The sequence below is a fragment of the Meles meles genome, chromosome 13 (genome assembly GCF_922984935.1).
Source record: "Meles meles chromosome 13, mMelMel3.1 paternal haplotype, whole genome shotgun sequence".
Taxonomy (NCBI): Eukaryota; Metazoa; Chordata; class Mammalia; order Carnivora; family Mustelidae; genus Meles; species Meles meles.
This window is the reverse complement of record NC_060078.1, coordinates 82,163,942-83,317,374: the sequence shown is the minus strand read 5'-3', so window position 1 is coordinate 83,317,374 and position 1,153,433 is coordinate 82,163,942. Positions and strand designations below refer to the sequence as shown.

The 1,153,433-nt window shown below is 46.8% G+C and overlaps 5 protein-coding genes and 1 non-coding gene across 12 annotated transcripts; 2 read left to right on the top strand and 4 right to left on the bottom strand.

Annotated features, from left to right (window-relative positions):
- Positions 1-39,912: 39,912 nt before the first annotated feature.
- FOXI2 (forkhead box I2) lies at positions 39,913-41,598 on the bottom strand. The gene is made up of 2 exons (XM_046026438.1): positions 41,088-41,598; positions 39,913-40,355 (listed from the first exon to the last, which is right to left on the bottom strand). The coding sequence occupies exons 1-2, from the start codon at positions 41,596-41,598 to the stop codon at positions 39,913-39,915; spliced, it is 954 nt and encodes a 317-aa protein (XP_045882394.1).
- Positions 41,599-177,326: 135,728 nt separating this feature from the next.
- On the bottom strand, positions 177,327-185,184 carry NPS (neuropeptide S). Its single transcript, XM_046026613.1, has 4 exons — positions 185,130-185,184; positions 180,825-180,915; positions 180,633-180,714; positions 177,327-177,506 (listed from the first exon to the last, which is right to left on the bottom strand). The coding sequence occupies exons 1-4, from the start codon at positions 185,182-185,184 to the stop codon at positions 177,327-177,329; spliced, it is 408 nt and encodes a 135-aa protein (XP_045882569.1).
- An 83,320-nt stretch (positions 185,185-268,504) lies between these two features.
- Positions 268,505-758,207, bottom strand: DOCK1 (dedicator of cytokinesis 1). 3 transcript variants are annotated; one of them, XM_046026751.1, is made up of 52 exons: positions 758,047-758,207; positions 701,912-701,995; positions 695,164-695,204; positions 692,354-692,409; positions 688,691-688,787; positions 686,162-686,310; positions 682,564-682,699; positions 681,507-681,664; positions 679,929-680,010; positions 679,401-679,536; positions 675,984-676,056; positions 672,675-672,817; positions 665,927-666,052; positions 661,277-661,401; positions 660,036-660,134; positions 659,008-659,080; positions 653,912-654,015; positions 653,368-653,551; positions 648,912-649,009; positions 644,367-644,456; positions 643,963-644,063; positions 639,330-639,464; positions 630,224-630,332; positions 589,990-590,060; positions 585,976-586,082; positions 567,748-567,875; positions 565,947-566,042; positions 449,288-449,389; positions 443,206-443,300; positions 365,360-365,438; positions 360,328-360,428; positions 351,176-351,234; positions 340,526-340,674; positions 330,161-330,246; positions 329,818-329,974; positions 322,638-322,678; positions 321,350-321,440; positions 318,339-318,458; positions 305,612-305,701; positions 304,732-304,836; positions 300,369-300,510; positions 300,157-300,235; positions 298,185-298,269; positions 295,183-295,269; positions 292,105-292,281; positions 291,084-291,167; positions 286,460-286,597; positions 280,266-280,411; positions 277,481-277,679; positions 275,480-275,633; positions 272,692-272,852; positions 268,505-269,635 (listed from the first exon to the last, which is right to left on the bottom strand). In XM_046026751.1, the coding sequence occupies exons 1-52, from the start codon at positions 758,090-758,092 to the stop codon at positions 269,540-269,542; spliced, it is 5,670 nt and encodes a 1,889-aa protein (XP_045882707.1). In that variant the 5' UTR covers positions 758,093-758,207; the 3' UTR covers positions 268,505-269,539. The 3 variants fall into 3 exon arrangements, 2 of the variants coding, with proteins under 2 accessions (XP_045882707.1, XP_045882708.1); XM_046026752.1 differs by having other exon boundaries at positions 672,675-672,754; XR_006821218.1 differs by lacking the exons at positions 268,505-269,635; positions 272,692-272,852; positions 275,480-275,633; ... (6 more) ...; positions 298,185-298,269; positions 300,157-300,235 and having other exon boundaries at positions 300,375-300,510; positions 305,608-305,701.
- INSYN2A (inhibitory synaptic factor 2A) lies at positions 501,102-559,183 on the top strand. Its single transcript, XM_046026754.1, has 4 exons — positions 501,102-501,181; positions 519,613-520,804; positions 541,135-541,206; positions 556,666-559,183. Exons 2-4 carry the CDS (start codon positions 519,618-519,620, stop codon positions 556,847-556,849), a joined length of 1,443 nt encoding a protein of 480 aa, XP_045882710.1. The 5' UTR covers positions 501,102-501,181; positions 519,613-519,617; the 3' UTR covers positions 556,850-559,183.
- Positions 758,208-777,154: 18,947 nt separating the features above from the next.
- LOC123955864 lies at positions 777,155-777,260 on the bottom strand. The gene has a single exon (XR_006821408.1). It is a non-coding gene; the product is annotated as a U6 spliceosomal RNA (small nuclear RNA).
- Positions 777,261-942,320: 165,060 nt separating this feature from the next.
- C13H10orf90 (chromosome 13 C10orf90 homolog) lies at positions 942,321-1,153,233 on the top strand. 5 transcript variants are annotated; one of them, XM_046027351.1, is made up of 10 exons: positions 942,321-943,016; positions 962,594-962,666; positions 1,081,985-1,082,076; positions 1,089,362-1,090,490; positions 1,130,445-1,130,735; positions 1,133,775-1,133,989; positions 1,136,083-1,136,260; positions 1,149,144-1,149,207; positions 1,152,076-1,152,175; positions 1,152,265-1,153,233. In XM_046027351.1, the coding sequence occupies exons 1-10, from the start codon at positions 942,777-942,779 to the stop codon at positions 1,152,301-1,152,303; spliced, it is 2,421 nt and encodes an 806-aa protein (XP_045883307.1). In that variant the 5' UTR covers positions 942,321-942,776; the 3' UTR covers positions 1,152,304-1,153,233. The 5 variants fall into 5 exon arrangements, with proteins under 5 accessions (XP_045883307.1, XP_045883310.1, XP_045883311.1 ...); XM_046027352.1 differs by lacking the exon at positions 942,321-943,016 and adding an exon at positions 1,075,101-1,075,165 and having other exon boundaries at positions 962,600-962,666; XM_046027353.1 differs by lacking the exons at positions 942,321-943,016; positions 962,594-962,666 and adding exons at positions 1,005,712-1,005,740; positions 1,075,101-1,075,165.
- The last annotated feature ends 200 nt before the right edge of the window (positions 1,153,234-1,153,433 follow it).

The window sequence follows — 1,153,433 nt, the reverse complement described above, 5'->3', positions numbered from 1 at the left end:
AGCGTGGGGTGGTTTTCATCTTCTCTGCAAAACAACGGAGCCCTTTGAATTTGTCTTGGGCAGGAGCAGAGGGTGTGCAAAGAAGCTGCCGTAAATGTGACAGGCAGACCTCCCTGTGGAGGCCTTCGTGTGCTCCTGGCTGCTTCCTGGACAGGGACGGTTAGGGATAGAAACACGTTCTCTCTTTCCCTCTACTCCTGCCTCCCTTTGTGATTGCACCATCCCCTGAAGCAAGGCACTCAGTTAGACACAGCAGGGAAGCACCCCAGCGCCCCTGGGCTCATCTCTTTCTAGAGAAACCAAAGGTAGCTTTACAGTCCCTTAGCACAAACCTAACTGCAAGTAACTAACCTGGCTGGGGGGATGTGGGGGAGGAGGCTTGTTTACACTATTTGGAGAGTACAGGTTTCATGGCTGTACTTTTTAAAAAAGGAATCTTTGTAAAAGCTTAGAGTGTTGGGGCATCTGGGTGGCACAGTCCGTTAAGTGTCTGACTCTTGGTTTCAGCTCAGGTCATGATCTCAGGGTTGTGAGATCGAGGACCAAGTTGGGCACCATGCTCTCTGTGGAGTCTGCTTAAGATTCTCTCTCTACCTCTCCCTCTGCACCTTCCCCTTCTTCTAAAATAAATAAATAAATAAATAAAATATACATCGATCTTTAAAAAAAAAAAAAACCTGAGAGTTTATTAAAAAGCACACGGAGGATTAACAAGTCCACAAACACTGGCTCAAAAAGACGGGGCTGCTTAGCAGGGAGCGTGTGTGAAAGGCGGAGGCGGCATTTTTAACCTGTGCATGGAGAATTGCCAATGCGGGCAGTGGTGCAGATGTCCCCAATCAGCCAATCATCTCTAGACCATTTACTGAGGGCACAACATGGCATCATTGCTTAGGATTAAAATGAAAAGAAAGGAAGTATCCCTACTCAGTACCAGTAGGAAAATAAGCCTTTCTACAGCAGCATGCTCAAGTCCAAACAATTAATGCAATTAATACTAAGCAAACAATGGAGTGCAGTGTGGGTCATGCAGTCGGCAGTGACCGGGAGCTGGCCGCTGGAGACCCAGGACTCTCTGGTTACTGGGAGACAAGTAGACCCTGCAGGTAAGAAAGGCTGAGTCTGGGGAGTAAGGTTCCACGTCCTGCTGAAGAGTTTGCTGGGGGCAAGAGGAGTCTGGCCAAGCAGAGGCCATGTGGCCGGGGATGAGCAGAACTCGTCACAGAGAGATGGCAAGAAGTCCTCAGGCCTCACATCGAACCCGGGCTCTGCCAAGGCTGTCCATTCTTGCATGTTCTTCGTATCAGCTGGAATCTAGAATAATGGATTCCCAGCTCTCCTCTCTCTCAAACAACCACAAGACAGCAACAGTTACGATCTCATCTCATTAACTGTGGTCCCCTGGCTGCTCCCTGCCTCAGTCTACTTCTGCATTTGGTCCCCTAGTATCTGGGAAGGAAGCCATCGGGGTTTCTACAATGAAAATCTCTTTCTGACTCATTGACCAACCCAGTGTTCCGGGCTCAACCTCTCGAAAATGAGGTCCTACCTATGCCCACCTGCGGTGACCTTGGGAAGCACCCTCTTGTTTTTGTCCTACAGTGTTGACAGTCAACAGTGAGAAGAGTTGTCCCAGCTGTTTAGAATGTCAGTGAAGGCAGGTGTCTCGGTGTTATTTTGGCCAGTGTAAAAATAATATTTACTGTAAATCATTTGGGTAGCTTCATATCTTCTAAACCCATTTGAGAAGGAAATCGGGATCTCTGCCGGATTGCAAGAATCATGTCCCGGAGAAGCGACTGTGTGGGTCCAACTCTTCTTTGTCCAAGAGCTCCTGGCATACAGTTGGAAGAAAAGTAAGTCTGTAGAGATCCCGACTCCAATGTCTTACAGGGAATCCCAGGGGCTGCGTAGCCCCACACTCCAGTTTCCAGAGAAACACTCCAATGAAGAAGGGAAAGCACATGGACCTGCCTCTTTATCATATTAGAGTTCCCACCCAGGGAGCGGGTCGGACTTCAGAAGCGCTGTTTTGTTTCTGCACTGGCAATGAGACAATGCATTGGTGTTTACCAGGCTGCAGGCTGTGTCCGAAACCAAGCGGTGTTACCATGGCAACCAGAGGCGCAGGCGTCTCTCTGCGGCACCACCTTGGCTTTGCCGGAACCATTTCCCAAAGTGTCTGGAGAGTCCTTTCCCAGCGGACATTCCAACCCGACATTGAACTCACAGAGCACCTACCAGAGAACTCATGCAGAGTATGCATCTGAGATTCAAGAAGGCTCAGACTGGGGAATTTTGCCAAAACGAACCTCCCCAACTTCCCACCCCCCACACACAAAAAAGCACCCACACACGTGCACACACACACGAAATAATGATCAGTCAAAACCCCATGGAAGTCTAACTTAGCAGCCGGCAAGGAAAAAAGTCAGGGAGTTCTCCACTGAGAAGCCATGAGTTTGGCCCAAGAAAACAAGGAGTCATTTGTCATATATCCTAAGACGAAGTCAATTTTTTAGAAGATTTTATTTATTTGAGAGAGAGAGAATGAGAGAGAGAGAGCACAGGCATGGTAGGGAGAGAGGGAGAAGCTGAGCAGGGAGCCTGACGTGGGGCTTGCTTCCCAAGACCCCGAGATCATGACCTGAGCCGAAGAAGACGCTTAACCGACTGAGCCACCCAGGCGCCCCTAGATGAAGTCAGTCTTAAGAAAAACCCAAGACCGAGCACAACCCCTGAAGCCTCTGCCACAGTAAGCCGAAAACCCCGAGGAAAAACAGGAGCAGCTAGAAGACGAAAGAGAGAGTTTCTAGGCAAATAGTGCACAGATGATGGGTTATTTCTTCATGGAAGTGTTCATCTTTAAGAAGACAGGGCGTAAAGAAACAACACATGTTGGAGAGGTTGTGGAGCAAGGGAACCCTCTCAAACTGTTGGTGGGAATGCAAGGTGATACAACCACTTTTGGATCTTCCTCCAAAAGTTAAAACTAGAGCTTCCCTATGACCCCGCAATTGTACTAGTGGGTATTTACCCCAAAGATACAGATGTAGTGCAAAGAAGAAGAACATGCACCCCAATGTTCATGTCAGCAACGGCCACAACCGCCAAACCATGGAAAAAGCCCGGATGTCCCTCAACAGAAGAATGGATAAAGGAGATGTGGTCCATATACACAATGGAATATTATGCAGCCATCAGAAAGGATGAATACCCAACTTTTGCATCAACATGGATGGAAGTGGAGATTATGCTGAGTGAAATAAGTCAAGTAGAGAAAGACATCATATGGTTTCACTTATCATAAGAAATAGCACAGAGGGCATTAGGAGAAGGAAAGGAAAAATGAAGGGGAGGATTAGAGGGAGAGATGAACCATGAGAGACTATGGACTCTGGGAAACAAACTGAGGGTTTCAGAGGGGAGGGGGCGGGGGATGGAATGGCCCAGTGATGGGTATTAAGGAGGCCATAGATCGCAAGGTGCACTGGGTGTTGTACGCAGACAATGAGTCATGGACACTGCATCAAAATCTAATGATGTACTGTGTGGTGATTAACATAAAAAAAAGGAAGACATGGTCTAGGCTACATATAGCTTGTGTGAAGTATTAATTCTGTGACTTCGAAGAAGTTACATGACCTCTCTGAGCCTTGGGTATTTTATTGGAAAAGTGTGGTTTATAATTTTAACTCCTGCAGACGTCAGGGAGGATTGAGTACCGTGGCAGGTGTGAGCACTGCGTTCCTGGCCCCGACACAGGCTAAGTGCTCAGTGACCTCCCCGGCTTTCTCTCCACTGCTTACCGGGCATTGCTGAGTGATGTGGACACTCCGCTGCACGTGCTTCAAATCGTACCTCAGGGAGGTGGGAGCCCAGTGGGGAAGGGTGGTGAAGAGGTATTCATCTGGCGGGGATGTGGTGTGACCAGTGTGAGAGCAGAGAATAGACAAGAACAGACAAGAGACAGAGAATAGACAAGCTGGCCAAGCCTGCCGGAAGAGCTGGGTGAGGCTCCAGAGAAGGTAGCCCCCCGCACGATGTCCTGCAAAGCGTACAGGGGTTTACCGGAAGGAGGCACAGCTGGAAGGACCTCCCTGGCCAGAACGGCGCCGGAGCAGAGGGCGGGGCTTCTCGGTGCACGGGGGAGCTGCAGGTGGCTGGACGGGCTGCTGCCCGGGGCAGTCACCCAAAGCTTCCTGGACAGCTCCCTCATCACTGTGTGGGTTGCGGGTAGGGAGGGATGGAGGGTGGTCAGGGACCACAGACTGTCCTGAGACTATGAGTGCGGTTTGTCCAAAAAAAAAAAAAAAAAAAAAATCAACGTATACCAACCACTTGCTTCTTTTTAAAATAATAGTTTGGGTAAGATAGAATTCACGTACCATACAATACACTCATTTAAAGCATGCAGTTCGATGGCTTGTTGAAGCCTCACAGAGTTGTCCAAGCATCACCATAGTCAAGTTTAGGACCTCTGGCCTCCTCAAAAGGAACCTCCTGTTCTCATGGGCAGTGATTCCCTGTGACCTTCCAACCCCCAGCCATAGGCAGCCACTAACCTACTTTCCTTCTCCATGAACCTGCCTTGTCTAGATAGTTCCCGTACGTGGAATCATACCATAGGTGGTCTCTTGTGCCTGGCTTTTGTCACTCCCTCCATGTAACTGTTGGAGCGCGTATCACTATGTTATTCCTGTGTATGCCTGGGTTACATTCTATCATATGGATATACCACATTTATGCATCCGTTAGTCAGCGGGTGAATACTGGGTTGTTTCGACCTTTTGGTTATTACAAATAATGCTGTTGTAGGTATTCATGTACACGTTTTTATGTGAACACATGTTTTCATGTCTGTTGGATGTGGAACTAGGATAGAATTTCTGGGTCATATAGTGACTCTGTGTTTCACCATTTTAGGAACTGTCATGCTGTTTTCCAAATTGGATGTTCCATGTTACGTTCCCACTCCCGGTACGCAAGATTCTGGTTTTACCCCATCCTTCCCCATCCTTACTAGGCTTCTTTTTATATTTTAGCTAGCCTAGGGGGAGCTCATTGTGGTTCTGATTTACTTTTCCCTGATAGCTAATGATTCCAAGCATCTTTTCATGTGTTTACTGGACATTTGTACATCTTCCATGAAGACATGTTTATTCAGATCCTTTGCCCATTTTTCACTGGGCTGTCTTTTTAGCGTTGAGCCTCAAGTGTTCTTTATATAATCCAGACACAAGTTCCTTATCAGATACATGGTTTGCAAAACTCTTCTCCCGTTCTGCAGGTTCCTTTCATCCTTTAATGGTGTCCTTTGAAGCACAAAAGTCTTTTGTTTGGATGACGTCTAACTTATCTCTTTGTTCTTTCGTTGCTTGCTTATGTTTTTGAAACCTAATTAAAAATGGCTTTGAAATTTCAGATAATTCAGCCCTCTGCATACTTCTGATGTACATGGGTAACTGACCATATTGTCTGGGAGAGAAAAAAGTGCTCAGAGAATGTTAGCTATAATAACGGACATGATAGTGGTGCCTGGGTGGCTCAATGGGTGAATAAGCCTCTGCCTTCAGCTCAGGTCATGATCTCAGGGTCCTGGGATCGAGTCCTGCATCGGGCTCTCTGCTCAGCAGGGAGCCTGCTTCCTCCTCCCTCTCTGCCTGCTGCTCTGCCTACTTGTGATCTCTGTCTGTCAAATAAATAAATAAAATCTTAAAAAAATAATGGACATGATAATAATATAATAATGGAGCTAACAATATTCATTAATGACAATTATAATTACTACACAGTATTAGACAAATTACTCAACTTTCAGGACTGTGGTTTTTCTATCTAGAAACAAATAAGTAAAGAGAAAGGACCTTCCAGTTTGAGTGTGGGTTATATGTTTGGCACTGTCCTAGGTACTTAAAAAGATAGATGAGAATCCTGAGGCTCAGAGACATTAAGTAACCTGCTCAAGGTCACACAGCAAATTGTGGAACTGAAATAAATTTGAATCCAAAAGGATTGGCTCCAATATCTGTGCTTTTCCTGCCATTAGTGTGATGCATCATCATACAGCAAAAAAATGACTTGAGGACAATTTCATTATAATAATATAAATTATTCTACCAACAACACAGAGGATCCAGTGGTTCGGTTAAAAACTGAGAACAAGGGGTGCCTGGGTGGCTCAGTGGGTTAAGCCTCTGCCTTCAGCTCAGGTCATGATCTCAGGGTCCTGGGATTGAGTCCCGCATTGGGCTCTCTGCTCAGCAGGGAGCCTGCTTCCTCCTCTCTCTGCCTGCCTCTCTGCCTACTTGTGATCTCTGTCTGTCAAATAAATAAATAAATTCTTAAAAAAAACTGAGAACAAAACAATCAAACATAGAGCCTGAAAATGGGAGGTTATGGAGTTTTCTTCTTGTTCTTTGCAAGCTGAGACTTGATGGGATGCTATTTGATTAATGATATGAAATTTACTTATGAATTTAAATTCCAGAAAGGGCAGTCTAGAGGCGCAGCCAGCCAAGTTGGTAGGGAGGATGCAGGGAGGTTCAGATGTGAATTGCATGACATCAGGGGCGGAAATACCCCCAAAGTGTCCAAATCTGCTGGTACCCCATTTTGCAGAAGACCTGGCTGGGGGGGCAGGCTGGGGGTCTCTCCCGCACCCCTTTGTCTCTGACATCAACTTGGCAATCTCTCCACAAGGAATTCATTCTGAGAAGCCATCGCAGTAGTCCCCAGAATAAAAAAAAAAAAATACATTATTTTGAAGCACTGATTGAAATTGCATATTGGCAGGAATCGAGTGCTGGAGGACCATGTGTTTGATTGATTACGAGAGATGGTCTCTTTTTGAGATGACGCAATCACCATGTACATTTATTTTGCCGCCGATGCCTCTCTGTCAGCAGGGTTTGAAAGTGTGGAGCACTCGCCCAGCTTGAACCGTAAGAACATTCATATGAAGTGATTGATTCCCTCTCCCTCTTGGGGCACTTTCTGTTCTGAGTGATAAGGAAATATTGAAGGCCCCACAGCCTCCTCAAAAGGCTCTTTGTCAGGGCGACACAGGCAATCCCTCCATGGCCTTGAGTTCCGGCCTTGCCGCTCTGTCACTGTCCAGGGTGCCTGCCTGTCCTTCCCCCCAAGCCAGAGGGGCAACAAGAGTGTGGACTCCTGGGGCTGCCAGACAGATAACGCCACCAAAGGCTGGCGTTCCTGTACCTAGAGGGGGGAGGGCTGTTGGGCTGGGCTGGGGCAACCTTCCCAAGTGAACCCCATGGAGGGATGAACCAAGTTCCCTGAACCTCCTGCACCATCTCCCCGCTTCCCTGAGGCGTGAGCCAACAGCAGAGTTTTGCTTTTCACGTTTCATTTCTTGTCAAGTTCATAAACTTCCCTGTGCTTCTGGGGAAGCTGCCAACTTCTCTAGCGGAACAACCTGCCTCAGCAATTTTGAGTGTGATTTTAGCCTTTGGACAGAATCCCCAAGAAGAAAAAGTTCCCAGGGCTACCTTTTCCTTCTGAGAAACAGCAGCAGTTTCTCTGCAAAATCCACTTCAGGTAAAACAAAATGAAACAAAACAAAACAAAAATAACCACAGAAGTCTGAAAACTATCACTTTAGACCAATGAATGCCTGTCCCAAGTCCCCAGCTTTCCAGAGGCCACATCCAGGGCATTTACTGACGGGCACTGGGTGGTTTCCTGATGTGCTCAAACAGCCTTGGGCCTAGAGGTCCAACATGGGTGGGTGGAAGGCCTAGCCTCCTGCCCACTTGCAGGCAAGGATGTCTTACTAACACAAGCCCTCCTTCCACCGGGCAAAGGGAACAGCAGGAGCGTGTCATCCTTGGGCACTTTCCCGTAGGGTGGCTCTGCACTGCCCCCTGGATGACAGGGTCCCCCAGTCCCTATTGGGGGTCCACTGTGCCCCACTCCTTCCATTTCTTCATATTTCTTCACTATGTTTAAAGCAGACGTATCTGGTGCCATAATTCAAGACACTTCTTAACCATTGATTATTTTATCAACCAGTTGTCATCCTTCAGAGAGGAAGGAAACTCATAAATAATACTGTCTAGTTCTCTCTGTTTTAGTTTAAGACTCAGAGAAGTCGACTTTGGGTCCGGCTACACAGCTGGTGGGTGGCAGCTATCTCCCGACCCCCACGCAGGGCACAGCGCTTGCTAAACCAAGACAGACTGTCTCTGTGTTGGATTTTAGTGACTGGTGGGAGTGTGGTTGGGGAGTGGAAAGACACATGGTTTGGACAGAGTGGAGTGCTATCAAAGAGGTCAAAATTCAGTGCCAGAAGAGAGAAAGTGCTTTAATAACGAGTCTTCTAGAAACTTCTTCACCCCCAGACCTAGAGGTAGAGCAGCTACAGCTTCAGTCATGATTAAAGGAAGATGCAAGCAAGGAAGAGTTAGCTTACGTTAAAGAGACGCATGGCTTAGCTGACCTTATCCCCAGGTGTGTTTCCCCCTTCCTCATGACCTTGATTCACACGATCGCTCAAATGATCAAAGACTCTTCCTGGGTGGGATTTGCAAATCTTAAATCATAAAACGAGCGTGTGGCTTTAAGGTCTGAGGAATTGCCACTGCTTTGGCCTTTTTTACGGGCACACGAGTCATAGTTTGTGTCTAATTCTCCTCATGTTCTGACATTTTCTAGAACGAGGATGTAGATGAGGAGTGTCCCTCACCTTATGTCACCTTTTTGCACTGTGGATTCGGTATGAAAGTTTAAGAAAGAGCAGATATCCACAGCAAAGTATGGAAATGTTCTCGGGAGGAAGGATGTCCAATATCTTTGACTTACAGAGAACATTGGCTGTGACAGCAAGAGACTTTACCTCTTTGTCCTGCAGGTGCCCTAAAACAGGCTCAGCCAGAGGAGAAAGCCAATAAATGCCATCCAAAAGTGAAAGCTTGAAGTCCTTCAAAGACAAAAGTACTCCTCATTCTTGGCATAAGTGCCTATGGGCATCAAGTTTCAGTTGAAAAGTATCAGTAAATAGCATTTGCTTTGTAGGTAAATACTGGCTCAGAAGGTTGGGTAACAACAGCTGGTTTGCTCTAGTTGTATGCAAATTGTTAATGGAAGAGCAAGCCAAGGGCTCTGAGTGGTCAAACAGGACTAGCATCCCTAGGCAGAGCTAGCCCAGAGGGCACTCGTGCTGTGTGTGTGTGTGTGTGTGTGTGTGTGTGTGTGTGTGTGTGTGTGTGTGTGTTTAGTTGGGAAGGGGAAGTAGAGTTCAAGTTATTGTTTCCCTGACAGAAGAGGAGGGCCTTCCTCCCCTGCCCCTTTCTATGTCTCTCCTTTCTTCCTTCCCATATCCTTTCATCAAGCACTATGCAGTATCTCTCCAGGCCAGACATAAAATGATAACTGCACCATCTTCTCTTTGCCAATACAAGTTGGATCCAAGCCTGAGGGGTATAACAGCAGGATTTGCATGTCACTGCTTGTCACCAAAGCTCTAGACACCAAGCAGGGTGCTTCATGGGTTAGATACTCACCAAACATTTGGGGAAGGAAGTGAATTGTTGAGCCCATCATTTGCTTGAAGATACAATGGAGGGTAGAATGGGCACTTGAGCTGTGACCCCACATCACAGAGTAAGTAAAGCAGAGTTTGGGTATAAATGGACAGTGTCTTCATCACTCCTCTCCCGTCTCTGCTTCCCAGGCAGAAAAAAGAGGAGGAAGACAAGGAACAAAAGCAAAAAGATAACACACAATCCGAATGGATGCCTTTTACCTCTATTTTAAGATTTTCCAGATCTTTACCAAACTACTTCTGATCATATTTCATTGATGGGAACTTAGTTATAGCGCTACCACGTTTCCAGGGGATGATGGGAAATTTAGGTTTCTTTCTTCTCTTTTTAACCGGGTATATTGCCAGTACCCTCTCACAGAATAATATTAAGACCTTGTAGATAAAGAAAGAAGAGAGACTATTTATTATGAAGGCAATTAACTATCTCCATTTTAAAATAAAACATTTAATTGATGAACATTGGAGAGTGAAACTCTATCACCAGTATACTCAAAGTATATAACCCACTGAATTAAAAAAAATATATGAAAATAAAATTTGGGGATTTTTGTTGTGATTCAAATATATATGCAAACAAAGTTTCCACCAGTTGAGCAGTATTGCTGGCATTTTTAAAAGGAGATGTTGGGGCGCCTGGGTGGCTCAGTGGGTTAAAGCCTCTGCCTTCGGCTCAGGTCATGATCCCAGGGTTCTGGGATCGAGCCCCACATCGGGCTCTCTGCTCAGTGGGGAGCCTGCTTCCTCCTCCTCTCTCTGCCTGCTTCTCTGCCTACTTGTGATTTCTGTCTGTCAAATAAATAAATAAAGTCTTAAAAAAAAAAAAAGGAGATGTTGACTTTAAAAACAAGTTAGAATTTTAGAAGTTCTTCAAATGCATGATGCACGCGCTTTAGGTCTAAGATTTATTACATTCCATGTGACCTCTTGTTAGAAAATTATTAAAGAAAAGAAATCTGTAGCAGAATACTGCCGGTTAAAATAGTCCCTAAAACTTTAAATCCAAAACTTCAGCCCAAAGGTGGAGAGATGTGGCAACGAGTGTATGTAACTATTGGAAGAGGAGTTCTCTTCCTGTTTGTGTCTTGGCTGCATCGTTTTTATTTTAAAAGTTGTGCTTACTGGGATTCGTACGTATCATATAAAAGCCCATTTAGCCATCAGCTACTATTTGGACTTGGAAATTACAAAATAGCATAAAAGACTATAATACGATGTTTTAAACAACTCATATTTGCTTTTCTTTCGGCTCTCCTGAGTAATTGGTTTTCTTGTGCAGAAAACTCATTCTGATGACACGCTGTGTTTAAAACTCAACTAGCATGCACCGGGTGCCTGTTCTGGGATGGATGCATGCTGGGTTCTGCGCATATGAAGGTGACCAAAGGAAGACCCTGCCTTGGAAGAGCCGGTCGTGAGGTAGGCAGTCATGCAATGAACAGAAAGGCTCTGATGATGGGCAGTGTGGCATTGTACAGGAAGGCTCTGTAGTATTCCAGGAGCGTCCAGAAAGACACTAGCAACTCTGCCTTCTTCCCAGGAAGATTGTCCCCAGTGATCCTTCACAGCCTCTCCTGCTATGCTTAACCACCACGTGTGGATTCTTTCCTGGTACTTTGGCCAAAGCTAATCACACCAGAAATTGGCGCATGAGCAGGAGGAAACCATCCATGGAGGTGTCCTACCAGAACACTACAGTGCTCAAAGCTTCCCTCTGAGAAGTCGCATGAGAGGGAGGAGGGTAGATGGTGGTTAAGATAGAGGTAGATAGAGGAGTAAGGTAGTCTGAAGTTGAAAGTCTTATCCATCTGGCTGTGACCCTTATGAATGCATGCATGGCCTAACTGGCAAATAACCTTGAAAATGCCTGTACCCTTGGGCAAGTCAATCTCTAACTCTCAATATCTTCATCTGTAATGCTTTTCTCAGAGAGTTTTTGCAAGGACTCAGTAATGTTGTAGCATTATAGTGTGTATCACAGCTTCTGGCTTGTAGAAAGGATAATCTGCCTTCAACAGGGATGCTCATGGGATAGGAGAAGATGGGCCACATGCGCTCCTGTGATGTCCAGTGATGCCAGGTGACTCACTGCTTGGGATATGTGCTGAGTCTGATGTACATTTTTGTCCTGGATACGAGAGAATTTGGAAGGGATGAATAGCTGAAAAGGACATAGAATATTTTCCACCTTGCCAATGTTCCTATAATATATTACAGCAAAATTCTACTTAGTGTTATTTTTGGATCAGGAGAGGAATGCACAGATTAGTTTTAAACAACTAAAATCATGTCAAATGGGAAGAATATGTAACACAATAAAAAATTTATGATTGAAAAGAATTACTTAGAAGTCTTTTACAACAATAAATGTACATTGTATAATAAGGCTATAGCTACCATAATTCTTTATATACCAAATAATATTATTAGCATCAGTGTGCATAAAATATATAATAATAAGAGCACCACTATGCATAAAATGTAAACTCCAAGAAATAAAAGAAAAAAGTGGACAGAAACATAATAGCAGTGGGAGTTTTCTCTAATTTCTAACAGCCTAACACAGACCTAGAAGACAAAAAAACAATAGGTGATATGGACAACATTAAAAACATAATGGATACCATTACCTAATACATATATCAAACTTTACTCCACTCTACCCATGAATACATCTGTTTTGTTCAGGGCTTATGGTGCCCCATAAACAAATATTTGACTATATCTTAAGCCACAAATAACATCTCAATAAACTCCTTCCAAAATGTAGAATGGATTTAGACTCTCTGAGATAATGAAATAAACCTGTAATCTTTTAACAGAAAGCTTTAAAACTCTAGGAAGCAATAATAAATAATAATAAAATAACTAAAACTTCAGGAAAATTTCTCAATTTCCATTACTGGCAGAGAAATAAAGTGGTCATGTGAATCTCTGCAGATAACAACATAAAAATGGGTGAAATAAAATAACCAACTATTTAAAGATGCTGGAAAGCATCCAAAAGCAAACTGAAGCTAGAGAAGTTTAATTTCAAAAGACTGCAAATAGAAGAGATAAAAATTGTTTGTAGCTCACTGGAACAAGGATGCTGCTCCACCTCAAGGCTATGGCTATAAGAAATGGTGATTAGACAAAATATGATCTTACTTCCAGGGATCAGAGTTCAGAGCTGGCTGGGAAAGCAGCTGAAAATTGAAAGTGGAAATTATGGCAATAGGAGAACTCCGATAGTATAGACCCGAAGTCAGAGAATAGACTCTGCAACTCTGGCTCATAGTTGAACACACAGATGTAGGGCAAAGGTCCTTGGAGGGCAATAAGGGGACAAAGGAAAACAGATTTTTGAGAGATTTGCTATTCAAAACAGATAAGTGAGTTTGATGCTTTTTTTTTTTTAACAGCGTGCATTCTCCAACCATGAGAATATTAAATGGCAGAAAACTGGAGCTCAAAGAGCTTAAGGTGTCAAATCCAGGAGAGCAGCTGAAAATTATAGAATTTCTAGAAGCAAAGAAAACACAGAGAGGTTGGCCCTCCCAGATTCTTGGCTGACCATATTTCAGAGGCACGAGGGAGAACTACAGGGAACCAACCTGTGAAAGGAGCAGAGAGCACCATAAGAACAGATACCAGAAGTCTCCTGATAGTAGGAGATAAGATTTGCAGCTTGAATCCAGACAAAAGGCCAATCAATAATCCTCAGGAGAATATGACAGAATTCAGAGCCATTACCACTCATCATTTACGTGGTCCAGTTTTTAAACAAAAATTACAAGATGTGCAAAGAAACAGGAAAGTGTGACCTGTACTCTGGAAGAAAAACAGTCAATACAAATAAGCCATAAGCAGAATCATTTGTTAGATTTAGCAGAAAAGATTTCAAAGCAGCTATTATAAGTATGCTCAAAGAATTAAAAGAAAAATATTCAAATCCTAGGAAAAATATGTTACCCATGAATGAATCTAGAATGTCAATACAGAAAAGAAAACAACAGAAAAGATAGGAGGGGCACCTGGGTAGTTCAGTCGGTTAAGTGTCCAGTCTTCAGCCCAAGTCTTGATCCCAGGATCCTGGCATTGCATTCCAAGATGGTCTTCAGAGCAGGGAACCTGCTTCTCTCTCTCCTTCTTCCTTTCTTCTCTGTTCATGCTCTTTCTCTCTCTCTCTTGCTCTCTTTGTCTCTCTCAAATAAATAAATAAAATCTTTTTAAAAAGAGAAAATATTTGATCTAAAAAGTTTGATACTGAAATAAAACTATCCTAGCTGACTGCATTATCCCTTTGGAGATAGCAGAAGAATTAGTAAACTGGACAATGAATCAATAAAAATGATGTAATCTGACCAGAAGAGAAAATAATAAGTAGAGATATTGACAGAGCCACAGAGACCTGTGGGAAATATGTAGGGACCCAACATATGTGTAATTGGAATCACGGGAAAGGAGAGAGAGAAAGGGGGCAGGAAAAAGAAAACCTTACTGAAGAAAGAATGGTCTGATCTTGGAGTGAAATAATATTTTACAAATTCAAGGGTCTCAATAGACCCCAGGAAGGATAAACCCAAAGAAATTGCTCTTAACCATGGCATGGACAAATTGCTGAAAGACAAAGATAGAGGGACAATCTCAAAAACATCCAGAGGGGCGCCTGGGTGGCTCAGTGGATTAAGCTGCTGCCTTCGGCTCAGGTCATGATCTCAGGGTCCTGGGATCGAGCCCCGCATCGGGCAGGGAGCCTGCTTCCTCCTCTCTCTCTGCCTGCCTCTCTGCCTACTTGTGATCTCTCTCTCTCACTGTCAAATAAATAAAATAAAATCTTAAAAAAAAAAATCCAGAAATGAAGAAACACATCATGTACAGAAGGACAATGGCTGACTTCTCATTCAAAGTCAGGGAAACTAAAGATCAGAATAGCCTAGTCAAAGAATTAATAATAATAATAATAATAATAATAATAATAATAAACCCTGTCAATTAAGAATTTCATATCCATTGAAGTTATCCTTCAAAAAAGAAGGCAAGATAAAAGAATTTTCAGTTACACAAAACAGCAAATCCATCAAAAATAGACATGTTAACAATAACAACAACAACAAAAAAAAAATGCCAAAGAATGTTTTTCAGGGTGAAGGGAAAGAGCACAAAAAACTTGGATTTACTAGAGGAATAGAGAGTACCAGAAGTGTTAAAAATATGGGCACACATAAATATTATTCATGTGCTTTTTTTCTTAACCTACTTAACAGATATGTGACTTCTTAAAGTAAATGTGATAATACTGTATTGATGGGTTTATCACATGTTTACATGGAATCTGTAACAGTTTCACTGAGAATGTATGCGGGGATGAACAGAAATACACAGTTTTAAGTTTCCTATATTTTACCTGAACTAAATCAATATTAATTCTAAATAGTTTGATATAAGTTTAAGATGTATGTGGTAGGCGGTTCTAAGGGGGAAATACATAGCCATCCAAGCCTCCCTCAAAAACATTGAAAAATCCAGAATACACCAGCTGTCTCTACACCTTAAAGAACTGGAGAATCAACAACAAATCAAACCAACTCCACGTGCAAGAAGGGAAATAATCAAGATTAGAGCAGAGATCAATGAGGTAGAAACGAGAGATACAGTAGAACGTATCAATGAAACTAGAAGCTGGTTTTTTGAAAGAATCAATAAGATCGATAAACCATTGGCCACACTAATCCAAAAGAAAAGAGAGAAAGCCCAAATTAATAAAATTATGAATGAAAAGGGAGAGATCACAACTAACACCAAGGAAATAGAAACAATCATCAGAAATTATTACCAACAGTTATATGCCAATAAGCTAAGCAACCTAGATGAAATGGATGCATTCCTGGAAAGCTACAAACTCCCAAAATTGAACCAGGAAGAAATTGACAACCTGAATAGACCGATATCTAGTAATGAGATTAAAGCAGTGATCAAAAACCTCCCAAAAAACAAGAGCCCAGGACCTGACGGATTCCCTGGGGAATTCTACCAAACTTTCAAAGAAGAAATAACACCAATTCTCCTGAAGCTGTTCCAAAAAATTGAAGCAGAAGGAAAACTTCCAGACTCTTTTTATGAAGCAGCATTACCCTGATCCCCAAACCAGGCAAAGACCCTACCAAAAAGGAGAATTTCAGACCAATATCACTGATGAATATGGATGCAAAGATTCTCAACAAGATCCTAGCAAACAGGATCCAGCAGCACATTAAAAAGATTATCCACCATGACCAGGTGGGATTCATCCCTGGGTTGCAAGGTTGGTTCAACATTCGCAAATCAATCAGTGTGATAGAACACATCAATAAGAGAAGAGAGAAGAACCACATGGTCCTCTCAATTGATGCAGAAAAAGCATTTGACAAAATCCAGCATCTGTTCCTGATGAAAACGCTTCAAAGTATAGGGATAGAGGGAACATTCCTGAACTCCATAAAATCTATCTATGAAAGACCCACAGCAAATATCATCCTCAATGGGAAAAAGCTTGCAGCCTTCCCGTTGAGATCAGGAACACGACAAGGATGCCCACTCTCACCACTCTTGTTCAACATAGTATTAGAAGTTCTAGCAACGGCAATCAGACAACAAAGAGAAATAAAAGGTATCCAAATTGGCAAGGAAGAAGTCAAACTCTCTCTCTTCGCAGATGACATGATTCTTTATATGGAAAACCCCAAAGACTCCACCCCCAAACTACTAGAACTCATACAGCAATTCAGTAATGTGGCAGGATACAAAGTCAATGTACAGAAATCAGTGGCTTTCTTATACACTAACAATGAAAATACAGAAAGGGAAATTAGAGAATCTATTCCATTTACTATAGCACCAAAAACCATAAGATACCTGGGCATAAACCTAACCAAAGAAGTAAAGGACCTGTACTCGAGGAACTACAGAACACTCATGAAAGAAATTGAAGAAGACACAAAAAGATGGAAGACTGTTCCATGCTCTTGGATTGGAAGAATAAACATTGTTAAAATGTCTATACTGCCTAGAGCAATCTATACTTTTAATGCCATTCCGATCAAAATTCCACCGATATTTTTCAAAGAGCTGGAGCAAATAATCCTAAAATTTGTATGGAGTCAGAAGAGACCCCGAATTGCTAAGGAAATGTTGAAAAACAAAAACAAAACTGGCGGCATCACGTTACCCGATTTCAAGCTTTACTACAAAGCTGTGATCACCAAGACAGCGTGGTGCTGGCATAAAAACAGACACAGAGACCAGTGGAACAGAGTGGAGAGCCCAGATATGGACCCTCAACTCTATGGTCAAATAATCTTCGACAAAACAGGAAAAAATATTCAATGGAAAAAAGACAGTCTCTTCAATAAATGGTGCTGGGAAAACTGGACAGCGATATGTAGAAGAATGAAACTCGACCATTCTCTTACACCGTTCACAAAGATAAACTCAAAATGGATAAAAGACCTCAACGTGAGACAGGAATCTATCAGAATCCTAGAGGAGAACATAGGCAATAACCTCTTCGATATCAGCCACAGCAACTTCTTTCAAGATAAGTCTCCAAAGGCCAAGGAAACAAAAGCAAAAATGAACTTTTGGGACTTCATCAAGATCAAAAGCTTCTGCACAGCAAAGGAAACAGTCAACAAAACAAAGAGGCAACCCACGGAATGGGAGAAGATATTTGTAAATGACAGTACAGACAAAAGGTTGATATCCAGGATCTACAAAGAACTTCTCAAACTCAACACACACAAAACAGATAATCATATCAAAAAATGGGCAGAAGATATGAACAGACACTTCTCCAACGAAGACATACAAATGGCTATCAGACACATGAAAAAATGTTCATCATCACTAGCCATCAGGGAGATTCAAATTAAAACAACATTGAGATACCACCTAACACCAGTTAGAATGGCCAAAATTAGCAGGACAGGAAACAACGTGTGCTGGAGAGGATGTGGAGAAAGGGGAACCCTCTTACACTGTTGGTGGGAATGCAAGTTAGTGCAGCCACTTTGGAGAACAGTCTGGAGATTCCTGAAGAAATTAAAAATAGAGCTTCCCTATGACCCTGCAATTGCACTGCTGGGTATTTACCCCAAAGATACAGATGTAGTGAAAAGAAGGGCCATTTGTACCCCAATGTTTATTGCAGCAATGCCTACGGTCGCCAAACTGTGGAAAGAACCATGATGCCCTTCAACAGATGAATGGATAGGGAAGATGTGGTCCATATACACAATGGAGTATTATGCCTCCATCAGAAAGGACGAATACCCAACTTTTGTAGCAACATGGACAGGACTGGAAGAAATTATGCTGAGTGAAATAAGTCAAGCAGAGAGAGTCAAGTATCATATGGTCTCACTTATTTGTGGAGCATAACAAATAACATGGAGGACATGGGGAGATGGAGAGGAGAGGGAGTTGAGGGAAACTGGAAGGGGAGATGAACCATGAGAGACTATGGACTCTGAAAAACAACCAGAGGGTTATGAAGGGGCGGCGGGAGGGGGGGGTGGGGGGGGGTGGGAGGTTGAGGAACCAGGTGGTGGGTAATAGGGAGGGCACGTACTGCATGGAGCACTGGGTGTGATGCCAAAACAATGAACACTGTTATGCTGTAAATAAGCAAATAAAAATAAATAAAAAAAATAACAACAACAACAACAACAAAAAAAAGATGTATGTGGTAATTCTTAGAGCAACCAATAAAACATAATGCAAAGAGAATGCTATAAAGCCACAAGATGAATAACAACAGAATATTAAAATATCTGATTAACATACATACACACGCATACTCACACACACACACACACACACATTGGAGAGGGGGAATGAAAAAGAGATGGAAAATCAACAGAGGAGACAAAAAAATAAATCACAAAATGGAGATCTTAAAATATTATCAGTAATTAAATTCAAATGGATTAAACACTTATTAAAATGCAGGTTAAAAATTCAAGAACCAACTGTATAACATACGTATTACAAGATATATACTATGAGAAAAATCATGAGAGACTCTTAACTCTAGGAAACAAACTGAGGGCGGCCGGAGGGGAGGTTGGGGGTAGTGGATAGGGTAATTGGGTGATGGACATCAAGGAGGGCATGTGCTATGATGAGCACTGAGTGTTAAAAGCAACTGATAAATTATTGAACACCACATCTGAAACTAATGATGTGCTATTATTAGTTTGTTGGCTAACTGAATTTAAATAACTTTTTTTTAAGATTTATTTATTTATTTATTTGACAGATAGAGAGGGAGATCACAAGTAGGCAAAGAAACGGGCAGCAGGGAGGGGGGGAAGCAGGCTCCCTGCCGAGCAGAGAGCCTGATGCGGGGCTCAATCCCAGGACCCTGAGATCATGACCTGAGCCAAAAGCAGAGGCTTAACCCACTGAGCCACCCGGGCACCCCTTAAATAACTTTTTAAAAAAGGTATATTCTTTGAGTACATTCAGTACATACTAAGAATTAAACACTAAATAGACATGTTCTACGAAAACTTTCAGCAGAAATGTCTACATCAATATCATACAAAATAGATTTAAAGACAAAGAATAGTACTATGAAGGAGGATATTTTGTTACATCAAGACAATATAAGCTGCTTTTTTTTTTTTTGGTCTTGCAAAAACTTTCCTTTGAGACATTAAACATATCAATCTTTTTCCTTACAGACTCTGGATTTTGAGTTTTTCCCACTCAACCTGTATCAAACTGTGTAGATGAAATCACTCATTTATTTTGTCTCATACATATAAGGTCTCATTTTTTACATTTACATCTCTTATTCATTTTCACAAACATTTAAATACATCCAGTACTCGTGAGATATTTTTGCCTCAGAATGTACCAAAGGTCTTAGATCTGTGTAACTGAAGCAAACTGATACTTGACAGTTAAGAATGACTATATATTCAGTTGACTCTCTTGTGTATTTAATTGGTCAATAATCAGCATGAAATTTTGAGGGCATAAAAGGAAAATTCTGCAAATACGTTCTCTTTTCACCATCAAAAGGGTGGGAAATTTCACAAGCATGAAATACCTCGGGCCCCTCACAGCTTTCTGCTTGGGTTACTTTAAAGTCAGCGGGAAGCCGCTGGGGCATGGTTTGGACATGGATCACTTCTGGAAAAGACAGAGCTGTGATTTTGGTTCCCAGCATGATCATGGTCATTGTGCCCCTCCTTGTTATTAGGAGCTCTTAGAGGGTCTCTGGTAACTATCCCGCCAGGGTGATGAGTGGCTCTGTGCTAAGCCCAGCCCGAAAGCATGAAGACGGGTCAGGTTGTAGGCTGGTAATGAGCCAGGCAGACACACCAGTAGGGGGTGAGGAATCTCTGCAGAGCCTCGTTTGATTCCAAGGGCTTCCCATGCCTGCCTTTGTGCTGCTATAATTTATTGATGGCATTAGCTGGATCCTGGTTAAGTTTCTCATTTTCTCGAGTTCATATTGTCTTTTCAGAGAACACTTTTTTCAGGATTAGAATACTGGCCCATATGCGACACATACCTATTTTATCTGTCTTCGGCCTTTCTCGGTTTGCAAGTCAAGATTGACGGCTGTGTTGTGTCTTTTGAAAACTAGGATGAATTCGATATTTGCTGCTATTGTCAAGCACTATGTATAAGTAGTACGTATAAGCCTGTTTGTAATGCACATGTAAATACTAATACATGTGTAATCGTGTGTATGAGCCACAGCTCCTGGGATTTGCAAGCGTCGGGGCATGGGAGGAGCTTGAGGTGTGGCTGGTGCGGGGCTAAGAGAAAGCATATCCTCCCGTTACTACAGTGCTTTAGCAGACCAGCACACAGACGTCTGTTCTAGTGATTAAACTGGAAGCTGCCGGTGGTTCCTCTTTGGGAAGTGGACCTCCCAAGCGGTGAGAAGGGCCCAGGAGTTGTCCTCCGGCTTCGATCAAAGACCTTGTGTGGTCTCATCACTGCTAAAGTGTCGGGTAGGAACCAGCCACTGAGACCGTCAGCCTCGACTTCCCCATATGAAAAGTTGTGGTAAAAGTAATCTGTCTCCCTTAGAGGTTTGTGGGGCTCTGAAGGATCATCGATGAGCCATAGGCAGCAGCCTGGTGTAGTGCTCCTGGGAAGACTCAAGCCAGACTATTTGGGGTTAGATCCCAGCTCTACACTTAGGGCTTGTGTTATTTTGGGCAAGTTACTTAACCCTTTTTGTGCCTCAATATCATCATCTATAAAGCATCAATAACCCTTGCTGCATAGGGTGTGAGGGCCCCACAGATTAGTAAAAAGAAGAAAGAAAGAAAGACAGATAGACAGACAGAGAGACAGATAGACAGACAGATATGGAGAACAAGGTATGGCACCTAGTATGATAGTTACAAAAATTACAAATGGAGGGATTTTCAGAGATGGTCTGGAACCACAGGATAATGTCCCTACACTGTGTCTCTGCCAGGTGCCACGCACTTTCTAGGCCCTTTGTAGATAGTTTCCCATTCAGTCCCCACAGAAAGCCTGCCAGGTAGCAGGTCCTTTACCATGGGGGAGCAAGAAGCCTGGGAGCTCATGAACTGAACAACTGCCCAAAGTCATCCTGATGGCAAACATAGAGCCAATGTGAGAAGTGTCCACTCTACCGTAATTGTCTCCAAAAACAAGGAAGCACCTGCTTCCACACCGTCCCCTCCTCACCACGTCAGTCCCTCTCATTACCGTAAGCAACCACGCCTTTGCTAGTTAGCCCTCCGGTCAGGTCCCAGCTCTGCTGAGGACGTGGCCCCTGCCTACCCTTCCCGCCTCTCCATGCTGCCCCCAAGCTAGGTGCTGTGTCAAACAGGCCTTCCACTTCCCTGAAACAGGCCAACTTCTTTCCTGCCTCCAAGCCTTTGTTTGCCCCCACTGCCTGAACTACTCTTACATTCTTGCTCAAATTTCAGCTGTTTGTTTGTTTGTTTGTTTGTTTGTTTGTTTGTTTGAAGTAGGCTCCACACCCAATGTGGAGCCCAACACGGGGCTTGAACTCATGACCCCAAGATCAAGACCTGAGCTGGGATCACGAGTCGGATGTGTAAGGGACTGAGCCACCCAGGTGCCCCTCCGCTTTTTATTTAAACAAAATGACGAGTCATGATGAAACACAGTCAAAAGGCCTGGAAAACCACCTCAAGGACCAAAATTGATTCTGTTTGTTAGAGGGCTGTGCTGAAAAGTATCCCTCTTTCTGCAAGAGAAAACTAGAAAAGGAGACAGAATAGTCATCACTCAGCGGGCTGAACTCGAAAAGTGTTTATCTGACTAATCAGGTTGGAGCAATAGACATGAGGATAAAATTGGCTGTTCTTTGTTCGTTATCATTAATTAGAGTTCCTCTTCTGTGTTTCTTGACATTCAGCGTATGGCAGAAATGGGTCCCTGAAATGTCAAATTATTTTACGGCAGAGTCTGTTTTAATTTCTCAGGAATAGAACCTTCCAAGCAATGGCTTATATTAACTCTAAAACTGAAAACTCTAAAGTAGAAAAACCACGTGAAGTCCGGAAAGTGTTGATTACAGGATCTCGGGATGTACAAGGGTCTTTCACAAAGATGCCTGTGATGGTGGGGTCGAATTAGAAATAAAAGCACCAGACTCTTCCCTTTTCCTCTTTTCCTGTGAAATTGTGACCCTGCTCTGGGCAGCCCCTAGAGACAGGAGAATGCAACCACCCCAGCACCTTGCTTCTAATGTCTCTGGCGGTTCTGAATGCGCACTTACAAGATGGGTGTCTCTCTTCCATCCCCTACTCTCATCCCTTCCTGAACCTCCCATCCGTCCCTCCCAGAATCTGAGGCTGAGTCAGTGCTTATCTGCTAACGAGGGTGCCCCCCCAACAGCACCCCACATGCATTCAACCATAGTCATGTGCTGAGCGGATTCTGGATGAGCAGACAGTGTCCTTGGCCAAGATTGGCACACTTTTCCTAAAAAGAGCCAGGTAGCCAATATTTGAGGCTTTTCCAGCCAGAGTCTCTGCCCCACATTCTTCTTCATTTTTGTTCGCTTGCTTGTTTGTTTGCTAGGATTTGTGTCCAACCCCCTAGAAACTTGAACGTCCCTCTTAGCTCAGGGCTATACCGAAGAAGGCCACAGCCCCAGTTGGGCTCCTGTGGTATCCCCAGGTGATACTCTGATGGAAAATGCAAGCATGTCCCCACCTTCAAAGAGCAGTGGGGACTCTGTTGAGTCATCTGCAAGAGGAAGTCAGGGCTGTGGAGATAAAGAACAGGTTAAACCCAGGAGGTCTTCCTGGAGAATGTGAATGCTTATGGACTGAGTGGAGTTGTGAGGATGACCACAGCAGGTACACCAGCGAAAGAGTTCAGGCAGAAAAAGCTGTGTGTGCGAAGGGGGTAAGGCAGGAGAGAAATCGACAGAGCAGGCCCAGCACGGCTGCATGGCTGGACCCTATATGCTGAGGCATGTGTGTGTGGCCCGAGGAAAGGTAGAGACCTGTAGGAGATATCAGCAAACTGAGTTTAAAAGGAAGAAGCTACTGAAAGGTGTCCAGCCAGGTGCCAGGAGTCTTGAGCCTGGGACTGGGCACATGGGCGGCTGGAGGGAGGCAGGGGAAGGATACAGGAGACAGAGGGTGAGCCTTGCACTTTCTACTGACCTTGAAGCTTGCCAGCCCCTCTTAGGCAAATTAGAAACCAGTCAGGATGTCTGGGAGGTGGTCCCGTCCCAAGCCCTCTCCTTGTAAGAGGACTCTTTGGGCAGGAGGGATATTCCAGAGAGGAATCAGAAACCCTCTCTTCCCTATCAACTTACATATGGAAAGCAAGTTTCTGGTAATACAAAGGGAGTGTCCAGGGTCTCCTCTGGGGTCCAGGTGCTCTTAGCAGGAACACTACACAGTGAGAAACTCTCCACGAGAGTGCTCCCTTGTTATGTATTTAAGATTCCACCAACCTGCACCATACCTGGGTCGTGGGAATGAGAAGATGAATCGGCCAACTTTGTCTCCAGGGGTTGACAATCCCATTCAGGAGACCTGTAGGCAACACACAAGAAAAAATAAAATAAGGTTAAGAGCTGGGATAAGGCAGAAAGCCCTTGGGAAGAAGGGAAAGATGGATTGATGGGAAAGCAGCTTCCCAAAGGCCTTGGCACTTGAAGCCAGAAGGGTTTTATTGCTTACTCTAGTGGAACTTGAGTTCTAGACAGTTTCTGTTTTCTGGTGCCCCGAGGGTATTTCCAGAGGTGGATGAGGTGACCTCTGATTTGGGAACCCAAAATTGGCCGCGACGTGCATCACGAGTCGGGAAGAAAAGTGGCTGCTGGGGCAGAGAATCCACCAAACTTGAGTCGGTATCTTAGTCGCCTTGATTCATTCGGTTTCCTGCCATCTGCTTGCACCTGAAATGCAAGGTGGCTGAGGGACTGAGTCTTCCCTTTCTTGCTCCATTCCATGCCACACAGCCTCTGTCCTGAGTGCTGCAGTCATTAGCCAGGCCCGGGCTGGAGAGACGAGAGCAGTTCAATGATAATGACTCACATTCATTACTGAGAGATAGTAATGATTCAAGGGAAAATAATGACAAATTTCGCTTTCCCTCGAACAAGGAACTTTGTGCCAAACTGGTGTTTGATGGTGCTTGAAAGAAAGCAGGAGGTCATTAAAAATCTTCTCCCAGTTTTGTATCCTTAGTATAAAACTTTTAAAGGATCCGTTAGATTTATAATGAATAAGAATGTACAGCTTCTGGGTCTTACATGAAATGTGCAGGAATGGGCATGATTCAGCTGAACCTTCCTCTGATTATGCTTGTCGGAAACGTATCCTCTCCAAAATTATAGGGTTTTCAGTAGGATGCCGAAGGACCGGGATGCAGGAGAAGGACACAGTTGATTGCTTCACAGTCTGTACTCACCAGAGGGCTATTGGCACCCTTTCTGGGAGAACAAAGACCCCGGAGAGCGGCAAATTTTATGGATGACTCTATGACTGGATAAACTGGGACCTTCTTGTCACTTCACCCAATAGTCCCTATAGGTGGTGGGCCCGGGCTCTTATAGGAAACACTGTTTTCAGTCCCATTGTTAGAAAGAAATAGTCCTATTTGTGAACTCCAGTGAGGTTGGAAACAGTGCAGCCTTGAACCACAGAGCATTCAGCTGGAAAGGGAAAAGAAATAAAACCTTCTGACACCAACTTCCTGGGGCCTCGCCTGGTGGAGGGAAATGGGCTGGAGGGAACAGAGAAGTAACCTTCCACCTGAGCATGACCCCAGTCATACCCTGTCACCAGCAGGCGGCATCCCCATCAGACCGCTCCTCTGCGTATGTGTCATCACTGTTTGGACAGACAAGGGATGCGGAAGGCTGATTTTCAGTCAGTGCAGCAGGAGAACGCTATCCTAAGTATTTCATATAAATTCAGCTTAAAAGAAGTTTTTGTAATTACCGGCTCTTTATTTCCACTGTTTATCAGACTATCTCTAAGTAAGAGCTAAGGCCATTCTTCAGAGAGATGACATTGGGAGAGATAGTTTCTGAAAGTATTTTCATTTTTACTACTTTTTATCCCTTCCAATTTCAAGAGAACAATAAAGCTTGATCATATAGGTAATCCGGTCAGGACTTTCACTTTAAATCTGTATGAGCCTGAAGTTTAACATTATGATGATTTTCAGAAAATATCTGGAACCAGTAGGGTGCATTTAGGAAAGGGATTTTGCCTAGGAAATATCCCTTCAGAAGCTGTGTTGCCTGTCAGCTCCGAATTACTTCTGCTAATATTCAGTGCTTTAAGGGGGGTTCAGTCTGGGTCATCGTGATGCCACCGAAGGTCCAAGTGCAGAGATGTAAAAAAAAAGCAAACAAAAAACCACAACGGAACAGTATTTACCCAGCATCTGACTGTTGGCTCATTATTCATACACCACCACGAACAGAACAAACACACCTGTGAAAATTGTCTAGGCCCAGTTGAAATTGAAGTAAAATTTTTAAAAAAATGAGCGACATCGGAATGAAAATATTAATTCTCCAGAAAGGTTGTCATGTTGCCAGCAGCAAGTTTCTTTGGTGAAGAAAGAATTCTAGCTCTGGGCCTGGAATGAAAAGATCCAAGCCGTTTGGCAGGGACAGAGAAAATACGGTGATGAGTCAGAAACATCTCAGCTTAAGAATAAAAAGTGGGGAGGGATGGCAGGTGAGGTAAATACAAAATTAACCCTTCTAGCATCTTCTGGATGCCAGGGACAAAGCCGCATGCTGGGTGGCAGAGAAACACAAGTTCTAGGATTTTTTTTTTTTTCCAAGAAGGAGAAGACCAACTGGGGAAACAAATTTGCAAACAATTAAGTCTCAGTATGGTGAGACAGGCACATGGGGACAAAGGGGGTCACCAGGAAGAGAGTGACTGTGTCCCATTGATGGCAGAAGGGGGCCCAGAGAAGGTGACCTGTGATGTGAACATACTGCCACCATATGACTTTGGGGGATATTCATTACCTTTTGTGCATGTCACATATCACAGAGATGCTGTTCAGCCAGATTCACATGCCTCAGGCTTCTGGTTGTCTTCCCAGAGACCACAGTGTAGACATTAGAGAGCTTTCCGTTCGATAAATATTTTCATGGAAGGGGTGTTTTGTTTTGTTTTGTTTTGTTTTGTTTTGTTTGGAAGCCACAGAAAGTGTCTGTGTGAAAATGTAGAAAAACAGAACCACTGATTGAAATCTGAACTGAGTGACTGCTTCCCCAGGGGACCTCGAATAAGTAGGATTCTTGTCATCTCGGCTAAAAAGACCAGGCACAGCATATTTCCAGAGACTGCAACCGGAGCTTGGACCCCAGAGTGGTCTCCTTAGGGTCACAGCAAAGACATGAGAGCCAAGTTTCACATAGAATAAAATTCTAGGGGCATCTGGGTGGCTCAGTGGTTAAGCCTCTGCCTTCGGCTCAGGTCAAGATCTCAGGGTCCTGGGATCAAGCCCCGCAATGGGCTCTCCACTCAGCAGGGAGCCTGCTTGCCCCTCTCTCTCTGCCTTCCTCTCTGCCTACTTGTGATCTCTGTTTGCCTAATAAATAAAATCTTTTTTAAAAGAAGAATAAAATTCTAACTGCATTAAGCCCTTTGCCTGAGAAGATCTCCAGAATGGTTAACCTGGCTCCTTCCCCACTGGGCCTAGGATCAGTGCCGTCGTAAACTTGATTTCTGGTTATTATTATTTTTTTTAATCAAAACTATGACGAAAGCCACGTCCTATTTCAGTCCTCTGCTACACTCCTCGGTTCACCTAACGGACCCTCAGTGACAGAGGTCATACCTTCATTCCGCACTCCCCACATCTGTTTGCTGTTTCCATACTCCCAGGTCTTTGCTCACCCAGTTTCTGCCACCAGAGGTGCTTCCCACTCAGCTCACGGGGAGACTCTGCGTTCAACCTTCCAGCACCCATGAGTAGAGGGTCCTCATAATGAAGCTTCCTTGGGCCATGCTTAGCCATGGAGTTGGATATAACCCCATCTCCCAAGTCAGGGCCCTCCTTGATTGACTGACTCCCTTTCCCAACTCGCCTACAAGCTGCCTTCATAGCATCCCAAGTATATGCTGAGCACCCAGTCACTGTTTGCCGAGAGAAGAAACACACAGACCTGTTCACAATTTTGATAAACTTTGTTCAAGCTCCTCCAGTTATTGTACTGTGACTTCAGTCAAAAAGTAATTCATCTGCCTGGTCCCCCCACAACTACTTAAAAAATAACGTGACTCCGGCTTAATTAACCAGAAGCTGCTGTCTATTGTTTTATGAGGCGTGTCTGACTCAATCTGAAAACACATTAATGGAGAGTTTGTTTATCCCACTATTTTCTTCCTCAGCGAATACTCAGGGTTCCTTCAAGTTGAATCTTAAACATTTAAGTCAAATAATTTACTCAAGAAATGAAAACAAGCAAAATGAGCCAAGCAAACATTGAAAGATGCATGGGATTCTGTTTACTTCTCCTAAGCTATATTATAGGTTAACACAACATTTGACTGTTTACCTAGTGTGTGTCCAATGAGGCTATGATGAGAATGACAAGTGAGCGGGGACAGACCTGGAAATCGGCCAGGACACCTCCAGGCCTGCATGAAGAAAAAGTCTGTGAGAAGGGCAGATTCTTCCATTCTATAATAGCAGCATCTGTTCAATAAAAATCTTAAATCAAACCTTCCAATCTTTATAGAGGTGCTTGGTGCAGAAACTACTATTCATTCCTTGTTGTGCATTGCAAGCTAGTAAGACAGTAAGAGGTAGATGAGGGATAAATTCTCTCTCCAAAAAAAAAAGCCACATCCTTTCCAGTGGAAGAGAGAAAAATATTCGAAAATATGAATAACCACTCCTTAGGGTGGGTAGGCTACCTTTTCCACACTACCGTAGTGTAACAAAATGGCGGACTGAGTTGAGAAACCGGGCATCTAGGCATAACACTGCCACGAACAACAACGCCCACTTTGAACAAACCATTTGGCTGTTTTCAGTTTTCGTTTATGTTATCATGGCTGGAAGTACACTGAACTCCATGGGTGAAGGCTGGAAGACAGATAACAGCTTCTGTAAGGACAACGGTGAGAAAGATTCTGAAGATGAGTCAAGATGGAGGGGATAAGAGTCCCCTGATTACTGATGTCTGCCGTGGAAGGAAGGAATGGAGCAACAGGGGCAAGGTATTAGCCATCCCTGGGAGAATGATCTCAAGGGTCTTTCAGGCTCTAAAATGCTGGCATTTGTAACACTACTTTAAACCAATGTCACTTTACGTTTTTCATTGGAAAAAATTGGTTGAAGATCCTTGACATAGGTTTTTAGGTTTTAGGTGGGGCCTCAAAGTTTCTGCCCACTGCTTGATGCCAGGATTCAGATCTGAGTAAGGAATCTGTTTCTGCCTTCATCTGGAATCCTGTTGATAGTCCTCAAAACTTTTAGGGACACTTACTCATCTCCTTTTGTTATTTGCCCCTATAGTCTCTAGCACCTTCCCTTTTAAGACCATTTCCTCCTTAACTCCTTCACTCCCTCTTTACTTCTACCTCTCAACAGGTTGACTTCCCCTTTTGCTTCTCAGAGAAAATAGAGACTCTCATGGGAACTGTGCCCTCTTCCCCATCCCCCAGCTCCTTCCCTGGGGTCTCAAAGGAGAATGTGGCCTTTGTCCCCTCTGGTTCAACCCTTCCCCACTTGTAAGCAGCCTCCTGCTTCCTCTCTCTGCTCTCCCCTCTCTGGCCTCTATTTTTCCCTTTGCCCTGCCTATTGACCCTTTATCTTCTGCATCTGAATAGGCTCCCACTAAACCAAGCAAAATTAAAACCAATTTGACCTCCTCCTCCCTCTCCTCTTTGGGATCAGTATTTAAAGTAGCTGTCCACACCCTCTGACCTCTCACTGCTGCCTTGCCTTCCAGTCCTCCCAAAGTGTCTGGTTCCTGTCTCAGTGCTAAAACTCTTGTCTCTAGGGGCACCTGGGTGGCTCAGTGGATTAAGCCGCTGCCTTCGGCTCAGGTCATGATCTCGGGATCCTGGGATCGAGCCCCGCATCGGGCTCTCTGCTCCGCGGGGGGCCTGCTTCCTCCTCTCTCTCTGTCTGCCTCTCTGCCTACTTGTGATCTTCTCTCTGTCAAATAAATAAATAAAAAATCTTTAAAAAAAAAAAAAAAAAACCTTTAAAACTCTTGTCTCTAAAATGACTTCTGCTTGGAACACCCTGGACTTGAGGTGCGTGGAGGTCATCTACATGCAGATGTCCGTGAGGCAGATGGATATACATGCTTGCAGTTCAGGAATGATGTCAAGTGTGAAGAAGCAGACTCAGGCACCACGTGACCTGTCAGGAGGCGGTGATGCGATAGTCATCGGCGAGGGAGGTCTCAGGGAGCAGCTGGAGTGAAGGCCTGTAGGACCAGTCCTCCCAGTGCAATCAGCACTTCCCGGTAATGTGGTGGAAGGGCCTGGAGCACCCATCCTTCCCGGACCACTTAGTGAGCTACCTCTTCTTCCTTTTCTTCTTGATCTGCCTTGCTAATATTTTGCCCAACTTATTTATTTTTTTAAAGAACCCACCTGTGGGACACCTGGGTGGCTCAGTCAATTAAAGTGTTTGCCTTCGGCTCAGGGAGTCCTGGGATAGAGCCCCGGCATCAGCCGCCCTGCTCAGCGGGGAGCCTGCTTCTCCCTCTGCCTGCCACTTTCCCTGTTTATGCTTTCTCCTTGGGTCAAATAAATAAATAAATAAAATCTTTAATAAATAAATAAATACATAAATACATAAAATAACCTAAGAATAAAGAACCCACACTTGGGTTTGTTGATTGTTTCTACTGTCCTGTTATCCTTTTCATTAATCCATGCTTACCATTTTGAGTTCCTTCCTTCTTGTTTCTTTAACATACTTTCTCTTTGCTAGTTACTTTCTTTTACTGGACATGTAACTCAATCATTTTTTTGGATATTTTATTTATTTATTTGACAGGGAGAGAGTGAGAGTGCACGAGCAGGGGGAGTGGCAGAGGGAGAGGGAGAAGCAGGCTCCCCACTGAGCAGGAGCTCTGGATCCCAGGATCCCAGGATCGTGAGCTAAGCTGAAGGCAAATACTTAACTTACTGAGCAACCCAGGCACCCCATAACGTAATTATTTTTATAGCCCTTGTTTTTCTAAATAAATTTATCAAAAATATATAATGCCAAATATTTATCTTAACAACCATCTCTCAAGCATTTTTATAATCGTTCATTTCAATTTCCTTTTTAACCCATGAACATTTTTAAGATTTTTAAGAATTTATTTTGATATCCAGACATTTTCTTAATGATCTTTTATTGTTAGCTTCTAATTTAATTGCCTCGTGGTCAGAGAACATGGTCTATGTCACAAAGTTCTTCCATCATTGTTCAAATTCCCCCGAGATCTAGCCTGTGGTGAATTTACAAAGTAACACTTGCGTAAAATGCCTACCATCGTTTTTAGCATATGGTTCTAATTATCTCTGTTATAGCAGGTTGAGTAATTTCAATGTCCAGTCCACAATGTTTTTAACCTGTGTATGTGTGTGTGTGTGTGTGTGTGTGTGTCTGCTTGAGCTAAGTAGAAGTGGGTTCAGATCACTTACTCTGAATTTGTCAAATGTGTCTTTTTCTGTCAGTTTTTCTTTACTAAATTATGAGAAAATATTGTAGGTTGTTTATATTCCTTGTAGATTCTTGATGTGAATTTATCACTATTTAGACTTATTCTTTACCCATATCAATATGTTTTCACCTAAATTCTATTTTGTATTAATATTACTATTCCAGTTTTTTCTTGGTTAGAATGGGACTGCTGTGTCTCTTTCTTCACTTTTAATTTTCCTTGAGGTTTATTCTAGATATATTACTAATTAGCAGCAGTAAAAATAAATTCAGTCCTCTGTCCTTATTAGAGTAGATTAGCCATTTACATTTATTATAATTGATCATGTATTTGGGCTTATTTCTACATCTTATTTTGTGCTCACACTTAACGATTCTTTTCTAGTCTCCTTTCCTATTATCTAATAAATTAGGTGTCAACAACTCTTCTTCTGGAAAGGATATATTTTTGATACTTCTATAACAGGAGAGAAAACCAATTTCTACAAATTTTTGATGACATTCAAATTATAAAACATAATTACAACAGAACAAAATTGAAGACGTATGCTAATAGTCTTAAGTGAGTTTATTTTTTTTTTTCTGGACATTTCCTGGGCATATTTTTCAGCAGTTGCACCAGATACAGTTTAATTATTTTATCATGAATTAATGGCTTTTCTTACCTATCTGACAAATGAGACACTCAGAAACTTACCAAGACAGCAGCTTCGTGTTCATCTTATTTTTGTGAAGAAACTTTGCCGTGCCAATATGCCTGTTAGCAATTGTCTGATTCTTCTGAGCATTGCTGTCCTGAATAAGGAAGTGCTTAGTCTGGTCATTCTGATGCAGCGTTGTGTGTCTTTAGCACGGGTATGTTGTTACTGTGTAAGACACACAATGCCTCGCCATGGAACTCAATACTAAATAATCCACACTACCATGCCTTCAAATTACAACACTTTTTTTATTACAACACAAATCACAACACTCTTTTCTTCTTTTGATATAATGGGTATGCCACGGGTGATGGGAAAAAAAAGTCTTGGAATGTCAACATGTGCTTCTCCAGAGGCAGCACGGGGGCTGTCACCGGGATTGACCGTGTGTGGCTGTGTTGGTGGCGATCACGTCCAGTGCAGCTGGGCTGTGATGAGTGTCAGTGCAGCGCCCACGCCGCGTGGGTAGCACACACACAACCGGGCGTGTTGTGTTCAGTACATCTGTATTTATGGGCACTGACATTTTAATTTCATGTAATTTTCACACGTCGTGAAATAGCCTTCCTTTGTGTTTTTCTTTACCCAATGGGAAAAAAAAAATGCTCTTCACCTCTGGGCCACACAAAAACAGGAGGTAGGTCATATATGATAAATAATTTGGAATTTCTTACTGTAATTCTTTTGTCCTTTCCATCCTCTCTGGAAGTGACAGATCATCTCTCTATTCAGTTAGTGATTTCCCTTAATTTTAAAAACCACATCTAATAAATTATATTTTATCATACAGAAGAGTAAGTCATACTTAATTTTTTAAAAGCGCATGCCTACTGAGTTGTGTTTCAAGTTTTGACTTGAAAGTCAAAAGTTGGTCACGTTTCTGTTTTTTAAAATCATTTTTACTAAATTTTATGTATCTACATATTAATTAATTAATTTATTTATTTATTTATAATAAAGTCCAAAGTTGGTCATATTTCTGTCCTGTGCCTGATCCCTCATAGGAATGGGACACAATGGATTCAGTTCTCAAGAGCTGAGCTTGAAAACCAAAGACACTGAGTTTCTCTGCCCCGTCTCTGTTATAGGAAAAGCCATGTAGGTGACGGGAAGGTGGACTAGGGGCCACATGCCTGTGGCCTTCAACTTTGGTCTCTGGCCTTCAACTTTGGTCTCTGGCCCTGCCACTTTAGACAAATCGCTGAACCTCTCCAACCCTAAGTTCTCTCATTTGTAAAGCTTAGTTAACAATAACTCCCCCGCGTTTGAGCTTTTAGTAGACATGGTGTCTGTGAAGCCGCTGCTCACGAAGGCCCATTCGCAGGTCACCACCATGCCCTTCACTGGTGCCCCAGCCGGTGCATCTCACCTGGGTTCATTTCAACCGCAGGACTCTGCACTTCTACGTTCAAAAGCCCATCCCTGGGCTTTTACTCTCTTATGGAGAGTTCACTCAGTCTCTAAGTGTGGTATCATTTATAAAGCATTTGATTTGGTCACCTCTAGACTTAATGTGTCCATTTCACAATGGCCACCGCACCGTGTCTGCTTTGGTGAAAGCCTGGTCCAGCAGGTGGGGAGCTAGACGATCTGTCTCAGCAGAGGCTCATCTTTCTACACTCGCTTATGCTGACAGTCCTTTCGAGTAAGAATGCCCCATTAAGCCATCAAGGGAGCTTTGAGGTTGCTGTATGAATGAGCCCATGCGAAATCCGAGCTGAAGAGTGGGGTCCCTCCTGAGAGGTCAGAAGAATGTGGTAACATCCATCTTCCTAGCTGCTTGAAAATGGATGGCCTTTTCCTGTTATAAATCTCATTTTAATTTTGTGCCTGCGATAAATGCATCAATATGGTTATGTGTATCAGCAGACTCACACACTCAAACCCTGGAAATAAGTATTCCTGACAATGATGAAAAAGAAACCTTGTTAATAAAAAAAGTGTTATTGATGTGGATTCTTACATTTTGTAGGTCTCTTATACATCTTTCATTCATTATAGATACCAACCAGGGTGCAGCAGAAAAAAATGAAAGGAATAGTAAATGACCGCCCCAAAAAATGTCGGGGGATAATATATCTCTGAAGAATCGCATAAAGGTGTTAAAAAGTACAAACTTCTGGCTCATAAAATACGCTGTGGGGATGTAGCATACACCATAGTGACTGTAGTTAATAATACTGTACTGTGTATTAGAAAGTTGCTGAGAGAGTAGATCCTTAAAGTCTCATCACAAGAGAAAAGTGTTAACCACGTGAGTTGATGGATGGAACCAGACTTACGGTGTTGATCATTTCATAAGATACACAAATATTGAATTATCACGTTGTACACCTGAAACTAATATAATTATATGTCAGTTATATCTCAAGAAAAGAATTTAATAATAAATGATCATTTAAAGTTTTTCCTTCCTTCCTTCCTTTTTGTACAATCTCTTTCTTATGCTGTTCTGTTGAATGTGACCAACTGTTTGGAATAGTCCCCAATTAAAATATAGGATGGGATTTATTATTTTTAGCAGGAATTTAAAAATTTAAAAAAAATCAAAGGAAAGGATGTAAATAGAGCAATGAAGCAGTCGTGTTCCACTCAGGATTCCAAAAACAGCATAGAGAATCCAGCACCGTACATTTCAAGAATCCTGAAACAGAAACCTTTCATTAAAGTATTAAGTCTACTCACTCCTGAAGTCCATCTCCCCCTACACCGACCTGCCCTCAGGCTTCCTGGAGTAAAGTGGGCCCAGCAAAGCAAAGTCCAGTCAAAGGAGCAGGTGGTTTGGTTCAGGTGCAGAAGTTAATGTGTGCCTTAGGCAGAGCAAAACCACTGGTGCGTACACGTGTGCGGGCCAGCCACAGTGACGGATTGTTGCAGTGGATTGGCGGGGGTGGGGGGTGGGGGAGGAGACAGGCAGACCTCTGAACACTTGCAGAAGCAGACAGTGAAAATGATCTATTCTTTTCCTTGCCCTGTCTTTCACTCTTGTTAAGCCCAGACCCTGGCAAAAGAACCCAAAAATATGACACAATTCCTGTACCCAGATTCTTCCTGCCACCTTGAGGGCTAAGCCTAGTTCTGGACAAGGGGACTTCACTCTGGGGAGAGCAGAGGTGGAAGGGAAGAGTGGCCTGGAAAATGCCCGGCATCGCTGGCATTTACGGAATCAACCTTCTGGTAAAGGACTAGGTGGTTAACCTCTCCTCAAGGTGTGGCCACAGAGTGTCGGCTTCGTGGCCTGGAACATCACTGGGGTTGTTCTGATGGCTTTTGTGATCCAAGTGTGACGCTCACGTGGGCTCACCAAATCTTACTGGTGTCTGAATTTCCCTACCCACTGTCCCCCTGTTCCACGCCTCCAGTGTAGGTCATTCTGCATAAGGACAGTTATCCCCAGGGGTCTGTGCCAGTCATTTGTGTATCTGGAGGGTCCAGAAAAAGACCTGACCTTATGTATGGCAGCATCTGGCCCATCATAGTGGACAGTGATGGTGGGGATGGGGGTTCCTCTGTTGAGACGGAGTGCATGGAAAGCTTAAGGTACAACTACACTCACTCACATACTTATTCACTCATTCCTTCCTTCATTTATTCATTTAATTGCTACCACCTGGATGTCTACTCTGGGGATATTACTGTAGATTAAAGCAGGAAGGATGCTCCCCCACATGGCCTACAGTCAGGAGCAAGGACTGGTGGAGACGCAGACCATCCAGCAGCTGCAAAACCAGAAGAGAGGGACACCTAACTTTGACTTCGGATGCCAGGGAAAGACTCTTGAAAAGTGAGATCATTCTGGAACCTGAAGGATGGAGTGGGAAGCAAAGAAGTCAGGGGCAGCAGGCAGGCAGTTTCCTAATGACACTGCTTGGTATTATCTGTAGCCTCTGGGAAATAAATCACTTACTAGGTTAATTTCCATATCAGTAAAATGGGGATAAGAGTACTTGCCTCACTGGGTAGTTGTGGGGCTTCATGAGAAAATGTCTGCAAACAGTTAACAGAGTCCTCACCACCTTAATGATAACCAGTGTCTGATGGATGGATGTTTGATTCTTGGGGGTAGGAATCTACCCATCAGTTCTATTTGCTCTATGTTAAAGCAGGGATACAGTTCTGAATTTTTAAATGAAAATCAAATTTAAAATAATTTTCATTTACCCTCTCTGAGCTTAGTGAAACTAAAAATATTTCAAGTTCTTTGTGTTCAGCCACCGATGATCAAAGAAATAAGCAAATTTATTGCAGGTGCCAGGCAATTTGCCTTGAATAATGTTGTTTATCAAATTTTATATTAGATTAAAAGAGGAAGAGTTCCCAAAATTTCAACTAATGAATGCCAAGACACACAAAAGGAATTCATACCCAGGAGCCCCGAGGAAGGACCAGCTCTGGTCAGAACTATCGCTGCCTCCTGTGACTATCAGACTCTAGATCTTCTAGGAAGAGGACAGGTTTCACTTTAAGGTTCCTGAATGAATGATGCTGCGGAGAAGAGAGCAGAATGGACTGGGTCCAGCCTGGGGCGGGCCTCAACTCTTGGCCTCAATCACAATGAAGTTATAAAACTGAGAAATCAATCAGACATATCCTGAGTTAGCAGAGTGTGGAAAACACAGCGAGGTGTATTTGAAGACAAAATGCCCTCATTGTGTGTTCGCAGACGGAACAGCTTATTGACTTGATCACAAAATCATCATTTGGGAGCCAAATAACCAAGATGCAGGCTGGAATCGTTCTCTCTTCTCTGTCTCACCCACGGGAAAGGGGTCCTGGGAAAGCAGCTTTGGGCCCAGGCGATTCGCTGCAGGGATTGAACACAAAGCCCAGTGCATATCTGACACCTGAAACAATTTATTCAAAACCCTGCATTTCATCGGTTGTGTGCGACTTGACCCCTATGCAGTCTGTGATATCCACACGTGTTTCTCTCCATCTGAAGTCAAATCCTGAATGTGAATGTGATGTTCGCACAGTATTAGTTGGAAATACTATGCTTTGCACAGGCATAGTGCAAAGGCTTGGCTTTTCTCTTGAGGATCCTACCCACAGCGTGGCACTATGGTGTGCGTGTGTGAGTGTGTGTGTGCACGTGCGCACACGCACACCGATCTTTGGGTATGAAGACGCACTTCTGAGTACGGGCCATAGGAAGACTGCGTGTCCATCCAGAGTCCTTTCTAGCTCTCATTACATGAGCTTCTGGAGAACACTCAGCCCACTGGCTCAGCTTTTCTATCAGCACTTCAGTTTCCCGCTTCACTGAAGAGTTATAATAATTACTGTAATGTTATTTCCTCGAATGAAAAACGCTGCTTGGATTGCACTGGAAACACTGAGGAAATTAAAACTGAAAGTTGAACATTTATATCCCAGGGCGACCTGACTAAAATACAAAACTTCTGTCCATCATAAAGAAACGTACTCAGTGTTTAATCAGTGTGTGAAACTTAACCCCGTCTCTTGAAATGCAGGGCTCACCTTTTACAACACTAGTGACTCCTCTTGGAAAAAATACTTTTAACATATTTCGGAGTTTTCGTCACGGATTGTTCTTTGCCTGGGGATTCTTCTTTACCCATAACTAACATGTTTCTGGGGGAGATTGCAATTTATTTTATTATTATGTTCTTGGGTTTTCAATGACCTGAAAATTTCCACTACTGTTCAGCGATGGAAAGAATGCTAATAAGCTGCTATCCTGGCAATGTCAGTTGTCTTTCCCTTCTGAAATTAAAGACACATTGTTTCTATATTTGCAACTACTTAGCACCAAAATGTTTACTCAGACGAAGAGCAGAATATTCCAATGGCATATCTTCGTTTTCCTATCACATCACACAGAAACACTTCTTTCGTCAAGGCTTACAGTTTTGGAATTTTCCATGGGCTTGCTTAAAGGCTGAAGGGGCAGAGAGAGGCAGAGAAGATGGGGCCGGAGAGCTGTGATACGACTCCAAGTCCCCAGGAGAGGGGGGTTCTCCTGGCCTCCTGGCAGCAGCTCCCCATCTGAGGAAGAGGAGTTGGCCCTTCTGTGGCTCATGGACAGTTTGCTTTAGAACCATGGTCAAGTTCATTGACTCCTGACCAAAGAAAGGATTTAATTATAAACCGACTACAAGCAGCTTTGTTTGGTTTATTTATTGTGATTTCAGCACACACTTTCCTTTTTCTGAGAAAACATCTCTTTGGGGATTAAATACGTAGCTCCCAAGCTGGCGGGCCAGGCAGGGCCCAGAAAGGGCATTCAGGCCGCCCCGCTCACCCCCCACTCTTGCTGTGAAAAGACATCCAGACGCCCGGATTGTCACCAAGGAGAGGAGAGACGGATTCTGATTTCTGAATGCCCCACAGGACTAGAATTATTTGTAATGATGCATTTTTCATGAAGTTTCCATCGATTTGGTTCTGACCTATTAATCTTATAAAGCTTAATACAGATGAACACTTTCAAACACCAAAAACTGATTTCAAGTCAAAAAAACCAAAAACTGGAAAATATTTTTGAAAAGTTTTTTTTTTCTCATTTTTAACAGAAAACCATTGTTGGAAGGAAAAAGAGCAGCTCTGCACCGATGTCTAGCAGTCACGCCGCTAGGTAAGATACACAATGCTTGCCTACGGATTTGTCAGCCAACTTTCTGGAAGCTCCATTGATTGTCAAATCGCACATTGTATTTTCCCACAACTGTCAAACGTTTTTTTCCTTTTTAATTCTCTCTAAGTTTCCAGCAGACTCAGAGTCTCTGGTGGGGAGGTGGGGACTATGGCCGGGACTCTTCTCGCATATAAAATAACACGCACAGTCCCGTTCCATATACTGCTGTTTCTTCTCAGCATTATAGCTTATTAAAATAGGCTCGAGATAAAATTCTTTTACTTATAGGGTAAGGATTTTCTTTCTCTTTTCTGGCCTTCTTTAATCATATTACATTGGGGGAGTGTTTCTCCAAAAAAGATTTGCCCTTGGCGGCCAGTCGGCCTGGGCAGCAAGGTAAGCGCCGACAGAACCAGCAGGCTGCTTACCTCCTTCCAGCAGGCCAGCGGCAGCCAGATGTCCTGAGATGCTGAGAAGTGAGCAGGATTGTGGCTGCTGCCAGGAAGGCTCAGTGACATAAGCCCCAGGATCCAAACTGGTTTGTCCTATTCTTGGACAGCTCTTGGTTGTCCTATTCATGTCCCCAGTCTCTGACCTCTTCTTTCCCTTTCTCTCGCTCTCTCACACACACACATACACACACACACACACACACACACACACACACACACACACACACCACTGTTCATCAGGACCCCTGGGGGTCAGCTCTGAGGACCAGGCAAGGGCAGCCCTCCTTTCCAGCACAGCAGCAACAGCTGGTGTTCTGAATTAGGCACGGAAAACTGCTGTGGGTGGAGGCAGGGGTGCTTGCTAATCCGCTCACTGCTCTACTCCAGGTTAACCCTTTTCGCCCTGGGCTGCTCCAGGGAAGGCGCCTCTCCGGAGTCCTTGGGTGTAGGGAAAAAGGGTGATCCCGCCAAGCACCCCGAAATGACTGGTACCTCTAAGCCACCAGAGACTCGAGAGGGCCTAAGTTTTGTGCCAGGGCCAAACTTCCTCTTCCTAGTGGCTGTGGGTGCCAAAGAGAACCTTCTGGGTAAACACAAATTAGGAGAGTGCGCTTCACTGGTGCAGGAGGCTGCAGCTCCCTGCAGGGGGCAGCCCAGGCCCAAACTGGGGGATGAGGAGCAAGAGCACTGGGTATGAGTGTGAGTAGGGTGGGAAGCCAACAGGAACCCATCCTGTGACTCCGGGCCAGGCAGTGCTCCTGTGGTCCTGGGTCCAGGCACCCGGTCCTAGGGCAAGGTCAGTAAGAGTCAGGCACCAGTAGGGAAAGGAGCTGCTATCCCCTGGCCTCTGACAGCCCTCCCCAGCAGGTGCAGCCACAAGAAAGTCCCTCCTTCACCATCCCAGTCCCAGGAGTCCCAGATCCCCCTGGAAGCTACACTGCCCATGAGGGTGAAGAGAAGCTACCTGGCCCAGGAGGGGGGGCTGTGGCTGACCCCCCCCCGGACTTCCCCAGAGCACTAAGGGAAGACCCCGAAACCTCCAAGTGAACCAGGCTGGGCTGGAAGAGGAAATGGACCCCTGACAGCACCCAGGCGGCGCTCCCACAGCACCTAGAAGTCTCTTTACAGTGGCCCAGACTCCTCTCCAAAAAGCAGGAGCTGGGTGCCAGCCTGTTGCCCCTCGAAGGTGGATCCGGCCAGAGCACAGTCGAGGCCCAGAGGAACTAGAAGAAGCCTTGGCACGGAGAGCAGCCACAGGCTCCATCTGAATGGTCGCTGGGGTGAGGCATGACAGGTGGGCCACTGGGAGGCTGAGATGCGCTCAACTGTCTGCGCTCCCTCTGGGACACTGACTCTGCGGCGGCGGGAATCCGGGCTTGAGCTCAGTACCACCACACAGCACTTGGGAAAATCCCCGCCTCCCCCTTAGACTTCGGTCCCCTCCCGACTGTAGACGAAGTGGCCCGCGCGGAAGCCCGTGGCCGCTGTCTGACGGCTGGTGCTGAAGCCGGGTGCGGGGCCTGGGGCCTGCGGCCCGCGGGCGGCGACCGACGTCGGTCTCCCGAAAGGAAAGTCTCCCGCCAGGCCCGCGGGGAAGGTACCGAGGCCGCCAGCCAGGGCCCCCATGGCGGAGGCGAAACTGGAGAAGCAGACGGCAGCGTCGGGCGCGGGCGGGGACGGCGGGGCCTGCAGGTCCGGGGAGGCCGCGCGGAGGGGCTCCAGCTCCGGTGCCTCCGCTCCTCCCGGGCTCCCGGCTCGCGAGGGAGCAGCGGCGCTCACCGCTCCTCTCCGCCTCCTCTTCCGTCGGAAGTTCCCGTTGTCGAACATCTTCTCGCAGTTTGGGTCCAGGGTCCAGTAATTGCCTTTACCTGGGCAGGAAGAGAGGGCTCAGTTCAGAAAATCTGAGGTTTGGCCGACCATGGTGGGAACGAGAGGAACGCAGGTCGACTTCAAGATTTCCCCACCAGTCCCACGAGTCCTCACCCCCACCCTGAACCTGGAGCTTTGTACTCAAAGGGCCTCCACAGCTAGAGTGGGAAGAATGTGGACATCCCAGAAAGGCCGGGGAAGGGCGACAACCAAGAATACCGAGCCCCTCGAAGTCCAAGGCCAGGGAGAAAGTTAGGGGGTGCACGGCCCCCTGGACTGTGGCAGTCCCTCTGCGGATGGAGCAGGACGGACCAGCCTTGGCCTCTGTGTTGTCTCCCGCGCTTCAGGAAGTGGCCTCTCACTGGCTTTACCAGTTCTTGGCTAGGCACTGTCCTCCCTGTTTTACAGCAAAAGACACTGAAGCTCAGAGAAGGAACCCCAAAGTCGCCCAGTTGACCAACTCTCCTGGTTCTTCCTCCGCAGGAGCGCACATTTGGAGACTCAGAGAGCCCCAGACTTGAAGTCAGAGTCTGCGGGTCCCGGGGTCTTCTTTGGCCCCGGCCGCTGCCAAGCTCGTCTCTCCTCCTCCCTCTCCTCCCGCCTCAGTACCCCTAGCTGTGCAGTGCCTGAGGGACTGGGTTGTCCCAGTCCGCCCAGTCCTAGAGAGCCAGCTGCCAGGCTGCGGGCATAAGCGGAGCCCTGGACGGGGCAGCCGCGCGCGCCCTTTTCACCTGGGTCGTCCTCCTCGCGGGGCACCTTCTTGAAGCAGTCATTGAGCGACAGGTTGTGGCGGATGGAGTTCTGCCAGCCGGCTTTACTGCGCTTGTAGAAGGGGAAGTTGCCGGCCACGTACTGGTAGATCTGGCTGAGCGTCAGCTTCCGCAGCGGCGCGCTCTGGATGGCCATGGCGATGAGCGCCGAGTACGAGTAGGGCGGCCGCACCAGCCGCAGCAGCTCCTGCTGGCCCGAGAGGCTCAGCCACGCCAGGTCGGCGCCCGCCAGGCTGCCCGGGGCGCCGAGGAGGGGGCCGGGGGCCGCGTAGCCCTGGGCCGTGTAGGGCGGCGCGGACCCGGGGCAGGGCGCGTAGGGCGCGGGGCTGAGAGTCGGCGCGTTCAGCCACAGGCGCTGGCCGGCGCCCGCGGCGCCCAGATCCCCGCGCCCGTAGCCCACCGGGTGCGCGGCTGCCCGGGCCTGGCTGTGCGGGGCCGGGCAGACACCCGAGCCGTCGCAGTACGAGGCCATGTTCGGTCGTTCCCGGGCCTGGCCGGGAGGCTGGGCGCCGAAGCTCATGGGCGCCCCATCAAGCGTGGCCGCCGGCAGCTCCCGGGTGCCGCCCGCCGGGCCCCGCCCTCCGCCCTTTAAAGGCCGTCGGAACCCTAGCCCCGGGTGAGTGTGGGTTACCAGCCCCCTCCCCCGACAGCGTTGTTAGAGTGCTGTCTGGGTCCCCGCCCCGAGGTCAGCTTTCCGCCCCGCCCTGGTCCGGACTAGATCCAGACACACAGCGCCGGTGACTCCCCCACTCTGTGCCGCCTGTGCCCCAGACCAGAATCCCCGGGGATCTCACCGATCCCGACCTCATCTGGCCTCTAGGGCCCCGAAGTACCGGGCTGTCATGGACCCTCGCGCAGGTGCCACGTCTCCCGCAGGCCCCCAGTCGAAGGCACGGCACCCATGTTCCCTCATGGGGGACCCTGCCCTTGCCGAATCTCTCATCACCCCGGGCTGCTGTGTGGTTGGGGCCACCGGCAGGCGAGCATAATTAGGGCCGCTGCGCTGGGCAAGGAGTCTCGATGACGCCCACGGATGTCGATGGGCTGAGGCCACCAGGAGAGGCACCTCGGTGAAGCACGCGAGTGCCCGATGCCAGGCCTGACTGGGACAAGACAGCGGCGCTGGAGTCCTACGGGGTCCCCGCGCGGTTAATGCGCTAAGGTGGACCAGACCCCTGAGAAAGCCGAGATGCTGGAAGCTCAGGACACCCCAGCTGTCCAAGGAAGCCTCTTTTTTCCCCAAACCCTGTCTGGCATGTTCCCGCAGTGACCTCCTACACGGAGTGCAGGGATTAGCAAAACCCTCCACTAGCTTTTGGAACTCCCAGAACACTGGGCTTCTGTGTGCGCCTGATTCCCTGCTCTGGAGCCATTTTCCCGGCTCGCACAAGTTCGCGGGTCTCCCTGCTGCGTCTCCCCCTACCTCCAGGTCCCCCTGGCTCCCCATGTCTCCCGGCTTCCGGCCACCCTAATCCCCACCAGCTCTACCGGGGCTCCCCGCATCCAGCGCCCAGACCCTGTGCGCCTGGCTCCCCAAGGCTAGGTGTCTGGGAAGAACGCCAGCCCCCAGGACTCCGGGTTCTTGCCACCTGCCGGCACACTCGGAGAAGTGAAAATTCTCTGGTGATCAAGGCAGTAGAACGGATCCATCACTCTGAAATGCTGCGCCTGCTGAAATAGAGCCAGTCTCATTGGAATTGGTTTCTGGCCCTGGGTCTGTGGACCCTCAAAGCAAATACATTTAAATTCATTTAACAAACCAAAGTTTCAACCCCACTGCCCGCCTCTTTCTCCACTTAAGGAGGAGGGCGGTGGACCTGGGCTAAGGATGGGATGGAGGGAAAGATTTGGACTTTGGATTTAAGGGTCCCAGCTTGTGTCAGCCGTTTACTGTCGGGATGGGCTTAGGCCTCTCAAATTGTAATTTCAAATTTTCTGTAAAACAACCGATTTGTGGAACAATTTAACAAAGAGTAGAAGGTAGAGTCCCTCCATTGCAACACAAGTTTCCCCTTAAAAGTAACTGCCTTTAAGAAGTAGGGGGTGGGGGCGCCTGGGTGGCTCAGTGGGTTAAAGCCTCTGCTTTTGGCTTGGGTCATGATCCCAGGGTCCTGGGATCAAGCCCCGCATAGGGCTCTCTGCTCCGCAGGGAGCCTGCTTCCTCCTCTCTCTCTGTCTGCCTCTCTGCCTAGCTGTGATTTCTCTCTGTCAAATAAATAAAATATTAAAACAAAAACAAAAAGACAAACAAAAAGAAAACTACTTAAAAAAAATAAAGAAGTACGGGGTGATCTCAAGGTGACTCTGGGTGTTCCAGACTTCTAGAGGTAGAAGCCAGACCCTCAGCTGGTCTGTACACACCTGTCCTCTCCCGCTCCCCCAGAGATTTCTTATTGTTGTCAGAGGAATACAGGTAGTGAGGGTCTCAGGTACCTTCCAGAAGCTCCCCAGGCTCATTGCTGCAGGGACAGCTTCGGGGCGGAGGGATGGGTGTTCTCAGTGTGGAAAACACTACCTGCTTCCTCTTGCTCCCATCACAAACAGCAGCCAGACCCATCTGCCCACTGAGCGATTCTCAGTGCTTCCTCACAATTTTAAACACTTGCACTCTCTGTAGGTGCGACAAGCTTTTTGGTAACAGCATCTTTAAAGAAAACGTCTTCCCATCCATGAATATGGTTGCGAGCATGACTCAGATGTGTTCCTGATGAAGCAAACTGTCCTGGCTCATGTCCACTGCCTCTTCCCCTACGTAACAATACTTAGTTTGGTGAGAGTCTAAGCAGGTTTCCACATGGACATTTTGAAAAGACTGCTGGTTAGGAGGCAGCGTTCCAGAAACCAGGCTTTGCAAGGCTGGGACAGTGCAGAAGCCACCCAGCTTGGTCTTGACCCGAACCATAGGAGTCATGGAGAAAAAAGCATCAGACTCCGAAGCACAGCCCTGTGGGTGGGGCGGGGGGGGGGGGGGTGGTTCCCAGCACAGCCTGCATCCATGGGACCTATAACCCTTCTTCCCTTTGTTCTAGCAGTAGGTGTGGGTGTGGAATTTCTGCAGAGTCCAGAAGCTTCTGCTCCTCCCTGGGGAGGGGTGTAGGGAGGGGGTTAGATTGCCCAAGACACTGAGTGTAGGAGACACTGGTCTTGGTGAAGTAACACTGTGATTAAGGAGGAAGCATTAAGGTTATCACAGTGAACTGCGGTGACTGTGATAATAAAATCAGAGACACTGAATTTTAAAGAACATCTTGGCTCATCTGTTACGATGAAAAGGAATAAAAAAAGATGATCATTCTTTCCAAATCCCCTTTAATTTTAATAGACTTTCTTTCTGTTAATATTGTAATTCTTTAGCACTTGTGAATTTCAGGACTTCTAAGAAAATCAGATGAAGCTTCATGTAATTTCTCTCAATTTTGCTTTTATAAAAAGCATTACGTTCTGCGCAGGAAGGCCCATATTTTAATCATTGTTCCTGGCTTTCTGAGCCCAAGGTCCGTCTTCCCTCTCTACGGTAATAGACCGGACCCACAAAATGAGTATCTAGTGGACGGAGTACAGTTGTTTGCGGGAAGAAATGCTTTAACATTTGAGTCAGAGTTGGATGGAACTCTGATGAGAATTTTTCGAAAAGGGGGAAAAAAACCCAAAAACCTCATGGGGATGAAATAACGTGGAAAAAGACTCCATCTTCAGAGTACTGGGCTCCCCCTGCGCCCTCAGCCCTTCCCAGGTTCCCAACAGAACCCCGCCCCTTCCTCAAACCCTTGCCCCCGCCTTTATTCTCAAAAATGACCCCACTGCCTGCTTTGAGGATGAGTCTCCCCAACTTTTTCCACCAAACTTCTGAGCTTCCCTACAGCTGCACCCACACCTTGTTTTCCTTCCTTCTGGTCATCACGGGAAAGGAGTCCCTCTTTGTCACACCGGTCTCTGTGTGAGGGAGGTAGGACTGGGACCAGGTGGGGCACAAGGGCCATCCAATGTGCACCATTTAAGGAGGCACCACCCCCCCACCCCCGCCGGCAGGGCCCTGAGTGAGAGGTGCAGTGTTCCCAGTTCTTATGTCCACGCTTCTCCCAGGGTCCGCCTTCTGTGCCTCCCCCTACCCCGCCGCCCAGCTGCATTACAGATCTTGGTGTCTCCACCCGGGGTCCTTCTCCAGATGCTGCTCCCTCTCTTTGCTTCTCTCCTGCCTCTGCTGGCGCTTGCTCTGTCCTCCCCTCTGGAAAACACAGTCAACCCAAAGAGACAGCTGCTCAGGCATGTCTCTGTTGTCCTCTGTCTCCAGGACATCACTGGATAGTGATGACTCTCTCTCCTCCTTGCCTGACCCTCAGCAGCCCTTGATGCCTTCCAGATCTACACCCCTTCCTTTCCCTGCTTTTCAGCTCTGTTCTCTGATTTATCTCCCCTTTCCTGGGTTCTTCTCAAGCTCTAGGTTGGCCTGCCCCCCTCCTAGGGCTCTGTTTTAGGACCCCTTTCTCCATGCCCTGGGGGTTTAAGTACCAGCCAGTAACTCATGGTTTCTTAGACTCAGCATGATTGACACTGGGCTGGATAAGTCTTTGTCGCCCTGTGTCTTGTAGGATGATTAGCGGTGTCCCTGAGGTCTGGCTCCTAGATGCTGGCCGTACCCCTCTGGTGTGACAACTAAATGCCTCCTAAGCATTGCCAGCTGTTCCCTGTCAGGCCAAACCACTTCCAGTGGAGAACTCCTGAATTCCCTAAAGATTCTGTCATTTAGAATGTCATTTAGAGAAGAGATGTCCTCTTCTCTAACTCAACATGCCCCAACTGAATTCATCATCTTTCACGCAAGAATAATGACAGCAACCTCTAGCAGCTGAGAGTGGCCCCAGCCTGACAGCCATCAAGGAAGCAGGAACTCCAGTCCTCTAACCATCAGGAACTGAGTCCTGTCGGTAACAGCAATGACCTTAGAAGAGGGCAGGGCGCCAGAGACAGTAGCCAACACTTTGATTTAACCCTCAGCAGAATACCCAGCTATGCTTTCCAGACACCTGACCTATAGAATCATGAGCCAGTGAATGGGCATTGCTTTAAGCTGCTAAGGTATGGTAATTTGTCACACAGCAATAGCAGACTTAAAACAAAGGCAAACAGGACCATGTCATTCCAGTTCAGTGACCCCACTCTTCGCAGTGAGAAGGAGGTTCTTACGTCTCACTGAGTCTGGCCCTGCCCCTGTGCCCTTACTTCTCATTATCTCTTGTGTGGGACTCCAAAAAAGACACATCCACTGATTTCCAAGGCTGATTGGCAGGACCACCCAGGGTGGAAATGTCTACCTAACTTTTTAAAAACATTTGAAATTGGAGAGAACTCAAGATTTTGGTCCTTGAATGGATCATTTACAGCATCCACAAAAACTGTCCTTGACTTTTGCAGTTCTCGCCTTCCAAAGAAGGTCCCAAGTTCTAGAATGATATATGGATTTCCAGTTTCTCACTCTAGAAAAGGTCGGGCCAGGGGCCACGGTGGCCAAGAGCTCTGGCGGCACTGAACCCAACCTTGGCCTCACGCCGCAGACCTTAGGTCAGTGATTCCACTGACTTCCATGTTCTCCCCACCTGTGAGGTGCTGTGACATGTTAGGTCTCTCGATTAATACCAGAACTGAAATTTGCTTCAAACTCTTGTCACTGAGAAAAGAGACTAGAACATCATCAGGGTTCTGCAGATGCCAAAACATTTCTTGGAGAACCTAGAGGGTGAGAGATTACCTACAGATACACCTGGATCCAGATGTGGGCTCTAGTCCCAAACACACCTGATAGCCTCCTCCAAGCCTCAGTTTCTCCGTCTGCAAAATGGAACCAATCATGCCCATCTCATAGTTATTATGAAGACTACCTGAGTTGATGCATGTAGAATATGCATGAGTGAGTGATTACTATCGAACCTCTGTTGGCATCTCTCTCTCAATTAATCAATCACCCACTGGTCAACAGAATGAATCTTACATGTGGCATTCATCTCCCACTATAAGTTAAACATACTCACATCTGTGAGTATATATCTTTCTATTCTTGACAGATAACTGAGGAAAGTCTTTATTTATGAGATTTTTTTCTCTTCCTTTTTCCTTTTATTAAGGAAAAACCTGACCATACTTAAATATAATATTTAAATAGATGACATCTCGCTGATGTTTTAACTCTTAAATTTTGTATATTTTAACTCTCATTCTCACCAAGATCACATGTTGAGTTCCAGTCTGTAAGTTCTGGCTGCATTTGCTTCATCTCTGTGCACATGGGTATTTGGTCGTTGAAGCCTTTAAGTATAAATTATAAACCTTTTGATTCTCTGCTCTTAAACATGTCAGCATCCATCTTTTAAAAAAAAGACATCGTCTTATACACCATCTTATTTTTTTTCTTTTTTTTTTCATTTTATTTATTTTTTCAGTGTAACAGTATTCATTCTTTTTGCACAACACCCAGTGCTCCATGCAAAACGTGCCCTCCCCATTACCCACCACCTGTTCCCCCAACCTCCCACCCCTGACCCTTCAAAACCCTCAGGTTGCCCCAACCTCCCACCCCTGACCCTTCAAAACCCTCAGGTTGTTTTTCAGAGTCCATAGTCTCTTATGGTTCGCCTCCCCTCCCCAATGTCCATAGCCCGCTCCCCCTCTCCCAATCCCACCTCCCCCCAGTTTCTTTTGTGAGATTAAGAGTCATTTATGGTTTGTCTCCCTCCCAATCCCATCTTGTTTCATTTACTCTTCTCCTATCCCCCTACCCCCCCCATGTTGCTTCTCCATGTCCTCATATCAGGGAGATCATATGATAGTTGTCTTTCTCCGATTGACTTATTTCACTAAGCATGATACGCTCTAGTTCCATCCACGTCGTCGCAAATGGCATGATTTCATTTCTTTTGATGGCTGCATAGTATTCCATTGTATACACCATCTTATAATCACAAGTAACAAATTGGTAGTAATTTTATAATGTTATCTAATATAAACCTCATATCAAAATTTCTCCAATTTTTCCCAAGTAACTTTTTAGCCTTTTTCTTTCCAAATCAGAATCCAATGTACCTATGAGAGCTCTCCTGTATTGGTCATGTCCCTTCAGTTTCTTTTATTCTAGAACATTCCTTACCTTCTGCCCCCTGCCCCAAAGTTTTTATTTAAGGTCCTGACTTGTGGGAGGTTCCACAATCTGGATTTGTCTGATTGTCTCCTCTGGCACTGGTAACCTTGTTAATGTATCTCCTGCACTTCTTTTACGCTGGAAGCTAGGTTTCAAGATTGATATGGATTCTGGTTAAGTTGTTTTACCCCATCGTATTGGCAGGCACACGACGCCAGGTTGGTCCCCTCACTGAGTGTGGTCATTTGGGTTAAGGGAATGAGAGCTAGATCTCTCCATTGTAAAGGCAATTAGGAACTAATCTGTGGTACGACGCTTGAATACGATTAAAAAAAGAAAAACACCCACGCAGCAATTGTGCTAATAGGTATCTATCCAAAGGATACAAGCATAGTGATTCAAAGGGGCACTTGTACGCCGATAGTCATAGTAGCAATGTCCACTATAGCCCAAATATGGACAGAGTCCAGATGGCTGTTGACTGATGAATGGATAAAGAAGATGTGGTGTGTATATACATGGGAATATCACTCAGCCATCAAAAAGAATGAAATCTTGCCATTTGCAGTGATGTGGATGGAACTGGGGGTATTATGCTAAATGAAATAAGTCAGAGAAAGACAATACCTTTTGATTTCACTCATATGTGACATTTAAAAAACAAAACAGAGGAACACAGGGGAAGGGAAGGAAAAATAAAATAAGATAAAAACAGAGAGAGAGACAGACCATAAGAGACTCATAACTATGGGAAATAAACTGAGGGTTGCTGGAGGGTAGGTGGATGGGAGGGGATAATTGGGTGAGGAATATTAAGAAGGGCACGTGACGTAATGAGGTCTGGCTCTTACAGGCGACTGATGAGCCACTAAATTCTACCCCTGAAACGAATAATGCAGTATATGTTAACTAAATTGAGTTTAAGTAAAAAATTAAAAACAAAAACAAAAATCCATTTCCCCAAGTAAAAGGATTTTCTGTTGGTGGTGTCTGCCTGAATCAGTCTACTGAGGGTTGCAACCTGGAAATTTCCTAATTCCATCACTCCATTAACATTCATTTATAACTGCCATCTTTCTGTAAAATAGAGCTTTCTGTCATCAGTTGAACTGTAATTCCTATTAAAAAGACAACTCCCCCCCATGATTCTTTCCCCTTATTGATCCATTTTAAGAGTAAGGTGTTGGTAAAACAGCCATCCTCATTGGAAACAATAAATTTAATAAGAGAAGTTTTTTTTTTAATATCACTATGGAGTCAGGAATTTTTCATGTACTTACTGTTTTAATAAATTCTCATTATTTTTGTGATGTCTTACCTTGCACATCTCCTGGCACAAAACATGTCTGTCTGTGTAGTTAGGGAGTAAACAACGGTGCTTTTTTTTTTGTCTTCACTAGTCTGGATTTTTTTCCTAATAACTTTTTTTTAAATAATGAGTGTGCCTTGTCTTCATTGTCACCAATAAACAGAACACAAACTCCAGGAAGCTGAGTTAAGACACTGAAGTCACCCTCTTCTTTTTTTTATTATTATTATTATTTTTTTATTTTCAGTGTAACAGTACTCATTGTTTTTGCACCACACCCAGTGCTCCATGCAATACGTGCCCTCCCTATTATCCACCACCTGGTTCCTCAATCTCCCACCACCTCCCCACCCCCCCCCCCCCCGCCCCTTCAAAATCCTCTGGTTGTTTTTCAGAGTCCATAGTCTCTCATGGTTCATCTCCCCTTCCAGTTTCCCTCAACTCCCTTCTCCTCTCCATCTCCCCATGTCCTCCGTGTTCTTTGTTATGCTCCACAAATAAGTGAGACCATATGATTCTTGACTCTCTCTGCTTGAAGTCACCCTCTTCATAACCACATGGTGGCTTTGCGTGTTGATCATCCCTCTTGGGAGTGTCTCCGTCCCTAATTATGTGACTGTAATGCCATCTAGTGGGAGGTTAGAGTCTATTTCCTCAAGCCGACCTGTTTGATGAGAAAAATCCCACGTGTGTCACATACCAGGTAGCTTCAGTTCTATTACTTCCAAGGAACTTAAGCTTAAGTAGTGAAACTTAAGTAGCGAAACAGATAAGAGAAAAATAATATTCATAATTTTTTGAGGATATAATCTTTCTTCAAGAAAGATACTGTGCAAAGTGGACAAGTTGTTCTAATTGTAAAGTTTTCTTTTACATGTAAATTTTTTAGAAATCAACTCATTTGACCTTTTTTTTTATTAGTTTCAGAGGTAGAACTTAATGGTACATCAGTTGCCTATAACACCCAATGCTCAGTCCATCTCCTCTCCTCCTCAGTCCCCTCAGGGTCCCTCCCTGCCCTTCACCCAGATGCCCCATCCCCCTACCTCCCCTCCAGCAACCCTCAGTTTATTTCCTTAGAGTCCAGCCTTTCTTATGGTTTGACTCCCTTTCAATTTTCGTCTTATGTTTCCTTCCTTGTATTTTTAAAATTTGAATTAAAAATTGTAATGCCAATTTTCATGATAATTCTATTGAATTTTTTTTAACAAAATGCTATTAAATACACAGGACTTTGTAATAGGTGTAGAAATTTTATTTCAGAGAAGGATCTGCTGAAGTTAAACACCGTGAATATCCCCTTGATTTAGAAAGAAAAGAAGAAGAAGAAGAATGTATTTGAAATGAATTTAAAGTTTCACTGATTATTCGACAAAGTGCACCCCGTTCCGGGTTGGAGGCAGGAAGTGTTTGGAGGCCAGTAGACCGAGTTCCCACCCATGACAGGTGACCTCAGCTGGGCAGAGCCTCCACCCAAGCTTCGCATGTGAATGACCAGGTCTGTAAAAGCGAGACCTGCTTTTTACAGCTCTTAACTCGCCAACTGTAAATCCCATTTTTGTTAGGAAATGTGTACGGTAACATGCATGTAATAGACCAGGACAGAGGTTAGGATGCTCTTGACCCCTTGCTTGCTGCTGCCCAGATGCGATTCTGGCTACATCCTATAATGACAAAACTTCCAAAATCATTTTATTTTTCAATTTCTTATCATTTGTTTTCCTCAAGTTTAACTGATGTCCCCTGATTCCTGAGCGCTTTGGTTCAGTCTTGAATTGGGCCAGCACAGGCAGGCAGACAGAAGGGGTCGGGCTCCTGGCTCCTCCTCACCAGGGAAGCAGGTGGAGATGATATGGAACACGCAGGGGATGGGCAGCCTATCTCCAGCCGTGTCTGGTCTGCGTAGGTAGGTGCCACAGAGAGAAGGTTGCTGCCGCTCCAGAAATGGAAAAGGTGGTTTTCCAAATCTTGCTATGGCCCAGACTGCCTCTAACTGTTCTGTCCTGACACAGAGCATGAGCCAGGAATGCTCATGCCAGCAGCCAGATGGCCACAGGAGCCCACACCTTGCCTAAGTGGCAAGGAAATTAGCACTTAGGAGCATGGACCCTGGAGGAAGGCAGTCCTGGCTTACAATCCACTTCTTTGCTCTGTCCCTTTGCCTAAGTCAGCAAACCTCTCTGAGTCTCATTATCCCAGTGGATAACCTATGTAGTAATAGGATCTGCTTCACTGGGTCATGGAGGGTAAGTGAGGTAATGCATGCAAAACGCCTGTTTATTGCTCAATACGTCATTATTAAAGAGTAACCGTTATAAATATCAAAATAAGTGTATATTAGCATATCAATAATGTAGCAATCACATTTTATGTTTTATCATATATGTTGTTACATGTTATAGGACACAATTATTATATTAATATTTTATATAACATAAAATATATATTACTTATATATTTAATAATATATTAAATAAGATTAAAATAGTGAATTAAAAGTTCAATATATGGTTTAATACTAACCTGTTAAATTTTATGTATTGGTTTACTTATTTACTTAATTGGTTTTCTGGGAAAGCTGGCCGAAGGAAATGATGTTCCTATTTCTACATGATGATTGCCTCTAAATTGGTTCTTAGCTTTTGCCAACCCCACATGTCAGTTAGATGAGTCTGACTTCTTCCTCTTGCTGCGTTTTCCAGGGATCTTTCAGGGGTCACCCCCCTTGGAGTTTGTTTGTTTATAATATTTTTTAAAAAATTTTGGATTGTGGACAGCACTGAACACGGGCACATCTATTAAAACGGTCTGGTCCTTTGACCCACAAAGCCTACAGATTCCAGAACGCCTATGAGGAGAAAACTTGTCTTAAGGAAATTAAGATACTGCTTGGTCTTTTCTACTATTCTCAAGTAAACTCTGTTTTCTAACTACATAGTTGAATGGAGAACAGAAGCCTACCAGATCCTAAGTGTGTCTTATTAAAGATCTAGGTCTGTTTCTAATGTATCTATGAATTATAATAAAGATGACTGCATGTTAAAAAAACTTTTGGATTTCTGCAATTTTGTCAATTTTGTATGTTTGGGGGATGCTGTCTGGAGCAGATCAGGATCCTCAGGTCAGGGGCGCCTGGGTGGCTCAGTGGATTAAGCCGCTGCCTTCGGCTCAGGTCATGATCTCAGGATCCTGGGATCGAACCCCGCATCGGGCTCTCTGCTCCGCAGGGAGTCTGCTTCCTCCTCTCTCTCTGCCTGCCTCTCTGCCTACTTGTGATCTCTCTCTCTCTGTCAAATAAATAAATAAATAATCTAAAAAAAAAGAAAAAAAGGATCCTCAGGTCACACCCTCCGATCTCCATGGACTTCACCTGAAGGTTCCCTTTGTGCCCACATTGGCTCAAGCATTGTCTATGATGGTCTGAAATTGATGGAAAGGGCACTGCGTTCAAAGGAAATGAACCCTTTGCCATGCCAGGCACTGTCTTCTTCCCAGCCGATGGCTAAGCATTTGCTCAGTTTCTGTCAGATTCTCCCAGGGCCTGATGGAAAAGAAGTAATTTTCTCAGCATTTGATGACTCTCCCCTGTGTCTTTAGTTACCTTTGAAAGCTACTCACGGAACAGCAGCTCTGCAGACATGGAGGAAACACCCAACATCTGTTTAGTTTGGTTACACATCTGTAGAGAATTGCATTAAGGAAAAATGAAACCCATCTAATTACAAGATGATAATTAGCTGTGGGTCTCTGCAGGCCCAGTGGAGCAGGGCACCAGTTCAAGGTTGGCCCGTGAACCTTGAGGCATCACTGGGTTGGTGGGCTCCATGCACCTCCGTAGTTTGCAAAGGATGGGTCGAGGAGTTGGGCCTCTTCGCCCGCCCAGCCTAGCTGCTTCTGTCTACTTCAGAGGCGTTTCTGAGGGAAGACCCTGGGCCAGGGAAGCAGACGGATCCCCAGCCCTACGCCCTGGACCTGCTCCTCAAACTTACCCAAACCTCAGATTGCTCTATCCATAAAACATGCCATACCGGGGGGCGTCTGGGTGGTTCAGTGGGTTAAAGCCTCTGCCTTCGGTGCAGGTCATGATTCCAGGATCCTGGGATCGAGCCCCGCATCGGGCTCTCTGCTCCACAGGGAGCCTGCTTCCTCCTCTCTCTCTCTTTCTGCCTGCCTCTCTGCCTACTTGTCATCTCTGTCTGTCAAATAAAAAAAAAAAATGCCTACCTCAGATAGGTTTTACGAGGGATTAAAAAAAAATGTTGTAGAAGTATTTGCAATGTGCTATGCAAGATTACAGTGGGTATTTTTTTTCTCTGCAGAAAATACTTTGTTGAGAACCAAATAGATACACTTTTTAAGAAGAAGTTATGCTCAATGAAGACTTTACAAACCAGAAATATCTTCTTACCACTTATTTTTAAAAGAATTATTTTTAAAATGAATTCTAACCCGTTGGTCTGGTTCTCCTTACATATCAGTGTGGTTATAATGATTGGGGCTGGACTTAAGAATAACATGTATTGAACACAGTGCGGGATGTCGAGATATCGTCGGCTGCAGCTCCTCATGCTTCTGTCCTTCCAGACGTCTCTGTGCCCTTCTCTTCTGCTAGGATAGACGCCTTCAGAAGCAGCGCTCCCAGCGGACACAGGCTTCCCGTGGACTTCTGGCAACGCAAGCTTGTATCTGGCAGGTGCACACAGGAGCCGCTCTGTTCCAGGCGGTGCCTCCAGCCGAGACGCAGCCGTAGGTCAAGGGTGGGAATGGGAAACTATGGGAAGCCACCAGCTTTGGCAGGTGAGCTGATTTCATTCCACAGAGGTGACCGCCCACAGACGGTGGCTCCTGGAGTCCTGCTCAGGAGGGCAGAGATGGTGGACTGCGGGCTGAAGAGTATTGGCTCCAGCAGGAAGTGGCAGCTTTCTGTGTCCCTGTCATAATACCTTTATCCAATGGTTTCATCACCAGATTCCCTGCGTGAAATCTTTCCTGCTTGTAATACCCAAAGTAATGTCTGTTTTCTTAATTGGGAGCTGATACGCCGCAGGTGAATTTGGAGCTATTTATTGGATTATTGCGATCCTTTTAATGGTATGATTCAGAATCTGTGCTATCAGCAAAAAAATTATAACTTGTCATATCTACATATGCTTTGGATCATGCAAAACATCCTTACAGAGGTGGTGTCCTTTGAGATTTTCCCGGGATCCACGAGGTAGGAAAAGCAGATCACCGTTATGCGGGTGAGAGCACGGAAATCAGGCAGGGGTGGTTCAGGAAAGAATGACCGCAAATCTCCGGACTGAAGGTCGACTCCACCTGTCAGAGGCAGGTGTGCAAACACCCAGCACGGGTACAGAAATCGCTCTGGAGAAAGCTCTCCTGGAAGGAGAAAGTGACTTCCCCAGGTTCAACTTTACCTCTCTCCTCCTCCCTTGATTGCACAATACTCTTCTGGGTCATTTCTTCTTCCTCAAGGCATGTCCACGATTATCCTTTCAACAAGGCGTCATCCGCATGAACATGTGTGGGGCAAGGTGATGCCAGTTCCTGTGATTTTTTTCCCCTTGGCCCCACTTCATAGTTCTCATAAATTCCCAGAAGAACGTGTGTTAATGCTTCGTCAACCAGGATTTAATCAACACCTAAACTGTATGCCAGGATCTGTGTTAATTTGCGCAGGCAAGACACTGTCTAGAAGGATGAACACCAGTAAGGAAGGACTGAGGCAAGCATCTAAGTGCAGAGCAGGATTCAGAAGGAGAGAATGATGCAAAGACACCATATTGGTTCCCTGTGGAGACATGATTTTGGCAGGGTTGGGAAGGCAAGAAAGTGTGTGCTAGGAAGGAGGCATGGAAGGAGCAAAGGCTCAAAGACAGAGCAAGCTGGAACAAAAATTCAGAGCAGGTAAGGACAGCTAAGCTTTTATAATGATATGTGTATGCAGTATTTTCTCCTCTAAACCAGGAATTTTTTTAAATTTTTTAAAATTTACTTTTATTTTTTCAGTGTTCCAAGATTCATTGTTTATGCACCACACCCAGTGCTCCATGCAATATGTGCCCTCCTGAATACCCACCACCAGGCTCATACGTTCCCCCATCCCCCTCCCTTCCAAAACCCTCAGTTTGTTTCTCAGAGTCCATAGTGTCTCATGGCTCATCTCCCCCTCCAATTTCCCCCAATTCACTTTTCCTTTCCTTCTCCTAATACCCTCCTTGTTATTCCTTATGCTCCACGAGTAAGTGAAGCCATATGATAATTGACTTTCTTTGCTTGACTTATTTCACTCAGCATAATGTCTTCCAGTCCTATCCATGTTGATTCAAATGTTTGGTATTCATCATTTCCGATGGCTCAGTAGTATTCCATTGTACAAATGGACCACAGCTTCATTATCCATCTGTCTGTTGAAGGGCATCTTGGCTCTTTCCACAGTTTGGGGACTGTGGCCATTGCTGCTATGAACATTGGGATACAGATGGCCCTTCTTTTCACTACATCCGTATTTTCTGGGTAAATACTCAGTAGTGCAGTTGCAGGGTCATGGAGTAGCTCTATTTTAAATTTCTTAAGGAATCTCCACACTGTTTTCCAAAATGGCCAGGAATTTTAGAATGTACCCAAATTTAACAGAGGGTACACATGCCTCAGAATGGATCAAATGTATCAAGACTTCTTCCCTAGTTCAATTTTGTGTGTGTGTGTGTGTGTGTGTGTGTGTGAATGTTATTGATTATTTCTACAGAAAAGTCCCTGAGCCAAGTGTGCAAATTGACAAATTTTCATAGTGAATTCATCCATCCATCTGTACCTGGAAGGTTACAGCCCATTAGAGAACTCCAGGCGGCCTCAGTCCTCCTAACCATGGGAGGATTTCTATGCTGATTTCTGTGGTGGTTTCTAACATGGATGAGTTGTGCCTGGTTTTGAACTTTATATGAATACAATGATTACTATGTGCTGTTTTTGGTCTAGATCTTTCATTCAACATTTCTTTTGGTGAAATTCAGCTATATTGTTGCAAGTACTCATAGCACCCTTTTTTTTCCTATAATACATTCTGTTGTGTGGCCATTTTATCCATCCCTCCTATAGGCGGATATTTGTACTGTCTCTAGTATTTTGGTTATTAGATATAGTGCTGCTATGAATATCCCACACAAATCTTTTGGTGGGATACCAAGATACATATGACTTTCTGGGAGTAGAAATACCCACTCATAGGGTATGTATCTGTTTAGATTTATTACACACAGATAATTTTCTAAAGAGGTTACACCATTCTCCATACCACACCTGCATAATTGTTCTGCTCTGGTCCTCACTAACCTTTTAGGCGTCCAACTTATTCATCGTATTGACTCAGTACACTTTGACTGGGCGGTAAGTGTAAGGTTTTTGTCTTCTGGATTTGTAATAGGTCCATAAACAAAGTATCTTGCCCTGAGCCCTAAGAGGATTGGCGGTGGGCTTTGTTTTGTGAGATGCCACTGAATTTTCAAATCGCTGACATTTTCTTCCCTGAGAGCTCATATTTCTGAAACCAGAGCTTCTTTTTATAGCCTAACACAGCTCTATACTCTGACACAGACCCAAAATCCAAGTTCTAGGGGGGAAAATGTTTCAACATAAATGAAAGATGTGAACAAGAACTTTAGCAAAAGTGAAATGTAAGACTTGAAAATCTAGCCGTAAATGTCTTCCAAACATTACTCACTGCTGATGCCATTTTGACATGAAGAAAAGAAAGGTTGTGAGCACATTTTGGAGACTTCAGATTGCACAGGGATAATGCAAGATGGTGGTTAAAAACCAGACTGTTTGAGTTTGGAATTCGTTAGTCTAGAATCTTTTTCCACTATGGTTTGTAAGTAATCAAGTTACTTAGCCCTGCTAAGCATTAACTTTTTCAGGCATTAAATTTCGGTTAAGTTGACTGTGACTACCTCATAGCACTTTAAACACCAAACATGTTAACTCATATAAAAGCATTTAACTCAGTAAACGGGCACTCAGTAAGCTTTCAGTGTTTGTTAGCTTAAGGACATTTTCCTTTTGGTGGATTACTAAGAAATTTTGATATCTGTTTTTAAAATTATGATAATGTACTTTAAACATGTCACTTTTTATCCTGTATTTTGTTTTTGCTATTAAAGCAATGGTCATGATGCTAAATGGGTGCAAGCAAAACATAAAGACCTCCTTTCCCCTCTCCTTTCCTGCTCCACAGAGGTGACCACTTTGGGTGGGCATTCTGAAGTCTCCTCCATAATTCTAAAGTACACGCTAGTACTCATTTTCTTTTTTTAATTAATATTTTAATCAAAGTAATTCAAAGAACTTATAGCAAGAACTTATTTGCTTTCCTATCCCACTACCTGTTCTGCTCCATAGAAGTAATAATTTTTAAACTCTATTGCCTGGTTTTTAAATTTTTACAAGCACATTTAAATAACATGCAGATATTGTTATTGCCCAACTCATCAATTTTTAGCTTTACCTATTGGCTTCATTTGAAAAGAGATGAGATTTTGGTTCACTTATACCTAATCCTCCCATACAGTCTCTGAGTTTAGCATCTTAATTTTTATTTAAATTCATTCTCAGTATTTTATCTATTTTACTTCTGTAACTATCATTCACTGCTGACCAAGCAGAATGGTGTGATTACGTTTTCTTTTACATAAAATGTTATTTTTCCAGGAGTTAATGATTGCCTCAGTTTCTAAAATTTGCACTGTTTTCCTTACACTTCAAAGTCTTTCCTTAACTTTAATATGTTCTACAAGGCATATAAGTACAATTCTTTACAAAGTCTAACTTGTCTGATGATAAATTACCTAGTTTTGTATACATGTCTGAGAAATCATCTTTCTGAAGTTCTTCTTTTATTTTTTTTTCATTTTTAAAAAAAAAGTTTTATTGAGGTATAATCAACATGCAAGAAGCTGCCCAGAAAACCAAATTATTTGACATACAAATGTCTAAAGTTTGCATTTTGACTTACATGTACACTTGTGAATTCATCACTGCCATCAAGATAATGAACGTAACTCTTACCCCTTCTCCGGAGTGAAGTTCTTCTTTTAATTAATTTCTCTAGACCAGACTTCCTGCTCTCTGATTTCCTGTGGACTTTCCTTTGCAATTACCCAGGGAATTTCTTTTCCCTCTTTCTTTCCTTCTTGGGCCTCCTGCTTTCTGGGTCTCATATATATCTTTTTCTTGGGCTACATACTTCTTTTAAGGTAGAGCACTTCTTGTTGCTTCACAAGAAAGGGTGATTGGGAAGTGCATGTTTTTGAGAATTTTGTACATTGAAATTTCTACCTTCACTTTGGTTAGTGTCTATCAGGGTATAGATACATAGGTTGGAAAATTTTTTTACACAGAATTTTGAATATATTTTTCCATTATACCCCAACTTCAAAAGCTGCTGAGAAGTACAAAGTTATTTAAAATTCTTGATTCCTGGGTTATGGTCTATTTTTTTCCTCCTTGGAAGTGTTTCAGGTCTTCCCCTGCACATCCTATCTTCTCTGTCTTATTAATCCTCTCTTCTTATTGTTCTACTTTCTGGGATAAATCCTTGGCTTTATGTTCCAATTGTTCTGTTTTTGTTTTGTTTTAGTTTTCATGGATATTTTCAACAATTCTTTTAACCAGCATACTTCCTTATTTTTTGCCTGTTCCTTGTTACAGCTTCTTCTTGTTTCATGGTTGCAAAATTCTCTCTTACATCTTTTAGGATGTTAGCTATAATTATTTTGAAAATTATCTGTTGTCTCTCTTTCCTTTGAGCTCATTTACACTTTTTTATGTTTTAATCATTTTGAGCTTTATCTTTCATGTTGGAGCCCATCACTAAAGGTCTAGTGACTCTTGGCTGACCCTTCATATTTAGAAGTGAGGCAATAAAACAGTTTGTAGCTTGTGTGTGTGCGTACAGATGCACACACGTGCAAAACCAAGGCAACTTTGAAGTTGACTGCTGAATACCAAGTCAGAAAATAACATGGAGACAAATTTCTTAGAGGGATGCCCCAGCGCTCTGCCTGGGTACAGAGCTTGTTTGTGGTATTGTGGGCCTGGGAGACGGAAGGACTCCTGCCTCACTGTTCCTCGTGTAGAATTTCACTCAATCTCCCTGTTTGGGTAAGACATTTTACTCCCATCTCCCTCTGTGCTCGATGCTCTGGAGTCTGAGACCCTCTGGTTTAGCTGTTTGAGAAATCAAATGTTCTTTCTTTTATGGGCATAGGGTCTCAGAAAAACTGGATAGGACCAGAAGGTGCAATTACTCTTTTATATGGATTTTCAAGCCATTCCTCTATCTTTAGTCGTCTGCGTCATCCCTGCCTTTCTCAGTAATTGGTACTTTCAATTCTCTGGATGTATTGGTTTGCTCCTGATAACATGATGAGTCTAATATTTTGTAAGGATCGGCGAAGTTCGCTAATGACCATAAAACCAAAAGTCCTTAATGCATTTGGGGACTCCATTCTCAGCAGTTACTCTACTCCATCCTTGCCTTAATGACCTGCCCCTCCATCCCTGCCTATCTAAGCTTTAAACCTTGTGAGAAGTTACAGTATTGACCAAACAACTGCTGAAACCAGATCTTCTGACCCGTTCCTGTAAAATCATGGATTTAACATTAGATCAAGACCCACCTGAGTTAGGATCCAAAGATCAGTTTACCATATAATGATTTTGTGTATAGACCTGAGTGTCTGTAACCTTCTGTAGGGTGGTGGTATAATTTCCAGACACTTGGTGTCACAGAGGAGGAAGTGGGTGGGAAAAGAATCCCTCTTGTGCTTTAAAGAAAGAGTCTCTGTCTAATTCTACGGCAGGATACAGCAGGGTGTAGGTACCAGAACACGTCCTTATTTCAAATAAGCAACTGACACAGCCTTGCCAGCACTTAATAGCCCAGTCGGACACTTTTGTAGAGTTATTACAGCATTTGTCCCTCATGGGGAGCCCTATCCCCCACCCCCCCAGCACAGGCGAGTCAGCCTCAGGTAACTTAATCTGCAAGACACCTTAATTGACGATACAGAAGACGGGAGAACGGAAGGCTTGAACACAGACACCGTTAAATCACTCACACTAAGAATCTCTCTTTGTTGGTGAGCTGACGTCCCAGATGGCAGGACTCTTCAACAATTAATCACACAAGGGGGAAAAATCATTAGGACCTTATTAAGGCAAAGCAAGATGGATACAAAAATTCTTTCAAGAAGTTACCTGGGGTCCAGAATCTGCCTTGAAGGAATCATGGTTTTATTTTCCAAGTCCCTTCCTATAAAAGCAGAAGGACTCAAGTTACTAAGCACGAAAGACAGCCCCAGCCCGGAATGAACAACCCAAACCACCTTTGGACTTCGGCAGTATTAACTTCCTACCACGTGCATGGCTAATGCTGCCAGTAGCTTCAGCAGCCGGAACCTCCCCAACAGACCTCCATCCTCTGAAGAAGGCAGCGACAATGGTTTAGTTGACAACAGCGTCATTTCTCAGACAAAGGTCACGGGCTTAGTCTTTGCCGAAGCAAGGTGAGTGTACCTTATTTGGCTCTTTACAAAATAGGGGCTTCCTGGAAAAAGCGAACAGCCGTATCATGTGTCCTATCCAGCGACTGATTAAAGAGCTGTCAAAAACCAGACTGAATCCTTCTGGTTCTGATTTTATCTGAAGCATGATTGAAAAGCGTATATGTTGCCAGACGGAGGGTAGCAGCCCTGAAGTTCTGGGCAGTATCCCATCCCTTGAAGAGTGGGACAGATCCTACCTGTCCCCCACTGCCTTGTGGATGTGGAAAACCAAGGCATTTTTTTTTAAACCAACGAGCTCTTTATTTATTTACGGAGTGTTGTTTCTGCACACTGTGTTTCAAAGAAGGGTCCATAAATATTGTATAATTCTTTTAAATAACGAGTTACATTTTTAAGCAGAAAGAAAGATATAAAAAATTGTCTCATAGTAATTTTCCTGGGGACTAAATGTATGGGGAATTACAGTGAATGATGATGTAATCAGAATGCATTTTGTGGGTTTAAAGACAAGTGTTAAAATATGTTTGTTCGTGGACTAGTCACATTGGATAAAATGATTTTTAAAGACACCTGTAATAATTCTCAGTGTAAGAGGTTATTGCTATTTCTTCTTGGATAAATCACCGGAGAACAATTTAAATCCAGTTGGTAGAAATTTACTCTTTCCCAAAACTGTGGTTCTAAAAATGTCCTGTATGTGTTTCTAAAGTGGAATGGCTTTTCATTGTTGATTGATTTACATGCCATTAGTGGCTCCTTTGGAAAAGAAATAAAATGTCTCAAACTGTTGGCGCTCTTCAGCCTCCTCCATGGAAGATTCAGAGAAAAACAGGAAGTAGAGACATCTATATTGATGTGTACATTCAAAATGAACAGACAAGTCTAATTTTAGGCCTATCAACCTTGATAGCTCCTTTTAATCATTTGGATTTGAACAGATATGCAAATACGGGAATCAGAAGTAAAGAACTCACAATTTAGAAGTCACATCAGTGCTAAAATTGCTTGAGAGGTACATAGATTTGTAATTCGTTCATTACACTCTGATGCCAGAAATCTGTGGTTCTATTAAGAACGGAAGCCAGAAATCATCTATAATGTGCAAATCCATATGAATAGCATGCTTATAGGTAATTGTCACATCTGAGAAGCCACAGATGTCCCCTACAAAGCTTCTTAGACTCACCTGTGAATAGAGTGTCGCCCACTTTTGGGAACAGGGAGAATGAGGGCTGATCAATGCATGAAGTCATGTAGCATCCTTCTACAAAATTATTTGGTACATGAATTGGGTCTTTTAAAAACCTCAGTAACACAGATCTTGAAGTTTGAATTTCTATCTATCATTTCTCTCATTTCCGGGTCAGAATCAGTCCTATGGTTTATACCAATTCAGGAGACAACAAAGCAGGGAGTTGGGTGAGCCCGACTTTATTTTCTGGTTGAAGCAGGACACTGTGTGGCTGGCTATAGTCCAGAGGCATTTTCTTAAATCACAGCCTCTCTCGGAGCTCCTAATGCCCAGGATATGGCGTCCCACAACTCATCTGTCTTCCTGACTGGTGAGCCACTGTACGATCAATTTCTCTGCAAAGGATGCTCGTAAAATTTTTCAGAGGTAACTGCAGAACTCTCATTCCATGAAACATCATGTGGTGGTGCGTTATGATCAATGTTCAATCGAAGGCAGGAATTAAAATATACAGCCAAAGCCTGTCATGGTGGGAGAGAGGCTTCTGGAATGCTGGTGCAAGGCAGACACAAAGCAGGTCCAGCTGGGTTGCTAATGGTCCTGGCCATCCTCATCCTTCGGCTTCTATGAAATGACTTCAGGCTTCATTTGATACATCCTCCCCCTCACTCCTCCCACCCCACTCCACCCAGCTGGCCCTCGTGCTGTGAACACTCCCCATTAGTGCAAATTCTAGCTGGGCTGGAATTCTCCAGCAACCAGGCTTGAACTCACAGGGCAAGAAGGCTCAACCACCACACAGGAGCGGAGCAGAACGGCTGCCCGTGAGCATGTTCTGTGTTGGCCCCAAGTTCCAGGACAAAGAGGTGCTTCCCACCCCACAGGACCTTTAAATGTAGGAGAACTGGGGGCACCTGGGTGGCTCAGTGGGTTAAAGCCTCTGCCTTCAGCTTGGGTCATGGTCTCAGGGTCCTGGGATCAAGCCCCACATGGGGATTTCTGCTCAGCAGGGAGCCTGCTTCCCTTCCTCTCTCTCTGCCTGCCTCTCTGCCTACTTGTGATCTCTCTCTGTCAAATAAATAAATAAAAACCTTAAAAAAAAAAAAAAGTAGGAGAGCTGTAGGAGGGGCTGGCGGGCACTTGGAACATGCCTTCAGATTCCAGGGAGGTCTCCCCAGTCAGTCCTCTGCCTAGTCACAGAGAACCCTGGGCAGACTTCGAATGTTTCAGTACTTGCCCTGGCCTGCCACAGGGGCACGCGTATCTGTTTGGGGTCCGTTTTTCCTCGTGTTTTATGAATAATGCTGTAATATGGGGCAAGATGGAAACAGGAGAGCAGCAAAGCACTCTGACTTTGAAGGGAATTCAGAGGGACAGAGGTCTTGCTTTAAAAGCCAGAACCTGAAAGTACCCAGGGGACAGATCAACACTGTCTATTTTAGAATTTCTCCGGCGTCCCCTGCATGATTTCCCAGTAAGGCCTGGATGCGGGCTCTTGCTGCCCCTCCAAGTGGCCACGGTGGGAGCGTTCCTATGGTGTGGACCGGCTTTCTCTGCCCCCGGTTTACAACATTCGCCCGTGGAAGTTATAATGGGGTCATTTCTGGCCAGTCCTCTCATTCACGGCCGCTGACACTTGCTTTCTCTTTTCCTTTTCCTCACTTTCCTGTTCCCTCCTGGGGCGCACGCACGCGGAGTTGTGCTTTTGATGGTGGGCGTCTGGTGCTGCGTATTCGTTTCCGCGTACAGTCCAACAGTCCAATCTAATATGTCCTCGACAGGTGACTCTCAGGTCTTGGCTTCACCGTTCAGATGGGTGGGCAGGCTGCCCTGTACCCAGTGGACACCCTTCAGACTGTTGAATACTTTCTGTGACGTGCAGGTGAGTACGTGTATGGACGGTTGCCTAAACCATCATTTATGGGACTCTTGTAGTCTACCGTTTTAGGAAATAATGAAAAGTATTCTCTCTATATATTAGTATTTCAAATTTGATGGGTCAATAATCTGTACTCCATTTTGTAGGTAAACTTTTTTTCTTTTTAAAGATAAGGAGATCTTTGTGTAAGTACTAGCCTCCTCCGTCACTTGTCTCCTGAGCCTTTACCTTGTACTTCAGTAATATTGGCATGTTGGTAAGTTAGGGCTCAGTTGTATTTTTAAAAAGCTAAGTAACATACTTCTTAGTGAAAAAATCAAATGAAATTACAAAGTGCCATTTTTAAAAGCAGTAGTAAGATAAAACTAAAAATATGTGCACATCTAGTTATAAATACACATAATGTGCATAGACATACATTTGCACAGACATAAATATGTTTGTGCACATATAGCTTTTCTTTATTTTTTTAAAGATTTTATTTATTTATTTGACAGACAGAGATCACAAGTAGGCAGAGAGGCAGGCAGAGAGAGAGGGGGAAGCAGGCTCCTTGCTGAGCAGAGAGCCTGATGTGGGGCTCGATCCCAGGACCCTCAGATCATGACCCAAGCCGAAGGCAGAGGCTTAACCCACTGAGCCACCCAGGCACCCCTGAGCACATATAGTTTTTTTTTTCATTTCTAATTATTTTCTTTTTCTTTTTTTTTTAATTTCTTTTCAGCAGTATTCATTGTTTTTGCGCTACACCCAGTGCTCCATGAATACGTGCCCTCCCTATTAACATATATAGTTTTTAACAAAATATTTCTATTACTTGACATTTCAGTTTCCTGATTTCATAGGGTTTCAGTCATCAGTCGCCTTTGCAAGGGTGGATTGGTTTCTTACTATACTCCTATGGGTTTATTACATTTTATTTACTGTTACTGAAACCCTGACTTATCTTTCTGTTGGGGCCGAGTTTGAATATAAACTGAAAATATTAACTATCGACAGGAAAAATGGTGCTCAACCCCCTCAGATTTCGTATATACTTTTATTTATTTTGTTTGATCTCGAATTCCTTTTGACTCCCATGTTTTCACTCATCCTATCAAGAAGTAGATTTCACTTAAAAATAAAATTTCTCTGAATGTTTCTAGCTAATTTAGCTGTGTCTTTCCCAGCCTCCAGGTTATGCTGTCTAGTGGGAATGCTTCTGCATCTGACTAAATGTCAGCAAACAAACTAACATCTGATTTTGGAATGAAATACAGCCTCCTAAAATGCGTACAAAACTCAATATTATCTTTACGTCTGTAATCTCTTAAAAATGCTTTTACTCTATGTTTCTAATTTCTAGCACATTTTCATTTGATTTATAAGTTTTAGAGCCTTTGTCATATTCATTTACTTAACGAATGAATTTATTATGGTTACATTGAATTGTTTTCAATTGAACTTTGATAATGATCATTTATATTATGACTGAAATATACTCAGATCTGTACTTTTATAATATTAGAATTATTTTTGTTACACTTAAAAAAATAGGCTTGAGAAACTTAATCAATGTTATTTACGAGGGAAGGCAATTGGCTGGGGACTCCAAAATAGTGCTCTTCCCTCCAAAAGGGTCATCATCATCTTTCCCTGGCAGAAAGCTCTGAGAGGAGTATCTGTAGCCCACGGGTGTGAGGGGTGGGGTAGGGGGGAGAGGATGGGGATGTGCGTTGCCCCATGAGCATTGTCAGCAGAACGCAGTCACGTGATGCAACCAGACTACCTTAGTGGCCATAATTAAACTGAAGAAGTGGAGGAAAATGTTCAGAGAAGTGCACTACAAAGGATAATAGATTTAAAGTAATTACTCCTCAAGAGTAGTCGTAATCGAGGTTAACGTGTTAAGTGAGGTCCCGATAATGAACATACTCTGATGATGAAAAGGAGAAGAATGCACAAGGGAGCAGTAGACTAACAAAAGGATGGCACTCAAAAGGTAACTCATGATTCAAAAGTCCCCGCTCATAATGGCTCTGCTTTCCCACGTTTCAGATATCCGGGGTCAGCGACGGTTTGGAACCAGATGACCCTCCTTCTGAATAACAGCAGAAGGTCAGTAGTACCCTCACCCTGTCCCACAGCGCCAGGGTCATTCACCTCCTTCATCTCATCATGTAGACATTTTATGTCTCATATCATCACAAGAAAAAGGGTAAGTAGAGTATAATAAGATATTCTGGAAGATAGACCACATTCACATCACTTATTATATATATTGCTATAATTGTTTTTTGTAAACATCTTACTTCCCTTAAATAATAAGTTAAATTTGATCATAGGTATGTATGCATAGGAAAGAACATAGCATATATAGGGCTTGGTACCACACAGTTTCAAATATCCACTGGGGATCTTGGAACACCTTCCCAGTGGATAAGGGAGGACTACTGTATAATATAGGTAAACACTTCAAATAAACAAGGAAAAGGCGGGGTGCCTGGGTGGCTCAGTGGATTAAGCCTCTGCCTTCGGCTCGGGTCATGATCCCAGGGTCCAGGGATCAAGCTCCACATCAGGCTCTCTGCTCCACGGGGAGCCTGCTTCCTCCTTTCTCTCTGCCTGCCTCTCTGCCTACTTGTGAGCTCTGTCTGTCAAATAAATAAATAAAATCTTTAGAAAAAAACAAGGAAAAGGAAGAATATTTACTAAAAAGTGTAACTAAACTATAGACTGGAATTTAGAAAGAAAACAAAATAAGGAATTAAGAGAGAGGGGGAGAGAGATTTCTGTTTACTTCTTACATCATGATCACCTCTAAACAGATTGAAGAGTAAGCTAAATAAAATAAAATAAAGCCATAAAAGACAAAAAAACTTACACATGTATTTATTTATAATCTCATAATGCAGAAATCCTTTTTAAACAGGGCACAGAACTCAAAAGCCATAAAAGAAAATTGAGAGATTTTATTACTTATAAAATTAAAATTTCAGTATGGATAAAATATCTTAAGCAAACTCAAAAGACAAATGACAAACTAGGAAGAAACATTTGTGACCCATGTGGCAAATTATAGGCTAATTTCCTTAATTTACAAAAGGTCATAAAACCAATGAAAGAAAGACAGAAAACCCAACAGAAAATCAAGCAAAGGGAATAAACATGGAGTTCATGGCAAAGAAAGTCTACCGACTAATTAACTTAAGAATATCTTATGCATAACTAAAGAAATGTAAGTAAAATTAATGATACAATATTTTAAAATCTCTGTGTTAAAAATTTGACAGTATCCAGTGCTAGTCTTGTGAAACCTAAAACCCCCGTTACTAATGGTCAGAATATAAAATACAAAAACATCAATACTCTTCAAAGAAAACAGGATAATTTTTAGAGGACTCTGCTTGAATATTTTGAAATTTTAAAATTTAAAAATATGAACCACAATTTCTGCTTGGGGTAAGAAATTCTGGTAGGATAGCTGGTTTTAGACCCAATCCACATATAATAATTATAAAATATTTTATTAGAAAGTGTTCAAAAGAAGTCAGAAAATGGAGGGGGTTGATGTTAAAATGAAAGAAATGCATTGAGTGAGATTTACTTTTATGCAGCCTTTTGCTTGAGGGCACTCATCTTCTTCACCAGGTGAGGTAGCTAGAAGAGAAGCAAAAATCCACAGATTCACTGCCTGAATATTCAAAAGAGTTTAGGCTTACAAGGGTAGCTGAAAAGGTAAGTGAGGTATCGATAAATAGAGAGGGGTACAGAGGGAAGACTCAAAATCTGAACATAAAATCTACTCAAATGCTTGAACGATTCCTGAACTACACATACTTGGGGGAAGACACCAAGAGACCTGACAGCAACAAATAAAAGATTGAAAGAAATGAGTGGGAATTTTAGCTTCTGTCCACCCCAGGACAGGGTCTGGAGTTTAATCTATCCAAGTTTATTGCATGCTGGGAAAACCGTCAACAATCTTCAAAGAAACATAACAAAATCCAAGGTTTCCACATTGTTCAACATAAAATAAAGAATTACTGTAAAGAGGAAGGAGCAGGAAAATGCTACAATCAAGAGGAAAGAAAGGCAATAGAAATTGATCCCCTTATGTGATTTAAGTGTTGAAATTAGTTTGTAGGGATCTAAAAGCAGTTATTATAGATATGTTCAAGGACTTAAAGGAAAATGAAGCATTGTGACTATACTGATAGGGAATCTTGGGAGAGAGACGGCAACTTAAAAAAGGACAAAGTTGTAATTTTGGAACTGAAAATAATACTACCCGAAATATAAAATTCACAGAAAAGGCTTCACAGCAAATTAGAGACAACAGAAAAAGAATCACTAAACCCGAAGATAAATGAAGAGAAATTATCAAAGCTGAAGAATAAAAAGAAAAAAAAAGATTAGAAAAACAACTGACCCAGGGGACACAGTTGGTTGAACATCTGACTCTTGGTTTTAGCTCAAGTTGTGATGTCAGGGTCATGAGACTTAGCCCCAAGTCAGGCTCTACACTCAGCATGGAGTCTGCTTGAGATTTTCTCTCCCTCTCCTTCTGTCCCTCCCATTCATGCACTCTCTCTCTAAAATACATAAATAAATCTTAAAAAAGAAAAAGAGAGAAATTTAAAAAGTTAACAGACCCTAAATGACCTTTGGGACAATATCAAATAATCTAATCAACCTGTAATTGAAGTTCCAAAGAGGAGAGAAAATGGAGCAAAAAGTATTTGAAGAAATAAGGGCTAGTATTTCTTAAATTGGTGAAATCTTAAGCCTATATATCCAAGAAGATCAACAAATGCCCAGAAGGATACATACAAAGAAAAAAATCATCTAAGTACATCATAGTTAAATTGAAGAAAACCAATATAAAGGGAAAATATTGAAAGCAGTCAAAGGGAAAAAAACATATTTTTGCAAGAGAACAATAATATAAAAACCAGCTAACTTTTCATCAGTATCAATAGAGACAAAGAGATAATTGGATATTTTTAAGCATCAAAAATTGTCAGTCCAGAAATTCTTCAAGAGGAAAACAAAATAAATATGTATTTAGATACATGAAAATTGGGAGAATTTTTCACCATCAAAACAGCAATATAAGAAATACTAAGAGAAATTCTTCAGGTTGAAGGAAATGTGAAAAGGAATGAAGAGTACCGGAAATGGTGAATATGGGGGTAAATTTTTTTTAAGATTATTTATTTGAGAGATAGAGAAAGATAACAAGAGAGCACAAGCATGGAGGAGAGGGAGAACCAGGCTCTCTGCTGAGCATGGAGTGCCATGTGGGGCTCCATGCCAAGACCCCAAGTTGACGACCCGAGCACACAACCATCTGAGCTATCCAGGTGTCCCTCTTCTTAACTTCTTTAAAACACATGATGGAGGGGCACCTGGGTGGCTCAGTGGGTTAAGCCGCTGCCTACGGCTCAGGACATGATCTCTGGGTCCTGGGATCGAGTCCCACGTCAGGCTCTCTGCTCGGCAGGGAGCCTGCTTCCCTCTCTCTCTCTCTCTCTCTCTCTGTCTGCCTCTCTGTCTACTTGTGATCTCTCTCTGTCAAATAAATAAAATCTTTAAAAAAAAACACATGATAGATTAAAATATTAATTGCAACACTGTGTTGTGTGGTTTCTAGTAGAGTTGGATGTGATATATATATGACGAAACAGCACAAGGGATGAGAGATTCTGGGCAGGCTGTCTCTGAATACACATTACAAATAATAGGGCTTAAAGGAAAGAAGAAGCCCCCTTCTCATGCCAGGCCATCAAAACTTGGTAAGCAGGGTTTGGGAAGAAACCTAGCCTCCATTGGGCCCCTTCTTCAGACAAAATTGTCCCCTGTACAAACTGCCCAACAGTACACAGAGATCCTGGAGGAAGTTATAGAAGCCTAGAAGATGGATGTGACTCTGATCAAGAATTTTTTTATTTTGGGGAGTTTATTTTTTAATTTTTAAATTATTTTTATTTATTTATTTATTTATTAGCTCTGATTTTTACCTGCCCCCCTCAGTCACTTGGTAGCTATGGGGTTTGAAGCAAAATATTTAAAAGCTCCTTCTTAACTAAAAGAAGAAAAAGTCTAAATATGACTTGTGTGGAGTTAGGATCACTGGGTTTCCTGTTGCTTTTCTCTTCTGGTGAAAATGCCTATAAGCATTTACCCCTTCACGTCTTTCTTTTTTTTTTTTAAGTAACAGCTTTATTGAGATATTATTCATGTATAATTCACCCATTTTAAGTGTACGAGGAATGCACAACATTGCCATAATCGATTTGAGAACATCCTCATCACCCCCAAAAGAAACCCTGTACCCTTTAGCAATCACTTCACAAGCTCTCAGCCCCACTCCTAGCCCTGAATAACCACTAGTTGACTCTAGATCTCTATTTGCTTATTCTGGACGATGCCTGATATAAAGAAAATCATAAAATATGTGGCCTTTTCTGGCTGGCTTCTTACACTTAGCATACCATTTTCAAGGTTGGTCCCTGTTGTGACATGAATCAGTACTTCATTCCTTTTTATTGTCAGATAATAGTCCTTTGAATGGATATACCACATTTATTTATCCATCCATAAGTTGATGGACATTTGGTTTCTTTCCACATTTTGCACTGTTTAAATAACGTGGCTATAAATATTCATGTACAAGGACTTTGTGTGGACATGCTTTATTTCTCTTGTTTAACTATCGGGGGATCTCTAGGCTGTTCTTCAAAAAGGCTGCACCATTTTACGCCCCCAGTCCAGTGTACACGGGTTCCAATTTCTCCATATCCTTACCAACACTTGTCATATCTGTGATTTTTATTCTAGCCATCCTAGGGGGTAAGTGGTTTTGATTTGTATCTCCCAAATGACAAATGATGTGGACCATAGTCTTACGTGCTGATTGGTCATCTATCTTCTTCGGAGAAAAATCTATTCTGATCCTTTGGCCATTTTTTTAAGAATTTATTTATTTATTTGACAGACAGAGATCACAAGTAGGCAGAGAAGCAGGCAGAGAGAGAGGAGGAAGCAGGCTCCCTGCTGAGCAGAGAGCCTGATGCGGGGCTCGATCCCAGGACCTGGGATCATGACCTGAGCCAAAGGCAGAGGCTTTATCCCACTGAGCCACACAGGCGCCCCTACACAAATATTTTTTAAAAAATCACTCCTCAGAGCAGTCTTTGCTGATCCCCTTCAGAAAATAGTCCCCCTGCTATCCTCATAACACCTGTCCTTTTTCTTGATAAACTTTATTATAATTTATAACCAGGTATTTATCTGTATGATCATCATTAGTGTAGTTTCAGTCTCCCAAAGGAGGTCTATCCTCCTGTGGTGGGAGGCATGGTAGATATTGAATGAGTGAATGAACAAATGAATGTACAGATGAACGGATGAATGCATGAAGTAGATTTAGACCCCTTGGAAAAATCTAGAAGTGGCCCATCTGCCCAGCACTGCCAAGTTTTAAGAACTGACCAGGTCTCCATGGTTTGAGTGTGAACAGAAGTGGGTTTGTAGGTTTCACTCTCCCTGTGGCTCTGAACGTTCAGCCCTATTGTCAGTCTGGTGGCTTCTGGTGCTGGATTTCTCCAAACAAGGTAATGAATTCATGTCATGGCCTTGATGTGTCCTTTCTGAGAAAACTAGCAATCAGTTTGTTTCCTGATTACCTTTATCCCCCATGAATAATTATCAATGCTATTATTAGATCTAAAATGCGACTAATAAACAACTCTCTTGAAAGGCCTCTCATGTTACATAGAAAGGTCCTCAAGGTGCTGTTGACATTAGGTTGACAAGCCTAGGAGCACTTCATAGATTTTCTTTCAGGATTGGAGAAGGAACTGGGTCTTTAAAAGGGGTTTCTAAGACATTGATCCTACAAGGTTGGTTAGTGATATATTATGATATCTGAAATAGGGGGTGTTGGACACATGCTGGGCCAACACTTTGCAGGTGATTCCTCATTTAATCTGTATAATAACCTAACAGGATGTCAATGACACCATCATCGCCTCTTTGTAGGTGAGGACCTAAACTGAGTGAGGCTGGATAATTTGCTGTAGGGTGTGCAGAAAATAAAAGGTTGAGCTGGCCATGTCAAGCATAATCCAGACCACCCTCTCAAAAGCAATCTTACTTGTTGGCCTTGAGATAGAATTCCATTCCCTGACACTATGGAAACCCATAAAAAATCCAGACATAATCTTAAGGCTCAATAAGGTGATGTCCGTGACCTCCCTTCGATCACATTTCAAAATGTGGGCTGTTGAAGAAGAGTCCAGACCACACCTGCATCTCCTGCAGTAAAGACCCCCACATGTTCTCATGAGGTGTGCACACAAGACCCTCACTTTTGACTCAATAGGGGAGACAATCATTTTCATCAGCATTACTCCTTACAAAGTGCTTAAATGACATAACATTAAAAACACAATTCTTTTCCTAGATTTTTGTGATCTATTGCTACAGGAGACCATGAAACCTTAATCAAATTAGGTCACTGCTTAAAAAGGGGGGAAATGTGAAAATCAAGTAGACTTCTGTATTTAGAGAGGCATGAATTTTGGTGATGGTACAATTAATGAAATGCTCTGGAAACTAATTTCAGTATCAGGGAAGGCAGATTAATTCTTTTCAGCATTGTGAGGACATTAGGGAGTCAAGGAACCTCAGAGCTTAAAGCGACATTAGAGATAATGTCGCCCAATATGCTCATTTTACTGATGAAAAACCAGGCGGGGTGATTCACACTCGCACACCTGATTGTCTCTTTGACACATAGCTCGTCTGCAGATGACCAATTCTAATTTTTATCAAGTAACAATGGAATAAAAATGGCTGAACTGGAGAAAATTGTCTTGGATTCAATTTCACTTAGCTCATGGCCTGTGTTCAATACAGCTTTCCCTTAAAGCAAAAGGATCCTGGGTTAGTGCTTTTATTATGACTAAAGCATCTGGCAAGATTTTTATACTGTTTTTGGAAGCATTTTTTTCAGAAGCAACCATGTACCCCTTATCCCGACCATCCAGCAATGTGTTGAAGGCAGATATATATCAGAGAAGCCAAAGCAAGCAGATCTGAAAAGGCACAAGAGAAATAAATCATTTTTTGCCCAAATGCTACTGATAACTTCAGTAGATAAAATTTATACAACAAGCATTTTTATTTGCAAGGGAGCCACAAAGTCGTTTATATGTTTTTTTCAAGAAAAAAAATCTTCAGAAAAAAGTTGATTGAATATATTACATACATTGAAGTTAAAATTTAGAAACATGATATTTTCTGCTTTTAAAAATAATCGCTTCCCCTACCATCGTTTAGAATGACTCATGGGCACAGATAAATACATTAAGTTGTGGGGGTGTGGGGGGTTTTGTTTATTTGTTTTTCTGTATATCATACTGATCAGCACTCTAAATGCAAAACTAGGTATATAGAAGTTCCAAAGCTAAATTCCACTCCTCTCATTAGAGTTTTTAGTGCTGAAAAAAAAAAATGTTCTCATTTGATGTCACATTTAATTTGAAGCATTTTTCGGCTTCATTTTCAATTCCTTGTCAGAGCTATGCATTACAGAGTCATTTAAAACAGACCTGAGCTGGGCAGTGACCAAATAAATTCGTTCCAAGGAAAGAAGATCTATTGTGCTGTGTATTTTGGAATTATACCTTTTAGCTCATATTTTACCACACGCTGCCTAACTAGTAACAAGCCTCAAGATGTATTGTACTCTTGGGCATTTTTTGAAGGGAAAAAAGTCAAGGACATTACTTGCCAGAAAAATGTTTTTACATGAAGCAGAATACATTGGTGCGGTTCCATGGAACCTTCCTTTTCATTAACAGCCTCCCCTAAAAGCACTTGGCAAGAGTGGTGCCCTCTACCTTCTTGCTGCCTCTCTCAGCGCCCGGGATGAATGCCAGGGCTGTGGGTTGTACGTAATAGCTCCGGGGACACAGGCCACCTTCATGAAGAACTGAAATGCTGGATATAGGAGCTCGTACAGAAGGGCTTTCAGGCTCCATTTCTCCCATATCAAGCTGCCTCAAACCTGCATACAGCAAATGAATTCTAGGAAAGAAAAAACTCAATTTTCAGGCCCGTTGAATCTCTGGCCTCTTTGTGAGACCCAATGGTCCTGCAGGAGAGCTTCTCAACAGGCTGGGGGAGTTTTGGTGCATATGGTGGCCTCTTGTCCAGTGGATGGTGATTAGGTTCAGGAAGGGTTCCTGGTTGTCTGCACGAGCAGTATTCTGTCACTGACAACTTGGAGACCTTTCAAGTTATTAAGACATCTCAACAAATGCCAAACAGAGAAAGGAAGAGAAATCCAATTTTGATATATTTGAATTTTAGCAGGCTGATGGCTAAGAACAAGTGGAACTGGGCAGTGGCTTAGGCCATAGAGTGCTGGGTCAGGAAGAGCTTTGGAAAGTACCTAGGGCTTCTACCCCATTTCATGAAAGAGCAAATGGGTTCCTGCATAGGGAAATGATGAAGGTTACATAGCAAGCTTGCCTTTTTTATTATATACTAACTTTGTTCAACACTAAGTATAAAGGCTTGGACCTTTTCCAAGTGGTAGGGACACGATATATTACATCCAGTCCTGGAGGCCCAAGGATAGGAGTCACACACTTTAATGCCTGACAGAGTCTGGCACAGAAAGTGAAGGGATGAGTTTGGCCAATAGAGGTATACCTCAGAGATACTGCGGGTTAAGTTCCAGAAGACCATGATACCACAATAAAGCAAGCTGAATGACTTTTTTGGTTTCCTGGTGAATATAAGTTATATTTATAATTGACTATAGTCTACTCTCTGCCATAGGGTTATATCTAAAAAAATATATACATCCTGAATTTGAAACTATCTTATTATTTAAAAATGTTAACTACTGGGGCATCTGGGTGGCTCAGTGGGTTAAGAATCTGACTCTTGCTTTTAGCTCAGGTCATGATCTCACTGTCCCGGGATCTGGCCAGGGTTCGGCCCCCATGCTTGATGGGGAGTCGACTTTCATGCTCAGCGGGGAGTCGGCCTCCATGCCCCGCGGGGAGTCGGCTTGGGATTCTCTTGTTCTTCCTCTCCCTCTGCCTCTCCCTACAACTCTCATGCTCTCGCTCTCGCTCTCAAATAAATATATAAATCTTTGAAAAATATTCACCATCATCTGAGCTTTCAATCATAATCACTGACCAATCACATTTCACCGTAACAAAATAATCATGAAATACATTATATGTTTATAAAAAAAATTGGAAGGGGAGGCGAACCATAAGAGACTGTGGACTCTGAAAAACAACCTGAGGTTGGGGGAACCAGGTGGTGGGTAATAGGGAGGGCACGTACTGCATGGAGCACTGGGTGTGGTGCAAAAACAATGAACACTGTTACGCTGAAAAAAATAAATAAATTAAATCTATCAAACAAAAAAAAAGTTTCAAAATGAAAAAATTTTGAAAATTACTGAAATGCGACACCCACGTGAAGTGAGCAAATGCGGTGAGAAAAATGGCGCCGATAGACTTGCCCAGCGCGGGGTTGCCACACGCCTTCAACTGATAAACCATGCAGTACCTGTGAAGGGCTGCGAGGCCTGGCGACTCCTGATCTTGTGCCACCAAGGAACAGAGAGGGTGGTGAGGGCTTGAGCAAAAGAAGGTGCTCACACTTTCTCCGAAAAGGGCAGCTGCTGCCAGCCCCGGGCAGTCAGGGCCCTGTCGGAGAGCAGGGCCGGCGTGGGAGCTCTTCCTCCTGCACCGAAGAAGCCAGAAGACCAGATGCGTGTGTCAGAGTCTAAATGTTAAAGATGTCAGTAACAAATTTGATTTTGGAATTTGGTGAAAGTCCACCAAAATGCATCCACACGCTAAGTTCCGCTCATGAGCTAGAGCTTAAGACTCTGGTGGAGAGGCTGATCTGGCCTTCAGTTCCAGAGGCAGCCGGCCTGTGGACCGAGGAACTTCTCAGGCACGGAGATCTTCACCTTCTTGGTTTACCAGCTGCTGCGAGTCAAGTGTCGAGACGTGAGTCACAGTTTCTTGGCACCGAGAAGAGCTTTGCTCTGCTGTTCCTCTTGAGGCCGAGGGAGTCTGAGCTATGGCTCCGGCCTCTAAGGACACGTCCCTACCACTCGGGCATCGCTTATCCCAGAGGGGTCTCCATTCACCCATGCTGGGTGATCTGGGCGGACCTCCATCCCCAGGGCTGGGTGCAGAACTGGGGTCTTGTGGGGACCAGCGCTCCGGGCTAGTGCTCTGTCGGTTGCCTCCACGCTTCCGGTGTCCCTGGGGATCCTTATGCTTTCACATTAAAACGTTTCTGTATTCTATTGAGGAAAAACATAGTGGGTTAGCCTGCTTCCAAGAAGAAAAGGAATGTTCTGTCTGGTTTCTTTGACTCCCAAATAAGGAGATGCCACAGGGTTTTTAAATTATCAAAGATACTTTCACATTGTACAGATTCGCAATTATTTTCCCACCCTCCAGACAAAAATAAACAAAGCAATAAATGCTAAATTAGTTACATCCAGTTATCAAGGCATGGACTCCACTGGTTTTCATTTTTGCCTGCTTCTCCTGTGCTTTTCCCTTTCTCTCCCCTACGTGTGTTTTTCCTTGTAAGCCGTTTCATCCTCCAGTCATTCTGCCCTGCATGACTTGAAATGACGTTCAATGGCCCTTGCCATTGGGAACTTTCCTCGGTTTCGAACCCGAGAGCGCTCTTCAACGGTGTCATAAGCCCTTGCTCACTTCTGCAGAGGGGCGGAAGCTGTGCTGAGAGCCCCAGGATTTCATTCCCTGTGTGCGCATGCCTCTAGGAAACTCCTCAGCCTCTCTGGGACCCATCTGCTCTGCAGAAGAGGTGGGTAGGAACGTGTCTGGTGGTGAGCTGATCCCAGCCAGGGGGCAGTAAATACAACTGCAAGAGCGAACAGTACGAGGCCCTCGGGTTAGTGCGTTGAACAGATATTTTCTCATGAATCGACGCTGGAAAAGCAAGTCAGGAGACACGTATGGAGAACCAAGAAGCACAATTTAATATATGAGATGCGGAATATGATATTAAATGTTTTATAAATACGACTTTTAAACTCAATTCCAGCCTGACTCCTCTGGTTAATTTTCCAGGTCCCTTCATCATCGGTACGACTTTCATGTGGAGCCTGCCGCACAGTCATTTCTTGTGTTACTTTCACCAGGACAATTTACGTCATCTTTTAAAGGAAACTTCAAATGGGTAAAAATTTCCCCAATCCAAGGAACATACCACAACTCCAAAGCAATTATCTTATTTCTCTCTTTACTAAGAAGATTTATCCATGTATAAAACTTAATGTAGAGAGGTGACGTCATGATTAAAATATTATGTTTGATTGATTGGGTCACCACTCAGCAAACAAAATACCTTTTATTCTTTCTCTACATTTTTATGAATTTTCATGTCTGCAAAATATCTGCTCAGTTATTTCCTTAGAGTTAATACGCCGTAACTCCTGAGACCTTCCCCCACGGGTGTGCCCATGCCTGGCTACAAACTCTGAGAGAGTGAAACCAAGTCCGATTGACCGTTTGCAACTCGGGGCTCAGTGCAGGAGACAAAAGCACTAGAGACAGTCTAAGCGGAGGGAGATCTAGTACAGGGAAGCAGGTGTTTCCACACCCGGAGCAAAGGCTCACAGAGGAGGAATTAGAGAATGTCACAGGAACTCCTGTTTTCAAGACACTGAGCTCAGACAGGACGGCCACCCCCACGTCTTAAGCTCCATGTCTCCACAGCCCGGCATAACTAGGGGAACAGCCCCAAAGCAGAATCAAGCATGGCTTCGGCCCATCTTCTGTTTTCCAAGTCTCATGTGAGTGCATCGCGCATTGAACTGCTGGGTCCTCGTCTGCATCCCCATCCCTGGCTGCCAGGCAGTCTGGGAGAGGAGAGCTCCTGCCCCCACAGGGTCTGCAGTGAAGAGAGGCATGCTGGGAAGAAGTGAGCCCAGCTTCACCCCAGACCCCGTTGCACCCCAGCCGTCACATTCCCAGTACCAAGACTCGTGCCTGGCATGGGCAAGGGCTCAGTTACTCAGTTCTGAATGGATGTATTAGTAGCTAGACCTCCTCTGGGAAGGTGCTTGTGGCTTTCCTAGGAGACAGGTGTGAAACAATCTACAATAGAAATAAAAAGCCAAACGAAATAATCTCTCAAGGCTGTATAGCAGAAGTAGCAATTCTCCCACCAGAAAGGCTGAGAAGGACTTAATTAATCATTTATTATTAATCAACTATTATTAATCATACAGAATAGGAAAAGATACTTAGAAGTGACCTCAGATAGACGTATTTATTGGTGGGACTGCTTTCCCCTCCCCGAAGTGGCATAAAAGCAAAATGCTACCAGCAGACCAGACAGTTGCTGGTATGTTTTATTCTCTCTTGCCCCCACGGACGTCTTCTGGGAAACCACCGTGCATTCGAGTTCCTTCTGGGGGGATTCAGTCCCACCGATGTGAACCACGAAGTGACTTAGGATGACCAAAGCATTGCCTAGGCTTTGCTGTTGTGACACGCATGGGACACAAGACTATTAGGCAATCTTGGGCCAGGAAACTTCCCTTCTGTTCCTTTGTTATGAGGGGACTGCCGAGGTGAAGGAGAGTGCTGGATTTAGGGAAAGCTGAGAGAAATGTCTTAACATCCCAGCTTACGGAATCTTTGGGAATGCACATCTCTCTAACATTGACCTCAGGTGGGACATTGCTGGGGAGATACCAATGTAAGGGACCAATTCTAGCAGTCTTCCAGTGAAATGCTGTGATGGGTTACTCCAGTCAGTCATCAGTGGAGGAAGCAATATTTGTCAGGGACTTGGCACACCCAGCAGGACTGAGCAGCTGGAGCAACAGAAGAAAATATCTCGTGGCAAGAAAGCTCAGTTTATCTGCGGAGGTACTTGGTTCAATAGGGTTTTATTTTTTTTTTTAATTGGGCTAAAAAGAACACTGTGTAAAATTCACCACTTTAACAATTTTTAAGTGTACTTACAGCGGTGTTAACCATGTGTGCATTGGTAAGCCACAAGTCTCTAGAACTTCATCTTGTAAAACAAACTCTACAACCATTGAAGACCAACTCCTTACTTCTCCCTCAACCCAGCTCCTGGGAACCGTATTCTAGTTTCCGCTTCCTGGAGTTTGACCTCTCCTAACATGAGTGGCTAAATTGCTTTCCAAAAAGACCATACCAGTTTATAACGCCACGAGCTAGCATTGCACGGGTAGATCTCTTCCTCTTTGGTTTTTACAATCTATTTGTGTTCCAGGCTTTGAACCATCCTTGATTTCCTGGGATAAATCTTGCTTCATCAAGAAGAATTATTCTTTGAATGCGTGCTTTAATGTCCTTAATCCGAACTACACAGTGGCTCACTTCCTCTGTCATTATTTTTGCCATGATTGCGTCGAGCATCCGCAACCATCAACACTCTATTGTGTTAGCGGAAGAGCGGGAGTTCTCCGAGTCTTCTGGGTCGTGTTGCCCAGGAGGGTCCGAATCCATGGATCCTTGTGTATCTGTTCCCTGATTTTCTCAGTCTCTGCTTTATGCAGAGACTAGATGTGACCAGCAGCCTGGAGCAGGACCAGCCATGGGAAAAACTGGAGTGAGATCGGTTGAGAGCTGAGAAGAGAGGGACAGGAGGCTGAGGCTGCTGGGGTTAGAGGGGTAGTAAGGAGGCTGGAAAGGAAGCAGTAGGTTCTACCAATGATCCCGGAGCACCATCTCAGTCTGTAGAATTAGAGTGTCTCTGTCAGATAAACCAAAGCATCAAAGGGTAGCTCCATGTTTATCCTGAGTAAACCCATGTAGAGCATTCTCTATGATCACTAACACAAAGCACCCTCCGAGAGGTCAGCCATTCTGGCCTCTTTTCCTTCGAATCCTTAACAACTTGATCCTCTGAGCTCAAGTGCAGGAAGGGGTCTCTTTCATGTGCGCTTGGAAGTAGAGATGGAGGCGGAGAGAAACCACACAGACCAGCTCCACCCACAGAAGCACTCAGAACTGTTAGACCATATGCTTCCTCCTTTACTACTGAACCTTATGTGCAAAGCTTCCTTCATGGCCATTATATGCCTAATTCAGGGCCAAATGGAGATGAATGTCTCTACCCTCATAGATGTCACCTAAAGAACTCACCTCCACCACCAGAGCCATTATGTCCGTGAAGAACAATTTGTAGAGTGGACTTTTCACTTACCTGATGTGATGCTTCTACTGTTCTCCCACTAACTGCACTGAGGATGAAACGTTCTGTTTTAATCAGTTCTTATATATACGTTAATCCAATTAGCAACATTTCCGCATGAGCACGATGCGCGGATTTCTGCTAATGAGGTGCACACGCACACACAGAGCGAGTCAAGATGATCGATGGCCCCGCCCATGTGGCAAATACAGCATTTGACAAGCAGTCTTCTGTTTTTAATAACATGAAACATTTTGAGGGAAGAGAAACAGGGAGGAGGATAAATCTCTTTTTATAGAGCGGGAGAAGCAATGAAGTACGCTGTGAGAAGGCCAAGTATGTGTTCAATAAGATCATCATTATAGGTGATTTCAATTATTCCGGAGTAATTAGAAAATCTCTAAGGTATCCTGCACCACAGCTTTCCTAAGACAGACATGCAGAACAGAGCTTGGCCATGGTGTGATTCAGAAACTCCCCGGAGCAAAATTCCACATTCCTCACCACCAACCAAGATGGTGCCTACAAATTAGAATTAGCCAAGACACCAAGGTCAAAGAGGGCGGCAGATTTGTTACAAAGATGACAGGAGGTTTAATTTAAAACTGGTATTTCTCTCTGCTCCTAGGAAAGTGCCTTGCTGGCTGATTTTAGACTTGGTGGAAGCCTTCCAATCGCCTTCCAGGTTATCCAGGCTCTTCCTGGAGCCTGGCTTGCATAAGTGAGGCCATCTTGAGTAATACATCATTGGCGTGTCCTGTGCAGGTTATTACCCTAATATATCATTAAAGCAACAATTTGCTTTCGTGATGGATGGCATAATAGACCCTGGGAGGCACAATTCACTCAATGATGAACTGCCCTCTTTCTGATATATACTCACAATACTGTTCACTGGGTCCTTTCTGAAGGCGAAAGGACAGATTCAGAGTGGGTTTTGTTTAAAGAAGGGCGACTGACGCGCTCTTTACAGTGGAGTGGTCCTTGTAGATCAACCCAGAAGGCGATTTGTGCTCTAATTGTCAGGTGGATAAAAGGACACAAGCCCATAAATCTAGCATGTCGCTAGATCCTAAAAAGCCAGGGTCTTGGGGAAGCTGAAGTTTTAAAGGGAGTGACCTCTTTAGGACATGTATGTCTCAATCATCGGGGCAGCAATGGATTATCTTTGATTGTCAATGAATGCATTGCTCTTGGTGTCCTGTATGTTGTTCTGAGAGCTCTAGCTGCCCTGTTTTCTAATAGATTAGGTCCACTCTTGGGTAAGTAGGATATCCCTAAAAGTGAGACTCTCCCAATCCTAAGTAGGATTTGATTTCTGCCTTGCGATCTGCGGATTACAGGCAGATCCAGCTGAGAGCAGGAAGAGGGGCCCCGTATGCCTACATGAGCATCATTGGCATCTGGTAAATCTTTGCTCTTCATTAACAAATGAACTAGTAGGATTTAATGTATCAGCTAATGAGATTTCCTCAAATCTACGCATGATTTTTTTTTAAGCTAGTAGTGTAAGACCAACCCTGGGGGCATCTTTTTAACTGCCTTTGAATATTGCTCTAGTTTAATAGTATTTCAGGGAATAGCTATAATGAAATGTATTAATATGTTGACCTGTACATTTCGAATCATCACTAAAATGATTAAGAACAGTGAGGCCTCGTATTATTAGAGTGTTTTAGATTCTGAAAAATATTCACATCACTGTCCAATCCTTCAGGAACTCCTCACATCGACTTGTCACATAGGTGGGCAAGTGTTAGGATTCCCCCTTTACAAAAAAGGGAACATATATGTGAGGGGTTAAGGACTTCGTCCTTAAGGTCAGAGCCAAGGTTGGACCCATGCCTGTGAGGCACCACGTCCTACCTCTATCCCGTGTCTGTGCCTTCATCCCATGAATCACTTCCATGTCCCTGCAACCCAGAACATCGCTCTGAAGGGCCATTCCTGGGAAACCAGGAGAGCACATTTCTGAAGTGAAGTAACTGGTAACCTCAATGGACCTAAAGAACCTCCACGTTGCCAAAAGCACCGTCAGAGCGAAACACCTGTCGATCTAAGATTGATGTTGAATCTAACTGGAACAATACTCTTTTTCACTTAGAAATATCCTTGATATTCCGGGAACCTGGGTGACTTAGTTGGTTCAGCGTCTGCCTTCGGCTCAGGTCATGATGTCAGGGTCCTGGGATCGAGCCCTGAGTCGGGCTCCCGGCTCATTCTCCCACTCCCTCTGCGGCTCCCCCTGCTTGTGTTCTCTCACTCTCTCTCTCTGTGTCAAATAAACAAAATCTTAAAAAAAAATCGTTTTTAAAGAAATATTCTTGAAACTCGACAGGCTAACACAGTCTCATTCTCAGCCCCTCATGGAGAAATAAGGCCCAACTCTCAGCCTGCAGTCCTGCTTCTGTTTAATGAAGGGTGTGTTCCAGGTGGACTGTCCTCCCGTTGCTGTGGGCCCTTGCTGGGCATCGCTGCCCCGGTAAGCTGCTCCTGCTGGCCACCGCTCCAGCATCTCAGCACATCTGGGAATCTACCAACTGGAGGTGAGACAGTGCCCCACAACATGACAGTCCAATGTCACCCCAGCTACCCCCCGAGTCCCACGTTGACCAGCATGAGCCGACTGGCAGGCCCCTCCTCTGCTTTTGCCTCCTTGTCTCCTGTCTCGGGCACACTGGCTCTTTGAAATAGTTTAGACTTTGGAGGGTTCAACGTCAAGGCCCACGAAGGCAGCCCCACAGCCTGGAACATGTGACTTTCTCAGGAATGACTGTGGACACCAAAGTTTGGTGCAGGTGGTCATTTAACTGACGGCCCAACTCTAGTCCCTTAACATGCCATATCAAAGTATCACATGTTCATAGCCCAAAGGTACAGAATGTTAATGAACTGGAAGGGGCAAGACCCTGCCTCTCCACCTCCTCCAGCCCAGTGCCATTTCCCAGGGATGAGCTCTTGTAATGGTTTCTGTTCTGGTTCTTGCCAGAGTTACCCTCCTCACCCTAGATAACACTGTATACCTCTGCTTCCTGATAACTGACTTCCAATATTTTGTCTATTAGATGTCACCTGTAAGTTCTTTGGTTATGCTGTAATGGTTATACCAGAGATCCTACATCAATTATTCGTTCGTTACAACCCGCCCACGTTTGGTGCTTTTAACACTTTGTGGACAGTGCCGTAGCCCTGGGGCTTTTGAGCTCGCTCCTTCTTATCCCACCCTCTGTGTTTGTTGTCATCTGCTCTCCTTCTACGTATCTGCTAAATGCCATGGGATCTCGAAAGCTGCGTTACGCAGGCAATATTAATTTAATTTGGCACCTGGGTGGCTCAGTGGATTAAGCCGCTGCCTTCAGCTCAGGTCATGATCTCAGGGTCCTGGGATCGAGCCCCGCATCGGGCTCTCTGCTCTGCAGGGAGCCTGCTTCCTCCTCTCTCTCTCTGCCTGCCTCTCTGCCTACTTGTGATCTCTCTCTGTCAAATAAGTAAATTAAAAATATATATATATTAATTTAATTTACCCCGTGCTTACCATTCCAAAGCTCCCCCTACATTCCCCGGTTCTTTGGCTCCAACCAACGTCATTTTCCCTCAGCCTGGAGAACTGTCTAGTGTTACTGGTAGTATAGTTCTGCGAGCGATGGTTTTTATTTGTCCAAAAATGTCTTTATTTTGCCCCCATTTCCCCTTTAATTCATAAAGCTTCTTCTTTTGTCTTTTAAAAAATTAATTGTTACTTATATACACTTATATGCATACATCTTAAGGGTATAGCTTGGCATATTTTTTAATATGTGGGCCTGATCCAAAATAAAATATAGAATATTTATGGTACCCCAAATTGTTTCCTCAAGGGTCCTCCTGGTAGCTAGTTCACCAAAGGACACGAAGACAAGTTTTGTTTGGTTTTGATCCTCCTGGAAAGGAATCCCATGTCCTTTTATGTCTGACTTTTCCTCTCATAATTATCAACGTGTATTCTCTCCCCATTGTTGCCTGGAACTATAGGTCCTTCTTTTTCATGACTATGTGGAATTCCATTGTATGGATATTTATTTATCTATTTACTCTTCTTTCTTTTTTTCAGCATAACAGAATTCATTGTTTATGCACCACACTCAGTGCTCCATGCAATACGTGCCCTCCATAATACCCACCACCTGGCTCCCCCAACCTCCCACCCCCCGCCCCTTCAAAACCCTCAGGTTGTTTTTCAGAGTCCATAGTCTCTCGTGGTTATCTATTTACTCTTGATGAACATTTAGCTGATTTCCAGTTATTAGCTATTATGAATATTGTGACTGTACACGTTTCTTTAAGTCTTTTCCCCATTTTTTAAGTTGGGATTTTTTTGTTTGCTTGTTTGTTTGTAGGAGCTCTTTGTATATTCAGAATGAAAATTTGGTGTCAAAGATCTGAACTGAAAATATCTTCTTCCAGGGTACGCATTCTACTCTTCTAACAGCATCCTTTGATGAATAATATTTCTTAATTTTAATGTTAGTGCTTTTGCATTCTGTTTAAGAAATCTTTACAATATTCCTCTATGTGTTCTTCTAGAAACTTAATTGCTTTACCTCTCATATTAATTTTATGATACATCTTGCAGTGATTTTACATATGACTCATTCCTTTCTCCATGGCTATCCAACGGGCATTTTTTCCCGTTGAACTACAGTGGTGCCTTTCCATAACAGATGCATGTGGATTTGGATATGGACACAAATCTGTTTCTGGACTCTCTTATGTCCCATCATATGGGACAAAATCTTTGTCTGCCTTGCACTGATACTGCACTTGTAATGTTTGTTAGGTTTTGTATCTGTGCTATACTAGAAAAGTTTAAGTAAAGTTAATATTTTCTCTTCTATAAATGCTTGGAGTCGTTCACCAGTAAAGCCATCTAGACCTGGAGTTTTCTTTTCAGAAAGGTTTTTAATTAGGAATCCAATGTACTTGTTATATGTAAGATTGTTTGGTTTTCTGTGTTTTCTTTTGTGAGTTTTGGTAAATGTTGTTTCATGAAATCCATACACATCATCAAAGTTTTCAAACTTATTGGTATAATTTTTTTATATTTTAAACATCCATAGCATCCTTTATGACATCTTTTCTTTTTACCTCTGATACTGAAAACTTATGTTTTCTCTCTTTTTTCCTCAGATAAATCGCTTGAGATTTGCAAACTTGTTAAAAGAAACAGCTTTTGACTTTGTTGATGTTCTCTGTTGTGCATTTGATTTCTATTTTATTAATTTTCATGCTGATTTTTATTATTATTATTATTATTAAAGATTTTATTTATTTATTTGACAGAGAGAGAGATCACAAGTAGGCAGAGAGGCAGGCAGAGACAGAGGAGGAAGCAGGCTCCCTGAGGAGCAGAGAGTCCGATGCGGGGCTCGATCCCAGGACCCTGAGATCATGACCTGAGCTGAAGGCAGCGGCTTAATCCACTGAGCCACCCAGGCACCCCAATTTTTATTATTTTTCCCTCTATTTTCTTTGGGCATAATTTACTGTATTTCTAGATTCTTGAGAAGACAGTTTATGTTATTTATTATTACCCTCTTTCTTTTCTATAGTGCCTTTGTAGCTAAAACTTTTTCTCTGAACAGTTTTAACTATATTCTACACATTTTGATATATTGTATTTTCATTGCAATATCTTTGAAAGAATCAATAGGATTGATAAACCCCTGGCCAGACTCATCAAAAAGAAAAGAGAAAGGACCCAAATCAATAAAATCATGAATGAAAGAGGAGAGATCACAACTAACACCAAAGAAATACAGACAATTATAAGAACATACTATGAGCAACTCTACGCCAACAAATTGGACAATCTGGAAGAAATGGATGCATTCCTAGAGACATATAAACTACCACAACTGAACCAGGAAGAAATAGAAAACCTGAACAGGCCCATAACCAGTAAGGAGATTGAAACAGTCATCAAAAATCTCCAAACAAACAAAAGCCCAGGGCCAGACGGCTTCCCAGGGGAATTCTACCAAACATTTAAAGAAGAACTCATTCCTATTCTCCTGAAACTGTTCCAAAAAATAGAAATGGAAGGAAAACTTCCAAACTCATTCTATGAGGCCAGCATCACCTTGATCCCAAAACCAGACAAGGATCCCACCAAAAAAGAGAACTACAGACCAATATCCTTGATGAACACAGACGCAAAAATTCTCGCCAAAATACTAGCCAATAGGATTCAACAGTACATTAAAAGGATTATTCACCACGATCAAGTGGGATTTATTCCAGGGCTGCAGGGTTGGTTCAACATCCGCAAATCAATCAATGTGATAGAACACATTAATAAAAGAAAGAACAAGAACCATATGATACTCTCAATAGATGCTGAAAAAGCATTTGACAAAGTACAGCATCATTGCAATTTAGTTCAAAATATTTTCCAGTTTCCATCAGAACTTCTCTTGGACCAATGGACAACCCAGAATTTGAGTGCTTTGTTTTCAACTCTTTGGAGATTTTTGTAGTTATCTTTCAGTTACAAATTTGGTAATATCAGCCTAGGAGAGTTCTAGATCTTCCAGATTCTCGCCAACCTTTTGCATTCTTAGTCATTTTTATTTTTAGCTGCTCTAGTAGATGTGCAGATCTTATTTTTAGCTGCTCTAGTGGATGTAAGTTCTTATTGAGGCTTTTATTTTAATTTCTCTGCTGACTACGAATTTATGTGCTTACTGACCATTTGTATATCTTCCGTGAGACATGTTTATTTAAATGTTTTCCCCATATTGTAATTGAGTTGTTTTTTAATTATTAAATTGTAAGAGTCCTTTTTATATTATATAATATATATGCATATATATATTATACAGTCACTTTGCCAGATGTGTGTTTTGCAAATATTTTCTTATTCTGTGACTTGTCTTTTCATTTTCCTAATATCATATTTTGAAGAGCAGAATCTTTTCATTTTTTTAAAAGATTTTATTTATTTATTTGAGACAGAAAGAATGAGAGGGGGTGAGGCAGAGGGAGAAGCAGATTCCCCACTGAACAGGGAGCCAGATGTGGGGCCTGATCCCAGGACCCTGGGATCATGACCTGAACAGAAGGTAGACACTTAACTGACTGAGCCACCCACGTGCTCCTCCTTTCATTTTCATGACACCCAATTTACCTAAATTTTTTTAATGATTGTTACATTCTGATGTATTTACTCCCTCGTGACAAATTTTATAGCTGTAGCTGCTTATGTTTAGATCCGTGATGCAATTCAAGTTAATATTGTGAATGTGTGAAGTAAGAAGGGAGGTTCATTCTTTTGCATGTGGATATACCCAATTCTTTCAGTGCCATTTAAAAGAAATTATCCTTTTCACATTTCACATAAAAAATTATCCTTTTCTTGGGAACTTGTACCAAAAATCAATTGGATATATACCCGTGGGTCTATTTATAGACCCTACATTCTTCCATGCTGGTCTCACCCTGTAGTGATTTCAGTTTGTCTTGATTACTGTAGCTTTATAGTAAATCTTAGGATAAGATTTTCCAATTTTGTCCTTTTACAAAATTATCTTAGCTATTCTAGGTCCCCTACATTTTGATATAAATTCTAAAATCAGTTGGTCATGTGGCATTATATTTCATAGATTGTTGAATTCAAATTATGAATATTTTATATTCACTTACCAATCTCCACAGATGAGATATATTGATCTGATTTTTTTCTAAAATCAGGGTTTAGTATTAAAGTTATGCTGGCTTCATAATAAATGAATTAAGATGTGATTTTTCCTCTTTATTTATGATAGAACTTGTGTAATACTAGCATAATATTTTTATTAAATGTTGAATGTAATTCATCAGTAAATTCATCTCAGCTTAATATTCAACAAGACCAAAGCTTAAAAAGATCCTTCTACCTGGAAATTAAGAAGCCATCTATAAAGCAGTTATTGAGTGGAAATGCAAATACCATCAGAAAGTACAGAATGTGAAAAATAATGAAAACACTGTGTATCGGTTTATATGGAACACATCTGAAGTGTAAGTGAGGGACAGGCGAGGCTAGGTAGGGAGAGACAGGTAGGGGGTTATGTAACCAGGCTCACAGGAACCCCAGATGTGGACAAATATTATAGACAAGATATTAACCAGAGAGAAGGGAACATAACAAATCCACCCTGTTTGTTCTAGGTGAGATATTTTCCTAATATTTACAAATCCATTTTGTTTGTCTTAAACGTTATAGACAAGATATTAACAAGTTCCGTAGTCAGTTTTCTATAAAAGACCAATCATAAAATCCCTCAGTGACCACTCAATTGGGACCCATCTCACTCTAGCTCCCTGATTTTTTTCTTAACTTAAGAATTTCTTCTCCGGCTGTTGTTTTTTGTAGTATCATTTGCCTCTCACATAACACAGACATGATTCGAAATGAGCTTATTCTATTTTCTCCTTCCCCCTTCCCTTTGTCCTCACTTTTAGTTACATTACTTCATCCAAACATATAACATGTGGATATTATCTTCCCACCTTTGTTTTGGTCTCACGTCTATGGTTAAATGTTCACAATTAGTGCTCCTGCTGCTTCTCCCCGTCTTCTCTCGATAGGAGAAAACTCATTCTCTAGTACATTCCTCATGAAAGACCAATGGGTACAGAATTCCCTGCATTCTTGCATATTTAAAATTGGGATTTTCTTTTCTGTGCTTTTCTTTAGTATTTGAAGGACAGACTCAAATTCCTGGCTCATAATTTCTTTCCTCATGTTTCTTAAAAATGCTGCTCAATTTTGCTTGGCTTTGCACACTTTTTAGAAGACCTGTGCTACTTGAATTCTTTTGCCCTCATAAATAATTTGATCTTTCTGTTTGAAGAATCTGAATGTTTTTCTTTACCTTTAAAATCTAATCATTTCCCTTAGCTATGGATCAGAGTCCACCATTCTGGGTGAGTTCTCACAGGTGCCCATGGAGCTCTTTCATTATGTAGACTCAGGTTTTTTCTCCTTTCAGAGAGTTGAACTGAATTATAGCTTTAAATATTAGTTCTGGTTCCTTATCTGCTGTCTAACTCTAGGGGCGCCAATTATACATATATGAGATCTTTTTTGCCTAGCTTCCATTTGAACCACGTTTCCTCTGAACATTTCTCCTCCTCCTCTTCCTCTTTTATTCTCATTTTCTCCCTCTGTATTTTACACGTTAGTTTTCCTCTATGTTTGTCATCGCCTTTTTATTCAACTATTTTCTCTCTTGGGCACCACGGAATGGAGCTGTCATTTCTGACTGGTTTATCCGTGTCTTGCATTTCTTTTCTAAGTTTACTCCATTCTTGTTTTACATCCTTTTTAATTAAATTTTAAAAATTCTGTTTCATGGTTGTTTTCCATATTCCCCAAATGCTTATTTAATGACATTTAATTCAGTTTAGGGCCTTTTCTTACATTTTTTTTTCTCTGTTTTATGGTTGTTTGGGACAGAGAGGAAAATTATTACCCGCTGAAATGTTGTGATTTTTTTTTTCTTCTTGGGAGAGTTTTCAGATGTTTCAGTCCTTTTTACACACAGAAGTTTGGAAGGATTACAAGTTTGGAAGGCTTTTTTTTTTAATGTTCTATGGTGTCTTCAATGGCTGACTTCTTTTTGGAAGGAGGGTGCACACACTTGGATTTTATTTTTATTCTATTCCATCATGCAGAACCCCAAACTTCCTCGTTGTTCCCTGTCTTCCATCATCACCCAGTCCCCAGAGTCTCTTTCTTGTCATCTTTTTCCTTCAGAAACATTACTTTCAAACTGACCATACAAGTCTAGGCAGTGTTCTTATCTACAAGGATTCTTTTCCAGGATATTCACACTTACTGTGAACTTGCTATTTCTGAGGATAATTTATCTCAGCCCCTTTGTTCTTTCCTGTGCAGTTTTTTTTTTTTTTTTTGATTCCCCCAGAGCTTTTGCCTATTCTCTGGCAAAGGTTTGTAGTAAACGTTTGAAAATTCAGTCTGCTGGATCTTAATGTTTCTTTTTCTCACTAATTAGAAGTATTCAGTGTTCTGCATTTTTGTTTTTGTTTGTTTATTTGTTTTGTTTTTGGCAGGGGAGTTTCCAGAGAGCATGAGATTTATGTGATTTAATTTGGTTTTCTTGAGGACTGGTAATGTTTGTGGTGAATGTGTGGAGATCTCATATTTAAGTAGTCTCCTTGGCTACCTTGGTACCTTGGGTACCAGGAAATTCCTCAATGCAGTTTTAATTCATATTTGTCCCTTCTTCAGCTTTGTCTCTTCATGCAGGCTCATTAAATAAGGGAAAAATTAAGTAGAAAGACATTTCTTCAAAATTTGATGTGTGTTTTTGTTAAGACCTAATTAACATGTAGTATATGTTCAATTATTAATAAAATTGAAATAGCCATCAATATTGTGTATCCTTCTATTGAAAAACTCAAAATCACACATTTAGTTAAAATTTATTTCCTGACCTTTGAAATTATGGACGATGTATGAATCCTGTCTGAAATAGTTGAACCACATCTCAACACAGGATTCTTAAATATAGTATTCATCATGCTTTCTAGAGATAGGGAGCAGCAAGGGAACCAAAGAGGATTAAAGAGCTTTAAACTATACAATCTGCAGGATTTAACCTTGTTGAGATTTCTTTAGTGTTACATGTTCATAAATAATTTCATAAGAGTGATTAGAAGTTTGTTTATACAAAATAATTATATTGCATAATGAGTCTTCCTGTTAGGCAGATAATAAAGACAATGGGGATGTGTTTTGGAGAAAATACTGAAGTTTATTAAAGATATAAATTATGGATTCAACAATTGCAAAATAATAAGTTTGAACCATATTGTTTATGTACTCAAGTAATTATTCTCCTATTTTCTTCTAATATCCTGTTGTTATTAGAAATTTTACACCCTATTAATCTTCCTTGACTTTTTCTCAGCGTGTAATATTACTATTAAACACACACATATTTTTACATACACACAGACATTCACACACAAACAGGCACCTTATGAGAATAATTATGAGCATGGGTCATAATGGTAGTAAAGTTGAAACACTGTAGAGATAACAGGCATATCTTCCTAACAGTGTCTTAACCTATGTTCTAGCTTTACCATTAAAACACCGTGAATAAGGAAAATTTAAAGTTGAAGGAAGTCCTTGTCCACGTTAAATATATGACTAGAAGTTGGAGTGATAGGTTTTTGTGTGAGACTTTGAGCCTGGCATGAATTCATGGTAAAGAGATTTTGAACAACATCTGGCAACAGGAAGGTTTCTGTGGTATTTCATTCACAACCATGGAGAAATCTTGATTAAATGGATCTTCCTTATGGACCTTCGTAATTCCTTCTGACAGGTCTGATTCAAATTACTTTAATGTCACCCACGGAAGAAGGTTAAGCTTATTGACAAAAAGTCACTATCGGTGTGTGACATTTATTCTCTAACCATGAATAATCAGGTGTTGGCTACAGATCAGTTCACCTTCCATTAAATCACACTTTCTTCTGAAATATTGAGACTATGTGTGACAAAGGTGGATAGAAAGAGAATGTTTAATTGCAAAAACTTTCTGTGACACTTTAATGTCATAAAGATGCATTTATGTGCGGTCTAAACGAGCCATCTACGACCTGTTAATTACACAACACAAGTATTATCATCGCCCCTTTAATATACGGGGAACCTAAGCTAGCATGACTTGCTAAAATCAACTGGCTGGCAAAGATACTGGGACTAGAACAGAAGTCTTCTGTCTCTCCTCATTCAGTGCCCTCTCAATCACAGATGGTCTCCAACTTGCCATGGTTTGACTTAGGGGTTTTCCACGTTATGATGGTATGAAAGTGATGCACTTCAGTAGAAACTACAGTTCAAATTTCGAATCTGGATCTTTTCCCAGACTAGCGCAATGCAGACAATCCTCCCTACCGTGCTGGCCTGAGCAGCTACAGCCTTCAGTCCACCAGTGATCACGAGGGTCAACAACCTTTGAAAAGTGTTGTTTTCACTTTCCATACACCATTCAATAATTATTATTCAACACTTTAATATACATAGGCTTTGTGACGTGATTTTTCCCAACTGTAGGCAAGTGCACATGTTCTGAGTACCTTCAAAGTAGGCGAGGCTGAGCTATGACATTTGGCAGGTGAGGTGTATTCTATGCATTTTCAACTTAAAGTGGGTTTATCGGTTTGTGACCTTATCGTATAATGAGGAAGATCTGTATACTCTTCCACTTAATTGCTTGCAAATTGATCCAACATTCTCTATTAGATTGTATTTAGGAAGCTAGGATTAAAGCTTTACTCTCAACCAAGGCATCTTTATTGACTTAGACTTTAAATTGTTTCTACTTCATAGAAAGTTTTGGGAAATGGATGAAGGTAAGGAAAAAAAGAATGAAGGAATGAAATCAATTATTGATCACTCAGTTATGGATGAGACATTTAATACACAATCCCAGCATGGCTGTCTGGGTCTTCCCCAGCCTTTTCTGATGAAGCTGTTTCCATGCTTCATCAATAGAGCAGAAGTCCTTGTTACACTAGGTCTCTAAAACCATGCATGCCTAATCATTTTTCAGTCCACAGAGGGATGGCAATTTCCTATGAAGTCCTCAATGTCTGAAGTCATTGGGTGCATTTCTTTCCAAACTGTTTTTTGAGCCAAATTCCACCTCTGCTCATAAGTCTTAATCAGATCAATATGAACCCAATGCTCACACTTTCTGACACATTCATCTAAATCATCTTTTCCTTTTTTCTAGTATGGAAAATCCATCCTTAAGACAGGGGTAAAGTATATCTTCCCACGTCAAAATAGTGCACACAGCAAGTCATATTATTTTTTTTGTCATGTGTAATAGACACTTATTATTTTCACCCAGGGAAGAGTCAGATTTGATTCCCGTAAAGGAAGGGTCAGTAATAAGAACTTTATGAGGTTCAAATCCCTAGTCAGACTTCTATAAGCAAGGTCAATGCTTAAAGATCTGGTCTTGAGGGCTGAAACCCAGTGTGTGGGAGCACCTGTGTGTGCACACACCCACCCCGGACCTGAGTTAATGAGGACGAAAAGATTCTCACACCATTAGACAAATTCGGTGTTACTCAGCACTTCTGTACTTACTTACACAATAATTTGGACTGTAAAGTCACCATTTCAGAGAAATTATCCAGAGAGGTGAAGTTATAGGATGCTCTTCTTTTTTACACCCTACTGGGAACTGCGAAGTGGAAGTTAAGACCCAATTTTTGATTCATAGCTTACCCATAGGACTATATTCCAGACAGATATTTGACACATGGTATAACCTCTGATTTATTAGAATCCGCTTTATGCATTTTTCAAAGATAGTAATTTGGTATCTGAAAATCCTGGGCCAAATACTCTAGGTCACGTTATTGCTTGCTGTGTGATAATGACAGCCACAATTAATATTTTTAAAAATTGGTCTCTCGGGGATGTTTTTAAATAATATTTTTTTAATTAATTTATTTATTTTTATTTGCTTATTTACAGCATAACAGTGTTCATTGTTTTGGCATCACACCCAGTGCTCCATGCAGTACGTGCCCTCCCTATTACCCACCACCTGGTTCCTCAACCTCCCACCCCACCCCACCCCCTCCCGCCGCCCCTTCATAACCCTCTGGTTGTTTTGACCTAAGTTTGTAAATATAAAAATTCTGTTTTTTCTACTAGTCTGGCAATGAGAATAAATCAGGTGCAGAAACATTTTCTTGATGTTTGCTGCATGCTTGCCTTGCAAAAGATATATATGCTTCTTGATAAACATTAAGTTTACTTTTCTGGAATGACAGAACTTTCCATCTATTCTTAGATCATAAAATAGCTTTGCCAGCATTCTAAGTAGTTACCCAGGCTAAAATCGAATCACCAAAATTCCAGAATTCTGGCTGAAATTCTTCTAATCAGAGAAATTCATTTCCTGGGGGTTGGACATAGGTGTTATGATATATGTGAGAAGAGAAAACTGGTTACAAAACAGTTAAGTGGGTAGCCATAGACCTTTGTGCTCCAACAGGTTGGAAGATCTGGACAGTTCCTAGAACCCTTTGCTACCCTTTTCTCATTTTAATTTTAATCATCTTAATTTTCATAACCCTTTATTATCTTAATTCACTTTCTTGAATGTAAGGTCTAGCCATGCTTTTTTTCCTTCAGCCTGTCTTAAAGATGGTTATAAGTTTGGTTGGAATACTTCTGACCTCGACATCTTCCACTTGCCATCACTAGACTTCGATCATGCTCCTGAAGTTAGGGACTTCAAACCTTGGTTTTTCTGAGGTCAGTTTTCATATTTCCTGAATTCGGAGATCTGGCCTGCAGCGTAAGGACATCTCTCAAGCTGTGAAAACCTACCTTCAGGTGTCCTGAGGAAGCCTTACATCTCCCATTCCTGCTCCTGGCCCCCGCTCCTGGGGAATCATTGTTGTCCCAGCAGTCAGAGGCTGGGAGCTGTGGCCCTACTTTCTGAGGTGTTTGGCTCATTCTTTCTGAAATAAGAAAATTTGAAAACTAGCCAACCTCCTAAAATACCTTTAATTCAACATCTCTCGGCTTTCATCATATATGTGCCAGAAGCAAACCGGCGAAATTTCCAGAATTTTGTGTTACACTGAGAATCAAAGTAGTCTATCTTTCTGTGTAACACGTCTGACGGACTGTGAGGCTACAGTGATTCGATACCTACCATCATCTATTTACAAAATACACAACCTAACCTTTAGCAGTCAGAAATTTTACACTTTCTTTTTTTTCCTATTTGAACTTGCATTTCTATGACCCTTCTGATACCGAATTTTCTCTAGGCCTAATACATTCATTCTATGGTTGAAAGTCTGTTATTGATCAATTTAGTGCTTCTTAGTGAAAAACAAAAATATACATATACTTATATCTAAATTTTTAAAACACTTTTTGTGGTCCTAAAACTGTGTTTAAAAATTTATCCTGTCTGAAGCTACTGTTAAAAGTACTATTAATATGCCATTGATCAACACAGCATAAGGTGTAGTATGCCTTCTCGTACGTCAGAGTTAAACATGTAAAAGGTTATGGGAAACAGGTCTTTTGGTAAGACGGGCAGGGATTTTTACATAAATGAATATGGCTGAGGATGATGTTTCAGAAGGGAGGCAGAGCCCAGCATCTATTTAAAAATGGATGTAAATGCTGAGAGAGCTTGTTGACATAAGTAAACAGGCAAAGGGGGTCATGACGTAATGTATTGAAATGCTTGAGTTATATGCCAAACACCTTCGTGACCTGAAGTTTAAAAAAATCTCTTAGCTGCCAGATGTTAGTTTCTCCTTCAGTTTTGTTAAAAGCAAAAGTGTCAGAAACACCCAAATTGAACAAGGACTTTGTACCTACTCCTTAGACTCGTTCCCGTTCCCACAGCAACCTGGATATTTTCCGTTGCCCCTTTGTGTAGAGCTGAGTTTCAGCACCAGAGCAATATACCAGAGTAAGGGACATGCCTTTTTTTTTCTGTGAAAGAGAGAAGGTGCTTCCACAGGGCCTACTCCACACGGCCATTTTTAGGAAAGGGTAAGTATGACATCACTGTTGGCTGTTCAGTCCTTGAGGAGCCGTGAGCCCTAAGTCCCTGTCAGAAGATGGAGGAGCCAAAGCAATATGGCGGGTGTCAGGAGAAACCAGGGTGTCAGCAGAAGTCCTGGGTTTGGGGTGAGGACGGGCAAGTGACACAAACCTGTGGTCCGAACTTTGTGCTCTCACCCTACAAATACGGGAAGTTAACACTCACGGGGGACAGATGCTCCCACATTTGACCCCACCTGGGTGGTTGTGAAACACCTTCCTAGGGCTCCCCAGGAGAATGGAACATCGTCATTCACTGCAGTGGCCAACGCAATAAGGCACCCTTATTCCCTGGCCTCCCTCAGTCCTTTACTCTTGCTTCTTGGGATTGCTTTCCAAGTAAGCCGCCTGCATGAAAGACTTTGTCTCAGGCTCTGCTTTTGGGAAATTCTAGGCCAAGTTAGGATGCTGCTGGGAAGAGGGAACATTTGGATTTGACCATGAATAGCCCAACTTTATAGCCTGTGTGTTTCACCACAGCAAGAGTAAAGGTGAGAGTACCTGGCAGACCCCCATGAGGACCCACATCATGGGGATGGATGGAGGGTCCCAGAGGCAAGAGATAAGAGTGATACGTACTCACTAACTGTCCCTCCACCCGACATCTTAGTACACAGATGGTCTAGGTAGAAGACTTATCATTTTTAAAGCACCTTAGTGTTCTCTTTTTAAGAATAGTATTTGGTCCCATCTTGACTTTCAGTTCCCTGTGATAAATTTTCATTCTACTTCCTTCAATCAGAATCTGTCCTTAGAAGACAAAGAGGAGCTGCATGGGACCTAGATCCCCATCATACCACCAGCACTAAAAGGCTGACCATTTTTCTTCTTGCTCATCTTTTTGCTTTCTTTGTCATTCTAAAAGCTCTTAGTTGACCTTAATGTTGAGTAGGACCCAGGGTTGCCTTCAATTCTTTGCCATTCCTTCTATCTTAGCCTGTGTCACCTTCTCATTGAAACAACTCTGACCGCCCCATTTAAAATTACCACCCACACCCTCCCTCTGTTCCCAGTTCCTCTTTAGAAAATATATTTATAGCACTTAGCACCTTCTAACACACTAAAGCTTGTTTACGATGTCTATGACTTGTTTCAATTTCCACAGGACAAGGGACTTTCACTCTTGGTTCACTCGTGTATCTCCAGCAACCAGAACAGTGCCTGACATTTGGTAAGTGCTCAATAAACACTGACTGAACGAATAAGCTGTAAACAGCGCAGCATATTCCTTGGTAAATGAAAGAAGGTTTACCTTTCACCAAGCATGTCGAATTTTCTCTGGCCTGAAGTTCAGTCAAAGCACTCACTCCAATCAAGGCAAAAGGCCCCGGAAGAATTAATAACTTGCCTTCAGAATAAAAACTTGAAGAGATGCACAGTTCATATCATTTTATAACTGCTCACTATCAGGAAGTATGGGCTGTTGGCCCCCTTCCCAGTCCAAAATTAAAGGTGCCAAAAAAGAAAGAGGAAATTATATGGTTTCAGAGAAGAAAAATAAAGCCCATGAGGCCTCTTGGGGACTCAGATGGAGTTGGGACCTGGTTTGGGAGAAAATACTGGTGAAGCTGAGAGGAAGCAGATGGTGGGCTGGGCTGGGGGAGGAACCATGCTGCTCATTGCCTTGCATCCCTTTGCTGTATCACACTCCCCTTCACGAACAAATATATAATATATATAAAAGATATATATAATTATATATAATATATAATTATATATTATATAGCATATATAAAAGATGTCCCAGAAAAAAAAGTCAAGGAGAAAATATATGCAAAAATAATGAGTAAAAATGTCCTAGAAATAAACAAGTACTCATCTCAGATCACAAAGGCTCATCAAAAGCAAACTGTAAATAAGGAAAAACCCCACACGCATGTAATTTAAGACCATCTGAGAAAAACGTAAAATTCCAAAGGCTTTTAGGTAGGAAGTGCTGATCTCCCGCAGGATACTTTGACTCTAGATTCCCCAACAGTAGTCCTGGAAGCAGGAATATATTTCATATTCAGCTAAATTATAATTTCAGTGTGAGGGCATAGCAAATATATTCTTAGGCACATAAGGGTCAGAAAGCTTATTTCTCCAAGATTTTCTTTGATCTTCCTTGAAGGATGTACTCTAGTAAGAAGACAAGTAAATCCAGAAGCATGCCATGGTAAATAAGGGTGAATAAATAACCAGCTAAAAGAAAAAGAAATAACTGGATAAAAACGATTGGGGCTTAAAAATCAAGAGACAACTAGGAAGGAAGGAAGGACTGAAGGAAGGAAGGGAGGGAGGTAGAGAAGGAGGGAGGGAGGGGAGAAATCATATTCATAACCCTTCATAAACAAAAATCTAGAAGACATTAAATTTCAAAAATGCTTTCATTGAGTTGATTTCAGATATTAGAGATGATGAACTTCATTAAACTTTCTGATTTATTTAAAAGCATCTACAGAAGGCAGTTTCTTTGCACTCTTAGACCTAAGATTAATGTTTCAGCCTAAACACTCAGGCAGAGCTCTTGGGCATCAGTCAAGGACGTGGATACTCGCTGGTACCTGGTGAATGCTCACATCTTGGTTCCCGCTGAGGTGCTGGGCAGAAGAGTGTTAAACGGATTAGAGCAGGGGAAGGGTCTATCAAAATCTGAATGTGTGTTCATGGTGGTAAGTCAGGGCACGGCTGGCCGTGGACAGGCCGGACTAAGGGTGCAGCTTCCTCAACTCATTTCATTTCCACCACGTAGCACCATCTGCGAACTTGTGCATGGATTTGGTTCAAACACCTCTACGGAGAAAGGGTTCCTGTGGGTGCTCGGTGGAGGATGGTTTATGGGAGTAATTAACAGGCTCTTCGTCAAAGTGAATCAAGTCTCTTCAGTCGTAGAAAATGTGAACGGCACATTGGTCTAGCACTTGACAGGCTGGAACACCAGGCTGTCAACAATCTGGGGCTTAGTCTGGGCTGGCCGGGGGTGCACTGGGGGCAAAGCTGTTTGCCAGTCCAGGTCTAAGCTTACACACCTGCTAAATGAGGGCACTGAATGGTAGAACTCTCCGATCCCTTCTAGCCCAGATCTCCTGGGGCTCCTCAAATTGTGGATGAGATTTTGGGTTAGACTGCATTGAATAGTAACAAAAGGAACACATTGAATTTGGCTGAGGTGACAGAAATAAGATTTCCCACCTCTGATGGGCCCTAGGAACTCAACTAATAATAGCTATCGGTCATTAACCACCTGCTAAGGACTCCGTCTTGCCGTTCACCGTTCCATTTAATGTCAACCACAGCTTTGCAGAGCACATGGGCTGCCTTCCCACTTCTTGAAGGGGAATTCTAAGGTTTTGAATAGGTTTTGAACAGGTGCTGAGAGTCAGAAAAGGATGTCAACCAAAGGCAATGAAAAAGGCCTGGCTTTTCCTCTTCCAAGTAGCTTGCCTTTTCCCCTACCTGGCAGAGTCTACCTAGATAGACTCTTTAGTTTTAGGCAGAAAATCACCTAAAACCTCAGTAGCTTATTATCTTTCTGTAAAATTCAAGAGTAGGTCAGTGGATTGTTTTGGCTTGGGGTCCCTCATGTGATTCAGCTGGATGTTGGCCAGGCCTGCAGTCACCAAAAGGCTTGACTGGGCTGGGGGATCTGTGTCCAGGATTATTTTTGTGTCCAAGATGGTGCATCCCCATGACCAGCAAGATGGCGCTGGACTGGTAGGAGATCTCAGTCCCTCTGTACATGGGCCCCTCCAAGGGCTGCTGAGAGCTTTCGCTGCACCACCTTCCACTTCCCTCAAAATAAAAGAGAAGGCAGATGGTGAGCTGTTTTAATGACTAACCTTTGGAAAAGACATAGCACCACTCCCCACCATATTCTACTCCTTAGATGGGAAGTACTAGGTCTGGTCCACATTCAAGGGAAGAGAAATCAGACTCCAGCTTTTGAAGGGAGGAGTATCAAAGCTTCTGTACCTTTTAAAAATCATTCAATATGTTTTTCTAATATTTTTTAAACTGTGGTTTAAAAAACTGTATAATTTGCCAAGTTAGTCATTTTTAAGTGTGAACCTCAGTAAGTGTTAAATATATTCATATTATCAGGCAACAGATCTCCAGAACTGTTTCAACTTGCAAAACCAAAACTCTATACTGTGTACACATTTTGAAAGCAGCACGGGTGGACCAGGCTAACGAAAACTAAGAGGCAGAAGGCAGCCTAGATAGTTCACCTAGATAACTCCAGGACCACAACAGCCCACAGTCATGGGAAGAGCTCGGAAAACATTTGCTAAATGAATAATGAGAACCAGACAGAAGGGGTGAGAGGCATTGAAATTCACACAGCAGCTGTGTCCTGTGCGAAATTCACATTGTGCTCCCTGCTTCTCTGCCCCAGGGTCCGGCAAAGTGCCTGCATGGTACTTTGTAGACATTTGTAGCATTAAAATAGAGGACTATGACCGGGAGGGACTCCTGACCATTTGAATGGTTTGGTCTTGAATTTTTTTCAAAAAACAGTTAAGGGGCACCTGGATGACTGTCCATCAAGTATCTGCCTTTTACCCAGACCGTGATCCCAGGGTTCTGGGATGGAGTCTCCCATCAGGCTCCTTGCTCAGCAGGGAACCTACTTCTCCCTCCCCCTGCTTGTGTCTGTGCCCACCCGCTCTCTTTCTCGCTCAGACAGATAAATAAAATCTTAAAAGGACAGTTTTAAACAATATTTTTAAATGTCTGGGAAAAAAGGGCAAATCTTGCTTCGAACATAAGATGTTACAGTTTCCGACTTGACTTCTAGGGCTATAGGACACATGATAATGTTTGTTTGTTTGTTTTCTTTTTCTTTTTTTTTTTTTTTGCCACATTCTATATGTCTGGTCTAAACCAAATTTAGATTCAAAGCTGCAGTTTTAGACAATAGCTATATTTTTCAGATAATCAAAACAGGAACCTGAGATCAGTGTATGTAACTGGCATAAAATGGATATCCTCTCATATGTGAATATTTCACAGAAATATTTTGTATATATTCTGTCTTTGTGATTCAGATTTATTTCTGTGTCTTATTCAATCTGGAAGGGGAGATGAACCATGAGAGACTATGGACTCTGAAAAACAACCAGAGGGTTTTGAAGGGGCGGGGGGGGTGGGAGGTTGAGGGACCAGGTGGTGGGTAATAGGGAGGGCACGTACTGCATGGAGCACTGGGTGTGATGCCAAAACAATGAACACTGTTATGCTGTAAATAAACAAATAAAAAAAAAATTAAAAAAAGAAAAAAACGATAAAAAATGGATATCCTCTCATATGTGAATATTTCACAGAAATATTTTGTATATATTCTGTCTTTGTGATTCAGATTTATTTCTGTGTACTAATCACATTTGGAGGGTAATCTTTCTATCTACTGTAAGGTGGATTTATATCTGAAGAAGCAGAACATTTTTTCACAAGGTCCACTTACTAGATTGTAATTTCTCTCTATGTATAGAAAGAAAATCTTCAAAAGAATTTTCTTTAAAGAGTTTATTTATATATTTAGCAGAAAGAGGGAGAGAGGGAACACAACCAGGGGGAGTGGCAGGTGGAGGGAGAGGGATAAGCAAGATCTCCGTGGACCAAGGAGCCTGACACAGGGATTGATCCCAGGACCCTGAGATCATGACCTGAGCTGCAGGTAGGTGTTAACAAACTGAGCCACCCAAGCACCTCCCTGAAGAAATTTGTTAGTTGTTTTCAAGTACTTACCAAAACCTCTCTCTCTCTCTCATTTATCCATCTATTTATATATTGAAAATACTTTGAGTTTATAGGTATAACTTCATAATCTAGGTATTTTTTTTTAAATCCAGTTTATCAAGCTTTAAATTTGTGGTTGACTGTTGGGTCTGTAATCAAAGGAATGAGACTGATACAAAGCGAAGGTCAAGCAAAGCTTTATTTCATGCCAAGCATCGAGAATCAAACCGACCGTCAAACCGTCAAACCGACTGGTCAGGGCCGCCTCTTACAGACAGGGCGACCCCTCCCTGCCTTACTGACTAACTTTTATAGAGCAAAGGCCGTGTGGTGGGGCCTGGCCATACACAGGTGACCAATGAGATTGTAACACACAGAGAAAGCTGCACAGTCATGCTAGGTCACGCACGGGTGGCCAACTGAATTACAATTTACCCTAGTAGACATTTGAACGAGCCTATCACCTTGGTCAGAACTGGCACCCAAAAGGCGGGACCCACACTCCTTGGTCACTAGGGAGACAGTATGCACCCCCACTGATTGGATGTCTCCACCTGGTCTGACCTGCCCTTGTATTTGGGCTTTGTTACCTGGGACTGGTTTCCTGGACTTGCTTTTAAGTAAGTCCCCTGAGGGGTGTGGGGGCGGGGTCAGTTTAAGTTGCATAAACAACAAAATCACTGTTTAACCGGATGGAATCGCTCTGGCTAAATGGGCCCTTACACTGACCATAAATTAAATTTTACTTAATGGAATTTCAAACCTGCTTATTTCATATACCTGTAATTGGTAAGTCTTATCAGTGAGAATCACTGTCTTTAACAAAAATAAGTGGACCAAACATTCTTTACAAGCACATTTGAGTAAACTCTCAGCATCAGCTCCACAATATTCATCAGTAGTCACATGCACGAACATTCACGTCACAAAAGATAAAGCACGGCCTCCAGATCTTAAAGCTCCTGATGAGTTGAGCATTTCAGAGCATCTCTCAACAGCGGTGCCCAGTACGTTAACAATTCCAGGGAAATGACAGGTTCTGGGTTTAGGAATACCAGCAGAATGCTGAGGCCTGCTTCTGCCCTGGAATACGTGGTATCGTAATTATTTCTCATGCACCAAGTCCCCAACCTCGTATTTCAAAACATGTTCCTAAAGAGCATTCAACAAGAAAAACAAATAAACTAGGGGATTACTTAAAACTCTGTAAGTGGTACTAAAATAGAGTCCCGTAAGCATTCAACACAGTAAGCCGGTCATTGTGTAATAAATAGAAAATCCCGAACAAGAAGTGGGGTGTTTTTGACAGGGCGAGCATGCTGATGCCCCAAAGAACAGTTACATAAAAGAAAAGCTTCTAAAAATGTGATGTACCAGCAATTCACCAGGGCTATACTTCCTCTTGACATTGTCCTTAAGTTTTTAAAAAATTAGAGAAGTTGAAAATAGAGAAAACCATCCAAGGTCCTAGGATTCTAACAAAATAATCTAATCCCACTTCGATATATTTTTATCACTTCTCTTTGTTGCCGAGACTGAAACACACACACACACGCACGCACACAGGCACACTCACACACATAGAGTTAACTATAAATTTTCAAGGCTGCGTGTTTATCCACTCTTCCCACATTGTCCAACACTCAAGTTATTTTTAGTTCTCTTAAATCCTAAGTAATGCTGTGCTTTATATATCCTTGTGAATACATCCGCCCGTATTTAAAATTCCTACCTTCAAAAAGCAGAATTATTGGATTAAAGATTTGAAACCTATTACCAAACTGCTTCCAAAGGAGTTGTACCGTTTTTGCACTGCCACCTACAAAGTGTGAGTCTTCCTGTGTGGCCTTGCCCTTGCCGGCCGAGTCATATTAAGATTTCCCCTTATTCTAATGAATTGAAATGGAGCCCATTCATCTAGCCAACTTTTTAATTACCTGCTGCGGAGAGTGATGCCAGAGACGCAGTCCCTGTCCTGAAGGGACTTCTTATCTAGTGGCAAGATGGCTGCAGGGGAATTCAGATGCAAGGCTCCCTTCACGCCAAGGGCAGTCTTCCCGAGCCTTTGGGGCTAGGCACGATGCTCTGGCTTGTTGTCTCCCTCAAGGCTGCCTTTCTGCTGTAAGGTCAATCAGCTTGTAGGATTTTTCCACTGTTCCCAAATCTCTGGAGGAGGAAGGGAGAAGGAGCACCAAGCCCTGCGGTTAAGCGTGGACATGGATTTTCCTGCTCTTGTTCTTTGGCAAAGTTCTGATCAGTGCAGCTTCCTAGGGATGCTGGGTCCTTAGGGAAGACCAGACAATGAGCATGCCTGGCCCTCTCCAAACTATGCATTCACTTTTTGAGAATAATAATTGATGAGGTGCCTGCTTGTTTTTCCAGGTGCCATTTTTCTACAGAGTGTTTCTTTCCTGCTTCTCTGGGATTCTTCCTGATCAAAGAAGGTGAAGGGCAGTGTTGCATAAGCATTAAGATCATGGCCTTGGGTTTCTCATCTGTAATGTGGATGTAGCGATCCTGTCCACCTGACAGGTGTGTGATGAGGGATACAGGTAAGACACATATGACTTGTAGCCCAGCATTGTCTCTTCCTTCCACCCACTCCCCTCAGAGAATTTTGATTTATTTGAGCTCAGCAACGTTGAGGATGGCAGTCTTGGAGTGGCATGGCGGCAGTGGGTCTCTCCTGCAGTATTGGCTGAGACCAGGTCCCCAAGCTTGGACAACTAATTAGCAGTTCTCTAAGCTGGTGGTTTCCACTGAGAAACTTCACATCATGAGCAGGAGCAAGCAACCCTAAGAACTGGCAGTGGATCAAAGAAACCAGAAGACTTGGTGAAGAATTTGATCAAAGAGAAGCAAAACTAAAGAACCATGTCCTCAATTAAGAAAATCTAATTATATGCAGGTTGACAATAGCCACCATGTTCTAGACAAAATTAATTAGAAAATTATCACATTTTTGAAGAAGATAATCAAAAGCAACATCCTAGAAGCACCTTGGATAGATAAGGCATGTTGCTCCTAGGGACAGAAAACTCAGTTGGTCTGAGACTTCTCTGAAAAACCACAGTCCAGAAAACAAAGGATCACTGTCCATAGGGGGCAAGTATTGTTAAGGTCAAATTTTATACCCAGCCAAATTTTGACTCTGTGCAGAAATAATACAGGGATGTCCTCACCTGGGCAGGGTCTGAGATATGGTCTTTAAAAAACTCATGTTGACATACACAGTCCTGTTAATGAAGAGATGTGTCCTCATTAAATGTTCCGGGTTGGGTATGTCGTTAGAAAGCAGACAGCAAGAGGTAAGCCAATTAAACAGACAGCTACATGTGATACCTGAGACCATGGTTCTAAAAAGACCACAAATATAAATAAATATTCTGAAACCAGAGAGCTATACTGTACATTAATGCATACACTAATAATAATTATGGTCTGAAACCAAGAATATGCATAATTCTTTCTTTTACCTGGGGAAAGGAGAAATGAAAAGAAATCTATTAATTCTTTACTTTGTACCTAGAGAAATGCAGGTTTAAATATTTTGGGGAATGCATAAAGGTACATGTTATTTAGTTTAAAGCAACAACAACAAATGGAGAAAAATTAACCAAATATAGTTGGCCCAGGCTGAAAAATAAAATGAAGTAAAAAAATCATAAAATGAAACCATGTATAAAACAGGGTAAGAGAAGCAAAGTGGAAATGCTCGGTTGTGGCAAGAGGCAGAACTCTTTAATTCATGATTACTGAACAATGTTCTGTTGATTGGCTGTTTCAGAAACTGATATTCACTGCTAAAATGCAGACTCCTGGGCCCCACACGGTCTGTGCTGAAGTAGGGTCTGCAGCAGAGAGAATAAGATTTTGTAGTTGAGTGAATTCCTCATGAATTTCCACGAGTTGGGATTGGATTTAAGTAAATCCAGCAGCACACTGGCTAAAGACACACCTGAGGTAACAATACAGTGGAATGTTAGAAATGAATAGATGAGTAAAAAATTAGAGAAGTATAATCATAGAAAGGAACAGCCACATCAATCTCAAACACAGCAGAATTTTCTCTATTAAAGTATAATTAACATGCAGTGTTCTATTGGTTTCAGGTATAGACCATATTGATTCAACATTTCCATATATTACTCAGTGCTCACCACGATAAACGTAGTCACCCTCTGTCACCATACTACATTATTACATTATTGACTATACTCCCTCCCTATGCTACAAACACAGTAGAGTTTAAGGCCAAAACGATTAAGTAGGAAAAGAGTAATTTGATATTGATAATATCAATTTTTCTCTTTTTCTCTCCTTCTTTCCAGCATTCTTCCTATCCTTAAATTAGTAAGCAATCACAAAAATTAGGAGCATATAATATATAATAAAAATGAACAAATCATCAGTTCAGTAATACCCAGAAAGCAAAAATTATTATTACTTTTAAAGATTTATTTACTTATTTTAGAGAGAGAGAACGTGTGGGTGTGAATGGGGGTGGGGACACATCCGGAGAGGGAGAGAGAATCTCAAGCAGACTCCTCTCTGAGCAAGAAGCCCCAAGCAGGACTCAGTCCCACGACCCTGAGATCACGACCTAGGGTGGACCAGGAATCGGATGCTTAACATATTGAGCCACCCAGGGGCCCCAAAGCAAAAATTATTGTCCACAGCATCTAACCATGTTATAACTAAAAGGAAAAATACTAGAAGATGATTTTAGCTAGCATCTCTACATTTTTCATTTTAATTTTTTCAGTCTAGTTGACACAGTGTCACCTTAGTTTCAGGTATACAAGTTAGCGATGCAACATTTCTACGCATTAGTCTATGCTCACCTCAAGTGTCACTACCGTCTGTCACTGTACAATACAATTACAATGTCATTGACTATATGCTCTGTGCTGTACTTTTTTTTTTTTTTTTTGCTGGATCAAATGGTATTTCAATTTTTTTCTTTTATTTATTTTTTTTTAGCATAACAGTGTTCATTGTTTTTGCACAACACCTAGTGCTCCATGCAAAATGTGCCCTCCCTATTACCCACCACCTGTTCCCCCAACCTCCCACCCCCGACCCTTCAAAACCCTCAGGTTGTTTTTCAGAGTCCATAGTCTCTTATGGTTCGCCTCCCCTTCCAATTTTTTTTTTATAAACATATAATGTATTTTTATCCCCAGGGGTACAGGTCTGTGAATCGCCAGGTTTACACACTTCACAGCACTCACCATAGCACATACCCTCCCCAATGTCCATAACCCCCTCCCCCTCTCCCAACCTGTGAATTATTCACTCCATAACTGGAAACTTGGATCTCCCACCACCCCCTTCACCAATTTTTCCATCTCCCCTCCCCTCTCCCTTCTGACAACCACCAGTTTGTTCTCTGTATTTCCGGGTCTGATTCTTTAACTAGTATCTGTTAAATTTCTGTAATATAACCAGGTAGTAGGTTATCTATATCATTCTTCTTATTTCCATCCTTTCTCTAAGTTTTCCAGGAAACAAATATTATATTTACTGAATAGATTAAGAAACTGTCAATCAGAAATCTTACAGAATGTGTCCAAGATCCCTAAGAATAAGAGTGAGAACTTAAAGCTGGGTTGGCCTGAGTTCTTTTCTCTCATCATACAGCTCATCCATCCATTATTCAACACATATTTCTTGAGCAACTACAGTGTGCCAGCCATACCTCTCTACGCTGGAGTCTAGGTAAACAAAACTCATGTGAACTTGCCTCATGGCTTTTACAAAATAGTAAGGAAGACAAATAAAAATATATATATAATTAAAATTTCTGATACAGGCAAAGAGCAAAAATAACTAGAGGAATGCATTTTTAGACCCAGTGAGCAAGGAAGACCTCTCTGTTGAGGTGGTTTCAAAAGGGAAACTGGAAGGACAAGAAGTCAGCTCTGCAGACAGCTGGGCAAAGAGCATTCTTCCATGGGGAACAGCATATGGAAGTGCTCTGGAACTGAGAGGGAGTTTGCTGTTGCAGCTGAAAGACCAGCGCTGAGTTGTGAGCAAGAATGAGAGGGATGGTCACTGAGCTTTGAGAGTGGACAGGATCTCAGTCTGCAGGTGTTGGATTTCATTCCAAGAAATTGGGAAGACTTGTGGGGATCTTAAGCAGAGGTATAACATCCATTTGTGGCCCTAGCTGCCAACTGGAGAATTGTTAGGAAGAGAGGTGGGGATAATAATTAGAAATATATTAAAGTAGTCCAGGTGGGAGGGAATGGTTCTGTGGATGGGGTAATAGGAGTAGAAATGGAGGAAAAATCAATGCAGCCAAGATATATGTTGGGGGTAGAATTCAAAAAAATTGATGTTACATTGAATGTGAAGAGGGATGAAGAGGTGCCAAATGGCTCTCAGTTTTCCTGCCTGAGCAATCAGATGAATGGTGGTAACATATTTTGAAATAAGAAGGTACTATTGTTTTCTAGATATATGTGTATGTGTCTGTTCCAGTCCAGGGAAACTTGGGCTTTTAAAAATAGTACAGATACCAGTAGTGCGATTGCTGGGTCATAGGGTATCTCCATTTTTATCTTTTTCCAGAAACTCCACACTGTTTCCAAAGTAGCTGTACCACCTTGCTTTCCCATCAACACTGTAGAAGGGTTCCCCTTTCTCCACAACCTCTCCAGCATTCACTGTTTCTTGTCTTGTCAATTTTTGCCATTCTAACTGGTGTAAAGTGGTATCTCAATGTGGTTTTGATTTGTATTTCCCTGATGGCTAATGATGCTGAACAGTTTTTCATGTGTCTGTTGGTCATTAGTGTGTATTCTTTGGAGAAGTGTCTGTTCATGTCTTCTGCCCCTTTTTTGACATGGTTGTTGTTTTTTCGGTGTTGAGTTTGAGAAGTTCTTTATAGATCTTGGATACCAGCCCTTTATCTGTAGTGTCATTTCCAAATACCTTCTTCCATTCCGTGGATTTTCTCCTTGTTTTGTTGACTGTTTCCTTTACTATGCAGAAGATTTTTATCTTGATAAAGTCCTAGAAGTTCATTTTTGCTTTTGTTTCCCTTATCTTTGGAGATGCATTTTGAAAGAAGTTGCTGTGCCTGATGTTGAAGATGTTACTGCCTATGTTGTCCTCTAAGATTTTGATGGACTTCTGGCTCACGTTGAGGTCTTTCATCCTTTTAGAGTTTATCTTTGTGTATGGTATAAGAGAAGAGTTTCATTCTTCTATATATAGCAGTCCAATTTCCCCAGCGCCATTTATTAAAGAGACTGTCTTTTTTTCCATTGGATATTTTTTCTTGCTTTGTTGAAGATTAGTTGACCGTAGAGTTTAGGGTCCATATCTCAGCTCTCTATTCTGTTCCATTGATCCATGTGTCTGTTTATGTGCCAGTACCATGCTCTCTTGGTGATCACAGCTTTGTAATATAGCTTGAAATCAGGCAACATGACCCCAAAGATATAAATGTAGTGAAAAGAAGGGGCACATGCATCCCAATATTCATAGCAGCAATGTCCACAATAACCAAAGTATGGAAGAAGCCAAGAAACCCTTCAACAGATGAGTGGATAAAGAAGATATGGTCCATATATACAGTGGAATATTACTCAGCCATCAGAAAGGATGAATACCAAACATTTGTATCAACATGGATGGAACTGGAGGAGATTATGCTAAGTGAAATAAATCAGAGAAAGACAATAAACATATAGTTTCACTTATTTGTGGAACATAAGGAATAGCATGGAGGTCATTAGGAGAAGAAGGGGGAAATGAAGAGGGAGAAATCAGAGGGGGAGGCGAACCATAAGAGAATATGGACTCCAGGAATCAAACTGAAGGTTTTGGTGGGGAGGGAGTGGGGGGATGGGTGAGCCTGGTGATGGGTATTGAGGAGGGCACAGATTGCACGGAGCGTTGGGTGTTATACACAAACAATGAATCATGGAACACTGCATCAAAAACTAATGACACATGGTATGGTGACAAACATAATTAAAAATGACTAAAAAGTGATGGCAAATAATATGCTATATGTATTTTACCACAATAAAAACTTTAATAAAATAAAAAATAGTACAGAGCAATAAGAAGAAATAATAAGCCACAAAAAGGTATGAATGAATCCTAAGTGCATTTTGCTTAATGAAGGAAGTTAGTCTGAAAAAGCTACACACTATATCATACCAATTATATGACATTCCAGAAAAGGCAAAACTGGAACATAGTACTGAGATCAGGAATTGCTAGGAGTTTGGGGGGGGGGGGGGAAGGATGGGTGGGTGAAGCACCACAGGGTGGTGAAATGATTCTGCACGATACCATAAAGCATTTGTCATGTTATTATATATTTGTCAAAACCCCTAGAACTTTATAGAATATGAATGCCAAATTTTCATTTAAAAAAAAAAACCACTTAGGATATCAGAGCATCCCAGGATGGAATGTAGAACGTGATAAATGAATCGAATTATACACAAATGTATGAAACAATCTCACTGAAGGGGACCAAAGTTGGAAATATTACTGTAAGAGTAAAAGGCAAAAGAAATTGTACACAAGTCTTGCATGCTGGTTGATTAGGTTGCTAGCCAGGAAAGTATATGTTAACAATGCTAATTGCAGACAGTGGGAGCAGGTTTCTCACTGTTGCTTTCAAGTTCAGTGATCTTTTCTTCTCTAGTCTAACCCCTTGACAATCTCTTCCAGTGCATTTCTCATTTCAGGTAATGTTTTCTATCTCTGAGGTTTGATCTGGGTCTTTTGATATTTTCCACCTCCTTGTTGTGTTCATCTTTCCTCTACCTTCTGGAACCAATAGGGAATGTTTACAACAGCTGTTTTAACATCAGTGTTTACTAATTCTATCATCTTTGTCATTTTGTGTCTGTTACTGCTCATCAATTTTTGTTCTGGTTATGACTGCATTTTCTTGCTTCTTTGCATGCATGGTGATTTTTAGCTGGATGCCCGTCATGAATTTTATGTTGTTAGGTGCTGATTTTTGTTTTATTTCTATATGCATATTTTGGCTTTGTTTTGGGATATAGTTAAGTGACATGAAATCAATCTGATACTCTCGAGACTTGCTTTAAAAAGAAGCATGTCATAATGATAAAGGTTAACTCATCAAGAAGACATAATGGGAGCAACATACCATGTTCATGGGCCAAAAGATTCAATATTAAGATGTGAGTTTTTTTCAAACTTATCTCTAATGCAAGGCAGTACTAATTTTTTTAAAGAAATGGACAAGCTAATACCAAAATTAACCAAAAAAATATTATAAAGCAAAACCAAGTTGAAGAACATACTACACCTGATATCAAAACTTGCTCTAAAGTTATAGTAAGTAAGACAGTGTGGCATTAGCAAAAGACAGACATTTAGATCAGTGGAACAGAACAGAGAGTTCAGAAAATAAACACATAAAAATTTGCCAAGGCAATTCAACAATGGAAAAGAGAATCTTTTTGATATATAATACCAGAACAATTAGATTGCCATAAGCAAAGAGAAAAAGTTCTTTTATATCATATAATAAAAAGAAACAAAAATAGATATAATTGTACCTTAAGTAATAAAACTTCTGCAATAAAAAATTTTAAAGAATTCTCAGTGATCTTTGCTTAGGAAATATTTCTTCACTAGGACACAAAAACCACTGACTTTTAAAAGATGTGTGGTTTAGATTTTACTGGAATTTAAAATGTTTGGTCTTGAAAAGACTCTTAAGAAAACGAAAACAGAAGTTTTAGATTGAGAGAAACTATTTGCAAAACATGTATCAGAATGTATAAAGAATTCTTTTTTTTTATATTCTATTTATTTATTTGACTGACAAAAATCACAAGTAGGCAGAGAAGCCTGCAAAGAGAGGTGGGGAAGCAGGCTCCCCACTAAGCAGAGAGTCCCATGTGGGGCTTGATCCCAGGACCCTGAGATCATGACCTGAGCCGAAGGCAGAGGCTTAACCACTGAATCACCCAGGCACCCCATGTATAAAGAATTCTTATGATACAGTGATTAGAAAATAAACAATCCAAATAAAAAGGAAAAAAATTTGGACATTTCACCAAAGAAGATATTTGAAAGGCTTATTAGTACATAAAGGATGCTCAATCACATTAGTATTAGGGAACTGCAAATTAAAACTATGATGAAATATGACTACTACCTACAAGAATAGATAAAATGTAAAAAGCCTGAAGTTACAGTGTTTGTGAGGATGTGGAGAAATGTAACTCTAGCATATTGCTGGTAGAAATGCAAAATGGTACAAACACTTTTGGAAGGGGTTGGACAATTTTTTATATGATAAACATATACATAGTGTCTGACCCTGCCATTCTTTCACTCTTAGATACTTATTTACCTAAAAGAAATGAAAACATATGCCCACACGAATACATATACTTGGATATTTATAACAGCTTTATGCATAATAGCCAAGAACTATGGAAAACCCAAATGTCCATCAACTGTTGAATAAAACTGACCTAAAAACAAGAACAAAAGCATGTCTATGCAAAATGTCTAAAAAAAAATAAATGAAAACAGTAAAGAGGAAATATTATGGGTGATTTGCGTTTCTATCCTAAACACCAAACTTCATGGCTTTACACCAAAATCACTATTTTAAGAAACATAAAATTAACTTATTTTCAAGTAAATTTACTTCATCAGGCTAATGTACAGTAGGTGACTTCATTAATTAGAACACATTTTAATTAGCCTATCAAGTTGGTATGTAAATGAATTCATGAAAACACAGTTCTCTTGAGTGGTTTAAATGATGCCTCTAATCTTATTTATATTCTTAGTTTGCCTTGCAAACTCTTCATTACAGAGGTAAAATTCAAGTGATCACACATTGAGAATGGAAACATCTGAGTTAATGAGGTGTTCTTAGATCTCACTTTTAGATTGTGTTCTTCATGGCTTCTTAAAAGAGGAATTTGTTGCAAAGTTGCCCCTGGAGCCTGGCAGATTCACTGGGCCCCATTCTTAGTTCTGGAATCACATGCTTTTTTCTGTTTCAAGTAAAACCATTTTTTAAATGTAAAAACAATTAATTAACATTAGTCTATTCTTAGTTTCAGGGGTAGAGTTCAGTGATTCATCAGTTGTATACAACACCCAGTGCTCATTCCATCTCATGCCCTCCTTCACGCCCATCTCCCAGTTACCCCATCTCCCACCCCCCCAATAATTCTGTTTGTTTCCTAGAGTTTGTCTCCCTCTCTGATTTCATCTTACTTTATTCTTCCTTCCCTTTCCCTACGTTCATCTGTTTTGTTTCTTAAATTTCACATATGAGTGAAATCATATGACATTTGTCTTTATTTGACTGCCTTATTTCACTTAGCATAATATCCTTTATCCCATCTACATCATTGCAAATGGCAAGACTTCATTCTTTTTGATGGCCGAGTAATAGTCCACGGTGTATACCTACAACCACATCTCCTTTATCCACTCATCAGTCAGTGGTCATCTGGACTCTTCCCACAGTTTGGCTGTGGTAGACATTGCTGATATAAACATTGGGGTGCATGTGCCCCTTCGAATCACTGTTTGTGTCCTTTGGATAAATACCTAGTAGTGCAATTGCTGCATCATAGGGTAGCTCGACTTTTAACTTTCTGAGGAACCTCCATACTATTTCCCAGAGTGGCCACTCCAGTTTGCATTCCCACCAACAGTGTGAGAAGACTGCCCTTTCTCATGTTCCTTTGCCAGGTATATGATCAAGGCTTCACCTGCAGAAAACATTGATTTGCTTGTTTTCTTTTTAGAGCTAAAATTGTATGGTATAAAGAATAAAACATAAAACCATATTTGGGTAATTTTTCACCACTAAAGTAGGCTAAGTCATTTGCCTATGGTTAGACCACTAGTCAGTGGAGCAGCCAGAATTGAAACCACTATGATCAGCCTCCTGTACTGAGAGGCCCAGTCACTGGTCTTCTCTGTCCTGCAACTCTGTCCCCAACCTGTGCTCTCTGGCCCACTGAGAACAGAAAAGGGAAGGCAGAGATGCAACTTCCTTTCTTTTCAGGAGAAGAAGAATGTCATTTGTGGATAGACATGGACGTTGCCCAGAATTCACTGGATTACCTTTTCACTCTGCCTCCTAGGATGCTCACACCAGGGATGGGGAGGGCAGACATGTGCTGATACCATGCTCTGTGTCAAGGGTCTGTATACTTCTAGAGCTAGGAGGCAGCTACAGGACCCTCTTGGTCTAGACCCACTCTCCCCCCACCCTCCAGCAGCTGGTCTCCCAACACACACCTTCCTCTGCCCTTTGATCCCTCCCACCAGACCACCAGCTCAACCCTTTCAACGCTGGGCACAAGTGAGTGACCCTGGCTCCACTAGCCATCCTGTGGACTTAGGGGCAGAAGGCAGCTGTGAACTCTGAGTCTGGGAAGACAGATGTAAGTCCTGGACATTCTCATCCCCTTGGGGTCCCCAGGGGTCTCACTGCACATTTGATGGCTGTGTCTGCATACTCCCTCCCTGTTCAACTGCTGATTTCCTTCTGTGCTGCAAGCTGGGCAATCCATGACCCTCCAGGCCCTTCTTTTTCATCCCTGGTAGGCTGAAAGATGACCCCCCCAAAGATAACCACATCATATCCCCACAATCTATGACTGTCCCTTAAAAGGCAAAAGATGTGATTAAATTAAAAATGGCAAGATGAGGAATTGATCCTGGGTTATCTGCAGCGAGCTCCAAACACCGCCATAGGTATCCCTGTGAGGCAGAGAGAGTTTCCACACACTAGGAAGGGGGGAAGAGCAGTGCAATCACAGAAGCAGAATTTGGAATGTTGCAGACACCATCTGAGGAGGACAAGAAACTGGAAGAGGCAAGGAATGGATTCTCCCCTAGAACTTTGGGAGGGAGCACAGTCTTGCTAACATCTTGATTCTGGACTTCTGGTTTCCAGGACCACGACGTAGCAAGTTTCTGTTGTTTTCAGTCACCCACATCATAGTCCTCGTTACTGCTGCCCCAAAACCCAAATTCAAGGCCCGATGAGTTTTGGTTATGACAATCCCTCTGATTGAACCGGGAGCATCTCTGCTTCTCAGACTAGTGCGGGGCCTGATGGTTCTGGGCTCCTCAGACATGCACGATCACCATAATCAAAGGCTCAAGACCTCCGGGCTGCTCTTCTGGGAATAAGTCTTCCCAGTCTCAGTCCTGGCTGAAGGGCCCTGCACCTGCACTGCGGACAGCCCAGCTCCCTATCGGGAGCAAGAGAGGCGAGCAGGAGTGCTGTGGGTGGCTTCCCCTTTGTAGCAATCTTAACTCACAGCTTAGGTCCAAAACACGCAATGTGAGCCCTAGGCGTGCCATACCCCCAGCTCTCCTTTGTGGTTAGTTGCTCTCCCAAAGGCGGTGAGCACCTGCACTGTGTGTAAGAAATGTCCTAGAAGCTGCGAAAAACCTTGAGTACAGCAAAGTCCCTGATTTTGAGGAACTCCTACCCTAGAAGAGGGCACAGAATGGTAGCAAGTCATTAAACAACAGAAGCCCAGTTCGATCACACTGAAGCTACAAATTATTTGAGTCAGGTCCTTGGAAAATCCAAGGGCTAAACCCTCTTTAGGCGTAGGAAAACAATGTCATGGAGCTTCGCCTTTTTCTTTTTCATGCAGCCTGGCCTGCTTGGCTCCTTTCCAGCTGTCCCCCGGCTCTGGAGCCACCTGCTTCTGGCCAAGCCTACCTGCCCCTTCAGCCTTTCCCCGCACAGGACAGAACGGGCCTCTCCAGCAGGGCTCTGATTGGCCTGCTCTGGTCTTGTGCCCATCTCCCGACCAATCTCCGTGGCTCAGAGGGCTCTGGGCGCCAGTTTGGGTCAGGGTCTCAGTCCTGGGACCAAGGAGGGGAGCCCAGCCTGTCGCCAGGCAAAGGCGTTGATCTGACTTCAAAGAACCCCGGGGACGGGGGTGGGGAGAGGCCCCAAGGAGGGGACGCTGAGCAGAACCACCTGTCCACCACGTGGGGCTTCCTGGCGCTACCCTGCGTCGTTGTCCCGGTGTTCGAGCGCTGGGGTCGTCCCACGGGCCTCCTCCAATGCGGGGCAACGCAGGAGGGAACCAAGGACAACAGGCCTGGCCGCACGTGCCACTCAGGGCGGTTCACCGTCCCTTTGGGGAGGGTCACGTGTCTGGGCGTGAGGAGAGGGTGCCATCGCGTGCTCCGAAGTCATTCCACGCGGACTCTTGTGTGTGTCCCGGTCCGGGGAGGGATGGCGGCTCCCGGGGCTTCCCCCCACCCCGCCCCAGGCCCTGATCCTCGGCCCCACTGGAGGATGAATGCGAAGGACCTAACGACCCGGGCAACAGCAAGGTGCTGGGTCTTTCAGGTCGCCTATGCGGTTGCTCAAGGCCCTTGGGACCGGCCCTAGTTGAGGGGGAACAGACGGTGAACGCGTTTCAGGAACAGAAGCGCGGCCGCCCAGCCATGCAGCACGGGTCATCTGGGCGGGCGGGCTCCGCGGGGCCTGGGCAGCGCCCGCAGCTCGTCCGCGAAGACGCCGCGGTCCGCGCGCCCTGACCTGAAATCCCCAGGCGGCAGCTGCTCGGTGCACCGCTGGAGGCGCCCGCGCTGCGGAGCCGGAGCGGCCTTGACGCACTCACCAGCGGCCTCTGCCAGGGCTCCGGAGAGCAGATTGGACCCCGCGAAGGGGGGCAGACTCCAAAGCTATAATTTGAGCCAGGATCTCGTTACACTTACATGCAGCTGTTGCATTCAGAAATACAATGTATTTTTCCCCCTTCTAAACAGGCTCTGTTCATCTCAACTGCTTCATTTACTGCCTTTTTCTGCAAAACTTTGGCAGTGGGGTATAATAATGTCACTGTTGAACTCTCTGCGGTTAACAAGCTCCTTTTTGCACAGTCTTTTGAGGCTCCACGCACTTTTGAAGAAAACCATGTTTCCCCTTTCTGTGGTTTTGTCAATCACAATTTCCTTTCTAATAGCATTTCATCTTTCCGCGTGTGTCGTTAAGATGCCCGGTGTACACAGGACAGAACGACCTGCTGCGTAGTCGCGGGATGACTCTGTAAGGGGGCCAGCTCTGCTCATTAGCATGGCGTTGAGAAGAAGCGAAAGCACTTCCAAGCTTAAGTGCTGCCATCTGAGAGCGGGAGACCACTCTAGTTTTGCTCTGGGTTTTCTTGTGTTGCTTACTGTGAATTAATTCAAATAATTATCTCTTGTAAGAAAAAAGGAACATTTCTAGTGTCTGACCTCTGACGTGGTTGCAATGTGCTGTTTTTCTTCAGCAAGTGGTTCCATCCTATTCCGTGAGTGCTTATCCAGCACCTACCCTGCACAAGTCTCCATGCCCCACTGTTGGGGGATTCGAAGATGAATTGTTCCCCCTCTGCTTGCAAGGAGCTTGCTACCCAGTGAGAAAGTCAGGCAGGAAGACAGCTAACCCAAAGCAAAGCAGAACACTCAAAGGGTTATCAACTACAGACAGCTGCCACTGCCCCACAGACTGGGGCATTAGGAGACGTGCCATGGGGAGGGATGGTGTTATCTGGGCCTTAAAGAGGGAGCAGGATTTAGATGGGCAGAGAATGGAATGTTGGGCACAGGTTCAACAGCATCAAGTTGCGGGTGTTTTCGAGCAAAGGGAAGTGGTCAGCTGCACATAGCGAATAGTGGTAGCACAGGGATGTGATTACTCAAGCTGGGTTGGGAGAACATGACACAGCAGCTCGGGAGACCAGACATTTTCAAAAGACGGTGGGATGCCGCCATGCTCCTTTCGGCTTCATTATCCCTTTTGGAAGAATTGATCCACTGTGTCCTTTACAGGAGGTCCTCATTTTTAGGAGATGGTGTTGAGAAATTTTGGAGCGAAGTCTGATGATGTCTGAAATTTATTCCTAAGTAGTCCAGCAAAAACTGTTACACACAGAGAGAGAGAGAGGCACAACGAGACAAAGCATCAACAAATGTCGAATCCAGGGGCAAACCCAGGGGAAGGGTATGTGGGTGTTCATTTTACTGTTTTCGCTTTTCTGGAAGTTTGCAAGTTCTAGAGACTAGTTGGTAGTACCTGCCCAGCTCTGCAGCTGTCCTGGGTCTTGGGATTTAGCTGTCTTAGCAAACACTCTGCTCTAACTAATGATCCCCACTCTACTACCTACAAGCCAAGGGGCCCCAGCAAGACACTGAAGCCACCTGCCCACGGGTTTCAGCATCTTTGCAACAAATGCAATGGGAGGGCCTGCTGGCCCACATGGTGCTGGGAAGATTAAGGAGAGAACCGGCCATCTGAGGCATTTGATGTGGGGTCTGACCCATGAAATGGCTTAGAAAATGACTTGATTGTTATAACCACTGATACTGTTAAGCTTTCTGCTTAAACCTTGCCGAGTCCGATTTCTGCCCAGCACGCATGATCACTCCTACAGGCTCAGGGGGCCTGCTGACAGCTCTGCTGATGCCCTGTCCTCCCAGAGGGCTGAACGGTCACACAGCATCCCGCGGTAGAAAATAACAGCACTATCAACAGTAGCCAAACTATCGAGAGAGCCCAGCTGTCCATCCACAGATGATGTGGTATATTATACCATGGGGTATTACTCTGCCATCAAAAAGAATGAAATCTTGCCTTTTGCAACAACATGGATGGAGCGAGAGAGTATATGCTAAATGAAATAAGTCGGAGCAAGACAAATACCATATGATCTGGCTTATATGTGGGATTTAAGAAAGAAAACAGTTGAACATATGGGAAAAGGAAAAAGAAAAAAGGAGAGATGGAAAGAAGCCATGGGAGACTCTTCATGATGGAGAACAAACTGAGGGCTGCTGGAGAGAGGTGGACGGGGGAGGGCCTGGATGGGTGATGGGCGTGAAGGAAGGCACTTGTTACGATGAGCACCGGGTGTTGTGTGTGAGTGATGAGTCACTGGATTCTACTCCAGAAACCAAACCTGCACTGTATGTCAACTACCTAAAATGTAAATTGAAAGAAAAAAAAAATACGCCCTGTGGGTCCAAACTTGTATATTATAAGGACCTCTCAAATTATACTGGGAGCAGAGTTTGAATATTCAGATTAAATGTCACTATCTTCAATGGGATAATCATTTGGTTAAAAAATTTTTTAATTCAAGAAAGGGATGGAACAGTACTGTTCTCTCGGCTGTACCAACAACACTACTGTCCTTTTCAGATTTTATTCTCTAAACAAATGAAAACATTTCAGTGTGACAATAAATTGTCACCAACAGGACATAAGTGAGTTGAAGACAGCGAGAAAAGCTTAAACATCACTTTTCCCTGGAGTATTCTGGTCTTCTCTCTGCACTGTAAAAATGGCTTTACACAGAAACAAGAGGCCTCCTGCACTTTACAGAGCACATTGAAGAGCACTCGCTCAACTAATTACGAGCAAACTTAAAAATTCGGCAAATGTGAATAATTGAACTTGAATGTTGGCGACGGTGAATGCCCATACATGTGTACATATGCCTGAAGGACTAAGCAGAATAAAATGAGAGTGACTTGGTGCCTATGTTAGCATTTGCCTGGCTGCACTGCCCGATGAGAACGGAGCTCGCGCTCTGCGGGTACTAAGTGATGGGAGTAGCCAACCAACACGCTTCGGTGCAGCTGCACATCGGGTCTGGACCTCCACAGGCTCTTACTCATTTTCTCTATGTCAAATAGATTTTAGTCTTCGGACAGTTTTAGATTTATAGAAAAACTGGGGAGACGGGACAGGCAGTTACCATATACCTCGTATCCGTGTCCCTGATGAGTAACATCTCACAGGATTCTGGTCCATTTGTTATGGTTAACCAACCAATATTGATATATTACTACTAACTTATTTCCCTACCTTATTCAGATTTCCTTTGGTTTCACCTAATGTCTTTTTTCCATTCCAGGATCCCACAGGGTGTTTAATTGTCTTGTCTCCTCAGGCTTGTCTTGAGTGCGGCAGCTCCCTCAGATGTCCCTTGTTTTTTATGACCTTGACAATTTTGTGGACTCCACGTCTTGTTATGGCTTCAATCTTCAGGCTTCCTATAAGCAGTAGCCTCCAACATTGCTAAACATTGTTACAAGTGCTTTAATAGCCTTTGCAAGGGACATGTAATATCATGTCAAAGCAACTGCGATAGTTACACTTTGAAAATGTGCTTGTGGTTAATAATAGATTAGAATGTTTTGTGAAAACTGCTTCTTGGTAATTAGATATTTGAGATGTTTTGTAGAACTCCAATTTTTATTTTATTTAAAATTACAATTTACTCCAATTATAAACATAATCCAGTTATATAGGATCGGTTGGGTAGCTATTATACATTGTGGGCATAATTACAACTACCCTGTATGTATGCCCCCCTCACTCTGTAAAAATATAACAATTTCCAGAAAGCCATAGTTGGAGGGAAATTCTTCGAGGCAAGAGCTGATCTGTCTCTTTGCTTCCAGGTCACAAAACCCCAAACCCCAAATGCCTATGTCAAGGGCTTTTTGCCTTAAACCCAACTCTTAGGTCTTTGGCAATCCACAGGTCTGATTCTTCCAATTATTTAAAAATATATTCTGAGCAGTTTCCTGGACCAAGCACTTGGCATGGGTAGGACAAATACCTGTCCCTGCCCTCACAAGACAGTCTGGCCAAGGAAGTGGACTTGCAGCAGATAAATCACTCAGGACTTGGCCCTATGTGTTGGGAGAGTCTCCAGTTTTTCTTTTTCCCTCTCTGGTATTTCTGATGCTAACCTGTCACTCGTGGGTTGGTCTGTCTGTGTGCAGGCTGCATTGCCCAGATCCCTGCCTGTGGCTCTCCTCAGCCCACCTGGTCATGGATCAGCCCCATTCATGTCCATCTTGCTGCTCAGTTTTGCAAGCAGATTTCCCAGCTGCCCACCTTGTTGACCAAGCCCCACTGCCTGGCCTGTGATGGGCCACCAGACTGCATCAGTGGCAGATTAGACACCGCAGAAGAAAAGAGTGGGGGAAGACATGGTGATCAAAACTACCCAAAATAAAACAGAGCAAAGAAGTCTGCAAAATTCAATAATCAGTGAGCTACCAGAAATTCTCAAGTGCCCTGTTATATATGTGTAATTGGAGTCTGCAAAGAAGAATAGAAAGAGGGAGAAACAGGCTAAAAGCATTTGAGGAAATAATGGCCAATGTTTAAAAAGTTTCCAACAAAGTAGACTGCAGAGCAAAGAACATTATTAGAAATAAAGTTATTTCATAATGATATAGGGATTAATTCATCAAAAGTATATAACAATCTTAAACATTTATGTACCTAATAAGAGAGTTTCAAAATATATGAAGCAAAAACTGACAGAACTAGGAAGAGAAATAGACAAAATCAAACTTGTCAAAGATTTCAACTTTCCTTTCCAATCACTACAAGAACAAAGAGACAGAAAATCAGTAAGGAAATCTAAAATTAATTTTGATATTAATATAGCCAATTCAGCTTTCTTTTGATCAGTATAAATAAATATACCCTTTACTATCCCAAGCCTTTTAACCTATTCCTGTCTTTATATTTAAAGTAGATTGTTAACATGCAGCAGAGTTGAAGAAAGTATATTATCATAGAGTCAGTTATCAACCAAATTGACATAACCAAAAATTTAAGAATACTGCATGCAACATTAACAGAACACACATCCTTTACAAGGACACACAGAGAGTTTACCAACATTAAGCAAATTGTGAGATATAAAAAAAAGTCTTAATACATTTTAAGGGATTCAGTTTATGCAAACTATATTATTTTATGACAGTGGTATTAAATATACTCTATAAATATTTGGAAACTAAATAACATTTCCTCAAATAACCAATGGGTTCAAGAAGAAATTTAAAAATTAGAAAGTATTTTAAAATAGTATTTTAAAAATAAAAACATAGTATTTTGAAACTATCTGGAAATACAACATGTGAAGATTTGTGGAATGCAGCCAATGCCACAATTTGAGGGAAATTTGTAGTCCTGAATGTCTACGTTAGAAAAGAAGAAAAAGCACAATACATGACTGCAGGTTCTACCTTCATAAAATTTTAAAAATAGAGCAACTCAAACCCAAAGAGAGCAGAAGAAAATAAATAATGTAGATCAGAGTGGAAGCCAATGAAATATAAAATAGGAAATCAAAAGAGGAAATCAATGGACCCAAAAGCTGGTTATTCAAGAAAATTAATAAAATTGATAAATGCTTAGCCAGGCTGATCAAGAAAAAAAAACAGCAGACAAAAATTACCAATAGCAGGCTTGAAATAAATGGGACCACAACATATTTTACAGATATTAAAAGAAAAAAAGGAAACAGTATAAACAACTTTATGCCAGTACATTTAACAACTGAGATGAAATGGATAAATTTCTTGAAAGGCATAAAAATTATCAAAGCCCACTAAGAAAGAAGTCATACTTGTAGTTATTTATAGTTAAAAACCTGCCAGAGAAATACCATATGTTTCACTTACATATGGACTCTAAACAACCAAAACAAATAAACAAACATATTTAAAAAGGAGAAATAGACACCATAAATACAGAGTATAAACTGGTTGCCAGAGGGAAAATGGGTGGAGGTTGGAAAAAATGGGTGAAGGAGGGTGAGGGATACAAGCTTTCAGTTATGGAGTAAGTCAAGGGAATTAGGATTAGTGTCAATGGAATTGCAATGGTGTTGTACGGAGATGGTTGATAGTGATCACTGTGGAGAGCGTAGTATAACTTAGAGAGTGGCGGGTCACTTTGTTGTACACCCAAAACTAATGCAACATTATGTGTCGACTATGCTTCAAAGATTTTTTTTTAAAAGTAAAGAAAAAAGAAAAACCCTAGGCCCAAATGACATCAATGATGATCAACCAATCATTTCTGGAAAATATAATACGAATTTTATAAAAACTCTTTCAGAAAATTATATAGGAAAGACTAATCCCTAATTTGTTCTATGAATTTAGCTTTTCCATGCAGCCAAAACTATACCAAGACATTACATGAAAAGAAAATGATACACTAATACCTCTAATGAACACATATGCAAAAAAAATAAAATATTATGAGAAGGTGGAGTTTTTAATCCCAGAAATGCAATATTGATTTAACAATGGAAAATCAATGAATGTAATTCAATACATTATCATACTATAAAAAACCACCATATGATTGTTTCAATAGATGCAGAAACAGTATGTAACAAAATCTAACACCTATTCCTTTTTAAAAAAATTCTCAATAGTCTAGGAAAAGAAGGAACTTCCTCAATCTGATAGACCATACTTAATAGTGGAAGAAAGAACTCACCACTTTTATTCAACATTATTCTGGAAGTTCTAGTACATGCGAGAATAAATGGAAGTGATCTAAATTGGAAACAAAGATGTAAAAATTATCCTTAATCATGAACAGCATGATCATCTAAGTACATAATGCTATAGAATACTGTAATTGACAAGTAAGCTTTGCAGGATTACAGGATACAATTAGTATACAAAATATACATTGTATAAAATGTAAATGAAATAATATATGAGGTACAGATTAATATTAAAATTGATTGTAATGTTAATAAGAAATCATGATAAGTAGAAATTTTAAAATAGCATTTTAAAAACAGAAACATCGTATTTTGAAACCATCTGGAAATACAACATGCTAAGATTTGTGGAATGCAATGTTTCCCCCTCTTTGTAGTCTTCTCTGCAGACTGCATTTACACATATACAATAGGGCACTTGAAAATTTCCATGATAGGTAACCAACAATAGCATCAAAGGCATGAAATACTGAGGAATAAATCTGACACAGGAGTTCAAGACCCTCACACTGAAAACCGTAAAAGTGGAGGACCTTAGAGACCCACATAGCAGAGAGATGCACCTCACTCACGGGTGGAGAATTCAGTATCATCAAGTTGTAATTCCTCCAAACCAAGCTGTAGATTCAATACAATCGCAGCTAAAATTCCAGCAGGCATTTTTTGGGGGGTAGAAATTGAAAAGTTTATTCTAAAATTATATGGAGATTGCAAAGACCCTAGCGCAGACAAAACAACAATTGGATGATTAGCATTCACAGCTGCTTTATTTGTAACATCCCCAAAGCTGAACTCAGTGTTCAGCAGATGAATGGGGAGACAAAGGACAGCTTAACCACACAATGGAATACTACTGAGCAATATAGAGGAATGATCTACGGGCACATACAGCAAAATGCATGAATCTCAAAGTAATTACGTTGAGTGAGAGAAGCCACATAAGAGTGGATACTGTATGATGCCATTCGTGTAAAATTCTAGAAAATGAAAACAATTTGTTGTGATGGGAAATAGATCAGAGGTTGTCTGAGGACAGGAGAGAGGCACTAAAGACAAAAAGGGTGTCTTTTTACACAAAAACACAAGGAAACTTTGGGGGGTCATGACATGTTCTACTTTGATTGTGTTGATGGTCTCATGGGTGTGTAGTAAGATCGAGCTGTATCAAGTTGTATACTTTAAGTAGGTGCAATTGACGGTATATAAGTTATATTCCACCAAAGACACAAAAAATGCCACCTGCGCTTATGATGTGCCCAGTAGTCCCTATGCTTTAAAAATTACATCACCTCTAGGTACAAATCATGTAAAGGGATGTTTTTGCAATGTTTATCCTGGTGCTTATTAGTAAATGGGCAATTAAATAAGTTCTGGTCCATATTTGCCTTGAAATATTATGAGCTTTTTAAAAAGATTGAACTGAATCTCCAGCAGCTGGTAGCTAATGTACCAAGTGTGTTGCTAAGTGAGAAAACCAAGATGCAGATATGTGCATGCAAATTTGTTCTCCTTTTGTGAAATAATGACCAAGCTCATGTCACATGACTCTGTGTGTGGCGGGGGGAGGGGGGGGTGGCGGATATTGTTAATATCGGTTTCAAGTTCCAGAAAGAGGGAGAGGAGGGAAAAGTAGAGATAAACAAAAATAAAGTCTACAATTTTTAAAAAGAGGCTCAACTTAGTTTGGATACTAACCCACACACATTTTAAAATATGAAGTAATCAGAAAAATTTGCATGACAATACTTGATGCTATTAGGGCACGATGAGCGGGGGGTTTTTTAGCTGTGGAAATGGTCTCGTAGATTTTTTTCAATATTCCTCATAGCTTAGAGACACATACTGACATGTACATTTCTGAAATGGTGCAATCCTAGAATATAATTCAAGGATTTGGACAGGGGTTGGGAGAGACAAAGCAGGCTTGGGAACACATTGATAATTACTGAAGCTGGGTGATGGGGTTAGGGAGTTTCTGGAATACTATATTGGTTCATTTGTTTCACAATAAAATGATTAAAAACTGCAGTTTCTGGTCTGACACATAAGGAGGCTGGAAGTTGTTATGCTGCCCCTGAAACTAGAGAGAAAGACAGGCGGACATGAGAATCACAGCTTCTTGGGACTGATGCTCAGGAAGGGACACACGGCTGGAACCAGGCGGAGTAAGAAAACCTATATCGTGATGGTCAAATCACAGGCCACAGAGGCTCTAGGGACACAGACTTCAAAATTAAAAATTCCGGGGGTACCCAATTATAGGGGGGTCCTGTAGGTGGATGAAGGCTAGGAGCCTTCTAGGAGCCCTAGGAGCCCTAGCATGTTCTCGGGGTGAACCTCTAGGAGCCCTACCATGTTCTCAGGGTGAACATCAGAGAAAAACAAAAAACCCACTGCTGGCCAGGGTAAGGGAAAAACAATCATCCTGAAAATGAACTTCCAGCGCATTCTACTGCCCTGAAGCAGGGCCTGAAGACCTTGGGGTTCACCCCAGCTTCGCTGGCTTGGGGGAAGGGAAATACCCAACTCTGGCTCCTTGTAGTCTTCCTGCTCCCGCTGAAGAGGGGAGAGCAGAACAAAACTGAGCAGCACTTGTGGGGACGGGGTGCACAAAAGACCGAGACCCGGGCTCCTCCTAAGCACGGGGCCTTCCAGCGGGAAGAACCGCACATCCCAGCCCTCACCGGAGAAGAGATCTCTAGAGAACCCCAAAGACCAAAGGGGACAAGAACAAACACCAAAGGGAAGTGGCCAGTGACACCTGCCGCAAAGGCCGGCTGTGAGCTCGGCCCAACACCTGACAAGATCCGCAGGGGCCTCATGCCAGAGGGCGCCTGCCTCGCCTGCTCTTCCCCAGGACGGTCTGTCTGCCTTTCAACAAAAACACTGACAGTGAAGTGAACCGCGCACAGAAGCGGAAGGAAACACACTAAAACCGCACACGGGCACAGACTCCGACCCCATGTGTCTCCCCGTTCCTGCAGCCCCCACCCTGGTCCCGGCCTCCTTCCCGTCCTGACGCCTGCCCGTCTCTGGTGCAAACTCAGCATCAGCTTCTCGTCTTTCCTCCCCTGACCCCGTAGGTCCGGAAATCCAAGCATGACTCCATCCCCGGACACCCTCCCCTAAACCTGGCTGTACTCGCCAGCCGCAAAGGCTCGGCGCGCACGCCTTCATCTTGGGGGGGGGGGTCCCCTCTTCATCCACCTCAGCCCGCCCGACCCAGCCCGGAAGGGTCAGCTCCAGCTGAGACCCTCACGTCCTTTCCCGCCTCTCCCGCCCGCATCCCGCTCTCCAAGTGTGGTTCAGCGCGGGGTGCCTGAGGGAGGGCCACGCTCTCACCTGAGGTCACCTGAGGTGACCTTGGACGCACCACTTATTTGCCTTGAGTCCCACTCACTTCAGAATGGAAAAAAAAAAAATCTCTCCCAGTTATCATTACCTCAGGATGGCTGGGTCAGGTCCTCCGTGAAGAACGTACCAACCCGTACGCAGATGTACTCGCACCCAGTGTGCTCGCGGAGACATCTCGAATCTTTACTTCCTTTTCCAAGCATTTGTCTTCGTCCTCAAGCTCTTTGCAGGCAGGGTCCCGCCATTGTGTCTCTGTGGGCACCGAGCAACGTGCCCTGTAGCGTGGGCTTCACCAGGGCGCAGTGAATGCTTCGCAGGACCAAGCACTGGTACCCCTTCTGCAGCGGGGGACCACGGGCGTGCGATCCCGTCCCTGTCTGAGCAGCGACGTTTGTCCTCGCGCACTATGGTGGAAGTCTCTGCAAACAAAATCCGTCTCGCTCACTGACGGACCATCTCACTGTTGCCTCCAGTGTTGCCTGTTGCTCTCCAAGCAACGCAGCATGAAGGGGCTTTTGAATTTTTTAAATGCACATATGAAGTGAAAATCTCTCGTCGGTAATTGCACCACATTTTGCTGATTTATCAGGGTCTTCCAGGCCGGTTGCTGGTGGCGCGCATGGGGCGGATCCTGAGTATGAACAGAGCAGCCCCAGCTCTCCACGCCTCAGAATTTCAACAGGCACTGCTATCCGCGGACGCCTAATGGAATTTCCTAAATTTTCTGTTTGAGCAAGGTAAGCGGTACGTTTCCTATTCGCCTGCTTCAAAGTGTGAGAAAGAGCTGATTTTTCTTTTTAATCTTTACCTTTGTAACCTGAGTGCCGTTGGCCTCGTCAGCCCGAATTTTGCTTCCAGCCCCTCAGCTTGTCGGCACTGAATAGCCCTTTAAGACAAACTTTAAAAGGGATGGATCAGCTGTGGCGTATTTCGCTAACAAACCGCTACTCCGCAGTAAAAAGGAATGAGCTTTTGACACGGGGAGCAGCATGGGTGCATCTCGGAGCTGCTGTGTGGCAGAAAAGAAGCCACCGGCAATGATGTCTGATTCCATTTATGTGAATTTTTAAAAGGGGCAAGACTAATCTATAGGGGTAAAGTCCCGACTAACGGCTGGCTAGGAGGTGATGGTTCCTCACTGTGAGGGGCACAAGAGAACTTTCTGGAGTGATGGATTGGGAATTAGTGGTGGTCACGATGGGGCGTATACACATTTGAAATGTTAACCGGCTACACGCTTAAAATCTAAGAATTTGTCTGTGTGCAAACTAGACCGTAACCAAGTGCTACTAAGCAAGCTCTGTGGGATGACCTCTGCTTCTCGAAAGATGAGGTAGACGTACATTCTCTCCTGCCCCTACTACGTACAACTGGACGTCCCATGTATAAAGCAAACCTAAGGAAATTCTAAAACATGGGATGAGGAAAGCAAACTCGTCAGGGATCTTGGGACTGTGAAACAACAGAGCGGACGCTTCCTTGGGTGTAGGTCTGAGGGTGTCCTAGGCCTGGAGCCGAAGAAAGGGACAACTTGGACCTCGCATTCGTCGCTGGCAGGAACGCAAAATGCTACGGTTGTTCTAGAAAACAGCTTGACAGCTTCTTTAAAAAAAATAAATATTCAAATGCCACGCGGCCCAGCGAGGTACTCCGGTGCGTTAATGTCAGAGAAATGAGGATGATGGTTCACACAGATCCACATGTTTATAGCAGCTCCATTCACAGTAACCAAAATGGGAACCCGTCCGCGCCTTCTTCAACAGGTGAATGGTTGAATAATCTGTGGCCCGTGCACGGACCCACAGACCCACGCACCCCCGTGGCCCCAGACCAGTACTCAGTACTCAGCAGTACTAAGAGCCTAATTATTGGCATATGCAGCAATCTGGTTAACATCCAGAGAAATATGCTGTGGGAGGTGAAAAGCCCATCCAAACGCTTACGTTCTTTATGATTTCATTTATAGAACAGTCTTGAGATGACGAAATTCTAGAAATGGAGACAAGGTAAGTGGTTGCCAGGGGTTAGGGAGGCCATGGCTATAAAAAGAAGGCAAGTGAGGAGAACGGTCCTTGCCAATACGGACGCATTCTTTACCTGGTTCCATCAATGTCAACGTCCTGGTTATGACTTTGGATCTCACGATACTGTTTGAAAAGATTCCACCACGGGGGGACCCGCGTAAAAGATCTGGAGCATCTTTCTGTGTTATTTCTCAAAACCACATGCGGCCACACCTGGGTGGCTCAGTGCATTAAAGCCTCTACCTTCGGCTCAGATCATGATCTCAGGATCCTGGGATCGAGACCCGCATCGGGTTCTCTGCTCAGCAGGGAGACTGCTTCCCTTCCTCTCTCTCTCTCTCTCTGCCTGTTTCCCTGCCTACTTGTGATCTGTCAAATAAATAAATAAAAATCTTTAAAAAAACACACATGTGAACCCATAGTTATCTCAAGATAAAGATTTTAGTAAATGTTCAAAACTCACGAGCAGGGTTTGATTGGGAAAGGGCCCGAGGGAGCTCCGTGGGGTGGTGGCCCAGGGAAATGCATCATTGGTAGGGATTATGTTTATGCACGTTCAAGACACAGCAAATGGTCACTTAGGATCTCTGCGTGTCATTGTATGTCAATTTCACATTAAAAAAGGAATTAAGTGGAAGTGCCTAACCTTCCCTCCCTGCAGGCTGCAGATGGGCGGGAAAGCCAGCATCCTTTCCAGTCCTCTGGAGAAACCTATAGAAGGGCAGGGGCTCCGCTGGTCTTGGCTGCAATGTAGCCGCTGCATTCTCAGTCCTCAGTGCTAACTCCTTCTCTCACATCTTCGTCTGGCTGGCTCCCTCCCCACACCGCAGTGCTTGGCTCAAACCTCTCCCCTTCCACTCAGCTCTGCGTGTGACTGACTTCCAACCAATCAACTGAAAGTTGGATGCTAGGTTTTCCTAGCCTTCAAAGTCTCTGAACCACGTCTGACCCTTCCCACCCCCCAACCTCCACTGGTGGCTTCTCTTCTGGCTCCTGGGGGCTGCCAAGGCAACACTGGGAGGACCTCCATCCCTCCCCTCCCCCTGCCACCTCAGGCCTGCCTAGAACCTCGGACCAGGAGGTGCAGGCGCCCTGGGGAGACCACCCTGATGAGCTCTTTCTGGAGCCTCGGGCCTCCAGCCACTTGTGGTTGGAGGACAATGCAGCTCGCAAGGGCATAGGTTATCTTTAAAACAAAACAGAACAAAACAAAGAAACAAAGGAGCGCAATCTCCTCCAGTTCCATCCAAGCAGACAAAGTCAATTATCATATAGTTTCACTTATTGGTGGAGCATAAGGAATAGCGTGGAGGACATTAGGAGAAGGAAGGGGAAAATGAAGGGGGGGAATCAGAGGAGGAAACAACCATGAGAGACTGTGGATTCCGAGAAACAAACTGAGGGTTTTAGAGGGGAGGGGCGTGGGGGGATGAGTGAGCCCGGTGATGGGTATTAAGGAGGGCAGGGATTGCTTGGAGCACCGGGTGTTATGTGCAAACAATGAATCATAGGACACTGCATCAAAAACTAATGATGTACTGTATGGTGATGAATGTAACAATAATAAAATAAAATAAATAAAAATAAATTTTAAAAAACACAAAATTCACTTTCTGCAAAATTGTGTGGTCCCCAGTGATGACCGCACCTCAGTCCCCCAGAACCTAAGGAATAGTAGTTACTCAAAGTGACCATGAGGGATTAAGGCTGCAGGTGGAATTAAGGTTCCTAATCAGCTGACCTGGAAATGGAGAAATTTCCCTGAATTATCCAGGAAGGCCTGGATAATTAGTATTATCCAGTATTTTATCCAGGTTTATGGATATTATGGATATCCATAATATCCAGTATTATCCAGTATATTAGTATTATAATTAGTATTCTGTAATCAGAAGGCTTCTTACTTGTGGCAGAAGGAGACAGAAAACGGTAGTAAGGGTCATGGGGTAGTAAGAAAGCAGGAGCTGGGACAGACACTGGGGGCCGGCTTTGAAGATGGAAGAAGGAGCCCCAAGCCATGGAACATGGATGTCTCTAGAAGCCAGAAAAGCAAGGGAATGGGTTTCCGCTAGAATTTCCCGGAGGAACACAGCCGGGCAGACCCTTCCTGTTCGCCTAGTGAGATGTTGTCAGAGATCTATCCTACGGCAGACAGGCGGGAAGTTGCATGACTGCCTACAGCAGCTGGGCAGGAGGCACACAGGGTTGACGACCGTTTGCGTGAGGCCTGAGCAGGAGGGAGCACAGAGAAGAAAGTATGTCCGAGCTTTGCAATAGAGTGGTTTGCTTTAACATTCTTGCCATAACATTTCACAGTCATGTCTGGGCTATCGGTGAAACAGATCAGCCTCGACAGGGCCTTAAGGACCTTTTTCTTAAGAGACTTACTATAGTGCAGCAGGGTCCGTTTAACTCTGACCAGCCATTTCTCTTTTGAGAGAGAGAGAAAGAATGAGGGGCAGAGGGAAAAAAATGCTGAAACTTTATAGCTCATGTCTTTCGGCTATATTGGGTTAAATGAAACATACAGTTAAAATTACCCTCATTTCCTCCGTTTTTACCTTTTTAAATGTGACCATTAGAAAACTGAAAATTATAAATGTGCCTCCCCTTTAGATTTCCATTGGACATCATTGCTTTACAGAAATGATTGCTAAGTTGTTTTTGTATGAAAGGTAATCAGAGTATGCGGCCAGATATGCAGGAGAATATATTGTCTTCTGTGGATTTTGTAATGTTTGCAGATTTTCAGCTTCTTAAAATTTGTAATTTGTTGCAATATATATCATTTTAAATAAACATTTACTTGCATACCTACTTATGTATTTATGAGACTGCATTCTTCTCGAAGAAGTACCCCAAATTGTATACATTTCTTGTGCCATCAAACCTGGATCTGCCCCGGAAATCAGGCACCATTCTTCACAGAAGGCGTGGGGAGCATTCGCGAGCCCAGGGCTCAGTTCTGGAAGTGAAAAGATCTTTCAGGGTCTTGTTTTCAGTTTGCTCTTGGAGGTTCAAAGTAAGTGGAGGGTGGGAGCACTGAGAGGGGTGGAGGGATGTTGGCGAGGGGCAGCCTGGGAAGGAGGGGGGGGAGCGCCCAGTTCCTGAGGCAAACAGAGATCCACACCTGCCCTTCCTTCGCAGGTCATCTCTGCAGTCTCCAGTCCTTCCTTTTCATCAGCGGTGAGGTTAAAGTATAGGAAAGAATGGGTTAAGAAAATTCAGTTTATGCAAATGGAGTGAGAACTGAGCACTTCTGGAAAGAAAGGAAAATGTTATTATAGAAAGGGCTGAGCAAATCCGTGGGCAGGAGTCGTGAGGAGGGAAGTCAGACACACCTCATTTGTGAATCTAAGTTTATTCTACAGGACGCACTTGGAAATCTTCCAGTAACTGAATTTAAGGATCATGCAGAGCTAAAATTAAGAGAGCCAGGAGACACCAAATCAGAGCTTTTCTCAGACTTGAAGCTGAAACACCCCAGTGTTGGGGCTGTGCTTTGGCCCACAGCCGTGTAGGAAGTGAGAAACTAGCAAACACTGACATGAAAAGGGAGCTCAGGCATTCCCGGCCTGTTAGTTCATCCAGCGGCAGAGTGTAGAGTACACTACTGTGTGTCCTAAGTGTGGGGACACAGCGTGCCGTATGTGTACAGAATACGCGGTGGTGTAAGCGTATTCATTATATGTATGGAGCACAGTGTGTAGCATGTATAGCTGGCCCGGCGCGTCATGTGTGCGTGCGCCGTGTGTGGTGTGGGCGTGGGGCACAGTACATAGTAAGTGTGTACAGCGCAGGGTGTAGTCGTGTGTACAGCGCAGGGTGTAGTAAGTGTGTACAGCGCAGGGTGTAGTAAGTGTGTACACCGCAGGGTGTAGTAAGTGTATGTACAGAGCAGGGTGTAGTCGTGTGTACAGCGCAGGGTGTAGTCGTGTGTACAGCGCAGGGTGTACTAAGTGTGTACAGAGCAGGGTGTAGTCATGTGTACAGCGCAGGGTGTAGTCGTGTGTACAGCGCAGGGTGTACTAAGTGTGTACAGAGCAGGGTGTAGTCATGTGTACAGCGCAGGGTGTAGTCGTGTGTACAGCGCAGGGTGTACTAAGTGTGTACAGAGCAGGGTGTAGTCGTGTGTACAGCGCAGGGTGTAGTAAGTGTGTACAGCGCAGGGTGTAGTAAGTGTGTACAGCGCAGGGTGTAGTAAGTGTATGTACAGCGCAGGGTGTAGTAAGTGTGTACAGAGCAGGGTGTAGTCGTGTGTACAGCGCAGGGTGTAGTCGTGTGTACAGCACAGGGTGTACTAAGTGTGTACAGAGCAGGGTGTAGTCGTGTGTACAGCGCAGGGTGTAGTAAGTGTGTACACCGCAGGGTGTAGTAAGTGTGTACAGCGCAGGGTGTAGTCGTGTGTACAGCGCAGGGTGTAGTAAGTGTGTACACCGCAGGGTGTAGTAAGTGTGTACAGCGCAGGGTGTAGTAAGTGTGTACAGAGCAGGGTGTAGTCGTGTGTACAGCGCAGGGTGTAGTAAGTGTGTACAGAGCAGGGTGTAGTAAGTGTGTACAGCGCAGGGTGTACTAAGTGTGTACAGCACAGGGTGTAGTAAGTGTGTACAGCGCAGGGTGTAGTAAGTGTGTACAGAGCAGTGTGTAGTCGTGTGTACAGCGCAGGGTGTAGTAAGTGTGTACAGAGCAGGGTGTAGTAAGTGTGTACAGCGCAGGGTGTACTAAGTGTGTACAGCACAGGGTGTAGTAAGTGTATGTACAGCGCAGGGTGTAGTAAGTGTGTACAGCGCAGGGTGTAGTAGTGTATATAGTACAGCGTGCAGCAGGCGTATATACAGCCCAGTGCATGGCATGCATACACAGCGCAGCATGTAGGAAGTGGATAGCATAACGCACTGTACATGTGTACGCACAGCGGGTAGTAAGTGTGTGCGTGGCACCGTGTGTAGTGTGTGTGTGGAGCATAGCACATCGTACGCATGTATGGCACCGTGTGTAGTGTGGGCATGTAGCACACTGCGTAGTACATGCATACAACACGGTGCATACTCTGCGTAGGCGGCGCAGCAGGGGCTGAGAGTAGAAGACTTAGTCCACAGCAGCGTATACGCCATAGCGCACAGTATTCTTTCCAAAGCCTGAGGAACGGAAGGAGAAGGGATGGACAACTCTATGGCAGGTCAGTGATGTCTCCAGTTTGTGGGGAGAGGGCTCGGAACACTCGGTCGCCAGCTTTGATACAGGGCTCAGTCCACAGGAGCGTCCAGCTAGTGACACGTCATCAGCACCCAACTGCCGTCATCGCCCTTGACCCTGGTAGTGACCTCTCAGTCACTGAATGCTACCTGGCTCCAAACGCGGGTGTGTCTTAAAAGTGGTTAGTGACGGGGGCGCCTGGGTGGCTCAGTGGGTTAAGCCTCTGCCCTTTGGCTCAGGTCATGATCTCAGGGTCCCGGGATCAAGCATCGGGCTCTCTGCTTAGCGGAGAGCCTGCTTCCTCCTCTCTCTCTGCCTGCCTCTCTGCCTACTTGTGATCTGTCTGCCAAATAAATAAATAAAATCTTTTTTAAAGAATGGTTAATGACGAGTGACAAACAGAAGCACAGATGAAGTTATCCGGCGGTCGTGTATAAACAGGGCTTTACTGACTTTGAGGTGACGAGAGCGTAACAAATGAACACTGGGCTCACGAGTTACCGTGGAGAAGAGCCGACGTTCGAGACAGTTTCCTAACAGGGAATTCGCCCACAATCTGCAGTGACACACAGCAGTGGTGGGTAGTTTTACTGACCCACGGTCCTGAGGCGTTCGAGCGGGCACGCCGTACCATTATATCTGGTATAACAGAAAGAAGATTCAGGATCCAGAGGGGCTCATTACAGGATATACAAAGAGAAGTAAGTTCACTCTACTTGACGTGAGTCAGGAGATTGATAAGCAATATGCATTTGGGGGTTAGGCTGAATGATAGATTTTATCTTTCCCAAAGTCATGTTTTTAGAGAACATCTGCATTGGAAATGTCCTTGGTTGCAGTGTTTAATAACTCCAATAAAGAAATGGCACACCTGGGCTTGGGTGATCAGGCTGGGAGGGATGAGGGTGTGAAGCATAGAGAGAGCAGGATGGAATCAAGGTGCAGACCCGAGAGGACTGCAGAAACCCCTCCACCTCGGGGTGCCTCTGGGCTGTTGCTTCCCCTCTGATCCGCCCTCATGAATCCCATTCTCAAGAACAGGGAGTCTTTTGAAACCCCAAGGACTTGTAATCATTTGAGTTTTTTGGTAAGTATATTACTTTTAAAATGTATTATACATGTAGAACATTTCGCTTTTGATCATATTATTGACTTTACCCAGATTAATTGTAATACAATTGAATGTTATTTATAACACGTCTGACTTTTTTCCATTTAGCACGAAGTGAACACTCTTTAGTTTACTTTCAATTAATTTTATAAGAGAAAGCATGATGTGGTAAAGATAAATTTTGAGAAATTGCATATAGTGTCATGTTTGGATTTGGGACCAAAAAATGCCCTTGGAAATATGGGCTCACTGTTAACTCCGTGTGATGAATGAGCTGTTCTGACCTTCCCACCTGGACATGGGGTGGAGAGATTGGGAGCCCCACCCCCCATCTGTGGCAGTGGAAATTCTGGCAACCCAGTCCTGGTCTTCAATCCTACCAAATCCTTTATTTATTTATTTATTCATTTTAAAGATTTTATTTATTTATTTGAGAGAGAGAGAGAGCACAAGCTGGGGGGAGAGGCAGAGAAGCAATTCCCCGCTGAGCAGGGAGTCCAATATGGGGCTTGATCCCAGCACCTGGAGCCCATGACTTGAGCTGAAGGCAGATGCTTAATCATCTGAGCCACCCAGAAGCCCCCACCAAATCCTTTATACCAGGCTTTGTCAATCCTGCAGTACTGAAATTCTGGCTTGATTACTTCTTTATTGTGTGGAGCTAACCCGTGCATTACAGAATGTTTGAGAGTCTCTCTGGTCTCCACCCACAAGGGGCCAATAACGCTTCCCACACCTAGGCTGCTACCACTGGAAATGTCTCCAGGCATTGCCAATACTCCATGGGGGCCAAATCTCCCTGGTTGAAGACTGTTTTATGTCATCACCATGAGTACTCTCCAGTTGTCCCCCAAATTGTGACCCATTGACATCCCTAATGTGGGAGAGAAGTCATTTCCAGAAGTTATTTAAGCACAAACATGTGAAAATTTTTAAAATCATTCGTTTGAAAGTTTCCCCCCAAATATTTTCAAATCTAATGAATAGGTGTTTACTTAACACTTACCTTTTGCAAGGCATTCACTGAGCTGGTCCAGTTTCCTCTTCCGACAGAGTTTTCAAGCTCTCCCCATGTTCCTTAATCAAACAAGCAATTTCTGAGGCCACAGACAGCCTTTGAGAAGAATATCTCATTTTGTCTTCAGTACCTCAAGTCTTACTTTGTAAAATGATTCTTTCTACGAGGAGGGAAGGAGTCGGAGCTACCAAGACGGTCTAACTCCACTTTGTAGTCAAACCGACATTATAGACATCAGATTTTGCAAAGTTTGGAGAGATTTTGCCCCACAAATTTCCAATGAAGTTGCATGGCTATAAATCTCAGAGAAGGGTGACATATACAGGAATCGCTCACACATCCTTCATGTGTGCCTGTGAGTATCACCCTGACAGTGAGTAAAGGGCACGTGGCTAACGATGCAGTAAGCATTCTCAAACAGCCCTTAGACTGAATTTGTCACACACAGATAGGACACTAGAGGCATCATCTAACTAATAAGACCAAGAAAGAAAATGTCATTTGCTTTAAAATAACCGACAAATTTAGTTTGCCTTCCTTTATGAAATCATGAGTATTAAAATAAAAGCCTTTGTTAACAATTTTTTCTGAAAACAAGTTGGGAATTTTGGAAGTTATAACTTCCGGGATGCCTAGGTAGCTCAGTCCATTAAGCGTCTGACTCTTGGTTTTTGGCTCAGGTCATGGTCTCATGGGTTGTGAGATCAAGCCCCGCATCAGGCTCCACGCTCAATGGGGAGTCTGCTCGAAGATGCTCTCCCTCTGCCCTTCCTCCGACTTTCTCTCTTGCTCTCTCTCTCTCTCCCTCCCTCTCTAAAATAAATACATAATTCTTTAAAAATTCTAAAAAATAGGAAAGCATATGTTCATAATTAAATCTGCAGAATCAGGAATGGACCAGTTCATAGAAACGCTTAGTGCATGAATACCTTCAAACTTGAGCTTTCCCCACAAGCAAATAATTCTGGAAATGTCTTCTTTTAATTGGTTGCTTAGCTGGGTCTTTTTTTCTGACCGTGTTTTCCAAGGCTGCTTCAGAGCGAGGTTTTCCTTGGGCTATTTAGAACCAACTTAGCCATGCCATGAAGACTAATTTTGTTTCTTGTCCCTTCTGCCTAACCTTCCAACCACCCATCACCCACCTACCCACCTTATCCATCCACTCATTGATCAAACTAGTTACTCATGAGAAATTAGTTGAGTGGCTTCTCTGTGCCTTTGTGTGATTTCTCTATGCCAGGCACCATCTATTTCCCTAGAGATTCAGGGATGAGATAGATCTAGTCCTATGCTCACAGACCTTGCAGACTTAGTGAGGGACTGGGTGTGCCTACACTGACTTCTTAAGACCACTAGCGCTGTCTCTTCTAGTAGAATTAGATAAATGCATCCAGTGAATGTGGTTTCTGTGGAACTGGGTAATTTAGAATCTCTTCTGATGTTACATCTGGAAGGGGCTCTCTACACTCAACCATAATTAGACCCCCACCATCCTCTTAGCTTAAGTTAGCAGCAGTGGTAATAATAGGAAGTGATTTCTTCTAGCCTCAACCCCTAAACCTCATTTGTTTCTGGGCCCACTTGCCATGTCCTCTTGACCCATTGAGTGTGGTTCAAGAATCTGTCATTTCAGGATTGGGATGAATGATATCCACCTGCCACTTTATTTCTCTGAGCTCCAATGGCTTACTCAGAGGAATCAAATTTGGCAAAGGAAAGAAAGTATTAGTGTTTATTTTCAAAATCCAATTTAACTTTCTAGTCTAGAAGTAGCTCAAATCAAATAATGCAACCAATTAAAAGAAGATCTTTATTCTCAAAAAGCTCATCAGAGTTTAGTATGACTTGAAAACCTAAATCAATGTGAAGACGATTTATCTCAGGCAATTTAGTGATCTAACTAGTTTCCAAAGCATTTTCTGACTTTCTAGTAATTAGTATCTCCTTAAACAGTCAGTGAAGTTGCCCAGGTAACCACATCCTTACCAGGACTTGATTATTATTATTATTATTATTACGATGATTATTACTATTTTGTAACTTGGAAAATCAGATTGGAAAAGAAATACATGCTCATTAATGTTTTATATACATTTTTAAATTATAAGACGTCTTTTTTTCCCATTGGTTTATTGCCTATCTATATTTCTTTATCAATTAGTTGCCTATTAGAGTTCTTTTCCTATTTTTATTTTGGGCTGTTTGATATTTCTTGTAACGTGGAGTTTTGTTGTTGTGGTTGTCGCTGTTATACACTTTCGAGACTTTCCCCCACTGAATTCCCGTCCTCCTGGCTCTGGCCCCCGAGCTCCCCTCACCCACACTCTTCCGCACCCCAGGGAGGACAGCCCCATCTTTCCAATTGCTCAGTGAAAGTAACACAGTGTTTTGTCATCTGTAATGTTCCCAATACCTTTCGAAGTTTATCTTAATGAAAACTCTTACTTATTATAAATAAATTAAAAAAGACACACACTGCAGACCATCCTTCACCCACCTGAGAGGATACTCCAGCCTCATCCTCTGTCTTTCTCCTCATCATCAGATCTCTGAGCCGTTCAGGAAACACAGACACCAAATACACCAGACTTTCTCTCAGAAAACAAAGAAACAGGGGCACCTGGGTGGCTCAGTCCATTAAACGTCTAACTCTTGGTTTAGGTTTAGGTTATGACCTCCGGGTCCTGAGATGGAGCCCCAGGTTGAGCTCCCCACTTGGCATGGACCCTGCTTGGGATTCTCTATCCCTCTGCCCCTCCTCCCTTTGCGCTCCCTGCGTCCTCTGCCCCATGCACTTTCTCTCTTTCTCTCAATAACTAAATACATAAAAATTGTAAAAATTTAAAAAAGAAAACAAAACAACCCGAGCAGCAAAAAGAACAACAATAATAACAAGCCTTTCTCTTCTCTCACACTATCTGATGCATTCCCTGGGCTTTTGGGAACGCTGCCAGTCTTTAGGATGCTGAGATCCCTGAAGGATAAGGACAAGCCACCGGCCATCTCGAGACCAACCTCAGTAAGAGAGGCTAAGGCACAAGGAATGTTTTTGTTTTTATATTTTTCACAGTTTCAGCAACAGGAATTTTAAGTCTCCTTCACACAAAAAGATGGCGCTGAAAAGGCATGGCTGTTTTTCATCTGTGTCTGCCCGGAGATACCCAAACTCCTCTCAGGGGCCCCCAGGAATCAAGGGGACTAGAAGTTGAGTCTCAGTGGGTGGGGAATGCACTGGCCACCCCCACAAGGCTCTCAGGGAGCATCTCAGAGCATCCAGAGCATCAGCGTGCGGCCAATTCCTAATGTAAAAAATCAATCAAAGGGGCTTCTAAAGGTATAATTAATCGTAAGTTCTTGGTTAATCATTATTCATGTCATGGGATGATTTCAGTTGCCTCAAAACAGATGGGCAGAGCACAAACTTCTGTTTTGACTCAGTTTTCTAAAGTGAGTTGAGCTTTCTGAACTCTTTGCTGATTGGCGTGAACCAGTCACCCTTTGCTACATACAAATCTGGACAGAGAACTTCTTGGCGCATTGACAGTCGTTAAAAAGGTACCCGACAGATGGCCCGATTGGTTCACGTTAGAAATAGCTGGTGTTTGGAAAGGTTCTCACTGTGCGTCAGTGACTTACCAATCTGAACTCCAGGAGGGGAGGAGGAGGCTTCTCGATGCTGAATCTGCTTTGCCTGCTCTGCAGGGAGCATAGGAAGGAGGAGCCCAGCAGTCAGCTCGTCCCACCTGCTGGGGCTTAACACATGCCTGACACACCGTAGATGCTGTATACCTGTTTAAAACTGGGCTTCTCCCCAGCTGGTGATTGCTTTGTTAAGGTGGGGAGTCTTAGTCTTGTACTTGCACTTGAATGCGTGACGCAGCTCACAGGGAAGTGGGATCAACCTCGTGCCCAGAGAATCCTAAACTGCCCTTGGCTCCAGATCCTTCCACCGCTGACCTCGATGCTGTCTACTGGACAACGCGCTGCTCCTTGATTCCAGCTCCCTCACTGCGTGCTCTATAGTGGCTTGGGTCATTCTGAAGTTCACTGACGTCTTTGACCCACTATTTCTTAGGAGCGTGTCCCTGCTTGTTCCCCCTCCCATCGGCTCAGTGTGTTTCCCACCGGCAAAGGTAAATGTGTGGCTCAGGGACCATCTCGAACTGTCGAACTGAAAGCTGAGGTGTAGGAGCAGTGAGATCCCTGGTGAGCTGAAGACGAGCTACCCGTTTGCCTCCTTGTAAATATTGTTTACAAAACAAAACAAAAATCAACCACCAGCCAAAAAAGTCACTTAAGTAAGGGTCAGCCACAGAGTTTCCCTGATGACATAAACGCACTTAAAAAGTGGTGGATTTTATGAGCTCCTGTCATTCCTCATTTGACATTTTAAGATGTAATAATTTTTTTTTACAAATTTCTTCCCTTTTATAGGTTTTTTTTTTCTTTTACTGTCACTGGAGGTTTGTTCTGGGGAAGTAAAGACATGTCCTTGGTGCAAAATCTTGAACTGAAAAAGCCATTTTTCAAGCGAATGTGTCACTTCCTGAACCAGTGTTTGATTGCAGAAAATAAAATCGGCCCACACAAGCCACTTTCACTTCCTGCCATTGTTGTGTTGGTTCAGGCGTTTTGTTGATCAAAATGCAACTTTGCCTGGTTCCAGCTGCAGTGAATTCTCTGACAACAAGGACTGCAAACTGGCTTTTGCTGCAGTCGTGCCACTCTTCATTTGCTTGCTTAAAACACGATAGTTTAAAAATTATATTTTCAATCGGGAACTTGAAACATTTTGTTTTCAAAATGGGAGGTCCGAAGCCTTAGCTTGAAATGAGTGAAGACATGCCAGATAATGAAGACATTCACGGCCCTCTGGAGTCACTGAAGATTGAGACAAACATCCCTTGGTCTCTTGTCGATTCCGACCTTGAACTTGGCGTGGCAGAAGCTGCTCCTAGCCCAGCCAGCGCATCAGAAGTCAGCAGCACCGGCTGACATAGAAGGCATTGTGTTCTTAGAAAGTTATTCCAGAAATGAATTTTATGATTGTGGCAAACAAGCATATGCTTAAATCTAATTGTCTCCTGTTCGGGAGAACAGAACAATTAATTACTTGAGGTCAAGATCATGACAGGGTATTTGACAACAAACCTGCAAACACTGAGGAAAATCTAAGGTTATTTTGCATCTAGAAAGAGCTTGACCAGAAACAATGAATGCTAAGTACAAGTACCTAAAACTTGCAAAAAAAAGTTGCTTGGCTCTTCCACCAAGCTTGGTCTCAAAAACCCCTGGAATGGAGACATTCACATACCAGGAGAAAAGTCCGTGAAGCCCTCAGGATGAGTCTGATGAATTCTAGTCTGGACCCAATACAAGCAGTTTTGTTGGAAAACCTGCCCTTTTCAAATGGCATGACAAGAATGTATTTTATTCCCATGAAAAGTCACCCTTTGCTCAAATAAATGGTTAAGAGGCTGAGCTTCCCTCAATTTGCTACCTTGCTGTTGGTTGATCTCCGGATACCTACCTGGATTTCCTATGCTTGTGATGGCGATAACTGTTAACAAGAGCCAGGTCCCGCAAAGCAGCTGATGGTGGGCTTTCGTACAGAAATTTTCAATGTGTGAATATCTTTTTAGTAACTGCTGGATAGACTAAGGAAAAAAATTGTACCTTTGGATGCACCAGTAGGGCCAAAACGAAGATGGTTGATATTATAGTTTGGGTTCCCGAAGCCCCCACCGAGTTGCAGATATCTGGGAAAGGGGTTTATTAAGAAGGATTCCCAGAAAATCTGACAAAGGAGGAGGAGGAGGTGGGACCAGGAAGGCAAGGAGTCACGTGAGGCTGGGCGGCAGGTGCATTTTCCGGAAGTGCACCTTTGTCCCGCTTCCCGCCCCAGGGGGAGCAGGGGAAACAAGTAGGTCACATCTGTTCGTGCAAAGAGAGCTGAGCTCTAACGTGCAAGGATGCAGATCCCCACGCCCTGCTCTTCTCTTCCTGTGCATGAGCCAATTCCAGCTCCAGCCGCCGGAGACAGCCGTCCAACAAAGAGATGTAGGTGCTGAGAGTGAAGAGTGGGAACAAGCGCGCAGGAAAACAGTAGAGGATCGGGGTGTGCCCATTGTGGGTGCACCCCTGTAGTGCATCAAGCATATGTCCCTTCCCTTTTGCATGTTTAAGGCAGGCTCCAAGTTGCCCAGCCAGTACCTACAGCCCCATTTTCCCCACTGATGGAACTCTTTGAGTTCCAGCACAAGGCGTCAGACTCAATGCACACATTTCTAGACTCCTTGCAGCTGCAAGTGGCTGATGTGACGCTCCTTCGATGCTTCCCCTGTCTTCTTCCTTCTGCTTGATGCTGGGCTGCAGGGACCATCTTGGGACCAGAGATGGCAAGTGTGATGAGGAGGAGGCCGTGAGTGCAGTGGAGCGCAAGCATGGAGATGGCAATGGCCCGCACCCCGGGGGCGCCTGAGCCGGCCCTTGGCGGCCACCTCCTAACTTCCTGTGCTGAGGCTGAACTATAGCCCAAGCTAAGTCTTCCTGGTCAGAGGGTTCTTTGCAGCTGACACTGTTCCTAGTGAACGAAGCATTAAACGCAGGGTAAAGATACACCAAATGAAGCAGACCGTGATTTACTGTTTGTTTCTAGTCAAATTTTAATAAAAATAGGAAGTGCCTCTGCATGTTTGTCCTTCAGCCCCACGGGCACAGCTGAGTCAGACGGAAGCAGGCCCTGGTCAGGGTTTCCAACTCAAGGTCAAACTGGTATTTTCCTTCCACGGAGGAGGAACAATAGACATCACTTGCATAAGGGGAATGAATTCATTGTTCATCCAAACGATAAAAAGTGGCTCACAGATCTGGATTATTTCAGCAGATGTTTAACATTCTTGATCAACAATTGCAAGGCAAAATGGAATATGTTTATTGCACATGACAAGATTGTTGAAATGAAGAGAAGCTCAGGGACTGGATGAAGACAATTGATCATGAAGATGATTAATCATTGGGAACTGCTGGCTCATTTACATGTGAGGAGATTTACTGCATTTGCAGCAAAATAAAGTACATCATTAACCATCTTTCCTCACCGAGAAATAGTCGTGGTGACCATGCAAAGGACCGACCAGGGTGCATTCCGTGTGTTCAGTCCCCAGAGCTCCCCCACCTCGTGATGGCAGCAGGCACGATCGCCAGCTTTTTCCATCAAGTTCTGAGCTCCAGGAGGGGAGGAGACATCTCTGTTTTTTGTTTTTTGTCTTATCCCTTTCCTTGGCCACATGATGGACTTACAAATATCATGGATGCGTAATCCCAGAGAGGGCCAGAGACTCCTTGAGTCTGCCACCTGCACAAACAGTTAGCCTCCCAATCGGCGTTCACGGAGAGTCCCACCAATGAGAGCCCGGCTCTGCCCATGAAAACTTCCTGCATGGCGTTGAGAGCATCTCTCATCAGAATTATTCTCCCAGTGGGGGTGGAAAATGATAAACACTGATACCATTCGTATTCATGCATTAGGTCAGCCTGGATTCTTGAAATATTGCCCTAATGAGTCAGGAGATAAAAGATATTGGATACAGAACCTGATAGGCAGGGACAGCTTTTTGCAACTCAGTCCAGTTTGGGGACATTGGCAGACACACAGCACCAGCATTTCATCTGCTAAAGAACAAAGCAGGAAGGAAATCTTTTGTTCCTTCATGGTATATTTAAACTATTATTTTTCATGTTAAATAAACACTGAATCAGAATATAGAATTAACTTGTGATTGAATGGAAACAAGAAATTTCTAGGGGTGGGGAACAACTGGGAAGGACAGAAAAATCAAAAGGAGTTTATGTTTTTTCCCATCTATAACCCCTATGATAGAGAGAATTAACTAGTATCCCCAGGGGTGTATGGTGAAGTGCAAAGATGTCTTACAGGTATAAAATTGTCCTTCAAGTCTAATAGTTCTGAAAAACTCGCATTTTCAAACAAAATCACATTTTCTATTTATTAACTTTCTTTTAGTCTCTAAAAAAGAAAATATTAATGTAAAGTTTCTGAAGAAACAAGGGTTAGATAAAGGCTCATTAAAATTTGTTATATGACATTAAATTCTAGTACTGAGGAGTGGCAATTAAATGCCCTATTTATCCAAAAATCTCCTCAAACCAATGAACCCCTAGAAGAATGGACCCTTGACTCTTCATCTTAAATCCGTAGACTTCATCCAAGCGCTTGGTCGTTTCCCATGTGTATACCACGGAGTCTAACATTTCTGAGTAGAATCTACTCTTCACATAATCCTTACTCTGGTGTACTTTTGTTTATAAAGCAGAGAAACTCAGTGCACAAATAAAACTCTTCAGAAGACTGTGCTGAGTAACTGGACATCTACCTCCTGAGCAGTAAACACTGATTCATACCTCGTACTATACACAAAAATTAACTATGTGAGTAGTTCTAATTGTAAAAATCTAAAATTTTAAAACTGTTAGAAGGGGGTGCCTTGGTGGCTCAGTGGGTTCGGCATCTGCCTTTGGCTCAGGTCATGATCCCAGGGTCCTGGGACAGAGCCCCATGTCAGGCTCCCTGCTCAGTAGGGAGTAGGCTTCTCCCTCTCCCTCTGCCCCAACCCCTGCTTATGTTTGCTCTCTCTCTCTCTCAAATAAATAAATAAAATCCTTTAAAAATAAACCAAAAAATAAAAACTGTCAGAAGAAAACACAGCAGAGAATCTTTGTGACCTTGATCACATTTTATTTCATCATCTCATGTCATCACAAGAGGAGAGGTGAGTAGGAGAATGAGGGATTTGGGGAGAGAGATACCACATTCATATCACTTTCGTTACAGTATACTTGGTCATTCTATTAGCTATTGTTGCTTCATTTATAAATTAAATTGTATCAAGTGTGCATGTATAAGAAAACATCACATGTTTCAGGTTTGGTACTATCTGCAGGAAATGCATCCCCTGAGGATGAGAGGGGCTATAGTACTAAAAAAAAAAAGAAGAAGAAGAAGAAGGCAAGACACACACTGGGAAGACATGTTTGCAAAACACATACTGGATGAAGTACCTGTACCCAGACTATATAAAGAACACTCAACATTCAATATTAAGAAAACAACCCAACGGACAAAAGTTTTGAAGAGACACTCAGGCACTTAACCAAAGAAGATGGATGATAGAAAGTAAGAATTTGAAAAGATGGCCAGCACCATCAGTGATTAAGAAAATGCCAATTAAAATTATAGGATCCATATCATACCTGTTAGGACAGCCTTAAAAAAAGGACAGAACCAAACACTGACTAGAGTATATAGCAATGGAAACTCTCACACAACTCAGGGGAATACGCGATGGTGCAGACACTTGGACAAGCAGTTTGATAGCTTTTCATAAAGTTAAACACACTCTTACTATGACCCAGCAATCCCAATTCTGTATATCTACCTAAAAGAAATTAAGTGCACAAAAACCTACATCCAACTCTTTATAACAGCTTAATTCACCATTGTCCCAAACCGGAAACAGCTCAAACATCCATCAGCTGGTAAATGGATGAAAAAAACTGTTCATCCACATGATGGAAAGCTGCTCGGTGACCCACAGGAGCACACCGCTGACCCTCGCAAGGGGAAGCATCACTCCCAGGAGCATAATGTTAATTGAAAAAAGTCAAACTCAACAGGCGATGAACCATGTGAGTCCATCTATATGACATTCTTGAAAAGGCAAATCCTTGGGAATAGAAATTAGATCAGTGGTTTCCAGGGAGAAGGGGACCGAAGTCATGATGGAAATCCTCTGTATCTTGAAACTACCACCAAAGTAGCTTCCTTACTATATAAGTTTGCCTCAATCTATAGAACTACACACCTAGAGAGAGTGAATTTTACTCAATGTCAATTCTGCCACAGTAACTCTGTGGGGTGAGGGAAGAATAAGACATGATAACCAAGTGTGATGTGTGATCTCAACGGGAAGCTGACCCAAAGTATAAACGAACAAATAAGCCCACCACATTTTCAAGACCCATGGCATTATTGGAAGAGTTGGGGGGAAATCAGTGAACAGCATATCGGTTAATGTTATTGAATAAGTGGTAAATTTCTTGGACATGGCAAAGGCAGCATGACTGTGTAAGAGAAAGTCCTCTCTATGGAGATGCAGGCTGAAGTGTTTACGAGTGAGTGAAATATCGTGATTTCTGCAAGTCAATTTCCAAAGCTTCAGACTATTCAGAGGAAAGCTTCTGTGGGGGGAGGGGAGGTGGTGAGAGCGAGAAAATGAACAAAATGTTCACAACTGGTGAATCTAAGCGAAATGGCGGTTTTATCATTCTATTTTTCTGTAGATTTGCAATTTTTCAAACAAAAAGTTGGCCCAAAGAGTGTTAATTCTTTTTTTATACAATGGTGAGCTTTGAAGAAATTTATTCAAATAAAATAATTGAAACTATACACAAAGTTGTAAGGAAAATATACTCCACACTCTAATGTTCATAAAACTGAAACATTACAAAGTGTGGAGATGTCCAACACAACAGGACCCCTGACTCAGACCGACACTCAGTACATTTTATTTTCAAAAATGATCATTGGTATCAAAGGTCAATGGGTAAATAAGTTACAGGATAACGTAATGCAATGTTATGCAAACATTAAATGTGTTTTCTAAATATATAATGAAATGGAAAATGCTTATGATATGTTAAATAAAAATCAAGTTACAAAACCTATATATATGAAGCTATTTTCTAAAAACATATTTTTAAAAAAACATAGAGAGAAATCCCTGGAAGGAAATAAACTAAAAAGTTAAAGGAGGTTGTCTTTGGCAATGGGATTTATTTTTGTTTATATTATGTCCTTTTTTCCAATTTTCTACACCGAGCATATTCTTTTTTTTTTTTTTTTTCCTCTGGAACATCTGAAAATGTGTTTGAGTTTAGCACTGCAGTGCCTTGGAAAGGAAACAAAGTGTATCCAGGAAAATCTCTCAAAACAAGTATCCATAGATTATTTGACAATAGCAGTGAGACAACAGTAACACTGAATGAGTTCAGTAAATGCTTGATGGACTGATTGATTCACAGTCATTTACCTAATCATGGCAAATTCTCTGGATTTAAAGTGAGTTGTTCACTAAGAAATCATTTTTAAATACACTTTAATAACATTATAGTAATTTCTAATTGTGCATTACTCTTACAACATTAAAACAGAATGAAATAAAACCTGCATCAGATGAAGTAGGAAAAATCCAGTTGTTCTGTCTTCCAGAGTTTTCATGTCAACTCCCTTGACCCCCAACCATCAATTCAACTCTAAGGGGCATCCAAGAAGAGCCCCTTTCCAATTTACTTCCACCACTAGATTCTTCTTTGCCAGTTGAGTAACGGTCAAATAGTGATGAGAACTTTCTTCTTGAAATCATATGGTTTGGGGCACCTGGGTGGCTCAGTTGTTAAGCATCTGCCTTCGGCTCAAGTCATGATCCCAGGGTCCTGGGATTGAGCCCCACATTGGGCTCCTTGCTCAATGGGAAGCCTGCTTCTCCCTCTCCCACTCCCCCTGCTTGTGTTCTCTCTCTCACTGTCTCTCTCGCTGTCAAATAAATAAACAAAATCTTAAAAAAAAAAAAAGAAATCATATGGCTTGAGGGAGTGAGCACAAAACAGGAGAAAAACTGTGAGAAAGCCAGGTGGAAAAATGTGTGAGAATGTAGAGCTGTTTGTCAAAATCTTCTAGCCAGAGGCAGCCCTGGCACCAGGATCCTGTCCCTCCTGATCAAGTCTGAGTCATCAGGTAGAAGACCGTAGGCCTTGGATTTCTGGAAAAAGTCCCATTTGTGCAGCTGAGGCTAGCACACCTCCTGGAGGGGAGCTTGGCAGAAGGACCCAAGGCAGTGGAGGCGAGGAAGCCTGGTAAGATGCCGCTTTTGATTTCCTCAACCTCTGAGGTTGTGTGAAGAGGGTAATGAAGTGGAGGCCGAGAGCACCCATTTGGGGGAAATTGCTCTTTGGGGAATTAGTGAGGATAGGTATGCTTTGGAGGTTCCTCTTAGTGAAGGAGTTGATTCCTGGACTGGAAAAAGAGCCCCAGCAGCCCAGACTCAGCCCCAGCAGAGTCAGGAACGTCAAGTGCGTCCTTCTGCACATGGGAGAGTGTGCGAGGAGAGCCTAGTCTTGGGGCAGAAAGGACCCAGGATACATGTGGGTCTGGGACATTTCATAACTGATCACAATTTCTTGCTCAAATCAGCACCATGAATTCCTTTGGGCCTTGATATCATTAAAGCATCAGGTTGATTGGGTATTAAAAGATAAGGTAGACTGTAGTTTAGCAAGAATTTTTCAAACATAGAGATTTTTTTTTAATTTTCTCCTAAAACTCCAAAGCCCCATTTTCTGAATAAAAATTTTCAAATAAACATTTTTTAATAAAAATTATTTTTCTCTGCCTTATTTCTGGGGACCACTAGGAGGGCCGGAGGGAACTGGAAGTATTTGCCTTGCACCTTATTTTACATTAACTCTACCACGGAATGCACGTGCTGTCAGGCATTTATAACATCCTGAAATGGGCACTTGTCCCTCTATTACATAAGAGTGTTGCATAAATACTTTCATGCCTGTGAACTCAATTGAGTTAAGTATTAAGTATAAAGAGTTCTACAAAACCACGCAGTTAATAAATGATGTTGCAGCTTAATGCCAGTGCTTCGGAACCTTTGAGAGCTTTTATCTTCATATTTTAAATTCTTAATGATTCCTCCCCCTTTCTTATTAAAGCCTGTTGGAGAAATGAATCTTTTTGTTCTGGAAATCCTTAACATTTTCCTCATTAGCTGGAAGGAAAGGGACCCCAGTGAATTCCACGTCCTCTCTCTTCTATCTGACTATTTAGTGGAAAAAACTGGGATTGAATGTCAGTGTGAAAATTCAGTTGATATGATCATGGTGTAAAGGTGGGACATCTACATGTTCTCCCCTACTTAGCTCTTCCCATAGGGAGCACACACACACACACACATGTGCACACACACACACACACACACACACACAATCGTGGTTATGGAAAACCTCAGAACTTAAGAAAATCTAAAGTCCCCTAGAGATCATTCTGTCCAACAACTTCATTCTACATGTCAGAAAACTGAAGTCCAAAGAGGGCAAGTAAACCATTCAAGGTTACCGTCAGGTTCTAGGTAGCCTTGAGGTCACTGCCCAGTCTTCTTGTCCTCTGTCCCGACACGGGGTATGCAGGAAGCAGGAACTCATGAGTTTGAATATCAGCCTGCTGCTTGCCTACTGTGTAAACATTCACAGATCACTCTCCTTCTTTTTCAAGCCCATTTCCTGTCCCCAAAGCAGGGCTGATATCACCCACCCCACCAGTGGGGAGGTGTTAGAAGGGGTGATGTGCTTTCAAGCTCTTATGGCGCCCCATTGGAAGCAGATCCAAGAAATATTAGAGTTATTCCCCAGCTCTTGTCTTTTGGGTCCCATGATGGAGATGCCACCCTGAGTGTGGAGGCCATGCAGCCAACACTGCCAGGTGTCCAGTGTGTCTTCCTCGGGCACATTTCCTGCTCCACACTTAGTAAAAGGGGATTTTGTAATGCAACGAGTTTGGGTAACACTACACATGATGCAACTCCAGTTAATTCAGCAGATCCTGAAATGAATGGACTTCATCCACCGCCATCTTGGTGAACGAGGGCAGTTAGGAAAACCCCAGATGTCGTTAAATCAAACCAAACCCAAGAAACAGAGCAAAAACCACTTCCATGGCTGACATTCTCCAACATGGGCACTTCAGACCACCCCCACCCCATTCTATAGTCACTGTGGCTGAGGAGTTCCTACCTCCTCTTCACACACTCCCTCTATTCCCAGCCCCCGTGGGTGAGTCCTATCACCCTCCAGTGATCCTGGCTAAAATGGGAGCGCTACATCAGAGAGGGCTCCCAATGTGATGTTCTTCACTCCCTTTCCTGGAGCACTTCCTGCCCTTGAAAATCTAACTCTACCCTCTATGAAGAAGAGCCTGAAACGGGCCTGGCACATGGAACATGTCCATTATGTGCTCTATGAACTGGGTCAAAGGCCCCCAGCCCTCCTTGGTAAAGGATGTTTTCAAACAAAGTAACGGGCACAGCCCCTGATCCTGGTGCCACATTTGACTTCAACAAATGCATGTAAGTATTGAAGGGATCCCTCTGATTTTACAAAATTCGATCAGGTCTTGAGTTCTGTTTCAGGCTTACCAGATATAGCTGTTCTGGATTTTCCCCTTATCTTCCTGTTTTGTGTCCTAACATTTGAAGAAATCTTAGGTCACTAAAAGATGTCCTACTGTCCAAATAAGTTCTTCAGAGCATATCGTGCACAAATGCAGAGATAAAGCTGGACTACTGTTCCTGGAGAATGAAAGACCACCCACCGAGGGTTGAGGTGTTTTGAGGCTATTGGAGGACATTAGCTGTGATGGTCAGGACCCTAACCCAGGTTCTCCCTACTTCTGTGGAAGTGAGGACAACTGTCCCGTGAACTAGATGAAATGCATTGTGTGACCCACCCTCCAGAAATCATGAGATGCAACAATCCTGTCTGCAAACTGTCAGTGCCCTATAGAACGATTTCCACTGTTGCTGGGGGAACAGGCCTTTTTCTGAGAAGTTTACCCTGGAATTGATTGAAGAATGACAGGCATTATGAGATGCTATTAATTTTTATGAAAAGAAGAAAAATTACCTTTACTAGAAATTGTGATCCTGTTTTAAATGAAGGGAACATGACTTGCTTATTTCACTCAATAAAAAGAGTAGACTAAACCATTTATTAACCAGATGGTGGCAGTGTTTTCATTAAGAAAAGATGAAGTGTTATTATGCACACTTCTGATCCATTTTATCAAATGATTACGAGGATAGATCTTTGGGTCCTTCTTATCAAAATGCTTAATATTCCAACCAAACAATAGGAAGCAGAGTCTCGGGGGGTTCTTGATAATTATTGGTAGTTTCTACTACTAGGAAATTACATAGATTATAAAGGGCAAAATTAAAATGTTTGACACTTTTTCTATTGCTACCCCTTTGTTAAGGTTTATAGAAATGGACTACAGTACTGCTTGGCTGACTCACTGGTTTACCAGTTGACTTGACTTATATGGCTAAGATGCATTTTTGACAACTTAAACATTTCTCTTTTTCATGTTCTATCAAAGAGGAGGAGAGAGTTGTGTTCTGCTTTCTTCTCTAAAATTACCCAATGAATGCTTTGCTCATCCACTCCCTGCAGACAGCACCACTGAGTCATACGTCACAGACAAGCAGAGCACCCGAGTTTTATTTCTGTAACACAACCAGGTGACAAACAAGCCAGCATCCTTGCCAACATTTAAATTCCATTATGCCAAAAAGGATTGCCAATCAGGTCTGGGAATAACGTTATCCTCCTACTGAAAGGCACCAAAAATATCCACAACCTTGACCTCTCCATCTGGGAATATGATGTTACTCCTCCAAGGGACTAAATCCTCCCACCCGTGTGTGCTGCCGGCACCATCTGCACCATCTCCATCTGGGAATCAGATCCTAAACCCACACAGATGTACTCAAAGCCAGTGCCTATACCCAGCAGACTCCCTGACCCCTGGGCCCGGTAGGAAATATTGAGCAGCAGAGAGCAATTTGTCAATCTCTATTGTGCTTCCTAATCTAAGATCCTTGCTCCTGTGCTTTCTTACTCTCCCTGGGACCAGAATTGAGTTATTTTGTGTTGAGAGTTTTATTTCCAAAGGTATATTTTTCTAATTGGCATTGTATTTAGGATGATCTTTGCTAATTGGTATTATAAAGCTCCCATGCCCTCCCCTGTTGCCAAAAAATGCAAAGGCCTCCATACTGATGGAGGACGGGGTCACCTGCCAAGTTGCAGAGCAGATTATAGGACGATGAACTTGGCAGTCTTGGATTTACAGTTTTCAGTCCGTGAAAAAGATTGTGTGTGAGCGAAACACACTTTGCTGATTTAAATAAAAAGGAGTGCGGAGCCCACTCCAATAATAAAGATGCCATGGCCAAGAGCAAATGGGCCTTGAACAACTTTCTCTCGGGTGGTTACTCCAATCTTCGCACTGTTCAATCTGGCATAAGCTTGCAAAGATGACTAAATAAGTCTAATGTTTATAACAAAGGCTGTCACAAAGAGCTTTGGGGTAAGACCATCTGAGACTCTGAGAACCCAGTATCTTGCAGGATTTACAAAATGGTCGCCAGGGAGGAGAAAATTTCCAAATGCCCTTGAAGGTGACCTTGGTTTTTCCCCACTGAGAATGATATTTGCTGTGGGCTTTTTGTAGATGGCTTTTATGTTATTGAGGTATGTTCCTTCTATCGTTACATTGTGGAGAGTTTTAATCAAGAAGGGACACTGTATTTTGTCAAATGCTTTTTCTGCACTAATTGAAAGGATCATATGGTTCTTGTCCTTCCTTTTATCAATGTGATGTATTACATTGATTGACTTGCAAATATTGAGCCACCCTTGCAGCCCCAGAATAAATCCCACTTGGTTGTGGTGAATAATCCTTTTAATGTACTGTTAGATCCTATTGGCTAGTATCTTGGTGAGAATTTTGGCATCCATATTCATCAAAGATATCAGTCTGTAATTCTTCTTTTTGATGGGGTCTTTGAGCTTTTCTTCTAAGGTCAGGAACATGACAGGGATGCCCACTCTCACCACTGTTGTTCAACATAGTACTAGAAGTCCTAGACTCAGCAATCAGATAACAAAAAGAAATGAAAGGCATTCAAATTGGCAGAGAAGAAGTCAAACTCTCACTCTTCACATATGACATGATACTTTATGTGCAAAACCCAAAAGATTCCACCCCAAAATTGCTAGAACTCATACAGCAATTCAGCAACATGACAGGATACAAAATCAATTCACAGAAATCAATTGCATCTCTATACACTAACAACAAAACAGAAGAAAGAAAAGTTAAGAAATCAATCCCATCTACAATTGTACCCCAAACTTTAAGATACCTAGGAATAAACCTAACCCAACAGGTAAAGGATCTGTACTCTAAAAACTACAGAACACGTATGAAAGAAACTGAGGAAGACACAAAGAAATGGAAAAACAGTCCATGCTTATGGATTGGAAGAATAAATATTGTTAAAATATATAAGCTACCTAGAGCAATCTATACATTCAAAGCAATCTCTACCAAAATACCATTGACATTTTCACAGAGCTGGAACAAATAATCCTAAAATTTTTATGGAACCAGGAAAGACCCCAAACAGCCAGAAAAAGAAAACCAAAGTTGGTGGCATCACAACGCCAGACTTCAAGCTCTATTACAAAGCTGTAATCATCAAGGCAGTATGGAACTGGCACACAAAAAAGACACATAGATCAAAGGAACAGAATAAAGAGTGCAGAAATGGACCCTCAACTCTATGGTCAACTGGCACACAAAAAAAGACACATAGATCAAAGGAACAGAATAAAGAGTGCAGAAATTGACCCTCAACTCTATGGTCAACTAATCTTTGACAAAGCAGAAAAGAATATCCAATGGAAAAAAGACAGTCTCTTCAATAAATGGTGCTGGGAAAATTGGACAGCCACATGTAAAAGAATGAAACTGGGCCATTTTCTTACACCATACAAAGAGATAAATTAAAATGGATGAAAGACCCAAATGTGAGACAGGAATCCATCAAACTCCTAGAGGAAAACAGAGGCAGCAACTTCTTTGACCACAGCCGCAGCAACTTCTTGATAGACACGTCTCCAAAGGCATGGGAAACAAAAGCAAACATGAACTATTGGGACTTCATCAAGATAAAAATCTTCTGCACAGCAAAGGAAACAGTGAACAAAACTAAAAGGCAACCTAGGAAATGGGAGAATATATTTGCAAATGACATATCAGATAAAGGGCTAGTATCCAAGATCTATAAAAAAAACTTCTCAAACTCAACACCCATCCCTCAAAAAAATCCAGTCAAAAAATTGGCAGAAGACGCAAACAGACATTTCTCCAAAGAAGACAAACAAATGGCAAACAGACACATGAAAAAATGCTCCATGTAACTTGGCATCAGGGAAATACAAATGAAAATCATAATGAGATACCACCTCACACCAGTCAGAATGGCTAAAATGAACAAGACAGGAAACAACAAATGTTGGCAAGGATGTGGACAAAGTGGAGCCTTCTTACACTGTTGGTGAGAATGCAAGCTGGTGCAGCCACTCTGGAAAACAATATGGGGGTTTGCTAAGAAGTTAAAAATAGAGCTGCCCTATGACCCAGCAACTGCACTACTTGGTATTTACCCCAAAGATACAAATGTAGTGATCCAAAGGGGCACCTGCACCCCAATGTTCATAGCAGCAAAGTCCACAATAGCCAGGCTGTGGAAAGAGCTGAGATGTTCATTGACAGATGAATGGATAAAGAAGATGTGAGATATATATATATATAGATATAGATATAGATATAGATATAGATATAGATATAGATATAGATATAGATATAGATATCATCCATCAGAAAAGATGAATACTTATCATTTAAATCGACACAAATGCAACTGGCAGGTATTATGCTGAGCAAAATAAGTCAACCAGAGAAAGACAACTATCATATGGTTTCACTCATATGTGGAATATAAGAAATAGTGCAGAGGGGGAAAAAAAGAAACAGCACAGAGAATCATAGAGGAGGGGAGGGAAAACTAAATGGGAGGTCATCAGAAAGGGAGAAAAACCATGAGAGACTCTTAATTATAGGAAAGAAGCTGAGGGTTGCTGGAGGGGAGGTGGGTGGGGTGTGGCAAGTAGCTGGTGGGCATTAAGGAGGGCATGTGAAGTGATGAACACCGGGTGTTAAACGCAATTGATAAATTATTGAGCACTACATCTGAAACTAATGATCTACTCTATGTTGGTTAATTGAATTACATGACAAAAAAAGAAAAAAAAAGGAAGTGACCTTGGCCAAGGTTCTCATGTCCTCGTGGGTGTTGGTGCCTGAAGGACATTTAGCATCTTACCTAGAAATGGTGGTAATTGAGTCTTAGCTTCCAACCATTGACTGGGAGGTCTGGAAGCCTGAAGAGCAGAGTAACTATTTTTAAATGCTGTAAGGGTCATCAGATCAAAAAAAGGAGCTGACTTCAAAGGATGGTTGATTCTACCTCAGTGCAAGGAAGAGTTGTCTAATAATTCACACTGCTCCCCAGAAATTACACTGGTGAGAACATTCCTACATGTGGAGTTCAAATGATTCAGAGTCCTGGATTCAACTCAGCTTACCTACTTACCAGTTGGATGACTAGTTGGAGGTTTTTTAACTCCTCTGGTCCTGCCTCCTCCTCCTCCTCCTTCTTCTTCTCTTCTCTCCTTTTCTCCTCCTCCTCCTCTTCTTCTTCTTCTTCTTCTCCTTCTTCTTCTTCTTCTTCAGCATTATTTATTTATTTGACAAAGAGAGAAGGGGAGCACAAGCAAGGGGGAGCAAGAGAGGGAGAATTGCCAGACACAGGGCTCAATCTCAGGACCTTGAGATCTTGGCCCAAAGCCAAAGGTGGACACTTAACTAACTAAGCCTCCCAGGTGCCCCTGTTCATCCTACTTCTTAGAGTTGTTCTTCTGGCCACGTAAAAGAATGCGTGTGTTGGGTCTCCAGTGGAACTGTAGATGATACTGCTTGAAGGGGTCATCTTTTTTCAGATGAAGTGGAGCCAGTGGCTACCAAGATTGAAGATGAAGCAATTCTTAGGGTAATAAAAGTTTCATTTGTTGAACACCTGGTACACCAGATCTGCACTGCTTGTTTACAGGACCTCAGATAATCCTTTAGGAACCTTTGAAAGAACATTGTAATCCTTATCTCATAGGTAAGGAAATTGTGGCTTGGAGATGCGATGTAAATTGCCCAAATGAATGACAGGGCTGAAATTTGAAACCAAGTCCAAGGGGCCTTTTCACTGCCTTCCCACTTAGCTGCCCCTAGTCTCTCAAATGCCCCTTTCAGTCAGGCAAGAGGGTTGATATCCAGTTATTCTGACAGCATGTCTTACAATGCAAAACAGGAGGCTGGTACAAAGTGTGCCTTGTTACAAATCTCCTCCCACTGAGGTCAAATGACATCCAGGAGGTCAGCATCAGTTTCAAGGTTGTTTGCCTCTTGGTATTCCACAGAAGTGCCCTGCTCCTCTGTTCCACACAGTAGCCAAACCTGCAAGTGCATAAAGCGGGAGAAGATCAAAGGGTTATCTTCACAGATCTGTTCTAAATAGCTGTAAAGTTCTCCTTCAGTCTGGATTGTAAATTCAACCAACATAGCTGTGATCTCCCGAGTGTACCATGAATGTGTGAACAGCTGGGCAAAGGCAACATTGGTGTTAATTGACTCACCTCAGACATGTCTGTCTTAGCCCAGCTTAAATTGGGAGAATTTTCCTGTGATATTCATTTGGTTTGTTAATGAGTGATTATAGTCAGTTCAAGAGTGAGCTAAAACCTACAATTAATGTTGTGAAGAAAGGAGGGGAAATGTGCCAACACACGGTAGACCAATTTTTGCATTCTGAAAATTCTGCTGCCTGAGGTCCAGAGCCCTGTACACCAACAAGTTCATATATTAACCAAAGTGTCATCTGTCCAGAGAAAAGAATCCACAAGGCTCTTTTCCTTTCATTCCTTGCCCTTTTTTTTCATTCTTTCTTCCTTCCCTCCCTCCCTCCCTTCCTTCCTTCCATCTCTCCTTCCTTCTTTCTCTTCTTCCTCTTCTTCCTTCCTCTCTCTCTCTCTTCCTTTCTTTTTTTTCCATTAGTGTTTAGTTTTGCCAAACTCAAACATGTGTATACACAAAAGAGTCAATCAGTCATACACATTTCCTTATAAAAACAGTAATTTTCCCCCTTTCCAGAGGCAACCCCTTTCAACACCTTCAGCTTATTATTTTGATGTTCATCTCCATATCTCCAAATACAACCTTGTATTCTTCATTTCTCAGTTTTAGGCATTATAAAGTTAAATCACAATTTTGGTGAGATCAATCTTTGTTGCTTTCATCTTATGACTTTGGAGCACTGTTTCCAGGTAAGTCATATAGTAAGGCAAGTTTGCATTTGCTTTCTTGCACAATTTTTGTTTTCCCTGAGTTCACACTTCATCTCCCTAATTTGCCTGATTTTCTACACACATTTCATTAATCCTACCAAGAAAGCTTCAGTAGTGACATAATCTCTCAAGACATTCAGACACATCGGGATTGTTATCAGTTTAAACTTCTAGATGAAGCCTCTCCCAGAGACTTCTGACTTATTCCAATCTGGAGGAGCTGCCCTTTATGCCTGCACACAGCTGTCTCCTGGCTCTCCCTTCCCTGTCCCTATCAGGACTCCCTTCATTTATCTTCTCTCTTTATCACCTCGTCTTTTACCCTGTTTTCTACTTCCTTGGTCTATACTCTCTTCCAGTGAGAAGTACATCTTACTCTAGTGTCCTGAGACAGAACATATAAGAAGCACATTTCTGAGACCTACTTCTTTCAAAATATCTTTCTTTTCCTCTCATAATTTTTTGCTATATTAGTTAAGTATAGAATTCTCTGTAGGAAACCATTTTTTTAGAATTATAAAAATCGTACTTCTTTGGCTTTTAGCCATTGGCTGGTGTCCTTGAGTAGCCTGAAGCCTTTCTGATTCTGGATCCTTCACAGTGACCTTTCTTTCTCTCTCTCGTTCATTGAATCATAGGATCTTTTTTGTCCTGAATGTTCCGAAATGTCATAATGTGTGCTTTGGTGAGGTTTATTTATAACTCTTGTACTGCGTGCTTGCTGTGTTTTTTTCAAGCCTTGAACTTGAGTGCTTCCATTATGGGAAATTTTCTTGAATTATTTCATTGATCATTTCTTTCTCTTTGTTCTCTCTTTTGGGGACTATCAGTATTTAGCATTGACTCTACTGAAGTGCTCCTCTAATTCTTTTCTCTTATGTTACATTTCCTCATCATTTGGTTCTGCTTTCTCAAATTCTTTCTCAACTTCTTTTCAAACCTTTCCATTGACTTGTGATCTCTATGGCTGTGGTATTTGCTCCTGATAATTTTTTCTTCTACTGTTGTTCCTTGAATGTTTCCTTTCTATACCATCCTGTTCTTGTTTTGTGGTTTCATTATACCCCCTTATCTATGTAATAATATTACTGACAGTTTGGTTGTTGTTTTGGTTTGCTTTGGTTTTTGATATTATTGTTTTATCTTCCTGTATAGTTTTAACTTCCTTTTTTTCAATCTAGAAACCCTCTTTTTTATCTTTGTCAAAGAATAAATTTCCCATCTTGGACCATGCAGGATGTGGATAAGAAGTGGCCACCTAAATTGGGAGAGAAAATCTTGATCTGGAGGTCTGATTGTTTCTTCAACAGACTTCTAAAAATCCTCTTATTTTAGTCACCTTACTTTAACTTACTTGCAGAGATATCCAGTGCTACTGATCATTAGGCCTTTTGAGGTTTATATAGTATAAGTCAGCTTAATTCTAAATTTTTCCCACTGCCATACTAAAATTAAGTTTTCTAGGGTCTACCAGGTTATTTTTCCATTTCTGTATTCTTTCTATCTTCCCAAATTTGGTTGTTATTGTTTTTTTCTCATTCTCCTTAGTCTTGTGGGTTTATGCCTATTTTTAAAACCCCTTTGTTGTGATTTCAGTGCAGTTGCTGGAGGATATAAACATAGACATATGTGTTCCATCTTCCATGTTTAACTGGAATGCCAACGAACATTTCTCTGCTAAAGATTTTGAAAATCAATGACCAGAAATCACTTTCTTATGTCTACCTCAAATATCACATACTAATGTCTAGCTCATTTTCTCTTGTCTGATTTTCCATGAAGATAAAAGACAGCTAATCAATGTCTTCCTTGCTTACACTGTCAAGTACTCTATTAAGCAACTATCAAACATAAATGGAAGAGACTCTTCCTTTTCATTAAGAATCATCTTAGGGGCACCTGGGTGGCTTAGTTGGTTGGACATCTGACTTTTGATTTCAGCTCAGGTGATAGTCTTGGGGTTGTGAGATGGAGCCCTATGTCAGGGTCCATGCTGGACATGGAGCCTGCTTAGGATTCTCTCTCTCCCTCCACCTCTCCCCTGTACCCCCACCAAATAAAAAAGAGTCATCTTCATTTTTAATTTGCACTTAAGTGCACTTTATGATTCAGTGTGATTCCTCGGGTCTTTTTTTTTTTTTTTAGCTCTATTTATTCTAACTAGTCATTTCTTAAAATAAAGCAAGGTGTAGGTAAGTAAATAACTTATTCATTAAGTCAACAAGTAGAGTAATTGTGATTTTCCAGTCACTGTAATAAGTGCAAGGATTGCAACAGGAAATAAGAAAAATATACCTTGTCCCAAGGGTGTCACATTCCATTGCATAAATCCTGGTGGTCATTTTCTAAACTGATAATTGAAATTTGACATCCTAATGTTCTCCTGACGGGCTATTTCTCAAATGTGTTCATGGTAACTTTGAATTCTTTTCTGGGGTTTTCTTCTTCAGTGTGACAATCCCAGTAATATCTCAAAAAAAAAAAAATCAAACACACACACACACAAAACTAAATAATCATTTTAGATGACATTTTGCCCAGGAGATGGGATTAAATTTCAGTTCCCTTCAACTCATAATGGGAACATCGCTGGTCTCCTGGGCAAGATGGTTATCTGTTATATGTGACACAGAAATGCCACTTAACTAATCTTTTTTCCCAGATCCTAATGGGGACATCATGGAAAAGTAATGACTCCATTTCCTTCTATTCTTTTATGATATGCAATTTTTTAACTTGAACATTTTACATTTCAGTATATTTAGATTTGCCTGTCATTAAACATTATGCTAAAATGTTTATGTATTTATAAGAACCATGTTTGGGACATGGTTATTAAAAAGGACATAAAATAAAATTTGAGAATATGGTGTATGAAACAAATCAGCTGCAACTGGGCGTTTTGGTATCAGGCTGGAAAACTGGCACAAAACTTGCACCTCACCAGATATAAGAGAACCATACCAAAACTTAGAAATAAATGTGCACCTCTGCTGGCTTTGTGGGCATTTTTAGTTAAAAAAAAATTACCTGGGCATTTCCTAATCACTCCCACAGAAGTGGCTACCCATGCCAAATGGGCTTATTGTTGTACATGGCCAGGAATCCAGGAAAAACCATATTCTCTGAGGCAAGCAACACCGAGTGCTTCCTCTTCTGCCTGAAACACTCTGAGTTCTCCAGAAAAACAGAACCAATAAGATATATGTATGGAAATTTATTATAGGAATTGGATCACACAGTTATGGAAGCTGAAAAGTTCCACAATCTGCCATATGCAAACTGGGGACCCAGGAAAGCCAGTGGTATAATGCAGTCTGATTCAAAAAGCCTGAGAACCAGGAGCTCTGATGTCTGAAGCTAGGAAACATGGGCATCCTAGTTCAAGGATAGAGAGGGAATTCACCTTTCCATCACTTTTTTTTTTCCCTATTTGGACCCTCAGCAGATTGGATGATCCCTGCCCGTATTGATGAGGACAGACTGCTCTACTGGGGCTACTGATTCAAATGCTAATTTCTTCCAAAAATACCCCTACAGACACACCCAGAAATAATGTTTTACCAGCTATCTGTGCATGGCTGAGCTTGTCAAGATACCATAACATTAACTGTCACACTTCCTTTTTCCAGGGAAGGATAGAATGTCTGTGTCCAAGGAAGAGCTACGAAAGCCAGCTGGTCCAAGGGGATGGTGGGGGTGCCAATGTCATGTCTTATCACTCAGGTCACCTGTCCTATTCCAAAAAGCTGAGGGGAGGTGCTTCCACATCAAGAATGACCAATCCTGATGACCAAGTTTAGTCTACATAATATCAAAGCAACTGGTTGATTTAATTTTTTTCCTACTGATTTGTCCTGACATTTTGATGTTTTGTAGACCTTGTGGAAGACTCAGAGAAATGCTGTCTTGGAATGAAAAGCCAATAGACAGTCTATCTTCTGGTGCACGCCCTTGGGATTGTCTTCCCTGAATGGCTCCCTTCTAAGAAGGACACTCCACATCATTGTTTCACGGTTGTTACTCATAAATGAGGTTCATACATACACACAAACATGTGGTTCACACCTGATTCAACATGATATCACATACCACAGTCATAAAAAGGGGGTTTAACTCTTGGTTGTAGTCAGTGGGTCCAGGAGGGGACCTCTCACTGAAGGGCTGAAGCTGTTAGATGAGCGCAAGGTGGCCCCACATCCAATTCTGTGAGGAAAGCATTTCCACAGAGTGAGAGAAGATTGAAGCCAAGATGGAGAATGAGGAAAGCTGCCCAGACAGGAACCCTCACTGAGGCTCCAGCCACATTCCTGACTCGTATCCTCCTGACACACTCCTTTATTCCTGAAGCTCATTTGGGTTGGGTTCTTGTTCAAAAAGGGCTCTCAACCAACCCTCCCACTGCAGCCCAGCAAATGCCATTTTGTGCTCCTCAGAAGCAAGGGTTACTGATTTCCTGTGGTTCTTCCTGCCTCCAGTGCATGAAGCCAAAACTCCCGAGAGGCCCGTGTGCCTCTGCCATTGGTGTTGCTCTTTCCAAACACTCACTTAACGCAGTGTTTCAACTTAGAGTGAAAAATGGGAGAAGAAAAGGAAAAAGGGAGTCTGCTGGGATCAAAGTTGCTTTGAAATGCACAGAACACATCTCTCTGAGCCAGCCACAATGAAGAAATCCAACTGCCATGAGGGGTCACTCCACCCTCAGAGGGGAAACCTCTTCCTCTGTTTGCAAGAAAATTTCTTTTTGAAGCCTGGATCCAACTGAGGCTGATTTGCCACATTTCTTTCTCCACTGGTTTACTTGCTTACTTACTTGGCTACTGTAATATTTCAGGAAGCCTCCTACTTAATGGCAGCTGCTTGGAGACAGGGAATGCCTCTTCTTCTCCTGCCCTCCCTCCTTCTTTGACTCCTATGTAGTGGAAGAGGTACTCCACAGACCCTTGAATATTAATAGATTACCAAGTGCCTTCCTTCACCAAGGATCTGATTGCCATGCGATAAGCCAAATGTTTTTCCTGGTGCCCAGTAATAATGAAAATGATTGTGTCTATATCCCAAGACACCAGAATTATTATGTTTCAGTGTTTTGTAGTAGTAGCTTTTCCTGTGCCTCAAACCAATTAAGTTACAGCCAAAACAAACAAACAAACAAACAAACAAAAATACCTAACACACAGCTCAGAGGGCTGGGCCTACAGTTTCACAAGGGCTAGAATCTTGGATTTGATACTGACAAAGAAATGCTGTGTCAGCAGGACTGGGGTTAATAATAGTACAATATAAGCTTAGTTTTCTTTGTGTAAATATTTTCCCAAACTTGAGTGCCATCCTAAAATTAAATGTGGAAAGCAAAACTTATGCACATAACTTAAGCAAAGAAAATTTAGTTGAAAGTAAATAGACATCCCACACAGCCACTCTACCATAAGAATTCAAAACCCTTATGATTTTTTACAATATGCAGTCTAAATGTTATAATTACTTTTCTTTTCAGAAACTGGATACCTTACTATGGAGGACAGGAGAGAGAGGGGAACAAAATTAACTTTTCAAACCTGTTTTTCTTAATTCTTGGTGTATTCTGTTCCATCTGTCCCAGATTCGTTCACCAAGCAGGAGATTTTCTTTTCTTTCATTACATCAAATTATACCCTGGAGACTCAAGAGCTTTTAGCAACATTTTTCAGCATAGTAAACATACCCAGATGAAGGGGTTTTCTAACAGTAAATGATTCTCCAAACCGTAGATTTAAAATATATATACTATTTATTATATTATTATTTATAAGTATATGTTATAATTGTTAGTATATTCTATAATTATAATTAATGTATTGATATAATTATATATTATTTATTATTTATTTTAAACCATATTTATATATCTATAGCTTTATATAAATAAATACAGTTCATATATAGATATGTATATAGTTATTACAAGGTGACATTAATCAGCAAATGAAGTCTTATGACTAAGACCTAGAAGGAGCTCCAGGTAAAATGTGCCCCTTACCATGCAGGGGCCTAATGTGGATCCCTGAGTTTCCTCTTGGGCTGTGCTTCCGTGGGAAGGAGAGGGAAGGAAATGCAGAGTAGTGACTACAGACAGCAAGGGAGGGCGGTTACAAGACACTTAGCGTCACAGCTGTGCAATAGACACACATGACCCTCTAATTTGTTGGTGCAGTGTTTGTAGAGTGACTGAGCCATTTGGCTTGAATGACATAAAACACAATGTGTGTGTAAAAATTGCCTGTCTTGTCATAGTTTATCCTGACCCTTGGGTGTGATGCTTAACGTGTGCTAGGCAGAACACATCTCTCCATCAAGGGCAGACAGGCAAGGTCATGGACCCTGGTGTCGGGGGGATAAACTGCAGTATATCACAAGAAGATGGAGAGCTAGGTCCCCCGAAAGAAAGACCTGAGTTTGATGTCAATGATGACAGCAATGGTGGCGTTCATGGCAGTGTGCCATGTTGAGTATGATGCTGGGACTCAAGGTGTTTTCTGAGTACTTACTGAGCATCAGGTATGGTACTGGGCATTTATAGGCATCACCTCATTTAATCTTCATAAAACCCTGTACAATTGTTATCAAGGGTGTTTTGCAGATTAGGGAACTAAATCATAGAGAAATAAGTAATGTGGTAGGCTACCAGTGAGTCAATGCCCAGGCGGGATTGCCAACTGGGGTCTTGATGCAGAGCCTACGACCCTGACAGGGAGTGGATGGAATCCAGTACATTCCAGTCCCACCCAATGATGCCTATTGATCTGAGGCCAGGAGCCCGGGAGATCTGCCTGTCCACACTCCACTTGCAATGATATGGCTGTTTCTATTCCATAATTGAGGTACAGTGTGCTTTAACTGTCATCTTGCAAATGTCTGTCCCTCCTACCAGATACCACGTTCTGCTCCTGAAATGGTCACCTTCGAGACTTTACAAATGAAATAATGATTTAGCCTTTGAAAGTTCTTCTAAAATATGGGATGTACCTTTAAAATTAATTAGTTTTACAGTTACTAATGGAAGTATAACATCAGCTGGAATGCTGGCCCATTGCAAAGTCCTTCTGTGAACCAGAAACTTCCAGGGCATCTGACCAACCCATTCCATGTGCTCAGTGGTAAGCTCCTGTATCCTCCCCTCAAAAATCTAACATGCTAATATCCTCTGTAAATCGGAAAACAAGACAGTGCTAATCATGAGAACTCCCAGAGTTAGATTACTCAAAAAGTACAGATTGGTAATTAGCTGTTTGTCCTTGGCTTATTCCTATGGGTCTCAGTTTCATCAACCATAAAATGGAAATTCCAGTATCTTTCCTACTATGTCAATTCAAATATTGATGTGAACTCTCTCTGTGGAAAAAAAGAAAAAAAGCAAAGCAAAACAAAACAAAAAAACCTCATCCAAAAGGAAGTCATTGGATTTTATGGTTCCTCCACATGAAATCAAAGAAATTTTAAAATCTCTACCTTCTCTTCCCACTCCTCCTTTATTTCACCCTTTCTCGTGCTCATTGGCAGGAATTTATAACAGAAGATGCCCCTGCCTTTATTGTTTCTCACCACTCCCAATTTGCCCCCGGCAGACAGTTAGTGCACACTCGAGACGGAGCATCATTCAGAGCTTTCTCATACCCACTCTGGCCCTGGGAGTGTTTTAGCAGTCACTCTGAAGCTGAGGGAAGGGAGTCTCCCACCTAAGAAGAAGATAACTTTATATTAATTTTGCTTGTTGAAAGCTTTATGTAATACTTCTTGTGAAACGGCACCCTGAGGCAGGTTCCTTGGGCAAATGAAATGCTGTGACCAAGTTATTAGAGAACATCAAAGTTTTTTAGTAGAAACCAAGACCTGGGAGGAAGAGCTGACATCTGGCTTTGGCAGAAACCAAGAACAATGGCCTTCTCAGTGGCGTCCAAGCCACAGAGGCGTACAATGTGGTGCAGAAGTGTTTGTTGGCAAGCTGCAGAAAACTCAGCTCAAAGCTGTTTAAATAAAAGGGGATTTTGTTGGTTCGCATTGAGGGAAGGGTTAGGGTGGATATGTCTTCAGGCTTAATAGACTCCAGGACCCCAGCCCTTGCCTTCAGAGCCAGGCCTCTCCCCACATCCCCATATCACTTAGCATCATGTAAAGTCTTCCATAATCATGGAAAGATGGCTGCCAACAGCACAACTCTAAGGCCATGGAGGAAAGAGAACTGTCCCTCCAGGCAGGTTCAACAAAGTTTTATGCTTCATCTGCTGATTCCTGCAGTCATTCCTGGAGGGGAGCTAAGTGGCCTGACTTGTCACCCCACTGGGACCACAGGGTCCAGCATAAGTGAGTGTGAGTCCCCAAAGCACAACCTTCCATTACCGATATCAGAAGGGGAAATGGATACTCAGGTGGCAACCAACCAGTGTCCATACACGCACCTGGAGAAAGGTTAAGGACCTCAAGACCATGTCACTGCATGACACCTCCTTGACTTTGGAAGTGAAGTCCAAATGCTGCACTTTGTGGCTAAAAATCAGGCATTCTCCCGTCCCTATGGAAAAGTCCATTTTACCTGCTCTGTCGCTACCCATATTCCCAGCATTCTCAAAAGTCATCTCCTGAAAACCGAAGGAAGTTACCAATAGAGAGAAGTTCATTTTTTTCTTTTTTCTCTGCAGAGATGTATACTGCCTCCACAGGACAGCATTTATGTTATCATGACCCTGGTCTGAAGAGTTTGGATGGGGATTCGCATTAAGCCAGGGCCTGGAGCTGTGCTGAGTAACCATTTAACTGCCTGTGGTGGTCAAGGGGGCATCCTGGAACAACCTTTCCGAGCACAAAGAAAAGATCTACCCCAAAGATGTTTTCCAACTTTTGAGCTGTGAGAAGCAAAATTCTAGTTCTTTTCTTGTTTCCAGTAATCAACGATCCATTGCACCCTGCTACCCAATCAAGAAAATGTTGCGGGGAGAATGCCTGGCATTTGTGTCTGGTTTTTTTTTTGGTTTTTTTTTTTTGTTTTTTTGTTTTTTTGACAGAGAGAGAGGTCACAAGGAGGCAGAGAGGCAGGCAGAGAGAGAGGGAGAAACAGGCTCCCCACTGAGCAGAGAGCCCGATGTGGGGCTTGATCCCAGGACCCTGAGATCATGACCTGAGCCGAAGGCAGAGGCTTAAACCACTGAGCCACCCAGGCGCCCCTGTGTCTGGTTTTTATAACTTCTTTTTAGCAGACGAGGAGCTAAGATTGAAGCCTCACTGCTTCCATCTTGGACAAATAGCAGCCCATGTTGAAAATCTGGGTTAGGTCTCCAAAAACCAATGCAGTGCAAAGTACAGAGAAAATAGAGCCAAGACGCTCAGAGCCAGAAAGAACACAATTTAAACTGTGTCACAGATGAGGAAACTGAGCATATGTGGTGCAATTGCCTGGTCAAGGATCTGCAGCTAATTTGATGAATAAACAAGGTTAAAAAGGCAATCCACGGCCTATCTGGGAGGGCACTGTGAGCACTCACACGTAGAAAGCATTCAGTCAATAGAAACAGGGCTTGGAGTCAGGGACAGCTGGCTGAAGCCTTGGCTCCTCTGTGCTCTCGCTGGTGACCTTGGGGAATTCAATTAATCACTCTATGCCTCATTGAGATAATACTACTGATGTCATCTTCTGTTGTGAGGATTAACAGATAATGTAGGCTTCATACCTAACAGATATTTGCCATCATAAGCCCTCAAAATGCATGTTTATTCTGAAATTTTATTTTTTTTAAAAAAAGGAAAAAGAAAAAGAGAGTGGAAATAAATACCCCAAAGCAGTCATTTTTGGAAATCAAATAAACCAGGGAATTTTCTTCACATTCTTAGAGGGTAGGAAGGACAAAAGATAAAAAGTGGAGAAAGATAGCAGAATGAGATTAAAATAGATCGGGTCGGCCTAAATAAAAATAGAGGAAGAAACAGTATTATTGCAGAAATTGAAAATGTTTTAGGAGCTTCCATGATCAGAATCAATCCTTCAGAAACCTGCTTAACATTCGGGACAGAATCTACCCTCCGCCGTGGCTCCCAATGCCGCCGGGTGCGCATCGGCATGCAGCCCACCAGGATGAGACACTCCCGCTCCTCCCACAATTTCCAGGCTCAGAGGAAGCCTCACATGATGGGACAGGGAATCCAGTCTCCTTGGCAGCTGCCTGGGGCCCCAGGGCAACACGGAGTAGAAGGACTGAGGAGCGAGCACCCTGCTGGACGAACTTCAGTGAAAAGGAGCAAGCAGACAAATTTGACCGAAGCCTGGGTAGACCCATGATTTGTACCTCCACCTCCTCTGCAATGACCTGTTCCCAGACCCAATGGCTCCTGTCACTGCAGATACCAGCTGTGTTTTCTGATGCATTATGAGTAGATCATAGTGCGCAACTCTGTGTTTGCTTTTCCTCCTTCTTTGCCTCACCTCCGCTTGGCTTTCACCCTTGCTGTCCCGGGCTTGCTCTCCAAACAAGGGGTTGCCATGAAGTTTTGCCCATTTTCTGTGTCCTGGGGAATTCAGACTAAAACAGTGATCAAAATGTGATTGGCATTGGAGACGATGTGGGTACTGGGTTCTATGAGCTGCAGAGTAAACAAATGGAATTAAACAATATAAAAATGTAAGAAAAGAGAGCTTTCAAAGAAACACCATAACCCAGAAAGTTAATAGAGAATATAAATATGGAGATTTCTCCTGGTAACACTTCTGAACTTTAAAGAAACTGGAAGACTTATAAATATTCAATAAGAAATGGGTAATTTACCAGCAAAAAAATTAAAGACTGGCTAGCACTTACCAACAACATAGGACTCCAGGAGAAAATGGAGCTATCAAATGTTTACAAAATCTTGACAGAAAAAAAAAATGCTAACCTCAAAACGCTATACCCAAAACACTGTTCCTTGTACAAGAAGTCAGCAGAAGGACATTCTTGATATGCAAAGAGGATTGAAATACCTTTATGAAAATACACCTGAGTATATAATCTGACTCAGCAAGAGATGAGGTCCTGGATCAAAGATTTAAATAAAACCTTAAAACCTTTTATTGTCTTGGAATGAGAACATTTTCTTTCCTGTGACCCAATAGCCAGAAACTGTGAAGGAGAAAAATGAAAGATATTTGGAAGCTAAAAAAAATAAAAAATAAAAATAAAACAAAAATGTAATTATGAAATATGACAAAATGCTTAATATCCTATTACATAAGGAAGTTTTAACATCAGTAAGAAAAGAAATCCAACTGAAAATGGACCAAGTACCTGATAAGGCAATTCGTAAAAGAATTCCACAAAGCATGTGTGTAGAAATGCAGACAGACAGACAGATACATAAATGTTTATCCTTACCAGTAATGGAAAAATGAGCAGTGCAAGATTAAATAGCGTAACATTGCTCTTTACCTATCATGCCAGCAAAATTAAAGAAGAAAATGTCCAGTGTTCCCACAATGATATAAGTGTTCTGGAGGGCAATTTATCCATATATGTGTATATTTCAAATGTGTATATCTCTTGAATGGCTTTCCCGCTTCTAGCAATTTGTCATTATAAAGCAATTGGCCAATTGTATAGAAGCATAAATTGTAGCATTTTTCCCCATTAGCACAATATTGAATGATCTAAATGTCCATTAATAAGAAATGAGATGGTTTATCTAATTGTGATATATGCACACAATTGAATATTATAGAGACATTAAACACAATGGTATATTTTATCATTCACAGACATGGAAAACCATTCATGCATACTCTGGATTTGGAAAAACAGATTTCGGTCCTGGAATTGTGTGATCACATTTATGTAAAAATGTGTGTGCACATTTCTATCCACATCACTTAAGCATCTGAAAACGCTGAGGGGTTACCTATGGTCGTGAGATTAGATTAGATTTTTAGCTTCTTTGTCCTTTTTTCTTACATTTTCTGAATGCCCAATTTTTTTAGTTTATAATAAGATAAATTAAAATGTCTTTACTCAAAAGAAATATTTAAGGGGTACCTGGGTGGCTCCGTGGGTTAAGGATCCAAGTCTTAGTTTCGGCTCAGGCCATGATCTCAGGGTCCTGAGATTGAGCCCTGCATCAGGCTCTAGGCTCAGCGTGGAATCTACTTGTCCCTCTCCCTCTGCTCCTCCCTACCCCCCAACAAATAAGTCAGAAATCTTAAAAAAAAAAAGTTCATGCCAATAGATTTTTACTTCTGATCAATAATGTGGAATTCCTGTGAAGTTTCCACCTTGGTTGCATCGGTGTTGTAGAAATGAATAGAGCACCCAAATTAGAACAAACAGGCTACTGGTTCAGAGCTTGCTATAGAAAGGGAGTCAGCCACCATCGTTTGCATTTGGCAGAGACTCACAAGGAGGCAGAGGAGGAGGAAAGCTTTAGAGTGGGGAAAGGGATGGCTTTGCTGTGCCCTAGCTGGAGGCTGGGGAAGCTGGAGGCACACTAACCAGAAATGGGGCATCCTATGTAATTGGTTTGGGAGTATATTTGCCTTTCTCTGCTGGCTTTGAGTTGGAAGTTGGGGGAGGGGGAATAGAGAAACTGGAGGTTGTTGATCAAGTCCTGAGTATTTTGGGGCAACTGCTACAAGATTGGCTTTCTAGGCTGGTTGCTGCTAAGGTTGCATTGTTATATATGGTCTGGCCATTGCTGTCTATATTTGTTCTCTCAATGTACTTCCATAAATATACATTATTTCGCCACACTATTTCTAAAGAATATAGGAAATTTTCCCTGGACTCAGTCATACAAACATCTGTATTAACTTAGCAGTATATTTGGAATCATAGCCGATCTATTATTCCATCACTGACAAACAATAGCTGCTTCCAATTCTTTGTAAAGTGAGTTTTACACCCACTTTTTAAAAAAGACTTATTTATTTGCAGGGCAGAGGCAGAGGGAGAGAGTCTTAAACAGACTCTGTGCACTGAGTGCGGAGCCAGATGCAAGGCTTGATCTCACAAGCCTGAGATCATAACCTGAGCTGAAACCAAGAGTTGGACACTCGACCGACTGAGCCACCCAAGCACCCCCACACTCAATTTTCTAAGCACTGTTAAACTGGAGTGTTCATCCTTCTGCTGCAGCTGGCTACCATTTATGGACTATTCACAAGGTTGAGCACTGTGTTAGGTCACCACATATATTGTTTCACTTATCTTTTACCACCACTCTACTGTGATACCACTATGAGTTCCATTTTACAGATAAGGAACCTGAGGTTTGGGGGAGTCCAGGATCCTGGCCACAGTCACAGCTTCTTAAGTGGCATGCCTTGGGGCTCACATGTGTCTAAATCCAAAGCCTGTTCTTATACATCTCAAGCATCATGAGACCCCTGGAACTGACTGACTTGGCCACACGCCTGGGTCATCAAAGCCCTGAGGAACCCGGAGACAGGATGCAGTGCACCAATATTGGGTTGCAGCTCTTGTTCCTTAAAGGTTATATAAAAAAAACTTAACTCATAATTCTTTTATGTACCTGGAGGATTTCCATCATGGTGGCAGGAAGCAGGATTCTAACCAACGTCACCATTTGGCAGTGACTATAATTCAGTTTGATAATTACTAACCTGCTTGCTCAAGGATGCGAGAAGTCCCTTCATGGATAGGAGGACAAGAGTTACAAACCTCCTTTAAGCTGTCTTCTCCAGTAAAACCTTTAACACTTTTGCTGTTGCAGATGGAAAAACATGGTCTCTCCATCATTTACAGCTAGGTTCCTGTACAATGTTCTGTCCGTGTTTACCAAGTGCATAGGCAGCACCTTTGTAATTTAAAAATTTTCTACTTGAACTGGATCCAGTCATTTTCTAATTGCTTCTTGGTTCTCTCCTTTGGGACAACATTTCTCCATGGCAAACATGTCTTGGAAATTTCAGATATATCTTCATTTTCATTCACTGAGTCTTTTTTCTTTGTTTGTTTATTTACTCAATGTAATGTCCCTCCCATAGTCCAGCTGCAGCCAGGTTTTCCTGACCCAGTTGTGCCATACAAAATGCCTGAAATCCCCCAGGAAATGGCATCTTTCTTAAGTCTAATTGGTCAGATTCTGAAGTGGGCAGGTGCTCCATCTCGGGAGGAAGGCCACCCAGGTTTGTATCTTGGCTCTATTGCTCACAAGTCAAGTGACCTTGGGCAGGTTACTTAACCTCTCTGCACCTAATGCCTTATCTGGAAAATGGAATTAAGAAGAACACCGACATCAGAGGTATTTTACTGTATTTCTAAAGTTATAGGAATCAAATGAGATCATACATGCGAACTCTTTCGCCAATGTCCGGCATAGAGTAGGACACCAATACTGTAATCTTCACTGTGTGTTTAAGCCTTAAAATGAATCCAAGTTATCCAAATTATTCCAAGATTGTTTCACTGGACATGAATGTGCAGGTCAATCACATGGTGAGAGAAGAAGCTTAGCTGAGGTGCACAAACTTGAGGATGTAGTACCTCACAGACATTTCCTTCCAGATGTTGCCCACATAAAGTGAGTCACATTTGATATGGTTCCTCCTCCTTCTTAGGGCTCTAATCTAGAAATAGATGCTTATCTCCCATAGCCAGGTTAGTCACCCATAACTTCTGTGGTGGACATACTCTGAAGTAGCCCCATGATTCCCACTTCCTGGTGTTCACACTCCTGTGTCAACCCATCCCCATGAGTGTAGACAGGACATATGGTTTACTTTAGGCCAATGGAATACAACAAAGGCGATGGGATGTCAATTTCATGATTATGTTACACGAACTCCAGTGTGAATTTTCTGGAAGATTCTCCCCATGGCCAGCTTTGATGAAACTAGAAGCCATGGTGGGGAACCCACCTGGCAAAGAATTGTTAGCAGTCTCTGTGAACTGAGGGTGGTCTCCCTCCAGCAACCAGCAAGAATTTGAGGTACTCAGGCCTTCAGCCACAAAGACCAGAATTCTGCCACAAATTGTATGAACATGGAAGTAGATCCTTCCCTGTCTGAGCCTTGAGACTTGGCCACAGCCCCAGGTGATACATGAATTGTAGTCTTGTAAGACCCTGAATTAGGGGACTCAGTTAAGTTATATCTGCACTCCTGTCTCTCAGAACATAACAAATGTGTGTTGTTTTCAGTCACTACATTTCTGATAATTTGTTATGTAGCAATAAAAAACAAATACACTGTATTACTCAGTGTTCTTCGAGAAACGGAGCCAATAGGGTATATATGGAGAAGGAGGGAAAGAAAGAGAGAGACAGAGAATAATTATGATAGATTATTATAAGCAACTGGCTCATGCAATTATGAAGGCTGCAAAGTCAGGATTCAGGAAAGCCAGTAATACAGTCCCAGCCTGAGTCTGAATACCTGAGAAGCAGGAAAGCCCATGGTGCAAATTCCAGTCTGATCTGAGTCTGAGAGCAGAAGACTCAGATGTCCCAGCTCAAAGACAGGGAGGCAGACAGAGAGAGAGAGAATTCTTTTCTTACTCTGTTTTATATCCTAATCAGGGTTTCGACAGATTAGATGAAGTCCATCTACTGTGGGGAGAGCAACCTGCTTTACTTAGTGTGAGGATTCAAATGCTAATCTCATCCAGAAACACGCTCACAGACACTCCCAGAAGTGATGTTTAGCCAAGTGTCTAGACACCCCACCACCCAGTGAAGTTGGCTCATAAAATTAGCAATTACATATGCCTTCTCTGATTTCTCTTTTCCTTTTCTCGCATTCTCAGTGCCTGACATTACTCTCTGGGCAATGCAAACCTACTATTTAGCAGGTATTTGACCTTGATCCTCCATAAGGATCAAGTCTAAGTCCATAACAATCAGTCTAAGCTTTATTTTCCTTGTCTGTATATGGGGATAACATCACCGTGTCTTCCCATAGGGCTATGGAGGGTGTAAATGGGACAGTATAGGGAAATTTTTTGGCACAAAGCCCCAAACCTGGTTAGTGGGAGTTGATTTATTACTGCAGAGGAGTCTGTGTGTAACCACACATTGAGTCCCACTTAGTAAAGATCTTGTTTGATGTGATTTTTTGTGAGTTTGTTTGAACTAGAGCTTTCACAGTTGATAGGAAGAGGTCCGCCAGGAAGGTATCAGCCAAAAGGTCCAGGCTCAATGTCAACAGCACACCATGGGAGGCAGAGCTCAGGAACAGAAGGCTCAGCAGCTGGGCAATGCCTGCAGGAGCCGGTGTGGGTCTCTGTCATCCCATGGAGAGGCGTCCTGCACCTGCACGGCTGCATCCACCACGGTTTGTGCTCCGGGAGAGAGATCCTGCCAGCTGTCTCACTTTTTGTAGGGCAAGCAGGAGAATGGATTTGTTAGCCAGGGAGAAACAGACTGAACTGGAGTGTCAGCTGCTCAGGAAAGCTTCACACCCTGGAAGGGGGGGTCGCTGAAAGGGGGGCCAGCACTCATAAAAAGGAGGAGGTATGGGCCACACAGTTAATCGCAGGCAGCTCAGAAGAGCTGTCAGGCCACCCAGAAAACCATCTTTCCTCCACAGAGAGGAAGCAAAGCAATAATTTTCCATTGACAGTGAAACTGACCTCTACCTTAACACATGAGTCCACATGAATATTAGCAGAGAGAAATGAGTCCAGAGGGGAGGGGCAGAGAGCAGCCACTTGGATATTTGTTTTTTGCTGTTATTGTCTGACAGGCAAAAAATAGTTGAGAGTATTGACTGTAGAAATGGGACTTTAAGTCAAGATGCTGTATTCTGGGTCTTCCTCTATGTGGGAAATGAAATCTAATCGTTTTCAGATTTTCCTTCCCTAAAATATTGCTCCTTCCTGGGAATGCTCAAAAATGAATGAGTGTTCGGAGTGGAAATTTTGTAACAAACATCCTTGTTTGGTTTTTAATGCTTCTGCATTAGAAATAAATTGCCAGGGGAAAGAAAATGAGATGAGCATCCCAAAATTCATGTGTGTGAGTTGAAATCTCTATTCTTGTATTTCTTTGCTTGGGTTTTCTGCCCACAGATTCACACACCCATGCATCACTCCCTCAAAATTTGGGATGCTTCAGTCAGTATTTGTATGAACAATATATTCCTCACTCGTAAATAGGGACTCCCGTGGAATTTCTCCTTCAAGCCAAAGTTTTGGTTGATGGGATGAGAGTCAGATCTCTCATCAAGATTCTCTCAGTACCTTGGAGAGTGACAACTCTCCCTTCCCAGGGTCCTTACCCAGCCACAGGCTCCAGTTCACAGTGTACTTATTTCCCAGGGTAGAGTTGTGGAACAGGCAGGGAAGGAAGGGAATCTGAGTTTCTGGGTGTCAATCACAGAAGGAATTACTGCTGCTGTACTGAGACTTACTAGGTATGCATTTTATTTCTCGTGATTACAAATTAATGATGGCTAAAGGATATATTTGATAATGTCATTCCTCTGCTCAAAACTCTTGAGTGGCTTCCCACACCATTCAGAGGAAAGCAAAAATTCGGATAAGACTCTGCATAAATCCCCTACCCATCTGGTTCCATCCTTTCCACCCTCTCCCTGATCACTCCACTGTAGAAATTTTGGAATTCTAACAAAACTATCATCTTTTCTCCAACTCCCCTCCCACTTCAATAAAAGATCAAAAAGAGCAGGAATTTGGTTTGTTTCCTTAATGATTGCATTCCTATTGCCTACAGCACTCTCCCTGGACTATACAAGGTGCTCAATAAATATTGGACAAGTGACTAAATCAACAAATGATTAAGCAAATAGACAATCCTATAAGGGCAGGGGTACTAGCCCTATTTCATAGGTGCTGAAACTTGGGCTTAGAAAGATTCTAGAAGCTCAGGCAAGGTCATGCAACTGAGTAAATACTGTTCTGGAATCCAAACAGGTCCATGTGGCCCAGGGGTCTGTGGCACCATGCCTGCTCAGTCCTGCTTTGTATGCACCTTCTCCATACCAGCCTCTTCCCCTCAGGTGCCCATGGACCTCTTGAGTTCTTTTCTTTCCCCTTCAAAAAAAATATCTCCAGATAAGAAATGAAACTTCAACGGGTTAAGGTACAGTTGACTGAAACTAACTCACACCGTTCCTTGTCCCTGGAGATGTGTGCATTCTGAGGGCTTCCGAAGCCTTGCCAGAGGCAGTTGGCTCCAAAGGTGAAATTCAGCCCTCCATCAACAGCCCCTGGGGACAAGGGCAGTCAGTCATTAACATCTGGTGACCAGCTCATCTCCACCTCCCGTCATTCAAGGTCGTTCTCATGCAAACTTGGGAGCAGGTGGACTCAGGTCCCTGCTGAGTGCCAGGTGTCACGGAATCAGGGATTGAATGGTTGATGGGATTCATGACTGAACTGGTGTCGAGGATTGAATACAGCCCCCTGGCTCCTTCATTTCTACACTGGCTTAGGGTTCACTTTCCCCAGCTTGACATGGTTAGCCTTTGGTCACCTCTCTAATGACACTACCCAAACACGACTTGTAAGTACTTTTCACCTTAAACACTTTATTCCTAAAATCTTAGCAAGAGGTACAATTTCTCATCAGAAAGTAAATTTCCCTACTGCCAGCTTTTCCTCTGATACAGTTTTTAGAGTGCTACTACTTTTTCATGGGCCTTTTTCCCCCTGAGGTTAGAATGGTATTTTAGATCCAGAAGTAGGAAAAGAATTTTTCTAATTATGTTTTTAGTGTTTTATTACTCCAACCAATCCATATAAATGCAAATAGAAAATCAGGAAGACTCTTTTGCAACAATAATCTCTTCCCTACACAAGATGCACGATCGACATCGCACTTACCATGAGCATATCAATGCAGTAACTATTTTTCAACTTTGCAGGATTAAATAACACCTATTGGGCTAGCTAATTAGCCTCCCTGCCAGTAATGCCAGGCAGATTAATAAAAAAAAAAAAAGACACTAGATTTCTTGACAGTCTGCTGTCAGACTTTCCACTTTATTGGAAGTCCTTTGCATCTCACCCATTAGGCCTCATGGTGCCGCAGAGCCTGTGAGCAGACAGGACATAACTAACAGATAAACCCCTTTGCCACATTTCCAGATGCTCCTAAATAATTTTGGTCATCGAGGCTAGGGCGTGTGGAGCTGCGGCTGGCCTCCTGGTTAGACTTCTAAAGCTGTCCCCATAGGAACAAAGGCTGAGACCACAGGGAGAGAAAGAGAAAGGACATGAGGGTCCCTAGTCCATTTTAAAGTGCATGAGGACTTTTTCACCCCATCTGCATCTACACACATAGAGCGAAGTGGAAAACATAATGATTTTCTCGGCCAGAATGCCCTTAGTGTGTTGCAGAATCAGACATGCACATACACATTTATCGAAGTTAGGCCTTCGAAGAAAGAACCCATCAACCAGGGTTGCATCCTACTCTTGATCTCAGCTCTGGTCTTGATCTTGGGGTCACAGGTTCAAGCCTCATGTAGGGTTCCATGTTGGGCTCCATGCTGGGCATGGAGCTTACTTTAAAAAAGAAAAAAGGAATGCCAGGGGTTTCAGTGGAAGGAAAGTCCAGGTCTTTTGTGGAGAGGAAAGGAGTGGGGCATTAGTCAGCACAATTTGGGGAAACTGACTCCGAAAGCTCTCCCCCACACCACAGGGCAACCAGCAGTCCCTTTGTTGTCATTTTTGTTACTGGCCGTGTTTTGGTGTTTTAAGATAAAAGGAATCAACAAACTTCCAAGACAAAACAAAAATCCATGTGCAAGTATATTTGTTGGAAAGAACAAGAGTTACTCCCAGAGGGCACAGGTGATGTTTGTTTCTCTATCAATCAACTGGTGGAGGAAAATACAGTGGTGGTATGAATCTTAATTTTAGCTAATCTCACAAGACTCTCTTAGAAACTGAAATAGCACATCCCAAAAGAATTGGCCCTGCTGAGTCATTTCAGAACACTGTACTTAAAAGAAAGAGAAATCAGTATTATGACAGTATGTATTACAGGCAAGAAAGAAATCATACCATTGTCATTACAGTAAAAAATGTTCATACTTTCTGGCCAATTTAAGATCAAAGCAAATGTGTCCATCCTTAGCCAGGGAAGTTGCTAACCGATCACATAAATAGTTTATTCTTTTGCAGGGGAAGTTTGAGGCAGGTTTACATTTTTTTAAAAACTCAATTTACTCTGTACCAGCTCAGAGAGCAATGATATTTAAGCATTGAGAGCATACCAATACTTAATGATAAAGATATAACTGACTTTTAGCACGTTAGTCACACTCTACAAAGTTTGAGATCAATTCCCAGCGTCCTTTGCACACTTATTCATGATTTTGCTCTTTGAAAGGAAGTTTTTTTCATCCCTGTGCCAACTCCATTGCGAAAGGACCTTTTCATAAACATCTTCTCGAAAATGGGCTTTAGAAAATCTAGTCCCTCGCTCCTGTCCATCCTGGTTGGGCAGCTGTTCAACAGGATGAGAAAGTAATCAGATTTTCCAGACACCTAGCAATTCAGATGGGGATGGAGGGAGAAAAAACAGGTTTAAGGTGAAAAGTTATTTCGGTTGTAACAATTTTCAAAATCTTAACGGCTATAAATCCAATGTCTTCAAACTTTGTGAGGGAGAAATTACGCTAGAACACAACATATACTTTATCTAAATATGAAGTGTTATTCAGAGCTATCTACTCTCTTGTCTAATTTTTATACCACTTATGTAATTGTTGTCCTTTGGGATTTGCATCATACACCATACGTAGTTCTCTTGTTGCTTTTACTTTATAAAGAATCTTTCAAGTGGCACTAATTAGTCCTGAGAGGTCTTCAAAAATTCACTAAGAAAAACAACCCATGATAACCAAATTTTAGGTTCCGGTTGGAAACACTTTCCCTCTGAGATCTGTCTTCAGCCATTTACCACGTTTCTCCACTAGGCTATCTTGCTACTTGAACAATATCATCTTCATCCTTTGACTTCGATTCAGTTCCTTATCAGTGATGTGAAGGTCTGGATGGTATAGGGGTACTTAGTCTTGAAAGAAGAGCATGTCTGGAATCAAGAGCTCAAAATGACCATCAAGTATATTTTCCATATGAAGGAACCAAGTAAGAAGCAAAGGGTCTTGTCCCAAGAAACTGGGTTGGCTGTTCCAAGGAGTGGGCCCGACCCAGAGATCAAGTAAGAATTTTCAACACCTGTCCTATGTCCCCGCCTTTGTGGTTTCAGAGGAAGTACATGCTGATGAGTTACAACTGCAAGTTCCATCGATAAATAGAACAAAGATTTATCAGTGATCTTCTTTGTGTAAATCCTTTATGGGCATCATCTCATTTTATCCCCCCAGAAAGTTCTCTGTATGAAGTGGTATTTTCATTTCCTCAGTTTTAAGAGAGGAAATTAAATGGCTTGTAGGTGGGGCACCTGGGTGGCTCAGTTGGTCATAATTTCAGGGTCCTGGGATGGAGCACTCCCCCCCCTCCCCGCCCCCGCCCAGGCTCCCTGCTCAGCAGGGAGTCTGGTTGTCCCTTGTCCTCTGCCCCTCCCCCTGCCTGTGCTCTGTCTCTTGCTTTCGCGCTCTCTCTCTCTCTCTTTCAAATGAATAAATAAAATCTTTTTAAAAAAATGGCTTGTAGGTGAAGCATGGATTTGAGTGGAGTCACATGACTCCAAGCCCATTTCTCAACCACATGAGAGCAATAAAAGAAAAGGGGGCTGAATAATTTTGTTATAAGGAAAGAAACATACTCCAGAGTAAAAATTACACATTTTCCTTTCCTGGTGCAGGGACACAAGTGTGGTTTCAGGTTACTTTGGAAGTTGAAATACGGACAGAGTGAAAAAAAAAAAAATGTTCTCTGAGATGCTTCACCCCATGTCTGGAAAGGTTACTGAAGGTTCCAGCAGTCAGAGCGCCCAGGCAAATCATTCTCACTGGCCTCTGGAAAAAAAAAAGATGGGCAACTTTTTTCTTTTTTTGGACCTGGAAACAGTCAGAGTTTCAGAAATATTGGTCATGAGAAACCAATCAAAAACTCTTATTTGAACGCCCACTATGTGTTTTTCCCTGTGTTAATAGAGGAAATCTAAGCATGAAATAATGCCATCTATTTTAAATCCCCAACAAGGAGGACTCTATGAGTCACTCAGGAAGAGAAGCATTCCAGTTCTTTCCAGAAATACTCATGATACCACCTTTGTATTGCAAAAGAAATGCATCATTTCTGGTTATAAGATGCTGAAAACATCCCTAAAAAGATTCTGATATATTTCGCTGATCATTGGAGGGAGTCCTTGCCAGAGCTGAGTTGTTAACAGAATAATATGGTATACGTGCCTCCTTGATGTACTTTATGAAGTTCACAACAAATATTACAAGAACCAATACATCTTTTGTTTGTAATTACTCACCTGAAACAGTCAAACTGATACCATTGCTACATGATGGAATTGTAATGAGAATGAAATTATCACATGCTAAAATAGAAATAAGGGAAATGCATAGAAAGAAGAAACATTTCATTTATGGACAAGCAGATTTGTAAGTACATTTGAAAGTACATTCTTAATTTAAAAAAAAAAAGCTGCACACAAATGCCTCTTGTTCAACAGAAATGTCATGAACAAACCTTCGGGAAAAGAATAGAAAGTAATTAGGAAGACACTGAGAAAATATACCAACTTATGGGTTGTGACTCATCGACTTGATCAATATGGTTTGTGTCTTATAGAATCAATGACTCAATTAGTGTTGAATGTTCATAGGACTAAATCAGGAAAAAAAGAAACTAACTTAAGTAAACAAAAATAGAAAGATGACAGATGCAAAGATTAGTAAGAAGACCAATTATATAAACAACTAGATCATTCTGTTTGGACATATATCTGTTATTTAGGATATATGTAACATCTCATTATCCTAAAAGTAGTTCCATGAATTACATTGATTCAGTAATTACAGTATGTCAGGTTAAGTTTCAGTGAATACAAAACATTATCAGTGACAAAGAAAATTTTTAATTTTAAACAAAGTATTGACATTAAATCAACTGAAATAACATGTAGAAATAATATTAAAAATTCCAGAGAAAGACGCTCATTTTCTGAATGTTTTGAACAGTTCAGTGATTGACGTTAGACAATCAATATTTTTGAATAAACATACGAATTAGTATTGTATGTGGTATTTCACTGAGATATGACATTTTATCTATATTCTGTATCTGAAAAAGTTACCATTTTTATAAAATTGGTAAACTCATTATTTTAAAAAAACTGATCCATTGTATTTGTAATATAGTTCCAATGGTTAAATGTTCACTCTGATCATGAGTGGACACATGGAATAAATAAATTGTCATGGACAAAACTACATTTTACATTGAAATGAAGGCTTTTTCGTGTAGGCGCCAACTCCCAAATAATTCAAAACAAATTTTAATAAGTCTGGCATTATTTTTGTCACACAAATGCTTCTTTTTACTAATTTCATGACTCTACTTATTTTCTTCATTGCAAGCTCTAATAATAAGAGAAATTACTGTTCTGTCACATATTCCTTGCAATTGCTTTGAACTTAAACACTTATAAGCCATTGAGTCAAACAAGAAAAATAGAAGCAAAACTCTTACCTTAGGAGGTGTAACAGGATAACACCAGAACATATGCATTGTAGAAATCAATAGAAGCAGAATAAAGCTGAATTTTAATGAGCTGTAGGGTAGGGAGAGAAAAAACCCTAAGATCAGTTTCATTTAGGCAAGTATAAGCAAAAAAGCATATATGAGTTCAACAGTTTTCTTTGTGGAAAAAGGCAGTCTTACCTAATCATTTTGGATTTTCCAAAATTTCTGCAGGCCCGTGGTTTTATTGCCAAATTCCTCACACTTACTGTCAGATCCTCCGTGGGTGACCCTTTTATACCAGAAAAGTTCAGGAGTAAAAATGTCATCACGTCTCATCATATGTGACTAATTGGTTCTTTTTTTGTTCTCGTTAAGTTGGAAAAGGACAATAACGCACAGGCATTGTCACTGAACTGCCAAGGATTGACTTCATTTAAAGTTTGCCATTTAAAATGTCCTTCAAAAGCATTGTCTTCTAAACTGTGTCATTGTGACGCACATAGCTAGAGGTCTCAAAAGAAACCGCAAGTTTGTTTTGCTTAGAGTTTAAAACTTGAGAGGGACGACTTTATTTCTTTGAATGTCCCAGCATCATGTTCCAGAGACTAACACAAAATACTTACAAGAATAAAGAATATCTACCCTCACAATGCACAGAGATTATTTAAGTTTTCCACCATGGATTTCCCTCCTTTAGGACTTCTGAGGCGAAAGAAGGGAAAAAAGTATCCCGTCCCTTTGTCACTGGTCACTCAGATAAAGGAAGGGTAATGCATCTACCCCTTTCTATGTGCATACCCAGAGTTCCAGCCCCAGCGTTCTGAAAAAGCTCCCTGCCATGGCCTCCTTTTTCTCTCAGGGCATAGAGTTTCTCTAGGAAGCCTTTGCTGTCCTTGCAAATGGGCATCCACATTAATAAATTGATTCAGGAGCACTAAGTGTGAACAGATGTTGCTGAAGCTTACAATGGAGGAAAACATCAAGGGAGGTGCCTTCTGCTTGGATAACCAGTGTTTCTGAGATGGAGCCAGCATTTTTTGAATACAAAGCAACCAAGGGAAATCCTTGCTTCCTCAAGATCAGCACCTTTTGGAGGACAAAGCCGCCCTGTGTCTGGGACATTTGTCGCCTATTTGTCAGTGCTACATCCCTTTCTTTAGGGAACTGCTTCTCGGTATGATTCTCATGTAGTTGTCAATCAGATAGTCACCCTTTGTCTACCACGAGGAAAAGCAGGTGACCAAGATTCTCAAGAGAATAAAGATCACAGGGATAAATGCCGCGCTGGGAGCCGGGGTATGTGATCCAACATATATATCATAGTCTTGTGGGATATCACATGGAGGTTGGAAGATTAAAAGTTTTAAGAACACCAAAAACTGAACAGACAATTTTCCTTTTGGTGTCTCTTTAAACCCAGCTAAAATAAACACATAAGAACAAAAAGAAGGGAAGAGAAGATGACAACAAGTGTTATTTTGAGTGATGAGCAATTGACCAAGTAGATCCTGAGAATGGTTCCTATTAAAATAGCTTAGTAACAGACCACCAACAGTCTTAAGTCTTCATGGGACCAGTTGCTTTTGGATGTGGTGAAGGTGGCACTAAAAAGAAGAGGATCAGCTGTAAGTTTAAGACACACTCAAATCAATCCCACATCCCCTCTCTACTTCCCATGTCCAAACAAATTCTGCTCCAGCAGAGTACTATAGGTCTATGCTACGAAAACACTTAAGCAGAATATCCCTGACCCAGGGAACCAGGTGTAGTGCTAGTAAGGGGTTACATTTCTGAAAACAAAGGTTGAACAAGTGTTATAGTCAGTGCTGAGACTGATGGGTCTCTTCCTTGGAACAGCTCCCACACACTGCTAGACGGGTCTTTATCCTCAAGACAAGTGAATGTAACATCTTCTCTGAGGAATCTACGCAGCCCAAGGTGATAAACCTAGAGATACAGACATTCTCTCATAAAAGCAGACCAGGCAAGTAAAACCCACTAAAGTTCAGGGCTGATAGTACCCACTAAAACACACACAAAATTTATGGATATTTTAGTTGAGTTATTTTGTATTCTTAATGTAAACAGACAACTCAGAGATGCAACTGAAAGGAGTACAGGATATTTATAAAGGCAGAATTGGTTAGAGCAAAGAAAATGGGAGGGAAGTCCATAGCAGCAGTGTTTCATCCTGAAAGACAGAAACCAACCAAAAGGAAGTGAAAGTAACTTGAAAGAGAGGGGAGAGAATGCAAGAGAAGAAAATTTTAAAAAGGAAAAAAAAGGGCGCCTGGGTGGCTCAGTGGATTAAGCTGCTGCCTTCGGCTCAGGTCATGATCTCAGGGTCCTGGGATCGAGCCCCGCATCGGGCTCTCTGCTCCGCGGGGAGCCTGCTTCCTCCTCTCTCTCTGCCTGCCTCTCTACCTACTTGTGATCTCTCTCTCTGTCAAATAAATAAATAAAATCTTAAAAAAAAAAAAAGAAAAGAAAAAAAAAACTAATATTCTCCCAGAGAGAAGAGAAGATATTGTGTCTATAAAATAAGAAAAGAAAGCTATGTAAGGCAAATCATTTAGGGACAAATAGGAGTTCATGAAAATTAAAACTATTAAAAAAACTCAGTGGAAGTATAGAAGGATAGGGTTGCATAAATCTCCCAGACATTACAGAAAAATGTTAAGGAGAAAATTTAAGATAATTAAAGAATAATATCCATCCAGTAGTTCCAACATATAAATAGTAGGGATTCTAGAAAAGAAATGAAAAAAAATGAGAGGAGAGGGAATCATCAATAAAGAAATTCAAGACCATTTTCTGTAACAGAAGGTACTGACTTTGGGGAAGGAAAGGACTCATCAAGTGTCTGGCGCTAAAGATAAAGTTGACACATACTAAGCTACATCGTCATACAATTTCAGCAAATTGCATCCTGCAAACTTCCAAATTACCTACAAAGACTCGAACACCAGAAATATTTTGGAATTCTCAAAAATAACATTGAGAGCTTGGAGGAGAATAGAGCAATGCCTTCAAAATTCTGAAGTAGGGGAACCTGGGGGGCTCAGTGGGTTAAAGCCTCTGCCTTTGGCTCGGGTCATGATCTCAGGGTCCTGGGATCGAGCCCCGCATCGGGCTCTCTGCTCAGCAGGGATCCTGCTTCCCTTCCTCTCTCTGCCTGCCTCTCTGCCTACTTGTGATCTCTGTCTGTCAAATAAATAAATAAAAAATCTTTAGAAAAAAATTCTGAAGTAAAATGATACCCGATCTACAATTTATTCCCAACCAAACTATCCCTTCAGTGAAAGGCTATAATAAACATTTTCAGATATATAAGATCTCCAAATTATACTTCCCCCACATCCTTTGTCAGGAAGCATTTCAGAATGTGCTCCACCAAAAATAAGCATATAAACCTATAAAGAAGAGAATGTGAGAGATACATGTAACAGGACATCAACACAGAAAACAAAGCAAGAAAATTCACAGGATGACAGTAAGAAGAGATCCCAGTGAGATCTGCACACCAGGCCTGAAGGGCAAAAAGTCCAGATTGGTGTGTTCTAAATGATTCTGGGAGAGATTTATGTAAGAGAATGAAAGCAATCAAATATCTGCATATCTTGAGAGGAGAATTAGACAACCGGAGAATTGGGGGTTGACTTAGTGACAAATCTACATAAAAGTAAAGAAGAAGAAAAAGAAAAGCAAAAGGACAGAAAAAGCCATTTGTTCCAATTAAACAGAGTTGTGTAAGAAACAAAAGTCATCACAGCTAACTACTTGACTCAGCAGAGAGAATCATTTGCATAGTTATAGTAATGTAATTATCGAACAATGATCTAACCAAGGGGCAATTTAACTAAATTGGGAGCTAGATGTTGGAAAGGTGTATTTCTGTAGTGCAGTGAATTGTCCATTTTGTACAGACAAAATTCATACTTTACTACTGGAAAATAAAAAATCAAAACAGATCATGTTATTGAGAGATAAATAGAAAGACAATCAGCCAAAAAGTTTGAAAGTGATGACTCTGAGATCGGGAATGGAACAGGAGGCAGAAAGTGTTGTTTTCACACAAGTGTCCCCTTAGAGCTAGTTGATCTTTTAAATCAGGGGCATGTGATAAAACGGGGATAAAGGTAAGTTTAAAAAATTATGTGGTTATGGGCCAGATATATCTGGAGATGCCAGAGAACATCTTTACTGTGATGTACAAAAAGCTTGGTTGATAAGGAGACCTATGCCAGAAGTCAGAGAAAACAAAGAGGGAGAAAGCAAAAATGCAGCGAGGGGCAGACATTGAGAGAGAGACAGAGGTAGAGGGAGGAAAAAACAGAGATAGAGACCTGTTGATACTGTTAAACTTCCAAATCCATGCTTGAAACTAATTTCTCTCCTCTGACATCCCATTTATATAAGCCAAACCCCCATTTTCCACACACTAGTTATTTCACAAAAAAGTTTAACCACACCTGAAGATGTGTTCGCTTACTAAGCACTGACTGTGCGCCGAGGAATACACCACCTCTTCCTCTGGGTCGGTCCGGGAAGTCTCCATCACTATTCTAAGAAAGCACTGTTACTGGTTCGAGCCTCAGTTGAAGAGACTGAGTCTCGTGGTGGTTAAACATCACCCTGTTTGTGAAGGAACAGCCTGGCTTTCATCCCAGTCCTGTGTGACTTTAGAGACCACACTTCAAACAGTATGCCACAGTCCCCTCTCATGGACCTAGAACATAGTTCATCTACTCAGATCTGTAGGAGACAGCATTTACAACATTCAAAACCCCCTCCCTCACCAACACACACACACACACACACACACACACACACACACACACACACACGCATGCACATGACCTTGAAGTTTAATCCTCTGTCTTTGAAGCAAGATGTTAATGGGACTGTCTTGGAACTACTTCCGCATCCCATCACTTGACAATTCTTAATGCCTTCATGCCCGTCTCCAACCCCAGCTCATGATCTGGTTCTTCCTCTAGACATGGCAGTTGTTAGCTAGTGTCTCTTGTTACCCTACTTTTCCAGGGCAGAGCAGCCCTCCATAATTTTAAGGGCCACATTCCCCTTTGCATCCTCAGAGATCTTTGAAGACCACTGTCTGAGACATATTTTGCACTCACCTCAATGGCATCATTTGGATGCTTAACCATATACTGCCTTAAATGGCTTTAAAATGTTTCTTTTCTTTTCCAGCGTTTGCTTGGTCTCCTGGGAACTCCTTGGGAACTTCACATTTCTGAAGATATTGCTGAGTATATTGCTGGTATCTTTTTCTTTGTTGAAATAATTCCATATTACTTGAAATTAGTTCAGTATAGGAGATCCAGGGACATTATCAAATCTGAAAATCCTGGAGTCCCTCAAGGTCTAGTTCTCAGATAGAACAGACTCCCCAGGGAGTTTGATATCAACATGCTCTCCAGAAGTCCTTCCTGATAACTCAGGCCTATCCCAACTTCTCCGGGCCTTCCAGGTAGAAGCTTTTAGACCCATTGCTCTTGGCTAGACATCCATGAAATCCCAAGGAGACCCACAGTTGGACTTGGAGCCCTTAACTCCTCTAAAATTATATGTTGATAACTGTGCTTCTGTGATCATCGACATTCATCTGGGAAGAGGAAGCAATGTTTTCATCACATTCTCAGGTTTCCTGAGATCCACAACCTCTGCCCCTTCTCTACAGATAAGAACGACTGACTTAGACATAAATCTATAATAAGTCCCAATTATCTCACCACACAGCCAAATTGATTGTGGCTCTTCCTCCCTCTGCCATCTATCCTCATGACACTCATTCCCTCATGTGTTTGGAAAGCTGGACCTGGAAGAGTACAAAGACTTACTAGTGAATGAGGCTGATGGGGTATTCCTGGCACATGTTGGACACGGTAGATTAGATCCTTGTTCAGATAGATCTACTCCCTCGTTTCTCTCCTCTCCATGGACAGTGTATCTTCCTAGTCCATGACGTCCTAGTCCAAGACGTAGTGCAACAAAAGCAGGAAAGCCCTTCGTGGTTGGGCTTGCCCTCCTCCATTTCTGTCCTGGCCCTGAGAAGAGCACACCTGTGTTGGCCTGCGGTCCTGGGAGGAAGATGTGAGATCCGTGTGGCAGACCTGCCCAGACACACTCAGCCTACAGCCTCTGGCCGACAGTCAGCTGTGGACAAGCGGCAAGGCCTAGCTAAGGTCAGCAGAGGTGTCCAGCACCATGAGCCTAGATCAGCCCTCCAGTCTGCAGACATGTAAGCAATACTAAATAATGATTGTTTTAAGTCAGTGCGTGTCGGGGTGTTTTGTGATACCAAAAGCAAACCAGCGCAGTAGCAGTTCTGTAAACATTCATTACAGGGAATAAATCACAAAAAGCCTTGAACGCTGTGAGAAGGAATCAGGATTCTTTCTCGGATCCAGCCCAGTGATTGTCCCTGGCAAAGTGGCCTTCCCTCCCCAGCTCAAAAGATCACCCGGCAATACCGCCTGGCACCATGATCAGAGGAAGGGAACTCTCTTCCCACACTGGCAGCCAGCCAAAGAACAGTCACCTCTCATACATGGTAGCCAAAATTATAGAGCAGGGAGCTTTTAAATCAGTGTTCAACCCAGGCCTATATCCCCAGGAAAGACTTCTGCCTTCAAAAGTAACTTGCACAACAGGAACCCATCCCAGCAAACAGTATTTCACTGGAGAACTGTTCCATCCACCGTTTCCTCACTGGATATCTATATTTTGGTCACCTGCTCTGTTCTAGGCCCAGGAGACACAGAGTGAAGAAGTCAGCTCCAGCTCTTGTCTTCATCGAATTGTCAGCTAAAGCTCCATCAGCAGGATTCACATTTGCATTTCGGGCTTATTAAAAATAAGATCCAGGCGGCAAGCTGGTGGACAAAACCTAGGACAGGACACGGCTGAGGCTCAGACCATGTAAACAGCTCTGACTTCTTTGTTTTTAAAAAAAAGATTGTATTTATTTATTTGAGAGAGAGAGAGTATGAGCGGAGGTGGGAGGAGGGAGGAGAGAGAAAATCTCAAGCAGACTCCACGCCAAACATGGAGCCGGATGTGGGGCTCGATCTCACCACCCTGAGATCATGACACGTAACCGACTGAGCCACCCAGGCACCCGAGAATGGCTCTGACTTCTGAGGCAGGGCCAAAGCTCTACCTTCTCAGTTTCCTTTCCAAACTGTTGGTCAAGGCCTGACTCCCTGTGAGCCAGAAGTGGAGCCTTCTGCGCTTAATTAGAGTTTGGGATCAAAATGTTAGAACCCACAGCAGTATCACCAATGTCTGTGAATGCCCAGTGCAAGACTGTTATTTCAACTGGGTTCTGATGGTAAAGAGCAGGTAGAATGCCAAGTACAGGCGATCTGAGTATGTTTGGTGGCTTCTGGGCACGGAATGGAGTGAGAAATGGGGCGGGAGTCAGAGCTCTGCCTGTCACTGGCTCACAAGTTTTGCCTGGGACCGCACCGTCTCTCTTCGTGACCAGGCCTGTAGTCAGATGTCTATGACGAATACTCCTGGTGCAGTTAGAACATTCGAAGACCTATTGTCAATCCCTAAAGGGCGGCTGAGCACTCGACTCAGCCTTGGAATTTAATGGACTTCTCAGTGAAAGTTTACCTCTCATTTGTCACAAGGTAACTGTCTTAGAGACTCCCATGCCCTTCTCACAAACGTCCTCTTGACATCAGCATGAAAGCCAGAGAGAGAAGGAACAAATTCTTTTTGACTTTTGCTTCTCCTTGGTCACCCCTAAAGTTGGGTGACACTTTCTGAATCATGCTTCAGAAGTTCAAGCACGTCAAGTCAGACAGATCTTGGACTGAAAAGACCAAAGAAGGCCTCTTCTCTTATAATTTCCAGAGCTTCCTGTTATAACGCAGGGAAACTTCCCACAAACACCAACTTTTTTGCTATTGGGTTTAGCTCCTTGCTAAGCCTGTGATGTGGAACTGTGTTCAAATGATGTTAAGGAGACACGTCACCAGTTGGAAACGACTGTTAGATCAGTGTAATCTAAGATTTTGGTGTCCTTAAAAAAATCTACAATTGATTCCATTGCTCGCGCATTACAACACACATTCAGGCCTCCATCTTTCAGAGTATGTGAAAAAATTAGCTTACGTTTACTGCTTCTTAATTCATAGAACAGTTATACCCTCTGAAAGCATAATTATACTCTGAAGGTAGAATGTGGCTGAGTGAATTTTCTGATATTATATTAGAGTAGGAGAAATAAAGGTTTGTGAAGGGCTTAGGTTAACTTATTGAAATAAATCATTGCTGTCATTCATGGTTCCTCCTAAAATGCTTCTATAGTTTCCATATGTGCATTTACAGTGGGCCTAGTGCTTAAATACTTTTTTTTTTTTTTCATTTATTTGACAGACAGAGATCACAAGCAGGCAGAGAGGCAGGCAGAGAGAGTGAGGAAGCAGGCTTCCTGCTGAGCAGAGAGCCCGATGCGGGGCTCGATCCCAGGACCCCGGGATCATGATCTGAGCTGAAGGCAGAGGCTTCACCCAGTTGCCCCTAGAGTGAGCCTACTTCTTAAGATCCAGGTTCTACAGAAATAAAAGGCAAAGAAAATCCAGAAGGTGATGGCGGGATGTAAAAAAGCACAAGCAACTCGCCTTGACTGTTTAGAGCCTGGTTTTGGAGCACTGGCAATATTGACATTCGGGGCTGACGATCCTTGGTTGTTGGAAGCTGCCCTGGATGGTTGTTGGATTGCAGGGTGGTTAGCAGGATCCCTGGCCTGTACTCAGCAAATAACAGTAATACCACCACCCTACCTGTGACCACCAAAAATGTCTATGGATACGACCAAATGTCCTGGGGTAGGGAAACGAAATCACTCCCAGTTGAGAACCACTGTTAAGAAATAAAGAAGCTCTAAGCTCTTTCTTTGTTCTGCTGGCAGCAGACATTTGGGGCAGGAATAGGCTTTGCCATAAAGGTATCACAGATAATTGGTGGCATATTTTTCTTTCTTGGTGATGCATAAAATAGCAGTGTGTCTTTTAACTGACAGGGTCTTCAACGTAATGAGATAGAGCTATTTTTAGAAACCATCAAAAACAGTATTTGAGGTAAATGACATATTTTACATGTTGATTTAGATAATTAGTAATAAAATATGCTACTAGTTTTTTTCACTAACATATGTTCTTAATCACAAACTTCTGCACACAGTTCTATTTTTCTTACACCTTGTTTTCATTTTAATGATTCTGTGAATTTTTTAAGAAGACAGCTGTTATGTTAGACATAGCTTCCCTTTATCATGAATGGCATTTTATTTAGCAAGGCCATGAATCACTGATGTGCTCTTTACAGGACACTACATAGGTACCCAATGAGTAGCAGTTGGAAATAGCATCTCTAAGGAACGACCATGAGAGGGGGAAATCCTGTTATAAAGCACTGAGCTCTGCCAGAGGCTGGGCAGCCTCCTGAAAGCATTTTCGGGAATGTTCTTTGCAGCTGGTCAATGTTTCATAGATGGATTCATCAGAGAATCCGTAGCGTGCACTCTATGCCGGGGACCGTGTGAGGCTCTGGGGTGCAGTGATAAGAAAAAGTCACAAAGGAGTCAGCGGAGAGAGAAATGGGAGCTCCAAAGTCGGGATGGGGGTAGTAAAAGCATGCAGAGCTCCGTCTTGATGGCGAGGAAGGGACAGAACGGCAGGTGTCCCGGTAGGACAGAGAAGGAGCCACAGCCACAGGAGGACCTACCAGTGACTCAGTCCAGGTGCCGCAGAGACCCCTTTCCGAACATAGAGCGGGATCCCTGCTGCATAGGGCGTGCCCTGGACTCGATCCGTAGATGCCAGTAGAGGCCTCGAAGCAGGAGTGATGGCCCAATCGTATCTGTGTTTGAGAAGAATGGCCTGGCTGCCGGAAGCAAGCAGACAAGGAGAGTCAGCCCCCTCCATGGGCTGTGGCTGGAGTCCAGAAGAGAAGACGGGCCCATGCCCCGGGGGGGGGGCATCGGAGGCGGAGCCGACCCGGCTCCCAGCTGGACAGGAGGAGTGGGGAGACGTCACCAGCTTTCTCGCCAGCTCAAATCCACGCAGAAATACAGCACCTCCAGAAAGCCCCCCCCCGAGCCCGGCCGCTGCCTCCCGCCTGCCCGCTCCAGAGAACCCCCCAACCGTGTGAGGTTTCCAGTCTGTGTTCTTGCCACATCCTCCACCCACTTGGGGTCCTCCTCCCCACCGATCAGCTCAGGGTCCACCGTCCATCGTCAGAATCACACCCCTAACGGGCTTCTCTCTCCCTCCAACAAACACAACTGGCCAAACTGCGACCTTGAGCAAACCTATCTGTGAGCCTCCTCCAGGTTAAAGGAAAAACCGGACCATCGTGTGTCCTGGTCTCGTGCAAAAACTCATGAGCACAAATCCCGAGTGATTTCCGCTTTCCCCAGGAAGCATATAGTCCCTCCTAAGTACGCCCGTCCTCTCAGGAGATGAAGGGGGGGTTTCGTACCCCCTCGTCTACCCTCCTATGGTCCCCTTGTGCTCCAGCCCCCACTCCCCACCAACCCTGACACGCAGATCTGAGCCCATAGCTTTGCTTCTCACACTGTCGAGAAAAGCTGAAGCCCTGAGTCATATGCTTTGTTATCTTCTCACCACGAAACCCATCAACCCACTCATGGCTGCTCCCCGTACAGCCTCTGCCCGCTTGTTGTGGACGAGAGTCCCTGCCCCCAGGAGGGGCCAAGCCCCCCAGTTCCCCAAGGACTTTGGGACCATGGTTATCTCCCCACCCCTTGTGTTCTCTTTCTCTCTCTCTCTCTCAATCTCTCAGAGATTACTACTATCAGCTTACAAACACGTCGTTAGAATTTTATAATTAAACATCTGGATGTTTATTTTTAAAGAGCCCCCAGGCTGACAGTTGGTTAAGCGGCTGCCTTCGGCTCAGGTCATGATCCCAGCATCCTGGGATGGAGTCCCACATGGGGCTCCTTGCTCAGCGGGGAGCCTGCTTCTCCCTGACTCTGCCTGCCACTCTGTCTGCCTGTGGTCCCTCTCTCCCTCTCTCCCTCTGACAAATAAATAAATAAAATCTTTAAAAAAAAAAAAAAGAGCCCCCAGGCTGATAATTCCACATGACTTTTTCTATTAAGATCACCAAAGATCTTGTCAAATGTGTGGTCACCTCTCTGTCCCTATGTCCCCTGTTCTCTCTCAGCAGCACTGGACACAGATTATTAGCCTCTTCCCCTCTTGAAGCACTTTCTCCTCTCACCATCCATGATGTCACACTCCCCTGGTTTTTCCCTCCCTCGCTGGTAATTCCTTTGCCACCGGCTCCCAGCTCTCCCTCCTCTCATCAGACTGTGACTGTTCCAAGTGCCCAGGCTCCATCCTGGACTCCCTTCTCATCTCTCCCTCAACACCCTTGTAGAGTCCCGGCATTTGCCCCCGATCCCCAGTTTGTGTCTCCTTCTCTTACACTCCCTCGGGTGCCCTATGGACGAAACCAACGTTTGACGCAGCTGCGATGAGCCTGCAGCCTGCCTTCACCATTGCCACTATTTACTCCCCAAATCTTTGCCATACAATTGCCAGAGTGGCCAGTAACAACCTCTAATGATGTAAATTGGACACTGCACTGTCTTCCATTGCACGGAGAATGAGTCCACACTCTTATCCCTCACCTAAGAGCCCTACTCAGCAGGTGCTGGCCTCCCGGAGGGCTGGAGATGAAAGGTGTCGACTTCCGGGTGTCCCAATGACTTGCAAGTGTTATCTGCGTTTAGTGCTCAAAACCCGGATGCAGGCCCGCACAGTGAGGGTCCGACCTGGCCGAAGTGTCAGCGTGTCTCACCCTGAGAAGCGATGCACACCATCTGGACGCAGCCCACCTCCCAGATTCCTTCGCCCTCTGCTCCTATCTGCTCCCAGCCGTACCGGCCTGCTCTCTCCCCCTTGAACCTGGAACGCCGTTGTCTACCTGGGATGTAATCCCCTCTGAGTCGCGTGCTTGGCTCCTCCTGCATTAGACTTGGTCTAAATGTCCCTTCTGCAGTGACACTTCCCTGAGCCCCCACCAAAGCACCAGGGAAGCCTCCACTTTGTTCCTTTTGTTTGCTTTTGGTACCCTGTCCCAGTCCCCCAGCAACAGGATGTATACTACTGTGTTTACTGCTCCATCATCCCCACAAAGAACAGGAAGGACTCAATAATTATCTGTGGAATGCATGAGCAAGTGAATGAATGAAGAAATAAAGAAAATGAGCCACTAAGCTGCAAAAGGACTATGGCAAGAAAGGAGCCTGTTTGACTCAAACGGTAGAGAATCTGACTCTTGATCCCAAGGCCTTGAGTTCAAATCCCACATTGGGTGTGGAACCACTTTAAAAAAAAAAAAGTAGTGAGGATTATGGCAACATCTTATTTTACAAAGAAAATAACCTGTTCAGTTTTATTCTGGAAAAAGGATGTGTTTATTCAACAAAGACTTTATAACCTCCTCCCCGGGCCACATCCTGTTCTCATCAATCACAGGGTGGGCTGTGGGGGAAACGAACTATATGTGTACCAAGGGTTGTCTTCTTCCTGCTTTTCCTGTCTGATGTCCCACCAGTCCCCCACGCCCACACGCCCTCCCAGACTGGGGTGGGCGGGGTGGCCGGCAAACGCAAGATCGACGGCACTGCCTGTCAGTGGGGAAAGCCTGGGGGATAACAGTGTGCGCTAAGGTGTGGCAGACCCCGTCCCCTCATCGCCTGTGCAGGAGAAAGGACAGACACTGGGAGCTGCACCAAGGAGGCCAAGAGTGCCTGACTTCCTAACTTGGGAATTAGCAATGGCTGCCTAAGCGTCTTGAGAGATGTCCGAGGATGCCCATGAGGACGGTCCTGGCCTGGCTGACCGGACGTCACAGTGCAGGGTGTCATGGCCAAGTGGAGCCAGGAGAGGCTGATTGATTGAGTGTAGCTCTGGGTTTGATGAAGAGGAAGATAGAAAGAATTGGAAACGCAGAAGTGAGGAGGAGGCAGAGGAGGAAGGACAGGCGAAAGGTCAGAGGAGGAAACTGGGGTCCCCTTGTCCAGGGGTGGTGGCAACTGCAGAGAAGCCAACTGGAGAGGAAACTCTGGAAGCTGAGACGACACTGCCAGGATAATAAATGACCATCTCTCTTCTTTCCAACTCTCTCTCTTTCCCACCCCGTCCCGAAGGAAAACAGACTAAGGTGATCTCTGGGAAAGAGAACAAGGTGTCCCATGTGCATTCACACTGCCACCCTCTGCACCATCCGCATTAGTAGATGGGGACCCAGAGACACTGTATGGGCTCTGCTGTGGTCATCTCGGGTCCCTCTCATGATGCTCCAACAGGGTGTGACACCCGCACAATGGTGCCCAGAGGAGACTAGAGTCTTCGAAGAGCTGACCACCAGCTCTGGGACCCAGCCCTGCCTCTTCTTCCCACTCCCCTCCTTCACCTGGCAGAGGTCACTTCCCAGACCGTCTCACCAAGTATCATCAAGAGGAAAGCAAATTCGAAGAAAAAGAACAGCCTTTGCCCAGCTGCTGAGGTCCCACCAGCTCCCATCGTGGGATTGGAGCAAGGACTCACACCCCCCATAGAACTTCGGCGGGGCTCCCCAATAAAGTCTTAAAGGGGAAAAAATCCTCAGACCCTCCAGGCTCTGAGGGGAGAACTTGCTAGATTTGCCTAGTGCAGGCTTTTCCCTGTAGGCAGCCCTCCAGGACCCAGACATTCCCATAAACCTTACCTCTCCGATGAACCCGCTGAATATGTTCTTAATCTTGACCTCTCCCTGCATCTGCTCCCCCAGAAGGACCTCTCATCCATGGGTTCTACCATCTAGCTTTTATGAGCACCATAGTTATTGACCAACTAGGTACCCATTTAAACTTTACAGTCTTTTATTAGGGTTGTATTTGTTGGCAAATAAATACTAGGCCCTTGAAAGTTTATCTACTGGAAGCTTCCACCTTGGCCTACAAAATGATCCTGATCTCCCAGCTCAACGGATTTCACATCATTATCTCTAAAAGAGGGAGCCTTTTGAGCCACAGATGCCTAAAAAGGGTGAAGATAAATTTCTGCCTAACCAAAATGCTTGTTGTTTCTGGCATTATTTTTTTTTTTTACCATTTAAAAAATCATTTTATTTAGGGGCGCCTGGGTGGCTCAGTCTCTGCCTTTGGTTCAGGTCATGATCCCAGGGTCCTGGGATCGAGCCCCACATCAGGCTCTCTGCTCAGCAGGGAGCCTGCTTCCTCCTCTCTCTGCCTGCCTCTCTGCCTACTTGTGATCCCTGTCTGTCTGTCAAATAAATAAATAAAATCTTTTAAAAAAATCATTTTATTTAGAAATCGGAAGCTATCTGAATATTAAGTATGCTTTGATCTTCTGCAAAAAGGAAGGCTAACCTGGTAATAAATCTGAAATCCACACTGCACACAGTGCGAGTGCGGGATGGGGGGCTTCCCGCCCACTGGCCCTGCTGCTGTGGCGTCGCTACCTCGCCTGTCCAGGCTAATTATTTAACTACGGTTGCCTGTGAACCTTTCGAAGGCATCCAACTCATAGTCTTGCCATACAATTAGTCACAGATAGTACAATTCCCTCCTGAACTAATGAAAGGTTCTGAGCCCACTGAAAGCATCTCACCTACTCTATGTGTCATTTCTCCTTCTCTTGTCAGAAGTTTAGTGGAGAAACATTTGCAATTGGGGTCAGATGCTGGCCAGAAGGAAAAATGTAACACCTGAGTGGTGTGGGTGTGTGGGAGGAAGGACGGGAGATGAGGAAGGTTCAGGCAAGGAGCTACTTCATCAGAAAAGTCTAATGGAGCTGGACAGCCAAGCCGGAGCACATGACCTCCCACGTGAGGCCAGAAGTGCCTCTGCTCCCGGGGCACCGGGGAAAGGCGTACGTGGCTGGCACGGGGGGTGGGGGTGGCTACTCATCTTTATCCCCTGCCCCTTCCTTCTGGGGGCTGAGGAGCTGTCACTGTGATCTGCACGTTCACTTTTTCAGTACCATTCCATCCTTAGGACATTTGTAGATACAGATGGGGCAGGCGAGCCACAGAGTGGCGGGTGAGCGATAACCCCAGCCTCCGACTTTCTCTGTCTGGGGGTTTCTGTCCCTCCAGGAGCCATCCCCAGATTTGTAAGGTAGGAGGAGGGTCTGGAAATGTGTTAAACTTGCCATTTAAACATACACCGGCTCCACAAAGATCTCCTTCTGTTTAAAGGGCCACCTTCAGGTCGGCTGTTGGGCTGAGGACTCCGTGTCTGGGATTTCTCCCGCGGCCTCCTGCCCCGTCACAGTGGCACCTGGGTCAGGTGAGAACCGCCTGGTGGCAGCTGGGAGGGAGGGTCTCGTAGGCAACTGAGACTACAAGGGCTGACTGCTCTCCGGGTCCTCCCCTGGAGCAGCAGAAACTTCTAGATCTCTCCGTCTCCACCCGATAACTTGGGGGAATTCTCTCAGGCTCTCTTTCTGGCTTGGAAGACAGAGCGGCACTTCCTGTGCTCCCATCGTCACCCCCAACAAAGTCCTTCCCGAAGCTAAGCAGAGAGGTCGGACTTCTCTGCCTGTTTTCCACTCTATCTACCAGAGCTCTTGTGACTGACCTGCCTACACCCAGTTCGCATTGGGGAGAGGGCGAGGGAAGGGCTGACATCTTCCTCTCGCCTCCTTCCTTTCCTGGAGGAACAGAAAATGTTTCCTTTTACCTCTGCTTTCTGAATTGCAAGCAACGCCCCCAAACGCGACCACGTTCCTTCTCCAGCGGGCGTAGGGCTCCCCTGCCCAGCGGAAGGGCACAAAGGAAGCAGATCTGATAGCTGGCACAGGGCGTCCTTTGGTTTCCTTTATTTAACATTCATGAAATAAATACCAGTGGCTCTAGGTTGGAAAGATGAGGGAAAGCCCTCTAACTGGGGAGCCTGCTGCCCTTCCTGTGCACGGAAGGAGTCGATGAGCGGAGCAAGGGGCCCTGAAATGGGGTCACATCGCCAAAGTCCTTCAGAGCTTGCTTCCGTGGCCAGTGAGTCGTTTACGTGCAAAGGACACATGAGGAAGTTTTAAGGCTCTTTGCTGTTGGCAAGGACAGATTTTGGCCTTCATCTTGATCAAGTTGGCCTCAAAAGATGGGAAGATTAAAAGAAAGCTCCTGGTGGTCACAGAGGGTTTGATGTAGAATTGCTGGGCCTTGAAGGACATAAAGTCATCAGACCCAAAGTCGTTTTAGTATCTGCCATTGCGTCTTCTTGTAAATGTCTGGGTGAATCGGGGCACCTGGGTGGCTCAGCGGGTTAAAGCCGCTGCCTTTGGCTCAGGTCATGATCTCAGGGTCCTGAGATCGAGCCCCGCATCTGGCTGTCTGCTCAGCAAGGAGCCTGCTTCCCCCCCTCTCTCTGCCTGCCTCTCTGCCTACTTGTGATCTTGCTCTCTGTCAAATAAATAAATAAAATCTTTAAAAAAAAATTTAAAAAAATGTCTGGGTGGATCGTCCAGAACCGGCAGAGGCAGGAAGGGCAGACTACATTCTGGGGATTTCTAAGTGGGACCCTGAGTGCCAGAAGCAAGCCTGGTCGACTCTGCTGCCGTCCCTGGCCCCCGGGGCTGGCCCCCACTGGGCAGCGGGAGCTGGGAGGACCTTCCTGCTGTCGACTTCAACCCCGGGTTTGAATAGCACAAAAAAATCTGGTCTTGAAAGCATTATGAGGACTTACGCATTCTACTTCTTTGGGCATTAATTTACTTATTTTCAGCAAGAGTCTATTAAAGATTTGCCCGATTCAGCCTAGAGTATCACCATGTCTCCACGGCAGACCACTCATTTCCTTTGCATTCATACATGATGCTCTGAAGGCGGGTTGGGGTTGCAGGCAGAAAACAGGACAAGGTGCAGCGTTTTGAATGTGACATACGAGACCTGCTCTCGGCAGCCGCCGGAGAAGCGGAAGGGCCGTCTCTGCCAGCGCGGATCACCACCCACAAGCTGCTCGCCAAGATTCTAAAGGAAGCTGCTCCTTGAGAAAGATGTCAGCGTTACGAAAAAGACACCTGTCAAAGATGAAACCTCGTTTCACTTTAGAATAAAGAGCTCCTTTGGATTCTCAGCTGAGCGTATGATAAACATGTAATTTCTCCTCGCCGCCGCAAGAACGAATTCCCAGTAATACTGTGAAAACGCGAAGTCGCAAGAACGGGAGGAACGTGTTTCTTAACTTCCAGCTCGAACGGCTACGACCACCTTTCTCGGGTACCTACTGTGTGTCAGGTCTGTGCCAGGCAGGAAGCAGACGTCATTGCCATCATAGCCCGGGGAGGCAGGCGTGGCCACCGTGCCGCAAGGGAGCACCTGAGGTCCTGCCCCGTTGGGGATCTATGGTTGGAAGACACTGACGGGGGCTCAGGATATTTCAGAGCCCGAGGAGGTGCATGGAATTCAAGGAGGAGCTGAACAGGGGTGCCTGGGGCAGGGACCAGGGACCAGGCAGACCCAGCGTCCAGCTATCGGAACTCGTGGTCTGCTATGGGATGTGGGAGACTGCTTGATGACGTTGCCCGGGGGCAAGACTCCCACAAGAGGATGTTGGAATAAGCCGGCTGGGTCAGAAGACCTCCCTCTACTGGGTTCAGGGTATGGGAGAATTTGTGCACCAGAACCATCTGGAAAGCAAGCAGGGCCCTTCCCCAGAAGTGGAGCCCTGGAATGTCTGGCCCCCAGAGACACAGAGACAGACTCAGGGGAGGCTGGGCAGCCCCCCGATGTAGGGCCCTGAGAACAGACTGGATGGATCCCTGTCCTCCCACATCCTAGCTCCGTGACCTTACACAAGTGGCCTAACCTCTCTGCGCCTCCGTTCTCTCCCCCGCAGCAGGGAGCTAACAATAAACCCCAGTAACTGCCTCACAGACTCGGGGCGAGATGTGTCCATGCACACGAGCTTAGAACAGGGCCTGGCGCTGCCATGGAGTTTGCTCGTGCTCTCATGACCTCGCCCGAGATCCAGGACCCAGCACATAGCCGCAGAGCTCAGAGCAAGGTGAAATTTGGGGATCCTTTTTCAAAAAGCAGTAGGCGTCCCTAGGCAGCAGCAGGGCCGCAGGGCAGCCAGCACGGGCGCTCCTGAGCCCTGGGCCCCGCGGGACTGAGCAGATGCCCTGCGTGGACCACACAGCGGGCCCCCCGGCACTCCGAGGCTGCACCGTCCCCCCAGCTCACTCCTCCAGATGCTCTACCTTCTCATGCTTAAGATCTGTCTCGGGAAATAGCTGGGTTCTCTTAGGAGCTCAGGATTAGCAAACATCGGAGAGGCCGAGCAGGAAGCTGAGATCTTCCCACTCGTTGGAAGGAGGTGAGCAGGCTGATCTGAACCACCGAGAACAGACGGCAGCGACGGTCTGGGAACTGGAATCAGCCGCCTCGAAATCTCCGAGGGTCTGTGGCTCTGGGGAGAAAGCTACGGTGGCAGAGTCAGACCTCGATGATGGAAAGAAGGCAGGTGCGAAGAAGAAGGGCCAGAAGGAGCTCAGCAGCATGCCATCCCCGGTGACATGGTTTATTAAGAAGCGACTGGCCGGGGAGAGCTGCCGGTGACAGTGTGAATGCCAGCGGGCCTCTGGGAGCCCGGGAGCCGATGCCCAGCGTCCTATCACCGTCCACAGAGCCTCCTCCCAGAGAAAGCAGCTGCCCGTGTTGAGGAGCCTTGTCTGGGTCTGAGCCCCTGGCCCGTGTGCACTCTTGTTGGATGCTGTTAGACACTCGGTGGGGGGGGGGGGGGTTCACATCTCAGCCTCCTTTGACTCTGCTTTGCCAGCATCTTCCTCTTGACCCTGGATAGCCACATTTTGTCTGCCTTCGTGATTTGGAACAACACGTTGGAAGGCAGGGGAGAACCCATGCATGTCTTTCCCTCTCCCACAGCCCGAATCCACCGTTTTCCAAGAAAGAAAAATCAAAGCAGCTCCCTTCTGATGCTCAGTTCTGGTTCTCATCGGCTAAGCTCCCTGGTGACCAAGCACCCCCTTTTCCCTGCTGTCTTCCCTGATCCCCACCCGACATGTGGGGGCTTCGCAAACAAAGAGTCAGTTCTCGGCTCAACAGCTCTCCTGTCCCACTTTGCTGATTCTGCCCCCAAAGCTTCCAACAAGCTTTCGAAGGCCAGCACCGCGGGAGCGAAGGGTGACGTGCCAGGGCCTGACACAGCAGACTTCAACCAGGAGCTGTCCCTGCACAAGCGTGCAAACCTGGCTGTGCCGCCCCGTTTGGGCAACACCGAGACATCACTTAAGAGAATCAGTCTGAAGCAGGACCCCATGATGCCTTTCTGGGGCCTGAGGCACTTTTGCCTTCATGGACCCCTTCATCCAAAAAGAAATGTAATGATTCCTTTTAAAGAAATATGAAAAGTTATATTTTATGACTGCTTTTGTATATAGACAAATAGAATCCAGACTGGCTAACATCCTTCTGATTTTTAAAAGAAATTAAAACATTTTTCTGAGCCCTGAAGTTACAGTGGGCCCCAGCCACTGGCCTTGCTGGGCCTCTTGGATGAAGTGTCCGGTCGTAGCTGGTTCCACGGGGAGGTTGGCTAGTGCTCACCCCCTTGCTGGTCTTCCTTTTTCCCCTGGAGACTTTTTTTCCCACAGCCGCTGGTCTCTGTGGGAGCCGTCCCAGGCACACTCGCTGCCCCTGACCGAGATGTCCCAAGAGCATGTCCCACATTGCTTGTCCACATGTGGGTCCGTCTGAGACCAACAGCCACTGCTTATCCAGTGACCCGTCCCAATACCTACCTGGACCCGTAATAAAGGAGAATGCTTGTCAATTTCATCCATTCATTCATTCACAAATAACCCATCATGATCGTTGAAGTCTGCAGGCATGTTTTTAACCCCAAAGCAATTACTTGGGGAAAAAAACCTATACCTTACTTCCAAATTTGGGAGGATAACAAAAATGATTCCTTTGCACTTCCTTGCTGTTCTCACCCATTTCGCCTTGGATGGTGATGGCTTTCAAAAAGAGGAAAAGTCATTCAGAACCAGGGCTGTGAATTCAGTAGGGGATAAAAACAAGCACTACTATTAGGGTAAAAAAAATGAAGCATGTCTGGGAAGCCACAGAATGATTTTCTGGAGTTTCAATACTGTGGCTCTAAGCACCAAATCAAACAATTGCTTGAGCAATCACAGAAGCCCTGGAAGACATGAGCAGACTCGCAAAGCGATGATTTTGAGAAAGGGTGGCATGCTCTTGAACGCATCCGTTTGAGGTTATGTTAAAAACCACACTCTCATCCTATTGTAATCATGCCTCGTTACAGCTCTGAAATGTGGCACGTGCAGATGATCGGCTAGCTCTTTAAAAGTGGGACGTGCTTCTCAGAGTTAACTAAATCAACAAAATTGCAGTTTATGCAAACACAGCGGCAATCACCAATAAGGACCTGAGACCTCTCTGACTTCTTATTTCTGTAGTAAAGTGGGAATCTGATCACTCGCACACACACAAACGCACACGCACTTCACAAGGCTTCGGTATCACAAGCACCGATGCCTGGCGGGCAGGAGGTCTTCCCAGGGACACGGCAGGCCGGCCGTTTTTGATCCCGCCATGACTGATGACTGTGTCTTTATTCCAGTTCAGCAAATGGCTGTAACTAAGACTTTCTGCTCTTTCCTCCGTGATAGCTATTTGATATGCTAAAGTCTTATTTCCATGTTGGAGTGCTAATTCGTGACTTCACAGAACTGCCGTATTACTTTCTTCTGTGGGTGACCACATTTTCCAAGGACCGTCCTGAGGTGTGAGCTCCATGCAATCGGGCTACCTGAAAGCCACCCTGGGCTCCCGTCTCCAGAAAGCCCGGCTGCCTGGGAATACCGTGGCTCCTACCAACCCCCTCTCCCCCAAACGCTGGCAGCTTGCAACAGGAAGCAACACCCCCCGAAAGATGCAAGGAACCTTCTTGGGCATTTCACTCGGCTTCTTCCTGACGGGGCTGATTCTCCTGCTGTCATTTCATCTGCCCCGGGCGAACAGTGGGAAAATACTGAGAGCGCTTGTCTTCTCAGGGGGACCCTGTGCCTGATGGGGAAACCAGCCGCCCGCTGCCCCTCCAGTGAGCCTCCTCTGTTCTACCCAGAGGACCTGCGAGCCTTGGCGCTCTGCTGCTTGCTTGGCGGGACAACATCACTCACTCCTCGATTCCGGTTTATGCGTTCAGTCTCTTTCCTCTCCCTGAGGAACGTTCTGCACCGCCAACTGGTGTTTTAGGTGTTTGCGTTGCGCTGCAGAGTAGGAAAGCTGTGAGATAGGGACAGGGAGAGGTTGTGGAGAAGCGTGTGCAGGGAGAGATGCCAGGGCCTGGAGCGTGTGAGGCAAGAGGTTGGACGAAGGAGGCCCTGGAGAAATGTCTCCACGCGCCGTCCATCAACATTCACAGGAGTGGAAAGTACAAGCAAGGAATCTGGGTGATCTCGAAATCACTTTCTGAGCTGCTGCTTGATCCTCTGCAATCAGGCTCTGGGGATTATGGCTTCAAGAGTGCACCCTATTTCCATGCTCAGGTGTCTTTGTCTCCTTGGGTCTTAACCCCAAGCCTCGCTGAACCCAGGTTCTGCTGAATGTCCGCACCTGTCTTAGCCTCATTGTCTTCCTTTGACACAGCCGCCCTTCACATGCCCATGACCTTCCATCTGGGCCGTGAGATCTGCTGCTACCCTCGCCCTTCCTTGATGTAGGTGATCTGTCAGGGTGTTCTTCCAAAGCCATGGTGTGAGCCACTCACGCCCATGTCTTAAGACTACTGGCTCCTCTACTAAGACTACTGGCTCGAGGGTCGTGTGAAAAATCCTTCCCGTGGCCAACAGGAGCCTCCACCCTGGGCTCACCCGCTTTCCAGCCTCATCCTAGGACCCTCCTGCATACCCTCCTCATCCCCTTCCCTGCCACCCTTTCTCTGGGTGTCCTGCTGCCATCCTCTCCTGTCCTGAGAGGGGAACAAGTTGTCCTTTACTGGAAATCGCAGCTTTGTCTTGGTTGAAAATTTGTTGTGCAGATTTGTTGTGCAAATTGCACTCTGTTTCTCCGTCACCTCTGCGGACTCCACACCTACGTGTCCTCAGGGTGTTTGCTCCTCTGGCTCGCCCTGGCCTTTCCTGGTCCCAGCTGTAGCTTCCCACCAGGGGACCGTGCGCCTTCCCAAAGCTGGACCTGGGACCCACACACTGATGGCCTCAGAAGTGCATCCAAAGCCCACGCTCCCTTCGGAGTCACAGGCTTGTCTTTCAAATTATGTGTTTGGCATTTTTACAAGAATATCTCCAGGACACCTTAATTTACTGTGTTCAAAACTGAACTTTGGCTTTCTTCCCGCTCTGTGGTCTCTCTCTCATTGTAAACAAACCACCTGATTGTTCATGCTTAAAATCTGAAAGTTATTCTCTTCCCTCCCAACTCAATTCACCAACAAGTCCTGGTCACTGAACTCCAGGATAAAACGGATGCTTGTCTCTGACCAAGGCTCTGCGGGATCCCTGTAATGTGCTCTGACCTGGAATGTCTGTAGCGCTCAGCATCGTCCTGTCCCTGCCTCTGTGTCCTCCTCGCAAACCCTCCGTCCTTTCCACCCCTGAGCCTTTACACATACAATTCTCTCCCCCAGAAACACTTTCCCTTCCCTCTCCATAAGTCTGGTTTCCCCCATCTTTTAGAGAAGCATAAGTACGATTTCTTTGAACATGCCTTCCCTGAATTTCCCCTCTGAAGTGCTCTCAGACCGCCCCCCACCCGATTCCTTTATAGATCTTACAGCACTTTCTAATGTTTTTTTCATCGACCTGAGTTTCACCTGACTGGCCCCACATAACTCACAAGTCCACAGTGACAGAAATCATATCCTCTTTATATGCCTGGGTATCCCCAGAACAAACAAAATAGCATTCAACAAACATCTATTAAACAAATGCATTTGGGTACCACTCACGTCTATAAAATGATGGGTGTATTCATCAGCTCGGACCAGGCTGCGGCAACGAATAGACCCAAATACGGGCCTCAGATCAGACACAACAGATCTTGCTCACGCCATCCGCCACGGGGGCTTCCTGGTCAGTGGGTAGCTCTTCTCCATGGGGTGGTGACAGGGACAAGTCTCCTTCCATCCCAGAACTCCAAAGTCTTCTAGAGCCTCGTCATAGTATTCAGTGGACAGAAGAGGAAAAGTGACCAGAGGAGCCGTTCGCCCGCCACCTGGACGTCGGGGTCCTGAACTGGATTCATCGTGCACTCCTCGAAGGCAGGCAGGAGGCTGCCGGTGGGCTGGGAGAGGAAGTGGGTTTGCACGAAGAACAGCCATCTCTGCCCCAGGGTGAGTTGTAGGTTTTTACTCCGAGAGATGATGTCTAGGCTCGAAGGAACCGAGACCAATGTTGGGCACAACTCAGAACCACCAGAAGGGCTGGGGGTCGTGCTTCTTTAACGTTGGCCTTTTGACTCTTGTCCTGAAATCCCTCTCTCTGGTTGTATCTTTAAAAAAAGAAAAATCTGTGGTTGAACAGTTAATGAGTAGCATTAGTTTTTAAGTTCTTCTCTGCCCCTAGAAACTCCAGCTCCACTTGCTTTCTGCTTCCCCTGATTTTTATACTCATATAACCACTCCCAATCGGAATTTTTTTTAAAGATTTTATTTATTTATTTGAAAGACAGAAATTACAAGTAGGCAGAGAGGCAGGCAGAGAGAGAGGGGAGGAAGCAGGCTCCCTGCCGAGCAGAGAGCCCGATGCGGGGCTCGATCCCAGGACCCTGGGATCACGACCTGAGCCAAAGGCAGAGGCTTTAACCCACTGAGCCACCCAGGTGCCCCATAATTGGAATTTTAAATACAGGTAATTGAAACTATATCTTGTAGCTGGGAAATACATGGAAGGTGTCCATCTGTTGGCAAAGAAGGTAGGTACCATTTGCCTCTCCATTGAATCTGCCTCCTATAATTTGGGTTGCAGATGGCACCATCTGTTCCCAAAGTCCACGTATCTACAGCAGCTGACCAAGACGGTAATAACCTTCCCGGGCTGGACTCCATCCACCCCACACTCTGCCCAGCCGCCATCCTCTCCGTCCCATCTGCAAGAAAGATGGAGGAGAGACGGCTGGGATCCCAGGCCAGCTCTGCCAGGACAGCCTCTAGTTCTCTCCGCAAAGAGGATGGGTCCTGCCCCTGACCAAAATCCACAAGTCTGGGACGGAAGAGGCTGAGAGATCGCCCTGAACCTGGTGAGCTTGGAGATATTTCTGTTGCCCAGGAAACAGCTCCCTTTGTGTCCTGTGATGGGCAAAGACGTGTTCTATACACTCTCCTCTCAATGATATTCTCAGCTTGCCGACGTGCAGCATATTGAGAAAACCCTGACATTTGATAAAACTTGGATGGCAACCCGCTAAATCTGATTAACCCTTTTTAGAGTTAACTGTCACTTCCTGGCACCCACGGCAGTGCTAAAAAGCTTTAGGCACGAGCACAACTCATTTCAAGAGCTAACACAACATCTTGGTTATGGACCCGCCTCCCTCACTCTCCGACTTGAATTGGGTGGGGGGTGGGGTGGCGGGAATAGGGTTTTAAACCATCTGGTGTATCCTCAGTAGACCAGAAAGAACCTATGAGATAAGACAGCTGGTTAGTAGTCACTCCAAAGAAAGGTTGGGGGGAATTAAACTCCATCGATTCATTTAGCTGAGTCATCTGTGAATGATGGTTAAATATGGAAGGATCATTAAGAAGAGAATTTCCTCATTGAAATTTGTATGATAGTCGATTCATTCTTAACCACAACATGGTTAAGAAGTTGGGATCATTATTTCAGCTAAATCCAGAATCACAATTGCCATTTTATCAGCATCCCGTTCCACATACTCAATTCAAAAGTATGTAATAAAAAACTCTATTAGTATGTACATAAATTTTCAGCAGTTGTTTCCCCAAATTACTAACTGCTAGTGCCTCTGCCTAATTTAGAGATATTAGCCTAGAAAATTAACCTGTTCACAACTACTTCAATGCCAGACTTAGAGAACAGCTATTTGCGCATGTCTTAAACCCTGAGAGGAGAGGCTTCTAACTTGTGGAGGGCAGAATAAAAGGAACCCAAGTAGGATGGGGAAGAATCAGCAGGAGGACACAAGCAACAGTGATCAAGGTGGGTTCACTTATGTGCCTGGGGCGTTCTCCAGGGAAGGGAAAAGAGACAGCAGACAAGTCTGTTCTCATAGGGGCTTAATAACATAGAGTAAGAAATTCTGGCTCCATTTAAGTGAGTATTTCAATATTCTGAGAGCAATAAAAAAACACTTGTCTACAAAAGCCCCACTATATGCCAAGCACTACTGCATGGTGCTAGGGACTCAAAGAAGTCTGTGTCCTAATTTCTGTCCTCAAAAGCTTTCTAATACAGCTGGAGGGAGGCACACACAAAGAAAATGGGTGGTTCGAGTTGCATAGACATGCTAGCAGGATGGCATAGGAATGGGAAATGGACAATGCCACTACTCCCATCCTTGGTGTCCCTGGCAGGCATCACTAATCGATCACAGTACTCCTTTTGTCCGAACTGAGATGGAGCCTCAGAATTTTTCCCAGCATGGACCTCTAGGCAACCAGTGATCAGTTGCAGGGGCCATGTACAAGGACACCCATATGCCCTCCCTGGAACAGATGGTCTATGCTGGGGAGGAGAAGGAGGTGCCTCCAGGGATGGGTTCATATCTGCTGACATTGCAAATGCCAGTCTGCCCACCTTCTCAGAGATGAGCCAGAAATTACAGACAACAGTTGAAGTCCTTGGGAATATAATATTTGAGTATGGAAGAGTTACCATGACTGTTCTGAATAAGCTCAGATTCTCTGGCATTAAGCTGGGGAGGTCTCAGGTGGGTTTCCCTCTTGGTAAGAGAGGAGGTCACCTGTTCTAAGCCATTTAGCGGAGGCTAGAATGTGGGGGTCCTACCTGAGTTCCCATAAATAATTCCCAAGATGGGCAGAAAGTATAGTCTTGCCTGCAAGGGCCATTTTCATTGCCGTGTCAAGCATCCCAGTCTTACCACTTGGCCGAGATAAAGCATGTTTGGGACCGAAACAAAACCTGCAAGGTAAGACTGACATGGGGGTGCTTGACCCTGAAAACGGATGACATAGCAGAAGTAACTCGCTGTTACTCTTATGACGCAGAGACCAGAGCCCAAGATTTGCTGGAGTGAAAAGATAATGGGTCCTTGAGATGGACAGATAGTTGTCTTCAGAGCAAAGTTTTGAAGAAAGGAAATAATTTATTCATTCATTTGTTCAACAAATATCTCCTGTGTATCTGCCACAGACAGACCACAATCGCAAGAAAATAGATTGGGGTTCACTCGTGGGGTTTATGGCACACTCGAAAGAGACGGCATTCTTCATCCTACCCCACCAACGCTGACAGACTGGGTAATATCTTGACACATTACTGTACTGGATTCTTATTTCTGCTGTAACAAATCAACACAAAAGTAGTGGTTTAAGACAAATCAAATTTATTAACTTTAAGTTCTGGAGGCCACAGATCCAAAATGAGTCTTACTGGGCTAAAATTAAGGCATCAGCAGAATGAGAAAGAAGGGAATGCTGCCATTTGCCACAATATGGGCGGACCTTGACGGTGTTATGCCAAGTGCTGTAAGTCAGAGAAAGACAAATACTGCATGGTATCGCTTCTATGTAGAATCTAAAAAAGCCCAACTCAGAAAGACAGAGTAAAACAGTACCAAGGCAGGGGTTGGGGGGGAGTGTTGTTTAAGGTACAAATTTGTGAGGTACCTGGGTGGTTCAGTCAGTAAGCATCTGCCTTCCGCTCAGGTCATAATTCCTGGGTCCTGGGACTCAAGCCCCGTGTTGGGCTCCCTGCTCAGCGGGAAGCCTGCTTCTCCCTCTCTCCTCCCGGTGTTTATGTTCCTTTTTTTGCTATGTATCTCTCTGTCAAATAAATAAATAAGTAATAAATTCTTTTTTTTTAAAAAAAGGATACATATTTATCACTAGTAGATAAGTAAGTGCTAGACAGCAAGCCCACAGCACAATGATGATAGTCAACACTGCTGTAGTCTAAACCTGAGAGTTCTTAATTGCTGTCTCTACGAAAAAGAAATGATATTTATGGGATGTGATAGAGGTGTTAGCAGACACTATAGTGGTAATTACATTGCAGTAAATAAACAGCTCAGATCAACACATCGTGTATCTTAAACTTATACAATGTTTTATGTCACTTGTATCTCAATAAACACAAATACATAAAGAGTAAATTAAAGCACACTTCATTTTCTTTTAAAGGGTTGTGCTCCTTCTGGAGATCAGAGAGGATCTATTTCCCTGCCTTGTCCACTTCCAAAGCCACCTGAATTCCTTAGATCCTGGCCCTTTCTTCCACCGGCAAGGCTCATCACTCCCAACTACTGTTTCTTTTGTCACATCTTTTCCTGATTCTGACCCTCCTGTCTCTCCTTTACAAGGACCCTGTGATTACATTGGGCCCACCCAGATAGACCAAGATAATCTCCCCATCTCAAGATACCTAGCTTCATCACATCTGCCCTGTCCCTTTTGCCCTCCAGGGTGACATCCATGTCTCAGCAAGAAGGTTGTGCTCATCTTTGGTGGCCATTATTCAGCCTAAATAATAGTCACCTGTTTTTCCTCTGAATTCCTTTTACTCCTTCCCTCCCCTCCAACATTCCAGCAGCAAGAAGGGCTTTCTCCGGGAACTCCCTTCCCCCACCCAGAGCAGCCCTGAGATGATGACCTCAAAAGCTATGGTGTTCCTTGCAAGGGCCAGGCTCCTGGGAGAGAAAAGCTGATTTGAATTCTAAAAACCTCCATTTGGAAAGTCAAAGCTGAAGTCTGAAGGATGAGGGCAAAAATTAATCCATATAAAATAGATTAGAAAGAAGACTCACTGGTTTCTGTCCAGAAGGTGGAGAAAGCTTTGCCTGATCGCAAGAGAGAGACCAGAGGCAACTGGTGTGAATTTAGGAACCATGGGTCCCTAAGTGGTCTGCAGCCCTGACTTGAAGGGGGAGCGGTGTGACCATTAGGTCTCCAGGGCACCGGGGGGCGGCCCTCAGGCTCCTGCAGGCTCAGGGCAGCTAGCTGTGCCCATGGGCTCTCCCAGCTCTCCTGTTCTCCAGGGTTCTGCAGTTCTGTGCACCCTTCAGTGGGGCAGAAAGGCAACTGAGACATCCTTGTTTCCTTCCAGATGGGAGCAGAAGGCCCTGAAAAGGAACTAATGGGTCCCAAGTTTAGGGGCAAGAGGATGGTGAGCCTTTAAGAGCAGCCATTGATACCAAGGACTGGACAGGAGCAAAGATGAAGGCAGCCCAGGACCCAGGTGCCACCTCTGGTTCCAAGTGACACAGGAGCTCCTCCATCCCCACGGCATCTGGGTTGCAAGCCGAGTGAGTGGGGCATGGAGAAGGAAGGAGACAACCCTGAGTTGCTTAGGCATCAGCCCCGTTTTGACCATATCTCAAGCAAGAGGCAACCTTTACTGGGGCTAAGGGGAAGTGAGGGAGGCAGGTGGTTGGGTTACAGAAAACACCTAAACCACAGGTGGTAAAACCACAATTCTTATAAATTGCACTGAGTGTTCAGGAGAGATCCTGGTCTACACAGGTCCACAGAGGGCCCCCGAGAGGAGGGATGTGGGATCCGAGACCTGGGATCTTCCATGTGGTTTTGTAATCACAGTTCTTTACATAGTTCTGGAGAGAACAGTTGGCCAGCACGTTGGGGAGCCCGGAAAGAGGGGGATGGACCCAGAGTTGGGGATTCAGGTTTAATTTCCCTCTGTTCTGGTGATGGGAAGCCCCACCTAGACCTCAACAATCAGCCATCTATTCCCTGCTTCTGACATCACTGCACCAGCCTTGGGGCGAGGGGCTGGTTCCGAAAGTTTCCGGATAAACCCTGTACATCTTCCTCAGCACCAATCTGCCTCCAAGATGTGCTGGAGAACAATTAAGTATTTAATTAGAAAATAATTTCAGTGTTTTCTTAAGAATAAAATCAAACATACAACAAGTTTGAGCAAAAGCAAGAAATGGAAAAGTGAAATGTCCAAATGAATAACCACCATCTAACGCAACAACTGCCTATAGTTACTTGTCCAGAAAGGAGTTTGTTGAACCATGAAAAATTATGTCTTGGGACACCTTGGTGGCTTAGTCAGTTAAGCGCCTGACTCTTGATTTTGGCTCAGGTCATGATCTCAGGCGTGGAGTCCCATATCCAGCCCGGCATCCAGCTTCCTTCTCAGTGGGGAGCCTGCTTCTCTCTCTTCCTCTCCCTCTGCCCCTCCCCCCCAAACTCACTCACTCTCTCAAATGAATAAATAAAATATTTAAAAATAAATAAATAAAAACTATGTCACACACTTCCTGACATTTTATTATTAAATAGTTCAACTTGTATCTCTTAAAATTATGAATTATCACAGATGAGAGTATGACTGATAGTTTCCTGACCTTGTCCAATGTCCAGTTCATGTTCATATTTAATCCATGGTCTCCAAATACCTTTTATAGCCAGTCTGTTTTCTAACTTAATCCCACCAAGTTGCATGTACTGCATGTAGCTGTTATGTCTCTAAATTCAGAGTCTTGTTTCTAATGACGTTGACTCTTTGAAAAGACAAGCCCAATTGTCTTGACGAATGCCCCATGTTCTGGATTTGTTTGATTGTTTTCTTGAAGTGTGGCTTAATTTGTTCCTTATCTATGGTTTACCAAGCCTTCATAATTCACATTTTTTAAATGTGCATATTTTTAAAAATCTACAGGATTGTGATAGGAAGGATAAGAAGTTACACTGAGCCAGAGAACCATGTCAAGTGCGTTGTCTTATGGAATCCTTGAGGCAACTTAGAATGAAGACATCCTGAGACTTTCATTATATCCATTTTGCAAACGAGGACACTGGCTTTTGAAGAGGTTCGTCATTTTCTCAAGGCTGCAGATAGTGGTTGCACCCAAATTTTTACTCTTTCTATCTCCAAAGTCCAAGGAGCTCTCAAGCCAGTGTGCCCCACCAGAACCCAGGCTCTTGCAGGCTGAGGTCATGTTTCAGCCTCTCTAGACTCCCAGCTCATGGAACGGTACTTTTGCCCCAGCACAAACCCAGAAACGTGAATACTGAGTGGAGCAAGCCCTCTGTCATAGTCTGTAATGATGACTGGCGCATGGGACACATATGTCTTGAATAAATGAATGAATGAATGACCGACCATCTTTGCGGCATTAACTCGGCCTTTGTGCTTCATGAAAACACCAGATTTAGGACCAGTTTTAACACCTGGTCATCCCAGCTTGTCCTTCAGGAGGACTTGTCTATCCCATGTGCTGCAACTTGGAGCTAGCTCTAATCTGATCCTTTTGCAAACATCACAAGACTTTCAAACAATGTATCACAAAGAGAGAGTAGCTTTGATGCTTAAACCTGTCACAGATTCCCACTTACTAAAACATTTTCTCTAAAGTAAGATTTGCCTCCCACTGTCCCTTACAATCTTGGCACTTTAGAAGCTGACTAGGAAGAACGAGGACAAGTCGATCCTCCTGCAGCTGGAGCATTTGTAAAAGGAGTGTTGACAAGAAAATAATTCTCCCCTAAGTCTCAGAGGACAGAGGTAGAGGGCACCCACGCAGCAATCATGAACCTCTCTCTGCCTTCCTGATCGGATGACAGGAAGTGGGTGCTTTGGAATTCAGCACTCTTGGACACTATAAGCTCATGGTGACTTACAGCAATGAGTCCACGCTGCTCATAATTAGAGATGTACGTAAACATCAAACAGTGTGTATTTTCAGGACACAGTAAAACATTTTATCTACTTTTTTTTCTCCTGAAGATACCAGAAAGGAAAGAAATGCACAGATACTCTTAAGGTTCTTGGATCACTATTTCTTCACCAGGATGCTATAAGGAGAGTTTATGTCTGATTTATCGTTGCTTCCCAGTAAAGACCCACAAGTTGTCTGCATGGCGTGGGTGTTCAGGTGCTTGATAAAGGTTCTTGGGAGAAATCGAGGTATAAAGACTGATTTAGCAAGGACTCACATAGACCACTCGATTTCATCCATCTTGTTTGGTTTTTCAAAGGAGAAATCTAGATCCATGCTCATTTTTTTTATCCTGAAGGCAGTCTCTCCATGGGTAACAAAGCAAGCCCTGTTAGCATTCAGATAACATTTAGAGTTGTGGAACTTATAAAAAAAGCTCTCCTGCCTGGTGTTCTCTCCTAGACATTCTGATTCAGCAAATCTGGAACTTTGCTCAGAAATCCCCACTTTCGTTTTATTTTTTTAAAAGATGATTTATTATTTATTTATTTATTTACTTATTTGAGAGAGAGCGAGCGAGCAGGGGGGAGAGGCAGAGGGAGAGAGAGAAACACACTCCCTGTTGAGCAGGGAGCCCAACTTGTGGCTCAATCCTAGGACCCTGAGATTATGACCTGAGCCAAAAGCAGATGCTAACCAGCTGAGCCACCCAGGTGCCCCATAGAAATCTCCACCTTTAAATACCTTTTGGGATGGTTCTGAGCAAGCCCATTCTGGGAACCCCAAATTTATGACTATTCAAAGCCAGCAGCAAAGCCTACTTTGAAGAAGGAGCAATTCGTTGCAAGATAATAGATCATCTCAGAAGGGGAGTCAAGCAGTTAAAGCCTTTTGGTCTTGGCTGCACAGTCCAGTCCTTTGGGAGAGTTTTTTAAAAACATGATGCTTTGCCTTTTTTCCAGACCACTTAAGTCAGAATCCCTGAGGTGGGACCTAGGCATCATTATTTTTTGAGGGCTTCCACAGAAGATTCTAGAGCAGCCCAGGTTGAGGATGATTGAGTTAAATAAAACCCTGTTCAAATTCATGTCAGTTGCTTGTCAGTTACCTTAACAACAGTCTATACTTTTGTTAACACTCTGAATTAGGCAGGGCTGATCTTAGGAACTCCATCTTTCAGGTGAAGAGAGCGATGCTCAGAAAGGGGGTGCACGAGTTAGCATAGCTGCACGTTATGGGACCAGCCTATGGACTGACAGCCCCAAGTCCATGGTCTTTCCATTGCACCACGTGGTCTGCACATGTTTAAAACTTCACTGCTGAGTTTGACCTCTTGCAGGTTAGAGGTTATTTGATGAAGGTCTTTTAAAGACGATGTGAGTCTCTCAGCTTGACTTTGAGTGGCAGATAATTGTCCAGGGACAGGGGGGAGAAGATCAACATAACCACACACCCTCCTAGAAGACAGCCAGCCAAGGATGGACTGATTCTCTGCGAGGCTCAAAATTTACATCTTATTAAAATATGATATAAAAAGAAAAAAAAACTTCAAAGACAAGCAGTTAAGGGAATCAAAAGTTTTCAGGGAAAAGACTAAATGACTCAGGGAAAGAGAGAACGAAAACAAGATAATATATATATTTAGGATCAGGCTTTCTAATTTACTGCAATCTGTAGTACTCTGAATCTGACTACATTGGGTATAATTATTTCTGTCTAAATAATTTTGCAGACTTGCAGCATAATAACTCAGGATCACAAATAAGAATCAACTGTGCTGTGCTCACCACACAGCAATAATTATGTTCTTGAGTTGGTACAGCTCCTTACAGCTTGGTGCAAAGTAATTATGTTTTTTCTTGGTGCAAAGCATATTAACCTGTGGAAATTACAAACCATGAAGTCTAAGAAAGGTCTGTGTTTCTAGTGGGAAAATACCAAATTTGGCCTACTAAATATTCCAATCTAAGTGAATTAGCTGGTGCTGTGAAGCCTCCCTGAAGGAAAGTACTGGTCAGTTCATCAGCGTCCCACATGGCTGGAGAGCACTGTCATTGGAGGAAATATGAAAACAGCTGCTCCCATGCCCAACAAAGATAGAAAAGTGAATTTATTGTGGAAATAGCACCAGATTACTTGAGACCTATCTTGGGTGATGCAATGGTCCAGGCAATCATTTGCATGGCTGTATATTCTAATTTATGAATGTAGGCTAATTTATCAGTTGGTGGCTACCTCTGGGGAGTGGTGAACACTGCTGTGGGTTTGTGCCATGTGTTTGAAGGGGAATACCCAGTGGGCTTCTACTGTGTTTGTGATACTTTACTTCTTAACCTGGATGGTGACTATATGATGATATGTGTTATATCATTTTCCATATTTTTGTTCATCTGAAATAATTTATAATTGCTGTGATGGCTAATTTTATGTGTCAATCTGACTGGGCTAAGGGATGCCCAGATAGCTGGTAAAACACTATTTCTGGGGTGTTTGTAGAAGAGATTAGCATTTGAATTGGTGAACTGAGTAAAGCAGATGGCTCCCCCCAATGTGGGTGGACCCCGTCCAATCTGTTGAGGCCCCAAATAGAACAAAAAGGCGGAGGAAGGGTGAGTGTGCGCTCTCTCTGTTTGAGCTGAGATATCCATCTTCTCCTGCCCTTGATGCTTCTGGTTCTCAGGCTTTCAGGCTGACACTGAGACAACAGCAACCCCTTGTTCTCAGGCCTTTGGACCCAGATGGAATTCCACCACTGGCTTTCCCGGGTCCCCGGCTTGCAGATGGCAGATGGTGGGACTTCTCAGCTTCCATAACCATGTGAGCCAATTCCTACAATAAATCTCTTCATAGACATGTGTGTGCATATGTGTGTATGAATCTCCTAATGGTTTTGTTTCTCTGAAGAACCATAATACTATTTCTTTTATAAAAAGAAAAAACACAATTCAGGGGAGATGACAGGAGGTATATTTTTTAGATTTTCCAGAATCTGCATGGAGATACAAATAGAACAACTACATTGCAGGTCAAAACTCAAGGACAGAATTCATAATAAAACTAGACAGTAAGATATTCCTGCAAACCCCAAAGTGCAAGCAAGAAGAGAAGACTCTCCAGAAGGCACCAGACTTTTGGTTCCAGTGTAAAAGAAAGCAGAAGAACAAGAAGCCCTCAAAATAGTTAACATATTTACCGAGAAGCAACACATGTCCATCTAAGAACAGCAACTAGAAGATGGAGGGGTTTTGACTTTTCTAGTAATGAGTGAGACCCAGACTGAAGTGAAGAAGATTTGAAGGGTCTGACGATGTCCAGCCCCCATGAACTCTTGAAACTGACCCTTGGGGCTTCCACCTAGGACAAGGCTCCAAGTTAAGAAGATCCTATTAGAATTGTCATCAAAACTGAGGAGGAAAGGGGTCCCAGAACAGTAGAAATAGAAAGTAAGATAAAGTGTAGGTGAAGGGGACACCTGCTTAGTTGTTAAGTGGCTGCCTTTGGCTCAGGTCATGATCCCAGGGTCTTGGGATCGAGCCCCACATCAGGGTCCCTGCTCAGTAAGAAGCCTGCTTCTCCCCCTCCCACTCACCCTGCTTATGTTCCCCCTCTATGTGTCTCTCTTTGTCAAATAAATGAATAAAATCTTTTTTTTAAAAAAAAGTGTAGGTGGAGTAAACAGAGCCAGAAAAGTATTAGAAAGCGAGCAACCCTATTTTGAACATCATATCTAAACAGCAGTAGGAGTTCTGTGAAGCTCAAAAAGCTGCATTTGAACCAATCTTCTTTCTAAAAGTTCAGGAAAACTAATGTCATATGTGTATATAAAACCACAAATGGGGTGCCTGGGTGGCTCAGTGGGTTAAGCCTCTGCCTTTGGCTCAGGTCATGATTTCAGGGTCTTGGGATCAAGCCCCACATTGGGCTCTCTGCTTGGCAGAGAGTCTGCTTCCCCTCTCTCTCTGCCTGCTGCTCTGCCTGCTTGTGATCGCTCTCTCTCTCTGTCAAATAAATAAATAAAATCTTTAAAACACACACACACAAGACAATCATGATCAAACCCCATATGAAGTTACAATAAGGAAAAATAGATTATGGAGCAGAATAACATCCCAACCAACAATGAAAGTACTCCCAAAATTTGTATTAAGAACCAAGGAAAACTATTTCAAAAGTAAATAAAAGATATTTTTAAAAACAACACAAGACACAAAAGAACAACATAAATCGAAATTAGATAAACTCAGAATGAGGTTAACAGGACTTGAAAACAACTAAAAATAAGAATTTAAAAATATTGTTGGAGAGGAGGATTAAACTGGAAGGAATGCAAGCATAAATGAGCATAAGTAATGTCTTAATAAAAAAAAGTACGTGCAAATAAACAAGATATGAAAAAAAAAGAGATTTTTAAAAGATGCAAGATAGCACCAAAAGTATTGAAGATGGGCAAAGAAGGTCCAACATGCAGATCATGGCAGTATCGGAAGGAAAATGCTACACGAAGAATGAAAAATAAATAAGAAAAACTTGAATGCAAGGAAGCCTTCCTGAAATAAAAAAAAAGATATGAAACTACAGATTGAAGCAAGACAACATTAACATAGAACAACCAGTAAAAAGACACATTCTAGTAAATTACTGTATTTATTAAAAGAGAAAGTGTGAAAAAATACACTTTGGCAAAAAGAAAATGGATTTAATGGATTTATAAGGAAAATAAAATTAGGCTATTATCAGAAATTTTCCAGCACTGTTTTTGTGACAGAAAATGAAGCATATTTAAGACATTTAAGGAAATACTAATTCGAGCCAGGATTTTATAACCAGCAAAGCTTATCCTCAAGAAACAAAAGCATGGACAAATGATTATCAAGATAAAAGAACTCAGAGAATAATGTTCACATGAGATCTTCCTAAGGAGTCTAGTAGAAAACAAGCTTTAAAGAGTCAAAATGATCAGAGAATCATGAGCATGAGGACTGGCAGTGAGCATTACACATACAGTTACTTATAGAAATAAGAATAAGTAAGCAAAAAGGGAATGTAATTGATATATGACCTGAAGAAATGGCTAGACTAAAAGCACAATGAAAGATTTAAAATGTTTGCAATAATCATAGTTGGTGGTGGTAGCATTAGAACTGTCATCAAGAGATGCTAGTGTGTCTATGTGGGCTGAACAAATCAATAATTATGGAGTAGTCTACTTTTACCATCCCTTGTATTCTGTGGAACCAAGATTTTTAGTGCAAAAAAGAGAGAGAGATTCAGATATAATATATCTGAGACCAAATAAAACCTCCATAGCCTTGAATATAATTTGGAAATATCAGTATGAATTCATGTGTTGTTGCATCTTTATTTTGGGGGAGAAATACATAGATCTCCTAACTCTGTCCACTCTGACATCCAATAGCAATGATCATTCCAAGAACGCAGATTGTGGTCTTGAAATTTTTCTCAGTGAAAGAAACCATGGTTAGAGAAATGACTGGTTTCAGGCCTGGACTGGAATATGTATAAGATGAATCTAGGACATATTGTAATACCAGATAGCAAGGAAGCCCCTAAGACTACTTTCTACTACAGTCCACATATAAGACAATTAGAGTGAACTTCAATGAGAATAAGAATGGTAGTGTTTATAAACATGTTTAAATCCAGGAAATAATGACAGGGACTAATTCATTGTCTTGGATGGGAAAAACAGGTAAAAGAATCAAGCATTTCCTGTCCTTTTCCTGTAAGAATTATGCCACTGAATGATCAAATAGCAGGTAAAAGAAGTATATCCTTATAAAATTATTGCAGGGCTCCTGGGTGACTCAGTGGGTTAAAGCCTCTGCCTTCAGCTCAGGTCATGATCGCAGGGTCCTGGGATCGAGCCCCGCATCGGGCTCTCTTCTCAGCGGGGAGCCTGCTCCCTCCTCTCTCTCTCTGCCTACTTGTGATCTCTGTCTGTCAAGTAAATAAATAAAATCTTAAAAAAAATAAAATTATTCCAGAGAATACATGCAATGAAATGGTAGAGTCAGGACAACCTCCAGGGAATGAATGGATCCATGGATTGAGAATCGTGGTTGCTATCATCCAAAAAGAGCATAAACCAGACCCTCCTAATGAAAGAATAAAACCTGTGGTCTTGCAAAGATGTCCAACCTGAGTCTGAACCACCGCTGAGATCTGGGTGCCAAATTCCAGGAGATACAGAGGTTGACGATGTTAAAACCACATTGTCAAGAGGCACCCAGCAAAGCCCAACCTAGGAGAAATTATAGGACAAAGGATCACATAAATTAGAAGGAAAAAAAAAAAGATGTTGATGACTTAAAACTTTAAAAATAGATATTGTTTTGAAATATGGGCAAGATTAAACTATAATGTCAAAATAACACTTGAGTGATAAAAACATGGAGACCTTCAAGGATGTGGCTGTTCCAGAAGTAAGAGGGTCTATGATTGGACTGGGGCATGTGGGAGGATTTCTAAGGTAGCTGGCCAAGTTCTACTTCCTGACTGAGGCAATGGTTGCATTTTATTTGCATTAAAATAATACACTAAGCTAGTCAGTCAATCAATAAACGCTAAGAAAGAAAGAAAGATTGCCAGGTTCATGATTAAAACCCTCAGGATTGAAATCACACCCCCGGCCCTCATTAGCTATTTTGCTTGGGCAAGTCACTTAGCCTTGCTGAGACTTACTTTTTCTCATCATCAAAATGGAGTTGAACTTGCAGTGTAGCAGTAAAAAAAAAAAAAAAAACAAAAAAAAAACTGCTCCTACCTCCATATTTTTGTCAAGAGGGAATAAAATATGATAACATAAGTAAATTTCACTCAGCCTCGCTGACTAGCACGAAGATCTTGGGAAACGATCCTGAAATATGAATATGGATCTCAAACATCTAGAGGCCGCTTTACTTTGGAAATGGTTCTGGACTTGCCAGTCATCCCCTTCATAATCCAGAGGAGAAAAATCACTTGTAGGATGGGAATCATAATACCTGCATTCAGGTGATTGTGACATCTGGGAGAGAGGGTGGACGTGGACACCTGGTGAATGGTCATTTCCACCACAGAGCCAGCTGCTTGTCATCGAGGCGTGTCCTCAAGGCATGTGCTGCCGAATGGCAGGTGGGAGGAGCAGCTCCATCCCAAGGCCCTCTAGTCTATGCAACATTTATAAAGTCACACTTTTGTTTAACCTAATAGGAGCCTTCTTGAGTGATTGCTATGATTCAGGTAACATTTCTAGGCCATTTCCATGGATTATTACATAAGCAACAGCACAGTTATCCCTCCTGTAAACACAGAGAGGTTGGGTCACAAGCTGGAGATGGGGGAGGGGGTGGAAGCAGGACTCGCACCCAGGCTGGCTGGCCACACAACTCAGCGTTCCCTACTCCAAGGCCTCACTGAAGAGTGTAGATGAAAGAGAAAAGCATCAAAATCTTCATCCTGCCTGCCCTTCCCACTCTCTAGAGCCAGCATGGCCCTCAGCCCCGAACACAGCTGTCTCAGGCATACCTTGTCAGGAAACCCCCAGCCACAGAGTCTCCCCTGGGCCCCACAGCTCCCCACCATGGTACCACCGGAATGCTTTGGGACCACAGCATCTTGTTGACTCTTCCAGGCTTCTGCTCCCTTTTGAATCTCCATGTGGGTCCTCACCAACTCTTGTGGGCACCTTCCCTCATGGTGTTTCAACATCATGGGCTGCCATGTAAACCCAGACGGACTATTCACGACATTTTTATTGGAAAATGGCCACTCACATCTACTATTTCTCTTTAAAAGTAGAAGGAAATAGCCCAAGGGTAAAGGTTAGATTTGGGAGTTAATTAACTGGAGGTTAACATCCTGTCTCCATTGGCCCTCCTGGTGGCTCACTTGGTTAAGCATCCAGCTCTTGATTTCTGCTCAGGTCATGATCTCAGGATCATGGGATTGAGAACCCCCATCAGATTCCATGCCTGTGCTTGGAGTCTGCTCAAGATTATCTCTCTCCCTCTCTCTTCGCCCCTACTTCAGCTTGAATGTGCACGCTCTCTCTCTCTCTCTCTCTATCTCTCTCTCTATCTCTCTCAAATGAAATAAATAGGATGTGAGGGCGATCTGGCTGTGACACCTGTCATCCCATTGACCACCAGGGTTGATTCGGCTGATCTGGCTGGATAGGCGGGTGTCCCCTTCCTTGCTCGTGTCTCCATGTGCATCCATCTAGAATCTGTGGGCCTAGTGGAAGAGGACAATCTTCCCTGATAGAGGAGGACCATTCTTCAGTCAAGGGTATAGGAGCAGCTGTTGTCCTTCCTAGGACTTCCAGACAAGCTCCCAAATGAAATAAAGAAGATCTTTAAAATCCCATCTGCATCCAATGCTAGCTAGATGGCCTTGGGCATGTCCCCTAGCCTCTCTCCTTGTGCCTCAATCCCCCCACTAGCAATAAAGGAATAGCATGGACTACTTACAAAGTCTCTGGGAGGATGAAAATAAAGTGTTGAACACAGCCACAGGCTCATAGTCAGTGCTTAGTAATAAATGGTACTTACTAAGTTACCGTTTTGTTATTGGAATGAGGTCCAGGTTGGAAAGTATGACCTGCCTTGCCTTTCAAACCCCCGTCCAAAATGTTGCAAAGAGAGGTGTGTTCCTTAGCATGTAGGTTTCATATTTTATTTTATATTTAAAACTCATATGATTTTTTTTATTTATTTATTTTTCATATGATTTCTTAAAATCACCTTTATCCTGGTTTTATTGGAAAAGTTTCCAGGGTTCACACTAGCTGGATACTAGCTTTTGGCCTTATATTATAGACTGTGGATATATAGAAAAACAATCTAAGGGTTTTGGAGGGGCAGGGGGTGGGAGGTTGGGTGAGGCTGGTGGTGGGTATTATGGAGGACACTTATTGCATGGGGCACTGGGTGTGGTGCATAAACAATGAATTCTGGAACACTGAAATGAAATTTAAAAAATAAATAAAAATTTAAAAAAAGAAAGAAAGACCTGCTGTCAACTCTGGTTCAGTAAGATTTTTTGATCTTGACAAGACTTAATGTGGATTTTCTTAACATATATATTTTATCATCCAAATGATCATTTGATCATTCTTCTTTGATCAATGAGTATCGTGAGTTATTTTAACAGATGTCCTGATGCCAAACTATCCATGCATTCCTTGGGGAAACACATTTGGTAGTAGTAGATTTAGGTTTTTGTAATATGTTGCTGTGATCTATTGCTAATATTTGGTTTTAAATTTACTGTATCGGTATTCATACCTGAGATTTCCATGAGTCTTTGTGGTCATGTTCTATGTGTCAATTTCTATCTTCTATGTTATTCTGGTTTCAATAAATAATTGAGATTATGTGTACTTGGAATTTTGACAGAATTTGTCTCTGAAACTTATTGACAATCTTGTTTCTTTCATGGAAATCTGTCTTCTTTGATGTTTTGTATCTTTGTATGTGTTCCTTATTGCAGCATTGTGCTGAAATGAGCACCAATGTAGCATCTTAAAACAACATCCATCCACTATCTCACAGTTCTGTCGGCCAAAAGTCCACGCAGGCTCCACCTGGTCTTTTCTTAGGGCTGCACAAAGCTGCGATCAAGGTGTCACTGGCCTGGGCTCTTAACTGGAAACTCTAGGGAAGAATCTTCTTCCAAGAATATTCAGGTTGTCAGAAGAATTCAGCCCCTTGTGGTTGTAGGACTGTTGTCCACATTTCCTCACTGACTGTCAGTGGACGTCAGCTGCATTCCTTATCATGTGGCCCTTCCATCTCCAAACCAGCAACACTATGCTGTGTCCTTCTCATGCTTCAAATCTTTGTGACTTTCTCTCCCACCACCAGCTGGAGGAAGTTTTCTGTTTTAAGGGCTCAGGTGACCAGATAAAGTCCACCCACATAATCTCCTAGTGTAGGGTTAGCTATGGTGTAGAACAATCATGGCAGTGAGACTTCAACATAGTCACATATTCCAAGTATTAGAGTAGAATATCTTTGGGAGGCCATTTTAGATATTCTACCACAATCTCCTAGAGATTAATTATCGAGTTTGGTAATTAATGTTTTCCCATAACAAGTCATCCATTATTCCATCGAGGCATTTAACTATATTTATCTGCCCTAATTTTTTTCCATTTCTTTTTTTTTATATTTATGTCTTGTGTCCTTTTCTCTTAATTATGTTAGCTATAATCTCTCCCACTGCAAAGAACCATCTCTTGAAGTAATTTATTAGTTCTACACTCTTCTATTTATAATACATTAATTTCTACATTTATCTTTATTAACATTTTAATTTCCTTTTGTCTTACTGTTTGTTTTTACACTTCACTATTTAAATAATAATTTATTTTCAGCCTTTCCTGTTCATAACATGGGTATTTAAAGCTATAAATTTGTTCATCTTTCAACTACTTGTAAGTTTTGGTATATAATTCTTTACCTACTATAATGTCTCTGGTCATTTTGGTTATACTTGCCTCTTAGATTTGTGTTTAAGAGAGAGTTTTTAAATACCAAGGTGAGAAATGTTTCTCTATTAATACTTCGTTTTACTTAATTTGCATCAGCATTTGCATTGTGTATAATTTCTACTTTTTTGGAAATTTCTTTAGTTATATTACTTTTTAATTCTTTCAGAAGTTACCTATAACTTTAACATGTCTAAACCTTGACTTCCTTATCATGTTTGCTTGATTTATCATCTTTCCAAGCATCTATTGAACAATGAAGAATCCACACAATTTACACCTCTCCCACCTCCTCTACACCCTCGACCTTCTGATACTTGGATTGTTCTACATTTCAAGATTTGCAATATTTACTTTGTTTTCTACACATAATTATCACATTGACATAGATTCGATGCTCACCACAATTTTTTCATTTTGATGGATTTTGTTATGTCACATTTTAAATAAAGGCTCAAATATTCCCTATGTCCTTGTGAACTCGATTTTTATTCCTTTTTGTCTGATACTCACACAATTTATCATTAAATTTCTGGGCATCTGTCTCAAGTTTTCATTCTGTACCCATTCTGTACCTGTTCTCCTTCTTCTGCATCTGTTTCATTCTGTACCTGTTCTTTCCAGGTTCATATGCAGGAATCCCATCATCACAGGGAAGTTTTCTTCTGTTATATCTTTGGATGTGTTTTCAGTTCCATTTCATTTTTTCCCTTCTCAAAGGACACTGTTTTTATAGTGTGCATCTCCTCTCATCTCCTCTATCTTCCATTTGTTCTCTATGACTTTTAAACTCTGTTCTTTTCCATTTTATTGCCTCAATTTTCTCCTTCAAGCCAATCTCAATTTTCTCTATATTCATTCTAATTTGGCATTGATTTCTGCAATTGATTTTTCTTCTCCATTTCTTTCCCAAGCTTTTCCAGGTCAGTCTTCACCATCTTCTTTTGTTTTATCATCTGCTTTTGGGTTTTTGTAGCTCATTTCGGTGTGCTTGTTTCAGAGCGATTGTACCATCTTTTATTTGTTTGCTATCATAGAGAAGTGTTTGTCCACAAATATCTGCCATCCCATGGTATAATTCTTTGGTTGTGTATTCTGACCTGCTTTAATATGTTCTTTGTATCATTTTATTTTGCACTTTTACTTCTGAGATCCACGTCTATTCCTTTTTGGTTGCTATTCATCTCTAAGTGAGTCCATTCAAGGCCAGCCACTTGCTCAAATACAGCGGGGAGGGTGGGCCAGGAGAGTGAATTAGGACAGAAACTGAAGAACGCTGTCCTCTCCACTGGGTAATCTGCCCTCAAGACCTATGTTTTCCCAGATGAACAGGAGATTTGTCTGGCTCACAGAGAAGCCAGGATGGAGCAGGTCCTTCTGGTGGTGACTTAATGGTTATGTCTTTTCTGCCAACAAAATCAACAGCTGCAGAGCTGATCACCACCAACTGTCTTTCTTAATATCTTATACTTAACACAATCAATTTTCTTGCAGAGATGCTGTGTCTGCATGAGTCCTGCTTCAATACTTCCTTCCCTGGAATTGTATAATGTCACAACATTCTCAGGGATGCTCCGCCAGAACCCATGATTCCTCAGTTTGGCCACTTGGTCCTGCAGCACCTGGTTCACAGTGCAACATCTGCAGAGCCTCTGCACTTTCTTGGCACCTACACTGCATTCTCCTGCGGCTCAACTAGCAGGCACACAGGTGTGTGCTTCCAGAAGCAATGCTTGCATCCTGGCAAAAAGAAAGCCTTCTCACTGGAAATCCACTCATTTTACAAAGAACCAAGGCAACACTTCCAAAAACATTGTTTCAAAGCCCAGAATTAACAGGTGAGGCTCTAAGTACTGAAACACAAAATGACATCTGGACGTTTGCCGGTGTTTGTCATTGATGATAAACTGAGTAGGAGTATTAGCACTCTATGTTCTTCCTGAGCGTTTCCACTTCTATTATTTCCTGTGAGCCAAGGAAATTGGACCATACTATCTAATAAAAATTCTGCTGCCTGCATAGCTTCCCGTGCAGTTACACAGAAACAGGAGAGTCCTGATAAGACAACTCGGCTGTGATGACAATATGTCTGATTTCAACTTTCCCTGTGTTAATTGGGGAACTTTCCTGACACGTGGCATAATGAAGGTGGATGTGATGGATGCAGTCAATGATTACATGTCAGAGGCATTATCAGGAATGCTTAATGTCTAGATCTATTTCCAACTAATGACCAAGATGGTCTTAGGAAATTAGTGAGAGCTAGACACGGGGTCAGGCTACTGCACAGTGATGAAATTGATGTGGTGTGGAAATAAAAAAAAAAATCTATTGGCAAAAATTAAAAAGTGTGACTCCAGCAGACAGGAAGGATGCTGGCGGAACGCATGGGAGTCAGAAGAGTTCAGCTCCTGTGAACCACTTTCATCGACAGAAATAGAACAAACAGAGAAGCAAGAGCTTCTCAGAAAGGCTGTGATTTGTTTACCCAAATAGCAATACAAACACAGTCACGAAAACAAGGGCTCATTATAGAGAGGATTTTGCAAGAAATCAAATAAGTATGGAGCAACATTAAGAAATGGTCGCGTTCCCTCTGAAATGGGCTTCAGTTCTGGAATTTGATTGAGGAAGATTGGAGCATTGACCCCTCTCTTCTACTCTGTCATGGGATTATATGCAGACGCAGTCAGAGCCATTTCAGTCCCCTCTGGCTATCAGAACAATATTCTTCCCCTGTGCATTATTTCGGCCTTCGCCATGTGAGTTGGGCTGATGGAGCCGATGGACTGTCGGTTGGTTTGACATGAGTAGAAGCCACGACTGTGCAGCACAACTAGCCCTGGTCCCTTGTCCTCCTGCCATTTCCACGCAATGTCATGCCCCAGGTAGCTGCGGTTCAAGGACAAGCCCTCTAAGAAGACCTGAACCTGACCCATAGCCAGGAGCCATGGCCAGTCAACCCACCAGTGAGAGAGCTGGCCAGCCAGGCCTGCAGTAGATTCACCCCACTGCTCATTTCAAAGCTTGTTTTTTCAATTGGAACTAAATAAAACTTAAACCTCTGACACATAATCTAATGTGGTTTGCCTTTCCCAATGGCTTTATGTTTTGTAAAAATTCAAAATTCCAATTTTATAAAAAGGTTTAAAACTTTGAATGAGTTACATCTGTATTCATATCACTTCTTAAATTGTGATAAAATATACATCGCATAAAATTTACCATTTTAATCACTTCTCAGCGTGCACCTCGGGGGCAGGAAGTAGAGTCTCACTGTTGTGCACCCACCGCTAACCATCTCTAGAACTCTCCGTGTGGCAGAACTGGAACTCTGCGCCCATGAAACCACGCCCCCTTCTCCCCTCCCCCAGCTCCGAACGCCACCACTGCTGCTGTCTCTGTGAATCGACCAGTAGAAACACCTCATATCTGTAGAATCATGCAGTGTTTGATTTTGTGACGGGCTTATTTCCCTTCGTATCATGTCCTTGAGGTCCGCCCAGGCTGTAGCCGGCATCAGAACTTCCTTCCTTTCCAAGGCTGAGTAAGAGTCCAGGGTCGGGATCCACCATCTCGTTTGGATCCGTGTGTCTGGATGGACACTGGGGCTCCATCCGCCTCTTGGCTCTTGTGCGTGACGCCGCTGTGAACGTGGTCGTGCACAAATCCACGTATCTCCTCACACAACCCTTCTTTCGATTCCTGTGGGTATATACCAAGACGTGGAAAGCGGGGATCCTATGGTAATTCTCCTTGAATATTTTGAGGAACTACCATACTGTGTTCTGTTCTTCAAAGACTCTTGGAACGGTTGACTGTTGGAGGCAGAAATGCCCATGTGGAGCCAGGGCAGGCCCTGCTCCTTTTAAATGAGGAAACTGAGTCTTCAGAGGGTGGGACACGCGCAGACGCTCACCCAGCAAACATCTGTGTTACTGGAAGGTAGCCCTGTTAATGCCAGGTTTGCTAGAAATCTGGAACATTCGGCTCAGCAGGTGCTCCTCTCATTCCCCAGAGGGAGCTGCCTTCCTCCGTGCCGTGGCCGCCCTGTCCCCTGTGGGCTGGTCGCTGTCTGATGTCTGTCTCTTTGGAAGTGACAAGGGCCACCGCGCATTTATCATCTCCTTTGAATTTACAGTGATTTACGTAATTCCTGAGTGCTGGCCTGACACTCACTGGAGATTCACGCAAAATGTCACCTCTGAATCCCAGTCCCCCATCCCCAGCCCTCGGTCGACCAGCATTCGGACCCCGACACAGGCCGTAACAGTGCTCTCCGGAGCCCCTCGTGTGCCTGACTTCCTGACCCACAAACAGGACATGCCTGAGCCTTCCCTCTTCCGAACCCCCCTGCCTAGACTCTCCTCTGACTCTGTCCCTGCCTTCTGGTCATTGTTCCCCCTTCCTGGAGACCTTCAGTTCCTTTGTGTCCTTGTCCATCCGCTTTGCCTGTTTCTCTACAATCACTGATGGTCCCACGCCCATCCCCCCAGTTTCAACCGTGACCTCCATTCCTCTCTCTGATACCCACAGGCCCTGCCCCTGACATGTCTTCTGAGCTCCAGGACCACCTACCTGGTGGCCTCCCCGGATTCCCACGGGGAAAGCCTTTGCTCCTTCGCCCTCACTATCTTCTGTCCTATCCCTCCCCTCATCCTGAGCTCCGAATTTTGGGAATGGCCTTGCCATCTTCCTCATCAGATCACCGTCTCCACAACACCTGCGAGGGCACTAGGACTGTGGATCGGTGGCTCCCAAGGCGGTGCCTTCCCTCCCCCGATGCTGCCCTGCATTTGCTCAGGCATTTGCGGTCTGTCTTCCTGCCTCTGCCTCCTCCTGATACGCCCAGCCGGTGAAATCCCCAGAACACCGTGTAGAGTACGCCAACCCTCTGCTCAAATAAACCAGCTGCTGTTTGAGTCTTATGACCCAGGCAGACCCCTGAGGAAGGCCCCTACTCTCCCTCACCGGGTCAGCCCTCACCCAGCTGCTGGCAGGAAGGTGACGACTGGGAGCCCTGGTTTCAGCCGTCCCGTGGAACGCCCCGAAGGAAGAGCACACACGCCCCTGAGTCCTTTCCCTGTCATAAAAAATGTGTCGGTGTTTCCTGGTTTAAAACAGAGATCGTAGCGCGTCTTCCGCCTCGGCTCACACCTGCCCTCCTTGCCACCCCGCACAGTCCCGTGGAGAGCGCCTCTTGCCTCCCGCAGCTCCCTAACAAGCTGCTTCTGTCCCGCTTTTGACACGAAATTTCACCCGAGGAGGGAGGAGATGGCAAATGTCCCCACCCCTGAATTCCCTGTTTCCTTGCAGCAGACAGGCCTGCCGACCCCGGCAGCCCAGACAGCGGCCGGCACGGGGACCTTCGCTGTGCGTGTCCGTCCCCTTGACCGCTGAACCCGCTGCTCAGGCCCACGGGGTCTTCCGGCGGGGCCACGGGAAGAGGCTGCTGCAGCCGCCTCGCGGCTTAGCCGAGAGCCAGACGGTGTCCTCTCCGGAAATGTCGCATCGGGGCTCAGCGAGCCTGAAGGGGTGAAGTCCGGGCTCGGCCCGCGGCGCCGAGGGTCCCACCAGCCCAAGCTCACAGAGGACAGAAGGAGCCTCTCCTCAAAGCCGCCGCGACCCTGCTGTGCGCCCGGGGACCGGAGCCGCTGGCCGAGCTTCTGCAGCCCGCAGGCGCCGCAGGTCTGGGCAGCCAACGAGCCTCTCCAAGCAGACAAGACTAATCTCCGCGAGGGGAAGCCCGCTCGGGAGAGAAGGACGTATTCCGAGGCCGCGGGTGATCACAGGACACTGGGCCGTGTCTGTGCCGAGCCCAGCTCCGGACCCCCAGGCCCCGGGGCCGCAGCAGAACGGTCAGACCCCGACAGCTGGGACTCGGCGGCAGATGGGGGGGGGGGACACCTCCGGCCACGGCCCCCGTGTGTGCTTCTGGGACACGTGCAGGCCGGCCCCTGACTTGCCCGCGTCATGAAAGAACAAGTGAACTCCCGGGTCTGCGGCAGAGAGCAGGCGGGGGCGCAGGATGTCCGCCTGCCGGGAAGGGCGCAGGCCGCTCGGGTCGCCCGGCTGATGTCCCGGGGCTCCGGAGTGCGCTCGGAGCAGGGCCGTACCCTGCATCTGGAAGCAGCTACTGACAGATGAGCCGCAGGACCGACGAGACCGATCCTCGGGGCAGGCTCCCGCAGGAGGAGAGGAGCCCGCGAGGCACAAGCCGGGACAGCAGAGTCGAGGAAGTGCCGGTTCCCTCCATGGAGCCGATGTCACCCCCTCACGGGGGAGCCAAACGGAGCTTGGCCTGGACAGGAATCGGGGCCAGCAGGCTGCCGGGGCCACCGCGAGCGCAAGCCGCCTGGAGGACACGGGCCGGGTAGGGCAGAGCGGCCCGGCGGGGGCCCGAGTAGTCAAGGTCGAGCCAGGGAAGGAGAGCAAGCCTCTGGGTAATGTGGGGGGCTGCTCCAAACCACAGAGCGACGCGCAAGGACGGAAGAATGGGGACGGAAGCAGCAGCAGTGGGGTCCTGACGGGTCAGAGGCCCTAGATGGACAATCGCCACCAGACGAAGACAAAACAAGTAGGGACGCTTGCCCCTGGGACCCTAAAGAGGGCACCCCCCACAGAGGATCTTTAGGGCAGTGAAGGTATCCACAGGGACCCTGTAAGGGCAGATATGTGACGAATGCATCTGTCGAAACCCACAGGGCGCAGCGCACACAGAACGACCCAAAGCCAAGGACAGCTGTGAGCTGCTGAGAACGGGCCGGCGCCGCACCCGCGCAAGGTGGCAGTTACAGGGACGACTTCGGGGAGGGGAGGAATTCTCTATACTGTTTGCTTCAATTTAAAGTAAACCCCAAACTGCTCCAAGGAATAAAGTCTAGGTCGCCAGGGTGGCTCAGTTCCTCGTGTCTGCCTGCAGCTCAGTTCATGATCTCAGGGTCCTGGTATCGGGGTTCCCCGCTCAGCGGGGAGTCTGCTTCTCCCTCTGCCCCTCCCCGCCATGTTCTCTCTCTCTCTCTCAAATAAATAAATAAAATCTTTTTTTTTTAAAGGAAGAAAGTCTATTAATTAAGGAAGAGGACCTAATTGAGCTCCCGCACACAGCTGTTAAATGTGACAGGCGATGAGGACATAGAAGCCATGTCCCCACCCAGTGACCCCGAGTCACCCCACAGTTCCCGGGGAGCCTCACTCACCACATCTCACTAGGAAACCTGCCCCACGTTTGACACGAGCTTACCTCGGCTTCCTCCTTTGCGGTTTCTGCAACACCTGTGAGGAGATTTCGCGTTTGCACGTCCCTGCTTGGTGAAGGCCCCCGTTCACCTGGCGTTCATGTTGTTGTGGGTTAGACGACACACAAACAAGGGGGACTTTCTCAAAATGGTAGCGCCAGCTTTTCCATCTGCTGCAACTCTTCCCCCAAATCACGCCAATTCCTCCCGCCGAGTGTCTTGTGCAAACAGGACCTTACCGTGGAACTTTTCGTTTGGAACCGTGAACAAGACTAAATAGCAATGTAGCAACATTCTAGAACTTTCATGATGTTAGATCTGTAGTCAGCTCAGAAGCGCATGCAGAGAAGACATGGCATGCTCCGAATTTGCTACAAACCACGGAGGAGAATGAAAAGCCTGTCTTCCGTCACTGACGACTTCTTTTCAGTGACTGTCTCCAAGAAGCAGTTTTATTTCTGGTAACCCACGGGTGTGGTTAAATTCACGGCTTTGGTTTTGTGCGTCTGAGCTTCGACTGCTCTGCGGTTTTCCGTTGTCCTTCACCTTGGACCCGCGGGGGGTCGCGGTGCTGATGAGACACGGCTGTGGCGGAGGGAACATGGTCGGAGCCTGACAGTAAGATGCTCCACTTCCCTCAGAGCCCTGGGGAGGAGACAAAGCTCTTCGGTGATGTGCTAAGATACACCCGGAGCTGCCCAGGACCCTGCCAGGAAGCACTGAAGCACCCCCCCACCACACCGGGAAATCAGAGAACCACAGCCCCTGCACACAGGTTCACGGCTGGAAGGAACACAACTAGGACATTAGTATCCGCGCACACTTGCCCACCACCCACAGAGGGCGTCAGCGGTCACGCTGGGTCTTGGACCCTCCCGTTGGCTTCCTCTTGAGTGGGATGGGTTAAGGGCTCTGGGTGGAGGACTGTCAAAACAGCTTTAACTTCCCAGTGCTGGATCAGCACAAAAGAAATCAGAGCCTAAGCAAAACTGAGACTTGCAATGAGTATGGTTATGACGGAAATCATGGTAGAGATGATTTCCGAGGGAACAGTGGTGAGAACAGGGCGTGTTTGCGTGTGCCGTGATGAACACATATACATGACCTTTGTATGGCCGGACGTGGCCCTGGGGTCCTGGTGACAGTCGTTAGAATGGGCATCTGTGTATATGTATTTACATCTGTTGACTCTTGGGAATGGCAAGAATTTTGATTCAAATATATAAGAACCATGAGACACTCCTGAGGGGCTTGGGGGACAAGAGAAGAGGGCATCGGAGTCGGGGATGAAGACAGCGTCGCTGAGCGGAATGCAAGGAAGTGGCATCTGTCTCTTGAAAACTTGCTAAAGAAAACAGCTGCTCCCGAAGGCCATGGGGTGGGCACAGGGACCAGGCCCTCTGGCAAAGAGGGCGGAGAGGACAGGAGACCCTGGAGGCCAGAGTCCAGCTTTTCAGGGAATAGTGTCAGAAAGGTTACGCATATTTGGATAAAGATGAGAAGCAAAAAACAAATCTAGCAAAAGAAAAGAGCAAGAAAGTACACGCAGCCCATCAAAACGGCAAAGCGTGAGGCCCCCAAACGTTAAAGTGAGCAAAGGACGCTAAGTAAATACACGAGCGAACTTTCATTCATTTAACACGTAAGAACGAATCCGTACAAAATACTTAGCAAGTGCCAGACGCTAAAGTCCTGAGAGCTTTCCATGCGATCCTTGTGACGGGAGCTGTGAGTCACCCCATTCTGCAAATTGGGAAACGGAGGCATAAAGGGAGTCAATAAGTCATTCGAACTGGACAGCGGGTGACTGTGGGAGCTGGGGTTCCAGCCCCGGGTCCCTGCCCGCCCCTGCACCCTCATGCTCGGCCGTCACAGGGTGAATCATAGCCCTGTGCCAGGAGCTCAGTGCAATGTCATTCTTACCATATTTATTATGCCCTTTTTAATTTTGTTTGAGCAATTATAGAAATAGTGATACAGTACGGAGATAAAGAAGAATGCCTGCCGCCAATGTCTCCTGTCCTGGTCTGTGGGGCCTGTGACTATGTTGGGTTACATGACAGGGTATGCAGGGTGCAGGGGGAATTAGGATTGCTCATCAGCTGACCTTAAAATAGGGAAATTAGGGGCACCCGGGTGGCTCAGTTGGGTAAGGGACAGCCTTCAGCTCAGGTCATGATCCTGGAATCCCAGGATCGAGTCGCACGTCATGATCCCTGCTCAGCCGGGGGTCTGCTTCTCCCTCTGACTCTCCCCCATCTCATGCTCGTTCTCTCTCTCTCAAATAAATAAATAAAATCTTTTTAAAAAATCGAGAAATCAGTTTGGATTATTTGAGAGTGCTGGATGTGATCCCAACGGTCCTTAAAAGGGGAGACAGCATCAGAAAAACCTCCACTTCTTCTCCCGTTGTTCCCGTCAATGTCCCACACCTACCACACTCAACCCTTCCGACATCGGACAGGGGCGGGGAGTCTCCCCTCACCAAGCAAGTCTCTGCAACACCACTTGGGGGCCTGCAATTCAACTCAATTCTGACGCACGCAACTGGAGTGAGCCCAGACCGCACAGGTGACGGGCTCGGTCCCCCAGGCGGCCCCACCCAAGACATCAACGGCAAGTCGCAGGTCCTCTGGTTACCCACAGCTGCTGGCAGACGTCCTCATGACCCGCCCTCACGTTCAATTAATTTGCTAAATCGGCTCACAGAACTCAAAGAACGGTTACTAACTGCTGGTTTATTATAAAAAGGATATGACTCAGGAACAGCCGGATGGAGGAGTTGCAGAGAGTGTGGTCTGGGGGGAGGGCATGGGGCAGGGGGAGGGCGTGGAGCCCCCAGACCCCCTCTGGGCCTCTCCCAGCGCCTCCGTGTGTGCATTGATCCAGAAACTCTCTGCATCCTGCACTCGGATGAGTTTTGTTTTGTTTTGTTTTTTTAATGAAGGCTTCCTCTCCTAAGCACGGTCGGTCATTAACTCACTCTCTGCTTCTTCCCTTCCTGGAGGATGGGGGCGGGGCTGAAAGCTCCGAGCTTCTCATCAAGGTGTGGTCTTTCTGGTCTCCAGCCCCAAACCTGAGGCTGTCCACCAAGAGTCACTGGGATAGAACAAAAGACACTCCCGTCATCCAGAAAATTCCAAGGGACTTAGGAGCTCCACATCAGGAACCCGGTCAAAGACCAAATGCTAGAACAAAAGATGCTCCTCATGCTCTTAGCACTAGGAAATCATGAAGATGCCCAGCGAGCTCTGCCAGAAATGGGGGGGGGGGGGCAGAGAACAATACATGTATTTTCTATTCTTTCATAGAAGCAGCAGGGGAGATCAGAGAAATTCTTTGAGAAAAACTTGGCCTGTGTTTCTGGCTTTGAAGACGGAGGAAAGGGCCCAAGGAATGCAGGAAATCTCTGTGAGTCCGAGCAAACAAGGACTCAGATTCTCCTCTGGATCTTCCAGAAGGGATGCACCCCTGCTGACACCTTGATTTTGGCCTGGTGGGGCTTCTAGCCTACAGGACTGTCAGATAATAAATGTGTTTGATTGAATTTTTTGTTCTTATGCTACTATGTTGGTGGCGCCTTGTTACTGCCTCAGTAAAAAACGAGTAGACGAGACATGACATTGACCCAACACACATTCACTGAGCACCCGGCATGTGGCAGGCGTGCACGGGCGTTCTTATTCCAGCCCTACGACAACCCTAGAAGGGGAGCATCTTTCCTCACCCCACCTTCAAGGTGCAGAAATTGAGTCATAAGCAGGTTATCGTTTAAAGTAAAGAGGTCCATATCTGGGCTCTCTGCTCTGTTCCGCTGGTCTATGTGTCTGTTTTTATGCCAGTACTATGCTCTCTTGGTGATCACAGCTTTGTAGTAAAGCTTGAAATCGGGTAACGTGATGCCGCCAGTTTGTTTTTCTTTTTCAACATTTCCTTAGCAATTCGGGGTCTCTTCTGATTCCATACAAATTTTAGGATTATTTGCTCCAGCTCTTTGAAAAATATCGGTGGAATTTTGATCGGAATGGCATTAAAAGTATAGATTGCTCTAGGCAGTATAGACATTTTAACAATGTTTATTCTTCCGATCCAAGGGCATGGAATGGTCTTCCATCTTTTTGTGTCTTTTTCAATTTCTTTCATGAGTGTTCTGTAGTTCCTCGAGTACAGGTCCTTTACCTCTTTGGTTAGGTTTATTACCAGGTATCTTATGGTTCTTGGTGCTATAGTAAATGGAATCGATTCTCTAATTTCCCTTTCTGTATTTTCATTGTTAGTGTATAAGAAATTATTTCTTAGAAATATTTCTTAGAAATTATTTCTTAGAAAATGATTTCTCTACATTGACTTTGTATCCTGCCACGTTACTGAATTGCTGTATGAGTTCTAGTAGTTTGGGGGTGGAGTCTTTTGGGTTTTCCATATAAAGAATCATGTCATCTGCAAAGAGAGAGAGTTTGACTTCTTCATTGCCAATTTGAATACCTTTTATTTCTCTTTGTTGTCTGATGCTGTTGCTAGGACTTCTAATACTATGTTGAACAAGAGTAGTGAGAGTGGGCATCCTTGTCGTGTTCCTGATCTCAATGGCAAGCTTTTTCCCATTGAGGGTGATATTTGCTGTGGGTCTTTCACAGATAGATTTTATGGAGTTCAGGAATGTTCCCTCTATCCCTATACTTTGAAGCGTTTAATCAGGAACTGATGCTGGATCTTGTCAAATGCTTTTTCTGCATCAATTGAGAGGACCATGTGGTCAAATAATCTTCGACAAAACAGGAAAAAATATACAGTGGAGAAAAGACAGTCTTTTCAATAAATGGTGCTGGGAAAACTGGACAGCTATATGTAGAAGAATGAAACTCGACCATTCTCTTACACCATACACAAAGATAAACTCGAAATGGATAAAAGACCTCAACGTGAGACAGGAATCCATCAGAATCCTAGAGGAGAACATAGGCAGTAACCTCTTCGATATCTGCCACAGCAACTTCTTTCAAGATATGTCTCCAAAGGCAAAGGAAACAAAAGCGAAAATGAACTTTTGGGACTTCATCAAGATCAAAAGCTTCTGCACAGCAAAGGAAACAGTCAACAAAACAAAGAGGCAACCCACGGAATGGGAGAAGATATTTGCAAATGACAGTACAGACAAAAGGTTGATATCCAGGATCTATAAAGAACTCCTCCAACTCAACACACACAAAACAGATAATCATATCAAAAAATGGGCAGAAGATATGAACAGACACTTCTCCAATGAAGACATACAAATGGCTATCAGACACATGAAAAAATGTTCATCATCACTAGCCATCAGGGAGATTCAAATTAAAACCACATTGAGATACCACCTGACACCAGTTAGAATGGCCAAAATTAGCAAGACAGGAAACAACATGTGTTGGAGAGGATGTAGAGAAAGGGGAACCCTCTTACACTGTTGGTGGGAATGCAAGTTGGTGCAGCCACTTTGGAGAACAATGTGAAGATTCCTCAAGAAATTAAAATTAGAGCTTCCCTATGACCCTGCAATTGCACTACTGGGCATTTACCCCAAAGATACAGTGAAAAGAAGGGCCATCTGTACCCCAGTGTTTATAACAGCAATGGCCACGGTAGCCAAACTGTGGAAAGAACCAAGATGCCCTTCAATGGACGAATGGATAAGGAAGATGTGGTCCATATACACGATGGAGTATTATGCCTCCATCAGACAGGATGAATACCCAACTTTTGTAGCAACATGGACAGGACTGGAAGAGATTATGCTGAGTGAAATAAGTCAAGCAGAGAGAGTCAATCATCATATGGTTTCACTTACTTGTGGAGCATAACAAATAACATGGAGGACATGGGGAGATGGAGAGGAGAAGGAAGTTGTGGGGAATTGGAAGGGGAGGCGAACCATGAGAGACTATGGACTCTGAAAAACAACCTGAGAGTTTTGAAGGGGTGCGGGGTGGGAGGTTGGGGGAGCCAGGTGGTGAGTAAGAGAGAGGGCACGTATTGCATGGAGCACTGGGTGTGGTGCTCACCCACCCATAACAATGAATACTGTTATGCTGAAAAGAAATAAAATAATAATAATAATAAAGTAAAGAGGTGCCAGGACCAGAATCTGAAGGTGGCTTTAGAGAGCCTACCTGTTTCCCACCAAGAGTTTGCAGTTAGAGAGTAAGAAGAAGCTGGGAAGGCCTACAGCCATCTCAGAGGCTCTGGCATTTCCTGGCAATGAGACTTGTGAACAAGAGGAAGACAGTGTGCAGAATAAGCCCAGCACCCCAGCAGGGGAGCCCTGGGCCCTGGCTCCTGGTTCCCAAGGCACCTCTCTTACCTGGCATCTTGTCTTGCTGCCTGATATTTGTGGAGGCCCACAGGCTCACAGCACATTGTCCTTCCTCCAAATCAGTCTTTGACCTGCATCTCTTAGCTCAACAGGGTTTCACCAGGTCCCGTCCAATGGCGTGCTGCTGTGGAATCAGGATACTGGGGTTCCAGTCCTTGCTCTGTGCATGTGGCCATGGTGAACGTGCACACCCCTTCCTGGGCCTCAGCTGTTATTCCAGGTCCGGGACTGGTTTGTGCAGCCCGCTGAGCTGCAGGAAGCCTGAGGTCTGCATCTTTCCAGAAAGCTTTGCCTCTGCTGTTGTAGTGACTCATGAGGATGAATTAATATTCTCTTCTAGTGAAGTCACAACAGTGATTCCACTGTGAGAGAGAGTTTGAAATTGGATTATTTTGCCCCAATTCCTTTCCTGTGAAAATTTTGAAAATAGTGAAATCATAAGCGCACAATTCAAACATGGGAACCGAATTCCCGTTAGAATCCACCTAGAGGCTCCTTCTTTGTGAATGTGGCACTACTCGAGAGAATGACTTGTTATCCGAAACTAGTAGGGGAAAATCATGCACCTGCAGGGGAGAGAGAGCAGCCATTGTACAAATAAGTCATCTGCTTTCTCGTTGGGGTAGACACCACAGTCACTGGATCATGATGAAGAAGCATAGTTCTGAGTGGGCAGGACAGTGGAGTACTGCACTGGGAAGGGGGACTGGGCAGTGGGGTGGGAGATGAAGGAAGAATTGCAGCAGCCCCTACGACGCTCACGAGATGTCCAGGACCTGCCGTGTGAACGATGGGGAAGGAAATGCCATCTCCAGCACCCCTGTTTGATCTAACGAATAGAACGTGCCTTGAATTTAGATGATTATCAATAGCACCTACTTCAACAGACATTAATTGTGAGTCTACTGTGTGCCAGAACGTAGATAGAGAGAGTCCATGCCCTCGAAGAGCTCACTTCTCAGTGGAGAGATAAAATAAACTGTGTACAGACAAGAGCAGCACATTAGGAATCCCATCACTGCCATTTCTTTTATTAAGAGGTCAAATGGGAAAACCATATGGTCATCTATGGGATGCCAAGAAGACATTTAATAAAATAGCACATCTGCTTCTAATAAAAATTCTAAGTAACTGGAGAGCAGACATAATTTTTTTTAATTAAGAGTATCTACTAGAAACATGGAGCAGGATACCATACTAATAAGAAATCATTAGACATTCCCATTGAAGTCGGAGCAGTAGATGGTTGTGATGGCCGCACATTTGCCCCGCCCCTGTGTGCACACTCCTTTGTGGTTGCTTTGCCTCTTGTCCCATAAGTGGTGGAGTCTCTGGTCCAACATCTTGATATGGGCTGGCCTTGTGATGTGTTTTGACAAAGGAACTTGCTGGAAGTGACTTGATGTGAGTCCAAACCTAGGACCTTGGAGACCTTGCAGTTCCATGCCCATGCGTTCATTTTATTATGTTTAAACTATTTAAATATAATAATTATTATTGTATTATAATTATTACAAAATTCTAATTCTATTTTATTTATTATTATATTATTTATTATAATTATAATATATTATAATTAATACAAAATTAAATTTAAATTTAAATTACTTAAATAAAATCACTTAAAAATCCTAATTTTATTCAAGGGCCAGCTCTGAGAACACCATGTGAAGAAAGCCAGTCTCACCTACAGGAGGTTGTGAGGCCACATGGAGCGGAGTTGAGCTGTCTCAGTCGAGGGCTAGCACAACCATTCGATATGTGAATGGGCTGTCTTAAGCCACTCTGTCTTGGTAGAGCTACAAATGACCACAGCCCCATCAAGGATCCTAGGTGAGACTAGCAAGGGGCTGTCCAGTTAAGCCAGACCAACTGACTGACCCACAAGACAGTGAACGAATAAAAACAGGAACTAGTCTCAGTCAGCAGGTGTTGGGACAATTTGCTCTGTGTATGACTTTGTTAGAGCTGCCATTAAAAAAAAAAAAAAGGACCCATACTTTGGCTTAAACATAAACATCTGAAGTATATTGTCTCACAGTTCTGGAAACCAGAAGTCTGAAGTCAAAGTGTCTGTAGGGTTGATTCCTACTGAGGACTGGGAGGGAAGGGTCTATCTCGGGCTTTTCTGCTTGGCTTGTGGTGGCCGTCTTCATGTTCACATCCCTTTCTCCATGTATGTCTACTTCTAAATTTCCCCTTTTCATAAAGACATTAGTCATATTGGATTAGTGTTCACTCTAATGACCTCATTTTAATTCGATGATCTCTGTAAAGACCCTATTTCCAGTGAAGGCCACATTCTCAAGGACTGGGAGTTAGGACATCAGCCTATCAATTTGGGGGACACACTGTTCAACCTGTAACATTACACAGCAATAAATGACTTCTACAATTGGGGGCTATCATTCAGCTTTTGTTCTGAAGGTTCTAACAATGTCTAAGTCAAGACAAAGGAGCAAAATCTTTAAATATTGGAAAGTAAAAGACAAGATTATTCTCTGAAATAAAAATTAAAAAGACAAGAATATTGTCACTGGAACATTATCTCATTTTCTACATAGAAAATCAAAGAGCATTAACTGAAATACCATCAAAACCAAGAAGAGCATTCCTTCAGATTCCTGCATACACATTAAAATATTTTCCAAAAGAGCTTTCCTTGATATCAGTAATAACCAATTTGAATATATAATTTTAAAGACTACATACACAGAAAGACTCACATATGCTTTATTAACAATAGTCTCTAAATAGAAACAACTCAATTGTCCATCAACTATTGAATGTCTAAAGAGTGGCACTGTGATACAATGGTGGACATTGTGGCAAACCTATTTATATATGAAAATACATTCAGTAAGAACATAAAATGCAGAAACCTACACTTAATACAGATGCGTTCATTTTATTATATTTAAACATTTAAATACAATAATTATTATTATAATTATTACAAAATTCTAATTCTATTTTATTTATCATTATATTATTTATTATAATTATAATATATTATAATTAATACAAAATTAAATTTAAATTTAAATTCCTTAAATAAAATCACTTAAAAATCCTAATTTTATTCAAGGGCCAAAACTAAAATAAAAAAGGACATTAAAATGTCAAAAGAAAATTTAGGAGAATATTCTTATAACCTTATGGTAAAAAATAATTTAAGTTTCATGACAGTTAAGCAAAGGCATAATTAAGAGATTAAAAGTTTATGTTCTATAAAACATTTCAAGCAATTTTTATATCCAAAGGTGTCGTCAAAGAGAGTTTAAAAATAAGCAACAAACCTGGAAAGATTGCAACATCGTCGGGTGGTGACCTGGCTTATCAGTGAATGTGATGTGATCCGTGGTCTATGAGATTACTGTCTTCCCTTCCTCAGATAAGTCTGCGCCAGGAGGAGAATGATGTATATGCTATCCGTTCTCAAACCTTTTAGTCTCAGAAGCTCTTTACACTCTAAAAACCTATTGAGGAACAAATAGCTTTTTTAAAGAATGAGTTATATCTACCCGTATTTACTATATTGGAAATCAAAACTAAGAATGCTTCTAAGTGTTTATAATACATTTTAAAAGAAGAATAATAAAGCCATTATATGTTAACATAAACAAATTACTTTATAAGAACTAGCCATGTTTTTCAAAACAAGAGGGTAATGAGAAGAGTACATTTCCCTGGATGTCTTTACTGTCTGACTTCCCAGAAGACAGCTGGATGGCTTCTACATGAGATGTGTGGTCATACATTGGTTGACCTCCTGAAGACGTGTAATCGAAGGGAGGAACAGTAGCGACCAGTGTGTTCCCAGAATCGTGGATATTCTTGCACGTGACACTAAAACTCAAAAGAGTTATAGATTCTTAAAGTTAGTAACGATGTAGAAACAGAAACCCATCAACGCATCAATGACCTTTTTCTACCCCACTAAATTAAACACTTTGGTTCATTTGTTACTTTCAATGGGTTTTTTAAAACCCACATGTGATTTTGTATCATCAAGCGTTGATCATCTGGGAAAATGTTGGTTCTCTGAGTTATGCAGATCTTCCAAACGTTGGAACATTTAAACAATATTAAAAAATTATATTTGTCAAAAATCACCACCAGTCTCATCAGTGAAGTCCTTAAGTCCTGGGAAGCTGTCAAGCCCATGGTGGCTGATGTGAGTGTTCCAAAATTCTGATTTTCACTTGAAAGTTTGAATTTTATCACTGCCAAAAAAAGAAAAAAGAAAAAAACCCCGTCAGTTGCTTTCGTCAAAATGACAGGCTCACTTTGTTCATTTTTGAGAAAATGTCTAGCAAATACCCCAGTCTGAATTGCCGCAGCGTGTCTGTCCGTCATCCTTTGAAGTCAAATGGTGTTCCAAGGAAGAAGCCGCTCATTCGGCTCAAAACAGAAAGCATCGCAGACGTGCTGTTCTTCCAGTCGGAGCAGGTACCGGGGAGGGAGCCGAAGTGTTTGTGCTCGTTCCCCAGAATATGAAAGAGACACACATCGGGTCGAGCTGTAATCAAATTAATAGTTTTTGTTGTTTCATCAAGGGCATTCTTCGGTGAATCCGGCTTTTTTTCTTTGAACTGGGAGTACACAGAATGACCGTGAGTGAGGGCCCCTCGCTGCCCCTTGCTTGCATTCGGGCCGAGGCTCGAGCCGCTTACCCACCGCTAGCTCCAGCACCATTCGGCCGCGCCAGCACGGTGAAAGAGAGAAAGGAAATCTTCCCACAATTCTGAAAACAGTTCTGACCTCACGGATCTCCCGTAGGAGTGTCAGGGACCCTGGAGTTCTACACTACACTCTAAGAGCCTGTGCCGGGCTACTCCACGGAAATAAGCAGAAGTTTCTTCCAGACGGATGGTCAGGGATGTCAATGTCAACATCTTTGGGACAGTGGAAAATTGAAATCATCTGGACGTTCCTAAGGGGGACGCAGCTTACATGTTGGTGCACCTGTGGAATGAAACAGAACAGGTCGGGCGTCGGGGGAACCAGACAAGAGACAGAGATCTGCCCCCCGGAGGGTTGCTGGGAAGTGCGTTCTGGAACATCTGTAAGAACATGGAGGAAGCAGGACTGAGCAGATGCTCTTGCAGAAGAGGTATCCGTTCATCTCACCTTCCAAGGCGCCGCAGGGCCCGGGCAGCAGGTCTGCCCACCCTCTCATCGCGGGGCTCAGTCTCCGGAGTGGGCGGGACCAGGACAGCAGAGTCCCTCATGCCACGCCAGGGCTTGGTGAGGCCCTGCGGGGCTGGGAGCCGAGGGCCGCAGCTCTCCCGGCAGCTGGGGAATGAGCGGCCTGTTTCTGAAGGAGGTTTTGGGCCGCGCAGCTCGGCAGGACCTGCAGGCTCTCACAAGAGACAAGGCCTTCCCGTAAGGTCTAACATGAAAAGCTGGTTTTGATGGAAGGAAAAGTTCTAACCTAAACCCATTTTTTTTTTGTGCTAAAAAATAAAAAGAGAGTTTCGGGGCACCCGGGTGGCTCAGTCAGTTAAGCATCTGCCTTCAGCTCAGGTCATGATCCCAGAGCCCGTGGCTGGAGCCCCACATGGGTTCCCTGCTCAGGGGGACGTCTGTTCTCCCTCTGCCTCTTACCCTGCTCTTGTGCTCGCTCTCTCTCTCTCTCTCTCTCTCAAATAAATAAGTAAAATATTTTTAAAAAATAAAAATAAATCAAAGGAGAGTTTATATAAAAAGCCCTAGGAACTGTTTCCAGTAATTACCTGCGGTGCTGGCATTTAAGGGGAATTTCTTCTTTAGAAACTCCTGGAATTTTCTAATGTTTAAATGAATATACACTATTTTTAGAACCACACGAAACAAGAAAACCTAACGAGAGGAGGGCTCCATCGGCCACAGTCTCTCGAACCAGAGGGAGCGCTGCACGTGTACGGCCCAGCCACGCCTTCATATAGATGAAAACCTCACCCCATGAGGCTGAGGGACTCATCCAAGTCGCGCAGAAGGGTTCTGAGTCCCCCAGGTCTGGAACGCTGTCCTCCTGATTCCCTAATCCTGAAAGCGATACAACCAAGAGCGGAAGCTTGCCCCGGGAAGGAGCCTGGGAACAACAGGAGGCGGCCTAGGGAGGACACGTGGTTCAGTGATGGGGATGCAGACAGAGATATGGGCAGGACCTTCGAAGCGGGGGAAGAGCCCAGGCAGAGGCTCAGAGGTCAGCGCTGGGGGGGAGGGGTTCCAGGGAACGAGCCGTGGATCCACTGGGCAGGAGAAATGAGGAAGGAGCAGGTGGTCTAAGGCTGGCGTGGTGGTCCGGGCAAGACCGCGCCGCCTCAAGGATTTGTGCCCCAGAGCAGGACAGCAGGGCAGCCGCCGGGAGCTTGAGTGAGCAATCCTATCCTTCTGGGATGGAAGGTGCACTCCAGGAAAATGAATCCGGCAGCTCAGTCATCCAAGGAGACAGACGAGAAGCACAAATGTGGGGACAGGAAATAAGTGAAAATATTCATTAATGGATTTCAGGAACAAAAATACATCCTTAAAATGAAGGGTCCCAGAACCGCTTAGTGAGATGGATGTGTCCCACGCAGCTGGGGACGCTCAACCCTGGGTGCCATCATGGCGGTGGCGTTCCGGACCCTCCACGGAAAGTATCTGGTCATGAACGGATTCCCTCACTCACCGCATCCTATTTCCCGAGGACTGACTCGGTACAGGCCGGTATTAGGTGGTACACAAGATCTGATTAAACCTCACACTTGAAGCACGTCTACGCTGCCCGCAGAGGCAATCTGAGAAAATTCGGGCAGCATGGGACAACGCTGAAAGTGCTGTCGTGAATTTTGAGAAGCCTCCGGAGCTGTGTGACGGCAATCCTGGGAACACAAAGAAGTCACCTTCACGAAATGAGTTTGCCAAGAGATTCGTGCCAGAAAGTTTCGGACCTAAATCGTATGCATGGTTCAGGGTGGGAGTGACAGAGCCGTGTGGAGCCACAGGCTCGGGTGATGTACCCGGCGTGGCTCAGCACCCAGGCCAGCCGGGGGGAGTCTGGACAGGCCAGGAGGCCCGAACACAAGGACACAAGCGCTGGGCACGGGGCATTGCCCGCTGCTCCAAGGAGGAGACACGGGGCAGACTCCCAGGCAGCCCTTGGTTGGTGGCACCAACCATAAGCCCATCTGCCCATTGATGCATCTTCTCCCTTTCTAGAAAACCCACTCAAGTCCATCGCTATGCACAGACCCCTACCCTGGGCTGGGCCAGGCACCGGGGACTCAAAGAGAACAGTCCCCATTCTCCGGGAGCTCAGACCAACATGTCCAGAAGCCCCACATCTAACAGGCTCCTGCCCAAGCCCGGAGCTGACAGGCGTGTGACAGGGCTAAGACAGAGAAGGACGATGAGTCCGATGGTGACCGCGGGCCTCGAGAGACTCCGGAAATTCCAGCTGAGCCCTTGGCCGCTGAGGGTGATTGCAAGTGAAGGGAGGTGTTGAGGGAGACTTTCTGAAATATGAGGTGACTTTCCCTTTTCTCGAGCGTGAAACTGTTTTAATGCCGCTCCCTAAGAACGTGCGACCGTGCACGTCGATGGCCCGCCTGCCTCTCTCTGCGGCAAGCCGTGCCTCTCCAGTGCCTGGGCCGCCGGAAGGAGTTTTCCGAAAACAGTTTTCATCATGTCACTCCTAGTTCCAAATCCTGCAGTGACTCTGCGTCTACATTTTTGTCAAATCCATGGAACAGAGAGACATTCTCAGTAAAATGTGGGGGAGTCCTGCTTTCGGAGGAGCCCCCCAAGAGAGTTCTGGGAATTACAGAGACGGACGCCGTTAGAACTGGGAGGCGCCCCTGGGGGAGCTCCGGCAAGGAGCTCGTCCGCTGGAGAGAGGCAGGACCGGCTCCGGGGTTGGGTGCGGTCTAGGCCAGGCGTGCCCAGAATCTGGAGGGGCCGTTGATGAGAGAGAGAGAGTGAGTTTCACTTAAGGGGGGCTTTGTCAAAGGGGGGGCCCGGAGGTGCAGAGAGGGTGAAGGAGAGTCTGGCCACCGTGGAGATGGAGACCAACGGCAGCAGGAGGGGGTCTCCCATCAGAGACTTGGCACTTCCTAAGAGCCGGGGGAGGACGGATTGGAAGAGTCCCATGGAGTCCCATGGGCCTGGGCTCAGGAAAGGGGGGCTCTCCTGGGGGACAATGGCTGAGCAGGGAAACCGGCTTCCCCGGCAATCACAAACACCTGGCTCTTCCTCATTCCTTGTCCCACCGCAGGCGTCATCGTGGAGGCAGCAGCAAAGTACCATCACGTGTGGCTCTCCCTGCCGGGGACACGGTGGGGCAAGTTCAGACACAGTCCCTGTCTTCACAGGTTGTATCGTCTCGAGCGAGGCTCAGCAAACAGCCGCCCACCCACCTCCTGTCCTTGTAAACAGTGTTCTGGGCACACGGCCATGCGCCTTTATTTCTGCAGGTGGCAGGCGGCAGAACCTGCGACAGAGGCCACATGGCGCACAGGGCCTGGGGCGCGCACGTTCGGGGACGTTTCCCAATCCAGCCCCTGTCTGAGCAAATGTCTGGTACAATACGGCCTCCAGGTGCCCCCGCGCCTCTCGGGGAGTCTGTCCGTGTTCGAGGAGGGAGGCGACACGGTTCTTGTCATGGAGTCAGAGTCCGGGAAACCGCGCTGTTGATGATGACGACGAGGAGGAAGGAAGCAAGGTGTGCAGGATCTGAAGGAGCACTGGAATGGCGGCTATGGGCGACATCTGGGAAGGCTTCCTGGAAGAAGAGGCGTCTAAGATGTTACCCGACCAGTCAGCTGGTATTGCCAGGCGGGGTGCGGCCCCCGGGCAGTCACACGCATCCCCGGTATGTGTGAAACCAACGCAGCACGGCTGGAGAGGTGCACGTGAGAGACGATGCTGGGAGGGTCCGCCAGACCTGGGAGACCTGTGACTTGTGTGGGGCCATTCCGAGACCCTTGGGAGTTCAACCAGGGTTTCCTGGAGCAGGTGCCATAAGCAGGCTTGTGTTTAAGAAATAATTGCTCTGGTTGCAGCATAAAGAATGCGTCAAAAAGAGGAGTGTGGGAGTGGGCGACCAGGCAGCAGGGCCTTGGGGTCTCCAGCTGCGAGGGGGGGGGGGGGGTCCGGACAGGGCCAGCAGCAGCGGGGGCAGAGCGCCGAGGGGTGCGGGGTCCAGAGGAGCTTGGATGGAGTGGATGCGGGTATGAAGGAGAGGGAGACGTCAAGGAGGAGCCCCGGGGTCCTGGCCAGGCTTCTGGGTGGTGTTTTGCCATTAAGGTTGCTGGGCCAGAGGCCAGGCAGGCACGGAAACGCAGAGCCAACGGGGAGGGCTGTGTTGGCAGCCAGGGAGCAGGAGACACACGCACGGGAGCGGAGGCGCCAGCGAGGAAGGAGCAGGCAGGCTTTAAGGGGCACGGAGCGAGGTGAAGGTGCAGGAAATGGGGGCGGGAGGCCAGCCCCCCTTCAATGCCAGAAGGTAAAGAGGAACATCAGTCACTGAGTCGGAGAGATTGGCTGCGTGGAAGGGGGCACAGGGTCAATCTCTTGCCCCTGAGGAAGGGGACTGGCGAGAAAACCCCCACCTCAACCTCCGGCAACCTGACAGCCTCCTACACACGTGTGAGGAGCCAAGAGCGTGGACCTGAGACGGGCAGAGGAAGACCCCACAAAGGACCCCAAGAGGGGCCATCAGGGAGGTGGGGAGACAGTCAGGAGACCAAGGAGAAGAAGATGCTTCTCAGAGGGAAAAGTACTGTGCAGCGCGGTGGCAAGAGGAGAAACCAGCAGAGACTCACCACAGCCCCCCAGCGTGGCAGAGCACCCCTGGGGACCTCAGCCCTGGCAATTTCCCAGGCAGCGCTCAGTGGCGGGGGAGGTCAGGGAGAGCAGGTGTCAGGGCGGTTTGGTCTCTAAGGGGGAAGAAGGCAGAACCGCATGGCAGTGGGAGGAGCTTTCTGGTGCCGGATTGTGGGGCTCCCAGGGCGGGTGCAGAGTCAGGAACAAGGCTCCCGGATTCGCCGTGGAACCGGGCAAGTCAGGGAAGCCCTACCAGACCCCCATTTCCCTGGCCCAGCGAACTCTGTGGGTTTCGGGCCGAATAAAGCCCTGGAACCTCACATAAAGGATATTTGAACATGTTTCCTGTCCAGTTCCTTTTTTCTGTACGGAGGGGAGCTGGGGTAACAAGGGGCTGCCTGCATGCGCCACAGAGGAAGCGAAGCGGGAGCTGGTGCGCACAGCCTCGTGGAGAACGGGAGGACATGGGCTATGAAACATGTGACTTCCCAGGGATGCCGGTCGCTTATACATAATACGACCTCGAGAAAATTCCTTGGCCCCTTCAGGTTCTGACCTGACTTCATTCACTCACTGAAGATCGTCATATCCGTCCATAATGTCATGGTGACGGTTCCATGGGATGGTGAAGGTCAAATGCCAAGAAACGACTGGCACATAGTAGGTGTACAATACATTGTTGCTCCTCCCCACTCCCGTATGTTTCTGGACATGTTTATCTTTCTCTCCCATCAACACAGAAGACTCGAAACCTGTAAGTTCAAAGGGAATGACCTGAGTATCGTGGTGGGGGACAAATGCAGAGAAGAGTTCACCTTCCTCCTAATGCCACAGGGCGCCCAAGTGTCCCCAAGGAGGGCTGTCCTAACCCGCAGCCAGCCGGTGGGTGGAAATCTTTAATGATGTAGAGGAACTAAAGAAAAGTGCTTTACCAGAGAGCGTTTCAGCTGGTATTAAGAATAAAAACAGAATAAACCTTTTTGGCAGGTCATTCAACCCTTATTTAATGTTGGTTTTAATTAGTTCGGGCTCTAGCTCCCTTAATTTCCAGAGGAAAACGTAAACCATGCCAGCTAAGAAAAAACATTTAGCTACGAGCAAGCAGTTGAAGAGGGCAGGGGAGAGGACATTCTTTTTTTTTTTTTTTCAGCATCTCTTAACTGTTCTTTTTCCACAGGAATTATGTAATTGTCAACAGATTTGTTACAGATTCATGAACCGTTTTAACCTCTTTCTGTTGCATGGGGAGCACTTCCAGGTGGAAGAATTTGAAGACATTGTTCAAAGCAGATTCTCACGGAGCCGCCCCCCAACCCGGCCTCCCTGCAGGGACTTCGCAGAACTTCGAAAGAACCATCATTCGTGTCTGTAGGTGGGAGCGTAGTATGTAGGACGTTTGGAAGTCATCTTCCTAATACAATAAGTAGAATGAAGCACCGTGAGATTAGTCATAGCTATTGACCCATGAAAGTGAAAGAAATGATGTGACCACGGTAGGAGAAAAAAGGAGAGTAAATAAAGTTCTCTTGATAGATACATTTTTTTTAAACCCTTCACAGTCTATCATTGGTCAAAACACCCCCAAATTATTATTGGTTCATCTCCTGTTCTTAACCACAATTCACCTCTGCGTTCAGTAGAGGGCATCGCTACAACCATTATGAACTACTAGAAGACAGAATGCGTGTCCAAGAAGCCGAAGACACTGTCCCCTTCGGACAGTGATCCCCGGGAGAGCGCTCGAACACAGAAGACGAGGTTTATACACCCCATGATGGCTTTATTACACAATGAGGTAAATTGAAACATTTCCTTTCCCTCATACGTGTCATCATCTCTCATAGGAGCATCGAGGATGGGAATTAGAATATGATCATTTAGCCAAAGCGTTGCCCTTTTTCTTCTGCAGGACGAAAGCTCTCAGGTCAAGTTCGGAAAGCAATGGTCAGCTGCTTTCCGAGTACAGCGCCCCTAATTTGCTTTCAGTCCCTGGCAGAGTTGATCCCCTGAGCGTTCAGGGAGTCAACAGGGTATCTGCAGCCTTTCAGCACTTTGGTCATGGGCCGTTTTGCAAATTAAAGCTATCTCAAGAGCCACCTGGGTGGCTCGTGGGTTAAGTGTCCGACTCTTGATTTTGGTGTCTGTCCACCTCTCAGGGTTGTGAAGATCGAGCCCCATGTCGAGCTCCACACTTAACGGGAGTCTGCTTGAGATTCTCTCTCTCCCTCTCCCTCTGCCCCCCCTTCTCTAAATTAATTAATTAACTGATTAAATAAATCTTTAAAAAATAATCTCAGAAGGAAATTCTGAATTTAAAAATCCTAAATGATGAGTGTAAAGAAGGCAAATTACAACCTCAACTGTTCCTAATAAAATTAAAATATAATATAAAAAGAATTACCCTCGTGTAACATTTGGGAAGACGGTAAATATTCTTTCTTAGAAAATGTCTTGCACATGCCATTTGGTCCCTGCATATAACACAGGCAACGATAGTGCAGTAGGTGAGCACTGGGTAGAGAGTTGCAGACGGAATGCTCTGAGGATTTTAAATCTCCCGTGTTCCCTAGACCTTCTCGGGGACAGCCGCTCACCCGCCCTGCCACCTGTAGGAGCCGGGTACTTTGCACGGGGCCGTGGGTGTCTTCTTAACCCCCAACTGTCAGACCGGATTGAGAATAATGAAGCTTGACAAGACTGAAGTTGAAAAAGGGTTCATAACAACGGATCTGGGACAAGGGCTGAATTTTAACACAAAAGGTAATACTGTGCATTGATTGAAAAGGTAGCTGATCTGTGTTCTTCTAGAAAACACGACACTGCGCGGAGAAAATATGTACCCGACTGCCATTGGAGTGGCTGGCTTTGGAGATGTATCATTCAATAAACACTTACTGATGTATGTAGGAGGATAATACGTTGTTCAAAAGATGTTTACCTCTCTGTGCCGAGCACAGTGCTAACGCCTGGGAGGGCAGAGAGACCCGCCTGCATGGTGACAGTGACGGGGTCGACAGGTGATCTCGGGGAGCCGCCTCTGGGCCGGCGCGCCAGGAAAAGCTTTGTAGAGGAGATTCCTATGCTTCTGTCTCTGGAAAAACTGAGAGTATGATTAAATATATAAATTGTATATATAATATACACTGTATCACATAATATATATGCATATGTGTGTAATACATACATAGATGTGTACATTATTAACTTTGTTACTAGTTTTATAGACTTACGTTTATATACATGTAGGCATATCTACATATATAAGACAATATGCAAATATATAAAACTTGGTACTCGCTAGATAATACACACTATCTCAAAATATCCATGGGGCAGCTCCGTGAAAAGTGCTGATGGTATTTTGATCGGGATGGCATTGAATGTGTCGACTGCTCTGGGTGGCATCGACATGTTACCTCCTGGAATTTAAGAAGCAAAACAGATGAACATAGCAGAAAGGAAGGAAAAATAAAGTAAGAGGAAAATTGAGAGGGACATAAACCCCAAGAGATGCTGAGCTCCAGGAAACAAACAAACTGTGGGCTGCTGGATGGGAGAGGGGTGTGGGGCTGGGGAAGCTGGGTGACGGGCAAGGAGGGCAATGCTGGGCACGGGCTGTTACGCACAACAGAAGAAGCACTGACCTCTACCTCCGAAACAAGTTAAAAAAAAAAAATCTGTGGGTCAGGTACAAAAATGAAAAATATTCTAAGAAGTAAAGAATGCTTAGGTCACCTTCTCAGACCACAGTGTAATACAATTACAAGTGTGTAATAAAAATATCAATCATTTGAAAGCAAAACCTATCAGTCCTTTAGCTAATACTTGAGACAACAGGGTATCAGAATTGCTGTGACTGGATGTTTATGTAATAATGACAATGGGAACTCTAAAGGTAAGAACCTTAGTCATATGTTCATTAGCTTATTATTACTAAGTCACAAAAACTTTAAATACACTTAGCATTCCACTAAAGAACTGAAGGGGGGGTGCTGAGGAAAACATAGTGGAGAAATGGAATAAGATAAAAGACAAAGACCAGAGCTGGAATATAAAAATTAAAAAAAAAAAAAAAAGACATTGATGGGTCCAAGCAATGTTTCTCTAAAAAACAGTAAAACAGGCAAACCTCTAAAAAAATCTAGCCAGGGGAAATGACTGACAACAGAAACACATCATTCTGAATGAGAAAGGGACACACAGGTGAGTCTAATAGGTTTTAAGGTATAATATAACTCTAAGATAAGACATTTTAAAACTTAAATGAAATGGTTGATGTTTTAGGAAAACACGAATAAACACAAACCACTTTTAAAAGAAGTGGAAATAATTTTTAAATCTATCAAGGAACCACTAAAAAGTCAAAACCCCAAATAAACCGAAGGGGACGTCTAAAAATCTATCAAGGATCTCCTTACAAAATTTAAAAAACAGAGCAATAAAGCCTCTTGCAACAAATGGATTTGTGAGTGACTTCTACTGAATTCCCAAGAAACAGATAATTTTGATGTGCTTTTCACCATCCAGAGGGCTGGCAAGGGTTCCCATTTAATTTTCCAGCATAACAGAACGACATTAATCACCCACTACTGCTTCATCAGTTAGCCCAAGACTTAGGGGCTTTACACAACAAACCCTTCTTATCTCACAGTTTCTGCAAGTCAGGAATTCAAAAGCAACTTGGGTGCGTGGTTCTGGGGCTTGGTCCCTCGGAGGCTGCAGCCAAGACCTTGGCGGGAGCTCCAGCCTCTGAAGCCTTCCCTGGCACCCGGAGCAGCCCCCCCCCCGACCCCAACCCCGTTCACGGGGGTTTTCGCTTTTCTGCCTCTTTGTTGGTGGCCGCAGCGCCCCACGTAGGACTATCCAGAGAGCTTCATGAGTGTGTTCATGACAGGGCCGATGGCTTCCAGAAAGAGCGATGTCAGAGAATAAGGAGGTGGTCGCAGTGACTTGTCTGGTGTAGCTCAGAAGCCACAACCCGTCCTTTCTGCCTCACCATATTCCTTCAACGGGAGTCCCTGCCCACATCCATGGGGAGGGGAGCGAAGTCTTACCTCTCGAAGGAAGGTGCATCAAAGGGTTCGTGGACGTATTGTAAAACCGACATAGTCTGTCTTCCAGCCCCAAGTCATTTACATTTCTCCCACGTGCAAATACCCTTGCCCTGTCCCTAAGTGCTTCCCCGAAGCCCATTTCCCTAGGGCATTAGCTCTCAATCCAGACTGTTGTCCTCTGAGTCGGGTTCAGACCCGATAAGTCTCCTCCCATGCAGCTCCTCAAGGACACTTCCTGTTCTTGGAGACCTGTGAACTTGGCGCCTGGACAGAGAAGAGCTGTCTGGCCTTCACACACCCAACATCTAGAAATGGGATGGAAACACCGCTATGGACACTTGTTCAAAAGGGGGAAAGGGAAGGCACGGAGAAGTCAGCATACCAATTCTGAAATCCAGCCAGGAAAATGCTGGGAGTTTTTTAAATTAGGACTCAGTCCCACTACTGTCTGGACTCTTGGCTCTGCTTTCTGAGTCCTCCTTTCTTTTCTATAAAAGGCAACCATGTTTGCAGTCACAAAATTTTCTCAGCTTGCTTTGTGCCCCTGGAACTTTGGGGGTCCCACTGCCTCTTTGCCTTTTGTATTGTCTCTATCCCTTCCAGTCCAAGTTGGTATTATTCTTGCAAATATCCACCCCCCCTTTTTTCCTTAAAGTTTGTATTTCTCTTACAAATCTTATTGGAGATTTAGTCCATTAAACAAAAGCTGTCGTCATAAATACCTTTGAGATAAATCTGGCTCTCCTTGAGCTTCTGCTAAGGGAAACTCCCTTAAGATTCTTGTTTATTAAGATTCTGTTTATTAATTGACTAAATAATTCTCTGAGCCACGACATTCCAGCCTTCTGAGGTCTACCCAAGGACGCTCGGTAATACCCTCGACTTCATCTTGAGGCCATGCTTTCCTACAAGTGCTCTGAATTTGACCTTTACTTGGCAACCATTTCTTAATTCCAGCATCATTTGCCATCTGGAGAGACTAAGAAGTTTTGAAAACATGAAATCCTAGCTCCTTTCACGTTTATGATCTTTCTTGAGGTTATTTCTCCTCGGGCTCCTATTTGAGTATAAACAGCAGGAAGAAACCAGACTGTGTCTTTCACCCCTTGGCCTGGAATTTCCTTAGCTCGATCACCCAGTTCAGTATTCTACTTTCGACGTGACCTCCGGCGGCAGGGCTCCTGCACAGCGCTCTCTATGCGCTCACAGCTCTGTGATTTTCTACTGCTCCGTAACAGGGATCTCCGTTCCTCCGGCATCCCTGACATTGTCCTCACTTTCTGTGAGGCACTCCCCCATCGGCGGCCACCATGCTTCCACGGGCAGCCCCTTCCAGGCTTTCGAAGCCCTCACTAAACTCTCCTCAGAATCTTTCAGCTTCTGCCCACTGTCCAGTTCCAAAGCCACGCTGACCTTCTAGCTTTTGTTATGACAGTCCTCTACCCTTGGTACCAAATTCTGTATCAACAATGGTTCAGTCAGAGAAGGGGCCACTAGAACGTACATAAAGAGACTTGACCCTACCGGTTGGGAAAGCAGGTCCAACAGTCCCAATAAGACCCCGCTTCCCCCGCTGCTGGTGGTGCCTGAGGTCCGCCGTGGGGGCGGTTGGGAAGAGCAAATGGGTATAAGGTGGAGAACAGCAAAGGTGAACTTGAGTCCATGGCAGACTAGCGCCCTCGTCAGGCTTCCTGCCTTGTCTCTTCCTTTGGGAGAAGCTGGGACCCTGCATCGCAAACGTAACCCACCACACAGCTGGCCCTGGAGTCACAGGAGCTAAGGAGGGTTCCGGGGACCGTAGAGAAGCCGTGGGTCTGGCCGCTGCCCCGTGCCAAGGAGGTGAGTCAGCAGATACGTGACAATGTGTGTGTGAGCTGCGGAAGCTCCTGCCTGACCTTCCAAGTGCGTGCGCGCGCACACACACACACACACACTCGGGTGCTGCTTCATTTCTACCTTCCAAATCTTATACAAAAATATCTCGTGGCTTATCTTAGCTCAAAGCATACAAGGAAAAGACTTTTGGAAAGTCTAGTTCAACCTAGCGAACTTGTGCTCTAAAGCCACCAAGTCCTAACGCCAACGAAGTGTGAAACCAACAGGACTCGGTTCCCCAGCACAGACCTCACTTATAAAGACAAAATTAAAAATTCCCGCTACAATATTGCCACGTGGAGTCTGCAAGGGCCTTAAATGAATATTAGTGCTACTCCATGACCGAGGAAGGTGTGCATGCAGGGGTGAAACGGTGATTCAATATTAGAAAACTAATGCACATCTTTTTCCCCCAACAAATTGACTCCATTATCTCAAAATTGATTTTGAAAAATAAATGAGTGAAAATACATTCGGAAGGCTAAGTCAGCAGTAAGAGCCAAGACAAGAGGTTAAGAGAGGAGCGATGAGAGGGACCCCCACTGTGAGATCTCTAAAAAGATGGATTTTTTTTTCTTCATTCAGCAGCCATCAGGCACGCCTTGGTCAACACTAAAACTGAGCTATAACCATCGTTCTGGAATTGACGTGGGGAGAGTAGTGTGACGTTTGATGCTTTCTGGAACCCAAGGTAGAGACTTGGAAGCCATCAAGCTCTGGCGCTATGGAACAGGGCTGTCCATCGTGTGTGATTCCATCCGTGTCTACCACAAACAATGGTTCCCGCAGACGCAGCTGCTCCACCTCTCGCCCCTCCCCTCTCCCTCCCTTCCTCCTCCTCCCCCTGCTTCCCCCTCCTCCCCCTGCTTCCCCCTCCCCCTTCTCCTGTCTTCCGCATCCTTCTGCATCCCAGCATCACCGCCGTCCTTCCCAGAGCCCTTCCCGCAGGCAGGCTCCCTCACAGCCCTGCGGGTCCAGCCCCACACACCTCAACAAGTGAGTGACGTGTGTGCGTCTTCATTTCTTATCTTACAGAAATTAGTCTATATTCTTCTTTTTCAGAATTACGTTCTTGGCTCATTTTACAAGGAACGAATCACTATATCGGTATGAGCCAGGGAGCCACGTGCAGCCACGCCACGGGCACGAGGGCGTCCCCACGGCGCTGCACTCGCCGGCCCTGCCACGACCACACTTGCTTTGCTTTACCCAGACTCACGGCTTGTGCGGATGTCCAGGAGTGCTTCGGCAGCCCGAATCTGCTTCCCTTTAAAACCAGTTGATGAGCTCAGAAGGATGCCCGGAATTGTCAAATAACATATTGTACCCTAAAATGAACACGACACTGTAGATTACTTATTCCTGAATTTTCAAAGGGGAAGAAAACCCCCTGGTTCTGTAAGTGCCCGCTATCCTCAAAGGGAGCCCTGTGCTCGGGTGTCGGGGGAGGGGGCTAGAAAGAAGCACCACTCGGCATCTCGTGGGCTGCAGACCAGAGAATGGGGTCCCTGCAACAGGGCGTCCCCTGGGTCGTTTGTCTGTGGGGACCGAGGAGGACAGTTTTGAGTCCCGGTTGTATTAATGTCCAGAGCAGAGATGAGAGCAGGAAGTTCCCCCCAAGCGGCCATCCATGTGGTCCTTTGACTCAAGCCTGCATTTCTGCTCTGCTCATGATTTCTGTTTCTGGGGCAGGAGTCCTCCTCTGACATCTTCCACTTTGAAGGATGCTACTCGAAGCGTGGATCCACTCGGCCACCTGTCCATCATTCGGACCAGGTACCCATTCTGGGCAGGCCGCCAAGCGCCGGGGAGCTGTAAGGACAGACCAGCCCCTGGCCCACCCTGAGAAGTGGAGCCCACCCTTGGAAGCCAAAACCAGGCAACTTTGTGCCCTCCATGCCCTAATCACAGAGCGATACTCACTCTGGAGCAACCAAACCTTTTTTCACTGACAAATGCTACCCAGGGCTTAGGACCCTACCCAGCATCCCTGGAGATTAGGTCTAGTAATGCCATCTGAGGACACACTTGCAGACTTCCTAAGATCCCTGCTTCGTGTTGGGCAGACGGTGCCCTGAATGATCAGGCAAGTCTCGGGGGGCTATGAGGGAAGGCTGGTTTGGGATTGGAGACCATGGGAGGCTGAGAAGACTTTGCCACTTTGTGGGGCTGGGCTGGTGCCTCCGTGCCAGGATCTCCGGGCTGTGGGGGGCGTTCTTTGGGCTGAGTCCTCCTGGGGGTGGCTTTCCCTGCAGGTTTCCAAACCACTGCTGAGGAGCTTTCTGACTCAGGGCTGAAGGACTGCTCTATGCCCAGACTACGATGGATCTGCCCGGGGCCCCGCAGGAGACCTTCGAAGGGAAACAAGGGTCAGTGCACACAAACCCAAAAATGGGGATGTGATGGCGCCTGGCTGGCAATGGCCGGGATGGCTGTCATCGGGACAGTCAGGGACACTGAGGGAGTCAGGGACTCCCCCAGCGGCTCTATCCTGCCTGCTCTGGGCTTCCAGCTCTCATTTCGTTTGCTCAGGCCTGAAGCAAGACGTTCTAGCTCCAGCCAGCATGTTCTAGGATGGGCAGAGAAAGAACCAGAGCTAGACCTTAACTCCATTTGTTACATGAAAAGGCTCGAGACCATGAAGGCCAGAGTATTTCCCTGGACACGTGGAGTGGACCATGAATTTCTGCAAGACCCAAAACAGGAGAGTGGACTCTCTGGCCAGTCTGTCCCTCCTGCTTGGTAAGACTCCCATAAACTGTTACAGCAGGGCAGGTCTCCATACATATTTTAGGTTCTAGAATTCATTACTAAGGAACTTAACAGTTTATTATAAGAAGTTCAGCAAGATAGGCTTGCTGGAGGTTTCCAAAGTCGATATGCTCAGGAGAGAGGTATATATTAAAGATTATGTATTTTAGAAGGTTTTTTTTTTCTTGTTATTACTCCTGACTCAGGTTTCTGCTGGCTTCTTTTTTTTTTTTTATTCTAGAAACCTAGTGCAGTGGTTTAACTCATTCAGCGGCTACTAGCTGTGTACTTGCTATATAAAGGACTAGGAACGACGAGCTAAGGGGAGCCCAAGAAAGTTAAAGGAATCGAAAGCCAAGCCAGAGGAAGCTCAAGCAGACTTTAAACAAGAGTGGAGCAGGGACGAGACGCGCATCCAGGTGGGCCGGGGACCAGGCTCAGTCTGAACCGCATTTGAAAGGAAGTCAGGGGCATGGAGTGACGGGCACAAGAGGGGAAGTCATGCTGGGTAAGGGAGGGATGGCATGAGCCAGGGTGTGGAGGAGGGCTGTGCAGACATGCAGGAGGTGGGGGGACCCGGACGAGCCCAAGCCCTGAGCCAGGATCCCCATCTTCCATCCCGAACACAACGGCCGTGCCACTTGGGGCCCTGCTGTGTGCTCTGGGGTTATCCTGCTCTATGAGCAGAAGGTAGGCTGACTCAGTCCCCTGTGAAAACTGAAGGCCTGACAGCTAGCTGGCCCCCCAGACAGGTGCAGGAGCTCCAAAGCTGCTTCAGGTTGCCACCTGGCGCGCAGTTCTGTGCTGGTCGCAGGCCCCACCTGCCCCTAGTCTGGCTTGGCTGGCCTCCATTCTCTATACTTTCCCTGTCTCGGTGGGTCGGGACCCTAGCCAGTGACTGTCCTCTACGTTTACTCTCTAATTCATCGGGTACACGGCCTATGTTTTAATCCAGGCTTTCACCCCTGCCCCCAGAAGCAGAGCCTGAGATAGTTTATTCCGGGAAGTGGTCTGTGCCCACATGGGACATGATGGCGCCAACCCTCACCTGCCCAGCCTCGGCTGCAAGTGTGCGGAAGCTGGCGGGTCACCCAGCCGCATCGGGCACTGCGAGCAGCCTGCTCCCTCCCCTCGGAACTGCTGATGATACAAGGTCTCCTGTCATGCCACAGGGAGGGGGCCAGCCCTGGAAGCAGGGAGGGTGGCTGAACTCCCTCCGCACTGGGTCCTAGTTGGGTTTAGAACATCCTTATCGCCTCCTGAAGACAACGTGGGGTGGAGGGTATGTTGGGGGGTGGGCAGAGTGGAGGGTCCAGAGTGAAGCTGGTGAGATCTGGATCCCAATGCCAGGCCTGCACCTCGCTTCCTCTCCCGTGAAATGGATACAATCTTGTCTGATAATGTAGAGAAAGTATCTAATGTGCCGAGAAATGTACAGTAGGTGCCCCACGGACGGCCTTTCTACCCTAATAACTATCTGTGGTCAGGGATTCCTAAAGCATCCTGCGCACATGCGGGAACACACACACGCACGCACACACACGCGCACGCACGCACAATATCACACACACAATCACACGCACACACACAATCACACACACACACACACTCCCAAATGCCCCAGGTCGCAGTACAGGAGCTGACACAGCGTTTCCCAGGATTGAAGCCGGGAGAGCCGTGATCTATTGGGTCTTCAGCTCTTACCCAAAGCCCCTGCGTCTTCCCGTCGTCTTCATTTACAAAGGAAGTGGAGTGGAGATGGTGGAACATTCCAGAAACATTCTGTCTACTCTGTGCAGGGGGCACAAGCCCCCACCGGCCACACCCCTGGGCAGAGGTGTACCGGGAGCGGCTGGGGCAGGTGTCGCTCTGGAGTCCAGGGACACTAACTCGAGGCAAACTTCTGGTCTCTTGATGCATCGTGGGGGACGTGTGTGCCCCGAGCTGAACACTGCCAGCACGCTGGCACGTAAACGGGAACCGTGGCCACATCCCAGTGAAAAATAGGGTTAAATGAGAGGGAAGCCCCCGGCGGTTTCCCACTATTTTGTGAGCGTGCAGACGCCAACGATGCCGTGCTGGAGTTATCACGATGATTTGGGGAAAATCACGGACACGAGACTCAGGGCCTTCAGGACGAGGGGTCTGGGCTGCCCCAGACCCACAGACACCTTGTCTACCAGCCTGCGTCAGGTGTGGGCCGGCGGCGTCCCCGTGAGAGCCTTGCCCCATCTTGGAGGACAGAAGACCTGCAGCCGAGCCCCCTTCCTGCGAAGGCAGGTGCGCCCCTGCCTCCCCGCAGCTGAGAACGGACCCCCGGCCGCACAGCTGTGTGGTGACCAGTCACTTTCAATTATGCAGCCCCGTCACTTAACGCTCTTTGTCAGGCAGAAATCAGGGCAGTGGAGGCAAGGCAGTTCTAAGAGGAAAATTGTTTCTTTAGTGCGACTGTGACCTGAAGAACAAGCAGGGGAGACACACGATGACGGGCTGGTGAGCACTGCGGGATGCTCAGCGGCACGAGGCTTCACCCGTTAGAGACGCTGCCCTCCCGCCGGCCGCCCGTCAGCGCCCATCCACAGGGGAGGCTGTCGCGGGCTCAGGGACACTCCCACTGACAAAGGCGAGTGAGGCGTGGGGCACGGTGCCTCACCAGCTCACGGGCCTGGAGAGTCTAACTGAGGAATTCGACCCGGCTTTGAATCCCAGCTTTTCCCCAGTGAGCTCTAGGATCTTGGCGCATAACCTTCCCAAACACAGCTGCCTCCGCTGTAAAGTGGGGTTAATTGATGTGCCGCTCCCTGGGTGTTGATCTTCAAAGGTAGATAATCACCACGACGGCTGCCGCTCATTGTGCCCGGCGCGGATGGGGCACGCCGTGCGCCCGTGTCACTCCGAGTTCTCAACCACCACCAGGAGGGAGGTGACCCGGAGACACCTCACCACTGTAAGTAACAGACGCCCGAGAGAAGAGCAAACTAACCCAGAAGCAAACAGAAGGAAGGAGGGAAGGAACATAGGGAACGGAGGGAAGGAAAGGGAGGGAGGAAGGGAGGAGGATGAGAACAGAAATAAATGAAATAGGGAGTAGAAAGACAATAGAGAAAATCATCAAAAAGGAGTTTGCTCCTTGGGAAGAACGACAAAATGACAAGACTTCAGCTAGAATGGAGGAATAATGGGAAGGAGAAGGCTCAAACTATTGAAATTGGGAAGGAAAGAAAGGACATTACTAACCTGTAGAAACGAACACTTAGCTCAAAGAATAAGCAAAAGTGTTATTTTATGGAACTGTTGGCCCAGAGGTAGGTCAGGTGCAGGAAGGAGCGGGTGCTGAGCAACGCTGCCAGGGCCCCGGCTGCTCTCTGCTTCTCCCCTCCGTGTTCCCCCAGCATTTCTCTTCCCTCCGCCTTCCCAGCACGTGGGCGGATCACCCTGCCCCCTCCTCGTGACTTGCTTTGGTTGGTAAAATGTAAGCATGTGTCATTCTCTGGGGTTGTGTTAAGAACCACAGCCTACACTGGGGCGCCTGGGTGGCTTAGTGGGTTAAGGCTCTGCCTTTGGCTCAGGGTCCTGGGATCGAGCCCCGAATCAGGCTCTCTGCTCGGCAGGGAGCCTGCTTCCTCCTCTCTCTCTGCCTGCCTCTCTGCCTACTTGTGATCTCTCTCTCTCTGTCAAATAAATAAATAAAATCTTTTTTAAAAAGTTACTGATCTCCAAAGTGGCTGCACTAACTTGCATTCCCACCAACAGTGTAAGAGGGTTCCCCTTTCTCCACATCCTCTCCAACACACGTTGTTTCCTATCTTGCTAATTTTGGCCATTCTAACTGGTGTCAGGTGGTATCAATGTGGTTTTAATTTGAATCTCCCTGATGGCTAGTGATGATGAGCATTTTTTCATGTGTCCCATAGCCATTTTATGTCTTCGTTGGAGAAGTGTCTGTTCATATCTTCTGCCCATTTTTTGATATGATTATCTGTTTTGTGTGTGTTGAGTTGGAGGAGTTCTTTATAGATCCTGGATATCAACCTTTTGTCTGTACTGTCATTTGCAAATATCTTCTCCCATTCCGTGGGTTGCCTCTTTGTTTTGTTGACTGTTTCCTTTGCTGTGCAGAAGCTTTTGATCTTGATGAAGTCTCAAAAGTTCATTTTCGCTTTTGCTTCCTTTGCCTTTAGAGACATATCTTGAAAGAAGTTGCTGTGGTTGATATCGAAGAGGTTACTGCCTATGTTCTCCTCTAGGATTCTGATGGATTCCTGTCTCACGTTGAGGTCTTTTATCCATTTCGAGTGTATCTTTGTGTACGGTGTAAGAGAATGGTCGAGTTTCATTCTTCTACATATCGCTGTCCAGTTTTCCCAGCACCATTTATTGAAGAGACTGTCTTTTTTCCATTGTATATTTTTTCCTGTTTTGTTGAAGATTATTTGACCATAGAGTTGAGGGTCCATATCTGGGCTCTCTACTCTGTTCCACTGGTCTATGTGTCTGTTTTTATGCCAGTACCACACTGTCTTGGTGTTCACAGCTTTGTAGTAAAGCTTGAAATCGTGTGGAGATTCCTGAAGAAATTAAGAATAGAGCTTCCCTATGACCCTGCAATTGCACTGCTGGGTATTTACCCCAAAGATACAGATGTAGTGAAAAGAAGGGCCATCTGTACCCCAATGTTTATTGCAGCAATGGCCACGGTCGCCAAACTGTGGAAAGAACCAAGATGCCCTTCAAAGGATGAATGGATAAGGAAGATGTGGTCCATATACACGATGGAGTATTATGCCTCCATCAGAAAGGATGAATACCCAACTTTTGTAGCAACATGGATGGGACTGGAAGAGATTATGCTGAGCGAAATAAGTCAAGCAGAGAGAGTCAAGTATCATATGGTCTCACTTACTTGTGGAGCATAACAAATAACATAGAGGACATGGGGAGATGGAGAGGAGAGGGAGTTGAGGGAAACTGGAAGGGGAGATGAACCATGAGAGACTATGGACTCTGAAAAACAACCAGAGGGTTTTGAAGGGGCGGGGGGGGGGGGGGTTGAGAAACCAGGTGGTGGGTAATAGGGAGGGCACGTACTGCATGGAGCACTGGGTGTGAAGCCAAAACAATGAACACTGTTATGCTGTAAATAAATAAAAAAAATTAAAAAAATATCAACCCTTTTAATACTAAAAAAAAAAAAGTTACTGAACTATAAATTAAGTCCTCTACTTTAAAAAAAGAAAAAAAAAAAAGAACCAGAGTCTACTCTTCTCATGCTCTTTTCTTCTGCTCTGACAATTGTGGACAACCTGGTGTTGAAATGGGGCCTCCACCTGCCTGGGCTGGTGGCCGAGTGACTGCCATGAGCAAGTCCCCCTCTGGCTCTGGGTGGGTGGGTCACACAGCCTGAGGGAGAATGACCTGTGTGTGGTTTTAAGCTCCACAGGTTGCAAGGTGACAGGTGCATGTAACTCACGCATTATCCCAGGGTAGCTTCACCTGCTCAAGGTCAAGTATCTGCACAAATTTGGTAAGTGTCAGAGCTAGAAGTCGCAGGAGGCTGCTGGGTTCTAGGGCCCGTGAGGATGGAAGGCAGAAGCTCTCTACTGGGTCGTTGCTTTGTCCCCAGCACCTGTGAAACACAGACAGGTGTTGAACGAGTGAATACACCAAGCTCATCCATGGGGGTGCTGAGAGCATCAGACAAGACACTGGGGACCCCAGCTTCCTCAGACACCTGGCCGGGTGCCACCCCCTTCATGTGGGAGGACCCGGGCTGCTGCTGACCCAGCTGCATGTGCTCAACTTCTTCAGGTTGCAGTTCTGCCTCCATAAAATGGGAGGGGAAACATGCTGCTCCTCTTATTCTAGTACAAGGCAATTTGAAGGTCTGATGCGATAATAAATATGAAAGTATTCTGGAAAGTAAAAATATTAAAGATAAAAATAAATTACCATTGTATTTTATTTATAACAATAATTCTCTGGCATTATCATTTTCTTAGCCCACTACTAAGTATTTCCGAGAAGCAGGGATTAAAATTGGGATCAGATTTTTCTCCTTCTTCACAGAATTGAGAAGGCATTTCTGGTCCCAACAAAGAAATCTCTGGGAGAGGGAGCAGGGCTTGGGAGCACTTGGAGATTAGCCTGTGGGAAGGGCTCAGCTGCACTCACCGTGGACACAGCCCAGGGCTTGCTGTTTACTTCTTGTCTCTCTGGCTGCTCATTCTCTGCATCTGTGGAGTCAATAGAATTTCCCCAGCATTGCCAAATTCAGTGGAGCTGCCGTCCGGCCTTTGGGCAAGATGTTCCTTTTCTCTCCTCCTGTTCTGTCCTTCCTCTCCTCCCCTGCTCCCTTCTCCCCTCTTAGGTTTCTGCCGATGTCCCTCTGAGGACCGGTTTATGGGACTGGGACTCTATAAAGGAAACCTGTGCCCTGCACTGCTGTCTTGGAAACCCGCTGTGCCCACATGCACGCACCTGCACGTGAGGCCCTCCTGCCACCTGTCCGCCCTCCTTAACCCAACGCTGGACTCTCGCTGGTTCCCCTGTGGCCTTCTTGAATGGAATCCGCTTCCCCTCATCTCAGGGCAGGGGCTGGTTGCGAGTGGACCGGGCACTTGTCCTCTGTGCTCCTGGTGGCCACTTCTGGAACATTCCTCCCTTCTGAAGCCTCCCCCAGCTGCAGTCCCTTAGTTCTCAGTCATCTGCTAACCTCCTGATCTCATTCCGCATTCAGCAGGTCTGGCCACGCTGTGCTGAGTCTCTTAGCACCTTACTCTCGGGGCAGCTGATGCCCTGTTCCTCCCTCTGCTTGCTCCTAGCCCGTCATGGCGCCTCATCCCCACTGCCAAGTTTGGGTGCTCTCAGCCCACCTTGCTGCCCCGTCATGGCCTCTGGGCTCCCTGCCCCCCCACCGTCTGAAGTAAGGAGAGTGAAAGCCATAACGCAGGGACAAGCAAATGGAACAGCAAGGCACAGGCATTCCCAGGGGTTGTGGAGGGAACCGGGAACGGGGAGAAAGTGTTGGGGGGCACAGCTGAGTTGGGTTGGGTTGAGGAGAGAGAGTGACAGGGCTGGGGACAGGGTATTCTCAAACTGTGCTGTGGGGGCTTTCAAAAAACTTACCTGTTGCTCCCCCTTCCCTTAAATTCAGTGGTTTTCTGCAGGTCTGCTGGTTTCGATTCTGTTTTTCTATCCAAATCTTATCTCTTTGAATCCACTTTCCCCAAAGACTGGCTCACCTAGGCCCTTGGCCACAGATGAAGACCAGTCCAGGATGTGCCCCCTTCCGCCCACAAAGGGAAGCCACGTGGGCAAGACCTACACCTGCATTCAAGTCTTCTGAGTGTCAACAGGGTTATCCATGAGAGGTGATGTGAAACGATTGCTTTCCAAATTATGAGCAGGGTAATACTTCGAGTAATTAATATGCACACAGTTTGCTAAGGTACCGTAGCATGAACAATCCTGTGATGCCGGTCCCTGATGGCACCATTGCGGGAAAAGCCCCCGCAGCCCTGCGGGCCATTTCGTCACACTCGTGCAGAGAAAACTACCGCGGCCCAGGAAAGCAGCATGACTGGCTCCCGAGTCTGGGGACTGAGCTCTGCTCAGCATCTGTTTGGGAAGGTTTGGAGCATTAAGAAGAATGTAAGAAATGCCTCCTACACTGTCCATTTCTAATCCAAAGTGAGTTTTTTTAAATGTCCCCAGACAGCAAGCCAGCTGTGTGATGTCGGTCCACCGCATGGCCATTCTGTGCTCCAGCCCAGTGCTCTGCACCGGCCAGGCTCGCAGAAATTGTTCCAGCAAGTGACGAATCTCAAAACTAAGGTTTTGAGTCCTAGGAGCTCTAAGGGTCCTTACTGAGCCCGAATTCTAGAGTTCATTTTCTACTTTTGTGAAGTGTGAGTCTGTGGGGCCACTTGTGGGGCCCCCAGTTCCTTTTCTCCTGACTGTTGTGCTCCCCAGGCGTGGGGGCAGGACCAAAAGCAGCGTCCTCCCGGGCACTGCAGGTTCGAAGGTTTCAGGCTGCCTTGCTACAGAAGCAGGCTCTGGATGTCCCATTTCAGCTCTGCTGGCCCGTCTCTAACCCTGAGCTGCTGGGCGCTGGCCTGGGATGGTCCCCAGACCACTCCACGTCCTCCATCGTTCCAGGCAAGCTGTGTCTTGTCCCAGAGAGGAGGCGAGAACGGTCCACGCCTCCCGTGTCCACGGTTTCTCCTGGGACATCCTCCCCTGAGGTGGCGTTATCCACGGGGTGTCAGAGGAGGAAAAGCTGCAGCCAGCAGCCTCTTCTACCCACGGAGCCTTGTCTGGGGCTTGTGAAACCACATTCAGGAGAATGTGGTTTTCCTTTGTACAGGAGAACTTTCATTTCCCTACCAATTCTGCAAAGCTGAGGGAAGGTTCCGATGCTGCTTTTCCATTATAATTGCTTCACTTTCCCAAATTCACTTTTCATGTGAAAGAGCTTTCAGAGGCAGTGAAAGCCCATGGAGGTCGTCTGTGCTCCCTGCGGAGAAACCCCAAATATGCAGGAGCTTAAAAATAACTGTGCCTTCTGCAGGTAGCTCCTTTTTCGATAGTGCCCTCCGCTCCAACGCAAGTGTTCCTAATGCTAAATTAACTGTTAACAAGGATTTTAAAATAGGTATAATTTATGCTAATTCAGAAATACTCCTTTCCCAAACTGCTTATTTTTACCCCCAATTGCTGCGCTTCTGCATTAGGAGCCGAGGACTCGGGCTTCCAGAGCGGCTTCTAGACGCCGGGTCACTTCCACGTGTGGCTTCCGCACAGCCTGCCACAGTGTCCTGCAGATATGCCCCGTCACAGTCTTGGTGGGACGAGGGATGCCACCAACCCTGGCCGACTAAGTGTCATCTCTCAAGGTCAGGGCAGCTCAGGAGAAAGCCGTCTGCTCCTGCCTGATCTGGCTTCACCGGGAGGGAGTGGCTCAGGTTTGCATGTGGACACCCCTCCTAGGAGCATCTCTCTCTCCCTGTTCACCCCCAAAGCATCACGGACTCTGCTGGTGCCCCAAAGCCAAAGCCCACCGCCACGGTGAGGTGTGGCCATCTGCTCCATCTCATGGTGTACGTCTCGGGAGACCCCGCAACCGCACCTTCCAGCTGCCTTGAGTCCTTCAGGGGACGGCGCCCCTCCTCGGCCCTCACCCTGGGGAAAGCAGGTCACGTGTCCCTCCTGCTGCATTTGGCTCCAGGACTCGCCAGCCCCTTCCCCAGCTCTTGCCCCAGCATGGATGCCTGCCTTAGGGCTGAAGTGCTCCGGAAGGAAGGGAAGGGGAAAGAGAGAAAGGAGCGGAGCTTTGCTTTTGGAGCCACGGGATTTATGGAAGATCCGAAGAAGGACCCCGTGCCCCCACATAGTCTGTGACGAGGAGTGAGTCTCCTTGGTAAGACAAGATGACAGGAGCGGTGCCAGGACGCGAGATGGTCCTGCTGCTTCTTGTGGCTTGTGACACCACCTGAAGCCAACAAGGGCAAGCGGGGCCACGGCCCAAAGACCCTTTGCTGGACGAGCAGCTGAAGGCTGTTCGGACACCACCGACCAGGCGAGGTCTGCTGAGGGGCCCCTTCACAGGCAGGTCCCCTGGGGACATGGGATCCATGTGTCCTGGAGCACTCACAGTCCCTGCCACGCCCAGGCCACCGTAGTCCAGGATGTGCCCTGGAGTGGCTGGCAAGTCCACGCAAACACACCGCAGCCCTGCTCACACCATCCGCATCAGCTCCCGTCAGCCATGCTCTGCCCTGCTCCCCCTGCCCCTCCACGCTCCCCGTGCCCCTCCACGCTCCCCGTGCCCCTCCACGCCCCCCGTGCCCCTCCACGCTCCCCCTGCCTCTCCAAGCTCCCCGTGCCCCTCCACGCTCCCCGTGCCCCCCTCCACGCTCCCCGTGCCCCTCCACGCTCCCCGTGCCCCCGTGCTCCATCATACTCCCTATGCTGTCATGCACCCCATGTTCTTCATGCTCCATCACTAGGCGCCACTAGGGCCCGTCGCTGTGAACACCATCCAAATGGATACAAAGTGGCACGCCCAGTTAAGAGAAGGGATAACAGTACAGAAAATCCAGCACTTTCCAATACTGAAAATAAACATGAATAGCAACAGCTAGAGGGGCGGCCATAGGTGGATAAAACTACAGGACACCAGGGAGATGCAGAAACGCTGCCCCGGGGCCGGAAAGAGGGCTGGGATTCCTTCCCCGGGCAGGAAGCGCAGCGAGGCGGCCGGAGGACGACAGGACACGCCGTGGAGAAGTCAGACGCTGCGACGGTGGTGAAGAGAACGTGCAGCGCAAGCAGGGCTGCGGTGGGAGGCCGTTTCCAGCACCAGCCAGCTCCGAAGCCGACCTGCAAAGGGGTGGGCAGCGCTGGCCCCCCGGGGGCCCAGAAGAGGCTGGGACTCACTGGGACAGACTGCGACTCGGAGGGAGAACGCAGAACCCGACTGCGTGGGCCTAGAGGGCGGGCACCCAGCATTGCTGCTGTGCCACAGGGAAGGTCACGCCACGGTCTCACCGTGGCTTCACAGGGAAGGTGCGTTCTGTGCAGAGTTCAAACAGGGAGAAACTGGGCCTTCCAAAGTCACCTCCTACAGATAAAATGGCCCTAGAGGATGACAGACAGCGGGGTGGAGGTGGGGAGGGGACACAGAGAGACAGACACAGAGAGTTAGAGGGCCCTCAGGCAGCCCCAGGGCCAGACCCGTGGAGGAAGCCACTGGGACACTCCAGCCCCAGGACACAACGGACAATGCGGGCAGTCGTTGTCGTCATCGTCGGACTGGTGAACTGGAGAGGCCGAGTGGCTCTCAGCGATCTCTGCTCCGGGTATCTGTCTGGGTATTTCCACTCTACGGCCACCTCTGTCTGTCAAAACCCCACTTCTCTAGAGGACGTTTGCTGCGCTCCACCTCTTGTCTCTTGTGCGACCATTTTTGCTCTGAATGGGTCCTGATACCCTTGAATCACCGCTCCTCTTAGAAACTGAGTCAACAGGAGATACGGATACACAAAGACTGAAAGATTCAGTTAAAGGAATTGGTTTGTGTGATTCTAGAGACTGGCAAATCCAACGTTCCTAGCCCAGGCTGCAAACTTAGGCCAGGTTTCCACACTGCAGTCTGAAGGCTGAATTTCTTCTCCAGGAAACCTCAGTTCTTGCCCTTAAGGACTTCAACTGATTGGACGAGGCCCACCCACATTCCTGAGAGTGATTTCCTTTACTTCAAGTCAACTGTAGATGTGAACCACATCTACCAAGTATCTCCAACACAACAGCTAGTGTAGCGTCTGACTCACCAGATGCTATAGCTCGGTCAAGTTGACATGTAATAGTAATGGTCACAAGTCTTTTGCTGGGGGTGAAATGAACCCACCAGTATTAGCAAAAAGAGCTTTGCGGTGCATCACACACCGCACAGTCCCTGCTCCCCTCTCAGGCCCAGGCTGCTGGGTTTAGGCCGTCACAGGACGTGGGTGGAGCATGGGTTTGTCTGTACTGGTGGAAGACAAAAGCCTCATTTGACTTTATTTGAATGCAAAGGGTTACTGACCTATCAGGTTCCCTGCTGGGTTTTTCAGAGGCATCACCAACTAAACATTAGAAGTTTAATTCAGAGAGGGCAGATTAAAAAAAAGTAACAAAACGTAAAGTCCTGAAAAAGACCTTAAAAAAATACGCAAAATGCTAAAAAGTCATCGGAGATAGAACGACAACACAAGAGCCAAAGTGCATGACATTAGCCAAGACTTCGGGGACGTGGACCAGAGCGCCCGACTGCGCAAAAGAATCGGAGTGAAGAAATCTGCGAGGATGTGAAATGATCAAATCTTTGCCAGAAAGAATGATCTTAACATTGATTAAAAATGAATTTCCTTAAATACTAGTGAGCACTCTTCAAGCACCAAGGGTGGCTTTTAAAAGAGAAGGACTTGTATCCTTGTTAAAAAGAGAAGGACTTGTATACTTGTAAAATCCAGCTCATGCGCTATCTTCTTTTAATAAAGATTTGAGAAGAATATGTATTAAACCGGGTAGTTAAAAATAAAATAAAGTTAAGTAAGGTGAAATCAAGATGGATTTGTAATAGACTAGAGAGCATTTGGGAAGGCAGGAGAGTAAAACCAAAGTGTAGCTCGATGCGTGAGAGCTAAATTTGGCTTTGAGCTTCCTGGCCCACAAAGCAAAAATAGAACCTAAGATCCCCACCATCCCTGTGTTAGAGCATGCATTCTCAATGAGGCAGTATTACCTCTAAGGGGGTGGAAATCAGTGCTTAGGGGACAAAAAAACTCAGTTGGCTCATGTAAAAAGCCGAGATACACATAAAATACATAAGTACACACACAGCACATCTGTATGGTCAAAATTGCTTAATGAGGAAATGATTAGGAGGAAGATGTCTAAGAATGCGCCTTGGAAGTTAATGAGGAAAGAAAGGTTGAGAAGCATTATCCAGGAAGACTTTCAGGAGGAGGCCGCATGAAGAGACAACTGGAACCAGAGGCCATTCTCGAAGAAAAATAACTATTTTTTTTGTAGGGCCAGGAACTACTTCTGCAATTCGGGGCAACAGCTTCTGCAGTGTGCGACGCAGGCTACCGCACAAGGACCCCCGCCAGGGGCTGGACTCGTTCTCTCCTCTCCCAGGTCAGGATGCCCAACGCACTTCTTTTAGGCTCTCCGATGGTGTGCAGTTTCCAATGCACTCAATGGAGGAGGAACATTTATCTCAGTTGAAGAGGAAGAACTCACAAAGGAAAAAATTCTATATTCACTTGAGTCTCACACTTCCTCAGGGTGGATGGGGTATTTACAGCAAGGACGAATAAACTGGGTCGGGCGAGGGGAGCGATCGAGTAGGAGAGAAGGATCCTGAGTCTCCAGGGTTCTGCGGCAGGTTTCCTGGCGGTCTGGTTAACGGAGCCGTGGAGCACATCCTTGCCGTGGCAACAGGGACACATCCGGAAGGAACAGGCAAGTGAGCTTTACATGGAAAAGAGGGCCCCGTCGCCTTCTTTGTTTCTCGCCACTGAAGATCCAGAGAGCTCTGGAGTCTGATGCCAAATGACGCATCGCATCAAACAAAACCCTCTCTCAAGTCAGCCGCCGAAAGGCTGTAAGGGGCAGAAATGACGCACAGCCGGAGCCGGGTCAGGCTGAGGGGGGAGGCGTCAGCAGCTGGGCTCCGCTCTGCTCCCTCTGTAGGGACACACAGACACACGAGGGACAGACACAGGGGCTGTCGATCTGGGCGGGGCCACAAGTGAGAGACAACAGAGGCGGTTAAGAAACATGCCCACATATGTAAACGCAAGTCCCAAAGCTCTTTAAGAAAGAAAAAGCACAACAATGGCATTTGGAGATACATTGTGTCACACCAAGGGATAAAAACATCTTGTTCAGACACTCCGTCTTTTTAAATGGCTTTTTATTTTTTGTTGTCAATGAATAACTTCTGAGTCTACTAGGAGAGTAGCACGATTATAGTGGATAAAAAAATATAGATGACAGAATAAAAATATTAGGTCATACGAAGTTAGTTGTTTTGTTTTTTTAAATCGTCGTCCACCAACACTGTCAGGACTTCAGCGCTTAGGGGGAAAAATCAACAAAACTTAACTGGTGTTTTTTTACACTTCCAGCAGTTAAAAATTAAGAACACATATCGAGAATCATGTGTAGACGGAACTAAGACCCACCATATATACAAACTTCTGTACAGACTGAGAACAGGAAGAACTCACCAATTAAAGCCATCTGTGTGCTATGGGCCTTTTCTTTTTAAAAAGAAAGAAAATGGACTTCCTATACTTGTATTCCCTCTCCCTCTTGATCCGGTATTTCTACTGGTGTTTCCACTCCATAAATTAGTAACTGTTCAGTAGCTGAGAAATAATCCTATTTTAAATTATACCAAAGGAAATCAGGAAACTGCCCCCCTCCTCCAAAGGGCTGACCTTAAACGCCCCATACAGGTTGAAGATACACTTGACCACAAAGTCACCCACGCAGGACCACGGCTGAGCAAACACCCTTCGGGGGCCAGCTGGGGAGAAATGAGCGCTCGCTCACTACATGGTCTCCCAGGTGACGGCCTCACCCCTCGTACTGCGCCAAACCCGGGTCAACCGTGTTCCCTGCTCGTGTCATTTGGCACAGACAGGGGGCTTCTGGGCAAGCCTTGGGCTCTCTCCAGACAGACACAGTCAGAAGCCACCAGTTTTGATAAGCACAACAAGACGTTCCAGACCCACATCCACGTCGCTCCCCGATGCGGAAGGCCACTCACGCCACGGCTGGAAAGAGACTCCTCTGCAGGAGCGACCCCATCACATGTCCGACACCACGGGCCCCATGAGGTAAAGAGCAGACACGAGAAGACGCAGAGGGAGAGGAGGGCGGGCCCGAGGCCTTCACTGCACGATGCCCGAGTCCACCGACGTCTGCTTGCGTGTCGTCTTTGGAGGGGGCGGCGGTGGGGTTTTGCTGGGCAGCGGAGGGGGGAGGTGCTGGAAGAGACAGAAGGCAGGTGTCGGCGTTAGTGATGCGCTCTGGGTGGGGCCCAGCGGCCAGCACAGGGCGGCCACGGAATGTTACTCTGCACCCTCGGGGGGATGAGGGGGCGGCCCTCTCCATGGGACCTGGGGCCAGGCAGATGGTGGTGACAGGCCTTTCTGGCATCTCCAATCAGCTGCTTTTCGCAAAGTGCATCAGCCGTCTGTCTGCACGGACCTGAGAAGGGACACCGCTGCTCTTTGCCTGGTGGCTTTCATTACAGGGGCTTTTGGTCCCCAGGGCCCCTGGAAATGGACTGGTTTCAGAACTGGACAGTTTAAATGGTGAAGAGCCAGGGGATCCCAGGGGCAGAGCTGACCTAGGGCCACCCCGGTGGCCTGGCACTGTCCCAGCCAAGTGCCCTTTGATGAGGATCCATGGGCCTTGGCTCATGTCCCCTGACGATGTCCCTCAACTGTGCAGGGACAAAGCGGTCCTGGGACAGACTCTCCAGGGGTGGGTGAGAAGCCCTCCCTTTGCTCTTGGACCTGGAAAAGCTGCACAAGAGAGGGTCAGCTGGGCACCTGTGGCCAATAGCCAAGAGACTCCTTTAAAGGCAGTTTTCCATCCAGTCTCTTCCAAAGCTGCAAACTGGGGGAATGAGCAGCAGTAGGGGGGTAGCTGAATTACTCATGGGGGAAACACGCCCTCCGCAGAGTGGACACAGCTGGGTCTCCATGGAACTATTTGCAAAAAAAAAGGTAGCTGGTCAGGACACCTGGTGGCTCAGTTGGCTGGGGGGTCTGACTCTTGATTTCAGCTCAGATCATGAACTCAGGGTCGTGAGATCGAGCCCCGTGTCAGGCTCTGTGCTCCGTGGGGAGTCTGCCTGGGATTCTCCCTCTCCCTCTGCCCTGCCCCCCCACACTCTCTGTCTCTCTGGAAAAGAAAAATTTAAAAAAAGGCAGTGGCTGTGCTTGGTGCATGAGCCATCGTTTGCCCTTGGAGTCCTGCAAAGGATTCGATAATTGCCAAGGTGATGGCAAGACCTCCCACTTCATGGGCCTGTCCGGGTGTGAGTGACTGAGGGCAGCCGGCGGCACCCTCCCAACAGTCAGACTCCTGCCCCGTGGGAGCTGCCCTGTAAATACACGTGGGCCGAACACGTAAGCGAATGAGGGAGTCAACGTGGGGAGAAAATGAAGCCTCGACTGAGCGGATGGAAGAAAACACGAGCAGACAGGCCACAGGCAGAGTGAACCGGAGGGAGATCGCAGAACACCGTCACCTAAGCGAGGGGGGTCTTGTGGCAGCCTTTCTCACAGAGGCTCATGGGTAATGCAATGTGAGGGAAGAAGTTTCAAGGACAGAACGGCAACGCCGCAGTTTCTCTGCTAGTGAACAAATTTCCTCCCAATTCCCAGACAGGGAACTACTCAGGTGACCCCGCGCCTAACACACAGAAGAGAATAAATAGGGACGTGCGCCACCGAGGCACGGACACTGAGACGTGATAAAAAATGAAGTAGCAAACAGACTCCTGAATTTTCTCAAGGTCGGTCAGAACAGTTAAAAACAGAAGCAAACACCTATTTTGAGATGTGATGAAATGGTCACTTCCGCACGCGTGCGAGCCACCACGGGGGATCGGAGTGAGTCAGGTGAACCCAGCCAGATGCGGGCACAATGCTGGCGGTGCCCCTGTGCCAGGTAGGAGGACAGCGGGTTTATTGCAATGAAGCAAAGTGACAGGTCGGATTATTGCTTGTGAGAGCCACTGGGAAAGAAATGACAGCTTAAAGTGGCGACAACCAGAGACAGGGTTGACCACAAGCCCGAGGCCGATCAATGACAGCGACAGGAGGTATCGACCATCCCCCGAAGGCAGATGAGCGATCGTTCCCTACAACAGCCCGCAAGGCCTGCACAGAGGGGGACGCCCCAGAAACACCACCGCCCCCAACGGATTATGACACACGAATCCACAGGCGTGTCACTGGAACTCGCTCTCGTGCTGCAGGGGAATCAACAAGACACACACAGCAACGAGACTTGGGTAATTAATCTAATTGAAATCACAACCCGTTTCTAATGGGAGCCAAGGCTCGCACGTGTTCCTTCCTGACCCAACAGCACGTGGCATCAGTCACTTCAGATGATGGAGCGATGGCCCTGGAGATGAGAAAACGTTGCCCCTGCATTGATCTGTAAGAAAATAGATTTGGTCATATTTCCAAGTTCAGAATTTTCAGTTCAGTGGTGTAGAGAGACCCAGGAGACAGTCCTGCTTTTCCAATCAAATAAAGGTATGAAAGCAAAGGTGTGATCGGTAACTAAGCTGTTAGGAAAACAACACCCCAAACAATCAATGTTCTCACTAGACTCCCTGGGCCTCTCTCCTTCTAACTTAGAGTTAAAAGTCAGCAGGAAAGGTCAGACTCCTGTTTTCTGTGGTTGAACAAACCATCCCAGCCTCCTGCAGAGCCATCAAGGAGGAAAGTGGCCCCATCTCCAGGGCCAGTCCCCCATCGTGGCATCTCTGGAGACAGAGGGCCGATCTGAAAGGTCTCAGAACATCAGTATCCATTCAGCATCCAAGATGAAGCCCCACTGCTGGTGTGTGTTTTTATATAAGAGGAAGAATGAAATATGTGTACTGTAAGTAAATCCCCTCTCTCTCCTGCCCTGCTCATGAGCAGATAATAAACTTGCAGAACACCCCATAAAAAGTACCCATAGGAAGAAAGAAAGAAAGAGTACGTAGGACTTAACATTGGTTTTTAGGGGGGAAAGCGTGCACGCTAACCTCGGCCTGCAGCCACCTGAGAACAAAAACCCTTGAGAACCAGGAGAGGAACGGGCTGGATCTCTAAGGAGTGTTTCCAGAGCGGGTTAGATGCCACAGAACCAAGATCCATAGACAGAGTTCTTCTCACTTTGACCTCTTTTGTCAAAATCAAACGTGGGCCGGCCCAACGCAAGCACGCTAACATCAGGAAGGAGGGATTCCTATTTGGTGGAGGAGGGAACAGTTTTAAAAACCCACATTTCGGGTTCCCGGCTGACTTACCCTCTGGTGAGGAGGAGGGGGTGGGGGTGTGGGTGAGCCGACCAAATCCTGGTTTTCCACCAAGTTCCCATAATCTGCCATGCTGCCTTTGAGAGGAAGGGGCGGTGGGACCTCGGCCGTGTCCATCCCGGTCATGCTGCTCATGCCGTTCAACTCCAAACCTGGAAAACCGGATGGATTTAGAATCAAACTGAGCCACTAGGCCCAAGTGCCCACATGGCTGCTTCACCTTCTCTCCAGGAGAGGCAGGGGAGGCTGATGGAGAAGAAAGGTGAGCTGAGAGGGGTAGAGCAGGTGAAGGGTCGGATCCTTTCCTAAAGGAATGTTCTAGAACGAGAACACCAAGCACCCTGAAGACATGTAAAACCCGAGTTTAAAGGAGGCATCAATCCATTGTAAACACAGCCATGTCAAGCCGGGGCCCCTCCTGACCCCTCCTCAGGGCTCTGTGCCATGGTGGCATCTAAACAGCAGGGGGTCACAAGGACTGTCTACACCGGTGGTTTCAGAGCCCAAACCAGTGTCCTGTGGCTGTTACTGGGAGGGCTGCAGGAAGGGAAAGCTAACGACGCAGCAGCCAGCCAGTCATCCAGCCTTCAAGTCTCACCCAACACGGAAACCCACAACAGTCCGGAATACCGTTATTAGCGGTTACGGGCACTGCGGCTGTTACTTTTCAAGAAGCTGAGGGGGAAGTACAATTGATTTTTAAAGCCAACTGAAAAAAACAGCCAGTTTCAAATGGAAGTAAAATCATTAAGATAGGATACTCTCAACCCTTGCGGAGACTTAGGAAAAAAATGTGTTTTTCTTTTATATTAGAGGTAAATGAAGATTTAAATGATGGGTCTCTTGAAGGTTTCCCCCCCACTCACTGGATGAAAAATCCTTCTTTAGGGGAAAGAATTCCTGGGGGGAGTTGTGAGTTTCTGAGGGAGGCTTGCCAGTGAATCCAAGGCAGCGAGTGAGAACACATCCGATGGGACGACCGCCCTCACGACTTCTCGCTTGCATATTTGTGAAACTTCACAGAACATACAATTTGCTATTTTAACCGTAATTCATTGCATAAATCGGAGGCATTGATTACATTCAGTGTTGGGCAACCATTACCCATTTCTAAACTCTCTTATCACCCCGAATGCACTGTCTGTCCCCAGAGAGCAAAAACCTCCGCACCCCCTCCCCAGCCTGATACCTCCAATCTACCGTCTCTACGAATTTGCCTGATTTAGATACTTCACGTCAGTGGAATCCTAGCAAACTTGTCCTTTTGCTTCTGGTGTATTTCACTGAGTGGCATGTGTTTGAGGCTCGCTTGTGATGGAGTTCTGTTCCTTTTTATGCCTGAGTACTACTCCACCATGCGGCTATGTCTTTGGATGCACGTCTCGTTTATCCATCCATCGGGTGATGAACACTCGGGATGTTTCCACCTTCTGTTACTGTGAAGAACGCAGCTGTGAATGTTCATCTACGAGTCCTTGTTTTTAATTCTTTGGGGTATAGACTCGGAGCGGCTTTGCTGGGGCCTGTGGTGATCCCAGGTCTAATGTCAAAACCACCAAGTGTTTTCCAGCTGCAGTCCTGCTTGTTTTTTAATTATTAAAGGAAATAATAAAATATTTTCAGAAGCAGCTTCTGGGGCAAGAGTGTAAGGATGTGAGGATAGAACACACAGAGCCTGTCTGCTTCCCAGCGGCCGGGAAGCTGCTCCCTCAGTTGGGCTTGTCCGCGGCTACAGTGCTGGCCCTCCACCTGATGGTCCCCAGAACGGCCACTGCTCCCCTTTCAGCAAGAAGCAAACCAGATGCAAAGGACAATGGTCCGTGCCTTCCAGCCCCTCTGCACAGGGCAGAGGAAGGAAGGCGGGTTCTCCCAAGGAGGAAGGTGGGATGCACTTCCGGACACCTTCCCCTTGCCAAGACCTCTCCTCTCCGGCGGGCCTGGATTTAGCAGTGAAAAGCTAATTACCAATGGTAGTGGGTTGAATCGTGTCCCTCCAAAATTCATGTCCACCCAGAACCCCAGAATGTGACCTGATTTGAATACAGGCTCTTTGCAGATGAAATGAATTCAAGATCCCAAGATGAAATCATCCTTGATTTATGGAGGGTCCTAAAGCCAAGGTCTGGTGTCCTTGTAAGAAGAGGAGAGGACCCGGGAGAGTAGGCCACCTAAAGAGAGAGCCAGAGACTGGAGGGTATATATCTGTAAGCTAAGGAACGCCGAGGACTGTCAGAAGGTACCAAAAGCAAGAAAGGCATGAAACAGAGTCTTTCTTTGAGCCTCTGGAAGCAACCCTATTATCTTGATTTCTGATTTCTGGCCTCCACAAGGGTGAGGGAATAAATCTCTATTGCTTTAACCAAGAAGTTTATGGTACTACGTCATGGCAACCCTAGAAATTGGGAGAAACTAGAAAAATTAGGTATGTGCTTAGCTCTTCAGAACAGCCTGGAAATGCTTTTTCACTTTATGTTCCACCTCAACACAGGAATGCGCAAGACCCTCGTGTGGCTCGTGCCCTACGATACAAAGAGGGAGGCTGTCCCTGTGCCTCTCGCGCCCACAGCGGAGGTTCTGAGGAAATGTGAGGCTCACATTTCCGCCCAGGGAACTTGGGAAGAATGATCCACCGAAGCCCGAGGGGACTCCCTGGGCCCAGGTGCTTGTGGAAACTCTATCCGTATCAAGGGGAGGAGTCGAGCCTAACTTTAGGCCTCTGGGCAAGGAGGGAGTCCCAGAGCGAAGTCACGAAGTCCAATGTGGAGAATGTTCCACTCACTCGACTGCAAACTGAAGCTGAGCTTGGCCCTTGGCGTGACCGGAGGGGGTCCTGGCTGGGAGGACGGTGATGACGGGGACACTGAGAAACGTCGTTCACTTCCAGTGACGTTGATCACCTGGCTCTTCGGTCTCTGGGGCCGCAGGGGGCTTATCTACGTTGGAGGAAAGAGCACAGTCAGGGTCTGCCATGGCCGAGTTGTGTCCCCCCACGACTCACGGGCTGAAGTCCTCACCCTCAGCAGTTGTGGCTGTGACCTGACCTGGAAATAGGTCCTCTGCAGCTGAGGCCATTAGGGTGGGCCCCTAACCCAACAGGACTGGTGTCCTTATAAAAAGGGGGAATTTGGACACAGACACATGCACTCAGGGAGAACACCAGGTGAATGTGAAGGCAGTGATAGGGCGATGCCTCCATGAGCCAAGGTACGCCGGATATTGCTAGACTGGCAGGGCAGGGAGGCCTGGACAGGACGAATGTGCACGGGGACTGGCGACAGACCTATCCCCCGAGGCACATTCGGATGACTCAGGACATCAAAGGATGCTTTCTTGGTGTGAAGCAAACTGCCCCGGAGGCCCCCCCATCCCACTCCAGGCTCTGAGTCTGAGCAGAAGGTCACGAGACTGGTGATGAGGCCAATCAAGCAGGAAACTGAGCCCAGTCCCCCAGAGTGACAGAGGTATAGCTTCGGGGGCCAGTGCGGGGCAGAAAGCCAAGGCCACCCTGGCGGGCCCAGGGAGCGCTAGGGGGTGCTGGCCTTGCCCCTGGGAATGGGGCTGCTGCTTCCACTCCAGCAAATCTGCCTCCGACCTGCCCACCTGCTCTGTCCTGCGGCCCCTGGCTGGTCCCAGGCACGAGGAGGCTGGCCTAGGAAACTCCAGGTGCCCCCAGGTCCTACAGACCTCGCTGACCCCTGTTCTCCAGAGGACAAGTCCCTCTGGAGAGAGACAGGTAGCTGGGCTGGACCGAGCACAGTGAGTCTGCCCCAGCCAGAGGTTGGGCTTCTTGTCCCCGGGGCCACCACGGCTGTGGTTATTCTGAGAGTCATGAGAGGCTGACGGGGGACCGGGCTCAGTGGTCTGACCCTGGGCCGTTCCTGTGCACTTGCCGAGGGCACGGTAGGCCTACTTTGGCTGAACTTACCCCATTTCTGCTAGTGTCCCTGCAAGCCAACAGGGCCAAAGCAGGGAGGGACAGACCCTGTGTGGAATGGCCAAGTGCCTGGTGTGACCTTTGACCCCTTTTCACACCATTTAACTGTGACCAGCTCTCGCATGAGGCTCAACTTCTCTCGGGCCCTTGGTCTTGACAGCTTAAAAGGCAGCTTAACTGAAGATACATGAAAGGACATGTGGACATCATGAGCTTCGGTTAACTCCCCCACCCAAGTTCTGATGTTCTAGACTTGAGATCTCTATCCTGAGCTCGAGAGATGGCGACCTTGGCTAGTGTCAGCAAGGTCACCGGCACCCCAGCTTTCCAGACTAGTGGACAGAGAACACTGGGAACCGTCCAGCTCTCCGTCCAGCTGCTGGAGGCCCAGCACCTGGGCAGGAACACCGGCCTCTGGCCAGTCCCCTCTGACGCCCACGGCCACACTCACGCAGTAGTCAGAGCTGTGTCTGAAGGCCTCAGAAGGGCATTTGCCTTCTTGAAGGCCATGTTGTGGCACCCGAATTGGCCTTCTGCCTTCAGACAGCCAAGCAGCATGTGCCCGCCAGTCTGACTGGCACGCAGCGTAGAGAGCCTAGAACCAGCGGAGCCCCTTTGGGACGGGGATGATTGCTAAGACAGGAACCTTCCAGAGAAGCTCAGCTCCACTCTGAGCTTCTGGGGCCCCACAGCGTTGTGTGATACAAGGGGAGAGTTGAGGGAGACCTCAGATTTGCAAAGTGACTGGCTGACAGAAAATTCAGTGAAATCCAATCGACAGCCCCATTGGCTAAATGTGGAGCAGAGGTAGGTCCCAGAAGCTACTGCGGAGTGGGGACAAATTACCGTCTCAGAAAGAATCACAGCCTCAGACTGCTGCACGGCAACGTCGGTGGGTTTAAATTCCTTATCGAACATCTCCTGATGTTTGCTGTTCCTCTTCTCCTTCTTCTTGTCCTTCTTCTCCTTCTCTGGGTCGTCCTTGTCCAGCTTGTCCTGGGACCTGCAGTGCATTTTCTTTGGCAGGAGAGGCTCCAGAGCAAACCTAGAAGAAACGGTTCCTTAAATCACTCAGGACTGGGGAGGAGAACGGAGAGGAATGCGAGCACGCTCCCGCGGACTCGAAGTGCTGACTGGGAATGTCGCAGGCTTACAGGAAAAGGAATGATTTATAAAGAGAGGCCAAGGGGGAATTAAGATACATATTAACCAGCTGTAACAGAGAGACTGTGCAACTCCACAAGATCGAACTGGAAAGAAACAGAGACAAAGTGGAAAGAAGCAGAACGCGTCCAGGAAGACCGGGGAGATGTGAAGTCTGAGTAGCAGACAGGACACGATGACATAAAGAGATTATCGCAGATGTCTGCTGGGAGGATGGCATTTGGAGTGTGTTTCAAAAGGGGCGCCCTCGCCATATAGAGATTCATACGAAAATATCCCAACTGCTGTAAGAATAGGCAGATGCCCATACAAAGAAATTTCTGGTATCTCGATTCTGACCAAGTTCCTACAGCCAGCTCAAGATTACAGATACACCAGCTGCTCCCATTTGAAAGCCTTTTGGATGACTCAGGGAGAAGCTAGCGGATTCCTGCGCGCAGGTACTGAGAGGCCCTCAGTTTCTCAGCTGAGCACCAGGCTAGGAGACCTGGGTTTTCGCTCTGCCACCTACTGGGGAGTCTCGCCGTGCCCTAAGCCCTGTGGGCTGGACGTCCCCAGTCTCAAGACAAAGAGAGGACACCACTGCCCTTGGGCCTACCAATGCCAACCGGCTGGTATAAAACCATGTTAATGGTTCTACTGAGTAGGTGGACCTTGAACTAGCTTCTAGGGCACGTGTCAAAGCTGACCACGCACACACTTCCACGTGCAATTGTGGTTTGCTATTTTAACACAAGACTGGGGCAGCCGGGGGTGAGGGGAGGTCCCTCCTGTTTCTGCCCTAGTCAGCCACCAGGAGAGAGAAGAAATGACTCAGTCGGAGGTTGAAGTCACAGCCTCTGCTGTAGGAAGGAGTTAGGAGGGAGGGCCAACATGGGTAATGGTGTGAAAATATCTCAGAAACTTCATAAATTTCCAGTTATACAATAAACAAGGCACAGGAAGGAGGAGTAGAGCATAGAGAATATAGTCAATAAAAACAGGATAATCCTCAAGATTTTATTCTAGGTTTCATATAACTTGAGACAATTAACATGGTGGGGGATAAGCTCGGTGAACATCGTTCAGCTCAGGGGGAACAGCTGTAAACATCCTGATGGGTGCGCAAAGAGCCAAGAGAAAGGCAGGTTATATTTAAAATTTTTCACACTACGAGAAGCACCTATGGACGGGATGAACCTTTATTCTGCAGGTAACCTGTGCCATTTGGGACTGAAGTCTCATTTTCTCCACATTAATTACACAGCTAAGGGCGGTAACCCTAGAATGAACAAAAATCTGGAGTCTGATAAAGATGCCGTCCAGTTCAAGGTTAAACAACGCCTCCTGGGAGAAGGAGGCACACGTTCAGTTCACACGTGTGATGCACCACATCTCTATCTACAACTGCTAGATCAATTTCCACCTTCGCCCTACGTTCCTAGAAATGTAAAAACCTTTTCATAACTAGCTTGGGGATTTTCTTAGGGAAAAGTTGAATTAAATTTCTTTAGCAATCTTGCTCTAAGTGACAAGCACACATGATTTAAATACCTCTAAATTGAGAATTTCCATATGGATTTGGCTTTATAAGTAGCAGACACTGATAAAAATTACTATTCAGAAAAAAAAAGTGGGTTTAGTTTTCAATCCTCCGTTGGGCACACCGGTCATCGGCAACAAAGGGCACTTAGATTTGAGCTGTTCTTGGGGCGCTCTGGAAGTGTGTGTCTGCGTGTGGCAAAGGCCGGGAGCCTGCAGGCTTGATAAGGCGATGGACGGAAAACCAAATGGGGTGGTACACACACACCGCTGTGCAGACTCACCAGTAAAATAATACGCAGCTGTTCTCTGGGGGTTAAACGGCAGGACACATTTTTCCTTTTTATTTAATAAAAACAAACTTTACATGTTTGTTTCTCAAAACCACAAAAAGATTACTGATGTTTTTTAACACTCAAAGTTAATACAAGAGACACAGTGGGAGCTTAACCAAGATTAACTAGTCTATTAGCTTCTTGTTTCGCTCTGAGGTCACTTTGTGCTGTTGGGCGCTCTGCAGCAAAAGTGGGGTCTCCAGAGAAGTCCTGTAGAAGGAAGGCGGCCTTGCCAGCCCTCAAGGCTGACAGTGTGAGACAGTTCTGCGCTGCTGTGACACCAGGGAAATGAGCAGGAGAGGAAAGTACAAGCACACAGCCAGCAAGGAATGTACGACACTCCTCCTAGAACTTCCTGAACAAACTAAATCAACACTCACTGGGGTGTTTTAAAATCTGATGGAAACCTTACCCAAAGAATATTTTCTCAAAAACTCACAAGACCCTGAAAGTCATCGTGGGCACTAGAGTTGCCAAGTCTTGGAGGGTTTTAGTTTCAAAGACGGTTTCGATTTTAAGAAAAATCCTCTGCTGTGATCAGACAAACCCAGGGTCCCGGTGGCTGCTCACTGGACCCTCTATGCCCCCTCCCTGCTGCTGGGAGGACTCACCCATCAGAGCCTGGCCTGGAAGGGGTGCTGTCCGACGACAGGGAAGACACGGAGGCCACCGACAGAGGCCGGGATGAAGAAGGCATCGTGAAGGATCGGACCATGGACCGGGGACGGCTGCCTCTTCTGTCATCCAGACTTGAGGGCTGACAGTGAGTGAGAGAGAGAGAGAGAGAGAGAGAGAGGCTTGTTGGATGCTCTTTGCCAAAAGACTTCTGGCCCCTGTGGTCAGACCCTTGGGACCAAGTGGTCTTAGCAACCCAGCTTCTAGACCAAAACTGTCCACGCCTGGATGAGCAGTGCATACTCTCGTTCAGAGTGAAAGATGAAAATGACGATTATTTCAGGGTTTCTGAAATCTTACCTGATATTGTGAAAAATATAGTAACTTCCCTGTTTTTCTAAAATTTTAAATGCACTTTTTTTTACCAACACCACAATCCATCAACCCGTCCAAGAGCCACCGCAGAACATGCTGAATCTGGATCAAAGAACTCTGCGGAGTAGCGTCTAGATTAAAGAGACTGCTAGGACCCTTAGATGAACTCTACGCCGCTCTGCAGGATGACAAACCACAGAGATCCCCGAGTCATGCGTCTGACTCAATGTCTCTAGGACAAAGGAGGACACTCCCGCCGCCTATTTAAAGGCAGATTTGCTCCCCTGCCAGTACAGCGGGGCCGCGGAAGCCAGGCTGGACCCACTCGCGCTTCTCCTCCCAGCCCCGCCATGAACTAGAGATGCGTTCTGGAGAAAAATGGCCTCTGGATGGAATTTTCTGTCCTCTCTTTGAAATAGGATTTCTATCACCCAAACACGACCCACTGCACTATAGCTCATGTCACTAATTACCTAGAAAATGCTAGCGTCCCTGTGCCCCAAGGCCGGCTGCTGCAGAGGCTCGTTCCTTTGACCGAAGGATGGAGGGCACGTCCTCTCTCTGCGGCTTTGACCTCTCCACTGCCCTGCCCCACAGCTCCGAAGCCAGTACCTCGGGCCATCAGCGGTAGAAGATGGGCGTAGGACCGCGGCTGGTGATACACTGAACACAACTTCTGCATCTGAAAAGTGGGCCCGTTTCTTCAAGAGGTGTTTCACACGTGAACTACAACTTGATCTGTGGGCTCTCTTGTTAGGATGGAAGGGTCACCACCACAAAAGAACAGTTTAAAGCCGGAGCTGGTAAACTCGTTCTCTGAATGGCCAGACAGATTTCAGGCTCTCCCACCCCTGCCCCGCTCATCCATCAGAGCACGAAAGCAGCCAGAGACGACGCAGAGATGAGAGAGCAGGGCAGTGTTCTACTAAAACCCGAGCTACAAAAAGGGCAACGGGCCCCGGTTTGCCAACTGCCAGTTCAGAGCCACGTGTCGCTGGAGTCTGCCCGCACAGAGGGCAGGTCCGGGGTTTGGCACCAGGACGGCGCCATCACACACCTTCAAGGAGACGCCCATCGTCACTAACTGGCCTTTGTGAGGAAACCAAAAAGGAAACTAAGTACGAATTAGTCCAAAGCGGGGACATGTTTCTTGCACAGAATCTAGCAACTCAAAGTCTACACGATGCTCTTCTCAGGCTGAGACACATGATGAACCATGGAGAAGGCCTGGTTCTCTGCCACGTGGCTCCCCACCACCACCCCCGCACCGCGGGACAGTCCGTGTCCCACCGTTCCCAACACGGTCAGGACAGAGGCCTGCCTGCTGCTCGAGGCCCGCCTGACCGCCTCATCCCCCGGGGCCCCGCCCGGCCACCGCTCTTCTCTGCATCTCTGTGCGATTTGACCCTCTTCGTGGTTGGACTGAGACCCGCGGGCAGCCTCTGCCTCGAGAAGCCCACACTATCCCCTACGATCTCCTCCACAGCAGCAGCATCTCAGGGCAGCTCACGGGGACGGGGCGGAATCCGAGCAGCTGCCTGCCAACCCTGGGGGGCCACCTTCCCACCTCTCCCCTGCAACAGCCTCAGGTTTCATTTCCACGGAGCCCTTCTGGACCGGAGGTGGGGGGGGGGGGGCGCGGGCGGCAGGCAGGGAGTAAAAGGGCAGAAAATCAGCAGGGTGAGGCTCAGGTGATTTCTGCAGCCGGAGGATGCTGCCTCCATAGTCCGTCATCCACCGGGCACAGGGAGACTTGCATTCAAGGAAACACAGCTGAGCGTACAGAGAAGAAACATAACCTGTCCGCCATCCGGGTGCCGTGAGCCCTGCTCCTGGCCTGATGGTTTCTGTCTTTCTGGTGAAATGACGCTCCCAGCTATGTTAGGTGCGTAGGGCGGAGGAGGGAGCCAGCCATGGACCAGGAGGGGGCGGTGGATGGCTGATGGGGGCGATGGTGGTAAGAACCACCTCAGTCCAGGATGACCCTTGAACATCCTCCCTCTGACCACAAAGGGCTGGTGATGTCTCTGGAGAAGCAAACTGCATTTTGGCGCATCTACCAGTAGGACTGGAAAGAACAAAGAGGGGGGGGGGGGCAGGAGCAGGGCTCTGGCCAAGAAGGGACAGAAGCCACTGTTGGGTCCCACACTTACAGGGCGCCCACTGGGTCATTTGTCTCATAATTCCTTCTTGACTGAGCAGAGCCTCTAAAAATTGAAGAACTGGGACTTTTTTTCCCCTTTCTGAAGCAATCTGAGTTTCTCCCAGCCCTGACAGGTAGAGCCCCAACGTCAGGAGACATGAGTGATCTGGTGTCCCCGTGTCCTGGCACCAGGTCCGGCAGGGGTTGGGGTGGGGCAGTGACAACTAGGCTGGAATTGTACTCTGGGACCGACGATGTGACCTGGCATCACACATGGAAGGAACCCTCTGAGCCTCGGCTTTCTCCAGAGTGCCCAGGGATTAATCATGCCACCTCAAGAGGTCGGTGTGAGGACAAGATGGGAGGAGGCAGCTGGAGCCCCGGGGCCTTGGCACACTTTGCCGGTAGCTTGTCCTTACTCTTGTCATTACTACGATCTGAAGCAAACACTCATTCTGCTTTTTACCAGAAGCGAGCCCCACCCTGCCCAAAAGGCTCTGACGGGTTTTGTGTCCTTGTCTTCCAACTGAGCCCAAATGCCCCCGCCTTGACCCCCACGCCTGCCTACTGCCCAGAGATCGGGGGGAGGGGGGTGGGGGGGGTGGGCAGGGCTGAAATTCATTGAGGCGACCAGTGTTTTATGGGGTAGGGTGAGAAGCAGGCATGTTGCTTTTCTGAAAGACACAGGCGCTGGTGCTGAATGCAGCAGGTGCTCATGGCCTTTTCCTCGGGGACCTCGGGGTCTGCACTCCTCACTCCCTATGCATCTGGAGAAGCTGGGCTGTGAGCTTCTGTCCAGGGAGCCGTGGCCCCCCTAGAGCCCCAGCACAGGCAAGGTGAAGGCCAGCGGGGAGGGAGCTGGGGTCTGGTGGATCCAGCTAAGGATTAAGAAGTCAGAGGGTTTCCGAGTCTTCTGTTTCTATCTATGGCTTTGGCTGGATCAGAAAAATTGACAAAATGGTTTATGTCTTTTCTATGGGTTTTTTATTTTTAAATCCATTTTTTTTTTTTTAAACAGGATGGTACTATATTGCTTTTCCAAGTATTCTGAGATGCTTGCAAGTTTTCGGAGTAGATAAGACAGGAAAGGCTCATACCAGACTGCTTTTTATTTGCCGCATTTCTCAGAACCTGACAAGGGCATCTGTCTGTCTCTGTCTGCTCAAGGGACGCGGGCTCCCAGGACAAAGACCCAGGAAGGTAGCGCCAACAAAGAAAGCATCTAAGGGGAGGAAATACACCCTTAATTCCACTCCTCAATCCCAGTAAGCCTGACCAGCCCCTAGCTGGGCAGGGGTGAGGGGCTGCGCTGGCTGCCCCCATGGAGAGGCAGGCAGTTTGGCGGACATGACCGTGTCCCACGATGTGGCGGACACTGCTCACCTCCGGCCAAAGATGGCTGCATAGGAACAGGGGAAACCTGTCCACGAGGAGGGGGATACCCTCAAAGCCCTGCCTCCTGGCCTGACCTTCCGTCTCCCCTGGGCCCAGCAGCAAGCCCGCACAGACTAACGCATCCTGGCAGAGAACAGAACAGGAAGGACATGTGGTAAGCCAGACAGGTGTCTGTCATTTTGAAATATAAATTACGTGAGCGGTAAAAGGGGAAGACTTTCACTTAGGAGGCAAACTCTGAGATTTCACAAGTGTTTGTTTCTTAGAAGACTTAAGGGCGGTATTAGACTTGGGAAGAGATGCAGGACGAGGAGCTCCGAAATTCTGGCCCCTCGACTCCAACCACGATGAGTTGTAAGCGCCGAGGCCATAAAGCCCTCCTTAAGCATTCTGGCCGGCACGAGGACACCCCAGTTCCCAAGCCTGTTCCCCAGGCGCAGCTCCTGCTGGGCTGGCTGCCTTGGGTCCCCATGCACTGAGTTTTCAGACCAGAGCCCGGAGGTTGCACTCTCTTGGCTTTGCCAGGTCCACACTCTGCTGGGGACACGCCGGCGCGTGGGAGCCCGGCCGCAGCGGGCGAGGGCAGGTAGGCTGGGCCAGCATGGAGTGGACTCAGAGCCCCGTAGCCCCGCTCTGGGGGCCTCTCAGCCTCTTACCAGCCTCTGACCACATGAGCAAGAGAAAGAAAAACTCTGCCATGTCACCTGAGTGGTGGCTAGAAGAGAGACTCGGAGGCAGACCGGCAGGCTTCAAACTCCATCGGTGGCCGCAGTGGCCACTGCTACTGTGTGACCTCATGTCCCCTTCTCCCCATCTGTCAAATGACAATGACCACGGGGCCACGTTCGTAGTGTTAAGTGGATGAAGCCAGTTCGTATTTGTGAAGCACTTGGAAAGGCCCCTGGCATACGGTGAGCTCTGAACGAGTGTTTGCTGAGTGAGCCACGTGTGTGGAAAAAAGAAGTGAGTTCAACAGGAAGAGCACCAGAGAGCTGCAGAGAACAGCCAGCAGATGGAACTGGGCCGAGAAAGAACCCAAAGTGGTGCCCTACATTGGACACCCGGTCCTTTAGGAAGGAGAGAAGAGTGCCGTGCGATGTGAGAGGCAGAGTGCCTTCGACAGCACGCCTTTCACTGGCAGGAGGTGGAGACCGTGTGTGCCCTCACCCCCTTCATGCCAAGGGCTGGGATTCTAGATCGGAAGCCTTGCTGCCTCTTTGTGTCACCCTGTTGCTTCCCTCCGAAAATCACGGAAAGCAGGCCTTGCGTCATGCTGTGCCGGACATCTCCAGAGTCCAGGGATGGCCAAAGTTAGGACCCACCAAGGCTTCCAGAGATCACTGTGTGACGCTCTGGCTTCTGGTGCTTGGCCTCGCCCCCACGTGGCTTTGACCCGTGGCTTACAACAGCATCTCAAGCCTGCCGCAGGGCTCTCACTGCCAGCCAGTCTGCATACTGCATATCATAAGCCACTCTGATCATGAGCTTGAACCCAGCCACAAAAGTGAAACCTCTACAAACTCCTAGCATGAGCCCAGCTCTGCCCTTCATCCAGAGCAAAGCTTCCTGCCCCCACAGCGCCATTCCAGGCTCTTGGAGGCTGGGCACCTTTCCAGCTTCTCCTGTGAATTCTCTTCCATCCAAGGCTCGGCTATGTCTGCACGGCCTCTGGCCTGCCATTCGAATTCCAGTCTCCCAGCCTTTCTCCTCACCTCCTCCCCTGACTGTCTCCAGCTTACCTGTCTTGGCTCAGACCAGTAACCACTCCTTTAAGACCTAAGTCTTTGCTGACAATTTCAGACCTCAGTAACCCAAGCAACTCTCTCCAACGACTTTGACTTTGGACTGGACAGAGGCCCCAGCTCTGCCTCAGGACATCATGAGTACTGTTGTGTGTGTGTTACCTTCCCCTCTGTGTGTGGGGTATGGCTGTAGGAGCGGCCTCTGTGACGGGCCAAAGTTGAGGCCCATGGGCCTCCGGGCAGCTTTGCTATTGCCCCATCACACTGAGGATAGACTGTGTCCGAGGCAGGCGAGCAGGGCGCTTGGTGATCAAGCAAACTCATGAATGCTTACTCATCCTGACATTTCCAGTTCTTGAAAGGAGGTTGCTGGCTTACTGGCAGACAGACTTCCGAGAGGGCCGAGGTCCTTCAAATCCCACTTCCCCAGCAGGCATCACGTATACCTCTTACTCACCCTGCCTGTGAGCCCGACGCAGTTGGACAATGTGACGCAAAGACGCCCACCTGCCCTTCTGCAGGGCTACCCACTTACCATGGTCCGGACGCCATATTGCTTTTCCACTTTCTCCTTCAGCTGTTTGAAACAGGCTTCCATTCTCTCATGAAATGGCCTCAGTGCTTCAGTGACTTTGTCTCCATGAATCCTGATCCCTTCAGCCAAAAACGGAATCTGAAAAACATAGCAGTCAACACTCCTTATTTCCTGGTTAATGGCCTAGAGAGAGGCGTGCACACCAGGCAGAAAGCGGCGCTGTGTGCAAAATGCAACTGTTTTGTTTCCAAATCAAACCGTGAATCAAAGTCATCAGCAGGCACATTACCCCCAAAGACCAAAATGCTCAAATTAAAATCCTTTGTGTTTTAAATTGGACATGTTCGGTGCAGTGCTTGGCACACGATGGCCACTCGGTGACTTTGCTTGACTCCCATTGGCCGACCAACCCCAGAATAAACTCATCTGTGCCTTCCACGTGAATCTGGAAAGAACTGCAGCTTGAATCTGTTTAGCTGTAACTTGGTCTATTAGCAAAGGGTCATGTCACAGCACAAAGACTTTTTTAGTTCAGAATATTGCCTTTGTAGGCAATTGAGAACCCTATTCTAAAACTTAAAAAAAAAATCTAATTATATGTGATCTATAGTCCTGAAGGAGCTTCTTATTTGGAAAGGAAAACCAAATCTATTCTTCCTTAAAACTAAAAATAATCGCTTCCCTGCCAACACTGCTGTCAGAAATATCCGTGCCAACACTTCACTCCCCAGCGCGGAGACGTAGCTGACCTTTAAAAGCGTCGCAGGGAGACATTTTCATTCCCCAGCCCCGGAGGCCCTCTAGAATCACTGCTGTTGGGGGGTGGGGAGGGCTCTCAGGAGGGCTTCTCTCCCCAGGCTCTGCTTTCCCCCAATGCACGGACCAGGAGTTAGACATTCCTCAATGCAATCAAGCTAAGAGGCTTCCTCTTAATAATTTATAATTAAATCAAAATCCTGATTAAAAACAGATTTCCCTAATATGACAGAACACCAACCTAAATGAGCAGATTTATTAGGAAGCAGGATAATAAGTACACAATTGAATTTCATGTGAACAAATTTGAGAACTCTTATCAAGATGAATCAACGCACAAAATGTATTTGGTTGCCATTTGGAGCACGCGCTGTTGCCTGCTGTGGTCTCCAGGGAAAGGCAGACGTAGTCAGGGCTCCCATGTCACAGCCCGCCCTGCAGCCCACCCAGCCTGCCCTCGGGCTGCACGGGCACAACGCTTGTTTCGCTGACAGTTGGGCCTCCCCCCCAGGGTTTGGGCCAGGTGTCTCCTTCTGGCCGGTGACCACCAAGAGGACGGTGGGCGTACAGGTGGGCTTGCACGATGGAGAAGACGTTTCAACATTCCACATGAATTACTCCTACAGATGGCAGCTTCCCCGGAGCTAGCCGCAGCGTGGTCAGGTTCCACGCTAGAAAATGCTCACAGTAATCCTTGTGCTTCCCAAGTTCCGCCTCGGGACACGGCACAGGCAGGCTGGAGACGACTTCTGGTAGGATGGTAGCCGTGCTAGATCTGTCTGGGTGCGGAGTCGAGGATGAGGGTGCCGTCTCCAGGTTACATCCCAGCCACCTGAGTTCCTACAAGCATTTTTGTGTAGAATCGACCATTTTCAAATACACAAAATGCAGTCTAAATGTCTCGGCATTTTTTTGTTGTTGTTTTTCTTGTTGGTTTGATTAAAAGCCTTAATGGGCCAGATTTTTTGGCCTCAAAGAAGCCACCTGCTGGACTAAAGTGAAGACCATTTGGTTTAGGTCCCTGGGGCTGCATGAGCTGCACTTTGGCAGGTGACATCTAGAGGGTGCAAGAACCGACCACTTCAACACGTCCCTGACCCTGTCAGACACAACCTTCTCCTGGGATGGGATTTGGCCTCTGTTCTGTGTCCGACTGGGGCTAAGCCCCAGCTCTGCATTAAAAAAATGCTCTATGCAAACACTGTAACATACTGGGTGCTTAACATACGAACTCAGGGCATGGAATGAGGCCTGAAGAGATCTCTGGGGACCCTGTAATTCAGTGGGTTCCAACCTGGATGAGCATCAGCATCTCCCAGGCTGGTTCCCGAACCCCATCTCTGGAGTCCTGATTTGCTCTGGAGTAGATCCCAGGAATCTGCATTTCTTAAAAGTCTCCCAGGGCCCAGAGCAGGGAGAGGAGAGAGGATATCCCCAAAGTTACACCTTGGGTTGTTCAAAATGGGCACACAGCCAGCTCTCCCAAGACGCCTTCTGAACAGCGGTGCTGCATGTGAAGTTGGCCCTGTGTGTCCCCTGCACTAACTCTCAGCCCACCAGCGCACAGAATCAGGGAGCACAGCTCAATGCTCCAGGAGCACCGCCCCTACAGGGCAACGGCTGAGCCCCTTATCAGTTGGAGAAGCGGAGTGAGTCCCGTCTTGTGTCTTTGTCATTTCGAAAGAGATGTAGGTGCCCAACACAGCGGTGGTGTATGGGTCTGTATGGACTCATCTTTGGGCCTTGGCAGGGATGCTCAGTAAAACAGCTGCATCTGGGGAAGGGCAGAGCTGTGCCTTTGAGGAAGGGGCTGGAGCCCACTCTGACCTGGTGTCAGCTGTAAACTTAGAGGAAGGCCCCATGTGCCTGCAGCCACTGGCTCCCAGCTGGGAGAAGCAGGTCAGCATCGTCCCGGTTTGGGGATGGCAAGAGCAGAGCCAAGAGCTGCCTGGAATTTAACAACCTGCCTTCACGACCAATTTCAGCACTGAGATGTGCTCATTGCTTATCAGTGATGGAAACTCTGCCAATGAGCCTTTGGGATTCCCCAGAGAAAGCCTCACTCTGCCCTGATGGAGCTTCCAGAAAAAAACCAAACCAAACTAACTCACAAACGAAAACATTAACACAGCATCCTCATAACCTCAAACTTCTTATTTTTAATGACCGCACGACTCAATCAGTGATACTAAAATATGGGTTTCCAAACATTTGCAAATGAAAGCGAAATCACAGGTAATGTTTTGAATATGCATTTTCCATCACTCTTTGATTTAATGAAGTTGCTAGAAGACGGATTCTTTTTTTTTTTTTTTTGGCTTTCCTGTGAGCTGCTTTAAAATTCATCCTTTAATATAGTTATTAGGGGTGATGACATAGTGCTGACATAAAGTTCTCTCTGGGGAACAAATTATTTTCCTCTGTAGGACTTGAAACTCTTAAAATCCAATTTGCTGTAAAAGCTTACAAGAAAAAAAAAATCAATACAACTTTTGCAGACCAAACTAGTTTTTGTGTGGCAATGATGTTATAGCCTTCAATGCAGTTTGAATTTTGTACCCTTTTGTTTCTACATCTAAAATGGAATCACTCAGACTTTTAAACTCTCTTTTTGGAAACAGAGGGAAACCGTCCACATGAGGCTTATATTCCACACAGAGAACGGTCCTTGGCCAGTCAGGTCGCTGGAGCCAACCCTCCGGGTTCCTTATCACAGGGTAATTCTACTGCAAACAAATGTCTAGAGATTTGTGGCCAAGTCACACCCATGAGGACAGCCATTGTGAAAAACAAAAGGAAAAGAAACTAGAAACTGACAAGTGTTGACGACAGAGGGGGAGGAATGTGGCTCCTCAAAAGATTGAAAAGTGGAATCATGGTTTGATCCAGAAATGCCACTTCTGGGAATACACCCCAAAGAGCAGAAAGCGGAAAATGAACGGACACGTGTGTGGCCATGTTCACAGCCGAACAGCGGAAGGAGCCCAAGTGTCCACAGGCGGATGAATGGACGAACCGAATGTGGCCCGTCCACGCAAGGGAGTGTTATTCAGCCCCACAAGGAAGGAGATTGTGACTCGGGCTACAACACAGATGAGTCCGCAAACGTGAAGCACCTGGAACCATCAAGTTCATGGAGACACACAGTGGAAGAGTGGTTTGCAGGGGCGGAAAATGGAGAGTTAGTGCAGAGATTTTTGGCGAGGTGGGAAAGTTCGGGAGACGGACGCAGGGGATGGCCGCACAACAGTGTGAATGTGCTTAATGTCCCCGGACTGTACTGCGAATTGGTATAGGTGTTACCTTGCATGTTCTACTTATTACCGTGATGTCCTTCTAACAGCAGGTCTCTCTAAGGTGAGACTCAGCGGCCTCAGAAGCACAGAAGCACCATTATGTGCAGAACTACTGCTGGGAAAACACAACGTGGACGCCCCCAGCCCTGGCCAGCACCGGGGAGAACGTGAGCGGCGGGCGCTCTGCATTGGCCTGCTGGCCCCTCCCACACGGGCAGCACCGGCCCGAGTGCCCTTCACGGGACAGGCGGGAGCCAAGCTCTCGAACACATCACAGCTCTCACCTTCCCTCTGAAGTTCTGTCCATACCAGACAGAGATCTTCCCGCAGAGACAGACCAGGCTCACTGGTAAGTGAGGACACTCTGTGTGTTCAACCTCATGACCGCAGCCGAGGAGCCTAGTTAATACAGCAGTGGGGGGGTGGGTTTATCTGGGGACACATGGGGCTCTGTGCCCTGTGGCGCATGTCCCAGGCCTCTGTGCTGGCTGGCGTGTGTGCTGAGGTGGCCCAGGAGGATGTGGGCCTGGCCTCCCTGCTCCAGCCCCGCAGGGTGGCCATCCCACACTTACCTGCCAGGCGATGAGGTCCTTGAGCTTCTCGATCTTCTCATGGGCCTCTGGGTGCTCCTGCAGGTACCGCTCTGTAAAGAAGGCCTGGTGGAGACAGGAAGGGCCACTCGGTACACTGCTTCCCGGCCCCAATTCTGCACCCTGGCTGTGCACCAGATCCGGGGAGAGAGCCAGGCCCTCCCTGTGTGTGTAAAGCAGACGCACCCCCAGGGATGGACCCTCCCCAGCACTCCGGGCTAAAGGTCTGGTTGGGTCAAACACAACAGATGTTGAATGGGCAGCCAGGAGGGGCATTTTGGGTGGCAGCGCCCCAGCGCCCTGACTCCCATCCTGCTCCCCGCCCTGGGCCGGTCCTCCACCTCCGGGCTGCTTACGACCAAGAGCCATCTCTAGGTCCAGGGCAATGGCTCCTCGCGGCCTGCTCTCTGCCCCAGTTCTTACTCTGTCTGGACAAGGGCTCAGCAAACTTTTCTGAGAAGGGCCTCAATGCCGCCCTTTTCCATTAGGAAAACAGCCACGGACACTAAGTAGTGAATGGCCGCGGCCGAGTCCAAACTTGATGTCAAACACAGAGAGCAGACCGTAGTGCAGACCGCTGGTCTAGACCACACCCCACGTCCTTTGACTTCTGCCCATTCCCACTGAGAGGCTTTCCAGGGAGCCCGGCCGGCCTTCTGCCATGTACCCGCGGTGCCTACCTATCCCACACGTTCTAAGCCTTTGCCTCTCACTAAAACCCTGTCTCTTGGCCTTTCATGATCCTAGGACTCTCGAGAGCCACCAGAGGGCAGCCCCGCAGAGCTCCGTCAGCCCAGCCTGGGGGGACAACGCCCAGGGGAGCCATGCCTGGGGTCAGGCCTTGACCTTCTGCAGCTGGCAGGGGCCACCTCTAGGAGGTCCCCAGCCTTGGCTCAGTCACGACTAGAACGGCCAGAGAGACCAGCGCGCTTTCTGGGCTGGGAGGTATGTTTCTGAAGACATCTGTCCCAGGACAGGGTTGGACCGTAGGCGCGTCACATGCCTTCTCATAATTCGCGAAGCCTCCCATGACGGCGGGGTCCACGATGCCGTTGAGGAGCATGGAGAGGGGGTTGATGGGGAGGCTGGGGTCGTCAAGGTGCTGCTGCACCATGCTGTTCATCTTGTCGTTGGTCAGCTGCATGGTCTCGATGGCGTTCTCCAGGGGGCTGATCTCCACCTGCCGGGAAGGAAGAAGATGGGACCCCAGGCCGGCTGCTGCGTCCACCTCGCCAGGGCCTCCTGCTGCGTCTCTGGCCCGTGGGGTCCTGCCAGAGGACGAGCACTCCCAAGGAGGGCCCGGCTTCCTATTCCTCCATCGCACCTTTCTTCCCGGGGGGGCGGTTTCGGGGGTGTCTGTTATCACCCAACAAGAGCAGCTGGGTATCTCCGCATCACTGTGCGTTTCCAGTAGGCGTGGCCCTTGCACGCAAATTCCAAAGCGATAATACAATGCGTGCTTGCTCTGGGGGAGGGTGTGTGTGTGCACGAGTGTGTGTGTGTGTCTGTGTGCTGTGTGCCTATACACGCGTGCACATGTGTAAGTATGTGTGTATACACATGTGGTCTGCTCCTTTTAATATGGGTAAGATTTTGGGCAACTGGGTGGCTCAGCCAGTGAACCGTCTGCCTTCGGCTCGGGTCAGGATCCCAGGGTGCTGGGATCGAGTCCCGCGTCAGTCTCCCTGCTCAGTGGGGAGCCTGCTTCTCCCTCCCCCTCTGCCATTCCCCTCACCTCCACTCTGCTTGTGTTTGCTAGCTCTGTCAAATAAATAAACTCTTAAAAAAAAGGGAGGGGGGTAAGATTTTAAGGAATTCTGAGCACTCTATCACTGTCCCTGAGGCAGGAGGCCTCGGCACTTTGTAAGCCCCCAGTACTTGTTTGGTCAGGGAAGGCGGGAGGACCCTGCCCTGATCTCCAGAGTAGACCATGTACTCTCTTAGGAAGGAAGAGCTCTGCTGCCCCAAGGGAAGCACGTCGCCACTTCCAATGGTACCTCACAGGCCTCATCGGAACACCTGCCACCGGTCAGCGGGACACTCCGAGCGGGAGGCAGGGGACCGCTGCCCACCCTACAACTGCCCTCCTCTGTCTGGGGGCCCAACAGCTCCCTGCAAGGTCCAGCAGAGCATGCCTCTCTGGCTCAGCCCTAATGTGCCACGAAAACATGGCTGGGGTTAAAACACCAGCAGCCCCAGCCCCCCAGGCCTCCTCTAAGAGATGCTCAGCAGGCCACAGAGCCACATCCAGGGGCCACCTCAACACAGGAGCATTTCGGTCCTCCTGAAGTAGGTAGGAGGTATCCCTCCCTGTGCCTGGCTACCCAGGGTGTCTGTAGCAAGGTTCAAAGAGAGCAGGGGGAACAGGGACCCGAGAACAGACAGCTCTGCTCACGGCAGGTCCCACACTTGGGAGTCACGGTGGAGGAAAACACCCACTGCGCTCGTCCCGTGCGGCCTGGGAGCTGAGGGACAGGCCGCCCCATACAGGAAGGTGGCTCCCGTATAGAAACGTGGTCGGCCCCGCGTTCTCACGGCATGTAGTCCAAGCAGGACTTCGGCTCCCACGAGGACCCAGGCGGGCTTAGAGCCTAGAACGCAGCATCCCAGGCACACGCATTCGCCAATCGCACGCCCCAGGGCAGGACTCCATTCTGACTGACCGCTGACTCCCTGACGCTGACCCCACTTGCCTCAAGCAAGAATAGTTTCCTCTATTCATTCAGCAGGAGGGCTGGCTGCCACCCCCGGACATCCCCAGCGGACTGTCCCGGGGGGCATGCACCAGGCAAGGGCGGGCGGGAGGGGCGTCGAGAGCAGCTCTTCATTATGCGCTCTGGGATTACTCGGCTTCCGGTCTCTTAGTTGTTAAAAGTGGCAAACAGCGCCCGTGGCAGAACCACATCTTCACAGAAAGTCAGGACTCACCCCTCTCCACCTTGAGCTCTTAAGCTCCTTCCTCTCGAAATCTGGCTGCTCACAAAATCCCGGATTACTGAGGGCTTTGGGCAGAGGCTCATTAGGAAGCTTAGTGCCTGTTTATGCCAAGTGTCCCTACTCCGCCCTCTCCCGGGCTGCACCAGCAGCTCGAAATGGTGCCAGCAAAAACTTGCCGCCTGCCACACACCTTCTGAGGCCTCCAGGCATCGGGCCTGCCTGGGTGCTGGGGGCACAGAGTGGGCACTCCCAGAGCACAAAATGCAAGTGCCCAGGGCAGGGACAGGTAGATAGACTCAGGGCTTCAGAGAAGCAGGAGGGGGCACCTGGGATGGGGGGGGGGCGGATGTGGCCCTGAGCTCAGATGGGCATGGATGACAGAAAAAGAGAGGAAACAGGGCTGGGAAGAGAGGTTCCAGCCAGGTTGAACTGAACGGGGAGTTTTGAGGAGACTCACTGTAAACTACAGGGGGGGCACCAGCCCTCTGGATAAGACCCCACTGGCTGAACACAAAAGGCACTGAGACACGTGAATTAAAATACATATTTCAATCAGATCTCTTTATCCCACGCTGATACTTCTGTGTATTCAGTAAGAATCTGCCGCCTGACTCCGGTTCACCGAGATGGAACTGTCCCAGGGCTCACCACTGAGGCAAAGCAAAGTTTAGCTAATGAGATGCGAGTCATTATTTCTTTAAAAAAGTGCCAGTGAGGGGTATATTCTCAAGCTATTTTTACTTGAAATAAGCAATTGCTATTAATCAAGTCGTTTGTCATGTAAATGGCAATAAAACCATCAGGAAGAAAGATCTTAAAAAGTGTATGTAAATTGGAACTTGTCTTAAACTTTTCATTTAGTTAACAGAAAGAGCTGTCAAAACAGCACAGCAATGACTAGATTTAAATATTTTGTAAGAAGAAAGAAAATCTTAATGCTGGCTTTCTCATCAGCTAGCACCGGTCGTGATTACACAGCATTTCTATGACAATGTTCGTGGACCTGCACAGTCGATGGCCCAGGGGACACAGGGTGTTCCAGGGTGACGACGGGCTCAGCCTCGTCTGGCCTGGGGTCTCCATGTGCCCACCGCACCCTGTAACAGAGGGTAACGCACAATCCCTTCTGGGGGGGTATCCTTACCATGAAGACAGATTTGACCTCAAACCACCGTAAAATTCCAGGTAACTTGTACGCCGTGGTGTATATGGTTCTCTCGATCCACATGTTCTGCGAAGGAACACACACACGGTACTGGTCAGGAGAAGGACATCAGCAGGTGGACAGCGTCTGCCCTCATGGGGACTGACCACTCTCTGCGAGGCACGTCCTCGCGGGGGACGGGTCTCCCTGCAAGGAATCGCACGTGGCCCTTTTGCATGCCTTTTCGCCATGCTCTGCCTGTGAGTCAGACAGTCACACAAGACACAGCAATGTCCCCTGCTTTGGCTGGCCAGTGGTGCCAGCCTCCCTGGCATTTGGCAAGAAAACACAACAGGAGAGCCAGGGAGGATTCCGTACGTCAAAACAAGGGAAGTTCCCTCTGAGCAAGGGGATTTTTGAAGAGGCTCCCATGTTGGCCTGACTTTGGGGTCAACAGAAACCCACAGGTGGAAGGGCGCTAAGGAAAACCGGGTTTCATGTAAGTGACGGCTCACGCCAGGTACAGAGCAGTCAGTATGCAGGCTTCAGTGTGCTTCCTGCACAACTGATCTCTACTCACATCAGAAAATAAAGATGTGGACAAATGACCCACCCCCTGGAGACGGTAACTTCAACCTTTCAGTATCTGTTGTTCAAGACTTCTCACTAAGCACGAGAAACCCACGTAGATGCATATTTTCAACAAGATACCATTTTATAATCCAGAGTCTTCACAGAACAGTACATGTGTGGCAGGAAACTGCTGCAAGCCACGAGCTTCACCCCCCTGTGCCTCTTCTAGGCTGCGCGAAACCCACGGTGAGCTAACCAGCAGGGACCTTTGGCCCACCTGGTCCTGCCCACGGTCTGCTTCTGGCCACCCTCTCCCTGTCCTGGGTCATAACTGGGCCATGCAGGTGCGTCGGGAGGGGTCCAGCCACAGTGGGCTGACGTCAGCCAGTCCAGGGGGCTGCACTGGATCTTAGAGAAGCATCGATCCCCCCACCTGTGAGGCTCCGGAGGGGAGCAGGAAGGGGACCCAGGAGAAGGCTCCCCCAGGCGCTCGCCCGAGGCAACAGCAGTGTGACATTTCAGAGCACCGGCAGGGTCTCCCCAGAGGCTGACAAAAGTCCGGCTGGGGCCCTGGGCTCCACCAAGGGCTTTCTGGACAACTGGCACGGGCTAACCCAGAGCCATCTCTCTGTCTCCCACCTCCTGGGCCGCTCTTGGGGTCCAGGGCTTCACCCCCTGCCGCGCAGCCACGCAGAGTGCTCAGCCTGGCAGGGGGCCTCCCCAGCGTCCTGCCCGCAGAGCCAGGCCTCCTGCAACAGGGCCGAGCCCGGCTTCCCATTGCTGCAAAAAGGCCCACGCTTATCTGGAAGATTTAGGCTTTGTCAGGCATGTGAAGGACTAAATCCCATGGCTTCGGAAAGCCTCATCCAAGTGCGAGGGCCTAACGGGGCCATTAGGGGATTTCAGGCCATTTGGAAGAAGCACGAGGCTTAGTGAAGCCCCAAATGTCAGGGGTCTTGGTTATTCTTGGCTCTCCTCCAATTGGCTGCATCCCTGTCGGCAATTTGCCTGACCTCCGTGCGTCTCTTTCTCTACGGTACGACAGTATACGCAGCCGCTAGATGCGAGACATGTGAGGGAAATTCAAGAACTGCCTGTAAGTCCCACAGACCAGAGATGCTACATAAACGGTTACGTTGTGGCCACCAGAGATCGCTCAGAAAGCCGCCCCTTGGGGCTGATGTCTTGTCTCCTCCCTATTAGAGACAACACCGCAGTGACCAGTTACCAAGTACGGGATCCTGGGACGCTGGCATTAACCAAGAAATAGGGTCTTTGTTTTGAGATCAGCAGTGTGGGAAGCGGGAATGACTAAGATTCTCAGAATACGAGCTCGTCGTAGACACCCAGGCCATGGCTCGGGCAGGAAGGGCCTGTGACTGGAGATTCTCAGGCCTCACCCTGAGGAGGGGAAGACTGCAGGAAATGCAGGGCTTTAGGGGGAGGCTGGATAGAAGCATCGTGGCTGGAAGTGCCCCAAACTTCACTCTAGGTCAGGTCACCTTTGACCTTCTGCACCCCCAGACACCTCCAAATGACAGGCAAGGGGATGCAGTCCCCAGCAGAGCAGCTGGTCCTCCTTGGAAGTCCCTGCAGCAAATGGGTCATGGAAATAAGGGTCCACCTAGGGATTCCCGAGGATGTTTGCAGGGCAGGAGGAGGGGGAAATGTTAACATGTTAGAGAACTGCACTTTATTGCAAAGAATATTCTTTGCAAATGGAAATCATTAAACCAAGTGTATGCATATTTTTTTTAAAAGCTGCAAAAATTTCTGTTACTATTTCTATGACTAGTGCAGGGGACGAGGTATGATGACCTTTTTGGTTGGTTGTCACAGCTGGGGAGGTAGAACCAGTTATCTAATGGGCAGAGGGTCAGGGAAGCTGCTCAATGTCCTCCGAGGCACAGGGTGGCTCCGTCACAGAGAATGACCAGGCCCATGACTCTGTGGCGCCCAGGAGCCCCTGGGCCTCGAGCCTCAGGAAAACTCAGGCGCTGAACAGGAGTGTCTGTCCGGGTCTCTGCTCCGCTCACCTCCACCTGCCTGCCATCAGCAGAAAGCCAGAGTGCTCAGGCCCCTTCGCCTATCAGTATTAGAGATACCAGCAGGGTGCTTGGGGGTCCAGGGCCCAGAGGGAGACAACTCCGAGAAGCCGAGGACGGAAGCGAGGATGCCAGGAGCATCAGAAGCAGACTCCCAGCACTCGTCCCCTTCTGTTAGCATCGCAAGGCCTTAACGACATTGTCCGTGAGATGTTCATCCTTTCGCTACAGTTGAAGGGCTTAGGATTTGGAATTTGGATTTCTGCATGCAAGGCACAAAGGCATCTAATACTGCCCTGTGGGGGCCTCTGAGGCCATTTTCCACAGGCAGGGGCGGTGGTGATGGAAGGAGCCCTTTGGGGGTTTTTTGGTTGTTTTCTTTACCGCGAATTCAGTGTCTGGGTTTTTCTCTCCCTTGCGTATCGGCCGAGAATATTCAAACCGCTGGACTTCATTCACCCTGTAAAAGCTGTATGGAGACAGATAAAGCATTAGACATTTAACCCCCAAAGCAGCCGATATGCTTTTAAGACGTGGGGTCTGGCCTCCTTACAGGTCCCTGCATCCCTGAGAGCATCCCCAACCTTGACCCCGAGCGATCGCTGTGGCTTTCTCTCCCTACCAGCCTCGGAAGAGAGATGTTGGCAGGTGGAAAAATTACCTTGAGTTTTTGCCTCTTCCTGTCCCTGCAAACCCTCAGGGGAGAAGAGATGCTGAGTAAGAGTGAGGCAGGCACACGGAGAAAAGGTGAAGCAAAGGAGAGCGGCAACGGGCCTGTGTCCCCCACTCTTGTGTTTCCTCCTTCAAAATCCTGATTTACTCTTAGTTTAATTGAGTGGTTCAACGATTAATTTATTGAAATAATTTAGTAATTTTTATTAATTTTTTTAAAAAATTATGTTTCTAATTTTTTTCACTGTAAAGAATCCAGTTTTACTTATAATACTTTTACTAAGAATTACTTTTCATTCTATAACACTTCCCATGGATTAGATGAGCTACTAATTGATACATCTTTTTTAATTTCCTTTTTATTTCTTTTCAGTGTACCAGAACTCATTATTTATGCACCACACCCAGTGCTCCATGCAATACGTGCCCGCCATAATACCCACCACCAGACTCACCCAACCTCCCTCACCCCTCCCCTCCAAAACCCTCAGATTGTTTTTCAGAGTCCACAGTCTCTCATGGCTTGTCTCCCCCTCCAATTTCCCCCAACTCCCTTCTCCTCTCCATCTCCCCATGTCCTCTGTGTTATTTCTTATGCTCCACAAACGTGTTTCTTATTTTTAAAAAGACCTTATATACCTTAGTTTCAGCTCTACCAAAAGTAGAGTCTGCACCCAAAAGGACAGCACGCATGACAAGTGTGTCCTTTCTTTCCCTGGGGAAGGGCTGGGTGGCACGCGTGTACCAGAGGCAGACGTCCCTCGTCAGCACTGGAACATTGGCCGCCTCCCCACGTCCCAGCGAACAACCGAGCATCAGCTACGACTCGCTATTGGCTTTAATGCCTCTCTCCGAAATACACTGTTGCGAAACTTGTGGAAGCCATCGTTCATCGATAAACAGATAAACATCGGTAAACAGAGTCCTGGCTGACCTGCTGTCATGGCTGATACAAGGTTAAAGGAGAGGGAATGTGGAGGAAAAACACAGCCCCCCACACTTCAGCATATGGAATGAGCAGATTCTGAGCATTATCAGGCCACCAAAGAGGTTAATTTCTTAACCAGAGCATGGATTTCACAGAAAGAAAAGTCTGAACATCAACAGAACATCTCAAGCAGGGGGTCTCTACAGCACTGCTAGGTCCGGGGCAACTCAGCAGAGAGGCATAAACCCTCAAATTCGGACAGCCGGCCAGTGAGTCTAACAATCTGCCCCATCATCCCACATGACATAATCGTGGGGCTGCAGGGATCTGGGGCTTCTCCACCCAGAAAAGAAAACGCCCCAATCCCTTGTCCTGCCTTACAGCACACAAACACTCTGGCCCTCCCCAGGCGTGTGGACTCGGAAGTGCTGGGTTGGGACTGGGCTGCTAAGCTCTGCAGGGACCACCGTCCCCCGCCCCGTCCCCCTGGCAGGGCATAAGGAGACCAGAGTTTCTCTTCTGTCCTCCCAAGTTTTCCTCGTCTCAGGAAAGGAGTAGCTCTTGTACCCTCCGGCAACAAGGGTACCCTCACTGTTTGGATGCTAGAAAGAATTTGCTTCCCTTGCTCTTCTAAGTCAATAGAAAGAGCATCTGGAAAGCAAGTCAAAGGCTACAATCCAGTGTCTCGAGGGGTGAAATTCTTAGCGCCCAGCCCTTCTCCCGCCTCCCGGTGGATGGGAGAAACGAGGTGCTTACCTTACAATCTGCTCCGACACAGGCCTGTGAAACTTCGGGGGCAGATCGAGTTTGGGCTTTACGGTGAAGCACTGGATATCTGAGGGCAAAGGGGTTAAGGACCAGCCGGAGGGGTGCACGTTGGCCGTGATGGGGCCCCCAGGCTCATCCAGCCACCCAGGCACACGGCATGGTGGCCGTGTCCCATTCCGCAGGCTTGTCGGAAAGGATACACTGGCCAGGAGAGTTTTTAATGTCGTCGCCTGGTGGAGATGTTGTCTTCATTTTCTCGGCGTTGGGGAACTGGGTTAATAGCCGAGCTTCGAAATCTTCCCTGCGTTCATACTCCTTCCCTCGGTAAATGAAAACTTTCCCCTGGAAACAATGACATTCATTAAATACCAGCGGGGGAAAGGCCAGGACCCACGCATGCGCCAACGCACGGTCTTCAAAATATGTTTTTTTTTTTCTTTTCTTTCTTTTTTTCTTAAAGATTTTATTTATTTATTTGACAGACAGAGATCACCAGTACACAGACAGGCAGGCAGAGAGAGAGAGAGAGGAGGAAGCAGGCTCCCCGCGGAGCAGACAGCCAGATGCGGGGCTCGATCCGAGGACCCTGGGATCATGACCTGAGCCGAAGGCAGAGGCTTTAACCCACTGAGCCACCCAGGCGCCCCTTGTTTTTCTTTTTTTAAGTCGCTGATTGAAGAACAGCTTGGAGGTGCACTAGTCTTATCAATCAGCAGCGCGGGGACCGCACAGGAGTCACCAGTGTTGAAGAAGCACCGAACGCAACTCGCCCGACGGCCGCGGATGCGCTTCCGTCCCACAGCGGCGCTGGGCTAGAACCACCGGGGGGCGGAGTGGGCCATCGGGGCCCGCCTTCTGGGGGGCGTGAGGCAGCTAGAAAGGGTCAAGGCACGCGGGCAAGTGGGTCTTTTCGGGGAGGCCCCAATGAGCTAGCTTTCGTCTCCTGAGAGGAAGTTAAGAGACCGTGAGTCTGAGGGGGGCCTCACCGCTCGGAGCCCGAGCACGACCCTCTGAGGCGTCTCAGGCAGGACGCAGCCAAGGGCAGAGCCGAAGCAGGGAATGGGGCGGAGACCAGAGGGGACAGGCGTGAGGACCGCGGCCTCTGGTGGTGAGAAACCGGAGGGGGATGGCAGCACCTCCCTCACCGCAGGGCCGCCTCGTGTGAAGAATCACCCCCTGCTGAGAGGCGGGCAGGGTCAGAGTTCTCCTTCTAACAGCCGGCTTTTGTCCCTCTCCCATGCCACTCTGTCACCGCCATGAACTCCGAGTTGGAGAGCCCAACTGGGGGTGGTTTTCGAGGGCGAGGCGACCCTGGGGTGGGTGTTAGGCAGGCGAGCGTTCTTCCTCACACAGGCTGCCCTGTAGAGGCCATTTCTGTGTGGGTGTGACACGGTCCCTCAGGAGACGGAGCTCTAGGGAGTTTTCTGCTTCTGAGATGTAGCAGGTCCCTGTACCTTCACAGAGCCAACGGTGTGCCCTGAGCTGTCAGCTGAGTCACGGAAAGGTGGCGAGGGGTCGTGTGACGTCGGCCGAGCCTACACCCCCTGTCTCCCGACACCCTGCCCGCCCCGCCTGTCCGGTCCTGAAGGAAAACGGTAAGAACGAAAAGATGCCACAGGACCCGAGAAATGGGAGGCTGGGCTGATGCTTTCCCTCACGGGACCTGTTGTTTCAATCAGGGGACCCTGAGCCGGAGACCCTAGGCTGGCTGGCTGGGAGTCCGGCGCGGCCTTGTCATCTGTCATGGCCCCGGCCAGACGCCAGAGAGGAGAGACAGCCAGCCAGACAGGACAGCATTCTGCTGGATGTTCTTTCCCTCGTCTCCTGGAGAGTAAGTGTGAAGTCAAATTAGAGTCTGTCTAATTAATGAACTTTTAAAAGATAAAGAGAGATCCTATGGCACTCAGTTTATTTCCTTCCTTAGCCCTGACTTATCTGAGTCCCTATAAATCACTCCAGAAGGAACAGTTTAAGAATTGAATTTTTTTTTTTCACTTTGTGCTCAGGTATGTCTTAAAGTACCCATTATGGAAGAAAAATGTTCTTTCCCGAAAAAATAATGTCAAGCAGAAACCAAAGTAATACGTAGTCTTAATTAGAAATACAAACACAGTGTGGGCATCTTTTAAGGCTATATAAAGCCAAACATTTCAGAAATCCAGGAAGATTTAATGTATAACAGGCTACTACGAACTCACATGCATCTATTACTCTCTACACTGGAAGAAAGACACAATAATAAAATGTATATAAAGGCTTTAACAGAAAAATACTAGTGAGTACAGATGAAAACACCACTAACATTTTCTAGAAATGTCAATTATTGTGCATTCTGAAGCAGTCCCTTCAAACATGAAAATAAGGGAGAAATGTACATACACTCAGATATTTATTGCTTGTAAGAACCATAAATATTAACATGAAGGCAAAGAAAAAAAAACCCCAAAAACAAAACCAAAGAAACAACCTAATGAGACTAATTCTCAAAGAAAAACAAAGCAAAAGGGACAGCCAGTTCGCAGAGGCATTAAAGAGCCAAACATTTCACCTGCTTTTTTGCAACTGCTAATGTCATTGTCAGACTGACCCCTGACAGGTGATCTGTGAAGCGTCGTAAATATACTGCTATAGTCCCACGAAATTATTCAGGTGCGGCGGGGAACTGAGTAATCAGTTCAATATTAATCAAGCCCGTTAAACTCTTCATTCGCACTTTGCATTTTGTCCTTTGGATGGGGGAGGTGACCCAGTGCGGTCCCTGGAGCACACGTCGTGTGTGCCCTCCCAGCACACACCAGGCGTCTCCTCGCTCGGGGACTGCAAAGTGCCCGCCCCACCCCCAGCATGTCAGGAAGCCAGCGCAGAGCCAGTCAGTGGCCTTGAGCCACAGCACTACCCCGGGAGGGCCACTTACATGCTGGAACGCCTTGGCACGGCACAGGTCAGCCGTGGTTTAGTGTGGGTCTCTCTGTTTCTTCAGACACAAACGGGGATGCACCCACAGATTCATACACATTAATTAAAGCCTTTAACAACATCGACTCCAAGCTCCTACTATAGCTGGGTTTTTTATATAAAATAGAACTAATTTCAAAAATCTTCCCTGATTTAGGGGAACATTTATAACTTAATTTATAACGAAATGTCCTTTAGTCATTCTTTGGTAAGAAGACTGTCTCCAGAATCTGGGCTTCTGGTCTACCGCTGTCTTAGGTGTGTCCTGGCTCAGCCTCACAAGGAGAGTGGGCGGACCAGCAGTGACAGGGCGGGGCCGATGCCCCAGTCACACAGGACCCCGAGAGAGTGCATAAACCAACAGGTCCATTTTCGGAGCAGACCAGGCCTGCGAGGCTCACTGGTGGTTGTCGTATAAACAACATCAGGCCCTCAGCAAGGAAGTCCTTCCTGCTTATGGCACCAAGGAGTATCTTATCCTATTGGGGACTTCCATGTAATCAGAACCACCAGGGCCAAAGGGACACACTCTGGGACAAGAAAAACCTCCTGACCAGATCTTACTGCCCCAGACGGCTGTGTTCTAGGCAAGAGACCGCCTTCCCGGAATCCAGAGGCATCATGCATGGTCTCCTAGCATGAGAGAAAACCATGTGTCTTAAAAAAAATATCATAAGAAATGATAAGAAATCATGACCCACTGGTCAATGGCACCACGAGAAACTTCAAACAATTCTATTAGTAGGTCAAGAAGCATTTATTTACACAATTTCTTGGCCTCGTGAGCGCCAGGGAAGGGGCATCTGGCGGACAGTCACAGCGTGTCTTCAATCGTGTGTAAAACGACACACACCTGTCCAAGGGAGGGAGCGTGACCCGGAGTCCCCAGCCACGCAGCCATGGAAATCCACTTGCAATTGCTCATATAATTAAAATTATACATGTTCATGGCAATATTATTCACAGTAGCCAAAACAACCCAAACGTTCACTGAAGGACAGACGGATAAGTGAAATGTGGTAAAGCTGTGTGGTGGAATATTACTCAGCCGTAAAAAGGAGGGGAAGGCGACACGTGCTCCAACACGGATAACCTGAAGACACCGTGCCGAGGGAAACGGACCAGACGCCAAAGGACGAGCACCGTATGATTTCACTTTATGAGCTACTGATAGCAGGCAAATTCCTAGAGACATAAAGGAGCAGGGTGTTGCCAGGGGCTGGGAAGTGGGGTAATGCAGACTACTGTTTAACTGGCTATGGAATTTCAGTTTGGAGAGATGAAAAAGTTCGCAGATGGATGACTGCACAGCAGTGTACGGAACCATACACTTAAAACTGGTTAAGATGGTAAATTTTATGTTATCTGTACTTTATCACAATTAAAAAAAAACCACACATTTTAGGAAAATCAGATGGAAGGTTTATATGCAATCAAAGAAAATATTATCAGACCTTCTTTCACACCCTAAACTAAGCACAGAGCTGTTAAGAGCACAGATTCAGACTCTGACCCACAAATACAAACTCTAAATCATTCCTCAGAATGGGAAGAGGCTCTCTGGCCAGGGAGCAATCCTGGCTCTGATTTAACAGAATCAAAATTTACCCGAAGGAATGTGGGGAATCCTTGTCCATAGTAGCCAACAGCGAAATAGTCTGGTTTAGGTCTTATCACTTTGACGATGTTTTCATAAAACTGAGCCTGTTTTTTCTGAAAGGAAGAAAGAAAACGTCAGGTTTGAATAGCATTCAGTTTCTTCTAGAATCTTCCGGTGGGCTCTTCAAGCTTTGGCAATTCCAGTTGGGTGGGAGGGTGAGGATGTGGGAGGCTCAGCCCGGGACACAGGCATCTGGTCACCTTGCCATGCGGCTTTGACAGAATCTGTCACTCACCCCCAGTGTTTAGCAGAGAATCTGACCAGAAGAGCCGGAATCAGTAACCAGTAGGATTTATCCATGTTTCTGATAACCAAAGAGGTGCCACAGAAATGTTTTTTTCTTATAATTAAATGGCTAGTCTTCGGGATTTAAAAAACTGGTATCAATTAGATACTGGGATACATTAAAGAAGAATTTAAAGGGGCAGAATTCTGGTCTAAATTAATGGCAGGAGAAAGGTCTAGGCTCCTCTCCCACCACCCACCCGTCTCGTGGACGGGGTCAGTTTTAATCCAGCAGCGACTCTCAGAGACTCTCGGGCCGTCAAGAGCACTGTACGTGTGGAGCCAGCAGTTGCTGACACATAAAAGCTCAGAAAAATCGTAGAGCCTGGCTACCAAAGCCCCGCTGGGAATGTAAGTGAGTACTTGTGGGCCAGAATCAGCCAGCAAATATATCAAGACCGTCCTCCTGGGCAAAATGGAGGACCATGGCCACAGCCGCAGAGGACCTGAAGAGAATCTCCAAGTTAAAACGGAAAGAGAAATCCCGGAAAAACAAGCATAGATCACCTGTGTTCCTTTAACTATAAAGAAAAGTGGACTTACCAGCAACTCACTGAGCTGTTCGTAATCAAACATCTCGTTTTCATACTGTTCGGCAAGTTCCTTACCAAGAGCAATGGCCTCCTCCCACATCTGTGAGGAAAAAGAAAGAAAAAGGAGAAAAAGAAACCCAACGCGGCATCGTGCAGTCAAGGAATGAAAGAGTAAAATACAACTGTTCGTCACGAAACAATCTGGAAACACGCTTGCCGAATCTGAAAACGCTACAGGAATAATGTTACAAAAATACAAGCATTCTCTAGAGCCTACGGTCCTTTGGCTCATGACCAGACGTCAGTTGACTGAATGGGTCCACTACTGGCGGGTCAGTCATGCTGGCCCCTGCCCAGGGTCAGAGCAGTCTGCCCACCAGGTCTGGCCCGCTCTGTCCTCTCTCCGGCTGCCAGGTACAGCTGCTGAAGCCCAATGGTCGGAGCAACAGGGGAGCCAGCGGAAGGAGTCGCCGTGCAGGAGAGGGTACAAGGCCTGGTTTTGCTCCTTTCCCCAATCGTCCCATTAAACAAACACTGGACTGTCAGAAAGAACAGGATGTATTTCAACTCTAAATGAGAGCTCACAAGGAGTTGCTGTGTGTGTGGAAATACTGTGAGTCTATAAAGCCTGCCATCATTCTGAAAGAGGGAACTTTCTGGGGTATTAGTTTGAAAGAGGATTTCCAATTAGGTAACTGACGTATTAGAAAGCTGATAAATTTTGACATACAGAATACTTTTCTGATACATACGGTAAGACCTGAATTTCCCTTATTTTTCTTGGGGAAAATCAAGTGGTTTACTCAAGAAGAATAGGTCACATATGGAGGACCTCCAGGAAGGCTTTCTGGGTGCCAACTCTCATGCTCCTACGATGACCCAGCATCCCCTGACTTCCAACCTTCTGGTTATGGAGAGAAACTGGACTGCTTCTCTGTCATTCCTTCTCAGAGACCACAAGCCCCTTGAGGAACTGAGCGTTAGTGGAAACCACCGGACCACAGCCGAGGGTCTGCTCAAGAATGTTTATCAAAAGAACTGAAGCCTGCTGACTTCAAATCAGGAAAGCATGACACCATCCCACATATGTCCGCAGCCAGGAACCATCCATCTCCCGACTGCCACCATTCCCACAAGATGGTAGCGCTCAAGTCAGGACAAGTGACTCCAAACTTGCTCTCTGTCCAGCAAGTCCCCTGCCTTGTCAGGAAGGACTTCATTATACCCATTTTGCAGATAAGGAGGTTGGGGATCAGACAGATCAGTAAGTTGCCCAAGGGCACAGAGAGGTAACCTGGCCCAGCCTGAAATTCTTCCGAAGTTCTTGCTTTTGATGACAGTCATAGTTTGGGCTGCTATAATAAAGCACCGTAGATGGGGCGGCTTAAACAGCAGACATTTATTTCTCACAGTTCTGGAAGCTGGGACATCCAAGATCAAGGTGCAGGCAGATTCGGTTCTTGGCGTGGGCTCTCTTCTTGACTGTGGGCCAGCACCTTCTCACTGTGTGCTCCAAGGGCCTTGAGTGAGCTCTCTTCTTCTTCGTAGAAGAGCAGGAATCCCATCATGGCACCAACCCTACTCATGACCCAGGATGAACATAATTACGTCCCAAAGGTTCCATCTCCGAATACTATCAGGTGGTAGATCAACAGAAGAATTTGGTGGTTTGGGGGTGGGGAGGGAGGAACGCAAACATTCAGCCCGTAACAACGACGATGCCAGAGCATTTCTAGCTTCTCCCACCCCCTCCTACTGGGATGGGTTTGAGAGGATACTAGGCTAACCACGAACCCCAGGCTCCTGCTGAGAAACAAGCCGCTGGGCCCCTTCCTGGCACATCCTTGTTGCTGAGGACTCCTCTGCTGGTTGGTCTTTGCTTCTTAGTAGAATGACCATCGAGGGCCTTACCTATTACTAAATAGCCCAATAGATTTAAAATACTCTTTAGAGCCACTACTTAAATAAACCATCTGTTATTTTTTTAGGAGGAAAAAAGCTATTCTGGAAGAAGAGTTACACTTTAATACTCTGCAAGACAAAATAAAAATAAGCCCAGAGTAGAAAAAGATTTTTGAGATGGGACCAGTGCCCAGGGAAGAGAACGTGGCCAAGATGCCCTTCCTGGGTCCGCGTACCTGTTCCCCTCCCCAGAGCCCTCAAGTCTCCATCCTGCTGGAGCGTTCACAGCTGCCCTGCATTCTCTGTTTTAATCTGCGGCTCCAGATCCTCCTGGGTCCTCTACCGGGGCCCAAACTCACATTTCTAGGAAGGGGAAGCCTCTCACACTTTGTATTTCTTTAAAGCTCCAGTGACCAATTCCTCCCTTAGAGTCTTTCCATTTCAAAGAAAACATTACCTTTACTTGTGATTCTGTCAAGGGAATTTTGTTTAAGTTTTGTGCAAGCAAACACATACTCTATTAGCTGTCTAGAATGTTTGGGCGTCTAATTTATTACTGAGTAAAAGCTTAATCTGTTTTTATCCTAAATGACAGATGAGATGCTTTGGATACATACCAAAAGTAATTGTTTTTAAAAGAAATGTTAGTCTTGAATAAATATCTTATCCAACTCACCCTGAGGTGACATGGTTGTGTTTTCTATCAGATTCTCTATAAATACACCTTCTCCCCACTCCCTCCCCCGCCCAGGGCCTTACGGATTCTGCATCAGGAGATTTTCGTCTACTTTTAATTGGACAGGGATCGAAGGAGCAGGGGCAATTCCTATTTCCGATATGAACACACGGAAAGATGCTTCAGTACCAGGGAGAAGACAAATTCCATGTGATCAAGATCGAGATGACCTCCAGAAAAGAACTGCTTTGACCTGTGGGTTTGAATGTCCTGCCTCAGCTCCTGGGCTAGGCGATGAGGTTTATCATAGCCCTGAATGAAAAAGCACCAGATCCTCACACAACCTTGTTTTCTGATTAAAATCCTTAATCCACTTTATTGCATTCTTGACATCCCCGGTTACTTGCAGCAGAGCAGGGTCCCACCAGCTCTTGCCGGCAGAGGATCTTGGCTCCTTCATGCTCGAGAGGACCATCTTGTCCCCATCATTCTGAACCTCCCAGTTTCAGTAAGTCCCATTTCTTCACGTTTCATGAATACATTTTTTTTTCCTTTCTTCTTTTTAAAAAGATGTATTTATTTGAGAGAGAGCGAGCGAGAGAGAGTGCACGCACAAGTGGGAGGGGCAGGGAGAGAGAGAGAATCTCAAGCAGACACCATGCTCCATGCGGGGCTTGATCTCATGACCCTGAGATCGTGACCTGAGCCGAAACCAAGAGCTGGATGTTCAACAGACTGCGCCACCCAGGTGCCCGAAACTTTTTTTTTTCTTTTTCTGATGAAACTCTTCCCTTAATTCCCAGACAGCAGTGACTGTAGAGAAGAGAACAGCTATGGATTTCCTACCAAGAACTACTCAGTTGATGGTGAGCCACTCAGGCAGAACAACACTGACCTCCCTGGACAAAGAAGCCGTGGCAGACGAGAGAGAAGACGCCAGCCAGGACAACTGTCCCTTATTGATAATTCAGGCTGGTGATGACTCACTGGGACTGCGTGGACAACTCTGGTTTAATTCACTTACTTGTCTAAGTGACTCACCGGTGAAGATGCTTTTTGTTTTGTTTTAAGATTTTATTTGTTTATTTATTTATTTGAGAGAGAAACAGAAAAAGCACATGAGCAGGGGCAGAGTGAGGGAGAAGCAGACTCCTCGACGAGCTTGGAGGCCGATGTGGGCCTTGATTCCGGGACCGTGGGCGTGGGATCATGACCTGAGCCAAAGGCAGATGCTTAACCAACTGAGCCCCCCAGGAGTCCCCAGTGAAGACGTTTTATGGGATGCCAGGTTTCAGCCGTTCCTCTACAAGTCAGCTGATTCTCCAGGCAATTGCTGGGGGAAGACTCCTATTCAGCAAACTCTGAATTTCCCACCCCATGTAGGTCTCTCATGTCTGCATGGATGAAGGTGCTACGGCATGGAAGAATCCAGAACTCCAGCTGAGGCCCCGCAGCACAGAGAGAAGCGAGGCGGCCCAGAACCAGATTTAGGTCTTGTCCAGTGAGCGGGTCCAGGAGCCTGGGAGTCAGTCTCTTTCCAGTCCCTCCAGCCATCGCCAGGCAAATGTTATCTCCTTCCTCAGGAGCCAATCTACATGTCACCTCCTCCAGGAAGCCTTTCCTTTCTCCCTAAAAGAAGCAGTCACTCCCACACTTGTTAGACGGGCACACCCAGCACCCACCAGCATGACGGACCAGAGGAAGGTTTTACGGATCTGCTTGCACACAAGCCCGGGGGTGGACTGGCCGCCCTGGAGGCCTGGCCTCCGTCATTCCAGCCCTGGTCATGGAACACCTGTTAGGGACCCTGCAGACCATGGGGAGTAGTGTGGTTACAGACTCTAAGCACTGATTTTGCTCATGCTTTGATAAAAAGACAAACTTATTCCTTTTTTATGGGAGCAAATCAGTATCAGCGTGATCTCTGGGAACACGTTAGCAGGTCAGATCCTGCCTCACTGAACAGATGCTGGCAAATACCCAGATGCCCAAACATCTGGGGCTGCTGAGAGTGACCCAGGAAGACCGGTGTCTCTGCCTGTGCCTGAACTCCCCACGATCACCGCCGAACTCCCCACGATCACCGCCGCGCTTTAAAAGGGAAACTCATTGGACGAGAAAACTTCACCCCAAAGACTTAGGGAAGAAATGGAATCATTTCACCAAATGCAGACACTGACTTCCCAAATACCTATTTTTAGTTCACAGGAAGACGTGCGATGCCTCATTTTTGACTTGGGCACAAGGCAAAGTGCGAACTTTGTCGAGGCGAGGTTATTTTCAGGGAAAAGGAAACGGAGCTGGGGCAGGAAGCCGAGTGGGAGCCTCGCCCCGTACGCTGGCCAGCAGTCCCGCTCTCCCTCTCCAGGCGCCGCCGGGCTGCTTCCCAGTTTCAGAGGTGGCTTAACATGGCTTACTGCGGACTCCCGCACTCCGATGCTGCTCTCCCGATAGCACGGCTGCTATTTTTGACTCATCCTCCATAGAGAAGCCTGGTAATTTTCAGCGAAGCACTTGGATTAAGGGCTTTATTGAAAATTACTAGGCCTCAACTAAACACAATAAGGCAGACAATGCAGAGTGTGTTCGGGAAAGAACGCCCATCTGCCAGGATGAAACCCGACAGCAGGCTTTCAGGGGGACGCACAAACGGGTGGTAAGCAGAGAATGGAGAAGGAGCTAGGAGTGGTTATTAGCCCAGGAAGGAAGAACCGTAAAAGAATGAAAGGGGAAACTGAAGGAAATGACGTTTTATGGAGAGAGAGAAAAAGATGAAAAGCCCAAGAGCTTGGCTGAAAGACATTCAAAACTTTTTAAAAGGACAGAAAGGCAAAAATAGAAGAATGACTTCGTGTGGAAGAAACACGGAAAGATAACAGGACATAATTCAAAAGCCGGAGTGTCCAGTATTAAGCGGCAGAAAATCCATTCAGCGTCACAGCGTTCAGAGCACAAAGGCAGAGAAACTTTTAATATACTCCAAGCCTGGTCCCTTGTCCTTTGCCATCCCTGCAGCCCCTGGGACGCCTTCCACGGGCACCCGCTCCTTCACTGCCCGCCAAGGTGTTTGAGGGACGTCCCTGCCTTGGATTCTGTCCCTGTGTCTCTTGGGAAGATGAGTAAATTTAATAGTGCAAATGAGCTCTGGAATGTGTAAAGTTTCCATACATTAAGGACATAATGAAGACTTTCTTAATTATGCAAGGATCCAGCCACATGGTGACAGCCTGTATCGATGAAGCTTTAACTGAGTCATACTTTGCCAGACTGCGGCCCTGCTGAGTTTCCATTTTAGAATTTCGTGATCCCCAGCCTTTAAATGCAACCGTGCCGTGAGGTCCCCTTACCCGGATATACGTTTTTAAATCAGAGCTGTAATGTTTTCCCCTTAAGATGAAATAAATGTGAGATCACACCAAATTCTTGTGATTTAAATGATCCCGCATCACGCGATCGTGCAGATCACGGCACACAGATCGTGGCGTTGGGGATGGAACCTGGGTCAGCAATGAAATCAGAGATTGTGGCCCACCCCAGATGCCCTCCCAGCGTGGCGGTCCTGCTCACTCACCGATGAGCCCCCGCAGCCATCCCGACCGAGAACTGTCGTTTCTAGAAGATGCACAGAATCCAGGAAGGAAAAGCCGGCTCAGGTTTTGCAAGATCGTCTTTGTCTGATCTGTAGGCTCTGCAGTGAACGTGGCACTGAAGTAGAGCAAGCGTCAGGCTCGGGAAAGGAGCCTGGGGAACGCTTCCCCAGCCCCCCAAACCTCACACACTGCAGAAGTGAGCTGAGAGAGCTTAGATCTCTCAGGGACTCAGAGCCTGGGCCAGGAAGCAAGACCACACAGAGGAGACAAACATGCCTAACAGAAGGCGCATTGTGGCATGTCTGAGTGACAGTGCCCTTTCCAAGTCTTTTGCTCACGTGCCGGCCAGAAGGTGCTCCACAGCGAAAGACGAACCAGAATGGCAGCGCTGATGGTGCGGAAGCTGTGCCTGGGGGGGGACTCCCTGCACTTCCCATTCAATTCTGCTGTGAACCCGAAACTGCTCTCTAAAGTAAAGTTTACTAAAAACGTTTCTCACCCGAGTGTCCAGTTTCTATGCAGCACCGGTCTCCCTGAGAGGGACACAGAAGCTCAAGGAGCTTCAGCCAAAGCAGGGCCTGGTGACCGAGGTGGTCCCTGGACCCGCTCCCTTGTCATTACCAGGAGCTGCTTAGAAACACGCAGCCTCGGGCCCCACCTAAGACCTACTGAATCGCAGTCGGCATCTTACCAAGATCCCCGGGGTGCTCGGGGGCTGAAAAGGGTGAGATATTCAAAGCATGGAGAGACAGGAGACATATAAATAGTTCTAAGGCCCAGGGCAAAGGGTGCCTACGACAACATCTTCATGGACGGTGGGGTCAGGAAGGCTCCAAGATGGAGAGAGCGTGGGAACACGACAGCAGGCGACAAGGGGACTTTCCACACCCAGGGAAGACCATGGCAAGTCCAGGCGGCTGGGAATCAAAGAGCATCTGGCCTTTTCTCGACAAAGGCCAGATGTTGTGGGCAGAGAGAGGATTGAAGAGGAGGTGGGGGGATTGGGGGACCCCAGGGGCATGGGAATCTTTGAGGTGCTTCAAGCCATGCTAGGTACTGTGGCCACACACTTTACTGTATGTCTCATGAAGTGTGGTGGCCCCCGGGGAAGAGCGGCAGGGAGAGGGGGGCAGGCCCCTGGGACCAGACGCCGGGAAGAGAGAGCTCACGAGAAGAGGGCTGTGGATGAGCTGCCTCTAGACGCACCTTTCCTGTCCAAAGACTGGAACTGCTCAGCGGGGCCTCAGGGAGGATGCCGGCCCAGCCAGTGCAGGTATCAGAGCGCGTCTGTCAGGGGCTGTCACTCCCAAAGGCACTTAGATACGCAAATCACAGTGAGAGAACGTGACTCATCCTTCAGAGCTTGGGAACTGAGAATGAGATTGTAGCTGATTTTGGTCAAAGCAGGAAAGAGAACAACATACCTGAGGGGCATAATGCTACATTTTAATAATAAAATAAGATAAAATAAGCACCAGAAAGCTGCATCTTGCTCCAACAAAGCTATGTTGATTTTTCTTGGTTTCTCATGATTTATCTTCATTCACAGCTCTGTTTCTGCCTCTTTCCTTCCCTAACATTTGCCCCGTGTTTTCCCTTCCAAGAGTCCTCTGCCATAAAGGAGTCCCTGACTCACGCATCCCCTCAAATTTCCTGACGTGAATAACTCCCACACTCCTGACAGGTTTTTTCCCCCCAAATTTTAGAAAAGACATTGGATCACAAGAAAAAAAAATCTAATTTTGATGCTTGTTATCATGCTTTCCCTTTCCGTTCTGACAGAAGTTCTATTGTTTCCTGGCTTTGGTCCCCATGTTCTAATTCTCTTAGAGACTGTCTAGTTTTTCAAATATCCACTCAGCACGGTGCCAACAGGCACAGAAGCAGTCCCAGCTGCCTGAGACGGCCCCGGAGGGTGAAGGGCAAACCCTCCCTTCACACCAGCCCGTGGACAGACGTGCCAGCAGGACCAGGGTCTAGACACTCAGTAACAGTCTTTGGCTCAGATCAGCACCGTCCGATAGAAACATGATGCACGGCGAGTATGTCATTTCCAATGACTAGTAGCCACATTTTAAAAAGTGGAATTCATTTTAGTAAAATTTACCTACAACATTACCATTCTGGCACGAAATCAGAACACAGAAATTAGTGAGATACTTCATGCTGGCATGAGTCGCTCTAGCGGCCCTAAGTACGTACATGGACTGGGTACCAGCCCTTCACTTATCCCCTCAGAGTTCTGGAGGCCTCCGTCCTTGGTGTGGATGGTCTCTTTGGAGGCCTCCGTCCTTGGTGTGTACAGGCACCTCTTCTCACTCTGTCCTCACAGTGTCCTTACTGTGTGTCTGTGTCCTAATCTCTTCTCAGAAGTTCACAGGTCTGATTGGATCAGGGCCCATCCCAGTGACCTCGCTTTACTTTATCAACTCTTTCATGGACAGAGGTCGAAAAGCAGTCACATCCTGAGGTCCTAGAGATTAGGACTTGACCATGTGAATTTCTGGCAGAAACAACTCAGCTCTCAACAATGTTCTTTACTTTACACTAAGTCTTAAAAATCCCGCATGTATTATATGCTGACAGCCCGTCTTGGTTTGGACCGGCCACACTTCAGATGCCAATGACCATGTTCAGGTGCCAGTGACCACATGTCCCTTGTGACTCCAGGATCAGAATGCTCAGGTTACAGTCCCACCCACTGCCTGAGCACCAGCTTCCCCAGTGCACCTGCTCAGGGGTCCCCCGCATTAACTGAGCCCCTTCTCAAGTTCCCCTTGCCTAGAACACTCGCCCTCCATCACCCAAGAGCCACTGGGAGATAGGTTCCCCCAAGGTGACTGCAATCTGGGAATGGGGTATGGAAACGTGTACATCGAAGCTCTCCCAAAATCAGCTTTGGTGATCTGCAGCAATGACTATAGCCACTCGTCTTATTCCACTGAATTCCGAAAAGGCACAGAGGACGTTCTTTTTCTCAAGTCCTGCACAGACCTCCACCCGGCAGGGACACCCATGTCCAAATGAAAGTGATCTGGCACAAAGTGCCCAACTCTGATCCCTTCTGTGACCTCCTACCTCCCTCCCTCCCTGGCTGGGCAGTTTCCAGGGTCCTAGCCACAGGGAACAGGAGCCCACTTTCTCCTGCTGTGCACGCCATGCCCAGCCCCGCCTTGACGGAAGAAGGAAATTCAACTATGGAGAAATGGCAGTCAAAGCCCAACACCAGGTTCTGTGAGGTATCTCCATCTTCACATGTCCAGCTGCGGGGAGCTGTACTAGCTGGGGGACTTGTGTGTCTATCACCTTTTCTAGAACATACATCTACTGGGGTCATCTCCACGTGCCTCGAGAGCCCCCCCGTTAGAAGCCCGACTCACATGTCTGCTTCAATGCCCTCAGAGGGGGAGGTGCTGCACGTCTGCCTCTCCTTCTGGGCACTTCCACCCCCTGGGGCCCACTGTGGTCCCGTGGCTTGCTTTAGCCAATGGCATGAGCAGAAACACATGGGTCATTTCTGGACAAGGGCGTGCAAGGCCCGGGCTGGCGACTTGCCGTCCCTTCATGGCTGTGTTTCTTTGTAGTGGAACCCGTGCCCATCTGGGCTCTGGGACATCAGGACACACATGTGGCATGAGTGAAAACCACTCCTGGGTGGCCCAGAGCCACTGAGACTTCGGGCGGCTGAAACTCGAGCATATTCCTACCCATTGGGACTGATGGAGGCGATGAGTAATTGCTTCCTTCTGTTCTCTTCTTCCCAGGAAATGTCATGCTTGTTGATGTCAGACTGAGTTTTTGTGCCTCGAAGCTAATCACCCGGGTACTTCAGATCTCATCTGACGAATTTCTCCCTCACCTGTGCTCACTCTCCAAGTGAGCTTCCGACAGATGAGGGGGCTTTGGTTCTCTGACACTCTGGTGGAAAAGTAACAAATCCTCAGAAAGTGCTTTTCAATCTGTTTTGCCAAGACAAGTCTAAAAGCTACTGTGGAGACAACCCTCTTAAACTGTGATTAACAAGCACAGTCTTCTGGACTCCAGGTAAGCCAATAGGTCACTTTCCCGTAACCATCTCCGTGTCTCCCCCAAGACAGGACCGCGTGAGAGCGCTGCTCTGCCGGCTTCTCTTCTGCCTCTGATCTTTTGTCACTTGAGCCTTTTCAAAACCAGGATGCCTCAGCCTTGGTAATACTGACATTTTGGGCGGGAGAATTCTTTGCTGTACGACTGTCCATATGTTCCAGGATGTTCAGCAGTGCCCCTGACCTTCATCCACCAGGGCGAGGGCTGTCTGCTCCCCCAGTCAGGCCAACCTCAAACGTCTCCTGAGGGTCCTGGTTGAGAACCACTCTATTCTAAACTGAACACATTCTTTTCTTTCCCCTCTTCATACGAGGCTGCCTTTGCTAAAAATGAAAAGGACTCTGTTCTTTGATTTATTACTTATTGAAGGCCACTGACCTACGATAAATGAGCATTTCCCACTGTCAGAAGTCACTCTTAACCGCTGAGTATCCATTCACTCTTTCACTGGTTTCTCCAACAAATGCCCACCGGGTTACATGCCAATCATTTTGAGAATTAGACACACAGTGGGAAGAAAATGTGTGGCTACTACGTTCTTGGCGCTGACAGCCTATTGATAGAGCTGCTGACAACCTACATGCACAAACTTATCGCTGCAAACTGGAGAGTGCCGTGGACGAGGAGAGGACACTGTGGGGGTCAGAGGAGAGATGACATTCAAGCTGAGATGGGAAGAAACCAGCCAAGAGCAGGAGAAGCAGAAGCCACTGGGCAGAGGCAGGCAGGGCTGGTGTGTGTGTGAGGCCCCCCACATTTGGGTGACGTGGCCGGAATACAGGGTGTGAGGGAGGGAATAAGGGGTGCCAGGAGAAGTCTCAGGGCCGATGCTGTCAGAGGATGCATCGAAACTGTGAGAGCTCAAAATGGTCGTGAGCAAAGGCACACATGCCTTCAGCACCGATGACATTTGGCTCTCCCAGGTCCCCCTCCTGCTCTGCCCACTCCAAGGCCCAGAAGACAGCAAGCCAGGAAGTCATAAGGGTAAGGAATGGCTGAATCAGCCTCATTTCTTCTAGGACTTTGCTGAGAAACAGGGTTCCCCAGCTGAACTAATAAAATTTTAGTAATCAGCCTTAATTGTGAAAGCATCTCGTTGCTATGAAGAAATATATTCCGTTCCACTGCAGGACCAGTCATAACCCACAGAACATTTCCAAGTGGCCTCTGGGCGATCCCCAAGCTATTCTGAATAGTTTGATTTTTTTTGTCTATGTCAAGGACAGTAGGGAATGAATACAACACACATTATCTTTTCAATAGGGTTTGGTCGTTATAGACAGCCACGAAAAGAGGTGGCCATCATCCTTTTGTGCTCTAAGTGTTGTTGTGGGTAAAATTGTATGTGTCCTGCCTCCCCCAGCTCCCTCCCCTCCAAACATATGTTGAAGTCTTAATCCCTGGTTTCTGTGAATATGACTTTATTTGGAAATAGGGCCCTTGGATGTGATCAGTGAAGAGGAGGTCACACCGGATTGGGCGGTAAATCCAATGACCGGTGGGCCGGAAGAGGGCAATCTGGACACGGCGACACACACAGGGTGGGTGCCATGTGCTGTCGGAGGTGGAGCTTGGGACCCCAAGGGTGGCCAGCAGCCCCAGGAACTAAGAGGAAGGCACGGAACAGATTCTTCCTTACGTCATCCTCACACAGAGAGCATGGCCCTGCCAACATGTTTGCGTCAGACTGAGAGCTTCCAGGACGGTGACAGAACCCACTGCTGTCATTTAAGGCCACTCAGTTGTAGTGCTTTCCTACAGGAGCCGTAGGCGACGCACACAGTACCTCCATGGAGTCTCTGGTCACCTTCCCCCGAGTGAAGGAAAAAAAGCAGGTAACCAAGAGGAGTTCCGAATCCTGAGGAAGTCCCAGAATGAGCTCCAAAGTCCCTTTGGTGGCAGATTTTCAAAACTTCCAAAGTTCAAGTACCTCCCCCCCGCCTCCCCGAATAGTTACAGCTTATGTGAATCACAAACTATGCTACTGAGATCTGTTACTGGCTGGAAAAAATGATGGCAGGTTTCCTTTCCACAGAAGTCCAAGGAATAAATAATTTGTGGGAGCCACTTAATCTAGAATCCACCAAAATGGAGCACTACGGGTCTTACCACAGGATTCATTTTTCAGCAGTCACAGAAAAATGCAAACGGTTAAAGGAATCCATTCGTTCTACGTGCCCAGAAGCTTTTCCAAATCAAGGTCCCAGACACGGTTCTCTCTGGCAGGACCAGTAAAACACTTGTGCTTTTTAGTTCTTACTTGCAGAGCCCCTGCAAAGGGAAGAACTGCAGGGTTTGGGGGCAAGGATTTCTATGTAGACGTCCCAGTGGGTGGACCATGCATAAAACCTTCCAAAACGCAGTCTGTGACAAGTGTCCGGTTCCACAAACATCCTGTGCTACAAGACGACGTGTGCTATAGGAAGGTACACGTAAAAAGGAAAGCAGAGGGAAAAAAAGTCTTTTTTTTTTTTTTTTTTTACCTTGCCTTTGTCGAAGTAGTGGATGATTTCCTGGTAGAGCTGTTCCTTCAGCTGGCCCTGTGTCGTCGCCTGATACCCGTCCCGCTGGGTGAGGTGGGCCGCACACACGTCCTCCGACCACTGAGGCCAAAGCAAAGCACGAGACAGGTCAGGTGAGAGTGTGCCCAGTACCACCCCTGGCCCACCGTTGGTCAGAATGCACCACCGTGAGGCCCTGTGCCCTGCACGCACGCAGGCCGTGGTCCCAGGGACACTCAGGCTGCTGGGACCTGGAAATGAGGGCAGAACCTCTGGGAAGAAGCCCCACGAGGAAGGAAAGACAAGAGGGAGGCAAAGCTGGGCCTAGATTCATACAGAAGAGAAACCCAGCAGTTTCTGGAAATCACAGAACCGTCTGCTTGCTGATAGTGACTTGCAACTCCTGAGGTAAATTACGAGCCAGGCGATTTAGGGCTGTTTCAGGGAGGCTTCCCGGGGGGCTGTCCTCCATCTTGAGATGCTCAACATTTTAGTCAACAGCAGAGAAGACACACAGATCTCACACACCAGTCGTACCTTTAAGCTTCACCTTAAAATCAGACTTGTGTATCCTGACTACAACCAATCATTACAAAATCATTAATTATGGGGTTCTCGTGGCATAGCTAGATTCCTACCTTAATGGGGGATAAACGTAAAATTGTAGGTGATTCTAACGTGTAACTGCAATAAAAGTTCTGATCTCAAATAACTTTCTTGCATTTTAAAAATCACTTAAAAAAATATTGAGCAGGGAAGTAAAAATCCCTCTCCCCCTTCCACTTAAACACTCCCATGATTTCACTTGATTACTAGGGCTCGAGGCTAATGGTTTTACTGCTCTTGTTTTTGACAAAATAACCAAAAAAGATTATATTTGAGAATGTTTAGTTAATGAACAAGAATATATTTGTCACGTTGAAGAACACTTTTCACAGCAATACAAATAATGCCTTTCTTTCCCCACCTTTTTTTTTTTTTTCAAATAATACCTTTCGTAAGTTGATTAACCAGCATGAGTTCATACTGAATACAATTATCAAAACGTATTTAGGGAAAACTATGAAATGTCATGGTGTAAAAGATATGGAAAGAAATTACAGAGCATTCGCCACTTAACTGGAAAATCCAGAGTCCCAGCGGAAAAGATAATGCATCCGGGCCTGTGGTTTGGGATGTGAAACGCCCTCGTGTGATCTATGACGAACCCATCTGTGCTCAACAGACGTTTATGTACAATGAGAGAGGAGGCTGAGTGAGCATTTTGTCAACCCCATTTCAACCCTGGTAAAAAGAAATACCCTCATCTTTGCAAAAATGCCTTATTATTGAAATTTGGGCTCCTCACAAATGGAAACCATTAGAATTCCTAATGGTACGGCTGGTGTCAGGTATGCCAAGGGAAATCTCTATCGTCCTAATCACATTTCTTGGGAGAGCTTTATGTGGTGTGAAGCCAAAGAGGGTATATTGATGACTACTGATGAGGACCCCAGATGGAGCCTTCTCCTCTTTTCTTTGTCATGGACCCTTTTGTTTTCAAGCAAAGGTAAATGCCCACACTCCAGTGTCTCCATAGCAGCCTGTGTAGATTTGTAGCATCAAGAGATGCTGGAGATTTGGGGGTTGGTCCAAAGGCTGGAAGATTCTTGGGAGTTTCACTCCCAATACAGTGTCCTCCTAACTGCTTTTCATCATTCACAGACATTGCTTAATGCCCGTTTTAATGTAATCTTTCCTGGTTTTCTTTTGTTCAGTTTTTGGTGCTCAAAGGGCTGTCCTGATTTTGAAAACAGGATTCCTTGAATGAGTGGTCTTTCTGTTGGGTCACTCAACTAAATTCTAATTCTCCTAATTGTTCTTGTCTATCTACTTTTTAATTTTTCAATTTTTTTATAAGGATGTAATAAGAAGGATGATCTAATGATTACCTGAAGTTTTAAAATGTAAAACCAGAGGTTGTATAGCATTTCCTTCATCCATCCACTCATCCACCCATCTTCCCACCTTCCCACCTACCTACGTATTTGGATAAATCTATTTACCCATCCACTCATCTATCCATCGATGTGTCCATCCGTCCATCTACCCATCTATCCACCTACCCACCCACACTTCCATCCCTCCTTCCTTCCATCCATCTACCCACCCATACTTCCATCCGTCCATCCATCCACCTACACCCACATTTTCATTCTTCAATCCAGCCAACCAATCAACCATCCAACCAGTCATCCATCTATCCATCCAGTCACCCACCCACCCACACTTCCATTCTTCAGTCCAGACAACCAATCAACCATCCATCCATCCTCCATCCATCCATCCATCCATTTATCCATCCACCCATCCCATTATTTACTGAGGGTCTACTCTCTATGATTAGCTGGGCTAGAAGGATATGAGGGAAGAGCATGAATATATTATTGAAAACCAACCACCCAACCAATGTCAAAAGATATGTGCATAACAAAAGAATCACTGGAACTGAAAGTTGTCATGCCAGACCTGTGCTCAGGAGCAACACTCCAGGAGAATCAGGCGCGAGGTCTCACATGAACTGATGGACCAATACAGTATCTCAATGTGAACTCTTCTCTAAGGTAATCAGGGATACGAATCATCTTATCTCTTAACTGTCCACCTCAGAAATTCCTTCTTACTGACAGCACCCTCCTCTACTACTGAGTCCTGCTGGCATGAATAAGGACGCACAGAATCTCTAACTCATTGACAGCAAACACCCCAATGATGGGTGTTTATGATGCTTAGTGATAATTTGGTCTAACGTCTTGTTAAATCTGCATTCAGTAGGGCCAAGTCTGTCATCAAAGTGCCTTCTAAATATCTTTGTTTATGTCACGGCATTTAATCAAAATCCATAAGAACTTAAATTATAAGTTTATTAAAATTTATCATGGAAAAATAAACTTTTAAATCATCTTAGAATTTATAACAACAGAATCATGAAAGTATGTAGCAATTTCTGTTACCTTCAGAAGTTTTGCGTGGAGAAGCAAGGTGTAGGCCGCCTCCGTGTAGTTGTCACACTCTCTGTGTAGGTCACACAGCTTGTACAGGTATCTGAGATGACGAAACAGAGTGATCGTCTAAGACGTCAATAAATCATTTGTGTTGAAGATTGCAAGAGCTAATATCTACCTTCAACAGTAAATTGTATCTACATTTTCTCTTCACAAAGTTCACAATTCCCAATGCCTTGAACACTTTTGGTGCAGAAAGCACTAAGGAAAACTAACAAGAGTAATATACAATAGTATTTTGTAAAAAAATTTTAAAAGCTCCTTTTTCAGGTTGAAAATGAAGATGGCCCAAGAATGCAGAACTGTACTTCAAGGGTCTCTCATTCCTTTTCATCTTACATGTGAAATGAGATCACAAAGTTTGACTGTAATTTCTTACATTTCTGTTGAATACAAATGTACACCCTCCCAAAATCCATGAAAACACAAATCCATAAAAATAAAGAGCTCCAATGATCATAGTGAATGTGATCAAAAAATTTCTCTGCCATAAAGATATAAAATTGCTTTTTAATATAGAGTAAACTACATTTTAGATAAAAGAATCTGGCTGCTTTTGTAAAAGTTTATTAAGTTTATTTGGTATATTTTAATAAAGGAGAAACTAAAAACATTCTTAGAAATCAAGTCAGAAGAGCATGCTGATGTAGTAGACACATCATTAAACATTAAGCACATGAACATACTCTTCTTCTCTTCTAAGTTATCATCTTGCTAAGTATTGACACCGGCCCCTCGAAATGACCGAGAGAGGGTCCATCACAGCCAACCCCTCTAGAGAAAAAGACAAATGAAGGAGGAAAATCCAGCAGAAAACATAAAACATCAGAATATAGCATCAGTTAAAAGAATAGACTGAAAAAATATACTATTGTCTATTTCTGATATAATCAAAACTGATTTCTCATTTGATCATATGGTTTACTGTAAAATATGAAAATTATGCTCTTGTCTCTTTTTAAAAGGGCCACACGAGTCAGTCAAGAGATACCCAAACCCTGTGAAACGGGTTAGCTGTTACTGCGTTAGCTGTTAGCTGGCTACATATGACCCCCGAAATGTCAGCACTGGCACCTGCACGAGGAGTCAGGGTACACCAAATTCCACCTCTAGGATTCACGACTCCTACAAGATAAACCCCTGTGGTCATACAACAGTTGTTAGCATGCACTCGACAAACAGCAATTATCATAAACCTGCAGAGGATACGAACAAGCAGGATGCCTTATGTACATACCTTATGTACATTTCTTCTCTTTCAATTTCTTTGTAGAAATTCTGAAAAATCAAACCACAACACTGTTTTAAGAAACCTGTTCTACAAAAGGTGTCACATAAGCACTAAACACTCAGGGTTCTTCCACTGGTGTCAAGCACAGCCAAAGGGACCTAGCTCTTTGGTTCAGAACCATAAATTCACCTGAAGTACAAAGATGTCTTACACTGGTCTTCACTTTTTTTGGGGGGGGAGGGGGGCGATGCCTACACTGAAAGGACTGAAACCTACTTTTGTCATTTGAAAGTCACCAGTCTTTAGCTAAATAAAGGTATTACCCCAAAGATATGATGCCTTTGACATTAGAAAGTCATTAGAAAACGAAAAATACATGAAAGATCCCATATTTGGGAGTAAGCATCACTAACATGATTTAAACCACGCTGGGCCCAGCCTTGGCTAGAGCCGCAAGAAGGCAATGTGGTATTCTAGACCAGAGGTGGCCAATACAGTAGCTACACTACCTGCATGCGACGTAAAGTAAATTTAATTAAAATTAAATAAAGTTGGGGCTGGCTGGGTGGCTCAGTCGGTTAAGCATCTGACTCTTGATTTGGGCTCAGGTCATGATCTCAGGGTCAGGGGATAAGCCCCGAGTCAGGCTCCCTGCTTGGCAGGGCATCTACCTGGGATTCTCTGATTTTCTCTCTCCCTCTGCCCCTCCCCACTGCTCTCTTTCCTTCTCTCTCAAATAAATAAATAAATCTTTAAAAAAATTAAATAAAGTTAAACACTCACTTCCCCTGGGAAGCCCTCTGGCCCTGGACTCTTGTTTATTGGGAGATTTTTGATTACTCCTGCAATTTCTTTGCTGGTTATGGGTCTGTTTAGATTTTCTATTTCTTTCCGTTTCAGTCATGGTAGTTTATATATTTCTATGGAAGTTATCCGTTTTTTCCAGATGGCCTAATTTGTTGCCATACGACTGCTCATAGTACTCTCTCTTAATTGTTTGCATTTCTGCAGTGTTGGTTGGGATCTCTCCTCTTTCATTCATGATTTATTTACTCTGTCCTTTCTCTTTTCTTTTTGATAAGTCTGGCTAGGGCTTTATTAATTTGTTAATTCTTTCAAAGAACCAGCTCCCAGTTTCGCTGATCTGTTCTATTGGATTTTTTTTTTTTAATTTCTACATCATTGATTTCTGCTCTAATCTTTATTATTTCCCTTCTTCTGCTAGACTTGGGCTTTGTTTGCTGTTCTTTTTCCAGCCCTTTTAGCTATAAGGTTAGGCTGTGTATTTGAGACTTTTCTTCCTTCCTAAGGAAGGCCCATATTGCTATATACTTCTCTCTTAGGACTGCCCTTGCCGCATCCCAAAGGTTTTGGACTGTCGTGTTTTCATTTTAGTGTGCTTCCATGCTCCCTCTGTTATGTTTGCCATACCCTGAGGACTCAGTAACCCTGTGGGACTACTGTTACTGTACCAAACGGTACAGACAGAGAACATTTCCATCATCACAGAAATTTCTATTGGACAGTGCTGTTCCAGACAGACCAATCTTGCAAACCACAGTAAAGAAACCGGTTGGCCCTTGAAGGCACATTCTGTATTTCAGTGCTTACTGATGAAGAAACATTAATTAGCAGGTTATAAGCAATGGGCTATTTCCACATACTGTACAATATCTTCTGGGTGACCATGAAAATTTGTTTCAAAATTATATTTCTTGGGGCACCTGGGTGGCTCAGTCGGTTAAGCATATGCCTTCAGCTCAGGTCATGATCTCAGGGTCCTGGAATCCAGCCCCACATTGGGTTCCCTGCTCAGCGGGGAAGTTTGCTTCCCCCCCCCCCCCAGCCCCTCCTGCTAGTTGTGCTCCCTCTCTCAAATAAATAAATATTTTTTTTAAAAAAAGAAAAAAATCCTATCTCTTAATGTAAACATCTCTATAAACACTTTAAAATCTTTTTTAAGATTTAAATCTTTTTTAAGATTTAAGTCTTTTTTAAGATTTGGGGCCCCGAAAAGGTACGGAACACTCACCTAACCAGGCCCAAGGGAAGGCAGGCACCATCACAGCCACTTTCAGTGTGAAATTTAGCACCTGAATACGATGTGAGGACTCTAGGATTAGGCCCCAAGATCAGAGTCCATATCACCATTATAAAGGACTCTAATTATCACGTAAGATGGAATAAGTTGTTTAATTTCATGAGCAAAAAAAAGACCCTGCTTCTGAAATTGATCTCTCTGAAAAGAAGTGATAAATAAATATAGAAAGTAAGAGGGGGTACCTTTAGAAAAATGCTCCAAGATTTTCCTATTTTGCTGCATCTGAGATTTCAATGTCCTCTGGTTCATATGCTATGGCTCAGTAATGAGGATATTTTCAGCCAACAACTCGGAGGGACATAACAAAGAGAATCCGCATCAAAGGGAGAGGATGAGCCCTTCACTCCCAGCTCTAACTCACCAGTATTTACAAGCGACGATTTTATACTCTCCTATTTTGCACTGGTATTTTTAATCTTCCCCCAAGCTTTTGATCATTCTCCTTTACAATTTCACAATAGGTATATCAGGTGACCTTTATTCCTCTCTCACGGATATGGAAATGTCTTCTATTTCCTGCCTCTGCTTAGTTCTGTTCCCTTCCTAGGACTTCAAAACCTCTCTACAACTGAAGGACGCTCATCTCAAACCCTAGTTTCTATATAAAACTGTGGGTTTCTTACGTAAAAGGTCACATTGCTCAGGCGCTCCACTTCTGGGCCCTGCAGGCAGCACCCCTCCCCCCTCCCCCCTCCCCATCATTCCCTCTTCTCAGGTCCCTTCTGCGCTGGTGCTGGGTCTGGGCCAGGTTCCAGCTCTGTGGATCTCTGTGGATCTCCGCAACCCTTTCAGGACTAGACCCCCGGTGCTAATACACCATGACACACCCATCTTCCGGAACCTACACATTTGCTTTATACTCCAGTTCTGTGTTCCTTCATGATGACAATAAATACTGAGATTTTCAGAATTCTCATGAGAGCCACCTTAATTAGCTTTCTAAAGGGGCCATGAAAAAAGTAACTTACATCTAAAAAATAACAAGGAGTCTATCATGTCTGAGAGAGGGCTGTCCTGATGACTGTGTAGAATAGTGGTGACACACAACAAAACGACCAACCAGTCATGAAAGACTGCATGACTGCAAGGGGACAACAAAACTCTACTTCATTCCAAATGCACATTCTGTCCAGGGGCAACCCTGACCCAGTGTAATACAGATGTGCTTCAGGGATGGGTATGCGTAGAGGACTCCGGTCCCTGCACAGAGTGACTGCTCATCAATTATTTAAAAAAAAAAAATTTGGGGGGGGGCGCCTGGGTGGCTCAGTGGGTTAAAGCCTCTGCCTTTGGCTCAGGTCATGATCCCAGGGTCCTGGGATCCAGCCCTGCCTCAGGCTCTCTGCTCAGCAGGGAGCCTGCTTCCTCCTCTCTCTCTCTGCCTGCCTCTCCGCCTACTTGTAATTTCTGTCTTTCAAATAAATAAATAAAATCTTTAAAAAAATTTAAAATAAAAATAAAAAATTAAAAAAAAATTTTTTTTAATGCAAGGAACAGTAACACATTAATGAACCCACACAACTTAGAATGTTCCATTGATTCCATTAAAAAAAAAAAAAAACCCAAAACGAGAGCACTGGTTCTAAAGGAAATTTAGCAATGGGCTTAAAGGGCATCAATAAATCCTATGTTCTTGATTCTATTTATTATTTTTTTTATTCTTTTTTTTGACTTTAGGATTTCCAGGTTAGTAATAAACAGAGTGGATTTTATATATCACTAATGTATGCTTATACATCTATTTTCATCTAGAGATGGATATACATATTCATAATTTGCTTCATCAGGAAAATACCAAGAGAAAAGGTGAAAATGGACAAGAAGATAAAAATATAGTTATGTTTTTACTTACGTGACTAAACATGAGCTGGGTAGTGACTATTAAGAGACAGAACATTGGTCTGTAAAAACCCGGGAAGGCCTTGTGATAGGTTGGGACACGTCTTATGATCCCCAGGAAAAGCTAAAGAATGGAACACCTGACTCTTCCTGGGATGATTCAGGGTGTTCCAAGTTCAGAGAGGTTAATGATGTCAGGTGTGCTTCTTGGTTAGAGCCTGGCTAGTGCTGACTGCAGCAACAACAGGTAGGTGCCGTGTGAGGCTCCGTATGACAGAGGACACAGGTTAACATCAGAAACTGTGACTGCAGGTGGCATTTCGAGAGCTGATTTTCTGCCCCTGGGTTCTGATGATAAAAGGCCACATTCAGAGCACATCTCCACTAGTTTTCACATCCTGGTGAGCATGAGAGATCTTGCTTAAAATTTAAAAAAAAAATAGTATTCTCAATCATCAAAGTTGGAAAGTGAAGAAACGTATTAATAATTCTTCCCTCTGGTCACGAATCAGCTTCTTAGATCCCCTTAAAAATCTTAGGGAGCACTAGAAAAGTATGTCCATAGTAGGAAATTATTTTTAAAAGGTTTCCATTTCTCTCCAACAGGAAAATATTGATTTCTATTTCATGTTAATCATTTTGTCATCATAAAAGCAAATTTCTATGAACAGCTGTTAGAATGCAGGAAGACAATGAAGCAAGGGTCAGGGCATTCCTGAGCAAAAGACTGGGGTCCTCACCCAATTAGCCTCCAGATGACTATAAAAGCAAAGTTAGCAGTAGGCCAGATCTCAGGGACCGAAGCCAGAAGCAAGTGATACTCACAGTTGCCTAAGACCCTTATGACATCCACGCACTTATTTAGATCTTTCAAGCTCATGGATTCCTTCCTTGGCTCTGGCCAATCTACTAATGAGACCAAAGAAAGGGGTGCCTGGGTGGCTCAGTCATTAAGCATTTTGTCTTCAGCTCAGGTCATGATCTGAGGGTCCTGGGATCAAGCCCCGTTGTCAGGCTCCCTTCTCGGTGGGAGGCTTGTTTCTCCCTCTCCCACTCCCCCTGTTGGTATTCCTTCTCTCACTATCTCTCCCTCTCTATCAAATAAATAAATAAATAAGGTCTTTAAAAAAAAAAAAAAAAAAAGAGACCAAAGACATTCTTTATTCCATTACAGTGTTTTGGATTTCTAGCATTTCTTTTCAGTTCTTTCTTAGAGTTTCCATCTTTTTGCTTATATTACTTCAACATTTTTGCATAAGGTCCACTTTTTCCATTAGAGCTCTTCAGGTACTAATCATAGTTCTTTTAAATTACCAGGCTGAAAATTCCAAAACTTGGGCCATATCCAAGCCTAGCTCTGACGCTTGCTCTATCTTTTCAAACTGTGTTTTCTGCCTTTAGTATGCCTTGTAATTTCAGGTTGACAGCAGACATAATGCACCAGGTAAGAGGCATCTAAGCTAGTCCTGGCCTTGGGGTGGTTTCTGTTCCACTGAGCTGTCATTCACTGGATTCTCTTGCCTCTCCAGTCTGGGGGGCAGAAGTTTTCCCTGCAGATCTGAGAAGACGGATCTAAGAAGATTTGTTGATTTTGGTTTTTTCAGCTTTTTTCTTATGGTGAAGAGTCCAAGCTCCTTTTAAACCGGGAACCAGAAGTCCTCCACATTTGGATGTTTAGGGAAAAGAAAACTTGCTACAGAAGGTATTTATCATTAGTCAGAACGGGCTGCCTATCCACAGAAGGCAGGGGCTGAGGTGGCCCATGAGCCTTCAGTTTCCAGTTTCTCACGCAAAGTACAAGTTCAGTATTGACAATAAACTGGATGGAAGGTGAAAATGTTTTTAAACCTATCACATCTCTGGTGGTTTTCTAAAGAATGAAGGATGGGTCATATTCCTCTTGGCACAAAAGTCCATTTCCACAAGCTCAAAGTGCCTACAAGTCCATTCCGACAGATGGAGGCAGGTATGAAGTGAAGGCAGAACATCTACATGTCATCTAACGACCAGATGGTGATAGACAAACTCCTGAGAAGTGAAGTAGGCAACCCGAAGCAGAAATAGTGCTTTCTCACATTCTTGCCTTGGGACAGGTAGGAGCAATGGAAGCAAACCCTCTCAGGGCCAAGAGTCTGCTTTTCTGACTCCTTCTGGGAGTTACAGAGGAGGATGACGCAGAGAGAGGCAGAGAGAGGCAGAGAGCTCTGAAGGTAGATATAGGAGTCACGTGGTTCCTGACAGTGATGAGGCTGGACAACCACTCCCTGCAGCTGAGCTTGTCATCAAGCTTCCTGAAAGTGCACTGCCCCGAGCTCTGCACCACGGCTAAGCAGGGAAGGGGGTGTCCGTAGGACCCGGCCATGTCACAGTGATAGCAGGTATGCAAGAGACACGCCTGTGGATGGCAGCGGCCACATTTGCCCGTGACCCCGCTCTCCAAGAGGCCATGAGCTAGTTCCTCGAGGCTGCTGCAGCAAATCATCATAATCCTGGTGGCTTAAAACAATATATATTCTCTCACAGTTCTGGAGGCCAGAGTTGGAAATCCAGGCATCACCAGGACCACGCTCCCTCTAAAGGCTCCAGGCAAGAATCCCACCCAGCCACTCCTCGCTTTTGCCCAGCCACTCCTCGCTTTTGGGGACTCCAAGTGCCCCTTGGCTGGTGATTATATCCCTGCAGTCTCTGCCTGCACCTTCACGTGGCCTTCTGTGTGTCTCCTTTCCTGTCTCTTATAAGGATGCTCGTTATTGGATTTAGGGTCCCAACTGGGCAATAATTCAGGACAATCTCATCTTGTGACCCTTAACTAAATCACATGTGTAAAGAGGCTTTTGGCCCAAGTATGGTCACAGGTTCTGAGGATTGGGAGCTGGATCCCTCTCTTGGGGGCCACCACTCAACCCATGACAGGACATGTTTGCAATCTCCTAATGAAGCACTAGACACCTGTCATCAACGAGGGTGCTACCTGGCAACAAAACAGTTTGGCTGATCATTCTCAGCCCCAGGAAGAACCACCTGGAAACCCTCAGGGGGAGATGATTCTGCACGTTTGTTTACAGTGGAGATGCAGGACTCTTCTTCATTTGCCCTTCCCCGCAGCAGACGAGGAAATGAGCCAAGGAGGCTGCGTTCCCCCTCAAAAGGCTGCAAGGCCCGCTGCCATGAGGCCTTTGAACTTTCTGGTCCAGTTTCTGGCTCCCTGTGAAGACTGGAAATTTAATTAACTCGCATTTCACTCACCAGCACGTTGACAGTGCAGCTCATGCGATTTTCTTTGTTCTCATCGTGCATGATGGTTCTGTAATCCAGAAGTCTTTCCATCAGGCGCACAACGAGTTTGACGAAAGTTTCTCCTGTTTTGGCGAGGTATTTGTGCTTCCTGCAGTGTTCCAAGAGGCTGAAAAATAATTATGCACACCTTGTTAATCACGCTCAGAAAAAGAAAGTTGACTGAGGTGCAATTTAAAATATTTTCCATTATTAACACATTTTAATTATTTCTGGGCTACAAAGTTCATTGTAGTCTAATTACAGTCTCTCTGTCTCTATTCTGACATAAATCCTACTGTTAATCAACACTTACATTTTATCAAATAACACTTTGTACTGTTCATCTCCTCGGCCTCCTTCCACTTCATGATCCAGCTTGGTGATGATCTCATTTTCAAACTATAATTAAACACAGGAAGCATAAATAATCAGCATGGCGGATATTTCGTTTTAAAACTGAGCATCAGTAGTACGGAAATGGGTGAGAGACTGTCATCAGACAGTTAGTTACCCTAAGCCTTTGAAGCCTGACTTCACTGAAGAGTTGCCATGCTGGAGCCCTGGAGATGTCTGACGATCCCCTGCCACGGGGGACCCCTTTCATTTCCTCCCCTGGTTAACTGAGTTAATAAACATGTATATTCTGATAGCAGGAGCAAGAACTAGAGAAAGACAGACGAGGGAACCACAGGAAAAACAACCAAGGAGCAATAGGAAACAGTGTCTCAAACTTCATCTCCATGAACAAGCAACATCGAAAATAGCTCGGTGGCTCCTGGAAAGGAACAGATGGCATTTCACTTGCCAGCAAAGAGTTCTCTGCAATCGCAAAACATCCAAGAGGCCACTTCACTGCCATCCCTTGATGGATCTAGTCAAACAGCTCACTTTGGTTCAAAAACAAAAAATGTCACGAGGGGCGCCTGGGTGGCTCAGTGGGTTGGGTGGCTGCCTTTGGCTCAGGTCATGATCTCAGGGTTCTGGGATCGAGCCCACATCGGGTTTTCTGCTCAGCCGGGAGCCTGCTTCCTCCTCTCTCTCTGCCTGCTTCTCTGCCTGCTTGTGATCTCTGTCTGTGAAATTAATTAATTAATTAATTAATTAATTTAAAAAAAAGTCACAAAACACAGGAGGGACAATGTCTCTAAAAGACCAGCAGACGTCTCAAGAAGGTCCCTCTGAAGGCTTTCTCCTTGAATACCCCAAAGCTTCAGAATTCCAGAGCACAGCCGTGGGCAAGGATCCCCAGAACTGTCTCCTGGACCCAAACTCTGTCTCTTGGCGCTTTTGGGAAAACTCTAAATTCTGGAGAGGTACAAATCTCCAGGCTGTTTTCACAGGGGTCAGGAGCCTTGGGCTCACCAGGCCGGAAGTAACTGCCTCACTAATGACAGATCTGAGCCCATCCTTGCTGCCCAGTCCCCCATCCTTGGCAGAATTCAGGGCCCACTCCTATGGGATTCTCCACAGTTGATCTCCGTGTTGCACGTGCCCCAAAATTACCCACTGACTTAGGTCAGGGAGGAAGGAAGTCTGTGAGAAAGTTAGTTCCCACAGAGCGGGAAAATCCACACCAAACTGAAAGAAGGCAAATTAAGGAGGAATTGAGGGAAACAGCTAAATTCAGGATTCAGAAAGCAAGAACACTCTGTATGTAGGCAGGGGTCTCTAGAAGCCCCTTATATTATTTTTTAAAGATTTTAGGTGGGTATTGTGGAGGGCACGTATTACACAGAGCACTGGGTGTGGTGCATAAACAATGAATTCTGGAACACTGAAAAGAAATTTTAAAAAATGAATAAAAATTAAAAAAAAAAAGATTTTAGATGTTTATTTAAGAGAGAGCATGCACGAGCAGGGGGGAAGTGGGAAGAGCCAAGGAAAAGGGAAAAGCAGACTCACTGCCAAGCAGGGAGCCCAACACGGGGCTCAGTCCCAGGACCCTAGGATCATGACCTGAGCTGAAGGGCGACACTTAACACACCGAGCCACCTACATGCCCCTAGGATCCCCTTAAAATACATGCTCAAGCAATGCTTTCCCAGGGAAGACTCCCCAAGTCTCCCACGGTTACTAGGATCCTGTAGTTATTTAAGCTGTGCAACAGAAAGAACTTCCGTCTCTCTGGGTCCCTCCAAGAACAGTCTATGGTGTTGTTTTAAGGGCATGAAGGCGCTATGTGCACAAGGACCCTTGGGGGATCAGTGCTGCATTGGAGCTGGGGAGGGTTTCACAGGTCAGCAGGGGCACAGTCCAGCAGGTTGCTAAGACATAGCCTGGGCTCTTGGCCACGCAAGCCAAGGGCTGGACACACTCATCTGATGATGGCTGGCAACAGGGGCTGCAGGCATCTGGTCTGCACTGGGCACTCGGGGTGCTGCTGCCACTGTGGACGGCAGCTGACTGTGGCCCCTGTGAGGTAGAAGGCAAGGGGTCTGGGGACACCCAGGGAGGAGCCTCACATAGGCACAGAGCTGCCTGACCTTGATCGGGACTTGCTGCCTGCAGCCACAATTTTATCACAGTGTGATGAAGTGGAGGCTTAAACGGGACTCAAGAGGTGTATTGATTCCCGCTGGACATCAAGGACTCGGCCGCATCACGGAACCCAGACCTCGGCGTGTATCCTGCAGTTCTCTCCTTGATCTTTCCTGTTGTCTCCTCCCCAAATAAACACCCTCTGTTTGATTCTGTTTGGCCTGAAAGGTTCAGGGATTTTAGGAACAGAGATAAAAAGGCAGCCCCAGTGAAGAAGAAAAACAGCTTGTTTTATTGTTTTTACCTGAAGCCTCATGATAACGACTCTCCTGTAAAATAACAACCTTTTGATACTAACCCACTAGTACTTTGTTCTTTTCAGTCCAGAATTCTGCAAAAGGTGGGCCTTTTGGGAACCAACTATGAGGCAGATCAGCTGCCATTAGCCCAAACACTGATGCTTCAGGCCAGTCCCATTTCCCGGAGGGGACCGTGATGGGAGAGATTTTGGAGAATGCTGGTTCTTCAAAACAAATAATTGAGGTACAAAATAAGACTCAACTTCATTAAAACACACGACTGCATGCCACACATATTTAATGAGCATACAGTGAGGAAGGCACAGAGAATGCAGGAAAACGGGCTTTATCCTAACGTGGACTCACACATGCAGGCATTTCCACTGTTCATCCCTAGTTAAACGGGTGTGTTTGAACTTGGAGTCTACTTTATGGAAATGGCTTGTCTTCTCTGCTTCCACGTACACGTAGCTGTCACAAACAAGGGCAATAAGGAAACGCCAGCCCTTTAAGTGTGCTGCTTATCAAATTTTGACTGATGAATTTAATGTTTCCTGAAATGAGCGGATGAATGATAAGTAAATCAGAAGAACACAGCTGATTCTAATTTTACTAACCTCTAAACCAAGCAATTTGCACAAACACCTGGCAACCCTATTCTGTTTATCAGCAAGGATTCAATACCCCAGGATGTGCAGTCAGCCTCTCATTCCAGGGTCTGCATTGTTTTTTACAGAATATACCGGAATCAATTTGTTAGTGTGCTGCGAACCATGATCATCATCAGCTCAACGATCCTGCCCAAATAAACGAGAGCAACTCCATCTGCTGATTGAGCAGGGCTGGTTTTATTAAAAAGTTTGTTGATTAAAGGACTCATAAACGCACACTGTCTGCTAACGTGCAGCAGGGTTCTCGATGGTTAGGTCAGAATTAGCAAGGGTTGACTGCGTTGCTTAAAAAGGTGGCAGAGGCTCACTCATGTGATAAGCAAAATCATTACACTTCTTCTCTTTTCAGAATCACCAGTAGCACTACGAAAATGTCCACAGGTGTCCAACCTAAAATGCCGAGCAGAGCATCCCTAAGCATCTGATACAAGTGGCCTTCCAAGAACATGGAACAGAGTCCACGTATAAGTGGAGGGCTTTTTGGAAGGCTGCTGTAAAGCCAAATGTGGCAGAGGAGGGGGCTACACTCACAGGGGTATTGACAGCGTTGTTCATTCAATTAACTCTGAAAGTGATGACTGCTTTCGGCGCTCAATGGTATGGTTATCCACAGGTTATTGGCTCCGATTTGAGGGATCATAGGGTGAAAGAGCTCAGTAGTGGATAATCCAAATAGACTGCTCGCTTTGGCAGCACATATATTTGGTTTAGAATGTTTCATTTTTCTTGGGAGCCAGACTGACCATTCCCAGTCTAATGCACTTATAAATGTTTAGAACCAGGCCTGCATTTTCCAGGCATCCAGGAACACATTTATAAAAGAGATCTGAGCTGACGTCAGAGCAAGGAAGGGAGCTGGATGGACCCAGATGGAAGGGTCTGCACAAATGTTCACCACATCGATAAAGTGCTCGGAGGTTATCAAGAACGGGGTGCGATCTAAAATCTAGGCACAGGGTCTTCAACATGCATTCGCAGAAGTGCTTCTTGACTTTCATACAAACAAGCTTTAGTGAAAGTGCTCTTCATCCAACGCTGCTCTGCCTTCCCCTGTTGTTCAAGAAAACGTGCTCACAGGTGCCGCAGGGAGGGTTACGATTCGCGAGCACGCCCTGGTCTCAGAGAGCTCCAAGGAATCAGATTCTCGATTTCTGACCTTCCAGAAGGAACCGGGCCGATCCATTAGGACTGCAGAGCCACGTCCCTTCTCATTAGTGTGAGCAGGAGGGGCAGGCAGGAGAACGTAACTGAATTGTACCAGCGGGGAAAGAAGGACCGAGGGACAAAAGAGCGAGCATGGCTGGGCAGGGAGCAGCCTGGCACACCCACACTCTCAGGACTCTGTGCTCATGTGACATCCTAGAAGCCACTGAGTCCCCCCAGCCTGTTACAGCCTTTAATCCCTGTGCTCAGACACACGAATATTTTTATGTATATTGCATTCCTCTTGCTTAACCGCTCTGTAAACTTAATTACACAGTTAATCTCCCGCACTCCATATCTCACATTCTAAAATCCCCACATCCTTCCAAGTCCAACAAGAAGGCTATTCACTGACCTTGAAGCTTCTGCCTAGAGCCCAAGAGCCCCAAGGCTGGGGAACTGTCCATTGCCTTGTTGGCTGGGAACGGCTCAGACAGGTACAGCCGCTCCCCATGTCCACACCACACACACAATGACAACTGGCTTTTGGGCAGTATTCAACGACCCTGAACTCCAGGAACATGCTCTTAGAGTGCATCCTGTTTGATTTGGCTAAAAGACATACAGAAGTGTGGGCATCTCTCTGCTGGAGGGCTTGTGAGAACAGAATTCAAGGTAATCAGAACACTTAAACTCAAGGGCTTTCATTTCCACGATCTCTCAAAGACTCTTAGGTCTGCGATTCAATGAAATAAAATCCTAGTTCTTGTGCTGTACGTTCCCTTTCAGGGTCCAAAACAATAAAATCAAGTAGTATTTTGAAACTGAAAGCAAAAATAAACCAGCAAACAAAATCCCAAAGAATTAAAGAATAAGCAGGATAAAATCACCACCAAAATCACATCCACAGGCTAGTGCAAACTATCCTGCTCTCCCACCAAGTGGCAGAAGCTGCCAACATCCTCTTGGGTCACTCAAGAGTTCCCAGCATGGACCGGAGAAAGAGATATTGAAACAGCACCTCAAAAACATCGAAGATGCCAAGATTATTCATGTTCTAATAGTGTTACAATGAAACAGGAATTACCGGAAGTTGTGGAGCATTTTACGGACCCTCACAAAGATGACAGAAAACAGCTCCATGATTGAAAATATGATTTTGCTGTGGGGACTTTTCCATTCCTTTTTTATTAATTGTGTACAGTCCGGAGGGTCACTGGCCACAATTCTCAGCTGTTAGTTCTGTTTTTCCCAAAGACATAACAAATGGAATTCTTTAAAAAGGTGCCAGGAGGGAACTTAAAAGTCTGTTTTTTGTTGTTGTTGTTGTTTTTTATGAAGCAAAATCCAGTGAGGCTGAGACTTGGAGCATTACTGATCTGGGGGTGGGGGGTGTTGGTGACCCAGGGGAGAGGTCAGTTTCAGGCCCCGTGAAGGTTCGTCTCACAGTAATGTGGTCCAGCGGGTGCACAAGGATGATGTAAGGGGCCTGAAGATGCCGGTGCCTCCAGACCTCGACACGCTAGCGGAGCAGATCCTGAAGTTGTCCCACGTACGAGCTTTTCTTTGAAAAGAGTCAACTCCAGGACTCTGGTCAGCCCGGGGGGGGGGGGGGGCACTGGGGACAGGGAACTCACTGTCGGGATGACTTGAGAAGGGGGCAAGTGGCAAGGAGAGAGACCAGAAAATGCACCCTCCAGGACTAATAGGCAAAGGAGGAGCAGTAGAGGGGGATAACAGAGGAGAACGGATGTGGCATCCACAGCACAAGATTCTCAGGAAGGGCCGGAAGAGCCAGGAACTGTGTGAGAGGCCTTCGCAGGCCTTCTTCAACACCTGTGAGGATCTGCCCAGCACAAACAGTATCAAGGGGACAAAAGGCACTGCCCGAGGCCCTGGAAAGCATGTCCCAGACCAGCAGGAGGACAAAGCACCTGAAAGGTAACTCCATGCCTCCCCATCCCACAGCCAGGTGAACCCATCTGGTGGCTGGACCCAGGAGAGGCAGGGACAACGACAGGGACACGCCTCTTTTGGGTGAAGAGTCATGCTCTTTCTGGCAGAAGTAGAGGAAAGAAGCAGACTTTTGGGGAAATGTACGTGTAAGAACATTCTAATGCAAGTCCCTCCACTGCAGCAGCAGAACACAGGAGCTACAGCTCGGGGGAACTGGAGAAAAGTTCCTCTGGAATGCAGGCTTTGGAAATTCCAATAATGGCTTGATGCAGTCTCATCTTGAGTGAAACGGCAGGTCGTTCTGCAGCCAGAGGGTTCGCTGTCCACTCCAGCGGGAAGAGCACACTAACCCCCAGACAGAATGCACACCTCACCGAGGACAGCCCCACTCAGAAAGACACAGCACACTTTAAAAAAAAAAAAAAGCCACAAAATAGGGTCAAAAGACGTATGTTCTGTAAAAACGAAAAACCCGAATGTCTTCCCGCACTTCATTAGGTTTGCGCATCTGCTCTAAAAGTGAAGCCAATTTAAGCCCTTGTTGATGTGACTAATAAGGTTAGGTAATTGGATTGGTGGCGGATTAGTGACACAGCAGCCAGCCAGCCCCAACCGGGAAGCTCCAGGGATGGAGGCGGGGCTGCCTGTGCTCCGCTGTTCTGTGCCTGCACCCCCTCGCGGCAAGAGCCCGACACCCCGCCCCAAGGACAGAGGGCACGCCTCGTGCCTCAGGAAGAGGAGGAGCCCCTAGGAGATGAGGGCTGACCTGAGATTGGGGAAGAGTTAGACAAGATAGAAGTCAAGAGACAGGTGCTGGCGTCCAGAAGAGGCCTGCGCGAGGGCCCCAGAGAAGCTGCTGCCGTGCTGGAGAGGAGACAGAGAACGGACGGACGAGTCACCGCAACCCACCTCGGAGGCTGGAAGGCCAAAGACAAGACGACTGTAACCTGCACTCATCAAACCAAATGACGAGGAGCCTGGCAAAAATGGGGATGATAGGGGAGCAGCAGGTCTAGGAAGGACGACACTGTGTGCGACATTGGGCCTGGGAGGCTGAGAGAGATCGAGAGAACAAAATAAATGGCGGTATCGCGAGAGAAAAGGAGACTGGTCTTTTCCCCAATTCCTAAGATGGGATTAATAGAGCAGAGAGATTTTATTATTTCCTCTCACAAGTTTTAGTTTTTCTGCCTTGAAAAACCTTTGGCCTTGGGGCGCCTAGATGGCGCAGTGGGTTAAGCATCTGCCTTCGGCTCAGGTCATGAGTCCTGGGATCGAGCCCAGCATCCGGCTCTCTGCTCAGCAGGGAGTCGGCTTCTCCCTCTGCCTCTTCCTCTCTCTCTCTCTCTCTGTTGCTCATGAATAAAATAAATAAATAAAATCTTAAAACAAAAAACAATAAAACCGTTGGTGTGCCCTACCCTTTGTCTTTGAATGTACGAGTAGATGACAGATGAACAAACGGTCGATGATTACTGACCAAAATATCTAAGCAGCAGACCACCCTCACCCTGACGGCAGGTTTGGGGGACCTATGTCTTCAGGATGATGCTTTAATTCACATATATCCAAGCGGGACATGTTTTAGGGACATGAAACTGTGAAATAGAATTAAATGTGCCGAACTACTTCTTGGTATAACAGAGACAGTTGGGTTTTCTGGAAAGAGGTCTCCTGACATGAGACAGTTTTGAACCCACCACTGGGGGCAGCATTGAGAACGGAGGTAGAAACACCGAGACTCTCCCTCATCAACTTCCTGCCCTTGAGAGAGGAGCCAGAGACCCCGCGAGTTGGAGAAAATGAAGCGCTGCCACAGGCGACTGTGTAAGATGTTTTAAAGCTGCAGCAATAAGAACCACAGAATGGAAGGAAGAAGCTCAGAAGCCAAATTCTCATTCATGTCCTCGACCTTGTTCCAACTGCTCTTGACCTTAGTTTGACCCAAAGTTGGCTTCAAAGAATTACAAATGACAGTGTTTTAAAGGCCTTTGATCTTAGTTTTCTGGGCTCATAACACTTATCATATAAACACAGTTTTCTCCTTTATCTGATTCTTTTTTTAAAAAATTTATTTATTTGAGAGCGAGAGCACGAGAGAGCGTGGGCGTGCGAGCACAGGTAGGGGCTGGGGCAAGGGGGCAGAGGGACAGGGAGAGGGAGAGACTCCTTGGCAGACTCCTCACTCAGTGTGCAGCCCAGCGCAGGGCTCGGTTTCACAACCCTGACAGCATGACCTGAGTGGAAATCCAGAGTTGGATGCTTAACAGACTGAGCCGTCCGGGCGCTCCTACCTGATTGTTTAATAGCATTTTTTCATAAGGTCCTTCTTTGGGGCTTGATTCATACAAAATTCAAAAAGTCAGATGTATTTTCAGCCTAGGAAAAGGCATTTTAAACTCCAAATCCTAGTTCTGGTGGGTTGGCGATGAGCTGGACCATGACTTAGTGCCAGTGGCAGTGGAGATGGGTCAAATCTTACGGCAACAACACCCACAAAAAAATTGTTCTGAACTGGCAATTCCATTTCTGAGAATGCATACGAGGAAAACTTTCCCCCAAAAGTCAAGCTATATGCATGCATGTGTTCACTGCACATTTACTCACAGTAGTGAGAATGTGCAAGCCACCTAAATGCTCAGCGAAAGGGATGGGTACGAGAAAATTACCCATTTCATTTTATGAAATGTTATGCCATCATAAAAATCATGGTTACTACGCTGTAATCAAGAAAGATGTCTGTGATAGATTGCCAAACAAAGAGAACCCCCAAAATTTGGACAACGTTTACAACATTACATTACATGTGTACAAAGACTGATTGCAAACCAGAGGAATAAAAATAGCTGTTCTTTTAAAACAATCTCTTTAATTTTATAGATAAATAAGGGCAAGGAAGCCCTCTTCCCTTACGCAAATAGAGAGAGAAAGAAAGGGGGTGAGAAGCAAAGGGAGGGAGGGAGGGAAGAAGATGGGCGGGTGGGCAGGTGGTTTTCACAGGTCTGTTTTATTCCCTTTTTACGCAACATCCCTCTGGAGTTGGTTCCGTTCTGTACCGACATTACGGACTGAATCGAAGACTAAGGACGTTGGGTCATCTGCCGGAGATCCAAGCGGTCCCGGGAGTCATGGTCTCCCGACCTGGTGTGGGCAGACCCAACTGTTTCTCCCACGGCAGAGGTTCTTTTAGCCTTGCATCTGTTTCTGGCTCTAGAAAATACCAAAATTATTCTTCCTGGCTACCACCTTCGTGCCACAGTAACGAGGACCGGCCAGTGGAAATCTATAAGCAATGCACAATCGAAGAACTAAACAGTATAAAGGGGAGAAGAAACATCTACTCTTTAAATAAGAGATCCCACTATGATCATGCTTTTCTGGTACAGTTTTGCTTTCCTTCCAATATAGGAGTTTTTTCCTTAAAATTTCTCAAAAATCCATGTGAAATGGATACTCACATACTTGAATTATTATAATATTTAAGGAAAGGTTGCTTTCAGTATGGAGGACCCACTACCACTTGGCTCTTCTCGTGCATCTGAGTGTTACCCGACCGCGAATATGTAAACACATACTTCTCTTCATTGAATCCAGGGAAGATTTATCTAATCTTCCAACATAAACATTCAGATTTTGTCTTTCCTATGGATACCATACGTTCTGAGCACGTCACACAGACTTTCTTCCAAGAGCTCTTATCAGTTCCACTGCACAGGTGAAGACCAAGACCCAGGTGAAAGAGGAAAAGCAAAGACTTTTTTGACTTGAAAATAACACACGTTGGCAAGAAGCAGCCAGTCTGACAGAGTGTGGTAACCTCTGGTTAAACATTCAGAGGGTACGTACCAAGGGGGAAGAGACTTTTATCTAGGGTTGAATGTGTAGTAAATCTAGTTAAAATAAGCAAAAGCTAATAATAATTGGAAATATTTCTCCTAAAGATGAGGACAAAGGATGATAGGCTTCTTCAAAAAGGGAAGTCCTAGGGTTTTTCTCTTTTAAACTGTAGGGAATTAGGTTTTCATGTTCAACATCTTTACCTCCAGAGCGACTTAAAAAGCCTTTTTCAAGGTTTTCAGCCTCGTGTGACTTCTCCCCAGGCCACTTACCGCATACCTACTATGCCCTTACCATCTGGAAGCTTCGCGTCGAATGGAATTCACACTGCATCATATCGAAGAAGATAGGGATGGTGGCTTTGCGCAGCTCTGTCTCAGGAATTAGCGTCATTTCTAATATCGGGCCGACCATTTCTGGAATGAACTTTATCTTGTGTTGACCTTAAATACAGAAAGGCATTACTCAGAATTTTTTCTTTTTAAAGGATTTTAAATGAGCTTTGATGGACCAAACTGAACACAGACCAGTTTGACTTTGAAAGCTGAGATATTGGAACATGCAACCATTTCTCATCCGGAAGAATTTTCAATGTGTTCAGCTTTTAGCATATGAAGTGGATTGTAGGGGCTCCTTGGTGGCTCAGTCGGTTAAGTATCCGACTCTTGATTTCAGCTCAGGTCATGATCTCAGGGTCCTGGGATTGAGTCCCACATCAGTCTCTGTACTCAGCATGGAGTCTGCTTGTCCTTCTTCCCCTACTCCTCCCCCGCTCACTTTCTCTGTCTCTTTCTCTCTCTCAAATAAATAAAATCTTGAAACAGGAATAACAAGTGGACTGGATGTGAAATGTTGTAAGGGAAGCTATTAAAATATCCATCCATTGTAAGATCTGTAGTCATGACTTACATGTTATATAAGATAAATGCTATTTCACAATCAGACAACTTTATCACAAAAATCAAGGACATGAGCGGGGCTCTATAGCCCCACTGGGAGATAGCATACCTGGGATCTCAGTTGTGCCATTTTGTTACTAACACTCACAACTTATCCAGAGTTAATCTATCTTACTCATCTTTCTGCACAATCAGAAAAGAGAATGGATCCTCTAAAGAATTGTTTAGTTTTTTGTTTTTGTTTTTTTAGTTACTCAGCTAATAAGGATTTCTGTAAAGAGAGCCGTACAATATTTCGGGCTATTATAAATAGCCACACTTAACAAAGTTCATAACTCTAATAAACCTAAATTAATAGATTTCTAAAATTTACATTAACTGGACACATATGCAAAATGTAACCTCCAATAAGGAATCGGAATAAAATGAAAATCTTATTTTCAACTTTTACTAAATATGTGGTATTTTGACTAAGGCTATAAAAACGTGATTCTCATCACTTCCCTAAATGCTTACTGTCTCTGATAGGCATGTAACTGTGGTAAAGCGTTCTCTTAAAAATGCTATTATCCTCAGTCTCTCAGGTGACACTTGTCTTGTATTATGCCTAAAAGATGTCAGAGCCAATGTTTCAGAAAACAGATGATAGTGACACCAAGTTGTTCATCAATACAATTTGAGTGTCATGGAGTGCTCGGTCTGTCGCTGACAGCTTTTACTGTTCCAAGCTGGCAGCGACATTTAGAAATGGCAGGAACAAGTGGTCGTAGATGCAAGGATTGGAAAAATAGGTTATAAGAATGACAGTTTTCTAATCTTCAATTATTGACCCTCCTGCCCCTTAGTACGGGAACCCAGCCAGGGGCCAGTGCTGAGCTCTACCTATAGTGATAACCCCGGGGATTTAACCTCTGCGAACAAATGGTCCTCACGGTGAGCAAGGCTTGGGTGTTCTCCAGGAATCATCTTTACTTTCTTGTTTTCCTCCCCGCCCCCTTTTTTTTTGCATTTGCATTATGGATTTCCCCTGGAGCATATCTTGCTCAAATTTAATGATGAACTCAGGTTTGAAATCAATGAGGATCAAGGTGACTCTTGCAGTGTAGACTTCAAGAAAAAGAGGATTCACTTTTTTCCCCCTTTGAGACAAAGGCAGAACAAGGTAATTACCAGATCACTGTAAGAACGCTTTATCTCGGGTCACCTTGCCAATCCCCTAGTTACAACTCCCAGATTCTTTAAAACCCACTGAGAGTCTTTCTTCTAGTTACAAAACAGGGAGCCGTCCCATTCCGTCTGGACACCGGGCCATGCTCTCTCTGGGGAGGCAAGGTCTCACCCATCAGTAGCCTCTCCCTGGGTGAGAGATGATCTCTGCAATCATGAGGGTCCAAAAATCCAGGACATTAAACCCAGTCTTACCCCAGGAAAATCTCCAGGTACACACAAGTAGACTGAGCAAAAATGTCCACTATCCAGGCAAACTGAGGACTTCGATGTGGGCTTTAAGGAAAGCACATAATTTGTCCAGTCCCCAGCATTAACCGCAAAGGGGACCCCCCCCCCATTGAAAACTATCCCAGACAAACCCAGCCAATCAGGATCTAGCCGCGGGCGTGCTGGCTCTGGGGGCACCCGCCCCGCGGCTGGCCCGGCATGTGTAATAAACAAAACGGAAGTGGAGGCGGCGTGGGCGAGGTGAGAGCAGGTGCTCTTGGCGGCTGCTTCCCTGAGCAGCTTTGATAAATAACTGAAAAGCTCGGGAAAGAGGCACATCCCTCCCTCCCCGTCCTTTCTCTGGGAGAGAGTGTACTTTTGATTTCTCCTTTCAGACTCAAAATGTGACAGGTTTGGGAGGGGAGAAACACCCGCTCTGTCCCATGGGGCAACGCCGTGTTTGCAGTCCTTGCTCTGAAGCTCCGCTCGGAGGGGAGATCCGAGACGTTCATCTCAAATGTACCACACATATGATTGCAAGGACTCAGGGAAGAAACGGTCTCGTGGAGCATTCGGCTTGTTAAAATAAAAAACAAATGGAGACCAGCGTCGAACATTCTCTGGGCGGACAAAACCAGTTCAGTCCTACAAGCAAAGCTTCATTTAGCTGATTTTGCAAGGCTACCTTGACCTGAGGCATTTCGTGCTTCTGCCTCTGGAAATCGTAGGCATACACATACACAAACACAAACAAAAACAAAACATTTTCCAAAGACTGATATGAGTTAACCAGTAACCAATTCCCCCTCATTTGAGAGAATTCTAAAATTATAACCGATCACTAATATTATAACCAATAAACAGTCCCTGCTTTCTCACGACAGTAGCTGCTTCCTAACATATACCTCTGAGCCTCCCCCTACGTACTGGTTTGAGTGCTCTGGGCCTGCTAATTGTCTCCTTGGTGTGTGCACAATAAACCTTTACTGATACTACTTTAGTGACTCCCCCATTTTGCTTCTGTTATTGGTGACCTTTTGAAAGGCTCAAGGCCCCATCGAGCAATAGGTGACTAATTTTAAGATGATAAATATACCTGACTTCCATTTTTATTTTGTTGGCAGAGCTGGCTAGATCGAGCTGCCAATATGTTCCCAAACCTGAGCCCATTAGAAAAAAAAGGCTGTGTAGAAAATAGGTTGTGTACATTCTGGGGAACTGAGACGTGCTGTCATAAACTTCTAGAGTGGGGGCCTTGGCAGTGACACTTGGGGCAGGCTCCAACACCTGAGATTCGCAGTAGGAAAGAGCCAGGCAGCCTGACGTGACCCCATGGAACCATTCTTAGCTCTTCTGATGGGGTGCTCCGGGCAGATCCTTTGGGCAACTGATACTTTTTATTATGTTTTTAATTTTCCAAAAATAATGCAATTATTTTACAAGCAAGGAACCCAGTCATGTTTGTTGGTGGTCATTTCTTGCTGTTACCAGATTCCTACCCTTCACTGACCAAGGTCATGGGACATTTGACCTCTTGGTGGCTTCCCAGGCCAGAGTCAAGGTTCCTGGCTGAAAAGGGGCAGAACACAAATCTTCCGCATTCATCAGCTTATTCCAATCAGCCACTGCCAGGATGCAATGGGACATTTGCTCTCCTAACTGCATCCTTTACCTTGCAAATCAAAAGATCTCCTGCTTGACTCAGCCTATTTGGAGCATAATGACAGATAATGTCAAGGGAACCAACTGCTCCAAAACAGCTTTAAAGACCGGATTTCCACCTAAGGGAGGCATCCTCAGAAGGTCGAGCCTTTCCCAGAGCCTGAAAGTGGCATCACAAAGCAGCTCACACTACCCTGGGCCCTTTGTACCTTCCTTCACGACAACCATGGAGATGGGGCCAGATGCAAATGGTGGCCAGTCTCAGGGACTAGAGAGATAACTAGGAACTTAATTTTTATAGGAAGAAAGAAAAGCCAGAAAGGCAGGCGTGTCCATCAGTGAGGCCAGTCATGGCTTGAGCTAAGTTCTGGAGCCTTCCATGCCAGGCAGTGACCCTTCGGTGACCCTCACAGAGGGGAGGGTCCTGGGGAGCACTAAGGGGCCAGGATGGGTGGAGTTGGGGCAAAAACTATTTATCAAGCAAGAAAAAAGCAGTTTATTTTTTTCCTTTCTCTTTCTTTTTTTTTTTTTTTTTAAGATTTTTTGATTTATTTTTGTTTGAGAGAAAGAGAGAGAGAACGCATGTGTACGAGCTGGGGGAGGGGCAGAGGGAAAGCAGACTCTCCGCTGAGCAAGGACTCAATCCCAGGACCCTGGGATCATGACCTGAGCTGAAGGCAGATGCTTCACCTATCTGGGTGGATGTCTCTAGTTATCCTAAATGATGCACCAGGTATCAAGCCATTTCAGTTAAGCCCTGACATTGGAAATCATACCTAAAATCTTTTAGGGAGAAACACACAACTTACAGTGTGCACTTGGGAAATGAAACTGAACAATTCACAAGAGGGTGATGCCCCTCTCTTGGGAAGGACCAGTGTGTTGAGAGACGGCCTGGAGGCTCTCATGCAGGGGTGGGGAGGCAGGTAGAGCCCACAGCACCTGCCAGGTGGATGCTGGCAGCTAGGAGAGCCCTGGATTCCCTCTCGCCCAGCAGACAGCAATTCCCTCCATGCCACTCTCTAAACGTCCCTTGTTCTGTGCTCTCTGTTGGGGCTGCATTTGGTCCCTTGCTGGCATGAGTTCTGCAGGGTCTGGCCTCCCAGGGCAAATGACAAATGCATCTGTCAGAGCATGATCAATTAAAATGAATCATGGATGGCCCTCCTCCCTGTTCTAGAAGCCTTGGCATTTCATTACTGAGATCATCATACATATCGAAAGAATTATGGAGCGTCAGGATTGGAAGGCTCTTGAAAACTTCGGTCCAACCTCTCTATCTTACAGCCTGGAAAACGGACAGAAGCCCAGAAAGACTGGGTCATGGGGGAGGCCACACGGCCAGGCAGAGGCAAGGTAGGAAGAAATCTCCGGTAGGATTCAAGTCTTCACTTGGAGCCAGGGCTCCTCCTCTCTTCCCGGGGGGGGGGAGGGGGGGGTGATGGGGGGGGTTGGCAGGAAGATCAAGGACAGGACAAGGACTGGGAAGGCACAGTGTTGGAGTTGCAGGAAGCCCTGTGACAGCCTGGAGCTCTAACTCAGATTCTGGGCATTTAAGCTGCTGCAGGAAAGTTCCTTTCAATGACCCAGCAAAGAGTTTCCTTAAGGGGTGCTCAAGTGCCTGAGCCCTGAACAGCATGCCAGCTACAGGTTCCTCGTGGCGTGAGCAGATGGAGCCATTCCGACCAGCTCATCATCAGCTCTTGGGAGCTTTTGTGCTGGAACCTGATCCCTGAGAACCCAGCTGCTGCCTCACCTTAAACCAGACTTCTTAATTTCTATGTTATTAGCATTATCCATAGAATATCTTATAGCTTTTCCCCCAAGGCCTTTTGCATTTATTTTTCGTGTAACACCCATTTGAAAAAGACTCCATCCTTCATATAAACAGGTGGACAAAGGATATTTGGAAATTCTAACTTTTTCTACAGAAGTGATAGGACCTGCCTTTATACATGTTTGCTGACATCCGGGAACTCAAGAAGGATGAGCCAGCAACCCCCTGTGAGGAAATCTGGCTCAGGCTGAAAACAAGGGACCGTGAACTTGTTGACCGCAAAGCTGGATTACAGGCGAGGTCCCCAAACCTCGACCCCATCTGCTCGGAGAGACCTCGGGAGAGCGATGGAGTCCAGGTCCCCACCTTCAGGGAAAAAACCATGTTCCATGTTTATCATCCAGTTTCATTCTTCCCAAGGAACAGAGATACATCAGGGATCTTTCTGGCTAAGGTCTCTAGCCAGGACACAGACAGCACGAGTCTATTCAAGAATGGAGCAATGTGGGACACAACCGAGCTGCTCCGGTCTTGGGGGAACAAATTGAACCTGGGTGCTGTGGGGAAACTAGAGGGAGAGGTGGACAGACACCTGCCTCCTTGGAGAGGAGAACAGAGTCACTGGGGAGAGCGGGGAGGAGAGGTCCTCTGTAGCCATTTGGGCTTCATGGGCCAAAGTAAGCAAAATGAACATTTCACTTGGGAAATGCCACGGAAGTGACAGGACCCTCCGTGAGGCTGAAGAAAGGCACCTGGACGCCTCGGCACCAAGCGAGCTCACAGTGGAGAACAGGTGGCGGGAAGAGTTGCATCTCCCGGCAACTGGAAATAGAACTCCCGTATGATCCAAACTAGAACACTCCTAGAGTTTTCATCTAGGAGAGAGGCAGGTCCATCGAGGACCCATTCAAGATGGTGACAGGACGCCTAATTACCAGTTCTTTATTCCGTTAAGGAGCTTACCTAACAGGATTAAATGGCATAGTGACTAACATTTTAACAGCAAATCCCATGTTATTTTCATTAATAAAATTTTACTGGGGCTCCTCGGTGAGTCAGTTGGTTAAGCGTCTGCCTAATTTAGCTCAGGTCATGATCCTGGGGTCCTGGGATTGAGCCTTGCATCAGGCTCCCTGCTCAGCGGGGAGTCTCTTTCTCCCTCTCTCTCTGACACCCCCCACCCCACCTCGCTCACTCTTTCCCTCTCAAATGAGTAAATTTAAAAAGTCTTTTAAAAATGTTTTATTATATTCTTTTTTCTTTTTATTGTTTACCCTCATAAGAACACTTAAGATCTCAGTAGTAGTTCTCAGAACTACCCTCTTAACAAATTTTTAAATGCAGGACACAGTATTGTTAACTCCAGGTGTTATGTTGTATAGCAGATCTCTAGATCTTTTTCATCTTACATAACTGAAAGTTTGTACCTTTTGACCAATACCTCCCCATTCCCTCCTGCTCGCCTCAGCCCTGCCTCTGGCCACCGTCATTCTACTCACGGCTTCTGAGAGTATGACTCTTCAGAAACTCGTACAAGTGGAATGTTTTTGCATTTGGCAAGATTTCCTTTTTCCTAAAAAAATAAAGCTGAATAAAATTCCATTGAAGATGCACATGCCCCATCTTCTTTTTCCATCCAGCCATCGCTGGGCACTTAGGTTATTTCCATTTCTCGGCTATTGTGAATAATGCTGCCGTGAACACGGGTTCATGCACACGGGTGCAAATGCCTCATCGAGATCCCAATTTCAATCCATTTGGATGTACCCCCAGAAGGGAGACGGCTGGATCATATGGTAGTTCTATTTTTAACTGTTTGAGAAAGCTCCATGCTGTTTGCCACATTCCCACCAACCCTGTGCAAGTGTTCAAACTTCTGTAAATCCTGGCTGACACTTGTTATCGTCGGCTTTTTTCATAATAGCCATCCTAACAGGTGTGAGGGGACATCTCACTGGGGTTTTGATTTGCATTTCCTTGATGGTCAGTGATGTTGTGTACCTTTTCATAAACCTACTGGTCATTTGCATTTTTTCCTTGGAGAAATGTCAATTCAAGTCCTTGGTCCATTTTTAAATTGGTGGGGTTTTTTTGCTATTGAGTTGTAAGATTTCCCAATACATTTTGGAAACTAACCCTTTAGCAGATCTATGGTTTGCAACTGTTCTCTCTCATTCCACAGAGTGTGTTTCATTTTGCTGATTGCTACCTTTACTGTGCAGGAGCTTTTGAGTTTGACGTACTCCTACTTGTCTATTTTTGCTTTTGCTGTCATTTCTGAGAAATCATCGCCAAGACCAGTATCAAGAAGCTTTTCTCCTATGGTTTCTTTTAGAGTTTTAAGGTTTGGGGTCTTGTGTTTAAGTTTTTAGCCCACTATGAGTTGGTTTTGGGGTATGATGTTAGACAACGGCCCAGCTTCTTCCCTTTGCATGTGGACACCCAGTTTTCCCAACACCATTTATTAAAGTGGTGACCCTTTCCTCATTGTGTATTCTCGGGTCTCTTGTCTAAGGTCAGGGGGCTGCATACGTGCGGCTTTAGGTCTGGGCTCTCTTTCCCATCCCGTTGGTCTTTGTGTCTGCCTGGATGGCAGTGCTGTAGTGTTCTGACCCCTGCAGCTTGGTCACATATTTTGAAGTCAGGAGGTCTGATGCCTCCTCTTTTGTTCTTTGTCAGGACTGCTTTGGTGACTTAGGGTGTTTGTGGTTCCATATGAATTTAAGAATCTTATTTTTTAATGTCTGTGAAAAACACCATTGGAATTTTGATGGAGATAGCATTGAGCCTACAGACTGCTTTGGGTAACATGGACATTTTAACACTATCAAGTCTTCCAATCTACAAAGATGAGGTATCTTTATATTTATTTGTTTCTTCCTTCATTTCTGTCATTGACTTTTTGTACCTTTCACTGTTCAGGTCTTTCACCTCCTGGTTTTAAGTTTACTTTTAGTATTTTATTCATTTTGCTGCTCCCGGAAATGGGATTATTTTCTTAATTTCCTTTCCAGGTAGTTGTTAGTGCATAGAAATGCAACTGGTTTTCCTATGTTCAATTTGTATCCTGCAAGTTTTCTTAATCTATTAGTTCTAATAGCATTTTTGATGGAGTCTTTAGAGTTTTCTATATAAACGATTATGCCTTCTATAAACAGATAATTTCACTTCTTCCTTTGTGATCTCGATGGATTTTATTGCTTTTTCTTGCTTAATAGCTTGGGCTGGGACTTCCGGTACTATGCTGAATAGGAACAAGAGAGTGGGCCCCCTTATGTTCCAGATCTTACAGGAAAAGCTTTCAGTTCTTCACTCCTGAGTATCTTAGGTGTGGGGTTGTCCTTTGTGGCCTTTGTCATGTTAAGGTATGTTACTTCCACACCCAATTTGTTGAGTTTCTAACATGAAAGGGTATTACATTTCATCAAATGCTTTTTCTGTGTCTATTGAAATAATCATAAGACTTTTATACTTCAATCTGTAAATGCAGTGTATCACTTTTTTTAGCGTGTGTATGCGGAACCATCCTTGTATCCCAAGGAAAAATCCCACTTGATCATGGGGTATGATCCCGCTGATGTGCTGCGGAATTTAGTTTGCTAGTATTTTCTGGTGCATTTTTACATTATGTTCATGAGAGACGGTGGCCTATAGTTTTCTTTTCTTATAGTGTCTTTATCTGGCTTCAGTGTCAGAGTAAAGCTTGCCTCATAAAATGCGTTAGGAAGTGTTCCCTTCTCTTCGATGTTCTGAATCTGAGAAGGACCAGCATTAGTTCTTTAAATGTTGGGCAGAATTCATCACGGAAGCTATCTGGTCCTGGGCTTTTCTTTGTTGTTAAGTTTTCGATTGCTGATTGCCTGTCATCTGTCTGTTCAGATTTTCTGTCTCTTCATAATCCGGTCTTGGTAGGCCGCATGTTTCTAGGAATTTCTCCACTTCCTCAAGGCTGGCTGACGTGTAATCATTCATGGTAGCCTCTTTTGACCCTTTTTATCCTGTGGTATTAGTTGTACTGGTTCTGCTTCCATTTCTGATTTTATTTACCTACGTCTCCTCTGTTCTTAGTTAATCTAGCTAAAGGTCGGTCAATTTTATCTTTTCGAAAAACAAACTCTAGTTGTGTTGAATTTTCTATTCATTTTTTTCATTCTCAATTTCATTTATTTCTGCTCTAAACTTTATTATTTTCTTCCCTTTGCTGACTTTAGGCTTTTGTGCTTTTCTTAGTTCCTGGAGGGGTAAGGTGAGGTTGTTTGTATTTACTGATCCAGGCAACATTACAGACCAAATGGACCTAACGGACACCTAACGGACATTTCACTCAGAAGCAGAAGAATCACGGTTTTCTCAAGGGCACACACAGCGTCCCTCAGATATGTCACATCTTAGATGATAAAAAATTTCTTAACAAATTTAAGGAGACTGAAGTCATACCAACAACAAGGGAATGAAATCAGAAATCAAAAACAAAAGGAAAACTAGAAAATTCACGAACAGAGGAAATGAAAAAGCCTGTTCCTGAATAACCAATGGGTCAAAGACATCAAATATTGTCTCAGAAAATATCTTAAGACAAATGAAAATGAAAACAAAATCTACCAAAATGCCCGAGATGCAGCAAAAGCAGTAGTAAGAGGGAAGTTTGTAGTGACAAACACCTACATTAATTTCCCGTCTTAGCACACGCAGCCCCTAGTGTGTTTTCAGGGTGCGAGCGCGTTCTCCTGTCACCACCTGGTGGCAGTGTCCCTACACGCAGTGTCCGGTTTTGAGTAGGCCAAAAAAACCCCTTTGAGGGTAAAATATGATAAACTGAAAACAGTAAGCATTGGGCCTTGTGCGGTGGGATGAGCCACCCGGTCACCTGGTGGGATGCCTGGAAGCCGGGTGAATGTTAGGGATGCCCGGAAGCAAGAAATTTCAAGGCAGAGCAGTGTTCCCCTGACAGAGGGGCACTCTTACTGAGTTTTCCATTTGCCCCACGGATCAGAGTTTCTGCCTACCTGTTACTTACCGAAAACAACTACTGCAAAAGTAGCAATCGCTCTCTGAGACAGAGAAGCAGTCCAGACGTTCAAGACTCCCGCCCTGACAGCCAGGCCCGGCGTCACTGCCCACCACAGTTCCAGGAGTCACCGTGATTCCCCAGAAATCCCAGCTACTCACCGAGGTTGTACCACATGTCTCTGATTTCGAAGCCAATCTGTCTCCTCATATCTCCATACCTGGGAACCGAGGACAAGGGAAATGCTAAGTCACTCTTTTGAGCATTTGGAAACCAGACTTGGATTATTTTTAAGTGAAATGAAAGTCTCCCAGCACGGAAACAAACAAAGAGAGTATCAAAGCTTCTCTTGCCACCAAAGGGAAATGAAGGAGGAAGAATCCAGCCAAGGGAGTCTCACCTACCCATCACCCCAGCGCTGATTATGTAACCCCCCCCCCCACACACACACCCTGCGGGGAACTTGGGCGAAGTTGTGGAGGGTAAGGACGGCATTTTGGCATTTTCCTTCTTCAGTCTCTAATGGCAAGAGGAGGACAACCTGGGTCCCTGCCCTGAGGGGAAGCTTGTTTTCAGAGTCTGCTCTCAGCATCCAAACCCTGCAGACACCAAATGACATCCTCCAGCCCCGCTCACAAAAACAGCTTTCACATGTTAAAACTAAGCCCCAGAGTGGACAATCAGAGCAGGGAAGGCCTCGTTCAAATACCTCCCATCCTTCTTTAGCATTTTCAGTGTAAGGAAGGGCTCTGCACCAAAAGATGTCAACAAACATTCCTGTTTTTGTTTATCGGGGAAAATAAATGTTCATTTTCCTCCCACCGGGTCAGCAGAGGAGGTGTGCATTTCGTGAGTAAACAGAATTTGATGCTTCAGAAGATAAACGTTTATTAGTTTGTGAGCAATTTCACTTTTTCCTTTATTGCCTAAGGAAGGAACTGATTATATTAAAAATAATAATTTGCGCAATTATCGTACAGGATTACAGTTTAGCAGCTGGGTCATCAAGCTGCTCTGTTCGTCCTCACGTCAGCTCACATGGAAAGGGAAGCGGTGTTTACAGATGACCTGGTTGGGGCTCTTGAGGCAAACCGCCTCCTGGTCAGCCAACAGCCATCCAGGGCTGCCCCCGTAGAGAAGTCTCCAGGGCCCAGAGCACCCAGCTGTCGCTTTCGGCAGGAGAGGTCTGCAGACCTCCTGCTCCGCACGTCAGAGATGAGTCCTGCCGTGGGTGAGAGCGGGACGATCTGGGGATGCACATATCGCCAGTGCCACGGGGAGGAGATGCCTGTCCACTGCCAGCAGAGCAACTGGATCCGGCCAAGGGGTAACAGGAGAGCAGGTGCCAGTGTCTAACGGGCACCCCACATCGCCCACGGTCCATAGGATCGAAGCCCCCTTCAGTTGTACACCCTTCCTGGCCTTCCAGGTCCAGTTTCAGGATTCCCATCTGGCTCATGCATAAATGACAGAGGACCCCCAGCGGCCCCTGCAGCCCGGGCGGGGAGCGGATACAGCTGGCACGCCCCTGGCATCCACCGGGAAGAAGCACGGTGCAGCACAGAGCCACGATCAGACCCAGTGCTGGTGCCCGCCGTGCAGGTGGACGAGTCGCGTCTCGGCAGAGTGGGCATGCGGTGAGTTGGGGGAGCTCCCGGTCACAGGCCCGAGCAGCACACGTGCAGATCCCAGCCTACTGAGCTGGCCTGAGCACCGCCCCTCCCCCCCGCCCCGACCAATGGAGGTGGTGCGAGCTGGTCACGGCGGGGGGGCCTGCCACAGACTGACGCAAGCTTTAAATACTCTTCCAACAGCTAAGCAATTGCTTCTGGTTCTAGAATAATCTCTCTCACGAAAAAGAAGAATGGCTAAAATGCTGGCTGGTTTGGTCATTCCGGAGTGACCCAACGTCTGGTGTCCTGCAATGAAGTGCCATTTCCCCAGAGCTGGGGTGGACACCTGGAGACCAGGAGGCCCACGTGGAGAGGGAACCCTCACCACTCCTGCCTCTCCCCGGACGCCCTCTCTCCTTGTGGGGCTGGCAGACGATGACATGCTCATGGATGTCCGATGCCCATTTCCCAGTGACACTATTCTGTCCTGGATATGGAAAACGACATGTCCTCACAGTATCTGAGGGTGGGGGGTGGGGGATCAGCAAAGATCTGAGAGAAAAGCCCTCGCTAGAGCCAGGCCTGCCTTAGCAAGGGGCTAAAAATGCCATTTTCATACTCAAATAAGACAAAGGTGCTCAGAGCAGAACAAAGGTAACAAGGGGAACAAGGAGCTGGAAGGTGAGGGGCAGGGCTGACTCTGGCAGAGAGACAGATCTTTCCTTTAGTTTTTATAAGAAGGCAGCTTTGATGAATCTATCCGCATCTCAGCGTAATCCCCCAATCCGGTTACGGCTACCACCAGACCTCAAGAGGGACTCCTGAACCATTCATACCTTCCTCCTGGGGAGGAGAGAGCAGCAGTGATGGAGAGTGTGGGGACCACGCTCCTTACACAGCCACAGGCTCCCAGGGCTGGTGGCAGCCTGACAGAGCACAGCCAAGTTCAACTCTGACAACTGACACTTGAGGAGGGAACAGAAGTGGTCCTAGAGGGAGAAGCCAAAGGACTTGGCCGAATCACAGGCAAGGAGAAAAGAAAGAGAACCCGATCTCCAGACCCCAAGGTCCATGCTCAGCCCCATAGCAAGCATCTAGAGGCCTGGCAAGTCCAGACCTCCGTGACAGCACGGCACAGCACGGTGTCACATCTCTCAAAGGGCCCTGGTCTCATCTGACTCAGGTAACAAGACTACCAGGTGAGCAGAGAGAAGCTGCCACGGGCCTCTTTCCACTGAGGAAGCAGTGATTCCCGGGGCTGAACCACCGTACCTGACCCCACAAGGCTACAGCAGCAGGAAGCGGAGTCACCCGGCGCTTCCCATCATGCCCCACACACCGCACACACACAAGTCAGAGTGCACCTGAAGGCTGCCAAGGGGGCCGCTGAGGACGCAAGCTTCCCACAGTGGAAGCTGTGATCCACACCCAACCCCGAAACTCTGGGGTAAAATAGCACGAATCTGGTCTCTGGGGCCTTATCTCAGCTCCTGGTTTTATGAATCTTCATCCCAAAAAGGAGAAAACCCATGTCCACCACAGAGAGCCCAGGCCTGAGGATAAGGCTTGACCTGCGCCTAAATCTAAGCACTCTGGGTCAGTGACCTGGCCACTCTGACCCTCAGTCTCCTCATCTGTAGTACCGGAATAATGATGTATGATGTTCATCTCCCAGGAGTTTCTGAGAATGAGAGAGAGGACGTCCTTGTATGTCCTAGAGAGCACTCAAGCCAGGCTAGCTGCTTCCTTTAAAAGCCCAGATGACACCTCATCATAGGAACCCCTTCATGGTTACAATGGTCATTCACCTTGATTCATTCAGGGAACATGACTCACTGATGCACTGGCTACTGAATACTCACTAGAGGCCAGGCTCAGAGCTATTATGGGAAAATTAATATAACATGGAGAACAAAGTCCACAGACCTTTGGGGGCTAGTCGCAGGGTAGCAGAGACATTAAACAAATAATCACACTAGACCAACACACACATATGTACATACAGTAGTTCTTCAAAGTCTGTGATCATTGGCCCTTTAGGAAAAACAGGAGTGAGAGTGTAACAGTGCACCCAGACTGCCGTGGCAGTTCTCTGGGACAACTGACCCTCAGATATGCAGAAGGAAAGACATAATCCAGGCAGAAGGGAAGGAAGAGCATTCCGGGCAGAGGGACCAGCAGGTGCAAAGGCCCCTTGGCAGGGAGTGGGTAGGTAAGTATATGGACCAAAGAAGGATGTAAGGCTAGAAGACGGAGAGTCTGCCCTTCCCTTTAAGAGACCAAGGGGGATACAGTGTGACCAAAGGCCACAGAGGCAGCATTTTAAAGATTAATTTTCTAACTATTTTTGAAATAAGAAATAGGTTTTACTTTACTAAGCGGCATGTATATAAATATCTGTGTAGGACTGTTTTATGAAATAACACTTAACCATACTATCTTCAGTAAATTCTGATGCTTTCTTATATTTTATTTCACTGAAAGAAAAAAAAAAGTCCGTTGGGCATGACTGTTGTGGGTTGAACTATGTCCTTCACAATACTATGTTCAAGTCCGAAACCCCGGGACCTGTGAAGGGGACCTCATCTGGAAATAGGGACTTTGCAGGTATTGCCAGGTTAAGCTGACATCATACTGAACTGCAGATGTCAGAGGGGAGTTAAGTCCAAGGACTAGTGTCCTTACAAGGGAAGGGATGTTTGGAGACATGGGAGGAAGGCCACGAGAAGACAGAGGCCGAGCGTGGAGGGAAGCGGCTGGAGCCAAGGAGCGCCAAGGCTTGGGGACAACCACCAGCAGTGAGAGGCACAGAGCACGTTCTCCCTCTGAGCCTCCAGAAGGAACCAGCTCTGCCCACACCTTGATCTGAACTCCTGGCCCCCTGAACTGGGAGACAATAAATTTCCGTAGGTCTTAGCTGCCCAGGCTCTGTTAACTTTGAGGGCAGATGACTGTAGGGAACAAATACAAGCACCCATTAAGCTGCCATCATGGCCCAAGGAAGGGTCAAGATGCAGAGCTGAAACACGCCATCTAAAGGAGGGTGGATGGAATGAGAAGACCGAAGACCAAGGCGTGAGGGGCTCCCCCACTTAAAGGTCTGATGGAGGATTATGAGCCTGACAAGGGAACAGAGAGGCCAGAAAGGAGGAGGAAAATCTCCATGGGATTCTGCAGACAAGGAAAGAAGAAGACCGTGCGGGGAGTGGGTGGAGGCTGAGGAAGGCAGAAAGAGGCAGAGGTTGCTGGAGAGACATGATGGGTGAGGCGAGATGTGTTGGGTTTAATGGCAAGTCCCTGGGGGAAGTGAGAGGAGGTGGGACCCCATCTGTGACCCAGGGAATAAAGTTTAGTACACGCAGGGCTTGAATGTGCCATGGTGCTCTGTGCCGTCCAAGGTTTACCGGGTTGGACGGAGCACATGGGACACCTCCCTCAGCCAGGGACTCAGCACAGGTCCACTGTTCATTAAATCTGTCTCCCTGGGCCCCCTGCTAATTCTGGTTTAGAGTGGAGTTATTTTGAATAATTGGAGTCTCTTAACCAATGAGCATAAACACAAACTCTACTTTCTAAGCCATTCCTTATTATACTCTGGGGTCCCCAATCCCAGCTTCAGATCAGCTGAAGGTGGGACTTTTTTCAGCTTTGAGTTTCCCTAAAAGCAATGTCTTTAGTTTGACCTAATGCACAAACATCTCAGAACCCCGTGCTCAGAAAGATGGAGATCTTTGTGTATATGGAATTTCAACCTGGTCGCAAAACCTGTCCGGGAGGGTGTGACTCCTGCATGAGAAAACACATATAAATAAGCAAATAAAGATGTGATATAGCGTGGAGACCAACCGAGGAGAGGGTCTTCATGGAGGGTGGTCTCCGCACACAGGTTCAAATGCATGGACCTGGGGTTGGCCTTCAAACTTGACTCTCGGGCTGAAAATTTTAAGTGAGGCTTTTATGCTTAGATATGTCAGACGCCCGGTGCCTGAACCCGTTTCTCTTCCAGAACTAAGTCTGGTCCTGAACACAGAAGGCTGTTTGCAGTCATGGGTCACATTGTCCCACACGAGGACACACATGTCCTGCATACTAACGTGGTCAAGCTGGCTGCTGATGAAAAGCCAACTTTTTTCCATCTGAATCATATTTCCTAAGTCCCTGAAATGTCAAAGGCTGGGGGTGGGGGTGGGGGATGGGGCGAGGAGAAATAATGGTCAGTTTTCGCATGCCTGAGACACCTCTGTCCTTTGCTGGGAGTCACCAGCACCAAGGGTGTCTGAAGGCTGAGTCAGTTACATTTTCTTGTTATAGACTTTAATTCCTGGTGGTTATTTATTTTGTGGTTCATTGGAAAATCTTATACTCAGTTTGGGTTTGATATAATCAGTTCTCCGCATGGTCTGGCCCATTATTTTATGCTACTCCCATGCACATTGGGGAATGTCTCTGGAATGAATATCCTAATTATCTCCCCGAGCTAGGTCATCAGGAGGGCAGAGAGCGTCACATGAGGGAATGAACGGGCAGATCTTCTGACCCTGGGATTTCCTATTGTCTGGGGCCCCATGCCATCAGCCAGGCAGACAGGAGCAGACAGTAGGCTTGGCAGAGAGGAAGAGAAGGGCAGGCAGGAGTGTGAAGGGTGTGAGGGGAGGGGAGTTCCCCACTGAAGCCCTCACTCAGAGATGCATTTAGTTGACTTCAGGAACCCTAGAGCAGCAGACTGGCCCAAAGGGAGGCCGCCAGAGGCTCCTGAAGGGGTGTGGCATCCCTCCACCTTCAGAGCTCACGGGCTTTCCCTCTAGAAAGAGAGAGCCAGGTGAATTACCAGGTGTGCTCTGCGTCAGCACCGGACCCTTTGCTGAGACCCGTGAGGTCGATTCCCAGATCGCTGGGCCTCCCACTCTGCCCCAAGCCAGCAGGGTCTGGCCACTCACTTACACTTCAACAATCCAGAGCATCTCTCTGCTCATGAAGCAGGCCATGGCCTTGGGGACTTGATGTCCCCTTTGAGGACTGGCTGTGCGTGGACCAGTGGCTCAGCCAGCCAACCTGGTGACCTCCCTGCTCCTTCCCCACCCAGCCTGGAAGCCTCTCCCACCAGAGGCCTTGGGATACCCTCCGTCCACTCCTGAATGTCCATGTGCAGGCTGCCAAGGCGCCCGCTGGGCACTGACCCTCCATGTGATCACCCACCTGCCCGAGACTGTGAACTTCTCACCTTGGCGTCCCGAGCACCTCCAGGACCCTGAGCATGGGAAGGCACACGACCCCGTTTCACTAGAACCACTTGAAGTAGATTAAAACCTTTCTAGGTACTGGGGAAATTTAACCATGTGGGTAGGATGACTTCAAATATGTCTTATGTAGATTTTGGTATTTAGAACTAAAATGGCACATTGATTATAAAGTGTTAAAGGTAGAGACAGAGGCATGGTGAGTACAACAGGCACAGGAGAACCGGCCACGCGTCTGAGGCACATGGCCTCCCGGACCACAAGCGCTTGTCTCCGACAGAGAACACTTCTGCCTGGTGGCCCATCACGACCACACACCGAGCCTAGGTCCCTGGGAGAGGGCCCCCCAGGGTGCATAAGGGGCTGAGGCCGTTCCCGCCAGAGTCTTGCAAAGACAGTTTCTAAAATGCTTAGGTTCCCCACTCCCCCTTGGAGAATCCATGAGAAAATTTCAAAGGGAAAATCTGCAGTCTCTCCTTGCCACGGTTATGAGGAAGAGAAGACTCAAAGCTCCATTTGGAAGCCTGCATCTCTGGAAGGGAGACACCAGCTGGCCGTGTTTCGTTTCCCTTGGCTTTGAACCCTTTGAAGGCACACGGCTATGTGGGAAGCAAGTGTTTTCTTTGGCGGTCAAGGCCCTGCGTGGCCAAGGCATGTATGACATGGCTTTAGCTTAGGCTGTTAACATCCACACACCAAAAGGAGGCCTAGGACAGAGATACCCGGCCCTGGCCTGGAGAAAGCTCAGAATCAATGGTCTTACTCTAATAATCTCACAGGAGATGCCAGCTCTTTTAAGACAGATTTCTGGTTTCAATTCTCTTGTCCTACAGGCATCTTGAAGGGTTGGCCATGCTGTGCGCTTGGCAGAGAATGGGTTGTGCTGCCGGCTGGAGCTGGGTCTGGATTCCAACCTCACCGCACAGCGACCCCCACCCCCGCCACACGTAGGTACGAAATCCACCTGCCACGTCCTAGCTGTCCTTCTGCGGGACTGGATAACAAGGCATCCCAGGAGCCCGGGGCTGGCTGTGAGTAAGCTGTGCGGTGCTCAGAGTGTGCCAGTTATCTCTGCCTCTACTATGGAAATTTCCACCATGAGCACATTGAAACAAGCACAGAGACAGCCACCAGGCACCATCCCTAACGTCACATGAGCCCTGAGAAGATGTAAATTTGGCAAAGTGGAAGCTTCCCGACGGAGCCAGTCCCCAGAAGGTGCCACCTTGCGTCTGTCTCTGGAGCCAGGGCTGGCAGTCAGACCCCACATGGTCTGCGTGAAGGCAGAGCCTGCCTTCCCAGCAGTCACCGGCGGGTGAACATCTTGGTTCAGAACTACCTGGGTTAGAATGACTGGGTGTGTAGCACCGGCCCTGTGACTTGTTCAAAACATGTTTCACCTTCCTTTCTGGAAAGTTAAAGATGAGAAGGGAATCCAATGAACAACCTCCGTTCTGGATTTAATGATGATACATGAAAACTGTACTCGGAGCGCTTAGAAAGTCACTGGCATACAAGTTCGATAAATATTTGCTGACATAATTCTCACTTTGAAGGGATGACGTGCTATTGGTGAGGCCAGCAACTGAGAGACGAACTCAAAGAGCCTGAGGGGCACTGAGCCGTGCTTTTGTCATCTTCTGAGACTCCCTCTGGAGTCCCCAATGTCAGGGAGGGACAAAGTCTTAGAAAAGTCAATGTAAAGCGGAGGAGTTATGAAACGACACACAGGGTCCGGTGACAGGGAGACGTGGGAGCAGCAAGAGAACTCTTGTCAAGTATTTATGAAAGGGGTGCTCAGAAGAGAGAAGGCAGGGAAACTGAGGCAGAGAGGCAGCGAGACCCGCTGGGGCACCCAAGGGCAGAAAGAAAGCATGGCAGGATTCTTTTCTTTGTCCTGAGCCAGGAGCCAGGCAGGACTCAGAACAGAAGGACCAAGGCAGTGACGCAGGGCTCGAGAGGTTAGGATCACCCAAGAGCTAGTCTAGCCCTTCAGCTCTCCCACCTCGAGCAGGACCTGGGTAACCTTTCTTGAAGGAGGAGACCCTGGGCAGCTCTCACTCTAACGGAGCTCTTCAACAATCCCAACTGTGCCAACCGCTTGCACGGGATGCTTCCTTTCTCGAAGGAGCACTGCACAGCAGACGATAAAGAAAAGCACATGTGGGAAGACATCAGGACGGTGCAAAGCAGAAGCGACGATCTCCTGAAACTCCCATTCTGGGTGGTGCTAGCGGGGGTGAATGACAATGACTAGAACTCACCAGAATGAACCCTGCAGTTTTAGATCTTGATTCGCCGGCTAGAAAAGGCAGCACCAGAGGCGGGATTTGGAACCGACCTCTCATGACACCAGGATTACATCTCCAGTTGCACACCCAGCTGGTTTAGACACGACCCAGAAATGATGTTAACAGACTTGCAGGCTCCTGCCCGCGATTTCAGGGCTGGACACAGACTTACTTGTTAAGGATTTTGGCTCTCTTCGCGCTTGAGAAATTCTCCAGCTGCAAGGACTCCTGAGTGAGGAAAGCAACAGCCAGGTGGAAGTAGTTGTTCCAAAGCTGAAAACCGAAAAGGGGAGACGCTGAGTGTCGCACAGCTTACTAGCGGGTCTCGGAACACTCGGAGGCATTCCTCATCTTCCTGGACACGCTTCTGAAATGTTTAGAAATCCACACCCACTCTAGGCAGGCGGTGAGCCAGCCGGCCATGGTGTGGTTCACGGCCATGTGGGCACCGAGGTCACAGTGTGCGGGCTCAGTCCTAGCGCTGCCACCTCCTCGGGCAACGGATCCGATCTCCTGGGGCCTCGGTCTCCTGACAGGTAAAGGGGGTCTCACTGCGTCCGTCTCCTGGGGTTGCCGGAGGGTCACAGGTGTGAACAGGGCAGAGGCTTTGGGGGGGATGGGGGGCTGCGGAGCAAGCGGTAAGGACATGATAATGTCAGCTCCTGTTACTGGGGCATCATGGAGCCCCTTCCTTACTAGTATAAAGATTTTATTTATTTATTTGACAGACAGAGATCACAAGTAGGAAATCACAAGTAGGCAGAGAGGCAGGCAGAGACAGAAGAAGGGAAGCAGGCTCCCTGCTGAGCAGAGAGCCCAAAGTGGGGCTCTATCCCAGGACCCTGGGATCATGACCCGAGCCAAAGGCAGAGGCTTTAACCCACTGAGCCACCCAGGCGCCCCTGAAATAATTTTGTTATAAAGCTCTGCCCTGTGGAAGCTCGGTCTACTTGAACACGGTAACCTAGACTTACTGTCCTAACAGTGTCATTATGGGGGCGCCTGGTGGCTCAGTTGGCTGAGCATCCAACTCTTGGTTAGGGCTCAGGTCATGATCTCAGGGACCTGAGATCGAGCCCTGTGTCGGGCTCCCTGCTCGTAGGGAGTCTGCTTGAGATTCTCCCCTTAGCCCTCTGCCCCTCCCCGCTAAAATTAATTAATTAATTAATTAATTAATAGCATCATCATGCATAGATTCTTAAAGTCATGGAACTAATAGCCCTGGTTATGTCAGTGCTTAAGACCAGGTCAAGAACATCATGATGCAGGAAGACTTCTTGGATCACAAACAGGGATGATTTGGACACACTCCTGGGCTTTACACATAATTCCTACACCCACCGAGCTTGTTCCAGAGGACAGTGTGGTGGGGGGGTGAGGGGGTTCCACCTGCTCCCAGGAGGGAAAGAGCCTGGACAGAGCTCCCATCACACGTCCAAGCTCGAAAAGCTTCCACAATCTTTAGACAAAACCTGGGGGTATGGGTTTTCTCGTTTACCAAATAGGAAAAATATTTATTATATCAAATGAGACAGTCGCAAAAGGCTATGTAAAAATAAACAGTAGCGACTCTATTTTTGGTCACCTGTGAAGTAAGTGGGACTTTTAGAGCCTAGTTGTAAGAATGTGTGGTCTTCCATTTACCTAACACTTTTCAAGAATGGGGCACTTTCTTCAGTAGCACAGCAGCTCGTTTGACGGCTGCTGAATTATCCAAGTAAGTGCTGGGGCCCTGCTTCCTGGATGTGGTGCAGAGACTCGCACAAAGTCATGGGTTAAACGTGACAGACAGTCTCGAGTAGGGTGTCCCGGGATGGAGCCCATGTGGGCTTCCTGCTCAGCAGGGATTCTGCTTCTTTCTCTCTCTCCCTCTCCCCTTCCCCTGCTCATGCTGTCTTGTGCACTTTCTCTCTTAAAAAATTAAAAATCTTAAAAAAAAAAAGGTTGTAAAAAAAATCACATAAAAATACAAGCGAAAAAACAGCACACCCTGCGTGATCTGAGGTATGCCAAGCTGTGACTGGGGCGTCCGAACTTGAACAGGGTCTGAGCACTGGACGGTAGTACTAACGTAAGCTTGGTGTGGGTCGTTTTACAGTAGTTATGCAGGAGGAAGTTCCTGTTTGTAGGAAATACACATTAAAACCCTGGGGGGTGTTGGATGAGGGTCCTTTGTGCTGTGTTTCCGGGAACGGGAGGCAGGCTGGGCCGGAGCACGGGGACACCAAAGGGGAAGCAGCTGGCAGCCCTCGGGGTTGATGAGTTCAGGGAGAAGGAGGCGTCAGCAGACAGAACTGTGCGGTGACCATGACGATGTAAGAACACAGAAGCGTGCCCGTCGGAGCCCGTCAGAGCACAAGCTCCCCAGAGCTAACACCGAAGGCCGCTGCCGCCATATGACACCCAAGCCCTCCCGCCGAGGGTGGGCAGGTGCGGCTGCTGCTGGCTGGAAAGGCAGGCCCGATGCACTTCGCGCTCCCCAACGGCCAAGGCGGTATGCTGGCCCACAGAACACAGGGCCGCTGAGGTGTATGCGCGTGAGAGAAGCAGCCTCGGGACGTTCCTCAGGAAACCGTGCATGATAGCAGCGATAACAGACACGCTGGGGAAAAGGAGCCCAGACTCAGAGCAGCCACTCCTCCGATGCACGACAATCTACCCAGCGAGTATGGTGTGAGGCTCATAGGGATAAAAGGGAAAACCCTAATGAAGAACACAAAAAGACGACCTAAATACTCCTGTACGGGATGGGAAAAAAGAAATACTGCAAAGTACTCCCCGTCATCCTGTAACATTTCCCCTCCATTTATTTATAAACTCAACGGCTTCTCAATAAACAAATGCAGCATTTTGAAAAAGTAAGGCTAACAAGCTGAGCTTGCATTTCGTATGGAAAAACGAAATATAAAAGGGGTGTCCGGGTGGCTGAGTAGGTAAAGGGTTTGTCTTCAGCTCAGGTCAGGATCTCAGGGTCCTGGGATCGAGCCCGGGGAGTCTGCTTCTCCCTCTGCCTCTGCCAGCCACTCCCCCTGCTTGTGCTCTCTCTCTGTCAAGTAAACAAATAAAATCTTAAAAAAAAAAAAGGAAAGGAAAGGAAAAACGAAAGAGAAACCAATTTGGTTTTGCAATGGCACAGTAATGGGGAAGTTCTGGCTCCACTAGCAGGGTATAAAACCAGAAGGTAATAACGCAGGGAACTGAATGAATACACACACACGCACACACAAATATGCACACACACCTTTGCAATTGTGTTTTTTCCGGTGGCGTTTTAAATCACCATTTTTACGGTGGCGTTTTGAATCTGTTCATGAAATGATATGGGAAAAAGTGAAGTTTAAACTCTTAGCTCTAACACTAACCAAAAAATTCCAGGTATATTAATCATCAGGAAATTTTTTTAAAAAGGCAGAATTATAAAGGTATTAGTACATACTAACTATGTAAAAAAATAGTTACCTTTCTAACACTGAGGCAAAGAAGGTTTGCCAAGCAAAATAGAAAACCAAAGAGGCAGTAAAAGAAATGACAGATTCGACTGCAGAAAAATTAAAAATTTCTATATGGTAAGCCTAAACCCATGACTAGGCTATATTACGAATTTCAACTTAGAAAAAAGAATGACAAATAGCCCAATAGAAAAATGAGTATAGGGAATGATCAGTCAGTTCACAGCAGAAATCACACAGACAGTAAGTATTCTCAGCCTAAGTAGCAATCAGAGAATTTCCAACAAAAATAAGAAACAACAATTTTAAAGAAATTGGTCCTGGAGATGGTTTTAGAGAGTGGCTGTTCTCCAAGAAGGTTGATGGGATTGTAAATTGCTAGAGGATAATTTATCAGTGCCCATTCATGTACACTTTCTTACCACTCCGCCTGGCAGCTACCCTTCCAGGAGCCCGTTCACAGCAATGCAGCACAGAGAGGCATTGCCTGGAGCAGGGACAACCCGGAACAGCGTGGAGGTCCTCAGTGCAGAAGGGCCTGGGCAAATACTGGTACATATATATCGCTAAGTGTGACGGAACAGAGCAAAAAATACAGAATATAATCCGATTAGCATTAAAAGCCAAAAGAAAGCACGCACAGGTCTGGATGAACGCTTAACTAGGCATCAAGAAGTGCCCACAGTTAGTTAAAAGTCACTCCGCAGAGGGGACAAGGGTGAGGAGGGGTCCTTCATATTTCACCTGCTGTGCTGGTTTGCAGTGCATGAATAGTTTACAGTGAGCATATACCTGTGTTTTAGGATGTGGGAAAATAAGCATTAAGCAGAGAAAATGATACAATCCTAAATATTGTAAAAAAAAAAAAATAGTAACACTTTTAGATCTACAGTTCCTGATACATTAATATACACTTCTATTCCATAGTGTAGATAGAACAGACATTTACCATTTAAAAATTATTAAGGAAATACAGGCATAGGTTCTATCTCAGTGAAGAGTCCTGCCCGGGGAAATGAGTACCGTTTACATCTGGATTTTTTTTTTCTAATTAATAAACTTTAGTAAACTACGTAATAAAAAAAAATCATTAGCAGCAGATAGATCATTATTATACACCCAGAGTGTAATGAAACTGAAAGCCACAAACTCCAGATGTGTGGTAAATCATGCCAAGCAGCATCAATCCTTATCATTCATTCACACACACACACACACACACACACACACACACACAGCCTCCCTCTCCCTTCCGCCTCTCTCTGCACGCAATGAAGAAACAGGGCCCAAACCCATAGATGGGCTGATGCAACCCAGAGCCATGCAGGGGAGGGTTTGTGCCAGGAAAGGCCACTGCAGGGAGCACCCGCAGAGAACCCAGTTCTCAAAGCCAGCAGACCTCAGGGATGCAAACCCGCCTGGCCGGTCTGCAGAACCCTCCCTCCCGACGTGTGGACAGTGTGGGTCTGAGTCAGTCCCTGCTACAACCTATGTGGGTGGCCTGCCTGCTCACTCCCTACGTGTCACTCTGATTTCCTACTTTTGCTCCATCTCCCTCCTTGCTAATCGAGAAAATACTCCAAAGGCATAATTTTCAGTCCTCGGGTTCCAGTAGTACATCTTGTAAATTCCATTTCCATACCTTGCACGGGAAACCAATTAAGCTCGGGGATTAGAAATCCAAGACATTGGCTCTGACCAGCAATTTGTTTTAGCATATTTCCCAACAAAGGGCACGGCTACCTCTTCTCTTACCTGTAGCTCAAAGTTGGCTTGATCCAGAAATTTTTTGTTCAGCATATCTGCATACTGATTAATCGCTCGCAGGAAGACTCTGAAAAGATCAAGAGAAAATTACATAATTACACACTTCGGCTCGGGCACCTCTGTCAGCTTGGCATTTCAATGAGACATAGCCCGCGTCTGTCTGGAAAGTGAGCGCTCGAAGTCCTGTGAAAAGCTATGAGGTTGTGCCAATAAAAAGCCCAGAATTATTGCGTATGTGCTCCAAATTAATCAAGGAAATTAGCACACGCAGAATAAAAGAAACAGACCAAAATGCTAGCATCTGAAAGTAACATATGAAAAGTATCACTAAAAAAAAGGAAACGGTGATAATTAAAGCCTCCTGTCAAGTCACCATGTCTTCATGGAACATTATTAAACTGGTCTTTGCTTTGCAGGCTTTTTACAGGTAAGCATTTGAAAGTGCTGCGATACACCATCTATCAGGCGTGGCGGGGTCTGGTGACTACCTGGAGGTACGGCTTACTTTGGTGTTATTCATCCTCTGATCCGCATGTTGGTTTTGGTAACTAACGACTTGTTAAAAAAAAAAAAAAAAAAGCTATGATAGATGCGTAAGTGATTTGACAAGAAGGTTAGCAGGAATTTTAATGCATTGATCCATTGATAATGGACAATTTTAAGCACCCAGAGCAAACTATCACATCCTTTAATACCTCGACTTTTGCTTGTCTGTGTTGACAGGTTACAGATGACTCCAGAGGTCTAAGCCTTCCCCCAGCTTGTGCATCCTGCAGATTACTCTTATTGTCCCTGAGTGCTCACAATAATACAGCTCAGTCCAGATACTTCTTTTTAAAGGACGCTTCTCCCTTTGCACAAAGGCAGGATGCATGGAGAATTAGCATTAGGTCACAGATAATAAACTTAATTACACTTCCTCTGTTTAGGCAGCAGGAAGCAGCCAGAGAGTGTAAGAAAAATCTAGGTTACTTCCCAGGAACCAGCGCTCTCCGAAAGCATGTTTTCTTTAGCTGTGCATGCCTGGAGAAGCTCCCCATGCCAGAATGTCCCTGAGTCCCTGAAGGCCAGGCAGCCTGGGAGGAGGAAGAAAGGAGCTCTCTGCCTGGGGCTGTAAGGAGTTCTCTATCCCCCACCTCCTGCCCAGCACTGCAGTGTCTCACACACTCGGACAGCTCCAAGAAAGGGGGTTTGCAGACAGCATCTCATTAAGGGACCGATCGGCTGGATCCAGGGCCAAAACAGGTATGACAAAAGGGCTGGGATGGAGTTTGCCATGGCAGCTGCTGAAGAAAACGGTGGTTAGACTTATCTGAATTCTTCCCTGGGGACACTAAATAGAACCAAAAAGGAGGCCTCCCTGTTTTAAGTGACTGGAGGGGGGTGGGGATCCTGGCCTTGTTCATTAGTCAGGGGCAGAGAAGGGACAGCAGCATCCAGCAGCCAGAGGGTTGCCGGACAATACGGCTACAGGCTGCCCAGTTAAATTGAAAAGCAGCTCTTACAGCTGAAATTTGGGATTTATTGAGAAAAGCTGAACACAGGGCACTAAGGGTGTCTTGATGAATTAATACAGGACCAGGATAAAAATCACTCAAGTTAGGACGGGTCTTGTATCTAGAGTACACCTGGCAAGCCTCATCAGCCCTCCAGGCCTGGGCTGGGGTCTCCTGGGCCAGGGTTAGCCCTCAGGAGCACAAGATGCAAGCCTGAAGAGAAAATGGTCTGCCTTGCCCATCTGACCCGTGGCAATCGTGTTCTGAGAGCATCTGGGGACCAGCGCTGGCATTTACCGCAGCAGCCAGAGAAGTTCTCCCCAGTGTCAGTGGAGTGGGACCACTCCCTGTCATTAGAGGGGGGGCTCTCATGCAGCACAAAACCTTGGGCTACTGACCACCTTGTAATGTTTCTTTCAGTTTTAGAACTCAGCTGTAGACTAGGGTCCCGGGGTCCTTCCGAGCTTGAAGGAAGACCCTCCCGCCAGCCCTCTAGGACAATAAAGGCAAGTTTACTAGAACATGCGTTATTATTACACGGTAATGATTCTGCCTCGAGACAGCACCCAAACAGTTGCAATGTGCTCCTTCTACTTAAGCTCTGGAAAAATTTCAGTCAGTTAAATAAAGATATTTCTCAAAATGACTTTTTTTTTAAATGATGCCATGCTGAAATAATATGAAGGCCAAATAAAAACTTTGTAACAAACTGACAGCTGATAAAGTACGGGCTGAGAGATTCTGTAATTCAGATTCACTATGAATTTTTTAAAGGGCAAGGAGAAGAAGCAAATAACACAGAATGAGAGTTGTAGTAGGACAACTAAAGAGAAGATCAAATGAAAACTGTCATTAGCGCCATCAACAAGGGAGAGCTGCTCGAGCTCTGCCTCCAGGCCCATGCGCCTTCTACAGAACCAGCCGGGACCCATAAATTAGATACACCCCAGAGCCCACACCTGATGGGATTAAAAGCTGAGCCTTGCCAAGTCCTTCTAAGGATGAACCAATGACTCAACTAGGGAAAAAGAAACATGAACAGGGGTTAACTTTTACATAAGAACATCTATTATCTGCTATAATTCATAGGTTATTTCTAATAAATGTCAAACTAGAGAGAATAAATAAGAAAATCACATGAGAAGCTTTTGCATAAAAATCTGCTGTCAGTCACATAGAGGAATACGGAAAGGATTGCGAGCTAAGCTGAGCGACTGGACAGCAGGACACCTTCCCAGTCTGAAAAGAAGAGCTCAGGTGGGTTCCATATGGCTCAAAATCAAATCCTTTTAGTCCAGAGGCAATGAGAGGGGGCCAGTGTGAATGGGCTGGCTCTGTGGTCCTGGTGACTGCTGGAGCTGGGTTCAGGGACAGGGAGGCCCTCCAGACTGTTTCCAAATAGTCCTATCTGCTTATTCACTCCTGTGCCTATGATGCTAAGTCAGGATCCAGCATGGTTTCATATGCCCCCTAGGCATCCATTCCTGTCATAGGACAGATAGATGATGGACGGATGGATGGATGGATGGATGGATGGATGGATGATGGACGGATCGATAGATGGACAGATGAATGATGGGTGAATGGATGGATGGATGGATGGATAGATGGACAGAGGGATGATAGACAGACGGATGGAAGATCCGACTCTAACCCTAATCAGAGGGCACAGAGAGGCTAGAATAGTCAGTAGCCCCTGATATCCACGAGTAGATTGTCCACTGTGGGGTTCTGCTGTTTTGAGTTTCTTGTTAACCAAATTTCTCATTAGGCATTTGGCATTTATCAGTGGGCATTGCTCCCTCATTCTCCTCTCCACCTCCCAAGCTAGTCCCCTCATTTTCCTCTCCATCTCCAGAGCTAGTCCCACACTTTCCTTTCTACCTCCCAGAGCAGGTCCTGATTCTCTTCTCCACTTCTCAAACTCCTCTCCATCTCCAGAGCTAGTCCCACACTTTCCTTTCTACCTCCCAGAGCAGGTCCTGATTCTCTTCTCCACTTCTCAATTTTCCTCTCCACCTCCAGAGCTGGTGCCCTCATTCTCCTCGTTCACCTCCAGAGCTAGTCCTCTCATTCTTCTCTCCACCCCTAGAGCTGGTCCTCCATTCTCCTCTCCACCACTGGAACTTGTTCCTGATGACAGGAACCTTGTCATTTATATATCAGGATCCCCTAGAGCATTTTAAAGGACCCCTTCAGCACCATGAATATTCTGAAGTGTTCTGATCTAAGAAACCTTTGGTCTCTACCTACACTAACAGATCTCTCAGAGCCAGTGGTGTGTCCAGGACTGGCACCAGCCAAATACAACAAAACAAAAACAAATAAACCAACACACCCTGAGCCCGCCCTAGTGCAGAGAGAGAGTCCACCCTCCCCATTCAATATTATTGTACACAAGCGCAGGACACAATGAGGAGAGGTCATGCATAATGTGCCCCATGTCCTGGCTTCCAAGAGCATGACAGTGAGATGCTGCAGGGGGAAGAGACTGTGGGCAGTGGAGGTGGGAAACGGTACAGACTGGCATTGCTTCTACTCTGCCAGAAAAGTGAGGTACTCGGGGGGAAAAGATTCATAAGTCTGTGAGCCAAACAAGTTATGTCTATTCCCAGCCGGGAGGATTAAGTAATTTCTGAAAACAAAGCTAATGGCGTGAGAATGAAATGCTTCCGTGGACGCTGTCCCATGTGGTCAACTGATTAAGAAAAAGTGTGAGCCTGTATTTAATAGAGTTATTTTCAGTCATTTTTAATCTTTGAATGGCTTTATTTATAACCTAAAATCTTGGAAGATGAAACCAAATATACAAATAAATAATGTAGAGAGAACCACAGGCAAATGACGGCATCTCGAAAAGACTGAAAGAGCCATAATGTCTAGATGCACTTTTCTCTAAGACACGCAAATTACTCAAAGCCAATGACTGCAAATTTTATTTTTAATGGCCACAAGGAAAGGACTTGATCTCACGCTCCTTGGTAACTGATTCCCATCTCCCCAAAGTCAGAGTCATCCCCTTTACCGATCCTGTTACAATGTTCCCATTTTCAATCATTTAGGGGTCAGTGTGAGATGGAGTTCATTCCCAAACCTCTTACAACTAAAACAAACAGGAAGTTTTCCTGACTTCCTTCTCTTCTATGTGGACACTTAAACACGGTGAGCTCCCACTAGAAACAAAATGCCTACTGCAATTCCTAACGGTGTCAGACATGAGCTGGATTCTTGTCCACACACCCACACACACAACCAGTTATAGTCTGGATTCACTTCTTTCTATCCATTATCTACCATCTATCTGTTATCTCTCTCGCGCTTGCTCTCTCTTTTTCCCTCCCTATCAATCCACCCACCCATCTATTCACACCCGTGTAAACATTTAGCTCTCAGACGTTCAGGAAAGTCTTCCTAGCCATCTCTCATCTACCTGTCAATCATCTATCTATCTATTGATGTATCTTCTTCATGTCCATGTAAACATTTCGCTCCAGGACCTTCAGAAAGTGACTCACGTCCTTGAGATTCTCCTATTTTCAACCAGCAAAGGAAGTACTAACTGAGAAACCTCTGAACTGTGAGCTTTGAATGTAAGGGTTTTGTTTTTTTTTTAATGTAGAGATTAAAGGTTAACACAGAGCTATCACCACGTAGTCCAAAGTCATTTTAACACCATGACCTCCACCAACACTTTACAGAATGTTAAGTGGCATTTGGCAGACCAGAGAAGACATGCCGTAGAGTTCTACACTTTGATACACATCTTGGGAGACCGGCTGGGTGTGTGGAGCTCAGTGGCAGGAGGCACCTGCAAGGATCCAAGCCCCTCAAACATGAGCTTTTCACCAGAAAAGTCCTGCGGGCCTTGCCTCTGGGGCCACATCCTGCTCTGTCCTTGCACGGAAAGGGCCTGGGATGCCTCGTGGGCTCCAACCAGGGCCCTTCCCGATAAGCTGCCTATTGGAAAGCAGTGTGTGCAGAGCAATAAAAGTATCAGAGTCCTAAATAATTATGTGTTAATTGAGTGGAGGGGGCTTAGCAAGCGGAACATAATCAGGAACCAATTTAACTATTACAAGTTCCTGGCACAATTACAGTCGCTAAAATGACTTTATCATGATGGAGCCTCGGGCTTTTCTAGCATCGCTGTTACCCGGTGTTTGCTGCCAATAAAACTGGAAGATGAGGTGCCTCGTTACGACACCGGGAAAAACAACAAGAAAGCCAGTGAACTTCCAGTGGAACCCTAAACCCTGTTCTCAGGCGGTGAACCTGCGGGGTATTTCATTCCTTCCCTGAACTCACTTTAAGTTCCGTAATTAGATCGTACAGTTCACCATGAGGGCATTTAAATACCTCTGGCATTAAGACAAGAGATGCTCTGGGGCGCAAAAAAAAAAAAAAAGCATCTTTTAACAAAATGTTTTGCCCGAAACGAGTGGAAGAAAGGAAAAAAATTTTAAGTGACTAAATATGCCCTTAAATGATTTCCGCAGAATTCAGGAATGCTGGGAAGGAGGTAAGACTTGGGGGGACACTTCAGCCAGCCCGCACAGAGAGAGAAGGACGGGGTTATCACCACTGACCGGTCTGTGAGCACAGCCCACACCCAGCAGAGGCTTCGGTCAAGGCCACGACCAAATGGGATTAGCCGCTTCCTCTATCAGGAGCCCCGACAGGCGGTGAAAACCACACGTGCACGAAGCAGTGACGTCCTAGCAAGACCCTGGGATTGCATGTGTGGAGCGGAACATGGAAGGCAGCCTGGCTGGGACTTCGGCTCACATTTGTGATTTGGGAGATGGTGGGAAGACCAATGTCAAGAGAGCCTCCTAGGGAAAAGGCTGGAAGGGTCGGCGGGGACCAGACTGTGGGAGGCTGGAAATGCTGGGGTGCAGCCCACGGCCGTGACTTCAAGCAGGGAAGGAGCAATAAAGTCAAAAGAGGCAGGTGTCATGGTCTCCCCAACACACTAGAGGTGTTTCCTTTTTTCCAGATGGCTGGATTTCTTTTCCCTTTCAGGCTTTAGCATTGTCAAACTCTGAACTAAAATCCAAAGTGCTGTGAACCCTCATGCTGGCCAGCCCTGGTGGAAGCAGGCTCAGCCCGTGGGGGGGCAGGGGCTCCCAGGGAGTGGTCACTCAGGACTGAGGCCACATCACCCCTGCTGTGTGGGTTCCAGGGCAGACATCCGTGGCACAGGGCCCCCTGTCCCATCTCTCTGGGGATATACTCTGTCTCCAGGTCCCACCGAAATAGGACTATGGCTAAGGAGCTACCACAGTGAGCTAAGGTGAGAAGCCCTGATGGTGGCCGAGACCTACCCAGCTGGGCCATGCCCAGCCACCCCTCACCTCTGCGGCTTTGCTGGTGAGCACTTACCGAGTGCCTTGTATATTCCCAGTGACTTCTGTCACTTCATCAAAACTGTGCCAGTTAATGCACCCAAGTCCTGCGGGGTATGAATTACCTCGTATTTTACCCAAAAGGCTCCAAGAGGCAGAAGCAGCACATGGCCCTGGAAGGGCACAGCAAGCTCAGCCAAGCCCATGACTGGCCCCCACACTGCATAGGCTTCCTTAGGAAGTCCAGCCGGCGTGGTCAGCAGAATACAAATAAATCCCGGAAATTATTTTGCTTTTACAATATATTCCAGAAAATTCCAGGCACGTACAATAGTAGACCCCATAAGGAACTCACGTCCCCTTCCCTGGGCTTCAATGATCATCACCTTCTGCGCGTTTCGTCTTTCTCCCATCCCAAACCCTTTCACATTATTGTTATTATTAGTGTTTTCTTAAGGACCTTGAACTTGAGAGTGGTTGTAGGTTCACAGCAAAACGGAGTGTAGAGGACAGAGTTCCCAGATGTCCCCTGCCTTCCCCCGGTCAGCGTCCTGCACTGAGGCTACACAGCCTTCTCTGGACGAATGCACACAGTCACGGTTATGCCCCAAGTCCGTGGTCTGTGGGAGGGCACACTCCTGTGAATGTCCTGTGGGTTCGGAGACACGTGTGAAAACAGGAATGCAGGATCACGGAGCCCTGCTGAGTGGCTACACCAGCCTGGACACCCTCTGAGCTGCACTCTCCTTCCCTTCCTCCCGCTGAGCCCCTGACTACTGCTCGTCCTTCTGCTGTCTCCACCGCTCTGCCTTTTCCAGGATATTCTATAGTTGGCGTCATACAGTAAGTAGCCTTTTCAGATTGCTTATGTGATGATTATAATATTTCCAAGTCCCTTCTTGCCAGGTTTCAGACCTCTGATGCTTAAGGCATCATTTCCAGACATTTCCAGAAACTGCAGCAATGGGGACCATGACTTCTCTGTCTATAACTCACCATCAGTGTGATTCGGCTCCACGGTTTCACACACAAACACACACACACACACAAAGCATGCACACACACAAACACACACACATGGATACATATGTGTTTTTAGAAACAAGAAACTCTGGCCTCTGCTTCTCAAAGAATAAGATTGTTCAGATCTGTTCTGGGAGCAGATGGGCCATTAATAAATAAGCATAAACATAAGTAAACAGAAATAATAATGGCAACAACCATCCACCCAGAGCCCTTTATGGCCCCGTATGTCACTTCTCACTTGACGCCACACACGACAGTGGTCACAGGCATGGTGTGTCCCAGATCTACTGTGAGCCCACTGATGGCCCATCTGTGCTGAATCTTTATTCCCTGTAGCACCAAGCAATGTATCTTGTATAAAATAAAATACAGTATAACTGAATCCATCTAGCGAGCCCAGGGAAAAATTAAGTGGTCAGAGGCCTTGAGCCAACTGTAGGGTTCAAGGCAGAAATTCTAAAGAGAATCTAGGATAATTACAAAGGGGAATGCTTTCCAGTTACTTCATGCTTGGAATATCCCAGCCATGCCGAGGAATTTATTCTGGTTCGTTTTCAAGACTTGCTAAAGGGCACTGCCATCATTTAGTAAACGAATGTTATTTGCTTTAGGCTCATTTGTTATAGGCTAGAAATTGGGTCACATTTTTTGCCCTGTCGGGGGCCTAGGTACTCACGAATGTTCTGAAAGTGACTATCTGGCAGTGGGTGACGTTTTACACGTTTCCCCATCTTTGCTGGTGTTTGGCTACCTCTACTCACTCCTGGTTTAGTTTCCTTCTCAAGAGGCCAGCTGGGCCTCTCTCTGTGGTGTATCCCCATGGAGAAACACACAAGGAGGTGGGGCCGTGGAGAGAAGCAGGAGTCTTGAGATCTGTGCAACCCTGGGCAAGTAAATGAACAACTCTGAACTCACTTTTCCTGGTGGGTAGGGGAGACTAGAGGGACTCCGTGTTTGTAAAGGGCCTGGGCCATACTAGCTGTCCAGTGACTGGCAGCTACTTTGGGAGTATGAAAATGATACCAGAGATGAAGACCTCGACTTTTCCTCTCCTATTTGTTTCGGAAGAGGCATCCAAAGGAAGGTACAGGAAAAATTAGGAGACATGTTCATGAAAGCTCAGCTGTTGACAAGATGTTAGAAAAAGAGAAAATATTACAACTGAGATTTGATTTTATTGTGGCTCAGAATTCTCACTACTCGGCTGTTGAGTGTATGGTGATTTCTTCAACCATCTTTGTCCACGGAGAGTAGCTCTGAGACTTTGATGGAAGGGGTTAACTTCTCCAGGTGGATGGAGATGGGTGATCTGGTGAGGTCTGTGCTCAGATCCTGAGACCGTTTTCTAAACGGTACCAGAGACAGGTGTCACCGCTGGACTGTAGTTCACCCCCCATTCCCAAGGCGACAGGAGCCTCCTATGGGGAAGGCCACCATCTTGAAGGTTTTCTTCTGTGCGTAACAAATGACCACAAACCTGGTGGCTTAAAACAATGCCCAGTAATTATCTTACTGTTCTGTAGGTCAGAATTCCCTTGAGGGTCAGCGGGGTCTTCTGCTGAAGCTCACCGAGGGGCCAGGTGAAGGCGTGGACCAGGCTGTATTCTGATCCACGGCCCGTTTCCCCAGCTCACCCAGGTTGCAAGCAGAAGCCGTCCTTGTGGTCTGAGGTCCCTGTGCATGCGAGCTCCTTGTTTCCTCGCTGACTCTCAGCTGGGATCCACTCTCTGCTCTTAGCGGCTGCCTGCATTCCTTCTCCCACGGTCCCTCCATCTTCAGATCAGCAAGGGCATGTGCTACGCTTCTCCTGCTTCAAATCCCTTGCTTCCTTCTTTTACTGCAAGCCAGAGGAAACTCCTTCTCTCCAAAGAGCTCTCATGATTACACAAGGCCCTCCTGGATAACTCCTATCTAAGGCTAATTATTACTGTTAATGATATCTGCAGGACCCCTTTGTCCATAACGAAATCATAGGATGGATAAGGCGTGCTATTCAAGGTTCCACCCACACTGACATCCTTTAAGGAGGAGGGCCCTGGAGACCCTCACTCATCCGCTGGAACCACAAACCTCAGAATCAGACTGGTTTTTCTGGGCCGTACTCCCATTTTCTTGCAGCCTGAGACTAAGCCCAGAAGGACAGGCTGTCATCACGTAATTCTTGCCTTCGTTGGCCCCTGTGCTGTTCTGAGTATTTGTGACAAGGTGAAAGACTTATAGGGAAGGGGTGGGTAGAAGACAGAGCTAGAAATACAAACCCGAACCAGGTCTTGTGAGAATGGAGTGCTGTTGCAGGAGGTCACCTGTCTGCAATCCACTGAGTGACACTTTCTATTAACAGGTATTACCTTATTCGAAGCCCGTGATGTCATCTGATGTTCACCAGATTCAGTGTAGCAACCCAGACTGCGAAGGGCTCAAGAACCAAATAATGATTTTCTTCCCCATACAGTCCCTAATAAGCACCTAAATAGTCCTTCACATTTACATAATTCCTCTGATCCACACGAAAGAGACGAGGCTGTCTCTTTACCGAGAGGAGTGCGGTCCTGCACACTAAATAATGAAACCACATCTTCCATACCTGTGTTATAACCCCAAACAGGGACATACAAAATTGCACAGTATCCTACCCAACATTCAACAGCACTCAGAGATGGGCAAACTACAGCCTCTGGGCCAAGGACAGGGCCTAAAGCTGGAGCCTGTGTTCTAGTTCCTGTCACTGGTTTGAAGACCCCAGCTGCCGGATGATGACTACAAGCTTCAGTGAAGTTTGCCTCCAGAACACTTGCTCAGCACTGAAAATTACAGGGAACTGGGGCTTCATGATTGTACCAGCTGGTGAAGAAGTGTCTTTTAACTGTCTGTGTGGCTGCCTTTGGCCTGAGACTTGCCTTCATTATAAGCTGGTAGCAAAGAGAACAGGTAACGCTCCCGTTTTTAATGAGGAGCGACTAACAATAGCTAAAGAAAAAGAAAAAGTAAAAACCCAAAACGACACTAAGACTCGCCTTGGGTCAGTTCCCAACAGTGCGGCTCGGCCCCTCACAAAGGTGTGTCTTGGGGCTGGACTGGACTTGAGCTGCCGCATCTGTAAAATGGGCTATGCACAGGACAAGAGGTGCACACATCGCCTCAGCTGGGGGCCAGACAGGTGCATCCTCTCAAGCTGCCCCTTAGGAAATCAACCTGTGGGCACTTCTGAATTCTAATATTGGCATGCTGCTTAGTGAATGCCCAATTACGGGCAATACGAGATGGCGGGCAGATGACAGGGCCACCTCCCGTTTCCCAGGAGATGTGGCTGGTGCTAGCTTGTCAACTGAATCTGAGATGGGTTATTTCTGCTCAGCCCGTCCCTTTGTCATTTCAGAGTCATGGGCTGAAGGCATCAGAAGGCGATTTCCCTTCCCACAAGGGTCGACTCTCAGCATCTACATTACACTTCTTGATGGCCTTGAGGACCTTTGTTTTCGGCTGTTTCCAGATCCCGTGACAACACAGGATGAAGACAGGGAGAGCCAAGGACCCCTCCTGCCTCCTCAAGAACCAAGAAGCAGCGTCACGTGACCGGCTCCCTTCACCTCTGCTGCAACACCTCGCCTTGGAGGGACTGCTCGGGAGTCAGATGTGCAGTGGCTGACTTCACAGTTGACCTTGACACCACCCAGCAGCAAGGGAAACAGTGGACATGGGCTGAGTGCTGAAATGCACGGGAGGGGAAGAGGAGGCTCCTGCTCGCCAGGCACAAGGACAGGAGAGTGGACTCATCAAGCAACGCTGGCAGGGGCCTGGCAGATGAGGGGCTCCCACGTGCCCCCATTCGCTCTCTGCATCGGACAGGCGGCATTCGAAGGATGCAGGAGACTGGCTCTGGCTGCCCAGCTGGAAGGCACAGAACAGCAGGAAAAAACCAAGTTGCTGCCCGTCCTGGTCCCCGGGCAAGGCACGCCGGCCACAAGGTGTGAGGGTGGTGGCAGGTGTCCAGATCCAGGGACCCTCACCTGGAAGCCCCCCGAAATCTGACTGAGCTGCCTGGGGTCACCACGGGAGCACCTTCTATAGATCACAAAGTGGGTGAGGGAAGATACGTTAGGGAAACCAGTGCAAGCAGCTGCCTTCACGTGTGCACAATGGGCTGAAAGGAACTATGGGCACATCGCTCCAGGCCCAAGCATCCACGCATGAGACACCCCCACCGCAGGGGACCTTCTGGGGAGGCCAGGGAAGCAGGTGAGGAGCAAGAGCGCTCATGGCAGCGGACACCTCCGGGCATCGTCACACTCATTTGGGGGAGTGGCTGCAGACCAAGGTCAAGCCTCCAGCCTTCCCAGGACACAGGAGTGGCCCATCACACGAAGCAGCAGCACACAGCCTAGCCCTAGGTGCAGCCGCTGCTGTCCAGGTGAGCTGTGCGTGGGGTGCGCTGCCCAGCTCCAGAGGCTATCAGGAAAGCCTGCGTGGACACTGTATCTCTCCACCCCCAGCCCTTTACGCCCACAGGCTTGGAGCAAAGGGACTTGCAAAAGCGAGATCTTCTACCTATGGAAGAGCCTGCTGATCATGCTGTAAGTTAAGTGCTCCATTGGATTAGTCTTTGGGCTTCCTGGGGCTGTGACATGGGGTGACCCGATGACACGTGGAGCACCCAGAATTTGAAACGTGGGCTGTGAAGGGCACCAGGGAAGCTCTCATCAAGGGCTGGAGCACGGGCTCTAACAGACCCTTCCCTGGGGCCGTGGGCAGGATACTGCCAATGGGGACAGAGGGCCCAGGGGGCTAGGGAGCTCCACAGAGAGGAGCAGAGCCTTTTCCAGAACTGGGGGGACAGCAGAATAACACCAAGTGGTCCCACCTGCCCAAGGTGTTAAGAACCATTAGAACTGCAACAAGCCTAATGACTTTTTACGCTGAGGTAAAGAAAATCTTTAAAAACTGCCACTTAGAACAAAGTTCACCAATGTCAAGTTACAACAAGGGGACTCTGCAGCCCTCCAGCTTTGTGCTGATTTTCTTCTTGGGGCCACAGACAGCCAGCACCTGGAATCCCGGACCCCTGCCTGACCCAGCTTGGAAAGAGGCAAGGCCAAGGACAGGGAGAGCCAAGCCAAGGTGTGATCGACAGAAGGGAGACCAGAAGGAGTCCCGGCACTTCATTTGTTTTTAAGTAGGAAATTCAAATGTAATATTCCTGAGTGTACACGTTACTATAACTCAGTGGCTTAAAACAACCCAAATGCATGATCTTACAGCTCTATGGCCAGACATCCACAACGGGTCTCCCTGGGCTAAAGCTCAAGGGTGAGAAGAGCTGCACGCCTTCTGGAGGCTCTAGAGAAGGTTCCAGAGGCTTCCATCTTTTTGCCTTTCCTGGCTTCTCACATCCATCTGCATCTGTAATGAACAGCCCCTCGCCATGTAGCACGACACAGTCCCAGGATCCAAGGGGATCCCCGGACACCTCCGGGGAACTCACATTCTGCCTCCCGCACTGAGATAATCAAAGGACCTGGCAACGGCAACACCTGCATCGATCCAACGTATCAATACGGCGTATGGCTCCTGCCGCTGCCACCTGCATTACTTCCCAAGGCTGGTATTTTTCACTCTCCCTTCCATGGTAACAGTCCTATCTCCTGGAAGCCAGAATCCACATGGAAGCCACATTCTGAGTCCTTCATCCCACCTCCTACATAATAGGTCCCCGGTCAACATCAGAATTATTGATTATTGATTATTTTTTTAAAGATTAATCATTGCTGACAACACGTGAATAACCGTGTCCGTTATTGACACGGCATGTTACATGCTAAACGGTTCCGTCCAGGGATCAGCAACCTCGTTCAGTAGAGAGCAAACAGTAAATAAGTTAGGCTTTGCGGGCCATATGGTCTCGGCTGCAATTATCTGAGTCTGCTGTTTTAGCAAAAAGAACCAAAGGCAAAAATCAAATGAGCAGGGAAATGGCTAGGTGCCAATAAAACTTTATTTATGGACACTGAAATCTGACCTCCACAAAATGTGTGTGTGTCATGAAACAGCATTCTTCCTTTGACTTTTTGTTTTCAACCATTTAAAAATGTAACAACTAAGCTTGTGAGTCACAAACAACCACCGCCACCAGTGGCAGGACCACTCTGGCCCAGAGATGATGCTTTGCCAACCCACGGCTTAGAAAATTATGTTTGGGTCCACTTCCCACTGTCCCGCTCTCGCCCGCGCGTTCTTTATCAGGACCGAGCGCCCACACTGTGCCGGGGCCTGAGCGGGTCAGGAAGGGGAGATGGGCTGGATGTGGGGTCGAGGAGTACGACGACACAGGGCACCAAGACGAAGGTGGGCGCCATGTCTGCGGTGTTTAGGGAGGTGCGCACTGCGCTCAGAGGGCCCCTGCAGGAGTTAGACCCTGGCTTCAGGCTTTGGTCCCCCCGAAGGTCAGCAAGGTCTGGGATCAGAGAAAAGGTCAAAGGGGGGATGTATATTTGGATCAGGATCTGAGCCCACATATAAACAAATCCTGGAGGATGGATGAGAGTCCAAGGAAGAGAGATGTTAGAATAAGCAGAAAAAAAAAAAAAAAAAAAAGGAAAGAAAGAAAGAAAGGAAGGCCAAGCATAGAGACTTGGGGATCCCCAGCAGTTGATCTGGGCAGAAAAGGACGAACTTGTGTGGGAGGCGAATGTGTGAGGAAGACTGGGAGGAGAAAGAGGACAGAAGGGGTTGGGAGGGCATGGAGGAGAAGGGAGGGGAGGGCAGAAGAGGGCAGGGAAGGAAGGGGTGGGGTGGGGAGAGAGGAAGGGGAGGGAAGGGGAGGGATGAGGAGGGGTAGGAGGAAGAGAGGTGAGGAGAGAGGCTGGGAGACAGGTGACAAGGGGAAGGACTGGGAGGGAAAGGGAGTAGAGGGAGAGGCAAGAGGTGAGAGGAGCAGGGTTCCTAGGGCTGGGTCCGGGCTGACTCATTTCCACCCCAGCGGGGGCTGCTCCATGAACATCCCCAGAACAAACGAATGCCGAAAGGCAGGCAGGAGGCCAGAATTTGAACCTGGCACCTGACATCTTTGTCCTACTCCCTTTGGCTGAGCTTCCCATGTACGTCCTGATGTCGGACTCCTTACACCGGCTGCTCACACCCTCCACCTTGAGCCCATTCCTCATTTTGCCTCTGGTTCATACCCCCAGCCCCACTCAGTGGCTCTGACCTCGTTTCCCATCCTTCATCCCGCTCCATGGTGTCCGACGCAATGCTATCAAACCCGATGCGATGGCAGCCACGTGGCCGCGCAGGAGGGAGCCTTGGACATCTCGCGCCACTTACACAACTGTGCTCTGGCTGCACCAGCTCCCGTGTGTCCACAGCCCCAGCCTTCCCAGCCAGCCTTCTGGAAAGGCTCGAAATAGATTAAAAAAAAAAAAACAAAACAACCCACGAACTCCACATCTGCCTCTGCGCTTCCTGCCAGATTCCCTCTCTCTCTCTCTGTTTAAATGACCCCTTTATTTCTTCCCTGCACTTGTCCTAATCCTACGTATCTGTGCTAAAGAGGGGGAGGTGGTCCGTCAAAGTGCGGGTCTGCAGAGGCAGGCCCAGAACGCTCTGGCTCAGCAGACGGCTCCGGGAGGCAGAAGGAGATGGGAACTGATGAGGAACTGGGGGCACGGGCCAGGCACAGGAGGATGCTGGCCGCTGGCTCATCTACTCTTTTTTTTTTTTAATTTTTATTTGTTTATTTACAGCATAACAGTGTTCATTGTTTTGGCATCACACCCAGTGCTCCATGCAGTACGTGCCCTCCCTATTACCCACACTTATTTGTGGAGCATAACAAATAACATGGAGGACATGGGGAGATGGAGAGGAGAGGGAGTTGAGGGAAACTGGAAGGGGAGATGAACCATGAGAGACTATGGACTCTGAAAAACAACCAGAGGGTTATGAAGGGGCGGCAGGGGGGTGGGGGGGGTGGGAGGTTGAGGAACCTGGTGGTGGCTCATCTACTCTTGAACGAAAGGCCTGACCCCACCGCCTGTAAAACAGGAATGACTGTGGCTCCACCTTGTGGGTGTGACTTCAGATTAAATGAGACCCAAGACAAGGGGACAGGCTAGTACCCTCACTTCCCCTTCGCTGAGGAGCTCCCAGGGCTGGGAGGTGGGGAGCAACACCAAGGGCGGAGAGGAACCAAGCAAGCCATGGAGCCAAGATGAGAGTCGGTCTGCTCCCAAGTCCATGTTCCTTAGACATAATTAATAAAGCTGTGCAGACCCAGGGCCATGCTCTGCTCTGCTCTGCTCCGGAGAGCCTGGTGGTGATGATCTGAAGGCCGCCTGCCCACCCGACCAGGATTCTAGGGACCCAAGCATTGCTTGGGCTGAAGGGGACGGGAGGGAGGAGCCCTTTGTTCTGCCGAGCTCTGTCACACTCAGCAACACGACAGTTTCATTTTCCACGCTACTCCACTTTTTACCACCGAAATGTGGCCTGGCGATGGTACGCATTGACTTTGCTATTAGCGGAAGCAATTGGGTGATCATGGGCTAATGATTGTCTACCTTCTTAATGCTAAGCGACTTATTCCCCATAAACACACACATAAAGTGCTCCGGGAAGCGCCCGCCAGCCGAACACACACAAGTTGAGCTTCTTAATTGAAAATATAATCTGTATTGCGGAGATTAAAATATATTGGATTCATTTTGGCTCTATTCTTCCCTATTGTCCCACATACATTTTCTTTATGCTACACAATCAAATTAGTTCCCCTGCTATGGAAATTATTTCCACACAATAAATCAATTTTATGGTGAAGCTATGACTGAATGTCCTATTTAAAGGCAAAGCAAATCAGGGATGGAAACAATTTTCTTACTGATGTGATCAGTGTTCGTGCCGCATGATTTTGGCGATCTCTGTCGGTTTTATCCCTTTTCGTTTCTTAGTTCTCCTTTCCTCCCCTCCGTCGTCCTTCGGGAAACTTCAGTTTTGTGGGTGGAGAGGAGGTAGCTGGGAGCAAGCCTGAGAGGGGAACCCCTGGCAAGGCCGCGGCAGCACCCCAGTCCCTGGTGGAGGAGAGTCCATTCCCTTCCTCCCAGGAAGCTATCCCGACCTCCCTGCCAGGAGCGACACGGCCACCAAGCGCTCCCCGGCCCTGGCCATGTCTGTTTCCCTATCGTTGACACTGTGCGGTCTCGCCGTCCTCTTGCTGGGTGATTGTCTGAGCCCTTGCCCGAGCAGCAGGCCACCTCTGCGAAGGGAACATTCGCCATTAGATGCCCATGTCTACAAAGGGCCCAGCACAAACGTCGGTACATAGTCACACCTTCTCAACTGAGACGATGCCACCATCTTGAGTCCAAAGCACGGTAAGTTTCATTCCAGCTGGAAGGTGTAGGGAGGGAAGGTGTTTATTGAAGGCGGCCTCAGTGAACACAGCGCTAGGCCCCACCGACCTTTATTCAGTGCTTCCCATTTGCAGGGCCTTCGCAAATGCTGTTCCCTCTCCCTGCAGGGCTCCCGCTTCCTGCCTTGAAACTCCGGGCCAGCGTCTTCCACTGCTTCCGTCTGAGCCTTCGCAGACCCACTCGTCCCTCATGACGCGCTGTGCAGATCCATGTGCCTCCCGGTCAGAGTGCGAGGCTCGCGTCTGTCAGTCTAGGTTTTCTCCTCTGGCAGTCTGAGCAATGTCCCGCATCTCCCCTGGGATTCTCAGCTCCCTGACAGCGGACTCCATCTCTGCTTTTGCTCACGTTTACCCCCAGCAGCTAGCACGCCACATGGCCCTTAATAGGCATGCAACGAACCCTCGAGCGGAACAAGAATAAACACGCATTGCCGTGAAAATGATCCCTAAGCTCATTCACTTGAAATTTGGAAGTCGTTGCACGGAGCACGTCACTTTCCAGTTGTGTCCTTATGTACACTTCTACACTAAGGTGGGAAAGGGGAAGGCGAGTAACTGCTGAGCAGGGTCTGTGGCCCAGTCACGCGGCACACAAGACACTCTGCTGCCTTTAGTCTACCGGCTCGAAGTCCGCTTGAGCACAGCCGAGGCCGAGCGGAGGGGGGCTGGAACAGCAGCACGTTCCCCTCATAGTGACCGCTGAGTCCATCCCAGCAAGGTGGACACTTTGGGGTATCCACGGAAGAACTATCAGGGTCCTCCGGTAACACACAAAGCAGGAAAGGCGCTCCCAGCTGTGTGTGAGCCCAGAATATGCAGGCATGTTCCAAAGTTTGCAAGGCTTAGTGCAAGATTTCCAAGGCCTGCCAAATTCATTCCCTCCACCGACCGAACCCCATGAGATGGCTCCAGGAAGCCGCAGCACGAAGAGACGCTAGTGAATGACCTTCCTGAGAGGACCAGTGAGTGGATTAGATCTAGAACCCACAGCGCCTGCTCTGGCCACATGTGCTCTCAGTACAGCTCCGTCAATTCCTTAATCATTCGTCACGGCAGGTGATCAGAGGAGATGTGCCCTGTGTGCAGCAGGACACCTGGGTCTGGGGCTGGACGTTTGAGAACACCTCTGTGAACACGGCGGGTAACTCAAGAGTGGGAAGTGTGCATGACTTCAACAAATCAAAAGATGCCACGTTACATGAAATTTGAGAGAAAAAAAAAACAAACCACCGTTTTAATGCTTCCTTTTTTGTAAAAGGCTGTAGTGGACGAAGCCTTTCTCTCCCGGCCACAACGCAGACACACAGAGAGCTCACAGAAAGAGCAGGGTTGTTTTTAACTTGGGATTCTTGACCAAGAACTCGGTGCGCGTTACTGCACCCGTACCCACAGGCTTATACAAAAATACACATTTAATGAGGTCACAGAGTTAAGACTGAAATGGCTGAAACACATAGTGTGGGCCCAGAAAAACTGTCAGCAAAATCTCAAAATAGCTTTACTAAGGTCTGTCAAATGTTGGGAAATCATCCAGGAAAGGATACAAGAATGTACACAGAAGCATCGGCTCGTTTTAGCTAATTACAGCAGTGAACAAGACTGAAGTGCAACGTCCCTTATGTAAGGGGAATTTCTATGCTCCATGCTGATGTGTTTCTCGTGGCCTAGCTGGGGGTGGGCAGGGGTCTTTGCTCTTGGCCGGGGGGGCCGTGGGGGGGGGTAGCTATTTCCAAGTCCTTCCGCACGTGAGCCGCACAAGTGCATGGGAGCAGGGCTGGGGCAGTGGTGAGCTGCGGGCGGAGAGCGGCTCCCCACTTCTGTTTTGGCTTCTCTGGAGGATGATGCTATGTCCCAGGCTCACCCTCAGTTATCCTGTTACCATTGCCCTTTCAAGCTAAAAGTCATCCTTCTCGGCTCAAATCACCCACAGTCCAAAAAAAAGGCCCAAGGTGTCACAAAAATAATAACGCAGACATAGTACTTCCAAATATGAAAAAGAGAGAAGAAAGGAAGCAAAGCTTTTCGATTTTAATGCTCTATTCAAAATGAATCAAAAACCAAAATCAAACAGAACACAAATGGCTTTTCCTTTCTCTCAACATGACACGGAGTTCCAAAAACAAGAATCCCACAGTACCTCCTACCTTCTAACCAGTAACGTGGAGTTCTACCGTGGGATCAGGAGAGTCTGTCATTTGCCTTTCCCCCAAATTCTAAGTGAGAGGGTTCATTTGAATGATCTCGTTCTAACTTTAATTATCATTGTAAAGGCCTTATGTCCCAATACAGTCACATTCTGGAGGTACTGGGGATGAGGATTTCAACAAAGGAATTCGGGAGGAGAGCGCATAATTCATCCCATAACAGGTTCATTCCCGAGGACCCTTCCACATCTATTTTTAGGAGACTATGGACAGGTTTCCCCTGCTGTACCTATGTGTATGTGTATGTTATTTTTCCTTGCCAACATTCCATGCCAACTTACTCTATTCCTCTCATGGAGAGGAGGGCAGCTCTCCACTGTGCCATCCGGATAACCCCAAGAGAACAAAAGAGAGACATGAGCAAAAGAGAGACATGGAAAAGGAGCTGGCCCGGGACCAGCCAGGGGGGACCAAGGGACTTGTGTCTTGGCTGGCACTGCTTACATCCTATGTCATCACTGTTTCACAACCACAACTATCTACACGGTTTACCTGTGTTCATCTGCCTATCTGAACAGCAAGTGTTTTGAAGCTAGAGCCCAACTAGGCCATCCCTGAATCCCCAGCGCACAAAGCAGAGACACAACACATGCTTTGTAAACACCACACAGCCCTACAGTGTGTGTGCTCATAAATGCCGGTGCTGAGCCCGTCGGCCAGTCCTAGGAAGGGGAGCCGGGCTGGGGCTCACACATAAAGGAACTTCCACATGAGACAGACAGATAGACAGACAAGGTTCCTGCCCCCACAGCCATTTCTAAGAGGAACCTGGGGAGACTGTGAATACCAGCCTCTCTCATATGCTTCTGTGGCCCAGGTGGGCCCCTCTCAGCTTAAGAGCAAGGGGATTGATTTAGTCACATCGTGATTCCTAGTTTTCAACAGAAACCTAAAAGAGACCACACGTGGCTTTGACTACATACACACACGTATTCAAAATTCCTTACAGAGATGGCAGCTTTGGAGCCAGAGTACATTCAAAATAACTCACAACTGAATGAAACCCATTTATAACGGAAGTTGCTAAAGTAATTTTGGACTTTCCCCAAGACCAATGTGATACTCATCTCCCAAATTATCAGGTAACAGACGCCTGGGGGGCTCAGTTGGTTGAGCGACTGCCTTCGGCTCAGGTCATGATCCTGGAGTCCTGAGATCGGGTCCGGCATCGGGCTCCCTGCTCAGCAAGGAGTCTGCTTCTCCCTCTGGCCCTCCTCTATCTCATGCTCGTTCTCTCTCATTCTCTCCCTCAAATAAATAAATAAAATCTGAAAGAAAGAAAGAAAGAAAGAAAGGAAGGAAGAAAGAAAAATTAGCAGGTAGGGACACCTGAGAAGCTCAGTCAGTTGAACATCTGCCTTCAGCTCAGGTCATGATCCCAGAGTCCTGAGACCAAGCATTGGGCTCTCTGCTCGGCAGCGGGCCTGCTTCTCCTCCTGCCTGCCACTTCCCTTGCTTGTGCTCTCTCTCTCTGACAGATAAAGAAATAAAATAAAATTTAAAAAAAGAAAGAAATTAGCAGGTAAAGCTTACCCACAACTTGCCCAGAACCCACCCCAAGGAACCACCGTTCATTTCCAAGTGGCTGTTGGCTTTGGCCCTTTGTTATTCTTTTTTTCCTTTCTTTACCTCATCATGAGAAAAATGGTGTATCAAAGCAAACACACACATGTTCCACAATCTCACCAACTCTACACATTCCCACTCCAAAGGAAAGAATTTCTGTGGCCCGCCCAGTCTTGTTTTTAGGTTCCGCTAAAAATAGTCTTCAGTACAATAACCCAGGTCCCTGAAGGAATTTCGGGTCACGAGCAGACTCATCAGCCACAGAATAAAAACAGGTGCATGTAAGATGCTCCTAAGTCAAGAGAAATGTTTCCAGTTTCAGTATCTGTGGGCATGAAAAGTTGTTCCTTAAAGGGTGCAAGGCTCCAAAAGCTACCACATAAAATCTGTTGCACACAGAAAGTCTTCACAAAACAAATCAACTGTGTACATCACAGGGAGCCGCTATACACAAATCACACACACACACACACCCGGATCCAGTGTAAGCATGTGCAAAGTCAGAACCGCACAGTGGGAGCCCGTGGGAGCTGAGTCCCTGGAGTGGCCAGGCAGGCCATTCAGGTCTAGATCGGGCCCCTCCGCCCTCAGGCGAACAGTCTCAGAAGGAACGCGGCCGGCGTCTCAGAGGGAAGCTAGAGAGCAGCAGTGGGGCCCAGAGAGCTGGGTGAGGAGGGGGAAAGGAGGCGAGAGATGGAGCAGTGGAGGCTGGACAGGGCGGAGGAGGGGCGTGCATCGAGACCTCTGGAGGGGTATGACTAGGTCCTAAGCAAACTCACAACAACATCAGACAAGGAGAAATGAGCTCATTGACTCATACTCCATTTGACAAAGTCTCTGGAAACATCAGGGATTTCGGAAACATCGTTGGTCACTATCTCGACTCCAAAAAAATCAGACATGAGCAGTCAATAGATGACTGCCCTGTTCGGCCGTCTGAGGTGTGGTGGCCGCTGCACGGGGAGAAAGGGACCCCAGGTGCAGCTCCATCGCCACCCATCCCTGCTTCTGTCCCTTGGACACATTTCTTAGCGTCTCAGAGAGTCTTGATCTGTAAAATGAACACAGACTGAGGCATTGCGTGAGGATTATAATGGGAAGCAAATATATTAAAAAAAAAAAACAAAAAACACACCTCATGCCCTTAAGGATGTCTACTATAAAAACAGGGACGGGGATGGCGCCTGGGTGGCTCAATGGTTTAAGCCGCTGCCTTCGGCTCAGGTCATGATCTCAGGGTCCTGGGATCGAGTCCCGCATCGGGCTCTCTGCTCGGCGGGGAGCCTGCTTCCCTTTCACTCTCTCTGCCTGCCTCTCTGTCTACTTGTGATCTCTCTCTCTGTCAAATAAATAAATAAAAAATCTTTAAAAAAAAAAAAAAACAGGGACAGGGGAATAAAACAAGTGTTGGTGAGCACTTATAGAAAAATTGTATAATCTCTTTGCACCATTGGTGGGGATGTATAGAAAAATTGTATAATCTCTTTGCACCATTGGTGGGGATGTAAATGTCACAGGTGCTACGAAAAACACAGGAGCTGTTCCTCGAAAACTTAAAAATAGAATGACCGTTCTACTTTTCAGCAGCCTCACTTCTGGGGATATACCTTCTGCGGAAGGTGTATCTTATATACCTTATAAAGTGTATCTGGGGATATACTTCTGGGGATATACCTCTCAAAATTAAACAGCAGGGTCACAAACAGTATTGGCACACTCCTGTTCACAGCAGCATTATTCATGATAGACAAAATACGCAAGTAACCCAAGGGTCCATCCACGGCGGGATGGTTAGACAAAACAGGGTCTATCCGCACAATGGACTATGATTCAGTCTCCAAGAGGAAGGAAACGCTGACCCCTGCTCCAATATGCTTAAACCTGGGGACAGTCCACTCCGCGAAATAGGCCGGTCACAAAAGGACAGGTACGGCAGGATTCCACTTACATGAGATATCAAGAGTAGCTGAATTCATAGAAAAAGAAAGTAGGATGGTGGATACCAGGAACTAGGGAGAGAAGAAAATGGGGAATGTGTTTAATGGGGAAAAAGTTTCAGTTTTATAAAAAAAGCTTTGGCACGGCAATGCTAATACTCTTAACACGAGTGAACTGTGCACTTAAAAATGTTTCAGGGGAGCCTGCTTCCTCCTCTCTCTGCCTGCCACTCTGCCTGCTTGTGATCTCTGTCTGTCAAATAAATAAATAAATCTTTGAAAAAAAAAAGGGGGACGCCTGGGTGGTGTTTCAGATGGGGCATTTTATGTCCTAGGCACTGTGTCACAATTAACAATTTTTTTTTTAATTAAAAAATACACAGTTGGGGGCACTTAGGTGGCTCAGTCAGTTAAGCGTCCAACTCTTGATTTTGGCTCAGGTCATGATCTTGGGTTCGTGAGATCGAACCCTGGGTCGCTCCACGCTGGGCATGGAGCCTGCTTGGGATTTTCTCTCTCCCCCTCCCTCTGCCCCTCCTCGCCCCTCTCTCTCTTAAAAAGCAAAAACAAAAAAACACACAGAGTCAACGTGCTCATGATACAGGAAAGGCTCAGCACCCTCCTTTGTTCTTTTCAGCCACAGATTTTGGCGCAGAACCAAAAGGCCCATGACGGCCGATCTCCACTGGCTCCTTCTCTAGGCGAGTGAACAGCCGGTGAATTGGCGTTTTTTGCATTGTGAAATTAGGAAAGCCTTGTCTGCTGCAGGTACCAGAAGCACCGGGCAAGATTAAACAAGACTGCGTGCTCATCACAGATTGTAAACGGCAAGACCAGTCCAAATGTCCAGAGAAAACCAAGACCACCTCGTCCAGAGTGATTAAAACGAGGCCCGGGAGCCCCCGAGGACAGGAGCAAGGCTGACTCAGGCCTGAGGGAGATTGGAAGGCGATACTTTAAATCACTGAAGTAAATTCTGGGCTGCTCTGTGGTAGGCGAGGAACCCTCTTTCCCTTCACTGGGGAGGACACAGGAAGGGAACGGACCCCACTGAAGGGACGCGGGAAGCCTGTCTCCGGGAGGAAGGGCAAACCCGCTGGACAGTGTGCCGACCGCGGGAGGAGGGTGCTCCCTGCTCCCCGCGTGTGCACAGGGAGGGTGCCCTGAACAGGATGACAGCCAGCTGGCTTGCCATCAGCACAGGAAGGTTAGGGGCGCACCGCTCCCACTGTGGCCCCGAGCAGAGCTGCCTTCAAAGCACGTGGGAACCTGCTGGAAAGGCAGAGGGCAAGGCTCCTTCCCAGATCTTCTTGATTTGGATCCGCATTTTAGTAAGATCTTCAGGGGAGTCCTGTGCACAAGAGAGTCTGGGAAGCACGGGGGAGAGGGCTTCCTGGCCCACTCTTATGCCCATTCTGCCGTATTTGTGACCACAAGAAATAAAATGCACTCTAGGAGCACTACGTCCAAGCTTGACTCAAACAGGGGGTTGTTCTGAATCACGCTCGTTTCAGATTAATTTTCTGCCATTGGCTCTGCTTGTCCCTTTATTTCTCTTCGTCCGATTGCCTTCTAATAAGACAGAACACGAGATAAATCAGCCTCCTAGTTGGGGGCATTAAGAGATTGTAGTGATGTGTTCTAGCAGCCCACTGGAGTTTTTCTTCTACTTCATAACAACTGAGGCATTAAATAGTCTTAAATCATCACACTGTCCCTTGCCTGCTCTGTGACCACTCCTGCGGCTTTAGAAATCCAGTATGAGAAACCATTCTTTACAGCAGCACCCATAGCTGCGAGCAAAGCAATTTAGAGAACACTTTTATGAGAACAGTTTCTACATACTCTGCTTCTGCTACAAATTACTCCCTCGCTTTGACAACACTTACAAAATATGCAGCTTAAGTAATACAAATAGGTTATCAAATTTCCGGGATGTAAACAGTCGGAAAAGTTGCTCCCTACCAAACCAACCCAGAATTAGGCAGCAACAAGCTCAACTACTTACTTGACATCCAGTCATTCCAGCTAATTTAGCACTCGGTTACGGAGGACAGCGTTATACCCATTTCCTTCGCTTCCCAGGGTGCCTGCTTAATGCAGCGAGGGCTGCTCCAATCTTCTGGACGTTAGCGGGGGCATGTGGGATGCAAGGTGCAATGGGCTCCCATTCATAGAACATCCCAAAGCCTAGTCCCTGATTTCAATTATCATCAGGCATGTAATAAGAAATACAAAACACGGAATTCCTTTGACCTAGAATATAAGAAGTGAAAGGAGTTCTTCTACGCTGTGAGCTATCTCGGTGATTAAAAAGTGCTAACATGGAGAATTAAGCAATCTCCATGAGATTGGTCCCAACCAGCCTCAGAAATGCTCGGAGAACCAGAGGAACATGGTTGCAGCTGTGTGTCCTTCTTCAGATGATGCAGATAATCCCGAACCGAGATCAAAGAGAGAGTGGGCTCAGGATCCCAGGTCACCTCCACCGAGCCCGAAGAAGCAAGAGGCAGGATCCCAGGGCACAGAGGCGGCTGGCTAGCTGCCAAGCACACAGGCGGGTCCCAGTCTGAGACCAAAATACTCGCGAGGATTAACAAAAGTAAACGTAAGTTCACAGCGCTGCCAGGCCGCGACAGAGTCAAGTGCGATTTGAATTTCCACAAACCACAAAGCCAATGGGACTGGATCAAGAAACACGATCTGAGCCTCCTCCTGTGGGACAGCTAGAAACACAGCCATCTCATCTACCATGTCGACGTGACAACTCCAGCCACTTCCCCCACGGATTTCTTCCTGCTTCAAAAGGCAGTCCTAAATGGAACCAGCCCAGGAGGGTGTCCCGTCACCACACAGGGGCCATTACTGAGACGACCAGAGGGCCATCTGCCCAGCCCCCGGCCCCTCACCACAGAGCCTCACCTGGGCTGTGACAACTCTGGGGAGGACAGGTGGTGGCATAAGAGGAAAGAGCTCCTGGGAGGAGGAGCTCCTGGGAGGAGCAGCTCCCAAGCCAAGACAAAGGCGGCAGGAGACAAAGAGACAGAGAGGTCTGGACAGCAGGATGTCCAGGGGCGGTGGCATTTGTAGCATCGTGTGCTCAGATACTCAAGGGTGGGGAGGGCGTGCATCTACGTGGAAGCTGGTGACATCCGAGATGAGCCGGGAACTGGACAGTGGAAGTGATCCGAACAGCACCAGGCTCAGAGCACAGCTCTGCCCAGGAGAAGACGGCCCCCATCCCGAGGGCAGGACTCCCCCACCAGGGGCCTCAGAGTTGTCTGGCGTCCGCTTCTGTCCCAGGCCAGGGCTGGGGAAGGACCACCCCATGCCCACCACCCACCGAGGCTCTGGGAAAGGCGCGGCAGCCTGTGACAGCAAAGCACATCTGTCTCCCGACGGGACAACTGGTAGCCAGGACATTGCACGCTGAACACCAGAATATCCTTTGGGGACTTGGTTTCTAGTTTTAGAGACGAAATGAAGATCTAAGTCATCTCAGAGAGAGGAGGGTGGGAGGCGAGAGTGGACAGTCCCACAGAGGAAGAACAGACCCTGAAAAGGTACAATGGAGAGCGGCGACAATGCCATCTGTGCCAAGGACCTCGCTGCCCAAATGTGTGCGTCCAAGGAAGGAGCTTCGTCTGTCTTTCATCGAATGACGGAACGGTCAACACGAGGCTGAAATGTTCCGATAAAGTAAGGCAGGGCCAGAGGCACCTTCAAACCGATGAGCAAGGTGCCAGTGGGCCTTCTCACCTTCCTTACCCACTTTCAAAGCAATATACCGAACTTACCAAATTACCATTACAAAAACCAAATGAAAACCTTTTCTTATAAATGGATCCTACTTTTAATCCTAAAACAGTTCCAAATTATTGTCAGCATATTACATCTTTTCAATTATGGCTAATTTAACTGTTATACTTTGCATATAATACCTGTAAATATTTTTCTTAATTCTTATCCAGAGAGAGATTACGGCAAAATTCCTTCTAAGAAATCAAGACATTCAGATTCTGAAACTTCAATTTTAATGCCCCCCATTGCTTCACTTTTGGTTTAATTTCATAATAGCAAAAAATCTAGTACATAGAGATAAATTTAAAAGCCCCCCAAACAGTTATCCACGCTTCCCATAATAAAGTCAGTATAAACAAAACACATTTCCCTGATAAATTCCTAAGACCATAAAATGTCAAAGTCAGAGAAAGTAGGCCCTATACTGAATGTGGGGAAAATCTCTACGAGAAAGAAAAAAGTTCTCATTCCCATCAACACAAAATGTTTTCCAACACCCCAAAGAGCCCCTATGATACAAAATTTTGCTTCTACAGGCAATTATAAAGCAGGGTCCTAGTATTATTATTATTATTATTCATTATTCATTATGCAGCACAGCCGACATACGATGTTGGCTTAGTTTCCGGTGTACAGTACGCTGGTTCGACACTCCATACATTACTCAGTGCCCCCCCCCCCCCCCGGCAAGTGTAGTCACCGCCTGTCCTCAGACAACATTATTACAATATCACGGACTATGTTCCCTCTGCTGTGCTCTTCCTGTCCGTGACCTATTTATTTTACAATAAATCATCGATTTCGCCTACCCTGCACCCTCCTCCCCTCTGGCAACCACCAGTTTGTTCTCTGTATTTCAGAGACCGTTTGTTTCTCGTATGCTTGTTCACTTGTTCGTGAACCAGGTTTTAGATGAACATCTTCAGATGATTTGCCGCTCCTGAATGTGCGGACCAGAGGTGGTGCCGCAGAACCACGCATCAAGAGTCTGCTGAGATGAGTGAGTGAACACGGAGACATGTCCCTAAGAAGTTCCCGTGTTTCTCACAAGCACTTTTGGGGTTTTCAAGTTCATACACCAACTCGAAATCAAACAGATGTCTAAAATACACTTGAGCTAAACACAAAAATCATTTAACCTCCAATTACCTTGATTTCCATACACAGACCAGGGTTGAAGCCATCTGGTCAGCCGGGTCCTGTGAAGGTCACAGGCCTGGTCTAGGACGCACACAAACAGATGAAATGAACATGGGTCTGGGAAAACCCACCTCTGAAATTGACCAGCAGACACAGATCAGCAAACTTCCACCTTCGTCTAGAGATGCCACAGCGAACCCACATCTCAATTCCAGTCATAAACGTCCTCCCTCCAGATTCTTTTTGATGGCAAATGGACTGTCAATCTCATGGAAGACTGTGTTCCTGAGGACCGCTCCTGAGGCTTACACATGGTCACCGCTACTCCGTGTTTGTCCCCAGAAGCTCCCTGTCTTGTCTCCCTGAGGGCACATCTCATTCTCTGCACCGTGTTACCGGATGGCCATCCTGCATCCTAAACTATATGTCTCAAGGGCCCTGGTCATACAGATAGACTGTGGGTGCTCCTCTCAGGACCTCACACAAGGAAACACATGTATTGGACACTCAAGTCCAGTAGAAATCCTCCAGAATTATTTTCAGGGAAACAAGTTCCCAAGTTCACGGATACTTTGCGGAGCCTCAGTAAAATATGCTGACCAGTCTCCACGGCACACTAACCACTGAAGCCAGAGCCTCCTTTCTAGACATCTGGGCTCTTCTGCCTGCAAGCACCCACGAGGCGCACAGTCCCAAGGTGAGACGGGCAATTAAATACAATAGGAAACGATGCAGTAAGAGAGCCCAAAAGAAGAACCATTGTGGAAAACAAAACTGAATCTTTTAGAAAGATTATCAAGGTAAACAGCTTTACAAATTTGGCGAATTTAGGTGGGGGTGGGGAGGAGACAAGTAGAAAAACAAGAAAATGTGAAAATCTACTAACTCCACGTGAAAGGAATCTTCCATGAAAGTTAATCAGTGGAACCACATTAAAAGAAGGCATTAGCCCTATATAACAAAATTAGCCAAAAAAAAGAGAAAAGTGAAAAAGTTTAAGGTGTATGATAATCATAAAAAACCTTCCACTTTTTTCTAAGATGTGTTTAGTCATTTATTTGAGAGAGAGAGAACACAGGAGAGAAGGAACAGGGAACCCCAATGCAGGGCCTGATCCCAAAGATCCTGAGGTCATGGCCTGAGCTGAAGTCAGATGCTTAAGGGACTGAACCACTCAGGTGCCCGCAAAATCCCTCCACTTTCTCAATCACCTAACTTCTTGTTTAACCACACTGAGAAAGACCCCCTCTTAGTCTGGAAGGTTTTAAAATTTAACTGAAGGTCACGAGTGGGCATAAGAGACTTCACCAAAAGGCACAACAGTTTTCTCTCTGGTATAAATGCAAAAATAGGCTAGAATGTTCCTCATCACAAAAGAGGAAATTTATTTTCTGAAGTCCCACTGAGATGGTCTCAGGTCACCAGCCTATGAGAAACAAGTCGCTGGGGCAGAACCTCAAAGAACAGCACGGCAGGGATTCATTCACGAACGCGGAAAAATCTTCCCTCTGCCTAGTCTCCAGTCTCCACTCCTAACCCTCTAGGGCCCCTTGGGCCCATCTGGGCCTCTGCATCCAGAGAGGCTAGGAGACACCTGTGATCCTCACCACTTTGCAAATGCTATTCCTTTACCCTATGCCCTTCCCATTCTCAAATACTCCCAGCCCCAGCAAAGTGCTAAAAAATCTTACAAGGACAATCCCCAAAATAGCCTCCTTGTTGAACTTCTGGCAACAGCAGCCTGGGCCGGAGCGAACACTTCTAACGAGGAAGGCACACTGCGCTTTTCAATGCCTTGAGATGGTCTCACACTCTCTTTCTCATCCTCCATTAAAAATTGTTTAAACCCCAGCCAAACCCAGAAAAGGTCAATAACCGTTTGTTGAGTAATAAGACTTTAAATCAAGTGCCAACAGACAGACTCTCTCATTGACCAAACTTTAGGCAAGCTTTCCTGGGCCACCTTCTCAACGAGGCCTTGACTTTCATCCCCAGCCTTACTTACTGGGATTTCATAGGCTAGTTTCATCAAGAATCCTGGGGAGTCAGTGTAGAGAGACTCTCCCACGCTCGAGATCTGATCCTCCTCCCCAAGTAGGATGTAGGAGCACCTGGCTCCTTCAGCAGGATTCGTGTTAAGGTGCAAGAATACCCAACTCTTAGTAATTTTCCATCCACTGACCCCCACACCGGCTCCCTGACCACACCTCCCCAGCTTTTCTTGTCCTATTCAGAGCTGAGCCTGATCCCGCCGCCACCCATCACAACAGTCCTGAATAAAGTCAGTCATCCTCACCCTCTTAACAAGGGTCAGGATAATTTTTTTTTTTTTAACAATGTAGAATGTTTTTGATTTTTATTCCAAACTTAAACACGGGATTTAATCATGCTACATTTTGGTTAAAAAATTACAATGGTGTTCCAAGGAGCTAGAAATTTAAAGAACAATGCAGCTTTTCTAGTGACCTCGAACCCGCCTTTGCACCCGCACACAAAGCCGGCACCACAGGGACAGTATCATACTAAATCTCCCCTCCTCAAGTTAACTTGAACTATGGAGCGCAGGCACAGCCTTCCAGCGGGGGCAGAGAATGACAGGACAGGCCCACAGTTCCCTCAGAAAGGGGCTCCGGCCTTCTGGGAACCACCTCCTGGTGCCCACCCTTCAGCTCAGTGCCAGGTGTCTCTTCAGTGACACCTGAGCCCTGTCTCCACCCAGCTGCCGTCCCTCCTCCCTCGCAGGTGGGTGCAGAGAGCGCAGGTGCCCGGGGCCCCCGGTGAGTCAAGCAGAGGTCAAGGCTCATCTGAAATGAGGGCAGCCTAAGAGAAGGAAACACAGACAGTGGACAACAGCTGGGCAAGAAGGGGGTCTGGGTCGGCATTCGAGGCTCTGCCGTGCGGCAAAGGGACATGGATTCTGAAGCTGTCACTAAAAACAGCCCGCTGGGCCACCAGAAGGAAAGAGGCCCAGGAGACCATCACCAACAGAAACACAGAGGTCAGGTGGCGGCGGGCTCCTGGTCCTCAAGTCACTGATTCGGTATAAACCCCTGATCAGGGGGTTTATACACATTCAGGTTTTTTTGTTTTGGTTTTTTTGACAATACTGAAACCTGACATGCATATTCACGGGTGACCTCAAAGCCTTAAGAAATCATTATCCAGCACTGATGAAAATTATTATTCCAGACCGCGAAAGTGAGACTGTTTTGCAAACAGCCATCTTTCTCTTAGCCCTGCAAAAGAAAAAGCTGTTAATACTCATTAAAGTTAGTTTTACAAACTCTTATTTGTTAAATCAACCAAACATTTGGGTCATTTTGCTAGAATCAATACACGTGGCTAGAAGCTCAAACAAAGAAAGCAAAATTTACTTTTCAAAGCTTTTGTTGAATCACGCCATGTGTGAAACCACCTAGGAGAAACTCAGTCATTAACCCTCTGATCTAGAACAAAGCCTGCACACAGCAGAGCAGTAACCGAGGCCCTGGGCGAGCCCGCAAGTGGCCTTCAGCTTCTCACCATAAACGGAGAAAGAGTCAAGCCCCACCCTCCCCTCCTTGATCTTGGCTTCTTTTTACAGAGACTGCACGGCCCAGATGCGTGTTGTCGAGGCTAAGACAGAAACGTCACAGCTCCTCTTCCCGGGGGAGGTATGATTCCGACATCTCTCCGACAGTTCGAGGATTTGAACGAGGCTGGGAGATAAGGGGAAACTGGCATTTGCTGGGAGACTGCCATGAGTGGGTGCGCCCAGCTTGGCTTCGTGGGCAGGGGCCGAAAGCGGCTGTCAGGGCCTTCCACGGCGCCAGGAGGAAGGAATGGAACACATTTAAGCACAAACACTAAGTAAAGGAAGTCAGGTGGTGCCCAGGGAGGACAGGCAGGCCAGCCTGGAGAGGGAAGGAGTGAGAAAGTCCAGAGCAGTCATGACAGGTGTGCAGACCGAAGGCCCCCCAAAATGAGCATTCACAAAAATCTCCAAGCAGACAGATAAAGAATCGCAGGGCCTGTGAAGGAAAAGGGAAAACACGGGAATACCGCCCCTGGCCCCAGCGAGAGGGGTAAAATTCACAACATGAAGGCAGGGGGCATCTCTTCTCTGTTTTGTGGCCGAACGACCAGCCTCCCCACCACCCTCAGCATGCGGTCCCCGATGCTCTACATCTCCCTAGGTCCTGACCGCCTTGTCTGGGGCCCTCCATTCTAGAACATATTAATCTTTACTACTTGGGCTCAGGGGCTCATTTCCTATTTGGTTTTCTCCACGTAGTTCGGGAAAGAGTCAGAATTATCTGGAAAGCACAGGCCAGTGGGGACAGGCACGAGACCGAGGTGCAGAAAGGAGCAGGTGGAATGAGAAAGGCCTTCTGGTGTCATCTCTCAACGGGTCCACCCCCTGTGACCTCTATCTTGCCATTCCCAAAGCTGAGGTGGAGCAGGTGCCCCCCAGGTCTCCCCTACTGGTGGCTGCCACCAAAGGAGGGTACCAGCTCCCTCTAAGGGCTGCTGGTGGCCTGTGGGGTATTCCCTGGAGGAAAGCAGAGCTTACTGCGCTGCTGGAGGCCGCCAGCCACCCTTCCCTTCCCCGGTCCTCACAGTCTTCTCTGGGCACACGACTAACATGGGGGAATCAGAGTCAGCTCCCAAAGCCCAGGATGCTCCAAGAAAGGACACAGAGTTGGGGCGCCCGGGTGGCTCAGTGGGTTAAGCCTCTACCTTCCGCTCAGGTCATGATCTCAGGGCTCTGGGATCGAGCCCCGTGTCTGGCTCTCTGCTCAGCGGGGAGCCTGCTTCCCCCTCTCTCTCCTTGCCTCTCCGCCTACTTGTGATCTCTGTCTCTGTCAAATAAATAAATGAAATCTTTAAAAAGAAGAAAGGACACAGAGTCTGGGATACAGCACACCACAAAGACACTTTTCTTTTCTTAAAACCCCATCTCCAGAAAGGCAGGGGAATAGGGTCAGGAGGTAAGGCCTGAGGTGAGGATGGGGAGGGAGAGCCGAGCCGAACTGACCAATCCTCTCTTCCAGAGGGGCCAGAAGGGTTCGGTTAGGCGAGACCAGGACTCTACCAGACGTGCCAACAGTGATATTCTCGGGTCCCAGGACTGCAGCAGCAAAGGACCACCCATGGGTGACAAAAGACAACAGGAACTTTCCCCTTCACAAGGGCAAGAATTGAGGTGTCAGCTGGGACAGGCTCTCTATGTAGCCTGTGTGGGAGACTCTGTTCCTTGCCTTTCCCTTAGTTTCTCTCTGGTACAGTTCACATCCCTTGTGGATACGCCACTCGGACCTCTGTCCTCACTGTCATGATGAGTGACAATGTGTGTCTGTGTCTGGCCCTGGCTCTCTTCTTATAAGGACACCAGTCATCGGATCTGGGTTCACCCTACTTCAGCATGACCTCATCTTGATGTGACTATGCCTGCAAAGACTCTAGCTCCACATATTGTCATTTCCACGGGTACCCAGGCTTAGGAACTCTACCTGACTTCCGAGGGACATAATTCACCACAAAACAGGCACCCTGGCTGGCGGTTTCACACCTCCTCTGAACACCTCCGGATCACGTGAGGAGGGTAGATTTTCTCTCATCTCTCGCCAGTGGGGCCTTCGCGTCCCTTCCACAATCAAAATGCAGGAAAGGTCGGACAAATGTGCCCAGTGGACTTTCAAAAGCGATGCTCTCCTAACTGTAGGCTTGGGCCTCATGATATAAACCCAGATAAGTCTGCTAGGTGTTTCTCTTGAAATCAACCAATAGCCGTTTTTAGGCACCTTATTAGGTATAACAAGCAGCAGCTTGGAGCAGATCGTCAGCCTCCACACTCTGTGGAAGCAGACAGCAATCTCAGCCGTGAGACAATTTATGACCCAGTTGGGGAAGAGAGAATGCTGAGGGGAAATGCTTTCTGGTTGACAATGGTCAAAGCAATTGCATGGTTCACTCAAGGAGAACTGAAGGATACTCCAGTAAATTTGAAAAGAAAGGAAAACTCCCTATTAACTCAACCATGAGAGGTAATTTAATGAAAAGATTTCATTTCAGTTAATGAATGATTTATTGAAAATGCAAACAAATTCACCCTCTGCTACAATTATCACTCGAATTTGAAAACAGAGGATCACCATCTAATTAGTCACAGATTTAAATTAACCCTAAACAAAGGAATTCATCTGTGAAACATTTGATTGGCTTACCTGTGATTGTTGACACTAATCACCATATAGATATTATTTGTATGGGTATTAGGTTTTAGGGTCACAGAACATGGTATCACAAAGTATGCACGAGCAAACACGGAAATTATGGTGCTCAAACTAGGAACCAATCCGATCTTAATCACAGTTTTTAAATTCATATTGATTCACACTTAATGGATTATTTTCCCTACAGACGGATTATTACACGTGGTATGAATAATATTGTTTTTACAATCGTAGGTTTGGTGGGGTTAATTAAGTAGTGTCAGCTTTCCCTCCAGATAATATCAACCAAACCTTAAAAGGAGCCCTGTCCTGACCAGGCAGTGGAGAAGAAGGTACCTGATAGGCTATAGGTGGTGAACTCATGCCCTGACTTCAGCACGATACCCATGGCCGTCAACGCTTTCCTATAAGAACAAACTCCCTCATTTCCTTCCTCACAAAGAAGTCATTGCAAGGGCCTCCCAAGCCAAAGGCAGGAGAGAGTCTGGTTTAGGTTTTCAACATTCCAAGATTCTCAAATGTAACTGCAGAGTTACTAAATTTGTAACTGCAAATCAGGGAGGGACATGGAGTCAGAGGCACTCTGCCTTTCTGAGGAATATCATTCTGCTGCCTAATTGCAAAACCTGGATGGAGAACAATCCCATCAAATGCTTCCTTCCCTGGGGTACGCTGCACAATGCCAGGAGGGTCCTCCTTCCGTGTTCAATGCCCATCTGTCCTTGCTGTCCCATTCCGTGAAGATGGCCCCCACGACCGTGTCCTAAATCTCCTAACCCTCTGACCCTCAGCATGAGGTCTCATTGTTCTCGTGACCTTTCACCTCTCTACTGCCCACCGGGACAAGGTCCTCTGGACACCACTTGCTTCTGAGCCTCAGACCTGTGCTTCCGTGTCCTCCTGGCCAGCCCATCCTACCAGAGGCTTCTCAACCCAAGCACACCCCACATCCAACCCGTGATGGCCTTGTGCCCTTCGAGCCACTTAGCTCTGGTCGTAGCTCCAACCTTGCCTTCCACAGCTGGGCAGCTGCTGACACAACAGACTCCCAGCCCTTGTGTACACTCTCCAGCCACTGGTGTCCTGCGAGCTGTGACGGGCTGCCGCGTCCTCTCCACTGGTCTCCGTGTCCCCACGGCCACCCTCACCTGATGTCACAGCAAGGGTGCCTGAGGCCCTGCCCCAGTTCTCTGGGTGAAAAACAGGGACAACTCCACCTCAAGCCACTGATGGGACACAGCTCTTTCTCACACCACAAGGCGACACAGCCCTCTAGGACACTTTCCTGGAAGGTTCTCTCTCCCTCACCGTGCCCCCAAGAGTCAGGCATCGAGGGCCAGCTCCTCTCCACACATCAATCCCGACCCAGAGCGGTGTGCCTCCTCCTTTCCTTGTATGAGCGCCACACAAAGGCGAACTCGGCTGGCCTCACTCCTCTCGCCCTCAGCACTTTGTCCTGCAATGGGCTGTGCACAGGCCTGGGCCTTCCGAGGGCCCTGGGTTTTCAGGTGCTCAGCACTGAGGTAGAGCCACCGAGACTACTCGGTACAGCAACCACTTTGCTGAATCAAAGTGGAGTGCGAGTGTACACAGGACGAGGACATCCTCAGCTCCTGCAAATGGGACCTCAGACACAATGACACAGAGAACAGCAGGTTTCTCATCTGCCCGCTGTGACAGCCTGGTAAAGAGAAAAAATCACATTCAGGTGCTGGATCATGTGTTTTGCAAATCAGAGCACCCTTGACCTGGGTCGGGCCGAAGGGCACCGACGTACCCAGAACAGGTCTGTGCGCTCAGGCGCTGGGAGGAGCATGGGAACCTAACGGGAACCCACAGGTGGGGCCACCCAGCTCAGGGAAGGTTCTCGCTTTGGGCCCCACATCTCCCTCTTCTTCCGCTTCCCATTGTAAGTAACCCTTGCAAGCAAGAAACCTGCAAACGTTCCGCGGTTTGCAAAGGTCCGTGTGAAAAGTGGTTGGCTGGTCTGTTTCTCTAATGGAACGGGGGCTGCACGGCCATCAGCAGTCAGGGATAGGGAGGAAATCCACTTCTCTGAAGCAGAGTCGGGATTCTCGAGTGAGAAGGGCCCTCAGACATCGTACAGCAAGTACAACATCTGCTCATTTGAGAGATGAGGAAGAATCGTAGAGAGCTCAGGAAAGTTGCTCAGAGACGCACCTTCATGGCGGCAGGATCTGCCAGGTTTGGAGACTCCAAACGGGGTCCTACGCCAGAGACAGAGACACAGGCCGGGTGAGCTCGGAGCATGGCCGGAGGCCAGGGAGACAGGAGTGACTGATCGCTTTTCTCCAAGGGCACACTGAGGAGGAGGGCCAAGCTCTCGGCTACTCGAGGCAGAGACTGGGAGGCCGCCACCTTCATTCCCGTCCCCCAGAGCTCTACGGAAAACGCTCAGGGAACAAAAGCTCCAAGAACGAACCCTAGCAGATTGCTTAGCCCAGCCCCTGGCAAGGGCAGCGCAATTCTGCCTCAGGCAAAGACACTTAAGAATCACAACAACCAGGTGGTGGGTAATAGGGAGGGCACGTACTGCATGGAGCACTGGGTGTGATGCCAAAACAATGAACACTGTTATGCTGTAAATAAGCAAATAAAAATAAATAAATTAATTTAAAAAAAAAAACAAAAAAAACAAACAAAAAAAAGAATCACAACAACAGGGGCGCCTGGGTGGCTCAGTAGATTAAGCCACTGCCTTCGGCTCAGGTCATGATCTCAGGGTCCTAGGATCGAGCCCCCGCATCTGGCTCTCTGCTCCGCAGGGAGCCTGCTTCCTCCTCTCTCTCTGCCTGCCTCTCTGCCTACTTGTGATCTCTCTCTCTGTCAAATAAATAAAAAAAAATTAAAAAAAAAAAAAGAATCACAACAACAGTCCAGACGATCAGCAAGAACATCCAGCCAAGATCAAGCTCCCTGACCAAGAAGAGCAGAATTCAAGAGGAGGGGAAAGCAAAGCATGGAATTCATGGCTTTCTCCCCATGATTCCCTAGTCTTGCAGTTAATTAAATTTTTCTAATTTATTAAACTTTTCCTCTTTCTCATTTAACGTTTTTTAACTAGTTTATCATAACAATACCTTTCTTAAAGAAAAACATTTTTAAACCTTCAACATTATAGTCATATTTTATCCTTCATTGTACCTAACATTATTTTTTTGTATAAACATAGCGTTTTTTCTTCTAAAAAATTTTTGGGATGCAGTTTTTTTAATAGATCAAAATATACCATAAAGCTAGCACAAGGCTTTCTTCTAATCTCCAGCCTGAGCAAATTCTCTCCAATTTATTATTCTTTTTCCAACGAACTTTTCTTATTAAATCCTTTTTTAGAATTTTTAAAAATTTTTCATCTTTATACTCATATTCCATCGCTTCATCATGTTTACCCTTATTTTTGTATATATATTTAAGTTTTTCTTTCTTTAAAATTTAGGGAGGTAGTTTCTTTAAAGAGACCAAAATACACCCAAAATCAAGTGGGTGGCTCTGTTCTATTCAGCAATCAAATATATATATATATATATATATATATATATATATATTTTTTTTTTTTTTTTTTTTTTAATTTCCTTTTACCCCCTTTCTTCTTCCCCCAATTTGGGGTCTCTTCTGATTTGGTTAGCATACATTTTTCTGGGGTCTTTGCCACCATTTTAGTATTTTGTTCTCTCCTTCATATATTCTTATCTGGATAAAATGACAAGGATGGAAAAACTCAACACAAAAAAGAAGAAGAGGCAGTACTGAAGGCTAGGGACCTAATCAATACAGACATTGATAATATGTCAGATCTAGAGTTCAGAATAATGATTCTCAAGGTGTTAGCTGGCCTCAAAAAAGGCATGGAAGATATTAGGGAAACCCTATCTGGAGAAATAAAAGCCCTTTTTGGAGAAATAAAAGAACTAAAATCTAACCAAACTAAAATAAAAAAATATATTAATGAGGAGCAATCCAAAATGGAGGTTCTTACTGCCAGGATAAATAAGGCAGAAGAGAGAATTTGTGGTATAGAAGACCAAATGATGGAGAATACAAAAGCTGAGCAAAAGAGAGACAAGCAACCACTGGAACATGAAGGGAGAATTCGAGAGATAAGTGATACCATAAGACAAAACAATACTAGAATACTTGGGATTCCAGAAAGAGAAGAAAGAGAGAGGGGGGCAGAAAGTATATTAGAATGAATTATAGTAGAGGATTTCCCTAATATGGCAAAGGGAACAAGCATCAAAATCCAGGAGGCACAGAGAACCCGCATCAAAATAAAAAAAACTGGTCCACACCCCATCATCTAATACTAAAACTTACAAGTCCTAGTGACAAAGAGAAAATCCTGAAAGCAGCTGAGGACAAGGAGTCTGTAACATACAATGGTAAAAATATTAGATTGGCAGCAGATGTATCCACAGAGACCGCAGGCCAGAAAGAACAGGCATGATATATTCAGAGCATGAAATGAGAAAAACATGCAGCCAAGAATACTATATCCAGCTAGGCTACCATTGAAAATAGGAGGAGAGATAAAAAGCTTCCAGGACAAACAAAAACTAAAAGAATTTGTAAAAACCAAACCAGCCCTACAGGAAATACTGAAAGGGGTCCCCTAAGCAAAGAGAGAACCTCAAAGTAGTAGACCAGGAAGGAACAGAGACAATATACAGTTACAGTCACCTTACAGGCAATACAGGGCACTAAATTATTATCTTTCAATAGTTACCCTAAATGTAAATGGGCTAATTGCCCCAATCAAAAGACATTATCAGAATGGATAAAAATCCAAAACCTATCAATATGCCATCTACGAGAAACTCATTTTGGGCCAAAAGACACATCCATTTTTGAGGGGGTGGAAAACAACTTGACATACTAATGGACATCAAAAGAAAGCTGGGGTGGCAATCCTTATATCAGATAAATTAGATTTTAGGTCAAAAAATATAATAAGAGATGAGGAAGGAAACTATATCATAATCAAAGGGTCTATCCAACAAGAAAATCTAACCATTTTCAATATCTATGCCCCTAACATGGGAGCAGTAAACTATATGAACCAGTTAATAACAAAATCAAAGAAACATACCGATAATAATACAATAATAGTAGGGAACTTTAACACCCCTCTCACTGAAATGGACAGATCATCAAAGCAAAAGATCAACAGGGAAATAAAGGCCTTAAATGACACACTGGACCAGATGGACATCACAGATATATTCAGAACATTCCATCCCAAAGCAACAGAATATACATTCTTCTCTAGTGCACATGGAACATTCTCCAGAATAGATCACATCCTCGGCCACAAATCAGGTCTCAACCAGTACCAAAAGATTGGGGACATTCCCTGAATATTTTCAGACCATACTGCTCTGAAGCTAGAACTCAATCACAAGAGGAAAGTTGGAAAGAATCCAAATACATGGAGACTAAAGAGCATCCTACTAAAGAATGAATGGGTCAACCAGAATTAAAGAAGAGTTTAAAAAATTCATGGAAACAAATGATAATGAAAACACAACGGTTCAAAATCTGTGGGACATAGGAAAGGCAGTCCTGAGAGGAAACTATATAGTGATACAAGCCTTTCTCAAGAAACAAGAAAGGTCTCAAATACACAACCTAACCCTACACCTAAAGGAGCTGGAGAAAGAACAGCAAAGAAAGCCTAAACCCAGCAGGAGAAGAGAAATAATAAAGATCAGAGTAGAAATCAATGAAATAGAAACCAAAAAAAAAAAAAAAAAAAAAAAAAAAAAACCAGTAGAACAAATCAACGAAGCTAGGAGCTGGCTCTTTGAAAGTATTAATAAGATTGATAAAATCCTGGCCAGACTTATCAAAAAGAAAAGAGAAAGGACCCAAATAAATAAAATCATGAATAAAAGAGGAGAGATCATAACCAACACCAAAGAAATACAAACAACTACAAGAATATATTATGAGCAATTATACGCCAGCAAATTTGGCAATCTGGAAGAAATGGATGCATTCTTCGGGACTTATAAACTACCAAAACTGAACCGGGAAGAAACAGAAAACCTGAACAGACCCATAACCAGTAAGGAGATTGAAGCAATCTTCAAAAATCTCCCAACAAGAGTCCAGGGCCAGAGAGCTTCCCAGGGGAATTCTATCGAACATTTAAGGAAGAATTAATACCTATTCTGAAACTGTTCCAAAAATTAGAAATGGAAGGAAAACTTCCAAACTCATTTTATGAGGCCAGCATCACCTTGATCCCAAAACCAGACAAGGATCCCATCAAAAAAGAGAATTACAGACCAATATCCTTGATGAACACAGATGCAAAAATTCTCACCAAAATACAAGCCAATAGGATCCAAGAGTACATTAAAAGGATTATTCATCACGACCAAGAGGGATTTATTCCAGGGCTGCAAGTATGGTTAAAATCTGCAAATCAATCCATGTGATATAATACATTAATAAAAGAAAGAATAAGAACCATATGAGACTCTCAACAGATGCTAAAAAAGCATTTGACAAAGGACAGCATCCATTCCTGATCAAAACTCTTTAAAGTGTAGGGAGATAGAGGGTACATACACACCTCAATATCATCAAAGCCATCTATGAAAAACCCACAGTGAATATCATTCTCAATGGAGAAAAACTGAGAGCTTTTCCACTAAGGTCAGGAACATGACAGGGATGTCCATTATCACCATTGCTATTCAAGATAGTACTAAAACACCAAGCCTCAGGAATCAGACAACAAATTAAAGGCATCCAAATCGGCAAAGAAGAAGTCAAACTATCACTCTTCGCAGATGATATGATATTTTATGTGAAAAACCCAAAAGACTCCACTCCAAAAGTGTTAGAACTTGTACAGGAATTCAGTAAAGTGTCAGGATATAAAATCAGTGCACAGAAATCAGCCAGCTGCATTTCTATACAAGAAGAATAAAACAGAAGAAAGAGAAACTAAGGTGTCAATCCTATTTGCAATTGCACCTGAAACCCTAAGATACCTAGGAATAAACCTAACCAAAGAGGTAAAGAATCTGTACTCAGAAAACCATAAGGAACTCATGAAGAAAATTGAGAAGAAACAAGGAAATGGAAAAACGTTCCATGCACATGGACTGGAAGAACAAATATTGTGAAAATGTCTATGCTATCAAAAGCAATCTACAAGTTTAATGCAATCCCTATCAAAATACCATCTTTTTTTTTTTTTTTTCAAAGAAATGGAACAAATAATCCTAAAATTTATGTGGAACCAGAAAAGACCCCAAATAGTCAGAGGAATGTTAAAAAAGAAAGTCAAATTTGGTGGCATCAGAACTCCAGACTTCAAGGTCTATTACAAAGTTGTCATCATCAAGACAGTATGGTAATGGCACAAAGACAGACACAGAGATCAATGGAACAGAACAGAAGAGAGCCCAGAAACAGACCCTCAACTCTATGGTCAACTAATCTTTGACAAAGCAGGAAAGAATGTCCAGTGGAAAAAAGACAGTCTCTTCAACAAATGGCGTTGGGAAAATTGGACAGCCACATGCAGAAGAATGAAACTGGACCATTCCCTTACACCACACACAAAAATAGACTCAAAATGGATGAAAGACCTCAATGTGAGACAGAAATCCATCAAAATTATGGAAAACACAGGCAGCATCCTCTTTGACCTCAGCCGCAGCAACTTCTTCCTAGGAACATCGCCAAAGGCAAGGGAAGCAAGGGCAAAAATGAACTATTGGGATTTCATCAAGATCAAAAGCTTTTGCACAGCAAAAGAAACAGTCAACAAAACTAAAAGACAACTGACAGAATGGGAGAAGGTATTTGCAAACGACATATCAGATAAAGGGCTAGTGTCCAAACTCTATAAAGAGCTTATCAAACTCAACACCCAAAGAACAAATAATCCAATCAAGAAATGGGCAGAGGACATGAACAGACATGTCTGCAAAGAAGACATCCAGATGGCCAACAGACACATGAAAAAGTGTTCCACATCACTCAGCATCAGGGAAATACAAATCAAAACCACAATGAGATACCACCTCACACCAGTCAGAATGGCTAAAATTAACAATTTTAGATGCTGGCGAGGATGCGGAGAAAGGGGAACACTCCTACACTATTGGTGGGAATGCAAGTTGGTGCAGCCACTCCGGAAAACAGCATGGAGGTTCCCCAAAAAGTTGAAAATAGAGCTACCCTATGACCCAGCATTCGCACTACTGGGTATTTACCCTAAAGATACAAATGTAGTGATCCAAAGAGGTACGTGCACCTGAATGTTTATAGCAGGAATGTCCGCAATAGCCAAACTATGGAAAGAACCTAGATGTCCATCAACAGATGAATGGATGAAGAAGTGGTATATATATATATATACACACACAAACACACAATGGAATAGTATGCAGCCATCAAAAGAAATGAAATCTTGCCATTTGCAATGACGTGGATGGAACTAGAGGGCATTATGCTGAGCTAAATAAATCAATCAGAGAAAGACAATTATCATATGATCTCCCTGATATGAGGAATTTGAGAGGCAAAGTGGGGGGATTGGGGGTATGGAAGGAGAAAATGAAACAAGATGGAATCGGGAGGGAGACAAATCATAAGAGACTCTTAATCGCACAAAACAAATTGAGGGTTGCCAACGGGAGGGGGATAGGGAGATGGTGGTTGGGTTATGGACATTGGGGAGGGTATGTGTTATGGTAAATGCTGTGAATTGTGTAAGCCTGATGATTCACAGACCTGTGCCCCTGAGGTTAATAACATATTATATGTCAAAAAAAAAAAAAAAAAAATGGAAGAAAGTAAAAGAAATTTGCCCAGAACCACAGGGCATGCTGTAAGGAAGCCGGAACCTGTCCCTTCCAATGAGGACCCCTGTATTTAACTTAAAAGACCAATTATCAATATCCAATGGAGAAGGTGTAAGTATTGTTCACAAACCTGACTTAGGTTTCTTATATTGTCAAGACCTTAGTTACACCTATAACTGTTTTTAGGAACAAATAGAATATATTATAACCATCTGATTTTGGAATTAGGAACCCTGTGCTTCCATTAGCACACACCTGTGGGCTGCGTTTGTTAAAAAGGCTCCTCTCCCCAGCCTAGTCCCAAATTCCCCCTATCATTGTTCTGTCATCCTTATTCAAGAACAATACAATTCACATAGGATACAACCCTGGGAGGTGAAAGACCTATACCTGAAAACTGTAAAACACTGATGAAAGAAATTGAAGGTGACACGAACAAGTAGAAAGATATTCCATCCTCGTGGATCGGAAGAACCATTATTGTTCAAATAGCCATACCACCGAACGCAATGTACAGGTTTAATGCAGACCCTACCAAAGTACTGACACTTGTCAGAGAACTAGAACAAACACTTCTAAAATTTGCATGGAACCAAAGAAGACCCAGAATAGTCAAAACAGTCTTGAAAAAGAAAAACAAAGCTGGAGGCCTCACAATTCCAGGTTTCAAGTTATACTATAAAGTTGCAGTAATCAAATCAGTATGGTATTGGCACAAAACAGACACACAGATCAAGGGAACAGAAGAGACAACCCAGAAATAAACCCATGTTTATATGGTCAATTCATTTTCAACAAAGGAGGCAAGAATATGCAATGGGAAGAGGTCTCTGCGCGAAAAGGTGTTGGGAAAACTGGACAGCTATATGCGAAAGAAGAAGACTGGACTGTTGGCTTACACCACACAAAAAGATATATTCAAAATGGATTAAGGACCCATATGTGAGACTTAAAACTATAAAAATCCTAGACAACAGCACAGGCAGCAATTTCTCCAACATTGGCCATAGCAACTTTTTTCCCAAATATTTCTCCTGAGGCAGGGGAAACAAAAGCAAAATAAATTCTTGAGATTTCATCAAAATAAAAAGCTTCTGCACAGCAGAAGAAACAACAAAACTAAAAGACAACCTACGGAATAGGAGAAGAAACTTACAAATGATGCATCTGATAAAGGATTAATATCCAAAATATGTAAAGAACTTACACTACTCAACACCCAAAAAACAAATAATCTAATTAAAAGCGAGCAAAAGACATGAACAGACATTTCTCCAAAGAAGACACACTGATGGCCAAGAGACACATGAAAAGATGCTCAACATTGCCGATCCCCTGGGAAACACAAATCAAAACAATGAGATATCACTTCACACCCGTCAAAATGGCTAAAATCAGGATACAAGAAACAAGAGGTTTTGGTGAAGATGTAGAGACAAAGGCACCCTCGTGCACTGCTGGTGGGAATGGAAACTGGTGCGGCCACAGTAGACTCCCTGAGAACTGAGGCAGCTCGGCGCTTGAATGCTTGAGGTAGACCAGGTGACCACAAAGTTCTACGGGCAAGTCAGAGGTAAAGGGTCTGGCAGAGGAGGGGATCTGGGGATAGAGGGCTCCTAGATATTCTCACTGGTTTTTTTTAGTAAACGAAGAACCCTCCTATTTCTGCTGGTTTCCTTTTCTTCATATAGTCATTCCACAAATACAACCTGGGTGCCACCTCCGTGCTAGGTCTTATGCAGTATCTAAGGGCAATCTGGTCACAGAATCTGGTCAGGTTCAGAGGGCTAGCACCTGGCTCATTAGGCAGGCAAGTACCCTTCCCCTCTCCCACCCTCCAGCCCTGCACTCAACCCTCCCAGAGCTGTCAGCAGGTTAAAGAGGACAACCTGCCCATAATGAGGGTGGAGAGGGCGAGAAGTGTGCCTTGGTGAAGGACCCATGTCCTCATCAGCAACAAAGCCACTGCTCCACTCACTGAAACTGGCCCACACACTGGGTCTGGGCTGGGTGCACCGAAGGAGGAAGGGAGCGACACATGAAACTTGGCCCTGGCCCTTCAGTGTCCAGACACAGGACCCACGCCATAGGTCAGGGAGAGCCACAACGGCCAGCAGGCCACCAGTGTCCTCTCTTCAGAGGGAGGCATTCTTTCCCTCTCACCGATACTAATGTCTCCTTGCAAAGGCCCCTCCCACCAAGTCTACGCTTCCCTAGAGTCTCCTGACCCGGGCAGCCATCAGCCCTCCTGGTGGTGCTGTGGGGGAGGTCTCCGGGCATCCCACGGGGGTCTTTCTGGCACTCTCCTGCTGCACGCCCCCTCTCGTGGTCCTGCGGAGTTCCTGGTCAGCGTGTTTGGCGGGGCACTGCCGGGGACCTCGTTTGGTTTTTCCCCAGAGCCTTTCACAGTATAAACTGCACCTGTCAGGCTGGGACTTCCCACCCAGTGTTCGGTGTCCCCGACGACGAGGCGGCAAAGGAGCGGCCAAAACAGGCTCTGAGGTTTGTCCGCCAGCAACAGCGCTCGGCTGGTCGGCTGGTCGGCTGTCATCTCGCATCAGCAGCAGGTTTTCCTCGGGGAGGGCAAAACCTAATGCCCATTGCTGTGGGTGAGCAACGTGAGGAACAAGTTTCCGTCTCAAATCAAGGTGGCCAACAGCATCCCGATGGGCAGGAAGCGGAGGCACACGCACCTTTAATCCAGCAACAGGGGTGCAAGCGTGCAGGAAGCTGACCCGATAGAGCCTCCGAAAACAAGTAAGTCCCTAATGCCACCCCGGGATCATCCATTACCAACTTCCTTTTCTGGCCAGTGTTGTCCCACTATTACCTTGAAGGCCTGTGACACACGCTGGGGGCCCCTTTCTCTTGTGAAGACACTAAGAGACCAAAAGCACGGCTTCACACTCCCAGGTCCTATGAAGCAACGCTGAAGGGCTCTGCGGCAGAGGCAGCCCGTGACCCACCTGCAGCAGCCAAGGGTCTCCCCTCAACCCCCCGGAAAAGTCCCCTGAGTCCCTGAAGTCCCAGAGCCAGGGAGGATTCGTAGCTGCCTTCCTAGGGGCTGGCATTAGGGGTACACAGAGCACACAGTGTCTGGAAATATCCCATCTCGGGTGACACAGGTTCCCCAGCAAACATTTTATAGAGGCTTTAAAAAGAAAAAGAGAGAGAGAGAGAGAGAGAGACAGAGAGAGAGAGAGAGACGGACCTGGAATTGTCATATTGAAAATGCACGTAGTGAAAACTGTCCAAAATCAGAGTGGTCTATTAGAAATGCTGTCAGAGGCCAACCGTGACAGCTCAGGCAAATCGATGAAATGTATCTGAAGGCACTTGGGACACAAAGACTTTCCAAGGATCCGCTGGAGCTCATGTCCTTGTGAGACCGCAGATCCTTGCTCCGGAGCGGTACCCGGGGGCAGAGCCTGACAACACGGGTCCATGAGGACACTGAGGGGACAGAGGGAGCCCGCAGAGAGTCCAGGCCCACCAACTTCCTCACACAGACACTCCTGCTGCAAGCGACCCCTTGTTTCATTATTTATGGCCTGCATTTCACTCCACTTGGCTTGTGATTAGAAGTACCGTCTGTCCCCGTGTTCTACCGAACCAGGCTTCTCCTAAACAATATACACCCAGCACAACAGCAGAGCAGGGAGGCTGAGCTCTGCCTCTTGAAAATGGAGAAGAACTGATACCAGGCAACTGTGGCTCGGCTGCTGAGCCCTGTCTGACCTAGACCAAGCCTGCACCCCTCGGTTCTCCTAGGAATCAACCCGAGTCCTTCTGGCTTACAACAATCCCCCATTGCCAGCACCTGGCTGATAACTGGGCTGTGAAGAAGGCATCTGACCCTCCCAGGGGATTCGGAGTTTCACTCAGGATTTCTAGAACTGAAACAACAGTCACTTATGACCTCTGAGCACAGGAACTGTGGGGGCAGGGCTGAGCATGGCAAGTGGCCATATTGTCTGCCACGAGGATGACAGGACAAGGCAAGAAGGAACGCGGCTGACACACACTCAGGGAGAGAGAGACAACATTCAAACTCCTAGTTCTGATTATCCCCAGATGCCCATCTAAATACCGCTTACATCTGCCTCAACAATCCTTCCAGGAAATCCATGTCATACCTAAGCTACTCCGAGCCTGTGCCCTGATCCTTGTAACCAAGAGTCTTGAGTAGCACCAAACATTCCAAGGAGAAGACGCCTGTTAGCTTTGCAATCTCTTCCCTAAACCAGCAGTAGCCAGGTCCAGGGTATGTGCCCATGGTTGAAGCAGAAGGAGAGACAATGTCTCAGTTAGGCCCTCCATCCCCAAGGCTCAGCAACCTTAGAATCCTGACACCCAGGTTCTTACAAAACCAAGCATGCGATTACCATATGACTCAGCTACCCTTCAGGCACTGACCCTGCTACACAAATGACCAGAGCAGCTTTATCTTTATAGCCCCGAGGCTGGCCATGACCCAGATAGCCCTTGCAGGTTACAAGTGTTACAGCTATGCCGTGCAAGAGTGCTTAGCAGGCAAAGGAAAATCTAACAATACATCCAACAACCCAGATGGCTCTCAAGGGAATCAGGCCGAGTGAGAGTGTCCATTCTCGGAGGGTATGCACTGTATGAACCCATCTACAGAATACCGTCAGGTGGAAACCGTAGGGAGGAGGAAGAGACTGGAGTTTGCCGGGGGGGGGGGGGGGCAAGGAGGAGGGGCGTGACTGCGGCTCTCCCAAGCGGGCAGGAAGGGTCCTATGGTAGAAGCATTCACGTCTTGACTGTGTGTCAGCCCCGGGCACCTGTACATGGGATGGAACTGCAGAGAACTAAATACACACACATAGACACATAAACTGATGAGCTCAGGCAAAACTGTCAAAATCTCAACAAAGCCCATGAACTGCATCAACGTCCAGTTTCTTGGTTGTGACACAGCCTCATCCTGTAAGATGTTACCAATGGGAGAAATCGGGCAAAGGTGCGTGCATCTCTTTGCGGTATTTCTTAATGCTGCAGGGAAATCTGTAATTATCTGAGAATAACAAGCTAAAGAAATGCAGTAAAAAATCTTTCTACTCCAGAGTACTCTGACCCTCATCGTGTATATCACAGAAAAGGGGTTTGATCATACTCTCTAAATAAACACACTATGAAAACCACAGGAAATGACAAATAAAAGTAAGTCCTATCTGAAGTAACATCATTCAGATCCAATTAATTCTATATATTTTTCACATGTGATCTCTGGCATTAATTTAAAAAATCTAGGCATGCAAGAAATCAAGATGCAACCACAGACCAAGACCTCTTTCCCCACAAAAAAAGACGAGAGAAACAGACCCGCCAACAGTGTTTAAGTGATTAAAAGAATGGATGAATAATTTTGTTTATCGTTAGCAAAAATAACCAAATGAAAATTCCGTAACAGAAATTTGGGACATAATACATAAGTTTACCAGCATAACACAGGGCAGAAATGAAAGTAACCTAAACATGTCTTGTTAGCATATTTGATACACATAATTATAAAACACAATAAAGGGGTAACCAATAAAAAATAATCAAAAATAAAGTGAAATTATCCTAAATAGTATCAAAGTCATCAAACTGATGACTTTAGCCACGTAGGATAATCACTTCAAGTATGTGCAAAACAAACTAATTCGACTGTTTATTTCTTGTGGGATACATCCCCTCCAAGAAACTAATCACAATGTTAGCAATAATATTGACATTTCTATTCTGAAACTATTTTACAAACTTATATGTGTGTGTGATAAATAAATGTTATATGCTATTATTCTATATGATGTACTGTGTGTTGTAAATTGTATATTATTCACACATACACCTATAAATACAGATAGATATGGACAAAGGAAAAAGTAATTATGCTAGCGTAATTAGGAACAAAGCTTTTCAGTGGAAGAAAAAGAAATGTACAAATAAAAACACAAAAAGGAAAGCAGGAATTCCATAACCCTAAATGGAATAGGAAATATCAGTCGGAATTCATGGTGTTGCTTTTTCTATTATGCACTTCCCAGTCCTGCCGACTGAAAGGCTTGGAAGCAATGACAAACGCAGTCGCACTGAGTACCCTTGCGGCCCGTCTTCTGATCTCTAAACACCACGTCCTAGGAGAAGCACCTAAAGTCCGCTGGCTGATTCCAGATGTGGGGCAGGTAACATACCATATCAGCCGGGGAAATTCTATCCTATTAGAGAGCCAAGTCAGGATCTGGAAGGATAAACACAAGCTCAGTCATGGTTTGTGATGTTACAGTTGAGTGACGGGCTGTAACGGGGCGTCCCTATGCTATTCTAATTTTGCATACATGCTAAAGCTTCCATAATAAAAAGTTAAAAACAAACAAGCAAACACACTGGGACGAAAACCCCACTGGAGAAAGAGACACATCCCCTTCCGAGCAGCGACAAGACTCAACAGAAACAACAAAAGCCAAACGACCGCAGAATTATCTTCAAGTCGCTGAATAAAAGGAACAGGCAGTTGAACATTCTTTACCTAGAATAATCTTCAAAAATAAAGTCAAACCGAAGATATGTTTAGACAAATAATTAAGGAACGCAAAATCAATAGATTCAAGTGTTCTTTGAGCAAGGGGGAAAAAGTTCCAGAGGGGAAGTAAGGGGTGTGTAAAGGGACCATTTAATTACCAGGGCAAGGGAGTCGAGTGGAGCTCTCCACTAGAAGCTATCTGAAAGGAAGGCAGGAAAAGGAGAACTAGAGAAAGGCAGGTGGACAGCTGAGTCTAGGGAGGCACGCTGGCATCTGAGTGGACTGGGAAGCCCACCAGAAAAGGTACATGCCAGGACACCACACAGCGACCATCAGAGGACACCTGCCCTGGCACATGACAGACGACGTGAGAGGGAAGGGCCACCCTGAGGCTCCCCGGAGCCCCAGCCCATCAAATCAGCTCAGTGAATCATCTGCTCAGGCAGCTCCACTGAGGCCAGAGGAAGGACTTTCAGGTAACCTCTGGCTACAAAGCCACAATTTCCCCAGGCTGGAAAGCACTGTGGTGGGGTTGTGGAAGCGTGTGCAAGAGTATCCTCAGAGGTCCACACCCTCCAGCCTGTCCCAGCAGCAGTTTATAAAGACCAAGATCCCAAGGACAGCTTGACCTTGTAGTTTAACTGTACCATCACCAAGTGAGCATGCCTGCCTCACTCCCAGAAGCCAGCCCCCTGCAGATGGGACAGATGGCATCTGGGGTCCTCGCCATGGAGTCCCTGTCTGACCTCCACAGTGACAGGGCGCAGGGTGGGGAACCCCCACCACCAAAGCCAGTAAAGAGGAAACAAATGAATAAACCAGAAAGTTCTATGTAAAATAGTCAGCAAGGTCATTAGTGAGTGACAAGCCATTTTACTTTCTATCTTCGAAGACTTTCCATGATAAACATGGATCTCCTTGACAAAATAAACAAAATATATGAAGCAGGAAAATCAGTGCCATAAAATTTGCCTATTTCACACTCAGCTCGAATACAAATCCAAACAGAACTTGAAAATAGTTACTTTTGAGAGGAGATTAGACAATATCATTTTATTTTACTTTACCTGTTTTTAGACAATGTGACTTTAAATCTCATTTGGTAGAACAATAGCTAAGTATAATAAAGAAGAAACAGAGAAAGAAAGGTAAGAGAGCTTCTAGAGATGCAGGATATTAAAACATACCTTTACAGTAATAATCAAAACAATGTGGTCCTGAGCCAAGAATGAAAGACGGTATCGCTGAAGCAACAGATTGCCCAAAAATGACCGATAATGTTACTTAACGAATTTAATTGAGGGCGCCCGAGTGGCTCAGTTGGTTAAGTCATTGCCTTTGGCTCAGGTCATGATCCCAGAGTCCTGGGATCGAGTCCCGTATCGGGCTTCCCCTGTTCTGCAAGAAGTTTGCTTCTCCCTCTCCCTTGGCCTGCTGCTCCCCCTGCTTGTGTCCTCTCTCTCTCTGTGTCAAATAAATAAATAAAATCTTAAAAAAATTTTAATTGAAAGATCATTTTTAAACTATAAAAGATTATTTAATAAATGGCGTGGTAGTAACTATTTGCAACTTCAAAATCAATTCATATACATTTAGCAAAGAGCCAAATTCCAGATTAAACTAAAAATGTAAATATAAAATAATAAACCCTAGAATTGAATTCCACATTTGCGGACACAGGGTGCCAAAGTAGAGACATGATAAAGAGACAGATGGAAAGATGTGAAAAGTTAGTATTTGTATATATAGTCACATAAACATATTATGCATTAACACACACACACACACACACACACACACACACATAACCAAATGAGATGGCAAACAACAACACAGAATGCAGCATTCGTGAAAAATTAAATGGGTTCATATGAGCACGGTCTAAAAATGCTAATAAAATCCTTACATAAAATACACTAAAACCCGATACATAAATATGCAAAAGATGAACAGTTTATAGAACAGAAATTACAGTTAGAAAGAAAATGGATAGAAACTATTATCCTGCAAAAAAGGGAAAAATACACTTCTAAACAAAATGAGGCAACTGTATACCTGTTAAATCAACAAAACTTTCATTTTGAAGGTAATACTGAATTCTGGCAAGGGCACAAAAAAATGGTAAAAATCTACTTGGAAAGCAACTTGATAATATGCATCAGGCCCCAGTAATCCCCTTTCTGGGAATGCATCCTAGGAAATAATCCAAAATACAGAAACCATATGCATGGAGACACTCAGCACAATGTTCTCTGCAACAGATACAACTTGAGAGCAGCCTGAAGCACACAACACGAGAGACTGTGCTGGCAAGTCGCTGGCCTGATTTGCATGCAGCCAGTAAGAAAGTTGCTGACGACGGGTCTGTGGCGAGATGGGAAATCCTTGTGATAGACTCTGGTGCGTAACAAAATGCAGGGTACAGATGATATTTATACTACGACTGCAAGAGAGTAAAATAAACATGCATAAAGATCCGCAGGAATCCAAACCGGCAGGAGCTGCGGTGGTCATGGGAGTCTCACTCCTTTCCAGGTGGGAAGAGGATGGTTTTTTCCCTTCCATAATTGAACGAACACAATGATGGGAAAGGAGCACTCTTCCGTGCTCCTTGCCCTAGGAGACTGCCCTGGGAGACAGCATGCCTTCTGGAGCCTTCTGTGAAGTCCATGCTGAGAAATCAGGTCAAGGCTGCACAGCCGGACTCGGTGCATGCTAAGGGCGTTGTCCCCATCTCTCCAGCTTGCTTGGGTAAGAAGTCGACTTCCCTCCCTCGCCTGCCCTGGTACTCCCAGCGATTACCGCCTGTGGCCCAGGAGCCCAGCGGTTCCCTGCAGGAGTGAGGCCGCGAGAGCACAGCTGGCGGAGGCAAACTGCTGAGTCACTACTCCGTGCAGCCACGCTCCAGGGGCACAGCTCTGCAACTGGCCTTCGAGGTCCACTTCTGCAGCCAAGCAGAGGGCACCGCAGGCCAAGTGCAGACCCAGTGACACTCGGTCCCCCCAGATCCTCCACAATGCCCTGCTCACCGACTACACTTGGAGCTCAAGGGCCACATCGTCCTTGTTAGGAGAACTCCGCCCGTGTGTCTGATCTCATGTGGCAGGAGGAAAGAAAACAGAGAAGTCACAGACAACCCACAGGGTTCGTGGGTTTGCCACTTTCACAGGGACACAATATCCCTCTGCAGAGACCGCCTTTCCTTGCTGTTTCTTTTATAAAAGTTCGCTACGAAGAAATGACCACTGTATGTCACCAAAAGAGAGTCTGCTCTCAGGACTCCGCGTAAGTCCAGAACAAGCTGAGTAAAGACAGCACAGAGCCAGTCACAGACGTGCTGCTGCTGAAGGAGCCCAGGGAAAACAGCCAAGAGGAGAGAGGAGAGGGAAACCGTGGGTGGGAGAGTGTGGTACGGAAATCGAAAGGTGGGGGGCGACCGCCTTGTGGGCTTACACTGGCTTCTTTAAATTCATCTCGGCAACAGAATTCTGACCACTGTCCACTCTGGGCAGACCCCATCTGGTGGCCGAAGCCTCAGGCATTCTAGGCCCAACTCAGTCTGAGGCTGGCTGCTCACAGATCTCCTGCACAACACAAGGGGGCTGGCTCTGCTCTTGCAGCCACTCTCTGGGATGGAACCACCTGCCAGAAGTCCCCGCCTGTCCCTCAGCTGCACAGACACCACCAGCTCCGTGGAGGGACCGCAGAGCGCTGGGCAAGTCACATCAGTCTGCACCTTCGGCTTCTCTCCCGTAAAGAGGACACAACGAAGTAGGAAGAGGAAAGAGGCCCTGTGAGTTTCCACACTTAACACAAAGGCCCAGAAACTTTAAGCCTTCTGGAAGATTCTGTGACCCTGTACGCCTGAAGCCCCGAAAGATGAAACAACAGCTGTATTTTCAGGCATGTGTGATGTAGCTGATTCAAGGCATCAGAATCATGGCTAATAAAGGCCGTCCCAGGACCACAATCATGAACTACCAACCTTTCCACAAAGCTGTGCAAAAGGGTAGCAGCCATTCAACCTCATTTTCCCAACAGGATCTCGGAATCAGGTAGGTTTTGAAAAATAATCTCTACACTTAAAATGGGTGAACTGCCCTAAACGTAGACTAAAGCTCCATAACCCTGACGAAAGAAAGAAGTCAGTCAAAGAGAACCAGCTGTAATGATGCTGCAGTGAGCAGTGAGCGACGCTCTTCCCCTTCAGAAGTGGGGATACCTGCTTCTTCCCCCTAGGTTTTCCTCCCAGAAACGTGCAATTCACCTCCATAAAAAAGAAAGAAAGAAGATTAAAAACCACCAAATCATTAATTATCCTTTTTATGTACATAAAATTTCACATACTGTAACCAACTCTGAAGATAATACTGTCTTTCTGCTGGGTAAAAGTCTTACAATAGCCAAAGCCATTGAGTCTTTCCTAATTTGGGGGTGTTTTTTGGAGGGGGGATAGCTTTTTGTTTTTTGTGTGTGGTTTTTTTGTTTTGTTTTGTTTTGTTTTTTTGTCAATGTGATGATGTGATAAGATGTAACAGGTACGGAAAAGTCTACAGCTGATTAAAATTTAGTTGATTAGAAAGTGTGACTCAGCTCTTTCCCTGAGTGCATCACCCACTGAGGATCCAACTGTCCATGATTTCTACAAAAGGACAAAATTCAGCCTGTACCCCCATAAATCTTGTAGAGACCTTCCTGCAGCAAAAAAACATACATATCTCCCTAAGCACATTTTGTGGTGGGAAGGAGAAAAGAAAGAGGAAAGGAAACTGTGTGGTAAACCGACTGTGCTTTCCAGGATAATGCTGAGTACCTAGCAGGTGTCAAGCCCTATTCTAGGATTCACACATCAGGACAAACAAGACAAACCGTGCCCCTTTCGGCAAAATAATAGCTCCCACCCCGCAAGGTCTGCTATACTCCGCAGAAGCTGTGCACGCGGGTTATGTGCCCTGCGAGGGGATCGGGAGGTTGCAGGTGGAATTAAAGAGCTGTTCCTCTGATGCTGAGATGGGAGCTTAGCCTGGACGATCCAGGTGGGCCCAGTATAATCACAACAGTCTTCCCGAATGGGAGAGGGAGGCAGGGGGTCAATGTCAGACTTCCACAGCGTGAGCGGATCAACTGGCCATGGCTGTCCTTGAAGAGGCAAGGGGAACATGCACCACGAAAGATGAGCAGGCCCCCAAAACTGGAAAAGGCAAGAAAACAGACTCTCCCTAGGAGCTTCCAGAAAAGACCAGCCCTGCTGACAACCGGTTTTAGCACAGGAGACCATTTCAGACTCCTGAGCCCCAGAACTGTGAGATCGTGACTGTGCTGTGAGCCACTCTGCTTGTGGTCATTTGCTGCAGCAGCCACAGGGTACCAATACACAGGCCCTCCCACGTGAGAAACCCCTGAGTGGCTCCTGTGGAAACAGTTCATCCTGAGGTGGCCTTTCAGGAATCCTGTGATCTGGCCTGAGAGCCTCTCTCCATGGCCCTGGTCTGCTAAATCCCGTGGCCCCCTCCGCTCAGCCATCCTGGGTGACCAGGTGATCCCCTAACAAAGGCCCTGGCATAGTCCTCTGTCTGTGCACACTCTGTGCCCTCAAGGTACAGGAATCCCACGCACCACCCCCCACACACACCTTCTGCCAACCAAATCCTACTTTCCCTTTAAAATTGGCACCCAGCTCTTTGTGATGAGAATGTGTGAGGGCTGGACGAGGTTGGGGTGATGCTGCTGGACTCTGACTGCCACGGGCTCTCTGGTCCCCTCTCAGCGATGCCAGCGGAGCCAAGTCACGATGCAAGGAGGAACCAGGACCCAAATGTGTGCCTTCCAGTGGCACCACGAGCAAGATGAGCACGGGCTATACCGATTCCCAAGAACCAGCACGATTCCTGGCAAATGACGAAAGAAGACTCCTAATCCTTTCTGGAATGATGTGTCCTCATATGTTCCTCCAGGAGGGGTGAGAACCGTCCTATTACAAATTCTCCCAGCGAAGGTGGGCTTTATGTCAATGCCTGGATGCTTACGCACGCCAAACCATGTATCATTTTCTCAACAAGCAACAAAACTACTCGAAACCGTTACAATTTGTTACAATTTGTTATACCATGGCTCGATGAGCTGATCCCTCTCTCTTGCTAACTTTCTACCAATTATGACTTTGGCAAAGCATTTTAGGAATGCCGCAGCTTTATGAATTTGCTTCTTGAAGGAAATTAAACAAATCCACTTTTCAATTTAAAAATAAAACTGGATCAGTGTGGCAAAACCCTTGGGCCTCCCTTCCCAGCCACACTGGAAACAGAGAGACAAAGTCTCCAGTGCAAACCAAACAAGGAAGCCAGGGCAGTTATTGAAAACAAATACTCACTAAATGGAAATATATTAAATAAGGCTGCACTGTAAATTCCAGCAGAGTAACTTCCTAAACTAAATAGTGTCAGCGATTTGCTTACTCAAGGAATAAAATGAGGACCATGACCCTGATCTGATCTTTGTCTCCTCTGCATCATTTTGCAACTGGAAAAGTTACAAATAGTCTGGATTTTGCCCACCTAGGAGCGAAGAAACCAGGAAGGCAACCTTGATTTGACAGGAACAGGGTCACCTCTCAGCAGATGTTGGAGAAGCACGGCATCACGGCGTTCTGGATTCCGGCTGTAAGCCCCCAGCTTCCTTGCTCATCATGTGTCTTCGTAGTTACCGATCTACACCCTGAATGCCCTTGTGTCCGAGAGCTCGGGAGAATAGCGAACAAATTGCCAGCCTTGTCCCCGGCAGTTGTCAAGGCTGAGTGGGTCCCCTGCATTTTGGCCTTCCATTTCCCAAGTGCCCGAAAGCCGTCTCAATGGTAGGAGAGGATATGCTCAGTGAAATGTGTGGTGTTTTTGTCCATGTTTTCAAAATAAAGAGAGATGTTCACTATCAGGGCATTTTATTCAAATAATGAAGGGTTCTCCCTTTTTAAAAAATAAAACATAATACATGAAATTCATTTTGAAAGCCACCAAAATTTTTAAACCAATGAATGTGTTCTCCAAGCAGGACATCTGACCCCACTATGAGGTCACTTTTTTACAAGTGAAGGGCGGTATTCTGTGGGGAAAGCCCCTGCTGACAAATGACAAATGATGAGTCAAACAGACCCTCCCTAAGCCCCACCCCTCCCCCATGCTTCCCAAGCTCTACACAGGCCTGTGGAAAGATCCTCTCCTAGACCAGCTCAGGCTCTCCTGAACTCTCCCCTCCACAGACCCTGTCTTTCCCGCTTCTGTGTTCATCTCCACATAGATCTCCAGCAAGAACCGTGCTAAGTCGGTTTAGCCAGAATCACCCATCCTCAACATGGGATGGGGCGTCTCCCCCCACCATCCCCAACCTGAGGTCTGACCACGCTGGCCGCCCTCACTGGGAATCCCGTTAGGTCAGTTTAGCTAGGATCTCCCCTTACCCACGATGTTTCTCCAGTGGTCTTCCATCCATGGATCCCCACGCTCTGTAGCTATAAACCCCACTTGCCTGGGCGGCATTCAGAGTGGAGCCCCATCTCTCTCCTCCTCTGTAAAACCTGCTGGACCAATCTTTGATGAGTCTCACAAAGAATTTCTTTTCTTTAGGGTCCCAAACATGTGCTTATTAGCTGACAGAGGGCATTCGTGGAGTAGGTTCTCCATCTAAACGATAGGGGGAAGGCTTGTCCAACAATCCTGGACAATCGCATGCATTTACAACCCGGTTCACCCCAAATAAGAGAAAAGAAGGTATAAGAGAGGTGAAAAGTCACGAGACTAAAAAATTAAGACACAAGCTTTGGGGCCAAACCTGGGTCTGAATTTGGTCTTCTCTGACTGTTTAGCCCAGTGACCTCGTGTGAAACCCTAAATCAGTATCAACCTCCCTTGCAAAACAAGGACCACATGACCAGCCTTCTGCAACTGAGAGGATTAAACACAATAATGCATGTACAGCGTGTAGCTCAGACTAAGGCTTGATAAAGATTAGAGATAATGATTTTCGTCATCCTTGATAATAATTCCTGCGAAATACACCTGGAATTCTAAGAAACAATCTGGGCCCTTCCAAGCTGTTTCAAACATCACGAAAGCTACTTTATTGTGAATAAAGTACATACGTACAGATTTATACCCTTCTGCAGGAGACACTGCATGGGAAAATTATTAATTCAATATGACACAGGAACAACAGATTCATCAATTCATCAAAAACTTCCTGGGAACCCAGATGTTCCCTCCAGCAGGTGGCGGGCCCCATGCTGGGGTTTCTATTGGCTCATCCCTCAAGAGTCCATCTCGGAACTCATTTCTTAGTTAGGGACTTATTTCTGCCCCCATCATCTTAGAAACAGCAAACATTCTGTTTTCTTACAGAAGGAAACTTCCTCTTTTGGTAAAAAATGCCAAGAGCATTTCATGAGTTTGCTGAGATGAGTGATTCCCTTTTGACAAAGAAGAGCACAAGCCCTCTCCTCTCTCCACGTCCCCCCAGCCAGCCCCTCCCCTGCCATCTCACAGCCTGGGTGGTGCTTTCTCCACGCGACCCCAGTCACCCTGTTGTCAGGCACTGCGCGCTCCCACCCATGACCATGTGATCAGCTCGTGTTTCCCGGAATGCTGAGGTTCAATACTCGGGGCCGGGGAAGAACATAAACCGTTGAAGTTAAATCAACCTTCCTTTATAACTTTCCGAACTCAGTTTGCTGGAACTGCGTCGCCCTCATGTAATTCTCCCCAGGATGGGATGAGGGCTATTCAGGAGGAAAATGAGACCAAAACCCTCTGGTCCACTGACTTCTGGTTCTGCTTTCCTTTATTACTTTTCTCTCAGCTCTTCATAAAACTTGGTCTCGCTTTCTGAGGATCCAACCCGCCACGTCGGAGCTCAGGGAAGGGCTAGCTAGTGAGAGCGAACACCACCGGCCGTGTTGCCGGCAGGACTTCCAACTAATGCCGGTTCATGTCTGTTGTGTCTCGGCATGGGACGGTCCAACACGGTCTAGAGTGCAAGCCTCTGTTTTCATGTCCATGGGCTGCAGAGACATCTGTAAACAAAAATGCCCAACACCCGGCCCTCACCAAGGAGGATCTAACTTCTACTTTGACAGAGTTGTTGGGCTTTTTTTTTTTTTTAAATCCGTACCACCACACCACGGGTTCCATTCGCGAGCTCCCCAGGGATGGGACCATGCACGGTCGGCAGCTAAGAAGAAAGCACACGCATGTTCTCCACACGCTTGGATATGCTCTTCACCAGGTTTCTGCCCGTTAAACCCATCAGCATAACCGCCTGGTTTATGTTATATAAAATGATAAAATAGGGCTATGAAAGGAAAGTTGACTTTTATGTGAAAAAGAAGTTGAAGCTTTGAAAAGAGAAAAAAGATGAGTCATTATAAAAGTCGCCGTCCCATCAGGTGGGCACGAGACACCTGGAGAGCCCGGGCAATCCGAAAACAGCTCGGCTGCTGTACACGCTGGCTTCCGTCCTGCAGCCTGAAGGCAGGAGAACCTGTTACCGGGGTGCTCTCTGAGGAAAGACGACTCGAGAGGCTCATGAAGAGACCCTCCCTCCTTGACCGGAGTAAAGCCCCATGAGGAGCACAGCCGGTCACAGGAATGCGGGCTGACCACTGCTAAGTTGAGTGCAGGGGGCCATGCGTATTGTTTTCAATGCCTCACTGCCTGACCACATTTCTCCATCACCCACCAACTATGCTATGACCGAATTGGATGAGCTGTTTCTGCAGGACTGAAACCAACCAGGAGCCGAGTTAAGAGGCCGTCAGATCACTGGTGCCCACGAGTTATGTCTACGGTGCCATCTTTTCGACCACGGAAACGGACTGGGATCCCAGGGCGCTCACTCCCACCCGACATCACGGCAGCTGTGACAGGAATCCCTTCGTCATGGCTGCCCAGCTGGCATCAGGTTTCAGCTGGGCCAAGAGAGGAGACACCTCTGTAGGAACGTCCTTGGTGAAACACATCTAGGCCATCAGCCTTCCGAGCTCGGCATGTGCCGACCGGCTGCCTGCGGGCACTGCAGACCTTGGTCTCCTGTTGGGGAGGAACCAGGAAGGTGAAGGCAAAGCCAGGAAATGGCCCACGACGCTTACTGTGTGATTTCTAAAGTCCCTTCATGCCTTCTGCCGCGGAGACGCAGGGACAGTAGGGGCCTCGTGGAGACCAAAGCGTAACTGGGGTCATAGAGGAAGAATTTGCTTCTTAAAATGTTTGTGGCACCCAAGATTTCCGGGGCCTGATAAGGAAGCCCTGCACAGAGCTGTATACTCTGTACCTGTCAACAAAGGACTGAAGGACACCACGGCTGGGACCTGCAATGTCAGGCCAGAGTAGGTCCTGCTTTTGTTTGTCCTGACGGAGAGGAGGTGAGAAAGACGGGGGCCTGGGACGCAAGCAGAGGAACGAAGCAGCAGTAGAGGGAAGCAGTCACGGAAGGCACCTGACTGAGAATTGCAGAACTCACCGCCAGGGAGAGGAAGGCAGTGGGTGGGTCAAGGCACCTGCAAACACCGTTTTAAGGCTGCCCCATTCCCAGAGACTAAAGTCCTCAGCTGAGCCCAACAGGAGACACACACAGTCTCGGAGAGTCCACACTCCAGACGCCAGGAGGCCCCTGAGAATGGGGCCGCTACAGAATGGTGGTGGCCCCGCACCGCATCCCAGGGGCTCCGGTCCCTAGCGGCCCAGCCGGCATCCCACCCCAGCCTCGCAGGTGGCCACGCAGCCATGGTGCTGGTGTGTGGGGAGAAGCTGGAGGAGGGCTATTTTGAGAGACTGGACGGTTTGGATGGCTAATAGGGTCCGCTGAAGCTTAAAAGACAAGATCCATCTAGAAATGTTCACAGAAGGATGATTTCATAGGAGTTATTTAAAGCAGTGTATCCTTTTAGACTCGTCTGCTTATGAGGCCTCTCCCAGGCTTACATAAGAGGGCAGCCACGCACTACAGGGACCTCACTCACACTCAGTGCCCAGGAGTGTGCCCCAGCAAGACCAGGATGCGGATGTAGGATTCGCGCGGTCACCACACAGGGGCATTTAACCTTTGTTCCCTAAACCCCTTCTTGTTCATGCTTTAGGAAGAAAACAGGAAGCAACTACACAGAGTTTTTCTCATCCTCCATCCCCCACATCTAACCCCGTGCTGACATCTCTACCCACAGTGCCTTGTCTCCTGTCCCAGTGGCTCAGTTGTCCTTGTTCCCGTCAACGGCCAGCCCTTGCCTTTCCGGACCTTCCACTCTGGACCGCATGGCTCCCACCAGCTTCCTCGATGACCCCTGACTGTGTCTCTCCCAACATACCCAAATCAACAGCCACAAAAGAAATATCCCATCTCCCTTCAGGCACCACCTCTCTGAGCCGGGCATGTCAAAATCCTGGAAGAGGGACCGCTTCTTCACACTCCACTCTCAGTGTGATCCCTGCAGGCTGCTGTGCTCCTTGCCAGGCCACGGGCACTGCTCTGGTCCACACTGCCAGGGACCCGGGTGGCAGAAACCAGGGGCAGCTTAACTGTAACACCATTTCCCATTCCTGACATTTCTCCTGATACCAGCAACTGCTTCGCTGACTTATCTGCAACTGGTAGGCCCCTAAAAATGAGGGTGACCCCGGACTTCACCTGGTCCGCTTCTCTTCTCCAGTCTCTGTCACTCGCCAGGTGGCCTCACAGTCACCATCTAAATGCCAGTGACACCCCACACCGGACCTTCTAACATTACTTTTCTTCTCAACTTTGGGCTGACATTTCCACTTGCTCCCTAACTTCTCCCACCTGCCACCTCCCAGGGACCTCATAATTCATGGGGCCACACATTTTCCATGGGGGCGTCTCCACCAAAGGGGTGGAAATGGGTTCTCGGGGAAGGAGCAAAACATTGTAGGCATTATATTGGCCTGCACCCCTCCAAAGCATACCCTCCCCTACTAAAGCTTATTTCTTAGCATTTAATGTCCCTTAATTAAATGTAAATCTAACCTAATCCTTCTCCTTAGGAGAGTGATAATGAAAAACAGGCTGAGAACCACCGAGCTGCTGGGACAGAGCAAATGAGCCCCACCCCGAATCCCGAGTCTCTCACCGAAAGTTTCACCAAACCGTGGCTCCAGCCAAAAACCTGGGACTTTTCCCCGATTCTTCCTTTTTCTTCCCTCCCTGCATATAACCTGTAACAGTCCGCTTGACCCGCCTCCTAAATAGGCCCCAAATCTTCCATTTCTTTCTTTCCCCAAAGACCACCTGAGCCCTGGCCAAGCCTCTCCTGCTCGATTTATTCCACGGGCTCCTACCCGGCTCAACAGTTCAGTTTCCGCCTGCACTCTGTGCCTTCAACGGCAGACCGAATGGTTATGTGGAAACACACGTCAGTGAGGCCACTTTTCTGTTTTAAAGTGTCCATCACTGGGGCGCCTGGGTCGGGTGGTCAGTTAAATGTCAGACTCTTGATTTCAGCTCAGGCCATGATCTTGGGGTCCTGGGATGGAGCCCCATGTCAGGTTCCACACTCAGCAGGTAATCTGCTGGAGATCCTCTCTTCCTCTCCCTCTCCCCCAAACCCCACCCACCTCTCCCTCAAATAAATAAAAATAAAGTGTTCATCAACTTTCCACCTCAAAATAAACCCCTGTTATGACAGTAAACTGGCCTTCCTTCTGCTCCTTCAACCCAAGAGCTTTATGGTGCCTGCTCTCCCTGGAACATTCTGCCATCTACTTATCATTCAGAGCCCAGCTTGGCTGGCTCAGCATTCCCTGGGAGCCCTTCACTGAGGGCCAGATCTCAGGCTCCCCCCCAACCCCCGGTCAATCACAGCCGTGAAGTCCAATCCTCGAGCAATCCTCACCACCTGAGACTTGCCAACTTGGTGGTTTTCTTTTTTCTTTAATTTGAAATAAACGTCAGTCTAGAATAGCTGTAGTTTTACAGAAACGGTGTGCAGAGTTCCGGGATATGCTCCTCACTCGGTTTTTCTGTTTGCTGTGGTACGTTTGTCTCCATCAAGAAGCAGCATTGCCTCATTGCCTTTTTTTTTTTTTTAAGATTTATTTATTTATTTGAGAGAGCGAGCATCCATGTGTGGGGGGAGGGGCGGGGGGGAGAGAGAGAATCTCAAGCAGACTCCCTGCTGAGCACAGAGCCCAACTCAGGGCTCGATCTCAGGACCCTGAGATCATGACCTGAGCTGAAATCAAGGGTCAGATGCTTAACCAACTGAGCCACCCGGGCTCCCCTGCCTCACTAAGCTATTAGCCAAAACCTCGCGACTTACTCAGATTTCACAGGCTTCCTTCTAATATCCTTCTCCTGTCCCAGGATCTCACCTAGGACAGCATGTCATTTGCAGTCTTCATGTCTTCTCAGGCCCCTTTGGCTGTGACAGTTTCGTAGACTTTTGTCCATCTTTGATGACCTTGATAGTTTCGAGAAGCTGGTCAGGTACCTTGCAGAAGGTCCCTCAATCTGGGTTTGGCTTAAGTTTTTCTTGTGGTTGACTCAGGCTTACTAATTCGCTTGTCAGTTTCTTTCTGGTCCGTCCTTCCCAAATACCCTGAACTCTGAAATGCCCGGAGCTGTTGGAGGCTGGGTCTGCTCCGCCGTGTTCCTTCTATGTTCCCGGAGCCAGAACCATACCTTTCCCCCAATAAACTATCAATCAGTCGATAGGCATTGACCCAAGAGCAAGAATATACGCACCTGTCACAATCCATGCAGCGTGAAAGCGAAGTGAAATTGTCTCTCATTACGGAGCACTGCACAAAAGCGTACATCCTTCTGTGGCTGAGGACGTCACACTGCGTTAAAGATGTTCAAACGCAGTTAAGACAAAAGCTCCATCTCTTGTTTATTTGTAACATCTCTCTGTCTTCTCTTGCAGCGAAGACCCGTGTGCTTTCGGAGAAGTCTTTATTCTTACAGACATCAAATTCTTTGCTTTGTCTCTTAAGATACAGTGTGTCTGTTGCAGGCCAGTTTTCAGGTTTACAACATCTGAAATGCTCATTGCAAAACATTATTTTCTCCACTTCAGGAATAAGGAAGCTGAAACTCCAGAATTAATGGGAGTCACCTGAGACTCAATGTGCCTTCTAAGCGAGCCTACACCACAAGCCTGGGGCTGATTCCTCCACGTGTTCTGAGTCCACTCACTGCTTCTGGGCTTCCCCCATTCGAGCAGTCGTGCCGCTGAGAAGGTGCATTGTTCACTGAAACATGATATGTATCAAGTATCACAGATGGAGGAAAGGTGCACAAAACCCAAGGGAAAAATGCCAGGTGAGAGTCCAGGGAAGGTATGAAAACAATGAAGCCTGGTATGGAAAGGTTCCAGCAACTGGAGAGCATGAGCGACGGGAGGACAACAGGGAGGAGACGGAGGAAGAGCGGGAAGCCATGGCTGGACAGAGAGAACGCAGGGGAGGAGACAGCCATCCAATGGCCAATGTTCATGGAAAGAAAACAAAGGTCACCCCAAGCCATTTATGGAAAGTATAATTTCAAGAAACAGCTTGCAAATTATAAGGGCTGAGGATTGGCAAACTGGCAAGTTTCATGCTATTTTCATCCCTTATTTGTTCTGTCTGTGGAGGATTTCCAGAGACGCCTTTAGGTCCCCCTTTACCCCCTATACCCATTCAATGACAAGTGTGTGTACAGCCCTGTGTTAGGGAGAAGACCTGCCCTTGAATAGCTCAACGCAAAGCAGAAACTGCTTTCCAAGAAGATGAATCGAAAAATCCAGAGGGAATTACTTGAAAGAAACAAAGACCCAAGAAAAGTGAAAATCAGCAATGAGGCAGAGCAGGATCTGCCTGTGTGAGAGAGATGTTGTCAGGAATTCAACACCCTCACGACAGGACCTCAAGATGTTCTCTTGCTGCCTATGGGGCTCGATGCCCCCATCACCACAAGCTTCCTTCGGCACTCTCATACAATCAAAAGTTGAATAACTACATTTAGCAAATATTTTCTTTTTTATGAGCAGCAGAAATATCAAAACAATTAATAGAGAGAAAAGGAAGCAAATCCCTGAAATGGCCAGGCTGTGGGACAGTGTAACACCTGCTTTTCCATTTCCCCTTTGTCACTACAATACCATGTGACCAAGGGTACAGAGCTCTGTCCCAAACCTTCTGGCCTCAGACACACCCTCGCTCTGGGAGTCTATGACCCTGATTTGCCCCTCACAGAACAACAGGAACCCCCCCCCAAAAGGAGTTCCCCTTAAGTCTAAACTCCAGACTTGTGACTAGTCTCAAAGCAACCACTGCAAAATCTGCCTCGAACTCCACCATCGGGGATCCCACCTAGTGGTCCTACAGAGCTGGTCTCCCAAGTAGCTGAAGGAACCAGACCTTTCTTCTTCTTTGTCACACCCAGAACCCCGGAACGCTCCAGCCCTGGCGGCCTCACTGGGCTGTCTTGGGCACACTTGCCGCCGTGTGTTCAGAGGGCGTGTCACACAGCAGACCTTAGCACACCAGTGTGAAGACTGCAGCTCCCCACTACAGGAGTATTCCACAGCCACAGGGGACCCTATCCCGTGCCCTCCAGAAAAGGGTTTTGGCTCTGACTCCCCACAGCTCTGTAAATGCAACGGGAGCAGCTAGGAGGGACATTCTCTGGTCAAAGCTGCCCAGGCTGGGCAGGGAGACAGGTGCTGCCCCATGAGGACCACACAGCTTGAAGCACGGGAAACCAGCTCTCCCATGGGGACCCCGTCAGCAGGAGTCTGGCTTCCTTGGAACAGCATTGTCTAGGGAGGCAGAGAACTCAGGTTCAAGGCCACCAACACGGCTGGATCCTGCCCCCCCTGTGCCCACCACCAGGACCAGACTCAAGGCCAAAGCGAAGGCCGACACCCTCTCAGGTCAGCGGCACTGTCTGTGCACAGCACTTAAAATACAAAGTGGTTCCCGTCCCCACAGGCATGGTGGGGTCGGGCTCTGCTAGGGCCGGAACACACTGAACCACACAAGTTTACCACTTGCGGTTCCCACGTTGGGCTGATCTCCGTCCACTAACTAGGATCACCGGCTCTGTAGAGCTGGAGGCAGACCGCTCCGCATGCAGCCCCTCCTGCAAGGGCGGCTCAACTGACAATGGGAACAAAGAGCCCAGGGCCTCAGGAGACACTTGCTGTCCAGGCTCCCAAAGCTGGACCTCTGCACTCCCCGCATGAGGGAATAATACAGTAGTGAGAATCCTGGGCACGGGGAGGCCACTCCCTCCAGCACGTGGGGAGTGTTAGTCTTTGCTGGACACTTGGCATCCCCCAGCACGAATCTGCCATCTTCCCGACTATTCTTCACCCAAAGGCGTCCCCGGGAACTCTTTCCCGCGGCCATCCAACTCACAGGGTGTGCTGAGAACAACACGCACCTGCGCTAAGGCAGGCGCACTTCCCCATCTACAAAGTGAGCTCCTTGTATGACCTGAGCTCAGCAGCCTTGGAACAGTTGTCACAGGAGGAGCGTTCGCTTTTCGGTTGGTCCTGACTCTGACCAGGTGACCACAGGGAAGAACACACGAAGAAGGTCTGTACCACTTCTTCAATCTGCCGTGGAGGACGCCTTCTGTCATGTAAAACAAAACCAAACAACTCCTGCTCGGCCTCCTAGGATGGAATTAAGAAATTTCCTTAGCAAGCTGTGTCTGGGATTTGGCTCAGGTCATGATCTCGGAGTCCTGGGATCGAGCCCCACACTGGGCCCCCTGCTCAGTGGGGAGCCAGCTTCTCCCTATGCAACTGTCCCCCCCACCCAACTTGTGCTCTCTCTCTCTTTCTCGCAAAAGTAAATAAATAAAATCTTTTAAAGAAAAGAAATCAGTATCAGGGAAAAGTGGGAGAAAGTCTGAACCTTTCTGATCAGACCGCATGAGTGATGGAATCACACCATCCCTCACTGGGCTGGACTTGGCGAGGCCTGGGGGCAAAGCGGGCACCTCACAGCGTGCTGCATTCCCATGGGGTTTCCTCTGGGCCACTTTTCAGTGATGCCCATCTTACTACATAGTTCCTTTTAGGTGTCGTGTTATATGTATGGTTTCCTTAAACTGGAAAACCACCCCAAATTCATATGTATGGGCAGAATATAAATAACAAGTGGGGAACTCCCCTTCTCTCGCATTTTTCTCAGTATTAGAAACTCACTTCATAAGGCACCGCACATTGGAGACCTCAGGGTCCAATAGAGAACCCCCAACTGTCTGGACAAATGCCACTCGGAAAAGCCGGGCCCCCGTGAGTGACACGGAGACTGTGTTTACCTCCAGGGTGTCATAAAACGGAAACACTTCATTCTCTTTAAGTCAAGCTTAATTGTTAGGTTTAATATCAAAAATAAGGAAATCTGTCCAATATTCAGCTTGACTCCGATTTTCCATGTTTCAATCACCTGCAGGTAAACGGCTAATTGAAAATCCTGTCCCCACAGTAAGTTGTAACATCAGACGGGAACTGAGATGGTCATTTACTTTAGTCGAGCAATAATACTCTGTCTGAAGAATCAAATCAGATTTCTGACCACTTAATCCCTCGCGGCTGGGGGAAGTAGGGGGTCACTTCCACATGGCAGGGACCAGAGCTGGGTGGGGAGGACCCTCCCAGGCTGCCACCGGTCAAATGCCTCTGCTTCCGTAGCGCCGCAGGTACTGGAAGTGTAAGCAAACCAAACTGGGGACTATTTATAGTTTGGCCTTGGTCAAAGGAGCACAGCCTAACAAAACACTCACCCACCTTTCCGAAACACATCCCATCCCAGTCCATTACAGGGGAGGAACTCACTCTGACCATTCAGGGTTTTCTAGTTCTGGCAGGAAACCTCAGTGATTTTCCCCTAAACGCGATGCATCAGGAGAGAAGACAGGCTGTCAAGAATAATCACAGAAAAGGAGAGACAGAGGGGCTTCCTCTAACCGACTCTCCCCAACCTCTGCATCCCAAGCAGCCCCATGTTCCTGCTGCAAGGACAACGTATCAGACAGAATGGGGGAAATATCGTTCCTGCCATGAAAAATAGATTGCATGCTAAGAAAAGTGTCAAGTGCTAAAAAGCTGCCCAGACTGCCAGACAGCTAACGCACTCCTTCCCCTGCTGGCACGGTTAATATTTATATTCTCAAATAGTCACCCTTAGCACTGCCTGTCCCTTCCCCGGGTCCTCTGTATCCGTGACATGGAGTTGCGGGGCACTGGGTCTTGAGCGCAGAGAAAGAATCGGAGCATCTCTGATGTGGCAACGTGGGAAAAGGCTTTCAGTCCAGGCTTTTGTTTTTGAACCATTAGAATCCAGTGAACTGAAAAGACCAAGCTGTCAGCGTTCATTTTCTTCCTAAATCAACCAAACTGTAGAATAACACGAAATATTTCACTTTACAATATAATTTGTATCTTCAATTTACTTGCAGCTCTGGGAATTTGACAGGTACAGTGTTAAGAAAAAACCCTCCTGCAAAGTCTCGGTGGAAAGGGCAACAGGAAACAACAGACAACACCCTCCCTGCGGATACCAGATGCTGGCACGTCGGGACGAATGTGCGTCACCCGCCCGCGTCTGTGGTCAGTGTCAGACGACCTTCAATTAAGGCAATTCATCAAGAGATCGTCAAGATAGTAAGAAGCATTCTTTTGCTCACTGGATACCTCTACCTGGAATTATTTCTTTGTGGACCCGAATATAAAACAGGTAACTGCATTTTATTCCAGGGAAAGCACTGCTACAAAAATATGTCCCGTACTTTATCGGTTGACTTCGTAATTAAAAAACAAACAAACAGAACACATTTCCCACCGACATTCTTTCAGTCGGGTAGTTACTGTCTGTTGAGCACCTGCTCTGTGCCAGGCAGGGTCACTGGGCACAGACCAGCCACCAGAATGACAAGAAGGGATTTTCCCCCACACGGCATCAAAGACCATGAATTCCATGAAGACAGAGCAAGGGACATGGAAAACCATCTTCTCTGAGCAGACGTGTATAGAAGATGCCACAATCCTGCTGACATCGGTCACCATCAGGGGAACACACATCAGGTGACAGTGAAGCATCCCCTTCCACCGGTTAGGACGGTTATTATCAAAAATAGAAGAGAGAAAAGGACACTTGAGTACTATGGCTGGAGCAGCCATTGCGGAAAAGAGTAAGGAGGCTCCTCCAAAAAATTAAAAATGGAATCAGCATCCAATGCAGCCAGTCTCCTTCCAAGTGTATTTCCAAAGGAACCAAGAGCACTATCTTGAAATGCTATCTGCACCCCCACACCCGCTGCCATGTTATTTACAAGGACCAAGGCACAGAAGCAACCTAAGCACTCGTCCATCAGTGGGTAAACAAAGAGTATGTGACAGAGACCGAGAAAACGGAATACGATTCAGCCAGAAGGAAGAATGGTATCTTGCCGTTTGTGTCAACACGGAGGGACCTTGTGGGTGTTAGGCTGAGTGGGACAAGCCAGACAGAGAAAGACAAATAGTTAAGTGATCTCACAGATCTATGGGCTCTTATTTATTTATCTAGAATTTATATATGAATATATTTTATATATCATATATTAACAATTAATATAATTATGTATGATATATAATAATGTTTTCTAAAATGCACACACACAAACTCGCCCAGAAGAGATACTGGCTAATAGTTCGTGCACGTGTCCTCCGTACCAGGTATGAGTAGGGGCAGCCTGGGATCTGAATTCAGATCAGTGTGACTCTAATCCCCATACCCTCCTCGCTCCCACTGCCAGGTGAGCCCGGGCCACGCCCACAGGTTTTCACCATGAAGCCCGGGCACCTGACTGGTCATCTCAGGGAAAACTACCTCTGGTTCACAGGTGCATCCTTGGTAGGTGAAAGGTCAGTCCTGGCATCTTCAGGGAATGGCCTCTAGTGTTTACTGTAGGGGATACTGTCATTGCTGCGGTCATGAAACAGGGAGGGGGGGTGCTGAGAAATGTGGAAACAAAGAGAAGAAGATCACTGAAACAAATCACATATGTTTCCATTAATTACTTCAGGTCACTGAAATTCTGTTTCCTTCCATCCATAAAATAGGGTTATCACTGGCATTTCTGAGTCGAATATTCTTTGAAGGGGGCCGTCCTATACATGGAAGGATGTTTAGTGGCATGTCTGGGGTCCATGCACGAGATGCCAGCAGCCTGCCTTCCCCCAGCTGTGACAACAAAAACGTGCCTGGACATGGCCACGTTCCATGGCGGGGCTGGGGGAGAATGACAAAATCCCCCCTGGTTGAGAACCACGAGAAAAGTACCAAGACCACACTGGCAACCTAGTGGTAGGCATTCAACTCACCTCGGCTGTCTCCTCCTCCTCCCATCCTAGCCTGAAAATAAAAGCACCCCAGCCCAGGGTCTTACAGGGCACACGATTTCATCCAAGTCACAGGAGCACTGGAGGTAAACATTTAGGACGGAAGGATCTGGAGAATGACCTTAATAAAATGTACTTCCTCCTTTTTGATTTGTGCATGGAGGGAAGTTTCATGCATAAAACAGAGAGCTCACTTGGCTTCATTTCTCATAAACTGAAGTACGTCCTCGAGGATTAAGAGCCCGCAGACGGCCTCATCAACACCAGGAACGAGCTCACAGCAAGGTGTGCGTCCGCTCTGAGAATTCTTAAACAGACTTTGCCCTTTCAAAACTTTCCTCTGAAGCAAGTTTCCCTAAGTAAGAGTCCTGGCTGAGAGCTCTTCATCACTGCCATTCCCCTGAGAGTAGCATGAGTTCTCATCTCTGAATTAAATAAAGAGGCGATCTGAATAAAACCCAACTGGATGAAGGATCCAAGTTCCGTGCAATAAATTGGTTACACATACTGAAGAAGATCTGGAATTATTTGTTTTAATTTCAGGCCCAGCTTAATTATTAAGCACAGAGCAAAAGCACGCACGACACAGAATAAATACACGGAAAATATTAAGATAATTTAAGAAAAGGCCACAAAGGACAAAGGGAACTCCCACTGGTAGCCACGTACCATGCAGATGGGGTCCTTCTCCCACTGGGGGACCCGGGGTGCCATTACTAGATGTGATTCGGTATCTGTCTTGAAACCCCAGTGCTTAAAGTGGCCAACCCAGCCCCAGAGAAACACCTCGTGTGTTTCTCCAGGAGACTTGCCTCTAGCTGAGCTCTAGCCTGGCTTGGTCCAACCCGCAGGCGTGTGCCTCAGTGTCTGCAGACTGGTGTCTGAGCAGCAAAACATCTCAGGTTAAGCCAATTTCTTTGGAGAGCAAAAAGGTTCAAAGACGGATATTATTAAGTGTGTGAGCTGGGTAAAATGTGGGCATGCTGAGCTCTGGGGAAATTTTCATTCCAGAATGTTTTCATTATACTGACTTTGAATTCCTAGTTCTTCCCCCTGAGAAACAATATTTATTTTTTTTTCCTGTGGTCCTCAGCAAGTCATGTTGTGACAATGTTTGTGTCAACAGCCACCATATACAGTTTCAAAGGGAAAAATGATTCTTAGGTGTGCTTAAAATCTTCAAGCCACTGGATATGCAAAACCTCAGTAGGAAACCAGTAAGTTGAAAAAATAAATTAAATTAAAAGTAACAACATCAACTAAGACCCCAGGCTTCAAGGGAAAGACAAAAGATGTCGAGAAGAAATAATCCAAGAGTCTCTAGAGCCCAAAACGCTTTCTATCCGTGCTTTCAACTTGCACAAAGATTTTAGCTGCGTGCCCTTCAAAGGGAGAGGTGTTTCCTGACAAGGAGGTCCAACAGGAAAACATGGTCCCCCCAGACGCCACCATTGTCAGCTACCTGGTGGCAGAGCCCCTGAAGCAGATTCCCAGTGAGTGGGGACCCCCTACCTCTCTTTCTTTCGTCCCTAGGCAAATGGCACATTTTCTCTGCTCCGAGCCCAAGGCATGTGCTAGCAAGGACAAAAATCCTTCCACAACACTGGAACCAAATGGCGCTGTCCCTGCAAACAGCCTCACCAGCAAATTTGCTTTCTGACCATTATCACGATTTACCCTGAAGAAGCCTGGCATCTTAAAGGTAGAATACCTTTCTAAGGCTTAAGGCCCTTTCTTGTCCTGACTACACGCCAAATTAATCTTGGCTGAAACATCCAGGAGCTTGCCATCTTGGACTCTGATATATCTGATGGATACTGCTTCTGAGTGGGGGAAATGTGCTCTATTTAAAAGGAGAGAAATGGCTCCTTTGTAAAACTATGCATGGGAAATTTACTGCACACGAGGAGCCACAGGCGATTATGATCACGTGAATATGCACTGTGCACGTTAGGTTGGTGGAAACATAACGCGCTGTGTTAATGGACTGAGGCAAACACATCCTGGTCCTAAGATGCCTGACTCACGGGGGAGAGAAGGAGGAACGGAAGGGGACACATCCAAATGCACTAACACTATAGCCAAAAGAAAGGTGATCAAAAAGGCAGATGGAACAAACACCAGCCTGAACTGTCCTGGGACAGTCTCCACGTGGCCATGATCAAAAACCATGACCTAGACCCATGGACTAAATGGCAACGATGATCTCACAAATTCCGAATAGTGACACAATTTCAGGGTTTCTAAGGACAAAAATAAGATTAACTTGATTCTAGATCAATAAAACCAGACCATCATTTCTGACTGATGGTCTTCAATGTTTAAGTGGTCAATAATGAGACAAGACTATATTTGGCAAGTCAGCAAAATGCACTGTATTTGATAAGGCAGTGTTTCAGGCAGGTCCAATTATGACCGGACTCTGTCATGGCCAATATATGACACATGGCAAGATTCTAAGCATTTTAAAATTGAAATGATGATCTCTTCCATCTTCCACAGGCAGAATTCTGAGTTCTCGTCTGATTCCTTAACTGTGATGTCCTCTTGCTACATGTGTCACTGAAGGATCTACACCACCCACTGTCAGTCTCTGCTGATAAACTACAAGGAACTTTTTTATCATCCAGTGAGAATTCTGAAACCTGTTCTATTTTCCTTCTTACTTTGTCTTCCAGGCAGCTTCGAGTCTCTCGGTTTCTAGAGAGTTTCATGTTTTCTCTATGGTTTTCCATGTTCTATTTTATAGTTAGGATCTATGAATCATTTCTTATAAAACAGACCAAGCCCTATATGAAAGTGTGTAGGATATAAACCACAAATCATAAATGGGCCCCAGCTTAACATATACAAATGCAAGAAGTACCAGACACCAAATGTGTGTTAATACAGAGAGACCCTTGAAAATTATTGATGATCACCGCTACAAGCTTTGAGTGATCTGAGGAAGTAGAAATGGTGATTTCATTTATTTTTTTTAATCCTGAGAGAGGGACACAAGCAACAAAGCCTAGTGAGAATCTAATTCGGGGTAGCCGAATTTTTAAAAAAAATTCTGTTGCAAGACAAAATGGTTGACAAATGCAGGAAGGGTTTTGGTCCATGTTACACACACATCATGAGTTAGAAAGTCTAATGTTAAAAATCTGAAAATTAAACTCTGTATTGCCCTTTTCTTCACCCAATGTACACTGTAGAAGTGCCTTTCCAAGGTGAAATTATGGCAGTTAACAAGAAAAGCTTTCTTCAAGGTGAAAAAGGAATCAGTCAAACCACTGAGTAGACTCATTGCCTCCCAGATCACTCCTATGCCTCACAATTCTAGTCTGGGATTTTTAGTGTACAGATACACTACTGGGATGAATTCAAGTCCTAAGACTAAAAGAAAGACACAGAAACTCAACCAAGTGGCCACACTTCTACCAAGAACCAGAGAGAACTCCAGGAGATCCACATCACAAGTCTTCAATATTAGACTCCGTGCGCATGCCGTGAAGCATAAATCCGGGAAAGTTGGCTACTAGGAGTTCAAGGATGGGTATTAGCACTTACAGGCTAACATAGAAGGTCTCTGCTTCTAGTACAGCATCAGATCTTACAAGGAGACTTAGCCTTTGCTTCCCTCGGGAAAGATTATGAAGCACTTCTGGGAGATAACACGCAAGCACACTTCTACGAGACGTGAACTGTGCTCATCTTTTTTTTTTTTTTTTAAAGATTTTATTTATTTATTTGACAGATGGAGATCACAAGTAGGCAGAGAAGCAGGCAGAGAGATTGGAAGGGAAGCAGGCTCCCTGCTGAGCAGAGAGCCCGATGTGGGGCTCGATCCCAGGACCCTGGGATCATGACCTGAGCCGAAGGCAGAGGCTTTAACCCACTGAGCCACCCAGGCGCCCCAACTGTGCTCATCTTAAATGTCATCTTACCATCTGGCACCGCTGTATCCGAGAGCAGAGCTATGATGTCAGGCCATCACCACTCAGTCGCTATCCTGAACATAGCAACCAAGTAACCCCTGTCCTTGGGACAGTCACTGGATCCTCTAACTTTGGCTCCTGATTTACAAGTGACTGCTCCAGAACCGATGGGTGCCATCGTTAATGGCACTGGGAGAGCCCCCAGTTTTGAGGGGTGACGGTACATTTGCACACACAAAGCTGAACAAGCACGCAAGCATGTAAGAGACCACGGGGGCTGAGTCTGTCAATTTCTACGCTGTGGATGATAAAACTGCATGTCCAGCTGTGGACATGCAGTGGTATTTAAGTGGTATTTAAGTGGTATTTAAACTTAAATACAGGCTTGTGGAAGCTTCTGGGAATACTGCTTATCCTGCGGAAGCAAGGAGGTCTCTGACCCATGCCGGGAAGAGGAAGAGCATGGCAGTCTGGTGACATGGAAGGTAGCAAGCTATGAAGTTATAGATTTAAAAAAAAAATAGGTAATAGCACAGAGACAATGCCATATGGCATCTATATAATTTCTAGGAAATTACTTCATTACAATAGTAGTGAGCTTTTGGTCTTCTAGAAGTTTACAGCAGGACTCCATCCATTTCGGCAATCAGTGATATTCTCTTAACCAAGTACCCTTTCATAGCAAAGAAAGCCGAGTAAAGAACGTTTGACTTCTGTGCTTAACATTCACTCAAGTAAGCAAGAGTCTCCCAGGAAAGGTGCGTTCAAAGGACACCGGGGTTAAAATCAACACTCTCTCTGAAGCACGGGAGAAATATTCAAGGTAGCAAGGTGGTTCAGAGGGTGGACTCTGGATGTAAAGTCTGGCCCTACCACTTCCCAGCTGTGTATCTTCTGGCAAGTTACCAAACCTTCAGGCTCCAATCTCCCCATCTGTAAGATGGGCGTAAAACCCCAGCTGTCTCAGAGTGCTGCTGCGGGGACTGTGGGCATGATGCCTGGGCTATCCGCACGGCAGCGCCTGGCACACGGAAAGCCTGTCAAATGCTCACGGGCAGCCCTCGGATGCAAATACAGGACACATCGCAAAGAATGACGGCTCCCATAAAATATGAAATAAGCTCTTCATTCAGAAGCGAACATGTAAGCAAAAACGTTCAAGAGAACTGAAGGGTCACACACCCAGGTGTCTTCCAAAACCCAACCGATTCAGCTTCTAAAAACCAGTACTGTTCACTCAACAGAGCGGGCCGCAGTGGGATTCCCGAACGAAGCCTACATTCACTGCTGCACAAACACTGACCTACATGCGTCCTTTGTGGCTCACTCCTCTGCGACACATGTTGGCTTGGGAACCTGTTCCTATAGCATGTGTTGACTGTGATAGGAACCTGCATGGCTCAGAGCCTCGCAAGCCAGAATCTCTGCAAACCCAAGTCCTTTTGCTTGGTACCAGCACTCGCCCACGCACACGGACACAGGGACATGCGTACACACACATACACACACACACTCACAAACGTTGCTCAGCCTTAGAAAGTTCTACCAGAGGAAGCACTCTCAGCTGGATGACTTGGCCCCAGAGTGCTAGGATTTTAGATGAGACAGTTCTGTACCACATTTTATGTGTGACATAAACCACAGGGAGTTTAAATTCACAGTATGTCCGTCATCAAGATGTCTCTTGGTGCTGCAGCCTCTGGGCACCCCAAACAAGAGGAGAGGATGCACGCCCCACTCCAGACTTGAATTCTATTATCACCTACACCAGACTTCATCCTCAAAGTGGCTGTCACAGCCTTTGCAATGAGGACACAGCAGACATGGCTTCTCCTTCGTAGAGGTTCCCTGCCCCCAGACAAGAACTCTCCTCCCTGCAACGAGATGCAAAGGCTTGGCTCCCAGATGCCACCGCACACCGGGTGTCTCTGTCACGCAGCTGGGCCCTGCAGACGTGCGCCAGCATGCTGGGACACAGGGACAGGGCTGGCTTGACATGCAGGGAACACGTGATCCTGGAGACCACAGGTTAAGCCACCTTCTCACCACAGAAACAACAGAACACGTCGGGAGAAGCTGGACAGAATATCCAGAGAAGGAGGCTCTGAGCACAGTGCTCCACGCTTTGAACCAGAGGCCACGTGGCTTTCAGCCACACTGCGGTTCTGGGGTGATGGGAGGACGCTCAGACATGTCAGGGTTGGCAGCAGAAGGCTGACGAAGGACTAGAAGGGAGAGCAAATGAGGCGATCATCGTGGTAAAACTGAAAACAGACTCTCGCTCGTCACCAAATAGCACCAATCAATAGAGTGTGGCTGTACCATCCGGACATTTTACCCCGTGGGACCCTGGGATTGGAGGCGCCAAGTCAAACTTAGAGGTGTGAATCACATCTGACCTTTGAGGGAGCAGCGCCCCCTCAAGCCCCACCCCAGGGTGCGGAACGGGTGGGCTGGGCACCAGGCCGCGGTGGCCACTCTGCCTGAGAGATACAGGTCACACTCTCGTGCACGGTGACCAGGAAGAGAAGAGAGACCACACCCTGCACCAAGGCCTGCCTTGAGTTCTGGTCAGCACTAAGACCAAGTCAACGGTCTCTTGAATGATGCCATTGTTTGTCGCATCAGGGAAAATGCGAATCCAGACCACAATGAAACACACTGCACATCTCTCCCCAGGGCTAAAAGGAGAAACAGTGACCCTGGCAAAGGTTGGCGGGGATGCAGAAAAGCAGGCTCATTATCAACCTGCTAGCGACACCGTAACACGGTACAGCCGTAGTCGAGCAGTTTTTACAAACCTAAATGAGGAGCGGCCACAGAACCCTCCAGACCTACCCCAGGGGTCTATGCCAGGGAAATGAACTTATGCTCACACAAAACTCCCTACGCCAATGTTCGTGGCGGCTTTATTTGTAATAGCCTCAAACTGGAAAGAGCCCAGCTGTCCTTCGGCAGGTGAATGGTTAAACCATCCATACCACGGAACGCCGCCCAGCAATCCAAAGGAACAAACGACTGATGTGCCCAGCAACCTGAATGCATCACCAGGGGATGAAGGAGAATGAAAAAAGCCAATCCTGAAATGTTACATTTGGTATAATTCCATTTACACATCACAGTTGAGATGCCAACATTTTAGAAGTGGAGGAAAAATGAGTGGGTGTCCGGGTTTCGAGAGGGTAGAGCTGGAGGGGCGAGGAGGAGGTGTGCGACATGGACAGTGAGAAGGACCCACGTGTTGGCGGGTTCGAGAAAAGGCGCCACGGCCACACACAAGCACAGCAGGAAAAGCTGCGGGAGCCCATGAAACCTTTCACCGCTGAGCCCCTGGCTGCAGCAAGGAGCTCTAGTTTTGCAAAATGTTATCGCTAAGGGAACCTAGATAAAGTATACACAGATCTCTCTGTATTTCTTTTTATAACCACAATGCCTATGAATCTACAATTATCTCCATAAAAAATGCAATAAGGAAGGAGGGGGAAAAATGAGGTCAACGGTAATTTCTTCTAGGAATCACATGTGATTGAGAACCCAAGGATTGTTACTGGCGCTTACAGAAATTATAGAACACATGCACTGGAAAGTTAACCAACAGCCTTCACAGGGAAATGATAAACAAGGCACAAGATTAATATTTAATAAGTACAAAGAAAATGCTCACTTTTTAAAGCTGAAATAGGAGAAATGCAAACACCTTTCAAAAACCTAGACAGAGGAGAATCACTTGGGCTAATAAACACGTGGTTAAAATAAGATGGTAAACTGTACCCTTGCCAGAGGCTGCCGTAGACCAAGGCTAAGGCGGGGGCTAGGGCTCAGCTCTGTGTTTCCCCAGAAGGCAGAGCCCCGCGTTGGCATAAGGAAATCACCCACTCTCCAGGTCTGCTTCTCCAAACAACTGTTTGCATCACAGAATGGGGAGGATGTGTTCCTTGTAGGAGAGCCCCCATGGTATCCAGGCAACACCACTGTTCCCAGCAGACATGAATTGGACACCTTGTAAGAGGTGGGAGCTTTCCTCCCTATACTCACTTATTCTGCATCATGTTCATTATCACCCAGTCAAAAGGGTAGACGTTCTTCCCAATGAGGTTCTTAAACATGATGAATGTTTCCATCAGGAAATCCTGAAATAAAAAAAAAAAAAATAGAACATTGCAACAGCCCACCAAGAGAAAGGAGAAGACCAATCCCCTCTTGAATAATTACAGTATAAATGACCTCATTTTTTTTTTAGTGGAATGAAAACATTCTAAAAAGTAATGAAGATGTATTTCACAGGAGCTTTTTTCTTTCTGTTTGCCAGAGCACCTCCAGCCTGTAATAACTTTCTCAAGGATATTTTCAGAAACGGGACCTGGCCAGCTCTCTGTCATAGTCATAAGAGGAGCTCTCCAGGTTACAAATACTGCATTCTTTCTGCTTATAGGAAACATGCATTTTGCAAACATCATATGCAGGATTTACTCAAAACACATTTTTCATTATGAACAGGGCCCAGCAGGTTGAATACGGGGTGGTTATACCGTTCCTTTTTCTTACGTAATTTACAAACCAAAGGCTCAGGTGGAAACTCCTGACCATCTGCACCAGCTCGGTTCATCATAACCATGGGAGCACACGGTCACGTGGCCACTTTCAGATGGCAGCTGCGACCCCACAGCCTACTCAGTGACACTGATGCCAACCTTGGGCATGATCCTCTCTACCATACGGGTCATTCCCTGCCATGGCATCCCGAAGGGGTACCCGCGTCAGAAGGACTCCACCCTGGGCCTGTCAGAATCTGGAGGATTTCTTGAACCTGCAGGCTTGGCCCCTGTTCTGAGCTGACCAGAACAGAACTAGCGCGTATCCTGAAAAGCATACCTCTCCGGGAGTCTGCAAGCTCCCTCCAGTGTGGAGTGGATGCGGGGAAAGCCACAGAGAATTCATTTAGAAAAATGAGGCCATGGTCAGAGATTACCAAATGAGTGGCTATTTCTCATTTATTTAATCTATGGAATCATAATTAGGTGCACTGGCTGTGAAGCTCACGGAGATGTACAGAATTTAAGCAGCCAAGAAAGCAACTCTCAGCAAAGTCGTAAACAAGTGCTTCTCGAAAAAAGGCACCAGCTACATTTGATAGCATCGGTGAGCCGCTGGGCCAAGCCAAATCCTTTCTTTGCAACCGAAGTAGCCGTGCCGGGTTCTGGCAAGTCATGCCTACCGCGTGCGCCCTACCATGAATAAAAACTCAGGGAGCAACCATGATCCCCTTTTGACAGTAGAGGCCCCCAGTCAAGAAGATCAGCACCTGGGCCTCTTTGAGAGAGAAAAGTCACCCCACGTCTTCCAGACTCTGTTCTCACGAGCTCTGACTTCAAAGCCCTGATTTCACGCCGGGCAGGGTGCTCCGGGGGCCCTGGACACGACGAATGGGGCGTCTTTCCCCAGGCTAATAACACCAATTTATATTTCCCCACTTAAGTTTCCCCACTTTGTCAAGAGTTTCGCATTTTAATGACCAGGTTGCATATTTGGCGGGCTGAGTGCCATCATTTAGCCACATCTCTATTTGCATGAAATTGCTTTCTTGCTGATCACTCCTCAAAGCCTAATAATTGAGATACAGGGTCTGGGTTTTATTATTCTGGAAGAGAAGCACATTTTCCCCAACTCCCTTATTTTTTTTCCTAGGAAACACAGCCCGTACTTCATTAGTATGGCTCAGCTGTTAAATTTTGGTACTTTGCTGATCAGGCAAAATGCTGCATGTTGAGGAGGATGAGGTTTTACGAGGCGTCCTTGTCTGTCTGCAGAATTGACTAGCCGTGGCGATGGTCCACTCCATGGCCGATGAGGCTTAGCAGATGATTACACTGCTATCTCCAAGTCAACAAGGGGACACAGAGGACTAATAGAAGATCTTCGGTGAAAATTTCCTCTTTCGGTGCCAATCCATTCCCGCTGTCTTTTGCAGTTTGATTATTCACAGGATGCCCCATGTAATAATTGGGCAGCTCTAACAACAGCCATCAGTCCACAGCCACAATCTTCTTGTCATGAATCTATTTGCTTCTGTCCATCCTCATCCCCACCCACCTGAACAACACCCATCTCTCACCCAGACTGTTGAGGGGAATCCTGGCCTCCCTACCCGTGTCCACTCTTGTCCCTCATGATCCCTCCCCTTGACCCAGAGCGGCCTTTTCAAATTACAAATCTGGCAAAGGCTCCAACATTTCCCAACCTTCCATTTCACCCACATGCCCAGAGGCTTCCCAATGTTCTTAAAGACAAAGCTTCTTGACACCCGAAGGAAATCCTGCTATGCCAAAGGAGAAAGTGTTTCAGACAAGGACCCTCAGTAGATGATCATCAGATGAAGAACGGTCAGGAGACTGGACATTGGCCAACGCTGTGGGGATGCCGAAGCATAAGCTAAAGATCATGTGACAACTGTGAAGGGCTAGGTGTCCTCACAATGGGGAGGTCAGGCTGGTGCCTGCTCTCAACCAAGCGATCAAACTCATGGTCAGGTCACGGTGAGCTCAGCATCCCGACCCTCCCAACGCGCACAATGGGGAGCACTTCACCCCAGCTCTGAAGTTCTCCTGCCGAAAGGATGAATCTGAACTTTAGGCCACGCTTCTGGTTTGCAGGACGTATGGAGGGTAACGCAGCACGCCGAAAACCATACAAAGCAGCATGAAGAAAGACAAGACAGGGTGAGGGACCTGTTCTTGAAAAAAGAGATGAAGGAGGCACAACCAACTGCAATGAGGGAATCTGGCTGGATCCTGAATTGAGGAAGCCCCTCATGAAAGACAAGACAGACCGGGAAGAATGGAGAAAATCTGAGTATGCATGCTTCTGTGTGTGACGTTCTGGAACGGCAATGAGGCTGTTGGGGGAGGTCCTAGTTCTTGAGAGAGGTTTGCTGACCCACTAAGGCAGAGGCATGTTTCTCACACACTTACAGGACACAGAAGTGCTCACGACTGGTGCATTTGGGTGGCAAGAATCGTAATGTTCATTGTGCTATTCTTTCAGGCTCTCTGCACCGTTGAAGTTTTGCACGACAAACAGGGAAGAGAGTACAGGTAGAATTGGGGGAACGCTCCTGAGATCCGGGGACCACAGCAATGTCGCCCTTCGGTCTGGATCCCGGGCTATAGATCTGTAAGACGTCAGCACTGGGGAAAGCAGGTAGAATATTACTTTGTACAGCCACATGTGATGCCGCAATTATCTCAAAAAGTTTACTCAAAAAAACAAAGGCCTGGAAAAATAATTTTAAAACAAAGAGGAACAAACAAATGGTGTAGAAAGTTGAAAACAAGCAAAGAACACAGCGTTTCTCAGCATGGTGTACAGGGTCCCGTGTGGTCGGATGGCCCTGTCGAGGCTCACCTCATCCCTGGTCCTCTTACTGCCCCTTCTCCCCACCCCCACGCCCCACCCCCCGCACAGCCTCCTGAGCATGACATTTCCCCTCCAGGGCGGAAGCCAGAAGGCCATGGCCCTCGAGTTTTGCATTCACTCGACATTTATTTTTTTATTTTTATTTTATTTATTTATTTATTTGACAGAGAGAGACGGCAAGAGAGGGAGCACAAGCAGGGGGAGTGGAAGAGGGAGAAGCAGACTCTCCACTGAGCAGGGAGCCCGACGCAGGGCTCAATCCCAGGACCCTGAGTTCGTCACCTGAGCTGAAGGCAGATGCTTAACGACTGAGCCACCCAGGCACCCCTTCACTCGACATTTAACCAGCAAGTGTTACTTTTACCTGCACTGTCCTCGGTTAGGGCACTGTTCATTCGGTCACTCAACAGATATTTCTGAAGGGCCACCCAGTGGGAATCTGGGACATGTGGCAAGACAGCCGTCTTCCCTGGAAGGTCCAGGGTGCTCCTCATCACCTCTGATCTTACTACGGACACAGAGCAAGTTCTCTACTTGTATTCTAGATGGTGCAACTGGACAGGTAAGAGCCAGCCGCCCATCCTGCCTCTCAGCTTCTCCACTGCACAAGAACAGGACGGTCCTGCGAGGCGCACCACGCTGGAAATCACTCTGTCCCAAGAATCTGGAACCGTACATGTCCACTGTTTCTCTTTTCTGGATCATTCTGCCTCACGCGTGCTCCCTCCACTCCCTGGCCTAGGGTCCAAGGGCCATTTGAGAGACCGTAAAAGTAACAGCGCTGACCCCATGACTTTGGCACTGACGGTAACTGTAGTTTTCTATGGGAATCTCTCATCCAACCAAACAAGGGCTCAGTTTGAAAACCTGAAGCAGCACCTGTTACAAAGACATGGTCCCGAGAAAATGGTCGAGGCCGTTTTCAGATGGCAGTACTAACTAACTTTCAATTACTGAACACAAAATGATCTCTCATTTTTGTGGGTGGTTGTTGAAGTACAAAAACAAATACTTTCTATGTACAGTTAACAGATAAGAACATACTTCACAAAGGTTCTGACAGATTAACAACAATAAAAAGGTCTACAGTCCTTGCAATAGGAATTCGTGATATCCAAACCACAAATGCCATTTTATAGCGGAAATCAAATTGTCTGCAAATAATTGATTTTCTGAACTGCTATGTCTAAAGGAAAAAAAAATCCCTCGGGAAATCAGGACCACAACATGTAGTAAGTATCTGGTCGTGATCTCTGAGCAAGGAGAGAGGTCACCACTTGGAATTCAGCGAATTCTAGTCATTTTGCAAAACCACTCTGTGAACCACGTTTCTCGAGGCACTAGAGCTCCTCTACCAACGACACCTCTTAATGGTTCAGATGAAATATTTTTCACGGTTTGCATGTGTGGATTTGGATCATAGGACTGTTCTGATAAAGGACAAATGATTAATCACAGCCCTAAGTATCCAGGACGGGTAATGCTTCTCATTCTGAAAACTGTATTATTCAGCCCGGAATGCCATCTAGGAAACTGTCCATGTAGGTTTGGCTACAACTCCCTTCCACTGACCCAAACAGGGATGAAGGATACCGTTCAGATTCACTGATGGCACGGAACGTTCCCTGTATCACATGATTTCACTACGCCATGACAGCCGAGGAGGGACAGGACCAAATGTAATACAGATCACATGCCTGAGCAACCCCTCCTTTAAGCTAAAGAACTAAACACCAAGAGACACAAACACATACATATTCTCACTCCTTCACTTTCATTTAAGGAAAATTGCTATGATTTTAAGGTGCAGACCCATTTTTGTCTCCTTAGAAATTTAAATGCATGCACACACACTCAGAGTGGCAACAATTAATAAGGCTGTTTTTTATTAGAAATAATCCTTTGGAAAATAATCATCACATGCGTTCTTCCTCCCCTCCCTTAGGAAAGTAGATATAATAATGTAAAGTGTCAGCAACCTTGTTCTAGAAACCCTAGTAGCATTTGCTAGATCCACTAGGAATCTAGGGGTCTCAGAAATGAAATCTGTGTTACTAGACCCCAGAGTTCAGGTCACCATCTAGCCGAGAACTCGGCCAACGAGTGCGGGGGCAGCTTCATGGCAGACATCTACCATCCGGCCACGGGATTTCAGGTCGTTAGGGAGGTGCTTCTGAAGCACGAACTTCCCCTCTATTATGCTTGTCCTAATTAAGCCGTATCATAGTTGCATTGAGGAAGACTGAAGAATTATTTGGAGAAATGCTGATGAGCTCCCGTGATTAGAGCTAATTAATAGGAGAGTATGATTTGCAGCTGAAAAGACTCTCTGCCTTCTGCTACTGAGAAGCCAATCAATACGTGAACAGGAGTTACTAGAACACTCTCCATGGGCAGGGTCTCCACATCTCCAGTGACCCCAGAGCATAAGGAAGCCCTATCTGGGCTGACATGCTGAGTCACTCCCAAATTCAGCATTAGGAACAAGTCTGTGTGTTGGGACCCTTGTCTTCTTAGAGACACAGCTTCCTTTTCGCCAGGTGGCTTCTCAAACCAACTGGAGCCAAGTCCCCACGCAAACTCATACTTAAATCAGTCTCCATACACAAAATCATACTTAAAATGGAAACACCGACAACAGTGTCTTGCCTGTAACACTGGCCCCCAAACATACTCCTGTGAAAAGGGCCAAAGTCACACTCACCACAACGTCAGTCCTCATTTTTCCAAAAGTCTTGATCAAATGGGCATAATGATAATCTTCCATTTGTCGTAAAATCGCTGTCATACAAGCCACGAAGTTTCCCTGTAAAGGAATGAAAAGAATCAGTTGGACGTGGAGAGAACACCACTCCTAGGAAACGTCGGTATCAACTAAGATTCTGTCGTGGAAACGGTCAGGGGCATGGGCGGGGGGTCCCCAAGCTCCAGCCCCTGGCTGGATGGCTGGCATTAAGAGGACCAGGCCCTCCGACCTCACCATCTTGGACTTCGCTACACTTCCTTCTCTCGAACTGCATTAAATGCTTCCTGAGGCTGGAAAAACAAGCTCTGAATATGTTTTGCATTAAATATGCAAAAATTAGAGACAAGATTGAAAGCACTGCCGCTCCTGTTTGGTGCTCCACGGAAAGTCGCTGCTCTGTTACTGTGCGGACCGCGTGTGCAGCCCTTCCTCTTGGGCCGTGGCAAAGAGAGGACTTTTATTTCTCAAACTCTGCCTGTGTCCCCCTTGGCCAATTTGGAGGCAATCACCACCGATTCCACGATGAGTTATGGTCCAATTCTCATTCACAAGAAGAATGTGAAGAGGCAGGCAGGCTCATCAGAATGCAAAGTGGGCGAGAGAAGGGTTTCTCCTAGCAGAAAAGGAAGAGGAAGAGGGAACACAGAAACCAACCAACATTAAGACCAACAGCAAGGCCAAAGCAGCTAATGAAGAGGCAGCCGGTATGTGTGCAACTGTGCGTATGCATGGGTATGTGCACACAGGCAGGTGTATATGTGTGTGTGTGCGTGTGTGTGTGTGCGCACATGTGCATGTGTGTGCACTGAAGGGGACTGAGCTTGCGGGGTGGGTGGAGGGCCAAGTGGTCCTGTTGCCATCGTCCACCATCCACCCCTTCTGGGGGTCACGGCACAGGACATCTTAAAAGCCATCCTTGCTCTTCCATATTTTCCCCTAAATTAATGACATTTAAGACACACGGGACATATATTTTCTCCCACTAAACCAGTACAAGCACGGTTCAATTGTAGGATGAGACACACCTTCAGGCCTATCCCCAGTTTTGCCCTCTTTAATGAGTTTGCAGACCGCATTCCTTTAGGAACCCACTCCTATAAGCAGCACACTCGATACCCCCATGTCCTCTGCATGAGTCTAAACACACACTCGACAGTGAACGGGACAGTCCACTATTTGCCCCAATCCCCTGTATCCCTCTAATACACATGTATGCTTCCAAATCAGTCTCCGAAGGGTACATGACGCAAACTGAACAAATACAAGTATGAACTATGGGACATTCTGCTTGCACAGAAATGTAAATTATTTGTGAATGATGAGAATTGCCCAGGTTCAGATTCCAAGATAGAGTTCAAAAGAAGAGATGAAGAATGCTTCTCTTCTCCTGGAGGAATGATTTATAAAATGGCACAATGTCTTTGAAGATGAACTTTTGAAATATGTAAATATTTGGCATTCCCATGAGCTCAGGAGAACCTGCCTTTGTCTCTCTACTCTTAACGAGAGGCTAGCTAGCTCTTGGATAAGGGTCTTTGTGATATTACGTGTCAATCAACCACCATGTGTCGAGAGCTGTGCTGAGGCCTCGTTCAAACACACCAATGATTCTCTTCTTGACCCATTTTACAGGCAGTAAGACCGAGGCTGAGTGCCCCCCGCCCCACGAGTTAGCAGCGAAGCTGGGCATGGCCCTAGTGCTGCCGTTGGCAGGGAGGGAGCCTAGCAGCGGAGCTAACGTCTTTCCTCTTGTCCAGATATACATTTTAATTCTTTTTCTAAGAAATCTGAGGCCGCTGCTGATGGCCAACATGAGATGGAGACTCACGTTCCTGCAGGCATCACAGAAAGTTGTAGGAGGTTGAGAAGAGGGCGCCACAGGGCACCCCCAGTTTCCTCCCCGACACAGCCTTCTGTAGCCAGGCTCCTCCTCCGGAGTCCAGGAGCTTTTCTGGAGCAAGAAGAGGCCTGAATCGGCCAAGATGCACCTGGCAGGGGCTCAAGTTATCTCACTGCAGGTCAGAACAGTTGAAAAATGGGGGCTCCCACATTAGAATCACTAAATCCCAAAGCCAGCTTTGGGTCATTCGATGCAGAAGACCCCGGTACTTAATGTCAATATCAAGTCGAAAGAAAGAAAAGCGAGGCCCCAGAGCAGGTTTGAGAGTGCCAAGAGCAGGAGCGCGGAGCAGCACCAAGGAGAAAAAGCGGCGCGTCAGGAGCCTGGGCAGGTCCTCGAGCAGGTGGTACAGAGATACTCGATCGAGGGAGCAGATTGCCCCAGAATGCTGCGAACTTCATGCAAGGCCAAGGCTGGGCTAGTTGGCACGATGCATAAAACAAGTAAGTCAGGAGAATGCAGCAATTTCAAGCCAAGCCAATGGCCTCTTACTTTATAGTGATGAGGACTAATCGGGAATCCGGATGCCTAGGGAGGGAGACAGAGGTCTGGTGATACCATGAGTTAGAGGTCAAAAGGCCAGGGAGTACAAAGGTGCTATTTACTTCACCTACAGAAATATTCCAGAACATGTACTATTCAGACTTTCTTCCTTAGAGGAAGCAAATCTTGCTATTTTATTACTCTGTACTAAGCTGAAGCTTTGAACCCCAGCAGGAACGGGGTAACATGCCTGTTGAAATCCATAGCAATGCTCCCCCTTGCCTTTGGAATGGAGGCCCATGCATGGGGTGCCCATTATTTCCAGAGGGAAGGGATGTGGGGACCATGAGGCTTTACACCCTCGTGAACCTAGCAGAACTCTTCTGTACAGCGGACACGGGTGGGGCAGGAGGGTTTGGTTCTGGGGGCAGACCCAGTGGGTGGTTACTGAAGCTGTATTTGAACCCAGTCCATACCCAAGAAGCAGCAATGAAGGAGAACTGTGAAAAAACTTTCATGCTGCAGGCTCAAAAGAAAATTACTCTCCTATGCTTTTTAATTGATTTATTTGAAATGCATTTAGAAGTCTTAGGAAGTTTTTGCTTTTGAACAATGGGTGGGTTGGCAGGTAGGCTGGTGAGGACTGTGCAGAACTCATCCTGAAACCTGAGCCTGGGGACCAGGGTCCCGCCCCAGCGGCGGAGTAAACACAAGGAAATAAATAAGCATCAGACATATTCCTTACAGTTCAAAGCAATGCAAAGCAGGAGCAGAGAAGTCAGGATACGGCTGCAGAAAACTTAAAAATCAGGACACAGAATGCCTAATAAAAAAAAATGTGAACTTCATTAGTAATCACAGATGAAAATGATTTATCATTATTTGCCTGCCAAAAGAGCAAGGGAGTATTTAAGTGAGGATCCTGTTAGCAAGGGGGCAGGGCCCAAGCACTCTTACACACTGCTGGTGGGAGCATAAATTGCTATAACCTTTTTAAAAAGTGATTTGGCAACAGCTTTGAAAAGTCTTAGAAAAAAACACTCATCTCCTTGATAATTCTACTGCTAACAATCCACCTAAGGAAGTTAATTCAAAATATGAAATTTTATGCCTAAAGATGTCCGTCGCATTGCTGAAAATATGTGCATCGTGTTGAAAAATAAGCACCTGTGTTGAACAATACGATGTTTTGTAGGACTGCGGGATAAACTATAGGGTGCCCAGTTCATTCGGAATCTCAGATGGACTAGAAAAAAATAGGTATGTCCCAAATACTGCGCTGGAAAATACAGCATGGGGCACCATACACAAACACGGCGCTTTACCATTTAGCGGAAGCTCAGGTTGAACCCAGTCCCCTGTATTGCTGTTTGCTAAATCAGGCAACCCTCCCCCAGAGCGTGATCGTGGAACGTGATGCAACCACGAAAACATTAAACATTAACATGCAAATCTGAAATATTTTAATAAAATGAGAAAATGCTCGAACAAGCATGGAGATAATTACATAAGTCATATTTCAGCAGGATAAAGGATATAACACAAGAAAGAAAAAAGATAAAGAAGGAACAACAAGGAAGAGAAAAAAGGAAAAAATAGTCATTGGGGTTGGAGGGCAAAATTAAGTTATTTTTTTAAATTGGAAATATGTTAGTATTTTAGAAGATGGTCCTGAGAGAAAAAGATGTCATCTGGCAGCAGGAACCAACTGTCCCTGTCCCCAAGTTCCGTGTTTCCGGCTCCCCTAGCCTCAAAAATCTCAGCTGGGGGCCACCCTGTCCATGCATCAGTGCTCCGGTGGTAAAGCTGCTTGGGCTCCCAGGGCACCAGGCAGACAGACAGGCAGGACAGGGAACAGGAAAAACTACCAACAAGCAGAATCAAACACTTCGCTCGGAGGACGGGACATTTTGCAAATGAATCTAGGATGTCACCAAAGGATACAGAAGCAAAAGATTTTTGAAAAGGACACATTTGGGAGAATAGGGATCGAGGATCAGACCTACCCTGGGAACAGTATCTTTGTCTGCTTTGCCTCGTGTAAGGGCTAAGGGTGAGTGCGTGAATGGGAAGGAGAAACTCCAAGGATTTGAGCGCCTGGCCTGGAGCAGTCCTGAGGGTGTATGCCTCCTCTCTGTACTGAAACACAGGGCAGCCACGCGACTTGAAGGTGCCATAGGAAACTGCTCTTGGTGGTTCCGTCAACGAGACAAAAATGGTACTCGTGACCCTGGAGCTCACACTTGGCACACAGCCCGCCTCTTCTCTCTGGACACATGGTATAGGCAGAAATTTTAACTCTCTTCAAAGTGCTCCAAATGGCAAGGGATTTGGGGGCAGCTCCAAACCACAGCAGAGGGAGCTGGGAACACTGACCCAGCAGCCCCAAGTGTGGGGGGTGGGGGTGGGGGGGAATCCAGGTCTGAAGGACCGGAGAATCCCACTGAAGTCTGGGATTACACTTCTTGAGTTCCAGGGATGGCTCGTTAAAAGATTTTGAACACATTTTCACCGAGGTAAGCACTCTGAAGAGAAACTCTCGTTTAGATGTTGAAGTTTCAGGTATGGTGATGAAAACAGACCTCATGATCATCACTAAAGATGAAAGAAAAAGGAACCCTCAATAGGTGGGATACAGCACTCAGCGGCACCAGGCAAGGATCGTGGTACAGGTGTGAAGATGGAAGCCTTGGCAAATGGATTTTCATTTTGAGGGGCATTCAAACCAAAGAACCAATACTGTAAAGCTACATTATGAGCACGGAAAGTAGGAAAAGCGAAGGAACTGAGAGCAGGGTCTGCCTTTCCAAAGGCAGGAAAGACTTGGATGGATGAGTTCTTGTTACAGGGAAGGGGAAAGCTCTAGGGCTCCTGAAGGCTTTTTGTATTCAGAAAGGGAAAGCCACAAGGGAAATGTGTAAGGGTTCGATTTTCTACAAGGAAATTTAAAAAAGAATAGAGAGTCCAAAATGTTAACAACAAAACATCTTGAGGAATACCTCAAAATGTTCCCTGGCCCAAAGATTCCTCCAAAGTCTCTGTAGAGATGATGTTTGTGAAAATATACCTCGGGGCTTCTGCATGAAGAATTAAAAATAATCCAAACACACCTCACCTCTGTTTCCTCACATTGAGCAGACAACAGAGAATACCGTTTACTTCACAAACCCACAAGGACAAATAGACTGAGGAGAAACAGAGCTAAAGACAAGAGAATTCTGGAAGCTGATGAGAGAAGCATGAATGGTTACTGAGCACCATGGACGCAGGAAGCGGATGATCCTCTAAGAGGAAACTGCTGATTCCAGGCACAGAACCCTAGGAAGACTCAGAAAGCGAAGACTACATTGTGAGGCGGAAATCAACGGTGCCAATGTGCCCACGCCCAGCACGTCCACTGAGGGGATGCTTCCGCTCACCCCCAGGCGTGACCACATGTTGATTCCCAGCAAGGGGAGGGGTGCCTGACAAAGCCAGAGAGAAACGGGGGCAGAAGCCACCTGGCTGAAAGTATCTAGTGACAGGCAACCAAACACTGTATTCCCCACTCTCTGTTCTGCCCAGCTCCCAGCATAGCAGCAAGGACATTTAAACGAACCCCCTCCACCGGTCTCAGACCCACAGCAAACTGGAACAAGGGACCAGAAGAATCCTCCCTGGAGAAACTGACCAGCCCAAGGTAGCATATGCACTGTCTGCCCACAGAGGTTCACCCCACCCAGGCTCACTGCCCCGCCAACCTCCATGCACACGTGGGAAACAGAAAGTCTGATCCAGACCACGTGGCCTCATGAGTGAAGTTGATCAAGCATGACTAAGAGAAACCAAAATGAACAAGCAAAAACAGACCCAGAGGAAAGAAAAAAACTGGGGATATATAAGAGAATTCAAAGATCTATACTAATTACCATAAATAGATTAGATAGATTATATCCATAAAACAAGAACATAATGTTATAAAAATAGGAACAAAGACCAAGCAATAGCAGAAATACAATACTACAATACAATACAGTATTGTACTACAATAGCAGAAATAAACATGTTAACCAAACATGGGGAGGTAAAACAAAATCCTCCAGAGAGTGGAACAAAACGACGCACACAGACACACAGAGTAAGAACATCAGAGAATCCATTCAAGAGAGTCAGTATCTGGGGCACACAGGTGGCTTGATCGGTTGGGTGTCCAACTCTTGATCTGGGCTCTGCTCATGTGATCTTGGGGTCATGGGGTCGAGGCCTGCCTGGGGCTCCGAACTCAGCACACAGAGTCTGATGTCCCTCTCCCTGTTCCTCCCCCCTGGCTTTCGCTCTTTCTCTCAAATAAATAACATCTAAAAACAACAACAACAAATGCTCAATATCTGATAGGCAAGGATTGCAGGAAGAAAAAACACAGAAAATGGCGAGACAAAAGCTGTTTTTATAAAATGATAGGATATCCACATAAAAAACTGAGTAAATGAGTTCAGCTGATTGCAGGATATAGGATCAAAATATAAAAACACCTGCCTTTCTATACACTAGCAATGAACAACCCAAGAATGAAATTCAGAAAATAACTCTACTTATAAAAACAAAAAACAAATACGTAATGGAAGTATACCCCACGTTCATGGATTGAAAGACTTAATATTGCAATGACGGCGGCATCCCCCAAATTAGCGTACAGATTCCGTGCACTCCCTATCCAAATCCCAGCCAGCAGTGCTGTAGAAACTGACCAGCCAATCACGGATAACCCCAGACTGCATGATTCTATTGCTAGAAAAGATCCAGAAGAGGCAAACCTATAAAGGCAGAAAGGAATTAGTGATGGGCAAGAGCTCAAGGTTGGGGGTGAATGGGAAGTGACTGCTCATGGGTTCATGTTTCTTTTGGGGATGATGACAATAATCTAAAATTGATTATGGTAATAAACAACTCTGTGATTATACTGAACACCTAAACTGTTCACCTGAAATAGATGATTTTTAGAGTATGTGAATTATATCTCAATAAAGCTGTCAAAAACTTTTAAAGATAGAAAATAATTAAATGAGATAATTATTCTCAAATGGCACGCACTGAGCGTCAAGCATGACCAAGACCCTTCATTATGAGAGTTCACAATAATAGGGATAAAACAATGATTCTAAAACATTAAAGAGGAAAGGAAAGGGAAGAGTTGCCCTATCAACCAAGGAAATGTACTACTCAGATGTAAAATAATAGTAAATACTCGGAAAAGTATTTCCAAATTCTATGATCCTTGTGAAGTTGTTCTTTCTCCTTAGATTTTTTGAAATACACAGATGACAGTTCTTCCCTGTTGCTTTAAATTTTCTCACTTACTTTTTCCATGTCATATGAAACATCTTAACCCTTTCAGGATTGGAGGGGAACTATAGAGAAGAAATTAACATTGAAAATGCAGAGGTGGAACATGCTGCAAAATGAAAGGAAAAGCGTGCCATGAAAAATACATCAGAAGGCACAAGTCATTGCTGTACTTGTATAAAAGTATTTCATACATTGTTAATTAAATATTTGATGAAACATAAGATATAACTGAAAGACCGAATCAGGTTCTATTGTTAAAATGAAGGTCCTCAGAAAAATGAGTATTCATTCACAACATTTGAACTTAGTGCACTTTCCCAGAAAGACAATCCATGGTAAAACTGAGAACTGTGTTATGTGCCTTTTCTCATTTCAAGAGCAATTCAGTCCCACAAAGCCTTTATCCAATGTATGGGCATCTTTTTATTAATTCAGTTTCCAAAACATTGCAATTCCTTATTTTATGAAAGACCATAAAGTGAGGAATGTTGGTAAAAAGAAACACACGAAATTAAAAATGGAATGGTTGAGAGACTACACTAATGTCATCCATTAGCTTTCTTCAACTCCTAGTAACAAAATTACACCTGTATCTTAAATTTAAATTGAGTGTCTGGTTGAGTTCATAGAGTACCGGTATTTCATATTATCACAGACACTGTGAGGAAAGAAATCTAATTTTAAAAACAAAATCAATTTCAATTTTACAATCGCAGTAATTGTAGGAAGACATTTATAGGCCAAACATTCCAAAAGGAACTATCTGGATCTTAAGTTACCCATAACAATTATCTGCTCCTTATTCAATGCAATAAATTAAACACATATTCACATTTGTTACAGAGGACAAAAATAAATTACAATAAAATTCTACATACCCAATTACACTTTAGGATACAATGAGGAATATATACTTTGTATACAACTTCTTAATATAACCCATTTGTTGCTAACACAAGTCAGAGAGTGAAGCAGAAAATGCTGTATTTATTTTCATAAACTCCGCAATCAGATAATATTAAAGCCTTACAGAGCTTAGGATTTTCCAAATCTTCTCCCATGACATAGAGCATCTTTAAACACACTGTAGTAGAAACAAGGATAATTCAGTCACAATAAAATTTTACCATTGAAGGAAGGATCAATATGCCTACGTATTTCCTTTAATTGACTTCTGTCCATAAAGGAGACTATCATCATCCTACATACAGATTACAGTTGAAACTTCCTGGGATAAGACGAAATTCCTCTTCATGAATCATAAAGGATATTATCCTCAATATTATTTATATTGGTTGGATGTGTGGGTAAAGAGGAAACTATGTGCCATACCAAGTGTTACAAAAATTAAGTTCATGAATCATAATGAGATAAAATATATTCTGAGATATGAGATTATTATATAATAGAAAAATCTCAGTTATAACAATATTATTTCTAATACCTATTATGCATAAATGCACACACACACACATATATATATATACACACATATAATGAGCAGATATGTGCTCAAACACTATACGTCACAATACAGCACTCATAGTTTGTCTGCTTATGACTCTATGTCCCCAAAGGTATATATGGAAGCTAAATGCCCCTGATACTTATTTTAAAAGTCTCCTGCTGTGGGGAAGTGTGACTCAAGCCGGGTGTACCCAAGAGGACTTCTGCAGAGCAATGTACCTGTCTGGCAGGTGTGTAAAGGAAAACACATCCTACTACCCCATCCTGACCCGTCTCCACCTCACCACAGCCCTGAGGAAATCAAAGGTTCCTGAGATTCTCAGGAAATGGGGTCACTAGGGCCGCACCAGAAGAAACTGAGGGAATAAGGCCAAAATGATGAGAAGATTCAGAAAGGAGCAGGGTATTAGCAAGTGCGACACTCAATGACCGTTAAAGTGTGAGTGTGTGTTGGCAGATGGGGTTCCTGGGGGGAGGTCAGAGGGGACTAAAAAGAGTCCTGCCCAGACCAGCACACGTGGGGCCAGAGACACAACCTTCTTCCGCACCACGGGAACCAAGCCAAGAGGACACAGAAGGATGACTGACGAGGCTCCCTTGGCCACAGGTGGGGCAATCGGGACACTGAGTTTCAAAAAGAATAGTAGGAGAGAAGGGTTATAAACACTAAGTTTTGAAAATATGAATCAAAACTGATAGACTGAGAAATGAGTGAGGGGAGTGGAGAATGAGCAGTAGGGGCAAAGTTCTTCCTTAGAGAAGAAGAAAAAACACAGATGGATAAAAGATTTTAGACAGAAGAATAGAAGAATTTGAAGATTGCCACTTTCAGCCCCAAAAGGACTGGTTGATTCCAGCCAGGGTCTGCTCTGGGTACTGAAACCCACAGGTCGAGGGCACTGGAAAGGAAGATAGCTGCTCAATTTGTAAGCATCCTGCCCACACATTCTTCCGTGTCTCCTAGGATGTTGGCACACGGACACATTATCACCTGTGTAGCATTTGCTGCCAGAAATATCTGCTCATGAGGAAATGCAGGACAGATCAAGAAACGGGACATCTGGCAAGACAACTGACCGAGGCCTTCAAAAGAATCAATGAGGAAATTTCATTTGGGTCATGTATTACATTTTAATAAGGGATCGTGGTTAATTTTAATAGATGTCATATCTTAGACTATGTAGCAGAATCATTCTTAGGAGATACATGAAACAAGGATGACGAGTCATGACGTCTGTGTTGAACTCTTGGTCTAGTAAATAACAAGTTTACAGGACACACATACACAACTCCACCAAGGAGGAGGGGCAGAGCTAATGCATTTGGGCAAAATGTCCATAAAGGGTGGATTTGGTTGATGAGACTACTGGTTTATATTTATTATATTATCATTTTCCCCCCAATTTCTTTATCTAAGAAAAAAATTCAAAATAAAAAACTGAGGGAATAGAGAGTCTACCCACAGTCTAGTAGAGAAGACACACATGCCAACAATTAAGACACAATGTCACAAATGCGAGAAAAGGGAGTTATTACAGACTGACAAGGGAATTCTAAGGAGGAAGTGTTTCTTTTCCAATCCCCGGAACTATTACTCAATATAATAACAGGAACACAAGCAATGATTTAGCCATTTTAAGATATGCTTGGGGAGGGGAGACCGGAGAAGTGAAGAGCTTTAAGCACTCCAATTCCGGAATATTCACTCGGGAAAATGTTCGAGGAGCTGAAGTATAACCAAACGGGGGTGTTCGGCTTTTGCATATAAAGGGCCACCACACGCGTGCCCCCGAACGCCGGGATGCCTGCACGTGTGTGTTCTCGCCCTAACAAAAACGGCCTACGGCGAAAGCACAAAGGGAAGAGCAGAAACATCCTGTTTCCCGACCAAATAGGGATCTTCGTATCACTCAGACTCCTTCTGACCTGTCACAGTAGCGTTCTCTTTATGGTAGGAGTCACACAGCTGCGTCACAGAAGAGTAGTTCAGCAGTCAAATTTCCAGAGGCAGACATTCTGGAATCACCACCAGACCGAGACCAAGAATACTATGCAAAGCAGAACAGACTTTTTCGTGTCTCCGAGCCTCAGTTTACTCATCTGCACAATGGCAACGATGATTTTAAAATCCGGGCTTCCTGAAAAGTTTAACTTGATCACATACAAAAGGATATTAGCATAGTCGTTGGCTGCGCAACGAGTGATGGCTCTCAAGGTGGCCGAGACAGTGATGGCGAAGAATAAAATACAAAAACATACACAGAAGATTATTTTAAAGCCACTGAATTTATATATGAAAACTCACAACACATTCAAGACAGAACCAAAGAAGACCTTAGAAAAAAGGGAAGGGATATATTCGTGGTTTGGAAGAATCAGCCTAGTTGAGATGCCACCCGTGATCTACTGTTACAAAATACCAGCAGGTGTTTCCCGTAGAAATCAACGATCTAATTCCAAACTTTACACAGAAAAACCAGGGACATGAAACAGCCAAAGACACACTGAACCAAGTAGGACACTACCAGATTTTAAGATTTATTATAGAACTACCGGCATCAAAGGAGCAGGTGCGCTGGTGAAACAGGCCGTCCATAAAATGAACTGACCACACGCTGGGCTCACGGATTCTCAAAACAAGTGCCCAAAAAACTCCATGAGAAAGTAGAGCATTTTCAACAAGTGGTATTTCCAAAAGATACAGTGAGACAGGAAGGAAAGAGAGGGAAGGAGGGCTGATGCGTATCCTACACCACATACAAAAATCAACTCAAATAGATCATAATCTGAAATGCTAAAGTTAAAACAACAAAACCTCTATAGGAAAACACAGGAGAAAACCTTCATGAGCTTGGGTTAGGCGAATATTTCTCAGGATGCAAAAAAGCTTAAAACAAAAGGGGAAAAAAAGGATAAATTGTACTTCTTCAAATTAAAAACACTGGTTTTTTGGAAGGCAGCTATGCTCACCACTATACCACCAACGCCGACAAACACTGGTTTTTTGAAAGACTTTGCAAAGAGAGTAAAAAGGCAAGCAGTGGAATTGGATAGTTGCAAACTGCATATCCGACAGAAGGCTCCTACCCAGAGTATATAAAAACTCTGAAAACTCAATAATAAAAACAACCCATCAAAAACTTGGCAAAAAAGAAAACATTTACACAGACACTTACTTCACCAAAAAAGAGAAACAAATGGCAAAGCCACACAAGAAAACACAATGAGTGTCACTAGTAGTACAAATTAAAACCACAAGGAGATGCCAGGACATACCTATTAGAATGGCTAAAGTCTAAGGGAAAAAAAAAAAACAAAAGGCAGGAAGATGCAGGGGAAGTAAAATTCTCTTGAACTGCTGGTCTGAAGGCAAAATGATACAGCCTTTCTAGAAAACGCTGCAGCAGTTTCTACACAGTTAATCATATACTTACTTGATGCGAAGATAAATCCATCCTGCTTCTAGGTATTTACCTGAGAGAAATGAAAACACAGGTCCATGCAAAGACCTCTACACAAATTTTCTAGACAGTTCTATTCCTAACTCCCCCCGGGGAGACACCCAACACATCCCGTCAGTAGGGGTGAACAAATTGTGCTACGTCGAGAGGATAGAACAGCACTGAGCACGACAGTGACGGAAGGGGGAGAAGGGCTCCAGACAGGCACTAGGGACTGTTGGAGGTGAACGGAAATCCTCCAACCCGCGCACTTGGTCCTGGTGACGCCAAATGTAGATACTGTGAAAACGCAGAACTGAAAAGTAGGGATGTTACTGTATGACCTGAAGACGACATAAAGAAGAAAAATTGAGCATCATAAAATTCCCTGTAAAGGAAATGTAACTAATCCTGATATTATAAAGGATTCTTTCTTGCTCTTACACATAGAGAAACAGACTCGTTTTAATAAAAGCAGGACCACACTTTAGTTACTGTTGCTTTCAAATGGCTTTGTTATTCGGCGGTGCGAGCTGATCATGACTCGCGTCTTTCCTATTGTTCCGGAGTAACCATGCCGCTTTATTCTTGCCCATGAACTTTCCAGCCACGCGACTCGATCAGAAACGGGTCCCAGTGGGCTTTAACTTGAGATTCCACAGAATTTTTTAATTAATCGAGGAGGCTCAGGATATCAGCCTTCTCATTTCCACAAATACAATGCGTCTCCACTTGTTCGAGTCTATTTTTAGGCCATTCAAGAGTATTTTGCGGTTTCGTCACACGGATCGTCAACAGCTCTTGTCACTGTTGTTCCTACTGGGACAGGCGCCTTCTTCAAAACCTTTTGAATTTTCTATCTTTATTTGTATATTTGGGAAATGACTGAATTTAATGTGTGTAGTGTGTGATTGAACTTAATAGAATTTAGTTATTACTCCCAATAGTCTTGGCTATGGCGGGGTGGGGGAAGGTTGGGCTCTAAGGAAATACAATCTGTCAATAACTGTGTGCTACTGTGACTGCTGCGCTTCTGTTTCTCATTCCTGGTTCTAGATTCCTGACGCAGTCCAGCACCACCACGACAGCGACAGGTTGTCTCATGACTCCTGATGTCTTTGTTTTCTTAGAGATTTTAGCCGGCATGCTGAAAGGGTCTGATTCTTTATTTCTATGTTTCTACTGAGGGAGGTGTAACGGGCCATAACATGGTATATGCTGGGGCGCCTGGGTGGCTCAGTGGGTTAAGCCTCTGCCTTCGGCTCAGGTCATGATCCCAGGGTCCTGGGATCGAGTCCCGCATCAGGCTCTCTGCTCAGCAGGGAGCCTGCTTCCCTCTCACTCTTTCTGCCTGTCTCTCTGCCAACTTGTGATCTCTGTCTATCAAACAAATAAAGTCTTTAAAAACATGGTATAGCAGAAGGTGCACGATGAGTTGATGGGACACATTTTACACTCTTGCAGTACGATTATGACTGCACCATGAGGAGCACCTCAACCAGCCACAAAGTTACCACTTCTTGTGTGCGCTGGGGACATTTAAGATCTCATCTCTTGAATCTTAGCTGAGGACAGATCTTGTGTATCATATTAAGGAAGTATTCCTAATTTAGAGATCACTATAACAAAACATATGAGGCTAAACAAATGTGGTACGGGTATTACCACAAGAGGCTTATCACTGAGGAGCAAATGCATCAGTAACAAAATGGAGCACAGGGAAGGGAGGGAAAATCAAACAAAGTGGAATAAGAGAGGGACACAAACCATAAGAGACTCTTATCACAGGAAACAAACTGAGGGTTGCTGGACGGGAGTGGGTGGGAGCATGGGGTAACAGGTGATGGGCATTAAGGAGGGCACCGGATGTAATGAGCACCGGGTGTTACATAAGACTGATGAACCACTGGCTTCTACCTCTGAAACTAACAATACATTAAAGGTTAATTCATTGTATTTCAATTAAAAAATAAAAACAATTTTAAAAAATTAAGCATCCAAAAAAGCACCTAGGTATGCTTGTAAATTCTTACTAATGGGTAAAAATAGGACTTCCTAGGAAACATGAATATGTAAGACAAGCTATAATAAAACAAAACTTAGAACAGTAACACTTTTAACAACTCTCATTTCCTAGGAGGGGAACGGAGCCACATTACTCATTCATTCATTTAACAGCCACTCCCAGAGGCCTTCTGTAGGTGCCGCACATTCTGGAGCTCGCCGGAGCTCACCTTCTGCGGACAGAGTTCGTTGTCAGGGAGCCTCGAGCTCACCTTCTGCAGACAGAGTTCGTTGTCAGGGAGCCTACCAGCAGTGCAGCGCGAAGAGCAGCTTCACTGGCCAGAGCGGGGGTGAACTAGCACGTTAGCAACAGAGACCCTCCGGAACCCGGAGTGAGGTGATGTCACACACTGGACAAGCACACATTGCAGAGATCGTCATAGCAAATTTTGTAAAAACAAAACAAAAGAACCCTCTTGGAGGGCGCCTGGGTGGCTCAGTGGGTTAAGCCTCTGTCTTCAGCTCAGGTCATGATCTGAGGGTCCTGAGATTGAGCCCCGCATCGGGCTCTTTGCCCCCCCAAGGGAGCCTGCCACCCCCCCGCCTGCCTGTCTCTCTGCCTACTTGTGATCTCTCTCTGTTAAATAAATAAAATCTTTAAACAACAAAAAACAAAAAAAGTCTTTAAAAAAAAGAATCTTCTTGGATGTCTGCTCGGTGAAAACAGTCAAGGAAATATCAATTAAAATATGTAGCAATTACCCAGAGTTAAGTAAATGTTTTTCATATTTCCTATTTATTTCTACATAGACATAATGAGAATACTAGAAGAAACCACTGCATGAATCTGATTAAAATTTAGAGCCGCATTTTATAATGACTAAATTACTTAGCTTTGGTCATAACAGTGACCATCGTGATTTTAAATTAGAGAGTACAAAACATTGGTTTACCGAAATTAATCTCCTTAAACAAAATTCATGTATTTTTAAGATTAATTTTTTTTAAAGATTTCATTTATTTATTTAACACAGAGAGAGAAATCACAAGTAGGCAGAGAGGCAGGCAAAGAGAGAGGGGGAAGGAGGCTCCCCGCCGAGCAGAGCCCAATGCAGGGCTGGATCCCAGGATCCTGAGATCATGACCTGAGCCTAAGGCAGAGGCTTAACCCACTGAGCCACCCAGGCGCTCCCAGATTAATGTTTTACCTTATGACAATCATGGAACATAACAGTTATTCGCCAAGCACATAAAATTAAAAAAGAAACCATCACAAATCAAATTGGTTTCCCATTACCTGAACCCAAAACTTGAATCACAAGTCACATAGAGAAGATGCAAATTGGAAGTCACTTTCCAACAGATGCTCCAACAAGATTTCTTTATTTTTTTATTAATCTTGCGTAGGCAAGATCTTAACAACATGTAGTGGAAGGTAAATCCACAAAGTGGTACTATAGTGACTAATTTTAATTATTTTCCAGAATCATTACTTGTTTGCAAAATTCAGTATGTTTTTCACAAGCTAATTATCTGGCTACACAGTTAAAAGTTTGCAAAATGGAATGCTCCTAGTTCCTGTCTAAACAAAAAGGAGCCAGGATAATGAAGCCCACTTGTTTTGAATTTAAATCAACTGTTGAGGTGTCAGGAAGAGGTAAAAGGGAGGAATCTAGGTTGATCAATTAAAAAGAAGCACAGCCAACAGGAGGCATGTGTTGGAGAGAATCACAAACCTCAAGCATGACTACATGCAAATTCTGGTAAGGCAATCACCATTATTTGGGATAAAACCGTTACCAGACTTAAAAAGCAAAATGGCACTATTAATGCGGATGAAGGTTCAGGCCTCCCAGACCATCCCTGAGTTGCTCCGACCCTCCCCAACTCCAGCTCTATTGCAGGCTGACTTCTGGCCCCCCAAATTCATATGTCGAAGTCCCAATCCTCACCATCCTCGGAACACAACTATTTGGAAAGAGGGCCTTAAAAGAGGTAATGAAGGTCAAATGAGGTCATGGAGGTGGGCGGCTAATCCACTATGTCATTAGGAGAGGAGAAGACGCAGGCAAAACCATGCAGAGGGGAGATGTATAAAGAGGCCAGAAGGCAAGGAGGGAGTCCTTAGAAGAGGCACCCCCACCCAAAGCCTTGATCCAAGATTTCTGGATTTCCTCCAGAAAGGTGGGAAAAACGAGTTTCTGTAGGGTAGGCCACTCACTGGCTGGTGTTTGGATAGGGCAGCACTAGCAACCTCCCTCATTACTCAAGCCACACTTCCCTGGGGTCCTAGAACCTTCACCAGCTCCCTTCCCCTGCAGACACTGCCTGCCCCTGCCCTTGGAAAAAGGCTCCTCAGCTAGAAGACCACCTGACTCCTTCCCTCCCCTTCCTCCTGCTCAGCTTCAAGGCCTCCTTTTCTAAGAGCTAAACCTACAGCACCCCATTTCAAACTTTAGCCCAGCTGTGCACACCATCACACCTGACTCCCATACCCTGCCTATTTCAGGAACATTGTAAGATCCACCGGCTTATCATCATTGTCTAGAACTCTCCTCCTTAGAACGTAAACTCTGCAAGGACAGGGATTGTTGTCTGGCTGCCAACAGACCTCTCTCGTTTCTAGAAAAGAACAATGAATCCAAGTATGCATTCGGTTGTCATTTTTTAAAAAAATAATGTCTAAAGTCTGAGAAAAGAACAAGGCCTAATACAAACACTAGAAGGGAAAACTGTACCGTCTGGCAAAAGTTATGACTTGAAATAAGGAGAGACCAATTCTACCAGTGGATAGAGGAATGGACTTCTCATGAAGTTACCCACTGCTTTCCAATCCTTTTAAAGATCCCTAAACTGGGGCACTTGGGTGGCTCAGTAGGTTAAGTGTCTGCCTTCGGCTCCTGTCATGATCCCAGGGTCCTGGGATTGAGTCCCATGTAGTTAGGCTCCCTGCTCAGCGGGGAGTCTGCTTCTCCCTCTGCCTTCTGCTCCCCCTGCTTGTGCTCTCCCTCTCTGTCAAATAAATAAAGTCTAAAAAAAAAAAATTCCTAAACTGATAGCTAATAGGTATCATTCTAAAGAAATTCACGTACAAAAGCAATTTTTACAATAAACTCAAAATGCATATTCTGAGACAAGGGTGCTTCTAGAATTGCACTGAATGCATGTTTTCAACACATCTCCATGCTGGGGTTTGCCAAGAGGGCACCTGAATGCTAGAATCTACCTTTGAGCCACAGGTATTCCCAGGTGTTCGCCTTCCTCTCAAGTGTGCATTCTTGCCATTTTATCGTTTTCAAAGCAAATTAAAGCCTGCTCAGGAAAAAGGAATCACCGGATGAGTCTTAAAGAAAACTGCTTGCTCACTGAATGGAAATTGCATTAATAACGACAATCTGATATGCTGGAGAATTTGTGCAATTTTGTACGTAGGGCAAAAGCACAGGGCTCTGTTGTAAGACGAAAGTATGGTCTGCGAGTCTATTTACTAGACAGTAACGAGGTTCTGCTCCAGCATCCAAGTGAAGCCTGTGGCTTCTCTCCCAGGCAAAGCTTCCCCTCGGGGCTCAGCCACATCGGATCATGATAAGGCTCCATCAAAACACACGACAAAGGCTAAGACCAGAAGGCAGGTGCTGGGCCCCACCCAGCCATCACAATGCAGCCATGTAACCCAGGAAAAGCGAGGAAGCAGAAAGCCTCATTTTGCTAACGGGCTTCTCTTGCCTTTGAGAGAACCTCAAGCCCAGTGCAGTGTGCTGGTTGCTGCCCGGCAGATGAGAAACAAAGGGTGTCTTTCCTTGGCCCCCATGGGACTCGGACAGAGTGAACGGGACCCAGACACGACTTTCTGGAGGGTTTCCTCGGCACACTGCATCTGTATTGATCAGGACACAATGAGGTCGTGCAGCCAAATGACTCAATTCCCCTCACTCTACCACCTGAGAGCATCATCTTTGCATAAGGAAAGTAGGCAAGGGCAAATGTGGCTTGTTTCAAAATATCAAAATTATCTTCATATTGCTAACATTTTTGTGATTTTGCCAGATGGACAATCTACTTGATTACTAACATCAGTTATGGGTCAGGCCGTAAAATTTCAAGCTAAGGGTTATGAAGGTAATGGGGAAGAAACAGCCAGAGCTCAGAAAAATTTAATATGGCAGGTTTTAGAAAGGCTCAAAAAGTCCTCCCTAATCACATAGCCACGAGTGGGATCGCTGAGAATCCATTCTCAGACCAGCCTGAAAGTCACTCTGAGATGTGGCTTCCAGAGCTGTGTCTGAGCCACAGTGAAAACCCGGATCCATGCCCTAATATTAGGGGCCTAAGTCAAAGGCAGCCTCGTTCTGACTCCCGCCAGCCTTAGCGTGACCACGAGGTCCTTCCCACCTGGAGCTGAGAGGCCCCGTGGCAGAGCGGAACATCACTGTGGCTTCAGCCCTTTCTCCGCACTACGTTCCGCTTATAACTAGCATGGTCTCAGCCTTTTGCAAACAGAGGGCAACATTTCGGGTCCAGGAAGAACAGGGTCCTTTGCACAGAATCTGTGCAAAGTGTTCAGACCATCCCCTGCAGCCAGACATTTTGGTCAAGGGCTGCTAGCGGGTGGCTCAGAATGAAGACAGCAGAGGACCTGAGAGGCCAGCTCACATCCATTTCGTGTCCCTTTCCTGCAAGTCAGACGGGTGCTCAGGATACAGAGGATACAGAGCACAGGCATTAGGAGCACTGCTTACAAAACGTGTTGCCCAGGGGCGCCTGGGTGGCTCAGTGGGTTAAAGCCTCTGCCTTCAGCTCAGGTCATGATCCCAGAGTCCTGGGATGGAGCCCCACATCAGGCTCTCTGCTCTGCAGGGAGCCTGTTTCCTCCTCTCTCTCTGCCTGCCTCTCTGCCTAGTTGTGATTTCTCTCTGTCAAATAAATAAAAAATATTAAAAAAAAAAAAAACGTGTTGCCCAGAAATGGTGCCAACTATGCCCAAAGCTATGGAAGCCGCCGCTGCCAGAGGCTCGCAAGTACAGCCTCACCTTCCCCTGCCCCAGGCTCTCAATGATGGCCGGCTCTCTCCGTCTGTCTCACGCTGCCCTGTCCCTGACACAGGGTGTCCAGAGCAGAAGCTCTGGAGCAAAAGGATCAAGGACGAGGACAGGCAGAGCCAAAGAAGATGAAAGAAGAGGACTGGTGGGAGATCAATTCAGGCGTGTCCTTCAGGGCCTGCTGCTGAGTCTCAGAGTGGGTCGACGGAGCCGAGAATGGCCACCTGGGGAGCTTGCTGGAACCGGGTCCTTGGGATGGTCCGCTCACTGCTGCCAGAAATGCGTGTGTCGTCCCTTGCTGTAGGCCAGGCCCTGTGCTGGGGCTTGGATCATGAGGGACAATAAACCAATGACGTGTCTGCCCACGTCCAGTGAGAAAGGACCAGTAGAGGAACCTTGTCTGCAGGGTGACATGAGTGCTGCAGGGAACGGAACGGGTCACGTCACCGAGCCAGGAGGAGGCACAGATAGGGGCGGACAAATTCAGTCCGTGCAGAGGTGCTACTTAATTGCAGTGGGGAAGGCAGCAGGATCCCGAGAGCTGGGAGCCCAACAGGCCTCCTTATGGTAGGTGGTCAGAGAGGCAGAAAGAGGGGGGCGAAGAAAAGCCCGTGGGCACCAGGCACGCGATGCAGGGGGCTCTGCAGAGCCAGAAGGCCAATGCGCCTGGCTGGCAGCATTTACCAATCCTGTTCTTAAATGCAAGACTTCATTAGAAGCCAGGAAATAATGGGGGAGGAGCACTGCTTCTTTTTATTTGCCTTTCAAGCCTCCTATGTCCACAGAGTAGTGTCCAATGGACACTAGTCCAGCCCACAAGTACAACCAACATGATAGAGCAAGAAAGTTGCCTATTATAGAAACTTCGAAACACCAACAACTTGGATGTTCACTGGAAAATGAGCATATTCCATTAACTACTTCGTATCTGGCTTGGTGTTCACACGATCTTCCACACAAATGCCATTCCCCTTCTGACAAAGACAGAGTGAAAAGGGGGTTCTGGACTACGTATCAACAGTTAGAACTCATAAGGCCAATGCCATGGAAAGACACAAGCGATTAAGCCCTGCCTTTGGTGGTTGCAACGTGGAAGGACACGAGGCAGAGAAGACTGTCAACAAGAGAAGGCTTAGGGGCACTCTGTGGTCATTTCTTTTGATTCTAAAAGGAAAGAACAATGATCAGAGAAAATGTCAAGATGAGAAGGCAGAGGGCACACGAGATGTTTCCTGTGTCCCCTGGGGATGCACCTGTAGACGCCCTTCCTTGCCTACAGCTTGGATGGAGCAAGGGGGAGGGCTCTGTGCTTGACTGAGTACAACTTCTTCCTTTCCTGTCACTGCCAATAAAACATTCAATTATAAAAAAAAAAATGTCAGTTTAGTACTTAGAAAATTCAATTACAAGGGACCTGCTAACAAATCACAATCCATGTTCTCCTTCCCAGTAATTATTTTTTATATTTTGACGTATAATAACATATGGGTTCCAAATCTCTCTAATTCAGATTTTCTGGCAAAGAGAGAATGGTTATTGGTAGGAAATGTGAATTTCAGCATATATTTTGTAAACGTAATTTTACGTGTGTATTAACCTACTCAACATTCGACTGCCAAAGTAGATGGTGATTTTTCTGATACCTACTTCCAGTCTGATGGTTATGTACAGCTTTTTCCCTCTTTTTCCTGTTAACATATTTGGGCTCATTAAAACATATATAAACTATCTACTACTTTGAGTTTAAAAAAATTTTTATTATATACACTCCTCCCTGCCCTTCTTGAGACTCCTGCTTCAAATCTTCAATTTTATTTGAAATTATTTATTTCAAATAATATAAGCCAAGGTAAAAAATACATATATATGTCTTTAAATATATATATAATATATATAATAAAATACATAATAAATACATAAGAAAATAACATATACTAAATATATAATTATATATAATAAAATACATATCACATATAATAAAATATATATGTAATACATATAATATATATCCCCTCTTTCTGCCTCTCTGACCACCTACCATACATTAGTATTGCTTAATCGTCTTTCTCCTCCTGAAAAGCATGATCCAAAGTTATCTTTTTTGTAATAAAACAGGGCATCTCTTCTTAATAAATAATTGATAGCTTGTAGAAACAAAACAAAAAAGCGAACAAAAACCTGATTTTCCAGGGACAGAAAGTAAATATATGAATTTTTAAGAAGGAACACGTAAGCCCAAAGCCCAAACCATGGTTATAAACACATACGCCAAAAAACATCAATATCTTACTGTTGTTAGGAGTCGCCAACTCATTTTGATGAGCAAAGTAGGGGAAAACAACCCACAGCAAGGGCCCTCTCCACGGTCACACTAACTCATTCCCCCTTCTACAGCTGCTCCACACTGTCTCACTTCCCCTGCACCATTGGGGGGACCAAGAAGCAGAGCTCTCCTGACCTTCACCGTCCAGGAAGATGCCCAGGGCTCCCTTGCAACAAGGAGAGGGGGAGCGAACGAGGACGGACCGATGCTTTAGAGAGACAGACATCACTCCCAAAGGAGCGAAGCACTCATTAGCAGCTCGATTCGGATGTTCTATCTTCTCCATCGGTTCCTCGGTGGAGAATATTATTAGTATTCTACTCAAGAAGTAGGAATTGAAGGTATATTAGCAAAATAAAATAATTAGACTCAAAAAATTATGAGTTAAGTAACATTTTATTAAACTGAAGGGCATTCAAAGATCATGTTGCTAGGACTAATTGATTTTTTTAGCTTTCAAAACAATAAGTGCACAAAATTTTATAGTTCACTTGTTTCTGTACACATTTCTAAGCTATTTTTATTCAAAATATCCTCAAAAGATACTGATTTGTGTTGTTTATAAAACAAAACAATGAAACATCATCATAAACTCAGAGTGGGTGGGAGGGTTGACCGCTGAGTTGGGACATGGATCCCACAGTGACAGGAGACGCCAGCGCCAGGCAAGGGATACCAGTGAATGCTCTGTAGGATCTTGGCAACTCATCCATAAATCTAACTATTCCAAATTATAAAGCTATTAAAAAAAAACAAAAACAACAACAACAACAGGAGAAATACAATACCCCCAAAAGGGGGAATCTGTCTTTCTAGAAAAACTGTAAAATTCATCTAGTGAGGACAACTGTTTTTGATATAAAGATTTTTTTTTTGTACTTATGTAAAGCTGTCTAATCAAAGAGCCTGAACAAAAAGAACCCTGCATGAGTCAGCTACTGCCGCCCAGTGAGGTCCATCCTGCTCGTAATGTGACACGCTCTGATTTGAGCTTTTTTTAATACTTGGACACAACAAAGGAACTGAGGCTTCAAGAGAGGCGTCTGAATCTCACCAAGCCCGGATTTGTGGGTGTGCTCCATGCTTCTTGCTAGGAGCTGATCATAAAAGAAGGGAACCTACGTTGATGGATGGGGTGTCTAGAAGATGGGGTGTACTTTTCAGAGGTAGGGAGGCACTAATGACAAAAAGGTGATTTAGTAAGCTAATTATGCAGTTACTTCCCAGCCGGCTATTTGTAAGCACAAATCCTGATTAAAAATGAATGCTGGCAATCTCAGCACGTGGAGAGTTGGAGGTCTGGACCCTCTGTGTGGCTCCAGGAAGCTCAGACACAGCAAACACCCCCCTCCATGCCCGGGTCCAAGACTACAGAGACAAAACCAGCAGACGATGCTATTGGAACTGCAACCTGACGGAATGTCATGGAACTAAAGCGCCTCAGCCAGACGCTCACGTTTTAGGACCGCGCCCCCAGCAGGCCCGTCTACACCCGGCACAGCACTTCACTCTTCTCCGAGGGAGGACGATGCCTCTGCTGCGCTTCAGACTGGAAAATGCTGAATAAATGTCCAAAGATGCAGAATGTCCTCCCGAATGTTTAACTTCCATATTTTTTCATTAAAACAGCACTAAGCTCTATTTATTAAATTAAGGAAATGACTGAAGGAGACCCAGTAACGGAAAGATAAGACATAATGCGCATGTTCCACGCTCAAGATCACCATTTCAAGACACATTCTGACTCGAGGCACTGCCGAAGGTGCCACTTCCCTAAGCCAGACTGGAGAATGTGCCAGGAAGCCCTCTGGAAGCGACCATGTGCCACAGAGGCCACGTTCGCTCAGTCCTTCCATGTCACACTGGCTCCTCAAAGAAGGGGGCATGTGAGCTCGAGGGCGGACAGCCTTGCTGGGCATCCCCATTTTCAACCACGTCCATGGTGGGAGCACTGAAGCCACGAGTCCAAGAATGGGAACTGTCCTGCAGAGAAGCTAAGAGGGCGCTGGCTGGTCACGCAAGGCACACGGGAGAACCTCTACGCGGCTCTGATCTGACAACCACATGGCAGCTCAAAGCAGCGAGGAACCAAACACAATACAAATGTGCCTTTCACGGGAACTTACCTATGCGTTACCAGCATGTTCGCCTGGACCTGGCCACTAAGGGCTGCCATTACCAAATGCCACACGGTGGGAGCTGAGAGAGCAGAAATTTATTTTCTCAATTCAGAAGGCTGGATCCAAGATCAAGGGCTCAGCAGAGCTCTTCTCTCCGGAAGCCTCCGTCCTGGGCTGGCCAGGGTCACCCCTGCGGCCTCTTCACATGGCCCCTGGAACCCCTGCTCCCCATCTTCTCTGTCCTCCAGACACCAGTCAGATTAGATTAGAACCCAAATGAATGGCCTCGTTTTAACTTAATTACCTCTTTAAAGCCCTGCTCTCCTCCTCAGGTTGTCTCCTGAGGAGCTGGGATTTGACACTTCACATCTGCATTTCGGGGAAGACATGGACAGGCTTTTTTTTTTTTTTTAAAGATCATTATTTTGTTGGTTGTTTATCTCTGCCCATTCTATTCTTTTTTTTTATTTTTTTTTATTTTTTTTTTAAGATTTTATTTATTTATTTGACAGAGATCACAAGTAGGCAGAGAGGCAGGCAGAGAAAGAAGGGGAAGCAGGCTCCCTGCCGAGCAGAGAGCCCCATGCGGGGCTCGATCCCAGGACCCTGAGATCATGACCTGAGCTGAAGGCACAGGCTTAACCCACTGAGCCACCCAGGCGCCCCATGGACAGGCTTTTTTCCTGCATGTGGGTCCAGGGCATGAAACACCGGCTCATCTCTGTCTCTTAAATCCTAACCCCAATACATTTTCTACAGTTTTCAGTTCCATTACAAAACCTGATGACATATGAAAAACAACCTGAATATAAATTTTACTTGGTTCTTATAATTTTCCCCAACCTCTGACAGTGGTCTCACTGCACCCAATTCAACAACTGTTCAGCAACTGACTTTTCTTGGCCTTTCCGTAGCTTGTGGAAAAGAAAATATCTTCCGATGACAGGTAACAAAGCTAAGTAATTTTAACAGGGAAGGTGCTACCACAACAGGTTTGGAGACAAACACCAGCGACGCTTGACAAACGCATGTCGAAGCACGAAGCTCCGCTCACCTGACACTGCCTGCCCACCGGCTACTGCCCTGGGTACACAGGCAGCACCAAGGCACAGGGCACACTCACCACACCAAGGAGAGGGCATGTAAGAGAAGATGTTTGGGGACTGCGTTTACGAATATTCAAAAGAAAATAGCTCAAAACAGACATAAAGACAAAAGGGGGGAAAAAAGGCAAATTCCTAAAAGGTGGAGGATAGAGTTCCACATCCCCATCTCCCTTGTGCTCCTCGGAATCCCCACCCCCACAGGCCCCCTGTGGCTGGGCTGGCGGGGGGGGGGCTCCTCTGCTCAGCTGTCCCCACCCCCAGACTCCTCCCTCTGCTGCTAAGGCTGCCAAAGAAAATGAAGGACACCCTGTTGGATGTTAACTTCATATAAAGAGCAAATTACTTTTAATGTATATTTCATGCAATATGCGAGACATATTTATACTTTAAAACTTCATTGCTTATCTGAAATTCAAATTTAACAGGATGTCCTGTATTTTTATTTGCTGGATGTGGCAGCCGCACCTGTGACTTACTGTTGCCCAGTCGAGTCAAAGCTGCTTTGATGCACACATCCCTGACCCTCTCTGTTCTCGGACTGGTCTCCCCCTTACCTCCTCTTGTCTGCTCAGTCTGGGTGTTCCCCTTTCTGAATTTCTGCCCATTCTCTCTGGGCAAACTTTAAATTTTTGTACATTTAAATATCATGTCTAGGGAGAAAGACAATTGCTCATTACCCAGAAAGATATAAGGAAGGCCATTCGAGGACCCAAGAGAGGGAGGATCTTTAACCAGATGAAATCTTTGTTCTGTTTTTGCTGTAATTTATCCCTAAGACTCTTGGTATTTATTCTGTGTCCAAGGCTGAGCGAGAGGCTAAGGATCCTGAAACATGAGGGCACAGTCTCAGTATGTGGGAATCTCAATCCGTAAGGGAGAAGACAGCGCGACCACTGGACAGTGCTGCATGAGGGCAGGTCAGAATGCCTACACCTCCCATGGGTGCGGGCTGGGGTGCGGTGAGCATCACAGAGCATGTGAGCTGGGGACAGAGGTGTCCCAACCTGTAGGACTGGGCTCCGCAAACTGCGCTCGTCACTGAATGGGATTCCACGTCCAGAAATGCTGTCAAAATCAGCTTCATTATCCAGAGTGGTCAAATCCGCAGAGACAGAGGGAAGAATGGTGCCAGGAGGGGAGAGGGGAGACCTATTAATTAATGGGTAGTAGGAGTTTCAGTTTGGGAGGATAAAATGAAGTCTGCAGATGGACAGGAGTGAAGTTGCACAAAAATGTGCATGTATTCAATGCCATTGAACAGTGCACTTAAAAAAGGTTAAGGGGTGGGGCGCCTGGGTTGCTCAGTTAAGTAAGTGACCGACTCTGGATTTCAGCTCAGATCACGATCTCAGGGTCTGAGATCAAGCCTCACGCCACACCCCGCGAGGATGGACACGGAAGCTATTTAAGATTCTCTCAATCCCTCTCCTTCTGCCTTACCCACTCACCACCGCCATGCTCTTGCTCCAAAAAAAAAAAAAGGTGGTAAAATTTTGTTATGTATATTTGACCACAATTAATATTTTCTTAATTTTTAAAAAATCAGCCTTGGGGCGCCTGGGTGGCTCAGTGGGTTAAGCCTCTGCCTTCAGCTCAGGTCATGATCTCAGGGTCCTGGGATCCAGCCCCGCATCAGGCTCTCTGCTCAGTGGGGAGCCTGCTTCCCCCTTTCTCTCTGCCTGCCTCTCTGCCTACTTGTCATCTCTCTGTCAAATAAATAAATAAAATCTTTAAGGAAAAAAAAAAAATCAGCCTTGACACGATCGAGCACCCGTACATGGACCAAATGGCCCCGGAAGGGAACAAGTAACATGACGGAGGTAGAAGAAGTCCACAAAAAGCGAAGTAAGTGGCCGTGAAACCGCAGTCAGCTTCACCAAAATCTTAGCTTCCTTAGGGCTGGTCTGAACGGATAATGCACCTTCATGTTCAAGCTTGTTAGGGCCTGCGGGACGCAAGTCTAGTTCAACCACAGTGAATGAATGGTTTCTGCTTTACCCCTTGATCTGTTTTCACCTAAAACAACAACTCCAGAACAAATCCATAGGCCCAATTCTGAATTTGCAGAATTAAGCAAACAACATCCTATAAGTTGGACCATAATAACACAGTTGTTGTTCATTTGGAAAATAACAGCAGGACATCAGAAGGGGAATTTTAATGTGGCACGGACTACGCTTACCAGCGGTGCAGAGGACAGAAATGTGTGAACTTTGGAAAAACACAGCTTTATCTCAGCGCAAACTGCAGGAGGTCATTGCCAAGAGAGCACCGTTGGCTGGAGAATGGGGAGAAGCATGAGAAGCACAAGTCTGGGTAGGAGACTGAACCACAGAGGGCCCGTCTGTCCTAGTCACAGGCCGGCAAGCTACGCCAGGCACCTATTTTTCTCGTTTAAAGAAGATTCTCGTACCTTCTACCTCCAGCCAAAACACAAAAATTGAAACAAAAACAGACTCATAAATACTGAGAACTGGGGTGTGTGTGTGTGTGTGTGTGTGTGCGTGTGTGTGTGTAGGGGGCGTGAAACAGCTGAAGGGGATTAAGAAACTTGCAGTTATAAAATAAGTAAGTCCTGAGGATGAAAAGCACAGCATAGGGGATAGAGTCAGTAATATCATAATAACGCCGGATGGTGGCAGACGGCGGCTGGGCGTCTTGCGGTCAGTACTGCGCAACGCACAGACGTGTCATGGCACTGTGGATGCACCTAAAATTAAGGTAACATCGTACGTCAACGGGACTTCGATTAGACTAAAACAGGACAAATAAACAGAGTCCTCTAGCTCAAAATGTTAGGACTCGATGAGTCCACTGTGAACCGATGTGATGCGCGGGGCTCTACCATTAGCGATGCCCGAGAACAGAGCAGATTCTCCTTGGACACCACAAGACTGTCAGTCCTGCGGTCTGATGCACACAATGGCATAGGACGTCAAATGATGCTTCTTAAATTTCTCAAAAGGAAAACCCCAAGTATCCTGACGGCGACTCTTTCAGATTAATGAAAGTATTTCTATTCCATGGTTTTTAACTCTCATAAAAATCTTCCCCATAGGGCATTCTCTCCTCAGATCAAGGCCACCAGAGTGCAAGAGAACTTGACTCTTCAATATGCAAGAGCCTATCTGAGCTGCCCAGATTGCCTGTGTGTCGGCATTCCATGTCCAAAGCGTGACTTTGCCATTATTTCCTTGAAGATCTCCAAACAGACAAGAAACTATTAGGTGAACTTAAAATGTATTAAGTAGAAATATTTTTAAATTTAATTTTTTCAGTGTTCCAAGAGTCATTGTTTATGCACCACACCCAGTGTTCCGTGCAATATTTTAAAAATACATCTTTGCTTTTTCTTTTCTTTTTGAGAAGACGAGAACTCCGTCGGAGCTCAGAATCCCCCCGAGAAGGACAGTACATGCCACAGACGGTATACACACACAGTAGGCGTCTCATCATTTTGGCTTCTGGCAAATCAGCATATTATCACTTTATGAGAATTATAATCCACACATGGTGTAACTAATGAAATAAAACCCAGCAGGAAACGGCCTAGACCGCTTACACTATGCAGTTTCACAGAAGTAATGTGCAGAATCCAATTAAAAAACCAGTTTTCATCTCTTAAAGCTGGAAATCAAGGACAAAGTTGAGGCCCCGCAAAAGAAGGTGTTAGCAGGGATCCCATTAGCAGACGCTCATTCTAGGAACAGTGTCCCGAGATGCATGTCTCTGGAAGTTTTCTTGCTTTAACTGCCCACACCCCCTCCCCCCCTTCACTTTGTTATACCACGATGTCCACGAGGGTAGAAACGGGGTTACAGTGTGGGACTGAAGCTCAGAACTGAGAATGTGGGCACGTGGTAACACCTTATAAATATGGTGGACGAGCGGATGAACAAGGCTCACCTCTAACCATCCCCATCTCTACAGTCCTAGCCAGCTGACAGACGGAGCGAAGAGTAGAAACGATGGTCAGGGTCCACGTCTCCTTGGACCTCACCAGACCAGAGCTGTAGGACCAACCATGCCAGAACACCAAACCCTGCCCCTTGCACAGACTCAATGATGGGAAAGGCTACAGTGCCGCCGGCTAGGGGGCGCCCACTGCCCTGGGAGAATATGGTTTTCCCTCCCAATGACTACAAGGCATTTCTCCCTCCAAGAGCAGCTCAAATCCCCACCCGCCCCCCCACCCCCATTCCTGTGAGAGCTCTTCCAGCGGACAACAGCAGGCTTCTGGCCTCTGTCTGACTGTAGCTATGAAAACATTGCTCTGAAGGCCAGAACCCCTGCAGAGGCGGGGAAGAATTAATTTATGAAATTAACGAAACAGAATCCCACTACCAGTAAAACCCTGCTTTCGTGTAAGGCCCAATTTCGGTGCCCACGGTGGGATTTGGGATCTCGACGGTTGGCAGAATGGAATGTGGATGGTTACCACAAGGACAGGTGATGGAGTCAAACGTGTTTGTAGAAACGCCAGCCCCTGCCCGTTTACAGAGATCCGTAAGAAGCTTATAGCCAGCGCGACACACGGTTCATGAACATGATCAACAATAATATTTGATCTATAAATAAGCACTTAAATGCTTTCGATTTACAGATCCCATTTCATTGTTAGCTTTTAAGCTCTGCAGTCTCGATTTGTTTTCCTGTTTCACTCATCCAATCTCTCACATTGACATCTTTAAGTATTCCTTTCGACTGCTTTTGACTCAGCAAACTGCTTGTGGGAGCAGATCCTAGGGAAACAAACCTAAACAGAGAAATGTTTGAGGTAGAAAGATGGTCAAGGCAGCATTCCTTATCCCTGGTAATAACCGAAATCTTTCAGAGTTATAAAATAGTGAAGAAAAATAAGGAACTCTCTTTTAGGCTGATAAAATCTACAAAGCAACGTTGGGAAGGCAAAGCAATCACAGGGAGCCCAGAGCCAGCCGTAGGATGTTCAGTGTGAACACAGCGAGGTCCTCCAGCCGATGCGGTGAAGAAGGATGCGGAACGTGGCAGTATGCATGGAAGGCCAAGGTTCATGCAGTGGAGAGGGATAAGAAATGAGAGAAACTGAAAGAGAAGATATTACAGAGTGCCCGGGATGGAGGCAGGCAGACCGTGCAATGCCATACAAACACGGGGAGCAAAAGTGCTTGGAGAGGTGTAAGAACTAAGGACGTAAGGTCGTCAGTAAGGGACTGTGGTGTGTTTAACACACACGGGCACACATTTTGGTAGCATAATTCCAGTAACTGCATATATCACGTAACACAAGCAAATTACTTGATCTCTCTGAGTTATCAGCGTGTTCATGTATATACATTTAGGGTGACTGTACTACCCACTGGTGTCGTTTTGAAAATGTCTGATACCTAATGAATTGTCAAACGTGTGCATCGGCAACAAGGAAAAGGTAACCCAATGTCCACGAGAGACTCCGAGAAGGACAACTGTGCTCAGGGCAGCAGATGCGGTTGTAAGGATTCTGTCAGCGTCCCCAAGGCAGAATCGTTCCCCAAGCGAGAGGGGAGAAGGCTGGAGGTGTGGCTAGAAAAGGAGGCAGCAGCTGGACCTTCTCTAGGAGCCGCTGAATGCTGATGGGACAGGAAAGAACAGGCCATTCTGACCTGAGCTGAGGAGAGTTCACAGCTCAAGCAAGACAGGAGAGAGGATGCGAGAGGACGTGGGCATCAAGAACGCAGCAAGTGTCAAAAAGGTCAGGGAGTAAAAACAAGGATCAAGCGTGACTGGCTTTGAATGGGAGAGGACACTTTTTTCTCCAATTCAGGAGAGACCTGTAGACAGGACTGCAGTGACAGGCATGCCATTCTCAAATGACAAGAGAAGGGAAAGGAGCCCGGGGCCACTCACATCTGATGGCTCAGACGCAGTGTATGGAGGAAGGACAACCTCTGGGCGGGGGCTCGAGGTAGACAGCCATGCCATCTACAAGGCAGCTGGTGGGAGACACAGCCAGCTGCCAGAACAGCAAACAGAAACGACCGAAGTCCTATCCCACAAACCTCTGTACCCCGCAGTGCCACGAGCAAAGCAGAGCTAACGGACTGACGGGCGTGGGCCATCCTCCCAATCGCAAGGGCCGTGGGCCTGGTTCCCAAGGCAGGATCCTGAGGCTGTGCTCTTTTTTTTTTTTTTTTTAATTTATTTATTTATTTGACAGGCAGAGATCACAAGTAGACAGAGAGGCACGCAGAGAGAGCAGAGGAAGCAGGCTCCCCGTGGAGCAGAGAGCTTAATATGGGGCTCGATCCCAGGACCCTGGGATCATGACCTGAGCTGAAGGCCGAGGCTTTAAACCACCCAGGCGCCCCAGAGGCCGTGATCTTAACCGAAGAGAAAGCATGCCAGTTCCAAGAGGACGTCTCCATCACAGGAGACGTGCACCTGCTCCAGGAGGGAGCAAAGTCACAACCTCACACAAGCCTTTTGTTACGTTAGCAAGTTGACTTTTTTTCCCTTAATGTTTCAAAACTTCACTGATTTTGAAAAGTAAGGAGAAAAGACGAGCCTTCTGCCCCCAAAGAAGCGTACGTGGTGATTCGCCCCCGTTTCCCCAGCTGCAAAGCTCTGTGGCTGATAGGGGTGAGGCACGTTATTAGGAAGGCATTCAAGAAATTCTGAACGATCAATAGCAGCCGTTCGCTCAGGCACGAGCATGAATTTCAGCCTCTTCATTCTCCTAAAGATGGAACAGGGAGGTTGCCCAGCCCAGACACTGCCACACATGGTGGCTCCTGGGACACACTGACTTGGAAAAAACAACAGATTCCCACTAAGTTGCAAGTGATTTTCCCTTTAAAAGCTGTCAATGCTTCTGAAGACAACTGACCTCTCTTACGTTTGTCTCTGCACAGCGAGTGTCTATGCCATTGCAATGCCTTGTTTCTTTCCTTCTGGGCCAGATAGTCATTCCATGTGAAGTTTGAAAGAAAAACTCACAGAAGGTACTTCCAAACTTGGGGGCTTAAGAGACCACATAATGAATGACACCTTCACGTACAGGTTCTGATGAGTGACTCACCAGTGACTCCACAGGGAAGCTTTTGCTCCTAGTTTTCCCTCCAGCAGCCCAAGGACCTGGCAGATGACACACCTTCTAGAAAATTCTTCATTCCTGACTCTCACAACAAGTCCCTTCCCTGACTCCCAGGTACCAAGGATTCTGTGATGTCAATTCCTGTGAGTAAACCTTTCTGGGACAGTTCACATACACTGAGAAGCAACACCCCCCTAGAGCTTCCACGTCAGATGGAAAGGGGCGATCAGACAATTCAACGCGGAAACACGGCCGACTGCGCAGAGCCACAATGGGACAGACAGAGTGGTTCCTTCAGGCCAAAGGGACAGGGCAATACAGGGCAAGTCGGGCTCTCACTGTCCGTGGCATGTAGATGTTTCTAGGTATTTGTACGTTTGTTTGTTTGAATCTGCAACAGCAATAGCAAAAGAGTTGGTTTTGACAAGTTCGAAAATGTCTGTAAATTATCTCCTGTGTGGGTTGAGTTTTTCTGCCTTTTCTTCTTTAGCTCTGCATAATTTATCCCAAAACCAACCTTGTAGAAGCATATTTTAAGACCCTAACTGTGCCTGAGTTACAAAAAGTGCCCATCAGCCAAAGAGCATCACTGAACCCATCCCGTCTATTTCAGGGTCTAAAAAAACAAGGCAGAGTCATTTGTCCACAATCCATCATTGTTCATCCCTGCGAGCAGGAACTCAAGATCAACAGGGCACAGATGTGCACAGAGGCTTCTGCGCTACACGGTCTTTGTCAGGGGCCCTGAGCTTCTGGGGTGCCGGGAGCTGGAGACAGCAGGATGGTGCTCAGGTTCAGGCCATTAATATGTCCCCATGACACAGAACGGCACATGCCCACACTTAATAAATATAATTCTGGGTTGGAAAAAGAGAATGAGGAGTGGCAGAATCCCAGAGGCAGAGAGTAAATGCCACTGTTATGGCACAGATTAGATCTGGGAGCCCAAGAAACACTGAGACTCCTTGCCTACATATGCATTTACCTTAATGAGAAACTGAGCCCCCTTTCCACTCCGGGGTCTGTAACCTAGAGGAATGCTGGCACAGCAATGCCAGGACACGGTCAGAGGGATGGCCTTCCCAACACGGTTCCAAGGACACACACTGACACCACCCACGTGTCCGTGCAGGAGGAAGGATAACCCGGCCACGATGTCATCCTCCGCCTGGAATTGTAATTTGTAAAGAAAAGGAAGGACCCATGCACGTGGACAGATCACAAAACCATAACGTCATGGGAAAATGTGTGTTCTATGATGTCAATGGAAGGCTACTGCAGGCAAAACAGAAGAAAATGCTGGTAAGGACTATGTAAATATGTGATGTAGAAGAACACGGCGACAAGTAGCCCAGAAGCCTGACGAAAGACGACATCAGGAAAAGAGGAGGCATGTGGCTGAGGGACGAGAACATCTGAGGATCTTGAGCTCGAGGCGGTACACAGCCCGTTTTATTATGTTTTAACCTGTACACACTCGTATGGCAGTGCTGAACCACTCCGTAGTACACTGGAGTGAATATAACACTGTACGTTAACCAACAGAATCAAATAAACAAACTGTACACGCTTGTATTTATTCTCTCGTGTGCACAACAAATATCAATTTAGAAGGAAGGAAGGATGCTGTTGAGCACTGACAATGAGGCGGGGAAAGGCAGAGTGCTCTGCAGTAGGAAGGCTCCAGGATCCACATGCGGTGTGCAAAAATGGAGCGTCGTAATGAATACTGTTACACTGAAAAAATAAATAAAATGAAAAAAAAAAAATGGAGCGTCGTTTCCCAAAGTGTATCCCCTGGAACATGCCCTGGCATGCTTCACCAAAATACGTAAGAAAAGAGCTCCTGGGGAAGGAGAGTCAGGAAAACATAACGCTGAGCTCTAGCTCAGCCTTTACAAATTCACAACATACGTTCACCTATGAAAGGTTCTGCAAACGCTGCTGTCAGGAAACACTTTTATTTGGTTCAGCTTGGTATTACACAATCTTACGTGACCAATCCATTAAGTGGAACTGATCCCGATCGCGCAGAAAATGTTTGACAACACCCCCAAATAAGATTCCAAATCATATACGTTCTACCCTAGCCTAGAAGTAGACAAGAGTGCTTTAAGAAGCATATATCGGATCGTTCCTCGGAATGTTCTAGATATATCACCTTTTGAAGCACTAGAAAATACCATGTGAGTGTTTTGAATAAAAAGAAAAATTATATGTTGTTTTCTTTATCTAGGATCCTACTGCTCCTGAGGATGTTACCCCAAAACACTTATCCTGTAAGCAGTATGTTAAAATCACTACGTCCACCAGGAAGAACAAACATGAATGTATTTGCAGCAGAGATAATTAGTACTAATACATTTGTTCTGGAAAATTAGGGAAGGAATGATAGCCTTCAGTTCATTATGGATGAGAAATGTTTAAAGAATATTCTGGAGGAATAAAACAGAACACTTAGACCCCTATCTACAGACCGCAGGAACGTGCATGTTTATTGTCGAATGAAGAAAAGCAGCTTGACAAATCTTAAACACTCTTACCACTAGATCCAGCGATTATGGTCCTTGGTATTTACCCAAAGTGGATGAAAACTTATACCCAAACAGAAGCCTGTACATAGATGTTTACAAGAGTTTTACTCATTGTGGCAAAAACGTAGAAGCAACCAAGACGTCCTTCACCAGAAGGATGTATAACTAGTTATACCCAGACAATGGAGTGTTACTCAGCACGGAATAGAAATGAGCTATCACGCCAAGAAAAGAGAAGTAGAAGCTCTAAATTCATATTACTAAGTGAAAGAAGATAATCTGAAAAGGTCACGTACATGACATTTTGGAAAAGGCAAAACTCTGGAGACCGTGAAAAGATCAGTAGTTGCCAGGGACTGGAATGTTGGGGACAGATGAGCAGGAGAGGACACATAGGACTTTTAGGGCAATGACACTATTCTGTATGATTTTACAATGGTGGATATGCATATTATTCATTTGTTCAAACCCACAGAATTTCCAACACCAAGAGTGGACCCTCAACTGTGACCTTCGGGTGATGACGCCATGTCAGTGTGGGCTCATCGGCGTTAACAGATGGACTGTGGGGGATGCTGACTGTCGGGGAGGCTGGGCGTGTATGGGGACAGGGCGTACATGGAAATCTCTGTGCTTCCCCCAGTTTTGCTGTCAGCCTAAAACTGCTCTAAAAAAATCCCTCAAAAAATACACAGTAATGTGAATATGTTGATTCCACTTTATAAAACCAAAACAAAGAAAACACCACTCTCCCACTCTCGGTAATAATCTGATTATTATATATACGTAAATAAAAATGTTGTCTAAGTACTCATGAACAAGAAGACAGGTGTGGAAAGACAATACGCCAGGCTTCTGGATGGCTAACTACTTGAGCGAGGGGAGGATGGGGGACTGGGCGGAGGAGTGAGGAAATCTGAGTTCATGCATCCTTTCTTTGTGTGGTTATCACATATTATAAAATGCACATACTACAGCTAAAAGTAAATATATATATTTTAGAGAGAGAGAGATTTTTAAGTGAAAACACTTCTCCAAAGTTAAATTTAAGAAGTAGACATCAGGGGTGCCTGGGTGGCTCGGTGGGTTAAGCCTCTGCCTTAGGCTTGGGTCATGATCTTGGGGTCCTGGGATCGAGTCCCACGTCAGGCTCTCTGCTCAGCCGGAAGCCTGCTTCCACCTCTCCCTCTGCCTGCCTCTCTGCCTACTTGTGATTTCTCTCTCTCTGTTAAATAAATAAATGAAATCTTTAAAAAAGAAGAAGACGACGACGACGACATTGGGACACCCGGTGGCTCAGTCGGTTAAGGGGCTGACTTTGGCTCGGGTCATGATCCCTATGTGCTGGGATCCAGTCCCACATCGGGCTCCTTGCTCAGCGGGGAACCTGCTTCTTTCTCTGCCTCTGCCTGCCAGTACTCTCGCTCGCTCGCTCTCTCTCTGACAAATAAATAAATAAATAAAATCTTTATAAAGAAGTAGACATCATCATTTTGTTTCTTAAATTCCACATGTGAGTGAAATCATATGGTATTTCTCTTTCTCTAACTGAGTCATTTCACTTAGCCTAATATAAGAGACTATTAACTATAGGGAACAACCTGGGCGTTGCTGGAGGGGAGGTGGTGCGAGGATGGAGTAAGTGGGTATGGCATTAAGGAGAGCCCTTGATATAAGCAGCACTGGGTGTTATTTGCAACTGATGAATCACTATATTCTACCCCTGAAACTAACACTATACCAGAGGTGAAGTAACTTGAATTTAAATAAAATCTCGAAAGGAAAAAAGAAAAACAAAGAAGCAGAACATCATCATGGAACGGAGATGGCAGGGACTCAGCCTGGAAGTGAAGGTGAGCCTCTCCATCTTTTGGGGGACAGCATGGGGGGTGGGGAACGAAGAAGAGTTGACAGATTGGACAGCTAACCGACAAGGTCGTCCGTCCTTAACAGAGGAGCTGCCATTACGGTCAGGCACGTTACAGACTCGATAAACTCCTCCTTCGGCACGAAAAAAAAGTCTGCACAAATTCATACAGGACACGAGAGGTTCTGAGTGTGCTTCAGGGAAGCCCCACAGGGAAAGGCTTAACTCGGCCAGGTGACTGGAAAGCACAAAGGGGCGACCGGTCTAGGAAGTGAGGGTTCTTGGAAGCAAGGGGTCTGGTCATCCTTAGTCAGCGCGGGCCTGAATCGAAAGTTTATAACTGTCAAGTCTTTCTACCTTTTAACAGAAACTCATTTCCAGATTCCATCCGGATTCTAGCGCATGCTTCCATCGCCCCTCAAGCACACAAATGGAGAAAATGACTAGTAAAATTAAAGTCTCACTTTTCTTGAAAAGCAGCCAGGGTCATCACATAGCAGCCTTGTGTATGCCCGCTTGGAAAGAAATTGTTCGTGTGAGTTCAAAGACCAAACTGAGCGTTGGGGTGCTGGGTGGCTCAAGCATTAAGTGTCTGCCTTCAGCTCACGTCCTGATCCCAGGGTCCTGGGATCGAGCCCCATCAGGCTCCCTACTCCGTGGGTGGCCTGTTTCTCCTTTTCCTGCTCCCCTGCTGTGTTCCTGCTCTCGCGATCTCTCTATTAAATAAATAAATAAAACAAGAAAGGAAGGAAGGAAGAAAGGAAAGAAAGAAAGAAATTTTGTGCTTGATCCAAGCAGACGCACATGTGGAGGCCTGCGGGTGGACAACTGACGAAATCAGCGGAAAGATTACATGATGCGTCTTCCTTCAGGACATGAACCTCCAAGTCACTGAAGAACTGTTCACCATGAAAATCTTACACCCACTTGTGACAGGTATTTCTTAAAAGCTACATGCGATAAAACTGATTTTCAAACGGAGCCAAGACAAAAACTAGTTTTGAATAATTTGGTAATAAATGCTGACTTTCCAAAGCATTGACTTTTCCAAGGAGGAAAACACATTATATTTTCCAAAATAAATATACTTTTGTTTGCAGGTTTAAATCTGTCTAAGTGGCACTGTTTCCGAACTTGGGAATGACGGCGTGCCGGGTGGTTGGCGCAGACTGGAAATGAGCTGCAGGGTTCCTGCTCCATGGAAGAGGCGAAGGACCCGAGTGAGGAAAGGGTGAGTGCTCCCGGCCACTGTGTGCGTCTCAGGGCACATCCCAGGGAGGACTCAAGGCCCCACACAGGGGTGGCTGATAAGTAGAGATCCCCTCAACACCCTGTGATACCACTTTCCTGGGTCACCAGCAACCTGCATTACTTTTGAATATGTTGTAACAGAAATCATGGTGTTGGAACTTTTCTTATTTGACCAATATGTAATTCCCACTAGGAAACAACATCTACTAGGAAAAAAAAAAAAAATCAATGTACTAAAAATTCAATAATAAAATTTGTAAAGTGTCAGAAACAAATAAGATAATAATAAAAGCGTCCTCGAAGGAGGACCAGACGCTGGTCAGAGCGTATCTCGAGACCCCGAATTCACAAGGAAGGGGAGGCAGTCACACCGCATACCTGTGTAAAGACAGAAAATGGGAGAAGAGATGATGGTTTCATAAGGTCAGCGAGTGAGGCTTCGGAGCCCCCTGCCAGGAACATGTCTCCTCTTAAAGCAACCGATACCATCTGCCTGTAATCCTCGACTATTAACCCACTGAGTAAGTGAAGAGAAATGCCCCACCCCACAGAAGAGACATACAAACCCCTTCCATCCAGCAAGGTGCCCTTGGCCTTCCCCAGCTGCCATTCCTGCAAAGGGTGTGCAGGGCTCAGCAGCCTAGCCTTGCGGAGAGACGCCGAGAGGGGCCGACTGGCACGCATTAAGCCATACAGCCTCCTCACATTCAGAAATCAGCCACAAAAAAAAAAAAAAAAAAAAAAATAGTAATGCCTAGGACAATGTGGCAGAGGGAGAGAATTGGCATTAGCCTTTCAACTTCATGTACGCAGGAATCCTTGGGGAAGAAAACAAAGAGAGACCAGCAGAGGTCATCCTGCTTCCAAACTCAACCAGCCTCAGCTCCTGCGGGGACGGGCAGAGCCAAGAGCTCGCTGGGCCCCACAGATTCCAGATTCCGGGTCCTGTGCCATCAGCTTCTCGAGGTGCCCGGTGACAGACAGCAGAAAGAGGAGGAGGGAAAAAACAGCAGCCCAACTTGGCTCCTGGTAGGTTTGCTCGTCTGGATTCCCGAGCTCAACCTCAGAGTTATTTGGCGGTAATCACAGAAAGCCCCCTCCTGACTGTAGTATCATCCAGTTACACAGGGTCTCAGGCGCGGTCCCTTTACAGCGGCGCTAAGGCCTCCCATCACCTCCGTGGTGCTCCACGGCAACCGTGGGAGCCATTTGCAGAGCCGAGCAGGGGCCATTCTTCCCGCAACGAGCACTGGGGCCCCGTTCCGGGCACTGACGGGGCCCACAGCACGTGCTGATCGCAGCAGAACGGAGTCTTTATGCTCGTTTCTGTAGGTAATGGGACGGTAACCACCAAATTTAAGACTTCATAAAAAATTTCATTCTCACTGTGAGGAACCAAGAAACAGAGATAGAAATCTTCTCCCCCTCCCCCCCCCCGATTGAAAACATAACAATGAGACTGGCATAGCATGATGATGTGTCCAAGGGACACCAGGGAGGGACTGAGGACTGCCACCGGCCCATGCAGCAGCCAAGCTTGCAGTTCCCAAGCCAAGTCCTCTTGTCCTTGGAAAACAGCAGGGCAGATGTGGAAAGTACTAGGGCGAACTCCAATTAAAACGACATGTCTCAGGCGAAGTCAGGTGCTCAGGGGCTGTGCTGTCTGGGAGCACACGGGTACCCAAGGCGGCGGACACACCCACTCCCGAGTCTTGTTGTGACCCTGGGGTCTCCGCAAAGTTCTTTCGGGAAATTCTATGTGTAAGACTTAACCACCCAGTTGTGGGACATACTTGTTTTTACAACTTATCTGATGGAACACTCACTGGCAGGAATCACTTTCTTGCATTTATACTTTTCCCATTTTCCAGATCCATCATTTAAAAATACAAGGCAGCTCTGACCAAGAGAAGAAGGACGATGGGTCTGGTGAGCCCGCGAAGCCCTCCATCTCCACTGGGGCACTGTAGGACGTGCCTTGTCATGCTGTCAGTTCTGACAAGGGGATGACACCTGCCCTCAACCTCACGTCCAGCAAATCATGAAGCCACCAGGGAAACGAAGGCCATGCGGAAGCCACCCGATCCCCAGTTCCGCTCTCCTCCAAGCTTTAACCCTCCCTTGCTTTTTTTTCCAACCTACAGAAAATCCTAAATGAGATCTTCCCATGGAAAGTGACCTCTGATTTTTTTCTTTTATAAAATCCAAACCAAGCCCTAAAACACACGCATCTACACACACATACACGCCTATTGGTTCCCAACTCCAAAGGCAACTTCACCCTCCTACTACCTTCTGTGAGTTCAATATCCTGACACGTTGGTTCTCAAAGCCACTATGCAATCCAAAGTATAAAAACCAAAGATTTTTGGTTGCAAAGTATAAAACCAAAGATTGCCTCTGGATATTCAAGGGAATTTCAGTGCTTCCGAGAGTTATGCAGAGAGAAGATAAATTTTCAAATACTTCCTTCAGTTAAACACACTTGAGAGAAACGGAGGAAGGCCAGGCTTCTCCTTGCTAGGTAAGCACATGGCGCCACCAAAGAGAGATCGTACTAACGACCAGGAGGCAGATTCTAGCGCCGCGCACAAGGAACTAATTTTAATCAACACAGGAGCCCCACAGTCCCCATGACAGGCAACACAAAAACACTGTACGTGAAAGTCAGAAGTTAGATCTTATGTCTCTGGAGAATTTGCAAAATCCTAACAGGTATAGAACTGACAAAAATGAAAGTGGTGGGGGGGAGAACACACAACAAAGTTTATGGAATTAAACGATCACCATGTCCCATCTTTGGCAAGTTGAGAGAAGTATAGACCATGGGATCATTGCTCCCTAATGATACTCGAATCTGAACAATTAAATACAACATTAATAAATGATATCTGACTGGTTATTGATCCTTCCTTTGGTGAGAAAATTCACATTAAGCTAATAAGCATTCTTCAAATAGGTACCAAAGAACAATTACAGAAACGTAACTATTTATCTCAATTGCTTGGAAGCTATCAAAAAAAAAAAAAAAAATCAGTCACCATAAAAGCGCTAGTATGAAAAGCCTACAGCAAAGATATTTCATTTGGTCTCATGAAGCACTTAAATAAATCAGCCAGAGATGAAAATCCAATATTAACTGTCCAGCATTGTCTCGTCTTCACTTATACAGTGTTCTCTCAGGGGAAGTATGGGAAGGACAAAAGCCCCCAACATACATGGCTTTCCCATTGAAGAGACAACTGCATTTTAGTTCCAATAACTAGAGTCTTGTCCTACCCAGAAAAGCAAAATTCTTCTAGCACACAATGACAAAGATGTTGCCAGCCCCAGTTTTAGTTTTTCTCTGTTTTTCCAAAAAGGTGCATCGCAAATACACACAAATAGCTCCATCACCATACTCTTCGTCAGAAGTAATCCTTCATAGAATATACTGATCTAATTCTGCTCAGATCTCAAATAAGGCAGGTTTCTGAGAATCCAGCATATACAAGAAGCAAAAGGGGAAAAACAGTTTCCTGTGATGAATCAAATGCTTTATAAATTCATCCTTAAAAACTGGGGTCTATGCATGGAATCAAAATTCTTTAAAAAAGGACATATGCTATAAACCAGGGATCAGCAAACTACAGTATGGGGCAAATCTGGCCCATTCCCTGGTTTTACAAATAAAGTTTTATTGGAACTCACCCGTATTCACAGTTTACATATTTTCTATGGCTACTTCCTGCTTCAATAGCAGAGATGAGTTTTCACAAGAGAGAGTATGACCCACAAAGCTGAAAATACTTATTATGTAACTCTCCAAGAAAAAGTTGATAACCACTGCTATAAACGATTCCTCCCATCAACAATTAAGGTAGTAAAGTCAGTTGTCTATGAAGGCAATCCCAAAATGAGATACGCATCCACGTTCTCAACATGTACAAGAACGAATGCTATCCTGCTGTCCTGGGAAAAGGGAGACAGTAATTCCAGGTCTCCCAAAAGGGGCACTGGTTTATTCAGGTATAAGTTAAAAACAAACAAGGCCAAAATATGTCTGTTTTTTCCCTCAGGGGAAGTTGAATTGTTATCTGATACTTCTAGAGACTACTTCTAATCCTCCACAACTTCTGGTGATTTCTAAGGAAGATTCCTGGCTCACTTCATCACATTTGTTGACCTCCCTGTGCTTCTTTCTTCATCTGACAAATGGTGCTGATAACAGTACTTAGGTTTAACAGAGATTTTAGGATGATTAAGGTGCTGATTCATGTAAAGCTCTGCAATCATGACCAGCAGAGAGGAACCGATTGGCATAAACTCAAGTTAGCTCCATGAAGACTAGAGAATGAGGGTAGTAGTGTTTTTCTATTTCCGCATGAGGGTCCCGACTAGAACAACAGTTGTAGAGGAAAGACGGCGCCTAAAACCAGCCTGCATTTCATGAAGAACAGGACCTGAGAGGCCGAGGCTTTGCCTTTTACCCAGAAAAAAATTAGCATACATCCTGAAGAGAGTATTTAATAAGCAATGAGTCTGTAGTTGAACCTTGAACAATGTGGGGATGAGGGGCAGTGATGTCCAGGCAGAGGAAAGTCTGCATGTAACTTCTGACCTCCAAAAAACTCACCTACCAAGGACCTAACCATTGATTGGAAGGCCGACCAAAACCAGAAACATCCAATTAACACATATTTTATATGTTGTATGTATTAACTGATGTATTCTTACAGTAAAATAAACTAGAGGAAAGAAAGTGTTAAAAGAAATCAGAAAGAAAATTAGAGTACGGTATTTATATAAAAGACATTCGCATCTAAGTGGACCCATGCAGCTCAAACCCCGTGTTGTCCAAGGGTCTGCTATAGTTAGATTAGGGAGAGCAGAGAGTTGGCGATCATAAAAACAGGAAGAGACAGCATCAAACTGGACGAGCTCTGGAGAAGAACTAAGAAGAGCACGTCAGTAAGTTCCAATTTACTGCAACTTTGACAAGAAGTATCGGCAAGGAATCTTCCACGATTCCTTCACACAGCTCTGCGACCAGCCCTCTGGTCTACATAGCACATAAACAGATCATGTGTTAGAACTTCCTAACACTCCTGGGGCAACGAACACAGGAGAAAAATGTCTAAAGCCCCAAGCACAGAGCCTGGCCCTATGGCAGACACGTTAGCTTCTTTGTTGTTTGAGCTCTGGTTCTTACTGAGGAAATGCCGCCCAGACTTAGAAGGGGACTGTAGAGAACTTAGCCCACATCCTGCTTTGCCCTAGTCATGCCCAGACCATCCTCCTCATGGAACACATGCAGGAACCCAGCACAAACAATGTCAGAAACTGCCCAGCGTACACGGGCCTTCCTACGTGCGTACATGCAAGAAAACACCGGAGATCACACTTTCTGAAAGTGATGCAATGCTACACAGTCGCGAAGCAAATAATTTTCAAAAAGACAGAAACCTGTAAGTGCATACCAGGCACTGGGTCTTTGAAAGGAGGCTTACACAAAATGAGCATTTGTAAAAGGGCAACCTCACAGCGGACCTGTGGCCAAGCCCTTCTTTCATACCAGGGGTTTGTTTAAAGTGAGCTGCATCCATGAATGAATAACTTCAAAAATACTGAATCTTTCTGTATTCAAATGTAGAGATTACGCACGCTTGTCAAGAAATGAACAGGCAAGTCTACAGGAGATCCTTGCGTTTTACATGGTATAGAAATATTATTTCTGCTTTAGTGGGGATTTTTTAAATTTCACAGCGAAGACAAGCCACATTTCAACGCTCGTCATCTGCCTCACACCTTAAGCTGATTTCACTTCAGTAATGTTTTAAAATGTCCTTTCAGTACTAACAAAGTATGTACTCCCATCAAGAAAGCAAGAAGGCAAAAAAGAACTCTGTATGAGCCTAAAGTACGAGAGGAAACCATTTCTTTGGCAAGCCACATGCTCTAAGGTGTGGGCATCGGGCTCAGTTCACTTCCACAACCAGGAGGGGGTACCCTATTTTCTTATGAGAGGCTGTCCAAAATTTCAGATGGAATTCCTCCCCTTTGCCCACAGCAGTGGAGCCTGAACATGGAATTCCCGGGGCTGAGTCCCAGAGCCTGAACCGGAGAGCCAGAACCCTTATTCCTTGTCCTTGCAGAAGTCGGAAGCAGAGAAAGCTCCAGAAGTGAAATGTTCATTAACACCCAGGGACCAAAAAGGAAAGAGCCAGTAACTTATGAACCCGCAGGTGAAGCTGTTGGCTCTTTACTATTTTCATGGTGTGAATGAATCACAAGTCTTATTTAAGGGACTCGGAAGTATCATCAGCAAATTCATGTGACAATATTTACTCTGCTGGGAAGGGGGGGGCACCATTAAAATGAATTTCTTCATTTTCATACTTGGATTCAGTGAGCAAAATAAATCATCAATAAATTTTCCCTTCTACTGGAACTTGAGGGCACAAAGCTCACAGCCCAAGACATCCTAATAAAAGGGTAATTTTACGTTTGCTTATGCTGTTCAAATGGAAGAGGCAGAGAGATCTCACACGCAGGACGGGCCACGGCGGGACACATCACATGGAAGGCTGGCGTGCTGAACTGTGGCCAAAAGTGGCCTCTTTGGTCCTCACCTATCCCAGCTTCTGGAACCCTCACTTATGGCTTAACTGTCTAACCCCAGGTGAACTTTTCGATATTCACCGAATTCAGGTTCAGGCTCAGGCTGAGAACACACGTAAAGCGAATTAAATTCCCTTTAAATTTTACACTAACTGATTTTTCTGCTGATGCTCTTTCATCTCACTGGTGACAATCTCCAAATTCACATCTCAAACTTATTCTTTAAAGAAACACACTAATTTTCAAGTTTCTTCTTTTAATCCACCAAAACAACCAACCAATGAGCACACGTGGGAAAAAGCTTTCCATGATTTGCCTCCTTCACTTGAAAGCAACACGTGCTCTGGGATATCGAGATGTTTCCATCTTCCGACTCTGAGAGGCGCGGGGACTGCTCAGAGCTTCCCTTCCAGGGAAGGGAGAGAACCTGTCTTGGAGGGGTGATCGCTGGGACACCAGGATCAGGGAGAACCGTGACATCTTCACTTCTGACCACAATGCGCACTGGATTTGTGTTTAAGAAAGACTGCTAAGCAACATTTAAAACCAAAATGTCTTCCTTTTCTTGAAATCCCAGAGACAGTTATGACTGGGCAAGAACTGTGTTAAAATGTGGTTTTGATGCATGCTTTAACATTGGCTAAAGGGACACTAGGACTCGTGAATGGCAACCTAGAAGTGAGTGTGTAAGGCACCTTGCGCATTTAGAGCCCAAAAAAGTTCCAGAATGTGCCAAACCACAAATCAGGCAAATAGGAAACAGGAGACCTGCAACTCTTCAGTGCAGCGGAATTAAAGTAGCGACCTATTTAATTCGCCAAGGACCCAATGATACAGAGAAAAGAAAAGAACTGTTTTTTTAAAAACAAAAAAAAAAACAACATATGGAACTAAAAAATCCATATATGACCTTAGAGGTCATCAAACGTAACTGGAGATTTTTAAACAATCCTGTACTCTTCTCATTTGGAACGTGGCATTTAAAAGCAAAATGCCTGCCTTCCAATAGACGGTAGCTTGCTACCATGTCGTCCATGATCCACAGCCCTGAGCAGTACACCTGAAATCAGCTGATGAGACCACCAATGGGTTGTTTAGGATAAATCAAAGACCACTATAAGACTACGTCACCATCACTGGTGCCCAAAGAACCTGAAATGGTCTTTGTGGTAAACATGGAACAGACGTATACAGCGACGGACAGCTAGTGTTCCTCAATGAAGAAAATGCGTCACGATCCCGAGATTCTACCGGACGAGTGTACAGTGCTATCCAAACACGCCACGGCGACGGCACGCCGCTACTCCAGGGACAGTTTTGACTCTGAAGTGTAACTGATACAGGGATGAGAGGAGGTAGAGCTAGTAAAGGTAAAAGATGACCCGCTCCAAGACACTCTTTCGTCAGCCTGGGCGTGTCATCTGCTTGAGGAAGACAGTGGTCTTGGCAGTTAACGTTTCGAGCCAGAATCTGACCCATGAGAGAGCCCCGCTAATGCCACGAGAGCCCGGAAGGGAGGGAGCATGCGGCCCTTCAGTGTAAACTAAATGATAACCTGTGCTCTTGAACGCTGCTCAAGTTCGCATCAGAACAGTGAGCCTGAGCGGGCAGCTGCCTTGTGGCATCCAGCAGAATTGGACTGGAATCTAGGCTTCCTCACTTCCGAACTGTGTGACCTTGGAGAAATTACCTAACGTCTCTGGTCTTCATCTATGAAAACAATTTAACACTATCCAGTTCAGGGCGTTCCGGTGAGGAGAAAGGGAGATGCCGAGCAGAGTCCCCGGCACCTCACGTTCTGTAGGCAGGAAACCAAAGTGGCCCGTCCCCATCAGACAGGTTCTGTGGCAGGAGAGGAGTGGAACAAGGGGGTTTTGCTTTCTTTTCCCTCCCCCTCTCCCCATCCTGCCTTCAGGTCTAGGAGAGCTTGGGTGTGGATGGAGGGCATTCAGAAACACTCACAGTACACAGCCTGCAGCCCACAGCCCACAGGAGGCTCTGTGCAAAACCTCAGGCCTCCCCTCGGAGCCCCCCTCCACGTGGCAAGCACGGGGCAGAGGGCCGTGGAAGGGCTGTCCACGGTCGACACCAGCAAAGTAGATTAGCAGAGCAGACACTGAAATCTGAAAGCAACTTTTATCCCTTCTTGACCTAATTCTGGTGCAAGGTATGGTTCTCCGGCCTGGCACACGACCTGCTGTGCCGTGGGTTCAGAGAGATACCGGTGTTACCAGAAGGGACTCAGAACAGCCCCTTAGTCTTCTCCTCCTGCGGGGAAGGTCCGCTCCCCAACAGGTCAGACTTGGACAATGGAAAAGCCCCCACTCACAAGATGAAGGTCAGCAAAACAGTCTCCCTGCTTCTCTCTCAACGTAGCCACCTGAAGGCAAGGAGGGACAGTTACTGACTTAGTGGGGGGCCAAAGCCTTTGAAGCCTTTGGGTTTGATCAGAGCCCTACTCAAAAGGGGCTCTAGGGTGGAAGGGGGCCAACCAGAAGCACAGGGTCCCTCTTCACTGTCTCTTCATGCTGCTGTCCCTGTGGTAGGATGTGGTAAAGGAAACCTAGAGCCACCTTTGTTCTCTTGAAAAAGAAAACCATTCCACTGCCTACAGATACATTAGATTCACAATGATGCATAATAGAAAACGAGAGATTTCAACTAATCTGTGCAATGTTCAGTTTTTCCAAACCAAATTGTATTCCAGGCCAATAAACCATCTCTGGTCGCTCATCACAGAAGGAAAAGAAATTCGGGATGGGGAGAGTCCCAGAGGCACGGGCCAGCATTTCAGAAACACAGCTCTGCTTCCCACCAGGAGGAAACACAGCTTTGTTGCCAGGACAATGGAAAAGCCACAGGCATGGGGCTCCACACAGAGGGAGACTCTTTTGCTCAGAAAGTCAGTCCAGAAACGGGAGCATAAACGCTTGAGCAGAACAGGACAAAGGAAATGATTCAGAAGGGCTTCTCTCAAGTCTTCCAGGCAAAAGATGAGGTCTGGCTGGAGCCCCTTTGCAGGATGTCTTGTTCTTGGAAGAGAAAAGAGAAGCATTTGGGTGTTACTGATCTCTCCCTCCAGGTTCAGGCCAACTGAGTTCCCTCTCCTTTGTAGGGGTGGCGTACAGCTGATCTGTGACCACTGCTTCGGAGCTGGAGGATGGAACCTGCCATCACAGACACCGGCTCACCTGACAGTCACTCAGGACAGTAAAGGACAAGGTCAGAACATCCTTTCCAGAGGGAACCCCACCACGGCTGCATGCAACAATCAAGGAGATGTTCGCGGCAGCCTGTCAAAGAAGGAGGTCCCAGGACTTAACTAGACGAGAAGTCTTATTGACATCAGCAGGGCCTGTGCGGACAACCTCTTTTCTCTTACCTAGGGATGTGGAGAGAAAGCAGCTTTGACGATTCTATGAATTAGCAATATAGCAAGCCAACTTCATTGACCATAAGCCAGTCGCATTAAAGGGAAGATTACTAGGGGGCATGTGTGTCGATGCTGCGAAGACAGCACGTCTGCCCAGACAGAAAGGAAGCGTACTCGAAAGACGAGAACATCTCAATGAATTGACCTGTATGAATACGGTATGTGACCACATAGTTCAATATACAGACAATCCATACCACCAGAGGTAGTGTGGCCCGGGCCAAAGACAACCACCATTCTGACATTTGACTTTTTTGCATTCTTGCAACGTCACTGAAATGAAATCCTATGACTACGACGTGTACTCTGGTGCCTGGCTGCTTCTGCATAACGTTTGTGAAGTTATTCCCATTGACCTGGTCCTTTCCCCTGATGGGTGGGACCCTGCTGCAGGAATAAACCCAGAAAAACGGTATCCCTTCTACAATTGATAAATACTGGAGTTATTTCCATTTTGGAACTCAGGTGGTCAAAACTGTTATGAATATCCTTGTCTGTCTCTGATTGGTACATTCTCGTCTTTTTAAAGGTGGAAACTGGGACCTCATAACTTAACTCAGCAAGAGGGTGGGCATCCAGCAAATCTCTGCGAGATACCTGCACGCAGCCAAGAAGAAGGCAAGAGAGGAAAGCCTCGGCTATTTTCTTAGTCATCTCTCTCGTACTTTCAAATCTCTTTAATTTTTAGGGCCTTCTGCTTTCAGGAAATCCCACTTTAAAAGTAGCTATTTCTCCTTTTGGAAGTCCATCTTTTTCAGCAAAAATCTGAATCAAAACCAATTTTACCTAATTGACCCCTACAACGAATCAACTCTCTACCAACTGTAACTCTTTTTCTGCAGAAACTGAACATAATGATTCATCCTAGACCCTAAAAACATGCATGTGTCTCATCTGTAAAAAATACTAATTACAATGCAGGGGGGGTGTGCAGGCAGGAAGACGGCATTCACGAATCCCTGTCTCCCAGGCCAGCCCCTCGCAGTGTTTGCTTTCAAGGTGAGAACAGGATGGACAGAAGGACTCATCAGCCTCACGCAGGCGGAACATCCCTCCACAGGCAAAGTTACAGTGAAACGTGTTTTCAAAGGTATTTACCCTTGTGATGTGGAGATTTGCAAGGAAAACACGGTAGACAAAAGATGACTTATTTCAAAACAGAGGGAGGATACCAGTGACGGGGATAACTGAAAAACAACTAGGAGTCTAGGAGACAACCAGACACCTAAAGATAGTCTTGACGATACTAAGAAGTTCATTAAGTTCTCCTCTTCCTGTAAGTGGGTTTTCTAACCTGCCACTCACAGTTCTTCTTCCTACAATCACGCATCATGCAGATCCCAGTAACACTGTCCCTGGAGCCATTTTCCTGGCAGCTCACACTGCCCCCCGTGGCTCGGCTCCCTCCTGCGGTGCATGCATTTATGTTTATCTGTTTTTACTCAGGGCCCCTAGAAATGTGGCTGCCCATTACCACCAGCACAATTTCAGTATTTCCTGGCAGTTGTATTTACAGTGACATGTTTAAGGGATGGAAGGCAGATTTCAGTTTTATGGATTAGCAATAAAGTCAGATTTACAGAAAGCTGGAGAAATCCTGGGCCCGCAGTGGCAATGGCACCTCCCCAGGGGACTTATCTTGGAGCGATCCCTGACAATGATCCCTTCCACCTGGCATCAAATGTCCCCAAGTCCGACACATCCCCAACATCAGGTCCCTTCCAGGCAGAACAGAGGGTTGTAGGTCTTCAGGCTACTCACGCATCTGCTGCTACATATCTCCCGCCAGCTCTCACCAGCACCGTGGGCCAGCCAGAGAAGAAAACAGGCTAAAAATTAGACTCCGGGATCTGGAGTAAGAAAAGGAGTGAGTAGACAGAGTTTGGAGACCCAGGTTCAGGATTCCCTTCCTGGACATATCTGGATGCCAGAGGACTGCGGACTTGTATCCAGAAGGAGGCTAAGAGGTAAGAGGGGAAGGAGGAAGTTTTAGGATGCTGTTCTTTTGGAACATTTGGACACGGTGCCCCAAGTACCACATAAAGACAAATAAAGCATTATATATAAAGAAATTTATAAAGAACAGACACTGTATTACGCACCCTGCTAGGCTCAGTTGAGCCCAGTAAACAAGGAACTAGCAATGGCTGGGTCCTGGGCACAGGGCTGGTGCTGCCGCAGGGACTGGGGGGGGTGGGCGTGGAGATGGGTGCAGGCGTGTGCACCTGCCTCTCTGCCTGAAGATGTGGTAATGGTACTTTCCCTCTTGTCCTCCCATTTCATCCCCCAAAGCATGCCACTGCTCTCGGGTCCACCATTTCTCTGCCTTCCTTGGGAATTATTCACACTAACGAGTACAGTCACTTCCAAGCATCTTCAATTAGAATGAACTTCAAGCTCCAACCCTGAGAAAACTTGAGGAGCTGGGAGACCTGTGGCCAGCTGGCTGCTTGGTCCCAGGCCCAGGCACCAGGGTCTGCCAGGAATCAGGGAGGCCAGTGGCCCAGTCGCTTTGAGCTCAGAAGACCCACTACCCATTGGTGGACCGGGTGGATTTGCCGAGGGGGTGGGGAATAGCTCCTTGGGCTTCCTAGATCTGTTCCTCTCCAATTGAGCTCAACTCTGCTCTGACAAAAAGGGCACATACCCTGTGGCGTCTGCAGGTGGGTGGTATGTGTAACACGGAGGGAGGGGCGTCTTGATGAGGAGAAGTGGTGGCACCAGCTCTGGAGTGCTCCTAATGGCCTTGGGCCACAGACCCAGGGGGTGTGGGAGGGCACTCCCACCTCTGTCCTCGCTACTCACAGCCGGCCTGCCTGTCAGTCTCCACTTAGAAATGCTGACCCTGGGCTGGACTCCGCAGGGAAACCCGCCCCTGACCCTGGCCTCCCCTAGGCAGCCATCCCCAGGTGAGGGGGCAGATGCCTATGCCCCCCGCGCTCCAGGATTTCAAAGCTACGCCGGGCTGGGCCAACTGGCAAGCTGGCAGCCATCACTCGGCGACCCCAGCGACCCCTCCCTAGAGAAAAACGCCAGGTTCCCGGCCCTCCAGCTGCTCCAGAGGCGGCTGGAGGGCAGACTCAACAAGTTCCCGGGCCGCGCAGCGCCGCCTGCAGCCCAGAAACCCTGAGGACGCGCCGCGGTAGAGCCCCGCGCGCAGGCGGCAGCCGCCGGCGGCTCCTTCCATCTCCTCCTCCAGCTCGGGCTCGGACGTCGGCGGGCGGGGGCTCCCCACTCCCTCCCGCTCCACTCCCTCCAGATCGCCCACCCCGCGCACGCGGCCCGCGGGGCCCCGCGCCGCCCCCGCCCCCCGCCCCGCGGGGCCCGGGGCTCCGCCCGCCTCAGTGCCAAGCCGGGCGCACAGGCTGCGGGCGCGCGGCTCCGGCGCCCTCTCCTCCGGCCGCCCGGCTCCGCGGAGTAGCGGGGACCCGGGGGCGGCTGCAAGGACTTCCCTCCCGCTCCCTCCCCCACTCCGCCCCCGCCTCCCGGCCCCGGCTCCGAGATCTCGCCGAAGACAATTGCAGTAAATGAGGACATCGGAGGAGCACGGAGCCGGGTGGCTGTGGCTGGCTCCGCCGCGCCGCCAGCGAGCGAACGCGCGGGCGTCCCCGGAGCCGGCCGAGCCTCTGCCTCCCCGTGCGCGTCGCTGAGCCGGGCCGGACGCGAGCTGCGGCGCGGGGGCCGGCCGGGCCGGGCGGGCCGGGCCGGCGGCGGTGGAGGGGGCGGGCGGCGGGCGCGCAGCCAGCCAAGTCCCCGGAGCCGAGCCTTCCTCCGCGCGAGCCCGGCGAACCTCGCCACGGATGCCCTGCTCGGAGTGCTCCGTGCCGCGCCAGGCTTGCCCGGGTCCGCGGCGAGACATGCCCGAGCCAGGCGCTGCACCGACCTCGACTTGTCTGTAAGCAGCCGAAGGTAAGCGTAGCCCCGCGTGCCCTCCTCCCGCGTCCCGGCGCCCGCTGCACTTGGCCGCGGGCAGAGCACCGCTCGGACGGGCGCCGACCCCGGTCGGGCGCTCCCATTCGCCCCCAAACAGGCTTCGTCAGGGACTCGGCGGCTCCTGGGGCCAGGAGGCGCCGGTGCAGCCAGGAGCGGACCGGGCGGCGGGCGAGGTTATGCAACTGCATCTGGCGCGGCCGGGTCGCCGAGGGGCGTCTGGCAACTTTGGCGACGGCCTGGGAGCAGTGGGGCTGCATGTCTACGCTGTCGGTTCTAGACAAACGCCACAACCTCGTGAGCGCCCGAGAGCCCTAGCCAGGCAGAAGTGGGGGATCGCGGGCGGCCGCGTATCCGGAACGTTTCGAGGTGTTTGAGTATTTCCCAAACTAGAGCGAACTGGCAAGTGCGGCTGATTAACTTCGGGGGGGATAAGTCCGAGCAGAGGGGCCCTGCCGCCTGCCGCCAAGGAGAGGCGCGAGCAGGAGCGAAGGCAGATGCCCACGTGAAATACCCATTTCCTCCCGTGGCGCCAGGGCTCGCTCGGGTCTGCACTTTCCCGGGGCTGCGGGCGGGGGTCGGAGTCCGCGGGCTTCGGGACGCGTGGCGTCCGGTGTCAGCCCAGGACAGGAGTGGGAAACCAACCAGCGCTGCAGAGGGAGCAAGCGAGCTTGCTGGAGGGCGAGGGCAGGAGGGAGGAGGATGCCTGGGGTCTGCCTGGGGCTGGGGCCGGCGCCTGGAGCCCAAAATCAAGAGCGAGAGTCTGCGTCTTGCTGGTTCATGCTCAGGGTTCCCAGCATCGCTGGGAAAAAGAACCTGTCCCTGTGACCTCAGCATTCTACTACCCAGAAACAAGCCACAGGGAGATGGAGCTAGTGATAAGGGGATGCCAGGCGTGGGGGAGGAGAGGCACCTCTGGAGTCAACCAGGGGAGAGAATCAGTGCATTTGTCTCATCTACAGAGCAGGACTTCCACGCTGACCCCTTTCCCTCTGCAGGTCTGTGCCTGGGGGCTGCAAGCCCCATTGGGCCCCAGAGCCAGAGGCGGCAATGAGGCAGTTTCATTTGACCTTGTCTGCTTAGGTGCTTACGTTCTGCAGAAGCATGCCGAGGTGAACTGGCCAGCGTGGGAAGGAACTTCGGGGTGGCCCTGCCTTGGCTCGGAAGCCACGCTGTCATTCCCCAGGCTATAGCTCAGACTAGCAGAGGGTTGGGGTCCGTGCACTTGGATGTCTTCCCTTGGACGGACCTGCTAGGGGTTACCTTTCCATTTGCCAGTGGGGGCCTGTCAAGGTTACAGCGATGGGGACTTGATTGAAAAATACCACCCGAATCACCTGACCTGGGCCATTCCCAGCCAGCTGTACACGTGTGAAAACGCTCTTCCGTGATTAAGGTTATGCTAGAGATGAAGCAGAAAGTAGCCACCATTTCACTTTGCGGAGGCAGAAAGCGCGGTCTGTACTATTCACTGTGCTATTTATTGCACTCATATCCTGTTGAATGTTACTTTCCAAAGAAAAGTTCATATTTATCTTTGCCATTTTTTTTTACAAGAAGGATTAGCAAATGGGCACAAGCAGCTCAAAGGGAAAATGGAAGCCCTGCCATCTGCATGCCTCAACAGATATTAATAATTTACTCCCCATGTTTACTACTTACATTAGATGGCACTGCTCCTCGTGATGGGTTTATTAGAGGCGCATTTGGATAAAAAATGTCTAGCACAGCTATCTCTAATTGCATGATTTTGCATAAATTAGGTTAGCTACGGAGAGTTTGTGCTTTTCTTCACTAAATTCATCATTTCCTTAAAGAGAGAAGGATGCTGTTTAATTTCTTTAGCTAAAGGAAAGACCTCTACTTAAAGACAGGATGCCCTTGAAACTCAAATTATATGCCTTTCAACTTACGACAGTTCTCAGGACTTCATCTTTTTTCTGGTGATGGAGACCTGGGGCTTCTACTTACACCAGGCCCATTACCCTACCGAGAAGCACAACTGCTGGTTAAGAGACCGGCTGATAAGGGAAACGCTGGAAAGCTCCACGTTTGCACAAAGAGCTGTCAAGAAGCCCGATGGAAAGTTGGATATGCTCATTCCCCCTCCCCCCCCCCCCCCCCCCCCGCTTACTTGGGGGCTTCTCTGTTCCACCACAATTATTTTCCCCATGGCAGCATAGAGAATTTTTGTCATGTTTCTCCCTCTATAGAGAAAAAAAGGAAAAAAAACTTAAATAAGCACATAAGTGAAAGGCTTGTGCACGAAAGGCACCAGCCGAGCAGGAAGACTCCTACACACTGAAATAAGCAGTCAGAAAATACAAATGACTCTCAGAACTAACACAGCTGATCACAGCCGAGCAGCTGGACAGATGTGCTCACTTAGCTAGACATTTGTATTCTCCGGGCTGTCCTAACCCGTGGCTGTCTCACTTAGAGCAACAGCTACGAACTCTCTTGTATGAGGAGCAGATTAGTTACTGTTGGGGACAGGCTGCTTCTCGGGGACTAATGATAAAGCAATCACAGCTACACCGCAGAGCGAGTCTGCGGACCAGCATCCAGGTAGGAAGGCAGAGGCAGGGTCGGTGGGATGTTTTATTCTGAGTCTCTGGACCAGCCCATCAGACAGCCGGGCAGGTGGGCGTCAAGGCTGCTGCTTAACCAGTCAGGGCCTCACCAGAAACAGCTCTCCTGTTTGAGGTAAACCACAGCCATCTGGGGAAGGTGAGGGTATTAGGGCCTCCCCAGACAAAACCGGCAGCTGTATTTTAAACAATTCCTTCATAAATGTGAAGAACCCTTCCCCACCGTAATTCCACTGAGACCTTCGTTTCCAGCCCAAAATTAGCTGACATAATTTATGAGGCAGATCCTTTTCAGTCTCCTCACATATTTGATTTTAATATTTCATAACATTATGGAGTGACTTCAATATTTTAAAGGAAAATTTAATATGATTGATATTACATGACAACACTTTTATTACCATGAAATTCGCATACAAACATTTGGATAAGTCTTTCTCCAATATGTGAGCTAACCTATAACATGAAGGTAGCAAAACGTCATAATTTTTAAGCCACTTATGTTAGAAGTTAATATATCTTCTGTATGAAGGGCAGACTAGAGGACTGGTACCAAGCTGTGGGGCCCCTGCCGGGATTCCTACAATCAAGTTATGGAGAGAGCATCTCATGACAAACAGTAAGCCACACGAAGCATAGGTCCAGACCTCGGAACCATGTACAATAACGTAGCCGCCTCAGATCCAGAGGCACTGAGGTGTCTTCAAGCAACCAAGAACCCTACCTCTCTGAGTAAGAGAAACCATAACTTCAGAGACAGCTCCTGGTTGCAAATAAAAATCCTGATAGAAACTCCGTAGGAGCTTCCTCTACCTTAAGTCATCAGTGTGGGTGTGAGTCAGATGCACTTCAGCCATCATTCAGAACACAATGGATGAGTCAAGGGACTTGGGAAGTACACAAAGATATTATCAAGAGACGAACCACTGGTCTAAATAAAAACAAAACACATTAACCTGAAGGCTCCATGTCTCTCTGCTAAGTGCATACTTCCCTCTCTTGTTGGGACACCAAAAAAATTAACTTGAACACAGAAAAGCAGGTATTAGGGACAAGAAGGAATCATGTTTCCCAAGTATAAACCGTTTTTGCCGATACCATATTTCAGAGGGATTTGGAAATAACTATCTCCCAGGTCATTACTCGAGAATGTTGCTTTTATGGAGCATGGATCAGATTATCCAAAGTACATACATCCCCAGGACTCTATCCACCACGTCATCTTGCTGTTAGGGAAGTTTGAGCATGGAAAGATCAGAGAGGGATCACATGGACAGCATATGTTCCCCTGAGTTACGCTAATAGAGCCATAACAGGGGCAAGGAAATTTTTTAGAAATCGTCACACCATGGCAGAATGCTAATCAAAGTTTATGTTGCAGTTACTATGGAAAATTCCAATTCAATCCTTAATAATGTAGCCTTGGGCATAAGATGAAATGCAGTAAACCACAGCCTACGAGAGACAAGAGGAGGGGGCTGTGGGCTACCACGAATGAAAGTGGCTCTCTCCTCAGAAGTCCGGAGGGAAAGACGAGGGAGGGGAGGCTCATGGTCTGGGGCCTCCTGCCAGCTGCCCCGCTGAGGAATCACCATGGAGATATATCACAGTCACATTCAACCTTCATGGAACTGACCAGTCTTTGTTCATGTTTCTAGGTCATTCCAGTGGTGATGTGGGTCCCTTCACCCTGGTTGTTCCCAGGAAGTATCCTGTGTGGGACAATTTCTCACTTCTCTGTCTTTTGCATATGTCCTTTGTGGTTAGACTAAAGTCCTCAAATCATCTGTAATTCACTTTCATATTAAGCGACTTTCATGTCCTGGGAAGTGTAGAGGAACTATAAAATCTGGGTTCTGAACATGGGCAAACACAGGAAAGACAGCTGACAGGAAGATGGTCTTGTCGACAAAGGACTGCTGGTTCATGGAAATGTACTGAACACAAGCAGCAGCGGCCAAGGCAGCGTGTGAGTGTCCGAAACCAAGTGACAAGTCCTCAAGAAGCTCCAGGCTAGGAGGACGAGGTGGGAAGTAGAATCAGGAGAGGACAGACAGTACTCTTGGAGGTTCCCAAGAGAAAGCAATGCCCTGCCCGGGATGAAGGCTGAGACCGGACTCCTGAGCCCAGCACTGACAAATCCTAGAGCTGACGCCCAGGTGCCGGGTGCTGAGAGCAAGAGATTAGTATGGGGAGAATGAGAAGTGACACTGGGCAAAGGTGGAGGAAAAGGGATCAGAGAGTTGAAGAACCAGTTTGAGGAAGAACCAGCAGGACAAGAGGGGCCTCTGTTCCCTGGCCGTGGGTGACCACTGGGTACGTGGAACAATAACATACATGTCCAGAAGACCGAGTCTTGCTAGCTAGAGACGAACCAGAGACCTGGAACTGGAGACCAGTTGAGAGGGTTTAACAGGTGACGATTAATTGGTATCATGGGTGCCTGGTGGCACTAGAGATGGGACCAGCTGTGAGAGAAACAACCCGCGTGGCAAATCTCTGTAACACGGCAATATGAAGAAGGGATTAAAGATGGCGACACGGTGGTGGGTGATCCAGATGGAAACAGAGAAGTCAGGGAACCAGCAGGTTTTGGGGAAAAGATAGGCTTACCACGAGAAAAGTTGAGTTTGAGTTTCCAACGAGAAATACTACTTTAAAAAATACTATAGGGGCACCTGGGTGGCTCAGTGGGTTAAAGCCTCTGCCTTCCGCTCAGGTCATGATCTCAGGGTCCTGGGATCGAGCCACGCATCGGGCTCTCTGCTCAGCAGGGAGCCTGCTTCCTCCTCTCTCTCTGCCTGCCTCTCTGCTTACTCGTGATCTCTCTCTGTCAAATAAATAAATCTTTAAAAAAAAAATACTATAACAGTAAAAAGATTTAAAAATTTGTTTCATCATCTTTCACTTCTTAGAACATGAGGAATACTTTCAAAGAAGAGAACAATGGACCAAAGGATTCAATACGGAAAGACATTCTTACAGAACTAAGAATAGTAGTGTCTAATAACAGATTCTTAATAAATATTTAATGAGGCTATCAGAGAGTCAATTTTGTTGGAAATTTGGGGACTCCAGATTGGACAATAATTTTTCTCTTCCACTTCAACCTGTAACTTTCTTGTAGTAGTCATTAAGAGGAAACACCTAAGAAGGTGGTAAAAGGAAGCCTGCTTCTAGAAATGGACAGTCCTTAGGTGTGGCCGCACGGTGGTGATTAAAGAAAAAGGTATCAAAGATTTGGGTTTTTCTACCACCAAACTCAGCCTTAGAGTTTTCCTTGGTAAAAATTCACTTGGGTAGAAGTTGAGTCTCTAAGGAAAGAATGTGTTTAAGTTCAATGGCCTAGTATTAGAGTAAAAGAAACAAATGAAAAATGAGAGATTCTAACTTGCCTCAATCAGACAGATCCAATGCTCTTATACCCCAAATGCTGACATTTTTGATTGGAAGGAATTTTCACTAGAGCTTTTACCAAAATACTGGAGGGCTCAGTAGGTCAAGCCCAGATGGCCAGACGACGCCCGTCTGCTTCTCAGCGTCGACCTCCCAACTCGATCTGACATCATGACATCAACTTCATTGATCTCCGGGGCAGGCTCCTTGATTTATCACTTCTTGTTTATCAGAACCGCACTGGTGCATCAAGACTTGCTCTTTGTCTTGTTTCCTTGTGGGAATCACATGGCACCAACGACCAGTGTCCTGTTACTTGTGCTGATGAGACTCGCATGGCTCAGAGCAGCATGGACAAGAATCACTCCCAGAACAGGGCATGCCACATGCAACGGTAGAGAATTTGAAATTTTAAAAATGCTGAAAAGGACACGTTCCTCAAATTTCAAACCATATTTTTCACTTGACTTCTCTGGTCACTGAAGAGCCCAACGGTAACTGCATTTTTCTCCCTCCCTCGCTGGGTGTTTGCCTTAATGGTAGTTGTCAGCGCTATGGCTTCACAGAACTGGTTTCCAGCCTGAAGGTGCTTGGTTCTGGTTATTTGTCTGTGTCCATATATGACGTCCACTCTGCTTCAAGCGTACGGCCACATTATTTATCGTGTCTGTGAGATTTGCTAGTGTTCCAAAGATACCCAGGGAGAGGGTGAATGGTGGAATTGACTACGTGTTTGGAATGCTGGATCGGTGAAAAGACCACCGGGTCTTACTGGGTGGGGGGACGGTGGTGGTGCACAGGGCAGGCACGCGGCCCCATGGCGCAGGGTCAGCAGCTGATTAGTGCAGGACGGACTGTCATCCGGGGCTCCACACCTAACGATCATGCCCTCCATCCGCAGCAGCAGCAGCACCCGCAGGACCACACACGGAGGGTTTCAAGGCGGCCACCTACCGTGCCCTGGTCACAGACGGGAGCCGTGAGAGCAGCGTCCAAGCGAAGCTGCCTGCATGTGCACTCCCCGCTCAGCCAGGCGCGTCTGTGTGGCCCTGGGCACAGGCTCACCTATCGGTGCCTCGACTTCCCCTCCTTTATACAAAATGGCGCCGTCTCCTCGACAGGGTGTTTGGAAAATCCGACGCGAGAACGCGCATGGAGTAGGAGGTGGCGGCGAAGCGGAGCCGACACCACAGAAGGGTCGGCTCTGTACCTTCCCGCCCCCAGACTGTGTGACGAGCTCCGGGCTCTGGGCTAGGTCCAGGAACGGCCAGAACCCAAACTCAGGCAGTCGCTGTCTACACCGCCATTCCCAAGGATCATGAGCCTGCACAGGCGGGAACTGCTATGTTCCGAGAAGCCTACAGTGTGTGACTGTGCCCAACAGGTCATCTTGAGTGTCGACCCAGCCCCACTCACCATCTGATAAAATCCTACATGGAAAACCCAAAAGTAAATCATCTTCTGAAAAGACCGGCAACGTACTAGTAACTGGTCTCAAACCCCAAGTCCATGGTTCAGAAGAGCTGCCCCCAGCCACGGAATTCGTAGGAAGGGACAGAACTCTAGATACTTTCCATCCCGAAGCAGAAACATGCAAAGAACAAAGGTGTGACGACGCCTTACTGTTCCTGCTCGTCTTGCAGCTAACCTGCCAGGGGGTCATTCATTTGGACTCCGCCATCCAATCGGTCTACATGGCAAAAAACAAAAGAAAACAAAGCACCTGTATTTGGTACCCTGACAAGGTCACTAACTGCCCCTGTAGAATGTGAATCCATCCCCACTGCTGCCCCACTAGCAAGGTCATGGAAAAGGCACGCTGCGGGCCACGGCCCGGCCAGTGGGGGCGATCAGCCCAACACCTGGCTAAGCCACAGGTTCGCTGCAGACCACGTGGAAGGGGCGGTGCCCTTTGCTCCCCTGGGACATCACTGGTTCTTCCCTTCATTTGGTAAAGACTTGTGGGAACTTTCACATCCCACGTGTTGCTCTGTGCTCTAGCAACCTCAGAGCAGGAAAGAGAAGAGAATGAGGGGTGCCTAGTGGTTCTTCACGGATGAATTAACACATTGACCTCTGCCATCCTGTTTGCAGGGCTCCATCCCCAGAAGTTCTGACTGACCTGGACTGGGGTGGGGACTCATCTATGTTTTCTGGAAAGCCGGGCTCAGGGTTAGAGGCCTTCAGGAAGATCCTATCTCCCTGCTTCCTGTGGGAGCACAGTCTCCCTCCAGAGCCTCTTCTACATAACTGGAAATGCTTTGAAAGACAAAACAAAACAAAGGAGCCAGAACTTGTAAAAGGTTCCACTTCTTTAATGCCTGTGCTCCCGCCTACAGCTTCAAGGAAGCCAAAGCCTAGAGGGGTCACTTCAGGTTTGGAAAACTTAAGTTTTCCTTTTGAAAAGTACTCTGAGGGTGCTGATGTGCGCGGAGACTTGCTTCCTGATCAGCTGTCCTGCTCACTCGCCGCGCTGCTAACTTCTCTTATGAACCTGCACAGTCCATTCCTATCGGCCTTTCACTCCCTTTCCCACGTCCCTGGTGAAGGAAGAGGCCATCTGATCCAATGAGGTACTGGAGAGATGAAAAAGTAGAAGGAGAATACAGAACTATAAACTGAAGATGGGATTATTCATGAGATAACTTGCCCTTACCGAGTTGGGGGGTTCCTAGGGCAGGAGGCCGTGTGCTGTGCTGCCTCAGAGGCCTAGCCAAGCCTGAGGAGCTGTCCGGCTCCGATCTGGCTGGGATGAGAAGGGGCAGCTCCAAGACCTTTAGAGAATGCAAAAGCTGACAGCAGAGGCTTTCAGTAAACAGCAAGCAGATGTGATGCGATTTACTGCAACTAACTTTCCCGAGGACCACCCTTCCTCTCCCGTGTCTGTCTGCATGGTTATGACCCTCCCATTCCCCTCTTGCTCTCTAGCTCTTCCTAGTTCTCCATTCCCCTTCTTCTCGATGTTCATCGCAAACAAGACATAATGGAGAATTCTACATATTGATCTTATTTATTGGGTATAATTTTAGATAGCAGGTACTCAATTCAAAGTAAGGAGACATGAAAGTTATTGATTTTGTTCAAAAGCGCTGTGCCTAAAACCCCCTCTGAAGTAGCTGGACTCCCTGGGGTGCTCAGGACCCTCCGTGCACCCCCTGCCCCGCACTTCCCCCCCGCCCCCCGCCCATCAATGGTCCTTCTCTACAGCCAACACCAGAGTCTAATTAGAAGACGAGATGAGCGAAGACTCCAGACTTTAAACTATTTCTGTCGTCCCAGGCACTTAAGTTTTTCAGTTAAGTTCTTCATGAGTTTTGCCCCAGCTCATCCCGCTCTGGAGCACAGAGCTAGGTAACGTTGAGACCTGAAGGACTGTACTCCCCAGCAAGTCCTGTTTGCTACGACGCAGACATCGAAAGGGCCCTGCAGCACCGCATGATTAAACATACAGATGGTCTTGAACAACGTGGGTCTGAACTGTGCGAGTCCATTTATAGGCAAGTGGGTTTTTTCAGTCCAGTACTATAAATGTATTTTTTCTTCTTTATAATTTTCTTGATACCATTTTCTTTTCTCCAGCCTGCATTATTGTAAGAATATAGTATATAATGTATATAACATACAAAATGTGTTCATCGTTATCAGTAAGGCTTCTGGTCAACAGAAGGCAATGAGTAGTTAAGTTCTAAGGCAGTTAAAAGTTAAAAAGTTAAAAAAAAAAGCTAAAAGTCAAAAAGCACATTTTTGACTATGCTGGGTTTAGCGTCCCTGAGCCTCATGGTGTTCATGGGTCAATAGTATACACCATTTCTGAACCATACATTCATTTTTGTGAGTGTCTGGGTCATCTCTATCTCTTCCATGAGCACAGAAGGAAAGTTTAAGGTAATCCCGTATAATACTCAAACTCAAATAGTTATGCCAAGACTCATAAGATCAGAATCTCTGGACATGGTTTTACTTATTAACCTCAGAAAATCATAGCCTTCTCCCTTCCATTCATCTAATTCCTACCCAGATTTCACAAAACAGCCAAATTCCCCCTGATCTGAAGATCCAGCTTACACAGAAAGAATCCTTGGAAGCCACCAATACATCTCAAGCCTTCTAAAAAACAATGGGTAAGGCCCCACCTGTAAGGATACTGTGATGTAGATCATTATATTCTTACATCAGTTAGCAAGTTTCAAAGCTGACCCAGTTCAGGAGAAAGGAGGTGCGTCCAGGGGCCTCATCTACAATCACTTACATTTCTGTATGGAGAGAACCGACGTGCATCAAAGAAGACTGACTCATGCATTAGGCCTGCTCTTCAGAGTCCCCCGGGGAAGCACTGTGGGCTGTGCCATCCAGAGATGCATGTCTTTCCCCAGAACCTGATATGGTCCCGGGTCACCCCAGACATGCAGGTGCTCTTCATGTCAGTGAAGGCAGCAAGAGGACTGGAGCAGACAGAGAAGATAGGAATAGAACTGGACGATCACAGAGGCCATCCGGGGAGAGGAGGCTAGGGCCACAGTCCTAGAACATGAACCACGGGAATTGAAGACCCAAAGCAGGGACAGGCCATGGCATGTTCTAGAGACAGAGCAGGAACTGAAGCCTGGATGAGCAGGACCTGTAGGATGGGGGATGTAAGAATGCCAAGGTCAGGGTAGGAGCAGTGGGAACAGAAAGGAAGAAACCAAGAGGTAAAGCAATAGCAAAGAAAAACAAAAATCAGTAAGACCTACAGAAGACTGGCTTTGATGAGTTAAACTAGAGAGCAAATCAGACAGAGCACTGCCAGCACCCACTAGGGAGCCCTCACAACAGAAAGCGAGGGACTCTCCACCATCCTAAATTGGGGCATGGGTCTTTGGACCCCAGTGCAAGCCAAGTTCAGTCCTGCATGTAACACTGGGTGCCCTTGCTCCAGGCGTGGCCAACAGGAACATAGTAGCTATGTTTCTGGGTTGAGTATGGTCCACCTCAGGGTCGTAGGTCATGGCCCAAAGCCTCTTGTTAGGATTCTGTACCTAGACTCCTGGGGCCGTAATTCTACTACGTTTTGCTGTCTACTTAGAAATAGAAGCTGATTATAAGAAATGTTCATTTCTCCCCATCTGTAGAAAACTCCCCATCTTTACCGCTGTAGTAAACTCAAGACCTTGCAAACTCTATGGTTTATCTAGACCAAGGAAACACGGGAGATGCACTACAGTGAAAAGTACAAGGGGGGTCCATTCTGACTGTAGTGGATGGGCACTCACGTGGTCTTGCCAGAAAGACAGACCACATCTTCAACTCGAAGTCATTACAACGGCAGCGACTGGTTGATTCCACACAGAAATCCTGCCCTGGGTACCCCGAGATTCGACTTCGAGAAACAGCAGGGAAAACATATACTTTTTTGACATAGTTATTTTTTTGGAAAAATCAACGTTCTAAATTTAGCTCAAGGATATATCGTGAGTGAAAACATGCTGTTTATAACAAATCTATATGGTTTTTACTAATCAGTAAAGCAAAACAATCCCAAAGTTCCTTTTGCAATGTGCATGTTTTCACTCAAGATTCCCATAAATTCTAAGAAAGGGAGACCACCTCTTCCACATCCTGTCAACTCCGGTTTCCTAGCATCAGGCTCCAAACTACCAGCCGGTTGTTGCTTAATTACCTAGAACCATCCAGGCAGTAGAGCAGGAGGGACATTCGGCGACAGTAATCTCTACACATCTATGAGCTACATTCAAACAAGAGTTCTTACGTTGAACATCTTTTCGAGCTGTCCTGCCTCCTGGGGAGAAGAGAGGAGCAGGGAAATTAGTTCCTTTTACTAATCTTACATAGGATTTTGATGGGTTGTTGGAACCAGTTTTTCTGGACTCTCCGTGGACATTGTTAGTTAGCAGAGTTAACTGACGCAAATAAGTCGCTTCCTACGATGATGTAACATCTCACTCGGAGGAGGCATTTTTCCTGGTTGGTTTTCACCGACATCATAAAATTCTGCTAATTCATTTTTACTCAATTAGATTCCATTTGGACAAAGGATGAGCAAAGGTTACTATCAGTATAAGCCGAAGACCGAGGAACTAAGTAAATAGTGCAAAAATGAAGAAGGAGGTCTGGTTTGAGGCCATTTTCTGGTTTCTCTAACCCTCAGCGCCATACCCCAAGCATCCATGTACAGCATGGATGGTTCACGGCCCCTCATTAGATGGTTCCCCACTCATCGGAGACAGGCCAGTGTGAGTGTGGGACAACAGTGATTTACTCTGTGTGGCTGGAGTCATCGGCGACAGGTTTTCTGTCGGTGGCAGTGTGTTTTCTGAAATCGTGGGTATGCATGAACGGGGGACCTCCTGCCTAGGGTGGTTTTCCTTTGGCCTCAAGCCTGCATCGAAACTCCGAGAGTGCCCCTTTTCCCTCCTTCTGACTGGATGCCCATCCGTTCTTAATGACGGAGGCCTCTCTGCAATCTTCCACAAGGGACCGGGCTGCGACCTGGCCGTTTCCTCGCACAACAGCCTCCTTCCTCGGTGCCCTGTCTCGGAGGGATGTGTGTTTTCACTTTGTGACCCCATTCCAGCCCTCTTGAATCAGTGACCTTTGAAGAAGTGAACAAACGTCTGGAAAAATACCATTTCAGTATATTAAAGGAAATTAAACGGGATAATGAATCTAACTAAGGCACAGTCCAAAATCTATAGCAGTTAGCTCTGCCCCGAGGAAGGGAGGACTTCCACTTTGGAAGAATCAATCAGTGCCTATAAAATAGGACTAGAGTTAACTATTTCACAACACAGCTGAGTTCAGTTAATGGCCGAAATACTGTCTTCCCTTCCTTTCCCTCCGGGAAGCTGAGCGTTAAAAGAAGGGTAGGTTCGAGGTCCCCCTCCCCCGTCCTGACCAGCCTAATGCTCAGGCATTCCCTCAGCATATGGAATAAAATGCTGACCCAATTAATCTTGAATTCCAGCCAGCATCTGTGACTCCAAGGTGTCTCAACAGCGGGAAAGCCACTAGAGAAACCAATAGGATCTCACAGTCCCCTTCCAGACTCATGAGATTGCTTGGCCAGCTCTTTTGCTCTCTACCAGGAAGGATGGGACACCAGGGGGCGTCTTGGCGAGACCAGTGCACTCACCAGCCCTCACCATCAAGTCTGCTGCCCCGTGCCCAGTATCATCACCTCCCTGGGGCCAAACCAGAAACCTCAGTTTAGGAACGGAGCTCATCCAGTGGAGAGTCTCCTGTCAGCTCTGGGGATCCCAGTTTAGTTCAGGAACTAAATGCAGAGGATATGCCAAATCCATTTTCTATCTAATTAAAACAGAGGGCACATCTCCCAGCCACGAGTTTGCTCATGTACTGACCTATCTTCAGCGGAACACCCCTTCTCCTAGGCAGTCCGTGCACACATATGTACACACATGTACACGCAGACACCGTCTACATACATACCACATACGCAAACACCGTCAATGCTCTAAAATTCATCTTCTTTCTTTATTCAAAGCGTCCCCAAAACAATAAAAGATGACCTTTGGGAGATGGCATGTACCCAAATCTAATCATTTCTGGGTTTTTCTTCTTTTGATCCAAGTGTTTATGCTTTCGAGCGGCCTGATCCTGTCATCCTGCTTAAGGAGTGGCCTGACAATGCCCTGCTTTTTTTGTAATTGGCAAACAGTAATACCGCAGCTCCCCCAACCAAAACCGGAAAACAGAAGGGAAGATGGATCTCCCAAAACGCACGATCTTAATACCACAATGATGACCATGTTGGTTCATTTTCCTCCAGTACAATTTGGGAGAACACTTTCTTTCACTTAACATGAGTTCATAAGTGTTTTTCTACGATCCTAAATAATCTTTATAATTATCACTTTAATGGCCACACTGAGTGGATGTACGCCATCATTTACTTAACCGTTTACCTATTGTTAGGCTTTTAGTAGCTGCCGCTTTTCACTCCTTTAAGCTGGAAAGAACATTTTTATATAAGCTATTAATTTAAAGCAGCATGCAGAGAGAACTCTCCATCACTAATCTAAAAATACAGGGTTTATATATATACTTACAACTCACATTTGATTATGCACTTTAATTGGAGGGTAATTAAGACATCTGCATTCCGAACAGCTCCTCGACACCAGCTCTCCCCGAGCCAGACGGGCTCCACCGTGACTCGCCAGAGTCACCTCAAGACGGCACAGTCCAATGAATTCCAAAACACAATTCGCATATGAAAAATAAACTTTATGAACTCCTGCTGCTTCAGAGCCAAGAGATTAACTCCAAGAACCAGAGCCCATGGTCCTCGGAGGTGACAGGGCCAAGGCGAGCCATCACTGAAAATGCCACTGTGGCTTCCTGAGGGGTCCAGCACTCCCGACAGACCTCACCGCATCTGTGCCCAAGGCCAGGTGTGTTCCTGGGACCAACCTGGAGGGCTGTACACAACCTGCACCCAGACACCTCGAGAGAAACAGGCCAAGGAAATTGCTCAGATGATTCCCAGCCGTTGGATGCTTTGTGAAGTTCAATGCAGGGCACTGCATTCGGGCTACAGGTTTCCTTGGGCAGGGCAGGGGGGTCAGTGCCTGGGGTTTAGAGGGATGCAGGCAGTGGTCCTCCTCCAGCTGCGTGACTCGCAACAAATTACAAAAAAAAAAAAAAAAATGCAGCCTCAATTTCTCAATCTGCAGCTTGAGGGTGGTAAGAGCGTCTCCCCGTGAGGTTATCCTGAGGGTCAAGGAGGAAATCCAAGTGCAGTGCCAAGGATGCTGGCATTTGGGGAGGAAAAGAAGTACGTACAGACTGCACACCGACGTCACCCGGTGGCGTACGCACACTCATTTGCTGAATGAATGTTTGAAGGGATGAGGGAAGAACAGCCCCTCCCCACCCCAATAAACAGTAAATGAACACGCTGGACAGGTATAGCCCCTTAACATGACAGTAGTTCTTCGTGTCCAGGAAAACACCTCTAAAGCTTTAGAAAATGCCACCCAGCCAACAAAGGGGCACCGATGTCCATCTGAAGTCCAAGTAAACCAGGTATGAGGACCGTCTGACAACCTTCTGATCCATGGGATGAGGACATTTCCATTTCTACAACTTGAAAAACAAATACACCAGCAAACCACCCTGAGAAAAAAATTCCTCTAAGTATCACCATCATTTTTACTAATAAGAAAATGATTTTTATATACTTAGCAACTCCCTGTAAAACAGAGAAGAGTTAGAATTGCTTTATTATTATTATTTTGCCACTGGCAATTAATTTTTTTGATTTGTTTCATTCGTTTGATGGTTGGGTCCAAGATTCAGAATATCTTTCCAAACCAGCAGACTGATGTAAGAAAATTATTTCAGTGCAGTTCCTGGCAAATCGCAATGATGAATAGCATGGTAGGACAAACTTATTCAGACACACATTTTTCAGGAGTGGCAGGGAAAAGGCTGAAAAATTACTAGTAAATTGCTTTTTGTAAAAATGCTCTCCCTTTCAAATTTTCCCTGGTAGGAAGGTCTTCTGCAGAATGATGGCACAATACAGTCTGGCACAGCTGGCCAACAAAGGCGGCTCAAGAATGACTTTGAGAGAGGAGGGTTAGGATTCAATTCTCTCATTATACCCCCACGGCCCCCAGACCCATCCCACACCAGGTCCTTTTGTGTGCATCGTTTTAACCTGTCTTCAGCTCGGGTCATGATCTCGGGGTCCTGGGATCGAGCCCCACATCGGGCTCTCTGCTCTGCAGGGAGCCTGCTTCCTCCTCTCTCTCTGCCTGCCTCTCTGCCTACTTGTGATCTCTCTCTGTCAAATAAATAAATAAAAAAAAAAATCTTTAAATGTCTGTAAAAGATACGTACTATCTGTCCTTAGCAGGCGTGCTGTATCCCACCCACTCCAGAATCTCGTCCTCCCAGCACGGAGCCAGGAGATGATATGGCTCTGGTCTGTTCGTTTCCTTCTCCAGTCTCTCCAAAACTGCCCAGTATTTCCACTTCCAACTTAGAAAGGCCTGCAGCTATCCTCAGCACCCAGTCAAGCTCTAAAAGCCAAAGAAGACTTATTCTCTGTCTTCTCCGGACTACCTACAAGAGAGACCATTTTGGGTAATTCTTTCGTCAGACACACAGAGGCAACAGTGGCATGAGGACGTGGCTCCCTCCTGGCTCAGCACAGAGCTGGGGCGTCTCCAGATGAGCCCTTCATTGCAGCCACCTTCCAGACCACCCATGCATGCCCCCAGGTGCCCGGACAGGGCCATCTGTTCCCAGGCGCTCGCGCTGCTCTCTCAGGCCTTCCCTTTCAGGCACACGCTCCAGCCACCCAAGATGAAAGGTCTAGCGTGGTGGTTCTTCCCCGGGGATGGCTGTGCCCCTCCCACCCCCCATGGCCATCTGGCAATGTCTAGAGACATTTCTAGAAGCACACTGGGAGGGCGCTCCTTAGGTCTAATGGGTAGAAGCTGGGATGCTGCTAAACATTTCTACATGCACAGGAGGGCAAACCAGTCAACCAGCCTAAAATGCCAGAAGTGCCAAGGCTGAGGAGCCCAGGCCGTCTGACCTATGCCAAATTCCACAGAGCGGATTTCTGCGGTCCTCCAGCAGAATTGCCGGTTCATTGTCAGACATAAGTGACGAAATAATTCCATCTTCTCTAAGTCTTTTGTTCAAGAGCTCAGGTGGGGACCTGCAAAGTGCCAGCACCATGTTGGCCCATGATGAGAGACCAGGCTCATGGGGTCCCCAGACTGCACAGAGAGGAAGTTCTAGAACGCACTCTCACATGGGGACTTGGGGCTTCTCCCCACTTTTTTCCTTCATCGGACCACCATGCCCACTGGCCTGCAATTCTAACACGGTAAGAACTAAGGCCATGGGAAGGTGTCCTGCCTGTTAGACAACGGACACTGAAACAGCAGGAACTCTGGGACTGGGGACGGCAGGATGCTGCTCCTGCCGGTACGTCCTGCTTGCTGTACGATGTTAATAAGCACCACCACCTGTCTGAACCCACTTCACTCCTTCGGCTGGGCGGTATGGCACTGAAGGTGGCAGGCATCGCCTTCCCACAGCAGGAAGCTCCCGACGGCCTACACACTCACCGCCGTCTGGCGCGGCCGCCACCAGCCACCCCGTCCCTTGTGGCATTTCTGGAGAAGCGCTCCTGGGGGTTTCTGGACTGGGCCCACGGCTCTTCTCAGGACAACCTGAAGGGACTGGGCAGTGCAGCCTGGACCTGTTCTGTTCCACTGGCTCATGTCTGTGACCTTGCCTCTGGACACGGTGCTCCAACACCAGGTTCCTGCACACCCCAGTCCCTCCCATCGGGCTATTTTCTTCTCAAAACGCTAACTCACAAGCAACATAACTCTATTTTCTTCCTTTAAGTTCAGCCCGCAAGAAAATTCTTCCACGTGCAATGAGCAGCTGTGAATCTGCCTGATAAAGTAAAGGCATTTACCCCACTGGTATTCCCCAGAGGGATCATCGGCCACCTGCACCTTTTTAGATGCATTTAATAATTCAGCCTAAGATGAATTTGCATGATTAACATAAAGCCTTGTGATTTTATTTTCTTTCAGGATTTAAATACTCAAACCACCACCATTGTTTTCATTTTCAGAGGTTGTGATCAAGACACAAAACTTGATTCTAGAATGAATAGTTTCTTTTTTTTTTTTTTTTTTTTAAGTATTTTCAAATACCACTCCCCATAGAACGCAAAGAAAAGAGTTATAGATGCAGGGAAACCCATGTTCTCTCTAGGGCTAGCGTTAACCAAGTAGAAGTAAGCCACATCACAAAGATTAACCCCTTCAGGTCGTCCCGTGGAGCAGGAGACCCCGCTGTCCCATGACATCCATAGTGGCTGAGACAAATACATTTATGTCAGTCCTTCACGAAGGGCTCTCCACATTTATCGGACCAAGACCTAGAGTCTCCAATAAGAAAACAGCAGTTCTCTTGGATTCCAGTAATAGATTAATCACGTCACCCTCAAGAACTAGTAAAAACCCAAACCGAGTAAGATGCATTTGGAAAACCATCTGCCTCTGAAGTGGGGACGGGCATGTGAAATGATAATCTGCAAAGCGGAAGAGGCAGCATCGCTGGGCTTCTTGATGAAGATAGTGGAACAGGTTTGTCTAATGGGGAAACATGCAGCACTATCAAAAGAAACGAGTGTATCCCGCATGGAAAAGCAAGTAGGCTTTAATATCAGAGAAGCATTTCAAGCTATGCCTGCCAGCAATTCTCCGCCTGTCTGATTTTCCTTAACATAAAGGCCAACCTCACCTGTTTAAAAATAATTAGGAAGCAGGCAGTAATAGTGTTCGCTCAGTCTGTGCTGCCCGTGTGTTCATGTGTGTGTTTCTATTGCACTGACGCCTGTGTTGGTGTTTCCGAACGCAGGAATCATGGTCAGTAAGGAAAGCGGCAAATGCGTACTCACGACATCCGAGAGTGACGTGGAGCCTGCCGCCTGCCTGGCCCTGGAGATGAAGTACGCGCTAGACCCCAACCGGCAGATCAAGAAACGGAATAAAGCCCTCCAGGTGCGGTTTAAGGACATCTGCGAGGCGCAGAACGAGCAGAGGGACCCGCAGCTCTCGGTGGGACAGCAGGGCGAGAAGCGTGAGGCCAAGCCCGTGTCCTACAGGGCAGCCTACCGCAAATACATGACCGTGCCTGCCCGGAGGTCCATCCCCAACGTCACCAAGAGCACAGGGGTGCAGACCTCGCCAGACCTAAAGAAGTGTTACCAGACCTTCCCACTGGACCGCAAAAAAGGGAACCTCAAAAGCATTCCTGCTGCAGATGCTTTTAAGAGTCAAAACAATGGGTTTGTGTCGGACACGAAGGAGAAGCACGAGGAAGGACTGGGGGAGGAGGCCCGGCCGTGGGGTGCTGGCCGGGTACCCAAGACGGCAGCCCTGGTTTTCCACTCCAACGAACACATGAATGCGCTGGACCAGCCTGCCGGGGTCAACTGTGCAGAGCCGTGCAGAAACCCTGACGTGCACAGCTGCCGAGATGAGCCACTCCAAAACTCCGCCCGGCCTCCCTCCCAGGAGCCCGATTACCAGCTGCGTGGGAGAGCAAAGCACGACAGAGCGACACCGGACCCCGAGGCAGCCGAACTGTTGGCCCACGGGACCGTGTTTAAAACCGAGGTGGCCACCGTTTACGCACCTGCCCCCAGCGCGAAGGCCCCCGAAGCTGCCTTGTCAAACTCTGCCGCCACAAGCGAGCGGCCCCTCTGCCTGGCAGCTGACCAGGAGCGGAGGAGAGCCCCGCGTCTCAACGGGCTCCAGGGCCCCCAGGGCCCCGCAGCGGCCTGCTCGCCCCCGATGCAGTGCCTGTCCCCCGAATGTAGCGAGCAGCCCCCGCAGACTCGAGCCCCGCTGGGGGAGGAGAGCCAGCCTTGCCCCTCGGCCGCCGCGGCGGGCGACGAATGCCAACAGATCGTGCCCCGCACGGAAGTTGTCGATCTGAAAGCACAGCTGCAAGTGATGGAGGACCTGATCAGCTCCAGCCAGGAAACCATCAAAGTGCTCCTGGGGGTCATTCAGGAGCTGGAGAAAGGAGAGGCCCATCGGGAAGGGTATGTATGCCCACGTTTCTCATGAAGCTGTGCGGGCTCACCACCCCCAGGGTCCCTCTGTAGCCTGTAATGCCCCAGATCCCTCTCAAGACTAGTGCCAGCATTTCTGGGAGGTGACATTCTGAGGGCAGGACAAGTTCAAAGGGGTCCCGGTTGCTTTATGAGGGCTGGGTGTCACTGCATGCTCGCCATAAAGACTCATGTAATGCTTAGTGTTCATCTGTCCGGATTCAAACCCCATAACTCTGTTTTGAATGCATGAATTGACGGCTCTTAACTCTGTATGTCCTAGGACGAAAAGTTCATGCTAGGGAGGAAGTGTAACAGGTGCGCCAGCCCAAAATATCTAAGAAACTACTGGCCTCTTAGGAGTTGTATTAGGGAAGAGAAAAGAAAGAACTGAAATGGCATTGTGCAAAGCAGATGCTGACTTGGTTTTATTAAATCATTAGAATAACATTGATATTCAGGACTGTACAAGGCTTCACACAATAGAGGATATGTTTCTCAGTCCCGCTGTGGAGCTCCTAGAAGCAATGCCTACCCTCAGGCAAGGCCTCTCCATGTGTGATTAGGAGACATGCCTTTCCTCCTGAGTGTCTCATGTGTGCAGCTGGGCTACAGAAGGAATCATACCCAATCGGCAGCCAGAACCATCCAGCCTTGATAACAGAGCGCTAAACTTTGTTTCCCATCTTTTGAACTTGAAATTACGCAGTGGCAAATTTAAAAGCAAATGACCTAACGGAAGGATGCTAGCCTTGAGCCCCTCAGCTAGGAAGACTCGTGGGGGCCTGGCAGTGTGCTTCGCTGAAACCAAAGTGCCAGCACTGTTCTAGTTCCAAGCTTCTCAAAACAGTGTCCACAGCTGACTGGCCCTCGTCTCAACTGCCAGGCTGTTTCCCATTTCTCCTTGACACTGTCTGGATTCCCTGCCGCCCCGATCCAGAGGTGGGATCTGAGGGAGGGCCCTGCTGCCTCATGGGTTTAGTTCCCCATCCTGGGGGCTACCCCTGGTTAAGTGAGCTAGCAGCCAGTGTGAACAGAAGCCAAGAAATGCATCATCAGGGCAGCAAATCACCAGGAACCAGAAGTTTCCTCAAAAGGATTTTTGTGGTTCAGTTATATGGTGTTTGTGTATTGCAAACAAGGGAGAGGAGATGGTTTCTACTGCCCAAGGCAGCAGGTGAGGCTTACTTGGGCCATGGCTCCAGAGGCAAGGTGCCTGGTGCAGCCTCTGGACCTGGTTTGTGCTTCTCCCAGCACAGTGCAGGTGGCCCGTCTACAAGGGAGATGATCCCCAATGCCTCCCGCCCCCCAAACAGAGCACAGTTTCCAGTCGATAGTATTCAGCTGCGGGCCGATGAGTGGTAACCTAACATTACAGAATGTTTTCGAAAGGCCTCTTTCAGTCTTGGGTATACATTTCCATTTTCATCCCATTTCAGTCATTTACTAGACTTGAATATGTACACATCCCAAAGCAACACACTCAGGTGGGTGTACAAAGGATTGGCAGATCAGGAGACCACATCACTGAGAATTCAAAGCCCAAACAGTGACCCGATCGCTGACGTCAGTACAGTTCGTAGTGACTGAAATCAGACAGCAATGTAAGAAGATATCAACATTACCTGCTGGGGGAAAAAGTGACCAAATGGGATAAAGCCAAATGCATGTGCTAGAGAACTGTGTGTGCTCACCGGGCAGGTGCCAAACAAAAACCCTGCCGAGGCTGAACACCCACGGACACCCAGGAAGGGAGAACCACGGTGAGCTGTAGGCTCCTTACACATCTGAACGCGTGTATAGATCTGTTCTCAGTGGGAGCCTCTAGGTTCTCTGCAGCCCTGCCAGGTGACACACTGCTTCTGCACTTTGAGACACCTTTAGGTGGGAATTCTGACTCTGAGGACATAGGACAAGGGCTACACCCCTCTAAGTTGGAGATCATGACTCAGTCTTCAGATGGAGGGAGATGTTGATGTGGGGTGACCTATGCAGTGCCAGGTGCATCCGAATGGCTTAAGATCCATGGTGCATGAGTATTAATTAGTCGGGTTGGTCAAAGACGCTGGGGTTTGGGGAACACTTAGCAGCCCACATCTGAGTCCAGCGTGATGAATGTACCCTCCACACTCCCAGCACACAGGCTGCCATCAGTATTCTTCCTACAACCCCTGAGCTGCTCGGTCCAGTGCAGTACCCACCAGCCACAAATGGCTACTGAAATTCAAATTCAGATGAATTCCAATTGTAATTTCAGTTCTTCAGCCATACAGACATCTCAGGTGCCTGAGAGCCATATGTGATGGCCGGTTACTGCACAGAACACAGAGCACTGCCATCCTCACAAGAAGTCCTTCAGCCCGGTCTTCCCAAAACGGGACACAGTGCCTGGCTCCTGTGTGAGGACTGAGCAGCATAGATCAAGGCATGAGGTGACTTTAGAATCAATCTCTGGCTCAGCTGCTGCCTGCGCGGTACAAGCTCACGGCAGAAGGCAGGTCCATATTCCACAGCTGTTCCGGAGCCTTCCTTCCCACATGTCTCTGAGCCCTCTGGACTCAGATCACAGTGAGTCAAGCGGTTTCAAACCCCAAGGCCACCCTAAAGGTGGCCCATCTTGCCAATGCCTGAGGCCATTAATTTTGCCAAAACTCCTATTTCCACCACTCTTGTCTGTGTCAGAATATGGGGGGACAGCAGCGTCGCAGGTATGCACAGAAGGGGTACGCTCCTCCTCCATCCTTCTGGGTGTCCGACGCCATCACAGAGCAGAGGGTGGAAGACAGGTGTGCTGGTACCTCTTTATTAAGAGGGGTGGGGGTGAATAGCATTTGCTGATTTCCATGATGTAAATATTGCTACCATGGCCACTTTCAACCAGCTCACAAAACCCTGAAACTTCACCATTCTGCTCCTCTGAGCACCAGACCGTGCCCCGGATGGGCATGACCCAGGAGGGTCACTCTAGAAGACTTACTTCATGTACCTTATCTGAGCCAGGGAATAAGGTGTTCTCCTTGCATCTCACAGTAAAAGAGGAGGAAAACCCACTCTACCTTCACAGATTATTATACAGTCGTTATGTAACATGACAAAGAATTTCATGACCAAGTTAAAAAGATCAGTAGAGCTTTCCTTGGAAAATATTCTAGCGTTTAAAAAGTCATCAACAGTACAAAATGTACAGGCACTGGATAAAATTTCTGGCCTCACCTTCCACCCTCCATTAAGCATAGAGATCCTGCTCTATCGAGAATTCACCTGCACTGGGCGGGGGGGGGGGGGGTGGGGTTCCCGGTGAGGACAGGCATCTTATGTGCACTGTGGAGCCCACGACTCTGAATCTCAGTGACAGATGCTGCCTCTATGCCCACATCGCACAGTGAGGCCATGGGCCTGCTGTGGGGTAGGATGGGAGGACAGAGCCAGGGAAGGCAATACTCCTTGAACTTGGCGAGGCTCTTTGGGCCAACTTACGTTTCTTGAACTACACTGAATGTATAAACATTTTTGTGGGACTTCCCTTCACTAGTGAGTTTGTACAAAGTGCATATCCAGTCTGTCAGACGAGCCCACTGACGTCGCTCCTCTGTGCACGGGAATTCCTGGGTCGCCAACTCTAACCCTGTGCAGGAGCTTCCCAGTTATTTTTCATGTGATTCATTCATCTCGCTTATGTCAGTTTCCAAAAAGCCTCGGCAGAGTGTTTTCAGCGTAGGGAAGTTACTGGATCTCAGAGAGCCCCAATTTCATCTCGTACAAGACAAAGGCTACCAGAAGCTTAAAGACAATGTCTGCAAAACTAGTAGCAGAAAGCAGCACACAGCGGGCACCGAGGAAAGGCCATGTCCTAGTATGAGCATTTCAGAGGATGCATTCCGTAAGGAGGTAGCTGTGCAAAAAGTATTCAAAATCATGCCTTTCAGTCCCTTGTAAAATGTTCAGGCAGTTCACAAACATCGCTCGCTTTGTGCAGGGAGGGCAGCATTTGGTCACGGCTGGTATGAACACCAGGAATTATCCTGCTTATTTCAGAGCTCTCAGTATTAGGCTTGTCTCTTTCCGGGAAGCTCAGGGTCACACAGGCTGCCTCAATAGGCCACTAATGCAGTCGTTGAAGGCTGAGAATAATTCCCCAAAGCAGCCAGGGGTGGCCGGGCAGGAGACCCTCTGACGCACTGGCTGCAGGTTCAAACTGCTCCCAGTGCGCACTCGCCAGCAAGTGCGACGGGTGCTGCACGGGGAGATGGTTATTTACTTCTAGGACTGCACTCCAACACTCTGAGTGTCTTCATGCGTTCAGAGGTCAGTGACAGCCTAATGAGACTCAGCAATGCGGAGAAGACCCGAAAACTACATGAGCAGCTTTAGGCGAGCTATCGTGCATGACAGCAGGATCTGCTGTTGCCCAGAGTCAAGTAGCCTCTTCGGCCGGTCACATCTCTCCCCGTGTCAGAAGGGTGTTACCTGCCGGCGTGGCTGCTGGGAGAGGCGGAGAGAGAGCAGGACCCGGGCCATTCCGGGCTGTCAAATGTGATGGATGGGCAGAGATGAAATCTGGAAGCCAGAGGCTTTGCAGCTGTACTGAGTGAGAGCAAATGTGAGACCATCAGTTAAAAGCAGCGAAGCCTCAACGGCGAACCAGCCTGAGGACCCCAGCAGCTTGCAGACAGGGCTGTGAACCCGGTGACCCGGTCTCCCGCTCATCCCTGCTATGGCTCCCAGGGTCCCGTCGAGCCGGTTCAACCTCACCAAGAAAGAGTATTTCTCCGTGATGTGAGGTCCAGGGCACATGGGACTAGCAAAGAAAAATAAGCCAAGGGAATCCCCCCTCGATCAGGGGCCCTTTGAGGGCAGTGCTCAGAGTGGCTTTGAAGACAAAAGAGGTAGGAATAAAGAGCTGAGAGCAGCAACAAGTTCATGCAAACCCAGTGAGGAGCCCTGTGTTGTTGGCCCAGCTTTGCTTTCCTTGTAATCACTAAAGCAAGGGGGCTGGGCACGCAGCGGGTGAAGGTATGTGCAGACACTCACATCTAGGGGGAAAAATCAGGCTTTCGGGATCTATGGTTATTTGAAGACTTCAGCGTCACCTTTTGACCTGGCAGATGTTGGCACACTTTATCTATAAAAGGCCAGATAGTAAATATTTTTGGATATGAAGGCCACACCGTCTCTGTTCCAACAATTCAGCTCAGCCACTGTATCACGAAAGGAGCCATAGACGGTATGTGCACAGAGGAGAATGGCTCTGCTCTGTTCCCACGAAACTGCGCACAGCAACGGCCAAGGAGCCAGATCTGGGCCACAGGCAGAGTGTGCTGACTTGTGCCACACAGTCTTGTGAATGGGACATTTGCTCAACCGAAACCTGGGTCAGAGGATGGGTGCGGGCCATCCCAGGTGCGTGACCGCCAGACAGACGGACCATTCATGTGCCTGTTCAGAAGGCCTCTAATAAGAGTCTCCTGTGTGTTGAGCCCTGTGCCAGGCAAGGAGGGGCTCCAAGTCACATGAGCTCAGGTCCCCCTCTGAAGCGTCCCCAGGTCACTGACGATCAGTTTGTTCAAGCCTCCGCCTGACTGTTCATCCTCAGCCCACACAAACTTTGGCCTTCTGCCTGCAAACTCCACGTGTGTGACCCACATCTATGTAATTTGTACATGTTATACATATGTGACAGTGGCAGCATGTCTGGAGAACATGAGAAAGGTCTCACTTTCCCACCAGCACTAAGGAGAGGTCGTCACAGCACAGAATTGTGCGCTGTGACTTGCTCTCACCCAGATGCTCCACGGACAGAAACGATACCCATGCTTCATCTTCTATGGCCCTGTACTGACAGATCGCTTGGAATCGGACACCATTCAGAAGGACCCGTCGGAAGGAGAAATCTCTCCGAGGTTTCCTTCATCACCCATGCCCTCACAGCATAAATACTGCAACACAATTATAGAGGAAGCGTAAGGGGACAGTTGAAGTCCCAGAGCAGGACGACCCCCATGGAAATCCATGCCCTGCTGCGTCGGCAGCCAGGCCACGAACACGGGAATCACCACGGTCTCTGTGTGAGCTTCTGACTAGGAATTGCCCAGAGCCCCCCTCCTAGAGCCGAGAGAAAAGCTGGGCACAGGAAGGCAGGCCCATTTCAGTGTGACAGAGCACGCTCTGGAGGGATGCTGGGCTTGTTCTGGCCAGAACCCACCCACTGACTGAGATGGAAGTTTTCCACCTGCTTAGCTGGCAGGGCCCCGTTTCGAAGAGGGGAGGTGGGTTGTGTTAGCGGTTCTGCACACAGCGCTTGTGGGTCTCCTCTGGGATGAAGGCCGTGTGCTGACTTCCCAGGCGTCTGGCACGATAAACACAGAAACGCAGGGCACTGTGAGCAGCAAAGGGAAAGCAGCACCCAGCACGGAGATCAGGAGCGAAAAGGTCCTCGTTCCTTGCCAAGGCACCCCTGGCCCTCTCTGCGCTCCCAGTCTGAACAGGATGAAAATGTCAGCACTTCATTTCCTAATCTTCTTGATAAATCAGTTTCGGTGTCTCTGCACATTTGTCGTCACCCAAACGTTCCAGCCAGCCGGCCGAGGTCTGCCTCCTGCTCACTTCATTGTGCCATTTTCCGGGAGTGAGATCCAGGAGCACAGCCGAGTGGAGCGACCAGGGCTCTGCAGTCAGCCAGTTCTGAGTTAGCAACTTTGCTCGGGCACTAGCTGTGCTTGGGCACGGTGATTAACCTCTCTGAACTTCAGCTTCTGACTCTGTAAGAGAGCACTGAGCACACCAGCCTCGTGGGGTTCTCAAATGCAGAGGACAAGGCTGTCAGCCCAGGGCTGTGTTTGGTCTCAGCGACCCTCCTTCCAGGTGACTTTGTGGCTGAGAAGCAGCCTTCCAGGTTCTCAGTGTAGGGAGGTTAAGCAAGGGGCAGGCCTAAACCTTTCAAGTGATATTTTCCTGCTTTCTGATAAAGGCCGGTTTCGTTCCGAAGACTACAAGGCAGTCATTAGCTCCATGCTCGTTTTCAGAGACGCGCACAGGCCAAGCAGATCTGGTGTCATGGGCAAGGTGGGCTGCAGAGTCGGGAAACATGTTCCCCAGCTCCTCCTGGCTGGGCCTCTCCCAGCTGCCTGTTCCCCTAAGAAAGAAGGACAGTCCAGAGGAGACAGGGGACCTAGCAGCTCCCTTCTGCTCTAAGAACAAATCCTCCAGAGAGGCCTTACAACATGATGACTTCAGCCACTGCCTTATATAAAAGTTGAGAGAGAGAGAGACAGAATAAAGCAACAGAGCCCTGTCTGCGGGCGGCCTTCAGTAAATGCATCCAGGGATCCCGCCGCCTTGTCTACTGACTCTTTACTGATCCGTTCACCTGCGACACAGGCTTGAACTGGCTTCTGTCCTTTTCAGCTGCCATCCTTTGAATAGATTTCAGAAACACCTTTCCGTTTTCTTTTTCTGTTGCAACCAATGGCTTTTATATACTTGGGATCAAATATTCAAGTTTAAACCCTCAAGTGTAAGTTATGTTCTGTGATTCTGCAGTGGAAGCACAGATCACGTGCCATCCAGCATTCTCTTCACTTGACGCCCAAGACCACAGTGAGTCTTTTGTACAGCTTATATTTACAGAACTTGGTAAACACTTTTTTTTAAGTTCTTCAAAAATAATAAGCTTTCCATGCTTAATGTGAAAAAGGAAGCAAATATATTTCTAAGAATATAAAACACGTTCCAAATTCTTGCTTTGGGCTTCATGTAGGTATCACATACTTGAAAATGTAATTTAAATAATCTTCCTGTGCAGAATGACAAAACAGATTTCAAATACCTCCCTGGCCTTTTAAGTTGGTAGGTGAATGAATGCCTCACCACAGACTTCCCAGGCAATCCAGACACCGCGTTTGCAGATAAAATGAGCAGTTCAAGGCATGACATGAACATTTATGGATTTGTATCCCAGAATTCAGGGGTTTTTTTTTAAGAGATGAAATACAAGTTCTCATTTTCAATTTTTTTTTTTTAAATCCAATACAAATTCTCCTAGACTTTGCAAAAACGGCTTGAGCTCTGTTGCCCACTGGATCTGTGGAAGAGTTCAGGGAAGTGGGCACAACATCCACAATGTCCATCTATTCTGAGCACCTCCAATAGGCAAACATTCTGCACGGTTTCACAGAGTCCTCAAAATAACACTGAAGGTAGGAATTCTCTGCACCAGAAAAGTAAAGCCTGGCTCTGCGTGGTGACATCCCCAAGGTCAGAAGGCTCTGAGAAATGGCAAAGGCAGACTTCCCAGCTAGATCTCTGTTGGGCCCGAGTGCCCACCATCTCACCCTCGAAGAACGGCAAACCTGCTGTGTCCACACAGAATTAAAAAGCAGGCATGTTCATTGCTACTGCGCATCTGGATGTTTCCTCTAACTTGAAGGGACTAAGGGGTTCTTGTGTCCAGAGCTGGTGAGATCTTTGCAAACTTATTTTCTGGAGAAAGCAGAAAGCACCTTTTAAAGGGATCCCAGTCCTAAGGCATGTTTTTAAGGATTCATAATCAGTAAGAGGAATGTCCTCTGTGAGGTAATTTAGGAAAAAAAAAAAAAAAAAAATCAGAACCACTGATCTTGAAGTTCAGGGACCTGAGTGCCAAGCACAAAATCTATCCATAGGCAACGTCCCTGGAGAGAACTCTTCAAGGCCTTCAGGTGCCATCTGTCACATCAGCGGCTCAATGAGTGACTGCCGGGTGCCAGGTGCCCCGCTGGCTCTACTTTCCTCAAATGCATGGCTAAATTCACGTGAACTACAAGTTGGAGGAAAGTTTTCAACGCAACAAAAACAAGCATGCGTGTATTCTAAAGGTCACATCTGAAAGGACATTTATGAGAGTCGACGTCCTGGGCACCAAAAATGGAGTCAGTTTTTTCTCTCGACATCTCATTGGTTACGGCACTAGACTATCTGCCCAGATCAAAGTCTCATAATTGGACCTCAAGAATCTTATAAATGATGACACCAAAAGTTACAGATTTTATCTCCCAACTGCAAGAGCTCTGAGGCGATTGTTTAAAAAACAAGGCAGCACAAGGTCAGACTTTCAAGACAATGCAGACGCTTCACAAACAGTAAGTTCTGATTCAAAATTAACAACTGTTCTAAAAAAAACAGATCAAAAGAAACCGTACATCAAACATGAAGGGCTCCGTGGAAGTTTATGATCAGAAGTACCAGCAACTGCACACGAATGCTTTCAGATTAAAACCTCTGGAAGTCTGACTCTATAGAAGAGAAGTAGCAGGGCAGAAGCACGGCAAGCCAGAAGGAGTCCTGCTTTAGGAAACGTACCCGGGTCCCTACTCTCATTCTCGCTCGGTAGCCGCTGCCACCATAATTCATTTTCATCAATATTCAATCAATTATCGCTTAAGCTTTAGCTGTCTTCCAGGAAAACAATTTAATCAATTCAGCCTCAGCTCAGCCCTAAAAAGTTGTTTTCCTTACTAAAGCTACTCCTGGTGCCCTTTGGGGCGAGGGACTTGTTTGTCATCACGGTTACCATTTTGCAATTTAGGAATGTAAGAAGGCTTTGCCCTGTCTGTAACATAACCAGGCAGTCCACGCACAAAATAATAATTACTATCTTCCCCAGTTTCTACCTATGATGATTTTATATCACGGAAATACGATGATTAGACTAAAGAGAGAAGGCCTGCCCTAATAATAGTGTTTATCTCTGTGTCTGTCTGTCCAAGTCTGCGTGCATTTCTGACAGTAATAATAATGGATATGCAATAATAATAGTAATAGTAGTAACAATAATATATTCCTAGTTCTTTGTGATGCATGGCTCTGTGTAAAGGGAAGTGAGGAGGGAGATGAAGCAGAGCCTTAGGGAGAGGAGGGAGGCACTGCGGGAGATGCGGCAGAGGGCCAAGGGAGAAGCAAGGGACACCAGCTGGCCCCCAGGGTCTCCTGCGTGCTTAAAGCGTCATGCTGGCTGCCACGAGCCTCCACTGGCCACCATTTTGTTTCGCTTTAGAAGGAGAAAAAGCAGTGCAGGCTTCCCTAAAAGCCACAGCCTCCTGAGAATTATAGCGTCACCACACTGGGGGAGCTGCTTGGCCAGTAAACTTTAATTTGTCAACACCATGTAAAGAAAGCACCTGCATTCATTATTTTTTTTTTAAGATTTTATTTATTTACTTGGCAGACAGAGATCAGAAGTCGGCAGAGAGGCAGGCAGAGAGAGAGGAGGAAGCAGGCTCCCTGCTGAGCAAAGAGCCCCATGCAGGGCTCGAACCTAGGACCCTGGGATCATGACCTGAGCTGAAGGCAGAGGCTTAACCCACTGAGCCACCCAGGTGCCCCACCTGCATTCATTATTAACCAGGTGTTTGTTTCTCACTGAAATTCAGTCACTAGAACTGCTTCTGAGATAAAGAAAAGACATTTCCTGGGGATGAGGAGGGGGCTGGCTGAGCAGCAGGCTGAGCCATTTATTTTACTATTTGGGTGTGGGAAGCAGAAGATGACTGACCTTCTCCACTTGTTGGGGAAATTTAAGATGGGGTAATGTTAATACTTTGAGACAGATGTTCTCACCTGATCCAGCTGGAAACATCACAAAGCTGACCGTCCTATTCTCATTTTGGAAGCAGAGTATGCGGTCAGTTAACCCAATAGGAACTCATCCAGATTCTTCATTCATTCATGCCCTTATTCCCTCATTTTCTCATTCATTATCCAACGTGAGCCTTGAACGTTCATCAGGGACAAACAGACAAAAATCTCTGCCCCTGTGGTGCTGACATTATCGGGGGGGGGGGGGAGAGAAACTGAAAGCAAAATAATGATTAAAATGTATGGCACATTCCATCTGATAAATCTTGTGGAAAGGCTGAAAGCAGAGAAGAGAGGCACGGCACTCACTTTCTAAGAGTCACGCAAGAAACAGGTTATTTACGATGGACACCTCAAGCCCTCTGCTCCACGGAAAGTGCTTGTGAACTCAGAGCCAGGACTGGGCAGATAAATCTGGGGCCACCAAGATACTCTCAGTCATGTGGGACAGAATACCTCATCACATCATCAACATCCACCAAAAAACGGCTGCAAGAGAGCCACCAGCATGGTGCTGGGAACCTGCCAACAGCCTATGAGGGAACAGAGCATTTGGGCCAGAACAAGGACGTGGGTTTGAATGAGCACAGAAACTGTCCCCAGAAATAGATCTACATCTCTCCTAGGTCAGCAAAGAAGCAGCTCCTTCCTATTGGAAACATATGTCCTCTAGATGCTCGGTGTCTTGCGGGCAAGGACTGTTTTATTCACCCAAGCAACTTCTCCCTGCAACAGGCCCAGCACCAGGATGACGCCGAGGAAGAGCTCCATGAGCTGTGACCATGCAACCAGGCTGCAGGCCAGCTCGCTGTCCAGGCACATCTGTGGCCAAACCCGTTAAGGTCTCACAACCAGAAGATGAAGCAGAAATAAGCAGGATTCGGTCACTAGGATGTGTTTGCTAAGATGACACGGGGCTTGCATGGTCCTTCAAGGATCAACATCTCCACTCCTAGCTCTGGGAGAACAGGCTGTGAACAACGATGAGAACTTTACCCTGTGGAATCTGAGAAACAAGGCAGAGGATCATAGGAGAAGAAAAAAAGAAAAAAACAAAAAACAAGAAGACAAAATCGGATAGGAAGACAAACCATAAGAGACTCTTAACCATAGGAAACAAAGTGAGGGCTGCTGAAGGGGCAGGGGTAGGAGATGGGGTAACGGGCATTAAGGAGAGCACATGATGGAATGAGCACTGGGTGTGATACAGGAGATTCATGAAAATCACTGACCTCTACCTCTGAAACGAATAATACATTATATGTTAATTGAATTTGAAAAAATAAAGAGATCGACTTATACATATTTATTAACTTAAAAGTGTTTATACTTACTGCAATTTTGATTAAGGGAGAAAACATCAGTTGAAAGTACAGAAAGGCAATATTTGTATATAAATACATACCCCTATTTAAAAAGTAAAAGATATTTCAAAACAGCAAGAAGGAAGGAAGGAAGGAAGGAAGGAATGGAAGAAAAGAAAGACAGAGAAGGAGAGAAGAGGAAAGGAAAAGAAAGTAGGGAAGGAAGGAAGGGGGGAGGAAGAAAGAAATTAAGGTTGAGACAAATGGGAAGAAAGAACTACCCCAACCTATGTGCTGTGCTATAAAAACATCATTTCTTAGTAATCTGTTTGACCAAACACTCTTTCCAACAAGCCAAAATGGTGTTGGGGTTCCCAGGCTCCAGGGATTTTTTTTTTAGCTATACTGCCACTCAACTAGAGAGTGCTACATAATCTAACCATCAGCTTAGTAATAGGATATCGCTTCTCCATTCTAACGTGGAACTCCAAAAATAGATCTCCCTTAGGGGAGTCAGCAGGGACAACTCTATTTTTTACACAAGCGACGTTCGGAACATACACATTCGTATTTTGGAGGATCACATGAGTGCGTTTGGAAAAGAAGAGTTTGATGTAATTCAGTGTCAATGAGACCTCTTTTCTTTTCTCCAAAAAGAGCTCTAGATGAACAGAGAAAACCAGCAGTATAATGGAATTGGCCTTATTGCCTGAACTAGTATCTACAAGCAAAAGAGCAGAAGAAGAGAGAAACCAGGGTAGTGTAATAACTCATGACTGCTGGTTAAAATTCTCAAAATACAAATAATTTGGTGATTATGCCATATTCAAGATACTGAACAGAAAACACGGATATGAGTCTTCCTGAGTTTTCTTTAAACAGGTTAAGAGCTGCTAAATTTCACCAGATCTGAGATCAATCCAACCCTCATAGATCTGCTGATCCAAGTTACCTTCCCAATTAATTTTGTTACTGGTCTTCCATTCATTGTGGCATGTAGCCCCAGCTTTTATGGCCACCCCTCCTGTGACCGGCATGCCCCCCTCCTGCGACCCAGGTTGGCTAGGGAAACAGAGGAAACTACGATGCGTACCAAGACAATACCGAATGGCAGACACTGTGGCAGAGGAATGGAACTTGGAGCCGCCCGAAGGCACCCGGCGCACAGCTGACTGCTCCACTCCTATGGAACCAGGAAGGCTTCCAACCAGTGAGTCCTCTCAGACACCCGGAAGGCAAAACGGGTGCCACGAAGACCTGGGGCAACTGATTTCGCATTCTTTAAAACACCACTCACTTTCTAAAAGACACAAAATGCTTAGCTGGCGGGGCGCCCCAGGACGCTGATGAGCAGAAGACTGCTCACCCTAACGTAGCAAGCCGGCCACTGGCTAACAGACGGCTCCTCTCAGCTTCTGGGGAAGAGGCAACAGATCATACCATTGCTCATGGAAGCCAGCACTGCCTTTTGTTCATCAACGGATGACCCTGGGAGTTGGGTTAGGAAAATCAACTTCAAGTTCTTTTAACACGAAACTAAATTGGATGTTCCCCCAAATTCTGGCATTTAATAGCTTAGATGCAAAACAGAGATACAGTCAGTTTACATGGGTACACAGGGAAAGTCTAAATTCACTTTCACTATGGAACAGCTAATATGCGAAGTAACTGCACTTCCAGGGTATAATCTGGCAAATTCCTAGCGAGAACTCAGCCTTAGGAATAAGCCAAAACCACTGCTAGGGCTGGTCTTAAAACATAGTAGGGGTCACTGAAAACAGCTGCCTTTGACTACTTTTTGAAGTTGAGTTTCTCCCGACAATAGTTGTGGTATCACTTCATGCCTCTAATTAAAGTCCCTTTGAGACTATTAAATGAAAAGGCCCTTTAAGATGCTGACGTAAGCGATGGCTCACGCAGGGGACAGCTGGAGCGCAAACCTGGGCTAAAATGTGGTAGAAAAAACACTTTCTGGCACCCAGTGAGAAAGCCGAAAGAACAAGAAGGATCAAAACAAGAATAAATTAAACAAGTGCATGAAATCATCACTGAGAGTAGAGAGCATGCCATTTTCTTTTCTACAGCAACCACCATCTCTAGCTAAGGCCCTAATACATACCTTAGAGTTAACTCCATGTGACCAATCCAATACTCTAGGTGATGCACGTGTCTTGAAGACCGCAATTAAAGGACCATGCCCTGGGCTTAGCATCACCTAAGACACCATCTGTTTGCAAGACAGAAATTCCGAACTTGCTGAAAATCACCTGCCATCGAAAAGACCAGCCGTGCAGCACCACGGTCTCATGCACGGTGTGCCCATGCGGAACTCCAGGGGACAGGCCCATAGCATGCTGCACGCCAATGCACTTGTAACGTTAGTTGAGAGAATGCTTTTCGAAGTCAAAAACCATCTATAGTCACCCAGGAATGAAAGAAGGAAATTTTCAACTGGGAAATTAAGATCTTATGGAGAAAACTGGGTTGTGGGATGTGGCAGGAGGAACGGTATGGAGAGTCAATCCAATAACCCGGTGCTAGTAGTTATGGCTAAATAGCATAGGGTTAATTTCTACTTGCCAAACGTGCTTCTCCGAAATGCTTAGGACTTTGTTGGACTCTGCTTCTGATAACAGGCACAGTGAGAGGGTTGGTTTTTTTTTTCTCCCTTTCCTGACCTTTTAACCAAACAATTAATTTTGGGGGCAGGAGGTGTTGGGAGGGGGTCGGAGTTGTTTGTCCTGCCTCTCAGGCGTCATCTTCAAGGTCTCAGAGACACTGAGCAGCTTGGGTATGTGGCCAGGAAGAAAGCTTCCAGTGACCTTTCTATGACATTTCTCAGCACCTTTTCCTACCACCTGGGGCCTTGCTATCTTAGATCTCCCTGTGACGCATTCTCAAGAAAGCAGATGCTGTCTGTCTGAGACACCCCTGCTCTTCAGCCACTGCCCCCCAGGGCAGAGCTCAGGCTGACACGAGCAGCCGTCCTTCCTTCTGCATCCCCACATCTTTGTTATAAAAGCTCTGCCATGTGCCTTAATGTCTTTGTTGCCGTTGTTGTTAATTCTACTTCCCGTTACCTCTTGTTGTTGCTCTGCAACAGGAATGACCAAAGACTTGCAAAGCCCAGATTCATCACCATTCTTCTCCTTTTTATATAACCATACAAAAGTATACATTTGAAAAGGATAACTAAAAATGGGAGCAGATTACTGCAGAACCCTGGTGTAGCTGGAGAAACTGGTGAACTGCACCCAGAGTTAACCTTGAGAATTCCAGACCACTCCAGAAAGGAGGCCCCAGTGTTGTGTTTGGATCGGGGTGCCCCAACTAGCATTCCACACTGTCTTCTATAAAGGATGCTCATCTTGCTTTCTGTAGAGTAGAGCAAGGTCTTATAAAGAAATCCACAAACAGAGGTGGAAATGGCTCCACACCTGGACTCTACCAGAACCACATAAAATTCACTTGTCCACATCCCTCTGCCTGGACAAATCTGGAACAACCCTTCCCTCCTCCATTGTTTTCACAACGTCCACGCTCTTTACATCCCTATTCATCTCGTAACTCATGTCTAGTTTCCTTCAGCTTTCAGCGAAGCCCTCCATGATCATAAATGTCAAAAGGGCATCAAGCAAGGAGAGGTTGCACATTCTGGAGTCCATTCCTCAGTTAGAACTGTGCTCTGGAGGGATGGGAGCAAGAGAATCAAGGGAACAGAAGAGAAAAAGGTCTGAAGAGAACACAGTAGCTTGGTGCTGTTCTTGGTGCTGAATATTATGTTCTTTCCAAGTCTCAGACATTGCTAAGACCAGAGAATACTGGCCAACGGCAACTAACTGCAGTGGACAATAGTGACTGCGACAAAGATCAGTGTATTAAAAAAAAAAAAACAAAAAAAAAAACAGCCGTAGTTACAATGAGCATGCCTATCACAGGGTACAAAGGGGCTCCTACTGGGAAAAAAAGTGGGACCACAGCTCTTCACAATGTATACTTTTCACTTGCTTTTTGTACTTGGTTGGAATTTTTTCATCAGATTTGTCTATTACTGAACTTCAATATGAGAACCCAAAGAGTGACTGTATTAACTGGTCACATTACTGTTAACCAAATACTCCGTGTACTGGGCACTCTGACAGGCAGAGAATTATAAACCCATATAAGATTTAACTCCTCAAAACAAAAGGAAAGAGAGCTTTAAAAGATAGCAAGTAACTTGCAAGATGGGAAACTTACAATTTTTGATCAAGACATTCTTCCTCTGCAGCTTTTACATCAATAATCTTAGCTCTCTCTTCTCCAAACATAGAGTCACCGAAGATCTTTAGCCCTGCTGTCACTGGAGAAGCATCTGGTCCAGCAGTTCAAAGAGTTTGGACTGCTCCTCTCCATGGCAGTGGCGATCCAGAAAGATAATCATTCCAAGTATTGGTTTTATGACTTGGTTCCAAGTGAGAAGGAAAAATTAGGGAAATTCCATAACAGCACTTTGTGTTCCCTGTCCTATAGAAAGAATTTATCGGTTTCATCTATATTTAGAGGACACATTCATTCAGATGCTGTAACACAATTATTAATGTGACCATAAAATTATCAGTGAAGCCAAACCCTACAGCGTGAAAGCTCCAAGGACAATTGGATGGATTATCAAAGCAGTAAGCACAATGGCTTGCACAGCTTAAGCCCTCTACTGAAAACACCCTCATGCTTAATAAAATTTTTGCAAGCATACCTTGACTGACATTAGCTGCTGGAGGCAGTCCATGACTTAACCACATGATACAAGGGCAACACTTTAAATTTTATCCACAAATGAATTTGTCATTGACCTCTACTTCTATAAACTGCCTTTATGGACTCCAAACACTTAAATCCTTTAAACAAAAGAAAGGTCCTTAAAAAAAAAAAATCTCAGAAACATAAGGGTTTTTTTCTAAGAAAAGTTCATGGCAATGAGATCCTGAAAATACCTCGCAGACATGGTGGAAATAGGACTGACTGCCTGTTTCTCTTTAAATTAGCTAACAACCAGTGAGCACAAATATGTCTCCATACAAAGCAGGCGTGATGAGTCATTTGCTTCTTATCAACAGACATCAGCCAAACCATCCTACATCTCAGGACTGAGTAAATTGGGTTGTGTTGTAAATAAAAAGCAAGAGAAAGGAAATTGGATGAAAGTGATGTTGGAGGCATGGGTCAGAGAAAGTCAAAAAGGGTTTTCCATGTCCCTGTTTCATCCAAGTATAAGAAAAACTCTAGAGTGGCTTTCCCATTAAATTTAAAATAATATCCAAAGTGTTTCCTATTTTACATGATCTGATCTCATCTCCTCCCCAGCTCCTGTATGCAATGTCTGTTCTAGCCACACTGGCCATTTTTTCTGTCATGCAAACGTACCAGTATCATTCCCACTGCAGGATGTTCACAGATGACGGTCCCCTTGCTTGCACCATTCAACCCTGGGTCTTCAGATGACTCCTTCTTTACTATCATCAAGGTCCCACTTCAGAATCCATGTCCTCAGTGTGCTAGTGAGCTAAAGCCACCTCTTCACAGCCATTAACACGTTATCAAAACTCATGCATCCATACATCCATCCATGTGTTCACCTCCTGCCTGCCAGCCTCGGCCACTCTACCACAAGCTTTGTGAGGACAAGGACTTTGTCTTTTTCAAAAATACAAAATTATCTCCTTGGTAGCCAACTAATCTAACACCTAATAAGCACTTAATAACTATTTGCTTACCGACTATAACAATGTTTTTAAAAAATGTGTGTGCTTTTAAGAAGGGGCTAAGAGTAGAGTCTTTTCAGAAAATTCTTTAAGAAAGCAATTTCTAACCAAAAAATGCCAACGTCCTGGATGAGAGTCCTCAAGTGCATTTCTGGTACCTGAAGCCCCTGTCCTGTCATTGCTGGAGTCATTGACTATCCCAAGCTGCCAATTACTCGTAGTGCAGAATACCATTCCCAAGGTAGAGGGAAGGCATCACGGAGAATCAATCAGCAGCCTGGGGTCTAAGAATAATGAGATCCTGGATGTGAAATGTTACTCTATTTTCCTTTTTAAAACGAGGATACCATAATTAATTTGAGGGCCCAAGGCTCTAATGTGAGACACTTGGCAACTGTACAATATTGGGCAATTAAGGGGTGCTGGTGTTGATGAGGCTTGATCAAGATTTTTCCTGGGGTCTAAGACAGGAAGGTTCTACAAGCTTGGAATTCATATTTTCCTCAGAACCCAGAAAGACTGCCCCTCAGATGAGGGCTAAGAAATGTCCCTGATTCTGCCTGCTTCCTTTTAAAAGCCTCACCTCGGCAATGTGCCTAGCTCCTATAAACAGCCGCCCTGGCTGGTGGTTAGCATATGCTTGTGCAACACAAAAGCAGAACAGTACCTCAACTGCACCCCAGTCTAAGAGTATGACAACATGTTCCACATCATCTGTGTCACTGCTAGGACACGGCTCACCTGTTGCACAATATTGTACGGAATGACCTCGGTGAGACATGACCTTAGGGCAAGCTCTAGCAGAATATGGTGAACGGAGAAAGTCCCTTTATATACACATCAGGCATGGAAGAATGGAGAAGGTTGACATCATGACACAGGGGAACCCCGGAATGGGTCTGACCGATCTGGAGCCAGGTGGGAAGGTTCATGAGGAATGTACGGGTAGGGTCCGTCAAAAGGAAAAGCCTAAGTAAGAAAGTGGTCATATCCGGGGAGGAGGAAGGAGAGCTTGTGATGCACCCGGGCACCTGACTGCTCCTCTCTACAGAATAAGCCAAGGGGAGAGTAAAACACCAAACACACACAGCCAAGGAGTCCTACACAGAAAGTGAGGCTGGACAAAGGTCAGCACCCACGCAGCCGCACCATTCCAGGCCTTGCCCAAATGCACTGCAGTCACAGGCAATGATCAGCAGCACTTTGGGGCAGAATACGGCCACTTGATTAATAAGTAAAATACACAGAATTCAAAGGGCAAGTCCCAAGTTTACCAAAGCTCACTGAGACAACATGACATTGAGTGGGAAATCTTTTTGTCAAATGTTTATGTAAACAAAATACAGTGAGGAAAACAAAAGTTATTTTCAATTCAAAATCCACGATGCACACAAGAGCAGTTTACATAGCGAAAGTGATAAAAATATTGACTATCGATGTTGATGGAAAACCTTCTGTGCATACTCTTACCACGTTGAGTGATTTTATAAACGTAAACTTACCTCCTAAGTATACATAAGTCAATTTAGACCGAAGCTTTTCTTCTGCCACAAATTTAACAGGCTATGGTTATCATGTTTGCCCCCTGGGTACCGAGGAATATTCGGAAAAACTATACCTGGCTGTTAAAAATATCAGAGAAGAAGGGTCAGCTGAAGTCATTACAAGAAATGGCAGGAAGACACCCCTAATGCTAATTTCTTCAGGTGACCAGGCCAAGAAATAGTCAAGGCCTGGTCAAGAAAATCCTGCTTATCAACCTTTTAGTCAACCTTCCACAGTAGGCTCCAAAAGATACTCTAAATTTTTTTTTTTTTTTAAAGAGGAACAGAGTTACCAGTCTTGCCACACACCTCCCCCTACCCCCACCCCCCCCCCCCCGCCAAAAAAAAAAAACACAAAACTGTGTGGCCTCATTGGGCAGACAGATCTCCCAGATGATAGAGGCAGACAAGGGCAGTGGAAGGCAAGACAGCAGAACTGGATACTCTGCCACAAGACTGAGTAAACTGCTTTCTCTCTGAAGCCAGAGAATACATACTCTGGAATCTGGAAACCAAGAAGCAGAATGGAAGACGCCACATAGATACTTAGCAAAAAATGTTCACAATTTTTTTACTCTCAAAATCCTTATGGACGTCGTAATTTAAATCTCATTAATTTACACAGTTTCCAAATATTGTTAACCTTTCTTCTTTCTTTCCCAACCATTTAAAATGGAAATTCCATTCTTAGCTTGCTGGGCAAAATCAGACCGAGGACTGCAGACTTGTACTCCAGCAGGCCAAGAGGCTGTGGGGCAAAGTGAAGCCACGCAGTCCGCGTATCGGGCACTGGCTTTCCCTCCATGTTTCTTTCAAATACCGTAAACATAAAGCTGCATTGAAACACCCCCAATTCTCTTTTAGCAAAATCAGATTATCTCCTCATCCAGTAGCTTATGTTCACATTCTGGATTTATTTTAGCTATCATCTCAGCTGTAGACGTTGCGGTGGTTTTGTATGATAAATGCAGACAGGAGCCAAATGGGAAACACACAGGAATCAGTTTCCATTACCATGACGAGCAATGGCATTGGGAAAGCTCTGATGTGAGGTGTCTGCTCTGTAACAGCCAGCGACCACCAGCCACCACTTGTAATGCTCTCCTGTTCTTATCTTGTAGGCTTTCATATCGGACGGGGCAAGACACAGCTAATTGTGACACATGCAGGAACAGTGCATGTATTATCTATAGGTATGTTAACTCCTCCTCCCATTTTTCTATTATGAGTGACAAATGATGTTTACCAAGAATTCAAGAATCATCGGGGGCCATGCTGGGATGAGTTTATCAGACACAAAGTAAAGGGCCTTACTTGACCGTAATTCTCAGCTCCTTCTAAATAGTCATCCCCAGGTGTACGATCCCAGGATGAGGGAGAGCTTGAACTCACTTATCCTGCAAATGCATCTTGGTGGTTCCAAAAACTGGTGAGTTTGATGGCTTGCTCCCTCAGAATCGCCCGCCGTGAGCACTGTACTGTGTGTTCGCGCAAGACTAGAAAGCGGACCCCTGCAGATGGTACAGATCAAAGATCGCAAACCACACTGGATGTGCCAGGCATACCGTGGAAGAACCCAGGCTGCTTGCACCAATATGCAATTTATTTCCTTAGGAACTCACAAAGATCGTGGCTCTGGCATCCCTTGGGACATAATCCCGTCTAGAATCCGCACCACTGTTCATCATGTTTTTTTAATCTAAAGTTTGTTTAGGTTATTCACAGCAACAAGAATAGAGCAGAAACTTTCAACGGGGAAAAACTATGTTGGGCTTCTCAGAGAAATTTAGAATTTTTGGATGTTGTCACAACCTCCCGGGAGGTTATTATCTGTTTTCTTTTCGGAAATCTAATTTTTGCAAAGAAGATGGGAGAGTTGTAAGAGATGCTATGATTTAGTTCAGTGTTGAAGCTTAAGCCTACAGGACAATTTTAGTGGACTTACCAAATTATCCAAAACAATTCTCACTGCACAGTTATGTATCTAGATATATGTACAAGACCTCCCGTCTCCTCCTACACCACCCCCCAAAATGCACCTTCTAAAAAGTTCTTCAAAGTCACCATCCTTTCATCAAAAAGGTGGAGACAGGGAGATCGTGTAAATGTTTTCCATGTTGCAAAAAGCTTGAATGCACACTTTCCTGGGCCCATCACACATCTCCAGCCAAGGCAGAACATCCCACGTGGGACTCCGAATCTTTAAAAGCAGAGTTGAGTCACATGGTAACCTTCTCTGGGGCTAGGCAGGAGAACCCAAGAGCAGACACGAGCACGGTGTCAGCCTAGCACACTCTTTACTGCAGACATTAACAAAGAGCCATTTGGCCTGAAAGGGGACATCTGGCAAAGTCCGAAGGGAGACATTTTCAGCTGTCACAATGAGAGAGGTGCCCGGGCATTGAGTAGGTACAGCCCAGGGATGCCACTAACATCCCATAAAGCAGAGGACAGCCCTGCAACAAGAATTCATTGAATTCATCGACGTTGACAAAGCCGGCCCTGCCAGAACCATCCCCAGGGTAAGGTCTGTGAGAACAGGCCTAGCTGCCTAATTGTCCTCCCCCACTTCTAACAAAGAAGAGGTGGAAAGCAAGCCCCCTGGCAAATTTTGTTTGTCAGGAACTCCCACAAATTGCAAATTACCTCCTCAGAGACCATGCCTTCTCGTGCCTTCACGGGGAGGTTTGGTTAGAGGGAATATTTTCACTACATTCACGTGGTGGAAGAGAATTTTGAATCAACAGTGAAGGGATGTAACTCGGCCATAAAATAACCCTTCGTTAATATTAGTCATTAGGAAAAGAAGCGAGGAATGTCGAGAGCCCGGCATCTACCCTCACTGTTTGGCCTTTGTTAACGACGGGAGCTGGGGCTCACCCAATCCCTGAATGCAACAGAGCAGAAGTGAGCAAGATTTCCAGAGAAGGTTCAGAGTGAGCCTGATGAGCGCAAACCCATTTAACATTCTGTGCGTGATTGAAAAAAGAATTTATTAGGGCACTCTCCAGTGTAACTGAAGTAATTTAAGTAAATTTAGCTCTAAATCCAGAAGTAACTTACATTAAAAGTGATATTAAAAGTGATTTAACAAGCCCGTGAAGGACAGAAATTTGTCTTTTTCAGGAATTAGCTTGGAGGGCTTGCTATTTAGAACTGGCTCGACCAGCATTCTGCACAAATCCCCATACACCAGCTACTGGCCCACTTTCTGAAAGAACCGTGAGTGTCTCAGAATCACAGGAAATTGCCAAAACTAACCAAGACTCACCAGTGAGAGGGACTGGGCAACTGGGATCACTATGGTTACCTCCTACAAAATGGGGGAAATACCTTCCACTCACAGAGACCTTTATCATCAGGGATGTGACCCCAGGCATGGCTATGGGCTGGGGTGCTTCTTCGGGGGCACACGACAGGACCCTCCAGAGCCAGGTACACCCCCTCCGCCAGCCCTCCCTTTAAAAGAGCCAAGCATCCCTGGAGAGGTGCTGCTAGAAAAACCGGAACGGTAGCTCGCTTTTTGGGGAAAGTATCTTAAAATCTCTCCCTTCAGAGTTAGAGCAACACCAATTCCCCAGCCCCCGAAATTGTGCTGCAAACAGACGTTATTCTAGGACGTCTCAGGAGAACAGTTCAGCTGGACTCCCAGAGTGTCCGGACTGCCAGCTGCTAGTACGGAGCGCAGTGTCCCTACCTAGGTGAAAACACACAGCTCACCAGGCTCCCTTCCCAATCTTCCTATCATTTTACATTAGAAATCATGACAATTTAACTGTTGCTAACCTGCACAAGGTTACAGGTAAACAAAAGAAAAATGTGACACTGTGTGCCCTGGTTACTGAGGATCGACCAGAGTTCTCCAAGCTCCAGCTCCGTGGATGCTAAGACAAGTCAAGCTCACTGCTAGTCAATCAACCAAAACCCAGTCAAAAGGGAACTCATGCACTTAACCTGTTAACTGAATCTGAATCGTATAAATTGAGACCTTTTGCGTGGCTGATTTTAAAGGTATGCCAGGCTTTTGAGGGGGGCAGCCCAGATGCCTTCTGTGAACGTGGGCCCCGTGCTAGAGTTCCCAGTGTTACCCACGAACCACCATGTGAGGGATTGAGTTCACAGCACTTCTAGGTCCTGATCTGCCCCTCCCTTTTTCACACCTGCTATCTGGTCACACCCTACTCTGTCCAAAGCAGGTAACTCACAAAAGGAATTCTCTCTTGCCTAAGTGCTATTACACTGGTTTTTGCAACATTCAAAGAAATCACATCGTTCGGATGCGGGGTACAAATGGCATGAATACATCGCAATATCCTCTCGGTGAGCACACAGCTGCAGAGGATGACCAGAGGGCTGTGGGTCATTCACCAAGAGCGACAGCTTGTGTGGTCATCAGTAATGTCCCAGGGGGAAGCACATGGTGACTAACCCCAGACAGCCGTTCAGGGGGCTCCCATCATATTGTCTGAATACCAAAGACTAATAGAACAGGACAAAAGGTTACTGGTCTGGTTCCTGGGAGACTCGCATCTCTCTGGGTCTGCCACGATGGCTGGCCATTGTGGACACACCTAACTTCCCCATGGTAGGATTCCCTTTCGTCAAAAGAGAAAGGACAGCAAGGGGGGATTCGGCCAGGTGACCTCTCGGTTTTGGGTCAGCCCTAGGATTTAATCCTCAAAGGCCAAATGCTTCGTGAAGAATAGAGGTTTCTTTGGTAGAAAAGCACTCAGAACTCATTAGTCCTTTTGCAGGACAAATCACCCGTTTTGGGGCCTGTAGCAAGGCACGTGGGCAGCCCCTGCACCTTAGAAGTGAGCCAAAGAAATTGTCCACATTTCAGAGGCTTTATGACTTAGGTCCATGTCTTCTCACCGAGGAAACCTGCAAGCAAGTCCTCCTTAATTCCCGCATACAACTCTACAGAGGGAGGGTCCTATCACCAAGGGCAAGTTAGCTCAAGATCATGGTCCTTGCAGTTGGTTCCAAGCATGGCTCTGGCACCCAAGCTCTCGGATACCACAGCCCGCATCCTGGACTTTGGGACTATCCCTAGGAGTCCCCGTATCCCCATCTCAGCCACTGTTCTTGGTCTTTCCCGTGGGATGCCTCAAGTACCTCGGGACTGAACGGGTTAAAGGAGTTTCAAAATAAAGAAATTTTAAATCCCAAAACACTGTGTGTATCCCAGAAACTGGGAGCACACAAGGGGCCATCAGAGCTGCCATGCCAACATGCTGCAATTCGTCAACTTGTTCGCTGGCGGGCAGAGAGCCCTGGAGGTCAATGAATTTGACCCCGCCTGTCTTGCACGTATACAGTGCTTTTCACTCGAAACCCAATTACCCTCTCTGAGCAGCGAAAGAATCCACCATGTTTCCAGTAACGCCTGGCCCAGGGAGATGTAAAGGGTACCATGTTCAAGGCCAGGTTGCCTGTGGTTTTACCAACACAGTCCTGTAATAAATGTGTACCTTGGCCAGGGGCAGCGGTACCTATTTCTCGGTAAAAAATAGGTCTGTCGTGGAAATATACAGCACTTGGAAGAAACATTAAAAGGACAAAAGGTCTTGAAGCAATTTCAGGGAACAAGGCTGCCAGCACCAGAAGCCAGAGGTTGGCAACATCCGCCTGCCCAAGCCAGGCACCCCAGAGGTTTGGCCACACCCCCACTCTGGCTGTTTGGCAGGATGTCCCCGTGAGGCAGCACAGAGGATCAGACAGGGCCCTTTCAGCTCTCAAAGCTCGTTGACTCGGTGATTTACAAGTGATTTAGTGCAGGAGTGTGTCTGAGCTTCCACAGAAAGCAGACACAGTGGGAAAAGCGAGGAGAGGCACAAGGCATTCCTCAACCAAGGACCGTCATTCCTGCATCGGCAAATCGATTTATACAACCGTTCCTGGGCAGCAAACTGATTGCCTGCTCCCTCGTCCACTGAAACCTCAAACCTCAAAAGTAGTATTTCCCATAACCGGGAATTTGGAGGTACTTGACGGGATTCCATTTTTTCCCCAAGACGACATCCCTTGGATTGTGATGTGGACCAAATGTGAAATTCTAATGAAGACCATTTCAGCATGAAAAAAGATAAAAAGAGATCCAAGTTTCAGTTTTCTGTAGTACAACTTTCCTGGCTAATCATCCGTATTTCCTGTCACAATACTCTGTAATTATTTCAGACAATGTTTTATGGATAAATTACTAATGGAATGTTTGCTCATAAGCAGCTAAGATCCTTTGCGCCCAGCCCATCTGGGTTAATTCTCTTGTCAGACGAATCTGATGAGTCATGGTTCTGATGACTCACCTTTGTTCAGATTGTGTTTCAGAAAGGAACAAAGAAATATACCATTTCCCTCCTTTACTGAAGTGGTTAATTTGTAAAATAATACCACCACAAAATGGCTTGAATTCAGATTCGAGCATTTTTATGAAAAATAGCTGTGCCAACCTTGGTTCAAAGGCTTGGGGGAATGAAAGCAAGGTCTGAAAGGCAATAATGATGCTGATTCAGATTCACTAAATAGAATCTTCACCAGAATTTTAAATTCTCCTGTAAGTGTTCGGATGCCCACCGTGAGAGGACCTGAGGCTGCTGTGTCCCCAGAACAATACTGCTCACACCTGCTCCTTTTTGATACATCAAGGCCACCACACAGCTGGCCTCCGGGACACTAATTACGTGGTGGACCAGTAACGGGGCATTTTCTGGATGGATAGAAATGCGGAGGGCCTGCTTTGTTTTCAACACCACTGAGGGAGGGACCTTGCAGAAGACCATGTTGTCTGTGTCCTATTTTTGTCATTTGATGGGATCCACTGATGGTCAAGCACGGGCAGGATTTCAAACACCCACTCTGACGAAATACCCGAGCCCTTTCCATGTGGTGCTTATACACATTTCTGCAGCACACACTTTCAGCGGGACTCCTAGGAATGACAGGCTTTGCCCCAGTCACCGGGAGATGGGAAGGAGTGTGTAATGGGGCTGAAGAGAACTCTGCGTACACCCGCTACACGAAGACTGTACAACAACAGAGCTCTGACGCAAGGTGTGCCACAGACACAAGGACAAAAGACAGAGAAGGAGAAGCTGAAGGAAGCAGGGATGCTTGACCTGTGAGGGGGCCGACCCCAGGAGGCAGGACCGTCTTGGAAGGACAGCATGCTGGGGAGGGTTCAGATGTGTGCTCTAGAGCCCAGTCCCCACGCTAAACACTCGGAAACCACAGACAGGAACTAGGCAGAGAAACAGCCAGAGCTTGCCCAAGAGTAGATTGGGAGGCCTCCCTGCAGGTGTACACGCATCTTTATAGCAGCTGGGAACTTTCTAGTACTTGCGATCTCTGACTGCTCATCCAGTAGCAAGTTCCTTAATTCCACACCTTCGTTTCCAAAATGACTACAGGATTTCAGGGAAGATGAGTCAATGAACCATAGATGAGATGAAAGGAGGAATTCCCAGAATAAACGGGTGGCATCTTCTCAAACCGGCCTTGGTAATTCATAGCATCACCAAGAAAAGCACAAAATATAAGGATGCAAAGATGCCAGATAAAATCGTGCATGGAAACTATAGCGATTCCAGGGTACGGCGCTAGCTGCAGAGAGCTGTTGAGGGTGACGCGGAAGCAGCACAGCCACCAGGACCGAAAGCCTCCTGACTAATGAAGTCTTATTGTTAAGAGAGGTAATTGCATTTGTATGCAGAAATGGTGCCAAGTCTAGCCTGTCCAGAGCCCACTTGGAGCAGGATCTCTGCAGCCTTTGTCACTTAGTGATTATCTCTTAGTGGAAGTGCTCTTTCCGGTCCTGCTCTAATTACCGCCACTTGTGCGTATTAAGTTCTTTAACAACATGAACTGATGTGGAGGAAATTAGCCTTTTGTCTAATATTTAGTGCTCTGTTCTTAGTATTTACCATGAACGACGGGCTGCAAGGAAGATGACAGCAAGGAGTCACGGGACGACACCTTACGTGGTGGTTCTGGCATAAGGAAGCATTGTTTTAATAAAGTAAATTAAAAGCCAGAACAAAAGATTAAACAGACCTCACAATTCTCCTCGAAAACTCCCAAAGCCAACAACTTAAGTTTTTTGATTCCATTAGAACTTTAAAAACATATTTCTTTTTCCCTAATATGTAAGGATTTAGGCTTTTGTAACAGTAACACCTCAGTTCTAACAGAACTCTGGGTGCTGGAAAACTGAAACTGATTGCTCATCTCAACATACTGCTTGTAAAGCAATTAGTTAAAATACATTTAGCAGAGAAAGGTTGATTACACTGATGACCCTCCTCTTCACAACCCTCGCTTTGGGTTATGCCCAGAGTAGTATTTAAGGATGCATTCATCGATGTCCAAAACCATTGAGAGGAGGCTGCACTGTCACTATCATGAGAAAATGAATGTGATTTGTTACTACATGAACACAAATTTTGGTTTTTTAGGGGCCGGATGCAGGACTTGGTCCCTACCACAATGCCCTGAGTTAGATCATTTGAAATTCCACAGGAAATGTGGTGACTAGAGAAGATGGTGGTTGCTAGGGCCACCCAAAGGACTCTCCTCTCCACCATTTCGGAAAAAGTTCCTCTTTTTTTTTTTTTTTTTTAAGATTTCATTTATTTGAGAGAGAGAGAGAGAGCGTGCGCGCAGAGCAGAGGCTGAGGAAGAAGCAAACTCCCCACAGAGCAGGGAGCCCAATGTGAGACTCGATCCTAGGACCCTGCGATCATGACTTGAGCTAAAGGCAGACTCTTAACTGACTGAACCACCCAGACAATTTGAACAAACTCCTCTTTTACACATAGCATCCCTGGGGGTAGAGCGGGGAGCTTGGGGTCTGGAAAGTCACTGGTGACACCAGAAGACACATACAAGAAGTTAATGGTTTTCTGGTCTGTGCGATGAGACTCTCACTGCTTTCCATCAGTGCAGATGGCATTCCTCAGCTCCGATCGGAATAGGAGAGCTCCTTGGAGCATCTAGAACTTGAGTCCTGGGTTGGTGGCTCAGGGCATCAGCTGCTTTGCATACCACCCCCAGCACTATGACCCCAGGAAGTCATTGCCTCACTAGGCAGACAAGTGCCCATCCTCAAAGGGTAAGAACGAATGAAGTGATGGCCAAGGTGTTGGCCGACTCTCAGTAACCTTGCATGTTCTACCCTGGTACCTGGCAGGCTCACTACAATCAATTTTGGAGAATTGTGTGTTTTCTCCTTTTAACTGTTGTTACAATGTACTTTCTACCCAAAATTTAAAACAACAACAACAACAAATAAAAAGAAAAAAAAAAAAGAAAGAAACCTCATCCTCTTCAGTGAGGCCAAGGACAGCAGCATCAGGGTAGGCTACGTGTAGTAACTACGATGTCCTTGTGATTACAGTGTATGATCTCTGTGGCTTGCTAGGAATATGTCATAAGATATGCTTAATAGACAAGTGACAGTCTTGTCAGTGATCTGGTCCCTTTCCTACTTGAAAATTATTACGGGTGGAAGTTATAAATAGAGCTGGAGTCTTCTCTTTGACTTCTCTGTGGCACCATTTATGGGAAGCTAACATGTGGTTCCCTGATCCTGGTGCATGTGACCGGCCCATAAACTCAGGCACTTGGATGAGGCATGGGTGCCAGCCCAGTGTTTGTACTGTAGAGGAACTCAAGGCTAAGATATAGATTGAGGATGGAGTTCAGCCAAGCACCAAAGGAGGAGGACTGTTCTCCAGTATGGCCAGGATGAATATAACCGCTCAGGAAAGTCAGTAACAATAGCTTTGGCTACCAGAGTGTAATTATAGCTAGGATATAGGCTGATGTTTTGGTTTTTATAACTGTAATCATAATTTCCTTCGAAGAGAATACCAGGCAAGGGGGACAGATCTTATAGTTTGGGTATAATATTATTGAATACTCATCCATATCTGGTATTTTACATCTTATAGTTATTCTATGAATTTGAATTATGCACCTACTATGTGAAATAGTAGTGAGAGAAGGATCCAAAGTTATGATGAATCCATTCTACGTTCAAAGTGTTAAAAGCTGATAATACAAATTTTAGTATTTGAAACCACTGGAATGGGGTCCACAGATAATACAGGTATATTAACACATAGCCATATTTTACAACATACATTCATTTTGATGACAAATTGTAAATACAAGATAAAAAATAGACCAGCAGCATTCTGCAGAGATTAGAAGTGAGGAGATTTGGGTTCAGTTCATCCATTTATTTCAATTCAGTAATAAAGCATGTTCTGAGCCTGACATTGTACTAAATGCACTTTGAACATAAGATGAATTAAATAGGGTCCGTCCCTCAATGAGTTCACAGTCATGAGAAAAACAGCTACAATCCAATATGAGACAGACTTGCTCTAGTAAAGATGCAGAGACAAGCATGCCTGAGGGGCAACCTGTTCTGGGGGATTTCAGACAGGACAAAGAGTGGGCAGATGTGATTATTCTGGAAAGTCCACAGAAAGAAGAGGCGACATGTAGCTAGGCTGAAGGATAGCAGGACTTTACCAAGGAGTCTTGGGATTTCTGAAGGTGACCCTGGAAGATAACTGGGAAATGGGTTAGGGAGGGAAGAGAAGGAAAGGCAGAGAGAGCTGGAGAGAGGGAGAGAATGAAGAGGGAGGAGGGAGGGCTTAAACAGAGGGGAGACAGAAAGGAGGGAGAGAGGGAGGGGTCCAAAGGGGGGGGGAATAAATGGGTGTTGGGAGAGGGGAGACAGAGGAGGGAGAGAGGGAGAAGGCAAGTCCACTGTTGGTTGTTTCAGTGATCAGAGGGAAAACTTCTCAAAGTTTCAACAAGGGTAGTCTAAGGGGCCTAAGAGGAAGGATGCTGGAGCCTTCTGAGGGCAGATCCACTGAGCCAGACGGTGGGATCAAGCAGAAAGGACTAGAGCTTGAGGCCAAGGTGCACGGTGTGGCCTCTTGGATGAATGCTGGCCGTATACTGTTTGGAAGGACAGAGCAGCAGGCTGAAGGAAAGATCTGATTTAGGACAAGCTGGATGTATGGTGCCCCTCAGATATTCAAGTGGAGAGGCATTTGGGAGAGTATGATGGCTATTTTGGGTCCTGGTTCTTTAAATTTTTTTTTTTAATTTATTTGACAGACAGAAATCACAAGTAGGCAGAGAGGCAGGCAGAGAGAGAGGGGGAAGGCAGGCTCCCTGCTGAGCAGAGAGCCCGATGCGGGGCTCGATCCCAGGACCCTGAGATCATGACCTGAGCTGAAGGCAGAGGCTCTAACCCACTGAGCCACCCAGGTGTCCCGGGTCCTGGTTCTTTAATAACGGAGTCAGGGCCAGCAACATGTACATAAACCAAGGCCCAAGAGGAAGAGACTTGCCTAAATTCATCCAGCTTGCAAGGAAGACAGCAAGCCTGAAACTCAGAGCCTAACCTTGGGCCCCCTCTGGACAATGCTGGAGTTGTCCATGGTGCTGACGTGCACCCGGCCAGATTCAAGCCCTAGACAAAAAGCACTGCACTATGGGGAACACAATGTGTCCCATCCAGATCTATACAGCAAGCACCATCACATGCCCCAATGCGCTGCACTTCCCTGCACTCGAGGTTGTGCCACAGAACCCCCACGTGGGGTGAGAGCGCATCTCCACCACTGTTTCACGACCCAGCAAGCTCAGGTCCCCATAGGTGAGATGACTTATCCACAGTGGCAGAGCGTGAGTCAGTCAGAGCCGCAGACAGCACCGGGGGCACTCGGTGATCTAATTCAGGAGAATTAAAAACAGAGGCTACTGCTCTGCAGTCTACGGAGCCCGCCGACACTGCCGAGGCCGGAGAAATCCGAGATTTCAGGTTTTCCTCCACTCCAGAAAACACAAGCGCTTGGGAGCCAAACTCACTCGCTTTTAACTCCTAAAGGCTACACACAGAGGACTGAAGAAAGGAATGTTTTAACTACATTCCCCTTAAATTAACTTGAGGAGTTGGCGACAGTGTGCTAAAGAAACTGTGGCGAGGTCCAAGTATTTATAGGAGCTGCAGACGAGCAGAGCTCTGACTGAAGCTACGAGCACGCTCCTCTTTGCAAAAGCACAGGGAGTGGGGGGAAGAGGTGTTACTACAAAGCTGAGCAGAGTCTCTGGGAAGGGAACAAAGCTTGCGTTGCCAGCTGACGGAGCAGCCTGAGATTTAGGACAGATTCTTATTTCTTTGGAAATGTACAGAATAATAATTTTGCAAGAAAAGTCCCCATACTTAAAACGCCCATTTTTAAGAGGCAAAAGACTAACCAAAGAAATGGAATCTACAGCTTTAATCGTTTATCACAGTTGAGTCACATGGAGTACAGAAAATGGCTTTGCAGTAGCACCGTGGCCCGTCTTCAGGTCACATGACGGTCTCAATGCAAAGCTTTGGTCACATGGTTCAGTTGTCTTGACAGAGAAGGGGAGGCAGGCAGGGGAAGGAGAGATGTGGGGTAAATATAACAGGAGCTCCTGGGGACTTAGGTCTCGTCCACAGCCCCAGTACTTCTGGGCACCGAGTCTCACCCGGCACAAACTACAGGCTGTGTTTTGTTCAGAGAGCACCGAGCATGGGTAAGCCCGGCCTGGCTGCAGCCCCTTCACATTCATGCTTTGGAACTCAAGCATCAGGACTTTTTCCAGATTGCTTTCCTTCTAACAAACAGCATTCAGCATGATGGGAGTCTCCCCAGGACAGTGCATCACGAACACCAGACCCTGCCTGCAACACCAGCAGCCTCCCACCTTGTGTGGCTGCTGGGCACACAGGCCCCAGAGAGTCCAGGGAGCTGTTTAAAGCCCCACCAGAATCTGAAAGGACCATGAGGACTAAGCCCAGACTTGGAATACAAAACATTCGCATCTGCTCGTTCCATCAGGGGTAAGTCTCTGAGCTGGGACCGCTCTGGGGAAGCAGGCCCAAACCGCGTGGTAGAGGCGGGTCACCTTTAACAGAATGGAAGACACCACCAGGGCCTCCAACTCAGACCCAGGCCTTCCTCCAACACACAGGAAGGATAAAATGCTACTCCCGAGTTCCCACGACCAGAGCACGGGAACAGCTGGCCACTTGAGAGCCCCCCTACTGATCCTATCCTTACTGTAGACTCTTCCAGAAAAAGGGAAGTTGAAGTGCAGGGAACAAGTTCCAAAAAGATCCCTGTGTGTTCTGCAATGTTTCACCATCTTCTTGGATTAAGTTCTGATAGAATGGAGCTGGGCCAGATTCCACCTGGAGTGGGCCCACCAACTTCTTTCAAAAGAAGTCCCATTTGGGGCAAGGAGTGGGCTCTAAGGGTGGGAGGAAAGAGGGGGCACAAGCCACAGCGCTGATGCAAACCGACCAACCAGGGCAACTCGGACTAAAGCCAAGGGGAATCTGTCTTTTACGGCTCTGTGCTCATTTGTTTAATTCAGTAACTAGTACACAGTCAACCGTCAGGATCTGGGTCTCGCTGTAGGTCCTGGTAATGGGGGGACAGGACAGCACCCCCAGTGCTGGCTCCTGCATCTGGGGGATGGAGGCAAGATAATACAGAAACAAGTAAGCAGTTATCGGTGGTGCGGGCGGAGAAGGAAAAAAGAAAATGGTGGAGGGTGATCTGTCCCAGGATGGTAGAGAATGAGGAGGTCACGTGTACCTGGGGGACAAAGGAGTGGCCAGCCATGCCGGGAGCAAGGACAAGTGTTTCTTTCGGGCAGGGAGAAAGTAAGAGCCATAAAGACCGTAGCAATGGTGGCCACTCCCACACCACATCATCTGCCAGGCAGCACACAGGGCCCCGTCCCCACAGCTGGTATCACTCAGGTGTCCGTGCTAGAGCCCAGAGTGAGAGCGGTGGCTCTTGCCCAGGCATCCTCCCATAGGCACAATCTGGATGTCTCACAGGGACAGGGGTCTGTGTACAAAGTCTTAGTGCCCTATGTCCATTGGGGGTTTCTGTCCAGGACCTCTGCTCTAGCCAGGATAGCAGGTGCTGCTTTCTTCTGGCCATCTGGCTAAGACTCGATGGACCTTTGCTCTGTGTCAGTCAGAGCTGGCCAGACGACTAACCTTCAGACGCTGCCCTCTCCAGCGAGTTGTCTGCTTCAGATCAACCCGGTGACTTGGTGTGTTCCTTCCACAATAACAGAAGGCCCCCAGAGGACAACAGTGTACACAGTGATACGCATCATGTGTCTGCTAGCCAGGGCACACTGTTCCGCAGGCAGATGCCCCGACACTCATGAGTGACAGGAGGGGAGGGAGGGGCATGGCTCAAAGTCACTGCCAGCCCCACCAGGGGCATTTCCCAGAGGGCATCGGTGGCCATACACACTCCCTCTGTAACAAAGCCTGCTCCCGCTCCCCAGGGCAGCGTCTCAGTAATGGGGGAGGGCAAACAGGGATCAGCTCAACAGACAGAGTCGAGTCATTCTGTTAACAAGAACTCAGATTCGATTACTCTGTGATTACATGGTTCCGCGGTGTGATAAATTGGTTAATAACAGGGTTCCCAATGTAGCGGCTTAATGGGAATTCAGTAATTACAGGTACCCAGAATCGTACTGTTAGCCTAGGAAAGGCGAGCACCCGCCTGCCAATCTAATAACTCAAAACCTATCTGGGGCCATTGACATGGTTATGATCTGGAGAGCACGCTTCCAGTATTAACCACGCACCTGATAAAATTACCCCTTTGTACCTAACATACCAGGTTGGATACCACAGGATCTCCCACACTCAACTGCACAGCCCTCGTTTTCCTTGTGAAAGGTCCAAGCTGAAGACTTCTCCCATGGGTATCTTTGTCACTGCTAGCTCTGGTTCGCAGGATAAAATGAGGCATCATCAGATAATAAGGATTACATAAGATTTGAATTACAGCTTAAGAGTTTAGGACATGTTTTCACTGACTTTTCTTTGCGGGGGAGGGGAAGGTTGGAAATCCTCATCATAATTCAGGGAGACTGTCAGGCGGGCACTTGGGGAAGCCCACATGGCCCCCGCAGCAACAAGGGGAAAAGGCAGGATGCTGGTCCTTGTTCCTCCTACCGCAGCGCATCGCGGAGCTCTCGGTTCACAAGGGCAGCTGCACACCTGCCCTGAAGGGGAATTGTGCCTCCAGCATCACGTGTTCTAGATTAGCAAGGCACGAGCACATGAGGTTTCACTCTGCCTCCTATAAACTGCAGCATAACTCAAAAAGGCCATCTGAAATGAAGGGGAAAAAAAATTCTTGTTTTGGGAGCAGGGGTTAACTAGCCATAAACTTTTCTGACATTATTTTTAATTTTTCCAGTACTATTATAGTCTTCGACGGTACGAAAAATGGAACAGTGGATTTAAAACATAAAATGGTCCATTAGATGGGTCTTGAACTTGTTTTTAAAAGTCTGGATAATACAGCTTTGCTGTTTTGTCTTTCCAAAATGTCAAAATTTGGCTAGGATTAATGGTTCTCTAAATCAATAGGATTTCATGTTTATAAATGGTTTACGGCTCTACTGGGTATAAAATGTTATGAGCTCATGTATTGTCATCATTGCTGAGCCTTTACTGAAATCTACTGACATTTAGTCGGCCTCCAGACCAGATGTGGAAGGAGCCCAGGGTGGAATTCTCCAAAGGCCTGGAGCGATGCGATGCCCACGTTCAAATAGTCGGGGTACATGGGCAATGAGAAGGGAGGCAAGGCTCATCACCACCGGGGCCATCACAGAAAAGTGTCACTGGACCAGGGTGTCCGATCCCCAAGCCCAAGGGGAACCCTAGAAGTTAGTCAGTTAGTGGATCAACAATGGGCTTCCCAAAGCCATGAGGGGAAGGAAAGGCCCCAGGCAGGCCACAGTATTCTGTGGAGAAATTTCCTAAGAAAATAATTTCTTGAATCCTGCCATTGTTAACACAATCATCACTACTGCCAAAGGTCCTTCCTCATGGCTACATGTCTGCACACTTTGGCTTGAGCAATGTAATCGCAATTTTAGGTTATTTTCACTGCCAGAAAAACGTTCCTTGATCACCACTCAGTGACACTCTATGGCAATGACCCCATAAACACACCATTTCCCCTGAGGCTGGATATCGCGGTGCCTACACGTTGGTAGGCAATGAGATTTCATAAGGAGAACTGAAGCCAAGGTCATGTCATGCCACCATCTGAGGTGAGATCCACAGGTTTCTCTGATCTTGGGAATAGGTGCACGGGCCCAGGGCTCTCACACCGCTGCTCTGTATGAGCAGGGAAGGCCCCCCAACACTCACACTTCCGGTTCCCTGTTTATTCCATGAAGCACGTGGGTGCAGTCTACGGACAAGCCAGAATGGGTTATTTGGAAGACACCTTTCTCATTACAACACACACAGGCCATACTCTAACACCAACTGAGTACGTTCATAAAACTTCAAAGGCTCATCACAAAAGCAAGGAAGTGATTTTCGAAGAAAATGAACCTACTTGAGACAGCTCACAGTGACAGCTAAAACAGATCAGAACTGACTGCTCACTGCCATGAAATTACATAGTAAACATTAACATAATGCAAACCGGTCATCACCCTGGTTAGGATGTCACCACATTTTGTTGTCACTAAGGGGGATCCTTACATATGAAAGATCGAGCACTAAATTTTCCCCTCTCTCTTCTTCCCAGTGTGGAGCTGGACTTTAAGCAGCAAGAAGACAAGCTCCAGCCGGTTCTGAAGAAACTCCATTCTTTTGAGGAGACTCAGGTCGCACCTTCGCCTTACTCTCAGGAGCCCTACTCCGCGACTCCCAAGCAAAAATCCAAACCCGAATCTAAAAAGCACGGAAGATGGAAACTCTGGTTTCTTTAAAACTCATGGCGTGTGGAGTCTAAAGGCCGTCTTTAAAACCCGCTGGAGTGTGGTAAATCCTTTTCCAACACAAACAGGATCGAGTGAGCTGCGGTGGCGGCCTCTCGGGCGCCTCCCACTTCCCACCCTGCTTACCGAGAAGGCCTTCGCAGCGACAGGTAGTGACCAGAAGCAAGGTAGTAGACGTCACATCTTGCCGGCTGTTCTCTGCCCTTCACGGATGTGGGATGTAAACTCTGAAATGAAGCTTATGTAGTCAAAGAGGATAAGAAAAATACTATGCCCCCACCCCATCCCCAGATCGGCAAGTGTTACGTTATCAGCCTGCGAGACGGTGGGCTGTCACTCTGTACACAGCTAAAACTCATAATTATTTTCCAGCCTTTCTTTTTTTTTTTTTAAATGAGAAGAAAAAGCAAGCCTTATGTTTGCAAAAGACTTCATTTTTATGTTTAGTTTTGCAAATAAGCAGGGGGCGAGTGCCATTTTCAGCACATCAAAATCTGGAGAAAGCACAATTTTTTTTAAGTGGTCGGAGACCATTAAATAATCTCTAAAATGTGACTCTATGTATATTTGCCTTCATGTGCTGTAGCGCTAAGCCAAGTGACCCCATCTCAGTGTCACACTGACACCTCAGACTTAGCATTCTCTTCATCTCCGGACCTGCAACATGTTTACTGCTCATTCTCCAAATGGCCTGCAGCCGGAGTCCCCCAAAGTCTAGGACATGCCTTTACTCACTGAAGTCGACAGGGTCAGAGCTATTGGACACTAAGCTTTCTTAGATCTCATTTTTAATCTTTTGGTACCCAAAGGCCAAATGATAAATTCTGGCAAGAATTTGAAAACACACATAGAGATACACAATGGATAATGCCGTCACCAATAAATCATAGGTGTTCTCTGCCGCCGGGAAGTGTTTCTGTGGATCAGTCTTTGAGACCTTGTTCATGACCAAAAACACAGCCAGACGTTTTATACAATCCATTCTGCTCTGTCACCACTGTGGAAGACCGGACCATCTCAAAGAGAAGCCGCGTGTTTAGTTTAGCTGTCGCCAACAAACTTAATGTCACCTACATCCAACCTATTAGTCAGTTGTACTCAATGACATACCTAGGGGAAAGCTGTGAATCAAATGTTTTTAGGTATTTTTTAAATAAACAGTGACACTTAGGGTTCTCTTTTGATTACACATTGCAATATAAATCTTAGTTCCTTTATTTTTCCACTCATTCTTTTGCACCATTGCAATTATCTTTTTACAGAAATCAAAAGGCCCTCCCTCGTCTACGAATGACTTGGTCTGTCCATTTTCTGCTTTTCATGATAGGAAGTAGGGAATCTTATTTTGCCTTTTTTTTGTACAGTAAAATTTTGAATCGTTTGTGAACATACCAGAAAACCTAGTCTTCAAGTTTCTGTCCAAAAGTTTCACATCTAATCTCATGCTGACATGGACACCTCATGGATTAGATGCCAAAAGGATGTCTACCTGCATTTTTCCCATCGGAGTTATTTCTTGCCATGCGTCTTCCTCCTCACTCAATACCAAATCTATTTTAGTTAAGTGTTTTGATTCTACAAGGACCTAGTGATCAGCCATCAGACCCAGAAGTGATAAAATGAAGAGTGTATTCTGTAATCATTCTTTGGGGGTTACTCACACTATCCTGCAGATGTATCCTTTAATTAAAAAGAAAAACACACATCTTTTGTGGAAACATTATGTGAGCATAGAAATCCTTGAATTATCAGTCAACAGAATTGAGAAATATTTTTGTGCAAGGAAAAGGACACATTGATCCTGTACCATGAAGGAAGTGCAATTGTTTCATGTAGACAAAAATTTAAAAAAAAATGTGTTTCATGTATTTTATACTGTTTTTAACTAAAGTTATAAAAATGTTTGCAAGTTATATCCCTTGTGTTTTAAGAATCCCAACTATCTCGGTGAATTGAAATAAGGGTGTTAGCAGCTTTCTAATTAGTGCTATAAATCTGTCTCAACAAGAGGGCATCCTAGTAAACAGAATGACATCACTGTTTAAAAGCAGTCTAGATCAAAGAAAAAAAAATTCAAAGTCAAAAAGGAAACTGAAGATAAACTAATTCCTATTTAAAACTAAAACTATCTTCAGAATAGAAAAAAAAATTTTTCAAAATCATTTCACAGTTTAATTGCAATGTGTCATGAACAGACGCCTATTCTTCTCTTAGAAAGATTTAAGTAAAAACTTTGATACAAAACCAAGGTAAAAAGTACAGTGTTCCTTCATATGTACATGTACACATGGCATTACGTATAGAAGTTAAATTATGATACTTGTCACTAAGTTCTTTATTAATTTTTAAATAAAAAATCAAAGGTAATGTTTTGTGCGGCTCTTAAACTTATTTCGTTGTCTTGATGATTTGGGAAAATAGAAGTAATCTAAGAAAATAATTATAAAGGAAAGATACTGGGGCTAAAAAGAACTTCCTCCAGCGTTCAGGAGAGGAGATGATGGTCAGGCGGCTGCCGACTCACCTGGCCTGGCTGGAGAGCACAGGGCTGAAATGCAGCTCAGATTGTGCTTGCCAGACCCTGGCCCCTGGCGGGAGCATCAGCCACCAGGACAGGGCCCAGAGCACCACACAGGCTCACAGCAGGATATGGCTAACTCGTGTAATTTTTAAAGAACCTTAAAGAGACAAGTGAACTCATGAGTATTTCCAAGCCAAATCCTCTAACGGCCCCATGGAGACAGTGTCTCTCTAAATCAGCCAACAAGCAGGTCCCCAGTCCCAGGGGATTGGTCACCTCATTTTTCTTTGGGGGAAAAGGGAGGGTGAGTGAAAGATCCACACCCCAGCTGGGCTGAGCACCCTATCCCTCCAGCAGAGATCAACCCAATACTCGTGCCCTATCCCAAGGGAGAGATCTGCCTGGAAGCCGAGAGGTCTCACACCCTTCCCAGCTGTCTGCACTAGCAGAGTCCACCTGCCAAGATACTGGGACGACTGAGGCTGAGACAGAGGCTCTGCGGCCCTCACAAGCTCACCAGGGAAAAGAAGAGACGGGTACAACCCCGTGTGCAGGGTGGAGATGAAGACCCAGGGTGCCAGCCTGGGGCATCTGGGGAAAAAAGACTCTGGGTCTCATTCCCTACTCTGAGCCACCTACAGTGTTGGCTCTACAAACTAGATAGGCAAAGGGCATTCTGCCACGTGGGTACTTTCCAAGTGACTGGTGTGTGACTGCCTCCAAGGAGGGGTCTCAGGGTCTCTGCATCTGCTCCTTAGATCTCAGGCCCTCCCCCAACCACAGCGGAGTATACACGGGGAGGAAATCAAGGTGTGGGCAAACCTTTCTAATTTGCGAAGGGTACAGGAAGTGGGCAGGGCTGCTGAGGTGGCCGTTGCTGGGGAGACGGCGGTCACAGTCTATCCACCAGCACCAGCTGCCTCAGACAGTAACCACGAGCCTGGCCGATGAAGCAGGGGCTATGGTCGCCCGGCAGAGCTGAGGTACACAATCCTGGGTTACAACTCAGAAAAGAAATCAGAGTGCTGGCTTTGTGCCTCTGGAGAAGAGAGAACCAGGTCAGGAGCGTATCCACCCCACGCCACCTGGAACAGCACAGCGCCTTTACAAAAAGCCCACCATCACTGGACTGACCCTTCCAGAGCATTTTTATGGCAAGTAAAATCTGACTTAATTACTAAGCAAGGCCATTCTGTCAGCCCAGTGTCACCAAAAGATCACAGCATCTGCTTTCCCTACTGAAACACCTCCTTTCATCTAGAAACACTCTCTCCCTGACACATCTGGCACGAGATAAGTGTGCGACCGATTTATTCACTGCAGGAGCTCCAGGATTCTGAGAGCGCGTTCCATGTTGTGAATCGGCGTCAACGAATCGTGCGGTCACGTGCAGCGTCTGTTTTGGCCTATTGAGAAGGGCATGTGAGGGCAGCATATCGCCTTCTAAGTAGCTCGATAATTCACTGAAGACACCTTTGGGTTTACTATGAATATGCAAGAACTGCACGGAATATTTTACCCAGGCAGTGACATGAGTTTTCTCCCTCTGCGGTGAATCCACAGTCAGGGACCAACCCTGAAAAATCACTAAAAATGTGAGAAAAGCAGAAAGAATTGAGGTACTGATACCAAGTAAAATGAACATATAGAGAGCCATCGGAGCTCGCATGCGCGCACGTGTCAGGCTACGCTTTTCTAAAAGCCACGAGTCTTCAAGGTAGATTTATTGGCAAACATACATCCCATTTAAAGACAGGTCTTATGACACTCGTATAGAAGAAGAATTTTTAATAACGTCTTACTTTCTTTTGCAAATGAAAATTAAGAACAGAATTTTTTAAAAAGCACAGTCATATCTCAACTCCTTTAGAGCAAACATCACAAAAATGAACGTTCATGCATGGGGACAAAATACATCTTGGTGAAAATAGGGAGTCAGGAGTCTTGGTAAAAGGGCTCTCTTCACTGGGAGGCCAGTTCTAGAACACCCTTTTCCAAGTGAAGAAACATGTCAGGTCCTTAAAAGTTACCGAGGCCCAAAGAAAGCACTGGGTTCTCACCAACAGCGTCTCCCCCACCGGCGATGCCGATCTCACAATAAACCACACCCCGGGCCCCTCTGTGTCGCCCTCAGTTGGTGCTTGGGGCGGAGACAGAACGACTTCCATCACAGGAGTGTAGTGAACAGGTGTGCCAGTCACAAGACCAAGGAGACAACGCGGGCACCATTTCCCCCTTTCCTAAGGCCTCCTGGTGCATCCTGCAAGGGAATCGTTCCTTAGAAAAGGCCCACAGTTTCATTTTAGTGAATTAGCAATTGCCAGTCTTCTGGTGCGCATCCAGGCCATAGAAAAATCTTTAAAAGTCTTTCTCACTCGATTACATTTTTAAAGGACCATTAGCAGCATGTAAATCGGGTCGCTGGGAAGCAGCGGCAACGCCCTAATACCACAGGAGGAGGCACAGCCCGCGGAGGGCTCATTTGGTCTCCCTCAGGCCAGCCGTGTACAAGTGCTGCATTCCGGCCAAGACAGGCGCGTGGCGGGGAGGGGCAGGAGGGCTACCAGCTCACCCCGCCTGTCCACAAACAAGAACACCTAACCCGGCCCGGCTCAGAACCACAGGCCACGATGAGGAACACCACCTGACGCTGAGGGCCTCAGAAACTTCCAAAAGGAATAAAAACATAAAATCTGAAATCAGACGATACAAAACTAAGCATGTCACTCAATGATTCCACAGTTTCAGACCCCAGTGGAATAAAGATAAAACGGCATCTCGATTCTGTGGCAAGGTCATTACAAGGTTACTAGGTCAGGGCCTGTTTCAGGGGTCTATAAGATCTACAATTCTGTACTAGCCAGATGCAATTTTATTTGTTACAGAAGTATGATACTTAGGATTATGGCACATTTTTATCCTATGCATGAGATGCATTCCAACAGCTCACTCTCACACAGAATGCTGAAAGGTATAAAATGAACTAAAACAAACAATACACAATCAACTGTACAGTGTTTAGGGAACACCACAGACACAGAGGAAAGAAAAGGCTCGGGGCACCTGAGGGGCTCAGTCAGTTAAGTGTCTGCCTTTGGCTCGGGTCATGATCTCAGGGTCCTGGGATTGAGCCCCCACTGGATCCCTGCTCAGTGGAGAGTCTGAGTGTCCCTCTGCCCTTCCCCTGCACCTGCTCTCTCTCTCTCTAATAAGTAATTTTAAGAAAATTTAAAAAGACTCACACCATACATCACAGATTCTCCCGTGATGGAGCAGTCCCTCATTTCTCAAGTCCACACATAAACAGGTGGGGAAACCGTCAGCCCACAATAGCACTCCCAACTGACAACGTTCTGATGGAAACAGGGGCCAAACCGGCGATCAGTGTTGATAGCATCGTGGAATAAATCATTACATGAAGCATAACTATTCAACACTTTTTTAATCACTTTAATTTTTAAATCCATTTGTAGTGATTACTTAGAATCCTTAAGCTGACTCATAGTTACACCATTTCCATTCCATGTATGCAAAAATGAGTAGCAAACACATAGGGACAGAAATCCCCGTGTTACACTGGAATATTACAGCGTACCCACAACAGGTCTGGAAACCACTCTCTGCTCTTTTTCTACTCTAGAAGGTCCACTGATGGAGTTTTTGGTCCATTCTGTCATGGATATTTCTCTCTCCACGTCTTCCTCTAATCTAAACTCACAGAACAACAGTGACATTAAGAAGCTGACGCATAAATCTGCATCTGAGCAAATCGGAAATGGAAATGCAATGGAAAGCAAGGTCAGGCACACGGAGTAGGACAGCGCTTCTGTCTTCCCACTCTGTGGACATCACAAGGGCTCATGGTTCCTTGAGGACTTGAAGATCCTTCTGAAGAACTTATTTTCAAAGGTAATCATCCTTCATGAAAACATCTTGATGCCGCTGTCACTCATTGAATAATGATCACTTTTTCAGAATCTATTTTTTCTTTTGAGATTCTTTCCATGACGGCCTCATTTTACAAAAGGAATCTCTGGACTCCTTTTACAGATAGTGAAGATGTTGGAATTGGGAGGAGGCAGCTTAGGGCCTACATCCCCTTCCTGCTTCTAGAAATGTCTGTTGGAGAAAGTCAGGACGGTGGCGGAAGGGCCCGAACATGGGTGGTTGGCCCTGCACCCCTGTTCCCAGACGGGGCCTTGAACCCCTGCCAACTGGTCCACAGGAACAGGTCCCCAGCTGGGTAAAACTGAGTGTGGGTCCTCACTGTCATCCCTCCTTCTTCAAATGTGCATGGGCTCTTCAACAGGAACTTCTGAGGGGTCTTCTGAGCCCTTCGGGAAAGGGGCACCAAACCCTCCCTTGAACCTCCAGGAAATCCTAGTGTCCTAGTGTTTGGCCCATGGAAATGACTGAAAGGTGCTAAATGGAAAGACGCGCACTTGTTTCACTGGACAGCTGCCTCCTTACCTAGGATGAAGACCCAGGAGCGATTCCCCCTCGATACCTCCTGGACGCCACTGAGATGAGTGTCCCAAGTATCAATCTGACAGAAAAGACTAGGAGAATCAGCACCAGCACCAAGCCAGAGTGCCAAATCACAATTTCCATGCCAGCTATGACATCTAGACCTATTTCTTATGTCTCTGTAGGACATTTTCTGCAGTAACATAAGCACAGTAAAGTTGAGAGTTAAATGAGAATCCTCCCACTCAGTACATGGCAGCCAGCACAGAAATTACGTGTCAGTAACCTGCTGCTGCTATGATCACCACGATGGGCATCATGCCTGAGATGAGAACTTTCCCAATGCAACCAAGACCACATGGTCTGAGAGAAGACATCACACTCCACCTGCTCTGTTCAACCTTTGCTAGATCCATTGATTGAAATCACCTTGCAATCTATCCGTATTCTAAGCACCGCCCAAGCTTGTATGAGCTCCTTCTTGTCCTCCTCATCCCAGCTTAACTGCTTGCCAGCAGAGGATGGCCCAAGTGAACACCCTGCTAGGGTCAGGGCCCTAACCCCAGAACTATATCCTCAGCTCACTGGCCCCGAAATGGCCACCACCCCCATCTGCCCATCACTCACGCCCCGCACCCCCACAGTGCCACGTCGCCCCCACCTCTGTACTCCAATTCATTCCAACAGTTCCGCCAGATGAACTTGGTTCAACTTCAAACCACACACATCCATCCCACCACAGGGCCCCTCCAAGGTCCACAATGTGAGAGTGTTCCAAGGACACCCACGGCACAACCCCAGGAAGGCGTGAGGACCCGCCCCTGGGGGGTGACCCTGCAGTGACCTCACATCTTACTCCACGGGGCTCCGTCTCCAAGCACCTATTCATAGGTGTTACGATTGCAGAAAAGAACACGATAAGGCAGACGAATCTACTACTGCAGGATAATGGAAAAGTCCACTCACTGCAAATAATACGACTTACAGGGAAATATTTGATTTCCTTATTTATAAATGTGATCATCCAAACCTCAATGAAACATGCCTTAAAAAGGAAAATCTGAACACAACACATGTTGAAACTCTGAGGCATAAAGTAGGTCATTTCACGGGATGGACACAGACTAAGGCAGCCGTTGTCCCACTTCTGCGCTACCCATCTGTGATTTCACCAAACCGCATCCTTTACTCCTGCCAGCCACAGAAACCAGCCAGTCCAATGGTGCCTGTGTTCCTGCCTTGTTGCCGGAACAGTCCTATATGTCACCTTACTGAATCCCCTCCCAGGATGAGCAGAGAGAACTATGGTCACACAAGAAGACCAATGTATCTGGTCTGGTTTCCAGTGAAAACTCTATAACTGGATGTTTTGTTCCTGGATTTGAAAAAGAATAATTTTCTTTTTGAAATGCCATCAACCGAATTTAGTGAAATGGTAACAGGCACTAGAAATGAGGGGAAATAAAAGGACCTATGTGTGCTCTTTTGCCTAAGAAACCAAACTTAAAAGTAATGGTTGGGAAGGAGAATGCTAAATTCGGGGGGGGGGGGGGGGACCGTAATACAAAACTTGAAAAACTGGCTAAATGATTGGTAAAACTTTCTTGAAGAAAACTCACAGTTTTCATTGCATGCCACAGTCATCTGCTGAAGAGAAGCATCTACAATATCTGAGAGCAGACAATAAAACAGCTGGTTTGGAGCACCTCAATTACTTTTTAAGGTCCTTCATAAAATTTTATTAATGGCACCTTAAATGTACATACGTAGAAAGAAACAGAAGAATAAAAGACTTAAAGAAAATACATATCCTTCGCTAGAAGTAAATTACAAGTAAACTAGAATCAAATATTTCTGTCCCCAAAATGTTAGGTTGCTGACCCTTCAACTCTGACACTTGGTTCCAGAACCATGGAAAATCAGCCTATTTTATAGACCAGACTGTAAATAAATGTATGTCAGCTGCTTGCCACAGCGCAGTAAAATAAACTAACTGTCAAAAGGCAGCTGGAAGAGGGTCAGGTGGATGACAGTGACATGCTTGAGAAAGACGGCCTCGGCCACCATTGCACACCCAAGCACACGCCACTGAGCACTTACAATGAGCTCGGAATCCCGTCCCATGGAAATGACGGTTCGGTTCACTGTCCGGAGGAGCTTCTCCATGATGATCTGGACATGTCTCTGAGTTGGCCCCTAGAGGAAGACACACCAGTGAAAACCAACACCTAAGACAATCATTAGCATGCAAGCCCTGGCAATTGTCACTGAATTCATTTATCCTGGAAAAAGTAAATCAATTATGACCCTTAACAAGATGAAGAATGGCCCTTGTCAAAGGCAAAAGCCTTCACAAAGAAAACACAAGGCATCTTATTAATTATAGACCATTAATGGTAATTTGTTATATAATCATAGTAATTTAATTTAAGCAAACCTTAAAAATAAAACCAATTTGTGTAAATAATATAATGTTTATGATCCCTGATTAGCCCACCAATTAGTTTTCTAGAGACACTTGTCCATCTGTAAATGGAAACCAAGACTGAATAAGCTGGGGAACAACTGCTTGGAACACAGCGCCTGTATTCTAGCATAATATCTAAGACTCAGACGCCCCCGACTTTTTTCAATCAGGAAGAATTTGCCCTGTATTTTGTATGGGACGGGATTCTTGATTCTTCTTCTTGAACTTGGAACTTGTTTACATATGTCCTCCAGGTGCTCACACACAAGTCCGGGGCGGATACCACCTCCAGGATGAGGATGGGCCACACAGCTCCTGTACTCCCAACGTTTTCCCCTTGAAGAAAAGGGCAGACCCTGGAATGGGGCCACCGGAGGCTGGCTGTTGGACGGAGGTGTCTACAACCTTGCAAAGCAGCTTCCTGGAAGAGCTGGTGGGGCCACCGTCGCTGTGAAGTGATGTAATCTCACCTCTTCCTTCAACAGCACTAACCAGGCTCTGGAGCATGAGTCCATGCAGGAAGGAAGGGGGCAGGACAGGTACATGCGTGTGTTGACCGGGGAGGTATACAGAGGTCATGTGGGGGAGAGCAAAGATTAAGCCCTGCTGACCTTAAAAACCTGGCCCATCTGTCTCCTGCGGGAGGCACAGATGGATGGACAAGGACCTCTATGCCTTTGCAGACACACCCAGAGACTCAGTGAGTTCATGAGTGTGTGCACGGGTGCACAGGTGTGTACGGTGGAGGGGCCGGGGGGCATGTTGGGGACGGGAAGCCACAGGGTCCGATTTTCCACATGCACCTGCACCAACTTCCGATTAAGAAAAAAGCTCAGGGAACTAGGCATGTAATTTACAAATACAAAAGGAAACACCATCTAAAAAGAAAAAAAGTCTATCTAAAAAAGCATAGGAGGAAATTACTTGTTAGGAGAAGAACGTTGGACCAGAGGCAGAGAGCCATTCTCAAAACTCTCAGAAGCATCAATGACTTAAAAAACAAAAACAAAAAACAAAACAAAAAAACCCCAAATCTCAGTGCATGCATTATTCTAAACTAAGAAATGGCAAAAAGAATATAGATAACTAGCCTCCATTTGTTTATTTCTAATTTTTAATATCAAAGCCATTTTCTGACCTTAAAGATCAAAACATGTCTTGCGGAGGCATTCACCCAAGAAGTCACAGGAAAAACTTGAAAGATTTTTAACTTGAAAGAACACATATTTTCATGTTAGTATCACACTTTATACATAAATATACACCATTAAAGGATACCACTCAAGGAGAGAAAGGCTAACCCTTAAAAGGTCATTCCTTCTGAAATAAATTCAAAGCACCTTTGTGCAGCGAGGCAGGGGCTCATGTGGATGCTAAGGGACCCCTCCTGCCGGGTCCCCGGAGAGAGCCTGGGCAAATGCAGCCATTACTCACCACGTCCTTCCTGTACAGAACCTCCAGGATGGTGCTGAGCAGCTGGCAACAGGCCTCCAGGTCTTCCTGTCTCTCCAGATGGTACTTGAGCTGATCCGTCATCATGGGAAGCAGGATCTCTCTGCAGTCTGCAGGGGACACGGGGCTGCCAGTCAGCAGGAGACCCACCAAGACACAACTCTATTTGCTAGAAGCTTGTTTTTTCTAGCATGTTACATTGTTTCCAAGCATGTTACCTTTACTTTCTTCCAAATGTGAAACTGACATCTGGAGGGGGTCAGATGGCTGCATGGGAGGAAATAACTTATCTTGTTCTGTAAATACTTTACACACAAGCCCGTGTGCACACATCTATGTGTGGGTCCTTGTAATTATACAAGAATAATCCACAAACATATATAAACACATTGACACATGCATCCCCTAGAGTTCAGAGAGATAAACACAAAAGCACCTGTTGGAGTTCTGACTAGTTTTCTGTGCTGAGCAATAAATTCACTGATTTACAACTTTAAAAGAAATACTAGTTGCAACAAACATTATTTGAATGGCAGCTACTCTGGTTTTTTTCCCAAGAGGACCAAAGCATGGTTTCCTTCTGCTCCCATATGCCTCGTAAATACAGGTTTCTGAGCTCAGCGGGGTCATAACCAACTAAATTCTGCGCCTGATCTTTGCTCACTCAGGGACAGCTTTCCGCTAGGCCCCCACCTACAGACAGTTTGCAGAGGGCTGAGGACTCAGATTCTGAAGAGGCTGGCGGAGTTAAAGTTCTCCCTTCCGAAGAAAGACATCTTGAGCAGCTCACATGGCTGTCTGAGTCTGACATGGACACACGGCACGAGCTAGTCACAGGCTTGGAATACAATGTACTCCTCCAAGATTAAGTGTGAAGGCCCGGACCTAGTTAGATGCTTAGGACAAGGGACTGGCTCTTATGACATGAGAGATACAGGTGAGGAGCCACAGGCTCTCTCTGGCTTCCAGACTCCTGTGCTAACGTGCAGGCATGTGAAAGAAGGATCCCTGGGGGGCAAGCACTGAGTGTGGAGATGAGAATCAGGGAGGCTCCTTCAGAGGGGCAGTACCCTCACCTGCTGGCAAGAGGAATAGTAATTTCTCACTTGGGGCAGGCAACCAAAGAATGGGAAACCTGTACACAAAGTCAGGGAGGCAGGTGCACAGAACACATTCTAGAGGAGGGGAGAAGAGGGACAGGATAAAAGGCCAGACGGGCAGTTGGAAACCAGCATGAACATGACGGAAGAGGTGAAAGGAAGCTGAGAAATCAAACATGCTGATGGGGAAGAGAGATGAGCAGATTTAAGGGCTAGAGACCCTCTGGGACAGAGCATGAGAAGGACAGTGGGGACAGGAGGCAGAGAAACCTGTTAGCTCCTGGGATCATCCAGGCAAGAAAAAGCAGAGCCCTGACCTCCTGTGTGAGGGTGAGTTTGAAAGAGACTTTGAACAACAGACAACGGAGGGCAGGCTGGACAGTGCTTGGTGATGGAAGGTGGCAGATAAAGGAGTGTCCAACCCAGTGCCCAGCAACCTGGTCATACGTGTGTCATCCAGGAAGCCATGTGATGCCACCCAAGGAGAGGAAAGCGGGAAAACAAGTCTATTTTAAAAAGAGAAGGGTTCAGTTTGTGCAAGGTGAGTTTGAGTTGCCTGTTGGACACCCAGATTGCCTCTACAAGGCAAATGGAGACAGGGTTCTAGATGTTATTTCTGGCTTAGAAATGAAGAATCATCAGCTTCTAGGCAGTAATGAAATCCTAGGAGACTATCAAAGGGAATTGAAAAATGAGCAGGAAACCCTGACCAGCATCAGGAAGGAAGAACTAGAACAGGAGAGGCCCAGGACACGAAGGAGGAAAGGGCAGGGATGCGGAGGAGCCAGAGACAAGTGACGTCCCCAGACGAGGAGGAGAGTGGTCAACGTGGCCTAATACAGCAGCAAGAACAGGTGCATGTTCCAGAATAGGATGTGGTGGTTAGAGGCCCATGGGCCCCCTGAGGCAGCTTCCAGCAGTGGCTGAGCAGGGACGAAAAATGGGAATAAGGGGGGGAGGGGAGCACCTGGGTGGCTCAGTCGTTAAGCATCTGCCTTCAGCTCAGGTCATGATCTCAGGGTCCTGGGATCGAGCACCGCATCAGTCTCCCTGCTCAGTGAGGAGCCTGTTTGTCCCTCTCCCTCTCCCCCTGTTTGTGTTCCCTTTCTCGCTGTGTCTCTCTCTGTCAAATAAATAAAATCTTTATTTTAAAAAAAATGAGAATAAGGGATAACGACACAGCTCCCAGGAGAACAGCTGTGTAATGAAGGGACACTGGGATGTAAGGACCAAGGACATCCAGGTTCTCATTTGTTTTTTAGATAGAAGAAGAGAAACAAAAGTTCAGAAAATGAAAGAACAATAAGGAAACAAACACAAAGAGATTAAAGACAAAATGTAATTACTAATTGTCTCTTCCAGTTGGGAAATCCCATTTAAATCCAGTATCATCCTCCCTCCAACATGAGCAAGTATCTCCTTACCACACAAGCTCTGCTGGTGAAACCAGCCCAGCCACCGCTGTTCCCTTTAAAATGCAGAGCACGAGACAGAAGATGGCAGAGCTCCGAAACATTAGATATACTTAGCTTGTTTTTAGGATTTTACATTTTAGGGCTTACGTTAATGACACATAAAAATGTGTTTTGCACTATCGTTCCCTGAGTTTTTTTTAGTAAGAAAAAACGGAGCCTGCAACACTGAAATGACTCTTGCACGTACGTGAGACCCACTTAGCAAGAAGACTTCCACAAGCACCACACGGTAATGCAGGCCCAAGGGTGCAGGTGCGAGCCACGAGGAGGAAGACAGAACACACCCTTCTGTTCCACCGACTTCAGGGAACCGCATGTGGGAAGCTCAGGCTAAGGTTTTTCCAAATCCCATGCTAAGTCCCCTGAAAAGGACGAATAGCAGCTCCATTTTTCAGAAAGAGTTTCGTCCAATGATCATATGATTTCACTTGTTGACAATTAGAGTAGTCAATACTTCATGCACGAGGGGCTGACGTGCTCTGCATCTTCTGGACAGAGGCCCGGTTCACCCTGCTGGCTGTAATGTCGGGAAACACCGGAGGCCAGGGAGTGGGACACGGAGTACATGGAGAGACGCTATCCTCTGTGTTCACCGACGTCAGGGGCCCTCACAAGATTCCCTTACGTTCTAAGCCAACCCTCCCTGTGATGCCAACGGGGAAGTCAGACTCCCAGGGACAGCGTCTCCCCAAACACCACAGCCCTGTAAACTCACAAGGGAAGTGCTCCAAAGAGACAAGGCCTACAGTCAGTGCAGGAGCGTGAACAGGTGTCAGAGAGCGGCCCGAGACCAAGCCAGTCCAAGGGAAATGCCACAAGAAAATGACCCATGGCAGTGAAGCCAGCCTGAAAATGCATCAGTTCCAAATGCTGACCCACCGAACACATGAAATCGCATAAGCACCTCAAGCCCAGTCTTTCCTACAGAATCTCAGCGCTCATAAATGATATCTGCCCTCAGGAGCTCGTGACAAGCTGACCTGAACCACAAGACCACATCCAGTGTAACAACTACGCACCAACCTCCTCGAACCCAACAGGCTGGGAAGGTTTCCTGGCAAACCCGTCTGGGTCCAGCCCTGCTTGCATCCATCCTCATGGCCCTTGGAAAGACATCTCTAAGATGATGGTCCTCATTCTCTTTTGCCAAAACATACCACCTAGCTTGACCACCCCCACCAGGGGGCTAAGCTCCTTGGTCACCCGTCTGCTGGTTCATCCCGACCACTGCCCCCATCTTGGAGGTAAGTCAGATTTCCAAGACATCTCAGAGGGAGAAGTTGGAGCCACAAAGCCCTGGACCCTCACAGCATGATAAAGGAGAACGAATGACTGGCAGCTGGGCCAAACAAGCGTAGGAGGAAGCCAACAGAGGTGGAAGGCCAGCTGAGGTTGGGAGGAGGATTGTGGCCATGAGCAGTGGCAGAAAACCAGAGGAGCGCAGTTCTGGACTCGGAGATGGCAGCAGTGTCCCTGCAGGCCCGAGACCGAGATGCCCTGGCCGAAATCCATCTCCTACCAACCATTTATCTGTCATGCTGGACCGGCAGTTGTTGACGTCCCCGTTCTCGGAGGTAATTGAGTGTGTTAGTGTCATTTGTCAGAATTACTCCAGGGTGAAGAAGTGATGGCTGCCCCATCCATCCTCGGCAGGAGATGCTGTCAGACCTCTCCCGCTACCCGGTGGGAATGCCCACCTTCTCCCCAAGCCGGGGGTCTGCGAGAGAGCTGCACCTGTTCGTTATCGACTTCTCTTGATGAGAAATGACAAAACTTTTTAGAAACTTTGCTGCCGGGGCGCCTGGGTGGCTCAGTGGGTTAAGCCGCAACCTTCGGCTCAGGTCATGATCTCAGGGTCCTGGGATCGAGTCCCGCATCGGGCTCTCTGCTCGGCAGGGAGCCTGCTTCCCTCTCTCTCTCTCTCTCTGCCTGCCTCTCTGCCTACTTGTGATCTCTCTCTGTCAAATAAATAAATAAAATATTAAAAAAAAAAAAAAAGAAACTTTGCTGCCATTTTGTCACATGGAAAGATGTTTCATTCTCTTAGTCCCCTGAGAACATGAAAATCATGCTCCCAAGGGACCCAGAACCACAAGCTGGATGCTGTCAGTAGCCACGGGAGAATGTAGCTCATCTGTCCTTTGTCACCCTCCTCACCCACAGCTGGTCGCGGGAAAGCGGGAAAAGGGGAGCAGCACCCTTCCCTGGAAGGATGAGAGGAGCCAGTGTCGGCAGGACTTCATCAAACTGGCCTGACACCCCGGTGTCAAGGATCACCATCTCCCAGCCCAGAGTGGAGCTCTGGAGATGGGCAGCCAAGGTGTGCAGGCTTTCCTCAAACACCACGCTGACCTCACCAGGCATCTCATGCAGGTCTCCGAGGACAGAGGGTCACAGTGTAGCAGCACACCTCAGAAATACGTGCCAGGCCAGGAAGAAAGGCAATGCCCCAGAGACCTGGAGAGGCCTAGGGGACCAAAGCTGGAGACTGACCAATCAGCACATCTTGTTGGTGACCCGTGATCTGCAGGACCCAGCATGGCCCACGGACAGACTGGGGTGCAGGAGGGCCCCACGGACCCAGTGTGGGGAACACGGTAAATGACTACCGGTTCTACCACCCTTGCTGGGATGCAGTCTTAATGAGAGCAGAGGGCTTGTCCTCACCCAAGTGGATTCGCCCCCACACGCACACTAAAACCTGACTGTGCGTGTGTGTGCTCCCTCTTAGCAGGACAGCTGTCACACATGTCCCTCGTTCTTGGTCTGTAAACCACAAGGATTCAGGTCCTAATTGGTGGGAAGGAGGGACCTGCGGTCAGAGCCACCCTGTCCAGTCCTCGAAAGATATCAGAGGGAAGACGGCACCATGACAAGATCTCTCTCCTATTTCCAGTGACCGGTTTCACAGGATGGTGTCCAAGGCAGCCAGGACGGGAGGGCACAAGTGCACGTGCGCATGAGGACATACGTGCGAGAGCTGGCGTGGGGCCATTCAGGATGGTCTCATCGGATCAGGTGAGAGGCGTGTGGCAAAAAGCCGGTCTGCCTCCTGGTGCCATCCCAGCTTCTCCGCTGCCCCCACAGGGCCCAAGGGACAGAGGATCCCCAAGCTCATCTATCAAAGGCATCTCTTATTCCACATTTCAGTGACTTCCAGCTTCTTCCAGAAGTGGTGGGTACAAGGCCTAAGTAACTCACAAGTCTCAAATTTTACCATCAGGTCAAGACAAAAAATGCAGAGCACAAAGGAAAGTACACCACACACACTCAACACAAACACACACACATACATTTACCACACACACTCCTATCACACACCACACCACACACACTGCATACACTCCTACCACACACCACACCACACACACTTCCTTCAACCACACACACACATATAAACCAGTCATATAACACATATACACACCACACACACACACCACATTCACTCACACACACCACACAGTCCCACCACTCACTACACACACAGCACACACACAGACTACACGCTCACACAGCAAACACACGCTCACACGTGCCATGAAAAATTTCAAAGCATCAGATGCAGTCTCTCACAGCCAAGAAAGAAGAATCTCCTGTCATATCCTGAATGTCCCAACTCGGTGTCCTAAATACCCTGCCCCATGAACAGAGTGACATTTCTCAACCATGATTGATGCCAACAGTCCAATTAGGTTCAAGACAGATGGCCTGGGAAACTGACAACCTCCCTCAAAAGCAAACAAACAAACCTCTGAATTTTAACAGAGAACACATTTTAAAAACTGCCCACACATAACCATTGGAAAATAGCTATACTAAATATTTGACTGGAAGCCTAGGAACCTGGGTCACTCTTCAATTTGGGGAAAGCCTTTACTCTCATTAACATTCAGTTTACCCACACACATTAGAAAATGATAAAACGCACCCTGCTTACTCTTTGCTTTGGATCTTGGGCAACTTTCCTCTACTCTCAAAGCCTTAATTTTTTAATCTGCAAAATGGGGCTGCGTGCATTATCTCTGAGGCTCGCTGTGACAATCAGATGGTATACTGTGTGCATCTGGCAAACAGGAGCGTTCAATAAACGAGAGCTGGCAATAACAGTAACAAAACAGTATCTTTACACAAAGTCAGCCTTTTCAACAAAAAGTACACAAAGGCGAATGCCTCAGAGCAACACTACCCAACAGGGTGGCCAGCACTTGAAATACAGCTGGTGCCAAGAAGGAATGAAATTCAAGTTTAGTTAATTTTTAAGTAATTAAAATGTAAATGTAAAAAATGATACTTGCTTATCGGAAACATTAGTATGGAAGACTGGAACAACTTCAGGATGGGAATTTACTTTTCAGTAGTAAATTCTATGAAATGTTCAAAACACAGATTAAGTGGATGAAAATTAAGCATCCAAAGTGAGATGTGCAATTGGTGTCAAAAACACACTGGATTTCAGAGACGCAGTGTGGAAAAAAATGAATGGAAACCAGGTCATTAGTAATATTTAGATCGAAGTCATGTTGAGATGATATTTTAGATAAATCATTAAAATTAATTTCAGCAATTGCTTTGTCTTTTTTTTTTTTTTTTTTAGGATAGCCTCTAGAAAATTATAAATTGCATATGTGGCTCACACTGTATTTGTGTTGGACAGCCTGGTCTCCAAGGATGCTAGGAAGCAGATGTTAAAGACCTCCTGTGTGATTTCTCATTTTAATGAACCCGTGTTCATCACTGGAAGGAGAATGAAGGCCACCACAGATCTCTCCTATCAGATCTCTCTTCACATGGATGTGACCACAGGGCTTGGGAGCACCTGACAGTCTAAGTTAGGCAGAGATTGAACCCCCAGGGAAGCCAGAACTAGCTAACACAGTTCTCCTGATTTTCCCCGCCAGACAAGGGAAATGCAGGAAGCCCGGTGGACCCAGACTCCACACAAATCAGCTGTGGGGATCAGAGGTCCCAGCCACCCTTCCAGAACCCCTTCTCCCAGTGTGATCCACTATGATTACAGACAGCAATAATTCAACATCTGTTCATCCTCAGCTGTGCGGGCTGAAGCCATGATGACTAATGCTCTGGTAATGGGCACAAAGTAAAAAATATTAATCTTTATAAAAGGTATTCAACAGGCATCATCAGCTTATAAATGTCCAAGTAGAATATCCGTCTATAACCCTATTACGGCTCTACATTAAAGCAAGATGCAAACACGAGAATGAATTTGTCCATTTAAAACATTCATTTTATGAACACTGAGTAATGCGCTGCTTAATTTTTAGTTTGGTCACATTAAACAAATGATCCATAAAGTGCATTTAATAACCTTGAGCCTGTTACATTGAACTGAGATCCAGATTAACACTTTTAATGAGAATTAAACAGTAGGAGCTATATAAATGGGGGGGGGGTGCTTGTTACTCATTTGTTATAGACACTCATCTTATTTTTCAACTACCTAAGAACACTGTACCCACACGATTCAATTTATTCAAATCATTTTCTCCCTCAAGTCCTCAAACAACAGAAATGTAGGAAATGGAATCAGCAAGGGAAGGGATCACAGGAGCCATCTCCGTATGTCCAGATTGACAGATGGGGGTGCCAGGCGCCAGAGAGACGGGACATGCAGGGATTGTGCCACTAAGCAGCTGACTCAGAATTAGGTGCCTGATTCTGAAGCCATAGCTCCTTAGACTAAATGACACATGCATATAACCACATGTGGTTCTGGCTTCTTTACAAGTCAGGTGCAGATTACATTTTTCCAAGTATCGTCTTAACGTAACAAGTCATAATCATTGGTAGTACCAGGAGAATCAATGCAAATTGAGGAACCCCAGGTAAATCGTTTTTCCTTTTTGGATTTCCTCTTTCATTTTTCCTCTTTGTCTGTGAAATGAAGTAAATACAACTGTCCTGCACCATGTTTCTACTCCTATCATCTTAACACCTTCATAAATAGTTTGGTCAGAAGCTCCTTGGTGCCACTCAGCTGAGTGCTGAAATTGTCAGAAATAAGATAACCTGTATGTCAGCTTTGAGGTACCCAATGTGATGGAATTTTAATTGAGAGGATGACATTAAAATTAAAAGAATCCACGGGGTGCCTGGGTGGCACAGTCGACTGAGTGACCGACTCTTGGCATCTGCTCCGATCATGATCTCAGGATCGTGAGATCGAGCCCCATGTCGGGCTCCACGCTCATGGAGTCTGCTTGAGATTCTCTTCTACCTCTCCCTCTGCTGCTCAAGTTCTCTCTCTCACTTTGTCTGTCTCTCTCACTCAAATAAATAAAATCTTCAAAACACAAGACATTAAAAGAATCTTGGAAATTGGAAGGAGAATGTGGTAGCATACAGACTGTATAGCAATGGGAAAAAAAGCTGATCAAAGGTATCTTCTGGGTGAAGCCACTGGACCTAGCACAACACATGTCGTCTTTTTGGAGAAAAGAATGGGGAAGGAGATATTTCTTATCTGCTCGGTTTTGAGAAGTTTAATAATAGGAATTAGACATTCATTAGTATTATAGTAATAAATAATTTTTCAGAAGAAAGAAATGAATGAACAACCAATGGAGAAAAATCAGTAATGAGTCCCATTACAAGCAGATGAAAAGACTAAATGAAGAAATTAGAAACAGTCAGGTAAAGTCCTGGGGAATATTATGTGGGATGTTGCAGTCAGGCCAGGAAACTAGTTGCTAGGTGGATGGAAGTGCATTAAAGAGGTGGCTTAGGGGAGCGCCTGGGTGGCTCAGTGGATTAAGCCGCTGCCTTCGGCTCAGGTCATGATCTCGGGGTTCTGGGATCGAGTCCCACATCGGGCTCTCTGCTCTGCAGGGAGCCTGCTTCCTCCTCTCTCTCTGCCTGCCTCTCTGCCTACTTGTGATCTCTCTCTCTGTCAAATAAATACATAAAATCTTAAAAAAAAAAAAAAAAAAAAGAGGTGGCTTAGTAGGTTCAGAAAGAATTCTACAGGTCTGCAAGTCCTTGGGCAGAATCTCACCAAGTGCAGGATGAGAAAACAAAGAGACAATGTACAGGGCTGAGGTGTGGTATGCATCCTTTTAACCAGGAAAGTGAGGGAAGACAGGAATCTAAGTCTTGGCCACTGTACTCCAGCACACACACAGTGTTTTGTTACTGCGCATGTTTGTTCAGCCCCCTCAATGTACCTGCCATCTGTCACTCAATATATCCCTACAAACTCTATAGCTCAATCTGGTCTTGCTTGTTAAAAACGTACAGGCCATACTGAAATCTGAGGAGTGCTGCTTCAAGGACAAGTATCTCTGTCAAACGTCTATCTTAGTCACTCGATGGGAGAGACCAGAGACACTTAGCGTCACAGCCACATTTGTTGCAACAAGTAGAGTTTCTGAGCTTTGTACTGATTAACATTTTCATAAATGTTTTCTCGTGCTGACAGATTCTTTGTAAAGACACAGGCTTCAAAGACTGAGTCAACCAGTAAGATAAAAACAAAAAACCCACAAACAACAACAACAACAATAACAACAACAAGCCTATAAACTCCTATTTGCCCTGACAATGAAATGTATACATTAAAAACAGTGTCAAAACCCTATAGTCCAGTCCACTCCATCTTGAGAGATGGTCTGTGCACTCAGAAAAGGAGTTATACAACAGAAAAAGAATGGGGTCTTCGAGGAGAACCTGGGAGAAAGCAGACTGACCTGGGGCTCCTCCAACTGTCCCAGGCAAGGTACTGTAGATAACACATCACGGAGGTACAGAGCTAATCTCATACGGCTTGGAAGGAATCATGAACTGGGGCGACACACAGACTTGCTGTCCTGATCCCCTGTGTGAGCATGAACAGATACAGGACGAGAGAGGTAAGCTCTTCTAAGGCTGCTCTTCTTGCACCCAATATCAAGCAACAGGGATAGGAGGTCACCCAGAGGTGGGTAAAGAACAAGGGGTTAACAGACTGTAATAAAGGTGGACCAACCACATGCTGAGGAACTACCAATCCGATCACAGATAAGAGTCCCCCCGCCACACACACACACACACACACACACAAAGGAAAAAAGTATGAAAACTCCATAAGCACAACACTGCATTTTTGCTTATTTATTTTTGCATGGTTTGTTTACATTTATTTATATATTTGTTTATCCACATGTTTCTGTATTTTACCTTGTTCCATACGGCACTGGAAGTGAATTCAGTATTCGGAATGTATTACTCATACAGGAAATGTGAAACAGTTTAAGAACAGAGTGGGTGATGGGTTTCTAAGAAGACAACTCCTTAATCAGCAGCACAGTGGTGGACAGCTCCCTGCTTGGGATTTTGCTTACAAATTAGTAGGACCTGTTGCTTAACTCCTGGGCCCTTATCTGTAAATTAAGAGAATTACTCTTTTCCAATTATACATTTTTAAGCTGATGGCTCTGAAGCCTCTCAAAGGAATCAACTTGCTAACCAACGGTCCTGAGCACATGGTAGGTGCTCAACAAATTATAATGGAATGGAAATAGATTAAGAAACTGAAATTGAGTTCACCCTCCTAGACTCAATAAGCCCTTTCTAAAAGGCTGCACTGTTTTAACAGACAGTCTTTTCAAACACTCATATAATGAATGATATAGAGTGATATATACAATGAGGTATGAAAAAGGCACAGTACCTTACAGATAAAGATTAAAATTGTCTCAAAAACAGAAAAAGAGAAAATGATTTCACATTCCACCATTATTTTAAGAACCGGTCTTTGGGGTTCAAAGTAAGTAACATTCCTTAGAAGTCATCAGCAGGACTACCTAATTAAAGTATCCTGGAATGCTAGACGGATGGTACATTATGTGACTGTGTCACACGAAGGCCCAAACCTCAATTTTTCTTTCTGTACAATATCCCTCAAGTTAACAAAATTACTGTACAGTAGCTCTGGGCTTAAGATCCCTTCAAAAAAGAGAAATAGCTCTCCATTTTCCACAGAAGAAAAGCTCAAGAGATTTTTATTTTGATCTGTTTATGAATGGAAGCATTAAGAAGGTATATTGTATTATAAATCTGTATTAAATATATAGCTATTCTTTCAGCAATTTAAAGCAAAAGAAGTTGATTGAGTGATTTTAAGAAATATAAATTATATTTATATATTTTATGTTATATCTATAAATAAATATATTTGATGTACATATATTTATAATATTATATATTAATCACAACAAAAGTAGTCTGGAAATCTGACTTCAATATTTCCTAATAGCTAGTCTCATTGGTATCTGAGCCTTTGCCCTCAGATTTCAAAGGCTGCTGTAACTAATGTTTCTACCATTAAAAAGGAGTTTCACTCTGCTTGATAACTGGAAGAATCATTCACCTTGAAAATAAGAATGAGGAAAGTAATTCAAGCTCTCTAGGCCTACATCTTGAAGAAGCTCTGTACTGTTCAAAGATGGAACACAAATGAAGTTTTATGAGGCTGACGAACACTGTCTAAAAGGAGCTTGTTTGCTATACTGAAAGAAAGAGCCATGGGAATGGCCAGGAAATGAGGGAATGGCACACATCCCATTCCTACTCACCGCTAGATTCCAACCATCAGGGGAAAAGAAACCCAAAAATGAAAAACAAACCAAGGGGTGCCGATGAATAGTGAGCTTAGAACAACGTGATCCACCAAGAGTGTTAAACTACTGTCAAGACTATAAAGGGATTATCTTGCCACCAAGTCTTCAAATCTTCACTCTTCAAATCTTACACTACCTTCCAAAAACAAAAAAATTTAAGACACAACAGTAAGGACATAGTAAGCTCTAAAGAAAATCTGTCAGTTGGTTTGGTCATTTTCAATATGGGAATATGGAAAGGTCAGTTCCTGAAAGACAAAGAAATGATACAGTGTTAAATGGAATGAGCTTTCCCAAAGGTCTCCGGTTCAGACCCATGGTGAAAGGAGCCCATGTGGGTGAACACGTGTGTTCCAGAGGCTCTCTCATCTTAACTCAACGGGATCGTCCAAGTATGTCCAATGCTCTTGACTAATGTGAAAGTTACTGCTATTTCAGGTCGACTCCTCTTTACCCCAATTGCTGTAACACTAACGTAAAACATTTTTTGTGGGCATAAATCCTAAACCTTGGTGTCCCAGTGTTTATTTTAATTTAATTACATTGAAACTTTTCATTTCTATAATAGGATTTAAGCTTTAATTTTCAAAGCTTTTGTCAGATATGTGGGCAACAATATAATCACAGGGGAACAAAGCTACAAATGCACAAATTATAAAGCTCTGACCTTTCTGTCTCTTTGTATCTTGCTTTGAAAATCTGCTCACTCCACACCACAGATGATATGCAAGAGGCATCTTTTTGTGAAGCACATAATCTATTTAACCAGCTTTCAAGTAGTCAAGTCACATCCAGAGACAACGCTGGGAAGCCATTACCACCCATTCATTGGCTCTCGTGCACAGCTTGCTAAGGAGCCAGATGCCCTTGGCCTCCATGCGGGAGCAGGAGCAGGAACATCCAAGGGGGAGTGGAAACACCAGCCCAGGGACCAGCCCCTCTGCACATCTTCCTTTTCCTGAAACGAATCATTCACTCTTTGAATACCACTGTACTTGCAAAAAGCCATCCCAGTGACAATCTGGGGTGGCTGGGATTTGTTTCAAAATAGCTAGGGGAAGAGCACAGAGATTAAAAACAAGAACAACCAGGACTTGATACCTTTGGAAGCTCAGTGAGGAATCCGCACGCATGTTATTACACTCTTCTTCCCATTTTTCTGATTAAAACTTTTGATCATTTTAACAAAATCTACCATGAATCCAGAGGTAGAACTAAACTGTCCTCCTCCCCCAGCTCATATTTCCACAAACTAAGGAAGAACTAAATCAGGGGCAAAAAGATAAACTCGATCTTACAGAACTGCTCACAGATAACCCTTCACAGCTCAAGTCCCTCACTGAGTCTCCGGTTTCCATCTCTCCTTCCTCCTCAAAGACAACTCCTTCCTCCTCCATGATCAATCCATTCAGCGCCAAGGGTAAGAGTGACAGCCAGCCTCCACGGCCAAGCACACAACCTCTCCTCGCTCAACCAACTGAACCGCATATGTACGCAGCCGATCCTGCTTCCTTCTCTGTGCTGCACCCTGAGAGAAGTGCTGGACGTGGACATCCATGACCAATTTGTTCATGCAGACATTGTGGCCATGTTTGACACCAGGCACTGTCCTAGGAGCAGCGATCAAGCAGCAACAACGTGAACAAGAAAGCCATGCTCCGGGATCTCTCATTCAAGGGAGAGACCACAGATCATCAGCAAGGCAAAAGGAAAAACTATGCCACGATTTCACCTGGTGGGGAGTGGCAGGAGCACACCTGGGGCAGAGTGGCTGGGGGTGTTCTGAACCGCTGACCAGAGCACCTCTCAGAGGACGCTCCCTGGAACGCTTTTCTTGATTTGATCCAGGTCTACTGACTTTTAGCTCCTATTTCCAAAATGTAGGATGTGGGCAACAAGAACAGGGGAGGTGAGGAAGCTGAAGCCAGGAGGGTAACTTGTCGAAGGTCACTGAGTGAGTGGGGACTAGAAGCAGGATTTGAACCCAGGCAGTGTGATCATAAAGCCCAGGCACTCATCACAGAGAGGCTTTTGGAAATGCAGAGTTCTTGATTAACAAGGAAGTAAAATCATTTGTAGGAGAAATGATGCAAACAAGTCATTCCCTTTTTTTTTAAACAAATCAAAGTTAAAGGAGAGGGCCAGGCGCTCAGAGTCAAAGCTGACGGCGCTGACAGTCAGCAGCGCGCTGCGGTGCAGTCAGGTCTCCGGGGGCTGGCGCGCTGGCTTTATGGGCAGACTCTTGTAGCGAACACCGCCATGGCCACCGGGTCCACCCCAGCTGCAGAAAAACCTTCTTATACTTGGGAGATCTCTCTATTACAAGCTGTCCCTCCCCCACACAGAAGTCAGGATATGTCCACTGCCACTCCTGCGACAACTGTAAGGCAGGGTACGTCCCAGATGTTGCACAGAGCCCTGACGCAACTCGCAGCCAACCGTGGGCGGGACAGCCCCATAATGAGCTCCCACTCCCCTTCCACCGGGTGGTGGCTGCAGAAGCAGCAGGAGCCACAAGGCCCTGATCCACAAGGAGCACGGCAGCTGGGACACCTGTGCGTGGACAAGGACAGTGACAGCAGCTGTGGTGTCCACACCCACTGAGGCCAAACACCCCTCTCTGCCAAAACACACACCTCCTGCCCCAGCCTTGTGAGCTCTGCTCCGTTTCTGTGTCCTTCAGAGGCTGGGGAAGCCGCAGTCGGGAAAACAAGGCTGAAACCCCAGAGCACCTCAAGCCTCAGCCCCCTGGGGTCCGTGGCTGGCAAAAGAAGGCCTCTCTGCAGAGAAGCAATTCCAGTGTCCGTATTCACGGCCAGCCTTGCTGCACGCAGATCAGCCTGTCACTCACACTGAAGGGAGACCCTTCAAACGACGGACTGTATTCGATATTGCGGAGAAGGAAAACAATGTTTGAGAGCAAAGCAATTAAGTGAGTCCCTTCCATGAGTGAGGCAGCCCACATGCTGGTGACCAAAGACAGGGCCTGGAGCCCTCACTGGGGAACCTGGAGGAGCCACACGGCCATGCACCCAGACCACGACCCCAAGAAAATGTTTCCTTATGCAGCTAACTCTGGTTCTATCTGGTTCTAGAACTCTGGACACGTGAGGCTGTATGACTGGCTCCACTGGGATCAGGAAGAGCACACAAACCAGGACCATTGTTACAAATCAGCAAGAAGTGGAACAAAGCAGGAAAAACAGGGCCATCATATCTCATCCGAAAATACCGTGGCTTCAACGATCTATACCAAACATGGCAGAGAATATTTTGCAATAGTAATAACATCTTCGTGCGAACAAACCAACGGGAAGACTTCCACGGATTCGTCTTTCCTGACAAGGAGGGAAGACGGCTGCAGGCTGCCTTGAAGGAGCAGAGAGCCTGCAGATGAGAAAAATCAGGGTTGTCTTCATGATCCCTTCCCAGAAAGATTCCTAACACTCAAAACCTGGGATGGGGGGTGCCCTTTTCCACACCGGACATTGGACAATGTATTCGGAAGCACTTCCAGACCGCCCGTGAGCATCTGGAAGTGAGTCTAGACTGCCAGTGCTGGCCTGAGACAAGGCTACTGCCTGGGCAGCTGGGGGCTGCTTCCAAGACACTGAGGCATCTGGTGAAGTGTGGCTCTTGGGCCACACGTTCAGTCTCGATTCACATTATACCACACGACCTCCTTTTCCATGGTGGGTGCAGCTTGCTATGAAAACTAAGTCCCTAACTTTGTACTTAAAAAGATTCTAAATTAATAATTAACAGCATGCTGCAAAAACTTCCGGAAACAGGCCTTGAGGCGGTCTTTGATAAAAGACTTAAGAGAATAAGAGTGAACAGAAATGGGGTACAGTAAAGAAGAAGAAAAACTCAATCACCAAATACCCATGCTGACAAAATTACCAAAAATATATAGGAAGAGCCCCTTCCAGTTTTCTACTAGCAAAGGAAATGAAGTTTAGTTTCAATACAGGAAAAGATTCCCTTGAAATGCATTTTCTCGGGTGCCTGGGTGGCTCAGTGGGTTAAGCCGCTGCCTTCGGCTCAGGTCATGATCTCAGGGTCCTGGGATCGAGTCCCGCATCGGGCTCTCTGCTCAGCGGAGAGCCTGCTTCCCTTCCTCTCTCTCTGCCTGCCTCTCTTGTGATTTCTCTCTATCAAATAAATAAATAAAATCTTTAAAAAAAAAAAAAAAAAAAAAGAAAGAAATGCATTTTCTTAACATATGATATATTATTAGCCCCAGGGGAACAGGTCTGTGAACCATCAGGCTTACACACTTCACAGCACTCACCACAGCACAGACCCTCCCCAATGTCCATCACCCACCACCCTCTCCTGACCCCCCACCCCCTAGCAACCCTCAGTTTGTTGAAATGTATTCTCTGAAGAAGTTCTATTTTAAATATTTTAACTGAACCATTTATGTTTTAAGTCCTTAAATGATCGTGGCACAAAGTTCTGCAACAGTAATTATGCAATACAGGGAAGAAGGTCTCCCCGATGGCAAGAGTCAGTAAAAGTCAAGTACAAATAATCCACTGACAGTTGTTATTCATTGATAACTGTTCATTCAGGGAAGTGGTTTAAGTCAGTGGTGGTAGTCAGCCATGCGTGTGTCTCGGGGTTGGATGGTTAGAAGAAGGGACATCAACAACCTAACAAAATCCAAATAGAAAACTTCCAGGGTATTTTACTTGTTTTGGTATAAAATATCACCAATATGGAAAGAAACAATGAAGAAGTCCCCACCCAGCACCGCATCATCATGCCCTCTTGCACCCCATGTGTTTTCACCAAACTTTAGAAAACACCAGGAGAAAGAATAATTCAAGACCCAGCCCTCCACCAAGACCCTGAAGTTTGGACAATCCGATTGTTAGGTAAAGGAGATTCGTGCGCTTTGAATCTCACCCAATGGCAATGGAGTGGACTTCCACGTATGCAAGCGAACAATGGGCTTGCGGCCCAGAAAGAGGTCTGGAAGGGATGCAGAAACCCAGCTATTTCTTGGTCTGCTGGCTTCTCTCAAAAAGAAACACACCCACTCAAATGAAGTCTTAACATTTTCTCTTAACAGAAGCCTTAACTGTATGTGTTAGACTCCAGGGCAGTGACAAAGTTCAATCAAGAAATCAGGCTAAAACCAGCAGGAGAGCACAGGGTCCAGGAGCCCAGAAGGTACAAAGGACTAATGTGAACATAAAATGAGTTCTTGGTGCAGCCAGGAGCTCAGTAGGAAATCCCCAGCCAGGCTGCTCCGCCCTTGAAACACCACACATGGAGACAAAAGAAAACAATTCCAACAGCCAAATTTCTGGACACAAATGGAAGAGTAGAAACCCGTGCCTCTCCGTCAGAATGTCACTCAACGGTCCCCACATCTGCCTCCACTAAATGAGAAAGGTTGTGGAATTATGCAAAGGTTTTAAGCTTTCAATAAAACTGCTTGACAAGTGTAAAATATTACTTCAATCTGTCCAAATAGAAAGAAAATGATTAATAAAAAGGGTAGGGAGATAACGTGGGGAAATAGAAGGTGTTCCTTAGGATAAATGAGTTGAGGAATCATTAAAATTCTTATTACTTTGAGCAGGGCTTGAGGAAACCCTGTCAAAGAATGCAAAGTTCAGGAAGAGGCAGAACCATTATTTCTAAATTTAAAGAAAACTTGACATTTTTCTTTGCAATCACCTGAATGGAAGCAGGTGATTGCCTCCCCAGGATAGACAATCACACATCTTAAAGGCTACAATGTACGCTGATTATCGTAGGGCTTTGGTGTACACCGAAATTACCAACTACAAGGTTTTCCCCTTCATCTTTCAATGATCTATTACTCCACCATATGTCAATTACCATTCTCCTGTAAGGGCTAAATCTTCCTGTCTTGTAATAGAGCTGTTTTAATTGGCTACAACCTCCACTCCTGTTGGCATGGAGGAGAGAATTCAGAAGGGACAGGCCTATAGACAATGAGTAACGTGACATCCTCGCGATACTCGGGGTTCCACTTACCATGCTGTGTGAAGAGGTCACTGTGAATGATTTCAATCAAGCAATACAGCTTCTGAATGGTCAGCAAACCCATGGGAACATTTAGGATGAAATCAGTGAACATTTTGCTGTAATGAAAAACACAAGTGAAAAGAGTATAGGGATATACAGCAAAATGATCTACTGTGTTCAAGACCAGACCAAGATGTAAGGTCATTAAATGGTGATTAAGTTCTACCAGAACATTGGAGATGGCCCATTATCCAAAATGGGCCAAAATCTCATCCAACAAAATGATACTTTAAATGTTATTTTTCACTTCATACCCACTCAAATGGCTATAATCCAAAAAAAAGACCACAACAAGTGTTGCTAGCTAGGATACAAAGAAACTGAAACCCTCCTACCATGCTGGTGGGAATGTAAACTGGTACAGCCACTCTGGGAAACTGCTGGTTATTTCCTGAAAATGTTAAACCCAGTTACCATATGATCCAGCATTTCCACTTCCAGGTATATATACCCAAGAGAAACAAAAATACATCTCCACCACACAGTCTGGTACAGGAATCCCAGGAACATACTCTTCATATTCTGTGGGGGGAAGACCCAGGTATCTGTCGCCTGAGCAGTCGATAAACAAGATATACCATTTTTATAAAATTAATCCGTATCAAGGAATGAAGTTCTGAAGCATGCTAATAACACGGGTGAACCTTGAAAACATTATGCCAAGGAAGAGAAGTCAGACACGAAAGGCTACATATTGTATAATTTCATTCATATAACATGCCTGGAAAAGGCAGAGCTGTAGGTACAAAAAGAGCCGGGGAGGGGACAGAAAATGACTATTCAGAGCACCAGCATCTGACAGGGATCAAACTGCCCACAATTAGACCATGATGATGGGTACATGGCTCATTTAATGACACACTCTACAACTGGGGAACTTTATACATATGTGAATTATTCTCACTTGAATGTTTTTTTCAACTTTACTTTTACAAACAGTCAATAAAACTATAAAGGAGTCTCAGAAAAAGGGTTCTTGTTGGCAACGAAGAAACGCCTTTCACTGATCCTATCAGCAAGGCTCTGTAAAAGAGTAATTCCAAGTACCCACAAAGTTTGGGAAGACAGACACCAACATGCTTTGGCAAATGTTGCTTTGACGTTTAGAGCATATTTATGCTCTAACTGGATCATATTTATGACAAATCATTTGGGGCACCTGGGTGGCTCAGTCAGTTAAGGGTCTGCCTTTGGCTTAGGTCATGATCTTAGGGTCCTGGGATCGAGCCCCACCTCTGGCTCCCTGCTCAGCGGGGAGTCTGCATTTCCCTCTCCCTCTGCTCCTGCTCTCTCTCTCTCTAATCAATAAATAAAAATAAAATATTTTTTTAAATCTTTTAAGAAAATACAGGGGCACCTGGGTGGCTCAGTGGGTTAAAGCCTCTGCCTTCGGCTCAGGTCATGATCTCAGGGTCCTGGGATTAAGCCCTGCATCGGGCTCTCTGCTCAAGCGGGGAGCCTGCTTCCTCCTCTCTCTCTCTCTGCCTGCCTCTCTGCCTACTTGTGATCTCTGTCTGTCAAATAAAAAAAATTTAAAAAAATCTTTAAAATCTTTTAAGAAAATACAAAAGAAAAAAAAAAGAGAGAACATAAGACCTTGTAATCCCACATCACTGTTCAAGCTAATGATATAAACAAGGGCAAGATACTACAATTAAGCGACAAAAGAATTTATCCTAGCACACTGCATAAGAAAAACAGAACAAAGCCTACCACCCCTATCGCACGGAGGCCGGGAAGCAGGACCACTGAGCAGCTCAGTTCTCAGGGACAAGTTACTTAGCATAAAAGTGGGCTAAATGCCAGAACCCATGTCACACCGCTGTTGCAAAGATTAACTGAACAATACGTGGAAAGTGCTTCGTGTGGAGCCTCTTCTGTACGGAGAAAGCACAGGACCGATGTGAGTGCCTAGTAAATAAATGATGGGGCCAGCGTCCGATCGAACACCGTGGAAGTTACTAAAGACGACTCCACGATGTAGGAAAATAAGAGGTCTTATGTGCAGAAGCTGATTATAAAATAAAGAATATGACTGTGTTGAATTTTTTAGGGGAAATACATCGGCACACAAGCATGGGTATACATGTGTGCAAACCAGATCCTTCTAGTTGTTTTTAGTCAGTGGAATTAAGTTTGATTTATTCTCCTCTGTGATCTCGTTTTATCAAAACATCAATCAATTTTCTAAAAAGAAAAATTACGTACATGATTTACAAGGACATTTAAAAAAAAAATCAGTAGGTAAGGTGGCTCAGTGGGTTAAGCAATCGACTCTTGGATTCGGCTCAGGTCATGATCTCCAGGGTCGTGAGAGTGAGGTGTCAGGCTCTGTGCTCAGTGGGGAGTCTGGGAGATTTCCCTCTGTCCCTCCCCGCACTAGCCACATGCACACACTCAGTCTCTAACAAATACAGTAATCTTAAAAAAAAAAAAAAAGTTAGTGAAGACGAGGTGTTGAAACAGCATACAGGCATGCCTAAAGGGACAAGGGGCCAAGAGCCGACTGCACTGGCCCTGGAGAAAGGGGTCTTCCTTGGCTCTCCAAGCACAGGCACCAGAACCCACCGGGAACACTGACGCTGCCCCACTAACCGGTTAGTCTGAACCCTGGGCCCCGTAAGGACAGGCCCAGAGTATGGGCCATCCAACCACAGCTTCCCCAACTTGCTCTGTTCTCCAAACCTGAAGCTCTCAAACAAGAACCTTCACCAGAAGCTCCTGGATGGTTCATTAAAGCCAACCGGCTGGGCCCCATCCCCCATCCCTAACTCAGAAGATCTGAGAAGGGGCCTGAGATTCAGCATTTTCTAACAAGACCCCAGGGGCTGCTGATGGCTTCTGTGGCAGCCACACTGCAGGGGCAGGCCACTCCAAAGACCCAGGGCAGACTTGCTCCCGATGGGCCCATTCACATCTCCTTTTCTCACTTAGGGTGTGCTAAGCCAGCCCCCGCATTGTTAGTGCCCGTGAACAGAAAATAACTTGTCCATGCAGGACACTACATCCTCAGACACGTCAGAAACCTGGTGATTCATGGAGAACAGCACCACCGCCCCTTCTCCTCAAAAGCTCCTCCTTCCCCTCCCGGGCATGAGCAACCTACAGTGGACATAAAGAACAGGAGGGATGAGCATTTCTTATTCAGCTTAACCACTCAGGGGACACGTGGATCTTTACTACTATTAGATGGGCTTTCTGGCTGCTAAACATGGTGCCATCCCCTGAGGTAGTTTATGTGTCAAATGTTAAATCAAAGCCAAAATCAAAAGCAGACAAGGGCTGTGCTTCACATGTCTGGGGTTAAACAGGCTGCACATCCCCATGGCACTCAACCACCCTGTGAAACACAAGGCCCTACAGATTACACAAGTAGGACTGGACTCGCCAGCCAGGTGGGAAAAATAGGTGCAAAAGGAAGCATTTGGCCCCCAGCTTCTGTCCTTGGTCTGAAAGCCCAACAACCAGCTTCCCTGGCGTTTGTTGTGGTTTGGTTAATATTATCTTAGGTGACAACTCCTGACTGTTCTGCCTTAGGCTTGCAGTCCCTCAGCTGGGAGCACAGAAGAACAGCCATGCACGCTGGGGGGCGAGGGAGGGAGTGAATAGTCAGTCTCCAGTGTCCCATATTTTAGGTGTTGAAAACAAAACAAAAACCCAACCACCACATAGCGAAATTCAATCCTGAAAGAATACAAAATGCCAAATTTGTAAGATCTACCCATTGGGCTACAAGCAACCCTCTAAAGAAAATACTGTGTTGATAGATGATGTCTTTTCCAGATAAAGTCATAATTAGGAAAATGTCAGATACACCACAACCAGCATGAGTTTGTTCTAGAACGATCCAGGGCACTGATGTTTGCCAACATGAGACAGAGCCCGAGCCTCTCGTAACCTCCCTGCACGGGAAGGAGGCAGACCACGGGATGTGGGAAGCCCGCCCCCCTGGTGTTTCCTTACCTGAGCTCTTTGGGATCGAACACCAATTTCACATCGTTGACAATAGTCGGCAAGTACTTCAACGCCGCCCCCTGCAAACCAAGAGCAAAGAATGCTGACTGAGTCTCGTGCAGTCTGGCAAGTGTTAATACAAATCTGTAATTCCTAGGAAGCACCGCAGACATAGCTGGAAGAGAAAGATCACTTTTTAGATGAGACGATGGAGTCAGCAAACACAACAAAAACAGAGCAAAGAAAGAACCTCTGGGCCACAAACAATGGTGATTTCTTACTTGGTCACCTTGACACATAATGACTTCACAGAGGCCAACAGTTAGTGCCCGTCGACTGAACGCCTACACTGTGCTAAGCTTCTGTGTGATTTTCTCCTCAACCCTAATGAAGCGATGGCAGAGAAGATCTGTGTCCCTCGAAAGAATTCCCTTCTGGCCAAGTCACTGCAGCTCCCCCATCTTCAACATCTAAAATGATTATCTTTGTTCCACTCCCACACTGGTTTCTGTACACCCATGCATCCCTTCATTGGGAGTCTGTTTCTTCTTTAGTAACTTTCTCTCTTCTCTTCCTATTTTGTATCTTCCAGAAAACCCACGACATCAACAACAGGAGTGACGACGATCATGACAGCAACTGCCCCATGCCGTGTGCTGCGCCAGGACTCTGTGCGCTCTCTCTCTCATCCCACCAGACCCTGGCGGGGAGCCGGCTGCTGGACAGCAGGGAGATGACCGATGGAGACGGTAAGTACTCTACTCCTGGTCACACCACGAGCACTGAACAGGGACAGCATCAAAACTCAGTTCAGTGGGCAGCCTGAGTCCCACCCTTCAGCTACGCCCTAATGGGAGAAGTTCGTGGATTTTCCGTGTTCTGACAATGCTGGGCCCCCCTCTATCTGTGACTCTACACAACTCCTTGAACCAGGCTGGGCTCTACCTCCCAGAATGACGTGGGGGAAATAACGCTCATGCCAAGAACATCCAGAGGTTGCATTAAAGTTCAAAATCAAGCTGAAAAGATAACACTTTGAATGCTGGAAAATACTATACTTAGTGCATAAATAATTGTTATCATTATTTTCTGAATGCAAAAAGGTAGTGTTTAAAAAAAAAGAAAAATCAAAATGGAGTCATTTGTGCTTAACTATATGTCAGCAAACCCAGGCTTTAGACCTAAAGAAACTGCAGTTGCTGCCTCTCTCAGGAACAGAAGATCAAACTACTCAATCTGGAGCGGTGCCTGGGTGGCCCAGTCGGTTAGGCATCTGCCTTCATCTTAGGTCTTAATCCTAGGGTCCTGGGATCCAGCTCTGTGTCCGGCTCAAAAGGGAGCCTACTACAGACCTCCACCAGAGTTTCCTCTGGCTTCGCCCTGCCCAGGCATAGGGCGCCTGGGTGGCTCAGTGGGTTAGGCCTCTGCCCTCAGCTCAGGTCATGATCCCGGGGTCCTGGGATCGAGTCCCGCATCGGGCTCTCTGCTCAGCGGGGGGGCTGCTTCCCCTCTCTCTCTGCTCTGCCTCTCTGTCTGCTTGTGATCTCTCTCTCTGCCAAATAAATAAATAAAATCTTAAAAAAAAAAAAAGGGAGCCTGCTTCTCCCTCTCCCTCTGCCCCCTCCTCCCCCTCCCCCCCCCGTGCTTGTGTGCACTCTCTCTCTGTCAAATAAACAAATAATATTTAAAACAACAAAAAAACAAAAAAACTAGTCAATCTGGAACTCCCTGGTCAGCACTACTGAGGTAATTCACCTGACAACCCCTTCCATCCCTCCAAGAAAGAAGAGGTAGCCTGCTCTTTCCCTGTCCCTGCCCCCTTCTGCCTATAAAAGTCTCACTTTACCCAGCTCTTCAGAGCTCCTTTCTGCTTGCTGGACAGGATGCTGTCCTATTCACTTTGAATCATTTATAATCACTGAATCTTTCGAATTGAATCATTTTGAATCATTGAATAAGGCCAATTGGATCTTCAAATTTACTCAGTTGAATTTTGGTGCTTGACAGGAAAAGCCCACTTTAATATACAGAACATATGTGATTGGTCAACTGATTTGCAACAAAGGAATGAAATGGGTTCCATACCTCACATCCTATACAAAAATTAAGTGGGTCATAAATCTTAAACATAAAACTTAAAACTGCACAACTTCCAGAAGACATTTGTAATGGACTAAGCAACGATTTCTTAGGACACCAAAAGCACAATTTGTAAAAGAAAAAAAGAATCCATAAATTGTAGTTCATCAAAATAAAAACTGCTCTTTAAAACACACTGGTAATGTAATAAAAAATGAGTCTCCCACCCAGAAAGAGTAATTGCAAATCACTTATCTGATCAAGATTTGTATCCAGCATATCCCATGAACACTTAAAACACAATAATGAGAAAACAGTCTTCCTCCTGCAATAGGCCAAAGATTTGAAAAGACACTTTGCCAAAGAAGATACATGGATGGCAAATAAGCATTTGAAGAGTTGCTCAGCAGCTTTAGTCACCAGGGAAATGCAAATTAAAACCACAGTGAAGTATCACTAACACCTATTAGAATTGCAAAAAAAAAAAAAAAAAAAAAAAAGACTTGACCATATCAAGTGTGGCTGCTAGGCTGAATGCAAAACAAGGAAACAAGGTCAGCAACCACAGAAAAGCACAAGACAGCTTCTCAGGAAGTCAGACGTGCACTCCCCACACAGCCCAGTGACTGCACCCCAGAGTCCTGACCAGCTGAAACGCAAAGCTAATGCTCACAGAAAACCCTGCATGCAAGTCTTTCCGTAGCTTTATCTGTAATCAGCCGACACTAGAAACTGCTTGGAAGTCCCTCAAGAGGTGATTCCATACAATGTAACATACTCAGAATTAGAGGTGATTCCATACTATGTAGCATACTCAGAATTTAAAAACAAAAAACAAAAAACCAGGCTCCTGTTACACCCCCATGGATGAATCTCAGATGCCCTGTGAGAGCTAAAACAGGACAAACTCAAAAGGCTCCAGACCATGTGGGTCCATCTTTCAAACACTCTGGAAAAGGCATAGCAGTAGGGCTGCGCTGGGGAGGGCTTGTGTGCGCTGGGGTAAGGAAGAATGCCGGGGCCATAACTCAACTGTATGACTCTGTGCAAACCCGACGTTCATGGTCAAAATGAATAAAGCTCTACCACCTGGGGAGCCAGGCATGGAAAAGGCCCAAGAGAATGTTCTTGAATCTCAACACTGATGCCTAAAGGAAGAGCTAAGTGGTCGATTCCAGTCACTTCAAACGAGTTCAAGTTTCCTAATTTGTAGCTTGGGAATATTCTATCTACACCTGAGACTCTTCTGGATCCTCTACTCCATGGACACAACACATCCTCAGGAAAGCATGAAAAAGTTCTGCTATCCCCTTTCACAGATGACAAAGTAGAGGCACACAGGGAAGTTGTGTGTCCAGATTCATAGTGCTGGGATCTGGAGCAAGGCTGAGCACATCCATGGGGAGCATGAAGCCAGCACAGGACTCATCACCACCTCCTCTGTGCTGCATGGTCTCGAGGAGACGGGGCAGGAAAGCAGGGTTCTGCACTGCACAATCACCAAGGCTTCTTTTCTACGTCTTGACCCTGTCCTTCAATGCCAGCCAGATCAAGGGATCCCAACTCCATCCTTTAAGATTCAACTTTGGAACACATTGAGTTATCGCAGGTTACCCCCATTTCACAAGGGTGAAGCAGACAGGGACAAACAAGACAGGCATTATGGGCTGCCCTGGGGCGGCCAGGTGCCACATTAACCGGGCACACTGAGCTCCAGGGCAGGGTCGGGGCTCCCTAGGGCTTCTGCCCAACCAGAGGTCACAGCAATGTCCACTAAAAGGGGCCTGTGCCCATTGCAACTCCAAAATGCTATCTAACACAGAAGTCTGCCTAACAGACCGAGACCCTAGGGCCGGTACATCTTACAGTTCTGGGGTTTCAGAGAGAACAGAGATAACCACGCACCTGCCATCGAGCCCAGGTTAAATAACCAAGGAAGAAAAGAGGGCACGAAGAGAACAGGACCAGCAGGCTCGAACCTCTTGGACCTGGTGTCCATCCCTGTTCACGGTCCACCTTCTTCATGATTCTCCTCAAGCCTGGGACCCCACCATTCCCAGCCCATCTTACCTCCTTCTTCCCAGAAAAACAAAAGCCACCAGGAGAGAGCAGAGACTCCAGGAGTGCCCACACCTCCGTGCACCGCCCAGGCTGAGAGGTAGCACCCACCTCAAAGAGGGACCGAATCCTACCCCTGGGCGCAGCGCAGACCCTCCGCCCTCTGTCACCCACACACACCGCCCTCCCACCCCCCCCGCCCCGGCCCAGTTCCTCCAGGTGACTCAGTCCCCACACCAGCTGGTTCTTTCCCTCTGCAGGTGAGCCCGGTCTCTTGAAGAATGCCTGGGGGGCCCCAGGGACCTCCTCCCACCTGCAACGGCAGCGCCTGGGCTGTGGGCTGGCAGGGTGCCCACTGTCCAGCATGCTCCCCGCTCTGCCCTCTGTAGCCTCTCTTCGGCCCCACCGTCTCCACTCCTGCCAAGGCCACCAGCCTCTTCCTAGGCGACCCCCCCCTCACCTGCAAGGCCTGCCTCCCCACTCACTCCTCCCCAGCTTTCCATGCTGGGTCCTGTCACCACTGCCCCGTAAAGGTGGGTGTCCCTGGGGTCCCATGCCAGGCTTCTCTCCTTCCTCCACACACTCCTCAGGGACCCCACCTTCCTTCTGCACGTCACACCCACACACAATGGTCGCTGCGCCTCCGCGTACAACTGTCCCATCTGCCACAGGACGGCCACCCCCTTACCTTCCCGGGACACCTCCACTCAGGGCGCCACATGGCTGAGTCCCCAGGTCACAGTCTCCACGGATGCCCCCTCTGCTTCACGGCCACTCCGGACCAATCACAAAGCACAGTGGAGCCTCCCCACTACCTGCCCAGGGTTCTAGCCCCCTCTCCACTCCTACAGTCTCTACAACCTAGAGACTGGTCCTCTGTCTCTGTCCGGCACTCCCGCCGCAGCCTACCGACTGACCCCCCGCCCCCGCCTCCATGTGGAGCCCGTCAAGCTCACGCCTCAAGCTGCAGCCAGAGTAGCTTTCCTGAGACCAGACACACAGCTCATCTAGATACTTGGAGGGCACCACCCAACTCTTCCGACACCAGCCCAACTACTGAGCACCCTCGGAGGCTTGGGCCCCTCCTCCCCGGTGTCTCTGCTCAGCAACCTCCACCTGCCCCTGCAGGACCCTCTCCAACCCAAGGAGGAGCCTCTTCCCGCCAGCAGACCAGTATACAAGTGCTCCCTCTTCCTGGACCCCTGCTTCCCTGCCCATCACCCCCTCTGTTGCCCCAAAACACTCAAAGTTAACCCCTGATTACTCCTCAGTCCTTTTCTTCAAGACACACGGGTTCCCGGCTGGGCATCTAAAGTGACTCCTGCTCTGGGCTGGAAGAGAGGGTTGGTGTGTCTGTGTCCCCCAGCCCAGAGCCCCTGAGGTATGGCAGGGCTATTCCTCCTCTCTGGGCTCCCTCAAGCTGTGCCGAGGCTCTTAGACACAGCAGAAACCCCATGACAGCCAGACTCACAGAGCTCTATATAAAATCACCTCTTCATTCCCAAGAAACACTGCACCTGTTTGCTGCGGGCCCCCAGAACTCCCCCTCCTCAGCCAAGAGAAACAACCCTATCCGCTCCAGTCTGATGAGCTGGACAGAAGAGGCAGGGACGCCGATGTCCACGCCACCATGGGCTCAGACTCTGCCAACCGAAAAACTAGCTCTGCCCGTTCCTAATATTGGTTATTTGTCAAGAACTTCAAGTGTCTTGGTTTCCGCTCATGCTGGCAGCAAAAGGCTTCATTTTCTCTCTGGAGTCAGGGGCTGCTTCACTCAACTCAGGTCTCCTGCAAGGAGCAGCAGCTGCAGGAGCTTCCCCAGATGTGCAGCACAGGCCAGACAGAGCAGGGGCTTCCGCAGGGACGGGAGACGGAGCTGGCTGCAATCTCATGGGCAGAAAGACCCCTGGAGGACAGAAAGTCCCGGATGCAGGCAAGAGAACCCACGCCGGTGTGACGCAGGGGGGAAGTGCCGTACCTGGGACACGGACCCACGTCCCAGAGCCATGCTGTGGGCACACGAAGCTCTGGCCCGTCCTGGCAGTGGTTCTCATTGGTAAAACGTGCTGGTTACCCACACCAGCGTCCTGAGACCGCCAGCAGGATGGAAGGACTCTGCGTGGGTGCCACTCGGCATGTCCTCCCGAACATGGGTGTTCGACCCACAGCAGCCACCGCTGCCACCCGTCGTGCGGCAGGAGAGCCCATCAGGATGTGTGCAAACGCTGGCACAGAAACCCTCTTGAACAGGCACAACTCTCAAACGGGACTACGCCACCATGTTTGGTGGAAATTTTATAACGTCCTATACAAAGAGGTAAATAGGAAGGAGAAGAGTGATCTGCTGTATCACTGAATTCAGGGTAACAAGAATGGGAGGCGTTTGAGGTTTTCTTTTTTTTTTTTTTTTCTTTTCTAGTCTTATTTTTATTATCTTTTTAAAATTTGTTCATTATTTAAACAAAGTCTTGCTCAGAGTATGTGGGGCCAGCCCGCCAGCAGCCCCTGCCCACAGCACCTTGGCTAGGCTCCATATAGCAGGGTGACAATAACTAACCAGTCGCCTGGGATATGGCCTGGAGGCCAGGAGTGGGACAGGCGCAAGGCCTGCAGGACACATCAGGAGTCGGAGCTGAGGGGAGCCTCGGTGGCTCCTCAGTTCTGACTAAGGAGAGCTGAGCATCTGACTCTTGGTTTTGGCTCAGGTTATGATCTCAGGGTCGTGAGATCTCAGGTTATGATCTCAGGGTCGTGAGATCGAGCCCCGCGTCAGGCTCTATGCTCAGTGCTGTGTCCGCCTGAGCTTCTCTCTTCCTCTCCCTCTGCCCCACTGCCCACTCGCACGTGCGCTCTCTCTAAATAAACGGCCACATAACCTGTGAGAGCACCTCCTTTCTGACACGGCCTAGCCAGAAAGAGAACAGCACAACATAGGGATTTAGATGACTTCACCGTGTTTAGCTTTGTTTATTCATCTCCTCTTTTCTAAAACCTAACTGTCCTTATCAAATCAATGTTTGCTTTCTCAGAAAGTTGTTTCTTCAGGTTTGACTTTAAAACTAAGCAAATTAACGAAATCGCTCTTTAAATCCTAGCTTGCTTTTTCTCTTTGAACTTGGCAAAGCTTTCATCTGCCCACCTGAGGACAGACCAGTCCATTTCTATGCACTTGGTCTCCAGTCAATGGACACATTGTGCACTGACATGCTGGGGTCACACGCCTGAGTCCCCTGCACACCCCAGCACATGAAGCTTTAGGGAAAACTGAAATCAACCCCAAATACAACAGGGCTCCCGACCACTGAGCACTGACTGAAAGCCAGTGAGTGGTGGAAAGACACCAGAAACAAAATTAGAAAGAACCACCGCCGATGGTAAAGGTGTTTCTATTTCTACTAAAAGACAGGTGAGTTGCCGAGGGCCCCTCCTAAAAGTGAGTTCACTGCCTAATATCCCAGCAATCAAGAACCCAGGATATCCAGCCATAGCAGCTCCGGGTGGGGTAAAGTCAGACCTGAATCAAACAGACCTTCAGAAGTATCTTAAAACCACAGTTTTAGAAGGAAAAAAAATAATAATAATAAACACATAGAAAGGATTATGAAGTGGCAGGAAATGCTAAAAGTTTTCTAACCACTGAAATAGTTCAGGTTGAGGAAGTTAAATAAATTGTATACTTTCCTCTGAGCAAATTTAATCATCATGCAGCTCGTGAGAATGCCAACTTAATCCAAGCCGTAAAACAACACAGAAAGTGCACCTTCTACCCAGTATCGGTTTAATGTTGTAAGTGTCTCTCTGGCTAAAACTGTTACTACTGATGATGATTAATAGACGCTATTTTAGGGTAAAGTTCAGGCTACATTATTCAGTATAATTATTTTAATTAAATCCATTAGCATATCTTTATATAAGATTACAAGAGCTATCGGTGATACAAAATAAGTTTTCTTTGAATAATGTATGAAGCAATTATTAATTTACATATTTCTCAAGAAAACGCATATTAAAATGATTCCATTTGGAGGTTTTGAGCTCAAATATATATGGCCCACGAATTCTCCCTCCAGACTTCAGAGCTGCATCTTCGGATGATTTGGGGCATGGCCAAACAGCCTCTGAAGAACCAGGGCATTCTGATACAGGAAAGCGGGGCCAGACCAGATCGGCCAATGGGAGCCCCTACACCTGAGCTTGTGCCTTTCGGGGGAAATGGAAGAAATAGGGTAGATGGCTGGACAGAAACACAGAGCACTCTGGAGACAGTCAACTCTCCTGTAGGAATTGCTGGAATCCAGAACAACAAAAAAGATGATCGTGATTGCTTCCATTCCTTATACCCTATTATTAAAAAAGAATACCTACATCTAACGTATCCTAAATCTAAAAATAACTCTTCTGTTTTATAATCAAGCTTCCTTTAAGCAGACACTGGTCTTTAAAATAGCACTCCCCACCACTACTGCTAACGCTGGTTCATTCAACCGCACCTGATAACTTAGCGGTCAAAAGAAATCATTCCTAGGAGTAGTTTCATGTTTAATTATCACGAAGTCCAACCCAAAAAAAAAAAAAGAAAAAGAAAGAAACACACATTTACTAAAATTCTTCAATAAATCCAAGATAAGCTCTTACACTTAAAAATCCATTTATTGCCAACAATATATGGGAAGGTCCATGTTATGGCCAACAATTCTATCAGTAAATGCACTAATGATTAACGCAAATCAAAACCACAATGAGCTATCACCTTATATCCGTTAAGACAGCTGGCAGGAAAGAAGGGAGGAAGGGGCGTTGGCAAAGACACGAAGAAAGTGGAACCCTTGTCCACTGTTGATGGGAATCGAAACAGGTACAGCCACCATGGAAAACAGGATGGAGGATCCTCACAAATTAAAAGTAGAATTATCATATGATCCCGCAACCCCATGTCTGGGAATATAACCAAAAGCAACAGAAGCAGGATCGTGAAGAGAGAGATGCACACCCATGTTCACAGTTGCACTGCTCACAGCAGCCAACTGGAAACACCACCCAATGTCCATCGATGGGTGGACAGAGAAAGAAAAGGCGGTATATACACACAGTGGAGTAAGTCAGCCTTAAGAAAGAAAGACATTCTGACATATCCTGCAGCACAGATGACCCTTGAGGACATCACGCTCAGTGAAATAAGCCAGTCAGAAAAAGATACATTCTGCATGATTCCACTTATCCAAGATATCTAAGGTTGTCACGTTCACAGAGACAGAAAGCAGAAGAGTGGCTGCCAGGGGCTGGGGGCTTTGGGGAATGGGATGTTGTCGTCTAATGAGGACAGAGTTTAAGTTGTGCAAGAGAAAAAGTTCCAGAACGTTCCACAGCAGTATGAACACAGTTAACACTACTGAACTGTAAAAACTGTTTAAGGAACGTTCTATTATGCGGCTTTTACCCCAGTTAAAGACACACAGGTAACAGAAACAGCAATCCGTCATGCCCTCCTTGGAGAGTACCAACATCAGGTAGAGGGTCTCACCTGGGCGGGAGGGCTTTACTGTAGCAGAGCTGCACCACTGTCTCCCACACATTAAACGTCGGAAATGACCTCCGTGCACACAACACACACCGTCACTGCCACAAGCAAAAAAGGCCTGGATGTTCCCAAACGGGCCCTGGACAAGCACCTTCCCAGCCGTGCAGCTGTGTCACAAACAGGACCCAGTAGTCCGCAGACAGCCCCTGCGTCAACCTGGCCTGACCTGGGCCACAGGGTCTACTCTGGCCACAAGAAGCCACACTAACGCACAATGACGAGTATCTCTGGGCCCCGTTATGGAAACGCGGTTGGGGGGAGCCCCTGCTCTGCTACGGGCTACCTCCTCCCTCAGCGGTAAGGCACACTGTTCCAACGAGCGCCTGGGGCCCGCACCTCTTTCATCCCTCGTTCCCCACTGCTGGGCACACAGGACACCAGCGGGCATTTGGTCAAGAAAGGAATGACTTATAAAACAATAAAGGGGCAGGTTAGAGCCGCAGTGACTCAAGGAGTGAGGACAGAGCATGGGTGCCGCAGGTGCGGGGCTAAGCAGCCCAACCCCGCAACAGAAAGTGCAAGGCGAGAGAAGGAGAAAGGGACAGATTAAGGATCCACGACACACGCGAGGATAAACCCTCTTCTTTGGAGCCACGGTGCTCTCCTTAACGTCTGAAAATCCATTTGCCAGGAATTAAGTCATGCTAAAAAGGGGTATTAACCGAATCTAGGCAAGAACAAATCTGAACTAAATGCCTGAACTTTTATTTTGTCACATTTGACCAGCACAGACGTGTAGCCAAGGAGGCTCGGGGAGACAGGGAGAAGGGGAGCGATCCTCTGAACGCGCCTGCACAGCAACAAATTGGCGAAAATCGGCTACCGGTCTGGACAGCTTCCAAGAGCAAAGCGTAACTTACCAATAATGGCGATTTTCTAAAAGTCACCTGAAATTCAGAAGTCAACATATGGGAAAATGGTCCAGTTCAGAAGCATCTTAAGGGCCTGAACTGCAGTGGAGTGCTTTTGAAAACAGCAACTAGAGCACGCAACACCTCACGCTTGCATCTTCCTCATGGTCTGAACCACCTCACAGAACAGAGCCTGTGAGCCCTGGGTGGGAGAAGGGCCCCTGCAGGGCAGGGATCGCAAAGATGCAGGAGAAGGGCGGGGGCAGCACGGGCAGGCCAACCCCAGCCACTTCCCCTGCCCCCTCGCTCAGCCCACACCAACCCCGAGCCAAAGCCCTGGAGATGAAGATCAAGGGGGGCGACACCCAACAGGCAGAGGCAGCCGGCCAGGGTGAAGAGGGGTCCCTTGAGAGAGAAGCAGTGAAAGCAAAGGGCTGAGTCTCCAGGGAGGCCAAGGACCAGCCGTCCCACTCTGACTCCAACCCCAAGCCACGTGCACAGAAGCTGCCCAGCATCCCATACACAAACCCACCCATGGTGGCCAGAACTGTGTTTTCCTCCAAAATGTATTCACGTCCTAACCCCAGGTACCCATGAATACAAACTTAACTGGAAAGAAGGTCTTTGCAGATGAAGTTCAGAAGAGATCACACCAGACGGGGGCAGGCCTTGAGTCCCGTGCCGGTGGCTTTGTAATAAAGCAGGGGGTGGGAAGACAGGGCACAGAGGCACACACCTGTGAGGCAGAGGCAGGGTGCAAGCCGGGAACAAACACCGATTTTGCTGTATTAGGAATGTTGTATTTGACCTAAAATACTCCTGGAAAAGCCGCATATCTATAATGGTTTCTAAAAATCTCAAGATGGATTTGCCATCCCAGGACTCTGACCCTAAGTGTTCTTCTCTTTCTGCTCCACAGCCCTCCCTCCTGCTCAGGGAACACCACAGCATGAGCTCGGGTCCCTCGAGCCTTGACTCAGGGAAGACCCTCCGTATCTGAAGATATAATGCCCAGCCCCTCACCTGCCCTACAGAGAAAGGGCACAGAAACTTGAAGGTGCAACTCAGGAGTCCGTGCAAAGAAAGCAACAAAAAGGTTTATTCCTCAACCAATTAAAGGGAACAGTTACCAGACCCCGTGGTTCCACTCCTAGGTCTGTCTCCAAACAACAGAAAGCAGGTGTTCAGAGAAAAACTTGTACACAAACATTCACGGCGGCACTAGTGAAATCCTCAGAAAAGGGACACAACTCGATGTCCACCAACTGAGGAATGGACACAGAAACTGTACATATGGAATAGGGTGCCCAAATAATGGAACAGAGTTCCCATAAAACAAAAGGAAATACTGAGACACGTTGCAACACGGATGAACCCTGAGAACACGCAGGGAAGTCAGACAACAAGGCCATGTACTCTAGCCGTCACGTATACGACAAGACAGGCAAACTCACGGAAACGGCAGGCAGGGGACTGCCACTAGAGGCCATGGGAGGGAGTCCTGGGCAGCCAAAATAATAGGAACAGGGCCTCCTTTCGGGATGACAAAAATATTTTCAAACCAGAGGGGTGACGGTTGCATAATACTGTGAATGTACCAAATGGCCACTTTAAAATGGCTGAGACAGTGAATTCTATGGATGTACATGCCACCACCAAGTTTAATTAATTTAAAAAATAATGACCTGCCCTCAACTATAAAAGGGACCCTTTCATTAAAATAATCAGGACTGCTCTTAGCAACTCGGAATCACTGTCATCCATGCTGTGACACGTATGACTGCCCCACATGACGGTTTCTAGCGGTGACGGACCAACACCTTGGAAACAGCATGGGGCCTCCAGCTAGTTCTAAAATGACGCATGAAATTAGTCATCATAATAATGATCCCAATGTCATTGGTTCACTGGGACAGCTACGCCTCGCCTCAAGCAAGCCACTCGGTGCCAATGTTTTAATTAAGCAAGATGTAATACCATCTACCACAGTAGAAATCCAAGGAAACCAGAAAAAAAGAGCTATCCCAGTGTCCCCAATACCCATCATTGTCCCAAGTGTCACCCCTAAACACCCTTTCATATGGTTCTCTAGCTCTAGCTCTCATTTGTGCCTCAGCAAACAGTTACTATACAGGTCAGAGGATTTAAAATATGAACATCCCAATTCGTAACTTTTGGAAAAACGTACTCAGAGAATGGGTAATTTTTAAAAATGTTGCCAAAATAAAAGCCTTCAGTTAAGGTAATTAAAAATACTTCTGTGGGTCAGATCTTCTTCTCCAAAGGAAAAGCTGGTCAGGAAAACTAATTGTCAGGGAACCCAGACACCAGCACCTGGCAACATCTATCACACCCACCCCCCAGCGTGCCCCCGACTCCACAAATCCTACGCCTGCAAAGGCAGAAGCTGGCCTAGGGTCGAGACCCTGGGGCAGCTGCTCCTGAGTAGGGTTTCCTATCCTTTTGTCCTAGATGCCAGGGTCTGAAACCTCCATTATCCTGTGGTCCCCCAAAGAAGGATGCAGGAAGGCATGGGGCAGGCTGACAGAGCAAAAGAATGGAAGGAACACGGGGAACAGGTTCAGGGGGAGAAACCCACAGAGACTGGCACAGATAACCTAAGACAACAAAGAAAATGGCAGCAGGGATGAGTCTCCAAGGAGGCCAAGGACCAGGGACTCCATCAAGGTCTGGCCACTTGGACAAGGCCCCCTTCACTGGGCGGCAGCCAAATCAGGTGGTGAGAAGAGATTAAGGCCTTTGGGAAGTACAGGCAGGCAGCTCACTGGGTTTTGTTGTTACCGAGGCAGGAGTCTGCTGGGGAAGCCCCAATGCCCACAGACCAGGCAGCTTCTAGAAGCCCGAGGTCAAGGCGGCAGTGGGTTGCTTCCTTCTGAGTCTTCTTCTCTCGGCTTATAGATGGCCTCCTTCTCACTGGGTCCACAGATGGTCTCTCCTCTGTCTTAATCTCTTCTTACCAAGACACCAGTCAGACTGGATCACTGTCCTCTCTAATGACCTCACATAACCTTAATTACCTCTCTAAAAGCCTTATCTCCAAATACAATCACATTCTGGGGGATTCGGGTGAGGGCAATCTATGAACCTGGGGGATGAACTTCAAACCCTAACATAGCTGTCCCCTCTTCTCCCTCCTTCATGCAAGCGCATTTATTCATAAAGACGTCTGTCTTCTACTTGATGGCATTCTTATTGTTACAAATTACTGCAAAGTAGATAACTGAAAAGGGGTCCTTTGAAAGGCAATAAAAAGTAGGGAAAGTTCAAAATCTGCTAACAAAACCTCTTTCCAAAGTTCCTTCTCCAAACATCCCCATGCTCAGCCACAGAGAACATGGGCTCCCGTCAGGACAGCACACGGACACCTTACTGACCTTCCCCCTGGCAGGGACTCGTCCCCATGATGCTGAGCATCGGCACTGGGGGACCTAGACCCACAGTTTTGAGACGTTAGACTCCACGTCCTGAGGGCAGAGACCTCGCTTGTGTTCAGGACTGTACCCGCCACACCATGCCCAGCACCTGACAGGCAGGGAAGGTTCACAAACATTTGTAGAACGAATCGTAAATGGCGATCACATTAGGTGTTTTGTGCGGGTCTCGGTGGCTGCTGCAGAAGGACAGAATGAAGCCCAGAGCTTGCCAAGAGCAAGTTACAATTCAGGAGACCTACAGGTGTCCACGTACAAGCAGCAACTCAAGGTACTTGGGTGTGGGGCCAAATGGAATGGCTGTTGTTCTGCAACCTTGTTCTGCGGTGACACACGGAGCAGGCCCGCCATGGGTAAGGAGATCCGTGAGCAGGGAAGATGGCCTCTGTGCGTACCCCCGCTCAGCGCACTGTGCTCCCCTCATCGGCTTCCCCTCCGCCCTCCACACCAGCTCACAGAGCTCAGGAGCAGAGACTCACTTCCTTGACGCCCACCCCCTCTTACAGCCAGGCCACCTCCGCATACGGGAAGACACGGCTTCCAGGCAGGAGGTTCTTCCTTCCCGTTCCATAGTCCTCTGCCGTCCACACCTCCACGCCTCCTGGGCACAGAGGGGTGCTTTTCCTCCCGCGGGGCCCTCGAAGCCTCAAAGTGCTCCCCATGGGGATAGCTGCCACAACCCTACAGAGAAGTTCAGCTGGCCGATGAGGGCCTCCGGGGATCGCAACCCCAAGAGGCCCAAGTCCCGGCTTCTTTCCCTGACACATGTGACACATGGCCACACACAAGGGTTTTCTTTTTCTTTTTAATAAAAGTTCTGAGGAGCAGTGCGTGGCCCACGCGGCAGAGAGTGGATTCTCAGTCCCCTTCAGGCCTGAGTGCCTGGAGAGCGCGCCGCAGGCAAACGTGACGAGAGTCACCGAAGAGGCAACATAAATTCATTTAAATTGACTTCTCCCAAAACCTGGCTTCAAGTATGTTCTTCCAGTAATTCGAAAAGGAATAAAATGTACCTCTCGTGTTTCCTTTCCTCAATACAGCTCAAATAAACAGTGAGTTATTTAGAAAGTACTATCCTCATGTCACGTTCAGATGCAAGAAAGAAATGATAGATCAATTTCAATGAAAACAAGGATGAAGACAGAAAACCAGGGCAAATAAAAACACAACGTTGCGGTGTCTACTGCACACATAAATGGTCGTCAACTTAATAGCTTTTAATAATTTCTAGCGAGTCTGTTTAACACAGACATGAGAGTGAAGAAGACCCTGTTTGCAATCTGGGGGAAAGTGGTATTTTGCTCCAGAGAAGGAGAATGCTGCTCCCACAATTGACTGAAGGATAGAGCAAATGTCAGAGGAAATGACAGCAAACAGCACAATAATAAGCGAAAAGGACAAAAGCACCAACTTCCAATTTATAAAATGTTTGTTATTTGAAGACTCCACAAACGCGCCTAAACGTATGACAAAGAAAAATCTGAGGCACTTGATGGCAAAACTGGTTATCAAGTGAAATAAAACTTGGAATAAATTTCATAATTACACTTATAATTGCCACCATGCAACTAGAAAGCCGCCTAGTTTTCCTCTGCATTTGTAAAGGACGATTCAGAGTGAATCTAAGAAAACTGAAATTACGAAAGCCAACAGCAAGAAAATAATTCTACTTGTTGGGAAATAAATGATGTGATCATCCAAGAATATTCAATAATTTAGCTAAGGATCTGGGCAAGTCTAGAATTTGACTAACACAGCGGTGTATTAAAAAACAAAGCTATGGAGAAAGAGCTCAGATGAAACACTATTACACTGATGTTAACTAACTGAAATTCAAGTAAAAACAAACAAACAAACAAACAAGAAGAAAAAGCTCAGGACGAAGATTCTTCATTTATTTCCAACATTTATATCTGTAACTAAAGCATCATTTACCTCTTTAAAGATCAACATCATAATTATTCCAATTCTACTTTATTTATAAATGGCCCTAAAGGATGCAACTTCCTGGCATTCCATCAGAGTAAGCTCCAGAAGGATTACTGCAAACCAAAACCCCACAGAACACCTGAGAAAGAGGAGGGGACCCACAATGTTTCTTGAGAATGAAGTCTGTGAACCAACGTGTTTTCAACGCCCTCACACTTGAGAAGCTCCCATTCCCACCCAAGGGTAACCCGTGACTGCTTTCTGAAGAGTGACCAGATTCCTCAGGGACCCCCCCCCCCCGCCAGAGCACAAAGCATCCTAACAGCCCCAGGGATCAACCCCCCACTCAACAGTCTCCACAAGATGGTCCATGGAGCAGCCCCCACTCCCCCACCACATGACCACCACAGACACAGCCAAGCATCAACTTCTGGAACTTGGTCAACGCCAGGTTATACACCCGTGACCCATCTTTCTGACTCGTTGCTCTGAACACTGCAGAAATTCTCAGCATCCAATTGAAAAGTCCATGTGTCCTATGCTCTGCTTGGGAAATTACAAGCCCATATTCTGAAAACTCATATGACTTCAACAAGTGTGGTAGAAATGTACGCACAGCACAAACAAAAGCCCTCGTGTGAGGGATACTGTTCTAAGTACAAGCTGCAGGGTACCTTTCCTTCCACCCAAACCCCACCACACACCTTCACCTTCTGGAACCTTCTGGAACGTTCTGGAGCCCATCACAAATTTCTCTTGCCATATCTGCTTCCACTACCAGCTGTCTTATGTCCCTACAAATCAGGTGACCCTGGGCATAAACCAGTCCCTCATTTTCCCAATGAGAGAATTTTACATCTGTTCAATTCAAATGCATCTACTTGTACAGATACAGATAAAAGCAAAGAGCCCACCCAAAACACTTCTTTAATGTAACTATGCATTCCTATTTAACTTCACAGTATATGAATATTAATTTTTTTAAATTAATATTCATATTAATATTCATATAAATATTTTTGCCCATGCTCACATTCCATGCAACTGTTCTATGTTAACTTCTACTTTTTCCATTAACTTAATCACCACCCAACACCTACTTTTTTGGTCATCATTTTACAACAATAAGAAATGTTTATAAGATGGTATTTTTTATGGACCACAGTAAACTGTTTCCCAAATCAGAGGTCCACATGTATATAGTATCAGTAGGGCTTTACTTTATGTAGGTTCATACTCATGGTCCTTCATGATCTCCGCAATGTGACCAAGGAGTCTGCTTTAAATGACCTTGGGAAGCTTTATTATACTGATAACCAACCCCCTGTGTTCATGTAAGCAGGAAACTGCCAAAGGTATGTTAAATTTCTTTGGTCCTTTTTCATCACTTCTGTTAGGTAACCTCTAAAATCATGGCAAACTAACATCAAGTTTTCAAGCTTATGTGTTTTAACGGGGTTCTTAACAAAAAATACAAAGAAAGAAGATGTTATAGGGTTCTCAAAAAGAAGACTATTTAGCCTTGGAATCCTACTGTGGGAGGCAACCATGGGGTGTGCAGGAACTGGGCCACTGCCTCATGGAGACCAGGTTCTGTCTCCCTCCCTGCACATGGGGACTTCTCCCCACCTGGTTGGTAAGACTTGACAGCAATTTCCACCAACTTCCACAGACCCCAAGACTGAAGGGCCCCGTGCCCTTGACACTGGGGGTCCTCTTGTATCCCCCCGCTCGCTCAGGACCTCCCCCAAAACTGAGATGAATACTTTACCACACCCACAGCACCTTCCATAGTAACCTGGCCTTGACTTGGTGCTGGGAAATATTTGTGGAATGAATCATGAGTGAAGAAAATGACCAAAACGTTTTCAAAAAGAAGGAAAAAAAAAAAGGCATAGAACCCAGAGGTGAAATTTGGGGAAGACAGAGTCATGAGTCCTAACTACCTGTGTGCAACATGGGGTGCTCGATCACCGTTTCCCCACAGTTTTATCACTGGACTGTGATAAAATAAGAAAAATGCAGGAAAAAAAACAATTTTATAACAGCCAAAAGTTTTAAAAATTTAGACCTATTCCCTATCATGAGATTGGCTTCCTCTCCCTCTAAGAAGGTGAGGAGGTTCTTAAATAAAATCATAGTGATAATAAATGGCAGTTTTTATCATTATTTATCACCAAAGATGGATGACATCATTCTCCCCATGACAAGAACATAACCTCAGCTTACAGAACCCCCTCTGCACGCTCTGACCACTAACAGGTCTCCATGCCTAAAACAGTGCCTGGCAAGTACACAGGGGCTAAAAGGGCTAAAACGTTATCTCATGAATACAACTGGCCTGTCATCATCTGCTGAAGGCTATGCAAGTAGATCCAAGAAGCCCACACAGCACAAATGGCGAAAGGGTAGGAAGGGTTCTTAACCTCCCTTTCTTCCCCATCCCTTCCCAGACTCCAGGCCCAAGGCGTCTCTCCATGCTGCAGAGGCAGGGATTGAGGGTGTAAGAATTAGGTCAGGGCTAAAATCCAGAGACTGGAATAGAAGATGATGAACAAATCAGGAATCAAAAGGCAGTGGATTCTAGTCTTGCATCCCAGCTTGGGCTAAGGAGGTCTCTGCCTCTCTCATGGGTTGCCCCGGGTTCACTCATCTCCAGGACTACTGAGGGAGGATGCCCCGGACCAACCCTCTTTCTCAGAAGCAATTCCCTATCGAGCACTGCCCTACCCTCTGCCTGCCTTTTTAAGATTCTGTATCCCCAAGCTGAGGGTACCAGGGTGGACCGGGACCATCCCTGGGAGGACCAGGACCATCCCAGGGGCACATGTACTTGGCAAAGAATCTACTGCACTGTTTGAGCTCTATCCTCAAAAATGGAATTCCTTGTGGAAACTCACTGAACGACAGAGCAACGTAATGCTTTGCTGAGACAGTATCCTGTGTTCTGTTCTCACCGGCACGACCTAGGAAACAGTGGTATCTCCACGCACCCTTCCATGTCAGGAAGGCAGCCCTGAAACACTGCACCCGTGGGGGCCTCAGCAATACTTCTGCTTCCTTTCGGGCTCCCAGAAGTAGGTGCTGGATGCTGAGAGGACAGCCTCAACCCCATTACTGCTCAGAGGCCCATCTAGGGAGAGGGTCTTTTACACCACGATTCAACTTATGTCATGCCATGCTAGTGAGAGAAACACTGTCAACCAGATGTCTATGCTTAACTAAAATAAAACAGGAGAGAATTCTAATGAGGCAACCAGACGCCGCTGAAACCCAAGCGTGGTGGAGAACGTACACATACTTGGGTTACGACAGCTTCGCGTATCTTCCTATCGCAATGTGCAACAATCAATTGTCAACGAAGAACTAATTAACTGCAAGTCATGAAACATCCACAATATGGCCAGGAGATGGTTGGAGGAACGATTTAAGGATAAAGAAAGTGAAAAAAAGTAGCATCCTTTAGTCACCCAATGATGAGACAACATTAAGTAATAAAGTTTAGAAAGATTCAGTTTCAGAGTACTAGTATCTTAGGGGCAATACAGTAAAAGAGAAAAGTAAAAATATCAGTTAAATCTAAAATCTCATCATTCCTCCCATGTCAAGAGCCAGCAGGCCAATACTGTGATCAGAAGACACCTGCAATTTTGACCCCGAGATTAACAAAGCGCAACAAAATGGCTGCCGAGAATATATGTTCTCTCCTGTGTCAAGACATAGTTAAGGGACAGAAAAATTACTCCGTTCTAAAGCTTTGGAAAGCTTCTTAAAGATGTTAAGTAACTTTTAGAGGGTTTTTCTTTTTCTTCTATGTATCACAGGTATTTGTTTGGAAGATTAAGAAATCACCTTAGGAAAAACAGAAAACAGAACTCACTAATCATCTTCCATTTAGCCTTTTATATGAGTAAATAGGGAAATCATTTGTAATCACATCCATTATAAAGAATTCAAATTATTCCATTCTGTTTTATTATCTATCAACAGGAAGCAGCCTTCCTCACCAGGATGTTCAGTTAGTGAGTTTCCTGTATGATTAACTCCTATTTTAATAGCCAAAGCGTCTCTCCAATCCATGCAGTGAAGTCAGGAGTGCACGGGGAGATGAGAAGGCGCACAGCCGGCCCTGCAGGGAGGAAGGCCGTGCTGGGAGGTCGGGCGCTGCCCAGGCAGCTGGGAGGTGGCCCGGACAGGCAAGCACCAGGTGAGGTGCTTTACCTCTCCGTGAATGCCGGCGGTAGGTGCATTTTCAGAGTACTTTCCTCATCTCTCATTCACGTATTATTTGTTCCTAAGGTGCTGGCGCCCGTGGCACGCTAGGCCAAGCGCTCAACAGCCAAGAGACTAGATTTGCTGGTGAAGCCAACACACCTGCTCGCCGTGGTTCAGTAACATTAGAGAGGCCTTTGCAGAGGACTCTGGACACATGAGCAAGGCACAGGACGCCAGGGCAAGCTGGAACAAGCAGCTCGCACACTGAGTTTCAGAGCAGACTGGCAGGTCCCCCGGAGAGAGGAGGAGCACACGTTCCAGGAAGAGGCCTTTGCGTGCAAAGACAGGAAGACAGGAAAGCGCAGCAGGCAGGAAAGAGCAGAACTTTCTGGGGTCACATGTGGAAACAAGAGGGAGCAAAGGGAAAGCAAGGGAGGAGGGCAGCTGACAGGTGTTTGGGGCCAATCAGCAGGGGACACGCATGGGGCAAAGGGGACAGAAGCCCAGGGCACGTTCCGGCTCCTTGTCACTTCTTCTCCCACTTAAGCCTCTATTTGTCCCCTCCCCCGCTCAGGCAGACGCCAACCCCCACCCCTAGCCCCAGAAGGGCCAGGATGACTTATTGTGTCCACACCTGGAGAAGAAGAAAAGGAATGTGAGAAAGACAGCCTCTAGTGGCTGGGTGAGAACTGACACTTGGTGGGAAAGCTCCTCCTCCCGTTCCTACAATTACCCTCCACTGGCCTGAGGCGCCTGCAGCCCCTCCCAGTCATGGAGAGGAGAGGAACTAAACAGCAAATCCCATGGCTTAGAAGAAGCTCGCAGTAGAAGCCAAAGGGAAGAGAGATTGGGGCCCTCGTCACCCTCGCTGGAGTCAGGGACATTCCTGTGAAGAAGCGTCATGTGCATGAGCATCAGGGGCTGGCCGAAGGGCTCGTGGGGGTCATGAGATGCTCGGGCTCTGTGCTGTGGTGTGATGAGAGATCACGCACTCACAGGCTGCACTGGTAAATCTCAATAAACTTGATCTTAAAACAACCCACAGGGACCCTGATTCTGCTTGTCCACGGCAGGGCAGAGCTGAAGGGACTGCTGAAAATTCTGAATCAAGACCCAGGCATTTTTCCCCAGGCCTGGATTGTGGCTGCTGGGGTGGCTGTCGAGGGCAGGCGGCAACCACAGCTGGCTCCATGTCACAGCACAGAGACCTACCGAAAAAGAGATGAAAGGAGAAGACCGGGAGTGAAGTCAGGGAGAGACAAAAACCACGCTGACCCCTTGGGTTTGGTCTGATGCATGGAGAGCACCCAGGGGTACCCCCTTCAGACCTGGGGACCACGAAGCATCAAGCAGGACGAAAAGTCATTATCTACTCAAGGTAGAAGTCTCAAGTGAACAAAAACACCCTATAAATTAGGGTCCGCACAAGTGCAAACCAGTGACCAAGAACTGTCACACACACGCATCGGAAAAGCACCCAGAAGGTGAGTATCCACTATGGGTTCCATAGCTGGAAACCATGATATCTCCTAATAAAAGGAAATATAAATGGATGGGTTGGTTTTTCATTCTCTGAAAATAGTATTTATTTGCCAAAACATAACTCCATGGGTTCAGGAACATTTCAAAAAGAGATGAGATATTTAATTCATAGAGATAGCAAAACCTCATTTAACTACCTTGGGGGGGGGGGTCACAAAGGGTTGAGAGTGAGCTCACAGCAGACTCGGAGGAGGTTATAAAACAATTAGGAGCTAATGAGTAGATACTGGAAAGGAGAGGCAAAATTGCAGGCTGGCTAACTCTATCCTTGCTCGTGACAAGTAAAAAACTAAAGGTGTCATTTAAAAAATATTAAATTATGGGGTAGGAAACTCCAGATTCCAACACAGAATAAATAAAACCAATTTTTAATAGCCTGGCATTGACGACAGGCTGGTAGAGACAGACACTGTCGACTGTGATGCACAATTGTACGTACACACTTAGGGTTCCTTCCAGGAAGACGCCACATGCTCAGCTCTGAGACCCAGCAGCCAGAGATGCCAGCAAAAACTCAGAGGACTAAGAGAGCAACCACAGCATCTCCAGAAGACACCGCATCCACCAGGTCCAATGGAAAGAGGCTGCAGGGAAGAGACCCTCAGGATAGCTGGAGAGTAAGCATAACTATAATACAAAAGCAATCACCAATCAAACCCTGGAGTGGGGGTGGGGAGATTAGCAGAACGTCTCTGAAGTGAGAGCGATAAATTTTCAAAAGATGAAATGCTGTCACTTTCAAGTTTTCGAAGGAATTTAACAACCCGGCTTAGCATGGTTATTGACAAGAACTCGGAACTTCCGGGCTGGGAGTGGGAGAGGAGGGGACTGGGAATCCATCACCTCTAAACGCCTTGGAAGCAACCTAGTGGAAACAAGACTTGGGAACGGCTCCGAAGAGGTTATTCTCTCCTGAAGTGTAAGCGTGCCAGCAATGACTTAACCCAACTTACGCTGCGTATCTGCCTGGCAAAGCCTCATTTTCCTAACCAGAGAGGTGAATGGCAGCCCAGCCACTATAATAATTATCCCAAATTATAAATAAGTGGGGGTGTAAATGAGACTATGCTCCACTCAACTTAACACAGTGTCAAAAAAAAAAAAAATGAACTAGAGAAAAGATTTGAAATATCACACAGCTGGCGTGCTAATTTTGGGAGCTACGACTAGTTTAAAACACAAAGACACATCCCTCTCACAGGACGGACTACTGCATCACACACACAACGGATTTCTTTCAATCCGTCTCCGGCACACTTTGAAAAAATTACTTTTAGGAAGAATTGCAAGCAAATGATGGCATTTTGTCCTTTTCCGTCTATGCAAGGTTTGCGTTGCTGTTCATTGTTTTCAAGAAGGGACCGTTTCATTTCGGAAGAGCCAATCACAGAGCGTCAACACAGAGAGACCCTCAGGATACAGTCTAACCCTTTCCTTTCTTTTATAGGCGGGAACAAGCAGACTCAGTTGAAGTAGAAAAGTTTCTGTCTGGACGAACTGGGATTCAGAGACTCAGATTCCAGAGAGAACAGAAGAGGAGTCCCGGAGAAGCCAAAGCCCAGGCACCGGGGGCGGGCACATTTCACATCTTGATGGAGGGATATACACATGACATACGCATCTGACAATACAGAGGATACCATGCGCAGCACATTTGGGCATTTTGATGTCTATGAATTACCCTCAGTCTAAAATTCAGCTTTTTGATAAAGGGATCATAACAAAAATGTTTAAAGTAAGTATATTAAATACTTCAAATAAAGGAGGAAGGTTGTCAGTTCCGGAAAAAGGCACCAATATGCAGCTTACAACATGTGGCCCTCGAACAAAGGAATGATGACATGTTGAAAACAAAGGAAAGAGATGCTCCATGAGAACAAACATAAGCACACAGACATGGGTGACCTAAGCAATCTCAAGTCACCAAGCTCTTCACGCCCTGATAATACTGCTTTCACACATTTTCTAGATGAGACTGTGAGGAAGGGACTTGTCCAGGGTCTCCCATGCCCTGATCCAGTGCTCTTTCCACCCTGCAGAGGAGGCTTGGCGAAGAGGCAGGAGTGGGTGCAGGAGGAGAGTGGAAAACCCACAGGGCAGGCTAAGGAGTGACTAGAATCCCACAAGTGAAGGGAAGCCAAAGCAGGGGACGGAGCCCATCTTCATATCAGTGACTCTAGATGAATCATATCCTCCAGAGAAGAGAGATCACTTGGAAAGTGATCGCTCTTTTCTACAAATAACTTTCACAAACGCAGCACACCACTTCTAACATCTCACCAGCTGATCGGGGGAGTCCTGTACGGAAACAGGTGCTGGGCCCACACCCCCCCCCCCAAAGTGGCTTCACAAGGACAGACCATCAGGAGTCCCTGGCAGGGCCCTCACTGGCCAGGTACCCTGGGAAGGCTCCTAGCGACAGCCACAAGGCTCCAAAAGGGGACTTGTCTGATTCCAGGAAAACTTTTTTCAATTAAAAACATATTTTACTTAAAAATGTAAATGAAAATAGTTATCCCATGATAAAAATAAAAGAACTAATAAAGAACACCATAAGATAAAATTTCTAAGAACTCATGTAATTTTCATATTGAGGGATCCCTGGGGGAAAAGTCCATTTCCCTCACCCCCACCCCATTTCTTTCCTGGGAGATCCTGTCCTTTCCTAAAAAATGTAATTTTAGGGGCGCCTGGGTGGCTCAGTGGTTTAGGCCTCTGCCTTCAGCTCAGGTCATGGTCTCAGGGTCCTGGGATCGAGCCCCACATCGGGCTCTCTGCTCCGTGGGGAGCCTGCTTCCTCCTCTCTCTCTGCCTGCCTCTCTGCCTAGTTGTGACCTCTCTCTCTGTCAAATAAATAAATAAAAAATATTAAAAAAAAATGTAATTTTAGGTTCAGAAAATAAACCCATATGTCAGTTTTTAGTGAGTCAGTCCAGGATCTCAGATATTACATCTGATGATCAGAACACACTGTGCCCCCCTTCTCAGCTCTGAGGACACAGGCTAGGACCAAGAATGCCCCCACCCCATGCTTCCTGCTGCTGATGCAAATCTCCACGACAGCCCTTGGGTTCCTGTCTTCCAAAAAACCAATCAACTCCTGCGACCCCCACTCTCTCCTTTTCTTTCTCCCTGTCTCGCCCATCTCCCCCTCCTTCTGCCCCCTCCCTGGATCTCACCTCATCTCCACTCCCTCTCACCCCTCAGAGCTCAGAGCCAGTCCTCTCTGCTTCCAGAAACACTGCTCTAAGGATTTCGGGCCACCTGCAACTTTCTACAAGTCCTTGTCTTACCTGCAATCTCTCACTCAGATGCCCCAAGATGCCATGATGCACCACCTCATCTGTGACCTGTTTTGGGAACCAAACACCTGCTTTCCCCTCCTACAGACAGAAGGCCACACCTTTCTCTATACATTCCTGATGGCTTCAGGCCAGTATGACGCACGGCTGTACCAGACAAGCACATAAAACACTAGGAAGTCACAGAATCCAATCCACATTATCTTGTACACAATGTGAAAAGTACAGATATATAAAAATGCAAAACCTGACAATAACAGCCACAAAGATTTCACCATCTACAGAAGACCCGGACAATGGGGCCCCTGTGGGGCTCAACCAGTGAAGCATCGGCCTTCAGCTCAGATCATGATCCCAGGGTCCCGGGATTGAACCCTACATCAGGCTCCCTGCTCAGTGGGCAGTCTGCTTCTCCCTCTGCCCCCCGCCCCCCCCCCCCCCCCCCGCCGCCAACAGCTCATGCTCTCTCCCCTCTCTCTCTCAGATAAATAAAATCTCTAAAAATGAATAATACGAAGCAGAGCTGGGCAAGCACTTAAGGTTCCCTTCTTGGTAAGAACTTAATGAACATCAGCCAAACTAACTGCACAAATGTCTAAGTGACTACTTTCTTTTTCAAGAAGAGAGTCCTTCTGGCCACTCCCACAGAACCATCAGGTCCCTACCCACTGTGAACACACCGGCTTCAGGCACCTGCCTACCTCCAGAAGGCCAGGAGGAAAGTGCCAGAGGCATTGCAGAAGTTCCACGCACCAAGAGAAACAAGTAAGAGAAATCCCAACTTGGAAATGCCACCAGGAAGAACGAACAAAGGAGCAGACGCTGGAAGAAGGTGAGACAGGCGGCTAGTGGGCAGAGGGCAAAGGGGAACCAGAGGCCAGCCCAGAGACGAGCCCCGGTGTTACATGGAGCAGACCCAAGAAGCAGGTGTATCCCCAGGGCAGAAAGAGGATGAGGAAGAATGGAAGGCCTCTGGAGGACTGGAGCAGTGAAGAGAACCCGGGAGATTTCACAGTGGCAGTCTGCGCCCGTACAAACCTCCCCCGCCCCAGACCTGCAGAGTTCCATCAGGAGGGACTCTGCCTTTGGTCTTGAAGTCCAAGGTTTCTGCTGAGGTTGACACGAGGACCCCTGCTTTCTGGTTCCTTGCTTTGCTTTCCTGCATCTTTGCTGGCCATTCTGATTGAGCTTTCTGGTGTCACTGGGTGCCGGGTAGCTCTCAATGTACCATCATTTCATTGGATACTGAGGTGACCCAACACCAAGCTTCTGTGTCAATAAGGAGGTACTACCTATTCACATGAAATGGTGTTCATACACAAGCTGTGGGGACACAAAGTAGAGAACAACACTTGCCATGTATCTATCATCAGCTTATGTTAAAACATTATCTATAATCCATATAGGACTAGAAAGAATTCAGAAATGATCACGACCAAACAGCTGACAGTGAATGATCTGAGTGGTAGATTCATGTGTTATTTTACTGAACTTCATTCTTTTTTGTTCCCTGTCTTCGAGAAGCCATCAAAATAAAGAAATGAAAACTTCATTTAAAAATAGTCCTCCTACAGCTTTTGTTGGCTCAAGATGCTGTGATAGGAGAGGTTTTGATAATGAACCACTAAGAACACTCAACACCCACATCAGCTTGCTACCACGCACGGCTGCCCACTGCTCTGAGGGTGGCTCTGGCTGCAGCCAGAAGGTGGGACACTAAGTCCCTGACACTCTCATACTAGACACCCCCAAAGGGGAAATGTAATCGTATCACCTGGCACGAACCTATGTGCTGCTGAACTAGCAGTCTGTGGTCATGCCCACTATGAGGACTCGATAAAATGTGGCGGCAGAACGGAGAAGCGGCCGACTGGTCGACCTTGTAAAGCAACAAGGTCACTTCCAGGGATAACAGATCCACAAAGCTACTCCTCTGAAGAATGCACTGATGGGAATGTGTGAGCAGAGTTGGGACCTACCAAGGAACAATCACAAGAAGACTGGCCTGAACAACAGCAGTAGTAACAGGATTTTCTTCTATCTTCATGTAAAATGAATCATTTAAAAGGCAAACAATGAAAAGACTTGGCAAACACCTCATTTCTCAGACACAGCAACTCTTGAGTGGTGACCACACAAACGTGTAATATCACAATGATATGAAATGTTATAAAAATATCATTTCCAAAATTTAATTACACATTTGTTATGTTTCAGACGATGAGGACTGCTGTTCTTCCTTAATCATTAAGCTAGAGAGAAGAGAATTTATGCCAAAAAAAAAAAATAGTTTCTCTAGGAATCAATCACCATATCTAAAGGTTACACAGGCAAGAATAAAACCTGCTTTGTTTTAATAACATGCACCTTTTATGGCTTTTTCCCCCCTTTATCTCTTCCCTAATTCAATGTACCATATTGAATGCATAGGATTTCCCAAGGGAAAAATAATTCTGCTTGAATTATAAAAGTGTCACATTCACAGTTCATAGAGAATAATACTGCTCAGCTTCTCATCAAAATTATACTGCCTAGCACAGGATTCTAAATAAAGCCATTGTAATGTACAAACTTATTATCTGACTCAGGATGTCACGGGAAAAGCAGTGGATTGAGGAATGGACAACCCTCCCTCCCAGGACCCACCGGGCTCCTGCGTAAGTTACTCAAACAGCTCTGGATGTCACTGTCTCACCCCTCAGCTCACTGATCCCCCAGTGTTAACTACTTGAATGCTTTTGAAATTTGGCTTCACATAAAGTCCATGACTCCATCAATACACATACAAAAATAATTCATTCCACCATAAACTTCTGCACAACAGTTAGAAGGAAATTTCTAATTATTCACTATAATGCAGCTGCTGATTTTCTAAGCACACGTAAGACGTAGTCCTTTTTCACACTTGCTTATGCAACAGCTCCAGCCGACATGTTTCTCAATAAATTTCTTCCTGGGCATATTTAAGGTCTAGTCTCTTCTTGCGCCTCAGCTTGGGCTACTTGGCATGCCGACCGGAACACCAATTCTACATGAAGGCATTAAATACTTTTCCATCAGCCAGCGGACAGGGCCAGAGAAGGGCTGCGGGGCCCACTTCACAAAGTCACGAATTTGCACTGGCTTCAGCTACAGGTACAAACGTCTCGCGCACTCTCCTCCTTCCCCCTGGCCCTTCGAGCTCCCTCCCCATGATCTCTGCATCATGAAGCTGCTATTTCTCTTTTCAACTTCCTTGAGTCTATTCCTGCCAGAAATGTTTACTCCTTTACGTCCAGGAGGTTGATGAGGGTTTGTTCTGAAGGTCGTTATGGACCTAAAGAGACAGATGGACCCTCCATGTCCTCTCGGATTATAAACAGTAAGAAAATACAAGCCCCTGATTACTGGTGGCCATTCTCTCCACGAATAGATAACTGAGCCAAGGGAGGAGATCTTCTACCCCCAGGTCACAGTCGTGCCTGTCTAACACCCTGGATGCCCCAGTTCCAAGAATCAATTATTCTACTTCCTTCTGGACCTAATTTGAGTGGGGTGTCAGCGATCGGATTACTGCAGCTTTCCAGTAAGACCTGAAATCAAGTAGTCCAGAGTTGTGCTGCTGTTCTCATTCCACATCGGGCTGATTATTCTGGGTCCTCTGACTCTCCACACAAACTTCAGAATCAACGTGTCAATAGCGACAAAGGGATTTGCTGAGATCCTGACTCGGATGAGAACGCATGTACAGGTCAGGTGGGGAAGAGCGGACGTCCTAACAATGTTGAGTTCTTTTACCCATACACTGGAGTATCTCCCCGTTTATCTCTTGTTTGAGATTTATGCAATTTGCAATTAAAAGAAGCCTCACTGCACAGAAACTCAAAATATAAAAATCTATCCCCAAGACCTACAGCAAATGCATTTATAAATACCACTGCACCAGTGAGTTTCACGCCAGCACTTACAGATGCCCCATCTTCAGTTCCATTGTGAAGGTCTTGTTTTACACGGGTCGGGTGGTTTTCTAAACCATTTTAAGCGTCATCCTTCTTAGAAATAAATCTCTGGGAAGGGGCTTCATGGGGCAGCTGCTGCCGGAAGATCCCAGAGAAGAGCCAGTGAACATGGGGCACAAGTGTTTTTGTCAACAACTCAGCTTCTAAAATGCAGACTTTTTATATGATTATGCTTTCTGCCCATCCCTCGGGAGAGCTTTTCCGTTATTACTTCTAATGGACACCACGGTGGCATTGAGAGGATCAGAGAGATGGCACGCATCCAAAGGCTCTGACAAGGAAAAAACCACACAAATACAAGGGATGAGGATTATTTCACGCTCCACAATCCAGCTGGACAAAAGCAGCAGATAAATTCCCTCCAAACCATATGGGAGCCTGGGCTTGGTATCCCCTTGCACTGTGTTATATAACCAAGCATCCAGCAGCGACAGGCTCTGTATCTGCACAAATACCAACAGCCCATCGGCCTGCAGCACCACTGAGCAGACACCAACGACGGGTGGAAACGGGGATGCTGTCCAGCAAGAAAGGAAATGAGAAGCTGGTCCTAAAAGACCACAGTACACTCAGAAATGGCAGGTGGACATCCATGAAGATATCCAGAAGGTGCCTGGGAAGTAAATAAAGATTGGTCAGCACCCCACGGCTGCATGGAGCCAGGTTTCCTATGACAGTGAGAAGAGTAGCTCACACATCAACTCCCGGAAAGAAGTTTCCAGCGGGGTCTTGGAAGAAGCCCATGCTCAAAGTCCATACACTTTACAACCCTCCCCTGCTCCAAGAGACGTCTCCAGCATGCATGCTTAAGCCAAAGACTTCGTAGGTGATTATGACGCCTCCCTTGGTCTTCCTCGCCTCCTACATCAGATCAACCACCACGGCCAGCAAATTATACCGCAGGTCTCCATCTCCTCGAAACTCGTGACCAGTACCACAGCCAACGGATCTCGTCCAGGGACAATGCTGCTGTCCCTGCCCAGGAGGCACTGGCAGGACGCCCAGAGACATTGCTGGTTCTCCATGCTCCCATGTGCAGATGGCAGGGATGCTGTGACCCATCCCGTACTCCACAGGACAGCCCCAGGACCAAGAATTGTTGGCCCCAAAGGTCAACAGTGCTGAAGTGGAGAGCTCTGCTCTGGCCCCAGGACCACGGTCCCTCACTTGGATTCCATTAACAGCCTCTCACCCCACAGCTTCCTCTCTCGGATGCTCTAATCCATCCTGCAGACGGCAGCCAGATCTGATCTGACCAAACCCTCCCCAGGGGACCAGCTGAGTGGCTTCCGGGGATCCTCACCAGGCCCACAGCACTCTGCCCTGTACGCCCAGAGCTGCCTCTCTCCTCACAGTCCTGGCCTTCTCACTGTCACCCTATCCAGCCACAACCACTGATCACCTTGGGATTCCATGCCAGCAACAAATACCTTCTTGTCTGCTGCCCCTACTTAGGGCCTCCCCACTTCACACTTTAACCAGCTCCTCCATGGAACCTTCCTTGAACCCCCAAATTATTTCCAATCCCCACCTCCTGATATACCTTGTCATCCTCTCCCTTATTTGTCCTTAAGAGGACTTGTTATAATCTAAAGTGAGAAGCTCATGCCTACGATTTGCTTAAAATCATGTATTGCCATCTGCAACTCTATGCTTATGGGTGGGGCTACTTGGTTAATTTCTGGCTCATTCTTAAATGCAATCACCATGAGAACAAAAGCCCTGTCTCTGTTATTTGTGCCCAGTGCCCAGCACAGAGAATGAACATATTATTAAGTGCATTCTAAAAATGTACAACCAGGGTGCCTGCGTGGCTCAGTTGCTTAAGCGGCTGCGTTCAGCTCAGGGTCCTGGGATCAAATCCTACTGAGCAGGAAGCCTGCTTTTCTCGTTGCCTCTCCACTTGCTTGCACACGGTCTCTCTCTCTCTGACAAATAAATAAATTAAAATTTCTTTAAAATGTTTTTAAATGTAAAATAATAAAACACACACATACACACATATGACCAATATGTGAATGGATGAAGTGCTAGCCCTCAAGCGATCAGAGGCCTGCTCGCACTCACAGGGACACGGAATAGACTGGGACAGTGAGGGAGGAAGGTGGTCTGCATGACATCATGCCCAGGAGCGGAAGGTGCGGGAAGCAGGGGCAGAGAGCACAGATGTGGAAGGTATGGTGAGGGAGTGACCTCTAGAAGGCCAAGGTCAGGGGCAGAGAGCAGGAATCCACTGGAGCCACAAATTTAAAGGAGCACTTTTTCCCCAGTGAGCATCATGCCCGAGGCCAACACAGAGGGGATAGCAGGGAAATCCCTGGAATTCTGCAATCCCAAAGTAAAGGCTTGTCCTCTGATACAGGCAGGGACAGGGGGATGTCCAGCATGAAGGAAACCTGCCACAGAATTTTTTAAAAAGATAAATGCCAACAACTACTTATCAACGGAATGACTCATCACAGGATTAAAATGCTAAAAGCAAACTCCTGGTATCCAACAATGGAAAAATTAATACAATGAAAAATCACTTGATTGACTAACTGAATGCACATCAATTCAGGTGCATGCTCTGAATGGGCACTGAGCCACGACAATCGTAATTATGACTGCTCGTGAATACAGAAAGATGCTTGTGATATAATGGCAAAGAAGCAGGAAACCAAATGGCATGTATGTTGGAACCACCAAAACATGCATTCCCATGCACCACAACTGGTGCAAAACCAATACAGATGGTTTGATGGCTCAAGGACAGTGGCAGAAAGAAACCACTTTCATTTCTGCTACTGTTACAATGATCCTGTGCTACCAAGGGGGGTGAGGAGGGGCTCAAGTAGGCAAGCAGATCCATACAGACAGCTTCAGATGTCTTGCCCATGGGTGGTATTCCAAGCATCCCAGGGGACACCCAGGAAGTGTGTGCACTGGGGCCAGAAGAGATTCCAGAAATGCAAAGCTAGGCAAATGCTCCCCAACTATCAGTCTGGCAGAAGCCAGAAGCGTGGTGTCTGATGTGTTCAAATCCCTCGGCCAGACGGTGGAACTCTCTGCAGAGTCTGGAAGCCACAGATCAGAAAGCAGTAAGAGGACACTGGAAGCATTTTGAGCTGATGGTTTACTAAGAGACAGTCATAAAGTACTTTCTTCACCTTTCCTGCTTCTTTTTTGACTTGAGTCATGACTTGACCTCCAAGCGTCTCTTCATCTGTGTATAGGGAGAACTTGCACCATCAGAACAATCCAGAACACCAGATAGATGAGGGCTGGAAGCCCGGGTGAAGCCAGCCCTGAAGGGAAACCTGCCCAGGCTCGGACTCCCATGCTTCCCCTCCTGCCGGCGCTCACACAGCAGTCAGAATGTTCTGTATGCTAGGTCAGCCCTGGCCACTTCCAATTCTAAGTGTCACCCAGGGACCAACACCCGTAGAATTAACATGAAAACTCTTGGGCGCCCTTCTCCAGAACTACTGAGTAACAATCTCCATTTTGACAAGACCTCACACTGAGGTCTGGGCCCCGGGCCCCGGGCGCTGCCCCTCCAGCTCTTCCTGAACCACTGGTCTGGGTGCGGCTGGCATCCCTGTCGAGTCTACACTGACTTCCGCTGTAGGATGAACTGTGTCCCAGAAAAAGATCTGTTCAAAACCTAACCCCTAGTACCTGTGAGAGTGACCTCGTTTAGAAAGAGTCTCTGCAGACAGATTCAAGTTAACACAAGATCATATGAGAACAGGGTAGGCCTCAAATTCAATAGGACCACTGTCCCTAGACGAAGAGAGACACGAAAACTCAGACACACAGGGGAACCCAGTGTGAAGAGAGAGACAGAGACAGGAGTGAGGTGTCTATAGGCCAAGGACTCTCCGCCTCCACCAGAAGCCAGGAGAAAGGCAGGCATGCAACAGACCCCAGCGCACAGCTGCGTCTGCACGCTTTTATGCCCCCAACTTCCTGTCAAACCTGTACACCCCAGTGTGACGGAGTCAGGAGCGGAGACCGGCGGGGAGTGGCTAGGGTCAGATGCGGTCATGACGGGGGGCCCGTGAGAGGATAAGTGCCCTAATAAGGATCAAAAGAACCTGCTTCCTGCCTCTGCTCTCCACCATGTGAGGGAAAAGCAGTCTATGATATTCTGTGGTAATGGCTCAAGCAGATGAAGACAAGCACCCAGAAGCAACAGGAGAGAGTACATTTGTCTTAGGAGGCCCCATCTGAAATACTTTGGTCCAGCTGTCCCAAGAGATGGACTCTTCCTCCAGGCTTGGCTTGGCTTGTCCCCACAGCTGCTGAGTCCTGGCCCTCCCTCTCCTCTCTGTGTCAGTAGAAGAACTCTCCGGGAGGCCTGGCCTGGCTTCTCCCGAGCTACAGACCCTCAGCGGCTGGATGTTCTAATCGAACAGGACTTCCCCCACAGCAGACAGCATGACCGGGAAAGTCACCATCCAAACCACCCCACCCTCATCCTTGTGGGTGACGAGAGACAGACAAGCAACGTCCTGCCTCACATCTCTGCTACTCTTGGGTTACCACCGCAGTCCACAGCCATCCCCAACCTCAGAAAAAGAACAAAGAAACGTTTCATTGTTTGCTGGTAGTGCACCTTCCTGGCTCAGATGCTACCAATCTCTTTAAGCTGCCTCTGGTCCCTCCTCTCCCTGCCTGGTTCCCTCAGGACCCAGAATCATCTGGGTGGAAGGAGCTGGACGGCAGAGCTCTCATCTTCTCGCCCGGCAAGGCCACTGAGCCGGTACCGACAGAAGAAGGAGCTTCTGCGGACTGAATGGCTCTGCAGCCCCACGACCCTGCACCTGAGAGCCTGGGTCCCACGAGGCGGGCAGTGAAGTGCAAGCACAGGGAGAACCCGGGCTCCAGGGGAAACCAAGGCCAGGCGGTGGCACAGGACACAACAGTGCAGAGAGGGGCACACGAAGCCGTAATTTGGAGGCACATCAGAGCACTCGGAACTCTGGCTGCCTCCCAGGAAACCAGAAGGAACCAGCCAGGGCTGTGCCTCCAGAGAGCCAGCCAGTGAGGTTTCCTAAAGTTCTGTTTATCGAGATGAAAACCAGAAACAATCCAAGTTCCCAAACACAGAAAACTGGTTCAAGCAGTGAGGACATAAGCAGGAGAAACATGTTCTTGAAAAATACTAAAGGATACAGGGAAATACATTTGGAAATACACACACACACACACATACACATGTACATATATGTCAATATGCATGCATGTACATATCCTATACAGCACACAACCCCACAGACATCGGATGACATGAAGGAGAAAAAGCACGCCATTATAAAGACAAACAGGCTAACAGGGAATTAATTCATGGGAGATGAATGGTAAGTGAGTCTTCTTTTTCTTATCGATGTTGGGCATTTTCCACTTTTCTTTTTTTTTTTTTTAAAGATTTTATTTCTTTATTTGACAGAGAGAGATCACAAGTAGGCAGAGAGGCAGGCAGAGAGAGTGAGAGGGAAGCAGGCTCCCTGCAGAGCAGAGAGCCCGATGCAGGACTCGATCCCAGGACCCGGAGATCATGACCTGAGCCGAAGGCAGCGGCTTAATCCACTGAGCCACCCAGGAGCCCCATTTTCCACTTTTCTAACAAGATCACAATTACATTTGAAAATGAGGACAAGGACACAAGAAACGCCGCTTTGTTTAGGAGAAGCGGTAATTCACATCCTCACGAAATCTCGCATCTCGCACACAGCACTAGAACCGGAAACCGGGAGGGCTCAGAAGGCAGGGGCGGAGCAGGGAGCAGCCAGTTCTGTAACTGAGCCCTGGAAGGTCGGAGTTCCCTGTGAGCCTCATGTCCTCATCTCCAAGAAGAACCAATGATTTTGGATCCTTATTTGTCATCATCCCTAATACACTGAGACAGCTTTTCCTCAGGTCACAAAATTCTGAATTCTCAAATTTGTGACAGGCAGTGTGGACCCCTAGTGCTAGCTTAGAAATGAGAGAAAGCAACAAAATCTTCTGATAAAGAAGAATTTTAAACAAGCTGTATGGCAAGTGAGTGCTGTTCATTTCAAGTCAGGATACAGTTTTTAAGGAAATGAAACAGTGCTTCTCAGAGGACAGAACTCACCCAAAACGGCATTTACCACAATCACAGTACAATTTATTCCCAACACAGAGGCTTCCAGAGAAGTCCAGATGGACCAACACCACGAATGGTAAGAAGAAAGCCCACACCCGGAGGCAGCCCCGGGAAGGAAGGCAAGGCCTCCCACATCTGTGCGCCAACCTCAGCTTGGGGGCCTTGAATTCAATTACTCCTCACCCTGGCTAATCCATTCTCCGTGAGGGAAAGTCACCGAGCCACAGTGGTCCGAGTCTATAAGTCAATGGGAGACATACAGAAAATGAACCACATTCTCATACTAAACCGAAGGAGAAACAGTTAAAAAAAAAACCTGAAGAATGATAAAGAGCAAGGCTTTTAAATGTGGGGTGAGATACACTAGCCATTCAGGAAAAAATTTAGTGCCTGTCAAGCCGCAATTTGTTTTTTGTTTTTGTTTCTGTGAAATATGTTAGCTCCCAACAGACTGAAGGACATTATAATAGAAAATGCTGGAGGGTATCATACAGAATAAAGGTAAGAACCTTTTCATGAAACATCTTTCAGCTTTATACACACGCACACACACACCATCTATTCCTTACTGTGGATCATGGTCAAAGTTTCCCTCTACAGAAAGTTCTAGAATTCTCCCTAGACAAACCAGTAGACCATGCCTAGGAGGTCTTTTCTAGAATCATTCCATAGAGTTAATATTCCAATATTCTGGAATTGAGTAAAGCTGCAATGTGTGTGTTAACTCTGATCATAAAACACCAACCACCCCAAATCTAGCCCAGCAATCCACAACTGGTTAAGAAAGAGGAATACCAGGGCGCCTGGGCGGCTCAGTGGGTTAAAGCCTCTTCCTTCAGCTCAGGTCATGATCCCAGGGTCCTAGGATAGAGCCCCACATTGGGCTCTCCGCTCAGCAAGGGGTCTGCTTCTCCCTCTCTCTCTGCCTTGTCTTTCTGCCTACTAGTGATCTCTGTCAAATAAATAAATAAATCTTAAAAAAAAAAAAAGAGAGAGAGAGAGAGAAACCCACGGCCAACACAGTGGGACCATGACCAAGATCTATCTGGTCCTCCTAGAAGCCTCCGTGACCAGCCATCAGACTCCCTTTACTTCGTTCAAACACACCCAATTGTGAGGCATTTGGTTAAAGTTGTTGTTTTTGCTTGCTTGTTCAATCGTTTGGTATTTGGGGGGGGGGGGGGGTAGAGAGGGAAAGGAAGGAGAATTTAAAGCAGACTCCGCACCCAGCGTGGAGCCTGACACAGGGCTTGATCTCAGGACCCTGAGATCATGACCTGCATGGAAATCAAGAGTTGAACTCTCAACCAACTAAGCCGCCCAGGCACCCCTGGTCAAAGTATTTTTAATTGCTTTATGCATGAACATATACCACATGTTCACTTGACGGAAAAGTCCACCAGAAATGATATTTATGCCTTTACAGCCCCAAAGCATCAGACACAGAGCTGCTGTCCACCAGTGTGGACTACAGGTATGAGCCGTTTCTAAACACAATCAGATGGCTGGTACTTAACACTGTTCTCCAGGGGAGTTGAAGAGAAAAGAATGTGGCTCTGGAATTTAAGCTAGGCTTAAATCATCACTCCATTCCCATGCTAGTCATATGGCCTTCGGCAAGCTAGTTCCCATCTCTGGTTGTCTGCATGTGAAAGCAAGGAGAGTACCTAAGAGTTTTATCGTAAGGATCAAATAAACTGATACATGTAAAGCACTTGGGACAGAAAGTGATCAATGCATATCAGCTGTTGCTATTCTAGCACGCGGAGCTCATGATTCTATCAACCCCTGGAATTAATTCAGGGAGGCTTCCCAACATCCAGATGTTTTGTGTTCTCTAGGGAAGGCACTCTACTTACTTCAGTCTCTAAGGAATTAAAGGTTACGAGGGTTGGTTGGGCTGGCTATGAAGGTTTCTGAAATGCAGAAACTGGAATCTGACCCATCTCTCCAGGCAACTAGAAAACATCACAGCTTTCTGAGAAGGAGGCCACCAGCAGATATGAGTTTTACATCACATTTACACAGTTTAACATCACATTTACACAGACGTTGTGTATCACAGCCGAGGAGAACAAAGGTAAGAGAAGGCAGTGGAAGGAATGGCCACATCTGGCTTTGGAGAGGCCACATCTGAGTGCCACTGCATCAAACCTGGGGGAGAGATGGGCCACGATCACACAGGGGAGAGCAGAGGAGAGAACCAGGGGGCGTTGGCCACGGTACAAGGACCCCCTCGTAGGATGGGAAGGAGAGAGAGAAATGTGACAGCAGAGAAGGATCCCACAAGCACCTGCTGAGTGTTGAGAAAGTCTGGGCATGACTGCAGACAAACTGAAAGGGCAATCTGATATGCAGACAGAAGATTCTAGACTGAGAGGATAGGTAAGGGATCGATCAAAACCCCAGAGGCAGGAGTGGGTAGGGGAGACTCCGCACCGGTGGAAGGCTACTTTCAGTGTTCTGATGGGGACTGAGAAAGGAAAGGTGATGTCAGACAGATCCTAAAGGATCTTCTCGGCAAAGCAGACAGACTAGCATCATTTGCTAAAGGTGGTGGCGAGGGGCGGCGATAAGCCTCAGGCTTGAGAAGTTGCCAGAAATAGCTGGTAAGGTAAATTCACTAAGGAATCTAAAAATAAAAAAAGAAAGATAAATTTAAAGATTAAAAAAAATATCTTTTTGAGTAAAATGGTACAGTTGCTGTGGAAAATATGGTAATTCATCAAAAAATTAAACATGGTATTACCATATGACCCAGCATTTCCACATCTGATATATTCCCTACATACCGGTAACAAGTAAAAGCAGAGATGTGAACAATTATCTGCAAACTTCGGTTCACAGCATTATTCACAATAGCCAAAATGTGTCAACAGCCCCCAGGTTGGGGGCATTCACTAAGCGACAGTAAATCAGCACAAAGGTCAGTCTGTCTCCAGAAACACGTGGATTCCCCAGAGAAGGATCCAGAAGTGCTCCAGGCAGAGAAGGGAGAGACGCAACAGTGCACACAGCCTTGCAGTTTCCTGGCCCACGTCACAAAAACACACCCCCTTTGTGTGTGTGCTCCCGTCCACTCCGCGACTCAGGAACAATGTCTGGTACTGAGTCAAATGGAAGGCAGCACCGATGACAATGACGTTGACGCCATGTTCGTCCTGCAGCTAATTATTCCCCCCAACTCCTCTGGCCTCTTTTTCCCAGAAGGCATAACATGCCAGGGCTGACCCTCTGCGGCCAGGGCGATGGAAGGAGCGGCTGCAGCTCTGGGAAGGTGACCGCAGGATGCAGCCTCTGGGGACAGAGCAGGCACATGCCCCCACTCCCCATCCCGTCAGCTCACCCCACATCGTGCTGGGAAGACACGACAGTGTGCGGACTTCCCAGTCACAGATGAGGGCACACAGATCCTCTCAAAAATCAAAACGGCCACCAAGGGCCACCCTTTGGGGAACAACACGTAACCCTATGAAATGCCACGGTCTTTTTTGTATCTTCTCTCTAGAAAATGATTCATAACTGTCATTTCCATTTCCGCAGAGCAAAGCCTGGAGGATGAGAACAACGCTAGAACCAGGGACCTGGGATGGGAGCCTTTAAATCTCACCCGTACAGAGAGCACCTATTGTGTAAAAAACAAGGTACAAAATCAGCCGCAAGGGAGGCAACGTTTGAAACAACACTCTGCCGCCGGCCGGTCTCACAGACATAAAGTCTTCACCGTGCGTGAACGTCCCTGATTTCACTCCCATCTTACGAGAAAACACCCACTGAAGGAAGGTCTTGCAAGACTCCACTCACTGAATGATCTGACACAGAGGGAGGTGGGCAGGCAAGAGTCAAGCCCAGTCAAATTTAACAACGTAAGAGTATATTTAGAAATCTAAAATTACGTCTGGGCTCAAACTTCCTGTAATTTTTATCTATTCTTACACCTGCCGCCCTGTTTTTCTGAAATGCCACAGGATGTAGTGGTAAGTGTCCTGAACACATTACTAATTTTAACTCTGGGACAATAAGGAAGCTTGAGGGGTAGCAAGTCGCCAAAATGGTTAGCCTAAGATGTCAACGTGCGCACCATGTCCCTTTCCCTGTAGATCACCAGTTTTTCTACCAGAAGTTCATATCAAGTCCATGGAAGAATCCAGCAGCTCTGGGGACAGCGGCACCACCTTGATATGGAAGGCCCCGTGTGCTCCACCCAGGGCTGGTTGTGACAGTGGCCCTGGTCACAGCAACCGTGGGACACACCTGACACACATACACATCTTTGCTCCAGATGGAATGGTAATCACTTTCCAAAACATTTTCAAGACAACAGCCATAACCATGTTTTCTGAATTACACATTAAAAGAGCATTAAGGGAGGAGAGTAACAACAACAGCAGCTACAGTGAACAGTCGTGAAAGCTGCCAAGTTAGTCACTTAGATTCCTGTCCTCTGAGGGCACCAGCCTGGGCGGCAGCCTGCACACCACACCTCTGTCTGCACTCAGTCATCCCCATGGAAACAGTCAGAATGGGGGAAGCCGGAGAGCAGGCCGGCCGCCCCGTGCTCCCGCCTCCCAGCACCTCCACACCACAGACCTGACGACCTCTCGTGAGGTCCTTCCGCAGGGTGACAGGGTGAGAACAAGTCACCTGAGGTGGTAAAAACAGGGGGACGGGTGGGGAGTTGGATCCCTCGCTCTTCTGGGCAAGCGTGCGGGACCACGACATATCTGCGTTCCAGCAACGTGGCCTGAGGTCCAACTGATGCCCAGGGCGCCCACAGCCTCAGGATCCCCACCTCTGTCCAGCCCCTGAGACACTCTGACAAGGGACACGTGAACATTTTTTTATCAATATCCTCATGTTTATGTCAATTCAGAGCACGTCCTTGCCGCGGAGCAAAGAGACGGTGGGGGGTCTGAAGATACCGCCAGAGGAGGGAAAACAGCATCTCAGGACGGGGTGGGGGGGGGCGGGCAGGATGTGCTCGCCGCCAAAGCCGCCCCTGGGCCGCCACGTGAGCTCAGGCTTGGCGGGAGGAAGAGCCCCTGTTGTCGCATGCCCAGCGGGGGAGCCCGGCAGCTTCCAGCGGGCGTGAAGATGGCCGCTCCGCCGCACCCCAGGGCCTACCTTCACCCGGACGGTCTGGTCCGACACACTGCTCATCATGTCGCTGATGGATCTGAACAGCTGCAGCAGGGAGTCCATGAAGTCGGCCTCCCCTTTGTCTTCATACAGTCTGCAAAGGAGCACAGGACACTCTATGGGGCCTGGTGGACAGGGCCTCATGCCTGTTTGCCCCCACATCACAGCCTTGCAAGCTGCTGCTGGGGCGGCAATTGAGAACACGAGAGAAAATCCGCCACATCCATGGAACACAGGAGGCAGCTCAGAAACGGGGCTCATCTGGGCCACACGGCTAGGGGACTGGGGCCTCAGGCGGAAGAAGCTGATTTTTAACCAAACTGTTTATGTGCTTTTTTCATTGTAACATGATACATTTTCTAAACCCGCAAATCCGAAACATATAGAAAGGGAGGGAAGGCGAGAAAGAGGAAGGAAGACCAGAGGAGGGAGTAGCAGAGAAATTCAGCTTTAATTCTAGCCCATGGAGATTACGCCATCAATATTTTGCTGTATTTCCTGCCAGTGCTTTTTCAAACCCATAATGTCATATAATTAACATAAATTTAATTTCCTGAATTTAACACCATCTTGTAACCATTTGAAAATGATATTATAATAGTAAATTCAAAATTACTTTATTTCAGAGTAATGACACTATACAATTCATTCATCACAGAATTGCTGGTAATGGGAAAATTGTCACGAGGTGGAGCGTATTCAATAAATGGGTAATAAGGAAGTTGTACATTGGTTACACATGGACAAATATACGTTGCTAATTATAAATAAGTTTCACGTATAAATTATTTATTAGCAGTTACTTCAAGTTGCTGTGTTACTAAAAAGCAATGCATTTGCATTTTAAAATGCTGCAACGCAGATGTTTTCTTAATATAGACTAGCTTTCTGCCTAATTGAAGTATACCATACCTGAAAACTTGTGTACAATGGAAAATTTTGTAAACTAAGTGATAATTAATTACCCTAGAGGTCATCTTATATTTAAATGAGTTCCACTGTAAAGCAACAAATTCGGTCAAAAATGGGAAACTGTAACCTAGTATATCCATTTTATAAAGAATTTTATTCAATAGGAGTTTGTTTAAAAGGTGCATAGCCTACAATCATGAACTCCTGCTTGCAGGGAACACGAAGCAACAGAGCCATGTTTTACAGACCGGTCCAAACACTTGGGGAGACTTCAAGCACACAGTCACTCTCGTCCTCAGGACATCTACCAATCCGAGAGCCGCGTGGGGTAGGAGACTGAAAATCTCTGTAGAGTGGGCTTTCTATCAGTCTCCAAAGATAATGAATGGTAATGAATTAGAAAATGCCAGGGCGATGGGTTCCAAATGACAGAGCAGACTCTCCACTGAAAACCCTGGGGAACCAAGAGCCAACCAAATGCAGACTGAAGCTTATGAAGGCTACACACAGAGTTGTTAGAGTAAAAGGTCTGTCCCATTGTCCTGCCTAGAAGGGGAAAGGATGATCATCTCTGAAAGAAGAGACCATCATCTGGAGCTACATTTAAGTAAAAATTAACTAAAAATAGAACAGACCACATGAAAGAAAAAAAGACAACTGAAACAGAACGACAGGTAGTCAAGATACTGTAGCTAGCTAGCAAGAATGTCAACATAAATTACTATATTTTAAAGCAGGAAAAAAATGGAGAAAATAAAAAGATGGAAATACGAAAAAATTGATAGAGAAAACAGAAGATGGAAAGTTTAGTAGAGAAATAAATCTACAGAAAAAAATCAAATGAAAATTTTAAAACTAGAAACTATAATATCTAAAATTAAGAATTCATTATGTGGGTTAAATTGAGATCAGACCAAGTAAAAGGTAGAATCAGTGAAGTGGAAGATGATAAACATGAAAATAAGTAAGCAAAGAGGGAGAAAATAGACAAAAGAGTATTAGAGATATGTAGAGTATAACGAAGGGTCTAATACCTGAACCCTGAAGTTCCAGAAGAAAATGAGAGACACAGGTGACAAATATGATACCAGAATTGGTAATGACAATAAATTTGCCAAAATGAATAGAGAAAAATCAATCCAAAGTTCAAGGCACTCTGAAAATCCAAAGTAAGATAATAAAAAGTAAAAGCATTTCTATAAAATCCATAGTAAAACTGTTCATAACCACAGAAACAACATATTGTAAGCACAGCTAGAGGAAAAACAAACAAACAAAACACACTGTCACCTTCAAAGACATAAAAAGAAGTCTGAAAGCTGATTTCTCACAAGAAAAAATGGAAATGAAGAGAGAAGAGCACAGTATCTGAAAGAACTAACTGCCAAACTATAATTCTGTATTAAATAAAAATTTCCTTTAAAGATTTTATTTTTTTTTTATTTATTTATTTGACAGAGAGAGAGAGAGATCACAAGTAGACACAGAGGCAGGCAGAGAGACAGAGAGGGAAGCAGACTCCATGCTGAGCAGAGAGCCCGATGCGGGACTCGATCCCAGGACCCTGAGATCATTTTTTTTTATTTATTTATTTGACAGAGAGAGAGAGAGATCACAAGTAGACACAGAGGCAGGCAGAGAGACAGAGAGGGAAGCAGACTCCATGCTGAGCAGAGAGCCCGATGCGGGACTCGATCCCAGGACCCTGAGATCATGACCTGAGCCAAAGGCAGCGGCTCAACCCAATCAAAAAATGATAATAAATATAAAACATATTGAATTAATACTAACTATACAAAATAGTAACAGTTGTGCCTTTTTTTTTTTTAAGATTTTATTTATTTATTTGACACACAGAGAGAGATCATAAGTAGGCAGAGAGGCAGGCAGAGAGAGAGAGGAGGAAGCAGGCTTCCTGCTGAGCAGAGAGCCCCATGCGGGGCTCGATCCCAGGACCCTGAGATCATGACCTGAGCCGAAGGCAGCGGCCCAACCCACTGAGCCACCCAGGCGCCCCACAGTTATGTCTTATGAGGCATAAAATATAGGTATCTTGAAATGTGTAAGTTAATAATTTTAAAAAGGAGATTTCATGTGGAAACAGAGCGCTCTGTTCCAGCCATGTCTAGTGTTATCAGGGGAGTGGCAAGAGTAATGATTTTAATTATTCTGTAAGAATTCAAACACACATGTTGTCCCATGTAGGATAATCATTAAAATAATAGTAGAAGAACGTATCACTAACAGGTCAAAAGAGGAGAAAACGAGACCATAAAAAGAAAATGAGGCTTGGTACAAAAGAACACAAAGAAGGAGAAGGGAGAACGTAATATAGACGGATAAAAGAGACAATGAACAGAAAATAAGTCTAAACCCATCACATCCAAAGAAACTATATCCTCAGTTAAAAGGACTTTCAGACTGGATGAAATAAAGATACAGCTATGTGTTATGCACAAGAGAAAGAGCTTAAATATAAGGGCACAGAAAGGTTAAAAGCAAAAAAGAGAAGAGATATTGCATGCAAATATTAACCAAAAGATAAAGGGCAAGTTTTCATATTGATGAAAGTGTACAGGCATCCTTCAGAGTCACCGTAAGTTCAGTTTCCAGACAACTGCAATGAAATGAGTATGGCAATAAAGAGAGTCAAATTAATTTTCTGGTTTCCCAGTGCATATGAAAAATATGTTTACATTATAGTGCAGTCTATTAAATGTGTGACAGCATTTTGTCTTAAAAAAAAAAGTACATACTTTAATTTAAAAAAAATACTCTATTGCTAAGAAGTGTTAACATTCATCTGGGGTTTCAGCCATTGATAATCACTGATCACAGAGAACCATAACAAATACAGTAACAAGGGAAAGGTTTGAAATATTGCAAGAATTACCTAAACACGACACAGAAACATGAAGCGCACAAATGCTTTTGGAAAAATGGCACCAAAAGGCATGCTTGACGCAGGGTTGCCACAACTGTTGGATTTATAAAAACCACAGTATATGCAAAGAGCAATAAAGTGAGTTTGCCTATAAATCCACAAGTGAGAGATCACAATTCTAAATCCGTATGCCCCCAATAACAGTTTCAAAATCTATAAGGTGTAAGTAATGAGTACATGCTATCTAAACTTCTACCGAGAATCCCTCAAAGATTAAAACTTAGCAGTTTCTCTGCTGCCAATCAACATATTTATTTATTTATTTAAAGATTTTACTTATTTATTTGACAGAGAGAGATCACAAGTAGGCAGGGAGAGATAGAGAGAGGAGGAAGCAGGCTCCCTGCCAAGCAGAGAGCCCGATGCGGGGCTCGATTCCAGGACTCTGGGATAATGACCTGAGCCGAATGCAGAGGCTTAACCCACTGAGCCACCCAGGTGCCCCCAATCAACATATCTAAAAACACAGAAATGACTAGAATTGTACAGCATTCCCACTGACGCATCTTTCTGTAATGAAAGGGAGGCCTCTAGAGTCTCACCTCTTGGTTTTATCAAATAAACCAAGAACAGCCACTTGTTTGACCCACCTTCAGGTAGAAGAAGGGCTGAGGAAAGAACTCCGAGGCTATCAGTAGGTAACTAGATGAGTAAGAGCTAGTTATCATTCCTTGCTCTATTTACACATTATAAGTATTCATTATCAGGGAATGACAAGACTGTTGTCTATTAGCTACATTCTATTTCTGTGACCCAGGAAATGAGAGCAGAATGACAGATCTGCAACAAGTTATTCATGATCAATAACTAATTATGCACACCGGATGACAGGCAAAGCTTGCACAAAGCACCGGGAAGACAGAAGAACACAGCAATAACTAGCTTTAGTAATTTGCTTCAGAAGGTCTGAAGCAGGATGTGTCTGTTTTCTGGCTTTCCACTTAATGTGATCCACCCACACAGAAAACACAGACAAACAAAAACCAGTGGAGAAGTGCCCCTGGCTGCCAGGAATCTTTCTGTGGGTTCTGAACCAAATGTCTTTGGGCCAGAGTTTTGAAATTGCTGTTCTCACTTCAAAACAAAATGAGCCTTCTGAGCAAAACAAAAAGTTTGAATTTGCATAGTGAGAAAGATAGTGGGATAAGTGTCCATATCTTTATCTCCAATACTGTCAATTACTCGGGAATTTTACAAAGTACTACATTACCTGAAAACACAGCAGACCATTTTGAGAGAAGAAGAAAAATAAAGAACCTCTAACGTTTATTTCAACTGCAAAGAGGAAAATGCTCTTGTCAACTCCAGCTGTGAGCGCAATGGTCTTTCTCCGAAGCTAATAAATGTGGCGCAGGTAAGCAAACGGGAACCCTCGTCTGCTTCCTCCCCAGCTCTGCGAACACCACACAAGAGGTACTGCCTGGAACTTCTCATGGAGCAAACACATGGGATGCCTGTGTAGGACACAGGACTGCTTTCTCTTTCAGAAGCTGATACGAAAGAGGAATATTATTTCATCTAGAATTCATGCCTTTAATGATCACAGAAGAAAAGCTGCTGAAATATAGCTGGTGAGACCATGGCACGTGGGGGTGAGCAGAACGAGATCCTACTCAAGTCTTCAGCCCTGTGGTCCATGATTTGAAGGCCATGATTTTTTCCTCCCACAGAATCGGAGTTCTCAGTTTTAGAGTACAGATTTAAATGTAAGAAATAGTATCTTATCTACATAATGTGGCTGCAACTGTGTTCTAAGTTGTGAAGGGAACATATGTTCCTCTCTGCCCTCAGGAATCAAAGAAGGCAGCCAAGATACACATTTAGGAAGCAATTAGGAAAAAACTAAGCCAATAAACTATTAAAGTCGGGGATACAGTCAGGGCTCCCAAGCTCATTAAGTACTTACCTGGGAGAAGCAAGGGACAAGGGAGGAAGGGCGGGAGGGAAGGACCTGGTCATCAAAATCTCCATGTTCACTACAGTATTCGGGTGAGGTCGGGAATGCCCAGACAAGGACTTGGAAGTCTTAGGAAGTCTCACTGCCTTTTGGCAACTGCGGCTACTCCTCTCATGACCTCTTTCCACTTCTGTCCTGGACAGTGTCAGCTCTTGACAAACAAGTTATCCCAGCAAAGAGACCCCTTTCGTGATCAGGCCACGGCTCCCGCAAAGGCCACTCCAGAACAAAGGCAGGCAGCAAGATGAAGATCTGTACCAACATGCTACCCAGCACCAAAACAAAGGCATTCTTCAGGACATCAAACATAAAGCACCTCCCTGGGTCACAGGCAAGGATCTGCTGAGCTTCTGTGCAGCACAGAAGACTGAACCACATCTCTGGGTCACACAGGGCTCCAATGACTTAAAGCTAAGGAGATACCAGTGACAGGAGTCTCAGAGACTGACCCCAAACTAACAGCAAGAAAAGCTCTCAGGGGCCTAATTAAGTAGGACTTCAGAACCCAGAGTGAGCTAGGGGCATTATGAGCTGTCAGGCAAGAGAAATTCAGGTTAAAAGCATAAGGAAGAGAATGTTAATCACCTATCCAATATGTATTTCTCCCTGTCACCTTTAGTATAAGAACTCTTATTTTGTTGAAAGCATCAATAAGCCCATCTAAAAGTCCTTACCAATCTCCCTTGCATCTAGGGTGGTCATGTGACATAGTTCGGAGATGACACTTTGTAGGGATTGGGAAAGTTCTTTAAAAGGAGAGGAACTGGAAGGCTGTTTACGCCATACCTTCCCCTCTCTGCTGCTTGGAATGCAGTCCCTGATAAAGGAAGGGCAGGAACCAGCTTGGGACCGTAAAACAGAGACGGACCCTAAGGATGGTGGAGAAGAAGGGCAACAGGACCCAGGGACATGGGGAAACCAGGGACCAAGTGCATCAACTCTGGAATCTTCCTCTGGGCTCCATGTTATATATATGGTGAGGAGATGTGAAGCTCATCACATTAAGCCATGTTAAGTTGGGCTTTTCTGTAAGAGCAGCCAATCACATTCCTAACCTCTATAAGACTGATCAAATTCAACAATTTATGGACCATGGTTCTAAGATATCACACCATTTGTACTTAAAGATTGAAAGAGATTAAGAGAAAGAAATAACCGCCACTGGTCCACTTGGATGACCCCAATCTTTTCTAGCCACATTATTTCATAAAAGATTAAAGAATTTACCACAATAACAGAAACATAGATTATCAATGCACACTTCTTTTGAATCCTAATCCCCAAATGAGAAGGAAAGTCAGCAGTGTGCTCAAGAAAATGAGCATCATCGAACTCCTGACGCAATGTCATACTGACTATACATTGTACAAGATGAAGATTCTTTGAAACAAAACATGACAAAATCCATACATATTACCCAACTACACTGTTCTTTCAAGTTCATGCTCGCACCTTAGTGTACATTTTGGTTTAGAGCAAATAATGATTTAAATTAGTGGGGAAATCCACAAAAGGAACATAGAGGGTACCAAGAAGTTCATTTTCATAGAATTAACTTTATTAGAAAAAAAAAAAATCCAGGAAAACAAAACCTACATTACTTTGTCATCTTTCACAACTGACAGTGGGAAAATCATCAATGGCTTTGACCCTAAAGAAAAGAGAAAGCTTAGGGGCACCTGGGTGGCTCAGCCTTAGTCAGATCTGCCTTTGGCACAGGTCATGACCCCAGGGTCCTGGGATTGAGCCCTGCATCAGGCTCCCCATTCAGCAGGGAGTCTGTTCCCCCCTACCACTCATCCTAGCGCATTCTCTCTCTCTCTCTCTCTGTGAAATGAATAAATAAAATCTTAAAGAAAAAAAATAAAAAGAGTCTACAGCAAGATTCATGCCTACCCATAATCAGCAAAATGAAAGAGCATGGCTTCCATGCCTTCCTCAATGACAGCATGATGACCTCAAACTGCTGTCTTCATACAATCAAATGGCAGTGTAGAGACTGCTGTCTACATCATATCAGCTCCACAGAGAACACAAGCACAATGATCCTTAACCAGCAACACACGGGCTGTAACCGCTGATCACCACTGTCATCAGTGTGGGTCCTACCCTGTGTAGGACTTCTCCAGATCTACACACAGTCAATAACTTGTTCCTCTGGCTTTTTTTTTGCACCATCGTATGCACAAGATTGGATTCTGAATACCCTCCCTTTCTCCTGGGCCCTTCTGGAGAAGGCCACCTAGGCCAACAAAGAGAGAGTGCAGACAAAGAGCGAGGGACTGATTTGGGTCTACACTGGTTCAAGGACCAGTTTTCACTCACAAGTTTCAAGAGCACTGTGCTTTTAAAAGGCGATGTGTGTCCTCTAAGTGACAGGGATGTCATTTTGTGAAACTCCACCTCTGTGTGTAGAACTCACGACAAGAACATCAGCCTTGAATAATCAGCGTGAACCAACATCACTGATAGCAGCTGACCTCCCAAAGAAACACGCAGAGAGAGTCACTGCAACACTCAACACTCAGTCTATCCTGCTTCCACATCTCGCCGGGCAAACAGTTACGCACCGTGGGCCACCTGGAGCTCTGCTTTTCGCACAGTTATCTGGAAAAATATTAACGTCCTCCAGAAAATAACAAAGTCATCAGCACCCCAATCCACTTTAAAGTTCAAAAACAATGCATAAATTCAGCCAGAGAAGATGAGAAAGAAGTCGCTGAGCTAAACAGCTAAGTGTCCACTGCCCTGCCAACTCCACAGGGGACCCTATCGCTCCAGAACACAAGAGCATTCTGGCTGCAGGAAAGAAGGCGAGGAAGCCCCACAGTCTTCCCCAGGGAGGCAATTTAACTTGGTTTTGGCCTTTTGTTGTTATCGCTTGTTTCGACTGTTTGCTCTTTGGAGGCTTTTGTTCCGTTGGAAGATAAACTGAAAGGAACGTCAGAATCCTTGCGCATACCCTGCAAGACCTCTGACCAAAGTGGAATACTTTCCAGGGTCAGTGCACTACTCACATGCACAAACTCCAGACGTGAGAACAGGACTCACTGCTCCGGCTTGTGCCTGCCTTTCACAGACCGGGCAGCAGTCACCCAAAGAGAAGGAAGCCCCAGTGCAGGACGGCCATTTCCCATGGTCCTGTCACACTAGACAACAAAACCAGGAAGGAAAAAGGAGAGAAAGGAAGGGGGGAGGGAGGAAGACAGACAAGGGAAAGGAAGGAAGTAAAAGATCTCCCAAAATCCCCTAGGAGGGCTGACACAGACAACACTTACTGATTGAACAGGATCCTAGAGCGCACGATGAACTTGAAGATGTACTCCAAAGCCTTCATGGCTTTGTACAGCTGGTCGCTTACTCCTGGCTTCTCGGCATTGTCCACGTAGTTCCTTAACACTTTTGTCAGCTTCCTAATCACAGCGGAATCACAAATTAATTAGTAAGTTCAAAAGATTATAGTATCTCAATTCCTTTTTTTAAGATTTTATTTATTTATTTGACAGACAGATCACAAGTAGCCAGAGAGGCAGGCAGAGAGAGAGGGAAGCAGGCTCCCCCGCTGAGCAGAGAGCCCAATACAGAGCTCCATCCCAGGACCCTGGGATCATGACCCGAGCCGAAGGCAGAGGTTCAACCCACTAAGCCACCCAGGCGCCCCCAGTATCTCAGTTCTTAACTGGGACAGAAATACATAAGTGAGCTACTGTTATTTTGGTTCACCTTTGTCAGTAGACGTGTATTTATAAAATGTATTCGAAACAGATGAAAAGTGAGCCATAAAAAACACTCAGGAGTGAGAACTGAACATTGAAAAACTGCTTTTCTATGTTTTGGATGTTTTTCTAAGCATTTAGATGTATTATATAATTTAACTGTCACAATAACATAATAAGACAAGTACTATTTTGGAGTATAATAATAATAATTGGGCACAAGAACAGGTATATTATCCCTAATTTACAAGTCAAGAAGCCCAGGGTTGGGGAGATAAACTACCTTTCCCAACACTAAATAAACCTGAAGACATTTTCTCCATCGCCAAATATATTTTTGCAATGCTTTTTTCAACATCGAGCGTGCATTTTTTTCCCCAATGATAGAGGCAGCGGTGACAATAATCAATTTTTAATTCTGCCCAAACATCTACATTTTCTACTATTACTGGCCCATAAACTAATAATCGTTGTTCACTGTTCATGAGGCTGACCCCCAAGCTGTGCTTCTACATCATAAAAGAACAGCTAAATTAACTTCAGTGGAGTTTCAGGGTTTAATGTATCGGTCTGCACTCTAATTCTCCAAAAATTAGCCATATATGTGCAGCCTACAGGACAACCACCAACAAGATTAGCCCATTAACCAAACTTCTCTGACCCCCAACTGTTCATGTCATCAACAAGAACTCACTGTGGCTTTTTAAATATTCATCATACTCATAAAAACACCCTGCTCGGGCCCCGCTGGCACCTCCAGCTGGGCTGTGAGCCCGGCCGTAACAGAGTGTGAGTGGAGACTGTTACAAGATGCCCACAGGAGCTGCTCTAACGTGCATGGAGGAGGACCTCTGAACAGTCCTGAACATAACCCCTGTCTGGATAAATCACAACCAAGAGCTTCCGGGTGGCTAAGTGCGGTGGCTAAGTGCGTGTGAATTCATTTGTAACACTCATCAGGTTGCAGAACCCCAGCAAAGGAGGCTGACACTCTGAGAGGAGCAGCCCCCTGAAAGGTGTGGGGAAGAAGCAAGGTCAGAGAGGCCCTCTCCACACAGGCTCCCTAGGTTCCCATGCCGGGACAGGGAACTCATCACACATGTCTTCTGGTGGTTCTCAAGGCACAGGAGAACACCTAAACTCCTGCCGTAAAACCTGTTTCACCTGATTTAACTTATTTTCTCAAGCTTCTTGACCAGACACCTTTTCTTATTAAACCCATAGACGGCCCAAACATATACTCCATAGAACACGTCTTTGGAATTTTCCCAACAGACTAATCAAAAATAAATAAATAGATAGATGACAGATACATAGATAGATGGATAGATAGACAGACAGATGGATGGATGGAAGGGACGGAGGGAGGGATGGGTATGGATCTGGGAAGAGAATGACCAAGATCTGGAAAATAAATAAGGAAGTCCAACGACCCACATCCCTGTGAGCCAGACCATCTTCAATAGCAGAAAGATGAAGCATCGGCACTAGCTGAAAGGAGCAGACTGAACGGGGCATCAGGTAAGAGGAGGCAAGACCTGCACCACCTCCAGGAAAAGTAGTTCTGTGGACAAAAAGGAGCCTGCCCCTGCTGGTTTTCTGGAAGAACAGTCCCCGAAGCAGATGCCTCCCTCCCTTCTTGCCAGGACCAGCGCCTGCTAGGGCTCCAGCACCCAGACCACCCGTGCAGGGAGGTTCCCGGAGCACTGGCAGGTAAGGACTACAGCCCAGGCACCTTTCAGTTCTCTTAGAATCCTTTCTGGAGCAAGTCAGAAGATCTCAACATTACACAAGGAAAGACATAAGTAACTATCTCGGAGAGAGTCCAACCTACATCTGTGCCTGCCGAGGCTTCTGGAGGAGCAGTGGCGGGGAGACCCTCCGTGATGAACCTTACTACCAGGGCGTCCCCCGGCCCAGCGACCACCACGAGCACTCCATTAACGCAGAGCCAACCTTCCACGATTCGGTTAGAGCTGTGTGAATCAGTTATCTCCTTGGTATTTCGAAGCTTAAAAACTCAGATTCACACTGCCAAGGAGCCGCTTGGAGCTGCTACTTTATCAGAACATGATAAGGATATTTTCCAATGAATCTCCTTTTCTGCATATCACAGGGGCTGAATGGGAGGATACCGAGTCTCGGATCAGTGCCATCCTGTCTTAAAGACAGAGCGGGACTCTGTTTCTTCCATTCAGTAACTTGCCGGAGACTCCCTGACATTCACTTCGCCACCTATGACAAAGGCACAGAGAAAGCGGTGCCAACAGAAGGTCTGGAAGGCAGCATGGAAGGCTTAGTCACTGTGCTCACTCTCTGAAACTCTAATACGGAAGCTAATCTGAGAAGAGCCATGTGGCCACATTTCAGTAAAGACACAGATATGTGAACGTGACTCAGAGGGAGATCATGGCCCATGAGGAGTCCCTGCTTGGTCACCACAGCAAGATGGCGCCACCTGGTCTGCCCTCCCCAAGGTCTGAAAGGAACTGGCCAAAGTATGGTCACACTAGACATCTCCATGAAGAGAACAGATTGCTTGAAACAAACATTTATTAGCAAGCACAAAGGACCAGTGGCAGCTTGTTCTGTGTGCATGCGGACGTGGCAGCTCTCTGCCCACTCAGCCACTCAAGGCAGACATGAAAAAAGCCCAGGACAGGATGACCAATGTCCCGCAGACAGCTAGCATCAGACCTTCTGACCTTGAGTTCGTGGCTGCGTTCGGGCAAGGAAACAGATTCTGACTTAAATACAGTCAATGCACACGCAAGCTTTGACTTAAGCCACTGGCACTGAAAGACCGTTTCTAGTGATTCTCAGGGGAGGGATGTTCTTAAAGGAATTATTTACATCTTTTTTTCATTGCAACATACACACAATTCAAAGTTGGAATAAATGCCAATAAATCCCACCGTGAGAGAGGCAGAGGAACTCATCCTAACCATTCTAGTAATAATGAAACATAACAATGGCTTCGAGCTTTCTAAGTGCCAAGGATTACTCCAAATACTTAACGTGTAATAACTCATTAAAAGTCTCAAGAAACCGTAAGATCGTGCCCATTTTACTGAGGAGAAGGCTGAGGGCCAGAGAGATTCAGAAATTTAAACTTGTAAGCGACAGAGCTACAGGTGAAGCCGGGTTCCCGGACGGTGCTGGTCTACACCAGGCGAGCCGCCTCGTAGGCCTGGACATACAGCATTTGCTCTGGCTGCGGAGAGATGCCCGGTAGAAGGTATGGGGTTGTTGGGGCAGGTTCAGAGCAGGTGGGTGGGCAGTCAGAATATAAGTTAGTTACAGCTGAGGCATCTAGAATAAAAAGGAAGGCCCTCTTTAAAGAGAGAAAAAAAAAATATGGGGCGTCTCGGTGGCTCAGTCATTAAGCATCTGCCTTTGGCTCAGGTCATGATCCCAGGGTCCTGGGATGGAGCCCAGCATCGGGCTTCCTGCCCGGCGGGAAGTCTGTTTCTCCCTCTCTCTCTTCCCCTGTTTGTGTTCCCTCTCTCACTGTGTCTCTCTGTGTCAAATAAATAAATAAATAAAATCTTTAAAAAAAAAAATTTTTTAAAGAGGGGCGCCTGGGTGGCTCAGTGGGTTGGGCCTCTGCCTTCAGCTTGGGTCATGATCTCAGAGTCCTGGGATCAAGCCCCGCATCGGGCTCTCTGCTCAGCGGGGAAGCCTGCTTTCCCCTTCTCTCTCTGCCTGCTGCTCTGCCTACTTGTGATGTCTCTCTTTGTCAAATAAATAAATTAAATCTTTGAAAAAAAAAATTTTTTTTTAAACAAAAAGATACACTAAGAGGTACAAAACTGAATTTTATTCACACTAAACAACCAATAATCTCAAAGCAGGAACACATCCATTTATTCATTTGCCAAAAGCTGGTTGGGAGGCTGCCGTGAGGCACAGATCAGTCTCATCGAGCATAAACTGAAAATTTCAAAGACAAATGGAAGGTAGAGAGGAGAACAAGAATTTATTCCGGAATGGTGAGATAATTTCTCATGTATCTTCTTTCAACAAGATTTCTAAGTCTGTTACGAGGGGAACAACAATAAAAATTATCCCAGTAAATTCAGAGTTGGGGGCAGGGGGCACGTACACAGCCACAGACAAAAGTACATGAAAAAGGCACTTAGTAACAAACTCACAAAACAAAGCATTGGTTTTGAAACAACAAAAACGAACTTACGTGTAGGCCAGTGTTGCGCTGAAGTGTTTCTTAATGTAGGTTTCCAGAACAGGATTAAAATGCTGAAATTTTCTGTCAGCAATTAGTCCAATGATAAATACCTGTTGGGCGAATCAATACGTTCGTTAGTAAAATAACGCAGGCCGCATCTGAATCAGCGGCACTGCTGGGCGTCCGTGAACTAGAACATTTTCGGACAGTCCCTCTTTCTACCTCAGAAACGACCTTGGCCGAACTACACTGTCCCGCTGAAAGCGACTGCCTCACAGCCCAACTGCTTTGACTGGATTTACAACAGAAAACACTCCCAAGGTGACCGGGAGGGATCCCCTCCCCCAGCCTCACACACTGGAGCATGAAAAGCTCCTCCACACCTGAGCAGATGAAACGCAGAGGCCTCTTACCAGAGCATCAAACACTAGCGTGTCAAACGTCTCGCTCTCAGAGTTCTCCATCATGATGTTGAAGAGGGCGTCCAAGGTGTCCTGGAGGAACTAGAAACACACAAAATGTCAGCAGACAGAGTAAACTCACCTCGCTTTCCCCCAACCTAGAATAATTACCCTCTTTGGCCATTCTCCAAACACCCACCTTTCCCAAATGTCACCAATGAAGCCACACACTTCAGGGGCTCTTCCCAGCCATGCGATGCACAAGACAAAAATCGAGATGAATGAACTCAGAACAAAGGCATGGCACCCTGCGCCAAGCAGAGGAGGATGGGCAACAGGGAAACGCCCTATGGTCCCCTCCCCGTAAGACTTTCCCAACCCTTTTCTCGGTCTTCACCAGTCTGGGGACAAAGAGCTCAACAGCAGCTCTCAGAAGACTGGCTCTGCCTCATCCCAAACTCTTGCGTGTAGGACCTGAGCTAAGGAGTGGGCAGAAGCCGCACAGGGACAAACGTCCAGCCGAGTATCATGAAGGACCTTCCACAGACCCAGATGCCCACAGATGGAAGAGGCAAGGGACTGTGAAACTGGGGCACCCGGCAGAACACGAGGAAGCATGTTTTATTCAAGAGGAATTTACCAATTCCTTTTATAGCCCTACTGTAATTCATCAAACAAATATTAGAGCCCAAAACGACAAACCATCATGAATTAATGAAAGAATGAAATAAAATCAGGAGACACCAAAGTCACACTAGAAATTGGCTTCCGATCCTATCTCCATCTTCTCCTGGAAGAAGTGTAAGACAGACCAAGAAAGACTATCTTGGAGGTAATGAGTTCCCCATTAGTGAGGGAGTTCAAGAATAGGAAGAAGGCCACATGATGGAATACTGGACATAAAAGAGAATAAAGTATAGATATGTCACCATGAGTCATCAGGGACATGCAAACCCAAACCATGGTGAGATGTGACTTCACACCCACTGAACAAGCAATCATCAGGACTTGAGCAGTACAGTCAGTGTGGGCATGGATGCGGGGGAACTGGAGCCCTTGCACATTACCGGTGGAAATGTAAAATACTACGATGGTTTCGAACACAAGGTGACAGATCCTCCAAGGGTTAAATGTACCTTTGCCGCACGAGCAATCATTCGTAGGCATGTATCCAAATGAACAGAAAACAGATGTCACACAAAAACCTGTACACAAATATTCACGGCAGCTTGACTCATAAATGTCAAAATGTGGCAAACACCCAAATGCCCACCAGCTGAAACGGGAGAACGAATCCATACATCGGAATATTTGTTACACAGCCACAGAAAGGGATGACATTCTAACACGTGGCATGTTGCGCTCTGAAATATACTAACTGAAAGAAGCCAGTCACAAAAGGCTACAGATTGTATAATTCTCAATTTATATAAAATAATAAAAAGTCATCTGATAAGCCAAATCCATAGAGACAGAAAGCAGATATGATGGCAGAGACAGGAGGGAGTTACTGCCCACTGCCCACGGCTTACAGGGTTGCTTTCTCGTGATGGAAATGTTCTGGAACCAGACAGTGGAGACGGTGGCACCAACTCCTGAGCATACCGCCACCACGGAAATTAAGTGCACTTCGTGCTGTGTGAATTCTATCCCATGAAGCTGTTACGCAAAACAAAAGAACAGGCTAGAGGGTCCCACAGCAACAGTGTCAAAGAGATGCCTGAATGGGATGTCCAGTCCAGGTTCTTCCTGGAAGGCTCAGCCCATGCACACAACACAGAACCACAGAGACCCTTAGGTCCCCACAGTGGGTCTCCAATGGTTAGAGCACTCAGACTGAGGAACCAAATCACCAGGGCCTGCTCCCAAAATCAGCGCTTGCCCCACAGCTCCACCTCGGGCTGTGAAACTTTGTCTAACTCCAAACCCAATGCTAAGATCTCCCTCAGTAAGGGGAACGTACTCCCAAACCCAGTTAGAGATCTGAGATCCACCAGAGCATAAAAACCTCATTATGTTCTTTTTCTTTTTCAGTTTTAATTTAAGCCATCTGTACCCCCAACGTAGGGCTTGAACTCACAACCCCAAGATCGACAGGCACATGCTTTTCTGACCAGCCAGCTAGATGCCCCAAACCCTCATTCTACTCTGCTACCCACCCACCACCTATTTTATACCAGAAAGTACCACATACAAGCACCAGGAGAATGAAATTCACCCCGATATTCTGGTCTGGACATCAGGGCTTCCCCAGCCCACAGTTACTGGGGCCCACACCACCTCGTTACTTTTGTATTATCTCCTAGCATCTTCAGTCTGTAAAACCTTTACAAAGGTCAAACCTTTACACCATCTGCCCCGTGTTACCACCAATGGGCTCACCAGGTGCCAAGCTCTGGCTCGTCTTGGTTCACAGAGTCCCTGCAGTAAACTACCCCGCCCAGCCAGACAAATGACATAGTCAGTAGCCCAGAAACATGGCCACATAGAGCAGGAGCCGCACCAGGCTGTGCAGCCACAGACGCACAGGGATGCCAGGATCCCCAAGGAGGGCCCGCACACAGAGCCACGAACACACTCCTTTTGACACCTGCCCTCTCTCAAAGGCTAGGCACTGGAGGCCCAAAATAATCACCATTTTCATTTTACACCAAGATCGGCACCTGTATCTTTTACTAAATAAGCCCACACTGTTTTTACTGCATCAAGTCATCTCTCTCCTACCAGTTATAAATGGACGTAAGCGTCGGAGAGGGCCTTGGAGGAGCATAAGAAGCTCAGTCTGTGATGTCCTCAGAGGAAAAGGAACACCATGCACGCTGGGAACCCTGCCTCCCATTAACAATCTGTGTGGCCTTAGACAGGTCCTCTCACCTCTCTGGGCCAACAGGGTACAAAGGATGCCCCAGCAATGGATGGACAGGTCATCCAGACCTGCTGGTACCAGTGCACGCGGGAGGGAAGGGGTTGGTGAAAACCATCTCCAGAGCTGAACAACAGGGTTTGATAATAGATTAGGTCAGGGGAGTGCAGGACAACAGTAAGACAAGATGGTTCTAGATCTTCTCCTTACGTGTAACAATAGGCCAACAGAAATACAGCTAATTCCTTATGTGATACAGGGATTTAAAAATGAAAAAGGACAAAATCTCATTAACCGTGTATCTTCTAAAGTTACATTAACTTATTCACCCAGTTTCCATCTGAATCAGGGAAGTTACAGAACCCAGGAAGTTTAAAATGCAATTAACATTGTCCAAGCCAGAGGTAACAGACAAGAACCTAAAAAGATGATTAAAATTAGAAGATTAGCAAGGAGATGTTTGAATGGTTATACAATGAATCTCAGAAAGTGGTGCAACCAAATTAATTTATACTGAAGTTAACCACACTGCTGCTTAATTAAGGCCATTTTAAGTAATTAATTTTTACAGAGATAAGGCAGTCTCCTGCAATCATCTCTCACGGAGAGCGAAGGACTGAGCCAGGGAAGGAAAGACCTGGCTATAGACACCTCGTTAACAGAACACCGCAAGTGTGCACCAGCTTATCGTCTGCAGACCAAATGGGGCCTCCTAAAACAGGAAATGGGTTTCCTAATATAAAAGGAAAAGTCCGGACCTCTAGGTGGTACAGTTGGATGAGTGTCTGACTCTTGGTTGCAGCTCAGGTCATGATCTCAGGATCAGGGGATCAAGACACATGTCAGGCTCCACGCTCAAAACAGACTCTGCTTGAGATTTTTTTGTCCCTCTCTTTCTGCCCATCCCACTCATGCTCTCTCGCTCTCTTTCTCTCTCTCTCTCTCTCTAAAATAAATAAATAAGTCTTAAAAAGAAAAAAAAAAAAAAGGAGACATCATCAGAGCCACTGAGAGGCAAGAACAGCCTAGTATCAGAAGCAGCAATTCCCTAAAGAAGAATTAATTACAGAACTGGGGCTCTCCAAGGGATCTCGGGTCACCCCACTCTGACCTGACACTCTTCCAGAGCCTGCTCTGTGTAAGGTTAAGAAATGAGTCCAAGATCACAAGGGGAACAAAAACGGCTGTGATCCTCATGCCACACCACCCATCTCTCCAGGTCAATCACAGAAGTTCTAGGTGACTCATGAGCCAGGACTAATAATAATGCGGATGGTAATAATGCTGATAAGATGATAATAATAGGACTGAATGCTAGGGCCCCCATGTGCCAGATCCAGGATACAGGTTTCATGAACCTCTGAATAACCCTATGAGAAGGCATTATCACGGTCTCCTTTACATAGCAAGAGGAAGTAAGCCTGGAAGAGATTTTTCACCTTTGTCCGTCCTCCAGGGAGGACCCACTAGAAGAAGGGCCAGAACCCAAGACTGGGTTGACCCCAGAGCCCATCAGCGGGAAGCCAGATGGCTCCCCCAACCGGAATCCAAGCCGGAGCCTGTCCACTTCTAGGTCCGTGTCCACGTCCGATCAAGGGATTATAGCCAGGAGCCCATGCCACCGTGGGGGCGGTGCCTAGATCTGCTCCCACGGAGAAGAGAAACGGAGCAAGCCCCCCGGCCCCGTGTGTTACCTTCACCACCTCGCCGCCGTCCACCTTCATCAGCTGCCTCAGGTTCTGCTGCAGCAGGCTGGTGTTGGAACGCCACTTCAGCAGCCCCAGCAGGTCCACTGAAAGCACAGAACCAAGATCACTTCCTCAGCAGCTTTGTCTCCCTTCATCACAGAGCAGGTGCGGGTTGCGACAGAATGTTGAAAAAGAAAAATCCATCCTATTTGGAAACATTTGTCTGCTCCATACTTCATTTCTTTCTAGAACATACCTGACACCAAGTATGGCTGAATTCATTATTTCCAACGACATTTCGTGTGAAATGATTTCCACACTGAAGCTTAATAATGCATTTGGGGGGCACCTGGGTAGCTCAGGAGGTTGGGTGGCCAACTGCTGATTTCGGCTCCTGTCATGATCTCAAGGTCCTGCGATCGAGCCCCACAGCAGGCTCCATGCTCAATGGGGAGTCTACTTGAGATTTTTCTCTCTCTCTCTCTCCCTCCCCCTACCCTCCCCACACTCATAAGTCTCCTATCTCTCTCTCTCTCAGATAAATAGATGAATCTCTTTTTTTTTTTTAAGATTTTGTTTATTTATTTGACAGAGACACAGTGAGAGAAGGAACACAAGCAGGGGGACTGGGAGAGGGGGAAAGCAGGCTTCCCGCTGAGCAGACAGCCCAATGCGGGGCTCGATCCCAGAATCCCAGGATCATGACCCAAGCCAAAGGCAGACGCCCAATAACTGAGCCACCCAGGCACCCCAGATAAATCATTTTTAAAATGCATTCAGGAGCTTAAAGAAAAAGGACTCGCCTCTCCAATCTGCAAGGAGGTGGACTCAGCCCAGCAGAGAGGGTCTGGAAGAAGGCTGTTCACCCACAAAGCACGGCCTTGAAATCTTCCACCAAATGGATTTTTCCCGCTTGAGAACAAGGTTTTTTTTTTGTTGTTGTTGTTGTTTTTAATTAAATAACATAAAATAAGAAATGTACCTTCAGGTACAGAAACAGCAAGGTCACAGGGAGCCTGAACCACAGGGCAACTGCTGCCCTCAGCCTGGCCTGGCCTTCCAAGGCTGCTCGTTTCTTAGGGCTGAATGCGTGTTCTGTTTGTTTTCTAACAGAAAAACCATAGGCTGAATGGATGGATTTTTACAGGCTAAATGCGGAAGACAATGTCCAGAAATGACGCTGTTTAAGGCAGCAAGATGTTCTTGAAGGCATGAAGACAGAATGCACAGCATAGCTAGGAAAGAATATGGGCCTACACAATCTTCCCTGGAAGTTATACTTATATCCCATTATGTGAAAAAAACACAATTAACAAAGTGTATCCAATTTACCATTTATGCTCATTGGGCACAAACTTCAGCTGCACAAAGTACCTCCATTAAAAAAAAAAAAAACCCTAATTAATACTGGAAAGAAAAATACCATTTTGGCAATAGGTAGCATTTCAGGGAACACAACACACCTATTAAGGACGAAACCATGCAAAAGGCATTATTTATGTGATGAGCACCTAAACATTTGTTCTCATTTCTTTGTCCTTACCCCCAAGTGCATCTGGCAAGGGGACCCGTGGAAACAGAGAGGACAGGAGCTGAACCACCGTGTAAGAGACTCAAACACCCACCAGGCCACTCCGCCATCAGGGGACCCCAGACAAGGAACCCCACCTCAGCTTACCTATCTGCACAATGACTACAACAGTGTTGCCAGATTCAGGGCTGGTACCAGAACTAAATGGTGTGGCCTGATGAAAGTGCTAGGCAAGATGGCCAGCAAGAAGATGGACCACAGCAGGCGTCCATCAACAAGACGATCAGGAAACGAAAATTTTAACCATTCATGGTGAAAGTTAAGATGTTTTCATTTCTAAATGAAAATTCATCTGTTTTTTTCCTTCCTAAAAGAAAGTAATGACAAAGGCCACATCCTGCCTGGACCTGCTCTTGGCCCCAAGGTTATGGCAGATTTCCAGCCCATAAGAGCTGTTTGTTTATCTGGTTTTTAATGGCAACTAGCAAATAATCTGGATTCCATTCATGCAGTTAGTGGCACCTTAGGTATGAGGGAGGCTGAGGCTGACCTCTGTATGGCAAACCTGAGAAAATGAAAAGCTGGCAAATGAACAGTGGGAGATGGCCTCTGAGGAGGGGCAGTGTGTTTTAAGAAAACAGAACTCGACCAACCCTCCAGCTACCTGATCAGACCAGCGCTCCCCGACCCAGCCCTCATTCCAGGGAGCCACCATGGTTTGGCCCACGGTCATTCTTTGTTTTGTGACTTCTCTCTAATTACATAGGAAGCTAATTGAAGAGAGGAATCACATCCTATACGTCTCCTTTTATCCCCCATAGCATCCAGTAATGCTGACAACAGAGATGTTTAATACAAACCTCGATGAATAATTCAGCCACCGCTTTTCCCTAAGTAACGGAACTTTGCAGGAACATATCACGGACGCAGAAAAATGACTCCCAGAATGAGAATCTGAGACTCACTGCTCAGATGCCAAGTGGGGCAGCTCCATCTTGCAACATCACCTGCCATACCACCATCCCAAAAGGAGAATCATGGGCAGGTGTGCAATGAGAGCCAAAAGATGTCCCCTTGACTCTGTGTGAGCAGCATCACCCTGGAATTTCCTTGTTGCCTAGCAACAGCCGCTGCAGAGAGCAGGGCCCCCGCTCCCTCAGTTCCAGGGAGGGAATTACCCTGTGACTGATGACAGCCAAGGAGCTGAAAGGTATGAAGAGGGGCTGGCCTCACACCCCTGGGAGATTTCTGCTTCTTAATACCTTGGGGGATTTCCGGTTCACAGTCCCCTTCTCCAGCAATATGTAGGTTAAGAAGGATTCTGTGTGTGGGCCTCCCAACCTAACTGCTCTTTGGAACACTGTTTTGGTGGGGAAAACATGTTCAAGTTCCAAATAACAACTTCCAAAAGTACTTCTGGAGCGGTGACCCAAGCATAAGATGGGTGACTTCCTACGTAGTGAAAACGGCATAACGCGGCAGCTCTCATTCGTCTGGCATGTCATGAAAAGCCGAGTGCCACACATGTGGGGTAGTGACTCACCAGTGAGGCAGCGATTGCCCTGAGTTTAATGAGGCCCTGGACAGTGCAGCAGTCAGGCTAGGAAGGGAGTTAGCAGGACCATATCCAGAGAGAACATTTGACCCGTGAGGCACCCTTTCCATAATGCAGTCCCAAACCAGCACCTGCTTTGCTGACCACGTGCTCCCTGGGCACAAAAGCTGCACGCTCCCAGTGCATTCTGCAGCCCTCCCCACACTTGCACAGAGCATGATGCCCAGGTAAGGGATTGCATTTGCTTACGGAGATCACCGCACACCACCAGCTGGGAGAATTCATAACACTTCGGACAAACCGTGATGATGAAGGTAACATTAGAGAGACACGTCCAAATGGCCTTCTTGCATTTGAGTGACACGCTCCCCATCATGGCTGACTCACAAGACAAGTGATGAGGAGGCCCAGTCTGTAAAGCCACCGGAACAGCAGGGAGGCAGTAGGCACGGCTAGCAGGAAGGCCCAGCCCGCTCTCCACTCCGGTGCCAGGCTTCCTGATGATGGGTCCCTTTGCACTGCGCTTATCCGGTTACAGTCCAAACAATGTGCCTCTGACAAATCCGAGACTACTGTCAAGATTTACGGACAATCCCCAGGGACACAATTAAAGATACCAACCAACATTTATAATCAAAATCCATATTGGGTGGCGAAGAGAAAAAACTGGATTTTCAAGCTGAGTTTCAAAGAGGACACAGTCCGTCTGCATGCCCATGATACGGCCACACGTGGGGGACGCAATCTGTAAATGGAGGAAGTGTGCAGAGGCAGACTTGCCGCATCCACACGGCGCACAGGGAAAAAGGCGAGCCCTGGGCCGCCAAGCCAGCCTTTCAAAGTAAAGCTAGCTGGTGATTCTCTGGGCGAGTAACTGGGAGATGGAAGGCACACACACAGAGCGGGTAGCTCAGATCCTCTGGCATGTGTAACCCCCACACCCTCACGAAGCCCTCTGAGGCAGATATCACACCCGCATGTGTGCGGAGACGAGGGAAGTGAGGTTTAGTTTCACAGGCCCCCATTCAAGGTCACTTCCAGGGTGAGCACACGGCAAGCGCTCCACACCAGGTCTTTGATCTGACTCCAAATCCCGTGGGTTTTCCCTTACGTCATGCTACTTTCCTGTGGCCGAAAACCTTTTTTGAAAGCAAACCCAATAGTTTATCTCTCTATAAGGTTAATGCTTAGACCAAAACTGTAGTACATTTTCAGGTGCGGTGGGTGCCACGCCCCCTTCTAGTCCAAGGACACCGGTGCCAGCCAATATCAGCACATGGAGGACGCGTGGAGTGGAGAGTGGGCTGGAAGCCCGAAAAGGACGGGGTTGAGGGAGGAAAACTGCGGGGTGAACACGGGGCCATCCGCAGACTCACCGTTCTGGGTAAGTTTGGTGGAGCACACGAGAGTTGAGATCTGGAAGGAGTCTTTGCTGATCGTGCAGTTTCCAAGACTCTGCATGCTCCTGCCAGTGGCCGGGTGGGCCTTTTCCTCTAGCTCTGCTTTCGTGGATGGCAGGCTCAGGTACGTGGCGGCGTCCTCCAGCTTCTTCGCCTCCGCCTGGGGGTTTAATCACAATCACAAGTCACAATCGACGACCCCTACTTCTTGTCTATCCATCGCTATGCTTCATCTTTTTGACCATCATGTTTGCTCTTTATCACTTCCGAAACCGTTTATTTTAATGGCTACCCTTATTCGTGTAGATTCATTCACGTTAACATTCACTGCACATCCTGTTCTCTCATTAGGGACAGCGAAAGTGCTGGTCATCGGAGATGTGCATGCGGGTAAGTGAAACTAGAGAGTGGCTTTCTCACAAACACAGGAAACGTCAGCTCAGCCGAGGAGTCCCAGAGAGGAGTAGGGAGTAGGAGAGGGGCTCCACACCAGCAGTACGGCACCAAGCAAGCAGCATACCTTGTAGACGATGAGATCGTGCTCCCCGTCCCTCAGCGTGGTCCCGTCGTATCTCATCAGCTTTACAAAGGCTAGTGCGAATATTTTCTCAGATTTATCCTTGGCTGCAAGAGAAATCCATATCATTGTCAACCGCCGTCACGGCAATATCACATAAAAATCTACAAGGGCCACCCTTTACAAAAACATGACAAAACTGCACTGAATTAAAGGACATAGAAATGGAAAAATGGGAGTGTGTTCACTAGGAGGAAGACTCCTCCTAATGGGACCAGTAGTGCTCAAATTAACCTGTAAATTTCAAGTAACTCCAATCAGAACCTCAAGGAAGAGATTCCTCATAGAACATGCAAGCGGATTCCCACGGCCATGAGTGGAGGAAGCTCAAGAGCACGAAGAATGGGGAGGCAGGAGCTCTGCAAACCTAGAGACCAGCCGTGCCTGGGAAATGACCACAAAGACCACAGCAAGGCTTAACATTGGGGACACACAGAGGCAATGGGAGCGAAGGGGTCTGGAAACATAACGCAAAGGGCAGTGCAGTGGGGACTGGCCATTCCTGAGAAAACTGGCTATCAGTATGGAAAAACAGAACAGGTTCCTACCTCATGACATCCACTAGTATAAATTCAGGCAGAAGGAACGCATGAATGCAAAATTTTGTTCTCTGGCAAGAAAGCTCCTCCCCCGGATACCTGGATGTGGGTGAAACTCATTCCTTCCCTTCATTCAAGTTTTGGCTGACAGATGCCCTGCTCCGAGGTGACCAGACCATCCAACGCAGTAAATTATAACCCAGACACACTCTCTCCCCTCCCCCGACGTGTTCTTCTTCTTAACTGCTATGGACTGAGTTGTGTCCCTCCCCAGTCTGGCCTAGAACCCTAACCCCTGCCCATGTGACTACAGTGGAGATGCAGCCTGGAGGAAGGGGCTCAAGGTTAGTGAGGCCTTAAGCGGGGAAGCGCCAACCCCACAGAATTAGTGCCCTTCGAAAAAAGAGAGCAAGACTGCAGGGCTCTCCTCCTGTGAGTTCACGAGCTGGACGAGCATCCCCACCAGACCCCAGGGGGCTGGCGCGCTGCTCTCAGACTCAAGCCGCCAGAACCGTGAGGAGATACATCTCTGTTGTTCAAGCCACAACCCCCCTCATCCCCTCAGTCTACTCTGTGCCCGCTGCCGAGCAAACCCAGAGGACAGTCCCGATCCCCACCAGGTCACCACAGCTTATCATTCGTTAGCTTCGCTGCACACTTCTCACTGTTATTTCCCCAGTGCCCGCAACAGGGCCTGCCGTCTATGAGGTACTCAGTAAGCATTTGTTCTAGCTGGGGAGACGCCAACAAACCAGTCCTTTTACCTGGTGACAATGACGCATGAGAGGGGCATGGTGGAACAGGGATGAATGTCTAAATGGTTGGACAAGGTCTCTGAGAAGATGGACAACATGTGAGCTGGTGCATAAACCTTCCCAGAAGAGACACGGCCCTGAGCGGCCCTAGGCTTGGCCCTTGGGGACAGAGAGCCAGGTGGCTGGTAAGCAGCAGGGGGGTGAGTGGGCCAGGGCCAGAGCAGGAGGCAGACAAGGAGTCTCCACTGAAGAAGCAGATTCTGCACAGGTTCTGCGAGATGAAACGGAGTGTGGCACGGAAACACTGGGTTCCAGAGCTCTCATCTTTAAAATTATATATTCTACGTTCTCTTTCAGAGATGACAAGAGAGGGCACCTGGCGGGCTCAGTCAGCTGAGCCTCTGCCTTCCGCTCAGGTCATGATCCCAGGGTCCTGGGTTCGAGCTCCATGTCAGGCACCACTCTCAGTACAGAGTCTGCTCCTCCCTCTCTCTCTGCCCCTCGCCTCCCCTCCTCTCTCTCTCTCTCAAATAATAAAATCTTAAAAGAGAGAGACAGACAGACAGAGGTCAACAAAGGAGCACATCCACCCACCCTGAGTCAGGGGATCAAAATATCTACCCCGAGTCACAACCACTGCCAAAGATGACGCGTCTCGTTCATCTCTGCAGTCCTGGTGTCCATGAGTACCCGGCACACAGCAGGTGCTCAATAAATGCTGGCTAATTAGAAAGAGAAAGGAATGACTGACCTACCGAAACAAAGGCAGTACAAAAAAAATCTGTACTCTAGGAATAAAAATAGCAATAACAGCTTTGTAAAAGGGCACAGAAAACGTAAACTACCATAATGTTCAGGTAAGAAAGAAGAGATCTCCGTGCGAGCAGCCATGGTTCAGAAGGACAAGTGAGCACCCCCGTCAGCACACGGGTTCCCCAATCCTACTAGTAAGTAGGACAAAGTAACACTGTGCACCTTTGATTAATGTCCTATACCTTGACCTCGAGGCCACGGGCAGCACTGACTACGTGCTCATTGGCACCACTAGGAGGACACAACAATTTTGCAGGACACCAGGGGCACAGGAGGCAGGGCCGCCCCACCCAACCAGGCCCCCTGAGAGCCTGGGAAACTCAGCCCCTGCAGGCCGGACCCAGCACCGCACACGGGCTCAAGTTCGGGAGAAACAGGAGCGGACGCACGTGAAGTGCTCACGGGCTGCTGGAATGTCTGTCACATCAGCACCAGACTTCCCGCCCCCGGGATAGATCCCAGCCTGAGAAGCCCCATCACTGGTTCCCTGTGCTCGCCTCGTCTCCTCTAGGGAAAAAGCAGCTCACTGCAGGGGGTCAGGGGGCCTCACTCCCCCGTTTCTGACCCTTCTGACCCTGCGTGTGTGCGCTCAGGCAGGCTGAGGAGGCCCCAGGGGCTGCCGTCGCTCCCGCAGCGGCTGGCTCAGGACGGAGTCAGCCTCACACTGCCGGTGTTCCACACCGTTCCAAAACCCCACAAGCCACGGCCAGGGAGCCTCATTAATTATGCAAATGTGTGGTGGCGTGTCAGGTGACAGCATCTTGTCTGTAACAAGTACTTAAAACTGACTAGAAAAACAAGGATTTTGAAACTTAAAATGCTACAGAGGATATCCCTCTGCCCTAATGTAATTTATTAACCAGAGAGAACAAGCTCGTTGTAAAGGGCGAGCGTGCCTTTTAAGACAAGTTTCTGTGGATTCTAGAACTCTCTCCTTGCCCGCCAGTACTCCCACCTTCTGTGCTCACACCTTCTTCCGCCAGTGCTCCCACCTTCTTCCCTCCCGGCAGTTCCACCCGGCCCCCTACTCCCTGCTTTGGGCAAGGAATGACCTCCCCTGAGTGGCCCCCATGACGCACCCCGCTCCGTTCACCCGCACCCTTGTCTACTGCTCCGTGATCCTCCCAGGCTGACCTCACAACTCATCTCAAACTAAAATCTGGAAAGAGGATCTTCTCTGTGAGGTGTAGACAGCAGGAGCTAAACTAAGACCAGAGGACGTAAGTGGCCTCGCCACACCCCCGAGGTGCGGGAGTGGGACACTCAAGCACACAGATCAGGTTTGAACCCGAGCTCCCCCACTGACAAACTGGGTGACTTTGGGGACTGAGCTGGGGTCTGTGAATTGCAGGTTCCTCCACCGGAAGTGCAGAGCAATGACCACAGTGAGACAGTGAGGGCCCACGGGACTGTCATGGGTGAGGACAGATCCAAACGGCACAGTAAGAGCACACGAATGTTAGCTCACATGCTTAAGTCACTGTTCCTACCCCACGGTTCTGGGCACCCAGGAGGGCCATGCACAACCAGCAGACCCCGGCCCTCCACCTGGCGGGCTGGCTCTGGCCGTCAGGCAAGTCCACCGTGATTGGGGACTGCTTCCCACGCTGCCTAGCCCTCGCCACCTTGCTTTTCCCCGTCTCCCTGAACCCCAACCCCTCATTAGCTAGGGCCCTGCTCTGCTGAAGCCCTGGGAAGGGACAGAGGATGGGATGATGCTTCAGATCCACCTGCCCCGTCCCCCCCACAGCCCGTCTTCAGGCTGACATGTGCGCTCTGCACACAGCAGCCCTGCGGACCGCAGGAACACACCTCCCCAGAGCTTCTCAACAACAGCGGGGTCCTGGCTCCTTGCTGGCCGCACAGTGAGGCCCACCTTCCCCCCGCTTCATGCCACTGCGCACGCACTCACTCTCCTGCACCCCCTACCTGTGCGAGCCCTGTACCTGGGAAAGGGCCCAGGTCAGGCAGGCCCCCTTCCAGAAACAGCACGAAGGATGGACATATTACCACACACGAGTGGCTTCTGAAGGCCTCCCCCTCTCCCCTATGCCAAACATCGTGCCACGGGCTCCGTAGCCTCCATCCTGCTTGGTCAAGACCCGCAGGCACTTATCCTCCGGATGAAGCATCTCCAGAGAGCCAGGGCAGAGGACCCCCCACTCAAGTGGTCCCCACCCAAGTGATAAACATGGCCCCCAGACCACCCTGCCCTTCAAAGCAACAGCACACACAATGCAGTCCATCTTGCTGGGCATTACTGTCCCAAATGTTAGCTCACTGCCCTGGGGGTACAGCCCACAAAGGGCAAGGAGGGATGCAGCTGTCTGTCATGATGTCTTAGTGTGTAGCACAGGGCTATGTCCTTAGCAGACAAGAATGCACGTGAAAGGGGAACTCCAGTCATCGATAAAGAACTCTTCTGGAAGGGTAGGGGAAGGGTAGGAATCCGAACCCCAGTTCTTCCCTTCTTCTCAGCATCAGTCACAACTATACCAACATCTCCCACCAGAGAAGCGCAGTCTGAAGCCAGACATGGGGGCTACCCACAAACACAAAAAAGATCTCGAGGTTTTCCATTCTGACTCATGAAGAGCCGATTTCTGAAATCTACTTGTATCTCAGAGACTTTCTGATGAATGGACAGCGTTAGACAGTCACGCGGAAGAGAAGAACCAGAAGAAGAACAGGAGTTAGCAGCAGGGAAACGTCAGAAGAAAATTAAGATCTCATGTCAGCCTCACAGTGAAAAAGAGTCAATAACACCTTCCAGACACAGGTCAACATGGAAATGAGCTAAAGGATTAAAACCGCATCTGTTAGGATCACCTAGTTCTAGAACAATCCAGAACAAGTGACAAGTGCAGCCCATAGAGCTTTCCCCCAGTTTCCCCTTGCAAACAACTCAGGCTAAAATCAAAGGATTACTCACAGTCCTGGGACGACCTGTGGCGGAAGGTAAACCGAAGGTGACTGCGGTTGACGTCCTCAATGGGAATGGCCACCTGTGCAATTGAAAAAGGTTTCAGCACCTGTACCGTATCTTCTCACATTAATGGTTTTGTTCAACTGGAGATACTGTGCGACTGCGCACTTCCTCCCTGCAGGGACGAAAATACTGTATGCCTAATCCCCGACGGGACTTTCCCAGAGGCAAAATGCTTTTGGAAAATTTAAACAAGATAATGTTGCAAGGGACGCCAAAGCAATTCTGCAAGACAGCAGAAGATTTCATAAATGTTCACATCCTCACTGTTCAAGTCTATTTTTTACAAGTTGCCATGTTCCTAGTAGCCCTTATTGGAGGTGTCCACAGCCCCTCCACAGCTGCAGGGACCTGCCCTCGGGCAGCAGGAAGAAAGCCTTCCTGTTGTGCCGAGCAATCAAAGAAGACAGACCCCATGCATGCTGCCTTTAACTGAAGACTGTCCCCAATTCTCCTAGCTACTATCTGTCTTCTAAGGCCAACCCCAGGCTGGGTTTCCCAAGGTTCAAGCCCTTGGCACGCGGGCTGTGGTGTGCCACGGTGGGTTGCCGTGCTGATGTCAGAGAGCCGCGTCCGAAGAGCAGCGTCACCCAGGGACGGGGCCCCATCTCCCCGGCGACGCCCTCCATACACTGTCACCTCTCTTTTTTCCCATTTGGTGTAAGGATAGCATGCCACACACATAACAGACCCGGGAAGAGAAAGATAATAGCTATCTTTAAAGGACTTTGTCATTTGTCTCCATGAAAGTCCTATTTTTATGTCCAAAAGGAGGTGGGAGTAAATGTATTCCAAGAAATGCCGGCATGGTTCCTTAGCAACCTTGAACGACTTTGTGGGGAGAGCTCCTCGGCCTGCTCAGGGTGCCCGCTGGCGAGCAGCCCCGGGCTGGGTGGGAGCTGGGGACTTCCTTGGGATACAAATGAGCATTTCATAATCAACCCCATGGGATAAAATGACCATGTAAATGATACCTTAACGGTCTCAAACCAACGTGGCTGTTTTACTTGGTAGTAAATCACAGACTTGTACTCTGAAATCGCTTCATCACCAGCACCCGGGAAAATCACATGCTTTAAAAGAAGGCATAAAGAGTTCACATCAGACCTCATAGAGCTTGACACTGCATCCATCTCCCCACCTCCCGCCCCCATTAGATGAGCTAAGCAGAGCACTACAGGAATGCCAATAAACCCCATCACAAATGGAATATGCTCCCAGCAATGGAAGGACAGATCCATCTGGAGCCGCCGCGGCCAGCATACAGTCTCGCTCGCAGACATTCCAGCATCTTGATGGCTATCAGTATAGGAATGCCACTGTCCTCCGTCCTTCTGACCCTCACCCCTAACAGCCTTCACATTCAGATCTGCAGGAAGTTGCCGGATTCACTCGGTAGGTCCAGGATGAAGAGCTAGAGGCGAGAAAGAGATGGCAACGCTCCTTCCCGTTCTACCAGCCATAAACGGACCACTCGGTTCCAGCAGAAGCTATGCCAATAAAGCCCAAGTGGCAAGGGCAGCACCACCCGGCAGTGACCCTGGACATGGGCCACGCACACAAAAAGGATGCCGCCCTCACCTCCTGGCACAGCTGAGCCTCAGGTGCACACACAGGGCATTGCTCTCAGATACGTGAGCCCAGAGGAGCCCAGTCTGCTCCTCGGGGTCCAGAGGGGCAGCTGGCAGGGACACCTGCTCTGGAGTGGCCTCCAGTCATCAGAGGAGGTCACGATCCCTGAGATTCGCCCAGCACACCGAGTCCTGCAGGCCACCATGGTAACCACCACCACCCGGGAGAGCACAAGGTCAGAGGCCCAGATTCAAAATCCAGGTCCAACCCCCCCTTAACTCTCTGACCCTGGACGAGATCTCCCCAGGTCTCAGTTTCCCTATCTCTCAGATGGTGATAATAACGGTGTCTGAACTTCTAGTGTGACCACGAGACCTCTGAGACTTGGGTCTATGTTGGCAAGTGAGGCCCTGTGATAGGGGCTCAGGACCACAGGGGTCTCTCAAGGCAGGCGACAGCCAGGACCCCGAGGACGCCAGCCCTTTATGGCGAGCTGGAGAAAGAGGTAGAGAGTAAACTCTTATCCCCAGAAATGGGATCAAACAGCCTCAGCTATGTCTTTTCCTATTCTGCAGCAGAGCCAAGAAAACACTTGGAAAATAAAGTTTCAACACCACAGATATAGCTTTGCAACAATAAATACCTCCAGCCGTTTTCCGTCTTCATCGTAAACAGACACTGTAACCTCCACATTCTTTGCTGTGGTTTTGCTTCCTTTATCAAAATCTCCTTGAACTAATGTTACGTAGATATCATTTCGAACATCACCTGGGGGGAAAATTATACCTTTAAAACCAATCCATTATTGATAATATAACGGGGAATTCTGCAACACTTGAAATTGCTACCAATCCTAGCAAAGAACTATAAATACTGTATATGATTACAAAATATTTTCTACAAAACAGTCTCAGCATTTAAACACATGACAAAAACAGTTTTCAGCATCATCATCGTAAGATCACAAGTAGGAGGAGAAACTTCAAGGTCCTGAATTATCTGCACGGTCCTTCACCAGTGGGTAGCTCATGCCCAAAGCGACTCGAATGCCGCCGATGGGTTTGCAGTGACCATCCCCTCTCCAGTGTCCTTGGCCCAGCGTGACTCCCATCACCATCGCGTGGTGGACCACAGGCTGCGTTCTCAGTATACGGGTGACCCAAGATCATCACACCATCAGTGGCACACCTCAGATGACAAAGAGTAATGCTGGCTTCCTCTACATTATTCCAAGGACTTGAACAAGAAGCTGATCAAGAATTAGAGCCACACGCCAAGGTTCTGAGTTAATGTCTGGGATCAGGGACTAGGAGCTGGTTAAGAGAGAAGTTTCTCTCCTGGTGGGCAGCTGTCAGGATCAGAACAGACCTGTGTGTTTTAATATGAGATGGGCCATAAACTGTGAAAACAAAAACAAAACCCATACACAAGTAAACTCAAGATGCTGCTTCCTACTGAGAGCCTGTGAGGCCCCTGGTAATGGTCCGACTGGGAAAACTTAGCAAGCTTCATTAGCCGCATGATTTAGAGCAAGCATCACTACCCAGTGCTTCTCCCTCAGCTGTGTGTCTGGTCACATCCCCCGCGGACCCACCTGCCCTCCCACAGGAGATGTGAGGAACCGGTCCATCAAAAGAAGCAAATGGCCCAGTATGGGCCAAGAACAAGTCCCCTTGCATTCTTGTTTTCTTCCTTTCTTTTTTTCTGCTCTATTCGGGCTTTTAATGTCTCCAACTATTAAATTAAGCCTTCATTTAAAAGTCATTATTATAATAATCCCAGTGGGTTGTTTCTGCAGCCACTGTCACTGCTGGGAGAGGGAGCACGGCTGCAGTCAGTAATACTGACTGTGCGAGAAGCTAAGAGCGATGGAGCCCAGAGCTGGGGCAGGAGGCAAAGCTGCCAGGCCAACACCTGCCACCAAGCCCTGAGCGGCCGCAGACAAGTCACTGAACCTCCCACGCCACCCGACGTTGAACAGTCAGTAAGTCTGGGTAGATCTGCAGGACCCCTCAGCCTGCACATTCTACCAAAGCACAAAACCTATAATCAAAAAGGGCTGTCAGAGCTTCCTAAAGGCCTCATCAGCCAGACGGCCATGACACGCTGGGGCAGGGAGGTGGTGCACCCATGGTCTCACTCTCCTACTGGCCTAGACATCCAGATGCAGGGCCGGCCCAGAAGTGAGACCCTATTTATGGCAGATGAGGCCCACAGATGCACACTCACAAGACTGCCCTCGGTGGAGGCCTGCAGGGCCCCAGGTTCTCACTCTAGGGAGGAAGGAATTGCAAGCAGGCGTGGGTGGACTCACACTCCCTCTGCCTCATGCAGGCTTCCTGCCACCTTCTGGGCTCAGGGGAAAACTCTGTTCCCCACCAGGATCCTTCAGAAAACCTGCAGGATTTCCAGTGGCTCCTAGAAAGGCAGAAAAGCTGGCAGAAAAGCACAGGGGACACAGCAGGCTCTCCCACCTGCGAAGGAGATGCACATCTCTGTAAAACACATCTCCATGGGGAGCCTGGGAGGCTCACTCGTTCAGCGTCTGCCTCCGGCTCAGGTCATGATCCCAGGGTCCTGGATCGAGCCCTACGTCAGTGGGGAGCCTGCTTCTCCCTCTCCCACTCCCTCTGCTTGTGTTTCCTTTCTCACTGTGTCTCTATCAAATAAATAAATAAAATCTTAAAAAAAAAAAAAAGAAAGAGAGAGAGAAAGAAGGAAAGAAAAACATCTCCATAAGACAGGACAAGATGGGAACAATGCACAGGTCCTACCAAGCTAAAGGCTGGGGACCTGTGTGAGAACACCCCAGGCTGTCTCTCTCTCTCTCTTTTTCCCAAGGGTACCATGCGGTACCCACAGCCTGCCGATGATTCCCTGGCCATAGAGAACATGGTGGCTCCCTCTACCTAGAGTCCCACACTACAGGAACCCTAACTCCCAACTCAGTACACAGAACCCGCTGAACAACAGTCAGCTGCAAGGCTTCTGCAGGAATCCATGTGGAGATTATTTTAGAGATCTAGACTTACCTTTTAGGTTGGTCAGTTATAAAGGGAAATATGACCAGTACAAGCTAGAAGTTTCCTGGGCCTCCCTTTGAACATGAGGCCATCCCAGATCACCCAAGACGAATGCCAATGTCATCCTAATCTATAAATTTCATCTCAAGTCCACGTGCAAGCAATGCATCCACTAAGAGCTCCAAATTAATTTGCTGTGCACAGACTTGACTCCCACCCTCTGAAGGTATCCCTTGGTTTCACAGCGAGTTGGAGGTCATGCTTTCCTCCTGTATGAGTAAGCTGCTACGTACCAGCCTAACCAATCTGAGATGGCCTTTACCTCAACTCACCAGCCAGAGAACGCAATGACCCACAACAGCCCTGAGAGATAGAAGAAGCAGAAGGAACATGTCCCCACCTACCCTACGCTACACAAACCAGTAGCTCTGATAGGGAACGCAGTAAGCAGACAGCTCTTCCTGGAACGTGCAGCAGGGCCCTTAAAGGGACACCATGGGGAGTCCTTGAATGTGTGGTGGTGTGGCCCCATTTCTACTGCTCATTAGTTATGTAACTTTAGGCTACAGCTTAATTTCAATCGCAATTAGTTCAACACCAACGTGTAGACTTCCGTGAGCATTATCAGCAAACCAAAAAGTATCCCACAGATATAAAGGATAAATATTCACAGGCTTGCCCAGGATCTCGTGAGGATCAAATCAGATTATTAATATGAATGTTATTTGGAAACTGAAAAGTATTATGTAAATATGAGATTAATCTTTACATGGAATTCCATTATTGGTTTAAGAAGCTTAACATCCATTACCGAGCCTGAGCGGTACTAATAAGTAACAGGAACTGAGCAGGTTTCAGGTGTCAACGTTCACTTGCTGCCCCTCCTTCCTTGTTTTGATCAGATGTCTACTCAGACACGCGTCCGGTGTCCTTGTCTCCCTCCTACAACCCCTGCCACTGGGAGGTGCAGACATCTAGGTGGCTAATGTGCACACCCCACCGCCTAGCCCAGCGCTGTCCGGGGACCGTGGGGGCAAGGGCCTGAGCAGGCCAGGCTGCAGGACGCCCAGGCTCCCTGCTGGGCAACACTGGGTCCGAAGCACACTATCTCCTTTAGGACACTAGGGTCTGGGAAGAACATGGAAGCCAGCAGAGCCGTTACCCAGAGGACAATGTCAATACGCACAGGAGACAACGCAGCAGAGGCTGTGTCCGTCGCTCACCGACGTGCGCCAGTGATTATGCTTAGGGCTCAGCCATTTGAGCTGGCCTGGTGTCTTCTGTGACTTTACCCACTACAGCATCCCAACTCCAACCCGCCCTACGGGTAGGAATTATCATTACTCTCTTCAGAGCAGCAGAGCACAGCTGAGCAAGGTCGGGGAGGAGCCCTGGCACAGCTCCAAACAGAGGCCAGACTCCAGGTCCTGCATTCTCACCTCGGGGCTGAAGGTGAAGTTTGAGGCTGGGGACCACAGCGGTGAAGAGACTTTTAACCCACAACCGACCCTGAGAGTCTGGAACATAATAGGGTCCATTTACCTAAACTGTGCCCCTTAACTCTGAACACGTTCTGGATGATTCCAAAGCAGTTACAGGACCCTCACTGTGAACCTACGTTACCATCATCAAAGTGCTGCCTTCATCCTACAGTGAACCAACCACCACGACTGATCCATTGAGCGGAACCTAAAGTGAAGCCCACAGGGCCCTTGAAAGGGCCCCATGCTCCACTGCCCTTCGTTACACCTTGGGTTCCCCGACCCAGCTCCGGTAGCCTGGCAGCCAGGCTCGGGGGAATGTCTCACTCCCACTCTTCCTTTTCACCAGACGATATGGGGCAGAGATAACCTGAAAGGCTTCTAGATTAAGGGTAACACAGGGTTTGCTTACAGGAATGATGATGCTCATGCCATCTGGTGGTGGAAACCCACCTCAGGTTCTCAGGGCTGGGTTTCTAGAAACACCCATTCCCTCACTTGTCCTTATACAATGCCACCAAAAGTCAATCGCACCAGTAGGTTAAGACAACCAAGAGAAGCCACCTCCCCACAGCCCAAACCCAGGTGGTCAGCTCTCAGTCTGGCCTCAGCTCCTGCCTGCAGGGAAGAACTACAACCATTCTGGGGTTCATACATCACCTCCCTCTGCTTGCCAGAACTCCTCCAGGACACCGTCCCCACACTGCACCCTGCAGCCAGCTACACAAGCTCCCCAAACGCCATCCACGTCTACACCACACCCAGAGTGCAGAAGGAATCAGTTCTTACCAGGCATGATTATCTCCGGAAACCCTGTCTTCCGAGCCACTGCTGTAGTCCTGTCCACTAAGTGAGGAAACTCTTTTCTAATCTGATGGATATCTCCAGGAAGTAATTTCAGTGTTACCCACAAACCTAGAAAAACAATGGACACATGAGTCATGTTTTATCTTCTAAATTTTTGAAAGATTATTGCAGGAAACCTTTTCAGGAAAACCTCAGTGAATGAGCAACTGGTAATTCACGAGTCAACAAGTCAACATCTTTGGAGAAAACGTGGGCGCGTGAGAAAGAGAAAGAGAGGGGCTAGGGAAAGGTAGCTGGCACAGGGGAATCCCCTGCATCTGACTAGCAGGGGTAACAAACCCTACCCTGGAGGGGCCCCACGCCTTGGTGAAGGCACATGAGCAGCAGGGATGCATGGCACCTACCCAGAACCAATGACTCTTCTCACAGGCACTGAAGATAATCAGGAAGAAGCATTTTTCTAGGAGTGCTTGAGAAAACTCTCCTCTCCACTGTCCCCAGAAGGAGGACAGCACGGGAAGTGAAGTTCACGAGGTAAATGCACAGCTTCCCTAACCCACGGAGTTTCACAGACTCTCCAGAAGGTGGGCAGCACGGGGCTGGGCTGCGAGCCACCAGCAAGCCAGCTCCCGCACAGCCAAGGAAGCCTGGTCCCTCTGTGGCATGACATCACAGCGAAGGAGAACTAATGCTCTGCCCCCCACTTGGTTCTTCCCTCCAAGGAGGGCAAGTGAAGACTCCCGAGCTAGACGGGAGGGCTGCCACGCAGAGAACACGGTGAACTTGCTGCCAGCTGTGAGCTGAGGCTATCTGCCAACCTTTCCCTCTACCATGTGAAGCCAGAGTTGCATTTTGTGGAAAATACTGCTGTACAGCCAGCACACAGGAAGTAAAAAGAGGGAACACAGCAGGCACTTTTTAACAGAATCAAAGGTGGAAGACAAATCAGGTGCATGGCTCTCTCAGACATTCAAAAGACAGAGCCTCGCTTCCGGGTGGGAAGGGAGGTTGTCGCTGTCAGCTGACACATCCGGGTGTCTATCCCTGGGACCTTGGACGGCTGGCCTGCTTGCTCTCTGGTCACTCGGCCCTGCAGGACCCTAAGTGCCCATAAGAATACAAAGGCATTTGCTCTCATTAACACTACTAGTGTGTGTATGTTTATCTGTCTGTCTGTCCAGCCTATTCCTCCCCTAGGATGCATGTTTCCAGGGAGCAGGGACCATTCACCACCACTCAGCTCAACACACTGCCTTCAGTAGGAGGCCAACGGGAGAACTATACACTCTGTCCACCAACGTGCATTCCAAGTAGTACTGGGAGACACCTGATGGTCCCACATGAGTAGCATCACCTGAGGCTGCTGCTGCCCAGAGCCATTCTGCTTGATGAAACCCCAAACCTCACACCCTTTTTCTCGAGCTTCCTGTCTCTTATCAGACGGCCCAAAAAAATCCCTCCTCTGCTAAGACCTACATCACTTGTGGTTGAGAAAGCCCACAGTCACTGATGACATTTTTTTCTGTGCCAGGTGGTGAAGCCTTCTCCTGCTGCCATCTAGACAGTCCCTCTGATCTACTGAGAAGTGTCTGTAAGTACCTACTGGGCACGGCAGACACAGAGCAAACATTCACTGTATCCTCACCAGGGACTCAGCTTCTGTCCCACGAGTAAAATACTAAACCTGCAGGCTCAGTGAAATATGCAATGGCCAAGAGCTTTGTAAGGAAAAGTCCAGGGCACCTGGAGAGTATATCCCCAAGATGGGGATCCTGAGGGTCACTCAGGCTCTCCCAAAGGGACATCATAAGAGATCAGGAGATGAGTTGACCCTAAGCAAGGAGAGTGCAGGCCTGTGCCTACCCGGGTGCTGGATGACCTGAGCCGCAGCGGGAGACGCGTGAGAGGAGACTCGGAAGACAGCAGGGTCCCAACCCTGCGGGGCCCAATCAGCCATGGTGGGAACTGCCCCATCTGAAGGAATGGGGAGGCTGGAAAGAGAAGCAAGTACCAGGACCCCACTTGACAGTACTCTGGGGGTCGTGTGGGGGTCGTGAGCAGGTGTGAGCGGGGACAGTTCAGAGCCAAGTGAGGATCCCAGCAGAGAAGCCACTGCAGGAACCCAGGCAACACTATGGAGGCAGGGGTGGAGAGGCCTGTGTGGAGATCAAACCAGAACTTGACGAAGGAGGGGTGGCCACAGGGGAGGGCCGTGGGCACGGCCAATAGCAGGTGCCGGAGATACCCATCCCTGAGCCAGAAAACCCTGCACCCCGGCCATGTCCTGAACAGTGAGAGCACAAGCAAGGATAGAAATAAGAGGGCCCTGAACTACGCACCAAATTCCCAACAATAAAGCTCACACAAGACATCAGAGGCCGGAGAAAATGGAAAGCCCAGAGGGGTGGCACAGTGTGGCCACTGGCACAAAATGCAGCCCAGAGAACAGGGCAACAGGGCAGTGTCCTGGCACAGAGCAGCCGGGTGTTACCGCAGACCTCAGCGAGTGCACCCTGCTAATGCCAGGGGGTTGGGAGGGGCAATGCTGATGGGAGAAGGACAGAGGAGGAACAGAAAACGAAGGTCAGAGGGAGGAGGCATAAGCCTCTCTGTTAAGAAACTGGGAGAGAAAAGAGGCAAAAACAAAAACACATGTGTTACCTAAGGTAGACTGTTTCATGCGTGGTATTTTCCTTCCCTTTCATAGTTTTTCCTTTGTTTCTTTTCAGAATCTAAAACTCCAAATCATAAGAGGGAGGGTTTGAAGGAAGAGGAGAGAAGCATAACCAATAAAAAGAGGTCCCTAAGATGATGTCAGGTGTGACACCAGAACAGGGCCCATATCTCATGGCTCCTGCATGTACTGCAGGGGCACCTGGGGGGCTCAGTCGGTTGAGCATCTGCCTTAGGATCAGGTCATGATCTCAGGGATCCTGGGATTGAGCCCCACATCAGGCTCCCTGCTCAGTGGGAAGGCTGCCTTCTCCCTCTCCTTCCTACTCATGCTCTCTCTCACACTATCTCTGTAAGCCTCTCTCTGAAATAAATCTGTGAAAAAAAGAACGTGCCCTGCCACAAGGCTCCGGCAAAGAAAGCCGAGTGGGAGCTAAGCCCAACCACCACTCCTGCTCCCCAAGCTGCGTACCTAGGCACTGCCTGCAACTCCCCACCCATCCAGAGGAGGGGCACTCTTTTTCTAATTCCCAAAAAAGCGCCACAGGCTGGTGATACTCTGGACCTGCAGGCGAGGTCCCTTGAAGGGCCAGGCACTGAACCCATGGCTGCGTCCTCTGGCAGAGCAGAGCCATATGAAAGGGACACCCACAGAAACGCAAGGGGAGATTATCAGAGCAGGTGACACAGTCGCACGGGATCCCTACTGGGGACACCAGGGTGCTGCAGACAGGCTCTCAAATCTCACACAAGTCCCCCAAAACCTGCCAAAGCAATGCATGTCCCCAGAATGAATGGGACTCGAAGACATTTCACAAGGCCCTGTAGGACGTGGTGCGGTAGTCACCTACAGAGGTCAGAGGCAGAGCAATGTAATAACACCACGCAGAACTCCTGCCGCCTTTCCGACACCTCTTCTTTCCCACAAACACCAGCCTGCTCAACTGTCTTAGTTCATAAATGAAGTAACTTAATGACACAATTCAATTTGTTATAACACAATTGAAACACGGAGATTAAGCTCTCCTGATTACATTGGGTTTAAAACACTTTCCTCAAAGGAGAAAATAAGGCCAATTTCCAAAGAAAAAGTGCATTCTAGGTTGACTTTTGCTTAACCAGAGTAGCTACAAACCAAAGAGATTAGCATACATTCTATGGCAAACAATAGAAACGGAGGTCCAGGTCCGGGTGTGTCTGCAGTCTCACTGTCCACATTAAACACCCAGCACCTCTGGGGTCAGGGTTCAGGATAATTTGGGCTAAACATAAAAAATGTCAATTGTGACAAATAAACATGCGGACATCAACCTAAAATGGGCCAAAGCCTAGAGAGGAGCTCAGAACAGATGAGCATGGGAAGCTCCCCGGTTCTTTGTGAAGAGTGCCCGCCTCCCATCCCTTCCGCTGCCCGGGACTCCACTGCAGCCCGACCGGCAGGCAGACATCACCAGGGGCAGCGTGGGTCACCACTGGTGAAAACACGGAGCACCAGGGGGCAAACCCACACGCCTCACAGCGTTATCTCTCTCTCTCTCTCTCTCTCTCTCTCTCTCGGGTCTCCCTGCTACACACAGAAGCAGGCTTGCTAGTGGGCCCCAAGAGACACATTCACTTCAGCTTCAAGGACAATCTAAAAACCAGCCAGCAACATTGCCCAGGGGCATTTCAGTTCAGGAAGGCACCTGGGGTCCCCTTGAAAAAACAATGTTCTTGTCTCTTAGTTCTCACCGTGACCTGGAAACACCCCTCCTCCTGGACTTCAAGGAACTGAGGCCCCCCGCTCTCAGCTCTGGGGACACAGGTTTGCACCCCAACACCCATGAGCCTGGCTGTGGGTCCTCCTGCTGGCCTGACACCAAGCTCCACTTCTCCTGTGTAACTCTGGGACAGTGTTTCGAGAAATTCAATCCAGCGGAAGCCTGGGGTCTGGGGGCAGGTGCTCCCAGGCTGAGGCTGGCTCTAATCAAAACAGCTTTAATTGGATCTCCCTATGGTTTTCAATTAAGGTGCAAATCAGAGAGCTGGTAATTGATGAGAAGGTGGGTCCCAGGTCAGCTTAAACTACTCTGTCAACAGAGGCCACAGTTCATTAATGCTTTAGTTGGGGTTTTTGTTTTGTTGTTGTTTATCAGGGAGGGGGCTGGCTGGTTCATATCAGAGAAAGCCAAAGGCTTCTCCCTCCTCCAGAATGTTCTTCAAACTCAATTCATACTCTCCTTTATAACAATGGGAAATGAGGCAAGAGAATCATTTCTTAAAAAGCTAGTGACATAAGATAACTGTACAATGAAAGAGGTCGAGGTCTAGCCAGTTAAGCTCTACTGAGTTTCTCGTAAGTCTGCATCTAACCGAGGACCAAAGAATGGGTTCTCCACTGCAGCTGAGAGCAGCCTTAGGTAGGAGACGTTCTGAAGGTGACTTGCCCTAGAGCCAGAGGCCCTAGAGCCAGAGGCTAGGCCTCCGTAAACAGCTGTTTTCTGGCAGTGGTCCTGGCCAGCCTGAGTGCCAACTGTCACCAGCCCCCGGTGATTGATTCATTGCCTCTGTCAACAGAAGGTCAGCTGCTGGGAAACCTGTCAGCGTGGGATTAAAAACGATGAGTGCAAGACGGTGGAGTCAGGAGGAAAAATCCCTTCCATTACAAAACTGAAGAGAGATTCATCTCCAAAATAAAGCCACAGCTTTGGGGGGAGGAAGGAGAGGCCCAGGAAACCATGTGCTGGGACCAAGCATGTGACAAGGGCATGGAAGGGAGAGTCAGCGGTGCACGCAGAGCTGGGCTGTGTCCGGTGCCTCCATATTTCTCTGAGCAGCAAAGATGGAGTAACAACCAGTGGACAGTGACTGTATTCTCTTGTAAAATCCTTTATGTGCTTTCAAAAATGGCTGGGAGGAGAGGGGAGGGCTGGAGAAGACTCAGAAAGGCAAACAAATTACTTGCTTCCAAGTCTCATCAACTCTGGACTCTTTGCAAACATGTCATTGTGTCCCACTCAGCCTTCCCCCACTCATCCAGGGGTTGGCTCTCAGCCATGTTCATAAGAGGGACCAGCGAGAAAACCTCCATACACTGTACATCCATTGTCCATGTAGATCATGACCCAACACTGCCCATATCACCATCACCATCAGCAGCATCACCACCACCACCATCCTCGTTCTCATCATTAACATCATCATCATCACCATCCTCATCACCAACATCATCACCACCATGAGCACCATGACCAAAATCATCATTATCACCATCACTAACAATATCATGACCATCCTCGACACCAACATCACCACCATGAGCACCATCACCAACATCATCACTATCATCACCATCCTCATCACCAACATCACCAGAACCATGATCAACATCATCACTAACATCACCATCACCACCATCATCATCACCATCCTCATCACCAACATCATCACCACCAGGAGCACCATCACCACCATCATCACTAACATCACCATCACCATCATCATCATCACCATCCTCATCACCAACATCATCAGAACCACAAGCACCATCACCACCATCATCACTAACATCACCATCACCACCATCATCATCACCATCCTCATCACCACCATCATCAGAACCACAAGCACCATCACCACCATCATCACTAACATCACCATCACCACCATCATCATCACCATCCTCATCACCAACATCATCAGAACCACAAGCACCATCACCACCATCATCACTAACATCACCATCACCACCATCATCATCACCATCCTCATCACCACCATCATCAGAACCACAAGCACCATCACCACCATCATCATCACCATCCTCATCACCACCATCATCAGAACCACGAGCACCATCACCACCATCATCACTAACATCACCATCACCACCATCATCATCACCAATCTCATCACCAACATCATCACCACCAGGAGCACCATCACCACCATCAGCAGCAGCATCCTCATCATCATCACCACCATCACGATCATCAAACTAAAATGCAAACCATACAGCATTGTCCCAAGTTCATGTAATAAGTGAACATTTGTAGCAATAAAACAACAGAATACATACCCTGGCCCTTGTGGTTGACTTCTTTGGCAGCAATGACTTTGTTTATAACAGTCTGAAGGAAGTCATTCTCCCCTGCCACCCTGGGTGAAAAACGGGATGACATGTTCAGCGGCTTGTGTCGAATGGCGTCATCCAACGCGAGCCTGGAGGGCACGGGACGACCAAGACCACAGGAGACAAAGGGGCACAGAGACCCAGAGGTCACGGTAACAAGGGAACACAAGAGATCATCGTCACCGAATGCGAGAGAGTCATCATGAATCAACGCACGACAAAGGACAGGATAGGTGACAAGAGAGACAGGGAAGAGCATTGATCAGGAAAATGCTGAACCACACAAGAGAAGTAAAGCAAACGAGGTCGACCCTATCCCCAGACATAAACATGCACCAAGTCTCCACTCCGTTTCTACCAGATAATAAAAAAGGGCATTTATCTGAAAATAATGTGGTTGGACAGCATTTAATTGCAAGGAATGTTTAGATCTGTTTCTTCAATTTCAATAATTCCTGACCATGGCATAGGTCAAGGGGCAGGTGGTCCAAAGGGAAAAGCAAAATGAAGACCAAAATAAAAAGATCCCTACAACTTAATTGCTTGGGGAACTTGGGTGACGACCTACCACTCTGCTCCATCGACCTGTGTTACCCAACGTGTCCTCCGATAATTAAGTGTGAGAAGAATGGCACAGTCTTTGGAGAACATAAGTACCCTGTCTGAATGGTCAAACTGTGACCCAATTATGAATATAAACCATCAACATTTGCGGGTCCCGTGGACCATGAGTTGTTCATAGAAGCTACACTAAAACCAACAGGTAAGTACAAACAGGCACCACGTGCAAAGAGAAATACCACGTAGCACAGCAAAGCACAGCATGCAATGAGAGCAAGAAAATGGACATCAAGTGCCTAATGCTTAAAATCATTTCCTGAACCAAGGCCAAGTGTTATTTATCACGTGAGCCCACATCACTCAAGAGAGCTGAGGACTGCTTTCATTTACTTCACCAAGTTAAAAAAGACAGAAAGAAAAAGATGTACTCTGTGTTTCCTTCCCTAAAACTTATCCTGTGATATAATAAATCAGTTTTAATGGAGCAAAAAACGGTTTCATTAGCATGGCATTTCCCAAAGAACTGGTTTCATTGCTTATTTTGCTATTAAAATCATGCTGCTCTTTTGTTTCCAGCACTGGAAATATTAATCTGTGTATTAGTCTTCTTTTAATGGAGCAAGGAGTCACAAATTACAATAAGAGTTGAACATGTAACAGTATTTTTTAAAATAGGTGTTTTGCTATAAGACAGAAAAAGATGGTGGCAATATGCTATTTCAGATGACTCCTAACATGTCCCACTGAAATTTAGACTAGGGAATCTAAAACTAATAAATCCCCTAACTTTTCAAACAATAACCCACAGTTCCTTTTTTTTCCTTGACTTTTCCCAGAAGATACTAGCAGGCAACAGGTAATTTCAACTCAGTGGTACATCAGGGCATCAGGAAACTCTGAGGTCTAATAGATAAAACAGCATTCAAATCAGCACTGGGCTACATTATTTCTCAAGGGCAAAAGAAGCAACTTAATATTACCATTTTATAAGGGTATATTTTATTTATTACCTCAATATCTGCCCATGTTCAAAGATGATGTTTCCCTTGTTTACTGAGGAAACTTCCAGATCATGCAGAACTGGTAACTATCCTCGTAACTATATTCACTGGATGTGATTACAAGGAAGTACTATCCAACAGGATGTTCTGCAGTGATGGCAATGCTCTAGATCCGTAATGACAAATACGGTAGCCACCAGCTACCTGTGGTACTGAACACTTTAAATGGGACTAGTGTAAATGAAGAACAAAGTATTTACTTTTATTCAATCTTCACTAATTTAAATAGCCACATGTAGCTCGTGATTACCATACTGGACAGAAAGTTACCATATTGGGCAGAAGAGCAACTCTAACAGAATAAAGCCACAAAACACCTGTGTCTCCAGTTGTGTGTAGCCAGACACCCATTTCAAGCTGGTTAATGCAGCGTTTTCAGTTAGTCTCACGTTGGGAAGATCACAAAAATGTCCACTGAGCAGACTGTGGAATTTCCTAGACTAGACTTTCCTTCTGACTAGACCACCTGCCTGCGAAGAAAACCACTCTAATCCCATCCTAAACCGGTGGTTCTCCAGCCTGGGGCTGAGTGCAGGGATCCCTCATGCAAGAAGGGGTGGTACAAAGGGAAGCGTAGCTCACCGCTCCAGCCCACCTTACCCCCAGGGAGACTCGCTCAGCCACACGCTGGGTATCACCAGCCTCCAAGCCTCCTCAGCCAACACCTGAACACAAGGTACAGGTCCTAAAATAAAATTTGTTCTAAGCATGGAACCACTTAAGTAAAAGCAGAAGTGAGAAGAGGCAGAAGGCGGAGCACTCTGACAGGTCATACCAACGCGCCTTATGGTCTCCTCTTCTAAGACTTCCCACCCCCAGGAGGAAACTGTCTCTTCTGATTATCTTAAACCACTCTAAACCTCTTCCTCTCCACGGCTGTCTGAGATGGAGAAGTGCCCAGTGAAATGGCTGCAGACTGTTACGTAGGTACTCTCTCACCTTACTCTCCAAGGAAATAACCGATTCTTTCGACCATTTCCATGGGATCTAACTTCCAATTAGAGAATCAATTTAACAAATCTCCTCTAAATGTTTTCTAAGCTTCCCGCACCTCTTCACACACTCAGCTTCCAAACTAGATAAACCCTAGTTTAGGGTTTATGGAGACACAGGTGCTCGCCTAAGAGTGGCGAGCACAGACCCAGTCCACTCGAAGCAACCAGAGACAGAAAATCAGGAGCATGACTATTTGCTTCCAGCATTCTTTCTCGCCTTACAAAACAATTCATCACTATTTTATTCAGTTTTCTATTTTAAAAGGAGCCACCTCCCATGATGAATTTGAAAGTACTGTATTTTGAGTATGTGAATAGCTACTAGAAAACATCCATGATGCAGAGAAACACGCATGGTCACAGAAGGGTATTTCTGTGTGTCCCGTATGATATAAGGTGACTCCCCTGAAACACATGCAAAACTTCTCCATGCGAGACCATGAAGCAACTGTAACCCAAGATTCTTGGGGCTACAAAAATGCCATGCACGACGGCAGGGATTCCACAAATTCTTCATTATTAGAACAGAAGCAATCTCTATTGGTACTGAATTTATAAACTTAATTTCCAAGAGAATAACTACAAACACATGTTCTCCATGTTCTATCTCGTCGATGCTCTGACGGCTCCGTACTTACGGCTGAAAGGGAATGAAGTGCTGCTTGTCTTCGTCGTCTACTTTCCCATTTATGATATCTGTTACGTCCATCACTGGGGACAAGAAAAGAACATTGTTTTGTGTAAGTGCTATAATCAGAGAAAACAAACAGAGGAACAACAGATTGTCCTCTGACCAACAACAGCATCAACCTTGCGGCAGCAATGGTTCTGTTGTTGTTGTTTTAATATTTTATTTATTTGACAGAGAGAAATCACAACTAGGCAGAGAGGCAGGCAAACAGAGAGGAGGAAGCAGGCTCCCTGCGGAGCAGAGAGCCTGATGCGGCACTCGATCCCTCGATCCCATGACCCTGGGATCATGACCAGAGCCGGAGGCAGAGGCTTTAACCCACTGAGCCACCCAGGCGCCCCGATGTTTGTTTTTTTTTAAATAGCTGAGTTTACAGCACTTCCATGTTCAAAAGAAAAATGAAGTTATATGAAAATGCTGGCCCAATGGGGTTCAAATAGCAGAGTTCCACTTAGCACACTCCATTGCCTGGGGGCGCCTGGGTGGCTGAGTCAGTTAAGCGTCTGACTTTGGCTCAGGCCATGATACCAGGGCCATGGGATCAAGCCCCATGTCAGGTTCCCTGCTCAGCTGGGATCCTGCTTCCCCCTCCTCCTCCACCTGCCTCTCCTCCACTCCTCTCTGTCTCTCAGATAAATGAAATCTTTCATTTTAAAATAATTTTAAAAATAAATTCTTTCATTCACTCACTCATTCATTCATTCCTTTGCCTAGGACACAAGGGACACTTTAGATATGCACTGCCCAGCAGCACGTCCTGTGATGAGATGTTCTGGAACCACAAGCACCTGAAATGTGGTGGTAGGACCGAATTTTTCCTTTGATTTCATTCATCTATGTAACAACCGCCTGTGGCCAGGGCCGACCACACTGGCTGGCCCAGCTCTGGGGCATCTGAAAGTTCTCGCATTCCCCCGAGTGACATCACATAGTAAAGTCACTGCCATCCACCCACCCACTCCACGCCCCCATCTGTGGACACTCTTCCAAGTGGCACCAGACAAGTGATTCCTCACTATCACCTCCTGCACAACTGAGGAAATTCAGGCTCAAGGACACAATCAAATGACCTTGTCCCAAGTCAGAGAGCCAGAAAATCTCCACTGGTCAAGCTCTGACCGACACAGCCAGAGACCCCAAGAAGAACAGTCCTGGACAGTCGCCCTCTCTCTGCTCGATCACCACCCCTGGCCGCAGAGAGGTGGGCAGCAGGCCTGCTTCCCTCTTCGCGGTGCCTTCCTTGGTGTCCACAGCCATCGCCTTCAAATGCAGACAATTTCCATTTCTACCATCTGCCCCCCTGGCCCCCCAGAAATGGGGAGGGCTCTAGAGGACCAGAAGAGGGGCAATGCCAGCCCTGGTTGGTCCAGTGGAGCCCAGGGCGCCCCTGGGTGGGCTCCCAGGCAGAAGGCAGCCCCATGCCCTCCACTATACCAGTGTTCCTCACAGAGCACAGAGCCTATGCGTGTGCTGAGAGATGCAGGTCCAGAAGCACACACGAATTGGAACGTCCGGTTGCGGCTGCTCTGCAGTGTGTGGCCGAGACCGCAGTCTCCACCTCCCAGAAGACGCTCCCAGCTTGAAGCCTTCTTAGAGGCAAGCGATAGGCTCTAAGTGCACCTATCGGTGGATGCTCCCGTGCCCAAAACCACACTGCCAGCACCAGCCTGGAACTCTGGGCCACGACACGAGGAGTCTGAGCCTCGGACACCACCTGCTGCCCATAAGCCACGGTGGACCACCTGCCTATGTGTCTGCACACCTCTCTCCTTCATCGCAGAGCTGATCCTGCCAGCTGAGTGTGTCTGCCTAGTGTCTGCCCCGGGAACACATCAGAGCCCAGCCAAGTCTCGCAGGAAGGCAGCGACGAAGCAAGAATAGGGACTCGCATCCAGGCAGGAGAAGGCAGCCTTCATTCCCTATGTCCTGGAAGTGACCGCCCTCCCAGCTCCCAGGAACCCCTCCCAAGCCCGGAGGCGAAGGCCGTGACAATATGGACAGATTTCGTGGGGTGTCTCCCTAACGGCCACTTGCAGCACGCTGGTCCGTGCCACGGAAGTTCTTGCTCTGGCTGGGAGTCTGGCACGAGCCCGGCTACACGGAATTCTGAATGACATGTCTTAACAATGCTTTTTGCTTTTTCATAATTTTTATATCCCTGCTGTTGCACTATATTAAGAGAGAAATGTGACATGATATTTTCCATAGAAGGCTTCCAGAGAACTATGGGCTTAAAGTCCACGACACATGTTCATCTGGGCTCTGTCAACGTAAACACGCAGAAGTTATTCTGGATAAAACCTCAAAATTAAGTTCCTATGTGGAAATTGGAATTGCACCAGAATGGGCAGAAGCTGATTACCAAAAAGCTGACCCACCTTCTGAGGTGGGGAGAGAACAGCCAGTGGGAGGACATCCTGAGTAGACCACAGGTGCTCACAACTTCAGGACGGCCCCACAGGCAAGCTCAACGCCGCCCGTAACACAAGGAGGAAAGACAGTGTGATGGCAGCGGCCCGCTGTCTGTCTATCTCAAGATAACCGTGTCCTCCTCACGGCAGGGCGCAGAGTGGCTCACAGGTGATGCTGGTTAAAGCAACAATTCTAATTTAACTGGCAGGCTGTGGGGGCTGGGCAAGAATACATTTTTCAATAGTTCTCCAAACCGTTCTCAGGTACACTTAGCGTCAAGAATCACTGCATTAAAATATCTATCTTTCACACCAAAAACATATAGCTTCCTTCACCCTCCCCCAGCAGACTGGGGACACCCTCACCTTCCCCCAGCAGACTGGGGGGACACTTTTACCTTCCCTCAGCAGACTGGGGACACACTCACCTTCCCCCAGCAGCCCGGAGACACTCTCACCTTCCCCCAGGAGATGTGACTAATCTCTCCCTTTTCTTGAGCTGTCACCAAAATAACAGAACACAAACATGGAGGACAGACGACACCTATTTCAAGATAACCGTGTCCTCCTCACGGTCTGTTCTCCTCTACCTCTTCATCACTTTGACTATTCAGTGCAAATTCCCTCCTAAATCAATCGATCACCAAGTCCAGAAACCCTGAAAGCATCCAGTGGCTGGCTTTCCTCCAGGCTGAGAATGTGGGTCAGGGTCTCCCTCAGGAGATGGGATCTGCTTGAAAACCAAATATATGATTTACATGTGAAACTTGCAGACTGAAGCCTCCTGAGCTGCACGTCCACAGAAACCACAAAGAAAAGACGACTTTTTTTCTTCTGGCAGAAGAGTTTATAAATCAGAGCAGCCCGCTGTCCAGCATTCAGCTGCAGCAGCGCCTACCCACAGTGAAAGTGAGGATCCTGAAACTCTCGGGACAAGGAGAGGAATGCATTACCGGCCACTCCGAACGGCCGCCGCAAGCCTGAGGTCAGTTTCCTGGTGTTGTTGTCCCTCAGCTCCATACGACCCACTCGAACGATTTGACAAACAAAACTGATTTTGTCCCTTTTCAGGTCTTTGCTTCCGAGGTCCTAGAAATATTAATTTCCATAAATTATTTTAGAGAACCATTACTCAGTGCAGGTTCAATTGAAACAGACAGTAAAAAGATGGATTGAGATGCTCTTCTCCAACCACTTTTTAGCATCTTAATAAGTTATTCACATAACAAAAAGAACTGAGTAACAACAGTCAATTAATGTTAAGCAAACTTCAGATACAAGTTTAAGAGTGCTGGGGTAGATCTCAGCCATGGGAATTCACAGGGAAGCTCTGGGAAGGCGTTTTGTTATTACTGAATTCCCATAGATTGCAGGCATCCCAAGGATCCGTGCTCCAGCAGGGAGGAAAGATAGAGGGAGGTCATTAAAAATAATCATTAGGATGGTGGATGATTCAAATGAACTGCTTTGGGTGTACTTACAGTAAAGACAGCTCGCAAATTATGTAATCTGTCTATATCTTTAGGCAATCCTGAACTGGACCAGCGAACCAGGTAGTTTTCACTTGAAAACAAAAGAAATAAAAGCGAATTCATTTTCCAAATACAACAGGGCACTAAACAGACACCCACGCTGATTTATGATTACCATCACGGAGGTCCACGATGCAGGAAACTGTATGAGCTCAGAAATGTCAACCACGCCACACAGAGCGGCTCTTCCATTAACATGTAAGTCATCTCCCACACAAGGCAGCAGTCACGAAGGGTCAGTACAAAACCCTTGAGGGGTTGTCATTTGGGATGTCTAGGGTTACAACTGCGGTGTAACTATTTGCAAATGTCATTTCAAAGTTCATTATTTCAAGAGCATTACTGGTTTATTTATACTGATTATAATCCATAATTCACCATTCGTTCATTTACAGCATAAAAAAATTCTGCCCGACTAGTTCACAGCCTATAACAAACAACTATGCCAAATACACAAACTGAGTCCTAGTAAGAAATGGAAGTCCACATCAGAAATGAGGATGAAATCCATCCATTTGTTCTGTTTTCTGTCACATACTAACTCTTTAAGTTTTTAATAATACAGGGGTACCTGGGTGGCTCGATGGTTAAGCACCCGACTCTCAATTTTGGCTTAGGTCAAGATCTTAAGGTCATGAGCTCGAGCCCCGTATCAGGCTACACGCTAAGAGTGGAGTCTGCTTAAGATTCATTCTTTCTCTCTCTCTCTCTCTGCCCTTCCCCACCCTCACACGCATGTGCATGCTCTCTTTCTCTCTAAAAAAAAAAGTGAATAATATAAATGAAGAAGTTTCAGTTTTAAATGCATACACATATACAGGTCACACATAATCTAAACCATAATTTTTCCATATGGACAACGTGAAAGTTATACTGAGAGACAAAAGCAAGAACTAGGAAAAGAGACCATATTACAAATGACAGGAATGGCAGAGATGAGATTTATAATAGTTATAATTTTATATAAAATATATATGAAATTATATATTTATAATTTATACTATTCTGTTCAACAAATTGTTCAACAAGTATTAAGTGAGAGCACTGTAGCAGGCACTGGTCTAGATGCCACTTTCCAGCCAATCGTGTTGCAGAAATAACAACAGGCCAAAGGTCCAAAAATAAAACTGACAGAAAACTAAAAGCTTAAAAGATTAAAACAAGAATGATACTCTTTTGGGGGGGAGGAGGCAGTCTGGAAACAGAGAACCCTATAAAGACAACGCAGGAAGCAATCAATCAGTTCAATCTTCAGTTGCCAGGTCCCTGAAACATTACAAGACCAAACCCTACGTTCAAATACCCACGTGCGTGCAGGGAAGAAGAAAGCGGATGCTGGCCCAGAACCCAAGCCCTGCCATTCCACGGTCCCCAAACAGCACTGGCTTCATGTGCTGGGGGAAGCCCGGTCAGCGGACGACCCCACTGCATCCGTGAGAGCAACAAGTATGGTGGTCCCAGTGCCGCTCTCCTAACACTACCCCACTAACCAGAGAGGAAAGCCTGCAGCAGGGAGGCGTCACTGACCTGATGAATTTGGACTCCACAGGGTCATAAAGAGACATGAGCACCTCGGCATCTTCCCCGATTTTACAAACCACATTTTTGAGGTTGACAAACAAGGCCAGAGAAGGGGTGGCAGCAAACTTCGCTTGTCTGTTAATATCTATGTTCTGCTTTTGGGACTAAGTAGAAATAAAATAGAAAGTGGAAATTAGCAATACCCTCGCTTTCTTTATGCTCCCTCGTTTTCTTTACCATTAACTCTCACTTTCTTTATTTCGACAGAAGAAGAAACTATGTGCAACCAGTTGGCATAACACAGCAAAGCCACAAGTCACTTCCTTGCCCCACTTCAAGTTCTCAACACATGCACACATCCAAAGGAAAGTAATTACGCCCTCTGCAAAGGTCACAATCCCATCAGAGTTTGTCCTGAGTCCTGTCCTCAGGTACTCAAGGGTCTCCTCAATCAATCACAATGCGTTTGCAAGCATACTTGCTTAATTTTTGTTTCTGCATTCGGCTAAATCCTCCGAGGACATTTCTGCCTTATTCATTGTTATGTCCTCAGGAGGAGGCACACAGCAGGTGCTCAATGAAGACTCGCTGAACGAAGGGCTGACTCAATCAGCTGATTTCTGAATAGCTGCTGGAGAGAAGATCCCGTTACAGACCAGGAAGGATGAAGAAGATCAGAGAGACATGTGCTCCCTGACCTCATCGAGCTTAGAGTATGTCACTCCGTGGGCTCCTATCAAAGAGGAAATGCAGAATCAAGTCCTGTTCCCCATGATATGAGAACACGAAGTCAATGTCAGTAAGACCCTGCCTCCTAAGACAGAGCAAGTGCTGTACAACCCTCCCCCACCAAAGGATGAAACTCTTTGCAGTCGTCAGCCGTATGTTTTGACCTGGGCTCCTCTCCGTTCATCACTGCATGAAGTGTGCGGTTCAGTTGTGCCTTTGGGGGGTTTCCTAGTGCAAATTCTGGGCTTCGCTGGTGTTTTATTAGTGTTGAAAGCAGTTATGGAGGAAAGGTACTCCAAATGTAAATGGGCACATTCCAGAGAACAGAACTTACCTTTTCTTCCTGCAATCTTTCCTCCACTTGTTTAGAAGCTATTTCATGAGCTCTAAAGAGACTAATCGTGCTAGTTAGTTCTGGATCCAAAATGTTCCCGTCTTCATCTCTCACCACCAAGTCCAGGTCGAGAATTCTACAACAAGAAGAATTCAGAACTTCATGGGCACAAAGCAAAGGCTTTGAAGTGTGGGTTACTAAGTACTACATAAACAGCGTGGACAGTTTAAAGTATACACCTGCTTTGTACATTCGGGGGGGGGGGTATATAGCATGTAGAGACAGTGTCTATATGTACGTAGTCATTACTCATATATATGTATATATGCAATGACATACAAACCCACATGCCCAAATACTTAAAACTGGTGGTTGTGACTGTCCCATCATCACTAGGATGGGAGAAGAGAGAGGAAGAGCCGGAGCAGAGGCATATTCTATTCTGGTAAGTTTTATCACACAGCTTTCCTTGTACCTACAGTCGGTTCTAATCCCCAAATCATCCCATCAGAAGATCTTCCATAAAGACATTCTATTATGTTTCAACACCAAACATGTGGAAGTTACCCACAACAACATTAAGCAACTTTCTGGCCAGATGGCTAGACGTAGTAGCCAACTTAAAACACGAGCAGCATCTGTCTAATAAGTCTGTCCATCTATATGTGGAAATGTCTTTTGGGCAACATTCTGTTTCCAAGAAATCCAAGAAAACTGTTAGGTGATTTTTAGCACAGCTTTCATTTAAAGAATACACAAAGACCATGAAGGAAAGAAAGAAACCAGGAGCTGTGCTATGTGATGTGTTACGATTTTCTTTTTAATAAGATAAGAGGATCTTAACCACAGATGCCTTATACTTTGCCTTTGGGATTTTCTTCCTGTGATTAACAAGTCTATAGAAGCAGGAACTTTTGGGGTTTTTTTTTAAGCATACAGCAATGTAAAGAGTCTGCTGAAGGAAAGATGAATTTCAATTAAGTAACACCTTTAACAGTTACAGTTTTAAGAGGAAAGCTGACTTGGTAATAACGACTCCAACCAGACAAATTCATCTCTGACCTCTCTTCTCTGAAGGTCACACACCTTAACACTGGATAGGAGCCTGGTACCATGTCAGGCAGGATCATTCTGCTAGATATGCTGGGCCACTGCACCATTTGGAAGGCAGTCACAAAGACCTTGTTTTTCCCTGTAAATATCTACTGAGCAAATCCACTGATGGTGAAGCAGAACCAACTGGGCCTGTCAGCAACAGGAGGGTAAACAGGCTTTTAAACAAAGAGTCAGAGGCTTTTCGCTCTGCATGAAAACAGCCTCAGTAGTTGCAGTGATTGTGGGGTGCCTCAAGAGGAAGAGAAAAACATTTTAAAAAAAGAAAAAAATAAGGCTTTTGGGCTCTCATCAGTTGTCTCTGCAACATGTTCCACTAACGAAGAAAGCCCCTCTCCCGAATAGTACAGCTCATCCAAGCCATGACCCTGCCCCTGCGAGGAGTCAGCGATGGTATGGGTAGGGTCAATGCTAATGAGGTAGGGAGAGAATCCTTTCCTGCATGGGCGGAACCAGTGCTGGTGTGGGCAGGACCAATGCTGGTATGGGTGGAGTCAATGCTAATGAGATGGGGACAGAATCCTTTCCTGTATGGGCGGAGCCAGTGCTGGCCTAGGCCTATCTACAAAGCACCTGGCTTTAGGAGGAGGGGGCCAGAGATCCCGCTGGCCACAGAGAATCAGGCTCCCTAAGGAGCAGAGGCCCAGGCTATGTACCAGCCTGCTGCATACATCTTGCCATGTGCTCCTCCCCTCATTCCTGCCAGGACAGGTAGTCAGATCCATTTCACAGAAGCAGAAACCTAAGCTCAGGGAACCATCTAGAAGAACTTAGAACCTGGATTCTGAGCCAGAACCCTCTCATGGCAGCATCTAGGCTCTTTCCAGAATGCCACATGGAAAATGGTACAGGAAGTAGCCTGTCAGGGGTCTTCTTCGTGCCAACTATTCTGCATTTTTGCAGAAACCAGTGCTCACATGGCTCTGATTCACGGTGAGCTTCCACTATGAAAGTAGAACTTAAAAGAGTAAGAGGTCAAAAACTGTCTTAATAAGGGCTGTATTTCCGATCAAAGTAGTAAATTATGTTTTGAAACACTTCCTTTCTTAACTAGATTGTTCCATGACATGATGTACTTTGGTTCTTCCCACAGCCAAATTAAGCAGGTGGTTTCTGAACATAAGTTTAAAATACAATACTCCAACAGAAAACAGAATCAAAGCTCCAAAAGTTTGTTGTTGTTTTTCGTCATTTTCTTGTCTAAGCAGGTCCTCAGGAAATGGGTTTCCCTGCAACAATATCTAATATCCTCCACACAGATTTAGTGGGGCAAAGGGGGTAGGGGGAGACACCTTCTCCTGTAGGTCTTTTAATCCAAATGCTACATCTAAGTAATAATGTTTTTTAGAAACTTCTCACACTTGAAAGGATGAAGTACTAGAAAACAACATTATGTTATAATTCTGATTTTACAGAAAGGTTCTTTAGTTTACCCAGGGCACCTTTCAGCTAAACAGCTAGGGGAAAACCTCTCCCATTCTCTGAGCACACAGTCCTAATATGTAAAATGAGAGGTTCCGACTCTCCCAGAAGTCCCCCAATCTGCAATCCAGCATGGTCCGACCCTATTTTTAAAATCTGCGATTTCTAGCCAGCAATCCACATATTAGAAATCAGAATCTTCAGGAGTAGGTCCCACAATTTTGTATTTTGAAAGCTCTCCAAGTGATTCTGATACAGACCAGCATCTGGGAATCATGTGACCAGATCATTTTTAAACGCTTCTTGCAGCTCTGACATTATAGGAATAACCAGAGAGTTATCCCATGGGAAAGGGCAGGGCCTCACTCAGATCGCAGACTTGGCAGAATTGGAAGGAGGCAGCTCCATCCTGCTCTGCATCAGGAAGGCTTGCGAATGCTGGCACGCCCAGCGCTGCGCGGAAGGGAGTGCACCACTGCTGAAGGCATTCAAGCAGAGCCGAGTGGAGGCCCGCTGCAGACAGGAACTTTTGCAAAAGACATCCTTACACAAAGCACAATTAGTTGTTTATCTGAGATTCAGATTTCACTGGCTGTATCTGGGTTTGCCAAACCTGGAGCCCCTGGCCCGGTGTTGAGTTTCAAGGTAACCTCCCATGTCCCTTCAAACTCTTAGAACTTAGGGTTCCACAAAGCAACCCGGTGCTTGTTATTGCACAAAGTACCCCTAGGTCTGGATCCACGTCAAGAACTGCGAGCAGAAAACAAAAGTCCCTTGTCAGGGAGAATCACAGCAGTGCCACCTATGGGAGAGTGAAAATGACAGGCCACCAGGGCCCCAGCTTCTCGCAGATCACAACAGGTATCAACAATGTCTCTGAAAACTCCTGATTTTTAGAATCCAACAGAAAATAACCCATCCTTTCAAAAATGAAAACTACGCCCTTATTGTGATGTTAGAAATTTTTTTTACGATAAAATAGGATTTCAGCCTCCTCAAGGCTTACGGTAATGTTATTAGACTGGATAATTTAAGCATGAAATCATCTTTCAAATAAACAAACCTGTTTCCATAATCGATTTTGGCAGTGACCTTCTTCTTCAGTTCTTTGAGCTCATCCTGCGGCAGAGTTCCAGAAAGAATCTGCGACCGCCACTCCATGAGGTCGTAGATCATGTGCCGCACACTTCGGAACATCTCCCTGTTGTCTTGCTGCGGGGGGACAAAAGCCGTGCGTGAAGCTCTTGGTAGAAACGAGCACTGCGGATGGTTTTTCAAATGCACGTGCAGCACATGCTTTACGAGATGGGATTCAATCAATGTCAAAAGCGTGAAACAGGAACACGTGATATGGAGTCTGCTTCCCATCACAGATCAAAAGGATAAGAAGTTATACATAATCCTTGATATTCTAGCCAACGTTCTGAGTATGCACCCCTGAACAGAGAGGTTAACCAGAGCAAGATCTCGACATGGAGCTGCAAACTGAGCCTGTGAACTAGTCTAGAAGTCCGTGGCCCGAAGATCGGCTATCTGGGAACTCCGACATATTCAGTGTGAGCCTGAAGATCGTGCCATGGAGTCTTCAATATTTGAAGACTGTGCCCTGTGCCATGCTCAGCACACCAAGCAAATGACCACCTGGGCCTGGCATCAGCCAAGTTAGAGGGAACAGCATCACACGGAACCACACACGCCAGGGTTCACTCAGCGCACACAGAGTGGTTCTGCAAGGAATAAAACCTGAATCTCCAAGCTCTTGGTGCATTTACATCAAAAGGAAAACACAAATTCACATTTTTATCACTTTCTACTTATTTCGAAGGCGTTGATGGTACCAAAAAAAAAAAAAAGGCAACAGTTTTGCAACAGCCAAGAGCACAATTCATCAAGGAAATTAGGGGATTGCCCCTACTTCCTTAAAGAAGCCAGTGGCTCCTTCCACAAAAAGAAATCTAGGAAACACTTAATATGATAAAATTCTAAACAGGGCTCCCTATAAATATTAAAATGTGGTCACTGCTACTTTTGAAAATAACTTCTGCTCTACATCTCTGAACCTCTCATCCCACTATTTCTAGCACGTGACCTTCTTTTAGTGATGTCTACGCTCCCCACAAACTCCTCTTTCCAGCATTGTCCTAGTGTTCATTTCTTAAATAATAACTAAAGGGCCAAAAATAATGGTTTATTCCACAACTAAATTTATCTCCTCTTAATGATTCATTTTTCTAAAGCCTTATCAAATATCTAAACTCCATAATATTCTGCTAACTTGTCTACAACCACAGAGCACAGCAAAAAACCAATTCACAGAAAAGTACTGTAAGGAATTTCTTCTAGCTTTGGACAAATCCAACAATGTAAGTCCACAAGAGGCAAACCCGCATTTCTAAAAAGGAAACCAAGGTAATGGTGGGCATGCCTATCCCGGGTGGGAAGGCTAGAGCCGTGCCCACTAACGGATCACTCAGCATCAGCCCTGTTTGTTTTACTGCCATATTTTTGTTTAAAAATTGCTAAGTTGAACATGAAAGACCGACTACAAAATTGCTCAGATTTACACAAAACATTCATGGCTAACTTTACGCTTTTCGGTTTTTGAGAACATCTGATGACCAATTACTGCAACTGCTTATTACTGTGCATTTACAAGAAACCACTGTATAATCAAAAACAACAAGCCTGCCCAGAGAGCAGCTGTGGGACTTTTGCAAGTTTTCTGTGTTCCCAAGAAATCGATGCACTGACTTCTCTCCAGAGCCCTTGCTTTGTGCTGACAACATTAGCATATGAGAAATCAACACTCTGAATAGAAATACAGGCTTAACAAAAGGTAATCTTCTGCAAATATGAATTTATGTGCAAAGAAATGCCCTGAGGGAATAGGAAATGGAAGATGTCAGAGTCTCAACCTCCCTGCGTTAATAAGGCTTCTCCTGTGATTGGGAGAACCGGACAGTCGTACATGAAGCCAGAATGCAAACGACTTCCCCACCTCTGTAACAGGCACGCTTAGGTTTGGAAGACTATGTAGTCTTACTCAAATGGTAAGAGACAGACAATGGCAAAAAAAAATAAAATAAAATAAAATAAACAGCAAGTGTTCTCTACTGCATCCATAAATAAGCACCCATTACAGCTTAAAAGCAGATTTTAGTTTTCATGATCAAAATATAAACGTTGCGGGTCATCAATGCAGCCTGCCTACTCCTGTCTTCCAAAGTGCTCCAGCACCTTTGTCTCCCTCTGTCTCAGAAGTAAAATCCTTAAAAAAAAAAAAAAACACAAAGTGCTTGGGCAGCCGGTCTCCCGTTCTGCACAAGCAGGCGGAAATCCTCGGTCCTTCCCTGTACCAGTGCTTTGTCAAGTGAGCATGGCCACACCCCAACGCAAAGCAGGTCCAAGAGGACAAACAGCCCCCCAGGGTGGCCAGAATAATAGGCTCTCTTTGCCCTGAGCATGACTCAGTCCCAGAAGTTCTGCTTTTGAGGCTCCCAGAGAAAGGAAAAAAAAAATCCCATTGGTACAGCAAGGTCCAAAAAGCCCATTCTCTGTTTTTAAGCTTCGATTCAACATCCCGTTTTCTCACCACGTAGAGCTGTCTCCAGATGGTGGACCACTCTCGGAGTGTCGTGGTGACTTCCTGTATGAGCGGGAGGTCGCCCGGGATGACCGTTTCATGTTGCCTAAGGGAAAAGAGGAAAGGACAGCCACATTCATGGCTTCATTAGAGTCTGCAAGTTGTACTTGTAAATCCCAAATCTAGTCCACAGAATTCAATATTTAAGGAAACGGAGAGAAAATATACAAACAAGACTGTGTCCACACATATGAACACACATACCTCTAAGAACGACAGGGCTTATCTGTACACAGCCCAAGTGTGTTCACACATTACCTACGTGTAAAGGCATCCACCTCGCATGCCAAGGTAAGACGGAGTCGGCAAATAACATCCCATTAGAAGTCTTCAGAGCACCAGGGTCTGAGAGTGCATGCATAATACGTGTACCCATCTATCTTACAGACACCATTAATTATAGCCAGTCTGTGCCGCGTTAAGATGCAGGCTTGGGTTAAGATGATCTTTACATTTCCATAGTGCATAAAACTCATTATATGATAATACATGAAGCAGCTACCCTTGGTGAAACACAAATGAGGCCTTGGCTCTCTCCGATGTCCGGAGGTACTCCATCTGATCCCAGCACTCAATTACCTGCTCCCTTTTCCCTGCACCCCGAAATGGCAACCCTGGACTTCTTCTTAACTTGCTATCCCTTTGTGCCTTTTTTTTTAATCCTATCAGCCACTGTCTTCCAGTCACAGGCCCTGGAAGGGAGGGCTCAGAATACTTGGGACTGAGGGATAGACAAAAGGGAGGCTCAGGAAACTGGGCGTCCAGAACAGACCATACTCCAACCACATGGAATGTGCAGGGATTCTGAGCTAGCGCCGCCCCCCCCCCCCCCCCAATCCTGATCTGGCTGCAGCCCATCTCGGTGGGCGGGACCCTCACTTGGGCTCACTTTGGGGTTTAGGCCTGCAATGACCTGCTGATGGTGAGGACTCCCAAAGGCAGAGACAGTGAAGTCCCTGAGAAAAGGCCAGGCTCTGTGGACAGGTGTGGCCGCCTATGCCTCCTGGAGCAGGAGACAAGATGTCCGAGGTGTATGGGACCACCTCCCACAAAACTACTTTCAGGAATTCCCCTCTGATGGGACGTCGTCAGTGTCTATCACAGAAAGTGGCTGTTAGCACAGCCCTGCCAAGTCTGCCTCTGCGGTTCCCAGGAAGGATGCTGATGAAAATGTGGTTCATCACACTGCGACGCCATCCTGAGAAAGCCTCAGGGGGCAGATTTCTCTTCTCTCGCAGGATGAGCATGTGTGGCAATAACTGGGAGGCTTCTGTCCCCCAGATCCTGAACTTCGTGCTGAGTCCACTGGGCTCTTGCACTCACTCTCCAAAACTTGGAGCTCCATCAGACGACCCTGTTTCCACCACACAGAGAGGGCCTCACTGCTCACACTGTGTCCTGGTCTTGGCTCTGGATTCTTCTCACTTTCTCCCTCACTGTAGGTCTGATCTGTCCCTGGAACAAATATGCCAACTGGCTCTTATGTATCAGATCTGGCTTCACTGTATTACCATCTCGTAAGCACCTTATTACCTGCAAGGGGTCAGCAGTGTGCAAAGCCAACAGCAGCTGCCTTACAGCGTTGTTGGTAAGAGCCAGAGAAAGAATATCATGCAGGGTGTGGAAGAATGGGCAGGACACAGCAGACGCTCAGCCAACGGGGGTGGCTCCTTAGTCACTTGGCTCTAAATATCAAGCTAGGTATTAGGGGACAGTCAGGGCTAGAGGCCCCAATCTAAGCATCACCCACAGAGAGGAAACACAACAACATGGGCCATGTCAAACAGAGGGGCAAGACAGGGCTAGGAGAAGGACAAGGAGAGTCCCCTGGGAGTAGTGGGCAGCGGAGAAATAGGCTAGGAGGCAAGAGAAACGGTACAAAAGCATCAGAATAAACAATGGGCTTCAGTGAAGGTGCTAGCCACCAGTGTCCCACACTGCAGGAAAGCGCCAGAAGGGCAGCCCTGAGAAGATACTGGAAGCTCCGACATGAGGAGACATTGGTAAGCCACGGGAGCATGGGAGAGAGGACAAATGGGAACAGCCTTGGTTATGGGAGAAAAAGTAGAGAATCAGTGGCAGCCAGCACACAGCAAGGACGTGAGAGTCAAGGAGACACAGAAAGAAAAAACCCAGCAAGAGAGATGGGGTAATGACCTTGGAGAGCAAGCAGGCAGGTTGGGGGGTGGGATGACAGAGCACCCTGCCCCGGAAAGGAGGAAGGACCATAGGGAGGGGAGGTCGAGGTCCACAGACCTCTGGAGGAAAGGAGCAGCGCTGAGACCACCTGTCAAGTCTGAAGGCAGGAGGGTCTTTACAAGGAGGGAGGCAGAAGGCAGCTGAGCGAGGGTGGGAGTAGCTGCGGAGAGGCAGAACCAGAGAAGCAGCATGGCGAGCAAACACAGGGAGCCCCAAAGCATAGGCAGAGAAACCGTTTTTTAACTGCTTCTGTCCCCGGTGCACCGTTCAGTCGCTCCACCTGGGGCATCTTCCACGAGCCCCAGGAACGGGAGGCAATGTGTCTGTCTGTGTGGGTGTGACTCCACTCACTGAGAATCAAAATAATCTCTCATTCACGTTACTATTGTGCTTCATAATTACATTGTCTATGTGTTCTTTTGTAAACTCACAGTGCTCTCTTATAAAATTAATCACAGTCTCACTTCTATACTGATTGCGATAGAGACAGGTGTAAAATACGTTCAGTGCATACTTCGTTCCATTATTTCTACAATAAGAGTCCAAACTTTGCTTTTTTTTCCCTTTACCTTTAAAACTCTGCACACAAAACATTTTATCACTATAAAAAAAATACCGTATTACAGGTCATCCCCATCTATGCCTCTAAGTTATTTTCTTCATTTTAATCACGCATCACGCAACTACAGAACCCGAGCTAGTCCTTTTCATATGTTAAAAGTACAGTGCTTGGAAAGGCAATTTTGTAATCAGCCGAAGAGATGTCATTATGCAGTAATCATATGATTAGTAATTTTATAATTTACATATTTAACTGAGGGTGAAGATGCAGAAGAGACAAAAAAGGAAAACATTTTAATGCTCCTTCTTCCAAGTTCACACCTGGCTATTCATTTGCCATTCCTGTCTAATGGGTTCTCGTTCTATAAAAGTCCTTTTAATGATCTTATACATCAGTTTTATGACCTCCAAGAAACATACATCACAACTGCACAGAATGTAGATTCACACACACACACGTCCCAATTTACCAACTTCACCCTAAACTCCACTGGTGTCACAGCCTTCAAAGTTTTCCAGAAAAACGGACTCAGAGCTGGGGGGCTGGAGCCTCTACCCAGTGGGACTGCTCGCGGAGAAGCACAGAGCACCAGGCCAATGCTACCCAAAACCAACCTCAGGTCTGAGAAGCACGGCTGCAGGTCCACTGCTGACTTGAGACTTTTCAAAGGTCCAAAGCCATGTTGTCCATACATCTCTATCCCAAGCCCCATTTCTCTAGCCAGAACTCCTGGCCCATCATGGTCACTCACACCCACACCCAACCCGCTAACAGGCCCTGCCATGTGGACCAGCAGCAAAGTCAAATACAATCACCATGTTTCTTCATTTCAACATTAAAACCAGACTCACCCTTTTCCTTCAACTATGGCTTCTTTAAGATGAATATATGAAGCAGGAAATATACCCTTTGGGGGGGAAAAAAACAATAATTTCATTACCAACTTGAATATCAACCGAAAATCAAAAACCACCCTGACATGGTGAGGGTAGGGATGGCTGGATCGCTCTTAATTCTGCAAGGCGTACAGTAAGTCTTACATACAACACAGTGGGGCAAACAGGAAATATGAGCTCAGCCTGCTTGTGCTTCACGGAGACTACAGATGTCTCTGAAGAAAACAGAAGCGATCTGTGTGCCAGGGAAAAAGTACACAGGACTGGCCTGTGTCTTCCCCACTGGATGCACCTCGGGTCCACTAATGCCCTTGACTCAGGCAGCTCCAAAGACAGAGGATGCCTAAAAACAATTTCTGATGATGGCCTCTGACAGTTCCTTCTTTCCAGAAAAGCTAAAATGGCCATGGAAAGTTGATTTCCACCACTTATCATCACGTATGCATGGAGGACTATTTGCCTAACCCACAGATTCTTATCAACCTCCCAAAAGAGGCACCATGTGAGAAAATACAGAAAGTGGGCAAATTTCGCCCAATCCCCACAGCTACCAGACACCGGTTTCACAGCTCTCAGCATCCCCCAAGAGCAGCATGCATGGGGGCTGGGGGCTTAGCAGCAGTGTGCGAGGGAGTTTCTCAAGCGCAAGTTCAGTGTCGGGTGCGGACGGCAAAGTGCTAGGGGCTTTAACCAAGACTTGCTGTCCTGCTTCCTGAGCAAACAAGGAGCCCCCTCTCTGGAGTGAGGACCTGAAAGCGGGTAGTGGGGCAAGAGACACTGGGATCCAGGGCTGCCCAGCACAGCCGGAAGCTTTCCCATGTGAGATTTAGTGCATGCAGCGGAAATCTACTCAGCGGCACTGGTGGTTTCCAGGCACCTGTTGTGTGAAAGGAGCTTCTGACCGCGTTTCCCTGGCATCTGGCCCCAAAGGATTTACACAGGAGGACCAGAAACCACAGCTACTAATCTGTCTAGGAGAAGCATGGGCACCCCCAGATTCATGCTCCTCCTGCATACGCAGAAAGCCAGAATTTCACATAAAGAATTATCACAGAGACAGAAGTGGTCAGGCAGGAAGAAAAATGGCTGAGCAAGAAAGCGGACCAAAGGGCCCCGAGGCTGGGAGCTCCACAGGGTCCCAGCTGTTCTGGACACGCCCAAATCCCAGGATGCCTCCAGGAGCACAGGTAATGTCAAGGTGTGCACACAGGTGGAGGGGGAAGAGGACAAACAAGGCAGCCTCACCCGTGTCCACAAGCAAAGACAGCGCTCCATCTCAGTAAACCTGCTTCTGGGCACCGTGAAGCCACAGAAGGAGGAGTGGAAGGCAGAGGGGGCACACACGCAGAGGCGTGAAATGAGCAACCACTCCAGCCAGGGTCATTCAAACTAGTCCAGACAAACTCCTTCTGTGTGAATACCTAGACAAAAGATGGTTCCAGAACTCCTGGGAGTCTGCAGGACTGGGGGCCAAGTCCCTTCTCTACATTGCCTGCAAGAGCCAACTGCAAAACTATAGTAGCTTTAAAGGCTTCGCAAATGCCTGGTCTTCCAATGAGGATTTCAGAAGACAAAACGTGGCTCGAGCTGGGCCCTTTGCAAATAACAGCTACAAAGGACAAACGGCTCCCACCTGTCCAGCAGGGCCCGGCTGAAGGGTTTCTGGGGGAAGCTGGGCAGGCAGGTCCTGTGCTTCAGCCGCCAGACCTCGGAGGCCTTGGTCCTGAGCCTGAGCCTGTAACTTAAGGCCTCCGAGGCCCAGTAAGGAGATCATGAGAGGCAGAGTTAAGAAACAGAAGTAGGGGCGCCTGGGTGGCTCAGTGGGTTAAGCCGCTGCCTTCGGCTCAGGTCATGATCTCAGGGTCCTGGGATCGAGTCCCGCATCGGGCTCTCTGCTCAGCAGCGAGCCTGCTTCCCTCTCTCTCTCTCTGCCTGCCTCTCTGTCTGCTTGTGATCTCTCTCTGTCAAGTAAATAAATGAAATCTTTAAAAAAAAAATTTATTAAAAAAAAAGAAACAGAAGTAAAACGAACCCTCTGTCAAGCAAATGTAGATATTAAAGTGTGTGAGTTAACGTGGACAGAGCCTAATCACAGCTCAGAACGGACATTATTTCAAAATCACAGAATAAAACCAGAGGGCTGTAATTAGGTTTTGCAAAGCTAAGAACAGAAAAGCCACAACAGAACCGTGTCAGGGAGTGTCCGCCACAAGGATGGAGGCATAATTGCAGGTCTTGGCTTCAGAAGTTCAAAGAACCTCGCACGCAAAAGGCCCTGGAAAGCACAACCTTTCTTTTGCAAGCAAGTCAGGCAGTTTAAAATAGTTCCGCGCAAGAGGAAAACAAGCACGCATGAGCTTTGCAAATCTGTGGTCATCGAGGATAATGTAAGACTGAAAATCATAAGTGGTTTTTTTTTTTTTTTTTCTGAAGTCATTATCCCCAGGGTCCTTCTCTCCCACCTCCAAGCTTAAATAGGATGTGACATTATACCAGGAAAAGAGGACTGTGCCTTTCATGATGACAGGTCAGGACTGAGCCACTGCCAAGCAGTCCCACCACGGATGCAGAGCTGCTATTTCTGTGCCCACATACTGTTCAAAAGAAAACAAGTCAGGGTAGCCCACGTGTCAACCCACACATTTGTTAAGTTCAGAGAAAGAGATATATACAGAAAACTCGAAGACACAAATGGGATGGGATTGATTTCCTCTCTCAGAGTGATGAATGAATGGAAATGCAGAGGTTTAGAAAAAAGGACTTACCTTCTTGGACTTTTTTCTTAAGGTATAACCTCTGTACCACCCTAAACAAACACAAAGTTGCAATAGTTAGAAGGAGGAGACACCCCATGACCCTCATGATACCTTCCTGTCCTGGGGAATTCATCAGTTTGTCACCAGAATTCAATAATCCTAACACTGTGGAAATACACTAGAAGGTTCCAGAGAGTTGCATCTCAAATCGTCCTGGCTAGTGACCTTCCCGAACACCCTACCAGCCCGTTCATCTCTGTCTGCTGCTGGCGGACTTAAAGCCGCCACCTTGAAGTTAGGCCACACCGTCCCAGGAGGAAACGTCCTTTTGACCACTCACCCCGGAGAGGACTCCTTGGGTATCCATTTCCCTATCTGTCCCTCTAATTGACTTGGATCGGGGTCACTGCCAAGTGCACATACCCGCATTCCCAGATCATCAGGAACTGCCCCAAGACAGAGGACCCATTGAGCGCTAACTTCCTCCCTCCTCAATCCGGAGACGCCATACCCCAGAGCAGCCGTGATCTCACAAAGTGTGTCTGTTGCAAAGCCTCAGCCCGCACAGGAAGAGCCAGGCCCAGGAACATGGGCCCACCTCGCCCTGGGGGTGCGACTAGACTCAAGTTCCCAGCTGCCTCCATGAGGGGAGGAAGATGAAGACGGGCCCACTACAACCGCTGGCATGAAGGAAGTGCTACGTGGACCGGGCCAATGGAAGGCAGAGCAGCTCTGACCACACCCCTAGCACCTCCCCTCAAGCCCACAAGCTGAGGGCAGACACGTCCCTGCAGGTACCCTGTGGGTGCACAGCCGGTCACCAACCTCCTGACAGCCTCACGACAGCCCACGACCACTGTGGAGCTGTCCTCACCCCCAACGTCCTCAAGTCCCTCTGGCACCTTGCTCAGGGAAAATGGATCCAAAGCTCAAATTCTAACTCTGCCCACGAGAGAAAAGACGCGGTCAGAGAATTACAGAAGCGTGCAGAGTGCAGGTTGGGTAAATTCCTGGAGAATAACCAAATATTAGCCTCTCACACGGTATCAGAAAGTCAAAGCTCAGAAGTGAGTGATGTCTGAGTGAGCTCGGAATAGTGCCCCAAGGACAGCACCTTCTTAAACAGCAATCATGTTATCAACCAGAGGCGAGAATGGTCACAGACCAGAAAGGGATGGGGTGGAAATGAGCAAAGTCCTCAAGGGATTATTAACAGATGCTCTTCAAGCATTCAGAACAGGAGATGGACATTCCCAGGATCCCTGCAAAGGATTTGCTAAGACCGCATGGTGACCGTGGGGCTCTCTTGACAAAGGGGCCTGGCTGATGGACCGGGGGCACTGCAGACGCGAGTGTCTGGAGCTCAGTGGCACGTGTGGAGGATTATGTCCCTAGAGCCACACTGTCTGCTTCACCGGTTCCTGCACCTGGCCCAGAATCCGCGCCCATCCAGGGCAGCGTTCCCAGGCGGTTAAAGGGAGAAAGAGGGGAGGTCTATGTAGTCACCAGCTTACATCTAGAGCCAAATAAAGGCTGTATTTATTCAGTTCTAAGGACGGTCTTCCATGCTGTCATTATAACCTTCCCATGTCTTCATTATTAACATGCCCCTTCGTTCCTGAAACTGACAAGGGATCAATGTCCTAGAACATAAAAGGAAATACTGCCCGATGACAAGCCAGGACGATTTCAGATGCACTCACGTGAAAAAGAGCCATACTTACCAACAGTGTATAGAAGGAGCCCAAGGACTTACCCACATATGAAGAGATTGCTCAAACTTAAAGATAATCAGATACAATTTAACTGAACAGACTTCAGTGGTTAAAAACTGTAATGCCCCAGGATATAGGCAGCCCTGGGTGCTAGCGAGGACAGGAGCCTGCAGCAACTGAATGGGAGCAGCCATCCTGGCTTATCCCAAGTATCTGACCCCACGGCCTGCAACCAGCAACCCCCATCCTGGGAATGCATCCCTGGGAAAGACATGTGCGCATCTCCCTGTGCACAAGGGACGGCTGCAGGATCCCATGGCCATGTGATGTAAGGGTTAGGGTTGGAGGAGGATGGAGGAGAGCTAAGTGCCCGGAACTGGGAAGGCTGTCAGTAAAACACGGGGAGTGTGCATACAGCAGTGGGAACCATGAACTAAACATATACTAAAAATAAACAGAAGTGCCTCTTAGAGGACAGCACTGAATAAAATAGTAAGAAACAGAACAAGAGTGAGAGCTACACCCGCGTTCATATACATGAAAACCACATGCACACCAAACACTACAAGAACACAGGCAAACACAAAAATCCACTTCAGACACAGTAAAAGGGTTTTCAGTGGGAAGAGGGAGAAGAAAGGGGTGAGCCATGGGATAAAAGGTAGGGAGTCTTGTCTTTTTTTTTTTAATGTTATAATAATAGATGGAGTTTCTTTTCTTCCCTCCCCAAGATCATCTGCATACATTACTCCTTCAAGCACATACACTATGCCAGAGACTGCACCAGACAGAGCAAAATACAGAAAGAGATAAGACATCATTTCTGCCCTCCATGAGCTCACAAATGGGAAGACCCCCTAAGACAAGCAGGGGCCCAGCCATGTTACAGGACAGACTTAAACATGAAGGAGCGAGGATATCCCTGCACAGGTTTCTTACAGGGGAGGGAGGGGCTGTAAGGGAATGCAGGCCTGGATGCTCTGAGGGGAAGGAGCAAGACAGGGTGAAGCTAGGAGCAGGAAGGTCCATGGTCCATAGCAGCAATGGGCTGATTAACTTCTCCCAGGCAGGGCTCACGAGTAGTCTCCATGGAGTCAACCAACCTAAGAGACAGGCAGGTATGGGCACGACACAGCCCTGAAACTCAGGGAGCACACAGTCCAGCACAGGAAAATGGCAACCAACCAAGTCGACGAGTCCCATACAGCGTCCCTAGCAGAAGAACAGGGAGGAACACACATACACACTCAAGTCCAGGGACAGTGCCACGAGGGAACAGTATCAGGCAGAGCAAAGGAGGTGGGGGGAGTCAAGAGGGAGGAGGCAGAGCAGCAGACGCACTTACTGTGCCCGTGAAACCACCAGCAGCAAGGCCAAGACACGCATGAGGAAGAAGCTGGAGTTTCCTTCGGGATAGACAGGTGAAGACCACATCACCACAGTCCTGGGTCAGCCCAGTTTACAACGAGCTGCCTGAAGATGGACAGGACATTCCCTCCTGTCAGGAGGACAGTGGCCTATGCTCTGAATGGCAAGAGAGCCAAATTCCAGAAGCGGCCAGTCATGTCCTGATGGACAGCATCCACACGCACAACGGGCCTTCTGGAGAAAGAACCAGCAGGTGCTCTGTGCAACACGCTGCAGCAGCACGGGTGCAGACTCAGTCCCGCAGCCGGACGCTCCGGGAGCAGCATGTCCAGCACTCTCAGAAGACAGTACCCATAGCCACACCGGTTTTCCACAGGCCAGGACCGGGTGGCCGGTCACCTGCGACAAGGTACAAAGGATGCTTGCTGAGTGGAGGCTGGGCTGGGGGGCTCCCAGGTCTAAGAAATGAGAACCTCACCACTGTGACTGCCTTTTCCCATCTGTCACAGGTTCACCTGTGTCCCTCAAATTAGACAGTGAAGTCCTCACTCTACCTGTGAATGTGACCTTATTTGGAAATAAGGTCGTCTCTGCAGACAATCAGGTTAAAATGAGTTAGTTACAGTGGGCCAGAAACCAAAATGACTGGTGTCCTTATATAAGGGAAGTAGACAGAGACACACACAGGAAGGCTGCCACATGAAGACAGAGGCAGAAACCACAGTGTCCCATCTACAACCCAAACACCACCAATGACTATCAGCAAACACCAGAAGCCGGGGAGACCCAAGGAATGGCTTCTCCCCCACAGCCCAGCTGACACCTTGATCTCATATCCCAGCTCCCAGAACTGGGAGACAACACACCCCTGCCAGTCAAGCCACCCAGCGCGGGCGGTCCTTTGTTATAAATCGTGGTCCTTAGTTACAAAGGCCCCAGGAAACTCGCACTGTCTCACAAGACCTTCAGTTGTCAGATGCTGACAGCACAAGAGGGAAGTAAGGTATATTCTGGAAGAAAATACATTATTACCCTTTAAAAACTGGAATACATTCAGTTCCAGTGTAGTGGTTTAATCAAAAGAATAATCTCCTAATCTTTGCACCTTGCCTGCCTGCTCCATGATGTCCAGTGTCCAGCGCCCAGAGGGCAGCATGGAAATGAGCAGGCAGCAGGCCCAGCACATCCTCGACCACTCGACAATCACCCTGTAAACATGGGATCTTGGCTCACCTCTCCTGTGGCTGAGTCTGGACACTGCTTAAAACTGGGGATGTGCCCTCAATGACCTCTCCAAGCTCCTTCCACCCCCACAGCGACCTGTACCCTGCTTTTCCTGTGTCCTCTGCTCCAGGCCTTCACAAGCCGGAGAAAGAGAGAAATTAACCATAACTTAAAGTTAAATTTTTTCTTTGAACTTTACTATAAAGAGCGATCATCTAGAATTTATATTCTCTGCAGAAAGCCAAGTAATATCCTGAAAAGGATCACAAAGAAAAAGAAAATTAAATTTGACAAACAGAAATACATTTTCTTAGAGGAAACGTAGGAGGGGAGAGGAGGAAGGAAAAAAAAAATGCCAAACACGAATATGATCTGTGAAACTAAAATAGAACAAAAGGAAAGAGCAGAAAAACAATTATTCCATTCTTATTTGATGAACAAAGACACCAAGTTTCCCAAAGTCAAAACTACTTCCCCAAAAGCATTTCTCTGATCAGATTCTGATCAAAATCAAAATGATAGTTGTCAAAGAAAAGGAATTTGTTTTGTGTAAAGGGTCTTTATAAAGACTGGAATATTTTAATCAGAATCTCGAAGACTGACTAGCCCCAAAACAAAATGCCTTTACCATCATGCTCTCTACCCAATTTGTTTTTAAGTCAAACGTACAGCAAGGATTGCTGGCGATAAGATCCCACTGTTTAAAGAGAACATTTTTCTTGGGAAACAGAGAACAAGAGGTGGCGGTCCCCACAAACCCAGGCTGACCGGAAACTGCTATCTATTCAGGAATGACGTCATCGCCTAGTGTTTATTAACCAGGATTTCCACTTCAACAGAGCAGGGGCAAACATAAAGAAGATATAAGAGCCTTTTTCCCTTTAGATCAGTAAAGTGTCTGAGATGAGAGGTTTGATCCTTAACCTCTGCTTAATTTCTCCCTGTTTCCTCTCAAACACTGGCACTATATACTGAGAGCAGATAAGGCAATCCAACTGTCAGCTACAAAAACTGAAAACAAGCAGAAGGCACCCATCGCAACTACTCATTCACTTAAGGACAGGGTCTGTTCTCACAGAGCTACAGCTGCTTCCAGGCATACGCCGCTAATGCTGATTTTTCCCCCCAGTGGGAATATTTTAGGGTTAAAGAGGCAAAGGGACCAGAATTCTAAGTCCTCGTGCATCACAAGGGAACTACGGGACACAGCCATGGGTGTCTGATAGGTTCCTGCTTGTGGGTGCTTCTGGGAGGGGCACTGGGGCCAGCTGCAGCCCGCCCAGTGCCCGGAGGCTCACATCCACTCCATTCTTGTGCAAAGTCCACAGCCTGAGCCTGAGGGCCAGTTCACAGATCTCTGTGGGTTCACTGTGGGCCAGCTGCAGTCTCCGCTCCCACCCCCAGCTCCTACGGGAAGGGTTGAGCTAAACCCACTCTGAAAGCAATTCCTCTTTTGAAACGATCCATTTTAATCAGTTCTTTTCATTCATCTGCTATATGGGAGTCACCCCTTCAAGCAGGAAGTAGAGCCACCAACGCTAATTACACAATTCTACAAAATTTCCAAATCCAAGGAGTCTCAAAGAGCAAGCCCATCATGGCTTCCCTTCTGTGCCACAATAACCACGGAATAAAAGGAAGGGCGGGTCGCTCCAGTGATATCCAAAACACTAAATATAAAAACCAATTGTGTGGGGCATCTGGGTGGCTCAGTCGGTTAAGTGGCTGCCTTTAGCTGGGGTCACGATCTTGAGGTCCAGGGATCCAGTCCCGAGTTGGGCTCCCTGCTCAGCGAGAAAGAAGTCTGCTTCTCCCTCTCCTTCTGCCCCTCTCCCCTTGTGCTCTCTGTCTCTCTCTCTCTCTCTCTATTAATAACTAAATCTTTAAAAAGAAACCTGACTGTATGAAAATCAAAGGACAATGAGACACTACTATTATGATAGTATTTTCTGGGTTTCTAATCTATTGGATAATGTCTGTTTCAATGGCCCACTTCCCACAGCTGGGTCAAAGAAAGTTTTAGTTCCTTTCTTAATAAATCTAAGTGAAAACATAGGAAGTCTCACCATTCACGCCAAACACATCAAAACGATGACTTGAACATGGAAATATCTTAAATGTACTTTTTCTTTTTTCATAGTTTTTCAAGCAGTCAGTTATTCACAGTCAAGATTCACATACATTTGCAACAAAGGAACCAATGTGTTCTGTTGCTTTTAATGAAAATAGCGATTTCTACAGAAAACTGTAGAGGCGAAAAATTGGAAATTTTAGTTCTAATTTCATGTTAATCAAGTATTATTTAAATAATGAGAAGCCTCACGGCTGCCCTCACAGGAAAAGGCATCCACCACCTGCAGAAGATGTCCACACGGACATCCTTCTGAAACACTGAGCACGTGACCGAACTGCCCAAAACAGTAAGGGAAAGACACCGGCAATATACGCACCTTCGTATGTTTCCAAGATGTGCACAGTGTCTCCTATTTGTAAAGAAAGTTCATCCGCTCCTCTGGCATCGTAGTTATAAAATGCTGCAAAGGAGAGAGAGAGGTAAGGAGACATGAGTAGAGGTAAAGTGACTTTGCTGGCTTGTTTCTACTTGTTTTTAAGGGGACTAGAGGCAGTGTCTGCCTGGATCAGTCCCTCTGATATCCACAAAGTTAGCCTTCTCTTTCAAGAGACAAATACAAAGGGTCGTCGACTAGAAGAAACTCGGAGTTCCATGCAACGGCAATTTTATCTTTTTAGTGTTGTCCTGAAGAGCACTAGTGACCAACGCTGTGTGGGGCTGGCACAAAAGTAAACACACAGACCGAAAACATAAACCGGAAATAAACCCACGCTTACATGGTCAGCACAGATGCCGTGACGTCCCGCCTTTTAACCATCTGAAATGTCCAATGTGGGGGCAGCGACGTTCAGAATGTTGGGAAACCATCACTGTGATCACCTTCCACAATATTTTCACTCCTCTAAACAGCAACTCCGTACCCACAGACCAGTTACCCCCATTCCCTCCCTGCAGCCCCTGGAGACCTCGAGTCCACCTTCCGTCCCTATGGATGGGACTGCTCTACCTGCCTCACAGAAGCACACCAAACAATACTGCACTTTTCCTGCCTGGTTTCTTCAACATGATGCTTTAAGGTGCCATCCCATGTATCAGAACTTTATTCCTTTTTACGGCTGAATAATGTTTATAATGGGAAGAAAACTGATACTGTTAACAGTTTAATTATCACTTCATATACTGCCTTTTATTTCCATTAATAGATTTTTTAATTAAATAATTATTTTCTATAAATCCATTATACATGGGCTGAATATTTTTTTTAATTTGAAAAGATATACATACCCCTATGTTTACTGCAGCATTATTTATAATAGGCAAGTTATGGGACCAGCCCAAGTGTCCATCAACAGATGAGTAGACAAAAATCTGGTATATATACACTATGGAACACCACCCAACCATCAAAAGGAATGAGATACTGGTGGGCTAAATGTCTTTGGAAACCAACCTAATTTTTAAAATTCTTATATAACCAAAAAAGATAAAATTAATTAAAAAATAAAATCAAAATAATCATATAATTAAAGCTGATATTAAGCCAAAAAGCTACATTACAATCAAATGGCAAAATTATGTCCAACACTAAGAAGAAATTCTTAAAACTGGCATACTCAACACACCTCTGAAATCCCTAATGTTCTGACATAAAACAGTTCCTATTCCTTTCAGATAAGCACCTAAAAAACTCAAACCATTAAATGCCAAGCACATGTCTGCTCAAGCATGATGAGATGAAGGTAACAGTCACGGTGGGAAAAGGGCATTAGAAAATGTTTAATATGCAAAAAATATTCCTTTCACCTAGGTGGCTAAGTTGGTTAATCGGCTGCCTTCAGCTCAGGGTCCTGGGTTCGAGCCTCGCATTGGGCTCCCTGCTCAGCAGGGAGCCTGCTTCTCCCTCTCCCTCTGCCTGCCACTCCCCCTGCTTATACTTTCTCTCTGTCAAATAAATAAATAAAATCTTTTTTAAAAAATGGATTAAGAATCTACATGTGAGAGTTGAAACCATAAAACTCCTAGAAGGGAGCATAGGCAGTAAACTCTCTAGCACCGGTCATGATGCCAGGGTTCTGGGATGGAGCCCGCATCAGGCTCCCTGCTCAGCGGGAGCCTGCTTCTCCCCTGCCTGCTGTACCCCCTGCTTCTGCTTACTCTCTATCTCTCCCGCTCGCTGTGTCAAAAATAAAATAAAATATTTTTTTAAATATGCAAAAAACACTCAAGTAGCAAACTCTCATAAATAAATCCTTGAGAAAGAAAAGCAGAGCTGGCGGCATCACCATCCCCTATTTCAAACTACACTACGAAGCTGCAGTCATCAGGACAGTACGGTGCTGGCACACAGACGGAGGCCCAGGCGCACAGAACAGGACAGGGAGCCCAGAAACAAAGCCAGGCCTACACGGCCAATTAACCAACGACAAAGGAGACAAGAATATGCAATGAGAGGACAGTGTCTTCAAAAAATGGCACTGGGTGGGGAAACTGGACAGCTACATGAAAGAAGGAAACTGGACCACTTTCTGGCATCATACGCAAAAATAAACTCAAAATGGATTAAGGAGCAGGGTGCCTGGGTGGCTCAGGCAGTTAAGCGTCTATCTTCAGCTCAGGGTCCTGGGTTCGAGTTCCGCATTGGAGCCTGTTTCTCCCTCTCCCTCTGCATGCCACTCCCCCTGCTTATACTCTCTCTCTGTCAAGTAAGTCAATAAAATCTTTTAAAAAAATGGATTAAGAATCTACATGTGAGAGTTGAAACCATAAAACTCCTAGACAGGGGCATAGGCAGTAATTTCTCTAACATCAAACTCATTTCTAGATATGTCTCCTCAGGGATGAGAAATAGAAGCAAAAATGAACTACTGGTTGGGGCGCCTGGGTGGCTCAGTGGGTCAAGCCTCTGCCTTGGCTAAGATCATGATCCCAGGGTCCTGGGATCAAGCCCCGCATCGGGCTCTCTGCTGAGCAGGGAGCCTGCTTCCTCCTCTCTCTGCCTGCCTCTCTGCCTACTTGTGATCTCTGTCTGTCAAATAAATAAATTAAATCTTTAAAAAAAAGAAAAAATGGGGCGCCTGGGTGGCTCAGTGGTTTAAGCCGCTGCCTTCGGCTCAGGTCATGATCTCAGGGTCCTGGGATCGAGTCCCACATCGGGCTCCCTGCTCGGCAGGGAGCCTGCTTCCCTCTCACTCTCTCTGCCTGCCTCTCTGCCTACTTGTGATCTCTCTCTGTCAAATAAATAAATAAAATCTTTAAAAAAAAAAAAAAGAAAAGAAAAATGAACTACTGGGACTGTAGCAAAAACAGACACAGATGAAAAAAAAAAAAAGAAAAAGAAAAAACACCTTTTGGGGCACCTGGGTGGCTCAGGAGGTTAATAAGCCTCTGCCTTCAGCTCAGGTCATGATCTCAGGGTCCTGGGATCAAGCCCCACATCAGGCTCTCAGCTCAGCAGGGAGCCTGCTTCCCCCTCTCCCTCTGCCTGCCTCTCTACCTACTCGTGATCTCTCTCTCTTTCTGTCAAATAAATAAATCGTTTAAAAAAAACACCCCACCTTTTGTACAAGGAAAGAAATCATCAATAAAACAAAAAGACAAACTACTGATCAGGAGAAGATATTTGCAAATGATATCCTCTGGTAAGAGGATAGTATCCGAAACATACAATACACTTCTACAATTCAACACCCCAAAAAAAAAAAAAAAAAAAATTCCAATTAAAAAGTGGGCAGACAAGTTGAATAGATATTTTTTTCCAAAGAGGACACACAGATGGCCAACAAACAGATGAAAAGATGCTGAACATCACTCATCATCAGGGAAATGCAAAACAGAGCCACAATAAAACATCCCCTTACACCAGTCGGAATGGCTAGAATCAAAAACACAAGACATAACACATGCCGGCGAGGACGTAGAGAAAAGGGAACCTTTGCACACTCTTGGTGGCAATGTAAATTGCATCCACTGTGGAAAACAGTATGGAGGGTCCTCGAAAACTTTAAAGTATAAACATCATATGATTCAGCAATTCCACTAATGGGTAGAAAATGAAAATACTAATTCAAAAGAATATACGCACTCCTGTGCTCGTTGCAGCATTATCTACAAGAGCCCTGATACAGAAGCAGCCCAGTGTCCATCAGCAGATGGATGGATAAAGACGGGCTCTATGTACACAATGGGGTAGTGCCCATCCATAAAAAGAGTAAGATCCTGCCATTTGCAACAACACGGATGGACCTAGAGGGCACCATTATGCTAAGTGAAATAAGTCAGACAAAGACAAATAGCCTAAGATTCCACTTCTATGTGGAATCTAAAAAAACAAATGAACAAAGAAACAGACTAAAAAACTGACATAAAAACAGAACAAAGCGGTGGTTGCAGGGGAGGAGCTGAATGTGGGATGGCTGAAACAGGTGTAATTAGAAGGTACAAACTTCCAATCACTACAAAAGAAAAGAAGACAAAAATACAGTGATACAGTGATAACCCTCCTTTCCAAAGGATCCCACTTGAAAACATAGCAGACTAAATGCAAAACTCATCTTCAAAATCCTCATCAATGTCTCATCCATCCATCCCGAACATTCTGCCAGACCAGGCTAGTCACAAAGTGTCCTTCACTGTGTCCTTCTCTACAGTTCTCCTGGATCGCAGTGTGTGCAAACTCCTCGAGCAAGCATGGCGGGTCCTCCTCCACCTGACCACCTCACCTCGCCTTCCTCCAACCACACACAGTATGGGCTCCAGGAGGGTCCCTGTCCCTGCTTCTCCCTGAACAGCAGAAGCCAGCCTGTCCCATACCTGTGTGGACTAACCTACCCTCCCCACCATCGGCAGGGTCTTCCCAACAACTGCACCTCTTCAAAAAGCCAACCCCTCCTCCAACCCCTCCTCTCAACCCATCTCCAAACATCCCCACCACAGCACACCGGCTGCTGTCTGCTCCTTACCTGAGCTGCCGGGGCTGGGAAGGCGCTGTAGGCCCAAGCAGCCTCCCTGGTTTTCACGTCCATGGTCCCTACGGCCAAACGAAATACGCAGGGTCCCACCTCTACCCCTGAGGATCCGAGGGACCTCCAGCAAATGACGTGGCTTTTCCACATTCAGCTGTCCCCACACCACGTGTGCATCCTGTGTCTTGAAGACAATCATGCCACTGATGGCTCTGGGGATTTGAACAGTAGGTGTCCTGCACTGAACACTTAGTAAATGATAAAGCCTCTTACTGTGGTTGGGAGTATTTTGTTTTTACTGCAATAGATGTCCATCCCTACCAGAATCCTTTTTAAAAAACCAAAGCGAGCAAACAAACACATGTCCACAAAAATCCTGAAACGTCAAAAACCATACACAAGCAGGAAATTCCATTTTCGTGGTTATTTTCCCTCTATTTCCACCAAAATTCATAAAATTTCAATGTTCTCAAACTGACATAAATGGTTATTAGTAGTTATTAAGTTTATTTAGCATTTTATGATAGTGTTTAACAAGAAATAACTGCATTAGGCAAAGGAAGCCCAGAGCATATGCCAGCCTTTCCTGGTTCAGCATAACCATATTCCTAAGCCTTTAGGAGCCACAAATGTGTTTCTCACAGTTCTTAACAGCATCCTGCCAGCATGCCTATTCTGTTAGAGACGTGCAAAAAATAAACACATCAAAAATAATAAAATAAAAAAAATAAAAAATAAAATAATAAAATAAAATGAACACTCCACTATAAACACATTCAGGCCCATACGAATTTGTAAGGCACACATGCAAAAATCTCTAAGCACCAGCCCCCTCCCACGAAGGAGGCAGACAAAAGCAGTTGTGGGAAACGGAACTTCAAATTTAGCTATGAATGAGCCGTAAAGACCCCTGACTTTACAGATGAAGGGGGAAAGAGCCTCTGAGGGTTCATACCTGTGGTCCCAAGACTAGGAAGAGGGAGGACCACCAGAGTGGCTGTCCAGCCCCTGGCCCTCTGTTCATAATATCACAGCCTAAACAATCCCGTTCCCCTATTTAAAGGCAAACTGAAAGATTCAATTGTCTAAGATTATTGGCCAAAGGAATGGGAGGGAGGGGGAAGTGTGAAAGAACAACTGCCTCCCCCAAAGGCGTCCACATCCAAGCCCTGGGAGGCCCGAACCCTGGGAGGCGTTACCTTACCTGGCAAAGGAGGCCCCTGCAGGGGTATCACAGGTAAGGACCTCAAATGGGGATGCTAATTCTGGGTTGCCCAGGTTGGACCAGTGCAATCAGAAGGGTCCACAGGAGGGGAGCAGGAGGGCCCCAGTCAGATGTGACGCAGCCAGGCTGCAATGACTCAAGGAAGGAGCCACAGGTGGAAAACGGGTGGTCCCCAGGCAACGAAAAAAGGCGAGAAAGTGGAATCCCCCACCCACATCCCCCACCATGCCCTCCAGAAGGAACATAGCTCACATCTTGATTTTGGGAATTCGGACCCCAGAGCTGTAATATAAATACACATTGTTTTAAGCTCCTGAGTCTGTGGTGACACATTACAACAGCCACGGGAAACACGGGGGAGGTATGCAGAAGACAACACAAAAGCAGTGTTTTGTGGTTAATTTATTCACTGCTGAAGGCAGCTGGAGCAGAGGTCCCAACGGCCCATATCAGAACCTGACCAGTCCTCGGCTGAGGTTCCCCAATTCTTGGATGATAGAGAAATGAACACAATGCTATGAATTTTTCTTAAACTCAGAAGTATTCAAGATAAGAGACTATTCCGAATTCTGGTTACTTGACCTTTAAAGCTGTCCCTCTTTGGAGGGTGAGAAGAGGACGAGAAGAGCAGAAATGCCTTCTTTATTAAGAGGATGATGACAGATGACACCTGGGTTTTAAAATGTCTTCACTTGACAGAAGCACAAAGATGGCAGCCTCGTTGCGACCTGCCCATTTGTCTTCTTTATTTTTCTGATCTGCTAAGATCTGGGAATAAGTCCACAGAGGATATGGTCATCCTGTGTCCACTGACCTCTCTGGATTCACCTCCATCTGGCTGGTGGGCTGTTTGCTTCATACATTCCTCCTCCTCAAACCCATTTGCCTTTTTTAACAGCCCGGCTAAAGCCGGGGTCACTGCGTGTACACGCACATTCAGCTGACTTTCTCGGTCCTGGACTGTAGAGCCCAGTGGAGCAGCTCGCCACGCTGCTTGTGGGAAATAAGCAAGTGAAATGAGAAAGACGCAGAGATGAACTCAGCACGGACGTTCTTTCCCAGGAAGCTGGGTTTGTTTCGGTTTTTCTTTTTCTCTTCCTAGAAGAGTCGGCAGCACCCCAGGGTGAGTAAGCACATGGATCTTTTTTCCCCAAAATAAAAACGAACACGCTGGTCTGTGCCTCGCTTAGCTTCTATGCATCAGAGACGTGAAAAGGCGAAGTCACCCCCTCTGCTCAATCTCCTAGTCACCCTGCAAACGGCTGCCTGGGGATGTAAAGAAAGAAATGTGGCTTGAAAATGAGAGAAGAGGGCTTCCACTTTTACCCAAACCGTCCACCACACTGACAGCGATGATGCTGTGGATGAAGCTGCTACTGATGATGATGGGACAACTCTGGGCCACCTGAGATGGTGATCGTCATCATCATCAGGGCAACGGTGGTGGCGGTGCTGACGACAGTGCTGGTGCTGCTGCCGGCGATGACGGCGGTGACCGTGGCGGTGCTGACGACGGTGGCGCTGGCGGTGATGGTGACGACAGTGGTGAGGATGGGGATGGAGGTGGTGGTGGTGAGGATGGAGAGGGTGGGGATGGTGGTGCCCGTGGCAGTGTGACGACAGAACGGAGCGAGGACGGTGAGGGTGGTAATGCTAGTAACGACAGTGCCAATGATGGTGGTAACGGTGACGGTGGTGATCCTGGAGACAGTCGTGGGGACGGTGGTGGCAGGGATGGGAGCAGTGATGGTGGTGTTGGTGATGGCGGGGACGATGACCGTGCTGATGGCGCCCGTGGCAGTGACAGCGGTGACGGCGGTGATGACAGCAATGTCGGTGGTAGTGACGCTGATGCTGGTGACGACCGTGGTGATGACGGTGGGGCGGTGGCTGCAAGGCTAATGACGCCGGCTGCCACTGACCACGTTCTGGGCCAGGCAGCAGGCAAAGAACTTCACACGTTCACACTAATTTAACCCTCACAACGGTCCTGTGAGGTGGATACAGAATTTTTTCCATCTCCTTCAACAGACTTTACAGCAGCCTAGAGTCTGCCATGTCTGAGTCCCTGGAGGGTGGTACAGGGTCACGGCCAGCCTGCATGAAGGGTCTCAACGCCAACACCTTGCACAGACCCTTCCTCAATCCTCGGCCAGGGTCAACCACAGCCCTCCCCCGGCCTCAGATGGCTCTCCCGGTAGCTCCTCTGAAAAATCATAATATCCAGCCTGGAGATCCCTGACAGGCAAAGAGCCTGCACACTTCTGAAGTCCCCCAATATCTAAAGCATCCCGCGGACGGTTTCTCATTCCTTTTTTTTTTTTTTGTTTAAGATTTTATTTATTTATTTGACAGAGAGAGATCACAAGTAGGCAGAGAGGCAGACAGAGAGAGAGGAGGAAGCAGGCTCCCTGCTAAGCAGAGAGCCCAACACGGGGCTCCATCCCAGGACCCCGGGATCATGAACTGACTCGAAGGCAGAGGCTTTAATCCACTGAGCCACCCAGGCACGGCGGATTTGTCATTCCTTACAAAGAACTCAAGTTCAGGTTACTCCAGGAATGTAAGGCTGGTGTTAACTCCCAAAAACCGATCAAGGTAACTCACCACATTAACAGAGTAAAAGATGGGAAGTCATAGGATCATCCCAAATGGCACAGAAAGAGCATTTGAGGAAACATAATTCCTGGCTCAAAAAAACCCACCTGACGACTCTGACGTGAGGGAAAAAGCCACTAACACCATCCATCAGCTGATTTACCAGACGAAAACACGGAACCCAATACAGGAGTTCAGACCTGCTCAAGGGGACACAGGGGGTTGATGACAGCCCAGAGACCCCACAGGGTCCCTTCCAGACTGTCTCCATCACCCCACACTGCCTGGCCCAAGCCTTTCCCACCTCTCCCAGCAATGAAAAATAACATCTTTTTTATTTCTTTTCTCTTTTTTTTAAGATTTTATCTATTTATTCGACAGACAGAGATCACAAGTAGGCAGAGAGGCAGGCAGAGAGAGAGAGGAGGAAGCAGGCTCTCCACCAAGGAGAGAGCCCGACGTGGGGCTCGATCCCAGGACCCTGGGATCATGACCTGAACCGAAGGCAGAGGCTTTTAACCCTCTGAGCCACCCAGGTGCCCCGAAAAATAACATCTTAGATGATCTCCTTGTATAAGCTCTCTTTTCTTCCATGCCCAGTTACCCTCCAGAATTCTTGCTCCAAAACACTGCCCCATCTCCCTCGGCTATGTGAATAATGGGTCAAGTCTCCAGCAGAGCATCCAAAGCCCTGAGGGATGGGACTTGAACCCATCTTTCCAATCTCGTCTCCCCCCTCACACGCCTCCAGCTGCCCCACACACACCATAGGCCTTCCAAGAGCTGCTCTGCCTGTGGAAATGCTTTCTTTCCTCCCTCTACTCCTGAAGGCCCCTCGCCTACAAGGCCATTTCTCTTTTCACATCCTTCTCCAGAGCCTTCCTGAACTCTGACTTCCTCCACTGACCAAAAAAAGGTACGTGCATACCTAAATTAACTGCGTGCTCCAGAACTTTTTCCTATAAAGTCTCTGACATCCCAAGGCCTTGCAAAAGTGCTTATCTAAGAATCTGTCTCTCTCTCCAGACCAGATTTCCTTGAGGGAAGTAAACATTTATTAATCATTGGATTTCCCACAGTAGTTAATACCATGCCTCACAGGCAACTCAATAAAAATTCACAGAATTAAACCAGATCACCGAGTACTCCTTCCTGTGTGGTCTGCCACAGAGTGAGAGCAAAAAGGATATCATATGTTCCTCTTCTTCAAAATGACCCTGCCCCCTGCAGAAAGATCTAGGAGTCTGACACATATTCAATCAGTAAGAAAGAGAGACACCATTAGCTTTCCTATCTCTGCTTTGGATCTTTTCCATCTAATGAGATAATTCACCATCAGTGCTCAGATTCGAAGTCTCCTTAAAACATCGAAAGTCTGGGCTTGACCACACATTACTTCTAAAATCTGCTCAGCTCTTTCTATCCCACACAGTGCCCCTTGAAATATGACTTGAGGATTTCAAGTAGCAATTTAAAAGTTAATTAATTCTTTTAAAAAGTCAATTTGTGAAAATTAATTGCTCTGTTTTCTATCTCATTCCCTTTGTCTTGCCTTCAGTTGGAGAAAATGTTCAATAGCATACATCTTCTCAGGGCTGGGGGAAATGCAGACCATAACCTTAAGGGGACCTGGGCAAGGGCCCTGTCTGTGCCTGGTACAGGGCTTCATTCTATGGGGCCATCCATCTGCTGTCTAGTCCATGCCAGAAACATATACTTGGTATTTCCCAAGACACTAGTCTAGAGCTGAGCTGGTCCTGGGGTCTGAGAGATGTGCTGGGCCCAGTGCAGCCTCTGGGAGCAGTCACCCTACAGCCTGGTCCTCCAAGGATCAACCCTTTCACACACTGGACCCAATCAGAAAAACCAGTGCAGAAAGACCCAGAACATTTGAGATAGAGATAGAGACAGAGATATCCTTTGAACTTCACTCTGGACAGAGACCAGCCCTGCACTCCCAATCTGTATTGGAGCTGAGGGCTGGGTTTCCTAAATTCTGTCTTCGAAAAGAGACTGGCAGCCATGCCATTACTAGCTTCTATGGCCGGTAAGCCAGTCCTTCCCCCTCACCATTTTGCAGGCCTACCACTCAGGCAAGGTGAGAGTGTCCCAGAACCCTGAGCCATACTGAATCAGAGCACTGCTTTGCCAGTAGTCTCAATTCTCCCAAGCCGCTGAAGGTACGTGGCACACAACGGTACCTTTAAAATGGATGGGTGGATCGATGCATGGAAGGAAGGGAGGAAGGGGAGAAGGGATGGAGGAAGGAAAGATGAAAATAAATGAAAGACCTAAACACAAAAACTACAACTATAAAACTCTTAGGAGAAAACATAGGGGAGAAACTTCATAGCCTTGGACTTCACAATGATTTCTTGGATATGATGCCAAAAATCAAAGGCAACAAAACACAAAACAGACGTTGGACTGCATCAAAACTTTAAATGTTGGGGCACCAAAGGAAACACCAACAGAGTGAAAAGGCAGGCCCACAGAATGGGAGAAAATATGTGCAAATCATGTCTCCGATAAGGAACTGATCATCAAAATACTGAAGGAGTTCCCATAATTCAACAACCATAACAAAAATCAAACAAAAGAATTTTTTAAATGGGCAAAGGCCCTGAACAGACCTTTCTCCAAAGAAAATATGACAATGACCAAGAGGCACAGGGAAAGATGCTCCACATCACCGCGACACAGCCCTCACACTCGCTGGATGACCGGTGTTAGAAAACAAGAAAAACCACAAGTGTTGGCAGAGCCGCAGAGAAGCTGGAGCCTTGTACACTGCTGCTGGGCCGTGAATGGGGGCAGCCGTTGTCAAGAGTCTAGCTGCTCCCTGAAATCTGAAACTCAGAAGTACCCTAGGGCCCAGCAATTACACTTTTCCAGGACCCGAAAGCAGAAACTCAAAGAGAGAATACGTACAGCCATGTCCACGGCAGCACTATTCACAACACGTACAATGTGGAACCAACCCAAGTGTCCACGCAGGGAAGAATGGATAAGCAAAATGTGGTCTGTCCATATAATCGAGTATCATTCCATCTTAAAAAGGATGGAAGATCTGACACCTGTTGTCATGGGCAAGAAACTTGAGAACATGATACTAAGGACGTGATGAAACAAGCTGGATGCAATAGGACAGATGTGGCATCATGCCACCAACATGAGGTTCCTACGGTCGTCAAATTAACAGAAAGGAGAATGGTAGTTTCCAGGGGTTGGGGGGAGAAGAGGGATGGGACTTTAGTGTTGAATGGATAGAGCTTCAGTTGCGGAAGACGGGAAAGTTCTAGGGATGGATGGCGGTGGTGGAAGCTGCACAATAATGTGAACGTACTTAATCCCCCAGAACTGTAGACCAAAAAATGGTTAAACTGGTACATCCATGTCATGCGTATTTTACCATGATAATTTTAAAGGATGTAAGGAATAAAAGGAAAGGCTGCTAGAGAGAATGAGGAAGTTTCCTAGCAGATTTCGCATCTCCCATTCCTGGGAGCTGTGAAATACTCAGTAGCTCCACCTACAAGCTCCCTGGGGTGGGGCCTCTTCCCTCCCTTACCTCGGTCCACATGGGAGGTTCAAACCAGAAGGGGAAGCAAGAAGAAATTAGGGGTGATGGGCTCAAGATCAAAGAACACCTCCAGGTACGTATGACAGAGAGAGAAAGAGAGGAGACAAAACACCCACATTTCTAAAAAGGAGACCACTTTCAAAGTTTCAAAGTCACAGTGTTCTTTCTTTTGGGTTCCTATCTTGCTTTCTTAGGAACAGAGATGGTTTCACAGCCAATCAAATCCCCCATGGCAGGATTTCCTGCAATGTCTGAATATCAGAATCAAGGAACTCATCTAAGTAATTACAAGAAGGAGCAGGGGCACGGCAAGATAAAGGACCAATTGTTTGCTATTCAGGATTTCTTCTTGCCTTCTGGATGGAGACAGGTGGGAGGGATGGTGAAGATAAGGGTGCGAGAAGAATCATACAAAAGAGTCTTTGCTCAAATTCTAATACAACTGACAGACACAATTCAAAGATATTTTAATATCTTTCTCCAGAATGAAAAGTCACTGCGCACCTCACCCACAGCGAGCCGGGGACCGACCGCCTGGCTTCCATCCGGCCCCAAAGGTCACAGAGCCAACAGCACGTGGCTTTCTGAAGAAAGACACTGGCTTGTGGAGGGGTGTTGGCGTTCCTGCTTTTCTCTGACAGGAAAAATCAGAGTCCACTTTTCAACACTTTGTCTTTCATAAACGCGCTGCCAGGAGAGGAAACCACCAACTTAGTCTTTCTGGATCCGCCCACAAATAAGAAAAGACTTAGATGACCTGAAAATTATTTATTTTTGCGTTTCATTTTGCCCAGCAGCAAAGAAGGGTAGAGAAAAGATAGGGGGAAAGATTTCATCTCTTGAATCATCCATCTTTAAGGCAGAAAGGTTACTGCCGCTTAGGAAAATACATACTAGAGAAATAGTTCAGCTGTTATCCCCTGGCCGGGGGGACTTGACATGGGCCTGGGCAGACCCCACCACAGCCCACCCGGGGAGGCCCCCTGCAGATGGGCACAAGACAGACCCAATGGACTCCACAGCTGGGACTGGTCCCAGGAAGAGTCCCAGTGGAGACCTCGCACAGCCAGGACCCCCCCAATGTCTGACTGGATGCGGGGCTTAGTTCCTGTGCTGTCAACCCCTCCAGACCTGCACTTCTCCCCACACCAGTCCAGCAAATTCCACCCAAAGGGCACCCTCAAAATCCACCCAAGGACATCAGGACTTGAGGCGAAGTCCCCACCACAGCAGATGCCATGGGGGGAAAAAAAAAAAAGGAGCAGAAGAAATGGGCTAAGACCTATTTCTCTGTGATACTAAATGGTAAGGGTGCTTTGTTAAGTTCCCAAATTCCTCTTCCTGGGCTTTAGCAGAGAAGTCTCAGGTGCCTTCTTCCATTGAATGATGCCACTTCTCACGTTTTCACAACATTCAGTCTAATATTACTAGCGACAAATAAAGAAAGGGAAGGACATAGGGAACATTCCAGAATGCTAACTCTTTCTTCTTAAAAAAATGTATGTACATATGTGTGTAAATATATATTTCATGTGTATTTATAAACATATTAAGAATATATGTTTATATGTTACTTCACATTATGTATGAAAATCACAAATAAAGCTAGCAATTGCCCTGGAAGAAGCCTCTGTCATTATGCAAATGTAAGCAGAGGTGTTCCCAAGGAACTGAACCACAGGCACCCATATCCCCCCCAATTCCCACATCAGCTCTTTATCTAAAGGTTGACTTCTGTCTGGAACGCCCTTTTTCCCCTGCTCACAGGGCAAGGCCCTGCAGCTCACCCACACCTCGGGGAGAGGCTTTCCTGTCACTTCCATCTACGCAGGGGGTTAAGGGAGCGGGCACCGAGCTCCACAGCTCCCCCTTCCCACCCTGACAAAGCGCCAGCAGAGACCTGCCCATTCGCTACTCATGTTGGATGCACGCACCACATCACAGGTGCCCAACATCGCTCAAACAGAGTCGTGAAGCTTCCCATTCTGCAAACAGTCTTTCTAGAACACGGGAGGCCAGCTCTTCCCTTCAGCTCGCTGCTCCCAAGCCTCCTCGCACACCCACCCTGCCTCTTTTCCACCTTTGCCTCCAAGCTTAACAGCGCTGGGCACCCAGCATGACACAAATGTGGACGGAGTCACTTAACAAATCAACACAGGGACTTGAACCCGAAATCCCCGGGAAAATGCTGCACTTGTGTTTTCACTGATGTCACATTAGGAACTGAAGACCAGATCAGGGTCTCAGTTAGCGGAACCAACTTCCTATCCCTGCATTTCGACCGCCAAACCAGGGAGGCATGTCCTGGAGGTCCAACCGTGTGCCCAGAAATAAAACACAGTTTCACTTGGACAAATGGTGTGGAAGGTCCCATCCAGACAGCTGCACACGCTCCGCCTCGCCGGTGAACCCCACGACCACGACGGGCTCCAAGGGGCAGCAGATACTAAGCAGGTCACCCTGGGCTCTGAGCGGGGTTCTACCGGGAGAGATGCTGCCCGGCACCCCCTGGAGGGTCTCCCTTTCCCTGACCACTCCCTGGTGACCCTCCGCAAAGAGAGATCTCAGTGGACAGGAACCACAGGAGCTGAGCTGCACCTCCCCGAGAATGAGAACCCACTGAAATCAGGACGGAGTCACTGGTGTCACGCAGGATGTACTGCAGCGCGCTGACACTGGCCCAAATTTCTGGAGAAGAACCAACCGCCTGCTCTTCCTAACAGGGCCCTCGGCCTCCGACAGCGTCATCTCCATACTCCCCATCTTCCCGGCTTGCAAGTCAAGAAAGCCTCATCACCCACGACGGGCTTCTGCAGAGACATGGAAAAATGCACTGCGCCAAATGTCAAAAGACAAAGCCCCACCTGTGGTCTCCACAAGCGTTCCTACCCTTCAACCTACCCTCTGGAAGCCACAGGGGTTTAAAGCCTCAGGTAAAGGAAACAATAACCCTGTGTCTTTGCATGAACACAGAGGCATCCAGTATCTCTGCGTACAGAAAAAAATGAATGCAGTGACCACTTAGCAAAGGAGAATACGCTCACCTGCCTGCCCTCAGAGGCACCCACGTTTCAGCGAATGGGGTAAAATGCACCATCTTAGGTCATCACTTCAATGAGTGTAAGGTCGTTCTACACCCCTCATCAACCCAACGTAAGAGTTCCAGAAAGGGGGCGCCTGGGTGGCTCAGTGGGTTAAGCCGCTGCCTTCGGCTCAGGTCATGGTCTCAGGGTCCTGGGATCGAGCCCCACATCGGGCTCTCTGCTCCGCGGGGAGCCTGCTTCCCCCTCTCTCTCTGCCTGCTGCTCTACTTGTGATCTCTCTCTCTCTTTCTGTCAAATAAATAAATAAATAAAATATTAAAAAAAAAAAAAGAGTTCCAGAAAGTACTCTTGCACCCCTCTCCAGGCAATTTCCCTCCCACAACACCACTTTCTGATTTGTCTCACCATCGCTCAATTCCGTCCACTCTTGGATCTCATGGAATCCAAACGTACCAACGCATGCGGTCAGCTCTTGGCTATAAGAGCCATTCTATCACATGTATGTTTTTATCCCCGCCTTCTCTGGCTCAGCATTTCCAGAGGGACGCACAGGGCACCCTCGCAGTTCTGTTCTTTCTGGGGGTGTTCACCCTTCCGCTATATCAACACATCCCAACGCACCGTCTGACTCGAGGACAGACGTTTGTGCGATTATTAGAGGCTGCACTGAACCTTCTCCCATGAATGTTTCTACCAGGGGAAATTTCCCCTTGCTCTGAGAAACAGCACGTAGCAGAAGCACCTAGCAGCCGCGGAGCAGGCCGCAGGCCCAGCGGGTGCGGGCAGGCTCGGGGCGCGGGCACCCCTCCACGCCGGATCTCCCGGGGAAGCTGCGCTCCGCACCGGGGAAACATTTGGTTCCTCTGCAGCTTGTTGCAATTCCTCCTCCTGAGTGTTACATGACTTAGCTTTGATAAAATACAAAATTGAAGATTAAAAAACAATCAGTCGCTCTTGGAGGGAAAACAATAAAGCCGAGCCCACATGGGGTGTTCGGGAAGGAACCTCGGCAGGCACTGCTGGAGGGGAGCCCCCAGCAGCCCCAGGTTTCCAGACATGTGCTCCAGGGACAAGCCATCGCCCCCCGGCCGGTGGAGGGGTCTTTCAGAGGACAAGGCCCTCTGCCTGCGCTGGGCTCTGACCTGACCCTCCCACACCGCGGACCCTCCCACAGCCAGTCCGCACACGGCCCCCTTTCACAGATGAGAGCAGGGAGACATGTGTGTGATGTACCTGAGAAGGGGCCCCGGCAACACCTCCCAACCCAGGACCCCAGCCCCAGGGCATGCCCCCCCCCCCCCGCCCAGTTGCATAGGCCATCTCCAAGGCCTGCTGGCCCCTCGATGCAACAAGTCACGCTCTCTTGCCCTCTACAGACCAGTCAGCCATCCCCTCTGGGCAGGGCACTCACACTCCAGCGTGGAAATACAGGCCCAACGCCAAACCCCAGCTCAAGCCCTTGGGCAAGTAACACACATTCTATGAGGCTCCGTTTCTCTCTCTGTGAAAGGGGCTGATGGCAGACAAAGCAGCAGCCCTAGGTGCCCCTGACACCATGCATGGGAAAGCCACCCAGCCACGGCTAGCCCTGAGCACATGCACAGTAAATGTCAGCTCTGCGTTGGAAAGGGTTCAAGTGCAGAGTGAGAATCTGCTTTCCGCAGGCTGCCCTGCATGTGGAGAGTGAAAGAAGTGCTCTCTCGCCATCTTCCAGGAGGCATCTTCACCACCCTCTCCTCCCAGCTCCCTGCCCTCCTCCTCTGAGGCCCGCTCCTCTCACTGCCTGAGCTGGCCCGGGACAGGGTCCAGTCATTTCTGCAAGAGCAAACAGAGAGAAGATGCTTGCGGCCGCCAGGGCCTCAGCACAAGCTGCAATTGCAGGGAACCAAGTTCAGAATCAGCATGTGCTTCTCCTCCCAGGGCAGTTCCGGCCTTCCAGAAATCCCCATAAAGGGCTGCCCTCCGGAAGGAAGGGGAAAGCTGCTCCGATGTGTTTGTACCCTGCAGAGGCTAACTGCTAATGAGCAATGCCTCGGCCAGGCCGCCCAGACACAGCCCTCTTGTTCCAGGAGAACAGAAGCAACACTGGACAGCTGCAGCTTGGCCCGGTCGTGCCACTGGGGAGAAAGGGACACTTCCACACTTGCAGGGGGGAAACGGGGAGATGGGAAGGGAGCCCATCCCACCGTGGCCTTCAAAGAGGGAGCCACCATCCTGACATGGCCAGAACTGGGCCACCCGCCTATCATGTCTGTTTCACGAGGCGCGTGGACACGTGTGAACCTGAGGCCTCCTCCAGCGTCCTGTCTGAAGCACCTAGTGAGTCGCACAGGTTCCCAGAGGAGGCAAGACAAGTCTTTCCTCAGTTAAACACTGGATGAGCCTGCCCTCCGCGGGCAGTGCCCAAAGAGGGGAAGACCATGCGGTAAGAGGTAAGAGGGGTGTTCACAGCTGAGCTGCCCGTCGAGAGCAGGCCACAGGCTCTGCCCACCAACAGGGAGCATGGACACCCGGGCCTGAGCAGAGATCTAAGATGAGGCGTCGAAAGTCCAACAGAGGCTGGCAGCCTCACTCTGCCTGCCTGTCTGCTCCTCGAATGCCACTCTGCCCGGACTCAGGCCAGCCAGGAACGGCCCTCAGGCTTGAACAGCACAAGCCTCAGTCACCAACCCCCAACCCCCGTGCCCTGCTGATGGGAAGACGAAGGGTACAGCTGCTGTGGAAAGCAGTTTGGCGGTCCCATAAAAACAAATACAATTAATACACAGCCCAGCAATTCTTCCTCTGGGCCGATACCCAGAAGAACCAAAAGCAGGAACTTGACCGGTATCTGTAGTCATGTTCATTGCAGCAGGACTCACAGCAGCCAGAAGAGGAAGCACGTCAAGCTCCCATGGGCAGATGAAGGATCAACAAATGATGCATGCAATGGAGTAGTATTCAGCCTTGAAAAGGAAGAAATTTCCACTCAGGCTGCGATGTGGCTCAATCTTGAGGACCTTGTGTTAAGTGAGATAAGCCAATCACAAAAAGCAAATATTGGACGACCCCTCTTAGATGAGGTGCTGAGAGAGTCAACCTCATAGAGAATACCACAGAATGGGGGGTGCCGGGGGCCGGCGGAGGGCGCCAGGGGAGTTCAGGTTTCATTGGGGCAGTATCAGTTTTACAAGATGAAACAGTTCTAGAGATGGATGGTGGTGATGGCTGCAAAGCCACATGAATGTCCTTAATGCCACGAAATGGTACACTGAAAAATGACTAAAATGGCCAACTTTATGTTAAGTACACTTTGCCATAATAAAAAAAGGAAAGAAAGAAGGAAAAAGAAGTGCAGGGTCCTATGTGACCACGCAGGTCTCAGGCCCGTGACTCCGGCTCTGGCCTCCAGAACCCTCTCTTTCTAGGCCGTCGCTGCCCCATCTTGCAAGGGCAGTGTTTCTCCAGCAGAGCTACTGTGAGCCTGACGAGCTATGTTATATTTTAATAGTCATTTCAATTGACTATAAAAATACAGCATCACATAACAAAATTGCTTTTGCACCGTGGTAGAAATACTTAGCAAGAGATGAGAAATACTTAGCAAGAGGCTATAAAAACCTATTTGCTTGCTTATAGAGTTGCTGCTGAACAGGACAAAAGCAGACGAGGATAAAGGGAAGGCAGAAGAGACTCTGTCCCAGAAAATTCATCCAACATTGTATCCACCATGATACCCCATAGACAGGATCCACTCAGTATTTCTTCTAATGCACTAAGCAAACAACTGAATATTTCTCAACTATTTCTTTGTTCCATTTTTACCTTTTAAAAGCCTGACAGTGGAAAACACTGATTTCCCTACCATCCCCTGTTGTCCCATCTGAGTCGCACACAGCACACTCTAGATAATGCTGCGGCTGACCACCGAGAAGCCACAAGAGCCTCCAACCCCAACACACGTAGAAACTATTTCCTCTGCCAAACCAGTTTACTAGGAAAAATCCCAACCACAAAGGAGGGATAGTCTTCTCACACTGTTCCCATGAAGCCCTTGCCACAAAGGCACAGAGTGCGAACGACCGGGGGGCTCACCGTCCCCATCATCCCCGACACCACCAATGACAACACACCACCCCCACGATGGGCATCACCGCTACCACCACCGCTGCCAACACCAGCAACAGCACCATCGCCGCCACCACCACCCCCATCGCCACGGTAATAATCACAGCTGGCTCTCCTTCTGCACTTCCTAAGACCAGACACCCCGCTAAAGAACTCATGCATTGCCTCATTTTGCCCTATACCAGCCCCATGACGGGGGTCCTAAGGGCTTCCGTTTCTGCATAGAAGGCTCTGAGCCAGGAACAGGGAAGGAGGCTGGGTTGCCGGAGCAGCCTGGGGCATCATGTGACCTCTGTGGGGGCAGGGGGAAGCCCTCCCTGGATGCTCCAGGCCTCCCAAACAAAGACGCTATGCTGCTGCTTCTCACAAACAAGGGCTTCCGAGTGCCTCAGCCAGAAAAGCTCCCCTGCGCTTCGGAGGGGCTGTGACAATGGGGAACACCGTCAAAGGCCTCCAGTCCCTTACTCGAGAAAGCCCTTGAGACATCATGAAATAACAATTCCATTAATCCCATGAAGGGAACCCCAGGCTAGAGGAGAAACTGCCTCTCCAGATCGCCTTAGGCCGAGCTCAGAGCCTCTAGGACCATCAGCCAATCCAGCCCAGCCACCGAGCAACCTGGACCACCGAAGATCCCAGGTACACCCCGAGAGCAGGTGGAGATGAACAAGACATGATTCCTCCACCCAAGACAGCTCACAGTCTCAACCAACCTCCCTCAGTCCGGAAAGCAGAGAGAGGTCGGATACAGAGACACTGCCCTGGACTCCAACTGGAAGCCAGGTCCCCAAAGGACAGAGAGAGCTGTGATGCCCTTCACGTGGGATGGCCACAGCCAGGTGCTTCTCGAGGACGATCCAGTACAATCATCACAAAACCCACCCGGGGAAGTAGGACAAGACCCATCATACAGGTCAAGAAATGAGGCTTAGAGATTCAGGCTGCCTCCAAGTCCCAGGCCTTTGGAAGGCAGGGAAGTTCAGGCTTGGAAGCCAGGCATCCTAAGCGAACTGCTACAAAACACCCAGCCCGAATTCAAAAGGAGCGCTGGCCCCCCCTTACCCCCACCAGCAGCTGGACGGGCTCTTCCTCCCTGGCTCTTCTCCCTCTGGCGCTCCCTAAATAGCTCCCATAAAACTAGGCGGAAAGATGTCAAAACAAAAGTCACACAAAATATCATCTAATATCACACAAGGACTATCACAAGCAAACCTTGTCACCAAGTCCTTTTTAGGTGAAATATTCTCTACTAATACTTTCCCGCTGCAGATCTTTTCTGCATCCATCAAACTCCTACATTTTCCTGTCCGACACAAATTTATTGTTTCTGCAAGAAAAGGACATTCAATACCCCATGCTCCCCGAGCATGACCGTACAGAGAAATCCGTCCATGTCCCAGCTCTGCCCTGTTCCCCTGAAGTAAAGCAGGGGCTGTACCAGTGCCCTGGGAGAGAAGGAGTGTGCAAGGGTGGGTCCCATCATGGGACCATCTCCCACGCTCACGACCGTCTTCTGCATTTGGTAGGTTGCTGACTTCACAAAAACGCTCAGTGCCGAAGGGGCAAGTAGGAGCTGAAATCCAGCACCCCAACCCCTGCTTGCCAAGAAGCATGCCCACCCCAAGGGGGTGCCTTTCTATAATTTACAAAGGTACTGCGTGGCTTAGGGGCATCCTAAAGTTCCCCTGTCCTTGTCCAGGTCTATATGAGCATAGAAGTGAAGGGTTCTTAAGTCCATGGCCCCAGGGCCCAGCACACTGTGTACTTGTTACCTACATCTTCAAGGACTGGTCAGGAAACAAGACACAGAGAAAGACCCACTCAGGTGGAACCCCTGAGTTAGGAAAGCCCTCCGTCCCCGTCAGGACCTGCACTGCCGTCCGGTAAGGGTGGACAGGATCCCAATGGGTGCCCAGGGTCCCAGGGGCAAAGGCAAAAGGGTGGTGATAAAGGGAGAAAGATCCAAAGTAGGCATGTACAGGGAGGAAGGCCTGGGTAAGAAGTTAATCTGAGCCCAGCTCGCCAGCCTGCTGGCAAACATACCGGGCTGGCCAGCCCTCCTTCCTGTGCCAGCACCACCTTGGGTGGCTGGGAGGACAGGTGAGCTGACACACGCCAGGCCAGCATACATCCCCTGCCTTGAGAGGGCAGACAGGTGCAAGGGTCCCTTCTGAGGGACAGGATAGAAAATCACACCCAAAGGACCAGAGCTGCTCAGACACACCTGCAGGGATGGGAAGTTTGGGGTTAATTGTAGCTCAATAGCTGAATATACAAGTCATGGGTTTCTTAAGAGGCTAAGACGCAGGGGAAACATGGCCTCTGGGCCCCATAGTCCTCCTGCGCCACTGGCGGGAGGGCCACCCCCCACTGCTCCATCCCTAACCCCGCTGCAGAAAGGGAAGGTGCTAATATACAGATCTCACCGTAACCTTGAAGAGTTAATAATGTGCTAACCGAAACCGTTCCACTGCACTTCAAGTAAGTAAAGTGCATCATGTATGAATAATATCTCAATAAAGCCATTTAAAAACAAGAGTGTGTGCGTAGTGGTCCTGTCCAGCAGGGGGTCCAAGTCACTCAGTGAGACGTTACCAGCAGCTGTGAGATGTCCCATAACTGGCCACAGACCCCTGTGACCACGGCCACACCGGTACTGGGCCGCTTCCATCAGCAGACCACCAGAGCTTCCAAGAAACTGCCTCCACAGCCAAGAAAACACAAACCATGAGTGGCAGAGCCCCAGGCTGCACCCAGCAGGGCTGCACAAACACAGAATTCTCAGGACTAGAGAGGAAGATTAGGAACCCGGTGCACAGCCCAGCAAGGCGGGTTTAAAGAATGTTTCACTCACACCCACGTCTTCCTGGAGAACCCATGTAAATACCATAATCCAAATTCGACCTGTCCATTGCTATTTAAGAACAGAGCCAGGGGTGCCAGGGAGGCTCTGTCGGATGAGAGTCCGAGTCCTGGGTGCTTTCAGCTCAGGTCATGATCTCAGGGTTGTGAGATCGAGCCCCACATCAGGCTCCGAGCTGAGAGTGCAGTCCGCTTGAGATTCTCTCTCTCCCTCTGCCCCTCCCCCCACCGCTGTGCTCACACATTCTCTCTTAAATAAATAAAATTTTTAAATCTTACCCAAAAAATTACAGCCCCACCCCCACAAAAAACCTTGCTTTCAAAATTGAACATTTCTTTTCTTTTTATTCATCCCTTTGACCCATCCTGGGAAGAACATCCTTGGGGTTGGCCCAGATCTCTGCATGAAGGGAAAAAGGACTTCACAGCACCTGAGCTCCTACCTCGTCTCCTCACACCCTTGCCTCGCCTTCTCCCCGGCACCCTTCCCCCAGGCATGCTGGGGGATGCCAGGGATGACCCAGAGCATAACCCACAGCCAGTGACTCACTGATTGCAGAACACAGAGGCCAGGCTCCGTTCCTGAGGGGCATCAAATCCCCAACGCTCTACCGACTGCAGAGCTCCCGGTGCGGTCAGGCTGAGGTTTCTCCCCTATCCTGTACCTTGTCACTTCCCTACAGCTTTCTCCTAAGAGCCCTCTCGGTCAATTACTCGGACAAGGATCAGGTCTCAGACTTGGCTTCTTCAGCTATCAGTTTCAAAGTGGGAATATTCCCAACGAAGAGGGAAGTGCAACAAACTTCTCCAGACAAAATCTAACTTGTTCAGATGCCCAAGGCAAGAGAAAGTTAGAGAGAAGTGAGAGAGGGATGGGAAAGGGGGAGAGGGCAAGAAGAGGGAGGAGGGAGAGGGAGAGAGAGCGCGCTCGATTTTTTAAAATAAACCCTGATAGGTCATTTGTCTGAGGTCCCAGAGCTTAGAAGCAGCCCTTGTTAGGAAACCAAAGCCTCAACCACCACTCCCCCAGCACCTCTCCAAATTCGCCATCCCATCACCATGAGCCCAGCGCACACACTGTACGGGGGACAATTAACACACAACAAAAAATTGTAAATGTATATCAAGGACAGTTGGTGCAAAGCATCCAAGGCATTTTATTTGCTCATTCCATAGATCAGGAGTCAGCAACCACTGCCTACAGACCCATCTGGCCTGATGCCTGTTTTTTACAAATAAAGTTGTATTTATTTACAACGTAGCAGGACAGCTGAGTCATTGCCCCAAAGTCCTCAAACCGTGACTTTGGGAATATGCTCCAGGACTCCTAGAACAAGCACAGCTTACCAGCCCTGGAAAACACCCTACACTTCATCCCCGGGGGCCGAGGAGTCCAGGGAGCATCGCCATCACTCCCCCCACTGCCCCCGGGGTCCTGCCCACAGCTCGTGATGGACGCTGCACTCCTGAGCAAGGCTGACCTTCACTTATGCTCAGGAAGGGTGACCAACTCCCGCTCCCCGAATGTTAAACACTCGATGTAAGACAGTTTATAAAAAAGAGACTGAATTCCATGAAGACTCAATTCCATTTTCTTTTTCCACAGGTGCGTCTCTCAATCACAGCATCCGTGTGATTCAGGTGAGCGTTTGCCTGCTCCTTGTCAATAAAGGGACCTCAAGGGGGAACCAATACTTCCTGTCTAATCATCATGGTGTGGGGAGCGTTATGTGCTGGGCACCCATGACAGCCAGATGGGAGGAGGTCACCAGGACATCTCAAGGCTGAGAACCCCAAACTCAAAGACTGGATGGACAGACTTCCAAAATGGCTACTACGATCCGCGTCTCCCGGGGCTCGTGCCCTGGGTGCTCCCCTCCCTTTGAGTGTGGGCTCGACCTACTGATGCATTTCCAGCCAACAGAACCCAGCAGGTAATGGGACGTCACTTCCATGATGAGGTTCCATACAGGACCCTGGCTGGTCCGTATGTCTGCATCACTCTCAGAGCTTACTCATTTTGATAAAACCAACTGCCGTGCTGAGCCGTCCTAAGAAGGGACCCACGTGGCAGGGAACTACAGGTAAGAGCCACTGAGAGATCCTGCCAACAACTGTCCTGTGACCATGGAAGCGGACTCTGTCCGGGCTGAACCCCGCCATGAGCTCGCTGGAACGCAGCCTCCAGAGACACAGCGAGCTGGAAGATCCAGCAAGCCATATGTACATTCCTGACACACAGGAACTATGACATGACACTCTTTTAAGCCACCAAGCTGGGTGTCATTTGTTACACGGCAGCTGATAACTAACACGGACAAACTGGCAAAGCTGGGATTCGTCCTCTGCTTTCGTCAGTCCAGCAGGTGCCCAGCTCGAGTTCCAAAGCAGCCCTGCGTACACGCCTCCTACCTACTTGCTCAGAGCTCTCTCCTCCCACAGCTGGACCTCTGACCCCAACCCGCCCACTTGGGCTCCAACCCCTCGCCACTAAGACCCCCCCAAGGATCACAGACATCCCTGGCAACAGACAACTCAAGGTGCGGAGGCACACACATCACACTAGGTCCTTCCAAACAGGGCTCACTGCTCATCGTTTAAAGCAGCAAGGCCTCCCCGAACGTCTGCCACAAGCAAGTCCCCATGCCCTGGTGGAGTCCACGCTTCTTCAGGACTACCCACCCCCAAGAGCAGCAGCACAATCCATGCCGTCTGCATGCCCCTCTCACCGCTCCCCCCACAACAGTCACAACACTGCACCGCGGACCCCCCTCGTGCTTCTCAAATGCAGCAACTTCTCCAGCACCTCTTGCTACTGCTGTCACCCAGGCCACCACCATCTCTTAGCCGAGTAAACACCGGAGCCGCCTGACCTCCCACCCCATCTCCTTTCTCCTTCTTGATCTTCAAACCAGCCATGGGATCTTTCCAGAACAGAACCAGATGAGGTTACTCTCCAGCTTGAAACCCTTTAATAACTACTCACTGATCTGAAGATAAACGCGGATCCCTCAGTAAAGCGCAGGAACCACCTCAGCTCTCCTGCCCACCTCGCAGTTTGCTCCGTCCCCCACCCATCCTCAGAACGATCCAGACTGAACTTCAACGTCACCAGCATCTCGTGCCTCTGGGCTTTCAGATATGTCTACATGACTCCTACCTGCCTTTTTTCATGTCGTTAATTCATACCTATTCTTCAAATCACCTACGCAGATGTCACTTCTTCCAGGAAGCCTTCCGTGATAATCATTTCTCCCTCCTACCACCCACCACTCTGTGGTATGGTTGTCTAGTTACTTGCCATCCCTCCACATCTACCTCAGTCCACACTGTATCCCATGGCCTAGCCCAATGGCTGGCATTCTGGAGGCATTTGGTAATTATTTCCTGAATGCAGGCCTTTAGCCAAAATCCATTCATTGATTGCAAGCTTAAATAACATTTGGTAGATGCTTTCATATGCTAACTCATTTAACCATCACCTCAGCCCTGTGCCAAGACCACTATTAGCATCTCAGTTCTGCAGAGAAAGAAACGGAGGCACGCACACGCAGACCCTCCTGAGGTCACCCAGGTAGAAGTGACAGGGCTGGGATCAGATCCTAGGCAGTCTGACTCCAAGAGCGTGTGCTCCTGACCACAAAAATTAACCTTTCAAAGAAAGTAAGGCAGTAAGGTTCAAAGAAGGTCTTAAACTTTTGTTTGTTCATTTTAATGACCATTTCTAGATGAAAAGGGAAGGGAAATCAATATTTTTTAGGATAGTAATTAAAATCACAAGTGCTCATGAAAAGTAAAAGAGCCTATATTGAGGTTGTGAAACACGTAATTTAAGTATTTTCTGAAAAGAAATGCCTTGTAAATAAGTACCCAGCCAGAGGAATCATCAGCTATCCCGTCCTTTCCATTACAAGCTTCCCAAAAGGACAGAGCGTAGTTATCTCTTAATGAATTTGTGTAACGCTGAGCGTATTTACAGTAAAAACAAGCAGGATGATATTTCTCTGCTTCTTCATAGGTCCCAGGTTCCCAGTGACGGGCTGATCCCTGGAGGCCAGCTCATTCCATTTAAGGCAACTTCCTCCAAATCAGAAATAAGGAGCAGATTCATCTATTACCCTTTGATGCTACTGTCCAAAGGTCTTTCAAGACACTTCTACTGTAATACCAGGCAATCAGCTCCCCAACGAATCCAGTGCGCCGTTTCAACTGGAAATAGAAAGTGATCTCACTCCACTGAAAAACTACGGAGAAGACACAGGCTGAGCCCACCTCTTCCTGTGCCCATTACATAGCCTGCAGGAGAACTGGGACAATGAGCCAATATCACAGAGCACCAGCACACACCCAGAAACTCCTGGCCCTCAGCACCTCCCCCTGTGAGCTTACCATCCACATGCTAGAATACCCAAACAGAGCAGCTTCAAAGACATGCAGGCAAGAAAGAAAAGGTATTGGTGAGGTTGGGGAGAAAAAGGAACCCTTGTGAACCACAGAAAGGAATGTAAAATGTGCAGCTACTACGGAAAAGAGTACAGAGGTTCCTCAAAAAACTTAAAATAGAACCACCATATTTCCACTCAAGGGCATTTACCCAAAGAAAATGCAAACACTAACTCAAAAAGATACATGCAGGGGCTTCTGGGTGGCTCAGTGGGTTAAAGCCTCTGTCTTCCGCTCAGGTCGTGATCTCAGGGTCCTGGGATCGAGCCCTGCATCAGGCTCTCTGCTCAGCAGGGAGTCTGCTTCCCTTCCTCTCTCTGTCTGCCTCTCTGCCTACTTGTGATCTCTGTCAAATAAATAAATAAAATCTTAAAAAAAAAAAAGATACATGCACCCTATGTCCACTGCAGCATTATTTACAATAGCTAAGATACGGAAGCAGCACAAGTATCCATCGACCAATGAATGGATAAATTAAATGTGTAAATTATATATATTATATATATAATATGCATATATATCATCATATACACATAAACATACAGAATGGAATATTACTCAGTCATTTAAAAAGAATGAGATCGGGGTGCCTGGGTAGCTCAGTGGGTTAAGCCTCTGCCTTTGGCTCAGGTCATGATCTCAGGTTCCTGGGATCGAGTCCTGCATTGGGCTCTCTGCTCAGCAGGGAGCCTGCTTCCTCCTCTCTCTCTGGCCTACCTCTCTGCCTACCTGTGATCTCTGTCTGTCAAATAAATAAATAAAATCTTAGAAAAAAAAAAAAAGAATAAGATCTTGCCGTTTGCAACAACATGAGACAGACCTAGAGGGTATTACATTAAGTGAAATAAGTCAGAGAGACAAATACCATGTGAGCTCACTTCTATGTAGCATCTAAAAACAAAACAAGAGCACCTGGGTGCTCAGTCCATTGAGCCTCTGCCTTCGCCTTAGGTCCTAGGTAATCCTGAGGCCCTAGGATCAACCCCAGCGTCTCCCTCTCCCTCTGTCCTCTCTCACCCTGCTCGAGCCTTCTCTCTCTCTAATAAATAAATAAAATATTTTAAAAAACAAAAATAAAAACAAATGAACAACAAAACAGAAACAGATTCACAGATACACAGAACAATAGGGTGGTTGCCAGAGGGGAAAGGAGCCAGGAGATGGGCAAAATGGAAGAGGATTAAAAGATATAAAATTCCAGTTACGAAATAAATCACAGAAATACAATGTACAGCATAGGGAATGTAGTTAATATAGTTAATAATAGCTAACAACTTTATAAGGTGACAGGTGATTTACAGGGTGATCACTTCCTAACATATACAAATGTCGACTCGCTAGACTGTACACCTGATACTAATGCAATAGTGTATGTCAACTATAGGTCAATTTAGAAAAAAAAAAAAAAAAAGATGTACAAAGAACCACAGGCAACAATATCTTCAGTATCTTCACAAGGGATCTTGAACTCTTAGCACCCACCTGCAAAGGCTGGGCAAGAAAGGAGAAAGTTTCCAGGAGAGGCAATTAAACATTACTCAGGTAAAACCCACAAATTCTGTTTAACTATGACTTCACCAGATTTTTGTTGTTGGCTGATTGATTTGCTTTGTGTTTATGTTTTAAAGGATCCCTAGGGTCAAAACTGGCACCATGAAGTAGAAAAGTTTGTCAGGACTTAGGTATGTACAATATATCAGTACGATGTGATCTCTTTCATCTGTTTGTTCCAGGAGGCCTTCTTTTACAATACAGCATCTCCTTTCCTAACCACAGAACACATACCACCAAACTTTCTCTTCCTCTCTGTCCACGGTATCTCGGTTACAGTGTCTCCAAACAGTATCTGGGAGGTTAAACTGCTAACATGCCCTCTCATCAGATCTCAGGGCAGATCATCAGTCAAGCAATATTGTGACTATCCTTCCAGACAATGACCCGACAGATTCCTCCGGACCAGCCAGTCCCTGAAATATTGCGATGGAAAAATGTAAATGTACAACTGATAATTACTTTGGTTGTTTATCCATCTGTTTGCTTTCTCGTATATATGGCTTCACGATTACATTTAATCACCCTCAAAAGGATTATCTTGGTGAGTTCACAGAGCAACATAATAGAGTCACCATAATTCAATAGACACTTTTGATTTCCCCGATAAGATAAAGAGTCAGCAATTACTCTTTGTTATCACAACTCCAGTTCTTGTCAATAGGATTCAAATTTTACTTGATACCCTAATCAAACAAACCCTGGCCAACGACAAAAGTTGGCACTCTGAATTATTTGGAGTGACGAGTCTGTTTACTCAAATAAGTACTTGGAAAAATTATATCGAGTATGAAATGCCCCAGATTCCCTCTGTTATCTAATTTGGAAAATCACCCTGGTTTGAAAGAATAAGCAGAACGGTTGCATGGATCTCCTCCTCCTAGGACGGGTTTATTCCAAATCATTCTCAAGCAACTTCCAACAAATTAACCAAAATGATAAAGCAAAGCAAGTCACCGAGTCCTCAGGTGCCCCCTGGTCTGCCACCGCTCACACAAACCATGCTTAATTCACGGCGTCCGTTTCTTGGTGGTGACAGAAACTACAGAAATGTAGGCTACTGTTGCCTCTAATTCAGACAAGCAGACTTTTCAAAGCTTAGAAAGGCATTTGTGAGTAAACATAAATCGTTCCTTCTTTCTTCTCTCCTGCCCCTCCTCCAAAATCTGTCCTCACCTGGAAGACACCGCCACCCCAACCCTGAGCCTGTGCTAGCGCCAGCCAGGAGCTCCCTGACCCTAACCCCAACCGTAGCCTCTGGGCATGACCCCCAGGGGACACAGGGTCCAAATAGGGCCATCCCCGTTCCCCAGGAGCACGTACTTGTGGACACCAGGAGAGGGATCCAAATACAGAAAAGCCTAATACTATGAATTTTGGGTTTATCCGATACCAAACAAAACATTCAGGAAGAATGACAGCAGCTACACCAAAGCCAGGTCCCTGAGATAGGCTATCACAGAACATTAATCTGGTAGCTTAAGGGCAAATTATGACTCAATCAAGCCACAACCAATGAGAAAAAATTAAAAGATAAATACATTTAAAATACAACAAATAGGGACGCCTGGGTGGTTCAGGGGATTAAGCCTTTGCCTTCAGCTCAGGTCATGATCTCAGGGTCCTGGGATCGAGGCAGGGAGCCTGCTTCCCCCTCTCTCTCTGCTGCCTCTCTGCCTACTTGTGATCTCTGTCAAATAAATAAATAAAATCTTTAAAAAATAATAATAATAAAATAAATTATACCAAATAAAAATACTGATATCCTTTAAACTATCAGCATAGGAGACAAAGCTAAAGTAGTCAGATATGTGCAAAAATAGAAAAATTTATCCAAAAATTCATAAGGAATCTCAAGGGACCCACAACAGCCAAAACAATCCGGAAAAAGAACAAAGATACAGGACTCACATTTCCTGATTTCAAAACTTACTACAAAGCTACAATAATCAAAACAGTGTGTTTGAGGTGCCTGGCTGGCTTACTTGGTAAAGCTTACAACTCTTGATCACAGGGTCATGAGTTTGATCCCCATAATGGGCACAGAGATTACTAAAATAATAACAATAACAATCAGTTAATGATTTAAAAAAACACTGTGATTGGTAACCCCATAAAAACACATATACAAACCAAGGCAACAAGACAGAGAGTCCAGAAATAAACCCTCACGTCTATGGCCAAGTGGTATTCCTTAAAGGAGCCAAGCCATTCAATGGGTAAAAGACGGTCTTTTCAACAAATGCTGCTGAAACAAATGGATACACACACGCAAAACGATGAAGCTGGATCCTTACCTAACACCATACACAAAAACTAACTCAAAATGAATCAAAGTTCCACTTATTGGGGTAAAACACACCTAAGGAAAAGTAAGCAAGCTGGTATGCCAAGGAAAGGTTAAGGAATCCGCTTGACCTGGCAGATTTACTCATTTTTCTTTGATTTTACACTAACGTTTTATTAATTTTTTTTAAGTGGGAATCTTGCCCTTGTAGAAGAGAATTTGAACGCGATCCTAATCTCTGGTAACCACATGTACCAAAGGTCTGGAAAATACATCCCCCGATGACATCTGACCCACCACCAGTGTTTCCACTGCTATGACTCCAAAATAGTTTTTTACCATTTTTATTTATTTATTTTAGAGAGAAAGAGGGAGAAGGAGAGAGGGACAATCAGACTCCCCATGGAGCAACGAGCCCGACACGAGGCTCAATCCCAGGACCCTGGGATCATGACCTGAGCCAAAGGCAGACACTTAACCAACTAAGCCACCCGGGGAGCCCAGTTTTTACATTTTAAATAGTTGGGGAAAATCAAAATAAGACTATTTCATGACATGCAAAAATTATACAGAATTCAAATTTTGGTGTCCAGAAACAGTTTCGATGGAACACAGCACACTCATACACAGATGCCTCATCTGTGGCTGCTCTGGGGCTAAAACAGGAGAAATGAGAAGTAGCCTCAGAGCCAAAAATATGTACTTTCTGGCCTTTAGCAAAAAAAGTTCGTTAATTCTTTTCTCTAACAGCCCCAACTGCAAATGTTCTGTAACATTGCTCCCACAAATTATCAAAAGGTTTCCAGAACTTTAAACATTTCAACTTTGTTCATTCAACAAATATGAACCAAGCACCAGCCCCGTGCCAAGGACAGCAGCAGACACCAGGGATATAAAGAAGGGCTGGCTGACGCAACCCCTGACCTCATGGAATTTCTGGTGCCACAGCAGAAATGGCACAGTAACCAGATGGTCACAACACAGCCCGCCACCTTGGACACGAATGCAATGGGTGTGTGGATAGCACATGGGAGGGGCACCTCAACTAGATGGCAGGCAAGGTCCCCAACCCTTGAAAGAGGATCAGAGAGAAATCAGGCAGAGAGAGGAATGGAGAGGGCAGAAGGAAGGGGGAAGTGCTGGTGAAGTAAGGAGGTTGAGAGAACGGGACACCTTCGCTTAGTGACAGCTGCAAAGACATGGCTCAGCCTGGCTGGAGAGCGGTGGCGAGGCATACCAGGGTAGCCACAGAAGCCAGGGCAAGCTCAGGAAAGCTCTGTTGACCCTTTGAAGCATCTCCCAGCAGGTCCTTCATCTATAAGGCAGCCAAAATTCCTCTGGAGACCACCCCAGTCCCCATCCACCATAGAGCAATTACGAGCTCCAGCTTCCTGCCCTCCTCCAGTGGGCTGCACATGCCCAACTCACACTGAGCACTGTGGCTAAAACCACGGGATCACTCATCAGAAACCAATGAAATGGATCAGTATCACAACTGCTCTTCAGACTTCATGATGCTCTCAGTAGAAAGTTCTACATCAAAATCAGAAATACCCAACAGCTTTTTCTATAGCTATAATGTTACAGGTCCAAATTCCAAAGGAAAAGTTTCATACTCTTCATAATCCTTCTTGTCACCCTAATGCCTGTAAGGGCTCCAGCAAGTAAAGACAAAAAATAAAAACAAAAACCCAGGGGCGCCTTGGTGGCTCAGTGGGTTAGGCCTCTGCCTTCGGCTCAGGTCATGATCTCAGGGTCCTTCCCTCTCTCTCTCTCTCTCTCTGCCTGCCTCTCTGCCTACTTGTGATCTCTGTCTGTCAAGTAAATAAACAAAATCTTAAAAAAAAAAACAAAACCATAAATTCCAAATAGACCATGGCTAGCCATGGTATCGAGCCACCTACAAGTCAACCCCCAGCAGGTAGAGAAATAGATAAAGCTGACACCCATCTTTTAAGCAGAAATCAAAGTCCAAAAACCTGCAGAGTGGATTTAGAGAGGCTGCCCAGGCTTGCTCCAGTTCACTGCAACAGATCAGGTAATAGCGATTTTTTAAGATAAAATTAAAACTCATGTTCAAGTATTTGCAGAATTTATCAGATTTGGGTCCTAAGCACAAGGGTACAATTAGGAGAAAGTGAATCAAGTGCACGGCTTCTCTTCGGAGGTGGGGGTGGGCAATGAGCCACTGTGGTATGGCAGGCTTCAGTTTCAACGTGCCCATGATGCTCAAGGTCACCATTGAGAATCTGCACCCGTCACATGAAGGCACTACACTGACCCCCAGCGCGGATGCCCAAAGGCAAGTAGCAGGCTGTCTGCGCTGAGTTTGGGGTAGTGAAAAGCTAAACTGCACTAAGATGAAAACAATGTAAACGCTACTTAGGAAATAAATAATGCCCTAGTGTTAAGAGTAAACAAAGTAACTTCAAACTCCCATAGCTGAAGATTGCTGGAGAACTCCTGTCCTAGACACTCAATCTGCTCCACAGGAAACGTCTGGCACAAAACACAGTCATCTCAGAGGGAAGCATGATGAATAAGCACATCATCGTTTAGAGTTGGATAAAGTCACTACATGTCTCTGCATCTCAGCCTCCTGCTCCCCCACACCCACGCAGAGCATCCCAATGGCAAGGGGTGCCTTCTCCACCCCTCTGAGGCTCAACCCAGGCCAGCACACGGACATGGAAGCCCTAACAACAGCCACGTGTAAAACTCACCAGGCTCAACGATCTTCACAGACCACTGTATCTAAAGCAACCCTTGAGACACTGAACTGAAGAGGCAGGAGGCAACCCTGCTCCACGAGACCTTGAGACCCTCTTCTTTGTCCCTTGGACAAAGCACAAGAGAATTCCTTCCATGAGGACACAGTCGCTTCTGCGGCTCAGCCCTGCTGGTAGGAAGAGCTTCCCCGGACAGGGAAGGCCTCAGCCATGAGATGCTGCTGCTGCTGAGCTCTACCGTGTCACGGCACCAGTGAGGACCGTCTTCATCAGCTAGACTGGTTCCCCCAAAATCAAGTCATGCTTCTGCCCCTGCGAGAGCCACCAATCCCGACACCATGCCCACCCAGCATCCATCCCAACTGGGGGACATGGCTCCCAGCAGACAAGCACCTGGCATACAGGGCAGCCTCCCAGGGGTCCAGGCTGCCACCCATCAGCGCTATGTTAACAAGCTCCTGGACCCTGGCCATTCCACTACTGTCTGCCCGAAGGCAAAGCCCTCACTGTCCGCCTCCACCAGCCACAAATAGGCCTACAGGCTCCCTCAGTATCCACCCCAGTCAACCCACAGAAAAGACTACCGGACAGGATGTTAAAGCTGGAGAACAAATGGAGAAAGGAGGGGCCACTCTGATGATGCTACGCAGTGACCTCATTCCTAGGCACCCGCTGTTATAAAAAGCTCCCCCAAGACCAGCAGTAATTGAACTGCATCCCGGGAGAAAGAAACTTAGAGATCTGATTCCATCCCCATCCCACCCCTGGACTTTTGGAGTCACATCCGCTCCACACATCAAGGTATGCACATATTTATGGTGGGTTCATGGTACCCCAAGGGATAGTGTACCCCCTACCCACCAGAAGAGCTTCCCAGTACTCAGCAGGGGTCTGGCTCCTTCAACCTGCAACCCTGAGCCACAGACCAGGCCTGTCTGCTGCTTTTGGATAGACTTTGATGCCAGGAATGGGCCATGAAGCCTCAGATCTCTCCCCAAACCTTCCAGCTGCAGGTCGCCCATCTGCTTCTCTAGGACAAAATGCGATGCAGCGAATTTTGCTTTTCTAGCAATCTTGTCCAGCTGGTGGTTGAGTTCACAGAGGAGGAATCGCCAGTCTCCCTGGGAGGCCGGTTTTGAAGGCCCCACTCTGCCATCTTGCAGTTTGTCAGGGAACTTGGGCCCTAACTGTAAGACCCCACATTTGGCCCAGCAGGTGTCCATCCAATGTCTTCAGGCCTGTGGCCCTAGACGGTCCTGTCACTCAGCTCAGACTACCCTGGACCTTGTAGAACCCAACAGGCAGGATCTCCAGAGAATCACCATCTATTCATCAATACTCTAAAATTGGTCATTCCAGCCCTTAAGACTGTGCCCACACTTTTCCTCTATCTTGTTAACCAAGAACTTAATGCCATTTTAAGACCTGACCATCCTTGTTACCTTTCTAGTAACTTTCCGAAAAGGGGCACTGAGTCTGAGCTGCCTTCAGCAACAGGAATGCCGGTTACTATGCCCCAGGCACAGCACTGAGCACTTTCCATTCAGTCTCTCACTGAGTCCCCCACTGGCAAGGGAAGGCAGGCAGGGTCCGTGTCCATCACGAGCTGATAGATGAAAACACTTTGGATTCTGGAGATGAGAGGAGTGTCTTACTCCACAGCCTGAATGCATGAACTCTTTGCTGTAACCACCTCCCACTTTGGACTGGCTTCCACCAAAAACAGAAAAACAGGGCCAGAGAGAACCACAGAGAAGCCAACCATGCCATTCAACAGATGAGGAACCAGAAGCAGGAGTGACCCATCCCAGGCCAACTTACACGCTAGCTCTCCATGCTGGAGCCCATAAGAGGCTTCCCATGAAGACACACTGCTGTCCTTTGCCCCACTCCCCCCAGGTCATCTGGGAATACACTGCCTAGATCTTATTTCTGAGGCGCTCCAATCCCTCTGGGGGTCACTTGGCCTTTCAGGGATTTTATTATCAGTTCTTGCCTATCTCATCTTTGAAACTATTGATAACCCTTCCCAAAATCCCTGGTTGGCTTCTTTAGCTGGTATGACTTCTGGGATGAAGGGTAACGATCTCTCTGGGCCCAGTCCTGTCTACTTTCACTTCCTAGAACACAAGTAGCTGTTGCCTTCACTGGTCCCCCTAACATCTAGGAGCTACAACTGTCAGCCCAACAAGTCAAGAGTTAGGGAAGCTCCGCTCAGCAAAGGGTTCAGCTGGTATATCAGATAAAGGAACTCACTTGTCACTGTTCTTCGCTGCCCGGACCTGTTCCCTAGTGTGCATTGGGAAAGTGCTGTCACTCGGGACCACATTCCCCCAAGAAATCAGGGCTCATCCAGGTTTGCAGCCTTCCACACATTCTACAGCCCTTGGTCAGATGAGTTTGTTTTGAGATGTTCGTTATTAGAAGCTGTTGTAGGTGAAATTTTATACCCCAAAAGTTACATTCGACTATCTAACCCCTGGTACCTGTGAATGTGACCTTATTTGTAAAAAGGGTCTTTGCAGGGGGCACCTGGGTGGCTCAGTTGGTTGGGCAGACACCTTCAGCTAGGGTCGTGAACCCAGGTCCTGGGATCGAGTCCTGTATCAGGCTTCTCCTGCTCTGAGGGGAGCCTGCTTCTCCTTCTCTCCCTGCCTGTCACTCCCCCCTCTGCTTGCCCGCTCTAAGAAATAAATAAAATCTTTAAAAAAGGGGGGGGTCGTCTTTGCAGATGTAATCAAGTTAAGATTAGGGTGGTCCCTAATCTTATGACTGGTGTCCTTGTAAGAGGGAAGTCTGGACACAGAGACTCAGAGGCACAGAAAGCACAGCAAGCAAAACCACCAGAGACTGGAATATTGCTGCCAGGAGCCAAGGAAGCCCGAGGATTCCCAGAAGCCACCAGAAGCTAGAGAGAGAGGCAAAGAACAGATACTCCCTCTGAAGGAGGAACCAATCCCCAGCACCCTGATTTCAGACTTCCAGCTCCAGAACTGAGAAAATACACTTGGTTTGTTTGAAGCCACCTGGTTTGTGACTATGGCAGGAAGCTAAGACTAGAGCCACCACTAGTCAATCACGCTCACCATGTGGCAGGCAATGCCCATGTACTTTACACCCAGTAGCTCACATCGTCCCTACCATGACACTACAAGGCAGGCTCCTAATCACACCGCTTGGAGATGAGGACACCCAAGACTTGTAATTCACCCACGATTTCTTAGCTAGAGACTGGTGAGGGTGGGCCCGGACCCAAGTCCTCCTGCATCTCATCCTCCCTCTTGCAACCTGAGTGCTGGCATTCCAGGCTGTGTGACACCTGCCTCCTGTTGGAGGGCACGCTAACATCAGCAGACACTTCCACTCTAAGCAGTGGTATGGGACTCAGACCCACTATTCCCCTCATCCTTCTCCCACATCATTTTTCCCCTTGAACTACTGGAAGCCAGGACCACTCCACATCCCGGATGTCAGAGCCGCTGACTCCCAGGGCACCAGGCAGAGCAGGGTTCCTGGACTACCCGCACATCTGGGGCTCCAGGAAGACCCGGAGACCTCGTTCAGTGGCGGGTGTGTGGTCACTGGCCCAAGAGAACCCCAAACCCCAAAACTGACTTCTGGAGTCTGCTACTCTGTGATGTCAGCAGCGCATCCTAGCAGGGAGATCCATCTTTATCGCCCAGCACACATCCACTGTTCTGTCCAAGAACCGTGCAATGAAGCGAAACACGGAATCACCATATGGACCCACAATTTCACTTCTAGGCCTGTCCCCAAACGAACCGGAACAGGTGTTTGAACAAATACTTGTCCATGAATGCTCAAAGCAGCACCATTCACAATACCTAAAATGTGGAAACAGTCCAAGCATCCATCAACAGTCGAGCAGATTAACTGTGTATGTGTCCAGACAATGGAATATTATTCAGCCATAAAGAGGAGCGGAGAACTGACACAGGCTACATCGTGGAAGGGCCTCGAAAGAATTATACTAAGTGAAAGGAGCCAGACGACAAAGGCCGCACACTGTCTGACTCCATCTAAATGACAGATCAGAAGGTAAACCCACAGCGAGCACAGGTTGGCGTTCACCAGGGCCTCCTCCAAGGGAGTGGGGACAGAGTGCTCAGCGGGCTGGGCATTTACTTCGCAGTGATGTCAGTGCTCTGCAACCACATGGAGGGGATGGTTGCACAAGGCTGTGAATGTACTAAATGCCACTGAACTATCCACGTATCATGCCTGATTGCACATTACGTGAATGTCCCCTCAAGGCTTCAGTTTAGTAAACCCTTCAGCTGGTTCGTAAACTTACAACCGTGCCAGCAAATGCCCCCCTGCCCCACAAGCCTGCAACTGTCACCCCAAGAGGTACGTTTCTCCACCAGACTCTTGAAAGCGAGGCCAATAAGGAGCAACACACCCCGGGTGTCGACTTATAATCCACGGCAACACAAGGGGCAGCTACAAGTACTATCCATGGTTTACAGATGAGCGAACCATGGCCTGGAAGGCGAGGCTAATTCTAAACATGTCACAACCTGCGGGGGTACCAACAGGCCTCACCCCCTCCTCAGTGCAACCACAAACCATCCCTGACCCCTCCGGGATCCAGGCCAGGGACTCTCCAGCCCATAACAGGACCTGACAAGGAGTTGCAGAACCAATTCTGACATATAAACTTGCATGGATTTTCATCTGCACCTAACAGATCTATCCGTGGCTGTAAACCCCGCTCCTTCCGCCTCCCCAGACAATGGCAGCTTTCACGGTTAGCACCGTTTCTTCCCTGCGGTCCTCCTGGACAGAGATGCCATTCTCAAACAAGACATATGAAAATGCCTCAAGAGATTAAATGCCCTCGGCCAAGGTTCTGAAAGTGACCTGATTAAATACTTAACCGTAATTTCAGTCTAGACTCAATCCATCAGCCCTTCTGGCTCCGGGCAACACTGCCTGTGCAGCGATTGTGCAAAATAACGCGTATAAATGGAAGCAAGAAAGCCCATTTCTCCTTTGTTTCTGCTAAATTGGAAGTTGGAGACTTAATAATGCCGGCCAAGTTTACAAGTCAGGCTACAGGCTCTGCTGAGGCCCCCAGGGGACAGGGCCCAGCCGTCAGGCCAGGACACAGCTCTCCAGAATTAATCAGGGCGGAGAGCCAGGTGAAGCCTGCCACAGAGCAGCACACACCAGAGAAATGGGTCTGCTGCTCCCTCGCTCTTTCTCCACCCGACTCCCCTGAAACCCAGAGGGCTCTGAATCCTTCACCTCTCTCAGGTTTTATATGCTGAATCCAGGGAATCTGTGCTCAGCTCATGTTTTATTCTTTTAGGTTCTCCAACAAGCCACTCATCTGAGCTCCAATCCTCAGGCACACAGCTCCCTCCACCAAAAGCACTGCACGCCGCCCCCCCTGGGTATTTTCTGGAGGCCCTGCAGGTGTCTACAAGGGATCCTTGCTCCGAGTAGTTCCCAGACCGTCTGGTCCCCGGGCACGTAGCCCTCACCTGCAAGTCGGAGCACTCACTCCGGGCCGGTCCCAAGGCTGCTTTCCCACCAGACTGTGGGCAACTCAAGGGCGCACACCAAAGTCTGCCCTGTTCTTCATGGGGTCCCCAACACCGGGGAGGTGTCAGCCACAGAGGCCTCTGTGACTCCGTACCCGCTGCAGGGAGGAGTGGAAGGAGTAACCCCCCGGCAGAGAGTCTCTCGGAGGGAAAGAAGCCGTCTACTCATACACAAACCCCCAAGTTAACCGCACCGGAACTATCCCCAACGTACACTTCAGGGCCTGACTCCTCAAGGGACGGCAATTAATAAAGCATCTCCTATTCACCTCAAGCTCTGGTCCATGAACTTCACACCAAATCCAAACTGAAAGAAAGAACCAGACCCAAGAAAGACCAGCATCACGTAACATAAACACGTACCTGGCACACGGTTACCCACCTCAGTCTCCAGACAGTTCTCAAAAACGGTAACTCAAAAGTCACTGGCCATGACCTCTCTGCAGGACAGGACACCACGCCTCCCGCACGGAGACAGAGCACAGGAGCGGGGTCTGAAGGGGGCCCCTGCAAGCTCACCATCTTCTCTCTCCCCGGCCCTCTGCACCTGCTCCCCAAGTGCATCTCTGCCCTAATCCTCGGTCTTCGGGCTGCCGTCACCAGTGACTGCAAACGTGGGGACTTAGGGCAACAGAAATGGATTTCCTCACAGTGCTGAAGGCTAGAAAGCCAAAACCAGGGTATGGGCAAGGCCATGCTCCCCCTAGAGCCTCTAGGAGAGGATCCCTTCCCCACGTCCTCCAGCTCCCGGCAGCCACAGGTGCCCCTGGGCCTTGCGGCAGCCTCACTTCCACCTGCTGCCTCCGTCCTCGCAGGGCCTCCTTCCCGTGTGCCTCCTCCCTTCTTGTAAGGACAACAGTCATACTGACTTAAAGGCCTGCTCTGCTCCAGTATGACCCCGTCGTATCTAACTGTATCTGCAATGTCCCTAACTTTCTAATAAGGTCACATTCTGAAGCACAGGGGTGACGACCAACTTTGGCGGGAGGGCGGAGGGATTAACCCAAAACATCTCCGTTTCCATCATAAAGTGTTTATTAAGTGATCCAGTCAAGTCATTGCTTGTAATCATAAGGAAGGGCGCTTTCCTTGGCGTTAATATGTAAATGTATGCAAATACTCACGTGAAAAGGTTGTTTTTCACTGCTTAGTTTTTTCTTTTGCCTGCTTTTCCTGGGTATCTAAATTCAGATTAAAGCTTATGTGTAATTTTGAACTTTGAGAACAAACATCAAGTAATTTATGTGGAAATCTAATGCGTCTACTTAACAGTGTTCTAACCTTTTTTAAACTCCTTCAGCGGAAGACGGAAGCACACTAAACTTGGGTCGTTCTGTCACCAGGGGCAGACTTTCGGGCTGACGCCAGTGTTGCTGTTCCAAGTACCAAGTGGTGACGAGGTGCCAGGCATCACACGGAACACTGCACACGCGCCGCGCTGTTACTCGCAATCGAACACCACAGTCACAACCACCCCGGCCTGCCACACTGCAGTCTCCACCCCACACCTCCCTGACACAAGCAGTCACCACACCGCCACCGGCCTGCCACGCTGCAGTCACCACACGGGCCCCTCCCCGACACAAGCAGTCACCACAGCACACCTGACACACTGCGGTCTCCACACCACAACCAGCCAGGCTAATTCCTCAGCTGCCCCTCCCGCGCCCCCAGACATCAGGGGTCACTGATGACTTTCCAACCTTTGACTTAAAATCGCCACAGCCTTGTATTCCAGGCACAGAGCTGCGCACGGAGCCGGAGGCCTCCCCGCGGCACAGTCCACACCGCGGAGGCTTCCGGCCGAGCCGTCAGCAGCAAGCGCCCCGGGCTGTCCGCGCGCCGGGCTGCAGACGCCGGGCTCCTCACCAACCAGCAGCAGGGAGGGCAGGTTCTTTCACGGTGAAGCGTCATGTCTACTTGCCGTTCTGTGTATCCCCTCACTATCTTCTCAGAAGACAGAAACCAGAAGCTTCCATGATCTAGATGTGCCCGGGAAAGGCTAAGAACATGACTCCATCCGGGTCTCGGCTGTGCCCCGCGCTCCGGGAGTCCGTCCGCGCAGGCGCACCCACGCGCGCTCCGCAACGCGCACTTCCGGCCCCGGCGCGTGAGCCCGGAGTGGCAGAAGACACGAGGGGCGCCGCGCAGAGAGGGAGCAGGCCTCGGCGGTGCCAGCACCTCGCGCGTGTAGACACGGACTCACGGACAGAAGCAGAAGCAGCGGAAGGCCAGCCCGGCCGGCCGCCCCGCAAGGCGGGCTGCGTGGAGCAAGTGCTCCCTCGACTGCCGGCAGGACCCACGCGCCGCGCCGCGTCGCGTCTGCGGGCTGGCGGCGCCCTCCCGGCCACCACAGGGATCACCGCCGGGTCAGTGCGGAAGCGGCAAGCGCGGTGCACGTCACGTAAGCGCGTGAAAAGAAGGAAAGGAGAAACGTTGCAGGCGGCCACATTTCAAGAAAATCTGCAGAGCGGCCGCACACGCCTGCGGGTAAGCAGCGGACTTGGGCGGGTAAATAGAACACGGGCTTTAAAACAGAAGTACTAATGCAATACTGTTTATGGCGCGATTATTAAACCTCTGTCCTCGGGAAACACTTCCATCCAGCCCTCCACGTCCAGGGACTTGGATTCTCCGCCCTGAAGGCTCCTTCCACGTTACTCCCACTTTTGAGCGCCTGCCTCTCCCTCACGGAGATGGAGCTGGGGAACGGCGCAGGCAGACCTTTCGGAGCCCTTGACCACATCTGGTCCCCACCGGTAACTGCTGGTCAGAGAAAGTGCAAAACGGAGATTTTATTTTCTCTTCAGCTGGAAGCAACACGGTTGAAGAGGCAGGAACCCGAAAGAATTGGATTTCTGTTAAACCTTCTTTTTTTTTCTTTTACCTTTCGCTCAACTTTCACTGCCCCTCCCCCACTCTGAGCATCTGAAGGGCCCCGGTGTTCGCTAAAGCTCTGGACTGGGTGCCGGCGGCGGTCCCAGTTCTGCTCCCACCACCCCCAGCTCCTCAGTCCGAAAAAGCAGGTGACTAAGTGCCCTTTAAACCGGAAAAGCCTATGGACCTTCCATTTCTCTATCCACACTCAGCACAGGAATACAGATACACTTGAAGGGCGGACATTTCTGAACGGTGCATTATTTAGAGCGTGCCTATGAGATTCTGACCTCTTTCTACCTTTCGTACAGCTTGCCTCCTTTTCTAATTAGTACATAATACTATGACAAAACAGCCATTATTCTAAAGTATCATGAAGGATCATGAAGACTAAGCCAGGGGCTGGCAAACCACGGCCCGCAGACCAAATCGGGCCACAGCCTGGCTTTGTACTGCCCATCCACAAAGAATGCTTTCCACCATTTTTTTTTAATGAGGCAAAACTCACGCAATTTAAAATTAAATTAACCACTTTAAAGCGTATGATTTGGTTAAAGTGATTAGTTAAAGAAAATTCGGTGCCTTAGTCTCCTCTGTAAACTAGAGATCAAACATAGCACTCCCTTCGCAGGAATGTTGTAGGAGTCAAGTAAATGACAGTATAAATAAAGAAGTGTGCAGTTCGGTAGCATTTAGTACGTTCACAACGTTGTGCAACCTCCAACTCTTCGTTGTTCTAGGTCTAAAATACTTTAGTCTCTGGCCAAAGAAACCCCACCCATTATACCCCATTATAGTAGTCACTTCCATTCCCTCTTCCCCCAGACCCCCGCAGCCAGTAATCTGCTTTCTGGGTCTATGGATTTGCCTGTTCTGGACGTTTCCTATACTGAGAGAATCCTGAGATTTATGTCCTTTAGTGACCGTCTTCTCTCACTCTGCCCAGTTTTCTAGATTCATCCATGTTGTAATGTGTATCTGTGCTTCACTTATTTTTATGGCTCAAGAATCAGCCATTGCACGGCTGCGCCGTATTTCATTCACGCACTCATCTGCCGATGGACACGTGGACAGTTCCCATGTCCTGAGTATTATAAAAACCACCACTCTGGACGTTTACCACAAGTATTTGTTGGAACGTCTGTTTGCAGTTCTTCAGGGAACCAACACAGGAGTGGAATCTCTGAGGGATACGGTAGTTGCGTGCTTAAAACTTTTCAAGGAATTGCCAAACTATCTTCTGATTTTTACACTTCCGAGTGGTTCGTGGTTCCGTTGTTTATTTGTCCTTAAGTAGGCTCCACGCCCAATGTGGAGCCCAACCACGGGCTTGACCTTACGATCCTGAGATGAAGACCTGAGCTGAGAGCAAGAGTCGGGGGCTTAACCAACCGAGTGATCCAAGGACCCCGAGGGGGTTCATGTTTTTAATGATTATATACATACCCACTCAGTCCCCTCTGTTCTGCCTCCTGGCCAGCAAAACCTAAGGTATTTATCATCTGGACCTTGACAGAAAAAAGGCTACAGATCTGTTCTCAAGAAAAATTTCTGGCTGTTCCTTTCAGCTGCTCACGACTCTGCAGGTACAAAGCACTTCAGTGGGTACGATCTACTTTGACTTCACTGGCGTCTCATCCCCATGGTACAGGGCACGAGAGACCAGGGCAAGGGCCTTGCTTTACAGATGATCACAGGCCCCGAAAGCTGCTCAGAGCCTCCCTCGGGTTCCGCAGCCACCCGGAGCTGGGACTCACCCTGCCATCTTCCTTCACAAACTTGGGTTTTCCTTCTCCACTCCTCCTGCTCATCCAGTCCCTGCACTTGACCCCAACAGCTAGACTGAGAAGGCATGTTATTGGAGCTATACATGCAGAAGGACTTGAGAAGCAGTCTGAGAGGACGGGAAACTTGGGAAGGTGGGGGAGGCAAGTTCTAGGAACAGCCAAGTCACGAAGGTGCTGGCGATGCCCGAAGGTGTGGTTGCGCTGCCTGGTCACCAAGTTTGTATGCGGCATGGCACCAGGCGTCTCCTTTCCTTCAGGACAGAGCCTCTTCTTAGGGAGCCACCCTGAGTCCCTGGTGGGGGAGCTGTAAGTCTCTTTAACCCAATCACACAATGAATTCCTGAGCAATTCTGTCACACATCCCGGAAGGAGCCACACACCCAGAGATGTGACTCTCCACCAACAGGAGATCTGCAGCTTTCAAGTTAGTTCCCAGTGCTTGGCTGAGATAAAATCCCTCTGTCCCTCTGCCTTCATCCAACAGGTGTGTCAGGGACCATGCCAGGTGCAGGGAACAAAGAAGGGAACACAACTCAGCCCTTGTCCTCAAGGGCCCTCTGTCCAGCAGCAGCCAAGGGTAAGATGGGAAGGAAGTATGTGAAAAAACTGCAGAGAGCAGCAAGGGGGCAGGCCCGCATTCAGCCTGGGGGGGGTGAGAAAGGTTTGTAAGTTGAGCGCTGAGCCTGGAGGTGGAAGGCAAATAAAGACTGTGTACAGGCAGAGGGAAGAACATATGCAAAGGCCCAGTGGCACTGCCAGAACTGCAGCATTCACTGTATCAGAGTTTGGGTAAAGAAATAGCCCCCGACGTCACTGAGGTCAGCCGGACTGAGTGCCATCCATCCCTTTATTCTGTGGGATCCCCAGTATCGGCTCCCATCCTCACCTCTCCCTCCCCTTGGCCTCTCCAAGCTGATCCTCAAAGCAACACTCCCCAAGAACCAGCTGAAGAAACTTGGCAGCCTGGCCACAGTGCCTGGAGGACCAAGACGCATTCCTGCCTTTGAAAAATAGGCAGTAGAACACACATCACGTTAGAAGGACTTGAAAATAAATCTTGTGAAGTTAATAGAAGCACAGCAATTTGGAAGAAAAATAATCACATTTCCCTCCTGCTAAATCATTATTTGCCCCTGGAAAAGTCAATTATGTTAAATAAGTTACTATTTTCGGGGGGAAAAAAGGAGTCTTGATAAGTGCCTTTATTCCAGCAAATACAACTCCAATGGCGAATGCCTGGGCTCCTGTATTTCTGGGGGGCTCAGGGCAGCTGGAAAGGTGTTGCCAAGGAAGAATGTGGGGAGGGTCCAGAATTCTCCTGGTAAACTGCACATCTGTCCTAGAACCTGAACTCAAAACTGCCATTTGTGTTTCTCAGAAAGGAGAAGAAACAACAGCTGGCTCCTGACCACCTTCCCACAGCCAGCAAGCCCGGCCAGAGGCCCCCACCTCCTCCCCTTCCTCCACGCTTCCTCCCCTCCGGCCTCTCCCCAACACACAGCCTTCAGGAAGCAGTCCTGCAGGGCTCCAGCCTGCCTTCCCGTGCATCAGGAGAGCCTCTGCTTCCAGCGATGCTATCAGGATGCCACAGTAGACAGCCAGGGGGTGTTGCCTCAGAGTCCAGCTTCACGCCTGCAGGCTTCACCCCTGCACTGCATATCAGCGGTTCCGGCAGGGGAGCCATCTTGCCCACAGGGGACATGTGGCAAGAGTGACAAGTATGTAGGCTGTCACACTGAGGGAAGGGGAGCGCTACTAAGATCTAGTGAGAGACCAGGGATGCTGCTGAGCCCCCAACAAGGCACAGGAAAGCCCCCCCACAACCAAAAATTACCCAACCCAGAATGTCAAGAGTACACAGGTCCCGAAACCCAAGTTTACAGGAATTAGCTCGTTTAACCGTCAAGCAATTCTGCAAGGCAGCAACTACTGTTATCCACGGTCGACAAGGGAGCCGACTGGGGCGCCAGGCGGTGCACAGTCCCCCATGCACACATGCCAACCTGGACACTAGCCCTGGCTTTGACGGGGCAGCCTCCACAGGCACTGATGCTCCTGAGAATTCAGAGGAAGGAGGCGCTGAGCCTCAAACAGGTCACTTCCCGGGTTGACCACCAGCACCACTGGGTGGAGGGGAGCCTCTCAGCCAGATCCAGGACCAGCTGCTCCAGGCCCCTGGCGGCGCCCCTCGCCAAGAGTTCAACCTCCAAGCCACACAGCTACACCATCCACACGTCGGCATCAGGAGAGTGTGGCTAAGGAGATCAGGAAGAGAAAACCACAATGCTGTGAGCTCTGGGGGAAGACAGGCTTCTCCTCAACCCTGACTCTGCCGCCGCCTCTGGCTCTCTCTACCACCCCCCATCTCTCCTTCTGCCCCAAGACTCCCAGGCCCTGGGGACTCAAGGCCATTCCTGCTGGGCCCTCAGCCCTCACACACACTTGTCCCCACAGCCCGGGCTGGGAACAGAGGGGCAATCTTCCAGAAGGGGTCAGGAAGCAGAAAGAATAAGGCCTGCAATGCTGGGGCCCCAGGCACAGGTCCTAAGAGCTAAGACAAGAATGGGCCGATTACAGACGGGGACCCGGGACCAGCCCGGCACCTGGTTGGAAATGAGGCCAGAGGGCTATGAAGGACATTTTTTTAAAAGGTTTCCAAGCAGGCAGCAGCCCCCACAGTCTGAAAACTGATCTAAGAACCTGAAAGCCCAGGACTGACAAGCACTGAATGTGTTGGTTTTGCCATGAAAAACACCAAACCCATCCCTGTCCCTGCAATCTCCCAAAGCTCAAAAAAAAAAAAAAAGTTTTTGGTAATTCACTGAATGGCAAAAACTAAGCCTGCTCGGAAAGCAGGTTGAGCACGGGTCACCTTCCTCTCTCACATCGCAGGTGACCATACAGCACCCCCGCGGCCTCATCAACGTGTCTGACTGCGGGGACGTCCCCAGACCTGCGGGGCTGTGTGGCACACTTCTGCACAGGTACCATCTTCCTCTCCACGCCGAGTCCAGCCTGAATGTGGACACCCCACTAACCCCGAGGAGTCCACAGAAGGCACTGCTGACCCAGGCCGTGATCTACATTCCCAGAGGGCGACTCTGGATCCCCCACATCTGAGAACGACGCTGGCAAGCAAACCAGAAGGAAGGTGGGAAGGCACAGTCTTATTTGGCCAGTAATTCCTCTGTGGCTTATATCGCTGTGTTCCTCAAGGAAGCGGGGATGCACTCACCTTCATCGCTACCCATCACGCATGCCGGCTCGACCGCTCAGCTTAGGGCTTACTCACAGGGCTCTGTGGCTCACACTGTTAGTCAATGACTAGATAACTGGTCTAGCAATAAAACAAAAGTTACAAAACCTTAGGAAAAGTAATGCTTACTCTGCCTCACTGCCCCTTTCCAATGAGAAAGTGTTTAAAACCATCACCAGAAACCACGTCTCCAGAACAGGCTGACAACAGTACTACAAAGCAGTACTTTCTCCTTCTGAAAGAGGAAATACTGGAAAGTTGTACTTCTCCTTCCGCAAGCTCCACCACATGCACTGTCTTGCTAGCTCCTCTCCGCACTGGTGGCAAAGAGGTAAATGGAGGCCACTACTGCCCCATCTCCAAGGGCCTGAGGCCGGGGAGGGTAGATAAGGCAGAAGAGTGGCGCCCTGGCCTGGATTCCAGGCATTTTGACTCCCAGTACAAGTGCTCGTTACCCTATACCTTATTAGCCCCCTAACCTAGCTTTAAGTTACAATAGCTGTGACTGATTTACCTTCATGGCCTTTTTTCAGCACATGCTTAGTCATAAAGTGTTATTTCAGAACAGTAAGATTCCATTCTAATACACAAACACGGACACTCAGAAACAAAGCCACAGTTCTAATGAGCAGGCTTTAGTTCACCACCTCCTGAGGCCAAAAGGATTCCAAAGCCGCAGGAATGGGATCTGGGGGTGCTGCGTGTGTCTCAGGATGGTGAGACTAGAAAGCGCCGGACAAACGTGAAGGTGACTCATTTAGGAGGCAGTCTCGCTTAGGCTCACGGGTCCACCCCAAACCCCTAGGGTACTCGCTGGGCCAGGTCTACAGTGAAGCACATCCTGGAATCTATAGGACAGAAGGAGCAGAAAACAGGCCAAGGAAAAAGGCAGCACCTGTTCTGACTCGCATCTCTTCGTATCTTTGTCAGGGTCTGGACATCTGTTCTGCCAAGCGACTCTCACGACAAGATGGTGTGACAACTTACAATCTCTCTGTTCGATGCCAATAACGCTGAAGAGCCTAACTCCTCCTGATTAATAGAAAGCAGGTGTCGACGACAGGGACCTATTAGAGGACAGCCCCAGTACACACATCCTCTTCTTGCAGAGCGCACAGCTAGACTCTATTTCCAAGCCCCTGGTGCTCTTAGGTTGGGCCAGACACTGCGCTCTGGGATGGGCACAGCCTGCAGCCCCGGCAGGGGAGAAAAGCTCCTGTGAAAGTTCCTCCGTGTCTTGCTTTCCCCATCATTAAGCTCAAAGACAAGGAGCCCAAGAGCCTAGTGGAGGGCAGGGCCACAGGAAGGAGCCTCATGCTCCCCTCCCTACCAGCCACTTGGACGGTGACATAAACAAATAACAAACTTTCGGGGCAGCTGGGTGTCTCAGTCGGTTAAGCGGCTGCCTTCAGCTTGGGTCATGACTCCAGGGTCCTGGAATCGAGCCCCATGTTGGGCTCCTTGCTCAGCAGGGATCCTGCTTCTCGCTCTCCCTCTGCTGATCCCCGTTCTCTCTTGCAAATAAATAAATAAAATCTTTAAAAGAAACGACAAACTTTCATTGTACGAAGCCTCGGAAATCTTGGGGCTCTTTGTCACAGGAGTCACCCAACCCTAATTCAGAAATCACAAGATTTAATTTACATATAAAAGTGGACCTAACAAATCTAAGTCTGTTAAACAAAATCACTCAAGATGGCACACAAAATTTGTACCGCGCTCCAAATGAAACCCGGCGGCAAACCCGTGAAGAGCAACACCAGCCGGACAAGGAGCCCAAGTGACACTTTGGGGAAGAGATTAATCCACATGAGCTTTACTGAGCTCCCTTCACCTGGTCCCTTCAGAAGCTCTGGGGATCGACCCAACAGGACCTCAGAGCAAATGCTGAAATTCTAGGGAAGCCATCAAACATCGCTCCCAGTCTTGGACCCTCCCTTACAACAAGCAGGGGCTGCAGAGACAATGGGGCCCACGTGGCTTCAGTCACACAGTCAGACTGAGGGGTTGAGGGGAGCATGAAAGAAACAGCACAGATCGGGGCCAGGTTTGTGCTGGCTTATCTCTCTCTTTATCCCTGGAAATGCCCAAAGAGGATGGTATTATCATCCATTTACAAAGGAGAAATGGCTTACAGTAAATAACTCACCCAAGGTCACCCGGCTGGCAAGAGATGAAGCAGAGATCCAAAGCTGCATCTCCAAGCCCCCCAATCTGCGTACCATCTTTTGGCACGTACCCCTCACAGAGAGAACACCTTTTTCTCAAGGCACCCAAATGAAAAGTTAACAGGCTGACAGACATCTGTCTCGGGTGAAACCACATGGTTTTTAGAAGCAGAGTGCCCGGGTATAGAAAGTTCAGCATCTCCCGAGCATGCGGGGCCGTGCCTGCCGGGTGGCCTGCTGCCACTGTGCTTCTGAGCCATCATCAGGAAGCATGGGGCCGTTTGTATGTCACATGCCAGCACCTGCCCTCGCCCTGTTAGCTCCCAAAACTAAAACACTCCCATGAGTGCCCAGGGCCTCTGCAGACTGTAGGAGGGTTGGAAGAGCCAGCTTCATGGCCTACAGAGTGGAGAGAAGCCCCCAGAGCTGTGCACTTGGCCCAACAGTGACTGTGCGATGTTGGTACCAAAGGCGGCCCTTGCCATCACTGGACAACTGGCATTCTGGAACCACAGGGAGCCTGGCCACCCTACCCACACGCCAATACAAGTGGAAGGAACTGGAAACACAGCCAAGCTAGAGGTCTCCGTCTCCTAATGCCACAGGCACGTGAGCACAGGCAGGCCAAGTGTGCCAGCGAAGAGCTGTTCCCAGGCTGTGCCTACCATGTGAATGGTCACACTTACGCTCAAATTCCTGTTCGGGTCTCAAACCCCCTGACTCTATCACCCTGTCATTAACTTGCATACAAGCAATCTCCAGGGCTGAATGCAGACACTAACCTGATTCTTTCTATTAGCTTCTGAGAGCCCTGGTCGGGGAGAGGGGGGCTGACACTGCCAGCTCCCACCGCCCTTTCTCCCTCCTTCCTCCTTCCAGGCATCCCCAAGGAACTGGGGACCCACGACCTTGCAAAAAAATAATCGTTCAGATGGTAGCCACCAAAAGCACACAAAAATGGAGAGAATCTTACTTGTGATAGTCATGTTATGGCTTATGTCCCCCAAAATTCAAACACTGAAGTTCTGCCCCCCCCCATAATTCACATAATTCAGAATGTATATGGAGTTTTGAAAGGGTTTTGAAAGAGAGGATGAAGGAAGTGACATCATGACGGTGGCCCAAATCCAATAAGAGGAGGTGAGGACACAAACACCACGGAGGAAGACCTTGTAAGGAGGTGAGAAGGCAGCCAGCCACACAGTAAGCAGAAGGCCTCAGAAGGACCAACCCTGCCAACACCTTGATCTTGGACTTCCAGCCTCCAGAACTGAGAAAATAAATTCCTGCACTTTAAGCCCCTCCGAGTGGACTTGTTAAGGCAGCAAACTCATGCATACACTTCACATGTTGACTTGAGGGAGGGTCCCAAAGCACTCCCCACCTGATTGATAAAAGCTAACTCAGGCCCTGCTGATTATATATGGCAGCTGCTATTGACAAAACAATGTTTCCAAAGCTTCCTTTAGCTCCTGTGAACCTCCCATCAGCTGATCTTGTACACAAGGCCAAGCGTTATTCTCCATTTTGAAAATGTGGAACCAGCCTGGAGAGACTCAAAGACTTGCTCCAGATCACATCAATGAAGAGGGGCCACACCAGGGCTAAAACTCAGTCTGATCCCTCCCTGGGTCCCCTCCTTAGGGCTTACCTCTCAGAAGACCTTATCAAGAACCTGGGGAGGAGTCTGAACATCGAGCCCGGCAGTCAGGCAGTGATATACGGCACTGCTTGCCTCCACACTGTTGGACAGCGCTACTGGCCTTCCTCGTCACCATCTCCTCTTCCAACTGCTCTCAGGACCCTAACACATTCAACACCTGCACAGCTCAGTGGCCTCAGTGCAGCCCCTGCTGCACCTGTCAGCTGCCTTCCCACGCACTGCAGCTCACACAGCAGCCCAGAGGCTCATCTCTCAAATGACACCAAGATATCCTTCATGGAGGGGCTGCAAAGAAGGAAATGCAAACCCAAAACCAAAACGACATAACACCACACTCCACGAGACTGGCTAAAATAGGCAAGAGGGACAAGAAAGGCTGGCAAGGGGAACCCAGATCACACATTTGTGGCTGGTGGGAATGCAATATGGTGCAGTTACTCTGGAGCAGTTTGGCAGTTTCTGAAAAAATCCAAACACACAACTACATACAACTCAGCAACGGCCCTGCTGGGCACGTATCCCAGACAACGGAGACTTGTGTTCATGCACAAACCTGTGCATAAATGTTCATAGTAGCTTTACTCACAACAGCCAAAACCCAGACATCCTTCGTCAGGTGAATGGTTGATCCCTCTGGGTATATCCAGGCCACAGAACACCACCCAGCAAAGAAAAGGAACCACCCCCCATACACACAAGGACCTGATGAATCTCCAGAGAATTATACCACCTGATAAAAATCAATCCAAAGAGGTCTCGTACTATATGGTTGCATTCATGGAACATTCTTGCAATGATAAAACTAGAGAAACGGAGATTACTAGTTGCCAGGGATTATGCGGGAAGGAGGAACGAGGTGGGTGTGGCTACAAAAGGACAAGAGGAGGAGTCTCGGGGGTGATGGCACTGTTCTGTGCCTGGACTGCGTCCCCGCCAGCATCCGAGCTCCGTGCGGTACTGTAGTCTGGCAGGATGTCACCTTGGGGGAAACCAGCAATGGGTATATGGAGTCTCTCTGAATTAGCTGTTACAAACATACGTGTTTATGACTATCTGAAAATACAAAGTTAAAGAAAAAATAAAAACGAGGAGGAAGGACAGAAGGATGGAAGGAAGGAAGGGAAAAAGAGTGGGAACTATTCACAACCCCTAAGACAATCCTGATAAGATGCAATATTCTAGGAAAACATTGGCACAACAATAAATTTAAAATTTTTATAATGTTTTCAAAGTAAAATAAGGTTTATAGAAATATAATATGCCCTAATTTGGTTTTTCTGCAACTCCACTGAATGAAAATGTCCGCATTTCTATTTACTTACAATCAAATCTAATTTTTCTTCCCCAAAGTAGCAGCTTGCTTGCTACTCTAGATAACAAAAGAGATCTTTCTGCAACTCCCACACTTCCAAATTTATTTGGATATTACACTATTCCTAGCAGTTATCATCACTCAGAACTAATCTAAATACACAAAAGTCATGCTCCCCTACACCAAGCAAATGAGACTTTCCCCCAACAGAGGGGCAAAACACACCATTAAGAAATCACGTTTTGGAGAAAAGTATTCCTGCAGCAACTGTGCCTGTCAAATGCAAACACAAAATCACTTGTCACTACACTTCAGAACCGCACTTTATTAAATAAATATTAATAAAAGCAACGCTCCATCGAGTGCTGGGCTGATCTCAAGCAAGACGCCCCCTGCTCTGCCAACATTATCTCAATGCATCGTTCTTGGTCTTTGTGGTAGCCAGGCTTAGCTCCACCTTCCGGAGGGGGAAACCGAGGCTCAGGAAGCTGAGTAATTTCCTTATGGCCCACGTAAGGAGTAAGAGCCGGGAGTTAAAAGTGTCCGCAGCACCAACACCCGCATCCCGTTTGAACTCTCCACAGAAAAAGCCAGAATAAAGCACCCCACTCGGATCCGCTGGTGTTCAACCTCCACCCTAACAAAGCTGAAGGCCAGCAAGAGCACCTTACTCTCCCAAACTGCTCTCAGCACCACCTGTTCCGTTTCTCTTGCCGCCTTAACAAATGGCCACATTCTGAGCAGCTTCAAACGGTCCACAGGGATAATCTCACAGTTCCCCAGGTTAGACACTCAGCGGCTGTGGGTCTCAAAGTCCAGCTGCTGGCTGGCTGGGCTCTCGTGGGGAGCCCAGGAAGGGATCTGTTTCCAGGCTCACTTGAAGTCCTGGCAGAATCCAGTTGTGCCTGTAGGACTAAGGTTCCTGTTCCCTAGCTGGGTGCAGCTGCCCTGAGCTCCCTGCGCTTTCTCAGGTCCTTGTAAGGGGGTTCCTACAACTCAGGGCCAGCAACTATGCCTGGGACCCTGCCCGGGCTCAGAACCTCTGACTCCACTCTTCTGTTAGCAGCCAGAGAAAGTTCTCTGCTTTGGGGGCCCATGGCAGATAATGCAAGATCATCTCTCCAACTCTACGTCCCATTACATGAACCACACCTGCAAAGCCCTTTCTACCATGTCGCATAACGTATTCACAGGTTCTGGGGATTAGGGCATATGGACATTTTGGGAAGGAGGCCACTACTCCACCTCTCACACCAATGAGAGAGGTGAGCACACCATCCTCAGGTGTGACTCCAGAACACACTGCATCTTTTCACCTCATCTTAGGAATTTTATCGGCATTGAGACCTCAGCCTCTGCCCAGCTGGGGGATGATGGAAAAGTTTACCCCGTCCGAGCCCTCGCTGAGCCAGGTAGGTCAAAATTCATCCCTGTGTTAAATAACCAAATCCATAAACACTGACTCACCCAATTCAACCCCAGGGGGAGACATTAACAGGCTGGTAAATTTCCTGGGGGGGCAACCCCAACCCCACTGGAATAAATGGGGCGGGGATGAGGGGATGAGCACTTCCTGCCTTGCTGAGGAAGCAACAGATCAGCTGTTTACTCCTTTCCCCAATTTACAAAATAAATAAATAAGTGAAGTGTCTCATTTACAAACAATGCTTCTAACAGATTCCAAGTACTTCCAAACAATGAGCTGTGATTCATGTTGCCAAATGAGATGGAGTTTTATCATTTTCTTTCCCCTCGTGATTCATTCATCCCGCCAAGTCAGTGGTCAGAGTGGAAGCAAGGCCCACCCACGACCCGCCACAGCCCTCCAGGGAAACACAGCCCTGTTGTTAGGCTCCCCCAAAAATCGCTGTGGTCGGTAAGGGGCATGGCCAGTAATTTTCCCTTGGGCGGAAACAGCCCATTAGCTAATGGGCAAAAATCCCTGCCCCCCAGCACTTCTGTTTTCCCTTAGGGAGACCCTCCAACTCCTAGAACAGCGGAGAAGCTTGGGCTGACCCGGATGTGAGCGTCCTCGCCTTCCCTTCTGCCCAGAATCAAAAGAGTTGCCTGATGGGCCTGCCCCTGGCGCTGAGCAAGCTGTGCTGTCCCCTCCCGTCTACGCCACTCTGTGGCCTCCGCTCCACCCTAGTGAAACCGAGCAGGGCAGAAACTCTCTCCTCCACCTGACAGCCATTCACGCTGTTCCTAGAACTGCCTGGCAAAACCATCGAGCACATGGTCCTTTGGAAACTTCCTAACAGACTTTTCTTAAAACCACAGCATTAGCCAAAGGTGTGAAGTTGGAAGTCACCATAGCGAGGGGTGTGTGTGTGACGTAACAGGGAGGGACACAGCCATGTTCTTGCCCCCAGTCACCTCCCCAGCAAGGAGACCCCCTCACTGTGTCATGAATGCTCCCTCTGGTCTTCTCTAGAGAGCAAGTCAACAAATGCCACACCTAGGGTCCTCACTGACACCATCAGGTCACAGGTCATGCTGGGAGCCCACAAGAGGCCTCAATGTACCTTAAAATGCCCTGCTCCGAAGAGAGCCCCCTCTGGCCTCCCGGCTGTCAGTGGGATGGTGTAAACTCCACAGCCAGGCTTCCGGTCCCAGATGTGGCACGTACTATGGTATGAACGATGTTATTTTCTCTCCACCTCTGTCTATGGACTGACAGGGCGCCCATCCCACAGGACTGGGAGAGGGGAGGCAACCCTCAGCCAGAGCTAGAGCTGCTCCCTGCCTCCTCTCCCCAGGGCTGTCTGTGCTCCGGCTCCTCTGCTTGCCTCAGGCCTCTCCCTCAGACCTCTCCAGAGTGCTCCAGGCCCTCCTCCATCTGCCCCTATTGCGTTCCAGTCCTCAGCTCCCTCCTCACACACACACCCCAGAAGGCTCTCCACAGCCGCGACCCTTACTGTCACAGCTGAATCAGTGCCAACTGAACGTGCACTCCCCACCCCCCCACCTGCTGCAGCTGCAGGCGACTTTTCTACCAGGACGGCCGGGTGAGACCGTATGGAGGCACCCAGGGTGCTGCTTGCACACTCAGGTCTCCCACCCTGTCACTGACCTCCATGCCCATGTCTGGGCCTCCCTTCCTCATCTCTAGAAATGGGGCGGGAAGAGAGCTCAGTCACAGCAGTCCTGGAGCAAGACGCGCCCCCACGCGTGGGCACGTGGAACCAGAGGCGCGGCGCCCAGAGGGCCTCCGACTGTCTCAGGACGGACTTTCCCAAGCAGCTCCATGTCACACCGCAGACACCTAGTGGAATCACAAACAAGGAAGAACCCTGAGGGCTAGGGCGCTCCCCGAAGCTTGCCCAAGTTCAGAGGGCCAGCTCTGGAGGAGACCTGCAGTGGGGACACAGGCAGGGCACCACAAAAGCCCAGGGACCCTGGGGGAGGGGGGCGGCTGCCCGCCGTGGGGGCTGAATCCCAGGAGGAGGAGCCCTGAGAGGGCACAACCTGGCGGCAGAGGGGAGGCCAAGGTCACAAAAGTCCTTACAAGTCAGGCAAAGCCTAGCCTGGGTGACGGAGGTGATAAAGGCGCAGGAGGAAAGTCAGACGGAAAACGGGCACCGTCCAGGATCCGGGATCCGGAGAGCAGCCACGGCCCCGACACCGGTGGACGAGAAAGGCCGGACCCCAGGCCCTGACAGGCAGGCTGCAAACCCCCGGTGAGGAGGAGAGCAGGGCAGGGCGCAGCGAGGGCTGGGGTCCGTTTGTTCTGCCATCAAGGAAAGCCTCGCTCTCTGGAATGCGGACTCGCTCGGTCCGAAATGTAAACTTGCAACCCGACTCCCCCCACTCCCCTCAGGAAACGACAAAGAGCGGCGGAGCCAAAACAGTCCCGCCCTCCGGAGCCCGGGGACGCGGGAGCCCGAGGACGCCGGAGCGCTCGACCCGCCGCTCCGCTCCCGGGGTCCCGCGCGGTCCCGGCCAGGGCCACCAAGGGGCGGGCAGGGCGCCCAGCCCGCCCAGGTCGCGCGCGCCGCTTCCCACCGGGAGAGAGCACAACTCTTCGCTCGGGTCCCCGCAACTTGCAACTGCCCGCCCGGGAAGCTCCGGCCCCTGCACGCAACTTCACCCGAAAAGCAGAAAGCCGCGGCCCAACAGTGACCGCGGGGCGGCCCGGCCAGTCCCCCCCACAACCCCACGACGACTTCGGCCGCGAGCGGGATGGGGTCTGAGCTCGGGCGGCCCGGGAGGCTGGAGGGCTCCGCCACCGGGTGCCCCGCCGGGAGTTGGGGGCGGGGGGTGGGGGGGAACCCCTCGGGAAGTGACACGGCCCGCCCCCGCCCCCGCGTGTCCCCGGCCCCGCTCGCGCGCGCTCCGGAGGGGGCGCCGGGCACTCGGGCCGGGCAGGCGGCAACAGGCTCCGGCGCCCCCGCCCGCCGCGCCCCGCCCGGCCCCGCCGCCCCTCCCGAGCGCGCGCCGCGGGGAGGTCGAGCGGGCCCGGCGCCGAGTGGGGCGCGCGGAGCTCACCCACGCCGTATTTCTCCTCTCTCTTGGTGGGCACCCAGCGCGTCATGGCGCCGCCGCGAGAACCGCCGCCGCCGCCGCCCGGGCAGGAAACTCCGCGCCTAGGCCGCCATTTTCCATTCCTTGCGAGCCGCGACAGGATGGGGAGGAAAAAGTTTGCGGCGGAGGCGGTGTCATGTGGGACGGGGCGGGCGGAGCGTCGCGGGCCGGATGGGAAAGGCCGGGAGCGCCGGCGAGAGGCGGGCCGGCCCGGGGCCTGTGAGCGCGGCCCCTGCGTCGGGCACCGCGCGCCGCAGCCTGTGACTCCCGCGCCCCGCCCGCGGGACGACCCCCCCGCCCCTCCCCCTGCGCGGGGTCCCCGCCCCGCCCCCGGTGTCCCACGACGAGAGGGGGGCGCCCTGGGCGGAGGGGGACGAGGGGGACTCTGAGATTTATGAAGCTTGGGGTTTGCCCAGCACGGGGCTCCGGCCGCGGACTCGGGTTCCGCCTCGATGCAGGGAGTCCCGGAGCGGAGCAGACCCGGAGGTTCCCTGGGAGGAGCCTGCCCGAGCACGTGGTCCCTTCCCCCAGGAGACGGACTTTAACTGAGCATCTATCCACGGCCTGGCCACGCCAGCCAGACTGGGGCCGCGGAGGTGCCGGGGAGAGTACCCACAGGTGGATGGGGGTTTGCTCCTCGTGCTTGGGCGGGGACGCCCGGGGCGGGGACGAGGGGATGGTGAAGTGCGGATCACGGAGTGCTTCCCGGGGAGGTGACCTCTCTCTTGAGTGTTGAATGAGGGCGGTTCCCCTGGGGAAGCCGGGAGGGAGAGGCAAGAAAAGCCCCGCCAACGCCCCGAGACTTCATCCTCCTTGGGCTCGCAGAAACTTCTGCTCCTTCGGTAGGACTCAGTGTGAAGGAGGCAAAGAGAGGAAGTGGGGAAAGGAGCCAGCTGGGAAAGGAAGGCTCAGGCCAGGGACTCTTTGGAACGTGGTCTTCACCCTCTAGGTGAGTTCTCAGACCCTCAGGGTTTCCACACCAGCAAACACGGGCACTTCAGAATTCTCCAAGGAAAAACTGAACACACACACATAGATGTATTCTTACCATCGTGAGTTTAAAACCAAGAAAAGGAGGAAGGAGAAATCTCAGAATGCTCTGTAAGTGGAGTTAGTTCAGAATAATATTAAGTGGCGGTCCTCTGTCTTGCCCCCAAAAACTGACAATGGCAGTAGGCCTGGGAGCCTTCAAGGACTGGAGGAAGGCAGGGGGGGGAAAAAAAAAAAAAAGATGAAAGGCTCCATTGGCTTGGAAGGGCACTGGGTGGCCGAGCTGGGAAGGGAGCTAGTAGGGCCCGGGGAACTCCAGGTGGGCTCCCATTCTGTATAGAGAATGCCCTTGCCTGCCATTGGGGCCACTCTAAGCCAGAGAAGTCTCAGCATCCCACCTAGAATGCAGATTAAATACACTTTAAAATGCCCTAAGAGCCTTTCAGCCTACGTGGGTGGGAGAACCTGCTAAGAGCAAGAGGATAAGGTGTGTGTGTGACTCCAGAGTTCATGGGTATCAACCACAGCTTCCTAGAAAGTTATAGGCCTTATTCTACCAATAAGGATCTTCAGTCCCGCAGAGGAAAGGGGCCTAGGCTCCAATCCCATATGGCCTCATGCACGCACTTAAACCCTTCTATGAAAATTAGAAACCTTAGGGGCTCAGACCATGAACCCATGGCCTGGTGACTCTGACCACTTGAAAGAGAAGCTACTGTGAAGGGGCTATGCAGGAGCGGGAGGGGGTCCTAAGACAGGTGACATGGTGGCCTGGCTCCTCCAGGTCAGGAAGGGCTTCCTGGAAAGCAACGTAAGCCTGATCTTTAAGGACAAGCAGAAACCAGCTAGGCGAACTGCTGAGGGAGCAGCATGTACAAAGGCCCCGGGGTGGAACATAACACATATCCCTCAAGGAACTGAAAGACCAAAGCATGGGGGAAAATGAGAAAGGGACACAAAATGAGCCTGCAGAAGAAGGGTCTTGCCAGGAATTCGGACTCTGCAAAGAAAATCTGGCAAACAAATTTTGGTGATACTTACCTTCTCTTTTATGCTCAATTTCAATTCTGCTGTGTGGCTACACATTGGGGAAGATGGGTGTTGTAGTGAAAGACCAGGGGCTTCAGAGTCACACAGACTCAGGAGGCCTGGACTAGCCCCTGCCACAGTGTGGCCATTCTTCTTCCGTTTCTGGTCATTACAATGTTCTGAGCCTTAGGGTTCTGGTCTTCCTACGTCTAAAGGAGGGGTCATGGTCCCAAGCTCACGAGGCTCTCCTGAAGATCACAGGAGAATGTGTAACTCTGCTTGGCTTCCTCCTGTGATGCTGCCCCCAGATTCTTCGTCTGATAGCCTCGCGGTTCACATTTTCTAGAACAGTGGCCACTTGCAGTCTGATAAAGGTGACCCACTGAATCTATCAATAAATACATATTTATGCATTTTTATAAGACTGTCACATAAGTGATTTTCTAAATCAGAACTTTAAAACTCCATATGGACCCCGGACCATGTGTTTGAGACAGAGGCTTTGGTCCCATTCTTGCAAAGTGTGCCCGAGCTTGGCCGAGATACTGTACATGTGGCCACAGTTCATGCAGCTCTGAGGTTTGTCAGCGTTCCGTGGCTGATTCCAGCAGTGGTCTCATCTTGTGGTTCTAAATCAAGTCCATGGCCCTGGCTCCTTGCCCTGTGGTTACATGAGCTTGGGACTGACTACATCTCCAGTTCCAGGAGCCCTGTTGGCATTTTTAACTCCTGAGTCTACATGCTGGGCCACGGGTCTCAGCCACACCCACCAGGCCTGGTGCAGGACTTAGGTCTGTGCTGTGCTTGTAGGTGTGATCACCCGTGAAGTTCATACCATGGAGTTCCTAGATGTCCCCTCCTAAGCATCTCGTCCTAGTGACCTCCTCAACATGTGGGAGAAGCGAGATGGAGCCATGAAATGTCATAATCTACATAACAGTTTTCAATTTCAAAAAGTAAATTAAAATGACTTTTAATTTGAAAAAAGTTTTCCATATTTACAATACAAATTCAGGAGGTATATTCTTGCCCAGTGGAGACGCCAGAAGCACGGTGATTAAGGGGAGATATTTATTTGCAGCAGGCAATACAGATGAAAACAGACCATAGATATGGGGGGTTGATTCTTCAACAAGGGGCTTGACCACAGGCTGCTTGTCACTTGAAAGGGGAGGATATGGTCTTGCATTGAGGCCGCTAGTTGCTGCCCCTTTGAGCCAGTGGCAGATTTCCACAGCATTTTAGATAACCAGGCTTGAGGTCACAGTGCACAAGGTGACATAGCACAGAAAAGGTATATCCAAGACTTTACATCTAAACTTCAGTTTATAGAGACAATCAAACAACAAGTTAGATGATGTGACATGAAATACAGACATAGACAGAAGGTGGGACCTTCTATAGGACGCTGGTCTGGTGTCATCAACAAGAAAGTATTACAGGGGGAACAAATGGGTAGATAAGAAAGAACCATTCTAGATTTTGAAAGACTTAAGAAATATGACATTCAGGGACACCTGGGTGGCTCAGTGAGTTAAGCCACTGCCTTCGGCTCAGGTCATGATCTCAGGGTCCTGAGATCGAGCCCCGCATCGGGCTCTCTGCTCAGCAGGGAACCTGCTTCCCTCTCTCTCTGCCAGCCTCTCTGCCTACTTGTGATCTCTGTCTGTCAAATAAATAAATAAAAATTAAAAAAAAAAAAAAGAAAGAAAGAAATATGACATTCAGGGCGCCTGGGTGGCTCAGTCGGTGAGGCATCTGGCTTCAGCTCAGGTCATAATCCCATTGTCCTGGGATCAGATCCTGCATAGGGCTCCCTGCTCAGCAGGGAGTCTGCTTCTCCTTCTGCCTCTGTCCGTCCCTCCCCCATGCTCGCTCGCTCTCTCTCTGTATCTCCCAAATAATAAATAACATCTTTTAAAAAAATAAAATACTGCAAAAAAAGATGCAATTGTTCAGTCTAGGTGATTGATGAGTGTTTCACCTCTACTTTTTTTTTATATGTTCGAAATTTTTTTAGAAAATAAAGTCGGTGGGGAAAAGGAAGCGCTTGAGATTTAAAACCGGACTTGAGAAACAGTAGCCTGGACTGGCCTCACTGGGAGAGCTCAGCCTCCGCCTGGCCTCCCAAATGTGCTGCTCAGCATTCTCTGTGAAGATGATGAAGACAGACCCTGGGTGTTAAACTCCAACCAGCTCCGCAAAGTCAATATGTTCAGCAGAGGATGCTGGCTGCCGCACCAGTGTGCCTTGTGGGCAAATGTAACTACGAGTATAAATGCACACCAAGCAGTCCTTCCCACACTGAATACACAAAGAAATGAGCTCTGGAGCTGGGGGCCAGGACACCTGCTGGAGACGGAGTGTCCTGACATCCAAGGAGCCCTGCATCTGGGTGGCAAGGCAGCTGAGGCCTTGCCCTTGGAGGCTGGATGCTCTCACGGTCCCCCCGACCGTGAACCTCAGAGGAACAAATGGTTTTCAGGCGCCATATGTTAGGCAGTGCCAGACTGTGATCCCCGACAGAAGGGAAATGAATCGAGTGTGTTGTCGCACAGTTGCCCGGCTGGCTTTCTAGAGGTGGTTTAGGGGTGGAAGCCCAGGTAGGGGACTCACCCAAGCCTGGAGTCTCCCTCATTGGAAACAGAAAATGGAGTTCACAGAAGCCACGACTGCTAAGACTTGAGGGTCAGAGTACCCAGGAGGATGGGGCTGTCCACACAGAGAGAGAGAGAGAATCCCAAAGATCTGCAAAAAGGGCTGCCTTGGGTCTCTGAATACTACACGTGTGGATTAAAGCTTCCTGAAGCTGTCTGTGAAAAGAAGACCAGAAAGTAGCAGGCCCCAGGTAATTCCCAGAGCTCACTGCGCAGTGAGTGCTCCCTCCGGGCAGTGTGCAAAGAGCTCATAGTACAGTGGGACAAGTACGGTCCTCCAAAGGATCACACACTCGTAGTGGCGCTCCGTTAGCCCTAAACTAAGGCTGCTCTGGGCCATAATGAAGCTGAAAAACAAGCTCAAGAGAATGAAGCTGAGCCCAAGTAACTTAATATCGCCAGCACCAAGTCCAATGCTGTCTAAAAGAATACAACAAAACCCAGCACCCAACCATGTAAAGGGTCATGATGTCTGGCATCCTACCAAAAGTGACCAGGCGTGCGAACATGCAGGAAAATATGACCACAAGCGGGGGAAATATCCATCCGTAGAAATGGATGCAGATACAAAAACCTTAAAGCAGTATTATCAGTATGCTCCATGTACCCCAAAGTGTAGAGGAAAACACAAAAAATACTGAGAAAAAAAAAAAACCCGAGACCATAAAGTCAAAGTAAATGCCCAGAAATGGGAGCTATTACAGTCATGGTGGGATTGGTGGTGGATATCGCTAAGGTACCGTATTCTATCTGGGAAATTCTGGGATTCTCTAAGTGTCTTCCTTTTAAACTCATTCAGATGAGATCCTTCCTGTCTCAGTTCTGCACATGCTCACTGCAGTGGGCATGGGACATGGGCATCTTGGCTTCAGGAGTTATAGTGGGCATTTGCTGGGTTTGTCTGCCCCCCTCTTCTTATGGACAGCAACATCCTGGTTATTCCTTGAGAACCCACTCTTATGCACTGAACTGTGCCCCTCAAAGTTCATATGTTGAAGCCCTAACCCCCAGTACTTCAGAAGGCGACTGTATTTGGATATAGGGCCTTTAAAAAGGTGACCGAGTCTTCAACAAATGAGGCCGGTAAAAACTGAACCACCGCATGCTAAAGAATGAAACTGGACCATTTTCTTCTACCATACACAAAAATAAACTCAAAATGGATTAAAGACCTAAATGTGAGACCTGAAACCACGAAACTCCTAGAAGAAAATGTAAGCAGTAATTTCTCTGACATCGCCTTTAGCAACGTTTTTCTAGATATGTCTCCCGAGGCAAGGGAAACAAAAGCAAAATTAAACTATTGGGACTACACTGAAATAAAAAGCCTTTGCACAGCAAAGGAAAACATCAGCAAAACAAAAAGGCAAGCTATGGAGTGGGAGAAGATATTTGCAAATGATTTATCCAATAAGGGGTTAATATCCAAAATATATAAAGAACTTGTACAATTCAACCACAAAAAAACAACAACAAATAATTCCATTACCTATGGGCAGAGGACCAGAATAGACTTTTTTTTGCAGAAAGACGTACAGATGAACAGCAAACACATGAAAAGATGCTCAACATCATTCACACTATGCAAATCAAATGCAAATCAAAACCACAACAAGATACCACCTCCCACCTGTCAGAAGGGCTAAAATCAAAAAGACAAGAAAAAACAAGTGACAGCGAGGATGTGGAGAAAAGGAATCCTCGTGCACAGTTGGTGGGAATGCAGACTGGTGCAGCCACTGTGGAAGACACGTGGAAGTTCCTCAGAAAGTTACAAATAGAATTACCTGGGTGCTGGGGGGCTCAGTGGGTTAAGCCTCTGCCTTCAGCTCAGGTCATGATCCCAGGGTCTTGGGACTGAGCCCCGCATTGGGCTCTCTGCTAGGCGGAGAGCCTGCTTCCCCCTCTCTCTATGCCTGCCTCTCTGCCTACTTGTGATTTCTCTCTCTCACACAAATAAATAAATAAATAAAATCTTTAAAAAAAAAAAAAGAATGAAATCTTGCCATTTGCAACAACATGGATGGGTCTGGAGAGTATAATGCTAACGAAAATAAGTCAGGGAAAGACAAGTACCATATGATTTCACTCATACATGGAATTTAAGAAACAAAAGAGGGTCATCTAGCTAGTGCAGTCAGTAGAGCATGTGACTCTTAATCTCGGATTTGTAAATTTGAGCCCGCATTGAGTGTAGAGATTACTTGAAAATAAAAAGCTTAAAAAAGAAAAAAAAAAAAAAAGAGAGAGAGACAAACAAAAGACAGACTCTCAACTACAGAGAACAAACTGGTGATTGCCAGAAGGCAAGTAGGTAGAGGGATGAGTACATCAAGGGGATCAAGGGCGCAGTGATTGAGAAGAGAACTGAGAAATGTATAGAATTGTTGAGTCATTATACTGTACCCCTGAAACGAATAGAACACTGTATGTTAACCATTCCTCCATCACTCGGTCAACTGATGACTGAGTTAAATGAGGCCATTAGGGATGGTCCCAACCCAGCCTGACTGTGTCTTTACGGGAGGAGGAGACCTGAACACACAGATGGACATCAGAGACGCATGCGCACAGAGGCAAGGCCATGAAAATGGCCATGGAGAGAGGCCTCAGGGAGAGCCCAACCTGCTGATAGCCTGACCTCAGATTTGGAGCTTCTAGGAATGTGTGAATAAATGTCCCATCCCTGGCTTGTCCCATCCCAGGCCCTGCGGGGACAGCCTGCTGGCTCTTTTTGGTCCCATTTGTGGCAGTCCCCTGCATGGCAGCTGCCAAGGCTTCCCACTGAACTGCTGGTCACACAGAGTCGCTGGGAAAGCCAGGGACAGGATGTGGGCCACAGCCCTGAAGGCCAGTCCTGCTCCACGGCCTTGATCTTGCCGTCTGAAGTTCAAACGGTAGAGGCAGCATCTTCCCATCTGAGAGCGTCACAGCCTGATCCCTTGACCCAGACGTACCTCCTCAGATGCCATGGGGAGTCTGGGTGAGTGCCAACCTACAGAAGGCTCGCTGTGGGGCCCCAGCGACGTGAGTCCAGGACTCAGACACACATGCACGTGCACACGCACACACACACACACACACTCCTGCCTCCAGAGACTTAGCAAGAGAAGGAAGAAAGGGAAATGTGTATTCCCTGGAAGAATCAGAGAGAGTGGACATAGAGGTGACGATCTGGGAAGAAGGGAGATAGAAAAGTAACACATCATTCCGGGCAGAAAGGAGCAGCATGAGAAGTAACGCAGGCGGGGAAGCAGCTCGGGTGGGGTATGGGGTCGGCGGGGAAGGGCTGCACCTGCCAAGCCAAGGGGCCAGCACGATCCAAATGTGTGCCCTAGGAAGCTCGCTCTGGGGCAGAGAAGCTCATGGACTGGGGAGAGGAGGAACTGGGTCTAGAGAACTAGTTAAAAGGAAAGGGGGGTGGTGATGAGTTCGGGAAATCTTTTAGAGTTTTGACATTCACAAATTAAACACATGCACACTAACAGCCAATTTACTGAGAATGTTCCCACCAGTGCGCCAAGAGCATCTAATCCTCATGATAGCCCATGCGTTATGTGCTATGGTTATTCCCATTTTATAGAAGAAGACAGTGAGGCTCCTAAAGGGTCTCGAGCACTTGCTCAGAGTTCACAGCTAGAAAGCAGTAGACTCAAGACTAAACCCAATCATTCCAACGCCACACCCCAGACTTCTAGCCAGCCATGTGACCCACTGTGGCAGCCAAGCTGCCTTTTCTTTCCTCAAGTGCAGAGGCAACTGCAGCAGGCCCTCAGACTTCTAGTCCTCAGGGGCCGGTGCTCCTGCTAGGTCCTAGCAGCCCGAAGGTGCACAATGAAGCCAATGGATGCCCACGGCCCGAACCACAGAAGGGCCGCCTGGACCGCTAGGCCAAGTGGACACCGCTGTCCTCTTGGAAAGGGCTAGACACAGTTGTATGTGTCTTCAGAGTGAAAGTCAAACTGCCTGAAGAGGCAGGGCCCAGTGTCCCAGTGCCACGACTGGATGGAGATCCAGGCCCTGCGGGGACAGCCTGCTGGCTCTTTTTGGTCCCATTTGGCCTGGGCCCAGGACAAACTTGCTGGGGCTGCCTCTGCACCCAGACCATATCTCCCAGCTCACCACCCACCCATGCGCTCACCGCAGCCCACCTGCCCCCCAGCCCCCACCCTCCGCCCTCCCCGCCATAAGCACAGTGCTAACCCGATGCTCTCAGGGTCCACACCACTCTCCACCTGGCCCCAACCACACCTGCTCTCTCCAGGTCCCCGGACACACACAGCCTGCTCCGCCCTTGAGCACGGATAGAGTTGCCCGAAATCAGCCTTCTTCAGCCAGTGTGGCATCTCTGCACCTTTGTCTTTCTGGAGGGGACTAATGCCATCCCAGCCCAGGGTCAGAGGTCAGGCAGGGGGGCTGAGGTCAGAGGCCCACCCTGCAGGCAGTTGGTCATTCCCGCAGGAGCACTCACAGAAGCCCTTCCCTCTCGCGTCCTGTAGTTATCTGTGTCTGCCCCGCGGGCTGGGAGGGAGCCTTCTGCGGTGAGGAGTGTCGCACCTGGGGCTAACAGCAGTCAGATGAGAGTAATCAGAACACGGACAGACAGCCAGACAGCCAGCCCTTACTGAGCTCACACAATTACAGCGTCTCATTGGCAGGTAACTATGGAAGCACTCGGAAGCATTCCGAGCACGGTGGGTGTGCAATACATGTTCGCTACCACTGGGCCAACCATCGTGCCTGGGGGGGCACAATTGGTCAAGCGGCTGGGTCTTGGTTTTGGCTCAGTCTGATCTCAGGGTCCTGAGCTCAGGTCCTGCCTTGGGCCGCACACTCAGCACAGAATCGGCTTCGGCTTCTCTCTCCCTCTCGCCTCCTGCTCACGGGCTGCACTCTATCTCTCTCTCAAATAAACAGATAAATCTGGAAAAAGAAATGTTAGCTACTGTTCTTAATAGATGTTTGCTGAATGAATGAGTGAGTGAATATGTGGGCAACTCGGGCTCCCTGCTGGGTGCAACAGGAGTCACAGTGCACACTGTCCGAGCGCTCCCAGCTCGTGCCCGGGGCCGGAGGGCCAGCTGATCTGGCTTCTGCAAGGGTGCAGTGGAGACCGGACCCATCCCAGTGAAACTTTTCTTGAACCTGCACAAGCCTGCTGAAGCTCAGTGTCATGGAGGGCCCGGTCGCAGACCTTCTGGGGAGAGGGCAAGCCTACGACCCGTGAACGCGTTCAGCAGCAAGTACTCTTGGCTCCTGGGCCTTGGGGCAAGCTCGGCAGAGCCCCCAGGGGAGGGGAATTCAGCAGCCCAGTGGGTAGGAACCTCTGAGGCACGGCCACAGCCAGAGGCAGGCAGGCACACAAACCCTGTCCCTTGGCCGTCATCCAAGCACCAGGACCACAGGCAATGAGGAAGTGGCCTCTGGGCCAAGCCAGCTGTGTCGTAGGCCCAGTGGGGGGATCTGGAACACATGGGGCTCAGTCCAGGGCAGGAAGTATGCATGGTGTACCCACTCCCTGCCAGGCACAGTGCATGTCCTGGGGACCCAGCCATGGCCAAGAGATGTCCCCACTCCCCAGGACCTCAGTCTGGAGGACACAGACCAAGAAACGGCTCCAGAGAAAGGTGTAAGTGGCAAGAGAGGACAGAAACTGGGGCCACAGGGTCTAAAAATCACAGCCATTCCTGCCACCCTGAGGAGTTTGGCCTCACCCAGCCCTGCTTGTGCTCTCATTTGCTTTTTTTTTTTTATGAGAGCAAGCGAGCAAGTGGGGGGTGGATGAGACCCAGCAGAACAAGCAGACTCACCAGTGAGCACAGAGACCGATGCGGGGTTCAATCTCACAACCCTGAAATCATGTCCTGAGCCAAAACCAAGAGTTGGACGCCCAACCAACTGAGCCACCCAAGCGCCCTGCTTAATTTCTTTTAATCAAGAAAATGTAACATTAAAAAATATACAAGGTTTTGGAAAAGGGGAACCAGTATTACTTACTGTAAGTAGAAAGTAACTAAAACTAAAGGCCTAACTACCTTAAGAAAGAAGGGTTCATTTCTGTGCCCACTTTGAATCCCCTCCCATCCCACACTCTGGGACACTCGGCACCCCCTGCAGCCCCCCTGCTCCTAGTCCCGCTGAGAGGAGGCAGGGCTGGGGGTACGGGGGACAGGGGAAGGGTTTCCAGGAGCAGGGGTTAACCCAAGAGTTCAGGAGAGTCATCTACTAGCAAGGGGAGCAGAGGGCACAGGGGCAGCAGCCGCTGGGGGCGAGTGCGTGCGTGCGAGTTCGCTACAAGTCCCCACCATCTAGAAGGCCCTGCCGGGAACTGTCCTAGCGTATTTGGCCTGCTGTGACAGAATCCCGCAGACAGAGTGACTTACAAAAAACAGACACTGTTCTCAAAGTTCTGGAGGCTGGAAGTCCAAGATCAAGGTGTTGACAGACATGGTGAAGGCCTGTGCCCTGGTTCGTAGCAGGGTCTCAGTGTGTCCTCAGAGAGCAGGAGAGGAGCAGGCGCTCTCGACCATCTCTCTGTAAGGACACTCGTCCCACTAAGCACCTCCTGAAGGCCCCATCTCCTAAAGCCATCCGGTTGGGCACTAAGATTTCACACGTGAATGGGGCGGGGGATGGTACAGAAATATTCAGACCCCAGCAGGAATGTTCACAGGGTGGGGGGCGTGGGGAATCGTGCTCCCTGAAGGTCTGGGTCAGGAGCAGGTGGGCGCACAGAGAGTTTTCAGCCGGGAGTGGTATGCGTGGTAAGAAGGCAGTTAAAAAGCCATTCTGCTGGCTTGGAGGCCAAGGCCAGAAAGCAGGGCAGCCTGCGTCTGGAGAAGCAGGGTTTGTCCAAGGCTGAGGCTGCAAACTGCCTGTTTGCTGTTCTTCTCGGTCAACAGACGATGCCCAAGACCATGCTGCACCCCAGGGCAAGCTTGCAACTCTGGATGTGGGGAGAAAAAGTCTTGCAGAGACAGTTGCTCCCCCTGGCCCTCCTGGTCCCTAGCTGCCCACCCCCAGCTGGCTGCGGGTTGTCCTGGAAAGAACCCAGACAGGACAGGAGGGAGCCCAGGTAAGATGTGCCCGTGGCAGGAGTTTGGTTTGAGTTCTTTCTGCACCTACCACACTAGCTTGTGATGCAGAACCAACCCCCCCCTCCCCCCACCGCCACTAACACCTCGGGACCACTGGTGGACACGTGCATATCTTCCAGGGTTGATCTGCCTGGTTTTTTTAATCAGGTTATAGAAAATTAAAGCTTCAGGCTATTTGAATTTAATTTAAGAAGCGATATGCATGGAATTCCTATTTTGGGTGAACGTAGTTTTCAAGGAGATCTTCGATTTCTGAAGTTCATTCCTTTTTATTTATTTATTTTGTTAATCAGCAGAATGAAACAGTTTTAAGAAACAGGTTCTCTTGGTGTATTTTAGGCATCCTTGATTTTCTCCTTTTCTTTCCTCAAGTGCAGAGAGTCGTGGAGAAATTCTGCTGGAACAGCACCACTCGAACGGGATCTCCTAGGGCTATAAAATCTGTAGCTCGGGGCTCCCCCACTGCTTGTGAAAGAAACTAAGGAAGGAGGTGATTCTGGCAGAGGAGCTGCAGGGGCAGGGGTGTGCCCCGGCCTGCTCTCTGTGCCACCCAGCCCACAGGGCCACGGAGTCCATGGGGGGCCCTTGGGAGGGCAGGAGGGCAGCTGGCGTGCCTGGGGCTGAGAGCTCACAGGTACTGAGCGCTCGGTGGCCCGACTGTTGTTTGAAACACGGACCTGGGTTGTTCCATGAGGGGTTCTTGCAGAATTCTCTGTTAGGGGCAGCCTGGGGGCCCTCCCTGAACATGCTGCCCCCAGGGGCTCTGAGGGCTGGAAGCAGGGGCTGCTGGCAGTCAAGAGCCAGGTGACCTTACCTGCAGCCCCTGGGGTGAACACCTGCCTTTCCCTCCACCCCGCCCTGGTGGGAGCCAGGAGACCCACCCCCACCCAGACTGGGGACAATGACTCACTGGCCCCGATGCGGAGGCCTAAGATGTTGACTTATCACCTCTGTGTAGATCAGGGAGAGGGGTGCGGTCCTCCAGGTTGAGAAGAGACCCGGGTTGAGAAGAGACCCAGCCCTAGGCTCCCTGCTCTCCGGCACTTGGGGCGCTGACCTCAACAGCCTGCTGGGCCCTGACACGGTGATGGTGACACCGAAGGCCAGGTGCCACCACTTACCTTCTGGTCCCCGGAACACTCTGGAAGTCGGGTGGTGTTCTACACGTTCAGATATGCAAGTGGCAAGGATTTCTGCTCTGATGAGGTTTACGGTTTAAGTCAAGGACCACAAATAATCCAGCAAGCAAATAAATGAGGTGGATGACGGGCTTCCAGGAAAGCCTCTGGAAAGGGATGACCATTGAGCTAAGAGCTGAATTCTTTTCTTTTTCCCCCAAAATCTGGAGGCAGAGTATATAGAATCGAGGGAACAGCAAGTACAAGAGTCCTGAGGCGGGAATGTGCCTGGTGGATGCTGGGATCCAAAAGACCATGGAGCGTGACTCTGCGGGGAGACGGTAGACGGTGCAGAGGGGCAGATGGTAGAGTTCAGCTTTCAGCTGCTTGTTATTTTATATGTTTTTGTCAGCGCAACATACACCCCCTGTCCAGGGCAGAAACCGTGCCCTAAAATTACTCAGTATTTCATAGGATCATTTATTTATATGAGTGTTGTAGTGTCCATTATATGCCTAATGTAGTACAAATATTTACTACCGTGTATTATCACTCGTGAGGACCTCTGCCGTGCCGGGCTTCTGCTGGAGGCTGAGGGCTGGGAATGAAGGAAACCTTTTCTGCTCGAGCTCTCTCGAGAACCCGGCACCCCAGGCTTTGTGAGGGCCATCGTAAAGGTATAGTCCCACTTTCTAGAAGCCTTTATAGATATCATATTTAACGTTCATGAACACACTGCTGGTAGCTAGGGAAGGACTGCACTGGCAGGCGAGGTTACGTGACTAGGTACCCCCCAGTTTCTACCTTGATGAGCTTAGGGGAATACAACTGCAGAAAGAGCTATGGACAAGGCGGACCATCATGCCTTCCTGCTGGTTCCCTGTCCGATGAGCAATGCACGGGGGAAGTTTTTACTTCAGCAGTGGGGTTATTGGGTCAAAGTTCAAGCCCGGTATCCCAAGAGCCCTCGGCGTACTTGTTAAGTGACTGATTCTGGAAGCTTATAAACAAGGTGCACATGGAAGTATCCAGCCTAAGGGCATGAGAGGGAGGCTTAGAGAGAGCCAAGGTGTCCCTGGGATGCAATCTATTCTTCTAGCTTCCTAAACCCATTCATTAGTTTGAGGGAGGGAGCCCTTGGCTAGCTCAAGCTCAAATGGGCAACCAGGCATGGATGAACCTTAAGTACCCAAACTGGGCCATACTTTTCTAAAATAATTACAGAATCTCAGTCTGTCCCTCATCCACTCTCAAGCAAATAGAGAAGTACGTTTTTGTTCTATTGAAGAAACGTGGCTTAATTCTACACTGAAAGTGAGAGTTGTGTGGGTGAATTTCTCTATTCTGCACACTAGAAAAGCCATTCTAAGCCTTGTGAAACCAAGCAAAAGGAAAAGTCTGTGTTCATTCAGATGCTAGGTATGAGTTCCTGGAGAGGTTTTAAACACTTCTTTGTTTAAGTTAAGTTTCTATTGTTCATAATGCATAGAGAAGAACACAAGACAAATCAGGATTCAGCTTTCGAAAAGGAAATCGTCCTCATGGGACACGCTTTTGTTTTGCTTTTTAAAATCCCTTTATTGTATAATAAATCACAAATATAGAAAACTTCACAAATCAAATCTTTGACTAAATCATGCGAATTATTTCGAGGCAAACCCATCAGGTTACGAAACAGAACGTCACCAGCCCACCCCAGAAGCCCCATCCAATTACAAGCGCCTGTCCCGACCACAACCCTTCCTGTGGCCCCATACACAGCCATTAGGGGGACTGTTACATAGTAACTTTCCTGTGCTTTTTAAAATGCATCTTCATCCCCCCAAACATGCATCACTATCCACAATTAAAGGAAAACTTCCTCTCACACAACACTTCTGACACCAAACGTGCAGATTTTCTACACGAAGCAATTCTCCAATTCTCCGATTCCACCTGGGAGCAGGGGGCTACAGTTTAACTCAGTTCTGACCCTAACTGCCCAGTGTCAGTACTAACCGCACAGGTTAAGGGCTCAGTCCCACTACAGCGACTGCTAACTTCCCATGCTCATTGCAAGGAGTGGGTCCCCAGGTCATCTACACTTCCATCTGATTTGGCTATAACTTAACTAATTTGCTCTATCGACTCACAGAGTTCAGGGACACACTTTATTTACTCTTACCTGTTTATTAAGAAGGGTTTAGTAGAAGATAGAAATGAGCAGCCAGATGAAGAGGTACAGAGAGCAAAACACAGGAGCTTCTGACCCCTTGGGATTTGGAATGTACCATCCTCCTGGCACGTGGTTGTCTTTACCAACCCAGAAGCTCTCCAGACCCCACCATTTAGGGGTTTTGTAGAGGTTCTCCTATGTAGGTCTGATGGATTAAATCATTGGCCACAGTGATTGACTCCATCTCTAACCCTCCTGTCCTTTCTGGAGACTTGGTGGGAGTGGGCAGGGTTGGGATGGAAGGGGGCTGGTGGGGGTTAAAATTTCAACACTAATCACAGGGCTGGTTCCCCTGGCAACCAGCCCCTACCAACTAACTAAAGACCCCCAAGCCTAATGTCACCTTATTAGCATACCAAAGACACACCTAGGACTCAGGAGATTCCAGAGGTCTTAGAACCTCTGTGCCCAGAATGGGCAGAGACCAGATCCATATTTCATGTTATGTCACAACTACTGTCTTACAATAAAAGAGTTTATCTTTGGGGAACCTGGCTGGCTCAGCCGATGGAGCATGCAACTCTTTTTGTTGTTGTTGTTGTTAAGATTTTTTTTTTAAGATTTTATTTATTTATTTGACAGAGAGAGATCACAAGTAGACAGAGAAGCAGGCAGAGAGAGAGAGAGAGGGAAGCAGGCTCCCCACTGAGCAGAGAGCCCGATGCGGGCTCGACCCCAGGACCCTGAGATCATGACCTGAGCTGAAGTCAGTGGCTTAACTCACTGAACCCCCAGGTGTCCCTTGTTAAGATTTTTTTTAAAAAATTATTTATTTGACACACAGAGAGAGATCACAAGTAGGCAGAGAGGCAGACAGAGAGAGGTGGAAGCAAGCTCCTTGCTGAACAGGGAGCCCGATGTGGGCCTCAATCCCAGGACCCTGAGATCATGACCTGAGCTGAAGGCAGAGGCTAAACCCACTGAGCCACCCAGGTGCCGCAGAGGAACACGCAACTCTTGATCTTGGAGTCATGAACTTGAGTCCCACATTGGGTGTAGAGCTTACTTAAAAAAATATTTCTCTTTCAAGTCTCTTTTAATCTCTTGGTTCCTTTTCCATCCTTTTGTTTTCTTATAGTTTAATCTGTTGGGGGACCTTTGACCTCTAAAATTTCCCACAGTCTGTCCTTTGCTGATTACACACTTAGGTATAGTTTAACACGTGCTTTTGTCCTTGCATTTCCTGAAAATTGGCAGCTGGCTTCAGAGACTGGATCAGATTCAGGTTAGGTCCCTTTGGCCCGATTATAGGAGGCACTTAATTCGCTGTCTCTTTTACTTTGTCCCTTAGCAGGCTTTGATACTTCATGTCTTTATCTGTTAAATTATTGGAGATTGCTAAATGGTGATGTTCTAATTCTACCATTTCAATTTTCATTTCTGAGCTGGAACACAATTTTAAAGAGACACTTCCCTTCATCAATGGGATGATTCATGTAAAAAAGGGAGAATAAGGCTTGACTCTTCACCTGTTTTCAAGATCGTGACTTCTCTCCCTGTCATCTTCCAAATGCAATCCTTTTTCAGTAGTAACTTTTGAAGCTGAAGACTTAAACATCTTGGGGGTGGGGGTGTTTCACCCAGTGGCCGTTGTCAGCATTATCGAAGCTCATTCCCACCTCTGGTCTGAGTGAGGCATTTCATGTTGCCTCCTGGGTCCTTTTGACATGGCCCTGCTTGACTGTGATGGCCTCCATCTGGTGTTAAAAGATATTTTAGGTCATCTCTATGTTTTCTGCTTCAGGCCTGGAACCAGTCATTTCTCTGAGAAGCACCAGTTTCTTTCAGTGAGAAACTATTTTAGATGACGATTTGAACTCAGTGATGCTCTCTCCTATCGAATTAGTTCTCATTTCTCAGCCTTTTCAGCAATGTATATTTCATATAGGAAGCAACAATTTTAATTTTTTTCTTTTTGTTTAAAATATTTTTCTGGTTTTATTGAGATATAATTGACACATATTACTGTATGAGTTTAAGGTGTACATAATAAAGGTGTGATTAACACATGTCACGATTGATTACCACAATACACATCATCTCATACGAACAAAATAAAAAGACATGAAAAAACAATCTCTTGTGATGAGAACCCTTAGGAGTGACTCCCTTAACACCTTCCCTACATATCATGCAGCAGTGGTAACTACAGTCACCGGAGTGTTCATCCCTGTACTTATAACTGGAAATTTATGGCTTCTGATCATACAAATGTCTGTTCATATGTAGATATGTATATGTGTATGTATTATACATGAAAAAATGTTCCCAAATTCACATTGATTTCCAACTCAAATAGAAGACTCCAGAGCTTTGATAGAACTTCTTCTATAGTTCTATTCTAATATATCTGTACCTTTTCTTCCATACCAAGATTCCTGGTTCTTAAGGACATGGGGATGATAGAATTAATATAGCTCATAACCACATATTGGTTCTCTGCCATACTGAGCACACAGCAGCCTCAGAATACAAGTACCAATACTATCACAGACACGTTTACAATATTTTTTAGGTCAATGTTCGCCATATTCGCTTTCCCCCCAGTTAGAAAACAAGTTGTCTCTATGTGTGTTGTCACAGCGCACCATCATGACTTATGCGGACCTCTGGCTCATCACTCTGGCTCAGCTCTACAGGTACCCATATATTCCATGCTCACCACCTAGCCTTCTGGCTGATGACTGAGCCTCCCTGGATTTCTTGCTTGTCCACAGTAATTTGTGTTTATATTTGAGAGTCAGTTTTGCTGGATATAAAATCCTTGACTTTCTTGAGTTTCTTAAATATGAGCTCCATTTTCTTCTGGCAGGAAGAATTCCAGTTAAAAAGTCTGAAGGTGATCTCATTTTCTTTTCCTTACCAGTCTCAGGTCCTTTTTTCTAAAAGCCCAAAGTGGGTTTTTTGGTTTTTATTTTTCAAACTCAGTAATTTTACTAAACAGTGTTTTGGTGTTGGTTATTCTAACTTAGTAGTCTCAGGTGTGCGTTATGCTTTTTCAATATGGACTCCCATATCCTTTTTTAATTTCTGGGAATTTTTCTTGATTTATGTTTTTAATATTTTTATTCCCTTGCCTCTGTTACCTTCTTAATCGACTCCTACTATCAACGTGTTTAATCTTCTTTGCCTATTTTCAATACTTGTTATTTTTTCCTCAAAACTTTTTAAAAATTTCTTTTTAAAAAATATTTATTTATTCATTATTCTAGAGAGAGAGTGAGAGCATGAGTGTGACCTGGGGAGGGGCAGAGGGAGAGGAAGAATTTCCAGCAGACTCCAGGCTAAGTGCGGAGCCCAAGGTGGGGTTCCATCTCACAACCCAGAGATCATGACCTGAACCAAAATCAAGAGTTGAACACCCAAACAACTCAGCTGCCGAGATGTCACTTTTTAGTTTCTTTCTGAGTTAAAGTTCTTCTTTTTTCAATCAGCTATTTCTTCTCAGGCATGATTTTTGTCTATTAACTACTGTGTTTCTTCTAATTTAGACTTCATTTAAAAAAAATACTTTATTTATTTATTTAACAGACAGAGATCACAAGTAGGCAGAGAGGCAGGCAGAGAGAGAGAGAGAGAGAGGGGAATGCAGGCTCCCGGCTAAGCAGAGAGCCAGACGTGGGGCTGGATCCCAGGACCCTGGGATCATGACCTAAGTCGAAGGCGGAGGCTTTAACCCACTGAGCCACCCAGGTGCCCCCCTAGACTTCATTTTGATACAAATTTCCTTTGACTTCGAATTGTTTTGAGTTCTGTTACCTCATTTCTGAGTTTTCCTAAATGTTGTTTACCCATATGTTGTATCATTTTAGCTTATTTTGAGATAATAGGTTAGTTCTGATCTGTTCTGTTGCCACATCTTTCTGGCATGCTTTGATGATCTGTACGGATGTTTATTCTGCTTCTTACTCTCTTATAGTCATTTCATATGGGATTTGACCTCGATATTTTTGGTTACGCTTTTTTTAAAATATGGAATGCCTCACAGATTTGCGTGTCTTCCTTGCACAGAGACCATATGCTAATCTTCATATTGTTCCAATTTCAGTATATGTGCTGCTAAGATGAGCACTCTGTCACTCGTTTTTATGTGGAATTAGTTCTTCTGAACTTTCCAATTAGAGCAGCATTCAGAAGAGCTTTTCTAACTCCTCAGAACTCCCCTCTCTGTTGTTTTTGTGTATTCTTCAAACCTACGGCACCTTGCTTTCTGGGAAAACTTTCCTGGGCTCGTTGCCTTCCCCACTGTGGTCTGGGTCTTCTCTTACCTATGTCTCTATTGCCTCTGCCCTGGACAATTTTGATTCATTTTCTGAGGTTTTTCCTCTGTGTGTGCCCTGTTCTAGAAGCCAATCTTGGCAGGGCCATTTGGAGCTCTCAGAGAGCCTGAGCCTCTATAACCCCTTCTGATGGTTCTTCCCCCCGGGACCCCTGCAGTCACTAGCTGTTGGGAGAGGCAAAACCTCTCCAGGTGTCAAATGCTGTTCTTGAAATTCCCCTGTCCCTTTGCTCTCTGATGGCTTTGAATCACGGTCCACTTCTTTCATCATCGTACTTCAGCTACAAGTGGAAGATCCCAGAAGTTGTGTCCCTGCCGTGTGCTTTCACAGTCAGAGGAAAAACAAAGATTATACGCTAGATGCTCAGGCAAAAGCCAAGAGTGTTTGGCAACTGAATTTTCTCTAACAATTAATGGTTTGTAATGTGGTTCAATAAACACTGTAGATAAATAGCAGGTTGACTGTCTCTGTAATTACATCATGAGCCGAGGGGACTGGGAAGTGTTTGAGTATTGCATCTTCATTTGGAAAATTTTGACTTGATTGTAATTTAGGCACAATTAATTTTTTTTTAGTTTTCCTTAATATCGATAGTAAATATTTAATTCTAAGATATTAATTGAGTAAAAAGACAACATCTTAAATCTTGAGTCGGTCTGTTGACCTCTATATTAAAATAGAAATGAATTGAAAGATGATTTTAAATATCACTACCTTTTTAAGGGCTGGTTTAGGTTGAAAAATTAATCTTTATTTTTTTTAAAGGTTTCCTATTATTTTATTTGACAGAGAGAGGGAGAGAGAGAGTGGGAGGGGCAGAGAGAGAGGTAGACTCCCCGCTGGGCGGGGAGCCTGATGCAAGCCTCGATCCCAGGACCCCGAGATCATAATTTGAGCCGAAGGCAGACACTTAACCAACTGAACCACCCAGGTGCCCCGAAAAATTAATCTCTAAAATGAAATGAAAATTCATATTCTGTGGCAAATGGGGAAAATCAGATTATGAATCATTTATAGTTTATGGTAAATGAAAACATTGGGGAAAAAAGAACAATCTTTTTCATGGAGTATCCTTCCTATTCTTGGGCTTGAATTCCTGGGCTGAATGTTCTGGGACCACAAGCCCAGGGCAGGGGCTTGAACAGAGGTCACTGGGAGACTGTTGCTCAAGGGGAATAAAAAAAGAATTGAGTATAGGACAATTAGTCATTTGTGGAGCAAGTTATCTGATTGTGACTGTGCGGCTAGAGGGCTCTGGGACTTCTCAGCTACAGCATAGTCCATGCGGACCCCTCCCGAGCTCATGGGCACCTGCAGACAATTCCCAGCGCCCTGGCATCTCCCCACCCTCGACTTTGTTTTCTCTCTCTTCCCCTCTGCTTGAAGGATTTCTTTGACACTTAAAGCATGCTTGGAGGTGTGCTGGACAGTAAATAAACACTGGAGAACGGAATTGGTGGGAATATGCTTTACTGAGCTTTCTTCCCACGGTATCTCAGACAGCCCCTCATGGAGAACGGAGCACTGACTTTTCTCCCTTCCTTGGTTCATTTTTCTCAGGTCCTCCCTTGTGCTTCCTGGGATCACCGTCCAAAAAATGATCTTCATTCAAGTCTTTGTCATGGTATCTGCTTTCGGGAGCTCCAAACTATGACATCAACTAATTTTGGTATTATTTCCAAAAGTCTTAAACCTGATCCCTTGTGTCCATTCTGAGGAAGAGGGGCCAGAAGATGTGCAGGCAGAAAGCAAAAATAAATAAATAAATAAAACGTCCATTCAAATGCAAGTTTCTTTTCTCCTTTCTTTTTTAGAGAGAGAGAGGGAGAGAGAGGATGCACAAGCAAGGAGGGAGAGGGAAGAAGGGAGAGGGAGAGAGCAAATTCCAAGCAGGTTACATGCTCGGCATAGAGCTCGAGGCAGGGCTCGATCTCACCACCCCTGAGATCATGACCTGAGCCAAAATCAAGAGTCGGAGATTTAACTGACTGAGCCACACAGGTGCCCCCAAATGCAGGTTTCTGATGAATGGAGACAACGGCATTGGCTGGCAGAGTCCCCTGGCTTTAGGCTTAGACTCACCAAACCAGCAGCCTTTGCTGGACTCTGTGTTCCCCAGTGCGCCTCACTTGGCGGTGTGACTTCCCTTGCAGGTCTCCCTTCACGGGGAGCATACACAGATCTGAGATGTGAGTGTTATGGGCAACTTAGCATTTTATTTCTTAGGTTGTTCTGATCTATACATTCACTTTTTGGAAATTTTGTTAACATGAATGTGTTCCTACGTCTCATCATCCCTGGAGTCAGTTTCTGGACCTGCGTCACTGATGTCCCGTACCCGGTGCATGGAGGGCTCTGCCAGAACACACCTGGCTTGTGCCGCTGCCACGTGTGGTGGGCACAGTTAGTGGCTTCGTAGGTGACATCTCTGGCTTATCTTTGCTATTGCAGCGGGAACTCTGAGATGTCGGGGATTTGCGGATCTCCAGGCAGATGGAGATTCCGCCTACCGCTCCTGCAGAGGGAAGCCCACGCCCTTCATGCTCCCAGCAGAGGATACCTGCTCCTGGAATCTGCGCTGAATTTTTACTTTGTTTTCTTAGAGAAGAAGGTTGTGGGGGGCAGAGAGAGCATCTTAAGCAGGCTCCACGCCCAGCACTAGCCGGACGTGGGGTTCGATCTCACAACCCTGAGATCATGACCTGAGCCAAAAGGAAGAGTAGGACACAACCGACTGTGCTACCCAGGTGCCCCTGTATTTGTACTTTATTATTTTTAAAAATTTTTCATTTATTTGATAGAGAGAGAGAGAGAGTAAGCATGGGCAGGATGTTGGGGGCAGAGGGAGAGGGAGAAGTAGACTCCCCGCTGAGAAAGGATCCGGGTGTGCGACTGGATCCCAGGACTCTGGGATCATGACATGAGCTAAAGGCAGACGCTTAACAACTGAGCCCCCCAGGTGCCCTGGATTTGTACTTTGGAACAGAGGTGGGGGCTACAGCGGGAAGGCTGGACTGAAGATGCCCGTCTGGAGACGAGGAGTCTGGGTGGTGAAGCTGGTGAGTCCGCCAGGTGAGAAGCGCGAGGGCCTGGCCCCAGGCAGGGAGGAAGGATAGGTGTTGGTAGAACAGATGGGAGATAAGATAAGAGACCACAAAAAAGCTAGATCTCTGGCTGTTGGATGGATCCTTAGGCATGATTCACAGGGCGGGTAAGTGGGGTGACTCCATTCAACCCGCATGTTTAAGTCACAGAACGAACATCTAGAACACAGTGATATTGAGAAGTTGCTTATTAGAACTCAATACTGCATGAATAATGCTATTTTCCTCAGGCTTTAAGATAACACATATTATAAAATGCACTAAGATTTTAAAATCAGGAGAGCCTGGGTGGCTCAGTTAGTTAAATGTCCAACTCTTGATCTCCACTCAGGTCTTGATCTCAGGTGCTGAGTTCGAGCCCCATGGTGGGCTCCATGCTGGACATGGAGCCTACTTAAAAAAAAAAAAAAGATTTTGGGGGAAGATTTTATATATTTATTTATTTGAGAGAGAGAGCGAGAGAGAGAGTATGAGCAGGGAGGAGGGCCGAGGCAGAGGGGGAAGCAGACTTCCCTTGGAGCAGGGCGCCCGGCCCTGAGATCGTGACCCGGGCTGAAGGCAAATGCTCAGCCAATGAACCACCCAGGTGCCATCCCTTCTCCCTACAAAGATTTTAAGATGAAATATGTCATATGGCATCCGAGAGTGTCACCTGTCCCAAAAGGCAAAACTTACTGCTGGCCAGGGCGGGGGGAGGGTGTGCAAATCCTTCATATTTTCACTTAATAAAGCCTAATCCTTCTTATTATGCGGCCTTCTTTTCACGCCCATGTGACCCAGACTGGGGCCACCATGGAAGAATCTGCCACGATGACCACTCTATGACCTGGAGCCTTCTGGAGCATGGACCCCTCCCCCTATTCTCTCCTTTGGTCTAACTGACTCCCCTTAAGGACTCCCTGGACCTAAGATTCTGATCTGCTCTGGAGATTGGACTAAGAGTGGGTGTTCACCATCCTTCACAGTGATAAATCAGGTTTTCCCCAAGGTGGGGGACACCGCAAGTTACTATCTCGAGGCAGCCCATGACACGCTTCTGCCATCCGTGTGTCCTCTTCGTAGAGCATTTCTTGTCAAGCTGGACTTCTTAGCCTTTTCCTTCAGTCATATGGCCCCTTCCGCCTTCAAGATCATTTTGCATATACCTCCCTTTCACAAACAACATCCAAAGACTTTGCCCATTTGAATAGTAATAGCATTAAGTTTTGACTTTGCCCAGCTGTGGGCCACTCTGGCTTCCAGCTTATCATCCAACAGAGGTCCACAAAGCCTTTCTTGTGCTGGTGCATTTTTTTTTTTTTAACATCTAAACTTAAGATCTATACTTTTGGCTTCAAAGAGGCTTTCTTCCTGAAATATAATCCTGACATGTAATTATAGAAAAATGACAGATCAGGATCCAAATCCCAGTGAAAGAAAACCGAGGCAGTTGGCCCACAGCACGATTATAAAGCTATTACTCACTGCACAGCACCGAGGGGCCAGCTCCAAGGGTCAAGGGTGAAAGGAGAAGTAACATTTCCTTGACGTTCTGAGACTGCGGACGGTACAATGGGCCCATGTCTTCTCTGTCATTTCTGGTGTCATTGATTTGCCATCAAGCTCAGGTTGAGCGTAATGTCAAATGTGCTCATTGCAATGATGAGATTGATTTTGAGGAGGAACTAGAAAGAGCTGTCCTTGTCTGGACTTGCGGGGATGACTTTCATTTATCTTTGGTCTTTGGCAATTAGAAGAACAGTGATAGTGATCTCATTGGTCTCGTAGGTGGTTTAATTCTCAGGGGACTCTTGGGGATGCCCATTTGTGAAAGAGACGGCACAGCCCGCTTCCCCTCCGTTTGGATCAATTCAAACATCCGTTCAATCTTAGCCACTCAGGTGCTTCTCACGACCACCCCGCTCAGTCACAGCCCCAAGCATGGGCCTGACTGTGTTGGGGGGCGGGGGACAGACAATAAACAAACACGTATAAACCAGAAAACAAGCAGATGGGTGAAGGGCTCTGTGGGGAGTTACAACAGGGGGAGGTGAGAGAGACCAGGAGGACCTTTAGATGCGCCAGCTGGGGGTGCCCGTTCCGAGGAGAGGGACTGGGGAGAGCCAAGCGCTAGCCGGAAGGGTAGGCTTGGTGAGTCTGAGGAGCAGGCAGAGTTGCGTGCCAGGCCAAGTGAGCACAGTGGACGACCGAGAAGATCCGGCCTGAGCGGGAGACGGCGATGGGTTTTACGCTGAATGTGGCAGCCAGCCTTGCACGTGTAGGCTGAGAGTAGGCAGATCTAATGTTTTTCTAAAAATCTGCCAGCTGCTCTACTGTGAGTACACTGAAGAACGACCGAGGGAGAAAGCCCCCTGGAAGGTGCTAGAGATCTCTGTGGATCAGGCTGTCCTGGTTCGCACTGGTAGCTGGGCTATGGCAGGACCCAGTCATGGGCTGCAAGTGGGGAGCGAGTAAGGAACAGAGGGGACCCCCGTGGGGATTCCCAGATGTTTGGCTTGAAAATCTGGGTGGGGTGGGGCGGGTTATGGAGACGGAGGGGATGCAGGAAGGTACCAGCTGTGGGTAAGGGAAGGAAATCAAGGATTCTTCTTGCCCTGTTAAGTCTGAGGTAATTCCTAGGCATCTGAGTGCCATGCCATTAGGCAGTTGGATCTGGGGATCTGGAATTCCTGGAGGAGGTGAGAGCAGGAGATATGGGGGGTAGAAGAGAGGGATGTCGAACACCCAGCACGGAGAGCCTGGAGACAGGATGGCATTACCTGGGAGAATGTTCAGAAAGAAAGAGGACGGCGGTCCAGCGCAGACCCAGATATGCTCTCAGGCTCGGGAGGAGGAGAAGGTAGCAAAGGGACCTGGGGAGGAGCACCCGAAAGATCAGGAGGGAACCTCAGAAACAGGGGGCTCCCAGAAGGCAGAGGAAGGTGGTGTTTCAGCAGGAAGGAGCAGCCGCGAGCGTCGCTGAGAAGCTGGCGAGCAAACAAAGGAGAGCCCATTTGTGTGGCGATGGATGTCCTGCCTGACCTCGATACCAGTACCACGACTGGAGTTGTGAGGTCTGTTTGCGGTGAGGCCAGGAATGGGAGAGAGAGCAGAGACATTTATTTCGAGGGCAGGTTTGCAGGATAAGAGGGAAGAAAGCGATGGAGCAGGGAAAGGGTGTGGGAGCCCAGTCCTTACCGTAACCTGGGGGCTGGGGGCCAGAGCGCTGGGACTCTCATTGAATTGGGAGGAGACCTGCACCCCTCCCCCCGCCTGTGGATGTGGCTTTTAGACACCAGGAGCAGAGTGGGGGCAGGAAGGAGGCGTGGCCGTGGGCTCAGTGGCGGGATTGGATGGTTGAAGGGAGACATTTCAAGCATCCTGGGAAGGTCACCTGTGATTCCAGTACAAGATCGCCCAGCCGGGGCACATGCTCTTTTGCAGGTTTCTGTCTGCAGGGTCCCCATGACTTGTTTCCATGTTATTTCTGGTGATCCAGCTCCTTCCAGAGCCACCAAGCTCCCAGTTCACGAGGGAACGGAAGGGGCTCAGTTGGGGAGTTCACCGTGGGTCACAAGAAGGAGGAAAATGTTGGTCTGCGTGCCTCCCAGAGAGCCCTGGTGTTCACCTGGAAGGTGTTCCTCGTAGGCAACATGGGGTGAAGTCTCTGCCCACTGCACACATCCTGGCGCCGGCCGCGCAGAAAAAATGATCCCCGGGAGCCGGATGACAGAATCCCCTCATAGTGCAGGGCTCCGAGTTGTTCAGGAATGCCAGGGTCCCTGAGTCTAAAGCTCCCTCCTGTCTTCCTATATCCATTTGCCTCTTGAAGCTGCTTCACTGTCTTCTAAGGAGCTCTGCCAATTCTGCCCCATCCCCTTCTCTAGTTTCTTGCTTCTCTTTCTTTCTTTTTGCTATCATGACTCATGCCACCCTTTGGTGGGGCCCAGTTTCTTGTTTATGTGCTCCAATTCTAGGCCATGAAGCTGGATGACCCAGCGGCATCTGGAGGGACTCAAAGAGTTAAGATGGGTTTTCTCTAGGAGCCCTGTGCTGTTGTGAATCATTTATGACTGCCTTCCCCGGGCTGTGGAGGGGAAGAGGCAAGGACTAGTTGCTGGGGCTTCGGAGCAGACCTGTGAGGGTTCATCGATGTCTGTTCCTCATAATGGGATGCTTGGCAAGTAGCTTAACCTTTCTCAGACGGGGCTCCTGAATGTGTTGCACAGGCTGCACACTGCACAACTCTAGATGGCTCCATTCATATAGAAGTCCGCATGAATAGCATCCCGTGGGTGTGTTGTGCACAACACCCACAGCCCGCAGGCAGCAGCCTGGACTGTCTCCTTCTCTGTAAAAGAGCTGATGACCACATAGCAGAGTCCCTGGGAGAATTACGAGTTCCACACTCCTGGTCTGTTGCAGGGCATAGGGCGTTGGCCAAGCATGTGGCAATATTGTGTAGGACTTTGTCTTTGTCTTTGTCTTTGGACAGGTTTATGTTTTAATTTGAGAGGCAAGATCAACCCCTTAAAAATAACCACTGGGAGGGGTGTGACCCTTGGATGGACACAGTGAGCATCCTGGCCATGTCCCCTCCCCCTTTTACTGCTCCAGGGCAGACTGGCTGGAGTCCCAGCACCAACAACCAGCACAAGCTCTTCCCCCACAGCTCCTGAGGGTTCTGCTTGCCTGAGCTGTCTGTCACCTGTGCGCAGGTCAGAAGGGCCAGAGAATTGAAGCCCTGGGGAGCAGGTTTAGTAGATGAATGCTGGGAGTTGACACATAAATGCCCCAGCTGCCTTGTCCTCACTGGGATGGCTCAGAGGCAGGCATTCCACACTGGCTCTCGGTTTCCCTGGCAGGATGAAGCACCTTCCAACCGCAGGGAAGCTGACTCAAGAAGGCAGGATCCCTGGTGCTTTCCTCCCTGTCTCATTCCCCACTCCCCTGCCAGCAGACTTGGCACTTCCCAAGCAGCTCCTGGTATTCCAGTTCTGGCCTCACGGTTGGCTGCCAGGTGCATCCAAACCAAAGGGCCCCTCTGCTGTGCTCCACAGGCGTCCCATCGCCTCCCAACACAGGGCTTCCTGCAATCTAGCAGCAGACAGACCTGTCGCGACCCCTGCAACCGTGCGCCCCTTGCAGGTCCTGAGCCCCAGGACCAGCATAGCGCGGCCTGTGGAAGCCCAACAACATACGTGCCGAGTGCGGTATGGGCTCCTCTCAAGTGGCCCATCTCCAGGGCGAAAATGATCGGAGTGAACGGCGTTCCCCCACTGCCTACTGGGGAATGTGCTCAGTCTTTCCCACGGCACGTTCTACCAAGGGATCATTAAAAATTAAGTCTGCAGTTTCAGGCGGATTTCATTACAGATTCTGAAGAAGGGACAGGTGGAGGACCCTTGCCAAGGAGCCGCCTCCTCCTTTTCTCTGAGGACATGGATGTCCACGAATCGCCAGATGGGGACACCCCCTGCATGCAGCCAAGGTCTTGCTGGAGTGTGTGCGGGCGAACCCCAGGGGTGGGAGCCTGCCTTCCCTGCTGGCACAGCTGCTCCGTGTCACTCGGGCATTCTCTGGGAGCCAGGTGGCCTCGTGGCCTGGAACTCACTGTCTCGGGGTAGGGGCCGTCTCTGTGGCCACTTTCTCTATAGCTCTATTATTGAAATACCAACCTACCCTCTGATTAATACGAACGCTGGGCACCTGGATGGCAGCTGAGTCCCAGCTTCTGACCATCTGCCTGCAATCACTGGCAGGTCTTCAACATGTGTTTTCACAGCGACCCTGCCCCGGGGTCTCAGCTCTTTATCTTGACGTATGATGGTGCTGACCGGCCTCCCCGTGCTTGTCCCTACCCAGGCATCACACAGGTCCTAGAGCAGGTTCCCTGACAGCTCAGTGCCTCCATTTCCTTCACAGGAGCGTGGAGATAATGGAATACACTGTAGGGAGTTACTGCAGGACCAAAGGAGAGAGTCCATGGAAAACTGCATCGCATGGGGCTCACCACCGAGCCAATGGACGTTATCACTGTTGTTGCTGCCGACAAAGCCATTCAGTCGTGTGCAGGCATTCTGTTTGCTTTCGGACCCTGTCACAGTCTCGCATGAATCGTTCCGGACCATCTGGGTGACCTTGGCTCTGAGACACATTTTCAATCAGCTCCCACCCCTTCACCCAGTTCCCACTGATGACCCCTCTCCTCCCAAATCTCAGGGTTTATTCTTCACCCTTCTGAGGGCACCTGCCTCAGCCAGCTGGTTCCTCTTTACCTCCCTAGCCAAGGCCAGGGCTGACTGTGGGGGGAGGGGGAGGCAGCATAAGGACAGGGGAACCATGAAAACCTGCGGACGTTGGTTGAGACCCAAGTACAGCTCCATATGGGGCCCAAAGCACACGCACTAAGAGCAGCAGACTTCTCAGGACGTGGAAGAACGACCCAGGGAGGGCCCTGGCCCAGCCCCCTCCTTCCTCCTGCCCTCCACAGCCGCCTTTGTGCCTGGATCCCCAACCCAGCCCCGTAATTAACATCAGCCATGTCCTGTCTCCAGTCCATCCTTCACCTAGATGCACCCTCGAGCTTCTTCAGCAGACACCTTTATCACCACGGCTGTCATCCCTGACACCCCCGGTCATATGCTCCTGCAAGATTTATAGGCTTGTGGATTGAAGATCCCGATAAGGGGAGGAGGGCTAGGGAGGTGCATTGGATGCCAACAATGCAAAGTTGAGCTGGGCAGGGCTCTGCTCTCGTTAATGTCTCTGTAAATCATCCAATTGCTTCAGGATGCTCAATATTTTCTTATTCATCTCCATTTTTCAAGGGGAAAGTGTTCAATCTGTCAAGCCAATTCTTCATAAATGACTTGTCAGTTGTACAGGCATCAGGTTGAATCTCTGTGGACCTGTGATCGTATCAAAGAGCTAGGCAGGCTTGACATGTCATGGTAACACCCTACTTAGGGTCCTAATTGATCAGCAAATACTGGATGAGCCCTGGTCACGGGCACGCGACTGCTTAGGGGCCGTGGCTACAGAGACCAAAGGAATCAGGCCATCCTTTTCTTAAAAGAAGGAAACACCTCAGTAAGTAAGTACGTGGTGACAGTTCCCCTGCATCAGCGGAAGTGTGTCCAGGAGACCTTAGATGGATCTGGGTGGGAGTGGATCACCCATGTGGGGGCTTAAGGAAGACTCTGCAAGAGGATGGGCTTTTTTTTTTTAATTGTGGTTAAAATACACATACCATGAAAATTACCATTTTAGGCATTTTCGAGTGTATGGGTCAGTATTGTTACATATATTCACATTGTTGTACACTCAAGCAGTCCACAGAGCCTGTGGATCTTCCTAAGCTGCACCCGTGAAAGACGAACTTGCCATTCTCCCCTGCCCCCAGTCCCTGGCAACCATTCCACCTTCTGTCTCTGTGAATGTGATGACCCTGGGGATCTCATATACGTGGAAACACATGCTATTGGCCTTTGCTGGCTTATTTCACTTAGTGTAACATCTGCACAGTTCATCCACACTGCAGCATAGGTCCGAGCTCCCTTCCTTTTAAAGGCAGAATAATACTCCATTGTAGGCATCGACCACATTTTGTTTATCCATTCACTTATGGATGGGCATGCGGATTGTTTCCTCCTCTTGGCTATAGTGAATATCACTGCTATAAACATAAGTGCCAAAACAATTTTTTTTCAAGATTTTATTATCCATTTGAGAGAGAGAGAGAGCGCGCAAGCATGAGTGGGGGATGGAGAGGCTGAGGGAGAGGGAGAAGCAGACTCTCCACTGAGCAGAGGGCCCGATGCAGGACTCGATTCCAGGACTGTGGGATCACCATCTGAGCTGAAGGCAGATGCTTTACCAACTGAGCCACCCAGTCTCCCCCAAAATGAGTCTTGAAGAAGGAAATCTTACTTCTTACTTCTTTCCCTGGTGTAGCGGGGGAAAGCGGAGACCAGGTCATGCTGAGCATACGCAAAGGCCCCAGATCATGACAACGTGGTGGCTCTGGGATGCTGTGGGGTGTGTGTGTTGCTGGGGTCCAGGCAGGTTGAATAGAATAAGGGGACCTAAGGCTGGAAGCTGAGTGAGCTGGGATCATGATGGGTCCACATGCTATAGAAAGGGCCCCTAGCCACAAGACGTCACATTGTGGAAGTTGTACTTTGATGTCATCTCACTCAGGAGTGGAATACATTAAGTTTTCTGGATCTCAGTGGAGCACAGAAAAGTAATAATTTCTAGAGTTCCTGCTCACCGGTCATAGGGACCTAGCCAGGTGTACTCTCTAGTGGGCTGCTTACAAAGCTGATCTGGAGCCAAAGGAGGATTCAACCCCAAGTCCCACTTTATTGTTGGCAAAATTTTCCATCGCCGCTCAGTCCTAAGGATTGCTGGGAATTGGGATCCAGCCTAATTCTAAGAGCTCTGTTGTCTTGGATGGGCTAGTTGACCCCCGGGATCTCACTGTTCTTGTTTGTTACATGAATGGTATGGAGGACTTTTAAGAACACTTAAAGCTGGGGCACTTGGGTGGCTCAGTGGGTTAAACCTCTGCTTTTGGCTCAGGTCATGGTCTCAGGGTCCTGGGATCGAGCCCTGCATCGGGCTCTCTGCTCGGCGGGGAGCCTGCTTCGTCTGCCTCTCTGCCTACTTGTGATCTCTGTCAAATAAATAAAATCTTAAAAAACAAAACAAAACAGTTAAAGCTTCCAGAAGTCTATGCATTAGAAAATTCTGTTAATGTTGGTGTTAAGTATGCTGCTAGGCTCCCCACAGCCCTGCAAGAACAGGATTCTACAAATCATTGACCTTAGACAAATTGCTTAATCTCTCTCTCTCTGTCTTTGTCTGAATCATCATCTGTAAAAAGAGGTGTTAGAAATAATACCTGCCATTTTTTTCCTGCAGGTCATTGGGAACAGATGAAAGAAAGCATTCAGAATCAGATGTTACTGTCCCTTTTACAGTTTATCTCATCGGGGAGTTTTCCCACCTCTCAGAGATCCATATTCCGTGCACGTAATTTCTCTGAGCTCTTTCCTCACAAGTTTCTGATGTTCCTCTGTGCGTGTGCTTTCTTTCTTCCTTTCTTTCTTTCTTTTTGTTTTTTTTGTGGGGGAGGGAGGAATAGACTCCCCCACTGAGCGGGGAGCCCAATGTGGGACTCTCCGTCCCAGGGCCCCGGGATCATGACCTGAGCTGAAGGCAGAGGCTTGATTGAATGAGCTACCCAGGCATGCCTTTTCCTCTGTTCTAACATCCTTCTTGACTTGTTTGTAGGATAAGGTCTTCATGATTCATCAGGGAGGGACCTCTGGGCCTGGACTGAGGTGAGGTCAGGAACAGGTCAGTGAGGCTCATCCTACTGCCGGCCACATACACTGGCGCGGCCACAGACACTGGCCGGGCCACAGCAGGCTCTCGCCATCTTCGGGACACACCCCACCTTCCCTGATTTCTCCTCTTCGCTCAAGTGTGTCCCTTCTGGTGAGATGCCTTTCCACCTGGGGCCACCAGAAGCCCTTTCCATCCCTCACATTTTTACATAAAATTTTCCTCCCCTTGCCACCCCTCCCACCCCCAACAAGAGCAACCTGACCATCCAGGAAGACATTTTTCTCTCTCCTTTTAGGGAGGATCATTGGTGTTTTGTCTTCTCCTTGTTTACCATCCTGTGTGGCGTCCGCTCTGTCTTAGGCGAGTTCTGAAAAACAGGTCCTATGAAGGAGATTTGTGTGCAGGAACTTTTGGGGCAGAAGCCTTCAGATCAGCCTCTTAGATGGTGGAGGGGGACACAGCAGAGGAAGCAGAATTTGGCAACGGATGGCGTAGACCGGTCCCACAGTGGCACGGGCCTCTGTCTACCACATGGAGCGCTGGAGCTGGGTGACCCCATCCACTTGACCTTCACACCCCATCACCCATCACAGACTGGCCATTGGATGCGGCTGTCCCCAGGTGGGATGCAGCATCTTTGCCTGGTGATGGCCTTTGTGATACCTGGAGACTCGGCTGAGAGCCACCATCTGCCAACTCCCAGCAGTTGGGAGAAAGAGGGACTCGGTTCTGAAGCGGGCCTGGAGGGCGGCGGTCCCTGGCACCCAGTCTCTGGCCTCAGCCACGAGCGGGGAGGGAGCAGGTCTGCGCATGCGCATTTGCCTATAGTAGCTCAAGCGGAGGCCGCCAGGTGGGGGGCCCTCGGTGAATAGTTGCTGCATGAGTGAATAAATCCACAAATGAGCAGCCCAGAGCAGCTGAGCTGCAGTCGTCATTTTGTATTTTTATTTGCAAATAATTTTTTTTTAGTCCCATTGTTTTTGTTCTCTTTTTAAAATTAATGTGGACAGTTAACTCGAGGTCTTTGCTAGTCTCTCCGCCTAGAACTTCCTGCGACAGTCCTGGGAGGAATCCCAATTTTCATTATGATGGTGAAGCATACACAACATAAAATCCTCCTTTCGATGTTTTACCTGTCCAGTTACGAGGCTCTAATCACGGTCACGTCGTTGTCCAGCCGTGCCCACCGCTCCTGGTCAGAACGTTCTTATCCCCAGGTAACACTCTGCACCCATTGAACAATTACTCCTCATTTTCTCTTTCTCCCAGCTCCTGGGAGCTCCTCCGTTCTACTTTTTGTCTCTGTACCTTTGCTTGTTTCCGGCACAGTGTATAAGTGGGATCATACGTTTATTCTCCCGTGCCTGGTTTATATGTTACTCAGCATAATGTTTTTAAGGTCCAACCTTGTTGTGGCCTGTGTCAGAATTTCATTCCTGTTTAAGGCCGAATAATATTCTGTTGTATGGATGGACCACATTTTGCTGATCTGTTCATCTGTCAAAGGACATTCAGTTGTCCCTTGTAAGCATTTGGCTATCGTGAATCGTGCTATGGACACTGGATGTGAGACTCTGAGTCCTTGCGTTCCATCGATTTGGGGATATGCCTAGATCCATTTTTAAACAAGAGATGTCTTTCCTTCTTTTCCAGACGTGAAATCTCCAGCCTGAGGGAATAAAAACCTTCCATTGTATATTTGAGGGTTTTTTTTTTTAAGATTTTTTTTTTTTAATCTTTTTGACAGAGAGAGATCACAAGTAGATAGAGAGGCAGGCAGAGAGAGAGAGAGAGGGAAGCAGGCTCCCTGCTGATCAGAGAGCCCGATGCGGGACTCGATCCCAGGACCCTGGGATCATGACCTGAGCCGAAGGCAGCGGCTTAACCCGCTGAGCCACCCAGGCACCCTGAGGGTTTGTTTTTTTTTTAATGTGGCATGTTAGTGGGGCAAGAAATCCTTTTGGAAATAAGGTCTCTGCTTCATGCCATCCGCCTGAAGAAACAGCAGTTGGCTTAACACCGCACCAGGTTCGTAATAGTCGCAAATTTTGACTCATATGTCTGTGTTCTTTGGAGGTGGGGCATCTAGGCCCCTCATCACATCTTCATGTTGGAAGCCAATGACCACTCTTTCCAGCATCACATCTTTCTGATACCGACCTTCTGCCTTCCTCTTCCACTTAAAAGATACTTATGACGACAGTGAGAACACCTGCATCATCCAGAATAATCTCCCTGTTTTATTTTTTTAAAATATTTTATTTATTTATTAGACAGATCACAAGTAGCAGAGAGGCAGGCAGAGAGAGAGAGTAGGAAGCAGGCTCCCTGCTGAGCAGAGAGCCTGATGCAGGGCTCGATCCTAGGACCCTGGGATCATGGCTTTAACCCACTGCGCCACCCAGGTGCCCCTAATCTCCCTATTTTAAAGTCAGCTGATTAGCAGCCTTAATTCCATTTGCAACCTTAATTCCCTCTTGCCATGAAACACAATGCATTTATAGGAGCTGGGCATTCAGACGTGGACATCCTTGGGGGGTCCTAGGGCTTCTATAAGGAAGTACCAAACACTAGGTGGCTTAAAACAACAGGAATTTATTCTCTCACAGTTCTAGAGACTAGAGGGTGTCCCTATGGCTATGCACCCTCTGAAGGTTCTAGGGAAGAATCCTCTCCTGCTTCTTCCAATTTTGGGTGGCTACACCAGTCTTTGGTGTTCCTTGCTTATAGTTCTATGACTTCAAGCTTGGCCAGCATCTTCACATGGCTACCCTCTCTCCTGGGTCCTTCCTTCTTATCTTAAAGACACCAGTCACCAGAGTTAAAGACCATTCTGAGCAGTACGAGCTTGTCTTGATTTCATCTGCCGAGAACCTATTGCCCAAGAGTCTCATTTTGAGTTTCAGGGTAGACATGGATTTTGGGGGAAACATCATTTAATTCATGACAGGGGGCCATTATTCTGCCTGCCACAGACGTGAGAGAGGCCCCCAAGTTCAGAGTGATCTTATTTAGATCATCCCACCCCTGGGGCTCAACACCACCCACAGATGAATTTGAGGGAAACCCTAAGAGGCTCCCATGCCCCTGATAAGACCACACTCCCAGCTACCACCACGAGCTGCCCATCTTATTGCAATAAAATGCCCAGGAGACTAGCTTAAGAAAGCACCTGTAATTAGAACAGGATATTTTTGCTCTGTAGCTGTGTGCAGGCTTCAGTATCCACATAAATAATCACCAGACAGCTTGGCCTTGTGGTTCTGTGTCTCCTCCTTCTCACCTTATCCACTCCCTCCCATATTCATACCCTTGAGCAGTGGTTCTCAGTTCTGACAGCAGAATTGCTTGGAGAGCTTTTAAAATGAACGGATGCCGGCGCCTCAACCCCAGGGGTTCTGATCAATAACCTGGGGAGGATCCGGGTGTTGATACTGTCAAAACTCTCTTGAGCGCTTCCGCTACACAACCAGGTTCCAGAGCCACTGCCTGGCCCCTCGCTGGAGCTCTTCGATACATAGATATAGATATAGATACAGATATAGATATAGATATAGATAGATATACAGATACATCTATCTATCTGTCTATCTATATACACACATATACATATATATTTTAAACATATTTAAAATATATTTATTTTTAAATGTCTCAATTTTGCCACTGGGTAGGATTTTTTCAGAAATGTTAAATTTTGATGCGTAGCTCTTCTGGATTGTGATCTCCCCCTTTCCCCACCGGTTTCTAGCTCACTTCTTGCTGCACCTCCAATACCCATCAGGATTGTCCAATGGTCACCAACAAAGTCCTCACTCCCTTTGTTACATGGCTGAGATCCATGGGCCACTGTTACCATCCCAGTCTTGTGTACACCCTTCTTGGAGGGTGTGAGCACAAGAATGACATGATGCGATGTAAAATTCTAAAGGTCATTCCAGTTTCTGCATGGGAAACTGAGGGAAGACCAGACCAGCAACAGGGAGACCTGTAACCCAGGTAACTTGCAGGTCCCTGCAGGAAAGTGGGGATAGCGTGAGGAGTGTTATAGGAAGGAAGGGGTCTTCTAGGGATATGTGGGAAAGTTAGCACCATCAGGACTGACTGGTGGACCAAATGTTTGTTTTGTGGGAAAGAATAGAACCAGGATGAAGATCTGCTTTTTGCCTGAGCCTTTGGGTTTACTGTGCCATTTGCTGGTATGAGAATAGCATGTTGGACAGGAAGAAGCAGAGGGACCTGGAGTGCAGTCTTGGACATGTCATGTTGGAGAAGCTTATTAGAATCCAAAGGGAATTTTCTGAGTCTGTAAGCTCAGAGGAGAGGTAGGACTGGGAATATGGATTTGGGCCTATCAGAGGACCAAATGAGGTCACCCCAGGAGTCAGTGCGGATAAATACTTGTGTCCTGAGCTACATGATGGTCAAGAAGAAGGGCAAGATTGAGTTGGAGAGATTGAGAAGGAGCCAAATAAAGGGAAATCTAGGGACAGCCAAAAAATCCTGGCATCCTAAAAGCTAAGGAAGAAGTTCCATGAAGGAGAGAATGATCAGTTGATCAAATGTCACAGAGACCTCAGGGCACAGAAGGACTGAGACTTGACCACTGGATGGGGAGCCAGGGAGATCACAGGTGAGCTGGCAGGAGCAGGACACTTGTGAGATAAAGGTCCAGCTGGAGTGGGTTCTGAGAGAAAGATGGAAGATGTTGGCAGGATACTGATCTCCCAGAGATGTCCATATATGACAGCTTGTGACCTTACATGGCAACAGGTGCCATTCCGGATATCATTAAGTAAAGGATTTTGAGATGAGGAAATTTTCCCAGATGATTTGGGTGGGCCCAGTGTAATTATAGGGTCCTTATAAGGGGGAGACAGAAGGGTCAGCCAGAGAGAGATTTGAACATGATTCATTGCTGGCTTTGAAGATGGAAGAAAGGACCAGGAGCCAAGGAATATGAGCAGCCTGTTGAAGCTGACAAAGGGAAGGAAATGGATTCTTCCCTGGAGCCTTCGTAGTAACGCAGCCTCTGACAACTTGGGTTTCACCCACTAAAACCCATTTTGGACTTCCGACCTACAGAACTGGATGATAATAAATTGGTGTTGCTTTAAGGCTCTGAGTCTGCAGGAATTTGCTAGAGCAGGCACAGAAAGGGGGTGTAGGACGTCCACCAGCCTGTTTGCATGGTGTTGGGGGTGACCCGGATTCAAGAGGGATTGGGGGATGCTGGAGAGGAAGGGGGCTCTAAGAGCACCTTCCTGGGGAGGAGGAAGGTCAGGCTCCAGTGTCCAGGCGGAAGGGCTGAACTTCGCCTGTTCCGGCACCTTCTGCTCGCTCAGTGGAGCACAGAGGGCAGGTCACTGGCTGAGATGAAGAGAAAGAAAAGGAAGAAGAAAGAAGAAATTAGGAAATGATAATTTACAGAACTTAAGACGTACTTCTCCTTCACAATGAGGTGCACAGCAGTTTACCTGTAAGAATGTGTCTGACAATATTGTGTAAAATAGTAAAAACCTGGCAACAGCCGTCATGGCTGACGGAAGGTTGTTCGTTGAAGAAATCTGTTATATCCATGATGGATTACGCTGCAGCCTTAATAAACCATGCTTTTGAAGACCACTTCATTCAATATGAAAATGAACTATCTTGTTCAGTGAGAGCGGTTACTGGAAAGTAAGCACAGAAGGGGACCGAGTGTGGAACTAGTGCATGTAAACATATGCGTTAACAAAGACTATAAGGAAAATACACGAACATTTAAATAATTATATCCGGGTCAGGGAATTACAGATATTTTAATTTACTCTTTGTATTTGTCTTCATTCTTATATTAAGTAAAAATTATTTTTAGAAGGCCCCTATGTGTGTGGGAAAGGGAAAGGGGAAAAGTCAGAAAGGTAACGTTGGTCAGTTAGCCACTAGGGATCTAGTATGTATATTGTCCACTGATGGAAACAACCCAAGAAGAAGGCATTACATTTACACATGACTGATGAGGAGATGAAGGCTCAAAAAGTCCAGGAACCCAATGCCACCTGTAATAAGAAGCATGTTTTAGAATCAGTTCCAGTTTTTCTGGTCTATGGCATCACATTTGCTCACATGCCCAGAGTTCAGCCAACCATCTCAAGGGCTACTGACCTAAGACAGGCCACCTCTATGCCTTGGGGCCCTGCCCTTTGATGAACGAAGGGAAGTTTCTCCTGAACGTTAAGGGCAGACACTGGCCTGCCCCACCCCCTTTGCCCCAAACTGGACACTCACATTATGGCAAAAACATTGCAATGGAAAACACACACACACCCACATGCAAATGAAATTAAAGATAGTCAGAGGTGAAACCATACCTGGTCTGGAATGTTCCACTCTGGGAAAGGGATTCTGTCCCAATGATAGTTGGGATCTCCTGTGCGTTCCGTTGTGTCCCCCCCTGCCCCGCCAAAAAAAAGATACACTGAAGTCCTGTTACCTGGGAATATGACTTATTTTGGAAAAAGGATCTTTACAGATGTCATTAAGTTGAGCTGAGAGTATACGAATTAGGGTAGAATCAAAACAAACTTCTAGTGTCCTTAGAAGAAAAGAGAAATTTGGGGGCACCTGGGTGGCTCAGTGGGTTAAAGCCTCTGCCTTTGGCTCAGGTAATCATCCCGGAGTCCTGGGATTGAGCCCTGCATCAGGCTCTCTGCTCGGTGGGGAGCCTTCTTCCCCCACTCTCTCTGCCTGCCTCTCTGCCTGTGATCTCTGTCTGTCAAATAAATAAATAAATAAAATCTTAAAAAAAAAAAAAAAAGAAGAAGAAAAGAGAAATTTGGACAGAGACTCAGAGAGAGCCCTAGCTGGGAGAATGCCATGTGAGGGTGGCCGGTGGAGGCAGAGACGGGATCGCTGCTGTCAGAAGTCAGGGACACGGAGGATGTCCAGAAGCCACCAGAAACTAGAAGGGAGGCATGGCGTAGTTTCTCCCTCTGACCACTCAAGAAGATGCTGACCTTGCTGATACCGTGATTTTAAACTGCTGGTCTCCAAAGAGAATCTGTTTCTCTTGTTTGAAGCCACCAGTCTGCAGTCCTGGGTCAGGGCAGCTCTTGGAAACAAATGCAAGGTCATATGGGAGAGAGCCAGGGCTGGGCCTGTCAGGGGCAGCAGGAGCCTGTGGGCTGGGATCACTTCAAGTAAGAAGGGTATTATTGCCAGGGGAGTCTACCCAGGCTCTCACTGTGTGTGCAAGGCCCTGTGCCTGTTCTCTGCCTACGGGGACTCCGCGGATGGTGCAAAGGCAGGAGCTCAGCCCCAAGCCTGGAGACTGGAACTTGGGACAATGGCAGTAGATTCATGGTGAGATTGCTTGGCCTGACTTTGTGGTAACCAAGGAAGGGTGGGGCCACTTGGCAGAGTTGGAGGGAAGGGGACAGGAGTCAGCATCCTGCCTTTAGCCTGATGCCTTTGTCAGTGAGGCAGGAATGCCCTTTATTATACTGATGGTTTGGGGAGCCCTTTCTAAGCCAATGAATCTGTTGATCAGGTAAGCTCAGGTACATCATAGCTGATGAACATGTAGACTTTTTTTAAAAAAGTATTTTACTTATTTATTTGACAGAGAGAGAGAGCACACAAGTAGGGGGAGCAGCAGGTAGAGGGAGAGGGAGAAGCAGATTCCCCGATGAGCAGGGATCCTGACGCAGGGCTCCATCCCAGGACCCTGGGATCATGTTCTGGGCCGAAGGCAGTACGTGTAGGCCTTTTTAAGTGCTAGACAAGAGCTGCACATCTGATTTGGTAGCCACTAACCACTGCAGCCAATTAAATCTTTGAAATTTTTATTCTCAATTCACATATAATAAATTCACTAAATGCAATACAGTATTTTTCATGTACTTTTCCTTTGCTTTGACAATTACATAAAGTCACATAACCAAGTCAAGACCCAGAAGAGGTCCTTCACTTTAAAATATCTGCTTGGGCTGCTCCTTTGGGGTCAACCTTCTCCCAGCTCCTAATCCCTGGTAACCACTGACCTATTTTATACTTCTATAATTTTTCCTTTTAGAATTTAAATTAATTAAAATGAAACAAAAGAAAAGATCAGTTGGTCAATTCACCAGCCACACTTCCATGTAACTTGATAACAACATGTGGCTATTGGCTACCATTTTGGACAGCCCACAAAGCGAATATTCCCCTCGTTCCAGAAGATTCTACTGGACAGTACCAGTAAAGGCCCATTTATTCAGTGGTTCTTATACATCTGGGGGTCATATTACTTCTATCAATCCTTTTCCTAGAAAAGGCACAGGATGCAGACATACAGAAAATAATCTGGTGCCAATTTTCAGGGCATCCATCGATTCCTCTAAGACCCTTCCTATGGGTTAAGACTCCCGAATTTCATGTATACTTGGAAGTCTAAAAGCATTTTCCTCAAGCCTAGTGTTGGCTTTGTGTCTTCAAGTTAGAAATCAGACCAAAGCATTGTCTCGTAAACTTGCTGTTTTCTCTTTAATATGCTAGGCTGACAGGCAATTATTCATGGAGATTACTCTGTGCACAGTGTTTTCCTGCTGTTCTGCCCGCTCTTGGTTGCAGGAATGAGCTTTTGGAAATCATCATTATTAGTAAATATGAATCGGGGGTGTTTGAAACAACTTAATGGAAGTTTAGCTTCTCTCACATGAAATCTTCTTTGTTAAAATGTAATGGTAAAATAATTTTGGAATAAGCTTAGATGTTGAAAAGGTAGGTTGTTCCTTAAAACAGTGTTCTTGGTAATTCTCTCCCAGATCAATTTCCTTCTGAAAGTCATTTCCTTCCATCTCACAACTTAGGGGGGGAAACGGTGTTAGATTTACTGATGCTGTCTTGTTCACAATTTCTGTCTGATGTTGGCTCCGGCTCAGCTCCCCAAAAGATTTGGGGAAGACTTTATTACTCTCCATCCATCCTATGCTTATAAAATGCCCCATGTAAATGGGACGGACCTGGGTTAATCGGTGCTCAAATACAGACGGATCCCGGACCACTGCAGCCATATCATCGGAGGAAAATGTTTTATTTCCTTCTGGGGCCTCTAGGTCCCATGCCATCTGGATGATAGTGACGCAAATATCCATTCTGTGCCTATCCTTAGATTTCTGCAAATGGTCCTTAGGTCACCTTCTTAGGAGGACGTCAGACCAGAATTCGTGCTTTCCCGCCTGAAAGAATTTTCCTTCCAGATTCTGCCTCTTGTGGTTGTTTTTTATTTCCACCTTATGGTGAGCCCAACTGTGACCCTACAGCCCTTCCTCTGGATTCACCACCCACCTTCCAACTACTACAAATATAGGCTGCTTCCCTGTTTTAGAATTTTCTCTGAAAGTTTATGGGTCACAGGGAGAATTTACTTTCCTGGGTCATGTCCCGCTGTTTTTGAGGACACGCTGGAGTCCTGCCTTCTGCCCTCTTCCTAACTCTTCTCTTCTCCATCCTCTTTCTGTCCTTTCCTCTCCTCTCTTCCTCAGAGGTGTGACTAGATGCTGCTAATGGGTATTTCTAATACAGAGCAGCTTGCGACTGTCTTTGGTGTCCTTGGTTCTTGCCAGCACCCATGTCCTGGGAACCTCGTTCCTACTCCATATTCGTCAGGACTTGGGGGTTGCAAACAACAGAAAGCCAATTCAAATTAGCTTTGGGGAGGGGAAAAGAGTATTCTTTTGATTCACAAAACCCAAGGGGAAATAACAGGGGAGGCTGACCTGGAGGCTTGGAGCATAGTTCTCTCCATATTCATCCTGTCAGCCTCCCAGCTCCTGGGATTCTTGTGAAACAGCTTTCTTCAGACATTGGAGACATAACTTCAGGCACCATGGAGCCCCACTAGTCTCTACAAAGAAACAGCACCCTCAGAACACTCTGGACAAAGCTCTGATGGGCCTGCCCCGGGTTACACCCCCAGCTCTAGACCAGTCACAGTGGACAGGGGCAGGGGACAGGAGATGGCGACCTGGACTGGGTGCCCTCCCCTGCAATTAGGGAAGCAGATTCCAGATCTGGGGGCAGGGTAGGGAATGTCAGAGGGATGAACATGGCAGCTGATGCATACAGCAGGCGGCTCACTGGGGGGCTCCCCCCTGCTAAGAACCCTGGACAAGCAACTGGGGCTTAGAGGTCTTGACGTGTCACAGGTCCCATGACTCACCCACAAGAGACGTGGGCCAGGGCCAGATAACCCCCCTTTCTGCCCCCCAGGAAGGGTCTGGGCAATCCAGGCAGCAAGAATGTTTTGGAAGCCTAGACATTGTGTATGCTCCGCGAGAGGCACTTTTAGTTCCACGAAGAGCTCTCTGGAAGGTATTTTAGAGAGATCACCTCCCCTGTCCCGCATCCTCCGCTCAGACTGCTCCTGAAACGGCCTGGGCTGACAGCCAGTCGTCGTCCCCTGAATCATCTCCAGGAGGTGAAGCTATAGCCTCTCCGCAGTTAGGATTTAATAACCTTAAGCATCTGGAAATCCTTCCTTATTTTCCAACCGAAATCCTTCCTGATGCAATTGCAAGTCATTTCCTCTCTGTGCTCAGGAAAGGGAAACCAGATGGTCACTTTCCCACATGAAATAACTTTTAATAAACTTGCCAGAATTAGTGACCCATCGTGTAGTCGGTTTCTTCCCCGAGTGAAATTGTCCCAATTCCATCAGCTGAATTCCTCTTTGGTCTTATTTTCTGACTCCTAAATTACCTGAGCTTCTTTTCTCCAGAAGAGACTCAAGTTCTTGCAGTTATTCAATGTACGTTGATGTGTGGGATAGTATTAAACACTAGTTAAACAGGAAAGAATCAGCAAAGAAATTTCCAGGGCTAAATAAACCCAATTCCAGAGCAGGGCGGGTGGTGGTCTTTGAGGCGATGTTCTGAATACTCCAAACGTTGGTAGCTACAGAGTCTCGCCATACCCAACTGGGTATTTTTTTTTTTAAAGATTTATTTATTTTTTCATGATAGAGAGGGAGAGAGAGGCAGAGGGAGAAGCAGGCTCCCCGCTGAGTCGAGAGCCTGATGCGGGACTCGATCCCAGGACCCTGGGATCATGACCTGAGCCGAAGGCAGATTCTTAACCATGACTGAACCACTGAGGCGCCCCTCAACTGGCCATCTTTGAAGGCCATGACGGATGTCTACTCTTTGCTTATTTGTTTCTATGTTATTTATGAAAGATTTTTTGGGTCAGCTCTAAATCATGTGTTGGAATGCAATGGTTTTTCTGGGCCTAAAGTGAGGGCACGTTTCATGGGGTGGTTCTAGGCTATTAGCATGAGCAGGGCTCGAGGAGCCATTTCATGTTCTGAGGGGTAGAGTTCGTGACCATCCCAGACGCAAAACCGAAATTGGCATAAATCACCTTCCTGGTTGTTAGAAGGCACCAGGTTCCAACTCAAAAACCCTGAGGACAAAGAAAGATGCACCCAGGGGCAGGAACATCGGATGAGACCCCTCTAGCTTGCTGGTGAGATCATATATCTCAGAGTGAGGGCAGACCGAGGAGTCATGCTCTCTGATAGATGCAGAAATCTACCTGCATCCCTGGTGTGTGTGTGTGTGTGTGTGTGTGTGTGTGTGTGTGTGTGTGTGTACACGCACGTATTTAAGAGCTGAATGAATGAACAAGTGAATGAGTGAATGAATGCATTGAAGGTGGTTCTGGTTGCTAAAGAGTCCTTTTCTTTTTTTTAAATAATTGTAAGTTTGTGTCTTGGGACTCTCATTTCATCCCCTAACCCCCACTCTGGCCATCATCAATCTGTTCTCTGTATCACCAAGCTTGGTACTTTTTTGGGTAAGATTCTACACCCAAGTGAGATCATATGGCATTTGTCTTTCTCTGTCTGACTTATTTTACGCAGCATAATGCCTCAAGCCTCCATGTTGTTGCGAAGAGTGAGATTTTATTCTTTTTCATAACCAAGTGATATCCCTTTATGTGTGGTATATGTATGTGTTTGTATACATACGATTTCTTTATCCATTCATCCACCTGTGGACACTTTAGGCTGTTTCCATGTCTTAGCATTACAAATAATGCTGCAGTGAGCACGGGACCCATACACCTGTTAAGAGTCTGTTTTTGTTTTCCTCAGATATATATCCAGAAATAGGATGTTGGATCATACGATAGTCTTATTTTTCGTTTTTTGAGGACCCTCCATACTGTTTTCTATAGAGACTGCGCCAATTTACATCCCTACCAGTGGTGCACAAGAGTTTAGGGATTTTTTCTTTTTTAATTAGAGTTCAAGTTTGCTTTTCTTCTTGGTTTTGTTCTTCTGGGGGCACATGGGTGGATTCTGCCTCTCCCTCAATGTGATTCAGGAACTCTACAGCTGTGTGGGCTGTGCACTATACAGCTCCAGAAGGGCCTTTTAAATCATTCCTTATGTCAAAGGGGGTCTCCTGCAGTTGTTCAGTATGCAACCTGCATGGCTGTCCATGACAGCCCCATCAGTCTCAAGCCCCATGGACCTCATCAAATCATTTTACCCATCTGTAAATGGGCTCATTGCCACCAACTACATGAATGGTGGATATATGCAGGGGAGTGTTTTTCTGAGTGTAATATACAAAACACAAATTTTGACACAGTTCTGTTAAGTTTCTGTTGTTATTTGTAGACATCTACTGCCTCATAAACTTTGTTTTCAATTATGTATGCTCACAAGCTGTTCCAGTTTTGATATATTTAGGAAAAGTTCAGTCACATTTTCAGAATTGTAATGATTTCCCATAAAACATCTGATTCCGAAAATTTGTATCTATACAGTACAAATAACAGAATGGTAAGCAAATCATGCTACATAGTACCTTCCTTTATGCTGTAGTTAAAGTTATTATAGCTTTCCAAACAGTTTGCTTTTCAAAATCATAAATAAAGATCCTTGGGTAATGGCTATTAAGAAAAAATGCATAACGTGGAGACTCGGGATCTACTCATCTTTCTAATACCCATTGTATTTCTTCTCAGTCCACTTTCTTCAGTAATATTTGTATGAAGTTAGAATTTAAAAAATGCTCTCGGTAGCACCTGGGGGGCTCAGTCAGTTAAGTATTTGATTCTTGATCTCAGCTCAGGTCTCAAGGTCTCAAATTCCATGTTGGGCTCCATGCTGGGCATGGAGCCTATGTTAACACAAACAAACAAACGAATGAACGAACGAGCAAAAAGCTTTCTTACCTAGGGGTCTAGTTCACCTGGAAAAGGTGGGCAGATCTGGGGCGGACTCACAGCACAAAGGCTTAGCTGGTAGATTTGTGCATCTCTGTGGACCCCGGTACGATCAGCCAAAGCGATATGGGCGTCTGTGTATCTAAAGCAGTATGGTTAAGGATGAGTGATTAAGGAAGGTTTGACATGACTAGGGCCTTGCGCTCTAATGATCGTCGCAAAAGTTAGCGTTAGAGAAGATCTCTATGCTTAGGAATAAGATGAGGAGGATGAAGAGAGTCACGAAGGAGAACAGTGGTGGGGAGAATGTCAGGAGGCTGGGTACATGAGGCTGGTCCACATGTGGGCAGGAGTCCCTGAGTCTCCCTCATCTCATCTGCTTCGCATGGCCAGCCGCGGTCCTGACGGGCTGCAGGAGCAGCGGAGGCCTCTGCGATGGTGAAAGCTGGCACTCCCTCACGCGTTCATTTGTGTCTTCGTTCGTCCATATATCCATACATTCATCTAATTGCTTTACCGCCAACAATTTGTCCAGAATCTCTTTCGAAATAAGACAGGTTTGAAATCAGGCAGAGAGGCGGGTAGCAGGGACGGTACCCAGTCCTGCCCCAGATGCTGTTGGGGAAGGTACGTCTGGCATAAAACCTGATGGCAAGATGCTGACAGACAGCGGGAAGGTGAGACACAGGAGGACAGAGATGCTGAGCCACAAGGCTGAAAGGAACCTTTCTAAACAGAGAACAGAAGACACGAGGAGGGTCTCAGCTGGGGCAATCTAACTCCCAGCTGGAGGGGTGGGGTGGTTTTTTCCAGCTCTAATCTTTTTTGCAAGACCTTCAAAAACCGCATCTCCAATCACCTCACTCCTGTGTTTGGAAACCATCAATGGCTCCCTATTACCCACAGAATGAAGGGTAAGAGCCTTCACAGTGCATTCAAGGGTGTTTAAAAGGGACCACCCTCTCCCTTTGTGGAGTGACTTCATACCCTCGCCCTCCCACCGTTTACTCCCCAACCTCACAATCTCACTATTTCCTCAACCTTAGTGCTCCCTTTCTCTTCTCTTTTTAGGAAGTGGCGTGGGGATGGCCCAGCTTTACAATCTCAGTGGAGGAATGGTGATGTGGCGGGTCGGCACTGGGAGTCTTGGGAGTCAGAGGGTCCGAGGAGAAAACAGAGAACATGTCATCCAGATGACATGGCCCCTGGTGTCCCGTGGGGCAGGAGAAGAGATGCCACCAGAACCGAGTGTACGGGAAGGTGGGGTTTGGAGAGAGAGAGTCAGTGACCTAGACCATGTAGGTGGCCACTGGTCAAAGCACGTTTGATTGCTGGATTTCAGAAATAGCAATGGATCAAAGGAAATGTGCCCTGGAAATTGGGGGTGAATGGATTCCAGTGCCTTTAGAAATTAAATGGTACTGTGATAAAATTTTTGTCATATCTTTGTGAATTCAAGTGACTAATGTTCAATAAGCGATTTAAAAAGGGATTTTATCCCCATGACAGCAATGCTTTAGGTGCTGTTAAATAAAATCTTAATGATTTTTATATAAAAATGAAACATTATAGGAAGTATGTGAATATATGCTGGTTTCCCCGGGCAGACAACACAGAGGACATGTCCACGTGGGGATCACATTAGCGGTAATCACCACGTGCCATCGACACTTCTAACAGGACTCCTGAAAAACCCTTCCTACACACACTTCTATGTACAATTATCATGGGTTACGAAATCCCTAAAGTGAAGTCACACAATGGCACAGTGAGAAATTTCCTAGTGGGAACTCAGGCGGTCCCTCCCCTGTGACTACAGTGGCTTTGCTATTGGGCCTAGCACTTGGGACTTCCTGCCCAGCCGCCTTCCCCTTCCCCAGCACCAGCACTGTCTAGAGACCCTCCTCATCCTCCAGCCCTGGCCATTCCCCCCCCGCCCCGCGCCGCTACCGGGATCCCCCACCCAGAGCCCAATCCAGCGCTCAGCATGCCTTAAGTGAAGGTGCATTCTAATGAGATGAAAAATAACAACTATTTCTTAGAAGACCGTGTATAAATTAGTTATTGATTTTAAAGCGCCTCGGCGACGTAATGTGGAAGGCAGCACAGCATACACGCCTGAATAATTAACGAGAGAAGCAGAGGTAAGATCTCGGGCCCCATTCCTCCACCGGCCCTGTTATCTGGAAACTCAGTCCTCAGCCCCTGGAAAGGGGGGTTGCCAGGGGGCTCAGGGCCTTGGACTGCCCTGCGGCACAGACCTGGCAGCCCCCCAGGGATGGGAAAGCCTCCTGGCCACACAGATGTCACCAGAACCCTCTTTACAGGAAAACCAAAATGATCATCTTTGTGCAGAAGCCAGCTGTGTGCATAGAGGTGACTAGAGATCCCCCTCTCTTAGAATGAAAGAGCCTTATGGTTTCTTTATACAATAAAAGTATTACATGCTTGCTGTAGAAAATCTGGTAAGTACGGAGAAGCAGGAAGGAGAATAAGCATCTTTTTTTTAAATAAATAAAATGAATGTATTTGTTCTTGTATTTTTAAAATTATGTATTTATTTTTTAAAATTTCTTTTCAGTGTTCCAGAATTCATTGTTTAGAATAAGCATTTTAAACGCATCATCCAAAGACAGCTTTCTTGCTGCTTTCTTCTGGTATCATATTAGAATTCTCTGATTTTTTAAAGAAATGCATTTGCCATAACAGTCTTTATATAACATGGCACAGACTATTTTGTTTCCTGCATAAACAATTTTTCATGTTATTATAAGTGCTGTATAAACATCACTTCAAATAGTAACTTAACACAGTACGGTTCTGTTCTTTCCGTAACCATCTCTCGGTTGTTGGACACGTAAGTTACAGGTCATTTGTTTTGGGCAATAACAAGCCAGGCAATGAGCAGAACCTGCAGGTGGTGTGCTGAAGAAATTGGCCGGTAACCCGCGGCAGGAAAGGCGCCTTCTCTTCTCGGCCTCCAGGGGGCGCGGGCCCAGAGCCGGGATGGTTTTCCAGGGGCCTGATGACAGATGACAACCTGGCTTCCGAGGTCAAATACTAATCCACGTGCCTTCCGATGCCATAGAGGAGAGCTCACAAGCATTTGCTAAAATGTCATTCATCCATCCATCCGTCCATCCGACCGTCCGACCGTCTGTTCATCCATCCATCCATTCCAGAATGATCATGCACATCGACGCACCAAGTCATGTAAAGCTCTGAGGGTGTGGGGCGGAGTGCAGGGAGGGAGGCTGGGCACCCAGAGCCACGCTGGCCTCCAGCCAGTCTCAGGAACGGGGTAGCTGGAGGCTCCTGGGGAGGGGCCTGACGTCCCTCCAGCAACAGGTAGTGCAGGGGGCAGGTGGTCAGAACATCCCCTCCCAGCCTTGTTTGGAGATTAGACCAACGGGGATGGTGGCAAATGGGCCCGTACGTGTGGCTGATGCATAATGCTGTCACTCCAAGGTGTAATTAAAGAGATGTATGCTAATTTTTAACTTGGTTAAGGGATATTAACTCAGACAAATGAACCTCTCCTTTCCCAATAATTAGATATCCAAACAAACACACACTTTTCTCCCCAATTAAATGAATGGAAACTTTAAACTATGGAGCCCCATTTCAATATGCCCTATTTGTTACTGGTTTCCACTCCACCGCTTTAACTTCACAAAAGCAAATGACACTATAAAGAAGCATAATAAAATCATAACAGCAAAAATATCCTTTTGATTTTTGCAGGACATAAAACGCTCATTCACAATTGGGGAAAAAAAGACACTATGTTCAGCTAAAATGCCATGTTGTTTCCAAGAGAATAAGTTTAAATGGCTTAAGAGATGGTAGCATCCAGGTGTCAGATTTCCAAATTATATTTAAACAGTAAAGCCTATCCTGTTTGTATACAAAGGATGGATCATATCAAGCAAAGCTGATTGCCATGAAGCCCTGGACTAGTGAATCTACTTAAGTAAAAACAAAATGAGGAGGTATTAAAAAAAAAAAGGTGTGTTTACTAGCCCTGCCTGTGGACTCCTGGTGGTGAGCATCCGTGTGGGGAGCCTACTTGGAGCTGTAGTGGGAATCCTGCTCTGAGTTAGAATGAGGGTTGCGACCTGCACTCTTGGAGGGAACCCTACTTGCAAGCAGAGCCCCTAAAGAACAAGCCCCATGGCCCTCTCTCCTGGGGTGCAGAGTCCACCTGTGGCTAGTGTCTGAATCCACACAGCAGAGGCCCTACCTGGTAAACACCATCGTGCCCTCTGGGAGGCTGGCTGTGGTGATGGGGGGCTGCGCGGGGTCCCAGGCATGCAAGCCTTCAGCAACAGTGACAGGGCGCGGAGAGAAGGACGCGGGGGCTGGGAGATGCTCACGCAGGAGCTGTTGTGTGGTCTCTCTGCCCTTTGGTTGCTGGTGTCCCTCTCCTCTCGACAGTGCTGGCGTTGACAATGGCACAACAGCATGACAAGAAACACAGCGTCACTCTCGAGGGAACCGGCCGGCAGACCTGGGAGGATTCCAGAATAGTCTGCAGCTGTGGGCGCACGGTCCACTAGTGCGCTCCTTGCTTGCCCTGTGGGAGTGAAGCCGCCACCCCCAGAGGGCCCTGGGGACCAAACGTTCTGGGCAGGCAGCAGCTGCCCGGGACAGCACCTCCTCGTGGGTAAATCCGCTTGTTCGATCCGTGAGGCCAGCAGGGAGAGTGTCCGTTTCCCCAGGGAGATGCCGTGAGGACTGGGTCAGGTTGTGCATTCCTCTGTTTAGCCCGGCTCAGGCCGATGCCACTCTGGCCTTGAGACTTAGGTGGGGCCCAATCTCCTAGGCCACATCCAGGCTATTTTTGCCATTTCCAAGGGGCTTCGGGGTTCCTGTCCTTGCTGGGCACCCCGCCCCCTTCTTGCCTCTCCTTCCGCAGCGCTCGTGAAACGCAGATCTACACAAGGTCTGCCAGGGACGATAGAGTTGACGGGAACAGCGCAGTGTGGACACGAGACCTCTTTGTCCTTCAGAGCCTGCTGACCACGGTGCCCTGGACACGGCCCATTAGCCTCCCTTCTCCGTCCTCCTGGCTCGTGCCCCCTCGGTCTCATCTCCGATCTGCTCTTCTGCAGCACGGCTTGGCAATTTCTCTGTTCTGCTGCCGCTTTCTAAATCCGAGATCACAAACTGGTGGCCTCCAGGCCAGATATGTTCAGCTCACAGGTGTGCTTTGCTTGGACCATAGCATTTAAAAATGTTCGATACAGAGACCAATATTTAACACTTGGTGCACTGCCAAAATTTTAGTATCTTTTAAAATTTGGACAATTGGGCAAAATGGGGACCTCTTTCTGTGTGAATCAGTCTGTCCCGGAAGGGGAGGTCCATGCTGTCCAGTTGGCCGGAGTCCTGCCACCCCTACCACAGCTAGAGAAGCCCGATGCAGGCTGACCCCTGCAGTCACCTGACCACAACCCAGCAGGTTCATCAAACTGGTCCCCTGAGCTGAGGCAAGTGCTGATGGCAGCTACATTAGTGTCTGCCTGCCACCCATCCACCCATCCACGCATCCACCCATCCATCCGTCCATCCATCCATCCGTCCATCCGTCCATCCACCCATCCACCCATCCATCCATCCACCCGTCCACCCGTCCACCCGTCCACCCGTCCATCCATCCTCTCATCCACCCATCCACCCATCCATCCACCCGTCCATCTGTCCATCCTTCCATCCATCCATCCATCCATCCACCCATCCATCCGTCCATCATCTATCTGTCCAACTATCATCTTTCTATCGATCCATCATCTCTCTCTCTCTCTCTCTCTCTCTCTTTTAATGTCTACTACATTTGTGTCTGTAGTCCTAAGAGGAGTCCTGGGATGGAGTGGGTATTCAAGAAATGTTTGTCAAACCAATTAGCAAATACAGGATAATGATGCAGGTAAGGTCCAGAGACGCTGAATTACCAGGTTGTCATTGGGCTCACAGTGGGGAGAGCCAGACCCATTCTTGGCCTCTTCAGGGGCTCCTTGGCACTCTCCCCTCTGGGTTAGGGCTTGTCCTGGCCACGGTAGCCCGTGTCTTCACCTGCCCTACTTTCTGACCTGTCCCAGGTAGCTGCTGGGTGCATTTGTGTGGCTTCCTGGTGACCACTGTGTTAGCATCTCAGCAGCCACAAGGCCCCTGCACTTGGGGCGCCATGGAGAGACCCCACTCCCCTCTGGAGAGTCTATATTCCCACCACGTTTAATAAATGGGGGCCTCTTTCCTGATTGAAGCATCCCGGTCTTCCCTCAACTTGGATTTCATTGGCTTAATTAACTAATTAAGTAGGCTCCACGCCTGACATGGGCTTGAATTCCCAACCCTGAGATCAAGAGTCGCATGCTCTGCCGACTGAGCCAGCCGGGTGCCCCTCCATTAGCTGTGACAGCAACAGTAACCACCGCTGTTTATTGGTCACTTACTAAGGCACAGACTTTGGGTCCTCTCATTGCCCCTTGGCAGCAGCCCTCTGAAGCAGGTGCTAGGAAGAGGCTAAGTGGGTGGGTTAATGCCACACACACACCCAGCTAGGACTTGACCTGAACCTTGTACTTGCCCTCTAGATGAGGTCAGACTGTGGCCCATGAGCCAAATCCAGCTTGCTGCCTGTTTCCTGTTTTTTTGTACGGCTCACAAGATAAGAACTTTTTACATTTTTAGATGGTTGGGGAAAAAAATCAAAAGAGGAATAATATTTTGTAATACATGAAAACTATACGAAATTCAAATTCAAACGCAGCGTCCAAAATATGTTTTATAAATTTGCTGGAATGTGGCCACGCGGGCGGAGTTAAGAAGTTGCACAGCCGAGGCTGTGGCTCCAAGAGTCTAAAATGTGACCATTTGGCCCTTTATAGAAAAAGCCGGGGTGGTTCAGTCCTTAAGCGTCTGCCTTCGGCTCAGGTCAGGATCTCAGGGTCCTGGGATGGAGCCCCTCATCGTGCTCCCTGCTCGGGGGAAAGCCTGCCTCTCCCTCTCCCACTCCCGCTGCTTGTGTCCCGCCCCCCACTGCCCCCCGTGTGTCAAATAAATGAATACAATCTTAAAAAAAAAAAAAAAAAAAAAGAAAAAAGAAAAAAGAAAGAAAGAAAAAAGCCCGTCATTCCTTCTCTACAGGGTGACCTCCATCCACATCCAGGGTCCAGGGGCTAGGCCCATCAGGACCAAGTCATTTCCAGAGAGGAAGCTGTGAATCCGGAGAGTCTGGGGAGAGTGGGCTGTGCTCAGTTTGGGCTTTGGGGGTGAGGGAATTTGGGTGTGAAGGTGGGGGGCAGGGCTGGGGAGGGCTTGGGGGTATCACAGCAGAAGCACGTGTTGTGTGTCTCATTACCTGTCCTTGACCAACAGCCCTTCTGTCAAGCCACCAGCATCCATTGGCCCAGACCAAGCTGTAAGTGGGACCACGGAGTCAGGACCACCGCCACCCCGCTCCCAGGACACGGGGTCAGGGTGCGGGTCAAGGAAGGGCAGCAGCCGTCAGTCAGCTCAGGGCGGGCGCAGCAGCTCCTTAGCTGGGAGCGAGCCACGCCCTCCCTTTCCCGCGGTAGACACCTGTGCCTGCGCACGCGCACATCACCGCGTCGGAACCGTCTGGCCACGGAATTAGTGGAGTCCCAGGGACCAAAAGTGCCTTCAGTATCACGCAGTCCGGTGCTTCTCGAACTTCCGCGTGCGCACGAGCCGCCTGGACCGTCTTGTTAAACCGCGGCCGGGAATCAATCGGCCTGGGGTGGGTCTGAGCGTCTGCGTTTCTACCAGGCCCCCAGGGGCTGCTGCGGCTGCGGACCACCCACCGAGCCGCGGGCTCTAGTGCTGGGTCCTCCGTGGGGCTTCGGGACCAGCAGCAGCAGCTGGGGACTCGTTAGGGCTGAGATCAGAATGGCCATCAGCGATGAGTGTGTCCCGCTGGTGCTTCGGCTGGGTCGGCTGTTCTAGCCCCTCTCTGCGGGCTTCTTCCGCTGCCCGGAGTCTCCTCCCGTCTGCGCAGAAGGCAGCTGGGCTTCCTGCCATTGCCCGAGAGCATCACCAACTATCCTCCGTACCTGAATCCCTGAAGCCCCTCACCGGGAGCAGGTGACCTGCGGGCGCCCTCGGGAGAAGCAGCCGGATAATAAGCCAATGTCTACAATCTGGACTCTGCCCCGGTAATTTTCCATTCGGGGGCTCATTTTTGAAACTGCTACTTGCTTTCTCTGTCTACATTACCTTAGTACGCAGGGCTTTGTGGGTCCCTGAGGAGGGGTCACGTGGGGCGCGCTGGGACACCAGCCAGACTCTTTGAGGTACACCCACTCGGGGCCCCTAGAAGCATTTCATAAGCAGGAGCTTTAGATTTTAAGTTACGCCATCCCAAACCTACTCTCCCAATTTCATGATAATCTCTTCAAGCATTTTTCTGTGATGCAGCAATAAGAGGGAAACATAATTTTATCTTTAATAAACCTCAAATTACATGTTTTGACGAGTAGAAAATTATTGCAGAGATAATGTGTTAGTTTTTCTAGGAACCTAGCTGAAAAGCCTTTTTCTATAGAGTGAGAAAGTTAACCTAAACCCACTGAAGTTTATAGGTATACTGCTGATTCTTATTAGAAGAAGAGCAAATTTTTATTTTCACATAGGTTTTAATTTGTAAAAATGCCCTTGCATTAGCAGGTGGAGCTCTGGGGTTCTGGAGCTCTTACTTTGACTTTTGGCTCATAAATAAATGAAGCTTTAAAAATGTTGAGAGTAATGCTCAAACAGAATGTAGTTAGATCTCATAGTGACTCTAATTGTGATTACAATTATATGACTGTAATGATACAAAAGACACATTATCTTCATAATTTATGATCCTCCTGGACCCAACGCATCTTCTTAAAAATGCAACATTTCAGTACCATCTGGGAGAATTGCCCAACAAAATTATGTATAAACAAAGTTCTTTATTGACTTGCTGAGATCCAAGTGGAATCAATTATACATTATTGTTGTCTTTGCCGGCACCGCAAAGTGTAAGATCGCTAAACACACACATTCCATAAATCACCCAAGTGTAATTTCCCAAGGGGCTACATTTTGTGTGGAAACAAAACATTGTTGGTGTTTTCTGCTCAGACTTTCTGATCGTATTCAGAGGGTGAGTCTATCCATTTTCCTTGAGATCCCCAGTGAGTTTTGGGAGGTTCACTAAACTTGGCGTTGAACCCGGCCCTGGAGGTTTCAGATCCCTGGAGCCGGTGGTGGGCATGTGGAGAAGGGGAGGTCCTTTCTGGTGATTGCAGGGAAAGCCACGACCATTCAATTCCATTATTTTCACTTACAGTGTAGAGTCAACTTCAAAATTCCGAGAAGTCCGTATTTTGCAGTATAAGTGAGAGATTGTACTAAGCTCTATGTCACTGAAGGGAAAAAAATCATTTGATTTCATAAATGTGGCAAAAAACCCCAAACAAACCCTCAAACTCTGGGGGCCTAGAATATGTACTGTATTATTCTGTGGATGGTTGTTTCAGAGCTCACAAGGGAGGATGCTCTGAAATACATGGGGTACCTACATTTAAGATAGGAGGGCGGTACTCCTCTCAAAGGAAGGAATGGTACCAGGGAGGAAGATGGACGTGCGTGTTGACTGATGTTTGTGTCGAGTAGAGGAACAACACTGTAGTGGACAGAAGGGGAACTCTGGCCTTTCACAGAAAGTGCCTGTGGTTGGTTTGTCGTCACAGAGTCAAGGAGCTGGTTGATCTAACGTGGCCCTTCCACCTGCTCTGGCTTGGTGGAGACTGGGACAGGAGCTGGCTTTGTAGGGGTTCTTCTGCCCCGCCTCTTTGATACGCTCATCCCATCAACATTCCCGAACCCCCACCCAGAGCTTGCCACTGGGCTCTTACTGTCAACATCAGCTGGACAGGCAGCTGGGCAACGGTCACCAGTGTGGTGGCCTCACCATGAGAGGAACACAGGGGCGGGGAGATGTTTCATGAACATGACCCAGAAGCTTGCGGAGTCAGCTGGGCAGGGTGGGGGGAGGGAAGTGGGTGAGAAGTGGATGAGGCTTGAGGCAGGCCCGCAGGTGAGGGTCCAGAAGGAAACCTTAGAGGACTGAGTGGGTCCGAGGCGGCAGGAGAACTGTGGGCAGCAGAGCCAACGGGGATTGGTGGGAACAGGTCAAGAAGGGCCTTCAGAGCCCTTGTGAGGAGTCTGCCCTTTTGCTGAGGATATGGGGGCCACTGCAGACTTATCTCCAGTGGGAGCAGTGACGAAGTCAGAACTGTCACCCAGAATGCTCATTCTGGTCACTGTACAGAGCACGGTGGGAGGGGACAGTTAGGAAATGGGCATGACTGTCCAAGTGGAGAGGATGATGGCTTGAACAGGGCAGGGGCAGGTCAGATAGAAGATTCCAGACGTGCAAGTACATGTTTGTGATGTTTGACTTCGGTGAAACCGTCACCTGCAGACTTGCTCTTTGTAGGGATTGGGTCAGTACTGGCGCCTTCCTCTGCCCCAGAGCAGCCGTCCTTCAGCCTTCCTTCTTGAACGGGCTTCCCTCACGTGCGGGGGTCTTTTACCCTGCAGACTGGGTCTCCCTGTTTTTTGCTATAAGATGTACTTTCACATCCTCAAGGTAACCTTTCGCCCTTCAGCACTCTCCTTGCTCCCTCTCCAGGGATGCAGACAAGGACCCCTGCTCTCTAGGTCCTGGGAGGGGCAGAGGAAAGGCCCGCCTTCGTTAAGGCCATGAATGTCCACAAATGTTCATTGGCTCCTAGAAAGCACTCAGTAACTGCTTGCGATTATGTTTATCACGTGCATTTATCAATAACAACACTGTTAGGCCTATAAGAGGTGTCCGATACGCATTTGCTGAACTTTGAGCATTACCTAAATGAAGGTGGTTGTTATACATTGTGGCTTAATTATTTACTGTGGGACCAGGAAGTGTTTCGGTTAAGGATTTTCCTCATAGCAAACTACTATGTCATAGTTAAAGACGTTCATCTCTTTCTAGCTTGTCAAATGAGACAATTATAGGAAATCATGGATCCTAGGTTCTCTGCCTTTTGAGTAGGTGAAGCTGACACCCGATGAAGGATGTTCTCTTTCTCTCTCTTCTTTGTGCCACGGGAAGGACCTATAGATAATGAAGCCATTCTCTGATATTGAGACATTCTCCAGCCTAAGAAAGGCTTTGCAAGGAGCAGGAAATTCGGCTGCCAGGAACTCCTTCGCTTAGTGACGAGCTGATCCTATGTTCTCAACTTTTCTCAAGTGTCACTGTGAGGAGTGCTCCCAAGAAGAAGGTCTCTGTTCTTTCCAAGATGGCCCCCAGCAGATCGTTCATTAGGAAACTGTGGTCTCCGGGGTGCGTCACCATGGCATAGTCCCCTGAGCATAAAGGTTCTTTCCTAAAGAAACTTTCAGCTTCCCCTTACTAAATATAAAAATTGTGGTTTTCCCTTGTGACCAGATATCCAGGAAGCTCAGAGCTATGTTTCGGGGCACCAACAGCAATAGTGCGGTAACAATCATTATTCCTAATGTTGTGTTCCTCTCATCGCAGCGAGCACTTTTGCATACACTTCCTGACTGGGTTCTCACAACATCGCTGCAAGGGTGAAACTCGCATTACCCCCACTTTACAGAGGAGAAATAGAGGCTGAGATGAATTTATTGAGCCATCGACCATCCCTCCGCTGGTGATGATAATGCTGACCGAGGATCCTGGAAGAATTCTCTCCTTTCTCTGCTTGTTTCTTTATGCTGGTAGCTCCAGACCCACCAGGGCAGGGTGACATGTCCTTAACGACGAAGAACAGAATATGAAAAATTAAATTTAGTCTATTCTGAGCAATAATAGGAACTCTGCCTGGAAGTATTGTTTACAATACACACTGAAATCCTTAAAACCAATATATATTTATGTAAACACAGCTCCTACTAAAGATTTATTTGTTCTTTGCAAAGACTGTTACTAAAAGTTAGTAACTCTGAATAATTCTTATTGCATTTAAACTGTGTATTAGGAGATCCAGGCTGAATAGACCGGGGCGGCATAAGGGTTTACTCCACACTGGGGGGGATGTGCATCAAGTTCAATTTGACTGGGAGTTGTAGAGGTCCTACTACGTACTGGGCTGAGGAGGAAACACGCGATGAATAATGCAGGGTCCATCGTATGCCTTGTACAACTTAACCAGGTAACGAGAGAAATCCCAGCTTGCCACCAGGGGAGGCAGCTAGGAGGGCTGCTCTTGGTGGGGAGGGAGAGGAAGTGAGGGCTTATCATGGGTCATCCCACCAAACCCTCGTGGGAACACTTCCAAGTGGGAGTTGATGCCTCTGTTTTACAGACGGGAGATCTAAGGAGCTTATCCAAGATCATACAGTGAATGGAAAGCAGAGCCGGGATTCAAAATCTGGTAGGAGACACAAGCACATTCCAGGACATCATGAACCTCCACATACCCTCTGGTTTCATTGAGAGAGGTACCAGATGCCACATGTGTGGAAAGGCAGGTAGGGGCAGAGCCTGGGAGGTAGGGGCTTGGGGGGGAGTGCAACGGTCTCTCTGGGGAGGGATACGTGGTCTGTGAGGGTTATTTGGAAGGAGGATTGGCTTTCAACAGACTGGGTGGGGTGGCATTTTTGCAGAAAGAACAAAAGAAGCAAAGACAGAGGGACAGGAAGGCGTGGGACACTGCTAGGGAGTGGTGTGTGATAAAAGGAAACGAGGCTCACCAGTGGCTCTGTACCTGGGGTAGAGGTGAGTGCGCCCATATTGGATCTGGATCCCGGCTCTGGCATTAGTAATCGCTGGGACTGGGTGGTAAAAGCCATTCAGAGAAGCACTGTGCCCAGTACCTACCTAGCACCCAGGGAGCCTCCAGTGAACAGCAACCATGTGGTGCTAGACATGTGCTAAGAAATGGGAAGCATTTTGGGGTATTGGAGGACAGGGAAGTACATGACCTGTGCTGTTGAGGTCCTCAGTTTCAGGAACCTGTTGGCTTTGACCATTGAGAAGCTAAACGTATTTTTCTAAACTATTAATCCATTTTATTTTTTCTTACAAGGCTTCCTTCTTGTCCACTGTGAGTGAGAGCTGGCCACTCACATAGCAACTCAGTAAAGAAATGGAAAATGATCTTTAATTCTTCATGATTGTTGCCTCAAAACTGGTACATTTCTCAACCTTTCAAAAAAAAAAGTGGGCAGAAATTGTGGGGTTTCCTTTTTTCATCGTTCTGTATGTTCACTGACATAAAGAGGTCACCTACTAGAATCACGATGGTCTTGGACTTGAACCAAACACTCGAGCTTCCCCGAGCTTCCGTTGGGACATCGCTGTTCTATGACGGTGTCAGGGAATGCTCATGCCTTCCAGGAGGCCCTGTCTCCACTTATAATGATTATAACCTGCCATTACAATGCCTTCCTTCCTCCCAGGTGTTTATTTAATTTTTTAAAATTAAGGGAAAGGGGAAGGAAAGGGCCATAACCCATTATTCTAAAACAGCTTTTTTCCTTTGCGTTTGGGTCTTTGTGCCTCTGCAGATCTGTTTAGGTACCATTGTGAATCCCAGCGAGAGCAGACCTTGGTTGATAACAACTGTACTCATTATGATTTATTGCATGTTTCCGGGGTTTCCTGAGCTCGAAGCCTTGTGCTGAGGGTTGTCCGTGCTGCAGGAAGTGTGACAAAGTTCCGAGCTCTGAGGCTGTGTGGCCTTTGTTCAAATCTCTGTCCCTCTGCACTCCATCCTGCACGAACCCTTACGTGGAGCCGTAAATGACACGCGTCGCCTGACAGCTAGCTTCCGCTGAGTGGTCCCCTGTGCCAGTCATGGGCTAAAGCCTCCCACACATTCTTTGTTTATTTTTTTTAGCACCTCTATCAAGTATGTGACATTATTATTCCCATTTTACAGAAGATACCGGGCTTACATGAGGTCACAGAGCTCAGTTAGCATTTGTCTTGTAGCATTTTGAATCAAGCTCTGGGGGACAGAGCACCGCTATTTGAGTTAATGAGTGAGTCAAGTTTCCTTCAGAAAAATCTATTTTTCTGATTCTTCAAAGAGAAACCCCGTAGACACATTTGAAAGTCATGAGATCAGCTGGATTTCAGAAAGCTCCAAAGCGGCCTCCCATTCTTTGTACTCGTTAGTGAAGAAGATATTTTCGAAACGGTGTTACCGTTCATGGAAAGATCACCACTTGATCGGTATTGAATGGGAAAGCAAATAATGGGACTCACAGAGGAGCAGGCCACCGCTTACGGAACACTGCTTGTCACGACGTGGATTCACGCGTGTCACCGGAAATCATGCCCCACACACCCCCGCCACGTGTTCTAGGTCTGACTTTGCCCTTCTCAAGAACTCAGGCTGCGCCCAAGGACTCATCACTGAGGAGCCACGGGAGGACGGTGCCTCGTCAGAATGGAGGGATGTGGTTGGGTCGGGGGAGGTGGACAAAGTGAAAGCTGGGAGCTAAAAAGAACCAGCTGGAAGAAACCCAGCATCAGCACAGGGCCGGGCCCGGGAGGCCACTCAGAAATCCTGGAAAGGCGATGAGCAAAGTGGTTGGGTTCTAGAGATTGTAGAAGGAGACTGCATTTCAGAAAAGGCAAGCCCATGCATCTGGAGGAGGAAAGTTCCAGAATGAATGTGGGGCTTTGTGGTCTACCTACCCCGTCCTCTGACAGAAGCACAAGCGGCTGGAGGCTCCCGTAGCTGGACGGTGTCTGTTTACCTTCTGACCTGGCCTCAGCCTTGTCTCCTGACTCCTGTGGCTGCATCAATGGCCTGGACCTAGGGGCTCCAGGGATCCGCCTTCCCAGCAGCTGGTAGGTCTCCTGGGGGCCTGTCTACACTGTTCCTCTCCTGCTCACTCCATTTCCCGTCCCCCAGGGCAGAAAGAAGGGCAGCTGGGGTTGCTCCCAAAAGCCTCAGGGCCTTGGTCTGAGCACTTCTAGTAGAACCCAAGACTTTTCTTTTAATAGCTCTACTGCAATTTAATTCACACGCCACACAGCTCGCGCGTTCAAAGCCCTTGTATAATTCGGGTGCCGTCAGCCTCTGCCCCTTGTGCTGCCCTTGCCAGAGCCCATTTAGATCACTCCCGTCACCCGACAAAGAAACCTCCATACCACTTGCTGTCACCCTCCCCTGCAATCCCCTCACCCCCCAGCCCCTGGCAACCATGAATATGTCTTCTGTCTCTTTGGATTTGCCTGTTCCGGAACTTTCTTATGAATGGGATCATATGGAATGTGATCTTCCGGGTCTGGTTTCTTTCGCTCAGCATGCTGTTTTCAAGGCTCCCCCATGTTGTAGCCTATCAGTGTTTTGTTCCATTTTTTGGCTAAATAATATTCCAACCCATGGATAGGTCACGTTTTGTGTGTGCATTTATCATTTGATGGTTATCCGCACCATTTCCACTTTTCGACGACTAGAAGGCTGCTAATTCATGGCCAAGTTTTTATGTGGACATATGTTTTCATTTCTCTATAGTGTAATCCTAGGAGTGGGCTTGCTGGATCATAGTAGGTGCATTTTAAGCCCATTTTCCGATGTATAGCTTTACTATTCTGGGTGCCTGGCTGGCTCGGTTGGAAGAGCATAGGACTCTTTTTGTTTGCTTGTTTTAGACAGACTGAGTGTGCGCGCATGCTCCGAGGCGGCGTGGACAGGGCTGGGGGAGGGGGAGAGAGAGACTCTAAAGCAGGCTCCACGTCCAGCACAGAGTGTGACGGGAGGCTCCAGCTCACAACCCTGAGGTCATGACCTGAGCTGAAGTCAAGAGTCAGACAGTTATTCACCTGAGCCAGCCAGGTGCCCCAGAGCCCGGGACTCTTGATCTTGGGGTCAAGAGTGGGAGCCCCACATTACATTACATTAGGTGTAGAGATTACTTCACTAAAAACTTAAAATCGCTGTACCATTTTCCATTCACACTGATATTTTGCTTGTTTAAAGAAATCCCCACAGGCACTGTCAATACTTAATGAACATTATCCTCAGAGTAGGGCCGCAGCGGGTCATGTAGATATTTGAAGGTTGAACCACAGGCCCACAGAGCAAGGTGTGGGTTCTCAGCCCAGCTCCGCTCTAACTGCCTCCGGGACTTGGGGCAGATTACTTAAATCCCTGAGTTCCTGTGGCCTTATTCATTATCCTTAATCAATGGGTTTGTTCTAGAATATTCTATAAAGTCTTTGAGCTAAACTCTTTATGACAAAATCCATTCCATTTTAAAAAATTATGAACATAGAACATAAATCAAGTACTAAAAAAACAATAAAAAGAAGTTTGTATTGATTCTAGCCCCCTACCACCAAAGTAACCATTCTGTTATGGATATACTTTCCTATCTGTCCTTCTGGAATATGTCCTATGTGTGACTATCTAGATATAGGAGGTCATTTTATATATTCCAGAATATGCAAACATGATATATTTTATATAATTTCATGTATACATATATATCTCTTAGTTATTTACATGTATATCTTTTTTACTGAAGGATGATTCTATTCTAAAAATGACGTCTGCTTCACTTTCCTTCAGTCAATAATGTATTTTGGCCATCTCTGCACCGCCTTCCATTTTATGTCGGTTTCATAATTTACTTTGCCATTCTCCTATTGATAAAGTGATGTCTAGTTTTGTTTTAATTACTTCCGTGCTTCAGTGACTATCCCTCTGCATTCATCCCTGCAGCTGTGGGTGTATCCGTGGGCTGGCTTCCGGAGCTGATTCTGCATGTGTAGGCTGTCCTCGCCGTCCTCCCCGTCCTCTCCCTGGAGGCTCAGCAGAGCTTTGAGACACACTGCTCAGTGCTTTGGGTTCCACAGAAGCTGTGCCTGGGCAGGGAGGGAGGGCGGAAGGCCACCTCAGGAAAGCCGTCCTCATCTGCTCGTGTCCCTTCTCCCCGCCTCGTCCACCGCGGGCGGCTGTCATCCAGTCCCCCCACCACCAAAGTCAGCCTGTCATCTACTGTGTTCCACTGTGGTCATTGCTGGTCAGGCCCAGTGGGTGATAATTTATAATCCAAAAGCTTCTGAGGCTTCTTCCTTAAATTGGATTGGAATTAGGTTATTCCCTAGAGGCTGATTGGTGGCTGTGATAGTCAATGACCACATATCCCCAAGGGGCTAATATGTGCCCAGTGGTGCATTCAACTCTATGATGGGTAAAAAGATGAATGATTTTAGGGGGGATAGGTCTTCAGCTTCAGAAATTTTGACTTGCGTGCTAGTAGGGGAAACATGAGAATCTACGTAAGTGAAAAGTTACATCATGACGGTCAATGCCTAGTGTTTAGCCCATAAGTGGGTGACCATATGGACTGAATTGGGTGATGTTATAAGGGCTGTGAGAAGGTTACTGCCCAACAAGCACCCTAGCAAAGAGGAGGAGGAGATGAGCAGAAGGCCCTCTGCACAAAGAAAGCTTTCAGTACCATTCCCAATTGCTTATTACAGGATGCAGTTAAAGTGATGGGCTGAGAAAGGCAAACGTTAAGGGTGGCTTTTTCCTGTCTCCATTTGAATCTGTCCATTTTGCTTCCTATGGTTTAAGCTTTGTTTCTAAGTGCATACATTTTCTAGGGTTGTTAAGGCTTTTGGATGAATGGCTCCTTTGTTATTTTTTTTTTTAAGATTTTTATTTGATGGAGGGAGGGAGATAGAGAGACAGAGACAGAGAGAGAGAGAGAGAGAGAGAACAAGCAAGCAGAGGGAGAGGGAGAAGCAGGCTCCCCACTGAGCAGAGAGCCAGAAATGGGGCTCGATCTCAGGACCCTGAGATCATGACCTGAGCCGAAGGCAGAGGCTTAACCAACTGAGCCACCCACGAGTCCCTGATTCCTTTGCTATTTTGAAATGTCTCTCTTTGTCTCTAGTTATTCTCCTGGATTTGACGTTTGCCATCAATAGAGCTCTCCCAGCTTTCTTTCTTTCTTTTTTTTTAATATTTTATTTATTTGTTTGACAGAGAGAGAGATCACAAGTAGGCAAAGAGGCAGGCAGAGAGAAAGGCGGAAGCAGGCTTCCTGAGCAGGGAGTCTGATGTGGGGCTCGATCCCAGGACCCTGAGATCATGGCCTGAGCCGAAGGCAGAGGCTTAACCCACTGAGCCACCCAGGTGCCCTTCTATCAGCTTTCTCATGTGTAAGGTTATGCCTGGAGGTCTTTCCCATCATTTTACTTTTAATCTGTGTGTTTTTATATTTAAAGTTGGTCTCTTGTAAAATATTGTGGAGTCTTGCTTTAAGATCCATTCTGACAATCTACCTTTTAATTAGAGCACCTAATTAATTTGTGTTTTAGGTGCTAATCGATATGATTGATTTAAATCTACAATAGCTATTTATCTTCTATTTATTGATTCTGTTCTTCACACTTTTGTTCCTCTTTTCCATCTATTTTTGGTGTGTGTGTTTATAGAGTGCTTGTTAATATTCTACCTCCTTTTTTTAAAGATTTTATTTATTTATTTGACAGAGAGATAGCACAAGCAGGCAGAGCAGCAGGCAGAGGGAGAGGGAGAAGCAGACTCCCTGCTGAGCAGGGAGCCCGATGTGGGGCTCGATCCTAGGACCCTGGGATCATGACCTGAGCCAAAGGCAGCCAGTTAACTGACTAACTGACCACCCAGGTGCCTCTATTCTACCTCCTTTTTATAAAAGATTTTATTTGAGGGGCACCTGGGTGGCTCAGTGGGTTAAGCCTCTGCCTCCGGCTCAGGTCATGGTCCCAGGGTCCTGGGATCGAGCCCTGCGTCGGGCTTTCTGCTCAGCGGGGAGCCTGCTTCCCTTCCTCTCTCTCTCTCTGCCTGCCTCTCTGCCTACTTGTGATGTCTCTGTCAAATGAATAAATAAAATCTTTAAAAAAAAAGATTTTATTTGAGAGAGAGAAGGAGACAGAGAGAGAGTGAGAGCTGGGGGGGGGGAGCAGGGGAGAGAGACAAGCAGACTCCATGTACTGAGCGCAGAGCCTGACTCAAGGCTCCATCTCAAGACCCTGAGATCATGACCTGAGCCTCAATCAAGAGTCAGAGACTTGGGTGTCTGGGTGGCTCTATGGATTAAGCCTCTGTCTTCTGCTCAGGTCATGATCTCACGGTCCTGGGATTGAGACCTGCATTGGGCTCTCTGCTCAACGGGGAGCCTGCTTCACCCCACCCCACCTGCCTCTCTGCCTAATTGTGATCTCTCTCTCTGTCAAATAAGTAAATAAAATCTTAAAAAAAAAAAAAGAGTCAGAGGCGTAACTGACTGAGCCACTCAGGCGCCCTATTCTACCTCCTTCTATTAGCTTTTTTTTTTTTTAAGATCTTATTTAATTTGACAGAGAGAGAGAGAGAGAGATAGATCACAAGCAGGCAGAGAGGCAAGCAGAGAGGGGGGGGGAAGAGGCTTCCCATCAAGCAGAGCCCAATGTGGGGCTCGATCCCAGGATCTCAGGATCCTGGGATCATGACCTGAGCTGAAGGCAGAGGCTTAACCCATGAAGCCACCCAGGTGCCTCCTTCCCTTGGCTTTTTAGCTTCTCCTTTGCCTAGAAGACTGTTGTGGGTTTTGTTGTGCTGGCGGTGGTAATAGGAAATATCATGTGCAATGTCAACTTACTACACGACTTCAGATGCAGTGGAAGAATCCCGACACAGTATCATTATATGACAGTGTCAGTCTTCACTGACTGTGATAATATGGTCATTTATTTCACCTCTACCTGTGTTAAAAATCCCACAATACATTATTTTAATTTTGCTATAAACAGCAACTTAACTCTTAAATAATTTAAGAAAAATCAGGGCACCTGGGTGGCTCAGTGGGTTAAAGCCTCTGCCTTCGGCTCAGGTCATGATCCCGGGGTCCTGGGATCGAGTCCCGCATCGGGCTCTCTGCTCCGCGGGGAGCCTGCTTCCTCCTCTCTCTGCCTGCCTCTATGCCTACTTGTGATCTCTGTCTGTCAAATAAATAATATGTTTTTAAAAAATTTAAGAAAAATAAAAAAGGAGTCTCTTATATTTACCCATGTAATTACTACCTCTAGTAGTCTGTATTCTCACCTGAAGTTCTGAATTTCTATCTGGCTTCATATCTCTTCAGGCTGATAAAATGTTCTTGAGTATTTCTTATCAGTATGGTATTGACAAGCTGTCTCAAGTTTTCTTTGTCTGAAAAAGTCTTTAAACTTTATTTTAGGAGGATCTTCCCACTGGACATAGAATTTTAGTTTGAGAGATTTTTTCTCCTTCTCAGATCTTTATTTTTATTTTATTAAATGATTTTATTTATTTATTTGATAGAGAGAGAGGATGTGGGGGTTAGGGAGAGGGACGAGTAGACTCCATGATGAACAAGGAGCCTGACTGGGGCTCGATTTCACGACTCTGAGATCATGACCAGAGCCGAAATCCAGAGCAGAGGCTGAAGGGACTGAGCCACCTGGACGCCCGGTTCCTCTCAGCTCTTTAAAGATGTTGTTCCAGTGTATTCTGGCCTCCGTTATTTCTGAAAAGGTTCATTGTTCTCATTATTCCCTTGCATATAATATATCTTCTCTTTGCCTTCTGTTCAGATTTAAAAAAAAATTCATTTATGGTTTTCAGTAGTTGGGGATTTTGTGTAAGCGTCGTTTTCTTTGTATTCACCGTGTTTGGGATTCACTGAATTTCCTGGATTGGCAAATTGCTGTTTTTGACCAAATCTGGAAAAATTTCAGTGACTATTTCTCCAGGTTTTTTTTTCTGCTTCCTTCTCTGCTTCTTCATCTTCAGGGACCCGAGCTACGGATACATCAGGCCCCACGGTAGTGACCCACAGCCCACTGACGTCCTCGTTGTTTCATGCAACTTTGCTCTCTGTGTGTTTTAGGTTTGATGATTTTATTCACCATGTTTGAATTTTACTGACATGTGTATGTATTATATATGTATAATATACACACAAGCACACTGTTATGTCCTGTTTATATATAAAAACCCTGTTTATATGTATATAAAATATAAATTATATGTAAACATTTATCACAGCTCTTGGGGGGCCCTTTTCTGCTAATTTCAAACTGAGTTCTTTTTTTGTTTGTTTTGTTTTTTTAAAGATTTTATTTATTTATCTGACAGAGAGAGACACAGTGAAAGAGAGAAGGCAAGCAGGGGAGTGGGAACGGGCGAAGCAGGCTCCCCACTGAGCAGAGAGCCCGATGGAGGGCTCAATCCCAAGACTCTGGGATCGTGACCTGAGCTGAAGACAGACACCCAATGACTGAGCTACCCAGGTGCCCCCCAGACTGAGTTTTTGTGCTGTTTCCATTCAGTGATTTTTTTTCTTTTGACCGTGAACCATATTTCTTGAATCTTCTCATGTCTACTACATTTCTTTTAAAGACTTCCTTCTTTGAGATAGCGTGTGCGCACACACACACACACACACACACACGCACTTGCACATGAACAGGGGGAGGGGCAGGGAGAGGCAGAGAGAGAATCTCAAGCAGGCTCCCGGCTGAGCACAGAGCACAGCGAGGGTCTTGATCTGAGACTCTGAGCTGATCTACAATCACTAGCTGGAGTTCGCTTCACCGACGGAGCTACCCAGGCACCCTACAAGGTTGACTGAATTTTTATTAACATTGGATACTGTGATTTACATGTTACAGAGAGGCTCAGAAGGGTGCTGGCTTGGGATGGCTGGGTGGCTCAGTCAGTTATGCGACACCTTCAGCTCAGGTCATGATCCCAGGGTCCTGGGATTGGGTCCCTCCTCAGGCTCCCTGCTCAGTCTGCTTCTCCCTCTGCCCCGCCTCCCACTCGTTTTCTCTCTTTCTCCCCTGCCTCAAATAATATATAAAAATCTGAAAAAAAAAAGAAGAAAAGAAAAGGAAAGAAGGGGGCTGACTTTTGTGACAGCAAGGGTTAGATTTCTGACAGACCATCTTGAACTTGTACAGGCTTGATTTTAGATTTTGTTAGGGCAGATTGTTCCAGTTTTGCCTTTAATCTTAGGGCAAGTCTCTTAGTCCTGGGATTAAGGGCTTTACTGTCAAGGGGTGGTCTTTCTGGGGCGACAGTGGGAAGCCAGGTGATTACAAAGTCCTCCTAACTTGGTAACTCGAATTCCAAACACTTTCCCTGTGGGATGTTGGCGGCTGAAATCTCTGCGCTGCTTGTTAGCCTCCTGTCATTGCTCTCAACTTGGCCTCTCATGGCCTGTGCAGTTCAGGGCCATTCAGTGATTTGGGGTGAGGGTGGGGGAGATTAGTCTCAGATGCCGGGGCTCCTTTTTTGTACCTCCCTCCTTTATTGGATTTTCTCCTTAATTTCTAGTCACCCTGGCAGCCCCCAATTTCTCCTCTGATTCCTTCTGCTGACAGGACCGCGCCTTCCCTTGAGATCTCCGTGACCCTCACCATGGAGCAGAGTGTTCTCGAAGGAAAAGCAATTAAGCAAGGATTACACCTAGTGATTCCTTTCTTCCAAGGGTTGAATTACCTCCCATTTCTGCTTGAATTTGGCTGTGCTCCAATGCCCTCAAACACTATTTTTTAAAGATTTTGTCCAGAGTTCATAATTCCTATAACCAGTACGAGACTTGGTTTGACACGAGCAGTTCTGTTCTACAGAAAGGCAGAACTCTTCTGAGTTCATGGCTTTGCTTTTCACATTTTGTTTTGCCCATACTATGCTTCTGAACAATGATTTTGGTTGTTTTCAATATGTTCGAATGATTCAGTGTTTCCATTGTCCTTAGGTCAATTTGCTTATCTTCTTCTGCTGCCGTGTAATATCTGGTTTGAATATTTGTACCTCTTTTTGGATCTTTCTCTTTATTTTTTAAAGATTTTATTTATTTATTTGACAAACAGAGATTACAAGTAGGGAGAGAAGCAGGCAGAGAGAGAGGAGGAAGCAGGCTCCCTGCTGAGCAGAAAGCCTGATGCGGGGTTCGATCCCAGGACCCTGAGATCATGACCTGAGCCGAAGGCAGAGGCTTTAACCAACTGGGGCACCCAGGCGCCCCTGGATCTCTTTTTATCAGAGAATTAGGTCAACTGTTGTCCTAGACCATGTGGACTGGCTTATACAACACACATGTATTTCTCACGGTCTGGAGGCTGAGAGTCCAAGATCGCGGCAGGCGGACTCAGTGAGGGTGAGCACGCACTTTCTGGATCGTTGCTGTCGCCCCCCCCCACCCCCCCCCCACCCCCGGGTCCTCACGTGGTGGAAGGAACACCCGGGAGCATTAATCCCCCTCGGGAGGGCTCCACCCTCTTGACTGGAGCATGTCACAAAGGCCCTACCTGCTAATAGCCTTATTTTAGGGATTCGATCTCAACATGGGAATTTGGGGGGAGACATAAATATGTGGTTCGCTGCAGCTGTGATATGTTTGAGATGAAGGAGAAGTAATGTCTAAATTGTCAGCAACCAGAAAGCCAGCGGAGTTTTATAGAATCCTTGGTGATAGCCTCTGTTTTCTGGCCTGGTTATGGCTCCTTCCCCTTCGTCTTTTCCTCCGGCAGTTGCCCTCCGTTTGGATGCGATGTCTCCAGTAATGAAAAGGGGTGACTCGTCATACTTTCCCCTTTACTGACCTCCTCTGACCATTGATCTGCTTGCTTCCTGCATGGGTCTGCCCTTCACAGATCTAATTGAAAGCCGATGACTAGAGTAACCTTTCATGGCCGTGACATTTTGACATTTATGGACATTTGTGAATAACTTAGGATCTAAGGACCTGTCTTCTCTCCTGGTGGTTTCTCTCTCCTAGACCACACTTCACATCGCTGACCAGGTGTGTGTACTCTCATACTTTGGGGTTCTCTTCCTGGCTCTTTGAGGATGATGTTTTCCTGCCATTTTCCTGTGATTTGGGGTGGCATTGGAAGGCATGAGACAAGTAGGTCTACTCATGTATCTTTAATCAGAAAGCGACCAGGACTCCTAATTCTAAGGAGTGGAAAATTACTCAGCAAGAACACAGACCTCCTGGATTTTCCATGGTCCCAGTGTGTGTGCATTCAGTCACACGGTGCCAAGCAAAGTGAGGACCGCCCGTTCTGGTAATGTTCCAGGATGTCTTAAGAAACGAACATGGTCATGTATTCAATATTTCCCCTTAAATATTATTATATCTTTTTTTAAAGATTTTTATTTATTTATTTGACAGAGAGAGATCACAAGTAGGCAGAGAGGCAGGCAGAGAGAGAGAGAGGGAAGCAGTCTCCCCACTGAGCAGAGAGCCCGATGCAGGGCTCGATCGCAGGATCCTGAGATCATGACCTGAGCCTAAGGCAGAGGTTTAACCCACTGAGCCACCCAGGTGCTGCTATTATATCTTTTTTTAAGACATGAAGGTATCACAACAAAAATGTTTCTGGGGTGGGGCGCCTGGGTGGCTCAGTGGGTTAAGCCGCTGCCTTCAACTCAGGTCATAATCCCCAGGGTCCTGGGATCGAGCCCCGCATCGGGCTCTCTGCTCAGTGGGGAGTCTGCTTCTCTCTCTCCATCTGCTTGTTTTTCCCCCCGCTTGTGAGCTCTTTCTCTCTGTGTCAAAAATAAAATAAATCTTAAAAAACATGTGGTGGTGCCTAGATGGGCTGAGTCAGCTGGATGTGTGATTTTGGTTTTGGCTCAGGTCATGGTCTCATGGGTCGTGAGAATGAGCTCCGAGTTGGACTCCGCACTCAGGGGGAGTCTGCTGGAGATTCTCTCCCTCTGCCTCTTCCCCCGCTGTGTTCTCTCTCTTTCTCTCTCTCTCAAATAAATCTTTAAGAAAGCTTTCTTTCCTTCTCTTGGTATTGGTTCTGTTGTGTCCAAAAAGTCAAGTATAGGCTGAAGACAATCCATGAGCTCAAAGGTTGCTCTCCAGGTGGGTTTGGGTAGTCTTGATGCATGAGTCAGTTTCGGAAGTTAGAGTGATCGGTGTGCTACAGTCCGATGTGGAGTGTTTTGTGTTATCAGAAGAGAAAGGGAGACTTCAAACTGTTTAACCAAAGCTTAGCTATCACAGAAAGCAGGAGGAGAAACTGGCCTGGAAGGCAAGAAGGACCAGACCTCGGAGACGTGTCCTGATTGTCTCTTGTCTGCTCCTCCACCCCCACAGCTGGCGAGGGGCCCTCCACCTGCTACTGGGCTGTGTCTGTTGTCGCTACAGCGTGGGGGCCACGGTGGGGGAGACGGCAGCTCCCCTTTGTGATGGGCGGGAGCTCTCTTTGCCTGAGGGTTTGCTTGCCCCCATGTGTTTGCCAAACCAGAATGCCAGCTTTGTCCCCGGAACGTGGATTCTCTGACAGTTTTTAAACTCTGTGTCCATTTTTTGAACTGTTACATTTAATGAAAGGAAGTTCACTTTCCTGGACAATCCATGCTGTCAGGTGAGTGCCCTGGGACATTCAGGGCAGTGGCTTCACAGGGTGAAGTAGGACCGGCGGGTGGAGGAGACCCCGGCGGGCAGGAGGATTGAGTTCGCGATGGCAGGGCTCGAGCCTGTGCAGAAGGAGGAGCGGAAGTTGGGGGAATGAAAGGAACAATCCTACCGAGGTTGCCAGGCACTGGGTGTGCGGAGAGAGTGGGAAGGTCTGGAGACCCACGGGGACAGTAAGAGAGCAGGTGGGTGCCACTGTCCATGGACGTGCCATCGGTGGGGCACCACCAACAGAGACAGTGCGGCCTGTGTGTGTGTGTGTGTGTGTGTGTGTGTGTGTGCGTGATGTATAAAAACCATCCATGAAAGACCACATATCCTGACCTAAACTTAAATTCTAACTTTCATGTCGCAAAATCTCGAATGGACACAGAGTAAACAGAACTGTACAGTGAACCACCCATGTGCCCGTCTCCAGTTCCGGCAATTATGAACATTTCTCCATGAAATGAGTGTTTTTCTCATTAGTGGTTCCGCTCACTCTCCTTCACTGCACTCTCCTCTTACTTATTTTTACAGTTTTCTTTCGAGGTAAAATTTACGAACTTTGCAGCATGCAAATCTTCACTGTGGGATTTACCTAAGGGATGTACCAATGATGCCAGCGTACCTAACACGATGGAGACTATTCCTGTCTGCCCAGAAAATTCCCTCCGGTCCCTTCCCCGTCGGTTCCTCCCCTGCCCCAGAGACGGCTGCGCTCTGATTTATTTTCCACTTTAAATTACTTTTGCCTGTTTTACAACTTCTTAAAAATGGACTCATGTATGCACTCTCTTGTACCTAGCCTCTCTGTCACCATAATTTAGGACAGATTCACCCACATTATTGCATGTCAGTAGTTTGTTCTTTTTTATTGACGAATAGTATCTCTTTATATGAATAAACCACCATAATACATAATTAATAATTTAATCAAGATACACACAATAATCTTGTTTATTAAATTATTACATTTATAATTGTTATATGATATATTAATTATTAATAACATTACTGTATTATATAACTATATATAACAACATAACATTATATTATCCACGAATTACAACATATTATATGTTATAATAGCCATATATTCTATATTTATACTTGTAATTACATATAATCATATTATATGCTATGTTGTATAGTAATATATAATGATACATATGTTTATTTTTGATTTGTTAATATTTTGTTAAGAATTCTTGCCCCTTTGTCTGTGAGGGAAATTATACTATAAATTTCTTTCCTTACAATGTTTTTGTTAAGGTTCAGAGTCAAAGTTATGCTCATCTTATTGAATTGGAAAGTGTACCTTATTTTTGTATTTTCTGAAAGAGCAGACATGCAATTGGTATTATTTCATCCTTAATGTTTGGTAGACTTCACCAGCGAGAACATCTGGGTTAGCATTTTCTTTTTGCTGCATTTCTTTTAAAGATATTTTATTTTATTTATTTGAGACAGACAGAATGAGTGGGGAGAAAGGAGCAGAGGGAAAGGAAGAGGGAGAAGCAGACTCCCCACTGAGCAGGGAGGCCAGTGTGGGGCTCGATCCCAGGGACCCTGGGATCACTGCCAAAGGCAGCCGCTTAAACAACTGAGCCGCCCAGGCGTCCCTGCTGAATTTTTTTTAGGAACAAATTTAATTTTCAGGACTAGATAAATGTGAATCACATTTTATATTTTATGTAATTTCAGTTTTAATCAATTGTGTTTTTCAAGGACTTTTCCATTTCTTTTAAGCTGTTAAGTTTATTGCCATAATCTGTTCACAACCGCTTGTCCTTTTGATGTTTGTAGGAGTCACAGACATCACTGCTCTTGTTCTTCCTGCTCAGGATTGGGTTTTTTCTCTTTTTTCTATCCTTATTCTTACTACGGACTTGCGAACCTGGTTTATCTATTCTAAGAATCACCTTTTATCATTTAAAATTTCCTCCACTGTTTTCTCTTTTATTGGATTTTACTTTTCACTTCGTTATGTCCTTGCTCTACTTCCTTTGGGTTTAGTCATCTTTTCTCTAATATGTGAGGGAAAACTTAACTATTGGCATAGGTGTTTTGATTTATTTGATTAATAGTTTATTTAGGAGTTTATTGTTTAATTTCCAACACTTGGGACTTTTCTGCATATCCTATTGATGTGTCGTTTATTTTAATTTTGGCGGGGACACATACTCTCTAAGATTTCCATCTTTTTTCTTAACACTCATTGAGACTTGTTTTATGCCCAGTGTATGGCCTATGTCATGAGCCTTCCACATACATCTAAAAAGAAGGCACGTATTGTATGGAGCACTGAGTGTGGTGCATAAACAGTGAATCTTGGAACACTGAAAAAAATAAAATTAAATTAAAAATAAAAAGAATGCATGTCTTGTAGCTATGAGCTGCAGTGTTCTGGAAATATCTACTGGCTTAGGGGTTTTACAGTGTCATTCATTTCTTCTTTTGTCATTGCTAATTTTTTCTAATTATTCTGTCCATTACTTAGAGAGAGGGGTATTACAATCTGCAGCTCTGCGGTTTTGTGCGTTCTACTTTGTTTCTATTAGTTTTTGCCTCACGTATTTTGAAGCTCTATTATTAAGGACACAGTTATAAATATGTTATGCCTCCCTGCTATGTTGACTTTTTTTTTTATGATTATAAAAGGCTCTGCTGTATCTTCAGTAATGCTTTTTGCCTTAAAATCTATTTTGCTGGATATTAATGTAGCCACTCTAGCTTTGTTATGATTAGTGTTTGCATGGTATATCCTTTTTCTTCTTTTCATTTTCAACCTATTTGTATCTTTTTGAAAATGTTAACTGTATCCTTTGTAGACAGCATATATTGGGTTCTCAATTTTTTTTAATCCAATCTGCAAATCTCTGTTTCTGAATTAGAGTTTGAAATCCACTTAATAATCAATTTGGTATCAATTTAATAATTACTGATAGAGTTGGATTTAGGTGTGAATTTTGCTATTGTTTTCTGTTTGTCTCGTTTGCCTTTTGTTTCTGTTTCTCCTTTCTTTTCTTTTTTTTTAAATTTCTTAATTTTTTTATTAACATATAATGTATTATTAGCCCCAGGGGTATGGGTCTGTGAGTCTCCAAGTTTACATACTTTACCACACCCACCATAACACATACCTTCCCCAACGTCCTTCACCCAGCCACCCTCTCTGTTTCCCCTTTCTTGCTTCTTGTGAGTCAGTACGATATTCCCTTTGGTTCTTTAGGCTTTTCCTGTTATCTCTACTTTATTTGATATATTTATTTTTAAATCATATCTCCTTTTTAAAAAATATTTATTTGAGAGAGAGAGCATGAGAGACAGAGAGAGAGACATGAGCAGGCAGGAGGGGGTAGAGGGAGAAGCAGGCTCCCCACTGAGCCAGGAACCCAATGTGGGGCTCCATCCCAGGACCCTGGGATCATGACCTGAGCTAAAGACAGACACTTAACTGACTGAGCCACCCAGGTGCCCCTGTTATCTCTATTTTAATTATTGTTTTTAGTGGTTCCTGTAAGGATTACATTATGTGTCTTTAACTTAACAACTTAGATTTACTATTTTACTGCTTTCTGTATAATAAAGGAACATTACAACAATATCTTAGTGGCATGAATCTACTCTGTATTGCTGGAAGCTGTAACTTACCTTTCCCTTTAAAAAGTCACGCAGTAGGGGTGCCTGGGTGGCTCAGTGGGTTAAAGCCTCTGCCTTCAGCTCAGGTCATGATCCCAGGGTCCTGGGATCGAGCCCCGCATCGGGCTCTCTGCTCCACAGGGAGCCTGCTTCCTCTTCTCTCTGCCTGCCTCTCTGCGTAGTTGTGATTTCTCTCTGTCAAGTAAATAAAATATTAAAAAAAAAAAAAAGCAGCAGAGCCCAAAAGGAAATTAAAAAAAAAAAAAGTCACGCAGTAAGGTACGTTATTTTTCTTTGGTATAGTTATGAGTTTTGACCCATGTGTGTCTTTCTGTAATCAGTATCACAATCGGGATTCAGAACAGTTCTGTTACCCCCCCAATGCCCTAATGCTATCCTTCCCCAGGGATACCTTCCCCTCCCTGTCTTTCCTGGCAACCACTGATCTGTTTTCCATAGCTATAGCTTTGTCTTTTTGAGAATGTCAGAGAAATGGAATTGTACGTTAGCCTTTGAAGCTAGCTCCTCTCACTCAGTATGTCTCTGCCATCCATCTAAGCTGTTCCACGTATCAATAATTTGTTCCTTTTTTTCCTTTTCATTGTGGAGTGATAGTACATTATATGGATATACCAAACATTATTTATTGGTTCACCTCTTGGACAGTATCTGAACTGTTTCCAGCTTTTGGTTGCCACAAAGAAAGCCATTATGAATATTTGTGTAGAGTTTTTCATGTAAACTCAAGTTTTCATTTTTTCTAGGACAAAAACCCAGGGATGGGATTGCTGGGTCATAGGGTAAATGCATATTTAACTTTGTAACAGATTGATTATCTGGTTTCCAAAGTGGCCATACCATTTTGTATTCCTATCGTCAATGTATGAGAATTTGAGTTGTTCTGCATCTTCGCCAGCATTTGGTATTATCAGCATTAAAAAAAAAATTCTGTTGTACTAACAGGCCTGTTGTGGTATTTTATCATGATTTTAATTTGCATTTCCCCAATGGCTAATGATGTTAGGCATCTGTTCATGTGCTTATTCGCCATCCTCATATAGTCTCTGGTGAAGTGTCTGTTCAAAAAATTTTCCCATTTGACTAATTGGGTTGTTTTCTTTCTTACTGTTGAGTTTCGAGAGTTCTTTATATGTTCTGGATTCAAGTCCTTTATCAAATATGTGATTTGTGACTATATTCTTCCAGTTTATAGCTTGTCTCTTTATTCTCTTGATAGTATCTTTGCATGACACCCGTCTTAAATTTTTAATGAAATCCAATTTGCTAACTATTTTTTAATTTTTCTTTGTGGATTCATGCCAAATTATTGTTGCTCAGGGTTGTAAGGGTGTGAGACCTCCAGTTCTACCATCTGCTCCCGTCCCATCTATTGGGTTTTAACAGATCATGATTTGGGTTATTTCTAGGAAATCTGTCTAATGCAGGCTTTGGTGGTTTTCCTCTAAAAAGTGTTACCATCTGTTTGTATTTTTATCTCTGACTATTTTGAGTTAATCTTTATGTAGGTCAAGTTCTATTTTTTTGCATATGGATGATAATTGTTCTAACAACATTTGTAGGAACATCCTTCTTTTAAAAAAATGTAAATCTCTCTCTCTCTCTAAATAGGATATCATAGCTCAGTAAAGATATAGGGAGTACACAGTAAAAAAGTACATCTCTTTCACTATACTATGCTAGTTACCTCCCTAGGGAAAATACCTGTTACGTATTTCTAACGGACTCTCCCTGTGAAATAGTGTGCATCTGTAAGTATAAGGATATACATCTCCTTTTAAAAAAAAAGCCCCCCCTCCCACTACAGCACACTTTACCTACCATGGTCTCGCATCTTTTTTTTTTTTAAAGATTTAATTAATTTATTTGACACAGAGAGAGAGAGAGAGAGCGCACAAGCGAGGGAACAGCAGGAAGAAGGAGAGGGAGAAGCAGCTCCCCACCGAGCAGGGAGCCTGGATGTGGGTTTGATCCCAGGACTCTGGATCATGACCTGAGCCAAAGGCAGATGCCTCACTGACTGAGCCCTCCAGGCGTCCCTGGTCTTGCATCTTTCACTAAATAATAGTTGTTCTGGAGAACATTCTGTATCAACACAGGAACGGCCTCTTTCTTTTAAGTAGCTTTATAATATTCCACTGTACTAATGCCTGCATTTATTCGGCCAGTTTGTGCTGATGCATTCTTCTGACATTTGGATTCATTGGCGGTTCAGCTGTCCTTCTAATTACCTTACTCTCCAGAGCGTCGGGTCCCCATGAAAGTCCAAAGCACTAGATGACACCCCTCCATTTAGAAAGAATGGCACGCCATGGCGGGGCAGCTCTTCTTTCAATGAAGAAGAAAGAAACTTTCTGCAAGTGCAAAAGAATTACCTTCAAATAAAACTTAGACAGAAATACATCAAGAGTGTCCCTCACAATGAGACTCCCCCCCAAGAACAGGGAGGCAGTAACTGTCACAGCACAGCCTAACAATGGGACTAAATGGTCTCATTTCTTTTCACAAAGTGCCCTGCCACAGAAGCTATTTCTGACAAGGGCTTCTGTTTCTATCTTCCGGCTGTAAGCGCTGCTCACATGTCAAGCAGACCTATAAACGTGGGCACAGAGACCTTCTTAAAGTCGCAGATTTACCTCTTCTGCCGAGGCTGATGGAGGGGGCGTGCAGGAAACAACAGGACCGTGGCAGTCTGAGCTCTCGGAGGCACCCAAACCACGCTTGGTCTGGCCGAGGCTGGCTATTTCGACGATTTGCCCAGATGTGGGAAATATATAATCACATTAAGAAAATAGGATGCAATTTGGGCACTCTGTCATCATACCCCAGGCCACAAGAACCTGGGACTAATATTTAAAATTAGAGGAAAGACACTGATGTCAAGAACAGAAGGCAAAATCCCTCTTCATCACCTGGGCATTGTAGTTCTAGGGCAGGAAAGGTTAATTAATAATGTCTCGTAATTATTATCACTCTGTGACTGAACTCTGAGGAGGCATTTTTTTCCTCCTGAATTCAGAGGACTTGGCTCAGTATATTTAAATCTTCTGAGCTAAGAGCTTCATAGAGATGAACAAGCATTGTCTTCTGTTTAAGCCGTGCCATACTTTTTATTTATTCATTCATATTTAATTTTTAATTTTTTAAAAGATTTTATTTATTTATTTGATAGACAGAGATCACAAGTAGGCAGAGAGGCAGGCAGAGAGAGAGGGGGAAGGCAGGCTCCCTGCTGAGCAGAGAGCCCGATGTGGGGCTCGATCCCAGGACACTGGGATCATGACCTGAGCCGAAGGCAGAGGCTTTAACCCACTGAGCCACCCAGGCACCCCTAATTTGTAATTTTTTTAGAGAGAGAGAGAGTGGAGAGAGAGGCAGAGAGAGAGAGAAAATCTTCAGCAGGCTCCACAACCAGCACGAGCCCAACATGTGGCTTGACCTCATGACCCTGAGATCATGACCTGAGCCAAAATCAGGACGTGGATACTTAACCACCTGAGCCACTCAGGAGCCCCCATGCTGTAGTTATTGGGTTTCGATCCTACAATGTGAGTGACAAAAGCTTCTAGAGGGAGGATTTCTTGCTTTGAGTAAGCTGGCTGGGTCACTGGGTCTCTGTTAGCTCCTGGAAGTCAGCTACGGTGAAACGCAAATCCTTGTGTTTATGACCTGGGAACTCTTTCTGCTAAATGGAAGTGATGATGTTAGTACAGTAACACAATTACCCTATTTGGTTCTGGGAGCACATACAGAATTGGTCCCTAACGTGTTTTAATTGCTCGTGTAACTTTATGGAATTTTTAAGAGTCTGCAGTAGTTACACACATTTCTTCCTGCACAGAAAAGCTTTTCTACGATTTTCTGCCATCACCATGCCCTGGTTATTTGACTACTGCTTGGGGCATACCGTTGGTCTCCTCCAAGTTCTTTGTTCTTTTGATAATGTGAAATGTTCTCTTCTGAAACGTGGTTAGAGGCAGCGACAAAGGTTCCAGACGCCATGGGTGTGGAAGGCAGTTACCATCTATTACGCACTTACTACATGCCAGGCTTTGTTCTGAGCACAATAATAAGAAATCAACATTTGCTAATACCTATTGAGCACTTGCTATGTGCTAAACACTCTTCTAAATGCTTTACATAACATTATCCTTTAATCCTCATGAAAACGCTGTGAAGTGTGGTTTATTTTTATCCTCATTTTCTAGACAGGGAAGGCAGAGAAGTTAAGTGCATGCCTGGATAGTTCAGCTCATTAGCAATGGAGAATGGAAGCGAAGCCAGGTTCTGAAGCCCAGGACCCCAGCCACTCCGGGGACCGACCCCCTAGATGGCGGAAGTATGTTGGCACACAGACGTTGCCTGGGCCCCTCCCTGGGCAGGCCCCTGGGCTGGCATGTGGACCTGCCAGGTGTGGGCTGCTGTGCCAGTCAATATGGAGCTTGGTGGACTCATTCATTCATTCGACAGGTAATTGTTAAGCTCTAGGCCCGTCTGGGAAGTTAAACACATACTCATTTGCTGTAAAAGCTAAGTCATAGACTTATTATGTACTACAGACTGGCTGTTGCGGGAGTTAGGAGATAACTGGCTTCAGTGGCTTTGAGGGTGCAAGAAACACCATGTGAGTTGAGAAGAGCCCTGCAGGATGTATTAGACGAGGACATTCAAGGAGGGGAAGGAGGGGATTTCTATGTAAAGGGAGTGATGATCATAAGCAAGCCACTTGAATACTCTGGGCCTTTGTTCCTTTTTATGAAAATCACAGGCAGAATGAGAAAGTTAAATTTGATGACCTCCAAGGTCACTTCCATCTTTGAAATTCTGTGATTCTCTTGACCTAAGCCTTATAGGCACTGATTAATGAACATGACAGTATACTCAGGAATTCAACGAGAAATATATTTAATTGTATCTTAGCTACTTTCACCCTGGAAAGTCATCTGCTAGCTCTTATTTGCTAGGAGAAGGCTCTCAAACTTTTCTTTCCATGGAGCGCCCCTACCCAAGGCTTTAACTCCTTTGCTCTCTCGCACACCCACAGAACTTTCCCTAAAATGTCATCCTTCTGCCTGGCAGATCAATTAATGTCTTCAAATCTCCATTAAATGATCCACATATTAGACTGTCATTGTGACTAATGTATTAATGGACATTTAAACATATTTAGTCCTCTTAAATAATCAATTACCAATAAGCCTTTGTTGCATATCTATTAGGTGTGGAGAACCATGCTAATAATAGGGAACACAACAGTGAGAAAATTGATCCCAGCTCCTGGTACCTTGGGGTTTCTACCCTAGTGTGTTACCGCATTATCATGGAATCAGAACTCACATGCCCACCCTGGCTCCACCACTGATGAGCCAGACACTTAGCCCCTCTGTGTATCCTTTTCCTCCCAGGTAAATGGAGGATAATAATAGTACTGACTTCATAGGATTGCTGAGAGGATTCAATAGTTATTAGTAAAGGCTTGGGATAGACTTGATGGAAGAGGGTATGAAGTAAATAAATTACTTAATGGATAGCTACGTGCTTTCTCTGCATGTCAGCACAGGACGTCTAAGTGTCCTTCCGAATATCACTGAAGTTGTACCTTTTGCTCAGTGCGTAACTTATGCAGGGATAGGACTGCTCGTTGAATGAACTCCTGAATTGCTTTTCCAGGCAGGCTGAGATCATGACAGGCATAGATACGAAGCTCTGCCGTTTTTGACATTTTGCTCTCTCATCCAGCCCAAACGTCCACTTTCTGACCGAGAACCATCATTTCTTAGATGTTTTACTTCCCTCACAAGTGCCAGTTTTCCTTCTGGTGTTATTTTCCTCAAAGAAACAATATTAAAAAAGGATGACTTTTGGAGAACTGCTCCTGAGAGATGGCCCGTGGGGAAGAAGAAAGCTTTGTGGGTGGAAGAATCCCAGGCTCAGGGCACAGGTGCTCAGTGTGTCTGAGCTCCAGGGGGATTAGCCAGGTGTTCTGGGCAGAGGAGATAGGGCGAGGGCCTGGAGCAGAAGAAACAGGCATGCGCACCTGCCACGCTGGGAGGACGGAAGTAGGCACGCAGCCAGATCTTAGAGAGGTCTGCAAAGGTGTGCTGTACCATCAGGGCAGTGGAGGGCCACTGAGGAAGTCCATAGGGGTTGTAGCACTTCACGCTGCCCCCAAAGAGGTCTGGCCTTGTTCTCAGCTTCCGGGAACAGCTTCTTTGTTTTCCTGGGGGCCTTGGGTGAACCAGGATCATAACAATTTGAGGTACGGTGTGGACTTAGGGTTACATGATATCAGTTGACCTCTGGAGGGGCTGGTGACCACTCAGCTCCAACAGCGATCAAGCATGTCTACATTATGGTGCCCCAGTAAAAACCTGGACACCGAGACTCCGGTGGGCTTCCCTCATTGGCAACATTCCAGGCCTGCTGTCACACATCGATGCTCGGAGAGCAATGCTGTCCCTGACTCCACAGGGGGAGGACATTGGATGCTCTGCATTTGGTATTTTCCTGGATTCTGCCCATTAACCTCTTCTCTTGGCTGATTTTAATTTGCATCCTTTCCTTATCATAAACCATAACCATAAGTAGAAGTTTTCAGGGAGTCCTGTGAGTCATTGTAGCAAGTTATCAGACCTGAAGCTGGTTTTGGGAACTCCCTCCACTGAACCTGCAGTCGGTGTCAGAAGTGAGCGTAGACTGTGCACCCTCCAACTTCGCAGCTGGCTCACCTTTGCAGGAGCGGTTACGATGTTTCCACGGGTGACACTCTCAAGAATTACATTTAATGATTATAAGTGTAATAATATTCATTATTAAAATTATAGAAAATTTAAAATATGTTAAAGTGAAAATCACCCATGAGCACTGTTCTCTCTCGCATGCATGCCTGTACGTGCACACATGCAGAGATTATTAGATTTTTTTTTCTGTTAGCCCAGGTACCAGGCTTATTTCCTAAGGCTTTTCTGGGACATGCCATCCCAGGACAGCAGCAGGGAGGAAGAGGGAAGGAAGCAGAGATGGAGAAAGCCCAAACATCAAGGAATGCATTATTGAGCTATCAGAAGCTTCATGAGATACCAGAGCAGCTTGTCTCCCACATCTCAGAACAGGCTGTTGGGTTTGGAAAGGAGAGCTGCTTATCTGAGGGCTCCTTCTCTTGCCCCTCACAGGGCAAATTTTGCCCCATGGGACATCACCTTCCTCGAATTTCTGTGCTTCGTGCTATCCGCATCTACCCGTAGAGGTAAAGGAGAGAGCCTGTCCCACCCTGGGGCTCAGGGCCAGCCCATGCCGGTTTTTGATGAGGACTTGGCTGCTAGACAAGGGGGCCTGAGCCCAAGCTCACACCCAAGCCCTGGCTGGGGAGACTGAGGCAGGCAGACTCAGGTCATGGTGGCAGCAAGCAAGGCCCCAGGTGTGTGTGCGTGATCAGGGGAGCAAGCAAACTGGGTCCATTACAGGATAATGTATTATTTTCTCATTAGACGATATGCCGTTGTTATTAAACAAATATTTGACTCGAGCATACACATAATTTTTAAATGGCTGTATAGTTTCTTACCGGCTATAAATTATGTATTCACGCTCGATTACGAGGCATTTATATTGTGGCCAAGTTTTTGGTGTTCAATCAGTGCTCTGATGAATATTATTATATGTATTTTCTTGGACCACATTTCCTTGGGATATGTTTCTAGAAATAGAAAAGTTAGGTCAGAGAGGAAAATTGTGCTTTCATAGTTACATAAATGAGGTTTCTGAGTCCTGGACTCTTGAATGTGTGTCTTGAGCACCTGACGGATTGCCTTGGCCTGGGAGGCAGACTTGGGGTCAAGACCCCTCCTGAGAAATGGCCGAAGTCCCCGGTTGGCCATCACCACCGCGTCACAGAGAAGACTCTGGTCAAGGAGGCAGGAGGCCTGGTTGAAGGCACAGAAGTGTCCACAGGCTCCTGCTGACGGCAGAGGGTATTGGGTAGGGATGAGTCAGTGGGTGGTGATCCTAAGGTAGACAAATGCAGTTGTGAACGGCGAGCACACGAAAGCTGAAAGCAAAACCAAACCAAGATTTGTGTGCCGGCCCAGAAAACCATGTGAGAGGGACATCTGAAAACCTGTGACTCTGCTTCTTGTGCCGTGAATGCACCCCCACACCCTCCCCCTACCATTCTCAGCCACAGGACATCTTCCAGAACTTTCCTCCCCCCCATCTCATTCTGGGAAAGACTGTGCATACAAAGCACATTTATCAAACAGCAGGTCAGTGCTACTGCAGTGACGTGCTCTGAAACCAACCAAAGCAATTTTAAAAATGAGTATTTTAATGAGCATCTGTAGCCTTAGCCAGAGAAGCACATAGGAAACAGAGACCAGAACCCTGTTGCTACCTTGTCAGACTCCATCCCAGTGGGAACCACTACATGGGAAGCAAGGGCACCCAAAAGTGTGTGGCTTTGCATCTGGTGGCATTACGGAGCCTGGCTTCTTGGAGCTGCCCTGGCTGATTTCCTTTCTTAACAGTAACTAGCATCTCACAGGCCGTTCTGCTCTGTCCACTGCTCAGCAGGGCAAGAGGGCTGGGCCCGGCCAGTGACATTTACCTTGGGTGCTAGAGCGACATCATGGCACACCTGGGTTGTGTTAGCTGGCCTAGCCTCCACGGGCTGAGTGCTACATGGTCACTGTGCTCCCAACCCTCTCTTTATTCCTCTTGGGAGGAAAACCAGCTTTTGTAGAATTGTAAACTCAGCTCTGAGAGGTGACGCAGGCTGCGTGGTCATTGCAGAAATACAAGGATCAGAAGCCAGGTTGGCAGATGCCATCCGATTTCCAGTGGGCTGAAATGTGGGCAGAGTCGGGGAGGGCTCCCTGGAGGAGGTGAGTGGAGGTGTGGGAGGCTGGTTAGACTTTCCCAGGTCATCAAGGAGCAAGCGGGAGACTGAGTGGGCATGAATGAAGCTGGAGTTGGCAGTGTTGGACAAACATGAGTCTGGACTTAGGTTTGGGGGGACTTTGCCTGCAAGGATCACTGAGATAAGGGGAGGGGACTACTGGGATAAGAACACTCCACGGGTAGGGGGAGAAATCAGAGCAGGACATGAGAGAGTGTGGATGCGGAGAAACAATCTGTGGGTTTAAGAGAGGAGGAGGGTGGGGGAGGAGGTAACAGGAGGTAACAGGAGGTAACAGGAGGAGGGCACCTGCTGTGATGAGCACTGGGTGTTATACTTAACTAATGAATCACTGAACACTACATCAAAAATGAATTATGTACTATACAGTGGCTAACTGAACATAAAAACAAGATACCTTGTTGCCAGAGGTCTGAAAAAAATAGGTAATATTTGATCATTCTTAATGTTACTGCAAACAAAATAAAAAGAAAAAGAGAAAAAAAGAGCACTTGACCCTGAGATGCACAATCTCCCAAAGTTCCCCCCTCCAGCAAAGATTTTCTTTTCAGAGGGAGCCGTAAACAGGCTGGAAGGAACAGGTGTGGGGGAGTGAGAGGAGAGGACGGCAGGATGGTGGATCAGGGAATGTTTTCCCTTGAGGTCGGCTGATTCTCAGGACGGTCCCCCCAGTAGCTGTTCCTTGTTCCAATGCCCCGGGACAAACCCAAGAGCCTGGGGAAAGGGAGAGCCTGATGGGAGTTTGGTTAAGTCCCATTAGCGGTGTTTCGTCCAGATTGGACCATGAGGACAAACAGTTCAGCCAATCACTTAGAAGACAAAGAATGGGAATGTGCTGGGAAGAGGTCAGCATTGGCTCTATTGTAGGTAACAGGAGGTCATCTGGGAATTGCGAATATTTATTTTTTAATTATTATTTTTTAAAAGATTCTACTTATTCATTAGAGAGCAAGCGAGCACACAAGCAGGGGGAGAGGCAGAGGGAGAGGGAGGAGACTGGCTGAGTGGGGAGCCCCGCTACATGGGGCTGGATCCCAGGACCTGGAGATCATGACCGGAGCCGAAGGCAGCGGCCCAACCAGCCACCCCGGTGCCCCATGAATTACTAATATTTTTAAGGGGAGCCCTCACTACAGGGGAGCGTGGGGCTGGCAGAGGGAGTGCTCACGCCCCTCCGCTGGTCCTCAGCTGCAAATCCAGCAGGAAGGGAGGGACCTTGCGGGTGGACACAAGCTGCTCTCCCTGCAGAAGAGGAAGGCTTCCTTCCCCTGCCCGGAAACAGCCCAGCCAATGAGAGAGGCTCGCAACGCAGCCAATGAGAAGCCGCCATCGGCGAACTCCCTCTTTCCGCCCGGACTTCCGGTTTCGGGACTGCCCTCCCGACGTGTCTTTGCCCGCTTAGTCCTAGGAGCTTACCTGCGTGTGGCTTGTTCTGGATTGCGGTTCTCCGCGCGTGCGGAGTAAATCCACTCTAGCTGCAGATAAGCTGCGGTCTCATTTTGAAGGTTAACGCAATCCTACCAAGCCCCATGGGGAAGGTTCTGTGCAGGAAGCCACGCCCCTAGTGCAAAAGGGTCGAAGGGGGCAGGACGTGGCCATCCCCGCCGCTGTGCAGAGCTGTGCCGAGCGCCGTGCTCGAGAACATTCCACGGTGAGCAGACGCAGCAGGAGCCGCGCAGGGCGGCTGCGGAAGGGCAGGCCGTGCACCGGGGCTGGAGGGCTTAGCTCACCCCGCCCCAGGCGAGCGGCGGAGCCTCGCTGGGTGCCGTGGTCTTGCGGTCCTTGTCACCTACGCACCTGCCTTCGATGGCTGCACCCCTGTCAGGAGCTCTTCTCTCCCAGCGGCGGGTCCCAGGCCCGGCATTCTCCAACAGCAGAGCGGGAAGGCACCGCCGGGAACCAGGGGCCGCCGGCAGGTGCTCCGTGACCCGGCCCCGGATTACTTGCCGGGCCTTGGGGTTGGCCGCTTCCCCAGAACCAGGCTCAAGGCTTGGAAGCCGCTTTGCTTGGAGGCACCGAGCAAAGTAAGGACTCGGAAGCTCAGGAGTTTGGTAGATGGGGCCGCCTTCTCGGCGATCACAGAGGCCTTCCACTAGCCGGTCACGGCATTGGACGGTGAAAATCAAATCCGCAGCCGCGGGCTTGGGCACAAATCAGGGGGAAGCACTCAGTGCGCTTGGTAAGTTGCAGCTTTCAATCAGAAGCATGTGCTTAACCATAATGTAGTCTCACCGACTGGTCTCTGCCTGGAAAGATCCATTTAATTATCTTTGCGTAAAACCTAGGGTGTAAATAGAAGCATCTGTGGAGGAAGACTGCTGAAAAAACCCCAAGTTGGGGGCAGAAAACGGGTTTCCTTTCTTTTTGGTTAACCAAGAACTATTTCAGGGGCGCTTTTGGGTGCAAGATGGCTGAGAACGTGGTTGTGAGTTTTCTAGAATACCTCGGGGTGCCTCTGGAGCGGAGTCTCGGGACACAGTGGCTGGCGGTGATGGTAGCTGGCACTGTGGGGTCCGCGGTTGCTGGAGATCCTGCTCCCAGCCTCTCTTGAACGGTCTTGCCTGTTCAGCCCTAGGGGACTTCCTGGGGCAGGGAGGGCCCAACCCCCTGTCCCTGATCTGTTGAGTTCCAACTCCAGAGATGCTGTGCCAAGCTCTGAAACTTTCCTTTCATCATCAGACAAGCCTTGCATGCAGTACAGGACCTTATTCTGACTTCCCCTAACTCTGTAGGGGAGGCCTGCGTGTTCCCCATAAACTGTGAGGGCAGGGATTTTCGTCTCTCATTCACGTGTGCATCCTTAGCAGCTGCAAATACCCGGCCTGGGTAGTTAACGCGCCTGAGAGCAGAGCCAGAGCTTAGGCCTGTCCCTCCCCTCTCTTTCCGTTCCTTCTGTGACTGTCACGAACATCTCCCCCTTTTGCGGGAGTGGCTGTGTGGCTGGGTTAGATGCGTTCCAAGCCCCGCCCCCCCACCCGGCAGATGCTGTGACTGCCCAGAACCGCACGTACAGAGTGGACCCCGCGGGAAGGCTTCTGCTCCGATTTTTGGACGGGCTCTCTTGCACAGTTGGCCCCGGAGGCTGGGGACGTTACTTCCTCACATTCCCGGTGGTGACCTGACTCTTGTGGCCCATTCTGACGACCCAGGTAATGCAGAAAGTCTGCTCCTGACCGGAGCCCACCTGGGTACCTGGCAAGGGTCCTGGATGAGCCTGGGGTGCACGGGTGCTCTGCCAGACCCGGCAGCTCCCGGCTTTTCTGATGCCCGTTTGGCCTGGACAGTGCCGGGCTGGCAGGTGGTGGAGGACGTAAGACTCCGGGGAAGGGTGAGCCATGTGTTTGGGGCAGAGCCCTGTCCTGCCTCAGGAATGTGTCCCGACTGGTGGAATCCCTGAGGCCTTGGCACTGCCCGCTCTCCGGAGCGGAGAGCAGCTGAGCCGTTGGGGGTTGGGTGTGCAGCGTTCACGGGGCTGTAAGCGTCCAGCTCACTACCTGACCGAATTCAGAGGAGAGGGAAAGACTTCACTGGGAGAGTCAGGTGAATGGAAATCCAAGTGTCTTGTTTCCTGATGATACTCTAAGAGGACTGGCTCAGGCGTGTGGCTACACGGAGCCCCCCACGTTGGCCGCATGGACAGCGTCTTGTCTTCTCCGCATCCCAGCGCTAGAGCTGCCCTGTCACCCTGACTTTACAGACAGCAGAGTGAGAGGGATCGGAAGGGTGCGCGTCCTCTCCTGTGTCCCCAACCCTTCGGGCTCCTGGAACACGCCGCCTGCAGCACGACTCGGGTCTTCAGACCCATCCACACGGGGCTATGTGTTTAGTGGGGCTCGCTTTGGAGCACTTACTCAACAAGGGGCAACCTCCTTGGGGGGGTCGGGAGCACACACTTGGGAGCCCGGCAGCTCTGGTTATCGTCCTACCTTTGCCATCAACTTCCCCGGGGGCCCCCTGTAAAGTATGGGGGCGTAATACCAATTCCTCCCTTAAGGGTCTTGTGAGGATAAAATGAGACCAGGCCTAAAAGATGCTTTGCTCCGTGGCTGCCTCGTAGTAGGCACTCAAGCAGTGCTGTCTGTTATTTTTATTTATTTATTTTTTGGGGAAAATAACGGTGTTAAGCGATGTCACCTACCAATGACCTCTGATGCTTCCAGTATCATGAGTCATGAAGTTTTCAGACGTTGGGTTTCATAAGATCTCTCCAACCCTTACACTCTGTGGTGCACTTGGAGTGTGCTCGGTTCTGAAAACCACCTTCGCATTTGTCAAGCACTTTAGGAGTGTGGAATTCCTTAGCTCCTTGCTCTTTGGGAGAAGCTAGCGCCACACCCATGCCTCCCCAGCTTCCTGGAAGCCCAGAGATGTTGCACTTACGCGGGGAGAGCTCCGCTGTCGCACCCGTGGACCCAGAAGAGGCACAGGCTGTTGCGTACCACGCCGTGTTCCTGTGGTGTACAGCGAATATTTAATCTGGCACCGCTTGATGTCTTTTGGCATTTTTAAGGATCTCATTCCTTGTGACTTTATCTGTGTTTGGGATTATTTTTCCCAGATGCCTTACCTGGCATTTATCCGGCTGGAATCTCATTTCCTTATTTTCTGACTCTGTTTATAATCTCCTTGGGGCCATGTTTCTTATTTGTCTTTCTTCCCTGGTGTTCTTCGAACTGCCCGATTTCGTTATAAGAATGCCACGCATTAGCAGCAGAGTATTTGTGCTTCCATTTGCCGGGCTCTGGGTGGGTTTAGCCCGCATGCAGGGCTGGATTTTCCTGCTCTGATTTTGTATTTTAAAAAATAAGCCACTCATTCTATTAAGATATTATCCCCAGCCCATCTGACTCTTGAATAGTTTCGTATGTATCTGAATCTTGCCTGTAATTGGATGCAGCCAGAACCAAGTTGTATCCATCAGTGATATTGTTATGATGGACATACTGGTACACTTTGAATGATTTTTTTTTTTTTTCAAATGGGTGCCTGGATTTCAGAATTCTGTGAGTTCTTTCAACTTTGACCTCTGCTTCCTATCCCTTTGATTTTTTTAAAATCAACTTTTGTAATAACAGTTTTAGATGACGGACATTTGGGGGGCACCTCGGTGGCTCAGTCATTTAACTGTCCGACTCTTGGTCTCAGCTCAGGGTCCTGAGTTCAAGCCCTGTGTGGAGCCTACTTAAAAAAAAACCAAACAAACAATAAATAAATAGATTTACAGAATTAGTACCAGAATAGTACAGACAGTTCCCAAATACCCATATCAGTACCCTCTGTTGTTGATATCTTAGATTAATACCGCATGTTTGTCACAATTCATGTACCAGCGTTGCTCTATTATTATTGGTAACAGTTCATTGTTTATTAGATTTCCTTAGTTTTTACCTGATGTCCTTCTTTCTGCTCCAGGATTCCATCTATGATCCCACATCACACTGATTTGTTTTCTTTCCTTAGGCTCCTCTTGGCTGTAACAGTTTCTCAGATATTCCTTGTTTCTTTTTTTTTTTTTTTAAGATTTTATTTATTTATTTGACAGAGAGAGATCACAAGTAGATAGAGAGGTAGGCAGAGAGAGAGAGAGAGAGAGGGAAGCAGGCTCCCTGCTGAGCAGAGAGCCCGATGCGGGACTCGATCCCAGGACCCTGAGATCATGACCTGAGCCGAAGGCAGCGGCTTAACCCACTGAGCCACCCAGGTGCCCCAGATTTTCCTTGTTTTTGATGACCTTGACGGTTTTAAGGAGTATTGGTCCTATATTTCTGAGAATGTCCTTTAATTGGGATTTGTCTATGTTTTTCTTATGATTTTAATGGGTTACGGGTTGAGGGGAAGAAGACAGCAGAGGTGAAGTGCTATTCCCTTCACGTACTATCAAGGGTACATACTATCAATAGGACTTGATGTTGACCTTGACCACCTGGCTGAGGTCATTCTGTGTGTCTCCATAATTTGCCTTTTCCAGAATATCATAGAATTGGAATCACATAGAATTCAGCCTTTTCAGATTGGCTTGTCTCACTTAGCAGTAGCATTTAGGATTAATTCATGTCTTTTCTTGATCTGATGGCTCTGAATAGTATTCCATTTATGGCTATCCCATAATGTGTTTATACATTCACCTATTGGTGGGCATTTTGGTTACTTCCAGTTTTTGGCCATTCTGAATGAAGCTGTCCTAAGTGTGTGTCCACAGTTTGTGTGTGTCTGTGTGTGTGTGTGAGAGAGAGAGAGAGAGAGAATATAGGTTTTCAGATTATTATTTTGTTATTTTTTTGGTTAGGATTTATTATTTTTTTTTCTTATTTTTTATAAACATATAATGTATTTTTATCCCCAGGAGTACAGGTCTGTGAATCGCCAGGTTTACACACTTCACAGCGCTCACCATAGCACATACCCTCCCCAATGTCCATAATCTCCCTCCCCCTCTCCCAACCCCACCTCCCCCCAGCAACCCCCAGTTTGTTTTGTGCGATTAAGAGTCCCTTATGGTTTGTCTCCCTCCCAATCCCATCTTGTTTCATTTATTCTTCTTCTATCCCCCTAACCCCACATGTTGCATCTCCACGTCCCCATATCAGGGAGATCATATGATAGTTGTCTTTCTCCGATTGACTTATTTCACTAAGCATGATCCCCTCTAGTTCCATCCACGTCATCGCAAATGGCAAGATTTCATTTCTTTTGATGGCTGCATAGTATTCCATTGTGTATATATACCACCTCTTCTTTATCCATTCATCTGTTGTTGGACATCTAGGTTCTTTCCATAGTTTGGCTATTGTAGACATTGCTGCTATAAACATTCGGGTGCACGTGCCTCTTCAGATTACTACGTTTTTATCTTTAGGGTAAATACCCAGTAGTGCAATTGCTGGGTCATAGGGTAGTTCTATTTTCAACATTTTGAGGAACCTCCATGCTGTTTTCCAGAGTGGTTGCACCAGCTTGCATTCCCACCAATAGTGTAGGAGGGTTCCCCTTTCTCCGCATCCTCGCCAGCATCTCTCATTTCCTGACTTGTTAATTTTAGCCATTCTGACTGTTGTGAGGTGATATCTCATTGTTGTTTAGATTTGTATTTCCCTGATGCCGAGTGACGTGGAGCACTTTTTCATGTGTCTGTTGGCCATCTGGATGTCTTCTTTGCAGAAATGTCTGTTCATATCCTCTGCCCATTTCTTGATTGGATTGTTTGTTCTTTGGGTGTTGAGTTTGGTAAGTTCTTTATAGATTTTGGACACTAGCCCTTTATCTGATATGTTGTTTGCAAATATCTTCTCCCATTCTGTCAGTTGTCTTTTGGTTTTGTTAACTGTTTCCTTTGCTGTGCAAAAGCTTTTGATCTTGATGAAATCCCAATAGTTCATTTTTGCCTTTGCTTCCCTTGCCTTTGCCGATGTTCCTAGGAAGATGTTGCTGCGGCTGAGGTCGAAGAGGTTGCTGCCTGCGTTCTCCTCAAGGATTTTGATGGATTTCTTTCTCACATTGAGGTCCTTCATCCATTTTGAGTCTATTTTCGTGTGTGGTGTAAGGAAGTGGTCCAGTTTCATTTTTCTGCATGTGGCTGTCCAATTTTCCCAGCACCATTTATTGAAGAGGCTGTCTTTTTTCCATTGGACATTCTTTCCTGCTTTGTCGAAGATTAGTTGACCATAGAGTTGAGGGTTGATTTCTGGGCTCTCTATTCTGTTTCATTGATCTATGTGTCTGTTTTTGTGCCAGTACCATGCTGTATTGATGATGACAGCTTTGTAATAGAGCTTGAAATCCGGAATTGTGATGCCACCCACTTCGGCTTTCTTTTTCAATATTCCTTTGGCTATTCGAGGTCTTTTCTGGTTCCATATAAATTTTAGGATTATTTGTCCCATTTCTTTGAAAAAAAATGGATGGTATTTTGATAGGGATTGCATTAAATGTGTAGATTGCTTTAGGTAGCATGGACATTTTCACAATATTTATTCTTCCAATCCAGGAGCATGGAACATTTTTCCATTTCTTTGTGTCTTCCTCAATTTCTTTCATGAGTACTTTATAGTTTTCTGCATGTAGATTCTTAGCCTCTTTGGTTAGGTTCATTCCTAGATATCTTATAGTTTTGGGTGCAATTATAAATGGGATTGCCTCCTTAATTTCTCTTTCTTCTGTCTTGTTGGTGTACAGAAATGCAACTGATTTATGTGCATTGATTTTATATCCTGACACTTTACTGAATTCCTGTACAAGTTCTAGTAGTTTTGGAGTGGATTCTTTTGGGTTTTCCACATATAGTATCATATCATCTGCGAAGAGTGACAGTTTGACTTCTTCTTTGCCGATTTGGATGCCTTTAATTTCCTTTTGTTGTCTGATTGCTGAGGCTAGGACTTCTAGTACTATGTTGAATAGCAGTGGTGATAATGGACATCCCTGCCGTGTTCCTGACCTTAACGGAAAAGCTTTCAGTTTTTCTCCATTGAGAATGATATTTGCAGTGGGTTTTTCATAGATGGCTTTGATAATATTGAGGTATGTGCCCTCTATCCCTACACTTTGAAGAGTTTTGATCAGGAAGGGATGCTGTACTTTGTCAAATGCTTTTTCAGCATCTATTGAGAGTATCATATGGTTCTTGTTCTTTCTTTTATTAATGTGTTGTATCACATTGATTGATTTGCGGATGTTGAACCAACCCTGCAGCCCTGGAATAAATCCCACTTGGTCGTGGTGAATAATCCTTTTAATGTACTGTTGAATCCTATTGGCTAGTATTTTGGTGAGAATTTTTGCATCTGTGTTCATCAAGGACATTGGTCTGTAGTTCCCTTTTTTGGTGGGATCTTTGTCTGGTTTTGGGATCAAGGTGATGCTGGCCTCATAAAATGAGTTTGGAAGTTTTCCTTCCATTTCTATTTTTTTGAACAGTTTCAGGAGAATAGGAATTAGTTCTTCTTTAAATGTTTGGTAGAATTCCCCTGGGAAGCCGTCAGGCCCTGGGTTTTTGTTTGTTTGGAGATTTTTGATGACTGTTTCAATCTCCTTACTGGTTATGGGCCTGTTCAGGTTTTCTATTTCTTCCTGGTTCAGTTGTGGTAGTTTATATGTCTCTAGGAATGCATCCATTTCTTCCAGATTGTCAAATTTGTTGGCATAGAGTTGCTCATAGTATGTTCTTATAATTGTCTGTATTTCTTTGGTGTTAGTTGTGATCTCTCCTCTTTCATTCATGATTTTATTTATTTGGGTCCTTTCTCTTTTCTTTTTGATGAGTCTAGCCAGGGGTTTATCAATCTTATTGATTCTTTCAAAGAACCATCTCCTAGTTTCATTGATTTTTTTCTTTTTTTTTTTTTTCTTTTGGTTTCTATTTCATTGATTTCTGCTCTGATCTTTATGATTTCTCTTCTCCTGCTGGGTTTAGGGTTTCTCTCTTGTTCTTTATCCAGCTCCTTTAGGTGTAGGGTTAGGTTGTGTACTTGAGACCTTTCTTGTTTCTTGAGAAAGGCTTGTACCGCTATATATTTTCCTCTCAGTACTGCCTTTGCTGCGTCCCACAGATTTTGAACCGTTGTGTTTTCATTATCATTTGTTTCCATGAATTTTTTCAATTCTTCTTTAATTTCCTGGTTGACCCATTCATTCTTTAGAAGGATGCTGTTTAGTCTCCATGTATTTGGGTTCTTTCCAGCTTTCCTCTTGTGATTGAATTCTAGCTTCAGAGCATTGTGGTCTGAAAATATGCAGGGAATGATCCTAATCTTTTGATACCGGTTGAGACCTGATTTGTGACCCAGGATGTGATCTATTCTGGAGAAGGTTCCATGTGCACTAGAGAAGAATGTGTATTCTGTTGCTTTGGGATGAAATGTTCTGAATATATCTGTGATGTCTGGTCCAGTGTGTCATTTAAGGTCTTTGTTTCCTTGTTGATCTTTTGCTTGGATGATCTGTCCATTTCAGTGAGGGGAGTGTTAACGTCCCCTATTATTGTATTATTGTTGATGTGTTTCGTTGATTTTGTTATTAATTGGTTTATATAGTTGGCTGCTCCCACGTTAGGGGCATAGATATTTAAAATTGTTAGATCTTCTTGTTGGACAGACCCTTTGAGTATGATATAGTGTCCTTTCTCATCTCTTATTATAGTCTTTGGCTTAAAATCTAATTGATCTGATATAAGGATTGCCACTCCAGCTTTCTTCTGATTCCTGATAGCATGGTAAATTGTTTTCCACCCCCTCACTTTAAATCTGGAGGTGTCTTCACGTCTAAAATGAGTTTCTTATAGGCAACATATAGATGGGTTTTGTTTTTTTATCCATTCTGATACCCTGTGTCTTTTGATTGGGGTATTTAGCCCATTAACATTCAGGGTTACTATTGAGAGATATGAATTTAGTGCCATTCTATTGCCTGTAAGGTGACTGTTACTGTATATTGTCTCTATACCTTTCTAATCTACTACTTTTAGGCTCTCTCTTTGCTTAGAGGACCCCTTTCAATATTTCCTGTAGAGCTGCTTTGGTGTTTGCAAATTCTTTCAGTTTTTGTCCTGGAAGGTTTTTATCTCTCCTTCTATTTTCAATGATAGCCTAGCTGGATATAGTATTCTTGGCTGCATGTTTTTTTCATTTAGTGCTCTGAATATATCATGCCAGCTCTTTCTGGCCTGACAGTTCTCTGTGGATAATCTGCTGCCAATCTAATTTTTACCATTGTATGTTACAGACTTCTTTTCCCGGGCTGCTTTCAGGATTTTCTTTGTCACTAAGACTTGTAAATTTTACTATTAGGTGACGGGGTGTGGGCTTATTCTTGTTGATTTTGAGGAGGGTTCTCTGCACCTCCTGGATTTTGATGCTTGTTCCCTTTGCCATATTAGAGAAATTCTCTCCAATAATTCTCTTCCATATACCGTCTGCTCCCCTCTCTCTTTCTTCTTCTTCTGGAATCCCAATTATTCTAATGTTTCGTCTTACGGTGTCACTTATCTCTCGAATTCTCCCCTCGTGGTCCAGTAGCTGTTTGTCCCTCTTTTGCTCAGCTTCTTTATTCTCTGTCATTTGGTCTTCTATATCACTAATTCTTTATTCTGCCTCATTTATCCTAGCAGTGAGAGCCTCCATTTTTGATTGCACCTCATTAATAGCTTTTTTGATTTCAACTTGGTTAGATTTTAGTTCTTTAATTTCTCCAGAAAGGGCTTTTATATCTCCAGAGAGGGTTTCTCTAATATCTTCCATGCCTTTTTTGAGCCCGGCTAGAACCTTCAGAATCATCATTCTGAACTCTAGATCTGACATATTACCAATGTCCATATTGATTAGGTCCCCAGCCTTCGGTACTGCCTCTTGTTCTTTTGTTTGTGGTGATTTTTTCCGCCTTGTCATTTTGTCCAGATAAGTGAATATGAAGGATCAAATAAAATACTAAAAGGGTGGCAAAGACCCCAGAAAAATGCGCTGTAACCAAATCAGAGGAGACCCCAAATTGTGGGGGGGGAGAAAGGGGATAAAAAGAGTTTCAGGAAAAAAAAAAAGAAAAAAATTTAAAAAATAAAACAAAGAAAAAATATAAAAAAGAAAGAAAAAAATATATTTTAGATAAAGTAGTCAAAAAAAGTTAAAAAGAAAAGGGTAAAAGTTTTAAAAAATTTGGTAGAAGAAAAAAAAAGAAAGAAAAAAAATTGAAAAAAAATAATTGAATTAACCACAAGACTAAAGAATCACGGGGAGAAAGCCATGAGTTCCGTGCTTTGCTTTCTCCTCCTCTGGAATTCTACTGCTGTCCTAGGTATTGAACCTGCTTTCCTTGATAGATGAACTTCGTCCTGGCTGTATATTTTGTTGATCTTCTGGGGGAGGGGCCTGTTGTAGTGACTCTCAAGTGTCTTTCCCCGAGGCAGAATTGCACCGCCCTTACGGGGGGCCGGACTAAGTAATGGGCTGGGGTTCGCTTTTGGGAGCTTCTGTTCCCTGAACGCTTTCCGTAGAGTTCTTTCCGAAAGTGGTTGATTTTCTGTTTCTAGAATTACTGTTCTTCTTCTCTTCGATCTCCCGTTGGATTTGTAGGTGTTTGCAATGTTTAGATAAGCTATCGAGCTGATCTCCTGCTACCTGATGTAGTCTCAGCCTGCTACTCCTCCGCCATCTTGACTCCTCCGGTTTTCACATTATTTTGGTAAATACTTATGAGTGCAATTGTTAGATCTTATGGCAAGACAGTGTTTAGTTTGTAAGAAACTGCCTTCTAAAGGAGCTGCATCATTTTGCATTTCCAACAGCAATGAGTAGGAGTTACTGTGTTCTGAATTCTTCCCAGCAGTTGGTATTGTCAGAATTTTTTGGCTGTTAGCCATTCAGATAGGTGTGCACTGGTACCCCGTTGTTGTTTTACCTTGCAATTCCCTAAGGAGAGATGACATTGAGCACTTTTTTATATGCTTATTTGCCATCTGTATATATAAGTTTTGTTGTGGTGTCTGTTCAAATCTTTGGCCCATTTTTTAATTGGCCTGTTTGTTTTCTTACGGCTGAGTCTCACAGTTCTTTGTATATTTGGATACAAATCCTTTATCATATATATATTTTGAAAATATTTCCTTCTACTCTGTGGCTTGACTTTTTTGCTCTTAACAGTGTCTTCTGCAGAGCATGTTTTAGTTTTAATAAAGGCCCACTTAGCAATTTTTTTCCTTCATGGATCATTCCCCTGGTGGTGTATTTAAAAACTCAGCACCAAACCCAAAGTCTTGTAGATTTTCTCCGATGTGTTCTTCAAGAAGTTGTATTAGTTTTGCATTTGGTGTTTAGGTCCATGATCCATTTTTAGTTAATGTTTGTGTAAAATGCAAGGTCTGTGTCTGGGTTACTATTTTTCTATATAGTACTGTTGTTGGAAAGGCTGTTTTTTTTTTTGTTTTACTGACTTGTCTTTGCTTCTTTGTCAAGGAGCAGTTGCTGTACTTGTGTGGGTCTCTTTCTGAGCTTTTAATTTTGTTCTACAGATCATAGTGCCTGTTCTGTCATTAATATCATGCTGTCTTGATTACTGCGGCCCTATAGAACTCTTGAACCCAGATAGTGTGAGCCTTTGAGCTGTGTGCTCCTTCAGTATTGTGTGCGCTACTCTAGGTCTTTTGCTTTATTTGCGTAAATGTTAGAATTATTGAGATCTGCAAAATAGCTTGCTAATATTTTAGTTGTGATTAAGTCAGATCTACACAACACATTGGAAAGAATTCACATTTTCACAGTATTGAGTCTTCCGTTCCACGAATGTGGAATCCCTCTCTATTTATACAGATCTTTGATTTTCGTCAATGTTCTGGATTTTCCATATGTAGCTCCTACATTTATTTGTTCAGATTTTTACCTGTGTCTTTCATTTTTTGCGTGAGATTATAAATTGCTTCCTTCTTCATCTCAAATTCTGATTGTTCTTGCTGTTATAAGGAGAGCAGTTGACTTTTGTATATGAACCTTGTAAAGTTATTATATTCTCTTACTAGTTCAAGAGTTATTTTCTGTTTTTTTTAATTGTTTTGCATTTTCTACTAAGAACAAAGAACTTTTCTTTCTTCCTTTCCAATCTGCATACCTTTTACTTCCCGTTCTTATTTCATTTTGTTAGTTTACATTTATAGTATGATGTTGAATAGGAATGGTGAAAGAGAATGACCTTGTTTGTGGTTTAGAGAGAAATTGTTCAGTTTCACACCATTCAGTATGATATTAACCATATAGGCTCTTTAAGATGTTCTTTACCAGATTAAGGAATTTCCTTCTATTCCTAGTTTGCTGAGGTTTTGTATTTTTTTTTTTTTTTAAATCATGAATGTGTGTTGGATTTTGTCAGATGCTTTTTTTGGTGTCAATTAATAAGACAGTGTGATTTTTCTTTAGTTTTTTAATGTGGTGAATTATATTGATTGAATTTCAAATGTGGAACCATCTTTCCATTCCTGGGATAAATCCCACTGGGTTGTGGAATTTATGCATTGTTGGATCTGGTTTTCTTGTATTTTTTGAGGATTTTTGAGTCTCTCTTTAAGAATGATGCTGGTCTGTCATATTCCTTCCTTGTAATGTCTTTATTTGATTTTGTTCTTAGGGTAATGGTCCTTGTAAAATGAATTAGGAAAGGTTTTCACTGCTTTTATTTTCTGGAAGATATTGTGGAGAAGTGGCATTATTTCTCACTTAAATGTTGGGCAAAGTTCACCCATGAAATTATGTGGATCTAGTGCTTCTTTTTTGAAAGGGCATTCATTCATTCCGTTAATTCAGTGAAGGTCATTAATTCATTCCGTTAATTCAGTGAAGGGCATTAATTCATTCAGTTAATTCAGTGAAGGGTATTATTAATTCAATTTTTAAAAAAGATACATGGCTATTCAGCTTGTCTGTATCTTCTTGTATGAGTTTGTTTTTTACAAGGGATTATCAAATTATCACATTTTATTTAAATTATCAAATTTTTTAAAAAAATATTTTATTTATTTGACAGAGAGAGATCACAAGTAGGCAGAGAGGCAGGCAGAGAGAGAGGAGGAAGCAGGCTTCCTGCGGAGCGGGGCTCGATCCCAGGACCCCGAGATCATGACCCGAGCAGAAGGCAGAGGCTTTAACCCACTGAGCCACCCAGGCGCCCCTAAATTATCAAATTTGTGGGCATAGAGTTGTTTATATCTTCCTTTGTTAATAATATTCATATGGATAATATAAAATATCCATGTAATAGAATGTCATGAGATATTCACGATATTGACAATTTGTGTTTTCTCTTTTTTCCTTGGTTATCTTGCCGAGAGTTTTATCAATTTTATTGAGCTTTGGCTTACAGATTTTTATCTTTTATTTTTCTGTTTTCAATTTTATTGATTTCTGCTCTCATTTTTATTATTTCTTTTCCTTTCCTCCTCTAGGATTAATTTTCTCTTCCTTCTCTAGTTTTTTTTTTTTTAATTTTATTTTTTTAATTTATTTGACAGATAGAGAGCACAAGTAGGCAGAGAGGCAGGCAGAGAGATAGGAAAGCAGACTCCCTGCTGAGCAGAGAGCCCGATGCTAAGCAGAGAGCCCAATGCAGGGCTCGATCCCAGGACCCTGAGATCATGACCCGAGCTGAAGGCGGAAACTCAACCCACTGAGCCACCCAGGTGCCCCCCCTTCTCTAGTTTTTTAAGATGAATGTTTAGATAGATCATTGAAATGATAGTTTTCTTCTTTTTTCACAAGTGCAGTTCAATGCTGTATATATTCCTCTAAGCATTGATTTCACTATTTCCCACAAATCTTGATAGGTTGTATTCTCAGTTTAGTTTAAAATATTTTTACATTTCTCTTGATACTTCCTCTGGGACCCATGTATTATTTAGAAGTGTATTGTTTAAATTTCAAAGTTTTGAGAATTTCTAGCTATATTCCAGCTAGTTTAATTCCTTTGTGGTCTGTGTTTTTTTATTCTTTAATTTATTAAAGAATTATTCTTAATTTATTAAAATGTGTTTGGTGACCCAGAAGGTGGTCCCCTATTATTTATTTATTTATATTTGTCTATTTGTTTATTTATTTATATTTATTTATTTATATTTGTTTATTTTTTGAGAGAGAAACATAGCGTGCATATTGGAGGGAAGGGAGAGGGAAAGAGAGAATCTTAAGCAGGCTCCCTGCTGAGCTCGTAGTCCAACTCAAGCCTTGATCTCATGATGCTGAGATGACCTGAGCAGAAATCAAGAGTTGGAGGCTTAACCAACTGAGCCACCCAGGGGTCCCTCCTCTGAATATTTTAATTACACATTTGTTACATCTTTTTAAATTGTGCTATCACTCTTAAGATATTCTGCTTTTCTTATTCTGCGTGTTTTAGTTTGGAAAGCTTCTATTGATCTATTATTAAGCTCACTGATTCTTTACTTGGCCATATCCATTCTGGAGATGAACCCATTGAAGACATTCTTTATTTCTGTTACAATTTTTGATTTCTTGCATTTCCTTTTACTTTTTCTTTTTTTTTAAATATTTTATTTATTTGACAGAGAGAAATCACAACTAGACAGAGAGGCAGGCAGAGAGAGAGGAGGAAGCAGGCTCCCTGCGGAGCAGAGAGCCGGACGTGGGGCTCGATCCCAGGACCCCGCGATCATGACCCGAGCCGAAGGCGGAGGCTTTAACCCACTGAGCCACCCCGGCGCCCCCTCCTTTTACTTTTTCTTAGAATTTCTATTTCTCTGCTTACATTTCCCATCTGCTGCTTGCATATTGTTCATTTTCTCCCCATTCGAACACTCAAACATTAATGATAATTATTTTACATTCTCTACCTGGTAACTCTAACAGCTGTGTTATACCGGAGTTTGGTTCTGATACTTACTTTTTGTCTTTCAGACTGTGTTTTGTTGTTGCTGTTGTTTTACCTTGATTTTTAAGATAAAAGTGAACCATTTTAAAGCGTACAGTTCACTGGCATTGCATGCATTCTCAGTGTCGTGCAGCCATCGCTGGGCATGAGCAGGGTGGGCGTGAGCAGGGTGCATGAAGAAGGTGACATAAACGAGGCAGGAATCTGCGGGGTGGGCTCGGCACCGCATCTCCAGGCCCAGCAGAGCCCTGCATAGAGCGGGAACCAACTGAGTCTTGAGTGAATAAATGGAAAGAAGCAACATCTCTTTGCTTTTTTTTTTTTTTTTTGCTGATATTTGGCTTTAACCTTTCTCAGGACTAGAGTGATGAACCTTGTGACTTAGCCTAAGGGTGTCTCAAACTTCATCAAGCATCAGAGTCCTTGGAATTGTTAAAACTGATTGCACATGTCTGGACTCGATTCCGAGATTTTCTTCTTTTTTTTTTTTTCATTCTTTCTCTTTTTTTAAATTAACATATAATGTATTACTTGGTTCAGGGGTACGGGTCTGTGATTCACCAGTCTTACACAATTCACAGCACTCCCCATAGCACATGCTCTCCCCAGTGTCCATCCCCCAGCCACCCTATCCCAGCCCCCCACTCCACTCCAGCAACCCTCACTTTGTTTCCTGACACTAAGGGTCTCTTACGGTTTGTCTCCCTCTCTGGTTTCATCCCGTTTGATTTTTTCCTCTCTTCCCCTATGATCCTCTGCCTTGTATCTCAAATTCCTTACATCAGTGAGATCATATGATAATTGCCTTTCTCTAATTGACTTACTTTGCTCAGCACAATACCCTCTAGTTCCATTCATGCCATTGCCAATGGCAAGATTTCATTTTTCGATGGCTGCCTAGTATTCCATTGTATATATAGACCACATCTTCTTTATCCGTTCATCTGTTGATGGATATCTAGGTTTTTTCATAGTTTGACTGTTGTGGACGTGGCTGCTGTGAACATTGGAGTGCTCTAACCACTGCCGAGGCACTACTCATGCCGCATACACTGGGACCACCTTTGGTGCGGCTCTCAGCCCATTCTCTGGCTTTGTATTGAATGCCCTTCCGAGTTGGGTGGTTTCCTGGGTACAGCAGCTGCCCCATGTCTAGTCACCAGGCTTTCCCAGGTGCACGTGCCCTGCAGTTGGAGTGGCAGCAGAATTAAGCATGTGTCCCCCCTTAGGCTGCAGTGGATTCCTTAGACCCTATGAGAGGTCATTAAAACCATAGATGTAAGTGGCTGGCGCCCCTGCTGGGGTGTACACTGTGCATCCGTGGTCTCCCCAAGATCAGGGCGGTGTAAAGCCAGAGGATGACATCCGTGAGGCTGTTACTCTCTCCGCGCCCCAAAAGGACCAGCAAAGGGAATTTCACTCCATGAACCTGGGAAGCCACATTGTTGTCAGAAGCAGCCTGGAGTCAGTGCGTCACGTGTTTACCCTCTTCTCCCCAAAATCTCCCTCAGCAGTAAACGTTCCGGAAGGCAGGTGTGTCTTTTAGATCGTCCGTCCCAGCGGTTTGGCATCAGCCTCTCCTGCTGACACAGACGGGGACCTGGACACAGCATCTCATCTCGAAGAGTCTTCTGGGTGAAAAGTTCCACTTCCCAGAAGTGATTATTCAAATCAGGTGCAGCTGCGATCATCAGACAGCCGAGAGCCGCAGATCTCGTAGAGCCGGGCGTGAGCCGGCCGCCGTGGCCTGAGCTCTCCATGGCTCTTTGCCCCCGGTGCATAGGCAGTCGGGGCTTGGAAGACTTAATATTCGAGAACAATGCTGGTAGTTCCATCAGGCTTCTTTTCTGGGTAAGAAGCTAAAATATCACATGTGTTGGCCAGAGGAATTCAGACTAGGAGCACAAGTCATTGGGACCGAAAATGCGTTCAGAAAATTAGACCAGCCTCCCCTCTGTCCGTGATGGCCATTCTGCCACATGTGGACGTGGGACTTTTGTTTCCGTTGTCACCGTGTGAAGGTTCCAACAGCCGCAATTCTTACCGTGTTCACGGTGGTCTTGTAAATCGTGAAAACCTTCACACCCTAAGATCTTATGCTCCAAAGAAGCAATTACAACTTCTAACGTATATTTTATTAACCTCAAAAATCAATATGTGACCTGTAGTCTCAGGGCATTTGTTTGACAGGTCAGTGAGTTTTTATGTACACGTACACTCGTGAACGAAACTTACTACCCGCTCCAGCTGGCTGCCGGCTTCCGCCCCCACCCTCCCCCTGGCGCGGCTGGCTAGACACGATTCCACAGGCTCTGCAGAGTGATCGGGGTTGGGGCTGACTGGGACCACTGGTTTTCTGTGATAAAGGACTTTCCGTGCAGCTCCAGGATATCTTCCATGTCTCAGACTCCCCTCCCCACCAGCAGCCTGGGGTCCCCTGAGTGTCTAGCGGTGGGTGAGAGTCACGTTTCTGTCTGGGAGGCTAGATCAGGCCCACAGTCATATAGGGTCTAAAAGTCACTTCATCTTTCTCAGGAGCCTGCGGGACTCTGGATTCCAAATGCTTTTGCCAAGGAAGATTGAGATTCACGTGAACCCCTCTTCCCAGGGCCTCAAATTTCAGTTCGCTCCAGAAGTTTTAAAACGCAACAGCTCTTCTCTGCAGGATAGAAGACCATTTTGTGTTTGAGTCAGGTGCAGAAGCTGGTCCTGTTTTAGAAAGTGGGTGACTCTTCTCGTCTCCAGCCCTGAGCTGTTAAATTTATTGCTTCTCTTTTCCTGTAGGTGTAAGGAATTAGCATACAGCTCTCTCCTAATTGCTTGATTCTAATTAATCGCCTTTGTGTGTCTGAGTGCTATCTTTTATGTTTGAAGGATGACAGTGGAAACAAATGGGGCGGCTGTTGGGATTAAAAAAAAAACCCACAAAACTTTCCTCGATGCTGGGAGGATCCATCAGCGCAGAGAGTCACTGACTGCCTGGGTTTCTATACTTAGAAAACTCCCTGCGACTGGCTGTCTCGTACCCAGTCGGGCTGCCCTATCCAAACTGGAACCCAGCAGCCCCGTGTGGCAGTGGGCGCTGGAAATGAGTCTGCTCCCAGTGGAGCTGGACTGTAAGTGTGAAATACACCCAGGACTTGAAAGACTTAGTAGGAAAAGAATATAAAATGAGGTCATTAAGATGGTTTATACGATTACGTGTGTAAGATAATATTTTGGATATGATGGGTGAAATACAGTATACTATTCAAATGAACTTTACCTGTTTCTTTTTCTTTTTTTTTTTTTTAGAGATTTTATTTATTTATTCGTCAGAGAGAGAGAGAGAGCGAGCGCACAAGCAGGCAGAGCAGCAGGCAGAGGCAGAGAGAGAAGCAGGCTCCCTGCTGAACAAGGAGCCTGATGCAGGACTCGATCCCAGGACCCTGGGATCATGACCTGAGCCGAAGGCAGTGGCTTAACCAACTGAGCCACCCAGGCATCTCTCTTTTTATTTTTAAATGTGGCTACTCAAAAATTTATAATTATATGGCTGAGATTACTTCCGTTGGATAGGGATAGTCTAGACATTCAGGTGTAGGTCAGTTCAGGCAAGGATATGCACTCTTCCTGGGCTTTCTCACATTCTGGTTGTCCACTGCATAGGAAAGTTTCCACGACATGAGAGTTGATGTAAAACTCTTTCTAACACCCAGCCTATCATGCTGTTTGAAGAGTTCTAGCATTTCACAAAAGACCTCTGGGAATTTTCTAGTGCAGAAAGAATACAATTGGTTATAGTGTTAGCTCAACCTTGTACATGTCTAAGAGGGACTTTGATAGTCAATCATGAGTTTGAACGAACCGCGTGTCTGTTTATTGATGGCAACAGGTAGGGTCTCTGCTTCATGAAAGTAAAAACCTGAATTGGATTTGCTGGTTGGAATAACATTTTTTGAAATACATATTTAGTACCTGGGAAAAACTGGCCAAGTTTCCAAAATGTAGGAGACCTACATTAGAAAAGACAGTGAGATTAAGATCAGGGAAGTATTAATGTTGAAATAAGAAAGTATTAAGGGAGTCCTGATTGTAATTTATAAAATCAGTGCATTCTGTATGTAGTGTAATTGCGATAGCAAACCTCTCCAAGGGCTTCATCGTAGGACATTAGCTCCCTTGAAGTACTTCCCTTCCAGAGGCTGTGAAACTACGTCTGTGTGTTCCCCAGTGGTTTTTAGATTTGACAAATAGAAATACAGGACACCCAATGAATACTGTTACGCTGAAAAAATAAATAAATAAAAATTAAAAAAAAATACAGGACACCCTGTTAAATGTGAGTATCAGATAAACCATGAATCATCTTTACTGTCAGTGTGTTCCGTGTAGCATTTGGGTTTTGCTCTTACTGAAAGCAATTTGTTGTTAATCAGAAACAAAGAATGTCGGGAGCCCCCCCCCGATTTGTCACCCTTGTCTCCTGTAGTTTGGGGCTCTGCTGCCTCTGCCCCTGGCAGCGCTGTCCCCTCGAGTGAGCTCCCAGGCAGGGTGTAGCTGTGACTGCTCCGTGGAGCCCCGGGGAGGAAGGCTGGGGTGGCCTGAATCACGTCACCAGGTGTGGTGCTGCCTTGTTCCCTGGACCCCATGAGTATGTTATCCTACATGCCAAAAGGGACTTTGCTGATGTGATTAAGATCATGGCCATGGGGAGCTTCCCCTGGAAAGCCCGAGTGGCCTCAGTGTACTCACCAGGGACCTTAGAAAGGAAAGCAAGAAGGTCAGAGTCGGCAAAGCAGACTTGAGGATGGAAATGAGCTTGTCGTGATGCAGCCATGGGCCGAGGGATGCTGGCGCCCTCCAGAAGGTAGGAGAGATGGGAAACTGAGCCTCTGGAAGAAGCACCAGCCTTGGTTTCAGCTCCCAAGGCCCATTCTCGACTTCTGACCTGTGGAAATGGAGGAATGGCTTTCCCTGGTTTCAGGCTACTAAGCCTGTGATCCTTTGTTACAGCAGCAGAAGGAAACCAATACCAGGGATGAGCTGGCATTCTCCTTGGCTCCTCGGGGCCCAGACAGCATAGCAAAGACCAAGTTTCGACTTTTAGAAAGATAGTAATGGTGGGTGCATGATCATAGGAGGTGAAAGAATCCTACTGCAGAGAGCCCGCCACCGGCACCCTCCCTCCCTGGGTTCAAAGCTTATGTCTGCCTTGTCACTGGTGCATAGCCACGACTAACTGGGCCCAGACCCCAGGCTAAGAGGATATTTTCCCCTTTTACCCTGGTAAGGATAGAAAGTCCATCTAGGTTTGATTTCATCAGGATCATTGATTGGCCTTACCACCAGCCATGGGACAGGAGTACCTTGCTCCAATCTAGAGTACCAGGTCATTTTTAAAAAAATTAATAATTAATTAATTAGACAGAGAGGCAGGCGTGGGGTGGGGGTAAGCAGGCTCCCCGCTGAGCAGGGAGCCTGATGCAGGGCTCAATTCCAGGACCCTGGGATCATGACCTGAGCTGAAGGCAGCGGCTCTAACCCACTGAGCCACCCAGGCACCTCCCAGAATACCAGGTTTTGAATCCTACCTGCCCTCCAGGCTGGGCAGGTCTGAGGTGAGCCCCCTGTTCTTCTGAGCCTCTCTTGGAGGGACGTGACGCATAGTCCTGCATGTCCCTCCTGCAGGCCTTGACACCCCATCCAGGCCTCCCCAAATAGTATGGTGTGGGCGTACTCCGCCACTCTGTAAGAAAGCATAGGAATGTATGGATAAAGGGCAGGTAAAATCCTTACTTAGGAAAGAAGCATTTGTCCATCACTCACACCCTTCAGAGCTCTGTTTGTCCACAAAAAAATATCCTCTTGGAGGACCATGCAGGGGGGCATGGTATAGCCAGAGCCACATTTTCTCAGACCCCTTACCGGTAGAGTCTTTCTGCTTTGTAAATACTGATGACTCTTGGCTGGTTTCCCTGCAAGTAAGGAACAGACTACATCAATATGCAAATTCAAGCAACTCCTGCTTAGAAAGGAAGCTGCTCACAAATGTACATAAGTTTTCCTGATTTCTCTTCATCTGGGTTCAGAGAACTTCAGTGACTCATCTCACATCAGGCTGTCAGGCTGTACAGTTCTGGAGCGAAATGCACTTGGTGGTGGTGTTCCGGATCCTAGAGGGAGGACTCCTCCAGAAGCCAGGGGAAGTGGTTTTGGAATTGACAGGCGGGTAAGCCCTGGGTTTTCGGAGCAGGGACCTTGGCCTCAGCTGTAAGTGACAAGTGTGTATGACTGGTGGTTAATTATGTGGTTTTGCTACTCCAGTGGGTGCATTTTCCCAATATTTTCGCCTTTTTACAGACATTTCTTGATTTCTTGCTAAAGAGGGAAGTAATTGCTTTTAAGCTAGGTTGCCTATGGGTTGGTGCAAGACACAGCTGATGCTTAGAAAACACATTTGAAGTGGATGACGGTTGAGAGCGAAGGCAGGAAGAGGAGTGAGGATGTTGTAAGATTTCCTGTGTGTGGCTGGGGAAGAAGAGAGAAGGGAAGGCAGAGCCCTGGGGACTCCTAAGTCCAGCAAAGATGCCACCAGTGACCATGGCTCCGGTTTCTTCGGCAGAGTATTCCGAGAACTGGGAACACTGGTAGTCTGACCATCTTGTAGTCCGTACTGAGAAAGGAGAGGAGAAAACACCCAACAGAGGAGGCGTGCTTTCATTGTTTGTCCTTTATGTGCCTGCCCCCAAGGAAAGCCTTTTGGGGGCAGGGTTGGAGTTGGGGGTGTCACTGAGAAGCTCTGTTGAGAGTCATGGTGGATCTTCTAAATCAGGAAGCATTAGTATGGGAAAAAATTCCAGGGCAAAACATTTTCTTTTGGAAAATTAATGGTAATATTGAAAAAAGAGACTTTAATATTTTTTAAATGATTCTGTTGATTGATTGATTAATTGATTGGGGGAGGGGGAGGAGAAGACTATGTATGTGCTGAGCACAGAGCCAGACTCGGGGCTCAGTCCCATGACCCTGAGATCATGATCTGAGCCGAAATTAAGAGTCAGAGGCTCGACCGACTGAGCCACCCAAGCGCTCCCCAAAAAGAGACTATTTATTTATTTATATTTAAATTCAGTTGAAATAACATATAGTGCATTATTAGTTTCAGGGGTAGAATTTAGTGGTTCATCAGTTGCATATGACATCCAGTGCTCATCAAATGACCTCCTGAATGCCCATCCCCTAGTTACCCCTTCCCTCCCCCACCGCCTCTCCAGCAAACCCGCAGTTTGTTTCCTGTGGAGACTGGTGAATGCAGGGATCCCCAAGGGCCACCCAGATGTCCACTCGTGTTCCCTCTTCCAGCCCATTCACAGCTGCACTAAGTCTCTGGGTGCGTTCACCTTTTGTCTCTGTCAGACCCATGGTCTCTCTGCTCCGTGCTGAACTGCTCCTTCCCTAGCTTTCTGCACGAAGCATTTGTGTGGGCAGTGAACTTGAAGGGAAGTTAGGGGGCTGGCACTGATTGGTAGCTCACAGTTAAGGGCCAACTGTTGTGTTCTTTGTTTTAAAGATTGGGTTTATTTATTTTTTTATTTTGAGAGAGCGAGAGAGCAAGTGCAAGCAGGGGGAGGTACAAAGGGAGAGAGAGGGAGAGACCGAGAAACCCCAGCAGACGCCCCGTTGAGGCCTATATGGGGCTCTATCTTATGACCTACGAAATCATGACTGGAGCTGAAACCAAGAATCAGACTCTCAACCCACTGAGCCGTTGGCACCCCGAACGCTATGTTCTTAAAAGCTGCGGGGACCCTCTGTTTCCACCTCTCTCTCCTCTCCTGGACCCCCTCAGCTTGAGCACATCTTTTGTTGTCTTGTTTCCAGCCCAGTGGACGGTGAACCCCCCTCAGGGGAGCATGGGGTTATCTTCCTAATAAACAGAACAACCAGGCTCCCTAAAAGAACTTTGGTGTTTCCATTAAGGTAGTTTAAAAAGCCTCTCTATAAAAATAAATACCAGTATCTGCACTTTAAAATCAGATATAACAAACTACAATTTTTGGTAACGCATATGAAAATTCAACCTGATGTTAAGGTTAGTAAAAAATTAACATTATTTCTATAATTGAAATAATGGATTAAAGAGATTCAATGAGAAAGTGCTGTAGTGCATCAGATTATCTTATTATCTTCGTTAAATATTTCCTGCGAAAGCAGTAATTACTGTAGTCAAACCATCAAAGCCAAAATGAACCACAAGACAAATATTGTAGTTAAACCCTTCAGTTCCTCCAGCCTAGGCAAAAAATACAGGTTTCTGAGTTCTTCTGATTAACTGAGGAGTTCGTTCTTAGGTGAGATGGAAATAGGATCCCTCCCCAAAATACTCCATTTAAGAAACTCTCAAGTTGTGGATGTCAACTATTTATGGTCATGTAATATCATTTTCTGAAAGGGAATTAGAAACGTACTTCAGAAAACCAGCAGCCAGCGGCGTGATTTGCAGTGAGGACCTGCCACCCTGGAGGATTTGTCAGCCTACTTATTAGCATATATGCCAGAGACATTTGCATATTATAATTTTTAATCGGTTTGGTGATTCCTCATGGAAAGTTTCAGTTGAAAATTTTCATGGGAAATTCGACTTCCTGTTCTTCGGGATAGAAGAAAAAAATTCCGAAAATGCCTTCGGAGACTGGCTTACAAAAGAGAAAAGTGTCTCGTGTCATCTTTCCTAGCAAAGGTGAGACTTTTCCCGGGAGAGGAAGCCTTCCCCTCTCTGCCCAGCAGGTGACATTCGACCTGTGGCGTCTCACTGATGGTGCCGCTTTCTTGGCATTTCTAGGTCTTCTGCTCGTCTGACCTCAGAGGCCCCAGGCCAAGATCAGTTACGTAATTTGTGGGACTTTTTATTCAAAAATTAGTAATTGCAAGATAGCTCTGGCAGAGCCTCAGGGTAAGTTCTGGCCCCGGGGCTCCCTGTGGCTGCCTGGCTCACACCCGCTTGAAGCCCGCACATTGAGACCTTGTTTGGCTCTCTCCACCCTGTCAACTTGTTCAGACTTGCCAAATCTACTTTAACTCCCCAAATCTTCTAGCTCGACTCTGGAAACAAAATCCTCTCTTCTCCTGGCTGTGGAAACAGTACCACCAAGCTTTCCGGGAATTGAGACATCAGGCGTGGCTCTCCTTGTATTTGGGTCAGTTTCTTGTCGATCACTACTAATTCAGTATTCAGGTGACATTTCTTTCTTCTCTGGGCGTGTTGTGGTTCACAAACATAAACCCTTATGTAGCATTGTTCTGTTAATCCATACGAACCTCACATTATTACTCTTTTTTTTTTTAAAGATTTTATTTATTTATTTGACAGACAGAAATCACAAGCAGGCAGAGAGGCAGGCAGAGAGAGAGGAAGGGAAGCAGGCTCCCTGCTAAGCAGAGAGCCCGATGCGAGGCTCTCCCATCCAAGTACTAACCAGGCCCGACCCTGCTTAGCTTCCGAGATCAGACGAGATCGGGCGCGTTCAGGGTGGTATGGCCGTAGACTCGATGCGAGGCTCGATCCCAGGACCCTGAGACCATGACCTGAGCCGAAGGCAGCGGCTTAACCCACTGAGCCACCCAGGCGCCCCACATTATTACTCTTTAACAAAGTTGCAAGATAAGTGTGTGGTTGCCAACTAAGCCCGTCTATCTAGATGACTGGGAATAGAAACCTCAAGTCGAGGGGCAGAGTTCTGAACATTTCAAGAGGACGAACACATCAGGAGGCAGGAAGGTTCATTCCAAAGGAGGAACTGAATCCACTCCCGGGGAATTTATTTTAACAAATGCATTTATCACAGCAAAGAAGTATGGCGCGCTACTGAGGGAGGGCTGCCGTGTGGCCTTCATCAAGCAGCAAGACACAGCCTGCTCCCTAAAGGAATTCCTGATCGAGTGGAGAGAGTGGGCATGTAAGCCCCTGGTTCTGAGAAAGGCAGCAGAAAAGCACGTTCCAGGAAGCTTTCCTGGCAGGTGGATTGCAGCTGGGCTCAGATGATATTGCCAAGTCGAGGTGGGAGGTGGGGAAAGGGCTCCAGGAAGAGGAACCTGAGTGGACAAGGGCCCGGAGCAGAGAGAGCCCAGGCCGCGCTTGGCCAGTGGAAGATACTCTGGTTATGGGGGAAAGTGCAGTAGGTACGGGGGAGGAGGAGGAGGAGGAAGTGAAGCTGCCGGTGTCAGCCAGGAGGAGGCCAGAAAGGGACTGGGATGCCACAGTGAGGGCGTTCGGCTCTACAGAGAGCAAGGTGAGAGGTGGCTGTGAGAGCCGGAGGCTTTTACATTTGGAGTTGCAAAAAAAAAGGTCCTTAGGGAGACCTGCTGGGCAGAAGAGATGGGAAGCCCGGGGCCGGGCGGCAGGAAGGCTAGTGTCCTGAGCAACGGTGGCAGCAGAAAGGATGGGGGAGGGGAGTTAATGGGGCTGGTAAGGAATAGGAGGGAGCACTCAAGAGTGATGCCAAGGTTTGGAGTCTGGATGACCGGGGTAACGTTGGCCCAACTGGTTGAATTAGAGAAGTTTGAAGTAGGAGGTAGTCTGAGGAGGAAAATGAAGATTTGGTTGGGTCTGGAGAGAGCATGAGTGTCTGCTGGGACATTCAGGGGAGGACACCCCATAGACGGTGACAACGTGGACCTAGACCCTGGGAGAGGGAGGCTCTGGGGTCACAGGGAGGGGTGAGCTGCAGGTTGGTGGACAAGGTTAAGGAAAGAAGATGTGGGGAGATGGGAAAGACCTGGACCAAGAGATGGGTCTTCACTTAGGAGGTACGGGGCGGGGGGCAGAAGAGATGGAGAGAAGAAAACCCTTCTGCTTGGAAGCCCACACGGTAGGGGAAGTATTTTCTGCTCGGGGGGGATCTGGGGACTTCTGTGGCTCGGAGCTAGTAGAAAACAACCTGTGTGAGCTGGAGAGCCGCAGTGGAACAGGGAGTAAGTGCAGGTGGGAGCGGACGCCGGCGAGGAGGCCAGGTCTACGGGAACGGGGGTTTGAGTCAACGCTCTTCTCTTTGCCATGCAGACGCCACAGCCGTGATCTCTGGGAGATGTGGGTTAGATCAACGGGTGTTGCCATGGGAAGACTTCGCAGTGTATGGCTCTGTCCAACCATCAGACCTACCTGGTGATGCCATCAGTCCCGGGGATGGCAGAAGGCCAGCATCACCTTGGGGGAAGTCGGGGATTGCACCCTGTCTAGAGATTGGGCAAATTTCCTTAGTCCATTTTGCTTTCTTTTTGCTCTGATGCTTGATGTCTCTATAACCACTGCCCTGGCATCTAACTATGGATGATATTTTTTGAGTATTGGAGACTGTTTTACATTCATAGTTCTTCCCCATGTATTTGCTCCTCATTGCTACCGTGCGGTCAGGGTAATTACTGGTTTCTACTGGTCTGACCAGTAACCCAAGCTTGGAGGCTGCGTGACTGTGGTCACACAGCGACTGAGCTGGGGCCAGGAGGGGACTCTATAACATGACATGGGGGATTAGACTTTCCCAGCAGTCACTTGACATCTCTGCGACGCTCTGCTTTGAGACAGCAGGATCTAGGCCTTCAGTGTGAAGGTAGGGTTTGGGGTCATGCCTGCAGCAGCCCTGCTGAGTATGGTCTCTTACTGATTACTCCAAAGAGTGGGGCTTCTGTTTCTGGAGGTGTTCCGGTCCTGATGGTGTTGGGCAGGTTGTGTGACGGTCTACACGATGGTAATCATACACAGGGTCATGGGAACGGGCCATGGGATGCAAGAAGCCCCAACAAATACGGGGAAGGCAAAGCAGAGGGAGGTTGGGAAGAGGGAGGTAAATTGAGCCAGATGTGTACTTAGCATTCCAGTAGGGGCAGTGCCGCTGAATAAATGCAGTTTATTCTTCTGATAAATAACTGCTCTTTTGTCATCCAGCGGTGATATCAGGTTCCCTTCGTGCCTCCACTCCTTTCATAAGGAATCCATTAGTCTTGCATGAATCTTCAATTATCCCGCTACACAGTCTGCAGGAAGCAAAGTTATTGCAGCGGATGGAAAATCTCCTTTTTCCTCTCCTAACTATTTAGACAGGGATCAGACCCTAGAACACTAATAATCTTTTCTAACATCACATGAAATATTGAAGAAAAATTTTTATGGATTTTCTGCACAATCAGCACTTTGATGCCTGTGTGCAGGATCCATCCCTATCCATTCACTCATTCCAGAAACTTCTGTAGAGTACCTACCATGATTTGGGGTAAATCCTGGGTACTTTGACCCATTTGACAAGGGGCCCACCTACCTTGTTGAGGAGATTGGACACATTTAGGGGTATCAACCCTAACAAGAAGAGCCTTACTAAAAATATCATGGTCAAGTTGCCTTTATTGAGGACAAGCCTACCAAAGAGCTTAGACTTAAAATTTTTAATTAAAAAAATTGAAAATAATTGCAAAGTTATGGAGAAGTTGCAAGTGGAATACAGAGAACGTATTTTTCCTGGGCCATTTGAGAATAAGATGCTGAGTTGATACTCAACTTCCCTGAATGCTTCAGGGAATTTTTGTAGAGAAGGCGGCATTTGACCTGTATCTTGAAAAATGAAAACACTTTGGATATCTGGGGTGGGCAAAAGCGTATTGCAGAGGGAGGGATTAGTTTGAACAAAGCCAAGTACCTGGAATATTATGAAGCACACATAAAATCTTGAAAAGCAAGATCAGATTATGTCTCACTTAAGACTCCTGTTTGGAAATGACGAGATCCAATGCCAGTCAGCTAAAGATCAGGGAAACCTATTGCTGGGGCGCCTGGGTGGCTCAGTCGTTAAGTGTCTGCCTTTGGCTCAGGTCATGGTCCTGGGATTGAGTCCCACATCAGGCTCCCTGCTCAGCAGGAAGCCTGCTTCTCCTTCTCCCACTCCCCCAGCTTGTGTTCCCTCTCTTGCTGTGTCTCTCTCTGTGAAACAAATAAATGAAATCTTAAAAGAAAAAAAAAAGAAACCTATTGTTTCACTTAAGGGAAAAGTCAAGGGTACCTTTAGACATGGCTCAAAAAACAAAAACAAAAAAATGTTCCAACCCTGTTTCTCCACTTCTTGTCACTTGGCTTCATTGATGGACTTCATGCCAGACAGGCTTGCTTTTTATGATTACGAAAGGGCTGCAACATCTCCAGACCTCACATTTTTCAGGAGAAAATAGTGTGTCTTTCCTAGGACACCCGGAAAAAGTCTCATGGCATCTCATGGCCCCTGACCGGTTATGTGCACATCCCGAACCAAGCAGGGTGTCAAAGGGAATGTGATTAGATCTGACTTAGATCTTGTTCTTGGGCTTCACTGTGGGAGCTTATCCTCTGCGATGAGGCCAGGTCTCCAACATCAAGGAGTGAGAGGTGGTTTTCCAGAGGGAAGGAAAGGTATGGCTGGACAGGAAAGTAGACTCCTCCATCGCTTCTCAGCCTTTTGGCTAAGATCAAGTGTCGAATAGACTCCAGGAGGTCATGGCCAAAAGCCTGGAGGTCTGTAACAGGATATGCCAGGATATGCCCACTCAGGACATTCATCACCTCCGATGTCTGTTCGGAGGGGTTGTGGTGGTAGTGGCGGCGATGGTGATGACTGATGATTTGTTCTGCGCTAGACATTGTCCCAGGGCCTCTTACTCACACGAACTAATTTTTTACATTTACCCAATGCAGTGCTGGGCATACACTGGCCACTCAGTAAAACCCACTGATTTCCCCACTGTTGGTGAAAGACACAGCCCTGAGGGCAGAGTGGCCATATAGGGAACCAGCCATTTCTGGGGTGTGTGATGCTCCCACTGTTTAAAATGTTTGGAGTTCAATAACAGGCAGCTCTTGACCATAATGCCTGGATACAATTCAGGACGCAGGGGATTTGGATGGATCCTGCAGGTTAGGACTCTTCGTTAAATAGCAGTTCACGCAACTACAGAAATTAGAATTATTAACTTTGATGACCTCAGTTAACAAGTTCATTGCAGCGATTACCTTATTGGTATTAACTGGGAGTAAGATGCTATTATGTCAGATTAGATGCGGAGGAGAAGCATGGGAGTGCAGAGAAGAGGCTGCTGATTCTGATATTGTGGACAGCAGAGGGTCAATAGGTAAAAGCTGTCAATGAGGAGGAATTAAAGAATTATAAAATGGTGTTTGTATAATGGTAACTACTTTTACAGAAATAATTCCTCATTTCCAAAAGATAAAGGACAGAAAGAAGAAACCGAAGAGGACACACACTGGAAGACTATTATATGTATTTCAGTGTACGCCTGTTTGTGTGGAGGTGTGTATACACGTGTGTAAATATGCAAATACACAATATGAAGATGAGACAGAATTTGTTGATTATAATAAAAATGGTTTACCCTATTAAAAGAAAGATTTACAGACGTGGCTACCAAAGGAGAATCCAACAGTATGCCCATATAAGAGACACTCCTAAAAAAGATCTAGGGAGGTTAAGAGTTAAGGAATGGACAGATGTATACTATGCAAAATCATGGATAATAGAAAGATAAAAATGCAAGAAAGAAAACTTGGCATCTGGCAAGGTGGAATTCAGATCAGACAGCATTATAGAAGACCGAGAAGACAGTTTGTGATGTCAAGGCTTCAGTTCGTAATGCACATACCATACTGACTAGTATCTGGGCTCCCAGTGACGCAGCAACAGTCTTCTAATGCAGAATCTAGGAAAGATTCAAAGAGAAGTCATCAAACATGTTAACATTAGACTTAACTCCTTTCTCTCGATTAAAAGTCTACCATGTGGACAAAGACTTAGTAAGAACATAGAAGCCCTAACCAGCATGAGCAATGAGGTGAATCTTATGTATGATCTAAAGAACAAGGTAAAGGAAGACATCTTATTTTATTTTTTAAAAAGATTTATTTATTTGATAGAACAAACAGGGAGAGGAGCAGGCCATGGGAGGGGGAGAAGTAAGCCCAACTCAGGGCTTGATCCCTTGACTCTGGGATCATGACCTGAGCCAAAGGCAGATGCTTAACTGACTGAACCACCCAGGCACCTCTATTTTATTTCTTTTTTTTTTTTTAAGATTTTATTTATTTATTTGACAGATAGAGATCACAAGTAGGGAGAGAGGCAGGCAGAGAGAGAGAGGAGGAAGCAGGCTCCCTGCCAAGCAGAGAGCCCGATGCGGGGCGCGATCCCAGGACTCTGGGATCATGACCTGAGCGAAAGGCAGAGGCTTTAACCCACTGAGCCACCCAGGCGCCCCTATTTTATTTCTTTTAAAGATTTTATTTATTTAGAGAGAGCATTCACATGTGGGGGAGGGGCAGAGGAAGAGAGAGGATCCTAAGTAGACTCCCACCAAGCATGGAGCCTAACACTGATTTGATCCTACAACCCAAGACTATGACCTAAGTCAAAACCAAGAGTCAGATCCTCAACTGACTGAGCCACTCAGGCACCCCAAGAACCCTTCTTTTATTTATTTATTTGTTTATTTATTATGTAATTTTATTTTATTTTTTCACTGTTCCAAAATTCATTGTTAATGCACCACACCCAGTGCTCCATGCAGTAAGTGCCCTCCTTAATACCCACCACTGGGTTTACCCATCCCCCCAACCCCCTCCCCTCTAAAACCCTCAGTTTGTTTCTCAGAGTCCAAAGTCTCTCACGGTTTGTCTCCCCCTCTGATTTCCTCCAATGTGCTTTTCCTTTCCTTCTCCTAATGTCCTTCGTGTTATTCCTTATGCTCCACAAGTAAGTGGAACCATATGATAATTGACTTTCTCTGCTTGACTTATTTCACTCGACATAATCTTCTGTAGTCCCCTCCATGTTGCTAGAAAAGTTGGGTTTTCATCCTTTCTGATGGAGGCATAATACTCCATAGTGTATATGGACCACATCTTCCTTATCCATTTGTCCATTGAAGGGTACCTTGGCTCTTTCCACAGTTTGGCGATTGTGGCCATTGCTGCTATGAACATTGGGGTACAGATGGCCCTTCTTTTCACTACATATGTATCTTTGGGGTAAATACTCAGTAGTGTAATCGCAGGGTCATAGGGTAGCTCTTTTTTAAATTTTTTAAAAGGATTTCATTTTATTTATGACAGAGATAGCAAGAGAGGGAACACAAGCACAGGGGAGCTGGAGAGGGAGAAACAGGCTCCTTACTGAGCAGGGAGCCTGATATGGGGTTCGATCCCAGGACGCTGGGATTATGACCTGAGCTGAAGGCTGACTCTTAACAACTGAGCCAACCAGGTTCCCCTCTATTTTTAATTTTTTGGGGAACCTCCATGCTGTTTTCCAAAGTGGCTGCACCAACTTGCATTCCCACCAGTAGTATAAGAGGGTTCTCCTTTCTCCACATCCTCTCCAACATTCGTTGTTTCCTGTCTCGTTAATCTTTGCTATTCTAACTGGTGTAAGGTGGTATCTCAATGTGGTTTTGATTTGAATTTCTCTGATAGCTAGTGATGATGAACATTTTTTCATTTGTCTGCTAGCCACTTGTGTGTCTTCCTTGGAGAAGAGACACCTTTTAAAGTACATTTGGTACATTAAGAGAATTGAACGCATTAAGAAAATCTTATCCCACAAGAAAGATCTCAATGAATTTAGAGGAATAGAAATAATACAATGAGATTCTCTGACCACAAGCCAGAAATTGACCACATTAACAAACAAGAATATCCTTCCACAACAAGCTCTGGTAAGAAAAGCTAAAATCAGAGTAGGGCTACCCCAGACTAAAGGAGTTCTGCACAGCAATTGAAACAGCAACCTACAGAATGGGAGAGAATATTTGCAAATCATATATCTGATAAGGTGTTAATAAACAAAATAAATAAAGAACTAAAAAAAAAAAAAAAGACCCATAAAAAAACCCACCACCACTACCAAAACAACAACCAAAAATTCCTCTGTTAAACAACTCTTGGGTCAAAGGAAAAATGCAAATCGAAATTGCAGGAGTTATTAAAAGTCAGTACAGGTTGGGCTACCTGGGTGGCTCACTCAGTTGGTTGGGCGACTGCCTTCGGCTTGGGTCATGATCCCGGAGTCCCGGGATCGAGTACCGCATCGGGCTTCCAGCTTCATGGGGAGTCTGCTTCTCCCTCTGACCTTCTCCCCTCTCATGCTCTCTCTCTTTCAAATAAATAAAATCTTTTAAAAAGGTCAGTACAGGTTAAAATATGACCTATCAGAATCTAAGGGATACAGTGAAAATAGTTACCAGTGAATAGCATGTTAGCATTAAATCCATATGGCAATAATAATTAAAAAGAAATAAGCGCCAATGCAAAAACCTAGAAAAAGAGCAATATAGCAAACTAAAAGGGAGGGGAAGTTTTGATAATAAACCATAGAGAAGTCAGTACATCAGGAAATAGAAAAGCAGGGGGCTTTCTGGATGACTCAGTTGCTTAAGCGTCTAACTCTTGATCTCACTCAGATCAGGTCTTTATCTCAGGGTCATGAGTTCAGTCCCTGTGCTAGGATCTATGTTGGGCAGGGACCTACTTAAAAAAAAAAAAATAGAAAAAGCAGTAGAGATCATAAAGAAATTGAAAAGTGGGTTTCTTTAGGTAAAAACCAACAAAATGGACAGGCCACTGCTAGTCAACTTAAGACTTGGAGAAAGCAACTTAAGAGTAGAGAAAGCAGAAATTCACAACTTAGGAGTGACAAAGGGTGAAACTCAAAAAAAATAAAAAGAAATCATGAATAATTTTTACAACTCTTTGGGAATAAATATGAAACCCTAAATAAAATGGGAACATTTTTAGAAAAATACAACTTACTGAAATTGAACCTGGTAAAGACATTAAATCTGAACAGACTGATTACCACAGAAGAAATAGAAAAAGAAAGAATTGTCCTCCCCAAGTAACATCAGGTGTAAGATGCCCCTTGCAAGGTCATATAACCCCAATACCTCCCTAACTATTCTAGAGGGTAAAACATGAAAACTTTCTTATAAAGTGAGTCTGTCAGTAATCCTCAAATGTGAAAAGATTTCAATGAAAAATAAAACATCTGATTTGATCTGGCTTATAAATATCGATGATAAATTTTAAATAAAAGTTATACACAACTAATGAATCATTGACCACGCATCAAAAACTAACGAGGTACTATTTGTTGGCTAACTGAATTTAAGTTAAAAAAGGTTATCCAAAAGAACCCAATAGCATATTAAAAGAACGATGCATATGCAGTAGGCGAGATTCATTCCAGAATGCAAGGATGGTCCACTTTTGGGAGATATACTGACATGCCATACTGGTCAGAGTATAGGGCTAAGTCACACGGCCATGTGCGTAGATATGGAAGAGGCACTTGGCAAGACCCCACACCTGCAGTAGTCTGCGACCTGCGTCACCACCACAGTCTGGGGCCATAAACGATGGATATTTATCTTCTCACAATGACAGATGCTGGAAGTCAAGTCCAAGGTCAAGATGTTGGCAGAGGGGGTTTCTTCTGAGGCCTCTCCCCTTGGCTTGCACAGTCTCCTCCTTGCTGCCTCATGTTGTCTTTCCTGTGTGTGTGTGTGTGTGTGTGTGTGCCCTTCCCATGTCTCTTGGTGTGTCCAAATTTGCTCTTCTTACAAGGACAAGTGTCGGATTGGATTAGGACCCATCCCAATGGCTTCATTTTTTTAAAAATTTATTTATTTGACAGACAGAGATCACAAGTAGGCAGAGAGGCAGGCAGAGAGAGAGGAGGAAGCAGGCTCCCTGCTCAGCAGAGAGCCTGATGCGGGGCTCGATCCCAGGACCCTGGGATCATGACCTGAGCCAAAGGCAGAGGCCTTAACCCACTGAGCCACCCAGGCGCCCCCCAATGGCTTCATTTTAACTTCTCACCTCGGTAGAGGTTTTTTCTCCAGATACGGTGACATTCTGATGTCTTGTACTGCTTCATCATATGAATCTTGGGGGCCACAATTCAACCCATAGCAACACTTACTCCCTTTATCAACACTTCCTCTGTGCTGATACAGGAATTGATGGATGCTTTCACCCCATGTAAAACATCCTCAGAGCAAAGTTAGCTCATTACTTAATGGGAAAACACATGGGGATTTGCTGCCAAGAGCTGGAACAAGAAATAATGTCCACTGTCTTTGTTACTGTCTAATATCGCGTCATTAGCCAAACAACCAGACATAGTAAAGCAGTTACAGAGTAGATGTGAGAGAAGAAAAGTGTTTCTAGTTATAGATAATATGGCATGTGACAACCCAAAGACTCAAGGAGAAGCTGTTATAATAAGAAACTCTGGGAAATTAAAGAGTGATAACATCAACGCACACATCAGTAGATGCCCTATATATGAACAAAGACCAGCTCAGCATTACGGAAGACAAGACTGCATTTACAACAGCAAGGAAGAGAGTGCAATGTGGAGGTATCAATCTGGAGAGAAATGTCCAAGACCTATGTGGAAAATGGAAACACCCCTTCGTGATACAAAAGGGGCCGTGAGCAAATGGGAAAACAGCTGATGTTTCGAATGGAAAAAACTCATTTTCACAAATGTGTCGATTCCTTCCAGGCCAATTTGTAAGGTAAAGGCTGTCTCAGAAAAATCAGTGATAGTTTTTTAAACTGGACGTAGGTAAGTCACTTGTGAAGTTTATTTAGAAGAACAAGCAAGGAACATTCACTAGGAGAAGTGGCAGAAGGTGAGTTACAGAGGTGATGAGCGGAAGTTAAACACACTATGAAGTTTCTAGAATCGAAATATTAAAAGATGATATAAAGCCTCTGTAACTAGGGTAGAACTGGCACATTCATAGACCCATGGAACAGAGTAGAAAAATCTGGAAATAGACCCACTAGCGTATAGAAATGCAGGATTTGATCGAGTTGGGATCTTAAGCCAGATTCCTCAGTGAGGACATATTCATGCTTTGGTCAAAAGAGTTTGCAGTTATGGAGTGTCTTAGGTTGGACACTGTTCCCCCAAATTTGTGTCCTTCCCCAAACTTCAGAATAGGATGTTATTGAGAAATAGTCACACAAATAGAATTCATGTAATTTGTTCAGATGAGATCATATGGAGTAGGTGGACCCTTAACGGAACGTGCCTGGTATCCTGATACGAAGAAATGCGACACACAGAGGAAAAAAAAACGCCATGTGACAATGGGGACCGAGATTGGGTGTCATGTCTGCAAATCAGGGAACCCAAGGATGGCCAGCAACCACCAGAAGCGGGAAGAGGCAAGGAAGAGTTCTTCCCTCGAGCCTTTGGAGAGAGCGTGGCCCTGACAGCACTTTGATTTCAGGTTTGCTGCTTCCAGGATGGTGGGAGACCAGGTGTCTGCGGTTCCAAGTCACTCGGTGTGGGGTGCCTTGTTACATGTGGCAGCCCCACGACGGGAACGCACAGGGCATTGGGACAGCCTGCTCCACGGGAGCTGGGACTTGCTAGCCAGTGGGGACCTTGGGAGGCAGGGAGTTAGGGGCATAAACACTCTGATCTTACTCCCTTCCCCTGCACTGGTTGGAGCTACTCAGGACGGCGGCCATCACCACAGGGACATGAAATCTGGTCAGTGGCAGCGGAGATGCTGTGTGTGACATACACATGGGGTCCTGAGGACTTAGAAAAAAGATTATTAAATATTTCATAATTTTTTATTATTGCAAATTGACATGGTAAAGCTTTAGAGATGCTTTAGAGATGCCGTGTTAAATAAGAATATTATTAAAATGAACCCTGGCCGTTTATTTTTACCTGTGAAAATGTGGCTACCAGCAAAATTGAAATCACACGTGGCTCACGTTGGTAGCTTGGCTTCCATTTCTGTTGGACAGCAGTGCCGAAAAAGGCGGGAAGCAGGCTGTTCTGCTGAGATGACCCATCGGGCCGGCTTCCTAGGCCCAGGGCAGGGAGGCTGGGCGCGGAACGAGATGGCTTCAAAGAGACAAATACAAGCTATTGAACACAAGCTCCTACTATGTGCCAGGAATCATTTAAAGGCTGGGGAATAAAGCAGCAGAAAATCCAGATGAGAGATGGTAGTGCCTTAGAGTGGGAGCCATGGGGATGGGGAGGAAAGGACAGATTTAAGAAGTATCTAGAAGGTAGAACTGATGATACTTGGAAATCGACTGGGACAGAGAGGGGAGCCAGGTTTGCAGATGGAGGGAATAAGTGGTGATGCCATTTTCCGAGCCTGGAATAGCTACAAGGAGTGAGTTTGGTGTGCGAGGGGAGAGACGCTTGCTGTTTTGGAAATGATGAGTTTGTTGGTGAAAATTGGTTGAATGTATAGAACCAGAGCTTAGGAAAAAAGAGGGGCTAGCGATTCTGATTTGGGAATTATCAGCGGTGGCTACAAACCTTTGCAACTTTAATGCTTTTGACATTAGTTACGTGAGACACAGACACTGTAGCCTCAAACCACTCCATTCCACCTTTTTAGTTGAAGAAACACTTTTTTAATAATCACAAAATTTCACTGTCTAAAGATACTCTGAGATCACAACAAAATCACATAGCATATTTATGATTCTGTAATTATCTATAATAACATCTCACAAATCTTGGCAAGAGGCATCTGAAGGGTTCATATTTGTACCATTACACATTGTCCTAAATCTGGGCCCTGGGAAATTATGGGCCAAAGATGCTGTCGATGCTAATAGGCATCTCATTATATAGCAAACCAAATAGCCTGCAAGAAATTAAAGTGATAATGATGAAGTCAAATGAATAAAGGTTTCTAATTAAAATGGAATAATAGCAGCGAGTACTAACCACAACAACTCAGGGCCGTGTTGACAATGCATTAATGACCAAGCATTATCCCTGAAAATTCCAAGGGCTTATTTGCACAGGAAGTAGGAGAGAGGCAACCCTGTCAGGCAAAATCCTCAGTAAATTCTAATACAGGGCTGATTTTCGTTTAAGAACTCCAAATTTAGAAACACATTTCATGGGTAAGTCTCAGTCCTATAAAAATAAAAGACTTTGAAACTACGTGCCATTTGCCTATTAGAAAAGAAAGTGATTTGTACAAAGCCATTTGCTCTTTAGTGTTTTCAACCTGCCCCATCTCCTTCTGAGGGGGACCCTGGTGTTTGGTTTGTCGGTTTCTGCTGTGTTCATCTGTGTCATGAGTGGAGAAGGAAGGAGGAAATCTAGATTGGTAATGTAAGAAAAGAGGGGAGAGATTTGTGGAGGAAGGATGGATCTCTAAGGCCAAGATGGGTGAGGGGTTTTTGGAGGAAGGTGAGGAAAAACTAGAGAAAGGGGGAAGATTCTCGGGAGGGTGCAGTGGCGCCTGGAGGGGGGTGGTGGCTTTGAAGGAATTCAAATCGTCTGACACAGAGCCACGCAAAATTGTTCACTCTTCTGGCTCGTGTTTGAGAAGCTTCACTAGCAAGTGAAATGGCTTGTCACGTCTTGGCTGTTGCCTTGGTTCTATTGCATTTTCACTGGGGTAACCAGAAGGGATTTCACAGCCTCTCGGGGACAGGTTGTGAAAACCTAATGTGGGTGGTGGTTGGATGTCTGTGAGCTGACGAGATGGTTCAGGGTCAGGACATAGCATAGAGCTCTTCTGGTCAGCACACCCTCTGCCCATGGATCCTGGAGGACCACTGTCAGTGGCTCTTAGATGCCGCATCTTTTGGAAGATACCGTTCTCTCCGTGGCTTGATCAAAGTTCTTCGATACATAACTTCTAGTGTGCTTCACTGACTCAGAAAAGGGAAGTCCATTTGGCATGAAATCTTTAAGTCTACCAACTTGTTTTCAGGGTCTCAGCTTCTTCAAGCACTCAACTTCTTTCTGCTCTCTTTTGTGGTTGGGGGGCGAGAGCTAGAACCTTGGTCTTGAAACCTGTGTGAGAACCAGCACCCATGTATCTAAGTGGTGGCCGAGCTGGCCGAGCTGAGTGTGGTACTGGTGTGTCTCAGATAGTCCTAGCAATTGTTGGGGACCCTGTAGAACTCTCGTTAATTGGGGTTGTGTCTGTGAGATGATCCACATTAGAACCTAACTGAGACATTAGAAATTACTTATGAATTAATTAAAAATAAGATTAGACCCATTATATGTAAACATAAATAACATTGAAAGGAATTGCATCTCCCAAGAAAAAAAAACAATGAGAAGCGTGGCATTGTTTTATGTTTTTGGAAATCTCTTTAATGTCTGGCTTCCTAGAAGTTGGCGACATTCTCATATCTGCTTCTTCATGAAACATCTTGTGATAGGTTTGATGGGAGCATAGGAGGAAAACCTGGCGTCATACAGGTGCATATTTGGAAAAAGGATGACTATTCTAATAGCCTTTTCAAGTAATTGTGGATGTTCTTCTTCTATACAATTTTAAATCTTGAAGGTAGTTACTCAAAAGCTAGCTTCAGTGGAATGTGGAATGATATCAATGAACTTTTCATTCTCTGTTATAATAAAGTCCACTTTTCTACCTTGTACTTTATTTTTTATTTTTTTGAAGATTTTACTTATTTATTTGACAGACAGAGATCACAAGTAGGCAGAGAGGCAGGCAGAGGGAGATGGGGAAGCAGGCTCCCTGCTGTGCAGAGAACCCATGCGGGGCTTGATCCCAGGACCCTGAGATCATGACCCAAGCTGAAGGCAGAGGCTTTAACCCACTGAGCCACCCAGGCGCCCCTCTGTCTTGTACTTTAAAGGGATCTTTTACCTATGCGTGATTTCATAACATCGTGCACTGGTCGCTTGGAAAATGTTGGCTCACCTAGTTAGCTCTGTTGAACATTGATGTATTTCATTAGCTGCTATGAAGAATTACATGTTAATATCAGCACCAATCACATTGGGAAAGTGTTTAAATATATTGGAAGGCTCTCCAGCTCATGGTGGCATAGGCAAGTTGTCCAAAATGTAATTTTCACTTGAAGGCTTGAATGTTATTATTGGCAACAAATAGTATCCGTTGCTTTCCTTGATGTGACAGACTCATTTCCTTCACCCGGGAGAAAACGCTGCCAGTTACTCAACTTTGACCATAGTTTGTTAGAATTTCTTTCAAGTAGAAACAGTGTTCCATGAAAAACTGGCTAATTCTGTGTGTGACTCAAATAATTGCTGCAGAACTTTTATTGGAGACAACCGTCCTACGGGATGCAGCAGAATTACTCAATGTGCAGGTCCCAGTCTGTCCCCATGGGGACACATTTAAGATGTCTCTACCAGGTCTTACAGGTAGAGCCAAAAGAAAAGTAATAAATTTTACTGCTTCACATTTTGGGGTGAAACTGGCTTGTTTTGTCTCTGAGAGCTGACGGTGACAGACACGGTGAACATGGTGATGAGTGGTGGCGTTTGGTGCCACTCCTCACCGGTTGCTGACACACCGGTTGCTGATACTATTGTTGGCACCATCGGTGCAAATGTCAAGACAGAGGAGAAGGCAAATGACATCTTGGTGGTACTTTGCAAATTGTTTTGATCTCACGGACTCTCTGAAAGAGCCTGGACATGCTCTGGGTCCACAGACCCCACCGGGCGAGCTGTTGGTAGAGTCGGTCTTCGTTATGCATGGATTCCGTATTGTGTGTTCATCTGCTTCCTGAGGGTTAGCCCCCAGCCAGCACTCACCGTGTGTTTGGAGCTGTTTGTGGGTGAGCACATGCACACAGTAGCTTAAATTGGAGTAGCTCAAAGCGCATCTTCCCAGCTGGGTCGGAGCAAGGTGACATTCTGTCTTCTTGTTTTGGCGCTCATACTGGAAGCAAGTGTCCTTTATGCAGTTAATTTAGTTCCACTTTTTTAGATTTAGTTTTGTACTTTTTGTTGGTAATTTCACCATTTAAAATGGCCCACAAGGGTAGTGCTGGAGTGTGGTCTAGGGTTTCTGAGCCCAAGAAGGCTGTGATGTGCTTTTTGGAGAAAATACGTGTGTTAGATGATAAGCTTTGTTCAGGCATGAATTATAGTGCTCTTGGCCAGGAGCTCAATGTTAGTGAGTTAACAAAATAGATTAAATAAGATGTCTTTAAACAGAAACACACATAAAGCAAGGTTATATATTGATTGGTTAATGAAAATGTTGCGGCCAAAGAGACCCGGTACTTATTTGCGATTTAAAATAAAATTAGTGGGCACATTGTTCATGGTCTTTACTCCTTGAGATACTTTGGATGGACTTGAACAAGTAGGGTTGTTTAAAATAAGAATTCTCTGACTTTGAAGTAATCTGTAAGAGTTTTTAAAGACCTGTTGAGGTCTGGTGGTTTTCGAATGAGGGATAAGAAGAGTAGAGAGACTGAGGAAGGGAAAGTAGAGAACATACGTGATTGTTCCTATCAGAGTCTTCATATTTTTTGATTCCATCTTTAGAGACAAGAGGCCACAACCTTATTGCAACATCTGTGATTTAGAAATGTCCCTTGTCTCCTGCGTTCTCCTCAAGTTGCGCGAAGTATCTAAGACAATGTGTGGAATTGCACCACGCTTTAGTGACACTTGCTGTGGAGGGACCAAACTGTGACATAAGCCGCGGCGCCCATTGTCTCGTCTTGGACAATGACCTCGTGGAGTAGGATTTCTTCTTCCCGTTTCCCAGATAAGAGAACTGAGGAGCAAACTGTGGAAGCTCAATGACTTGCCCTGTGTCCCTCACCCGGCATAGGACCAAGCAGGGTCCCACACCCATCTTCTTTGACCCCCAAGTCTGCGTTCTTCCACTGGGCGAGCTGTTCCTCTTCATGGCTGGGCATTTTTCCAACAGTTCTTCAGAGGCCAGTTGCCTTCTCTAAGGTGCCGGTGCTGGGTAAGACACGCAGGAGCCAGACCTGCCCCTCCTAGGCACTCCCATTTCTACACGCTGGTTGCTCACTTTCGATTTCAGACCGGCATCCTCTGGGCCTCCCGTTCCCCAGCGCCTTCCACAGAATGGAGTTGCCTTTGTCTGGGGTGGGGCCAATCAGGGATGTCAGCCATTGGGCAGTGGTGGGGGGGGGGGACACAACCACCACCAGAGGGCACTGTGACCCTTAGCGGTTGAGACCTGGAGGACAAATGGCCCCAGCCAAGTTCCCAGCAGAGAAGGGTGATTTCTCTGAGATTTACATTCTGTTTTGGCTCAGACAGTGCCTCATGAGGATAAATCACAGTGGTTGCTGCACGTTATAGAACCTTTATGTCCCTGCTGGTATATTGCAGTTGAAAGAAAACGGGCCACTTTGACGCATTTTCCCTTCCACCTAACAATGATGGATGAGCATGGCTGAGGCTGCTTTATCCCAAAGCACAGATGTATTCAGTGGCGCTCTTTAGAACCCAGCATTCAACTGACTCCAACACTAAAATATAATAAGTGGTGTCAGAGAAAGGTCAGCAGATTGCTTGGGATCAGAAGCGAAATCCTAGGCCGTCCCGGCCCTTGTTGATTTTAGTTAAATGCCACGTTGAGGTGCCAGTCAGAAGCTCAGTCAGCTAGAAGGGGAGTTAGAGCTCAGGATGGGAGAAGCAAAGATTCCTCCGTGTAATGGGAACTACAGTTACTTCTCATTTCAAGCAGCCCCTATTGTACCTGGCTTACGTTCTTCTGGCCAAGTAGAGACTGTGATGTGTAAAAATATAATCTGACTTGAACATTGTGGAAAGGAAGACAGGCACTGGGTAATGGACCAGTGCGTTTACAGTTTGGTCCATTGGTTTTCACACCCTGTGCATGGGCAGCATCTCCGAGGAAGGAAATCCTTGGCAGAGACAGGACACAAGATGACTGATGCTGGCCAGTGCTGAATCACTGCCCATCCAAGAAGGAGGGCGATGCTATCGGGCAGCCCTCCACGCATCCTCCTGTTGCCCAGTGCTCTTCCCTGGTCTACAGGTGGGGAATTGCCCCAGACAGGGCACCCTCACCCTGCGGCCTCTGCCTGGGCTCCGCCTGGGCTCTGCCACCCCCTTCTCTAGGAACATCCTTAGGTTAGTTCTCAGCAGATTGTGTAATAAATGCTCCGTCCCATGGCTCACCCAGGCTCCAGTCAAGATGCTGGACCGGCAGCATGGAATGACCTTCTAGAGAGATCTGCATTTTAATAGGAGATTGAGGACTTTTAAAAATTACACAATTAGTCCATTCTAGTAAAAGAATGAAAATATCCTTCTTTATCATTCCCCATCTATCAGCTGTGTTCTCCAGGTATATTGACTATTCTTAGTTTAGCCCGTATTCCTCTAGAACTTCTTCTGTTCACATGGAAACATCTATTATACCCCGGTACATAATCTTTTACTTTGTTAACAAAGTTGTGTGTGTGTGCTCTACAGGAATCCCCCAGTAACCAATCAGGCACGGGTACCCATCCACGTGACACAAGCAGTTACCTTGCTTAAGGGGGCTGCTGCACAGAGCTCCACAGCATGGGGGTGTCGTAGTCTATGGACCGATTTTTTTATAGATGGGGTTTTGGAAGGTCCCCAATTTTTTGCCATTATAAACAAGACTGTAGTGAACACCTTCTCACAAACAGCCCTGACTGCATGGCATCGCTCTTACTAGGTCTCACGGAAACAGTCCCAGTTTATTTTCAGTAAAGGGATTTTGAAAAGTTTTAATGCTGAGAAAAATGACTGTGAGACAGTGAGATTGGGGTTGCCGAGTGCCTAGACTGGGGGAGGCCGGTCCTGCTGGCAAGGGAGGCGTTGAGGGGCTGCTTGTCCTCTCTAAGCTAGGGGAAGGGCGTCTGTTCCACTGTGATGATGGACTCTGCAGTGTGTTCCCTTTGTTTATGACGGAAAACATTACACATCCACACACCCATCATCTAGTGCCTTGATTGAAAAAGATTCATTAGAAACAAAAGCAGCATCTAAAATCCCCCTTCCTGGGGCTTCTGGGGGGCTCAGCCAGTTAAACATCTGACTTCAGCTCAGGTCATGATCTCAGGGTCCTGGGATGGAGCACAGAGTGCGGCTCTCTGCTCAGCGGGGAGTCTGCTTGTCCCTCTCCCTTTCCCCTTCCCCCTCCTGGAGCACGCACTCTCTCTCATAAATAAAAATCCTCTTCCTATGTTTGTAGAACTCAGATTCTATACAAGGAAGTGGTAGCAAGGTAGGGAGAATTGCTCACCCCCACTGATGTGGAAAAGGTCAGTTCATCTAGAGAAGGATGGTATTTCTGTCCTTCCTTGGTCCTGTGTCTTGCACACACACACACACCCCGAGACTTGTACACACACATACACTCTTTTTATAAAAATTTTTATTTTATTTTTTCAGTGTTCCAAGATTCATTATTAATGCACCACACCCCGTGCTCCATGCAAAGTATGTGCCCTCCTTAATGCCCAGCACCAGGCTCACCCAACCACACACCCCTCTCCCCTCCAAAACCCTCAGTCTCTCATACTTCATCTCCCCCCCTGATTTACCCCAATTCACTTTTCCTTTTCTTCTCCTAATGTCCTCCATACACTCTTGTTCTGTCATTTCAAATCAACCACGATACTTTTCAAACCACACTTTGCTGTTGTGAATTTCTACAAAACATGCACTCCCCTTCTTTAAAACAGCCACCTGTTTTCTTTCCTCTTCCCGTAAACAATCAGCATCCAGAATCCTACCTTATCCCTAATAAAAGGCCCAAGGGATGTCACATTTCCGCATTTTTTTAATTGTAAGAGCTGCTGATACCACAATTCCAGTGAACGAAAATGACTTTCTAAGATGGCACCTTCCAGTGGCGTGACACCAACCGGAAAAGTTGAACGGAGAGCAGTTTAAATCGTGTCTGGCAAAGACTGGTGAATATGACAATGAAACCACCGATGGGGCACCTGCTCAGGGCCACACAGGGTGCAGTGCTGGGTGGGCAGGGACGAAGACCGTCTGTGTCCTCGAGCAGACAGACAGACCACTGTGGTACAACACAGTCCTCTAGCTGTGGGTGCCCACCCAGTCTCCCCGCCCACACGTGCCTTCACCTGTACAGACAGCACCATTGTAGGTGGCGCTTGTCTTTGCCTCTGGTGGGAATGTCTCCCGGTGCGGGGCCAGGCAGAATGCTGACCAGACCCCAGCTGCCTGCTCCAGCGGAAGCACTGCATACCTGGGCTGAGGTGAAAGTTAACGGCGTGTGAGAACTACCCAGTCAGGCTCTTGTCAGGTGGGCACAGACGAGCAAGGACTGGCCAGGAGGTCAAGTTGTGTGTACAGGTGAGTGGTCACTGGCCTCTGGCGGCCTCCGGGCTTGGCTGCTTCTCACAGTGTTCACCCATATGTGACAAATCCCAGACCACTTGCGTCTGAACCTCCCAGGACAACTTGTTAAACGTGCAGATTCCTGGGCCCGACCCACAGGGCTTCTGATTCGATGAGTCTGGAGTGGAGTCTAGCAATCCATGTCTTGAACGACATCTCAGGTCATTCTTATTAAGGTGGCATGCGGTGGAGGCGTCCCCGGTCAGCAACCAGCCCAGGGGCTGCTTGTGACCTCCACGTTCTTCATCCCTAAACTGCCAAAGAATATCATAGAATTTGACTTCGTTACCATGTTAAAAAATCAGGATTTTGTCTTCCTGGAGTCTGAGAGTGGATGAGGGGTGGAAAGTGACTGAGAGACAGTCGGAGTGCGCCTAGGGATCCCTCAATGCTCAGGACTGGAAAGGCCCAGGATCTGCGGGGGGAGGGCAGGGTGGGGTATTAGGATTGACTGAAAGTCTGGACCAGAGCAGTCGGCTCTGTGGATGTCTGGGAAAATTGTTCTCTGAAGAAGCTGGGATGGAGGACAGCTAGGCCACAGACAGCAGAGCTGAGGCACGGAGCTGGACATCGGGGATTATGTGGAAGTCTGCATCCAGAGCCTGGACAGCCAGCTCGCACACTCTGCCTTTTCTCCAGAATGTTGTCGTCAGGATGTGTCCCCAGAGGGGTCCCTGGAAGATTCTACTCCAGCATAGGAAGAGCTCTGGAGAAAAGCTCCTGATCCCCTGGGCTGAGACCCATCAGTCAACAATCCCAACCCCTGGGCAGATCTTTTTCAGGCCTTCCTCTTGGATATAAACAAACAGCTAAGGATGACCAGAGCTTGAGGAGGAAATTCCGCCCCATGAAAGTGAGAGAAATAAACAAGTGGAAGAAAGAAATCCCAAGGACATGTGATTGTAGGAATCAGCAAATAATTTCCAAGTTTATTTATTATTTTCAGAGATATTGGAGGACACAGTGTGTCCAGAAACCAAGAGCAGGATGCCAATGGGAATGAAACCATCAGGGAAATAGAATGAGCTCTTGGAAATTGAAAATGTAGTAGCCATCAATATGCTTGGAGGAATTGGACAATATAGGTCCAGGAAATATCAGAAAGTAGAATAATACTAATAAAAGAGTAATGGAAAATATGAAAAAGTGGGAGAGGAGAGGGTGAGTCTCAAAGTCTGATATCTGACTGATAGGAATTCCAGGAAAGAAGAAGAGAGGATGTGGAGAGGAGTTACTGAAAATTCAACTCAAGGGGAACCTGGGGTGGCTCAGTCATTAAGTTTCTGACTTTGGCTCAGGTCGCGATCCTAGGGTCATGGGATCGAGCCCTGCATTGGGCTCCCTGCTCGGCGGGAAGCCTGCTTTCCCTCTCCCACTCCCCCTGCTTGTGTTCCTGCTCTCGCTGTCTCTCTCTCTGTCAAATAAATAAATAAAATCTTTAAAAAAAGAAAAAAAAAAGAAAATCCAACTTAAGGAACAAGTGTGAAGGACATAAACCACTCTACTGAAAGCAAAAGCAAAACAAAGAATGAGGAGGATAGTATCAGTAGTCATAAAACCTGATATTCATTGGCTGTGCACTTGGTGCCAAGCCCTGTTCTGAGGGTTCTGATGTATTGTCTCATTGATCTGCACCCCCCTCAGGTCATGATCCCAGGGTCCTGGGATCGAGCCCCACATCAGGCTCTCTGCTCCGCGGGGAGCCTGCTTCCTCCTCTCTCTCTGCCTGCCTAGTTGTGATTTCTCTCTGTCAGATAAATAAAATATTAAAAAAAAAATCTGCACCCCCCTTACAAGAAGGGCACTCATGTCTGTTTGATGGAGGCACACTCTTAAGTTACATGTCCCAGATGGCACGGTTCATAAATGGCATCGTGGGGTTTTAGACACAGGTATTCTGGTATCTGCTTTTGTCACCGTAACATGTCAGAGCACCATGCATGAACAGAAAACCCTAAAGGTTGCAAAAAGAGAGAAGCAGGACACAGCCGAAGGCATGTGAATCGGAGAGTATGGGTTTATCTAACGCAACCCTGGAAGTGGGAAGACCATGGCGAGATGCTTTCAGAATTGTAAAGGAAAATGGTTGTCAAGGCAGAAATCTTGACCAGCCGAATTTCTCAAGCAAGTGGAAGAGTAGAAGACAGACATTTCCAACAGATGAGACCTCAGTTTACCTCTCAAGCAACATTTTTAGGAAGCTACCGGAACTGTGTTCCAAGAGAATAGCAATCAGGAAAAACATGGAATCCAGCAAACAAGGAAACCAGCTCAGGAGGGGGAGACAGAGGCTCTGGGCAGAGGGAGGGATTAGCTGTGAGAGCTAGAAAATCCTCAGCCTCTGTGAATGCAGAAAATAAATAGGTAACTAACAAAGAGCTGAATAGGCATATTTTTCAGTACTATAGAAGAAAATACCAGAAGAAATAAGGAGTTAAAAGTGTTACTGAATGGGCCTAGTGCTTAGAGGAGTCAGGACAAGGGGGCGCTGTTGTTATATGCCTTTGTTTAGTTTAAAATTTTCTTTTCTTTTGATTTTTTTTTTAAGATTTTATATTACTTTGTTTTGAGAGAGAGAGAGAATGCATGGGCACATGAGTGGGGGGCAGGGCAGAGGGATCTTAAGCAGGCTCCACATTCAGCACAGAGCCCAATGCTGAGCTCGATCTCACAACCCCTGAGATAATAACCTGAGCTGAAATCCAGAGTCGGGCGCTTCACTGGCTAAGCCACCCAGGTGCCCCTTTTCTTTCCATGTTTTCGGTCAGTTTTAGATTCACGAAGGTCCAGAGGTTTCCTCTTTACCGTCCCTTCTCACAAAGGCACAGCTTCCTCCACGATCTGTGTCCCCCAGCAGGGAGTACGTACGTTACAGCCGGCGAAGATGTGTGGACCCATCCTCATCACCCATGGCCCATGAGTGGCGCTAGGCTTCCCTCTGGGCGTCGTGCATTCTGAGGTGTACTGACGTGTATCCACTGGGACAGTATCGTACCGAGTAGCTTCGCCGTCAGGCAGAGTCTTTGTGCTCCTGCCTAGCCTTCTCCCACCCCCGACCCCCTGGCAACCAATCTCTTCATGTCTCCATAGTTTTTCAGTCTTTGATTTTTCTTTTCTTTTCTTTTTTTTTAAGATTTTATTTATTTTTTGACAGAGAGAGAGAGAGATCACAAGTAGGCAGAGAGGCAGGCAGAGAGGAGGGGGAAGCAGGCTCCCTGCCCAGCAGAGAGCCTGATGCGGGGCTTGATCCCAGGACCCTGAGATCATGACCTGAGCCAAAGGCAGCGGCTTAACCCACTGAGCCACCCAGGCGCCCCAGTCTTTGATTTTTCTAATGATATGCATGCATTAAGTTGATTGAGAAAAATTCAGTGACTTTCACCTTAAAAAAACAGTAAATCTTTTTTTTTTAAATTTCTTTTCAGCATAACAGAATTCATTGTTTTTGCACCACATCCAGTGCTCCATGCAATACGTGCCCTCCCTAATACCCACCACTTGGCTCCCCCAACCTCCCACCCCCTGCCCCTTCAAAACCCTCAGATTGTTTTTCAGAGTCCATAGTCTCTCATGGTTCACCTCCCCTTCCAATTTCCCTCAACTCCCTTCTCCTCTCCATCTCCCTATGTCCTCCATGTTATTTCTTATGCTCCACAAATAAGTGAAACTGTATAATAATTGACTCTCTCTGCTTGACTTATTTCACTCAGCAGAATCTCTTCCAGTCCTGTCCATGTTGCTACAAGAGTTGGGTATTCATCCTTTCTGATGGAGGCATAATACTCCATTGTGTATAAGGACCCCATCTTCCTTATCCATTCGTCCGTTGAAGGGCATCTTGGTTCTTTACACAGTTTGGTGACCGTGACCATTGCTGCTATGAAAATTGGGGTACAGATGGCCCTTCTTTTCACTACATCTGTATCTTTGGGGTAAATACCCAGAAGTGCAATTGCAGGGTCATAGGGAAGCTCTATTTTTAATTTCTTGAGGAATCTCCACACTGTTCTCCAAAGTGGCTGCACCAACTTGCATTCCCACCAACAGTATAAGAGGGTTCCCCTTTCTCCACATCCTCTCCAACACACGTTGTTTCCTGTCTTGCTAATTTTGGCCATTCTAACTGGTGTAAGGTGGTGTCTCAATGTGGTTTTAATTTGAATCTCCCTAATAGCTAGTGATGATGAACATTTTTCATGTGTCTGATAGCCATTTGTATGTCTTCGTTGGAGAAGTGTCTGTTCATATCTTCTGCCCATTTTTTGATATGATTATCTGTTTTGTGTGTGTTGAGTTTGAGGAGTTCTTTATAGATCCTGGATGTCAACCTTTTGTCTGTACTGTCATTTGCAAATATCTTCTCCCATTCCGTGGGTTGCCTCTTTGTTTTGTTGACTGTTTCCTTTGCTGTGCAGAAGCTTTTGATCTTGATGAAGTCCCAAAAGTTCATTTTTGCTTTTGTTTCCTTTATATGGAAAACCCAAAAGACTCCACCCCCAAACCATTAGAACTCATACAGGAATTCAGTAATGTGGCAGGATACAAAGTCAATGCACAGAAATCAGTGGCTTTCTTATACACTAACAATGAAAATACAGAAAGGGAAATTAGAGAATCGATTCCATTTACTATAGCACCAAGAACCATAAGATACCTGGGAATAAACCTAACCAAAGAGGTAAAGGATCTGTACTCGAGGAACTACAGAACACTCATGAAAGAAACTGAAGAAGACACAAAAAGATGGAAGACCATTCCGTGCTCTTGGATCAGAAGAATAAACATTGTTAAAATGTCTATACTGCCTAGAGCAATCTATACTTTTAATGCCATTCCAATCAAAATTCCACTGGTATTTTTCAAAGAGCTGGAGCAAATAATCCTAAAATTTGTATGGAATCAGAGGAGACCCCGAATTGCTAAAGAAATGTTGAAAAACAAAAATAAAACTGGCGGCATCACGTTACCCCGATTTCAAGCTTTACTACAAAGCTGTGATCACCAAGACAGCGTGGTACTGGCATAAAAACAGACACATAGGGGCGCCTGGGTGGCTCAGTGGGTTGAAGCCTCTGCCTTTGGCTCAGGTCATGATCCCTGGGTCCTGGGATCGAGCCCCACATAGGGCGCTCTGCTCCGCAGGGAGCCTGCTTCCTCCTCTCTCTCTGCCTGCCTCTCTGCCTAGTCATGATTTCTCTCTGTCAAATAAATAAAATATTTAAAAAAAAAACAAAAAACAGACACATAGACCAGTGGAACAGAGTAGAGAGCCCAGATATGGACCCTCAACTCTATGGTCAAATAATCTTCGACAAAGCAGGAAAAAATATACAGTGGAAAAAAGACAGTCTCTTCAATAAATGGTGCTGGGAAAACTGGACAGCGATATGTAGAAGAATGAAACTTGACCATTCTCTTACACCATACACAAAGATAAACTTGAAATGGATAAAAGACCTCCACGTGAGACAGGGATCCATCAGAATCCTAGAGGAAAACATAGGCAGTAACCTCTTCGATATTAGCCACAGCAACTTCTTTTAAGATATGTCTCCAAAGGCAAAGGAAACAGTAAATCTTTTAAAAAACCAGTAAATTGGGGAGCCTGGGTGGCTCAGTGGGTTAAAGCCTCTGCCTTTGGCTCAGGTCATGATCTCAGGGTCCTGGGATCGAGCCCCGCTTCAGGCTCTCTGCTCAGCAGAGAGCCTACTTCCTCCTCTCTCTCTGCTTGCCTCTCTGCCTACTTGTGATCTCTCTCTGTCTAATAAATAATAATTTAAAAAAATAAAAAATAAAAAACCAGTAAATTCTGGCAGCTCAGGGCTGCCATGGTGCATGGGGGCTTTGGATGGAGCTCCATAGCGGTGAATCCTTTCAGATAGGAGTTTCCCTTCCAAGTTTGCTGTCATCCCAAACAGGTCAGCTTCCCTCATTTCTTTACTTCTGTTCCTTGTAGGCTTCAAGTGTGTGCCTTAGAGTCGAGTCCAGACTCTCCTTTAGTAGCTTCCTCAGCTGTCCCCCTGCTAGGAGTCGATATGTGGAAGAGTCATGCCCCACAGGGACAGGTTCTCAGGTGCCACGGCTGAGGCTGACATCGGCAGTTCCCTTGTACTGGAGTCCCGTTCAGTACCCCAGAATAGCTTCTTGCTGAATCACACTGTTTTTAGAAAGCCCCGAGTCGTAGATTATGTAAGTGGGATTAACACTGATTTAGTGAAATCCCACTTTGTGAGGCTCTTCTTTCAGGCAAATGCATTCAAGCCCAATACCCTAAATGGGGGTTGTCTCCACTGAGCAGATGGCAGATGGCCCATCCGTTCTGCTTCCAGGAGCTTCTCCTACAGCAAATCTACCAGGATGACAAGGACAAAATTGTCTAGTCGGAATGTTGTCAGTAGGAATTATGAAAAGTGTATTTCATGCCCCCAGGAGTTGACACTCTGATTTTAGTGAAGTGCCATACAGATCTTTGATCTTTCGGCGTGTTGTTTAAAGGACGATTGTCATTCTCATAAGAGGAACAAGAACTCATGGAGCCCTAGATCAAGGCGGTCCTGGCATTCAGAAAGAGCAGTAGGGATTCCTTTTTGTTAAGACAGAGGGAAAGACAGAGAATGTTTGCACAAAAGAGCAGCTGTTGCGGAAGCCAACAGAGTGTGGGAGTCTCCCTCTGGAGAGGTCTCAGGTTAGGAGCTGGTAGGTTAATTTCTCCTTTCAGATCCCTTGTCAATAATGCCAAGAAGGCTTCAGGCTAGAGGCAACTTTGATGGGCCTTCCAAAGCTGCAAGCCCTTCTTTTAGTAAGTCTGCTGCGACCAGCCATTCCACCTGAAACATGAGTTTCATTTTAGAAAATGTCAAGAACAGGAACCACTATGGGAAAGACTTTTAAAAGCTGTTGATGGGAACCCATAGCCCTGGGCATCCCAGTAGTGAGTCAGCGACAAGGCAAAGATTTGAGTGCAAGTCTCCCTGGGCCCCCCAAGAAATGCCTGTGGGACGAGGAAGACTACAACAATGCTCAAAACCTGGGAAGAGTTCATGCTACTGAGTTCTCTTTCAGTTGGGTTTGTTTTCTCTATAAATCGAGGCTAAGTATGAAATGTTTCTCAGGCACCGATCATGTCAGAGGTAGCAGAGCAGGTGAGGGGCATCCCTGACTGGAACCCTGCCCCCCCCCCCCCCCCCCCCCCCAGTATTCAGTATTTTCCAGTTTTTTTCTGTGGGACATCCACATCAGCATTACCTGTAGACCATGTTAAATATTTAGACTGTGGTGCCCACCTCCTGTCCCCAGACCTGGTGAAGGAGTATTCTGGGACAGAACTGGGGAATTTCTTCTGTAGCGCATACATAGCAAATGTAGCAAACACCCCAGATGCTTTTCAAGCATGTTAAAGTTTGGGAATCCTTGGATACGTCTGAAGGTTCTATGTGGCGTGATGCTGTACGTTGTGGGAATGATAAAGAACTAATAGCAAGTTCAAAGTATTCAGTGTCCAGTCTGGTGGACAGAGACACAGGGTCAATCTGTCACCAAAGGCTGAATGATTTGAACCCTCAGACGTTTAAATGGTGAAAAACTTGTATTTGTTTCTACTGAATGCCTCATGTTTCAGCTTCACCTCAACTGACATAAAACGAGTTATTTAATCTACTTCAACCCCAATTTTGTTTTTCTCATTAAAGAAAGCAGTGGCAGAAACAGTGGAATTTTAATCATCACCTTCATTTAGTATGAAGGCCAAGGACAAGAGGGTCACTTTAAAAGATGAACATTCTGCTAAAGTGTAGATAATTTAAACGCAAATGCACAGCAACCTTTTGAGAAGAGAAACTCAGGTATGAGCCAAGAGTTCAATGGGGAAATGGATGAAACTGGAAGATAAGCAAAGCGATGAAGTGAAAATGTCGGAATGATGAGAACTACTCAGAATTCTACAGCCTTTTCCTGCTCCTCCTTCTGTCTCTCTCCCTACCAACCCGCAATTCTTCTCTGAACCACTGGCATTTTGGAAGACAAACGTTTTGGAAGGCAGGGCGGGGGGGAATGAGATGCAAGGAGGGAAGTATGGGAGAAATGAATGGGGAGATAAAGAGGCACATGTCTGTGGGGCACAAAGCTCATGTCTCCAAAAAAGTGAATGGGAGTTAAGTGGTCAAAAATCCTTGGGCCGCCGTCCTTCTGGTCCCAAGCACTGTGGACATGGTATGGCCTGAAGTCTCTTCACTATGACTTATTACCTGCTTTGTCCACGTTGGGCTGTTCTGCTTTAAGAACAAATTGGATGAGTAAAAATCCTTTGCTCAGGGTGAAAGAAAATGCATTTCTGGGGAATCTGAGTTTGTAGACCAGCTTCAGGTACTTACCAGGTCATGCATGGAGACTTTGTTCATGAGTAGACCTCTGTGCTTTTGCTTGATAGGTTCTTGCCTTTCCACTTGATTTATGTATTCTTTCTCTGCAGAGAATAGCCAATACTTGAATATTGATCATACATGTAGTAAGTAGGAGAGTCAGTATAAGGGATGTTCCCATACTGGATGGAGGCACTCACAAAATTTTGGGAGCAGTGGCAGTAATGATCGGCCAAGGCCATTTGGGAAAATAAATAGGCTTTGCCTATTTTTTTTTTTTTTAATAAGCAAGTTGTTTAGCAGGGATTTCAGGAAAATGTGTGTAATTAGTAGTTACAACACGCTTAAGACCATTATTTGTAATAATACATCGATACAACTACAACTCTTTTACTTAACAAATGAGTACAAGTAGGAATTGTGCTTGCTGGAATGTCGTAGTGATTTTGTAAAGTACATTATGAACCTTCATGACAGCATTGGAAGTGATTATCATATTATCATTCTAACCATTTTTGCAGATGAGAATATGAGTAATAGAGGTTAAATGACTTGATTGTTGAAGAAGAAAGCTTGTTTTACCAATCTAAAGACTTTTTCTATCATACCTGTCACACTTCTTGAAAGAAAATCATTAGAATCTAGTACCTGGCTGGATCAGTCAGAAGAGCATGTGACTCGATCCTGGGGTTGTGAGTTCAAGCCCCGGTGGGGTGTAGAGATTACTTAAAAATAAAATCTTAAAAAATCCAGTACAGGGAAGTTTGTTATTTTTATCAAGTTATTATGGCTGAAACAATTGTCTTAGAGAAACTTTTAAATGCACTAATGCATGTGTTTATTGCATATCATTGATTTCATCTTGCTATCTGCTGTCTAATATTGAGAAAACCCAGTGAAAATCTAGGTCAGAAGAAAGATCTACATCTTTTTGAATATTAATCCACTGAGATCCTTACCTAATTGAGGGAAAACACATAATGAAGTGTGCCTGATCTTTTTCCTTTCTTTTCCATAATGAGCTTTCATGATTCCTTAAAATAGAAGATAAATGTCTCTTAGATTGAATGTGTGGATAATGGTGTGTGTAATAGGGTATCATTGGGGACCCAGGACAAGTTTGATTTCCTAAGAAGAAAGACATCATTGTCCAGGTCTAATTCTGTCCGTTTCTCATGCTACATTACCAGCCTGAGAAGATAGACATTTTCAGGTTAATGGTCTCGTACCCTAAATTGGGATTCAATATGGCGGTCACTTTCTTGATGCTAAGGATCAGCAGTGAGTCCTGGCGAGTAAAGGTGTAAGAGTGGGGAGGGCACATGAAGACAAACACACAGAGTCCAACTGGGTGCTGGCTACCAGGTGTGTGGTTTGGAGCTTCTCTGCAAGTAGAACACTTCACAAGGGGGTTCTTTCTTTCCTTCTCAAACTCTGGTCTCTTCCAGGGCTCTGTGCTTCCACTCAAGGCACTGACACCCTCTGCACCATGCATCGTTAAGTCCTTGTCCCCAGACACCCGTGTGGTGTCTGGCATGAAGTCAGCACTCAGACATGTCTGCTAATAAATGGTCACATCCCTGCCACCTCCTGCTCCTTTGTCCCTAAAGTCTCCTGTGCGTACTCACATACTCTTGGTGCTTCCAGTATCTTTAGATATCCCACTGTCCTGCCCTCTCCGTGCCTTCTAAGTTCAGGCTTGTGTTAACTCTCACTTGAACTTAATCATTCCAGAGCATATTTGAGGACCTATTGTTTGACAGGCAGTTTCTAGACACTAAAATGTGTCCAGGTACAGTAATGATCAAGTTCAAATCACAGTGGCATCATGACAGATGGCATTGCTTTCCTGAAACTGACGTACTGCTGTTAGGTTGCCCGGTAAAAAGGTGCCTTCTCATATTGTTCTGTTTGTTGTCTAAATGATCTTTAAAAAATGTCTTCCTTTGGGGGCGCCTGGGTGGCTCAGTGGTTAAAGCCTCTGCCTTCAGCTCAGGTCATGATCTCAGGGTCCTGAGATCGAGCCCCGCATCGGGCTCTCTGCTTGGCGGGGAGCCTGCTTCCCCCTCTCTCTCTGCCTGCTTCTCTGCCTACTTGTGATCTTTGTCTGTCAAATAAATAAATAAAATCTTAAAAAAAAAATGTTTTCCTTTGATCCCAATGGACCTCTTCGCACCCTACCCTGAGACCAGAGACATGGATAGCATGTTTGAAGGCTGATGGAAATGGTCCCGCAGACAGAGGAGCAAGAGATCCTGATTTATGTAACCAGCCCCATTCTAGTCTTGCAGCAGTGAGCATCCCATGAGACCGCACCTGGTCTCCCTACTTGTGGATATTTGCTTTCTCACCTGTTCTTCACATTGCTGCTGGATTACTCTTCCTGGAGTCCAGCTCTGATGACATCACTGCCCTATTTTGCTCAGAAGTCATTGGTGGTCTCACTTCTAACCAAATCAAATCCTCATGTCTGGGTCAGCAGTCATGGTGCTCTCATCTCTGGTCCCAGTGGAGCTTTCTGTGGAATGGGGCGGGTTTGTGAAAGAGCCCAAGTTGTGTCTGTTCATGTTTCAAAACCACTATTATCTTCCACAAATCCCTGTCCTTTACCCAAGGTCCAAGCTACTCTGAGCTTATTTCTGTCCCAGGAAGCCATGGGGACATGTCCTCCATGGTCTCAGCTCCTGGTTTTACTTCTTTTCACATGGTGCCTCCTTGGGTGTTGGGGTCCCCAAATGCCACATCCTATTCTATGTTCTGGAGCCCCTCTGCTGGCTGTTAGCGGCTTTCTCACATCGCATCTGTTACCTGGGCCCCAAGCTGTAGGTGTAGTTTTGTCCTCCTTTATCTTGACCACTACCCCCCCGTGGCTTGCCCAGTCTTGCACTCAGCTCAGAGTATCAACAGCAGAGCATAGCATCCATAGGACACACATGGTGCAATGCTCATTGCTTCGTGCATTATATAATTAGTCTTTGAAGAGTGTCCAAAGAAGGTGCTTTAGATGGAGGAGATCCTTGCCCAAGGCGAAACATTTGGTGAGCAGCAGAGCTGGGATTGAACCTGGGTGGGGAGCTTTCATCCACCATGCCATACTCTCAGGTCTTTGTTATAGACTTCCTGGGTGAATGAATGAATGAATGGTGCAAAGCGTACCTGAGCAGGAAATGGAGAGTGCTTGATGAAAATCATCATCTGTCCTAGGAAACAACAAATATAGATATGTCTTCTAATGGACGGAGAAGCTCCCTTGTAACGTTTTGGTAGCATGGCAGTAATGCTGTGGTGGGTGAGAGCTGCTGCAATGAGACAGAGGTCACAGGGCTGGGTTCTAAGGTGCTAATAGCTCACATTACAGATGTATATTCTTGCCCACTTGTATAGATCATTGAGTATTCTAACCCAAATATTCCATAGAATTAGACACTATCCAGAAACTATTTCTTGTCCTCTTGGATGCAGCATCTTCATTTTGAAAGAATCAGTAGCCTGAAAATGATTTTTTAAAAAGACCTTTTTAAAAGTCAGTGTTATTTCAAAAGGGGAAGGTGTCCTGTCTTTCACCCGCAGATAAATAAATACAATCTGTGGTTCACTGTGTTTCATCCTTCCAGACTACAAGTTATCAAATGCTTAAATATTTAAAGCCTCAAATTAACTTCAAGATAGCACTAAAATGCACCAATGTCCTTTACCCTGATAAGAAGAGCAATGAATGATTTTAAATTAATGCCAAGTGCACATGCTTGGAATACGTTAAGGAAACCCTGTAATTTGTATGCCTGGCTGAGCCTATCCTTGCTCTCTGCAATCAAGGAGGACTGGTTGGTGCTTATTTAACAATACTAGTGACAGACGGCATGGTGACTTCCAAGCGCAGGCAGGCAGTGGGAGCAGGTCTGGCCACCCGGCCCAGCAGCTCTTGAAGTCCCTTGTTGTGTCATCCCCAGTGTTGTGCCGCATGCCGCATGGTTAGCAGTATGGACCTGTACTCTGTCCAAGTTGGTTCTCACCAGCATCCTGGGCCGGGCGGGGGCAGGGGTGGGGTGCGGTGCGGGCAGGAGATGGATTACTAATTACCCTTTTGCAAGTCGGGAAGCTGAGGCACAGGGCCTTTGAATTGCTTACCAGAGTTGAGTGCTGTTTGTTACTTCTGTCCTGTGGGATTTTTGGAGGTCAAGTTGATATTATCTTTCAGAATTAAAATATGCACAGACTTTGACCATGCAGTTGCTTCTTAGATCTTATCCTGTATATACTGACATGGGAAAGTCTTGCAGGCATATTGCGAAGAGGAAAACAAAAGGCAACAAATAATATAATGTTTACATAGAAAAGAATTCTATGTATTTCCATGTGTAGAGATTTATGTTTGCAAGTGCTAAGGAGACAGATAGCTGGCAGTTGTCAGCAATGTTTACATCTGGGGAGGAGTGTGGCGGGGAGTGTTTCAGGGGAATTTCTCTCTATAATAATATTGTTTCCACTGTTAGCAGAGGTAGTAGATGGCTGGGGCTTTAGTGCTAGTAGCCTCATTGTGGGAATTCTTGTTTTTTTGATAGAGTGAATGCTGCAACCGAAAATAAAAAATGTTTAGAATATCTGAGCTTTGTGCTACTCTGCCATCCTTCATGCTTCGGAAACAGCCCTAGAAGAAGCAGGCACATGTGTGGGTTTGGATACCTTCAAAGGAGCATGAGAGCTACTTGATGCCTGGTATTTAACCCAAAAGTCCACAACTCTCTATTCAGAGTCGGGTGAAACCTTGTACTTCTTTTTCCCCCCTAGTGCTCATTATAGTTGAAATCAGCTAGATTTCCTGTGTGTAATTATTTCCTAAGTGCCTGTTTTATCCTTTGGACTGTGAGCTTCTTAGGTAAGGATGATGACTGATTGACTGAATGGTAGAAGGAATGAATGACTGAGACCTTGCCATTCATTCAGCCATTCAGTGATCGTTTCTGGAGCTGTCATGACCAATTGCCACAATCAGGGTGGGTTAATATAACAGAGATTTATTCTTTTGCACTTCTGGGGTCAGAAGTCTGAAGTTGGGGTGATGGAAGGGCCATGCTCTCTCCAAAGGCTCAAGGGAAGACTCTTCTGGTGGTCTCTGGTGATCCTTGGGGTTCCTTGCCTTGTAGAAACATCATTCCACTCTCTACCTCCCTCTTCCCATGAATTTGGGGGGAGGGACTCTATTCAACCCAGTAGAGGAGCTACAAAGCAAATAAATAAATAAATAAATAAACAAACAAATAAATAAATAAATAAAATTAGATGATTCAGTGGATACTGGGGCAAAGTATTTCACTATTGGAAGAGTAGAATAGAATAGGAGGCTAAAGCAGAAGCAAGAAGGGAAGGACGTGGACAAGGAGAGGGCAGAGTACATTGCTTTGACTGAGAAACATCTTGTGAATCATTTCTTAAATTGCCCTGCAGAGTACTACGTGGTATTGAGGGAGTGCTGACCTCTGCCCTGAGCATCTTGGGCCTCCTGGCTCCCTTGACTCTGTTGCTACACATGGGCGACCACTTCCTGCTGCTGAGACTTTATTTGAAGGGTGGGCTGGGTGACATCCTCCTAAATTGCCTTATGAGATGGCTTATGGGAAGCACGCAGAAGACTCTTCATGAAGAGTATGTTATTGTGCCAAGAAACCAGCCTTCCTTCTCCCTTTCTTTTGCTCTGAAGGAGAGGCTTAGACTGCATCCCTCAGGGGAGAGAAGTCCTTGACGTCATAGGTATAAGCCTGAAAATGTTCCCCAGATGTGTGCTGGCTCTCCAAGTACCGAAGCTTCTAAGTGTTTAAAAGCTTACTGTGAGCTCCCCGGACCATGTTCTCTTACCTGTAGAGCACATCTAGAATACAGGTTGTTTCTCAATAGATGTCCCTCAGAAAAATGACAGGACCACGGCTAGGTGGGCACAACTGTGGAAGTCATAGTCACATGGCAGAAGACCAGAGGGAAGGAAGGTGGGTGTGGGCTTCCTTCTTTCATTCAGTGAGCTTGGCGTGGGCTTGGTGTAGATGTCATCGGATTTGAAGTCCATAGCTCCTGCTTTCTAAGGTTCACATCTTTTCCAGGGCTTTGTAACCAGGGACCCATAGCCTCGGTGACTCATTAACTCTCTGAAACCTCTGACACAAGTTTTTGCCTGTGTGTGAGGGTGTCTGGACGTCGTCACTGGTACTTCCCAAGTACCCATCATCTGCTGAGGATTCTGGTCTGGGTGGCGTTGATTATAGTTTGATATCTTTCAACTTTAATGGTCCCTTTAGCATCTTTGCAGTTTAGCCAAGTGTACTGAAATATGTACCTAAAAATTCATCTGCTTTGCTTTTGTACCATTGCTGGTGCTGAGTTGAATGAGGATGTTGGCTTGAGGACCCTGTGGAAGCACGCTGTATCCCTGGTGGGAATCCCACTTCCCTTTCAGGGAATGTTTAGAATCTCAGCATCTCAAAGACAAAGCTACAGTCTGAGAGCGTCTCAACTCTGGCTGTTCGTTAGAACCTTCTGGAAAGCTTATGAACTACAACATGGAAGAGTGGGTCCCATTCCCCAGAGATTCAGATTGAAGTCATCCCCTAAAATGGCCATGGCATCAGTGTGTTCTAAAAGTTCTCTGGGCGACTCTGCAGTGGAGCCAGGAGGGAGAACTCTGAGTGGAGAGATGGTAACATCTCAGGCACACCTGGCTGCGGAGACAGCTGAGGTGAAAGCAGAGCTGGGCCCACCTGCACTTGGGGCCGTGGACGTGGGGCTTCTGCGATCTGCTTGCAGACTTGTGGGGTTCTTGTCTCATGGAGCCAAAGAATAATTCTCCCAGACAAAAGGGGTGAAGTGATGTGAAAGTTTTTTTCTTTTTTTTCTTTGAGATTTTTTATCTACTTATTTACAGGGGTGGGGGGCAAGGAGAGCAGCAGGCAGAGGGAGAGGTAGAAGCAGGCTCCCCGCTGAGCAGGAAGCCTGCTGCAGGACTAGATCCTAGGACCCTGGGATCATGACCTGAGCCAAAGGCGGATGCTTCACCGACTGAGCCACCCAGACGTCCCAACATGAAAGTGAGAACAGAAAGGAAAGGAACTCTCTAGAGTGAGAGGGGTCCCAAATGGGTTGCCACTGAGGGCTTTTCTGGTCAATCTTTTATAGAAAACTGGCCAGGGAACTTGGGCAAATATCTTGTCTATAACATTTAAGACACAAGGCAGATTTGTAAATATTACCAAAATATCTCATCTATATTTAGAACAAATAGGGTGGGTTTGTTATGTTCCCTTCTCTCCGGTTAATATCTCATCTGTAACATTTCACCTGATCTGGGATTTCTGTGAGTCTAGTTATGTTGCCTTCTGTGTGAGTGGCAAGATTTATCAGATACCAATAGGTGATGCCCTCCAGGTGTGGGCAAAGAGCCTGTCTTCCTGCTCCCTGCAGATTCAAGTGAGAAAGAAGCCTTGCTGCAGAGAGCAAATGGATTTGCCAAGGTGCTAGGGAGTGAGGTCAAGGGCACCCATGGGCCAGCGCAGGGCTGGGGGGTTGTGGCACGGGAGAGGGGTTCCAGACTCCAGCAGCTCTTCCAGCCCAAGCACCTGTAATAAGTTCCCTGTTTGGTTGTCATAAAAATAAATAATAATTATCACGAGCAACAGCAAGAGACCGTAAGTGCTTAGGTGGAAGCCACTGTGCTAAGTGCATTATTTTGTGTATTATTTTATTTAAATATCGGTAAATGGTGTGATTCATCTTCCTATTTTTTTTTTAAGATTTTATTTATTTATTTGACACAGAGAGAGAGAGAGAGAGAGAGATCACAAGTAGGCAGAGAGGCAGGCAGAGAGAGAGGAGGAAGCAAGTTCCCTGCCGAGCAGAGAGCCGGATGCGGGGCTTGATCCCAGGACCCTGAGATCATGACCTGAGCCGAAGACAGGCGCTTAACCCACCGAGCCACTCAGGTGCCCTCAGCTTCCTCTTCCTTGGATCAAATACGTGATGGGATCATTCTTTTTTTTTTTTTAATGAGATGTAATTGACACAGAACAGTAAGTTTACGGTATACAACCTGTTGATGTGATACCTACTGCAGTATGATTACCACCATATCGTTAACTAACATCTCCATCCTGTCATGTAACTGTCACGTCTTTTTTGTGATGGGAACATTTGAGATCTGGTCACTTAGCGACCTTGAAGTGTATGATGCAGTAGTGTTGGCTACAATCACTGTACTCTACATTAAATCTCCCCAACTTCTTCATCTTCTAGTTACGAGTTTGTGTCCTTGGACAACATCTCCCCAGCTCCCCCTGTTCTCAGCCCCTGGTGACCACTGTGTTTCTACTCTGTGTCTATGAATTTCACTCGCTGAGATTCCACCCATAAGTGATGACATGCATTCATGCATTATTTGTCGTTCTTTGTCTGATTTATTTGACTTGCGTAATGCCCTCAAGCTTTGTCCGTGTTGTTGCACTGGCAGGATTTTATTCTTTCTCATGGCTGAATAATACTCCTCGGTGTGTGTGTGTGTGTGTGTGTGTGTGTGTGTGTGTGTATTTCACGTCTTCTCTATCCATTTGTCCAGTGTCAGATGCTTAGGTTGTTTCTGTATCTTGGCTACTTGAATCGGCTGCAGTGAATATGGGAAGCAGATACCTTTTCAATATCCTGTTTTCATTCCCTTTAAGTACATACTGAGAAGTGGAATTGTTGGATCATATGGTAATTCTGATTTTAATTTTTTGAGGTGTCCCTGTACAGTTTTCCCAAGTGGCTGAACCAGTTTGCATTCCTGTTAACAGTGCACCACATTCCTTTCTCCACCTCCTCACCAATCCTTGTCATGTCTTGTCCTTTTGAGGACGATCGTTCTAATAGGTGCAGTACCTCGCTGTGGTTTTGATGTACATTTCCCTGATGATTAGTGCTGTTGAACGCTTCTTCATGTACCTGTTGGTCATTTGGAGTCATGCTTGATTTCCCTTTTACTCAGAGCCCTGACCTGATCCTGGGGCGTCTGGGTGGGCGGCTCTTGGGTTTGAGGCCTGCATCAGGCTCCATACTCGGCGAGGAGTCTGCTTGATAGATTCTCTCCCTCCGCCCCTCACCCCCCTCTCAAATAAATGAATCTTAAAAGAATGAAATGACATGAAATGAAAGAATCCTGACCTGGACCACTAGCATGTTCTGTTAGCTTTAACTTCAGAATACATTCCCCTTTGGACTATTTCTCATTCTCTTCCCCAGTGTTACTTTTATCTTTTGCCAAGACTTCTGCAATGATACCCTAGCTGCTTTTCTTATTCTCAGTCTCTTTCCCTTTCTTGTGTTCCCATCCATTCATTGCACAGCAGCCAAAGCCATTTTTCAAAGCATATAAAATTCATTGTGTCATTCCTTTGTTCAGCCCTACCCCACACTCTCTCCCCAACAGCATATCCTGTAATATTTCTTAAATGTCAATTAGGACACGTTGATTGTGTTGTTCACATCATATATACAGGGTCCTCGTTACAGTTTTTTTTCTTTTCTTCCCCTATAAACTTTAAGAGAAATGTGTGGAAATCTTCCACTATAAGTTTAGATTTATCTACTTCTCTTTTTGTTCTTTAAGTTTTTTGCTTTATATGTTTTGAAAGTATGTTACTGAGTGCATATATATTTAAAATTGTGACTTGTTTGCCATTATGAAATGTGTCATGGGTTTCAGGACTTTAAGTTTATTTTGATACGAAGAGAAATTTGATATAGTATACTACATCATCTTTCTTCTGGTTATTGTTTGTATGACCTATCTTTTCCCAACTTTTCTCTTTCAGCCTTCCTACTTATATTTTACTCGTGGCTCTTGTAAACAGCAGAGTTTTTAAATTTTATTTTATTCTTCAATACTTATTTATTTATTTTTAAAAGATTTTATTTTTATTTGAGAGAGAGAGAAAGAGAGCATGAGAGGGCAGAAGGTCAGAGGGAGAAGCAGACTCCCCTTGGAGTTGGGAGCCTGATGCGTGACTCCATCCTGGGACTCTGGGATCATGACCTAAGCCAAGGGCAATGCTTAACCAACTGAGCCATCCAGGTGCCCCAGAGTTATTTTTTAAAAATTCTTCCTAACAAACTTGTGTTTTAATTGAAAATTTTATTCATTTACATTTAATTATTGAATTTTGGGTTTATAACTATCATTTTATATTTATACTAACATAAACAAAGCCCACCTGTTTTATATTCCTTTTTCTCACCTTCTTTGCCCTCTTTTGGATTAATAAAATATTTTTTTCGTTTCATTTTTCCTCCTGTTAATTATACATTCTTCTGTTCTTTTAGTAGTTATTTTAAAGATCACAACATGAGTCTTGTCTTATTCCTATCTAAAATAGATTTTTAATTTTACTATTTCTCCAATAGTGGTAGAAACTTAGAACACCTTAGCTCAATTACCCCCTTCATCATTCACACTAGTGATTGTCATATAACATTACACATTTTTTAAAAATTTTTAAAAAGATTTTATTTATTTATTTGAGAGAGAGAGAATGAGTAGGGAGAGGCAGAGGGAGAGGAACAAGCAGGCTCCCTGCTGAGTTCAGAGCCCAATGTCGGGCTCAATTCTGGGACTCCAGGATCACTACCTGAGCCGAAGGCAGATGTTTAACCAACTGAGCCACCCAGCTGCCCCTACACACATATTTTTTAGAAGATTTATTTATTTTTATTTTTTAAATTAAATTTAATTTTTTTTCAGTGTTCCAAAATTCATTGTTTATGCAGCACACCCAGTGTTCCATGCAATACATGCCCTCCATAATACCTACCACCAGGCTCACCCAACTTTCCCCCCCAAAACCCTCAGTTTGTTTCTCAGAGTCCACAGGCTCTCATGGTTTGTCGCCCCCCAACTCACTTCTCCTCTCCATCTCCCCATGACCTCCGTGTTATTCCTTATGCTCCACAAGTAAGTGAAACCATATGATAATTGACTCTCTCTGTTTGACTTATTTCACTCAGCATTATCTCTTCCAGTCCCATCAATGTTGATACAAAAGTTGGGCATTCATCCTTTCTGATGGAGGCATAATACTCCAAAGTATATATGGACCATATCTTCTTTATCCATTTGTTTGTTGAAGGGCATCTTGGTTCTTTCCACAGTTTGGTGACTGTGGCCATTGCTGCTATGAACACTGGGGTAGAGATGGCCGTTCTTTTCACTACATCTGTGATGTATCTGTATCTGTATCTTTGGGGTAAATACCCAGTAGTGCAATTGCAGGGTCATAGGATAGCTCTGTTTTTAGTTTCTTAAGGAATCTCCACACTGTTTTCCAAAGTGACTGAACCAACTTGCATTCTCACCGACAGTGTAAGAGGGTTCCCCTTTCTCTACATCCTCTGCAACATTCGTTGTTTCCTGTCTTGTTAATCTTTGCCATTCTAACTGGTGTAAGGTGGTTTCTCAATGTGGTTTTGATTTGAATCTCCCTGATGGCTAATGATGATGAACATTTTTTCATTTGTCTGTTAGCCATTTGTATGTCTTCTTTAGCCATTTTTTGATATGATATCTGTTTTGTGTGTGTTGAGTTTGAGGAGTTCTTTACAGATCTTGGATATCAGCCCTTTGTCTGTAGTGTCAGTCGTGAATATCTTCTCCCATTCTGTGGGTTGCCTTTTTGTTTTGTTGACTGTTTCCTTTGCTGTGCAGAAGCTTTTGATCTTGATGAAGTCCCCAAAGTTCATTTTTGCTTGTGTTTCCTTTGCCTTTGGAGAAATATCTTGAAAGAAGTTGACTTGGAAGCTAAAGACCACCTTGCTTAAGAATGTTTGGATCAACCAGGAAATCAAAGAAGAACTTAAACAATTCATGGAAACCAATGGGAAAGAAGACACTTGGGTCCAAAACCTATGGGATATGGCAAAGGCAGTCCTAAGGGGGAAATAGCTAGCCATCCAAGCCTCCCTCAAAAAAATTTGAAAAATCCAGAATACACCATCTCTGTTTACACCTTAAAGAACTGGAGAATCAACAACAAATTAAGCCAACCCCACATACAAGAAGGGAAATAACCAAGATTAGAGCAGAGATCTATGAGATAGAAACTAGAGATACAGTAGAACACATCATTGGAACTAGAAGCTTATTTTTTGAAAGAATCAATAAGCTCAATAAACCATTGGCCAAAGTAATCCAAAAGAAAAGAGAGAGGACCCAAATTAATAAAATTATGAATGAAAAGGGAGAGATCAGGACTAACACCAAGGAAATAGAAACAATCATCAGAAATTATTATCAACAGTTACATGCCAATAAGTTAAGCAACCTAGATGAAATGGATGCATTCCTGGAAACCTATAAACTTCCAAAACTGAATCAGGAAGAAATTGACAACCTGAATAGACCAATATTGTAAGATTGAAGCAGTGATCAAAAACCTCCCCAAAAATAAGAGCCCAGGACCTGAGGGATTCCCTGGAAAATTCAACCAAACATTCAAAGAAGAAATAATACCTCTTCTCCTGAAGCTGTTCAAAAGATAGAAACAGAAGGAAATATTCCAGACTTTTTTTTTTTGTTTTACAAAGCCAGCATTACCCTGATCCCCAAACCAAGCAAAGACCCCACCAAAAAGGAGAATTTCAGACCAATATCCTTGATGAATATGGATGCCAAGATTCTCAACAAGATCCTAGCTAATAGGATCAACAGCACATTAAAAAGATTATCCACCATGACCAGGTGGGATTTATCCATGGGATGCAAGTGTGGTTCAACATTTGCAAATTGATGCGAGAGAACAAATCAGTAAGAGAAGAGAGAAGAACCACATGGTCCTCTCAATTGATGCAGAAAAAGCATTTGACAAAATCCAGCATCCATTCCTGATTAAAACCCTTCAAAGTATAGGGATAGAAGGAACATTCCTCAACTTCATAAAATCTATCTATAAAAAACCCACAGTGAGGGGCGCCTGGGTGGCTCAGTGGTTTAAGCCTCTGCCTTCAGCTCAGGTCATGATCTCAGGGTCCTGGGATCGAGCCCCACATCGGGCTCTCTGGTCAGTGGGGAGCCTGTTTCTCCTTCTCTCTCTGCCTGCCTCTCTGCCTACTTGTGACCTCTCTCTGTCAAATAAATAAATAAAATATTAAAAAAAAAAAAACAAAACCCACAGTGAATATCATCCTCAATGGGGAAAAGCTGACAGCCTTCCTTTTGACATCAGGAATACGAGAAGGATGCCCGGTCTCACCACTCTTGTTCAACATAGTACTAGAAGTCCCAGCAACAGCATCAGACAACAAAGAGAAATAAGGTATTCAAATTGGCAGTGAAGAAGTCAAGCTCTCCCTCTTCACAGTTGACATGATACTTTATATGGAAAACCTAATAGACTCCACCCCCAAACTATTAGAACTCATATAACAATTCAGTAATGTGGCAGGATACAAAAATCAATGTACAAAAATCAGTTGCTTTCTTATACATTAACAATGAAAATATAGAAAGGGAAATTAGAGAATCAGTTCCATTTACTGTAGCACCAAGAACCAGAAGATACCTGGGAATAAACCTAACCAAAGAGGTAAAGGATCTGTACTTGAGGATCTACAGAACACTCATGAAAGAAACTGAAGAAGACACAAAAAGATAGAAGACCATTCCATGTTCACGATCGGAAGAATTAACATTGTTCAAATGTCTCTGCTGTCTAGAGCAATCTATACTTTCAATGCCATCCCGATCAAAATTCCACCAGCATTTTTCAGAGAGTTGGAGCAAACAATCCTAAAATTTGTATGAAACCAGAAGAGGCCCCGAATTGCTAAGGAAATGTTGAAAAGAAAAAACTGGGGGTATCACATTGTTTGATTTCAAGCTTTACTACAAAGCTGTGATCACCAAGACAGTATGGTACTGGCACAAAAACAGACACATAGACCAGCGGAACAAAGTAGAGAGCCAGATAAGATTTATTTTAGAGACAGAGAAAGAGAGAGAGAAAGGGCACACATAAGTGGGAGGGGCAGAGGGAGAGAGAATCTTAGGCAGACCCCGCTCAGTGTGGAGCCTGACACGGGGCTCGATCTCACGACCCTGAGATCACAACCAGAGCTGAAACAGTCAGGCCCTTAACCAACTGAACCACCCAGGCACCTCTACACTTCTTTTTATTCTTCATATGTTTTGAAACCCACAAGAAATCACTGTAGTTGTTTTGTACACTGCATTTTCACTCAGCATTTATATTAATCTGCAGCTTACCTTTTCCAGTTTTCTTGGTGTTCCTTTGCAATTGTGTGTTTCTCTCTGGAAATCATTGTTCTTCTGCCTGAAGGAATCGCTTTAATACTGCTTTAAGTGACATTTGTCAGGCTTTATTTGTCTGAAAACTTTATTATTTCACCTTTGTCTTTGAAGGAATTTTTTCCCCTGAGTTTTAAATTTTAGATTGGCAGTATTTTCTTGCAGAATATTAAATTTTTTTTATTGGCGCTAGAATCCATGGTTTCTGTTTGTACCTCAGCTATTAATTTTTCTGTTGGTCTTTTGAACAAAAATTGTTTACCCTTCTCAATTGCTTGAATGATGTTCTCTGTATCTTTGATTTTTATTAGTGTTATCATGATATGCCTTATTCGAAGTTTTTTAATATTTATGTAGGACATCTTGGATACTGGAGTTGATATCTTCCATCACTTTTAAAAAAATTCTATGCCACTCTGATTTCAGCCCTTGCTTCTCTCACATTTTTTTTTCCTCCTTTCCTTCTTGGCCACTAATCATACACATAATTAGATATTTTGATTGTGACCAACACACATACTTAAATGTGTCTTTCTGTTTGTATTCTGTCTTGTTTCCTTTCCGTGCTTTAGTTTGGACATTTTCTGTTGATCTGTCTTCCAGTATAGGTCAACAATGTTGTATTCTGCCATGTTTAAGCCAACTAACAAGTTTGTAATTTCAAACACCATCCATTTCAGTTGAAGAAGGTCCATTTATTTTCTTATAGGCTATAGTTCAGTGTAAAAATGATCTATCTTATCATGCATGGTATCCATTTCTGTTATCACAAGCTTGTTAATTAGGGTTATTTTATAGAGTTCATCAGCTGATTTCAGCGTCTAGGTCCTTGTGGGTATGATTCTCTTGCTGAGGTTTTCTGAAGGGTTTTTTTTCCCCTTCTTGCTATATGATCACGTGATTCTGTCTTTTGAACTAGTAATTTTTCAATTTAGAGGACCCAAGTGGTTTTGTTTTCCTCTGGATAGAACTTAACCCTTTTCTCTGCTGGGAACATAGAGCAGTGACTGGGAACGCAGGGTAGTCGGGGTCTGATGGAGTTGACGACGGGTCGCAGCGTTAGTAAGGCTCAGGAAAGTTCTGAGTGCAAAATCTTTGTCTCGTGGAACTGTGCTTCTCGGAAGTTTCCACCGAAATACCTGGTTTACATTCTGCTTAGCTCCAAAATTCAGCGAATGTTCTAAGGAACCAGGCCCACATTCTTGAGAATTCCCAAAGGCATGCCAGAACTCTGCTGGGGGGTTTTTTGGTCTCCCTTGCAGTGGCCCTCTACCTCGTTTTTCACGGGTCTTACACAAGATGGTTAGCCTCCTCTTTGTACTCAGAACTGGGACACATCCCACAGTAGCAGCAGCCGGTGACGGAAAGCTTTTGTCTCGGCTTCTTCCTTTTCTAGAATCTGTTTTGAATTCTCATTGTCCTAGCAGCTTGCTCCTGCTTCCAGTCCCTTCCAAGGGATGTGATGGACACGGAATGAGCCTCACACTCCTCCAGTGTCAAGGAGCCCATGCGACCAAGAGCCCAGCTGCTGAGCTCTGAGACCCGTCGCTGTCTCCATACCAAGACCGGACACCTCCAGTGGCTGCTCTCAGCCAGCGATCCGGGGACCAAGGCAGACCCATTCCTGGGAGGCGCAAGACGGCTCTGCCTCAAGACTTCGGCTTGAGGGCTCCCTGAGGGCTTGGCCCAGCCTTCCACTGAGTGCTCCACAGCGTGGGCTGTGTTCCCTCTCTTTTTCCCTCACTTTCCTCTCTTTGCATCACAGTCTGATGACTCTTCCTGCCTTTTCCCAGCTCCCCTGGATTTCCTCTTAGAAAGCATCTTTTCCTAATGAAGTCATTCCATAGTCTCATCTGGTACCTTCCTTTAGGAGGACTTGGACTCACCCTGGTCCTTTCTGGGTTTTATCAGCTTGTGGCTATTCTGGGAGCAAGCATGGGTCCGTCACCATTTACCCGAGCCCATTTGAAAGCAGGTGTGTCAATAATATTTTGACTTATTCTTCTGTGTCTTTTTAAAAAATCAGCATTTTTTTCTACTCTCTCTAAATCTGTGGTCTTTAGGGGAGGGTTGGTAAGGTTAGTTTAGCCAAAATGCAAGGAAAGGAAGAGAAGCAATTTTATTTTACTTCAGAAGTTGGGTATAGATAGAAGAGAAGATGTAGAGAATGACCTGAGGAATCAGTGTCCTTGCTCTAGAGGAGAAAAGCTCTTTCCCTGGGTGGTACCGAGGACCTCCCTCCACTTATTTGCTTGACGTAAGATCAACTCCACTCCCCAATTTAGAGGCCACCCTGCAAAGAAGGGAGAAGGAGGAGCCCTAGTTGACTGGGTTTACTTTGAACAATCTCAAGTCCAATTCCTGCCGCTGGTGAATAGAATTTTAGAAATAAAGCTCAAGTGTGACAAAACAGTATTAATTGACGGAACCATCCAGGCACCCCTCTCATGGAAATTGTTTGTCTTCCTGCCTGTTTTCCCACTGAACAGAAGCTCCTTGAAGGCAGGAGCCCACCTGCATCCTGCCCAGCCAGGCTCAAGGCGCTCCTCAGCCTTCACCATCGAGTCTGGCCGTTCTGCGCGAGAGTCAAGCCAGAGCTTTGAGCCAGAATCACACATTTGGACTCAGTATTTGGGTCTGTAACTGCTCCCTTAGGATCCGGAGGATCTGGTGCTCTCTTCGTCAGAAGGCCTGGCTTTGTTCATCCCAACAGTCATGCGTGGGGTCTTTATCTAGGCTGTGCCCAGAGCACAGGAGAAATGGAGATGAGCAGGTCTCTGTTTCAAAAGGGTTTACTTCCATGCAGAGCCAGAGAGGCGAATGCCAGTAAGAAAGCTTAGCCAACACGGTAACAGGATGTGTTCATGGTTCCGAGGCAGCTCAGGGGAGGGAGCTACCCCTTCAGCCAGGGGAAACCCAGGTCGACTTCTTAGAGGAGAAGCCATCTGAACTGGCCCTTGATAGCTGAATGGAATTCACCCAGCTGGATATGGGGGCAGGTGGAGATGGAGAATTGGAGGAGAGAACAACGCGTGCAAGGGGACAGGAGGGCTTTGTTTCAGGAGTGCTAAGCCACTCGGGCCGCTGGAGCCTCTCATGTGAGCCTGGAGGTCTGAATCGCCCGATGCTGGGGGTGGATTTCTGGCTCGTGTTTTCAAGTGTCAGATAAAAGATACTAACTTTCTGTTTCTCTAATTAAATAATTATGGTGTGATTGCAGCCTCTTTGATTTTAACTGCGTTCACACTTCTGCGGATTCCCAACATCTGGTTTATGAAGATAGTGTGTACCCAGGCTGTGCGGAGAGTGTCTGTCTGTGGGGAAGCCCTTGGAAGGTCAGGAGTTGCCTCAGGCAGGAGAGAGGGAAGTTCTCTGGGACCTTCAGAAACTCTATTAACACTCTGAGCCATCCAGTGCGAAGACCCAGGAATAGCTCTGCATCGTGCCGCGTCTCGGGGATCCCAACACAGCAGATGCTTCCAAAGCTGAGGGGTTTGCTTGCGTTGAGCTAACTAGACTGTGCCCAGAGTAGCCGGAAATCATGGGGGACCCGGAAATTCCTGCCTGATCTCAGAAGCAAGGTCCTTCACTCCAGCACCCCAGGGCCCCAGGGTCCTAAGGGGAGAGAGCACTCCCTTGACAAGTGTATGAGGAGACGGACCTGCCAGCAGACATGGGGTGTGGGCAGCCCAGCAGGGGGTTTGCGGGAGAGCAGGGCAGATGCCGGCCCTGGGCCAGGTCCTGCCACAGACTGAGCATTGGCTGAGGGAGGCGGCCGGCAGTGGCACCAGGGAAGTTGGAACTTGAACTGGTACTGGAGATTCAAGCACCTGGACACCCAGGGTCGACTTCTGGAGGAGTGGGATCAAAGGGAAGGTCTCGGCCATCTGCTCTGTGAGCCCGGGTTGATGGGAGCAGGGGTGGAGCGAGTACAGTGCAGAGGATCTCAGGAAGGGCCAAGAAGGAACACAAAGAAAGCCCCAGGCGCCCTCTCCATCTCGGGCTCTGTCTCGTCTCCCGCCCCTTTTCCCACTGGTGGTGGAGTTAGTGCATAGGACTGAGCTCAGCTGTTTGCATTTGCCCCTGCGCCGTCTGAGAAAACTGTAACATTCCTGAGCCTCAGTTTCCTTCTGTGTGAAGGGGAGGAGGTATTTCATAAGAGAGAGAGCGCGAACCCAGGTTGGAGTGTCCCTGTCGTTTGTTCCGAGGGGCCTCCACTACTCCTGTTTCTGCCCTCTGTCCTCTGAGACAAGGGCCCAGGCACAGAGATGGGCTGAGCAGTGGCTGTGGGGGCTGCAGAGGTGCTGGGAAGGTTGGAATGTTCTCCTGGTTTCCGCACACCTTCTTCTGATGGTTTGCCTTGGGGTGTTGCTGAAGAGGGAACCAACAGCTCTCCCCCTCATTCTCTGCCTCGAGGTAAGCAGGGACAGCATGGCCAAGTGTGGATGGGCACAATCCTGTCCAGAGGGCACGTGCACCCTGACCTCTGCTCACCAGACTCTTTCCTCATCCTTCCCACCTTACACTCTGCCCCTCCAAATCCCCTGAAAGATGCCAAGATGCTTTTCCCGCTGGGCCTCTGCACCTGCTGGGATGTGCCCTACTCTCTGCTCACACTTCAGCCCCACATCCCCAAGTCCCAGTCCAGCTAGCGCCAACACGGCCTTTCTCCTTTGATATCACTGCCTCCAGGAAGTCTTCCTTGTTGATACCCTCCCCTCATCCAAATCACAAAACCCCTTTTCTGTGGCCACACTATTTGGCCTTCCCCTTTTGATGCCTTTATCACACGGATTGGCCTTGCCGGCTTCTCTTTTGTTTCTCTCTCTAAACCACAAACTCTCGCTGGTAGGGCTGGTAGGGCTCTTCTTTTTCTCTTTATTGAAATACACATAACAGCATTTAAAGCATTTTAAAGCACACGGTCACCGGCATTTAGGGTATTTGTAGTGATGTACAACCGTCCCGTCCAGCTGCAGGACATTGCCATCACCCCAAAAGGAAATGGCTCACGTGACGCAGGCGCTCCGACTTCTCCCACCACCTGCCCCAGCCCTGAGCAACCACCAGTCTACCTCCTGTCCATTCGGATTTGCCTATTCTGGACATTGCGCAGAAATTGAATCACATGGTGTGTGGCCTTTGGGGTCTGGCTTCCTTCACTCAGCGTCTCACCAAGGTACACCTGTGCTGTGGCCTGTATCGGGACTCGATTTCTTCTGATGGCCAGATAATCTTCCTTCGCTGGCGTACGTGTTATTTATCTGCTCCCCTGTTCATGGGCATCTGCGTCGTTTCCACCTTTTGGCTCTGGTGACTCATTCTTATTCCTGTAGAAGGTTGTGCTTGGACACCTGCTTCCATTCTGTTGGGTATATTCGCAGGAGCAGAATTGCTGTGGCAAAGGGTCGTTCCGTGTCTAACTTTGGGAGGAATCCTCGACTGTTTTCCACGCGGCTGTGCCGCTTCACAGTTCTCTCAGCGATGGACGAGGCTTCCCGTTTCTGGACATCCCTGTCAATTCTTCTTATCTGCACGCTTTAAAGAAAATTATAACTACCCTAATGGGGGTATGGGCGTGTTCACAATGGCATCCCCAGGTCTCAGAACATAGTCAGGCAGGTACCAGGACCTCAGGAAGGATTTGCCCAAGAAACAAATCATTGTTTCCCTCACTTGGTCCAAGAAAAGCCACTTCATGCTCCATCGGGCTCTGAATTGTGGGGGTGACTCGGAGGACAGCCACCCTCCTCCCCTCTTTCCCACAGCGCTCTGGGGATAGCTCTTACTGGGGTCTCCAGCCCAGGTGTCTCCTCCATTCTGGGTCCCGTCTTGTGGTCACCAGGCTGACATCCACCTGTCGGACGCGAGGTCTCACCCCTGCGCTGGTCCTTTGGTCTCTAATATGCCAGCTGCTGGCGGAAGAGCTGTCCCGCGGTGCCACAGCCAACGGCTCTCTGCTCTGTGTCCTCCTTGTTCCCTTACCGGCACTCGTGTCCGTCGTCACTCAGCCTCCCTGGGTCCTTTTCGTCCTCTTCAAACGCTGCTCACCAGAGGCAGTTCTTTGCCTTCAAGGGCTACGATTTCATGTCAAATCATCTGGAAGCAGCGTGGATATTAGTAGCTGTTATTGTAGAAACCAAGAACACGACACGGTGGGGTTTTTCTGTTTGTTTGTTTGTTTGTTTTTGTCCATTTCTATTTGGGAGGCAGTCCTTACTGAGAGGCCCTCTTGGCACAGACCTGTCACACTCCTGTCCACGGTGCCAGAGCTCAGGTCCAGGTCCTGGAGTAGCGGTTCAGGTGTTTGTCTGTGAGCAGATGAAACTAACATCAGCTGGCATAAAGCCAAGGATGGAATTTGCTGGAAGGGGGGCGGGGCGGCTCACAGACAATTAGAAAGCTGAAGAACCTGCCTCAGAGGGGCTGCGGTGCCCAGCTGGAGAGCAGAAATGAATGGATGGTCTCTGCAGGGAGGTTCAGGGCCGGGGCTGGGAGTCTTGACCAGCGGTCCCACCGTCACACGCCCTGGGTTGGAGGGGATGCCCGAAGGCCAAGTGCGGTGCTCCTGCAGCAGGAGGGATGGGACAGGCCATTCTTGGCAGGTGTGACTGCGACTCAGAAATTCTTCTGCCTTTAGTGGGGAGCTCATGCAGCTCTCCTATGTGACTTCTGTCAAGACATCCAGTGAGAGAGGACAGAAGGATCATAATCCAGGTGTCTTCTGAGGTGGTCCCTGGATGCAGGCATCAGTGGGGCCTGGGGAGCTTGTGGACCCTGAAAGCAGGGGTAGGTAGACTCAGAGAGAAGCCGGTGTGTTCCCCAGGCATTTTCTGCAACCCTCATCTGGGACTCAGTGCACCTTTCAAACTCTTTCATCTTGAGACCAGCGCACAGGCTGTCTTCCGGCCGTAAGAGTCACATTCCAGGAATTGCATCCAAAGACAAGGAGCCCCGGAGGCTGGGAGGTGTGATGAGGGAGAGGAGGACCTGAACCAGGCCCCCGCGCTGGCCAGCCGTCAGGAGGGTACACACACGTTTTTCTCCATTAGCGACAAAAGCTGAGAGTCCTGTGTCATTTTTGGACTGTAAGAAAAGTAGAGACTTCTTTTAAGGGGTGATAAATCAATAACACTTATCCTTTGTGGAGGGCTTCATCTTTGCATTTTATTCTGGCGGCTCTGACATGGAGATGCTTTCTAACCTGCTCCTCAGTCTGTAGGTCAGGAAAGGGAGGCCCAGAGACATCCCAAACCTGCCCCGGCCAGGCAGCTGGTGGCGACAGAGCTGGAGGGCGTCCGGGGAAGCCGGCGGCAGAGCCAGGCTCTTGACCCTGTGCCGCCCCCAATTTGTTGACGCAGAACTTTTCCAGATGGTGAAAGAACTGCTAATGTGTCCAATGGAGTCGTGTCTTTGTGGGTTTTTTTTTTTTCCAATTCCATTCTTTTAGGACACCATTGACTAAGAGCTAGGCCCCGGGGAGCGAGAGGTGGCCAAGGCGCTGTCTTTGCCTTCAGAGTGTCGGTTCTGGGGAGGGCTATCCCGAAACAAACCCACAGTGCTGAAGTAACAACACAACTCATGCGTGTTTTCAGTCAGGGGCCCTTTCTGTGTGGCATGGCGCAGCGGGGGACAGGAGTGGAAGCAAGGAGGGTCCGAGGGAGGAGGTGACCTTTGAGCTGGGCCTTGCTTGATGAGTAGGAGATCAGCGCATAGACAGGTTGGGAGAGGATTGAGGAGGTTCAGGGCATGGCAGGCCCAGGATAGACATGCCAGTGCCTGAAGCACTAGGACTCCAGGCCAGGTGGGTCAGTGCATGTTGAATGGGGGGAGGGAGGTGTGAAATGGGGCGGTGGAGAGTTGGAGATGGAAGGGGTTGGATGCCGTCGAGTAGGCAGGGTATAGAGTCCTGCCTGCATTCCTAGGCTGCGTTCATTAGCCTGTGCGTTAGTTTTCTATGATTACTGTAACAAATGACCACCACTTAGTGGCTTAAACGATACATTTTATTATCTTAGAGTTCTGTCAGAACTCCAAAATGGGTTTTTCTCAGCTGGAGTGGGCAGGGCTGCCTTCCTTCTGGAAGCTCCCGGGAAGACGATTTTCTTGCCTCTCCCAGCTTCTAGAAGCTGCCCTCGTTCCTTGCCTCCTGACACCCTCCTCCATGTTCAAAGCCAGCAATGGTGGTGGGACCTCGTCATGCTCCTTCTATCCATCTCTCTTCTACTTTTAAGGACTCTTGTGATATGTTTGGATCACCCTGTAATTCAGGACAAGTTCTCTATCTTAAGAGTAGCTGATTAACAGCACCGATTCTATCTGCCACATTGATTCCCTCTGCCATGTAACTTAACATAGTCATGGGTGCTGGGGACTCGGATGTGACCATCCCCAGGCCATCGCTCTGCTTATGATGTCCTATAATCACGGGGGCTTCTTAAACCGAGCAGTAACATATCGGAGTTTGAGAAGGATGATCTTGGAGTTTACAAGTATACAAACAGGATCACGGGTTTCCTTTTTCTGTCCCTCATGTTGCTCAAGACATCATTTGTTTTTTTATATTCTCATTTTAATGTCACTATATGACATTTGCGGAGAAATGTGGAATGGCAAATCTAGATGTTTACACTGTGATGTTTACTTACCTGTGCTTTGTCCATATTTTATTCGTATTTTGCTTCAGTCCACAGAGGATTTGCTGTAACTTCCAAAAACGTAAGTAATACAAGATGTTGGAATCAGAAGTGAGGGAAAACAGCTAAGGGGAAATTTTAAGTAGAAAAAAATGAAGCTAGGGAGTTTGTTCATTGCTGACTGAGTTAGTTCATGAACTTGGCCCCACATGTCCTAGTCCACAAAGCAAGGAAAGAAACAGTCACCCTAGCAGGAAGATAAATGCAGGTGAGTTGTTCAGCAGATGCCCAGCCTTTTCTGTGGCCGAGAAGACGTTCTGCCGCAGGCCCTCACAAGCAGTAGTGTTAGTTGTTGCAAACTTCGTCCTTGGGAAAGCTCTCATGGACACTATCATGACCTTTGTATGACCATCCGTTTCTCACAATGTCCCTTAATGGAAGCAGATGACGGTTACCAAAGCACCTATCAGTGAGAGATACCATGAAGGGTGTGGGCATGCGGGGGAGTGTTTCAGTTATCTCTTGCTGCATTAAAACACCCCAAACTCAGCGACTTGACACAACAACCACACTTTATTATCTCTCCCAATATGGTGGGTTGATCGGGTTCACCTGGGCAGTGGCGATTGCATGTCTACTGGGGCTGTGTCGTCTGTGAGCTTGGCTGGGGCCAGAACATCAATGTGGCTTCCTCACACGGCTGTTGGTGGTGCTGGCTGTCAGCTGGAGGCTCAGCTGGGCTGTTGACTAGGATGCTCGGGTTCTCAAAACATGGCACCTGGGTTCCCAGAGAACCATTCTAAGAGGGAAGGTGAGGGGCGCCTGGGTGGCTCAGTGGGTTAAAGCTTCTGCCTTCAGCTCAGGTCATGATCTCAGGGTCCTGAGATCGAGCCCCGCATCGGGCTCTCTGCTCAGCAGGGAGCCTGCTTCCTCCTCTCTCTCTCTGCCTGCCTCTCTGCCTACTTGTGATCTCTGTCAAATAAATAAATAAAATCTTTAAAAAAAAAAAAAGAGGGAAGGGGAAGCTGTAGACATCTTGGAATGTGTAGCGCTCTCAATGCCCAGCCTTGGAAGTTGTATAAAGTCACTTCTACCACATTTTACTGGTCAACACCGACCCTCGGGCTGATCTAGCTTCCAGGGAATGGGAAGCCGACTTCACCTCTTGATGGGAGAAATAGCAAAGAGCAAGTGACGAAAACGATGGCCAGATGTGGTGGTCCCTGATCACCTGACTGGATGTAGGAGTGAAACTTGGACAAGCTTGAGGAGTGGATGTTCCAGCCTCTCTTTCCAGCATTCCCCCCACATCTCAGTTATGGAAAATGGTGCTCTTGCTGAAAATCAGAGAACAGAGGGCCGCGTATGTATGTCTCAGGCAGGATGTGGAATACGGTGTTCTGTGTTGCCTGTTGAAGGAGAAGCTTGTGTTTCAAGAGCCAAGCAGTAGGATACTTGTCTCCCTTTCTGTGTTCATCTACTCTTCATCATGGATTTTAGTTTTGTCGGTCACAAAAATGTTGCTCATCTAACAAAACTGGGTCTAGTTAGTCCTAATAGGCCACGTGCTGTTGGTGGTCGTTCTGCATGGTGTCAACTTGGCCAGGATGGGGCTAGGTTTCTCCGCACGCTGCTGTGTGATCCCGAGTTAGGGTTGGTCGAAGAACATTTGTGTGAGATTGGAAGGTTTCGGTGAGAAATCCAACTCTATTTTTTGATGCTTTACTGCCTACAGTTTCCAAGCCTCATCCCTGCCTGTTCCTCTGCTCAGTGTCTGGGTGAGCAGAGGAGAAAGCCACGTGCTCCCTCCTTGTGGTGTTGCTGGGAGATTTGAGCCACAGAAGCCCTTGCCTGGGCTCTAGAGCCCCGCTCAAGCCCAAGTCGGCCTCCCTTCTGGGTTCTCTCAGACCCCGTCCGCCACCTCCCCCAGAGACCTCAGCGGTGTGAGTCATCAGCCTTTCCCGGCCCCCTGGTGCAAACGGGGCATCTTTAGTCTCGATGTCTGAACCAGATCTGAGGGTGCAGGGTCCGTTCTGGCTGCTCTTTGTTCTCCCTGCCCCTTTCCAGCTCTTTCCCCCGACTCCTGGCCTTGTTGGCGAGCAGCGACCCTCAGCAGAGGCGCCCCCTTCCAGAGCTTCTCTGCTTGCTCTCCGGGCCTTTGTGGCTCTCTCCTGGCAGCTGGCCGTGCCCGGATTCAGGGCTGGTGTGAGCACTTGTCAGCACGGACAGTGGAAGCTCTGCTGTCCCCTCCTCTTCTCATAAGGACACTAATCCCATCACGGAGGCTCTACTCGATGACCGCACCTAGACCTAATGACCTCCCAAAGGCCCTACCACCAAGCACCGTCCATGGAGGGGGGGCTTCGACATATGAATTTGGGGGCACAAACCGTCCATGACAGCTCTTCCCTTCTCAAGAAGGGAAATCGGAGACCCGTTGCTCTGTCACGGCCAAGCACAGAAGTCTCCGTTTAGTTTTTGTTTAACACCTTGAAATGCTGCATTCACATGGGATTGTCCTGTATTTTAACTCTTGGTCACATCCCCAGCCTGGTAACATGTTGATGGAATAGATTCAAAGCAGCATAATTTGGGACTTCAAGGCAAGAGGAAAATCAATTCTGTATTGTGAAAAACAGAATAAGCTCATTTCTTTCAGCATCTCGTGGAGCCTTCAGGCATTCATATTTACTCATTTTATCCACTTGTGATATCTCTCAGAGAAGAGCGTAATTAGCAATTCCAAATTACCAGTGGCCTTCTTCTGTGTGATTCGTTGTCTGCAGGTCATGAAAACACTGATATTCCTGTATTTGTTTGTTTTGCCCTGACTTATAAAAGCCCGACATAGCACTTTTTACAAAATTGGGAAAATAACGTGAAAGTACGAAGAAGAAACTTAAATCCCTGATAATGTCACGGACAGATAACTACGGTCGCCGTCAGATTTCCCATTGTGTTTGAAATTGGCACACCTTACTTTCTAAAAAAGCTGATTGTTCAGAAACCCCATCATACACGTGAATTGTTGAATGTGAGAGAGAAAACGACCTTCAGGGACCTCTTGTCTCAGCGCCTAATTTTGCAGCAGGGTAAACTGAGGCACCGACTCAGGAGTGTGTGGCTCTCTGGACTATGTCGCGTGTGTGGCACAGATCACACCCCTTCCGTACTGTTTTCTCAGCATTATCAGAATCTTATAGTAATCACTTCTCCTAATAGTGCCTTGTACTAAGATTAGAACATTTGCTCACGTACTGTCCCCAGTTCTCTGAGGCACCCTACCTTGTTCATTGTCCCCAGTAGCCAGTGCGAGCTGAATTAGGGAAGGACGTCTCTAGAACTCCCTCAGTCTCTTGCAGGGATCTCTTCATAAATCCCAAATTATGAAATGCATTGAGAAAATCGTACAGTCCTAGGATTCTCATTTTTTAACTTGTTATTTTAAATAATTCTGAATGTATGGAAGGATTGTGCAGACAGTAGAGGGTCCCCTTGACCCAAACGTCCCCCACGTTTGTCAAAACTAAGACATTAGCATCGGTACAATGCTGTGATCTACGGGCTTCTCTGGGTCTCCTCAGACTTCCCACGGGGGTCCTCTTTCTGTCCTGGGTCCTCATCAAGAATCCCACATGGCACGGAGCCCTAAGGTCTCTTCAGCCTCCTCCAACCTGCGACAGTTCCTCAGTCTTCTCTTGACCTTCAGAATCTCCATTCTTCTGAGGAGTAATGATCTGTCGTTTGCAACAGGTCCCTCCAGCTGGCGATCGCAGGAGGAGGCACGTGACACCACGTGTCTCACCATGGCTGGTGCTGACCTTGACCTCCTGTTGAGGCGGTGTCCACCAGCGTGTCCGCTCTGCCTCTGCCGCTGTCCCTTCCCATAGTTTACTTGTTAAATAAATCGATCGATCGGGTAGAGCCGAGGCACAAAGGACCCATCTAACGTTCTCCTCACTGCCTCCCTTGGTGGCGTCAGTCCCTGAGTAGAGGTACAGCCTCGATTCTCAGGGCTGGCTGCAGACCCCGGGGATTCCTGGGTGCTTCCTGAGAGCAGTGGTTCTCCCAGTGTGGTCCCCAGACCAGCAGCATCCGTGTCACGGGGAACTTGTTAGAAAAGCAAATTCTTAGGCTCTACCCTGGACCTACAGATCGGAAACCCTGGGCGTGGGGGCCTGCCTTTTCACAAGCTCTCCAGGTGGTGCTGATGCACGGTGTGGAGCACTTCGTACAGTTTCTGGTGTCCTTGGTCTGGGATGTGGCCTGATCACGGCCATTAAGTTCTGGAGGTTTCCAGAACTTCTCAGGTGATTCCCACGTGCGGCCCAGTTGAAGACCGGCAGCCGGAGCCCCGTGCAGACTCAGGGCCTGCGTCTCAGGCAAACCGCCTCCTGCAGGCGGCTCTACAGCTGAATAATGGCTTTTTCTATTGTTTATGGCAGAGTTTTCTTCATCTCTCTAATCTGTATTATAAAAGAGTCGAAATGTAATTTCCCAGTTAGCTTCTATTTTACATGAAAAATGGCTAGTTTGAATCAGACAAAAGGAAAGACATCTTTCAAAGGGTAATGACCCCTGTTTATTCACATGGCAGCTCTCCAGTTTCATTGCAAGAGGAGGGAACAATTCATTTTCCCTCAGTTGGTTTTCTTCAGGGGAGCTTCCCCCCTGCAAAGGAATACTTCTGAGAAAACCGTCTGGTGGGTAGAATGGGGACAGCCATCCCCAGGGCCCTCTGGAGATTCGATCACGTTGTTCATGGTGTGAGGGGGGGGATCAGGACCTTTGCACAAGCTTGGCCCGCAGACCTGAGATTCAAAGCAGACACCGGAGGAAGGCAGACACCGCGGCGATGTGCAAACCGCAGAGAAAAGCATTGCCACCGGGCACTGGAAACTTCTGGTTGTTGGGAACCTTTCAGCTTGTGGGTCAGGAAAGTCCTCAGGCGTGGGGGCTGTTCTGCACATTGCAGGATGTTTGGTTTTGTCCCTGGCCTCTGCTCACCAGATGCCGTGGCGTGTCCTCCCAGCCACAAGTGTCGCCACAAGTGTCTCCAGACATCACCAAGGTTTCCCTGGGGGCGGGAAGGACAAATTGGTCCCAGTCACGAGGCACTGTCTCTGTCTCTCAGGAGACAGAGGTCACGGGACTTGAACCGGGTTCCAGCCCAGCAGGTCCAGCGGCCCCACCAGTGAGCTCCTATGCTTCTTTGGGCCCCTCCTGGCCTGACCCTGGGCGTTCTGCCCCCGGAACAGCCTCCCACTCCTGTTTTAGGCCCACCTGGCTCAGACTCTGTCTCTGCCTGTTTGACTCCGCATGTGGTGCTCACTGGCTGTGGACTCCAACCAGGTCACCCCTGACTGTGAGGGACAGCCGGACAGCCTCACCGGTCTGTGGGCAGACTGTAATCCTTAGGCTTCTGGAGCGTGGAGGACGCCAGACCCCAGGCGTGGGGGCCTCGAGGAGTCCCCCCACTGCTGTGTGACGCTCTTGCTTTCCCTGCACGGCTGAGCGTGGTTCCCTGACTGCATGGCCGTGGTTCCTGCCTGCTTCCCGAGGGATAGGTTTTTTCCACTTCTGTGTAAATATTTGTGTTGCCTCTTTTCAAAGCCAGGTTCCTTTTATTAGATGCAGCAGATTAATGGAATAAAGCCTTCCGTGCTCCAAACTATTAAAAAAAAAGCCCATATCCCTCTTTTGTCCTGGTCTCTAGCTTCCCAGGGGACTTGGTGCTATGGGACCAATGGCCACTGGCCTCTGCCAGTTTATTCAGTCCAGTTTATTCATCGTTCAGTGGATTACGTGGAGTATTTCATTCCTGCCCCTCAAGGCAAGTGCACATTTTCTCTTTTGGCTGTTTCACATCTAGAAGGAAGAAGACTCTCCCCAGTAGGGAGTGCCCGTCCTTCATCTTCCCAGGAGACAGGCAGGCAGAATAGCAGGTACGCTGAGGCCTGGCTTTGAACACCTCCAGTTTTAGCCTCCGTGATAAGCGGGGCCCTCCCTGGTCACATCTGAAGGCTTTGAGGGACCGTCAGATGGCTGCAAACAGTGGGATTCTGGTGGGAGCCTCCCAACGGTGGACTGCACTGACGCGGTGAATGGAGCGGCTGGCGTGACCTCATACCCTCTTGAGGGCCGATGCTCAGGTCATGCGGGGGCGGAGTGAGAAAAGGGGGAGCAGCATGTGGGCCCTTCAAGATCCGTCTACATTCTCTCTTCTCAGAAAGGTCAGGGCACCCGGAATCGGGCATCGCCAAGCTCCGTTTGCTTTGGGTGAGAGGGTCTGGCTTCTCACCTCATTTGGATGTGGCTGAGAACCAAAGGTGAAGGCAGGGAAGGAGGTGCTGGAACATTGACTCCAGCACCCGCAGGAGAAAGCAGGGTAAGAAGCTCCTCTGCCCTCCTGCCCGGACTCAGAGTGACGGCAGAGAGACCTGCTCCCGAGCTGTTTCTGGTCCACCCACGGTGTCTGCCTGGGGGAGTGATCGAGGACCCTGGGTCAGTAGAACCTCTGCCTTGATTGACTCAGAGTTCTCAATAGGTCCTCAAAGGAAGCAGAAGGGCATGGCGGGTGGGACAGAAATCACCACAGAGCTAAACAGATGCAATGAGTTTAAAGAGCGCTTGCGGAATCCAACGCTCGAGTGGCTGAGAACAAGTGTTGAGTGTAGGAATCACGGGGGACTTCACTTAAGGTAAGACCTTATTTTCTACTTCATGTGTCTGTAAGGTAGTGTGCCGTGAGCGTGAGGGCGTCCAGAGTCTATGATCATGATTCATTCCCCAGGGACACACCAATGGACAGCCCGTTGATGTGCATGTTTGAGGAAGCAGAAGGGAGACGCCTTGGAGGGAAGAAACCATGTGCTCATCAGGCAGAGGAGGAAGGTCCCGGGGCTTGGCTGGTTCACCTCCGTGGGGTCTGTGTTGGGCCTTCATTGGTCTACCCTTGGTCTGAGTGTGCATTGCAGGGTGTTCCCTTCCAGGTTCCCTAAGTTCATGTGCTGCTCTACTCTGGGGCACATGGACAGCTTCCTGGAAGGAGGCCGTGCGTGGAAGGCGGACAGCCCTTCGGCCAGGTGGTCTCTTTCCTAGAGATGTTTTCAAATCTGTGAGGGATTTTAAAGTCCCCTCCCCAGATCCTGGCAGATAGTAAATGGCATCTTTAAAATGACTAGGAAGACTTGTTATATGATGAGGAAGGTCCTCTCAGAGTCATTTCTGCTTTTGTTTTCGCCCAGACTGCAAATGCAGGATTAGCACAGCCCTCCCCGGGCTGGACTCTGAGCCACATCCCAGCGGCACAGTGCGAACCCTCTCACGAGTCATGGGCGAACGGCAGGGCCCATCCCCCAGACGCCTGGTAGGACCAGCCCCCGCCATGGTCCACTGGCTACTGGGCCATTAGCTATGATGATGGTGACAAAAGGTGAGCCAGATGGTCATCACGTCACTGGTTTGTGTGATTTTGTTTTGTTTCTCAGGGTTTCCAGAGCCTAAAGCTTGGTGCTTGGTTTGATTAGACTTGAAATGACAACTGTGTGTGTGTGTGCGCGTGCATTACCATCTATTAAACGTAAGTTATTTCTAAATAATTCTCATAGCAGAGGACTAGAAGGGCTAGAAACGTAAAGCAATGTGAATCGTTCTTTATGGCCCCCCAGTGCACAGGTTGTAGAGTTTCCTGTCTGATTCTTGGCTTGAGAAGGGTCTACTTGACTTACCTTCAGGCTCCTCTGATGACTCTTTTCCTCCGGGTCTTGCGTGGCTCCTGCCCTGTCTTTGGGCTGCCCAGTACCTCTTAGCGAGTATCTCCCTCCTCTCCGTATCTGACCCTCGTGGCCCACCTTTGGCAAAGATCCTCCTGACTCTTGATGTCTCATCTTAGGAATTTTCCACCCACTGAGCCCCTCCCTCTGCTCCCCCGATGTAATTCTCCATTTGGCCCCGTTGTGCTCAGAGGTGGGTTTGATCTGTCCCTGTTGCAATGGTCTTGAACAAAGTCTTCCTTACTGTAGTAACAAGTGTCAGAACAATCTTTCTTTAACTGGTACTGTCTAAGGTGAGGGAAGCAAGCGGGGCCCCTGTTTTACTGAAAGAGAAACTGAGGCCCCTAGTGTTGAGCTCCCAGTGATGACACATGACAGTACCGGTCACCCAGACTTTTTCTGGCTTTGAAGACTATACAATCTGCCCTTAGCCCTTCAAGCCAGAAATCTGAGTTTTCTTACTTGGTTTTTCTCCGTGTGTCCAGGAAACTCCATTAGAGCTTTGTAGGGCAGAAAGGGACAGGGAGGGGAGAGAAGGAAGAAACAGATCCTTCTTTGACCTCTGGGTCTCCCCAGTGACCAGGCTTCCCTAAGTTGCTGATTTAACCAGTTTTGACCAGTTTCTGCTTCTTTTCCTGGAATTAATCCTCAGGGGGGAGTCTTTACCTTGTATTTCAGATGACCTCTAATGGCTTTCATTTATCGTAAATAGAAAGGGCCGCTCTTGTTGGCTGTGTAACCTTTAGCGATTTGCTTAACTCCTTTATGCTTTGGCTTTTTCTTGTGTTCCAAGAAAAAAAGCCAGCACCAAGGCTAATTCTAGCCAAAAAATTCAGTGAGACTAATACTCAAGACCACTGATGGTCAAAGAGAGGGTGCACGATAGGGGGAGGGAGGAGCCAGAAGCCAGTTCCTGACAGAATTTGGAATTAAGGGCTCAGCTCCCCTTTGGACTGTTCTTTCCTCTCTGCCTGCCTGGGCCAGCTCACGGGGGGCCGTCGGTAACTCTGACTCCGTAGGCTGAGTGGTGGCTGTGGGTGGCCCTCCCATGACGCCAGGCTCAGCGACGTCAGAGGGGTCTGACGGGGAGCAGGGAGGTGGCTCGCCAGCCTGGGCCTCGGCCGGGCAGGGTACGTGATGTGCGTCCTCTCACGCACGGACTCACGGCAGAAGTCAGGTGGACAGGAGCTAACCGGCTTCCAGGGGAGGACGGGAGGTGGAGAAGGCGGGACGCGCTTCTGGAGTCTACATGGAGATGAATGTCTCACCTGGGCCCCCGTCCCAGACTGGAGGGCGACTGGCCTCGGTTCCACGGCGGAGTTCATTTCCGTTTGCAGGCCTGTAGCAGACCCTAACTAGCTTCTTTCCCGAGCATCCTCCTGGGTCTTCCGTGGAAAATTCTGAATCTTCTACCTACTGCCATCATAGTCCTTGTCACAAGCTGCGATTGAGAGTTGCCTACATCCCAGTGGGGTGCACGCTCCTGCAGGCAGGGACGGTGCTTTGAGCCCCTGGTGACTAGCTCCAGGAAGTACTTAATGAGCACCTGTTGAACGTACTGTGTGTATTTGATACACTATTGGGTTTCCCGGAAAAACCCAGACCAGAGGTGGGATGAGCCAAGTTGGGATCCCAGGCCTCCTGGCGCTGAGGGGTGTGACCGTGGTGTCCGGGAAGGAGGGCTGCATCTGCCCTCTGCCTCTTAGCAGCGGGGTGGCTGTGGCCTCGTTGCCTGACTTCTTGTGAGATTTGGTTTCTGCGCCCAGGGCAGGATCCTGACAGAAACTCCATGAGCAACTTTTCACGGAGCATCTTCTCTGAAGAGGACGGACTTTGGTGGGGTGACCTGCTCCCTGAGAGGTTTGGAGGGTGGGCTCCGAGTCAGGGAGATTCCCGTCCACCTCTGGCCGGGGCTCTGCCCTGGTGGGTGACGGAGAGCGGGTCACTCCCTTTCTTGCCTCACTTTACCTTGCTGTCAGGGGCAGGGAAATGGGCTGTCAGGCTCCGGTGGTTGTGAGCCACTGCTCCGCTTTACACGCCCTGTGTGGTCCCGGGCACACCGGCACCCCCAGTGTGGGACCATGAATGAGTGTTGGTTCATGTTGACAGTGAACCATGCGTGCTGTGGGCGTGTCACCATCCGACTGGCGCTCCGCTACCTTTCTTCACACTTCAGTGTGATCTCTGAGGTACCTCTCTTCAGCAATGAGAGAAGTTATTTTGAAAAATTTTCCTAAAATTGGTTTTCATGAAGAAGAATGCATAGTCACTACTGAGGAAAAGCAGGAAGCACGGTGATCCCATCGCACAAACAGACCATGGTTCATATTTTGTCGCGTTCCCTTCATCTGGTTTTCTGTGTGTGTATAGTTTTGGTTTATGAGTTATAATTTGATTTTTTTTTTTTTACTTAGATCTTCCAGGTTTTTTTTTTATATTATAATTAGACCTTTTCTGTTGAAAACAGAAGTCTCTTTCCTCATTTCAGATAATTTCCTTTGGATCTCACCTCGGGAGGGTCTTGCTTCAGACCTAGCTAGGTGGGTGGGGGCTTCCGTCTGGGATCCTTTTGTATCTTCTTCGGTCTCCTTCAGTTTTGGTACCTGTAACTTACTAATTGGCTTTAGTCAGTGCCATTTGCTTTGAGAATGCTCACTTATTTTTAAAATCAATACTTACCTGCTAATTCCAGAGAGTTATCAGTCTTTCTGAATGAGTCCAAATGTATTCTTGAATCTACAGAGATTTTTCTGAATCAGTTCCATGCACCGTATAAGTACATTTTTATTTTTCTAGCTCTAGATGTTCCATTTTAATATTTTATGTATCTGTGCATTTGCTGGAAACTCAGGAGGTGTGGCTTCCTTTGTGATAATGGTTTCTTCAAGATAATTTCTGCAACTCTCCTGGGAGGGGGAGAAGTCTCTGGTTTTATGAGGAAAGAATATCTCTCTTGGACTCAAAGATGTCTGGAAGATTCTCTCCAGTTGCTCAAAAGTGCCTTTATCTCTGTTTTCCCTCTACCCCTTTCCTGGGGTCTTGCATTTTCTATTACACCCCATGTCAGGTAACAAATCACATGTTCTTGGGTTTTTCTCCATTTTGGTCCCCACTGTTTCATAATTGCCATGAGACACTTATAAGGGCAAATGGGGAGATTGATTGAAGTCGATTGAGCTCCTCCTTTATATCATTCTAGGCCTTTCCCTGAGGTATTTAAAATTTAATCTTTGCCCGAGCCCTCTAGGAGAGACATTATCCTCCCACTTTTTTTTTTATATTTTATTTATTTGACAGAGAGAAATCACAACTAGGCAGAGAGGCAGGCAGAGAGAGAGGAGGAAGCAGGCTCCCCGCGGAGCAGAGAGCCCGATGTGGGGCTCGATCCCAGGAGCCTGGGATCACGACCTGAGCCGAAGGCGGAGGCTTTAACCCACTGAGCCACCCAGGTGCCCCTATCCTCCCACTTTCTTGGTAAGTAAGCTAAGCCTCCATGGTGTAGGCAACAGGGAAATCCACACGGCGAATCCAGTTGTTCCTGATTCCTGGTAAATCCTTACGCTCTGGCAGTTTGATTTTTTGATCCATCCTTGGATTCCTTGAGCCATTGTGTTCCTCTCTTTGTTGATGCTGGTGTAGGAGGGTTTGTGTCATTTGCAGCCCCAAGGAATCCTAACACACTGCCCTTGTTTAACCTTCCACTAGCTGGTGACCTCATCAAGATTAGCTCTTGGGGCCCTGCTTATTCTCTGATCTCCAGCAGAAGAAGGAAGGAGAACATTTGCTGAAACAGAAATAAGAATAGCTAGGCTGAACGTTGAACAGAATATTTGAAATCAGGATTATCTTGCAAATTGGGGCCATATGGTTCTTTAATATAAAGTTCCTTTCAACTTGAAAGTTCTATTAGTTACAACCAAAGCATGAGTGCACTAAGCCTTGGACGTTCCCATCATGAGGACGTGGGCTTCTTCTCAGAAAATAATTGGCAGTGTGTCCCGGAAACCCTCTCTAGAGGCCATTCATGAACAGCTGGTAAATTAGAAAGAGAGAAAAAAGGAGTCAGAGTTTGTGAAGCTGACTGCCCGGGAGAATCCTCCAGTGTTGAGAAAGAGGAGTTGATGAGAAGCCCCCAGACACTCAGGCCGCATCCTCCAAAGCATCGCAGCCAGCGTGATTGCCCGATTCCAAGATACAGAAGTCTACTCATGAAAGAGCAAGAAGGTGGACTTTATGGTTAGAAATGTATTCCTTAGATCCTAAGTACAATAAGGATGGGAAAGCCTGAGTAGAGTGTCCTGGTATCTCTTTCTGCTCTTTCATCTTTGTTGCTGGTCTGCTTTTCTCTGCTCTATGCAGGCCAGCTTCTCTGTGCATCCCCATGCACGTGGTTCTGTCTGGCCCAAAATGGCGGCACTCAATCCCATCACCTTCCTAGTGGGTCATGCCTAAGCAGTTGACTCTGTCTCCTTGTCCCGGATCACAGGGCTTCTCTGAGGAAATCTAATTGGCTAAGCTTGAATAAAGCCCTCATCCCTTACCCGATCATTATCTGCAGTCAGTGGGATTATGTGACTTAAAGAGCTCTCTTTGGAGAGAGAAGCTGTCAGTCAGCTAGAATCTGCTGGAGAGAACATAGCAAGGACAAACTTGGGAGTGACCGTTGCAGGTAATTAACACTACCATAAACATTCGTGACTGTAGAAAGCAACTCCGGTTTATTTAAAAAAAAATTCCAGGTCCTTTTATGTATTTCAAGAATTATACGATATTCTTGGTTTACAGTGGGTTTTCCAGGAAGACACCTGCAGCGTATGGTTCGGCAACCTTGAACTCCACCTACAAGCCTGCTTTGTCTACAGTGGCTTGAGGGGCTGTCAGGTGGCAGTATTTTACGCAAATGCAGCTCCTTTTCACAAGGTTGTTTATTTTTCTAAAATTTTTTTTAAGATTATTTATTTATTTATTTGACAGAGAGAGATCACAAGTAGGCAGAGAAGCAGGCAGAGAGAGAGAGAGAGAGAGAGAGAAGCAGGCTCCCTGCCTAGCAGAGAGCCCGATGCGGGACTCAGTCCCAGGACCCTGAGATCATGACCTGAGCCGAAGGCAGCGGCTTAATCCACTGAGCCACCCAGGCGCCCTATTTTTCTAATTTAACACGTGTGAGTGTTCATGTAATCCTTGAAGGAAGTCGGGTGAGAGAGAACAGCAAGATAAATGAGACCAGGATAAACGAGTTGGGGGAGAGTAAGCTTCTGTTACGTTAGTTTGGTTTCTTTCTACACAGTAACGTGATTGATAGAACAAAAGCAGGACAAGACAAAATAACATAAAAATGGGGCTTAAGCCTATTAGTCAGATTAAAGATCACAGAGTAGGAAGCGTCCTGTGACCACAGTTGGCTGAGATAGAAGAAAACGTAGAAATGGCCTGCGTCTCCTAATAGACAGGTGAGACAGGAAGACAATGAGTTGCTCTGGGGACCTGAGTGACAGTGACAGAGATGCCTGAAGCCTTGGCGCTCGGCCCCACCCCCGCTCCTAGTAGATACATGCGGTCTTGTCTTCCCTTCCTGTTGTCTTTTGTGTGCGGGCGTGGGTCCGTTTGTAGAGAGCAGTGGTGCTGGAATCGGAAGGGTCAGTGAGAACAGCACGACGAAGGAGGCTCCTGAGAGAGGATGGAGCCCGGAAGCCACCGTCTCTCTCCTTGCCCCACTCTTTCTTACCAGAAATAGTAAGAGGCTGAGTGAAATCCAAGAACGTTGTAGGCCATAAAAATGCAGTGGAACCAAATCAAAGATCATGCAGGTGGGACGCTTTTGGGTGCCAACAGTGAATTCAAACTGAGGTTAAACAGTGTTGGAATTCATCTGTGTGTGAGGCTGGCAAGTCCAGCGTAAGGTGGGCTCTCAGGATACTTGGATTTGGCTGTTCCCTGCCATCAAGGATCTCATTGCTTTCTGTGTGTCCATGCTGGCTTCCCTGCTGTTAGCTTGTCCCCAGGGGAGAGATGGCCACAGAAGTTCCAGACTTCATGGCCTCCTCCTGTTCCATGCGCAAGGAACGAGTGTCTCCCAGCGTGATCAGATCAGGGATGGGCATCTCTCTTGGAAGCCTGAGAAATTCCTCCTCCCTCCAGGGTAGACCCGGGATTCACCCAAGACGGAAGATGGTCAGTGGCGGGGCCGAGGACACTCTTTGAGGGCTGGCGGGAGGCTAGCAGGAGGCAGCCCCAGGCAGCGCCATCCACCTCATCCCAGAGGAGCATGTCACACGTTCCTTGAGAGTCGGGGCTCCAAGAAGATCAACCACAGTAGGACACCTAATAGCAGGCTCTAATCCCGGTGGGGAGAGAGCCCATCCCATCACCTTGGGGCAAGTATGCAAGCCTGGTCCCAGGACCAGAGGTGGCAGTGATGTGGTAATGGCTCTGCTAGGCTCAGCTGCCCACAGTTTTGCAGAGTGACAAGCAGGCCCAGGAGCAGCAGCAGAGGCCCCAGAGAGAATAATGCACGAAAGCTCCATGACTCCCCCGCGGAAAGGGGAGGGGTATAGGGTCACTGTTCTTAAACCCTCCACTGCCCTTCCTGGTTGGGTTTGGCGGTCTGGGGGCCACATCCGATTGCCACTTGTGGTTGTCAGGACAACTTGGATTATTATCCTGCTCCCCCTTACCCTGCCTGAGGAAGAGAGGATTCCAATTTGGGGAAAGGTCTCCCTGCCCTCTGCAGAGGTGCGAGAGTCCATCCTTGTAAGACAGTGGGCTCCAGGCAGCACCCAGTCAATCTGCCTCACCGGAAGGGAATTTTTAGTGCACTCAAGATAGACACCCAGTTTTTGCCTACAAGGTGTACTCATGAACTATACTGTACTAATATAGTACTTTATGGAACCAGTTCGATACAGAGATTTTCAAAGACGAGTTAAAAGTAAGCATACCTAAGGTTGCCGTCTTGTCTTCCTTCCCCCGGTGGACCAGAGAATAGTATTTGCAGGGGTGCCTAGACCAGCTTGGGAGACCGCTGTCCCGGAACTGCCGGATTTCAACCACCTCAAAAGCAGGGCTACTTTAAAAAAAAAATTATTATTATTTCAAAAAAGATTATTTATTTGAGAGAGAGAGAGAGTGTGTGTGTGTGTGTGTGTGTGTGTGTGTGTGTGTGTGCGCGCACATGCAGGAGGAACAAGGATGGGCCAGAAGGGGAGAGAGAGGGGAAGACTCTCCAGCAGACTCCTGGCTGGGTGTGGAGTATGACGTGGGGCCTGATCTCACAACCCTGCGATCATGTCCTGAGCCGAAACCAAGATGCTTAACCGACTGAGCCACCCAGGCACCCCTACAATTATTATTATTATTATTTTTTTTCCCCTACAATTATTTTTAATTGCGGCAAAATATACCTAACAAAATGTACTATCTTAAAACCAGAGGCGTGCAGACCAGCAGCAGTAAGTCTGTTCCCACCGGGGGCTGCGATCTCCTCCATCCATCTCCAGGACCCTTCTCATTTTGCAAAGCTGGAACTCCATGACCGTTAGGTAATAACTCCCCTTTCCCGCCTTCCCCAGCCCCTGGAAACCCCCATTCCACCTTCTGTCTCTGTGAATCTATTACAGGTAACTTAGGTAACTAGAATCCTAGCGTGCTTTTTGTTTTGTATCCGACTCATTTCACTTGGCATCATGTTTCCACGATTCATCCTTGTCATACCACGTGTCAGAACCTCAGTCTTTTTTGTGGCTGAGTAATATTCCACCCCGATTTTGTGTATCCGCTCAGCCATTGCCGTACACCTGGGCTCTTTCTGCTCTTTGGCTGTTGTCAATAACACTGCCGTGAACATGGGTGTACAGAGAAGTCTTTGAGACTCTGCTTTCCGTTATTTCGGGCACATTCCTGGAAGTGGAATTGCGGGGTCACATGGTGGTGGCATGTTCAATTTTTTGAGGGTTCACCATATTGTTTTCCATAGTGGTCGCACCATTTTACCTTCCCACCAGCGTGTGCGGATCAGGAGCCGTGTTTTGCCTCACTTGGAATTCCTACGGCCAAGAACTGTGCCTGCCATTGGTGCGTGGGGTGGTCAAAAGTCTCGAGCATGAGCTCATGAGCAAGAGGCAACTCGGCCTCACCGAATTTCCAGTGAGCTCGAGGCAGTGAGCGGTGAGACAGGAGCAGGAATGGGAGAGCCTGGACCCTGTCGTCAGCAGGAGGGCCCAGGAAGAGCCACCTAGCAGGACCTGGGCTTGGACGCTGAATGACGCCTTTTGCAGCTCAGTTGCTGCAGCTGGGATGCCCAGGGGGGGCTGCCACTCCCTTCTTCAGACCACCCCGGCTAGAACTTTCAAAACTATTTGAGCTCTTCCACTTGGCTGGCAGGATGAATTCTTCATGTGAAAAAACCAAAAACTCTCAGAATTTCTATTTTCTTCTTTTCAAAGAGGGTACTGGCCTGGTCAGGGCCTGTATTCTGTGTTCATTTTGGTTCCCCAAGAGAAGGCTCTTCCCTTTGCTTAAAAATCGGGCTGTCATCCGACTTGAATTTTAACTGCAGGGTGAGGAGCCCAGAGGGAAACCGAAGCCGGGTCAGAGAAAGCAGGCAGGAAACCTGAGGAAGGAGCCCTTGTGGTCAGCCCGCAGGGAGGAGCGATGGAATCCAAGGTCTGTTTCCCTTTGGTGAAGTGGCTGGCTGGGGACGCGGGCAGGGCAGCCACAGGGTGAGAGCCCGGGGGGGGGGGGGGGTGGTGAGAGGGGAGAGTGCGTGTTTGCACAGTGAGGTGGCCTGGCCTCGTCCCTGCTGGGTGCCAGGCACAGGAAGTGGGCAAGGGGGACAGCGTGCCCTGGGCAAGTACTGGACACACTGGTCCGGCCGGTTCCACTCTCCTGCCAGTGAGGGTGCTGCAATTCTTTTGTGCTCCTTGGCTCATGGAGGCCTCTTTGGAGGCTCTCAGACAGCGGCTGGTGGTGGCTGGGAGAGGTTGGCCCACCGGGTGATTAAGAGGGAGCACCGTCGAGGGAGATGATGCAGGTGTCCTTGTGGGTTTCCTCTCAGGGTGTGAGATCTCCTCAAATGCAGCGTGGAAAGGGAGTCCTGTTCTAAAGAGATGGTACTTTGCTGTGTTATACCCAAACCTGTGAATAGTCCCCAGTAAGGAGACTCCTGTAATGGGAGAGCGGTTATCCACTCAACAAACATGTACCGTGCCCCACCTTCTAGTAGGGATGGTCTAGAAAAGCCTCAAGGTACCCATGCTTGCAAGATTTGGAGAAACAGTGGGAGAAAGGAGCTCCCCATTAGGGGGTCTGTGTTTTTGCTGGTGCCCAACAGTGAGGTCCAAACAGTGATGGCCAAACAGTGGTCCTCAGGAGTGATGCCCAATACTGATGCCCCATGATGCCCGACAGTGATGACCATAGAGGCAAATGCTGCTCGGTCTGTATTTACCCTTTCCCTTCACCTGTTTTTGAACAACGGAAGATGGCCTTCTACTCCTTTGGCTTGTGTTTAAAAATAACCCTTGGATGTTTTGTTAGACAGGTTGGAATCAGGAAAACCTGGAGGTCGGCATATGCAGCAGCGTCTTTGTGATCTGCGGAGTGTTTGACATCCTTCAGTGGGGTGCCCCAGGGGAAAGACAGAGACCCTCAGGTGGTGCCCTGGAAGGCGTTCCTGGACTTCTGAGTCACCCCAGGTGCTTTTCATGATGGTGACTCATGGAAATATCCTTATACACAGGATTTATCCCTTATTCCTCTATGAGGCTCGTTTGTTACTGTGCTGTTGCGTGTAACAAACATTAATTGGGATTCAGTTATAAGCAAGGCATTGAGCTAGATGTTTAGAAGGACCTACTGGAGATTCTGTACTGATTCCAGTGAGCGCATAATGGGCACTGCCAAAGGGTCTGGGGCACTAGAGTTCAAAGTCAAGGGCGGGACTGGTCACTCAGTGAAGAGGTCCCTGGGCCATCTGGGCTCTGGTGAGGGAGTGCCATAGGTATGTTGGAGTTGGGCCCAGCCTGGGTTCTCCTGAGAGCAGAGTCTGGGAAACCACTTGTAGTGGCAGCCGACTGGACGGTGTACCCCAGGAGTTAGAGTGAGTGAGGACCTGGGGTGAATGCAGCCGGGAAGCTGGAAAGGCCAGGTCAGGAGCGCTGGGAGGCCAGCCAGCCCCGGCAGCTCCCGCTGCATCATGGTCTCTGCTGACGGAACTTGCAGAAGTGCCTCTTAGGCCTGTCCCTGGGATCTGCCTGGCCCCAGACCCTACTGGCCAGGTGGACCTGCTGACCGAGGGCCACATTTGGCTCACAGGCCAAAGTTTGATGACCTCATATGCCTTGATGGACGGGTGAGATGCCTAGAAAATTCTTGCGTCAATATGAAGTGACTAAAAAGGCAGATTGTCCTGGGCCCATTTTACTTTTAGAAAATGCACAGAATATTATACATCTTTATGTGTGTGTGCGCGTGTACGCATGCATGGACATGCACAAATGGCCATGGATATGAACCAGTTTTTATAACGTTTGGGAAGTCAGTAATCGGCCCTACTGGCTGTTGGTACTGGTGTTTGAATATGACCCAACCGGCCACATGCGGTGGGGAGGGAACCACCTTCATACCAATTAAGTGGATTCTCCGGGGGCTCAAAGAAGGCCCCTCCTCTGCCTGGGCCAGGACCACCTAGCCCGGGACATGAGCCAGACTGACAACTGGGTGTATAGGTGGAAAGCCATTGTCTTGAGATAAATGCCAACCGAGGCCTGGGATCTGGGCCTCGTCTCCACAGGTGCTGGTCACTCTGCATTGAGCGTGAGAGTCTGGGTGCCCCCCAAGCCGCTGTCTACTCACTGCCCCAGCGGCGAGGAGGGATGTGGGCTGAGCAGACCTGGGAGGTTGGCAGAAGCTACACCACGGGAGGGTGCTAGTTTTGCAGTTTCCGTGGGGCTCGGGTATGTGACTGATAAACACTGCATTTTAGGGATTTGTTCAACCTGTTCTGTTTTCTTTCATTGAAAAATTAATCCATACTGGAGAGGAAACGTGCCGGCGTGACAATGAATGCATCTCCGAGAAGTGCACGTAGAGAAAGTGGAGCGTCTATGCTCAGGCCATAGCAGCAGACCCCGCCACTTGCTGCGCCCAGCCCCGCCTGGCATCCCTCGTTTGTGGAGGGCAGTGACAGGTGGCCAACCCTCCAGGGGTTCCTTCTGGGTAAAACTGACCCGGGATGTAAATGACAAGTTGAGTTTGATGTTTCCCTAAAATTTCAACCTAATGTTCACCCCTCCTTCTTGCTTGCCAAACCATGGCTTTAGAACGAGGATAGTTTCTTAAAAAGTCATTGATTTTCTTTATTCAAAAATCTGTTCACTCACTGGAGGGAAAATGTGAAAATACTATTCGTTGTCTTCAAATCGCACACTCCTTTCAGTGAGCTTGAAGGAGGGATATAGGATCTCTCCCTAAAGGTGTGTTGCTTTGGTCTCACAAGTGGCTTTGACTGTGTAATCGGAGTCGTTGCCGCAGAGCTGAAACCCCAGTGGGTGCTAAGTGAATGATTATCGATCACTTGCTGAAGGGGGAGGAACACGAGCCGTGGGGGTGAATTGACAATATTGTCTGGACCACCTCCAGTTTCCTCCTTGGTTTTTTCACTTCTTGGAAAGCTGCGGATGTATCAAATCATTGTGGTTTCCAGCATTGTCTAAAGAAGTAGAAAAAGAAGTTTTCCGCTGATAGACAAGGAAGAGGCATGCTGGTAAGGGAAGACAGCTGATACCTTTTCATTTCAATCATGCACCGAACAAATATTTATTGAGTGCCTGTGACTGACCACGGAAATGATGACACCTTTTCCGTCACTATAACCAGCGCGCTAGCCCAGCACCTGCTGAGTGACTTTCAGGGCAATGGCGTTCATCGAGCAAACTTGCATTCTCTTCCTAACTGGGTTAAAGGGTACAAGATCCCATACTCAGCCATTCTCAGCCTCCTGTTTTGTCCTAGAACCCCAGCGGGTGGGAAGAAAGAGGAGGACACGTACACCATTAGTCCTCTGTCCAAGTCTGAATTCCCCACTTCTGTTTTGAGAGACTGATGGTTTAGTTCCACTTAGGGTACGCACGGTGCCTTTGAGAAGAGAGAAAACTTCAGCTCCCACCTGATGAGTGAAGCACCATAAATAAAAATTTCCCCTCCACCCCCGAAAGGAAAACCAAATTATGAATTCAGAAATTCATAGTCATCCGGGTTTATTGTCGCCTAATGCTTTTTAGGTCTGTGCAGGCCCTGCAGAAATCAACTCTGAAACTGCATAATTAGGACATCTTTCATAGTCGTAAATGCTAATCCCATTGGAGAACAGATTAAGAATTCACAGGAGTGAATTTCTGGCATCAGGTACCTGCAGTTCCTTTTCTGTTTGAATAATTCATTATTTAAATACTTCACTGCGCATTCTGTGCAGCCCTGAGTGTTGTGTCAGGGGCAAGGGAGAAATAAGAGATTTCACATATATTTCATCACTGAACACATTCAAGCCTCGTTTATGTTGATGTGGTGTCATTGGATAGCAATTGCTAATGATGTTACGGTTGTAGTCAGCCACCTTAGGGACCAATTTGGGGAAATTAAATAGAATTTCTGCAGGACATTAATAAGGTCAGAGATCTAACTTTTATAGTTGACTGAGTGATTTGGTTTAAGGAAAAAAACAGCAAAGGATTCAGAAAGTTGTTTTCCATGGAGGATGATTATTTGTAATAAATATGGTTTCAGTTAGTGCTTCCCCATTTTTGGCCCTGTGCTTTATGACGAAATATATGAACAGAAAGGGAAAAGGGTGACTTTGATCCAGACACGGGGGGCGAGCAACAACCCCTTACCCTTTAAGACTCCGTGCCCTATCATGTCCTTCACAGGGTCTCTGGAGGTCATCCTCAGCTTGGCGCAAACCTCCTTCCTGGGGAGGAAGGAACTGCTTGTCCCCGCCTGTCCCACTGCTGAGCAGCGAGCTCCTCGTGAAAATAGTGTGAGTTTCATCTGTGTGTCTCTGCTGCTGGCAATGCCTGGTACCCATGAGGACTTGGTGTGTGTTTGTTTAACACACGAATTAATTTTCAGGGACTTTGCCCAAACTCTGTTGGTCGTAAGAGACAGAAACTCCATTCAAGTACCTTAAGCCTACAGGACAAAGTAGTAGAAAGATACTAGAGTCTCTCATTGGACCCACAGGCAGGAACGGGGCTCAGAGCCCTCTGGATGCTTCCAGCGTCTGGCCTCTGCCTCACTCTGTGACCACTGCCCCCTCCACCAGCAGTGACCGGCGTGCACCGTGCCGTGGCCTCCGCCACCACTCTTGCTCGGTCCCGGGATGCGAGATGCTCCCGGATGGGCCCCGACTGGCCCTGTTCCAGCTGCGTGCACACCCCTGAGCAGCCAGGTGGGGTCGGAGACAAGGCGTTCTAATAAGACAGGCCCGCCTCCATAGGGTGGGGTTGGGGGAGAATTCCCAGAACAGCGTTCTGCGTCCTCGGGTGGTGTGGGCCCAGGAGATGGCATCCCAGTGTTGGTGCATTCTCTCAGACGGTAGACCTGACTGGCTTTCTGTCCTCGGGTGAGAATTAGCTCCGTGTGGATCTGTGCCTGGTACTTCCTCCTTCCACTGGGTTTCGTTTTGTTTGGTTTATCTCACATGAAAACTTGCATTTAAACAGTTTTTAAAAAATAGATACTTCGTAAATGTTTCACACGCTCTGACCACCTAGCACAGGACTCATCCCCGGTCTGCTCTGGGAGTGCGGTCTCCATGCTGCACCCGAATGCGGCATGGCGAGCCCCGACCCCCTTCTGGGCACCACTGCATGGTGGAGGGAGTCCTGGGGTTCAGGTCTCCGGTGCGAGGTCAGCCCCTGCTCCCTCCGACCAGTGTTCCCGCCTTACTAAAATAATGGGTCTGGGAGTTGACTACCTTGAGAGAGTGCTGGCCCTTTCAGGGTGGTGATGGCTGGGGGTTGCCAAGCATGTGACCGGCGCCAGGCTGTCCCAAGGCCTCTACCTGTTCCAGCTCCTTCCATCTTCCTAGAAACCCAAGGAGCAAGGTCCTGTTGTCATCCTCTCGCACACACGGGGACACTGAGGCAGAGGGAGGTTTGCAGTTCACCCCAGGTGGCAGGGCCAGCGCTCTGAGCACCTGAGGGAGCAGGGGCTTCTGACTTTGCGACTGAGCTTGGGTGGGGCAGTGACTAGACTGTGGGGCGGGGGGGGGGAGGCGCTGCCGAGAATGAGGAGCGCTGGGTCCAAGGCTGGACAGGAGGTGTGAGCTGCACGGCCCTACGCCCCCGCCCCCAGCCCCCCTCAGTGGTCCAGGCAGGAGGAGGCCTCCACCTGCAAAGGATCTGCTACTTTTCCTGGGAGGCCTGCCCTGGGCACGGAGCTGCTGTCTGCAACCCGGATCGACAGGCCCGACATGGAGCAGCCAGGAGCTTGGTGGCAAAGGAACTGAAGGCTGAAGGGAGGGGCTTGTCTGTAATCACATGCCAGTTTGGGAGTCCATCTCCCCAGCTGTGCTCTTTCCTTCCCCCGGGCCTCTGCTTCCGTCTTCGTGGGATGAAGGAACGGGTCTTCTCCTTCCAGGGCTAAGGACCAAGAATTCTGGAGACCTATGGAAGGTCACAGTATTGCTGTCTCTTGTGGCTGCAGTGGCTGCTTGGAACCCAGATCCTGCCTGTGGCCTTGGGAGAGAGAAGAGCCACCTACAGCCTTGGGGTCTTTGGAGTCTCCCCAGACACTGCAGCTGATGCAGCCTGTGGCATACGGCTGTCCCCAGCAGCCAGCCAACAATCAGTGAACCATAGAGTGGAGGCTGGGGGTCGGAGGGGACATACTAGCTTCATGATGGCTGGTCCCAAGCCAACCATGGGTTCGGGTCTCAGTGCAGTGGGATGGGCAGTTCCATGGGCCCTGCATTACACAGTGTCCTTCCGTGTGCTATGCCGATAGGAAAGACCTTCTCTTCCTCCCTCCCTCCTTCCCTCCCTTCCTTCCTTTCTTCCTTCCTTCTTTCCTTCCTTCCTGGCTTGAAGGAACTGCTGGTTGGAGACAGGCATCAGCAGGAGCTGGTTCAAATGGGGACCATCTAGACCTAGGCAATAGCCTTCACAGCCCCCAAAGAGCCAAGTGGATACCCTCTTCTCTTGGCGTCCTTGTTTAATCTTATTTCTTTATTGCTCAAATTTCTTCCCTGGCAGTCTTTATCACAGAGCTTCCAAATTGAAGATGGTGCCCCATGGTGTAACTCACTGGGGAGTGTCCAACATGGCTCTCAGGCTTGAACCCTGGTGTGCTGCTCTTGCCGTGGGAACATGCTGCCATCCCCTGGGTCTTGACAATGTCCTTGACGTCCTGGGAGAACCACAGGGAGAACAGACTGTGTTTTGTTTAAGGAGCAGGAAGCCCCACTTCACTGTGTGGATCACAGCGAATGACTGTGGGTCTCATGTCCAAACACTGGAACGAGAGTGTTGGCCTCAATTCTCTCTGAAGTCTCTCCCTCTCCTTTGTTTTTGTTCTCAGCTTCAGCATTCCCATTGCCTCAAAAGGTGGATGTTCAGCATTCCCTGTCCAGGTCCTAGCTGCTGACTAGAGCAGGAGCGGGTGTGGTTCTGGGCCAGGGACTGTTGGCCTGTTTCAGGAAACGGATTTGGAGGCACTTCCTCATTTAGCCTCTTTCCCCCCTCCCCCGCCTCTGCCCCAGCTTTCGAGTGGGGCGGGGGCATCGTTCAAGGGGCTACAGTGCTGAGAGCCAAGAGGGAGTCATCTGCAGAGGAGAGTGCTGTATGAGGCCTCGGAACACGGCCACCGAGCCTGTCATCAGCTTTCTCCTGGCCCAGCCCTTGATCCCAGGCTTGTAATTTTCACCCTCTAAATTACTGGGTTAACAGAAATGGTAGCAAAACGTGAAATGAAATGAATAGGAGCACATCACGCACCTGCATTTCCAAATGATTCACAAGCCAATGATTCTCAGCATCGTGTCCATCCCTGCGACATTGGCGGCATCAGGTGAACTGTGCAGAGTAGGTTGGGCAGAAGACAGGCAACCAGACCTTGGAAATGCTGCCTCTGTGATGTATGACACACGGCTCTTTCTTTGCTATTTCACTCACCTGGCCCTCCTGATGTACCTGGGAGCGGCAGGTATGATTATTCCAATTTTCCTCCTGCAACACTGAGGCTCAGCATGGTGACGGGACTTTGCATGGTTGTCTTGGGGCCAGAGCCGTCATGAAGCTAGTGCTTCCCCCCGCCCCGCCCCCCCCACACCCCCGCCCTCTGGACACAGCGCTTCCTAACAGAGCCCTGCTTTCCGTGCCTGCTTGCAGCCATCCCTCCTTTTGTGTCAGGCTCTCTTCTTCACTTGAATGTGTTTCTTATCTTCTCCAGGGCTGAGGTCACTCTTTGTGTCCACGGGAGTCCGCCCTCACTCCTTTCAGCCTTGGCAAGAAAAAGCAGGAATTCTAAAAAGCAGCAGTGATCACTCCTGGCTCCTTTGTAGAGCCCAGTAAATAATTCATCTGGATTTGAGGGGTCTGACACAGAACGTATATTGACCCTCACGGTCACGGGCAAACGCCACGTGCAGAACTTGAATACAGCGGGAAGGAGAAATGTGTCTTTGAAATCAGAGACGACTTTGAGTGACCTGAGAACAGAGGTAGAAGCGCTGGAGACGGAGGGACAGCAGCCAGACAGTATTTTTATGGCACGTAAAGGTCATTCCTGAGGTTTCCACATATACACATCCCGCCCGGTTGGCAGCTGGGATCTGGGAAAAAAACAGCTCTGGACTTGGAAACCACTAGGCGAGGTCCTAGCGAGGGCCCTTCCCAAGTCCCTCCTGCTGCACTCGATACCTGGATTCAACAAAGAAAATTGTGTCTGCCAGGCTCCCTGGCTGAAGTCACAAGATTCCGAGTATCATGCGGCACTCCGGAATTCCTGCAAAAACTCATCAGAAGGGGTCCACTGGCCGCCACACGGAAACGGTCGTGCCCCGGACTTTTCAGATCAAAACATTTAGCACCGAGTTGAAAAACCATGTGATGGTCATGGATTTCGTGAAGAGCAACTGCTTTCCCTCCCAGAGAACAGCCAAAGTCTGCATCATCCGTGTGTATCAAGGCCTGAAGACAGCTGAGCAGACAGCTAGCTGCTGTGAGGTATGGCCGAACCCGGGCAGGGAGCAGGGGGTACACAACCCAATTCGGGGAGATGGAGCCGCTTCTCACCAGACAGTTCAGGTGTTTTCGCTGGTCCCGTGAATTAACCATCTGTTTGTCGTGTTCCCCCAACAAAGTTGGAAAGGACATTTTCATCTCTTCTCTCCGTTTTTGAAATAGGGGGTGGGGGAAGCCTGTCAGATGAATGTCACTTACACATGACACACGTGCATTTGCAAACATTCAGTAGCGACTGCCTAGTTAATTTGTAGCCACATTTGGGAACAGCAGTATGTTTCTTGCCAGTTAAATGTTCCTAGCTCTGTGAGTTTGTAATCATCTGTCTTTAAAAACAAACTCCCATTTGTTTCCAGACGTGTTATGTAGAAAAATTATCTGTGACTTGCCTTGATCGAATTAAAATAAGTAGGCCTGTAAGAATGGGCTTTTCTTTTTTGCGAGTGAGTTCTAATTTTTCAACAGAAGCTACTTTGTGGTGGTGGTGGGGGAACTTCGGAGTTTAGAATGTCAAAGTGAGATAAACATATCACTCAGACATATTTGTATGCTGCGGCTAGGCTTAGTCACCCAGCAGTTATCCTTCAGAGTAAACACACATGAAATCTGACCAGCTCTTTGTCGTATATGGAATAAATTATGAATGTCATTGTAATTGAGTCCTGTATAGCTCACTTACCTATCTCTTTGGGAAAATGTAGCATATAAATTGCTAATGTTTTTGAAACGGTAACCTTTCTGAATGTTGATGCTGTTGCTGGGAGAGCCTTCGGCATGAATGCTGGCAGAGACTCCAGATCTCTGGTCCCCCACGCTGGGCTTCCTTATTCCAGGGCAATGCGAGAACCTGTTCTGCAGGGTTCAAGGCTGGCCTCTTCCAGTTCCAGCCCTGGGATTGTGAATTTCCATGTTCACAACAGAGATATAAAGGCCACAGAAATAATGGTGTTAATTAAATTCAGTAATAATTGTTCATTAGTTCATTGCCCAATCAACCAGAGCAAAAGGTGTGCAATTAGAATATAATTGAAAGAAACCAGAGATATTATTATTCACAAGTAATTAATCGGATGGGACAGAATTTTATCATTGTATAATTTCCATTCAGGTTAGTTTTCGATCCTCCCGAGAGAGTAAAACTTGTTGAATTATACCGTCTTGCATTTTATAGAAGTGTTCATGGCTCCAATTTAAACCTTAAATGACAAAGAGCAGCTCTTGTGTCCCCATTTTTTTAAATGAATAAAACTTCATTTATTCCCATAGCAACAGTGAAGATGGCAATGTGGAAAAGTACATCTTTGCAGGAGATTGTAAAAAGCTTCAAGTATGCTGATAGTCACAGCTGTCTTTTTGTGTGGCCCCTCCCCCACCCCCAACTACCAGTTATAGTCAACAAGTGGAAGTTGGGTGCCTGCTGCTTGATGGCAACTTGGAGTCTTAATTCTTGTCTTAATTCTTATGTTAAAATGAGTCTGAGACCCTCCCGTGGCACTCAGGCCCTCAGCTGGGCGGTCCTCTGTCTGTGATTTGGGAAGTAGTCTAGACAGGGCCCACTTGGCTCAAGGGCAGGCCAAGTTGGAAAACCAACATCTACTTGTGCCTCCTTTCCCTCTCACTTCTGAGCTCTGCTCTTTTAGAAGCAAACATTTTAAAATTTAAAATATTCTGTGTCCATTGAGCTATCCATATTATTCCCACTGGGGCATGTCAGCACCATTTAGATTAGGAATACCAGGAAGAAGTTAACTTCCTGCTCAGTTTCCAAGCTGAACTGATGATAGAGCCCAATTAACAGCCTGGGGGCCCTGTTAGACTTGGCCCCGGTGATCCCTTCTCTCTCACTAGCTCCAAGGCCACGGGTTAACCTGCCTGGGCTGTGACCATAGAGAACCTGATGGGTGAGAAATGAACAACGTCACTAAATGAACTCTCAATGCACAAAGGTACTAGTTAACGAAACTAGATGGTTCTCCAGTGAAAGTGAGTTTTGGAAATTTTGTTTCTGTAAAAACCTTATGAATTTCAAGTCCCTCCCAGGAGGACCTACAAATCTACTTGAGTTGAGTTTAATGTCTAAAACTGGCATTTCTCTAAAACTGTGGACTAGTCCTGGGCCCTGTTAACTGCTTGGAGATGCTGCCTCTCATCGGATGTGAAAGGTGATTTGGCCTAACTCTGTCCCAGGGGCGGTCCAACTGTACTCATTCCCTTACTTGAATTGTCTTTTAGAAGAATGGCAGACCTTTAATGGGACACCAGACCTGTTGTGTGAAACAGAAGTAGGATGGGAGGCAGATGGCAACCAGGGTGCTGAAGGTCCTTGTTTGCGAAGGGGTCCGCTGACCCCAAACTATTAAAAACACAGTGTGCTAAGGGCCTTTCTCTCCCCTCACAGGTAGATATCTGATAAACTTCAGACAGTAAAATAGCTAGACCTGAGGAATGGGGCACAGATCTGTTCGAGTCCTGGCCGCTGCCCACATTGCAAACACGGCCACATCCCCAGAGTCCTTCTGAAGCCGCGCAGGGATGGTGTTTCCATCGCTCCACGGAGCGAAACCACGTGGAATTCAGAGATGTGCTTGCGTCTCCCGGAGTGTGGCTATGAGCCGGCACCTCCTGGTTGATTGCTGAGAACTTTCTGATGCTGGGCACAGGCTGGGGCATGCAAGTCAAGTCTCATCTATCTGTCTTCTCTTAGGTGATAGTTTCTAATACATTTCATCATCGGATGAGCCAGAGAAAGTTTCTGTGTGTAATAATCACCTTTTAGCTGTGCTTTTTGACATTTTCCAGGACTTACATCATTTCTCTCTCTCCTTCCTACTCATCCTTTTTTTTTCTCCCCTTTGGATTGGGCAGTGCTGCTCCATTCTGGCTGACTGTAAGAATCATGGCAAACTGTTATTTTGTATTTTTTTGATTTGCAAAAATTGCACACATTTAATGTATACATTTTGTTGAGTTTGGCTTATGCACACACCCATGATACCATCACCACAATCAAGGCGCTACACAGACCCATCACCTCTGAACATTCCCTGTGTTCTGTGCGTGTTACTTTTCTGTTTGTTTTTGTTGTTGTTGGTAAGAATGCTCAGCTGAGGTCTGTTCCCTTAACATACTTTAAAGTGTGTAATCCCATGGTGTTAACTACGGGCACTTGTGTTGTACGTCAGAGCTCTGGACGTGTTAAGCTCCCATAACTGAAACTCTACACCCACTGAGCAAAACCTCCCCATTTCCCCTTCCCCAGCCCCCGGCAAACACCAGTCTATTTTTTGCTTCTAAGGTTTTGACTAGTTTAGCTACCTCGTGTCAGTGGAATCAAGCACTGTTTGTCCTTTTACGCTAGGCTTATTTCACTGAATGTGATGTTCTCCAGTTTTATCCATAAGGTCACAAATAACAGGAGCTTCTTCGTATTTAAGCCTGAATAATATTCACTGCGTGTATATACTACATTAAAAAAAAATCTGTTCCTCTGTCAATAGACATTTGGGTTCTTTCCTTATGATGAACTTTTAAAACCGACATAGGCCTACAGCCCAGCCAAGGCCAATGGGACCCAGAGCGCAAGTGTGATTTCGCTGTATTCCTTTAAAGAGCATTGAACTGGGTCCTGGCATGAGGTGAAGTTACTTGAAAACAGTCTGATCCTTTTTGAGGCTGACTTTTTAGCACTTTGGTCTAGGGTGTTAGTTTTCTGTAAATGAGGATTTTGGCCCCAGGTGATGTTTGGCAAAGTCTGGAGTCCTGGTTGTGACCGTGTGGGGAAGACGCTGCTGCTGCGGACTGAGAGGCCCGGGGCACTGAAGACTGTACTCCTGGGCTCAGGGCAGTCTTCTGCCCCCACCGACAAAGAATTGCCCCACCTGAAATGTTCACAGTGTGGAGGCCGAGAAGCCCTGGGCGAGGGCTAATTTAGCCCCACTGTAGAGGCATGACCCTTGTGAGGGTCTACTTAATGCCCCACATATGCGAGATCTGTCCACCAGAGCTAAGGGGACATGAACTGTTTCCAGCTCTGGGTAAGGTCTCAGATGTGTCTGACCTACTACTTTCTGGTAGTTCTTTCTCTGGTCTTCTGCAGTTTTCTCTTAAGCATGAGAAAACCAGTATTCAGCTAAAGCCTGGAGGGACCCGTTGCTGGTTGCTAGAACTCTCTTTCACTCCTCTTCAGTATTTAGTCCCAAATTGTAGCTGGCTCAGCTTCTCCAGTTCCTGATCTCTGCCTTCTCTGCTCAGTGAGACACCAGGCTCTCTTGATCTTCCCCTTTATGCTCTGCAGCCTGAAAACTGCCTTTTGGTGGGGACAGTTATAGGGCTCCCTTCTCTCACGTCCCCTCCCTCCAGGATCGCAGTCCCCTGTTGCTTTTCATTTGGTGTCTGGACACCATGGCTTCCTAGCTTTCATCTGTCTGTTCCATCATATCTGGAAGGAGAAGTAGCTCCGTGGGCAGGTTTGATGTCCCACCAGGGTCAAGAGATGCCACTCTGGGCTTTGCAGAATGTTTTCTTGCTATTGGAGTGAGCAAGTGCAAGAGGCAAAAGATGAAACAACCACTCTTAGGTCTCAGTGCTGCCCACTGGCCACATTCTTCCAGCCCCTCCCTGCCTGGGTCAGTGGGAGGCTGGACGTCAGAGGGCAGGGTTCTCAAGAGGTACAAGGCGGTCAGAGGACTGAAACTGGTTTTGTTGCCTCAGGAGGCACAGCTGGGGATTGAGGTCTCCAGATTAGCTGCACTCTGAATGTTTTGTTGTGGGTGACATTGAGCTCGATCCTGAACACTTGTAGTCTCTTGAGTTCAGTCTGACCCTGTTACGGCCAGCATCCCTCAGCACGTTGGGCATGGGTGGGGACCCATGTCACCTTTCAGCCAAACCAAAGGAGGAGCTATGGCAGGTGAATGGTGGCGATGTGCCTAAGAGTGAGGGCACTGGGTTGCATCTTTCTGGGGTGAGTGACCCCAGTTGCTAGGTGAGTGACCTTGGAAAGTTTCTTGACCACTTTGAGCCTTAGTTTCCCCATCTGTGTTCATGTGAACCAGGATGGTATCTACCTCCTGGTTTGGTGCAGGGATTAAGGGAGAGAATCTCTACAAAGGGCACAGCCTCAGGCCCGGCAGAGGCAGCATCTCATAAGAGTGGGTTGCTGCTGTTCAAGTTCCAATATACCTTTTTCTGCCATCCCCAACCCTGCCCTAATGCCGTGGCACAGAGACATGGCCCCTGGGACCAAGCTAATTGTAACCCGGGCTTTAAGGATGCTGCTTCTGGACATGTAGTCCTGTTTAAATTGGTGTGAACATCTGTTTTCCTCCTTCCTCACACTCAGAGTGCCAAGAGACAGGGACCTGTGACTGTCTATGCTCTTGGCTCTGGGTAATCTCCATTTCCCAAGCAACTCAGACATTAGTCAGCAAACTGGCCCTGAGCTGAGTGCATGGTTCCCGGTTAGAACCCACCTAGTTCCTATGGTCAGCTGCAAAGTCCACCTTTGAGAAGGGATTGTTGAGAACGTGAGTTTTTCCACATCCGGTTCCTGCCTGAGAAAGTCGGAGCGAAGGCAAGAAGTATTAACAGGACATTTTTTTCCATGTAAGACGCACCCTCCCTTGGAAGACGCACAAAGATATAAAGGAGTTTACCACCCCCCGGGAAGGTGTGAATGGCCCTCATACTTTAGTGTCCTTTAGAATCCTCAGGAGAATGGTCTAGGTATGTAGAGCCCTGGGCTCTGGGAAGGGTGGGATCCAGAAATTTCTGTTTTTAACACGAAATCCAGGTCATTCTGATGCAGGTCTAAAACCTCGATCTGGAACGTCCAGACGGTTATTTTCCAAAAGCATGAACCAAGGAGAAGATGACAGCAAAGACAGAATGACGGGCCTGTGTTGAGAAAGTCAGAGCCAAGGGGGCATGGGGAGGGGGAGGGGAGGCATGGTCAGAGAGGAGAGTGGCTGGGCCACTGTGTGCCGGGAAAGCTGAGAGATAGAGATGGAACAAAAGGGGCTCTTGTTCGATCCCTGAATTGCCTCATTGATCCTCACCACAGCTGTGTGAAGCACATGAGCCCTATTTTTCCAAAGAGAAAGTTCTGTGAGGCTCGATCCCTGGAGCAGGCTACATGGGGACGAGGGAGCGGCGGAAGGAGGGTCCGTCTCAGTCATGTCCTCATCTGAGGTTGTGCTTCCAGCGTGGTGCTGGGGCCTGGGGAGACAGGGGAGCAGCCCTTGTCCTGACAGCAGCAACAGGGAACCAGGGCTGTTCAGGGTTGGCTGTAGACAAAGCCATCTGTGCCAGGATCGGACGGTGAGAGGCCGTGATACCCCTGTTCTGACTTGTCTCTCCGTCTGCTTCAGGAAGATTTCCTTCCCGTAGTTCTTGTACCAAGCGCCTCCTCCTGGTCCTTGGGTCCCACATGGGTCCTTGCTTCCCACCGTCTGTGCTGTCCCATGTTGTCGTCCCTTGCTGTGGAGCAGAAGGATTAAAGCTGACTTAAAAAAAATTATCAAGGACCTACTCTGTGTCAGGAACTGCGCTAGGTCCTGGGGACATGGAGGTCCAAAAGGCAGGATTCTCGGCTCTGCTTGTCATCCGGGGAGGGAGGCCGGCATCCCAGGGAGTGCCAGTCAGGGCGTCTACACTGAGCTGTAGGCCCAGAAGACTCGGCAAGGCTGCTCAGGGAAGGGGACATCTGGGCATGTTTTTCATGGAAAGTTGGGAGTTTTACATGACTGGGAAGAAAGGTGGGAATATGGGACACATGTGGAGAAGGAGAAGGAGAAGGCATTCCAGGCAGAAGGATCGGCAACTCCTGGGGGCGGCATGAGAAGACCATACCTAAGTAGGACCCAGTGGTCTCTAGAATCACAGCTGACATTTGCAGGGCACCGCACCAGAGAGGAGGGAGCCAGGCAGAGAAGGAGTTTCAGAAATTGGGTCTATGGCTAAATATTCATTTGTACCATGAGGCCAGACACAGAACAGCTGACAGGGCAAGTGCAGTTGCTGGAAAGCAATAACGTGAACAATTCTCGGAGCTCACTCAGGGCCGTGGGTCATTTAAGTTGCTCACCATCCAGAATAGAAAGACCTCACTGAGTAGAGGGTAAATTCAGTAGAGATTCTAGAAGGGTCGCACCTTGGAAGGATGCTAAACTAGGCCTCGAGTAAAGGCTACTCTATATCCATCCCGTAAGAATTTTAAGAACAAGAACAATTCTTGAAAGAATCAGGTTCTTCCACAGGTGGTTTAATTGCCAAAACAATGTTCAACACTCTTTAAAGGATTACAGTAAAATTCAGCAAGCGAGAATATGAAATTAAAAAATATCTAACATCCAGACCAAGTTCCCTAGACACTCAAAGGAACAGGAAGGTATGATTCTTTTTTTTTTTTTTTTAAGATTTAATTTATTTATTTGACAGAGACCACAAGCAGACAGAGAGGCAGGCAGAGAGAGAGAGAGAGGGAAGCAGGCTCGCTGCCGAGCAGAGAGCCCGATGTGGGACTCGATCTCAGGACCCTGAGATCATGACCTGAGCCGAAGGCAGCGGCTTAACCCACTCAGCCACCCAGGCGCCCCAGGAAGGTATGATTCTTAACCAGGAGAAATCATGATTAATAAAAACAGATTTGTAAATACAGTGATGATGGAATTAAAAAGCAAGGATTTTTTAAAAAGCTATTATAAAACTGTGGTTTTGCCTTTAAATTCAGGGGTTTAAGGGAAGATATTACCATGATGGGGAAAGATATGGTTGATATAAAAATGAACCAAATAGAACTTAAAAGAAAGAAAAAGACTCTCTGAAGGAGGAATTTTACAAGATGGATTAACAGGAAATTGGATGTTACAGAAGAGAAGATCAGTGAAATTTCTAAATGGAAGAGAAAAAGAGAAAGAGGAGAGGAAGGGAAGAGAGAGTGAGAGAGAGAACCAACCCCGAGTGACCTACAGGACAATAATATCAAGAGATCCAACATACATATAATTAGAATCTCAGAAAGTGGGGAGGTAGAAAAATGTTTTGGAGAAATAATGGCTGAACATTTTCCAAATGTAATGGGACATATGTCAAAGCATTGCTTGTCAAGTACACATAAAGAGCTTGGCTCAAGGGACGCCTGGGTGGCTCAGTGGGTTCAGCTGCTGCCTTCGGCTCAGGTCATGATCTCAGAGTCCTGGGATCGAGTCCCGCATCCGGCTCTCTGCTCAGCAGGGAGCCTGCTTCTCTCTCCACCTCTGCCTGCTTGTGATATCTCTCTCTCTCTCTCTCTCTGACAAATAAATAAATAAATAATCTTAAAAAAAAAAAAAAAACTTGGCTCAAGCTGTGTTAAATAGTATATATTTCCATGTTTCCCAGTGTTGGTCACTGAGTTATCAACCAGCATTCTCTGGTGCAAGGAATATGTTTGTTTCTTTGTGATCACACTACATAATTAACTGAGGCAGTTTCCTTATTTATTTATGGCTGAGATAATATCATTTTAGTGTAGAATTGTTTCAGCTCTGATGGACTAGGAGAAAAGGGGAAAGCAATCTGGCAGAGGCTATCTGTATGATTTTTCTATTCCTATAAGACAAATTATATAATTGGCTTAAGGTGACATCTATTTTTTATTTCACAGTTTTGTAGGTCAGAAATCCTGGTGTGGGTTAGCTGGCCCATCTGCTGAAGTCTCTGCAGGCTGAGCCGAGGTGTCACATGAGGCTGCGAGGCTCAGGGCCTTCTTCCAACATCACTGGCGATTGTTCACACTCAGTTCCTTGTGGCTGGAGGACTGAGTCCCCATTTTGTAGGTGGCCTTCAACTGGCACTCTCAGCTCCTGGAAACTGTCCTCAGGTCCTTGCCACGTGACTCCAGTCATAGGCAGTTTGCAACATGTTTGCTTAATTTTTTCATGGCCAAAAGGACAATCTGCTGCTTTGAATCTCTTGGACTTCTTTTGGAGAGACACCTGATTAGGTCAAGCCCACCTGGTATCATCTTCCTTTGATTAACTCAACATCAGCTGGTTAGCATCCTTAATTACACAGGCAAAACCCTTCTGCCAGAAAATATAACTTAATTGTGGAAGTGAGAGCCCATTGCACTCACAGGCTCTGCTCACACTGAAAGGAGAGAGAATGTATGGGGCATATGCACCGAGGGGTGGGAAGCTAGGGGGCTGTCTTAACATTCTCCTACACTGTATTATAAATTTTTGTATCTGTGCAGAAAAGGAAATAGAAGGAGGCCTTGGAATTATAAGCATATAAGTTGGAGCCTCTGTCTAGGAGGTCCAGAGGACAGGTGCCCTTAATTGCCTCTAGCTTACCACTATGCCCCCAGCACGAGGTGACCTTTAGGAGCATTGTGGGACACATGTGTGAGTGGATGCATCCATGGATGAATATGGATACACAAAAGTGTGAGATGTGTTTGAGATGAAAATCTGAAGCCATTATGAGTGATGGTTGCTGACCTTGTACACATAAGGGATCTGCCTCTGATTCGATTCCATGCTTATATCAGGCTCCCTCCAGGCTCCCTCCAGCCTCCCTCATTTGCCGTGATCAACAGATAGACCTTGGCTTTAGGTAGCCCAAGTGAAGGTCCAAAATGGAGGTCCCTTGTTTCATTACCCTTTTCATTAATCAAATTCCAAATAGAGACATTATCTAATTTTCTCTCTGGGGTTCTAATTTATATCCCTTCTCCATCCAGAAAGGACTTCAAGACAGCTCCAAAAATAAGTATGTTGGAGAACATCCAGAATTTAGGAATAATAATTTGTCAAGAGAAACAAATAGGGCTGAAGACAAATGGGGGAATTATTTTCTTAAAGTAGACAACAAATTGCTTGCCATTTTCTATTGAAGACAAGACGCTTCTTCCCAGCAAAGCAGCCGGCAGGCAGCGGTGAGCCGGTCAGCCCCAAAGAGCTACTCTCTGGCAGGACTCAGATCCCTCTGATCCAGCCCTCTGGTCACACAGAGTTCGTGAAACCCGTGATTTTAGCTACACAGGTGCTCAACTCCTCACTAATGAGCTCCAGACACTGCTGGCTTCTAGGCACTTGGTTCTGGTTCGTGGCTTTGCTTTGCTCCCTAGAGTCGGAGGACACCTTCTGCAGGTGATGGTGAGCTGGGCCCTGTGTGCCAGAGGGATTGATCTAGGCTGATGGATATGCAGAGAGGGGCCCAGGATCGTAGGGGAGATGCAGTGTGCTCCAGTGGGCGTTGTTTGTTCCTCACCACTGACGTCATGTTCAGGGAAGATGCCTCATTGTATCTCCAGGGCACATGTACCGCCGTGCTAGCTACCAGACACCCAGGAAACAACAGTATGATGATTTTCTGGGGAAGAGGTCCACGATAAATGGCCACTTTCCCAGTCTTGGCTGTGTAGTTCGTGGGGCCTAGTGCCAAAGGAACATGTGGTCCTTATGTTAGAATGGCGGGGAGATATATAGTCATTCAAGGTACTGAAGTACCTTTTTCTCTCCTTCCACTGTCTTCTCTTGATTTGTCCTGGTGGTTTTTAATGTGTTCTTTAATGTTGGCTTAAGTAAAGAAAAATTAAGATCTTAAATTATTACCACGAATTTAACGGTCATCTTTATATTGCATAATGCCGTTTTAGCACAAATATAAAAGCGTTTAACTCATGTGGAATCACTAAGATGGTAGTTTTTATTGCACTAATCCCATACGTGCCAGTATGTGTCTCATTCTCCCTGGAACAATGGAAACACTGCAAAAATCAACTCAAACTTTTATTTCATTCCATGATATAATCTTATTTTTTTAAAAAGATTTTATTTATTTATTTGACAGAGATCACAAGTAGGCAGAGAGGCAGGCAGAGAGAGAGGAGGAAGCAGGCTCCCTGCTGAGCAGAGAGCCCAATGCAGGACTCGATCCCAGGACCCTGAGACCATGCCCTGAGCTGAAGGCAGAGGCTTAACCCACTGAGCCACCCAGGCACCCCCGATATAACCTTATTTGACCAACACTCTGTACCTTCAGTTTCTTGCTAGGTGAGGAAGGGCTGAGAGAAAAAGGCGCTATGAGGGTCCTTCTCTCTGTCTCTTTCTGCGGTGTCGCGTGCAGCACATGCGGGCGGCTCACACAGGGATGCGACGTGAGTAAGAGAGGCTGTGGTCGGGTTGCTTGGTCACACCTGTTCCCAGAAACCCGCTGCCTTCTTTCTGCATTTGTTAAGTCTTTTTCTAGTGAGGAGCGTGGCTTCTTGGGGCTGTCATCATTCAGCTTATTTGATCCTAGATGTGATTTGCTTACCTTGTATTCCCTTTGAGTCTCGTTGAGCTTCCATGCACGGTAGGCTCATTAGAACCCTGTGAGCGAGGGGCACCTGGGCACTGTGACTGGAGCATCAGGGAAATCAGCAAGCACACGCCTTGCACCTGTCTTCTGCCCACAGGCGTCCTCCACCGTCCTCTGGGATTTCACGTACGAAACACAAGTTCAGAGATAAGATTATTTTAAAATCCAGAGTCCACAAATTGGACTTCATCAGCCTGAAAACCTTGTGTGCATCAGAGGACATTACCAACAGAGCGAAAGGAAACCCACCTACTAGGTGGGTGAACCTGGAGCGTGTGAGGCTGAGTGAAAGAAGCTGTCACAAAAAGACAGGGGTTGACTGACCCCACTTTCACGAAGTCCGTGGAGTAGTGAAATCCACGGAGACCGGAAGTACACTGGTGCTGCCAGAGGCTATGGGGGCAGGGAGAATGGGAAACGAGTGTTAAATGGTACAGGTCTGCAGTTTGTGGGGGTGGAAAAGTTCTGGAGACAGACGGTGGTGATGATCACGCAACATGATGAATGTACTTGGTTTTACTGAGTTATGCACTTAAAATGCTAAATTTTATGCCATGTATATTTTACCACAATTAAAAGCAATTCAAGATGGCGACCTCAAACCTTCTGAGTACACGCTCCCCTGTGCCGCCTGCATCTCGGACCTGTGAAGCTGGTCCTGCGCTAACTTGTGTTTGTAAATGCATAAGGTGGGGCGCCTGGGTGACTCGGTTGAGTGACTCTCTTCGACTCAGGTCATGATCTTGGAGTCCCGGGATCAAGTCCCACGTGGGGCTCCCTGCTCAGCAGGGAGTCTGCTTCTCCCTCTGACCCTGCTCCTTCTCATGCTCTCTCTCTTAAAAAAAAAATGCATAAGGTGATTCTCTTTCACTAGATGATGAGATCTCTGGGGTCAGGGTCCCTGTCTTATTTCTCTCAGTAACTCTGTGTTGAATTGAAACTCTCACCTACATTAAAGCTTGTTCATGATACATTAAAAAAAATAGAGCCTTATGTACAATTTACATACATTAATATTCATACATTTTATAAGTGTACCGTTCATTTTGTTTTGAAAAATGCATAGAGTCATAACCAGCACCGAATCACGATGTAGGGCATAGTCACGACCCAGAATGTTCCCTGGTGCCCTTTGTACTCAATACCTTCCCCCAGCTCTGCCTCCGGCAGCCACTGATCTGCTTTCTGCCACTGAACTGTTGCCAGGTCTGGCATGTCTTTAACTGAAATCATGCAGTATGCTGGTGTCTGTGTGTGTGTGTGTGTGTGTGTGTGTGTGTGACTTGTAGTAAGTTTCCATTACAACTTTCGGCGTCTTAATTAAATGGATCATATTCTATTGGGACAGCAGAGAGGCAAGGGCTCAGGCCCTGACGTAGGTGCACGTAAAATTTTTATCTTAACTCTACCCTTTCTTAACTCTTACCCTGACTTTGCGTGAACTCTCACCTTCTCCAGGATCAATTGCTTCCTGTACAAAGTGGAGTTAATAATAGTCCCCTCCCTTCATCCCGTGCATTTGCAGGGGTTGAAGAAAGCGGTGGACGGAAAGGGCTCAGGACAGAGCTGGGCTTATAGCAATAGCTCAGTAACACTTAGCTGTTTATCATCCTATCATTGATGCCATCATGAACAAGAATCCCAGGCATGCCTGTTGCTTATCTCTAGCATGGCAATATCATGGTACCTTCCTTCTGGTGTTGCCATGGAGATTACTTAATGCCTGTGAAGCATTTCGTACAGTGCCTGGCACATGGTAAGCACTCTCTCGAGTCGCCGTGGATATTATTCTGTTCTGTAGCCATTAAGGACCCAATTCTGCTATTCCTCACTAAGTAAAAGTCATCACCTTCTCTAATTGTGAGATGGTGTGAAAGGGCCCCATTTAGACTGCTTTCTGCCGGTCTAGGTGAAAAACACGGTTGCAAACAGCAGCCACAGGTATGAGATAGTAAGGTCTTTCTCCAGCAGACCCAAGGGAGGAGCTCCACGTGAACAGAGGAGCCAAAGAACAGGAAATACCCTAGTCCCTTTGTGTTTGTTTGTGACTGTTCTTTTGAAAGAGGAAAAATGGCAGCGATTGAGTTAAGAGTCAGAGGGTGGAGTGGGCAATGGAATCCTCCTGACTCCCTGAGCTGTTCGGAAGGGAAGTCCGGGTAGTGCTTGAAGCAGTTCGGGGCTCTAACCGAGGGAGAGTAGTCAGAGACCGCAAACAGTTCCTGAGGAAAAAGGTTTCCACCTGGTAGAAGAAATGGATTCGGCTTCTGGCCTCATCAGCTCACATTTTGGAGTAAGGAAAGAATGTTGCAAATGATAGGAAACATAATAGAACACGCTGAAAGGAATACTTAAGGAAGCAGGGGAAATCTACCTCTTTGATATACAAAATAGTTCAGCTCAATTTGACTTTGTGACTGGGTAATTAACATGCCCATATTATAGCATTATTTTCCCCCCACGCCTGATGTTTGCATAGAAATCTCCAGCCAAGTGCCTCGTCATTGCTGTTCTCATTTATCCCTGCAAACAGACAGGGGCTGAAGTCACCCTAGCAGGAAAACGGAGAGTGAACTCTCCGTGGACCACTTCTCATTAGGCAGCTGGGGGAAGCTGCTTTCCATGAGTCTCACAAGAGGAGGAATGATCAAAATAATGCATCCTCCTTATATCCTGGTTTGCTGTATTTTCAAACCAGAACCCCACCAGACACCACCCTTGACAACAAAAGTGAAGGAGAAGCAAGGAGAGAGGGAGGCATCTTCCTGCAGATCCTAACAAGGGAACAGTCCCGCCATTTGCAATCAGATAAGGGATATTATCTCCATAATAAAAGGCAATTGAGAATCTAAATGAAAAATCTAAAGCTTTTCATGCTGATTTATTTTAGATTAGAAAAAGTTAAACCAGATGTAAACATGAAGAGATGAAGCATGAAGAGGGAACCATGGCAGAGTGATACATCTCAGTTTTGAGTTATGATAGGTGCAGAGCGGCATTAACCAGAAAATACACTGTTGATCCCTAAACTGCTTTGACGTTAATTACTGTTGCAGAAGAGAATTCATAAGATTGAGTACAAACGTGCAGTGCCGGCAAAGATCAATCATGCATCCAGATTAGCCACGGAGAGGATATTCCAGCCCCCAAAGGCTGTGTTAACCCAGTGGTACTCCATGCTGGAGCGTGCCCCGTGCAGTGCTGTCTGTCTTCTAGTAGGATCGCCAACACTGGATGCTGAAAAGAAATGGCCCTGGTTTTTTTTGGAGCCCAAAATGTATGCCATCATCTTTAAGAGAAGACCCAGCCGAAATCCACCCTCGGTCTTTGATCCTTGGGCTATAAACAGATTTGGAATCTCCCCCTCTGTTTTCTCTGTAGACCATGCTTGTGTCCAGCAGAGGCAGAGTGAAGAGGTGTTGGAGGCAGGGTGCTGGGTAGACTAGAAGTTCCCGGCTGTTTCCTCTTCTCTCTTCTTTCCTTTCTCTTCATTTGGTCCCTATTTTACTTCCTCAGTGCTTATAAGGCCCTGATCACCCCTACACACACACACAGATGCATGAACTACACACCCACACACATGCATGCACACACCCATGCACGCACACACATGTGCTAACCTAGGCAATGTTGAGAACAGTATGTCCTAGCTGGAGAGGGTCCTGGCTCTCACATTTAGTAGCTCTGTGACCTGGAGCAAATTACTGAATGTCTCCATGCTCCCTGGCTCGTATCCATAAAATGCAAAGATACCGACTATCTCCTGGGAACTGGATGAGGGGCTAGATATGGAAAACCTGAACCCAGGGATGGGCAAGTTTATTAAATGTCTGTTGTACCAACCCACAGTTCTCCACCCAGAACTCTTGGGGCCAAATGTGATTCAACAATGATTTCTTAATTTTATTTCTGCAGGTAACGCTGCACAACATTTCTAGCGGGATTTGAGGTAGCACCCTGTAATTAAGCTCACTGATGTTTTTGCAATAAAATGTATGAATATTCACACTAAGTGGAATAAATTAATATTATAAATAGCCTCAGGTTAGTTCAGGTAAGGTTTGGCTTTCAGATTAGTTTCCTACAAACTCAGAGAAGAAAAACCTCTCGGAGTTCAGAGCTTTATGGATTTTAGAATTGCAGATAAGGGATTATGGGTCCATAATGAGGACTCAGCTATCTCGAAGGGCGAATTGGTAAACAACAGAACCAGCAAAAACAATAGCATATTTGCTCATTAGGGCCCAGCTATTATGGCCGGACTTGGGAGGATCAAGGAGGAGAACGTGAGAGCTGCCTTGTAAAGTGTTTGGTCTTCTGTGAATGGATGGTTCTAGTATTACCGTATCCATGATGTTCAGGTCTCGCTGATGCTCAGCTTCCAGCTCCTGATGGAACCCAGAGATCCTTTGTGGTCAGTGTTGTCGGTGTCCCCGTTGGGGTCAGCCGGAGTGTCTGCTGGTAAGTCTGGCCCCTGTAAGGATAGCAAGCAGTGAGGGCGTGGAAGGAATGCCAGCCCAGGGGCCAGGAGGGCTGGTGCTGGGAGTAGTCAAAAGGAGGGAATGGGTATAAAAGAGCTTTGTGAGCTGGAACATCCCTTATGATTGTGAGGGGTCATGTTTCTTTTAGCGTCCTTGACCCTAATCGCAGGGTTCTGTTCTCAAGGAGTGTTCTTGATTGCCTCCTTTCCGTCTGGTCTCCCTCCACTCGCTTTACTTTTACTGCACATTAAGCACTCTCTCGCCTTGTTCAGAAATCACTAAAACTTCCCCGTCACCCAGGAAATAATACCCAAGTTAGCACGGCATTCAAGGCTGCCCGTGACACGTTGTTACGGTCTGTAGCTGTGGAGACCGCGGCTCGGACGGCGAACACGGTTATCATGTTAATGGATGCGGTAACACGTGTGCTCTGACCTACGGAGCTATTCCCTGGTGTTGGCTGTTTCAGAAGCCTCTGACGCTTCGCCATTACGAACCACGCTGCAAAAATGTCTTTGGGAATAGAGCTTTAACTGTATGTGGGCTGGGAAAAAACTCAAGGATTTTAAGCTGGGAGGGACATAACCAGCTTTGCTTTATGGGAACATGGCTGGCGATGAGGTGGAGGCAGGAGGCCGCTGGGCTGAGAATGGGGAGGTTGCCGTGGTCTGGGCCTTTAGGACGGGGCGCCATGAAGGGGATGGGGAGAGGGAGCTGGAGACCGAATGGAGAAGCATTTCAGAAAGGCAACCAACAGGGGTTGTGGATAGACACAGCCACGGAGCGGGCACTGAGGGGGCCAATGGAGAGCACCGTGAGAAGCATTTTGGGGACACAGATCACAGCGGCTCTGTCTAGATTGTGGTAAACTGAGGACTGGAGGGGGGTGAGGAAATGGGACAGAGACAGTGTGGCCATCTCCTCTAAGATCTGGTTTGTTTGTTTTGTTTTGTTTTTGTGTTTTCAAGGGGAGAGCTGGGGCAGAGGGAGAGGAGGAGAGAGAGAATCTTAAGCGGACCCACGCCTAGCCGTGAGTCCGACGGGGGCCTCGATCTCACAGCCTGAGATCATGACCTGAGTAAAAGTCAAGAATTGGAGGCTTAACCGACTGAGCTACCCAGGTGCCCCTGGTTTTGTTTTTTTTTTAAGATTTATTTTTTTGACAGATAGAGACCACAAGTAGGCAGAGAGGCAGGCAGAGAGAGAGAGAGAGAGGAGGAAGCAGGCTCCCAGCCAAGCAGAGAGCCCGATGCGGGGCTCGATCCCAGGACCCTGGGATCATGACCTGAGCCGAATGCAGAGGCTTTAACCCGCTGAGCCACCCAGGCGCCCCCCTGGTTTTGTTTTTGAGAAAGGTTTGGACATAGTTAGAAATGTGAGGAAGGCAGAGTTGAAGACTGAGGACAGAATGAGGATCCTTGAGGGGTGTGACCTCCAAGAAGACAGGAGAGTAGATTCCAAAGGGCACCACACAGAATTTATCCCGGAGAAGAGGCTTTGCTTTCATTCCTTCCTTCCTTCCTTCATTCATTCTTCCATCCCTTTTTTCTTTTTCCAATAAATATTTATTGAGAGTCTACTATATGTCTGGCCCATACTAGAAGCTAAGAATACATTGGCAAGCAAGGCTAAATAATTTTATTCTAAGAGTGGTTAGTATCTAGGGCAGAAGCAGACATCAATTATAGGTTCACATGAATTCATGTAGATTTACAGTCCAAGGTGCATGTGCTGAAGGACGGGAGTGCCTCTAAAATCTTAAAAAAACAGGAAGCTGTTTTTGAGATGGGTGTCTACAGACACTCCCATGATCAGGCCATGTGAGCCAAGATCCAGAAGAGGACCAAGGAAACAACATGCTTTGCAGCTGAAACAGCATGTGCAGAGGCCCTGTAGTCAGGGAGAGAATTTGTATTCAAGGGGCCAAGGGAAGCTCTTACAGAGTGTGTGTCTAAAGAGAAGTGTCTGGTAATGCCACAGAGATTCCCTAGTGTAGACCACACAGGGCCCTCTTGTTACTTTGTCCTCAGGGCAAAAATTGTTGCTGTCTTATGGGAAGGCAGTACAGTGAACAGCCAGCAGAAAGCAGAGTCAAAGCCAAGTCTTCCCCAGGATGTCACTATTGGATTGAGACCTGTATTGATGACAGATTCCTGAATCCCCTGTCACTGGGAATTCTTGGATTGGTGGTACCCCGTACCAGTGTCAGGGTACAGGGGTCAGCCTATACAAGATGGTTCCAGGTTTTGACAATGCAGAGGGTGTGGGGCCTAGTCAGTTTGCCATCCGCTGGCAGTTGCTAGGACCCCAGAGAGCGAGGACGACCCTCGTTCCGAACCAGTGCTTGTTACTTGTTACTTCACTGTGGAGCTGGAGCTCTCGACTAGGACTGAGCAGTCAATCAGGACTTGCTGGATAGAAATTAATCGTGAGTTGTCATGTCCCAGTGTAATGAAGTTGCTGAATTTGATAACATTACTTTAAAAAATGGACATAAATATCTTTCTTAAAAGAGCCAGACAAGGCAACAGCCTAGGAAATGGGAAGCTCAAAATCTTTGCTCAGCCAGAGGGGTCTTTGGCACATCTGTTCCCCTTTCTCCCAAGGTGGGTTCCAGACCCACCTGCTTGATCATGTTTAAAGCAACAGGGAGATGCTTCTGCTGCAGAATTTGGGATTGAAATAATTTCTCATCCTGGCATCTAATGTTGCTGCACTTTTACTTCCTTCCTGAAAACTTTTCATGGGTTTCCGGTATTCCCTATGACATGTCCATTATAAGAACTCACAGTTCATGTCGCTCCTAGGCAACCACAGAGCAGAGAAGCCCAGGGAGGGGCAGAGAACCATGCGTGAGTCTCCAGATCTTAGCCCCGCCCTGCTCTGGGTCCCACCGCTTTTCTCTGTCCCCAGATTGGCTGCCCAGATGTTGGCGATGAGAGGGGCCATCATGGGAGATGTACAATGGAAAGCTTAACTCCGCTTGGGACTAAGAAGTTAACTGAGATTCAGAACAGGAGACTGTGCTTACAGCAGGGGTTGGCAAAGTTACTCCTCAGCGCTAAGGGAGAGTCCTGGGGTGAGCCGCAGCTGGTGGGCGTGGGGCAGACCCAGGGTGGAATGAGGAGCTCTGGAGTCCGATTATAGATTGAGAAGCCCAAACCAAAGTTCTCACCCACAGCCCACTGCTTTCAGAATAAACATACAAAACAAACCTTTGCCTTTTGGCAGAGAATGTCTGCATCATAATCCTACTTGCAGACAGCAGAACACTTTTGTATATATTAATCTTATTTTCATTGGGCCTTGAAGGCTAATTCCTGAAATTTGATTGCTTGTGGTTAATCAATTCATCAATATTTATTGAATGTCCAATTTTAGCTCAACACCCATTCAGCATTATGATGGGAGAGAAAAGAAATATTAGATGTGGTCCTTTGCTCTACTAGCAAAATCCACGGCAAAATCCGCATTAGCTGATTATGGTTTTTCTCCCTCCCCTCCTCCTCCTTGTGCATTTTGAAATCGTCAGAAACCTACCCTTTATTCATTTGCAGAGTTAACACAGGAGAAAATGGAAATAAGTCTTCATTAAAACCTGAGTTCTTTCTTAGGAGATGGGAGAGATTCTAGAGACGTTTCTGGATGCTTTAAAAATAATAATGCACATGATTGAAGATTTTATATCTGGTAAATAAAAATATAAAACTGGGAAGAATTCTGTTTATCTTCCAGATCCACAGTCGGCTCTTCTCGTCCCCCAAAGACCATTCTGCTTGGGAAAGAAATGAAGGTCTTTCAAACGCAGGTAACGAGCTGGGCTTGACCGGGTGGCATTCCCATTCAAGCCTTTATTTACTGTCTCTCTCCTTTATTTTTATTAATAACGAAATGTGCTTTGGAGCTTTATCTCCCCCCACCTCAAGATGATAGCTCAGTGGCTCTGAGAAGATTGGAAGCTGATTTGAATTTCTAAACACCCAGGCTTTTAGGTTGGCCGTCTCTGAAAAAGCAAACAATGCAAAAGAAATATCGGTTGCCTCAGGTAGTGCGTTTGGGACCCAAGATTGCTGCAGACGGTGGGGGTTCGGGCCAACGTGGTGCAGGGTTCCGCCAGGAATGAGTAATGGGACAAATATGGAATATTCTCGCAATGGAGCAGCCACGATTTAAGTGTAGGCATCGTCTCTGTGCCTTCATAAATCATTTATCGGGAAGCTTCAGTTCACAGCCCCTACACGGTTCCCACACCAGCGAGGTGGTTACAGTTCATAACTTTTATTAAGTTTGTTAACATAAGTGGTGTGGAAACAAGCTTGTTTTTCGCGTGTCCATGAGAGGAACCAGATGGTAGTCTAGGTCTCATTTTCTGATGACACTGTAAAAAGACTGAGCTTACCAGAGTATTTCAATTCAGAGACTCTAGTAAAAACTAAGTTCTAAAAGCGTGTTCTCATGGACCAAACTTTATTTTTCATCTTCGTCTTATTAATTTGTAAATGTGGCAGGTGACTTGGTTTCTATGAAAATATCCATGTGTACATGTGCGTGTGCGTGTGTGTGAGTGTGTGTGCGTGTGTGCGCGTGTGTGTGTGGTGTGCGATTATACACATGCATAGCTTCTCTCTTCCGTTACCCCTACTGCCCGCCCATATCAAAGGTATCAGGGACCTGAGTTCCTCTCCGTAACTGACACAGTCAGCCCAAGACAAGGATATGATTTGAAAGAAGCTTTCCTAGTTAATCCTTCCTGGAGCCCAAAAGCATGGTTTCTAACTTATTCTTTAATAGTGGCAGGACCCTTTGAAAACCTAGCCCAGAAATTGCTTGTGGTGAGAACATGAGTCCCCTGGCAGGTGTTTCTGGTGGCCTGAATGGCAGGCTCGTGAAGCGTGTCTGCCCACCCGCACCCCACAGCGGGGGTTGGGGACGTTGAGAAGGATGTCATATTTTCCTCAGAGCACTTGAGGTCGTGGAGAGAACAGTCTGTCCCGGGTGACCTAGGTGTGGACATGTCAGTCTGCTTTTCCTTGGGATGAGCTTAGCTCGAAATGGGCCTAATTGGGTGCTTCTGCGGTGGACATCCGCTCGCTGGTACTTAGCCGCTTAGTGACTTAGAAACCTGGCACGTGCTGGCCCAGAGGCCGCAGGTCAATGTCCAGGCTGCAGGGGATGTGCCCAAGCAAGCCCGGGCGAGCAGGAGAGGAGGAGATACAGAGGTCCCGGCTTTTCCTACCCTTCCTCCCTTCCCTCTTCTCCCTGGTTCCCTTCCCTCCTTTCTCTATTTTTCTTTCTTCCTTTTTAAATCTGTATTTTCCAAGTTTTAATTATAGAAAGATACTTAAAGGTTGTGATAACACTTGGGCACTCTCGTATAGAAGGCAAGCAGTTGTTAAAGAAAACAATCACTCATAACGCTGATTAAAGAGGGTGAAAGAGAGAGATTTTATTCAGGGAGACCCCTACATGGGGTCTTCGAGGAGGAAAGAGTCTGGCCCCCCCTTTGAATATAAGGAAAAGTAGGAATTCACCTCCAAGAAACAGGATGGGGGTCCATGGATGGAAAAAGTCTACGAGGTAAGGGGGGTTGGCTCAGTTGGCTTGCCAGGTGCGGGATCAAGGGTGGGGGATTTTTTTTCTAAATGGAACCAGCAGGATTCTTTCTAAAAGTGGACTAAATAGGCCAAGGACAGAGCCCAAGGGTGAGGCCTCGTCACATCGAGTTCTCGGAGAAGCCGGACTCTGGGTGATCACGGGGAGCGTCTCAGAGTCAGGCTCCCGCTTCCCTGGGTGGCCGACGCTCCGGGGGGCCGTCCAGGCTCTGTGCGTCTGACTGCAAGGCATTCCCATCTGTTAAAGAAAAACGACACTGTTAACTGGTCTAAAATGACCAGACTTGGGAGCCACTGCAGGAGAGAATGTCAACCCCAGTGGAGAACCGAGCTCAACTCTGAAGGCAGCCGGGGCAGCCCGGGGTCGGCAGCCGCTCGTTGTGGGGGATTCGGTGCCTACAACGTTACCAGGGAGAGCTCGATTGGTGTCAGGGGTGGGGGAAAGTCTTTTAAACCGCTCAGCAGGGTTCTCTCTAAATCTGGGCTCTGCAGCCTTCTTTGCTAAAACTGGACTTGACAGGCCCCCGGAGGCGCAGAGGAGCCTGGCTCAAGTTAGGTCGAGGGGGGCGCGTGGACACTTCGCTTTTCTGAAAACCGGCCGGAGCAGCCGCCTCTGCCCTCGGGGCTCTCTGTGGTCCGGTTTGGTGGCTCGGGGAAGAGCAGGAGTTTGCTTCAGGAGTGAGAGTCCCTGCCCCACTGTCCCGAGAGGGGCCCAGCACGAGGGTGAAACCTTGATCGGTCTTCTCTGTGGCCTTGGGGGCCTGAGGGAGCAGAGGTTTAGATCAAATTAGGTGTGGCAAGGACTAGAAACACACACAAGGGAAACCACGGTTAGGAATCCAGTGAACACAGTGGAAGGATGCTCCATCAGGTCGCAAAAAGCCCCAGAACCCAGGGGACTCCGTGGGCTCCGGCAGCGAGAATGTGTGGGCCCTCACCTGAGCTACTGTAATAGGGCTCGATGCCTCCTGCCTGCCGCCTGCCGCTTGCGTCTATCAAATCACTTTCTCAGGCTCCGTCCTGATTCAGTCACCTCAGGTCAGGAAGCAAGGTCAAATGTTAGAAACGTGGCTTCCGAGGGTCGGATCTTCTGCGTTCCTGGCTAGCAGGGCAGTTCTTCCAGAAGGAGCCCACGGGCCAGGCAGATGCCAGCTCCCAGAATCTCAAGTCTGGGAAGGACCAGTGGGTCCTTTTGCCCAGGTTCTCCCTGACGTTGGAAGCCCTCCTACGCATTCCCACGCAGAAGCGGGGCCATCTCTGCAGAGGAGGCCGACCCCATACGGCCCCACGGAAGAGGGGCTTACTCTCTGAAGGAGGCTCATGACCTGTTCCCACGCTGGAATTTTTAGAAAGCCTTTGAATTGTGTTCAGCCAAAATAAAATAAGTTATTTATTTGTTTTCAGTCTGTACTGAGAAGCCAAAGAGGACTCGAGGACTCAGTAAATATTGAGTTCCTAGAATGCGCAACCTGACCCATGTTCTAGGAAGTCTCCTCGGTGTGCCAGTCCAGGCAGGAGGTGATGAGGGTTTTGTCCAGTGCAGGAGCGGGGGTGTTGGATCGCTGGAGCGCTGGGGAAATGACAGAACATTTGCAGTAAGGGGGAGATTGAAAGACGTTTCCGGGCAGAGAGTGCAGGCATTCGTGGGGTAGGGAATTCAGGGTCCAGGAGGTTCATAGAGTCGAGGGGGTGCTCGTGGGGAATCCTGAATTTGTGCGGTTTGCATCCTCTCCTCGTGAGAGGCCACCTGCCTTAGATGGCCAGGAAGCATTCGGCAACTTGGTGGTGTGATCTGAAGACCAGTTATGGTTGTAGAGCCCAATGCAACCATTATTTCCACGCAGGGAGTGAGAAGCCATGAGAACAGCGGGGATTAATGCAAAAAAAAAAAAAAAAATGCATGAGCGGGTGGATAGAGGATGAAGCTGCAAAACCTGAGGAGCCCATGTGTGTGGGGTGGCGGCGGGGTGATGGCTGGGGACAGGGAAGAGCAGCGCTGTCCTGGGAACCACACACCGGTGTCGGGGTCTTGTTTCTAAGGTGAGGTACTCAGTGCGCGGCCGACCTTGTCCGCACTTGGCTTTGTCCTCACTTTAGAGAAGTCTCTCTACTTGCTCGGGTCTAATTTTGCTCTCTGATAACCATGGTTCCGGGCGTCCCATCTCTCCCAGCCACTCTAGAACGCAGCAATGTGGGGGGTACACCCCTGTTGCAGAGGCTTAGGTCAGGGGTGTATCTGGTGCAAACAGGGCTCAAGTGCTCATGCTCGAAATCGGAAGGGAACATCGTCTCCGGATTTTCATTTTTGCTTCCTTTGCCCGCACGCTGCAACTACTCATGGTCTCTGTCATTGGAAATTCCAAGAGTGGGAAGGGCAGGGGGCCGAGTTTTTATGGTCAAATCATCCCATTGGCAAGACCTTTGGCATCTGGTTGGCCCATGTGAAACTTCAGATTGCAATGATTAATAGGATCCAAACACCAAGAGAGAGAAAAAAATGCAGGAAGGGTGATGGTGTCTGCCCAAACTCACCTCTGTTTTCAAAATCAGAGGAAGGTGGAAGTTGCTTTGAAATTTCCATTCTGTATGTTATGAAAAGATTCCTTTCACTGGTTCCCCCATCACTGAGCTACCTGTCTGCAGACAGGGCTGCTTAATCTGAGGACTGAGCAACGGTTGAAGGTTCAGGTGCTTCGTTAAGCCTTTGCTGGGGCATCCTTTACGGGAACTGTATGGAACGGTAATTGATGAAGGTCACCGGGAAATTTTAATTACTAATTCACTTGGCTTAGGAAGGAAGGTGGGACGGCATAAAATTTTCTCCCTCCTGATCAATTAAGCCCGACCTTTATAACTGGCAGTTTTTAAAGGGTGGGTCTTTGATTGATGAGTGGGATGAAGTCATTATATTTCACTTAAAACTCAAGGGTCACTGTTTCTCTTCTCCAACGTTTATGAGAGCAGTGATTTGCTCCCTTCATAACCACACTTTTCACTTGCATCAGCATCGAGTTAAACAGCTCCTGACACAACACATACCCTTGACTATCCCCCAAGGAAGGGTTGGTCTGTTACCCCTTAAAAACCTCGAGAGGATGTGAGTTGTATTTTGTTTCTCTTCTGCGATCTGTAATTGCAGTTTCTCTATGAACAGAGTCTAGCGGGCACACCATATTTATGTTTTCCCTGAAAAACCTGGTTTTTATTCAGGCTCTAATTGTTGAGGCAGAAACATGTGGATTTTTTTTTTTTTTTTAGTGCAGGAGCCGTTTTGATCAAGTTGTATCACCATCTGCCTCATTCTCACAGATCCCTCCCTGCCTGTGAGGAGAAGTCGTCTAGGGAACAGGGTCTAGGAGTAGCTTTAATCGGTGTAACTTCTCTGCTTAGAAATCACTCAGTCCTCAGAGGGTACAGCATTTGGTGACACTCCACATCCGACCCTACACGTGCCCATCACTCTCCTTGCCTATGGGGACTCTTCGGAAACCACCTTCTAGATCTTGCGGTTGTGAACATCCTTCCTTTTGTCAGATGCGTTCCCTGATGCAGCTGGCCCATCCTTGGTGCTTAAGGCTTTGTTTGTTCCAGAATTAGAGTCCTGCCTGCATTGCCTTGTTTTCCTTGTAGACTTGTCTCTTCCCTTGTAGACTTGTCTCATCAAGACTGTTGGTGTGGAAGGCAGGGACCTTGTCTCACTCAGCTCTATGTTCCCAAGTTCAGGGACCAGCGCACGCAAGTTCTTCACTGGCTTGCACAGGATTATTTGTCTGAAGGAACCATGAAGACCCAGTTCTATCTCCAGGGACCTTCCTTGAGTTTCCCAGGAGAGCATGCAGAGCAGTCTGGGAACTGGATCTTGTCACAGTAGTTGAGAGCCTGTGAGGGAAAGCAACTGCCTTTGGGTTTTTCTAAGACTCTTTCAAGTGCTTTTCCGGTTCTGTTACTCAGCTTCCTTTGTGGAGGGGGATGGAAGCCTCCCTCCACCCAGGTGCCTCCTTCATGGGCTGCTTGGGGCCCAGTCTGTCCAGGACCCAGGTGGGAAAAGGCAGCATCACTTCTCTGACCACCCAAGAAGAAAGGACATTTATTCCCGTTTTTCTGCACAAGATGAAAGGGACACGTTGGGGTCTGTTGTGCCTACTTGCGTAGAACATTATTGGGGCGGATAGAGACCAAGTGGCTTTGTCACAGGGGTGTGTGACAGTTCCCTGCTTGCTCCCTGATGGAGAACCATTACGCTCCTGCCCCTTCCTGAATTCTGCCTAGTGGCTGCTGGGTCTTGACCCTCCGTTTTGTTGTGATCACCTGTACATAGTGCCATAAGCAACTTTCCCCCCGACATGAATTTCTGCCTCTGGCCCCATCTTTGCCCACCACCTGGTACATAAGCTAATTTTAAAATAATTGGTAAAATAATGGGCTAAGCCAAGAGCTCGGCTGAAGGTTTGCCAGTCTGTGTAGCTCTGTGTCGGACAGACGTGCACCGGGCCAGAGTTAACTGTCTCCTCTCCAAGGCCTAGAAGCTTAGTCATTGCCTCATGGGTAATGAGGTACAAGAGGGGTTCGTCTAGAAGTGTGGGAATCAGCTGCTGCGGTAGACAGGAGGTACCGGTGGGGGTCCGTGAGGGCCGCTGTGTCTTATTCTTAGAGGACGAGGAGGACCACTCATCATGTCCATTCATCTTCCCTGAAGCATGTGAGCCCTTCTGCCTTGCCACGGCTCTCAGGGCGGGCCTCTTTGGGTATCAGTATTCTCCCCCGAACAAAGGGCCTGGGTCCGAGAGCCCGGCATCCAGCGTCACGCTTTTGCTGGAAAGGAGCCTCCAGTGAAAGGGCGTCCAGCAGCCCCAGTCCAGTGGCTAAGCAGCAGCCCACGCTCTCCAGCACGGAGACAAGATTTTACGGAAATCGCAGTGCGAGGAACATGCTCTGCTCTAGCAACAGGCCCCGAGTGGAAGAGGGCGTCCGAGTGCTCCGCGGAGCCCGAGCCAGAAACAGGTCTCTCGGCTCCCCCCAGACCTGCGGCGGCGGAGTCTGTGGGTGTGGAGCCCAAGAAGCTGTCACCGGCATCTCGTGTGAACCACCGCTGTGGGTCTTTGGGAGTTTGCTGTGTTTTTAAGACATAAACGGGGTTGTCGTTCCCTCACGTCTGGGGCCACTCAGCACGGAGCTCTTCGACAAGGGCTGTTTTAATTGCCTCGACTTCATCCTGTGGGTCCGGGAGGGCTTCCCGCCCCCGGGTGTTGGGGGTGGCTGGGCACAACGCCTGACCCCTGGCAGGTGACTCAGTGGCAGTTCATGGGTCACATACAGCTCACAGCCCCGGGGACCAGCCTGCCACCGGCCACCTGTCACCTGCAGGGTCACCTGAGGCTTGCCCTGCAGGACAAAGTGAACGAGGGCAGGCTTTGTACTGTCGGGGGGGGGGGGGGGCCCTCCTCCCGTGGGAGCACGTAATAGGATTGTTTGGGTAATTCCATGAGCTGGAAGGGAAACGAAGCTACAGCTCAGGGACAAGCAGCAGCTGCTCCTGTTCCCCATGATAAGGAGGGTTGTTCGGCCAGGGCTCTCGTCTGTGGGAGCAGGGCTGGAAGGGGAATTGGCCATTTGGCCAGGTGAAGCCTTCTTAGTTTCACCGGATGTCAAAATAGCACGCAGTATGGGGTCTTAATTGTAGGCCTTACACCACGAGGGCCTGGCGTGGGGAGGGCTGGGCAGAATGACATGGTCTGGGAGCTGGAGTGGGGGGAGTTAACACACCTGCTGGGGTAAGGAGGACAGAGAGAGCTTGGACTCAGCTTCTGAGAGCACGGTGAGAGCCAGGTGTGGACACTAGCTGGGCACGAGGTCAGTGTTGGGGACACACAGCTAGAGCACACAGCGTCCTCAGATGGAGGAGTACCCTTGGTGCCTGGGAATGTAGGGTGGGGGCACGTGGGGAGAGAAATGGGCTGGATCTGACTCAGGGTAGGTCCTGCCCAGAGTGCCTAAGGTCCCAGCATCAGGTACAGCAATCGGAGGCAAGCCGGGAACTCATTCCCCAGCAAGGCAGGAACCCAGGTTCTAGACTGGGTTCAGGTTAGGCACGAGAAGCAATGGAACTCTAATATCCCTCTAAGCTAAGACTGCTGTCCCATCTCAGGAATGGCAGCGCCATCCATGTGGCTGCTCAAGCAGAAGACCCAAGAGTCTTTCTGCCCCTGCCACACCCCCACGTCCAATCCATGACCACATGTCTCTGATTTATCTCCTAATCATGAGTAATCATGGACTACTGCAGTAGTCCATGCTTTCTCTGTCTAGTCCCTACTCACGGCCAGAATGAGCTGGGTGGGCCATGCTTTTCCCTCCTTTAAAGTCCTTCCGTGTCCTTCAGTTGCTCATGAAGATAATTCTATCATCTGAGAAGCCCTGGGGGCACCAGTCCCTGAGCTCCCTCTTATCCTCTCCCCCCTCTCCTCCACCCCTGTTCTCCATGTGTGCCTTCTCTGTGGGCCCTGTGCAAGCTGATCTCTTTGCTTCATCCATGCTGCCCGTTCCCTTCCCTCTAAGTGACCTCGGCTACAGAGTCTCACCCATACGTCCTAGGGAAGAATCCCTGATCTCAAGACCAGTCCTACTCCAGGCACTTGGAGTCGCCCGTCCTCTTCCTTGCTGCACGGGTGATGATCACGGGGTATTTATTTGTGCTTGATAAACACCTGCTCCCCCATCCAGACCGTGAGCTGCGCAGGAGCTTGGATTTTGCCTGCCAGCCCCTGTACCAAACTGTACTGTAAACAGCTGTTGGGGGGATGAGCCAGGTGGGGGGAAGAAGGAGCTAAGTCACCCATGGAGCCTGGAGCACCCTGGGGACAGGGAGTCAGGCACAGCCCTGGGCTGACTTAGAAGGACTTTAAGAGGACACTCTGGGACACTGTGTACGCACCCCTTTCCACCCTGTCTTCTTCCTCCTCTCCGAATTGGTGCGACGCTCCCTTCCAGCCTTGGGTTTCTGAGTCTCCTTCCTCAGACGTCACCCATCCATCTCCTGGTGGAATCACCTGCCTGCCGCAGAGCCCGGAGCCTGGGGGGCTGACACGCGATTGTTGGTGGGATGTTCAGCTGCCTTAAGTTAAAGCAGCTCATCGATTTCTACTTCCTTACTGTTAGTTGTATGTCCCGAGCCCCTGAGAGAAAAAGACCATTTACAAATAACTGTCAAAGTCCCTCACTCCTTCCAAAGGGTTGATGTCACTGGGGAAAGGTTGCAAGTAAAAGGCCACCCTTACCCCCAGCTCCGTGGGCCCGGCCACGCTGAGCGCTGTGTGTTTTGGTGAAATTCTGTGCAATTCTGAGCACAGGGCATGGAGAGACGGACCTGTTGAAGAGCCGACGCGTCACAGGTTTTGTTTTTTTTTTTAATACTTTATTTATTTATTTGACAGAGATCACAAGTAGGCAGAGAGGCAGGCAGAGGGGGAGGGGGAAGCAGGCTCCCTGCTGAGCAGAGAGACCAATGTGGGGCTCGATCCCAGGACCCTGAGATCATGACCTGGGCCGAAGGCAGAGGCTTTAACCCACTGAGCCACCCAGGCGCCCCATGAGCTGACGTGTTACAGGTTTGAGTAGCTTGGTGCCCAGCTGGCCACTAAAGAAGAGATTCTTTAAAAGAAACAAGTTCATAAACAAAGGCAGCCCAAATTGAATATGACGCGTGGAATTAAATGTGTTTTTGAAGCTTCTCATGTTATTGAACATAATGGTTATGTTAGTGTCCGGCTTTGCAGCATGAGAGGAGAATTTCTCTGGCAGCTGGACTGTGGCTGAGCCCAGGGGATGGGGATGCGGACACGGAGGAAAGGGCCTCCCGAACAGAGCAAAACCATCTCCCCCCACCACCCATTTGAGCTCTTGGTACATGCAGTAAATACACCAGTGCTGGCCATAGGATGGTTCTTGGAAAGCACCTGCTTTTGAACAGAGTCTCCCGACTCGCTTCGTCCTCTCCTGCTTCCTGCCAATGGTCTCTCTCTCTCTTTCTGGGTGTGGGTGCAGGCGGCCCACACGCCCTCAGGGCCGGTGGTGCTAGGCTGGGGGCCGGCGGCCCGTGCCTGGCCGAGAGGGAGCTCGCAGTCAGAGCTGACAGCTGCTAGAAAAAGAGAATTCGCGCCACCACCCCATTCCTGCTTCCAGGGGAGTGCAAAGACGTGTTTCCTGGTAAAAACTGCATTTCTGTGTTTGAGCAATTTGACAGGTAGGAGCTGGCTTCTGTGTTCAAAGAGGCCGTTGTTCTGGAAAAGACCTTGGCTTCGTGTCATGTGCCTACCGTGGGCACAGGAGGAGACCTTATGTTTATGAAACTTCCTGGAACATTTTGGCCTTAGGCTGGCATTTGCCAGTGCCGCCTGACCTCTGTGCTGAGGAGAGAGCTCCTGAATCTTATTTTAAGAGCTTCCCGTGGAGAACTGGCTGTTCTCCCCAAACTACCTTGACCACAGAGGGCTGAGTTTCCTTAAAGCGGCTCAAGCTATTTTTGAATGGAGCTCTTTCTTCAGATGGAACCTCGTGGGAAGCCAGTTTGGGAGACAGACCGAACAGAGGTGCCCTGGCTGCGGGGGGCCCTGTCCCCTGGGAGGGGGTCTGCAGGTCCCGCCAGGCTGCCCGCCTCAGAGCAGGATTTGGAAAACCACCGTCCGCAGGACTTGGGGGGAGCGCACAGAGCATTTGGATACAGATTGATTGCTTTCTCTCTGAACGTGGAGGCTGCCCATCGTTAACCTGGAGCCCCGTGGAATGAGCAGGTTATCACCGTGGACAGGCCATTTCCACCGACAGCCCTCCCCCGTGTCTCTATCGATCGGCTGTTGGGTTCCTAAATCCTGCCTCATTGAGGGCTCTCCGGAATGTGCTGCTCTTGGTGCCTCTGAGCTGCTGCGGCTGGTTCTGCAGGTGGAGGGCTGACCCCCCGCCCCACCAAGGGAGAAGGGGTGGGAGTGCGCCCTGGGTTTCAGCTGGAAGGGGGGATGTGGCAGAGTGTATAATGGGACGATGCTTTTAAAATCCCCTTCCCTTTCCGGTATTAAATGGCTTTGGTTTAACGACCCTCAGCTCATGGTTTCTTTCAGCTCCTTCAGGCCGGCCCTGGCGGGACTCCAGCTACTTACTCAGCTGCGGACGTGGCCTCTCGAATGCCTCGCGTGTGCCCCGGTGGATTTGTTCTTTTTATGGCACTGAGGAGACAGTCTCAGGTGGTGATTAAACATCGAGACTGTCAGCCCGCCGAGGGGGCCGAGCCTCGTTCCTGGACAGCTCTGGACGCAGGCAGGGCCGGGGTCAGGGCACTCGCTTCCAGAAAGCTGTGCCCTGTGATGGGGTTGGGTCCGTGGTGTCGGAGCGCAGGGTATCTGAGGGTGAATTATGGTCGGGGTCAGAGGATGATGTTCCTGCCCTCGGGAACAAGACTGGAGTCAGCGTGGGGGGCAGGGGTGAGACTAGAGGGCTTTGGGCGATCCCAGCTCCTTCACTGTTCACTCTTTGACATTGGACAACTTGATAGAGCTCTGTGAGACTCAGTTTCACCGTTTGTAATGGTGGAATAACACCTACTATGCGTCGTTATTTCAAGGAGCAGTCATCTTAGATAGAAAACTCTTATCCCAACCATTTGGTAAAAGCTTATTTTACTGTGGTGAGAAGACTTAACATAAGGTCTACCCATGTGACAGTGTGTTAAATGAACCCTGGCTGAGCCTGATTACGGATACGGTGTTGTACAGCCGATCTCTTGCGCACATTGCTTAACCAAAACTTTATGTCCATTGATCAGTAATTCCCCATCTTACCCTCCCCGTCCCCCCGGCCGTCACCACCCGTGGCTCTGATTTTAGGAATCCGACCATATCACATACGTCATGGACGTGCAGTCACGTGGGGTTTGTCTTTTGGGAACTGGCTTGTTCACTCACCTGGTGTCTTCCAGGTCCATGCGCGTTGTTGCGTACCGTAGGGTTTCCTTCCTGCTGGAGCTGAGGAGCATCTCATCGTGAGCATTTCCCACATTGTCTTTTTCCGTTTGTCCGCTGACGGATGGGTTGTCGGGGTTGTTTCCACATCTCGTCTTCTGTGAATGGTGCTGCTGGGACCATGGGGCTGTGAGCATAACTTCAAAATCCTGATTTCAGTTCCTCAGATAAACACATAGAAGTGGGATTGCTGGATCCCAGGGTGGTTCTGATTTTTAACTTTTGGGGAAAAAACCGACACCATCTTCTGTGGTGGCTGCACAATTTTGCATTCCCAACAACAGGAGACAAGGTTTCCAATTTCTCCACATCCTTGCCAGCATTTGTTACCTTTTTTTCCCCCTAGTTTTTTTTTTTAATTAACATATAATGTATTATTTGGTTCAGGAGTACAGGTCTAGCATCCATCTAGCAATGATGCTTTTAGCAACCAACAATCAAGCAATCCAGCATCCATCTACCAACGATGCATCTAGCAATCGGCATGGACAGGGTTTGTGCTCTTTTTTTTTTTTTTTTTTACAACCACTCCATGGTGAAGGTACTTTTCTGCCCATTCGATAGATAAGATTATTGCGATTCAAAGAAGTCTAGTTACATATGAGGTTGCTGAACTGTTCTTCCCTGCGATGGGGTTCTACTCTGAGTTTTGTGATGGGGGTTCATGCAGTGGCCTCGCTCATGCTAAGTGCACCTGTGCGGGGCCCTTGGTGAATGCACGATGAAAGCTGGCTGCCCACAGGTCTGGGGCCCTACGTGTCTAGGGCCCACACACATCACGGGTGTCATTGCAGCCCCAGTGCCTGGCACAGGGTCTGGAACCCAATCAATAGCTGTTCAATGGATGCATGGCAACACATCGAGTCTTGGGAAGGTAATACCTCCTGGTCAGTTGGCCAGATCTGGGTCTGAGTCTGATTAGTCATTGATTACCTATAGGACCTCTGGTTCTGGAGTCCAGGAGACTTGGTGTCTCTTGAAGGTCTCCCTTGAAGGTTTCCAATCCCATCTCTTCCATGTGAATTTTGCCTGTTTATATGCCTTGGGATTTTGCTCCCTAGAATGTTGGCAATTCCAGCTCTGTTGGGGCCCCTGTAGCCACATAAACAAGGACAGTGTCTGGTCCCTCATGGGTGTCTGCCCCATCTGTTCTTGCCACTAAGCAGTGGATCAGTCCTTGGCCTGCAGCGGAAGCTCTATTTCGTGGCTCCTTCTTGACGGTTTCATGGTCTTCATGCTTCTGTTTCTATATCTGCTCCTGGGGCCTTGGTATTTGTGCTACCTGTCTTCTGTTTCAGTCATTCACTGTTCAAAACCCTGCCTTCCAGGAAGTTCAGAGATCTCAAAGTCCTGGAAGATAGAGATTGGATAAATCGGGATGGCAGTCCCCTTCTACTAAGCACTCAGCATGTGCCAGGAACTGTGCTGGGCATGGGGTGTGCAATGTTGAACATGACACCAAGCGAACTTGCCTCCGCAAATTTATATTCTAGGGGTTCAGGATGGACAAAAATCAAGTAGATGGACAAATAAGCAAAATTATTGCTTGATGCATAAATGATGAATCTTGGAAGACTGAAGAAATAAGAGAAAATAATTATAAGAAGGAGAGAAGAGAGAAACACAGATGGGTGACCGCTTCAGGTCAGGAAGGGTGGAAAGGAGTCTGCCATGTGGGGAGCTGCCATATGGGGACACGGTTTCAGGCCGAGGAAGCACGATGTGCAAACTTCCTGAGGGAGGGAGGAGCCTGACGTGTTCAGGATGGGAAGAGGAAAGCTGGTGTGGTTCGATCATAGCCAAGAAATAGGGGATAAGAGACATGGTTGGAGCGGTGATCAGGCAGAACCTGGAGGGCTGGCCAGCCCGGTGGGTTTCTGTGTACCACGGACCCAACGGAAGGGTTGAACCTTATGCATCCTGAGTGATTTGGCCTTGTGAGAAGGCCACCTGCATGTGTGACGGCAGATTCAGGTGTCACGGGGCCGCAGGGAGGGTGAACTTGTCTGGGACTTAGAGTGCAAGAGCGTCAAGTACAAAAATGCCAGGGCCCCTGCCGGAGGTGTGGACGAGTGTCCACGGGGGCAAGGAGCCTGAGGCTTCTTCCACTCCTTGATGGCAGGGGTGGGGAGCAGGCTTGAGTGCAGGAAGATAAGTTCAAGGCCCACAGCAGCGGTCCAGAGAAGGGAGCGTGTGATGGGAGTGGTGGCCTGGGGGCGCTGGACGTGGCCACGCAGGGGTTGGAAATGGAGTCTCCAGGTCGTGCCTAAGGGTTGGGGATAGGTGGCAAGAGAAGGGAGGAACTGAAGTCGCTGCCTCACCAGCGCCCCCTTTAATCCTCTCGCTCCTCCTTGGAGGTTCTGATGGTCACCCCAAGTCCAGACTGGGGAAGCGGGCCCCGGGCGGTTAGGAGCCCGCCGTGATGCGGGACTGCTTCATGTCAGGTTTGAGCCCAGGCCGGCTGCGTGCAAGCCGGCCGTCACCGCGTGCTTGCTGGGGCCGCAGGGCTGGTGAGGCCACTCGCGGGGCTGTCCACCTCAGACTAGACAAGCATGGGACCTGTCAGATAGACGTGAGCGAAGGCTTTGCCCTTCCTTCTCTTCTTTGTCCTCAGTGTCTGTGCCTTCTCCCTGCCGACTCAGCATCCCTAACCCCAGGCTCCCTCTCCTGCTCCTCAGAAGCCTGCCAGGCCGCCTCATCTGAGACGGTCACCTCTCCCTCCTCCTTGGCTTCCCCACCCCAACGCCATCAGCCCGCGCCCAGGGTGACCACACTGGGGCCACGCTGGGACCTCTGCATCCCAGCGTCTTAGACTCCACACTCCGTGGGCATCCAGTCAGATTTTGTTGAATGAAGGTCTTCGGCATAAAGGCAGAGTAGTGAACAGGTTCTATGCAGGGGGCCCCGGGGATTTTTAGGCTCTTTGGCCAGTGTTCTTGTTACGAAAATGGGGGCAGTGTTAGTCCCTGCATCACAGGGCCATCGAGGGCATTAAACAAGGTCATGTTGACACCCACCGTACCCAGTATAAAGTACGCATGAGTGATTGCTCCTTTTACTATCTGCACTTGCAGAGGAAAGAAAGAGGCACAATTGTATGTAGTGAGTGTAAGATGGGACTCCAAGAAATATTTGCAAGTTAAAAGAGAGCTGGGTGAATGCAAAAGGAAGGCTCCCTAGCAGAGCGGTTCATGGACCGTGTCTGGGGTCTGAGACCCCTCCCGCCTGCTTACCTCTCCTTGCAGCTGGCACTCCTCAAACCTGCACTGCCTGGCCCCACCCCCGGACAGAGCTCCGCAGGGTGGGTGGCTCCTGTCTTTGCTGAATACAAAGTATGTGCATTTACTGACGGGAAGTGTGTCCTAGCCGCACTGAATACCAAGCATGCTGAGCCCTATTATTTATAAGCCCATTTTTCTACAAATGGCTTCTCATCCCTTGTGAACATTGGGTTTTCTGATAAGTTTAACGAAAATTTTAAGTATGTGGAATGTAAAATTACTTTGAAAACTTTCCCTCTTTCAAGCCATTGCATAAAGAAAGATCCCTTCAGATGTCTGCATCTGTCGGGCAGCTGGAAGCTGCCTCTCCTGCTCTTGCTGTTAACACCTGCTATTTGTCTCTGTGCAGACTTTTCCTGATAATTGAGATATGTTGTGCGCAAAGCAGGGGTCTTGTTTGAGGATGCCGAACGTGGTCTCTGGCCAGATGTTTCCCCTTCATTAGAGTGTGTCCATCAGACATCTTTGCTGGAGGGTGTCTGCTTCTGTCGTCCTATTAGCTGGGATAGGCTGGACTTCTCATTCCCACACCGAAAACATGAAATTAGCATTTAAGAAGCTGTCATTATAAAAGTTTTCACCCTTCACAATTAATGCAAGAAGAGGTCAATGATGGTGAATTAATGCTGCAGAAATCAGCCTTCATCATTCATGAGCAGTTGGGACCCTAAATGCCATCCCCGAAGGCTGCCTCTGCCTTCCAATCTCAATGAGGGTGTAATGCTACGGAACGCTGGCCTGTGTGTGGAATCTTAATTTCTATATCAGGAGCATCGTGGAGAACCCTGCTTAGACCACTCACAGGTCTCTCCGGGGGCCAGGGTGTGGCAGGTGGTAGGACAAATGTAAGTGACAGGCGCAGGTCTGTCCCTCCCCCCGCGAGGGTAGAAGGAGCTCGGTGTTTGTAAGGAATGATCTAGTCACAGCCCAGCCCTCCCTACTGAACTGGGATCACCAGTCGTATTCCTGTGAGGACAGCCGAGAGTGAGTGGTGGGTAGGTAAGCCTGGTCTCGGAGAAGCTGCGGGGACCAGATGAAGGACAGGAAGGTGATGGTACATGGCCAAGGAGACTCCCAGCGTAGGAGTGGTGACTGCCAGTATTCAGAACTGTCCACTAGGCAGATCAGTCCCGAATCACTTATTATTGAGCGGTTCTCTGTGCTGAGAGGCAGGGGCCGATGAAACTCATCTTGAAGGCTGACCTCTAGCAAGATCAGCACCCCTCCCCTTGGCTCAGTGTTCCCAGTGATGGTCGAAACTCAAGCAAAGGGTACATTTTGAGTGCTGGAATTCTCCACAAATAAGGAACACGTCCACTAGTGACAGACAAAGCCTCCAATCACCCAACACCATTCTTTCCTTTCCCCCAACCCTCCCTCCCTTCTTTCCTTCCCTTCTTCTTTCCTTCCCTCCCTCCGTCCCTCCGCACTCCCTCCCTCTCCCCTCGTTCCTTCCTTTCCTCTTTCCCTCCCTTCCTCCTTCCCTTCCTCCCTTCCTCTCTATCTTCCTTTCTTCCTTCTTTCCTTCTTTCTATTCATTGCAACTTTCAACCTTCCATCCTCCCATCCATCCCCCCAACCCAGCATTGAATAGGCACCAACTTTGAGAAAGACCTGAAAATACATAAACAAATAAGATGCAGACCTTGGGCATTTGGAGACCCCAAGAATGTGAAAGCCAAAGAGACCCTTTAGGGACCTCTTTGCCTTATTTGACCAATGAAAAACCCAAGCAAAGACTTGATGAATGACCCGATCAAGTTGGGTTGGGACCCAGGCTTCCTAAGTGCCCCAGAAGGAGTTCTCATTCATCAGGCTGAGGAGCCTATCTTCATGGTAAGATGGTAAGATGACCCAGGCTTTACAGACTGGGTAAAAATTCCCTGCATTTTCCTGAGAGGCAACTGCTAGTTTTGACAAGAACAGGCAGGCCCCCTCTTCAGAGGAAAGTGGTCCAGCATGCTCAGAAATATTCATGAGCACATATATTCATGTTGACATGAAACCAGGCTCTGCCGAGGAGCTGGAATCGGAGTTTTCTCTTCGCTGGGGGGTGCCAAGAGGAATGAACGTGCGTGACCTTGGCCCCTTAGACACCCCCCGTCTTACCTGCAACTGTCAGGCACAGACATAAACTCGCAGTGATTTTTCTCCAGTCGTGGGTCTCCCTCTGCCCCACGACTCGCCTTCTGTTGTTTAACTTGGAGCAGCCAGAATTCTGGAGCTTCCATCTGGCTTCGGGACTGGAGACATGAACCACACGGAGACGAGAAAGGGCTAGGCTGCCTCACGGCTCTGATTCAGGCAGCACTCGCGGCGAATCCAAGGCCCTTCTGTGGCCATTCCACTAACACGGGCCACGGCGAGGCTTTCCTAATCGTTCACGTGGGGCAGTAAACTGGAACTATTCCTCAGAACTTAAAGTAGCTGGTTTATCTCCATTATTATTATTATTTTTTTGAAATCACTGTTCTTCTATGGTTGACCTGGTTTCATTGAGTTTTATTTCAGTTTAGCAAGATGGCCTTCGTCATGGCAGCTGAGATAGCCGCTGGATGGGGATGTCCTTGCAGAGAGCCAGGGGAAAGCTTGGCAGTGTTGATAGTCCCAAGGACAGTTACCCTTTCACTTAGAAATCAAGGTTACATCCTCCTGGTGAAGCGGTTTTAAAGCCAACCCCATCTCTTTGATTGCGAGCACCAGCCTACTTGGGAAGCTGCAGCCGCCACACTGCTACGGCTCGGTTATCGATCCCTGTGATTCAGTGTTTCTGCTCAAGGTGTATCTCAGCACTTTTAACAGATCAGCACAATCGTTCAAGGATCAACATTATTTCTCCCTACTGATCCATTTTAATTGTGATATCAAAGATGCAGCAATCCTTTCTCAAGTTGGAAGAACATAGCTAAAGCCGGGAGAAGATTTTATTAGCACAGGAATGAGCCTTTCACACACGACAAGGTAGGAAGCTCAGTCAGTGCCTGACCGGACCCCAGGAATCCACACCCCTGAGCTTACCTGAAGCTGCTGTTCTCAGTGATTCAGCCAGCCAGGTGACCTCTTTCCCTCCTTCCTCACCAGGACCACTGTGGGTTCTGGAAGGCACATGGTCTCAGAAGGATTTTCCTGGGCTAGGAGGGTTGGAAGGCAGAACAGACAGGGAGGTTGAGGTTGAGGTCCGCTTTCCATGATAATCTGTCTTTGCAACAGAGGAGAGTGCGTTGTACACTGGGAAGAGAAGGAAGTCTGAGGTCTTTCCATGCTTTGAGAAGTAATCCAGCGTTCTGTGGGAAGGCTCTAATCTCAAAACCACCCACTATAGGAACTTAAGATTGCATAAAAAATTCTGGTGAACAATGTAAAGAAATTAAGTGACTGAATTTCCATCCTCAAGTTAAAGTCTGCATTGCCCACTCTCTACCTCATTCTGAGTCCTTGATACCTTCAGGGAAATTAAGGAGTTGCCCAAATAAGGTCAGGCTATTGAGAAAGGATTTACACTGTGTTGGCCTAGTTGGCCCCACACTCCTGCCCTCTGAATTTCTCTTCTTCCTCAGAATACTTGGAACCAATCAGATGTAGGACAGATGATAGAGGAGACACAGCCTAACAGACCACTGTGTTCTGGGTCAGGTTTCCCAAATGATATTCCTGTGTTTACCATTGATGTGGGATGTCAAATACTTGTTGTATTTTGTAAAAACATCACTTGGTCAAGTCTTCTTGGGAAACAGGGGGTTACCAGGGTGAGGTGTTTTATTTAGTGTGTCAAGGGCATGTTTATGCAGGTTCTGGAAGCCTGCTTGACCTTTGCATGATGGGTACCTCGTGGGACAAGTGCCAAAGGGAACATGCACGAGGAAGTGCTGCTCTGGCTCCCTAGACATTTCCCAAATTCCTGTTCTAGAAGGCTAGGCCCTGGGGCCCCATGGGAAGGGGTAGACCAGTGTCTGCTGAAATGTAATCTCTTTACTCCCCATAAGGAAGAGTGTCTGGGGATTCTAGGGTCCCATCGGGTACCCTCCTCAGAACCTCTGCCTCTCTTTGCGTCAGCATGGCCTTTGGGCCCTTGAACTTGATGCATCTGTCAGCTGCGATTGAAGAGAAGACACTGCCAGCTCCTTGAGGGCAAAGGTAGAATGGGTACTTGTCCATCTCTGGCTGCCCAAGGTCCTTTTCTGTCTCCTACCAGCATGCAAAGTTCTTTCCAGGGGTATTTATTCCTACTGCACTCAGCCTTGTTGGAAATAAATATGGATGCCTGTTCCCCACTGTGGAAAGTCAAGTGATCCCTAGGCAGATTTCCTGTCAGACTCTTCCTCTTCCTGCTCCGGACTTTCAGCATAAATCCTAAATGTGAGCCACCAGAAGCTGTTTCCTAAAACTTTGGCCCTGGAATGAAAACCATAGGGAGAAAAGAAACCATCACAGGCGACGTGGCTCAAAGTTCTTACTTTAACTGCATGTGTGGCTCTAAGACCATTCCTGACTCTCTGCTGTTTAGTTCCCAGGAGCCCTCTTTGTCCCTGCCCAGGTTCTCCGTCTTCTCAGCAATTCTGTGAGCCCCCCTCCCCCAATGGGATTGATTTAGGTTAGCCGGAGGCAGTTCCTGCCGGGAACTCTGAATGGAAAACAAAAAAGGACCTAGGTTTATTATCTTGTAATCATTTTCCAGTGCCCGCGCCAGTGAAATACCTAGTAAGACTTCAATACCCACTTGCTGAATTGACCAGTGATGTTCCTCATCTCTTTGTATCATGGGGGTAGACCTAAAAAGTGCAATGTTGAGGTTACTCATTCAACAAATACTTATTAGATAAACATTGTGTTTTAGAAACCATTCTAGGGACTGGGACTATAGCCACAAGCAATCAAAGACCTTGCCACACAAAGCTCTCATCCTACTTGGAGGAGGGGGGCAGGCAAACAAAGATATAGATTGCCAGGTGGTGGTGTACTCTGCAAAGAAATATGAACTGAAGGAAGGGGGTAGAATGGAGCTCTCCTGCCTTGTACAGATGGCCAGAGAAGACTTCTGGGGAAAAGGGACATTTGAGAGACACGAAGGAAGGAAAGACATGAGGTATGAGAAATTTGGGAAAGAACAAAATCCCGAGTCTGGGATGTGCGGAGGGTGTTTGAGAACAGCACAGAGGCCAGTCGGGAGCTGATGAATGAGGAGATAGTGGGGGATGGCATCCCAGACGAGTGGATGCTGAAGCCATGGTAACTCATGTTGACGTCAGGCGCCCAGGGGAGGTTTTGAGTAGGGGAAGGCATGCTCTGACTTGGGTTTTAAAAGTATTACTCTAAGGTCCACAGTGACATCCAGCTGCGAGCTTATCTAAGAGCTCATAGAGTTGCTGGTCAGGCAGGCATGGGGGCCTGAAGCCTTGGGCTGTGCTATGTGCTCTAACTTCTGTGTCTCCCACAGAGGACAATTGCATAGTACATTTTGAAATCAAATTACATGCTTAATATTTCATGCGAGCCTTTCCAGTATTGCTACTTAATTTGTGGCAATGCTAAGTATGTATGGAAATATGTGCTTGCACATGTAAATTAAATAATTTTAAGTCAAGTAGCTATCTGAAGGGTTGTTGAGGTTCCTTTGCATAACGGGAGTGTGTGCACCTTTCTAACTAGAGCATGGTTAGCGCTGCTGGAGCCGAGGACCTTCGCTGCCTGCCCGGGCACTCTGGCCTCCTGCAGTAGAATCCTCCCTTGTCATTCAGGCTTCTGGGGAAACAGACTGCTGGGTGGTGGCTGTTCGGGGTGCTGAAATAATTGGAAAGGTCTTCCTTGAGCAGGGTGGCTATGTCAGCCTCAGCACTGCTGATATTGAGGCAGATAATTCTCTGTGGTGGGGGCCATCCTGCTAGAAGGGTAGTTGCATCCTTGGCTTTTGCGTACCAGGTGTTAGCAGCACTTTCTCTCCCCATCATGAAAACTAAAAATGTCCCTAGGCATTGACTTCTATCCCCTAAATGTAAGATGGCCCCAGTTGAGAACTGTGGTTGGACTTAAAAACAACAGGAAGAGGAATTTGGATTTTTTTTTTTCTTGGTCACAGGAGGACCAAGAAGATGGTCCAAGAGGACCATCGGTGGCTGAGCCCACCGATGGGCAGGGGTGATAAAGGGTGGGAAGTAGGGTTTGGGTCTCCTTTCTAAGCCTGATAAAATCATTCCTCAGTTGAGCTAGAGAAAGTTGATATCCGTGGAGCTTATTTTAATTATTTTTGTTCACTCAACAATAAATCCGCTTGCTACTATTTCCCAGGGACTGTATAGGTTCAAGGGTAAAGTGGAAGTGAGTATAAGAACGAACTAGACACAATTCTGCAGATTCTAATATCTGAGACAAAGTGATATAGGGAAAAATCGGGGGATTCTAGGAAGAAAATAGGGAGAAACACCCCAATAAGCCCATGGGGCAGAGAGATGGGGAGGATGTTTGCTAAACTGGGGGTTGGAAGGAACTGAGTATAAGCCAGTTGGGGGATGGAGATGGGACAGGGTGGCAGAAATGGTGGAGAACAGCATGTTCAAGGCCAAGAAGCCGGAGCGTAGTTCATTCAGAGGACTGTAGGCAGGTCAGTATCACTGAAATGCAAAGTCACTGTAGAGTATGAGTAGATGGGTCTTGATCAGTTAAAGCAAAGAGAGAATTTGCTCTAGATTTTCCTACTTTTGCTACATTAATTGTATGGAGGAATTTTTATTAATATCAAGAATGAGTGAAATGGTTTCAGAAAAAAAATCCATAAGATTGCCACACTGAAATAACTAAATTGGGGGCTCTTATTCATGACAGATGCCACTAAAAATAAATACACCATATGTCATCATTATCATAATAAACAATCAACAGTTATTAATTCCTTCCATGCACAAAGCACAGATGGCAACAATAGATAGGGGAGAATACTTGAAACAAATATGACTTCATTCACTCAGCAAATATTGATTGAGCACATGCTGGGTGCCTGCAGCGTGTTAACCCCTGAACATACACAGATAAATTCCACACCATCCCCAACCTAAAGGAGAACAAGTTTTAAACAAAAGACAGCTACTGTTTTTGTCACCTAGAGATGTGGCACACAAATTGAAAAGGAAAATATTAAGACCTCACTAGATTGATGCACAAAGGACAAAAAAGAAGATGAAGCTAAAAAATATATAGAAAAATATTCAACCCCATTAAAATGTAAATTAGTTCACAATGTGTATATTGAAACTGAACATTGCCCATAGTCATGTAAAGTAATAAAACCCACTGGGAAGAAATAATTCAATAGAAAGAAAACAGCCATATTCTTGAAGATGTTCATTGTAGTATTATCTATTTTAAGAAAAATCAGGACCAACCTAAAAGCTCGATAGTAGGGAAAAGGTTGTGTAAATTTTGTAATTTGCAATAGAAGTTATGAATAGGTTACAATAGTGCAAAGCATGTAAAGCATTTTCTATCCTTCTGGAGGGCTGTTCTGCAAGAGGGTCAGAAGGGACCTCATTCATTATGGGCACTCAATAAATATTAAGCATAATGCCTGGCTCAAATTAAAAAGCAATGACTAATTAAGCACATGAAATAAAGAACAGGGGGCACCTGGGTGGCTCAGTGGGTTGAACCTCTGCCTTCGGCTCAGGTCGTGATCCAAGGGTCCTGGGATGGAGCCCCACATCCGGCTCTCTGCTCAACGGGGAGCCTGCTTCCCTTCCTCTCTCTCTGCCTGCCTTTCTGCCTACCTGTGATCTCTGTCTGTCAAATAAATAAATGAAATCTTTAAAACAAAAAAAAAAAAAAGAAAGAACAGGCACGGATGCATTAAATTTGTGTTAGCAGCATGCTATGTGAAATAGAGCAGACGGAGAAGGACAAATACTATGATGTTATTTATATGTGGAATAAAACAACAACAAGCAAACTCATATGAGTTGAGATCAAACTTGTAATTGCCAAAGGTTGGGGAGGGGTAGGCGGTGGGGAATTGGAAGAAGGGGGTCCAAAGTTACAAGCTTCCAGTTACAAGATAGATAAGTATTAGTGATGTACTGAACAAGATGGCTATGACCAACCGGCTAAATGATGCATAGGGATGTTGCTTAAGAGAGTAAATCCTAAGAGCTCTCATCACACAGAAAAAAATATTTTTTTTTCTTTTCTTCCTTCTTTTCTTTGTATTATACCTATGTGAGAAGATGGATGTCTCCTGAACCTGTTGTGACCGTTTCATAGTATACGTAAATCAAGTCATCATGGTGTACGCCTTAGACTTACACAGTGATGCATGTCAGTTATTTTTTAATATATATTTATTTATTTAACAGAGAGACAGAGAGAGCACAAATAGGCAGAGAGGCAGGCAGAGAGAGAGGAAGGGAAAGCAGGCTCCCGCTGAGCAGAGAACCCAATGCGGAGCTTGATCCCAGGACCCTGAGATCATGCCCTGAGCCGAAGGCAGAGGTTCAACCCACTGAGCCACACAGGTGCCCCCATGTCAATTATTTCTTGATAAAACTTGGAAGAATTTGTAATTGTTGAGTTCATTGGGAAAATAGATTATTCCCCTCCTCCTATTTCCTGAAATTTACAAAATATCTATATGGCTCCTATAAGTTTAAAACCAAAGGAAATTAAAACAAGTGATTAACGGTGAGTCTTTCCAGTATTTCCTCCCCCACAACCAGTCAAAAGAATCTGGATTTGCTGAATTGTTCTTCCCTCTGCCCCTTCCGTCCTTCAGGGAGGGTCTCCTATCTTTTCTGACTTCAGTAATGGAAAACAGGGGAGTGGCCTGAGCTGGGTAGGAGGAGGATGCTCAAGAAATACAAATAATGCTGTTGAATTATTTTAAAATTTCTTTAGTTTCAGCAGACTGTGTTCTTTTGATCAATACACTGTCCTGAGGATGAGTCACATGGGTGACATTTTTATAACATGAATTTTTAATGTGGTTTAATTTTTTTTATTAATTAAAGCAATAAAGCTAAAGTAGTCAAGACATTTAGAATTGGTAATGGGATAGAATACAGAGCCCAGATATAAACCCACCGTTGCCTGATGAGTGACACAGGGGCCCCAGCAATGATATGAGAAAGAACTTGTCCTGAAACATTTGGAAATCTACAAATTCCATCCCAGGTGGATTGTAGAAAACAAAACAAGTAGCTTTTATTATTTTTTTTATTTTTTTCAGAGGTCTATTTATTTATTTGAGAGAGAAAGAATGTGAGTAGGAGGAGGAGCAAAAGGAGAGGGACAAGCAGACTCCAGGCTGAGCATAGAGCCAGACATGGGGCTTGATCCCAGGACCCTAGGATCGTGACCTGAGCTGAAATCAGGAGTTGGACACTTAACCAACTGAGCCACCCAGGTGCCTCCAAACAAGTAGGTTTCAATAGATAACATGAAAAAATATTTTTAGGATTATGGGGTGGATAAAACATAAAATGCTGACTATGAAGGAGAAGATTGCTCCATTGGATTATTTTAAAATTAAATTAAGGACACCTGGGTGGCTCAGTTGGTTGAGCTCAGGTCGTGATCTTGGAGTCCTGGGACCGAGTTACACACTGGGCTCCCTGCTCAGCGGGAAGTCTGCTTCTCCCTTTAACCTTCTCTGCTCTCATGCTCTCTCTCTTTCTCTCACATAAATAAATTAAAACAATTAAAAATAATATGATTAAATTAAAATTGAGGATTGCTGCTCATCAAAAGACACTGTGTGAATCAATAAAGAGGCACTCCAGAGAGAGGCAGAAGGTAATTATGATAGACTGATAGATTGATAGATCCACCTAACAAAGGATTTGTGTCTAGTATCAAATAATATAAAGGATTTCTATAAATTCCATAAGGAAAAGCAACAATTTTTAAAAGCAATTTTTAAATGGGCCAAGGACTTAAAAAGATCCTTCACAAAAGAGGAAATCCAATAACCGAAAAATACGTGAAAAGGTTCTCAAGATCACTAGTCATCAGGGAATTGCAAATTAAAAGTGCAGTGAGATATTACCCACCAGCATGGCTGAAATGAAGTAGACACTACCAAGTGTTGGTGAGGATTTGGAGCAGCAGGAATGATCATGCATTTCTTATAGGAACATGGAATAGCTCAGCGACTTTGGAAAACTCTTGAGTTGCCAGTACTTGAGTTGAGCACACTCAAACTCTATGGTTAAGTAATTCAACTCTTATGTGTATTCCCAACAGGAATGTATGCCTCTGTGTCTTGGCAGACATGTATAAGAATACTATTTGTAAAAGGCATTAGCGAGAAACAACCTAAATATTCATCAAGAGTGAATATGTTGTAGAAATCAAAAGGAACAAACTAATGCCACACACACTACATTATACAACATGGTGTACAATGTTGAGCAGAAGAAACCGAACACAACGGATTATATATTGTACACTTGCCTTTACGTACCGCTTAAAACAAGCAAAATGAATCTCTGGCTTTGACTGAAGTCAGAATGATTAACTTGGCGGTGGGTGAAGGGGCAAGGCATAAAGGAGGCTCACACTTTTAAACAATCAGAATGGTGATTCTGCAGATGTGTTAATTTTGTAAATCTTACCAAGCTATACATTTGTTCATTTTTGTATGTGTATGTCATGCTTTGTTAAAAAGGAATTGAAATTGACCTATAGGAGGAAAGACTGGGTGCTCAATTGTTGTCTTCAGGCAAATACAGGATTGTATTTAAAACAAGGGACGGGAAGTCTAGCTTATATCCAGGTAAGTGGAAAATCAAACAAGTGTAAGTTAAAGCAAAAGAGAATCTGGCCAGGCAGGAAGAAAGACTTGTGGAAAATAAGGCTGATCAAATACAGCCATGGTTTGTGGGAAGATGGGAAGGGTTTGTCCTAGAATCTTCTAGAAGAAAATAAATGGTGTCCCAACACCAAGGAGATTCCATGTCACAGTCATGAACAAAGCTAGATAAAATAACTATTTCTTTGATTCTAAGATGTACATTTTGTCACATTTTAACATTTCTGAGATCTAGCTGTGGCGTGGAGTCCATGGCACTTGGCAGTTAATGGTAGTATCTGTCTCTTTAGGTCCAGAAAATAATGGTGCATCAATATAAGATTGTAAGATTGAAAGGCACCTTCAATTTGTTGAAATATGGTAATAAAACCCCTTCCAGCTTTAAGATTCCCTTGTGAGCCTCATAGTGAGAGAGGTTTATTCCCTTAGGAAAGCATTTTTTATCCCTCCTGAGGGTTGTTCCACAAGAGGGTCAGAAGGGGCATCATCCATTATGGGCACTCAATAAATATTAAGCATCAGCCGTGGCCCACAGCCAGCTCTGAATAAAAATTGGCATACGTTAACATTTATTGCTCATAGATTTTGTGACTGATGGTCTCTCTCTCTCTCTCTCTTTCTGTCTCTCTCTGTATGATCCACATTTGTAATGGCAAACCCCAGGGTAGAACAGAGGGAGAGCCCATGGTAGATGATGTTTTCCTCTGCAGAGATGGAGACTGGGATGTGGGAGAGCAGCCTGGACGATACAGAGGTGCCCAGGACACAGGCAAAGACAAAGGTCTTGATATCAGAGCTTGTTGCCCTAGCAGGGATCTCAGAAGCCATTCCCATAAATGAAGTGCGATGTTGGAGAGTGTTTCTCTGCAGAGAGTGAATCGAGGGGCTTGTGTGTCAACGTGTGTCCATACCCGGAGACCGAGTATCTGCCCACGACACGCGCACCTGTGAAGAAGACTGGCTCTGAGCTGGCAGAGTGTGAGAACCCAAGCCGTGCTGGCAGGAGAATGCAAACCAGTCGTCACGAGTGGAAGGCACAGCATCTCTGTGTGGGTGCGCAGGCGGGTGGTGGTGTCTGGCTGAGGTGCGTGCTTTTGCCCACCGGCCAGCAGAGCATTCTTCTCACTCGCACCCAGGGAAAGGAGTGGGGATCTTGTGTCACTCCCTGGTTGGAGATCAGATTGGAAGCAACGCCCCAAGTCTCCTTGTTTGCTGTGGCGTGTCAATGCATAGAGTGATTTGGGGAAGTTCAAGAGGAGGCAGCTCATAGGAAATTAGCCTCGCATATATCGAGGCATTTGTACTATTTGATTGCACTTTGTGTTTTTGACTCTTTCCCACTTTGGGCTATCAGAAAGAGGAGATAGTTTCCATGGGGAGGAATTAAGTCATCTAGGTTTTCTCACGGCAGAGGATGCCTGAAAGTTAGTAGAACCACCATTAGGGGTTAAGTCTCCCTTGTCTTTCAAGCTCCATTAAATAGCTCTGGTTATAAAAGGGAGATGCAGGAAGCAAGACGCCGAGTCCCATCAGTGTTGCAGGCCCTGCTTGGCCAGGGCACTGAAGGTCACTGGATCAAGAAGGGGAGACTTGCTGTTATTTTTCTTCCTGCCTGAGATTTGGTTAGGAGGAGACAAGCAAAGAACAGAGATCAAAGGTTTTGCTCTTCCAGGGGCATGCATTGCCCCCAAGATTGGCTTTAGCTGTGAACGGCCATTAATTTAAGGAGATGGATTGTACAGACTGCAAAGACAGAGCTCAGATACCTGAAAGCCCTGCCCTGCCCTCCAGAGTTAAGTTAGTGGACGAAGAGCCACCATATTGCTGCCCAAGGGGTTGATTCCAGAAGCTGCCAGGGGACTCACACCTTTGCTGCTTGAGCATAACCACAATGCCAGCCTGCCTCTTAAAAATGCCCCCATGGCCCCACTCACCATTCACCTCCTACCCAAACAAATGCCACCTGCATGCAAGACTCTGGTAGATTCCGTGGGATGGTTGGGATCGTATTAGAATGATTATGTGGTGTGTGTCTCCCCGACCGCCTACCCCTATTTTCATCCAAGATGGGCCCTGAAAACCTTTCTCCTAGGACAGCTAGACATGAGTCACCTACTGCCTGTGGAAAGAGGGTTGTTACAGAAATAGAAGCATAGACGGGGGCGAGTACTTGATGGCTGAGTTCAGTAACCGTTGGTTTAAGTGTGAAGCAGATAGATTTGGGTGTACATTTGTACAGCTAGTTTATTCCACTCCCAGATTAGATAAAAGACTCACAGGCATGGAAGGAGGGCACACTCAGGAACACAAAATCTAGAGATGATCACCTTCTGGCAGACCACACACATTAGTAGTGTGTGTATGGGGGGGGGTTGCTGTGTATCAGTTGTCTGGCAGAAATGTGCTCAGTCATGCTCTGAGACACAGCTCAGCCCCATATCCAGCCATGCTGGAGGACAACCCTCTGTCCAGTGGTCTGGGACATTCGGAAGTCCCCTATCACTGATGCCAGTAAAGGTGGGTGTGCTCTGATGGGAGGTCTCCAGCACATGGCCGAGTTGGAATTCCTTGGAGGGTGTTTGGAATTTCATGAAGTTGTAACAGTGAGATATACATTGGGCCTTAGCTTGATTCCACTTGGACTTTCGTCTGACTCTCTAGTCGTATGATGTTTTCTCCCCTTTTATGATAAATATTACAGTGATCTGGGTAGAGACTCTATCTCTCCTGGTGTGGTAGAGATCATATGCTATGAATCTTTGGATCTTCACAATGCTTTAGACATCATAGGTACTGTAAAAAAGATATTTGCATAAAACTGAAGGAAATCTTAAGGAGATATGGTTAGAGAATAAAATACAAGTAAATTAAAAGCGTAAGTCAAATCAGATCTTTGTATTTCAGATTTCATACTTTGTGGTCTTGCTTCAAGTACATCTTCTCTCACAGATAATGGTTGTTGCTGAAGTCCTATTATGAAATATTACCATGAAGTGTAGTGTTTTGACGTAGATACTATTTCCTTCTTCTCTGTGTTTCATTCAACAGAAGACATGAACTTTGCTGGTTTATGGCACTCATCTCATCTGGAGTAATTTGTTATGGATTGCTGAAGACATGACCCCCAGTGAATTGTGCCTCCCCGTAGCCATGCCCTAGTGCTGCTCCTCCCATCTGACTGTGGGCTGGGCCCATGTGACTTGCTTTGGCCGAAAGGACATTAGCAGCTGGAAGACAAGCAGAAATTTGGAAAGCCCTTGTGAAGTGGGGTTCATCCCCACTGGTTTCTGGGAAACTTTGTGTCTCTGTATGAAGAACTGCCAGCTAGACTGCTAGAGGAAAATGCTTGTGGAGAGAGCCTCAGGATCCCAGCTGAGAACCCAGACATGCTGGTGAGGCCCTTCTAGACCCTTGAGCCTCTGTTGAGCCAGCCTAGATCAGAAGCATCCTGCAAAATCATGAGAAATAATAAATATGTTGTTGTTTAGGACACCCAGTTTTGTAGGACTTTGTGGTGCTCTAAGTACCACCCGATACATGATTGAGCCTTAGAGTTGGCATAGAAAAAAGTATTTCTGCTGTTCTGTTCCACAGATGATTTCAGATACTATCAAAGCATGTGGATATATTAAATAGAAGCTAATGCCATGTCTCTTTCTGGTTCTATGCCGTGCCTTCTAGAGGAATGATGGCTTTCAGCGTTACTGAGCAGTGATCCTCCCTACTGACTGATGGGCATCAAGTGTGAACCTTTACTTCTAACATTAGTAAAGGCTAATGTTAGAAGGCTGAGCTGAGGATAGGAAACCGTGGAGGAGTATCAGATTGGGACCTACCTGATACAGCTGGTCTTCTATCCAAATCCCCCATGTTCACCCCACACGGTAACCTCAGTTCCAACATGGGAAGGAAAGGGGTTGTCTGGAGTTGACACCTTAGCTTCAGGATTGAGCAGAGGGTGTTTCAAGGCTCTCTGGACTTCATGTGGCTTTCTCTAACCCTGCATCCATTCCACAGAGACAAGCTATGTCTATCCTTGCCCTTGTCATGTTCTTGGAGGTTCTTGCCACATTTTGTGAATGTTTTTATTCCCTTTATGGTGAGCAGAGACCTCAATTCTCATCCCACCCCAAGGACTTTCAGTCAGTCTTTTAATTTCTGGGGCCTCCTCTGTAGAGTGGGGATAAAAAGACGCTACTGCCTCAAAAGTGGGCAGGTAGAGCTGTGGGAGTTCAGGGCAATGACCTCTACAGTCTCAAAGCTTCTCTCTGTCCCTAAAAGACTTTAGATTGTAGCCTCTCTTGAACCTGCTCTACAACTACATCGACTTTCCCTGGTACCTTGTGGCTGCTTTGGGGATCCATGACACAAAGGGATGTGTGACGGCACCATAGGACCTGCCCGTGTATAATAGAGAACATACACTTGTAAGAAGGAGAATCAGCTTCAGCAGAGCCCATGGTCTCCTGACTCGCCTTCCAGGGAGCACGGGGCTGGGCTGCCCATTCACATTCACTGGACGAGTGGTGGATGTCAGGCCATCACAGCTGGCAACTTCTTCCAGGGTACCACATATTTTGTTCAGATATAAAACATTGAAAACCTTGGCTCAGGTATCAACTGGAGGCTCATTTCCAGAGAGAAGGAGTTCCCCAGGAGTCCTTCCGTCTTCGCTTAAAGGTCACATAGGTTTGCTTTGTCTTGAGTGAGAAGTTCCTTGTTGCTTCTTTAAAACAAGACCTGGCAAGAACTAGTTTTTCTACAGTGATTTAAAGGGAGAGGAAAGCTCTGTGAAGAATTTGACTCTTAAATTGCTTTATATAGTTTTTCAGAACTGAATTAGTTATTGTGAACTTTTATATAAGTGAATTGAAATGATCTCTTGTAGCTTTGGTCCTTGGATTTCATTGAACTTGTGGCAAAGTACAGTATTATGGCTTTAGAGATAAGCCCAGTGCCCACTGATTTATACTAATAGTAAGGAGCACTTGCCGCCTTTCAAGGAATAATGAGTATAGTCTTTGAATATGAATAGTCATAAAGGTGGGTGAAATCCAGCATTTGGTATGCCTCACCAGATACCAGCCCCCAGAATTCAAGGCTGACTCTGCTTTAGTATGTAACACTCCATTTCTGCTTCGAGGGCGAGTTTTTCTCCTATGAGCCGCTTGGTTAACATTTTTAACATGCTGGAAGCTCAAAAGTGTTAATCGACTGCTAATTATTAATAGCACATATGCAGAAAATTCTTTGTTTTAGAAATGCATGAATTTGGCAATCCTTTAGAGAAGAGTTTTCGGAAAGAGATCATTTTAGATGTTAAATATTACTCATAGGAAGCATTGAGGTTTGGGTAGTTGGACTCTGAGGAATGCAAAGAATAGCTTGAGGTTGTTGAACTGATTAGAAAACATAGTCATCCATCTGCAGGGTCTCAAGGTCTAACTCTCTTCATTTCTACACCAAAATAGATACCCATCTCCCCTTTCCCTAGCATCACTAAGGATTCTGAGCGTCTTTGGTTGACTGGCAAAATGGGAGTGTGTGTCATGGGGTACTTGAGAGAAGGGGGTCTGGAGACAAAGCCACTCTGATGAACGTTTTTCACAGGGTGGTGATGTGTAGTGTCTTCTTTTGTCTTTCCACTTTGTTGCGATCCCATAGAACTTTCGACAGTGATGGAGACGTGCTGTAGCTGCACGGGCCAGTATAGCTGTTGAGACCTTGAAATGTGATCAGTGTGACTGAGCAACTGAATGTTTAATTTCCTTTCATTGTAATTAATTTAAATTTGAATAGCCACATATGGTTCGTGGTTATCGTATTGGGCAGGACAGCTCTAGAGTATGCAGAATTCATGCCGTAGTGGAATTTGTCCAGACTCTCAGTGTGCTGCTTGGGGCCACATCCACTCAGTGCCGTTGGAGCCTGGATAGGACTCCAGAAATGGTGAGGTGCTGGGGAAGCAGTTCGAGACTAGCCCCTTAAACACGATCGTTTTAGTGAGGGGTCCAGAGAGCTGGTTGAAGCCCCATTTAACAAAAATCCTCTCCCTTGGAGTGTTTAAGAAGAATTATAGAGGTGTCATTTGAAAAAAAAAGATAATAATATGTGTTGACAAGGGTGTGGAGAAATTGGAAGCCTCACCCACTGCTGGTAGGAATGTAAAATGGGGCAGTTGTTTTAGAAAACAGTCTAGCACTTTCTCAAGTGGTTAGACGTAATGTTACCGTATGACCCAGCAGTCCTACACAAGACAAATGGAAACCTATGTCCACATAAAACTTGTACACTGTTCATAGCAGCATGATTCGTAAGAGCCAAAAAGTTAGAACAACTCAGATGTCCATCAGCTGATGAATGGATCATGAAAATGTGGTATACCCATACAGGGGAATATTATGGGGCAATAAAAAGAAATGAAACACCGATACATACGACAGCATGGATACATCTTGAAAATATTAAGCCAAGTGAGAGAAGCCATTACGAACGATCACATACTGTGTGATTCCATTTATATGAAATGTCCAGGTATAGACTGGGGCTGGGGGGGTGAGAGGAAATAGGGAGTGACTGCCAGTGGGTGTGGGGTCTGTTCTGGACGGGATGCAGAAGTTCTGGAATTGTGGGTATGGTTGAACGACTCTGTGACTGTACTAAAAGCAATTGCTTTGTGCACTGAAATGGGTAAATTGTATGTGATTGTCTATGAATTATGTCTTAAGTTGTTGCACTTAAAACTATCATAAATTAGATGCAAATGGAAACAAAGAAAGAAAAATAGAACAAGTATAGAGACTCCCTCCCCTCCCGCAGACACAGGAATGTTGCAGGGGGACATGTAGAGTCCTCGGCGAGATTCCAGACGGGGCTTCATCTGAGCTCTCCTCTCTGCTGACTTGTTATGTGTCTGGTTTTCATTTATTAACTGTGGGTGGGTAGAGGTTTGATTATATCTATGGATTAAAATAATGACTAGGAGAGACAATGAATTCCTAATCTAAAGTGTTTTGAAGCATTTGATTGAATATGTGGACAAAATTAAAATGGAAATTCATTTCTCATTCACTCATCCGGCAAATATTTAGTAAGTACACACTGTGTGCCTGGGACACTTCTCAACCCCAGAGAACAGCAGTGAATAGGACAGAGGAGACCCCTCTCTCCCTGTGAGCCATCCAAGCTCCAGGTGCTGGGTTGGAACCAGGCAAGTCCTTTGGTCTGGTCCAAATTGGAGACTGACGGCACACTCCATTTGGGTAATTTTAGGAGAGATTTAAAAGGGGCCATTTAAAACAGATGAACAGGGGATGGTACGGAACCCCAGGACTTGTGTCAGCCGAGCCTAGGCTCGGTTATAGATGGTGGAGAGTGGGGGGCTGGGCAGAGAGGGAGGAACACCTGCAGGAACTGAACTCAGCCCATAAATGGCCCAAAAGGAGGAGCCAGGGGAGTCAGTACCCCAACTTCCCTCCTTTCTACATCCCACCTGTGGTCCCTTCTGGATGAACCCAACTGGAAGCCAGAGACGAGGGAACCCTATTGGCACAGTCCATGCAAGTCAGCCTGCCAGGGTAGAGCACAGGTGGGGAAGGATGGAGTGGATCTGGAGAGGTGGATGGGAGACATCAGGAACAGGTGGATACAAGGTCGAGAAGGATGGACTTCTAACCCACACACCTGTGATCTTTAGGACCCAGAGGTGAAGCCAACATATTTCTTGGCTTCTGAGAAGACTCCAAGTAAGCATCCAATGTGAGCAGTCCTTGCTTCTCTCGGAGGAATGTGAGCACCATAGGGCTGGGGATCTTTGTTTCTTTTGTTTGCTATTGTTTCCTCAATTTCCAGAACAGTGTTGGCACTTAGTGGATGCTTGATGAGTAGTTATTGGGAAAACAGTAACAGCTAACACCCTCTGCGGGGGCACTATGGGCCAGGTGCTACACTAAATGACTTACGTACATTGTTTTGTTGTTACTCTCATTTTACAAATGAGGAAACTGAGGCACAGAGGATTAACTATCTTGCCCAAAGCCACACAGCCTGCCCATGGCAGAGACATAATCTTTTAAGCTAGTAGTTCTATACATTTTTGGTTAGGACTCCTAGACCCTCTTCAAAATTATTTAGGAGACCTTTGGCTGATGTAAGCTATATCTATTTGTAATTATTGAATTATAAAAGAAAACTAAGAAAAGTTTACAACCTTAATTTTGGGGTTCATTTAACAGAGCAGTAATATATCCATTACCTGTTGACATAATAACATTTTTTTAATTAAAAATACAATGTGGAAAACAAAAATCATATGCATTTTTGCACATTTCTGTAAAGTCTGGGTTAATAGAAAACAAGTAGATTCTCACATCTGCTTCTTATGTAATAATGTGTCACAAATGTGTTGTTTGGATCAAAGTACATGAGGAAAATGAGAGGTAGTACAAATACACAGCTGGGAAAGGAGGGATGTTTTAACAGCCTTTTCATGTAATTGTGGATTTTCATCCTCGATACTATGCTACAGCTTGTCAAATGATAGTTTTCTGAAGGTTAGCTATAATGTGGAATGTGAAACCCTATCTGCGAACTTTTCGTACTTTGTTACTTTATAACTTACTTGCTGCCCTGGCACTTGAATGGGTCTTTCATTCATGTTTGATTCTGTAACATCATGCATGGGTGATCTGGAAGATTCTGATTTCTCGAGTTATGCAGATCTTCTAAATGTTGGCACATTTTGTCTTATAATAGAGAAAATGAATTCACTGGTGTCCCCATCAATGTTATCGGAAAAGTCTTTAATTATTGAGAAGATGTCAAGGCCAAGGGAGCATGATACAAGTTTTCAAAATTCTATTTCCACTTGAAAGTTCAAGTTTTATCTTTGTCAATGAAGATTGCCCAGTTGTTTTCCTTAAAGTAACAGGTTCTGTTTGTTCATTAAAAAAAAGAAAAAAGTCTGCCAAACACTCATGTCTGAAGGACTATAGCTTGTGAGTCAGTGGTTCATTCGAGTTAAAATGGCGTGTCATGAAAACAATGGCTGGTTCCATTTGTGGCTACAACAATGAACAGTTGTCCAAGTGCTGTCCCTTGGGACAGCGCATAGACTATAGCCAAAGTGAGTTTCTCATTTTGTCACACAGAATACTAAGAAGTGGGACCCCAAGTGTGGCTCTATGACGAAATCAGTCATTTCTCTGGCTTTATCAAAGACGTACCAAAGGACATTGGCGTTTCTGTTTTGTTCCATACCACGAGTGTGCGCTGGTGAAGAATACAAGACTGTTAGCAGAGTTTGGTGCTGCTGTCTCGATTCATGGTAGAGAGGCAGCTGTTTTCTCCAACATTACCCTGACCATCAGCGCAAATGTCAGCTCAGTGCGGGAAGGCAAATAGCATTTCTTAAGATTATAAAAATAATTTAAACTTGTGGAACTCTAAAAGAATCATGACGATCCCCATATTTTGAGAACTACGATTTTGAGCGATGCCTCCTTTTGAATAGCTCCTCCTTAAACCTTTAGGTCATTGCCTTGACTATTCTGATGCCTATTGTCCCAGATTCTGTTCTTCATCATACCATTGAATACGAGGTTTGGAAAATGAAATTCGGGACCTATATTGCTTCCCCAACCCCAGCAATTTCATCATGGAAATGCAGTTCTCCAGCATTTGTACAAATAGTCCAGGATAAACACCCCAACCAAAACAGCTACATCATAGAAATTTTTGAACCTGATTCAGTTAAGTTGTATGAAACTTATGTCCACTTCCATCCATTCCCTCACTCCCAGATTCTAAAAGGATATTATGTTGCTGACCTGTCTCCTAACATTAGAACCCCTCAAAGTTCTTGGAGTAGAGCAGGTGGAATGCCTAGACCTTTTTGTTTCCCTGGTAGTAGTTTAGGTGCTTTTACTTGCCAAGAAAGTTGATATTGGACAACCCACTCTAGGATAACCTTCAGAAGTGACGCAGATGAGCTGTAGTATCTTCTTGTTGCTCAAAGAGAAAAGAGAGAAGAGACAGTCACAGGTCACAGCAAGTGTGAGCAGCCACAGCCACTAGTAAGGACCAGAAGGACCGATGATGTTATGGTAGTGGACTATACTTGTTTTCCTCTCCAAGTGTTTTAAAACCAAAATCATTTATCATACTGATTATAACCTACAAGAGTGACATTATTCATTTTTTTAATATCATTTCATGTCTCAAAGGACATTCTTTTAATCATGACATCAATACAATCCCTGATGAGTGTTCTCCTGTCTTGAAAGTTGCTTTATGCACTGCGGGCAGAACTCTTAGGAATCCGTGGGTCCCCTGGGTTCTGTCTTCACAGACTCTAACTTAAAACCGCATTGCCCTTCAAGAGCTACTCTGTAGTCTGAGCTATTTCTTCTACTTAATTTCAAAGCTACTAATTTGGGTCTCAATAGTGGCCATCCTCTACTGCAATACATAGATGGAAATTTAGAGGTCTTTTTTAAAAAATATTTTATTTATTTATTCATTTGATAGAATGAGAGAGTACAAGCAGGGAGAGTGGCAGGGAGAGGGAGAAGCAGACTCCCCATTGAGCAGGGAGCCCAACGCGGGGCTCGATCCTAGGACCCCGGGATCATGACCTGAGCCAAAGGCGGATGCTTCACCAACTCAGCCACCCAGGTGCCCCTATAGATAGAATTTTAAAATTAAAGATCATATTTAGTTAAAGTCTTTTTAAAATATATGCTGCAATTGAATGTTACTTTATTATTATTATTTTAAGTTTTCCTCTGTACTCTCTTGTAGCTCTGTTTCTTAAGGATCCCAATTTTCTGGGTTTCTGGTTGTTCCTCTCTTCTTGGGTTGTAGGGTCCTCTAACCCCAGGCCCTAGTAATTTTTGGCTCCATCTCTAAGGGCAGGTGTTGTCAAGACACCAGCAGGAAACCAGGAGACCCGGGAGCCTACTTTTCTTCTTGGCTAATCAGGCTTTAGGGTTGAGCGCTCTTCGGGGCTGGGGGCTGGGGACTGGGTACAGCCCATCTTTTCCCTTCTCCTGGATGTCTTCCCAGGCCCATGGACCCAGGCTGCTCCCAGCAGGGACCCGGGATCCCCATGGAATGGCTATTTTGCAGGGACACTGGGACCTTTCCAGGGTCTTCCATAGTCAATTCCCAGAGAGAACAGAGTCTCACCTTGTACCCTGCAGGGCTGACCCTGCCCATCACCCCAGGCCCAGCGGCTGTGCCTTTCGTCAGAGAGGCCTGAGCCCATGCCAGAGTCAGAGGGGAGAGGGCTGGAGTCAGAGAAATGCCTTCCTGCCTCTGCATCTCTGGTTTGGCACATCAAGGGCCATGCTCCTTGGACGGTGTTTACGCTCACCCATATTCATGACCTGTGGGCCCACATTCTCTCTACTGAGAATAAATATGAAGCCATTTTCCAGAATGAAGCAATTTTTTCCCCCATGTCTTAGTTATAAGGTTAAAAATGGCCATTAAGTGATTAGCGTGACTGAAGTCATGGAGCAACATTCATTTGAAAGTCGAGTTCTCTTTAATGTGCGCAATCTATTTCATTATCAAGTGTCCTTTACAGCAGTTTCGCCTTTTTTTCCCTGAGCTTTCCTGGTGTGGCACAGATCAAAAGGGTACACTTGGAATGAAATGTCTACATTTTATGCTGAGGCTACGTGACCAAATCCCAAGATCCATTAATGGAAAAATATGCATCCCTCTTGTGCCCTATTATGAAAATACGCCTTATCTTACCTGATTAAACTGTCAGCTCTTATTAAAATGGATTCATGTAGCTGAAGAAACTCAAGCTTGGTGGACCTTGCAGAGAAGTATAGATAAATTGTTACCTCAGCAAACTCGGAGTCTATTACCAGAACTTCAGCCTTTCTGACCCTTAGGATGTTGAGCCTTGTGGAAAAACCCAGTTGTCTCACTCTGTGGCTTCTGAGGAAAATTTAAAAAAAAAGAAAAGCCCCAAATGAACTTTGCTTGTTGTCTGGGGAACCGGGGAAGACACTGCATCTGCATTTTGCATTTCTGTGTTTTATAGATTATCTTTCTTGTCTTGAAGAGTAGAGATGAGATTCTCCGTGAAGACTGGGGACTTTTTGTTCAAGCAATTTTCTCTCTTTTAAAACAACTGCATATATACAGATTTTTTTTCCCCTTTCAACTAAAGATCGAGTCTGGAGAAAGGAAATAAAGGATCAAGACAGCTAAACACTCAGACCAAAAAAAAAGTATCGGGTAAATTACCTGAAGGCTTCTTTCTTCCCTTGTGAAAATGCGGTACTGGAATGGGCTCCCAGGTAACATGGAAGGTTTATGTTTTCCGTTGTGGCTCAGTTTTACTTAGATACCAAGGAATAATCAGGCAGAAGGTCAGGGCCAGGCTGCCACCGGGAGAGCCGGGAAAAGCCTGGTGGTTTCTCTGAAACTGCGCTTCTGGAAGGAGCCGGGGTGGCTTCAGGAGGGGTGGAAATAAAGACGTGAGGGAATTGAGAAGGTGGAGAGCCACACTCTGGGAAAATGAGGGCAAGCCTTTCTTCTCAAGCTTATCCAGTCTAATTTCATCTCAGGCTTTGTACTCACCTGTCTTTGGTGGGTGTGTGTCTCCCCCGACTTTGAGTCCGAAGGAGAGGGCGACCCTGGAGCATCTCCTGAAGTCAGGCTTCGTGGATGGCCTCGCACCCTTCCCCCACCTTCCCTGTTTCCAGTTCCTTTTGGCATCCAGCAGGAGCTTCCCCCACATCCTGATAATGTGTGGATTCAACCGTGCTTCTTCCGGCACTGCCTTTTAGGGCTGGAACAGTGTAAGATTTTTCCGTAGCTAAAACACAGATGAAGGCCCTTAACCTTCACATCAGCCTGGGAAGGAGGTGCGACTGTTAGCCCCTTTACACGTCGGGACGCTGAGCCCTAGAGGGCTTACGCAGCTCATCGAAGGGCACACAGCAAGTGGGGGCAGCCAGCAGTCAAACCCTGGGATATTGTCTTGTTCGAGATGGCAGATGGCACGGCTCATGCCCTGACTTCCACCTCAGACTGGGGCGCTCCACTGTTTCTCCAGTGTGACGGCTGTAAAATCCCACCCCCTACCCTGGAACCTGCCATCTTCTGTGTAGTGCCCCTCTTGTCCCCTCACTGTGGCCCTCTCCCTGATTTGCTACTCTGCGTTGTTCTACCACCCATTGTTTGTTATTCTGAATTTTGAAAACCACCTGGGGAAAGCTCTGTCCTTCTACAATGGGGTAAGTAGGCGTTACCGTGTTTCCTCAAGTCCAGGGTCCACCGTTGGTAAGACGCGCCGTTGTTTTATGTGTGGCTAAGAAAGACCAAAAAAAGAAAACCCAAAACCTGTCAACTTAACTATGACACCGTCCTTTGGAAGACACTTCCTGACATGGAAGAGGTTCAGCTGCTTCTAGAAATTTGGGCTCATTTGCTTACACATAAGCATCTGAGCCTTTATGTCGAAGGTCTCTGACAAACCAGGGAAGCAGTGATGGGCACAGCCCTTACTCCCAAGGGGCCAGATGCTGCCGGGACCTGGCTGTGCATCCCAGAAAGCGCGTCGGAGCTGGAGTTCTGCAGCCCGACCACCCTAGGTTGAGACCCGGGAGCGCCCACTCACAGCACCTGAGCCTGGGTGGGGCTTGCCCTGGCTCCGCCTCCCCAGGTGGGTAGGAGATGAGGTATTCTGAGACAGACACGGGGCAGGGAGCAGAGCAGCGGCTCACTCTCCGTTTCCATCAGTGTTTGTTGAGTGTGCTCCCAGCAGTTTGCTCCCCAAGGTGGACACTCAGGGCGTAAGGGAGGAGTTCCCCCGGCAGGTGCATGCAACACCTTCACTGTAGCCCCGAACCCAGGGAACGTGGACTTGTATCATGGCTAAAACCTGGGCCAGAATGTGATTCATCCGAAAAGCTCCTCCCGAAATGCGTGCAGATAGTCCAGGGCACATTGTTCCTGGAGCTAGGTCCGTGGGCCTCGTTCAGAAGAGCCCTTCTGCTCTCCCGTTCAGGAGGAGGCTGGCTGTGGGATGGACATTTGCATAGCCAACGTGAAAACTAGTGCTTAGCAAAATGCGTTTTCCTTCTGTGAAGTGCACGCAGATGTCTACTTCTCTTGTAGGACAATCTGTGGCATTTGGAGTTGAAACATTTGAGGGAGACGTCAGTGTGGGAAAGTGGGCTGTTTTCCTGCTTCCTGAAAGCCTCCCAAGGCCATGCTCCCCACGTGGTGAGGGTGGTGCCCCCGCCTGGGCATCACCAGATGTCCTTGTAGTTCCTTAGGAGGGCAGTTTGCTGGCTCTTCTGGGTCCCCAAAGAGTGTCTGTGTGGTAGGAGCCTCAGAACATGGAACTTTTTTTTAGCCTCTGAATCCTAGGGTATAACTAGAAAAGTCATTTTGTTTTATCAAAATTAAAAAAAATAAATCAGATGAGATAGTTGGTGCACACATGCACCAGAGGGGCAGGAGGCTGGAAGAACCGGTCGTTGGAGGTCAGGCGTCATATAGGATGCTTCGGCAAAGAGAAGGAGATAAACATGGCACATCCCTGGCTTCACTGTCCCTTAATTAATGTAAGACGTCGATTTAAGCACAGATACGCCCATGCACGCTCTCTCTTTTAGTGTGTAGCTAGGCCTGCGGTACGTCTTGTAAATTTTCTGGTCTGAACAGAAAGGAAAGAATCTAGGTATCTTTCTTTTTTCTTGGTTTGCAATTCGGTGGGTGAGATGGATTTTCCCCCATCGGGGTGAGGGGGTGTGTCCCGTCTCTCCCAGTGCCTTCCGAGTCCGGCGTGTGGCTGGCTTTGCTTTGGTTGTTGTGAATTTGCTCATGAGCTTCTCGCTGCGTCTGCCTTTCGTTCCCTGCGTGTGTCTTCCCTGCGCACAGAGCAGGTTTCTGCACAAACCAAGGCTCAGTGAGTGTTTGTCCGAGGGCCACAAGAGGCGATGGTGCTGCCCTTGGAAAAGTCTATGGCATCTTCTCCATGGCGTCTCGCTGGGGAAGTGGGTTACCTGCAGAGCTCAGAAGGCTGGACTCAGCATGTCAGCTCTGGCGAAGCTGGCCACCCGCTGGGCCTCCCGGGCCGACTGGAGAGTCACCCAACTGCACACACACCCACACCCACACCCACACCCACACCGTGGCTCCCACTAGCTGAGCCTGCTCTGTGCTTTTATCTAAATAATTTGACTGGTGTGGCCAAGGAGACAGTTCTTAGGGGAAGTGATTAGGCAGTTAACATCTTGGAGCTTTCAAAATATCTCATCTAAGGAATGGTGAAAAGAAAGTGCTCTTCTCTGCCTCCTCCTGTGTTACACCTCCGTCCCAAAGCTTTGTTCTGAGAATGAAAACAAGAACATATTGCTTTCCTGGCTGGAAAAACCAAGCAAATGGTACCCTCCCAAGTCGCATTCTCTGGCTTGTGCTTTTAAAGGAGTATGAGTGTTTGATGCATCCTGAAAGACAGAAAGCTCTTTAACGAATATTAACAATTGGAAAGGGATTCGTGCCCAGTCCCCTATGACTAGTTTTCCGAACCCACCTCTAATTGTGCACAGCTATTGGTAGGCCACTTAAAACCCTGCAAAGCAGAGGGGCCAGCCAGAGGGTAGTGCTTCTCCCCGGAGTCTCGGAAGGGCATCCGTGGGTGCTGTCCAGGCTCTGTCTCCTGGTCTTTCCCTTGGCGCTGCCCTTTCACCCACTGACTGGCCCCAGGAGCTGCTTCCAGCCTTCCTTTCCAACAGTGGAACACCAGCGGCGCCCGGCATCCCATCCCTGTGGCACACAGCGTTCTGTTCCACGTGCAGGGGGGAGTTTTACCAGAAAGAGCGGAGACTGGGGAAGTGGGCAACAGGCTTAGGCAGAGGCCCACCGACCCCGACAGACATGTCTTCATGCTTCCAAGTTATGGTCAACAAAACCGCAAGTTGAAGTTTGCCAGTAGATACATGTGAGGGTTTGGTTCCGAGACAGAACAACACCAGTTATAGACAACCACAGCCAGGAAATCCTTCATCATTTAATTAGAAGGAAGAGAGAGAGGAGAGGAGGAGGAGGAGGCAAGGATGAAGGCAGGGAGGAGGGAGAAGGGCAGGGAAAAAAGGAGAAACAGTAGGTTCCCATTTCCATCCCCACGCCACACCCCGGTGCCAGAGCTGGGAACACTCTCTGGTAAACTCATTAATTTCGCTCAGTTTTGACAGCCTGCTTCAATCAGTTCAGAAACGCCACCACCGAATCAGCCCATCCGTGAGCTGGTAACTGCTTCCTTCCTCAAGGTCAGCTCACATGCCAACTGCGAGTGACTGGCGAGCTGACATCGTACCTCAATTACAGGTCTGGCAGAGGAGGACACAGGAAACGTGTAGGACCGAGGAGAGTGCAGGCAAGGGGCGTGAAGTCGTGCAGGTGTGATGGGTGTTTAAATTGTAGCCTGTTGGGTGGCACGGCTGGAGGACAGGCTGGGCTTTGTGCTACGTATCCGCTTCCAATGGACTTGGGTTCAAAGATATTAATTCCCCTATGGTCAGATTATAGGATGTTCGGGAAAGAAAGATGTCAAGAGGATATTTGCTGTTTCTTTCTCTCTACCAAGAAAAGCACGCCAGATGGAATTATTCACCGGAGTTTATAGGCACCGCACAGCAGGGTCAAAGGTCAGCTCATCTCAGCGCTGGAGCTGCTGGGGAAGGGGCAGGAGTGAGTGGTGTTCAGGGTCCTGGATGTGGGACTAGCTCTGCAACCGGTCGGTGATCGAAGACCCCAAGCAAGTCCTTGGAGATGTCTATGGGGCCGGGCTGGTTTCCAAAAGAGTAAGCCACATTCTCCTCTCCTCCTTTCTCCAATGTGCTTCCGAGAGCTGCGGTTCAGAGGAGTGGCAAGTGATGTGGGTGCTCCTGGGGCGTCGGACCAGGTCTTTCATGATATTGAGGGAAGAGCAGAGAAATGTGGGCTCCGTGGATTCACGGTGAAGTAAAGAGCATTGTTCCAGCTCGGCGCGGAGGGGAGAGTCGTTCGTGCCGTCATGTTCCTTGTCTTGTTTCAATGTTTGTGACAATGACTCGGATGACACAAGTAGTCACTGATCAGATTTGCAAGGAATTGCTTATGCGCCGGACCACGGAACCAAGAGGAAAGGCCGAAGCTAAGAAGACGGAGTTTAACAGGGTAAGTACCGTCGTTTCTCCAGACCCGGTTAGTCATTACGTTGTGCTAGAATGTTCTCTTACAACAAATGCACCCGCCTCTCCGTCGTCCCCACGTAAGCCCAGCCACAGTCATCGGGTGCTCCTAGCCGGTCTCTCCCCATCTTCCCCTGCCCCTTTCCAGTTAATCTCTTCCTGGCCGCCAGCCTGTCTCTTAATGCACATCTGACCAAGCTAGTCAGCCCCATCCCTTTTCCTGCCCTTGAACCAGTCCAGGGTCAGTGCTTGCCAAGGCTGTGTGGCGTCTGGCGCCAGCCTCCTCCCAGCCTCCTGGCTGTTCTCTGGCCTCCCTGCCCCTCGGACACGCTGTGTTCCCTCACCTGAGCTCCTGAGCACTTCAGCCCTGCTGCCTAGAACACCCACCGGCTCCTCTTCTTTGCCGAGTAATATTCCATTCCACTCCGTTGTGTGGATGGACCATGGCGGTGATGAATGCAGTTACAGACACTTGGATACTGGATCGGTGTGTGGACATATATTTTCTTTTTTGTGGGGGAGGGGACTGAAATTGTTTGGTTTTGTAGTAAACCTTTGTGGTTTATCCTTATAAGAAATTGCCTTTTTCCCAAAGTGAGCTGTACCGCCTCACGCTCCCCCCAGCAATCTGTGAAAGTTTGGATTTCTCCACACCCTCATCAACATTTGATATTGTCAGTATTTTTAGTTTAAACCATTGGCAGGTGTCTGGGGATAGCTCATTGTGGTTTCACTGTACATTTCTCTGATGACTAAAGGTGTTGAGCACTTTTCCATGTGCTTGTCATTTATATCTTTTTTTTAAAAAAAGATTTCATTTAGTTATTAGAGAGAGAGTGAGTGAAAGAGTGAGCATGAACGGTGGGGGAGGGGAGAAGCAGAGGGAGAGGGAAAAGCAGGCTCCCCACTGAGCAGGAAGCCCAACACGGGACTCGATCCTGGGACTCCAGGATCATGACCTGATCCAAAGGCAGATGCTTAGCTGACTGAGCCATCTGGGTGCCCCTTATTTGTCATTTTTCTGTCTTTATTTATGAAGAGTTTAAATGGAGTTGTCTTCTTATCAAGTTAGTTATGAAAGTTCTTTTTTTTTTTAAAGATTTACTTATTTGAGAGAGATAGCATGCATGAGTGGGGGAAGGAGCAGAAGGGGAGGGAGAGGGAAAGAATCCCTAGTAGACTCCCCACTGAATTCGGAGCCTGACCCGGGGCTGATCTGACAACCTGGGATCATAGACCTGAGCGGAAGTCAAGAGTCGGACGCTTAACCAACTGAGCAACCCACTCACCCTGTGATAAAAGTTCTTTATATAATGCAGGTACAAGCCTTTTGCCAGATATAAATGATGCCAATATTTTCTTCCAGTGTGTGGCTTGCCTTTCCCTTTTCTTCATGGTGTCTTTCAGAGGCCGGATTTTAATTTTGATGAAGTCCCATTATCATTTTATTCTTTTATGGTCAGTATTTTTGAAGTTCTAAGAAATATTTGCTACTGTAAGACATTGAGATTTTCTCTTATGTTTTATTCTGTAAGTTTTTATAGTTTTAGCTTTTATATTCAGATCTATAATCCATTTCAAATTAATTTTTGTGGATGGTACAAAGTAAGGGTTGAGGCTCATTTTTTTTTTCCGTATAAGGGGAGTCTGGTGGGTTATTTTCTAAATGGAATCATCGAGTGGGCTTGAACATTCTCAGAGCTTAAGATTTGGAGCCATGATGGGTTATGTGTCCATGGAAAGGTAGGTCTGGGGGATCCTGGATTGTCCCCCAATCCCAACATGGCTCCTCTACTTTTACCCATTCTTCACTGGTCTTCTGCATAGGGTTTCATCTGAGCAGACTGCTCCACATCGAAAAGTGTTAGACATTAGTCTGCTCCATACGGTATGAGATAGGGAAACTGGGCCTGGGAAAGGTTGTGATTGGCCCAGGTGAGTCTGTGTCAGGCTGGAGCTGGAGGCTGGGTCTCCCCTGACCTGCACGCCACCTCCCCTCCTCCCCGGTGCAGCCTCCGGTTGAGAGCTGCTGGAGATTCCACAAAATTCCTTATTTGCAGTCTGCCTTTTCGGCATTTTAAACATCGAGAATGGGCAACCCGTAAAGCTAAATAATTTAGATCCTCTTTTTCTGGTGCTGTCACTTGCGGGGGAGATAAAAGATGGGTTTGTCAGGAGGGGTGGCAGCCATCCAAAGGCTATGCAAGCACATTCTGCGTCTCAGCAGAAGAGCCCCATCTATCAATCAGTGTGGAGCAGAGGTCCGCTTCGTGGGTATCAATTAGAATTTTTTGGTCCACTTTGCGCAGTGCAGCCTGACATTCTAATGACCCGCTTGGGTTTCCAAAGACTCTGCATTCTTGCAACCTAATGAATGACCACAAGTACAGGAGGAAGCTCAGTGGGGGCCGAGTTCCACGGTTCAAGATCAAGGCCAGAGAATTCTGGGAGCCCTTAACGAGGGCTTTTAGATGGCAGATGAGAACATGATCCATTCTCTCTGCAGCCTGCTTTGACCCAGATCATCTCCCTCCCACCACCGAACCCACCATGGTCCCGGCATCAGGGACGGCCATGTTGCCATATCTCTGCCTCACTGTGCTCCCGGCTCAGGGGCATCTGGGACAGCAGGTCACTTTCTCCCTTCATGAACTCGTTGCTGCCCTAGGTTTTAAGGCCACTCTGTCACTTGCAGCCCCTTTTCTTTCTCTGTCTTCCTCAAAGGCTCCTTTCCCTTGCTCAGACCCTGATCTTGGTGTGCCCCTGAGCCCCAGTCTCTTATCTACCTGCTTCATCTCTCCAGGCGATATCATCTTGCCCCATAGTTGGGACACCATCTGGGGCTAATGACAGCCTCTCTCGGTCACGGCCTCAGTCCGAACCTTCTCCCATGTCCCACCCCTGCCTATAGGGCCGCCCACTTACAGCTCTTGGATGGCACCTCTGTTGATCTTCCCTCCAGTCTTGCCCCCGCACCCAGTCCGACCAATCTCAACAGGGAAACCGTCTTCCACGGAGTGGCTCAGGCCTTCCTTAAAGGGACGTAGTGGTCCCTTTTGTTTTGTGGAATGCATCTCTAAGTCCTGCCAAACTGTCCTTCAAACACAGATCCTGAAGCACCACCACTTGACACGTCTACTGCCTGTCCCCTTGGCAAACCATGTCACTCTTTGCCTTGGCTGCTGGAATATTCTCCCCTGAGACTGTCTCCCTGCCTCTGCAGGAGCCAGTGTGAACTTTCTCAGTACAAACCCGATCACGTCTGTCCTCTGCCACCTGCGATCTCTCCAGAGTCTTTCCATTGCACTTAGAATACAGTCCAAGCCCTTGACTATGCTGTGAGGCCCCCGCCTACCTTGTGGGGTCCCTTTTCACCTCTCTGTTCACCACTCCCTGCCCCTGTGGGTCTATTTTCTATCTCTTGAACATGGTGAACTCTTCCTGACTCAGGATCTTTGCTCTGGTTGACCTTCTTGCCCAGGATGCTCCTACTGTGAACCAGCTCCTCAGAGAGGACTTCCCCACCCCTGCCTGCCACTCTCGGTCATCCCCTCCATGGCGCTGATCTGCACCTGATTTTATCCATTTGTGTGTTTGTTTATGGTCTCCTCCCCCGTGAACGTCACTGTCTGGAGGGCGCTGGGTCCACATCTGGTTCGCTTCGTGGACGTGGCATTGAGAATGGTGGCCAGCCCAGATGAGGTGTTGACATGTGCCGGCGGTTATGAAAGACTCAACAGTCCGCTCTCAGCCCAGTCTTCCCAAGCTCCCTCCCCAGATGTGATCCTGGCTCACATTTTCCTGCATTTCCTTCCAATCCTTTGGTGGACATTTACGTATATATGGATGTGTTTATATTGGACACACACAGGATTTGTGTGTTTTAGGCTTCTTTTTTTGTTTTCTTATGTAAACGAGATCTTTCCATTCATACTGTCCTGTAGCTTGGGCTTACCACCTAGGAAGGTACGTAGAGGAAACATACCCACTTCAGCACGTAGAGACCTACTTCATTCTCGGTAGCATCTGCCTCGCCGTCCACAGTTAGGATATTGTCCAGCTATCAGGGATGTATGGGTTGTTTCTGCTCTCGTGGTTCCAAAACTTCACCCGCATTTCCTTCCTGGGGTTCATGCTACTTTTCAGCCTTCATTTTAGCTTTCCCTGGGTGAGCTCCTTCACAATACGGCCCTCCCTGCAGTCTTTCCTGCCCTCCCCATGCAGAATGGAGGCAAGCGGTATCTTGCCCAGAATGCCAGCGATGTTATTTCTGGAACATAGTTATTGTAAAAGCTCCTGTCCCAACACAGTGTTTGAGAACAAAAAAGGACTTTTTTTGAAGACTACAGAGTAGAGAGGATACAATGTAGGAAATGAGTAACTTGCAAACGACATACATCTTCGAGAACACCAGATTCCTGATGACGCTGAGCTACCCCTACCCTGTGATCTCTTCCGTCCCTTCTGAAACTCTGCTCTTGTTGTCACTTGCTCCTCCCTGAAATCCTGTGTCTGGTCCTCTTGGCAACTCATCTCCTGTGCAGACCGAGGGCTGGGCTGTGGCATGTGCAGTTCACAGTCGCAGCTCCCTAGGGCCCTTCCTTCCTTCCTTCAGCTTCTGTAGCCTTCACAGCTTCGGCCTGACTGCTTCTCAGAGCTCTGTGAGATGGTCGGGGCCTTAAAAAACCCCACATTTTAATGGCTCCAAAATGGGAAAAGAAAGAGCATAAAGTTCCTAAGTGCTTGATTAAATGTCTATAAAATATTACACGGTCTCAACTGATCAAGCACATCTCCACTCAACTCTTAAGGTTCTCTAGCTCCTGACGCACAGAGGTCTTAAGACGCCCGGGATCCCATCCGTGCTCTAAAACACTAATTATCCAATAAAATATAAATGTGGCCAGGAACGGTGAGTCCTCCCTAACGTCACTGCTGCGTCATTGGGCTGTGACAACCCAGCGGTCACGGCTTGGTGGCTTCTGTCCTCCATAGGCATGCAACCTCACAGCTCACCCTTCTTCCGCCATTGCAGTGGCGTGAGTGGAGAATTACAGACTCTCCTTTACATTAGTCCTGTTGTTTTGATGTTGCTGAAGCCCGGCTGCCTCCTTTGTTCATCAACAAGAAGCCATGTGGGGTCCCTTCCTACTGGCCTCTGAGAGTCCCTTCCCATTGGACGTTTGTCTCGAGGCTTGGGGCGGGAGGTGGGATAATGGGACCTTGCCCAGGAGCAGAATCTGCGGTTACAGGAGGAAGTACAGATTTTAAATTGAAGAACTTCCTCCCTGAGCCGGTGTTTTGATCTCTGCCTTGATGTTTTACCCTCTCCCCACTTCTGTCCAGGAGCTCAGTCTCCAGAGTCACCCTCCGACACTCCCTGCTCTTAACTTTGGGGATTAGGTGGCCCAACTAAGAGAACTGTTCTATAGGCATTTTCCAAGCAGCTTAGGAAATGTAAGCGCTGCGCTGCGGGGAAGAAACAGATGCAAATGACCGTTTGGAAGAAGGGGCCAGGCAGCAATTACTGACCTGGTTTGTACTTACGCTGTGTTGTAAACAAAGCAAGAGGCAAAGAAAGGCAACTCCTGGCAGCTCACACAGGCAAAGGCTGAATTAACCCACGAAGGGCATTGTGGCTGATTTTTCTCTCACCTGATCTCTCGTGTCAGCGCCTGGGAAGGCTTCTTTGTGGCCCTGCTCCACCAACACTTTCTTTTGCTTAATGAAAGCAAAGGTCTCAGGGCCCCACAGCTGCGCAGCTGCCGGCCCAGGGATGCTCAAGGCTCTGGTTTCAAGAGTGCTCCTCACTTCTCCTCCTTTCACTCATCACGCCTGGCTATTGCTCTAGGAAGGTGATGTCCACACCGTAAATATTAGAGTAGCAGAGCTGTCCCTGAGACAGCAGAGGCCCGATGTTAGATGATGTGCTGAAGGCAAAGGTCTGGAATGAGGGCTTGGAGTACTTACCCTAGGAAGTTACCATTCATATCTGAGAGGCTGGAAAAAAGTGAGTTGCTTCGGTCTTTAGGACAGAGAGAAGGGGCTTGTCTGCCCAGTCATCTTCACTGATTCCCTGTTGCTCGCGGCAGTGGGTCTCAAGCGTTAGAAAGCCTCAGAATTACTTGGGGGCTTTCTTACAACTCAGATGGCCCAGCCCCATGGCAGGGGTATCTGGAGGTAGGAGGCAGTCACTTGAGAATTTGCATTTTTATCTAGTTCCTGGGTAGCAATGCTAAAGCAGAGGCTGGTGCTGTGGTCTGGGGAACCCCCGCTTGGAGAGTCACAAGGACCGAGGACTTAGCTGGCTCTGGACTCTCTCCCTTATCGGGCCCTAATATTCTTTTCCGAATGGTCCCCAACTCATAAGTCCTTTATTTCATTGGAATAAATGGAATGGAATTTTGGAATGCTCCCTGGTCTTTGTCCTTGCCTTAGGCATGCGGATCCTGACCATTCCTCCTTCCTTCCCTTCCTCCCTCTCTCTTTTACTCCTTCTCCCTGTCTTTCACCTTTTCTTCTTCCTTCCTTCCCTGTCTCCCTCCCTCCCTCCCTTTCTTCCTTTCCCTCCAGTGCTCAAATGCCACCTTCAAAGATTGAAACATCAACTTTAATGCCTATCTTTATTATCTTTGTCCTGAGAAGCTGGAGACTAGCGTCCCAATAGGGATCCTGCCTCCAGTTGGTGCTCCTTCATCCATCCTCCCAGCTGCTGGGAGAAACACCTTCCAGATAGAAATCCCATACCATGTGCTCCTCTGTAGCCTCCTCCGGAGGCTGTGTTGGCTGTAGGCAACGTTTGCCATCCTGGGAGGAGTGTGTGATGTGTGTGTGCGCCTGCAGGAGATGGGAGGGGCAGAGGACCCACCAACAGAACTACCCAAACACACAACCATCAGACAGTGTCTTTCAGGGACTGATGTGGATGGTCATGAAAATTGTGGAAAACTGCAAAAAAGGAAATAATATTCTAAAATCCAAAAACAAAATAAAATTCCAGAATTCTAAAAAGTAATAATAATCCTCTACCATCATGTCTGGGTTCTAGAACTGTTAGCTACTCCCAAATCAGCTGGATTCTGAAAGGAGGCTGCGGGGGTCTCCTGTTCTATTACCGTGAGGAGAGGGACAATACTTGGGGCAAACAAAAACCATGAATTCTCCTACAGGTGGACCAGGTCCAGGCAGCTTCGTGGGGGCATTTCCCACATAGCACCGAGCACAGCCACAGCGTGCACATGGCTCCACTCATGCTCCTGGCCTCACCTAGCAGTTGGAGACATGCACTAGCTATGGCGATGTGTCTACAGGTGCTGCTCTTGCTGCCGGGGGTGCTGGGGGGGTGGGGGTGCCCCTTCTAGGTCAGAGCACTGCCTGCTTATCCAGTTTGGTTGATGATTTCTACTGGCCTATGAGGCACCGGGGAGATGAGCAGCTGGATGGTCTTGACTGAGAGAGTAGGGTAGGTGAGCCGCGACAGCTGGAAGGGCTGGAGGAGTTGGAAGGGAGTCACTCGAAGGAACTCTGCCCAGAGGTGGTGAGCTTGGATGCAGAGCCGGTTTGAGGGCTCTGTCCTTCCAGGACTAGGACTGTGGCAGGGCACCGCTCCTTCCAAACGCTGAGAGAGAGACTGCCCAGTGTGCCAGGCTTGAGCCTGAGCAGAATAATGCCAAGAAATGGTGATTTAAAAGAACAGAACTGATAATGTTCAGCCTCATAAATATGAAACAGAATGAAATTCAAGAATATAAATTCGATGCTTTTAAGCCTGAAAGGTAAAGGTGGATAAGGGATCTTTTAAACAATCCAGGATCTGTTTTCGATATCAAATCTCAAATAGAGGGAATGACTTTGAGGTTGAGAGATTTTTGAGCTCTTTGTATTAGAATTCATAATGATTTTTCCTCTCTAAATGCTTCAGAGATAAAGGAAAATTACCTTGAGATTTAATGTGTAACTCTTGAGCTTTTGACTGAAAAACATTATTCCTGAAGCTAAAACATTTGTGTGCATGCACACACACACACACACACACACACACACACACACACACACACTGCCATGCTTTGGCAAAGTGGCCTGTGGTGCCTAGCTGCAGAGCTGTCGTTCCCAGCTAGGGGTAATTTTGTTCCCAGGGACTCTGTGGCAGTGATGTCTGGTTTTTACAATTGGGGGGTGGCGTCCTTGTGGGTAGAGGCCAGGGATGCCCAGGACAGTGCCCACACCTGAGGGTGACCCAGCCCAAAATGTTGGTAGTGTCAGCCAAAGTTGGGAAACCCTCCTGCAGAATGACGTTGAGCTGCTGGCGGGACGAGCCTATTGCTCCGTGATTTTGCGGCCTCCCCCCTACTTCCTCAGCGTGGCTCATGGTACGTATTTTCACGTTTTAAGTTGTCGGATACACCTTTTAATTCAAGACTTCTGGCTCACTGCTTGAGAGCATGGGAAGTATCGTGGGATACTGTGGGTTATGCCATTTTTGTGATGTTTAGAAAACAGTCAAGAAATACTCATGCAGAGAAAATAAAGAGAACCGATTTGGAAGATACCTATCTCCTCATTCATTTCCATAATAAGTTGATATCTGTGTGCCCTCCCCTCTCCCATACAAATTGAGGGGCTTTGTCTCACTCGTAACTATGGAAATGAACATGGGATCTGGAGGCCCCTGCCCCGTTACCATTCTTCCTTCTTGCAGTGAATGCTGGTGTTGTGCACAGCCACACCCCCTTTGTTTCACACACCTTCTATGCAGACCTAGTACGTGTCCTTAAAGTTCATCAGAATTGTTGCAGAGGTTGAAGAAAAAAGTGATTGACCAGGGAAGCAGAGGAAGGTAGACAACTGCCTGCTTTGGATCAAACTAGAAGCTGTCGAGGGGGTGAGAGTCGGGGGAACAAGCCCTGTCCTTTGAAAGCGTCCTTGATATACACCAGCATAGACCTGGGGAATTGGGGGGTGTTCTTGGTTGCAGACCACAAAGCCCCCTGCTGCTAGTTCAGGGGACGTATTAAGGGACATCCCTGGAGGGGCTCTGGCAGCAGGCCACAGGCTTATGCCAGGAACCGGTTCCCAAGCCTCTGAAAAACAACCTGGCGGAGGAGATGCCCCTGACCCAGGATTATGCTGCCCCTACCACAGCCAGGAAGCTGCTGTGTCCCCAGGCTCCCTCCTGGGAGCCCACTGTCCCTGCCGCAACCAGAGGTTGTCACGGCAGCTGCCAACCTCAGAATCACATTGCCCTCTGAGACTGGGATGCTGCCCTTGTGTCCCAGTAAGAAGCCCCAAGAGCTTCCGCCTGTGGTGGTTTCTAAACCAAGGTCCTGCAGGGCTGCCTCTGATTGGCGGATCTCTGAGTCACATGCCTGCACCCTAGTGGCAAAGTATGCTGGGAAATGTAGTTTTGTCTGTTTCTGTATAAAGATTCTATGCTATGCGTTTAGGAGTCACAACGTGGGGAATTTTCCAAAGTTGAAGGTGTTTGTCTTATTTTATGCTGCTGCATGTGATAGCTGTCCACAAGTCCACAGCAAATGTGAGCTGCTGTTCAGTTTAAACCCTGGCCATCAGTTTTGTGCCAGTTATCCAACCATCCTATGAAAGAACAGAGGGCAAAGTCGGTTTGTAAGGAGGGCAAAGAGAAGAAGCGTGGGTGATGTGATGAGGGAGCCCTGCAGAGAGCACCTCGGGACCATCTGCAGGGCTTCATGGTGCAGACAGAAGGCTCTGTGGCAAGGCAGGCTGGCAAAGGACTCCACACCATTTGATGGACCCCGAGATCTCTCTTCTGGCGATCCCGACTCAGGGCTGTGCTCCTAGGAAGATGGCCAGGGAGTCTGTCTGTCTCTTCTACCCTGGTGCACTCCTGCTGGTCAAATGAACTCTGGGGCTGGAATTCTCACTGTAAAAAGGCTTTTTCCTTTCAGTTCCTTTGAGTTCTTTAGAACAAAAGACCCAGCATGAATGTTCCTGCTGGTCTTATTTTGCAGAAGGAGCTAAGTGAGACAGAGGAGGGAGAAAGTTGATCTAGTGGGGTCCTAGCTATGCAGCAGCGGAAGATGGAGCCTGTATTCCCGGGGTTTTCACTCTGCAATGCAGCTAGTCTAAGTGGGTTATTTCGCAGCCAAGCTGTGAGTGAATTCTTTGGCTGGACACCTGAAGTTTTGCCTTGTTAGTGTAATTTATTAATTTTTTTATTTTTAAAAAAACTTTATTTATTTATTTATTTGACAGAGGGGGAGAGAGAGAGAGAGCGAGCGAGCTAGAGCGCACAAGTAGGCAGAGAGGCAGGCAGAGAGAGAAGGGGAAGCAGACTCCCTGCTAAGCAGAGAGCCCCATGTGAGGTTTGATTCCAGGACCCTGAGATCATGACCTGAGCCAAAGGCAGAGGCTTGACCCACTGAGCCACCCAGGTGTCCCGCCTTGTTAGTGTAATTTAATGCCTCTTGTAACAACTGTAAATGTTAGTCATGACTGTTGGAGAATTAGGATGGAGAATGTGGGAGAAAAAGGACAATATAGCTAGCCCCTTATGGATGGGACAGAGCGAGGGTGGAAATCTGTCCAGAAACATGCACACGCACACACATGCACTCACACATTCTTGTTTGTACCATGGTCAAGAAGAAGATTAGCATCTTGTTTTAGGGGCCTCTTTCTTTCTTTTCTTTTATCTTCTCTTCTCCTTTCTTTTCTTTCTTTCCTTCCTACTTTCCTTCCTTCCCCTGCCCCCTTTTCCCTTTCCTTTCCTTTCCTTTCCCTCTCTTTTCCTTCCTTCCTTCCTTCCATTTCACTATAGTGAGAGAAACCAACTTGAATTAGCTATTGGAAAGATAGGTTTATTAGAAGAGGCATACCTCTTAGGATCTAAAGACAAGTTACAAATCCAGATCGCAGGAAGAGAGTTAGGGCATCCTGAGACTCTAGCTGAAAGAATTCAGGTAGGTATCCACTTTAATGCATCTCTCTCCCTCTCCTCTTACTTGGTAGCTTTTAGATCAGATTATGAATGCTGGCTAGCAGATGGATCAGTACTCATCAATCAGGGGTCTATACCTAGGAAATCTGCCATGGTCCAGGAGAGACATGTTGATACAACACCAAGACCCACAGACTCACGTTTGTGGGTAAAGATCATTCCCGGGTAGAATCATGAGTATGGGAGACAGGCACGCGGGTTTCATTCTCATTGGCTTCATATAAGAGATCTGTGATCGTCAATACATGGTTTAACCACTTAGCTTCCCCATCTTTAAAATGGAGTAATGATAACCATATCTTATGGGGTTGTCCTCGGGATAACTATGTGTTTCTGCATGCAAATAACTGTAACTACATCTTCCGTATGAGTGCTGGGTAAGAATTGACTCTTTCCCCCATTACTTCACCAATGTATTTTTATATGCAAAATATTTTGCAATAAAATGATGGTAGATTTCAGTAAGAGACCACTCCTGGAAAACTTCACTTCCGTCGTTTTTGTCATTTCTAGCTATGAATAATATACATACTACACTTTTTACAAGTTTCAAACAGTCTTTGCTTTGAACACAGTTCAGTGAAATTGGCTTAGTGTAAAATTGCATCATGAAATACAGATTTGTGAAACCCTTTCAGAATGAAATCTGCCTGAAACACCTGTATGCAACTGGTTGATAAGTCTGACCCGGTGGCATTGTCTCCTTAGAGAAAAGAATACTGGTATTCCCTCACTACCTGGGCAGTTAGCAATAAACACCTGCCAAGAGCAGAACTGACTCTTTTTAAAAATTTTTAATTGAAATATACTCTCTATACATAAAAATGCACATGTCATAAGAATCCAGTTCCAGGCATTTTCACAAAACAAAACACATCTATCTAACCGGGGCTCAGATCAAGATGTAGAACCTGATCCGCCCCCCGTAAGCTCCCTGGGGTCTCCTTTCTGGGATCAACACCCTGACCAGATGGTTGGCCTGTTCTGTGCCTTGTGCCAGGGGGTTTGCAGGACGTGCTTCGTGCGTCTGGCGTCCTTCATACGTTGTGTTTGTGAGTCATCCAAATCATTGCACATTGTTGTGGTCCCTTATTCTCATTTCTGAGTAGAATTTCTTTGTGCAAATGTACAATTTACCAGTTCTATTGTTGTTGGGCATTTGAATAATTTCCAGTTTGGGGCTATTATGGACATTCTTATACATGTCTTTGGTGAAACATATGCAAGGATTTCTGTTGAGCGTATACCCATGAGTGAATGGGTGGCTCCGAGGGCGTGCCAAACAGTTTTAAAGAGTGATTTTACTAATGCATGTTAGCAACATCCCTGTCTGGGAATCCAGTGGCTCCGCGGCCTCTCCAACACGTGGCACCTTGCAGTTATTTTCCGTTAGCCATTCTGATGGGTGTCTCATGGTTTTGAGTAGCTTTTCCTTGTTGATTAATGAAGTGGAGCACAGTTCCCTTTGTTTATTAGCCATTAGGATATTTGCTTTTGTGGAAAGCCTGCTTAAGTCCTTTGCCCATCTTAAATTGGGTCGTTTGTCTTTTTCTTACTAATTTGTAGGAATTGTTTATGTATGCTGGATATGAATTCTTTGTTGGATGTACGTATTATAAATACCTTTTTCTACTCTGGATTCTATTTTCACCTTCTTACTGATGTTTCTTCATGAACAGTTCTTCATCGAATATGGCTCAATTTATTAATGTTTTATGCATTCTGAACACATTATAAGTAATGCGGTTATTTTTTTGACAATTTTTTGCCTACTCTGATGTCACAGAGATATTATTGCCTGCATTTTCTTCTAGAAGCTCTATTTATTTTTACCTTTCACATGAGGATCTTGACCATCTGGAATTGATTATTGTGTGTTGTGTGAGTTAGGGGTCCAGACTTGTCCTGTCTCCTTGGATATCTATTTGATCTGGTCCCTTTCATTGAAAGAACATCCTTTCACCAAAAATTATGTAGCATAGCCGTCATACATCAGGTGATAGTCTGTTTCCAGACTCTTTATTTCCACTGGTTTGCCCATTCTTTTATCAGTATCACACCGTTTCAATTTTTGTAACTTTATGATGAGTCTTTATGTCTGATAATGTAAATTTTCCAGCTTTGTCCTTCAAGTTCACCTGGAATTTCCAAATGAATTTTAGAATCAGCATGTCTGTTTCCAAAAAAAAAAAAATCTTGCTGGAATATTAATGTGATTATGATGAGTTTATGGGTCCTTTTGGGGAGAATGGACATAATAGAGGGTCTTCTATTCCATGGACATAGTATATCTCTCCATTTACTAATGTCTACTCTATTTCAATAATCTTAAAAATTTTTAGTCCAGATGTCTTACACGGATTTTTGTTTAGACTTAGTCCTAGGATTTAAAAAAGGCTGTTATACAGAACATAATTTTAAAAATTTGTTTTCTATTTCTTTGTTGATAGTAAATAAGAACACAGTCAAATTTTGTATCCTGCTCTCTATCTTTTTTTTTTTTAAAGATTTTTATTTATTTATTTGACAGACAGAGATCACAGGTAGGCAGAGAGTCAGCCAGAGAGAGAGGACAGGAAACAGGCTCCCTCCTGAGCAGAGAGTCCGATGCGGGACTCGATCCCAGGACCTGGGATGATGACCTGAGCGGAAGGCAGAGGCTTTAACCCACTGAGCCACCCAGGCGCCCCTGTATCCTGCTCTCTTACACTCAGACACCTTATTACTTTCACTTATTAATTCTAATAGTTTAAAGAAATAGTAATTCTAATAGTTTTAAAAATTCTTTTGGGTTTCTAATACATAAACATGTTTTATCTCAAAATAATTAGAGCATGTTCTTTTTTCTTTCTAATCCTCTCATTTTATTTCTTTTTCTTTTTATTTATTTATTTATTTTTTTTCCATTTTATTTATTTTTTCAGTGTAACAGTATTCATTCTTTTTGCACAACACCCAGTGCTCCATGCAAAACGTGCCCTCCCCATTACCCACCACCTGTTCCCGCAACCTCCCACCCCTGACCCTTCAAAACCCTCAGGTTGCCCCAACCTCCCACCCCTGACCCTTCAAAACCCTCAGGTTGTTTTTCAGAGTCCATAGTCTCTTATGGTTCGCCTCCCCTCCCCAATGTCCATAGCCCGCTCCCCTTCTCCCAATCCCACCTCCCCCCAGCAACCCCCAGTTTGTTTTGTGAGATTAAGAGTCATTTATGGTTTGTCTCCCTCCCAATCCCATCTTGTTTCATTTATTCTTCTCCTATCCCCCTACCCCCCCATGTTGCTTCTCCATGTCCTCATATCAGGGAGATCATATGATAGTTGTCTTTCTCCGATTGACTTATTTCACTAAGCATGATACGCTCTAGTTCCATCCACGTCGTCGCAAATGGCAAGATTTCATTTCTTTTGATGGCTGCATAGTATTCCATTGTGTATATATACCACCTCTTCTTTATCCATTCATCTGTTGATGGACATCTAGGTTCTTTCCATAGTCTGGCTATTGTAGACATTGCTGCTATAAACATTCGGGTACATGTGCCCCTTCGGATGACTATGTTTGTATCTTTAGGGTAAATACCCAGTAGTGCAATTGTTGGGTCATAGGGTAGTTCTATTTTCAACCTTTTGAGGAACCTCCATGCTGTTTTCCAGAGTGGTTGCACCAGCTTGCATTCCCACCAACAGTGGAGGAGGGTTCCCCTTTCTCCGCATCCTCTCCAGCATCTGTCATTTCCTGACTTGTTAATTTTAGCCATCCTGACTGGTGTGAGGTGATATCTCATTGTGATTTTGATTTGTATTTCCCTGATGCCGAGTGACGTGGAGCACTTTTTCATGTGTCTGTTGGCCATCTGGATGTCTTCTTTGCAGAAATGTCTGTTCATGTCCTCTGCCCATTTCTTGATTGGATTGTTTGTTCTTTGGGTGTTGAGTTTGCTAAGTTCCTTATAGATTTTGGATACTAGCCCTTTATCTGATATGTCGTTTGCAAATATCTTCTCCCATTCTGTCAGTTGTCTTTTGGTTTTGTTAACTGTTTCCTTTGCTGTGCAAAAGCTTTTGATCTTGATGAAATCCCAATAGTTCATTTTTGCCCTTGCTTCCCTTGCCTTTGCCGTTGTTCCTAGGAAGATGTTGCTACGGCTGAGGTCGAAGAGGTTGCTGCCTGCATTCTCCTCAAGGATTTTGATGGATTCCTTTCTCACATTGAGGTCCTTCATCCATTTTGAGTCTATTTTCGTGTGTGGTGTAAGGAAGTGGTCCAATTTCATTTTTCTGCATGTGGCTGTCCAATTTTCCCAGCACCATTTATTGAAGAGGCTGTCTTTTTTCCATTGGACATTCTTTCCTGCTTTGTCGAAGATGAGTTGACCATAGAGTTGAGGGTCTATTTCTGGGCTCTCTATTCTGTTCCACTGATCTATGTGTCTGTTTTTGTGCCAGTACCATGCTGTCTTGATGATGACAGCTTTGTAATAGAGCTTGAAGTCCGGAATTGTGATGCCACCAACTTTGGCTTTGTTCTTCAATATTCCTTTGGCTATTCGAGGTCTTTTCTGGTTCCATATAAATTTTAGGATTATTTGTTCCATTTCTTTGAAAAAAATGGATGGTATTTTGATAGGGATTGCATTAAATGTGTAGATTGCTTTAGGTAGCATAGACATTTTCACAATATTTATTCTTCCAATCCAGGAGCATGGAACATTTTTCCATTTTTTTGTATCTTCCTCAATTTCTTTCATGAGTACTTTATAATTTTCTGTGTATAGATTCTTAGTCTCTTTGGTTAGGTTTATTCCTAGGTATCTTATAGTTTTGGGTACAATTGTAAATGGGATTGACTCCTTAATTTCTCTTTCTTCAGTCTTGTTGTTGGTGTACAGAAATGCAACTGATTTCTGTGCATTGATTTTATATCCTGACACTTTACTGAATTCCTGTACAAGTTCTAGCAGTTTTGGAGTGGAGTCTTTTGGGTTTTCCACATATAGTATCATATCATCTGCGAAGAGTGATAGTTTGACTTCTTCTTTACCAATTTGGATGCCTTTAATTTCTTTTTGTTGTCTGATTGCTGAGGCTAGGACTTCTAGTACTATGTTGAATAGCAGTGGTGATAATGGACATCCCTGCCGTGTTCCTGACCTTAACGGAAAAGCTTTCAGTTTTTCTCCATTGAGAATGATATTTGCGGTGGGTTTTTCATAGATGGCTTTGATAATATTGAGGTATGTGCCCTCTATCCCTACACTTTGAAGAGTTTTGATCAGGAAGGGATGCTGTACTTTGTCAAATGCTTTTTCAGCATCTATTGAGAGTATCATATGGTTCTTGTTCTTTCTTTTATTAATGTGTTCTATCACATTGATTGATTTGCGGATGTTGAACCAACCCTGCAGCCCTGGAATAAATCCCACTTGATCGTGGTGAATAATCCTTTTAATGTACTGTTGAATCCTATTGGCTAGTATTTTGGCGAGAATTTTTGCGTCTGTGTTCATCAAGGATATTGGTCTGTAGTTCTCTTTTTTGGTGGGATCCTTGTCTGGTTTTGGGATCAAGGTGATGCTGGCCTCATAAAATGAGTTTGGAAGTTTTCCTTCCGTTTCTATTTTTTGGAACAGTTTCAGGAGAATAGGAATTAGTTCTTCTTTAAATGTTTGGTAGAATTCCCCTGGGAAGCCGTCTGGCCCTGGGCTTTTGTTTGTTTGGAGATTTTTGATGACTGTTTCAATCTCCTTACTGGTTATGGGCCTGTTCAGGTTTTCTATTTCTTCCTGGTTCAGTTGTGGTAGTTTATATGTCTCTAGGAATGCATCCATTTCTTCCAGATTGTCCAATTTGTTGGCGTAGAGTTGCTCATAGTATGTTCTTATAATTGTCTGTATTTCTTTGGTGTTAGTTGTGATCTCTCCTCTTTCATTCATGATTTTATTTATTTGGGTCCTTTCTCTTTTCTTTTTGATGAGTCTGGCCAGGGGTTTATCAATCTTATTGATTCTTTCAAAGAACCAGCTCCTAGTTTCATTGATTTTTTCTATTGTTTTTTTGTTTCTATTTCATTGATTTCTGCTCTGATCTTTATGATTTCTCTTCTCCTGCTGGGTTTAGGGTTTCCTTCTTGTTCTTTCTCCAGCTCCTTTACGTGTAGGGTTAGGTTGTGTACTTGAGACCTTTCTTGTTTCTTGAGAAAGGCTTGTACCGCTATATATTTTCCTCTCAGGACTGCCTTTGCTGTGTCCCACAGATTTTGAACTGTTGTGTTTTCATTATCATTTGTTTCCATGAATTTTTTCAATTCTTCTTTAATTTCCTGGTTAACCCATTCATTCTTTAGAAGGGTGCTGTTTAGTCTCCATGTATTTGGGTTCTTTCCAGCTTTCCTCTTGTGATTGAGTTCTAGCTTCAGAGCATTGTGGTCTGAAAATATGCAGGGAATAATCCTAATCTTTTGATACCGGTTGAGACCTGATTTGTGACCCAGGATGTGATCTATTCTGGAGAAGGTTCCATGTGCACTAGAGAAGAATGTGTATTCTGTTGCTTTGGGATGAAATGTTCTGAATATATCTGTGATGTCCATCTGGTCCAGTGTGTCATTTAAGGCCTTTATTTCCTTGTTGATCTTTTGCTTGGATGATCTGTCCATTTCAGTGAGGGGAGTATTAAAGTCCCCTACTATTATTGTATTATTATTGATGGGTTTCTTTGATTTTGTTATTAATTGGTTGATATAGTTGGCTGCTCCCACGTTAGGGGCATAGATATTTAAAATTGTTAGATCTTCTTGTTGGACAGACCCTTTGAGTAGGATATAGTGTCCTTCCTCATCTCTTATTATAGTCTTTGGCTTAAAATCTAATTGATCTGATATAAGGATTGCCACCCCAGCTTTCTTCTGATGCCCATTAGCATGGTAAATTGTTTTCCACCCCCTCACTTTAAATCTGGAGGTGTCTTCACGTCTAAAATGAGTTTCTTGTAGGCAACATACTGATGGGTTTTGTTTTTTTATCCATTCTGATACCCTGTGTCTTTTGATTGGGGCATTTAGCCCATTAACATTCAGGGTAACTATTGAGAGATATGAATTTAGTGCCATTATTAGCCTGTAAGGTGACTGTTACTGTATATTGTCTCTGTACCTTTCTGATCTACTACCTTTAGGCTCTCTCTTTGCTTAGAGGACCCCTTTCAATATTTCCTGTAGAGCTGGTTTGGTGTTTGCAAATTCTTTCAGTTTTTGTTTGTCCTGGAAGCTTTTGATCTCTCCTTCTATTTTCAATGATAGCCTAGCTGGATAGAGTATTCTTGACTGCATGTTTTTCTCGTTGAGTGCTCTGAATATATCATGCCAGCTCTTTCTGGCCTGCCAGGTCTCTGTGGATAAGTCTGCCGCCAATCTAATATTTTTACCATTGTATGTTACAGACTTCTTTTCTCGGGCTGCTTTCAGGATTTTCTCTTTGTCACTAAGACTTGTAAATTTTACTATTAGGTGACGGGGTGTGGACCTATTCTTGTTGACTTTGAGGGGGGTTCTCTGCATCTCCTGATTTTGATGCTTGTTCCCTTTGCCATATTAGGGAAATTCTCTCCAATGATTCTCTCCAATAGACCTTCTGCTCCCCTCTCTCTTTCTTCTTCTTCTGGAATCCCAATTATTCTAATGTTGTTTCGTCTTATGGTGTCACTTATCTCTCGAATTCTCCCCTCATGGTCCAGTAGCTGTTTGTCCCTCTTTTGCTCGGCTTCCTTATTCTCTGTCATTTGGTCTTCTATATCACTAATTCTTTCTTCTGCCTCATTTATCCTAGCAGTGAGAGCCTCCATTTTTGATTGCACCTCATTAGTAGCTTTTTTGATTTCAACTTGGTTAGATTTTAGTTCTTTAATTTCTCCAGAAAGGGCTTTAATATCTCCAGAGAGGGTTTCTCTAATATCTTCCATGCCTTTTTCGAGCCCGGCTAGAATGTTCAGAATCGTCATTCTGAACTCTTGATCTGACATATTACCCATGTCTGTGTTGATTAGGTCCCTAGCCTTCAGTACTGTCTCTTGTTCTTTTGTTTGTGGTGATTTTTTCCGCCTTGTCATTTTGTCCAGATAAGAGGATATGAAGGAGCAAATAAACTACTAAAGGGTGACAAAGACCCCGGAAAAATGCGCTGTAACCAAATCAGAAGAGACCCCAAATTGTGGGGGGGAGAAAGAGGATAAAAACAGGTTCTGAAAAAAAAGAAAAAAAAAAAGAAAAAAATTTAAAAAATAAAACACATAAAAAAATATAAAAAAGAACGAAAAAATATATATATTTAGATGAACTAGTCAAAAAATGTTAAATAAGAAAAGGGTAAAAGTTTTAAAAAATTTAGCAGAAGAAGAAAAAAGAAAAAAAAATTGAAAAAAGAAAAAAAAATTGAAGTAGCCAGAAGACTAAAGAATCATGGGGAGAAAGGCATGAGTTCCGTGCTTTGCTTTCTCCTCCTCTGGAATTGCTCTGCTGTCTTAGGAATTGAATCTGCTTTCTCCTTGATAGATGAACTTCGTCCTGGCTGGATATTTTGTTGATCTTCTGGGGGAGGGGCCTGTTGTAGTGACTCTCAAGTGTCTTTGCCCGAGGCGGGATTGCACCGCCCTTACCGGCGGCCGGACTAAGTAATCGGCTCGGGTTCGCTTTTGGGAGCTTCTGTTCCCTGAACGCTTTCCGTAGAGTTCCGGAGGACGGGAATGAAAATGGCGGCCTCCCAGTCTCCGGCCCGGAGGAGCCGAGAGCCTGGGGCCCCCCTCCTCAGTGCGCCCCCAGAGGACAGCACCCAATCACTCCCGTATCCCCAGCCTCTAGCCGCGCTCCGAGCTCACCCAGCCCGCGACCAGTTCAAGGTAACCCCGAGCTGAGAGTTCAGTCCTCGGCTCTGTCTCTGCAGCCGGCTTCTCCGTTCTAATATCTGCGAGCTCTCCGACACTCCGACACCCCCGATCCTTCTGTGACCCTGCGGGGCCTGGGGCCACGCTGGCCCCGCGTGGGCTTCACCCCGGTTTAGCCCCTGGAGCAATGTCCCTCAGTGGAACAGACTTTTAAAAGTCCTGATTTTGTGCTCCGTTCCTCCGCCGCTTGCCGGGAGCCGGCCCCTCCCCCCGCGGTCTATCTTCCCGTCGTTTTAGATTCACTTCTCCGCCAGTCCTACCTTTCAGAAAGTGGTTGATTTTCTGTTTCTAGAGTTGCTGTTCTTCTTCTCTTCGCTCTCCCGTTGGATTTGTAGGTGTTTGCAATGTTTAGATAAGCTATCGAGCTGATCTCCTGCTACCTGATGTAGTCTCAGGCTGCTACTTCTCCGCCATCTTGACTCGATCCATTATTTCTTTTTCTTGACTTATTTTACTGAGTTGGGCCTCCAGTACCATGTTAAATAAAGGTGATTGTAGGAGGCACATTTATTCATTCTGATCCTCAGAGGGAAAGCTTCTACTGTTTTCCATCAAAAATGAAATTTGCAGGGCCCTTGGGTGGCTCATTCAGTTAAGCATCTAACTCCTGATTTTGGCTCAGGTCACAATCTCAGGGTTGTGAGATTGAGACCCACATGAGGCTCTATGCTGGGTGTGGGGCCTGCTTTAGATTTTCTCTCTCCCTGTCCCTCTGTCCCTTTCCCCCACCTGCTGTTCCTGTGTGCTCACTACTCTCTCTTTTAAAAAAAGAAAGAAAGAAAGAAATTTCCTCTGGATTTTTTTATACCACTTGGCCCATTATTTTTACATCTTCAAGATGTTTGTGTTATTTTTTCCTCTTTTTTTCCTTTGCTGATGCTGTATATTATGTAGATTGATTTATTAAATGTTAAGCTACACTTGCATTCCTGCAACAAACTTCACTTGATCTTGATGTATCGTTCTTTTTACATTTCACTGCCTTTGATTTGATAATATTTTGTTTAAGATTTTTACATCATGCTCAAGAGAAAGATGGCTCTCTTAATTTTCCTGTCTTGTAATATTCTTTCCAGGCTGTCATAGTTTTTATTTCTTTTTTTAAACTGAGGTTAAACATATTTCCATATGTTTAAGAGCCGCTTCTAATTTTTTTTTCCTGTGAACTACCCATTTGTGTCCTTTTCCAATTTTCTCTTTGGTTTTGAGCCCTGTCTTATTGATCGTAGGGGCTCTCTATGCATTAAGGAAATTAATTTTTTGCCTAACAGATGAATGTTCAATATCTTTCTGCCAGTTTGTCATTTATCTTTTGACTTTGTTTGTAGTATATGATTTTGTCACCATGCAGCAGAACATTCTAATTTTTCATATAGTCCGAGTTTTCAGTTTTTCACAACTTTCGGATTTGCAGTCTAGCAAGAAGGGTGTTCTTGCTCAGATTGTTAAAATATTCTTCTTTTCATACTCGGAAGGCTTCATTTCTTACTGTTGAAGTCTTTGATTACTAGCATTTATATGGAACAAAGAACATAATGCATTTTTGCTCAAACAAAAATATAAAAAAAATACTTGGACCTAAAAAACTAAAAAATAAGTTCTCCCAGAGCAGGACTGAGCCTGTTTTCTTCATGACCCTATCCTCATGCACTCTCCTGCCATCAGGTAGAATTTGAACAAATCTTTCAAAATGGCAGTCACCATTTACTAAAGGTGAGAAAGGCAATTTTTAAAAAAAAATTTATTTTTTATTAACATATAATGTATTATTAGCCCCAGGACTACAGGTCTGTGAGTCGCCAGGTTTACACACTTCACAGAACTCACCATAGCACATCCCCTCCCCAATGTCCATAACCCAATCCCTCTCCCCCTACCCCCCACTCCCTGGCAACCCTCAGTTTGTTTCGTGAGATTAAGAGTCTCTTACGGTTTGTCAGAAAGGCAGTATTTTTAATAGCCTTCTTCTGTTTATGAGATGCTTCCTAGTGCTTCTGAGCAAACTTGGTGTTGGGGGCAGAAGGCAGGGCAGGAAACAGCAGAACTTCCTGGGCTGAGCTGCGGCTCTCTGGGGAATTCTGGAGGGGGTCCTTCTCCCTGAAACTCCTCGGAGCCGGGCAAGGGAGCAGGAGTCTGCACGACCGAGGCGCCCCTGAAAGAGCGTTCAAGGCAGGGGCAAACCAGGGCTCTGGGAGGCTTCTGAGAGCTCAGAGGCAGGCCTGTAGTGTGAATGTGGGTGTGTTTCTGGAGCTGAGGCTGTTGACAAAAGAGGCCCGGTGGGGTGGGGGCCCACCTCACAAAGCCAATCCAGGTTATCGGTCTACCACCTCCAGCAAGGGCTTCCTCCAAGGGTTGCGGGGGCTGGCTCCAGCCAGGGTCACGCAGGCCTGACGACTTGTGCTGCGTGTGTGGCTGGTGCCCCCTCGTTTTGGTGGACAGAAGCTTGAAGTCTTGGATTTATTTATGCGTCTGTTCTGAAGTCCCTACCTCCACTCTGCAGCACTGTTCCTGTTCCTTTCAAGTCTCTGGTCGTGAAGGGTCCTGCTCAGTGTGGTGGGTGGGGTTTTGGCCCGGGTGCGGGGTGCTGGGGCCTGCCGTCTCAGGTCCCCTCTCTCATCTCCATCAGGTCCCCTCTCTCATCTCCATCCCAGGAGGCAGAGGCTGGGGTTCTCATTTTAAGCCAGGAAGAGAAATGGATACTTCCTTTGCATGGCTTAAATAGAATACTAAGAAGGGAGGGGGAGCCTGTTCATTATTCACAGGTTGCCTCTTACCTGGGCCTCCTCCCAGGTGGAGCCACAGGTGACGGCCCCACCCAGAGTCTCCGCAGCAGGGCCTGTGCCACCAACCCCCGTCCTTGGTGCCTCACGGGCTCCAGGGCTCCATCCCAGCCAGCGATCCTGCCCTCCTGAGAAAGCCCTCACCCTGGTGAGTCTCATCTGCCCCTTGGTTTGCGGGAAGTTGTGGGAGCCCCTGTCAGGGTGAAATGAAGGATTTCTGTGTCTAAAAAGTGACCACTCACCTCACTTCTACAAGAAGTCTCGAGGTCCCCAGAAGGACGTCTCCGGTGGGAGCCTAGTGCATCACCCTCACTGGCTGTGTCTCTGAATAGCGTTTCCCTTTCCCTTTCTGAGCCTGACTTCGTTCGCAGGGACTGGCGCCACCCCCAACATTTACTGCCCGGACAGCCTCCTGCAGGCAAGCCCATCTATTTTAATGGAAGTAGATAAAGTTGCTCACCAAGGATGAGTTTGCGGTGAGGGAAGGGATGGGACACGGCCCTGAAGCTGTGGTCTGTGGGTTCAAGGCCGGTGATGGCCTGGGAAGATGTTCCCAGAGTCTTGGTACAGATTCTGTTCGAGCTCAAATAGTCTTACTTTTCGCTCCTTTTATTTTTTTATTTTCTTAACAGATTTAATTATTTTAGAGAGAGAGAGAGAGTACACACGCGTGTGCATGAAAGCATGCGTGGGAGGGGCAGAAGGAGAGGGAGAGAGAGAATCTCAAGCAGACCCCCCCCACCCCTGTTGAGTGTAGAGCCCCACTGCCAGGGCTCGATCTCATGACCCTGAGATCATGACCTGAGCCAAAACCAAGAGTTGGATGCTTAACCAACTGTACCACCCAGGCGTCCCACTTTTCTTTCCTTTCAAATGAGATCAGGTTAGTTTGTGAGACTGGAGGGAAGTGGGAAGTGTGGAGAGGAGCTCAGATGGGTCCAGTGAAATGAAACATGAAGGACGGGCAGGGGATCTCCCCGAAGACCTTGGGAGGAAGATGGTAATATGGAGTCACTTCTCATAGGAATGGGCATTCTTGTTTGGTTTCTTATTTCTTTTCAGTAAGATGCCTTTGGTGCAACTGTGAGAAATAGCACCCTTGAGAATGGTTTTTACAACAGCTCACAAAACCCTCTCCGGGATTTCCATGAGATAAATCTCAGGAATATCAGTGCATACTTCCAAGTTTTCAGAAATTCAGTAAGAATCCTATATAGTCTCTAAATTTTCCTAATTAAGTTTTAAAGTAACTCCTTTTATTGCCTAAAAAATCGTTGAGCCTTACATTATAGTACCACGAAACAGAACTGTGCTAACTGGGTGATAATATATTAACTTCCGGGGGGGTCCATTTCAATGCCTTGGATTTCCGAATCTTAAAGCACAAACGGGCACGGTGGGAAGTTCCAGGAGGAAGGGAAGGCAGTGCATGAAGTTCGCGGTGCTATTGGAAATGCACATAGCTCTCCCCTGATTGACACAAACCTTAATGAAGTCCCTGCCCTAAGGAGTTTCTGCGTCTGCAGGCATAAAGTATGCTGTGCCCGCAAATTAAAAGAAGGGAGATAATGCAGCATAAACCAGGGTCTGCAATAAAGTAGAATATGAATGGTGCCGAGCTCGCCAGGCAGGGTAACACCAGGAATCATGGAGAGCTTTCACTTGAGTTTATTTTTAAAGAAATATTTCCTTTGGTTCTGCGCTGTTGCCTGGTTCACAAGGGTTACGGTGAATCACTGAGCGCAGTCATCACACAATGCACTGGGTCACCATCTCCAAAGAAGCATCACGTTCTTTCTGTTGGTTTCTTGCCTTTTTTTTTTCTCTTAAAGCTTGAAGGTGGCACGTATCTGCTTTCTCTGTGGTTCAGAAATACTTCAGGAGTTTTGGGGCTTCTTCTAAAATTGGATTTCATGAGCCAAGGGTTGATTTTTGTGGGGACAATGAGGAGACTGTTCATTGTAATGTTGTTTTGGCGAAGCGTTTCTAACACTCAGCCGTTAGGAGGGGTTGGCCACAGACACCCACCAGGCTGCGCTGGGACAGAAGACTTCACACCTGCCATAAACTCCCCCTGCTTGCCGTTTCCCAAGACACACTCTTCTCTCCACTCACTCTGCCCTTTACGTCTAATTTTTCCTATTTTCACGCCTCATCCCCAGACTTTTTGCAGGATACATACTTGGTTCATACTCCTCTTGTGGCCCATCTTGGTCTCATCGTTGCAATGATTCTCTTCAGGTCGGTTTGCATCAGGCTGTGGTATCCTCGGAGAAGGACCAGTGTCTCTGTCCTGTCTGTAGTGGACACAAAGCCTGGCCCGGGTTGGGGTGGGTGCCCTTCCCAGGCTCGTAGGAACAGAGACATGTGCAAGTTCCTTCAGAGAAAGACAGTTTATTAAAAGAATCCGTGTTACAGGAGTGGAGGCAGGGATCTCACTGGATCGCGTTTTGTTTTTTGTTTTGCATCTAGTACAGTCCTGAGAACACTTTCTCTTGTTATTCCAGAGCCTTAAGCATTCCTAGCCCGGCTCCTTCCTGTGGCTGCCCGTTGGCTTCTGCTCCCCTGCAGTCATGACTTCTCTCCTACACCACCACTCCCAAGGTGGGGATTACAGGAGGTTCCTTGATCCCCTCTGTGCCCTGCTACTACTACTACTGGACAGTTTTTTCTTCCCTCTTTGCAAAGCCTGGCTGGAATGAAGTGGCGGTCACTGTGTTGGCCACACATCCCGTTCCCAGCAGCCAGTACCCAGAGCACCCATTATGCCTTCCAGCGTAGCGCCCCCCAACCCAGCCCTGCTCCTGCCAGTGGGCTGCTGTCTTCCCTCTTCCATCTTCCTGAGCTCACCCCTCCACCTCCCTTGCAGACAGCATGCCCCATGTTGCCCTGGGACACAGATACTGTGAGCTGCAAGACTCTTCCCCACCTATGCTGTGTCCTTTACCATCAGAATTCCAAGACTCCTGTCCCCTTGGATACGTGCCCTGTAAGATCCCCATATGTGTGAGCCAAGCCTGCAAACAGGATGGAATATCACTCCCGTGATGAGGATACTGATCAGTTGAATTTGAGTTAATCAAGAGGAAGAGCGTCTAGATGGGCCTGACCTAATCAGGTGAATCCGTAAAAGGGTGCCTTCCTTCTAACACGAGGAAGGACGTTTGAATGTGAAGGAGTGTTGTGGCCGGAGTTGAGAGCAGCCCTTAGGAGATGAGCGTACCCTGCGACCAACAGTGACCTCGGTCCTACCACTGCAAGGAACGAGTACCTTTCTCCTCCAACCCGAGTGAGCATGGACGAGCGCCTCAGGCTCCCAAAGGGAACACAGCCCTGCCGATGGTGTGATTTTGGCCTCGGGAGGCCTTGAGCACAGAGCCCAGTTGAGTTCTGCCCTACCTCCAACCTGCACAGCTGTGAGGTCCTAAGGGCTAAATTTGTGCTTGTCACACAGCCACTGAGAACGGGCACATTCTGTGTCTGGCTGGGGCAGCTTGCCCACCTCCGATCTACGGCCAAGCCTCCCTTTCTCTCCACCCTGCCACCTTGTCAAGAGTGTCCTTCCTGCCCCTCCTCACACACTCGCTCGTACGCCACTCATCTTTTCTCTCCTGGGCTGTCTCCACAGCATACAGATCCGTCGCGTTTAAAAATTATTCTGTCTTGATCACACCCCTCTCCCAAGATCCACTCCAGGCTCCGCTTCCCTTCGGGCTAAAGTGCACACTGCCCCCAGCCTCACCCCTGCACCTGCTGTGGTTGGGGTTTGCCCTTGGTAGCCCAGCAACACAGCCCCGCTCTGCCCCCAGCGGTGCGACCTCCTCGCCGTGAAGGACAGGGCACCTCCCTCTTCGAGCTGAAAATGCCACTTTCTCCTGCTTGGCCTCCCCCACTCGCCAGCTGCAGCTTTCGGGCCTGCTTTGCTGGTCAATCTCCTTTATCCACCCCAGGCCTGACTCTGCTCTGCTCCGTAGTCTCTCACACACTCCATGGACGTAACGTCCCCTTTGTGCCGAGGCTTCTAGTGCCATCTGTCACCCCCCACTCCCCCGACCCCAGCAGGCTTCCCTCTGGGCCGCAATTGCTCGGGTGTCCACTCTGTGTCTCCCTTAGCGTGGGTAATGCGCATCTCAGTCTGCACGTGTCTGTGATGTTTCCCACCTTCAGGAGAGAATCCGGAGGTCATCCCTCCCTCCTCCCCTCCCCTCCTCCCTACATGTGCTCCCTCTGGCCCTCCCTCCTTCGCTCCTCCTCTCTGTGCTGGCTGAGTCCTCCCCACTCTCCAGCCAGCTCTTCAGAGAGGCCAGCTCTGCTCTTACCCCCTGGAGCTGTCCTGTATCCTGTACTTCAGCCCGTTGGGATTTCCATCCTAGAACTTTCTGAAACTTAAAAGTCATTCTTAGGTTTTCCCCGTCCTTTTTTTCTTTCTTCCTGCCTCCTGAAGGGCATGGATTCAGTCCGATTTCTCGCACTTCTATCTTAGCACAGAGCACAACGCCTGACACACAGGGGCCCTCAGTTAATATTAGTTGAATTTAAAAAAATAATGAACAACGTCAATTGTTGGCTTGCTATCTTTCAAGCACAGATACTCCATTTGATCTGCTCAGTAAGCCCAACACATGGGTATTATGATCATGAATATTTAAAAGGTAAAGAAACCAGACCCAAGTGGGTAAAATAATCTCCCCGAGGTCATGCTTGTGTGAGTGCTGGAGCCGGCGTGGGGGCCTGGTTCTCAGCTGCCTCTCCGTCCTGCGTCTGGCTGAGAGGGTCACTGCTCGCAGGCTATTGAGGGGAGTGACTGGTAATGACCACTGAAGTTTGATAAGACATAGGGATGAGAAAAGGGAAGTGGACCTCGATGTGGATATTGAGCCGGCGGGAGGCACGGAGGGGCCATACTCAGCACCTTTGTCACGGTCACGGCCATAATCCCGCGTCAGCCGCCTGGCGTGCTGGAGGGGGCTGTTGCCTGCAAGGCTGGATTTGCTCAGTTTCAAACAACAGGGGAGCTGCGGGGACCAGCGTCTGGAACTTTTAGGGAGGAATGTGACCACAGGGCCACATCAAAGGCTGCCGGGGCTCTGCTCCCCCTCCTGAACGGAGAGTGCTTGTGTGGGGATGGGACGGCTCCTTTCTCATCCCTTTGTTTTCTGTTTCCAATTTGTCCAAATGACAAGGAGCTTTGAAGTGCCTTCAACCCAGTGCAGGGCCTGGGAGCCCGGAGTGGAGCCCGGAGTGGCGAGAAGTTTCCCCTTTCGCTGGAAACATGCCAGTTTTCCAGATGCTAATACGGAAAGACGTTTTTTATTTTTATTTTTACTTTTTTTTTTTGGAAAGACTTTTTTTTAAAGCAGAGATTGGGGCTCCTGCAAGGGCCCTGTTTTTAGGGAGAGTGATAGTAAATGGATTGATTTACTTAGTTTGGAAGATGTCTACATCTTTCATATGTGTGTTTGTGTGGGTATGTGTGAATACATATATATATTCCATATAAATATTTTACATTTTATGTATTTATATATTACATATACTATATATTTATATAAATATCTTATATATATTTTAAGCATATATATATATATATTTTAAACCTTGAGTCAAGAGTCTTGTTTCTAAATTTATTATTGCATCAACACAAAGATGTCTTTGCTTTGATATTGAATTAGATGACTGGGGGGTGGTGAGGGCAAGTGAAGGTCCCTTCACAGTCATGCCACACACAAGTGGGAGGCAGAGAAAAGGTAGAACAAAGCCCATCTGCGTGCCAGTGTGGATGAGGGACAAGGCTGGCCATTCCTACGTGAGATGGGGGGGAGGTTGCTATGGTTTCCATCAGCTGACTTTTCCAGGCTGCAAAAGGCAGACCCTGTCTTTCCAAATGTATCTAGAAGGTCTTTCAAGCAGAGTTGAGGGTGAGAGGCGGTTGGTGGTATACACCTAGGTTGGGCAGCTCTCTGTGTAAGACCCTCCTGCCATGGGGCCATCCCCGTCCATCCCCTCATTCTTCAGTGGGAAGTTATGTGGTTCAGGGTCAGGAATGTGGCCTCTGCTTACGTCTCACATTCAGCTCCGGCTCTTTCTGTCTGGGGCCATTGACAGTCACTTACGCCGCGTGCGGTGGTGGCCCTCACCTGGTACCTGACGCACTGGGGGCCTTGGACATGAGATGCAGTGACATTCTCAGTTCTTGGCCTAGCCCTGCCCCTTGGCCAGTGCCTAGGGGAGGTGGCTGTTGGGGATCATCATTCTTTTCCTGCTTCTTAACTTTGTCTGTGGCTGACATGTTCTGAGACCTTGGGAGAGTCACTTTTGGGACCACAGTGTGCTGAGCCAGGGTGGGGAGGTTCATTTGAACAACAAGGTCTGTGTATCATAAGGCGGGCATTGGCGGGCACCTGGGACAGAAGCCCTGGCAGGACTCCGTCTCCCTGCTGCGGGACTAGCCAGTGCCCCTCTGAGAGCCAGGCTTCTTGCACACTGATGCTCTTAAGGTTCATTGTTGGCTTGGGATTGGGACAGAGGGAGGGACTTTGTCCCTCATGGAGCCCACACTTGCTGCCTGGGAGGCCTTGGCCTTTAGGACCCACGTCTGGTCACCACCTTCTTGTTAGACACAGGGTTGCTTACAAAGGCCAAACGACACTAAAACGATCAGTTTGGAAAGGAATGTCACGGCTGACACTGGATGATGTGTTTCCAGATTTCTTCTGAGCTTGGAGCTCTGCAGACCTGGCGACCCAGACCCCTGTCCTCACAGCCCGCAGAGCAGAGAGCCATCTGTCTCCACCACGGGTCTCCACCAGAGCCAGTGTGCCTCGTCTGGGGACAGTCTGGGTTGCCATACCTAGGATGGATAGAGCGGGTGGGTGGAGGCCAGGGATGATGCTGGGCACCCCACAGAGTGTAGGATGGCCCCCCACAGAGAAGGCTCTGGCCCAGAGGTCAGCAGTGCCGGGCTGGAGAAAGCCCGTTCTAAGTTCTCCTGCTCCCGGCTCCAACATTCTGGCCTTGAAGGCAGGGACTGTGTCTGGCTGATCCTTAGCAAGTGTCAGCAGAATGAATGATGCTAGTACGTATCTTAGTCTATTTGCTGCGGCAGCCGGCTTCTCTGGCCTCTGGACCAAATAGTGTCACTGCAGGCGAATGCGCAAAGTCTTGGTTTAGCAGGGCGTGCTGGGCTGAGTTCTTTCTGTTCTGAGCTCGCAGATGGCTCAGCAATGCGGGCTCCCCTCCCCACAGCCCCCTGCCACATCCATCAAAGTGCCCCGGGCCACACTGACTCCTCATAGCAGCGCTCTAAGGGACTGGGATTGTCCACCTTGTACAGGTGGGGAAATGGGTTCAGGAGGTGGGAACTCTTCTTCCACGGCTGGACATCTAGTGAGCGCGAGAACCTGCATTCGGGCCTGTGTGGCTCCCAGTCAAAACCCCGGGGAAGCCAAGGCAGGACTCTACCTGCCCTGCTTTGGCTCGTTTGACTGTTCATCTGGAGTGAAATCGAGGGCCTCGGGCCTGTTCTGCCATAGGGTGGATAGTGGATATGCGGGTACGTGGAGGACATGCCGGGGGCCAGGTTCTGCCTGTCTGGCCACGTATGGCCACGTTGCTGGCTGAGCTCCAGCATGCAGGGCAGTGCCCGGACAGGTGCTGTGGCCTGCTGGGTCAGTCTTTCCTTACGACCAGCGAGAAGGAAGGAGTCATCCTGAGCTGTAGCTCTTGTCTCGTTGCGTGGTGCAAACGCTCCCACCGCGGCCAGTTTCAAAGCATCAGCGTGACGGCACGGAACCCAGAGTCAGGAAGAGGTGCAGACGCTGCCTCTCACGTGTGCTCCGGCGCACCCCTGCACGTGGCCAGGAGGAGTGAGCCGCAGGAGGAAATGCAGCCTCACACTGGCAGACGGCATAACGTGCATTTGGTAGATTGCAGCAGGAGGGGGGCTCCTGGTGGGTTTACCGCCCTGGGTGGGGGGCTCTGGCAGCTCTGTTCCTGGGTGTTACCGACTCTCAGATGGGCGAGAGGGCTCTTCGCGGCAGGCTCGGGGCATATTGGCTGTAACCACGCATGGATTCCCATGAAAGCTGAAGGTGACTTCGCAGGGGAAGGGACGGCAACCACTGACAGCTCCTGCAAATGGCTTTCTGCCCCTTTGACAGGTGCGGCCGTGTGCGTAGCAGCAAGGTCACGTGGCCTACCCAGGGCGGTGCCGGCATTCCCGTCTGGCGTGTCTGGGGCTGTTCTGTCTCATGCAGAGACCAAAAGGGTTCTGTGGAGAAGACTGTCTCCCATGGCTCCAATCCTGGGCGAACCCTTTGGGCTTCTGGAAGAAGAATGCGGGGAGCATGAGTTAAAAGTGTCCCTCCTGAGTGCTCCTGGCTGTCCAGCTTTCCTGCCATTGTGCTGGGGGCGGGGAAGACAGTGACCAGTCACACCCCTTAGAATCTAGCAAGCTGTGGCCACTAACAGAGCAAACAGTGGGGGGAAGGGCCTCCTTCCCTCCCTGCCTCTAGGCCCCCCAGGGCTGTGCTCTGGACAATGTCCGCAGAAAGGCCTTGCCCTCCCTGCAGCTTCTCCTGGGTAACCTGCCCTACTCAGACAGAGGGGGAGAAGCCAGCCAGCACCTCCGCTGGGGGGCGCCTCTCTGGCTCTGCCCCTGCCAGGAACTCAAGCTGCCTCCCAGGCCTGAGGTCTTTGGTGACTGTTCCCTGATGCTGGGACTTTCCAGGGCACAGCTTTCACCCTCCTAATTCAGCTCTCGGTGGGAGTTTCCTTCTCACTTAACTTCCAAATTTACACCTCTCCGGTCTCCCGGGCATCTTATCTGGAGGTGTTGATGGGTGCTTAGCAGGCCCCTGTGGGAGCCTGGGGAGGGGGCTGGCTCCCCACATCCCGCCTGCCTCAGCCTCTCCACCTGCGCCTCCTCCCCTGCTCTCTGCTGGCGACCAGGCGTTGTTTCTCCCAGACTGTCCTTGTTTACTTTGCAGCTGCGGTTCCAGAAGGTGACATTTGTCAGTCACATCAAGCCTCACTGCCCTGCACCCACTGGGAGGTTCTCCGCAGCACTGAGCGCGAACGTTTGCTTTTATGTTTTCCTGCGGGCGAACGTTTGCTTTTATGTTTTCCTGCGGCACCACCCGCACTGCCCCCTCCCCCCGGCCCCCATCCCCCGGCCCCCATCCCGAGAGCACATTTTAACGCACCGGCAGGGCAGCCCTTCCGGAGTGAGATGCCGGCAGGATCACACCCGCGCTCCCAGGCTGGCGCAGGAGCCTGGAGGGCTGGCCACTCGCAGCTTTGTCCTTTCATCACCGCACACCGCCCGGTGAGGTGGTCCAGCCTCACGCATGTTTCAGTGAGACCCGGTGAATTGTCATCGGGATTCCGTGAGCGGAAGCCGTCGGTGCTGCCATCAAGATTAATTAGAGGGTGAGGCCCGCACTTTGGAACCGGGGGCAGGCTATGAATTATATTCTTTGGACACTTGTCATAGTCTTTCTTCCACGTCTCCCAATTTTTTCCTGGCTGTTCTGCCGTCTTTGACTACATACATTGACTCAATTTTTTGTCCACTCCGAACACGTCTTTGACAGCAGCCAGGGTAAAGCCCAGTAAGTAGATCACGCTGGTGTCCTAAATTATCGTCAGGAGTTTCATTCACTCCAGAGGGCTGGAGGGATGCATTTTCCATGCAGGCTTTGTAGGACCCGTGGATGCTGTTCTAGAAAATTATACTGCCTATGTCTGTAAGCTCTCTGAGCTAAGAACCTTTTTTATTTTTAAATTCTTAAATGGTGAAAAAAAAGAGATAGATGTTTTGCGGCATGTGAAAATGATATGAAACTCACATCTCAGTGTCCACAAAGTGTTAGCGGAACACAAGGCCACGTCCATTTGCTTTCACGTTGTCCGCGGCCCCAGGCCTGTGGTAGGGGCAGAGTTGAATGGTTGTACCAACGACTGTGTGGCCTGCAAAGCCTTCGATATTTACTCTCTGGCCCTAAGCAGAAATCATTTGCTGGCCCAGGTAGGGAAGAACTGGTGCCTTAGGGGGCCTGGCCTTGGTCCCTCAGCTGTGGCCAAAGACCTGTTGTGCTGGTCTCTTATTGAGTGATAAGCTGCATTTTTGGTGTTGTCTGTGAGGTTACTCTGGTTTGAGACTCTGGCGCTCCAGTGTTACCGAAGGCCTTAGCGAGTTGGAGCCCGACGTGGGAAGGCCACGTGACTGTGCCCATTAAAGAAAGTCGAGAGGCCTCCAGCCCGGCATTGAGAGCACTGGCAGCTTATTATTTGCCATTTATCACTGTGCCTTGAACGTTCAGCAAAGTGAAAAATAGCTTGCCAATGAACTAAAGTGGAAAATTAATTTCAGTTTTCCTCCTGTTACACGTAAATGCAGAAATTAAAAATGAAAGCTCTACTCACGGGCATGTTTTCATCTTGGGCCGAGTCTCACCCACCTTGTCGGGGGGACCCTTGCTTCTTTCATTCAGAGAGTAATTCTTGCCGGCCGGTGAGGACTGTCCAGTGAGAAGGAAAAAGTGATCTTTTATCTGTGGCTTTTTTTTTTTTTTAAAGATTTTATTTGTTTATCTGACAGAGAGAGACACAGCGAGAGAGGAAACACAAGCTGGGGGAGTGAGAGAGGGAGAAGCAGGCTTCCTGCTGAGCAGGGAGCCCGACATGGAGCTCGATCCCAGGACCCCGGGAGCTCGATCCCAGGATCCCGGGATCATGATCTGAGCCGAAGGCAGATGCTTAACGACTGAGCCACCCAGGCGCCCCTGTGTGGCTTTGTTCAAGAATGTTTGGGGAAACAAATGGAGTGGTTGTATAGAAATATGACATTTATTGTTAAGAGCAAATACCGTACACTTGACCTTCAGGCAGCCTAACTTCACATAAGCTGCTGTCATGAGAAGATCGGAAAAGAACCAAGAACATTTTTTTTTTTCTGATTTTGTTTATTTGAGAGAGAGCAAGCATGAGTGGGGGGAAGGGCAGAGAGAGGGAGAAACAGACTTCCTGCTGAGCAGGGAGCCTGGTACGGGGTTTGATCCCGGGACCCTGGTATCATGACCTGAGCCAGAGGCAGATGCTTAACTGACTGAGCCACCCAGGCACACTGAAAAGAACCAAGAACTTTACAATACAAATGGCATGTAGTTCTTAAGGTTTCTTACTTCACCTGGTTTGACAAGTGGGGATAACACACGGCTGTGTTTCCCCTGAAACTGTTGAAGGTCTAATTTCAGTCAGATTCCCACCACATATTTTGAGTATTACCAGGAACTCTTAATAAACTCTAGGAAAAATATCTCTGACTTGCTTACTCAAGGAAATCAGCTCTAGATTATGCTGTTATATTAAATATCTGAACTTTGCCAGTTGGCATCAGACAGGAACACGGTAAGCCTTGTTGGTTGGTTGGGTGATTGGTTGGTTCTTAAGCCAGTGGGCTGGTGCTTAGGTACAGAAGAGATGATTCACTGCCCCTTGTACCCACCTTCATTCAGATCAGTCCCACCAGCACTGACCGAGGGTGATGGTTACACAACTTCCAAGGTTCTGGGCAGAAGGCGGTGGTGGAGGGGACCCGCCGCCATGCCAGGGTGGGTGGCGTTCCCTTGCTGCCCGCAGTTCTGTTCCCATGGCAAGTCTGAGCAGCATAGCGAGAGGCATGGTGCAAGCACGGGACGTTCCTTTGTTGACTGAGAAGAGACAGTGGACAGTGATGGCCATTGGCAGAAGGGATATCAGCTGTCCATATCCAAACTTGGCTGTATGGGGCCCATTGATGTAGGGACAAAGCCTTGTGTGGATTCCACCACTCCAGGATGGATACTCGTGATAATAGAGCATCAGGAAATGATGGAAATCTCTTTATTGGTTACTTAAAAAATTCAAGGAAGCAAATAAATCAGGAGTGATTTTTCAAAATATTTAGCAAGTGTTGGGCACAGGCCCTGATGTATAAGAATCAATGTGGTTGGAGAGTATGGGTCCAGGCGTACCACAAAGTATGGGCCAAATATCAGTGGCATTTATCATTTTTAGAAAAATCTCCAAATAAATGACCAAATAAAAGTATTTCTGGTGCAGATGGATGAATTTTAGTTATGCAGAAATTTCACCGTTCGAGAGGGCCGCATGTCCCGATAATGCAGGGTCTCTGTGGGCACATGGCCGTCATGTACCTTCGGGTGTGGGTTGAGCTGGGTCCTGGGATCAAGGTGCAGGGCACAGCCCCGGGGGCCCGGCTCTGTGTGAGCACTGATCAGTGTGAGCAGCTAGGGGAGAGGCGACAGGAAGGGCGCCAAGGGTCACAGGGTGGGGGACCGAGCTGGGATGGAGTAAGGGGTTAGAAAAGGTGGCCCGTGGTGGCTCAGAGGGCTAGTAGCTAGCACTGGCTGGGCAGGGAAAGGAGAGCAGAGAGCACAGACAGAAGAAACCGTAGGAAAAGTGAGAGGGTGTGCAGCCAGTCTGGAGAATTTCAACAGCACCTCATGGTGGGCGAGAGGCGGCCGGCCAGATGGGCAAAGTTCACATTACAAGGAGTCTCGTATGTCATACTTCAATGTTTGGATTTCATCCCAAAGACAATGAGAAGTCGCTGAAGGATTTTTAAGGTGGAGGGGGTAGTTTGATAAGGCTCAGGTTTCTGTTTTAGGAAGGCACTTCTGGCAAGGACACTGGGGGCAGGAGCCCAGTAATGCAGCTGGTAAAGTAATACAAGCACGAGATGATGCAAACCAGACCCGGGATGTGATCAGTTGGGGATGAATAAAAGTGGATTGAACTAGGGCAGAGCAAGGAGAAGGCTGGGCGGGCACATCACCTCAGACCAGGTTGAAAGGGGATGGGCTCCTGATATGAAAAAAAGCGGGTTAAGCGAGGCATCTGGGGAGCGCTAGGAGAAGCAGGCCCCAGCCCTGGCCATCGGCTGGGGGGTTGGAGGATGGTCCTAAGTTCCAACACCGCTGTTCCCCGAGAGAGAGGTTGGAAGAGGGAGGGGTGGGAGAAGTCCTGTGGACCTGCCTCCCCAGCTGATCTAGATTGTTCCTTGTCTGCTGGTGAAAGTCACGCCTGTAGGAAATTTGGAAAGAGACAACTCAAATTGGGGGGAGCAGCAAATCAGTCGGAACTACAGTGTCAACAGGGGCGAATCTCAAAATATTGAGCAAAAAAGCAAGTTCTGGCTTGATAGAATACTGTCCACATACATTCGACAACATTCAAAACAAACCCACACTTTGCTGAAGGAATCATACATTTGTATGAGTGTACGTCCTGGGCAGGCTGCACACCAGTTCAGTTTATCCGGGAAGGGGGTGTAACTGGGGAAAGATATAATTACGGAAAAGACATCAACTGTTTTGATAACATTTATTTCTTCAGCGGTAGTATGTCACTGTACAATTTTTTAAAAAAATATTTTATTTATTTGATAGAGAGAAATCACAACTAGGCAGAGAGGCAGGCAGAGAGAGAGGAGGAAGCAGGCTCCCTGCAGAGCAGAAAGCCGATGTGGGCTCGATCCCAGGACTCTGGGATCATGACCTGAGCCGAAGGCAGAGGCTTTAACCCACTGAGCCACCCAGGCACCCCAGTCATTGTACAATTTATTATTCATCATACCTCTATGTGTCTGAAATATATCACAATTTTTTAAAGGCATCAAAAGCCCATCACCCCAGTCCATCCTTTTAACATATTCCTAGGAATAACACAGCACTCCTTTCTCTCTGTCTTATTTTTTTTTTTTTAAGATTTTATTTATTTGACAGAGTGTGAGAGCCCAAGCAGGGAGAACAGTAGAGGGAGAGGGAGAAGCAGGCTCCCTGCTCAGAGCTTGATCCCATGACCCTGGGATCATGACCTGAGCTGAAGGCAGATGCTTAACCATCTGAGTTACGAGGTGCCCCCCTGCACTCCTCTCTTATCCAGAGCCTCCACAGAGATGTCCAGGAGCTACGGCCCTGCCTGCCCACCTCAAGGTCAGGGTTTCTGGCTTGTGCACAGGTGCCCTGTCTAGGTCACAGGCGGGGGTGCACCAGTGCGCCCATCCGTGGTATTTGACCTTCTTGGCTTCTTCGGGATCTCTCATGCTCTTCTTTTTAGATTATATGATAGATTGAAGAAATGGGGTGTCTGAGTTGCCACTACTGATTAAGAATCCACAATCAATGATTCAGCCCACTGAGAATGACCTTGAAGACCACCTTTCCCCTTAAAGGGTTGTCCTGGCCCTGGGAGAGAAAACACACTGCCCGAGGACCCAGTCCTGCCGTCAACAACATGCCGCCAGAGTGTTGTGCTCAGCTGGTGTTCCGTAGACTGGCTTCTAAATTGGATTTCATTTTCAGGACCAGGGTGAAATGAAGAAATAATTTCACATACTGTACATTTATTGAAATCATATCAAAATAAGCAATGAAGGAAAATTTCTCTTGGTAATATAATTTCAAGGATCATTTCATGAGTTTCCAGCTAGGAAAATATTGAGGTGTGATAACCACGAGGAGAAACCGTCCTCGGTCTATTTAGAGCATAAATGAAGAAGATGGGGTTACCTGGTTCCCTCTGCCAAGTCCTTGCAAAGTCTCCCCTACCTGTCCCTGCTTCCTCCATTTTAGTACCTCTTTGCTACCTGCTGTTGATTTTCTTTTTTCTTTTTTTTTTTTTGTTCGTAATCTTCCACATCACAAGTCAAGTATTATCTCTTTATCATGATAGGGGACCTGAAATGATTATTATTGTCACTTTGGCCCATGCATTGCTTTGACTATGTGCCAGGCAGCCAGCTGGTTTTGATCATATCAGAAAGCAAAGATTCATTTATGATCTGATGCAGGCTGAGCCAGACCTTTTTCACCAATTTGGGTTAACCCGAGGACGACTCACTTCACAAATTTACAGGCATTCACCAAAATTGTATAATTTCACAGGAGTTTTATGGCAGGTTAAAATGTGAAATTGACTCAGGCACAGACAGAGGGATATCTTTGTGAAATGTAATCATTTCTCTCTAAGAGTGAGCAACTTCTGAAGTGAGCGAGCTGTTGAGGTAGAGACTCCTATCTGCCTGCTTCCCTCGCCGTCTCTCTGTGATGCTGATTTCACTGACGCTGACCCAAGTGTGAATTTGAAGGGTCTGATGAGCTTATTTTCAGCAGCGTAGGATGAGACCGGTAAGCTAATGTGTCAGTCTCCTTCAGTTTTGTGTCTGCAAAGCTGGTGTTTGGCTACTGCTGAATTTTATGTTTCATTTACCATTCGTCCCCCACCCCCACCCCCACCCCCAAGCCCAACCTGTTTATCCTGTACACATTCAAGGTTAACTCAAAGTCAGGTAGTGAATCAGTAAGAAATGAAAGGTTGATGAGCCGGGTGGGACGGACGGGCTCTGTCACCACCCTAACTTCCTTCTTTAATTTCCTGGTTCTAAGGCAGAGTTCCAGGGTCATGTACAGATGACGCCACTTGGGAGAGGTTGCTTCTCTTGCGTGGGACACAATCAGACTGCCTTCCCCGAAGGAAAGGGACAGTCCGCGGGAGATTGGCCAGTATTTTAAGACTCCCGAGGCAGGCAAGCACATCACATCACTGTGACCAGGGCTGCTGCTGTTCCCAGGTTCTCGGATGCCTCTGATAATCAGAGTTTGCTTCCCTGTCTTCATGCCTGCTTGATTGTGCCCCACGTTTTGCTGAATATCTCAGCGAGGTGCAATCAGCAGGAGTAGTCATTTAAAATAAAGGTGTCTGACTTTCCTGCACATTTCGCGAGACGAAAGGGAAAACGGAAGCAGTTCAAAATCTGCGATGTTAAAGCTTAAAACATACTGTATTGTTCCTGCAGTGTTTCTGAAGAAAACTGGTAGCAGGGAACAGGGCCGGGAAGGAATCTCTCATTATGATAGTAAATTAACAGTAATTTTGTGTCAATACATTTTTGAGTGATTACTATGTGTCTTGCACTGTACCGTGTGGAATTGTGTTACTATGTTTAACGGGCTGTCACAGACTCGGAGCCGAGCGTACAGAGGCGTGGTGTGCAACGTGCTATATTTTTACATGTGTGTCTACTCCTATAACCACCCGCATCAAGACAGAACATGTCCAGCAAGTCAGAAGCTCCTTCACGTCCCCTCCACATCCACACATACCACCTCCGTACCTGCCTCACCAAGCCACTCTTCTGACTTCCGTTGCAATAGATTACTTTTGTCCACTGAACTTGATGGAAAGGGAGTCAGGCATCCTCTGCCTTGGTATCCGAATTCTTTTGCTTGATAGTATGTCTGTGATTTATCCACACCCTAGTGTGTTTCAGTGTCTTCCTAGTGTTGCTTTTAAGAGCTACATAGTGTTCTATTATATGAATGGACCACTGTTTCTTTTTCTGCTCTGTTGTTGGTAGACATTAGGTTGTTTCCAGGGTTTGGCTGTTACCAACATTCCTGTTCGTCCCTCCAGGGGATGTGTGGCGTGTTCATCCATTTCTCTGTGGAATACACCTAGAGGTGGAACGCCTGCCTCTTACGTCGGCATATGATTTTGTTTATTTGTTTAGCTTTGTGGATAACATCCACCAGTTTTCCCAAGTGCCTGTATCGTTGATCCACATTCTAGTCATATGTTGGGGCTGTGGTCACTCCACCATCCTCTTTAGCACTTGGTGCTGTCAAACATTTACATTTTAGCTTTTCAGCGATATTTTCCTCGTTTAGTTGTTCTGATGACTCATGGTGTTGAGCACCTATTCATAGGTTTGCTATTCCTCCTTTTTGAAGTACCTTTAGATGAACGCACTAGGACGTGGATAAATCACAGACATAATGTCAAAGTTTCTTGCAATTTAGAAAGGGAAATTTAGAAATTGTGTCTTCTGTCTTTTCCTTATTGATTTGTAGGAGCTCTTTATCTAGCACAGATAAATGTGTATATAGATATCTTTTCTCCATCTGTGGGTTGATTTTTTCATTCGCTTAATGGTGTCTTTTGATGAAGTTCTTGATTTTTCTGAAGTCCAGTATATCCATCTTTTCTTTTAAAATTAGAATTTTTTTGTACCTTTTAATTTTTTTTTGTTTTGTTTTTTTTTTGTATCTTTTTAAAGAAAATTTCACCTGCCCCAAAGTCATGAAGGTATTCTCCTATGTTTTCTTCTTGAAGCACTATAGTTTGATCTTTCTTTTTTGGGCTTATAATTTATGTGGAATTGATTTGTGTTTATGGTGTGAGGCAGGGGTCAAGATTTGCTTGTTTTTTCCCCCTTAACCGGTGTCCATTTGGCCTGAGCCATTTGTTGGAAATATTTTCTTCCTTCTAGTACATGCAGTAGTATCCTCTTTCACACCTGGCCATGCAAGAAGAGTGTAAGGGTTAGAACCTCACTCTCTCTGCCTTTGCAAACACATGCCGCGTTTCTTTTCATGCTGGGTAAATGGTCTGAGAAAGTGGGCAGGGAATGCCCCATAATCAGACTGCAGTGCGAGTGGATGGCTTCACATCTCAGATGAGTGTCCTTTACCACAGTGTCTCTTGGCAGGGGTCAGTCCAGACTCAGGTCAAAGCAGACCTGGTGATTTCTCCACACGGGAGAAGTGAACACTGGTGCGTCCTGAGGAAGAATCTGGATAACGGGGTTCCACCCTTACAGCGTGACATCGGGGTCGAGGACCACTTGTGCAGGAAGACTTCCCTGACTAAACATGCCCAGTTCCATTGCAACTCTGTGTCCTCAGGTTTTATGAAGGAAGGTCCTGGACCAATGTAGAGACGTCAGGATGGAGCCTTCCGTCCTCCGGCTTTAACAGAGACGAAGGCAGACTGCATTCAGTGCTATCATCCGTACCGGAGGCACTTGGAGGTAATCAAGGGGAGCCCTTCACTTAACAAAAATTTACTGAGTGTGTACTATGTGGTTCCAGGCACTGGCCGTGAGCAAAAGGGATGGGAGCCCCCTTCCCAAGGAGCTTATGTTCAGAGAAGAATAATATTATAAAGGTGCTTCAGGCAGATGTCCTGGGAGCTCTTTTCCTTCAAAGATCAGTTGACCTCCAGCAAATTCCTTCCCTCCTCTGCCAAGCTTCTCCACTCTCAGACATTTGAGAACCCAGTATTTTCAGGCTGTAACCATAGGCAGTCTCTCAATCCCTTACCTATTTTCTAGTAATTTCCACCTTATCTCCACTTGATGTGCCTTGGAAGGGTAGTGGGTCCTCTCTTGTTCTAGTGGATGAAGTCAGGTGTAGGCATTGCTGTTTGTGCTTATCCCACGGACCAAGTGACACACAGCTGTCCTCATCATCATTCTGGAGACCTTTTCAAAACCGCCTTCAGCAAGAGTACAAGCCTCTCCTTATTAATAAGGAAATCAGTTTGGAGTTAATCCTCCAAATCACTGGTTTCTCTACTCCTGGGTCTTTTCCCAGTGGACATTATATCTAATGATCTCAAATGCATCCTGTGGCCGAAGACAGGAATTTAGACAAATTGTGCCTGGTGTAGGAATCTTATGCTCCTTGGATCTGCTGAGATACAGCGGGTTGCATTTAACAAGGTTGTTTCCATTCTCTTATTGATTTTCAGTTTTTCTGTCACTTTTTTTTTGGCCCACATCCCCCCTCCAGTACTTTATTCCACGAATTCAGTCCAACATGCATTTATGATGTATTTACTGCATGACAGATGTGATATGTACTGGAGGAAAAATGACTGAATAGGACTCAGTACTTTGTGCAAGGAGTTTTCAGCCTCCAGCTGTTGGAGGAACCCCTATACCGTCAACTATTGCACCGAGCAAAACGGAATAAACCCACATAGAGGTGCTGATGGCAGTAGAAGCATTTACTAGTTATTAAGCATTTATCATGCATGAAACACCCCATTTGCATGTTGCAAATGTTCTCTTTAACTTCAGGGCAACCCTTCAAAGTAGATTTAATTATCCCTCTTTTACAGAATTGAGGCTTGGAGGGGATGAATGACACACTCAAGGTTTTGCAGCTGGTGTATGAAGATCAAAGACTTAAATCCAGGACCACCTGGCTGCAAGGCTGGCTCTGCCCTCCCCTCCCCGCCCCTGACCCCAAGAGGGAGAAAACAGAGGAGAACCAGATGAATTCTCATTTAAGGAAAGACAGTGATATTGGAGATGTTTTTTATCGAATTTTTTTTTTACTTGGAAATATTTGGAGGTTCACATGTAGTTTTAAGAAATAATACAGTCAAGCCATGCAGCTTTTACCCTATTTCCCCCTGATAGTAACAGCTTACAAAACTACAGCACCTGGGTAGCTCAGTCGCGTAAGCCTCGGACTCTTGATCTCTGCTCAGGTCCTGATCTGAGGGTCTCTATCTCAGAGTTATGAGTTCAGGCCCCACATTGGGCTCCCCGCTGGGTGCGAAGCATAGTTAAGGAAAAAAACAAAGTAAAATAAAAAACAAAAACCCCGACAGTGAAGTCACAACTAGTATGATGAGGTTGATACAAGTCCAAACACAGAACATTTCCATCCCATAGGATGGGATGACTTTTATAGCCTCACCCACTTCCCTCTTGCTCCCGCCCCTCCTTCATCCCTGGCACACATTTACCTGTTCTTCATTTCTGTCGTCTTGTTGTGCCAAGAATGTTATATAAATGAAATCAAACAGCATGCGGGGACTGGCATGGGGGCTGGCTTTTGCACTCAGCATGATTAACTCTTCAGAGACTCATTCAGGGCTTCCATGTATAAATAATTCATTCCTTTTTAATGCTGAGTAGTACCCCATGACATAGAGGTTCTACAGTTTGCTTAACTATTTGCTCATTGAAGAACATGTGGCTTTTTCCCAATTTAGGGGCCATTATAAATAAAGCTGCCGGAAACGTTCATGTAGAGTCATTTGTGTGTGTGAACACGCGTCTTCATTGTTCTGGGATGAGAGCCCAGGAGAGCAATGGCATGTTGTATGGTGCTTGCATGTCTAGCTTTTCAAAACACCGCCAAACTGTTTTCCAGAGTGGCTGCACCATTTCACATTCTCACCAGCTAACCTATGGGTGATGTAGCTTTTCTGTTCCTTGCCAGCCTTTGGTGTTGTCCCTGTTTTTCATTTTAGCCATTCCGAAGACAGAGAGTGATGTCTCCCTGTGGTTTTAGTTTGCATTTCTGTGATGGATAGTGAAGTGGAGCATCTTCTTGCATGCTTATTTGCCGTCTGTATATGCTCATTGGTGAAATGTATCTTCATGCCTTTTGACCGTTTTCTAATTGGATGGTTTGTCTTACTGCTGAGTTTTGACAGTTTTTTAAATATATTCTGGAGTCCAGCCCTTTGTTGGATATGTGGTTTGCAAATGTTTTCTTTCATCCTGTAGCTTTGCCTTTTCATCCTCTGAACAAGGTCTTTGCAGTGCAAAATATCGTAATTTTGATGGGGTCCGGTTGGTCAGTTTTTCCTTAATGGGTCATTCTTTTAGTTCAAGTCTAAGAACTCTTTGCCTAGCCCTAGATCCTGCAGATATCCTCTTACTTTGTTTTTCCTGTAGTACTTATAGTTCAAATTTTCCATTTAATTCATACCCCATTTTGAGTTAATTTTTATATAAGCTGTGAGACTTAGTTCAAGGATAATTTTTCAACCTTTAAGTGTCCAATTGCTTCAGCATCATTTGTCTTAAAAGATATCTTTCTTCCACTGAATTGCTTTTGCACCTTTATCAAAATCAGCTGGACATATCTGTGTGGGTCATTCTAGTCCATTGTTACAGGCGTCCAACAGTCTGCCAGTACCACATGGTCTTGATTACTGAAGGTGTATGATAAATCTTACAGTCAGGTAGATTGGTCTCTGCCAGTTTATTCTCCCTTTAAAAAATCATTTTAGCTACTCCAGATCCTTTATATTTCCACATAAATTTTATAATCATTTTGTCTGTATTTATAAAAAATCTTGCTGGGATTTTGATAGAAATTGTGTTAAACCTGCATATCATTTAGGGAGAACTCATGTCTTTATTATATTGAATCTTTCAATCCATGAACATGGGATGTCTCTCCATTTATTTATATCTTTGATTCCTTTTGTTCATGTTGTGCCATTTTTAATGCACAAGTCCTGTGCATATTCTATTAGATTCCCACCTAGTATTTTATTTTTTGGAGCAATTACAGTGCATGATATCATAATTGAGCTTTTGATATCCATGTGTTCATTGTTACTGTATATAAACATAATTGATTTTTATCTGTTTATATTGTCTCCTGTAGCCTTGTTGAACTTACGAGTTCTAAGAAATTTTTTGGAGACATTTGGGGGATTTATTCCATGTAGACAGTGACATGTCATATAAGAATAAGGACAGTTTATTTCTTTCTTCCCAGTCTGGTTTTTGTAGTAGGGTAATAGTAGCTTTATATAATAATGGGAACTGTTCTCTTTTCTGGATGGAATCATGTAGAATTGATCTTAATTCTTCCTTAAATGTTTGGTAGAATTCTCAAGTGAAACCATCTGAGCCTGGAAATTTGGGGGAGCAGAGGGTTTTTTTAAAAGATTTTATTTATTTATTTGACACAGAGAGAGAGCACAAACAGGGGAGCAGCAGGCAGAGGGAGAAGCAGGCTCGCTGCTCAGCAGGGAGCCTAATGTGGGAATCTATCCCAGGGCCCTGAGATCATGACCTGAGCTAAAGGCAGACGCTTAACCCACTGAGCCACCCAGGCGCCGCAGGGGAGCAGAGGTTTTAATTATATATTTCATCTTCTTGATTGCTATCAGGCTAGTCAAATTATATATTTCATATTGGGTGAGTTGTGGTAGTTTGTGTTTTTAGGGAATTGGTCTATTTTATCTCAGTTGTCAGATTTATGTGCGTAGTTATTCACAGTATTTACTTACTTTGTTTTTAATGTCTATAAGATCTGTAGTGATATTCATTCCTGTTATAGTAATCACTTTCTTCTCTTTTTTCTTATTAGAAGTTTGTCAACTTTGTTTATACTAGCTCTGTTCTATTGATTTTCTCTATTGTTTCTCTGTTTTTGATTTCATTGATTTGTTTAACCTTTATAATCCCCTCCTTCTGCCTCCTCTGGGATTACTTTGCTCTTCCATTTCTAGCCGCTTGAGGTGGGAGCTTAGGTTGCCGATGTGAAACTTTCCCCTTCTGCATTGTTTGCATTTCTGTTTGCAGTTAGTGTTAGACACGCATTGCTGGAGCTATGTTTCACAAATGTTGGTACGTTGTATTTTTTTTTTCATTCGGTTCACTTTTTTATTTCCTTTGAGATGTCCTCTTTGACTCATTGATTACTTAGAAGTACGTTGCTTAGTTTCCAAGTGTTTGGAGATTTTCCTGTTATTGATTTCTCGTCTGATTTCACCGTAGTCAGAAAACACACTCTACGATTTCAACTCTTAAATTCGGTGATGTTTGTGTTATGGTTCAGGATATGGTGTGTTCTGGTCAATGTTCCATGGCCACTTGGAAATAATGCATATTCTGCTGTAGTTGGGGACAGTGTTTTATAAATGTTGATGAGATCCTGCTGGTTTGCGGTGGTGTTAGGGTCTTCTCTATCTGTGCTGGTTTTGTGCCCATCTCTTCTATCAACAGTCGAGAGAAGGGTGTTAAAATCCTCTAAGTATAATTTCAGTTTTGTCTGGTTAATCCTTTCAGTTCTGTCAGCCTTCGCTTCCCAGGTTTTCAGCTCTGTTGTGCGAGACATGCTCAGTTCTGATTCCCATGTCTTCTTGGTAGACTGACTCTTTGTATTGTTCCTCTCTTACCCTGGTAACTTCCTTTGCTCTGAAGTCTACTTTGTCTGATATTAATATAGCTACTTCTGCTTTCCTGGATTAATGTTTCCATTCTTTTACTTTCAACCTGCCTATATTGCTATATTTAAAGCGAGTTTTTTTGTGGATAGCAAATGGTTGGGTCATATTTTATAAATGAACATTTGTCTTTTCCTTTGTGTATTGAGACGACTTGCATTTAATGTCATTATAGATAAGTTGGGGCTTAAGTCAACCCTTTTATTTGTTGCATTCTGCTTTGTCTCTCCATTTTTCATTTCTCTGTTCTCTAGTTTCTTTTCCTGCCTTCCCATGGCTTGCCTGGACATTTTTTATAATTTCATTATGACTAGCGATTATGTTTTTCAGTATGTCTTTGTATAGGTTTTTTAAAGGTTATTCCAGGGGTGAGATAACAGATGTAAAACTCTAGGCATCACATTACATACATCCATGATATATACACACATAATATAAATATTTATCATGCACGTACTATACGCGTATGTACGACATCATGTATATATACTATTTACATAAACACACATGAGATATAGATCATAATATATGTGCATGATATATAGGACATATCATATATTTATGTGTATATTTATGTATTTATACATCTCATGTATGTATGTAATACAAAATGCACAAATTAAAAGACAAAAGTTTGTGGATTTGATTATAAATTGTGACCCAGCCATTTGCTATCTCCATGAAACTCACTTTAAATACAGCAGTCGAGGCATGTTGAATACCCCAGGAGTTGGGGTATTAGAAAACCCGCCATAACTAGTACATTTTGTCCCCAAATGGTATTTTATGGGAGATTTTTACTGTGCTCAATGTCATCTCGGGTCCCATAGGTCCCGTGGGTTCCTGGTGGGGTGGGGTGCTGGCTCCGAATGAGAGAGATCAGAGGGCTGGGGTGTGAACGAGGTGGATGAAGGTAGGAAGGTTGTCGTCCTCCTCCTCCGTGATGTGGTGGGAGGGTGGGGGTGAAGGTGTCTTGTGCTTGACTTCAGCTATGCTGTGAGTCACTTTCAGACAGAGGATAACAGGCACCATGCCTTTTAAATAATGGGTCGGCATTTATCTCTTCTAGAAACGACTGTAGTGTTTAGAAGTCATTTGCCCTTGTCAGATATGGGAAATCTAGCCTAGAAATTGTCTTCAAAATCCATCACCCTGCCAGTGCTGATCAGGAAGGAGGGAAAGATACCGAAATCACCAGATAATCAAAGGTCCTCTGCTCTTCTGGCCGTGCCTCCTGTGGGATCAATAGGGCAAGGCAGGGGCATTCCACCATCTGGCAAAGAATGGGTTTCAGAGAAGCTCTCCCAGCCCATGCTTTATGCCATTATTCACTCCGCTCAGTCAGGAAAAATCAATTCTGCTCTCACGTTGCCTGGTGGCTCTGTACTTTCCCTTCCCTGATTCCATCATTCTCTTTACATTCATTTAAGATAATCTTTCTAAAAGTTCCCTGACAAAGGGGAGGTGCCAAGTGTCACAAATTCTGTTGACTTCTCAGGGGGAAATGAAGATAAAACTCAGTGTGCTTTCTTGGTAGAGATGGGTCTTGTGATTTACTTTTGTTAAGTGAGGCGTATGTGCCGCGGTGCACAGAATGACAGGTGTTATTTGAAATGACGACCCCCAGCAGGGGAATGTGGTATGGATAGAAGATTGGGGAGGAATCCTGGAGGCAGATGACTGAGGCTGGGGATGGGAAATTGACTCGCATCCAACAATGGGTTTTGTTGGACCCAAAGAACATAGCAGATTGTTTTCCTACGACATCCACAGCCACGGTCTATGAGCCCCTCGGATGCCCGGTTTCAGACCAGCCAGGGCAAGTGTGTGTCACAGAAGCCACTTGCTGGGGCCCCTGGGCCAGGTTCATCCCACAGATTTGGTTGGGCCCAAGGGGGTCTTGTTGTTTACTTTGAATATTAAAAAAAATTGGGAGATTTAAAAAAATTCAGGCATAGTGTTTCTCTTTAAAAACTGGGCTGGGCAACACCAACCCTGTGCTTCCAAAGGGCTGAAGTGAAGGGCACTCAGCCCTGAGGGAAGGCTCTCGGGTCAGCCCGGCCCCACCCAGCCTGCTGTGCTCTCCGATGGCACCTGCTGGCTTCTGTTGGCCTGTTTTCTCTGGATGCTGGCTCAGGACCGAGGGGAGAAGACAGCGTTGAGGCTGGAGGCAGCAACTCACTCAGTCCCCCGGGGAAGGTCAAAGCGACACCAGGTTTTGGAGTGTCCTCTATCACTGCCATCTGAGAAAGGATTTTCCTGAAGGAATAGCACTGCTAATGAAAATCGACTTTTCTTTCCAACGGTTTATTTTCTGGAGAACAAACACAGGGAATTCTTGAACACGTGTGCTAATGGTAGCTAGCACCGGTGTGGAGAAATGAAATCCATGGGCCACCAGGAAAAACCATGTTCATTTGGTCGGTTTCAGGAAGTGGGTTCATAGCCAACTTTCAAATGGACTGAGAGAATGCACCACCCTCTGCGTGGTCAGCCTGCCCGCAGTGCCCCTGCTCTATTTCCCACTGTACCCGCGCCCGCAGCTGCTGGAGCCCTCATCACAGACTATGCTGTGAAATTGTGGTCTACTTCCCCTTCGAGAATGTCAACCCCTTGACTGCCTAGAAACATCCCCGATTTACTACATGCTTTAGATAGGCCAGCTACGGTGCTGGGCTCCTTATCCGAATTAACTCTGCATGTCTCCTCGGTGACCCTTTGAGCGTATGTCTCATCCCCATTTTTCAGATGCAGGCACCGAAATGCGGGGACACTTCATTATTCACCAGCAGGAAGAGCTGGCAAGTTTGAATATTTACAGATTTGTTGAAGTGTGTCTAAGCAGTATAGCACTTGAATGATTCAATTTTTATTGCAACTACTTTACGGAACTACATAGTATACATTACAGGGTAAGTGATGTATTTGTGCATTCTTATTGCTGTGCCGAGTTGTTTACACAAATCACATATATGTAATTTCTGGGTGATTTAAGGGATGTTCAAGGGCAATTTGAGACCAAATGCTTCGAGGCTCTCAGCAAAACCAGCGGCACCCATTCGCCAGATTTTTTTGCTTCATTTTTTTCAAACAACTAAACGCCAGTGAACAGACACATCTCTCTTGGGGCACGTGTGGAATTGAATTTCATTAGTGAAACCGATGGGTCACAAGGTATATACATTTTAAAGTTTGATAGATATTTCCAAATTTCCCTCCCCAGAATGCTCTACTGGTTTGCATTGGAGCCAACCGTGTAGACAGAATCCACTTTCCCACACCCTAACACTGGATTTTTATAGATGTGTGTATGTATGTGTATGGGTGTGTTTGCCAAACTAAGAAAAAGATAAGGTATCTTGCTTTAGCGAGGTGAAATTCACATGGCAAAAAATTAGCCATTTTAAAATGTACATGGCAGCAGCATTTGGGGCATTCGTGATGTTACACAACCAACACCTCTGTCCAGTTCCCACACATCCAGTTCATCACACCGACTGAACGCCCTGGACCCCTTTAGCCACTTCCTACTCGTGCCTCCCCCCCAGTTCCTAGCTACTGCTAATCTGCTTTTCATCTTTGTGGGCTGACCTATTCTGGACAGTTCTTACGAAGAGCATCGGATAATACATGGTCTTCTGTGTCAGGCTTCTTTTGCCCGGCCTGATGTTTTTGTAGTTCATGCATGTGGTGCCTTGTGCCATGGCCTCAGTCCTTTTGCAGCAGAATCTTTTCCAGGGCATGTGTGTGCATATACAGATACAAGCCATGGTATGACGTGGAACTGCTTGTGGATGCATTCCTTTCTGGATGGACATTTGGGTTGTTTCCTCCTTCTGACTATTGTGACTAGGATTGATACAAACATTTGCGAACAAGTATTTGACTGGCTGTTTTCAATTCTTTCGTGTATATGTATGTACATACGTGTGTACACATATTTACAGTATGATCATATGGTAATTATGTTCAACTTTTTGAAGAATCACCAAGTCATTTTGCATAGCAGCTGTACCATTTTGTATTCCCACCAGCCCATGAAAGAAAGTTTCTATTTCTTCCCATCCTCACCAGTACGCGTTGCTTCTGGGGTTTGGGGGTGTGTTTGTCTTGTTTTGTTTTAGATTTGATTATAGCCATCCTCGTGGGTATGAAGTGGTGTCTTATTGTGGTTTTGATTTGCGTTTCCCTCATTTGTGATAACATCGAGACTCTTCTCATGTGCTTGTTGGCCATGGTGTAGCTTCTTTGGAGAAATAGGTCTTTGAATTCTTTGGCCATTTTAAATTGGGTTGTTTGTCTTTTTGTTGATGAGTTGTAGAGTACTTTATATACGCAGGATTCTGGATTTATCAGATACATGATCTGCAAACATTTTCTTCCATTCTGTAGATTGTCTTTCTATTTTCTTGATATTATCCTTTAATGTATAAGGTATTATTTTATTTTATTAAATGTTGTTTTAATTTATACTTTCCAATTGCTAAAAAGCTCCAGAATATTTTTAATGGGATATTATCCCATCGTATTTATTTTTCTGTGAAATCCATGTTCAAATCATTTACTTATTTTTATAAAGTATGTTCTACTATCATCATGGAAGTTATTTTTGTATCCTATGTATTTTTCCTTTAATGTTTTCTTCCAGTCTGTTGCTTGTCTTTTAATTTTGCATGTAACAACATTTGTCATATAAAAGTTACTCATTATTTCCTACTTCAATTGTTAATCTTTTACAGCCTCTGGGTATTTTGTCTTCTGTAAGAAGACTTCCAGTATTATACAAAATATTCTTTTATTTTTAGAATTTCACTTTTTTACATTTACACTTTTAATCCATTTTAAATTTCATTTTGTGAATGGCTTTAAATAGGGCCATGAGATTATTTTACCCTTAAATGAGTTACCATTACCAATCCTATTCCCTTTGATTGGTAAGGTCTCATTGATAGTAGGTCCCTCAATGTACACGGGTCTCTTACGCTCTGTTCTGTTTCACTGCTCTATCCATCTTTTCCTTAGCTGGGACCACACTGTTTGAATTGTAAGTTTTTCTATGTATTATGGCACTATCGCACTCTTACCATATATTCTCAGAATTGACCTGAGTGCGCTTATGTATTCTCTCTTCCACATACATTTAGGAATCATGTTTTCAATTTTTTATTTAATCTTTTACTTATTTATGGTCAATTTTATTTTTAGATTAAGTTTGGAATATATAAATGAATTTGGGCGGAATTGACTTTACAATTTCGACTTCTTCATCTGGAAATGTGGCATGCTCCCCTGTCCTCCTGGCCTTTCTTTTGTTTCCTCCAATATAACTTCACGATTTCCTTGACGTAGGCATAGCAGATTTCTTGTTAGATGCATTCCAGGATGTTTCATAATTTCCTTGCCATCTTTAATTTTTTTCTTCCAGTGATTTGTAATTGATTATTGCTGCTCTTTGTGAAAATAGTTGCTCTTGGAAGAAGTTTTTTTTTTTTTTTTTAAGATTTTATTTAGTTATTTGACAGAGAGAGATCACAAGTAGATAGAGAGGCAGGCAGAGAGAGAGGAGGAAGCAGGTTCCCCTGCTGAGCAGAGAGCCCGATGCGGGACCTGATCCCAGGACCCTGAGATCATGACCTGAGCCGAAGGCAGCAGCTTAACCCACTGAGCCACCCAGGCACCCTTGGAAAAAGTTTCTGATGGTTCTTTAACCACTCAGCTCTGTCAGTGGATCTGACCATTATAGCTTGGACCCCAGGGTTCCCAGATAGACCCTCACATCATCTGAAGTCACAAGAGTTTTGTCTCTTCCAGGCCAACTGGTCTCTTCCTTCCTGATCTTCCTGCATCGGCAGCACTCCTGTGATCTGGGGAATGCTTGCTTTGTTCCCAGCAACCAGGGTTTTCTTATTTGGGACTTCATATTTTATCACAAGAAGTCTCATTATTTTTTTTTTAAATTGCAACAAACCAAGAAGTCCTATATTGTGTTTAATAAGCACCAGCTGGGAAATTTTAATTTATAAGCTTTTCCAAATATAGTGGTCTTAGACATTTTGCCCATTTTATAAAAACCACATAATAAGCATTATGTTTCTTTTGCTTCATGAAAACATTTTAATCAGATTTTGATATTTGATCATTGCATGCTGCGTTTATGGAGTGAATTTATTTCTGTAGCATTTGGCTGAAGGTTTGTGTGACCGAAGAATCACCAAGTGGCATTTATTTATATGATTTGGCCCTTTAAATAATGTGGTAGATGGAGATGGCTTCTTTGATGGGGAACCTTTGTCAGGTCATAAGATGTACTGCAGAGACTCCCACTAGCAATAAAGATATTTCCACAGCTCCCCCCACCATGGGTTTAGTTTTCCTGAACATGGTGACCTTGCTTATGATACCAATTCGCCTTCACTTGCCTGCGGTGATTTTAGCCTCTCTTTGTTGTGGGGCAGAGCCCTATGTGGGTTTTTACTCTGTGCACAGAAGTTTGCCTTCCCTGCTAAATGCACGTGTTGCAGGTGTGAAAAATACCTTCTTAAATGCCTCCCGCTTTGCTACGGTGGTGGGAAGGTCCCTCTGCACGGCCTTGCCCAGCGCTGTGACTGCAAGGCCCTCTCCAGGCTCATTCTCTCCGCGGCCCTCGAGACATGGAGGTTTAATGAACTTCAAAGCTAACTTTGCTGCGGGCTCAGCTTGCTGCAGCAGGAGTCTCCTGCCGGTCAGCCAAGGACCAGTTCCTGGCTTGAGCTCAGCTGGCAAAATGCCTCCCATCGACATGTTAAATATTTCATAGCGCCTTGGTTTTCGGGTTTCCCCGCCCTGGTTAGCAGTCAGCTTTGCTGTTAGGTACTTCTGGGGGAAGCCCCTCACTGCGGGGTGAAGGGAGCCACCCCTAGAATGAGCAGAGGGAGACCAGCGAGGGGGTTAGGAGCGTGGTCTTCGGAGGCCCCGAATTCCAGCTCCTGCTCTTGGGAGCTGTGAGTGTCAGACAAGTCACACCGTCCCGCTAAGCCACGGTTTCCTTGGGCGCTAACCATGGTGACTCGTACGTGGGGAGCTGTGGGGGCTCCGTGAGAGAGGCAGTGACACCTGGAGCAGCATATCACATGTGGGGAACGGCAGTGTGGGTTTTCTGCGCCCCCCCAAATGAAGGACGACGCATCGGGTGGCTTAGACAGCAGGAGCGTGTTGCTTCTCAGCTCTGGAGGCCTGAAGTCCAAAATCACGGCGTCCTCGGCAGGGCTGGTTCCTTCCGGATCTGTTCCGTCCTTCTCATCCTCACTTCTGGGGGGATGCTGGCCACCTCGGACGTTCCCTGTCTTGCTTGTGCACCACCCTCCCCTCTGTCTTCACCTGCACGTGGCCTTCTCTCTGTGAGCGCGTCTGTGTCCAAACTCCTCCTTTTCATAAGGACACTCACCATGTGGGATCAGGGCTCCACCCGAATGACCTCATTTCAGCCAGACCACCTTAAGACCTCCAACATGTGAATTTTGGGGAGACACGGTTTAACCCATGACCATATTCAATAAATCATTTTGATTTCAAGATTTTCAGGACAAAATCGAAACCCAGAGAATTACCTCATTACCTCCAGGTGAGGAAGACTGCAGGTTCTCTGCTGGGCCATGCAATTTTTGAGCATCCAGAGAACTCTTTAGACAGAAAAAAGTAAGTTCTGTTGACCTGAGTGGCAGGAGACCCTAAGTGGGAAGGAACCCGAGAATCTTCCTCTTGGAGGGAAACAAGCAGGGAAGCTCAGACGCGGGGCTCCTTTGCCCTCTGTGTCGCTGTGTGGGAAAGCCCCTTGGGAGGGAAGAGGGGATGCTCCCCTGCCAAGTGCTTTGCTTTGTCAGCTGCAGGCAAGACCGGTGTCCTGTTAAAGATGTTCAGTTGTCACATGACCCAGGTAACTGGCAGGAGTTTTGGGGGGCCGGGTTGCTAGGCAACAGCTTCCTCCCTCCACGGGGCAGCCATGAAGCATCTCATTCCCCTCATGCAGATGTCTCTTCTTTGGTAAAGGCTGCATTTAGAGAATCGATGATGTTTAAAAACTTTTGGGGGGGGTGGTGAAGGGGGGCTGCGTGTATATATGTGACCAGTTAACAACATCTACACAGAAAACCCTCCTGTTGGAGATGACTGACATTTCTTTTGCTGCTTCTTGGCTCTTTTTCTTATTGAATTATATACAAGCATCAGGGTGTTTGACTGTTGGTCCTCAGCAGAAGTGGAAGTTAAGGATCAATGGACTGCCAAGTTTGGTGTGATATCAAGCCTCGCTCCTTCTTTACTTTCAAATTTCAAGTGCTAGTGATAAAAAGGCAATTACCTGTTATCTTTTGTTGGGAAAAAAGATAAGCACCAAACCCACTTACATTTCTCTTTATTTTTACGCCCCGTGTTTGTTTAATCTTGGGCATTTGTATTCCAGCTTCTGAAGACTTGGCAGGGAATGCTTGACTTGCTGAGTCCAGCCCTTGGAAGCTTTGTTTTAGGGGCAACACAAAGCCAGGGATGAAGGACCCTGAGCCTCCTTACCAGGCCCGACTTCTTGCTGTGGGATTTTCAGGGCAACTTTTGAATGGCAGACATGTTTATCAGACTCAGGCAGGGTGCTGAAAGAGTTCAAGGGCACTTTTGTCTGTAAGAACACACATACAGCTTTTTGCGTTGTTTTGTGGTGGATGGGCTCAGTATGGAGAGGACAGGTAGAAACTATTTCCTTGCGGCCAGTGCAGCTTGGTGGGGAAGCTTTGGCTTGGTGTCGGGCAGGACTGGCTTTGCATCCTTGCCACACTCAGGACACGGAGCCACTCTTCGCTCTTTTCTGATCTTGGGCGGAATCAGGACTAGGGCAATGAGAGGGTCTCTGGCATATTTGCCAGAGTGTGCTTACTGAGCCCTGCCTGAAACCACCACCACCCCAGGCGCCCCTCTTCCAAGTTCAAAGTAGTATCAAACCCTCCCACACATCTACAGGTGGAGGGTGTCCTGTGTGTTACAGCGGGACAGCTCATCCCAGACCAGAGACGTTGTTCTCATGTCAGGGCCCCCTGATGCCCTGGGCAGTACCACTGAAGAGGCCCCTTCCAGAACCCATAATATGCCAAGGGTAGGCTTCCCCCCAGCCATGTGCCTCCTGTACCCCAGATGGCTCTTTAGGGGCTGTACTTTTGTTCCAACCCAACAGGAAAAAAGAGTAGCAGTCAGGATTCTGCTCTACCTATCGCCTAATTGTGTCCTTGAAGTGAGAGCTCAGATTGTCCTTGGAGAAGAGGAACCACGGGCAGGGATCATAGCATTCCCACAGGATGTGGGCATGAGTTGGTGGAGCCATTTGCTGTCCTTGCACTCATGTCCTTGCCACATGCACTCCAGCCTCTCAGGGACAGCTATGCCGCACATAGGGGTTGTTATGGCTCGTTGTTTTCCATGCCATGCTCCCCGACGCAGAGATTCTGAGGGGAAAGGCTTGACTGAGTAGGCAAAGTGGAGAGTGCTTGTCTGTTGAGCCTGGAAAAAAAAAAAAAAAAAGAAGGAGAAAGAAAGAAAGAAGCCTGCTTTTAGCTCTAATGGCAAGATCCAAAACACATTAAGGGAAAATGAAAAAAAAAAAAAAAAAGAAAAGATCTATAGGATCAGAATCCCTCCTGTGGTGGATTTCTGTTGAAAATATCTTTCTCCCTGTTACCTTTCCATCCATGGATTTCAAACAATGCACGTGATTATTCAAGGTCTATAGACTACAATGTCATGTTTTCCCATCTGGGTAGTGGGAATCTATTTTGAATGTAGGGATATATTTGGAGATCTGTTTTAAAATTTCCTGCTCCTGAAATGAAAGTACATGGCTCTTCCCGCAAGCGGGCGGGACCTCAGATGCTTCGAGCCAACCACCTGGGCATCAGGTCCTTCTCAGCAAGGTGGGAATGGCTGGTTTCTGCTGCCATGGGAAGCGTGGAGCTGAGGGGGGCAACTGGGGCTCCGCAGACACTGGCCAAAGGAGACAACCCTGTGCAGACCCTGCCAGGGTGTGGAAAAACAGTGTTGTGTCCCCACCATATGCGTGCCAGGTGAATGGGAGCCTGCTGGGGGTTTCCAGATTCACCGGTTATGCCCCATTTCTATCACTTTGCTGAGGGAGGAGGGAAGCAGAACCAGAAAACAACAACAACAAATAAACTGCGAATTCATTCTAGGGATTTTGATATTTATCAGTAGAAAAAGGAAGGTTGTATGGACCCCGTGGCATCATTATCTTTTCTTCCCTGGGGAGTGAGCAAGAGATGCAGGAAAGCCACCTCTGTCGGCATTGTTAAAGACCTGGATATGCTTCTTGGATCTTGGTTTGCGATAGCAGTGATACTCCCTTGAAGGGGGGAGGGGGACCATGTATCCCGAACACTGTAACAGCTTCCATCCAGATCCAAAGGACTGGGAGATTAGGAGAGGAACATGTCGTCCTGTTACAACCATAAGAGCATGTGCAGTGGGGAACGGTAAATGCAACACCCCATTTTCTCAGGCTCAGAAATTCTCTAGTGATAAAACCAGAGTAGCTGGGGCTTTGAAGGGAGGCATTGGGAGGCCTGCATGGGAGGTGCAGATTTTCAGGTACCAAACAGAACGGGGTTTTGCACAAGCAGGTAGACCTGGAATCTCACACGGATGGGAGGGGGCTCAGTGGGACAGGACGCGGACCCTGGATGACTAATGCACAGGTCTTCCCCAAGGAAGCTGATCTCATGGGGCTAAGAAGGACACTCTCAGCCAGCAGGGCACCTGTGACTGGTAGCTCTAAGTAAGGGTGTAGGGAGGGAGAAACACCAGATGCCTCCTGTTCTCAAAGAATCCTTGCATTTTCTTCTCTCTTTTCTTTATTTGCAGATACATCTTGGGGGCACTGGTCTAACCCAGTCCCAGCTCCTATGGGACTCTCAGCTCTCAGGGAAGGTGCCGGTGGACACACTGAACCAGGCCCACCCTTGCAGAACCAATACTTGTAATTCAGCCCAGTTGAGCAAACTTTTTATTTGCTTTTATACTCATTGGCAGTTGCCATTCTTAACCTCTGCCATGTGCTGGGCACTTGCAGTAAGCAATTCCCTAAAGTGAGTGGGGCGCATATTCTCACATCACAGATGGAAAGTCAAAGTTGGTGTCAGGTCCTCCAAAGTCCAAGTTCATTTCTCATGACTCCCCAAGCATGAGATTAGGCAGTGGGGAAGCCAAGGGGGAGGCTCCTGTCCTTACGAGATCCATTCCACCTAGGAAGCAACTGCTGACCACGGCAATACGTTGGGGAGAATGCCCTGGAAACACAGAAGAGTAACTGATTTTTTTTCCCCTGGGGGCAGATCTTCCAGAGGGAAATAGTTTGAGCTGGGCATTAAATGGTAAGACAGATTTTCCCTGATTTGAAAGGGACTTACTCTAAAATGGCACTATTGCAAATCCTGCTGGGTTTATATGAATGGAGTTTAGCCGTATAGTGGCAAGCCCCCACCCCCCCACCTTTATTAAAGAATGCTTGCTTTGTGCTCACTCTGTATATTTATCGGGGGTTGATCTGGGGTCACTGTACTTTGATGGAGCCCTGTAAAGGCTCCAGGACCAAGGTCTGAGAGTTCCTGGGGATGAGGGAAGTGCTGAGGCACCAGACAAAGTAGTTGTGATGCCAGCCACTCAGAGCCCAGCCTCCATGGCTTCTTGGACAGGAACATCTATAGTAGCGAGTAGCACCTGCTCTTCCGGGAGTGACAACCAGAGGCTTTTGCAGGTAGTGCCAGATGTCCCTTGGGAGGCAAAATCACTCCAGCTGAGAACCACTGATCCATGTTCAGGAGGGATATTGGTCTATAATCTTTCTTTGTATATATATATTTTTGTAATGTCTTTGTCAGGTATTGCTGTTAATCTATGGTCGGTTATGGTGGTGGCCTCTAATTTCTCAAGAGTTTTGCAGTATTGGCATGACTTTTTTTCTTTAAGTCCATCTTTCCCATATATGTCTACAGACTGCCTGAGCTGGTACTTGGTTTTCTTCCATCTCATTCTATTCCTTGTTTTCAGGGAAGCCATCTGTGCCTGGAGTTTTCCTTATGAAAGGGTTTTTAACAGTGACTGAATTCCTTTACTAGCTAAAGGACTTTTAAGAGTTTCTGTTTTATCTTGTGTCAATTTTGGTAAATTGTACTTTTCTTAAGCAATTTGTACATCTTTTCTATGTTGTTGAATTTATTCCCATAAAATGTATTCATAGTATCTGCTCATTATCCTTTTCTTCTTATTCCTTTTTTTTTTTATATTGTGTTCCTTATCCTTTTCATGCCTGAAGTTTCAACACATTTCCTGACAGTGGTTGTTTGTATGTGTTTTTAATGTTTCTCTTGATTGATTTTGTTTTCCCCTCAAAAAACCCAATTTTGACTATGTTAAGCTTTTCATTTTTTTCTGTTGTTTCATTAATTTCTGCTCTTTTTTTTTTAAAGATTTTTATTTATTTATTTGACAGACAGATCCCAAGTAGGCAGAGAGGCAGGCAGAGAGAGAGAAGGGAGGAAGCAGGCTCCCCGCTAAGCAGAGAGCCCGAGGCGGAGCTCGATCCCAGGACTCTGGGACCATGACCTGAGCCGAAGGCAGAGGCTTTAACCCACTGAGCCACCCAGGTGCCCCTGTTTTCAGGTTTTTGCCATTAAAAACAATGATGCTGTTGTTAGTCTTGTAAACCCATGTGTCGATGAATAGGTTTCTTTTACATATATACCATATTTCTTTTACCCTAAAATGTGTTTTTTTAATATTATAATACATCTGAAATCAGAATGTGCCTTAAAATTAGTGGCATCTTGGAATCTTTTTTTTCTTTATTGGTGATTCAGAAAATAATGGTACATCTTATAATCAATATGTTAGACTTTGATGAAATACTGTAAATAAGAGCTAAATTGTTCATCTTCACCTTCACTAGGTGGTTTTACCAGCTGATACTCACCAGCCATGTGCGGGAGTCGCTGTTGCCCCTCACCTTTACCAATAACTAGTATTGTTATTTTTTACCAGTTGGGTAGATATGAAGTGGTTTCCTATTATGATTTTTATTGTCATTTCTCTGTTTACTAATGAGGTTTTCAGCCCCATGAATAACCTCATGAATGAGGCTGAATAACCTCATTTCATATGGCATTGAGTTGCTAGTCTTTCTCTAATTAATTTATAGAGTCTTTTAACTTTTTTTATTTAAATTCAATTAGTTAACCTATAGAGTATCATTAGTTTCAGATACAGAAGTTTTTAAAATTAGTTTTGATACTCTCTGTTTTGTGGGTTACAAATATCTTTTTCTAATTTGTAGTTTGCTTCCTTTTTTTTTTTTTAGTTATGTCTCTCTTTAATTACGGTTTTCAGTTTGTAGCTATACAAAATAGTTGTGCTTATTTTGTCCTTCCAATGGTAAACATTTCAGAAATTAGGAACATGGGACTAGTTTCAACAGGATCCTGGTAATTTATGTGCTTTCATTAGGTAAAGAAGTAGGTCCAATAATGAATTTGCTTTTAGATGAGAAAAATGCAGTTCCCTCTCCCTAAAACTTTTTATTTATTTATTTATTTATTTATTTATTTTTATTTTTTTATTTACAGCTAACAGTGTTCATTGTTTTGGCATCACACCCAGTGCTCCATGCAGTACGTGCCCTCCCTATTACCCACCACCTGGTTCCCCAACCTCCCACCCCACCCCCCCCACCCCCCCGCCGCCCCTTCATAACCCTCTGGTTGTTTTTCAGAGTCCATAGTCTCTCATGGTTCATCTCCCCTTCCAGTTTCCCTCAACTCCCTCTCCTCTCCATCTCCCCATGTCCTCCATGTTATTTGTTATGCTCCACAAATAAGTGAGACCATATGATACTTGACTCTCTCTGCTTGACTTATTTCGCTCAGCATAATTTCTTCCAGTCCTGTCCATGTTGCTACAAAAGTTGGGTATTCGTCCTTTCTGATGGAGGCATAATACTCCATCGTGTATATGGACCACATCTTCCTTATCCATTCATCCGTTGAAGGGCATCTTGGTTCTTTCCACAGTTTGGCGACCGTAGACATTGCTGCAATAAACATTGGGGTACAAATGGCCCTTCTTTTCACTACATCTGTATCTTTGGGGTAAATACCCAGCAGTGCAATTGCAGGGTCATAGGGAAGCTCTATTTTTAATTTCTTCAGGAATCTCCACACTGTTCTCCGAAGTGGCTGCACTAACTTGCATTCCCACCAACAGTGTAAGAGGGTTCTCCTTTCTCCCCATCCTCTCCAACACACGTTGTTTCCTGTCTTGCTAATTTTGGCCATTCTAACTGGTGTCAGGTGGTATCTCAATGTGGTTTTAATTTGAATCTCCCTGATTGCTTCCTCTTTTTGTCACAGTGCTAATGGTCAGAAATTCTTAAATTAAAAATTAATTAAACTTTTATTTAGTAGTGTTTTCGTTGGGAACATTTTAAAGATATCATTTCTGGGGCACCTGGGTGGCTCAGTGGGTTAAAGCCGCTGCCTTCGGCTCAGGTCATGATCCGAGGGTCCTGGGATCAAGCCCTGCACGGGCTCTCTGCTTGGTGGGGAGCCTGCTTCTCTTCCTCTCTCTCTCTGCCTGCCTCTGCCTACTTGTGATCTCTGTCTGTCAAATAAATAAATAAATAAATCTTTTAAAAAAAGGATATCATTTCTGACCTGAGATCATAAAGATATTAATTATTTTATCTCTTAACAGTCTTTTTAAAAAGATTTTTTTTATTTATTTATTTATTTATTTATTTATTTATTTATTTTTTTGATACAGAGAGAGAGACAGCTGGAGAGGGAACATAAGCAGGGGTGGTGGGAGAGGGAAAAACAGGCTCCCCGCTGAGCAGGAAACTCAATATGGGGTTTGATGCCAGGACCCTGGGATCATGACCTGAGCTAAAGGCAGATCCTTAATGACTGAGCTATCAAGGCACCCCCAGATTTTGGATTTTTAAATTATTAACATATAATGTATTATTAGCCCCAGGGGTACAGGTCTGTGAATCATCAGGCTTATACATTTCACAGCACTCACCATAGCACATACCCTCCCCAATGTCCATAACCCAACCACCCTCTCTCTAACTACCTCCCCCCAGCAACCCTCAGTTTGTTTCGTGAGATTAAGAGTCTCTTATGGTTTGTCTCCCTCATGATCCCATCTTGTTTCATTTTTTCCTTCCCTACCCCCCAGGCCTCCCAGTCCTGACTCTCAAATTCCTCATATCAGTGAGAGCATATGATAATTGTCTTTCTCTGATTGACTTATTTCGTTCAGCCTAATACCCTCTAGTTCCATCCACATTGTTGCAAAGGGCAAGATCTCATTTCTTTTGATGGCTACATAGTATTCCATTGTATATATAGACCACATCTTCTTTATCCCATCATCTGTTGATGGCCTTCTAGGTTCTTTCCATAGTTTGGTTATTGTGGACATTGCCACTATAAACATTGGAGTGCATGTGCCCCTTCGGATCACAACATTTATATCTTTGGGGTAAATACCCAGTAGTGCAATTGCTGGGTTGTAGCGTAGCTTTATTTTCAACTTTTTGCGGAACCTCCATGCTGTTTTCCAGAGTGGCTGCACCAAACTTACATTCCCACTCGATAACTAGTTGTCCCAGCATCATTTATTATGGTTTGCTTCTATCCACACCACCTCATTAGTTTTCACTTGTAATGGATGGGAGTGTCTCTTTCTGGGTTCCTTATTCTTTTCCACTAAGAATTTTTTTGTTTTGCCTGTTTGTTTATTCCTATAGTTATGCATTGATGTTTTCTTTACATCTTTAAATTTTTATATCTGATAGGGCATATTCCTCTCTCCTATTTGTGTGTCTGACTTTCTCTAAAAAGCAACCCGTTGATATCACTGTCCTCTTAGGTTTGACATATCCCCTCACACACAAAGAGGCTGCGGTCATCTGGGCATCCCGAAGAATCCCACAGTAAGCCAGGCGTCAACAGCTAGGTTATGCTAAAAGCCTCCCATCCCAGATGGAGGGAATGTTCTCTTAGAAGGACTCGAGTCTAACCTGCTGGATGAGTTTGGAATCCATGAAACCATTTTGCAGATGAGGAAATCAAAACAAGGCAAGCAACTTGTTAGGTTCACATGGCTAGTCCATGGTGAACCTGGCCTTGAGTATAGGCCTTTCATGTGTTTCCACTGACCTCCCAACAGAGGAGGGTTTCCTGTGACCCCCCACCCTTATTTGCTCAGGAAGGTTTTCCTTCCTATACCCAAATGAAGTCTCAGATGTTGCCCTTCATTTAGTTTCAGGTTCAGCCCCACTTGGCCCTACCCCAGCTGTTTTTCAAGAAGCAAGGGCTGCTCTGGTGGCTCTTTCTGCCCAAGAATGCTGCTCATTTTCTTTGTTAGCCCATTTTTAAAAAATGATCTGTCTTAAGCTTCTAAATCTCCCTTAGGTGGTAAGTGTGTTATCCTTCTCTCTGCTCAGATACCTAGAAGTGCTAAATCTTGGTGTTTGCTCCTTTTTTCACATTCCTAAGACCTGGTGGACCCACGGGTGGGTGTTTTCCTAGGCATCTCTCCTTCATGTCTCTGTGCAAGTACAGAGGAAGGAAAGGCCCTTCTGGGGAGCTGGCAGGAGAGCTGTAATTACTGGAACTAATGCTTCATCTCGCTCTAAAGTTCAAGTTCATTAGGGAAACTTTATCTTGTCATTCTAGTTTCTGGTTTCTGATGAGCTGGTACTTATTTGGCAATCAAGAGTAAAAATGTTGAATTATAATAATAACTAGAATCATTAACTTTTGCTAAAATGTTAAGCTGCATATAAGCCCCTCACAGGCAGAAATTTTCTCTCTATTTTGCTCATTGCTGTGACTTCAGGGCTGCACTTACCCAGGTTGATGCTATAGAAATATTCACTGAATAAATAAATAAATCAGAGAATAGTATTGGGAGCTTCCTGTACACAAAGCCACGCCCACAGGGTTTTCAGTGTGTCCTTTCTCTCATTGCTCGTTAACATTCCAGTGAAACAGACATCATGATCCCTGTTTTGCAGATGGGGAAACCGAGGCAGAGAGAATTAGGTGACTTGTCTAAGTCACAAACTTTATTCGTTATATATTTTTTATTGACGTATAATTAAAAATATACAGTGTTATATTAGTTTCAGGTGTGCATATAATGATTCAACATTTTTTTTCAAGTTTTTATTTAAATTCCACCTAGTTGACATACAAGGGTATTAGTTGCAGGTGACTCAGCATTTCTGTCCATTACTGTGTGCTCATCAGGGTACGTATACTCTTCTTCCCCTTCATTTTACCCCCACCCACCCTCCCTCTCTGGCAACCTCTTGTTTTCTGTATTTAAGAGTCTGGGTTTTTGTTTCTTCCTCGAAGTGGCAAAGTTTTTACACGGTCAAGCTAAATTTAAGCTCTTATCTGTAGGATGCCAGAGAACATTCTCTTAGCCTCCATGTAGCGATGCCCCTCTTAGTGAAGGTACATTGACATGAGATGCTGCCTTATGGCAGTCTGTGAATCACTGTTGTTCCGTTCACTCCTTCGTGGGGGTGGGGGTGAGGGAGGCATCATTAAGCATCTTTGTCCTAGCATAGCTATAAAAAGATAAGTTTGTGATTGTGGCCGTTGCTGCTATGAATGTATGTACATATGGCCCTTCTTTTCACTACGTCTGTATCTTTGGGGTAAATACCCAGTAGTGCAATTGTTACACTGAAATAAATACAATAAAATTAAGATGTAAAAAAAAATAAATAAAAAGGGAAAAAAAAAAAGAACTGCTCAATAACACCATTGGCTATGTGTTTTTGACATAATGATATAATAACAGCTAACGTTTATTAAAAACCCATCATATGTCAAAAAAAAAAAAAAAAAAAAGACAAGTAACCCAATTTGAAAATAGACATTTCTCCAAAGAAAATATTCAGACGGCCAGTAATCACATGAAAAGGTATAAAACGTTAGGAAAATGCAAATGGAAAAACAGTGACATGGCACTGTGCCCCCGCGGGGGTGGCTCTTGTCAAAGGGTGCGGCGGGCCTGGGCGGCTCAGTCAGTTGAGCCTCTGACTTCGGCTCAGGTTATGATCTCAGGGTCCTGGGATCGAGCCCCATGTTGGGCTCCCTGCTCGCAGAAAACCTGCTTCTCCCTCTCCCTTTGCTCCTCCCCACCCTAATGCACTTTCTGTCTCAAATATATAAAGAAAGCTTTAAGAAAAAGTGGAAAGGAACAAGTCTTGGCAAAGATGAGGAAAGAGTAGAACCTTCATACATTGCTAGTAGGAATTTAAAATGGTGCAGTTTAAACACGGAGTTACCGTAGGGCCCAGCAATTCTGCTCCTAGGTATACAACCATGGGAGGGAAAACCTATATCTACATGAAACCTTGTGCGTAAATGTTCATAGTAGCATTATTCATTAAAACATAAAGTGGAAACAGTTCGAATGTCCATCAGCTGGTGATCAGAGGCGCGGTACGTGCTGTGTCATTGGAGCGGGGAGCTATTCAGCCCTAGAAAGGAGTGAGAGCCTCACGCATATAGCAAATGTCCAGAATAAGTAAGTCCAGAGAAGGATTAGTGGGTGCCAGAGATTGGGGTGAAGGGGTGGTGGGGAGTCATGGGTAGGGGGCTCCTCGGGAGGGCGATGAGCATGTCCTGGAATCAGATAGTGGTGATGGGTGCACGACTTTGTCAATATACAAAACCATGGACTTGTACGTGGTAAAGGCTAAGCTTTATGGTATGTGAGTTGTAGCTCGATAAAGTGGTTATTAAAAAAAAAATCAGCTGCGGAAAGGGAAGGTCAGCCCAGCCCGGGGGGTGGGGGGCTGCCGTGGAAGACAGTATGAGGGAGAGCCTGAGATCAGGGCTGTCTCCTAGGAGCAAGCCCGACTCTCCCACTGCCGAGCTGGAGCTGCTCCCGCAGGCCCTGCCCCTCACCCAGCCTCGGTTTCCTGTTTTTGCAAAGTGGCAGGTGTGGAAAAGTGGGTATCCCTCCATGCTGAGGTGCCTCCACATTTCAGGGGGTGGTTTTCCTGGCTCTTGCCTGCATTCAGGGTCTGTTAGAGCAGGAGGGACGAGTAGGGAACTTGGAGCTCTGGACTTCTCTCCATTAAACGAGCAACCGGGATAGCAGCAATGACGAAAACTCACCCCACTCAAAACCCGAAGCGCACCCCATGAGCAGAGAGACCTCGTCCACCTGCCGCTCAGCGTCAGAGGGAAGAGCTATGTAAGGAGGCCACACAGATTCCTGCTTGACCCCCAACCCAGAACAGCCTGGGCGTTTCCTCCAATGTGGGGCTTCCAGACATGGGTCTGAGCCAGTGTCTCTGTCCCTGGTGCTGCTCGAGGCCCTTACTCCAGAGGTTTGCAAAAATGAGAGATGGGCAACCAGGTGCCCTCGGGGGCAGCACCATCCGCGTGTGGCCAGTGCACTGGGCAGCCTGGTTTCCTCTCCGTGGGCTCCCGCTCCAGGCTCCAGATGGGCCCGGGCCAAGTCCGGCACTTGGCAGTGAGGAAGAAGATCCACGAACCAGAGTCATGTTGCTCCTCGGGGAGGAGAGGAAATCCAAGCTGACATCTTATGAAAATTCTTGTTTTGCTTGTTTGCATAACGAGCCAGAGCTGACAGGTTCTGTTGAGGAGTGCGTGGCTTTGGAATGTGTGGCTTTGCAGCTGGGCCAGACAGCTCCAGGTTCTTTGGCGGAAGGTTCCGAGACGGCCCATTTTTCTTCCTTGCCTGTTGGTTGCTCTCCAGGCCTGAACTCAAAGCAAACGGTTCGTCCACACTCATCCATCCTGCAGAAAGCTGCCTTGGTGGCGAGTCCACAGAGCAGGTCCTGTGGCAGCCTGGGTCACACCAGGGGGAGTGTGGGGGTCTCTTTCTGGTCCCTATTGTCCGTACCAGGGTCCCAGTTTTTTGCCACCACCTGTGGTCAGGAGGGACCCTCTGAAATCAAACCGCTTGGTGACTTTCAGTACCGAGTATAATGACCCTTGTTCGGCAAGCTTGGTGTTCCTTGAAGCAGAGGGGGTGGGGATGCTGTTTTTCATTCCACACACACACCTTCACATGTCCTCGACACCATGTGGCTGGCTGTCTTGGGACAGGGCCGCATGGCAGAGCTAGTTGGTGTCCCTGAGGCCACTCCACATGTCACAGATGGGGAAGCTGAGCCTGGAAGATGGGCTGACCTGCTCAAGGTCATAGCTGAGTGGCCAGGGATCTGAGCCCAGTGTCCTTGCCGCCTGTCTGGACTCTGCCCTCCATGTCATGCTGTGTACCTTTTAAAGCCAAAAGAAAGGAGGGAACACTGCATTGTTTCAGCCTCTTACACTGTTTCTTTGTGCTGCCCAGACCCAGACCCCCTGCTTAGGTGAGCCAGCACGTTCCCAGGGAGCCCAGCAGAACCCCTGCCCACCCCCCACTTCCAGGCCCTGGTTCTCTCTGCCCGGGCTGCTCGCCCCCGCCTCCACTCATGGAGTGTTTGTTGAGAGGGGAGGCGTGTTCTCCCCCTTTCACACTGGAGCCCACATTGAAGGTATTTGGGTTTCATGACAGAGGACACCTCTGCTTGCTTACTTCTGTTGAGGACTTAAAACAAGATCTCCTCCCTGTGCCTCTCCCCACCATGCATGTGGGTACAAAAGGGGAAATGATGATTTTTTTTTTAAAAGATTTTATTTATTTATTTGACAGAGAGAGATCACAAGTAGGCAGAGAGGCAGGCAGAGAGAGTGAGAGGGAAGCAGGCTCCCTTCAGAGCATAGAGCCGGATGTGGGACTCGATCCCAGGACCCCGAGATCATGACCCGAGCCGAAGGCAGCGGCCCAAACCACTGAGCCACTCAGGCGCCCCGGAAATGATGATTTTTTGAAGATAATTTTTTCTAAAGATTTTATTTATTATTGGGAGAGACAGAGAGAGCATGAGTGGAGAGAGGGAGAAGCTGACTTCCCACTGATTAGGGAGCCTGATGCAAGGCTTGATCCCAAGACCCTGAGATCATGACCTGAGCCAAAGGCAGACACTTAACCAACTGAGCCACCCAGGCACCCCTCAAAGATGCTTTTAAGAGGACTACTGAAATGATCTCTCCATGTGTCTCTTTGCCCTGCCTTTCCTTCCAAAAAGAACTCTAGTGTTTGCTAAGAAAAGATTAGGTAATAAGACACACAGGAAATCAGAATGAAAGGCAGGTGACCTGCAGAAAGAACTGAAAGCAGGAACTCGAATCAATATTTGTATGGCCATGTTCACAGCAGCATCATTGACAATTGCCGACATATGCAAGCAACCTAATGTCCGCTGACACATGAACGAAGAAAAAAAATGTGCTCTAGACATACGATGGAATATTACTCAGCCTTGAAGAGGAAGGCAATGTTGACACCAGCTACAGCTTGCAGAAACTCCGAGGACATGCTCAGCGAAACAAGCCAGGCGCCAATAGACAAGTGTATATGATTTCACGTATGTTAGGTATCTAGAGTACTCAGATTTACAGAGATGGAGAGTAGAATGGTCGATTCCAAGGCTTGGGGGATGGGGAATGGTGAGTTCATTTTTTTGTTGTTTGTTAGTTTTTTTTTTTGTTTTTTTTTTTTAAGATTTTTATTTATTTATTTGACAGAGAGAGAGAGATCACAAGTAGGCAGAGAGAGAGGGGAAGCAGGTTCTCCCCGGAGCACAGAGCCCGACGTAGAAGTTGAGCCCAGGACCCCGAGACCACGACCCAAGCCAAAGACAGAGGCTGAACCCTCTGAGCCACCCAGGCGCCCCAGGAGTTCATTTTTTATGGGGCCAGAGTTTCAGTTGTACAAGATGAGAGAGCTCTGGAGCTGGGTGCTGGTGGCGGTCGCACAACAGTGGGAATGTACCGTTTGCTGCAAACTGGAGCCTACAAGTGGTTGAGATGGTCACTTTGTACTCTGTGTATGTCACCCCAGTGCAGCAGCAAAAATGAAGAGCATCCGTAAGAGGAAATGATCAATCCATACCTCATCGAAAGAGGTCTAGTTTTGGGTCTCCTTCTCCCACTGGGCGAGGAGCTTTTCAGAGACAGGGGCTTCAGTGCCCTATCCATCATTGTAACCCCCCACCGAACTCAGGCCCTCACAGATGTTGGGTTCTCATCCGACGTTTGTGGCCCCGAGGTCGTGGTGTGATTGCATGGATACTGTACACAGGTCTCACAGACGGGTGTGCACACGTGATCGTACTTGGTCCCCCAGGGAGCCAGCCACCACCCAAGGGCCAGAGACACAGTGCCTCAGATACCAGGCATCTCAGAAATCAGCTACAAAATGGCAACAAAATCAGTGGGTAGACTTTGAAGACATCTTTATTACCTTAATTTTCTGAGAGATGGCTTCTTCCCATTTCTACCTTTTCTACAGGTGCAGTGACCATTAATATTGCAAAGTCTTAGCTTGAGGCTCACTGAGTGGGTGACCCTTGCAGGTTATATAAATGAGGCACAGCTTCCTCACCTGTAAAACAGGGGTGATTCTAGAACCCTCCTCCCCAGGCCACTTTGAGCATGGAAGGAGATTATACTGTATCCAACGTCGATTGTCTTACAGAGCGGGAAGAAGAAATTTTAGCCATTCAGATGTATTAACAACATTGACCAGACTCAAAGCCCTTTGGGATTATCCAGTGAAATGTATGCAGGTTTGGTGTTTATGAAAAGGCTTACAGAGGTACTGTCCACTTCTGTAATGACCCGTGCTTTCAGTGTCTTATCCCAGGGGATGAAACCACTTTCCTTATGAAACAGCATGTTTCATTTGAAAGGCAGTAACTTATGCAATTTATCATGTTCCCCTTTGGCCTTGGCTGTTGCAAACACGCCCTCAGGTTGTGATTCATCATGCCAGTGTCCCCTTTGGTCCGGGTGTTACGGATCAGGAATTCTCCAGCTCATCACTTGCCTCTTTTATCAGTTTTACCTTTCTAAAAAAACAAAAACAAAAACAAAAAACCCCTCACTTTAAGCTACCTCAAATGGGGTCAGGCATAAATTATAAAACAATGTTCGTTGTAATTTAGCGTCAAAGGTGTTTGATTAAATTCTATGAAAACCAATTGTTCTTACAATAGCTTGCGTGGTAAACAGACTGTCATATTGCCCAATATTCTAGATAACCCGTTTGCAGAACTTGGTAACATATTAAAAGTGGGTTAAACAAATTAATATTGTGATCGTTTCCGACTGTATTTTCATACTTGGGGCAATTTTAAATAGTAAAAATGCGGTTTGGCAAGCATGCTTGGGTGAGCGTGATGAACCAGAATCATTGAAACTGGCAAAAAATCAAGTAGTGTCACAGCAGGGAGGAAGAGGAAAGGTCGGTATCTCACTGTACGCAGGAGAGAGAGTAGCTCCTTGTCTCGAATCTTCTCGAATTTCAGTTCTCTGCAGAAGACTTTTCAATAATGGTCCTGGGAACTTTTCTGACTTGTCAGAGAAGCCTCAGATAGAAACATCAAAGTGATGACTGCTGCTGCTAAAGAGAAATGGAACCCAGGGGGACTCCCTGCCCCCTGCCCCTGGTTGCCACGTAAACACTCTGGTGACGTCATCACAAGTAGAACACTTAGGTTCTTCAGCCCAGGGCTGAGGGTGGGAGCCTGACTCATGCCAAGAGTACTTACAGATGTAAACTGTGCCTGATTTTTCCTCCTCCTCCTCCTTCTTTTTAACCAAAAACATCCTTTTCATTAACAGACTTTTGGAACTGAGTCAAATGTCTTTGAAATGCCAATGGAATATGATAAAACTGTCTGAGGAAGGTACGTTGTGATTTATTTCCCTATAGATGTAACTCGTGTCAAAATATAAAACAATTGGCTCCCTCGGTCAACATTCCCGGAGCGTCCTGGCCAGGTGCTGGACTAGGCATGGGAGGAAGGAGATGAATAGGGTGTCCCCTCAAGACCTCGGTCCACCCAGGGAGACGGCCTTGTGAACAGTTAGTTACAGTGTAGTAAGGACGGACGGTGATGACAGCCTGTCAGGGGCACGGATGCGGGTTGAATTGTGTTTCCCCAAAAGATATGTTGGAGTCCTAACCCCCAATACCTGTGAATGTGACCTGATTTGGAAATAGAGTCCTTGTAGATAGAGTCAAGATGAGGTCAGAGTGGCTTATTGTGGGCCTTAAATGCAGGGGCTGGTGCCCTTGTGTAGGGAGATTTGCAGACACAGAGACATGACAATGAACACAGGTGTGAGAGTTCTGTCGCCATAAGCTAAGGGACACTAAGGACGGCTGGCAACTACCAGCAGCTTGCGAGAGGTGAGGGAGGGTTCTCCCCTGGGTCCTTCAGAGACAGCATGGCCCTGCCAACACCTTGATTTCAGATTTCTGGCTTCCAGAACTGCGAGAGAATAAATTCCTATTGCTACCTCATTTGTGATCATTAGTTATGGTAGCCCTAGGCGAGGAGGACAGGCACCAGCACGGACTGGAGGGCAATGCTGGGTAGGGGCAACCGTTTCTTCCAGGAGAGGCTCCCGAGCTGTATCCAGGGGTGAGGAGTGAGCTGGGCAGGACAATTGGAAAGGTAGCCCCTGAGTTCAAAGAGACACAGAAGCTGTCACGTCTGGGATGTAGCAGCGGGCTTGTTTGAAGGATTTTTAGCCTGGTCTCCTGAAGCCCCAGGAGCCCGTGCACAGAAGCTCAGGTTTTTTGTTTTGTTTTTTTTAAGATTTTATTTATGTATTTGACAGAGATCACAAGTAGGCAGAGAGGCAGGCAGAGAGAGAGAAAGGGAAGCAGACTCCCTGCTGAGCAGAGAGCCCGATGCGGGGCTTGATCCCACGACCCTGAGATCGTGACCTGAGCCAAAGGAAGAGGCTTTAACCCACTGAGCCACCCAGGCGCCCCCAAGCTCAGGTTTTTATGTGTATGTTTCCCAGGCCCTGTTCGGGGGTCAGGGTGGGGCAGGCAAGGGCGACATCCTTTCATGAGATTTTTCAAAGGAACCACTAGGTCACAAACTGGTGATGTCAAGGGGATTTTGGGGAACCAGACATGAGATGGGGCTGGTGGTGTCACCCGCTTGACTGTGACCTTGCCGAGACCAGGCTGTACTGGGGAGATTAAACAGATGGATTGAGCAGAGCCTATTTCATGAGATCGAATAGGCCGTGGCTTTCTGCTGGACATTGGAGATGAGAGAAAGGAGGGGCGTGGAAGGGGACACCTCAGTTTCTATTGTGGGTGATAGGATGATGGGGACCACTGGCCAAGATACAGGATGCAGGGTTGGAAGGGGGAGGAGAGGTGGAAGAGGTCGGTGGTGGCAGCGACTTTGGGCGAGTCGGCTGCTTCCCTTTCCAACTAGCCGAGTTTGAGGCAGGTTCGAGCTGATGCTGATGGATGAAACCCACATCCTTCCTTGGCATTGGTTTGTAGATCAAGCAAAGACCAGAATGTGTCTGAGGTTTGGCACCAGAGCCCAAAGGGATAACGGGGGCATCAAGAAGAGAACCCATAAAGGGAAGCCAAAAGGGAGGAAGATGGAAGACCCGTCATTCTAGAAGTCAAAGATGGAAAGATCTTCAGAGACACTGGGTAGCTCACAGGGTCAGGTCCCACAGAAGCACTAGTTCCGTTTAAATTTGATAAGTGATTCTGAGAAACTTCTATTTTAAAATATCTTCAGAGGGTATTGTTCGAGCATGGTGAGGGCTCTGAGCCAACTGTGGCTCCCATAAGTCTAGAAATGAGGAAAGGCACTTAGAGTCCTGGAAGTGGGCAACCGGCTGTGCCGTCTCTGTCCCTGACGCCATGACAGAGGAAGGCAGACCGGGTGCCCACTTAGCTGACCAACGACTGGGCGCCCCTCGGGTACACGCGACTCTGATGGGGTGACCTGCAGGGCACTGTGTGATGGTGCTTGTGGGCCGTGTCCTCAGTGACGACTCGAGCATCGTTGGGGGCTGTGTGGGGACTGGAGGGGATTCCTCACTCCGAACCTATGCCTCACCCAATGGGCCATAGGTCATTCTCCAATCTGCCATGTTTTCCTGCTCATAGACTTTTCCTTAAGCCATTCCCTCTTCACGCTCTTTTGCCTCAGCTGGGTCTGCGGCACCTTCCCTCCACCCAACTTCCACCTCTGTCCAAATTCACCCCATCCTACAGGGCCATTTCAAATGTCCCCTCCCAAACCCTGCCAGGGTCCCTTGGTGGGCGGAGCTCTCTCTGCGGCTGGCTGAGGCCGGGGTAGGGGAGCCGTGGGCGGAGAGCTGCTTCCCAGCTCCCCCGGCCCCAGTACCCTGGGCGCTTCATCAATTCCTGCTCCGGGTTCCATGGCTGACGCACACCTTCCTCCAGAGAGGAAATCTGGATTCCAGGGTTATCTGGCTCAAGGCCTCGTGAGCGACCTGATGCTTGCGGTCTCTGGGAAGGGGCTGGGTGGCTTCGGATGAGTGTTTCAAGCTGATGGAGACAGAATCACGTATAGTCCCTCAACCATCTCATCAGAGAAAACCTCTCCAGACATGCCCATGTGCTGACATGCTCCCTGGGGCCAGAGGACCAGAGCTCTGGGCACCAAACACAACTGATCTGTAAACTGGCGATGAATTGTTGGCTAATTGGGCTGATTTTTAAATTTATTTGAAAATAAAAGCATGCTGGCATCATTGGTAGCTTCATTTTAATTGAAGCCATTGGTCAAAAGTTCACTTAGATCCTCTGGATACGGTTTTCTAAAAGCCATGGGCTGGTTTTGCATCAAAAGCATGTGGTTTCCTCCGGGGGCCTCAATGTCGTCATTTGTAGAAGAGCTTGTTGGCCCAAGACCAGCAGTGTTCTTGGACCTGAGCCGCATCGAGTGTTCTGTAGGGCTTGCTAAAACGCTGATGGCCAAGACCCACCTGAGTTACTATTCAGTAGATCTGTATGTCAGCGGGTGGGGCCTGAGAAGTTTATTTCTAACAAGCTCACCCATGATGCAGAGACAGGTGGTCTAGTAGCCCCACTTGGAAAGCCCTCACTCTTGAACAGCACTGTGAGATAGGACCCCATTGGGTTTCCAAGAAGCAGAGCCTGAGGCAGGGATTGAGGGACATGTAGGAGAGGCACTGTCCAGGAAAGGATTGTGAGAGAATTAAGGAGCTCTGATGGGGTGTCAGGCACAGTCTGACCCTTGGGTTATACTTGGAGAATAAATAATAGAGCTTCCCTGGCTTTTGTACCCATTTTGTGCCCTTCTGTGGGCTGCTGGGGGCTGTGATGACATACACCTGCCTGGAGTATATTCGGCAGGTGCTCAGGGCCTGCCCACCCTCTGCCAGCTTCCTTTCAACCGGGACAATTTCTTGATACAGAGTGGACTTCATCTGCCCCTGTGAGAGGTCAGGGCCAGACCAGCTCCCACTGTGGAGAGAAGGAGGAGACCGTTCTGGACCCCTCCCATCCTTGTGCCAGGAGGAAGACCAAGGCCAGGCGCAATCCATTCTGGTTAATGCGTTTTCTGTATTGGAGACATGAACCGTTTTCCCGTGAAGCTGATGCATCCCAGCTACTGGAAAAGCCAAGACTGTTACTCTTGTTCTTGCTAACCTGCTCCTAGTGTCCCTCCCACCCCAGCTTTACCTTCCTCAGAGATGCCAGTGCAGGTCACCTGCTGGTGGGGGCTTTACCGGTGCTGACCAGTTATGTGGTCGGGTGGGAAGGCGCCGGGTGGGGGGCTGTGTCCTCACCACATGTTGGGCACTCTGCTCAGGTCTTGACATTCATCGTCTCATTATTTCTTATCACCACCTTAGCGGACAGGTCTTGCTTCCTCTGACACATGAGAAAAGAAGACCCTGGCCATTTAAGTAACTTACTCCAAATTACTTAAATGGACCAAGTGGTTAGTGACAGAGACAGATTTGAATCAGGGTCTTTCTTTTCCAGATTCTACGCTTTTAACCACGCCGATATCTTACTTCCTCATGTCTTTTGAGGTCATTATGTCAGGTACCCTCCTGTATGGCTTTAGTCCTACATCATTTTCACTCAAAACTAGGTTCATGGCTCTGAGTTACATGTTTATTGGTTTTGGAAATTCTTACACATACTGAAAAATTTCTTTTAATGTTGCAATCATGTGGCTCATAAGTTTTTGTTTCCTTTCTTTCAATAAACAGCCCGTTGTAAGTGTTTGCTACATAGACTTTATGGTTGTTGTTTTAAAGGCCCTACATTGCATCCAGCGCCTCTGCCTCAGTCTCCCCAGGTGGTCTGTGATGGGCATAACAGTGGTGCCCCCAAATCTGTCCATGTCCCCGGAATCGGTAGACATATCACCTTTCATGGCAAAAGGGACTTTGCAGATCAAAGAACCTTGAGATGGGACAACTCTCCTGGGTGATCCGTGGGCCCAGTCGAATCACAAGGGTCTTGGGAGGAGGGAAGATGGAGGGTCAGAGAGAGGAGATGGTGGAGCAGAGTTTGACGTGGGGCCAGGAGCCTAGGAAAGCCAGCTGCCCATTGAAGGAAACAGATCTTCCCTAGAGCCTCCCAAAGAGTGCAGCCAGCCGAGACCTTGCCCTGAGCCCCATGAGATGTGCCCTGGGCATCTGACCTCCAGAACTATAAGATATCGCGTCTGTGTTGTTGAAGCCTTCAAGATGGTGACCACTGAGGCAGCAGCCACAGGCCACCAACGCACAGACCCTGCTTTTCTGACCCCGGTGCCGCTGCTCCTCCTCACGGGGGTGAGGCTGCTTCCCTGGAGCTGTTGTTGATCCCGAGTCATCGTGTGCTGGGTATCGTGCTGAGGGCTAGTTAGTTAGGCCTGTTCATCTTTTCCCGTCCCTCTGTAAAGGTGGCTTCCTTGTCATCTCCACATCCCAGCAAGGAGCCAAGGGATGCTGAGTGACTTGCCCAAAGCCACACCTGTAGCTAGAGATGCCAGGACTGAGTGTGGTCTGCCGCCAGTGACCCTCTGGGCCTGGGGTGGGAGGTGTTGTCACCTTGGTGACGCACACAGTCACAAGCAGTGTGGCTTGTTAGGTATTAACCCCAGATCGCTCCCCAAGGCCACGGACTTGACCCACACGTGCCTCAGTGCCTTAGAGACAAGGCTGGGCCGGAGGAGTTCTCTGCATTTCGTGGCCGAAGAAACTCCGAGAGGATGAGTAACCCACCGACTGCATGTGAACTCGGGGCTGGGCCGGGCTGGGCTGCAGCCCGGGCCTCGCTGGCCCCAGCCGGTGCTGACTTCAGAGTTCTTAGCACGATGCCACCCGACTAGAGCCGGGAGATTTCCATCTTCATCAGCTCCTCATGACATATCGACTCTGCACAAAATCCATGAGCTCTTTCGGGTCTCGTATTGGCGCTTCACGGAAAGTCATCTGTGTCCATCATCTTGGATGCCGCTCGCTGTCACTCAGTAACGGGCAGAGGGAGAGGCACAGGCACACGTGTGGGGTGAAGCTGATGGGGACTCTGTTGGCACCCAAGGACGAGGGGAGACAGGAGAAGCCTTGCATGGGTCAGTAGGGACCCTTGAAATTCCCACAAGCCGTGTCCTGACTCCTTGCAAACCTGCCAAACATAAAAATACTATAGCCCATCAGTTGTTCCAGAAAATGCTTTGAATTATTATAAAATGCTTTAAATTGAGTCATTTGAATATCGGTAAATTTTTAATGAATGTTCTCATGAGTTGATGAAGACAGGGCTCTAACTTAGGGAGGTGCTTCTTAAAGCTCCTTTTTCTTATCACCAGCACCAGCTGCTGGGGAACCATTCTTTGTAGGTTCTGGAAAATTCACTTTCCCCGAATATCCATGTTCAGAGGACAGCATTGTCACCAGGGCTCCAGAGAACGGGCCACACAGACTCTGCTCTCTACCTTCCTGTGTTTGTACACATTCCCGCGTTAGTAACAGGTGTCCAGGCGGATCACAAGCTGCTGGGTTGTGGGTTCCAGCCAGTGCTCCATGAGGAGTGAGGGTGGGTTTGTTGGATCAAGGAGCCCACATCACCCATCGTTACAAACTCATGGGTAGTGGGGTGGGAACTGGAATCCAGGTTCATAATTCTTGGTCACCAGCTGTGTGCCCTTGGACCTGATGATATCCCGGGCCATCAGGGAGGCAGGTGTCTCTGTGGAGGGCTGTCCACGGGTCTCACTTATCCCTGTAGTATTATCACAAAATGATCCCCAGCTGTTCCAAAGCAGCTTCAATATTCACGTCCGGGCCACTCATGGCTCCTGCAAGCACTGTTGGATTAAGAGATTGGATGAAAGTTGGTCTTATGTTTCAGCCTTTCTTAATTCTAGTGGTGTCGGGTACCTCTTAGATGCGATTTTCTCTCCTGCTGGGATGAGGGAGAATGTGAGCAGTCCAAACTTGTTCAACTCTTACTGAATCTAGGAACATAAACAACTGTGTGGAAGAAGGAATCTTGCAACTTAATTGTAAAATAATAATAATAAAATCAGAGAGCCCAAATCAGGGAGTGGAATGAATGAGGGAAATGTACAAGGATTCACCCCATACCTGAGTAGGTGACCTGAAACTTTGTAAGAGAGTTACAGATTCCATTGTATCCTTTCATATACTAAAAAGTAGCAATATTGTCTCCTTTTGTCTAGGATTACGGGACAAGCAGTACAGTACAAAGAATCAGATTGCACTTAAAAATCTTCAGTCTGATGTTACAGAGAAGAAATCTGACTTCACTGAGGTAACTTTTTTCTAACTTTTTTCTACCTTCTCGAGTAGTCAGCAAAATGCGGCCAACTATAAAACAAAATCATTGGCCTGTTTATGATGTGTTTACATTTTATTTTGTTTAGTCAAAACTGAATTAAGGCAGCAGAAAATCTAACCATCGATAACTAAGACTTGTTACATTAAAATATGCACTGTAAATTTAATTATTCTTTTAGAATCTTCATCAACAATTTGTAAATTTGCAGTATCATACGAGAGTACAGTGATTGAATCTCAATTTTAAACCAAAATTAATCTGCTGGAGAGAGACAGAATGATGCCATGCAGCACTTTGAAGGTGGCGAAGAGATAATTGGAAATCTAACAAGCTAGTATGCATTGTTATAGCTGCAAAAAGCATCACTTGTCTGAAATAGGGAGACAGTTAGAGGTCATATTTATCAAACGAAGAGTTTCTGATTCCAGAGAACAAAGCACTCTGTATGCAGGGGTTAATATTGCCAATGTGTCACACACCAGGTTCTGGCTAATTGACCGACTCATTGCATCCCTCCCACAATGCCGGGAAGGGGTGTTATCATTATACCCATTTTGCAGGTGAGGAAAGTAAAGCAGTAGCTGCAGTAGTTGACTTGCCCTGAAGCTCCCAGCTCATTAGCTGTCAGGCTCCAGAGCTTCTTTTGTCGATCTTCTGCTTCTTTTAAGATTTTATTTATTTATTTGAGAGAGCGCACGAGAGAGGGAGGGTCAGCGGGAGAAGCGGGGCAATCCATCCCTCGACTCCAGGATCGTGACCCAAGCCAAAGGCAGACCCTTAACCGACTGAGCCACCCAGTTGCCCCAGAGCTTCTGTTCGTATCTTGCTCTAAAGGGCTGGCATAGAGGAAGGCTCATTCCTGTTAACAGATCGTAAAATGTGGACTTCCTGCCTGAAGGAATCACCCAGGGGACAAACGGATAATCTGCCGCCATCTTTTATGATTCTGAGAGATTGTGGGATTAGAAGAGTCGAAGCCTCATGACATTAAAGTGGCAAGGATATCTGTAAAAACTTTTCCCCCCAAAATGCTTGTCTTGGGTATTACCCTTTGATTTAGCTCTGCATTTAGTGAAGCCCAGAGACCCCAGGCCTGAACTCCCACACGATGGCGAGAGGATGCTATTCTGGGTGTGAGATCTAGTCATCGATACTTAAGATATTTCCATCAAGCCCTTTCTTTGTGGAAGCCCCGAGCTCACTGTCTGAAGACGTAAAGATGCCTGGCTATGACTCATCTGTTTCCAGGGAGCAGGAGCAGGGAGGGAAATGAGCAGGAGGAACAGTGGGCCCCTGAGAACCACCCCTGGAGGGAGGTACCCAGTTAAGAAGGGAAGGATAATGATGAAGTTGATTGCTACTCTTTTTTTTTTAAAGCTTTTATTTATTTACTTGAGAGAGAGAGCACGTGCAAGAGAGAGTGAGCAGGGGGAAAGGGAGAAGCAGACTCCCCGCTGAGCAGGGAGTCCAACACGGGGCTTGATCCCAAGACCCTGGGATCACGATCCCAGCCAAAGGCAGATGCTTAACCGACTGAGCCATCCAGGTGCCCCGATTTCTGCTCTTTTTAAGAAAGATGCCAGCTGAAGGTCTTTCCCACCTGTTTTTCACAGTGAGCTGGCAAGTTCCAGCATTTTCCTGTTGATGTTAAAATTAATGAGTTTGGTTATTAGTGATCTAGATCTTTGGGGTCATGCGGCTGGGTCTCTCGAACACGCACACACACAGTCATTTTCTGTGACTGAATTAAATAACTCCCAGAAACCACACCTTCTAAACATCTGCTTTGGAATGATCTGGACCATCTACTTCGATCGTATCAGTACTATGACTTTCAAATTTCCCTCCTAACTTCGAGCTTTTAAAGCTCGTCCCTGTGTGTGTGTTATAAGGATGCTGTAAGATGATGAAGCACTAGGAACGGATGCCCTTCGTTTGTAACTGCCATAAATCTCCGCCTCTCCGTGCACGCCTGTGCACGATTGATCACTTTCCCTTTCAAAACTCTTCGAAGCTGTAGAAATGATATGCAGGCTCTTCTTCAACCAACTGATTATTTAAAAGGGATGAAATATGGAACAGGGTTTTCATCTTTGCAAAAACAACGCTTAAATTTTCCTGATAACAAAAGTAATGGCAGGTCCGTGTAGACACTTAGGAAAATATAGAAATGTACAAGTAAGAAAATATTTAGATGTATTTCGTTCCCTTCTTTTTCCCATGCAATTTTTTACATAAAACTATAATGTTTATCAAGTTTTATAGCTCTCTTTTATTACATAACATTCCATCACAAGCAATTTCCCATGGCATTTAAATTCTTTGTCATCTTTATTTTTAATTTCTACGGAATACGATACAGTTGTGCCCACCATGATTTACTGACCCGAACCCCTTTTAAAAGACATTTGGATTCTTTCCAGCTTTCACTGTTATGCATTACACTGCACTGAGTCCTTTGGTTTCTTGTAAGTGCGTGGAAAGAGACAAAAGTTTCAGAACAGAGATGGAGAAAAGTTCCAATTCTTCCATCGGTTTCAAAACGGTCTTCCCCTGGTGCTACGTACCAGAGTGAACTCATTTGAAAACACTCGTACATGCCTGATGAAATGCCACTAGGTTGACAGATTGCTTCGTGGTGATGATGCTGGATGGACTAAAAAGGAGTAAGCATGCTTGCAGCTCATGCGGTGGGACTGGAGAGAGGATCTGGGCAGACATGGGGCCAAGGAATCCATCTGGTAAACATAGTTGAGGGCTGCAGAGTGACCACGGAAAAGGGAAGAATTGTCCAGTGGAGAAAAATATCGATTTCAAAGCCACAGGTTGGATTAGATGCTTATCCTTTCGAGAAATAAATTGCTACAGAAATGGATGCGTCCTCATCCCAGTGGCTCAGGATCTGATTTCTCGGACCATCCGCTGCTTATCTCTTTCTTCCTTCAATTTATGAAATGGTGCCTTTATCGTAAAATACCTTAAGGCATAAATATAAAGTTAAAAACAGTCAATAAAATGCATAAAACTAGGAAAACAGTTACCAGCTCCACACAATCATGTCTGAAAAATTTTAAAGAAATCAATATCTTAAAGCGGCATTTATGAGAAAGAAAATGTATATAGGCGAGTGCTGTACAAGGATGGTCAGGAAATGGGTGATTTATTGCCCATTGCGAGACACAAAATCCCGCTCTTCATTTGACCTTCCTCTGACCTTGAATGTTCTACTTTAAATGCAAGATTATTTTCTTTTTAAATCAAATCTTCCATCAGCTAATCTTATTTTAGATAAAAGATACCTCCCTTCCCCCCAAAGCTGTGTTCAGTTAACCCAATAGAAAGAACAGATGGAGGGGCATCCTGAAATAGCTTCATTGGGAAAGATTTTTGATGTGGAGGATGTGATCCTTTTTTTTAAAAGTTGCCCTGCTTTAAAAGTAGTGAGCCAAGTCAGGGACATCAAATAGATCCTCTGTCTCATCTCTTTCTTGGCGTCTCAGCCCCAGAAGAAGAGCGGAACACAACGTGCTATATTGTAGTCTGTCGTGGACCATCTCCCCCGCTCCGAATGCATCTGTGGATGTCCTGACTCCCAGCACCTCAGAGTGTGACTGTGTTCCGAGCCAGAATCTTTAAAGAGATCACTCACGTTAAATGAGGACATTAGGGTGGACCTTATCCAGTATGACCGAGGCCCTTACAAGAGGAGGACGTTAGGACATGGTCACACGCTGAGGGAGGAAAATGTGAAGCCACGAGGAGAAGACGCAGAGGAAGCCAGTCCTGTCGGCTTCTTGATCTCCAACATCCAGCCTCCAGAACTGGGACAAAATAAAATGTCTGTTTTTAAGTCACCCAGACTGTGGCCCTTTGTTCTGGCAGCCCAGAGTTTTAAGAGGTTGGAATTTATCTTTAATGATTTAATGGGTTTTGATGAGAAGGTAGGCTCTGATAAGTAGAACTTCCCCTAGAAGAGCAGGATTCGTGTTTTGATGAGCAAAGCCTACAGTGTGTCCTTTTGAATTTCTCTCAGTCTGTTGGTTGGGGCTTCTTCCAAAACCGAGTGTAAACATCTCAGGAAAAAAACCGCAGTAAAATGTAACCAATAATCCCGGTCCTGACAATTTGGTTGCCTGCTTGGCGTTCTCTCCCATTCAACTCCGTGGGGCCAAGAAGTTTCCTCCGTTTCCTGTAGTAGGAGCTCAGTAGATCTGTCTGCTGAGTTCATGGATAAATGGGTTGATCATGACTCTGTGCTAGAATGACAGAATTTACATCTCGAAAGCTTCCGTTCACAATGAGAAGATTTCAACGTATTGGGTATGTAACAGGTCATTTCCATTTGTGTAATTCAAATAAACACAAATGCGTTCATTGTAAATACTCCCTCACTCACCCAGAGGTTTGAGTCCACCAGACATCCTCCGAGTTCTGCTAAATCACAGAAGAAGTCATACCCTGCTGTGACGTATCATGTCCATATTTTGAGAGGTACTTCCACATCCTTCCTTGTTTCTGGTTTCCAAACCTTCCTGGTAAGGTGGGGAGGCAAACTGACTTTCCTGCGGGACTGGGCTTCTACCAACATCTCCTCCCTCAGGAACAGCGTCACCCTGACGTATGGCTGATTCCTATTCCTGATTCCCCAGCTTCGGAATTGAGTTCAGGTTCATGTCCTTGTTGCCATGTCCTTCATCCATTTGCATTTGATGGACTCAAAGTCAGTTCACCAGCCAGGCCCAAGGTAATGAGATGGTGGGTGATTCCCTATCCTATCCTTCTGGGCCTCTAGGGCCTCCTACACGGGTGCCTGCAACCTCCAATGTAACCCCAGGGCGTCCCTCCAGCGTGTGCTCGGGGAGAGAGTCTGAGTTTGAGTCCTGGCCTGGCACTCCTTCCCTATCTGTGCAGAAACTCACCTGGAAGCTGGTTAAAAACAGAACAGCTTGACCTTATCCCCAGAGATCCTGATTCACCCTAGTCTGGCGGGTGGGGGGTGGGGGGGGGGAGGAAGGGTCCAGAAATCTGTATTTTTAACCCTCCCCGTGCCAGGTGTTTTTTATGCAAGTGGCCACTGGCCCAAACTTGGGGAAACATTGCTATACAGTATAAAATAAGACCAACACAGCATACTTTCCAAGAGGAATATTTGCTTTTTCTTTCAAAGACCTGTGTCAAAGGAATTCCTACCGGGTACAATTATGCACCTGGTAGGATACGCAGGCAAATTATTATCGGAACTAAATTTAATGAGGGAGGGACTGTGTACCAAGTCAAACTGCCTGGGGTAGATGCCAGGCGCATTTCACTGTTCTCCTTTGTAAACCACAGCCCTGGAGAGTGCCTCCTAGAAAGGAGAGGGAGGTGCCTCAGAAGCCCCAGGGGCTGCTTCACCTGCCTGCTGTAATCACCCTGGAGGAGAAAACGGGGGTGCCTGGCCCCACCCCAGGGCTTCTGATGCCCTTGGTCAGGGCTGAGGGTCTACAAGCTTCCACATTGTTCGTGTAATGAGACACACTGAGGGGAGACCCCCCCCCCATCTTGAAAGAGGGTTCAAGCAGAGCCTGGCACTCCCTAGCCGTCTGGGAAAGGGTAGCCCGTGATAGTCAGGTTTTTTGTGATAAGATGAAGGGACGCTTAAGACAACCCTGTTTCTTCTTCACCCGTCTCTGGCTATCTTTTGAATTTGCAGCTTCCCATGTACCTTAAAAATCTCACCGAGTGTCAGGTGGTAGGGATTTTGATGAAAAACAGGGGGGAAAAAAAAAGGAAAAACTGAGAAGCTGACCACCTTCCCGTGGCTAAGAGTGAGAATGCAGTGCGCCTTGGCTGCTAAGGTCCCATGGGCCGGCCGCCCATCATATGCCCAGGTGGAGGAAAGCGTGACCTCAGTGGTGTAAGTGAGTGCTAATCCTTCTCTGAAGAAAAGAAAAATTTGTGTTTTCTCATCACATCTAAGGAAAAGAGAACGATTGTCTCTTCTCAAACACAAGCCCTTCCCCTCCTTGGAAAGACCGGCAGCTGGAGGTTCTCAGAGTGGGCTCGCCAGCTCACCGGATCTTGGTTAAAACGCAGAGTTTGGGACCGCAGCCACAGGCCTACAGGATCAGAAGCCCTGGAACCCAGGGAACCTGTAGTTGTTAACATTCCAGGTGGTTCTCAGGCCCCTTAAGGAGTGAGAATTCCTGCGTCCCTGCCGAGCCCCAGTTAAGCCTCCAGGCTTCTGTGAAGGCTCTGCTGCGGGTGGGGCTCCCTGCGGGGGTTGAGCGGTTCCCGATTGATTTCCGGTCCCGCGCTGTTCCAGGCAAGGGTTCGTTTTAAGCACGTAGAATACTGAGCATCAAAATGGGGGCCTGCGACCCTGCGAGCATGCACCAGCCGCCCGCGGGGCTTCCTGCAGGGTCTTACACATACATGTACGAAAGCAAAACCAGGAGGAAACGACTCGTCCTCCCGACGCTGACCTGGTCAGGGGCTTTATTAAAAGTCTCAGCGTATTGTTTTGGACACACTAGCGGTTTACTGTCAGGACACAGATCTGCTGATAAGGGAGCCTGGAGCACCTCGATCCCTCTACTGCACAGAAGCCGTGGCTGTGCCCCGAGCGCTGAAAGGCAGACAAACCACATCGGTCCCGTCCACCGCCCCCTCCCCTGCTTCCTGATACTGATTCTCCGGGTCGCGGCGTTAGTCTAGTCCAGCTGGGGTGTTTGATCGACTGTGTTCCACTCCCTGGGATTCGACCCCCACCGTGGCAGGCATGGGGAGCCACTGAGCCCCACTGTGAATCAGCAAAGGTAGAGAATTGTGTTAGGGGTTTGGGGACGCAGGCAGGGAGGCCTTCCCCGACCCCACCACGAGTGCTAACTCCTCTCCCACAGAAACCCTTGTCCCAAGTCCCAGCCCTGCTCCAGAATTCCGTCTTCCCTCCCCCTTGAGGCTGTGGACCTGTTTTCAGGTGCTCCCAGGCCTGGTGAAGGTGATGATTGAAATCTGATGGCCCCCATCGACACAGACATCGTTAAATAAACCGAGAATAGTCACCCAGCCGAGAAAACCAATCCCTGGGTCAGAAGAGTGATTCCAGGTGCATCCGGGTTTCCCGCCCTTACGAGCGCACGGAGGCGGGGTCAGGTGCGGGGTAGAAGGCCTCGGCCGAGAACAGGGTTCTGGGAAGTCCTCTTGGCCCTTGAAAGGGAGTTGACTGCCTGCCCTGCGAGAGGCTGTTTGCGTAACTGCCATCTTTTCCCGTTTGCAGGGGACTCTGGCATCGCAAAACACAGAAATGATTTCGCCCTTAGTCATCTCACCGCTGTTTGATGAGAGCAACTCAAAGGTGGACCGGGCCGCGCCGCCCGCGCCGCCCGCGCCCTGCACCCCGGCTCTGCACGTGCATCCGGCCCGGCCGTCGCCGGGGAGCCGCCCCGGGGTCTCCATCAGCCGCGCGTTGGGCCTCCTCCCGGGCGGGCTGGGCACGCCGACGCCCGCCGCGGGGCCAGGACCCGACACGGAGCCGCCGCGCAGCGCGAAGCCGGGCAGCGGCCCCCAGAGGGGCTTTGCGTCCATCACCATCACCGCCAGGCGCGTGGGCGCCCCGGCCAGCGCCGCGGCGTGGGAGGCCGTGCGGGACCCGCGGTGCCCCGAGTGCGGGGCCCGGGGCGCTCCGCTCAGGGACGCCGCTGCGCCGGCTGGGGGTGCCGATCCGCGTGGGCACCGGGGGCCGTTCGCCTGCGCCGATTTCTCCAGAAACGGCTCTGTGATGAGGCTGAGGGTGCCCGAGACGGACGCCCGGCTGTGCGGGGGTCCCCAGTACTGCATCACCGATGTGGACAGCCGGGAGAGCAGCTTTCCTCCGGGCGCCGCGCGGTCGGGAGAGGGGCCGCTGGTGTTCAGCTCCTGCGTCCACGTCAGGGTGACCCAGCCGTGCCCGAATTCCATTTACTATCTAGACCGGTCCCTCTCCGTCCCCGTGGAGCTGCCCCAGCTTGCGGGCCCTAAAATGCACAGGTCGGTCCTGTCGCTCAGCCTCAAGTGCAGTTCACACGGACCGACAGCAGATGGCGCAGGCGGCCCGGCTAATGCGGGGCCCCTGAGAGGCGCCCGGGAGCCCGCGCTCCTGGAGGGAAACCAGAGCCCTCTAGGCCCCGGCTGGAACCCAGGTCTGCAAGGAAGCTTCTTGCAGGAAATCCCGTCCTTGGAGCAGGTGCATCTGGAGCCCGGCACCTGTCCTTGGAGGGGCTCGTGTCTGTTGGAAAAACAAGGATTCTCAAGTGCGGCAGTTCACCAGGTCACTGGAAGGAAAGGGAGAGAAGACTACAGGACCACGACCGGTGGTGGCAGCGGCACCCAACTGTCCATCCACATTCCTGGCTGGAGTTACACAGCAGGTGAGTGACACAGTTTCGGGAAGTGGGGCCACCAAATACAGACCCCCTCCCAGCTGGCAGATAGCCCGTGGGGATCCACCCGCCCAGGTGGATGGTGAGTTTCTTCTGCGTGACTTATTCCAAGAGGTGGTTCTCAGAAGCATCCTCTCTCTGCTCTGCTCTGAGTTGGCCATTGGCAGCTCAGTGTGGACGTCTGCCTTAGATTTTCACAGATGCTGCTATAGAGTCTAAGGGACCTTCCCTCAAAGTTTTGTTTCCAACAATCGCTCCAGACCCTGTAGTGTCATGAGCAGGAAACTGTGGCCCCCACATGAAGTTATTTTAAGCCCATGTGGCTCCAAAGCAGGGAGAAGAGGAAAAAGTGCTGTCCATGCCCAGGAGTTTCATGTCTCTGGTCTGAACATCCGGGTGTCTGGAAGGGTCCACAGTCCTGCTCTCCTTTACCTTTCCCTCCAACAGCTGGCATTTATGGATTGCTCTGAGAAATATTGTGTATAATGGAGTTTGTGTGTATGGGGGGGAGATGGTTAGTAATTATGGGACATTTTCAAAAAGAGGCAGGTTGGCAGGGAGAGCCAAAAAGCAAAACAGCAGTTTTCTGGGGCATCTGGGCTAGAATTTGTTGCTGTTTTTGTCATTGCCAGGACAAGGCATACTTCCCAGGGTGAGCAGCCCTGGGCACCCTTTACCTTTCTTAGGAGACCAGGAAGAGGGAAACAGGGCTGAACCTGACCCCAGATTCCTTTCTCTGTATAAACTTCCAGTTTTCATTTTTACTTTCTAGAAGAGACTGTGATGTATGAATTAGTGATTTTCCATTTGGGGGAACTATTTAAAGATAATAGCAGTAAAACTGGAAATGCGGCATACGTACGGTAATTTCATAGTGTAATTTTTGTCCATTAAGGCTTTATTAATTAATAAAAATGACTGTAAAACATTTTAAGCTATAATGTGTGTGGAAATGGTCAATGATGTAATTAATTTTAACAAGTGTGTATATATTGAATGCACAGAGACTTTTAAGGCAATTTGACATGGCTTTCTGGTTGATTAGACCATTGAAATGCCTCTGAGTGCTGCAAGACTTATAGCAAAAAAGGAAGACGTAAGCCCTTATCAGTGTTGCAAAGATGGGCCTCAGTCTAGTATTTTTAAGAAATCACTCAAATCCGCCGCTCTCTCTTCCTCGTCGATGAAGATTCTGGAAACGTACAACCTGCATTGTTGTATACCTGCCACCCCTACCCCCACTGAAGTGTATCCTCATCTTCATATTGGGTCCCATAGTGTGAAATAATCCTTTGGATTTATGGCACTTTGACCAAAGGATCTTTAAAAATCACTAGAGTTGGGTCCCAAACATTGATTTCAGAGGAGAGGAACATGAGCAGAGAAAACCCCCCACCCCACCCCAACTTCTTTTGGCTTTGGTGCAGAGAATATACTTGATTTTGATTTTGTGGAGCGACTGGCCATGTAACTGGTGTTCTTAGGCAGAGTACTGAATTCATTCTACTTCCCGTGGGCCGGCTTCCCTCAGAGTAACTCCAGATCCCAAGGATCCCATGAGGAGGATTCGAGTGGTTCTGAATCATGTGGCGTCATTCTACCACTTGAGGAAAGATATTCACCGAGGCCAGGCCACCTTTTTGAGAGTTGCTGATGCATGATTTTCTCGTGCAGTGAATGTGGACAAGCCAACCCTAATTCTCAGAGCCTGTTTCCTCATCTGGGCGGCTGGAGAATGGGTGCGTTTGGTGTTCTCGAAGGTCCTCTCTAGCTTGAAAGAAGCTCTGCTCTGTTTGCCTGAGGTGAATCTGTGAGGGAGAGTGTTCATGTGACTGTGGGTCCTCAGTCGTCAAGCTCAGGACCACGGAAAGCTGGAACTCATCATTTTGGGCACACGCCTCAGATATGTTCGTACACACACTCACTCACACAGCCCTCCCTGGACTTTCAGACCTTCTCACTCAGAAACTCATGGGCAGTGAGATGTATTTCTTCCCAGTGACAAAAATGCCCTTTATGTCCACACTACTGAATTCTTTTTTTTTTTTTAAAGATTTTATTTATTCATTTGACAGAGATCACAAGTAGGCAGAGAAGCAGGCAGAGAGAAAGGAAGGGAAGCAGGCTCCCTGCTGAGCAGAGAGCCTGACGCGGGGCTCAATCCCAGGACCCTGGGACCATGACCCAAGCTGAAGGCAGAGGCTTTAACCCACTGAGCCACCCAGGCGCCCCTTATATCCACACTACTGAATTCTTGCCTGAGATTTCTAAGCATGACTCCTGGGGTCTGACCACCACAGACTGTCCTGGGCTAACCTACCCAGCACTCCAAGAGTGAGCTTGCTGACCTTCCTTCCTGACACAGCGCTCTAGCCTTATTGCAGGTACTTTCTGGAAGGGGCCGTGCTCATGAAAACTCCGAGTTTTGTGTTTGTGTTTCCTGGCTGGCACTGGGATCTGTGGGAGACATTCTTTTTTATTTATTTATTTATTTATTTGACAGAGAGAGAGATCACAAGTAGGCAGAGAGGCAGGCAGAGAGAGAGGAGGAAGCAGGCTCCCCGTGGAGCAGAGAGCCTGATGCGGGGCTCGATCCCAGGACCCTGAGATCATGACCTGAGCCGAAGGCAGCGGCTTAATCCACTGAGCCACCCAGGCGCCCCTGTGGGAGACATTCTTGACAGCCTCCTGTGGTTACACATGCCTTTAGCCGTCTTCATGTTTCATTGTTACTGAATCTGACTCTTTATCTGAAGGATCCCCAAATCCTGCATGAACAGCAGCCTCTCTAGTCGCCTTGCTGACGTTCAGCCACAAGGGAGGTGCAGTCTGGAAGATTCTACAAACAGAGGCAAGGCAGTTTCCGTTCTAGTCATTAGGTCACCAGACAGGAAGTCCTATACATTGTATTCTAGAATGGACACTCATGCAGGAAGGTTTCTAAGATGAGGGAAGGTGGGAGACTTGCAAACAGTTGGTGCAGGTCAGATAGACCGGGTCTACCTCGGCCATGTCTACTGTGTCGCGTTCTGACACACAGGGACCTGTTCTCTTTCTAGAGACTAAGCACTTGCTTCCTTCTTTGCCCTTCTCCTCAGTCCCCATATGTTCATTCTTTGTGTCTCCACGGTGGGTACACCTCCTGTCAGCACCTGCAAGACGGGCATTGTTCGGCTCCCTGGCCTGTTCCAAGGAAGTGTTGCACCGTCTTTGGCACTCATCCTGCCAATGACCCCAGCAGAGATGGCGCAGGTCCTAGATGCCAGGCCCTGGCTGACATCGGTCGTGTCCATTACTCGGAATCCTCCCTTCTGTAAAGACAGTATCATAATCCCTACTTTGTAGCTAAGACAAATGAGGCTTGAAGATGAAATGAGTTCCCTGAGCCCACATGGCCATTCAGTGGCTGAGAACGGTCCATGCACTTGGCTCTGGCCATACGCTCTGAGCGACGGCTCTAAGCAGAGCAGTTTGATTGGTGGGGACTCTCTCAGGAGTGGGCCTCGTCTCCATGGTCACCACAATGGGAATGTTTGAAGATCACTCATGGACATATGGAGTAATAGTAGTCTCTGGTGGCCAGAATCTATCAGGAGAGTGATGTACACAGTGAATTTCTAATTAAATGTGATAAGCCACGTCATTTGGTGTACAGTTAGAATTTATTGCTCAGAAATCCTTCCCAGCCTGAAACCCCATTCTTCGTGCTGTTCTGGGGGATGTGCCGTATTGGTCTGAGTCGTTCTCTCTCTGCCGGGTGTTGCGTGCCTGAAACAGCATTGACTTTGATACACTACTTAGTGCTGGTTTCATCTGGCATCTGTGGCCTAGATCTGAAGGTTTCCCCTATTTCCAAGACATCCATGGACGTTCGGTAGATGTTTTTGGAGAAGAGACTTACGAACGTACTTTTTTGATTTGCCCCAAACGTTGATGTTCTGTGATGGACTCTCTGTCTCCCTGTGCCCCGGCCAGCATTTGGGCTGCTGGTGGCCTTGGTCTGAGAAGTCCCCAGTGGAGCTTAGCATCACTGGGGATCAAAGATGTGCGTGGCCGGAGAGGACTCCTGGAGAGGAGTGATGGGACCCCCTGCAGGTTCACGGAGTGAACCACTGCGTCTGCCGGTGTTCTGATGTGCCAATCTAACACACGTTTAGTGAGGCAGCTTTCTGTCCTGAAGAAAGGGCTTCCATCGCTCAAGGGAAAATGACGGACTCTATGCGTACACATCAGGCCTACCAGAAAAATCTGCACTAGGCTCTGCTCCTTCAGTCCCGCGAGAACTTCTTACTAGAGGAGCCAGAAGACATTTGAGGAGCCCTTATTTTACAAATAGGATCTTTCTTTAATGATATAAAACTGAGGTCTGCGAGCTTTTTTTGGTAAAGAGCCTGATGGTTTCCATAGCAACTGCTCAACTCAAGCAGCCCCAGACAATGCATAAATCAGTGAGTGTGGACATGTTCTAATAAAACTTTATTCCCAAGGACAGGCAGTGGCCCGATTTGGCCGACCGGCTGGCATTGGCAGATTCTGAATCATTCACCCTCCAAAACACACTTTACCCTGTTTGCCAGTCGTGCGTGTGGGAACTTCTGGAAACCCAGCTCTGAGGTGGAGGTTCACGGGCATTTACTGGGGAGCAGTCTTGGCCTCCGTAGATGGGAAGAGAAAAAAAAAAAAGCAGGAATAAGCAGAGGGAGAAGTCACTCTGTGATGCAGGCGGGGGTTAGCAAGAAGTTTCTGAGGGAGAGGCTTTTAGAGCAATTCTTGAAGCGTAAGTAGGGCAGCGTTCGTGTGCCAAAGCTTTGAATCGTGGCACTTTGGAGTGGTTGAGAAGGTCTTTGCATCCGCCGTGCGGTAAGTGGGGCCGTGAGGCTGGGAGGTGAACTTGGATCACAGTCATGGTCAGGGTTAGGGGCTGAAGCACCAGAATAAGGATTTAAAACTTTATCCTAAGTGTAGCGCGATGCTATGATGCACTGTATGTAAGAAGATGGTCTTGCTTCTCAGAGGTGAGAGATGGAAGCTGGTGAGGCCATTGCTGTGGAGAACGTGAGGGCTGGACTGGAAGCTGGGGAGGGAGGAGAAGTCCGATGGTGGAATTTGCAAGCCTCGGGGAGCTGGCAAGCTCCAGAGGAGGGAGGCAGAGTGGGGGCAAGGTGGACTCCAGATTTTGGACTTAAGCGTCTAGAGAAGGTGCTGTTGTTTTGTGTATAGACTGTTTCTTAAAGCAGATTTAGGTTCACAGCAAGCTCGAGAGAAAGGTGCGGAGATTTCCCATCCAGCTCCCGTCGCACACACGCACAACCTCCCGACGATCAACATCCCCACCTGAGCGGTACATTCGTCACAACCAGCGAACCTACCTTGATACGTTACCGTCACACGAAGTCTGTAGTTTACGGAGGGTTCCCTCTCGGTGCTGTGCATGCTGTGGGCTGGAACGAATGTATAATGACACGTACCCGCCGCTGTCGGATCAGAGAACAGTTTCTCTGCTCTAAAAACCCTCTGTGCTCGGCCTGTTCGTCTCTCCCTCCCACTGACCCCTGGCAACCACTGATCATTTTACGGTCACCGTAGTTTTGCCATGTCTGGAATGTTCTGTAGTTGGAATCATAACTATGAGGTCTTTTCACATCGGCTCCTTTCACTTAGCAATTTGCATTTAAGATTCCTCTTTGTTTTTTTCTGGACGGGATAGCTCATTTGTGTTCAGCACTGAGTAACGATACTCCATCGTCTGGACAGACCGGCCTTTCTCCGCTCACCTCCTGAAGGACATCTTGGAGGCTTCTAAGTTGGGAGATTATGAATAAAGCTGCTATAAACATCTGGGCAGAGGTTTTTGTGCGGATGTAAGTTTTCAGCTCCTTTGGGGAAGCACCAAGGAGTGTGATTGCTAGATCACGTGGTCAGGGTATGTTTAGTTTTTGTTGGTTTGTTTGTTTATGTCTACAGAAAGCTTTCCCAGAGTATGTTTAGTTTTGTAAGAAGCTGCCGTGCTGTCTTCCAGGGTATGACTGTGCCATTTTGCTTTCCCACCAGCGAGCAAGGAGAGCTTTTATTGTTCCAGCGCTCACTAGCATTTGGTGTGGTCCGCCTTGTGGATCTGGGCCATTCTAACGGGTGCGAAGAGATACCTCACTCTTGTTTTACTTTGCCGTTCCCGGATGACATAGGCCACGGAGCATCCTTCCGCAGGCTTATTTGCCCTCCGTCTCTCTCCTTTGGTGGGGTGCCTGTTAAGCTCTTGGCCCATTTTTTAGTGGAGTTGTTTGTTTTCTTCTTGTCAAGCTTTAAGAGTTGTGTATTTTGGATAACGGGGAGAAGGGTTTTCTCCAGATGGGGAGGATGTGAGGACAAGCAGAAAGACTGGAGTACCACTAGGAGGTTAGGGTACATTTGAAGTGCCAGTGGGACCTTCCAGCACAGCTGGCAAGCTAGAGGTTGGGCCCATGAGTCCAGAGCTTGGGAGAATGTTCTAGGCTACAGGTGTGGTTAGGAGGCTTCTTCCTGGAGTCAGTGTTTTATGCTGCAGGAGAATTTGAGAATGTCCAGGGAAAGAGAAGAACAGGCACTGAAAAAGGTCTGGATGCAAATATCTGAGGTCTGGCAGGAGCAGCAACATTTCCGCTCTGTGGTGGTGCTCAGACCACCCCCGATTTTCCGTACTGGGGTCTTAGCGCCCCCTGAGCTGGGCCCCGTGCTTCATGGCTTTCATCCCTTTACTGCTCCCTCAAGGCCATGAGGGGAAAATATTGTTTACTTCCAGGTTCCAGGTGAACAGGTACAACAGGTAGATAGATTTGCCCCCAGCTGCCGCTAGTTGTGGGGGAGGGGCAGGCTTCACGCTCCCCCATCTGGCTGTGTCCCCCAGGCCTCTGATGCCATATCCCAGACCACCGTCACCTTTGCACCCAGATTCACTTGCTTCTGTTCTCGGTCATGGCCATCTCACTTCCTGGACCCCAGGCTCACAAGTCCGGGTCCTCTTGGAACTCCTTCCCTGTCCCTTGCTGCCCTATTCAGTCACCGGCAAAGCCCACAGTCTCCCTCAGCCGTCCGCTGTCCTCTGCGTCCACACCCCCTACCCTGACCCAGGCCTGGACTGCCTTCATGAACTTCTGTGCCCAGATAGATTTATTTTCCGGACCATAAAACTAATACATTATAGGCAACTGGGAATAATAAAATGCAGAATAAAAAGTTTAATAATCATTGTTGATACTTTGGTGTACTCGTTCCATTGTTTTTTATGCATTTATGCTTTTTCTTTTAAATAGTTGGGTCCTGCTACATATATGATTTCCCTCTGGGTCTCTGCCACTTAGCGGTAGGTCATAAATATTTCCTGATATTAACAGTACTTTACAAAGAACGTATTATTGACTGAGATGGTGTGTTTTCTGGACATGCCATAGTTTAACTATTTCTTCATGCTTGGCCCTTAAAGTTGTTACTCCTTTTTCACTTTTTGGAATAATATTAATGTGGACACTTGGTGTGTAAGGCTTTGCTAGATTATTTCCTTTTGGAAAAAAATCCTTTAACTGGCATTTCCAGATCAGAGCGTATCAACCTTTTTAAGGTTCTTGGAGCACAGTGCCAAGTTCAACTCCAGGAGAACCCAGGTGGAAGCTTCTTTTCTTAGCAAAGGTCCTTTCCGTATGTGCTTGGCCAAGACTAGGTACCGGTCTGCTAAGTTTTGCTAATTGCAGTCCAGCCTTGCGGTTTTAGCTGATGACTCTGCGATGGCTGGTGGGTGTTCATTCCTGCTTCTCACCTTGACCTTGGCTGTGGCTGCCCCGATGACCCCGCCCCTCCTGTCCTCCTCCTTTAGGCCTCAGCAACTGGATGTTTGGGGCCTGATCATGCTCTATTGCGGGGGGCTGTCTGCACACTGTCGGGTGATTAGCAGCCCCCTGACCTCTGTCCCCTTGGTGCCAATAGCCCCCCCTCCCTGTTGTGACCAAACCAGTATCTCCAGACATTAGTTGGTCGGGGCACATCAGAACCCCCTGTGGCTGAGAGCCATTGGCCCACACTGTGCCCAGACCCCCTTTCAGGCCGTGACGATCATGGACCAGCCCGCTCAGCTGTGCTCTCTTTGCTCACAGACTGAGACGCAGCCTCAGCGCCTGGTCCAGCTGTATCTCTCAAGTACTCAGCTCCCAGGACTTTCACGGCCTGTTGATAACGATGGATTTGTTATATTGCGGCGACCATTTCCTTCCTCTAGATTGCACGGCCCTTGAGGCCAGGATCCAGGCCTGAGTCTTGGCGCTGACCTCTCCAGGGCCAGCAGAGAGTCACAGAACACAGAGCCCTCGCACAGGATGTGTGAGCTGGGTGGAGGGCAGACACTTCGGTGACCCAACAAAGGCTTGCTGATGTCAGGGTCACTTAAAAGCCAGCTGCCTTGCCTTTCCTCAAACCACCTCTCCCCGTGGCCGTATCTAAAACCTCTCTGGCCAGGAAAGGGTGGGGAGCCGCGTAAGATTCACTGTCCAGAGGCAGGTCGTAAAAAATCGAAGTGAGAACTATTATATTCCCACTTGGTTTTAAAATTTAGCGGGAAAAAGTTTCCAACTATCGTTTCCCTCCAAGAACTCAGCAAGAGTAAGTATTATCATGGAACAACTCCTTTATTATCGTTTAGTTAGCGAAATTTAATATTAAAAGAGAAAACATATGGACAGAGTTGCAAAAACATTGTGAAGGGTGTGTGTGTCTGTCTGTCCGTCTGTGCATTTTCATGTATCTCTTGCCAAATCTTGATGGGATTGCAGTGTTTTCCCCATAATCTTGACTGCGGTGTTCAGATCATCTCCTGCAATAGATGATCTCTAAAAATTGTTCAGGTCAGCTACCCCAACTGAACTTATGGAAAAAAGTCCCCTCCCCTCTTTTTTCCCCGAGTAATTCCCTTAGTTGAATGAGTGGCTTGTGTCCTCTTGTTGTTTAGGAAGTGGTCATTCTAATGGGCCACCGGCTTAGGTTTGCCTAAGGGACGAGATTCAGAGGCCTGGGTTCAAGGGCTACGGCAGGCTGATGGGTTACATGGTCTCATCTTTTAAATTAGGTGACGGCAAAGTCAGCCTCTCTACCTGCCTGAGAAATAGTGATCATCAGGGGGACATAGTGGAAGAAAGACCACAGGTGTGGGCATGAGACCCTCTGTGTTTCAGTTCAGGCTGTGTTAGCTGCCGACCTTCTGCCACGAGGAGCACTGAGCCTGGTGGGTGTGCAGCGGGAACTACCTTTAGACCTTAGTGCCACCCGAGCTGTCTGTGGGAAATTCATGTGGACGTGATCTTGGCAAAAGGAGGGGTCATAACGGTGAATTCTGTAAGGAAAAGTGGTCCAGAAATGGAGGACCCTGAAAGAAAGGAGAGAAAAATATGGGAAATGGGTGGTGTGCTTAACTCCTTCAGCTTCGTGAGTTTTGCTGTTTTCCCCACTATCTTAAGGCAAAAGCTCAGGTCCTTGCAAAAAATGCAAATGTATTTTCCATGTTACCGCCTAACTTTGGGAGAAGGCGAGATGAATGCAGACGGGAGGACCAGCCGGGAAAGTCATCTTAAGCCATGTTGCCCCAGTAGCTTGTGCTAAATGCAGAAGCTGTTCCCGCATTGTTACACGGGGTATTTTGTATCCTGGATTAGGTCAGAGCCCTGTGAGGGCATCACTGTGGACGAAGCACCCTGGTCCACACAGGGGGCACTCTGCTGAGCTCCTGTGGCTTAGGGGCTACGTCACAGTGTGGAGAACGTGTTCCCAGCCAGGGGAGGGCATCGCATGCCCCAGAGGTACTTTTCCCAGATGCCCACCCCGGACTCTCTGCTGGCATCTAGTGTCTCCTGGGCTAAGAACCCTTCTCTGAAGCTGTAGGGGAGGGAAGATAATTATCCCCCCCACCCTCCTATGTGCTCTCTGGGGTCCCCTGTGAGGAAAAAAAAAAAGGCAGATTACCAAGAGAAAAGCAAGTCCGTTTATTGACATGCATACATGGGAAACTGTGTGCAGGGGAAGTCTGACTCCGAACAAGGCCTTGAGAATCCCAGCTCAGATGTAGACCTTCAGCAAGAATGATGGGTCTGTGAAGAAATGTCAGAACAAAAGAAAGCCAGCAGTTTGGGGCTTCCGGAGTCAGCAAAGCAGGGAGGAAACCACGGGCAGATAAAGGCTGACGTTTGTTATGTCGGTTTCGCTGGTGCTGTCTCCTGGCTGATGGGTTTAAAGTTGTCTCTGGTGATTAAATTCTGTCCTTCCTGGTGGAGAAGGGAGGAGGGACATTATGTCCTGCTTTTAGGCAAATAGGGAGAGGGCAGAGATCTTCTGTCTGTCTTTTCTTAGTTGCTTTCAGCTCAAAATACTTCTCATGCAAAGTGGCATATTTTGGGGCGGCATATGCTCGTCCCGTTCAGGGACAGTTCTGTCTGGAGGACAGCGTGTCCCTTCTACTGCGCATCTTGATTCTTGGCTCTTAGGGCTAACGATCAAACTCTTCAACTCTGAGGTTCCCCAAGGGGTCCTGAAGGGCAGACGCACAGGACAGGTGGTCTCTTTGCAAGAATAGAGCCTTTGTCATGCCAGGTAGGGTGAGAACCATTTTCCCCAAATGCCTGCCCTTGTCCACTCCCATTCTTGCGGTAAGTGCCCCGTGGGAACTCAGAGTAAAACTCAGAGTCTGGGTGAGGACTCTCTAAACTGGCCTGTTAAGTGGTGGTTTTCTATAGACTCAGAAGTTGGAGCAAAAGCTATAAAAATCCAGGTTTTCTTAATGAGCTAAAACGTTGGGGACACGAGGTCTGCATCATCTGGATCTCCTGTGGAACTGGCTTTGTCTTCATGGTGCTTTGGTGTGTTGTGTCATGAGCCTCCACAAAGGGTGTGGACAGTCATATTGGACGACGCTATTTACGTGGGCCCCGGGAGGAATAACATCTCCATGTTCCCTGCTGCCAGAGCTCTGTGTCTTCCGAGTGACTCTGACCTTTCAGGGCATTTGGTCCACACAGCCCCTGCCGTTTTCCCATCCACATGACCGGAAAATCCAAATTCAAGACCCATCTCTTGTAAATATGCAGAATCTTAGGGCAAATATTTGGTGTTCTGGCTTTGTCTTATCTTGTCCGTGTACAAATACCTAAGTTGGCTAAAATGAAGGGAAAAATTGTGTAGTTTTACTGAAAATCTGCTCCCTCTTTGGGCAGAAGACTAAACGGAAGGCCTGGGCGTGCACTGCAAGGCTGGCGTGTAGTCAGCAGATGAGAAGCTCTGGTGTTTGAAGAAGATAGAGGCTTATCCATGGTTTGCGTAAGTGTGGACTGTATTGCGGTGATTTTGATTGGATGGCCTGTGCAGGTGGTGAAACTGACCTTGCGTTCCAGCGGCATCCTGTCCCGCACCCCCATACATGCACGCAAGATGGAGTAACCTGCTTCAGTTCAGAAGTGATCGCGAAGGAGCTGTGAGGAGAGAGCGTCACATCCCAGCCAGCAGTGTTGAGGAGACGTGATCCTTAAAACGCACTGAATAGCCCAGGGTCGTACACCAGGGAGTTGTCGCTTACCTAGACATCAGCGGGAATTCATGCTGATGAACTGGTGTGCCAAAGCCCGCCCTCAGTGTCTCCATCACAAGCCCGACTTGGCTGTTGGCACCACTGGGAGCTGGGTGGTTCCCCCCACGTCTCTCAGTGTCCATGTGAATGCTTAGAAAAGGCTGTAAATATAATGTTTCTCCTTCAGTTCTTCTGTTCTTGTAATGTTTTCTTTCTCTCTTGTTTAAAAAAAAAAAAAAAGATGTGCACCGAAAAAGTTAAAATGTAGACAAGCAAAAAGAGGAAAACGAGCAGCCATAATCATGCTACCCATAGGCAACGTCACCGTGAACGTTTCTGTAGATCTTTCTGAATAGATTACTGGGGTGCAACAAACTTTTTTTTTCTTTATTCTGTTTTTCTATTCTTTTCTTAACTGAAAGGGGATCAGGTAAATTATCATTCTTGGAGGCTGCTCATTCTCAGCAGTGGACTGTGAAGTTCATTTTCGTGTCCTACAATATTCCTGTTAGCCACGTAATGGGTACCCAGGCTTTCGTTGGGTGGATTTACCTGGGTTTGTTGCTGTAATTGTTGTTTGGTTTTAAAACCTTCTTGTTGAATAGATTGTGTCCATTTTTACATTTTTGTAACAACGTGTTGATAAGTGTCCTTGTATAGACATCTTCGTGGGCACGTCATGTCATGTCCTTAACCTCGATTCCTGAGAGTTTCTGGGTCAAAGGAGAGGCAGAATTTCAAGGTCCTCTGCAACAGGTGTATGAATGACGCGAACGTAAACGCCAGCTGCCCTGAGTGGGCGTGAACATTCAGCGCCGGCACTACAAAAATCTCCATGCCATTTTGAGAAGTGAAAAATGATATTCATGATAATGCCTATTTTTTGATGTTGAACTTTTCCCGTGTGACCTATATATATTTCTGCTTTTGTTAACTGCCTATATATTTTCTTTGTCCACTTCAGTCTTTTCTCTTTTGACTTTTTATTTTTGTCAAAATATCCTTTTGTATTTTTTTTTCCATTTTATTTTTTCAGCGTAACAGTATTCATTGTTTTTGCATCCTTTTGTATTTTTGAATGTCGTTTATCCTAATTGTTTCAACTTTGAATTTTGAGAGAAATTAAATGACATAAGAGTCTCAGAGGTAATACAGAGGGTTCCTGGATAGCCCAAGTATCTAGCTTCTCCTTACATTACTGTCCTTCATAGTCACAGCACTTTTCTCCAAGACAGGCTTTCTCAACCTCGACACTGTAGCAGCCTGTACCCCCCCACCCCCAGCTGTAAAGGGAAAATGTCTCTGGACATTGTCACATGTTCCCCAGGGAGGAAAATCACCCACCGTTGAGATTCCCTGACCTAAACCAGGCAGTCGATATCACTACAACATGATTAAACTCCAGACTTCACTGCGATTTCACCAGTTTTTCCACTAATGTCCTTTTTCTGTTCCAGGATCTCATCCAGGGTACCACGTTGCATCTAGTCACCAAGTCTGTTTAATTTTTGACAGTCAGTAACTTTTATTATTTTCCTAAGCTCGTTCTCCAGCTCCTTTTTGTAAATCTGTAAGTCCTCTGGACGGATGTCCTCAGATCGTGGAAGCTTGGCGTCTCTTTTCCCTAAATGGTTTGCCAGGGGTCTGTGGACTATTGATGAGGTAATCCATTATTTCTCTCCTGGCTGGAAATGTCGATCCTGTATCAAATTTATGTTTATATGAGGATTTCCCTGACTCATGCAGTTTCCTTCTAGAAATTTCCATGCCTTTCGAATATGATGTGTCTCACAGAACCTGCTCTGTTACCATGTAGGGATTTGAGAGGTGGGGAATCTTTTCAGATACTCCTAAAGTCCTGTTGACATCTGATGTATCCTGTCACTGCAGGGGTTGGGTGTGGAGGGGCTCTGGCTGCCATCATACTTTCTCAAATGTTAATTTTATATTTTACAAAAAGCCCTCTCAGTTTGATCCCACACTTTGTTGTTTGCTTTTAATCAGCTATATGGAGGCTTAACTTACTTACCTTAAAGTGCACACCTTTACATCTGTGCGCGTGTATCCAGCACCACAGTGGGATACAGAATATCTCGGAAAAACATTTGGCTCCTTCCCAGTCAGTCTTCCCCCTGCTCCTGTACCAGAAAACTGCCGGTCTTCTCTTGGTCTCTTCTAGAATCTACATAGATGGAAGCAGATTGGGCTTTCTCTGTGGAAGGTTTCTTCCACCCAAACTAATGCTTTCAAAATTCTCTACATCATGGCATCTTCCTTGAATTTCTCTCCATGGTGTTTTGTAGTTTTCAAGATAAAGATCTTTCATGTATTTTGTTAAACGCATCCCTACTTATTTCACATTCTGAAAGCTCCCTAAAATGAATGATAGTGATTTTTAGACATTTCGTTTCATTTCCTTTCCTTTTTTTTTTTGTTTTTTTGTTTTTTTGCTTGCACATAGACACACACAGTTGTTTTCTGTAAGGTGACCTTGAATCCTGCAATGTCATTGGAAGGACTTAATAATTATAACAGTGTTTTTTGTAGATTTCCCAGGATTTTCTACGTACACAGGAGTATTATGTATGATTAAAATTTTACTTACTATTTTTCCATCATGATGTCTTTACTTTCTTTTTTCTTGCCTTAATGCACTAGGTTAAGACTTACCAGTAAAATGTAGAATGGCAGTAATGAGGGTGAGCATCCTGATTTATTCCCTCATTAGCTGTAGGGGTTTAAAAATATAGATAGGAAGGTAGGTAGGTAGGTAGATTCTGTCTGCCAGTTTGAAAAAGATTCATTCTATTCTGATTTTTCCTCTCTTTTTAAAAATTCTGATTAAAAAATAATACTGAACAATAGTCCGCTGTATGGACGGACCACATTTTGTTTTATTCATCTGTCAATGGACACTGTGTTGTCCATGGACCCACCTTCTGGCCATTGTTAATTACGCTGCTGTGGACAGCGGTGTACAGATATTTTTTTGCGTCTCTTGTTTTTAACTTTTTGGGTATATGCCAAGAGGTAGAATTGCTGAGTCATATATATTTCCACGTTTACATTTCTGAGAAACCACCATATCATTTTCCACAGCAGCTGTACCACTTTACATTTCCACTCGCAAAGCACAAGGCTTCCAGTTTCTCTAGATCCTTGTCTGTAGTGGTCATTTTCTGATTTTTTTGGTAATAGCCATCCTAATGGGTATGCAGCAGTATCTCATTGTGTTTTTTTCTTTTTAAGTTTTTATTTATTTGATATATATAGAGAGAGAGAAAGGGAGAGAGAGAGCACAAGTTGGGGGAGTGTCAGGCAAGGGGAGAGGGAGAAGCAGGCTCCCCACCCAGCAGGGAGGTGGATCTGGGCTCAATCCCAGGACCTTGGGATCATGATCTGAGCCGAAGGCAGACCTAACCCACGGAGCCACCCAGGTTCCCTCATTGTGTTTTTGATGTGCATTTCCTTAACGATTCCCTAAGTGATGTTGAGCATATTCTCATATGCCTATCAGCTATTTGTAATGGCCCCTTTAAAGAAATGTCTATTTGAGTCTTTTGCCCGTTTTTTATTCTGCTTGTTTCATTGTTTCTATTCCTAATTTGATAAAAGCTTTTATTATTGTGGAATACTTATATGCTTGGTATGTACCTATTAGAATAATAATAGGGTTTCTCTCCTTTATTTTGTAATGGGGGAATCATACAAAATTTCATGACAAATTATATGTTCTAGGTTCAACTCTAGTCATGATACATTTATCCTTTTAAAAAAAATTGCATTCTATTTGCTAATATTTTTAGGAAATTTTTTTTATTTGTTCTTAAGGAATAGTGATGTGTCCTTTTTTTGAAATGTTTTGGTTTTGGTACCAGAAAAATACTAGTTTTATACAAAGAGCTGGGAAGGGAAGTGTTTCCTCGAAGTGTTTGGTAGAAATCACCAGTGAAGTCATCTTGGCCTGAAGTTTTCTTTGTGGGAAAGCTTTAATTATGAATCCAATTTTTTTAATTCTTTATAGGACGAGTCATTGTTTCTACTACTTCTGGAGTCCGTTTGGTAATTTGTATCCTTTGGGGAATTTGCCATTTCATCAAAGTTGTTGAAATTATTGCCACAAAGTTGTTCATAGTATTTTGTTAGTATCCTTGGATCTGTAATGATGTTTCTTCATTTTTTTCTGGTACTCATAATTTGTGTCTTCTCTTTTGTCCTTATCAGTCTAGCTAGAGGTTTATCCATTTTACTGAAATTTTTCCAAGGATCTAGGGTTTGCTCCATTGATTCTTCTTATTGCTTATTGACTTTCTGTTACACGGATTTCTGCTTTTAGCTTTATTATTTCCTTGCATCTGTTTACTTTTTCCTAAGTTTGCTCTTCTCCTGTTTACTTTTTTAGCGTAAGGGTGAGACTTCGATCAAATGTTCCTATCAAATATTTTCACATAATTATTTCAAGATATGAATTTCCTTCTAATTTTCATATACATTTTTCTCTTTAATTCAGTTCGAAGTATTTTCTACATATCCTCCACCAATATCTCTTTATGTGTCTTCATAATGGGATTTAATATCTGATACTTTTCCAGAATGTTATTGGCTATTCTTACTTAGAAAATGTGGGCCACTTACAATTATTTTATAATAATTGTAATTTTGTAATTATTTTGATTACTGGTATATGTGGATTTATTTCCATCATGTTTAGTCTTTCTCTTTGTCCTACCTTTTCTTTTTATCTCTTTCATAGCCTTGTAATGAATTAATTTTTTCTATTCTAATTTTTTCTCTGTTATTTGGAGGTTATACTTTTTATTTCTGTTATTTCATTCACCAGATGCAATTTGTAACATGTGAATTTAACAAAGTTGAAAGTTAATATTTTAATCCTCTCTTTAGAATCTAAACTCCCATTACCCCCTTCTATTGATTATTATGTTTTAGTTCTTTTTTTTTATTTAAATTCACTTAGCCAACATATAGTGCATCATTAGTTTTTTTTTCTTTCCTTTTTTTAAAAAATTTTTATTTTTATTTATTTATTTTTTTAATTTGTTTATTTACAGCATAACAGTGTTCATTGTTTTGGCATCACACTCAGTGCTCCATGCAGTACGTGCCCTCCCTATTACCCACCACCTGGTTCCTCAACCTGCCCCCCCCCGCCCCTTCAAAACCCTCAGGTTGTTTTTCAGAGTCCATAATCTCTCATGGTTCATCTCCCCTTCCAATTTCCCTCAACTCCCTCTCCTCTCCATCTCCCCATGTCCTCCATGTTCTTTGTTATGCTCCACAAGTAAGTGAGACCATATGATACTTGACTCTCTCTGCTTGACTTATTTCGCTCAGCATAATCTCTTCCAGTCCCGTCCATGTTGCTACAAAAGTTGGGTATTCGTCCTTTCTGATGGAGGCATAATACTCCATCGTGTATATGTACCACATCTTCCTTATCCATTCATCCGTTGAAGGGCATCTTGGTTCTTTCCACAGTTTTGCGACCGTAGCCATTGCTGCAATAAACATTGGGGTACAGATGGCCCTTCTTTTCACTACATCTGTATCTTTGGGGTAAACACCCAGCAGTGCAATTGCAGGGTCATAGGGAATCTCTAGTCTTAATTTCTTCAGGAGTCTCCACACTGTTCTCCAAAGTGGCTGCACTAACTTGCATTCCCACCAACAGTGTAAGAGGGTTCCCCTTTCTCCACATCCTCTCCAACACACGTTGTTTCCTGTCTTGCTAATTTTGGCCATTCTAACTGGTGTCAGGTGGTATCTCAATGTTGTTTTAATTTGAATCTCCCTGATGGCTAGTGATGATGAACATTTTTTCATGTGTCTGATAGCCATTTGTATGTCTTCGTTGGAGAAGTGTCTGTTCATATCTTCTGCCCATTTTTTGATATGATTATCTGTTTTGTGTGTGTTGAGTTTGAGAAGTTCCTTATAGATCCTGGATATCAACCTTTTGTCTGTACTGTCATTTGCAAATATCTTCTCCCATTCCGTGGGTTGCCTTTTTGTTTTGTTGACTGTTTCCTTTGCCGTGCAGAAGCTTTTGATCTTGATGAAGTCCCAAAAGTTCATTTTTGCTTTTGTTTCCTTGGCCTTTGGAGACATATCTTGAAAGAAGTTGCTGTGGCTGATATCGAAGAGGTTACTGCTTATGTTCTCCTCTAGGATTCTGATAGATTCCTGTCTCACGTTGAGGTCTTTTATCCATTTTGAGTTTATCTTTGTGTACGGTGTAAGAGAATGGTCGAGTTTCATTCTTCTACATATCGCTGTCCAGTTTTCCCAGCACCATTTATTGAAGAGACTGTCTTTTTTCCATTGAATATTTTTTCCTGTTTTGTCGAAGATTATTTCACCATAGAGTTGAGGGTCCATATCTGGGCTCTCTACTCTGTTCCACTGGTCTATGTGTCTGTTTTTATGCCAGTACCACGCTGTCTTGGTGATCACAGCTTTGTAGTAAAGCTTGAAATCGGGTAACGTGATGCATCATTAGTTTTTGGCATAGTGTTCAATGATTCATTCATTGCGTGTGACACCCAGTGTTTTAGTTCTGTTACATGTTATAGTTCTATCTTCTTTTGTTTTGTGACTCCTACAAATCTGTTGTTACTTTTACACAATCAGTGTTTACCTCATGGTTACCACTGCCTGGGCTCCCCTCTTCTTTATGCATGCCCGATCTTTGCTGCTGATATCAATTTTCATCTTCTAAAATACATATTTGAGGTGTCCCTTTTGGTGGTACATCAAAATGGAGGGACTTTTGGTGATAAACTCTCCCAATTTGTCTGGGGTTGGGGAAAGTGGGAATTCTAAAAACACCTTTATTTCATCAGATTCTTGAATGAATACTTTGTCAAAGTTATAGGCTTCTACGTTGACAATTATTTCTTCTCATCCCTTTGAAAATGTTATGCCAGCACTTTGGGCTTCCAGTTGTAGAAGGCATCTGTAGGTCTGGTTGTTGATCTCTGTATCTTTTTTTTTTTTTTAACTGTTTTTAAGATTTTCTGTTGGTTTTGGGGATTACGCTTCACCATGATGATTTTGGATGTGGATTTCTTTTTTTTTTCATGGTTGGTTGTGTTTCATGAATCCGATGGTTCTTTTATTAGTTCAGGAAGTTTCTCAGCCATTTCCTTATTTCTTCTCCTTCATTTCCTCTATTATCTCCTTTCAGTTCTGCTCAGATGAATTTTGTACTCCTTCCATCCTCTTTCCTCCTGACCTGCCTTTCAGTTTCCATTTATTTGACTCTCTATGATGCATTCATTAAACTTGTTTAGGCTAGTATTCCATTTCACTAATTCTATTCTCAGCTCTATCTAAATTCCTCTGAGTCTTAAATTTCAATTAATGCATTTGTGTGTGTGTGTGTGTGTGTGTGTGTGTGTATGACACTTTAAAATTTTTTTTTAATCACTTTGGTCAGGGGCACCTGGGTGGCTCAGTGGATTAAAGCCTCTGCCTTCGGCTTGGGTCATGATCTCAGGGTCCTGGGGTCGAGCCCCGCATCGGGCTCTCTGCTCAGCGGGGAGCCTGCTTCCCTCCTCTCTCTCTCTGCCTGCTTCTCTGCCTGGTTGTGATCTCTGTCTGTCAAATAAATAAATAAAATCTTTAAAAAAAATAAATCACTTTGGTCAGTTTAATAGTCTCTTATTCCTTACTGATAATTTTGATTAATTTTTTTATTCCTTCAAACATGTCAGTTATTTTATATTTTCTATCTGATATTTCTAATATCTGAGTCACATATGAGTCAGAATCTGATGGCTTATCTGATGGCTTTTGCTAATGGAGGTTGTTTCTTGCATATATTGTGATTTGGGGTTCGTAGATGGGTACTATGGTAACCATGGTCACCTTATCTGATGGCTTTTGCTAATGGAGGTTGTTTCTTGCATATATTGTGACTTAGGGTTCGTAGATGGGTACTATGGTAACCATGGTCACCATACATGGTTCCTCTTTGGTTATTGTGATTCTGAGCACGTGTTCTTCAGAACTTTATCTGTGGAAATTCTGCGTCCTAGATTGGGGATAAGTTTCTCCAGGGATTTTCATGCTTCTTTCAGGGGGGTTCACATTATGCTAAAATTCCAGCTTGTGGTTGTTCATACTGGGCAGGTTGTGTGAGTTTTGGCCCCAAGCCTGAGAGGGGATCAGCTTGGGATTATGACTTGGTGTTTCCTGCAGGGCTTTCCACCCCAACTTCCTACAGTCTCTGTTTCCAGGTTTTGTCTGCTAGCTTGTTTGTCCTTAAATCCAAAGCTTTAGGTGACCAGAAATCAGCAGTTGCCCTTAGGGAAGGTGGATTGGTCTCCAGTTTTCTTCTTGAGCTCTGAAGGGTTTCTGTACTTTCCTGTAAGCTGAGCCATGTATATGTATTTGTACTTACGTCCAAGGTTTTTAGTTGCTTTTTAGCATAAGGGTGTTTTGAGTATCTAGTTGCAGGAAGTAAAATATCTTACTCATTTTTTTTTTTCATTAGAATTTTCTTAAGTTGGCCATCCATTAAAAAAAAAGTGTTGGGATTTTGGGGTATGTTTAAAAATTAAATTTATAGACTAATGGTCATCATTACAACACTAATTTTTAAAGCCTGTATATTGTATGCCTCCTCATTTACACAAGGAGACTTAAGTGGTGCTTCTTTTAAGTTGGGTTTTTTTTATGACCTGATTAGGCTTTATCTAACATCATTATAGTTTTTTCGAAGCTATGAATCACAGTGACTTGTTTTCTATGTTATTAAAAAATCTCTGTAAACATATAAGTTTAATATTCAGATCATATTGGCATAAACTTTGTAACCATATTTCTCATGTTGGGCATTTTGCTTGTTTCTTAATTTTTCACCCCTATAAATGGTTCTTAATACTTACTGTGTATCTTCATGTATACGTCTTTGGCCACACTTCTGCTTGTGTTCTTTAGCCATATTCCTGGAAGGAGGATTGTTGGATAAAGTATTTGGACATTTTTAAGGCTTTTGAGACCATATTACCAGTTGCTTTACAAAATCTTGCTACAGCATGTAGCCATTGACATTGCAGAACTGGTCTCCTTATGTTCTCTTTAAAATTGAGTGTGTGGGGGCACCTGGGTGGTTCAGTGGGTTAAAGCCTCTGCCTTCGGCCCAGGTCATGGTCCCAGGGTCCTGGGATCGAGCCCCGCATCGGGCTCTCTGCTCAGTAGGGAGCCTGCTTCCCCTCCTCTCTCTCTCTGGTTGTCTCTCTGTCTACTTGTGATCTCTGTCTGTCAAATAAATAAATAAAATCTTTAAAATTGAGTGTGTGTATGTATGTATATATATATATGTACATATATATATATATATATAGATTGTATTTATTTATTTGACAGAGAGAGACACAGTGAGAGAGGAAACACAAGCAGGGGGAGTGGGAGAGGGAAACACAGGCTTCCTGCTGAGCAGGGAGCCTGATGCAGGACTCGATCCCAGGACCCTGGGGCCATGACCTGCACCGAAGGCGGACGCCCAACGACGGAGCCACCCGGGCGCCTGAGTGCATATATTTTTGTGCTTTGCTGATTTGATAGGTGAAAGAGTGTATCTTAGTCATGTTTAATTTCAAATGACGTAGGATTGTGTATTGGCCATGTGTATTTCCTGCTGTGGAACTGTCTTATATTCTACTTCCCCTTCAGCTCCTTGACCATTAGGGTTTTTCCTAGGGGTCTTTAAGGTACTAACTCTTTTATGTCACCAGGGACCATGATGATTAGCCCATACCTTTTGGGTCAGTGTGGAGTCACCCTTACGTCATTTTGAACTTCCATTTTACAGTTCTGCTACTATATTCTGAGTTCTTTGTCTTTAGGGAGTTGAAATTGTTGTAACAACACAAATAACTATGGATTTTCAGAGAACTGGCATGTGTCTGAAAGACTTGAATGCAAAAATTACTCGTTTCAAAGTTTTACTGAGAACAGAGTACAGATGAATGATTGTGCTTGGTGCCATTGGTGGTATGGTGAAGGGAAAGAGAGCTTTCTCTGTCTCAGGATGCTCACAGGTGAGAGGGAAAGAGAAGCATGAAAGATGAGTCAAAGTCAGGCCCATGGGATAATCCACACCCCATGCTGAGCCGGCAGAGTGAGGGGGGTTTGATTTCCAAAGAGAGAACTAGCAAAGTTTCAGTGGCATCAGTGGGCTGGAGAGAGACATCCCAGGGGCTGGAAAGCAGCACGCGGCAGACACAGAAGTTCAGAAGATCTAGGAGAATGACAAATGGAACATGTACTTCGATCCCTGAGGACTTGATGGGTTGCAAACAGGATATGGTAATGGAAAGAAGTCTAGGATCCCATGTGGAGGGCTATCTACAGCAGGGATTTTAGGCCTTACTCTGGGGACACTGTGAAGCTCTCCCGGGCCGCAGGGAGTCAGGTGGCAATACCTGCATCGAGCTGGTATGGAGGCCATGTTTGTGGAGCTGATATAAAAGTCTTCTTCTGAAGATGGCCTACCTACTACCTTAGGATTTTCTTATAAAAACATATCCGATCTCAACTCACAAACTGAAGGCAGGCATGTGTTTGTCCAAAGCACCAGTAAACATCATCCCAGGCTCACCTCTGTGCTTGCAAATGAGCTTTCCGCTTTCCTCCTGAGTTTTGATCAAGTCAGCACGCAGGCACTGAGTCCAGGATTAGTAGAGAAAGGATTGGAAGGAGGTTTTTAACATGATGTAATTGGATGTGAATCGTTAATTACATCATGAAAGTTAACGTACGAAAAACAGAGTCTCTCTGCAGCTGAGTTGAATTACTTAACCAAAGGAAATTAGACTACAAGTCAAAAGACTAGCAAAGACCAGAATGCTAAGTGCACTACAGTATCTTTTCACTTGGGCTCCACCTGCTAACCCCAAAATGCTCTCTGTTCTTTAATATGGTGCACCCCCAACCTGTCCCCACCTTGTTCACAACCTGCCAGCCACATGCCCTATCAGGTTGGTGGATGGTCTTGCTTTTTTGAAAGAGTGATTGAATAACCACTTCATTGGGATTTAATCCACATACGGTAACTGTCCTGCATTGTGTTGTCTCAGCTAGCAACATCTTCCAGACCGTAACTTAAAAAGTAGTGGATTTCTGCATATTGCATATTGCTAGGTATTATTCAGCGAGAATGATGGAACAGGTGCAGGGAACTAAAAAGTAAGAGGATCCAAACCAAAGTTGTTCCTTAACTCCTTTTCAGAAGAGAAACTGCCCTTTAAACTGTGAACTATTTTTCCCATAAGGAAGTGCTCATCTCCTCTAATCTCATACAGAACCTGACCATCTTGTTCTCCCCGGGAACACACCAGTATTTACTGTCTGGTCTGTGTGGCCCACAAAGCTGATCAGCTGCTTCCTTCCTGAAGATTGCCCTCATGTGGCTAGACTGGGGGTCTTGTCAGAAGTGGGAAACGTGTAATTCCACATCATGGGGAAAGCCAGAGTGATGACTTTGAGCTCTTCAGGATGTAAATGATTTCAGACAAGGTGTAGTGGAGCCCTTTGCTTCTCTGTCTCCACTATTCCTTTCAGCTGGTTCTTGTCTAGTTTTCTATCCACCCATGCTTCTGCTAAGAAAGTGTGCAGAAACTGTGAATTAGAACTGGTGAAGTGTGCCACTTGATTTGCAAAAGTTTTGGACTAGAAAGGGGCAGGAACTATTGTCCATGATGATGTGGTTATAATGAGATCTGTACATTTGAATTTAGCTAATGTCCAGTCCCCGTCAGACAGGGATGCGCTCACGCCAGTTTCTCCACTCTCCGCATCCCCCCTTTCAACCAAATGGATTTGCAGTGCCCGCCAATAGAGTTGTCCAGGTAAGGACAAGCAAGGCTTCCAATACCTTCCTGAGTGGAGTGAATGATTCAAAAAAAAAAAAAAAAAAAAAGAAAGAAAGAAAGAAAAAGTTGTAAGCATGCAGAAATGGCTCTATTCGGGAATTAGGCTTAGTCTCAAAACAATTTTCCTTTCCTTGAGGCCACTGGAATGGAAGGAACCCAGGTGCTTCTAGAATTACCTGGTTTTGTTACCATAAGAGTGCAGATGGAATTAGCTGTCCTCGGCCTGAAGTCTATCCTTTTGTCACAAATACCCCAACTTGGCCACTCTGTGGGGCCAAGAGCTATGTCTCTGTTCACAATCTATCCTTCATTCATAAGAGGAATCTGGACTCTACGAGGTACCTAAACAATACTACTGAATTATTGAGTTATCGTTCCCCCTTAAGAAACTATCAGAACTCCCCTGACGATACTTTAGGGTGCAGACCCCGTATCTCTTCATCACCTCCTCGTGTTTGGTAGGCAAGTGCGTCTTCACTGCGCCCCTCATGGACCATAAGCCCTTACTGAAGACCTGAGCCATCACCTACATGATGTGAGTCACGTGACAGAGGCTCAGCCATGGTGCGAGCTGTCCTCTAGGTGCCTTAGGTTTGCGGTAAGCAGTGCGACGTCCCTGCCCTCAGGGACCTTACCTGGCGAGTGGTCAGAGACGGAGGCAAATAGATGGCGCATCTGCATGAGAAATTCCCAGCGGAGAGAAGAGCTTTAGCAGAGCCCTGGACTCAGGTGGTGTGGCTGGGCTGACGGCTTGGCTTGTCGGCTTCTTCAGATGGGGTGGTCTTAGCAGGCGTCTCTGAGGAAGGGATGTCTCAGTCGAGATCTGCGTAATGAGAGCCTACTCTGTGGAGGCGGAGAGGATGAGCACTTTAGACAGAAGGGACAGCTGGTCAGGAGCCCCTGATCTGACACAGAATGGAGCTGGTTCATCTGAGAGACAAGACCAAGGCCAGTGAGGGGGTGCAGGGGGCCAGGGGCAGCCACGTGAGCTCGAGAAGGTGGGCAAGAGACAGATCACGTCAGGAGAGTTTGTGATTTATTTTAGGCGGGATGAAAGCTGTTGGAGAGATGGGAGCAGAGGATTGTCATGATGTAACTTACATCTTTCTCCAAGATCTCAGGTGGAAGCAGGACAGTCAGGAGTGCAGAAGTCAACCTGAGCGGGAGTTGAACAGTTTTTGGTGTTTCAGAGTTAACACAACTTGCTGCTGGACTCCTTATGGGGTGGGGGAGGGAATGGAGGGAGGAAGGAAGGAAGGAAGGAAATGCCTGGGTTTGGGAGTAACGAACTCACTGAATTACAGGGCAGAATGGCTGGCTTAGGTCCCACTTAAGTTTCTTTTCAGATATATGAGACAGCCGACCGCGGTCCAGTCCCCGTTCCTTGGGGGGACGCATCCAGTGCCAGGCCCAGACCTGATGCATCTGTGGGTTCCCAAGCCCCGGACCAGACTGTCCGTGGAGGCGTGGCCATGTTTCAAGATGCCTGCAAACAAGTGTTGGGAAAAACAAAACAAACAGAAAGGGTCCTGGATGGAAAACTAGAAATGTTCACGCCAGTAGAAGGCTGAGCAAAGGTAGCCAATTTTGGCTTATTAATACTACACTTAGGTGAGACAAGGCAGATCAGAAGTTTATTTTCAGTTGTTGCGATTTTGTGAGATTTTGAGATTGGACCCTGGCGCAGTTGGTGTTGACGTTGCAAGAGCATATCGTCTCTTTAAATGTGTTAACTTGAAAAGGATGTTTTGAAGTGTTTATGTTTTGAAGTGTAATTTTGTTCTATCCAAGGGGTATTTTTTTTCATCCTTGCCATATGTAATTACAAGTGAATAATGCAACTCATTAGGAAAACCAAATTCCCTATTTAGTAATTTACTTTACAGCAGACTTTTCTGGAATATAGCTCTTCTGAGTGTGAACCACAACACAGGACTCGTCCACGTTCATTAACTAACAAAGACCTGTCGGTGTCCTGGTCCTCAAAGTGAAGATGGGAGAAGTGTAGTGTTCAGGGGTACAGAGAGCACTCACTAAACTGTGCTCACAGAGCACATGAGCAGGATTTCAGAGGATCTCGCGTCCGAACTGATTTAAGGACAAGTAACCTCCCAGTCTTCTAACTGAGAAGGAACTGGATCTCTTGGACACTGAATTTCTCTGGTCCCTTTTTTGTTTGTGTTTTCACAATCCCAAATAGAAACAATACATATGTTTCCCTTTTCCACATTTTATTTTTAGAAAAGCGGGAGAATGAAATGCCTTCAGTTCAGCCACATGAGTCCCATTAGGTTTAATGGGAGAAAGGCGTCTTCACGAAGGAAAAGAATCATCCAGAGCATATAAATAACAGCAGGCCCGTGACCGCAGAGAGGCCTCACGACAGCACACATCAGCTGTGTCCTCAGAGGCAGGTCCTGTCCAAGTCTGACCTTACTTGGGATGAGTTAGGACTGAACCATCGGGGTCCCTTGGGAGCTCAGCTCTCAGAGGCTCCAGCCCCGGGCAGGGTAGGATCGGCCGTGCTTGTTGGGAAACCCCGTGCATTACTGATTCTCAGTGCTTTCTCCTCTTCAGTTCCAGGGCGTACTTGTGTGAGCCTAGAGTGAGTCCCTTTGTGACTAGACTTTTATGAAAAATCCCAAATATTTTTATGCAGCAGTTGACCTTGAACTCTCAGGGCCTGGGTCGGGTGGAGTCTGGGCACGGATCTCACTGCGTGTTTCTCTCCCCTTTCCCCACCTCAGTGCCGGTATTTGTATGCAGCTCGGTCTGGCTGAGTGGTCAGGGCATAAGAGAAAGGGAAAGGTATAGAAGGGTCACGTGCTGGTCACGCCCCCTTCCACCTGCTTTTCATCTGAAGATCCCCAGAGGGTCTCAGACCTTCTCCAGCCCCTGCAGGGGTGCCTGCATATCATCTTCTCTGACCCGCTCCCCAGCAGAATCGCTCCGGACATGGCATAAGGAGGGGAGATGGCACGTTCGAGGGACAGACCAAGGCCAGTGGGTCTGGAGAGCAGAGTCCATCCCCCAGAGCCTCTGCAGGCCCAAGAAGATGGCTCAGTGTGCCCCACCAAAAGCTCATTGGTTATCCTGCCATATAAAGGGACCACAAAGCATAACCCACATTGACCTTCACTGGCCTTCTAGTGAGTTTGGCACAATAGGCAGGAAATAGCAGTCTGGACATGGGGTGGGACGTAGGTCAAAGATTGAGCTGTCTTCCTGCCTCTCTCTGTGCCCTTGGGTGTATATTTTCCCCCTTGGATTTGAAATAAAGGACAAATTCCGTACATATCACTTTTAAATTTGTGCCTTAGATATGGGCCATCTTAGGGTTGGGTAACCAACAAAGGCTCCCCTTGCACTGTTTTCTGCATATTCTCCTTGAGTATGCACATTTCCCCATCTCGCCCTCGCAAAGCAGGATGGTGCTCATCCCGCTGTAGAGATGAGTGACTTAAGGCCAGATGGGCTGGGTGAACCGTGGAGTCACACAGTTAATGGGAGGCAGACCCAGGCTGGAGCAGATCACAGGTCTCGTGTGCATTCCAAATCCTTCCTGTCGGTGGTATTCCAAAGGCCTTCCATCTCCCTGAAACGATACTGCCTTGCAAACTTGGCCAGCCCGGGAGAACTTATGCCGTGCTCTGAGGGACCATGCAGCTACCTTGTTAACAGAGCTGACCTTGGTGGGATTCTCAGTAGCTCATGACCCATCTCCACTCACCAACAGATTTGCCGGAAACTGGAAACCGAGCTGAGATGCATAGGATGTTTCAATAAACACAGAGCAGGGTTTTACAAACACGCTTATGCCCCTTCTGGGACATCAGCAAATACAGAGATTGAGAGCCACATTTCAGAGTTACTGAGAAGTGACTTTCAACTCTTTGAAGGACGCAACCCTGGGAGGAGAGTTTTTTAAGTTCCCATAAATGACTGTTTTTAAAAACATTCAAGTTTAAACTAATTCTAGACTTTTAGGAATGGTGTGGATAGAATACAGAGAGTTTCCTAGCACCCCTTACCCTGCTTCCCCAACTGCTAACAAGATGTTGACAATGACCATTTAAAAAACGAATTTCTTGGGACGCCTGGGTGGCTCAGTGGTTTAAGCCGCTGCCTTCGGCTCAGGTCATGATCCCAGCGTCCTGGGATCGAGTCCCACATCGGGCTCCTTGCCCAGCAGGGAGCCTACTTCTCCCTCTGCCTCTGCTGCCACTCTGCCTGCCTGTGCACTCGCTCTCTCTCTCTCTGGCAAATAAATAAATAAAAATCTAAAAACAAACAAACAAAAAAAAACGAATTTCTTAAAGGAAGTACCAGTACACTCCAGAGGCCCCTGCTTAAAAACCCACATTTTAAAGGGTCCTGTACTTACTCTACAGCTTGACCTAAAAGACTTCTTTGAAAGCCATCAAGATGAGAAACAAAGATGGCTCAGAGTTTGTAGGAACTGGATAGAACAGTGAGAAAGGCAGTTTCCCTTCCTAAGAGAAGCTTTGGAAAGCCCGATGAGAGGTTTAAAAGCCCAATGAAAACCAATCAACCATCTTTTTTTTTTTCTTTACTCTTTTGAAATCAAGAATGAATTCAATATCCTGACCAAAAAAAGAGGGGGAGGCAGTGGTGTGGGGAAAGAAGACATGAATCCTGTGCTCATTCAGTACGATGCACGGCCAATGCTGCAGGCTTCTGTAGAACAACGCTCAGCTGCTTTAGCTGAAGACTTGAAATGGTCAGAAGGAAGTTATTTACTTTGCTGGCCAACATGAGACAGCTAGCAAGACTAAAAGTGCATGGGGTCTCTCTCCTTCCCCCAGGCTTGTATATTAGACATCAGCTCAGAAAAAGCTAGTAATTTGTAACAATTTTGCCTTTCCCACATTGCTCTGAATGATGATTTTTAATAAGACAATGATAAGTTTATTTTCACACACACACACAAATATCCCTCCCCTCTGTGGGCATCAGGAAGATGCTGACTAGCTACAAATCCTCTCTGTGGCTTTTAAAGACCAGTTAAGTGTATTTCCATTTTTCTGTACCTAAGTGATCTCCCGGGGCAAGCCCATAAAATAAGTATGTTTTGTTTCTTATGAATTACTCCCAGAGACGAGAAATAAATAACTTGGGAAATCCACATTAAATGGGAGTAATGGGAAAACAGAGCATTTTTCTGGTGTGACACCACCTGTTTATTTCATTGGGTGATGATGGTCACTCAGGAGGGAACAGGGGAAGGAAGGACGGGACGTGGAGAAGCCTGGCACCTAGGAGGTGAAGGCAGAGAAAGCCAGCCAGCGCTGGGGTCTGTCCGTGTGTTGACTGCGGTCCGCCCTGCCCGGATTCAGGCTCTTTGTGTTGCTTGATTTATTCTTCATTACTATTTTTGGGTGGCATGTGCTTCTCTTCAGAGGCCCTGGGGAGTCTCCAATTCTGATTTTCAAAAATAGTTCTTCAAAGGGCACAGCGTTCTTAGAAGAAGACGTATGCAGGACCATGTGTTTCCGCTGAGTTTGGCTTGACATGATTGAGGTTTGTGCAAAGTGTCTGAGAAAACCAGAAAAATGATGTCAGCCAGGCAAGGAAGTGCTTCTCGCAGTCCCAAGAGCACTGGGAAGTAGACCCGGAGCCTTTTCCACGGGAATCCTCTGGCCTTGGAATTCACTTCCTTTCCTGACATGGAACCCTTGGAGGTATTTATATCTTCCCCAAATGATGTTTCCAGATCTTGTCATGGAAACGAGTGTCTGACTGGGGTTGGAGGGAGGGACGGGACCGACTGGGCAAGGCAGGAAGCGGAGGTATTGTGTATCAGGCCAGCCTGTCTCCTTCCTGGCCCCAACCCCACTGAAGCAGCAGAGCAGGGATTCCTGACAGCCAGGGTCCTGGGAGTGCCAGTGGCCATTCATTGCCTGGGAGAACTGGAAAGTGTCTTGAGAAAAGGGGGATCCTGCACACAGAGCCCTTGGCCCTGTTACGGGACCTCTAACTTCATACCCCATACCTTCCGGCCGGGCTTTCGGCGTGTGCATTCATGCATTCACCACTTCGCACTGGCTCTTTAACTGCGCTTATTTCCTTCACAACTCGGCACCGGCTCCATCCCTTTCTGGCTCGAGTCCAACGACCGCAGAGTGAAGGTTAAGGAGTTGCTGCTTTCGGGACCTGATGATTCCCGTCTTCATCATAATTGTGCTAAATGAGTCCTAAGCAGGTTCAGGCAACTATTTTTAACTCCTTTTTTGTAAAGTAGGGACAGTGTGGCCGGCATATGTTTAAACTATGGTCGGAAAAGAGCAGTGCAAGCCGCCGTGGCTATCGTGCTGGTGCCGGAGGCAAGCATCACCCCGCGGGGTTCTGTTTGTCCCCTGTGGTGCCAATGCTCAGCCTGCAAGTGCGGACGCTGTTGAGGGGTGCTCTAAAATGTAGGAACATCGGGGCGCCTGGGTGGCGCCGTGAGTTAAGTGTCCAACACTTGGTTTCGGCTCAGGTCCTGGCGTCTGGCCCCACATCGGGCTCCGTGGTCAGCGGGGAGTCTGCTTGGATTCTTTCTCTCCCTCTCCTGCTGCTGCTCCCCCCACACTCCCCTTCTCTCTCTCAAACAAATAAATCTTTAATAAATGAATAAATAGAATATAGGACTGTCAAGACCTGCCCGTGTGTGGACTGCCCAGGGGCTAACACCAGAGCTCTCGAAAGGGATTAAGCCCTAATCTAGTCTGATGAGCTTTCGCCCGCTGGTGTAGCTGACGTCCCCCCGCACCCCCTTGGACTGCCTGGAAGCATTTGTGTCATTAGAGGTGCTTTGTGTTTTGCTGCCTTTGGCTTTCAGATGTTTTTTTTGTTTTTTTTTTGTTTTTTTTTCCCCTACATCACTTTGGCCACAGTCGCTAGCTGGAAGACCCTGCGGGCTCTGTCAGCCAGGTCCCACACATCGGGTCTGCGCTCTGTCTCGTTGGACTTCTCAGAACAGGTGCTCAGTTCAGTGCTGGCATCAGGACTGGCTGTTTATGGGGCGCCCGGGTGGCTCAGTCAGTTAAGCGTCTGCCTTCGGAGCAGGTCATCATCCCAGGGTCCTGGGATTCAGCCCCAAGTCGGTCTCCCTGCTCAGCGGAGAGCCTGCTTCTCCCTCTCCCTCTGCTGCTCCCTCCGCTTATGCTGTTTCTCATTATCTCTCTCTGTCAAATAAATAAGTAAAATATTTTTTAAAAACTGGCTGTTTGGGGGTGTTGACCTATGGTCTGCCCAAACACGAATCTGATGTCTGCGCATTCTACAGCAGGGCTCTTCCTCCCTCCAGGCCTGAGATCTGTCCCTCTTGCCCTGGGCTTGGTTTCTCTCCTCTGTCTGACAGGAGCAAACAAATGGGCCAGTGTTACCCACAAGGTCTGGGCGGACTGTCTCATGAGCCCACTAGAGTGGTTTCCTAGTGGGGGAAGTTCTGGGCTGAAAGGCGGGTTCATATGTGGTCCCGCTGGGTATTGCCAAGGTTCCCATTTTGCTGGTCTTTGTGTTGAAAGTCGTCATCTTTTAATAAACAAATTAAACCCGTTTGCATTTATTGATAGGACTGCTATTTGAGTCCATCTTCATCATAATTTTATAATTTGTAATTTGTTATTTTTGCTGTATTTCTTTTTCTCTAAGATATACTCTTTGCTTTTTCATTTGTAATGTTTGGGGGACACTTAAGATGCTCGTATCTTTGTTCTAGTGGTTACATTTGTACTTATGCCCATGGAAATTTCCTTGGTCGCTTCTCTGAGAATAGTTGGCGGGTCTTGGAAAATCTGGGAAACCAGGAGGCTGACCATGGTTTCATCTTTAAGATGTTCTTTCATGTTCTGGTTCTTATGGGCATATGGCTGGACTGCATGTCCCTCCACTCTGACATCACACTTTGGCTGATGAAAATCTGAGTGATTGGAGGGCTTTTGAGTAGAATCCCTGATGGGCCTGTGCCGACTGTCTGCCTCAGCAGTCATGAAGCATGTGTCAAGGTCCTGAGGACAGTGATAGGCTGAGTCTGGTCATGGAACTTGTGCTGGACGTGCCTGGGGATTGGTTCAAAGGCAGATTCTGAGTCAGTAGGTCAGAGGCAGGGTCTGAGGTTCTGTGTCTCTAGAGTTCCCAGGTGATGACATTCATTGACCACATTTTTAGTGGTAAGGTGCTGAGCCGTAAAATGTTGTCTTTGCTTTTTGTTTAACTAATCTAGTTGCTCTCAAAGTGTGGTTCCTGGAACAGCAGGCTCAATATGATGGGAACTAAAAAATGCACATCGGGACCCCAATCTGGACTTAGTGGGAAATCCTGGAACTGTGCCCCAGATTCTGGGTTTTAACAAAACTTTCATGTGATTCAGAGACATGCTACCACTAACTCAGCCACTTAAAATTCATGCTGTGACAGATGGGCCTTGTATCCTTTAGGACTTTTGCGTAGCTTTGAGTAACTAGATATCCATAAAGCTGTGGCTTGAAAATGTAAGAATTTATTTTTGTTGTAAAAGAAGTCCAGAGATGGGCAGTCTGGGGAAGACATGGCAGGCCGACAATGTCATCAGGAGTTCAGACCTCTGGTTTCCTGCTCTACTTTCCTTTAGATCTGGCCCCTTATTAAACTCCTAGGATGGTCGCTGGGACCCCAGCCCTCACACCCCCGTCCCCAGTAAATACCAGCTGGACAGTCCTTCCTGAGACCTTATAGAAGTTCTCCCAAAGGAATTCTGCAGTTAGGTCACTGGCCAGATCAGTAGCCTAGGAGACCAAAATCTTTGTTTTAGCTGGGCTCATGGCCATCTTGAACAAAATGAGGATCTTCTAAGAAAAAAGACAAAAGTTGAGATGGGGTAGGAAGCCAGCCGTGTCTGCCACAGGGGTGTGGGGACTTGAGGTGTCAGTGATGAAGAATGAAGAGCCTGGAGGAAGTCGCATTCCGTGAGCCGGGAGAGCTCGCAGACGGAGTCAGAGAGCGGCAGGTGTCCACTTCCCAGCTCGGAAGAACAGCTGCTCTGGGTGCACTTACGTTCCAGGATGGAATGTGGTTGTGGCAGTGGGAGCTGGAGCAGAGGCGATGTCACTGATTGTAGGAGTGGGAGGGGCGGTGATGGTCATTAGTTGCAGCAGTGGTCACTGGCTATAGGCGTGGTAGGCTCTAGTGGGGCTGATGTCGTTGGTTACAGGCATGGGGGTGACTTCAGTGGCTGAAGGAGCAGAAGTGATGTCACTGGCTGTGGACGTGGAGGTGACGGTCATTGGTTGTAGGAGGGGGGCTGACTTGGATGGTCCTTGGCACAAGGGCAGGAATTCTGTTGTTTTCACTGTTGTATCCCAAGTGCCCTATGACAGTGCCTGGCACACAGTCGGTGCTCGGTAAAGGGTTGTTGAAGATCAAGAGGGCAGGCATTTTCTTTGAGAGGGCAGGAGAGACCAAAAGCAAATGTTGCTTTCTCACTTTCTGGAGTACTAAAACCTCAGATGAAGGTAATGGGGTAAGACCTGGAAGCCCCTGGCCGTGTCACACACACACACACACACACACATGCACGCACGCACGCCCACATGTACCCACATACACATGCACACACTAACACACACAAGCAAACATGCACACACATGCCCAACAGGCATTTCACTCTGCAGGAACTTTGACTAAGATTCTTCTCTCTCATTCCCTTTAACACCTGGCAGATGGGCTGGATTTTTTTTTTTTAATCAATTTTTAATGTGTGGCATTACCTGCTTGGTCATTGTCAGAGCACCGAGGAAAACCAAGAGGAGGTGAGATGAAAGTCTGCCAGAATCATCAGGCAAAATGGGAAGAGTGGCCATCCACAGACACAGAGCTCTCCCAACAATAGCATGTTAAGGAACCTGGCTTTTATGTATCACTGCGTGGAAGTGGGGGACCCTGTCTTGTCATAAGTGATATCCGTAATGGAAATGAAAGAAATAAAGGGGAAAGTGGATTAGTCCACCGGAAATGTGCCCTACTTCCCAGAGAAAATCACTGGGAACATTTTTGAGTGACAGCTTGTCAATGATTTTAATTTTTTATATGCTTTCCTGTATTTCAAATTTGATCACTTATTGCCTTTGTAATTTGAAGAGAGGTTTTTTAAAGAAAGTGCACCTTAATGAGAAAATTATCTTCCCAAATGCTGGCTTTGGGGAACATTGGCATCAAGTTTTGTTTTATTTTTTGAGATTTATGTGTTCATTATTATAGAAAAAGAGAGAGCACAAGTGGGAGGGGCAGGGGGAGAGAGCATCCCATGCAGCCTCCACACAGAGGCTGGCGTAGGGCTCACCTCACACTGAAACCAAGAGTCCAATGTCCAGCCCACTGTGCCTCCCAGGCACCCCTAGCATCAGGTTTGAAGAAGAGGCTTAAAATGTGCTTTTCCTGTACTTCAGGAAGAGAAGTCACATTTTGGGATAAAAGATTATGGACAGTGCAGTAACCTGGGGCTGTCTTTCCCGAGGGTAAGATAGAATGATCCGATCTGTCCCTGGACTTGTGTCTCTCCACCGCCACTTGCAATGTGTTCACGGTAATCGCGTTACGGAAAACAGACAGGCATACGTGTGATGCGTGCGCGCCCGTGCACGTGCGTTTTAGTTCTGCCTTCCAAATACTTTTTGTATGTTCTAAGACTTGTGTTCATCAGCCTTAAGACCTCTAGGATTATGACATAGTTGGGAAAACAGCTCTATTTATCCAGTGTACTTTCTAGACGGTCTCTGGGAGAGGAGGGCTATTATTCATTTCTCTTCGCAGGAATTGCACAGACGAGCCTTCGGCGTAAGGGAGACTTGCGTGCATTGTTTCCCACGTGGTATTTTGCAACTTGACCCTAGAACAATAGCAACAGAGAGACTGCATTTTCCCCTTGCTCTCTGAACACAGAGCTCTTCGGATCCCCGCACGGGCGAATTTGTGTCCTGACACCATCTAGACATCTTAACAGCATAACCACTCTCCCCTCCCCCACTGTGTGCCGGCGTTCCAGAAAGGGAAGGCTCTTTTTGCAGATTTTTAGGGAGAAACAGGGTTCTGGTGTTTGATGCCTATACCAGAAGAGACGTGTTTACTGTCTAGGAAGGGCTGGCATGGGCAGGAAGTCTCATTTCCGGAAAGGGCTCGCTCCCCATGTGTTTCCTCTGGCCCAGCTGCCTTGGGACGCCCATTTATCTTCACCCTCTGATTCCTCGGTTGCCTGTCTGTTCCCCTGGGCTCGATCATTTCTTCCCTTTTCTCTTCCCCAGAGCGGCAGATCAAACTCAGCTCCTGCTGTGTGGCTTGGCTCTGGGGCTTGCTGCCCCCATCTTCTCTGCCTGGAGCTGTTTGTCCCATTTGCTGCCTGCCCCCCCTCCCCTCTTCGGACTCCCTTCCCAGGCACGACAGCGCCGCATAGAAACTGAGTAGAAATATGCTGAAACAATCATGGGCTGATTTAAAACAGAAGTCTGGATTGGGTGGGATGCGGGGTCCCACATGGAGCCCCATTTCCACGTGAGCTTCCATCGGTGGCCCAGAGATCAAGCCTTGACATGGAAAAAGGACAATACCTCCACCGACCTTGCTCATTGCAAAACACTCTTCTTTTCTCTCTCAGTGGTTCTTCGGTGGGCTGCCAACTGACTTTCTTTGATTTCGCCTTCTACATGATAGTTGGAGGTGGTCGGAGGTTCTCTCTCTGCTGAACAGAGCAGAGCTCTTGCTGAAGACGTTTGGTGCCACTGAGCATCCGTGATCCTGTGTCCTCTCCCTGCATCAGCCTCCGTGTCCGAAAATGAGCATGCCTTGTGCAGAGAAGGCCCTGTCTTCCCCCTCGGCGGCAGCCTCCTGGGTCCCTGTGCCAGAACTGGGGACAGGAAGCCCTGCCGGAAGCGAGGAGAATCTGCCGTTGACCCGAGGATGTCGCCGAGAGTGTCTTTCTGACTGATTGACACACAGTCCTGTCAAGCTCACTTCTTTGGTTTCCAGTGAGATGTGGGGCTTCCGGGATTTGCTGGAAGAGTTAGGTAAACTGTACAGAAAATGCAGACGTGAGAGCTTTAATAAGGTGGTGATGGGGGAGGGCAGGCGGGACTGCAGGGCAAATAGCATCACCCTCTAGGAGATCCTCGGGCTCGCCCTGTAGTTTAGAAACTCGTATTTATTTCAGTGACCCAGAAGCATCGACAGAAGCTTCAGTTACCCTAAGACCCGGTCAGTTGTAAGATGGTCCAACTTTCAAGGGGGATATCCCCAGCGGGAACACTGAAATGTGGGAGGAAATACATGTATGCCTTGGATTCCGGGAAGCCGGCTTTGTTCAGAAATGTCTCTGGCTCATTGGCTGGGTTCGGTCCATTTTAAGAAGGCAGGAAGGTGCGCAGAGGTAGCCCCAACCCTCAGGACCTTGCTAGGAGCTGAGTTCCATCTTTAATGCCAAAATACCTAGAACAAAATCTAATCTGGGGATAAATGACTCTAGAATGTATTCTGTAGGTGACTTACCTGCCTTGGGCTCTTCAGCGTCCCCCAGACAACCATCCTCTCTGGCTCATGCATGTGTTTCCCTGTTTGGTTTTGTCCCCCGCCCCGCTCTCCCTTTGCGATTCACTGACAGACTCTCACTGCTGGGCCCGTCCTTCTTAGCAGCCATTTGCCCATTTTCTAGCTTTTGTTTGAGCTGAGTTGTCACAGGCAGGACTGGGGGCCAGGGGGAGGGGGGATATAATGGCTCACTAGGGCCTCCCATAAGAACATAGAAGATTAGAGGGGTGTCTGGGTGGCTCGGTTGGTTAAGTGTCTGACTCTTGATTCCTGCTCAGGTCATGCTCTCTGGGTCCCGGGGTGAAGCCCGCATCCGACTCTGTGCTGAGTGTGGAGCCTGCTTAAGATTCTCCTCCCTCTGCCTCTCCCCTTCTCCCCCACCCCTACTTGATTCTCTCTCTCTCTCTCTCTCAAAAACAAAAACAAAAACATAAAAGCTTATGCATTGCCTTAATATTTGGAAAGAATCAGTGAAGTATCTTTTTCTGTCAGATTGGTTCATTATATTTTCCGGCCAGTGGAGGTGAAGTGTCTTGGGGAAGGGGTGCCTTGTCCTCATTATGTGCCAAGGACCTAGTGGCAGCCGCGCCTGGTCCAGGTTCATGGCTCTTGGTTGGCTGAGATGCTGTGTGTGTCCCGGAAGTCCTCACTCCCCTGCCCTGTGCTTGGGTCAGCAGAGGCCACATCTCACGCAGAGAAGTGTCCCGCTGTCACACGCGGTGAGGGCAGGAACACAAAGTCCAGAGCAGACCACTCCTCTGGCTCTCTTCCGCTGGCCAGCCCTGCCTGCTGCCCAGACTGTGGGCAGCCCTTTGTGTTCCACACTCATTTGTGGCTTACCTCTGTCTTTCCCAGAATCACGCCCCATCAGCTCTCAGGGAAGCTGTGGCCGAGCCCGCCTGCTGACTGATCTCTCTCCTCCCGGAAGCTTTTGAGTAACAGGTGCAATGACATCCTCCCCTGAAAACAACTAGCTTTGAGCTTTGCTCTTGGTATCGGAAGTCTGTTGTTTATGAATACTGTCGTAGGTGGGAAAATTATATACAAGGTACTCATTGGGCAGGATCTCTGATTGCTTTCTGTTCACCTCCCGGAGCATGGCACAGTTTTGGATAGGTGAGTATAGCTCAGTACTAGAGCTAGAGAAGACCAATACATAGGGTAATGCATTTTATTTAATTTAAGATTTTATTTCTTTAAGAGAAAGATAGAGCGCATGTGCACAAGCCGGGGGGAGGGGGGTGGAGGGAGAGAGAGAGAGAAGCAGATCCCCCTGCACAGGGAGCCAGATGTGGGGCTCGATCCCAGGACCCTGGCATCATGACCTGAGCCAAAGGCTGATGCTGCCCAGGATCCCCCGGGGTAATGCATTTGAGAAGAAGAAACATTTCAAGGAAATGTTTATTTCAAGGAAACCTGCAATGCTCTAGCTCTTCCAAATTAGGCTCAGGAAGGAGGCTTTGAGTTTGAGTCCAAGAAATAGAAATGCCCGTCAGAGGCTGCTGATTTACTCACGCTTCTCTTAAGACTTTCGAGATGGGCAGAGTCAAGACGGGCAGTGCAATGGGCCATCACTGGGATGATTGAGTTTCAAACTGGGGGCATGAATGGAGAACTCTCAGTCCAACCCACATGCAGGGCCTAATGGGGGAAACGATGGGCACATCTTTGCTTTGCGAGGACCATCTGAGGATAATTTCATGGCTGATGGTTGTACTTTTCAGAATCCACAAAAAGAGATCTGATCAGTAAGTTGTCAGGGAGTCCTTCTTGGACCGAGTATCTTTCTCTTCTGGAGCACACCAACCACGTTCTACTTTCTGGGAGTCATTTTAACTCTTCCAAGACACGAGGGGACCCATCTGACCTTCACCGAAAGCTTCCCATAAGAGTTTCTATGAAACCAGATCGACAGGCACCTGCTAGGGAGGGCAGTAGGTACATCAGTCTCCCTTAAAGAGCCCGACACCGGTGTGCGAGGAGCAGACTGGGACTGCCCTACTGTTCACTGATCTCGTTTTTGATTCTTTAAAGAGAGCTTCTTGTAAAATGAAGCAACATAGAAAGGAATAACTGTTTTGAGACTTTTTGCTTATGGCATTTCATGCTTAAACAGAATCGGCAGTTTTTGAAATAAAAGTTTAGAAAGATATTTTCTGTACAAATGAGCAAAACCCAACCTTTACCGGAGGAGACCATATGTCCTCTCCAAATGACAGGACCAAAAATAACTGCCATTTTCTTAGTACCCCCAGTGTGCTGGGACCCACTAGGTGCTTTCCTTCATTTTGTCTGTTTGTTTATAAGAACATGGAAAGCCGACTTTAGCCCCTGTGGATTCCCTTGCCCCAGATCACCGAGCCAGGGAACACACTTGAGAGGGTCCTCTCTGTCCTCTCTCCTTCCCGCTGCCCTGCACCGTATCGCCACACTCAACCTGTTCTCATTGTTGGGGACACCAGGGCTCAGGGACAGAGGGACTGGAACAGTGCAGACAGCTGAGATATTTTAAAACAGGTCCCCGTTCTGATTGATGCCAGGTGCTCATGGGCTCATTCCCTTCTTGCGCAGGACATCCGAGAAAATATTGCAAGAATCTTCTAAGTGTCCTTATTTATTCCAGCGGTCCTTAGGAGTTTTTTTCTCCCCAGTACCCAAGGAGGTTGGGGAAATAAGCTCCTGGCAGCAGGGACTCTCTCCCCCAGGTGGGGCCCTACCCCTTAGGGGGTATTAACATAGGAGATGATGCCTGGTGAAGAATCACTAACTTATTTAAAGTGAATAACCTTTAAACATTTATAGAGTATCCCCCCCCCAAAAAAACCCCAAGAGTATAAAAGAGACAAACAGTGAAAAGGAAGTCTCTCCCTCCACTCCCAGCTCCTAGTCCTGCACTGCCCTCGAGGTCCCGAGGTGTCCAGCACCTTCTGGGTCCTTCCGGGGAGGTCCTGAGTATATCAGCACTTAGCAGTGGAAGCAGACCTGATACACGGTCCTGAATTTTGCTTCATTCTCCTGATAACACATCTCCGAGAGTACTCCACATCTGCCCAAGAGCATTTGCCCTATTCTGTTCTTTTGCTGCGGAACGTGGGTGCCCTAGGATCTCGTAGTCCCCTGTTGATGGGCAGCAGGTGCCTTCTAGACTCTTGGTAGGACAGTGGGGCAACAAGCAATATGTTGTATACGTTTTCAATCCACTGCTTTATGAGAAGTCTGCACTGTGACCTCGTAACTTACCGCCTACCCCTGTACTTGCCATAGTACAGACCCTCTGTCAGTGTTTCTGCATTCATAATGATGGGTAACATTCATTAAGAGCTTTACAGTGTATCAGGTGCTGTGCTAAACACTGTACACAGATCAGTGTTGTTTCAAATTGCCTCAATTTTAATTGATAGGTTTTTCTGTGAAAATTACATGAATTATATAAATGTGTTGCTACTTATTTGAACAACTTATGAAAATAGACATAATAGTAAATAAGTAATATTTAATGTGATTACTTCAATTTTATAGATGGGGCCGGATAACTTAGAAGTTAGAGGTGGGATTTGAACCCAGGTATTCGGGCCCCACGGTGTGCTGACCACCCACTCTCTTGCCTAGTGTCGAGAAAGTCATTTGGGTTTCTAAGGGCACTGGCGAGCACAGAGTCTTTAGACTGGATGCATGAGAGTGGTGTATACAGTGGAGCTCCTCAGTGAGCTGGGGGAGGTCCTACCCAGTACGCGATCACGTGACGAATGCTGCCCAAGCCCATGAACGTTGCCCCCCACGCCCCCTGCCACGGCTCAGGCCTTCTGGAGGAGTGCTACAGCCCATGTCCCATCTCCAGACGAGCAAGGCGTGCCCAAGTCAGTACCTTTGAGATGCACTCGTCAGATGTTTTGAGCACAACTCTTATTTTATTTTTAGTAGAAGCAAAAGTATTTTCTGGAAGCAGCGAGAAGCAACAAGGAGAAGCACGTGTGACTTTGTCTGCTCCCCCAGTGGAACAGAAGCTGGTTAAAGAGTTCCTTCCCGATGGGTATAGCTCTCCAAGCAACAGCCGTCAGTCTAGCAACTTCTCTGAGCCCTCAGAGAGTCAACAGCAAAGCTTCCTGAAGTCTGGAATCCCTTTATCTGGGTTTCCTTGCCCCTTACCAGATTCATGCACGTCTCCACAGGAAGACAGTGATGTTCAGATAGAAAGAGAGATCCCCGCAGGTAAGGAGCAAGGGAGGTAGGGTGGAGGTGAGTCCTCCTTGGTATTCAGAGGGACAATGGGCTGATGTTTCCCTGAGGCCTGGTTCATACAAGCTTACCTCATAAAGCTGTCCCTTCGGGACCACGTGAGTCATGAGCAAGCAGAACCTGCGGCATTCCGTGGTGGGTGAGTCCTCCCTCCCAATCAGGGAGAAGACAGCCTGTGTGGGTCAGGGATCCTAGCTCTGCTGTGCACCAGCTCAGTATCCACCAAGGCCGAGAGGAAGGCCGCTCCCAGGCCCAACTGAGGAAGGTTTGAGATGCTGGTGTGGCTGCTCTGAGGTCCACCAGGCTGCCCGTGGCCTTCTGTGCCTGACTAGCAAGGATCATGGCTGAGAGCTGCAGGCCCCACAGGGCCCTCCAGGCAGGTCCCAGTCTGAGCCTCACACCGAGGAAGGAACCAAGAACTCCAACCCAGCCATCCCTTCTCTAAGGCCAAACCCCTGACCCCTACTAATACAGCAGTGAGCACTGATATACAAAAGACTATAGAGGTAGAATAGAAAAGAGATCCGTGGTGCCCAGTTTTCAAGGAGAAAATTTAGATTTCCTGTCACTGTAAAGATTTTACCAAACAGCTACGGATGAGGACAGAAAGAAACGCACCTGGTTATAGATCTTTGGGATACAAAGGTTAAAATGGCTGTGGTAGTTGATAAAACTAACTTTACTTGGGAGCCAAGTCAGTCCCTAGCTCTTCATCTGCTAGTACGTTAAAGAAGCATTTATTAAACACCTACTATAAACATACCTGCTGTGTCAGTGACCATGCTCCGTGCTCCCTGCCCACCAGTGCTGGAGACAGCAGGGTCATACCTGTGTCTGTGGCAAGCTGTTAGGAAGCCGCAGGTGGCCGCAGGGGTCCCAAGGAGGGGCCGGACAGAAATGTCCTCAAGGAAATGATTCTGAGCAGGGACTTGAAAGCTGACTAGGAGCTTATAAATCAGACCTGAGAGCATGGAGGACTGAGGGAAAGCCATGCACAAAGCAAAGGGTTCATGGAAAGAATACCACTGATTTGAGATCCAGGGGGGCCAAAGTCCTAGGAGGTGGAGGGGGCTTAATGAGAGTCTGAGGTCATGTGGTCAAACCCACTTAAAACCCACTCGGGGTTTGGACTGAGGGCAGGGCCAGCCCTTGAGGGGCAGAGAGCTAATTAGATTCGCTCTGAAGGAGACTCTGTCTGGGATGATCGGAGGTGGGGTGGGACAGAAGGGAGAAGGTAAGGCGGGGGGCCGAGGCCCTGCCAAGGAGCACGGACTGGAGGAGAGGCCAGAGTGGTGAGACTTTTTGGAGACAGAGGGAGCACTGACGTGAGCACGGATGGGCACTGTCATGCCTACACCGCCCTTGGGTTGCGGGCTCTGGTGGTGGAGTGCAGGAAGGAAAGGATTCGAGGCCCCGTGGCGGTCCTGTGGTTGAGGTAAAGCAGAGGAAAGTCCATGGCAGGAAAGGGGGACAGCGTGGTCCGAGGTGTGTAGTTACCTCTGGCTGCGGGGGGCTTGGGGGACGGGTATCTGGACCGGCCGCTTAGGCCAGACGCAGGAATAGGGGTGCAGCGGGGAGACCCTCTGGAAAGAACAAGAGCAAATGCCCGCGGGAAGGAAAGAATGATTCGGGAATCTCTACATCGTATGTTGTTGGTCCCGAGTGCGCGGCGATAGCGGGGAACGGAACCGCCACGGACGAGCTGCAGGACCACCGGGCTGCCTGCGGGACCACCGGGCTGCCTGGGGGACCTGAGGGTCTCAGGGGATGTGGTGGACTCGTGTCAGAGTGAGGACCGCTGGCTCGGGCCAGAGGGGATCCAGGCACGGACGGCGGGCGTTCTAGCAGGGGATTCAGGGGACCACGGAGATGCAGCCCACGGCCCTGCAGGCCTCCTAACGGCCCCCGCTCCACTCCCGACAGTCCGCACCTGGCAGGCTCCGGGGCTGCCCCCATGGGGAGATGCACGGTGATTGTGACGTGGTCCAGCCCTCAGAGGAGCCACAGGCTCGTGGTGTCAAAGCATCCTGCTAGGACCCTCCCGCGTACCCAGTGCTGTTGGGTGTGTGACGCGTGTTCTGCCGCGAGGTCCGGTCCCACGGCGGGCGGGATGGAGCCTGCGTTGGGAAGACGGGCACTTCCTGACGGTGGGGCTCAACCTGTAGGTTGGAGGACCCTGGGTCCCGGAATCAAAGGGGCTTTGTGGCAAGAGGAGGACACCTGGGTGGGGGTAAGATGCTGTTGACTTTCAGGGCTGGGGGGGGGGGGCTGTGTTGGGGGATGGTGCGGAGGGGGCAGGGAGCTCACATGGGGAGAGGGGGCCGGCCCAGACGGAAGGGACGGCGACCTGTTCCTGGCGGAGCAGCTGCTCAGTGAGGGGCCAGAGAATCCGTGTTAATCCGTCCTTCCACACGCCAGGGGCCGCCCTGCCCAGAGTGCTGTTGACTCCCTGTGATCCCTGACCTTTTCCACAAGGGAAGGTCAAAAGGGCCAGATCCAGCATCAAGAGAGAAAGTAAGAGAGAGAGATCATTCCAATTATACACATAAAGAAGGGGTGGCCACTGGCAAACGAAGGGAAGGGGTGAATAACGGAGCACCGTCCTTCCGTCTTACATCATCAATGCGGCAAACGTAAGATAAATGAACACGTGGCCCCAAACAACTGAGCGATAATAATTGTACAGGGCACACCTAATAGGAAACCCGGAGTAGAAAGTTTCTTTTCATTGTGAACAAAGGCGTTTTGAACCCCGGAAGCCGAGGGAATACCTCCGTGGTGTAAGTAGCCCGTCGCGAAGTCCGGCGGCCCACAGACATTCCTCCCCGGGACCAGGGCAGCTGGAGGGGGGGCGGTTGTCTGTTGAGGCGGGATCTTATCGACTTAACGAGGCCCATTAATAAGCCACGGGGGTTTCTATTTTCCAAATTGTCTTCTGCGTCTCATGGTACGGAGGAGCCAGGGGAAAATCTTGCCGCCCCTGTAAATGGAATTCTAAATCTTCTCTCCCAGGGGATTACAAGTGCTGTGACTTGGTTGTGAAAATAAAGGAATGCGGGAAGAGTGAGGAGCCTGAACCAGCGTCCCCCGAGCCAGCGTCCCCCAAGCCAGCACCCCCCAAGCCAGTGCCCCTGGAGCCAGAGCCCCCTGAGCCACCAGAGAGTCCCGACCTGTCTGAAGACTGTCCTGAGGGTCTACGAACACCTGCAGGCTCCTTGACCTTGCAGGTAAGGCCCTCGGTGCACCCCGGCTGCATCCCCACGGAGGGGACACCTCTCCAGGCAAGTCCACGTGGGCATCATCTCACTTACACCTCTGAGACTGGAGGCTTAACTCCCTCTGTAATGGCTGTGTGACTCTGGTCAGGTCCCCTGAACTTTCTGGGCCTCTGTTTGACAGTGTGAGTGATGGAGAAATGATGTCTGGGTTAGAATAAGGATCCCGTAGTATCCGTAGTAACAATGATCGTAGCAGGGACAGCATTTGTTGAGAAGTGATGGGTGACACTGAGCAGGTCACCTCCTAGGCATCAGAGCCTTCCGTCCTCACCGCCCCCCTATGGGCCACCGGTCCCTAGGATCCCACCTTCATGTACGGATATGAAGCTTTGGTTGGCCTCAATCACATGGCCATGAGATCAAGGATATGGAACCTTTCACTTGGTGTCTGTTCCTGGTTGTAGAAAGAATATGTGCACATTTCTTAAAGTTCAGAATTATAGAGGTATAGAAATGAGAAGAGCAGACAACCTCAAGAAAGCTCCCGCCAGCAGGATGTACCTGGATGTACCAGGATGTACGCAATCAGGCGTACCATCCAGGAAAGTCCCTGCAGGTGTGGACATGGTGCCATTGGTTGGTCCCTGCATCCCAGCGGTCCTTGGTCAGTCCCTGGTAAGAGACTCTTGATGCCCCCAAGGCAGCCACGCTGGGCCAGTAGGCTGTTCCCAGGGGCTCTCTGTGCAGCCCTGGTGTGCCTGGGACCACAGGATGGTGCCATGGGGACCAGGTGGCCAAGAAGACTCCTTTCCTGGTGCAGCTGCCGAGGCCACGTCCATGACTGGAAGTCATGACTTCCATGACTCCATGGTGGAGTCTGCGCTGCCCTTCCCACAGGAACTCTGAGCTCCCAAAGGGCTGGGCAGGGAGTGGCGCTGAGGAACAGGTCTGCTATGGTGGCATATCCAGAGGCCTTGCTAAGCACCTACTGTGTGCAGGGCTCAGGGCAGTGGAGGGAGGGATCCAGGGTGGACGAGATGTGATCCACGCCGTCCAGGGGTTCACAGCCCAGCATGGCTCTCAGAGTACATGAATCCCTTGTACAACGTGGTCCGTGAGGTACCACGAGGCTCAGGCTGAATGGGGAGGCCCGACAGAGCTCACTGGGAGAGCTGGGGTTCTCACTGACGGGTGTGGCTAGGGTCCTACTCCAGGCAGTGGAACAACCCAAACAGGTTTTCAAGGAATAGCAAGTTCAGACCACAAAAGGCAGTGTGGAGAAAACATGGGCGTCGCTCAGATCCACCAAACCACTACAGGCCTTGGGTTTTGCATCCATCAAATGGGGAGAAGTATATAGGCCATTCAGAATCCATGCGGGGATTCCCAGAGACGAGGAATCCACATAAGTCACGTAGCCCAGAGTCTGACACGGAGTGGAATGCCTCCGTAGTGGTTTCTCTTTGTCAGTGGACCTGAGTACGTGGCTTAGTGCATGGGTTGGCGGTGTATATTGAGGGACGTGGCCGACGTGGAGGTCTGAAGCTTGGAGAGCCAGTTTGCAGAGGCAAAGCTACTTGGTCAGCTTTTCCTCCCTGGAAATAGACACTCCTGTTAGCCAGGATGACAGTTTCTCCTGAACAGGCATGAATTTCATGCTGGGTGGGTGATCTGGGTCCGCGTGAGGCTTCCAGCCCCCAGCAGAAAAGCAAGTGACTCATGATGCCTTCATTCCCTCCCCACCCCGTTTCTCTGGAAATTGGAGCTCAGGGCACTCCAAGTTCAGGCTGTTGGAAACTGAATGGATGGACAGGGAGGAAGGGATGGGAAGATGTTTGCCACCTCGCTTTCAGTGGCTTGGCGTCATGCCGCAGCAGGGCCCTTGGGGCTGGCTGGGGCCGTCCGCAGGACCTACATCATCAACACGTCTGTCACAGTCTCCACAGGAGGCAGGGGCAGAAAATCTTGGGGTGTGGGTGCCCTGTGGCCACTCGTCCTTGAAGCTTGTGCTTTTGGTCAGCTTCTTGACCAAATCAGAGGGATGCATTGCTTGCCTGCCTCACTTCTGTCAAAAAAATAAAATATTTTCTTGCTGCCGTCAGGAAGCGCTGGAAGTCCAGAAACCCCAGTTCATTTCTCGTTCCCAAGAACGGCTGAAGAAGCTGGAACACATGGTGCAGCAGAGAAAAGCCCAGCGGAAGGAGAACCTGGGGCGGAAGCAGAGTCTCTTTCCTGTCCGCGCCAACAAGAAGCAGTTCACCGTGCCCCACCCTCTTAGTGGTAAGCCACAGGGGGTTGGGGAGGGCAGGTGAGACTGGGGGGCCGGGACCTTCACCGCCAGCAATGGTACAGATGATACCCCTGACATGCGGCAGACTCGGGTCGCACCCCGCATCCGGATCTCAGTATCCCAAAGCCTGCCCCAGAAGCCCCCCGTTGTGGGAGCTTACCGAGGGCACTGAATTCCCCAGAACTAGCTTGGGACACAAATTTACCGCCGTAGCTGGGAAAGAAGCCATACAAGTGTGGCAGCCAGGGTAGCAAGTTCAAATTCTTGGCTCCTGACAGACGTTTGCAAGACATCCCCTTTGCCCTTTATAGATTGCAAAACAGATCTCAGGGTGAGAGGTTGACTCCAGCTTGTCTGTATCAACATTCGTCATCTTGAAACCCCTTTCCTGCTGTGAGCTCAGAGTGTGGATGGTCCGCTCTCCCAATGCCGCGGAGCCAGGGTTGAGCTGACCCCGTGAGGGGCCGCACGCATGTGCTCATTAGACAGGGAGTACTCAGGAATCTTCTCGGGGCCAGGCACCATGCCAGGAGCTGGGGATAGCACCGTGAGCCAGACTGGCCTTGGTCCTTTCTTCATGGAGCTTATAAACAGACTATTAAAGCAGCAAGAACAACAAGAGATGAGAGCAGAAATGGGGACATCGGAGCGCATACAGACGGCCTGCCAACCCAAATCTGAAAATCTGGAGGCCTCGGGGAACCTCCCTTTTATTCCTTTGGATAGAGGAACAGGATCTTTCTTCCCAGGAAAATGTTCTTGCCCCCAGGAGGTGAAATCATAGGTATAAATCAGAATAAAAGTCCTCTAGGGAAATAACCATATTCAATAAAATGCAGCTTAGCAAACATTACAGACATTGAAGGGGAGCCTGGGTGACGGAGGACAAAGGGTGTTATTCCAGAATTCCTGCTCACTTCCTTGGCCCATGGGCAGGCTAGCTCCTTCGTCCACCCAGGGTGCTGCAGGTCAGAAGACCTCGGGCAAGGGAGCATCCTTCTCGTGGCGCAGGATTGGGCAGGACACTTGCTGCTCCCTCCCAGTGACATTTTCCAGTAGGCTTAAAAAAATTTTTTTTAAAAAGGAAATCAACAAAATGTACATGCAAAGACTTTTCCTCTTTGAAAATGCAACTCACCAGCATCTCAAGCTGCTTGGCAGATCCAGACTCGATTTGGGGTGTGTCCTCCTGGGGACTAAAGTCTCTTGCTCAACAACGTGCAGTCGGGTTCAGGTGCAGACTTTTCAAGTCACCACGAGGAACCATCAGCCACACGTGGGAGCCCCCCAGGCACGTGGACATCTGTGCTTGTCCCGGGAAGGACTGCAAGGATGCTTATGATGTGTGCGCCCCTGGGCCTTGACATTTTTGAGGATCCTGCCTGTTAATAAATGGCTAACAAACGTGCTGTCAACAAACAAAACAAGGCCACTGCGGAGCGCCACGGCTCCACGTGTGAAAAATGGCATCTGATTAGCTTCCTTTTTAATCTGATCCCTCTGTGTGGGAAGAAATGGGGACCCAGAGACACTCAGGAGCATCTTCTGTGTGGGGCCTTTCCTCAGTGGCAGGTGCTGGGCTCTCCATCTCCCGAGCCAGCTGCCTTCCAGCTGTGCCCACGGTGGGTGCCCGGTACTCCAGGATTTCCACCTTCGCCAATATTACAGAGATGCCCGGTGGTCCTCCCTAGGGCTGCTTTAACAAGTGACCACAGGCCGGGAGGCTAAAATAATGGAAATTTATTCTCTCGGAGTCCAGAGGCCAAATACCCAAACTGAATATATCTAAATGGTTGGTTTTTTTCTGGAAGCTCAGAGGGAGAATTCGCGCTCTGGCTGTGTTCTTGCTTCTGGCGGCTTTTGGTGGCATCTGGCAGCTTCTGGTGGTTTCTGGCGGCTTCTGGCAAGCCTTGGTGTTCCTTGGCTTCCAGATGCATCACTGGATTCTCCGTCTCCCCTTGTCTGCATGTCTTTGTGTTCAAATTTCCTCATCTTAGAAGGACACCAGTCACGAGATCAGGGTCGGCCTCATCCAGTGTGAACATTCTAACTCACACACATCTGGAAAGCCCCTGCTTCCCAGTGAGCTTCACCATCACAGGTTGGGTTGGGAGGTAAGGACTTGACCTTGTCTTTTTGGGGAGACATATTTCTACCCACGACATTGTCCAACCATGGCATTTCCCCCTAAACAGATCTTACAAGTTCACATTCAGTGACATCTTTTAATGAAGTTGACTTTAAATGGACATCTTCAACTCATCTATAATAAAGGGTGACCAGACCCAGTCAGTACTTTTAAATAACCGAGGTACCTTGGTAGCTCCCCAATTCTGAGGTAGCCCCAGCAGCTAGGGTGCTGCGGGCGGGACTCTGGGCCACTCTGCCCGTCCCTGCGGTATTTATGTGTTGATGAGAGCTTTATGCTTCTGTTTGTTTGTGTAGGTCAGTTAAATCAGACAACGTCTGGAGCCCGAGCCTCGTGTGAGCCGGGGCAAGGGAGAAGGGAGTGTTTAGGGCCCCGTTAAACAAGTCTACACATCTTGTCTTCAGCCTGTCTGCTGGCAAGATGATAAAAGCGAAATGCAGATGTTTTTCTTACATGCTAAATTAGTTAATAAATCATACGTGTGAATGAGCTCTGGCCACAGCGTCAAGACGTCGGTCAGGAGAAAGACGAGGCTGCTTTCCGAGAGGGGCTGGCTGCCTCCCATCATTGGGGTCTGCCCAGCAGTTTCGTCTTCAGCTTAGGTGGGCGCTCTGGTGGCCAACAAATGCCTTGTGGGGCGGGGACTGCCGGGACAGCAGGCACCCGACCTGCAGGGACGAGGACAGTGAGGTCCATGGGGCCAACTCGGCTTCCTGTTGACTCATGAGTTCTGAGCGGTTTTCAAGGCTCAGGGCAGGGACCCGCGTGTACATGTGTGCACACATGTGTGAGTTCACCGGGCTCCCTCTTTGTAGATGGACATTTGCACGAACAGCTGAGATTTCAGAGAGACTAGGAAGTAGCTGATGAAGTTTCTGTCTACCCCACGTGCCCCACCTGCCTTTATGGTCTGGCCGGCTGTAGTTTGAATCCCCAACGTCTGTACACAGGGTGCGTCTCTTTCCTTGCCCGGAGCCACTTTGCGTGCCTATGGCAGTGACCCGGGCGCCTTCTCATTCATCACTTAGCAAGCCTTTCTTGAGAACTCACTGTGAGGTACAGTCCCTGGTCTCACGGACCTCCCTGCCTCGTGGGGAGGCTACTGCCAGGAAGACCTCCAGACCGTGTTGGGATGAGGCTGTGCGGGTGCATCGTGGTGCAGGGTGGGGGGAACGGGATGGGGGGGGGCATGAGGGTATCTGTTCAGCTCGGACTGAACTGCAGAGTGGGGGGCAGAGCAGGAGACAGAGGAGCCACAGATGAGCCCCGGAGGGCTGACAGGGATTGTGAATGCTGCTTCCAAATGTAACCTTATTCTGGGGTCAAGAGCCGAGGCAAGAGTGGCTCCAGGCTGGACGGGACGGGATGACGTCAGACAAGGCAGTGGGATACAGGATGTGGCGGATGTGATGGGTTTTGTGGTTGTGGAATCAGTAGAACGTGGTGGCTGCTGCTGAATTGTGGGGGAGAGAGGGAAGAGAGAGAGAAGGAGGGAGGAGAGCGAGCCAGGGAAGCAGAAGGAGGAAGGTTGGAGGCAGGCTTCGCTGGCTGTCTCTGAGGTCAAGCTCTGCAGTCTGAGGGCCTGCCTCACCTCCTCACATGAGGGCTCTTCCTGCTCAGTCCACTACAGTCGCCGGGTGGTAGGCAAGCCTTCCCCATCATCCCTGCACGGCTCCCGGGGTTCCGGGGGTTGGTCGTGTTTAAAGGCCGCCCCGACCTGGGATTGGAAAGCTTCTGAATTAGGCGTTGCTTCTGCCTTGCAGAATGAGTCTGGGCGGGCTGAACAAAAAGCATGGGGTACAGCCCCCTCAGGTCCTGGGGTACAGACTGCCGGGAGCAGGTGGCCCGGCGCCCACGGGGTAGGCAGTCCTCGCTACCCCCCCCCGACCAGCGTGTGGCGGCGTCTGCTCCCGCTGCCACTACCCAGCCTTGCCCTCTCCCTCATGGGGAGTCTAGCCCAGAGCCCCCCTGGATTCCATCCCCACCCTGTGACCTGGACCCCTCCCATCCTGACTCCGCCCCCCACACCCTCCCCAGCTGGTCTCTGTAGCTGTCCTTCCTTAAGTCAGGGTCCCTAAACCACCTGATAGAAGCCTTATCTGTCTCTCCTTGTCTCTGCCCTACAGAATCCTGCCTCACCTCACTGGCCCAGCCTAAGTCCAGCCTCTTCTCTCATCTCTTACTCCCAAGACTGTTCCTTTTGCTTCCCGTAGTGCCTGACCTGGATCGTGTGGTATTGGGTGCTTCGCCCTTTATGAATTGCAGTTGCTACCGCAGCCCGTCCAGAACCCAGCCATGCTCCAACACAGCCCTCTCCACTGTGCTGCTGCCTCTGCTCTTTCTTCTCTGCCTGAAGGGATCCTCCTCGTGGTCCACCCAGGTTGTCCCCCTAACCTGCGAATGTGTAGAAAACCCATAAGGAATATCCCCTTCTTCCAGGAAGCTCTCCCTGATACTCCCATCCTGTCCCCTGCCCCTCTTTCTTCCATTTGAGCACTCATGACACTTGTATCTCTCTGGATCCCCAACCTTCTTAGATTCTCCACTTTGGATTATGGTCAGGGAAGCCAGTAAAGTCTCCCCAGATTGTAAGTGCCGATGGGCGCGTGCCGCACTAAGCCGCCCTGGGCAGCCCTGCTGCATGGCGCCACAGACTGAAGTCATCTGAATTGCATTATCCACACTTCCCAAGGTGATCCAAGTCAGAGCCATTCAGATCACGGACCAGTAGAGGAACGGAATTCTCCTGAAGGCACTGCAGAAATCCTCCTCCAGCAGATCCGCCTTCAGACTGATAATCTTGGCTAGAGCAAGTATTAAAATGAATTTGCATTCCCAGAGCATCGAGCTGGAGAAGTGACCCAGCAGATACGAGATGGCAGGGAAGTCATTGCAGTAATGGAAATGTGGTGTTCATCATGCGGCTAGCTGAGCCCCAGCCGCATTGTCCCTATTATTGCCTGGTCTGATCTTGGGAATGTTTTCCCATAAAACATCTGAATAAATATTTGGAGGTAGTTCTCCCATTATTACTCACAAAGGAATTTTTTAATGTGCTTATCAGATAAAAGTAATTGTAAATTTACTTCATCAGCCTGCAGAGAAAACAGCAGCATGATTTAGCCAAAAGACTGTTTCCCCTGATTCAGAGTTATTTTCACGTACGCTGTTATGGTGTCCTTCACAGACGGATGATAAAGGTGTTGTGTTTTTTCTAAGAAACGTGGAAAGAAAAGACCAGTTTATGTCTGTTGATTCAAAGGACAGTGTATTTCCAATTAAAATCGTTCAAGGTGGAAACAGGAATTACAGAGTGGTACAGGGGAAAATAATGTTATGGGAGATTCCTTCTCCCCGTTGCCTGGATTTTATTTTCCAAATGATTTCCCTTTTATCTCGCAATGCAGCTCAGTAGTAAACCTTTGCAGTGACACTGAGGATATAAATCTACTTGGCAAAGAGAAGGAAAGTTTATTCATCATCTATAAATCACCATATTTTGTGGTTCTCTTAAAAGTGCTGGCAAACGCTGGAACTGGAGCAAACAATGACTCTCATATCAATAGTTAATCTTCCAGATTTTCACTAACTGTTGCTGTTTTATGGTGAAGTGGGTGATTTGAGCCATTGTTAAAGTTCTTTTAAATGAGTAATTTAAACTTGCCATCTAACACCCACACATTTTTTCAAAAATATGGGGAAAATACACCTTGTTTTCTTTTTAGGATAGATTAAATCTTGTTCTATAGCTATACATAGTAACTTTGAAAACTGATGATTATAACTGTTAAAGGCACTGATAAGTTGTGCAACCATGAAGGCTGCTTACATTCATTTGACTGTGTTTGCCCTAAGCTTTTTTGACCTTGGAATGATTTTATCCAATTCTTGAGAGTCCAGATATTGGGGTTCCAATATTTCTTTGGAAATATTGCTCTAGGAATCTTTGCTTATGGAAATAGCTGCCATGCTTCGCTAAGGAAACCCCAAGCAGAGTTTAAGTCTGCCATTTCCCACAGAAACCTGGGACTGTGGAACAGAGATTTTACTCACCTTACTTGTATCCTTTTGGTCTAGCAGTGCCAGGAAGTAAGGGTTGAGGGCCCTGGGCCCCTCTGGGCAGTAGATTGGTGCCAACTTCCTGGTCTTTGGTTGGGTTTGCCTCATTGGAAGCTTGTCCATTGATAGGCCCTGCCCAACCCTGTCTCCATGTAGGTTCCCCTGGCATCTGTAACAATGCCATCATGCTGGTACCCTGCACAAAGTCCATCAGAGGAAAGGAGCCAGTCACAGTCCCTTTGGAAAGTATGTCACAAATGCGGCAGCACGAAATAATGGGAGAAGGAGTGTCTTTGTCTATGCCAAGAGCTTAGGTAGGAGCAATGCAGAGGAGAGGTGTGACTGATACAGCTCACCTTCCTTTGTGTCCTTGTGGCTTTTATGAGAGCTAGCAGAGAGACTTGGACCCCTTTGTCTTTTGCTGGGTCTTTGAGGAGTAACCAGGTAATACAAGAAATATTAACATTTGTTGTCTTTGGCCATAGGGATGGAGTGTGGATGGAAAGGAGCCACGAGTATGGGGTGGGGGAGTGAGGAGGAAGCAAAAAAATAGAAGAAATATCCCCCCTTGTCCTCTAGGGGTCCCGTGCCCCTTGGAAAGAGAGCTGGCCTGGCAGGTAGCTGAAAACCAAGCCTAGAATCGCGAAAGACCTGACAAAGTGGGGAAGGAAGGGCTTGGGTGGCTCTTCTTGGTCTGATGGCAGGATAGAACCAGGGATTGCATAAAGACTCCATTTCTCTCCAAAAATGTTGTTCATTGACCTGTGGGACTTGAGGACCTGATTCCTCTAGCTGGGGTCGCTGAAGTGTCCATCCCTGGGGCCCATGTGCCCGGGCACACCAAGGGCTCTCCCATTATGAAGATCTATGAGGGGATCTTGTGGGCTGCTAGTGTTCTTGGCGGGCAGTTCTCACCATCAGCACCCCTGCCCTGGCCCTAAACTCAAGGACAACTCTCTGAGCAAGAGGTGAGCTCTCCACGGAGAGAACGAGTCACTTCCTAAACCGGGAGACTTCATACCTTGCTTCTCAAACTGAACATGAGAAGAGAGAAATCCATATCCCTGGGGACTTCTGGTTTATTCTTCATTTCCTTTTTTTAATTTTTAAAATTTTTAAAATTTATTAGAATGAATGGGCGGGGGCAGGAAGAGAGAAGCATTCTCTCCACTGAACAGGGAACCCGATGCGGGACTCGATCCCAGGACCTTGTGATCATGAACTGGGCCAAAGGCAAACACTTAATGACTGAGCCACCCAGGTGCCCTGTTCTTCATTTCTTCACGGTATATGCCTTCACCAGAAGGATCTGAGAGGCTCACTGCATCTCTGACGTCAGCATCTCTCTTGTGTAGCGGGATGGTCATTGGCACAAGCGTCCTTTTCACATCAATGTCAGCGTCTCTGCCAGGTACCCCACCTTCCAGGCCCCAGAGTTGGCTGCCCAGCAGGTGGAACTGTCATTCAGAGCAGCATTCCACGGAAGGCTACAAGTGACCTGAGAAAAATGAGAACGTTTACCCAGCACAAGATTTTTATCATCATAAGAGCTCATCGGAGCCAGACAACCCAAGAGTCTTCCCACTCGCCTTCGTACAGGGCAGTGTGTACCGTTTCATTTCTGGAGAGCTAAGGAGTCCAAGCTAGACCACTCTGCCCTTGCCTGTGTCCAGCAAATTCAAGGTCCCTCCAAAGCAGGCTGAAAAGAAATCATGTGCAAGTAACTGGATTTAACTCTTGAAAACTATGATGTAATCACTCCGGTGACAGGATGGTCAGCTGCTCCTTAGCTCTGAAGCTGGCACAGTGAACAGTCCCGTGATCTCAGAATACACAGATACTGGGGTCCTTTTTTAGAGGAAAACCTTTAGAAACTTTCCCCCCAAACCCAGACCTCATCTTTGTTCATTTTGGAGGCCTGGTCTTTAATAGAAGAAGCTGAGTGGTGTAGACTTGGTGTTGACCCTCCAAAGTAGTTGGCTGTCTCCCTGCCGGATTCTAAGAGGCATCTCTCGGTTTTGGTGTTTCTAAGGGAAGGTGGGGTGGGGGAAGCAAGCCCTGGACGATTCTTCCAAGTGTTCAGGGTGACTGCGAGATTGAGCTTCTGGGAGGACACTATAGTTACAAATCTAGTGTGAACTTGATCGTTGAGATGACTTGTCCAATAGGGAAAAGGAAGCTTTGCAAGCAGAGCTGTAGACCGAGAGGGCTCTGTGGAGGGAGAAGAACCCGGGCCCCATAAACAATCGATCCTACTGGCGTGTGGGTGACCCTTGCTGCCTCCTGGTGGCACCAACTGCGGAGGCCGTGTGTGTGTGTGTGTGTGTGTGTGTGTGTGTGTGTTCACACACAGGAGGTGAGGGTCATTAGTAAACACCCATGTGTGTTTACAGAGATCAAGGGGGTCTCCAGACTCAACCTTTGCTCAGCTGCTCGCCCACGACAGCCTCAGAGACCCTAAAGGCTTGGTAGCTGGTTATTGGCTGACTTTGAAACAGGCAAGGGCTTAAGCAAGTCTGGCCTTGCCAAATTAAATTATCAACAGGCCCCATGGCTTGGATGATACAGTCATGAACCAGACACACAACGGATTTGGGGGAGAAAGGGGGAAGGATTTTCTAGAAATACAGAAATGGGCAATTTACCTCCATAATTTTATTGAAAACACTGAAAACCAACCCCAAACCTTGTCTATTTGAATGTTAATGAGAGGTAAATACAACCATGGTTCTCTTTGCTCTCTACCAGTGAGCTGGAATAACAACAGCACTTCAAGGAAAATCCCTAAAAGACCAATAAGCAGGCTGGATATTTTTCTCACCACTTTAATTTCGTAAAGGCAGAATTTCCCTCAAAGAGAATTGACAGGTGCAAATTGCTGTATTTCTGAACAAAGCACATGCAAGATGGTTTCCGTTCCTTGAAACGATGCCCCAGTGGGTCCTGTTGCATGTGTGTGTGCTTGGAGAACCATCTTTTGCTGCAGGCAGGTCCCTGGGGCCCTGCTGCATTTCCCCCCCGACCCAGGGTCACCCTTCCTCCAGCCCACTGGCTCCTCCCCCAGAGGGCTGACCACTCCCCCAGGAGCCCTCTACCCCATGCAGACTGTGCTCCTGGCATCCAAAGGCCTTACTTACCTGGTTCTCACCCTGGGCTTTGAGCCCTTCATCTTAGCAACCTTTGTGTATCTACTGCAGAGCACCGAAGAGGCGAAAGCCTACCTACCAGTCATCAAATGAATGGTCCCTCCCGCTGCCTGGAAGTCATCCCGATCCTCTCCCAACCCACAGCTTGCTTTGCCCACAGGCAGTGTCAGTGAGGCTGGAGTCCCCCCACTTCACCCTCTGAACACTGCTGTCTCTAGTTCCCTTCAGATGCCTGATCTACCTCCCCACGGACTGTGCGCAGCTCCTCGACCCAAGTTTGTGTATGAACAGCCGCTGGTCATCTTTTAACGCAGATCGGCTCTCCTGTTTAAAACCCCACATGGCTCTCCATCTCTCTCGCTCTGAAGGAAAACTCCTTAACGGGCTTGTGGAGCTCCTTAAATAGGCTTACAGAACCCAGTTCAGATGGTTCCCAGTCTTGGTGCCCAGTAGCCTAGTCTAGATATTCCAGGTCACATTTCTGGGGTCAAGGTCCCCAAGCAGCTGTCAAGCGTACCTAGGTGGAGGACGCTGCTGTCTTTGATCTGGTGTCCCCTGCTGGCCTGACCACCTCATGCCTCATGCCCTCCTTCCCTCATTCTGCATCCAGCGTGGCCCTCGTTGGCCTCCCTTCTCCACCCCCTTCTCCCAGATCCTCCCACACCTGGTCCCATGGTCATTTGAATTGTGGTTTAAATATCTCCTCCCCCAAAGGGCCCTCCCGACCTTCCCAGTTCCCCTTTACTATGTGGCCATGTTTCGATTTCTTCAGAACACTTGTCTGATACGTGATAGCCAGCTTGTTAATGATCTGATCCCCACCTCTCTTCCCCTCCCCCCGTAACAAATGAAGTTCATGGTGGCAGGACCTTATCTACTTTTCTTTCTTCTGAGCATTCCCCGGTGAGATAGGAGTTGCTCATTAGACACAGGAGGAAGGCGTATAAAAGAAATAAATTTGGGGTTGGTCTCCTGGGAAGTGGACTGATGCTCTCAGGACCCCCAAATACAGATTCTGCAATATGAGTGGGGGGCCGTGTTCTGAGGTGACGGGTGTGTGTGGACGGGGCTGGACTAACTCAGGCTGAAACCCAGCTCTTCCACTCACTCATTCCATGAGCCTGAACAGCAAACAGCCCTTCGAGCTCAAGTTTCCCCAATCTTAAAATGCAAAAAAAAAATCATGCACGTGTCCCGAGGTTGGTATGAAGACCACGTAGGGAAACATCCGACAGATGCTAGGAGTATCGTTATAAATAGTAACACAGACCCCTCAGGTCGGACATGCCGTTCCCTCCCCACCCCATGCCATTCCCTCCTCTTAAGTGTCAGGTAGGGTTCTGTGTGTTCTGGGGAGGTTGGGCGCCATTGGCAAGACACTGCTTTACTTCAAACAATTTCCTCCAGGAGGGTGAAACCACCGCTCTCTCTTTCCTCTTCGCCAGAAAGGTCTCACTACTCATCAGATGGGTTTGGTGCTCTTACAAAAACTGGAAGTCAGCCACCAAGGAGCAAACACTTTCTGCGAGTGTGGGTGGAGCCCACCCGCTGGGGAGGGAGGACCTGGCTTCTGGCATGAGGACCCGCTTGTTTGGCACCTCATATGGGCTGCTGCACCCCGAATTTACATTTCTGCTGAAGCCCAGCAGGCCAGGAAGAGATCAGAAAACAAAGCAGCGGAGGAGGTTGCATTTGCTTTTGTTTCCTCTTGGAAATAAAACCAAAGCTTCATTGTGGTATCGGGTGCTCTAAAGAAATAAACTTAAAAAAAAAAATCTAATGTCCCAAAGTAGACAACATACAATTGGATTAAGAGTTTTAAAATGATACAAATATATTTTTTAAATGTTACAAGCTCTATTTGTAACATTTTTATTCCCTTGGAGCACCATTATCTCTCTGGGTTGGCAGTGCCCTGATCTTGAGTAGGTCCTGAGGAATGCTACTCCAGACTTGAATCTGATTTTTTTTTTAAAGAGGTTCCTTCTTCTTGCCTGAGTAGGAGTCTTCAGGCAGTCACAGAACTGCTTCCCCAAGACCTGGCTGCCTGAAGGCGGCATCCTGTTTCGTTGGGAAAGTCATCAAGATGTTTCTGAGGCTCTCCACGCTGGGCTGGCCCTAGTGGAGTGAAAGCCAAGGGTGGGCACCGGGAGGCATCTTGGAAATCTTCACAGTGGTGTTGCCTGCTCCTTTCTCTTGTGCCTTTCCAAACACTGAGGACATTTTCCCTGAGCTGGGAAAATTCCGTTGATTTTTTTTTTTTTTTTTTTTTGTCCTCTCTCCTATTTCTCCTTTGAATCTTGTCTTTAAGTTAAGTAATGGTCCCATTTTTTTCTTTTATGTTAAATAACTAGACAGAATACAAATCAGCTGTTGTGATGTTTCCAGTTTGTCAATTGGTAGCTGTGTTTTGTTTCTCCAGAGGGGAGAAATGTGTTTTATCCCTGTCTCTTCCCCACCTTTGTGCATATTCGTGGATAATTCTGCAAGCCCGAGAAGCCTCGTGGGGCTCTGCTGGAGTGCTAAGTGAGGGCACAGGCTGACGAGAGATTAATGGAAGTACATGGGGTCTTCACTGGGGATCACAGGGAGCCCATGTCAACTCAGTGATGCTTCGCCAGGGTGCTGGCTTGTCTGTCTGCTTATGTGCATGGAGGAGATGAACTGGTCACTGTCCAGGTGTTTCAGAAAGTGTGGCAGCTTCTCAGATGTACTCCACGCGACACATAGCCCCAAGAGCTTTTTTGTGTGACAGACTCTTGGCTGGTCTGTAGGGCCGAGAGCCATGTGGGAATTTGAGTTATTACAAAAGGGTATACACTATTTTTAAAAAAATACATGTTATTTCTGAGTGTGCCACCTGTAAACATTGTGGTTACTAATGTGTCCTCTCACTGGAAAACATTCCAGACTCAGTGATTTTCAGTCGCGCTGTGCTCTCAAGGGACATAAGACAGACATTCGTCCTGTGTTGCTGTCCATTGCATTCTCTGATTTGGAAAGGGCTGGTCCCCCTTGAGAATGGGTGTGGAGGTTGAGGGTCCCTGATGGAGGGTCCCAGTTATGAGCATCAACTCCTGCTCTCAAAATGCTCTCGTGATAGTTGGGAGATTTCCTTATCCTCAGGAGCACCAGGAGTCTCGTGGGGAGATCTTCCACCTGACACCCAGGGACCTGCACCCAAGGTGACCATGAAGCACAGTTTGGTCACTGCCCTCTGCACACGATCACAGTTGCTACCTGAAGCATGCAGAAGGGTCACTGTCTGCAAAGTATGTTAGATGTCAACCTTGTACCTCTTGCCTGTGTTTAGACGGTAATAGACCAATCTTGGTTGTCAGTTTCAATATACGCGTTTCTGGTGTATGAGTGTCTTCTGCGTCCTGCGCGGTAGGTGGCAGGTTGGGATTTAGACTAAGGATCAATAATAAAACATGTACAAAGTCCACTACAATGTTTCTCTAGAAATGCGTGATATCCAAACCTTCCCAAATTAATCCTCTTTCTATTTCATTCCAGATAACTTGTTCAAACCCAAAGAAAGATACATTTCAGAGAAGGAGATGCACATGCGATCTAAAAGGTACTTGGTTATTGTGTGAGGTCGAAAAATGTTGGGGGGGGGGTGGCCGCTGCGTCCAGGCGCCGTCCAGAGGGGTCACTATTCCCAGGTCCACCTTTAATGTCTGAGGTCCTCTTGGCCGTGAATATGGAACGCTAGCTAAAAGAAGTTGTTCAATTGCATCTCTGAATGTTAATGCCGTTCTTGGAAAAGCCTTAGGAAAGTGGCGGGTCTTGGATTCTGAGCCGACCCAGTAATTGGTCTCTAAGAGATCCCCAGACTCATAACAGGAAAGCTTCTGCACATTCTCATCTCTCTGTGGGCAGGTGCTCCTTGTCACTGTGCACCTTTGAAGGTGATTTTATGAGGAGGAGCGAGATGGTTTCTCCTGAGGGCCCTCCCAGTGGCAGAGAGCCTGCAGGAATGACTCCAAACTTGGAAGCCCGTGGCATGTGGGAGCCAGCAAAGCCACGGAGGGCCACATGCTGGCCTTCCTGACGCTCCATCCCCAGTGGGCTTGGCGGCCTCGCTGCCCATAGACTCTCCCTGTTCTGCCTGGCTGGTTGCTATTCTAGACTCCGACTAATTCTCACCCACCTGATCACACAAAGGCGGCATTCTTTCTGAGCCCTGGCCTCCTAACCAGAAGGTAATAACTGCACGATGTTGGCCAAGTTCATGCAAGAAAATGTCATTAGTTTATAATAAAGTATCTAGCACTGGGAGGAAGGGTAATAATTAAACCCAATTGATAGAGCCCTTAGAGAAACCACTGAAATAAGAAGAATATGTTTCTCCACAGTCCAGGCACAAAAATCTCTGCTTTTAGAATCGTTTCCATGATAATTGGCCAACTTTGATCACGGGCAAGGAACTCTTTGTAAGTCCAAGAGTGGAAGTGAGAAGGGGAGCATCCCATAAGCGATCTGATTCATGGCATTTTAACTGGGAGCTCTGAGGGGCCACTGGGGTTTCAGACTTGCTGTTTGAGATGTGGAGGGTTGTGCGTCCCTCATGCCCGAAGTATTCCTTTTTCAATTTAGCAAAAAATTTCAGCTGAATTTTCCCTTTGCAGTCCCCAAACCCAAAGTCGCTATTATGGAGACTGGCAGTTAAAGTACTAGATCTCAAAGCAGCATTCGGGGTCAACAGGATGGCCCCAGGGCTTTCCGGAAGCGGAAACAGAGGCTCGGGAAGGATGCAGGAGCTAGGTCACGGTGCGTCCCGGATGGAGTCCGAACTTGGGTTTTCACTCTGTGTCCTGGGTGGGCTCTGACCCTGGCTCTCTCACTCACCCACAGTCATGCTGGAGCTTTCTTTTCTTCCGTATTCTTATTAGTTGTATGGTTGAATCGCATTTTCGTTTTAAATACTCAAACAGCAGAGATAAAGCTAAAGGCCCTTCTAGCCGACAGTCTTCCCTCCCACCGCATTCCTCTGAGCCCAGTCCTTTCTCCAGAGACCCACAGTACTCAGCCTTCTGTGCATCATTTCAGGCCCTTCTGTCTGCCTGAAGATAGACTTATACCCGTACATCAGCAGTTATCTATTTGTTAATCATAAATGGGATCATACTATATATATTATTTTTCTGTAGTTACTTTTATTGCATGAAAGATACAGATTTAGACCATCTTCCTCATTGGTTTTAACTATTTGCTGCATGGTGCTCTGTATGGATATATCCTAATTTATTTAGGAAGCCCTTGTAACAAAATACCACATCAGGAGCTCCAAGAGGGAGACCTAGGAATTTTTATCTTAAACTGCCCATATAGTTCAGACGGTCGGCATCAGGAAGATGGTCTCTCTGCGTCTGGGGATTTCCACTGTGGAGCTTTGGGACGTTCAGCTCTCCTGCTAATTCCTTATGGTCCTCTCCCTAGGGACTTTGCAAGAGCCTCCTGACCTTGCTGGGCCTTGCGCTCCGCAGTCATGTTGTAGAGGACACTACGTGCCTCTTCTGGCTGCTGTGAGGGTTGACAACAGTTACGCCTGGTGATTAGCCTCGTGCTCAGTAACCAAGATAATGTCACCTGCTAATAATGTCATTTATATTTTTATACTTTGTTAATTATTTTAAAAGTGGAACCTATTAAATTTTGTCTGGCTTTCGGATGTGGAAAAAATGATAAAAAAGGTGTTTACCCACAGGCCATGTATACAGCAACCCCACAGCTCAGGCTATTGTTCCTCCTCTGTGTCTGTGGATGCCGCAGACATATCCTTCGACATCTGGACACAAACAGTTTCTATTAAGAGGCAGGAAAGAAGAGTCCAGAAGAAGGTCTCTTTCTTGGGCCCTGCTTGTTATGTGGAAACTCCTACTTTTACACTAGGACAAGACCGTGATCCTTACGTCTGAGATGTATCTGGAAGCAGTTTAACTAGGAGGGCACCAGGTTAAGAGGGAAACACACACGTACGCGTGTGTGATCCCGGTAGAGTTCCTGTTACTTCCTCCTCTTATTCGCTGCTCTTTTTCTAAGTCGTAGGAAGGCTTAAGAAAACGTAGCAAAAAGGTGTCTGGGCGAGTTTACAGAGTGGGAAAGCAGTAGGTTTGGAATCTCCCACTTGATGTGACCAAGTCATTAATCATCTCCAAGAATGGAGAGGTAGGGAAGTGCCCACCCAGGAGACAACTGGCCTCTGAGCTTTGCCCTGCGGGGGGAGGGGACCCCTGACGGTTGGCGCCGTCCCAGCCTCGGCGGCCCGTTCTGGAGACTGTCAGGCAGCCCTGGGTCTCGGTGGCTCACCGATCTGGGCTGGCCCGTCTGCAGCTGGTCTTGTCTTTGAAAGGGAAGAGCCTGCTGACAAGACGGGACACAGACCCACCCCAGGCACCCGTTGTCTCACTCCCCTTCAGAGTGTTTTCCGAATCTGTTTCAGAATCTATAATAACTTGCCGGAAGTGAAAAAGAAAAAAGAAGAACAAAAGAAAAGAGTGCTCTTACAGAGTAACAGACTCCGCGCTGAAGTCTTCAAAAAGGTAATGGCCTGGCCGCCAGCAGGTGTGACGTGTGTGTGGCGCGCAGGTGCTGAACCTGACCTTGACGTGTCTGTCTCCTGCCTCCCTAGCAATTACTGGACCAGCTCCTTCAAAGGAACGCTGTCTAACCACAGGCCGTGCGACTGACCCACTCCCGGGACCCGGGATGGCTTCAAACACTGGATCCACCATTAAACTTCCCATTATCTTCATGATATGAAATGCTTACTTTACTTTTGATTTGTTTCTTTTTGTTTTTTTTTTTGTTTGTTTGTTTTTGTTTTTGTAAAGGAAAACAGCTCTTGAATTGCTTGCCCAAACCACACGGACGCAGTAACCCTTGAGGAAATGGGCCGGCAGACCGTGCCGGGGTGACCCACGCGATGCAAACCGCTAGGTCTAGTCCTCTCAGTTTTCCACTTTGGAATTTCCCTTTTGCTTCTGGTTCCCCCACCCACTGCCACCATTTCCCCCGAGGCAGAAAAAGGCCTAATACGTTCACAGGGACCCAGATCCCCGGGAGTTATTTTCATTCATCAGAGTTTGGGGTCGCACAGCTGTCACTTCTTAAGTATCAATCCCAACTTCTGCCAGTTCTGCAAACTCCAGACTTTCTGCAAACTCCAGACGTTGGGTCAGCACCCGGTATGTTCAAAAACCCTCTGGACGTGTGGACCAAGCGATGCCAGAAGCTGACCTTGGAAGAAGGCGGGCACTCGGGCAGGAACGAGGGAGCGTTCAGTCTGTGTGTCCGCGACCAGAGTGGGGAGAGCCGTCCTCATGACCCCACCCCGCTCTGAGGACTTCTCCTCATTTAGAAAAAGAGTCTATGTCCACAGAAGCTGCGAGGGCGGGATTGGCGGGAACAGAAGAACTACAGGCGACTCTGTGTTTTCTGCAAAGCCCCCTCCTCCCAAGCCAAAAGTCACGTGGCTGAACGTGGCCGTGGCTCCCGCTCAGCCACGTGCTCTTCCAACTCTGATGACGTTCATTGTTTATCAGTGTGGGTTTGGGGAGTGCAGAGCAAACTAGTTTTTATCAAAAATGGAAATAAATGCAATACGACAAAAAGGGAAACTCTCTCTCTGCTCTGTGTTCCATGCCATGACTAAGGCCGCCGCTGTGGCTGACACTCAGTGAGAGCCCCGTCCCGGCCCAGCGGGGGCCTCGGAACCCTCTTTGGCCACATCCTCACCACCACGACACCCAGGTCCAGAGCCCTGTGCGCCCCGATGCCCCGGCGAGCAGGCGTGAGAGA

What these genes read in the sequence shown, in the direction of transcription:
- NPS (XM_046026613.1), bottom strand. Translation starts at nt 185,184, where the DNA reads ATGGAGACTTCCCGGACCGACCCAGAGGAAGAGGTGGTGTATTCCTCG. An exon ending in GGTGTATTCCTCGGCGCACA is followed by an intron (nt 180,916 to 185,129) that starts GTCAGTGCTTAG and finishes CTGGTATAAAAG; the next exon opens with GGTCACCCACGGAGGATCTG. An exon ending in ATCCTGTTACACCTCCTAAG is followed by an intron (nt 177,507 to 180,632) that starts GTAAGAGTTTTG and finishes CTGAATTGCTAG; the next exon opens with GTGTCTGGAAAATCTGATTA.
- DOCK1 (XM_046026751.1), bottom strand. Translation starts at nt 758,092, where the DNA reads ATGACGCGCTGGGTGCCCACCAAGAGAGAGGAGAAATACGGCGTGG. An exon ending in CACTTCATTCCCTTTCAGCC is followed by an intron (nt 672,818 to 675,983) that starts GTAAGTACGGAG and finishes CGTGCCCTCCAG; the next exon opens with GCTCGCGTTGGATGACGCCA. An exon ending in CCCCTCCTCCTCACCAGAGG is followed by an intron (nt 269,636 to 272,691) that starts GTAAGTCAGCCG and finishes TGTCTCTTCCAG; the next exon opens with CACCTCCCCCCTCCGCTGCC.
- FOXI2 (XM_046026438.1), bottom strand. Translation starts at nt 41,598, where the DNA reads ATGGCCTCGTACTGCGACGGCTCGGGTGTCTGCCCGGCCCCGCACAGC. An exon ending in CCGCGAGGAGGACGACCCAG is followed by an intron (nt 40,356 to 41,087) that starts GTGAAAAGGGCG and finishes CTTCCTGCCCAG; the next exon opens with GTAAAGGCAATTACTGGACC.
- C13H10orf90 (XM_046027351.1), top strand. Translation starts at nt 942,777, where the DNA reads ATGCGGCACTCCGGAATTCCTGCAAAAACTCATCAGAAGGGGTCCACT. An exon ending in TGGCTGGAGTTACACAGCAG is followed by an intron (nt 1,090,491 to 1,130,444) that starts GTGAGTGACACA and finishes TTTTATTTTTAG; the next exon opens with TAGAAGCAAAAGTATTTTCT. An exon ending in ATGCACATGCGATCTAAAAG is followed by an intron (nt 1,149,208 to 1,152,075) that starts GTACTTGGTTAT and finishes AATCTGTTTCAG; the next exon opens with AATCTATAATAACTTGCCGG.
- INSYN2A (XM_046026754.1), top strand. Translation starts at nt 519,618, where the DNA reads ATGGTCAGTAAGGAAAGCGGCAAATGCGTACTCACGACATCCGAGAGT. An exon ending in GGAGAGGCCCATCGGGAAGG is followed by an intron (nt 520,805 to 541,134) that starts GTATGTATGCCC and finishes CTTATCTTGTAG; the next exon opens with GCTTTCATATCGGACGGGGC. An exon ending in AGTGCATGTATTATCTATAG is followed by an intron (nt 541,207 to 556,665) that starts GTATGTTAACTC and finishes TCTTCTTCCCAG; the next exon opens with TGTGGAGCTGGACTTTAAGC.